The 1,153,433-nt window shown below is 45.0% G+C and overlaps 1 protein-coding gene and 4 long non-coding RNA genes across 7 annotated transcripts; 3 read left to right on the top strand and 2 right to left on the bottom strand.

Annotated features, from left to right (window-relative positions):
- Positions 1-429,166: 429,166 nt before the first annotated feature.
- Positions 429,167-430,376, bottom strand: LOC138680607 (uncharacterized). The gene is made up of 4 exons (XR_011321684.1): positions 430,199-430,376; positions 430,044-430,108; positions 429,875-429,949; positions 429,167-429,712 (listed from the first exon to the last, which is right to left on the bottom strand). It is a non-coding gene; the product is annotated as an uncharacterized lncRNA (long non-coding RNA).
- An 11,225-nt stretch (positions 430,377-441,601) lies between these two features.
- LOC138680606 (uncharacterized) lies at positions 441,602-442,758 on the bottom strand. Its single transcript, XR_011321683.1, has 3 exons — positions 442,734-442,758; positions 441,866-442,059; positions 441,602-441,730 (listed from the first exon to the last, which is right to left on the bottom strand). It is a non-coding gene; the product is annotated as an uncharacterized lncRNA (long non-coding RNA).
- Positions 442,759-443,192: 434 nt separating this feature from the next.
- On the top strand, positions 443,193-444,471 carry LOC138680605 (uncharacterized). Its single transcript, XR_011321682.1, has 3 exons — positions 443,193-443,251; positions 443,346-443,420; positions 443,926-444,471. It is a non-coding gene; the product is annotated as an uncharacterized lncRNA (long non-coding RNA).
- Positions 444,472-550,474: 106,003 nt separating this feature from the next.
- TMEM242 (transmembrane protein 242) lies at positions 550,475-1,114,551 on the top strand. Of its 3 annotated transcripts, none has more exons than XM_069769393.1 (5): positions 550,475-550,657; positions 641,268-641,368; positions 816,288-816,425; positions 991,341-991,377; positions 995,105-995,226. In XM_069769393.1, the coding sequence occupies exons 1-5, from the start codon at positions 550,561-550,563 to the stop codon at positions 995,209-995,211; spliced, it is 480 nt and encodes a 159-aa protein (XP_069625494.1). In that variant the 5' UTR covers positions 550,475-550,560; the 3' UTR covers positions 995,212-995,226. The 3 variants fall into 3 exon arrangements, with proteins under 3 accessions (XP_069625494.1, XP_069625496.1, XP_069625495.1); XM_069769395.1 differs by lacking the exon at positions 995,105-995,226 and adding an exon at positions 1,114,154-1,114,551 and having other exon boundaries at positions 550,478-550,657; XM_069769394.1 differs by lacking the exons at positions 991,341-991,377; positions 995,105-995,226 and adding an exon at positions 1,114,154-1,114,551 and having other exon boundaries at positions 550,483-550,657.
- On the top strand, positions 599,356-601,976 carry LOC138680604 (uncharacterized). The gene is made up of 3 exons (XR_011321681.1): positions 599,356-599,382; positions 599,452-599,527; positions 599,607-601,976. It is a non-coding gene; the product is annotated as an uncharacterized lncRNA (long non-coding RNA).
- Positions 1,114,552-1,153,433: the final 38,882 nt, after the last annotated feature.

Genomic DNA, 1,153,433 nt, shown 5'->3' with positions numbered 1-1,153,433 from the left:
CCATACACTCTACACTCTATCTCTATACCCTACACTCTATACAATACACTCTACACCCTACACTCTATACCATACACTCTATACCCTACACTCTACACTCTATGCCCTACACTCTATACCCTACACTCAATACCCTACACTCTATACCCTACACTATACACTCTATACCCTACACTCTACACCATGCACTCTATACCCTACACTCTACACTCTATACCCTACAATCTATACCCTACACTCTATACCATACACTCTATACCCTACACTCTATACCCTACACTCTATACCCTACACTCTATACCCTACACTCTACACTCTATACCCTACAGGCTATACCCTACACTCTATACCCTACACTCTATACCCTACACTCTACACCCTACACTCTATACCCTACACTCTATACCCTACACTCTACACCCTACACTCTATACCATACACTCTATACCCTACACTCTACACTCTATACCCTACACTCTACACTCAATTCCATACACTCTATACCCTACACTCTATACCCTACACTCTATACTCTATGCCCTACTGTCTATACCCTACAGGCTATACCCTACACTCTATACCCTACACTCTATACCCTACACTCTACACCCTACACTCTACACCCTACACTCTATACCCTACACTCTATACCCTTCACTCTATACCCTACACTCTACACTCTATACCCTACACTCTATACCCTACACTCTATACCCTACACTCTACACTCTATACCCTACACTCTACACTCAATACCACACACTCTATACCCTACACTCTATACTCTATTCCCTACTGTGTATACCGTACAGGCTATACCCTACACTCTATACCCTACACTCTACACTCTATACCCTACACTCTATACCCTACACTCTATACCATACATTCTATACCGTACACTCTATACCCTACACTCGATACCCTACACTCTACACTCTATACCCTGCACTCTATACCGTACACTCTACACTCTATACCCTACACTCTATACCATACATTCTATACCGTACACTCTATACCCTACACTAGATACCCTACACTCTACACTCTATACCCTACACTCTATACCATACATTCTATACCGAACACTCTATACCCTACACTCGATACCCTACACTCTACACTCTATACCCTACACTCTATACCATACATTCTATATCGTACACTCTATACCCTACACTCGATACCCTACACTCTACACTCTATACCCTGCACTCTATACCGTACACTCTACACTCTATACCCTACACTCTATACCCTACACTCTATACCCTACACTTTATACCCTACACTCTATACCGTACACTCTACACTCTATACCCTACACTCTATACCCTACACTCTACACTTTATACCCTACACTCTATACCCTACACTCTACACTCTATATCCTACACTCTACACTCTATACCCTACACTCTATACCCTACAATCTATACCATACACTCTATACCATACACTCTATACCCTACACTCTATACCCTACACTCTATATCATACACTCTATAGCCTACACTCTACACTCTATACCCCACACTCCACACTCTATACCCTACACTCTATAACCTACACTCTATACCATACACTCTATTCCATACACTGTATGCCCTACACACTATACCCTACACTCTACACTCTACAATCTATACCCTACACTCTACACTCTACACCTTACACTCTATACATTACACTCTATGCCCTACACTCTACACTCTATACCCTACACTCTATACTATACACTCTATACCCTACACTCTATACCCTACACTCAATACCCTGCACTCTATACCCTACACTCTACACTCTATACCATACACTCTATACCCTACACTCTACACTCAATACCATACACTCTATACCCTACACTCTATACCCTACACTCTATACCCTACACTCTATACCGTACACTCTACACTCTATACCCTACACTCTATACCATACATTCTATACCGTACACTCTATACCCTACACTCGATACCCTACACTCTACACTCTATACCCTGCACTCTATACCGTACACTCTACACTCTATACCCTACACTCTATACCCTACACTTTATACCCTACACTTTATACCATACACTCTATACCGTACACTCTACACTCTATACCCTACACTCTATACCCTACACTCTACACTCTATACCCTACACTCTATACCCTACACTCTACACTCTATACCCTACACTCTACACTCTATACCCTACACTCTATACCCTACAATCTATACCATACACTCTATCCCATACACTCTATACCCTACACTCTATACCCTACACTCTATATCATACACTCTATAGCCTACACTCTACACTCTATACCCCACACTCAACACTCTATACCCTACACTCTATAACCTACACTCTATACCATACACTCTATTCCATACACTGTATGCCCTACACACTATACCATACACTCTACACTCTACAATCTATACCCTACACTCTACACCTTACACTCTATACATTACACTCTATGCCCTACACTCTACACTCTATACCCTACACTCTATACTATACACTCTATACCCTACACTCTATACCCTACACTCAATACCCTGCACTCTATACCCTACACTCTACACTCTATACCATACACTCTATACCCTGCACTCTACACTCTATACCCTACACTCTACACTCAATACCATACACTCTATACCCTACACTCTATACCCTACACTCTATACTCTATGCCCTACTGTCTATACCCTACAGGCTATACCCTACACTCTATACCCTACACTCTATACCCTACACTCTACACCCTACACTCTACACCCTACACTCTATACCCTACACTCTATACCCTTCACTCTATACCCTACACTCTATACCCTACACTCTATACCCTACACTCTATACCCTACACTCTACACTCTATACCCTACACTCTACACTCAATACCATACACTCTATACCCTACACTCTATACTCTATTCCCTACTGTCTATACCCTACAGGCTATACCCTACACTCTATACCCTACACTCTACACTCTATACCCTACACTCTATACCATACATTCTATACCGTACACTCTATACCCTACACTCGATACCCTACACTATACACTCTATACCTTACACTCTATACCCTATACTCTATACCCTACACTCTACACTCTATACCCTACACTCTACACTCTACACTCTATACCCTACACTATATACCCTACACTCAATACCCTGCACTCTATACACTACACTCTATACCCTGCACTCTATACCCTACACTCTATACCCTACACTCAATACCCTGCACTCTATACTCTACACTCTATACCCTACACTCTACACTCTATACCCTACACTCTATACCCTACACTCTACACTCTATACCCTACACTCTATACTCTACACTCTATACCATACACTCTACACCCTACACTCTATACCCTACACTCTATACCCTACACTCTATACCCTGCACTCTATACCCTACACTCTACACCCTACACTCTATACCCTACACTCTATACCCTACACTCTATACCCTACACTCTACACCCTACACTCTATACCCTACACTCTATACCCTACACTCTATACCCTGCACTCTATACCCTACACTCTACACTCTATACCCTACACTCTATACCCTACACTCTATACCCTACACTATACACTCTATACCCTACACTCTACACCATGCACTCTATACCCTACACTCTACACTCTATACCCTACAATCTATACCCTACACTCTATACCCTACACTCTATACCCTACACTCTATACCCTACGCTCTACCCTCTATACCCTACACTCTATACCCTATACCCTACTGTCTATACCCTACAGGCTATACAATACACTCTATACCCTACACTCTATACCCTACACTCTACACCCTACACTCTATACCCTACACTCTATACCCTACACTCTATACCCTACACTCTACACTCTATACCCTACACTCTATACCCTACACTTTATATCATGCACTCTATACCATACACTCTATACCCTACACTCTATACCGTACACTCTACACTCTATACCCTACACTCTATACCCTACACTCTATACCCTACACTCTACAATCTATAACCTACATTCTATACCCTACAATCTATACCATACACTCTATGCCATAGACTCTATACCCTACACTCTATACCCTACACTCTATATCATACACTCTATAGCCTACATTCTACACTCTATACCCTACAATCTACACTCTATACCCTACACTCTACACTCAATACCATACACTCTATACCCTACACTCTATACCCTACACTCTATACTCTATGCCCTACTGTCTATACCCTACAGGCTATACCCTACACTCTATACCCTACACTCTATACCCTACACTCTACACCCTACACTCTATACCCTACACTCTATACCCTATACTCTATACCCTTCACTCTATACCCTACACTCTACACTCTATACCCTACACTCTATACCCTACACTCTATACCCTACACTCTACACTCTATACCCTACACTCTACACTCAATACCATACACTCTATACCCTACACTCTATACTCTATTCCCTACTGTCTATACCCTACAGGCTATACCCTACACTCTATACCCTACACTCTATACCCTACACTCTACACTCTATACCCTACACTCTATACCATACATTCTATACCGTACACTCTATACCCTACACTCGATACCCTACACTCTACACTCTATACCTTACACTTTATATCCTACACTCTATACACTACACTCTACACTCTATACCCTACACTCTACACTCTACACTCTATATCCTACACTCTATACCCTACACTCAATACCCTGCACTCTATACACTACACTCTACACTCTATACCATACACTCTATACCCTACACTCTACACTCTATACCCTACACTCTACACTCAATACCATACACTCTATACCCTACACTCTATACCCTACACTCTATACTCTATACTCTACCGTCTATACCCTACAGGCTATACCCTACACTCTATAACCTACACTCTATACCCTACACTATATACCCTGCACTCTATACCCTACACTCTACACTCTATACCCTACACTCTATACCCTACACTCTATACCCTACACTCTATACCCTACACTCTACACTCTATACCCTACACTCTATACCATACACTCTACACCCTACACTCTATACAATACACTCTATACCCTACACTCTACACTCTATACCCTACACTCTATACCCTACACTCTATACCCTACACTCTGTACCCTACACTCTACAATCTATACCCTACAATCTATACCCTACACTCTACACCTTACACTCTATAGCCTACACTCTATACCCTACACTCTACACTCAATACCATACACTCTATACCCTACACTCTATACCCTACACTATATACTCTATACCCTACTGTCTATACCCTACAGGCTATATCCTACACTCTATACCCTACACTCTATACCCTACACTCTATACCCTACACTCTACACCCTACATTCTATACCCTAAACTCTATACCCTACACTCTATACCCTGCACTCTATACCCTACACTCTACACTCTATACCCTACACTCTATACCCTACACTCTACACTCTATACCCTACACTCTATACCATACACTCTACACCCTACACTCTATACCATACACTCTATACCCTACACTCTACACTCTATACCCTACACTCTATACCCTACACTCTATACCCTACACTCTATACACTACACTCTACACTCTATACCCTACACTCTACACCCTACACTCTATACCCTACACTCTATACCCTACACTCTATACCCTGCACTCTATACCCTACACTCTACACTCTATACCCTACACTCTATACCCTACACTCTACACCCTACACTCTACACCCTACACTCTATACCCTACACTCTATACCCTACACTCTATACCCTGCACTCTATACCCTACACTCTACACTCTATACCATACACTCTATACCCTACACTCTATACCCTACACTCTATACCCTACACTATACACTCTATACCCTACACTCTACACCATGCACTCTATACCCTATACTCTATTCCCTACACTCTACACTCTATACCCTACAATCTATACCCTACACTCTATACCCTACACTCTATACTCTACACTCTATACCCTACACTCTACACTCTATAGCCTACACTCTATACCCTACACTCTATACTCTATACCCTACTGTCTATACCCTACAGGCTATACCCTACACTCTATACCCTACACTCTATACCCCACACTCTACACCCTACACTCTATACCCTACCCTCTAAACCCTACAGTCTATACCCTACACTCTATACCCTACACTCTATACCCTACGCTTTATACCATACACTCTATACCATACACTTTATACCCTACACTCTATACCGTACACTCTACACTTTATACCCTACACTCTATACCCTACACTCTACACTCTATACCCTACACTCTGTACCCTACACTCTACACTCTATACCCTACACTCTATACCCTACAATCTATACCATACACTCTATACCATACACTCTATACCCTACACTCTATACCCTACACTCTATATCATACACTGTATAGCCTACATTCTACTCTATACCCAACACTCTATACCCTACACTCTATACCCTACACTCTATACCTTACACTCTATACCCTACACTCTACACCCTACACTCTATACCCTACACTCTACACTCTATACCCTACACTCTACACTCTATACCCTACACTCTATACCCTACACTCTACACTCTATACCCTACACTCAATACCATACACTCTATACCCTACACTACATACCCTACACTCTACACTCTACAATCTATACCCTACACTCTACACTCTACACTCTATACCTTACACTCTATACCCTACACTCTATACCCTACACTCTACACTCTATACCCTACACTCTACACTCTATACCCTACACTCTATACCCTACACTCAATACCCTGCACTCTATACCCTACACTCTACACTCGATACCATACACTCTATACCCTACACTCTACACTCTATACCCTACACTCTACACTCAATACCATACACTCTATACCCTACACTCTATACCCTACACTCTATACTCTATACCCTACTGTCTATACCCTACAGGCTATACCCTACACTCTATACCCTACACTCTACACCCTACACTCTATACCCTACACTCTATACCCTGCACTCTATACCCTACACTCTACACTCTATACCCTACACTCTATACCCTACACTCTATACCCTACACTCTATACCCTACACTTTACACTCTATACCCTACACTCTATACCATACACTCTACACCCTACACTCTATACGATACACTCTATACCCTACACTCTACACTCTATACCCTACACTCTATACCCTACACTCTATACCCTACACTCTACACCCTACACTCTATACCCTACACTCTAATCCCTACACTCTACACTCTATACCCTACACTCTACACTCTATACCCTATACTCTATACCCTACACTCTACACTCTATACCCTACACTCTATACCCTACACTCTATACCCTACACTCTACACCCTACACTCTATACCCTACACTCTAATCCCTACACACTACACTCTATACCCTACACTCTATACCCTACACTCTATACCCTACACTCTACACTCTATACCCTACACTCTACACCCTACACTCTACACTCTATACCCTAAACTCTATACCCTACAATCTACACTCTATACCCTACACTCTATACCCTACACTCTACACTCAATACCATACACTATATACCTTACACTCTATACACTACACTCTATACCCTGCACTCTAAACTCTATACCCTACACTCTGCACTCCATACCCTACGCTCTATAACATACCCTCTATACCCTACACTCTATACCCTACACTCTATACCATACACTCTACACTCTATCTCTATACCCTACACTCTATACAATACACTCTACACCCTACACTCTATACCATACACTCTATACCCTACACTCTACACTCTATGCCCTACACTCTATACCCTACACTCAATACCCTACACTCTATACCCTACACTATACACTCTATACCCTACACTCTACACCATGCACTCTATACCCTACACTCTACACTCTATACCCTACAATCTATACCCTACACTCTATACCATACACTCTATACCCTACACTCTATACCCTACACTCTATACCCTACACTCTACACTCTATACCCTACAGGCTATACCCTACACTCTATACCCTACACTCTATACCCTACACTCTACACCCTACACTCTATACCCTACACTCTATACCCTACACTCTACACCCTACATTCTATACCCTAAACTCTATACCCTACACTCTATACCCTGCACTCTATACCCTACACTCTACACTCTATACCCTACACTCTATACCCTACACTCTACACTCTATACCCTACACTCTATACCATACACTCTACACCCTACACTCTATACCATACACTCTATACCCTACACTCTACACTCTACACTCTATACCCTACACTCTATACCCTACACTCTATACACTACACTCTACACTCTATACCCTACACTCTACACCCTACACTCTATACCCTACACTCTATACCCTACACTCTATACCCTGCACTCTATACCCTACACTCTGCACTCTATACCCTACACTCTATACCCTACACTCTACACCCTACACTCTATACCCTACACTCTATACCCTACACTCTATAACCTGCACTCTATACCCTACACTCTACACTCTATACCATACACTCTATACCCTACACTCTATACCCTACACTCTATACCCTACACTATACACTCTGTACCCTACACTCTACACCATGCACTCTATACCCTTTACTCTATACCCTACACTCTACACTCTATACCCTACAATCTATACCCTACACTCTATACCCTACACTCTATACCCTACACTCTATACCCTACACTCTACACTCTATACCCTACACTCTATACCCTACACTCTATACTCTATACCCTACTGTCTATACCCTACAGGCTATACCGTACACTCTATACCCTACACTCTATACCCCACACTCTACACCCTACACTCTATACCCTACCCTCTAAACCCTACAGTCTATACCCTACACTCTATACCCTACACTCTATACCCTACGCTTTATACCATACACTCTATACCATACACTTTATACCCTACACTCTATACCATACACTCTACACTCTATACCCTACACTCTATACCCTACACTCTACACTCTATACCCTACACTCTATACCCTACACTCTACACTCTATACCCTACACTCTATACCCTACAATCTATACCATACACTCTATACCATACACTCTATACCCTACACTCTATACCCTACACTCTATATCATACACTGTATAGCCTACATTCTACTCTATACCCTACACTCTATACCCTACACTCTATACCCTACACTCTATACCCTACACTCTATACCTTACACTCTATACCCTACACTCTACACCCTACACTCTATACCCTACACTCTACACTCTATACCCTACACTCTACACTCTATACCCTACACTCTATACCCTACACTCTACACTCTATACCCTACACTCAATACCATACACTCTATACCCTACACTACATACCCTACACTCTACACTCTACAATCTATACCCTACACTCTACACTCTACACTCTATACCTTACACTCTATACCCTACACTCTATACCCTACACTCTACACTCTATACCCTACACTCTACACTCTGTACCCTACACTCTATACCCTACACTCAATACCCTGCACTCTATACCCTACACTCTACACTCGATACCATACACTCTATACCCTACACTCTACACTCTATACCCTACACTCTACACTCAATACCATACACTCTATACCCTACACTCTATACCCTACACTCTATACTCTATACCCTACTGTCTATACCCTACAGGCTATACCCTACACTCTATACCCTACACTCTACACCCTACACTCTATACCCTACACTCTATACCCTGCACTCTATACCCTACACTCTACACTCTATACCCTACACTCTATACCCTACACTCTATACCCTACACTCTATACCCTATACTTTACACTCTATACCCTACACTCTATACCATACACTCTACACCCTACACTCTATACGATACACTCTATACCCTACACTCTACACTCTATACCCTACACTCTATACCCTACACTCTATACCCTACACTCTACACCCTACACTCTATACCCTACACTCTAATCCCTACACTCTACACTCTATACCCTACACTCTACACTCTATACCCTATACTCTATACCCTACACTCTACACTCTATACCCTACACTCTATACCCTACACTCTATACCCTACACTCTACACCCTACACTCTATACCCTACACTCTAATCCCTACACTCTACACTCTATACCCTACACTCTATACCCTACACTCTATACCCTACACTCTATACCCTACACTCTACACTCTATACCCTACACCCTACACTCTACACTCTATACCCTAAACTCTATACCCTACAATCTACACTCTATACCCTACACTTTATACCCTACACTCTACACTCAATACCATACACTATATACCTTACACTCTATACACTACACTCTATACCCTGCACTCTAAACTCTATACCCTACACTCTGCACTCCATACCCTACGCTCTATAACATACCCTCTATACCCTACACTCTATACCCTACACTCTATACCATACACTCTACACTCTATCTCTATACCCTACACTCTATACAATACACTCTACACCCTACACTCTATACCATACACTCTATACCCTACACTCTACACTCTATGCCCTACACTCTATACCCTACACTCAATACCCTACACTCTATACCCTACACTATACACTCTATACCCTACACTCTACACCATGCACTCTATACCCTACACTCTACACTCTATACCCTACAATCTATACCCTACACTCTATACCCTACACTCTATACCCTACACTCTATACCATACACTCTATACCCTACACTCTATACCCTACACTCTATACCCTACACTCTATACCCTACACTCTACACTCTATACCCTACAGGCTATACCCTACACTCTATACCCTACACTCTATACCCTACACTCTACACCCTACACTCTATACCCTACACTCTATACCCTACACTCTACACTCTATACCCTACACTCTATACCCTACACTTTATACCATACACTCTATACCATACTTTCTATACCCTACACTCTATACCGTACACTCTACACTCTATACCCTACACTCTATACCCTACACTCTACACTCTATACCCTACACTCTATACCCTACACTCTACACTCTATACTCTACACTCTACACTCTATACCCTACACTCTATGCCCTACAATCTATGCCATACACTCTATACCATACACTCTATACCCTACACTCTATACCCTACACTCTATACCCTACACTCTATACCCTACACTCTACACTCAATACCATACACTCTATACCCTACACTCTATACCCTACACTCTATACTCTATACCCTACTGTCTATACCATACAGGCTATACCCTACACTCTATACCCTACACTCTATACCCTACACTCTACACCCTACACTCTATACCCTACACTCTATACCCTACACTCTATACCCTGCACTCCATGCCCTACACTCTACACTCTATACCCTACACTCTATACCCTATACTCTATACCCTACACTCTATACCCTACACTCTACACTCTATACCCTACACTCTATACCATACACTCTACACCCAACACTTTATACCATACACTCTACACTCTATACCCTACATTCCACACCCTACACTCTATAACCTACACTCTAATCCCTACACTCTACACTCTATACCCTACACTCTATACCCTACACTCTATACCCTACACTCTATACAATACACTCTACACCGTACACTCTACACCCTACACTCTACACTATATACCCTACACTCTATACCCTACACTCTATACCCTACAATCTACACTCTATACCCTACACTCTATACCCTACACTCTACACTCAATACCATACACTCTATACCTTACACTCTATACCCTACACTCTATACCCTACACTCTATACCCTACACTCTAAACTCTATACCCTACACTCTGCACTCTATACCCTACACTCTATAACATACCCTCTATACCCTACACTCTATACCCTACACTCTATACCATACACTCTACACTCTATCTCTATACCCTACACTCTATACCATACACTCTACACCCTACACTCTATACCATACACTCTATACCCTACACTCTACACTCTATACCCTACACTCTATACCCTACACTCAATACCCTACACTCAATACCCTACACTCTATACCCTACACTCTATACCCTACACCATACACTCTATACCCTGCACTCTATACCGTACACTCTACACTCTATACCCTACACTCTATACCATACATTCTATACCGTACACTCTATACCCTACACTAGATACCCTACACTCTACACTCTATACCCTACACTCTATACCATACATTCTATACCGAACACTCTATACCCTACACTCGATACCCTACACTCTACACTCTATACCCTACACTCTATACCATACATTCTATATCGTACACTCTATACCCTACACTCGATACCCTACACTCTACACTCTATACCCTGCACTCTATACCGTACACTCTACACTCTATACCCTACACTCTATACCCTACACTCTATACCCTACACTTTATACCCTACACTCTATACCGTACACTCTACACTCTATACCCTACACTCTATACCCTACACTCTACACTTTATACCCTACACTCTATACCCTACACTCTACACTCTATATCCTACACTCTACACTCTATACCCTACACTCTATACCCTACAATCTATACCATACACTCTATACCATACACTCTATACCCTACACTCTATACCCTACACTCTATATCATACACTCTATAGCCTACACTCTACACTCTATACCCCACACTCCACACTCTATACCCTACACTCTATAACCTACACTCTATACCATACACTCTATTCCATACACTGTATGCCCTACACACTATACCCTACACTCTACACTCTACAATCTATACCCTACACTCTACACTCTACACCTTACACTCTATACATTACACTCTATGCCCTACACTCTACACTCTATACCCTACACTCTATACTATACACTCTATACCCTACACTCTATACCCTACACTCAATACCCTGCACTCTATACCCTACACTCTACACTCTATACCATACACTCTATACCCTACACTCTACACTCAATACCATACACTCTATACCCTACACTCTATACCCTACACTCTATACCCTACACTCTATACCGTACACTCTACACTCTATACCCTACACTCTATACCATACATTCTATACCGTACACTCTATACCCTACACTCGATACCCTACACTCTACACTCTATACCCTGCACTCTATACCGTACACTCTACACTCTATACCCTACACTCTATACCCTACACTTTATACCCTACACTTTATACCATACACTCTATACCGTACACTCTACACTCTATACCCTACACTCTATACCCTACACTCTACACTCTATACCCTACACTCTATACCCTACACTCTACACTCTATACCCTACACTCTACACTCTATACCCTACACTCTATACCCTACAATCTATACCATACACTCTATCCCATACACTCTATACCCTACACTCTATACCCTACACTCTATATCATACACTCTATAGCCTACACTCTACACTCTATACCCCACACTCAACACTCTATACCCTACACTCTATAACCTACACTCTATACCATACACTCTATTCCATACACTGTATGCCCTACACACTATACCATACACTCTACACTCTACAATCTATACCCTACACTCTACACCTTACACTCTATACATTACACTCTATGCCCTACACTCTACACTCTATACCCTACACTCTATACTATACACTCTATACCCTACACTCTATACCCTACACTCAATACCCTGCACTCTATACCCTACACTCTACACTCTATACCATACACTCTATACCCTGCACTCTACACTCTATACCCTACACTCTACACTCAATACCATACACTCTATACCCTACACTCTATACCCTACACTCTATACTCTATGCCCTACTGTCTATACCCTACAGGCTATACCCTACACTCTATACCCTACACTCTATACCCTACACTCTACACCCTACACTCTACACCCTACACTCTATACCCTACACTCTATACCCTTCACTCTATACCCTACACTCTATACCCTACACTCTATACCCTACACTCTATACCCTACACTCTACACTCTATACCCTACACTCTACACTCAATACCATACACTCTATACCCTACACTCTATACTCTATTCCCTACTGTCTATACCCTACAGGCTATACCCTACACTCTATACCCTACACTCTACACTCTATACCCTACACTCTATACCATACATTCTATACCGTACACTCTATACCCTACACTCGATACCCTACACTATACACTCTATACCTTACACTCTATACCCTATACTCTATACCCTACACTCTACACTCTATACCCTACACTCTACACTCTACACTCTATACCCTACACTATATACCCTACACTCAATACCCTGCACTCTATACACTACACTCTATACCCTGCACTCTATACCCTACACTCTATACCCTACACTCAATACCCTGCACTCTATACTCTACACTCTATACCCTACACTCTACACTCTATACCCTACACTCTATACCCTACACTCTACACTCTATACCCTACACTCTATACTCTACACTCTATACCATACACTCTACACCCTACACTCTATACCCTACACTCTATACCCTACACTCTATACCCTGCACTCTATACCCTACACTCTACACCCTACACTCTATACCCTACACTCTATACCCTACACTCTATACCCTACACTCTACACCCTACACTCTATACCCTACACTCTATACCCTACACTCTATACCCTGCACTCTATACCCTACACTCTACACTCTATACCCTACACTCTATACCCTACACTCTATACCCTACACTATACACTCTATACCCTACACTCTACACCATGCACTCTATACCCTACACTCTACACTCTATACCCTACAATCTATACCCTACACTCTATACCCTACACTCTATACCCTACACTCTATACCCTACGCTCTACCCTCTATACCCTACACTCTATACCCTATACCCTACTGTCTATACCCTACAGGCTATACAATACACTCTATACCCTACACTCTATACCCTACACTCTACACCCTACACTCTATACCCTACACTCTATACCCTACACTCTATACCCTACACTCTACACTCTATACCCTACACTCTATACCCTACACTTTATATCATGCACTCTATACCATACACTCTATACCCTACACTCTATACCGTACACTCTACACTCTATACCCTACACTCTATACCCTACACTCTATACCCTACACTCTACAATCTATAACCTACATTCTATACCCTACAATCTATACCATACACTCTATGCCATAGACTCTATACCCTACACTCTATACCCTACACTCTATATCATACACTCTATAGCCTACATTCTACACTCTATACCCTACAATCTACACTCTATACCCTACACTCTACACTCAATACCATACACTCTATACCCTACACTCTATACCCTACACTCTATACTCTATGCCCTACTGTCTATACCCTACAGGCTATACCCTACACTCTATACCCTACACTCTATACCCTACACTCTACACCCTACACTCTATACCCTACACTCTATACCCTATACTCTATACCCTTCACTCTATACCCTACACTCTACACTCTATACCCTACACTCTATACCCTACACTCTATACCCTACACTCTACACTCTATACCCTACACTCTACACTCAATACCATACACTCTATACCCTACACTCTATACTCTATTCCCTACTGTCTATACCCTACAGGCTATACCCTACACTCTATACCCTACACTCTATACCCTACACTCTACACTCTATACCCTACACTCTATACCATACATTCTATACCGTACACTCTATACCCTACACTCGATACCCTACACTCTACACTCTATACCTTACACTTTATATCCTACACTCTATACACTACACTCTACACTCTATACCCTACACTCTACACTCTACACTCTATATCCTACACTCTATACCCTACACTCAATACCCTGCACTCTATACACTACACTCTACACTCTATACCATACACTCTATACCCTACACTCTACACTCTATACCCTACACTCTACACTCAATACCATACACTCTATACCCTACACTCTATACCCTACACTCTATACTCTATACCCTACCGTCTATACCCTACAGGCTATACCCTACACTCTATAACCTACACTCTATACCCTACACTATATACCCTGCACTCTATACCCTACACTCTACACTCTATACCCTACACTCTATACCCTACACTCTATACCCTACACTCTATACCCTACACTCTACACTCTATACCCTACACTCTATACCATACACTCTACACCCTACACTCTATACAATACACTCTATACCCTACACTCTACACTCTATACCCTACACTCTATACCCTACACTCTATACCCTACACTCTGTACCCTACACTCTACAATCTATACCCTACAATCTATACCCTACACTCTACACCTTACACTCTATAGCCTACACTCTATACCCTACACTCTACACTCAATACCATACACTCTATACCCTACACTCTATACCCTACACTATATACTCTATACCCTACTGTCTATACCCTACAGGCTATATCCTACACTCTATACCCTACACTCTATACCCTACACTCTATACCCTACACTCTACACCCTACATTCTATACCCTAAACTCTATACCCTACACTCTATACCCTGCACTCTATACCCTACACTCTACACTCTATACCCTACACTCTATACCCTACACTCTACACTCTATACCCTACACTCTATACCATACACTCTACACCCTACACTCTATACCATACACTCTATACCCTACACTCTACACTCTATACCCTACACTCTATACCCTACACTCTATACCCTACACTCTATACACTACACTCTACACTCTATACCCTACACTCTACACCCTACACTCTATACCCTACACTCTATACCCTACACTCTATACCCTGCACTCTATACCCTACACTCTACACTCTATACCCTACACTCTATACCCTACACTCTACACCCTACACTCTACACCCTACACTCTATACCCTACACTCTATACCCTACACTCTATACCCTGCACTCTATACCCTACACTCTACACTCTATACCATACACTCTATACCCTACACTCTATACCCTACACTCTATACCCTACACTATACACTCTATACCCTACACTCTACACCATGCACTCTATACCCTATACTCTATTCCCTACACTCTACACTCTATACCCTACAATCTATACCCTACACTCTATACCCTACACTCTATACTCTACACTCTATACCCTACACTCTACACTCTATAGCCTACACTCTATACCCTACACTCTATACTCTATACCCTACTGTCTATACCCTACAGGCTATACCCTACACTCTATACCCTACACTCTATACCCCACACTCTACACCCTACACTCTATACCCTACCCTCTAAACCCTACAGTCTATACCCTACACTCTATACCCTACACTCTATACCCTACGCTTTATACCATACACTCTATACCATACACTTTATACCCTACACTCTATACCGTACACTCTACACTTTATACCCTACACTCTATACCCTACACTCTACACTCTATACCCTACACTCTGTACCCTACACTCTACACTCTATACCCTACACTCTATACCCTACAATCTATACCATACACTCTATACCATACACTCTATACCCTACACTCTATACCCTACACTCTATATCATACACTGTATAGCCTACATTCTACTCTATACCCAACACTCTATACCCTACACTCTATACCCTACACTCTATACCTTACACTCTATACCCTACACTCTACACCCTACACTCTATACCCTACACTCTACACTCTATACCCTACACTCTACACTCTATACCCTACACTCTATACCCTACACTCTACACTCTATACCCTACACTCAATACCATACACTCTATACCCTACACTACATACCCTACACTCTACACTCTACAATCTATACCCTACACTCTACACTCTACACTCTATACCTTACACTCTATACCCTACACTCTATACCCTACACTCTACACTCTATACCCTACACTCTACACTCTATACCCTACACTCTATACCCTACACTCAATACCCTGCACTCTATACCCTACACTCTACACTCGATACCATACACTCTATACCCTACACTCTACACTCTATACCCTACACTCTACACTCAATACCATACACTCTATACCCTACACTCTATACCCTACACTCTATACTCTATACCCTACTGTCTATACCCTACAGGCTATACCCTACACTCTATACCCTACACTCTACACCCTACACTCTATACCCTACACTCTATACCCTGCACTCTATACCCTACACTCTACACTCTATACCCTACACTCTATACCCTACACTCTATACCCTACACTCTATACCCTACACTTTACACTCTATACCCTACACTCTATACCATACACTCTACACCCTACACTCTATACGATACACTCTATACCCTACACTCTACACTCTATACCCTACACTCTATACCCTACACTCTATACCCTACACTCTACACCCTACACTCTATACCCTACACTCTAATCCCTACACTCTACACTCTATACCCTACACTCTACACTCTATACCCTATACTCTATACCCTACACTCTACACTCTATACCCTACACTCTATACCCTACACTCTATACCCTACACTCTACACCCTACACTCTATACCCTACACTCTAATCCCTACACACTACACTCTATACCCTACACTCTATACCCTACACTCTATACCCTACACTCTACACTCTATACCCTACACTCTACACCCTACACTCTACACTCTATACCCTAAACTCTATACCCTACAATCTACACTCTATACCCTACACTCTATACCCTACACTCTACACTCAATACCATACACTATATACCTTACACTCTATACACTACACTCTATACCCTGCACTCTAAACTCTATACCCTACACTCTGCACTCCATACCCTACGCTCTATAACATACCCTCTATACCCTACACTCTATACCCTACACTCTATACCATACACTCTACACTCTATCTCTATACCCTACACTCTATACAATACACTCTACACCCTACACTCTATACCATACACTCTATACCCTACACTCTACACTCTATGCCCTACACTCTATACCCTACACTCAATACCCTACACTCTATACCCTACACTATACACTCTATACCCTACACTCTACACCATGCACTCTATACCCTACACTCTACACTCTATACCCTACAATCTATACCCTACACTCTATACCATACACTCTATACCCTACACTCTATACCCTACACTCTATACCCTACACTCTACACTCTATACCCTACAGGCTATACCCTACACTCTATACCCTACACTCTATACCCTACACTCTACACCCTACACTCTATACCCTACACTCTATACCCTACACTCTACACCCTACATTCTATACCCTAAACTCTATACCCTACACTCTATACCCTGCACTCTATACCCTACACTCTACACTCTATACCCTACACTCTATACCCTACACTCTACACTCTATACCCTACACTCTATACCATACACTCTACACCCTACACTCTATACCATACACTCTATACCCTACACTCTACACTCTACACTCTATACCCTACACTCTATACCCTACACTCTATACACTACACTCTACACTCTATACCCTACACTCTACACCCTACACTCTATACCCTACACTCTATACCCTACACTCTATACCCTGCACTCTATACCCTACACTCTGCACTCTATACCCTACACTCTATACCCTACACTCTACACCCTACACTCTATACCCTACACTCTATACCCTACACTCTATAACCTGCACTCTATACCCTACACTCTACACTCTATACCATACACTCTATACCCTACACTCTATACCCTACACTCTATACCCTACACTATACACTCTGTACCCTACACTCTACACCATGCACTCTATACCCTTTACTCTATACCCTACACTCTACACTCTATACCCTACAATCTATACCCTACACTCTATACCCTACACTCTATACCCTACACTCTATACCCTACACTCTACACTCTATACCCTACACTCTATACCCTACACTCTATACTCTATACCCTACTGTCTATACCCTACAGGCTATACCGTACACTCTATACCCTACACTCTATACCCCACACTCTACACCCTACACTCTATACCCTACCCTCTAAACCCTACAGTCTATACCCTACACTCTATACCCTACACTCTATACCCTACGCTTTATACCATACACTCTATACCATACACTTTATACCCTACACTCTATACCATACACTCTACACTCTATACCCTACACTCTATACCCTACACTCTACACTCTATACCCTACACTCTATACCCTACACTCTACACTCTATACCCTACACTCTATACCCTACAATCTATACCATACACTCTATACCATACACTCTATACCCTACACTCTATACCCTACACTCTATATCATACACTGTATAGCCTACATTCTACTCTATACCCTACACTCTATACCCTACACTCTATACCCTACACTCTATACCCTACACTCTATACCTTACACTCTATACCCTACACTCTACACCCTACACTCTATACCCTACACTCTACACTCTATACCCTACACTCTACACTCTATACCCTACACTCTATACCCTACACTCTACACTCTATACCCTACACTCAATACCATACACTCTATACCCTACACTACATACCCTACACTCTACACTCTACAATCTATACCCTACACTCTACACTCTACACTCTATACCTTACACTCTATACCCTACACTCTATACCCTACACTCTACACTCTATACCCTACACTCTACACTCTGTACCCTACACTCTATACCCTACACTCAATACCCTGCACTCTATACCCTACACTCTACACTCGATACCATACACTCTATACCCTACACTCTACACTCTATACCCTACACTCTACACTCAATACCATACACTCTATACCCTACACTCTATACCCTACACTCTATACTCTATACCCTACTGTCTATACCCTACAGGCTATACCCTACACTCTATACCCTACACTCTACACCCTACACTCTATACCCTACACTCTATACCCTGCACTCTATACCCTACACTCTACACTCTATACCCTACACTCTATACCCTACACTCTATACCCTACACTCTATACCCTATACTTTACACTCTATACCCTACACTCTATACCATACACTCTACACCCTACACTCTATACGATACACTCTATACCCTACACTCTACACTCTATACCCTACACTCTATACCCTACACTCTATACCCTACACTCTACACCCTACACTCTATACCCTACACTCTAATCCCTACACTCTACACTCTATACCCTACACTCTACACTCTATACCCTATACTCTATACCCTACACTCTACACTCTATACCCTACACTCTATACCCTACACTCTATACCCTACACTCTACACCCTACACTCTATACCCTACACTCTAATCCCTACACTCTACACTCTATACCCTACACTCTATACCCTACACTCTATACCCTACACTCTATACCCTACACTCTACACTCTATACCCTACACTCTACACCCTACACTCTACACTCTATACCCTAAACTCTATACCCTACAATCTACACTCTATACCCTACACTTTATACCCTACACTCTACACTCAATACCATACACTATATACCTTACACTCTATACACTACACTCTATACCCTGCACTCTAAACTCTATACCCTACACTCTGCACTCCATACCCTACGCTCTATAACATACCCTCTATACCCTACACTCTATACCCTACACTCTATACCATACACTCTACACTCTATCTCTATACCCTACACTCTATACAATACACTCTACACCCTACACTCTATACCATACACTCTATACCCTACACTCTACACTCTATGCCCTACACTCTATACCCTACACTCAATACCCTACACTCTATACCCTACACTATACACTCTATACCCTACACTCTACACCATGCACTCTATACCCTACACTCTACACTCTATACCCTACAATCTATACCCTACACTCTATACCCTACACTCTATACCCTACACTCTATACCATACACTCTATACCCTACACTCTATACCCTACACTCTATACCCTACACTCTATACCCTACACTCTACACTCTATACCCTACAGGCTATACCCTACACTCTATACCCTACACTCTATACCCTACACTCTACACCCTACACTCTATACCCTACACTCTATACCCTACACTCTACACTCTATACCCTACACTCTATACCCTACACTTTATACCATACACTCTATACCATACTTTCTATACCCTACACTCTATACCGTACACTCTACACTCTATACCCTACACTCTATACCCTACACTCTACACTCTATACCCTACACTCTATACCCTACACTCTACACTCTATACTCTACACTCTATACCCTACACTCTATGCCCTACAATCTATGCCATACACTCTATACCATACACTCTATACCCTACACTCTATACCCTACACTCTATACCCTACACTCTATACCCTACACTCTACACTCAATACCATACACTCTATACCCTACACTCTATACCCTACACTCTATACTCTATACCCTACTGTCTATACCATACAGGCTATACCCTACACTCTATACCCTACACTCTATACCCTACACTCTACACCCTACACTCTATACCCTACACTCTATACCCTACACTCTATACCCTGCACTCCATGCCCTACACTCTACACTCTATACCCTACACTCTATACCCTATACTCTATACCCTACACTCTATACCCTACACTCTACACTCTATACCCTACACTCTATACCATACACTCTACACCCAACACTTTATACCATACACTCTACACTCTATACCCTACATTCCACACCCTACACTCTATAACCTACACTCTAATCCCTACACTCTACACTCTATACCCTACACTCTATACCCTACACTCTATACCCTACACTCTATACAATACACTCTACACCGTACACTCTACACCCTACACTCTACACTATATACCCTACACTCTATACCCTACACTCTATACCCTACAATCTACACTCTATACCCTACACTCTATACCCTACACTCTACACTCAATACCATACACTCTATACCTTACACTCTATACCCTACACTCTATACCCTACACTCTATACCCTACACTCTAAACTCTATACCCTACACTCTGCACTCTATACCCTACACTCTATAACATACCCTCTATACCCTACACTCTATACCCTACACTCTATACCATACACTCTACACTCTATCTCTATACCCTACACTCTATACCATACACTCTACACCCTACACTCTATACCATACACTCTATACCCTACACTCTACACTCTATACCCTACACTCTATACCCTACACTCAATACCCTACACTCAATACCCTACACTCTATACCCTACACTCTATACCCTACACCATACACTCTATACCCTACACTCTACACCATGCACTCTATACCCTATACTCTATACCCTACACTCTACACTCTATACCCTACACTCTATACCCTACAATCTATACCCTACTCTCTATACCCTACACTCTATACCCTACACTCTATACCCTACACTCTACACCCTACACTCTATACCCTACACTCTATACCCTACACTCTACACTCTATACCCTACACTCTATACCCTACACTTTATACCATACACTCTATACAATACTTTCTATACCCTACACTCTATACCGTACACTCTACACTCTATACCCTACACTCTATACCCTACACTCTATACCCTACACTCTATACCCTACACTCTACACTCTATACTCTACACTCTACACTCTATACCCTACACTCTATACCCTACAATCTATGCCATACACTCTATACCATACACTCTATACCCTACACTCTATACCCTACTCTCTATACCCTACACTCTATACCCTACACTCTATACCCTACACTCTACACTCAATACCATACACTCTATACCCTACACTCTATACCCTACACTCTATACTCTATACCCTACAGGCTATACCCTACACTCTATACCCTACACTCTATACCCTACACTCTACACCCTACACTCTATACCCTACACTCTATACCCTACACTCTACACTCTATACCCTACACTCTATACCCTACACTTTATACCATACACTCTATACCATACTTTCTATACCCTACACTCTATACCGTACACTCTACACTCTATACCCTACACTCTATACCCTACACTCTACACTCTATACCCTACACTCTATACCCTACACTCTACACTCTATACTCTACACTCTACACTCTATACCCTACACTCTATACCCTACAATCTATGCCATACACTCTATACCATACACTCTATACCATACACTCTATACCCTTCACTCTATACCCTACACTCTATACCCTACACTCTATACCCTACACTCTACACTCAATACCATACACTCTATACCCTACACTCTATACCCTACACTCTATACTCTATACCCTACTGTCTATACCATACAGGCTATACCCTACACTCTATACCCTACACTCTATACCCTACACTCTATACCCTGCACTCCATACCCTACACTCTACACTCTATACCCTACACTCTATACCCTACACTCTATACCCTACACTCTATACCCTACACTCTACACCCTACACTCTATACCATACACTCTACACCCAACACTCTATACCATACACTCTACACTCTATACCCTACACTCCACACCCTACACTCTATAACCTACACTCCAATCCCTACACTCTACACTCTATACCCTACACTCTATACCCTACACTCTATACCCTACACTCTATACCCTACACTCTACACCGTACACTCTACACCCTACACTCTACACTATATACCCTACACTCTATACCCTACACTCTATACCCTACAATCTACACTCTATACCCTACACTCTATACCCTACACTCTACACTCAATACCATACACTCTATACCTTACACTCTATACCCTACACTCTATACCCTACACTCTAAACTCTATACCCTACACTCTGCACTCTATACCCTACACTCTATAACATACCCTCTATACCCTACACTCTATACCCTACACTCTATACCATACACTCTACACTCTATCTCTATACCCTACACTCTATACCATACACTCTACACCCTACACTCTATACCATACACTCTATAACTCACACTCTACACTCTATACCCTACACTCTATACCCTACACTCAGTACCCTACACTCTATACCCTACACTCTATACCCTACACCATACACTCTACACCCTACACTCTACACCATGCACTCTATACCCTATACTATATACCCTACACTCTACACTCTATACCCTACACTCTATACCCTACAATCTATACCCTACACTCTATACCCTACACTCTATACCCTACACTCTATACCCTACACTCTACACTCCATACCCTACACTCTATACCATACACTCTATACCCTACACTCTATACCCTTCACTCTATACCCTACACTCTATACCCTACACTCTATACCCTACACTCTACACTCAATACCATACACTCTATACCCTACACTCTATACCCTACACTCTATACTCTATACCCTACTGTCTATACCATACAGGCTATACCCTACACTCTATACCCTACACTCTATACCCTACACTCTATACCCTGCACTCCATACCCTACACTCTACACTCTATACCCTACACTCTATACCCTACACTCTATACCCTACACTCTATACCCTACACTCTACACCCTACACTCTATACCATACACTCTACACCCAACACTCTATACCATACACTCTACACTCTATACCCTACACTCCACACCCTACACTCTATAACCTACACTCTAATCCCTACACTCTACACTCTATACCCTACACTCTATACCCTACACTCTATACCCTACACTCTATACCCTACACTCTACACCGTACACTCTACACCCTACACTCTACACTATATACCCTACACTCTATACCCTACACTCTATACCCTACAATCTACACTCTATACCCTACACTCTATACCCTACACTCTACACTCAATACCATACACTCTATACCTTACACTCTATACCCTACACTCTATACCCTACACTCTAAACTCTATACCCTACACTCTGCACTCTATACCCTACACTCTATAACATACCCTCTATACCCTACACTCTATACCCTACACTCTATACCATACACTCTACACTCTATCTCTATACCCTACACTCTATACCATACACTCTACACCCTACACTCTATACCATACACTCTATAACTCACACTCTACACTCTATACCCTACACTCTATACCCTACACTCAGTACCCTACACTCTATACCCTACACTCTATACCCTACACCATACACTCTACACCCTACACTCTACACCATGCACTCTATACCCTATACTATATACCCTACACTCTACACTCTATACCCTACACTCTATACCCTACAATCTATACCCTACACTCTATACCCTACACTCTATACCCTACACTCTATACCCTACACTCTACACTCCATACCCTACACTCTATACCATACACTCTATACCCTACAATCTATACCCTATACTCTATAACCTATACTCTATACCCTACACTTTATACCCTACACTCTACACCCTACACTCTATACCCTACATTCTATACCCTACACTCTATACCCTACACTTTATACCCTACACTCTACACTCTACACTCTATACCCTACACTTTATTCCACACACTCTATACCATACACTCTATACCCTACACTCTATACCGTACACTCTACACTCCATACCATACACTCTATACCCTACACTCTATACCCTACACTCTATACCCAACACTCTACACTCTATACCCTACACTCTACACTCTATACCCTACACTCTATACCCTACACTCTATACCCTACACTCTACACTCTATACCCTACAGTCTATACCCTACACTCTATACCCTACACTCTATTTCCTACACTCTACACTCTATACCCTGCACTCTATACCCTACACTCTACACTCTATACCCTACACTCTATACCCTACACTCTATACCCTACACTTTATACCCTACACTCTATACCGTACACTCTACACTCTATACCCTACACTCTATACCCTACACTCTATACCCTACACTCTATACCCTACACTCTACACTCTATACCCTACACTCTACACTCTATACCCTACACTCTATACCCTACAATCTATACCATACACTCTATATCATACACTCTATAGCCTACACTCTACACTCTATAACCTACACTCTATACCATACACTCTATTCCATACACTGTATGCCCTACACACTATACCCTACACTCTACACTCTACAATCTATACCCTACACTCTACACTCTACACCTTACACTCTATACATTACACTCTATGCCCTACACTCTACAATCTATACCCTACACTCTATACTATACACTCTATACCCTACACTCTATACCCTACACTCAATACCCTGCACTCTATACCCTACACTCTACACTCTATACCATACACTCTATACCCTACACTCTACACTCTGTACCCTACACTCTACACTCAATACCATACACTCTATACCCTACACTCTATACCCTACACTCTATACTCTATGCCCTACTGTCTATACCCTACAGGCTATACCCTACACTCTATACCCTACACTCTATACCCTACACTCTACACCCTACACTCTACACCCTACACTCTATACCCTACACTCTATACCCTTCACTCTATACCCTACACTCTACACTCTATACCCTACACTCTATACGCTACACTCTATACCCTACACTCTACACTCTATACCCTACACTCTACACTCAATACCATACACTCTATACCCTACACTCTATACTCTATTCCCTACTGTCTATACCCTACAGGCTATACCCTACACTCTATACCCTACACTCTACACTCTATACCCTACACTCTATACCATACATTCTATACCGTACACTCTATACCCTACACTCGATACCCTACACTCTACACTCTATACCTTACACTCTATACCCTATACTCTATACCCTACACTCTACACTCTATACCCTACACTCTACACTCTATACCCTACACTCTATACCCTACACTCAATACCCTGCACTCTATACACTACACTCTACACTCTATACCATACACTCTATACCCTACACTCTACACTCTATACCCTACACTCTACACTCAATAACATACACTCTATAACCTACACTCTATACCCTACACTCTATACCCTACACCCTATACCCTACACTCTATACCCTACACTCTACACCCTACACTCTACACCCTACACTCTATACCCTACACTCTATACCCTACACTCTATACCCTGCACTCTATACCCTACACTCTACACTCTATACCCTACACTCTATACCCTACACTCTATACCCTACACTCTATATTCTACACTCTACACTCTACACACTACACTCTATACCCTACACTCTATACCCTACACTCTATACCCTACACTCTACACTCTATACCCTACACTCTATACCATACACTCTACACCCTACACTCTATACAATACACTCTATACCCTACACTCTACACTCTATACCCTACACTCTATACCCTACACTCTATACCCTACACTCTATACCCTACACTCTACACCCTACACTCTATACCCTACACTCTATACCCTACACTCTATACCCTACACTCTACAATCTATACCCTACAATCTATACCCTACACTCTACACCTTACACTCTATAGCCTACACTCTATACCCTACACTCTACACTCAATACTGTTGTGAATTCTGTGGCTGAGTTCACTTCTGTGGTCACAAGTGGTATTGCAGTCTCTGGGCTTCCTCCCTCAGGTGTTTTGGTGAGCTCGTTGGCTGCCTTGCTATTTAGCTCCACCTGAGTCTGTCTTCCTTGCTCCTTGTCAATGTTCCAGTGTTGGATCTGAGCTACTGCATCTTTCCTTGGGCCTGCTGCTCTGCTAGATAAGTGCTTCTAGTTTGTTTTCTGTTTTTTTCTGTCCAGCTTGTTATTATCTTTTGCTGGAAGCTCTGAGAAGCAAAGGGGTGCACCGCCGTGCTGTTAGTTCGGCACGGTGGGTCTTTTTGCCCCTTTGCGTGGTTTTCGTTTTAGGGTTTTTTGTAGACTGCATAGTTCTCTTTGCTATCCTCGCTCTGTCTAGAATATCGGGCCTCACTTTGCTGAATCTATTTCATTCCTACGTTTGTCTTTTCATCTTGCTAACAGTCATTATATGTGGGGGGCTGCCTATTCCTTTGGGGTATTTCTCTGAGGTAAGTCAGGCTTGTATTTCTATCTTCAGGCTAGTCAGCTCCTCAGGCAGTGCCGAGTTGCATAGGTAGTTGATAGGCGCAATCCACTGCTGCTTCCAGTTGTGTGAGGATAGATCAGGTACTGCAGTCTACAGAGATTCCACGTCTCAGAGCTTGTCCTATTGTTTTTGGTTATTGCCAGATCTCTGTATGTGCGCTGATTACTGCACGCTGTGTTGCCTGATTGCCAGCCATAACAGTACAAGGAGCCACCCAATGATTTCCAATAGAGGGAAAAAAGAAATCCTGACATCATTTTTTTTTCTTAGCTCTGTCTTCAGTCTTTTTTTTCCCCTAGACATTAGAGTGCTTCAGGACACAGCTGTGGACATGGATATTCAGGCTCTGTGCTCCTCAATGGATAATCTCGTTGTAAATGTACAAAAGATTCAAGATACTATTGATCAGAAATCGATGCTAGAACCAAGAATTCCGATTCCTGATTTGTTTTTTGGTGACAGAACTAAGTTCCTGAGCTTCAGAAATAATTGTAAGCTATTTTTGGCCTTGAAACCTCATTCTTCTGGTAATCCTATTCAACAGGTTTTGATTATTATTTCTTTTTTGCGCGGCGACCCACAGGACTGGGCGTTTTCTCTTGCACCAGGAGATTCTGCATTGAGTAATGTTGATGCATTTTTCCAGGCGCTGGGATTGCTTTACGATGAGCCTAATTCAGTGGATCAAGCTGAGAAAAATCTGCTGGCTTTATGCCAGGGTCAGGATGATGTAGAAGTATATTGTCAGAAATTTAGAAAATGGTCAGTACTCACTCTGTGGAATGAATCTGCACTAGCGGCTTTGTTCAGAAAGGGTCTCTCTGAAGCTCTTAAGGATGTAATGGTGGGATTTCCTATGCCTGCTGGTTTGAATGAGTCTATGTCCTTGGCCATTCAGATCGGTCGTCGCTTGCGCGAGCGTAAATCTGTGCACCATCTGGCGGTACTGCCTGAGAGTAAACCTGAGCCTATGCAGTGCGACAGGACTATGACTAAAGTAGAACGGCACGAACACAGACGTCTGAACAGACTGTGTTTCTATTGTGGTGATTCTACTCATGCTATTTCTAATTGTCCTAAACGCACTAGGCGGTTCGATAGCTCTGCCGTTATTGGTACTGTACAGTCCAAATTCCTTTTGTCCATTACCTTAATGTGCTCTTTGTCATCATATTCTGTCATGGCGTTTGTGGATTCAGGCGCTGCCCTGAATCTGATGGATTTGGATTATGCTAAACGTTGTGGATTTTTCTTGGAGCCTTTGCGGTGTCCTATTCCGTTGAGAGGAATTGATGCTACACCTCTGGCCAAGAATAAGCCTCAGTACTGGGCCCAGCTGACCATGTGCATGGCTCCTGCACATCAGGAAGTTATTCGCTTTCTGGTACTGCATAATTTGCATGATGTGGTCGTGTTGGGGTTGCCATGGCTACAAACCCATAATCCAGTATTGGATTGGAACTCTATGTCGGTAACCAGCTGGGGTTGTCAGGGAGTACATGGTGATGTTCCATTTTTGTCTATTTCGTCATCCATTCCTTCTGACATCCCAGAGTTCTTGTCGGACTTTCAGGATGTATTTGAAGAGTCCAAGTCTGATGCCCTTCCTCCGCATAGGAATTGTGATTGTGCTATCGATTTGATTCCTGGTAGTAAATTCCCTAAGGGTCGTTTATTTAATTTGTCCGTACCTGAACACACCGCTATGCGCAGTTATGTGAAGGAGTCCCTGGAGAAGGGACATATTCGCCCATCGTCGTCACCATTGGGAGCAGGGTTCTTTTTTGTAGCCAAGAAGGATGGTTCGCTAAGACCGTGTATTGATTACCGCCTTCTTAATAAGATCACTGTTAAGTTTCAGTATCCCTTGCCATTGATTTCTGACTTGTTTGCTCGGATTAAGGGGGCTAGTTGGTTTACTAAGATTGATCTTCGTGGTGCGTATAATCTGGTGAGAATCAGGCAGGGAGATGAATGGAAAACGGCATTTAATACGCCCGAGGGTCATTTTGAGTATCTGGTGATGCCGTTCGGACTTGCCAATGCTCCATCTGTTTTTCAGTCTTTTATGCATGACATTTTCCGTGAGTATCTGGATAAATTCTTGATTGTTTACTTGGATGACATTTTGATCTTCTCAGATGATTGGGAGTCTCATGTGAAGCAAGTCAGAATGGTTTTCCAGGTACTGCGTGCTAATTCCTTGTTCGTGAAGGAATCAAAGTGTCTCTTCGGTGTGCAGAAAGTTTCATTTTTGGGGTTCATCTTTTCCCCTTCTACTATCGAGATGGATCCGGTTAAGGTTCAGGCCATCCAGGATTGGACTCAGCCGACATCTCTAAAAAGTTTGCAGAAATTCCTGGGCTTTGCTAATTTTTATCGTCGCTTCATCTGTAATTTTTCTAGCATTGCCAGACCATTGACCGATTTGACCAAGAAGGGTGCTGATTTGGTTAATTGGTCTTCTGCTGCCGTGGAAGCTTTTCAGGAGTTGAAGCGTCGTTTTTGCTGTGCCCCTGTGTTGTGTCAACCTGATGTTTCTCTTCCGTTCCAGGTCGAGGTTGATGCTTCTGAGATTGGTGCAGGGGCGGTTTTGTCACAGAGAGGTTCTGGTTGCTCAGTGTTCAAACCATGTGCTTTCTTTTCCAGGAAATTTTCTGCTGCTGAGCGTAATTATGATGTGGGCAACCGAGAGTTGCTGGCCATGAAGTGGGCATTCGAGGAGTGGCGTCATTGGCTTGAGGGTGCTAAGCATCGCGTGGTGGTTTTGACTGATCATAAGAACCTTACTTATCTTGAGTCTGCCAAGCGCTTGAATCCTAGACAGGCCCGTTGGTCGTTATTTTTTGCTCGTTTTGATTTTGTGATTTCATACCTTCCGGGCTCTAAAAATGTGAAGGCGGATGCTCTGTCTAGGAGTTTTGTGCCCGACTCTCCGGGGTTATCTGAGCCGGCGAGTATCCTCAAGGAAGGAGTCATTGTGTCTGCCATCTCCCCTGATTTGCGGAGAGTGTTGCAGAAATTTCAGGCTAATAAACCTGATCGTTGTCCGGCCGAGAAACTGTTCGTCCCTGATAGGTGGACTAGTAAAGTTATCTCTGAACTTCATTGTTCGGTGCTGGCCGGTCATCCAGGAATCTTTGGTACCAGGGAGTTGGTTGCTAGATCCTTCTGGTGGCCATCTCTGTCACGGGATGTGCGTGCTTTTGTGCAGTCCTGTGGAATTTGTGCTAGGGCTAAGCCCTGCTGTTCACGTGCCAGTGGGTTGCTTTTGCCCTTGCCGGTCCCGAAGAGGCCTTGGACACATATTTCGATGGATTTCATTTCTGACCTTCCCGTTTCTCAAAAGATGTCTGTCATTTGGGTGGTCTGTGATCGCTTTTCTAAAATGGTCCATCTGGTGCCCTTGGTTAAATTGCCTTCCTCCTCTGATTTGGTGCCTTTGTTCTTCCAGCATGTGGTTCGTTTACATGGCATTCCTGAGAATATTGTTTCTGACAGAGGTTCCCAGTTTGTCTCGAGGTTCTGGCGAGCCTTTTGTGGTAGGATGGGCATTGACCTATCTTTTTCCTCGGCCTTCCATCCTCAGACTAATGGCCAGACCGAACGAACCAATCAGACCTTGGAAACATATCTGAGATGTTTTGTTTCCGCTGACCAGGATGATTGGGTGTCATTTTTGCCGTTGGCTGAGTTCGCCCTTAATAATCGGGCCAGCTCGGCTACCTTGGTCTCTCCATTTTTCTGCAATTCTGGGTTCCATCCTCGTTTCTCTTCAGGACAGGTTGAGTCTTCGGACTGTCCTGGTGTGGATTATGTGGTGGACAGGTTGCAGCAGATCTGGACTCAGGTAGTGGACAATTTGACCTTGTCCCAGGAGAAGGCTCAGCTTTTCGCTAATCGCAGACGCCGTGTGGGACCCCGACTTCGTGTTGGGGATCTGGTTTGGTTATCTTCTCGTCATATACCTATGAAGGTTTCCTCTCCTAAATTTAAACCTCGTTTTATTGGTCCGTATAGGATTTCTGAGATTCTCAATTCGGTGTCTTTTCGTCTGACCCTCCCAGACTCCTTTTCCATACATAATGTATTCCATAGGTCGTTGTTGAGGAGATACGTGGCACCTATGGTTCCATCTGTGGAGCCTCCTGCCCCTGTTTTGGTGGAGGGGGAATTGGAGTATATTGTGGAGAAGATTTTGGATTCTCGTGTCTCTAGACGGAAACTCCAGTATCTGGTCAAATGGAAGGGTTATGCTCAGGAAGATAATTCCTGGGTTTTTGCCTCTGATGTCCATGCCCCAGATCTTGTTCGTGCCTTTCATGTGGCTCATCCTGGTCGGCCTGGGGGTTCTGGTGAGGGTTCGGTGACCCCTCCTCAAGGGGGGGGTACTGTTGTGAATTCTGTGGCTGAGTTCACTTCTGTGGTCACAAGTGGTATTGCAGTCTCTGGGCTTCCTCCCTCAGGTGTTTTGGTGAGCTCGTTGGCTGCCTTGCTATTTAGCTCCACCTGAGTCTGTCTTCCTTGCTCCTTGTCAATGTTCCAGTGTTGGATCTGAGCTACTGCATCTTTCCTTGGGCCTGCTGCTCTGCTAGATAAGTGCTTCTAGTTTGTTTTCTGTTTTTTCTGTCCAGCTTGTTATTATCTTTTGCTGAAAGCTCTGAGAAGCAAAGGGGTGCACCGCCGTGCTGTTAGTTCGGCACGGTGGGTCTTTTTGCCCCTTTGCGTGGTTTTCGTTTTAGGGTTTTTTGTAGACTGCATAGTTCTCTTTGCTATCCTCGCTCTGTCTAGAATATCGGGCCTCACTTTGCTGAATCTATTTCATTCCTACGTTTGTCTTTTCATCTTGCTAACAGTCATTATATGTGGGGGGCTGCCTATTCCTTTGGGGTATTTCTCTGAGGTAAGTCAGGCTTGTATTTCTATCTTCAGGCTAGTCAGCTCCTCAGGCAGTGCCGAGTTGCATAGGTAGTTGATAGGCGCAATCCACTGCTGCTTCCAGTTGTGTGAGGATAGATCAGGTACTGCAGTCTACAGAGATTCCACGTCTCAGAGCTTGTCCTATTGTTTTTGGTTATTGCCAGATCTCTGTATGTGCGCTGATTACTGCACGCTGTGTTGCCTGATTGCCAGCCATAACACAATACCATACACTCTATACCCTACACTCTATACCCTACACTCTATACTCTATACCCTACTGTCTATACCCTACAGGCTATACCCTACACTCTATAACCTACACTCTATACCCTACACTCTATACCCTACACTCTACACCCTACATTCTATACCCTAAACTCTATACCCTACACTCTATACCCTGCACTCTATACCCTACACTCTACACCCTACACTCTACACTCTATACCCTACACTCTATACCATACACTCTACACCCTACAATCTATACCATACACTCTATACCCTACACTCTACACTCTATACCCTACACTCTATACCCTACACTCTATACCCTACACTCTATACACTACACTCTACACTCTATACCCTACACTCTAAACTCTATACCCTACACTCTGCACTCTATACCCTACACTCTATAACATACCCTCTATACCCTACACTCTATACCCTACACTCTATACCATACACTCTACACTCTATCTCTATACCCTACACTCTATACCATACACTCTACACCCTACACTCTATACCATACACTCTATAACTCACACTCTACACTCTATACCCTACACTCTATACCCTACACTCAGTACCCTACACTCTATACCCTACACTCTATACCCTACACCATACACTCTACACCCTACACTCTACACCATGCACTCTATACCCTATACTCTATACCCTACACTCTACACTCTATACCCTACACTCTATACCCTACAATCTATACCCTACACTCTATACCCTACACTCTATACCCTACACTCTATACCCTACACTCTACACTCCATACCCTACACTCTATACCATACACTCTATACCCTACAATCTATACCCTATACTCTATAACCTATACTCTATACCCTACACTTTATACCCTACACTCTACACCCTACACTCTATACCCTACATTCTATACCCTACACTCTATACCCTACACTTTATACCCTACACTCTACACTCTACACTCTATACCCTACACTTTATTCCACACACTCTATACCATACACTCTATACCCTACACTCTATACCGTACACTCTACACTCCATACCATACACTCTATACCCTACACTCTATACCCTACACTCTATACCCAACACTCTACACTCTATACCCTACACTCTACACTCTATACCCTACACTCTATACCCTACACTCTATACCCTACACTCTACACTCTATACCCTACAGTCTATACCCTACACTCTATACCCTACACTCTATTTCCTACACTCTACACTCTATACCCTGCACTCTATACCCTACACTCTACACTCTATACCCTACACTCTATACCCTACACTCTATACCCTACACTTTATACCCTACACTCTATACCGTACACTCTACACTCTATACCCTACACTCTATACCCTACACTCTATACCCTACACTCTATACCCTACACTCTACACTCTATACCCTACACTCTACACTCTATACCCTACACTCTATACCCTACAATCTATACCATACACTCTATATCATACACTCTATAGCCTACACTCTACACTCTATAACCTACAATCTATACCATACACTCTATTCCATACACTGTATGCCCTACACACTATACCCTACACTCTACACTCTACAATCTATACCCTACACTCTACACTCTACACCTTACACTCTATACATTACACTCTATGCCCTACACTCTACAATCTATACCCTACACTCTATACTATACACTCTATACCCTACACTCTATACCCTACACTCAATACCCTGCACTCTATACCCTACACTCTACACTCTATACCATACACTCTATACCCTACACTCTACACTCTGTACCCTACACTCTACACTCAATACCATACACTCTATACCCTACACTCTATACCCTACACTCTATACTCTATGCCCTACTGTCTATACCCTACAGGCTATACCCTACACTCTATACCCTACACTCTATACCCTACACTCTACACCCTACACTCTACACCCTACACTCTATACCCTACACTCTATACCCTTCACTCTATACCCTACACTCTACACTCTATACCCTACACTCTATACGCTACACTCTATACCCTACACTCTACACTCTATACCCTACACTCTACACTCAATACCATACACTCTATACCCTACACTCTATACTCTATTCCCTACTGTCTATACGCTACAGGCTATACCCTACACTCTATACCCTACACTCTACACTCTATACCCTACACTCTATACCATACATTCTATACCGTACACTCTATACCCTACACTCGATACCCTACACTCTACACTCTATACCTTACACTCTATACCCTATACTCTATACCCTACACTCTACACTCTACACCCTACACTCTACACTCTATACCCTACACTCTATACCCTACACTCAATACCCTGCACTCTATACACTACACTCTACACTCTATACCATACACTCTATACCCTACACTCTACACTCTATACCCTACACTCTACACTCAATAACATACACTCTATAACCTACACTCTATACCCTACACTCTATACCCTACACCCTATACCCTACACTCTATACCCTACACTCTACACCCTACACTCTACACCCTACACTCTATACCCTACACTCTATACCCTACACTCTATACCCTGCACTCTATACCCTACACTCTACACTCTATACCCTACACTCTATACCCTACACTCTATACCCTACACTCTATATTCTACACTCTACACTCTACACACTACACTCTATACCCTACACTCTATACCCTACACTCTATACCCTACACTCTACACTCTATACCCTACACTCTATACCATACACTCTACACCCTACACTCTATACAATACACTCTATACCCTACACTCTACACTCTATACCCTACACTCTATACCCTACACTCTATACCCTACACTCTATACCCTACACTCTACACCCTACACTCTATACCCTACACTCTATACCCTACACTCTATACCCTACACTCTACAATCTATACCCTACAATCTATACCCTACACTCTACACCTTACACTCTATAGCCTACACTCTATACCCTACACTCTACACTCAATACCATACACGTTATACCCTACACTCTATACCCTACACTCTATACTCTATACCCTACTGTCTATACCCTACAGGCTATACCCTACACTCTATAACCTACACTCTATACCCTACACTCTATACCCTACACTCTACACCCTACATTCTATACCCTAAACTCTATACCCTACACTCTATACCCTGCACTCTATACCCTACACTCTACACCCTACACTCTACACTCTATACCCTACACTCTATACCATACACTCTACACCCTACAATCTATACCATACACTCTATACCCTACACTCTACACTCTATACCCTACACTCTATACCCTACACTCTATACCCTACACTCTATACACTACACTCTACACTCTATACCCTACACTCTACACCCTACACTCTGTACCCTACACTCTATGCCCTACACTCTATACCCTGCACTCTATACCCTACACTCTACACTCTATACCCTACACTCTATACCCTACACTCTACACCCTACACTCTATACCCTACACTCTATACCCTACACTCTATACCCTACACTCTATACCCTACACTATACACTCTATACCCTACACTCTACACCATGCACTCTATACCCTATACTCTATACCCTACACTCTACACTCTATACCCTACAATCTATACCCTACACTCTATACCCTACACTCTATACCCTACACTCTACACTCTATACCCTACACTCTATACTCTATACCCTACCCTCTAAACACTACAGTCTATACCCTACACTCTATACCCTACACTCTATACCCTACGCTTTATACCATACACTCTATACCATACACTCTATACCCTACACTCTATACCGTACACTCTACACTCTATACCCTACACTCTATACCCTACACTCTACAATCTATACCCTACACTCTATACCCTACACTCTACACTCTATACCCTACACTCTATACCCTACAATCTATACCATACACTCTATACCATACACTCTATACCCTACACTCTATACCCTACACTCTATATCATACAATGTATAGCCTACATTCTACACTCTATACCCTACACTCTATACCCTACACTCTATACCATACACTCTATTCCATACACTCTATGCCCTACACAACATACCCTACACTCTACAATCTATACCCTACACTCTACACTCTACACTCTATACCTTACACTCTATACCCTACACTCTATACCCTACACTCTACACTCTATACCCTACACTCTACACTCTATACCCTACACTCTATACCCTACACTCAATACCCTGCACTCTATACCCTACACTCTACACTCTATACCATACACTCTATACCCTACACTCTACACTCTATACCCTACACTCTACACTCAATACCATACACTCTATACCCTACACTCTATACCCTACACTCTATACTCTATACCCTACTGTCTATACCCTACAGGCTATACCCTACACTCTATACCCTACACTCTACACCCTACACTCTATACCCTACACTCTATAACCTGCACTTTATACCCTACACTCTACACTCTATACCCTACACTCTATACCCTACACTCTATACCCTACACTCTATACCCTACACTTTACACTCTATACCCTACACTCTATACCATACACTCTACACCCTACACTCTATACGATACACTCTATACCCTACACTCTACACTCTATACCCTACACTCTATACCCTACACTCTATACCCTACACTCTACACCCTACACTCTATACCCTACACTCTAATCCCAACACTCTACACTCTATACCCTACACTCTACACTCTATACCCTATACTCTATACCCTACACTCTACACTCTATACCCTACACTCTATACCCTACACTCTATACCCTACACTCTACACCCTACACTCTATACCCTACACTCTAATCCCTACACTCTACACTCTATACCCTACACTCTATACCCTACACTCTATACCCTACACTTCATACCCTACACTCTATACCCTACACTCTACCCTCTATACCCTACACTCTACACCCTACACTCTACACTCTATACCCTACACTCTATACCCTACAATCTACACTCTATACCCTTCACTCTATACCCTACACTCTACACTCAATACCATACACTATATACCTTACACTCTATACACTACACTCTATACCCTGCACTCTAAACTCTATACCCTACACTCTGCACTCCATACCCTACGCTCTATAACATACCCTCCATACCCTACATTCTATACCCTACACTCTATACCATACACTCTACACTCTATCTCTATACCCTACACTCTATACAATACACTCTACACCCTACACTCTATACCCTACACTCTACACTCTATGCCATACACTCTATACCCTACACTCTATACCCTACTATTAGTCTAGAAAAAAGACGACTGAGGGGCGATCTAATAACCATGTATAAGTATATAAGGGGACAATACAAATATCTCGCTGAGGATCTGTTTATACCAAGGAAGGTGACGGGCACAAGGGGGCATTCTTTGCGTCTGGAGGAGAGAAGGTTTTTCCACCAACATAGAAGAGGATTCTTTACTGTTAGGGCAGTGAGAATCTGGAATTGCTTGCCTGAGGAGGTGGTGATGGCGAACTCAGTCGAGGGGTTCAAGAGAGGCCTGGATGTCTTCCTGGAGCAGAACAATATTGTATCATACAATTATTAGGTTCTGTAGAAGGACGTAGATCTGGGTATTTATTATGATGGAATATATGCTGAACTGGATGGACAAATGTGTTTTTTCGGCCTTACTAACTATGTTACACTCAATACCCTACACTCTATATTCTACACTCTATACCCTACACTATACACTCTATACCCTACACTCTACACCATGCACTCTATACCCTACACTCTACACTCTATACCCTACAATCTATACCCTACACTCTATACCCTACACTCTAAACCCTACACTCTATACCCTACACTCTATACCCTACACTCTATACCATACACTCTATACCCTACACTCTATACCCTACACTCTATACCCTACACTCTACACTCTATACCCTACAGGCTATACCCTACACTCTATACCCTACACTCTATACCCTACACTCTACACCCTACACTCTATACCCTACACTCTATACCCTACACTCTATACCCTACACTCTACACTCTATACCCTACACTCTATACCCTACACTTTATACCATACACTCTATACCATACTTTCTATACCCTACACTCTATACCGTACACTCTACACTCTATACCCTACACTCTATACCCTACACTCTACACTCTATACCCTACACTCTATACCCTACACTCTACACTCTATACTCTACACTCTACACTCTATACCCTACACTCTATACCCTACAATCTATACCATACACTCTATACCATACACTCTATACCCTACACTCTATACCCTACACTCTATACCCTACACTCTATACCCTACACTCTACACTCAATACCATACACTCTATACCCTACACTCTATACCCTACACTCTATACTCTATACCCTACTGTCTATACCATACAGGCTATACCCTACACTCTATACCCTACACTCTATACCCTACACTCTATACACTACACTCTATACCCTACACTCTATACCCTGCACTCCATACCCTACACTCTACACTCTATACCCTACACTCTATACCCTACACTCTATACCCTACACTCTACACTCTATACCCTACACTCTATACCATACACTCTACACCCAACACTCTATACCATACACTCTATACCCTACACTCTACACTCTATACCCTACATTCTATACCCTACACTCTATACACTACACTCTATACCCTACACTCTACACTCTATACCCTACACTCCACACCCTACACTCTATAACCTACACTCTAATCCCTACACTCTATACTCTATACCCTACACTCTATACCCTACACTCTATACCCTACACTCTATACCCTACACTCTACACTCTATACCCTACACTCTACACCCTACACTCTACACTCTATACCCTACACTCTATACCCTACACTCTATACCCTACAATCTACACTCTATACCCTACACTCTACACTCAATACCATACACTCTAAACCTTACACTCTATACCCTACACTTTATACCCTACACTCTAAACTCTATACCCTACACTCTGCACTCTATACCCTACACTCTATAACATACCCTCTATACCCTACACTCTATACCCTACACTCTATACCATACACTCTACACTCTATCTCTATACCCTACACTCTATACCATACACTCTACACCCTACACTCTATACCATACACTCTATACCCTACACTCTACACTCTATACCCTACACTCTATACCCTACACTCAATACCCTACACTCTATACCCTACACTCTATACCCTACACCATACACTCTATACCCTACACTCTACACCATGCACTCTATACCCTATACTCTATACCCTACACTCTACACTCTATACCCTACACTCTATACCCTACAATCTATACCCTACACTCTATACCCTACACTCTATACCCTACACTCTATACCCTACACTCTACACTCCATACCCTACACTCTATACCATACACTCTATACCCTACAATCTATACCCTACACTCTAAAACCTATACTCTATACCCTACACTTTATACCCTACACTCTACACCCTACACTCTATACCCTACACTCTATACACTACACTCTATAACCTACACTTTATACCCTACACTCTACACTCTATACCCTACACTTTATTCCATACACTCTATACCATACACTCTATACCCTACACTCTATACCGTACACTCTACACTCTATACCCTATACTCTATACCCTACACTCTACACTCTATACCCTACACTCTATACCCAACACTCTACACTCTATACCCTACACTCTACACTCTATACCCTACACTCTATACCCTACACTCTATACCCTACACTCTACACTCTATACCCTACACTCTATACCCTACACTCTATACCCTACACTCTATACCCTACACTCTACACTCTATACCCTGCACTCTATACCGTACACTCTACACTCTATACCCTACACTCTATACCCTACACTCTATACCCTACACTTTATACCCTACACTCTATAGTGTACACTCTACACTCTATACCCTACACTCTATACCCTACACTCTACACTCTATACCCTACACTCTATACCATACACTCTACACTCTATACCCTACACTCTACACTCTATACCCTACACTCTATACCCTACAATCTATACCATACACTCTATACCATACACTCTATACCCTACACTCTATATCATACACTCTATAGCCTACACTCTACACTCTATACCCCACACTCTACACTCTATACCCTACACTCTATAACCTACACTCTATACCATACACTCTATTCCATACACTGTATGCCCTACACACTATACCGTACACTCTACACTCTACAATCTATACCCTACACTCTACACTCTACACCTTACACTCTATACATTACACTCTATGCCCTACACTCTACACTCTATACCCTACACTCTATACTATACACTCTATACCCTACACTCTATACCCTACACTCAATACCCTGCACTCTATACCCTACACTCTACACTCTATACCATACACTCTATACCCTACACTCTACACTCTATACCCTACACTCTACACTCAATACCATACACTCTATACCCTACACTCTATACCCTACACTCTATACTCTATACCCTACTGTCTATACCCTACAGGCTATACCCTACACTCTATACCCTACACTCTACACCCTACACTCTATACCCTACACTCTATACCCTGCACTCTATACCCTACACCCTACACTCTATACCCTACACTCTATACCCTACACTCTATACCCTACACTTTACACTCTATACCCTACACTCTATACCATACACTCTACACCCTACACTCTATACGATACACTCTATACCCTACACTCTACACTCTATACCCTACACTCTATACCCTACACACTACACCCTACACTCTATACCCTACACTCTAATCCCTACACTCTACACTCTATACCCTACACTCTACACTCTATACCCTATACTCTATACCCTACACTCTACACTCTATACCCTACACTCTATACCCTACACTCTATACCCTACACTCTACACCCTACACTCTATACCCTACACTCTAATCCCTACACTCTACACTCTATACCCTACACTCTATACCCTACACTCTATACCCTACACTCTATACCCTACACTCTACACTCTATACCCTACACTCTACACCCTACACTCTACACTCTATACCCTACACTCTATACCCTACAATCTACACTCTATACCCTACACTCTATACCCTACACTCTACACTCAATACCATACACTATATACCTTACACTCTATACACTACACTCTATACCCTGCACTCTAAACTCTATACCCTACACTCTGCACTCCATACCCTACGCTCTATAACATACCCTCTATACCCTACACTCTATACCCTACACTCTATACCATACACTCTACACTCTATCTCTATACCCTACACTCAATACAATACACTCTACACCCTACACTCTATACCATACACTCTATACCCTACACTCTACACTCTATGCCCTACACTCTATACCCTACACTCAATACCCTACACTCTATACCCTACACTCTATACCCTACACTATACACTCTATACCCTACACTCTACACCATGCACTCTATACCCTACACTCTACAATCTATACCCTACAATCTATACCCTACACTCTATACCCTACACTCTAAACTCTACACTCTATACCCTACACTCTATACCCTACACTCTATACCATACACTCTATACCCTACACCCTACACTCTATACCCTACACTCTATACCCTACACTCTATACCCTACACTCTACACTCTATACCCTACACTCTATACCCTACACTTTACACTCTACACTCTACACTCTACACTCTATACCCTACACCCTACACTCTATACCCTACACTCTATACCCTACACTCTATACCCTACACTCTACACTCTATACCCTACACTCTATACCCTACACTCTACACTCTATACTCTACACTCTACACTCTATACCATACTTTCTATACCCTACACTCTATGCCGTACACTCTACACTCTATACCCTACACTCTATACCCTACACTCTACACTCTATACCCTACACTCTATACCCTACACTCTACACTCTATACTCTACACTCTACACTCTATACCCTACACTCTATACCCTACAATCTATACCATACACTCTATACCATACACTCTATACCCTACACTCTATACCCTACACTCTATACCCTACACTCTATACCCTACACTCTACACTCAATACCATACACTCTATACTCTACACTCTATACCCTACACTCTATACTCTATACCCTACTGTCTATACCATACAGGCTATACCCTACACTCTATACCCTACACTCTATACCCTACACTCTACACCCTACACTCTATACCCTACACTCTATACCCTACACTCTATACCCTGCACTCCATACCCTACACTCTACACTGTATACCCTACACTCTATACCCTACACTCTATACCCTACACTCTATACCCTACACTCTACACTCTGTACCCTACACTCTATACCAAACACTCTACACCCAACACTCTATACCATACACTCTATACCCTACACTCTACACTCTATACCCTACATTCTATACCCTACACTCTATACACTACACTCTATACCCTACACTCTACACTCTATACCCTACACTCCACACCCTACACTCTATAACCTACACTCTAATCCCTACACTCTACACTCTATACCCTACACTCTATACCCTACACTCTATACCCTACACTCTATACCCTACACTCTACACTCTATACCCTACACTCTACACCCTACACTCTACACTCTATACCCTACACTCTATACCCTACACTCTATACCCTACACTCTATACACTACACTCTATACCCTACACTCTACACTCAATACCATACACTCTATGCCTTACACTCTATACCCTACACTCTATACCCTACACTCTAAACTCTATACCCTACACTCTGCACTCTATACCCTACACTCTATAACATACCCTCTATACCCTACACTCTATACCCTACACTCTATACCATACACTCTACACTCTATCTCTATACCCTACACTCTATACCATACACTCTACACCCTACACTCTATACCATACACTCTATACCCTACACTCTACACTCTATACCCTACACTCTATACCCTACACTCAATACCCTACACTCTATACCCTACACTCTATACCCTACACCATACACTCTATACCCTACACTCTACACCATGCACTCTATACCCTATACTCTATACCCTACACTCTACACTCTATACCCTACACTCTATACCCTACAATCTATACCCTACACTCTATACCCTACACTCTATACCCTACACTCTATACCCTACACTCTACACTCCATACCCTACACTCTATACCATACACTCTATACCCTACAATCTATACCCTACACTCTATAACCTATACTCTATACCCTACACTTTATACCCTACACTCTACACCCTACACTCTATACCCTACACTCTATACCCTACACTCTATACCCTACACTTTATACCCTACACTCTACACTCTATACCCTACACTTTATTCCATACACTCTATACCATACACTCTATACCCTACACTCTATACCGTACACTCTACACTCTATACCCTATACTCTATACCCTACACTCTACACTCTATACCCTACACTCTATACCCAACACTCTACATTCTATACCCTACACTCTACACTCTATACCCTACACTCTATACCCTACACTCTATACCCTGCACTCTACACTCTATACCCTACACTCTATACCCTACACTCTATACCCTACACTCTATACCCTACACTCTACACTCTATACCCTGCACTCTATACCGTACACTCTACACTCTATACCCTACACTCTATACCCTACACTCTATACCCTACACTTTATACCCTACACTCTATACCGTACACTCTACACTCTATACCCTACACTCTATACCCTACACTCTACACTCTATACCCTACACTCTATACCCTACACTCTACACTCTATACCCTACACTCTACACTCTATACCCTACACTCTATACCCTACAATCTATACCATACACTCTATACCATACACTCTATACCCTACACTCTATACCCTACACTCTATATCATACACTCTATAGCCTACACTCTACACTCTATACCCCACACTCTACACTCTATACCCTACACTCTATAACCTACACTCTATACCATACACTCTATTCCATACACTGTACGCCCTACACACTATACCCTACACTCTACACTCTACAATCTATACCCTACACTCTACACTTTACACCTTACACTCTATACATTACACTCTATGCCCTACACTCTACACTCTATACCCTAAAATCTATAATATACACTCTATACCCTACACTCTATACCCTACACTCAATACCCTGCACTCTATACCCTACACTCTTTACTCTATACCATACACTCTATACCCTACACTCTACACTCTATACCCTACACTCTACACTCAATACCATACACTCTATACCCTACACTCTATACCCTACACTCTATACTCTATGCCCTACTGTCTATACCCTACAGGCTATACCCTACACTCTATACCCTACACTCTATACCCTACACTCTACACCCTACACTCTACACCCTACACTCTATACCCTACACTCTATACCCTTCACTCTATACCCTACACTCTACACTCTATACCCTACACTCTATACCCTACACTCTATACCCTACACTCTATACTCTATACCCTACACTCTACACTCAATACCATACACTCTATACCCTACACTCTATACTCTATTCCCTACTGTCTATACCCTACAGGCTATACCCTACACTCTATACCCTACACTCTACACTCTATACCCTACACTCTATACCACACATTCTTTACCGTACACTCTATACTCTACACTCGATACCCTACACTCTACACTCTATACCTTACACTCTATACCCTATACTCTATACCCTACACTCTACACTCTATACCCTACACTCTACACTCTACACTCTATACCCTACACTCTATACCCTACACTCAATACCCTGCACTCTATACACTACACTCTACACTCTATACCATACACTCTATACCCTACACTCTACACTCTATACCCTACACTCTACACTCAATACCATACACTCTATACCCTACACTCTATACCCTACACTCTATACTCTATACCCTACTGTCTAAAACCTACAGGCTATACCCTACACTCTATACCCTACACTCTATACCCTACACTCTACACCCTACACTCTATACCCTACACTCTATACCCTACACTCTATAACCTGCACTCAATACCCTACACTCTACACTCTATACCCTACACTCTATACCCTACACTCTATACCCTACACTCTACACTCTATACACTACACTCTATACCCTACACTCTATACCCTACACTCTATACCCTACACTCTACACTCTATACCCTACACTCTACACCCTACACTCTATACCCTACACTCTATACCCTACACTCTATACCCTGCACTCTATACCCTACACTCTACACTCTATACCCTACACTCTATACCCTGCACTCTATACCCTACACTCTACACTCTATAAACTACACTCTATACCCTACACTCTACACCCTACACTCTATACCCTACACTCTACACTCAATACCATACACTCTATACCCTACACTCTATACCCTACACTCTATACTCTATACCCTACTGTCTATACCCTACAGGCTATACCCTACACTCTATACCCTACACTCTATACCCTACACTCTATACCCTACACTCTACACCCTACACTCTATACCCTACACTCTATAACCTACACTCTATACCCTGCACTCTATACCATACACTCTACACTCTATACCCTACACTCTATACCATACACTCTACACCCTACACTCTATACCATACACTCTATACCCTACAATCTACACTCTATACCCTACACTCTATACCCTACACTCTATACCCTACACTCTATACCCTACACTCTACACTCTATACCCTACACTCTACACTCTACACTCTATACCCTACACTCTATACCCTACACTCTATACCCTGCACTCTATACCCTACACTCTACACTCTATACCCTACACTCTATACCCTACACTCTACACCCTACACTCTATACCCTACACTCTATACCCTACACTCTATACCCTGCACTCTATACCCTACACTCTACACTCTATACCCTACACTCTATACCCTACACTATACCCTACACTCTATACCCTACACTCTATACCCTACACTATACACTCTATACCCTACACTCTACACCATGCACTCTATACCCTATACTCTATACCCTACACTCTACACTCTATACCCTACAATCTATACCCTACACTCTATACCCTACACTCTATACCCTACACTCTATACCCTACACTCTACACTCTATACCCTACACTCTATACCCTACACTCTATACTCTATACCCTACTGTCTATACCCTACAGGCTATACCCTACACTCTATACCCTACACTCTATACCCTACACTCTACACCCTACACTCTATACCCTACACTCTATACCCTACAAATCTATACCCTACACTCTATACCCTACACTCTGCACTCTATACCCTACACTCTATACCCTACACTTTATACCATACACTCTATACCATACACTCTATACCCTGCACTCTATACCGTACACTCTACACTCTATATCCTACACTCTATACCCTACACTCTACACTCTATACCCTACACTCTATACCCTACACTCTACACTCTATACCCTACACTCTATACCCTACAAGCTATACCATACACTCTATACCATACACTCTATACCCTTACACTCTATACTCTACACTCTATATCATACACTCTATAGCCTACATTCTACACTCTATACCCTACACTCTATACCCTACACTCTATACCATACACTGTATTCCATACACTCTATGCCCTACACAACATACCCTACACTCTACACTCTACACTCTGTACCCTACACTCTATACCCTAAACTCTATACCCTACACTCTATACCCTACACTCTACACCCTACACTCTATACCCTACACTCTATACCCTACAGTCTATACCCTACACTCTATACCCTACACTCTGCACTCTATACCCTACACTCTATACCGTACACTTTATACCATACACTCTATACCATACACTCTATACCCTACACTCTATACCGTAAACCCTACACTCTATACCCTACACTCTACACTCTATACCCTACACTCCATACCCTACACTCTACACTCTATACCCTACACTCTATACCCTACACTTTATTCCATACACTCTATACCATACACTCTATACCCTACACTCTATACCGTACACTCTACACTCTATATCCTACACTCTATACCCTACACTCTACACTCTATACCCTACACTCTATACCCTACACTCTACACTCTATACCGTACACTCTACACTCTATACCCTACAATCTATACCCTACAATCTATACCATACACTCTATACCATACACTCTATACCCTACACTCTATACCGTACACTCTATATCATACACTCTATAGCCTACACTCTACACCCCACACTCTACACTCTATACCCTACACTCTATACCATACACTCTATTCCATACAATCTATGCCCTACACAATATACCCTACAATCTATACCCTACACTCTACACTCTACACTCTACACTCTATACCTTACACTCTATACCCTACACTCTATACCCTATACTCTACACTCTATACCCTACACTCTACACTCTACACTCTATACCCTACACTCTATACCCTACACTCAGTACCCTGTACTCTGTACCCTACACTCTACACTCTATACGATACAATCTATACCCAACACTCTACACTCTATACCCTACACTCTACACTCAATAGCATACACTCTATACCCTACACTCTATACCCTGCACTCTATACTCTATACCCTACTGTCTATACCCTACACTCTACACCCTACACTCTATACCCTACACTCTAATCCCAACACTCTACACTCTATACCCTACACTCTACACTCTATACCCTATACTCTATACCCTACACTCTACACTCTATACCCTACACTCTATACCCTACACTCTATACCCTACACTCTACACCCTACACTCTATACCCTACACTCTAATCCCTACACTCTACACTCTATACCCTACACTCTATACCCTACACTCTATACCCTACACTTCATACCCTACACTCTATACCCTACACTCTACCCTCTATACCCTACACTCTACACCCTACACTCTACACTCTATACCCTACACTCTATACCCTACAATCTACACTCTATACCCTTCACTCTATACCCTACACTCTACACTCAATACCATACACTATATACCTTACACTCTATACACTACACTCTATACCCTGCACTCTAAACTCTATACCCTACACTCTGCACTCCATACCCTACGCTCTATAACATACCCTCCATACCCTACATTCTATACCCTACACTCTATACCATACACTCTACACTCTATCTCTATACCCTACACTCTATACAATACACTCTACACCCTACACTCTATACCCTACACTCTACACTCTATGCCATACACTCTATACCCTACACTCTATACCCTACTATTAGTCTAGAAAAAAGACGACTGAGGGGCGATCTAATAACCATGTATAAGTATATAAGGGGACAATACAAATATCTCGCTGAGGATCTGTTTATACCAAGGAAGGTGACGGGCACAAGGGGGCATTCTTTGCGTCTGGAGGAGAGAAGGTTTTTCCACCAACATAGAAGAGGATTCTTTACTGTTAGGGCAGTGAGAATCTGGAATTGCTTGCCTGAGGAGGTGGTGATGGCGAACTCAGTCGAGGGGTTCAAGAGAGGCCTGGATGTCTTCCTGGAGCAGAACAATATTGTATCATACAATTATTAGGTTCTGTAGAAGGACGTAGATCTGGGTATTTATTATGATGGAATATATGCTGAACTGGATGGACAAATGTGTTTTTTCGGCCTTACTAACTATGTTACACTCAATACCCTACACTCTATATTCTACACTCTATACCCTACACTATACACTCTATACCCTACACTCTACACCATGCACTCTATACCCTACACTCTACACTCTATACCCTACAATCTATACCCTACACTCTATACCCTACACTCTAAACCCTACACTCTATACCCTACACTCTATACCCTACACTCTATACCATACACTCTATACCCTACACTCTATACCCTACACTCTATACCCTACACTCTACACTCTATACCCTACAGGCTATACCCTACACTCTATACCCTACACTCTATACCCTACACTCTACACCCTACACTCTATACCCTACACTCTATACCCTACACTCTATACCCTACACTCTACACTCTATACCCTACACTCTATACCCTACACTTTATACCATACACTCTATACCATACTTTCTATACCCTACACTCTATACCGTACACTCTACACTCTATACCCTACACTCTATACCCTACACTCTACACTCTATACCCTACACTCTATACCCTACACTCTACACTCTATACTCTACACTCTACACTCTATACCCTACACTCTATACCCTACAATCTATACCATACACTCTATACCATACACTCTATACCCTACACTCTATACCCTACACTCTATACCCTACACTCTATACCCTACACTCTATACCCTACACTCTACACTCAATACCATACACTCTATACCCTACACTCTATACCCTACACTCTATACTCTATACCCTACTGTCTATACCATACAGGCTATACCCTACACTCTATACCCTACACTCTATACCCTACACTCTATACACTACACTCTATACCCTACACTCTATACCCTGCACTCCATACCCTACACTCTACACTCTATACCCTACACTCTATACCCTACACTCTATACCCTACACTCTACACTCTATACCCTACACTCTATACCATACACTCTACACCCAACACTCTATACCATACACTCTATACCCTACACTCTACACTCTATACCCTACATTCTATACCCTACACTCTATACACTACACTCTATACCCTACACTCTACACTCTATACCCTACACTCCACACCCTACACTCTATAACCTACACTCTAATCCCTACACTCTATACTCTATACCCTACACTCTATACCCTACACTCTATACCCTACACTCTATACCCTACACTCTACACTCTATACCCTACACTCTACACCCTACACTCTACACTCTATACCCTACACTCTATACCCTACACTCTATACCCTACAATCTACACTCTATACCCTACACTCTACACTCAATACCATACACTCTAAACCTTACACTCTATACCCTACACTTTATACCCTACACTCTAAACTCTATACCCTACACTCTGCACTCTATACCCTACACTCTATAACATACCCTCTATACCCTACACTCTATACCCTACACTCTATACCATACACTCTACACTCTATCTCTATACCCTACACTCTATACCATACACTCTACACCCTACACTCTATACCATACACTCTATACCCTACACTCTACACTCTATACCCTACACTCTATACCCTACACTCAATACCCTACACTCTATACCCTACACTCTATACCCTACACCATACACTCTATACCCTACACTCTACACCATGCACTCTATACCCTATACTCTATACCCTACACTCTACACTCTATACCCTACACTCTATACCCTACAATCTATACCCTACACTCTATACCCTACACTCTATACCCTACACTCTATACCCTACACTCTACACTCCATACCCTACACTCTATACCATACACTCTATACCCTACAATCTATACCCTACACTCTAAAACCTATACTCTATACCCTACACTTTATACCCTACACTCTACACCCTACACTCTATACCCTACACTCTATACACTACACTCTATAACCTACACTTTATACCCTACACTCTACACTCTATACCCTACACTTTATTCCATACACTCTATACCATACACTCTATACCCTACACTCTATACCGTACACTCTACACTCTATACCCTATACTCTATACCCTACACTCTACACTCTATACCCTACACTCTATACCCAACACTCTACACTCTATACCCTACACTCTACACTCTATACCCTACACTCTATACCCTACACTCTATACCCTACACTCTACACTCTATACCCTACACTCTATACCCTACACTCTATACCCTACACTCTATACCCTACACTCTACACTCTATACCCTGCACTCTATACCGTACACTCTACACTCTATACCCTACACTCTATACCCTACACTCTATACCCTACACTTTATACCCTACACTCTATAGTGTACACTCTACACTCTATACCCTACACTCTATACCCTACACTCTACACTCTATACCCTACACTCTATACCATACACTCTACACTCTATACCCTACACTCTACACTCTATACCCTACACTCTATACCCTACAATCTATACCATACACTCTATACCATACACTCTATACCCTACACTCTATATCATACACTCTATAGCCTACACTCTACACTCTATACCCCACACTCTACACTCTATACCCTACACTCTATAACCTACACTCTATACCATACACTCTATTCCATACACTGTATGCCCTACACACTATACCGTACACTCTACACTCTACAATCTATACCCTACACTCTACACTCTACACCTTACACTCTATACATTACACTCTATGCCCTACACTCTACACTCTATACCCTACACTCTATACTATACACTCTATACCCTACACTCTATACCCTACACTCAATACCCTGCACTCTATACCCTACACTCTACACTCTATACCATACACTCTATACCCTACACTCTACACTCTATACCCTACACTCTACACTCAATACCATACACTCTATACCCTACTGTCTATACCCTACAGGCTATACCCTACACTCTATACCCTACACTCTACACCCTACACTCTATACCCTACACTCTATACCCTGCACTCTATACCCTACACCCTACACTCTATACCCTACACTCTATACCCTACACTCTATACCCTACACTTTACACTCTATACCCTACACTCTATACCATACACTCTACACCCTACACTCTATACGATACACTCTATACCCTACACTCTACACTCTATACCCTACACTCTATACCCTACACACTACACCCTACACTCTATACCCTACACTCTAATCCCTACACTCTACACTCTATACCCTACACTCTACACTCTATACCCTATACTCTATACCCTACACTCTACACTCTATACCCTACACTCTATACCCTACACTCTATACCCTACACTCTACACCCTACACTCTATACCCTACACTCTAATCCCTACACTCTACACTCTATACCCTACACTCTATACCCTACACTCTATACCCTACACTCTATACCCTACACTCTACACTCTATACCCTACACTCTACACCCTACACTCTACACTCTATACCCTACACTCTATACCCTACAATCTACACTCTATACCCTACACTCTATACCCTACACTCTACACTCAATACCATACACTATATACCTTACACTCTATACACTACACTCTATACCCTGCACTCTAAACTCTATACCCTACACTCTGCACTCCATACCCTACGCTCTATAACATACCCTCTATACCCTACACTCTATACCCTACACTCTATACCATACACTCTACACTCTATCTCTATACCCTACACTCAATACAATACACTCTACACCCTACACTCTATACCATACACTCTATACCCTACACTCTACACTCTATGCCCTACACTCTATACCCTACACTCAATACCCTACACTCTATACCCTACACTCTATACCCTACACTATACACTCTATACCCTACACTCTACACCATGCACTCTATACCCTACACTCTACAATCTATACCCTACAATCTATACCCTACACTCTATACCCTACACTCTAAACTCTACACTCTATACCCTACACTCTATACCCTACACTCTATACCATACACTCTATACCCTACACCCTACACTCTATACCCTACACTCTATACCCTACACTCTATACCCTACACTCTACACTCTATACCCTACACTCTATACCCTACACTTTACACTCTACACTCTACACTCTATACCCTACACCCTACACTCTATACCCTACACTCTATACCCTACACTCTATACCCTACACTCTACACTCTATACCCTACACTCTATACCCTACACTCTACACTCTATACTCTACACTCTACACTCTATACCATACTTTCTATACCCTACACTCTATGCCGTACACTCTACACTCTATACCCTACACTCTATACCCTACACTCTACACTCTATACCCTACACTCTATACCCTACACTCTACACTCTATACTCTACACTCTACACTCTATACCCTACACTCTATACCCTACAATCTATACCATACACTCTATACCATACACTCTATACCCTACACTCTATACCCTACACTCTATACCCTACACTCTATACCCTACACTCTACACTCAATACCATACACTCTATACTCTACACTCTATACCCTACACTCTATACTCTATACCCTACTGTCTATACCATACAGGCTATACCCTACACTCTATACCCTACACTCTATACCCTACACTCTACACCCTACACTCTATACCCTACACTCTATACCCTACACTCTATACCCTGCACTCCATACCCTACACTCTACACTGTATACCCTACACTCTATACCCTACACTCTATACCCTACACTCTATACCCTACACTCTACACTCTGTACCCTACACTCTATACCAAACACTCTACACCCAACACTCTATACCATACACTCTATACCCTACACTCTACACTCTATACCCTACATTCTATACCCTACACTCTATACACTACACTCTATACCCTACACTCTACACTCTATACCCTACACTCCACACCCTACACTCTATAACCTACACTCTAATCCCTACACTCTACACTCTATACCCTACACTCTATACCCTACACTCTATACCCTACACTCTATACCCTACACTCTACACTCTATACCCTACACTCTACACCCTACACTCTACACTCTATACCCTACACTCTATACCCTACACTCTATACCCTACACTCTATACACTACACTCTATACCCTACACTCTACACTCAATACCATACACTCTATGCCTTACACTCTATACCCTACACTCTATACCCTACACTCTAAACTCTATACCCTACACTCTGCACTCTATACCCTACACTCTATAACATACCCTCTATACCCTACACTCTATACCCTACACTCTATACCATACACTCTACACTCTATCTCTATACCCTACACTCTATACCATACACTCTACACCCTACACTCTATACCATACACTCTATACCCTACACTCTACACTCTATACCCTACACTCTATACCCTACACTCAATACCCTACACTCTATACCCTACACTCTATACCCTACACCATACACTCTATACCCTACACTCTACACCATGCACTCTATACCCTATACTCTATACCCTACACTCTACACTCTATACCCTACACTCTATACCCTACAATCTATACCCTACACTCTATACCCTACACTCTATACCCTACACTCTATACCCTACACTCTACACTCCATACCCTACACTCTATACCATACACTCTATACCCTACAATCTATACCCTACACTCTATAACCTATACTCTATACCCTACACTTTATACCCTACACTCTACACCCTACACTCTATACCCTACACTCTATACCCTACACTCTATACCCTACACTTTATACCCTACACTCTACACTCTATACCCTACACTTTATTCCATACACTCTATACCATACACTCTATACCCTACACTCTATACCGTACACTCTACACTCTATACCCTATACTCTATACCCTACACTCTACACTCTATACCCTACACTCTATACCCAACACTCTACACTCTATACCCTACACTCTACACTCTATACCCTACACTCTATACCCTACACTCTATACCCTACACTCTACACTCTATACCCTACACTCTATACCCTACACTCTATACCCTACACTCTATACCCTACACTCTACACTCTATACCCTGCACTCTATACCGTACACTCTACACTCTATACCCTACACTCTATACCCTACACTCTATACCCTACACTTTATACCCTACACTCTATACCGTACACTCTACACTCTATACCCTACACTCTATACCCTACACTCTACACTCTATACCCTACACTCTATACCCTACACTCTACACTCTATACCCTACACTCTACACTCTATACCCTACACTCTATACCCTACAATCTATACCATACACTCTATACCATACACTCTATACCCTACACTCTATACCCTACACTCTATATCATACACTCTATAGCCTACACTCTACACTCTATACCCCACACTCTACACTCTATACCCTACACTCTATAACCTACACTCTATACCATACACTCTATTCCATACACTGTACGCCCTACACACTATACCCTACACTCTACACTCTACAATCTATACCCTACACTCTACACTTTACACCTTACACTCTATACATTACACTCTATGCCCTACACTCTACACTCTATACCCTAAAATCTATAATATACACTCTATACCCTACACTCTATACCCTACACTCAATACCCTGCACTCTATACCCTACACTCTTTACTCTATACCATACACTCTATACCCTACACTCTACACTCTATACCCTACACTCTACACTCAATACCATACACTCTATACCCTACACTCTATACCCTACACTCTATACTCTATGCCCTACTGTCTATACCCTACAGGCTATACCCTACACTCTATACCCTACACTCTATACCCTACACTCTACACCCTACACTCTACACCCTACACTCTATACCCTACACTCTATACCCTTCACTCTATACCCTACACTCTACACTCTATACCCTACACTCTATACCCTACACTCTATACCCTACACTCTATACTCTATACCCTACACTCTACACTCAATACCATACACTCTATACCCTACACTCTATACTCTATTCCCTACTGTCTATACCCTACAGGCTATACCCTACACTCTATACCCTACACTCTACACTCTATACCCTACACTCTATACCACACATTCTTTACCGTACACTCTATACCCTACACTCGATACCCTACACTCTACACTCTATACCTTACACTCTATACCCTATACTCTATACCCTACACTCTACACTCTATACCCTACACTCTACACTCTACACTCTATACCCTACACTCTATACCCTACACTCAATACCCTGCACTCTATACACTACACTCTACACTCTATACCATACACTCTATACCCTACACTCTACACTCTATACCCTACACTCTACACTCAATACCATACACTCTATACCCTACACTCTATACCCTACACTCTATACTCTATACCCTACTGTCTAAAACCTACAGGCTATACCCTACACTCTATACCCTACACTCTATACCCTACACTCTACACCCTACACTCTATACCCTACACTCTATACCCTACACTCTATAACCTGCACTCAATACCCTACACTCTACACTCTATACCCTACACTCTATACCCTACACTCTATACCCTACACTCTACACTCTATACACTACACTCTATACCCTACACTCTATACCCTACACTCTATACCCTACACTCTACACTCTATACCCTACACTCTACACCCTACACTCTATACCCTACACTCTATACCCTACACTCTATACCCTGCACTCTATACCCTACACTCTACACTCTATACCCTACACTCTATACCCTGCACTCTATACCCTACACTCTACACTCTATAAACTACACTCTATACCCTACACTCTACACCCTACACTCTATACCCTACACTCTACACTCAATACCATACACTCTATACCCTACACTCTATACCCTACACTCTATACTCTATACCCTACTGTCTATACCCTACAGGCTATACCCTACACTCTATACCCTACACTCTATACCCTACACTCTATACCCTACACTCTACACCCTACACTCTATACCCTACACTCTATAACCTACACTCTATACCCTGCACTCTATACCATACACTCTACACTCTATACCCTACACTCTATACCATACACTCTACACCCTACACTCTATACCATACACTCTATACCCTACAATCTACACTCTATACCCTACACTCTATACCCTACACTCTATACCCTACACTCTATACCCTACACTCTACACTCTATACCCTACACTCTACACTCTACACTCTATACCCTACACTCTATACCCTACACTCTATACCCTGCACTCTATACCCTACACTCTACACTCTATACCCTACACTCTATACCCTACACTCTACACCCTACACTCTATACCCTACACTCTATACCCTACACTCTATACCCTGCACTCTATACCCTACACTCTACACTCTATACCCTACACTCTATACCCTACACTATACCCTACACTCTATACCCTACAGTCTATACCCTACACTATACACTCTATACCCTACACTCTACACCATGCACTCTATACCCTATACTCTATACCCTACACTCTATACCCTACACTCTATACCCTGCACTCTATACCCTACACTCTACACTCTATACCCTACACTCTATACCCTACACTATACCCTACACTCTATACCCTACACTCTATACCCTACACTATACACTCTATACCCTACACTCTACACCATGCACTCTATACCCTATACTCTATACCCTACACTCTACACTCTATACCCTACAATCTATACCCTACACTCTATACCCTACACTCTATACCCTACACTCTATACCCTACACTCTACACTCTATACCCTACACTCTATACCCTACACTCTATACTCTATACCCTACTGTCTATACCCTACAGGCTATACCCTACACTCTATACCCTACACTCTATACCCTACACTCTACACCCTACACTCTATACCCTACACTCTATACCCTACAGTCTATACCCTACACTCTATACCCTACACTCTGCACTCTATACCCTACACTCTATACCCTACACTTTATACCATACACTCTATACCATACACTCTATACCCTGCACTCTATACCGTACACTCTACACTCTATATCCTACACTCTATACCCTACACTCTACACTCTATACCCTACACTCTATACCCTACACTCTACACTCTATACCCTACACTCTATACCCTACAAGCTATACCATACACTCTATACCATACACTCTATACCCTTACACTCTATACTCTACACTCTATATCATACACTCTATAGCCTACATTCTACACTCTATACCCTACACTCTATACCCTACACTCTATACCATACACTGTATTCCATACACTCTATGCCCTACACAACATACCCTACACTCTACACTCTACACTCTGTACCCTACACTCTATACCCTAAACTCTATACCCTACACTCTATACCCTACACTCTACACCCTACACTCTATACCCTACACTCTATACCCTACAGTCTATACCCTACACTCTATACCCTACACTCTGCACTCTATACCCTACACTCTATACCGTACACTTTATACCATACACTCTATACCATACACTCTATACCCTACACTCTATACCGTAAACCCTACACTCTATACCCTACACTCTACACTCTATACCCTACACTCCATACCCTACACTCTACACTCTATACCCTACACTCTATACCCTACACTTTATTCCATACACTCTATACCATACACTCTATACCCTACACTCTATACCGTACACTCTACACTCTATATCCTACACTCTATACCCTACACTCTACACTCTATACCCTACACTCTATACCCTACACTCTACACTCTATACCGTACACTCTACACTCTATACCCTACAATCTATACCCTACAATCTATACCATACACTCTATACCATACACTCTATACCCTACACTCTATACCGTACACTCTATATCATACACTCTATAGCCTACACTCTACACCCCACACTCTACACTCTATACCCTACACTCTATACCATACACTCTATTCCATACAATCTATGCCCTACACAATATACCCTACAATCTATACCTTACACTCTACACTCTACACTCTACACTCTATACCTTACACTCTATACCCTACACTCTATACCCTATACTCTACACTCTATACCCTACACTCTACACTCTACACTCTATACCCTACACTCTATACCCTACACTCAGTACCCTGTACTCTGTACCCTACACTCTACACTCTATACGATACAATCTATACCCAACACTCTACACTCTATACCCTACACTCTACACTCAATAGCATACACTCTATACCCTACACTCTATACCCTGCACTCTATACTCTATACCCTACTGTCTATACCCTGCACTCTATACCCTACACTCTATACCCTGCACTCTATACCCTACACTCTACACTCTGTACCATACACTCTATACCCTACGCTCTATACCCTACACTCTATACCCTACACTCTACAATCTATACCCTACACTCTATACCATACACTCTACACCCTACACTATATACCATACACTCTATACTCTACACTCTATACCCTACACTCTATACCCTACACTCTACACTCAATACCCTACACTCTACACCCTACACTCTATACCCTACACTCTAATCCCTACACTCTACACTCTATACCCTACACTCTATACCCTACACTCTATACCCTACACTCTATACTCTACACTCTACACTCTATACCCTACACTCTATACCATACACTCTACACCCTTCACTATATACCATACACTCTATACTCTACACTCTATACCCTACATTCTATACCCTACACTCTATACCCTACACTCTACACTCAATACCCTACACTCTACACCCTACACTCTATACCCTACACTCTAATCCCTACACTCTACACTCTATACCCTACACTCTATACCCTACACTCTATACCCTACACTCTATACTCTACACTCTACACTCTATACTCTACACTCTATACCCTACACTCTATACCCTACAATCTACACTCTATACCCTACACTCTATGCCCTACACTCTACACTCAATACCATATACTCTATACCTTACACTCTATACCCTACACTCTAAATTCTATACCCTACACTCTGCACTCCATACCCTACACTCTATAACATACCCTATATACCCTACACTCTATACCCTACACTCTATACCATACATTCTACACTCTATCGCTATACCCTACACTCTATACCATACACTCTACACCCTACACTATATACCATACACTCTATACTCTACACTCTATACCCTACACTCTATACCCTACACTCTATACCCTACACTCTACACTCAATACCCTACACTCTACACCCTACACTCTATACCCTACACTCTAATCCCTACACTCTACACTCTATACCCTACACTCTATACCCTACACTCTATACCCTACACTCTATACTCTACACTCTACACTCTATACCCTACACTCTATACCATACACTCTACACCCTTCACTATATACCATTCACTCTATACTCTACACTCTATACCCTACATTCTATACCCTACACTCTATACCCTACACTCTACACTCAATACCCTACACTCTACACCCTACACTCTATACCCTACACTCTAATCCCTACACTCTACACTCTATACCCTACACTCTATACCCTACACTCTATACCCTACACTCTATACTCTACACTCTACACTCTATACTCTACACTCTATACCCTACACTCTATACCCTACAATCTACACTCTATACCCTACACTCTATGCCCTACACTCTACACTCAATACCATATACTCTATACCTTACACTCTATACCCTACACTCTAAATTCTATACCCTACACTCTGCACTCCATACCCTACACTCTATAACATACCCTATATACCCTACACTCTATACCCTACACTCTATACCATACATTCTACACTCTATCGCTATACCCTACACTCTATACCATACACTCTACACCCTACACTCTATACCATACAATCTATACCCTACACTCTACACTCTATACCCTACACTCTATACCCTACACTCAATACCCTACACTCTATACCCTACACTCTATACCCTACACTCTACACTCTATAACCTACACTCTACACCATGCACTCTATACCCTATACTCTATACCCTACACTCTACACTCTACACCCTACAATCTAAACCCTACACTCTATACCCTACACTCTATACCCTACACTCTATACCCTACACTCTACACTCTATACCCTACACTCTATACCATACACTCTATACCCTGCACTCTATACCCTGCACTCTATACCCTGCACTCTACGCTCTATACCCTACACTCTATACCATACACTCTATACCCTACACTCTATACCCTGCACTCTATACTCTATACCCTACTGTCTATACCCTACAGGCTATACCCTACACTCTATACCCTACACTCTATACCCTACACTCTACACCCTACACTCTATACCCTGCACTCTATACCCTACACTCTATACCCTGCACTCTATACCCTACACTCTATACCATACACTCTATACCCTACACTTTATACCCTACACTCTATACCCTACACTCTACACTCTATACCCTACACTCTATACCATACACTCTACAACCTACACTCTATACCATACACTCTATACTCTACACTCTACACTCTATACCCTACACTCTATACCTTACACTCTATACCCTACACTCTACACTCTATACCCTACACTGTACACCCTACACTCTATACCCTACACTCTAATCCCTACACTCTACACTCTATACCCTACACTCTATACCCTACACTCTATACCCTACACTCTATACCCTACACTCTACACTCTATACCCTACACTCTACACCCTACACTCTACACTCTATACCCTACACTCTATACCCTACACTCTATACCCTACAATCTACACTCTATACCCTACACTCTATACCCTACACTCTGCACTCCATACCCTACACTCTATAACATACCCTCTATACCTTACACTCTATACCCTACACTATATACCATACACTCTACACTCTATCTCTATACCCTACACTCTATACCATACACTCTACACCCTACACTCTATACCATACACTCTATACCCTACACTCTACACTCTATACCCTACACTCTACACCCTACACTCTACACTCAAAAGCATACACCCTATACCCTACACTCTATACCCTGCACTCTATACTCTATACCCTACTGTCTATACCCTACAGTCTATACCCTATACTCTATACCCTACACTCTATAACTTACACTCTACACCCTACACTCTATACCCTGCACTCTATACTCTATTCCCTACTGTCTATACCCTACAGGCTATACCCTACACTCTATACCCTACACTCTATACCCTACACTCTACACTCTAAACCCTACACTCTATACCATACATTCTATACCGTACACTCTATACCCTACACTCGATACCCTACACTCTACACTCTATACCTTACACTTTATATCCTACACTCTATACACTACACTCTACACTCTATACCCTACACTCTACACTCTACACTCTATATCCTACACTCTATACCCTACACTCAATACCCTGCACTCTATACACTACACTCTACACTCTATACCATACACTCTATACCCTACACTCTACACTCTATACCCTACACTCTACACTCAATACCATACACTCTATACCCTACACTCTATACCCTACACTCTATACTCTATACCCTACCGTCTATACCCTACAGGCTATACCCTACACTCTATACCCTACACTCTATACCCTACACTATATACCCTGCACTCTATACCCTACACTCTACACTCTATACCCTACACTCTATACCCTACACTCTATACCCTACACTCTATACCCTACACTCTACACTCTATACCCTACACTCTATACCATACACTCTACACCCTACACTCTATACAATACACTCTATACCCTACACTCTACACTCTATACCCTACACTCTATACCCTACACTCTATACCCTACACTCTGTACCCTACACTCTACAATCTATACCCTACAATCTATACCCTACACTCTACACCTTACACTCTATAGCCTACACTCTATACCCTACACTCTACACTCAATACCATACACTCTATACCCTACACTCTATACCCTACACTATATACTCTATACCCTACTGTCTATACCCTACAGGCTATATCCTACACTCTATACCCTACACTCTATACCCTACACTCTATACCCTACACTCTACACCCTACATTCTATACCCTAAACTCTATACCCTACACTCTATACCCTGCACTCTATACCCTACACTCTACACTCTATACCCTACACTCTATACCCTACACTCTACACTCTATACCCTACACTCTATACCATACACTCTACACCCTACACTCTATACCATACACTCTATACCCTACACTCTACACTCTATACCCTACACTCTATACCCTACACTCTATACCCTACACTCTATACACTACACTCTACACTCTATACCCTACACTCTACACCCTACACTCTATACCCTACACTCTATACCCTACACTCTATACCCTGCACTCTATACCCTACACTCTACACTCTATACCCTACACTCTATACCCTACACTCTACACCCTACACTCTATACCCTACACTCTATACCCTACACTCTATACCCTGCACTCTATACCCTACACTCTACACTCTATACCATACACTCTATACCCTACACTCTATACCCTACACTCTATACCCTACACTATACACTCTATACCCTACACTCTACACCATGCACTCTATACCCTATACTCTATACCCTACACTCTACACTCTATACCCTACAATCTATACCCTACACTCTATACCCTACACTCTATACTCTACACTCTATACCCTACACTCTACACTCTATAGCCTACACTCTATACCCTACACTCTATACTCTATACCCTACTGTCTATACCCTACAGGCTATACCCTACACTCTATACCCTACACTCTATACCCCACACTCTACACCCTACACTCTATACCCTACCCTCTAAACCCTACAGTTTATACCCTACACTCTATACCCTACACTCTATACCCTACGCTTTATACCATACACTCTATACCATACACTTTATACCCTACACTCTATACCGTACACTCTACACTTTATACCCTACACTCTATACCCTACACTCTACACTCTATACCCTACACTCTATACCCTACACTCTACACTCTATACCCTACACTCTATACCCTACAATCTATACCATACACTCTATACCATACACTCTATACCCTACACTCTATACCCTACACTCTATATCATACACTGTATAGCCTACATTCTACTCTATACCCAACACTCTATACCCTACACTCTATACCCTACACTCTATACCTTACACTCTATACCCTACACTCTACACCCTACACTCTATACCCTACACTCTACACTCTATACCCTACACTCTACACTCTATACCCTACACTCTATACCCTACACTCTACACTCTATACCCTACACTCAATACCATACACTCTATACCCTACACTACATACCCTACACTCTACACTCTACAATCTATACCCTACACTCTACACTCTACACTCTATACCTTACACTCTATACCCTACACTCTATACCCTACACTCTACACTCTATACCCTACACTCTACACTCTATACCCTACACTCTATACCCTACACTCAATACCCTGCACTCTATACCCTACACTCTAAACTCGATACCATACACTCTATACCCTACACTCTACACTCTATACCCTACACTCTACACTCAATACCATACACTCTATACCCTACACTCTATACCCTACACTCTATACTCTATACCCTACTGTCTATACCCTACAGGCTATACCCTACACTCTATACCCTACACTCTACACCCTACACTCTATACCCTACACTCTATACCCTGCACTCTATACCCTACACTCTACACTCTATACCCTACACTCTATACCCTACACTCTATACCCTACACTCTATACCCTACACTTTACACTCTATACCCTACACTCTATACCATACACTCTACACCCTACACTCTATACGATACACTCTATACCCTACACTCTACACTCTATACCCTACACTCTATACCCTACACTCTACACCCTACACTCTATACCCTACACTCTATACCCTACACTCTAATCCCAACACTCTACACTCTATACCCTACACTCTACACTCTATACCCTATACTCTATACCCTACACTCTACACTCTATACCCTACACTCTATACCCTACACTCTATACCCTACACTCTACACCCTACACTCTATACCCTACACTCTAATCCCTACACACTACACTCTATACCCTACACTCTATACCCTACACTCTATACCCTACACTCTACACTCTATACCCTACACTCTACACCCTACACTCTACACTCTATACCCTAAACTCTATACCCTACAATCTACACTCTATACCCTACACTCTATACCCTACACTCTACACTCAATACCATACACTATATACCTTACACTCTATACACTACACTCTATACCCTGCACTCTAAACTCTATACCCTACACTCTGCACTCCATACCCTACGCTCTATAACATACCCTCTATACCCTACACTCTATACCCTACACTCTATACCATACACTCTACACTCTATCTCTATACCCTACACTCTATACAATACACTCTACACCCTACACTCTATACCATACACTCTATACCCTACACTCTACACTCTATGCCCTACACTCTATACCCTACACTCAATACCCTACACTCTATACCCTACACTATACACTCTATACCCTACACTCTACACCATGCACTCTATACCCTACACTCTACACTCTATACCCTACAATCTATACCCTACACTCTATACCATACACTCTATACCCTACACTCTATACCCTACACTCTATACCCTACACTCTATACCCTACACTCTACACTCTATACCCTACAGGCTATACCCTACACTCTATACCCTACACTCTATACCCTACACTCTACACCCTACACTCTATACCCTACACTCTATACCCTACACTCTACACCCTACACTCTATACCATACACTCTATACCCTACACTCTACACTCTATACCCTACTCTCTACACTCAATTCCATACACTCTATACCCTACACTCTATACCCTACACTCTATACTCTATGCCCTACTGTCTATACCCTACAGGCTATACCCTACACTCTATACCCTACACTCTATACCCTACACTCTACACCCTACACTCTACACCCTACACTCTATACCCTACACTCTATACCCTTCACTCTATACCCTACACTCTACACTCTATACCCTACACTCTATACCCTACACTCTATACCCTACACTCTACACTCTATACCCTACACTCTACACTCAATACCACACACTCTATACCCTACACTCTATACTCTATTCCCTACTGTCTATACCGTACAGGCTATACCCTACACTCTATACCCTACACTCTACACTCTATACCCTACACTCTATACCCTACACTCTATACCATACATTCTATACCGTACACTCTATACCCTACACTCGATACCCTACACTCTACACTCTATACCCTGCACTCTATACCGTACACTCTACACTCTATACCCTACACTCTATACCATACATTCTATACCGTACACTCTATACCCTACACTAGATACCCTACACTCTACACTCTATACCCTACACTCTATACCATACATTCTATACCGAACACTCTATACCCTACACTCGATACCCTACACTCTACACTCTATACCCTACACTCTATACCATACATTCTATATCGTACACTCTATACCCTACACTCGATACCCTACACTCTACACTCTATACCCTGCACTCTATACCGTACACTCTACACTCTATACCCTACACTCTATACCCTACACTATATCCCCTACACTTTATACCCTACACTCTATACCGTACACTCTACACTCTATACCCTACACTCTATACCCTACACTCTACACTTTATACCCTACACTCTATACCCTACACTCTACACTCTATATCCTACACTCTACACTCTATACCCTACACTCTATACCCTACAATCTATACCATACACTCTATACCATACACTCTATACCCTACACTCTATACCCTACACTCTATATCATACACTCTATAGCCTACACTCTACACTCTATACCCCACACTCCACACTCTATACCCTACACTCTATAACCTACACTCTATACCATACACTCTATTCCATACACTGTATGCCCTACACACTATACCCTACACTCTACACTCTACAATCTATACCCTACACTCTACACTCTACACCTTACACTCTATACATTACACTCTATGCCCTACACTCTACACTCTATACCCTACACTCTATACTATACACTCTATACCCTACACTCTATACCCTACACTCAATACCCTGCACTCTATACCCTACACTCTACACTCTATACCATACACTCTATACCCTACACTCTACACTCAATACCATACACTCTATACCCTACACTCTATACCCTACACTCTATACCCTACACTCTATACCGTACACTCTACACTCTATACCCTACACTCTATACCATACATTCTATACCGTACACTCTATACCCTACACTCGATACCCTACACTCTACACTCTATACCCTGCACTCTATACCGTACACTCTACACTCTATACCCTACACTCTATACCCTACACTCTATACCCTACACTTTATACCATACTCTCTATACCGTACACTCTACACTCTATACCCTACACTCTATACCCTACACTCTACACTCTATACCCTACACTCTATACCCTACACTCTACACTCTATACCCTACACTCTACACTCTATACCCTACACTCTATACCCTACAATCTATACCATACACTCTATCCCATACACTCTATACCCTACACTCTATACCCTACACTCTATATCATACACTCTATAGCCTACACTCTACACTCTATACCCCACACTCTACACTCTATACCCTACACTCTATAACCTACACTCTATACCATACACTCTATTCCATACACTGTATGCCCTACACACTATACCATACACTCTACACTCTACAATCTATACCCTACACTCTACACCTTACACTCTATACATTACACCCTATGCCCTACACTCTACACTCTATACCCTACACTCTATACTATACACTCTATACCCTACACTCTATACCCTACACTCAATACCCTGCACTCTATACCCTACACTCTACACTCTATACCATACACTCTATACCCTGCACTCTACACTCTATACCCTACACTCTACACTCAATACCATACACTCTATACCCTACACTCTATACCCTACACTCTATACTCTATGCCCTACTGTCTATACCCTACAGGCTATACCCTACACTCTATACCCTACACTCTATACCCTACACTCTACACCCTACACTCTACACCCTACACTCTATACCCTACACTCTATACCCTTCACTCTATACCCTACACTCTATACCCTACACTCTATACCCTACACTCTATTCCCTACACTCTACACTCTATACCCTACACTCTACACTCAATACCATACACTCTATACCCTACACTCTATACTCTATTCCCTACTGTCTATACCCTACAGGCTATACCCTACACTCTATACCCTACACTCTACACTCTATACCCTACACTCTATACAATACATTCTATACCGTACACTCTATACCCTACACTCGATACCCTACACTATACACTCTATACCTTACACTCTATACCCTATACTCTATACCCTACACTCTACACTCTATACCCTACACTCTACACTCTACACTCTATACCCTACACTATATACCCTACACTCAATACCCTGCACTCTATACACTACACTCTATACCCTGCACTCTATACCCTACACTCAATACCCTGCACTCTATACCCTACACTCTATACCCTACACTCTACACTCTATACCCTACACTCTATACCCTACACTCTACACTCTATACCCTACACTCTATACTCTACACTCTATACCATACACTCTACACCCTACACTCTATACCCTACACTCTATACCCTACACTCTATACCCTGCACTCTATACCCTACACTCTACACCCTACACTCTATACCCTACACTCTATACCCTACACTCTATACCCTACACTCTACACCCTACACTCTATACCCTACACTCTATACCCTACACTCTATACCCTGCACTCTATACCCTACACTCTACACTCTATACCCTACACTCTATACCCTACACTCTATACCCTACACTATACACTCTATACCCTACACTCTACACCATGCACTCTATACCCTACACTCTACACTCTATACCCTACAATCTATACCCTACACTCTATACCCTACACTCTATACCCTACACTCTATACCCTACGCTCTACCCTCTATACCCTACACTCTATACCCTATACCCTACTGTCTATACCCTACAGGCTATACAATACACTCTATACCCTACACTCTATACCCTACACTCTACACCCTACACTCTATACCCTACACTCTATACCCTACACTCTATACCCTACACTCTACACTCTATACCCTACACTCTATACCCTACACTTTATATCATGCACTCTATACCATACACTCTATACCCTACACTCTATACCGTACACTCTACACTCTATACCCTACACTCTATACCCTACACTCTATACCCTACACTCTACAATCTATAACCTACATTCTATACCCTACAATCTATACCATACACTCTATGCCATAGACTCTATACCCTACACTCTATACCCTACACTCTATATCATACACTCTATAGCCTACATTCTACACTCTATACCCTACAATCTACACTCTATACCCTACACTCTACACTCAATACCATACACTCTATACCCTACACTCTATACCCTACACTCTATACTCTATCCCCTACTGTCTATACCCTACAGGCTATACCCTACACTCTATACCCTACACTCTATACCCTACACTCTACACCCTACACTCTATAACCTACACTCTATACCCTATACTCTATACCCTTCACTCTATACCCTACACTCTACACTCTATACCCTACACTCTATACCCTACACTCTATACCCTACACTCTACACTCTATACCCTACACTCTACACTCAATACCATACACTCTATACCCTACACTCTATACTCTATTCCCTACTGTCTATACCCTACAGGCTATACCCTACACTCTATACCCTACACTCTATACCCTACACTCTACACTCTATACCCTACACTCTATACCATACATTCTATACCGTACACTCTATACCCTACACTCGATACCCTACACTCTACACTCTATACCTTACACTTTATATCCTACACTCTATACACTACACTCTACACTCTATACCCTACACTCTACACTCTACACTCTATATCCTACACTCTATACCCTACACTCAATACCCTGCACTCTATACACTACACTCTACACTCTATACCATACACTCTATACCCTACACTCTACACTCTATACCCTACACTCTACACTCAATACCATACACTCTATACCCTACACTCTATACCCTACACTCTATACTCTATACCCTACCGTCTATACCCTACAGGCTATACCCTACACTCTATACCCTACACTCTATACCCTACACTATATACCCTGCACTCTATACCCTACACTCTACACTCTATACCCTACACTCTATACCCTACACTCTACACTCTATACCCTACACTCTATACCCTACACTCTATACCCTACACTCTATACCCTACACTCTACACTCTATACCCTACACTCTATACCATACACTCTACACCCTACACTCTATACAATACACTCTATACCCTACACTCTACACTCTATACCCTACACTCTATACCCTACACTCTATACCCTACACTCTGTACCCTACACTCTACAATCTATACCCTACAATCTATACCCTACACTCTACACCTTACACTCTATAGCCTACACTCTATACCCTACACTCTACACTCAATACCATACACTCTATACCCTACACTCTATACCCTACACTATATACTCTATACCCTACTGTCTATACCCTACAGGCTATATCCTACACTCTATACCCTACACTCTATACCCTACACTCTATACCCTACACTCTACACCCTACATTCTATACCCTAAACTCTATACCCTACACTCTATACCCTGCACTCTATACCCTACACTCTACACTCTATACCCTACACTCTATACCCTACACTCTACACTCTATACCCTACACTCTATACCATACACTCTACACCCTACACTCTATACCATACACTCTATACCCTACACTCTACACTCTATACCCTACACTCTATACCCTACACTCTATACCCTACACTCTATACACTACACTCTACACTCTATACCCTACACTCTACACCCTACACTCTATACCCTACACTCTATACCCTACACTCTATACCCTGCACTCTATACCCTACACTCTACACTCTATACCCTACACTCTATAACCTACACTCTACACCCTACACTCTACACCCTACACTCTATACCCTACACTCTATACCCTACACTCTATACCCTGCACTCTATACCCTACACTCTACACTCTATACCATACACTCTATACCCTACACTCTATACCCTACACTCTATACCCTACACTATACACTCTATACCCTACACTCTACACCATGCACTCTATACCCTATACTCTATTCCCTACACTCTACACTCTATACCCTACAATCTATACCCTACACTCTATACCCTACACTCTATACTCTACACTCTATACCCTACACTCTACACTCTATAGCCTACACTCTATACCCTACACTCTATACTCTATACCCTACTGTCTATACCCTACAGGCTATACCCTACACTCTATACCCTACACTCTATACCCCACACTCTACACCCTACACTCTATACCCTACCCTCTAAACCCTACAGTCTATACCCTACACTCTATACCCTACACTCTATACCCTACGCTTTATACCATACACTCTATACCATACACTTTATACCCTACACTCTATACCGTACACTCTACACTTTATACCCTACACTCTATACCCTACACTCTACACTCTATACCCTACACTCTATACCCTACACTCTACACTCTATACCCTACACTCTATACCCTACAATCTATACCATACACTCTATACCATACACTCTATACCCTACACTCTATACCCTACACTCTATATCATACACTGTATAGCCTACATTCTACTCTATACCCAACACTCTATACCCTACACTCTATACCCTACACTCTATACCTTACACTCTATACCCTACACTCTACACCCTACACTCTATACCCTACACTCTACACTCTATACCCTACACTCTACACTCTATACCCTACACTCTATACCCTACACTCTACACTCTATACCCTACACTCAATACCATACACTCTATACCCTACACTACATACCCTACACTCTACACTCTACAATCTATACCCTACACTCTACACTCTACACTCTATACCTTACACTCTATACCCTACACTCTATACCCTACACTCTACACTCTATACCCTACACTCTACACTCTATACCCTACACTCTATACCCTACACTCAATACCCTGCACTCTATACCCTACACTCTACACTCGATACCATACACTCTATACCCTACACTCTACACTCTATACCCTACACTCTACACTCAATACCATACACTCTATACCCTACACTCTATACCCTACACTCTATACTCTATACCCTACTGTCTATACCCTACAGGCTATACCCTACACTCTATACCCTACACTCTACACCCTACACTCTATACCCTACACTCTATACCCTGCACTCTATACCCTACACTCTACACTCTATACCCTACACTCTATACCCTACACTCTATACCCTACACTCTATACCCTACACTTTACACTCTATACCCTACACTCTATACCATACACTCTACACCCTACACTCTATACGATACACTCTATACCCTACACTCTACACTCTATACCCTACACTCTATACCCTACACTCTATACCCTACACTCTACACCCTACACTCTATACCCTACACTCTAATCCCTACACTCTACACTCTATACCCTACACTCTACACTCTATACCCTATACTCTATACCCTACACTCTACACTCTATACCCTACACTCTATACCCTACACTCTATACCCTACACTCTACACCCTACACTCTATACCCTACACTCTAATCCCTACACACTACACTCTATACCCTACACTCTATACCCTACACTCTATACCCTACACTCTACACTCTATACCCTACACTCTACACCCTACACTCTACACTCTATACCCTAAACTCTATACCCTACAATCTACACTCTATACCCTACACTCTATACCCTACACTCTACACTCAATACCATACACTATATACCTTACACTCTATACACTACACTCTATACCCTGCACTCTAAACTCTATACCCTACACTCTGCACTCCATACCCTACGCTCTATAACATACCCTCTATACCCTACACTCTATACCCTACACTCTATACCATACACTCTACACTCTATCTCTATACCCTACACTCTATACAATACACTCTACACCCTACACTCTATACCATACACTCTATACCCTACACTCTACACTCTATGCCCTACACTCTATACCCTACACTCAATACCCTACACTCTATACCCTACACTATACACTCTATACCCTACACTCTACACCATGCACTCTATACCCTACACTCTACACTCTATACCCTACAATCTATACCCTACACTCTATACCATACACTCTATACCCTACACTCTATACCCTACACTCTATACCCTACACTCTACACTCTATACCCTACAGGCTATACCCTACACTCTATACCCTACACTCTATACCCTACACTCTACACCCTACACTCTATACCCTACACTCTATACCCTACACTCTACACCCTACATTCTATACCCTAAACTCTATACCCTACACTCTATACCCTGCACTCTATACCCTACACTCTACACTCTATACCCTACACTCTATACCCTACACTCTACACTCTATACCCTACACTCTATACCATACACTCTACACCCTACACTCTATACCATACACTCTATACCCTACACTCTACACTCTACACTCTATACCCTACACTCTATACCCTACACTCTATACACTACACTCTACACTCTATACCCTACACTCTACACCCTACACTCTATACCCTACACTCTATACCCTACACTCTATACCCTGCACTCTATACCCTACACTCTGCACTCTATACCCTACACTCTATACCCTACACTCTACACCCTACACTCTATACCCTACACTCTATACCCTACACTCTATAACCTGCACTCTATACCCTACACTCTACACTCTATACCATACACTCTATACCCTACACTCTATACCCTACACTCTATACCCTACACTATACACTCTGTACCCTACACTCTACACCATGCACTCTATACCCTTTACTCTATACCCTACACTCTACACTCTATACCCTACAATCTATACCCTACACTCTATACCCTACACTCTATACCCTACACTCTATACCCTACACTCTACACTCTATACCCTACACTCTATACCCTACACTCTATACTCTATACCCTACTGTCTATACCCTACAGGCTATACCCTACACTCTATACCCTACACTCTATACCCCACACTCTACACCCTACACTCTATACCCTACCCTCTAAACCCTACAGTCTATACCCTACACTCTATACCCTACACTGTATACCCTACGCTTTATACCATACACTCTATACCATACACTTTATACCCTACACTCTATACCATACACTCTACACTCTATACCCTACACTCTATACCCTACACTCTACACTCTATACCCTACACTCTATACCCTACACTCTACACTCTATACCCTACACTCTATACCCTACAATCTATACCATACACTCTATACCATACACTCTATACCCTACACTCTATACCCTACACTCTACACTCTATACCCTACACTCTACACTCTATACCCTACACTCTATACCCTACACTCTACACTCTATACCCTACACTCAATACCATACACTCTATACCCTACACTCTATACCCTACACTCTATACCCTACACTCTATACCCTACACTCTATACCTTACACTCTATACCCTACACTCTACACCCTACACTCTATACCCTACACTCTACACTCTATACCCTACACTCTACACTCTATACCCTACACTCTATACCCTACACTCTACACTCTATACCCTACACTCAATACCATACACTCTATACCCTACACTACATACCCTACACTCTACACTCTACAATCTATACCCTACACTCTACACTCTACACTCTATACCTTACACTCTATACCCTACACTCTATACCCTACACTCTACACTCTATACCCTACACTCTACACTCTGTACCCTACACTCTATACCCTACACTCAATACCCTGCACTCTATACCCTACACTCTACACTCGATACCATACACTCTATACCCTACACTCTACACTCTATACCCTACACTCTACACTCAATACCATACACTCTATACCCTACACTCTATACCCTACACTCTATACTCTATACCCTACTGTCTATACCCTACAGGCTATACCCTACACTCTATACCCTACACTCTACACCCTACACTCTATACCCTACACTCTATACCCTGCACTCTATACCCTACACTCTACACTCTATACCCTACACTCTATACCCTACACTCTATACCCTACACTCTATACCCTATACTTTACACTCTATACCCTACACTCTATACCATACACTCTACACCCTACACTCTATACGATACACTCTATACCCTACACTCTACACTCTATACCCTACACTCTATACCCTACACTCTATACCCTACACTCTACACCCTACACTCTATACCCTACACTCTAATCCCTACACTCTACACTCTATACCCTACACTCTACACTCTATACCCTATACTCTATACCCTACACTCTACACTCTATACCCTACACTCTATACCCTACACTCTATACCCTACACTCTACACCCTACACTCTATACCCTACACTCTAATCCCTACACTCTACACTCTATACCCTACACTCTATACCCTACACTCTATACCCTACACTCTATACCCTACACTCTACACTCTATACCCTACACTCTACACCCTACACTCTACACTCTATACCCTAAACTCTATACCCTACAATCTACATTGTGATGGAATATAGGCTGAACTGGATGGACAAATGTCTTTTTTCGGCCTTACTAACTATGTTACTATGTTACTATGTTACACTCTATACCCTACACTTTATACCCTACACTCTACACTCAATACCATACACTATATACCTTACACTCTATACACTACACTCTATACCCTGCACTCTAAACTCTATACCCTACACTCTGCACTCCATACCCTACGCTCTATAACATACCCTCTATACCCTACACTCTATACCCTACACTCTATACCATACACTCTACACTCTATCTCTATACCCTACACTCTATACAATACACTCTACACCCTACACTCTATACCATACACTCTATACCCTACACTCTACACTCTATGCCCTACACTCTATACCCTACACTCAATACTCTACACTCTATACCCTACACTATACACTCTATACCCTACACTCTACACCATGCACTCTATACCCTACACTCTACACTCTATACCCTACAATCTATACCCTACACTCTATACCCTACACTCTATACCCTACACTCTATACCATACACTCTATACCCTACACTCTATACCCTACACTCTATACCCTACACTCTATACCCTACACTCTACACTCTATACCCTACAGGCTATACCCTACACTCTATACCCTACACTCTATACCCTACACTCTACACCCTACACTCTATACCCTACACTCTATACCCTACACTCTACACTCTATACCCTACACTTTATACCCTACACTTTATACCATACACTCTATACCATACTTTCTATACCCTACACTCTATACCTTACATTCTACACTCTATACCCTACACTCTATACCCTACACTCTACACTCTATACCCTACACTCTATACCCTACACTCTACACTCTATACTCTACACTCTACACTCTATACCCTACACTCTATGCCCTACAATCTATGCCATACACTCTATACCATACACTCTATACCCTACACTCTATACCCTACACTCTATACCCTACACTCTATACCCTACACTCTACACTCAATACCATACACTCTATACCCTACACTCTATACCCTACACTCTATACTCTATACCCTACTGTCTATACCATACAGGCTATACCCTACACTCTATACCCTACACTCTATACCCTACACTCTACACCCTACACTCTATACCCTACACTCTATACCCTACACTCTATACCCTGCACTCCATGCCCTACACTCTACACTCTATACCCTACACTCTATACCCTACACTCTATACCCTACACTCTATACCCTACACTCTACACTCTATACCCTACACTCTATACCATACACTCTACACCCAACACTTTATACCATACACTCTACACTCTATACCCTACATTCCACACCCTACACTCTATAACCTACACTCTAATCCCTACACTCTACACTCTATACCCTACACTCTATACCCTACACTCTATACCCTACACTCTATACAATACACTCTACACCGTACACTCTACACCCTACACTCTACACTATATACCCTACACTCTATACCCTACACTCTATACCCTACAATCTACACTCTATACCCTACACTCTATACCCTACACTCTACACTCAATACCATACACTCTATACCTTACACTCTATACCCTACACTCTATACCCTACACTCTATACCCTACACTCTAAACTCTATACCCTACACTCTGCACTCTATACCCTACACTCTATAACATACCCTCTATACCCTACACTCTATACCCTACACTCTATACCATACACTCTACACTCTATCTCTATACCCTACACTCTATACCATACACTCTACACCCTACACTCTATACCATACACTCTATACCCTACACTCTACACTCTATACCCTACACTCTATACCCTACACTCAATACCCTACACTCAATACCCTACACTCTATACCCTACACTCTATACCCTACACCATACACTCTATACCCTACACTCTACACCATGCACTCTATACCCTATACTCTATACCCTACACTCTACACTCTATACCCTACACTCTATACCCTACAATCTATACCCTACTCTCTATACCCTACACTCTATACCCTACACTCTATACCCTACACTCTACACCCTACACTCTATACCCTACACTCTATACCCTACACTCTACACTCTATACCCTACACTCTATACCCTACACTTTATACCATACACTCTATACAATACTTTCTATACCCTACACTCTATACCGTACACTCTACACTCTATACCCTACACTCTATACCCTACACTCTATACCCTACACTCTATACCCTACACTCTACACTCTATACTCTACACTCTACACTCTATACCCTACACTCTATACCCTACAATCTATGCCATACACTCTATACCATACACTCTATACCCTACACTCTATACCCTACACTCTATACCCTACACTCTATACCCTACACTCTACACTCAATACCATACACTCTATACCCTACACTCTATACCCTACACTCTATACTCTATACCCTACAGGCTATACCCTACACTCTATACCCTACACTCTATACCCTACACTCTACACCCTACACTCTATACCCTACACTCTATACCCTACACTCTACACTCTATACCCTACACTCTATACCCTACACTTTATACCATACACTCTATACCATACTTTCTATACCCTACACTCTATACCGTACACTCTACACTCTATACCCTACACTCTATACCCTACACTCTACACTCTATACCCTACACTCTATACCCTACACTCTACACTCTATACTCTACACTCTACACTCTATACCCTACACTCTATACCCTACAATCTATGCCATACACTCTATACCATACACTCTATACCATACACTCTATACCCTACACTCTATACCCTACACTCTATACCCTACACTCTATACCCTACACTCTACACTCAATACCATACACTCTATACCCTACACTCTATACCCTACACTCTATACTCTATACCCTACTGTCTATACCATACAGGCTATACCCTACACTCTATACCCTACACTCTATACCCTACACTCTATACCCTGCACTCCATACCCTACACTCTACACTCTATACCCTACACTCTATACCCTACACTCTATACCCTACACTCTATACCCTACACTCTACACCCTACACTCTATACCATACACTCTACACCCAACACTCTATACCATACACTCTACACTCTATACCCTACACTCCACACCCTACACTCTATAACCTACACTCTAATCCCTACACTCTACACTCTATACCCTACACTCTATACCCTACACTCTATACCCTACACTCTATACCCTACACTCTACACCGTACACTCTACACCCTACACTCTACACTATATACCCTACACTCTATACCCTACACTCTATACCCTACAATCTACACTCTATACCCTACACTCTATACCCTACACTCTACACTCAATACCATACACTCTATACCTTACACTCTATACCCTACACTCTATACCCTACACTCTAAACTCTATACCCTACACTCTGCACTCTATACCCTACACTCTATAACATACCCTCTATACCCTACACTCTATACCCTACACTCTATACCATACACTCTACACTCTATCTCTATACCCTACACTCTATACCATACACTCTACACCCTACACTCTATACCATACACTCTATAACTCACACTCTACACTCTATACCCTACACTCTATACCCTACACTCAGTACCCTACACTCTATACCCTACACTCTATACCCTACACCATACACTCTACACCCTACACTCTACACCATGCACTCTATACCCTATACTCTATACCCTACACTCTACACTCTATACCCTACACTCTATACCCTACAATCTATACCCTACACTCTATACCCTACACTCTATACCCTACACTCTATACCCTACACTCTACACTCCATACCCTACACTCTATACCATACACTCTATACCCTACAATCTATACCCTATACTCTATAACCTATACTCTATACCCTACACTTTATACCCTACACTCTACACCCTACACTCTATACCCTACATTCTATACCCTACACTCTATACCCTACACTTTATACCCTACACTCTACACTCTACACTCTACACTCTATACCCTACACTTTATTCCACACACTCTATACCATACACTCTATACCCTACACTCTATACCGTACACTCTACACTCCATACCATACACTCTATACCCTACACTCTATACCCTACACTCTATACCCAACACTCTACACTCTATACCCTACACTCTACACTCTATACCCTACACTCTATACCCTACACTCTATACCCTACACTCTACACTCTATACCCTACAGTCTATACCCTACACTCTATACCCTACACTCTATTTCCTACACTCTACACTCTATACCCTGCACTCTATACCCTACACTCTACACTCTATACCCTACACTCTATACCCTACACTCTATACCCTACACTTTATACCCTACACTCTATACCGTACACTCTACACTCTATACCCTACACTCTATACCCTACAGTCTATACCCTACACTCTATACCCTACACTCTACACTCTATACCCTACACTCTACACTCTATACCCTACACTCTATACCCTACAATCTATACCATACACTCTATATCATACACTCTATAGCCTACACTCTACACTCTATAACCTACACTCTATACCATACACTCTATTCCATACACTGTATGCCCTACACACTATACCCTACACTCTACACTCTACAATCTATACCCTACACTCTACACTCTACACCTTACACTCTATACATTACACTCTATGCCCTACACTCTACAATCTATACCCTACACTCTATACTATACACTCTATACCCTACACTCTATACCCTACACTCAATACCCTGCACTCTATACCCTACACTCTACACTCTATACCATACACTCTATACCCTACACTCTACACTCTGTACCCTACACTCTACACTCAATACCATACACTCTATACCCTACACTCTATACCCTACACTCTATACTCTATGCCCTACTGTCTATACCCTACAGGCTATACCCTACACTCTATACCCTACACTCTATACCCTACACTCTACACCCTACACTCTACACCCTACACTCTATACCCTACACTCTATACCCTTCACTCTATACCCTACACTCTACACTCTATACCCTACACTCTATACGCTACACTCTATACCCTACACTCTACACTCTATACCCTACACTCTACACTCAATACCATACACTCTATACCCTACACTCTATACTCTATTCCCTACTGTCTATACCCTACAGGCTATACCCTACACTCTATACCCTACACTCTACACTCTATACCCTACACTCTATACCATACATTCTATACCGTACACTCTATACCCTACACTCGATACCCTACACTCTACACTCTATACCTTACACTCTATACCCTATACTCTATACCCTACACTCTACACTCTATACCCTACACTCTACACTCTATACCCTACACTCTATACCCTACACTCAATACCCTGCACTCTATACACTACACTCTACACTCTATACCATACACTCTATACCCTACACTCTACACTCTATACCCTACACTCTACACTCAATAACATACACTCTATAACCTACACTCTATACCCTACACTCTATACCCTACACCCTATACCCTACACTCTATACCCTACACTCTACACCCTACACTCTACACCCTACACTCTATACCCTACACTCTATACCCTACACTCTATACCCTGCACTCTATACCCTACACTCTACACTCTATACCCTACACTCTATACCCTACACTCTATACCCTACACTCTATATTCTACACTCTACACTCTACACACTACACTCTATACCCTACACTCTATACCCTACACTCTATACCCTACACTCTACACTCTATACCCTACACTCTATACCATACACTCTACACCCTACACTCTATACAATACACTCTATACCCTACACTCTACACTCTATACCCTACACTCTATACCCTACACTCTATACCCTACACTCTATACCCTACACTCTACACCCTACACTCTATACCCTACACTCTATACCCTACACTCTATACCCTACACTCTACAATCTATACCCTACAATCTATACCCTACACTCTACACCTTACACTCTATAGCCTACACTCTATACCCTACACTCTACACTCAATACCATACACTCTATACCCTACACTCTATACCCTACACTCTATACTCTATACCCTACTGTCTATACCCTACAGGCTATACCCTACACTCTATAACCTACACTCTATACCCTACACTCTATACCCTACACTCTACACCCTACATTCTATACCCTAAACTCTATACCCTACACTCTATACCCTGCACTCTATACCCTACACTCTACACCCTACACTCTACACTCTATACCCTACACTCTATACCATACACTCTACACCCTACAATCTATACCATACACTCTATACCCTACACTCTACACTCTATACCCTACACTCTATACCCTACACTCTATACCCTACACTCTATACACTACACTCTACACTCTATACCCTACACTCTAAACTCTATACCCTACACTCTGCACTCTATACCCTACACTCTATAACATACCCTCTATACCCTACACTCTATACCCTACACTCTATACCATACACTCTACACTCTATCTCTATACCCTACACTCTATACCATACACTCTACACCCTACACTCTATACCATACACTCTATAACTCACACTCTACACTCTATACCCTACACTCTATACCCTACACTCAGTACCCTACACTCTATACCCTACACTCTATACCCTACACCATACACTCTACACCCTACACTCTACACCATGCACTCTATACCCTATACTCTATACCCTACACTCTACACTCTATACCCTACACTCTATACCCTACAATCTATACCCTACACTCTATACCCTACACTCTATACCCTACACTCTATACCCTACACTCTACACTCCATACCCTACACTCTATACCATACACTCTATACCCTACAATCTATACCCTATACTCTATAACCTATACTCTATACCCTACACTTTATACCCTACACTCTACACCCTACACTCTATACCCTACATTCTATACCCTACACTCTATACCCTACACTTTATACCCTACACTCTACACTCTACACTCTATACCCTACACTTTATTCCACACACTCTATACCATACACTCTATACCCTACACTCTATACCGTACACTCTACACTCCATACCATACACTCTATACCCTACACTCTATACCCTACACTCTATACCCAACACTCTACACTCTATACCCTACACTCTACACTCTATACCCTACACTCTATACCCTACACTCTATACCCTACACTCTACACTCTATACCCTACAGTCTATACCCTACACTCTATACCCTACACTCTATTTCCTACACTCTACACTCTATACCCTGCACTCTATACCCTACACTCTACACTCTATACCCTACACTCTATACCCTACACTCTATGCCCTACACTTTATACCCTACACTCTATACCGTACACTCTACACTCTATACCCTACACTCTATACCCTACACTCTATACCCTACACTCTATACCCTACACTCTACACTCTATACCCTACACTCTACACTCTATACCCTACACTCTATACCCTACAATCTATACCATACACTCTATATCATACACTCTATAGCCTACACTCTACACTCTATAACCTACAATCTATACCATACACTCTATTCCATACACTGTATGCCCTACACACTATACCCTACACTCTACACTCTACAATCTATACCCTACACTCTACACTCTACACCTTACACTCTATACATTACACTCTATGCCCTACACTCTACAATCTATACCCTACACTCTATACTATACACTCTATACCCTACACTCTATACCCTACACTCAATACCCTGCACTCTATACCCTACACTCTACACTCTATACCATACACTCTATACCCTACACTCTACACTCTGTACCCTACACTCTACACTCAATACCATACACTCTATACCCTACACTCTATACTCTATGCCCTACTGTCTATACCCTACAGGCTATACCCTACACTCTATACCCTACACTCTATACCCTACACTCTACACCCTACACTCTACACCCTACACTCTATACCCTACACTCTATACCCTTCACTCTATACCCTACACTCTACACTCTATACCCTACACTCTATACGCTACACTCTATACCCTACACTCTACACTCTATACCCTACACTCTACACTCAATACCATACACTCTATACCCTACACTCTATACTCTATTCCCTACTGTCTATACCCTACAGGCTATACCCTACACTCTATACCCTACACTCTACACTCTATACCCTACACTCTATACCATACATTCTATACCGTACACTCTATACCCTACACTCGATACCCTACACTCTACACTCTATACCTTACACTCTATACCCTATACTCTATACCCTACACTCTACACTCTACACCCTACACTCTACACTCTATACCCTACACTCTATACCCTACACTCAATACCCTGCACTCTATACACTACACTCTACACTCTATACCATACACTCTATACCCTACACTCTACACTCTATACCCTACACTCTACACTCAATAACATACACTCTATAACCTACACTCTATACCCTACACCCTATACCCTACACTCTATACCCTACACTCTACACCCTACACTCTACACCCTACACTCTATACCCTACACTCTATACCCTACACTCTATACCCTGCACTCTATACCCTACACTCTACACTCTATACCCTACACTCTATACCCTACACTCTATACCCTACACTCTATATTCTACACTCTACACTCTACACACTACACTCTATACCCTACACTCTATACCCTACACTCTATACCCTACACTCTACACTCTATACCCTACACTCTATACCATACACTCTACACCCTACACTCTATACAATACACTCTATACCCTACACTCTACACTCTATACCCTACACTCTATACCCTACACTCTATACCCTACACTCTATACCCTACACTCTACACCCTACACTCTATACCCTACACTCTATACCCTACACTCTATACCCTACACTCTACAATCTATACCCTACAATCTATACCCTACACTCTACACCTTACACTCTATAGCCTACACTCTATACCCTACACTCTACACTCAATACCATACACTCTATACCCTACACTCTATACCCTACACTCTATACTCTATACCCTACTGTCTATACCCTACAGGCTATACCCTACACTCTATAACCTACACTCTATACCCTACACTCTATACCCTACACTCTACACCCTACATTCTATACCGTAAACTCTATACCCTACACTCTATACCCTGCACTCTATACCCTACACTCTACACCCTACACTCTACACTCTATACCCTACACTCTATACCATACACTCTACACCCTACAATCTATACCATACACTCTATACCCTACATTCTACACTCTATACCCTACACTCTATACCCTACACTCTATACCCTACACTCTATACACTACACTCTACACTCTATACCCTACACTCTACACCCTACACTCTGTACCCTACACTCTATGCCCTACACTCTATACCCTGCACTCTATACCCTACACTCTACACTCTATACCCTACACTCTATACCCTACACTCTACACCCTACACTCTATACCCTACACTCTATACCCTACACTCTATACCCTACACTCTATACCCTACACTATACACTCTATACCCTACACTCTACACCATGCACTCTATACCCTATACTCTATACCCTACACTCTACACTCTATACCCTACAATCTATACCCTACACTCTATACCCTACACTCTATACCCTACACTCTACACTCTATACCCTACACTCTATACTCTATACCCTACCCTCTAAACACTACAGTCTATACCCTACACTCTATACCCTACACTCTATACCCTACGCTTTATACCATACACTCTATACCATACACTCTATACCCTACACTCTATACCGTACACTCTACACTCTATACCCTACACTCTATACCCTACACTCTACAATCTATACCCTACACTCTATACCCTACACTCTACACTCTATACCCTACACTCTATACCCTACAATCTATACCATACACTCTATACCATACACTCTATACCCTACACTCTATACCCTACACTCTATATCATACAATGTATAGCCTACATTCTACACTCTATACCCTACACTCTATACCCTACACTCTATACCATACACTCTATTCCATACACTCTATGCCCTACACAACATACCCTACACTCTACAATCTATACCCTACACTCTACACTCTACACTCTATACCTTACACTCTATACCCTACACTCTATACCCTACACTCTACACTCTATACCCTACATTCTACACTCTATACCCTACACTCTATACCCTACACTCAATACCCTGCACTCTATACCCTACACTCTACACTCTATACCATACACTCTATACCCTACACTCTACACTCTATACCCTACACTCTACACTCAATACCATACACTCTATACCCTACACTCTATACTCTATACCCTACTGTCTATACCCTACAGGCTATACCCTACACTCTATACCCTACACTCTACACCCTACACTCTATACCCTACACTCTATAACCTGCATTTTATACCCTACACTCTACACTCTATACCCTACACTCTATACCCTACACTCTATACCCTACACTCTATACCCTACACTTTACACTCTATACCCTACACTCTATACCATACACTCTACACCCTACACTCTATACGATACACTCTATACCCTACACTCTACACTCTATACCCTACACTCTATACCCTACACTCTATACCCTACACTCTACACCCTACACTCTATACCCTACACTCTAATCCCAACACTCTACACTCTATACCCTACACTCTACACTCTATACCCTATACTCTATACCCTACACTCTATACCCTACACTCTATACCCTACACTCTACACCCTACACTCTATACCCTACACTCTAATCCCTACACTCTACACTCTATACCCTACACTCTATACCCTACACTCTATACCCTACACTTCATACCCTACACTCTATACCCTACACTCTACACTCTATACCCTACACTCTACACCCTACACTCTACACTCTATACCCTACACTCTATACCCTACAATCTACACTCTATACCCTTCACTCTATACCCTACACTCTACACTCAATACCATACACTATATACCTTACACTCTATACACTACACTCTATACCCTGCACTCTAAACTCTATACCCTACACTCTGCACTCCATACCCTACGCTCTATAACATACCCTCCATACCCTACATTCTATACCCTACACTCTATACCATACACTCTACACTCTATCTCTATACCCTACACTCTATACAATACACTCTACACCCTACACTCTATACCCTACACTCTACACTCTATGCCATACACTCTATACCCTACACTCTATACCCTACTATTAGTCTAGAAAAAAGACGACTGAGGGGCGATCTAATAACCATGTATAAGTATATAAGGGGACAATACAAATATCTCGCTGAGGATCTGTTTATACCAAGGAAGGTGACGGGCACAAGGGGGCATTCTTTGCGTCTGGAGGAGAGAAGGTTTTTCCACCAACATAGAAGAGGATTCTTTACTGTTAGGGCAGTGAGAATCTGGAATTGCTTGCCTGAGGAGGTGGTGATGGCGAACTCAGTCGAGGGGTTCAAGAGAGGCCTGGATGTCTTCCTGGAGCAGAACAATATTGTATCATACAATTATTAGGTTCTGTAGAAGGACGTAGATCTGGGTATTTATTATGATGGAATATATGCTGAACTGGATGGACAAATGTGTTTTTTCGGCCTTACTAACTATGTTACACTCAATACCCTACACTCTATATTCTACACTCTATACCCTACACTATACACTCTATACCCTACACTCTACACCATGCACTCTATACCCTACACTCTACACTCTATACCCTACAATCTATACCCTACACTTTATACCCTACACTCTAAACCCTACACTCTATACCCTACACTCTATACCCTACACTCTATACCATACACTCTATACCCTACACTCTATACCCTACACTCTATACCCTACACTCTACACTCTATACCCTACAGGCTATACCCTACACTCTATACCCTACACTCTATACCCTACACTCTACACCCTACACTCTATACCCTACACTCTATACCCTACACTCTATACCCTACACTCTACACTCTATACCCTACACTCTATACCCTACACTTTATACCATACACTCTATACCATACTTTCTATACCCTACACTCTATACCGTACACTCTACACTCTATACCCTACACTCTATACCCTACACTCTACACTCTATACCCTACACTCTATACCCTACACTCTACACTCTATACTCTACACTCTACACTCTATACCCTACACTCTATACCCTACAATCTATACCATACACTCTATACCATACACTCTATACCCTACACTCTATACCCTACACTCTATACCCTACACTCTATACCCTACACTCTATACCCTACACTCTACACTCAATACCATACACTCTATACCCTACACTCTATACCCTACACTCTATACTCTATACCCTACTGTCTATACCATACAGGCTATACCCTACACTCTATACCCTACACTCTATACCCTACACTCTATACACTACACTCTATACCCTACACTCTATACCCTGCACTCCATACCCTACACTCTACACTCTATACCCTACACTCTATACCCTACACTCTATACCCTACACTCTACACTCTATACCCTACACTCTATACCATACACTCTACACCCAACACTCTATACCATACACTCTATACCCTACACTCTACACTCTATACCCTACATTCTATACCCTACACTCTATACACTACACTCTATACCCTACACTCTACACTCTATACCCTACACTCCACACCCTACACTCTATAACCTACACTCTAATCCCTACACTCTATACTCTATACCCTACACTCTATACCCTACACTCTATACCCTACACTCTATACCCTACACTCTACACTCTATACCCTACACTCTACACCCTACACTCTACACTCTATACCCTACACTCTATACCCTACACTCTATACCCTACAATCTACACTCTATACCCTACACTCTACACTCAATACCATACACTCTAAACCTTACACTCTATACCCTACACTTTATACCCTACACTCTAAACTCTATACCCTACACTCTGCACTCTATACCCTACACTCTATAACATACCCTCTATACCCTACACTCTATACCCTACACTCTATACCATACACTCTACACTCTATCTCTATACCCTACACTCTATACCATACACTCTACACCCTACACTCTATACCATACACTCTATACCCTACACTCTACACTCTATACCCTACACTCTATACCCTACACTCAATACCCTACACTCTATACCCTACACTCTATACCCTACACCATACACTCTATACCCTACACTCTACACCATGCACTCTATACCCTATACTCTATACCCTACACTCTACACTCTATACCCTACACTCTATACCCTACAATCTATACCCTACACTCTATACCCTACACTCTATACCCTACACTCTATACCCTACACTCTACACTCCATACCCTACACTCTATACCATACACTCTATACCCTACAATCTATACCCTACACTCTAAAACCTATACTCTATACCCTACACTTTATACCCTACACTCTACACCCTACACTCTATACCCTACACTCTATACACTACACTCTATAACCTACACTTTATACCCTACACTCTACACTCTATACCCTACACTTTATTCCATACACTCTATACCATACACTCTATACCCTACACTCTATACCGTACACTCTACACTCTATACCCTATACTCTATACCCTACACTCTACACTCTATACCCTACACTCTATACCCAACACTCTACACTCTATACCCTACACTCTACACTCTATACCCTACACTCTATACCCTACACTCTATACCCTACACTCTACACTCTATACCCTACACTCTATACCCTACACTCTATACCCTACACTCTATACCCTACACTCTACACTCTATACCCTGCACTCTATACCGTACACTCTACACTCTATACCCTACACTCTATACCCTACACTCTATACCCTACACTTTATACCCTACACTCTATAGTGTACACTCTACACTCTATACCCTACACTCTATACCCTACACTCTACACTCTATACCCTACACTCTATACCATACACTCTACACTCTATACCCTACACTCTACACTCTATACCCTACACTCTATACCCTACAATCTATACCATACACTCTATACCATACACTCTATACCCTACACTCTATATCATACACTCTATAGCCTACACTCTACACTCTATACCCCACACTCTACACTCTATACCCTACACTCTATAACCTACACTCTATACCATACACTCTATTCCATACACTGTATGCCCTACACACTATACCGTACACTCTACACTCTACAATCTATACCCTACACTCTACACTCTACACCTTACACTCTATACATTACACTCTATGCCCTACACTCTACACTCTATACCCTACACTCTATACTATACACTCTATACCCTACACTCTATACCCTACACTCAATACCCTGCACTCTATACCCTACACTCTACACTCTATACCATACACTCTATACCCTACACTCTACACTCTATACCCTACACTCTACACTCAATACCATACACTCTATACCCTACACTCTATACCCTACACTCTATACTCTATACCCTACTGTCTATACCCTACAGGCTATACCCTACACTCTATACCCTACACTCTACACCCTACACTCTATACCCTACACTCTATACCCTGCACTCTATACCCTACACCCTACACTCTATACCCTACACTCTATACCCTACACTCTATACCCTACACTTTACACTCTATACCCTACACTCTATACCATACACTCTACACCCTACACTCTATACGATACACTCTATACCCTACACTCTACACTCTATACCCTACACTCTATACCCTACACTCTACACCCTACACTCTATACCCTACACTCTAATCCCTACACTCTACACTCTATACCCTACACTCTACACTCTATACCCTATACTCTATACCCTACACTCTACACTCTATACCCTACACTCTATACCCTACACTCTATACCCTACACTCTACACCCTACACTCTATACCCTACACTCTAATCCCTACACTCTACACTCTATACCCTACACTCTATACCCTACACTCTATACCCTACACTCTATACCCTACACTCTACACTCTATACCCTACACTCTACACCCTACACTCTACACTCTATACCCTACACTCTATACCCTACAATCTACACTCTATACCCTACACTCTATACCCTACACTCTACACTCAATACCATACACTATATACCTTACACTCTATACACTACACTCTATACCCTGCACTCTAAACTCTATACCCTACACTCTGCACTCCATACCCTACGCTCTATAACATACCCTCTATACCCTACACTCTATACCCTACACTCTATACCATACACTCTACACTCTATCTCTATACCCTACACTCAATACAATACACTCTACACCCTACACTCTATACCATACACTCTATACCCTACACTCTACACTCTATGCCCTACACTCTATACCCTACACTCAATACCCTACACTCTATACCCTACACTCTATACCCTACACTATACACTCTATACCCTACACTCTACACCATGCACTCTATACCCTACACTCTACAATCTATACCCTACAATCTATACCCTACACTCTATACCCTACACTCTAAACTCTACACTCTATACCCTACACTCTATACCCTACACTCTATACCATACACTCTATACCCTACACTCTATACCCTACACTCTATACCCTACACTCTACACTCTATACCCTACAGGCTATACCCTACACTCTATACCCTACACTCTATACCCTACACCCTACACTCTATACCCTACACTCTATACCCTACACTCTATACCCTACACTCTACACTCTATACCCTACACTCTATACCCTACACTCTACACTCTACACTCTACACTCTACACTCTATACCCTACACCCTACACTCTATACCCTACACTCTATACCCTACACTCTATACCCTACACTCTACACTCTATACCCTACACTCTATACCCTACACTCTACACTCTATACTCTACACTCTACACTCTATACCATACTTTCTATACCCTACACTCTATACCGTACACTCTACACTCTATACCCTACACTCTATACCCTACACTCTACACTCTATACCCTACACTCTATACCCTACAATCTATACCATACACTCTATACCATACACTCTATACCCTACACTCTATACCCTACACTCTATACCCTACACTCTATACCCTACACTCTACACTCAATACCATACACTCTATACTCTACACTCTATACCCTACACTCTATACTCTATACCCTACTGTCTATACCATACAGGCTATACCCTACACTCTATACCCTACACTCTATACCCTACACTCTACACCCTACACTCTATACCCTACACTCTATACCCTACACTCTATACCCTGCACTCCATACCCTACACTCTACACTGTATACCCTACACTCTATACCCTACACTCTATACCCTACACTCTATACCCTACACTCTACACTCTGTACCCTACACTCTATACCAAACACTCTACACCCAACACTCTATATCATACACTCTATACCCTACACTCTACACTCTATACCCTACATTCTATACCCTACACTCTATACACTACACTCTATACCCTACACTCTACACTCTATACCCTACACTCCACACCCTACACTCTATAACCTACACTCTAATCCCTACACTCTACACTCTATACCCTACACTCTATACCCTACACTCTATACCCTACACTCTATACCCTACACTCTACACTCTATACCCTACACTCTACACCCTACACTCTACACTCTATACCCTACACTCTATACCCTACACTCTATACCCTACACTCTATACACTACACTCTATACCCTACACTCTACACTCAATACCATACACTCTATGCCTTACACTCTATACCCTACACTCTATACCCTACACTCTAAACTCTATACCCTACACTCTGCACTCTATACCCTACACTCTATAACATACCCTCTATACCCTACACTCTATACCATACACTCTACACCCTACACTCTATACCATACACTCTATACCCTACACTCTACACTCTATACCCTACACTCTATACCCTACACTCAATACCCTACACTCAATACCCTATACTCTATACCCTACACTCTACACTCTATACCCTACACTCTATACCCTACAATCTATACCCTACACTCTATACCCTACACTCTATACCCTACACTCTATACCCTACACTCTACACTCCATACCCTACACTCTATACCATACACTCTATACCCTACAATCTATACCCTACACTCTATAACCTATACTCTATACCCTACACTTTATACCCTACACTCTACACCCTACACTCTATACCCTACACTCTATACCCTACACTCTATACCCTACACTTTATACCCTACACTCTACACTCTATACCCTACACTTTATTCCATACACTCTATACCATACACTCTATACCCTACACTCTATACCGTACACTCTACACTCTATACCCTATACTCTATACCCTACACTCTACACTCTATACCCTACACTCTATACCCAACACTCTACACTCTATACCCTACACTCTACACTCTATACCCTACACTCTATACCCTACACTCTATACCCTACACTCTACACTCTATACCCTACACTCTATACCCTACACTCTATACCCTACACTCTATACCCTACACTCTACACTCTATACCCTGCACTCTATACCGTACACTCTACACTCTATACCCTACACTCTATACCCTACACTCTATACCCTACACTTTATACCCTACACTCTATACCGTACACTCTACACTCTATACCCTACACTCTATACCCTACACTCTACACTCTATACCCTACACTCTATACCCTACACTCTACACTCTATACCCTACACTCTACACTCTATACCCTACACTCTATACCCTACAATCTATACCATACACTCTATACCATACACTCTATACCCTACACTCTATACCCTACACTCTATATCATACACTCTATAGCCTACACTCTACACTCTATACCCCACACTCTACACTCTATACCCTACACTCTATAACCTACACTCTATACCATACACTCTATTCCATACACTGTACGCCCTACACACTATACCCTACACTCTACACTCTACAATCTATACCCTACACTCTACACTTTACACCTTACACTCTATACATTACACTCTATGCCCTACACTCTACACTCTATACCCTAAAATCTATAATATACACTCTATACCCTACACTCTATACCCTACACTCAATACCCTGCACTCTATACCCTACACTCTTTACTCTATACCATACACTCTATACCCTACACTCTACACTCTATACCCTACACTCTACACTCAATACCATACACTCTATACCCTACACTCTATACCCTACACTCTATACTCTATGCCCTACTGTCTATACCCTACAGGCTATACCCTACACTCTATACCCTACACTCTATACCCTACACTCTACACCCTACACTCTACACCCTACACTCTATACCCTACACTCTATACCCTTCACTCTATACCCTACACTCTACACTCTATACCCTACACTCTATACCCTACACTCTATACCCTACACTCTATACTCTATACCCTACACTCTACACTCAATACCATACACTCTATACCCTACACTCTATACTCTATTCCCTACTGTCTATACCCTACAGGCTATACCCTACACTCTATACCCTACACTCTACACTCTATACCCTACACTCTATACCACACATTCTTTACCGTACACTCTATACCCTACACTCGATACCCTACACTCTACACTCTATACCTTACACTCTATACCCTATACTCTATACCCTACACTCTACACTCTATACCCTACACTCTACACTCTACACTCTATACCCTACACTCTATACCCTACACTCAATACCCTGCACTCTATACACTACACTCTACACTCTATACCATACACTCTATACCCTACACTCTACACTCTATACCCTACACTCTACACTCAATACCATACACTCTATACCCTACACTCTATACCCTACACTCTATACTCTATACCCTACTGTCTAAAACCTACAGGCTATACCCTACACTCTATACCCTACACTCTATACCCTACACTCTACACCCTACACTCTATACCCTACACTCTATACCCTACACTCTATAACCTGCACTCAATACCCTACACTCTACACTCTATACCCTACACTCTATACCCTACACTCTATACCCTACACTCTACACTCTATACACTACACTCTAGACCATACACTCTACACCCTACACTCTATACCATGCACTCTATACCCTACACTCTACCCTCTATACCCTACACTCTATACCCTACACTCTATACCCTACACTCTATACCCTACACTCTACACTCTATACCCTACACTCTACACCCTACACTCTATACCCTACACTCTATACCCTACACTCTATACCCTGCACTCTATACCCTACACTCTACACTCTATACCCTACACTCTATACCCTGCACTCTATACCCTACACTCTACACTCTATAAACTACACTCTATACCCTACACTCTACACCCTACACTCTATACCCTACACTCTACACTCAATACCATACACTCTATACCCTACACTCTATACCCTACACTCTATACTCTATACCCTACTGTCTATACCCTACAGGCTATACCCTACACTCTATACCCTACACTCTATACCCTACACTCTATACCCTACACTCTACACCCTACACTCTATACCCTACACTCTATAACCTACACTCTATACCCTGCACTCTATACCATACACTCTACACTCTATACCCTACACTCTACACTCTATACCCTATACTCTATACCCTACACTCTACACTCTATACCCTACACTCTATACCCTACACTCTATACCCTACACTCTACACCCTACACTCTATACCCTACACTCTAATCCCTACACTCTACACTCTATACCCTACACTCTATACCCTACACTCTATACCCTACACTCTATACCCTACACTCTACACTCTATACCCTACACTCTACACCCTACACTCTACACTCTATACCCTACACTCTATACCCTACAATCTACACTCTATACCCTACACTCTATACCCTACACTCTACACTCAATACCATACACTATATACCTTACACTCTATACACTACACTCTATACCCTGCACTCTAAACTCTATACCCTACACTCTGCACTCCATACCCTACGCTCTATAACATACCCTCTATACCCTACACTCTATACCCTACACTCTATACCATACACTCTACACTCTATCTCTATACCCTACACTCAATACAATACACTCTACACCCTACACTCTATACCATACACTCTATACCCTACACTCTACACTCTATGCCCTACACTCTATACCCTACACTCAATACCCTACACTCTATACCCTACACTCTATACCCTACACTATACACTCTATACCCTACACTCTACACCATGCACTCTATACCCTACACTCTACAATCTATACCCTACAATCTATACCCTACACTCTATACCCTACACTCTAAACTCTACACTCTATACCCTACACTCTATACCCTACACTCTATACCATACACTCTATACCCTACACTCTATACCCTACACTCTATACCCTACACTCTACACTCTATACCCTACAGGCTATACCCTACACTCTATACCCTACACTCTATACCCTACACCCTACACTCTATACCCTACACTCTATACCCTACACTCTATACCCTACACTCTACACTCTATACCCTACACTCTATACCCTACACTCTACACTCTACACTCTACACTCTACACTCTATACCCTACACCCTACACTCTATACCCTACACTCTATACCCTACACTCTATACCCTACACTCTACACTCTATACCCTACACTCTATACCCTACACTCTACACTCTATACTCTACACTCTACACTCTATACCATACTTTCTATACCCTACACTCTATACCGTACACTCTACACTCTATACCCTACACTCTATACCCTACACTCTACACTCTATACCCTACACTCTATACCCTACAATCTATACCATACACTCTATACCATACACTCTATACCCTACACTCTATACCCTACACTCTATACCCTACACTCTATACCCTACACTCTACACTCAATACCATACACTCTATACTCTACACTCTATACCCTACACTCTATACTCTATACCCTACTGTCTATACCATACAGGCTATACCCTACACTCTATACCCTACACTCTATACCCTACACTCTACACCCTACACTCTATACCCTACACTCTATACCCTACACTCTATACCCTGCACTCCATACCCTACACTCTACACTGTATACCCTACACTCTATACCCTACACTCTATACCCTACACTCTATACCCTACACTCTACACTCTGTACCCTACACTCTATACCAAACACTCTACACCCAACACTCTATATCATACACTCTATACCCTACACTCTACACTCTATACCCTACATTCTATACCCTACACTCTATACACTACACTCTATACCCTACACTCTACACTCTATACCCTACACTCCACACCCTACACTCTATAACCTACACTCTAATCCCTACACTCTACACTCTATACCCTACACTCTATACCCTACACTCTATACCCTACACTCTATACCCTACACTCTACACTCTATACCCTACACTCTACACCCTACACTCTACACTCTATACCCTACACTCTATACCCTACACTCTATACCCTACACTCTATACACTACACTCTATACCCTACACTCTACACTCAATACCATACACTCTATGCCTTACACTCTATACCCTACACTCTATACCCTACACTCTAAACTCTATACCCTACACTCTGCACTCTATACCCTACACTCTATAACATACCCTCTATACCCTACACTCTATACCATACACTCTACACCCTACACTCTATACCATACACTCTATACCCTACACTCTACACTCTATACCCTACACTCTATACCCTACACTCAATACCCTACACTCAATACCCTATACTCTATACCCTACACTCTACACTCTATACCCTACACTCTATACCCTACAATCTATACCCTACACTCTATACCCTACACTCTATACCCTACACTCTATACCCTACACTCTACACTCCATACCCTACACTCTATACCATACACTCTATACCCTACAATCTATACCCTACACTCTATAACCTATACTCTATACCCTACACTTTATACCCTACACTCTACACCCTACACTCTATACCCTACACTCTATACCCTACACTCTATACCCTACACTTTATACCCTACACTCTACACTCTATACCCTACACTTTATTCCATACACTCTATACCATACACTCTATACCCTACACTCTATACCGTACACTCTACACTCTATACCCTATACTCTATACCCTACACTCTACACTCTATACCCTACACTCTATACCCAACACTCTACACTCTATACCCTACACTCTACACTCTATACCCTACACTCTATACCCTACACTCTATACCCTACACTCTACACTCTATACCCTACACTCTATACCCTACACTCTATACCCTACACTCTATACCCTACACTCTACACTCTATACCCTGCACTCTATACCGTACACTCTACACTCTATACCCTACACTCTATACCCTACACTCTATACCCTACACTTTATACCCTACACTCTATACCGTACACTCTACACTCTATACCCTACACTCTATACCCTACACTCTACACTCTATACCCTACACTCTATACCCTACACTCTACACTCTATACCCTACACTCTACACTCTATACCCTACACTCTATACCCTACAATCTATACCATACACTCTATACCATACACTCTATACCCTACACTCTATACCCTACACTCTATATCATACACTCTATAGCCTACACTCTACACTCTATACCCCACACTCTACACTCTATACCCTACACTCTATAACCTACACTCTATACCATACACTCTATTCCATACACTGTACGCCCTACACACTATACCCTACACTCTACACTCTACAATCTATACCCTACACTCTACACTTTACACCTTACACTCTATACATTACACTCTATGCCCTACACTCTACACTCTATACCCTAAAATCTATAATATACACTCTATACCCTACACTCTATACCCTACACTCAATACCCTGCACTCTATACCCTACACTCTTTACTCTATACCATACACTCTATACCCTACACTCTACACTCTATACCCTACACTCTACACTCAATACCATACACTCTATACCCTACACTCTATACCCTACACTCTATACTCTATGCCCTACTGTCTATACCCTACAGGCTATACCCTACACTCTATACCCTACACTCTATACCCTACACTCTACACCCTACACTCTACACCCTACACTCTATACCCTACACTCTATACCCTTCACTCTATACCCTACACTCTACACTCTATACCCTACACTCTATACCCTACACTCTATACCCTACACTCTATACTCTATACCCTACACTCTACACTCAATACCATACACTCTATACCCTACACTCTATACTCTATTCCCTACTGTCTATACCCTACAGGCTATACCCTACACTCTATACCCTACACTCTACACTCTATACCCTACACTCTATACCACACATTCTTTACCGTACACTCTATACCCTACACTCGATACCCTACACTCTACACTCTATACCTTACACTCTATACCCTATACTCTATACCCTACACTCTACACTCTATACCCTACACTCTACACTCTACACTCTATACCCTACACTCTATACCCTACACTCAATACCCTGCACTCTATACACTACACTCTACACTCTATACCATACACTCTATACCCTACACTCTACACTCTATACCCTACACTCTACACTCAATACCATACACTCTATACCCTACACTCTATACCCTACACTCTATACTCTATACCCTACTGTCTAAAACCTACAGGCTATACCCTACACTCTATACCCTACACTCTATACCCTACACTCTACACCCTACACTCTATACCCTACACTCTATACCCTACACTCTATAACCTGCACTCAATACCCTACACTCTACACTCTATACCCTACACTCTATACCCTACACTCTATACCCTACACTCTACACTCTATACACTACACTCTAGACCATACACTCTACACCCTACACTCTATACCATGCACTCTATACCCTACACTCTACCCTCTATACCCTACACTCTATACCCTACACTCTATACCCTACACTCTATACCCTACACTCTACACTCTATACCCTACACTCTACACCCTACACTCTATACCCTACACTCTATACCCTACACTCTATACCCTGCACTCTATACCCTACACTCTACACTCTATACCCTACACTCTATACCCTGCACTCTATACCCTACACTCTACACTCTATAAACTACACTCTATACCCTACACTCTACACCCTACACTCTATACCCTACACTCTACACTCAATACCATACACTCTATACCCTACACTCTATACCCTACACTCTATACTCTATACCCTACTGTCTATACCCTACAGGCTATACCCTACACTCTATACCCTACACTCTATACCCTACACTCTACACCCTACACTCTATACCCTACACTCTATAACCTACACTCTATACCCTGCACTCTATACCATACACTCTACACTCTATACCCTACACTCTATACCATACACTCTACACCCTACACTCTATACCATACACTCTATACCCTACAATCTACACTCTATACCCTACACTCTATACCCTACACTCTATACCCTACACTCTATACCCTACACTCTACACTCTATACCCTACACTCTACACTCTACACTCTATACCCTACACTCTATACCCTACACTCTATACCCTGCACTCTATACCCTACACTCTACACTCTATACCCTACACTCTATACCCTACACTCTACACCCTACACTCTATACCCTACACTCTATACCCTACACTCTATACCCTGCACTCTATACCCTACACTCTACACTCAATACCATACACTCTATACCCTACACTCTATACCCTACACTCTATACTCTATCCCCTACTGTCTATACCCTACAGGCTATACCCTACACTCTATACCCTACACTCTATACCCTACACTCTACACCCTACACTCTATAACCTACACTCTATACCCTATACTCTATACCCTTCACTCTATACCCTACACTCTACACTCTATACCCTACACTCTATACCCTACACTCTATACCCTACACTCTACACTCTATACCCTACACTCTACACTCAATACCATACACTCTATACCCTACACTCTATACCCTACACTCTATACTCTATGCCCTACTGTCTATACCCTACAGGCTATACCCTACACTCTATACCCTACACTCTATACCCTACACTCTACACCCTACACTCTACACCCTACACTCTATACCCTACACTCTATACCCTTCACTCTATACCCTACACTCTACACTCTATACCCTACACTCTATACCCTACACTCTATACCCTACACTCTATACTCTATACCCTACACTCTACACTCAATACCATACACTCTATACCCTACACTCTATACTCTATTCCCTACTGTCTATACCCTACAGGCTATACCCTACACTCTATACCCTACACTCTACACTCTATACCCTACACTCTATACCACACATTCTTTACCGTACACTCTATACCCTACACTCGATACCCTACACTCTACACTCTATACCTTACACTCTATACCCTATACTCTATACCCTACACTCTACACTCTATACCCTACACTCTACACTCTACACTCTATACCCTACACTCTATACCCTACACTCAATACCCTGCACTCTATACACTACACTCTACACTCTATACCATACACTCTATACCCTACACTCTACACTCTATACCCTACACTCTACACTCAATACCATACACTCTATACCCTACACTCTATACCCTACACTCTATACTCTATACCCTACTGTCTAAAACCTACAGGCTATACCCTACACTCTATACCCTACACTCTATACCCTACACTCTACACCCTACACTCTATACCCTACACTCTATACCCTACACTCTATAACCTGCACTCAATACCCTACACTCTACACTCTATACCCTACACTCTATACCCTACACTCTATACCCTACACTCTACACTCTATACACTACACTCTAGACCATACACTCTACACCCTACACTCTATACCATGCACTCTATACCCTACACTCTACCCTCTATACCCTACACTCTATACCCTACACTCTATACCCTACACTCTATACCCTACACTCTACACTCTATACCCTACACTCTACACCCTACACTCTATACCCTACACTCTATACCCTACACTCTATACCCTGCACTCTATACCCTACACTCTACACTCTATACCCTACACTCTATACCCTGCACTCTATACCCTACACTCTACACTCTATAAACTACACTCTATACCCTACACTCTACACCCTACACTCTATACCCTACACTCTACACTCAATACCATACACTCTATACCCTACACTCTATACCCTACACTCTATACTCTATACCCTACTGTCTATACCCTACAGGCTATACCCTACACTCTATACCCTACACTCTATACCCTACACTCTATACCCTACACTCTACACCCTACACTCTATACCCTACACTCTATAACCTACACTCTATACCCTGCACTCTATACCATACACTCTACACTCTATACCCTACACTCTATACCATACACTCTACACCCTACACTCTATACCATACACTCTATACCCTACAATCTACACTCTATACCCTACACTCTATACCCTACACTCTATACCCTACACTCTATACCCTACACTCTACACTCTATACCCTACACTCTACACTCTACACTCTATACCCTACACTCTATACCCTACACTCTATACCCTGCACTCTATACCCTACACTCTACACTCTATACCCTACACTCTATACCCTACACTCTACACCCTACACTCTATACCCTACACTCTATACCCTACACTCTATACCCTGCACTCTATACCCTACACTCTACACTCTATACCCTACACTCTATACCCTACACTATACCCTACACTCTATACCCTACAGTCTATACCCTACACTATACACTCTATACCCTACACTCTACACCATGCACTCTATACCCTATACTCTATACCCTACACTCTATACCCTACACTCTATACCCTGCACTCTATACCCTACACTCTACACTCTATACCCTACACTCTATACCCTACACTATACCCTACACTCTATACCCTACACTCTATACCCTACACTATACACTCTATACCCTACACTCTACACCATGCACTCTATACCCTATACTCTATACCCTACACTCTACACTCTATACCCTACAATCTATACCCTACACTCTATACCCTACACTCTATACCCTACACTCTATACCCTACACTCTACACTCTATACCCTACACTCTATACCCTACACTCTATACTCTATACCCTACTGTCTATACCCTACAGGCTATACCCTACACTCTATACCCTACACTCTATACCCTACACTCTACACCCTACACTCTATACCCTACACTCTATACCCTACAGTCTATACCCTACACTCTATACCCTACACTCTGCACTCTATACCCTACACTCTATACCCTACACTTTATACCATACACTCTATACCATACACTCTATACCCTGCACTCTATACCGTACACTCTACACTCTATATCCTACACTCTATACCCTACACTCTACACTCTATACCCTACACTCTATACCCTACACTCTACACTCTATACCCTACACTCTATACCCTACAAGCTATACCATACACTCTATACCATACACTCTATACCCTTACACTCTATACTCTACACTCTATATCATACACTCTATAGCCTACATTCTACACTCTATACCCTACACTCTATACCCTACACTCTATACCATACACTGTATTCCATACACTCTATGCCCTACACAACATACCCTACACTCTACACTCTACACTCTACACTCTACACTCTATACCCTAAACTCTATACCCTACACTCTATACCCTACACTCTACACCCTACACTCTATACCCTACACTCTATACCCTACAGTCTATACCCTACACTCTATACCCTACACTCTGCACTCTATACCCTACACTCTATACCGTACACTTTATACCATACACTCTATACCATACACTCTATACCCTACACTCTATACCGTAAACCCTACACTCTATACCCTACACTCTACACTCTATACCCTACACTCCATACCCTACACTCTACACTCTATACCCTACACTCTATACCCTACACTTTATTCCATACACTCTATACCATACACTCTATACCCTACACTCTATACCGTACACTCTACACTCTATATCCTACACTCTATACCCTACACTCTACACTCTATACCCTACACTCTATACCCTACACTCTACACTCTATACCGTACACTCTACACTCTATACCCTACAATCTATACCCTACAATCTATACCATACACTCTATACCATACACTCTATACCCTACACTCTATACCGTACACTCTATATCATACACTCTATAGCCTACACTCTACACCCCACACTCTACACTCTATACCCTACACTCTATACCATACACTCTATTCCATACAATCTATGCCCTACACAATATACCCTACAATCTATACCCTACACTCTACACTCTACACTCTACACTCTATACCTTACACTCTATACCCTACACTCTATACCCTATACTCTACACTCTATACCCTACACTCTACACTCTACACTCTATACCCTACACTCTATACCCTACACTCAGTACCCTGCACTCTGTACCCTACACTCTACACTCTATACGATACAATCTATACCCAACACTCTACACTCTATACCCTACACTCTACACTCAATAGCATACACTCTATACCCTACACTCTATACCCTGCACTCTATACTCTATACCCTACTGTCTATACCCTACAGTCTATACCCTACACTCTATACCCTACACTCTATACCTTACACTCTACACCCTACACTCTATACCCTGCACTCTATACCCTACACTCTATACCCTGGACTCTATACCCTACACTCTACACTCTGTACCATACACTCTATACCCTACGCTCTATACCCTACACTCTATACCCTACACTCTACAATCTATACCCTACACTCTATACCATACACTCTACACCCTACACTATATACCATACACTCTATACTCTACACTCTATACCCTACACTCTATACCCTACACTCTACACTCAATACCCTACACTCTACACCCTACACTCTATACCCTACACTCTAATCCCTACACTCTACACTCTATACCCTACACTCTATACCCTACACTCTATACCCTACACTCTATACTCTACACTCTACACTCTATACCCTACACTCTATACCATACACTCTACACCCTTCACTATATACCATACACTCTATACTCTACACTCTATACCCTACATTCTATACCCTACACTCTATACCCTACACTCTACACTCAATACCCTACACTCTACACCCTACACTCTATACCCTACACTCTAATCCCTACACTCTACACTCTATACCCTACACTCTATACTCTACACTCTACACTCTATACTCTACACTCTATACCCTACACTCTATACCCTACAATCTACACTCTATACCCTACACTCTATGCCCTACACTCTACACTCAATACCATATACTCTATACCTTACACTCTATACCCTACACTCTAAATTCTATACCCTACACTCTGCACTCCATACCCTACACTCTATAACATACCCTATATACCCTACACTCTATACCCTACACTCTATACCATACATTCTACACTCTATCGCTATACCCTACACTCTATACCCTACACTCTATACTCTACACTCTACACTCTATACCCTACACTCTATACCCTACACTCTATACCCTACACTCTATACTCTACACTCTACACTCTATACTCTACACTCTATACCCTACACTCTATACCCTACAATCTACACTCTATACCCTACACTCTATGCCCTACACTCTACACTCAATACCATATACTCTATACCTTACACTCTATACCCTACACTCTAAATTCTATACCCTACACTCTGCACTCCATACCCTACACTCTATAACATACCCTATATACCCTACACTCTATACCCTACACTCTATACCATACATTCTACACTCTATCGCTATACCCTACACTCTATACCATACACTCTACACCCTACACTATATACCATACACTCTATACTCTACACTCTATACCCTACACTCTATACCCTACACTCTATACCCTACACTCTACACTCAATACCCTACACTCTACACCCTACACTCTATACCCTACACTCTAATCCCTACACTCTACACTCTATACCCTACACTCTATACCCTACACTCTATACCCTACACTCTATACTCTACACTCTATACCCTACACTCTATACCATACACTCTACATCCTTCACTATATACCATACACTCTATACTCTACACTCTATACCCTACATTCTATACCCTACACTCTATACCCTACACTCTACACTCAATACCCTACACTCTACACCCTACACTCTATACCCTACACTCTAATCCCTACACTCTACACTCTATACCCTACACTCTATACCCTACACTCTATACCCTACACTCTATACTCTACACTCTACACTCTATACTCTACACTCTATACCCTACACTCTATACCCTACAATCTACACTCTATACCCTACACTCTATGCCCTACACTCTACACTCAATACCATATACTCTATACCTTACACTCTATACCCTACACTCTAAATTCTATACCCTACACTCTGCACTCCATACCCTACACTCTATAACATACCCTATATACCCTACACTCTATACCCTACACTCTATACCATACATTCTACACTCTATCGCTATACCCTACACTCTATACCATACACTCTACACCCTGCACTCTATACCATACAATCTATACCCTACACTCTACACTCTATACCCTACACTCTATACCCTACACTCAATACCCTACACTCTATACCCTACACTCTATACCCTACACTCTACACTCTATAACCTACACTCTACACCATGCACTCTATACCCTATACTTTATACCCTACACTCTACACTCTACACCCTACAATCTAAACCCTACACTCTATACCCTACACTCTATACCCTACACTCTATACCCTACACTCTACACTCTATACCCTACACTCTATACCATACACTCTATACCCTGCACTCTATACCCTGCACTCTATACCCTGCACTCTACGCTCTATACCCTACACTCTATACCATACACTCTATACCCTACACTCTATACCCTGCACTCTATACTCTATACCCTACTGTCTATACCCTACAGGCTATACCCTACACTCTATACCCTACACTCTATACCCTACACTCTACACCCTACACTCTATACCCTGCACTCTATACCCTACACTCTATACCCTGCACTCTATACCCTACACTCTATACCATACACTCTATACCCTACACTTTATACCCTACACTCTATACCCTACACTCTACACTCTATACCCTACACTCTATACCATACACTCTACAACCTACACTCTATACCATACACTCTATACTCTACACTCTGCACTCCATACCCTACACTCTATAACATACCCTCTATACCTTACACTCTATACCCTACACTATATACCATACACTCTACACTCTATCTCTATACCCTACACTCTATACCATACACTCTACACCCTACACTCTATACCATACACTCTATACCCTACACTCTACACTCTATACCCTACACTCTACACCCTACACTCTACACTCAAAAGCATACACCCTATACCCTACACTCTATACCCTGCACTCTATACTCTATACCCTACTGTCTATACCCTACAGTCTATACCCTATACTCTATACCCTACACTCTATAACTTACACTCTACACCCTACACTCTATACCCTGCACTCTATACCCTACACTCTATACCATACACTCTATACCCTACACTTTATACCCTACACTCTATACCCTACACTCTACACTCTATACCATACACTCTATACCCTACGCTCTATACCCTACACTCTATACCCTACACTCTACACTCTATACCCTACACTCTATACCATACACTCTATACCCTACACTCTATACCATACATTCTACACTCTATCGCTATACCCTACACTCTATACCATACACTCTACACCCTACACTCTATACCATACAATCTATACCCTACACTCTACACTCTATACCCTACACTCTATACCCTACACTCAATACCCTACACTCTATACCCTACACTCTACACTCTATACCCTACACTCTACACCATGCACTCTATACCCTATACTCTATACCCTACACTCTACACTCTACACCCTACAATCTAAACCCTACACTCTGTACCCTACACTCTATACCCTACACTCTATACCCTACACTCTACACTCTATACCCTACACTCTATACCATACACTCTATACCCTGCACTCTATACCCTGCACTCTATACCCTGCACTCTACGCTCTATACCCTACACTCTATACCATACACTCTATACCCTACACTCTATACCCTGCACTCTATACTCTATACCCTATTGTCTATACCCTACAGGCTATACCCTACACTCTATACCCTACACTCTATACCCTACACTCTACACCCTACACTCAATACCCTGCACTCTATACCCTACACTCTATACCCTGCACTCTATACCCCACACTCTATACCATACACTCTATACCCTACACTTTATACCCTACACTCTATACCCTACACTCTACACTCTATACCCTACACTCTATACCATACACTCTACAACCTACACTCTATACCATACACTCTATACTCTACACTCTACACTCTATACCCTACACTCTATACCTTACACTCTATACCCTACACTCTACACTCTATACCATACACTGTACACCCTACACTCTATACCCTACACTCTAATCCCTACACTTTACACTCTATACCCTACACTCTATACCCTACACTCTATACCCTACACTCTATACCCTACACTCTACACTCTATACCCTACACTCTACACCCTACACTCTACACTCTATACCCTACACTCTATACCCTACACTCTATACCCTACAATCTACACTCTATACCCTACACTCTATACCCTACACTCTGCACTCCATACCCTACACTCTATACCCTAAACTCTATACCCTACACTCTATACCCTACACTCTACACCCTACACTCTATACCCTACACTCTATACCCTACAGTCTATACCCTACACTCTATACCCTACACTCTGCACTCTATACCCTACACTCTATACCGTACACTTTATACCATACACTCTATACCATACACTCTATACCCTACACTCTATACCGTAAACTCTACACTCTATACCCTACACTCTATACCCTACACTCTACACTCTATACCCTACACTCCATACCCTACACTCTACACTCTATACCCTACACTCTATACCCTACACTTTATTCCATACACTCTATACCATACACTCTATACCCTACACTCTATACCGTACACTCTACACTCTATATCCTACACTCTATACCCTACACTCTACAATCTATACCCTACACTCTATACCCTACACTCTACACTCTATACCGTACACTCTACACTCTATACCCTACACTCTATACCCTACAATCTATACCATACACTCTATACCATACACTCTATACCCTACACTCTATACCGTACACTCTATATCATACACTCTATAGCCTACACTCTACACCCCACACTCTACACTCTATACCCTACACTCTATACCATACACTCTATTCCATACAATCTATGCCCTACACAATATACCCTACAATCTATACCCTACACTCTACACTCTACACTCTATACCTTACACTCTATACCCTACACTCTATACCCTATACTCTACACTCTATGCCCTACACTCTACACTCTACACTCTATACCCTACACTCTATACCCTACACTCAGTACCCTGCACTCTGTACCCTACACTCTACACTCTATACCATACAATCTATACCCAACACTCTACACTCTATACCCTACACTCTACACTCAATAGCATACACTCTATACCCTACACTCTATACCCTGCACTCTATACTCTATACCCTACAGTCTATACCCTACACTCTATACCCTACACTCTATACCTTACACTCTACACCCTACACTCTATACCCTGCACTCTATACCCTACACTCTATACCCTGCACTCTATACCCTACACTCTACACTCTGTACCATACACTCTATACCCTACGCTCTATACCCTACACTCTATACCCTACACTCTACACTCTATACCCTACACTCTATACCATACACTCTACACCCTACACTATATACCATACACTCTATACTCTACACTCTATACCCTAAACTCTATACCCTACACTCTATACCCTACACTCTACACTCAATACCCTACACTCTACACCCTACACTCTATACCCTACACTCTAATCCCTACACTCTACACTCTATACCCTACACTCTATACCCTACACTCTATACCCTACACTCTATACCCTACACTCTACACTCTATACCCTACACTCTACACCCTACACTCTACACTCTATACTCTACACTCTATACCCTACACTCTATACCCTACAATCTACACTCTATACCCTACACTCTATGCCCTACACTCTACACTCAATACCATACACTCTATACCTTACACTCTATACCCTACACTCTAAATTCTATACCCTACACTCTGCACTCCATACCCTACACTCTATAACATACCCTCTATACCCTACACTCTATACCCTACACTCTATACCATACATTCTACACTCTATCGCTATACCCTACACTCTATACCATACACTCTACACCCTACACTCTATACCATACAATCTATACCCTACACTCTACACTCTATACCCTACACTCTATACCCTACACTCAATACCCTACACTCTATACCCTACACTCTATTCCCTACACTCTACACTCTATACCCTACACTCTACACCATGCACTCTATACCCTATACTCTATACCCTACACTCTACACTCTACACCCTACAATCTAAACCCTACACTCTATACCCTACACTCTATACCCTACACTCTATACCCTACACTCTATACCCTACACTCTACACTCTATACCCTACACTCTATACCATACACTCTATACCCTGCACTCTATACCCTGCACTCTATACCCTGCACTCTACGCTCTATACCCTACACTCTATACCATACACTCTATACCCTACACTCTATACCCTGCACTCTATACTCTATACCCTACTGTCTATACCCTACAGGCTATACCCTACACTCTATACCCTACACTCTATATCCTACACTCTACACCCTACACTCTATACCCTGCACTCTATACCCTACACTCTATACCCTGCACTCTATACCCTACACTCTATACCATACACTCTATACCCTACACTTTATACCCTACACTCTATACCCTGCACTCTACACTATATACCCTAAACTCTATACCATACACTCTACAACCTACACTCTATACCATACACTCTATACTCTACACTCTACACTCTATACCCTACACTCTATACCTTACACTCTATACCCTACACTCTATACACTACACTCTACACTCTATACCCTACACTCTACACCCTACACTCTATACCCTACACTCTATACCCTACACTCTATACCCTGCACTCTATACCCTACACTCTGCACTCTATACCCTACACTCTATACCCTACACTCTACACCCTACACTCTATACCCTACACTCTATACCCTACACTCTATAACCTGCACTCTATACCCTACACTCTACACTCTATACCATACACTCTATACCCTACACTCTATACCCTACACTCTATACCCTACACTATACACTCTGTACCCTACACTCTACACCATGCACTCTATACCCTTTACTCTATACCCTACACTCTACACTCTATACCCTACAATCTATACCCTACACTCTATACCCTACACTCTATACCCTACACTCTATACCCTACACTCTACACTCTATACCCTACACTCTATACCCTACACTCTATACTCTATACCCTACTGTCTATACCCTACAGGCTATACCCTACACTCTATACCCTACACTCTATACCCCACACTCTACACCCTACACTCTATACCCTACCCTCTAAACCCTACAGTCTATACCCTACACTCTATACCCTACACTCTATACCCTACGCTTTATACCATACACTCTATACCATACACTTTATACCCTACACTCTATACCATACACTCTACACTCTATACCCTACACTCTATACCCTACACTCTACACTCTATACCCTACACTCTATACCCTACACTCTACACTCTATACCCTACACTCTATACCCTACAATCTATACCATACACTCTATACCATACACTCTATACCCTACACTCTATACCCTACACTCTACACTCTATACCCTACACTCTACACTCTATACCCTACACTCTATACCCTACACTCTACACTCTATACCCTACACTCAATACCATACACTCTATACCCTACACTCTATACCCTACACTCTATACCCTACACTCTATACCCTACACTCTATACCTTACACTCTATACCCTACACTCTACACCCTACACTCTATACCCTACACTCTACACTCTATACCCTACACTCTACACTCTATACCCTACACTCTATACCCTACACTCTACACTCTATACCCTACACTCAATACCATACACTCTATACCCTACACTACATACCCTACACTCTACACTCTACAATCTATACCCTACACTCTACACTCTACACTCTATACCTTACACTCTATACCCTACACTCTATACCCTACACTCTACACTCTATACCCTACACTCTACACTCTGTACCCTACACTCTATACCCTACACTCAATACCCTGCACTCTATACCCTACACTCTACACTCGATACCATACACTCTATACCCTACACTCTACACTCTATACCCTACACTCTACACTCAATACCATACACTCTATACCCTACACTCTATACCCTACACTCTATACTCTATACCCTACTGTCTATACCCTACAGGCTATACCCTACACTCTATACCCTACACTCTACACCCTACACTCTATACCCTACACTCTATACCCTGCACTCTATACCCTACACTCTACACTCTATACCCTACACTCTATACCCTACACTCTATACCCTACACTCTATACCCTATACTTTACACTCTATACCCTACACTCTATACCATACACTCTACACCCTACACTCTATACGATACACTCTATACCCTACACTCTACACTCTATACCCTACACTCTATACCCTACACTCTATACCCTACACTCTACACCCTACACTCTATACCCTACACTCTAATCCCTACACTCTACACTCTATACCCTACACTCTACACTCTATACCCTATACTCTATACCCTACACTCTACACTCTATACCCTACACTCTATACCCTACACTCTATACCCTACACTCTACACCCTACACTCTATACCCTACACTCTAATCCCTACACTCTACACTCTATACCCTACACTCTATACCCTACACTCTATACCCTACACTCTATACCCTACACTCTACACTCTATACCCTACACTCTACACCCTACACTCTACACTCTATACCCTAAACTCTATACCCTACAATCTACATTGTGATGGAATATAGGCTGAACTGGATGGACAAATGTCTTTTTTCGGCCTTACTAACTATGTTACTATGTTACTATGTTACACTCTATACCCTACACTTTATACCCTACACTCTACACTCAATACCATACACTATATACCTTACACTCTATACACTACACTCTATACCCTGCACTCTAAACTCTATACCCTACACTCTGCACTCCATACCCTACGCTCTATAACATACCCTCTATACCCTACACTCTATACCCTACACTCTATACCATACACTCTACACTCTATCTCTATACCCTACACTCTATACAATACACTCTACACCCTACACTCTATACCATACACTCTATACCCTACACTCTACACTCTATGCCCTACACTCTATACCCTACACTCAATACTCTACACTCTATACCCTACACTATACACTCTATACCCTACACTCTACACCATGCACTCTATACCCTACACTCTACACTCTATACCCTACAATCTATACCCTACACTCTATACCCTACACTCTATACCCTACACTCTATACCATACACTCTATACCCTACACTCTATACCCTACACTCTATACCCTACACTCTATACCCTACACTCTACACTCTATACCCTACAGGCTATACCCTACACTCTATACCCTACACTCTATACCCTACACTCTACACCCTACACTCTATACCCTACACTCTATACCCTACACTCTACACTCTATACCCTACACTTTATACCCTACACTTTATACCATACACTCTATACCATACTTTCTATACCCTACACTCTATACCGTACATTCTACACTCTATACCCTACACTCTATACCCTACACTCTACACTCTATACCCTACACTCTATACCCTACACTCTACACTCTATACTCTACACTCTACACTCTATACCCTACACTCTATGCCCTACAATCTATGCCATACACTCTATACCATACACTCTATACCCTACACTCTATACCCTACACTCTATACCCTACACTCTATACCCTACACTCTACACTCAATACCATACACTCTATACCCTACACTCTATACCCTACACTCTATACTCTATACCCTACTGTCTATACCATACAGGCTATACCCTACACTCTATACCCTACACTCTATACCCTACACTCTACACCCTACACTCTATACCCTACACTCTATACCCTACACTCTATACCCTGCACTCCATGCCCTACACTCTACACTCTATACCCTACACTCTATACCCTACACTCTATACCCTACACTCTATACCCTACACTCTACACTCTATACCCTACACTCTATACCATACACTCTACACCCAACACTTTATACCATACACTCTACACTCTATACCCTACATTCCACACCCTACACTCTATAACCTACACTCTAATCCCTACACTCTACACTCTATACCCTACACTCTATACCCTACACTCTATACCCTACACTCTATACAATACACTCTACACCGTACACTCTACACCCTACACTCTACACTATATACCCTACACTCTATACCCTACACTCTATACCCTACAATCTACACTCTATACCCTACACTCTATACCCTACACTCTACACTCAATACCATACACTCTATACCTTACACTCTATACCCTACACTCTATACCCTACACTCTATACCCTACACTCTAAACTCTATACCCTACACTCTGCACTCTATACCCTACACTCTATAACATACCCTCTATACCCTACACTCTATACCCTACACTCTATACCATACACTCTACACTCTATCTCTATACCCTACACTCTATACCATACACTCTACACCCTACACTCTATACCATACACTCTATACCCTACACTCTACACTCTATACCCTACACTCTATACCCTACACTCAATACCCTACACTCAATACCCTACACTCTATACCCTACACTCTATACCCTACACCATACACTCTATACCCTACACTCTACACCATGCACTCTATACCCTATACTCTATACCCTACACTCTACACTCTATACCCTACACTCTATACCCTACAATCTATACCCTACTCTCTATACCCTACACTCTATACCCTACACTCTATACCCTACACTCTACACCCTACACTCTATACCCTACACTCTATACCCTACACTCTACACTCTATACCCTACACTCTATACCCTACACTTTATACCATACACTCTATACAATACTTTCTATACCCTACACTCTATACCGTACACTCTACACTCTATACCCTACACTCTATACCCTACACTCTATACCCTACACTCTATACCCTACACTCTACACTCTATACTCTACACTCTACACTCTATACCCTACACTCTATACCCTACAATCTATGCCATACACTCTATACCATACACTCTATACCCTACACTCTATACCCTACACTCTATACCCTACACTCTATACCCTACACTCTATACCCTACACTCTACACTCAATACCATACACTCTATACCCTACACTCTATACCCTACACTCTATACTCTATACCCTACAGGCTATACCCTACACTCTATACCCTACACTCTATACCCTACACTCTACACCCTACACTCTATACCCTACACTCTATACCCTACACTCTACACTCTATACCCTACACTCTATACCCTACACTTTATACCATACACTCTATACCATACTTTCTATACCCTACACTCTATACCGTACACTCTACACTCTATACCCTACACTCTATACCCTACACTCTACACTCTATACCCTACACTCTATACCCTACACTCTACACTCTATACTCTACACTCTACACTCTATACCCTACACTCTATACCCTACAATCTATGCCATACACTCTATACCATACACTCTATACCATACACTCTATACCCTACACTCTATACCCTACACTCTATACCCTACACTCTATACCCTACACTCTACACTCAATACCATACACTCTATACCCTACACTCTATACCCTACACTCTATACTCTATACCCTACTGTCTATACCATACAGGCTATACCCTACACTCTATACCCTACACTCTATACCCTACACTCTATACCCTGCACTCCATACCCTACACTCTACACTCTATACCCTACACTCTATACCCTACACTCTATACCCTACACTCTATACCCTACACTCTACACCCTACACTCTATACCATACACTCTACACCCAACACTCTATACCATACACTCTACACTCTATACCCTACACTCCACACCCTACACTCTATAACCTACACTCTAATCCCTACACTCTACACTCTATACCCTACACTCTATACCCTACACTCTATACCCTACACTCTATACCCTACACTCTACACCGTACACTCTACACCCTACACTCTACACTATATACCCTACACTCTATACCCTACACTCTATACCCTACAATCTACACTCTATACCCTACACTCTATACCCTACACTCTACACTCAATACCATACACTCTATACCTTACACTCTATACCCTACACTCTATACCCTACACTCTAAACTCTATACCCTACACTCTGCACTCTATACCCTACACTCTATAACATACCCTCTATACCCTACACTCTATACCCTACACTCTATACCATACACTCTACACTCTATCTCTATACCCTACACTCTATACCATACACTCTACACCCTACACTCTATACCATACACTCTATAACTCACACTCTACACTCTATACCCTACACTCTATACCCTACACTCAGTACCCTACACTCTATACCCTACACTCTATACCCTACACCATACACTCTACACCCTACACTCTACACCATGCACTCTATACCCTATACTCTATACCCTACACTCTACACTCTATACCCTACACTCTATACCCTACAATCTATACCCTACACTCTATACCCTACACTCTATACCCTACACTCTATACCCTACACTCTACACTCCATACCCTACACTCTATACCATACACTCTATACCCTACAATCTATACCCTATACTCTATAACCTATACTCTATACCCTACACTTTATACCCTACACTCTACACCCTACACTCTATACCCTACATTCTATACCCTACACTCTATACCCTACACTTTATACCCTACACTCTACACTCTACACTCTACACTCTATACCCTACACTTTATTCCACACACTCTATACCATACACTCTATACCCTACACTCTATACCGTACACTCTACACTCCATACCATACACTCTATACCCTACACTCTATACCCTACACTCTATACCCAACACTCTACACTCTATACCCTACACTCTACACTCTATACCCTACACTCTATACCCTACACTCTATACCCTACACTCTACACTCTATACCCTACAGTCTATACCCTACACTCTATACCCTACACTCTATTTCCTACACTCTACACTCTATACCCTGCACTCTATACCCTACACTCTACACTCTATACCCTACACTCTATACCCTACACTCTATACCCTACACTTTATACCCTACACTCTATACCGTACACTCTACACTCTATACCCTACACTCTATACCCTACAGTCTATACCCTACACTCTATACCCTACACTCTACACTCTATACCCTACACTCTACACTCTATACCCTACACTCTATACCCTACAATCTATACCATACACTCTATATCATACACTCTATAGCCTACACTCTACACTCTATAACCTACACTCTATACCATACACTCTATTCCATACACTGTATGCCCTACACACTATACCCTACACTCTACACTCTACAATCTATACCCTACACTCTACACTCTACACCTTACACTCTATACATTACACTCTATGCCCTACACTCTACAATCTATACCCTACACTCTATACTATACACTCTATACCCTACACTCTATACCCTACACTCAATACCCTGCACTCTATACCCTACACTCTACACTCTATACCATACACTCTATACCCTACACTCTACACTCTGTACCCTACACTCTACACTCAATACCATACACTCTATACCCTATACTCTATACCCTACACTCTATACTCTATGCCCTACTGTCTATACCCTACAGGCTATACCCTACACTCTATACCCTACACTCTATACCCTACACTCTACACCCTACACTCTACACCCTACACTCTATACCCTACACTCTATACCCTTCACTCTATACCCTACACTCTACACTCTATACCCTACACTCTATACGCTACACTCTATACCCTACACTCTACACTCTATACCCTACACTCTACACTCAATACCATACACTCTATACCCTACACTCTATACTCTATTCCCTACTGTCTATACCCTACAGGCTATACCCTACACTCTATACCCTACACTCTACACTCTATACCCTACACTCTATACCATACATTCTATACCGTACACTCTATACCCTACACTCGATACCCTACACTCTACACTCTATACCTTACACTCTATACCCTATACTCTATACCCTACACTCTACACTCTATACCCTACACTCTACACTCAATACCCTGCACTCTATACACTACACTCTACACTCTATACCATACACTCTATACCCTACACTCTACACTCTATACCCTACACTCTACACTCAATAACATACACTCTATAACCTACACTCTATACCCTACACTCTATACCCTACACCCTATACCCTACACTCTATACCCTACACTCTACACCCTACACTCTACACCCTACACTCTATACCCTACACTCTATACCCTACACTCTATACCCTGCACTCTATACCCTACACTCTACACTCTATACCCTACACTCTATACCCTACACTCTATACCCTACACTCTATATTCTACACTCTACACTCTACACACTACACTCTATACCCTACACTCTATACCCTACACTCTATACCCTACACTCTACACTCTATACCCTACACTCTATACCATACACTCTACACCCTACACTCTATACAATACACTCTATACCCTACACTCTACACTCTATACCCTACACTCTATACCCTACACTCTATACCCTACACTCTATACCCTACACTCTACACCCTACACTCTATACCCTACACTCTATACCCTACACTCTATACCCTACACTCTACAATCTATACCCTACAATCTATACCCTACACTCTACACCTTACACTCTATAGCCTACACTCTATACCCTACACTCTACACTCAATACCATACACTCTATACCCTACACTCTATACCCTACACTCTATACTCTATACCCTACTGTCTATACCCTACAGGCTATACCCTACACTCTATAACCTACACTCTATACCCTACACTCTATACCCTACACTCTACACCCTACATTCTATACCCTAAACTCTATACCCTACACTCTATACCCTGCACTCTATACCCTACACTCTACACCCTACACTCTACACTCTATACCCTACACTCTATACCATACACTCTACACCCTACAATCTATACCATACACTCTATACCCTACACTCTACACTCTATACCCTACACTCTATACCCTACACTCTATACCCTACACTCTATACACTACACTCTACACTCTATACCCTACACTCTAAACTCTATACCCTACACTCTGCACTCTATACCCTACACTCTATAACATACCCTCTATACCCTACACTCTATACCCTACACTCTATACCATACACTCTACACTCTATCTCTATACCCTACACTCTATACCATACACTCTACACCCTACACTCTATACCATACACTCTATAACTCACACTCTACACTCTATACCCTACACTCTATACCCTACACTCAGTACCCTACACTCTATACCCTACACTCTATACCCTACACCATACACTCTACACCCTACACTCTACACCATGCACTCTATACCCTATACTCTATACCCTACACTCTACACTCTATACCCTACACTCTATACCCTACAATCTATACCCTACACTCTATACCCTACACTCTATACCCTACACTCTATACCCTACACTCTACACTCCATACCCTACACTCTATACCATACACTCTATACCCTACAATCTATACCCTATACTCTATAACCTATACTCTATACCCTACACTTTATACCCTACACTCTACACCCTACACTCTATACCCTACATTCTATACCCTACACTCTATACCCTACACTTTATACCCTACACTCTACACTCTACACTCTATACCCTACACTTTATTCCACACACTCTATACCATACACTCTATACCCTACACTCTATACCGTACACTCTACACTCCATACCATACACTCTATACCCTACACTCTATACCCTACACTCTATACCCAACACTCTACACTCTATACCCTACACTCTACACTCTATACCCTACACTCTATACCCTACACTCTATACCCTACACTCTACACTCTATACCCTACAGTCTATACCCTACACTCTATACCCTACACTCTATTTCCTACACTCTACACTCTATACCCTGCACTCTATACCCTACACTCTACACTCTATACCCTACACTCTATACCCTACACTCTATACCCTACACTTTATACCCTACACTCTATACCGTACACTCTACACTCTATACCCTACACTCTATACCCTACACTCTATACCCTACACTCTATACCCTACACTCTACACTCTATACCCTACACTCTACACTCTATACCCTACACTCTATACCCTACAATCTATACCATACACTCTATATCATACACTCTATAGCCTACACTCTACACTCTATAACCTACAATCTATACCATACACTCTATTCCATACACTGTATGCCCTACACACTATACCCTACACTCTACACTCTACAATCTATACCCTACACTCTACACTCTACACCTTACACTCTATACATTACACTCTATGCCCTACACTCTACAATCTATACCCTACACTCTATACTATACACTCTATACCCTACACTCTATACCCTACACTCAATACCCTGCACTCTATACCCTACACTCTACACTCTATACCATACACTCTATACCCTACACTCTACACTCTGTACCCTACACTCTACACTCAATACCATACACTCTATACCCTACACTCTATACTCTATGCCCTACTGTCTATACCCTACAGGCTATACCCTACACTCTATACCCTACACTCTATACCCTACACTCTACACCCTACACTCTACACCCTACACTCTATACCCTACACTCTATACCCTTCACTCTATACCCTACACTCTACACCCTACACTCTATACGCTACACTCTATACCCTACACTCTACACTCTATACCCTACACTCTACACTCAATACCATACACTCTATACCCTACACTCTATACTCTATTCCCTACTGTCTATACCCTACAGGCTATACCCTACACTCTATACCCTACACTCTACACTCTATACCCTACACTCTATACCATACATTCTATACCGTACACTCTATACCCTACACTCGATACCCTACACTCTACACTCTATACCTTACACTCTATACCCTATACTCTATACCCTACACTCTACACTCTACACCCTACACTCTACACTCTATACCCTACACTCTATACCCTACACTCAATACCCTGCACTCTATACACTACACTCTACACTCTATACCATACACTCTATACCCTACACTCTACACTCTATACCCTACACTCTACACTCAATAACATACACTCTATAACCTACACTCTATACCCTACACCCTATACCCTACACTCTATACCCTACACTCTACACCCTACACTCTACACCCTACACTCTATACCCTACACTCTATACCCTACACTCTATACCCTGCACTCTATACCCTACACTCTACACTCTATACCCTACACTCTATACCCTACACTCTATACCCTACACTCTATATTCTACACTCTACACTCTACACACTACACTCTATACCCTACACTCTATACCCTACACTCTATACCCTACACTCTACACTCTATACCCTACACTCTATACCATACACTCTACACCCTACACTCTATACAATACACTCTATACCCTACACTCCACACTCTATACCCTACACTCTATACCCTACACTCTATACCCTACACTCTATACCCTACACTCTACACCCTACACTCTATACCCTACACTCTATACCCTACACTCTATACCCTACACTCTACAATCTATACCCTACAATCTATACCCTACACTCTACACCTTACACTCTATAGCCTACACTCTATACCCTACACTCTACACTCAATACCATACACTCTATACCCTACACTCTATACCCTACACTCTATACTCTATACCCTACTGTCTATACCCTACAGGCTATACCCTACACTCTATAACCTACACTCTATACCCTACACTCTATACCCTACACTCTACACCCTACATTCTATACCGTAAACTCTATACCCTACACTCTATACCCTGCACTCTATACCCTACACTCTACACCCTACACTCTACACTCTATACCCTACACTCTATACCATACACTCTACACCCTACAATCTATACCATACACTCTATACCCTACATTCTACACTCTATACCCTACACTCTATACCCTACACTCTATACCCTACACTCTATACACTACACTCTACACTCTATACCCTACACTCTACACCCTACACTCTGTACCCTACACTCTATGCCCTACACTCTATACCCTGCACTCTATACCCTACACTCTACACTCTATACCCTACACTCTATACCCTACACTCTACACCCTACACTCTATACCCTACACTCTATACCCTACACTCTATACCCTACACTCTATACCCTACACTATACACTCTATACCCTACACTCTACACCATGCACTCTATACCCTATACTCTATACCCTACACTCTACACTCTATACCCTACAATCTATACCCTACACTCTATACCCTACACTCTATACCCTACACTCTACACTCTATACCCTACACTCTATACTCTATACCCTACCCTCTAAACACTACAGTCTATACCCTACACTCTATACCCTACACTCTATACCCTACGCTTTATACCATACACTCTATACCATACACTCTATACCCTACACTCTATACCGTACACTCTACACTCTATACCCTACACTCTATACCCTACACTCTACAATCTATACCCTACACTCTATACCCTACACTCTACACTCTATACCCTACACTCTATACCCTACAATCTATACCATACACTCTATACCATACACTCTATACCCTACACTCTATACCCTACACTCTATATCATACAATGTATAGCCTACATTCTACACTCTATACCCTACACTCTATACCCTACACTCTATACCATACACTCTATTCCATACACTCTATGCCCTACACAACATACCCTACACTCTACAATCTATACCCTACACTCTACACTCTACACTCTATACCTTACACTCTATACCCTACACTCTATACCCTACACTCTACACTCTATACCCTACATTCTACACTCTATACCCTACACTCTATACCCTACACTCAATACCCTGCACTCTATACCCTACACTCTACACTCTATACCATACACTCTATACCCTACACTCTACACTCTATACCCTACACTCTACACTCAATACCATACACTCTATACCCTACACTCTATACCCTACACTCTATACTCTATACCCTACTGTCTATACCCTACAGGCTATACCCTACACTCTATACCCTACACTCTACACCCTACACTCTATACCCTACACTCTATAACCTGCATTTTATACCCTACACTCTACACTCTATACCCTACACTCTATACCCTACACTCTATACCCTACACTCTATACCCTACACTTTACACTCTATACCCTACACTCTATACCATACACTCTACACCCTACACTCTATACGATACACTCTATACCCTACACTCTACACTCTATACCCTACACTCTATACCCTACACTCTATACCCTACACTCTACACCCTACACTCTATACCCTACACTCTAATCCCAACACTCTACACTCTATACCCTACACTCTACACTCTATACCCTATACTCTATACCCTACACTCTATACCCTACACTCTATACCCTACACTCTACACCCTACACTCTATACCCTACACTCTAATCCCTACACTCTACACTCTATACCCTACACTCTATACCCTACACTCTATACCCTACACTTCATACCCTACACTCTATACCCTACACTCTACACTCTATACCCTACACTCTACACCCTACACTCTACACTCTATACCCTACACTCTACACCCTACACTCTACACTCTATACCCTACACTCTATACCCTACAATCTACACTCTATACACTACACTCTATACCCTGCACTCTAAACTCTATACCCTACACTCTGCACTCCATACCCTACGCTCTATAACATACCCTCCATACCCTACATTCTATACCCTACACTCTATACCATACACTCTACACTCTATCTCTATACCCTACACTCTATACAATACACTCTACACCCTACACTCTATACCCTACACTCTACACTCTATGCCATACACTCTATACCCTACACTCTATACCCTACTATTAGTCTAGAAAAAAGACGACTGAGGGGCGATCTAATAACCATGTATAAGTATATAAGGGGACAATACAAATATCTCGCTGAGGATCTGTTTATACCAAGGAAGGTGACGGGCACAAGGGGGCATTCTTTGCGTCTGGAGGAGAGAAGGTTTTTCCACCAACATAGAAGAGGATTCTTTACTGTTAGGGCAGTGAGAATCTGGAATTGCTTGCCTGAGGAGGTGGTGATGGCGAACTCAGTCGAGGGGTTCAAGAGAGGCCTGGATGTCTTCCTGGAGCAGAACAATATTGTATCATACAATTATTAGGTTCTGTAGAAGGACGTAGATCTGGGTATTTATTATGATGGAATATATGCTGAACTGGATGGACAAATGTGTTTTTTCGGCCTTACTAACTATGTTACACTCAATACCCTACACTCTATATTCTACACTCTATACCCTACACTATACACTCTATACCCTACACTCTACACCATGCACTCTATACCCTACACTCTACACTCTATACCCTACAATCTATACCCTACACTTTATACCCTACACTCTAAACCCTACACTCTATACCCTACACTCTATACCCTACACTCTATACCATACACTCTATACCCTACACTCTATACCCTACACTCTATACCCTACACTCTACACTCTATACCCTACAGGCTATACCCTACACTCTATACCCTACACTCTATACCCTACACTCTACACCCTACACTCTATACCCTACACTCTATACCCTACACTCTATACCCTACACTCTACACTCTATACCCTACACTCTATACCCTACACTTTATACCATACACTCTATACCATACTTTCTATACCCTACACTCTATACCGTACACTCTACACTCTATACCCTACACTCTATACCCTACACTCTACACTCTATACCCTACACTCTATACCCTACACTCTACACTCTATACTCTACACTCTACACTCTATACCCTACACTCTATACCCTACAATCTATACCATACACTCTATACCATACACTCTATACCCTACACTCTATACCCTACACTCTATACCCTACACTCTATACCCTACACTCTATACCCTACACTCTACACTCAATACCATACACTCTATACCCTACACTCTATACCCTACACTCTATACTCTATACCCTACTGTCTATACCATACAGGCTATACCCTACACTCTATACCCTACACTCTATACCCTACACTCTATACACTACACTCTATACCCTACACTCTATACCCTGCACTCCATACCCTACACTCTACACTCTATACCCTACACTCTATACCCTACACTCTATACCCTACACTCTACACTCTATACCCTACACTCTATACCATACACTCTACACCCAACACTCTATACCATACACTCTATACCCTACACTCTACACTCTATACCCTACATTCTATACCCTACACTCTATACACTACACTCTATACCCTACACTCTACACTCTATACCCTACACTCCACACCCTACACTCTATAACCTACACTCTAATCCCTACACTCTATACTCTATACCCTACACTCTATACCCTACACTCTATACCCTACACTCTATACCCTACACTCTACACTCTATACCCTACACTCTACACCCTACACTCTACACTCTATACCCTACACTCTATACCCTACACTCTATACCCTACAATCTACACTCTATACCCTACACTCTACACTCAATACCATACACTCTAAACCTTACACTCTATACCCTACACTTTATACCCTACACTCTAAACTCTATACCCTACACTCTGCACTCTATACCCTACACTCTATAACATACCCTCTATACCCTACACTCTATACCCTACACTCTATACCATACACTCTACACTCTATCTCTATACCCTACACTCTATACCATACACTCTACACCCTACACTCTATACCATACACTCTATACCCTACACTCTACACTCTATACCCTACACTCTATACCCTACACTCAATACCCTACACTCTATACCCTACACTCTATACCCTACACCATACACTCTATACCCTACACTCTACACCATGCACTCTATACCCTATACTCTATACCCTACACTCTACACTCTATACCCTACACTCTATACCCTACAATCTATACCCTACACTCTATACCCTACACTCTATACCCTACACTCTATACCCTACACTCTACACTCCATACCCTACACTCTATACCATACACTCTATACCCTACAATCTATACCCTACACTCTAAAACCTATACTCTATACCCTACACTTTATACCCTACACTCTACACCCTACACTCTATACCCTACACTCTATACACTACACTCTATAACCTACACTTTATACCCTACACTCTACACTCTATACCCTACACTTTATTCCATACACTCTATACCATACACTCTATACCCTACACTCTATACCGTACACTCTACACTCTATACCCTATACTCTATACCCTACACTCTACACTCTATACCCTACACTCTATACCCAACACTCTACACTCTATACCCTACACTCTACACTCTATACCCTACACTCTATACCCTACACTCTATACCCTACACTCTACACTCTATACCCTACACTCTATACCCTACACTCTATACCCTACACTCTATACCCTACACTCTACACTCTATACCCTGCACTCTATACCGTACACTCTACACTCTATACCCTACATTCTATACCCTACACTCTATACCCTACACTTTATACCCTACACTCTATAGTGTACACTCTACACTCTATACCCTACACTCTATACCCTACACTCTACACTCTATACCCTACACTCTATACCATACACTCTACACTCTATACCCTACACTCTACACTCTATACCCTACACTCTATACCCTACAATCTATACCATACACTCTATACCATACACTCTATACCCTACACTCTATATCATACACTCTATAGCCTACACTCTACACTCTATACCCCACACTCTACACTCTATACCCTACACTCTATAACCTACACTCTATACCATACACTCTATTCCATACACTGTATGCCCTACACACTATACCGTACACTCTACACTCTACAATCTATACCCTACACTCTACACTCTACACCTTACACTCTATACATTACACTCTATGCCCTACACTCTACACTCTATACCCTACACTCTATACTATACACTCTATACCCTACACTCTATACCCTACACTCAATACCCTGCACTCTATACCCTACACTCTACACTCTATACCATACACTCTATACCCTACACTCTACACTCTATACCCTACACTCTACACTCAATACCATACACTCTATACCCTACACTCTATACCCTACACTCTATACTCTATACCCTACTGTCTATACCCTACAGGCTATACCCTACACTCTATACCCTACACTCTACACCCTACACTCTATACCCTACACTCTATACCCTGCACTCTATACCCTACACCCTACACTCTATACCCTACACTCTATACCCTACACTCTATACCCTACACTTTACACTCTATACCCTACACTCTATACCATACACTCTACACCCTACACTCTATACGATACACTCTATACCCTACACTCTACACTCTATACCCTACACTCTATACCCTACACTCTACACCCTACACTCTATACCCTACACTCTAATCCCTACACTCTACACTCTATACCCTACACTCTACACTCTATACCCTATACTCTATACCCTACACTCTACACTCTATACCCTACACTCTATACCCTACACTCTATACCCTACACTCTACACCCTACACTCTATACCCTACACTCTAATCCCTACACTCTACACTCTATACCCTACACTCTATACCCTACACTCTATACCCTACACTCTATACCCTACACTCTACACTCTATACCCTACACTCTACACCCTACACTCTACACTCTATACCCTACACTCTATACCCTACAATCTACACTCTATACCCTACACTCTATACCCTACACTCTACACTCAATACCATACACTATATACCTTACACTCTATACACTACACTCTATACCCTGCACTCTAAACTCTATACCCTACACTCTGCACTCCATACCCTACGCTCTATAACATACCCTCTATACCCTACACTCTATACCCTACACTCTATACCATACACTCTACACTCTATCTCTATACCCTACACTCAATACAATACACTCTACACCCTACACTCTATACCATACACTCTATACCCTACACTCTACACTCTATGCCCTACACTCTATACCCTACACTCAATACCCTACACTCTATACCCTACACTCTATACCCTACACTATACACTCTATACCCTACACTCTACACCATGCACTCTATACCCTACACTCTACAATCTATACCCTACAATCTATACCCTACACTCTATACCCTACACTCTAAACTCTACACTCTATACCCTACACTCTATACCCTACACTCTATACCATACACTCTATACCCTACACTCTATACCCTACACTCTATACCCTACACTCTACACTCTATACCCTACAGGCTATACCCTACACTCTATACCCTACACTCTATACCCTACACCCTACACTCTATACCCTACACTCTATACCCTACACTCTATACCCTACACTCTACACTCTATACCCTACACTCTATACCCTACACTCTACACTCTACACTCTACACTCTACACTCTATACCCTACACCCTACACTCTATACCCTACACTCTATACCCTACACTCTATACCCTACACTCTACACTCTATACCCTACACTCTATACCCTACACTCTACACTCTATACTCTACACTCTACACTCTGTACCATACTTTCTATACCCTACACTCTATACCGTACACTCTACACTCTATACCCTACACTCTATACCCTACACTCTACACTCTATACCCTACACTCTATACCCTACAATCTATACCATACACTCTATACCATACACTCTATACCCTACACTCTATACCCTACACTCTATACCCTACACTCTATACCCTACACTCTACACTCAATACCATACACTCTATACTCTACACTCTATACCCTACACTCTATACTCTATACCCTACTGTCTATACCATACAGGCTATACCCTACACTCTATACCCTACACTCTATACCCTACACTCTACACCCTACACTCTATACCCTACACTCTATACCCTACACTCTATACCCTGCACTCCATACCCTACACTCTACACTGTATACCCTACACTCTATACCCTACACTCTATACCCTACACTCTATACCCTACACTCTACACTCTGTACCCTACACTCTATACCAAACACTCTACACCCAACACTCTATATCATACACTCTATACCCTACACTCTACACTCTATACCCTACATTCTATACCCTACACTCTATACACTACACTCTATACCCTACACTCTACACTCTATACCCTACACTCCACACCCTACACTCTATAACCTACACTCTAATCCCTACACTCTACACTCTATACCCTACACTCTATACCCTACACTCTATACCCTACACTCTATACCCTACACTCTACACTCTATACCCTACACTCTACACCCTACACTCTACACTCTATACCCTACACTCTATACCCTACACTCTATACCCTACACTCTATACACTACACTCTATACCCTACACTCTACACTCAATACCATACACTCTATGCCTTACACTCTATACCCTACACTCTATACCCTACACTCTAAACTCTATACCCTACACTCTGCACTCTATACCCTACACTCTATAACATACCCTCTATACCCTACACTCTATACCATACACTCTACACCCTACACTCTATACCATACACTCTATACCCTACACTCTACACTCTATACCCTACACTCTATACCCTACACTCAATACCCTACACTCTATACCCTATACTCTATACCCTACACTCTACACTCTATACCCTACACTCTATACCCTACAATCTATACCCTACACTCTATACCCTACACTCTATACCCTACACTCTATACCCTACACTCTACACTCCATACCCTACACTCTATACCATACACTCTATACCCTACAATCTATACCCTACACTCTATAACCTATACTCTATACCCTACACTTTATACCCTACACTCTACACCCTACACTCTATACCCTACACTCTATACCCTACACTCTATACCCTACACTTTATACCCTACACTCTACACTCTATACCCTACACTTTATTCCATACACTCTATACCATACACTCTATACCCTACACTCTATACCGTACACTCTACACTCTATACCCTATACTCTATACCCTACACTCTACACTCTATACCCTACACTCTATACCCAACACTCTACACTCTATACCCTACACTCTACACTCTATACCCTACACTCTATACCCTACACTCTATACCCTACACTCTATACCGTACACTCTACACTCTATACCCTATACTCTATACCCTACACTCTACACTCTATACCCTACACTCTATACCCAACACTCTACACTCTATACCCTACACTCTACACTCTATACCCTACACTCTATACCCTACACTCTATACCCTACACTTTATACCCTACACTCTATACCGTACACTCTACACTCTATACCCTACACTCTATACCCTACACTCTACACTCTATACCCTACACTCTATACCCTACACTCTACACTCTATACCCTACACTCTACACTCTATACCCTACACTCTATACCCTACAATCTATACCATACACTCTATACCATACACTCTATACCCTACACTCTATACCCTACACTCTATATCATACACTCTATAGCCTACACTCTACACTCTATACCCCACACTCTACACTCTATACCCTACACTCTATAACCTACACTCTATACCATACACTCTATTCCATACACTGTACGCCCTACACACTATACCCTACACTCTACACTCTACAATCTATACCCTACACTCTACACTTTACACCTTACACTCTATACATTACACTCTATGCCCTACACTCTACACTCTATACCCTAAAATCTATAATATACACTCTATACCCTACACTCTATACCCTACACTCAATACCCTGCACTCTATACCCTACACTCTTTACTCTATACCATACACTCTATACCCTACACTCTACACTCTATACCCTACACTCTACACTCAATACCATACACTCTATACCCTACACTCTATACCCTACACTCTATACTCTATGCCCTACTGTCTATACCCTACAGGCTATACCCTACACTCTATACCCTACACTCTATACCCTACACTCTACACCCTACACTCTACACCCTACACTCTATACCCTACACTCTATACCCTTCACTCTATACCCTACACTCTACACTCTATACCCTACACTCTATACCCTACACTCTATACCCTACACTCTATACTCTATACCCTACACTCTACACTCAATACCATACACTCTATACCCTACACTCTATACTCTATTCCCTACTGTCTATACCCTACAGGCTATACCCTACACTCTATACCCTACACTCTACACTCTATACCCTACACTCTATACCACACATTCTTTACCGTACACTCTATACCCTACACTCGATACCCTACACTCTACACTCTATACCTTACACTCTATACCCTATACTCTATACCCTACACTCTACACTCTATACCCTACACTCTACACTCTACACTCTATACCCTACACTCTATACCCTACACTCAATACCCTGCACTCTATACACTACACTCTACACTCTATACCATACACTCTATACCCTACACTCTACACTCTATACCCTACACTCTACACTCAATACCATACACTCTATACCCTACACTCTATACCCTACACTCTATACTCTATACCCTACTGTCTAAAACCTACAGGCTATACCCTACACTCTATACCCTACACTCTATACCCTACACTCTACACCCTACACTCTATACCCTACACTCTATACCCTACACTCTATAACCTGCACTCAATACCCTACACTCTACACTCTATACCCTACACTCTATACCCTACACTCTATACCCTACACTCTACACTCTATACACTACACTCTAGACCATACACTCTACACCCTACACTCTATACCATGCACTCTATACCCTACACTCTACCCTCTATACCCTACACTCTATACCCTACACTCTATACCCTACACTCTATACCCTACACTCTACACTCTATACCCTACACTCTACACCCTACACTCTATACCCTACACTCTATACCCTACACTCTATACCCTGCACTCTATACCCTACACTCTACACTCTATACCCTACACTCTATACCCTGCACTCTATACCCTACACTCTACACTCTATAAACTACACTCTATACCCTACACTCTACACCCTACACTCTATACCCTACACTCTACACTCAATACCATACACTCTATACCCTACACTCTATACCCTACACTCTATACTCTATACCCTACTGTCTATACCCTACAGGCTATACCCTACACTCTATACCCTACACTCTATACCCTACACTCTATACCCTACACTCTACACCCTACACTCTATACCCTACACTCTATAACCTACACTCTATACCCTGCACTCTATACCATACACTCTACACTCTATACCCTACACTCTATACCATACACTCTACACCCTACACTCTATACCATACACTCTATACCCTACAATCTACACTCTATACCCTACACTCTATACCCTACACTCTATACCCTACACTCTATACCCTACACTCTACACTCTATACCCTACACTCTACACTCTACACTCTATACCCTACACTCTATACCCTACACTCTATACCCTGCACTCTATACCCTACACTCTACACTCTATACCCTACACTCTATACCCTACACTCTACACCCTACACTCTATACCCTACACTCTATACCCTACACTCTATACCCTGCACTCTATACCCTACACTCTACACTCTATACCCTACACTCTATACCCTACACTATACCCTACACTCTATACCCTACAGTCTATACCCTACACTATACACTCTATACCCTACACTCTACACCATGCACTCTATACCCTATACTCTATACCCTACACTCTATACCCTACACTCTATACCCTGCACTCTATACCCTACACTCTACACTCTATACCCTACACTCTATACCCTACACTATACCCTACACTCTATACCCTACACTCTATACCCTACACTATACACTCTATACCCTACACTCTACACCATGCACTCTATACCCTATACTCTATACCCTACACTCTACACTCTATACCCTACAATCTATACCCTACACTCTATACCCTACACTCTATACCCTACACTCTATACCCTACACTCTACACTCTATACCCTACACTCTATACCCTACACTCTATACTCTATACCCTACTGTCTATACCCTACAGGCTATACCCTACACTCTATACCCTACACTCTATACCCTACACTCTACACCCTACACTCTATACCCTACACTCTATACCCTACAGTCTATACCCTACACTCTATACCCTACACTCTGCACTCTATACCCTACACTCTATACCCTACACTTTATACCATACACTCTATACCATACACTCTATACCCTGCACTCTATACCGTACACTCTACACTCTATATCCTACACTCTATACCCTACACTCTACACTCTATACCCTACACTCTATACCCTACACTCTACACTCTATACCCTACACTCTATACCCTACAAGCTATACCATACACTCTATACCATACACTCTATACCCTTACACTCTATACTCTACACTCTATATCATACACTCTATAGCCTACATTCTACACTCTATACCCTACACTCTATACCCTACACTCTATACCATACACTGTATTCCATACACTCTATGCCCTACACAACATACCCTACACTCTACACTCTACACTCTACACTCTACACTCTATACCCTAAACTCTATACCCTACACTCTATACCCTACACTCTACACCCTACACTCTATACCCTACACTCTATACCCTACAGTCTATACCCTACACTCTATACCCTACACTCTGCACTCTATACCCTACACTCTATACCGTACACTTTATACCATACACTCTATACCATACACTCTATACCCTACACTCTATACCGTAAACCCTACACTCTATACCCTACACTCTACACTCTATACCCTACACTCCATACCCTACACTCTACACTCTATACCCTACACTCTATACCCTACACTTTATTCCATACACTCTATACCATACACTCTATACCCTACACTCTATACCGTACACTCTACACTCTATATCCTACACTCTATACCCTACACTCTACACTCTATACCCTACACTCTATACCCTACACTCTACACTCTATACCGTACACTCTACACTCTATACCCTACAATCTATACCCTACAATCTATACCATACACTCTATACCATACACTCTATACCCTACACTCTATACCGTACACTCTATATCATACACTCTATAGCCTACACTCTACACCCCACACTCTACACTCTATACCCTACACTCTATACCATACACTCTATTCCATACAATCTATGCCCTACACAATATACCCTACAATCTATACCCTACACTCTACACTCTACACTCTACACTCTATACCTTACACTCTATACCCTACACTCTATACCCTATACTCTACACTCTATACCCTACACTCTACACTCTACACTCTATACCCTACACTCTATACCCTACACTCAGTACCCTGCACTCTGTACCCTACACTCTACACTCTATACGATACAATCTATACCCAACACTCTACACTCTATACCCTACACTCTACACTCAATAGCATACACTCTATACCCTACACTCTATACCCTGCACTCTATACTCTATACCCTACTGTCTATACCCTACAGTCTATACCCTACACTCTATACCCTACACTCTATACCTTACACTCTACACCCTACACTCTATACCCTGCACTCTATACCCTACACTCTATACCCTGGACTCTATACCCTACACTCTACACTCTGTACCATACACTCTATACCCTACGCTCTATACCCTACACTCTATACCCTACACTCTACAATCTATACCCTACACTCTATACCATACACTCTACACCCTACACTATATACCATACACTCTATACTCTACACTCTATACCCTACACTCTATACCCTACACTCTACACTCAATACCCTACACTCTACACCCTACACTCTATACCCTACACTCTAATCCCTACACTCTACACTCTATACCCTACACTCTATACCCTACACTCTATACCCTACACTCTATACTCTACACTCTACACTCTATACCCTACACTCTATACCATACACTCTACACCCTTCACTATATACCATACACTCTATACTCTACACTCTATACCCTACATTCTATACCCTACACTCTATACCCTACACTCTACACTCAATACCCTACACTCTACACCCTACACTCTATACCCTACACTCTAATCCCTACACTCTACACTCTATACCCTACACTCTATACTCTACACTCTACACTCTATACTCTACACTCTATACCCTACACTCTATACCCTACAATCTACACTCTATACCCTACACTCTATGCCCTACACTCTACACTCAATACCATATACTCTATACCTTACACTCTATACCCTACACTCTAAATTCTATACCCTACACTCTGCACTCCATACCCTACACTCTATAACATACCCTATATACCCTACACTCTATACCCTACACTCTATACCATACATTCTACACTCTATCGCTATACCCTACACTCTATACCCTACACTCTATACTCTACACTCTACACTCTATACCCTACACTCTATACCCTACACTCTATACCCTACACTCTATACTCTACACTCTACACTCTATACTCTACACTCTATACCCTACACTCTATACCCTACAATCTACACTCTATACCCTACACTCTATGCCCTACACTCTACACTCAATACCATATACTCTATACCTTACACTCTATACCCTACACTCTAAATTCTATACCCTACACTCTGCACTCCATACCCTACACTCTATAACATACCCTATATACCCTACACTCTATACCCTACACTCTATACCATACATTCTACACTCTATCGCTATACCCTACACTCTATACCATACACTCTACACCCTACACTATATACCATACACTCTATACTCTACACTCTATACCCTACACTCTATACCCTACACTCTATACCCTACACTCTACACTCAATACCCTACACTCTACACCCTACACTCTATACCCTACACTCTAATCCCTACACTCTACACTCTATACCCTACACTCTATACCCTACACTCTATACCCTACACTCTATACTCTACACTCTATACCCTACACTCTATACCATACACTCTACATCCTTCACTATATACCATACACTCTATACTCTACACTCTATACCCTACATTCTATACCCTACACTCTATACCCTACACTCTACACTCAATACCCTACACTCTACACCCTACACTCTATACCCTACACTCTAATCCCTACACTCTACACTCTATACCCTACACTCTATACCCTACACTCTATACCCTACACTCTATACTCTACACTCTACACTCTATACTCTACACTCTATACCCTACACTCTATACCCTACAATCTACACTCTATACCCTACACTCTATGCCCTACACTCTACACTCAATACCATATACTCTATACCTTACACTCTATACCCTACACTCTAAATTCTATACCCTACACTCTGCACTCCATACCCTACACTCTATAACATACCCTATATACCCTACACTCTATACCCTACACTCTATACCATACATTCTACACTCTATCGCTATACCCTACACTCTATACCATACACTCTACACCCTGCACTCTATACCATACAATCTATACCCTACACTCTACACTCTATACCCTACACTCTATACCCTACACTCAATACCCTACACTCTATACCCTACACTCTATACCCTACACTCTACACTCTATAACCTACACTCTACACCATGCACTCTATACCCTATACTCTATACCCTACACTCTACACTCTACACCCTACAATCTAAACCCTACACTCTATACCCTACACTCTATACCCTACACTCTATACCCTACACTCTACACTCTATACCCTACACTCTATACCATACACTCTATACCCTGCACTCTATACCCTGCACTCTATACCCTGCACTCTACGCTCTATACCCTACACTCTATACCATACACTCTATACCCTACACTCTATACCCTGCACTCTATACTCTATACCCTACTGTCTATACCCTACAGGCTATACCCTACACTCTATACCCTACACTCTATACCCTACACTCTACACCCTACACTCTATACCCTGCACTCTATACCCTACACTCTATACCCTGCACTCTATACCCTACACTCTATACCATACACTCTATACCCTACACTTTATACCCTACACTCTATACCCTACACTCTACACTCTATACCCTACACTCTATACCATACACTCTACAACCTACACTCTATACCATACACTCTATACTCTACACTCTGCACTCCATACCCTACACTCTATAACATACCCTCTATACCTTACACTCTATACCCTACACTATATACCATACACTCTACACTCTATCTCTATACCCTACACTCTATACCATACACTCTACACCCTACACTCTATACCATACACTCTATACCCTACACTCTACACTCTATACCCTACACTCTACACCCTACACTCTACACTCAAAAGCATACACCCTATACCCTACACTCTATACCCTGCACTCTATACTCTATACCCTACTGTCTATACCCTACAGTCTATACCCTATACTCTATACCCTACACTCTATAACTTACACTCTACACCCTACACTCTATACCCTGCACTCTATACCCTACACTCTATACCATACACTCTATACCCTACACTTTATACCCTACACTCTATACCCTACACTCTACACTCTATACCATACACTCTATACCCTACGCTCTATACCCTACACTCTATACCCTACACTCTACACTCTATACCCTACACTCTATACCATACACTCTATACCCTACACTCTATACCATACATTCTACACTCTATCGCTATACCCTACACTCTATACCATACACTCTACACCCTACACTCTATACCATACAATCTATACCCTACACTCTACACTCTATACCCTACACTCTATACCCTACACTCAATACCCTACACTCTATACCCTACACTCTACACTCTATACCCTACACTCTACACCATGCACTCTATACCCTATACTCTATACCCTACACTCTACACTCTACACCCTACAATCTAAACCCTACACTCTATACCCTACACTCTATACCCTACACTCTATACCCTACACTCTACACTCTATACCCTACACTCTATACCATACACTCTATACCCTGCACTCTATACCCTGCACTCTATACCCTGCACTCTACGCTCTATACCCTACACTCTATACCATACACTCTATACCCTACACTCTATACCCTGCACTCTATACTCTATACCCTATTGTCTATACCCTACAGGCTATACCCTACACTCTATACCCTACACTCTATACCCTACACTCTACACCCTACACTCTATACCCTGCACTCTATACCCTACACTCTATACCCTGCACTCTATACCCCACACTCTATACCATACACTCTATACCCTACACTTTATACCCTACACTCTATACCCTACACTCTACACTCTATACCCTACACTCTATACCATACACTCTACAACCTACACTCTATACCATACACTCTATACTCTACACTCTACACTCTATACCCTACACTCTATACCTTACACTCTATACCCTACACTCTACACTCTATACCATACACTGTACACCCTACACTCTATACCCTACACTCTAATCCCTACACTTTACACTCTATACCCTACACTCTATACCCTACACTCTATACCCTACACTCTATACCCTACACTCTACACTCTATACCCTACACTCTACACCCTACACTCTACACTCTATACCCTACACTCTATACCCTACACTCTATACCCTACAATCTACACTCTATACCCTACACTCTATACCCTACACTCTGCACTCCATACCCTACACTCTATACCCTAAACTCTATACCCTACACTCTATACCCTACACTCTACACCCTACACTCTATACCCTACACTCTATACCCTACAGTCTATACCCTACACTCTATACCCTACACTCTGCACTCTATACCCTACACTCTATACCGTACACTTTATACCATACACTCTATACCATACACTCTATACCCTACACTCTATACCGTAAACTCTACACTCTATACCCTACACTCTATACCCTACACTCTACACTCTATACCCTACACTCCATACCCTACACTCTACACTCTATACCCTACACTCTATACCCTACACTTTATTCCATACACTCTATACCATACACTCTATACCCTACACTCTATACCGTACACTCTACACTCTATATCCTACACTCTATACCCTACACTCTACACTCTATACCCTACACTCTATACCCTACACTCTACACTCTATACCGTACACTCTACACTCTATACCCTACACTCTATACCCTACAATCTATACCATACACTCTATACCATACACTCTATACCCTACACTCTATACCGTACACTCTATATCATACACTCTATAGCCTACACTCTACACCCCACACTCTACACTCTATACCCTACACTCTATACCATACACTCTATTCCATACAATCTATGCCCTACACAATATACCCTACAATCTATACCCTACACTCTACACTCTACACTCTATACCTTACACTCTATACCCTACACTCTATACCCTATACTCTACACTCTATGCCCTACACTCTACACTCTACACTCTATACCCTACACTCTATACCCTACACTCAGTACCCTGCACTCTGTACCCTACACTCTACACTCTATACCATACAATCTATACCCAACACTCTACACTCTATACCCTACACTCTACACTCAATAGCATACACTCTATACCCTACACTCTATACCCTGCACTCTATACTCTATACCCTACAGTCTATACCCTACACTCTATACCCTACACTCTATACCTTACACTCTACACCCTACACTCTATACCCTGCACTCTATACCCTACACTCTATACCCTGCACTCTATACCCTACACTCTACACTCTGTACCATACACTCTATACCCTACGCTCTATACCCTACACTCTATACCCTACACTCTACACTCTATACCCTACACTCTATACCATACACTCTACACCCTACACTATATACCATACACTCTATACTCTACACTCTATACCCTAAACTCTATACCCTACACTCTATACCCTACACTCTACACTCAATACCCTACACTCTACACCCTACACTCTATACCCTACACTCTAATCCCTACACTCTACACTCTATACCCTACACTCTATACCCTACACTCTATACCCTACACTCTATACCCTACACTCTACACTCTATACCCTACACTCTACACCCTACACTCTACACTCTATACTCTACACTCTATACCCTACACTCTATACCCTACAATCTACACTCTATACCCTACACTCTATGCCCTACACTCTACACTCAATACCATACACTCTATACCTTACACTCTATACCCTACACTCTAAATTCTATACCCTACACTCTGCACTCCATACCCTACACTCTATAACATACCCTCTATACCCTACACTCTATACCCTACACTCTATACCATACATTCTACACTCTATCGCTATACCCTACACTCTATACCATACACTCTACACCCTACACTCTATACCATACAATCTATACCCTACACTCTACACTCTATACCCTACACTCTATACCCTACACTCAATACCCTACACTCTATACCCTACACTCTATTCCCTACACTCTACACTCTATACCCTACACTCTACACCATGCACTCTATACCCTATACTCTATACCCTACACTCTACACTCTACACCCTACAATCTAAACCCTACACTCTATACCCTACACTCTATACCCTACACTCTATACCCTACACTCTATACCCTACACTCTACACTCTATACCCTACACTCTATACCATACACTCTATACCCTGCACTCTATACCCTGCACTCTATACCCTGCACTCTACGCTCTATACCCTACACTCTATACCATACACTCTATACCCTACACTCTATACCCTGCACTCTAAACTCTATACCCTACTGTCTATACCCTACAGGCTATACCCTACACTCTATACCCTACACTCTATATCCTACACTCTACACCCTACACTCTATACCCTGCACTCTATACCCTACACTCTATACCCTGCACTCTATACCCTACACTCTATACCATACACTCTATACCCTACACTTTATACCCTACACTCTATACCCTGCACTCTACACTATATACCCTACACTCTATACCATACACTCTACAACCTACACTCTATACCATACACTCTATACTCTACACTCTACACTCTATACCCTACACTCTATACCTTACACTCTATACCCTACACTCTACACTCTATACCCTACACTGTACACCCTACACTCTATACCCTACACTCTAATCCCTACACTCTACACTCTATACCCTACACTCTATACCCTACACTCTATACCCTACACTCTATACCCTACACTCTACACTCTATACCCTACACTCTACACCCTAAACTCTACACTCTATACCCTACACTCTATACCCTACACTCTATACCCTACAATCTACACTCTATACCCTACACTCTATACCCTACACTCTGCACTCCATACCCTACACTCTATAACATACCCTCTATACCTTACACTCTATACCCTACACTATATACCATACACTCTACACTCTACCTCTATACCCTACACTCTATACCATACACTCTACACCCTACACTCTATACCATACACTCTATACCCTAAACTCTACACTCTATACCCTACACTCTACACCCTACACTCTACACTCAATAGCATACACCCTATACCCTACACTCTATACCCTGCACTCTATACTCTATACCCTACTGTCTATACCCTATACTCTATACCCTACACTCTATAACTTACACTCTACACCCTACACTCTATACCCTGCACTCTATACCCTACACTCTATACCCTGCACTCTATACCCTACACTCTACACTCTGTACCATACACTCTATACCCTACGCTCTATACCCTACACTCTATACCCTACACTCTACACTCTATACCCTACACTCTATACCATACACTCTATACCCTACACTCTATACCATACATTCTACACTCTATCGCTATACCCTACACTCTATAACATACACTCTACACCCTACACTCTATACCATACAATCTATACCCTACACTCTACACTCTATACCCTACACTCTATACCCTACACTCAATACCCTACACTCTATACCCTACACTCTACACTCTATACCCTACGCTCTACACCATGCACTCTATACCCTATACTCTATACCCTACACTCTACACTCTACACCCTACAATCTAAACCCTACACTCTATACCCTACACTCTATACCCTACACTCTATACCCTACACTCTACACTCTATACCCTACACTCTATACCATACACTCTATACCCTGCACTCTATACCCTGCACTCTACGCTCTATACCCTACACTCTATACCATACACTCTATACCCTACACTCTATACCCTGCACTCTATACTCTATACCCTATTGTCTTTACCCTACAGGCTATACCCTACACTCTATACCCTACACTCTATACCCTACACTCTACACCCTACACTCTATACCCTGCACTCTATACCCTACACTCTATACCCTGCACTCTATACCCTACACTCTATACCATACACTCTACAACCTACACTCTATACCATACACTCTATACTCTACACTCTACACTCTATACCCTACACTCTATACCTTACACTCTATACCCTACACTCTACACTCTATACCCTACACTGTACACCCTACACTCTATACCCTACACTCTAATCCCTACACTCTACACTCTATACCCTACACTCTATACCCTACACTCTATACCCTACACTCTATACCCTACACTCTACACTCTATACCCTACACTCTACACCCTACACTCTACACTCTATACCCTACACTCTATACCCTACACTCTATACCCTACAATCTACACTCTATACCCTACACTCTATACCCTACACTCTGCACTCCATACCCTACACTCTATAACATACCCTCTATACCTTACACTCTATACCCTACACTATATACCATACACTCTACACTCTATCTCTATACCCTACACTCTATACCATACACTCTACACCCTACACTCTATACCATACACTCTATACCCTACACTCTACACTCTATACCCTACACTCTACACCCTACACTCTACACTCAATAGCATACACTCTATACCCTACACTCTATACCCTGCACTCTATACTCTATACCCTACTGTCTATACCCTACAGTCTATACCCTATACTCTATACCCTACACTCTATAACTTACACTCTACACCCTACACTCTATACCCTGCACTCTATACCCTACACTCTATACCCTGCACTCTATACCCTACACTCTACACTCTGTACCATACACTCTATACCCTACGCTCTATACCCTACACTCTATACCCTACACTCTACACTCTATACCCTACACTCTATACCATACACTCTACACCCTACACTATATACCATACACTCTATACTCTACACTCTACACTCTATACCCTACACTCTATACCCTACACTCTATACCCTACACTCTACACTCTATACCCTACACTCTACACCCTACACTCTATACCCTACACTCTAATCCCTACACTCTACACTCTATACCCTACACTCTATACCCTACACTCTATACCCTACACTCTATACTCTACACTCTATACCCTACACTCTACACCCTACACTCTACACTCTATACTCGATACCCTACACTCTATACCCTACAATCTACACTCTATACCCTACACTCTATGCCCTACACTCTACACTCAACACCATACACTCTATACCTTACACTCTATACCCTACACTCTATACCCTACACTTTAAATTCTATACCCTACACTCTGCACTCCATACCCTACACTCTATAACATACCCTCTATACCCTACACTCTATACCCTACACTCTATACCATACATTCTACACTCTATCGCTATACCCTACACTCTATACCATACACTCTACACCCTACACTCTATACCATACAATCTATACCCTACACTCTACACTCTATACCCTACACTCTATACCCTACACTCAATACCCTACACTCAATACCCTACACTCTATACCCTACACTCTACACTCTATACCCTACACTCTACACCATGCACTCTATACCCTACACTCTATACCCTACACTCTACACTCTATACCCTACACTCTATACCATACACTCTATACCCTGCACTCTATACCCTGCACTCTATACCCTGCACTCTACGCTCTATACCCTACACTCTATACCATACACCCTATACCCTACACTATATACCCTGCACTCTATACTCTATACCCTACTGTCTATACCCTACAGGCTATACCCTACACTCTATACCCTACACTCTATACCCTACACTCTACACCCTACACTCTATACCCTGCACTCTATACCCTACACTCTATACCATGCACTCTATACCCTACACTCTATACCATACACTCTATACCCTACACTTTATACCCTACACTCTATACCCTACACTCTACACTCTATACCCTACTCTCTATACCATACAATCTACAACCTACACTCTATACCATACACTCTATACTCTACACTCTACACTCTATACCCTACACTCTATACCTTACACTCTATACCCTACACTCTACACTCTATACCCTACACTCTACACCCTACACTCTATACCCTACACTCTAATCCCTACACTCTACACTCTATACCCTACACTCTATACCCTACACTCTATACCCTACACTCTATACCCTACACTCTACACTCTATACCCTACACTCTACACCCTACACTCTACACTCTATACCCTACACTCTATACCCTACACTCTATACCCTACAATCTACACTCTATACCCTACACTCTATACCCTACACTCTAAGCTCTATACCCTACACTCTGCACTCCATACCCTACACTCTATAACATACCCTCTATACCTTACACTCTATACCCTACACTATATACCATACACTCCACACTCTATCTCTATACCCTACACTCTATACCATACACTCTACACCCTACACTCTATACCATACACTCTATACCCTACACTCTACACTCTATACCCTACACTCTACACCCTACACTCTACACTCTATACCCTACACTCTATACCCTACACTCTATACCCTACACTCTACACCCTACACTCTATACCCTACACTCTATACCCTACACTCTACACTCTATACCCTACACTCTACACCCTACACTCTACACTCTATACCCTACACTCTATACCCTACACTCTATACCCTACAATCTACACTCTATACCCTACACTCTATACCCTACACTCTAAACTCTATACCCTACACTCTGCACTCCATACCCTACACTCTATAACATACCCTCTATACCTTACACTCTATACCCTACACTATATACCATACACTCTATACCCTACACTCTACACCCTACACTCTATACCCTACACTCTACACCCTACACTCTATACCCTACACTCTAATCCCTACACTCTACACTCTATACCCTACACTCTACACTCTATACCCTATACTCTATACCCTACACTCTACACTCTATACCCTACACTCTATACCCTACACTCTATACCCTACACTCTATACCCTACACTCTAATCCCTACACTCTACACTCTATACCCTACACTCTATACCCTACACCCTATACCCTACACTCTATACCCTACACTCTATACCCTACACTCTACACTCTATACCCTACACTCTATACCATACACTCTACACCCTACACTATATACCATACACTCTATACTCTACACTCTACACTCTATACCCTACACTCTATACCCTACACTCTACACTCTATACCCTACACTCTACACCCTACACTCTATACCCTACACTCTAATCCCTACACTCTACACTCTATACCCTACACTCTATACCCTACACTCTATACCCTACACTCTATACTCTACACTCTACACTCTATACCCTACACTCTACACCCTACACTCTACACTCTATACTCTACACTCTATACCCTACACTCTATACCCTACAATCTACACTCTATACCCTACACTCTATGCCCTACACTCTACACTCAATACCATACACTCTATACCTTACACTCTATACCCTACACTCTATACCCTACACTCTAAATTCTATACCCTACACTCTGCACTCCATACCCTACACTCTATAACATACCCTCTATACCCTACACTCTATACCCTACACTCTATACCATACATTCTACACTCTATCGCTATACCCTACACTCTATACCATACACTATACACCCTACACTCTATACCATACAATCTATACCCTACACTCTACACTCTATACCCTACACTCTATACCCTACACTCAATACCCTACACTCTATACCCTACACTCTATACCCTACACTCTACACTCTATACCCTACACTCTACACCATGCACTCTATACCCTATACTCTATACCCTACACTCTACACTCTACACCCTACAATCTAAACCCTACACTCTATACCCTACACTCTATACCCTACACTCTATACCCTACACTCTACACTCTATACCCTACACTCTATACCATACACTATATACCCTGCACTCTATACCCTGCACTCTATACCCTGCACTCTACGCTCTATACCCTACACTCTATACCATACACTCTATACCCTACACTCTATACCCTGCACTCTATACTCTATACCCTACTGTCTATACCCTACAGGCTATACCCTACACTCTATACCCTACACTCTATACCCTACACTCTACACCCTACACTCTATACCCTGCACTCTATACCCTACACTCTATACCCTGCACTCTATACCCTACACTCTATACCATACACTCTATACCCTACACTTTATACCCTACACTCTATACCCTACACTCTACACTCTATACCCTACACTCTATACCATACACTCTACAACCTACACTCTATACCATACACTCTATACTCTACACTCTACACTCTATACCCTACACTCTATACCTTACACTCTATACCCTACACTCTACACTCTATACCCTACACTCTACACCCTACACTCTATACCCTACACTCTAATCCCTACACTCTACACTCTATACCCTACACTCTATACCCTACACTCTATACCCTACACTCTATACCCTACACTCTATACCCTACACTCTACACTCTATACCCTACACTCTACACCCTACACTCTACACTCTATACCCTACACTCTATACCCTACACTCTATACCCTACAATCTACACTCTAAACCCTACACTCTATACCCTACACTCTGCACTCCATACCCTACACTCTATAACATACCCTCTATACCTTACACTCTATACCCTACACTATATACCATACACTCTACACTCTATCTCTATACCCTACACTCTATACCATACACTCTACACCCTACACTCTATACCATACACTCTATACCCTACACTCTACACTCTATACCCTACACTCTACACCCTACACTCTACACTCAATAGCATACACTCTATACCCTACACTCTATACCCTGCACTCTATACTCTATACCCTACTGTCTATACGCTACAGTCTATACCCTATACTCTATACCCTACACTCTATAACTTACACTCTACACCCTACACTCTATACCCTGCACTCTATACCCTACACTCTATACCCTGCACTCTATACCCTACACTCTACACTCTGTACCATACACTCTATACCCTACGCTCTATACCCTACACTCTATACCCTACACTCTACACTCTATACCCTACACTCTATACCATACACTCTACACCCTACACTATATACCATACACTCTATACTCTACACTCTACACTTTATACCCTACACTCTATACCCTACACTCTATACCCTACACTCTACACTCTATACCCTACACTCTACACCCTACACTCTAATCCCTACACTCTACACTCTATACCCTACACTCTATACCCTACACTCTATACCCTACACTCTATACTCTACACTCTATACCCTACACTCTACACCCTACACTCTACACTCTATACTCTACACTCTATATCCTACACTCTATACCCTACAATCTACACTCTATACCCTACACTCTATGCCCTACACTCTACACTCAATACCATACACTCTATACCTTACACTCTATACCCTACACTCTACACCCTACACTCTAAATTCTATACCCTACACTCTGCACTCCATACCCTACACTCTATAACATACCCTCTATACCCTACACTCTATACCCTACACTCTATACCATACATTCTACACTCTATCGCTATACCCTACACTCTATACCATACACTCTACACCCTACACTCTATACCATACAATCTATACCCTACACTCTACACTCTATACCCTACACTCTATACCCTACACTCAATACCCTACACTCTATACCCTACACTCTATACCCTACACTCTACACTCTACACCCTACACTCTACACCATGCACTCTATACCCTATACTCTATACCCTACACTCTACACTCTACAACCTACAATCTAAACCCTACACTCTATACCCTACACTCTATACCCTACACTCTATACCCTACACTCTACACTCTATACCCTACACTCTATACCATACACTCTATACCCTGCACTCTATACCCTGCACTCTATACCCTGCACTCTACGCTCTATACCCTACACTCTATACCATACACCCTATACCCTACACTATATACCCTGCACTCTATACTCTATACCCTACTGTCTATACCCTACAGGCTATACCCTACACTCTATACCCTACACTCTATACCCTACACTCTACACCCTACACTCTATACCCTGCACTCTATACCCTACACTCTATACCCTGCACTCTATACCCTACACTCTATACCATACACTCTATACCCTACACTTTATACCCTACACTCTATACCCTACACTCTACACTCTATACCCTACTCTCTATACCATACAATCTACAACCTACACTCTATACCATACACTCTATACTCTACACTCTACACTCTATACCCTACACTCTATACCTTACACTCTATACCCTACACTCTACACTCTATACCCTACACTCTACACCCTACACTCTATACCCTACACTCTAATCCCTACACTCTACACTCTATACCCTACACTCTATACCCTACACTCTATACCCTACACTCTATACCCTACACTCTATACCCTACACTCTACACTCTATACCCTACACTCTACACCCTACACTCTACACTCTATACCCTACACTCTATACCCTACACTCTATACCCTACAATCTACACTCTATACCCTACACTCTATACCCTACACTCTAAACTCTATACCCTACACTCTGCACTCCATACCCTACACTCTATAACATACCCTCTATACCTTACACTCTATACCCTACACTATATACCATACACTCTACACTCTATCTCTATACCCTACACTCTATACCATACACTCTACACCCTACACTCTATACCATACACTCTATACCCTACACTCTACACTCTATACCCTACACTCTACACCCTACACTCTACACTCTATACCCTACACTCTATACCCTACACTCTATACCCTACACTCTACACCCTACACTCTATACCCTACACTCTATACCCTACACTCTACACTCTATACCCTACACTCTACACCCTACACTCTACACTCTATACCCTACACTCTATACCCTACACTCTATACCCTACAATCTACACTCTATACCCTACACTCTATACCCTACACTCTAAACTCTATACCCTACACTCTGCACTCCATACCCTACACTCTATAACATACCCTCTATACCTTACACTCTATACCCTACACTATATACCATACACTCTATACCCTACACTCTACACCCTACACTCTATACCCTACACTCTACACACTACACTCTATACCCTACACTCTAATCCCTACACTCTACACTCTATACCCTACACTCTACACTCTATACCCTATACTCTATACCCTACACTCTACACTCTATACCCTACACTCTATACCCTACACTCTATACCCTACACTCTACACCCTACACTCTATACCCTACACTCTAATCCCTACACTCTACACTCTATACCCTACACTCTATACCCTACACCCTATACCCTACACTCTATACCCTACACTCTATACCCTACACTCTACACTCTATACCCCACACTCTACACCCTACACTCTACACTCTATACCCTACACTCTATACCCTACAATCTACACTCTATACCCTACACTCTATACCCTACACTCTACACTCAATACCATACACTATATACCTTACACTCTATACACTACACTCTATACCCTGCACTCTAAACTCTATACCCTACACTCTGCACTCCATACCCTACGCTCTATAACATACCCTCCATACCCTACACTCTATACCCTACACTCTATACCATACACTCTACACTCTATCTCTATACCCTACACTCTATACAATACACTCTACACCCTACACTCTATACCATACACTCTATACCCTACACTCTACACTCTATGCCCTACACTCTATACCCTACACTCAATACCCTACACTCTATACCCTACACGCTATACCCTACACTATACACTCTATACCCTACACTCTACACCATGCACTCTATACCCTAAACTCTAAACCCTACACTCTATACCCTACACTCTATACTCTACACTCTATACCATACACTCTATACCCTACACTCTATACCCTACACTCTATACCCTACACTCTACACCCTACAGGCTATACCCTACACTCTATACCCTACACTCTATACCCTACACTCTACACCCTACACTCTATACCCTACACTCTATACCCTACACTCTATACCCTACACTCTACACTCTATACCCTACACTCTATACCCTACATTTTATACCATACACTCTATACCATACTTTCTATACCCTACACTCTATACCCTACACTTTACACTCTATACCCTACACTCTATACCCTACACTCTACACTCTATACTCTACACTCTACACTCTATACCCTACACTCTATACCCTACAATCTATACCATACACTCTATACCATGCACTCTATACCCTACACTCTATACCCTACACTCTATACCCTACACTCTATACCCTACACTCTACACTCAATACCATACACTCTATACCCTACACTCTATACCCTACACTCTATACTCTATACCCTACTGTCTATACCATACAGGCTATACCCTACACTCTATACCCTACACTCTATACCCTACACTCTATACCCTACACTCTATACCCTGCACTCCATACCCTACACTCTACACTCTATACCCTAGACTCTATACCCTACACTCTATACCCTACACTCTACACTCTATACCCTACACTCTATACCATACACTCTACACCCAACACTCTATACCATACACTCTATACCCTACACTCTACACTCTATACCCTACATTCTATACCCTACACTCTATACACTACACTCTATACCCTACACTCTATACCCTACACTCCACACCCTACACTCTATAACCTACACTCTAATCCCTACACTCTACACTCTATACCCTACACTCTATACCCTACACTCTATACCCTACACTCTATACCCTACACTCTACACTCTATACCCTACACTCTACACCCTACACTCTACACTCTATACCCTACACTCTATACCCTACACTCTATACCCTACAATCTACACTCTATACCCTACACTCTATACCCTACACTCTACACTCAATACCATACACTCTATACCTTACACTCTATACCCTACACTCTAAACTCTATACCCTACACTCTGCACTCTATACCCTACACTCTATAACATACCCTCTATACACTACACTCTATACCCTACACTCTATACCATACACTCTACACTCTATCTCTATACCCTACACTCTATACCATACACTCTACACCCTACACTCTATACCATACACTCTATACCCTACACTCTACACTCTATACCCTACACTCTATACCCTACACTCAATACCCTACACTCTATACCCTACACTCTATACCCTACACCATACACTCTATACCCTACACTCTACACCATGCACTCTATACCCTATACTCTATACCCTACACTCTACACTCTATACCCTACACTCTATACCCTACAATCTATACCCTACACTCTATACCCTACACTCTATACCCTACACTCTATACCCTACACTCTACACTCCATACCCTACACTCTATACCATACACTCTATACCCTACAATCTATACCCTACACTCTATAACCTATACTCTATACCCTTCACTTTATACCCTACACTCTACACCCTACACTCTATACCCTACACTCTATACCCTACACTCTATACCCTACACTTTATACCCTACACTCTACACTCTACACTCTACACTTTATTCCATACACTCTATACCATACACTCTATACCCTACACTCTATACCGTACACTCTACACTCTATACCCTATACTCTATACCCTACACTCTACACTCTATACCCTACACTCTATACCCAACACTCTACACTCTATACCCTACACTCTACACTCTATACCCTACACTCTATACCCTACACTCTATACCCTACACTCTATACCCTACACTCTATACCCTACACTCTATACCCTACACTCTATACCCTACACTCTACACTCTATACCCTGCACTCTATACCGTACACTCTGCACTCTATACCCTACACTCTATACCCTACACTCTATACCCTACACTTTATACCCTACACTCTATACCGTACACTCTACACTCTATACCCTACACTCTATACCCTACACTCTACACTCTATACCCTACACTCTATACCCTACACTCTACACTCTATACCCTACACTCTACACTCTATACCCTACACTCTATACCCTACAATCTATACCATACACTCTATACCATACACTCTATACCCTACACTCTATATCATACACTCTATAGCCTACACTCTACACTCTATACCCCACACTCTACACTCTATACCCTACACTCTATGACCTACACTCTATAACATACACTCTATTCCATACACTGTATGCCCTACACACTATACCCTACACTCTACACTCTACAATCTATACCCTACACTCTACACTCTACACCTTACACTCTATACATTACACTCTATGCCCTACACTCTACACTCTATACCCTACACTCTATACTATACACTCTATACCCTACACTCTATACCCTACACTCAATACCCTGCCTTCTATACCCTACACTCTACACTCTATACCATACACTCTATACCCTACACTCTACACTCTATACCCTACACTCTACACTCAATACCATACACTCTATACCCTACACTCTATACTCTATGCCCTGCTGTCTATACCCTACAGGCTATACCCTACACTCTATACCCTACACTCTATACCCTACACTCTATACCCTACACTCTACACCCTACACTCTATATCATACACTGTATAGCCTACATTCTACACTCTATACCCTACACTCTATACCCTACACTCTATACCATACACTCTATTCCATACACTCTATGCCCTACACAACATACCCTACACTCTACACTCTACAATCTATACCCTACACTTTACACTCTATACCTTACACTCTATACCCTACACTCTATACCCTACACTCTACACTCTATACCCTACACTCTACACTCTATACCCTACACTCTATACCCTACACTCAATACCCTGCACTCTATACCCTAAACTCTACACTCTATACCATACACTCTATACCCTACACTCTACACTCTATACCCTACACTCTACACTCAATACCATACACTCTATACCCTACACTCTATACCCTACACTCTATACTCTATACCCTACTGTCTATACCCTACAGGCTATACCCTACACTCTATACCCTACACTCTACACCCTACACTCTATACCCTACACTTTATACCCTGCACTCTATATCCTACACTCTACACTCTATACCCTACACTCTATACCCTACACTCTATACCCTACACTCTATACCCTACACTTTACACTCTATACCCCACACTCTATACCATACACTCTACACCCTACACTCTATACGATACACTCTATACCCTACACTCTACACTCTATACCCTACACTCTATACCCTACACTCTACACCCTACACTCTATACCCTACACTCTAATCCCTACACTCTACACTCTATACCCTACACTCTACACTCTATACCCTATACTCTATACCCTACACTCTATACCCTACACTATATACCCTACACTCTATACCCTACACTCTATACCCTACACTCTAATCCCTACACTCTACACTCTATACCCTACACTCTATACCCTACACTCTATACCCTACACTCTACACTCTATACCCTACACTCTACACCCTACACTCTACACTCTATACCCTACACTCTATACCCTACAATCTACACTCTATACCCTACACTCTACACTCAATACCATACACTATATACCTTACACTCTATACACTACACTCTATACCCTGCACTCTAAACTCTATACCCTACACTCTGCACTCCATACCCTACGCTCTATAACATACCCTCTATACCCTACACTCTATACCCTACACTCTATACCATACACTCTACACTCTATCCCCTACACTCTATACAATACACTCTACACCCTACACTCTATACCATACACTCTATACCCTACACTCTACACTCTATGCCCTACACTCTATACCCTACACTCAATACCCTACACTCTATACCCTACACTCTATACCCTACACTATACACTCTATATCCTACACTCTACACCATGCACTCTATACCCTACACTCTACACTCTATACCCTACAATCTATACCCTACACTCTATACCCTACACTCTAAACCCTACACTCTATACCCTACACTCTATACCCTACACTCTATACCATACACTCTATACCCTACACTCTATACCCTACACTCTATACCCTACACTCTACACTCTAAACCCTACAGGCTATACCCTACACTCTATACCCTACACTCTATACCCTACACTCTACACCCTACACTCTATACCCTACACTCTATACCCTACACTCTACACTCTATACCCTACACTCTATACCCTACACTTTATACCATACACTCTATACCATACTTTCTATACCCTACACTCTATACCGTACACTCTACACTCTATACCCTACACTCTATACCCTACACTCTACACTCTATACCCTACACTCTATATCCTACACTCTACACTCTATACTCTACACTCTACACTCTATACCCTACACTCTATACCCTACAATCTATACCACACACTCTATACCATACACTCTATACCCTACACTCTATACCCTACACTCTATACCCTACACTCTATACCCTACACTCTACACTCAATGCCATACACTCTATACCCTACACTCTATACCCTACACTCTATACTCTATACCCTACTGTCTATACCATACAGGCTATACCCTACACTCTATTCCCTACACTCTATACCTTACACTCTACACCCTACACTCTATACCCTACACTCTATACCCTACACTCTATACCCTGCACTCCATACCCTACACTCTACACTCTATACCCTACACTCTATACCCTACACTCTATACCCTACACTCTATACCCTACACTCTACACTCTATACCCTACACTCTATACCAAACACTCTACACCCAACACTCTATACCATACACTCTATACCCTACACTCTACACTCTATACCCTACATTCTATACCCTACACTCTATGCACTACACTCTATACCCTACACTCTACACTCTATACCCTACACTCCACACCCTACACTCTATAACCTACACTCTAATCCCTACACTCTACACTCTATACCCTACACTCTATACCCTACACTCTATACCCTACACTCTACACTCTATACCCTACACTCTACACCCTACACTCTACACTCTATACCCTACACTCTATACCCTACACTCTATACCCTACAATCTACACTCTATACCCTACACTCTATACCCTACACTCTACAATCAATACCATACACTCTATACCTTACACTCTATACCCTACACTCTATACCCTACACTCTAAACTCTATACCCTACACTCTGCACTCTATACCCTACCCTCTATAACATACCCTCTATACCCTACACTCTATACCCTACACTCTATACCATACACTCTACACTCTATCTCTATACCCTACACTCTATACCATACACTCTACACCCTACACTCTATACCATACACTCTATACCCTACACTCTACACTCTATACCCTACACTCTATACCCTACACTCAATACCCTACACTCTATACCCTACACTCTATACCCTACACCATACACTCTATACCCTACACTCTACACCATGCACTCTATACCCTATACTCTATACCCTACACTCTACACTCTATACCCTACACTCTATACCCTACAATCTATACCCTACACTCTATACCCTACACTCTATACCCTACACTCTATACCCTACACTCTACACTCCATACCCTACACTCTATACCATACACTCTATACCCTACAATCTATACCCTACACTCTATAACCTATAATCTATACCCTACACTTTATACCCTACACTCTACACCCTACACTCTATACCCTACACTCTATACCCTACACTCTATACCCTACACTTTATACCCTACACTCTACACTCTACACTCTATACCCTACACTTTATTCCATATACTCTATACCATACACTCTATACCCTACACTTTATACCGTACACTCTACACTCTATACCCTATACTCTATACCCTACACTCTACACTCTATACCCTACACTCTATACCCAACACTCTACACTCTATACCCTACACTCTACACTCTATACCCTACACTCTATACCCTACACTCTATACCCTACACTCTACACTCTATACCCTACACTCTATACCCTACACTCTATACCCTACACTCTATACCCTACACTCTACACTCTATACCCTGCACTCTATACCGTACACTCTACACTCTATACCCTACACTCTATACCCTACACTCTATACCCTACACTTTATACCCTACACTCTATACGGTACACTCTACACTCTATACCCTACACTCTATACCCTACACTCTACACTCTATACCCTACACTCTATACCCTACACTCTACACTCTATACCCTACACTCTACACTCTATACCCTACACTCTATACCCTACAATCTATACCATACACTCTATACCATACACTCTATACCCTACACTCTATACCCTACACTCTATATCATACACTCTATAGCCTACACTCTACACTCTATACCCCACACTCTACACTCTATACCCTACACTCTATAACCTACACTCTATACCATACACTCTATTCCATACACTGTATGCCCTACACACTATACCCTACACTCTACACTCTACAATCTATACCCTACACTCTACACTCTACACCTTACACTCTATACATTACACTCTATGCCCTACACTCTACACTCTATACCCTACACTCTATACTATACACTCTATACCCTACACTCAATACCCTGCACTCTATACCCTACACTCTACACTCTATACCCTACACTCTACACTCAATACCATACACTCTATACCCTACACTCTATACCCTACACTCTATACTCTATGCCCTACTGTCTATACCCTACAGGCTATACCCTACACTCTATACCCTACACTCTATACCCTACACTCTACACCCTACACTCTACACCCTACACTCTATACCCTACACTCTATACCCTTCACTCTATACCCTACACTCTACACTCTATACCCTACACTCTATACCCTACACTCTATACCCTTCACTCTACACTCAATACCATACACTCTATACCCTACACTCTATACTCTATTCCCTACTGTCTATACCCTACAGGCTATACCCTACACTCTATACCCTACACTCTACACTCTATACCCTACACTCTATACCATACATTCTATACCGTACACTCTATACCCTACACTCGATACCCTACACTCTACACTCTATACCTTACACTCTATACCCTATACTCTATACCCTACACTCTACACTCTATACCCTACACTCTACACTCTACACTCTATACCCTACACTCTATACCCTACACTCAATACCCTGCACTCTATACACTACACTCTACACTCTATACCATACACTCTATACCCTACACTCTATACCCTACACTCTATACTCTATACCCTACTGTCTAAAACCTACAGGCTATACCCTACACTCTATACCCTACACTCTATACCCTACACTCTACACCCTACACTCTATACCCTACACTCTATACCCTACACTCTATACCCTGCACTCTATACCCTACACTCTACACTCAATACCCTACACTCTATACCCTACACTCTACACTCTATACACTACACTCTAGACCATACACCCTACACTCTATACCATGCACTCTATACCCTACACTCTACCCTCTATACCCTACACTCTATACCCTACACTCTACACTCTATACCCTACACTCTACACCCTACACTCTATACCCTACACTCTATACCCTACACTCTATACCCTGCACTCTATACCCTACATTCTACACTCTATAAACTACACTCTATACCCTACACTCTACACCCTACACTCTATACCCTACACTCTATACCCTACACTCTACACTCAATACCATACACTCTATACCCTACACTCTATACCCTACACTCTATACTCTATACCCTACTGTCTATACCCTACAGGCTATACCCTACACTCTATACCCTACACTCTATACCCTACACTCTATACCCTACACTCTACACCCTACACTCTATACCCTACACTCTATAACCTACACTCTATACCCTGCTCTCTATACCGTACACTCTACACTCTATACCCTACACTCTATACCATACACTCTACACCCTACACTCTATACCATACACTCTATACCCTACACTCTACACTCAATACCATACACTATATACCTTACACTCTATACACTACACTCTATACCCTGCACTCTAAACTCTATACCCTACACTCTGCACTCCATACCCTACGCTCTATAACATACCCTCTATACCCTACACTCTATACCCTACACTCTATACCATACACTCTACACTCTATCTCTATACCCTACACTCTATACAATACACTCTACACCCTACACTCTATACCATACACTCTATACCCTACACTCTACACTCTATGCCCTACACTCTATACCCTACACTCAATACCCTACACTCTATACCCTACACTCTATACCCTACACTATACACTCTATACCCTACACTCTACACCATGCACTCTATACCCTACACTCTACACTCTATACCCTACAATCTATACCCAACACTCTATACCCTACACTCTAAACCCTACACTCTATAACCTACACTCTATACCCTACACTCTATACCATACACTCTATACCCTACACTCTATACCCTACACTCTATACCCTACACTCTACACTCTATACCCTACAGGCTATACCCTACACTCTATGCCCTACACTCTATACCCTACATTCTACACCCTACACTCTATACCCTACACTCTAAACCCTACACTCTATACCCTACACTCTACACTCTATACCCTACACTCTATACCCTACACTTTATACCATACACTCTATACATTCTTTTTATACCCTACACTCTATACCGTACACTCTACACTCTATACCCTACACTCTATACCCTACACTCTACACTCTATACCCTACACTCTATATCCTACACTCTACACTCTATACTCTACACTCTACACTCTATACCCTACACTCTATACCCTACAATCTATACCATACACTCTATACCATACATTCTATACCCTACACTCTATACCCTACACTCTAAACTCTATACCCTACACTCTGCACTCCATACCCTACACTCTATAACATACCCTCTATACCTTACACTCTATACCCTACACTATATACCATACACTCTACACCCTACACTCTATACCATACACTCTATACCCTACACTCTACACTCTATACCCTACACTCTACACCCTACACTCTACACTCTATACCCTACACTCTATACCCTACACTCTATACCCTACACTCTACACCCTACACTCTATACCCTACACTCTATACCCTACACTCTACACTCTATACCCTACACTCTACACCCTACACTCTACACTCTATACCCTACACTCTATACCCTACACTCTATACCCTACAATCTACACTCTATACCCTACACTCTATACCCTACACTCTAAACTCTATACCCTACACTCTGCACTCCATACCCTACACTCTATAACATACCCTCTATACCTTACACTCTATACCCTACACTATATACCATACACTCTATACCCGACACTCTACACCCTACACTCTATACCCTACACTCTACACCCTACACTCTATACCCTACACTCTAATCCCTACACTCTACACTCTATACCCTACACTCCACACTCTATACCCTATACTCTATACCCTACACTCTACACTCTATACCCTACACTCTATACCCTACACTCTATACCCTACACTCTACACCCTACACTCTATACCCTACACTCTAATCCCTACACTCTACACTCTATACCCTACACTCTATACCCTACACCCTATACCCTACTCTCTATACCCTACACTCTATACCCTACACTCTACACTCTATACCCCACACTCTACACCCTACACTCTACACTCTATACCCTACACTCTATACCCTACAATCTACACTCTATACCCTACACTCTATACCCTACACTCTACACTCAATACCATACACTATATACCTTACACTCTATACACTACACTCTATACCCTGCACTCTAAACTCTATACCCTACACTCTGCACTCCATACCCTACGCTCTATAACATACCCTCCATACCCTACACTCTATACTCTACACTCTATACCATACACTCTACACTCTATCTCTATACCCTACACTCTATACAATACACTCTACACCCTACACTCTATACCATACACTCTATACCCTACACTCTACACTCTATGCCCTACACTCTATACCCTACACTCAATACCCTACACTCTATACCCTACACTCTATACCCTACACTATACACTCTATACCCTACACTCTACACCATGCACTCTATACCCTACACTCTACACTCTATACCCTACAATCTATACCCTACACTCTATACCCTACACTCTATACCATACACTCTATACCCTACACTCTATACCCTACACTCTATACCCTACACTCTACACCCTACAGGCTATACCCTACACTCTATACCCTACACTCTATACCCTACACTCTACACCCTACACTCTATACCCTACACTCTATACCCTACACTCTATACCCTAAACTCTACACTCTATACCCTACACTCTATACCCTACACTTTATACCATACACTCTATACCATACTTTCTATACCCTACACTCTATACCGTACACTCTACACTCTATACCCTACACTCTACACTCTATACCCTACACTCTATACCCTACACTCTACACTCTATACTCTACACTCTACACTCTATACCCTACACTCTATACCCTACAATCTATACCATACACTCTATACCATACACTCTATACCCTACACTCTATACCCTACACTCTATACCCTACACTCTACACTCAATACCATACACTCTATACCCTACACTCTATACCCTACACTCTATACTCTATACCCTACTGTCTATACCATACAGGCTATACCCTACACTCTATACCCTACACTCTATACCCTACACTCTATACCCTACACTCTATATCCTACACTCTATACCCTGCACTCCATACCCTACACTCTACACTCTATACCCGACACTCTATACCCTACACTCTATACCCTACACTCTACACTCTATACCCTACACTCTATACCATACACTCTACACCCAACACTCTATACCATACACTCTATACCCTACACTCTACACTCTATACCCTACATTCTATACCCTACACTCTATACACTACACTCTATACCCTACACTCTACACTCTATACCCTACACTCCACACCCTACACTCTATACCCTACACTCTAATCCCTACACTCTACACTCTATACCCTACACTCTATACCCTACACTCTATACCCTACACTCTACACTCTATACCCTACACTCTACAGCCTACACTCTACACTCTATACCCTACACTCTATACCCTACACTCTATACCCTACAATCTACACTCTATACCCTACACTCTATACCCTACACTCTACACTCAATACCATACACTCTATACCTTACACTCTATACCCTACACTCTATACCCTACACTCTAAACTCTATACCCTACACTCTGCACTCTATACCCTACACTCTATAACATACCCTCTATACCCTACACTCTATACCCTACACTCTATACCATACACTCTACACTCTATCTCTATACCCTACACTCTATACCATACACTCTACACCCTACACTCTATACCATACACTCTATACCCTACACTCTACACTCTATAACCTACACTCTATACCCTACACTCAATACCCTACACTCTATACCCTACACTCTATACCCTACACCATACACTCTATACCCTACACTCTACACCATGCACTCTATACTCTATACTCTATACCCTACACTCTACACTCTATACCCTACACTCTATACCCTACAATCTATACCCTACACTCTATACCCTACACTCTATACCCTACACTCTATACCCTACACTCTACACTCCATACCCTACACTCTATACCATACACTCTATACCCTACAATCTATACCCTACACTCTATAACCTATACTCTATACCCTTCACTTTATACCCTACACTCTATACCCTACACTCTATACCCTACACTTTATACCCTACACTCTACACTCTACACTCTATACCCTACACTTTATTCCATACACTCTATACCATACACTCTATACCCTACACTCTATACCGTACACTCTACACTCTATACCCTATACTCTATACCCTACACTCTACACTCTATACCCTACACTCTATACCCTACACTCTACACTCTATACCCTACACTCTATACCCTACACTCTATACCCTACACTCTACACTCTATACCCTACACTCTATACCCTACACTCTATACCCTACACTCTATACCCTACACTCTACACTCTATACCCTGCACTCTATACCGTACACTCTGCACTCTATACCCTACACTCTATACCCTACACTCTATACCCTACACTTTATACCCTACACTCTATACCGTACACTCTACACTCTATACCCTACACTCTATACCCTACACTCTACACTCTATACCCTACACTCTATACCCTACACTCTACACTCTATACCCTACACTCTACACTCTATACCCTACACTCTATACCCTACAATCTATACCATACACTCTATACCATACACTCTATACCCTACACTCTATATCATACACTCTATAGCCTACACTCTACACTCTATACCCCACACTCTACACTCTATACCCTACACTCTATAACCTACACTCTATAACATACACTCTATTCCATACACTGTATGCCCTACACACTATACCCTACACTCTACACTCTACAATCTATACCCTACACTCTACACTCTACACCTTACACTCTATACATTACACTCTATGCCCTACACTCTACACTCTATACCCTACACTCTATACTATACACTCTATACCCTACACTCTACACTCTATACCCTACACTCTACACTCTATACCATACACTCTATACCCTACACTCTACACTCTATACCCTACACTCTACACTCAATACCATACACTCTATACCCTACACTCTATACCCTACACTCGATACTCTATGCCCTGCTGTCTATACCCTACAGGCTATACCCTACACTCTATACCCTACACTCTATACCCTACACTCTATACCCTACACTCTACACCCTACACTCTATATCATACACTGTATAGCCTACATTCTACACTCTATACCCTACACTCTATACCCTACACTCTATACCATACACTCTATTCCATACACTCTATGCCCTACACAACATACCCTACACTCTACACTCTACAATCTATACCCTACACTCTACACTCTACACTCTATACCTTACACTCTATACCCTACACTCTATACCCTACACTCTACACTCTATACCCTACACCCTACACTCTATACCCTACACTCTATACCCTACACTCTATACCCTACACTCTACACTCTATACCCTACACTCTATACCCTACACTTTATACCATACACTCTATACCATACTTTCTATACCCTACACTCTATACCGTACACTCTACACTCTATACCCTACACTCTACACTCTATACCCTACACTCTATACCCTACACTCTACACTCTATACTCTACACTCTACACTCTATACCCTACACTCTATACCCGACAATCTATACCATACACTCTATACCATACACTCTATACCCTACACTCTATACCCTACACTCTATACCCTACACTCTACACTCAATACCATACACTCTATACCCTACACTCTATACCCTACACTCTATACTCTATACCCTACTGTCTATACCATACAGGCTATACCCTACACTCTATACCCTACACTCTATACCCTACACTCTATACCCTACACTCTATACCCTACACTCTATACCCTGCACTCCATACCCTACACTCTACACTCTATACCCGACACTCTATACCCTACACTCTATACCCTACACTCTACACTCTATACCCTACACTCTATACCATACACTCTACACCCAACACTCTATACCATACACTCTATACCCTACACTCTACACTCTATACCCTACATTCTATACCATACACTCTATACACTACACTCTATACCCTACACTCTACACTCTATACCCTACACTCTATACCCTACACTCTACACTCTATACTCTACACTCTACACTCTATACCCTACACTCTATACCCTACAATCTATACCATACACTCTATACCATACACTCTATACCCTACACTCTATACCCTACACTCTATACCCTACACTCTGTACCCTACACTCTACACTCAATACCATACACTCTATACCCTACACTCTATACCCTACACTCTATACTCTATACCCTACTGTCTATACCATACAGGCTATACCCTACACTCTATACCCTACACTCTATACCCTACACTCTATACCCTGCACTCCATACCCTACACTCTACACTCTATACCCGACACTCTATACCCTACACTCTATACCCTACTCTCTACACTCTATACCCTACACTCTATACCATACACTCTACACCCAACACTCTATACCATACACTCTATACCCTACACTCTACACTCTATACCCTACATTCTATACCCTACACTCTATACACTACACTCTATACCCTACACTCTACACTCTATACCCTACACTCCACACCCTACACTCTATAACCTACACTCTAATCCCTACACTCTACACTCTATACCCTACACTCTATACCCTACACTCTATACCCTACACTCTATACCCTACACTCTACACTCTATACACTACACTCTACACCCTACACTCTACACTCTATACCCTACACTCTATACCCTACACTCTATACCCTACAATCTACACTCTATACCCTACACTCTATACCCTACACTCTACATTCAATACCATACACTCTATACCTTACACTCTATACCCTACACTCTATACCCTACACTCTAAACTCTATACCCTACACTGCACTCTATACCCTACACTCTATAACATACCCTCTATACCCTACACTCTATACCCTACACTCTATACCATACACTCTACACTCTATCTCTATACCCTACACTCTATACCATACACTCTACACCCTACACTCTATACCATACACTCTATACCCTACACTCTACACTCTATAACCTACACTCTATACCCTACACTCAATACCCTACACTCTATACCCTACACTCTATACCCTACACCATACACTCTATACCCTACACTCTACACCATGCACTCTATACCCTATACTCTATACCCTACACTCTACATTCTATACCCTACACTCTATACCCTACAATCTATACCCTACACTCTATACCCTACACTCTATACCCTACACTCTATACCCTACACTCTACACTCCATACCCTACACTCTATACCATACACAATATACCCTACAATCTATACCCTACACTCTATAACCTATACTCTATACCCTTCACTTTATACCCTACACTCTACACCCTACACTCTATACCCTACACTCTATACCCTACACTCTATACCCTACACTTTATACCCTACACTCTACACTCTACACTCTATACCCTACACTTTATTCCATACACTCTATACCATACACTCTATACCCTACACTCTATACCGTACACTCTACACTCTATACCCTATACTCTATACCCTACACTCTACACTCTATACCCTACACTCTATACCCAACACTCTACACTCTATACCCTACACTCTACACTCTATACCCTACACTCTATACCCTACACTCTATACCCTACACTCTACACTCTATACCCTACACTCTATACCCTACACTCTATACCCTACACTCTATACCCTACACTCTACACCCTGCACTCTATACCGTACACTCTGCACTCTATACCCTACACTCTATACCCTACACTCTATACCCTACACTTTATACCCTACACTCTATACCGTACACTCTACACTCTATACCCTACACTCTACACTCTATACCCTACACTCTTTACCCTACACTCTACACTCTATACCCTACACTCTACACTCTATACCCTACACTCTATACCCTACAATCTATACCATACACTCTATACCATACACTCTATACCCTACACTCTATATCATACACTCTATAGCCTACACTCTACACTCTATACCCCACACTCTACACTCTATACCCTACACTCTATAACCTACACTCTATAACATACACTCTATTCCATACACTGTATGCCCTACACACTATACCCTACACTCTACACTCTACAATCTATACCCTACACTCTACACTCTACACCTTACACTCTATACATTACACTCTATGCCCTACACTCTACAATCTATACCCTACACTCTATACCCTACACTCAATACCCTGTCTTCTATACCCTACACTCTACACTCTATACCATACACTCTATACCCTACACTCTACACTCTATACCCTACATTCTACACTCAATACCATACACTCTATACCCTACACTCTATACCCTACACTCGATACTCTATGCCCTGCTGTCTATACCCTACAGGCTATACCCTACACTCTATACCCTACACTCTATACCCTACACTCTATACCCTACACTCTACACCCTACACTCTATATCATACACTGTATAGCCTACATTCTACACTCTATACCCTACACTCTATACCCTACACTCTATACCATACACTCTATTCCATACACTCTATGCCCTACACAACATACCCTACACTCTACACTCTACAATCTATACCCTACACTCTACACTCTACACTCTATACCTTACACTCTATACCCTACACTCTACACTCTATACCCTACACCCTACACTCTATACCCTACACTCTATACCCTACACTCTATACCCTACACTCTACACTCTATACCCTACACTCTATACCCTACACTTTATACCATACACTCTATACCATACTTTCTATACCCTACACTCTATACCGTACACTCTACACTCTATACCCTACACTCTACACTCTATACCCTACACTCTATACCCTACACTCTACACTCTATACTCTACACTCTACACCCTACACTCTATACCCTACAATCTATACCATACACTCTATACCATACACTCTATACCATACACTCTATACCCTACACTCTATACCCTACACTCTATACCCTACACTCTACACTCAATACCATACACTCTATACCCTACACTCTATACCCTACACTCTATACTCTATACCCTACTGTCTATACCATACAGGCTATACCCTACACTCTATACCCTACACTCTATACCCTACACTCTATACCCTACACTCTGCACTCCATACCCTACACTCTACACTCTATACCCGACACTCTATACCCTACACTCTATACCCTACACTCTACACTCTATACCCTACACTCTATACCATACACTCTACACACAACACTCTATACCATACACTCTATACCCTACACTCTACACTCTATACCCTACATTCTATACCCTACACTCTATACACTACACTCTATACCGTACACTCTATACCCTACACTCTATACCCTACACTCTACACTCTATACCCTACACCCTACACTCTATACCCTACACTCTATACCCTACACTCTATACCCTACACTCTACACTCTATACCCTACACTCTATACCCTACACTTTATACCATACACTCTATACCATACTTTCTATACCCTACACTCTATACCGTACACTCTACACTCTATACCCTACACTCTACACTCTATACCCTACACTCTATACCCTACACTCTACACTCTATACTCTACACTCTACACCCTACACTCTATACCCTACAATCTATACCATACACTCTATACCATACACTCTATACCATACACTCTATACCCTACACTCTATACCCTACACTCTATACCCTACACTCTATACCCTACACTCTACACTCTATACACTACACTCTACACCCTACACTCTACACTCTATACCCTACACTCTATACCCTACACTCTATACCCTACAATCTACACTCTATACCCTACACTCTATACCCTACACTCTACATTCAATACCATACACTCTATACCTTACACTCTATACCCTACACTCTATACCCTACACTCTAAACTCTATACCCTACACTGCACTCTATACCCTACACTCTATAACATACCCTCTATACCCTACACTCTATACCCTACACTCTATACCATACACTCTACACTCTATCTCTATACCCTACACTCTATACCATACACTCTACACCCTACACTCTATACCATACACTCTATACCCTACACTCTACACTCTATAACCTACACTCTATACCCTACACTCAATACCCTACACTCTATACCCTACACTCTATACCCTACACCATACACTCTATACCCTACACTCTACACCATGCACTCTATACCCTATACTCTATACCCTACACTCTACATTCTATACCCTACACTCTATACCCTACAATCTATACCCTACACTCTATACCCTACACTCTATACCCTACACTCTATACCCTACACTCTACACTCCATACCCTACACTCTATACCATACACAATATACCCTACAATCTATACCCTACACTCTATAACCTATACTCTATACCCTTCACTTTATACCCTACACTCTACACCCTACACTCTATACCCTACACTCTATACCCTACACTCTATACCCTACACTTTATACCCTACACTCTACACTCTACACTCTATACCCTACACTTTATTCCATACACTCTATACCATACACTCTATACCCTACACTCTATACCGTACACTCTACACTCTATACCCTATACTCTATACCCTACACTCTACACTCTATACCCTACACTCTATACCCAACACTCTACACTCTATACCCTACACTCTACACTCTATACCCTACACTCTATACCCTACACTCTATACCCTACACTCTACACTCTATACCCTACACTCTATACCCTACACTCTATACCCTACACTCTATACCCTACACTCTACACCCTGCACTCTATACCGTACACTCTGCACTCTATACCCTACACTCTATACCCTACACTCTATACCCTACACTTTATACCCTACACTCTATACCGTACACTCTACACTCTATACCCTACACTCTACACTCTATACCCTACACTCTACACCCTACACTCTATATCATACACTGTATAGCCTACATTCTACACTCTATACCCTACACTCTATACCCTACACTCTATACCATACACTCTATTCCATACACTCTATGCCCTACACAACATACCCTACACTCTACACTCTACAATCTATACCCTACACTCTACACTCTACACTCTATACCTTACACTCTATACCCTACACTCTACACTCTATACCCTACACCCTACACTCTATACCCTACACTCTATACCCTACACTCTATACCCTACACTCTACACTCTATACCCTACACTCTATACCCTACACTTTATACCATACACTCTATACCATACTTTCTATACCCTACACTCTATACCGTACACTCTACACTCTATACCCTACACTCTACACTCTATACCCTACACTCTATACCCTACACTCTACACTCTATACTCTACACTCTACACCCTACACTCTATACCCTACAATCTATACCATACACTCTATACCATACACTCTATACCATACACTCTATACCCTACACTCTATACCCTACACTCTATACCCTACACTCTACACTCAATACCATACACTCTATACCCTACACTCTATACCCTACACTCTATACTCTATACCCTACTGTCTATACCATACAGGCTATACCCTACACTCTATACCCTACACTCTATACCCTACACTCTATACCCTACACTCTGCACTCCATACCCTACACTCTACACTCTATACCCGACACTCTATACCCTACACTCTATACCCTACACTCTACACTCTATACCCTACACTCTATACCATACACTCTACACACAACACTCTATACCATACACTCTATACCCTACACTCTACACTCTATACCCTACATTCTATACCCTACACTCTATACACTACACTCTATACCGTACACTCTATACCCTACACTCTATACCCTACACTCTACACTCTATACCCTACACCCTACACTCTATACCCTACACTCTATACCCTACACTCTATACCCTACACTCTACACTCTATACCCTACACTCTATACCCTACACTTTATACCATACACTCTATACCATACTTTCTATACCCTACACTCTATACCGTACACTCTACACTCTATACCCTACACTCTACACTCTATACCCTACACTCTATACCCTACACTCTACACTCTATACTCTACACTCTACACCCTACACTCTATACCCTACAATCTATACCATACACTCTATACCATACACTCTATACCATACACTCTATACCCTACACTCTATACCCTACACTCTATACCCTACACTCTATACCCTACACTCTACACTCAACACCATACACTCTATACCCTACACTCTATACCCTACACTCTATACTCTATACCCTACTGTCTATACCATACAGGCTATACCCTACACTCTATACCCTACACTCTATACCCTACACTCTATACCCTACACTCTGCACTCCATACCCTACACTCTACACTCTATACCCGACACTCTATACCATACACTCTATACCCTACACTCTACACTCTATACCCTACATTCTATACCTTACACTCTATACACTACACTCTATACCCTACACTCTACACTCTATACCCTACACTCCACACCCTACACTCTATAACCTACACTCTAATCCCTACACTCTACACTCTATACCCTACACTCTATACCCTACACTCTATACCCTACACTCTATACCCTACACTCTACACTCTATACCCTACACTCTACACCCTACACTCTATACCCTACACTCTATACCCTACACTCTATACCCTACAATCTACACTCTATACCCTACACTCTATACCCTACACTCTACACTCAATACCATACACTCTATACCTTACACTCTATACCGTACACTCTATACCCTACACTCTGCACTCTATACCCTACACTCTGCACTCTATACCCTACACTCTATAACATACCCTCTATACCCTACACTCTATACCATACACTCTACACCCTACACTCTATACCATACACTCTATACCCTACACTCTACACTCTATACCCTACACTCTATACCCTACACTCAATACCCTACACTCTATACCCTACACTCTATACCCTACACCATACACTCTATACCCTACACTCTACACCATGCACTCTATACCCTATACTCTATTCCCTACACTCTACACTCTATACCCTACACTCTATACCCTACAATCTATACCCTACACTCTATACCCTACACTCTATACCCTACACTCTATACCCTACACTCTACACTCCATACCCTACACTCTATACCATACACTCTATACCCTACAATCTATACCCTACACTCTATAACCTATACTCTATACCCTTCACTTTATACCCTACACTCTACACCCTACACTCTATACCCTACACTCTATACCCTACACTCTATACCCTACACTCTATACCCTACACTCTACACTCTATACCCTACACTCTATACCCTACACTTTATACCATACACTCTATACCATACTTTCTATACCCTACACTCTATACCGTACACTCTACACTCTATACCCTACACTCTACACTCTATACCCTACACTCTATACCCTACACTCTACACTCTATACTCTACACTCTACACCCTACACTCTATACCCTACAATCTATACCATACACTCTATACCATACACTCTATACCATACACTCTATACCCTACACTCTATACCCTACACTCTATACCCTACACTCTATACCCTACACTCTACACTCAACACCATACACTCTATACCCTACACTCTATACCCTACACTCTATACTCTATACCCTACTGTCTATACCATACAGGCTATACCCTACACTCTATACCCTACACTCTATACCCTACACTCTATACCCTACACTCTGCACTCCATACCCTACACTCTACACTCTATACCCGACACTCTATACCATACACTCTATACCCTACACTCTACACTCTATACCCTACATTCTATACCTTACACTCTATACACTACACTCTATACCCTACACTCTACACTCTATACCCTACACTCCACACCCTACACTCTATAACCTACACTCTAATCCCTACACTCTACACTCTATACCCTACACTCTATACCCTACACTCTATACCCTACACTCTATACCCTACACTCTACACTCTATACCCTACACTCTACACCCTACACTCTATACCCTACACTCTATACCCTACACTCTATACCCTACAATCTACACTCTATACCCTACACTCTATACCCTACACTCTACACTCAATACCATACACTCTATACCTTACACTCTATACCGTACACTCTATACCCTACACTCTGCACTCTATACCCTACACTCTGCACTCTATACCCTACACTCTATAACATACCCTCTATACCCTACACTCTATACCATACACTCTACACCCTACACTCTATACCATACACTCTATACCCTACACTCTACACTCTATACCCTACACTCTATACCCTACACTCAATACCCTACACTCTATACCCTACACTCTATACCCTACACCATACACTCTATACCCTACACTCTACACCATGCACTCTATACCCTATACTCTATTCCCTACACTCTACACTCTATACCCTACACTCTATACCCTACAATCTATACCCTACACTCTATACCCTACACTCTATACCCTACACTCTATACCCTACACTCTACACTCCATACCCTACACTCTATACCATACACTCTATACCCTACAATCTATACCCTACACTCTATAACCTATACTCTATACCCTTCACTTTATACCCTACACTCTACACCCTACACTCTATACCCTACACTCTATACCCTACACTCTATACCCTACACTTTATACCCTACACTCTACACTTTACACTCTATACCCTACACTTTATTCCATACACTCTATACCATACACTCTATACCCTACACTCTATACCGTACACTCTACACTCTATACCCTATACTCTATACCCTACACTCTACACTCTATACCCTACACTCTATACCCAACACTCTACACTCTATACTCTACACTCTACACTCTATACCCTACACTCTATACCCTACACTCCATACCCTACACTCTATACCCTACAATCTATACCATACACTCTATACCATACACTCTATACCCTACACTCTATACCCTACACTCTATACCCTACACTCTGTACCCTACACTCTACACTCAATACCATACACTCTATACCCTACACTCTATACCCTACACTCTATACTCTATACCCTACTGTCTATACCATACAGGCTATACCCTACACTCTATACCCTACACTCTATACCCTACACTCTATACCCTGCACTCCATACCCTACACTCTACACTCTATACCCGACACTCTATACCCTACACTCTATACCCTACTCTCTACACTCTATACCCTACACTCTATACCATACACTCTACACCCAACACTCTATACCATACACTCTATACCCTACACTCTACACTCTATACCCTACATTCTATACCCTACACTCTATACACTACACTCTATACCCTACACTCTACACTCTATACCCTACACTCCACACCCTACACTCTATAACCTACACTCTAATCCCTACACTCTACACTCTATACCCTACACTCTATACCCTACACTCTATACCCTACACTCTATACCCTACACTCTACACTCTATACACTACACTCTACACCCTACACTCTACACTCTATACCCTACACTCTATACCCTACACTCTATACCCTACAATCTACACTCTATACCCTACACTCTATACCCTACACTCTACATTCAATACCATACACTCTATACCTTACACTCTATACCCTACACTCTATACCCTACACTCTAAACTCTATACCCTACACTGCACTCTATACCCTACACTCTATAACATACCCTCTATACCCTACACTCTATACCCTACACTCTATACCATACACTCTACACTCTATCTCTATACCCTACACTCTATACCATACACTCTACACCCTACACTCTATACCATACACTCTATACCCTACACTCTACACTCTATAACCTACACTCTATACCCTACACTCAATACCCTACACTCTATACCCTACACTCTATACCCTACACCATACACTCTATACCCTACACTCTACACCATGCACTCTATACCCTATACTCTATACCCTACACTCTACATTCTATACCCTACACTCTATACCCTACAATCTATACCCTACACTCTATACCCTACACTCTATACCCTACACTCTATACCCTACACTCTATACCCTACACTCTACACTCCATACCCTACACTCTATACCATACACAATATACCCTACAATCTATACCCTACACTCTATAACCTATACTCTATACCCTTCACTTTATACCCTACACTCTACACCCTACACTCTATACCCTACACTCTATACCCTACACTCTATACCCTACACTTTATACCCTACACTCTACACTCTACACTCTATACCCTACACTTTATTCCATACACTCTATACCATACACTCTATACCCTACACTCTATACCGTACACTCTACACTCTATACCCTATACTCTATACCCTACACTCTACACTCTATACCCTACACTCTATACCCAACACTCTACACTCTATACCCTACACTCTACACTCTATACCCTACACTCTATACCCTACACTCTATACCCTACACTCTACACTGTATACCCTACACTCTATACCCTACACTCTATACCCTACACTCTATACCCTACACTCTACACCCTGCACTCTATACCGTACACTCTGCACTCTATACCCTACACTCTATACCCTACACTCTATACCCTACACTTTATACCCTACACTTTATACCGTACACTCTACACTCTATACCCTACACTCTATACCCTACACTCTACACTCTATACCCTACACTCTTTACCCTACACTCTACACTCTATACCCTACACTCTACACTCTATACCCTACACTCTATACCCTACAATCTATACCATACACTCTATACCATACACTCTATACCCTACACTCTATATCATACACTCTATAGCCTACACTCTACACTCTATACCCCACACTCTACACTCTATACCCTACACTCTATAACCTACACTCTATAACATACACTCTATTCCATACACTGTATGCCCTACACACTATACCCTACACTCTACACTCTACAATCTATACCCTACACTCTACACTCTACACCTTACACTCTATACATTACACTCTATGCCCTACACTCTACACTCTATACCCTACACTCTATACCCTACACTCAGTACCCTGTCTTCTATACCCTACACTCTACACTCTATACCATACACTCTATACCCTACACTCTACACTCTATACCCTACATTCTACACTCAATACCATACACTCTATACCCTACACTCTATACCCTACACTCGATACTCTATGCCCTGCTGTCTATACCCTACAGGCTATACCCTACACTCTATACCCTACACTCTATACCCTACACTCTATACCCTACACTCTACACCCTACACTCTATATCATACACTGTATAGCCTACATTCTACACTCTATACCCTACACTCTATACCCTACACTCTATACCATACACTCTATTCCATACACTCTATGCCCTACACAACATACCCTACACTCTACACTCTACAATCTATACCCTACACTCTACACTCTACACTCTATACCTTACACTCTATACCCTACACTCTATACCCTACACTCTACACTCTATACCCTACACCCTACACTCTATACCCTACACTCTATACCCTACACTCTATACCCTACACTCTACACTCTATACCCTACACTCTATACCCTACACTCTATACCATACATTCTACACTCTATCGCTATACCCTACACTCTATACCATACACTCTACACCCTACACTCTATACCATACAATCTATACCCTACACTCTACACTCTATACCCTACACTCTATACCCTACACTCAATACCCTACACTCTATACCCTACACTCTATACCCTACACTCTACACTCTATACCTTACACTCTACACCATGCACTCTATACCCTATACTCTATACCCTACACTCTACACTCTACACCCTACAATCTAAACCCTACACTCTATACCCTACACTCTATACCATACATTCTACACTCTATCGCTATACCCTACACTCTATACCATACACTCTACACCCTACACTCTATACCATACAATCTATACCCTACACTCTACACTCTATACCCTACACTCTATACCCTACACTCAATACCCTACACTCTATACCCTACACTCTATACCCTACACTCTACACTCTATACCCTACACTCTACACCATGCACTCTATACCCTATACTCTATACCCTACACTCTACACTCTACACCCTACAATCTAAACCCTACACTCTATACCCTACACTCTATACCCTACACTCTATACCCTACACTCTATACCCTACACTCTACACTCTATACCCTACACTCTATACCATACACTCTATACCCTGCACTCTATACCCTGCACTCTATACCCTGCACTCTACGCTCTATACCCTACACTCTATACCATACACTCTATACCCTACACTCTATACCCTGCACTCTATACTCTATACCCTACTGTCTATACCCTACAGGCTATACCCTACACTCTATACCCTACACTCTATATCCTACACTCTACACCCTACACTCTATACCCTGCACTCTATACCCTACACTCTATACCCTGCACTCTATACCCTACACTCTATACCATACACTCTATACCCTACACTTTATACCCTACACTCTATACCCTGCACTCTACACTATATACCCTACACTCTATACCATACACTCTACAACCTACACTCTATACCATACACTCTATACTCTACACTCTACACTCTATACCCTACACTCTATACCTTACACTCTATACCCTACACTCTACACTCTATACCCTACACTGTACACCCTACACTCTATACCCTACACTCTAATCCCTACACTCTACACTCTATACCCTACACTCTATACCCTACACTCTATACCCTACACTCTATACCCTACACTCTACACTCTATACCCTACACTCTACACCCTACACTCTACACTCTATACCCTACACTCTATACCCTACACTCTATACCCTACAATCTACACTATATACCCTACACTCTATACCCTACACTCTGCACTCCATACCCTACACTCTATAACATACCCTCTATACCTTACACTCTATACCCTACACTATATACCATACACTCTACACTCTATCTCTATACCCTACACTCTATACCATACACTCTACACCCTACACTCTATACCATACACTCTATACCCTACACTCTACACTCTATACCCTACACTCTACACCCTACACTCTACACTCAATAGCATACACCCTATACCCTACACTCTATACCCTGCACTCTATACTCTATACCCTACTGTCTATACCCTACAGTCTATACCCTATACTCTATACCCTACACTCTATAACTTACACTCTACACCCTACACTCTATACCCTGCACTCTATACCCTACACTCTATACCCTGCACTCTATACCCTACACTCTACACTCTGTACCATACACTCTATACCCTACGCTCTATACCCTACACTCTATACCCTACACTCTACACTCTATACCCTACACTCTATACCATACACTCTATACCCTACACTCTATACCATACATTCTACACTCTATCGCTATACCCTACACTCTATAACATACACTCTACACCCTACACTCTATACCATACAATCTATACCCTACACTCTACACTCTATACCCTACACTCTATACCCTACACTCAATACCCTACACTCTATACCCTACACTCTACACTCTATACCCTACGCTCTACACCATGCACTCTATACCCTATACTCTATACCCTACACTCTACACTCTACACCCTAAAATCTAAACCCTACACTCTATACCCTACACTCTATACCCTACACTCTACACTCTATACCCTACACTCTATACCATACACTCTATACCCTGCACTCTATACCCTGCACTCTACGCTCTATACCCTACACTCTATACCATACACTCTATACCCTACACTCTATACCCTGCACTCTATACTCTATACCCTATTGTCTTTACCCTACAGGCTATACCCTACACTCTATACCCTACACTCTATACCCTACACTCTACACCCTACACTCTATACCCTGCACTCTATACCCTACACTCTATACCCTGCACTCTATACCCTACACTCTATACCATACACTCTACAACCTACACTCTATACCATACACTCTATACTCTACACTCTACACTCTATACCCTACACTCTATACCTTACACTCTATACCCTACACTCTACACTCTATACCCTACACTGTACACCCTACACTCTATACCCTACACTCTAATCCCTACACTCTACACTCTATACCCTACACTCTATACCCTACACTCTATACCCTACACTCTATACCCTACACTCTACACTCTATACCCTACACTCTACACCCTACACTCTACACTCTATACCCTACACTCTATACCCTACACTCTATACCCTACAATCTACACTCTATACCCTACACTCTATACCCTACACTCTGCACTCCATACCCTACACTCTATAACATACCCTCTATACCTTACACTCTATACCCTACACTATATACCATACACTCTACACTCTATCTCTATACCCTACACTCTATACCATACACTCTACACCCTACACTCTATACCATACACTCTATACCCTACACTCTACACTCTATACCCTACACTCTACACCCTACACTCTACACTCAATAGCATACACTCTATACCCTACACTCTATACCCTGCACTCTATACTCTATACCCTACTGTCTATACCCTACAGTCTATACCCTTTACTCTATACCCTACACTCTATAACTTACACTCTACACCCTACACTCTATACCCTGCACTCTATACCCTACACTCTATACCCTGCACTCTATACCCTACACTCTACACTCTGTACCATACACTCTATACCCTACGCTCTATACCCTACACTCTATACCCTACACTCTACACTCTATACCCTACACTCTATACCATACACTCTACACCCTACACTATATACCATACACTCTATACTCTACACTCTACACTCTATACCCTACACTCTATACCCTACACTCTATACCCTACACTCTACACTCTATACCCTACACTCTACACCCTACACTCTATACCCTACACTCTAATCCCTACACTCTACACTCTATACCCTACACTCTATACCCTACACTCTATACCCTACACTCTATACTCTACACTCTATACCCTACACTCTACACCCTACACTCTACACTCTATACTCGATACCCTACACTCTATACCCTACAATCTACACTCTATACCCTACACTCTATGCCCTACACTCTACACTCAATACCATACACTCTATACCTTACACTCTATACCCTACACTCTATACCCTACACTTTAAATTCTATACCCTACACTCTGCACTCCATACCCTACACTCTATAACATACCCTCTATACCCTACACTCTATACCCTACACTCTATACCATACATTCTACACTCTATCGCTATACCCTACACTCTATACCATACACTCTACACCCTACACTCTATACCATACAATCTATACCCTACACTCTACACTCTATACCTTACACTCTATACCCTACACTCAATACCCTACACTCAATACCCTACACTCTATACCCTACACTCTACACTCTATACCCTACACTCTACACCATGCACTCTATACCCTACACTCTATACCCTACACTCTACACTCTATACCCTACACTCTATACCATACACTCTATACCCTGCACTCTATACCCTGCACTCTATACCCTGCACTCTACGCTCTATACCCTACACTCTATACCATACACCCTATACCCTACACTATATACCCTGCACTCTATACTCTATACCCTACTGTCTATACCCTACAGGCTATACCCTACACTCTATACCCTACACTCTATACCCTACACTCTACACCCTACACTCTATACCCTGCACTCTATACCCTACACTCTATACCATGCACTCTATACCCTACACTCTATACCATACACTCTATACCCTACACTTTATACCCTACACTCTATACCCTACACTCTACACTCTATACCCTACTCTCTATACCATACAATCTACAACCTACACTCTATACCATACACTCTATACTCTACACTCTACACTCTATACCCTACACTCTATACCTTACACTCTATACCCTACACTCTACACTCTATACCCTACACTCTACACCCTACACTCTATACCCTACACTCTAATCCCTACACTCTACACTCTATACCCTACACTCTATACCCTACACTCTATACCCTACACTCTATACCCTACACTCTACACTCTATACCCTACACTCTACACCCTACACTCTACACTCTATACCCTACACTCTATACCCTACACTCTATACCCTACAATCTACACTCTATACCCTACACTCTATACCCTACACTCTAAGCTCTATACCCTACACTCTGCACTCCATACCCTACACTCTATAACATACCCTCTATACCTTACACTCTATACCCTACACTATATACCATACACTCCACACTCTATCTCTATACCCTACACTCTATACCATACACTCTACACCCTACACTCTATACCATACACTCTATACCCTACACTCTACACTCTATACCCTACACTCTACACCCTACACTCTACACTCTATACCCTACACTCTATACCCTACACTCTATACCCTACACTCTACACCCTACACTCTATACCCTACACTCTATACCCTACACTCTACACTCTATACCCTACACTCTACACCCTACACTCTACACTCTATACCCTACACTCTATACCCTACACTCTATACCCTACAATCTACACTCTATACCCTACACTCTATACCCTACACTCTAAACTCTATACCCTACACTCTGCACTCCATACCCTACACTCTATAACATACCCTCTATACCTTACACTCTATACCCTACACTATATACCATACACTCTATACCCTACACTCTACACCCTACACTCTATACCCTACACTCTACACCCTACACTCTATACCCTACACTCTAATCCCTACACTCTACACTCTATACCCTACACTCTACACTCTATACCCTATACTCTATACCCTACACTCTACACTCTATACCCTACACTCTATACCCTACACTCTATACCCTACACTCTACACCCTACACTCTATACCCTACACTCTAATCCCTACACTCTACACTCTATACCCTACACTCTATACCCTACACTCTATACTCTATACTCTACACTCTATACCCTACACTCTATACCCTACAATCTACACTCTATACCCTACACTCTATGCCCTACACTCTACACTCAATACCATACACTCTATACCTTACACTCTATACCCTACACTCTATACCCTACACTCTAAATTCTATACCCTACACTCTGCACTCCATACCCTACACTCTATAACATACCCTCTATACCCTACACTCTATACACTACACTCTATACCATACATTCTACACTCTATCGCTATACCCTACACTCTATACCATACACTCTACACCCTACACTCTATACCATACAATCTATACCCTACACTCTACACTCTATACCCTACACTCTATACCCTACACTCAATACCCTACACTCTATACCCTACACTCTATACCCTACACTCTACACTCTATACCCTACACTCTACACCATGCACTCTATACCCTATACTCTATACCCTACACTCTACACTCTACACCCTACAATCTAAACCCTACACTCTATACCCTACACTCTATACCCTACACTCTATACCCTACACTCTACACTCTATACCCTACACTCTATACCATACACTATATACCCTGCACTCTATACCCTGCACTCTACGCTCTATACCCTACACTCTATACCATACACTCTATACCCTACACTCTATACCCTGCACTCTATACTCTATACCCTACTGTCTATACCCTACAGGCTATACCCTACACTCTATACCCTACACTCTATACCCTACACTCTACACCCTACACTCTATACCCTGCACTCTATACCCTACACTCTATACCCTGCACTCTATACCCTACACTCTATACCATACACTCTATACCCTACACTTTATACCCTACACTCTATACCCTACACTCTACACTCTATACCCTACACTCTATACCATACACTCTACAACCTACACTCTATACCATACACTCTATACTCTACACTCTACACTCTATACCCTACACTCTATACCTTACACTCTATACCCTACACTCTACACTCTATACCCTACACTCTACACCCTACACTCTATACCCTACACTCTAATCCCTACACTCTACACTCTATACCCTACACTCTATACCCTACACTCTATACCCTACACTCTATACCCTACACTCTATACCCTACACTCTACACTCTATACCCTACACTCTACACCCTACACTCTACACTCTATACCCTACACTCTATACCCTACACTCTATACCCTACAATCTACACTCTAAACCCTACACTCTATACCCTACACTCTGCACTCCATACCCTACACTCTATAACATACCCTCTATACCTTACACTCTATACCCTACACTATATACCATACACTCTACACTCTATCTCTATACCCTACACTCTATACCATACACTCTACACCCTACACTCTATACCATACACTCTATACCCTACACTCTACACTCTATACCCTACACTCTACACCCTACACTCTACACTCAATAGCATACACTCTATACCCTACACTCTATACCCTGCACTCTATACTCTATACCCTACTGTCTATACGCTACAGTCTATACCCTATACTCTATACCCTACACTCTATAACTTACACTCTACACCCTACACTCTATACCCTGCACTCTATACCCTACACTCTATACCCTGCACTCTATACCCTACACTCTACACTCTGTACCATACACTCTATACCCTACGCTCTATACCCTACACTCTATACCCTACACTCTACACTCTATACCCTACACTCTATACCATACACTCTACACCCTACACTATATACCATACACTCTATACTCTACACTCTACACTTTATACCCTACACTCTATACCCTACACTCTATACCCTACACTCTACACTCTATACCCTACACTCTACACCCTACACTCTAATCCCTACACTCTACACTCTATACCCTACACTCTATACCCTACACTCTATACCCTACACTCTATACTCTACACTCTATACCCTACACTCTACACCCTACACTCTACACTCTATACTCTACACTCTATATCCTACACTCTATACCCTACAATCTACACTCTATACCCTACACTCTATGCCCTACACTCTACACTCAATACCATACACTCTATACCTTACACTCTATACCCTACACTCTACACCCTACACTCTAAATTCTATACCCTACACTCTGCACTCCATACCCTACACTCTATAACATACCCTCTATACCCTACACTCTATACCCTACACTCTATACCATACATTCTACACTCTATCGCTATACCCTACACTCTATACCATACACTCTACACCCTACACTCTATACCATACAATCTATACCCTACACTCTACACTCTATACCCTACACTCTATACCCTACACTCAATACCCTACACTCTATACCCTACACTCTATACCCTACACTCTACACTCTACACCCTACACTCTACACCATGCACTCTATACCCTATACTCTATACCCTACACTCTACACTCTACAACCTACAATCTAAACCCTACACTCTATACCCTACACTCTATACCCTACACTCTATACCCTACACTCTACACTCTATACCCTACACTCTATACCATACACTCTATACCCTGCACTCTATACCCTGCACTCTATACCCTGCACTCTACGCTCTATACCCTACACTCTATACCATACACCCTATACCCTACACTATATACCCTGCACTCTATACTCTATACCCTACTGTCTATACCCTACAGGCTATACCCTACACTCTATACCCTACACTCTATACCCTACACTCTACACCCTACACTCTATACCCTGCACTCTATACCCTACACTCTATACCCTGCACTCTATACCCTACACTCTATACCATACACTCTATACCCTACACTTTATACCCTACACTCTATACCCTACACTCTACACTCTATACCCTACTCTCTATACCATACAATCTACAACCTACACTCTATACCATACACTCTATACTCTACACTCTACACTCTATACCCTACACTCTATACCTTACACTCTATACCCTACACTCTACACTCTATACCCTACACTCTACACCCTACACTCTATACCCTACACTCTAATCCCTACACTCTACACTCTATACCCTACACTCTATACCCTACACTCTATACCCTACACTCTATACCCTACACTCTATACCCTACACTCTACACTCTATACCCTACACTCTACACCCTACACTCTACACTCTATACCCTACACTCTATACCCTACACTCTATACCCTACAATCTACACTCTATACCCTACACTCTATACCCTACACTCTAAACTCTATACCCTACACTCTGCACTCCATACCCTACACTCTATAACATACCCTCTATACCTTACACTCTATACCCTACACTATATACCATACACTCTACACTCTATCTCTATACCCTACACTCTATACCATACACTCTACACCCTACACTCTATACCATACACTCTATACCCTACACTCTACACTCTATACCCTACACTCTACACCCTACACTCTACACTCTATACCCTACACTCTATACCCTACACTCTATACCCTACACTCTACACCCTACACTCTATACCCTACACTCTATACCCTACACTCTACACTCTATACCCTACACTCTACACCCTACACTCTACACTCTATACCCTACACTCTATACCCTACACTCTATACCCTACAATCTACACTCTATACCCTACACTCTATACCCTACACTCTAAACTCTATACCCTACACTCTGCACTCCATACCCTACACTCTATAACATACCCTCTATACCTTACACTCTATACCCTACACTATATACCATACACTCTATACCCTACACTCTACACCCTACACTCTATACCCTACACTCTACACACTACACTCTATACCCTACACTCTAATCCCTACACTCTACACTCTATACCCTACACTCTACACTCTATACCCTATACTCTATACCCTACACTCTACACTCTATACCCTACACTCTATACCCTACACTCTATACCCTACACTCTACACCCTACACTCTATACCCTACACTCTAATCCCTACACTCTACACTCTATACCCTACACTCTATACCCTACACCCTATACCCTACACTCTATACCCTACACTCTATACCCTACACTCTACACTCTATACCCCACACTCTACACCCTACACTCTACACTCTATACCCTACACTCTATACCCTACAATCTACACTCTATACCCTACACTCTATACCCTACACTCTACACTCAATACCATACACTATATACCTTACACTCTATACACTACACTCTATACCCTGCACTCTAAACTCTATACCCTACACTCTGCACTCCATACCCTACGCTCTATAACATACCCTCCATACCCTACACTCTATACCCTACACTCTATACCATACACTCTACACTCTATCTCTATACCCTACACTCTATACAATACACTCTACACCCTACACTCTATACCATACACTCTATACCCTACACTCTACACTCTATGCCCTACACTCTATACCCTACACTCAATACCCTACACTCTATACCCTACACGCTATACCCTACACTATACACTCTATACCCTACACTCTACACCATGCACTCTATACCCTAAACTCTAAACCCTACACTCTATACCCTACACTCTATACTCTACACTCTATACCATACATTCTACACTCTATCGCTATACCCTACACTCTATACCATACACTCTACACCCTACACTCTATACCATACAATCTATACCCTACACTCTACACTCTATACCTTACACTCTATACCCTACACTCAATACCCTACACTCAATACCCTACACTCTATACCCTACACTCTACACTCTATACCCTACACTCTACACCATGCACTCTATACCCTACACTCTATACCCTACACTCTACACTCTATACCCTACACTCTATACCATACACTCTATACCCTGCACTCTATACCCTGCACTCTATACCCTGCACTCTACGCTCTATACCCTACACTCTATACCATACACCCTATACCCTACACTATATACCCTGCACTCTATACTCTATACCCTACTGTCTATACCCTACAGGCTATACCCTACACTCTATACCCTACACTCTATACCCTACACTCTACACCCTACACTCTATACCCTGCACTCTATACCCTACACTCTATACCATGCACTCTATACCCTACACTCTATACCATACACTCTATACCCTACACTTTATACCCTACACTCTATACCCTACACTCTACACTCTATACCCTACTCTCTATACCATACAATCTACAACCTACACTCTATACCATACACTCTATACTCTACACTCTACACTCTATACCCTACACTCTATACCTTACACTCTATACCCTACACTCTACACTCTATACCCTACACTCTACACCCTACACTCTATACCCTACACTCTAATCCCTACACTCTACACTCTATACCCTACACTCTATACCCTACACTCTATACCCTACACTCTATACCCTACACTCTACACTCTATACCCTACACTCTACACCCTACACTCTACACTCTATACCCTACACTCTATACATTACACTCTATACCCTACAATCTACACTCTATACCCTACACTCTATACCCTACACTCTAAGCTCTATACCCTACACTCTGCACTCCATACCCTACACTCTATAACATACCCTCTATACCTTACACTCTATACCCTACACTATATACCATACACTCCACACTCTATCTCTATACCCTACACTCTATACCATACACTCTACACCCTACACTCTATACCATACACTCTATACCCTACACTCTACACTCTATACCCTACACTCTACACCCTACACTCTACACTCTATACCCTACACTCTATACCCTACACTCTATACCCTACACTCTACACCCTACACTCTATACCCTACACTCTATACCCTACACTCTACACTCTATACCCTACACTCTACACCCTACACTCTACACTCTATACCCTACACTCTATACCCTACACTCTATACCCTACAATCTACACTCTATACCCTACACTCTATACCCTACACTCTAAACTCTATACCCTACACTCTGCACTCCATACCCTACACTCTATAACATACCCTCTATACCTTACACTCTATACCCTACACTATATACCATACACTCTATACCCTACACTCTACACCCTACACTCTATACCCTACACTCTACACCCTACACTCTATACCCTACACTCTAATCCCTACACTCTACACTCTATACCCTACACTCTACACTCTATACCCTATACTCTATACCCTACACTCTACACTCTATACCCTACACTCTATACCCTACACTCTATACCCTACACTCTACACCCTACACTCTATACCCTACACTCTAATCCCTACACTCTACACTCTATACCCTACACTCTATACCCTACACTCTATACTCTATACTCTACACTCTATACCCTACACTCTATACCCTACAATCTACACTCTATACCCTACACTCTATGCCCTACACTCTACACTCAATACCATACACTCTATACCTTACACTCTATACCCTACACTCTATACCCTACACTCTAAATTCTATACCCTACACTCTGCACTCCATACCCTACACTCTATAACATACCCTCTATACCCTACACTCTATACACTACACTCTATACCATACATTCTACACTCTATCGCTATACCCTACACTCTATACCATACACTCTACACCCTACACTCTATACCATACAATCTATACCCTACACTCTACACTCTATACCCTACACTCTATACCCTACACTCAATACCCTACACTCTATACCCTACACTCTATACCCTACACTCTACACTCTATACCCTACACTCTACACCATGCACTCTATACCCTATACTCTATACCCTACACTCTACACTCTACACCCTACAATCTAAACCCTACACTCTATACCCTACACTCTATACCCTACACTCTATACCCTACACTCTACACTCTATACCCTACACTCTATACCATACACTATATACCCTGCACTCTATACCCTGCACTCTACGCTCTATACCCTACACTCTATACCATACACTCTATACCCTACACTCTATACCCTGCACTCTATACTCTATACCCTACTGTCTATACCCTACAGGCTATACCCTACACTCTATACCCTACACTCTATACCCTACACTCTACACCCTACACTCTATACCCTGCACTCTATACCCTACACTCTATACCCTGCACTCTATACCCTACACTCTATACCATACACTCTATACCCTACACTTTATACCCTACACTCTATACCCTACACTCTACACTCTATACCCTACACTCTATACCATACACTCTACAACCTACACTCTATACCATACACTCTATACTCTACACTCTACACTCTATACCCTACACTCTATACCTTACACTCTATACCCTACACTCTACACTCTATACCCTACACTCTACACCCTACACTCTATACCCTACACTCTAATCCCTACACTCTACACTCTATACCCTACACTCTATACCCTACACTCTATACCCTACACTCTATACCCTACACTCTATACCCTACACTCTACACTCTATACCCTACACTCTACACCCTACACTCTACACTCTATACCCTACACTCTATACCCTACACTCTATACCCTACAATCTACACTCTAAACCCTACACTCTATACCCTACACTCTGCACTCCATACCCTACACTCTATAACATACCCTCTATACCTTACACTCTATACCCTACACTATATACCATACACTCTACACTCTATCTCTATACCCTACACTCTATACCATACACTCTACACCCTACACTCTATACCATACACTCTATACCCTACACTCTACACTCTATACCCTACACTCTACACCCTACACTCTACACTCAATAGCATACACTCTATACCCTACACTCTATACCCTGCACTCTATACTCTATACCCTACTGTCTATACGCTACAGTCTATACCCTATACTCTATACCCTACACTCTATAACTTACACTCTACACCCTACACTCTATACCCTGCACTCTATACCCTACACTCTATACCCTGCACTCTATACCCTACACTCTACACTCTGTACCATACACTCTATACCCTACGCTCTATACCCTACACTCTATACCCTACACTCTACACTCTATACCCTACACTCTATACCATACACTCTACACCCTACACTATATACCATACACTCTATACTCTACACTCTACACTTTATACCCTACACTCTATACCCTACACTCTATACCCTACACTCTACACTCTATACCCTACACTCTACACCCTACACTCTAATCCCTACACTCTACACTCTATACCCTACACTCTATACCCTACACTCTATACCCTACACTCTATACTCTACACTCTATACCCTACACTCTACACCCTACACTCTACACTCTATACTCTACACTCTATATCCTACACTCTATACCCTACAATCTACACTCTATACCCTACACTCTATGCCCTACACTCTACACTCAATACCATACACTCTATACCTTACACTCTATACCCTACACTCTACACCCTACACTCTAAATTCTATACCCTACACTCTGCACTCCATACCCTACACTCTATAACATACCCTCTATACCCTACACTCTATACCCTACACTCTATACCATACATTCTACACTCTATCGCTATACCCTACACTCTATACCATACACTCTACACCCTACACTCTATACCATACAATCTATACCCTACACTCTACACTCTATACCCTACACTCTATACCCTACACTCAATACCCTACACTCTATACCCTACACTCTATACCCTACACTCTACACTCTACACCCTACACTCTACACCATGCACTCTATACCCTATACTCTATACCCTACACTCTACACTCTACAACCTACAATCTAAACCCTACACTCTATACCCTACACTCTATACCCTACACTCTATACCCTACACTCTACACTCTATACCCTACACTCTATACCATACACTCTATACCCTGCACTCTATACCCTGCACTCTATACCCTGCACTCTACGCTCTATACCCTACACTCTATACCATACACCCTATACCCTACACTATATACCCTGCACTCTATACTCTATACCCTACTGTCTATACCCTACAGGCTATACCCTACACTCTATACCCTACACTCTATACCCTACACTCTACACCCTACACTCTATACCCTGCACTCTATACCCTACACTCTATACCCTGCACTCTATACCCTACACTCTATACCATACACTCTATACCCTACACTTTATACCCTACACTCTATACCCTACACTCTACACTCTATACCCTACTCTCTATACCATACAATCTACAACCTACACTCTATACCATACACTCTATACTCTACACTCTACACTCTATACCCTACACTCTATACCTTACACTCTATACCCTACACTCTACACTCTATACCCTACACTCTACACCCTACACTCTATACCCTACACTCTAATCCCTACACTCTACACTCTATACCCTACACTCTATACCCTACACTCTATACCCTACACTCTATACCCTACACTCTATACCCTACACTCTACACTCTATACCCTACACTCTACACCCTACACTCTACACTCTATACCCTACACTCTATACCCTACACTCTATACCCTACAATCTACACTCTATACCCTACACTCTATACCCTACACTCTAAACTCTATACCCTACACTCTGCACTCCATACCCTACACTCTATAACATACCCTCTATACCTTACACTCTATACCCTACACTATATACCATACACTCTACACTCTATCTCTATACCCTACACTCTATACCATACACTCTACACCCTACACTCTATACCATACACTCTATACCCTACACTCTACACTCTATACCCTACACTCTACACCCTACACTCTACACTCTATACCCTACACTCTATACCCTACACTCTATACCCTACACTCTACACCCTACACTCTATACCCTACACTCTATACCCTACACTCTACACTCTATACCCTACACTCTACACCCTACACTCTACACTCTATACCCTACACTCTATACCCTACACTCTATACCCTACAATCTACACTCTATACCCTACACTCTATACCCTACACTCTAAACTCTATACCCTACACTCTGCACTCCATACCCTACACTCTATAACATACCCTCTATACCTTACACTCTATACCCTACACTATATACCATACACTCTATACCCTACACTCTACACCCTACACTCTATACCCTACACTCTACACACTACACTCTATACCCTACACTCTAATCCCTACACTCTACACTCTATACCCTACACTCTACACTCTATACCCTATACTCTATACCCTACACTCTACACTCTATACCCTACACTCTATACCCTACACTCTATACCCTACACTCTACACCCTACACTCTATACCCTACACTCTAATCCCTACACTCTACACTCTATACCCTACACTCTATACCCTACACCCTATACCCTACACTCTATACCCTACACTCTATACCCTACACTCTACACTCTATACCCCACACTCTACACCCTACACTCTACACTCTATACCCTACACTCTATACCCTACAATCTACACTCTATACCCTACACTCTATACCCTACACTCTACACTCAATACCATACACTATATACCTTACACTCTATACACTACACTCTATACCCTGCACTCTAAACTCTATACCCTACACTCTGCACTCCATACCCTACGCTCTATAACATACCCTCCATACCCTACACTCTATACCCTACACTCTATACCATACACTCTACACTCTATCTCTATACCCTACACTCTATACAATACACTCTACACCCTACACTCTATACCATACACTCTATACCCTACACTCTACACTCTATGCCCTACACTCTATACCCTACACTCAATACCCTACACTCTATACCCTACACGCTATACCCTACACTATACACTCTATACCCTACACTCTACACCATGCACTCTATACCCTAAACTCTAAACCCTACACTCTATACCCTACACTCTATACTCTACACTCTATACCATACACTCTATACCCTACACTCTATACCCTACACTCTATACCCTACACTCTACACCCTACAGGCTATACCCTACACTCTATACCCTACACTCTATACCCTACACTCTACACCCTACACTCTATACCCTACACTCTATACCCTACACTCTATACCCTACACTCTACACTCTATACCCTACACTCTATACCCTACATTTTATACCATACACTCTATACCATACTTTCTATACCCTACACTCTATACCCTACACTCTACACTCTATACCCTACACTCTATACCCTACACTCTACACTCTATACTCTACACTCTACACTCTATACCCTACACTCTATACCCTACAATCTATACCATACACTCTATACCATGCACTCTATACCCTACACTCTATACCCTACACTCTATACCCTACACTCTATACCCTACACTCTACACTCAATACCATACACTCTATACCCTACACTCTATACCCTACACTCTATACTCTATACCCTACTGTCTATACCATACAGGCTATACCCTACACTCTATACCCTACACTCTATACCCTACACTCTATACCCTACACTCTATACCCAGCACTCCATACCCTACACTCTACACTCTATACCCTAGACTCTATACCCTACACTCTATACCCTACACTCTACACTCTATACCCTACACTCTATACCATACACTCTACACCCAACACTCTATACCATACACTCTATACCCTACACTCTACACTCTATACCCTACATTCTATACCCTACACTCTATACACTACACTCTATACCCTACACTCTATACCCTACACTCCACACCCTACACTCTATAACCTACACTCTAATCCCTACACTCTACACTCTATACCCTACACTCTATACCCTACACTCTATACCCTACACTCTATACCCTACACTCTACACTCTATACCCTACACTCTACACCCTACACTCTACACTCTATACCCTACACTCTATACCCTACACTCTATACCCTACAATCTACACTCTATACCCTACACTCTATACCCTACACTCTACACTCAATACCATACACTCTATACCTTACACTCTATACCCTACACTCTAAACTCTATACCCTACACTCTGCACTCAATACCCTACACTCTATAACATACCCTCTATACACTACACTCTATACCCTACACTCTATACCATACACTCTACACTCTATCTCTATACACTACACTCTATACCATACACTCTACACCCTACACTCTATACCATACACTCTATACCCTACACTCTACACTCTATACCCTACACTCTATACCCTACACTCAATACCCTACACTCTATACCCTACACTCTATACCCTACACCATACACTCTATACCCTACACTCTACACCATGCACTCTATACCCTATACTCTATACCCTACACTCTACACTCTATACCCTACACTCTATACCCTACAATCTATACCCTACACTCTATACCCTACACTCTATACCCTACACTCTATACCCTACACTCTACACTCCATACCCTACACTCTATACCATACACTCTATACCCTACAATCTATACCCTACACTCTATAACCTATACTCTATACCCTTCACTTTATACCCTACACTCTACACCCTACACTCTATACCCTACACTCTATACCCTACACTCTATACCCTACACTTTATACCCTACACTCTACACTCTACACTCTACACTTTATTCCATACACTCTATACCATACACTCTATACCCTACACTCTATACCGTACACTCTACACTCTATACCCTATACTCTATACCCTACACTCTACACTCTATACCCTACACTCTATACCCAACACTCTACACTCTATACCCTACACTCTACACTCTATACCCTACACTCTATACCCTACACTCTATACCCTACACTCTATACCCTACACTCTACACTCTATACCCTACACTCTATACCCTACACTCTATACCCTACACTCTATACCCTACACTCTACACTCTATACCCTGCACTCTATACCGTACACTCTGCACTCTATACCCTACACTCTATACCCTACACTCTATACCCTACACTTTATACCCTACACTCTATACCGTACACTCTACACTCTATACCCTACACTCTATACCCTACACTCTACACTCTATACCCTACACTCTATACCCTACACTCTACACTCTATACCCTACACTCTACACTCTATACCCTACACTCTATACCCTACAATCTATACCATACACTCTATACCATACACTCTATACCCTACACTCTATATCATACACTCTATAGCCTACACTCTACACTCTATACCCCACACTCTACACTCTATACCCTACACTCTATGACCTACACTCTATAACATACACTCTATTCCATACACTGTATGCCCTACACACTATACCCTACACTCTACACTCTACAATCTATACCCTACACTCTACACTCTACACCTTACACTCTATACATTACACTCTATGCCCTACACTCTACACTCTATACCCTACACTCTATACTATACACTCTATACCCTACACTCTATACCCTACACTCAATACCCTGCCTTCTATACCCTACACTCTACACTCTATACCATACACTCTATACCCTACACTCTACACTCTATACCCTACACTCTACACTCAATACCATACACTCTATACCCTACACTCTATACTCTATGCCCTGCTGTCTATACCCTACAGGCTATACCCTACACTCTATACCCTACACTCTATACCCTACACTCTATACCCTACACTCTACACCCTACACTCTATATCATACACTGTATAGCCTACATTCTACACTCTATACCCTACACTCTATACCCTACACTCTATACCATACACTCTATTCCATACACTCTATGCCCTACACAACATACCCTACACTCTACACTCTACAATCTATACCCTACACTTTACACTCTATACCTTACACTCTATACCCTACACTCTATACCCTACACTCTACACTCTATACCCTACACTCTACACTCTATACCCTACACTCTATACCCTACACTCAATACCCTGCACTCTATACCCTAAACTCTACACTCTATACCATACACTCTATACCCTACACTCTACACTCTATACCCTACACTCTACACTCAATACCATACACTCTATACCCTACACTCTATACCCTACACTCTATACTCTATACCCTACTGTCTATACCCTACAGGCTATACCCTACACTCTATACCCTACACTCTACACCCTACACTCTATACCCTACACTCTATACCCTGCACTCTATATCCTACACTCTACACTCTATACCCTACACTCTATACCCTACACTCTATACCCTACACTTTACACTCTATACCCCACACTCTATACCATACACTCTACACCCTACACTCTATACGATACACTCTATACCCTACACTCTACACTCTATACCCTACACTCTATACCCTACACTCTACACCCTACACTCTATACCCTACACTCTAATCCCTACACTCTACACTCTATACCCTACACTCTACACTCTATACCCTATACTCTATACCCTACACTCTATACCCTACACTCTATACCCTACACTCTATACCCTACACTCTATACCCTACACTCTAATCCCTACACTCTACACTCTATACCCTACACTCTATACCCTACACTCTATACCCTACACTCTACACTCTATACCCTACACTCTACACCCTACACTCTACACTCTATACCCTACACTCTATACCCTACAATCTACACTCTATACCCTACACTCTACACTCAATACCATACACTATATACCTTACACTCTATACACTGCACTCTATACCCTGCACTCTAAACTCTATACCCTACACTCTGCACTCCATACCCTACGCTCTATAACATACCCTCTATACCCTACACTCTATACCCTACACTCTATACCATACACTCTACACTCTATCCCCTACACTCTATACAATACACTCTACACCCTACACTCTATACCATACACTCTATACCCTACACTCTACACTCTATGCCCTACACTCTATACCCTACACTCAATACCCTACACTCTATACCCTACACTCTATACCCTACACTATACACTCTATATCCTACACTCTACACCATGCACTCTATACCCTACACTCTACACTCTATACCCTACAATCTATACCCTACACTCTATACCCTACACTCTAAACCCTACACTCTATACCCTACACTCTATACCCTACACTCTATACCATACACTCTATACCCTACACTCTATACCCTACACTCTATACCCTACACTCTACACTCTAAACCCTACAGGCTATACCCTACACTCTATACCCTACACTCTATACCCTACACTCTACACCCTACACTCTATACCCTACACTCTATACCCTACACTCTACACTCTATACCCTACACTCTATACCCTACACTTTATACCATACACTCTATACCATACTTTCTATACCCTACACTCTATACCGTACACTCTACACTCTATACCCTACACTCTATACCCTACACTCTACACTCTATACCCTACACTCTATATCCTACACTCTACACTCTATACTCTACACTCTACACTCTATACCCTACACTCTATACCCTACAATCTATACCACACACTCTATACCATACACTCTATACCCTACACTCTATACCCTACACTCTATACCCTACACTCTATACCCTACACTCTACACTCAATGCCATACACTCTATACCCTACACTCTATACCTTACACTCTATACTCTATACCCTACTGTCTATACCATACAGGCTATACCCTACACTCTATTCCCTACACTCTATACCTTACACTCTACACCCTACACTCTATACCCTACACTCTATACCCTACACTCTATACCCTGCACTCCATACCCTACACTCTACACTCTATACCCTACACTCTATACCCTACACTCTATACCCTACACTCTACACTCTATACCCTACACTCTATACCAAACACTCTACACCCAACACTCTATACCATACACTCTATACCCTACACTCTACACTCTATACCCTACATTCTATACCCTACACTCTATGCACTACACTCTATACCCTACACTCTACACTCTATACCCTACACTCCACACCCTACACTCTATAACCTACACTCTAATCCCTACACTCTACACTCTATACCCTACACTCTATACCCTACACTCTATACCCTACACTCTACACTCTATACCCTACACTCTACACCCTACACTCTACACTCTATACCCTACACTCTATACCCTACACTCTATACCCTACAATCTACACTCTATACCCTACACTCTATACCCTACACTCTACAATCAATACCATACACTCTATACCTTACACTCTATACCCTACACTCTATACCCTACACTCTAAACTCTATACCCTACACTCTGCACTCTATACCCTACCCTCTATAACATACCCTCTATACCCTACACTCTATACCCTACACTCTATACCATACACTCTACACTCTATCTCTATACCCTACACTCTATACCATACACTCTACACCCTACACTCTATACCATACACTCTATACCCTACACTCTACACTCTATACCCTACACTCTATACCCTACACTCAATACCCTACACTCTATACCCTACACTCTATACCCTACACCATACACTCTATACCCTACACTCTACACCATGCACTCTATACCCTATACTCTATACCCTACACTCTACACTCTATACCCTACACTCTATACCCTACAATCTATACCCTACACTCTATACCCTACACTCTATACCCTACACTCTATACCCTACACTCTACACTCCATACCCTACACTCTATACCATACACTCTATACCCTACAATCTATACCCTACACTCTATAACCTATAATCTATACCCTACACTTTATACCCTACACTCTACACCCTACACTCTATACCCTACACTCTATACCCTACACTCTATACCCTACACTTTATACCCTACACTCTACACTCTACACTCTATACCCTACACTTTATTCCATATACTCTATACCATACACTCTATACCCTACACTTTATACCGTACACTCTACACTCTATACCCTATACTCTATACCCTACACTCTACACTCTATACCCTACACTCTATACCCAACACTCTACACTCTATACCCTACACTCTACACTCTATACCCTACACTCTATACCCTACACTCTATACCCTACACTCTACACTCTATACCCTACACTCTATACCCTACACTCTATACCCTACACTCTATACCCTACACTCTACACTCTATACCCTGCACTCTATACCGTACACTCTACACTCTATACCCTACACTCTATACCCTACACTCTATACCCTACACTTTATACCCTACACTCTATACGGTACACTCTACACTCTATACCCTACACTCTATACCCTACACTCTACACTCTATACCCTACACTCTATACCCTACACTCTACACTCTATACCCTACACTCTACACTCTATACCCTACACTCTATACCCTACAATCTATACCATACACTCTATACCATACACTCTATACCCTACACTCTATACCCTACACTCTATATCATACACTCTATAGCCTACACTCTACACTCTATACCCCACACTCTACACTCTATACCCTACACTCTATAACCTACACTCTATACCATACACTCTATTCCATACACTGTATGCCCTACACACTATACCCTACACTCTACACTCTACAATCTATACCCTACACTCTACACTCTACACCTTACACTCTATACATTACACTCTATGCCCTACACTCTACACTCTATACCCTACACTCTATACTATACACTCTATACCCTACACTCTATACCCTACACTCAATACCCTGCACTCTATACCCTACACTCTACACTCTATACCCTACACTCTACACTCAATACCATACACTCTATACCCTACACTCTATACCCTACACTCTATACTCTATGCCCTACTGTCTATACCCTACAGGCTATACCCTACACTCTATACCCTACACTCTATACCCTACACTCTACACCCTACACTCTACACCCTACACTCTATACCCTACACTCTATACCCTTCACTCTATACCCTACACTCTACACTCTATACCCTACACTCTATACCCTACACTCTATACCCTTCACTCTACACTCAATACCATACACTCTATACCCTACACTCTATACTCTATTCCCTACTGTCTATACCCTACAGGCTATACCCTACACTCTATACCCTACACTCTACACTCTATACCCTACACTCTATACCATACATTCTATACCGTACACTCTATACCCTACACTCGATACCCTACACTCTACACTCTATACCTTACACTCTATACCCTATACTCTATACCCTACACTCTACACTTTATACCCTACACTCTACACTCTACACTCTATACCCTACACTCTATACCCTACACTCAATACCCTGCACTCTATACACTACACTCTACACTCTATACCATACACTCTATACCCTACACTCTATACCCTACACTCTATACTCTATACCCTACTGTCTAAAACCTACAGGCTATACCCTACACTCTATACCCTACACTCTATACCCTACACTCTACACCCTACACTCTATACCCTACACTCTATACCCTACACTCTATACCCTGCACTCTATACCCTACACTCTACACTCAATACCCTACACTCTATACCCTACACTCTACACTCTATACACTACACTCTAGACCATACACCCTACACTCTATACCATGCACTCTATACCCTACACTCTACCCTCTATACCCTACACTCTATACCCTACACTCTACACTCTATACCCTACACTCTACACCCTACACTCTATACCCTACACTCTATACCCTACACTCTATACCCTGCACTCTATACCCTACATTCTACACTCTATAAACTACACTCTATACCCTACACTCTACACCCTACACTCTATACCCTACACTCTATACCCTACACTCTACACTCAATACCATACACTCTATACCCTACACTCTATACCCTACACTCTATACTCTATACCCTACTGTCTATACCCTACAGGCTATACCCTACACTCTATACCCTACACTCTATACCCTACACTCTATACCCTACACTCTACACCCTACACTCTATACCCTACACTCTATAACCTACACTCCATACCCTGCTCTCTATACCGTACACTCTACACTCTATACCCTACACTCTATACCATACACTCTACACCCTACACTCTATACCATACACTCTATACCCTACACTCTACACTCAATACCATACACTATATACCTTACACTCTATACACTACACTCTATACCCTGCACTCTAAACTCTATACCCTACACTCTGCACTCCATACCCTACGCTCTATAACATACCCTCTATACCCTACACTCTATACCCTACACTCTATACCATACACTCTACACTCTATCTCTATACCCTACACTCTATACAATACACTCTACACCCTACACTCTATACCATACACTCTATACCCTACACTCTACACTCTATGCCCTACACTCTATACCCTACACTCAATACCCTACACTCTATACCCTACACTCTATACCCTACACTATACACTCTATACCCTACACTCTACACCATGCACTCTATACCCTACACTCTACACTCTATACCCTACAATCTATACCCAACACTCTATACCCTACACTCTAAACCCTACACTCTATAACCTACACTCTATACCCTACACTCTATACCATACACTCTATACCCTACACTCTATACCCTACACTCTATACCCTACACTCTACACTCTATACCCTACAGGCTATACCCTACACTCTATGCCCTACACTCTATACCCTACATTCTACACCCTACACTCTATACTCTACACTCTAAACCCTACACTCTATACCCTACACTCTACACTCTATACCCTACACTCTATACCCTACACTTTATACCATACACTCTATACATTCTTTTTATACCCTACACTCTATACCGTACACTCTACACTCTATACCCTACACTCTATACCCTACACTCTACACTCTATACCCTACACTCTATATCCTACACTCTACACTCTATACTCTACACTCTACACTCTATACCCTACACTCTATACCCTACAATCTATACCATACACTCTATACCATACATTCTATACCCTACACTCTATACCCTACACTCTAAACTCTATACCCTACACTCTGCACTCCATACCCTACACTCTATAACATACCCTCTATACCTTACACTCTATACCCTACACTATATACCATACACTCTACACCCTACACTCTATACCATACACTCTATACCCTACACTCTACACTCTATACCCTACACTCTACACCCTACACTCTACACTCTATACCCTACACTCTATACCCTACACTCTATACCCTACACTCTACACCCTACACTCTATACCCTACACTCTATACCCTACACTCTACACTCTATACCCTACACTCTACACCCTACACTCTACACTCTATACCCTACACTCTATACCCTACACTCTATACCCTACAATCTACACTCTATACCCTACACTCTATACCCTACACTCTAAACTCTATACCCTACACTCTGCACTCCATACCCTACACTCTATAACATACCCTCTATACCTTACACTCTATACCCTACACTATATACCATACACTCTATACCCGACACTCTACACCCTACACTCTATACCCTACACTCTACACCCTACACTCTATACCCTACACTCTAATCCCTACACTCTACACTCTATACCCTACACTCTACACTCTATACCCTATACTCTATACCCTACACTCTACACTCTATACCCTACACTCTATACCCTACACTCTATACCCTACACTCTACACCCTACACTCTATACCCTACACTCTAATCCCTACACTCTACACTCTATACCCTACACTCTATACCCTACACCCTATACCCTACTCTCTATACCCTACACTCTATACCCTACACTCTACACTCTATACCCCACACTCTACACCCTACACTCTACACTCTATACCCTACACTCTATACCCTACAATCTACACTCTATACCCTACACTCTATACCCTACACTCTACACTCAATACCATACACTATATACCTTACACTCTATACACTACACTCTATACCCTGCACTCTAAACTCTATACCCTACACTCTGCACTCCATACCCTACGCTCTATAACATACCCTCCATACCCTACACTCTATACTCTACACTCTATACCATACACTCTACACTCTATCTCTATACCCTACACTCTATACAATACACTCTACACCCTACACTCTATACCATACACTCTATACCCTACACTCTACACTCTATGCCCTACACTCTATACCCTACACTCAATACCCTACACTCTATACCCTACACTCTATACCCTACACTATACACTCTATACCCTACACTCTACACCATGCACTCTATACCCTACACTCTACACTCTATACCCTACAATCTATACCCTACACTCTATACCCTACACTCTATACCATACACTCTATACCCTACACTCTATACCCTACACTCTATACCCTACACTCTACACCCTACAGGCTATACCCTACACTCTATACCCTACACTCTATACCCTACACTCTACACCCTACACTCTATACCCTACACTCTATACCCTACACCCTATACCCTACACTCTACACTCTATACCCTACACTCTATACCCTACACTTTATACCATACACTCTATACCATACTTTCTATACCCTACACTCTATACCGTACACTCTACACTCTATACCCTACACTCTACACTCTATACCCTACACTCTATACCCTACACTCTACACTCTATACTCTACACTCTACACTCTATACCCTACACTCTATACCCTACAATCTATACCATACACTCTATACCATACACTCTATACCCTACACTCTATACCCTACACTCTATACCCTACACTCTACACTCAATACCATACACTCTATACCCTACACTCTATACCCTACACTCTATACTCTATACCCTACTGTCTATACCATACAGGCTATACCCTACACTCTATACCCTACACTCTATACCCTACACTCTATACCCTACACTCTATATCCTACACTCTATACCCTGCACTCCATACCCTACACTCTACACTCTATACCCGACACTCTATACCCTACACTCTATACCCTACACTCTACACTCTATACCCTACACTCTATACCATACACTCTACACCCAACACTCTATACCATACACTCTATACCCTACACTCTACACTCTATACCCTACATTCTATACCCTACACTCTATACACTACACTCTATACCCTACACTCTACACTCTATACCCTACACTCCACACCCTACACTCTATACCCTACACTCTAATCCCTACACTCTACACTCTATACCCTACACTCTATACCCTACACTCTATACCCTACACTCTATACCCTACACTCTACACTCTATACCCTACACTCTACAGCCTACACTCTACACTCTATACCCTACACTCTATACCCTACACTCTATACCCTACAATCTACACTCTATACCCTACACTCTATACCCTACACTCTACACTCAATACCATACACTCTATACCTTACACTCTATACCCTACACTCTATACCCTACACTCTAAACTCTATACCCTACACTCTGCACTCTATACCCTACACTCTATAACATACCCTCTATACCCTACACTCTATACCCTACACTCTATACCATACACTCTACACTCTATCTCTATACCCTACACTCTATACCATACACTCTACACCCTACACTCTATACCATACACTCTATACCCTACACTCTACACTCTATAACCTACACTCTATACCCTACACTCAATACCCTACACTCTATACCCTACACTCTATACCCTACACCATACACTCTATACCCTACACTCTACACCATGCACTCTATACTCTATACTCTATACCCTACACTCTACACTCTATACCCTACACTCTATACCCTACAATCTATACCCTACACTCTATACCCTACACTCTATACCCTACACTCTATACCCTACACTCTACACTCCATACCCTACACTCTATACCATACACTCTATACCCTACAATCTATACCCTACACTCTATAACCTATACTCTATACCCTTCACTTTATACCCTACACTCTATACCCTACACTCTATACCCTACACTTTATACCCTACACTCTACACTCTACACTCTATACCCTACACTTTATTCCATACACTCTATACCATACACTCTATACCCTACACTCTATACCGTACACTCTACACTCTATACCCTATACTCTATACCCTACACTCTACACTCTATACCCTACACTCTATACCCTACACTCTACACTCTATACCCTACACTCTATACCCTACACTCTATACCCTACACTCTACACTCTATACCCTACACTCTATACCCTACACTCTATACCCTACACTCTATACCCTACACTCTACACTCTATACCCTGCACTCTATACCGTACACTCTGCACTCTATACCCTACACTCTATACCCTACACTCTATACCCTACACTTTATACCCTACACTCTATACCGTACACTCTACACTCTATACCCTACACTCTATACCCTACACTCTACACTCTATACCCTACACTCTATACCCTACACTCTACACTCTATACCCTACACTCTACACTCTATACCCTACACTCTATACCCTACAATCTATACCATACACTCTATACCATACACTCTATACCCTACACTCTATATCATACACTCTATAGCCTACACTCTACACTCTATACCCCACACTCTACACTCTATACCCTACACTCTATAACCTACACTCTATAACATACACTCTATTCCATACACTGTATGCCCTACACACTATACCCTACACTCTACACTCTACAATCTATACCCTACACTCTACACTCTACACCTTACACTCTATACATTACACTCTATGCGCTACACTCTACACTCTATACCCTACACTCTATACTATACACTCTATACCCTACACTCTATACCCTACACTCAATACCCTGTCTTCTATACCCTACACTCTACACTCTATACCATACACTCTATACCCTACACTCTACACTCTATACCCTACACTCTACACTCAATACCATACACTCTATACCCTACACTCTATACCCTACACTCGATACTCTATGCCCTGCTGTCTATACCCTACAGGCTATACCCTACACTCTATACCCTACACTCTATACCCTACACTCTATACCCTACACTCTACACCCTACACTCTATATCATACACTGTATAGCCTACATTCTACACTCTATACCCTACACTCTATACCCTACACTCTATACCATACACTCTATTCCATACACTCTATGCCCTACACAACATACCCTACACTCTACACTCTACAATCTATACCCTACACTCTACACTCTACACTCTATACCTTACACTCTATACCCTACACTCTATACCCTACACTCTACACTCTATACCCTACACCCTACACTCTATACCCTACACTCTATACCCTACACTCTATACCCTACACTCTACACTCTATACCCTACACTCTATACCCTACACTTTATACCATACACTCTATACCATACTTTCTATACCCTACACTCTATACCGTACACTCTACACTCTATACCCTACACTCTACACTCTATACCCTACACTCTATACCCTACACTCTACACTCTATACTCTACACTCTACACTCTATACCCTACACTCTATACCCGACAATCTATACCATACACTCTATACCATACACTCTATACCCTACACTCTATACCCTACACTCTATACCCTACACTCTACACTCAATACCATACACTCTATACCCTACACTCTATACCCTACACTCTATACTCTATACCCTACTGTCTATACCATACAGGCTATACCCTACACTCTATACCCTACACTCTATACCATACACTCTATACCATACACTCTATACCCTACACTCTATAACCTACACTCTAATCCCTACACTCTACACTCTATACCCTACACTCTATACCCTACACTCTATACCCTACACTCTATACCCTACACTCTACACTCTATACACTACACTCTACACCCTACACTCTACACTCTATACCCTACACTCTACACTCTATACCCTACATTCTATACCATACACTCTATACACTACACTCTATACCCTACACTCTACACTCTATACCCTACACTCTATACCCTACACTCTACACTCTATACTCTACACTCTACACTCTATACCCTACACTCTATACCCTACAATCTATACCATACACTCTATACCATACACTCTATACCCTACACTCTATACCCTACACTCTATACCCTACACTCTGTACCCTACACTCTACACTCAATACCATACACTCTATACCCTACACTCTATACCCTACACTCTATACTCTATACCCTACTGTCTATACCATACAGGCTATACCCTACACTCTATACGCTACACTCTATACCCTACACTCTATACCCTGCACTCCATACCCTACACTCTACACTCTATACCCGACACTCTATACCCTACACTCTATACCCTACTCTCTACACTCTATACCCTACACTCTATACCATACACTCTACACCCAACACTCTATACCATACACTCTATACCCTACACTCTACACTCTATACCCTACATTCTATACCCTACACTCTATACACTACACTCTATACCCTACACTCTACACTCTATACCCTACACTCCACACCCTACACTCTATAACCTACACTCTAATCCCTACACTCTACACTCTATACCCTACACTCTATACCCTACACTCTATACCCTACACTCTATACCCTACACTCTACACTCTATACACTACACTCTACACCCTACACTCTACACTCTATACCCTACACTCTATACCCTACACTCTATACCCTACAATCTACACTCTATACCCTACACTCTATACCCTACACTCTACATTCAATACCATACACTCTATACCTTACACTCTATACCCTACACTCTATACCCTACACTCTAAACTCTATACCCTACACTGCACTCTATACCCTACACTCTATAACATACCCTCTATACCCTACACTCTATACCCTACACTCTATACCATACACTCTACACTCTATCTCTATACCCTACACTCTATACCATACACTCTACACCCTACACTCTATACCATACACTCTATACCCTACACTCTACACTCTATAACCTACACTCTATACCCTACACTCAATACCCTACACTCTATACCCTACACTCTATACCCTACACCATACACTCTATACCCTACACTCTACACCATGCACTCTATACCCTATACTCTATACCCTACACTCTACATTCTATACCCTACACTCTATACCCTACAATCTATACCCTACACTCTATACCCTACACTCTATACCCTACACTCTATACCCTACACTCTACACTCCATACCCTACACTCTATACCATACACAATATACCCTACAATCTATACCCTACACTCTATAACCTATACTCTATACCCTTCACTTTATACCCTACACTCTACACCCTACACTCTATACCCTACACTCTATACCCTACACTCTATACCCTACACTTTATACCCTACACTCTACACTCTACACTCTATACCCTACACTTTATTCCATACACTCTATACCATACACTCTATACCCTACACTCTATACCGTACACTCTACACTCTATACCCTATACTCTATACCCTACACTCTACACTCTATACCCTACACTCTATACCCAACACTCTACACTCTATACCCTACACTCTACACTCTATACCCTACACTCTATACCCTACACTCTATACCCTACACTCTACACTCTATACCCTACACTCTATACCCTACACTCTATACCCTACACTCTATACCCTACACTCTACACCCTGCACTCTATACCGTACACTCTGCACTCTATACCCTACACTCTATACCCTACACTCTATACCCTACACTTTATACCCTACACTCTATACCGTACACTCTACACTCTATACCCTACACTCTACACTCTATACCCTACACTCTTTACCCTACACTCTACACTCTATACCCTACACTCTACACTCTATACCCTACACTCTATACCCTACAATCTATACCATACACTCTATACCATACACTCTATACCCTACACTCTATATCATACACTCTATAGCCTACACTCTACACTCTATACCCCACACTCTACACTCTATACCCTACACTCTATAACCTACACTCTATAACATACACTCTATTCCATACACTGTATGCCCTACACACTATACCCTACACTCTACACTCTACAATCTATACCCTACACTCTACACTCTACACCTTACACTCTATACATTACACTCTATGCCCTACACTCTACAATCTATACCCTACACTCTATACCCTACACTCAATACCCTGTCTTCTATACCCTACACTCTACACTCTATACCATACACTCTATACCCTACACTCTACACTCTATACCCTACATTCTACACTCAATACCATACACTCTATACCCTACACTCTATACCCTACACTCGATACTCTATGCCCTGCTGTCTATACCCTACAGGCTATACCCTACACTCTATACCCTACACTCTATACCCTACACTCTATACCCTACACTCTACACCCTACACTCTATATCATACACTGTATAGCCTACATTCTACACTCTATACCCTACACTCTATACCCTACACTCTATACCATACACTCTATTCCATACACTCTATGCCCTACACAACATACCCTACACTCTACACTCTACAATCTATACCCTACACTCTACACTCTACACTCTATACCTTACACTCTATACCCTACACTCTACACTCTATACCCTACACCCTACACTCTATACCCTACACTCTATACCCTACACTCTATACCCTACACTCTACACTCTATACCCTACACTCTATACCCTACACTTTATACCATACACTCTATACCATACTTTCTATACCCTACACTCTATACCGTACACTCTACACTCTATACCCTACACTCTACACTCTATACCCTACACTCTATACCCTACACTCTACACTCTATACTCTACACTCTACACCCTACACTCTATACCCTACAATCTATACCATACACTCTATACCATACACTCTATACCATACACTCTATACCCTACACTCTATACCCTACACTCTATACCCTACACTCTACACTCAATACCATACACTCTATACCCTACACTCTATACCCTACACTCTATACTCTATACCCTACTGTCTATACCATACAGGCTATACCCTACACTCTATACCCTACACTCTATACCCTACACTCTATACCCTACACTCTGCACTCCATACCCTACACTCTACACTCTATACCCGACACTCTATACCCTACACTCTATACCCTACACTCTACACTCTATACCCTACACTCTATACCATACACTCTACACACAACACTCTATACCATACACTCTATACCCTACACTCTACACTCTATACCCTACATTCTATACCCTACACTCTATACACTACACTCTATACCCTACACTCTATACCCTACACTCTACACTCTATACCCTACACCCTACACTCTATACCCTACACTCTATACCCTACACTCTATACCCTACACTCTACACTCTATACCCTACACTCTATACCCTACACTTTATACCATACACTCTATACCATACTTTCTATACCCTACACTCTATACCGTACACTCTACACTCTATACCCTACACTCTACACTCTATACCCTACACTCTATACCCTACACTCTACACTCTATACTCTACACTCTACACCCTACACTCTATACCCTACAATCTATACCATACACTCTATACCATACACTCTATACCATACACTCTATACCCTACACTCTATACCCTACACTCTATACCCTACACTCTATACCCTACACTCTACACTCAACACCATACACTCTATACCCTACACTCTATACCCTACACTCTATACTCTATACCCTACTGTCTATACCATACAGGCTATACCCTACACTCTATACCCTACACTCTATACCCTACACTCTATACCCTACACTCTGCACTCCATACCCTACACTCTACACTCTATACCCGACACTCTATACCATACACTCTATACCCTACACTCTACACTCTATACCCTACATTCTATACCCTACACTCTATACACTACACTCTATACCCTACACTCTACACTCTATACCCTACACTCCACACCCTACACTCTATAACCTACACTCTAATCCCTACACTCTACACTCTATACCCTACACTCTATACCCTACACTCTATACCCTACACTCTATACCCTACACTCTACACTCTATACCCTACACTCTACACCCTACACTCTATACCCTACACTCTATACCCTACACTCTATACCCTACAATCTACACTCTATACCCTACACTCTATACCCTACACTCTACACTCAATACCATACACTCTATACCTTACACTCTATACCGTACACTCTATACCCTACACTCTGCACTCTATACCCTACACTCTGCACTCTATACCCTACACTCTATAACATACCCTCTATACCCTACACTCTATACCATACACTCTACACCCTACACTCTATACCATACACTCTATACCCTACACTCTACACTCTATACCCTACACTCTATACCCTACACTCAATACCCTACACTCTATACCCTACACTCTATACCCTACACCATACACTCTATACCCTACACTCTACACCATGCACTCTATACCCTATACTCTATTCCCTACACTCTACACTCTATACCCTACACTCTATACCCTACAATCTATACCCTACACTCTATACCCTACACTCTATACCCTACACTCTATACCCTACACTCTACACTCCATACCCTACACTCTATACCATACACTCTATACCCTACAATCTATACCCTACACTCTATAACCTATACTCTATACCCTTCACTTTATACCCTACACTCTACACCCTACACTCTATACCCTACACTCTATACCCTACACTCTATACCCTACACTTTATACCCTACACTCTACACTTTACACTCTATACCCTACACTTTATTCCATACACTCTATACCATACACTCTATACCCTACACTCTATACCGTACACTCTACACTCTATACCCTATACTCTATACCCTACACTCTACACTCTATACCCTACACTCTATACCCAACACTCTACACTCTATACTCTACACTCTACACTCTATACCCTACACTCTATACCCTACACTCTATACCCTACACTCTATACCCTACAATCTATACCATACACTCTATACCATACACTCTATACCCTACACTCTATACCCTACACTCTATACCCTACACTCTGTACCCTACACTCTACACTCAATACCATACACTCTATACCCTACACTCTATACCCTACACTCTATACTCTATACCCTACTGTCTATACCATACAGGCTATACCCTACACTCTATACCCTACACTCTATACCCTACACTCTATACCCTGCACTCCATACCCTACACTCTACACTCTATACCCGACACTCTATACCCTACACTCTATACCCTACTCTCTACACTCTATACCCTACACTCTATACCCTACACTCTAAACTCTATACCCTACACTCTGCACTCTATACCCTACACTCTATAACATACCCTCTATACCCTACACTCTATACCCTACACTCTATACCATACACTCTACACTCTATCTCTATACCCTACACTTTATACCATACACTCTACACCCTACACTCTATACCATACACTCTATACCCTACACTCTACACTCTATAACCTACACTCTATACCCTACACTCAATACCCTACACTCTATACCCTACACTCTATACCCTACACCATACACTCTATACCCTACACTCTACACCATGCACTCTATACTCTATACTCTATACCCTACACTCTACACTCTATACCCTACACTCTATACCCTACAATCTATACCCTACACTCTATACCCTACACTCTATACCCTACACTCTATACCCTACACTCTACACTCCATACCCTACACTCTATACCATACACTCTATACCCTACAATCTATACCCTACACTCTATAACCTATACTCTATACCCTTCACTTTATACCCTACACTCTATACCCTACACTCTATACCCTACACTTTATACCCTACACTCTACACTCTACACTCTATACCCTACACTTTATTCCATACACTCTATACCATACACTCTATACCCTACACTCTATACCGTACACTCTACACTCTATACCCTATACTCTATACCCTACACTCTACACTCTATACCCTACACTCTATACCCTACACTCTACACTCTATACCCTACACTCTATACCCTACACTCTATACCCTACACTCTACACTCTATACCCTACACTCTATACCCTACACTCTATACCCTACACTCTACACTCTATACCCTGCACTCTATACCGTACACTCTGCACTCTATACCCTACACTCTATACCCTACACTCTATACCCTACACTTTATACCCTACACTCTATACCGTACACTCTACACTCTATACCCTACACTCTATACCCTACACTCTACACTCTATACCCTACACTCTATACCCTACACTCTACACTCTATACCCTACACTCTACACTCTATACCCTACACTCTATACCCTACAATCTATACCATACACTCTATACCATACACTCTATACCCTACACTCTATATCATACACTCTATAGCCTACACTCTACACTCTATACCCCACACTCTACACTCTATACCCTACACTCTATAACCTACACTCTATAACATACACTCTATTCCATACACTGTATGCCCTACACACTATACCCTACACTCTACACTCTACAATCTATACCCTACACTCTACACTCTACACCTTACACTCTATACATTACACTCTATGCCCTACACTCTACACTCTATACCCTACACTCTATACTATACACTCTATACCCTACACTCTATACCCTACACTCAATACCCTGTCTTCTATACCCTACACTCTACACTCTATACCATACACTCTATACCCTACACTCTACACTCTATACCCTACACTCTACACTCAATACCATACACTCTATACCCTACACTCTATACCCTACACTCGATACTCTATGCCCTGCTGTCTATACCCTACAGGCTATACCCTACACTCTATACCCTACACTCTATACCCTACACTCTATACCCTACACTCTACACCCTACACTCTATATCATACACTGTATAGCCTACATTCTACACTCTATACCCTACACTCTATACCCTACACTCTATACCATACACTCTATTCCATACACTCTATGCCCTACACAACATACCCTACACTCTACACTCTACAATCTATACCCTACACTCTACACTCTACACTCTATACCTTACACTCTATACCCTACACTCTATACCCTACACTCTACACTCTATACCCTACACCCTACACTCTATACCCTACACTCTATACCCTACACTCTATACCCTACACTCTACACTCTATACCCTACACTCTATACCCTACACTTTATACCATACACTCTATACCATACTTTCTATACCCTACACTCTATACCGTACACTCTACACTCTATACCCTACACTCTACACTCTATACCCTACACTCTATACCCTACACTCTACACTCTATACTCTACACTCTACACTCTATACCCTACACTCTATACCCGACAATCTATACCATACACTCTATACCATACACTCTATACCCTACACTCTATACCCTACACTCTATACCCTACACTCTACACTCAATACCATACACTCTATACCCTACACTCTATACCCTACACTCTATACTCTATACCCTACTGTCTATACCATACAGGCTATACCCTACACTCTATACCCTACACTCTATACCCTACACTCTATACCCTACACTCTATACCCTACACTCTATACCCTGCACTCCATACCCTACACTCTACACTCTATACCCGACACTCTATACCCTACACTCTATACCCTACACTCTACACTCTATACCCTACACTCTATACCATACACTCTACACCCAACACTCTATACCATACACTCTATACCCTACACTCTACACTCTATACCCTACATTCTATACCATACACTCTATACACTACACTCTATACCCTACACTCTACACTCTATACCCTACACTCTATACCCTACACTCTACACTCTATACTCTACACTCTACACTCTATACCCTACACTCTATACCCTACAATCTATACCATACACTCTATACCATACACTCTATACCCTACACTCTATACCCTACACTCTATACCCTACACTCTGTACCCTACACTCTACACTCAATACCATACACTCTATACCCTACACTCTATACCCTACACTCTATACTCTATACCCTACTGTCTATACCATACAGGCTATACCCTACACTCTATACCCTACACTCTATACCCTACACTCTATACCCTGCACTCCATACCCTACACTCTACACTCTATACCCGACACTCTATACCCTACACTCTATACCCTACTCTCTACACTCTATACCCTACACTCTATACCATACACTCTACACCCAACACTCTATACCATACACTCTATACCCTACACTCTACACTCTATACCCTACATTCTATACCCTACACTCTATACACTACACTCTATACCCTACACTCTACACTCTATACCCTACACTCCACACCCTACACTCTATAACCTACACTCTAATCCCTACACTCTACACTCTATACCCTACACTCTATACCCTACACTCTATACCCTACACTCTATACCCTACACTCTACACTCTATACACTACACTCTACACCCTACACTCTACACTCTATACCCTACACTCTATACCCTACACTCTATACCCTACAATCTACACTCTATACCCTACACTCTATACCCTACACTCTACATTCAATACCATACACTCTATACCTTACACTCTATACCCAACACTCTATACCCTACACTCTAAACTCTATACCCTACACTGCACTCTATACCCTACACTCTATAACATACCCTCTATACCCTACACTCTATACCCTACACTCTATACCATACACTCTACACTCTATCTCTATACCCTACACTCTATACCATACACTCTACACCCTACACTCTATACCATACACTCTATACCCTACACTCTACACTCTATAACCTACACTCTATACCCTACACTCAATACCCTACACTCTATACCCTACACTCTATACCCTACACCATACACTCTATACCCTACACTCTACACCATGCACTCTATACCCTATACTCTATACCCTACACTCTACATTCTATACCCTACACTCTATACCCTACAATCTATACCCTACACTCTATACCCTACACTCTATACCCTACACTCTATACCCTACACTCTACACTCCATACCCTACACTCTATACCATACACAATATACCCTACAATCTATACCCTACACTCTATAACCTATACTCTATACCCTTCACTTTATACCCTACACTCTACACCCTACACTCTATACCCTACACTCTATACCCTACACTCTATACCCTACACTTTATACCCTACACTCTACACTCTACACTCTATACCCTACACTTTATTCCATACACTCTATACCATACACTCTATACCCTACACTCTATACCGTACACTCTACACTCTATACCCTATACTCTATACCCTACACTCTACACTCTATACCCTACACTCTATACCCAACACTCTACACTCTATACCCTACACTCTACACTCTATACCCTACACTCTATACCCTACACTCTATACCCTACACTCTACACTCTATACCCTACACTCTATACCCTACACTCTATACCCTACACTCTATACCCTACACTCTACACCCTGCACTCTATACCGTACACTCTGCACTCTATACCCTACACTCTATACCCTACACTCTATACCCTACACTTTATACCCTACACTCTATACCGTACACTCTACACTCTATACCCTACACTCTACACTCTATACCCTACACTCTTTACCCTACACTCTACACTCTATACCCTACACTCTACACTCTATACCCTACACTCTATACCCTACAATCTATACCATACACTCTATACCATACACTCTATACCCTACACTCTATATCATACACTCTATAGCCTACACTCTACACTCTATACCCCACACTCTACACTCTATACCCTACACTCTATAACCTACACTCTATAACATACACTCTATTCCATACACTGTATGCCCTACACACTATACCCTACACTCTACACTCTACAATCTATACCCTACACTCTACACTCTACACCTTACACTCTATACATTACACTCTATGCCCTACACTCTACAATCTATACCCTACACTCTATACCCTACACTCAATACCCTGTCTTCTATACCCTACACTCTACACTCTATACCATACACTCTATACCCTACACTCTACACTCTATACCCTACATTCTACACTCAATACCATACACTCTATACCCTACACTCTATACCCTACACTCGATACTCTATGCCCTGCTGTCTATACCCTACAGGCTATACCCTACACTCTATACCCTACACTCTATACCCTACACTCTATACCCTACACTCTACACCCTACACTCTATATCATACACTGTATAGCCTACATTCTACACTCTATACCCTACACTCTATACCCTACACTCTATACCATACACTCTATTCCATACACTCTATGCCCTACACAACATACCCTACACTCTACACTCTACAATCTATACCCTACACTCTACACTCTACACTCTATACCTTACACTCTATACCCTACACTCTACACTCTATACCCTACACCCTACACTCTATACCCTACACTCTATACCCTACACTCTATACCCTACACTCTACACTCTATACCCTACACTCTATACCCTACACTTTATACCATACACTCTATACCATACTTTCTATACCCTACACTCTATACCGTACACTCTACACTCTATACCCTACACTCTACACTCTATACCCTACACTCTATACCCTACACTCTACACTCTATACTCTACACTCTACACCCTACACTCTATACCCTACAATCTATACCATACACTCTATACCATACACTCTATACCATACACTCTATACCCTACACTCTATACCCTACACTCTATACCCTACACTCTACACTCAATACCATACACTCTATACCCTACACTCTATACCCTACACTCTATACTCTATACCCTACTGTCTATACCATACAGGCTATACCCTACACTCTATACCCTACACTCTATACCCTACACTCTATACCCTACACTCTGCACTCCATACCCTACACTCTACACTCTATACCCGACACTCTATACCCTACACTCTATACCCTACACTCTACACTCTATACCCTACACTCTATACCATACACTCTACACACAACACTCTATACCATACACTCTATACCCTACACTCTACACTCTATACCCTACATTCTATACCCTACACTCTATACACTACACTCTATACCCTACACTCTATACCCTACACTCTATACCCTACACTCTACACTCTATACCCTACACCCTACACTCTATACCCTACACTCTATACCCTACACTCTATACCCTACACTCTACACTCTATACCCTACACTCTATACCCTACACTTTATACCATACACTCTATACCATACTTTCTATACCCTACACTCTATACCGTACACTCTACACTCTATACCCTACACTCTACACTCTATACCCTACACTCTATACCCTACACTCTACACTCTATACTCTACACTCTACACCCTACACTCTATACCCTACAATCTATACCATACACTCTATACCATACACTCTATACCATACACTCTATACCCTACACTCTATACCCTACACTCTATACCCTACACTCTATACCCTACACTCTACACTCAACACCATACACTCTATACCCTACACTCTATACCCTACACTCTATACTCTATACCCTACTGTCTATACCATACAGGCTATACCCTACACTCTATACCCTACACTCTATACCCTACACTCTATACCCTACACTCTGCACTCCATACCCTACACTCTACACTCTATACCCGACACTCTATACCATACACTCTATACCCTACACTCTACACTCTATACCCTACATTCTATACCCTACACTCTATACACTACACTCTATACCCTACACTCTACACTCTATACCCTACACTCCACACCCTACACTCTATAACCTACACTCTAATCCCTACACTCTACACTCTATACCCTACACTCTATACCCTACACTCTATACCCTACACTCTATACCCTACACTCTACACTCTATACCCTACACTCTACACCCTACACTCTATACCCTACACTCTATACCCTACACTCTATACCCTACAATCTACACTCTATACCCTACACTCTATACCCTACACTCTACACTCAATACCATACACTCTATACCTTACACTCTATACCGTACACTCTATACCCTACACTCTGCACTCTATACCCTACACTCTGCACTCTATACCCTACACTCTATAACATACCCTCTATACCCTACACTCTATACCATACACTCTACACCCTACACTCTATACCATACACTCTATACCCTACACTCTACACTCTATACCCTACACTCTATACCCTACACTCAATACCCTACACTCTATACCCTACACTCTATACCCTACACTCTATACCCTACACTCTACACTCCATACCCTACACTCTATACCATACACTCTATACCCTACAATCTATACCCTACACTCTATAACCTATACTCTATACCCTTCACTTTATACCCTACACTCTACACCCTACACTCTATACCCTACACTCTATACCCTACACTCTATACCCTACACTTTATACCCTACACTCTACACTTTACACTCTATACCCTACACTTTATTCCATACACTCTATACCATACACTCTATACCCTACACTCTATACCGTACACTCTACACTCTATACCCTATACTCTATACCCTACACTCTACACTCTATACCCTACACTCTATACCCAACACTCTACACTCTATACTCTACACTCTACACTCTATACCCTACACTCTATACCCTACACTCTATACCCTACACTCTATACCCTACAATCTATACCATACACTCTATACCATACACTCTATACCCTACATTCTATACCCTACACTCTATACCCTACACTCTGTACCCTACACTCTACACTCAATACCATACACTCTATACCCTACACTCTATACCCTACACTCTATACTCTATACCCTACTGTCTATACCATACAGGCTATACCCTACACTCTATACCCTACACTCTATACCCTACACTCTATACCCTGCACTCCATACCCTACACTCTACACTCTATACCCGACACTCTATACCCTACACTCTATACCCTACTCTCTACACTCTATACCCTACACTCTATACCATACACTCTACACCCAACACTCTATACCATACACTCTATACCCTACACTCTACACTCTATACCCTACATTCTATACCCTACACTCTATACACTACACTCTATACCCTACACTCTACACTCTATACCCTACACTCCACACCCTACACTCTATAACCTACACTCTAATCCCTACACTCTACACTCTATACCCTACACTCTATACCCTACACTCTATACCCTACACTCTATACCCTACACTCTACACTCTATACACTACACTCTACACCCTACACTCTACACTCTATACCCTACACTCTATACCCTACACTCTATACCCTACAATCTACACTCTATACCCTACACTCTATACCCTACACTCTACATTCAATACCATACACTCTATACCTTACACTCTATACCCTACACTCTATACCCTACACTCTAAACTCTATACCCTACACTGCACTCTATACCCTACACTCTATAACATACCCTCTATACCCTACACTCTATACCCTACACTCTATACCATACACTCTACACTCTATCTCTATACCCTACACTCTATACCATACACTCTACACCCTACACTCTATACCATACACTCTATACCCTACACTCTACACTCTATAACCTACACTCTATACCCTACACTCAATACCCTACACTCTATACCCTACACTCTATACCCTACACCATACACTCTATACCCTACACTCTACACCATGCACTCTATACCCTATACTCTATACCCTACACTCTACATTCTATACCCTACACTCTATACCCTACAATCTATACCCTACACTCTATACCCTACACTCTATACCCTACACTCTATACCCTACACTCTATACCCTACACTCTACACTCCATACCCTACACTCTATACCATACACAATATACCCTACAATCTATACCCTACACTCTATAACCTATACTCTATACCCTTCACTTTATACCCTACACTCTACACCCTACACTCTATACCCTACACTCTATACCCTACACTCTATACCCTACACTTTATACCCTACACTCTACACTCTACACTCTATACCCTACACTTTATTCCATACACTCTATACCATACACTCTATACCCTACACTCTATACCGTACACTCTACACTCTATACCCTATACTCTATACCCTACACTCTACACTCTATACCCTACACTCTATACCCAACACTCTACACTCTATACCCTACACTCTACACTCTATACCCTACACTCTATACCCTACACTCTATACCCTACACTCTACACTCTATACCCTACACTCTATACCCTACACTCTATACCCTACACTCTATACCCTACACTCTACACCCTGCACTCTATACCGTACACTCTGCACTCTATACCCTACACTCTATACCCTACACTCTATACCCTACACTTTATACCCTACACTCTATACCGTACACTCTACACTCTATACCCTACACTCTATACCCTACACTCTACACTCTATACCCTACACTCTTTACCCTACACTCTACACTCTATACCCTACACTCTACACTCTATACCCTACACTCTATACCCTACAATCTATACCATACACTCTATACCATACACTCTATACCCTACACTCTATATCATACACTCTATAGCCTACACTCTACACTCTATACCCCACACTCTACACTCTATACCCTACACTCTATAACCTACACTCTATAACATACACTCTATTCCATACACTGTATGCCCTACACACTATACCCTACACTCTACACTCTACAATCTATACCCTACACTCTACACTCTACACCTTACACAATATACATTACACTCTATGCCCTACACTCTACACTCTATACCCTACACTCTATACCCTACACTCAATACCCTGTCTTCTATACCCTACACTCTACACTCTATACCATACACTCTATACCCTACACTCTACACTCTATACCCTACATTCTACACTCAATACCATACACTCTATACCCTACACTCTATACCCTACACTCGATACTCTATGCCCTGCTGTCTATACCCTACAGGCTATACCCTACACTCTATACCCTACACTCTATACCCTACACTCTATACCCTACACTCTACACCCTACACTCTATATCATACACTGTATAGCCTACATTCTACACTCTATACCCTACACTCTATACCCTACACTCTATACCATACACTCTATTCCATACACTCTATGCCCTACACAACATACCCTACACTCTACACTCTACAATCTATACCCTACACTCTACACTCTACACTCTATACCTTACACTCTATACCCTACACTCTATACCCTACACTCTACACTCTATACCCTACACCCTACACTCTATACCCTACACTCTATACCCTACACTCTATACCCTACACTCTACACTCTATACCCTACACTCTATACCCTACACTTTATACCATACACTCTATACCATACTTTCTATACCCTACACTCTATACCGTACACTCTACACTCTATACCCTACACTCTACACTCTATACCCTACACTCTATACCCTACACTCTACACTCTATACTCTACACTCTACACCCTACACTCTATACCCTACAATCTATACCATACACTCTATACCATACACTCTATACCATACACTCTATACCCTACACTCTATACCCTACACTCTATACCCTACACTCTATACCCTACAATCTACACTCAATACCATACACTCTATACCCTACACTCTATACCCTACACTCTATACTCTATACCCTACTGTCTATACCATACAGGCTATACCCTACACTCTATACCCTACACTCTATACCCTACACTCTATACCCTACACTCTGCACTCCATACCCTACACTCTACACTCTATACCCGACACTCTATACCCTACACTCTATACCCTACACTCTACACTCTATACCCTACACTCTATACCATACACTCTACACACAACACTCTATACCATACACTCTATACCCTACACTCTACACTCTATACCCTACATTCTATACCCTACACTCTATACACTACACTCTATACCCTACACTCTATACCCTACACTCTATACCCTACACTCTACACTCTATACCCTACACCCTACACTCTATACCCTACACTCTATACCCTACACTCTATACCCTACACTCTACACTCTATACCCTACACTCTATACCCTACACTTTATACCATACACTCTATACCATACTTTCTATACCCTACACTCTATACCGTACACTCTACACTCTATACCCTACACTCTACACTCTATACCCTACACTCTATACCCTACACTCTACACTCTATACTCTACACTCTACACCCTACACTCTATACCCTACAATCTATACCATACACTCTATACCATACACTCTATACCATACACTCTATACCCTACACTCTATACCCTACACTCTATACCCTACACTCTATACCCTACACTCTACACTCAATACCATACACTCTATACCCTACACTCTATACCCTACACTCTATACTCTATACCCTACTGTCTATACCATACAGGCTATACCCTACACTCTATACCCTACACTCTATACCCTACACTCTATACCCTACACTCTGCACTCCATACCCTACACTCTACACTCTATACCCGACACTCTATACCCTACACTCTATACCCTACACTCTACACTCTATACCCTACACTCTATACCATACACTCTACACACAACACTCTATACCATACACTCTATACCCTACACTCTACACTCTATACCCTACATTCTATACCCTACACTCTATACACTACACTCTATACCCTACACTCTACACTCTATACCCTACACTCCACACCCTACACTCTATAACCTACACTCTAATCCCTACACTCTACACTCTATACCCTACACTCTATACCCTACACTCTATACCCTACACTCTATACCCTACACTCTACACTCTATACCCTACACTCTACACCCTACACTCTATACCCTACACTCTATACCCTACACTCTATACCCTACAATCTACACTCTATACCCTACACTCTATACCCTACACTCTACACTCAATACCATACACTCTATACCTTACACTCTATACCGTACACTCTATACCCTACACTCTAAACTCTATACCCTACACTCTGCACTCTATACCCTACACTCTATAACATACCCTCTATACCCTACACTCTATACCATACACTCTACACCCTACACTCTATACCATACACTCTATACCCTACACTCTACACTCTATACCCTACACTCTATACCCTACACTCAATACCCTACACTCTATACCCTACACTCTATACCCTACACCATACACTCTATACCCTACACTCTACACCATGCACTCTATACCCTATACTCTATTCCCTACACTCTACACTCTATACCCTACACTCTATACCCTACAATCTATACCCTACACTCTATACCCTACACTCTATACCCTACACTCTATACCCTACACTCTACACTCCATACCCTACACTCTATACCATACACTCTATACCCTACAATCTATACCCTACACTCTATAACCTATACTCTATACCCTTCACTTTATACCCTACACTCTACACCCTACACTCTATACCCTACACTCTATACCCTACACTCTATACCCTACACTTTATACCCTACACTCTACACTTTACACTCTATACCCTACACTTTATTCCATACACTCTATACCATACACTCTATACCCTACACTCTATACCGTACACTCTACACTCTATACCCTATACTCTATACCCTACACTCTACACTCTATACCCTACACTCTATACCCAACACTCTACACTCTATACTCTACACTCTACACTCTATACCCTACACTCTATACCCTACACTCTATACCCTACACTCTACACTCTATACCCTACACTCTATACCCTACACTCTATACCCTACACTCTATACCCTACACTCTACACTCTATACCCTGCACTCTATACCGTACACTCTGCACTCTATACCCTACACTCTATACCCTACACTCTATACCCTACACTTTATACCCTACACTCTATACCGTACACTCTACACTCTATACCCTACACTCTACACTCTATACCCTACACTCTATACCCTACACTCTACACTCTATACCCTACACTCTACACTCTATACCCTACACTCTATACCCTACAATCTATACCATACACTCTATACCATACACTCTATACCCTACACTCTATATCATACACTCTATAGCCTACACTCTACACTCTATACCCCACACTCTACACTCTATACCCTACACTCTATAACCTACACTCTATAACATACACTCTATTCCATACACTGTATGCCCTACACACTATACCCTACACTCTACACTCTACAATCTATACCCTACACTCTACACTCTACACCTTACACTCTATACATTACACTCTATGCCCTACACTCTACACTCTATACCCTACACTCTATACTATACACTCTATACCCTACACTCTATACCCTACACTCAATACCCTGCCTTCTATACCCTACACTCTACACTCTATACCATACACTCTATACCCTACACTCTACACTCTATACCCTACACTCTACACTCAATACCATACACTCTATACCCTACACTCTATACCCTACACTCTATACTCTATGCCCTGCTGTCTATACCCTACAGGCTATACCCTACACTCTATACCCTACACTCTATACCCTACACTCTACACCCTACACTCTATATCATACACTGTATAGCCTACATTCTACACTCTATACCCTACACTCTATACCCTACACTCTATACCATACACTCTATTCCATACACTCTATGCCCTACACAACATACCCTACACTCTACACTCTACAATCTATACCCTACACTCTACACTCTACACTCTATACCTTACACTCTATACCCTACACTCTATACCCTACACTCTACACTCTATACCCTACACTCTACACTCTATACCCTACACTCTATACCCTACACTCAATACCCTGCACTCTATACCCTACACTCTACACTCTATAACATACACTCTATACCCTACACTCTACACTCTATACCCTACACTCTACACTCAATACCATACACTCTATACCCTACACTCTATACCCTACACTCTATACTCTATACCCTACTGTCTATACCCTACAGGCTATACCCTACACTCTATACCCTACACTCTACACCCTACACTCTATACCCTACACTCTATACCCTGCACTCTATACCCTACACTCTACACTCTATACCCTACACTCTATACCCTACACTCTATACCCTACACTCTATACCCTACACTTTACACTCTATACCCTACACTCTATACCATACACTCTACACCCTACACTCTATACCCTACACTCTAATCCCTACACTCTACACTCTATACCCTACACTCTACACTCTATACCCTATACTCTATACCCTACACTCTACACTCTATACCCTACACTCTATACCCTACACTCTATACCCTACACTCTACACCCTACACTCTATACCCTACACTCTAATCCCTACACTCTACACTCTATACCCTACACTCTATACCCTACACTCTACAGTTAGGTCCATATATATTTGGACAAAGACAACATTTTTCTAATTTCGGTTACAGACATTGCCACAATGAATTTTAAACAAAACAATTCAGATGCAGTTGAAGTTCAGACTCTCGGCTTTCATTTGAGGGTATCCACATTAAAATTGGATGAAGGGTTTAGGATTTTCAGCTCCTTAACATGTGCCACCCTGTTTTTAAAGGGACCATAAGTAATTGGACAATTGACTCCAAGGCTATTTCATGGACAGGTGTGGGCAATCCCTTCATTATATCATTCTCAATTAAGCAGATAAAAGGCCTGGAGTTGATTTGAGGTGTGGTTCTTGCATTTGGAAGGTTTTGCTGTGAAGTAAACATGCGGTCAAAGGAGCTCTCCATACAGGTGAAACAAGCCATCCTTATGCTGCAAAAACAGAAAAAAAAACATCCGAGAAATTGCTACAATATTAGGAGTGGCAAAATCTACAGTTTGGTACATCCTGAGAAAGAAAGAAAGCACTGGTGAACTCATTAATGCAAAAAGACCTGGGCGCCCACGGAAGACAACAGTGGTGGATGATCGCAGAATAATCTCCATGGTGAAGAGAAACCCCTTCACAACAGCCAACCAAGTGACCAACACTCTCCAGGAGGTCGGCGTATCAATATCCAAATCTACTATAAAGAGAAGACTGCATGAATGTAAATACAGAGGGTTCACTGCACGGTGCAAGCCACTCATAAGCATCAAGAATAAAAAGGCTAGACTGGACTTTGCTAAAAAGCATCTAAAAAAGCCAGCACAGTTCTGGAAGAACATTCTTTGGACAGATGAAACCAAGATCAACCTCTACCAGAATGATGGAAAGAGAAAAGTATGGCGAAGGCGTGGTACAGCTCTTGATCCAAAGCATACCACCTCATCTGTAAAACACGGTGGAGGCAGTGTGATGGCTTGGGCATGCATGGCTGCCAGTGGCACTGGGTCACTAGTGTTTATTGATGATGTGACACAGGACAGAAGCAGCTGAATGAGTTCTGAGGTATTCAGAGCCATACTGCGTGCTCAGATCCAGCCAAATGCAGCCAAACTGATCGGTCGTCATTTCATACTACAGATGGACAATGACCCAAAACACAAAGCCAAAGCAACCCAGGAGTTTATTAAAGCAAAGAAGTGGAATATTCTTGAATGGCCAAGTCAGTCACCTGATCTCAACCCAATTGAGCATGCATTTCACTTGTTAAAGACTAAACTTCAGACAGAAAGGCCACAAACAAACAGCAACTGAAAACCACCGCAGTGAAGGCCTGGCGGAGCATAAAAAAGGAGGAAACACAGCGTCTGGTGATGTCCATGAGTTCAAGACTTCAGGCAGTCATTGCCAACAAAGGGTTTTCAACCAAGTACTAAAAATGAACATTTTAGTTAAAATTATTGAATCTGTCCAATTGCTTTTGGTCCCTTTAAAAACAGGGTGGCACATGTTAAGGAGCTGAAACTCCTAAACCCTTCATCCAATTTTTATGTGGATACCCTCAAATGAAAGCTGAAAGTCTGAACTTCAACTGTATCTGAATTGTTTTGTCTAAAATTCATTGTGGTAATATCTATAACCAAAATTAGAAAAATGTTGTCTCTGTCCAAATATATATGGACCTAACTGTATACCCTACACTCTATACCCTACACTCTACACTCTTTACCCTACACTCTACACCCTACACTCTACACTCTATACCCTACACTCTATACCCTACAATCTACACTCTATACCCTACACTCTATACCCTACACTCTACACTCAATACCATACACTATATACCTTACACTCTATACACTACACTCTATACCCTGCACTCTAAACTCTATACCCTACACTCTGCACTCCATACCCTACGCTCTATAACATACCCTCTATACCCTACACTCTATACCCTACACTCTATACCATACACTCTACACTCTATCTCTATACCCTACACTCTATACAATACACTCTACACCCTACACTCTACACCCTACACTCTATACCATACACTCTATACCCTACACTCTACACTCTATGCCCTACACTCTATACCCTACACTCAATACCCTACACTCTATACACTACACTCTATACCCTACACTATACACCATGCACTCTATACCCTACACTCTACACTCTATACCCTACAATCTATACCCTACACTCTATACCCTACACTCTATACCCTACACTCTACACTCTATACCCTACAGGCTATACCCTACACTCTATACCCTACACTCTATACCCTACACTCTACACCCTACACTCTATACCCTACACTCTATACCCTACACTCTACACTCTATACCCTACACTCTATACCCTACACTTTATACCATACACTCTATACCATACTTTCTATACCCTACACTCTATACCCTACACTCTACACTCTATACCCTACACTCTATATCCTACACTCTACACTCTATACTCTACACTCTACACTCTATACCCTACACTCTATACCCTACAATCTATACCACACACTCTATACCATACACTCTATACCCTACACTCTATACCCTACACTCTATACCCTACACTCTACACTCAATGCCATACACTCTATACCCTACGCTCTATACCCTACACTCTATACTCTATACCCTACTGTCTATACCATACAGGCTATACCCTACACTCTATTCCCTACACTCTATACCCTACACTCTACACCCTACACTCTATACCCTACACTCTATACCCTACACTCTATACCCTGCACTCCATACCCTACACTCTACACTCTATACCCTACACTCTATACCCTACACTCTATACCCTACACTCTATACCCTACACTCTACACTCTATACCCTACACTCTATACCATACACTCTACACTCTATCTCTATACCCTACACTCTATACCATACACTCTACACCCTACACTCTATACCATACACTCTATACCCTACACTCTACACTCAATACCATACACTATATACCTTACACTCTATACACTACACTCTATACCCTGCACTCTAAACTCTATACCCTACACTCTGCACTCCATACCCTACGCTCTATAACATACCCTCTATACCCTACACTCTATACCCTACACTCTATACCATACACTCTACACTCTATCTCTATACCCTACACTCTATACCCTACACTCTATACCCTACACTCTATACCCTACACTCTACACTCTATACCCTACATTCTATACCCTACACTCTATGCACTACACTCTATACCCTACACTCTACACTCTATACCCTACACTCCACACCCTACACTCTATAACCTACACTCTAATCCCTACACTCTACACTCTATACCCTACACTCTATACCCTACACTCTATACGCTACACTCTACACTCTATACCCTACACTCTACACCCTACACTCTACACTCTATACCCTACACTCTAAACCCTACACTCTATACCCTACAATCTACACTCTATACCCTACACTCTATACCCTACACTCTACACTCAATACCATACACTCTATACCTTACACTCTATACCCTACACTCTATACCCTACACTCTAAACTCTATACCCTACACTCTGCACTCTATACCCTACACTCTATAACATACCCTCTATACCCTACACTCTATACCCTACACTCTATACCATACACTCTACACTCTATCTCTATACCCTACACTCTATACCATACACTCTACACCCTACACTCTATACCATACACTCTATACCCTACACTCTACACTCTATACCCTACACTCTATACCCTACACTCAATACCCTACACTCTATACCCTACACTCTATACCCTACACCATACATTCTATACCCTACACTCTACACCATGCACTCTATACCCTATACTCTATACCCTACACTCTACACTCTATACCCTACACTCTATACCCTACACTCTATACCATACACTCTACACTCTATCTCTATACCCTACACTCTATACCATACACTCTACACCCTACACTCTATACCATACACTCTATACCCTACACTCTACACTCTATACCCTACACTCTATACCCTACACTCAATACCCTACACTCTACACCCTACACTCTATACCATACACTCTATACCCTACACTCTACACTCTATACCCTACACTCTATACCCTACACTCAATACCCTACAATCTATACCCTACACTCTATACCCTACACCATACACTCTATACCCTACACTCTACACCATGCACTCTATACCCTATACTCTATACCCTACACTCTACACTCTATACCCTACACTCTATACCCTACAATCTATACCCTACACTCTATACCCTACACTCTATACCCTACACTCTATACCCTACACTCTACACTCCATACCCTACACTCTATACCATACACTCTATACCCTACAATCTATACCCTACACTCTATAACCTATACTCTATACCCTACACTTTATACCCTACACTCTACACCCTACACTCTATACCCTACACTTTATTCCATACACTCTATACCATACACTCTATACCCTACACTCTATACCGTACACTCTACACTCTATACCCTATACTCTATACCCTACACTCTACACTCTATACCCTACACTCTATACCCAACACTCTACACTCTATACCCTACACTCTACACTCTATACCCTACACTCTATACCCTACACTCTATACCCTACACTCTATACCCTACACTCTATACCCTACACTCTACACTCTATACCCTGCACTCTATACCGTACACTCTACACTCTATACCCTACACTCTATACCCTACACTCTATACCCTACACTTTATACCCTACACTCTATACCGTACACTCTACACTCTATACCCTACACTCTATACCCTACACTCTACACTCTATCTCTATACCCTACACTCTATACCATACACTCTATACCCTACACTCTACACTCTATACCCTACACTCTATACCCTACACTCTATACCCTACACTCTATACCATACACCCTACACTCTATCTCTATACCCTACACTCTATACCCTACACTCTATACCCTACACTCTATACCCTACACTCTATACCCTACACTCTATACCCTACACTCTACACTCTATACCCTACAGGCTATACCCTACACTCTATACCCTACACTCTATACCATACACTCTATACCATGCACTCTATACCCTACACTCTACACTCTATACCCTACACTCTATACCCTACACTCTATAACCTACACTCTATACCATACACTCTACACTCTATCTCTATACCCTACACTCTATACCCTACACTCTATACCCTACACTCTATACCCTACACTCTATACCCTACACTCTACACTCTATACCCTACAGGCTATACCCTACACTCTATACCCTACACTCTATACCCTACACTCTACACTCTATACCCTACACTCTATACCCTACACTTTATACCATACACTCTATACATTCTTTTTATACCCTACACTCTATACCGTACACTCTACACTCTATTCCCTACACTCTATACCCTACACTCTACACTCTATACCCTACACTCTATATCCTACACTCTACACTCTATACTCTACACTCTACACTCTATACCCTGCACTCTATACCCTACAATCTATACCATACACTCTATACCATACACTCTATACCCTACACTCTATACCCTACACTCTATATCCTACACTCTACACTCTATACCCTACACTCTACACTCTATACCCTACACTCTATACCCTACAATCTATACCATACACTCTATACCATACACTCTATACCCTACACTCTATACCCTACACTCTATATCATACACTCTATAGCCTACACTCTACACTCTATACCCCACACTCTACACTCTATACCCTACACTCTATAACCTACACTCTATACCATACACTCTATTCCATACACTGTATGCCCTACACACTATACCCTACACTCTACACTCTACAATCTATACCCTACACTCTACACTCTACACCTTACACTCTATACATTACACTCTATGCCCTACACTCTACACTCTATACCCTACACTCTATACTATACACTCTATACCCTACACTCTATACCCTACACTCAATACCCTGCACTCTATACCCTACACTCTATACCCTACACTCTACACTCTATACCATACACTCTATACCCTACACTCTACACTTTATACCCTACACTCTACACTCAATACCATACACTCTATACCCTACACTCTATACCCTACACTCTATACTCTATGCCCTACTGTCTATACCCTACAGGCTATACCCTACACTCTATACCCTACACTCTATACCCTACACTCTACACCCTACACTCTACACCCTACACTCTATACCCTACACTCTATACCCTTTACTCTATACCCTACACTCTACACTCTATACCCTACACTCTATACCCTACACTCTATACCCTACACTCTACACTCTATACCCTACACTCTACACTCAATACCATACACTCTATACCCTACACTCTATACTCTATTCCCTACTGTCTATACCCTACAGGCTATACCCTACACTCTATACCCTACACTCTACACTCTATACCCTACACTCTATACCATACATTCTATACCGTACACTCTATACCCTACACTCTACACCATGCACTCTATACCCTATACTCTATACCCTACACTCTACACTCTATACCTTACACTCTATACCCTATACTCTACACCCTACACTCTACACTCTATACCCTACACTCTACACTCTACACTCTATACCCTACACTCTATACCCTACACTCAATACCCTGCACTCTATACACTGCACTCTATACTCTATACCATACACTCTATACCCTACACTCTATACCCTACACTCTACACTCTATACCCTACTGTCTAAAACCTACAGGCTATACCCTACACTCTATACCCTACACTTTATACCCTACACTCTACACCCTACACTCTATACCCTACACTCTATACCCTGCACTCTATACCCTACACTCTACACTCTATACCCTACACTCTATACCCTACACTCTATACCCTACACTCTACACTCTATACACTACACTCTAGACCATACACCCTACAGCCTACACTCTATACCATGCACTCTATACCCTACACTCTACCCTCTATACCCTACACTCTATACCCTACACTCTATACCCTACACTCTATACCCTACACTCTATACCCTACACTCTACACTCTATACCCTACACTCTACAACCTACACTCTATACCCTACACTCTATACCCTGCACTCTATACCCTACACTCTACACTCTATAAACTACACTCTATACCCTACACTCTACACCCTACACTCTATACCCTACACTCTATACCCTACACTCTACACTCAATACCATACACTCTATACCCTACACTCTATACCCTACACTCTATACTCTATACCCTACTGTCTATACCCTACAGGCTATACCCTACACTCTATACCCTACACTCTATACCCTACACTCTATACCCTACACTCTACACCCTACACTCTATACCCTATACTCTATAACCTACACTCTATACCCTGCTCTCTATACCGTACACTCTATACCATACACTCTACACCCTACACTCTATACCATACACTCTATACCCTACACTCTACACTCAATACCATACACTATATACCTTACACTCTATACACTACACTCTATACCCTGCACTCTAAACTCTATACCCTACACTCTGCACTCCATACCCTACGCTCTATAACATACCCTCTATACCCTACACTCTATACCCTACACTCTATACCATACACTCTACACTCTATCTCTATACCCTACACTCTATACAATACACTCTACACCCTACACTCTATACCATACACTCTATACCCTACACTCTACACTCTATGCCCTACACTCTATACCCTTCACTCAATACCCTACACTCTATACCCTACACTCTATACCCTACACTATACACTCTATACCCTACACTCTACACCATGCACTCTATACCCTACACTCTACACTCTATACCCTACAATCTATACCCAACACTCTATACCCTACACTCAAAACCCTACACTCTATACCCTACACTCTATACCCTACACTCTATACCCTACACTCTATACCCTACACTCTATACCCTACACTCTACACTCTATACCCTACAGGCTATACCCTACACTCTATACCCTACACTCTATACCCTACACTCTACACCCTACACTCTATACCCTACACTCTATACCCTACACTCTATACCCTACACTCTACACTCTATACCCTACACTCTATACCCTACACTTTATACCATACACTCTATACATTCTTTTTATACCCTACACTCTATACCGTACACTCTACACTCTATACCCTACACTCTATACCCTACACTCTACACTCTATACCCTACACTCTATATCCTACACTCTACACTCTATACTCTACACTCTACACTCTATACCTTGCACTCTATACCCTACAATCTATACCATACACTCTATACCATACACTCTATACCCTACACTCTATACCCTACACTCTATACCCTACACTCTATACCCTACACTCTACACTCAATGCCATACACTCTATACCCTACACTCTATACCCTACACTCTATACTCTATACCCTACTGTCTATACCATACAGGCTATACCCTACACTCTATACCATACACTCTATACCCTACACTCTACACCCTACACTCTATACCCTACACTCTATACCCTACACTCTACACTCTATACCCTACACTCTATACCAAACACTCTACACCCAACACTCTATAGCATACACTCTATACCCTACACTCTACACTCTATACCCTACATTCTATACCCTACACTCTATACACTACACTCTATACCCTACACTCTACACTCTATACCCTACACTCCACACCCTACACTCTATAACCTACACTCTAATCCCTACACTCTACACTCTATACCCTACACTCTATACCCTACACTCTATACCCTACACTCTATACCCTACACTCTACACTCTATACCCTACACTCTACACTCTATACCCTACACTCTACACCCTACACTCTACACTCTATACCCTACACTCTATACCCTACACTCTATACCCTACACTCTATACCCTACACTCTACACTCAATACCATACACTCTATACCTTACACTCTATACCCTACGCTCTATACCCTACACTCTAAACTCTATACCCTACACTCTGCACTCTATACCCTACACTCTATAACATACCCTCTATACCCTACACTCTATACCCTACACTCTATACTATACACTCTACATTCTATCTCTATACCCTACACTCTATACCATACACTCTACACCCTACACTCTATACCATACACTCTATACCCTACACTCTACACTCTATACCCTACACTCTATACCCTACACTCAATACCCTACACTCTATACCCTACACTCTATACCCTACACCATACACTCTATACACTACACTTAACACCATGCACTCTATACCCTATACTCTATACCCTACACTCTACACTCTATACCCTACACTCTATACCCTACAATCTATACCCTACACTCTATACCCTACACTCTATACCCTACACTCTATACCCTACACTCTACACTCCATACCCTACACTCTATACCATACACTCTATACCCTACAATCTATACCCTACACTCTATAACCTATACTCTATACCCTACACTTTATACCCTACACTCTACACCCTACACTCTATACCCTACACTCTATACCCTACACTCTATACCCTACACTTTATACCCTACACTCTACACTCTACACTCTATACCCTACACTTTATTCCATACACTCTATACCATACACTCTATACCCTACACTCTATACCGTACACTCTACACTCTATACCCTATACTCTATACCCTACACTCTACACTCTATACCCTACACTCTATACCCAACACTCTACACTCTATACCCTACACTCTACACTCTATACCCTACACTCTATACCCTACACTCTATACCCTACACTCTACACTCTATACCCTACACTCTATACCCTACACTCTATACCCTACACTCTATACCCTGCACTCTATACCGTACACTCTACACTCTATACCCTACACTCTATACCCTACACTCTATACCCTACACTTTGTACCCTACACTCTATACCGTACACTCTACACTCTATACCCTACACTCTATACCCTACACTCTACACTCTATACCCTACACTCTATACCCTACACTCTACACTCTATACCCTACACTCTACACTCTATACCCTACACTCTATACCCTACAATCTATACCATACACTCTATACCATACACTCTATACCCTACACTCTATGTCATACACTCTATAGCCTACACTCTACACTCTCTACCCCACACTCTACACTCTATACCCTACACTCTATAACCTACACTCTATACCATACACTGTATGCCCTACACACTATACCCTACACTCTACACTCTACAATCTATACCCTACACTCTACACTCTACACCTTACACTCTATACATTACACTCTATGCCCTACACTCTACACTCTATACCCTACACTCTATACTATACACTCTGTACCCTACACTCTATACCCTACACTCAATACCCTGCACTCTATACCCTACACTCAATACCATACACTCTATACCCTACACTCTACACTCTATACCCTACACTCTACACTCAATATCATACACTCTATACCCTACACTCTATACCCTACACTCTATACTCTATGCCCTACTGTCTATACCCTACAGGCTATACCCTACACTCTATACCCTACACTCTACACCCTACACTCTACACCCTACACTCTATACCCTTCACTCTATACCCTACACTCTACACTCTATACCCTACACTCTATACCCTACACTCTATACCCTACACTCTACACTCTATACCCTACACTCTACACTCAATACCATACACTCTATACCCTACACTCTATACTCTATTCCCTACTGTCTATACCCTACAGGCTATACCCTACACTCTATACCCTACACTCTACACTCTATACCCTACACTCTATACCATACATTCTATACCGTACACTCTATACCCTACACTCGATACCCTACACTCTACACTCTATACCTTACACTCTATACCCTATACTCTATACCCTACACTCTACACTCTATACCCTACACTCTACACTCTACACTCTATACCCTACACTCTATACCCTACACTCAATACCCTGCACTCTATACACTACACTCTACACTCTATACCATACACTCTATACCCTACACTCTACACTCTATACCCTACACTCTACACTCAATACCATACACTCTATACCCTACACTCTATACCCTACACTCTACACTCTATACCCTACACTCTACACTCTATACCCTACACTCTATACCCTACACTCTATACCCTACACTCTATACCCTGCACTCTATACCGTACACTCTACACTCTATACCCTACACTCTATACCCTACACTCTATACCCTACACTTTATACCCTACACTCTATACCGTACACTCTACACTCTATACCCTACACTCTATACCCTACACTCTACACTCTATACCCTACACTCTATACCCTACACTCTACACTCTATACCCTACACTCTACACTCTATACCCTACACTCTATACCCTACAATCTATACCATACACTCTATACCATACACTCTATACCCTACACTCTATGTCATACACTCTATAGCCTACACTCTACACTCTCTACCCCACACTCTACACTCTATACCCTACACTCTATAACCTACACTCTATACCATACACTCTATTCCATACACTGTATGCCCTACACACTATACCCTACACTCTACACTCTACAATCTATACCCTACACTCTACACTCTACACCTTACACTCTATACATTACACTCTATGCCCTACACTCTACACTCTATACCCTACACTCTATACTATACACTCTATACCCTACACTCTATACCCTACACTCAATACCCTACACTCAATACCCTACACTCAATACCCTACACTCTATACCCTACACTCTACACTCTATACCCTACACTCTACACTCAATATCATACACTCTATACCCTACACTCTATACCCTACACTCTATACTCTATGCCCTACTGTCTATACCCTACAGGCTATACCCTACACTCTATACCCTACACTCTACACCCTACACTCTATACCCTACACTCTATACCCTACACTCTATACCCTACACTCTACACTCTATACCCTACACTCTACACTCAATATCATACACTCTATACCCTACACTCTATACCCTACACTCTATACTCTATGCCCTACTGTCTATACCCTACAGGCTATACCCTACACTCTATACCCTACACTCTACACCCTACACTCTACACCCTACACTCTATACCCTACACTCTATACCCTACACTCTACACTCTATACCCTACACTCTATACCCTACACTCTATACCCTACACTCTACACTCTATACCCTACACTCTACACTCAATACCATACACTCTATACCCTACACTCTATACTCTATTCCCTACTGTCTATACCCTACAGGCTATACCCTACACTCTATACCCTACACTCTACACTCTATACCCTACACTCTATACCATACATTCTATACCGTACACTCTATACCCTACACTCGATACCCTACACTCTACACTCTATACCTTACACTCTATACCCTATACTCTATACCCTACACTCTACACTCTATACCCTACACTCTACACTCTACACTCTATACCCTACACTCTATACCCTACACTCAATACCCTGCACTCTATACACTACACTCTACACTCTATACCATACACTCTATACCCTACACTCTACACTCTATACCCTACACTCTACACTCAATACCATACACTCTATACCCTACACTCTATACCCTACACTCTATACTCTATACCCTACTGTCTAAAACCTACAGGCTATACCCTACACTCTATACCCTACACTCTATACCCTACACTCTACACCCTACACTCTATACCCTACACTCTATACCCTACACTCTATACCCTGCACTCTATACCCTACACTCTACACTCTATACCCTACATTCTATACCCTACACTCTATACCCTACACTCTACACTCTATACACTACACTCTAGACCATACACCCTACACCCTACACTCTATACCATGCACTCTATACCCTACACTCTACCCTCTATACCCTACACTCTATACCCTACACTCTATACCCTACACTCTATACCCTACACTCTATACCCTACACTCTATACCCTACACTCTACACTCTATACCCTACACTCTATACCCTACACTCTATACCCTACACTCTATACTCTATACCCTACTGTCTATACCCTACAGGCTATACCCTACACTCTATACCCTACACTCTATACCCTACACTCTACACCCTACACTCTATACCCTACACTCTATACCCTACACTCTATACCCTGCACTCTATACCCTACACTCTATACCCTACACTCTGCACTCTATACCCTACACTCTATACCCTACACTTTATACCATACACTCTATACCATACACTCTATACCCTGCAATCTATACCGTACACTCTACACTCTATATCCTACACTCTATACCCTACACTCTACACTCTATACCCTACACTCTATACCCTACACTCTACACTCTATACCCTACACTCTATACCCTACAAGCTATACCATACACTCTATACCATACACTCTATACCCTTACACTCTATACCCTACACTCTATATCATACACTCTATAGCCTACATTCTACACTCTATACCCTACACTCTATACCCTACACTCTATACCATACACTCTATTCCATACACTCTATGCCCTACACAAAATACCCTACACTCTACACTCTATACCCTACACTCTATACCCTACACTCTATACCCTACACTCTATACCCTACACTCTACACACTACACTCTATACCCTACACTCTATACCCTACAGTCTATACCCTACACTCTATACCCTACACTCTGCACTCTATACCCTACACTCTATACCCTACACTTTATACCATACACTCTATACCATACACTCTATACCCTACACTCTATACCGTAAACTCTACACTCTATACCCTACACTCTATACCCTACACTCTACACTCTATACCCTACACTCCATACCCTACACTCTACACTCTATACCCTACACTCTATACCCTACACTTTATTCCATACACTCTATACCATACACTCTATACCCTACACTCTATACCGTACACTCTACACTCTATATCCTACACTCTATACCCTACACTCTACACTCTATACCGTACACTCTACACTCTATACCCTACACTCTATACCCTACAATCTATACCATACACTCTATACCATACACTCTATACCCTACACTCTATACCGTACACTCTATATCATACACTCTATAGCCTACACTCTACACCCCACACTCTACACTGTATACCCTACACTCTATACCATACACTCTATTCTATACAATCTATGCCCTACACAATATACCCTACAATCTATACCCTACACTCTACACTCTACACTCTACACTCTATACCTTACACTCTATACCCTACACTCTATACCCTATACTCTACACTCTATACCCTATACTCTACACTCTACACTCTATAACCTACACTCTATACCCTACACTCAGTACCCTGCACTCTGTACCCTACACTCTACACTCTATACCATACACTCTATACCCAACACTCTATACCCTACACTCTACACTCAATAGCATACACTCTATACCCTACACTCTATACCCTGCACTCTATACTCTATACCCTACTGTCTATACCCTACAGTCTATACCCTACACTCTATACCCTACACTCTATACCTTACACTCTACACCCTACACTCTATGCCCTGCACTCTATACCCTACACTCTATACCCTGCACTCTATACCCTACACTCTACACTCTGTACCATACACTCTATACTCTACGCTCTATACCCTACACTCTATACCCTACACTCTACACTCTATACCCTACACTCTATACCATACACTCTACACCATACACTATATACCATACACTCTATACTCTACACTCTACACTCTATACCCTACACTCTATACCCTACACTCTATACCCTACACTCTACACTCTATACCCTACACTCTACACCCTACACTCTATACCCTACACTCTAATCCTTACACTCTACACTCTATACCCTACACTCTATACCCTACACTCTATACTCTACACTCTACACTCTATACCCTACACTCTACACCCTACACTCTACACTCTATACTCTACACTCTATACCCTACACTCTACACCCTACAATCTACACTTTATACCCTACACTCTATGCCCTACACTCTACACTCAATACCATACACTCTATACCTTACACTCTATACCCTACACTCTATACCCTACACTCTAAATTCTATACCCTACACTCTGCACTCCATACCCTACACTCTATAACATACCCTCTATACCCTACACTCTATACCCTACACTCTATACCATACACTCTACACTCTATCGCTATACCCTACACTCTATACCATACACTCTACACCCTACACTCTATACCATACAATCTATACCCTACACTCTACACTCTATACCCTACACTCTATACCCTACACTCAATACCCTACACTCTATACCCTACACTCTATACCCTACACTCTACACTCTATACCCTACACTCTACACCATGCACTCTATACCCTATACTCTATACCCTACACTCTACACTCTACACCCTACAATCTAAACCCTACACTCTATACCCTACACTCTATACCCTACACTCTATACCCTACACTCTACACTCTATACCCTACACTCTATACCATACACTCTATACCCTGCACTCTATACCCTGCACTCTATACCCTGCACTCTACGCTCTATACCCTACATTCTATACCATACACTCTATACCCTACACTCTATACCCTGCACTCTATACTCTATACCCTACTGTCTATACCCTACAGGCTATACCCTACACTCTATACCCTACACTCTATACCCTACACTCTACACCCTACACTCTATACCCTGCACTCTATACCCTACACTCTATACCCTGCACTCTATACCCTACACTCTATACCATACACTCTATACCCTACACTCTATACCCTACACTCTATACCATACACTCTATACCCTACACTTTATACCCTACACTCTATACACTACACTCTACACTCTATACCCTACACTCTATACCATACACTCTACAACCTACACTCTATACCATACACTTTATACTCTACACTCTACACTCTATACCCTACACTCTACACCCTACACTCTATACCCTACACTCTACACTCTATACCCTACACTCTACACCCTACACTCTATACCCTACACTCTAATCCCTACACTCTACACTCTATACCCTACACTCTATACCCTACACTCTATACCCTACACTCTATACCCTACACTCTATACCCTACACTCTATACCCTACACTCTATACCCTACACTCTATACCCTACACTCTACACTCTATACCCTACACTCTACACCCTACACTCTACACTCTATACCCTACACTCTATACCCTACACTCTATACCCTACAATCTACACTCTATACCCTACACTCTATACCCTACACTCTAAACTCTATACCTTACACTCTGCACTCCATACCCTACACTCTATAACATACCCTCTATACCTTACACTCTATACCCTAAACTATATACCATACACTCTACACTCTATCTCTATACCCTACACTCTATACCATACACTCTACACCCTACACTCTATACCATACACTCTATACCCTACACTCTACACTCTATACCCTACACTCTACACCCTCCACTCTACACTTTATACCCTACACTCTATACCCTACACTCTATACCCTACACTCTATACCCTACACTCTATACCCTACACTCTATACCCTACACTCTACACTCTATACATGGGCTACTTGCACAGTGAACAAGTCTGTAAGAACATGTTCACACACCACCAAGAAACCTGAAGACACAAAAGAGAATGGTAAAACCAAAAACACTCAGTTTGAAAAAATGTTTGCAGTAATCCGCAAGTGCTAGTAAAAGATGTAAATAACAGGGTATTTGGTTGATACGTTTTTTGCAAAAAATGTATACTAAGCTGCTCTACCAATCTTCACGGTATACCCATATCAGAGCAGTCCTAACTAATGTATGCAATCCCTATCTGATGTATTTAAAAACCTGATCATCTGTATATTACCTGTGTGAACAGGGTTCAGAGAGGAAAAATCCATGTGTGCATACAGGACAGAACAGCTTTTGTGCAGCTAGCCCAAGAGGAGTGGTGGAACTCCCCAGTCTTGTAGACACAAGAGAACAATCATGGAAACAGGAACACATGGGCTACTTGCACAGTGAACAAGTCTGTAAGAACATGTTCACACACCACCAAGAAACCTGAAGACACAAAAGAGAATGGTAAAACCAAAAACACTCAGTTTGAAAAAATGTTTGCAGTAATCCGCAAGTGCTAGTAAAAGATGTAAATAACAGGGTATTTGGTTGATACGTTTTTTGCAAAAAATGTATACTAAGCTGCTCTACCAATCTTCACGGTATACCCATATCAGAGCAGTCCTAACTAATGTATGCAATCCCTATCTGATGTATTTAAAAACCTGATCATCTGTATATTACCTGTGTGAACAGGGTTCAGAGAGGAAAAATCCATGTGTGCATACAGGACAGAACAGCTTTTGTGCAGCTAGCCCAAGAGGAGTGGTGGAACTCCCCAGTCTTGTAGACACAAGAGAACAATCATGGAAACAGGAACACATGGGCTACTTGCACAGTGAACAAGTCTGTAAGAACATGTTCACACACCACCAAGAAACCTGAAGACACAAAAGAGAATGGTAAAACCAAAAACACTCAGTTTGAAAAAATGTTTGCAGTAATCCGCAAGTGCTAGTAAAAGATGTAAATAACAGGGTATTTGGTTGATACGTTTTTTGCAAAAAATGTATACTAAGCTGCTCTACCAATCTTCACGGTATACCCATATCAGAGCAGTCCTAACTAATGTATGCAATCCCTATCTGATGTATTTAAAAACCTGATCATCTGTATATAACCTGTGTGAACAGGGTTCTACCCTGTATGCACACATGGATTTTTCCTCTCTGAACCCTGTTCACACAGGTAATGTACAGATGATCAGGTTTTTAAATACATCAGATAGGGATTGCATACATTAGTTAGGACTGCTCTGATATGGGTATACCGTGAAGATTGGTAGAGCAGCTTAGTATACATTTTTTGCAAAAAACGTATCAACCAAATACCCTGTTATTTACATCTTTTACTAGCACTTGCGGATTACTGCAAACATTTTTTCAAACTGAGTGTTTTTGGTTTTACCATTCTCTTTTGTGTCTTCAGGTTTCTTGGTGGTGTGTGAACATGTTCTTACAGACTTGTTCACTGTGCAAGTAGCCCATGTGTTCCTGTTTCCATGATTGTTCTCTTGTGTCTACAAGACTGGGGAGTTCCACCACTCCTCTTGGGCTAGCTGCACAAAAGCTGTTCTGTCCTGTATGCACACATGGATTTTTCCTCTCTGAACCCTGTTCACACAGGTAATATACAGATGATCAGGTTTTTAAATACATCAGATAGGGATTGCATACATTAGTTAGGACTGCTCTGATATGGGTATACCGTGAAGATTGGTAGAGCAGCTTAGTATACATTTTTTGCAAAAAACGTATCAACCAAATACCCTGTTATTTACATCTTTTACTAGCACTTGCGGATTACTGCAAACATTTTTTCAAACTGAGTGTTTTTGGTTTTACCATTCTCTTTTGTGTCTTCACTCTACACTCTATACCCTACACTCTATACCCTACACTTTATACCATACACTCTTTACCATACACTCTATACACTACACTCTATACACTACACTCTATACTGTACACTCTACACTCTATACCCTACACTCTATACTCTATACCCTACTGTCTGTACCCTACAGGCTATACCCTACACTCTATACCCTACACTCTATACCCTACACTCTATACTCTATACCCTACTGTCTGTACCCTACAGGCTATACCCTACACTCTATACCCTACACTCTATACCCTACACTCTACACCGTACACTCTATACCCTACACTCTATACCCTACACTCTACAGTCTATACCCTACACTCTATGCCCTACACTTTATACCATACACTCTATACCATACACTCTATACCCTACACTCTATACCGTACACTCTACACTCTATACCCTACACTCTATACCCTACACTCTACACTCTATACCCTACACTCTATACCCTACACTCTACACTCTATACCCTACACTCTACACTCTATACCCTACACTCTATACCCTACAATCTATACCATACACTCTATACCATACACTCTATACCCTACACTCTATACCCTACACTCTATATCATACACTCTATAGCCTACACTCTACACTCTATACCCCACACTCTACACTCTATACCCTACACTCTATACCATACACTCTATTCCATACACTCTATGCCCTACACACTATACCCTACACTCTACACTCTACAATCTATACCCTACACTCTATACCCTACACTCTATAAAAAACACTCTATACCCTACACTATATACCATACACTCTATACCATACACTCTATACCCTACACTCTATACCCTACACTCTATACCCTGCACTCTATACCCTACACTCTACACTCTATACCCTACACTCTATACCCTACACTCTATACCCTACACTCTATACCCTACACTCTACACCCTACACTCTATACCCTACACTCTATACCCTGCACTCTATACCCTACACTCTATACCCTACACTCTACACCCTACACTCTATACCCTACACTCTGTACCCTACACTCTACACTCTATACCCTACACTCTACACCCTACACTCTATACCCTACACTCTAATCCCTACACTCTACTCTTTATACCCTACACTCTATACCCTACACTCTATACCCTACACTCTATACCCTACACTCTACACTCTATACCCAACACTCTACACTCTACACTCTACACTCTATACCCTACACTCTATACCCTACACTCTACATGCTATCTCTATACCCTACACTCTATACCATACACTCTACACCCTACACTCTATACCATACACTCTATACCCTACACTCTACACCCTACACTCTATACCCTACACTCTACACCCTACACTCTATACCCTACACTCTATACCCTACACTCAATACCCTACACTCTATACCCTACACTCTACACCCTACACTCTATACCCTACACTCAATACCCTACACTCTATACCCTACACTCTATACCCTACACTCAATACCCTACACTCTATACCCTACACTATACACTCTATACCCTACACTCTACACCCTACACTCTATACCCTACACTCTAATCCCTACACTCTACTCTTTATACCCTACACTCTATACCCTACACTCTATACCCTACACTCTATACCCTACACTCTACACTCTATACCCAACACTCTACACTCTACACTCTATACCCTACACTCTATACCCTACACTCAATACCCTACACTCTATACCCTACACTCTATACCCTACACTCAATACCCTACACTCTATACCCTACACTCTATACCCTACACTATACACTCTATACCCTACACTCTACACCATGTACTCTATACCCTATACTCTATATCCTACACTCTACACTCTATACCCTACAATCTATACCCTGCACTCTATACCCTACACTCTATACCCTACACTCTATACCCTACACTCCACACTCTATACCCTACACTCTATACCATACACTCTATACCCTACACTCTATAGCCTACACTCTATACCCTACACTCTACACTCTATACCCTACACTCTATACCATATATTCTATACTCTATACCCTACTGTCTATACCCTACAGGCTATACCCTACACTCTATACCCTACACTCTACACCCTACACTCTATACCCTACACTCTATACCCTACACTCTATACCCTACACTCTATACCCTACACTCTACACTCTATACCCTATACTCTATACCCTACACTTTATACCATACATTCTATACCATACACTCTATACCCTACACTCTATACCGTACACTCTACACTCTATACCCTACACTCTATACCCTACACTCTACACTCTATACCATACACTCTATACCCTACACTCTATACCGTACACTCTACACTCTATACCCTACACTCTATACCCTACACTCTACACTCTATACCCTACACTCTACACTCTATACCCTACACTCTATACCCTACACTCTATACCCTACACTCTATACTCTACACTCTACACCCTACACTCTACACCCTACACTCTACACCCTACACTCTACACTCTATCTCTATACCCTACACTCTATACCATACACTCTATTCCATACACTCTATGCCCTACACACTATACCCTACACTCTACAATCTATACCCTACACTCTACACTCTATACCCTACACTCTATAAAAAACACTCTATACCCTACACTATATACCATACACTCTATACCATACACTCTATACCCTACACTCTATACCCTACACTCTATACCCTGCACTCTATACCCTACACTCTACACTCTATACCCTACACTCTATACCTTACACTGTATACCCTACATTCTATACCCTACACTCTACACCCTACACTCTATACCCTACACTCTATACCCTGCAATCTATACCCTACACTCTACACTCTATACCCTACACTCTATACCCTACACTCTATACCCTACACTCTACACTCTATACCCTACACTCTACACCCTACACTCTATACCCTACACTCTAATCCCTACACTCTACACTTTATACCCTACACTCTATACCCTACACTCTATACCCTACACTCTATACCCTACACTCTACACTCTATACCCTACACTCTACACCCTACACTCTATACCATACACTCTATACCCTACACTCTACACTCTATACCCTACACTATATACCCTACACTCAATACCCTACACTCTATACCCTACACTCTATACTCTACACTATAAAGTCTATACCCTACACTCTACACCATGCACTCTATACCCTATACTCTATACCCTACAATCTACACTCTATACCCTACAATCTATACCCTACAATCTATACCCTACACTCTAAACCCTACACTCTATACCCTACACTCTATAACCTACACTCTATACCCTACACTCTAATCCCTACACTCTATACCCTACACTCTAATCCCTACACTCTACACTCTATACCCTACACTCTATACCCTGCACTCCATACCCTACAATCTACACTCTATACCCTACACTCTACACCCTACACTCTATACTCTATACCCTACACTCTATACCCTACACTCTATACCCTACAATCTACACTCTATACCCTACACTCTATACCCTATACTCTACACTCAATACCATATACTCAATACCTTACACTCTATACCCTACACTCTATACCCTACACTCTAAACTCTATACCCTACACTTTGCACTCTATACCCTACACTCTATACCATACACTCTACACTCTATCTCTATACCCTACACTCTACACCATACACTCTACACCCTACACTCTATACCATACACTCTATACCCTACACTCTACACTCTATACCCTACACTCTATACCATACACTTTATACCCTACACTCTATACTCTATACCCTACACTCTATACCATACACTCTATACCCTACACTCTATACCCTACACTCTATACTCTATACCCTACTGTCTATACCCTACAGGCTATACCCTACACTCTATACCCTACACTCTATACCCTACACTCTACACCCTACACTCTATACCCTACACTCTATAGCCTACACTCTATACCCTACACTCTATACCCTACACTCTACACTCTATACCCTACACTCTATACCCTACACTTTATACCATACACTCTATACCATACACTCTATACCCTACACTCTATACCGTACACTCTACACTCTATACCCTACACTCTACACTCTATACCCTACACTCTATACCCTACACTCTACACTCTATACCCTACACTCTACACTCTATACCCTACACTCTATACCCTACAATCTATACCATACACTCTATACCATACACTCTATACCCTACACTCTATACCCTACACTCTATATCATACACTCTATAGCCTACACTCTACACTCTATACCCCACACTCTACACTCTATACCCTACACTCTATACCCTACACTCTATACCATACACTCTATTCCATACACTCTATTCCATACACTCTATGCCCTACACACTATACCCTACACTCTACACTCTACAATCTATACCCTACACTCTACACTCTATACCCTACACTCTATAAAAAACACTCTATACCCTACACTATATACCATACACTCTATACCATACACTCTATACCCTACACTCTACACCCTACACTCTATACCCTACACTCTATACCCTGCAATCTATACCCTACACTCTACACTCTATACCCTACACTCTATACCCTACACTCTATACCCTACACTCTATACCCTACACTCTACACTCTATACCCTACACTCTACACCCTACACTCTATACCCTACACTCTAATCCCTACACTCTACACTTTATACCCTACACTCTATACCCTACACTCTATACCCTACACTCTATACCCTACACTCTACACTCTATACCCTACACTCTACACCCTACACTCTATACCATACACTCTATACCCTACACTCTACACTCTATACCCTACACTCTATACCCTACACTCAATACCCTACACTCTATACCCTACACTCTATACTCTACACTATACACTCTATACCCTACACTCTACACCATGCACTCTATACCCTATACTCTATACCCTACACTCTACACTCTATACCCTACAATCTATACCCTACACTCTATACCCTACACTCTATACCCTACACTCTATACCCTACACTCTACACCCTACACTCTATACGCTACACTCTATACCCTACACTCTATACCCTACACTCTAATTCATACACTCTACACTCTATACCCTACACTCTATACCCTACACTCTATACCCTGCACTCCATACCCTACACTCTACACTCTATACCCTACACTCTACACCCTACACTCTACACTCTATACCCTACACTCTATACCCTACACTCTATACCCTACAATCTACACTCTATACCCTACACTCTATACCCTACACTCTACACTCAATACCATATACTCTATACCTTACACTCTATACCCTACACTCTATACCCTACACTCTAAACTCTATACCCTACACTCTGCACTCTATACCCTACACTCTACACCATACACTCTATACCCTACACTCTACACTCTATACCCTACACTCTATACCATACACTTTATACCCTACACTCTACACTCTATGCCCTACACTCTATACCATACACTCTATACCCTACACTCTATACCCTACACTCTATACCCTACACTCTATACCCTACACTCTACACTCTATACCGTACACTCTACACTCTATACCCTACACTCTATACACTACACTCTACACTCTATACCCTACACTCTATACCGTACACTCTACACTCTATACCCTACACTCTATACCCTACACTCTACAATCTATACCCTACACTCTATACCCTACACTCTATACCCTACACTCTACACTCTATACCGTACACTCTACACTCTATACCCTACACTCTATACACTACACTCTACACTCTATACCCTACACTCTATACCGTACACTCTACACTCTATACCCTACACTCTATACCCTACACTCTATACCCTACACTCTACACTCTATACCCTACACTCTATACCCTACACTCTACAATCTATACCATACACTCTATACCATACACTCTATACCCTACACTCTATACCCTACACTCTATATCATACACTCTATAGCCTACACTCTACACTCTATACCCCACACTCTACACTCTATACCATACACTCTATACCCTACACTCTATACCGTACACTCTACACTCTATACCCTACACTCTATACCCTACACTCTACAATCTATACCATACACTCTATACCATACACTCTATACCCTACACTCTATATCATACACTCTATAGCCTACACTCTACACTCTATACCCCACACTCTACACTTTATACCCTACACTCTATACCCTACAATCTATACCATACACTCTATTCCATACACTCTATTCCATACACTCTATGTCCTACACACTATACCCTACACTCTACACTCTACAGTCTATACCCTACACTCTACACTCTATACCCTACACTCTATAAAAAACACTCTATACCCTACACTATATACCATACACTCTATACCCTACACTCTATACCCTACACTCTATTCCCTGCACTCTATACCCTACACTCTACACTCTATACCCTACACTCTATACCCTACACTCTATACCCTACACTCTATACCCTACACTCTACACCCTACACTCTATACCCTACACTCTAATCCCTACACTCTACTCTTTATACCCTACACTCTATACCCTACACTCTATACCCTACACTCTATACCCTACACTCTACACTCTATACCCTACAATCTATACCCTACACTCTACATTCTATCTCTATACCCTACACTCTATACCATACACTCTACACCCTACACTCTATACCATACACTCTATACCCTACACTCTACAATCTATACCCTACACTCTATACCCTACACTCAATACCCTACACTCTATACCCTACACTCTATACCCTACACTCAATACCCTACACTCTATACCCTACACTATACACTCTATACCCTACACTCTACACCATGCACTCTATACCCTATACTCTATACCCTACACTCTACACTCTATACCCTACAATCTATACCATACACTCTATACCATACACTCTACACCCTACACTCTATACCATACACTCTATACCCTACACTCTACACTCTATACCCTACACTCTATACCCTACACTCAATACCCTACACTCTATACCCTACACTCTATACCCTACACTCAATACCCTACACTCTATACCCTACACTATACACTCTATACCCTACACTCTACACCATGCACTCTATACCCTATACTCTATACCCTACACTCTACACTCTATACCCTACAATCTATACCCTACACTCTATACCCTACACTCTATACCCTACACTCTATACCCTACATTCTACACTCTATACCCTACACTCTATACCATACACTCTATACCCTACACTCTATACCCTACACTATATACCCTACACTCTACACTCTATACCCTACACTCTATACCATACATTCTATACTCTATACCCTACTGTCTATACCCTACAGGCTATACCCTACACTCTATACCATACACTCTATACCCTACACTCTACACCCTACACTCTATACCCTACACTCTATACCCTACACTCTATACCCTACACTCTACACTCTATACCCTACACTCTACACCCTACACTTTATACCATACATTCTATACATTACACTCTATACCCTACACTCTATACCGTACACTCTACACTCTATACCCTACACTCTATACCCTACACTCTACACTCTATACCCTACACTCTATACCCTACACTCTATACCGTACACTCTACACTCTATACCATACACTCTATACCCTACACTCTATACCCTACACTCTATACCCTACAATCTATACCATACACTCTATACCATACACTCTATACCCTACACTCTATACCCTACACTCTATACCCTACACTCTATATCGTACACTCTATACCCTACACTCTATACCCTACACTCTATACCCTACAATCTACACTCTATACCCTACACTCTATACCCTACACTCTACACTCAATACCATATACTCTATACCTTACAGTCTTTACCCTAAACTCTATACCCTACACTCTAAACTCTATACCCTACACTCTATACCATACACTCTATACCATACACTCTACACTCTATCTCTATACCCTTCACTCTATACAATACACTCTACACCCTACACTCTATATCATACACTCTATACCCTACACTCTACACTCTACACCCTACACTCTATACCATACACTCTATACCCTACACTCTATACCCTACACTTTATACCCTACACTCTACACTCTATACCCTACACTCTATACCATACACTCTATACCCAACACTCTATACCCTACACTCTATACTCTATACCCTACTGTCTATTCCCTACAGGCTATACCCTACACTCTATACCCTACACTCTATACCCTACACTCTACACCCTACACTCTACACCCTACACTCTATACCCTACACTCTATACCCTACACTCTATACCCTACACTCTTTACCCTACACTCTATACCCTACACTTTATACTATACACTCTATACCATACACTCTATACCCTACACTCTATACCGTACACTCTACACTCTTTACCCTACACTCTATACCCTACACTCTACACTCTATACCCTACAATCTACACTCTATACCCTACACTCTATACTCTACAATCTATACCATACACTCTATACCCTACACTCTATACCGTACACTCTATATCATACACTCTATAGCCTACACTCTACACTCTATACCCCACACTCTACACTCTATACCCTACACTCTATACCCTACACTCTATACCATACACTCTATTCCATACACTCTATGCCCTACACACTATACCCTACACTCTACAATCTATACCCTACACTCTACACTCTATACCATACACTCTATAAAAAACACTCTATACCCTACACTATATACCATACACTCTATACCATACACTCTATACCCTACACTCTATACCCTACACTCTATACTCTGCACTCTATACCCTACACTCTATACCCTGCACTCTATACCCTACACTCTATACCCTACACTCTACACTCTATACCCTACACTCTACACCCTACACTCTATACACTACACTCTAATCCCTACACTCTACACTTTATACCCTACACTCTATACCCTACACTCTATACCCTACACTCTATACCCTACACCCTACACTCTATACCCTACACTCTAATCCCTACACTCTACACTTTATACCCTACCCTCTATACCCTACAATCTATACCCTACACTCTATACCCTACACTCTACACTCTATACCCTACACTCTACACCCTACACTCTACACTCTATACCCTACACTCTATACCCTACACTCTATACCCTACACTCTACACTCTATACCCTACACTCTACACTCTACACTCTACACCCTACACTCTACACTCTATCTCTATACCCTACACTCTACACCCTACACTCTACACTCTATACCCTACACTTTATACCCTACACTCTATACCCTACACTCTACACTCTATACCCTACACTCTACACTCTACACCCTACACTCTACACTCTATTCCATACACTCTATGCCCTACACACTATACCCTACACTCTACAATCTATACCCTACACTCTACACTCTATACCCTACACTCTATAAAAAACACTCTATACCCTACACTATATACCATACACTCTATACCATACACTCTATACCCTACACTCTATACCCTACACTCTATACCCTGCACTCTATACCCTACACTCTACACTCTATACCCTACACTCTATACCCTACACTCTATACCCTACATTCTATACCCTACACTCTACACCCTACACTCTATACCCTACACTCTATACCCTGCACTCTATACCCTACACTCTACACTCTATACCCTACACTATATACCCTACACTCTATACCCTACACTCTATACCCTACACTCTACACCCTACACTCTATACCCTACACTCTAATCCCTACACTCTACACTTTATACCCTACACTCTAAACCCTACACTCTATACCCTACACTCTATACCCTACACTCTACACTCTATACCCTACACTCTACACCCTACACTATACACTCTATACCCTACACTCTATACCCTACACTCTACCTCTATACCCTACACTCTATACCATACACTCTACACCCTACACTCTATACCATACACTCTATACCCTACACTCTACACTCTATACCCTACACTCTATACCCTACACTCAATACCCTACACTCTATACCCTACACTCTATACTCTACACTATACACTCTATACCCTACACTCTACACCATGCACTCTATACCCTATACTCTATACCCTACACTCTACACTCTATACCCTACAATCTATACCCTACACTCTATACCCTACACTCTACACCCTACACTCTATACGCTACACTCTATACCCTACACTCTATACCCTACACTCTATACCCTACACTCTACACTCTATACCCTACACTCTATACCCTACACTTTATACCATACATTCTATACCATACACTCTATACCCTACACTCTATACCGTACACTCTACACTCTATACCCTACACTCTATACCCTACACTCTATACCCTACACTCTATACCCTACACTCTATACCCTACACTCTATACCCTACAATCTATGCCATACACTCTATACCATACACTCTATACCCTACACTCTATACCCTACACTCTATATCGTACACTCTATACCCCACACTCTATACCCTACATTCTATACCCTACAATCTACATTCTATACCCTACACTCTATACCCTACACTCTACACTCAATATCATATACTCTATACCTTACACTCTATACCCTACACTCTATACCCTACACTCTAAACTCTATACCCTACAATCTGCACTCTATACCCTACACTCTATACCATACACTCTACACTCTATCTCTATACCCTACACTCTATACCATACACTCTGCACCCTACACTCTATACCATACACTCTATACCCTACACTCTACACTCTATACCCTACGTTCTATACCATACACTCTATACCCTACACTCTATACCCTACACTTTATACCCTACACTCTACACTCTATACCCTACACTCTATACCATACAGTCTATACCCTACACTCTATACTCTATACCCTACTGTCTATACCCTACAGGCTATACCCTACACTCTATACCCTACACTCTATACCCTACTCTATACACCCTACACTCTATACCCTACACTCTATACCCTACACTCTATACCCTACACTCTATACCCTACACTCTACACTCTATACCCTACACTCTATACCCTACACTTTATACCATACACTCTATACCATACACTCTATACCCTACACTCTATACCGTACACTCTACACTCTATACCCTACACTCTATACCGTACACTCTACACTCTATACCCTACACTCTATACCCTACACTCTACACTCTATACCCTCCACTCTACACTCTGTACCCTACACTCTATACCCTACAATCTGTACCATACACTCTATACCATACACTCTACACTCTATACCCTACACTCTATACCCTACACATTATACCATACACTCTATACCAGTGGTTCTCAACCTTTCTAATGCCGTGACCCCGCAATACAGTTCCTCATGTTGCGGTGACCCCCAACTCAAAAAATAATTTTGGTGGCTACTTTAAAACTGTAATTTTATTAGTTATGATTCGGAATGTAAATATCTGATATGCATTATGTATAGAGGTAATACAGAGATCACTGGTGACATTATACACAGGACCTCTATATAGTATACAGTGTATAGTGTCAGTGTATAGGTAACCCTCACTCACCAGTGACGTCTCTAGGTGAAGTCCTTCATCTTTCATCCAGCACAGACCGCCATCATTCCTTCCAGCCAGGACTCGTTTCTGCAGGAAATAACACAGTTATCTAGAGCTCCGCTTGCAGAACACATTACTTAATTTTTCACAACTTCTACATTACACCACATGAAGATAAAAAGGCGATATAGTGTCACTCTGCACAGTAACAGGACCGCCCCCCCATTTAAAACAGTATACTCAAAAAATAAAATAAATACATCACTGCAGTAATAATATCCCTTAATTATCCCCTATTATGCCTATGGTAACACTATTCCCCACCCTGGCCCCGTTTATCTCATTCCTGGCTCCAGCCATATGTTCTCGCATCCTGCCCTCATGAGTATTCATTCTACTCCATATGATCTCCCCATCCTGCCCCACCAGTCTCCATCGTATCCGTCCTGCCCCATGATCCAATCCTGCCCCGTGTCTACAATCATGCCCCGTATCTACATTCTGCCCATGCCTCAAGTCCTGCCCCCAGTGTGTCCAGCATATTACCCCCATGTTGTCCAGCAATCTGCCCCAGTGTGTCCAGCATATTACCCCCAGTGTCCAGCATTGCCCCAGTGTGTCCAGCATATTACCCCCAGTGTGTCCAGCAATATGCCCCAGTGTCCAGCATTGCCCCAGTGTGTCCAGAAGTCTGCCCCAGGGTCTCCAGCATTGCCTCAATGTGTCCAGAAATCTGCCCCATAGTCTCCTGTATTGCCCCAGTGTGTCCAGCAATCTGCCCCATAGTCTCCTGTATTGCCCCAGTGTGTCCAGCAATCTACCCCATGGTCTCCAGTATTGCCCCAGTGTGTCCAGCATTCTGCCCCATGGTCTCCTGTATTGCCCCAGTGTGTCCAGCATTCTGCCCCATGGTCTCCAGTATTGCCCCAGTGTGTCCAGCATTCGGCCCCATGGTCTCCAGTATTGCCCCAGTGTGTCCAGCAATCTGCCCCATAGTAGTCTCCTGTATTGCCCCAGTGTGTCCAGCAATCTGCCCCATGGTCTCCTGTATTGCCCCAGTGTGTCCAGCAGTCTGCCCCATGGTCTCCAGTATTGCCCCAGTGTGTCCAGCAATCTGCCCCATAGTAGCCTCCTGTATTGCCCCAGTGTGTCCAGCAATCTGCCCCATGGTCTCCTGTATTGCCCCAGTGTGTCCAGCATTCTGCCCCATGGTCTCCAGTATTGCCCCAGTGTGTCCAGCAATCTGCCCCATAGTCTCCTGTATTGCCCCAGTGTGTCCAGCAATCTGCCCCATGGTCTCCTGTATTGCCCCAGTGTGTCCAGCATTCTGCCACATGGTCTCCTGTATTGCCCCAGTGTGTCCAGCAATCTGCCCCATGGTCTCCAGTATTGCCCCAGTGTGTCCAGCATTGCCCCCAGACAGTCAGACATAAAGAAAAAAAAAAAAAAGTAAAATCCTCACCTCTCCCGTTCCTAGCGCAGGTCCGGTGCAGCCAGTCAGCGTCTCTCCGGCTCTGCGACGCTCAGGACAGAGAGGCAGAGCGGCGCGCACAGTAGTGACGTCATCGCGCCCTCTGCTCTGAGACGTCGCGGAGTCAGAGGACGCTGCAGCTGCCGGCGCCGAAGGAACCAATAGAGGTGAGTATTAGAGCGGGGGCGGGGCCCGGGGGTGGGGGGAGCTGGCCCTGGTCGTGGCGGCGGACGGCGCCGCCCGAAGATTTAAAGGGGCGTCTTTTTTTTTTTTTTCTTCTTCTTCTTCTCCCCCTTCCTACGTCACTGGTGGCGACCCCTGTGTTTTGGTCGTTCGACCCCCCTCGGGGTCGCGACCCCCAGGTTGAGAACCGCTGGTATAGAGTGTAGAGTGTAGAGTGTAGGGTATAGAGTGTATGGTGTAGAGTGTAGGGTATAGAGTGAAGGGTATAGAGTGTAGGGTATAGAGTGTAGGGTATAGAGTGTAGGGTATAGAGTGTAGGGTATAGAGTGTAGAGTTTAGGGTATAGAGTGTAGGGTATAGAGTGTAGGGTATAGAGTGTAGGGTATAGATTGTATGTTATAGAGTGTAGAGTATAGAGTATAGGGTATAGAGTGTATGGTGTAGAGTGTAGGGTATAGAGTGCATAGTGTAGGGTATAGAGTGAAGGGTATAGAGTGTAGGGTATAGAGTGTAGGGTATAGAGTGTAGGGTATAGAGTGTAGAGTTTAGGGTATAGAGTGTAGGGTATAGAGTGTAGGGTATAGATTGTAGGGTATAGAGTGTAGAGTGTAGGGTATAGAGTGTAGGGTATAGGGTGTATGGTATAGAGTGTAGAGTGTAGGGTATAGAGTGTATAGTGTAGGGTATAGAGTAAAGGGTATAGAGTGTATGGTATAGAGTGTAGGGTATAGATTGTATAGTGTAGGGTATAGAGTGTAGGGTATAGAGTGTATGGTATAGAGTGTGGGGAATAGAGAGTAGAGTGTAGGGTATGGAGTGTAGAATGTAGAGTGTAGGGTATAGAGTGTAAGGTATAGAGTGTATATTATAGAGTGTAGGGTAGAGAGTGTAGAATGTAGGGTATAGAGTGTAGGGTATAGAGTGGAGGGTATAGAGTGTAGGGTATAGATTGTAGGGGGTATAGAGTGTAGAGTGTAGGGTATAGAGTGTAGGGTATAGAGTGTATGGTATAGAGTGTAGAGTGTAGGGTATAGAGTGTATAGTGTAGGGTATAGAGTGTAGGGTATAGAGTAAAGGGTATAGAGTGTATGGTATAGAGTGTAGGGTATAGAGTGTAGGGTATAGAGTGTAGGGTACAAAGTGTAGAGTGTAGGGTATAGAGTGTAGGGTATAGAGTGTAGAGTGTAGGGTGTAGAGTGTAGGGTATAGAGTGTAAGGTATAGAGTGTAGGGTATAGAGTGTATGTTATAGAGTGTAGGGTATAGAGTGTAGAGTGTAAGGTATAGAGTGTAGGGTATAGAGTGTATGGTATAGAGTGTAGGGTATAGAGTGTAGGGTATAGAGTGTAGGGTATAGAGTGTAGGGTATAGAGTGTAGAGTGTAGGGTATAGAGTGTAGGGTATAGGGTGTATGGTATAGAGTATAGAGTGTAGGGTATAGAGTGTATAGTGTAGGGTATAGAGTAAAGGGTATAGAGTGTATGGTATAGAGTGTAGGGTATAGATTGTATAGTGTAGGGTATAGAGTGTAGGGTATAGAGTGTATGGTATAGAGTGTGGGGAATAGAGAGTAGAGTGTAGGGTATGGAGTGTATGGTATAGAGTGTAGGGTGTAGAGTGTAGGGTATAGAGTGTAGGGTATAGAGTGTAGGGTATAGAGTGTAAAGTGTAGAGTGTAGGGTATAGAGTGTAGAGTGTAGGGTATAGAGTGAAGGGTATAGAGTGTATGGAATAGAGTGTAGGGTATAGAGTGTAGAGTGTAGGGTATAGAGTGTAGGGTATAGAGCGTAGGGTGTAGGGTAAAGAGTGTAGGGTATAGAGTGTAGGGTATAGACTGTAGAGTGTAGGGTATAGAGTGTATGGTATAGAGTTTAGGGTGTAGAGTGTAGAGTATAGAGTGTAGAGTGTAGGGTATAGAGTGTAGGGTATAGAGTGTATGGTATACAGTGTAGAATGTAGGATATAGAGTGTATAGTGTAGGGTATAGAGTGTAGGGTATAGAGTGTAGGGTAAAGAATGTATGGTATAGAGTGTAGGGCATAAAGTGTAGAGTGTAGGGTATAGAGTGTAGGGTATAGAGTGTAGGGTGTAGGGTATAGAGTGTAGGGTGTAGGGTATAGAGTGTAGGGTATAGAGTGTAGGGTATAGAGTGTAGAGTGTAGGGTATAGAGTGTAGAGTATAGAGTGTAGGGTATAGAGTGTAGGTTTTTGCTAATAACCAAGAAAAATTATCTTTCACAATTGGTGCAGAATCCAACCAGAGGAGCAGCACTTTTAGACCTAATACTATCTAATAGACCTGACAGAATAACAAATCTGCAGGTGGTTGGGCATTTAGGAAATAGCGACCACAATATTGTGCAGTTTCACCTGTCTTTCACTAGGGGGACTTGTCAGGGAGTCACAAAAACATTGAACTTTAGGAAGGCAAAGTTTGAACAGCTTAGAGATGCCCTTAATCTGGTAGACTGGGACAATATCCTCAGAAATGAGAATACAGATAATAAATGGGAAATGTTTAAGAACATCCTAAATAGGCAGTGTAAGCGGTTTATACCTTGTGGGAATAAAAGGACTAGAAATAGGAAAAACCCAATGTGGCTAAACAAAGAAGTAAGACAGGCAATTAACAGTAAAAAGAAAGCATTTGCACTACTAAAGCAGGATGGCACCATTGAAGCTCTAAAAAATTATAGGGAGAAAAATACTTTATCTAAAAAACTAATTAAAGCTGCCAAAAAGGAAACAGAGAAGCACATTGCTAAGGAGAGTAAAACTAATCCCAAACTGTTCTTCAACTATATCAATAGTAAAAGAATAAAAACTGAAAATGTAGGCCCCTTAAAAAATAGTGAGGAAAGAATGGTTGTAGATGACGAGGAAAAAGCTAACATATTAAACACCTTCTTCTCCACGGTATTCACGGTGGAAAATGAAATGCTAGGTGAAATCCCAAGAATAGTGTTGAGCGATACCTTCCGATATCGGAAAGTATCGGTATCGGTTTGGATCGGCCGATATTCAAAAAATATCGGATATCGCCGATACCGATACCCGATCCCAATGCAAGTCAATGGGACCAAAATATCGGAATTAAAATAAACCCTTTCTTTCCTTGTAGGTTCATTCTACATGAAGGAAAACAACTAAGAATAATGTAGGATGTATGGGGGAGGTGGCGGAGAAATTAAAGGCAATGAGGATTAGTCCAATCAAATAGAATAGCATGATTTTTTTTTTTTTTAAAGACGTTCGGATTGAAAAAGATATTGACTATGTAAATTTTTTTTATTTTGTCAGATATTGATGTTTCACTATTCCACGACCTTCCCCTTCTTTTTTTTCCTTTTCCCACACTTTCATCTTCATCATCATCAGCATCTTTGACATCAACTTCTTCACCTTATTCATCTTCTTCTTCATCTTCTACCTATTTTTTTTTTTTTATTACATTCTTCATATTCATTTTCTTCAACTATTATTATTCTTCCTATTCTACATATTCTTTTTATTCCACTGTTATTATTCTTCCTATTCTACTTCTTCATCATATTCTCATTTGTGACAGGCATTCCCGTAGTTGTTATCTATAAAAGTTGGAAGATTACACCTTCCGTTCTGCCAGTCACAAAAGTTACATTTGTCCGCGTTCAGTTTGGCCTGCAGCATCAGGCTTTATCCAGGGGCACCACGAGGAGGAACGGACTCACCCCCATACACTGCTTAGTCTTCTTCTGCATATAATTTAGATAATATCTTTTGCTCTGATATTAAGTCTTATGCTTAATGTTCTTCTGCTCTTTGTTCTGCAGCCTCTTGTTCTTCTGCTTCTCGGTCTTCCATGTTGTCGTCACCAGGGTCGTCGTCTCCAGTGTCGTCATCTCCGCCGTCGTCGTCTCAGCCGTCGTCGTCTCCGCCGTCGTCGTCTCCGCCGTCGTCGTCGTCGTCATCGGGGTGGTCTTCCGGGTCGTCGTCATCGGGGTGGTCTTCCGGGTCGTCGACGTTAGGGTCTTCAACTTGGAAATGTAGGAGAAGGTACAAGAAGGCTGAGAAAATGCCAAGAACCAGCTGATGGAACTGGAACTCGGATGGCTACCCGAAGGTTCAAGAGACTATGGAACTACCGAGGACCAGCTGACGTTACTGGAACCCGGTTACTAAGCAGGAGGTACCCGTGCTAAAAAGCACTACCAAGGACCGCCTGACGTTGGCGGAACTCGGATACCCAGAAGGAGGCACCTAAGCCAAAGGCTCTGCCCGGAACCAGCTGACGTTACTGGAACCAGGATGGGGAGCAGAAGGTACAAGAGCAAAAGACACTGCCGAGAACCAGCTGACGGTACTGGAACCCGGATGGGTAGCCGAAGGTCCAAGAGCCAATGGAACTACCAAGGACCAGCTGACGTTACTGGAACCCGGTTACTAAGCAGGAGGTACCCGTGCCTGAAAGCACTACCAAGGACCACCTGACGTTGGTGGAACTTGGATACCCAGAAGGAGGCACCTAAGCCAAAGGCTCTGCCCGGAACCAGCTGACGGTACTGGAACCAGGATGGGGAGCAGAAGGTACAAGAGCAAAAGACACTGCCGAGAACCAGCTGACGGTGCTGGAACCAGGTGGTGGACCCGAAGGCCCACAGGAGAGGAGAGAACAGCTAGGCCGCGAGGCAGCCGCAGTTACCGAACCCCAACAGTCCTACAGGGGGAGCTGGGCCTACTGGCACTACAGAACCAGCCTTGACTACCAGTTCATGCAGCCCACATAGGAAGCTCCTAAACTGGAGGCACCCTGGAGTTGGCTAACCCGACCGCACCACGACGAGGCAAGCATAGGTGTCTCAGTGAGCTTGACACAACCCGGAAACAGCTGACGGTGCTGAAACCAGGCTTGGCACGAGGGAGTACCTGTGACAAGAACACTGCCGAGAACCAGCTGGCGGTGCTGGAACCCGGATGCGTTGCCCCAGTGTGCAAGAGCCAATGGCACGACCGAGGACTAGCTGACGGTGCTGGAACCCGGTTACTAAGCTGTAGGTGCCCGCGCTTAAAAGCACTACCAAGGACCGCCTGGCGTTGGCGGAACTCGGATACCCAGGAGGAGGCACCTAAGCCAAAGGCTCGGCCCGGAACCAGCTGACGGTGCTGGAACCAGGTGGTGGACCCCAAGGCCCACAGGAGAGGAGAGAACAGCTAGGCCGCGAGGCAGCCGCAGTTACCGAACCCCAACAGTCCTACAGGGGGAGCTGGGCCTACTGGCACTACAGAACCAGCCTTGACTACCAGTTCACGCAGCCCACATAGGAAGCTCCTAAACTGGAGGCACCCTGGAGTTGGCTAACCCGACCGCACCACGACGAGGCAAGCATAGGTGTCTCAGTGAGCTTGACACAACCCGGAAACAGCTGACGGTGCTGAAACCAGGCTTGGCACGAGGGAGTACCTGTGACAAGAACACTGCCGAGAACCAGCTGGCGGTGCTGGAACCCGGATGCGTTGCCCCAGTGTGCAAGAGCCAATGGCACGACCGAGGACTAGCTGACGGTGCTGGAACCCGGTTACTAAGCTGTAGGTGCCCGCGCTTAAAAGCACTACCAAGGACCGCCTGGCGTTGGCGGAACTCGGATACCCAGGAGGAGGCACCTAAGCCAAAGGCTCGGCCCGGAACCAGCTGACGGTGCTGGAACCAGGTGGTGGACCCCAAGGCCCACAGGAGAGGAGAGAACAGCTAGGCCGCGAGGCAGCCGCAGTTACCGAACCCCAACAGTCCTACAGGGGGAGCTGGGCCTACTGGCACTACAGAACCAGCCTTGACTACCAGTTCACGCAGCCCACATAGGAAGCTCCTAAACTGGAGGCACCCTGGAGTTGGCTAACCCGACCGCACCACGACGAGGCAAGCATAGGTGTCTCAGTGAGCTTGACACAACCCGGAAACAGCTGACGGTGCTGAAACCAGGCTTGGCACGAGGGAGTACCTGTGACAAGAACACTGCCGAGAACCAGCTGGCGGTGCTGGAACCCAGATGCGTTGCCTTGCCTATTAAAGATTGTCTTCCTAGAGCCCCAACTAGCGGTGTTGGAGCAAAGGGTAAGCAGGGGGAGATGAGTGTAGGCCGAAGCCTGCACTGGAGGCAGCTTTGTGTCTGCGTTGCGTTTGCAGGACACTTTGCCGGCTACACAGTGGGGGAACAGCTGGCGTTGCTGAACCCCACTAACACAATGGCGTGTGTTTTTCTGTGTGCAGCTAGCACTTGCGGGCAAAAACTAGCGATGTTAGAGCCCGTGTTGAAGCAGGAGGAGGAGGAGAGGAGCAGAGTGTAGGCCGAAGCCTAGTTGAACCAATTTCAAAGGAAACCTTTAACCCCCCCCTCAGGTGTTACAAAGTACAAGAGACACACCTTGTGCAGTATTAATGCTGCACAAGTGAAAGGTTGCTCTATTAATTTGTCTACTTGCACACGCTGAATGAAAGACATACACAATTTACCCCATTCTACAGTCAAACTGTAGTGGATGCGTGACTTGGTTTTTTGATGAGACGCAGCACAGGTGTCCAAAATAACGCCTTGGTGCTTGGCGCAGCTTCCTGAGCGTTGTTATTTGCTGTACAAGAGTCTGCGCTCTTGTGTTATCCCTTGGCAATGCCCTGTTAGCGCTGCCCATCTTATGACATCATTTCATGTTGGCCGGTGCGGTTAACGATGGCCATAAATCCCAGACCCACAGTGTCTTTTCATAAAGCCACACTGCGGTGCTGGGATTCGTGGCCTTGAGCAGTAAATATTTTGGCCGCTCACACACGTCCTTACACCTGCTTCAGACTGGGCGGCCTCTGCTGATCCCTTCTCGCATGCCGCGGCCATGAGGCTGCACAGTCTGAAGAAGGCGGAAGGAGATGAGTTAAGACAGGCGAAGATATGCACTGCTCGTGCCCATCAATCACACCCTCGCAGTCAAAATAATTAAGACAACGAGGAGCATTTTATTCAGGCAGGGCGGACGAACAGGCGCAAGTAGCCAACCAATGATGTCAGAAGACGGGAAGCGCTACCAAGGGGGGTGCTGCGTATCATTAGAAAGGAAAGTCACACCTCAGGGACAGTGGAATGGTCTCAAAGAGACACATTTTCTACGTGTTGAGTTCCACGTGGGCAAGGAGAAAACATCAGCCACCTTGTACAAATGCAGCAGTACTGCTGTACAAGGTGGCTGTTATACATAGAAACACCTGGGGGTGGGGGCCAGGCTCCCTTCAATTTCAGTTCATGTGCCTGCGTGGCGTTTGCAGGTCACGTTGCAAGCTGCACAGCAGGGGAACAGCTGGCGGTGCTGAACCCCACTAACACATTGGCTGGTGTTTTTCTCTGTGCAGCTAGCATTTCCGGGCAAAAACTAGCGGTGTTTGAGCCCAGGGTCAGCAGGAGGAGGAGGAGAGGAGCAAAGTGTAGGCCGAAGCCTGCACTGGTGGCAGCTTTTGGTCGGTTGTGCCAGCGTGGCTTGTGCTGGACACGATGCCGGCTACACAGCGGGGGAACAGCTGGCGGTGCTGAACCCCACTAACACATTGGCTGGTGTTTTTCTCTGTGCAGCTAGCATTTCCGGGCAAAAACTAGTGTTGTTAGAGCCCAGGGTCAGCAGGAGGAGGAGAGGAGCAGAGTGTAGGCCGAAGCCTAGTTGAACCAATTTCAAAGGTTACCTTTAACCCCCCCTCAGGTGTTACAAAGTACAAGAGCCACTCCTTCTGCAGCATTAATGCTGCACAAGTAAAAGGTTGCTCTATTAATTTTTCTACTTGCACAAGCTGAATGCAACACGTAGACTATTTAGCCCATTATACTGTTAATCAGTAGTGGAGGCGTGACTTGTCTTTTTAAAGAAAAGCAGCACAGGTGTCGAAAACAACACCTTTTTGCATGGGCGCAGCTTCCTGAGCGTTGTTAGTTGCTGTACAGGAGTCTGCGCTCTTGTGATCCTTTGGCCATGCGCTGTGAGCGCTTCCTGTCTTATGACCTCATTTCAGCAGTACTGCTGTACAAGGTGGCTGTTATACATAGAAACACCTGTGGGTGGGGGGCAGGCTCCCTTCAATTTCAGTTCATGTGCCTGCGTGGCGTTTGCAGGTCACGTTGCAAGCTACACAGCAGGGGAACAGCTGGCGTTGCTGAACCCCACTGACACATTGACTGGTGTTTTTCTCTGTGCAGATTGCATGTCCGGGCAAAAACTAGCGGTGTTAGAGCCCAGGGTCAGCAGGAGGAGGAGGAGAGGAGCAAAGTGTAGGCCGAAGCCTGCACTGGTGGCAGCTTTTGGTCGGTTGTGCCAGCGTGGCTTGTGCTGGACACGATGCCGGCTACACAGCGGGGGAACAGCTGGCGGTGCTGAACCCCACTAACACATTGGCTGGTGTTTTTCTCTGAGCAGCTAGCATGTCCGGGCAGAAACTGGCGTTGTTTGAGCCCAGGGTCAGCAGGAGGAGGAGGAGAGGAGCAAAGTGTAGGCCGAAGCCTGCACTGGTGGCAGCTTTTGGTCGGTTGTGCCAGCGTGGCTTGTGCTGGACACGTTGCCGACTACACAGCAGGGGAACAGCTGGCGGTGCTGAACCCCACTAACACATTGGCTGGTGTTTTTCTCTGTGCAGCTAGCATTTCCGGGCAAAAACTAGCGGTGTTTGAGCCCAGGGTCAGCAGGAGGAGTAGAGGAGCAGAGTGTAGGCTGAAGCCTAGTTGAACCAATTTCAAAGGTTACCTTTAACCCCCCCCTCAGGTGTTGCAAGGTACAAGAGCCACACCTTGAACAGCATTAATGATGCACAAGTCAAAGGTTGCTCTATTTAATTTTGCTCCTTGCACACGCTGAATTAAACACGTACACTATTTAGCCCATTATACTGTCAAACAGTAGTGGAGGCGTGACTACTAGTCTTTTTAAGGAGACGCAGCACAGGTGTACAAATTTACACCTAGGTGCTGTGCGCAGATTCCTTACCGTTGTTATTTGCAGTACAGGAAACTGCGCTCTTGTGTTATCCCTTGGCAATACCCTGTTAGTGCAGGCCGTCTCATGACCTCATTTCAAGTTGGCCGGTGCGGTTAACGATGGCCATAAATCCCAGACCCACAGTGGCTTTTCCTAAAGTCACACTGCGGTGCTGGGATTCGTGGCCTTGTGCAGTAAATATGTTCGCCGCTCACACATGTCCTTACACCTGCTTCAGACTGGGCGGCCTCAGCTGATCCCTTATCGCATGCCGCGGCCATGAGGCCGCACAGTCAGAAGAAGGCGGAAGGTGGGGAGTGAAAACAGGGGAACATATGCACTGCTCGTGCCCATCAATCACACCCTCGCAGTCAAAATATATGAGACAACGGGGGGCGTTGTGTCGGGCAGGGGGGACGCACAGGCACAGCCAGCCAACCAATGATGTCAGGAGACGGGCAGCGCTAACAATGGGGGTGCTGCGTGTCATTAAAAAGGAAAGTCACACCTCAGGGACATTGTAATGGTCTCTAATGAGACACATTTTGTACTTGTTGAGTTCCACGTGTGCAAGGAGAAAAAGTCAGCCACCTTGTACAAATGCAGCAGTACTGCTGTACAAGGTGGCTGTTATACATAGAAACACCTGTGGGTGGGGGGCAGGCTCCCTTCAATTTCAGTTCATGTGCCTGCGTGTCGTTTGCAGGTCACGTTGCAAGCTACACAGCAGGGGAACAGCTGGCGTTGCTGAACCCCACTGACACATTGACTGGTGTTTTTCTCTGTGCAGATTGCATGTCCGGGCAAAAACTAGCGGTGTTAGAGCCCAGGGTCAGCAGGAGGAGGAGGAGAGGAGCAAAGTGTAGGCCAAAGCCTGCACTGGTGGCAGCTTTTGGTCGGTTGTGCCAGCGTGGCTTGTGCTGGACACGATGCCGGCTACACAGCGGGGGAACAGCTGGCGGTGCTGAACCCCACTAACACATTGGCTGGTGTTTTTCTCTGAGCAGCTAGCATGTCCGGGCAGAAACTGGCGTTGTTTGAGCCCAGGGTCAGCAGGAGGAGGAGGAGAGGAGCAAAGTGTAGGCCGAAGCCTGCACTGGTGGCAGCTTTTGGTCGGTTGTGCCAGCGTGGCTTGTGCTGGACACGTTGCCGACTACACAGCAGGGGAACAGCTGGCGGTGCTGAACCCCACTAACACATTGGCTGGTGTTTTTCTCTGTGCAGCTAGCATTTCCGGGCAAAAACTAGCGTTGTTAGAGCCCAGGGTCAGCAGGAGGAGGAGAGGAGCAGAGTGTAGGCCGAAGCCTAGTTGAACCAATTTCAAAGGTTACCTTTAACCCCCCCTCAGGTGTTACAAAGTACAAGAGCCACTCCTTCTGCAGCATTAATGCTGCACAAGTAAAAGGTTGCTCTATTAATTTTTCTACTTGCACAAGCTGAATGCAACACGTAGACTATTTAGCCCATTATACTGTTAATCAGTAGTGGAGGCGTGACTTGTCTTTTTAAAGAAAAGCAGCACAGGTGTCGAAAACAACACCTTTTTGCATGGGCGCAGCTTCCTGAGCGTTGTTAGTTGCTGTACAGGAGTCTGCGCTCTTGTGATCCTTTGGCCATGCGCTGTGAGCGCTTCCTGTCTTATGACCTCATTTCATGTTGGCCGTTGCGGTTAGCGATGGACATGAATCCCAGACCCACAGTGTGTTTTTAAAAAATCACACTGCGGTGCTGGGATTCGTGCCATGGTGCACTAAATATGTTTGCCGCTCACACATGTCCTTACACCTGCTTCAGACTGGGCGGCCTCATCTGATCCCTTATTGCCTGCCGCAGCCATGAGGACACCCAGTCTGAAGAAGGCGGAAGGAGATGAGTGAACACAGGCAAACATATGCACTGCACATGCCCATCAATCACACCCTCGCTGTCCAAAAAAATAAGACACCGAGGGGCGTTGTTTCGAGCAGGGGAGATGCACAGGCGCAGCCAGCTAACCAATGATGTCAAAAGACGGGCAGCGCTAACAAGGGTGGTGCTGCGTGTCATTACAAAGGAAAGTCACACCTCAGGGACATTGTAATGGTCTCTAATGAGACACATTTTGTACGTGTTGAGTTCCACGTGGGCAAGGAGAAAAAGTCAGCCACCTTGTACAAATGCAGCAGTACTGCTGTACAAGGTGGCTGATATACATAGAAACACCTGTGGGTGGGGGGCAGGCTCCCTTCAATTTCAGTTCATGTGCCTGCGTGGCGTTTGCAGGTCACGTTGCAAGCTACACAGCAGGGGAACAGCTGGCGTTGCTGAACCCCACTGACACATTGACTGGTGTTTTTCTCTGTGCAGATTGCATGTCCGGGCAAAAACTAGCGGTGTTAGAGCCCAGGGTCAGCAGGAGGAGGAGAGGAGCAAAGTGTAGGCCGAAGCCTGCACTGGTGGCAGCTTTTGTTCTGTTGTGCCAGCGTGGCTTGTGCTGGACACGTTGCCGACTACACAGCAGGGGAACAGCTGGCGGTGCTGAACCCCACTAACACATTGGCTGGTGTTTTTCTCTGTGCAGCTAGCATTTCCGGGCAAAAACTAGCGGTGTTTGAGCCCAGGGTCAGCAGGAGCAGTAGAGGAGCAGAGTGTAGGCCGAAGCCTAGTTGAACCAATTTCAAAGGTTACCTTTAACCCCCCTCAGGTGTTGCAAGGTACAAGAGCCACACCTTGTGCAGCATTAATGCTGCACAAGTAAAAGGTTGCTCTATTTGTTTTGCTCCTTGCACACGCTGACTAAAACACGTACACTATTTAGCCCATTATACTGTCAAACAGTTGTGGAGGCGTGACTTGTCTTTTTAACGAGACGCAGCACAGGTGTCAAAATTTGCACCTAGGTACTAGGCGCAGATTCCTGAGCGTTGTTATTTGCTGTACAGGAGTCTGCGATATTGTGATCCCTTGGCCATGCGCTGTGAGCGCTTCCTGTCTTCTGACCTCATTTCAGGTCGGCCGTTGCGGTTAGCGATGGACATGAATCCCAGACCCACAGTGTGTTTTCAAAAAATCACACTGCGTGGCTGGGATTCGTGGCCTTGTGCAGTAAATAGGTTTGCCGCTTACACATGTCCTTACACCTGCTCCAGACTGGGCGGCCTCAGCTGATCCCTTATCGCCTACCACGGCCAGGAGGCCACACAGTCTGAAGAAGGCGGAAGGAGATGAGTTAAGACAGGCGAACATATGCACTGCTCGTGCCCATAAACCACACCCTCGCTGACAAAATAAATATGACAACGAGGGGCGTTGTTTCTAGCAGGGCGGATGCACAGGCGCAGCCAGCTAACCATGATGACAAAAGACGGGAAACGCTACCAAGGGGGGTGCTGCGTATCATTACAAAGGAAAGTCACACCTCAGGGACAGTGGAATGGTCTCAATGAGACACATTTTGTACGTGTTGAGTTCCACGTGGGCAAGGAGAAAAAGTCAGCCACCTTGTACAAATGCAGCAGTACTGCTGTACTAGGTGGCTGTTATACATAGAAACACCTGGGGGTTGGGGCCAGGTTCCCTTTTAATTTCAGTTCCTGTGCCTGCATGGCGTTTGCAGGTCACGTTGCCGGCTACACAGCAGGGGAACAGCTGGCGTTGCTGAACCCCACTAACACATTGGCTGGTGTTTTTCTCTGTGCAGCTAGCACTTCCGGGCAAAAACTAGCGGTGTTTGAGCCCAGGGTCAGCAGGAGGAGGAGAGGAGCAGAGTGTAGGCCGAAGCCTGCACTGGTGGCAGCTTTTGTTCTGTTGTGCCAGCGTGGCTTGTGCTGGACACGTTGCCGACTACACAGCAGGGGAACAGCTGGCGGTGCTGAACCCCACTGACACATCACCTAGTGTTTTTTCTGTGTAGACAACACTTCCAGGTGGCAACTGACAGTGTTGAAACCCAGGGAATCAAAGAGGAGCAGAGTGTAGGCCGAAGCCTGCAGTGGAGCAAGTTGAAAGGGAACCTCTAACCCCCCCCCCCCCCAGGCATTTGTTGCTGAAAGAGCCATCTTGTACAGCAGTAATACTGCACATGGAAAATGGTGGCTCCGAAAATTATGCTCCTTGCAAACGCTGAAGTACACACTCATATAATGTGTCCCCTCACACCGTCAAACCATCCCGGAAGTGGGACTTTCCTTTGTAATGTGACACACCACAGCCGTCATTCCAACCCCCTTGGTGCCGGGCGCCACCTCCTCAACGTTGTTTGGTTCTGTCACGGAGCCCGCGCTGTAATGTTATCCCTTGGCCATGCACAGTTAGCGGTGCCCGTCTTCTGACATCATGTAGGTGTCAGGCTGGCAGTGCCTGTGCGTCCAAGCTGCCCGAGATCCAACCTTGCAGTGTCATCTAATGTAGTCCCACTGCGGGCCAGGGATCCATGGGCATGCGCAGTGCATATCATCGCCTCTCACTCACCTCCTTCCTGCTTCTTCAGACTGTGCGGCGTCACGGCCGTGGCATGCTATTAGGGATCAGCTGACGCCGCCTAGTCTGAAGAAGCGTGAAGAAGGGGAGTGAGAGGCTAGTATATGCACTGCGCATGGCCATGGATACCAGGCCCACTGTGGGATCACATTAGACGACACTGCGAGGTGTGATTTCGGGCAGCGTGGACGCACAGGCGCAGCCAGGACGACAACAAATGATGTCAGAGGACGGGCAGCGCAAACTGTGCATGGCCAAGGGATAACATAACAGCGCAGGGTCCATGACGGAATCAAACAACGCTAAGGAGGCAGCGCACGGTGCCAAAGGGGTAGCAATGACGGCTGTGCTGCGTCACATTACAAAGGAAAGTCCCACCTCCGGGACGGTTGGACGGTGTGAGGGGACACATTACATGAGTGTGTAGTTCAGCGTTTGCAAGGAGCATAATTTCAAGAGCGACCTTTCCCTTGTGCAGTATTAGTGCTGCACATGGTGGCTCTTTCAGTAACAAACGCCTAGGGGGGGGGGGGACAGGTCCCCTTACATTTTAGTTGTGCCAGCGTGGCAGTCGCATGACACGTTGCCGGATACACAGCTGGGGATCAGCTGACGTTACTGAACCCCAATAACAGAGGAGCGACTGTTGACTGTGCACACAGCACTTCCAGGCACCAACTGGCGGTGTTAGAGCCCAGGGACAGCAGGAGGAGCAGATTGGAGGTATTGCCGCACACACAGCTGGGGATCAGCTGACGTTACTGAACCCCAATAACAGAGGAGCGACTGTTGACTGTGCACACAGCACTTCCAGGCACCAACTGGCGGTGTTAGAGCCCAGGGACAGCAGGAGGAGCAGATTGGAGGTATTGCCGCACACACAGCTGGGGATCAGCTGACGTTACTGAACCCCAATAACAGAGGAGCGACTGTTGACTGTGCACACAGCACTTCCAGGCACCAACTGGCGGTGTTAGAGCCCAGGGACAGCAGGAGGAGCAGAGGAACAGAGTGTAGGCCGAAGCCTGATTGGAGCAAGTTGAAAGGAAACCTTTAACCCCCCCCCCCCCAAGACGTTTGTAGCTGAAAGAGCCATGTTGTGCAGCACTAAGGATGCAAAAGGAAAAGGTTGCTCTTTTAATTATGCTCCTTGCAAACACCGAAGTAAACACTAAAAATGTGTCCCTTTATACCGTTAAACCGTTCCGGAGGTGCGAATTTCCTTCGTAATGGGACACAGCACAGCTGTCATTCCTATCCCCTTGATGCTGTGCGCTGCCTCCTCAGCGTTGTTTTAAGCTGTCACGGAGCCTGCGCTGTTCTGTTAGCCCTTGGCCATGCCCAATTAGCGCTGCCTGTCTTCTGACATAATTTGGTGTCAGGCTGTCAGTGCCTGTGCGTCCACGCTGCTCCAGATCCCACCTCGCAGTCTCATCTAACGTAATCCCACTGCGGGCCTTGGAACCATGGGCATGCACAGTGCATAACCTCGACTCTCACTCCCCTCCTTCCCTCTTCTTCAGACTGTGCGGTGTCACGGCCGTGGCATGCTAGGGATCAGCTGACGGCGCACAGTCTAAAGAAGGCGGAGGGAAATGAGCGAGAGCCCGAGGGGAAGATATGCACTGCGCATGCCCATGGATCCCAGGCCCGCAGTGTGACTCAATCAGAAGACACTGCGAGGCGGGATCTCGGGCACCGCGGCCGCACAGGCGCAGCCAGCCTGACACCAAATTGTCAGAAGACAGGCAGCGCAAATAGGGCATGCCCAAGGGATAACAGAACAGCGCAGGCTCCGTGACAGCTTAAAACAACGCTGAGGAGGCAGCGCATGGCACCAAGGGGGTAGGAATGACGGCTGTGCTGCGTCACATTACGAAGGAAAGTCCCAGCTCCGGGACGGTATAACGGTATCAGTGAACACATTTTATAAGTGTTAAGTTCTGCGTGTGCAAAGAGCTAAAGAGCTGTTGTGCCAGCGTGGCGGTCGCAGGACACATTGCCGGCTACACAGCTGGGGATCAGCTGACGTTACTGAAACCCAATAACACTGGGTCGTATGTTTTTACTGTGCAGCCTGCACTTCTGAGCCGCAACTGGCGGTGTTGGAGCCCAGGAATAGCAGTTCAGGTGGTAGAAAGATGAACACAGCAGGAGACCTGGATGACACCCAATTACTTAATCAGGCAGAGGAGTGGCAAATTCCTGCGAGATCCAGGCCTGGTTCATTTTCAGGAAAGTAAGCCGGTCAACGTTATCGGAGGATAGTCGCATGCGACGGTCTGTTAGTACACCACCTGCGGCACTAAAGACACGTTCCGATAAGACACTAGCCGCAGGGCAAGCCAGCACCTCCAATGCATACTGGCTTAGCTCTGGCCATGTATCCAGCTTAGAGACCCAAAACTTGAACGGGGAAGAGCCGTCTGGGAGTACAGTAAGAGGGCAAGCCATGTAGTCTGTCACCATCTGACGGAACCGTTGCCTCCTGCTGACTGGAGCCGCCGGTGATGGTGTAGACATTTGGGGCGGGCACACAAAAGTGTGCCAGAGTTGTGCCATACTGGGCTTGCCTTGGGCAGAGGCACTGCTTCTGCTCCCTCTTTGGGCAGAGCCTCCCCCACTGCCTCGACGCACTGAGCTGCTTTGTAAAGCACTAGCAGCACTCCTCTCAGTTGGACAGGAGAAGATGATGGAATTCACCAGTGTGTCGTGGTACTCCCGCAATTTACGCTCCCGGGTCAACGCAGGGATGAGGTTTTGGACGTTGTCCCGGTAGCGAGGATCGAGGAGGGTGAACACCCAATAATCAGGCATGTTGAGAATGTGGTCGATGCGGCGGTCGTTTCTCAGGCACTGCAGCATGAAATCCACCATGTGCTGCAGAGTGCCAACTGGCCCAGAAACGCTGTCCCCTGCTTGAGACATGATCTCTGACCGCTCGTCATCACCCCACCCTCGCTGTACACACTGACCACTGGACAATTGTGTCGCTCCCTCCTCTGGACGGAGCTCTTCCTCCTCCATTGACTCCTCCTCATCCTCCTCACAAATTGGCCCCTGCGTACCCCTTTGTGAGGAACCACGTGGCGCTGACTCTCCAGAAGCTGATGGAAAAGGTGACTCCTCATCCTCCACCTCTTCCACCACATCATCCCTTAACCCTTGCAAAGTTTGCTGAAGCAGGCAGATAAGGGGGACAGTCATGCTGACTAGTGCATCATCTGCACTTGCCATCCGCGTGGAATAATCAAAAGGACGCAAAACCTGGCAGACGTCCTTCATAGTGGCCCACTCTGTGGTTGTGAAGTCTGATCGGCGCTGACTGCGACTTCTTTGCGCCTGATGCAGCTGGTACTCCATAACTGCTTGCTGCTGCTCACACAACCGCTCCAACATATGTAACGTGGAATTCCACCGGGTAGGTAGGTCACATATGATGCGGTGTTCCGGAAGGCGGAATCGGCGCTGCAGAGCAGCAATGCGGGATCTGGCCAAGCTGGAACGCCGCAAGTGAGCACACTCTAGGCGGACCTTGTGCAGCAGGGCATCAAGATCCGGATAGTCCCTCAGAAAACTCTGCACAACCAAATTGAGCACATGTGCCAGACATGGGATGTGAGTGAGGTTGCCAAGGGCCAAAGCTGCCACCAGATTTCGGCCATTGTCACACACTACCATGCCTGGCTGGAGATTCGCTGGCAGTAACCACACATCGCTCTCCTGCTTTATGGCATTCCAGAGCTCCTGCGCTGTGTGGCTTCGATGCCCCAATGAAACTAGTTTAAAGACGGCCTGCTGACGTTTGGCCACGGCTGTGCTCATGTCGGTCATAGGTAAACGTTCACGGGTCCATGTGGGGGTGGACTGTGACGGATCCTGCAGAGAGGAATCAGAGGAACTGGTGTAAGAGGAGGAGTCGATGCGTACAGACTGGATTCCTGCAATCCTTGGAGTGGGCAGGACACGTCCTGCGCCACTCGCACGATCTGTACCTGGCTCAACAACATTAACCCAATGGGCAGTGAGGGAAACATATCGCCCCTGTCCATGCTGACTGGTCCACGCATCGGTGGTGAGGTGGACCTTGCTACTGACGGCGTTCAGTAGCGCATGTTTTATGTTTGCCTCAACATGCCTGTGCAGGGCAGGGACAGCCTGCCTGCTGAAGTAAAAGCGGCTGGGCACCTTGTACTGTGGGACTGCCAATGCCATCAAGTCACGGAAGCTGTCAGTCTCCACCAGCCTGAACGAGAGCATTTCCAGGGACAACAGTTTGGCAATGCCTGCATTCAGAGCCTGTGCTCGGGGGTGGTTGGCCGAGAATGCCCGCCTTTTCTCCCATGCCTGTACTACCGATGGCTGTAGAGTAGACTGGGAGTGTGAGGATGACTGGGAAGGTGGTGCTGTGGGTGGAATTACACAAGGTCTCTGGGAGGAAGCCAAACCAGCTGTGCGTGAGCTGGAGGAAGAGGCAACACGAGCTGAAGAGGTGGTAGCTGCCGCTGTTGGTTGGCCTACATCTTCAGTGTGTTTCTGTAACTCCACCGCGTGCCTGGTCCGCACATGTTTCCACATATTTGTGGTATTGAGGTTGCTGACATTTTTCCCTCTTTTTACTTTATGATGACACAGCTTGCATTTGACAAAACAAATGTCATCTGCAACTGTGTCAAAAAAGGACCAGGCACTGCAAATCTTGGGAGCGCCCTTTTTGGCTTTGGAAAGAGACAGGCTCCTAACGGGTGCCAAAGTGGAGGCTACAGGCTCCGCAGTCTTCCCCCTCCCTCTCCCTCTTTGGCCCGTAAGAGGAAGCTCTTCCTCTGAGCTGCTCCCACCACCTTCCTGTTCCTCACGCCACGATGGGTCAAGGACCTCATCATCTCCACTACCCTCTGCCACCAACTGCTCCTCCTGGGTAGTCTCAGCAGCACAGTACGCACGAGAAAGCGGCACCTGAGTTTCATCATCAGATGCGTACTGCGCTGTGGTCACCGGAGGCACTGGCCCACCTGCCTCTTCAGAGTCAGAGAGAAAAAGGTGTTGGGCATCACTGCACACTGCCTCTTCTTCCATTTCTCCAATGCTGCTTGGCTGGCCCCCTGTTTCCAAGCCAAGAGATTCAGAGAACAGAAGTAGAGACGGCTCCTGTCCTGGGCTCTCTGACTGCCTGGCCAATTTGGCAGGTGGTGAAGAGACAGATGGCTGCTCTCCAGTGCTCTGTGCCTGAGAGGATGTGGCACTAACTGAAGTCGATGCCGAGGCGTTAGCTGCCATCCACCCGACAACGGCTTCAATTTGGTCTTCACGCAGCAGCGGTGCACGGCGCTCTCCGACAAAGCTGCGCATGAAGGACTGTTCCCTGCTGAAACTGAGTGACGACGAGTCACCGGCGCCCGCAGCAGGCACAGAATCACCACGTCCTCTCCCTGCTCCTCTCCCTGCTCCGCGCCCACGCCCACGTGCCTTACTCCCTGCCCTCTTCATCTTGGTTGACAGATAAAGATAAGCAGAAAAGTACTAAGGCCTTAGTGTGCTTATTCCTGTAATGCTCCTCCTAACAGGTGTAAGAAACACTAATGTTGTAAATTGTGGACTAAACTTTATTATTTTTCAAATGTGGCCTACACAAGTGTTAAGTTGTGTTTGGTGAACTTAACCTTTTTTTTGGTGCAGATCGGGCTACAGAGCTAGTTTAAATCACACGGAGACCGTGCAGACAGCCGTAAACGGCGCTGCAAGGCCAAAAAACCCTCCTCTAGGTTATCCTATATAGTGTTTTTCCACTATTTAGCTGGATACAAGTGGAAAGACACTAATAGGAATTTTTTTTTTCAAATATTAAACTGGCTGCACTATTTGAAAAAAAGGAAATTGTTTTTCAAGGTATGAGGCAGTAACGCACCCTGAGCTGAATCCAACCGGCTATGGCTGCACACAGACTACAGGGCGAGCTGCGCTCACACAGAGACCGTGCAGACAGCCGTAAACGGCGCTGCAAGGCCCCAAAAAAACCCTCTAGGTTATCCTATGTAGTGTTTTTCCACAATTGAGCTGGAGACTGGTGGAAAGACACTAATAGGAATTTTTTTTTTTTCAAATTTTAAACAGGCTGCACTATTTGAAAAAAAGGAAAATTTTTCTCAAGGTATGAGCCAGTAACGAACCCTGAGCTGAATCCAACCGGCTATGGCTGCACACAGACTACAGGGCGAGCTGGGCTCACACGGAGACCGTGCAGACAGCCGTAAACGGCGCTGCAAGGCCAAAAAACCCTCCTCTAGGTTATCCTATATAGTGTTTTTCCACTATTTAGCTGGATACGAGTGGAAAGACACTTATAGGATTTTTTTTTTTCAAATTTTAAACAGGCTGCACTATTTGAAAAAAAAGGAAAATTTTTCGCAAGGTATGAGCCAGTAACGAACCCTGAGCTGAATCCAACCGGCTATGGCTGCACACAGACTACAGGGCGAGCTGGGCTCACACGGAGACCGTGCAGACAGCCGTAAACGGCGCTGCAAGGCCAAAAAACCCTCCTCTAGGTTATCCTATATAGTGTTTTTCCACTATTTAGCTGGATACGAGTGGAAAGACACTAATAGGAATTTTTTTTTTCAAATTTTAAACAGGCTGCACTATTTGAAAAAAAGGAAAATTTTTCTCAAGGTATGAGCCAGTAACGAACCCTGAGCTGAATCCAACCGGCTATGGCTGCACACAGACTACAGGGCGAGCTGGGCTCACACGGAGACCGTGCAGACAGCCGTAAACGGCGCTGCAAGGCCCAAAACCCCCCCTCTAGGTTATCCTATGTAGTGTTTTTCCACAATAGAGCTGGAGACTGGTGGAAAAACACTAATAGGAAATTTGAGAAAAATGTGCAGCAGGCTGCACTAAGAGCAAAAAAGAACAACTGTGTGAGGCAGTGTGAATCCCCCTGAGCTGAATGCAACCGGGTATATGGCTGCACACAGACTACAGAGTGAGCTGCACACACACACACACAGAGACCTTGCAGAACGCTGTTAAAACAGCGCTGCAAGGCAAGAGCAAGGTGAACAGTGAAGAACACACAGCGTTTTGCTAAATTAGCCTTTGGAAAGGAAAATAAAGCAATTAGCAAGCTCAACTGGCCCTCAGTTAGAACACAGCGTCCTGTCCCTAACTGAAATCACAGCAGAGTGAGCGCAAAATGGCGGCAGCGCTTTTTTATAGTGCAGAGTGACATCATTTCAGCAGCCAATCCAAGCCTTGCCAGTACTTACATGCCCACCATGCTAAACAGGATGTGCCCACACTTTCATTCATTCCTCATTGGCTGCTGCGTTCAATTTGAATTCTGGGAACTTCCGATTCCGGTATCCGATACGCGGGAAGTATCGGAATTCAGTATCGGAATTCCGATACCGCAAATATCGGCCGATACCCGATACTTGCGGTATCGGAATGCTCAACACTACCCAAGAAACAATGAAAACCCTATATTAAGGGTCACCAATCTAACCCAAGAAGAGGTGCGAAACCGGCTAAATAAGATTAAAATAGATAAATCTCCGGGTCCAGATGGCATACACCCACGAGTACTAAGAGAACTAAGTAATGTAATAGATAAACCATTATTTCTTATTTTTAGTGACTCTATAGCGACAGGGTCTGTTCCGCAGGACTGGCGCATAGCAAATGTGGTGCCAATATTCAAAAAGGGCTCTAAAAGTGAACCTGGAAATTATAGGCCAGTAAGTCTAACCTCTATTGTTGGTAAAATATTTGAAGGGTTTCTGAGGGATGTTATTCTGGATTATCTCAATGAGAATAACTGTTAAACTCCATATCAGCATGGGTTTATGAGAAATCGCTCCTGTCAAACCAATCTAATCAGTTTTTATGAAGAGGTAAGCTATAGGCTAGACCACGGTGAGTCATTGGACGTGGTATATCTCGATTTTTCCAAAGCGTTTGATACTGTGCCGCACAAGAGGTTGGTACACAAAATGAGAATGCTTGGTCTGGGGGAAAATGTGTGTAAATGGGTTAGTAACTGGCTTAGTGATAGAAAGCAGAGGGTGGTTATAAATGGTATAGTCTCTAACTGGGTCGCTGTGACCAGTGGGGTACCGCAGGGGTCAGTATTGGGACCTGTTCTCTTCAACATATTCATTAATGATCTGGTAGAAGGTTTACACAGTAAAATATCGATATTTGCAGATGATACAAAACTATGTAAAGCAGTTAATACAAGAGAAGATAGTATTCTGCTACAGATGGATCTGGATAAGTTGGAAACTTGGGCTGAAAGGTGGCAGATGAGGTTTAACAATGATAAATGTAAGGTTATACACATGGGAAGAGGGAATCAATATCACCATTACACACTGAACGGGAAACCACTGGGTAAATCTGACAGGGAGAAGGACTTGGGGATCCTAGTTAATGATAAACTTACCTGGAGCAGCCAGTGCCAGGCAGCAGCTGCCAAGGCAAACAGGATCATGGGGTGCATTAAAAGAGGTCTGGATACACATGATGAGAGCATTATACTGCCTCTGTACAAATCCCTAGTTAGACCGCACATGGAGTACTGTGTCCAGTTTTGGGCACCGGTGCTCAGGAAGGATATAATGGAACTAGAGAGAGTACAAAGGAGGGCAACAAAATTAATAAAGGGGATGGGAGAACTACAATACCCAGATAGATTAGCGAAATTAGGATTATTTAGTCTAGAAAAAAGACGACTGAGGGGTGATCTAATAACCATGTATAAGTATATAAGGGGACAATACAAATATCTCGCTGAGGATCTGTTTATACCAAGGAAGGTGACGGGCACAAGGGGGCATTCTTTGCGTCTGGAGGAGAGAAGGTTTTTCCACCAACATAGAAGAGGATTCTTTACTGTTAGGGCAGTGAGAATCTGGAATTGCTTGCCTGAGGAGGTGGTGATGGCGAACTCAGTCGAGGGGTTCAAGAGAGGCCTGGATGTCTTCCTGGAGCAGAACAATATTGTATCTTACAATTATTAGGTTCTGTAGAAGGACGTAGATCTGGGTATTTATTATGATAGAATATAGGCTGAACTGGATGGACAAATGTCTTTTTTCGGCCTTACTAACTATGTTACTATGTTACTATGTTACTATGTATAGAGTGTAGAGTGTAGAGTGTAGGGTATAGAGTGTAAGGTATAGAGTGTAGTGTATAGAGTGTATGTTATAGAGTGTAGAGTATAGAGTATAGGGTATAGAGTGTATGGTGTAGAGTGTAGGGTATAGAGTGTATAGTGTAGGGTATAGAGTGTAGGGTATAGAGTGTAGGGTATAGAGTGTAGGGTATAGAGTGTAGAGTTTAGGGTATAGAGTGTAGGGTATAGAGTGTAGGGTATAGAGTGTAGAGTGTAGTGTATAGAGTGTAGGGTATAGAGTGTAGGGTATAGAGTGTATGGTATAGAGTGTAGGGTATAGAATGTAGAGTGTAGTGTATAGAATGTAGGGTATAGAGTGTAGTGTATAGAGTGTAGGGTATAGATTGTAGGGTATAGAGTGTAGAGTGTAGAGTATATAGTATAGGGTATAAAGTGTATGGTGTAGAGTGTAGGGTATAGAGTGTATAGTGTAGGGTATAGAGTGTAGGGTATAGAGTGTAAGGTATAGAGTGTAGAGTGTAGGGTATAGAGTGTATGGTATAGAGTGTAGGGTGTAGAGTGTATGGTATAGAGTGTAGGGTATAGAGTGTAGAGTGTATGGTATAGAGTGTAGGGTATAGAGTGTAGAGTATAGAGTGTAAGGTATAGAGTGTAGGGTGTAGAGTGTAGGGTATAGAGTGTAGGGTATAGAGTGTAGGGTATAGAGTGTATGGTATAGAGTGTAGGGTATAGAGTGTATGGTATAGAGTGTAGGGCATAGAGTGTAGAGTGTAGGGTATAGAGTGTAGGGTATAGAGTGTAGAGTGTAGGGTATAGAGTGTATGGTATAGAGTGTAGGGTGTAGAGTGTATGGTATAGAGTGTAGGGTATAGAGTGTAGAGTGTAGGTTATAGAGTGTAGGGTATAGAGTGTAGGGTATAGAGTGTAGGGTATAGAGTGTAGGGTATAGAGTGTAGGGTATAGAGTGTAGGTTATAGAGTGTATGGTATAGAGTGTAGGGTATAGAGTGTAGGGTGTAGAGTGTAGGGTATAGAGTGTAGGGTATAGAGTGTAGGGTATAGAGAGTGTGGTATAGAGTGTAGGGTATAGAGATGTTTAGTGTAGGGATTAGAGTGTAGGGTATAGAGTGTAGGGTGTAGAGTGTGGGGATTAGAGTGCAGGGTATAGAGTGAAGGGTGTAGAGTGTAGGGTATAGAGTGTAGAGTGTAGGGTATAGAGTGTAGGGTATAGAGTGTAGGGTATAGAGTGTAGGGTATAGAGTGTAGGGTGTAGAGTGTAGGGTATAGAGTGTAGAGTGTAGGGTATAGAGTGTAGGGTATAGAGTGTAGGGTATAGAGTGTAGGGTATAGAGTGTATGGTATAGAATGTATGGTATAGATTGTAGGGTATAGAGTGTAGGGTGTAGAGTGTAGGGTATAGAGTGTAGAGTGTAGGGTATAGAGTGTAGAGTGTACGGTACAGAGTGTAGGATATAGAGTGTATGGTATAGAGTGTATGGTATAGAGTGTAGGGCATAGAGTGTAGGGTATAGAGTGTAGAATGTAGGGTATAGAGTGTAGGGTATAGAGTGTAGGGTATAGAGTGTAGGGTATAGAGTGTAGAGTGTAGGGTATAGAGTGTAGAATGTAGGGTATAGAGTGTAGGGTATAGAGTGTAGGGCATAGAGTGTAGGGTATAGAGTGTAGAGTGTAGGGTATAGAGTGTAGGGTATAGAGTGTAGGGTATAGAGTGTAGAGTGTAGCGATTAAAGTGTAGGGTATAGAGTGTAGGGTGTAGAGTGTAGGGTATAGAGTGTAGGGTATAGAGTGTAGGGTATAGAGTGCAGAGTGTAGGGTATAGAGTGTTTGGTATAGAGTGTAGGGTGTAGAGTGTATGGTATAGAGTGGAGGGTATAGAGTGTAGAGTGTATGGTATAGAGTGTAGGGTATAGAGTGTAGGGTATAGAGTGTATGGTATAGAGTGTAGAGTGTAGGGTATAGAGTGTAGGGTATAGAGTGTAGGGTGTAGAGTGTAGGGTATAGAGTGTAGGGTATAGAGTGTAGGGTATAGAGTGTAGAGTGTAGCGTATAGAGTGTAGGGTACAGAGTGTAGGGTATAGAGTGTAGGGTATAGAGTGTATGGTATAGAGTGTGGGGTATAGAGTGTGTGGTATAGTGCGTAGGGTATAGAGTGTAGGGTGTAGAGTGTAGGGTATAGAGTGTAGAGTGTAGGGTATAGAGTGTAGGGTATAGAGTGTAGGGTATAGAGTGTAGGGTATAGAGTGTAGGGTATAGAGTGTAGGGTATAGAGTGTATGGTATAGAGTGTATGGTATAGAGTGTAGGGTATAGAGTATTTGGTATAGAGTGTAGGGTATAGAGTGTAGAGTGTAGGGTATAGATTGTAGAGTGTAGAGTGTAGGGTATAGAGTGTAGGGCATAGAGTGTATGGAATAGAGTGTATGGTATAGAGTGTAGGGTATAGAGTGTAGGGTATAGAGTGTAGAGTGTGGGGTGTAGAGTGTAGGCTTTAGAGTGTATGATATAGAGTGTAGGGTATAGAGTGTAGGGTATAGAGTGTATGGTATAGAATGTATGGTATAGATTGTAGGGTATAGAGTGTAGGGTGTAGAGTGTAGGGTATAGAGTGTAGAGTGTAGGGTATAGAGTGTAGAGTGTACGGTACAGAGTGTAGGATATAGAGTGTATGGTATAGAGTGTATGGTATAGAGTGTAGGGCATAGAGTGTAGGGTATAGAGTGTAGAATGTAGGGCATAGAGTGTAGGGTATAGAGTGTAGGGTATAGAGTGTAGGGTATAGAGTGTAGAGTGTAGGGTATAGAGTGTAGGGTACAGAGTGTAGGGTATAGAGTGTAGGGTGTAGAGTGTAGGGTATAGAGTGTAGGGTATAGAGTTTAGGGTATAGAGTGTAGGGTATAGCCTGTAGGGTATAGACAGTAGGGTATAGAGTATAGAGTGTAGGGTATAGAGTGTAGGGTATAGAGTGTATGGTATTGAGCGTAGATTGTAGGGTATAGAGTGTAGGGTATAGAGTGTAGAGTGTAGGGTATAGAGTGCAGGGTATAGAGTGTAGGGTATAGAGTGTAGAGTGTAGGGTGTAGATTGTAGGGTATAGAGTGTAGAGTGTAGGGTATAGAGTGTAGGGTATAGAGTGTAGGGTATAGAGTGTAGGGTATAGAGTGTAGAGTGTAGCGATTAAAGTGTAGGGTATAGAGTGTAGGGTGTAGAGTGTAGGGTATAGAGTGTAGGGTATAGAGTGTAGGGTATAGAGTGCAGAGTGTAGGGTATAGAGTGTATGGTATAGAGTGTAGGGTGTAGAGTGTATGGTATAGAGTGGAGAGTATAGAGTGTAGAGTGTATGGTATAGAGTGTAGGGTATAGAGTGTAGGGTATAGAGTGTATGGTATAGAGTGTAGAGTGTAGGGTATAGAGTGTAGGGTATAGAGTGTAGGGTGTAGAGTGTAGGGTATAGAGTGTAGGGTATAGAGTGTAGGGTATAGAGTGTAGAGTGTAGCGTATAGAGTGTAGGGTACAGAGTGTAGGGTATAGAGTGTAGGGTATAGAGTGTATGGTATAGAGTGTGGGGTATAGAGTGTGTGGTATAGTGCGTAGGGTATAGAGTGTAGGGTGTAGAGTGTAGGGTATAGAGTGTAGAGTGTAGGGTATAGAGTGTAGGGTATAGAGTGTAGGGTATAGAGTGTAGGGTATAGAGTGTATGGTATAGAGTGTATGGTATAGAGTGTAGGGTATAGAGTATTTGGTATAGAGTGTAGGGTATAGAGTGTAGAGTGTAGGGTATAGATTGTAGAGTGTAGAGTGTAGGGTATAGAGTGTAGGGCATAGAGTGTATGGAATAGAGTGTATGGTATAGAGTGTAGGGTATAGAGTGTAGGGTATAGAGTGTAGAGTGTGGGGTATAGAGTGTAGAGTGTAGGCTTTAGAGTGTATGATATAGAGTGTAGGGTATAGAGTGTAGGGTATAGAGTGTATGGTATAGAATGTATGGTATAGATTGTAGGGTATAGAGTGTAGGGTATAGAGTGTAGAGTGTAGGGTATAGAGTGTAGAGTGTAGGGTATAGAGTGTAGAGTGTACGGTATAGAGTGTAGGATATAGAGTGTATGGTATAGAGTGTATGGTATAGAGTGTAGGGCATAGAGTGTAGGGTATAGAGTGTAGAATGTAGGGTATAGAGTGTAGGGTATAGAGTGTAGGGTATAGAGTGTAGGGTATAGAGTGTAGAGTGTAGGGTATAGAGTGTAGGGTACAGAGTGTAGGGTATAGAGTGTAGGGTGTAGAGTGTAGGGTATAGAGTGTAGGGTATAGAGTTTAGGGTATAGAGTGTAGGGTGTAGCCTGTAGGGTATAGACAGTAGGGTATAGAGTATAGAGTGTAGGGTATAGAGTGTAGGGTATAGAGTGTATGGTATTGAGTGTAGATTGTAGGGTATAGAGTGTAGGGTATAGAGTGTAGAGTGTAGGGTATAGAGTGTAGGGTATAGAGTGTAGGGTATAGAGTGTAGAGTGTAGGGTGTAGATTGTAGGGTATAGAGTGTAGAGTGTAGGGTATAGAGTGTAGGGTATAGAGTGTAGGGTATAGAGTGTAGAGTGTAGCGATTAAAGTGTAGGGTATAGAGTGTAGGGTGTAGAGTGTAGGGTATAGAGTGTAGGGTATAGAGTGTAGGGTATAGAGTGCAGAGTGTAGGGTATAGAGTGTATGGTATAGAGTGTAGGGTGTAGAGTGTATGGTATAGAGTGGAGGGTATAGAGTGTAGAGTGGAGGGTATAGAGTGTAGGGTATAGAGTGTAGGGTATAGAGTGTATGGTATAGAGTGTAGAGTGTAGGGTATAGAGTGTAGGGTATAGAGTGTAGGGTATAGAGTGTAGGGTGTAGAGTGTAGGGTATAGAGTGTAGGGTATAGAGTGTAGGGTATAGAGTGTAGAGTGTAGCGTATAGAGTGTAGGGTACAGAGTGTAGGGTATAGAGTGTAGGGTATAGAGTGTATGGTATAGAGTGTGGGGTATAGAGTGTGTGTTATAGTGCGTAGGGTATAGAGTGTAGGGTATAGAGTGTAGGGTATAGAGTGTATGGTATAGAGTGTAGGGTATAGAGTGTAGGGTATAGAGTGTAGAGTGTAGGGTATAGAGTGTAGGGTATAGAGTTTATGTTGTAGAGTGTAGGTTATAGAGTGTAGAGTGTAGGGTATAGAGTGTAGAGTGTAGGGTATAGAGTGTAGGGTATAGAGTGAAAGGTATAGAGTGTAGAGTGTAGAGTGTAAAGTATAGAGTGTAGTGTATAGAGTGTAGAGTGTAGGGTATAGAGTGTATGGTATAGAGTGTAGGGTGTAGAGTGTATGTTATAGAGTGTAGGGTATAGAGTGTATGGTATAGAGTATAGAGTGTAGGGTATAGAGTGTATGGTATAGAGTGTAGGGTATAGAGTGTAGAGTGTAGGGTAGAGTGTATGGTATAGAGTGTAGGGTAAAGAGTGTAGAGTGTAGGGTATAGAGTGTAGGGTATAGAGTGTAAGGTGTAGAGTGTATGGTATAGAGTGTAGGGTATAGAGTGTAGAGTGTAGGGTATAGAGTGTATGGTATAGAGTGTAGGGTATAGAGTGTATGGTATAGAGAGTAGGGTATAGAGTGTAGGGTATAGAGTGTAAGGTGTAGAGTGTATGGTATAGAGTGTAGGGTATAGAGTGTAGAGTGTAGGGTATAGAGTGTATGGTATAGAGTGTAGGGTATAGAGTGTATGGTATAGAGCGTAGGGTATAGAGTGTAGAGTGTAGGGTATAGAGTGTAGAGTGTAGGGTATAGAGTGTAGGGTATAGAGTGTAGGGTATAGAGTGTAGAGTGTAGGGTATAGAGTGTAGGGTATAGAGTGAAAGGTATAGAGTGTAGAGTGTAGAGTGTAAAGTATAGAGTGTAGTGTATAGAGTGTAGAGTGTAGGGTATAGAGTGTATGGTATAGAGTGTAGGGTGTAGAGTGTATGTTATAGAGTGTAGGGTATAGAGTGTATGGTATAGAGTATAGAGTGTAGGGTATAGAGTGTATGGTATAGAGTGTAGGGTATAGAGTGTAGAGTGTAGGGTAGAGTGTATGGTATAGAGTGTAGGGTAAAGAGTGTAGAGTGTAGGGTATAGAGTGTAGGGTATAGAGTGTAAGGTGTAGAGTGTATGGTATAGAGTGTAGGGTATAGAGTGTAGAGTGTAGGGTATAGAGTGTATGGTATAGAGTGTAGGGTATAGAGTGTATGGTATAGAGCGTAGGGTATAGAGTGTAGAGTGTAGGGTATAGAGTGTAGGGTACAGAGTGTAGAGTGTAGGGTATAGAGTGTAGGGTATAGAGTGTAGAGTGTAGCGATTAAAGTGTAGGGTATAGAGTGTAGGGTGTAGAGTGTAGGGTATAGAGTGTAGGTTATAGAGTGTAGGGTATAGAGTGCAGAGTGTAGGGTATAGAGTGTATGGTATAGAGTGTAGGGTGTAGAGTGTATGGTATAGAGTGGAGGGTATAGAGTGTAGAGTGGAGGGTATAGAGTGTAGGGTATAGAGTGTATGGTATAGAGTGTAGAGTGTAGGGTATAGAGTGTAGGGTATAGAGTGTAGGGTATAGAGTGTAGGGTGTAGAGTGTAGGGTATAGAGTGTAGGGTATAGAGTGTAGGGTATAGAGTGTAGGGTATAGAGTGTAGAGTGTAGCGTATAGAGTGTAGGGTACAGAGTGTAGGGTATAGAGTGTAGGGTATAGAGTGTATGGTATAGAGTGTGGGGTATAGAGTGTGTGGTATAGTGCGTAGGGTATAGAGTGTAGGGTATAGAGTGTAGGGTATAGAGTGTATGGTATAGAGTGTAGGGTATAGAGTGTAGGGTATAGAGTGTAGAGTGTATGGTATAGAGTGTAGGGTATAGAGTTTATGTTGTAGAGTGTAGGTTATAGAGTGTAGAGTGTAGGGTATAGAGTGTAGAGTGTAGGGTATAGAGTGTAGGGTATAGAGTGAAAGGTATAGAGTGTAGAGTGTAGAGTGTAAAGTATAGAGTGTAGTGTATAGAGTGTAGAGTGTAGGGTATAGAGTGTATGGTATAGAGTGTAGGGTGTAGAGTGTATGTTATAGAGTGTAGGGTATAGAGTGTATGGTATAGAGTATAGAGTGTAGGGTATAGAGTGTATGGTATAGAGTGTAGGGTATAGAGTGTAGAGTGTAGGGTAGAGTGTATGGTATAGAGTGTAGGGTAAAGAGTGTAGAGTGTAGGGTATAGAGTGTAGGGTATAGAGTGTAAGGTGTAGAATGTATGGTATAGAGTGTAGGGTATAGAGTGTAGAGTGTAGGGTATAGAGTGTATGGTATAGAGTGTAGGGTATAGAGTGTATGGTATAGAGCGTAGGGTATAGAGTGTAGAGTGTAGGGTATAGAGTGTAGGGTACAGAGTGTAGGGTATAGAGTGTAGGGTATAGAGTGTAGGGTGTAGAGTGTAGGGTATAGAGTGTAGGGTATAGAGTGTAGGGTATAGAGTGTAGGGTATAGCCTGTAGGGTATAGAGTGTAATGTATAGAATATAGAGTGTAGGGTATAGAGTGTAGGGTATAGAGTGTAGGGTATAGAGTGTAGAGTGTAGGGTATAGAGTGTAGGGTACAGAGTGTAGGGTATAGAGTGTAGGGTATAGAGTGTATGGTATAGAGTGTGGGGTATAGAGTGTGTGGTATAGTGCGTAGGGTATAGAGTGTAGGGTATAGAGTGTAGGGTATAGAGTGTAGGGTATAGAGTGTAGAGTGTAGGGTATAGAGTGTAGGGTATAGAGTGTAGGGTATAGAGTGTAGGGTATAAAGTGTAGAGTGTAGATTATAGAGTGTAGGGTATAGAGTGTAGGGTATAGAGTGTAGGGTGTAGGGTGTAGAGTGTAGGGTGTAGAGTGTAGGGTTTAGAGTGTAGGGTATAGAGTGTATGTAATAGAGTGTAGGGTATAGAGTGTAGAATGTAGGGTATAGAGTGTACGGTATAGAGTGTACGGTATAGAGTGTAGGGTATAGATTGTAGGGTATAGAGTGTAGAGTGTAGGGTATAGCGTGTAGGGTATAGAGAGTATGGTATAGAGTGTAGAGTGTAGGGTATAGAGTGTATAGTGTAGGGTATAGAGTGTAGGGTATAGAGTAAAGGGTATAGAGTGTAGGGTATAGAGTGTAGGGTATAAAGTGTAGAGTGTAGGGTATAGAGTGTAGAGTGTAGGGTATAGAGTGTAGGGTATAGAGTGTAGAGTGTAGGGTGTAGAGTGTAGGGTATAGAGTGTAAGGTATAGAGTGTTGGGTATAGAGTGTATGTTATAGAGTGTAGGGTATAGAGTGTAGAGTGTAGGGTATAGAGTGTAGGGTATAGAGTGTAGGGTATAGGGTGTATGTTATAGAGTGTAGGGTATAGAGTGTAGAGTGTAGGGTATAGAGTGTAGAATGTAGGGTATACAGTGTAGGGTATAGAGTGAAAGGTATAGAGTGTAGGGTGTAGAGTGTAGGGTATAGAGTGTAGGGTATAGAGTGTTGGGTATAGAATGTAGGGTATAGAATGTAGGGTATAGAGTGTTGGGTATAGAGTGTAGGGTATAGAATGTAGGGTATAGAGTGTAGGGTATAGAGTGTAGAGTGTAGGGTATAGATTGTATGGTATAGAGTGTAGGGTATAGAGTGTAGAGTGAAGGGTATAGAGTGTATGGTATAGAGTGTAGGGTATAGAGTGTAGGGTAGAGAGTGTAGAGTGTAGCGTATAGAGTGTAGGGCATGGAGTGTAGGGTATAGAGTGTAGGGTATAGAGTGTATGCTATAGAGTGTAGGATATAGAGTGTATGGTATAGAGCGTAGGGTATAGAGTGTAGGGTAGAGAGTGTAGGGTATAGAGTGTATGGTATAGAGTGTAGGGTATAGAGCGTAGGGTATAGAGTGTATGCTATAGAGTGTAGGGTATAGAGTGTATGGTATAGAGCGTAGGGTATAGAGTGTAGGGTATAGAGTGTAGGGTATAGAGTGTATGGTATAGAGTGTAGGGTATAGAGTGTAGGGTATAGATGTGACAGGGTGTACGGCAGAGCAAGAAGGGACAACAGGCCGAGGGATGATTCAACAGATTTATTATCAAGAACGCTGGAACAACACATGCAGGTAGATCTACAGAGTCCACAATTAGTCCAATGGAACAGGTTCGGGGGCACCTCCCGATAATCCTTGTGCCAGGTAACAAAGCAATAGTCCACAATTAGTCCAAGGGATCCTAAAACAATCTCACGAACGACGAAATATGTCCTCAGCTCAAGTCTCGCCCCGTTCGCTTCCACAGTCCTAGATGGACGTGGGGTCTTGCCTCAGCAAAGAATCCCCACTCCTTCTCCTTAAAGGATCAACTCACATCTGATCTCAAAATAAGAATGGATTGTCTGAGCTCCTGGGATCCGCCCATGAAGGGGGGTAGGGGTCACACCTTCTATTCAATGGTTGGGTCCAGCAGAAGATTCTAGACTGGTTGGCTCCACTTAGTCTATTCATTATGTGCATTTGACTAGCTACCTGCTGTGAGGAAGAATGGCTATTCCTTCCCTAGTGGTGTGGACAAAGCTTAATTACATTATAGCTCAGGGCTGCAAGTATTGGGGGAAGGAGACAGGTTAGTTACATACACCCCATGACATTGCAAAATGTACAGTAAATACAATGAAAGAGAAGTCGCATCACATCATGACATATTATACAAAATACAGGACAGGGAAAAAAGTACAGATCATGACAATAGAGTGTAGAGTGTAGGGTATAGAGTGTAGGGTATAGAGTGAAAGGTATAGAGTGTAGAGTGTAGAGTGTAGGGTATAGAGTGTAGGGTGTAGAGTGTAGGGTATAGAGTGTAGGGTATAGAGTGTAGGGTATAGAGTGTAGGGTATAGAGTGTAGAGTGTAGCTTATAGAGTGTAGGGTATAGAGTGTAGGGTATAGAGTGTATGGTATAGAGTGTAGGGTATAGAGTGTATGGTATAGAGCGTAGGGTATAGAGTGTAGAGTGTAGGGTATAGAGTGTGGGGTATAGAGTGTAGAGTGTAGGGTATAGAGTGTAGAGTGTATGGTATAGAGTGTAGGGTATAGAGTGTATGGTATAGAGTGTATGGTATAGAGTGTAGGGTATAGAGTGTAGGGTATAGAGTGTAGAGTGTAGGGTATAGAGTGTAGGGTGTAGAGTGTAGGGTATAGAGTGTAGGGTATAGAGTGTAGGGTATAGAGTGTAGGGTATGGAGTGTAGAGTGTAGGGTATAGAGTGTAGGGTATAGAGTGTAGGGTATAGAGTGTAGGGTATAAAGTGTAGAGTGTAGGTTATAGAGTGTAGGGTATAGAGTGTAGGGTATAGAGTGTAGGGTGTAGAGTGTAGGGTGTAGGGTTTAGAGTGTAGGGTATAGAGTGTATGTAATAGAGTGTAGGGTATAGAGTGTAGAATGTAGGGTATAGAGTGTACGGTATAGAGTGTAGGGTATAGATTGTAGGGTATAGAGTGTAGAGTGTAGGGTATAGCGTGTAGGGTATAGAGAGTATGGTATAGAGTGTAGGGTATAGAGTGTATAGTGTAGTGTATAGATTGTAGGGTATAGAGTAAAGGGTATAGAGTGTATGGTATAGAGTGTAGGGTATAGAGTGTAGGGTATAGAGTGTAGGGTATAAAGTGTAGAGTGTAGGGTATAGAGTGTAGGGTATAGAGTGTAGGGTATAGAGTGTAGGGTATAGAGTGTAGAGTGTAGGGTGTATAGTGTAGGGTATAGAGTTTAAGGTATAGAGTGTTGGGTATAGAGTGTATGCTATAGAGTGTAGGGTATAGAGTGTAGAGTGTAGGGTATAGAGTGTAGGGTAAAGAGTGTATGGTATAGAGTGTAGGGTATAGAGTGTAGGGTATAGATTGTAGGGTATAGACTGTAGAGTGTAGGGTATAGAGTGTATGGTATAGAGTTTAGGGTGTAGAGTGTAGAGTATAGAGTGTAGAGTGTAGGGTATAGAGTGTAGGGTATAGAGTGTATGGTATACAGTGTAGAATGTAGGGTATAGAGTGTATAGTGTAGGGTATAGAGTGTAGGGTATAGAATGTATGGTATAGAGTGTAGGGTATAAAGTGTAGAGTGTAGGGTATAGAGTGTAGGGTATAGAGTGTAGGGTGTAGGGTATAAAGTGTAGAGTGTAGGGTATAGAGTGTAGGGTATAGAGTGTAGGGTGTAGGGTATAGAGTGTAGGGTATAGAATGTAGGTTATAGAGTGTAGGGTATTGAGTGTAGGGTATAGAGTGTAGAGTGTAGGGTATAGAGTGTAGAGTATAGAGTGTAGGGTATAGAGTGTAGGGTATAGAGTGTAGAGTGTAGGGTATAGAGTGTAGGGTATAGAGTGTAGGGTATAGAGTGTAGGGTATAGAGTGTAGGGTGTAGAGTGTAGGGTATAGAGTGTAGGGTATAGAGTGTAGGGTATAGCCTGTAGGGTATAGAGTGTAATGTATAGAATATAGAGTGTAGGGTATAGAGTGTAGGGTATAGAGTGTAGGGTATAGAGTGTAGAGTGTATGGTATAGAGTGTAGGGTATAGAGTGTAGGGTATAGAGTGTAGGGTATAAAGTGTAGAGTGTACGTTATAGAGTGTAGGGTATAGAGTGTAGGGTATAGAGTGTAGGGTATAGAGTGTAGGGTGTAGGGTGTAGAGTGTAGGGTGTAGAGTGTAGGGTATAGAGTGTAGGGTATAGAGTGTATGTAATAGAGTGTAGGGTATAGAGTGTAGAATGTAGGGTATAGAGTGTACGGTATAGAGTGTACGGTATAGAGTATAGGGTATAGATTGTAGGGTATAGAGTGTAGAGTGTAGGGTATAGCGTGTAGGGTATAGAGAGTATGGTATAGAGTGTAGAGTGTAGGGTATAGAGTGTATAGTGTAGGGTATAGAGTGTAGGGTATAGAGTAAAGGGTATAGAGTGTATGGTATAGAGTGTAGGGTATAGAGTGTAGGGTATAGAGTGTAGGGTATAAAGTGTAGAGTGTAGGGTATAGAGTGTAGGGTATAGAGTGTTGGGTATAGAGTGTAGGGTATAGAGTGTAGGGTATAGAGTGTAGAGTGTAGGGTGTAGAGTGTAGGGTATAGAGTGTAAGGTATAGAGTGTTGGGTATAGAGTGTATGTTATAGAGTGTAGGGTATAGAGTGTAGAGTGTAGGGTATTGAGTGTAGGGTATAGAGTGTAGGGTATAGAGTGTATGGTATAGAGTGTAGGGTATAGAGTGTAGGGTATAGAGTGTAGGGTATAGATTGTAGGGTATAGACTGTAGAGTGTAGGGTATAGAGTGTATGGTATAGAGTTTAGGGTGTAGAGTGTAGAGTATAGAGTATAGAGTGTAGGGTATAGAGTGTAGGGTATAGAGTGTATGGTATACAGTGTAGAATGTAGGGTATAGAGTGTATAGTGTAGGGTATAGAGTGTAGGGTATAGAGTGTAGGGTATAGAATGTATGGTATAGAGTGTAGGGTATAAAGTGTAGAGTGTAGGGTATAGAGTGTAGGGTATAGAGTGTAGGGTGTAGGGTATAGAGTGTAGGGTATAGAATGTAGGGTAAAGAGTGTAGGGTATAGAGTTTAGGGTATAGAGTGTAGAGTGTAGGGTATAGAGTGTAGAGTATAGAGTGTAGGGTATAGAGTGTAGGGTATAGAGTGTAGAGTGTAGAGTGTAGGGTATACAGTGTAAGGTATAGAGTGTAGTGTATAGAGTGTATGTTATAGAGTGTAGGGTATAGAGTGTAGAGTTTAGGGTATAGAGTGTAGGGTATAGAGTGTAGGGTATATAGTGTATGGTATAGAGTGTAGGGTATAGAGTGTAGAGTGTAGGGTATAGAGTGTAGGGTATAGAGTGTAGGGTATAGAGTGTATGGTATTTAAGGCTCGCATGGCCGCCCGGCCATGCGCTAGTATCAATTCCAATATATGCTTTGCGCCAGTGTGGTTTTGTATGTTTGTGTTCAGGGACCCGGCTGAAATAAGCCCCTAGAATACCGGCACCTCTGGTGAGGAGATTGCGTGTTTACATAACCACAGACTGCTATCAGTTCGGCAGTAAGCTTGCGTTCCTGTGAGGCTAACAGGGCGCAGTGCTTTCCTCTCGCGGTTGCTCTGTGAAGCTAACAGAGTTGGTATATACCGCCATATTGTGCCGCCATTATTTAGCGGCAGGTTCTTTCCTGCACGGTGGATCCCGGGTTGCGAACGCACCAATTCCACTTAATAAATTATATATTTGGTGCATTCCGCCAATCCTAACAATAGTGGCCACCTTCTCCAGTGAAAGTTCTCATGCAGGTGGAATGAGGGATTCAAAACCAGGGATTCAAGCTTCAGGAGGCTAATTTGCATATTCCAGGTGCCTTCTGGGAGAAGCGAAGTCTCCCTAAGCTAGAAGATCGTTGGGTACAGCCGGGACCAGCTGCTTCGAAAGCATCACCAAACCGCGCGCCGTGTAGGACATTATTGCAAGAGAGCTTGGCTGAGTAGATTACACAAGAAGGAAAACACACAGCAAGTCAGCAGGATCTAGGAGCAACATGGCAGATGTGACAACCTACATGGTGAGCTGCAGTATGTGCTACATGTTCACAGATCGACCAGAAGAAGAATCCAATTTCACCTGTCAGAAGTGTAGACTAGTGGCCCTTTTAGAAGAAAAGGTGCGGGGTCTGGAAGAAAGAATAGCAACTTTGAAACTCATCAAAGAGAATGAAGACTTTCTAGACAGAACAGAAGCATCTCTACTGGTCACAGAAGGTGCAAAAAGTGTCAGAGAACCTCCAAAAGCAGATGAGTGGAAGCATGTGACCAAAAGAAGCAAGAAGACCATGGAGAAATCACCAACCACACAACTGAAGAACCGATATCAAATCTTTGTAGAGGATGAAGATGGCACACCTAAGAATGAAGCAATACCAGCAAGCAAAAAAGAAAAGGGCACACAGCAACAAGTGACAGCAAAAAGTACAGCCAAGAAGCAACGAAGAGTGGTGGTGGTGGGAGACTCACTACTGAGAGGCACAGAAGCAGCCATCTGCAGACCGGACATAACTGCAAGAGAAGTATGCTGCCTTCCAGGTGCGATGATCAAGGATGTGACCGATAGGATACCAAAGCTCTTCAGCTCCAAGGACGTCCACCCATTTCTTCTGATACATGTTGGCACCAATGACACGGCAAGGAAGGACCTACCGACAATCTGCAAGGACTTTGAAGAGTTGGGGAAGAAAGTAAAGGAACTGGTAGTGGCACAGGTAGTTTTTTCTTCTATCCTTCCAGTAGATGGGCATGGCACCAGGAGATGGAACAGGATCCTTGATGCAAACAACTGGCTAAGACGATGGTGCAGACAACAAGGATTTGGATTCCTGGACCACGGTGTGAATTACTGGTATGATGGACTCCTCGCCAGAGACGGACTACACCTCAACAAACCTGGGAAACACACATTCGCCAGAAGACTCGCTACACTCATCAGGAGGGCGTTAAACTAGAAGAAGAGGGGACGGGAAGAAACACATTAGACTCGAACAAAGACGACCCAGGAAAACATACTCAGAAGGGAGGTAAGAACATTTCTAAAACAATCCACAGTGAGGAGATTGGAACAAAACAAAATCCTCTAAACTGCATGCTCGCAAACGCCAGAAGCCTGACAAACAAGATGGAAGAACTAGAAGCAGAAATATCTACAGGTAACTTTGACATAGTGGGAATAACCGAGACATGGTTAGATGAAAGCAATGACTGGGCAGTTAACTTACAGGGTTACAGTCTGTTTAGAAAGGTCGTAAAAATCGGAGAGGAGGAGGGGTTTGTCTCTATGTAAAGTCTTGTCTAAAGTCCACTTTAAGGGAGGATATTAGCGAAGGGAATGAAGATGTCGAGTCCATATGGGTCGAAATTCATGGAGGGAAAAATGGTAACAAAATTCTCATTGGGGTCTGTTACAAAACCCCCAAATATAACAGAAAGCATGGAAAGTCTACTTCTAAAGCAGATAGATGAAGCTGCAACCCATAATGAGGTCCTGGTTATGGGGGACTTTAACTACCCGGATATTAACTGGAAAACAGAAACCTGTGAAACCCATAAAGGCAACAGGTTTCTGCTAATAACCAAGAAAAATTATCTTTCACAATTGGTGCAGAATCCAACCAGAGGAGCAGCACTTTTAGACCTAATACTATCTAATAGACCTGACAGAATAACAAATCTGCAGGTGGTTGGGCATTTAGGAAATAGCGACCACAATATTGTGCAGTTTCACCTGTCTTTCACTAGGGGGACTTGTCAGGGAGTCACAAAAACATTGAACTTTAGGAAGGCAAAGTTTGAACAGCTTAGAGATGCCCTTAATCTGGTAGACTGGGACAATATCCTCAGAAATGAGAATACAGATAATAAATGGGAAATGTTTAAGAACATCCTAAATAGGCAGTGTAAGCGGTTTATACCTTGTGGGAATAAAAGGACTAGAAATAGGAAAAACCCAATGTGGCTAAACAAAGAAGTAAGACAGGCAATTAACAGTAAAAAGAAAGCATTTGCACTACTAAAGCAGGATGGCACCATTGAAGCTCTAAAAAACTATAGGGAGAAAAATACTTTATCTAAAAAACTAATTAAAGCTGCCAAAAAGGAAACAGAGAAGCACATTGCTAAGGAGAGTAAAACTAATCCCAAACTGTTCTTCAACTATATCAATAGTAAAAGAATAAAAACTGAAAATGTAGGCCCCTTAAAAAATAGTGAGGAAAGAATGGTTGTAGATGACGAGGGAAAAGCTAACATATTAAACACCTTCTTCTCCACGGTATTCACGGTGGAAAATGAAATGCTAGGTGAAATCCCAAGAAACAATGAAAACCCTATATTAAGAGTCACCAATCTAACCCAAGAAGAGGTGCGAAACCGGCTAAATAAGATTAAAATAGATAAATCTCCGGGTCCGGATGGCATACACCCACGAGTACTAAGAGAACTAAGTAATGTAATAGATAAACCATTATTTCTTATTTTTAGTGACTCTATAGCGACAGGGTCTGTTCCGCAGGACTGGCGCATAGCAAATGTGGTGCCAATATTCAAAAAGGGCTCTAAAAGTGAACCTGGAAATTATAGGCCAGTAAGTCTAACCTCTATTGTTGGTAAAATATTTGAAGGGTTTCTGAGGGATGTTATTCTGGATTATCTCAATGAGAATAACTGTTTAACTCCATATCAGCATGGGTTTATGAGAAATCGCTCCTGTCAAACCAATCTAATCAGTTTTTATGAAGAGGTAAGCTATAGACTGGACCACGGTGAGTCATTGGACGTGGTATATCTCGATTTTTCCAAAGCGTTTGATACCGTGCCGCACAAGAGGTTGGTACACAAAATGAGAATGCTTGGTCTGGGGGAAAATGTGTGTAAATGGGTTAGTAACTGGCTTAGTGATAGAAAGCAGAGGGTGGTTATAAATGGTATAGTCTCTAACTGGGTCGCTGTGACCAGTGGGGTACCGCAGGGGTCAGTATTGGGACCTGTTCTCTTCAACATATTCATTAATGATCTGGTAGAAGGTTTACACAGTAAAATATCGATATTTGCAGATGATACAAAACTATGTAAAGCAGTTAATACAAGAGAAGATAGTATTCTGCTACAGATGGATCTGGATAAGTTGGAAACTTGGGCTGAAAGGTGGCAGATGAGGTTTAACAATGATAAATGTAAGGTTATACACATGGGAAGAGGGAATCAATATCACCATTACACACTGAACGGGAAACCACTGGGTAAATCTGACAGGGAGAAGGACTTGGGGATCCTAGTTAATGATAAACTTACCTGGAGCAGCCAGTGCCAGTCAGCAGCTGCCAAGGCAAACAGGATCATGGGGTGCATTAAAAGAGGTCTGGATACACATGATGAGAGCATTATACTGCCTCTGTACAAATCCCTAGTTAGACCGCACATGGAGTACTGTGTCCAGTTTTGGGCACCGGTGCTCAGGAAGGATATAATGGAACTAGAGAGAGTACAAAGGAGGGCAACAAAATTAATAAAGGGGATGGGAGAACTACAATACCCAGATAGATTAGCGAAATTAGGATTATTTAGTCTAGAAAAAAGACGACTGAGGGGCGATCTAATAACCATGTATAAGTATATAAGGGGACAATACAAATATCTCGCTGAGGATCTGTTTATACCAAGGAAGGTGACGGGCACAAGGGGGCATTCTTTGCGTCTGGAGGAGAGAAGGTTTTTCCACCAACATAGAAGAGGATTCTTTACTGTTAGGGCAGTGAGAATCTGGAATTGCTTGCCTGAGGAGGTGGTGATGGCGAACTCAGTCGAGGGGTTCAAGAGAGGCCTGGATGTCTTCCTGGAGCAGAACAATATTGTATCATACAATTATTAGGTTCTGTAGAAGGACGTAGATCTGGGGATTTATTATGATGGAATATAGGCTGAACTGGATGGACAAATGTCTTTTTTCAGCCTTACTAACTATGTTACTATGTTACTATGCAGGTCATCAGATCATAACAGTACAACTGGCCCACAATGAGTTAAATGCATCTCAGAAGAAGGGAAGGAAGCTCTTGAGCCATTTTTTTTTCTCCAGTCTGTTTGTGTTCTCTTCCCTCTTAATATCTGGGTGGCTGAGGAGCCTGGTGCAAGCATGAATGTTCAGGAATTAGCTTCTCGTGTAGACCAGCTTGCTGCTATGGTGCAAGGTATTTCAGATTATATTGTTCAGACTCCTGCTTTAGAACCGAAGATTCCTACTCCTGATTTGTTTTCTGGTGACATGTCTAAATTTTTGAGTTTCAAAAACAACTGTAAACTGTTTTTTGCCCTGAGACCTCGATCCTCTGGTGATTCCATTCAGCAGGTAAAAATCGTAATCTACCTGCTGCGTGGTGACCCGCAGGATTGGGCGTTTTCCCTGGAATCTGGGAATCCGGCTTTGCTTAATATTGACTCCTTTTTTCAGGCTTTAGGACTATTATATGATGAACCTAATTCTGTGGATCAAGCTGAGAAGACCTTCTTGGCCCTGTCTCAGGGTCAAGAAGCGGCAGAATTGTATTGTCAGAAATTCATAAAAATGGTCTGTGTTGACTAAATGGAATAATGATGCTTTGGCGGCAATTTTCAGAAAGGGTCTTTCTGAATCCGTTAAAGATGTTGTGGGGTTTCCCACGCCTTCCGGTCTGAGTGATTCTATGTCTCTGGCCATTCAGATTGACCGACGCCTGCGGGAGCGCAGAACTGTGCGCGCTGTGGCGTTATCCTCAGAGCAAATTTCTGAGCCTATGCAATGTGACAGAATTCTGTCTAGAACGGAACGACAAGGTTTCAGATGTCAAAATAGGTTGTGTTATTATTGTGGCGACGCTTCTCATGTCATTTCTGTCTGCCCTAAATGGACAAAGAGGATCGCCAATTCAATTACCATCAGTACTGTACAACCTAAATTTTTGTTATCTGTGTCCTTTATCTGCTCATTGTCCTCATTTTCTGTCATGGCGTTTGTGGATTCAGGCGCCGCCTTGAATTTAATGGATTTTGAGTTTGCCAAGCGTTGTGGTTTTCCCTTGCAGCCTTTGCAGAACCCTATTCCTTTAAGGGGCATTGATGCTACACCCTTGGCTAAAAATAAGCCCCAGTTTTGGACACAGGTGACCATGCGCATGGCGCCAGCCCATCAGGAAGATTGTCGATTTCTGGTGTTGCATAACTTGCATGATGTTATTGTGCTGGGTTTTCCATGGTTGCAGGCACATAATCCTGTGTTGGACTGGAAGTCCATTTCTGTGACTAGTTGGGGTTGTCAGGGGGTTCATAATGATGTTCCTTTGATGTCAATCTCCTCTTCTTCACCTTCTGAGATTCCTGAGTTTTTGTCTGATTTTCAGGATGTATTCGATGAGCCCAAGTCCAGTTTCCTTCCACCACACAGGGACTGCGATTGTGCTATTGATTTGATTCCAGGCTGTAAGTTTCCTAAGGGTCGACTTTTCAACCTCTCTGTGCCTGAACATACCGCCATGCGGAGCTATATTAAGGAGTCTTTGGAGAAAGGGCATATTTGACCATCTTCTTCACCGTTGGGAGCGGGGTTCATTTTTGTTGCTAATAAAGATGGTTCCTTGAGATCCTGTATACATTATCGCCTCTTGAATAAAATCACGGTCAAGTTTCAATACCCTTTACCTTTGCTTTCCGATTTGTTTGCCAGGATTAAGGGAGCTAGTTGGTTTAAAAAGATTGACCTTCAAGGGGCATATAATCTTGTTCATATTAAGCAAGGTGATGAATGGAAAACTGCGTTTAACACGCCCGAAGGCCATTTTGAATACCTTGTGATGCCATTCGGACTCTCTAATGCTCCATCTGTTTTTCAGTCCTTCATGCATGATATCTTCCGGACTTATCTTGATAAATTCTTGATTGTATATTTGGACGATATTTTGATTTTTTCTGATGATTGGGAGTCTCATGTGCAACAGGTCAGGATGGTATTTCAGATCCTTCGTGACAATGCCCTGTTTGTGAAAGGGTCTAAGTGTCTCTTTGGGGTGCAGAAAGTCTCTTTTTTGGGCTTCATTTTTTCTCCCTCGTCTATAGAGATGGATCCGGTTAAGGTTCAGGCCATTCATGATTGGATTCAGCCCACATCCGTGAAGAGCCTTCAGAAATTTTGGGGTTTTGCAAATTTTTATCGCCGTTTCATTGCTAATTTTTCCAGTGTGGTTAAACCCTTGACCGATTTGACGAAGAAAGGCGCTGATGTGGCGAATTGGTCCTCTGCGGCTGTCTCTGCCTTTCAGGAGCTTAAACGTCGATTTACTTCTGCTCCAGTGTTGCGCCAACCGGATGTTTCTCTTCCGTTTCAGGTTGAGGTTGACGCTTCTGAGATTGGGGCAGGGGCCGTTTTGTCTCAGAGGGATCCTGTTGGTTCCTTAATGAAACCGTGTGCCTTCTTTTCCCGTAAGTTTTCGCCTGCTGAACGCAATTATGATTTCGGCAATCGGGAGTTGTTGGCTATGAAGTGGGCGTTTGAGGAGTGGCAACATTGGCTTGAGGGAGCTAAGCACCGTATTGTGGTCTTGACCGATCATAAGAATCTGATTTACCTTGAGTCTGCCAAACGGCTGAATCCTAGACAGGCTCGATGGTCCTTGTTTTTTTCCCGTTTTGATTTTGTGGTCTCGTACCTTCCGGGTTCTAGGAATATTAAGGCTGATGCCCTCTCTAGGAGTTTTTTGCCTGATTCTCCTGAGGTCTTAGAGCTGGTCGGTATTCTGAAAGAGGGGATGGTCCTTTCTGCCATTTCCCCTGATTTACGACGGGTTCTTCAGGAATTTCAGACTGACAAACCTGACCGCTGTCCTGTGGGGAAATTGTTTGTTCCTGACAGATGGATTAGTAGAGTGATTTCTGAGGTTCACTGTTCCGTGTTGGCCGGTCATCCTGGCATTTTTGGTACCAGAGATTTGGTTGGTAGGTCCTTTTGGTGGCCTTCATTGTCACGTGATGTGCGTTATTTTGTGCAGTCCTGTGGGACTTGTGCGCAGGCCAAGCCTTGTTGTTCCCGTGCTAGTGGGTTGCTTTTGCCATTGCCAGTCCCTGAGAGGCCCTGGACGCATATTTCGATGGATTTTATTTCTGATCTTACGGTCTCGCAGAAGATGTCTGTTATCTGGGTTGTTTGTGACCGGTTATCTAAGATGGTTCATTTGGTACCCTTGCCTAAATTGCCTTCCTCTTCAGATTTGGTTCCGTTGTTCTTTCAGCATGTGGTTCGTTTGCATGGTATTCCGGAGAATATTGTGTCCGACAGAGGTTCCCAGTTTGTTTCTAGGTTTTGGCGGGCCTTTTGTGCTACGCTGGGCATTGATTTGTCTTTTTCTTCTGCATTTCATCCTCAGACAAATGGCCAGACCGAGCGAACTAATCAGACCTTGGAGACTTATTTGAGATGCTTTGTGTCTGCTGATCAGGATGATTGGGTGGCCTTCTTGCCATTGGCCGAGTTTGCCCTTAATAATCAGGCTAGTTCTGCTACCTTGGTTTCGCCTTTCTTTTGTCATTTTGGTTTTCATCCTCGTTTTTCTTCTGGGCAGGTTGAGCCTTCTGACTGTCCTGGTGTGGATTCTGTGGTGGACAGGTTGCAGCAGATTTGGGCTCATGTGGTGGACAAGTTGGTGTTGCCTCAAGAGGAGGCTCAACGTTTTGCTAATCGTCGTCGGTGTGTTGGTTCCCGACTTCGGGTTGGGGATCTGGTCTGGTTGTCTTCCCGTCATGTTCCTATGAAGATTTCTTCTCCTAAGTTTAAGCCTTAGTTTATTGGTCCTCATAGGATTTCTGAGATTATTAATCCAATCCGGTGTCTTTTCAACTGGCGCTTCCGGCCTCTTTTGCTATCCACAATGCCTTCCATAGATCTTTGTTGCGGAAGTATGTGGAGCCCGTTGTTCCCTCTGTTGATCCTCCGGCCCCTGTGTTGGTTGATGGGGAGTTGGAATATGTTGTTGAGAAGATTTTGGATTCCCGTTTTTCGAGGTGGAAGCTTCAGTACCTGGTCAAATGGAAGGGTTATGGCCAAGAGGATAATTCTTGGGTTTTTGCCTCTGATGTCCATGCTGCTGATTTGGTCCATGCCTTTCATCTGGCTCGTCCTGATCGTCCTGGGGGCCCTGGTGAGGGTTTGGTGACCCCTCCTCAAGGGGAAGGGGTACTGTTGTGAATTCTGCTTTTGGGTAACCTCCAGTGGTTGTAGGTGGGAATGCAGTTGTCTCTGAGTCGCAGTCCTGGCCAGGTGTATCTGATGATTACAATTCTGACTGGGATATTTAGATGTGCTGGATCCTTTAGCCCTTGCCAGTTGTCAATGTTCCTTGTGAAGTGTTGGATCACTTTCTGGCTTCTCCTGCTTGCTGCCAAATTCAGCAAATATAAGTGTTTGTTTTTTGTATCTGTGGCACACTGCTGTGTGCTTGTTTCAGTTTTATTCCTGCTCTGATTGAGGGATTCACTGGAGTTGCATATTTGTGGGGGGCTGTCTATCCTTTGGGGATTTTCTCTAAGGCAAGATAGTATTCCTATTTCCATCTTTAGGGGTATTTAGTCCTCCGGCTGTGACGAGGTGTCTAGGTGTGTTAGGTACACTCCACGGCTACTTCTAGTTGCAGTGTTAAGTTCAGGATTGCGGTCAGTATAGTGGCCACCTTCTCCAGTGAAAGTTCTCATGCAGCTCCAAGGTCACCGGATCATAACAGTCTCCCCCCAAAAAAAGGGAGATTAAAATTGGCACTAAGTGGATCTACGTCAGTTCTGATAGTTTGTCATACATCTTCCAGCCACGTTCTGCCACTTACATTGTGTAGTGTAATACACTGGGCCTGAGTTTTGGTGCAGTCTCCCCCCCAAAAAAGGGAGATTAAAATTGGCACTAAGTGGATCTATGTCAGTTCTGTTTGTCATATATCTTCCAGCCACGTTCTGCCACTTACATTGTGTAGTGTAATACACTGTGCTTGAGTTTTGTTGCAGTCTCCCCCCAAAAAAAGGGAGATTAAAATTGGCACTAAGTGGATATACGTCAGTTCTTTTTGTCGTATATCGTTCTGCCACTTACATTGTGTAGTGTAAAACACTGGGCCTGAGTTTTGTTGCAGTCTCCCCCCCCAAAAAGGGAGATTAAAATTGGCACAAAGTGGATCTACGTCAGTTCTGTTTGTTGTATATCTTCCAGCCACGTTCTGCCACTTACACTGTGTAGCGTAATACACTGTGCCTGAGTTTTGTTGCAGTCTACCCAAAAAAAAGGGAGATTAAAATTGGCACTAAGTGGATCTACGTCAGTTCTGTTTGTCGTATATCTTCCAGCCACATTCTGCCACTTACATTGTGTAGTGTAAAACACTGGGTTTGAGTTTTGTTGCAGTCTCCCCCCCAAAAAAGGAGATTAAAATTTGCACATATGGGATCTACGTCAGTTCTGTTTGTCGTATATCTTCCAGCCACGTTCTGCCACTTACATTATGTAGTGTAATACACTGTGCCAGAGTTTTGTTGCAGTCTACCCCCAAAAAAAGGGAGATTAAAATTGGCACTAAGTGGATCTACGTCAGTTCTGTTTGTCATATATCTTACAGCCACGTTCTTCCACTTACATTGTGTAGTGTAATACACTGTGCTTGAGTTTTGTTTCAGTCTTCCCCCCAAAAAAGGGAGATTAAAATTGGCACTAAATGGATCTACGTCAGTTCTGTTTGTCGTATATCTTCCAGCCACGTTCTGCCACTTACATTGTGTAGTGTAATACACTGGGCCTGAGTTTTGTTGCAGTCTCCCCCCCGAAAAAAGGGAGATTTAAATTGGCTGTTATAAACTTAGTGTTAAGTGCAGTGGAGATCAGTATCATGGGTCAGAAAAGAGGCCGAGAGACAACAGGTAAGAGTTCAATAATATTTATGATGGTATGCAGGTAAACAGCTATGACACAGCAGGTTAGTAGCAGACAGAGCTGGATAAGCAGTAAGCACGTGTACAGACCGTGGAAGTCCAAGTATGTCAGATCCAGAGACCTGGAGACCAAACCAGGCCTCCTAGCAGGGAACAGTCCAGCAGCAGATCCAGGGAAACAAGTCTTTCGATGAAGAGATGTAGATCCGGAGACAGATGGGGTATCCCAAGGTAACGAAGAAACCAGCAAGATAGCAGTTCTTCCAGCTTGATCACAAGTCCAGGAACAAGATACTCAAGCAATGAGTAATATACAGAGCTCCCTTATATACACCACAGACAGGAACAAGGAAAGTCTGACAGGAAGCAAGATGGCCCCCGTGAGGCCAGTGACTCAATCTTAGGTAAGGGCACAAGTAACCGAACTGAGGGCAACAGCAGACAGGAACAGATGTACAGTCCAAATCCTTACATTACTCCCTTCTTAAAAGACGTCCTCTGGACGATCTTAAGTCTGGCTTATTGGGGTATCTGCTGTGAAACAGTCTGATCAGATGGGGAGCATGGATGTTCTCCAGAGGTTCCCAGGAATTTTCTTCAGAGTATCCCTGCCATTTCACCAGATACTGAAGACGTCTCCTATGAATCCGTGAATCCAAGATTTTCTCCACGAAAAATTCCTCTTGCCCATCAATGAGGACTGGATCAGGAGGAGCAGAGGTGCGTCCGGGAAAAGAATTAGGCACTGCTGGTTTAAGCAGGGAAACATGGAAAACAGGATGAATTTTTAAAGAGTTAGGCAACTTAAGTCGACAGGCTACAGGACTCACAATACCGCTGATCTTATATGGGCCAACATGTTTTTGCCCCAGCTTGGAAGTTGGAATTCTGAGTTTTAAGTTTTTTGTTGAGAGCCAGACCATGTCTCCTACCTTTTTACGTTGGTGCTGGCTTACGGAATCTGTCTGCTACCTTCTTGAATCTTTCCTGTGCTGAAACTAAGGTGTTTTTTAGAACGTCCAAATTTTGCTGTAAAGATGCAATGCGGTCAGCAACCGCAGGCACAGACATGTCTATGGGGAGTCGAGGGAGAATACTGGGATGATATCCCTTGTTAGCAAAGAACGGAGATAATTTGGTGGAAGCATTCTGAGAGTTGTTATACGTGAACTCAGCCAACGGCAGTAGACTCACCCAATCGTCTTGTAGATGACACACGTAGCAACGCAGATACTGCTCCAAGGTTTGATTGGTTCGCTCTGTTTTGCCGTTAGACTGTGGATGAAAAGCAGATGATAATTTTACTTTGATGTCCAGAGCAGCACAGAAGCTTTGCCAGAACCGTGAGGTGAATTGAACTCCACGATCAGATATGACTTCATCCGGAGCTCCGTGTAAACGAAAAACATTTTGCACAACAAGATCCGCTGTTTGCTTAGCTGTTGGGACACCAGCACAGGGAATAAAATGAGCAGCTTTAGTCAACCGGTCAACTACTACAAGAATCGTGGTTTTTCCCTGTGACAAAGGCAACTCCACAATAAAATCCATTGAAATAGACCCCCAGGGACGAGATGGAAAAGGCAGAGGTTGCAACAGTCCGGTAGGTGAAGAACGAGGGACTTTTGACCTGGCACATACCTCACACAATGACACGTACCGAAGAACATCTTTCCGAAAAGTCGGCCACCAGAAAAAACGAGACAGAAATTCCTGAGTCTTCTGAACTCCCCTATGACCGGCAAACTTAGAGTCATGCATTAATTTCAACACACTCAGTTTTACTGTTTCTGGGATATACAGACGCTGTCCTTGAAACCAAAGTCCATTCTTGAAAGTCAGATTTACCCGAGTGGGTGGTTGACTCAAAAGTGAATCCGCAGCATAAGCCTCCTTAATCTCAGTTAGAAGATCCTAATTATGCAAGACGCTTACAAAGTTTTTTTCAGATAGAATGGTCCTTGAAGACGAAGCCGAAGTTGCTTCATCTGAATGAATCCTGGATAGTGCATCAGCCTTCTTATTACGAGAGCCCGGCCTATAGGAAATGACAAAATCAAATTGATTAAGAAAAAGATTCCATCGAGCCTGTCTAGGTTTCAGACATCTTGCCGACCTCATAAATTCGAGATTCCGAAGATCTGTGAGTATAACAATATGTTGGGATGCTCCTTGTAACAGATGTCTCCATTCCTTAAATGCAGTTATGATGGCTAACAGTTCCTTGTTGCCAACGTCGTAATTCCTTCTGCGGGTGACAATTTTTGCGAGAGAAAGGCACATGGATGCAAGAGATCTTTCTCACCTGTTCTTTGCGAGAGTATGGCCCCTACAGCACAGTCCGAGGCATCCACTTCCACTATGAAGGCTTTGTCTGAATCAGGGTGGATAAGAATGGGAGCTGTCGTAAATTTAGATTTCAATGTAGAAAATGCTGTTTGAGCTTGGGGAGACCAGACAAATGGCGTCTCCTTCTGGGTTAACTGAGTGATGGGTGCAACGATCGCTGAAAAGCGTCTGTAAAAATTGGCGAATCCGATGAATCGCTGTACTTCCTTCACTGACTTGGGAGTCAGCCACTCCTGAATGGCTTGTGTCTTGCTTGCGTCCATGCTGAGACCCTGGGGAGAAATAACATATCCCAAGAATTGAATTTCTGTTTTGTGAAACTCACATTTCTCCAGTTTGATGTATAACTGATTCTGCCGTAGACGATCCAAAACTATTTTCACGTGTCGCTGATGGTCCTCGTTATTGCTAGAAAAAAATCAAGATATCATCCAAATAAATCACAACAAAAATATCGAGTATATCCCGGAAAACATCATTCGCCAAGTGCTGGAATGTAGCCGGTGCGTTACGGAGACCGAAAGACATAATGAGGTACTCGAAATGTCCATAACGTGACCGAAAAGCCGTTTTCCACTCATCGCCAGGACGAATCCGTACTAAATTGTACGCTCCACAAAGATCCAATTTTGTGAAGATTTTGGCGTGTCGCACTCTCTCAAGTAATTCGGGAATTAGTGGGAGTGGATAAGAGTTCCTGATTGTGACTTTGTTGAGCTCCCGGTAGTCAATGCATGGTCGGAGTGAGCCATCTTTTTTTTTTACAAAGAAGATTGGAGCACCTGCTGGGGAGGAAGATGGTCGTATAAACCCCTTAGCTAGGTTTTCATCTATGTACTCCTTGAGAGCGTTTAATTCTGGCCCAGACAATGGATAAATACTCCCGAAAGGAATCGCGGCACCAGGCAATAATTCCACGGGGCAGTCATATGGCCGATGTGGCGGTAATTTATCCGCATTTTTTTTGTCACACACATCACTGAAGTCCCGATACTCTACCGGCAATGTCGAGTCGAACGTGACTGCTGTCTTCACTGGAGCCAGCTCTCCGGACAACGCTGATTCATTTGGAAACTAATTCCTTCGTTGTCCAATTGATAGTCGGATTTCGCAGCCGCAACCAGGGCAAACCTAAAATAATAGGAAAATTAGGTGATCCAGCAGGAACGCACCCAAATTTTGATGGAAACGTAGCAGAGCGAATCCCTCCTCGCCGTGGTAGAACTTACGGAAAGTAAGGCTATGTCCACAGGTGATGATGTTAATGATGAATCATCAGGAAAATCAAAGTTTTCAGCGGATATTTCCTGTCTGTGCGGAAGAAAACACACTGAAGATACATCCGAAAAGTCAAGTCCAGTTACTGCAGCTGCGGACTTGCGATTTTTCCCAGGGCACTCTGAAATATAGTGACCCGATTTACCGCAGTAAAAACATAGATTCTCCTTGAAACGATATTCCTTACGTGCATCGATGGGTTTCCTCCGTACTGCGTCAACCTGCATAGGTTCCAGCTCTGTCTGAGATAAAGTCTTAGTCAGCGCCTCCTTGGTGGGGGATGGAAAAGGCAGAAAGTTATTACGATTGGCATCAGCCCATTTTTCTTGACGACGTTCGGTGAGACGAATATCAATCCGAATACAATGATGTATAAAGTCAGCCAAGTTAGTAGGTGATTCACCTCGAGCTAGTTCATCTTTGATGGAAGCAGATAAACCTCTCCTGAACACTGCATATTTCGCTGAATCGCACCATGTAGTATCCAGCACCCATTTCCGAAACTCCATTGCGTATTCCACAACAGGACGCTTCCCCTGACGTAGTGTCAGTAATGCGGTTTCAGCTGTGATACTCCGATTAGGGTCATCAAACATTTGACACATTGCTGCAGTAAAGTCTTTCAGGGAATTCAAGCACACATCATTAGTCTCAATCAGAGGATTAGCCCAGGCTTTGTTTGTTAGCAACATAATTATAGTCAACACTTTATCCCGATCAGTTGCAAACTGGGCCGCACCTGCAGAGAAATACAGCTGAGATTGATTCAAAAACCCCCGAAATTTCTCTCTTTCACCACCAAACCTGAATGGTGGGAGTTTAGGAAAAGCCGGACCAGGAGCCGGGATTGGAGCAGATACCATGTTTGCAGCTGTAGTCTCCACATTTGAAAGTCGAGATGCTAAGGCCTGAATAGACGTATCGGCCACATTCGCATTATGATTAGTTTGCGATTCTAATGTCCCCAGTTTTGTTTTTATAGCCTGCAGCTCCCCATGAAGTCCAGAGACAAAAGAGCAAAGTTTTTTCATTCGCACCTCCATAGAATCTGACCCAGAGATCTCCATTTTTGGGGGCTTGAGTATTCTGTTATAAACTTAGTGCTAAGTGCAGTGGAGATCAGTATCATGGGTCAGAAAAGAGGCCGAGAGACAACAGGTAAGAGTTCAATAATATTTATGATGGTATGCAGGTAAACAGCTATGACACAGCAGGTTAGTAGCAGACAGAGCTGGATAAGCAGTAAGCACGTGTACAGACCGTGGAAGTCCAAGTATGTCAGATCCAGAGACCTGGAGACCAGGCCAGGCCTCCTAGCAGGGAACAGTCCAGCAGCAGAGATCAGTGCAGAGCAGATCCAGGGAAACAAGTCTTACGATGAAGAGATGTAGATCCGGAGACAGATGGGGTATCCCAAGGTAACGAAGAAACCAGCAAGATAGCAGTTCTTCCAGCTTGATCACAAGTCCATGAACAAGATACTCAAGCAATGAGTAATATACAGAGCTCCCTTATATACACCACAGACAGGAACAAGGAAAGTCTGACAGGAAGCAAGATGGCCCCCGTGAGGCCAGTGACTCCATCTTAGGTAAGGGCACAAGTAACCAAACTGAGGGCAACAGCAGACAGGAACAGATGTACAGTCCAAATCCTTACATTGGCACTATGTGGATCTACATCAGTTCTGTTAGTTTGTCGTACATCTTCCAGCCACGTTCTGCCACTTCCATTGTGTAGTGTAATACACTGGGCCTGAGTTTTGTTGCAGTTTCCCCCCCAAAAAAGGGAGATTTAAATTGGCACTAAGTGGATCTACGTCAGTTCTGTTTGTCGTATATCTTCCAGCCACATTCTGCTACTAACATTGTGTAGTGTAAAACACTGGGTCTGAGTTTTGGTGCAGTCTCCCCCCCAAAAAAGGGAGATTAAAATTTCCACAAATGGGATCTACGTCAGTTCTGTTTGTCGTATATCTTCCAGCCACGTTCTGCCACTTACATTGTGTAGTGTAATACACTGGGCCTGAGTTTTGTTGCAGTCCCCCCCCCAAAAAAAAGGGAGATTTAAATTGTCACTTAGTGGATCTACGTCAGTTCTGTTTGTCGTATAGCTTCCAGCTACATTCTGCCACTTACATTGTGTAGAATAAAACACTGGGCCTGAGTTTTGTTGCAGTCTCCCCCCCCCAAAAAAAAGGGAGATTTAAATTGGCACCAAGTGGATCTACGTCAGTTCTGTTACTTTGTCGTACATCTTCCAGCCACGTTCTGCCACTTACATTGTGTATTGTAATACACTGGGCCTAAGTTTTGTTGCAGTCTCCCCCCAAAAAAGAGAGATTTAAATTGTCACTAAGTGGATCTACGTCAGTTCTGTTTGTCGTATATATTCCAGCCACGTTCTGCCACTTACATTGTGTAGTGTAATTTACTGTGCCTGAGTTTTTTTGCAGTCCCCCCCAAAAAAAGGGAGAATAAAATTGGCACTCAGTGGATCCACTTCAGTTCTGTTTGTCATATATCTTCCAGCCACGTTCTGCCACTTACATTGTGTAGTGTAAAACACTGGGCCTGAGTTTTGTTGCAGTCTCCCCCCCCCCAAAAAAGGGAGATTTAAATTGGCACTAATTGGATCTACATCAGTTCTGTTAGTTTGTTGTACATCTTCCAGCCACGCTCTGACACTTACATTGTGTAGTGTAATACACTGGGCCTGAGTTTTGTTGCAGTCTCCCCCCAAAAAAGGGAGATTAAAATTGGCACAAAGTGGATCAACGTCAGTTCTGTTTGTCGTATATCTTCCAGCCACGCTCCGAGACTTACATTGTGTAGTGTAATTGTAGTGAATTCTGTGGCAGAGCTCCCTCCTGTGGTCACAAGTGGTACTTCGGCTGATTCTGTCTTTGAGCTTCCGTTGGTGGATGTGAGTGGTACTGCGGCTTCTGAGTTTCCTTCCTCAGGTGATGTGGTGAAGTCGTTAGGTGCTGCTCTATTTAACTCCACCTAGTGCTTTGGTCCTGGCCTCCAGTCAATGTTCTAGTATTGGTCTTGCTTCCTCCTGGATCGGTCCTGTGGCCTGTCTGCTCTGCATAAGCTAAGTTTTGCTTGTGTTATTTTTGTTTGCTATTTTTTCTGTCCAGCTTGCATAATTGGTTTTTCTGGCTTGCTGGAAGCTCTGGGACGCAGAGGGAGCACCTCCGTACCGTTAGTCGGTGCGGAGGGTCTTTTTGCCCCCTCTGCGTGGTTGTTTGTAGGGTTTTGTGTTGACTGCAAAGTTATCTTTCCTATCTTCGGTCTGTTCAGTAAGTTGGGCCTCACTTTGCTAAATCTATTTCATCTCTGCGTTTGTATTTTCATCTCTACTCACAGTCATTATATGTGGGGGGCTGCCTTTTCCTTTGGGGTATTTCTCTGAGGCAAGGTAGGCTTATTTTTCTATCTTAGGCCTAACTAGTTTCTCAGGCTGTGCCGAGTTGCATAGGGAGCGTTAGGCGCAATCCACGGCTGCCTCTAGTGTGGTTGGATAGGATTAGGGATTGCGGTCAGCAGAGTTCCCACGTCTCAGAGCTCGTCCTATGTCTTTTGGTTATTGTCAGGTCACTTTGTGTGCTATGAACTTCAAGGTCCATTGTGGTTCTGAATTACCTAATCATAACAGTACTGGAGGCCCAAAGTATTAATGCTTCTCAATAGAGGGAAAAAAAAAGTTCTGAGACCATTTTTTTTTCTTTGCACTGTGTTTTGCCTTTTTTTTCCCCTAGACATTTTGGTGTTTCAGGACACAGGTGTAGTGATGGACATTAAAGGTCTGTCTTCATGTGTGGATCATCTCACTGCAAGAGTACAAAATATTCAAGACTTTGTGGTTCAGAATTCTATGTTAGAACCAAGAATTCCTATTCCTGATTTGTTTTCTGGAGATAGAGCTAAATTTCTGAGTTTCAAAAATAATTGTAAACTGTTTCTGGCTTTGAAACCTCGCTCCTCTGGTGACCCAGTTCAACAAGTTAGGATCATTATTTCTTTATTACGTGGCGACCCTCAAGACTGGGCATTTTCCCTTGCGCCAGGAGATCCTGCATTATGTAATATTGATGCGTTTTTCCTGGCGCTCAGATTGCTGTACGATGAACCTAATTCGGTGGATCAGGCAGAGAAAAATTTGCTGGCTCTGTGTCAGGGTCAGGATGAGATAGAGATTTATTGTCAGAAGTTTAGAAAGTGGTCCATGCTCACTCAATGGAATGAAGGTGCGCTGGCAGCTATTTTCAGAAAGGGTCTCTCTGAAGACCTTAAGGATGTCATGGTGGGATTTCCCATGCCTGCTGGTCTGAATGAGTCTATGTCTTTGGCCATTCAGATCGGTCGACGCTTGCGTGAGCGTAAATCTGTGCACCATTTGGCTGTATTATCCGAGCATAAACCTGAGCCTATGCAGTGCGATAGGACTTTGACCAGAGTTGAACGGCAAGAACACAGACGTCAGAATGGGCTGTGTTTCTACTGTGGTGATTCCACTCATGCTATCTCCGATTGTCCTAAGCGCACTTAGCGGTTCGCTAGGTCTGCCACCATTGGTATGGTACAGTCAAAATTTCTTTTGTCCGTTACTTTGATCTGCTCTTTGTCATCTTATTCTGTCATGGCATTTGTGGATTCAGGCGCATCCCTGAATTTGATGGACTTGGAGTATGCTAGGCGTTGTGGGTTTTTCTTGGAGCCCTTGCAGTGTCCTATTCCATTGAGAGGAATTGATGCTACGCCTTTGGCCAAGAATAAGCCTCAGTACTGGACCCAGCTGACCATGTGCATGGCTCCTGCACATCAGGAGGATATTCGCTTTCTGGTGTTGCATAATCTGCATGATGTGGTCGTGTTGGGGTTGCCATGGCTACAAGTCCATAACCCAGTATTGGATTGGAAATCAATGTCTGTGTCCAGCTGGGGTTGTCAGGGGGTACATGGTGATGTCCCATTTCTGTCTTTTTCGTCATCCACCCCTTCTGAGGTCCCAGAGTTCTTGTCTGATTACCGGGATGTATTTGATGAGCCCAAGTCCAATGCCCTACCTCCGCATAGGGATTGTGATTGTGCTATCGATTTGATTCCTGGTAGTAAGTTTCCTAAAGGTCGACTGTTTAATTTATCTGTACCTGAGCACGCCGCTATGCGGAGTTACGTGAAGGAGTCCTTGGAGAAAGGTCATATTCGCCCGTCATCGTCGCCATTGGGAGCGGGGTTCTTTTTTGTGGCTAAGAAGGATGGTTCGCTGAGACCTTGTATAGATTACCGCCTTCTAAATAAAATCACGGTCAAATTTCAGTACCCCTTGCCGCTGCTATCTGATTTGTTTGCTCGGATCAAGGGGGCTAGTTGGTTCACCAAGATAGATCTTCGTGGCGCGTATAATCTTGTGCGTATTAAGCGGGGCGATGAATGGAAAACTGCATTTAATACGCCCAAGGGCCATTTTGAGTACCTAGTTATGCCTTCCGGACTTGCCAATGCTCCATCGGTGTTTCAGTCCTTTATGCATGACATCTTCCGAGAGTACCTGGATAAATTCCTGATTGTATACTTGGATGATATTTTGGTCTTCTCGGATGATTGGCAGTCTCATGTGAAGCAGGTCAGAATGGTGTTCCAGGTCCTGCGTGCTAATTCTTTGTTTGTGAAGGGATCAAAGTGTCTCTTTGGTGTTCAGAAGGTTTCATTTTTGGGGTTCATTTTTTCCCCTTCTACTATCGAGATGGACCCTGTTAAGGTCCAGGCCATCTATGATTGGACTCAGCCGACATCTCTGAAGAGTCTGCAAAAGTTCCTGGGCTTTGCTAATTTTTATCGTCGCTTCATCTGTAATTTTTCTAGTATTGCTAAACCATTGACCGATTTGAACAAGAAGGGTGCTGATGTGGTCAATTGGTCTTCTGCTGCTGTGGAAGCTTTTCAAGAGTTAAAGCGTCGTTTTTCTTCTGCCCCTGTGTTGTGTCAACCAGATGTTTCGCTTCCGTTCCAGGTCGAGGTTGATGCTTCTGAAATTGGATCGGGGGCTGTTTTGTCGCAGAGAAGTTCTGATTGCTTGGTGATGAAACCATGCGCCTTCTTTTCCAGGAAGTTTTCGCCTGCTGAGCGAAATTATGATGTTGGCAATCGAGAGTTGCTGGCCATGAAGTGGGCATTCGAGGAGTGGCGTCATTGGCTTGAAGGAGCTAAGCATCGCGTGGTGGTCTTGACTGATCACAAGAACTTGACTTATCTCTAGTCTGCCAAACGGTTGAATCCTAGACAGGCTCGTTGGTCACTGTTTTTCTCCCGTTTTGACTTTGTGGTTTCGTACCTTCCGGGCTCTAAAAATGTGAAGGCGGATGCCCTGTCTAGGAGTTTTGTGCCCGACTCTCCGGGTTTGCCTGAGCCGGCGGGTGTTCTCAAAGAGGGGGTAATTTTGTCTGCCATCTCCCCTGATTTGCGGCAGGTGCTGCAAAAATTTCAGGCTAATAAACCTGATCGTTGCCCAGCGGAGAAACTGTTTGTCCCTGATAGGTGGATGAATAAAGTTATCTCTGAGGTTCATTGTTCGGTGTTGGCTGGTCATCCTGGAATCTTTGGTACCAGAGATTTAGTGGCTAGATCCTTTTGGTGGCCGTCTCTGTCGCGGGATGTGTGTTCTTTTGTGCAGTCCTGTGGGATTTGTGCTCGGGCTAAGCCCTGCTGTTCTTGTGCCAGTGGGTTGCTTTTGCCCTTGCCGGTCCCGAAGAGGCCTTGGACACATATCTCTATGGATTTTATTTCGGATCTCCCCGTCTCTCAAAAAATGTCGGTCATTTGGGTGGTTTGTGATCGCTTCTCTAAGATGATCCATTTGGTACCCTTGTCTAAATTACCTTCCTCCTCTGATTTGGTGCCATTGTTCTTCCAGCATGTGGTTCGTTTACATGGCATTCCAGAGAACATCGTTTCTGACAGAGGTTCCCAGTTTGTTTCGAGGTTTTGGCGAGCTTTTTGTGCTAGGATGGGCATTGATTTGTCTTTTTCCTCGGCTTTCCATCCGCAGACTAATGGCCAGACCGAACGAACCAATCAGACCTTGGAAACATATCTGAGATGCTTTGTTTCTGCTGATCAGGATGATTGGGTGTCCTTCTTGCCTTTGGCTGAGTTCGCCCTTAATAATCGGGCCAGCTCGGCTACCTTGGTTTCGCCGTTTTTCTGCAACTCTGGGTTCCATCCTCGTTTCTCTTCAGGGCAGGTTGAGTCTTCGGACTGTCCTGGTGTGGATACGGTGGTGGACAGGTTACAGCAGATTTGGACTCATGTAGTGGACAATTTGACCTTGTCCCAGGAGAAGGCTCAACGTTTCGCTAATCGCAGACGCTGTGTGGGTCCCCGACTTCGTGTTGGGGATTTGGTTTGGTTGTCATCTCGTCATATTCCTATGAAGGTTTCCTCTCCTAAGTTTAAGCCTCGTTTCATTGGTCCGTATAGGATTTCTGAGGTTCTTAATCCTGTGTCTTTTCGTTTGACCCTTCCATATTCTTTTTCCATCCATAACGTATTCCATAGGTCATTGTTGCGGAGATACGTGGCACCTATGGTTCCATCTGTTGATCCTCCTGCCCCGGTTTTGGTGGAGGGGGAGTTGGAGTATATTGTGGAGAAGATTTTGGATTCTCGTGTTTCGAGACGGAAACTCCAGTATCTGGTTAAGTGGAAGTGTTATAGTCAGGAAGATAATTCCTGGGTCTTTGCCTCTGATGTCCATGCTGCCGATCTTGTTCGTGCCTTTCATATGGCTCATCCTGGTCGGCCTGGGGGCTCTGGTGAGGGTTCGGTGACCCCTCCTCAAGGGGGGGGTACTGTTGTGAATTCTGTGGCAGAGCTCCCTCCTGTGGTCACAAGTGGTACTTCGGCTGATTCTGTCTATGAGCTTCCGTTGGTGGATGTGAGTGGTACTGCGGCTTCTGAGTTTCCTTCCTCAGGTGATGTGGTGAAGTCGTTAGGTGCTGCTCTATTTAACTCCACCTACTGCTTTGCTCCTGGCCTCCAGTCAATGTTCTAGTATTGGTCTTGCTTCCTCCTGGATCGTTCCTGTGGCCTGTCTGCTCTGCATAAGCTAAGTTTTGCTTGTGTTATTTTTGTTTGCTATTTTTTCTGTCCAGCTTGCTTAATTGGTTTTTCTGGCTTGCTGGAAGCTCTGGGACACAGAGGGAGCACCTCCGTACCGTTAGTCGGTGTGGAGGGTCTTTTTGCCCCCTCTGCGTGGTTGTTTGTAGGGTTTTGTGTTGACCGCAAAGTTATCTTTCCTATCTTCGGTCTGTTCAGTAAGTTGGGCCTCACTTTGCTAAATCTATTTCATCTCTGCGTTTGTATTTTCATCTCTACTCACAGTCATTATATGTGGGGGGCTGCCTTTTCCTTTGGGGTATTTCTCTGAGGCAAGGTAGGCTTATTTTTCTATCTTAGGCCTAGCTAGTTTCTCAGGCTGTGCCGAGTTGCATAGGGAGCGTTAGGCGCAATCCACGGCTGCCTCTAGTGTGGTTGGATAGGATTAGGGATTGCGGTCAGCAGAGTTCCCACGTCTCAGAGCTCGTCCTATGTCTTTTGGTTATTGTCAGGTCACTTTGTGTGCTCTGAACTTCAAGGTCCATTGTGGTTCTGAATTACCTAATCATAACAGTAATACACTGGGCCTGAGTTTTGGTGCAGTCTCCCCCCCAAAAAAAGGGAGATTTAAATTGGCACTAAGTGGATCTACATCAGTTCTGTTAGTTTGTCGTATATCTTCCAGCCACGTTCTGCCACTTACATTGTGTAGTGTAATACACTGGGCCTGAGTTTTGTTGCAGCCTCCCCCCCAAAAAAGGGAGATTTAAATTGGCACTAACTGGATGTACGTCAGTTCTGTTTGTCGTATATCTTCCAGCCACGTTCTGCCACTTACATTGTGTAGAGTAATACACTGGGCCTGAGTTTTGGTGCAGTCTCCCCCCCCCAAAAAAGGGAGATTAAAATTGGCACAAAGTGGATCTACATCAGTTCTGTTTGTCGTATATATTACCAGCCACCTTCTGCTACTTACATTGTGTAGTGTAATACACTGGGCCTGAGTTTTGTTGCAGTCTCCCCCAAATAAAAAGGGAGATTTAAATTGGCACTAAGTGGATCTACGTCAGTTCTGTTTGTCGTATATCTTCCAGCCACGTTCTGCCACTTACATTGTGTAGTGTAATACACTGGGCCGGAGTTTTGTTGCAGTCTGCCCCCAAAAAAGGGAGATTTAAATTGGCACTAAGTGGATCTACGTCAGTTCTCTTAGTTTGTCGTACATCTTCCAGCCACGTTCTGCCATTTACATTGTGTAGTATAATACACTGGGCCTGAGTTTTGTTGCAGTCTGCCCCCAAAAAAGGGAGACTAAAATTGGCACAAAGTGGATCTACATCAGTTCTGTTTGTCGTTTATATTCCAGCCACGTTCTGCCACTTACATTTTGCAGTGTAATACACTGGGCCTGAATTTTGTTGCAGTCTCCCCCCAAAAAAGGGAGATTTAAATTGGCACTAAGTGGATCTATGTTAGTTCTGTTAGTTTGTCGTACATCTTCCAGTCACGTTCTGCAACTTACATTGTGTAGTGTAATACACTGGGCCTGAGTTTTGTGCAGTCTCCCCGAAAAAAGGGGAAATTTAAATTCTCAACAAGTTTATATACACCTTCTAACTTGTTTCACAGTGCCATATAACAGTTGTTATTTTGGTTAGATTTTTCCAAAAATGAGGAAGTCTGGTGGAAGAGGCCATGGGCGGTCGTTGCCAGCTGGTACTTGTCAGGAATCCCCAACCGCTGCCACCAATTTGTCACAATTCACACCGTGACCGTCACCCCTAAGTCACGGGTCGGGGTGGCTTTAGGCCAACAGACGGCTATCACATGTGCAGGGGGGATTATCTTAGTTATCCCTCCACTGCTAACAATGCGCTGAAAAAAACACACATAAGGCTATTGACCTCTTAGTTTAAAGCAGGGGCTTATTTTAGGTATCCCACTGCTCTTCAATATACCACGAACTGCAGGGATTTATGTATATCCCGCTTACAGTTCCAATTAACACTTGCAGCTCTCTGGCGCCCCCCTTACTCTCAGGTCAGATTAGGTACTGCACCCTTGGTAATTAGTCGCCAGACAGGCTGCCTGCTATGTACTGGCTATTGGGCACGCTGCAGCGACGCGATAAACTACTCCCACTCAGGCAGGAACAATAATTATCAAAACCGCAGTCGCTACAACATAGCCCAACAGTCTGCACACGGTCGCTGCCACCAGCTTCGATTAAACGGGTCCGAAGCTAACCCAACACAGTAGTAGCGTATTTCCCTTCAGGAGACTTAGGGTACGGTTTTTAGAGCATGGAGAATGAACTAATATTAAATATTATATCCCATAAAAATTAGGCAGTGCTTTATCAAAAATATTTTATAAAGATGTTACAAATGAGACAATTGCAAATATGTACAAGGGTAATTATAAAATAAACAGGGATTAAATGAGAAAAGATAACACTCACATGTTCTCAGTTCATTGCATGGCAGGCAACCATACGTCCCAGCTCATTGAACGTGTGTTATGATGCGGTGGTCTAGGAGCAACATGGAACGAGCTCTGAAGGAAGTGGTAACTGTACTGACCGCAGACCCTAAGCTCACTAGAAGTAGCCGTGGAATGCTCCTAACTCTCCCTAGGCATCTCGTCATAGCCTAAGAGCTAACTACCCCTGAAGATAGAAGCAGGAAAACTATCTTGCCTCAGAGAAAATCCCAAAAGGATAGATTAGCCCCCCACAAATAATGACTGTGAGTGGAGAGGAATAAGACATACACAGAATGAAACCAGGATGAGCACAGGAGGCCAGTCTAGCTTGATAGATAGGACAGGATGGAACACTGTGCGGTCAGTATAAAACACTACAAAAAATCCACGCAGAGTTAACAAAAAATCTCCACACCTGACTAAAGGTGTGGAGGGTCACTCTGCTTCCCAGAGCTTCCAGCAAGACAGAAACAATACAGACCGATAACGCTGGATAAACAAAGAAAACACAGAAAGAACAAGTCCACAAACTATGGACAGAAAAGTAAGCAAAAACTTAGCTTAGCTGAACTGGTCAGGATAACAGGGAACTCCAAAGAGATGTGAATCCAGCCAGGAACCATTTACAAGTGGCACTGGCTGAAAGAACAGCCAGGCCTAAATAGGCGAGAGAAGAGATGATTAGTGGAGGCAGCTGAAAACAGGTAGCTCCAAGGAGCAGCCATACCACTAGAAACCACACGAGGGAGCCCAAGAGCAGAACTCACAAAAGTGCCACAACCACCGGAGGGAGCCCAAGAGCAGAATTCACAACAGACGTGCGCAGGGCTTTCCAGAAGAAGAAGCAAGCAAGCCAGGAAGAAGAAGAAGACTGAGCTGGGGATCGTGGCAGACAGTTATAGCTTCAGTCTGTGACATCCCAGAAAGGGGTTGGATCACCTCGTCCCTCCTACCTCTTCAGTTAACTCATTTTATCCTAATCTATATCTAATTTCAGTAACTCCGCTACAAAACATGTCAGAGTCATAACAAACCCATCATTCATCTCGGATTAACGTGAGCATTCTAATGAGATCAAATATGTCCTATCTGGGATACATATTTACAGAGAAATCCCTACTTCTTTACCAGATGGAGTTAGAAGCCCGATGGGTAGGTCCACCGAGGGAGAATAAGAATATATATTTTCGTGTTCTTAACGTAAACATTGTGCATAATATTTTACAAAAACAAAACAAAGGACTTCCATGAATTTTGGAGCCATTTTTCCAGTTCCAGCTAGTGCAGGTGGGAGGGGGCGAGGGACTTTCGTCGAGCCTGGAATTTATGACCCCAGGGCAATAAAACCCCCTTCTAGCCTACAGTCCGTAGCCCAGAGAGAAACAAGGAGAGTCAGCTAGAGAAGGGGGGGTTTAGCCCACCTCATGAGCTGAAGAGCAACTAAACTTATATGATATTTCATACCATATCGTGACACCTCCCCCTTTTGGTGTGCGCTAAGGAGGCAGAACCCCACGGTATGCCTCCATGGGCACCTCAGTAGGTTCACCCTGGCGGGACAGTCCATCTGCATTCCCATGCTCGTTGCCCGTTTTGTGTTCAATGGTGCAGTCAAACTGCTGAAGTGCAAGGCTCCAGCGTAGCAACCTGCCGTTGGTTCCACACATGGCGTTTAGCCAGCGCAGAGGGTTGTGGTCGGTCACCACAGTGAAGGGGCGACCGTACAAGTAGGGCTGCAAGCGCTGCAGGGCCTAGACTATGGCCAGGCACTCCTCGGTGGTGGAGTAGGCCACTTCCCTCTGCAAAAGTTTCCGGCTCAGGTATAACACGGGGTGCTCCTGGTCCTTCGAGTCAACCTGGCTGAGCACAGCACCAAGGCCAAACTCGCTGGCGTCGGTCTGCACCAAGAACGGTCGACTGCTGTCGACTGCTTTCAACACAGGGGCGTTGCACAGTGCGGTTTTCAATGCCTGGAAGGCCCCCTCACAGCCATCTGTCCAGTTGACAATGTGGGGTAGCTTCTTCCTGGTGAGGTCCGTCAAAGGTTTTGCCAGGCTACTATAGTGCTGTACGAAGCGCCTATAGTACCCTGCAGTGCCCAAGAAGGACATCACCTGTTTCTTGGTCACGGGAGTGGGCCAGTTCACGATCGCGCCCACTTTCTCCGGCTCTGGCTTCAGGGTGTTCCTGCCTACCCGGTGCCCCAGGTAGTGAACCTCCCTCATGCCCATCTGGCACTTTCCCGGCTTGATAGTCAGTCCTGCTTGGTGAATTCGCCTGAGCACCTCCTCGAGATGCTGCAGGTGTTCCTCCCAGGAGGAACTGAAGATGGCAATGTCATCCAAGTACGCCACGGCATACTTCTCCAGTCCCTGAAGCAGGAGGTTGACCATCCGCTGGAAAGTGGCAGGGGCATTTTTCATGCCGAAGGGCATGACCGTGGACTCGTACAGTCCAAAAGGTGTGATAAAGGCGGACTTCTCCTGCGCCTCGGGCTCAGGGGAATCTGCCAGTATCCTCGACTCAGATCCATTATTGTTAGGTAATCTGCGCCTGCTGACTTCTCAAGCAGCTCCTCGATGCACGGCATTGGGTGCGCGTCAGAGGCTGTGATGGCGTTGAGCCCCCTGTAGTCCACGCAGAACCAGGTGGTCCGGTCTTTCTTTGGCACAAGAACTACAGGTGGGGCCCACGCACTCTTTGACCGTCGAATCACCACCAGCTGTAACATCTCTTCGATCTCTTGGCGCATAATCTGCTGCACCTGGTCAGAGATTCGATAGGGTGTTCGCCGTAGTGGGGCGTGATTCCCGGTGTCCACCTCGTGGACGGCTAACTCAGTCCTCCCAGGTCGGTTGGAGAACACGACCCGGAAGGGTTCCAGTGTGGTTTGCAACTGCAACCGCTGGGGTTCAGTTAACGAGGCGCTTACCTCCACATCCTCGATGGACCCATTGGCCTTGGCTTGGGCCAGCATGTCCAGGAGGGTGTCTTCCTCCCTGTCTTCGGGCAAGCTGCAGACCGGTAGGACAAAAGGTTCACATTCGTGATGAGCCTTCATCATGTTGACGTGAAAGGCCTTTCGCCTACCCCGAGCGTGGCCAAGCGTGACCACGTAAGTGACCGGGTTGAGCTGTTGGTGGACGACGTACGGGCCCTCCCAGGCTGCCTGAAGCTTATCCGTTGGTACGGGGACCAGCACCCACACCTTTTGACCCACGTGGTAGGTCCACTCCCGGGCGTTCTGGTCGTACCAGTGCTTCTGGTCAGCCTGAGCCTGCGTCATGTTGTCTTGCACCAACTGCATCAAGGTCTGCATCTTGTCACGGAAGCGCATGACATACTCCACTATGGACACTTCAGAAGGGTTCGGCTCCTCTTCCCAGGATTTTCTTACCAACCCAAGGGGTCCCCGGACTCGCCTGCTGTACAGGAGCTCGAAGGGGGAGAACCCCGTCGAGGCCTGTGGAACCTCTCGGTAAGCGAACAGCAGGTGTGGGAGGTACCGCTCCCAGTCGTGCCCTTGAGTCTCAACCAGCATGTGTAGCATCTGTTTGAGGGTACCATTGAAGCGTTCACACAAGCCATTGGTCTGTGGGTGATACGCACTCGATACCAGGTGCTTCACCTGCATTCTCTTACAGAGAGCCTCCATTAGGCGAGACATAAATTGGGTCCCTTGATCAGTAAGCATTTCCCTGGGAAATCCTACACGTGAAAAGATGGCCAACAGGGCATCCGCCACCTTATCTGCCCTAGTTGACGACAGAGCTACTGCCTCTGGGTACCGGGTAGCATAGTCTACCACAGTAAGGATGTATTGCTTTCCAGAGCTGCTGGGGACGGCCAGCGGGCCCACAATGTCCACCGCGATCCTCTGGAAAGGCTCCTCCATCACTGGCAACGGGATCAGGGGAGCCTTAAGAGCAGGCCCCGCCTTCCTCACTCTTTGACAGGTGACACATCAGCGGCAGTAGATTGACACATCTGTCCCCATCTTAGGTCAATAGAAGTGTTGAGACAGCCGGGCCTTAGTTTTGCTGATCCCCAAGTGTCCAGCTAGCAGGATCTCATGGGCAATCCGCAACAACTCGCCCCGGAATTGCTGCGGAACGACCAGCTGTCTTTCCCTCAACCACTCCTTTTGTGATTCTCCGGGTATTGTCTCCCGGTATAACCTTCCTCGTTCCCAGAACACCCTCTCCTTATAAGTCTCGGAGGTGGGCGTCTCGGCGAGTTGCCTCAAACTCTCTAGGCTCGCATCTGTGTGCAGAGCGGCCTGAAACTCCTGGCTAGGGGAAGCCAGAAGCGACGTCAGGGTCCCTTCCCCACGGGAACCCTCTTGGACCTGCTCTGGGTCCACCTCTGGTTCAGTCACACTGATGACTGAGGAGGGTCCGGAAGGCAGACAGTTATCTGCGTTCTGGGCACTCTGACTGTCTCCCCGGGGGTTTCTACAGACCCATCAGCCGGCGCTGATATGGGCTTTACCTCCCCATCCACCCCCATTACCTCAGGAGCATTGCTACTTATGGGCCAGTTACCTTCCTCGGTGGCACTGGTCAATTTCATGGCATCACCTTCCTCACGGTTCCCATGCATCTCCCCATTTCCTGTAGCACCGACACTTGCCCCTGTTAGGGGTTCCTCAGCCGTCTCACTCCGCAGAGCGACGTGGCTGGGCACGCCTGTACCTATGGACACATTAACCTTCACAGAAAAATCATTATCAGGTTCAGCTGGCACAGGTACAACATTTTCACCATCAATCCTAGGAAAAAAAAAATGATTACTAGATGCATCACTACAAGATAAAGCATGGTCAGGTAACACATGCAATTTCCCATCATCATCATCATCATCATCATCATCAGGGTTAACGTTACCCTTATTAGTAGATTGGGGAGGGGTGTCAGGGACGTAGTGTGCAACCAACCTCCCCAAATCAGTCCCCAACAAAACATCAGTGGGCAAATTATCAGACAGCCCCACTTCCTTCACCCCGCTCCCGGCACCCCAATCAATAAAAACCCGGGCCATCGGTAAGGGACAGCTGATGCCCCCAATCCCAGTGACAGATAGGGTTTTCCCCGGATTGATTTCTTCGGGGGCCGCCAGTTCGGGTCGGATGAGGGTTCGTTCAGCCCCGGTGTCCTTGAGGCCTGTAGCAACATGGCCTCCCACACTGACGTGCTGTACGTTGTCACACACCCTCCCAACCACACCACCCACCAAAAGAACTGCTGCATTAGGCCCTGGAGTAGTGTTGAGCGATACCGTCCAATACTTGAATGTATCGGTATCGGATAGTATCAGCCGATACCCGAAAAGTATCGGATATCGCTGATACCGATATCCGATACCAATACAAGTCAATGGGACACCAAGTATCGGAAGGTATCCTGATGGTTCCCAGGGTCTGAAGGAGAGGAAACTCTCCTTCAGGCCCTGGGATCCATATTAATGTGTAAAATAAAGAATTAAAATAAAAAATATTGATATATTCACCTCTCCGGCGGCCCCTGGACATCACCGCGGGTAACCGGCAGGCTTCTTTGTTTAAAATGAGCGCATTTAGGACCTGAGAATGACGTCACGGCTTCTGATTGGTCGCGTGCCGCTCATGTGACCGCCACATGACCAATCAGAAGCCGCGAAGTCATTCGCAGGTCCTAAATTCCTAGAATGAGGAGTTTAGTGCCTGAGAATGACGTCGCGGCTTGTGATTGGTCGCGTGGCGGTCACATGAGCGGCACGCGACCAATCAGAAGCCGCGACGTCATTCTCAGGTCCTAAACGCGCTCATTTTAAACAAAGAAGCCTGCCGGTTACCAGCGGTGATGTCCAGGGGCCGCCGGAGAGGTGAATATATCAATATTTTTTATTTTAATTCTTTATTTTACACATCACTATGGATCCGATACCGATTCACGATACCACAAAAGTATCGGAACTCGGTATCGGAATTCCGATACCGCAAGTATCGGCCGATACCCGATACTTGCGGTATTGGAATGCTCAACACTACCCTGGAGCCTTGGCTGAGGGGTTCTTCTGCCTGACTGGACAGTAGGTACTGATATGACCAGTCTGATTGCAGTGGTAACACTTGCGAGGTTCGGTGGTAGGTCTGGTGCTGTTGGCTACGGGGACAGGACCTCTGGTGTGCTGGCTGGCAGGGGTACTGGTGTTGGTTGCAGGCTTACCCCCTCTCCAGCTGGTGGTGACTGGCTTCCGCACTTCCGATCTACGGTTGGCCTCATAGGCATCGGCAATCTGCGCTGCTTTCGTCACATCTTTGGGTTCTCTGTCCATCACGAACTGTCGCACCTCAGCTTTGCAAAGATGAAAGAACTGGTCTTTGATCATCAGGTCTCGCAGCTGTGCAAAGGTGGTCACTGACAGTCATTGGGTCCACTGGTCAAAGTGGGTCCCCAGTCCATGCACCACATCACTGTAACTGTCGTGTGGGCCACATTGGAGGGTCCGGAACTTTCTACGGTACACTGGTACGGAATTACTGGTACGATGGACTCCTCGCCAGAGATGGACTACACCTCAACAAACCTGGGAAACACACATTTGCCAGAAGACTCGCTACACTCATCAGGAGGGCGTTAAACTAGAAGAAGAGGGGACGGGAAGAAAAACATTAGACTTGAACAAAGAAGACCCAGGAAAACATACTCAGATGGGAGGTAAGAACATTTCTAAAGCAATCCACAGCGAGGAGATTGGAACAAAACAAAATCCTCTAAACTGCATGCTCGCAAACGCCAGAAGCCTGACAAACAAGATGGAAGAACTAGAAGCAGAAATATCTACAGGTAACTTTGACATAGTGGGAATAACCGAGACATGGTTAGATGAAAGCTATGACTGGGCAGTTAACTTACAGGGTTACAGTCTGTTTAGAAAGGATCGTAAAAATCGGAGAGGAGGAGGGGTTTGTCTCTATGTAAAGTCTTGTCTAAAGTCCACTTTAAGGGAGGATATTAGCGAAGGAAATGAGGATGTCGAGTCCATATGGGTCGAAATTCATGGAGGGAAAAATGGTAACAAAATTCTCATTGGGGTCTGTTACAAACCCCCAAATATAACAGAAACCATGGAAAGTCTACTTCTAAAGCAGATAGATGAAGCTGCAACCCATAATGAGGTCCTGGTTATGGGGGACTTTAACTACCCGGATATTAACTGGGAAAGTGAAACCTGTGAAACCCATAAAGGCAACAGGTTTCTGCTAATAACCAAGAAAAATTATCTTTCACAATTGGTGCAGAATCCAACCAGAGGAGCAGCACTTTTAGACCTAATACTATCTAATAGACCTGACAGAATAACAAATCTGCAGGTGGTTGGGCATCTAGGAAATAGCGACCACAATATTGTAAAGTTTCACCTGTCTTTCACTAGGGGGACTTGTCAGGGAGTCACAAAAACACTGAACTTTAGGAAGGCAAAGTTTGACCAGCTTAGAGATGCCCTTAATCTGGTAGACTGGGACAATATCCTCAGAAATAAGAATACAGATAATAAATGGGAAATGTTTAAGAACATCCTAAATAGGCAGTGTAAGCGGTTTATACCTTGTGGGAATAAAAGGACTAGAAATAGGAAAAACCCAATGTGGCTAAACAAAGAAGTAAGACAGGCAATTAACAGTAAAAAGAAAGCATTTGCACTACTAAAGCAGGATGGCACCATTGAAGCTCTAAAAAACTATAGGGAGAAAAATACTTTATCTAAAAAACTAATTAAAGCTGCCAAAAAGGAAACAGAGAAGCACATTGCTAAGGAGAGTAAAACTAATCCCAAACTGTTCTTCAACTATATCAATAGTAAAAGAATAAAAACTGAAAATGTAGGCCCCTTAAAAAATAGTGAGGAAAGAATGGTTGTAGATGACGAGGAAAAAGCTAACATATTAAACACCTTCTTCTCCACGGTATTCACGGTGGAAAATGAAATGCTAGGTGAAATCCCAAGAAACAATGAAAACCCTATATTAAGGGTCACCAATCTAACCCAAGAAGAGGTGCGAAACCGGCTAAATAAGATTAAAATAGATAAATCTCCGGGTCCGGATGGCATACACCCACGAGTACTAAGGGAACTAAGTAATGTAATAGATAAACCATTATTTCTTATTTTTAGGGACTCTATAGCGACAGGATCTGTTCCGCAGGACTGGCGCATAGCAAATGTGGTGCCAATATTCAAAAAGGGCTCTAAAAGTGAACCTGGAAATTATAGGCCAGTAAGTCTAACCTCTATTGTTGGTAAAATATTTGAAGGGTTTCTGAGGGATGTTATTCTGGATTATCTCAATGAGAATAACTGTTTAACTCCATATCAGCATGGGTTTATGAGAAATCGCTCCTGTCAAACCAATCTAATCAGTTTTTATGAAGAGGTAAGCTATAGGCTGGACCACGGTGAGTCATTGGACGTGGTATATCTCGATTTTTCCAAAGCGTTTGATACCGTGCCGCACAAGAGGTTGGTACACAAAATGAGAATGCTTGGTCTGGGGGAAAATGTGTGTAAATGGGTTAGTAACTGGCTTAGTGATAGAAAGCAGAGGGTGGTTATAAATGGTATAGTCTCTAACTGGGTCGCTGTGACCAGTGGGGTACCGCAGGGGTCAGTATTGGGACCTGTTCTCTTCAACATATTCATTAATGATCTGGTAGAAGGTTTACACAGTAAAATATCGATATTTGCAGATGATACAAAACTATGTAAAGCAGTTAATACAAGAGAAGATAGTATTCTGCTACAGATGGATCTGGATAAGTTGGAAACTTGGGCTGAAAGGTGGCAGATGAGGTTTAACAATGATAAATGTAAGGTTATACACATGGGAAGAAGGAATCAATATCACCATTACACACTGAATGGGAAACCACTGGGTAAATCTGACAGGGAGAAGGACTTGGGGATCCTAGTTAATGATAAACTTACCTGGGGCAGCCAGTGCCAGGCAGCAGCTGCCAAGGCAAACAGGATCATGGGGTGCATTAAAAGAGGTCTGGATACACATGATGAGAGCATTATACTGCCTCTGTACAAATCCCTAGTTAGACCGCACATGGAGTACTGTGTCCAGTTTTGGGCACCGGTGCTCATGAAGGATATAATGGAACTAGAGAGAGTACAAAGGAGGGCAACAAAATTAATAAAGGGGATGGGAGAACTACAATACCCAGATAGATTAGCGAAATTAGGATTATTTAGTCTAGAAAAAAGACGACTGAGGGGCGATCTAATAACCATGTATAAGTATATAAGGGGACAATACAAATATCTCGCTGAGGATCTGTTTATACCAAGGAAGGTGACGGGCACAAGGGGGCATTCTTTGCGTCTGGAGGAGAGAAGGTTTTTCCACCAACATAGAAGAGGATTCTTTACTGTTAGGGCAGTGAGAATCTGGAATTGCTTGCCTGAGGAGGTGGTGATGGCGAACTCAGTCGAGGGGTTCAAGAGAGGCCTGGATGTCTTCCTGGAGCAGAACAATATTGTATCATACAATTATTAGGTTCTGTAGAAGGACGTAGATCTGGGGATTTATTATGATGGAATATAGGCTGAACTGGATGGACAAATGTCTTTTTTCGGCCTTACTAACTATGTTACTATGTTACTATGTTACCTCGGGTGTAAGCTGGTACTTGGCTATCAGAGCCTGCTTGATGGCCTCATAGTCACCATCTTGTTCTTGAGGGAGGGCAGCAAACGCCTCCAGAGCTTTGCCTCTCAGCCCTGGTGTCAGGTATCGTGCCCATTCATCTGTAGGCAGCCAGTACTGTCTGCAGGCTTTCTCAAAGGCTCGCAGAAACGTGTCCAAGTCTCCGTCCTTCTCCATAACAGGGAAGTGATCGGGCCGGGGCTTAGGTATCTGAGCGCTGCTGGGCTCACGGCTGGACTGGGATGACCTTTGCATTTGCAGTTGGGCCATCTGCAGCTGGTACTCCCGCTCCACTTGCCGCTCGGCTCGCTCCTGGTATTGCTGGATCAGCTGCAGACGTCTCTCTAGGTCATCTGTGGAGCATTGTTGCAGAGCCAGCTGCAGGAGGAGGTCTGCGCCCCCCTGGTTGCCAGTAGGGCCCGTATTCAGTGGTTGGACCTCTGCTGCAGCACCATGTTCGCTTGTGCTGGCTTCTGCGACCTCTGGGCTCTGTGGCCTGGCTTGGTCTGCTTCAAATTGTACCAGTTCATCGACCATTTGAGCCTTGGTCTTACCCTGGGGGTTCAGGCCATGGCACATGCATATCCCAGCAAGAAAGTCCTTCTTCTGCTGGTTGTACCAGCTTCCCCTTTCGCAGCCATGGTTGCCAAATAAAAGATAGGATAGAAAAACGAAGAGAAAGGGAGGGGATAATTACCAGTACGCAATTGTCTCCAGACTAATAAAACACTGAGTTCGTTCTCCAAACTTATTTGAGCAGAGTCCTCGCAAGAACTTTCGGCAAGTTTTTAGTGAGAGAAATGATTGCTCAAACCAAATCACTAATGCTCTAATATCCCACCGCCTCGCCACCAATTGTCAGGAATCCCTGATCGCTGTCACCAATTTGTCACGATTCACACCGTGACCGTCACCCCTACGTCACGGGTCGGGGTGGCTTTAGGCCAACAGACGGCTATCACATGTGCAGGGGGGCTTATCTTAGTTATCTCTCCATTGCTAACAATGCGATGAAAAAAACACACACAAGGCTATTGACCTCTTAGTTTACAGCAGGGGCTTATTTTAGGTATCCCACTGCTCTTCAATATACCACGAACTGCAGGGATTTATGTATATTACAGTTCCAATTAACACTTGAAGCTCTCTGGCGCCCCCCTTACTCTCAGGTCAGATTAGGTACTGCACCCTGGGTAATTAGTCGCCAGACATGCTGCCTGCTATGTACTGGCTATTGGGCATGCTGCAGCGAAGCGATAAACTACTCCCACTCAGGCAGGAACAATAATTATCAACGCCGCAGTCGCTACAACATAGCCCAACAGTCTGCACACGGTCGCTGCCACCAGCTTCGATTAAACGGGTCCGAAGCTAACCCAACACAGTAGTAGCGTATTTCCCTTCAGGAGACTTAGGGTATGGTTTTTAGAGCATGGAGAATGAACTAATATTAAATAATATATCCCATAAAAATTAGGCAGTGCTTTATCAAAAATATTTTATAAAGATGTTACAAATGAGACAAATGCAAATATGTACACAGGTAATTATAAAATAAACAGGGATTAAATGAGAAAAGATAACACTCACATGTTCTCAGTTTATTGCATGGCAGGCAACCATATGTCCCAGCTCATTGGACGTGCGCAGGGCTTTCCAGAAGAAGAAGCAAGCAAGCCAGGAAGAAGAAGAAGACTGAGCTGGGGATCGTGGCAGACAGTTATAGCTTCAGCCTGTGACATCCCAGAAAGGGGTTGAATCACCTCGTCCCTCCTACCTCTTCAGTTAACTCATTTTATCCTAATCTATATCTAATTTCAGTAACTCCGCTACAAAACATGTCATAGTCATAACAAACCCATCATTCATCTCGGATAAACTTGAGCATTCTAATGAGATCAAATATGTCCTATCTGGGATACATATTTACAGAGAAATCCCTACTTCTTTACCAGATGGAGTTAGAAGCCCGTGTTTGGAGGGATGGGTAGGTCCACCGAGGGAGAATAAGAATATATATTTTCGTGTTCTTAACGTAAAAATTGTGCATAATATCTTACAAAAACAAAACAAAGGACTTCCATGAATTTTGGAGCCATTTTTCCAGTTCCAGCTAGTGCAGGTGGGAGGGGGCGAGGGACTTTCGTCGAGCCTGGAATTTATGACCCCAGGGCAATAAAACCCCCTTCTAGCCTACAGTCCGTAGCCCAGAGAGAAACAAGGAGAGTCAGCTAGAGAAGGGGGGGTTTAGCCCACCTCATGAGCTGAAGAGCAACTAAACTTATATGATATTTCATACCATATCGTGACAGTACTGATGGTGGTGGTGGTGGTGGAGCATCTGGTGGTAGTGGGAAAAGCACAATAGCACCAAAGGCTCGAGGTGTTGAGCCAGCGTCATCGTCTGGCTACACAAGGCCTCGAAGGCTCCCTTATCTGGGAGTAGGAAAACAGCTTTTAAAGCCGGAGCAGCAGGAAAAAGTTTGGCTTTCCTTGCTGACTCAGTCTCTAGCTCTTTTGCCTCCTCTTCAGAAAGTTCGAAATATAAAAGCAGCGAGTCGTCAGTGGATGCTCCTGGTCAGGAACAAGTTGCTTCCTTGTGTCCTTCACCCAAACCAAAAGTGAAGGATGTGGCAGGCGACACTGCAGTTTACTCCATGGAGCTCTTTACACATACCGTGCCTGGGTTAGAGAGGGAAATTGTTAACAGCCCATTACAAGATGAATCAGACATGGAGTGCACAGATGCACAGCCACAGCTAGATTATTATGCTGTTCCATTGACTCAGATCACTACATTGCCCTCGCAGTGTACTGAGCCAGAATCTGACCCTGATAAGACTATGGTGCCCCGTCCCGAATGCGATAGCACCTTACGCGGTAACACAGAGGAAGGTGCACATGAAATTGAAGAGGAGGTGATAGATGACCCAGTTGTTGACCCAGATTGGCAGCCATTGGGGGAAGAGTGTGCCACTGCCAGTAGCTCAGAAGCGGAGGAGGATGATCAGCAGCAGCCATCTACATCGCAACAGCTTTCATCTGGCCAAAAATGTTTGTCAAATCCAAAAACAGTTTTAGGACACCGTGGCCATCCGGTGAAAGTAGCACAGGGTGCAATGCCTGAAAAGGTAATCCATAGTAGGAAGAGTGCAGTGTGGGCATTTTTTAACCAAGATCTGAATGATCAGTGCAAAGTTATCTGTAAGAAGTGCTCAAAGACCTTTAGCAGAGGGAAGAATCTCCTAAGTTTAAATACAGTTTGCATGCGTAGACATTTAACCAGCATGCACTTGCAAGCCTGGACTAACTACCAAACGTCCAGTACAGTTGGTGCACCTGCTCAGAATGAAGGTAGTCAGCAACGCTACATTGCTTCCCTCACAGTAAGCCCACCGGTTAGGACACCACCAGCAGCAAATGTGGAGGTATCGTCGCAAGGCCAAAGCAGTCAGGGAATCACAAGGTTCTTGGTAGGAAAAACTGTAGGTAGGCCAACATCAAGAATACCATCACCAACCCTCTCTCAATCTGCCATGTCCACCACCACCCCTGCTAGTTCCACCATATGCAGCTCTCCAGTCCAACTCACCCTACAAGAGACTCTCGTTAGGAAAAGAAAGTACTCATCCTGTCATCCGCGTACACAGGGTTTGAACGACCACATTGCTAGACTATTCTCGTTAGAGATGATGCCCTACCGTTTGGTTGAAAGCGAAGTTTTCAAAGCCCTGATGGCCTACGCAGTACCACTCTATGACCTACCCAGTCGACACTTCTTTGCGAGAAAAGCCATCCCAGCCCTCCACAAGCATGTCAAAGGCCGCATTGTCCATGCACTGAGGCAATCAGTCAGTATAAAGGTGCACCTGACAACAGATGCATGGACCAGTAGGCATGGCCAGGGACGTTACGTGTCCATCACGGCGCACTGGGTTAATGTGGTGGATGCAGGGTCCACAGCGGACATCCATAGTGGGAGAGTTCTGCCAGCGCACGATCTAGGAAACAGTTGGCTGTAGGCGTTCTCAACCCCTCCTCCTCCTCCTCCTCCAGAAGCGAAAGCTCATCCACAGAGCGCAGTCGCACGACCACTCCATCCGCAGCTGCCAGTGTTGCACACGAGGTGTCCCATTATGGAACAGCTAGTGGTAAGCGTCAGCAGGCTGTGCTACAAATGAAGTGTTTGGGCGACAACAGACACATGGCGGAAGTACTGGCCGAGTACTTGCAGCAAGAAACTCAGTCATGGCTCGGCAGTGTACATCTTGTGGCAGGCAAGGTAGTCAGTGATAACGGAAGGAATTTTATGGCTGCTGTAGCCCTTTCAGAACTGAAACACATACCTTGCCTGGCTCATACCTTGAACCTGGTGGTGCAGTGCTTCCTGAAAAATTATCCGGAGTTACCAGCCCTGCTCCTGAAGGTGCGAAGACTTTACTCGCACATCCGCCGGTCGCCCATGCACTCCAGTCATATGCTGAACCATCAGCGATCGTTGAATCTTCACCAGCACCGCCTAATAATCGATAAGTTGCAACATGGTGGAACTCCACACTGCACATGCTTCAGAGGCTGTGCGAACAGAGGCGTGCTGTCTTTTATTTGTGGGAGGATACACATACACGGGCAGGCAGTTGGATGGCAGATATGGAGTTGTCTGGTGTGCAGTGGTTGAAGCTACAAGACATCTGTCAAGTCCTTCAGTGTTTTGAGGAATGCACACGGCTGGTAAGTGCAGTCGACGCCATCATAAGCATGAGAATCCCACTAATGCGTCTGCTGATGCAAAGTTTGACACACATTAAGGAGCTGGCGTCTGCAGCCGAGGAGGAGGGAAGCCTTGATGACAGTCAGCCATTGTCTGGTCAGGGAAATCTCCTGGACGAGGTGGCGGACGAAGAGGAGGAGGATGAGGATGATGGGGATGACTATTTATGGGAGGAGGATGCTTCTCAGGGGGCAATAGAAACTGGTGGGGTTGTAAGGTGAGGTACAGGGTTTTTGCGGGCCACAAGAGATTTTAATTTGCAAAAAAGTGCTCCTCAAACCAGCACAAGCAGTGAATTGACACCTGGAACATTGGCCCACATGGCTGAGTATGCCTTGCATATCCTAAAAAGGGACCCCCTCATTATCAAAATGATGACTGATGACAATTACTGGTTGGCCTGCCTCCTGGATCCACGATATAAAAGAAAATTACAAAACATCATGCCACATGAGAACCTTGAGCAAATATTGGCTACCAAACAAGCAACTCTTGTAGACCGTTTGGTTCAGGCATTCCCAGCACACAGCGGCGGTGATGGTTCTCACACGAGCTGTAGGGGACAGAGGGGTTTTATGACCAGGTTGTGGAGTGATTTCGCAATGACCGCAGACACGACAGGTACTGCTGCATAGATTTAAAGTGACAGGAGACAGCATATGTCCAGTATGGTTACCAACTATTTTTCCTCCCTTATCGACGTTCTCCCTCACAGGTCATTCCCCTTTGATTACTGGGCATCTAAAATAGGCACCTGGCCTGAATTGGCAGAATATGCATTACAGGAGCACGCTTGCCCAGTTGCTAGTGTGGTATCAGAAACAGTCTTCAGTGCTGCTGGTTCAATACTGACCGAAAAAAGGACACGTCTGTCTACCAGAAATGTTGATGATCTAACCTTCATTAAAATTAATCATTCATGGATTTCAAATTATTTTGCCACACCTTCCCCTACTGACACGTAGCTTGCCTGAAAAATGTCTTGCTTTTGGCCTCCTCTTACAGACTGCTCCAATTGACACTTTCACCTCAGCTACCTCTAAACTTTTATCACTGACTGCCTCCTTTGGCCTCACTCAATGGTCCTCTGAGGCCACTCACAAAGATGGCCACACGCTGGACCTCATCTTCACCCGCCTCTGCTCCCTTACTAATCTCACTAACACACCCCTCCCCCTGTCTGACCACAACCTACTGACATTCTCGTCCCTCTCCTCTCCTAGTGTGCAACCCCCACTCCACAAACTCACTCACCCTCGCAGAAATCTCAAACATCTCAACTTACAATCACTCTCGGAGTCCCTTCTCCCTCTCACAGACATAGCTTCCCTTCATGACACAGATGCTGCTGCCACTTTTTATAACACCACAATAACAACAACACTCGATTCGGCCGCCCCACTCATGCATAGTAAAACTCGTACAATTAACAGGCAGCCCTGGCTGACCAGCCTGACCAAAGAATTGAGACGGGCTTCCAGGATTGCCGAGCGGAGATGGAAGCGATCCCACTCTGCCGACCACTTCACTGCATACAAGCAGTCCCTCGCCAGCTTCAAGTCTGCGCTCACTGCCGCAAAACAAACTTACTTCTCATCCCTCATATCCTCCCTGTCCCACAACCCTAAACAGCTTTTCAACACTTTCAATTCTCTACTCCGTCCCCCCGCACCTCCTCCCTCCCCCCTCATTTCTGCTGATGACTTCACCTCTTTCTTTAAACAGAAGATCGATACGATCAGAGAAAGCTTTGGCCCACAGCGCCCACTGCCCCTCTTAGCTGCTCAACCCTGCTCCTCCAAAACCAGCTTCTCCACCATGACAGAAGATCAGCTCTCCACCCTCCTGTCAAGATCACACCTCACCACCTGCACGCTTGACCCGCTCCCATCCCACCTCATCCCTAACCTTTCCACGGTCTTCATCCCAACCCTAACGCACCTCTTCAACCTCTCACTCACAACAGGTGTCTTTCCCTCATCCTTCAAGCATGCCAAGATCACACCCATCCTCAAAAAGCCCTCCCTCGACCCATCCTCTGTGTCTAGCTATCGCCCAATATCTCTTCTCCCTTATGCCTCCAAATTGCTGGAGCAACACGTCCATCTTGAACTGTCCTCCCACTTCTCCTCCTGCTCCCTCTTTGATCGGTTACAATCAGGCTTCCGTTCCCATCACTCAACTGAAACTGCCCTAACTAAAGTCACCAATGACCTACTAACTGCCAGGAGCAAGCGACACTACTCTGTCCTCCTTCTCCTGGACTTGTCTTCTGCCTTTGACACTGTTGACCACTCCCTTTTGCTACAAATCCTCTCATCCCTTGGCATCACAGACTTGGCCCTTTCCTGGATCTCGTCATATCTGACAGACCGAACATTCAGTGTCTCCCTCCCCCACACCACCTCCTCACTTCGCCCCTTGTCAGTCGGTGTTCCTCAAGGCTCTGTTCTAGGACCCCTACTCTTCTCCATCTACACTTTCGGCCTGGGACAGCTCATAGAATCCCATGGTATGCAGTACCATCTCTACGCTGATGACACGCAGATCTACCTCTCCGGACCGGACCTCTCCTCCTTGCTTACCAAAATCCCGCACTGTCTGTCTGCCATTTCAGCCTTCTTTTCTGCTCGCTTTCTACAACTGAACATGGACAAAACAGAATTTATCATCTTTCCCCCATCTCACTCTACCCCTCCACCACATCTATCCATCAATGTCAATGGCTGCTCACTATCCCCAGTCCCACACGCCCGGTGTCTCGGGGTGATCCTCGACTCTGCCCTCTCTTTCAAGCCACATATCCAAGCCCTTGCCTCCTCCTGTCATCTCAAACTCAAAAATATTTCCCGGATCCGTGCTTTCCTTGACCGCAACACTGCAAAAACGCTAGTGCATGCCCTTATCATCTCCCGCCTCGACTACTGCAACCTCCTACTCTCTGGACTCCCCTCTAGCACTCTGGCACCACTCCAATCCATCCTACACTCTGCTGCTATTCCCCAGCCTCTCCCCTGTGTCAAGCCCTTCACTGGCTTCCTATCGCCCAGAGACTACAGTTCAAAACCCTCACACTGACATACAAAGCCATCCACAACCTGTCTCCTCCATACATCTGTGACATGGTCTCCCGGTACCTACCTACACGCAACCTCCGATCCTCACAAGACCTCCTTCTCTACTCCCCTCTCATCTCTTCTTCCCATAACCGCATCCAAGACTTCTCCCGTGCTTCCCCCATACTCTGGAACTCTCTACCCCAACACATCAGACTTGCGCCTACCATAGAAACCTTCAAAAAGAACCTGAAGACTCATCTCTTCCGACAAGCCTACAGCCTGCAGTGATCCTCAACCTACTGAACAGCCGCACAGCCAGCTTTTCCCTCTCCTAGTGTATCCTCACCCACCCCCTGCAGACTGTGAGCCCTCGCGGGCAGGGTCCTCCCTCCTTATGTACTCGTGTGCCTTGTTATCTGCTCATGTTTAATGTATTTGTCTATATTTGCCCCGTATTCACATGTAAAGCGCCATGGAATAAATGGTGCTATAAAAATGTATAATAATAATAATAAAAAAATAATAATAATTCCTCCATTTGCAGCTGCTGAATGTCCACCATAAGCCATTTTTATACCTCATTAAATGGGCTGACTCCCCCCAGAAGGCTGTGGTCACCACTTGACGCAAGCACCCGTGTGAGTGCCGTTTGCCTGGACAGGTGGGTGTGCCCAATCTTGGGCGACGGCACTGGCACAGGGTCCCTCATAGTACAATGAAGTGTCTCTGGTGGTGGTACACAACCAACGTCAGACACACCGTCGTAATATGAGGGGCCCTGTGCCAGTACCACCGCCCACGAGAGAGTGTTCCCCCCAGCTCGAACAGTGCTCTACCACTTGCAATACTTACCTCTCCCTGCTCCACCACTGTGTAGTCTGTGCTGTTAAATCCTTCTATGGCACTGCCAATTCAAATTTGTTGAAATGTTAGATGATAGTTAAAATATACAGGAGCCCTGGCCTCCATTTAGACCAGTTAATACTTTGTGCCAACTACCACTGTCTGCTACTCAGCAGAGGAGCCCACCACTGTACCTAGCTATGCCACCAGTTTATTTATGAACAATTTTTTGGCCGACATTTAGCCCACTTTATTATTTTGGCCTACTAACTGTGTCAGCCACTCATTACAGTTGTCCTCCTAGCTATGCCGCTTGTGTACTCCTGTTACCAATTTTGAACTGCATTTAGCCTACTTACTTATTTGGGCCTAGTAACTCTGTCAGCCTCTCATTACAGTTGTCCTCCGCTGAACAAGGCAATGCCACCTGTGTACTCCTGTTACCAATTTTGAACTGCATTTAGCCTACTTACTTATTTGGGCCTAGTAACTGTGTCAGCCTCTCATTACAGTTGTCCTCCGCTGAACAAAGCAATGCCACCTGTGTACTCTTGTTACCAATTTTGAACTGCATTTAGCCTACTTTTTTATTTTAGGCCTACTAAGTCTGTCTGAGCCACTTATTACAGTTGTCCTCCTCCACTGAACAAAGCAATGCCGCCTGTGTACTCCTGTTATCAATTTTGAGCTGCATTTAGCCTACTTACTTATTTGGGCCTAGTAACTGTGTCAGCCTCTCATTACAGTTGTCCTCCGCTGACCAAAGCTATGCCGCCTGTGTACTCCTGTTACCAATTTTGAACTGCATTTAGCCTACTTACTTATTTGGGCCTAGTAACTGTGTCAGCCTCTCATTGCAGTTGTCCTCCGCTGAACAAAGCAATGCCGCCTGTGTACTCCTGTTACCAATTTTGAACTGCATTTAGCCTACTTACTTATTTGGGCCGAGTAACTGTGTCAGCCTCTTATTACAGTTGTCCTCCGCTGAACAAAGCTATGCCGCCTGTGTACCCCTGTTACCAATTTTGAACTGCATTTAGCCTACTTTTTTATTTTAGGCCTTCTAAGTCTGTCTGAGCCACTCGTTACAATTGTCCTCCACTGCACAAAGCAATGCCGACTGTTTAGTCCTGTTACCAATTTTGAACTGCTTTTAGCCTACTTTTTCATTTTGGGCCTATATCTGTGTTTCCTCCTCATCCTGCCCATTACCCAGCCACTGCTAGATGAGTCTGCTGGTACATTGACCCAGACCACTACATTCCCCTTGCACTCTACAGAGCCAGAATCTGACCCTGCTGAAAGTCAGGTTCCCCTTCCCGCATACTATACCACCTTACACGGGGACAAAGAGGAAGGTGCAGATGACAGTGCAGGTTCCTTCATCAGGTGTGGGGGCATACTCGTTGGCACTGGCACAGGTCCCCTCATAGTATGCAAAAGTGTCTCTGGCAGTGGGTGGCGCCGCCCGCCGTCAAACACACCGCCAACTAGTGGGACCCCCCTGCTTGCTCAGGATCGCAGCACTTGCAAAGTTGAAATACTTACCTCTCCCTGCTCCACCGTTGTGACGTATTCCGCGTTTCCTGGGCCCACGAAAATCTTGAGCCAGCCCTACCCCCCCACAACTTTAGCCAAATGAGCCTCTGTTTTCAATGCCTATTATTATATAGTAAATTAAGATTGACGAGCTTCAGTAATACAAATTGATGTTTTTGGCATTAAAATGGGCACTGTAGGTGTTTTCCTGTCCTCCACTCACTGCCGACTTTGATTCCCCATTGACTTGCATTGGGTTTCGTGTTTCAGTCGGCCCCCGACTTTTCGCATTAATCGGCCGATTTCACCCGACCTGACTCTTGACAAAGTCGGGTTTCGCGAAACCCGACTCGATCCTAAAAAAATAAAAGTCGCTCAACTCTAGTCACGACCGCTCATACTTACCTGTCCGGCCGGCGCGCTCCCAACCTCTCTCCTGGCCGCATTCTGCCCGCTTCTCTGGCTCTAGGCGCTTCGGCGGTTCGCGCATGCACCGTAGCGCTTCTTCTGCCGCCTGGGATTCTGGGAGGTCGTGACCCGGTGGCTCTGCCTCCAATATGGTGGCGTCCACCAGGTATTTCTGTTTGGCACTTACCCAGGTAAGGCGCCTGTGTATCTTCGCTGTTGTGATGCCTTTTGTTTAGGTGTCCCTTCATCGTCCTCAGGCCCTTCCTCTTCTCTCTGTTATTGGCCTTACGTGCCCTTGTTCTTCTTTGTTACTTTGTTACCCCTCCTTTGCCTTCCCTATTTCCCTCCTTTCCCTACCTCTTCCTGTCCATGTCCTATGGTCCTACCCTGTGTCTGTTTTCGTCATTGTTACCATCATTTACTGTTTCTGTTTCATTTTCAGCTCTCCGCATCAGCTATCGTTGGTACCTGCATATTCCCTTTCGTCCTGCTACTTCGTCTTGACCCAGTCGTCCCTTTGGTTCCGGCAGTTGCGGTTCCATCCTCCTAGGGCCTGCTCCTAATGCTCCCTGTATAGGGGCCGCATCCATCAGGTTTGCTCGCCCTTGGGGGCTCTGGGGCCGTGACCCAGAGGGTCCACTCCCGCGTTATTTCTTCTCTCTGTAGCGTGATAGCATGTCTGTATGTATGTACAGTGGGGCAAAAAAGCATTTAGTCAGTCAGCAATAGTGCAAGTTCCACCACTTAAAAAGATGAGAGGCATCTGTAATTTACATTATAGGTAGACCTCAACTATGGGAGACAAACTGAGAAAAAAAAATCCAGAAAATCACATTGTCTGTTTTTTTTATCATTTTTTTTGCATATTATGGTGGAAAATAAGTATTTGGTCAGAAACAAAATTTCATCTCAATACTTTGTAATATATGCTTTGTTGGCAATGACAGAGGTCAAACGTTTTCTGTAAGTCTTCACAAGGTTGCCACACACTGTTGTTGGTATGTTGGCCCATTCCTCCATGCAGATCTCCTCTAGAGCAGTGATGTTTTTGGCTTTTCGCTTGGCAACACGGACTTTCAACTCCCTCCAAAGGTTTTCTATAGGGTTGAGATCTGGAGACTGGCTAGGCCACTCCAGGACCTTGAAATGCTTCTTACGAAGCCACTCCTTCGTTGCCCTGCCGGTGTGCTTTGGATCATTGTCATGTTGAAAGACCCAGCCACGTTTCATCTTCAATGCCCTTGCTGATGGAAGGAGGTTTGCACTCAAAATCTCACGATACATGGCCCCATTCATTCTTTCATGTACCCGGATCAGTCGTCCTGGCCCCTTTGCAGAGAAACAGCACCAAAGCATGATGTTTCCACCACCATGCTTTACAGTAGGTATGGTGTTTGATGGATGCAACTCAGTATTCTTTTTCCTCCAAACACGACAAGTTGTGTTTCTACCAAACAGTTCTAGTTTGGTTTCATCAGACCATAGGACATTCTCCCAAAACTCCTCTGGATCATCCAAATGCTCTCTAGCAAACTTCAGATGGGCCCAGACATGTACTGGCTTAAGCAGTGGGACACGTCTGGCACTGCAGGATCTGAGTCCATGGTGGAGTAGTGTGTTACTTATGGTAGGCCTTGTTACATTGGTCCCAGCTCTCTGTTGTTCATTCACTAGGTCCCCCCGCGTGGTTCTGGGATTTTTGCTCACCCTTCTTGTGATCATTCTGACCCCACGGGGTGGGATTTTGCGTGGAGTCCCAGATCGAGGGAGATTATCAGTGGTCTTGTATGTCTTCCATTTTCTAATTATTGCTCCCACTGTTGATTTCTTCACTCCAAGCTGGTTGGCTATTGCAGATTCAGTCTTCCCAGCCTGGTGCAGGGCTACAATTTTGTTTCTGGTGTCCTTTGACAGCTCTTTGGTCTTCACCATAGTGGAGTTTGGAGTCAGACTGTTTGAGGGTGTGCACAGGTGTCTTTTTATACTGATAACAAGTTTAAACAGGTGCCATTACTACAGGTAATGAGTGGAGGAAAGAGGAGACTCTTAAAGAAGAAGTTACAGGTCTGTGAGAGCCAGAAATCTTGATTGTTTGTTTCTGACCAAATACTTATTTTCCACCATAATATGCAAAAAAAATGATAAAAAACAGACAATGTGATTTTCTGGATTTTTTTTCTCAGTTTGTCTCCCATAGTTGAGGTCTACCTATGATGTAAATTACAGACGCCTCTCATCTTTTTAAGTGGTGGAACTTGCACTATTGCTGACTGACTAAATACTTTTTTGCCCCACTGTATGTTGTATGTTTGTCTGTACGTATGTATGTCTGTCTGTATGTATGGTGTATATCTATATGTATGTTGTATGTATGTTGTATGTCTGTATGTATGTTGTATGTCTGTTGTATGTATGTCTGTCTGTATGCATGTCTGTATGTATGTCGTATGTCTGTATGTCTGATGTCTGTATGCATGTTGTATGTCTGTAAGTATGTTGCATGTCTGTATGTGTGTTGTATGTATGTTGTATGTCTGTATGTATGTATGTTGTATGTCTGTATATGTGGGTTTTTTTGTTTTTTTTTTACATTTAACACATTAGCCGGATGATGGGACTACTACTGTCCCATCATTGGCTAATGTGTCAATCACTGTCACTGTAGCAGGCATAGCCCGATGGGACTTGTAGTCCCATCAGACGATGCCTGTACACAGAGAAACACACAACAATGACCCCCCGCCCGAAGCAGACCCCAGCACGGCCAGCGGACCCACCGCACACACCCGCAGACCCCAGCACCGCCCGGCGCCCGCACATCCCAGTGCAGCCCCACCACAACGCCCGGCACCCGCACATCCCAGCGCAGCCCCACCGCACCGTCCGGCACCCGCACATCCCAGCGCAGCCCCACCGCACCGCCCAACATCCGCAGATCTCAGTGCAGCCCCACCACACCGCCCAGCACCCACACATCCCGGCGCAGCCATGCAGACCCCCACGCCCGCACATCCCAGCGCAACCCTGCCCATCCAAGCACAGCATGCATATCCCAGCCTAGCCCCGCCCACACATCCCAGCACAGCCCACATCCCGGTCACTCTTAAGTGACCGCTGTCTGAGGAGGCTGGGTCACTCCTACTGATGACTAGTGTTGAGCATTCCGATACCGCAAGTATCGGGTATCGGCCGATATTTGCGGTATCTGAATTCTGATACTGAATTCCGATATTTCCCGCGTATCGGATACCGGAATCGGAAGTTCCCAGAATTCAAACTGCACGCAGCAGCCAATGAGGAATGAATGGAAGTGTGGGCACATCCTGTTTAGCATGGTGGGCATGTAAGTACTGGCAAGGCTGTGATTGGCTGCTGAAATGATGTCACTCTGCACTATAAAAAACGCTGCCGCCATATTGCGCTCACTCTGCTGTGATTTCAGTTAGGGACAGGATGCTGTGTTCTAACTGAGGGCTAGTTGAGATAGCTAATTGCTTTATTTTGCTTTTCCAAGGCTAATTTAGCAAACGCTGTGTGTTCACCTTGCTCTTGCCTTGCAACGCTGTTTTAACAGTGTTCTGCAAGGTCTGTGTGTGTGTGTGTGTGTGTGTGTGTGCAGCTCACTCTGTAGTCTGTGTGCAGCCATATACCCGGTTGTATTCAGCTCAGGGGGGGTTCACACTGCCTCATACAGTTCTATCCATTGTCCTTTTTTGCTCACAGTGCAGCTTGCTGCACATTTTTTCTAAAATTTCCTATTAGTGTTTTTCCACCCGTCTCCAGCTAAATTGTGGAAAAACACTACATAGGATAACCTAGAGGGGGGTTTTTGGGCCTTGCAGCGCCGTTTACGGCTGTCTGCACGGTCTCCGTGTGAGCGCAGCTCGCCCTGTAGTCTGTGTGCAGCCACAGCCGGTTGTATTCAGCTCAGGGTGCGTCACTGCCTCATACCGTTGAAAAACTTGTCCTTTTTTTTCAAATAGTGCAGCCTGTTGAAAATTTTTCCAAAAACTTCCTATTAGTGTCTTTCCACCCGTCTCCAGCTAAATAGTGGAAAAACACTACATAGGATAACCTAGAGGAGTGTTTTTGGGCCTTGCAGCGCCATTTACGGCTGTCTGCACGGTCCCCGTGTGAGTTAAACTCGCTCTGTAGCCCTATCTGCAGAAAAAAAAAAAATAAAGTTCACCAAACACCACTTAACACTTGTGTAGGCCACATTTTATAAATAATAAAGTCTAGTCCACACTTTACAACATTAGTGTTTCTTACACCTGTTAGGAGGAGCATTTCAGGAATAAGCACACTAAGGCCTTAGTACTTTTCTGCTTATCTTTATCTGTCAACCAAGATGAAGAGGGCAGGGAGTAAGGCACGTGGGCGTGGGCGCGGAGCAGGGAGAGGAGCAGGGAGAGGACGTGGTGATTCTGTGCCTGCTGCGGGCACCGGTGACTCATCATCACTCAGTTTCAGCAGGGAACAGTACTTCATGCGCAGCTTTGTCGGAGAGCGCCGTGCACCGCTGCTGCGTGAAGATCAAATTGAAGCCGTTGTCGGATGGATGGCAGCTAACGCATTGGCATCGACTTCAATTAGTGCCACATCCTCTCAGGCACAGACCACTGGAGAGCAGCCATCTGTCTCTTCACCACCTGCCACATTGGCCAGGCAGTCAGAGAGCCCAGGACAGGAGCCATCTCTACTTCTGTTCTCTGAATCTCTTGGCTTGGAAACAGGGGGCCAGCCAAGCAGTATTGGAGAAATGGAAGAAGAGGCAGTGTGCAGTGATGCCCAAAAGCTTTGTCTCTCTGACTCTGAAGAGGCAGGTGGGCCAGTGCCTGCGGTGACCACAGCGCAGTACGCATCTGATGATGAAACTCAGGCGCCGCTTTCTGGTGCGTACTGTGCTGCCGAGACTACCCAGGAGGAGCAGTTGGTGGCAGAGGGTAGTGGAGATGATGAGGTCCTTGACCCATCGTGGCGTGAGGAACAGGAAGGTGGTGGGAGCAGCTCTGAGGAAGAGATTCCCCTAACGGGTCAAAGAGGGAGAGGGAGGGGCCTGTAGCCTCCACTTTGGCACCCGTTAGGAGCCTGTCTCTTTTAAAAGCCAAAAAGTGCGCTCCCAAGACTTGCAGTGCCTGGTCCTTTTTTGACACAGTTGTAGATGACATTTGTTTTGTCAAATGCAAGCTGTGTCATCAGAAAGTCAAAAGAGGTAAAAGTGTCAGCAACCTCAATACCACAAATATGTGGAAACATGTGCGGACCAGGCACACGGTGGAGTTACAAAAACACACTGAAGACCTAGGCCAACCAACAGCGGCAGCTACCAACTCTTCAGCTCGTGTTGCCTCTTCCTCCAGCTCACGCACAGCTGGTTCGGCTTCCTCCCAGGATCGCCATGGAAGAACCTCTGACACTGTTGTCCAGAGACCTAGTGTAATTCCACCCACAGCACCACATTCCCAGTCATCCTCACACTCCCAGTCTACTCTACAGCCATCGGTTGTACAGGCATGGGAGAAAAGGCGGGCATTCTCGGCCAACCACCCCCGAGCACAGGCTCTGAATGCAGGCATTGCCAAACTTCTGTCACTGGAAATGCTCTCATTCAGGCTAGTGGAGACTGACAGCTTCCGTGACTTGATGGCATTGGCAGTCCCACAGTACCAGGTGCCCAGCCGCTTTTACTTCAGCAGGCAAGCTGTCCCTGCCCTGCACAAGCATGTGGAGGGACACATAAAACACGTGCTACTGAACGCCGTCAGTAGCAAGGTCCACCTCACCACCGATGCGTGGACCAGTCAACATGGACAGGGGCGATACATTTCCCTCAGTGCAATGTTGTTGAGCCAGGTACAGATCGTGCGAGTGGCGCAGGACTTGTCCTGCCCACTCCAGGAATTGCAGGAATCCAGTCTGTACGCATTCACTCCTCCTCATACACAAGTTCCTCGGAATCATCGCTGCAGGAGCCGTCACAGTCCACCTCCACATGGACCCGTGAACGTTTACCTGTTACGACCGACATGAGCACAGCCGTGGCCAAATGTCAACAGGCCGTCTTGAAACTTATTTCTTTGGGAAATCAAAGCCACACAGCGCAGGAGCTCTGGAATGCCATCAAGCAGGAGAGCGATGTGTGGTTTGTGCCAGCGAATCTCCAGCCAGGCATGGTAGTGTGTGACAATGGCCAAAATCTGGTGGCAGCTTTGACCATTGGCAACCTCACTCACATCCCATGTTTGGCACATGTGCTCAATTTGGTTGTGCAGAGTTTTCTGAGGGACTATCCGGATCTTGATGCACTGCTGCACAAGGTCCGCCTAGAGTGTGCTCACTTGCGGCGTTCCAGCTTGGCAAGATCCCGCATTGCTGCTCTGCAGCGCCGATTCCGCCTTCTGGAACACCGCATCATATGTGACCTACCTACCAGGTGGAATTCCACGTTACATATGTTGGAGCGGTTGTGTGAGCAGCAGCAAGCAGTAATGGAGTACCAGCTGCATCAGGCGCAAAAAAGTCGCAGTCAGCGCCGATCAGATTTCACAACCACAGAGTGGGCCACTATGAAGGACGTCTGCCAGGTTTTGCATCCTTTTGATTATTCCACGCGGATGGCAAGTGCAGATGATGCACTAGTCAGCATGACTGTCCCCCTTATCTGCCTGCTTCAACAAACTCTGCAAGCGTTAAGGGATGATGTTGTGGAAGAGGTGGAGGATGAGGAGTCACCTTTTCCATCAGCTTCTGGAGAGTCAGCGCCACGTGGTTCCTCACAAAGGGGTACGCAGGGGCCGCTTTGTGAGGAGGATGAGGAGGAGTCAATGGAGGAGGAAGAGCTCCGTCCAGAGGAGGGAGTTAGACAATTGTCCAGTGGTCAGTGTGTACAGCGAGGGTGGGGTGATGACGAGCGGGCAGAGATCATGTTTCAAGCAGGGGACAGCGTTTCTGGGGCAGTTGGCAGTCTGCAGCACATGGTTGATTTCATGCTGCAGTGCCTGAGAAACGACCGCCGCATCGACCACATTCTCAACATGCCTGATTATTGGGTGTTCACCCTCCTCGATCCTCGCTACCGGGACAACGTCCAAAACCTCATCCCAGCGTTGACCCGGGAGCGTAAAATGCGGGAGTACCACGACACACTGGTGAATTCCATCATCTTCTCCAGTCCAACTGAGAGGAGTGCTGCTAGTGCTTTACAAAGCAGCTCAGTATGTCGAGGCAGTGGAGGAGGCTCTGCACAAAGAGGGAGCAGAAGCAGTGCCTCTGCCCAAGGCAAGACCAGTATGGCACAACTGTGGCAAACTTTTGTGTGCCCGCCCCAAATGTCTACACCATCACCGGTGGCTCCAGTCAGCAGGAGGCAACGGTTCCGTCAGATGGTGACAGACTACATGTCTTGCCCTCTTACTGTACTCCCAGACGGCTCTTCCCCGTTCAAGTTTTGGGTCTCTAAGCTGGATACATGGCCAGAGCTAAGCCAGTATGCATTGGAGGTGCTGGCTTGCCCTGCGGCTAGTGTCTTATCGGAACGTGTCTTTAGTGCCGCAGGTGGTGTACTAACAGACCGTCGCATGCGACTATCCTCCGATAACGTTGACCGGCTTACTTTTCTGAAAATGAACCAGGCCTGGATCTCGCAGGAATTTGCCACTCCTCTGCCTGATTAAGTAATTGGGTGTCATCCAGGTCTCCTGATGTGTTCATCTTTCTACCACCTGAACTGCTATTCCTGGGCTCCAACACCGCCAGTTGCGGCTCAGAAGTGCAGGCTGCACAGTCAAAACATACGACCCAGTGTTATTGGGTTTCAGTAACGTCAGCTGATCCCCAGCTGTGTAGCCGGCAATGTGTCCTGTGACCACCACGCTGGCACAACAACCTAAATGTAAGGGAACCTGTCCCCCCCCTGGCGTTTGTTACTGAAAGAGCCACCTTGTGCAGCAGTAATGCTGCACAAGGAAAAGGTAGCTCGTTTAGTTTAGCTCCTTGCACACGCAGAACTTAACACTTATAAAATGTGTTCACTGATACCGTTATCCCGTCCCGGAGCTGGGACTTTCCTTCGTAATGTGACGCAGCACAGCCGTCATTCCTACCTCCTTGGTGCCGTGCGCTGCCTCCTCAGCATTGTTTTAAGCTGTCACGGACCCTGCGCTGTTCTGTTATCCCTTGTCCATGCCCAATTTGCGCTGCCTGTCTTCTGACATAATTTGATGTCAGACTGGCTGCGCCTGTGCGCCCGCGCTGCCCGAGATCCCGCCTCGCAGTGTCTTCTGATTGAATCACACTGCGAGCCTGGGATCCATGGGCATGCGCAGTGCATATCTTCCCCTCCGGCTCTCGCTCATCTCCCTCTGCCTTCTTCAGACTGTGCGCCGTCAGCTGATCCCTAATAGCATGCCACGGCCGTGACGCCGTACAGTCTGAAGAAGAGGGAAGGAGGGGAGTGAGAGGCGAGGTGTCAGGAATCCCCTGACCGCTGCCACCAATTTGTCACAATTCACACCGTGACCGTCACCCCTACGTCACGGGTCGTGGTGGCTTTGGGCCAACAGACGGCTATCACATGTGCAGGGGGGCTTATCTTAGTTATCCCTCCACTGCTAACAATGTGATGAGAAAACACACACAAGGCTATTGACCTCTTAGTTTACAGCAGGGGCTTATTCTAGGTATCCCTCTGCTTTCAATATACCACAAACTGCAGGGATTTATGTACAGTTAGGTCCATATATATTTGGACAGAGGCAACATTTTTCTAATTTTGGTTATAGACATTACCACAATGAATTATAAACAAAACCATTCAGATGCAGCTGAAGTTCAGACTTTCAGCTTTCATTTGAGGGTATCCACATTAAAATTGGATGAAGGGTTTAGGAGTTTCAGCTCCTTAACATGTGCAACCCTGTTTTTAAAGGGACCAAAAGTAATTGGACAGATTAAATAATTTTAAATAAAATGTTCATTTTTAGTACTTGGTTGAAAACCCTTTGTTGGCAATGACTGCCTGAAGTCTTGAACTCATGGACATCACCAGACGCTGTGTTTCCTCCTTTTTGATGCTCTGCCAGGCCTTCACTGTGGTGGTTTTCAGTTGCTGTTTGTTTGTGGGCCTTTCTGTCTGAAGTTTAATCTTTAACAAGTGAAATGCATGCTCAATTGGGTTGAGATCAGGTGACTGACTTGGCCATTCTAGAATATTCAACTTCTTTGCTTTAATAAACTCCTGGTTGCTTTGGCTTTATGTTTTGGGTCATTGTCCATCTGTAATATGAAACGACGACCAATCAGTTTGGCTGCATTTGGCTGGATCTGAGCACACAGTATGTCTCTGAATACCTCAGAATTCATTTGGCTGCTTCTGTCCTGTGTCACATCACCAATAAACACTAGTGACCCAGTGCCACTGGCAGCCATGCATGCCCAAGCCATCACACTGCCTCCGCCGTGTTTTACAGATGATGTGGTATGCTTTGGATCATGAGCTGTACCATGCCTTCGTCATACTTTTCTCTTTCCCTCATTCTGGTAGAGGTTGATCTTGGTTTCATCTGTCCAAAGAATGTTCTTCCAGAACTGTGCAGGGTTTGTTAGATGTTTTTTTAGCAAAGTCTAGTCTAGCCTTTTTATTTTTGATGCTTAAGAGTGGATTGCACCGTGCAGTGAACCCTCTGTATTTACCTTCATGCAGTCTTCTCTTTATGGTAGATTTGGATATTGATACGCCTACCTCCTGGAGAGTGTTGTTCACTTGGTTGGCTGTTGTGAAGGGGTTTCTCTTCACCATGGAGATTATTCTGCGATCATCCACCACTGTTGTCTGCCGTGGGCGCCCAGGTCTTTTTGCATTGATGAGTTCACCGGTGCTTTCTTTCTTTCTCAGGATGTACCAAACTGTAGATTTTGCCACTCCTAATATTGTAGCAATTTCTCGGATGGGTTTTTTCTGTTTTCGTAGCTTAAGGATGGCTTGTTTAACCTGCATGGAAAGCTCCTTTGACCGCATGTTTACTTCACAGCAAAACCTTCCAAATGCAAGTACCACACCTCAAATCAACTCCAGGCCTTTTATCTGCTTAATTGAGAACGACATAACGAAGGGATTTCCCACACCTGTCCATGAAATAGCCTTGGAGTCAATTGTCCAATTACTTTTGGTCCCTTTAAAAACAGGGTGGCACATGTTAAGGAGCTGAAACTCCTAAACCCTTCTTACAATTTTAATGTGGATACGCTCAAATGAAAGCTGAAAGTCTGAACTTCAACTGCATCTGAATTGTTTTGTTTAAAATTCATTGTGGTAATGTCTATAACCAAAATTAGAAAAATGTTATCTCTGTCCAAATATATATGGACCTAACTGTATATCCTGCTTACAGTTCCACTTAACACTTGCAGCTCTCTGGTGCCCCCCTTACTCTCAGGTCAGATTAGGTACTGCACCCTGGGTAATTAGTCTTCAGAAAGGCTGCCTGCTATGTACTGGCTATTGGGCACGCTGCAGCGACGCGATAAACTACTCCCACTCAGGCAGGAACAATAATTATCAACGCCGCAGTCGCTTCAGCATAACCCAAAAGTCAGCACACTCTCGCTGCCACCAGCTTTGATTAAACGGGTCCGAAGCTAACCCAACACAACAGTAGCGTATTTCCCTTCAGAAGACTTAGGGTACGGTTTAGAACAGGAGAACGAACTAATATTAAATATTATATTCCATAAAAATTAGGCAGTGCTTTATCAAAAATATTTTATAAAGATGTTACAAATGAGACAATTGCAAATATGTACAAGGGTAATTATGAAATAAACAGGGAGTAAATGAGAAAATGTAACACTCACATGTTCAAAGCATGGCAGGCAACCAGGCTAGTGGAGTTTTTTCCATACATCCCAGCTCATTGGACGTGCAGCTGGCTTCAGGAGAAGACAAGAAGTCAAGAAGAAGTCTGAGCTGGGAAAGCCTGCCACAAACTTAAAACTTTAAGGCTGTGACATCACAGAAAGGCTGGCTTACCCAGACCCTCCTCTCTCTACATTCTGACTAAACTTTAAACTATTTTCTCTGATTTCTATAACTTCACTACAAAACATGTCAGAGTCATACCAAACCCAGCATTCATCTCGGATTAACGTGAGCATTCTAATGAGATCAAATATGTCCTATCTGGGATACATATTTACAGAGAAAACCCTACTTCTTTACCAGACGGAATTAGAAGCCCGTGTTTCGGGGAATGGGTAGCTTGGGAGTTGAAAGTCAGAAATTTGAAGCTACAAACTGTTGCAGCATTTCTCCAAGAAGGGGGGCTTAGCCCACGCAGGCTAGCAAGAGAACTACTTATGATATTTCATACCATATCGTGACACGAGGATATGCACTGTGCATGCCCATGGATCCAAGGCCCGCAGTGGGATTACATTAGACGACACTGCGAGGTGGGATCTGGGGCAGCGTGGACGCACAGGCACTGACAGCCTGACACCAAATTATGTCAGAAGACAGGCAGCTCAAATTGGGCATGGCCAAGGGATAACAGAACAGCGCAGGGTCCGTGACAGCTTAAAATAACGCTAAGGAGGCAGCGCACGGCACCAAGGGGGTAGGAATTACAGCTGTGCTGCGTCCCATTACGAAGGAAATTTGCACCTCCGGGATGGTTTTACGGTATAAGGGGACACATTTTTAGTGTTTACTTCTGTGTTTGCAAGGAGCATAATTAAAAGAGCAACCTTTTCCTTTTGCATCCTTAGTGCTGCACAAGATGGCTCTTTCAGCTACAAACGTCTTGGGGGGGGGGGTTAAAGGTTCCCTTTCAACTTGCTCCAATCAGGCTTCGGCCTACACTCTGTTCCTCTGCTACTCGTGCTGTCCCTGGGCTCTAACACCGCCAGTTGGTGCCTGGAATTGCTGTCTGTTATGAACAGGTAATTCAGAACCACAATGGACCTTGAAGTTCAGAGCACACAAAGTGACCTGACAATTACCAAAAACATAGGACGAGCTCTGAGACGTGGGAACTCTGCTGACCGCAATCCCTAATCCTATCCAACCACACTAGAGGTAGCCGTGGAGCGCTCCTGACCAGTCCAATGCGCCTCGAGCACAGCCTGAGAAACTAGCTAGCCCTAAGAAAGAAAAATAAGCCTAGCTTGCCTCAGAGAAATACCCCAAAGGAAAAGGCAGCCCCCCACATATAATGACTGTGAGTTGAGATGAAAATACAAACGCAGAGATGAAATAGATTTAGCAAAGTGAGGCCCAACTTACTGAACAGACCGAAGATAGGAAAGATTGCTTTGCGGTCAACACAAAACCCTACAAACAACCACGCAGAGGGGGCAAAAAGACCCTCCGCACCGACTAACGGTACGGAGGTGCTCCCTCTGCGTCCCAGAGCTTCCAGCAAGCAAGAAAAATCAATATAGCAAGCTGGACAGAAAAAATTGCAAACAAAAATAACACAAGCAAAACTTAGCTTATGCAAGATAGACAGGCCACCGGAACGATCCAGGAGAAAGCAAGACCAATACTAGAACACTGACCGGAGGCCAGGATCAAAGCACTAGGTGGAGTTAAATAGAGCAGCACCTAATGACTTAACCTCATCACCTGAGGAAGGAAACTCAGAAGCCGCAGTACCACTCTCATCCACCAAAGGAAGCTCATAGACAGAACCAGCCGAAGTACCACTCACGACCACAGGAGGGAGCTTGGCCACAGAATTCACAACAGTACCCCCCCCCCTTGAGGAGGGGTCACCGAACCCTCACCAGAGCCCCCAGGCCGACCAGGATGAGCCACATGAAAGGCACGAACCAGATCGGCAGCATGGACATCAGAGGCAAAGACCCAGGAATTATCTTCCTGACCATAACCTTTCCACTTAACCAGATACTGGAGTTTCCGTCTCGAAACACGAGAGTCCAAAATCTTCTCCACTATATACTCCAACTCCCCTTCAACCAAAACTGGAGCAGGAGGATCAATAGATGGAACCACAGGTGCCACGTATCTCCGCAACAATGACCTATGGAACACGTTATGGATGGAAAAAGAAGCTGGAAGAGTCAAACGAAAAGACACAGGATTAAGAACCTCAGAAATCCTATATGGACCAATGAAACGAGGCTTAAACTTAGGAGAGGAAACCTTCATAGGAATATAACGAGATGACAACCAAACCAAATCCCCAACACGAAGTCGGGGACCCACACAGCGCCTGCGGTTAGCGAAACGTTGAGCCTTCTCCTGGGACAAAGTCAAATTGTCCACTACATGAGTCCAAATCTGCTGCAACCTATCCACCACAGTATCCACACCAGGACAGTCCGAAGACTCAACCTGCCCTGAAGAGAAACGAGGGTGGAACCCAGAATTGCAGAAATACGGCGAAACCAAAGTAGCCGAGCTGGCCCGATTATTAAGGGCGAACTCAGCCAAAGGCAAAAAGGACACCCAATCATCCTGATCAGCAGAAACAAAACATCTCAGATATGTTTCCAAGGTCTGATTGGTTCGTTCAGTCTGGCCATTTGTCTGAGGATGGAAAGCCGAGGAAAAAGACAAATCAATGCCCATCCTAGCACAAAAGGCTCGCCAAAACCTCGAAACAAACTGGGAACCTCTGTCAGAAACGATGTTCTCTGGAATGCCATGTAAACGAACCACATGCTGGAAAAACAATGGCACCAAATCAGAGGAGGAAGGCAATTTAGACAAGGGCACCAAATGGACCATCTTAGAGAAGCGATCACAAACCACCCAAATGACCGACATTCTTTGAGAGACGGGGAGATCCGAAATAAAATCCATAGAGATATGTGTCCAAGGCCTCTTCGGGACCGGCAAGGGCGAAAGCAACCTACTGGCACGAGAATAGCAGGGCTTAGCCCGAGCACAAATCCCACAGGACTGCACGAAAGAACGCACATCCCGCGACAGAGACGGCCACCAAAAGGATCTAGCCACCAAATCTCTGGTACCAAAGATTCCAGGATGACCAGCCAACACCGAATAATGAACCTCAGAGATAACTTTATTCGTCCACCTATCAGGGACAAACAGTTTCTCCGCTGGGCAACGGTCAGGTCTATTAACCTGAAATTTTTGCAGCACCCGCCGCAAATCAGGGGAGATGGCAGATAAAATTACCCCCTCTTTGAGAACACCCGCCGGCTCAGGCAAACCCGGAGAATCGGGCACAAAACTCCTAGACAGGGCATCCGCCTTCACATTTTTAGAGCCCGGAAGGTACGAAACCACAAAGTCAAAACGGGAGAAAAACAGCGACCAACGAGCCTGTCTAGGATTCAACCGTTTGGCAGACTCGAGATAAGTCAAGTTCTTGTGATCAGTCAAGACCACCACGCGATGCTTAGCTCCTTCAAGCCAATGACGCCACTCCTCGAATGCCCACTTCATGGCCAGCAACTCTCGATTGCCAACATCATAATTTCGCTCAGCAGGCGAAAATTTCCTGGAAAAGAAGGCGCATGGTTTCATCACCGAGCAATCAGAACTTCTCTGCGACAAAACAGCCCCTGCTCCAATTTCAGAAGCATCAACCTCGACCTGGAACGGAAGCGAAACATCTGGTTGGCACAACACAGGGGCAGAAGAAAAACGACGCTTCAACTCTTGAAAAGCTTCCACAGCAGCAGAAGACCAATTGACCACATCAGCACCCTTCTTGGTTAAATCAGTCAACGGTTTAGCAATACTAGAAAAATTATTGATGAAGCGACGATAAAAATTAGCAAAGCCCAGGAACTTTTGCAGACTCTTCAGAGATGTTGGCTGAGTCCAATCATAAATGGCCTGAACTTTAACAGGATCCATCTCGATAGTAGAAGGAGAAAAAATGAACCCCAAAAATGAAACCTTCTGAACACCAAAGAGACACTTTGACCCCTTCACAAACAAAGAATTAGCACGCAGGACCTGGAACACCATTCTGACCTGCTTCACATGAGACTGCCAATCATCCGAGAAGACCAAAATATCATCCAAGTATACAATCAGGAATTTATCCAGGTACTCTCGGAAGATGTCATGCATAAAGGACTGAAACACTGATGGAGCATTAGAAAGCCCGAATGGCATAACCAGGTACTCAAAATGGCCTTCGGGCATATTAAATGCTGTTTTCCATTCATCGCCACGTTTAATACGCACAAGATTATATGCACCACGAAGATCTATCTTGGTGAACCAACTAGCCCCCTTAATCCGAGCAAACAAATCAGACAGCAGCGGCAAGGGGTACTGAAATTTGACCGTAATTTTATTTAGAAGGCGGTAATCAATACAAGGTCTCAGAGAACCATCCTTCTTGGCCACAAAAAAGGACCCCGCTCCCAATGGCGACGATGACGGGCGAATATGACCCTTCTCCAAAGACTCCTTCACGTAACTCCGCATAGCGGCGTGCTCAGGTACAGATAAATTAAACAGTCGACCCTTAGGAAACTTACTACCAGAAATCAAATCGATAGCACAATCACAATCCCTATGCGGAGGTAGGGCATTGGACTTGGGCTCATCGAATACATCCCGGTAATCAGACAAGAACTCTGGGACTTCAGAAGGGGTGGATGATGAGATAGACAGAAATGGAACATCACCATGTACCCCCTGACAACCCCAGCTGGACACAGACATTGATTTCCAATCTAATACTGGGTTATGGACTTGTAGCCATGGCAACCCCAACACGACCACATCATGCAGATTATGCAACACCAGAAAGCGAATATCCTCCTGGTGCGCAGGAGCCATGCACATGGTCAGCTGGGTCCAGTACTGAGGCTTATTCTTGGCCAAAGGCGTAGCATCAATTCCTTTCAATGGAATAGGACACTGCAAGGGCTCCAAGACAAACCCACAGCGCCTAGCAAACTCCAAGTCCATCAAATTCAGGGCAGCGCCTGAATCCACAAATGCCATGACAGAATAGGAAGACAAAGAGCAGATCAAAGTAATGGACAAAAGAAATTTCGACTGTACCGTACCAATGGTGGCAGACCTAGCGAACCGCTTAGTGCGCTTAGGACAATCGGAGATAGCATGAGTGGAATCACCACAGTAGAAACACAGCCCATTCTGACGTCTGTGTTCTTGCCTTTCAGCTCTGGTCAAAGTCCTATCGCACTGCATAGGCTCAGGTTTATGCTCAGATAATACCGCCAAATGGTGCACAGATTTACGCTCACGCAAGCGTCGACCGATCTGAATGGCCAAAGACATAGACTCATTCAGACCAGCAGGCATAGGAAATCCCACCATGACATCCTTAAGGGCTTCAGAGAGACCCTTTCTGAAAATAGCTGCCAGCGCACATTCATTCCATTGAGTGAGCACGGACCACTTTCTAAACTTCTGACAATAAATCTCTATCTCATCCTGACCCTGACACAGAGCCAACAAATTTTTCTCTGCCTGATCCACTGAATTAGGTTCATCGTACAGCAATCCGAGCGCCAGAAAAAACGCATCAATATTACATAATGCAGGATCTCCTGGCGCAAGGGAAAATGCCCAGTCTTGAGGGTCGCCACGTAATAAAGAAATAATGATCTTAACTTGTTGAACTGGGTCACCAGAGGAGCGGGGTTTCAAAGCCAGAAATAGTTTACAATTATTTTTAAAATTCAAAAACTTAGCTCTATCTCCAGAAAATAACTCAGGAATAGGAATTTTAGGTTCTAACATAAGATTCTGAACCACTAAATCTTGAATATTCTGTACATTTATAGCGAGATTATCCATCAAAAGAGAACAGACCCTGAATGTCCATGTCCACACCTGTGTTCTGAACCACCCTGATGTAAAGGGGAAAAGAAAGACAGAACACAGTGCAAAGAAAAAAAAATGGTCTCAGAACTTCTCTTTTCCCTCTATTGAGAAGCATTAGTACTTTAGGCCTCCAGTACTGTTATGAACAGGTAATTCAGAACCACAATGGACCTTGAAGTTCAGAGCACACAAAGTGACCTGACAATTACCAAAAACATAGGACGAGCTCTGAGACGTGGGAACTCTGCTGACCGCAATCCCTAATCCTATCCAACCACACTAGAGGTAGCCGTGGAGCGCTCCTGACCAGTCCAATGCGCCTCGAGCACAGCCTGAGAAACTAGCTAGCCCTAAGAAAGAAAAATAAGCCTAGCTTGCCTCAGAGAAATACCCCAAAGGAAAAGGCAGCCCCCCACATATAATGACTGTGAGTTGAGATGAAAATACAAACGCAGAGATGAAATAGATTTAGCAAAGTGAGGCCCAACTTACTGAACAGACCGAAGATAGGAAAGATTGCTTTGCGGTCAACACAAAACCCTACAAACAACCACGCAGAGGGGGCAAAAAGACCCTCCGCACCGACTAACGGTACGGAGGTGTTCCCTCTGCGTCCCAGAGCTTCCAGCAAGCAAGAAAAATCAATATAGCAAGCTGGACAGAAAAAATTGCAAACAAAAATAACACAAGCAAAACTTAGCTTATGCAAGATAGACAGGCCACCGGAACGATCCAGGAGAAAGCAAGACCAATACTAGAACACTGACTGGAGGCCAGGATCAAAGCACTAGGTGGAGTTAAATAGAGCAGCACCTAATGACTTAACCTCATCACCTGAGGAAGGAAACTCAGAAGCCGCAGTACCACTCTCATCCACCAAAGGAAGCTCATAGACAGAACCAGCCGAAGTACCACTCACGACCACAGGAGGGAGCTTGGCCACAGAATTCACAACAGTACCCCCCCCCCTTGAGGAGGGGTCACCGAACCCTCACCAGAGCCCCCAGGCCGACCAGGATGAGCCACATGAAAGGCACGAACCAGATCGGCAGCATGGACATCAGAGGCAAAGACCCAGGAATTATCTTCCTGACCATAACCTTTCCACTTAACCAGATACTGGAGTTTCCGTCTCGAAACACGAGAGTCCAAAATCTTCTCCACTATATACTCCAACTCCCCTTCAACCAAAACTGGAGCAGGAGGATCAATAGATGGAACCACAGGTGCCACGTATCTCCGCAACAATGACCTATGGAACACGTTATGGATGGAAAAAGAAGCTGGAAGAGTCAAACGAAAAGACACAGGATTAAGAACCTCAGAAATCCTATATGGACCAATGAAACGAGGCTTAAACTTAGGAGAGGAAACCTTCATAGGAATATAACGAGATGACAACCAAACCAAATCCCCAACACGAAGTCGGGGACCCACACAGCGCCTGCGGTTAGCGAAACGTTGAGCCTTCTCCTGGGACAAAGTCAAATTGTCCACTACATGAGTCCAAATCTGCTGCAACCTATCCACCACAGTATCCACACCAGGACAGTCCGAAGACTCAACCTGCCCTGAAGAGAAACGAGGGTGGAACCCAGAATTGCAGAAATACGGCGAAACCAAAGTAGCCGAGCTGGCCCGATTATTAAGGGCGAACTCAGCCAAAGGCAAAAAGGACACCCAATCATCCTGATCAGCAGAAACAAAACATCTCAGATATGTTTCCAAGGTCTGATTGGTTCGTTCAGTCTGGCCATTTGTCTGAGGATGGAAAGCCGAGGAAAAAGACAAATCAATGCCCATCCTAGCACAAAAGGCTCGCCAAAACCTCGAAACAAACTGGGAACCTCTGTCAGAAACGATGTTCTCTGGAATGCCATGTAAACGAACCACATGCTGGAAAAACAATGGCACCAAATCAGAGGAGGAAGGCAATTTAGACAAGGGCACCAAATGGACCATCTTAGAGAAGCGATCACAAACCACCCAAATGACCGACATTCTTTGAGAGACGGGGAGATCCGAAATAAAATCCATAGAGATATGTGTCCAAGGCCTCTTCGGGACCGGCAAGGGCGAAAGCAACCTACTGGCACGAGAATAGCAGGGCTTAGCCCGAGCACAAATCCCACAGGACTGCACGAAAGAACGCACATCCCGCGACAGAGACGGCCACCAAAAGGATCTAGCCACCAAATCTCTGGTACCAAAGATTCCAGGATGACCAGCCAACACCGAATAATGAACCTCAGAGATAACTTTATTCGTCCACCTATCAGGGACAAACAGTTTCTCCGCTGGGCAACGGTCAGGTCTATTAACCTGAAATTTTTGCAGCACCCGCCGCAAATCAGGGGAGATGGCAGATAAAATTACCCCCTCTTTGAGAACACCCGCCGGCTCAGGCAAACCCGGAGAATCGGGCACAAAACTCCTAGACAGGGCATCCGCCTTCACATTTTTAGAGCCCGGAAGGTACGAAACCACAAAGTCAAAACGGGAGAAAAACAGCGACCAACGAGCCTGTCTAGGATTCAACCGTTTGGCAGACTCGAGATAAGTCAAGTTCTTGTGATCAGTCAAGACCACCACGCGATGCTTAGCTCCTTCAAGCCAATGACGCCACTCCTCGAATGCCCACTTCATGGCCAGCAACTCTCGATTGCCAACATCATAATTTCGCTCAGCAGGCGAAAATTTCCTGGAAAAGAAGGCGCATGGTTTCATCACCGAGCAATCAGAACTTCTCTGCGACAAAACAGCCCCTGCTCCAATTTCAGAAGCATCAACCTCGACCTGGAACGGAAGCGAAACATCTGGTTGGCACAACACAGGGGCAGAAGAAAAACGACGCTTCAACTCTTGAAAAGCTTCCACAGCAGCAGAAGACCAATTGACCACATCAGCACCCTTCTTGGTTAAATCAGTCAACGGTTTAGCAATACTAGAAAAATTATTGATGAAGCGACGATAAAAATTAGCAAAGCCCAGGAACTTTTGCAGACTCTTCAGAGATGTTGGCTGAGTCCAATCATAAATGGCCTGAACTTTAACAGGATCCATCTCGATAGTAGAAGGAGAAAAAATGAACCCCAAAAATGAAACCTTCTGAACACCAAAGAGACACTTTGACCCCTTCACAAACAAAGAATTAGCACGCAGGACCTGGAACACCATTCTGACCTGCTTCACATGAGACTGCCAATCATCCGAGAAGACCAAAATATCATCCAAGTATACAATCAGGAATTTATCCAGGTACTCTCGGAAGATGTCATGCATAAAGGACTGAAACACTGATGGAGCATTAGAAAGCCCGAATGGCATAACCAGGTACTCAAAATGGCCTTCGGGCATATTAAATGCTGTTTTCCATTCATCGCCACGTTTAATACGCACAAGATTATATGCACCACGAAGATCTATCTTGGTGAACCAACTAGCCCCCTTAATCCGAGCAAACAAATCAGACAGCAGCGGCAAGGGGTACTGAAATTTGACCGTAATTTTATTTAGAAGGCGGTAATCAATACAAGGTCTCAGAGAACCATCCTTCTTGGCCACAAAAAAGGACCCCGCTCCCAATGGCGACGATGACGGGCGAATATGACCCTTCTCCAAAGACTCCTTCACGTAACTCCGCATAGCGGCGTGCTCAGGTACAGATAAATTAAACAGTCGACCCTTAGGAAACTTACTACCAGAAATCAAATCGATAGCACAATCACAATCCCTATGCGGAGGTAGGGCATTGGACTTGGGCTCATCGAATACATCCCGGTAATCAGACAAGAACTCTGGGACTTCAGAAGGGGTGGATGATGAGATAGACAGAAATGGAACATCACCATGTACCCCCTGACAACCCCAGCTGGACACAGACATTGATTTCCAATCTAATACTGGGTTATGGACTTGTAGCCATGGCAACCCCAACACGACCACATCATGCAGATTATGCAACACCAGAAAGCGAATATCCTCCTGGTGCGCAGGAGCCATGCACATGGTCAGCTGGGTCCAGTACTGAGGCTTATTCTTGGCCAAAGGCGTAGCATCAATTCCTTTCAATGGAATAGGACACTGCAAGGGCTCCAAGACAAACCCACAGCGCCTAGCAAACTCCAAGTCCATCAAATTCAGGGCAGCGCCTGAATCCACAAATGCCATGACAGAATAGGAAGACAAAGAGCAGATCAAAGTAACGGACAAAAGAAATTTCGACTGTACCGTACCAATGGTGGCAGACCTAGCGAACCGCTTAGTGCGCTTAGGACAATCGGAGATAGCATGAGTGGAATCACCACAGTAGAAACACAGCCCATTCTGACGTCTGTGTTCTTGCCTTTCAGCTCTGGTCAAAGTCCTATCGCACTGCATAGGCTCAGGTTTATGCTCAGATAATACCGCCAAATGGTGCACAGATTTACGCTCACGCAAGCGTCGACCGATCTGAATGGCCAAAGACATAGACTCATTCAGACCAGCAGGCATAGGAAATCCCACCATGACATCCTTAAGGGCTTCAGAGAGACCCTTTCTGAAAATAGCTGCCAGCGCACATTCATTCCATTGAGTGAGCACGGACCACTTTCTAAACTTCTGACAATAAATCTCTATCTCATCCTGACCCTGACACAGAGCCAACAAATTTTTCTCTGCCTGATCCACTGAATTAGGTTCATCGTACAGCAATCCGAGCGCCAGAAAAAACGCATCAATATTACATAATGCAGGATCTCCTGGCGCAAGTGAAAATGCCCAGTCTTGAGGGTCGCCACGTAATAAAGAAATAATGATCTTAACTTGTTGAACTGGGTCACCAGAGGAGCGGGGTTTCAAAGCCAGAAATAGTTTACAATTATTTTTAAAATTCAAAAACTTAGCTCTATCTCCAGAAAATAACTCAGGAATAGGAATTTTAGGTTCTAACATAAGATTCTGAACCACTAAATCTTGAATATTCTGTACATTTATAGCGAGATTATCCATCAAAAGAGAACAGACCCTGAATGTCCATGTCCACACCTGTGTTCTGAACCACCCTGATGTAAAGGGGAAAAGAAAGACAGAACACAGTGCAAAGAAAAAAAAATGGTCTCAGAACTTCTCTTTTCCCTCTATTGAGAAGCATTAGTACTTTAGGCCTCCAGTACTGTTATGAACAGGTAATTCAGAACCACAATGGACCTTGAAGTTCAGAGCACACAAAGTGACCTGACAATTACCAAAAACATAGGACGAGCTCTGAGACGTGGGAACTCTGCTGACCGCAATCCCTAATCCTATCCAACCACACTAGAGGTAGCCGTGGAGCGCTCCTGACCAGTCCAATGCGCCTCGAGCACAGCCTGAGAAACTAGCTAGCCCTAAGAAAGAAAAATAAGCCTAGCTTGCCTCAGAGAAATACCCCAAAGGAAAAGGCAGCCCCCCACATATAATGACTGTGAGTTGAGATGAAAATACAAACGCAGAGATGAAATAGATTTAGCAAAGTGAGGCCCAACTTACTGAACAGACCGAAGATAGGAAAGATTGCTTTGCGGTCAACACAAAACCCTACAAACAACCACGCAGAGGGGGCAAAAAGACCCTCCGCACCGACTAACGGTACGGAGGTGCTCCCTCTGCGTCCCAGAGCTTCCAGCAAGCAAGAAAAATCAATATAGCAAGCTGGACAGAAAAAATTGCAAACAAAAATAACACAAGCAAAACTTAGCTTATGCAAGATAGACAGGCCACCGGAACGATCCAGGAGAAAGCAAGACCAATACTAGAACACTGACTGGAGGCCAGGATCAAAGCACTAGGTGGAGTTAAATAGAGCAGCACCTAATGACTTAACCTCATCACCTGAGGAAGGAAACTCAGAAGCCGCAGTACCACTCTCATCCACCAAAGGAAGCTCATAGACAGAACCAGCCGAAGTACCACTCACGACCACAGGAGGGAGCTTGGCCACAGAATTCACAACAGTACCCCCCCCCTTGAGGAGGGGTCACCGAACCCTCACCAGAGCCCCCAGGCCGACCAGGATGAGCCACATGAAAGGCACGAACCAGATCGGCAGCATGGACATCAGAGGCAAAGACCCAGGAATTATCTTCCTGACCATAACCTTTCCACTTAACCAGATACTGGAGTTTCCGTCTCGAAACACGAGAGTCCAAAATCTTCTCCACTATATACTCCAACTGCCCTTCAACCAAAACTGGAGCAGGAGGATCAATAGATGGAACCACAGGTGCCACGTATCTCCGCAACAATGACCTATGGAACACGTTATGGATGGAAAAAGAAGCTGGAAGAGTCAAACGAAAAGACACAGGATTAAGAACCTCAGAAATCCTATATGGACCAATGAAACGAGGCTTAAACTTAGGAGAGGAAACCTTCATAGGAATATAACGAGATGACAACCAAACCAAATCCCCAACACGAAGTCGGGGACCCACACAGCGCCTGCGGTTAGCGAAACGTTGAGCCTTCTCCTGGAACAAAGTCAAATTGTCCACTACATGAGTCCAAATCTGCTGCAACCTATCCACCACAGTATCCACACCAGGACAGTCCGAAGACTCAACCTGCCCTGAAGAGAAACGAGGGTGGAACCCAGAATTGCAGAAATACGGCGAAACCAAAGTAGCCGAGCTGGCCCGATTATTAAGGGCGAACTCAGCCAAAGGCAAAAAGGACACCCAATCATCCTGATCAGCAGAAACAAAACATCTCAGATATGTTTCCAAGGTCTGATTGGTTCGTTCAGTCTGGCCATTTGTCTGAGGATGGAAAGCCGAGGAAAAAGACAAATCAATGCCCATCCTAGCACAAAAGGCTCGCCAAAACCTCGAAACAAACTGGGAACCTCTGTCAGAAACGATGTTCTCTGGAATGCCATGTAAACGAACCACATGCTGGAAAAACAATGGCACCAAATCAGAGGAGGAAGGCAATTTAGACAAGGGCACCAAATGGACCATCTTAGAGAAGCGATCACAAACCACCCAAATGACCGACATTCTTTGAGAGACGGGGAGATCCGAAATAAAATCCATAGAGATATGTGTCCAAGGCCTCTTCGGGACCGGCAAGGGCGAAAGCAACCTACTGGCACGAGAATAGCAGGGCTTAGCCCGAGCACAAATCCCACGGGACTGCACGAAAGAACGCACATCCCGCGACAGAGACGGCCACCAAAAGGATCTAGCCACCAAATCTCTGGTACCAAAGATTCCAGGATGACCAGCCAACACCGAATAATGAACCTCAGAGATAACTTTATTCGTCCACCTATCAGGGACAAACAGTTTCTCCGCTGGGCAACGGTCAGGTCTATTAACCTGAAATTTTTGCAGCACCCGCCGCAAATCAGGGGAGATGGCAGATAAAATTACCCCCTCTTTGAGAACACCCGCCGGCTCAGGCAAACCCGGAGAATCGGGCACAAAACTCCTAGACAGGGCATCCGCCTTCACATTTTTAGAGCCCGGAAGGTACGAAACCACAAAGTCAAAACGGGAGAAAAACAGCGACCAACGAGCCTGTCTAGGATTCAACCGTTTGGCAGACTCGAGATAAGTCAAGTTCTTGTGATCAGTCAAGACCACCACGCGATGCTTAGCTCCTTCAAGCCAATGACGCCACTCCTCGAATGCCCACTTCATGGCCAGCAACTCTCGATTGCCAACATCATAATTTCGCTCAGCAGGCGAAAATTTCCTGGAAAAGAAGGCGCATGGTTTCATCACCGAGCAATCAGAACTTCTCTGCGACAAAACAGCCCCTGCTCCAATTTCAGAAGCATCAACCTCGACCTGGAACGGAAGCGAAACATCTGGTTGGCACAACACAGGGGCAGAAGAAAAACGACGCTTCAACTCTTGAAAAGCTTCCACAGCAGCAGAAGACCAATTGACCACATCAGCACCCTTCTTGGTTAAATCAGTCAACGGTTTAGCAATACTAGAAAAATTATTGATGAAGCGACGATAAAAATTAGCAAAGCCCAGGAACTTTTGCAGACTCTTCAGAGATGTTGGCTGAGTCCAATCATAAATGGCCTGAACTTTAACAGGATCCATCTCGATAGTAGAAGGAGAAAAAATGAACCCCAAAAATGAAACCTTCTGAACACCAAAGAGACACTTTGACCCCTTCACAAACAAAGAATTAGCACGCAGGACCTGGAACACCATTCTGACCTGCTTCACATGAGACTGCCAATCATCCGAGAAGACCAAAATATCATCCAAGTATACAATCAGGAATTTATCCAGGTACTCTCGGAAGATGTCATGCATAAAGGACTGAAACACTGATGGAGCATTAGAAAGCCCGAATGGCATAACCAGGTACTCAAAATGGCCTTCGGGCATATTAAATGCTGTTTTCCATTCATCGCCACGTTTAATACGCACAAGATTATATGCACCACGAAGATCTATCTTGGTGAACCAACTAGCCCCCTTAATCCGAGCAAACAAATCAGACAGCAGCGGCAAGGGGTACTGAAATTTGACCGTAATTTTATTTAGAAGGCGGTAATCAATACAAGGTCTCAGAGAACCATCCTTCTTGGCCACAAAAAAGGACCCCGCTCCCAATGGCGACGATGACGGGCGAATATGACCCTTCTCCAAAGACTCCTTCACGTAACTCCGCATAGCGGCGTGCTCAGGTACAGATAAATTAAACAGTCGACCCTTAGGAAACTTACTACCAGAAATCAAATCGATAGCACAATCACAATCCCTATGCGGAGGTAGGGCATTGGACTTGGGCTCATCGAATACATCCCGGTAATCAGACAAGAACTCTGGGACTTCAGAAGGGGTGGATGATGAGATAGACAGAAATGGAACATCACCATGTACCCCCTGACAACCCCAGCTGGACACAGACATTGATTTCCAATCTAATACTGGGTTATGGACTTGTAGCCATGGCAACCCCAACACGACCACATCATGCAGATTATGCAACACCAGAAAGCGAATATCCTCCTGGTGCGCAGGAGCCATGCACATGGTCAGCTGGGTCCAGTACTGAGGCTTATTCTTGGCCAAAGGCGTAGCATCAATTCCTTTCAATGGAATAGGACACTGCAAGGGCTCCAAGACAAACCCACAGCGCCTAGCAAACTCCAAGTCCATCAAATTCAGGGCAGCGCCTGAATCCACAAATGCCATGACAGAATAGGAAGACAAAGAGCAGATCAAAGTAACGGACAAAAGAAATTTCGACTGTACCGTACCAATGGTGGCAGACCTAGCGAACCGCTTAGTGCGCTTAGGACAATCGGAGATAGCATGAGTGGAATCACCACAGTAGAAACACAGCCCATTCTGACGTCTGTGTTCTTGCCTTTCAGCTCTGGTCAAAGTCCTATCGCACTGCATAGGCTCAGGTTTATGCTCAGATAATACCGCCAAATGGTGCACAGATTTACGCTCACGCAAGCGTCGACCGATCTGAATGGCCAAAGACATAGACTCATTCAGACCAGCAGGCATAGGAAATCCCACCATGACATCCTTAAGGGCTTCAGAGAGACCCTTTCTGAAAATAGCTGCCAGCGCACATTCATTCCATTGAGTGAGCACGGACCACTTTCTAAACTTCTGACAATAAATCTCTATCTCATCCTGACCCTGACACAGAGCCAACAAATTTTTCTCTGCCTGATCCACTGAATTAGGTTCATCGTACAGCAATCCGAGCGCCAGAAAAAACGCATCAATATTACATAATGCAGGATCTCCTGGCGCAAGGGAAAATGCCCAGTCTTGAGGGTCGCCACGTAATAAAGAAATAATGATCTTAACTTGTTGAACTGGGTCACCAGAGGAGCGGGGTTTCAAAGCCAGAAATAGTTTACAATTATTTTTAAAATTCAAAAACTTAGCTCTATCTCCAGAAAATAACTCAGGAATAGGAATTTTAGGTTCTAACATAAGATTCTGAACCACTAAATCTTGAATATTCTGTACATTTATAGCGAGATTATCCATCAAAAGAGAACAGACCCTGAATGTCCATGTCCACACCTGTGTTCTGAACCACCCTGATGTAAAGGGGAAAAGAAAGACAGAACACAGTGCAAAGAAAAAAAAATGGTCTCAGAACTTCTCTTTTCCCTCTATTGAGAAGCATTAGTACTTTAGGCCTCCAGTACTGTTATGAACAGGTAATTCAGAACCACAATGGACCTTGAAGTTCAGAGCACACAAAGTGACCTGACAATTACCAAAAACATAGGACGAGCTCTGAGACGTGGGAACTCTGCTGACCGCAATCCCTAATCCTATCCAACCACACTAGAGGTAGCCGTGGAGCGCTCCTGACCAGTCCTATGCGCCTCGAGCACAGCCTGAGAAACTAGCTAGCCCTAAGAAAGAAAAATAAGCCTAGCTTGCCTCAGAGAAATACCCCAAAGGAAAAGGCAGCCCCCCACATATAATGACTGTGAGTTGAGATGAAAATACAAACGCAGAGATGAAATAGATTTAGCAAAGTGAGGCCCAACTTACTGAACAGACCGAAGATAGGAAAGATTGCTTTGCGGTCAACACAAAACCCTACAAACAACCACGCAGAGGGGGCAAAAAAGACCCTCCGCACCGACTAACGGTATGGAGGTGCTCCCTCTGCGTCCCAGAGCTTCCAGCAAGCAAGAAAAACCAATATAGCAAGCTGGACAGAAAAAATAGCAAACAAAAATAACACAAGCAAAACTTAGCTTATGCAGGATAGGCAGGCCACCGGAACGATCCAGGAGAAAGCAAGACCAATACTAGAACATTGACTGGAGGCCAGGATCAAAGAACTAGGTGGAGTTAAATAGAGCAGCACCTAACGACTTAACCTCATCACCTGAGGAAGGAAACTCAGAAGCCGCAGTACCACTCTCATCCACCAAAGGAAGCTCATAGACAGAACCAGCCGAAGTACCACTCACGACCACAGGAGGGAGCTTGGCCACAGAATTCACAACAGCTGTCCGCACAGTCAACAGTCGCTCCTCTGTTATTGGGGTTCAGTAAAGTCAGCTGATCCCCAGCAGTGTGTGCGGCAATACCTCCAATCTGCGCCTCCTGCTGTCCCTGGGCTCTAACACCGCCAGTTGGTGCCTGGAAGTGCTGTCTGCACAGTCAACAGTCGCTCCTCTGTTATTGGGGTTCAGTAACGTCAGCTGATCCCCAGCTGTGTATCCGTTAATGTGTCATGCGACCGCCACGCTGGCACAACTAAAATGTAAGGGGACCTGTGTCCCCCTCCCCCCCCCCCCCCTAGGCGTTTGTAACTGAAAGAGCCACCTTGTGCAGCACTAATACTGCACAAGGAAAAGGTCGCTCTTTAAATTATGCTCCTTGGAAACGCTGAACTACACACTCATGTAATGTGTCGCCTCACACCGTCAAACAGTCCCGGAGGTGGGACTTTCCTTTGTAATGTGACGCAGCACAGCCGTCATTCCTACCCCCTTGGCTCCGTGCGCTGCCTCCTTACCGTTGTTTGATTCTGTCACGGACCCTGCGCTGTTATGTTATCCCTTGGCCATGCACAGTTTGCGCTGCCCGTCCTCTGACATCATTTGTTGTCGTCCTGGCTGCGCCTGTGCGTCCACGCTGCCCGAAATCCCACCGCGCGGTGTCTAATGTGATCCCACAGTGGGCCTGGTATCCATGGCCATGCGCAGTGCATATACTAGCCTCTCACTCCCCTTCTTCACGCTTCTTCAGACTAGGCGGCGTCAGCTGATCCCTAATAGCATGCCACGGTCGTGACGCCGAACAGTCTCAAGAAGCAGGAAGGAGGGGAGTGAGAGGTGATGATATGCACTGCGCATGCCCATGGATCCCAGGCCCGCAGTGGGATTACATTAGATGACACTGCGAGGTTGGATCTCGGGCAGCTTGGACGCACTGGCACTGCCAGCCTGACACCTAAATGATGTCAGAAGACGGGCACCGCTAACTGTGCATGGCCAAGGGATAACATTACAGCGCGGGCTCCGTGACAGAATCAAACGACGTTGAGGAGGTGGCGCACAGCACCAAGGGGGTTGGAATAACGGCTGTGGTGTGTCACATTACAAAGGAAAGTCCCACCTCCGGGACGGTTTAACGGTGTGAGGGGACACATTATATGAGTGTGTACTTCAGTGTTTTCAAGGAGCATAATTTTAAGAGCCACCATTTTCCATGTGCAGTATTACTGCTGTACAAGTTGGCTCTTTCAGCAACAAATGCCTGGGGGGGGGTTGAAGGTTCCCTTTCAACTTGCTCCACTGCAGGCTCCGGCTTACACTCTGCTCCTACTGCAGACCCTGGGCTCCAACACCGCCAGTTGTTGCCCGGAAGTGCTAGCTGCACAGAGAAAAACACCCGCCAATGTGTCAGTGGGGTTCAGCAACGCCAGCTGTTCCTCTGCTGTGTAGCCGGCAACGTGTCCAGCACAAGCCACGCTGGCACAATAACAGACATTTTCCTGCCTCCAGTGCAGGCTTCGGCCTACACTTTGCTCCTCTTTGATTCCCTGGGTTTCAACACTGTCAGTTGTCACCTGGAAGTGTTGTCTACACAGAAAAAACACTCGCTGATGTGTCAGTGGGGTTCCGCAACGCCAGATGTTTCCCTGCTGTGTAGCCGGCAACGTGTCCTGCAAACGCCACGCAGACACAACAGACCTAAAGCTGCCACCAGTGCAGGCTTCGGCCTACACTCTGCTCCTCTCCTCCTCCTGCCCGGAAGTGCTAGCTGCACAGAGAAAAACACCCGCCAAAGTGTCAGTGGGGTTCAGCACCGCCAGCTGTTCCCCTGCTGTGTAGCAGGCAACGTGACCTGCAAATGCCATGCAGGCACCTGAACTGAAATTAAAGGGAACCTGCCCCCCACCCCCAGGTGTTTCTTTGTATAACAGCCACCTTGTACAGCAGTAATGCTGCATTTGTACAAGGTGGCTGACTTTTTCTCCTTGCCCACGTGGAACTCAACACGTACAAAATGTGTCTCATTGGAGACCATTACATTGTCCCTGAGGTGTGACTTTCCTTTTGAATGACACGCAGCACCACCCTTGGTAGCGCTGCCCGTCTTCTGACATCATTGGTTGGCTGGCTGTGCCTGTGCCTCCGCCATGCCCGACACAACGCCCCTCGTTGTCTGATCTATTTTGACTGCGAGGGTGTGATTGATGGGCATGTGCAGTGCATATGTTCGCCTGTCTTCACTCATCTCCTTCCGCCTTCTTCAGACTGTGCGGCCTCATGGCCGCGGCATGCGATAAGGGATCAGATGAGGCCGCCCATTCTGAAGCAGGTGTAAGGACATGAGTGAGCGGCAAACATATTTACTGCGCAAGGCCATGAATCCCAGCCCGGCAGTGTGACTTTATGAAAAGACACTGCGGGTCTGGGATTCCTGGCCATCAATAACCGCACCGGCCAACATGAAATGAGGTGAGAACACAGGCAGCGCTCACAGCGCATGGCCAAGGGATAACAAGAGCGCAGACTCCTGTACAGCAAATAACAGCGCTCAGGAGGCTGCGCCCAGCACCAAGGCGTTATTTTGGACACCTGTGCTGCGTCTCCTTAAAAAGGCAAGTCAATCACGCCTCCAATACAGTTTGACTGTATAATGGGCTAAATTGTGTACGTGTTTCATTCAGCGTGTGCAAGTAGAAAAATTTATAGAGCAACCTCTGACTTGTGCAGCATTAATGCTGCACAAGGTGTGGCTCTTGTACTTTGCAACACCTGAAGGGGGGGTTAAAGGATACCTTTGAAATTGGTTCTACTAGGCTTAGGCCTACACTCTGCTCCTCCTGCAGACCCTGGGCTCTAACAACGCCAGTTGGGGCCCGTAAGTGCTGGCTGCACAGAGAAAAACACCTGCCATTGTGTCAGTTGGGTTCAGCAATGCCAGCTGTTCCCCTGCTGTGTAGCCGGCAACGTGTCCAGCACAAGCCATGCTGGCACAACAGAACAAAAGCTGCCACCAGTGCAGGCTTCGGCCTACACTCTGCTCCTCTCCTCCTCCTGCTGACCCTGGGCTCTAACATCGCCAGTTTTAGCCCGGAAGTGCTAGCTGCATAGAGAAAAACACCCGCCATTGTGTCAGTGGGGTTCAGCAACGCCAGCTGTTCCCCTGCTGTGTAGCCGGCAACGTGACCTGCAAACACCACGCAGGCACATGAACTGAAATTAAAGGGATCCTGCCCCCCACCCCCAGGTGTTTCTATGTATAACAGCCACCTTGTACAGCAGTAATGCTGCATTTGTACAAGGTGGCTGACTTTATCTCCTTGCCCATGTGGAACTCAACACGTACAAAATGTGTCTCATTGGAGACCATTACACTGTCCCAGAGGTGTGACTTTCCTTGCTAAGGATACGCAGCACTCCCCTTGGTAGCGCTGCCCATCTTCTGACATCATTGGTTGGCTGCTTGGGCTTGTGCGTCCGCCCTGCCCGACACAATGCCCTTCGTTGTCTCATATATTTTGACTGCGAGGGTGTGATTGATGGGCATATGCAGTGCATATGTTCGCCTGTCTTCACTCATCTCCTTCCGCCTTCTTCAGACTGTGCGGCCTCATGGCCGCGGCATGCGATAAGGGATCAGCTGAGGCCACCCAGTCTGAAGCAGGTGTAAGGACATGTGTGAGCGGCGAACATATTTACTGCACAAGGCCATGAATCCCAGCCCCGCAGTGTGAATTTTTGAAAACACACTGGGGGTCTGGGATTCATGGCCATCGATAACCGTACCGGCCAACATGAAATGAGGTGAGAAGACAGGCAGCTCTCACAGCGCATGGCCAAGGGATAACAAGAGCGCAGACTCCTGTACAGCAAATAACGCTCAGGAGGCTGCGCCCAGCACCAAGGCGTTGTTATTGAACACCTGTGCTGCGTCTCCTTAAAAAGACAAGTCACACCTCCAGTACAGTTTTACTGTACAATGGGCAAAAGTTGTGTACGTCTTTAATTCTGCGTGTGCAATGAGCAAAATTTAAAGAGCAACCTTTCACTTGTGGAGCATTACTGCTGCATAAGGTGTGGCTCTTCTACATTGTAACACCTGAGGGTGGGTTAAAGGTTACCTTTGAAATTGGTTCAATTAGGCTTCGGCCTACACTCTGCTCCTCTCCTCCTCCTGCTGACCCTGGGCTCTAACACCGCCAGTTTTTGCCCGGACGTGCTAGCTGCACAGAGAAAAACACCAGCCAATGTGTCAGTGGGGTTCAGCAACGCCAGCTGTTCCCCTGCTGTGTAGCAGGCAACGTGACCTGCAAACGCCACGCAGGCACCTGAACTGAAATTAAAGGGACCCTGCCCCCCACCCCCAGGTGTTTCTATGTATAACAGCCACCTTGTACAGCAGTAATGCTGCATTTGTACAAGGTGGCTGACTTTTTCTCCTTGCCCACGTCGAACTCAACAAGCACGTACAAAATGTGTCTAATTAGAGACCATTATAGTGTCCCTGAGGTGTGACTTTCCTTTTTAATGACACGCAGCACCCCCATTGGTAACACTGGCCGTCTTCTGACATCGTTGGTTGGCTGCCTGTGCCTGTGCGTCCGCCCTGCCCAACACAACGCCCCTCGTTGTCTGATCTATTTTGACTGCGAGGGTGTGATTGATGGGCACGAGCAGTGCATATCTTCGCCTGTCTTCACTCCCCTCCTTCCGCCTTCTTCAGACTGTGCGGCCTCATGGCCGTGGCATGCGATAAGGGATCAGCTGAGGCCGCCCAGTCTGAAGCAGGTGTAAGGAGATGTGTGAGCGGCGAACATATTTACTGCACAAAGCCACGAATCCTAGCCCCGCACTGTGACTTTATGAAAAGACACTGTGGGTCTGGGATTCATGGCCATCATTAACCGCACCGGCCAACATGAAATGAGGTCATAAGATGGGCAGCGCTCACAGCGCATGGCCAAGGGCTAACAAGAGCGCAGACTCCTGTACAGCAAATAACAACGCTCAGGAGGCTGCGCCCAGCACCAAGGCGTTGTTTTTGGACACCTGTGCTGCGTCTCCTTAAAAAGACAAGTCACGCCTCCAATACAGTTTTACTGTACAATGGACAAAATTGTGTACGTCTTTCATTCAGCGTGTGCAATGAGCAAAATTTTAAGAGCAACCTTTCACTTGTGGAGCACAAGGTGTGGCTCTTCTACATTGTAACACCTGAGGGTGGGTTAAAGGTTACCTTTGAAATTGGTTCAATTAGGCTTCGGCCTACACTCTTCTCCTCTCCTCCTCCTGCTCACCCTGGATTCTAACACCACCAGTTTTTGCCCGGAAGTGCTAGCTGCACAGAGAAACACACCAGCCAATGTGTCAGTGGGGTTCAGCAACGCCAGCTGTTCCCCCGCTGTGTAGCCGGCAACGTGTCCTGCAAACGCAACGCAGACACAAAGCTGCCTCCAGTGCAGGCTTCGGCCTAAACTATGCTCCCCCTGCTTACCCTTTGCTCCAACACCGCTAGTTGGCGCTCTAGGAAGACAATCTTAAATAGGCAACGCATCCATGTTCCAGCACCGCCAGCTGGTTCTCGGCAGTGTTTTTGTCACGGGTACTCTCCTCTCCTGTGGACCTTCTGGTCCACAACCTGGTTCCAGCACCGTCAGCTGGTTCCGGGCAGAGCCTTTGGCTTAGGTGCCTCATTCTGGGTATCCGAGTTCCGCCAACGCCAGGCGGTCCTTGATAGTGCTTTTAAGCGCGGGTACCTACAGCTTAGTAACCGTGTTCCAGCACCGTCAGCTGGTCCTCGGTGCCATTGGCTCTTACACACTTGGGCAACGCATCCATGTTCCAGCACCGCCAGCTGGTTCTCGGCAGTGTTTTTGTCACGGGTATTCCCTCGTGCCCAGCCTGGTTCCAGCACTGTCAGCTGGTTCCGGGTAGTGTCAAGCTCACTGAGACGCCTATGCGTTGCCCCGTCTGTTGTGAATTCTGTTGCAGAGCTCCCTCTTGTGGTCACAAGTGGTACTTCTGCTGATTCTCTCTATGAGCTTCCGTTGGTGGAGGAGAGTGGTACTGCGGCTTCTGAGTTTCCTTCCTCAGGTGATGTGGTGAAATCATTAGGTGCTGCTCTATTTATCTCCACCTAGTGCTTTGATCCTGGCCTCCAGTCAATGTTCTAGTATTGGACTTGCTTCCTCCTGGATCGTTCCTGTGGCCTGCTGCTCTGCATAGCTAAGTTCCGCTTTTGTTATTTTGTTTGCTGTTTTTTTTCTGTCCAGCTTGCTTATTTGGTTTTTCTTGCTAGCTGGAAGCTCTGGGACGCAGAGGGTGTACCTCCGTGCCGTGAGTCGGTACGGAGGGTCTTTTTGCCCCCTTTGCGTGGTTGTTTGTAGGGTTTTGTGTTGACCGCAAAGTTACCTTTCCTATCCTCGCTCTGTTCAGAAAGTCGGGCCTCACTTTGCTAAATCTATTTCATCTCTACGTTTGTCTTTTCATCTTAACTCACAGTCATTATATGTGGGGGCTGCCTTTTCCTTTGGGGTATTTCTCTGAGGCAAGGTAGGCTTATTTTCTATCTTCAGGCTAGCTAGTTTCTCAGGCTGTGCCGAGTTGCATAGGGAGCGTTAGGCGCAATCCACGGCTGCCTCTAGTGTGGTTGGAGAGGATTAGGGATTGCGGTCAGCAGAGTTCCCACGTCTCAGAGCTCGTTCTATGTTTTTGGGTTATTGTCAGGTCACTGTATGTGCTCTGACTTCTATGTCCATTGTGGTACTGAATTACCTAATCATAACAGTACTGGAGGCCCAAAGTACTAATGATTCTCAATAGAGGGAAAAAAGAAGTTCTGAGACCATTTTTTTTTCTCTGCACTGTGTTTTGCCTTTTTTTTCCCCTAGACATTTGGGTGGTTCAGGACACAGGTGTAGCGATGGACATTAAAGGTCTGTCTTCATGTGTGGATCAGCTCACGGCAAGAGTACAAAGTATTCAAGACTTTGTGGTTCAGAATTCTATGTTAGAGCCAAGAATTCCTATTCCTGATTTGTTTTTTGGAGATAGAACTAAATTTCTGAGTTTCAAAAATAATTGTAAACTATTTCTGGCTTTGAAACCTCGCTCCTCTGGTGACCCAGTTCAACAAGTTAGGATCATTATTTCTTTTTTACATGGCGACCCTCAGGACTGGGCATTTTCTCTTGCGCCAGGAGATCCTGCATTAAGTAATATTGATGCGTTTTTCCTGGCGCTCGGATTGCTGTACGATGAACCTAATTCAGTGGATCAGGCAGAGAAAAATTTGCTGGCTCTGTGTCACGGTCAGGATGAGATAGAGGTATATTGTCAGAAATTTAGAAAGTGGTCCGTACTCACTCAATGGAATGAAGGTGCGCTCGCAGCTATTTTCAGAAAGGGTCTCTCTGAAGCCCTTAAGGATGTCATGGTGGGATTTCCTATGCCTGCTGGTCTGAATGAGTCTATGTCTTTGGCCATTCAGATCGGTCGACGCTTGCGTGAGCGTAAATCTGTGCACCATTTGGCGGTATTATCTGAGCATAAACCTGAGCCTATGCAGTGCGATAGGACTTTGACCAGAGTTGAAAGGCAAGAACACAGACGTCAGAATGGGCTGTGTTTCTACTGTGGTGATTCCACTCATGCTATCTCTGATTGTCCTAAGCGCACTAAGCGGTTCGCTAGGTTTGCCACCATTGGTACGGTACAGTCAAAATTTCTTTTGTCCGTTACCTTGATCTGCTCTTTGTCATCTTATTCTGTCATGGCATTTGTGGATTCAGGCGCTGCCCTGAATTTGATGGACTTGGAGTATGCTAGGCGTTGTGGGTTTTTCTTGGAGCCCTTGCAGTGTCCTATTCCATTGAGAAGAATTGATGCTACGCCTTTGGCCAAGAATAAGCCTCAGTACTGGACCCATCTGACCATGTGCATGGCTCCTGCACATCAGGAGGTTATTCGCTTTCTGGTGTTGCATAATCTGCATGATGTGATCGTGTTGGGGTTGCCATGGCTACAAGTCCATAATCCAGTATTAGATTGGAAATCCATGTCTGTGTCCAGCTGGGGTTGTCAGGGGGTACATGGTGATGTCCCATTTCTGTCTATTTCGTCATCCACCCTGTTGTGAATTCTGTGGCTGAGTTCACTTCTGTGGTCACAAGTGGTATTGCAGTCTCTGGGCTTCCTCCCTCAGGTGTTTTGGTGAGCTCGTTGGCTGCCTTGCTATTTAGCTCCACCTGAGTCTGTCTTCCTTGCTCCTTGTCAATGTTCCAGTGTTGGATCTGAGCTACTGCATCTTTCCTTGGGCCTGCTGCTCTGCTAGATAAGTGCTTCTAGTTTGTTTTCTGTTTTTTTCTGTCCAGCTTGCTATTAACTTTTGCTGGAAGCTCTGAGAAGCAAAGGGGTGCACCGCCGTGCTGTTAGTTCGGCACGGTGGGTCTTTTTGCCCCTTTGCGTGGTTTTCGTTTTAGGGTTTTTTGTAGACTGCATAGTTCTCTTTGCTATCCTCGCTCTGTCTAGAATATCGGGCCTCACTTTGCTGAATCTATTTCATTCCTATGTTTGTCTTTTCATCTTGCTAACAGTCATTATATGTGGGGGGCTGCCTATTCCTTTGGGGTATTTCTCTGAGGTAAGTCAGGCTTGTATTTCTATCTTCAGGCTAGTCAGCTCCTCAGGCAGTGCCGAGTTGCATAGGTAGTGATAGGCGCAATCCACTGCTGCTTATAGTTGTGTGAGGATAGATCAGGTACTGCAGTCTACAGAGATTCCACGTCTCAGAGCTCGTCCTATTGTTTTTGGTTTTTGCCAGATCTCTGTATGTGCGCTGATTACTGCACGCTGTGTTGCCTGATTGCCAGCCATAACAGTACAAGGAGCCTCACCAATGATTCCCAATAGAGGGAAAAAAGAAATCCTGACATCATTTTTTTTTCTTAGCTCTGTCTTCAGTCTTTTTTTTCCCCTAGACATTAGAGTGCTTCAGGACACAGCTGTGGACATGGATATTCAGGCTCTGTGCTCCTCAATGGATAATCTCGTTGTAAATGTACAAAAGATTCAAGATACTATTGATCAGAAATCGATGCTAGAACCAAGAATTCCGATTCCTGATTTGTTTTTTGGTGACAGAACTAAGTTCCTGAGCTTCAGAAATAATTGTAAGCTATTTTTGGTCTTGAAACCTCATTCTTGAATTCTCATTCAACAGGTTTTGATTATTATTTCTTTTTTGCGCGGCGACCCACAGGACTGGGCGTTTTCTCTTGCACCAGGAGATTCTGCATTGAGTAATGTTGATGCATTTTTCCAGGCGCTGGGATTGCTTTACGATGAGCCTAATTCAGTGGATCAGGCTGAGAAAAATCTGCTGGCTTTATGCCAGGGTCAGGATGATGTAGAAGTATATTGTCAGAAATTTAGGAAGTGGTCAGTACTCACTCTGTGGAATGAATCTGCACTAGCGGCTTTGTTCAGAAAGGGTCTCTCTGAAGCTCTTAAGGATGTAATGGTGGGATTTCCTATGCCTGCTGGTTTGAATGAGTCTATGTCCTTGGCCATTCAGATCGGTCGTCGCTTGCGCGAGCGTAAATCTGTGCACCATCTGGCGGTATTGTCTGAGAGTAAACCTGAGCCTATGCAGTGCGACAGGACTATGACTAAAGTAGAACGGCAAGAACACAGACGTCTGAACAGACTGTGTTTCTATTGTGGTGATTCTACTCATGCTATTTCTAATTGTCCTAAACGCACTAGGCGGTTCGATAGCTCTGCCGTTATTGGTACTGTACAGTCCAAATTCCTTTTGTCCATTACCTTAATGTGCTCTTTGTCATCGTATTCTGTCATGGCGTTTGTGGATTCAGGCGCTGCCCTGAATTTGATGGATTTGGATTATGCTAAACGTTGTGGATTTTTCTTGGAGCCTTTGCGGTGTCCTATTCCGTTGAGAGGAATTGATGCTACACCTTTGGCCAAGAATAAGCCTCAGTACTGGGCCCAGCTGACCATGTGCATGGCTCCTGCACATCAGGAAGTTATTCGCTTTCTGGTACTGCATAATTTGCATGATGTGGTCGTGTTGGGGTTGCCATGGCTACAAACCCATAATCCAGTATTGGATTGGAACTCTATGTCGGTAACCAGCTGGGGTTGTCAGGGAGTACATGGTGATGTTCCATTTTTGTCTATTTCGTCATCCATTCCTTCTGACATCCCAGAGTTCTTGTCGGACTTTCAGGATGTATTTGAAGAGTCCAAGTCTGATGCCCTACCTCCGCATAGGAATTGTGATTGTGCTATCGATTTGATTCCTGGTAGTAAATTCCCTAAGGGTCGTTTATTTAATTTGTCCGTACCTGAACACACCGCTATGCGCAGTTATGTGAAGGAGTCCCTAGAGAAGGGACATATTCGCCCATCGTCGTCACCATTGGGAGCAGGGTTCTTTTTTGTAGCCAAGAAGGATGGTTCGCTAAGACCGTGTATTGATTACCGCCTTCTTAATAAGATCACTGTTAAGTTTCAGTATCCCTTGCCATTGATTTCTGACTTGTTTGCTCGGATTAAGGGGGCTAGTTGGTTTACTAAGATTGATCTTCGTGGTGCGTATAATCTGGTGAGAATCAGGCAGGGAGATGAATGGAAAACGGCATTTAATACGCCCGAGGGTCATTTTGAGTATCTGGTGATGCCGTTCGGACTTGCCAATGCTCCATCTGTTTTTCAGTCTTTTATGCATGACATTTTCCGTGAGTATCTGGATAAATTCTTGATTGTTTACTTGGATGACATTTTGATCTTCTCAGATGATTGGGAGTCTCATGTGAAGCAAGTCAGAATGGTTTTCCAGGTACTGCGTGCTAATTCCTTGTTCGTGAAGGGATCAAAGTGTCTCTTCGGTGTGCAGAAAGTTTCATTTTTGGGGTTCATCTTTTCCCCTTCTACTATCGAGATGGATCCGGTTAAGGTTCAGGCCATCCAGGATTGGACTCAGCCGACATCTCTAAAAAGTCTGCAGAAATTCCTGGGCTTTGCTAATTTTTATCGTCGCTTCATCTGTAATTTTTCTAGCATTGCCAGACCATTGACCGATTTGACCAAGAAGGGTGCTGATTTGGTTAATTGGTCTTCTGCTGCCGTGGAAGCTTTTCAGGAGTTGAAGCGTCGTTTTTGCTGTGCCCCTGTGTTGTGTCAACCTGATGTTTCTCTTCCGTTCCAGGTCGAGGTTGATGCTTCTGAGATTGGTGCAGGGGCGGTTTTGTCACAGAGAGGTTCTGGTTGCTCAGTGTTCAAACCATGTGCTTTCTTTTCCAGGAAATTTTCTGCTGCTGAGCGTAATTATGATGTGGGCAACCGAGAGTTGCTGGCCATGAAGTGGGCATTCGAGGAGTGGCGTCATTGGCTTGAGGGTGCTAAGCATCGCGTGGTGGTTTTGACTGATCATAAGAACCTTACTTATCTTGAGTCTGCCAAGCGCTTGAATCCTAGACAGGCCCGTTGGTCGTTATTTTTTGCTCGTTTTGATTTTGTGATTTCATACCTTCCGGGCTCTAAAAATGTGAAGGCGGACGCTCTGTCTAGGAGTTTTGTGCCCGACTCTCCGGGGTTGTCTGAGCCGGCGAGTATCCTCAAGGAAGGAGTCATTGTGTCTGCCATCTCCCCTGATTTGCGGAGAGTGTTGCAGAAATTTCAGGCTAATAAACCTGATCGTTGTCCGACCGAGAAACTGTTCGTCCCTGATAGGTGGACTAGTAAAGTTATCTCTGAACTTCATTGTTCGGTGCTGGCCGGTCATCCAGGAATCTTTGGTACCAGGGAGTTGGTTGCTAGATCCTTCTGGTGGCCATCTCTGTCACGGGATGTGCGTGCTTTTGTGCAGTCCTGTGGAATTTGTGCTAGGGCTAAGCCCTGCTGTTCACGTGCCAGTGGGTTGCTTTTGCCCTTGCCGGTCCCGAAGAGGCCTTGGACACATATTTCGATGGATTTCATTTCTGACCTTCCCGTTTCTCAAAAAATGTCGGTCATTTGGGTGGTCTGTGATCGCTTTTCTAAAATGGTCCATCTGGTGCCCTTGGTTAAATTGCCTTCCTCCTCTGATTTGGTGCCTTTGTTCTTCCAGCATGTGGTTCGTTTACATGGCATTCCTGAGAATATTGTTTCTGACAGAGGTTCCCAGTTTGTCTCGAGGTTCTGGCAAGCCTTTTGTGGTAGGATGGGCATTGACCTATCTTTCTCCTCGGCCTTCCATCCTCAGACTAATGGCCAGACCGAACGAACCAATCAGACCTTGGAAACATATCTGAGATGTTTTGTTTCCGCTGACCAGGATGATTGGGTGTCATTTTTGCCGTTGGCTGAGTTCGCCCTTAATAATCGGGCCAGCTCGGCTACCTTGGTCTCTCCATTTTTCTGCAATTCTGGGTTCCATCCTCGTTTCTCTTCAGGACAGGTTGAGTCTTCGGACTGTCCTGGTGTGGATTCTGTGGTGGACAGGTTGCAGCAGATCTGGACTCAGGTAGTGGACAATTTGACCTTGTCCCAGGAGAAGGCTCAGCTTTTCGCTAATCGCAGACGCCGTGTGGGACCCCGACTTCGTGTTGGGGATCTGGTTTGGTTATCTTCTCGTCATATTCCTATGAAGGTTTCCTCTCCTAAATTTAAACCTCGTTTTATTGGTCCGTATAGGATTTCTGAGATTCTCAATCCGGTGTCTTTTCGTCTGACCCTCCCAGACTCCTTTTCCATACATAATGTATTCCATAGGTCGTTGTTGAGGAGATACGTGGCACCTATGGTTCCATCTGTGGAGCCTCCTGCCCCTGTTTTGGTGGAGGGGGAATTGGAGTATATTGTGGAGAAGATTTTGGATTCTCGTGTCTCTAGACGGAAACTCCAGTATCTGGTCAAATGGAAGGGTTATGCTCAGGAAGATAATTCCTGGGTTTTTGCCTCTGATGTCCATGCCCCAGATCTTGTTCGTGCCTTTCATGTGGCTCATCCTGGTCGGCCTGGGGGTTCTGGTGAGGGTTCGGTGACCCCTCCTCAAGGGGGGGTACTGTTGTGAATTCTGTGGCTGAGTTCACTTCTGTGGTCACAAGTGGTATTGCAGTCTCTGGGCTTCCTCCCTCAGGTGTTTTGGTGAGCTCGTTGGCTGCCTTGCTATTTAGCTCCACCTGAGTCTGTCTTCCTTGCTCCTTGTCAATGTTCCAGTGTTGGATCTGAGCTACTGCATCTTTCCTTGGGCCTGCTGCTCTGCTAGATAAGTGCTTCTAGTTTGTTTTCTGTTTTTTTCTGTCCAGCTTGCTATTAACTTTTGCTGGAAGCTCTGAGAAGCAAAGGGGTGCACCGCCGTGCTGTTAGTTCGGCACGGTGGGTCTTTTTGCCCCTTTGCGTGGTTTTCGTTTTAGGGTTTTTTGTAGACTGCATAGTTCTCTTTGCTATCCTTGCTCTGTCTAGAATATCGGGCCTCACTTTGCTGAATCTATTTCATTCCTACGTTTGTCTTTTCATCTTGCTAACAGTCATTATATGTGGGGGGCTGCCTATTCCTTTGGGGTATTTCTCTGAGGTAAGTCAGGCTTGTATTTCTATCTTCAGGCTAGTCAGCTCCTCAGGCAGTGCTGAGTTGCATAGGTAGTGATAGGCGCAATCCACTGCTGCTTATAGTTGTGTGAGGATAGATCAGGTACTGCAGTCTACAGAGATTCCACGTCTCAGAGCTCGTCCTATTGTTTTTGGTTTTTGCCAGATCTCTGTATGTGCGCTGATTACTGCACGCTGTGTTGCCTGATTGCCAGCCATAACACCACCCCTTCTGAGGTTCCAGAGTTCTTGTCTGATTACCGGGATGTATTTGATGAGCCCAAGTCCGATACCCTACCTCTGCATAAAGATTGTGATTGTGCTATCGATTTGATTCCTGGTAGTAAATTCCCAAAAGGTCAACTGTTTAATTTATCTGTGCCTGAGCACGCCGCTATGCGGAGTTACGTGAAGGAGTCCTTGGAGAAGGGGCATATTCGTCCGTCATCGTCGCCATTAGGAGCGGGGTTCTTTTTTGTGGCCAAGAAGAATGGTTCGCTGAGACCTTGTATAGATTACCGCCTTCTAAATAAGATCACGGTTAAATTTCAGTACCCCTTGCCGCTGTTATCTGATTTGTTTGCTCGGATTAAGGGGGCTAGTTGGTTCACCAAGATAGATCTTCGTGGTGCGTATAATCTTGTGCGTATTAAGCGAGGCGATGAATGCAAAACTGCATTTAATACGCCCGAGGGCCATTTTGAGTACCTAGTAAGGCCATTCGGACTTGCCAATGCTCCATCAGTGTTTCAGTCCTTTATGCATGACATCTTCCGAGAGTACCTGGATAAATTCCTGATTGTATACTTGGATGATATTTTGATCTTCTCGGATGATTGGGAGTCTCATGTGAAGCAGGTCAGAACAGTGTTTCAGGTCCTGCGTGCTAATTCTTTGTTTGTGAAGGGATCAAAGTGTCTCTTTGGTGTTCAGAAGGTTTCATTTTTGGGGTTCATTTTTTCCCCTTCTACTATCAAGATGGACCCTGTTAAGGTCCAAGCCATCCATGATTGGACTCAGCCGACATCTCTGAAAAGTCTGCAAAAGTTCCTGGGCTTTGCTAATTTTTATCGTCGCTTCATCTGCAATTTTTCTAGTATTGCTAAACCATTGACCGATTTGACCAAGAAGGGTGCTGATGTGGTCAATTGGTCTTCTGCTGCTGTGGAAGCTTTTCAAGAGTTGAAGCGTCGTTTTTCTTCTGCCCCTGTGTTGTGTCAACCAGATGTTTCGCTTCCATTCCAGGTCGAGGTTGATGCTTCTGAGATTGGAGCAGGGGCTGTTTTGTCGCAGAGAAGTTCTGATTGCTCGGTGATGAAACCATGCGCCTTCTTTTCCAGGAAGTTTTCGCCTGCTGAGCGAAATTATGATGTTGGCAATCGAGAGTTGCTGGCCATGAAGTGGGCATTCGAGGAGTGGCGTCATTGGCTTGAAGGAGCTAAGCATCGCGTGGTGGTCTTGACTGATCATAAGAACTTGACTTATCTTGAGTCTGCCAAGCGGTTGAATCCTAGACAGGCTCGTTGGTCGCTGTTTTTTGCCTGTTTTGACTTTGTGGTTTCGTACCTTCCGGGCTCTAAAAACGTGAAGGCGGATGCCCTGTCTAGGAGTTTTGTGCCCGACTCTCCGGGTTTATCTGAGTCGGCGGGTATTCTCAAAGAGGGAGTTATTGTGTCTGTCATCTCCCCTGATTTGCGGTGGGTGCTGCAAAAATTTCAGGCTAATAAACCTGATCGTTGCCCAGCGGAGAAACTGTTTGTCCCTGATAGGTGGACGAATAAAGTTATCTCTGAGGTTCATTGTTCGGTGTTGGCTGGTCATCCTGGAATCTTTGGTACCAGAGAGTTAGTGGCTAGATCCTTTTGGTGGCCATCTCTGTCACGGGATGTGCGTTCTTTTGTGCAGTCCTGTGGGATTTGTGCTCGGGCTAAGCCCTGCTGTTCTCATGCCAGTGGGTTACTTTTGCCCTTGCCGGTCCCGAAGAGGCCTTGGACACATATCTCTATGGATTTTATTTCAGATCTTCCTCTCAAAAAATGTCGGTCATTTGGGTGGTTTGTGATCGCTTCTCTAAGATGGTCCATTTGGTACCCTTGTCTAAATTACCTTCCTCCTCTGATTTGGTGCCATTGTTCTTCCAGCATGTGGTTAGTTTACATGGCATTCCAGAGAATATCGTTTCTGACAGAGGTTCCCAGTTTGTTTCGAGGTTTTGGCGAGCCTTTTGTGCAAGGATGGGCATTGACTTGTCTTTTTCCTCGGCTTTCCATCCTCAGACTAATGGCCAGACCGAACGAACCAATCAGACCTTGGAAACATATCTGAGATGCTTTGTTTCTGCTGATCAGGATGACTGGGTGTCCTTTTTGCCTTTGGCTGAGTTCGCCCTTAATAATCGGGCCAGCTCGGCTACCTTGGTTTCGCCGTTTTTCTGCAACTCTGGGTTCCATCCTCGTTTCTCTTCAGGGCAGGTTGAGTCTTCGGACTGTCCTGGTGTGGATACTGTGGTGGACAGGTTGCAGCAGATTTGGGCTCATGTAGTGGACAATTTGATCTTGTCCCAGGAGAAGGCTCAACGTTTCGCTAATCGCAGACGCTGTGTGGGTCCCCGACTTCGTGTTGGGGATTTGGTTTGGTTGTCTTCTCGTCATATTCCTATGAAGGTTTCCTCTCCTAAGTTTAAACCTCGTTTCATTGGTCCGTATAGGATTTCTGAGCTTCTTAATCCTGTGTCTTTTCGTTTGACCCTTCCAGATTCTTTTTCCATCCATAACGTATTCCATAGGTCATTGTTGCGGAGATACGTGGCACCTATGGTTCCATCTGTTGATCCTCCTACCCCGGTTTTGGTGGAGGGGGAGTTGGAGTATATTGTGGAGAAGATTTTGGATTCTCGTTTTTCAAGACGGAAACTTCAGTATCTGGTTAAGTGGATGGGTTATGCTCAGGAAGATAATTCCTGGGTTTTTGCCTCTGATGTCCATGGTCCCGATCTTGTTCGTGCCTTTCATATGGCTCATCCTGGTCGTCCTGGGGGCTCTGGTGAGGGTTCGGTGACCCCTCCTCAAGGGGGGGTTACTGTTGTGAATTCTGTGGCAGAGCTCCCTCCTGTGGTCACAAGTGGTACTTCGGCTGATTCTCTCTATGAGCTTCCGTTGGTGGAGGAGAGTGGTACTGCGGCTTCTAAGTTTCCTTCCTCAGGTGATGTGGTGAAATCATTAGGTGCTGCTCTATTTAACTCCACCTAGTGCTTTGATCCTGGCCTCCAGTCAATGTTCTAGTATTGGACTTGCTTCCTCCTGGATCGTTCCTGTGGCCTGCTGCTCTGCATAGCTAAGTTCCGCTTTTGTTATTTTGTTTGCTGTTTTTTTTCTGTCCAGCTTGCTTATTTGGTTTTTCTTGCTAGCTGGAAGCTCTGGGACGCAGAGGGTGTACCTCCGTGCCGTGAGTCGGTACGGAGGGTCTTTTTGCCCCCTTTGCGTGGTTGTTTGTAGGGTTTTGTGTTGACCGCAAAGTTACCTTTCCTATCCTCGCTCTGTTCAGAAAGTCGGGCCTCACTTTGCTAAATCTATTTCATCTCTACGTTTGTCTTTTCATCTTAACTCACAGTCATTATATGTGGGGGCTGCCTTTTCCTTTGGGGTATTTCTCTGAGGCAAGGTAGGCTTATTTTCTATCTTCAGGCCAGCTAGTTTCTCAGGCTGTGCCGAGTTGCATAGGGAGCGTTAGGCGCAATCCACGGCTGCCTCTAGTGTGGTTGGAGAGGATTAGGGATTGCGGTCAGCAGAGTTCCCATGTCTCAGAGCTCGTTCTATGTTTTTGGGTTATTGTCAGGTCACTGTATGTGCTCTGACTTCTATGTCCATTGTGGTACTGAATTACCTAATCATAACACTGGACGTACTAGGTTAATTTCTAACTTTGTCATAGTATACATTAGTTTAGTATCTTTTATTGTTCCTCTAGTAAAAAGAGAAAGGATGTAGCAATATGTTATATGTTCATGTGGCCTCTAGGGGTCTCACTACTTTTATGTGTGTTCTATATTCTTTGTTTGGAACTTGTTGGATGTTGTTGTACTCAGAATTCATGTAATGGAGGTTGAGACATGATGTGAATAAAGAGCCTGGAGATACTCACAGAGTGTGATTTATGACAGGATTCGTCAAACAGAACAACTTCTGCTCCCCATCCTGGCTCCAGTAACGTCAGCTGGTTCCGGGCAGAGCCTTTGGCTTAGGTGCCTCCTTCTGGGTATCCGAGTTCCGCCAACGTCAGGCGGTCCTTGGTAGTGCTTTTTAGCACGGGTACCTCCTGCTTAGTAACCGGGTTCCAGTAACGTCAGCTGGTCCTCGGTAGTTCCATAGGCTCTTGAACCTTCGGGTAGCCATCCGAGTTCCAGTTCCATCAGCTGGTTCTTGGCTTTTTCTCAGCCTTCTTGTACCTTCTGCTACATTTCCAAGTTGAAGACCCTAAAGACGACGACCCGGAAGACCACCCCTAAGATGACGACGACACCAGAGACTGCAACCAGTGAGATGACGACGACCCTGGAGATGACGACCCTGAAGACCACCCCGATGACGACGACAACGGCGGAGACGACGACGGCGGAGACGACGACCCTGGAGACGACGACCCTGGAGACGACGACATGGAAGACCGAGAAGCAGAAGAACAAGAGGCTGCAGAACAAAGCAGAAGAACATTAAGCATAACACTTAATATCAGAGCAAAAGATATTATCTAAATTATATGCAGAAGAAGACTAAGCAGTATGTGGGGGTGAGTCCGTTCCTCCTCGTGGTGCCCCTGGATAAAGCCTGATGCTGCAGGCCAAACTGAACGCGGACAAATGTAACTTTTGTGACAGGCAGAACGGAAGGTGTAATCTTCAAACTTTTATAGATAACAACTACGGGAATGCCTGTCGCAAATGAGAATATGATGAAGAAGTAGAATAGGAAGAATAATAATAGTTGAATAAAATGAATATGAAGAATGTAATTAAAAAAAAATCGGTAGAAGATGAAGAAGAAGATGAATAAGGTGAAGAAGAAGTTGATGTCAAAGATGATGATGAAGATGAAAGTGTGGGAAAAGTAAAAAAAAAAGAAGGGGAAGGGTGTGGAATAGTGAAACATCAATATCTGACAAAATAAAAAAGAATTACATAGTCAATATCTTTGTCACTCCGAACGTCTTTAAAAAAAAAAAAAATCATGCTATTCTATTTGATTGGGCTAAACCTCTATGCCTTTAATGTCTCCGCCACCTCCCCAAATACATCCTGCATTATTCTTAGTTGTTTTCCTTCATGTAGAATGAACCTACAAGGAAAGAAAGGGTTTATTTTCATTCCGATATTTTGGTCCCATTGACTTGTATTGGGATCGGGTATCGGTATCGGCGATATCCGATATTTTTTGAATATCGGCCAATCCAATCCGATACCGATACTTTCCGATATCGGAAGGTATCGCTCAACACTACTGATGACGTCACATCAATTTCCAGAGTCTGGAAATTAACGTGACGTCAGCGGAAATTAGCGGCGGCTGCAGCTTGGGGGTCACGTGACCCGTACTCATCCGCCAGCATAGCGCCGCTCACAGGCAGTATCGACAACATAAAGTATTTACAAAATTTATTAGGAGCCCCGGGGGGATACATTGGGGGATTAATTGAAAGTAGTGGACAACCCCTTTAAAGATTCCATGCATGCTACTCTGTGCATACTTTTGTACTTATTATATGCATTGATACAACTATGTTCATGCCCAATGTTTCAGTACATAACCATCTTTTTTCTGGATGTGGTATTTATACAAAAAATTCAGACCTCATATTGCACAGCATTATGAGTTTTGCAAGTACTTACTGCGCTAGCGCTCTAAGATATGTTATGGTTGTTTCCTTGGTGAACGCATGCGCCTTTTCTGCATATCGCAGTGTTTGCATGTTTGAATTATGCTCGAACTGCGCCTCCATATGTTAGTACTCGTTTAAATCCATTTGCCCCATCTGCTTGCCTGCACCTTGAATATTCTTTTTTGGGTAATGTTGGGATTGTCGGCTGCCTGGGCGCATGCGCAGATGGAGCTTGCGCTCGTATTTCCTATGTGGCAATGCCCTACTCATGATGTAACTGCGCGTGCGTTTGTGTGTATATGTTACTGTAAGAGTCAGAAGGACGGTAAAACCTAGGATTTACCGGTCAATCTGGACATTCACCGAAGCCGTCGGTAAAAGCTCAAAATGAAAAGTAAAATTGGACTTTTACCAGTTAAGTCTTGGTAAATGTTAACATTTCTCAACAGCGTGGGTAAAAGTCAGATGTATTCCATATAAACGAACGATTTTGGACTTTTACCTGGGCGAATTGGTAAATATTTACATTTACCAGCATGTGTTGGTAAAAGTAACTTTGAGTCGCAGAATTCTGACTCTGACCAGCAGATGATGGTGGTAAATGTTAACTAAACGCAATTTCCGACTCTGATGAAGGCCTTAATCGTTAGAAATATTTTTATTCTTCGAAATACAAATGCAAATGAACAAAGACAAATAGGAAAATGCAAATAGAAAACATTTATGTTGCAAAATACTTCTCAAAAATGATAAATTAACGCAAATACAAGAATAACGCAACTTCAAAACTATGTAGTTCTGTAATTGTAGGAAAATCATTTATGTTGCAAAATACTTCTCAAAAATGATAAATTAACCGAAATACAAGAAAAACGCAACTTCAAAACTATGTAATTCTGTAATTGTGACTAGGAATAAGCGGATAGATCCGTCCAGATCCGTTATCCAAGCGGATAACGGGCTGTACGGATATGGATAATCCCAATACCTGTCGGATATATCCATGCCTTCTGATAATGCATGTTTCAGGCATCATCGGAAGGCATGGATGTTGCGAGTGTGCAGGGCAGACAGGTATAAAGCTAAAATGCAACTTACTGGAGGTTTCCCAGGTCGTGTCGTCCGTGTTCTCCGTCCGGGTCACATGACTGCATACGTCACCACGCAAGTGACGCATGCGTAAGTCATGTGACACAACTCGTGTCACATGACTTATGCACCTGTCACTTTCGTGGTGACGTATGTAGTCATGTGACCCGGAAGAAGGAGGATGGTAGCCTCCGGTAAGTAGTGCTCTTTAAGTGGCAGAGAAGGGGGGTCCGGCCAGAGTGCGGGATGACACTAGTGGGCGGGGAGTTCCTACTGCAGTGACGCAGCGAGGATCTCTTCACTCAGGTATGCACTGGCCGAGACCCCAGCATCATTGGTGACGGTAGGGATGCCCACCGGCGTGCAGGGAGTCTCCCCCGCATCACTGGTGTCCCTGCACATGCATAATTGTCCCATAGACTTATATGGGACACGGATAGAATCTGGATCCACTCGGATCTCGGTCTTATCTGTATGGATAGACGGATATCCAGCTATTCATTCAACTCTAATTGTGACCCGTTAAATTGCACTTAATTTTTCATCTCAATGAAAAAGACATACAACAAACACAAAACAGGAAATGTTTGTTGCAACACGGTTGGGAATTATGACACTTTGAATGACACTTCATTTTTGCCAGCCTACAAACACATTTCTTGTTTAGGCACTTCTTTAAACAGTTGCATTTTTCAATCCCTGACCTCCCACCAACGATTGTTGGGAAACCGCCATGCGAAGGCTGATCTGAACTTTTTTCACATCCTACAATCCTATGAAATTTTCCTGACAGATGGTGAACTGATTGCGATAATATAATGCATTTAGGATCCCAGCGGTAGTCCCCACTTGGTAGAAGTCATCTTCTTTTTTTATAATAATCGCAATGATCGACTTAGGGTCCATTTTTGAACCGTCGATGTCTGGAATTCTGATTTTGATGTTCTGTCCAATGTTAGGTTCGGGTAGGGCCGGACTGGCCATTTGGCAATTCTGGCAAATGCCAGAAGGGCCGGTCTGGTTGTGGACTGCCTTGTCTGCTACTTTGTTAACAGAATCAATGTTCTCAAGACTCCCATAATGTTAACAGTTGTGATGGAGCACAAAGCCGGTCACTCCGTCACTTACCTCAGCATGCCGTGGGTATAATTAGAAATATTGGTCTTGTAGTAATTCTTCCTTTCCTCCATCCAGGGTAATATTAGTAATATATCCCATCTAGTTATTGGGGACGGGGACACCATGGGCCTGTGTGATTTCAAATGCCGGTGCTGAATTTCATCCCCAGTCCGTACCTGGGTTCGGGTAATTTTTGACTGGAATATTTCAACATTTTCTTGCCCTGTGTTTCAAGTCCTTCTCTTGCAGCTTTTCGAACTCTTCTGACCGCACCAATTCTTCTATTGATTGTATGCAAAATCAAAACGTCAGGTTGCTGATCATCATAAAGTTCTCCATCTTTCTTAGAAGGCTTTGACTCGACACTTTTTTTTTTTAGGTCTTCATTAGTGTTGAGCGATACCTTCCGATATCGGAAAGTATCGGTATCGGATTGGATCGGCCGATATTCGAAAAATATCGGATATCGCCGATACCGATACCCGATCCCAATGCAAGTCAATGGGACCAAAATATCGGAATTAAAATAAACCCTTTCTTTCCTTGTAGGTTCATTCTACATGAAGGAAAACAACTAAGAATAATGCAGGATGTATTTGGGGAGGTGGCGGAGACATTAAAGTCATAGAGGTTTAGCCCAATCAAATAGAATAGCATTTTTTTTTTTTTTTAAAGAAGTTCGGAGTGACAAAGATATTGACTATGTAATTTTTTTTTTATTTTGTCAGATATTGATGTTTCACTATTCCACGCCCTTCCCCTTCTTTTTTTTTTACTTTTCCCACACTTTCATCTTCTTCATCATCAGCATCTTTCACATCAACTTCTTCACCTTATTCATCTTCTTCTTCATCTTCTACCTATTTTTTTTTTTATTACATTCTTCATATTAATTTTATTCAACTATTATTATTCTTCCTATTCTACTTCTTCATCATATTCTCATTTGTGACAGGCATTCCCGTAGTTGTTATCTATAAAAGTTGGAAGATTACACCTTCCGTTCTACCAGTCACAAAAGTTACATTTGTCCGCGTTCAGTTTGGCCTGCAGCATCAGGCTTTATCCAGCGGCACCACGAGGAGGAACGGACTCACCCCCATACACTGCTTAGTCTTCTTCTGCATATAATTGAGATAATATCTTTTGCTCTGATATTAAGTGTTATGCTTAATGTTCTTCTGCTCTTTGTTCTGCAGCCTCTTGTTCTTCTGCTTCTCGGTCTTCCATGTCGTCGTCTCCAGGGTCGTCGTCTCCAGTGTCGTCATCTCCGCCGTCGTCGTCTCCGCCGTCGTCGTCTCCGCCGTCGTTGTCGTCATCGGGGTGGTCTTCCGGGTCGTCGTCGTCATCGGGGTGGTCTTCCGGGTCGTCGACTTTAGGGTCTTCAACTTGGAAATGTAGCAGAAGGTACAAGAAGGCTGAGAAAATGCCAAGAACCAGCTGATGGAACTGGAACTCGGATGGCTACCCGAAGGTTCAAGAGCCTATGGAACTACCGAGGACCAGCTGACGTTACTGGAACCCGGTTACTAAGCAGGAGGCACCCGTGCTAAAAAGCACTACCAAGGACCGCCTGACGTTGGCGGAACTCGGACACCCAGAAGGAGGCACCTAAGCCAAAGGCTCTGCCCGGAACCAGCTGACGTTACTGGAACCAGGATGGGGAGCAGAAGGTACAAGAGCAAAAGACACTGCCGAGAACCAGCTGACGGTACTGGAACCCGGATGGGTAGCCGAAGGTCCAAGAGCCAATGGAACTACCGAGGACCAGCTGACGTTACTGGAACCCGGTTACTAAGCAGGAGGTACCCGTGCCTGAAAGCACTACCAAGGACCACCTGACGTTGGTGGAACTTGGATACCCAGAAGGAGGCACCTAAGCCAAAGGCTCTGCCCGGACCCAGCTGACGTTACTGGAACCAGGATGGGGAGCAGAAGGTACAAGAGCAAAAGACACTGCCGAGAACCAGCTGACGGTACTGGAACCCGGATGGGTAGCCGAAGGTCCAAGATCCTATGGAACTACCGAGGACCAGCTGACGTTACTGGAACCCGGTTACTAAGCAGGAGGTACCCGTGCTAAAAAGCACTACCAAGGACCGCCTGACGTTGGCGGAACTCGGATACCCAGGAGGAGGCACCTACGCCAAAGGCTCGGCCCGGAACCAGCTGGCGGTGCTGGAACCAGGTGGTGGACCCGAAGGCCCACTGGAGAGGAGAGAACAGCTAGGCCACGAGGCAGCCGCAGTTACCGAACCCCAACAGTCCTACAGGGGGAGCTGGGCCTACTGGCACTACAGAACCAGCCTTGACTACCAGTTCACGCAGCCCACATAGGAAGCTCCTAAACTGGAGGCACCCTGGAGTTGGCTAACCCGACCGCACCATGACGGGGCAAGCATAGGCGTCTCAGTGAGCTTGACACAACCCGGAAACAGCTGGCGGTGCTGAAACCAGGCTTGGCACGAGGGAGTACCCGTGACAAAAACACTGCCGAGAACCAGCTGGCGGTGCTGGAACCCGGATGCGTTGCCCCAGTGTGCAAGAGCCAATGGCACGACCGAGGACCAGCTGACAGTGCTGGAACCCGGTTACTAAGCTGTAGGTGCCCGCGCTTAAAAGCACTACCAAGGACCGCCTGGCGTTGGCGGAACTCGGATACCCAGGAGGAGGCACCTAAGCCAAAGGCTCGGCCCGGAACCAGCTGGCAGTGCTGGAACCAGGTGGTGGACCCGAAGGCCCACAGGAGAGGAGAGAACAGCTAGGCCGCGAGGCAGCCGCAGTTACCGAACCCCAACAGTCCTACAGGGGGAGCTGGGCCTACTGGCACTACAGAACCAGCCTAGACTACCAGTTCACGCAGCCCACATAGGAGGCTCCTAAACTGGAGGCACCCTGGAGTTGGCTAACCTGACCGCACCACGATGGGGCAAGCATAGGCGTCTCAGTGAGCTTGACACAACCCGGAAACAGCTGGCGGTGCTGAAACCAGGCTTGGCACGAGGGAGTACCCGTGACAAAAACACTGCCGAGAACCAGCTGGCGGTGCTGGAACCCGGATGCGTTGCCCCAGTGTGCAAGAGCCAATGGCACGACCGAGGACCAGCTGACGGTGCTGGAACCCGGTTACTAAGCTGTAGGTGCCCGCGCTTAAAAGCACTACCAAGGACCGCCTGGCGTTGGCGGAACTCGGATACCCAGGAGGAGGCACCTAAGCCAAAGGCTCGGCCCGGAACCAGCTGGCGGTGCTGGAACCAGGTGGTGGACCCGAAGGCCCACAGGAGAGGAGAGAACAGCTAGGCCACGAGGCAGCCGCAGTTACCGAACCCCAACAGTCCTACAGGGGGAGCTGGGCCTACTGGCACTACAGAACCAGCCTTGACTACCAGTTCACGCAGCCCACATAGGAAGCTCCTAAACTGGAGGCACCCTGGAGTTGGCTAACCCGACCGCACCACGACAGGGCAAGCATAGGCGTCTCAGTGAGCTTGACACAACCCGGAAACAGCTGGCGGTGCTGAAACCAGGCTTGGCACGAGGGAGCACCTGTGACAAAAACACTGCCGAGAACCAGCTGGCGGTGCTGGAACCCGGATGCGTTGCCCCAGTGTGCAAGAGCCAATGGCACGACCGAGGACCAGCTGACGGTGCTGGAACCCGGTTACTAAGCTGCAGGTGCCCGCGCTTAAAAGCACTACCAAGGACCGCCTGGCATTGGCGGAACTCGGATACCCAGGAGGAGGCACCTAAGCCAAAGGCTCGGCCCGGTACCAGCTGGCGGTGCTGGAACCAGGTGGTGGACCCGAAGGCCCACAGGAGAGGAAAGAATAGCTAGGCCGCGAGGCAGGCGCAGTTACCGAACCCCAACAGTCCTACAGGGGGAGCTGGGCCTACTGGCACTACAGAACCAGCCTTGACTACCAGTTCACGCAGCCCACATAGGAAGCTCCTAAACTGGAGGCACCCTGGAGTTGGCTAACCCGACCGCACCACGACGGGGCAAGCATAGGCGTCTCAGTGAGCTTGACACAACCCGGAAACAGCTGGCGGTGCTGAAACCAGACTTGGCACGAGGGAGTACCTGTGACAAAAACACTGCCGAGAACCAGCTGGCGGTGCTGGAACCCGGATGCGTTGCCCCAGTGTGCAAGAGCCAATGGCACGACCAAGGACCAGCTGACGGTGCTGGAACCCGGTTACTAAGCTGTAGGTGCCCGCGCTTAAAAGCACTACCAAGGACCGCCTGGCATTGGCGGAACTCGGATACCCAGGAGGAGGCACCTAAGCCAAAGGCTCGGCCCGGTACCAGCTGGCGGTGCTGGAACCAGGTGGTGGACCCGAAGGCCCACAGGAGAGGAGAGAATAGCTAGGCCGCGAGGCAGCCGCAGTTACCGAACCCCAACAGTCCTACAGGGGGAGCTGGGCCTACTGGCACTACAGAACCAGCCTTGACTACCAGTTCACGCAGCCCACATAGGAAGCTCCTAAACTGGAGGCACCCTGGAGTTGGCTAACCCGACCGCACCACGACGGGGCAAGCATAGGCGTCTCAGTGAGCTTGACACAACCCGGAAACAGCTGGCGGTGCTGAAACCAGGCTTGGCACGAGGGAGTACCTGTGACAAAAACACTGCCGAGAACCAGCTGGCGGTGCTGGAACCCGGATGCGTTGCCCCAGTGTGCAAGAGCCAATGGCACGACCGAGGACCAGCTGACGGTGCTGGAACCCGGTTACTAAGCTGTAGGTGCCCGCGCTTAAAAGCACTACCAAGGACCACCTGGCATTGGCGGAACTCGGATACCCAGGAGGAGGCACCTAAGCCAAAGGCTCGGCCCGGTACCAGCTGGCGGTGCTGGAACCAGGTGGTGGACCCGAAGGCCCACAGGAGAGGAGAGAACAGCTAGGCCGCGAGGCAGCCGCAGTTTCCGAACCCCAACAGTCCTACAGGGGGAGCTGGGCCTACTGGCACTACAGAACCAGCCTTGACTACCAGTTCACGCAGCCCACATAGGAAGCTCCTAAACTGGAGGCACCCTGGAGTTGGCTAACCCGACCGCACCACGACGGGGCAAGCATAGGCGTCTCAGTGAGCTTGACACTACCCGGAAACAGCTGACGGTGCTGGAACCAGGCTGGGCACGAGGGAGTACCCGTGACAAAAACACTGCCGAGAACCAGCTGGCGGTGCTGGAACCCGGATGCGTTGCCTATGAAAGATTGTCCTCCTACAGCCCCAACTAGCGGTGTTGGAGCAAAGGGTAAGCAGGGGGAGCAGAGTGTAGGCCGAAGCCTGCACTGGAGTCAGCTTTGTGTCTGCGTTGCGTTTGCAGGACACTTTGCCGGCTACACAGTGGGGGAACAGCAGGCGGTGCTGAACCCCACTAACACAGTGGCTGGTGTTTTTCTCTGTGCAGCTAGCACTTCTGGGCAAAAACTAGCATTGTTAGAGCCCAGGGTCAGCAGGAGAAGGAGAGGAGCAGAGTGTAGGCCGAAGCCTAGTTGAACCAATTTCAAAGGTAACCTTTAACCCCCCCTCAGGTGTTACAAAGTACAAGAGCCACACCTTGTGCAGCATTAATGCTGCACAAGTAAAAGGTTGCTCTATTAATTTTGCTCCTTGCACACGCTGAATAAAGCACGTACACTATTTAGCCCATTATACTATCAAACAGTAGTGGAGGCGTGACTTGTCTTTTTAAGGAGACGCAGCACAGGTGTCAAATTTTACACCTAGGTGCTGGGCGCAGATTCCTGAGCGTTGTTATTTGCTGTACAGGAGTCTGCGCTATTGTGATCCCTTGGCAATGCCCTGTTAGCGCTGCCTGTCTTATGACCTCATTTCATGTTGGCCGCTGCGGTTAACGATGGCCATAAATCCCAGACCCACAGTGCCTTTTCATAAAGTCACACTGCGGTGCTGGGATTCGTGGCCTTGATCAGTAAATATTTTTGCCGCTCACACACGTCCTTACACCTGCTTCAGACTGGGCAGCCTCAGCTGATCCCTTTTCGCATGCCGCGGCCATGAGGCCGCACAGTCTGAAAAAGGCGGAAGGAGATGAGTGACGACAGGCGAACATATGCACTGCTCGTGCCCATAAACCACACCCTCGCTGACAAAATAAATAAGACAACGAGGGGCGTTGTTTCTAGCAGGGCGGATGCACAGGCGCAGCCAGCTAACCATGATGTCAAAAGACGGGAAGCGCTACCAAAGGGGGGTGCTGCGTATCATTAGAAAGGAAAGTCACACCTCAGGGACAGTGGAATGGTCTCAATGAGACACATTTTTTACGTGTTGAGTTCCACGTGGGCAAGGAGAAAAAGTCAGCCACCTTGTACAAATGCAGCAGTACTGCTGAACAAGGTGGCTGTTATACATAGAAACACCTGGGGGTGGGGGGCAGGCTCCCTTCAATTTCAGTTCATGTGCCTGCATGGCGTTTGCAGGTCACGTTGCCGGCTACACAGCAGGGGAACAGCTGGCGGTGCTGAACCCCACTGACACATTGGCTGGTGTTTTTCTCTGTGCAGCTAGCACTTCCAGGCTACAACTGGCGGTGTTATGAGCCCAGGGTCAGCAGGAGGAGGAGAGGAGCAGAGTGTAGGCCGAAGCCTGCACTGGTGGCAGCTTTTGTTCGGTTGTGCCTGCGTGGCGTTTGCAGGTCACGTTGCCGGCTACACAGCAGGGGAACAGCTGGCGGTGCTGAACCCCACTAACACATTGGCTGGTGTTTTTCTCTGTGCAGCTAGCACGTCCGGGCAAAAACTGGCGGTGTTAGAGCCCAGGGTCAGCAGGAGGAGGAGAGGAGCAGAGTGTAGGCCGAAGCCTAGTTGAACCAATTTCAAAGGTAACCTTTAACCCCCCCTCAGGTGCACAAGGTACAAGAGCCACACCTTGTGCAGCATTAATGCTGCACAAGTAAAAGGTTGCTCTATAAATTTTGCGCCTTGAACACGCTGAATAAAACACGTACACTATTTAGCTCATTATACTGTCAAACAGTAGTGGAGGCGTGACTTGTCTTTTTAAGGAGACGCAGCACAGGTGTCAAAATTTACACCTAGGTGCTGTGCGCAGCTTCCTGAGCATTGTTATTTGCTGTACAGGAGTCTGCGCTCTTGTTATCCCTTGGCCATGCGCTGTGAGCGATGCCTGTCTTCTCACCTCATTTCATGTTGGCCGGTGCGGTTAGCGATGGCCATGAAACCCAGACCCGCAGTGTCTTTTAATAAAGTCACACTGCACAGCTGGGATTCGTGACCTTCACAGTAAATTTTGTCGCCTGTCCCTCATGTCCTTACACCTGCATCAGACTGGGCGGCCTCATCTGATCCCTTCTCGAATGCCGCAGCCATGAGGCCGCACATTCTGAAGAAGGCGGAAGGAGATGAGCTAAGACAGGCGAAGATATCCACTGCTCGTGCCCATCAATCACACCCTCGCAGTCAAAATAAGTAAGACAGCGAGGAGCGTGGTTTCAGGCAGGGCGGACGCACAGCCGCAGCCAGCCAACCAAAGATGTCAGAAGACGGGCAGCGCTAACAAGGGGGGTGCTGCGTGTCATTAAAAAGGAAAGTCACACCTCAGGGACATTGTAATGGTCTGTAATGAGACACATTTTGTACGTGTTTAATTAAACGTGGGCAAGTAGACAAAGTCAGCCACCTTGTACAAATGCAGCAGTACTGCTGTACAAGGTGGCTGTTATACATAGAAACACCTTGGGGTGGGTGGCAGGGTCCCTTTAATTTCAGTTCATGTGCCTGCGTGGCGTTTGCAGGTCACGTTGTCGGCTACACAGCAGGGGAACAGCTGGTGTTGCTGAACCCCACTAACACATTGGCTGGTGTTTTTCTCTGTGCAGCTAGCACTTCCGGGCAAAAACTAGCGGTGTCAGAGCCCAGGGTCAGCAGGAGGAGGAGATGAGCAGAGTTGTAGGCCGAGGCCTGCACTGGTGGCAGCTTTTGGTCAGTTGTGCCAGCGTGGCTTGTGCTGGACACGATGCCGGCTACACAGCAGGGGAACAGCTGGCGGTGCTGAACCCCACTAACACATTGGCTGGTGTTTTTCTCTGTGCAGCTTGCATTTCCGGGCAAAAACTAGCGATGTTAGAGCCCAGGGTCAGCAGGAGGAGGAGATGAGCAGAGTGTAGGCCGAAGCCTCCACTGGTGGCAGCTTTTGGTCGGTTGTGCCAGCGTGGCTTGTGCTGGACACGATGCCGGCTACACAGCAGGGGAACAGCAGGCGGTGCTGAACCCCACTAACACATTGGCTGGTGTTTTTCTCTGTGCAGCTTGCATTTCCGGGCAAAAACTAGCGGTGTTAGAGCCCAGGGTCAGCAGGAGGAGGAGAGGAGCAGAGTGTAGGCCGAAGCCTAGTTGAACCAATTTCAAAGGAAACCTTTAACCCCCCCTCAGGTGTTGCAAGGTACAAGAGCCACACCTTGTGCAGCATTAATGCTGCACAAGTAAAAGGTTGCTCTCTTAATTTTGCTCCTTGCACACGCTGAATAAAACACGTACACTATTCAGCACATTCTACAGTCAAACTGTAGTGGAGGCGTGAGTTGTCTTTTTAAGGAGACGCAGCACAGGTGTCCCAAATAACGACTTGGTGCTTGGCGCAGCTTCCTGAGCGTTGTTATTTGCTGTACAGGAGTCTGCGCTCTTGTGTTATCCCTTGGCAATACCCTGTTAGTGCAGCCCGTCTTATGACCTCATTTCATGTTGGCCGGTGCGTTTAACGATGGCCATAAAGCCCAGACCCACAGTGCCTTTTCATAAAGTCACACTGCGGTGCTGGGATTCGTGGCCTTGTGCAGTAAATATGTTCGCCGCTCACACATGTCCTTACAGCTGCTTCAGACTGGGCAGCCTCAGCTGATCCCTTATCGACCGCCACGGCCTTGAGGCCGCACAGTCTGAAGAAGGCGGAAGGAGGGGAGTGAAGACAGGCGAAGATATGCACTGCTCGTGCCCATCAATCACACCCTCGCAGTCAAAATATATGAGACAACGAGGGGGGTTGTGTTGGGCAGGGCGGACGCACAGGCACAGGCAGCCAACCAATGATGTCAGAAGACGGGCAGCGCTAACAATGGGGGTGCTGCGTGTCATTAAAAAGGAAAGTCACACCTCAGGGACATTGTAGTGGTCTCTAATGAGACACATTTTGTACGTGTTGAGTTCCACGTGGGCAAGGAGAAAAAGTCAGCCACCTTGTACAAATGCAGCAGTACTGCTGTACAAGGTGGCTATTATACATAGAAACACCTGGGGGTGGGGGGCAGGCTCCTTCAATTTCAGTTCATGTGCCTGCGTGGCGTTTACAGGTCACATTGCCGGCTACACAGCAGGGGAACAGCTGGCGGTGCTGAACCCCACTAACACATTGGCTGGTGTTTTTCTCTGTGCAGCTAGCACTTCCGGGCAAAAACTAGTGGTGTTTGAGCCCAGAGTCAGCAGGAGGAGGAGATGAGCAGAGTGTAGGCCGAAGCCTCCACTGGTGGCAGCTTTTGGTCGGTTGTGCCAGCGTGGCTTGTGCTGGACACGATGCCGGCTACACAGCAGGGGAACAGCAGGCGGTGCTGAACCCCACTAACACATTGGCTGGTGTTTTTCTCTGTGCAGCTTGCATTTCCGGGCAAAAACTAGCGGTGTTAGAGCCCAGGGTCAGCAGGAGGAGGAGAGGAGCAGAGTGTAGGCCGAAGCCTAGTTGAACCAATTTCAAAGGTAACCTTTAACCCCCCTCAGGTGTTGCAAGGTACAAGAGCCACACCTCGTGCAGCATTAATGCTGCACAAGTAAAAGGTTGCTCTCTTAATTTTGCTCCTTGCACACGCTGAATAAAACACGTACACTATTTAGCCCATTATACTGTAAAACAGTAGTGGAGGCGTGACTTGTCTTTTTAAAGAAAAGCAGCACAGGTGTCGAAAATAACACCTTGGTGCATGGGCGCAGCTTCCTGAGCGTTGTTATTTGCTGTACAGGAGTCTGCGCTCTTGTTATCCCTTGGCCATGCGCTGTGAGCACTTCCTGTCTTCTGACCTCATTTCATGTTGGGTTAGCGGTGGACATGAATCCCAGACCCACAGTGTGTTTTGAAAAAATCACACTGCGTGGCTGGGATTCGTGCCCTTGTGCAGTAAATATGTTTGCCGCTCACACATGTCCTTACACCTGCTTCAGACTGGGTGGCCTCATCTGATCCCTTATCGTATGCCGCGGCCATGAGGCCGCATAGTCTGAAGAAGGCGGAAAGAGATGAGTTAAGACAGGCGAACATATGCACTGCACATGCCCATCAATAACACCCTCGCAGCCAAAATATATGAGGCAACGAGGGGGGTTGTGTCGGGCAGGGCGGACGCACAGGCACAGGCAGCCAACCAATGATGTCAGAAGACGGGCAGCGCTACCAAGGGTGGTGCTGCGTATCATTAGAAAGGAAAGTCACACCTCAGGGACAGTGGAATGGTCTCAATGAGACACCTTTTGTACGTGTTGAGTTCCACGTGGGCAAGGAGAAAAAGTCAGCCACCTTGTACAAATGCAGCAGTACTGCTGTACAAGGTGGCTATTATACATAGAAACACCTGGGGGTGGGGGGAAGGCTCCCTTCAATTTCAGTTCATGTGCCTGCGTGGCGTTTGCAGGTCACGTTGCCAGCTACACAGCAGGGGAACAGCTGGCGGTGCTGAACCCCACTAACACATTGACTGGTGTTTTTCTCTGTGCAGCTTGCACTTCCGGGCAAAAACTAGCGGTGTTAGAGCCCAGGGTCAGCAGGAGGAGGAGATGAGCAGAGTGTAGGCCGAGGCCTGCACTGGTGGCAGCTTTTGGTCGGTTGTGCCAGCGTGGCTTGTGCTGGACACGATGCCGGCTACACAGCAGGGGAACAGCTGGCGGTGCTGAACCCCACTAACACATTGGCTGGTGTTTTTCTCTGTGCAGCTAGCACTTCCGGGCAAAAACTAGCGGTGTTAGAGCCCAGGGGCAGCAGGAGGAGGAGAGGAGCAGAGTGTAGGCCGAAGCCTAGTTGAACCAATTTCAAAGGAAACCTTTAACCCCCCCTCAGGTGTTGCAAGGTACAAGAGCCACACCTTGTGCAGCATTAATGCTGCACAAGTAAAAGGTTGCTCTCTTAATTTTGCTCCTTGCACACGCTGAATAAAACACGTACACTATTCAGCACATTCTACAGTCAAACTGTAGTGGAGGCGTGAGTTGTCTTTTTAAGGAGACGCAGCACAGGTGTCCCAAATAACGCCTTGGTGCTTGGCGCAGCTTCCTGAGCGTTGTTATTTGCTGTACAGGAGTCTGCGCTCTTGTGTTATCCCTTGGCAATACCCTGTTAGTGCAGCCCGTCTTATGACCTCATTTCATGTTGGCCGCTGCGTTTAACGATGGCCATAAATCCCAGACCCACAGTGCCTTTTCATAAAGTCACACTGCGGTGCTGGGATTCGTGGCCTTGTGCAGTAAATATGTTCGCCGCTCACACATGTCCTTACAGCTGCTTCAGACTGAGCAGCCTCAGCTGATCCCTTATCGACCGCCACGGCCATGAGGCCGCACAGTCTGAAGAAGGCGGAAGGAGGGGAGTGAAGACAGGCGAAGATATGCACTGCTCGTGCCCATCAATCACACCCTCGCAGTCAAAATATATGAGACAACGAGGGGGGTTGTGTTGGGCAGGGCGGACGCACAGGCACAGGCAGCCAACCAATGATGTCAGAAGACGGGCAGCGCTAACAATGGGGGTGCTGCGTGTCATTAAAAAGGAAAGTCACACCTCAGGGACATTGTAGTGGTCTCTAATGAGACACATTTTGTACGTGTTGAGTTCCACGTGGGCAAGGAGAAAAAGTCAGCCACCTTGTACAAATGCAGCAGTACTGCTGTACAAGGTGGCTATTATACATAGAAACACCTGGGGGTGGGGGGAAGGCTCCCTTCAATTTCAGTTCATGTGCCTGCGTGGCGTTTGCAGGTCACGTTGCCAGCTACACAGCAGGGGAACAGCTGGCGGTGCTGAACCCCACTAACACATTGACTGGTGTTTTTCTCTGTGCAGCTTGCACTTCCGGGCAAAAACTAGCGGTGTTAGAGCCCAGGGTCAGCAGGAGGAGGAGATGAGCAGAGTGTAGGCCGAGGCCTGCACTGGTGGCAGCTTTTGGTCGGTTGTGCCAGCGTGGCTTGTGCTGGACACGATGCCGGCTACACAGCAGGGGAACAGCTGGCGGTGCTGAACCCCACTAACACATTGGCTGGTGTTTTTCTCTGTGCAGCTAGCACTTCCGGGCAAAAACTAGCGGTGTTAGAGCCCAGGGGCAGCAGGAGGATGAGAGGAGCAGAGTGTAGGCCGAAGCCTAGTTGAACCAATTTCAAAGGAAACCTTTAACCCCCCCTCAGGTGTTGCAAGGTACAAGAGCCACACCTTGTGCAGCATTAATGCTGCACAAGTAAAAGGTTGCTCTCTTAATTTTGCTCATTGCACACGCTGAATAAAACACGTACACTATTCAGCACATTCTACAGTCAAACTGTAGTGGAGGCGTGAGTTGTCTTTTTAAGGAGACGCAGCACAGGTGTCCCAAATAACGCCTTGGTGCTTGGCGCAGCTTCCTGAGCGTTGTTATTTGCTGTACAGGAGTCTGCGCTCTTGTGTTATCCCTTGGCAATACCCTGTTAGTGCAGCCCGTCTTATGACCTCATTTCATGTTGGCCGCTGCGTTTAACGATGGCCATAAATCCCAGACCCACAGTGCCTTTTCATAAAGTCACACTGCGGTGCTGGGATTCGTGGCCTTGTGCAGTAAATATGTTCGCCGCTCACACATGTCCTTACAGCTGCTTCAGACTGAGCAGCCTCAGCTGATCCCTTATCGACCGCCACGGCCATGAGGCCGCACAGTCTGAAGAAGGCGGAAGGAGGGGAGTGAAGACAGGCGAAGATATGCACTGCTCGTGCCCATCAATCACACCCTCGCAGTCAAAATATATGAGACAACGAGGGGGGTTGTGTTGGGCAGGGCGGACGCACAGGCACAGGCAGCCAACCAATGATGTCAGAAGACGGGCAGCGCTAACAATGGGGGTGCTGCGTGTCATTAAAAAGGAAAGTCACACCTCAGGGACATTGTAGTGGTCTCTAATGAGACACATTTTGTACGTGTTGAGTTCCACGTGGGCAAGGAGAAAAAGTCAGCCACCTTGTACAAATGCAGCAGTACTGCTGTACAAGGTGGCTATTATACATAGAAACACCTGGGGGTGGGGGGCAGGCTCCCTTCAATTTCAGTTCATGTGCCTGCGTGGCGTTTGCAGGTCACGTTGCCGGCTACACAGCAGGGGAACAGCTGGCGGTGCTGAACCCCACTAACACATTGGCTGGTGTTTTTCTCTGTGCAGCTAGCACTTCCGGAAAAACTAGCCGTGTTTGAGCCCAGGGTCACAGGAGGAGGAGATGAGCAGAGTGTAGGCCGAAGCCTCCACTGGTGGCAGCTTTTGGTCGGTTGTGCCAGCGTGGCTTGTGCTGGACACGATGCCGGCTACACAGCAGGGGAACAGCTGGCGGTGCTGAACCCCACTAACACATTGGCTGGTGTTTTTCTCTGTGCAGCTAGCACTTCCGGGCAAAAACTAGCGGTGTTAGAGCCCAGGGGCAGCAGGAGGAGGAGAGGAGCAGAGTGTAGGCCGAAGCCTAGTTGAACCAATTTCAAAGGTAACCTTTAACCCCCCCTCAGGTGTTGCAAGGTACAAGAGCCACACCTTGTGCAGCATTAATGCTGCACAAGTAAAAGGTTGCTCTCTTAATTTTGCTCCTTGCACACGCTGAATAAAACACGTACACTATTTAGCCCTCTATACTGTAAAACAGTAGTGGAGGCGTGACTTGTCTTTTTAAGGAGACGCAGCACAGGTGTCAAATTTTACACCTAGGTGCTGGGCGCAGATTCATGAGCGTTGTTATTTGCTGTACAGGAGTCTGCGCTATTGTGATCCCTTGGCCATGCGATGTGAGCGTTGTCTGTCTTCTGAACTCATTTCATGTTGGCCGGTGCGGTTAGCAATGGCCATGAATCCCAGGCCCGCAGTGTGTTTTCCAAAAATCACACTGCGTGGCTGGGATTCGTGGCCTTGTGAAGTAAATATTTTTGCTGCTCACACATGTCCTTACACCTGCTTCAGACTGGGCTGCCTCATCTGATCCCTTATCGCATGCCGCGGCCATGAGGCCACCCAGTCTGAAGAAGGCGGAAGGAGATGAGTTAAGACTGGCGAACATTTGCACTGCACATGCCCATCAATCACACCCTCGCAGCCAAAATATATGAGACAACGAGGGGGGTTGTGTCGGGCATGGCGGACGCACAGGCGCAGCCAGCTAACCATGATGTCAAAAGACGGGCAGCGCTACCAAGGGTGGTGCTGCGTATCATTAGAAAGGAAAGTCACACCTCAGGGACATTGTAATGCTCTGTAATGAGACCCATATTTTCCATGTTTAATTTAACGTGGGCAAGGAGAAAAAATCAGCCACCTTGTACAAATGCAGCAGTACTACTGTACAAGGTGGCTGTTATACATAGAAACACCTGGGGGGGTGGGGCCAGGTTCCCTTTAATTTCAGTTCAGGTGCCTGCATGGCGTTTGCAGGACACGTTGCCAGCTACACAGCAAGGGAACAGCTGGCGGTGCTGAACCCCACTAACACATTGACTGTTGTGTTTTTCTCTGTGCAGCTAGCACTTCCAGGCTACAACTGGCGGTGTTATAGCCCAGGGTCAGCAGGAGGAGGAGAGGAGCAGAGTGTAGGCCGAGGCCTGCACTGGTGGCAGCTTTTGGTCGGTTGTGCCAGCGTGGCTTGTGCTGGACACGATGCCGGCTACACAGCAGGGGAACAGCTGGCGGTGCTGAACCCCACTAACACATTGGCGGGTGTTTTTCTCTGTGCAGCTAGCACTTCCAGGCTACAACTGGCGGTGTTATAGCCCAGGGTCAGCAGGAGGAGGAGAGGAGCAGAGTGTAGGCCGAAGCCTGCACTGGTGGCAGCTTTTGGTCGGTTGTGCCAGCGTGGCTTGTGCTGGACACGTTGCCGACTACACAGCAGGGGAACAGCTGGCGGTGCTGAACCCCACTGACACAATGGTGGGTGTTTTTCTCTGTGCAGCCAGCACTTCCGGGCCCCAACTGGCGTAGTTAGAGCCCAGGGTCTGCAGGAGGAGCAGAGTGTAGGCGGAAGCCTACTTGAACCAATTTCAAAGGTAACCTTTAACCCACCCTCAGGTGTTACAATGTTGAAGAGCCACACCTTGTGCAACAGTAAAGCTCCACAAGTTAAAGGTTGCTCTTTAAGTTTTGCTCATTGCACACGCAGAATGAAAGACGTACACAATTTAGCCCATAGAACAGTAGTTCAGTTCTATATTGGAGGTGTGACTTGTCTTTTTAAGGAGACGCAGCACAGGTGCACATAAATAACGCCTTGGTGCTGGGCGCAGCCTCCTGAGCGTTGTTATTTGCTGTACAGGAATCTGCGCTATTGTGATCCCTTGGCCATGCGCTGTGAGCGCTGCCTGTCTTCTCACCTCATTTCATGTTGGCCGTTGCCGTTAGCAATGGCCATGAATCCCAGGCCCGCAGTGTGTTTTCAAAAAAGCACACTGCGTGGCTGGGATTCGTGGCCTTGTGCAGTAAATATGTTTGCCGCTCACACATGTCCTTACACCTGCTTCAGACTGGGCGGCCTCAGCTGATCACTTATCGCCTACCACGGCCATGAGGACGCACAGTCTGAAGAAGGCGGAAGGAGATGAGTTAAGACAAGCGAACATATGCACTGCACATGCCCATCAATATCACCCTCGCAGCCAAAATATATGAGACAACGAGGGGGGTTGTGTCGGGCAGGGCGGACGCACAGGCGCAGGCAGCCAACCAATGATGTCAGAAGACGGGCAGCGCTACCAAGGGTGGTGCTGCGTACCATTAGAAAGGAAAGTCACGCCTCAGGGACAGTGGAATGGTCTCAATGAGACACATTTTGTACGTGTTGAGTTCCACGTTGGCAAGGAGAAAAAGTCAGCCACCTTGTACAAATGCAGCAGTACTGCTGAACAAGGTAGCTGTTATACCTAGAAACACCTTGGGGTTGGTGGCAGGGTCCCTTTAATTTCAGTTCATGTGCCTGCGTGGCGTTTGCAGGTCACGTTGCCGGCTACACAGCAGGGGAACAGCTGGCGGTGCTGAACCCCACTAACACATTGGCTGGTGATTTTCTCTGTGCAGCTAGCACTTCCGGGCAAAAACTAGCGGTGTTTGAGCCCAGGGGCAGCAGGAGGAGGAGAGGAGCAGAGTGTAGGCCGAAGCCTGCACTGGTGGCAGCTTTTGGTCGGTTGTGCCAGCGTGGCTTGTGCTGGACACGTTGCCGACTACACAGCAGGGGAACAGCTTGCGGTGCTGAACCCCACTGACACATCAGCTAGTGTTTTTTCTGTGTAGACAACACTTCCAGGTGGCAACTGACAGTGTTGAAACCCAGGGAATCAAAGAGGAGCAGAGTGTAGGCCGAAGCCTGCAGTGGAGCAAGTTGAAAGGGAACCTTTAACCCTCCCCCCCCAGGCATTTGTTGCTGAAAGAGCCATCTTGTAAAGCAGTAATACTGCACATGGAAAATGGTGGCTCCTAAAATTATGCTCCTTGCAAACGCTGAAGTACACACTCATATAATGTGTCCCCTCACACCGTCAAACCGTCCCGGAAGTGGGACTTTCCTTTGTAATGTGACACAGCACAGCCATCATTACAACCCCCTTGGTGCCGTGCGCCACCTCCTCAACGTTGTTTGGTTCTGTCACGGAGCCCGCGCTGTAATGTTATCCCTTGGCCATGCACAGTTAGCGGTGCCCGTCTTCTGACATCATTTAGGTGTCAGGCTGGCAGTGCCTGTGCGTCCAAGCTGCCCGAGATCCAACCTCGCAGTGTCATCTAATGTAATCCCACTGCGGGCCAGGGATCCATGGGCATGCCCAGTGCATATTATCGCCTCTCACTCACCTCCTTCCTGCTTCTTCAGAATGTGCGGCGTCACGGCCGTGGCATGCTATTAGGGATCAGCTGACGCCACCTAGTCTGAAGAAGCGTGAAGAAGGGGAGTGAGAGGCTAGTATACGCACTGCGCATGGCCATGGATACCATGCCCACTGTGGGATCACATTAGACGACACTGCGAGGTGGGATTTCGGGCAGCGTGGACGCACAGGCGCAGCCAGGACGACAACAAATGATGTCAGAGGATGGGCAGCGCAAACTGTGCATGGCCAAGGGATAACATAACAGCGCAGGGTCCATGACGGAATCAAACAACGCTAATGAGGCAGTGCACGGTGCCAAGGGGGTAGCAATGACGGCTGTGCTGCGTCACATTACAAAGGAAAGTCCCACCTCCGGGACGGTTGGACGGTGTGAGGGGACACATTACATGAGTGTGTAGTTCAGCGTTTGCAAGGAGCATAATTTCAAGAGCGACCTTTTCCTTGTGCAGTATTAGTGCTGCACAATGTGGCTCTTTCAGTAACAAACGCCTAGGGGGGGGGGGACAGGTCCCCTTACATTTTAGTTGTGCCAGCGTGGCGGTCGCATGACACGTTGCCGGATACACAGTTGGGGATCAGCTGACGTTACTGAACCCCAATAACAGAGGAGCGACTGTTGACTGTGCACACAGCACTTCCAGGCACCAACTGACGGTGTTAGAGCCCAGGGACAGCAGGAGGAGCAGATTGGAGGTATTGCCGCACACACAGCTGGGGATCAGCTGACGTTACTGAACCCCAATAACAGAGGAGCGACTGTTGACTGTGCAGACAGCACTTCCAGGCACCAACTGGCGGTGTTAGAGCCCAGGGACAGCAGGAGGAGCAGATTGGTGGTATTGCCGCACACACAGCTGGGGATCAGCTGACGTTACTGAACCCCAATAACAGAGGAGCGACTGTTGACTGTGCACACAGCACTTCCAGGCACCAACTGGCGGTGTTAGAGCCCAAGGACAGCAGGAGGAGCAGATTGGAGGTATTGCCGCACACACAGCTGGGGATCAGCTGACGTTACTGAACCCCAATAACAGAGGAGCGACTGTTGACTGTGCAGACAGCACTTCCAGGCACCAACTGGCGGTGTTAGAGCCCAGGGACAGCAGGAGGAGCAGAGGAACAGAGTGTAGGCCGAAGCCTGATTGGAGCAAGTTGAAAGGGAACCTTTAACCCCCCCCCCAAGACGTTTGTAGCTGAAAGAGCCATGTTGTGCAGCACTAAGGATGCAAAAGGAAAAGGTTGCTCTTTTAATTATGCTCCTTGCAAACACAGAAGTAAACACTAAAAATGTGTCCCCTTATACCGTAAAACCTTCCCGGAGGTGGGAATTTCCTTCGTAATGGGACGCAGCACAGCTGTCATTCCTATCCCCTTGGTGCCGTGCGCTGCCTCCTCAGCGTTGTTTTAAGCTGTCACGGAGCCTGCGCTGTTCTGTTATCCCTTGGCCATGCCCAATTTGCGCTGCCTGTCTTCTGACATAATTTGGTGTCAGGCTGTCAGTGCCTGTGCGTCCACGCTGCTCCAGATCTCACCTCGCAGTGTCGTCTATTGTAATCCCACTGCGGGCCTTGGATCCATGGAAATGCACAGTGCATATCCTCGACTCTCACTCCCCTCCTTCCCTCTTCTTCAGACTGTGCAGCGTCACGGCCGTGGCATGCTATTAGGGATCAGCTGACGGCACACAGTCTAAAGAAGGCGGAGGGAGATGGGCGAGAGCCCGAGGTGAAGATATGCACTGCGCATGCCCGTGGATCCCAGGCTCGCAGTGTGATTCAATCAGAAGACACTGCGAGGTGGGTTCTCGGGCAGCGCGGGCGCACAGGCGCAGCCATCCTCACACCAAAATATGTCAGAAGACAGGCAGCGCAAACTGGTCATAAGGGATAACAGAACAGCGCAGGCTCCGAGACAGCTTAAAACAACGCTGAGGAGGCAGCGCATGGCACCAAGGGAGTAGGAATGACGGCTGAGCTGCATCACATTATGAAGGAAAGTCCCAGCTCCGGGACGGTATAACAGTATCAGTGAACACATTTTATTAGTGTTAAGTTCTGCGTGTGCAAGGAGCTAAAATAAAAGAGCTACCTTTTCCTTGTGCAACATTACTGCTGCACAAGATGGCTCTTTCAGTAACAAACGCCGAGGGGGGGGGACAGGTTCCCTTACATTTAGGTTGTTGTGCCAGCGTGGCGGTCGCAGGACACATTGCCAGCTACACAGCTGGGGATCAGCTGACGTTACTGAAACCCAATAACACTGGGTCGTATGTTTAGACTGTGCAGCCTGCACTTCTGAGCCGCAACTGGCGGTGTTGGAGCCCAGGAATAGCAGTTCAGGTGGTAGAAAGATGAACACATCAGGAGACCTGGATGACACCCAATTACTTAATCAGGCAGAGGAGTGGCAAATTCCTGCGAGATCCAGGCCTGGTTCATTTTCAGGAAAGTAAGCCGGTCAACGTTATCGGAGGATAGTCGCATGCGACGGTCTGTTAGTACACCACCTGCGGCACTAAAGACACGTTCCGATAAGACACTAGCCGCAGGGCAAGCCAGCACCTCCAATGCATACTGGCTTAGCTCTGGCCATGTATCCAGCTTAGAGACCCAAAACTTGAACGGGGAAGAGCCGTCTGGGAGTACACTAAGAGGGCAAGCCATGTAGTCTGTCACCATCTGACGGAACCGTTGCCTCCTGCTGACTGGAGCCGCCGGTGATGGTGTAGACATTTGGGGCGGGCGCACAAAAGTTTTCCACAGTTGTGCCATACTTGGCTTGCCTTGGGCAGAGGCACTGCTTCTGCTCCCTCTTTGTGCAGAGCCTCCTCCTCCACTGCCTCGACGCACTGAGCTGCTTTGTAAAGCACTAGCAGCACTCCTCTCAGTTGGACTGGAGAAGATGATGGAATTCACCAGTGTGTCGTGGTACTCCCGCATTTTACGCTCCCGTGTCAATGCCGGGATGAGGTTTTGGACATTGTCACGGTAGCGAGGATCGAGGAGGGCGTACACTCAATAATCAGGCACGTTGAGAATGTGGTCGATGCGGCCGTCGTCTCTCAGGCACTGCAACATGAACTCAACCATGTGCTGCAGACTGCCAACTGGCCCAGAAACGCTGTCCCCTGCTTGAGACATGATCTCTGCCCGCTCTTCATCACCCCACCCTCGCTGTACACACTGACCACTGGACAATGGTGGAACTCCCTCCTCTGGACGTAGCTCTTCCTCGTCCATTGACTCCTCCTCATCCTCCTCACAAAGGGTCCCCTGCCGACCCCTTTGTGAGGAACCACGTGGCGCTGACTGCCCAGAACCTGATGGAAAAGGTGACTCCTCATCCTCCACCTCTTCCACATCATCCCTTATCCCTTGCAGGGTTTCTTGAAGCAAGCAGATAAGGGGGACAGTCATGCTGACTAGTGCATCATCTGCACTTGCCATCCGCGTGGAATAATCAAAAGGACGCAAAACCTGGCAGACGTCCTTCATAGTGGCCCACTCTGTGGTTGTGAAGTCTGAGCGGCGCTGACTGCGACTTTTTTGCGCCTGATGCAGCTGGTACTCCATTATTGCTTGCTGCTGCTCACACAACCGCTCCAACATATGTAACGTGGAATTCCACCTGGTAGGTAGGTCACATATGATGCGATGTTCAGGAAGGCGAAACCGACGCTGCAGAGCAGCAATGCGGGATCTTGCCAAGCTGGAACGCCGCAAGTGAGCACACTCTAGGCGGCCTTGTGCAGAAGTGCATCAAGATCCGGATAGTCCCTCAGAAAACTCTGCACAACCAAATTGAGCACATGTGCCAGACATGGGATGTGAGTGAGGTTGCCAAGGCCTAAAGCTGCCACCAGATTTCGGCCATTGTCACACACTACCATGCCTGGCACAAACCACACATCGCTCTCCTGCTTTAGGGCATTCCAGAGCTCCTGCGCTGTGTGGCTTCGATTCCCCAAAGAAACTAGTTTCAAGACGGCCTGCTGACGTTTGGCCACGGCTGTGCTCATGTCGGTCATAGGTAAACGTTCACGGGTCCATGTGGAGGTGGACTGTGACGGATCCTGCAGCGATGAATCTGAGGAACTGGTGTAAGAGGAGGAGTCAATGCGTACAGACTGGATTCCTGCTATCCTTGGAGTGGGCAGGACACGTCCTGCGCCACTCGCACGGTCTGTACCCGGCTCAACAACATTAACCCAAAGGGCAGTGACGGAAAGGTATCGCCCCTGTCCATGTTGACTGGTCCACGCATCGGTGGTGAGGTGGACCTTGCTGCTGACGGCGTTCAGTAGCGCGTGTTTTATTTGTCCCTCCACATGCTTGTGCAGGGCAGGGACAGCTTGCCTGCTGAAGTAAAAGTGGCTGGGCACCTTGTACTGTGGGACTGCCAATGCCATCAAGTCACGGAAGCTGTCAGTCTCCACCAGCCTGAATGAGAGCATTTCCAGGGACAGAAGTTTGGCAATGCCTGCATTCAGAGCCTGTGCTCGGGGGTGGTTTGCCGAGAATGCCCGCCTTTTCTCCCATGCCTGTACTACCAATGGCTGTAGACTAGGCTGGGAGTGTGAGGATGACTGGGAACGTGGTGCTGTGGGTGGAATTACACTAGGTCTCTGGACAACAGTGCCAGAGGTTCTTCCATGGCGATCCAAGGAGGAAGCCGAACCAGCTGTGCGTGAGCTGGAGGAAGAAGCAACACGAGCTGAAGAGGTGGTAGCTGCCGCTGTTGGTTGGCCTAGCTCTTCAGTGTGTTTTTGGTACTCCTCCGCGTGCCTGGTCCGCACATGTTTCCACATATTTGTGGTATTGAGGTTGCTGACACTTTTACCTCTTTTTACTTTCTGATGACACAGCTTGCATTTGACAAAACAAATGTCATCTGCAACTGTGTCAAAAAAGGACCAGGCACTGCAAGTCTTGGGAGCGCCCTTTTTGGCTTTTGAAAGAGACAGGCTCCTAACTGGTGCCAAAGTGGAGGCTACAGGCTCCGCAGTCTTCCCCCTCCCTCTCCCTCTTTGGCCCGTTAGGGGAATCTCTTCCTCTGAGCAGCTCCCACCACCTTCTTGTTCCTCACGCCACGATGGGTCAAGGACCTCATCATCTCCACTACCCTCTGCCACCAACTGCTCCTCCTGGGTAGTCTCGGCAGCACAGTATGCACCAGAAAGCGGCACCTGAGTTTCATCATCAGATGCGTACTGCGCTGTGGTCACCGCAGGCACTGACCCACCCGCCTCTTCAGAGTCAGAGAGACAAAGCTGTTGGGCATCACTGCACACTGCCTCTTCTTCCATTTCTCCAATACTGCTTGGCTGGCCCCCTGTTTCCAAGCCAAGAGATTCAGAGAACAAAAGTAGAGACTGCTCCTGTCCTGGGCTCTCTGACTGCCTGGCCAATTTGGCAGGTGGTGAAGAGACAGATGGCTGCTCTCCAGTGGTCTGTGCCTGAGAGGATGTGGCACTAATTGAAGTCGATGCGTTAGCTGCCATTCATCCGACAACGGCTTCAATTTGATCTTCACGCAGCAGCGGTGCACGGCGCTCTCCGACAAAGCTGCGCATGAAGGACTGTTCCCTGCTGAAACTGGGTGATGGTGAGTCACCGGTGCCAGCAGCAGGCACAGAATCACCACGTCCTCTCCCTGCTCCACGCCCACGCCCACGACCCTTACTCCCTACCCTCCTCATCTTGGTTGACAGATAAAGATAAGCAGAAAAGTACTAAGGCCTTAGTGTGCTTATTCCTGAAATGCTCCTCCTAACAGGTGTAAGAAACACTAATGTTGTAAAGTGTGGACTAGACTTTATTATTGATAAAATGTGGCCTACACAAGTGTTAAGTGGTGTTTGGTGAACTTTACTTTTTTTTTTTTGTGCAGATCGGGCTACAGAGCTAGTTTAAATCACACGGAGACCATGCAGACAGCCGTAAACGGCGCTGCAAGGCCCAAAAACCCTCCTCTAGGTTATCCTATCTAGTGTTTTTCCACTATTTTGCTGGAGATGGGTGGAAAGACACTAATAGGAAATTGTTTACAAAATTTTCAACAGGCTGCACTAGTTGAAAAAAAATTAAAAGTTATTTAACGGTATGAGGCAGTGACAAACCCTGAGCTGAATACAACGGGCTGTCGCTGCACACAGACTACAGGGCGAACTGCGATCACACGGAGACCGTGCAGACAGCCGTAAACGGCGCTGCAAGGCCCAAAAACCCTCCTCTAGGTTATCCTATCTAGTGTTTTTCCACTATTTTGCTGGAGACGGGTGGAAAGACACTAATAGGAAATTTTTAAAAAAAATTTCAACAGGCTGCACTATTTGAAAAAAGGAAAAGTTATTTTACAGTATGAGGCAGTGACAAAACCCTGAGCTGAATACAACCGGCTGTGGCTGCACACAGACTACAGGGCGAGCTGCGCTCACACTGAGACCGTGCAGACAGCCATAAACGGCGCTGCAAGGCCCAAAAAAAACCCTCTAGGTTATCCTATGTAGTGTTTTTCCACTATTTGGCTGGAGACGGGTGGAAAGACACTAATAGGAAATTTTAGAAAAAATGTGCAGCAGGCTGCACTATGAGCAAAAAAGGACAATGGATAGAACTGTGTGAGGCAGTGTGAACCCCCCCTGAGCTGAATACAACCTGGTATATGGCTGCACACAGACTACAGAGTGAGCTGCACACACACACACACACTGAGACCTTGCAGAACGCTGTTAAAACAGCGCTGCAAGGCAAGAGCAAGGTGAACTGAACAGTGAACACAGCGTTTGCTAAATTAACCTTGGAAAAGCAAAATAAAGCAATTAGCTATCTCAACTGGCCCTCAGTTAGAACACAGCATCCTGTCCCTAACTGAAATCACAGCAGAGTGAGCGCAAAATGGCGGCAGCGTTTTTTATAGTGCAGAGTGACATCATTTCAGCAGCCAATCACAGCCTTGCCAGTACTTACATGCCCACCATGCTAAACAGGATGTGCCCACACTTCCATTCATTCCTCATTGGCTGCTGCGTTCAGTTTGAATTCTGGGAACTTCCGATTCCGGTATCCGATACGCGGGAAGTATCGGAATTCGGTATCGGAATTCCGATACCGCAAGTATCAGCCGATACCCGATACTTGGGGTATCGGAATGCTCAACTCTAGTCTTCATTATTCTTGGATGGCAAAATTGGTGGAGTTTCATATGCTGTTAAGGTGTGCGGACAGTTGGAAAAGTCCAAACCTTCTCCTTCCGTTGTGAACAGCTGATGACAGTTGGATTCATCCGAAGCTTCTGCTGCTGTCGGTGCTGATGTATGATGAAAGTTAGATTCATCTGACCCTTCGGCTTCTGTTGGTGATGTCGGATCACTAGGTTCCTCTTGCAAACCAACAAACATTTTTTCAAAATCTTCTTCTGAAGACAGATTTCTGATCCCATCGCTAGGAATTTTGGAGGTAGCTACACCCATCTGCATTGGTACTCCGAACATAGCTTCATAGGGCGAGCATTTTATTCCCTCATGGTATGCTCTATTTTTCATTGCTTGTACAAAGCGAAGGCCCTCAGACCACTTGGGTGTCTTATTTGCTCCATCCACATTGACAACATGTTTTCAATGTCTTGATTTGCTCTTTCCATGGAGCCTTGGGACTGGCTGTGTCTTGTTTTACCATGCACTATTTTCATATCAGGCCACATCGCGCACAAATTCTGTATGACCTTGTTACAAAATTCCCTCCCATTATCAGAATGCAGAATACACGGGGCACCAAAAGTGGAAAAATGTCAAGGAGGTGGTACGCAACCTCTTCTGCTGTTTTAGTGCATAAAGCACGTAGAAGAACAAATTTTGTGACGTGGTCTTGATAGACGAATATGAACTTGGAATCATTATCACAATTGGATTGCATGTCAATGAGATCGACTTGAGCACGAGAATTCATTTCACTGTGTAGGATGGGTTTCACAACAAGGCCTTTTTTGGTAATCTTCTGTTTTTTCTGGCATGGCTGGAAGAGTCACAGATAAATAACTATTGACTCCGTTGTGACATTTTTGAACTTACAGTTCACCTCCTTTAGGATCCTGGTCCGCCCTCCGTGGCCGGTACTGATGTGCGCATTATGAATGACACTAAAGAGTTCTGCACACCGAACGTAATGCAACACGTTCTCTTTTTCACACGAGATTGGTGCAATTAACTTTTCATCATTTCCGACGGTCGTGATGTCGTACCTCTTCAAACGCCTGTAGTGAATACTCTGTTTAGGTACCGCCACCTTAGCCTCTTTCACTTCTTTCAATATATTCTCGTATTTATCGTCCGTGAGATAAAAATTATTATCTTGCTTTTTCTCCATCACTTCATTCAAGAGCTCCGAAAAACGATCTTTCATTTCCTCACTCATGATCTGATAATCAGCTAGTGCCTGTGCAGCTTTGACAGGCAGTCGGCTATGCAGCTTTGAGCAGTATGTGCAGCTTGCAAAACACTCAGGCAGTCGTCCAGCATGAGGACACAAACCCATTTATCCACACTGCTTGACAAGAATCCCATGTTCTTTTGTAATTGGGTTACTCAGCATTGTGTGAAAGTCTGTACAACAGCACCATCTACTGGTCTAACACTGCCATTGATGAGTTAGTGATTTTCTTCAGGCAGTGATTGGGCAGCAATTTAAGAAGAGAACCCCAGGAAACTAGGACTTGAGGCAGGAGATATTTTAGGGAGAGTGAGAGGACTGTTGCTGTGCTGACTAGACTGAGCCCAGACAGGGCTGTTGCGCTGTTACCTTCCAGCCTTTTCTCTGAATGTGCTGTCTTCTGATTCCCCTGATCAGAGACTACGGTTTTCGGGTGGAACAGACCCAGCAACTCCGGCTCAGAGCTTATCTGCATATCTTCTGGTTCTACCACATTGGCGCGGCAATGGTAAATCGTGTGAGCGGTGTTAGCGTCCATCTTGCAAGGGGCCCTTGGAAAGACTTTGGACTCTGCGCTTTACAGGAAGCTAAGTGCAGGACAAATTATACACTACTACACCGGCAGCGTGTGTACTTCTTGTAACTTTTTGTGACAGGGTGCTGCGGAACACTGATACCCTAAGATTCATAGGACGTACTCTTTTGCATATTTCAGTGTGGGGTTAGTGGTTGTATGTTGCCGGAAGTGGGCACTTTTTGTATGATCAGAACAATCATCATAGGATAGTCACGATTGACATCTGTATATATAGAACGTACAAATGTTACAGGGTAGCAGATTTTGTTCATTGTTATTACCATATTTTCCCCATTTACTCTTATTACATTTATAAAAACTTTGAACACTGTCCTCCATTTCCTCGCCCGCGGTGGCTTACACTTTTTATTACACCCTTCTCAGCTACATTTACCAAGAAGCCGTGGTAAATGTGCACATTTACCAACAGCGCTTGGTTAAAGTCAGATGTTCCATCTTCACACCAGATATTTCTGACTTTTACCAACGCTGCTGAGAAATGTTAACATTTACCAAGACTTCACTGGCAAAAGTCCAATTTTACTTTTCATTTTGAGCTTTTACCGACGGCCTCGGTGAATGTCCAGATTGACCGGTAAATCCTAGGTTTTACCATCCTTCTGACTTTTACAGTAACATATATATGTATTGTGATGCAGTGACCCCTGTAACAGGTAGGGGGCGCTGCATGGTCTCCCCAGTATGCACACAGAGGTATATTGAGGCCATGAGAGTGCATGGCAGTTGCATGCATGGCTGTGGTCATAAGACAAAGTCCGGCATTGTGATGAATTGACGATATGTGTGTCGCAGAGGAGAAGACTCTGCGCTGCCAGCCTGAAGTGATGTGGTGTTCTGGGACCTATAGTCCCACAAGTATGATGCATGTTGTATAATAGTCATGGGAGGTTTGGCAGGGCTAGTTATGTGAGATGGGCGGGACAAACTAGCCACACACCCACACTCCCACCCAGGGGAGTGGTTCAAGGTATATGATGTGACCAGGGTGTGGGTCACAGGTGCCTGGGTATGGACACTGTGAGTAATCTGTGTGAGCCTGTGTTGGAAGACCTGGGAGGAGGCTTCCTAAAGAGCACATGGTGGGACTTTGCTACTGGTGGCCTGGGTATTGGATGGTCCCGGCCGGGATGGACGTCCTGAATAGTACCCGGACAGGCCACCTGTGTGATCCTGAGTAACCTGGGTGTTGGGAGGTCCTGGGAGTAGGACCGGATCCCTGAACAGCACGAGGTGAGGACAGGGATCTGCAGAGCCAGTGACAGCTACTGTGTGGGGAAGCTACAGTCCTTCGGTGGGTCTGGACTGACTAGGATATGCCGCACAGGCAAGTTGGTGATCCCCGTGAGGCAGCCTTCCCAAGAGAGAGGACTGACAAGGAGTCAGCAGGTGGGGCACGAGCTCCCAGAAGGTACTATAGACTTTTGGTGCTAATTGTGATATGAACTGTGTGGTAACCCCCGGCAACTGGTCAAAGGTGGACCAGCGTGTTTAGTTACCTCAGACTAAGGATCTGAGACTTGATGTGATGTCCTGGTCCAGTGTGTAAATGGACTGCACATGATGTGGTTTGTGATACTTTAAATAAACCAAATGGACTGCTTTGTGTGGATAAAAATCGGGCCTGACTACGTCAATCCCGTGCCAAGCGAGTAATCCCCTACCCGTTAGTAAGTGCAATCTTACATATGGGGGAGAATACGGGCAACGTTCCAGGTGGCACGTTCAGTGTTAATTGCTGTGGCTCGGGGGGCCACAAAGATTACATCTGGCTGTAACTCGGCGGGGTTACAAAGCTGACAAGCATCGTGCTGTGGATCGGCGGGTCCACGAAGGTGACCAGTGGCTTGCTGTGGATCAGCGGGTCCACGAAGTTTGTGGTAGAGCCATGCAGAGCCTTGTGGAGCATAGTTGCAGTTGAAGCAAGAGGTTGCGCAGCAGCTGGAGCTGCAGTGGCAGTGGCTTATCGTCGGCAGCCGGAGGTGCCGGTTATATGTGTCTGCAGCGGGAGCTGTGGCAGTACCAGCAAAAGCTGGTGAAGTGACATATATAAAAAAAAAATCTCCCTTCAGGTCATGCAGACTCTTAAAGGGCCAGTACAAGCCCAGAGACAGTGGTGTGCGGTGCGAACTGGGGCCTGAGTGCCATGGGGAAGTTCACGGGGTGTACACCAGGGAAGGAGGTATCCTTAATAGTGGGCGGTGACTCAAATGGGGATGGTTGCCCAAAAGGGGGTGGAGTCCCATAAAGGGGCGGTAACCCAAACAGGGGTAGTAGTTCAAAAAGGGGTGGAATCCCAAAAAGGGGGCTGTAACGGAAGGTATCCTGATGGTTCCCATGGTCTGAAGGACCTGGGATCCATATTAATGTGTAAAATAAAGAATTAAAATTAAAAATATTGATATAATACCTCTCCGGAGGCCCCTGGACATCACCGCTGGTAACCGGCAGCCTTCTTTGCTTAAAATGAGCGCATTTAGGACCTGAGAATGACGTCGCGGCTTCTGATTGGTCGCGTGCCGCTCATGTGACCGCCACGCGACCAATCAGAAGCCGCGACGTCATTCTCAGGTCCTAAATTCCTAGAATGAGGAGTTTAGGGCCTGAGAATGACGTCGCGGCTTCTGATTGGTCGCGTGGCGGTCACATGAGCGGCACGCGACCAATCAGAAGCCGTTGCGTCATGGAAGTCCCTAAACGCGCTCATTTTAAACAAAGAAGGCTGCCAGTTACCAGCGCTGATGTCCAGGGGCCTCCGGAGAGGTAAGTATATCAATATTTTTTATTTTAATTCTTTATTTTACACATTAATATGGATCCGATACCGATTCAAGATATCACAAAAATATCGGAACTCGGTATCGGAATTCCGATACCGCAAGTATCGGCCGATACCCGATACTTGCGGTATCGGAATGCTCAACACTAGTCACGACTGTTGTTGTGAATTCTGTGGTCGAGCTCCCTCCTGTGGTCATGAGTGGTACTTCGGCTGGTTCTGTCTATTAGCTTCCTCTGGTGGATGTGAGTGGGGCTGCGGCTTCTGAGTTTCCTTCCTCAGGTTTACGAGGTTAAGTTGTTATGTGCTGCTCTATTTAACTCCACCTAGTTCTTTGTTCCTTGCCTCCAGTCAATGTTCCAGTATTGGTCTTGCTCTCTCCTGGATCGTCTTGTGGCCTGTCTGCCCTGCATAAGCTAAGTTCTGCTTGTGTTACTTTTGTTTGCTATTTTTTCTGTCCAGCTTGCTATATTGGTTTTTCTTGCTTGCTGGAAGCTCTGGGACGCAGAGGGAGCACCTCCGTTTCGTTAGTCGGTACGGAGGGTCTTTTTGCGCCCTCTGCGTGGTTGTTTGTAGGTTTTTGTGCTGACCGCAAAGCTATCTTTACTATCCTCGGTCTATTCAGTAAGTCGGGCCTCACTTTGCTAAAACCTATTTCATCTCTGTGTTTGTATTTTCATCTTTACTCACAGTCATTATATGTGGGGGGCTGCCTTTTCCTTTGGGGAATTTCTCTGAGGCAAGGTAGGCTTATTTTTCTATCTTCAGGGCTAGCTAGTTTCTCAGGCTGTGCCCGAGGCGCCTAGGTCTGGTCAGGAGCGCTCCACGGCTACCTCTAGTGTGGTGTGATAGGATTAGGGATTGCGGTCAGCAGAGTTCCCACTTCTCAGAGCTCGTCCTATGTTATTAGTAACTATCAGGTCACTTTGTGTGCTCTTAACCACCAGGTCCATTGTGTTTCTGAATCACCAGTTCATAACAGTACTGGAGGCCCAAAGTACTAATGCTTCTCAATAGAGGGAAAAGAGAAGTTCTGAGACCATTTTTTTCCTCTGCACTGTGTTTTGTCTTTCTTTTCCCCTAGACATTTGGGTGGTTCAGGACACAGGTGTAGTGATGGACATTAAAGGTCTGTTTTCTTGTGTGGATCATCTCGCTGCAAGAGTACAAAATATTCAAGACATTGTGGTTCAGAAATCTATGCTAGAACCTAGAATTCCTATGCCTGACTTATTTTCTGGAGATAGAGCTAAGTTTCTGAATTTCAAAAATAATTGTAAACTGTTTCTGGCTTTGAAACCCCGCTCCTCTGGTGACCCAGTTCAACAAGTTAAGATCATCATTTCTTTATTACGTGGCGACCCTCAAGACTGGGCATTTTCCCTTGCGCCAGGAGATCCTGCATTATGCGATATTGATGCGTTTTTTCTGGCGCTCGGATTGCTGTATGATGAACCTAATTCAGTGGATCAGGCAGAGAAAAATTTGCTGGCTCTGTGTCAGGGTCAGGATGAGGTAGAGATATATTGTGAGAAGTTTAGGAAGTGGTCTGTGCTCACTCAGTGGAATGAATGTGCGCTGGCAGCAATTTTCAGAAAGGGTCTCTGAAGCCCTTAAGGATGTCATGGTGGGATTTCCTATGCCTGCTGGTCTGAATGAGTCTATGTCTTTGGCCATTCAGATCGATCGACGCTTACGTGAGCGTAAAAATGTGCACCATTTGGCGGTATTTTCTGAGCATATACCTGAGCCTATGCAATGTGATAGGACTTTGACCAGAGCTGAACGGCAAGAACACAGACGTCGGAATGGGCTGTGTTTTTATTGTGGCGATTCCACTCATGCTATCTCCGATTGTCCTAAGCGCACTAAGAGGTTCGCTAGGTCTGCCACCATTGGTACGGTACAGTCGAAATTTCTTTTGTCCGTTACTTTGATCTGCTCTTTGTCATCCTATTCTGTCATGGCATTTGTGGATTCAGGCGCTGCCCTGAATTTGATGGACTTGGAGTTTGCTAGGCGCTGTGGGTTTTTCTTGGAGCCCTTGCAGTATCCTATTCCATTGAGAGGAATTGATGCTACGCCTTTGGCCAAGAATAAGCCTCAGTACTGGACCCAACTGACCATGTGCATGGCTCCAGCGCATCAGGAGGATATTCGCTTTTTGGTGTTGCATAATCTGCATGATGTGGTCGTGTTGGGGTTGCCATGGCTACAAGTCCATAACCCAGTATTGGATTGGAAATCTATGTCTGTGTCCAGCTGGGGTTGTCAGGGGGTACATGGTGATGTTCCAGTTCTGTCTATTTCATCATCCACCCCTTCTGAGGTCCCAAAGTTCTTGTCAGATTACCGGGATGTATTTGATGAGCCCAAGTCCAGTGCCCTACCTCCGCATAGGGATTGCGATTGTGCTATCGATTTGATTCCTGGTAGTAAGTTTCCTAAGGGTCGACTGTTTAATTTGTCTGTGCCTGAGCACGCCGCTATGCGGAGTTACGTAAAGGAATCCTTGGAGAAGGGTCATATTCGCCCGTCGTCGTCGCCATTGGGAGCAGGGTTCTTTTTTGTGGCCAAGAAGGATGGTTCCTTGAGACCTTGTATTGATTACCGACTTCTAAATATAATCACAGTCAAATTTCAGTACCCCTTGCCGCTGCTGTCTGATTTGTTTGCTCGGATTAAGGGGGCTAGTTGGTTCACCAAGATAGATCTTCGTGGTGCGTATAATCTTGTGCGTATTAAGCAGGGCGATGAATGGAAATCAGCATTTAATACGCCCTGAGGCCATTTTGAGTACCTGGTTATGCCATTCGGGCTTTCCAATGCTCCATCAATATTTCAGTCCTTTATGCATGACATCTTCCGAGAGTACCTGGATAAATTCCTGATTGTATACTTGGATGATATTTTGGTCTTCTCGGATGATTGGGAGTCTCACGTGAAGCAGGTTAGAATGGTGTTCCAGGTCCTGCGTGCGAATTCTTTGTTTGTGAAGGGGTCAAAGTGTCTCTTTGGTGTTCAGAGGGTTTCATTTTTGGGTTTCATTTTTTCCCCTTCTACTATCGAGATGGACCCTGTTAAAGTTCAGGCCATTTATGATTGGACTCAGCCGACATCTCTGAAGAGTCTGCAAAAGTTCCTGGGCTTTGCTAATTTTTATCGTCGCTTCATCAATAATTTTTCTAGTATTGCTAAACCGTTGACTGATATGACCAAGAAGGGTGCTGATGTGGTCAATTGGTCTTCTGCTGCTGTAGAAGCTTTTCAGGAGTTGAAGCGTCGTTTTTCTTCTGCCCCTGTGTTGTGCCAGCCAGATGTTTCGCTCCCGTTCCAGGTCGAGGTTGATGCTTCTGAGATTGGAGCAGGGGCTGTTATGCCGCAAAGAAGTTCTGATGGCTCGGTGATGAAACCATGTGCCTTCTTTTCCAGGAAGTTTTTGCCTGCTGAGCGTAATTATGATGTTGGCAATCGAGAGTTGTTGGCCATGAAGTGGGCATTCGAGGAGTGGCGTCTTTGGCTTGAAGGAGCAAAGCATTGCGTGGTGGTCTTGACTGATCACAAGAACTTGACTTATCTCGAGTCTGCCAAACGGTTGAATCCTAGACAGGCTCGTTGGTCGCTGTTTTTCTCCCGTTTTGACTTTGTGGTTTCGTACCTTCCGGGCTCTAAGAATGTGAAGGCGGATGCCCTGTTTAGGAGTTTTGTGCCCGACTCTCTGGGTTTGCCTGAGCCGGCGGGTAATCTCAAAGAGGGGGTAATTTTGTCTGCCATCTCCCCTGATTTGCGGCGGGTGCTGCAAAAATTTCAGGCTAATAGACCTGACCGTTGCCCAGCGGAGAAACTGTTTATCCCTGATAAATGGACGAGTAGAGTTATCTCTGAGGTTCATTGTTCGGTGTTGGCTGGTCATCCTGGAATCTTTGGTACCAGAGATTTGGTGGCTAGATCCTTTTGGTGGCCGTCTCTGTCGCGGGATGTGCGTTTGTTTGTGCAGTCCTGTGGGATTTGTGCTCGGGCTAAGCCCTGCTGTTCTCGTGCCAGTGGGTTGCTTTTGCCCTTGCCAGTCCCAAAGAGGCCCTGGACACATATCTCTATGGATTTTATTTCGGATCTCCCCATCTCTCAAAAGATGTCGGTCATTTGGGTGGTTTGTGATCGCTTCTCTAAGATGGTCCATTTGGTACCCTTGTCTAAATTGCCTTCCCCCTCTGGTTTGGTGCCATTGTTTTTCCAGCATGTGGTTCGTTTACATGGCATTCCGGAGAACATCGTTTCTGACAGAGGTTCCCAGTTTGTTTCGAGGTTTTGGCGAGCCTTTTGTGCTAGGATGGGCATTGATTTGTCTTTTTCCTCAGCTTTCCATCCTCAGACAAATGGCCAAACTGAACGAACCAATCAGACCTTGGAAACATATCTGAGATGTTTTGTTTCTGCTGATCAGGATGATTGGGTGTCCTTTTTGCCTTTGGCTGAGTTCGCCCTTAATAATCGGGCCAGCTCGGCTACTTTGGTTTCGCCGTTTTTCTGCAATTCTGGTTTCCATCCTCGTTTCTCTTCAGGGCAGGTTGAGTCTTCGGACTGTCCTGGTGTGGATACTGTGGTGGATAGGTTGCAGCAGATTAGGACTCATGTAGTGGACAATTTGACATTGTCCCAGGAGAAGGCTCAATGTTTCGCTAACCGTAGGCGCTGTGTGGGTCCCCGACTTCGTGTTGGGGATTTGGTTTGGTTGTCGTCTCATTATATTCCTATGAAAGTTTCCTCTCCTAAGTTTAAGCCTCGTTTCATTGGTCCGTATAGGATTTCTGAGGTTCTTAATCCTGTGTCTTTTCGTTTGACTCTTCCAGCTTCTTTTTCTATCCATAACGTGTTCCATAGGTCATTGTTGCGGAGATACGTGGCACCTGTGGTTCCATCTATTGATGCTCCGGTTTTGGTTGAAGGGGAGTTGGAGTATATAGTGGAGAAGATTTTGGATTCTCATGTTTCGAGACGGAAACTCCAGTATCTGGTTAAGAGGAAAGGTTATGGTCAGGAAGATAATTCCTGGGTCTTTGCCTTTGATGTCCATGCTGCCGATCTGGTTCGTGCCTTTCATGTGGCTCATCCTGGTCGGCCTGAGGGCTCTGGTGAGGGTTCGGTGACCCCTCCTCAAGGGGGGGTACTGTTGTGAATTCTGTGGCCAAGCTCCCTCCTGTGGTCGTGAGTGGTACTTCGGCTGGTTCTGTCTATGAGCTTCCTTTGGTGGATGAGAGTGGTACTGCGGCTTCTGAGTTTCCTTCCTCAGGTGATGAGGTTAAGTCGTTAGGTGCTGCTCTATTTAACTCCACCTAGTGCTTTGATCCTGGCCTCCAGTCAATGTTCTAGTATTGGTCTTGCTTTCTCCTGGATCGTTCCGGTGGCCTGTCTATCCTGCATAAGCTAAGTTTTGCTTGTGTTATTTTTGTTTGCTATTTTTTCTGTCCAGCTTGCTATATTGGTTTTTCTTGCTTGCTGGAAGCTCTGGGACGCAGAGGGAGCACCTCCGTACCGTTAGTCGGTGCGGAGGGTCTTTTTTGACCCCTCTGCGTGGTTGTTTGTAGGTTTTTGTGTTGACCGCAAAGCAATCTTTCCTATCTTCGGTCTGTTCAGTAAGTTGGGCCTCACTTTGCTAAATCTATTTCATCTCTGCGTTTGTATTTTCATCACAACTCACAGTCATTATATGTGGGGGGCTGCCTTTTCCTTTGGGGTATTTCTCTGAGGCAAGCTAGGCTTATTTTTCTTTCTTAGGGCTAGCTAGTTTCTCAGGCTGTGCTCGAGGCGCATAGGACTGGTCAGGAGCGCTCCACGGCTACCTCTAGTGTGGTTGGATAGGATTAGGGATTGCGGTCAGCAGAGTTCCCACGTCTCAGAGCTCGTCCTATGTTTTTGGTAATTGTCAGGTCACTTTGTGTGCTCTGAACTTCAAGGTCCATTGTGGTTCTGAATTACCTGTTCATAACAGACAGCACTTCCAGGCACCAACTGGCGGTGTTAGAGCAAAGGGAAAGCACGAGTAGCAGAGGAACAGAGTGTAGGCCGAAGCCTGATTGGAGCAAGTTGAAAGGGAACCTTTAACCCCCCCCGCCCCCAAGACGTTTGTAGCTGAAAGAGCCATCTTGTGCAGCACTAAGGATGCAAAAGGAAAAGGTTGCTCTTTTAATTATGCTCCTTGCAAACACAGAAGTAAACACTAAAAATGTGTCCCCTTACACCGTAAAACCATCCCGGAGGTGCGAATTTCCTTCGTAATGGGACGCAGCACAGCTGTCATTCCTACCCCCCTGGTGCCGTGCGCTGCCTCCTCAGCGTTATTTTAAGCTGTCACGGACCCTGCGCTGTTCTGTTATCCCTTGGCCATGCCCAATTTGCGCTGCCTGTCTTCTGACATAATTTGGTGTCAGGCTGTCAGTGCCTGTGCGTCCACGCTGCCCCAGATCCCACCTCGCAGTGTCGTCTAATGTAATCCCACTGCGGGCCTTGGATCCATGGGCATGCACAGTGCATATCCCCGGTTTTGGTTGAGGGGGAGTTGGAGTATATAGTGGAGAAGATTTTGGATTCTCGTATTTCGAGACGGAAACTCCAGTGCCTGGTTAAGTGGAAGGGTTATGGTCAGGAAGATAATTCCTGGGTCTTTGCCTCTGATGTTCATGCTGCCGAACTGGTTCGTGCATTTCATTTGGCTCATCCTGGTCGGCCTGGGGGCTCTGGTGAGGGTTCGGTGACCCATCCTCAAGGGGGGGGGGGGGGTACTGTTGTGAATTCTGTGGTCGAGCTCCCTCCTGTGGTCATGAGTGGTACTTCGGCTGGTTCTGTCTATGAGCTTCCTCTGGTGGATGTGAGTGGGGCTGCGGCTTCTGAGTTTCCTTCCTCAGGTGATGAGGTTAAGTCTTTAGGTGCTGCTCTATTTAACTCCACCTAGTTCTTTGTTCCTTGCCTCCAGTCAATGTTCCAGTATTGGTCTTGCTCTCTGGGGGGCTGCCTTTTCCTTTGGGGAATTTCTCTGAGGCAAGGTAGGCTTATTTTTCTATCTTCAGGGCTAGCTAGTTTCTCAGGCTGTGCCCGAGGCGCCTAGGTCTGGTCAGGAGCGCTCCACGGCTACCTCTAGTGTGGTGTGATAGGATTAGGGATTGCGGTCAGCAGAGTTCCCACGTCTCAGAGCTCGTCCTATGTTATTAGTAACTATCAGGTCACTTTGTGTGCTCTTAACCACCAGGTCCATTGTGTTTCTGAATCACCAGTTCATAACAGACTGTGTCCTTTTTGGCTGGATGGAGAGCGTGTGCGGGGGTTGTTAGACCCGGGGAGAGAAGCATCTTTGCTGAGGACCCTCCCAGGAAGTTCTGTGTCACCTGGGACAAAGGCGAAGGTAAGTGGCATGGGTGGGGACACTAAAGGTCTTCAGGTAGCCACTCTCTACATTGTCGCAGCTGATATTTCCACATACCATGAGGTGGCTGTACTCTCGAACTTGCCGTGTCCTATGGTAATAGGACAAGATTTGGAAGCATTGTGGGACTGGTGGGAAAAGGGTGAAGTGTTTGTGGAAATTATGTGTATGGGAGGTAGTAATGTTGAGAATGCGCCCCCTAGAGTTGACAGACCTAAGCTGGGCATGACCAAAGAAAATGGTGAACGGGCCCAACTTAGTGACATGACGTTGGCAGAAACACCTCCCAACACTGATGGTCCAGGTATAAGGGTGACCAGAGGAAAAGGTGCGTCTGCCGAACTTACTGACCTGAAGTCACCAGAAGTGTGCGACAGTGTGACTGGTAATGATCTGGTAGATAAGGATGTGGTGGTTAAACAGAGTAGAGCTGACACCCAGTTAGAGTAACAAGAACAAGATACACAGCACCCTATAGATTTGTGAGTAGAGGTGCTCAAGTAGGGTTTCCAGCCCCTTAAATCAACTGTATCAAAAAACTTGGCACTCAATAATGCTTGTAGAAAATAAAGTCATTTATTTTGCATCAGGACAAACAGATCAACTGTAGCTCGTATCTTGCTAAACGTTTTCGGTCCTTTGTGGACCTTCCTCAGAGCAAGTTTATCTAATGTAATACAGAGATTATACAAAATAGAAAAAAAGAAAAATAAGGATCAAAATAACAATCTGTCAATGTCAAAACACATTACATAACTCAATATAAGACAAAAAAAACATAAATAACTGCAATATATGTCAAAATGCTGAAATAACAGTGACTGCAGCTGTTAGACTAGTTTCCAGAGAGACAAGCTCAGAGCGTTTCCAGAGTGACAAAACACAAAACGTGACGTCCATTAAATAGAGAGTCGTCAGTACCAACTTGAGATCCTAATGGAAAGGATATTATGGAACGGAGAGACGAACATATGTGCTCCTTATGGATCTAAGTGGGTGACGTAGATAAGCTGAGGTATCGTGATGCGTACTAGAGACGTGCCTAAAAGAACAATGCCATAATCGTGCTCTGGTGTACCGTGCCAACATCTCATGATCTGGAGAAGAGAACGTAGTGTCAAAAGCAGAGTAATAAAACACAGAGGCAATCTCAACAGTTCAAGAGAAGTAAGATTACAAGGAAATACGGTGACAATGGGATAGCTGCCCATGTTGTGTGTCCTGTGATGCTAAATAGGCTAATACAAGAGAATAATCACCTGGAGCGTAGGATCTGGACATATACCCAGATGCATGAGTATACTGACACTATATGTAGAGGCAAATTTCAGAGGCTGCAATGTTCAAAAAGAGATTCAATAAGAATAACCCAGGATATAAGGGAAATCTACCACATGGTAAGTGTAGGATAATGATGGACAAGCTTACCACTAATGGAGACCGTGACTGAGCAGATAAAGCTGCTTGGGCATACGATGTGCCCACACTGTGCACTAAAATGGTGAAACAATGATGGGTCAGTGTAACGCACTCACATAATGGAGGGGCGTTTAGAGGGGGGAACGCCACGTGTGTGTGCTTACCGTTCTGTTGCCTGGAGCGCTGGTGGCGTGCTGAGACGCTGAGGGAGTCACGCTGCAAGTGTGGCCAGAACTTCCGGGTATTTAGCTAGGAGGGGGCGTATCACATGCAGCTGCACGTCAGGGCAGTCATGTGACCACAGTGGGTGTGTGCAGGCACAGGGTATTGTGAGCCTGTATAAAGATACAGACGCTGCTGGCTCCATGTAGCAGAGGGGAATGAGTGTGTAGACACAGGAACTGATGTATGTGAGGGAATGGTAGCTCCTGGATTAAAAAGGAAGAGGGATGTAATACTAATGGTAACAAGGTTCCCAGGATGGGTGTAGTGTCATGTGCGGAAATAAACGTGGGCTATTGTGGCATACACAGAAGCGGCTAGGAGAGAACATACTGAAGAAATAAAGCAATAGGTAATCTGCTATAGTATGATATACTATACCGTGGATAGCACGGGGTGCCCAAAAAGAGTGACTAAGTGCAGGACTAGCGGTTCTATGAGGAAAAAGAGAACATAGATTAATGAAAGCACATGGATAATACTATAGACTGCAACAAAGCATGAATTACAGTGCGAGGGTTCAATTACAATGAATTGAATGCAACATGATGGAATCACATATAAAATGATGATATCATATAGTTGTCCATAGATCACAGAAAACTGGAGGTGTCGTAATCTCTATTTAGTCCCCTAGGTTCCAGAGTCTGAAGGGTAAAAATCCAATACGCCTCACGTTTCTTTAACAGTTTAACCCTGTTCTGTCCCCTTCTGTTAATGTCCACTTGTTCTAGAACTTGGAACCTCAGTTGGGCCAGATTATGCCCTGCATTGTGAAAATGATACGGAAGGGGGAGATGGTTCTTCTTACACCTTATGTTAGATTTATGTTGTGATATCCTATCACGTATGGCTTGCGTGGTCTCTCCCACATATGCAAGGCCGCAAGGGCACTTGATCATGTAGACCACATACATGGAATCACAGGTGAAGAAGCCTTTCGCCGGGTAACTCTGGCCTGTGTGGGGGTGAAAAAAATGATCACCCTTCTGGATATTGTTGCATTGGAGGCATTTGAGACAGGGAAAAGTACCCTGTCTCTGTGACTGTAAAAACAACTGTTTTGGAATCCTGATATTGGACCCAATATCAGCCCTTACCAGTTTGTCCCTAATGTTGGTGGGTCGGCGGTAGCAGGGGAGAAACGGTTGTTGGAACTCAGGGATGTTAGGATAACTCTTACTGAGAATGTTCCAATGTTTATGTAGTGAAGCCTGGACCCGCTTGGAGTAAGGGTGGAAGGTATTAACAAAGGGTATGCGCGAAGTGGAGACCCTGTTTCTGGGGGTAGCATGTCTTGCAGAGGTCAGGAGTTGTGATGGATAGCCCCTGGTGGAAAATTTCTCTTCCATTTCATCAAGTCTTAGTGTCTTAGTGTCTGACTCCTCGCCAGAGACGGACTACACCTCAACAAACCTGGGAAACACACATTCGCCAGAAGACTCGCTACACTCATCAGGAGGGCGTTAAACTAGAAGAAGAGGGGACGGGAAGAAAAGCATTAAACTCGAACAAAGACGACCCAGGAAAACATACTCAGAAGGGAGGTAAGAACATTTCTAAAACAATCCACAGTGAGGAGATTGGAACAAAACAAAATCCTCTAAACTGCATGCTCGCAAACGCCAGAAGCCTGACAAACAAGATGGAAGAACTAGAAGCAGAAATATCTACAGGTAACTTTGACATAGTGGGAATAACCGAGACATGGTTAGATGAAAGCTATGACTGGGCAGTTAACTTACAGGGTTACAGTCTGTTTAGAAAGGATCGTAAAAATCGGAGAGGAGGAGGGGTTTGTCTCTATGTAAAGTCTTGTCTAAAGTCCACTTTAAGGGAGGATATTAGCGAAGGGAATGAGGATGTCGAGTCCATATGGGTTGAAATTCATGGAGGGAAAAATGGTAACAAAATTCTCATTGGGGTCTGTTACAAACCCCCAAATATAACAGAAAGCATGGAAAGTCTACTTCTAAAGCAGATAGATGAAGCTGCAACCCATAATGAGGTCCTGGTTATGGGGGACTTTAACTACCCGGATATTAACTGGGAAACAGAAACCTGTGAAACCCATAAAGGCAACAGGTTTCTGCTAATAACTAAGAAAAATTATCTTTCACAATTGGTGCAGAATCCAACCAGAGGAGCAGCACTTTTAGACCTAATACTATCTAATAGACCTGACAGAATAACAAATCTGCAGGTGGTTGGGCATTTAGGAAATAGCGACCACAATATTGTGCAGTTTCACCTGTCTTTCACTAGGGGGACTTGTCAGGGAGTCACAAAAACATTGAACTTTAGGAAGGCAAAGTTTGAACAGCTTAGAGATGCCCTTAATCTGGTAGACTGGGACAATATCCTCAGAAATGAGAATACAGATAATAAATGGGAAATGTTTAAGAACATCCTAAATAGGCAGTGTAAGCGGTTTATACCTTGTGGGAATAAAAGGACTAGAAATAGGAAAAACCCAATGTGGCTAAACAAAGAAGTAAGACAGGCAATTAACAGTAAAAAGAAAGCATTTGCACTACTAAAGCAGGATGGCACCATTGAAGCTCTAAAAAACTATAGGGAGAAAAATACTTTATCTAAAAAACTAATTAAAGCTGCCAAAAAGGAAACAGAGAAGCACATTGCTAAGGAGAGTAAAACTAATCCCAAACTGTTCTTCAACTATATCAATAGTAAAAGAATAAAAACTGAAAATGTAGGCCCCTTAAAAAATAGTGAGGAAAGAATGGTTGTAGATGACGAGGAAAAAGCTAACATATTAAACACCTTCTTCTCCACGGTATTCACGGTGGAAAATGAAATGCTAGGTGAAATCCCAAGAAACAATGAAAACCCTATATTAAGGGTCACCAATCTAACCCAAGAAGAGGTGCAAAACCGGCTAAATAAGATTAAAATAGATAAATCTCCGGGTCCGGATGGCATACACCCACGAGTACTAAGAGAACTAAGTAATGTAATAGATAAACCATTATTTCTTATTTTTAGTGACTCTATAGCGACAGGGTCTGTTCCGCAGGACTGGCGCATAGCAAATGTGGTGCCAATATTCAAAAAGGGCTCTAAAAGTGAACCTGGAAATTATAGGCCAGTAAGTCTAACCTCTATTGTTGGTAAAATATTTGAAGGGTTTCTGAGGGATGTTATTCTGGATTATCTCAATGAGAATAACTGTTTAACTCCATATCAGCATGGGTTTATGAGAAATCGCTCCTGTCAAACCAATCTAATCAGTTTTTATGAAGAGGTAAGCTACAGGCTGGACCACGGTGAGTCATTGGACGTGGTATATCTCGATTTTTCCAAAGCGTTTGATACCGTGCCGCACAAGAGGTTGGTACACAAAATGAGAATGCTTGGTCTGGGGGAAAATGTGTGTAAATGGGTTAGTAACTGGCTTAGTGATAGAAAGCAGAGGGTGGTTATAAATGGTATAGTCTCTAACTGGGTCGCTGTGACCAGTGGGGTACCGCAGGGGTCAGTATTGGGACCTGTTCTCTTCAACATATTCATTAATGATCTGGTAGAAGGTTTACACAGTAAAATATCGATATTTGCAGATGATACAAAACTATGTAAAGCAGTTAATACAAGAGAAGATAGTATTCTGCTACAGATGGATCTGGATAAGTTGGAAACTTGGGCTGAAAGGTGGCAGATGAGGTTTAACAATGATAAATGTAAGGTTATACACATGGGAAGAGGGAATCAATATCACCATTACACACTGAACGGGAAACCACTGGGTAAATCTGACAGGGAGAAGGACTTGGGGATCCTAGTTAATGATAAACTTACCTGGAGCAGCCAGTGCCAGGCAGCAGCTGCCAAGGCAAACAGGATCATGGGGTGCATTAAAAGAGGTCTGGATACACATGATGAGAGCATTATACTGCCTCTGTACAAATCCCTAGTTAGACCACACATGGAGTACTGTGTCCAGTTTTGGGCACCGGTGCTCAGGAAGGATATAATGGAACTAGAGAGAGTACAAAGGAGGGCAACAAAATTAATAAAGGGGATGGGAGAACTACAATACCCAGATAGATTAGCGAAATTAGGATTATTTAGTCTAGAAAAAAGACGACTGAGGGGCGATCTAATAACCATGTATAAGTATATAAGGGGACAATACAAATATCTCGCTGAGGATCTGTTTATACCAAGGAAGGTGACAGGCACAAGGGGGCATTCTTTGCGTCTGGAGGAGAGAAGGTTTTTCCACCAACATAGAAGAGGATTCTTTACTGTTAGGGCAGTGAGAATCTGGAATTGCTTGCCTGAGGAGGTGGTGATGGCGAACTCAGTTGAGGGGTTCAAGAGAGGCCTGGATGTCTTCCTGGAGCAGAACAATATTGTATCATACAATTATTAGGTTCTGTAGAAGGACGTAGATCTGGGTATTTATTATGATGGAATATAGGCTGAACTGGATGGACAAATGTCTTTTTTCGGCCTTACTAACTATGTTACTATGTTACTATGTTAGTGTCTTCCTGGGTTACAATCCTTTTGACTCTCTGGAACTGTGAAATAGGAATGGACTTCTTAATGGCTGGGGGGTGGAAACTAGTATATTCTAGTAAGCTGTTCCTATCTGTGGTTTTGGTGAACAGATCTATAGAAAGGGTACCTTCTGCGTTCTTTTGTAACATGGTATCAAGGAAACTAATCATTTCCGTACTGTACTGCAGGGTAAATTTGAGTTCGGGCCAAATACTATTGATGTGAGAGTCAAAAAGTAAAAGTGTTTCTATTGGCCCGTCCCAGATACAAAAGATATCATCGATGAATCTCCGCCACAATCTGGAGTGTTGCATGAATCAACTGTATCAAAAAACTTGGCACTCAATAATGCTTGTAGAAAATAAAGTCATTTATTTTGCATCAGGACAAACAGATCAACTGTAGCTCGTATCTTGCTAAACGTTTTCGGTCCTTTGTGGACCTTCCTCAGAGCAAGTTTATCTAATGTAATACAGAGATTATACAAAATAGAAAAAACCTAGTCCTCAGGGAAAACTATTTTATGTTCCAGGACATGTTTTACATTCAGCGACAGGGGACCGCGATGGGGTCTAATGTAGCGCCCCCATATGCGGTGGCCTACATGGCGTCATTTGAGGAGGATTTTGTTTATAATCATCCATTATTCATGCAACACTCCAGATTGTGGCGGAGATTCATAGATGATATCTTTTGTATCTGGAACGGGCCAATAGAAACACTTTTACTTTTTGACTCTCACATCAATAGTATTTGGCCCGAACTCAAATTTACCCTGCAGTACAGTACGGAAATGATTAGTTTCCTTGATACCATGTTACAAAAGAATGCAGAAGGTACCCTTTCTATAGATCTGTTCACCAAAACCACAGATAGGAACAGCTTACTAGAATATACTAGTTTCCACCCCCCAGCCATTAAGAAGTCCATTCCTATTTCACAGTTCCAGAGAGTCAAAAGGATTGTAACCCAGGAAGACACTAAGACACTAAGACTTGATGAAATGGAAGAGAAATTTTCCACCAGGGGCTATCCATCACAACTCCTGACCTCTGCAAGACATGCTACCCCCAGAAACAGGGTCTCCACTTCGCGCATACCCTTTGTTAATACCTTCCACCCTTACTCCAAGCGGGTCCAGGCTTCACTACATAAACATTGGAACATTCTCAGTAAGAGTTATCCTAACATCCCTGAGTTCCAACAACCGTTTCTCCCCTGCTACCGCCGACCCACCAACATTAGGGACAAACTGGTAAGGGCTGATATTGGGTCCAATATCAGGATTCCAAAACAGTTGTTTTTACAGTCACAGAGACAGGGTACTTTTCCCTGTCTCAAATGCCTCCAATGCAACAATATCCAGAAGGGTGATCATTTTTTTCACCCCCACACAGGCCAGGGTTACCCGGCGAAAGGCTTCTTCACCTGTGATTCCATGTATGTGGTCTACATGATCAAGTGCCCTTGCGGCCTTGCATATGTGGGAGAGACCACGCAAGCCATACGTGATAGGATATCACAACATACAGTTAAGTCCATATATATTTGGACAGAGACAACATTTTTCTAATTTTGGTAATAGACATTACCACAATGAATTTTAAACAAAACAATTCAGATGCAGTTGAAGTTCAGACTTTCAGCTTTCATTTGAGGGTACCCACATTAAAATTGGATGAAGGGTTTAGGAGTTTCAGCTCCTTAACATGTGCCACCCTGTTTTTAAAGGGACCAAAAGTAATTGGACAATTGACTCCAAGGCTATTTCATGGACAGGTGTGGGCAATCCCTTCATTATGTCATTCTCAATTAAGCAGATAAAAGGACTGGAGTTAATTTGAGGTGTGGTGCTTGCATTTGGAAGGTTTTGCTGTGAAGTAAACATGCGGTCAAAGGAGCTTTCCATGCAGGTGAAACAAGCCATCCTTGAGCTGCGAAAACAGAAAAAACCCATCCGAGAAATTGCTACAATATTAGGAGTGGCAAAATCTACAGTTTGGTACATCCTGAGAAAGAAAGAAAGCACTGGTGAACTCATCAATGCAAAAAGACCTGGGCGCCCACGGAAGACAACAGTGGTGGATGATCGCAGAATAATCTCCATGGTGAAGAGAAACCATTTCACAACAGCCAACCAAGTGAACAACACAGTCCAGGAGGTAGGCGTATCAATATCCAAATCTACCATAAAGAGAAGACTGGATGAAAGTAAATACAGAGGGTTCACTGCACGGTGCAAGCCACTCATAAGCATCAAGAATAAAAAGGCTAGACTGGACTTTGCTAAAAAACATCTAAAAAAAGCCAGCACAGTACTGGAAGAACATTCTTTGGACAGATGAAGCCAAGATCAACCTCTACCAGAATGATGGAAAGAGAAAAGTATGGCGAAGGTGTGGTACAGCTCATGATCCAAAGCATACCACATCATCTGTAAAACATGGCGGAGGCAGTGTGATGGCTTGAGCATGCATGGTTGCCAGTGGCACTGGGTCACTAGTGTTTATTGATGATGTGACACAGGACAGAAGCAGCCGAATGAATTCTGAGCTATTCAGAGCCATACTGTGTGCTCAGATCCAGCCAAATGCAGCAAAATTGATTGGTCGTCGTTTCATACTACAGATGGACAATGACCCAAAACATAAAGCCAAAACAACCCAGGAGATTATTAAAGCAAAGAAGTGGAATATTCTTGAATGGCCAAGTCAGTCATCTGATCTCAACCCAATTGAGCATGCATTTCACTTGTTAAAGACTAAACTTCAGACAGAAAGGCCCACAAATAAACAGCAACTGAAAACCACCGGAGTGAAGGCCTGGCAGAGCATCAAAAAGGAGGAAACACAGCATCTGGTGATGTCCATGAGTTCAAGACTTCAGGCAGTCATTGCCAACAAAGGGTTTTCAACCAAGTACTAGAAATGAACATTTTATTTAAAATTATTGAATCTGTCCAATTACTTTTTGTCCCTTTAAAAACAGGGTGGCACATGTTAAGGAGCTGAAACTCTGAAACCCTTCATCCAATTTTAATGAGGGTACCCTCAAATGAAAGCTGAAAGTCTGAACTTCAACTGCATCTGAATTGTTTTGTTTAAAATTCATTGTGGTAATGTCTATAACCAAAATTAGAAAAATGTTGTCTCTGTCCAAATATATATGGACTTAACTGTAAATCTAACATAAGGTGTAAGAAGAACCATCTCCCCCTTCCGTATCATTTTCACAATGCAGGGCATAATCTGGCCCAACTGAGGTTCCAAGTTCTAGAACAAGTGGACATTAACAGAAGGGGACAGAACAGGGTTAAACTGTTAAAGAAACGTGAGGCGTATTGGATTTTTACCCTTCAGACTCTGGAACCTAGGGGACTAAATAGAGATTACGACACCTCCAGTTTTCTGTGATCTATGGACAACTATATGATATCATCATTTTATATGTGATTCCATCATGTTGCATTCAATTCATTGTAATTGAACCCTCGCACTGTAATTCATGCTTTGTTGCAGTCTATAGTATTATCCATGTGCTTTCATTAATCTATGTTCTCTTTTTCCTCATAGAACCGCTAGTCCTGCACTTAGTCACTCTTTTTGGGCACCCCGTGCTATCCACGGTATAGTATATCATACTATAGCAGATTACCTATTGCTTTATTTCTTCAGTATGTTCTCTCCTAGCCGCTTCTGTGTATGCCACAATAGCCCACGTTTATTTCCGCACATGACACTACACCCATCCTGGGAACCTTGTTACCATTAGTATTACATCCCTCTTCCTTTTTAATCCAGGAGCTACCATTCCCTCACATACATCAGTTCCTGTGTCTACACACTCATTCCCCTCTGCTACATGGAGCCAGCAGCGTCTGTATCTTTATACAGGCTCACAATACCCTGTGCCTGCACACACCCACTGTGGTCACATGACTGCCCTGACGTGCAGCTGCATGTGATACGCCCCCTCCTAGCTAAATACCCGGAAGTTCTGGCCACACTTGCAGCGTGACTCCCTCAGCGTCTCAGCACGCCACCAGCGCTCCAGGCAACAGAACGGTAAGCACACACACGTGGCGTTCCCCCCTCTAAACGCCCCTCCATTATGTGAGTGCGTTACACTGACCCATCATTGTTTCCAGGGCCGTATTTAGAGTTTCTGCTGCCCTAGGCACTTTTAGCGCTGTCTCCCCCTCTGGTGAGTATGACACTATCGGCAGTGACTTTGGGAAGAATCACTGATGTGAAAGTTGCCGTTTGCAGCAGATCAGGCAGTTTTTCTGCATCTGCCACGTAACGGATCACTTACGGCAACACTGCGTTTGGTTTCATTCATTCCTTATGGGATTTGCGGTACTTGATGTGATGTGGGAAATGCGGTGCCATACCTCCCCACTTTTGAAGGGAAAAAGGTCTAAAGGTTGCGGTGCACGTAGTGCGCCGCGGCAAATTTTAGGCCACGCCTCTGACCACACCCATTTCACAACTAATCACACCCATATCCAAGTCCCAACCACACCCATTTAGCACTGCTGATCACACTGTTTCATATACATTAAAACAAAAAAAAAATATGGCCATGCAGTGCTTCATACTGTACAATGGCTATGCAGTGCTCCACATACTGTATAATGGCCCTACATGATGTTCCATACTGTATAATGGCCACACAGTGCTCCATACTGTATAATGGCCACGTCTGTCCTGTGTCCTTGTGTGTACCACATTGAGCATGGAGAAAAGAAAGAAGACCAAAGAACTGTCTGAGGACTTGAGAAACCAAATTGTGAGGAAGCATGAGCAATCTCAAGGCTACAAGTCCATCTCCAAAGACCTGAATGTTCCTGTGTCTACCATGCGCAGTGTCATCAAGAAGTGTAAAGCCCATGGCACTGTGGCTAACCTCCCTAGATGTGGATGGAAAAGAAAAATTGACAAGAGATTTCAACGCAAGATTGTGCGGATGTTGGATAAAGAACCTCGACTAACATCCAAACAAGTTCTAGCTGCCCTGCAGTCCGAGGGTACAACAGTGTCGACCCGTACTATCCGTCAGCGTCTGAATGAAAAGGGACTGTATGGTAGGAGACCCAGGAAGACCCCACTTCTTACCCCGAGACATAACAAAGCCAGGCTGGAGTTTGCCAAAACTTACCTAAAAAAGCCTAAAACGTTTTGGAAGAATGTTCTCTGGTCAGATGAGACAAAAGTAGAGCTTTTTGGGCAAAGGCATCAACATAGAGTTTACAGGAGAAAAAAAAGAGGCATTCAAAGAGAAGAACACGGTCCCTACAGTCAAACATGGCGGAAGTTCCCTGATGTTTTGGGGGTGCTTTGCTGCCTCTGGCACTGGACTGCTTGACCGTGTGCATGGCATTATGAAGTCTGAAGACTACCAACAAATTTTGCAGCAGAATGTAGGGCCCAGTGTGAGAAAGCTGGGTCTCCCTCAAAGGTCATGGGTCTTCCAGCAGGACAATGACCCAAAACACACTTCAAAAAGCACTAGAAAATGGTTTGAGAGGAAGCACTGGAGACTTCTAAGGTGGCCAGCAATGAGTCCAGACCTGAATCCCATAGGACACCTGCGGAGAGATCTAAAAATGGCAGTTTGGAGAAGGCACCCTTCAAATATCAGGGACCTGGAGCAGTTTGCCAAAGAAGAATGGTCTAAAATTCCAGCAGAGCATTGGAAGCAACTCATTGATGGTTACCGGAAGCGGTTGGTCGCAGTTATTTTGGCTAAAGGTTGTGCAACCAAGTATTAGGCTGAGGGTGCCAATACTTTTGTCTGGCCCAATTTTGGAGTTTTGTGTGAAATGATCAATGTTTTGCTTTTTGCTTCATTCTCTTTTGTGTTTCTTCATTTAAGACAAATTAAATGAAGATAATAATACCAAAGAATTTGTGTTTGCAATCATTTTCAGGAAGAAACTGAGTATTATCTGACAGAATTGCAGGGGTGTCAATACTTTTGACCATGACTGTACTGAGCCCGAGTGACGGGCGAGACACCACATGTACTGAGCCCGAGTGACGGGCGAGACACCACATGTACTGAGCCCGAGTGACGGGCGAGACACCCCATGTACTGAGCCCGGGTGACACTGTAATATGTAAGTAACATCAGACTGTATTGTGGGGACCATTCACTTCTATGGGAGGGTGTTAAAGGGAACCTGTCACCCCCAAAATCGTGGGTGAGGTAAGCCCACCGGCATCAGGGGCTTATCTACAGCATTCTGGAATGCTGTAGATAAGCCCCCGATGTAACCTAAAAGATGAGAAAAAGACGTTATATTATACTCACCCAGGGGCGTTCCCGCTGTTGGTCCGGGTCCGGCGCCTCCCATCTTCATCAGATGACGTCCTCTTCTGGTCTTCACACCGCAGCTCCGGCGCAGGCGTACTTTGCCTGCCCTGTTGAGGGCAGAGCAAAGTACAGCATTGTGCAGGCGCCGGGCCTCTCTGACCTTTCCCGGCACCTGCGCAATGCAGTACTTTACTCTGCCCTCAACAGGGCAGGCAAAGTACGCCTGCGCCGGAGCTGCGGCGTGAAGACCAGAAGAGGACGTCATCTGATGAAGATGGGAGGCGCCAGACCCGGACCAACAGCGGGACCGCCCCTGGGTGAGTATAATATAACGTCTTTTTCTCATGTTTTAGGATACATCAGGGGCTTATCTACAGCATTCCAGAATGCTGTAGATAAGCCCCTGATGCCGATGTGCCTACCTCACCCGCGATTTTGGCGGTGACAGGTTCCCTTTAAGGAGGAGGAGGAGGTGAGCTGTGACATCTCCTATTGTGACTGTTGGATCTGGTTGCCGGGGTCTACCTTCCTGTGGTTGTTACAAGTATCCTCCGCTCACCTTTCGGGGTGTTGCGCTCCTCGTCCACTTGTCTCAGGAGATTCGGTTGAACGCTCGGTCCGGCGCTGACATCCTGCAATATAATGGAAATGGCGGCTGAAGCTGCAGCACAAGGAGACACCGGAGAACGGCGGGGACAGAGCGCTCTGTAGCCGTGGACACATACAGTATAGCACGCGGCTGCCGGTCATGTGACGCCTGCACTCACTTTCACCAGAGGAGCGGCGCTATAGGTCAGAATATCAGAGTAGAAGCCTCGCTGTCTGATCACCGGATATTTCCGCGGGAGGACGGCGCTGATCCGCGCGGGTGACACCGGCACAAGCGACTGCGGACGCGGGATCTCCCAGTGTGGACGGGACTCCGCGGAGGATGGGGGTCGTCTGCCGTTATCTGCTCCATCTGCACCCAACAGAGAAGACAAACATGTCCGATAACTCTACAGGACCGTGACAGCTGCAGAACATCGCCCCCCCCTCCCTCCCTCCCTGCAGAGCTTCATCGCCCCCCCTCCCTCCCTCCCTGCAGAGCTTCATCGCCCCCCCTCCCTCCCTCCCTGCAGAGCTTCATCATCGCCCCCCCCTCCCTCCCTCCCTGCAGAGCTTCATCATCGCCCCCCCTCCCTCCCTGCAGAGCTTCATCATCGCCCCCCCTCCCTCCCTCCCTGCAGAGCTTCATCGCCCCCCCTCCCTCCCTGCAGAGCTTCATCGCCCCCCCTCCCTCCCTCCCTGCAGAGCTTCATCATCGCCCCCCCTCCCTCCCTGCAGAGCTTCATCATCGCCCCCCCTCCCTCCCTGCAGAGCTTCATCATCGCCCCCCCTCCCTCCCTCCCTGCAGAGCTTCATCATCGCCCCCCCTCCCTCCCTCCCTGCAGAGCTTCATCATCGCCCCCCCTCCCTCCCTGCAGAGCTTCATCATCGCCCCCCCTCCCTCCCTCCCTGCAGAGCTTCATCATCGCCCCCCTCCCTCCCTCCCTGCAGAGCTTCATCATCGCCCCCCCTCCCTCCCTCCCTCCCTGCAGAGCTTCATCGCCCCCCTCCCTGCAGAACATCGCCCCCGTCCGTCCTCATACTCACCTGTCACTCAGCTCAGCTGCCTGTCCCACACACTGCGCGGCCGCAGCCATCCCTCTGGCGCTCTGTCCCGCCGCAGCGCCTTCTTCCTGACTGAGTGAGCGGTCATGTGATACTGCTCAATAAGGTCATGAATATGCGCATATTCATGACCTTAATGACCGGTACCATGTGACCGCTCACTCACGACGCGCTACAGACGGTGAGAACAGGCATCGCTGGAGGCTGGAGCAGGAGGTGAGTATCGTCTCTCTTCATGGAGGGTGGGTGGGATGCGGAGGCGGGGAGGGGCGCGGGGAGGCAGGCGGGGGGGCGGGGTTTTGCGTCGGTCGCGTTTGTGACTTAAAAAAAAAAAAAAATCCTTGCCCAGGTGCCGCCCCCCCGCAATGTCGCCGCCCTAGGCACGTGCCCTCGAGTGCCTAGTGGCAAATACGGCCCTGATTGTTTCACCATTTTAGTGCAGTGTGGGCACATCGTATGCCCAAGCAGCTTTATCTGCTCAGTCACGGTCTCCATTAGTGGTAAGCGTGTCCATCATTATCCTACACTTACCATGTGGTAGATTTCCCTTATATCCTGGGTTATTCTTATTGAATCTCTTTTTGAACATTGCAGCCTCTGAAATTTGCCTCTACATATAGTGTCAGTATACTCATGCATCTGGGTATATGTCCAGATCCTACGCTCCAGGTGATTATTCTCTTGTATCAGCCTATTTAGCATCACAGGACACACAACATGGGCAGCTATCCCATTGTCACCGTATTTCCTTGTAATCTTACTTCTCTTGAACTGTTGAGATTGCCTCTGTGTTTTATCAGGCTACGTTCACATTGGCGTTCCGCCAATGTGCGTCGCTGTTGCGCCGGCGACGCGCCGGCGACGCAGCGGCGACGCAGCGGCGACGCGCCCCTATGTTTAACATAGGGGACGCGTGCGTCGTTTTGGTGGCGTTTTTCGCCACGTGCGTCGTTTCCGACGCTAGCGTCGGACGCAAGAAAACGCTACATTGTAGCATTTTCTGTGCGTCCGATTTTCGTCAAAAACGACGCACGCGTCGCAAAACGCGCGCGTTTTTGCACGCGTTTGCGCGCGTTTTTACGTGCGTCGCGCGTTGCGTCGCCGACGCAGGGCGGCGCAACGCTAGTGTGAACCTAGCCTCACTCTGCTTTTGACACTACGTTCTCTTCTCCAGATCATGAGATGTTGGCACGGTACACCAGAGCACGATTATGGCATTGTTCTTTTAGGCACGTCTCTAGTACGCATCACGATACCTCAGCTTATCTACGTCACCCACTTAGATCCATAAGGAGCACATATGTTCGTCTCTCCGTTCCATAATATCCTTTCCATTAGGATCTCAAGTTGGTACTGATGACTCTCTATTTAATGAACGTCACGTTTTGTGTTTTGTCACTCTGGAAACGCTCTGAGCTTGTCTCTCTGGAAACTAGTCTAACAGCTGCAGTCACTGTTATTTCAGCATTTTGACATATATTGCAGTTATTTATGTTTTTTTTGTCTTATATTGAGTTATGTAATGTGTTTTGACATTGACAGATTGTTATTTTGATCCTTATTTTTCTTTTTTTCTATTTTGTATAATCTCTGTATTACATTAGATAAACTTGCTCTGAGGAAGGTCCACAAAGGACCGAAAACGTTTAGCAAGATACGAACTACAGTTGATCTGTTTGTCCTGATGCAAAATAAATGACTTTATTTTCTACAAGCATTATTGAGTGCCAAGTTTTTTGATACACCCAGTTAGAGTGTGGCTTGGGGGGTCACCATACTGTAGGGTATGACACAGAATACCAGGGTGACTCTGACTCTAAGGAAGTAGGGGAGCACAGTAAAGAAGAGCCCCAAAAGAAGGGCAAATCCTTTGGTCGACGGAGACATAAAGGGAAAGAGGTGGTACCAGTTGCACCTTGGGAAGATGGGGAGGAGGCCACCAAAGGAGTGGAGCCTGAAGTGGATACCTGTTATGATGCGGGGGTTTAGGAGCAACATGGAACGAGCTCTGAAGGAAGTGGTATCTGTACTGACCGCAGTCCCTAAGCTCAACACCACACTAGAAGTAGCCGTGGGATGTACCTGTCACTCCCTAGACATCTCGACACAGCCTAAAAGCTAACTACTCCTAAAGATAGAAGCAGGAAAACTATCTTGCCTCAGAGAAAATCCCCAAAGGATAGATTAGCCCCCCACAAATAATGACTGTGAGTGGAGAGGGAAAAGACATACACAGAATGAAACCAGAATGAGCACAGGAGGCCAGTCTAGCTAGATAGATAGGACAGGATGGAATACTGTGCGGTCAGTATAAAACACTACAAAAATCCACCCAGAGTTTACTAAAAACTCCACACCTGACTAAAGGTGTGGAGGGTAAATCTGCTTCCCAGAGCTTCCAGCAAGACAGAATTAATTCATACTGATAATCTGGACAAACATAGAAAACACAGAACGGATAAGTCCACCATCTGTGGACGGAAAAGCGCAAGCAAGAACTTAGCTTAGCTGAACTGGTCAGGATAACAGGGAAATCCAAAGAGATGTGAATCCAACCAGAAACCATTTACAAGTGGCACAAGCTGAAGGAAAAGCCAGGCTTAAAGGGAACCTGTCACCCCGTTTTTTCAGATTGAGCTATAAATACTGTTAAATAGGGCCTGCGCTGTGCGTTACTATAGTGTATGTAGTGTACCCCGATTCCCCATGTATGCTGAGAAATACATTACCAAAGTCGCCGTTTTCGCCTGTCAATCAGGCTGGTCTGGTCAGGTGGGCGTGTTCACAGCGCTCTTTTCTTCCCCAGCTTTCCGTTGGTGGCGTAGTGGTGTGCGCATGTCCAAGGTCCGAATTCCCTACGCCCACGTGAAGACACAGCGCGCGATCTGCGCTGTAATCCCTTGCATCGGTGGGGGCGGCCATCTTCCTGGGGCCACGCGTGCGCAGATGGAGTGCTCTGCTGCACGGGGCTTCAGGAAAATGGCCGCGGGATGCCGCGCGTGCGCATTAGAGATCGCGGCGGCCATTTTCCCAAAGCCGAGATGCAAACTCGGCTTTCGGAAAATGGCCGCCGCGATCTCTAATGCGCACGCGCGGCATCCCGCGGCCATTTTCCTGAAGCCCCGTGCAGCAGAGCACTCCATCTGCGCACGCGCGGCCCCAGGAAGATGGCCGCCCCCACCGATGCAAGGGATTACAGCGCAGATCGCGCGCTGTGTCTTCACGTGGGCGCAGGGAATTCGGACCTTGGACATGCGCACACCACTACGCCACCAACGGAAAGCTGGGGAAGAAAAGAGCGCTGTGAACACGCCCACCTGACCAGACCAGCCTGATTGACAGGCGAAAACGGCGACTTTGGTAATGTATTTCTCAGCATACATGGGGAATCGGGGTACACTACATACACTATAGTAATGCACAGTGCAGGCCCTATTTAACAGTATTTATAGCTCAATCTGAAAAAACGGGGTGACAGGTTCCCTTTAAATAGCCGAGCAGAAACGACGATCAGGTGGAAGCAGCTGAAGACAGCTAACTCCAAGGAGCAGCCACACCACTAGAAACCACAAGAGGGAGCCCAAGAGCAGAACTCACAAAAGTGCCACTTACAACCACCGGAGGGAGCCCAAGAGCGGAATTCACAACAGATACCCGGTTGAAGAAAGAGGAGCTTCGGAGACGGGCTGCTGAGCGCCGTGTGGGGGCCATAGAGAAAGAGGTGGCGAAGCTCAGAGATCACCTGGCAGAAAGCCAGTCAGTGAATAAAGCAGACTGGGAGAAGATGGAGTGGCAGGTGTCTATCCTGGCCAAACATCTGAAAGCTGGTGACATTCAGAAGAAGTTAGCTCTGGAAGCGGAACAAGATGGGTGTCTGACAGCAGAAGAGAAGGAGACTTCCTTGTTCAAGTGCATGATAGACGTACCCAGGTACGGACTGGGGCTGAATCTCAGCCCTGGCATTTGAAATCACACAGGCCCATGTTGTCCCCGTCCCCATGAACCAGACAGGATATATTACTAATATTACCCTTAATGGAGGAAAGGAAGATTCACTACAAGACCAATATTTCTAATGATACCCATGGCTGCTGGAGTAAGTGACGGAGTCAGTAACTGTGTGCTCCATCACAACTCTAAACAGTATGGGTGTGTTGAGAACACTGATTTTGTTAATAACGTAGCAGACAAGGCAGCCCATGACCAGACAGGCCAGAAATGCCAGATGGCCAGTCCGGCCCTGGATGTACCTGAAGACCTGAGAGAGGCATGTGCCAGGGAGTCTATGCATGAAGGGTTTAAGAGAGCTGTGGGGGCCTGTAAGGTGAACTGGACCCCAGAAACAAGTCAGTTAGTGATACTGTCCACAACTGAGGTCACATCGAAGAGAATAGCCACCCTGAGTGACATGCACTTGAGATATGGGCGCACAAAGTGGATGGCCCAGTTGAGGAATGAAGACGCTGCTAGGCAGCTCGAGCTTATGAGGAAAGCTCGGAGTCTTCAGGAAGGGGTAATACAGGTACCCGTCTTTATGGTGAAGAAGGTCATTGGAAGGAGTAGTCAAGCCATGCAAGAGATGGTGGATAAATCTGGAGTGGTGAGGTTGAGAAAACAAAATGCGGACTCTGCTGGAATATCGCATGGTATGGCTGAAGGAAATGGAGCAGATAAGAGCTGAAGGACGGCGCCTTACAGGACTGCTGCGCCCATTTGATGGAAGATGGCGGCCACTTTCCACCCGAAATGTGGACGAAAAAAAGGGGTGGGAGTACCCAGTCGGGTGAAAGATGCAGTGTCTCCGCAGATAGCTCAGGGCAGAGTGACTAAGGGGGAAGACCCGATAGCGGACGTGTTGACAAAGAGTCAGTCCAGACAGGTCATATGGGTGCAAGGGGATTGCGACGCCAGATTGACCGTGATGCCCAAACCCGACTGAGAGGGCCCTCTCGACTAGTAGGCCAAGGTGACTTGGGTACCCGGTCTCGAGGCCCCTGGGTTAAGACAAATGTTCAACCCCACAAGTTTGAACAGAGGGGGGTGGTATGTGATGCAGTGACCCCTGTAACAGGTAGGGGGCGCTGCATGGTCTCTCCAGTATGCACACAGAGGTGTATTGAGGCCTGAGGCCATGAGAGTGCATGGCAGTTGCATGCATGCCTGTGGTCATAAGACAAAGTCCGGCATTGTAATGAATGGACGATATGTGTGTCGCAGAGAAGACTCTGCGCTGCCAGCCTGAAGTGATGTGGTGTTCTGGGACCTATAGTCCCACAAGTATGATGCATGTTGTATAATAGTCATGGGAGGTTTGGCAGGGCTAGTTATGTGAGATGGGCAGGACAAACTAGCCACACACCCACACTCCCACCCAGGGGAGTGGTTCAAGGTATATGATGTGACCAGGGTGTGGGTCACAGGTGCCTGGGTATGGTCGCTGTGAGTAACTTGTGTGAGCCTGTGTTGGAAGACCTGGGAGGAGGCTTCCTGAAGAGCAGATGGTGGGGCTTTGCTACTGGTGGCCTGGGTACTGGACAGTCCCAGCCAGGGATGGACGTCCTGAATAGTACCCGGACAGGCCACCTGTGTGATCCTGAGTAACCTGGGTGTTGGGAGGTCCTGGGAGAAGGACCGGATCCCTAAACAGCACGAGGTGAAGACAGGGATCTGCAGAGCCAGTGACAGCTACTGTGTGGGGAAGCTACAGTCCTTCGGTGGGTCTGGACTGACTAGGATATGCCGCACAGGCAAGTTGGTGATCCCCGTGAGGCAGCCTTCCCAAGAGAGAGGACTGACAAGGAGTCAGCAGTCGGTTGGTGCTAATTGTGATATGAACTGTGTGGTAACCCACGGCAACTGGTCAAAGGTGGACCAGCGTGTTTAGTTACCGCACACTAAGGATCTGAGACTTGATGTGATCTCCTGGTCTAGTGTGTAAAATGCACTGCTCATGATGTGGTTTATGATACTTTAAATAAACCAAATGGACGGTTTTGTGTGGAAAAAAAATCGTGCCTGACTACGTCAATCCCATGCCAAGCGAATAATCCCCTACCCGTTAGTAAGTGCAATCTTACAGTGTGTATATATATATATATATATATATATATATATATATATATATATATATATATAAACACACACACACACTTTCCCCCACGCATGCGCAGTGCAGATAACAATGAGCTCATATAAGCTACTGTCACGGGGAGCCTAGGGAGGCTAAGGCTGGTTACCCGGGCCCCTGCGATATCCCTCAGACTAGGGGGAACCCTGTCTGTCCCTCTCCCAGAATTTACACTAAAGTTGTGCTTGTCTGGGCCACCAGGCCTGGCCCTGACTCCTGTTTCAGCCCTATGCTGAAACCACCACCCGCCACCCAGTGAAGAGACCACACACCAACCCCCACAGAAAGCACAGACAGGGAAAACGTAAAACGCACCACGCCGCAGACACACAGGAAAACACAATAATGTGATAATGTGCACAGGGCAAAACAAATACAAATATATGAAGGAGAAATATAACAAAGGATCATACACCACCAGATACAATATTTCTTCTCCAAGACCACCACTCCAGACCGGAATCACTAGGCACGAGGCACAAGCTATAATCGGTGACACCCAAAGTCCAGCACGACTATTTAAAGGCCGTGGGTGTGACCCAGCCTCCAACCCGAGTACCAGTTAGATTAACCCCAGGCAACCTGGATCAAGTCTAGCCGGCGCCACTGAGCGTATAGTGGACGTATGTGGAATTACCGCTGTCTGTCGGACGCCCTTGTGTGAATAGCATCCGACATGACAGTACCCCACCTTCTATCAAGGACCCCAGGGCCCTCACGACTTATAGGACCCAGCTTGTCCGGATGGCGACGGAGAAACATACTGACCAGCCGGTCCGCATGTATGTCCAAGGCTGGTACCCAAGACCTCTCCTCCGGCCCATAACCACCCCAGTGTACCAGGTACTGTAATGTGCGGCGCACTACTCGAGAGTCAACCACCTTGGAGACTTCAAACTCCAAATTGCCATCCACCAAGACTGGAGGTGGCATCGGCGCCACATCCACGGAACCCACCACCTTTTTTAATAAAGATCTGTGGAACACGTTGTGTATCTTATATACCGTAGGGAGCTCCAATCGGTAGGCTACCGGGTTAATGATGGTGGCGACCCTAAATGGACCAATAAACCTTGGACTCAATTTCAGGGATGGTATTTTGAGTTTTATGTTTTTTGTGGACAACCACACCCAGTCACCCACACTCAGGTCTGGACCTGGCACACGTCTGTCAGCCACTCGTTTGTACCTTGCCCCCACGCTCAGCAAGCGCTGTTTCACTCTCCTCCAGATGCGGATGACAGTTGTGCTCCTCCGGGATGCCAGCAGAGCCCCCCTGACGCAGAGTACAAAATTGAGGATGGTGCCTGTAAACACAAAAGAACGGGGACTCCCCAGACGATTCCTGGCAGTGATTATTTATAGCAAGCTCAACCAAAGGAAGGAACGTCGACCACTCCTCCTGGTTGTCAGAAACAAAGCAGCGTAAGTACTGCTCCAAATTCTGGTTCATACACTCGGTCTGACCATTTGACTGAGGATCAAACGTCGAAGAATGCGACAACTTGATCCCCAGCTGTGAGCAAAATGCTTTCCAAATTATTGCCACAAACTGAGTACCCCTATCAGACACGATGTCAGACGGGACCCCGTGAAGTCTTACCACCTCCTGCACAAATACCTGAGCCAGAGTCTTCGCATTAGGCAACGAAGGCAAGGATACAAAGTGTGACATCTTTGAGAACCGATCAACAACCACCAGGATGACCGTGTTCCCAGCTGAGGAGGGCAAGTCTGTGATAAAATCCATGGAGATCTCCATCCATGGCCTACTGGGTACCCCGAGAGGATGTAGCGTGCCAGCAGGACGGGAGCGGGGTGTCTTAGCCCTAGCGCATGTGATGCATGCTGACACGTACGAGACCACGTCCTGACGGATTTTGGGCCACCAAAACCGACGCAACACCAACTCCAAGGTACCACTAACCCCTGGGTGGCCAGCCAGGACAGCATCATGATGCTCAGCCAACACCTTTAGGCGAAGATGGAGCGGTCGAAATGATTTGTTAATGGAAAGCTCTGGTGGTACCTCCTCCTGAGCCTCGGCAATCTCAGCCTCAACCTCGGTTGTGAGAGCCGAGACCACTACACCCTTTTGGAGGATGGTTACCGGATCTTCCCGAGGTTCTCCCCCCGGAAAACACCTGGACAAGGCGTCCGCCTTAGTGTTCTTAGACCCAGGTTGGTAAGTAACAAAAAAGTTGAATCGCAAGAAAAACAGTGCCCAGCGAGCCTGCCTGGGGGTCAGACGTTTGGCTGACTCCAAATAAGGCAGATTTTTATAGTCGGTGATAACTGTAACCTGGTGGACCGACCCCTCCAAGAAGTGTCGCCATTCCTCAAAAGCCAGCTTGATAGCCAACAACTCCCTGTTGCCGATATCGTAGTTACGTTCGGTAGGCGACAGCTTCTAGAAGTAGGCGCATGAATGCACCTCGCCCAAGGAAGAGCCTTGTGAGAGCACCGTCCCCACTCCAACCTCAGACGCATCGACTTCCACGGTAAATGGTTTCGATACGTCCGGTTGCACCAGAATGGGGGCCGAAGCAAAACTGTTCTTCAGGAACTCGAATGCGCGCACAGCAGCCTCAGACCAGGCGGAGAAATTGGTACCTTTTTTCGTCATGTCAGTGAGCGGTTTAGCAATGGTAGAAAAATTTTTGATAAACTTTCTATAATAATTAGAAAACCCATGGAACCTCTGGAGCGCTTTTAGGTTATCAGGCCGTTCCCAACTCAGCACCTCTTGCACCTTAGCGGCATCCATTTTAAACCCTGAAGCGGACACAATATAACCCAAGAAAGGCAACTCCTGAACCTAAATACACATTTCTCAAGTTTTGCATAGAGCTTATTCTCTCCGAGTAGCTGTAGCACCTGCCTAACATGCTCTAAATGAGTATCACGGTCGCATGAATAAATGAGAATGTCATCTAGGTACACAATAACGAATTTCCCCAGGACATGAGAGAACACATCATTTATGAAATGTTGAAATATAGCAAGTGTGTTTGTCAACCCAAATGGCATCAACAGATTTTCAAAATGACCCTCAGGAGTATTAAAAGCCGTCTTCCACTCATCCCCTTGACAGAATTTTATGAGGTTGTACGCCCCTCTGAGGTCAAGCTTGGAGAACCACTTAGCACCAACCACCTGGTTGAACAAATCAGGTATCAGTGGCATCGGGTATGGATCACGGACCATAATCTGGTTTAACTCCCTTAAATCCGCCATCTTTCTTCTTAATGAAGAAGAACCCCGCTGCCACAGGCAAGGACGAAGGCCTGATGTGCCCTATGCTCAGACTCTCACCAATGTAGTCTTTTAGGGTATGTGCACACGTTGCGGATTCTGCTGCGGATTTTTCCGCAGCGGGTTTGGAAAATCCGCAGTGCAAAATCACTGCGGTTTTCACTGTGGATTTTCTAGCGGTTTCTTCTGTGGATTCCACTGCGGGTTTTCAACTGCACTTTCCTATTGGTGCTGGTCTAAAACCTCTGCGGAATCCGCACAAAGAATTGACATGCTGCGGAAAATAATCCACTGCGTTTCCGCGCGGATTTTTCCGCAGCATGTGCACAGCGATTTTTTTTCTCCATAGGTTTACATTGTACTCTCAGGACCAGAAATGTTAAACATCCTTGCTTTCGGCAATTTGGCCCCTGGTTTCAACCTAATAGTACAGTCATAGGGTCGATGTGGTGGCAATTCTGAGCAACCCTTCTCAGAGAACACATCCGCGAAATCCAGCAGTGACTCAGGAACGCTAGGAGTCACAGTGGACACACATGTGGTCAGGCAATTCTCCTGGCAGAATCCGCTTCACTGGATTATGTCCTGGGTTTTCCAGTCAATCACCGGGTTGTGCATAGACAACCATGGAAAACCCAGAACCATTTGTGCAGGAAGATTACTGAGCACCCTACATGTAACCTGCTCAAAATGTAGGACCCAATGTGGAGTTTAGCCTCAGCCACAGACTCAGTAATCTCCCCCTGTGGGAGAGGAGCGGCATTGATGGTGACCACCCGGATAGGATGAGGCAGTTTTTCGATCCTGAAACTGGCTGTGCGCGCAAAGTCCTCATCAATGAGATTAGAGGCGGAACCACTATCCACAAAAACAGTGATTGGCAGCTCTCTGCCAGCAATCATAACTTTGGCAGGGAGCATACATTGAGAGACCACCATGGAGGATATGCATAAGCTCAGATTGGCCTCCTTCACACCCTCTGAGCTTAGTAGTTTTCCGCCATTGCGCTTTTCTTAGATAGCAGAGGACAAGCATTTACATAATGACCATTTTTACCACAGCAAAAACAGACTCCCTGCTTCCTGAGCAGAGGGGCTCGATGCTTATCATGTGACACCCCTGCGATTTGCATAGGCTCCGTGGGCTCACCTGCAGCAACCTTATGTGCCCCTACGCCCTCCCCCATAGGCGGCGTCTCTTGCGCCCCCTGACGCAAACGGCAATCAATGCGGACAACAAGACTCATAGCAGACTCTAGGTAAGCAGGAGTCTCATACATCAGGAGGGCTTGTTTAACCCTTCCCGAAACCCCATGAACAAACTGACTCTGCAGCGCAGGGTCATTCCATTGTGTGTCCACCGCCCAGCGGCGAAATTCAGAACAGTAATCCTCCGTCATTCGCTCCCCCTGGTGGAGAGCGCGTATTTTAGATTCTGCTACAGCCATTCTGTCAGGATCAGCATATATGAGCCTAAGAGCAGAAAAAAAATTCTCCACTGAGTTAAATGCAGCTGAATCAGATGATAATGAAAATGCCCATGCTTGGGGGTCCCCGCTCAGTAATGACAACACCAAGACCACACGCTGAGCCTCATTACCTGAGGAGATCGGGCGCATACGAAAGTATAATTTGCAATCTTCACGAAAAATAACAAATTTACTGCGTTCCCCAGAAAACCTTTCAGGTAAAGGGATCTTTGGCTCTGCAACTCTACCTGCAGTTTCAGCTTGCACATTAGATACTACTAGGCCCTGTTGCCGAACCGCCCCCTTCAACTCAGTGACCTGTAAGGACAGCGTCTCCAACTGGTGGGTTATGGAAGTCATGGGAACCATGGAATACAAAATTTGGGCCCATTATAATGTCACGGGGAGCCTAGGGAGGCTAAGGCTGGTTACCCGGGCCCCTGCGATATCCCTCAGACTAGGGGTTACCCTGTCTCTCCCTCTCCCAGAATTTACACTAAAGGTGTGCTTGTCTGGGCCACCAGGCCTGGCCCTGACTTCTGTTTCAGCGCTATGCTGAAACCACCACCCGCCACCCAGTGAAGAGACCACACACCAACCCCCACAGAAAGCACAGACAGGGAAAACTTAAAACGCAGCCCGCTGCAGACACACAGGAAAACACAATAATGTGCACAGGGCAAAACAAATACAAATATAGGAAGGAGAAATATAACAAAGGATCATACACCACCAGATAAGATATTTCTTCTCCAAGACCACCACTCCAGACCGGAATCACGAGGCACAAGCTATAATCGGCGACGGCCAAAGTCCAGCATGACTATTTAAAGGCTGTGGGCGTGACCCAGCCTCCAACCCGAGTACCAGCTAGATTAACCCCGGGCAACCTGGATCAAGTCTAGCCGGTGCCACTGAGCGTATAGTGGACGTATGTGGAATTACTGCTGTCTGTCGGACGCCCTGGTGTGAATAGCGTCCGACATGACAGCTACACGGTGCGTGCATGCGTCTTGATTCTCCTTGACGCATGCGCAGTATCGCTTTCACAGAACTTTATTGCCAAACACCATATACGAATATGGACAAGAGGTCGCGGCAATATCACTCCATGTGCTTGACCATTATAGTTTTCTCATCGTGCCACTTTTCTCCACAAAGCCCCACTCAAGTAACCTCAACTTATTGCGAAATACATCCTCGAGCGCTCACAGTGAGTCATGTGTCCTGATTCCCATCTGTACACGGATCCATAGTATTTCCCTCATCGCCTTTCCAGCAGCCTCACAGTAGGTAGGTAGCTTCCCACCATCCTGTCTTCACTTCAGCAGTGATGTGTCGTTCGTGAATGATCCGATACAAAGAGGCGACTCCCAGCTGTGAATGAAAGGAGTACGCTCTGCAGCCTGAGGGAGCTGAGTTTTTTTTTCCCTTTCTTGGCTGGTGCCTGCAGCTTAGGCTACTTTCACATTTCTGTCGGTAGTCGCCCGTCACAAAGCGTCGGCGCGACGTACCGACGGAAGATTGTTCTTTCACATTTCCGTCTGTATTCTGGGTGAGGAAAGAGAGTGAGAGCGAGATTTCCTGCTGGGCATGCGGTCTGAAACACTGGATACAATGTACAGAAAAACGTTGCCTTGAACGTTTTTTGCAAAAGAGGGCCCGTCACATTCCACAGGATCCAGTGCACGACGGACGAAACGTGTGTCCATCCGTCGCGATACGTCGCTAAGACAAGTCTATGGGAAAATGCAGGATCCTGCAATTTTTTTTGCAGGATCCTGCATTTTCAAAAATTGACGTATTGTGATGGCAGAGGAAAGATGTAAATGTGGAAGTAGCCTTATCAGATTCAGGTTACTGAAGTGTGACTGTGACTCATGTGGGAGGAGCAGTCAGGAGAAAAGTAGATGTGGACTTTAAGGGTATGTGCACACGTAGGAATGGTCCACTGCAGATTTTTCCACAGCGGATTTGATAAATATGCAGGGCAAAAACACTGCGTTTTTCCTGCGGATTTATTGTGGATTTACCGCGGTTTTTGTGCGGATTCCACTGCGGTTTTACACCTGCGGTTTTCTATTATGGAGCAGGTGTAAAACCGCTGCAGATTCGGCACAAAAAATTGACATGCTGTGGAATGTAAACCTCAGCGTTTCAGTGCATTTTTTTCCACAGCATGTGCACTGCGGATAGCGTTTCCCATAGGTTTACATTGTACTGTAAACGCATGGGAAACCGCTGCGGACCCGCAGCTGCGGAAACGCTGCGGACCCATAGCAAAATCACTGAGATATATAGAACTTATGAGTGCTGAATATCTCCTGGACTCTGTTGATGAGATAAACCAGATACAAGACTGTAAACCTATTAGACAGTCAGGCCTGTGTTCTTTTGTGTGATGTCCTTTGTTTAGTGATAAGGCAGAGGTGCATCTACATACTAAATGAATATTGGCCCTCCAACCTAATGGAGGATATACAGTAGGTGTACACTGTGGAAATCTTGAATCAATAGCCTCTATCTTGTTTGTGACATATCATTATCTACATATGAACACAACTCCTGTGGGTTTCCATTATAAGCCAGTGGTCTTGAGCTAGACATCCTGTCTTCGGCCTATGGATATGTATATTGATATACAATGCCTGTGGTGTTTGGGTGATAAACCATTGCTCTTTGACATGTTGGAGCCAGCCCAAATGGGATTGAACTGTCCTAAACAAGAACTTTCTTCCCAAGTACAAGGATGCCATCTGCAGGAAGGTGATGATTACTGCAGCCAACGACAGTGTTCACATTGCCAGAAGATGATTGGACATTTGCCACAGAAGATACTGGAAGCAAGGGTGGAGTCATGGCTTGTATGTGGGTGTGGATGTGCATTGGTTTAATATATATGTAAGGATCAGTTATGTATCTCTCGCCTACCATCGAAACCTTCAAAAAGAACCTGAAGACCCACCTCTTCCGACAAGCCTACAACCTGCAGTAACCACCGATTGACCAAACCGCTGCACGGCCAGCTCTACCCTCACCTACTGTATCCTCACCCATCCCTTGTAGATTGTGAGCCCTCGCGGGCAGGGTCCTCTCTCCTCCTGTACCAGTTGTGACTTGTATTTTTCAAGATTATTGTACTTGTTTTATTATGTATACCCCTCCTCACATGTAAAGCGCCATGGAATAAATGGCGCTATAATAATAAATAATAATAATAATAATATCTTTTCCTTTCCCACATCCCAGTTTCCTCTACCCTCTCCTAATACCTCTTCCCTTTAATTGTACCTTTGTCCCTTAGTTAGACTTTCCTTATGTATGTCATTGTAAATACCTCGTTTGTAATAAACCCCCTTTTAAAGTTCCAGTAGTTCTTGTTAATTAGTATTAACTGGCACCCCAAAACTCAGCAGATTCTACAGCATCCATTATTAATGTGGATATGCTCCTCATCCTGGTCCAAGAAAGGCCAGAAATCTGGGCCAGCGGGATCCAAACTACTCAAACCGGGCCCGGAAAGAGGCAGCTTGGAGGACCATCTGTGGGATCCTATTCCCAGATTATGAGCAACGCACACGTGCGGAGCAGACACAACTTTGTAAGTACACTCATGTTGCGACATTAATTAACCTTGAAAAATGCTTTGCCTACAGGATTTCATTCTGAATTTTTTTGGGCTTTTTTATTTTTGTAAATTTTTGACAAAAAACAAAGATGCTGAACATGAAAAAGGGTTTACGTACATACATAAAATAGATGTTGCATTGGGTACTATTTTTGGTAACACAAGACTGGTACAGAGGGGAGTGTACCATGTCCTTGTGTTGTTTAATTTTATTGTGCATAATGTTTTTGTGCTTTAAAGCAATTTCAACTTTCGGAAATTCATTTTATAAGGCATTTTATTAGCATCGTTAAAATATGATCAAACAATGCCAACTGTTTTAAGCAATGTGCAGAATGACCTTATACAATATTTGTTGCCATTGCAGTGGAAGATGTTATGACACGATGGTGCAGCATCAAGGACCAATATCGGCAGGAGAGGCAGCAGCGGGCAAGAAGTGGGTCAGCAGCTCCACCAAAAAAGCGAAAGTACGTATACCACTATCGACTTTCCTTTTTGGATCCCAGTATGGATCTAAGACCATAAGTAAAAACATCACAACACATTATTAGTAATATTATTATTGTTATTATTAATTGGGATTTTTATAGCGCCATTTATTCCATGGCGCTTTACATGTAAGGAGGGGTATACATAATAAAACCAAGTACAATAATCTTAAACAATACAAGTCATAACTAGTACAGGAGGAGAGAGGACCCTGCCCGCAAAGACTCACAATCTACAAAGGATGGGTAAGAATACAGTAGGCGAGGGTACAGCTGGTCATGCAGTGGTTTGGTTGATTGGTGTTTACTGCAGGTTATATGCTTGTCGGAAGAGGTAGTTCTTCAGGCTCTTTTTGAAGGTTTCAATGGTATGCGAGAGTCTGTTGTGTTGTGGTAGAGGGTTCCAGAGTAGTGGTCATACACAAGATAAATCTGGGATACGATTGTGGGAAGAGGAGATAAGAGGGGAGTAGAGAATGAGATCTTGTGAGGATCGGAGTTTGCATGTAGGTAATTACCGGGAGACGAGGTCACAGATGTATAATAAACTTATGTTAGCAAATGACTCATATATATATATATTTTTATTAATAACAGAACACAGTCAAACCTCACTGAGAGGGAGAACGGGACGGACTTGGAGCCTGTAATTGATCCCGTTGGTGTTGAAGAAGAGGTGGCAGGCCCATCTTTGGCCTCTTCTCCATCCATCTTTCCTGGACCATCGGCTTCTGCATCACAAGTGTCCAAGATGCAGCACCACCACCCTCAGCAGCACCTGATCCTGGAAGCCAGGAAGAGCATAGGCACAGCCCTCAAGTACACTGTTCTGGGCTTGTCCCACACCTAATCTTGTCATGCTGGACCTAAAATGAGGTGACGAGCTTTGGCATCACCAGACATAACGCGGCTCACACCGGCTTTCACTGACTCTCCTGACCGCTGAGGCACTTACCGCTAGAACCGCAGCACGACTGGGCACATGATGACCCGAGGCAGATCTAATAAGAAGGCCTCTCCTCCTCGCCTGCCAGACTTCTTTCCACGGTCTCAAACCGCACATGCCGCAGGGAAAATGGCGGCGGCTTCTCCCTCCAGATCATCACACTCCTCCCGCGGCTCCCAGGATTCAGAAAGAGGTGAGACCTCAGCGGGAGCACAATATAGCAGCTCTGCACCTATGACCAGGGGGGATATGAAAGAATTCCTCACATCTATACGTGCCTCATTAAAAGAGGATATGCAGGACATGTTGAAGGAGATAAGAGGAGACATTAACTCCTTAGGGGCCCGCACGGATCATTTGGAAAACAAAATGTCCGAATATGTCTCTGTAATTAACGCTCTGGTGGATGAAAACCAAGTTATAAAAGGCAAGTTAGCAGGGGCATTTAATAAATTGCACGACTTAGAGGACAGATCCAGGAGGAACAATATTCGTGTGAGAGGAATCCCTGAGAATGTTGCAGATAAAGATTTAGCTGCTTTCCTCCAGAATTTTATGCAGGCTGCCCTGCCCTCACTTTCCTCGAGAGATCTACTGGCGGACAGGGTACATCGAACACCCAAGCCCAAGCATCTAGACCCATCTCTTCCTAGAGACATCCTTGCATGGATTCATTTGTACACTACTAAAGAGACATTCCTGCGGCAGATAAGGAGCCCCCCTGACCTTCCCCCTGAATTCCGGGATCTCCAGGTCTTCCCGGATTTGTCAGCTGCTACCCTGGCCAAAAGGAGAGAATACGCCCATGTCTGTAAAGCAATGAGGGACATCAACATACGTTACTGATGGGGGTTTAATCTTGTGCGTTTGATTATCACTTATGAAGGACACACGTTCACCTGCCCCTCGCCTAAACAGGCAGAGGAGAGGCTTACGGCCTGAAAAATACCCTTTGCTCCCAGACCTGCGGATACAGGAAAGAAAATAGCCTCAGACTGGTCTACGGTTTGACAGTGCCACACGGACGATATCTGGATTGCTGAGCTCTCCTACTGCACCCCTCAGTGGGCCTTTGGATTGTGAACCTCTCACTTCCACCCCTCCACGCAGATTCTGTTCTGCGGACTGTCTGGACTGTTCCGGACGTTCCTACGAGGATTCCTCGTATATTGACCTATGTTTTGTTTTGGGTTTTTTTGCCTTTTTTTAACTTCTTTTTATTCTCTGGTTCTTTTTACTACATACTTGCCCTTCCCCTTTCTTCCCTCCAGGTTTTTTCTCCCCAAATCCCTGGGCATTCTCTGTCTATATTGATTTTTGATTGTTATTATGGAACTGGCAGTTATTTGTATATAAGCTTTGGTACACCGCCAGTGGGGTCACTGGGTAATACCAGCAGTATAGACTTTAGTATAATGGTACCATGACTTTACAAATTCTTTCTTTGAATGTCAGGGGTTTAAACTCCCCTGAAAAGAGATCTATGATGTGGAGGGAGGTGAAGCGGTCGAGGGCAGATATTATCTGCTTGCACGAGACCCATTTGTTGGTCGAGGATCATTTTAGGCTTCGTCATCCCCTCTTCCCACACATTCTATTTGCTAATGGCCCAACCAAAAAGGCTGGTGTGTGCATCATGGTGAAAAATACAATCGCCTTTAAATTGATAGCGCAAAATAATGACCCCACGGGTAGGTGCTTAACTATCACGTGCTTATTGAATGGTGAGTTACACACGTTGACAAATCTTTATGCTCCCAATGAGGGACAACATAAATTCCTGAGAACAACCCTTCATGAGGTCTCTGAGAATGTGAAGGGCAGCAATATAATATGTGGTGACTTTAATCTCCCCATGCATGTGGACCTTGATTGCTCTTCTGGTAGCAGACGACCTAGAGGGGACTTGACTCTCTTCACAGGCGAATTTCACCTGCATGATTAATGGAGATATTCGCATGCATCTGAGAGGGATTATACCTTTTACTCTTCCAGGCATTCCACATACTCCCGTATTGATTATTTTCTAACAGACAGTGCAACCTTGTCCAGATGTAGATCTGCAAGTATAGGCTTAATAACGTGGTCTGATCACGCTCCCATCACTCTAACTCTTACTTTAGCACACCAAGCTAACCCAGCCTTTATGTGGCGATTAAACGACGCATTGCTGTTGAATGAGGAGGTGTTAGATAGAATCTCTTCGGAGTTGGAACACTACTTTCAGATAAATGATAATGGAGAGGTTTCTGATGAGTCCTTATGGTTGGCGCATAAAGTAGTGATTAGAGGTGTGCTTCTCCAACAAGCTTCCTACCTGAAAAGGAAGAGGGAGAGTGGCAGAGAGGCTTTACTTTCCCACCTGCAATATTTAGACAATATCAACAAGTCTGCTCCCACGCCTTCTATCTCTGAGGAGATCTATCAGATTAGGTTTAAATTGAGAGAAAATCTCTTGGCCAGATATGCACATAACATGAAGAAATTCAAGACTAATCTATATGCCGCAGGTGATAGGGCAGGTGCACTCCTGGCGCGCAGAGTACGTACGAGGGAAGCTAAATCAAGAGTGGACCATATCTTAGATAAAAATGGGAAGGTTCTCAGGAACCCTCAGGACATAGTCCAAGCTTTTGCAGAATATTATACCAGTTTGTATAATTTAAAAGATGACCCTTCTACTCCCCAGCCGGATCACCAATCTATTTATAAATATCTAGACTCTATAAAATTACCCCGTATTACATCTGAGCAGCTAAACTACCTTAATTCTCCCTTCACAGATGTAGAAATTAACTCGACGATTAAACAAACTAAATCTCATAAGGCCCCAGGCCTAAAATCCTTTTATCTGTTGCTGACTCCATATTTGCAGAGATTATTCTCGGTGTGGAGAGACTCGGGTACTGTGACGGCTCCTGGTTTGGAAGCTACCATATCTACCATACCCAAGCCTGGGAAACCCCTCACACACCCTGGTGACTTTAGACCCATTGCTCTGCTCAATTCGGATGTCAAAATATTCACTAAAATTATAGCGTCCAGACTAAAGCTTATTATCCCAACTATAATTTGACCGGACCAAGTGGGTTTTGTGGCCGGACGTGAGACGAAAGATGGGGTGCGGCGCATGCTGAATCTGATTAAAATAGCCAAGCTGTCTGGCCTACCCAGTGCATTCCTGTCGCTTGATGCTGAGAAGGCTTTTGACAGGGTGCACTGGGGGTATCTTCGGGCAGTATTAGAAAGGTTTGGACTGTCGGGCCCAATATTCTCAGCAATCTGTGCTATGTACTCGACTCCTTGTGCCAGGGTCTTGACGTCCGGTTTTTTATCTGGTCCGTTTCAGATCACGAATGGCACTCGTCAGGGTTGCCCACTCTCTCCTATTATTTTCGCACTGTGCATGGAGTCGCTCGCTGAACGCATAAGAACCTCTATTAATATCACCGGCATCAGGATTGGACAGATGGAGCACAGAATTGGCTTGTATGCTGATGCTGTTATTCTATCCTGTGTCAACTTGGAGACATCCTTGACAGCTATTACCTTAGAACTCAGGGAATTCAGTAATGTGTCATACTACAGGTTGAATCCCACGAAGTCCTTGTTGTTTCCAGTGGCGGTTCCGTGCGCGGCCAAGTCGAAAATGGAGGCTGAGTTTCCATTTAAATGGGTGACAGAGGGTATCCCGTACTCGGGAGTTATATTGACGGGCTCTGAACAGATTGTCGAGAAGAATTTCTCTAAATTGATCTCACAGGTTAGGGCACAACTTGACCATTTTCACAAAGTTATGACATCCTGGATTGCCAGGATTAATGTTTTCAAAATGATGATCCTGCCTAAAATACTGTATCTCCTTAGGTGTATCCCATTAAAAATCCCCAAACGTTTGATTTTGAAATTACAAACTATGACATACGATTATATTTGGTCATACAAAAAATCTAGAATCTCTAGGACCTTGATGTAATATCCGTACAAACGGGGAGGGCTGGGAATGCCGAACCTCATGCTGTACCATAGAGCGGCCATACTAACTGGACTTAGAGACTGGTGGCAGGCGGACAAAGACCATAGATGGCTCCAAATAGAAAACTACTATGCCAAAACTAGATCTACCCGCACAATTCTTGATGCTGAATCTATTGCAATCACTGATTATTCCCCTCCCTTACCAACCATGAAAATCTTGCTCCACTATTGGAGGACACTGGTCCCCTCCTTGATTAAATTATCTCATGACTCCCTATCCTTAAAAGCCCTTGAGACACACATCCCATTTATTAATCTCCAGCCTTGGGTTGATGCTGGAATTGTAACATTATGGCAGATATTGGATGCCGCTGGCCTTGTCCCCTTTGACCGCTTGGCCTCCAACTTCCCGAATGTCCGGAGATATTTCTATCAATATTTGCAGATACGTCATCTACTTCATAATTCCCCAAACTCGCCTTTCTTCAACTCCCATTTAAATAACAGGGTTAATGGTTATTTCTTGTTGCCTGACTCTGGCCCGAAGGGAATTTCAATATTATATAAAGCCTTAAACGACCCAGCAGAAGATGTTAAACTGCCATATATGATCAAGTGGGAACAGGATCTGGACTTCCTATCGGACCCGATAGATTGGGAGGAGGGACTGGGTGAAGTATTACGGGTATCTGCCTGCGTCAATCATCTGGAACAATTGAAAAAAGTACACCTTAGATGGTATCAATATCCGGTTCAGGTGGCTCACTATGACCCTGCCGGATCGGACAAATGCTGGAGGGGGTGCGGTCACAGGGGAACTCTGGAACACACCTGGTGGTCGTGTCCAATTTTTCAGCCCTGGTGGAGAGATACGGACCTTTTAATTAACTCTGTCACCTAGGCAGGCCATTCTTCACATCGGCCTGGAGGACATTCCACACATACTTCGAGGTACACTATCACATATTCTAATAGCTGCCAGGTTATTAGTCGCCTCAAGATGGAAAGACACTAATCCTCCCAATATTAGTGAACTAATTAATAAACTTAATGTCCACTGCCAATATGAACTCGCTTTGGCTCAGTCCATGACTGCCAAAACCAAAAGACAAAATATTTGGCACCCTTGGTTACATAGTGGTCATTCCTCTATTGACCCGCACCACCTTGTTTGATTGTTTACTTGAGTGAGAATAAGTAAGCATAATTGACAAGTCTGTTTTTGTGTTTGTAATATTCTTATTCTGCCATAGTTTGCCAGGACCCCTTGTCTATAACTGAATTGCTAGATAATGTCTTGTGAATGCCTATACTCCTTTCCTCCCTCCCTATTCCCCCTACCGTACCTATCCCTCCCCCAGCCTCTCTCCCCTACTTCTTCCTTTCTTATTGGTTTGGTTTTTCTCCTTACTTATTTCTGGTCATTTTTAGTTGACCTCTGTTAGTGTTATTACTGTTTGACTGCACTGTATTGTTTTGGAAATCTTCAATAAACACTAATTGATAAAAAAAAAAAAAAAGAGCATGGGCACAGCAGCAGCCCTACTGTCCCACTGGTGTCCTCCCCACAGGCAGCTGGTCCATTACACTGAGCCCGCAGAAGGAGAGAGCAGCAAGCCAGTAGGAGGGATGTGGATGCTGTGGTCCTCAATTATTTGGCCAGGGCAGCCACGGATGATTGAGAGGAGGCCTTTGCTCGTAGCCTTGCCCGGTACCTTCGTCCCCTTCCCCGTGAGGTGAGGCTACCTGTGAGAGGGTGTATTCAAATCCTGATTGATTTATGCACTTCCCCAAATGACCCCTATAAGGTTTTTTAATTTATTGAAAGAAGGCAGCTTTCACCTCATAACCTCTTGCGCCTTCCACAACCTCAACAGGTGCATGGTCAATTAGGATTTGAAGCAGCTCCTCCACGTGTACCTACACCTCAACCCCTCCCCACCCAAAATCAACCAAGGCCAGCACCGTACCATATGACAGCCTACAACCAACCTTCCCAATATGGCCACTTTTCCAGGCCCAGTGCTGTAGGCTGGTCCAACCTGGGTTTGGACGACATGGCCATATTGGGGATGGCTATGAATCCAGCCAATATGTTCCGCAGCATGAGGGCCAGAGACAATTCCCTTATGGCCAATACCCAACTGGCCAATATGAGCAAGGCCTTTATTTAGACCCGCCACATACAGCATCCACACAGGGTGAAGGACAATTGGCCCAACAAAGGCCACCTGAGCAGGACCCTAAGCTGCCGCCATCACCTCCACCAACTTACAGAAATCTGTAAGCCAAAGTTAATTTTCTTTGTTTTTTTCTGCACAACCATGTTTTGGTTAAGTGTGTTGTGTAATTGAACTTTGTTCGGATGTGGTTTGAAACTACCGCCCCCCAACCTCCCCCCCCAAAAAAAAAAAAAAAAAAAACATATGAAAAAAATATGATTGAAAGTTAAAACCAAAAGGCTTTGGCAATAAGTAAAAAATGTTGTCAAGAGCCAAATGACGTTTGTGTGAAAATCATTCTTACTTCACACACATATGCTCTGTTCCTAAACATTTGGTAATTAAGTAAATACAACACAGAGTACAGTTTCTGTTGGCATGAAATATTTTATGCTGGTAATATATTTTGAAAATAAGTACATCACAACTGAGAAACAGCATTATCTTGCCAGGGAGTAGCACCCTGAGGAGAAACAAAATAATTTGTGAAAATATCTCTCACTTTTAGGCCAGAAAGGGGACGGCGCGGAGGAGGGCCATGTGGTGTAGGGCTACTCACATTGGGAAACATTTTGTCACCAATAACATATGACGGGCAATCATGAAGTCTTGTAAAATTGTGCAAAACAACACACGCTTTTGTAACTTCATTAATAGTAGCCTCACTCAGCTGAATGGCAGACTGGAGGAGACGCCATTTGGCACACAGAATCCCAAAGGCACACTCGACCAGTCAACGCGTCCTGGAAAGCCTCAAATTAAAAACACGCCGACGGTGATCCAGGTTGCGCCTGGGATAAGGCTTCATGACATTCCTTGTCAATTAGAAGGCCTCATCTCCCACAAGAACATATGACACTGCTTCAGCATTGGAGCCTGGGAGTTGTTGTGGTGGTGGGAGGTCTAACTGTTTTTCACGCAGCCACCGACCCATAATGGACGAATTGAAGACCCTTGAGTCTCCTGTTCGCCCATAGGCCCCAATGTCTACAATTATAAACCTGTACTTACTGTCAACTACAGCTAACAGAACTGCAGAGAAAAACTGCTTATAATTGTAGAATTGGGAGCCTGAGTTTGGCGGCTTACGCACCCTGATATGTTTGCCATCCAAGGCTCCAATGCAGTGTGGGAAGTCACAAGTGTCATTAAATCCACGTGCTATTTTGAGCCAATCTGCCGTTTTTGGCTCAGGCATAACAACATCATGTAGTTTCGCCCATATTTCAATACATGTTGAGCGCACAATGCCAGAAATCGTGGAGCGACCAATGAGAAACTCCAGGTGTAGTCCCACATAAGACAATCCAGTTGACAGGAAGCTGAAAGGACACAAAAACTAATATTAATTAGGTAACAATAGTTTAGAGAAAACATGACAAAGCGCAAGTATGTTGTTTACTAAAAAACACAGGAATATCATTGAAAGTAAGCGATATTGTTGGAGCGCCCCCAGATGCAGGGCCACGGGTTACTTGGTGCCGGTCCTCTGCTGGCTCAGTTCTGGGGATGTCACGGTGGCTGGACCCGGTCCGTGACCCTGCTAAGGGGCGTCCAATGAAAGGTGATGCGAGTCTGTCAAGGCTATGTGACGCCACCTGTGGTATTTGGTCAGGATGACCGACGCTACTTGGGGTCCACTGGGGTGATGTGATGGCAGCTAGATGGTGAACCTTCCCACAGGTGAAGTGAGTCCCCAGGGCTTCCCAGTAGTGTAGGTGGCGATGGTGTGAGGTGCAGACAATAACGAGGACACAGGGTTGCAGTCTCTTTACCTCTTTACTGATGACTTCAGGATCCTCAATCCAGAGCACAGTTAACAGGGCTGTCTGAGACCGGCCGGTCCGAAGGCACATCCAGAGTTCCCTTTGCAGGTGGAAATCAGTGCCTACCACTAGCGCCTGTGTGTTGTAGTTCTTCCCTGCTGAGCATTCGGGATAGTCCTCACAACTTCTATTCTCGTTCGTTCCAGTTCTTTCTAGTTCTCCGTCCCCCAAGTTGGTCTGGATAGGATGCACCCCTTTGACGGGTAGGCTCGAAGTTCTTCCGGGACCCTAGAGACACCCTTCTCCACGTGTTGCCCCCTATGTCTGCTTAGGTGATGTATGGTAGACAACCAACCTATAATTAACTGTCCTGCGGAGTTTGAAGTAAGGCATAGAGTCAGTTACTTCCTCGGTGTTCCGGACACCGGCTACGCACCTCAGTAGGATGTTGTCGTTCTCCGGGCACAACTCCTACTGGCTCTCCTTTGTGCTTGATCTCGTTTCTCACTGTCCACAATATCCTTCGCTTCACGTCTCTTTCTTAGGATACCGCCGCAAGGTAGTGCAGGCGCGGTTCCGTAACGTTCTGCCTTGTCGCTAGGTACCTGCCAGGTTCCCACGCCTGACAGGGACCCCCCTGAATCTTCCCCGCAACACCCCCGGCCACGGGATGTTGCCTGGACAAAACCCAGTCAGCTTCTGACTAACTTCCTATCCAGCCCCTAGTTTTACCAGTGTGAGGAGTGGCCTAATAAATAAAACCTTTTGCTCCCCCTAGTGGCTGGAGTGTGAAGTGTAATGAGTGCTGGTGATACCTGGTCAGGTGAACTCCTTTAGTGCCATCAGACGTACCATCACTCCCCTTAGTGGCAGAGCGACACTACTGCAACAACCAGATCTCTGGGGCGCTGCACTCCCCCCGGTTAAATCCAGTACTCCTGGACTGGGAAGAAGAACTGGGATGGAGCTGCAGGACAATGAAGTAGCAAGCTGGGTGACAGTTAGGAAGCGGGGTAGAGGGAAGAGTGCCAGGGAGGCTAGTCCTGATCTGGAACACCACAATAAGTTTGCTAAGTTGGCAGATGAGGGGGGTGCCAGTACAGGGGTAGCACTGCTGCAGCCAGGCATGTCCTCTGAAAGCCGGAGGAGTGACTGCTCCAGTAAGGAGGGAAATAGGAGAGCAGGGCAGGCCAGACAGGTGCTGGTAGTGGGCGACTCAATTATTAGGGGAACAGATAGGGCAATCTGTCACAAAGACAGGGATTGTCGAACGGTGTGCTGCCTACCTGGCGCTCGAGTCCGCCACATCGCTGATCGGGTGGACAGATTGGGAGGGGCTGGTGAGGACCCAGCGGTCATGGTGCACATTGGCACTAATGACAAAGTTAGAGGTAGGTGGAAGGTCCTTAAAGATGATTTCAGGGAATTAGGATGCAAGCTGAAAGCAAGGACCTCCAACGTGGTATTTTCTGAAATACTGCCTGTACCACGTGCCACGCCAGAGAGGCAACGGGAGATTAGGGAGGTTAATAAGTGGCTCAAGAAATGGTGTAGGAAAGAGGGGTTTGGGTTCCTGCAGAACTGGGCCGACTTCTCAGTTGGCTACAGGCTCTACGCTAGGGACGGGCTGCACCTCAATGGGGAGGGTGCAGCTGTGTTGGGGGAGAAAATGGCTAGAAGGTTGGAGGAGTGTTTAAACTAGGAATTGGGGGGGAGGGTGTTATGACCTGGTGGTTAGGAGCACCCGGAATGACCTGATAGTTAAACCTCATACAGGACGAGCTCTGGGATGTGGGAGCTCTGCTGACCGCAAACCCGAATCCTATCACACACACTAGAAATAGCCGTGGAGTGCTCCTGACCAGACCGAGGCGCCTCGTCACAGCCTAAGAACTATCTAGTCCTAGAGATAGAAAATAAAGCCTACCTTGATTCAGAGAAATTCCCCAAAGGTAAAGGAAGCCCCCCACATATATTGACTGTGAGTAAAGATGAAAGTCACAAACGCAGAAATGAAACAGGTTTCAGCAAAGGGAGGCCAGACTTACTAAATAGACAGAGGATAGGAAAGGTAACTTTGCGATCAGCACAAAAACGTACAAAAGACCACGCAGAGTGTGTAAAAAAGACCTCCGCACCGACTCACGGTGCGGAGGGGCCATTCAGCATACCAGAGCTTCCAGCTAGCAAGGCAAAATCATGAAAACCAGCTGGACAAGAAAACAATGAACAAATAATGACTATCAGGAACTTAGCTTCTGCAGGAGAAGGCAGGTCACCAGAGAGATCCAGGGGCGAACTGAACCAATGCAAAAACATTGACAGCTGGCATGGAGTAACGATCTGAGAGGAGTTAAATAGAGCAGTCAACCAAAGGATAAACCACGTCACCTGTGTAAGGAACCTCAGAAGCAGCAGCTTCACTCACAGCCACCAGAGGGAGCCCATAGACAGAACCCGCCGAAGTACCATTCACGACCACAGGAGGGAGTTCGACAACAGAATTCACAACAGTACCCCCCCCTTGAGGAGGGGTCACCGAACCCTCACCAGAGCCCCCAGGTCGATCAGGATGAGCCAAATGAAAGGCACGAACAAGATCGGCAGCATGAACATCAGAGGCAAAAACCCAGGAATTATCTTCCTGACCATAACCCTTCCAGTTGACCAGGTACTGGAGTTTCCGTCTCGAAACACGAGAATCTAAAATCTTCTCCACCACATACTCCAACTCCCCCTCGACCAACACCGGGGCAGGATGATCAACGGAGGGAACCATAGGCGCCACGTATCTCCACAACAACGACCTATGGAACACATTATGGATGGCAAAAGAAGCTGGAAGATCCAAACGAAATGACACAGGATTAAGAACTTCAGAAATCTTATATGGTCCAATGAAACGAGGCTGAAACTTAGGAGAGGAAACCTTCATAGGAACGTGACGAGATGACAACCAAACCAAATCCCCAACACGAAGTCGGGGACCAACACAACGCCGGCGGTTAGCGAAACGTTGAGCCTTCTCCTGGGACAACGTCAAATTGTCCACCACATGAGTCCAAATCTGCTGCAACCTGTCCACCACCGCATCCACACCAGGACAGTCCGAAGGCTCAACCTGCCCTGAAGAGAAGCGAGGATGGAAACGAGAATTACAGAAAAAAGGAGAAACTAAAGTAGCCGAGCTGGCCCGATTATTAAGGGCGAACTCAGCCAAAGCCAAGAAAGACACCCAATCATCCTGATCAGCAGAAACAAAGCATCTCAGATATGTCTCCAAAGTCTTATTAGTTCGTTCGGTTTGGCCATTAGTCTGAGGATAGAAAGCCAAAGAAAAAGACAAATCAATGCCCATCTTAGCGCAAAAGGACCGCCAAAACCTCGAAACAAACTGGGAACCTCTGTCCGAGACGATGTTCTCTGGAATGCCATGCAAACGAACCACATGCTGGAAAAACAATGGCACCAAATCAGAGGAGGAAGGCAGTTTAGATAAGGGTACCAAATGGACCATCTTAGAGAAGCGATCACAAACCACCCAAATGACCGACATCTTTTGAGAAACAGGGAGATCAGAAATAAAATCCATGGAAATATGCGGCCAGGGCCTCTTCGGGATCGGCAAGGGCAAAAGCAACCCACTGGCACGAGAACAGCAGGGCTTAGCCCGAGCACAAATCCCACAGGACTGCACAAAAGAACGCACATCCCATGACAAAGAAGGCCACCAAAAGGATCTAGCCACTAAATCTCTGGTACCAAAGATTCCAGGATGACCAGCCAATACTGAACAATGAATCTCCGAGATAACTCTACTAGTCCATCTATCAGGGACAAACAGTTTTTCTGTAGGACAACGGTCAGGTCTATCAGCCTGAAACATTTGCAGCACACGCCGCAAATCAGGGGAAATGGCAGACAAAATTACCCCTTCTTTAAGAATACCCGTCGGCTCCGGAACACCCGGAGAGTCAGGCACAAAACTCCTTGACAGGGCGTCAGCCTTCACATTCTTAGATCCCGGAAGGTATGAAACCACAAAATCAAAACGGGAGAAAAAGAGCGACCATCGAGCCTGTCTAGGATTCAACCGTTTGGCAGACTCGAGATAAGTTAAATTCTTGTGATCCGTCAAGACCACCACGCGATGTTTAGCTCCTTCAAGCCAATGTCGCCACTCCTCGAATGCCCACTTCATGGCCAACAACTCCCGATTGTCCACATCATAATTGCGCTCAGCAGGCGAGAATTTTCTAGAAAAGAAGGCACAGGGTTTCATCACCAAGCCATCAGAACTTCTTTGAGAAAAAAACAGCCCCTGCTCCAATTTCAGAAGCATCAACCTCCACCTGAAAAGGGAGCGAAACATCTGGCTGGCACAACACAGGGGCAGAAGCAAAACGACGCTTCAACTCCCGAAAAGCCTCTACAGCCGCAGAGGACCAATTGACCACATCAGCACCTTTCTTGGTCAAATCAGTCAACGGCTTAGCAACACTGGAAAAGTTAGCGATGAAGCGACGATAAAAATTAGCAAAGCCCAGGAACTTCTGCAAGCTCTTCACAGATGTCGGGTGAGTCCAATCGTAAATGGCCTGAACTTTAACAGGGTCCATCTCGATAGTAGAAGGGAAAAAAATGTAACCCAAAAATGAAACCTTCTGAACTCCAAAGAGACACTTTGACCCCTTCACAAACAAGGAATTCGCACGAAGGACCTGGAACACCATTCTGACCTGCTTCACATGAGATTCCCAATCATCCGAAAAGACCAAAATGTCATCCAAATATACAATCATGAATCTATCCAGGTACTCTCGGAAGATGTCATGCATAAAGGACTGAAACACAGATGGAGCATTAGAAAGCCCGAATGGCATAACCAGGTACTCAAAATGGCCCTCGGGCGTATTAAATGCCGTCTTCCATTCATCACCCTGTTTAATTCGCACAAGATTATACGCACCACGAAGATCTATCTTGGTGAACCAACTAGCCCCCTTAATCCGAGCAAATAAATCAGACAGCAGCGGCAAAGGATACTGAAACTTGACTGTGATCTTATTAAGAAGGCGGTAATCAATACAAGGTCTCAAAGAACCATCCTTCTTGGCCACAAAAAAGAACCCTGCTCCCAATGGTGACGACATCGGACGAATATGACCCTTCTCCAAGGATTCCTTTATATAACTCCGCATAGCGGCATGCTCTGGCACAGATAAATTAAACAGACGGCCCTTAGGAAACTTACTACCAGGAATCAAATCAATAGCACAATCCCTATGAGGAGGTAGGGCACCAGATTTGGGCTCTTCAAATACATCCCGATAATCTGATAAAAACTCAGGGACTTCAGAAGGAGTGGAAGGTGAAATTGAGAGCAATGGAACATCACCATGTACCCCCTGACAACCCCAGCTGGACACAGACATAGATTTCCAATCCAACACTGGATTATGGACCTGTAGCCATGGCAACCCCAAAACGACCACATCATGCAGATTATGTAACACCAAAAAGCGAATATCCTCCTGATGTGCAGGAGCCATGCACATGGTCAATTGAGTCCAGTACTGAGGCTTATTCTTGGCCAAAGGCGTAGCATCAATTCCTCTCAATGGAATAGGATACTGCAAGGGCTCCAAGAAAAAACCACAGCGCCTGGCAAATTCCAAGTCCATCAAATTCAGGGCAGCGCCTGAATCCACAAATGCCATTACAGAATAGGACGACAGAGAGCAAATCAGAGTAACGGACAAAAGAAATTTAGACTGTACCGTACCAATGATGGCAGACCTAGCGAACCGCTTAGTGCGCTTAGGACGATCGGAGATAGCATGAGTGGATTCACCACAGTAAAAACACAGCCCATTCCGACGTTTGTGTTCTTGCCGTTCAGCTCTGGTCAAAGTCCTATCACACTGCATAGGCTCAGGCCTATGCTCAGAGAATACCGCCAGATGGTGCACAGCTTTGCGCTCACGCATGCGCTGACCGATCTGAATGGCCAAAGACATAGACTCATTCAGGCCAGCAGGCGTGGGAAATCCCACCATGGCATCCTTAAGGGCTTCAGAAAGACCCTTTCTGAAAATTGCCGCCAGGGCACATTCATTCCACTGAGTAAGCACAGACCACTTTCTAAACTTCTGACAGTACACCTCCGCTTCATCCTGACACTGACACAAAGCCAGCAAGATTTTCTCTGCCTGATCCACTGAATTTGGTTCATCATAAAGCAATCCAAGCGCCAGAAAAAACGCCTCAACATCACGCAATGCCGGATCTCCTGGTGCAAGGGAAAATGCCCAGTCTTGAGGGTCACCACGCAACAAAGAAATAATGATCTTTACCTGTTGAACGGGGTCACCAGAGGAGCGGGGTTTCAAAGCTAGAAACAGTTTACAATTATTTTTGAAATTCAAGAACCTAGATCTATCCCCAGAAAATAAGTCAGGAATAGGAATTTTAGGCTCTAACATAGGATTCTGAACCACAAAATCTTGAATGTTTTGTACCCTTGCAGAGAGATGATCCATACAAGAGGACAGACCTTGAATGTCCATATCTACACAGGTGTCCTGAACCACCCAAAGGTCTAGGGGAAAAGAAAGACAAAACACAGTGCAAAGAAAAAAAAATGGTCTCAGAAGTTCTCTTATCCCTCTATTGAGATGCATTAATACTTTGGGCCAGCTGTACTGTTATGACCTGGTGGTTAGGAGCACCCGGAATGACCTGATAGTTAAAACCTCATACAGGACGAGCTCTGGGATGTGGGAGCTCTGCTGACCGCAAGCCCTAATCCTATCACACACACTAGAAATAGCTGTGGAGCGCTCCTGACCAGACCTAGGCGCCTCGTCACAGCCTAAGAACTATCTAGCCCTAGAGATAGAAAATAAAGCCTACTTTGCCTCAGAGAAATTCCCCAAAGGTAAAGGAAGCCCCCCACATATATTGACTGTGAGTAAAGATGAAAGTCACAAACGCAGAAATGAAACAGGTTTCAGCAAAGGGAGGCCAGACTTACTAAATAGACAGAGGATAGGAAAGGTAACTTTGCGATCAGCACAAAAACCTACAAAAGACCACGCAGAGTGTGTTAGGGCTAGCGGAACGCACCAAATAATAAGACAGATAGAGTATCGTGCGTTCGCAGCCCGGGGTCCACCGTGCAGACATGGAACCTGCTGCCAAGTAATGACGGACTTTATGGCGGTACAAAGTGAATACACACATGGGCTAACCTCACCCTGTGTGAAGGAAGCGAACCCTGTTACGTCACAGGGCCGTGGTACCGCACCAAGAGCGCAAGCAACGAGTCTCAGAACTCAATCCCAAGACACAGGATTTGAGTACATAGACCTCATGCGCTCAACACCGCTACTGAGGTGTCAGAGTGACAGCAATAGAAGCACGAGAGTGCATGCAGTGCCGCACTGGCGAACGCCACTAACCACCCAGGCTTGGGTCAGGAAAGCGCTGTGAAAGCACAAGGCGCCGCACTGGCGGTCACAGCAATAAGACGCTGTATTGTGTGTTTACGTGCTGATGGCTAAGTCGGGCGCTAGATAGCAAACATACACCTCCCGCGAACAGTCATCCAATAGGGAGGGTTATTTAAAGAGCGACTTTCACTCACAACACACACACATTAACAAATGTACACTAGCGCATGGCCGTGCGGTCATGCGCAGCTTATATAGTTGCAGCACGTTCAGGATCTTCCAATAAAGGACCAATGGGAAGCTGCTACCAAAGTTTTGCCCTTTCAGGACCTTCCTGGAGGACCAATGGGATGTGCTGCAGTACCTGAGCATGTGACCCTCGATCTCCAATGGGAGATCTTGCCATGGGCATGCTCAGAAAGAGAAAAGCAGGACTTAGCCCCAAAAGCATCTGCTTGCCGCTGCCCAACACTGACTTCAATGGCAGAAGCAGGAAAAGCAGCAGTAACTCTTTGTACAGAGTGAGACTGAGCAAGATGCTGGGACCGACGTCTCTGCTGAGCAGACTCCACTGCGGCTGGATAAGAATGGGAGACCGCAGCGGAGATGGCTCGAGATTCCCCTTGTGCAGAAGCGGGAACTCGACACCTAACATTACCCTTCCTCCTATGACCCCCCCCTCCTTGGGCCTCGCTACGCTCGAAGGCAGCAATGAGCTGTGGGGCCCGAATGTTTTCACCAGATAGAACTTTTTGCCACGTACCACCTTGCACCCCAAAATAGCGTTCACCTCGTAATCGTCCGTAGACCAACCCGATGTCCCGGCAGATGACTCGGAAAACCGGGACATGTATACGGGTTTCAAGAGGGACACATGAAAGGTGTCGGTGATACCCAAGCGTGAAGGAAGGGCCAGACGGTAGACCACAGGGTTAACCTGTTCAAGGACTTTGAAGGGACCCAAGTAGCGAGGTGCAAACTTAGTGGACTCAACACGCAGCCTGATGTTACGGGCGGAGAGCCATACTAAGTCGCCAGGAGCAAAGGTCGGAGCGGGACGCTGATGAGCATCGGCGGAGGACCTCATTCTCTCCTTGGAGGCCCGAATGGCATCCTGAGTGCGGTCCCAAATGTCCCGTGCCTCTACAGCCCAGTCTGCCACCCTGGAGTCAGCAGAAGACACAGGCATGGGCACAGGGACACGCGGATGCTGGCCGTAATTTAGGAGGAATGGAGTCTGACCGGTGGAGTCGGCTGCGGCGTTGTTAAGCGCAAACTCTGCCCATGGTAGCAAGGATGCCCAGTCATCCTGCCTGGCAGAAACAAAATGTCGTAAATATGTGACCAAGGTCTGGTTGGCCCTCTCTACCAACCCATTCGTCTCGGGATGATATGCCGAAGAGAGATTCAACTCAATACTGAGTAGACGACAAAGCTCTCTCCAGAATCGAGACACAAACTGGGGACCCCGGTCACTAACAATTTTGTCTGGCATACCGTGTAGGCGAAAGATATGTTTGATGAACAAGACAGCCAACGCCCGTGCAGAAGGTAGCCGTGGAAGAGGCACCAAGTGCACCAATTTGGAAAAATGGTCAGTGATCACCCAGATAATGGTGCAGTTACGAGACTTGGGTAAGCCCACCACAAAGTCCATCCCGACCATCTCCCAGGGCCTGTCTGCCACCGGCAGAGTTTACCAGCAAACCAGCTGGCCGTTGCCAAGGGGACTTGATCTTGGCGCAAGAGACACACGCCCGAACATATTCTGCGACATCACGAGCCATATGCAGCCACCAGTATGTCCTCGCCAGTAACTCAGATGTCCTTTTAGAACCAAAATGTCCACCCACCCTGGACGAGTGTGCCCAAGAGAGAACCTCGGGTCGCAAACTGGATGGTACAAAAGTCTTGCCCGGAGGCACAGACTCTAGCGAAAGCGGGGCCACAGTTCTCAAGCTCTCGGTGGGGACAATAAGCCGAGGCTCCTCTTCCTCCTCCGCAGATGACACAACTGAGCGAGAGAGAGCGTCGACCAGAGGCGTAGCTAGAGCTTTTGCCGCCCGGGGCTGTTCCCGAGTTTGGCGCCCTTCCCCAGCTCAATACACACAAAGGTTACCAAAAATGGTTTTCCTGTTTTGTAGAACTTAAACTGGGCCTAATGGTGTCACCCCCACATGCCACACCTGTGACTTAATACCACCACACCATGACCAGGCCACATAGTGACCGAATAATACTACATACAAGGGACAAATACCACCGCACCATTTCCAGACCACATATTACCACCACATAGTGACTGAATACTACAATACTGATCAGTAATAAAAAAAAAAACCACAATACTATCACCATAAGTGCCAGTATTCACAGGAGATCTGTACTTAGTATGCAGTGTCTGTGTAGAGGTAATACAGAGATCACTGGTGACATTATACACAGGACCTCTATATAGTATACAGTGTATAGTGTCAGTGTATAGGTAACACTGACTCACCAGTGACGTCTCTAGGTGAAGTCCTTCATCTTTTATCCAGCACAGACCGCCATCATTTCTTCCAGCCAGGACTCGTTTCTGCAGGAAATAACACAGTTATCTCGAGCTCCGCTTGCAGAACACATTACTTAATTTTTCACAACTTCTACATTACACCACATGAAGAAAAAAAGGTGATCTAGTGTCACTCTGCACAGTAACAGGACCGCCCCCCCATTTAAAACAGTATACTCAAAAAATAAAATAAATACATCACTGCAGTAATAATATCCCTTAATTATCCCCTATGGTAATAATATTCCCCACCCTGGCCCCGTTTATCTCATTCCTGGCTCCAGCCATATGTTGTCGTATCCTGCCCTCATGAGTATCCATTCTACCCCATATGATCTCCCCATCCTGCCCCACCAGCCTCCATCGTATCCGTCCTGCCCCATGATCCAATCCTGCCCCGTGTCTCCAATCATGCCCCGTATCTACATTCTGCCCATGCCTCAAGTCCTGCCCCCAGTGTGTCCAGCATATTACCCCCATGTTGTCCAGCAATCTGCCCCAGTGTGTCCAGCAATCTGCCCCAGTGTGTCCAGCATATTACCCCCAGTGTGTCCAGCAATCTGCCCCAGTATGTCCAGCATATTACCCCCAGTGTGTCCAGCAATCTGCCCTCAGTGTGTCCAGCAATCTGCCCCAGTGTCCAGCCTTTCCCCAGTGTGTCCAGCAGTCTGCCCCAGTGTGTCCAGCATATTACCCCCAGTGTCCAGCATTGCCCCAGTGTGTCCAGTATATTACCCCCAGTGTGTCCAGCAATCTGCCCCAGTGTCCAGCATTGCCCCAGTGTGTCCAGAAGTCTGCCCCAGGGTCTCCAGCATTGCCTCAATGTGTCCAGAAATCTGCCCCAGGGTCTCCAGTATTGCCCCAGTGTGTCCAGCAATCTGCCCCAGGGTCTCCAGTATTGCCCCAGTGTGTCCAGCATTCTGCCCCATAGTCTCCTGTACTGCCCCAGTGTGTCCAGCATTCTGCCCCATGGTCTCCAGTATTGCCCCAGTGTGTCCAGCAATCTGCCCCATGGTCTCCTGTATTGCCCCAGTGTGTCCAGCATTCTGCCCCATGGTCTCCAGTATTGCCCCGGTGTGTCCAGCAATCTGCCCCATGGTCTCCAGTATTGCCCCAGTATGTCCAGAAGTCTGCCCCAGGGTCTCCAGCATTGCCTCAATGTGTCCTGAGATCTGCCCCATGGTCTCCAGTATTCAGAGTGTCCAGCATTCTGCCCCATAGTCTCCTGTACTGCCCCAGTGTGTCCAGCATTCTGCCCCATGGTCTCCTGTATTGCCCCAGTGTGTCCAGCAATCTGCCCCATAGTCTCCTGTATTGCCCCAGTGTGTCCAGCAATCTGCCCCATGGTCTCCTGTATTGCCCCAGTGTGTCCAGCATTCTGCCCCATGGTCTCCAGTATTGCCCCAGTGTGTCCAGCATTCTGCCCCATGGTCTCCAGTATTGCCCCAGTGTGTCCAGCATTCTGCCCCTAGGTCTCCAGTATTGCCCCAGTGTGTCCAGCATTCTGCCCCATGGTCTCCAGTATTGCCCCAGTGTGTCCAGCAATCTGCCCCATAGTCTCCTGTATTGCCCCAGTGTGTCCAGCAATCTGCCCCCTGGTCTCCTGTATTGCCCCAGTGTGTCCAGCAATCTGCCCCATAGTCTCCTGTACTGCCCCAGTGTGTCCAGCATTCTGCCCCATGGTCTCCAGTATTGCCCCAGTGTGTCCAGCAATCTGCCCCATGGTCTCCTGTATTGCCCCAGTGTGTCCAGCATTCTGCCCCATGGTCTCCAGTATTGCCCCAGTGTGTCCAGCAATCTGCCCCATGGTCTCCTGTATTGCCCCAGTGTGTCCAGCATTCTGCCCCATGGTCTCCAGTATTGCCCCGGTGTGTCCAGCAATCTGCCCCATGGTCTCCAGTATTGCCCCAGTATGTCCAGAAGTCTGCCCCAGGGTCTCCAGCATTGCCTCAATGTGTCCTGAGATCTGCCCCATGGTCTCCAGTATTCAGAGTGTCCAGCATTCTGCCCCATAGTCTCCTGTACTGCCCCAGTGTGTCCAGCATTCTGCCCCATGGTCTCCAGTATTGCCCCAGTGTGTCCAGCATTCTGCCCCATGGTCTCCAGTATTGCCCCAGTGTGTCCAGCATTCTGCCCCATGGTCTCCTGTATTGCCCCAGTGTGTCCAGCAATCTGCCCCATAGTCTCCTGTATTGCCCCAGTGTGTCCAGCAATCTGCCCCATGGTCTCCTGTATTGCCCCAGTGTGTCCAGCATTCTGCCCCATGGTCTCCAGTATTGCCCCAGTGTGTCCAGCATTCTGCCCCATGGTCTCCAGTATTGCCCCAGTGTGTCCAGCATTCTGCCCCTAGGTCTCCAGTATTGCCCCAGTGTGTCCAGCATTCTGCCCCATGGTCTCCAGTATTGCCCCAGTGTGTCCAGCAATCTGCCCCATAGTCTCCTGTATTGCCCCAGTGTGTCCAGCAATCTGCCCCCTGGTCTCCTGTATTGCCCCAGTGTGTCCAGCAATCTGCCCCATAGTCTCCTGTACTGCCCCAGTGTGTCCAGCATTCTGCCCCATGGTCTCCAGTATTGCCCCAGTGTGTCCAGCATTCTGCCCCTAGGTCTCCAGTATTGCCCCAGTGTGTCCAGCATTCTGCCCCATGGTCTCCAGTATTGCCCCAGTGTGTCCAGCAATCTGCCCCATAGTCTCCTGTATTGCCCCAGTGTGTCCAGCAATCTGCCCCATGGTCTCCTGTATTGCCCCAGTGTGTCCAGCAATCTGCCCCATAGTCTCCTGTATTGCCCCAGTGTGTCCAGCAATCTGCCCCATGGTCTCCTGTATTGCCCCAGTGTGTCCAGCAATCTGCCCCATAGTCTCCTGTATTGCCCCAGTGTGTCCAGCAATCTGCCCCATGGTCTCCTGTATTGCCCCAGTGTGTCCAGCATTCTGCCCCATGGTCTCCTGTATTGCCCCAGTGTGTCCAGCATTCTGCCCCATGGTCTCCAGTATTGCCCCAGTGTGTCCAGCATTCTGCCCCTAGGTCTCCAGTATTGCCCCAGTGTGTCCAGCATTCTGCCCCATGGTCTCCAGTATTGCCCCAGTGTGTCCAGCAATCTGCCCCATAGTCTCCTGTATTGCCTCAGTGTGTCCAGCAATCTGCCCCCTGGTCTCCTGTATTGCCCCAGTGTGTCCAGCAATCTGCCCCATAGTCTCCTGTACTGCCCCAGTGTGTCCAGCATTCTGCCCCATGGTCTCCAGTATTGCCCCAGTGTGTCCAGCATTCTGCCCCTAGGTCTCCAGTATTGCCCCAGTGTGTCCAGCATTCTGCCCCATGGTCTCCAGTATTGCCCCAGTGTGTCCAGCAATCTGCCCCATAGTCTCCTGTATTGCCCCAGTGTGTCCAGCAATCTGCCCCATGGTCTCCTGTATTGCCCCAGTGTGTCCAGCAATCTGCCCCATGGTATCCTGTATTGCCCCAGTGTGTCCAGCAATCTGCCCCATAGTCTCCTGTATTGCCCCAGTGTGTCCAGCAATCTGCCCCATGGTCTCCTGTATTGCCCCAGTGTGTCCAGCATTCTGCCCCATGGTCTCCTGTATTGCCCCAGTGTGTCCAGCATTCTGCCCCATGGTCTCCTGTATTGCCCCAGTGTGTCCAGCAATCTGCCCCATGGTCTCCTGTATTGCCCTAGTGTGTCCAGCATTCTGCCCCATGGTCTCCAGCATTGCCCCAGCCCCAGACAGTCAGAAATAAAGAAAAAAAAAAAAAAAGTAAAATCCTCACCTCTCCCGTTCCCAGCGCAGGTCCGGTGCAGTCAGCGTCTCTCCGGCTCTGCGACGCTCAGGACAGAGAGGCAGAGCGGCGCGCACAGTAGTGACGTCATCGCGCCCTCTGCTCTGAGACGTCGCAGAGTCAGAGGACGCTGCAGCTGCCGGCGCCGCAGGAACCAGGAGAGGTGAGTATAGAGCGGGGGGCGGGGGCGGGGGCGGGACCCGGGGGTGGGGGGAGCTGGCCCTGGTCGTGGCGGCGGACGGCGCCGCCCGAAGATTTAAAGGGGCGTCTTTTTTTTTTTTTTTTTTTTTTATCTTCTTCTGCAGCGCCGGCCGCCCCCAGCATTGTGCCGCCCGGGGCGGACCGCCCCCCCCGCACCCCCCTTCCTACGCCACTGGCGTCGACCCGAATGTTCTTCTCCCCAGAAAGAAAATGGAGGGTGAAATGAAACCGGGAGAAGAATAAGGACCATCTGGCCTGGTGAGAATTCAACTGCTGGGCTGTCTGCAGGTACACCAAATTTTTATGGTCTGTGAAGACTTGGAAGGGAAAACGTGCTCCCTCCAAGAGATGTCTCCACTCCGAGAAAGCCAACTTCATGGCTAGCAACTCCCTGTCCCCGATGGAATAATTCCTCTTTGCTGGTGAGAAGGTCTTAGAAAAGAAGAAGCAAGGATGCTTCCGACCTTGAGCATCCTTTTGGAAGAGGACTGCTCCAGCACCAACAGAAGAGGCATCCACCTCCATGATAAATGGCTTATCAACATCGGGGCGATGTAGGATGGGAGCGCTAGCGAAGTGTGACTTAATGGAGTTAAAGGCCTTGGAGACCTCCTCAGACCACAATTTGGGATTTGCCCCCTTCTTGGTGAGGGCAACCAAGGGAGCTACCAAAGTTGAGAAGTGCGGAATGAACTGGCGATAATAATTAATGAACCCCATAAAGCGCTGCACCGCTTTAAGAGAATGGGGTTCCTGCCAGTCCATCACAGCCTGTAGTTCGGCAGGATCCATAGCCAATCCCTGGGCAGAGATGATGTAGCCTAGGAAAGGTAAGGACTCCTGCTCGAACATACACTTCTCCAACTTGGCATAGAGGGAGTTTGCCCGTAGGAGGTCGAAGACTTTGCAAACATCTCTCCGGTGGGAGTCAATATCTGGAGAGTAGATGAGAATATCATCCAGATAGACTACGACCGAGGTGGAAAGCATATCCCGGAAGATGTCGTTCATAAAGACTTGGAAAACGGCTGGGGCATTACAGAGCCCGAAGGGCATCACCAGATATTCATAGTGCCCATCCCTGGTGTTAAAAGCCGTCTTCCATTCGTCCCCCTCACGGATGCGAATCAGGTTGTAAGCACCCCGCAGATCTAATTTAGTAAATACCCTTGCTCCCCGAAGCCTATCGAAGAGCTCAGATATCAAGGGCAAAGGATACTTATTCTTAACGGTGATGGCGTTAAGACCCCTGTAGTCTATGCATGGACGCAATTCCCCATTCTTCTTCTGCACGAAGAAGAACCCTGCCCCAGCAGGTGACACTGACTTCCTAATGAATCCTCTTGCCAGATTTTCCTGGATGTACTGTGACATTGCCTCCGTCTCCGGGAGAGATAACGGATAGACTCGACCCCGGGGAGGCTCAGTACCAGGTAAGAGATCAATAGGACAGTCATAGGGGCGATGGGGCGGAAGGATCTCCGCCGCCTTTTTGGAGAACACGTCTGCATAAGACCAATACTGCTTGGGGAGAGAGGATAGATCTGCGGGTACCTCTGTAGTAGCAACCTGAACGCACTCCCTCTGACACCTACCCCCACAAGATTCGCCCCATCCCAGAATTCTGTCTGAGGACCACTCGATATGAGGAGAGTGGTACCGTAGCCAAGGTATTCCCAACAGGACCTCATCAATTCCCTCAGGAATGACGAGCAGAGATATAATCTGATGAGATGGCGACATGGACAGAGTAAAAGGGATGGTCTGGTGTGTTATCTGTGAGGGCAGTGTCGACCCATTCACCACTCGTACCGTTACTGGTTGAGCTAGCATAACCAGGGGTATTGCGTGACGTTGGGCGAAGGCAGAAGACATAAAATTGCCCTCCGCCCCAGAATCCATGCAGAGCTCTACCGAGTGGGAGAATGAGCCTATAATAATTGTCCCCTTAAAGGACAATTTAGAGGCAAACGTCGCCGTGTCTAGTGTACCTCCACCTACTACCACTAGACGCTGACGTTTCCTCGACCACTGAGGACATCTGGTGGCTAGATGTCCTGACTGCTGGCAAACATGACAGACCTTGAGTGCACAAGCGGTCCGGGACTTAGATCCCGCTTGTGACACTTCCATGGCCTCATGTGCCTCAGGAACCAGGACCGGAGATTCCAGAGGTTTGGCGAAGGTAGGAGCCAGCCGAAACCTCTGCCTACACTGGGCTCGCTCTAACCTCCGCTCGTTAAAACGGAGGTCAATTCGAGTGGAGACAGTTATTAACTCCTCCAGTGTGGCAGGAATCTCCCTAGTGGCCAGAGCATCCTTAACGTGATCAGCCAGGCCCCTCCAAAATATGGGGATAAGGGCTTTATCCGACCAGTCCAGCTCAGAAGCTACAGTGCGGAATTGGACGGCAAAACGACTGACCAAGGACTCACTCTGAGTTAATTCCAGCAGTTAGAGCGCAGTATCATGGGTGACTTGAGGTCCTAAAAAGACCTGTTTCAGAGTGCTCAGGAACAGCGGAGCACTCTGCACCACATGATCGCCACGCTCCCACAGCGGCGTAGCCCATTCCAACGCCCTGTCCGACAAGAGAGACACTATAAATCCCACCTTAGCCCGCTCTGTGGGAAAACGTGCAGCCAGGAGCTCGAGGTGAATAGAGCACTGACTCACGAATCCCCTACAAAATTTGCTATCACCAGAAAATTTTTCTGGCAGCGGGAGGCGAGATAATGTCGGAACAGGGGTGGCAATGGACAAGGTTGCTGCAGCCTGTACAGCAACTGCGGTAACATCCACAGCTGAGGTTGAGCTCTCGAAAGCCGCCAATTAACCCTCCAGCTGCTGGATATACCGCAAGGATTGCTGTTTGTCCGTCATTACTAGCCAGACCCTGGCGCTAGTGTAATGTTAGGGCTAGCGGAACGCACCAAATAATAAGACAGATAGAGTATGGTGCGTTCGCAGCCCGGGGTCCACCGTGCAGACATGGAACCTGCTGCCAAGTAATGACGGACTATATGGCGGTACAAAGTGAATACACACATGGGCTAACCTCACCCTGTGTGAAGGAAGTGAACCCTGTTACGTCACAGGGCCGTGGTACCGCACCAAGAGCGCAAGCAACGAGTCTCAGAACTCAATCCCAAGACACAGGATTTGAGTACATAGACCTCATGCGCTCGACACCGCTACTGAGGTGTCAGAGTGACAGCAATAGAAGCACGAGAGTGCATGCAGTGCCGCACTGGCGAACGCCACTAACCACCCAGGCTTGGGTCAGGAAAGCGCTGTGAAAGCACAAGGCGCCGCACTGGCGGTCACAGCAATAAGACGCTGTATTGTGTGTTTACGTGCTGATGGCTAAGTCGGGCGCTAGATAGCAAACATACACCTTCCGCGAACAGTCATCCAATAGGGAGGGTTATTTAAAGAGCGACTTTCACTCACAACACACACACATTAACAAATGTACACTAGCGCATGGCCGTGCGGTCATGCGCAGCTTATATAGTTGCAGCACGTTCAGGACCTTCCAATAAAGGACCAATGGGAAGCTGCTACCAAAGTTTTGCCCTTTCAGGACCTTCCTGGAGGACCAATGGGATGTGCTGCAGTACCTGAGCATGTGACCCTCGATCTCCAATGGGAGATCTTGCCCTGGGCATGCTCAGAAAGAGAAAAGCAGGACTTAGCCCCAAAAGTATCTGCTCGCCGCTGCCCAACACTGACTTCAATGGCAGAAACAGGAAAAGCAGCAGTAACTCTTTGTACAGAGTGAGACTGAGCAAGATGCTGGGACCGACGTCTCTGCTGAGCAGACTCCACTGCGGCTGGATAAGAATGGGAGACCGCAGCGGAGATGGCTCGAGATTCCCCTTGTGCAGAAGCGGGAACTCGACACCTAACAGACTGTGCAAAAAAGACCTCCACACCGACTCACGGTGCGGAGGGGCCACTCTGCATCCCAGAGCTTCCAGCTAGCAAGGCAAAATCATGAAAACCAGCTGGACAAGAAAACAATGAACAAATAATGACTATCAGGAACTTAGCTTCTGCAGGAGAAGGCAGGTCACCAGAGAGATCCAGGAGCGAACTGAACCAATGCAAAAACATTGACAGCTGGCATGGAGTAACGATCTGAGAGGAGTTAAATAGAGCAGTCAACCAAAGGATAAACCACGTCACCTGTGTAAGGAACCTCAGAAGCAGCAGCTTCACTCACAGCCACCAGAGGGAGCCCATAGACAGAACTCGCCGAAGTACCATTCACGACCACAGGAGGGAGTTCGACAACAGAATTCACAACAGGAGGGTGGGGTTAGAACAGTTAATAATTTAAGAAATAGAAGTACAGAGAGGAACATCAAGTGCATGTATACTAATGCCAGAAGCCTCGCCAACAAAATGGACGAATTAGAACTAATGTTGTTGGACCATAATTATGACATGGTGGGGATATCTGAAACGTGGCTGGATGAGAGCCATGACTGGGCTGTTAACTTGCAGGGCTATAGCCTGTTCAGAAATGACCGTACAGATAAGCGAGGGGGAGGGGTGTGTCTGTATGTAAAATCGTCCTTAAAACCCATCCTGCGTGATAATATAGGTGAATTTAATGAAAATGTAGAATCCCTGTGGGTGGAGATAAGGGGAGGGGGAAAAAATAATAAATTACTGATAGGGGTTTGTTATAAATCTCCAAAAATAATGGAAGCAATGGAGAATATCCTCGTAAAGCAAATAGATTAAGCTGCGACTCAAGGAGAAGTCATTATTATGGGGGACTTCAACTACCCTGAAATAGATTGGGGAACAGAAACCTGCAGTTCCAGCAAAGGTAATCGGTTTTTGACAACTATGAGAGACAATTACCTTTTACAACTGGTTCAGGACCCAACCAGAAGGGGGGCACTGCTAGACCTAATATTAACCAACAGGCCAGTCCGCATAGCAAATATGAGGGTTGGGGGTCACTTGGGAAATAGCGATCACAAAATAATAAGTTTTCATGTATCCTTTAAAAAGATGTGTAGTACAGGGGTTACAAGGACACTAAACTTCAGGAGGGCAAATTTCCAACGGATGAGAGAGGATCTTGGTGCAATTAACTGGGACGATATCCTGAGACACAAAAATACACAAAGAAAATGGGAGACATTTATTAGCATCCTGGATAGGACCTGTGCACAGTATATACCGTATGGGAATAAACATACTAGAAATAGGAGGAAACCAATATGGCTAAATAGTAAGGGGCGCAATAAGTGACAAAAAGAAAGCATTTAGAGAATTAAAGGAAGTAGGTAGTAAGGAGGCATTAAATAAATACAAAAAATTAAATAAATTCTGTAAAAAGCAAATCAAGGCAGCAAAGATTGAGACAGAGAGACTCATTGCCAGAGAGAGTAAAAATAATCCTAAAATATTCTTTAACAACATAAATAGTAAGAAACTAAAAAATGATAGTGTTGGCCCCCTTAAAAATAGTCTGGGTGAAATGGTGGATGAGGATGAGGAAAAAGCCAATATGCTAAATGACTTTTTTTCATCAGTATTTACACAAGAAAATCCCATGGCAGACAAAATGACTAGTGATAAAAATTCCCAATTAAATGTCACCTGCTTAACCCAGCAGGAAGTGCGGCGGCGTCTAAAAATCACTAAAATTGACAAATCTCCGGGCCCGGATGGGATACACCCTCGAGTACTGCAGGAATTAAGTACAGTCATTGATAGAACATTATTTTTAATCTTTAAAGACTCCATAATAACAGGGTCTGTGCCACAGGACTGGCGTATAGCAAATGTGGTGCCAATATTCAAAAAGGGGACAAAAACTGAACTCGGAAATTATAGGCCAGTAAGCTTAACCTCTACTGTGGGTAAAATCCTGGAGGGCATTCTAAGGGATGCCTGGAGTATCTGAAGAGGAATAACCTCATGACCCAGTATCAGCACGGGTTTACTAGAGACCGTTCATGTCAGGCTAATTTGATCAGTTTCTATGAAGAGGAAAGTTCCGGATTGGGCCAAGGAAACCCAGTGGATGTAGTGTATATGGACTTTTCAAAAGCTTTTGATACGGTGCCACACAAAAGGTTGAGACATAAAATGAGAATAATGGGGATAGGGGAAAATATGTGCAAGTGGGTTGAGAGCTGGCTCAGGGATAGGAAACAAAGGGTGGTTATTAATGGAGCACACTCGGATTGGGTAGCGGTTAGCAGTGGGATACCACAGGGGTCAGTATTGGGCCCTCTTCTTTTTAACATATTTATTAATGACCTTGTAGGGGGCATTCAGAGTAGAATTTCAATATTTGCAGATGACACTAAACTCTGCAGGGTAATCAATACAGAGGAGGACAATTTTATATTACAGGATGATTTATGTAAACCAGAAGCTTGGGCTGATAAATGGCAAATGAGCTTTAATGGGGATGAATGTAAGGTCATGCACTTGGGTAGAAGTAATAAGATGTATAATTATGTGCTTAATTCTAAAACTCTGGGCAAAACCATCAGTGAAAAAGACCTGAGTGTATGGGTGGATGACAAACTCATATTCAGTGGCCAGTGTCAGGCAGCTGCTACAAAGGCAAATAAAATAATGGGATGCATTAAAAGAGGCATAGATGCTTATGAGGAGAATATAATTTTACCTCTATACAAGTCACTAGTTCGACCACACTTAGAATACTGTGCACAGTTCTGGTCTCCGGTGTTTAAGAAAGACATAGCTGAACTGGAGCGGGTGCAGAGAAGAGCGACCAAGGTTATTAGAGGACTGGGGGGTCTGCAATACCAAGATAGGTTATTACACTTGGGACTATTTAGTTTGGAAAAACGAAGACTAAGGGGTGATCTTATTTTAATGTATAAATATATGAGGGGACAGTACAAAGACCTTTCTGATGATCTTTTTAATCATAGACCTGAAACAGGGACAAGGGGGCATCCTCTGCGTTTGGAGAAAAAAAGGTAAGAACAGTGAGACTATGGAACTCTCTGCCGTATGATGTTGTAATGAGTGATTCATTACTTAAATTTAAGAGGGGACTGGATACCTTTCTGGAAAAGCATAATGTTACAGGGTATATACACTAGATACAATAGATTCCTTGATAGGGCGTTGATCCAGGGAACTAGTCTGATTGCCATATGTGGAGTCGGGTAGGAATTTTTTTCCCCAATGTGGAGCTTACTCTTTGCCACATGGGTTTTTTTTGCCTTCCTCTGGATCAACATGTTAGGGCATGTTAGGTTAGGCTATGGGTTGAACTAGATGGACTTATAGTCTTCCTTCAACCTTAATAACTATGTAACTATGTAACTATGTAACAATACAAGTTAGCAAAAGACATACAACATTTTTGAAATGCACGAAAAAATATAACAATGCTTCCCTTTATGGGAGGTGAGGACTCTTGAACATTACAAACAAAAACAAGGTTAAATATTTTAAATAACATTCTGACTATAAATAACTTCTGGTACCCTGCTGGGTATTCTACTAAGTGCAAATTCTGAACAATAATTTAACTTCTCCTTTAAGGGCGTATAGGCTGAACCCACTAAAGGCTTACTATAAAATACTATAATACAAACTCAACTTTTTCTTTATTTTTATAACTTCACAAAGGCAGGACCGCCTAGCTCCTTGTCTGGGCCTACTGTCATTGTCGCAATCAACTATCTATCTATGGTTCTCAGGAGGACTCTCTAACCCCTATGGGTTCACTGTGTTGAAATTCGGCTTCCAACTTTCCTGTCCTCAGTCTCTAGTAACATTATTAACATTTTAACTTTCTTAAGGCAACATTATAACTTAAGTGCAACATGTGGACATTCCCTTTAAGAGGGAACCAAGTCTCTTTGAGGTAGTGCAGATTCTCTCTGTCTGCAAGTTCGTTAGAAAGCAAGACCTTCTGTGCTGTGTTCAAAAACAGTCTCTTCACAAAGCCTTCTTTCTATGTAAAACCAGTAGAGGGCACCTTTAATAAGGTGCAAACTATATACAAAGCAGTTTGTGAATCATTCACCATCCATGATTCGGCAGTCTTTAGTAGAAAAAAAATAGCAAAAGGAAAGAATATACAACAATAGGGATCCCGGGTAAGCATAGGGACCCCTTTAAGAGTTAACCCTAGAAGGGTTCAAGTAGCAAAAGAGCAGGAAGACAATTAACTATTTACAGTTTCAGGTTTCCAAGGTTTATCCTCGCGACTGTAGGTTGCAAGGCATCAATCGGAAGCGCACACTTCCTGACCGGGGAAGGTCTGTATCCGAACTCTCATCCGATGCCGTATCACCGTTGCGGGTTTGTCTCTCTGGTGTGGTCAAGTCATTAATGGGTCTGATATGGATGTCAATTTTTATAGCAGATTCTGCAGGAGTAACAATACGCACGGTGGCAGTAGTGCTAGAATCCGCTAGTTCAAGGACCAGGGGGTTACTGTCGTTGCTCTTAATCGCGGCAGTAGAGGGTGCCACAGTATGCTCAAATCGTTGGACAATCTTGGCATACCACCCTTGCTCACCCCGGTGGCGGGTGTAGGTCACATGGTCCCCCCTTTGCAAGCTTTGATTAGGGGCCCCACCATGGGACGGAGTTTCCACATTATACTTGGCAACAAAGATTTCGGCCGGCAGTCCCGGCTCCAGTATAAAGCTCCAACCCCTCTTCGGGTGAAAGGCTAACACTGTCCCTAATCTCACCAGATCCTTTTTACCACGTTTAATCTTAGATCTCGGTACTTTTTGGGCAGTCTGTTTTATTTGTTCTTGGCCTTCCCATTGTGCAACTAAGCATTGTCTGTACTGCTCCCAGGTGAGCCGAACGACGTAAGAGCCCTCCTGTCTGGACCCGTCTGGCTGGATCCTTGGCTCATCCCACTCAAAGATCACCCCCTCTTGACTCACGTCTAACGGCTCGCCCATAGATATCGGTAATGGGGGCAGTGTCCCCTTCATGGCGTAAAGGGCTGTCACCCCAATCTCGGTAGCAACAGGCTGGTCACAGCTGGGATGGAGAGCGGTCACTGGAGCTGGATCGGTCAGTGGGGCAGGGTTGCTTTTGGTACCTGCTGTTACGGGGTCTACTGTGCTGTAGTACCTCTTTCAGCACCCCCCGTGTTTCAGGAGGTCCACTCTGCTTTTGCTGGATTCTGAATGAAGGACGCTGGCTGGAATTCCTTGATTACATGCGAGCATATAAAAGCTGACTGCTACTCCACGTATTTCCAGTCTAAAAGAACACAATTTATTCACAGCAAACAGAATATATAACACAGATACACAGGGCAGGCTAATAGAAAAAACAGGCCAGACATACATTACAATAGCCGCAGGGGGCCGGAGCCTGCTGGTATTTACTGTGGGAATTACAAAGGTGGGGGAGGTCAGAAAGAGAATATCTTGTCCAGGGGCGCAGCCTGTGGACTGATGCATTTCACATGGAAACTATTATACATACATATACTGCATAACATATTCTTGGTGCTGGGGTTCTGTAACACGGCTCCCCTTTTCAGCGACGAGATCGGCATGCACAGTCTGATCCTTAACAGATCGGTTTGGGAATGACCGAACTTTATGTGGTTGGTACAAGTTCCGTTTGTCGACTTAGTCCATCGGCATTACCGTTTTGTTTGCCCGGTCTGTAGTGGATGGTGAAGTCCAGAGGTTGTAGGGCTAAACTCCACTGCAGTAATCTGGCGTTGTCTCCGGAGACCCAATTAAGCCAGACTAGGGGATTATGGTCCGTTAGGAGGGAAAACTGTCATCCATACAAATATGGTTGTAACTTTTTGAGTGCCCATACTATTGCCAGGCACTCCTTCTCGATGGTCGCATAGCTCACTTCACGGGGCAGTAGTTTCCGACTCAGGTAAGCTACCGGGTGTTCTTGGGTGTCCGGCCCGACTTGGCTTAGTACTCCCCCAATCCAAACATAGAAGCGTCTGTGTGAACGAGGAAACGTTTAGTTGGATCAGGTGCGGCCAATACAGGGGTATTGGTGAGGGCGTCCTTTAGCTGGCGGAAGGCACTCTGGGGTCCAGGTTACCTGGCGGGGTTGGTTCTTACGGGTCAGATCAGTGAGTGGCTTGGCTACGCTGCTGTAATTGGGAACAAATTTCCTGTAATACACCGCTGTCCCTAGAAACGCCATGACCTGGGTTTTAGTGCGTGGGGTGGACCATTTGGCTATGGCCTCAATCTTGGCTGGTTCTGGTCTCCGTTTCCCACTTCCCACCCAATGCCCTAAATACTGAACCTCTGCTTTGCCCACGTGACACTTGTTTGGGTTCAGGGTGATTCCGGCCTTGTGGATCCTGTCTAATACTGTCTCTAGGTGATTTAGATGCTCTTCCCATGTCGCGCTGTAGATGGCGATGTCATCCAGGTAGGCACACGCATAGTCCTGGAGACCATCCAGAAGCCGGTCAGCCAGCCTCTGGAAGGGCGCCGGGGCAGTCTTCATCCCGAATGGCATTACTTGAAACTGGAATAAGCCAAACGGGGTGTCAAATGCTGACTTGGGAATAGCATCAGGACTAAGGGGAATCTGCCAGTAGCCTTTGCATAGATCGATGGTGGTCAAATACTTTGCCCCCGCAAGCTGGTCTAACAACTCATCCACATGCGGCATGGGATACGCATCCGTCACTGTTTTCTCATTGAGCTTACGATAGTCTACACAAAACCGTGTAGTCCCACCCTTCTTGGGCACTAACAAGACAGGGGATGCCCAGGGACTATCTGACTCTTCAATGACCCCTCAACGCAACATCTCTTGTATCTCTTGTCGCATCCCTTCTCGTACAGACTCAGGGATGCGGAAGGGGGGTTGTCGCAGGGAGGTCTGATCCTGGGTCTCAAAATTGTGTTGTGCCAGGTGAGTGTACCCGGGTTTCCCCGAAAACATCCTCTGTTGCTGCCTCAACAACTCCTCCGCCTGCTGTCTCTCCCGGGGACCTAAATCTTCACCCCAGTGTACCTGGTCCCATGTTTTAGACTGAGTCCTCTCCCCTAAGACATCCGGCAAGGGAAGTCCGGCTAAATCCTCGGCTTCAGGTGCACAGATGGCCACTACCTCTTCAGGGTGCTCCCGATAGGGCTCCAGCATATTCACGTGGAACATGCGGATAACCCTGGGGTCGTCACAATCGGCGACATTATAGGTGGTGTCGGCTATTTTCCCCACTACCTGGTAGGGCCCCTGCCAAGCAGCTTAGAACTTGTTCTGCCTAGTGGGCTCTAACACCAGGACCTTCTGCCCTATTTCCAAGGTGCACTCTCTGGCCCTCTGATCGTACCATACGCGCTGGCGCCGCTGGGCCACCCGCATGTTCCCACGTACAGCCTGGGTCAGCTCCTGTAGGCGGTCCCGGAATTCCAGCACATAGGGTACAATAGGAACCCCTTCTATGATGCCCTCCCCTTCCCAGTGTTCTAGCACAAAATCTAGGGGTCCCCTTACCCGTCTCCCGTATACCAGTTCGAATGGGAAGAACCCCGTGGATTCTTGGGGCACTTCTCGATAGGCAAACAGGAGGTGAGGCAAGAATTTCTCCCAGTCCCTGTAGGTCCTGGTAAAAGTCCCAGTGAGTTGTTTTAACATCCCATTAAAGCGTTCACACAACCCATTGGTTTGCGGGTGGTACTGGGCGCTTCTAATGGACTTTACGCCACACAGCTTCCACAGTTGGTTGGTCACCTCTGCTGTAAACTGGGTACCCTGGTCTGAGATAATCTCCCGGGGAAATCCAACCCGTGAGAAAACCTGGAGCAGGGCAGCCGTCAGCGTCTCTGCCAGTATGTTAGGTAACGCAACCGCCTCTGGATACCGTGTGGTATAATCTACCACTGTCAATATATACCTTTTCCCTGATGGACTGGGTTTGGCTAACGGCCCTATCAGATCGACCGCTACTCAGCTAAATGGTTCCTCCACAATGGGGAGGGGGCGTAATTTGGCCTTGCATCGATCTCCCCTCTTGCCAATGCGCTGGCAACTGTCACAGGTCTGGCAGTATTGACGAACATCATAGGTTACCCCCGGCCAAAAGAAGTTTTGTGTCAGACGATGCCTGGTGCGACTGACACCGAAGTGCCCGGCCAAGGGTATGTCATGTGAGATTCGCAGTAACTCCTGCCTATACTTCTTGGGAACTACCAGCTGTCGTTTTATAGTGGGGCTCGTCACTGTGTGGTGCTGCTCTGTGATCCGGTAGAGGAGTCCCTGCTTCCATATAAACTGTTCCCCTTCCAGTACCCCTCTCCCCTCCTCCAATGAAGGATCCTCAAGTAACTCCCTCTTAAATTTATCTGGGGTGGCCCAAGAAATGTGTCTGGCTATGGGAATACGTGTAGGGCTGGCATGTCTTACATGGGCCTCCTCTGAATGTGATTCCGCCTCCGCAGCTCAAGCTTGTCTCCGGGTGGTCACAGGATATGTCTCAGCCAGAGGGGCAACCGAGAAGGCAGACAACATGGGCCCCAAGTCATTTCCCAGCAAAACGTCTGCAGGCAAATCCTCCATCAAGCTGACCTCAACAAGACCATCCCCAACTCCCCAGTTCAGGTGAATCCTGGCAGTGGGCAGTTGATGTATGGCTCCCCCTGCTACATGAACTGCCACTGTCCGGTCCGTCTTCTCTTGGTCCCGGATGAGATGAGGCTTCACAAGGGTCAAAGTTGCTCTGGAATCTCTTAGTCCCTGCATGCGTTTCCCATTAACCCACACGACCTGTCGATGCTGTTGTCGATTATCTGCCCGGGTCTACTTCATGCAGCACTTCCTCCATGTCTTCCACCCCTTAGTTTGTTGTAGCCCCCAATACCGGGTCAGCTTCGCCTTGGTAGCAGTGTACAGTGGCCCAGCGGAAGGTAGCTGTTCCCGCCTTTGGCCACAAGGTATGCTGAGTTCGGTTGGGACATTGTCTTTGCAGGGGACCCATCGCGCCCCAGGGGAACTGTGGTAGGCCGGGTTTCTAGCTGATCCCCCTACAATCTTCGGTGGTTTGGGGCCCTCCAGGTCAATGGGTGGACCCCTAGTGACCATCTTTGATCCGGACAACTGAGGCCTCCTGGCGCCATGATGTTCATCGGCCAGATGAGCGGCTTCCTCAAGAGTCATTGGCCGCCTGTCCTGAAGCCATTCCTGTGTCTCGGGGTTTTTTAAAGAATCGTTCTAACAAGAAAAGCTGGAGGACGTCCTCCTTAGTGGTTGCTTGGCTCCCTTGTACCCACTGTAGCAGTGACCGCCGTAATTTACAGGCCCATTCAGTGTGGGTATCGATTACTCGTTTTATAAGTCCGCGGAACTTTTGGCGGTATGCCTCTGGTGTCAGCGCATACCAGGCCAAGATCACTTCTTTAATCAGCTCATAGTCCATACAGTCCTCATCAGGTACCATGCGATAGGCGTCCGCTGCCCGGCCTGTCAGCTTGCTGGCCAGAATATGAACTCGTTCCTCCGGCTTCACTTGATGAAGGGCACACTGCCGCTCAAAGTCCTGCAGAAAGCCATCAATGTCTTCCTCTGCCTCCCCCAACTGTCGGAAGGCATTATACTGGATCTTTTTGTGGCTTACTGTTGAAGGTACCTGGGCGGAGGCCAGAGCTCCCCTTGCTCGCTGACTCTCCTCTCTCCGCTCTGCCATCTCCATCTTGGCCAGCTCCACTTTGGTCCACTCTGCCATCTCCATCTTGGTAAGCTCTATCCTGGTCCGCTCGGCCATCTCTTCCTTCAGATCAGTACGCACATCAGCCATCACCTCTCGTATGATCTCTACTGCAGGGTTTGGGCCATAGAACGCCAGTCTGTTCTTTACCTCCCTCTGGAATTCAGTCTCCTCCACGTTCACATTGGAGGGTGCTGCACTGTCGTGTTCCATGATGGCTTCTATCAAATCCGCTTTTGTTTTGTTGCTGGCGATTAACCCTCGGGCTTCCACCAGATCTTTTAGTGTAGTCCTCTTTAACTTCTGGTAGTTGTCTTCCATTCATTCCTTTCCTCCTGTACATGGGGTATCACATCCCCCTGTCTGCCACCAGTGTAACGGGGTCTACTGTGCTGTAGTACCTCTTTCAGCACCCCCCGTGTTTCAGGAGGTCCACTCTGCTTTTGCTGGATTCTGAATGAAGGACGCTGGCTGGAATTCCTTGATTACATGGGAGCATATAAAAGCTGACTGCTACTCCACGTATTTCCAGTCTAAAAGAACAGACTTTATTCACAGCAAACAGAATATATAACACAGATACACAGGGCAGGCCAATAGAAAAAACAGGCCAGACATACATTACAATAGCCGCAGGGGGCCGGAGCCTGCTGGTATTTACTGTGGGAATTACAAAGGTGGGGGAGGTCAGAAAGAGAATATCTTGTCCAGGGGCGCAGCCTGTGGATTGATGCATTTCACATGGAAACTATTATACATACATATACTGCATAACATATTCTTGGTGCTGGGGTTCTGTAACACCTGCGTCTGATGTGGTTCCACCGATGTCGATCGGCTCCGCTGACGAGGACACTGGAGTCTGATGCAGCTCTGACCACGGCTCTCCCTGTGCGGTCTTCTTGCACAGCTCCGACTTCCATTTCCTCGCCGTCGCCGACCCCACGGCTGGAGACGGGTGATCCGATGCCTCCTCCGGCAGCTCCGAGAAGTCCGGATCCCCCTGTGGCGGCATGCCCTGGCTCGGCTCCGCTGGGTCGCAGTGATCCTGGGTCACTTTGTCGTCGTTCAGGTACTCGCTGGTCGCCGTCTCCACTCCTGGATCTGCGGCAGCACACACACGAGGCTTCTCCATTTTCTGGGGTTTGAGCTCCTGCATTCCTGAGCTCGTCATCCTGCAGCCATAGTCGGAGGGGGCGCATGCTGCTTTTGGCGCCGCTTTCGCGATCTCCTCCCATGACACGCCCTCCTTCTCCTGCGCTCCTCGTGGCGCGGAAATGGCGGCGGTTTTGGCGGGAATTCTTGCAGTCATCAGCAACACACAGTCTTTGCAATAAATCACAGTTCAAGCACAATTCAATCACAGTTCCAAGGCACACATGACCTGCTTCTCAGGCTTAAGTACATCCTGTTCGTGACGCCAAGTTGGAGCGACCCCAGACGCAGGGCCGCGGGTTACTCGGTACCGGTCCTCTGCTGGCTCAGTTCTGGGGTTGTCACGTTGGCTGGACCCGGTCCGTGACCCTGCTAAGGGGCGTCCAATGAAAGGTGATGCGAGTCTGTCAAGGCTATGTGACGCCACCTGTGGTATTCGGTCAGGATAATCGATGCTGCTTGGGGTCCACTGGGGTGATGTGATGGCAGCTAGATGGTGAACCTTCCCACAGGTGAAGTGAGTCCCCAGGGCTTCCCAGTAGTGTAGAAGGCGATGGTGTGAGGTGCAGACAATAACGAGGACACAGGGTTGCAGTCTCTTTACCTCTTTACTGATGACTTCAGGATCCTCAATCCAGAGCACAGTTAACAGGGCTGTCTGAGACCGGCCGGTCCGAAGGCACATCCAGAGTTCCCTTTGCAGGTGGAAATCAGTGCCTACCACTAGCGCCTGTGTGTTGTAGTGCTTCCCTGCTGAGCATTCGGGATAGTCCTCACAACTTCTATTCTTGTTCGTTCCAGTTCTTTCTAGTTCTCCGTCCCCCAAGTTGGTCTGGATAGGATGCTCCCGTTTGACGGGTAGGCTCGGAGTTCTTCCGGGACCCTAGAGACGCCCCTCTCCACGCGTTGCCCCCTATGTCTGCTTAGGTGATGTATGGTAGACAGCCAACCTATAATTAACTGTCCTGCGGAGTTTGAAGTAAGGCATAGAGTCAGTTACTTCCCCAGTGTTCCGGCCACCGGCTACGCGCCTCAGTAGGATATTGCCGTTCTCCGGGCATGACTCCTACTGGCTCTCCTTTGTGCTTGATCTAGTTTCTCACTGTCCACAATATCCTTCGCTTCGTGTCTCTTTCTTAGGATACCGCCGCAAGGTAGTGCAGGCGCGGTTCCGTAACGTTCTGCCTTGTCGCTAGGTACCTGCCAGGTTCCCACGCCTGACAGGGACCCCCCTGAATCTTCCCCGCAACACCCCCTGCCACGGGATGTTGCCTGGACAAAACCCAGTCAGCTTCTGACTAACTTCCTATCCAGCCCCTAGTTTTACCAGTGTGAGGAGTGGCCTAATAAATAAAACCTTTTGCTCCCCCTAGTGGCCGGAGTGTGAAGTGTAATGTGTGCTGGTGATACCTGGTCAGGTGAACTCCTTTAATGCCATCAGACGTACCATCACTCCCCTTAGTGGCAGAGCGACACTACTGCAACGACCAGATCTCTTGGGTGCTGCATTTACATAGTGTACATAAGAAGAACATAACAAAAAGAACATTACAAAAACATATTTTTCTTTTTGGTTTCTCCTAAGTAACACATATATTTGCCAATAGCTGCTAGCAAACAACCCTGAAAAAAAAACATCATCAACATACAGTATGTGAAGCTGTGGAATACATACCGTAAGGTAAGAAGAAGATGCTCCTCTGCTGCTTTTTCGCATCCTGGTGTCCTGATACGTGAGTCCTGGATGTACTGTTTCCAACAAGATATCAAATGTTGGTATTGTCATTCGACAGTATAGGTAAAACTTCTCAGGATGTGCTCACAGAGCTGTATAGAGCCTCTAGAAATGGCCTTTAGTGAGGCGTTGGGTCAAAAGAGGATGCACCCACATTCTTCTTCTCCTCCTTCGGGGATCTACAATCACAGGGTATGGCTGGCCAAACCGACGCGACAAGACCCAGTTAAACAAAACCCGCTGAGTTGGAGTGAAGTGCAGTAGGTCAGACATGGTGCAAACATTACTAGTGTTGAGCGATACTTTCCGATATTTGAAAGTATCGGTATCGGATGGTATCGGCCGATACCGGCAAAATATCGGATCTCGCCAATACCGAGTTCCGATACCAATACAAGTCAATGGGACACAAATATCGGAATGTATCCTCGATGGTTCCCAGGGTCTGAAGGAGAGGAAACTCTCCTTCAGGCTTGGGATCCATATTAATGTAAAAAATAAAGAATAAAAATAAAAAATATGGCTGTACTCACCCCTCCGAAGAACCCTGGCTGTCACCGCTGCGAGCGTCCACCTCCGTTCCTGAGAATGTAGTGAGTGAAGGACCTTCGATGACGTCGCGGTCAGGTGAGCGGTCACTTGAGCGTGACCGCGACGTCATCGAAGGTCCTTCACTCACAGCATTCTTAAGGACGGAGGCGGACGCTCGCAGCGGTGACAGCCAGGGTTCTTCGGAGGGGTGAGTATAGCCATATTTTTTATTTTTATTCTTTATTTTTTACATTAATATGGATCCCAGGGCCTGAAGGAGAGTTTCCTCTCCTCCAGACCCTTGGAACCATAGCACCGCACACTCCAATACCGATTTCCGATATCACAAAAATATCGGATCTCGGTATCGGAATTCCGATACACCAAGTATCGGCTGATACCCGATACTTGCGGTAACGGAATGCTCAACACTAGTTACCACAACACAACAGATGCACAACAACAAAATGGCCATATGGGAGTGTGCCACCTATTGTAGAGGCCTTAAAGGGAACCTGTCACCCCGAAAATCGCGGGTGAGCTAAGCCCACCGGCATCAGGGGCTTATCTGTAGCATTCTGTAATGCTGTAGATAAGCCCCCGATGTTACCTGAAAGAGGAGAAAAAGACGTTAGATTATACTCACCCAGGGGCGGTCCCGCTGCTGGTCAGGTCGGATGGGTGTCTCTGGTCCGCTGCGGCGCCTCCCATCTTCATTACAAGACGTCCTCTTCTGATCTTCAGCCACAGCTCCGGCGCAGGCGTACTTTGCTCTGCCCTCTTGAGGGCAGAGGGTAGTACTGCAGTGCGCAGGCGCCGGAAAGGTCAGAGGCCCGGCGCCTGCGCACTGCAGTACTTTGTCTGCCCTCAACAGGGCAGAGCAAAGTACGCCTGCGCCGGAGCCGTGGCTGAAGATCAGAGGAGGACGTCTTGTAATGAAGATGGGAGGCGCCGCAGCGGACCAGAGACGCCCATCCGACCTGACCAGCAGCGGGACCGCCCCTGGGTGAGTATAATATAACGTCTTTTTCTCATCTTTCAGGTAACATCGGGGGCTTATCTACAGCATTACAGAATGCTGCAGATAAGCCCCTGATGCCGGTGGGCTTACCTCACCCGCGATTTTCGGGGTGACAGGTTCCCTTTAAATAGGGTTGCTGATGGTGATTTAAAATAATTTCAGGCTCCAAAACCGTTAAATGTCCATTTTGTCAGGTTCCGTGGAAAAAACGCATTACGGATGTCATACGGATTACATACGCAACATTACATGCGCAAAATACGCAACCACACCTTGCCAACGGATTACATACGGATCACAATTTCTGGATTTTTTATGCGTATTACGGCCGTAAAAAACGGACCGTATTTACCAACGCTGAGTGTGGCGCCGGCCTTAGTCAGGACTAAGGAGGATTCAGGACAGGAACACTACAGGGAGGAGGTTGGACGGCGTCAGCTGTTGCTGCTGAGGGTAGGGTAAGTAATATAAAGTGATTTTAGGCAAAACATGTGGCGAGATGTACTGAAGTTACAGCTCCAATCATATAGAATTCAGCTAGTTTCACACTTGCATACTTCGCAATCTGTGTGACAATGGATGCACACGGATCCGTTGTCATCTCCATTGACTTTTTGTGGTGACGGATGGGACTTACGTGTGCATCCAGTTGTCACCGTTTTCCCACGGATCCGTATGTCTGCATATTTTACCAGACGCACAAAAACGCAACTTGTTGCAGTTTTGTGTCATCTGAAAAACATGCAGGCACAGGGATACGCACGGATCCGTGGCTACACGTCTGGAATTAACATGGAGCACGGATCCAGGACAACACGGATCCCTTATCTGTGCTTCCATGAGCAGGGATCCATTATGCGGAACTGAGCATTGGAAAGTGATGAAACTGTATGGGAACAGTATGCAGACATAATGTAGACTATACATGCTGTGCTGTCAGTGAACGGCCTCACTAGAAGGGCTTATGCCCTATGTTATAGTGTGCTAATGTTAATAAAATGTATTGGGAGCATGCATATAACATGGGGGCTTTTGGTTAGGGGCTGCACGGGTGGGTCTGCTTTCACACTAGCGCTTTGGTACAGTGCGTTGTGATGTGTAGCAATCCTGACGCATCCCGATCCAGATTGCATCCCTATACTTAACATAGGGACGCACGGCATGCGTTTGCATAAGGACGCAACAGGATCATTATGCATCAGGATTTTTCATGTGCTCCCAAAACGCAGCTTGTTGTGAATTTTGGGAGTTAAAAAAATCTGAAGACATCCTGATATGTGGCAGCACATCCAAAAAACATATGATTGTCAATGCAGACACCCCCGAATCAGGATGCCTGCGTCCAATCTGCATGTGGATGTCATACTGCGCAGGCTCGGAGCTCCATTTTTTTTTCCTTTCACTTTCACCAGTCTCTCCCCTCTCCTCTGCCCCAGAAGTCAGAATTTCACATTTCCAACCAAATCCTGATCAGGATGCAGTTCCATGCGTTTGCAGAAAAAATGCAGATGCAGATAAACTGTGTCCAAGGGGGAATGACTACAGCAATTTACAAAAAACGCCACATATTAGAAAGTAATACGTTAAGGCTATGTGCACACGTTATGGAATGGGGTGCAGAATTTTCTCCACCAAATCCGCATCTCCTGGCAGAATCCGCAGGTGCAGATTTTCTGCAGATTTTGCGCGGAAAAGCTGCAGAATTGATGCGGATTTTATCCCTGCGGATTTCTAACATGGAAGGGTCCAAATCCGATGCAGTTCCGCACAAAAGAAGTGACATGCACTTCTTTTCAATCCGCTGCGGATTCAGTGCGGATTTTTCCGCACCATTAGCGCAGGTTTTTTGTTCCCCAATTGATTTACATTGTACTGTAAATCACATTGTGGAACTGCAGCGTTTCTGCAAGGAAAAATACGCTGCGGATCCGCACCAATTCCGCATCATGTGCACATGGCCTAAGACTACAACGGAGTAGCAGGGGCCCTGTTCACAAGAGCTTACAATCTGAGGAAACAGCAATGCTAAAAAAAAGTATTTACTGCTTCACTAGATACTTATACAGGTGTATAATGAGGCTCTCACTTTACAGGCAAAGACCTGGAACGATGACAGTGTAATTAAACGAATTTCTATTTGAGGGCAGTCCCACACGTCCAGATAATTCTGGTACCAGAAAAATCGGTACCGGAATTATCCGCGTCCGTGTGCCTGTGCGTTTCTGTGGCACATCAGTGTGGCACACCTGCGGCACACGTGTGCCGCCCGTGTGCCAACTGGGTACCACACGCACCGTGCAGGAGACAGCGCTAGAGATAAGCGCTGTCCCCTGTATCTGGTGCTGAAGCTGCCATTCATATCTTCTCTGCAGCAGCATTTGCTGTAGAGAAGATATGAAAAATTATTTTTTTTTTGTTCATGTTTAAAATAAATATCCCGGTCCCCACCCCCCTCCCACCCCCTGTGTGCCCGCCCGCTATTATTAAATTACTCACCCGGCTCCCTCGCTGGCTTCCTGTCCAGGCCGCACCTTCTACTGTATGAGCGGTCACGTGAGGCCGCCCATTACAATCATGAATATGCGGCTCCTCCTCCCATAGGGGTGGAGCCGCATATTCATTACTGTAAATGAGCGGCCCCACGTGAGCGCATACAGGAGATGATGCGGCCAGGACTGGAAGCAGCGACAGCTAACGAGGGAGCTGGGTGAGTATTTTCAGAACAGCGAGGGGGGGGGGGGGGCGCACAGGGGGTGGGGACATGGAGCTTTATTTTAAACACGAAAAAACACTTAAAAAATGGATTATTCATATCTTCTTTACAGCAAACACTGCTGCACAGAAGATATGAATCGCGGCTTTAGCACCATGTGGGGGGGACAGCGCTTACTGGAGCGCTGTCTCCTGCACGGCACACGGACTGCACACGGATAACGTCCGTACGTACGTGGGTACGTGTTTTACACGGACCCATTGACTTTAATGGGTCCGTGTAATACGTGCACTCCCACGAACACTGACATGTCTCCGTGTCTGGCACACGGAGACACGGTCCGCAAAAAAATCAATGACATCTGCACAGATGCATGTGTCTACGTGTGTCAGTGGCTCCGGTACGTGAGGAAACTGTCACCTCACGTACCGGAGCCACTGACGTGTGAAACCGGCCTTAAACGAATTTCCATAAAAAAAAAAAAAAAGAGCTGGTTCCTGAGTCGAAAGAGCCGCCTCTTTATGGTGAGCTGAGCAGGACGCGAGTATTGAATTCGCAGGTTGAATGTGTTGTGGGCGTGTCAGGGGAGTGGCAGTCTCTGTGAGCTGCAGTGCTGATTGGTACATCAGGGTCTTTGTGAGCTGCAGCGCTGATCGGTTCATCAGGGCATCGAAGGCGGTGCATTTAGGAGCGCGCTCTGTTCCTGAGACGACAGGCTTGCAACATGGAAGGAGCACTTTCAGGAGCGCGCATTTGGAGCGCGCATTTGTGCCATGCGCAATTCCCGCATTTCTGCCAGCGCGCATTCAGGAGCGCGCATTTATGCCTTTCGGCGCGCATTTCGAATGTAAGGAAGCGCGCATTCAGGATCGCGGATCCCTAGTCTGCCTGTAGTAATCTGTTGCCTTAATTCCCAGCGGATCCGTATTCTGCCTATAGTAATCTGTTGCCTTTATTCCCAGCGGATCCAAATTCTGCCTGTAGTAATCTGTTGCCTTTATTCCCAGCGGATCCGTATTCTGCCTGTAGTAATCTGTTGCCTTTATTCCCAGCGGATCCGTATTCTGCCTGTAGTAATCTGTTGCCTTTATTCCCAGCGGATCCGTATTCTGCCTGCAGTAAGCTGTTGCGTTTATTCCCAGCGGATCCATATTCTGCCTGTAGTAATCTGTTGCCTTTATTCCCAGCAGATCCATATTCTGCCTGTAGTAATTTATTGCCTTTATTCCCAGCAGATCCGTATTCTGCCTGCAGTAATCTGTTGGCTTTATTCCCAGCGGATCCGTATTCTGCCTGTAGTAATCTGTTGCCTTTATTCCCAGCGGATCCGTATTCTGCCTGTTGTAATCTGTTGCCTTTATTCCCAGTGGATCCCAAATTCTGCCTGTAGTAAGCTGTTGCGTTTATTCCCAGCGGATCCGTATTCTGTCTGTAGTAATCTGTTGCCTTTATTTCCAGTGGATCCCAAATTCTGCCGGTAGTAAGCTGTTGCGTTTATTCCCAGCGGATCCGTATTCTGCCTGTAGTAATCTGTTGCCTTTATTCCCAGCGGATCCGTATTCTGCCTGTAGTAATCTGTTGATTTTATTCCCAGCGGATCCGTATTCTGCCTGTAGTAATCTGTTGCGTTTATTCCCAGCGGATCCGTATTCTGCCTGTAGTAATCTGTTGCCTTTATTCCCATCGGATCCGTATTCTGCCTGTAGTAATCTGTTGCCTTTATTCCCAGCGGATCCATATTCTGCCTGTAGTAATCTGTTGCCTTTATTCCCAGCGGATCCGTATTCTGCCTGTAGTAATCTGTTGCATTTATTCCCAGCAGATCCATATTCTGCCTGTAGTAATCTGTTGCCTTTATTCCCAGCGGATCCGTATTCTGCCTGTAGTAATCTGTTGCCTTTAGACCCAGCAGATCCATATTCTGCCTGTAGTAATCTGTTGCCTTTATTCCCAGCGGATCCGTATTCTGCCTGTAGTAATCTGTTGCCTTTATTCCCAGCGGATCAGTATTCTGCCTGTAGTAATCTATTGCCTTTATTCCCAGCGGATCTGTATTCTGCCTGTAGTAATATGTTGCCTTTATTCCCAGCGGATCTGTATTCTGCCTGTAGTAATCTGTTGCCTTTATTCCCAGCGGATCCGTATTCTGCCTGTAGTAATCTGTTGCCTTTTGTCACGCTATGGTATGAAATATCATAAGTAGTTCTCTTGCTAGCCTGCGTGGGCTAAGCCCACCTTCTTGGAGTGATACTGCAACAGTTTGTAGCTGCAAAGTCCTGGCTTTCCTTCTCAGAGAGTGTGGGGGTTAGGAGAGCCAAAGCTATTTACGACCGGCATTTCCTGTGCAAGCTCTTGTTCAGCTATAAGTGAAGTAGAAACTTCGAGGATCCATGCGAGATTCTTTGCTTAGTTTTTGTTAGATATTAGGCAAACGATTTAAGCTAGACATACGAAAATATATATTCTTATTCTCACTCGGTGTACCTACCCATTCACCGAAACACGGGCTTCTAACTCCGTCTGGTAAAGACGTAGGGTTTTCTCTGTAAATATGTATCCCAGATAGGACATATTTGATCTCATTAGAATGCTCACGTTAATCCGAGATGAATGATGGGTTGGTTAGGACTATGAGATGTTTTGTAGCAGAATTATAGAAATTAGATATAGGTTAGGGTAAAATCAGTAAACTGAAGAGGTAGGAGGGACGAGGTGATCCAACCCCTTTCTGGGATGTTACAGGCTTAAGCTATAACTGTCTGCACACATCCCCAGCTTCTTTTTGTCCTATTTTCCTGGAAGAGCTGAGTACATCCCATGAGCTGGGACGTATGGAAAACTGCCCTAGCCTGGTTGCCTGTCATGCTTTGAACATGTGAGTGTTGCTTCTTCTCATTTATTCCCTTTATGTTATAATTACCCTTGTACATATTTGCAATTGTCTCATTTGTAACATCTTTATAAAATATTTTTGATAAAGCACTGCCTAATTTTTTATGGGATATAATATTATATGTTAGTTCATTCTCCATGCTCTAAACGTACCCTGTCTCTTGAAGAGAATTACGCTACTGTTGTGTTGGGTTAGCTTCGGACCCATTTAATCGAAGCTGGTGGCAGCATACATTTTGTACTGGGTAGTTGGGTGGCGTTATAGCGACTGCGGCGTTGATAATTATTGTTCCTGCCTAAGTGGGAGTAGTTTATCGCGTCGCTGCAGCGTGCCCAATAGCCAGTACATAGCAGGCAGCCTGTCTGGAACTGTAAGCGGGATATACATAAATCCCTGCAGTTCGTGGTATATAGAAAAGCAGTGGGATACCTAAAATAAGCCCCTGCTGTAAACTAAGAGGTCAATAGCCTTGGGAGTGGTTTTTTCATCACATCGTGGAGTGGAGGGATAACTAAGATAAGCCCCCCTGCACATGTGATAGCCGTCTGTTGGCCTAAAGTCACCTCAATCCGTGACGTAGGGGTGACGGTCACGGTGTGAATCCTGACCAATTGGTGACAGCGGTCAAGGGAATCGTGACAATTGGTGGCAAGGCGGTGGGATATCTTAGAGCATTAGTGATTTGGTTTGAGTATTCATTCCTCTCACTAAAATCTTGCAGAAAGTTCTTGCGAGGACTCTGCGCAAATAAGTTTGGAGAACGAACTCAGTGTTTTATTAGTCTTGAGACAATTGTGTACGGGTAATTATCCCCTCCCTTTCTCTTCGTTTTTCTATCCTAACTTTTATTTGGCAACCATGGTTGTGCGGGGAGAAACCTTCTATGAGCAGCAGACGAGAGACACCCTTGTTGCCTTATGCAAGTCACAGCACATTGACTTTGCGGGCAAAAACAAAGCCCAACTGGTCGCAGTTCTGGTGCAATGGGAAGCCGACCAAGCCAGGTCACAGAGCCCAGAGGCCGCAGAAGCCAGCACCAGCGAACATGGTGCTGCAGCAGAGGTCCAACCACTGAATGCTAGCCCTGTTAGCAATCCGGGCGAATTGGACCCCCACCTGCAGGCGGCCTTGGAAGAACTCCCCACTGATGACCATGAGGGACGCCTATGGCTGATTCAGCAGTATCGGCAGGAGGCCCGAGCCGAACGAGAGGCCCAGCGAGCCGAGCGAGGGCCCAAGCGGAGCGGGAGTACCAGCTGCAGATGGCCCGACTGCAAATGCAGGGGTCGTCCCAGTCCAGCCGTGAGCCCAGCAGCGCTCAGATACCTAAGCCCCGGCCCGATCACTTTCCTGTTATGGAGAAGGACGGGGACTTGGACACTTTTCTGCGGGCCTTTGAGAAAGCCTGCAGACAGTACCGGCTGCCTACAGATGAATGGGCCCGATACCTGACACCAGGGCTGAGAGGTAAAGCTCTGGAGGCGTTTGCTGCCCTCCCTCAAGAACAAGATGGAGACTATGAGGCCATCAAGCAGGCCCTGATAGCAAAGTACCAGCTTACTCCCGAGGTGTACCGTAGAAAGTTTCGGACCCTCCAACGTGGCCCACACGACAGTTACAGTGATGTGGTGCATGGACTGGGGACCCACTTTGACCAATGGACCCAAGGACTGTCAGTGACCACCTTTGCACAGCTGCGAGACCTGATGATCAAAGACCAGTTCTTTCATCTTTGCCCAGCTGAGGTGCGACAGTTCGTGATGGACAGAGAACCCAAAGACGTGACAAAAGCAGCGCAGATTGCCGATGCCTATGAGGCCAACTGTAGATCGGAAGTGCGGAAGCCAGTCACCACCAGCTGGAGAGGGGGTAAGCCTGCAACCAACGCCAGTACCCCTGCCAGCCAGCACACCAGAGGTCCTGTCCCCGTAGCCAACAGCGCCAGACCTACCACCGAACCTCGCAAGTGTTTCACCTGCCATCAGACTGGTCATGTCAGTCCCTCCTGCCCAACCAAGCAGAATAACCCCCCAGCCAAGGCCCCAGGGCCTAATGCAGCAGTTCTTTTGGTAGATGGTGTGGTTGGGAGGGTGTGTGACAACGTACAGCCCGTCACTGTGGGAGGCCATGTTGCTACAGGCCTCAAGGACACCGGGGCTGAACGAACCCTCATCCGACCCGAACTGGCGGCCCCTGAAGAAATCATTCCGGGAAAAAACCCTAACTGTCACTGGGATTGGGGGCATCAGCTGTCCCTTACCGATGGCCCGGGTCTTTATTGATTGGGGTGCTGGGAGCGGGGTGAAGGAAGTGGGGCTGTCTGATAATTTGCCCACTGATGTTTTGTTGGGGACTGATTTGGGGAGGTTGGTTGCCCACTACGTCACTGATACCCCTCCCCAATCTACTAATAAGGGTAACGTTAACCCTGATGATGATGATGATGGGAGATCGCATGTGTTACCTGACCATGCTTTATCTTGTAATGATGCATCTATTAACCATTTTTTCCCTAGGATTGATGGTGAAAATGTAGTACCTGTGCCAGCTGAACCTGATAATGATTTTTCTGTGAAGGTTAATGTGTCCATAGGTACAGGCGTGCCCAGCCACGTCGCTCTGCGGAGTGAGACGGCTGAGGAACCCCTAACAGGGAAAAGTGTCGGTGCTACAGATGCGAGCCTAGAGAGTTTGAGACAACTCGCCGGGACGCGCTTCTCCGAGACTGATAAGGAGAAGGTGTTCTGGGAACAAGGAAGGTTGTACCGGGAGACAGTACCCGGAGAATCACAAAAGGAGTGGTTGAGGGAAAGACAGCTGGTCGTCCCGCAGCAATTCCGGGGCGAGTTGTTGCGGATTGCCCATGAGATCCCGCTAGCCGGACACTTGGGGATCAGCAAAACTAAGGCCCGGCTGTCTCAACACTTCTATTGGCCTAAGATGGGGACAGATGTGTCAAACTACTGCCGCTCCTGTATCACTTGTCAAAGAGTGGGGAAGGCGGGGCCTGCTATTAAGGCTCCCCTGATCCCTTTGCCAGTAATAGAGGAGCCTTTCCAGAGGATCGCGGTGGACATTGTGGGCCCGCTGGCCGTCCCCAGCAGCTCTGGAAAGCAATACATCCTTACTGTGGTAGACTACGCTACCCGGTACCCAGAGGCAGTAGCTCTGTCGTCAACTAGGGCAGATAAGGTGGCGGATGCCCTGTTGGCCATCTTTTCACGTGTAGGATTTCCCAGGGAAATGCTTACTGATCAAGGGACCCAATTTATGTCTCGCTGTCATGATTCCAATGGCAGGGAATCACAAAAGGACAAGCACCAACGAGCTCTAGGGTGATGGAACCTGAGCTGACCGCGACCCTAAACCTGAACACACAAATAACAATAGCCGGGGAACGTGCCTACGTTGATCCTAGACGTCTCGCACCAGCCGAAGATCTAACTTCCCCTATTAGAAGAAACACAGACCTCTCTTGCCTCCAGAGAAATACCCCACAGAAATAGCAGCCCCCCACATATAATGACGGTGAAATGAGAGGAAGGCACATACACAGTATGAAAACAGATTCAGCAAAATGAGGCCCGCTAAAACTAGATAGCAGAGGATACAAAAGTAAACTGCGCGGTCAGCAAAAAACCCTTCAAAAAACCATCCTGTAATTACTTGAACTCATGTTCCAACTCATGGAACATGAGGAGCAATTACAGCCCACTAGAGCAACCAGCAGCAAAGAAACAATTACATGCAAGCTGGACAAGACAAAAATAAAGCAAAAAGTGAAACAAGAAAATCAAAAACTTAGCTTGTCCTGAAGATGACTGAAGCCAGAAGCTGAGGTAACAAAACACTCTGATAACCTTGATAGCTGGCGGGGAAATGACAAGAAAGCCCGGTTAAATAGGAAACTCCCAAATCCTAATAGACCAGGTGGACGCCAGAGACAGCAGAACACAAATCACCCAGTACCATCAGTAACCACCAGAGGGAGCCCAAAAACAGAACTCACAACAGTACCCCCCCTTGAGGAGGGGTCACCGAACCCTCACGAGAACCACCAGGGCGACCAGGATGAGCCCTATGAAAAGTGCGGACCAAATCATCAGCATGAACATCAGAGGCAACCACCCAAGAATTATCCTCCTGACCATAACCCTTCCACTTGACCAAATATTGGAGTTTCCGTCTGGAAACACGAGAATCCAAGATCTTCTCCACAACATACTCCAATTCTCCCTCCACCAGCACCGGAGCAGGAGGCTCAAGCGAAGGAACAACAGGTACCTCATACCTCCGCAACAACGACCGATGGAACACATTATGAATAGCAAACGATGCCGGGAGATCCAAACGAAACGACACAGGGTTAAGAATTTCCAAGATCCTATAAGGACCGATGAACCGAGGCTTGAACTTAGGAGAAGAGACCTTCATAGGAACAAAACGAGAAGACAACCACACCAAGTCCCCAACACGAAGTCGAGGACCCACGCTGCGACGGCGATTAGCAAACTGCTGAGCCTTCTCCTGGGACAACTTCAAATTGTCCACCACATGACTCCAAATCCGATGCAACCCATCCACCACCATGTCCACTCCAGGACAATCAGAAGGCTCCACCTGACCAGAGGAAAAACGAGGATGAAACCCCGAATTACAAAAGAAAGGAGAAACCAAGGTAGCAGAACTAGCCCGATTATTAAGGGCAAACTCGGCCAGCGGCAAAAAGGTAACCAAGTCATCCTGATCAGCAGAAACAAAACACCTCAAATAAGTTTCCAAGGTCTGATTAGTTCGCTCCATCTGGCCATTCGTCTGAGGGTGGAATGCAGACGAAAAGGACAAATCAATGCCCATCTTTGCACAGAACGTCCGCCAAAATCTAGACACAAACTGGGATCCCCTGTCAGAAACGATGTTCTCCGGAATCCCATGCAAACGAACCACGTTCTGGAAAAACAGAGGGACCAACTCAGAGGAGGAAGGCAACTTAGGCAAGGGTACAAGATGAACCATTTTAGAAAAGCGGTCACACACAACCCAGATGACGGACATTTTTTGAGAAACAGGGAGATCCGAAATAAAGTCCATGGAAATGTGCGTCCAAGGCCTCTTCGGGATAGGCAAAGGTGACAACAATCCACTGGCTCGAGAACAGCAAGGCTTAGCCCGAGCACAAACCTCACAAGACTGCACAAAAGAACGCACATCCCTCGACAAGGAAGGCCACCAAAAAGACCTGGCCACCAAGTCTCTAGTACCAAATATTCCAGGATGACCTGCCAACGCAGAAGAATGGACCTTGGAGATGACTCTACTGGTCCAACTATCCGGAACAAACAGTCTCTCAGGCGGACAACGATCAGGTTTACCCGCCTGAAACTCCTGCAAAGCACGTCGCAAGTCTGGGAAGACGGCCGACAAAATCACCCCATCCCTAAGGATACCAGTGGGCTCAGAATTTCCAGGGGAGTCAGGCACAAAACTCCTAGAAAGAGCATCCGCCTTCACATTCTTTGAACCTGGCAGGTATGAAACCACAAAATTGAAATGAGAGAAAAACAGTGACCAACGAGCCTGTCTAGGATTCAGACGCCTGGCAGACTCAAGGTAAATCAGATTTTTGTGATTAGTCAAGACCACCACACGATGTCTAGCACCCTCCAGCCAATGACGCCACTCCTCAAATGCCCACTTCATGGCCAAAAGTTCCCGATTACCCACATCATAATTCCGCTCAGCGGGCGAAAATTTTCTAGAAAAGAACGCACATGGCTTCATCACCGAGCAATCGGAGCTTCTCTGTGACAAAACCGCCCCCGCTCCAATCTCGGAAGCATCAACCTCAACTTGGAAAGGAAGCGAAACATCAGGCTGACGCAACACAGGAGCAGAAGAAAACCGGCGTTTAAGTTCCTGAAAGGCCTCCACAGCCGCAGGAGACCAATCAGCAACATCAGCACCCTTCTTAGTCAAATCCGTCAAAGGCTTAACAACACTAGAAAAATTAGTTATAAAACGACGATAGAAATTAGCAAAGCCCAAGAACTTCTGCAGACTCGTAAGAGATGCAGGCTGCGTCCAGTCACAAATAGCCCGAACCTTGACGGGATCCATCTCAATAGTAGAAGGGGAAAAAATATACCCCAAGAAAGAAATCTTCTGGACTCCAAAGAGACACTTTGAGCCCTTTACAAACATAGTAACATAGTAACATAGTAACATAGTTAGTAAGGCCGAAAAAAGACATTTGTCCATCCAGTTCAGCCTATATTCCATCATAATAAATACCCAGATCTACGTCCTTCTACAGAACCTAATAATTGTATGATACAATATTGTTCTGCTCCAGGAAGACATCCAGGCCTCTCTTGAACCCCTCGACTGAGTTCGCCATCACCACCTCCTCAGGCAAGCAATTCCAGATTCTCACTGCCCTAACAGTAAAGAATCCTCTTCTATGTTGGTGGAAAAACCTTCTCTCCTCCAGACGCAAAGAATGCCCCCTTGTGCCCGTCACCTTCCTTGGTATAAACAGATCCTCAGCGAGATATTTGTATTGTCCCCTTATATACTTATACATGGTTATTAGATCGCCCCTCAGTCGTCTTTTTTCTAGACTAAATAATCCTAATTTCGCTAATCTATCTGGGTATTGTAGTTCTCCCATCCCCTTTATTAATTTTGTTGCCCTCCTTTGTACTCTCTCTAGTTCCATTATATCCTTCCTGAGCACCGGTGCCCAAAACTGGACACAGTACTCCATGTGCGGTCTAACTAGGGATTTGTACAGAGGCAGTATAATGCTCTCATCATGTGTATCCAGACCTCTTTTAATGCACCCCATGATCCTGTTTGCCTTGGCAGCTGCTGCCTGGCACTGGCTGCTCCAGGTAAGTTTATCATTAACTAGGATCCCCAAGTCCTTCTCCCTGTCAGATTTACCCAGTGGTTTCCCGTTCAGTGTGTAATGGTGATATTGATTCCCTCTTCCCATGTGTATAACCTTACATTTATCATTGTTAAACCTCATCTGCCACCTTTCAGCCCAAGTTTCCAACTTATCCAGATCCATCTGTAGCAGAATACTATCTTCTCTTGTATTAACTGCTTTACATAGTTTTGTATCATCTGCAAATATCGATATTTTACTGTGTAAACCTTCTACCAGATCATTAATGAATATGTTGAAGAGAACAGGTCCCAATACTGACCCCTGCGGTACCCCACTGGTCACAGCGACCCAGTTAGAGACTATACCATTTATAACCACCCTCTGCTTTCTATCACTAAGCCAGTTACTAATCCATTTACACACATTTTCCCCCAGACCAAGCATTCTCATTTTGTGTACCAACCTCTTGTGCGGCACGGTATCAAACGCTTTGGAAAAATCGAGATATACCACGTCCAATGACTCACCGTGGTCCAGTCTATAGCTTACCTCTTCATAAAAACTGATTAGATTGGTTTGACAGGAGCGATTTCTCATAAACCCATGCTGATATGGAGTTAAACAGTTATTCTCATTGAGATAATCCAGAATAACATCCCTCAGAAACCCTTCAAATATTTTACCAACAATAGAGGTTAGACTTACTGGCCTATAATTTCCAGGTTCACTTTTAGAGCCCTTTTTGAATATTGGCACCACATTTGCTATGCGCCAGTCCTGCGGAACAGACCCTGTCGCTATAGAGTCACTAAAAATAAGAAATAATGGTTTATCTATTACATTACTTAGTTCTCTTAGTACTCGTGGGTGTATGCCATCCGGACCCGGAGATTTATCTATTTTAATCTTATTTAGCCGGTTTCGCACCTCTTCTTGGGTTAGATTGGTGACCCTTAATATAGGGTTTTCATTGTTTCTTGGGATTTCACCTAGCATTTCATTTTCCACCGTGAATACCGTGGAGAAGAAGGTGTTTAATATGTTAGCTTTTTCCTCGTCATCTACAACCATTCTTTCCTCACTATTTTTTAAGGGGACAAGGAATTAGCCCGCAGGACCTGAAACACCTTCCTGACATGCTGAACATGAGACTCCCAGTCATCAGAAAAAACCAAAATATCATCCAAATACACAATCATAAATTTATCCAGATATTCACGGAAAATATCGTGCATAAAGGACTGGAAGACTGAAGGAGCATTAGAAAGTCCGAAAGGCATTACCAAATACTCAAAATGGCCCTCAGGCGTATTAAATGCGGTTTTCCACTCATCACCTTGCTTTATTCGTATAAGATTATACGCACCCCGAAGATCAATCTTAGTGAACCATTTAGCCCCCTTAATGCGAGCAAACAAATCAGTCAACAAAGGCAAAGGATACTGATATTTTACGGTAATCTTATTCAAAAGACGATAATCTATACAAGGCCTCAAGGACCCATCTTTTTTGGCCACGAAAAAAAAACCTGCTCCCAAAGGGGACGAAGATGGACGGATATGTCCCTTTTCCAAGGACTCCTTAACATAATCCCGCATAGCAGGATGCTCTGGCACTGACAGATTGAACAAACGACCTTTAGGAAATTTACTACCAGGAATTAAATCTATAGCACAATCGCAATCCCTGTGAGGAGGAAGCGAACTGAGCTTAGGCTCCTCAAAAATATCCCGATAATCAGACAAAAATACAGGAACCTCAGAAGGAGTAGATGAAGCGATAGAAATCGGAGGTGCATCATCATGAACCCCCTGACATCCCCAGCTTAACACAGACATTGTTTTCCAGTCAAGGACTGGATTATGAGTTTGTAACCATGGCAGACCAAGTACTAGAACATCATGTAAATTATACAATACCAGGAAGCGAATCACCTCCTGATGAACGGGAGTCATACGCATGGTCACTTGTGTCCAGTACTGAGGTTTATTCATAGCCAAAGGTGTAGAGTCAATTCCCTTCAAAGGAATAGGGACTTCCAGAGGCTCAAGACTAAACCCACATCGCTTGGCAAATGACCAATCCATAAGACTCAGGGCAGCGCCTGAATCTACATAGGCATCGACGGAAATGGATGATAATGAGCAAATCAGAGTCACAGACAGAATGAACTTAGACTGTAACGTACTAATGGCAACAGACTTATCAACCTTTTTTGTGCGTTTAGAGCATGCTGATATAACATGAGCTGAATCACCACAATAAAAGCACAACCCATTTTTCCGCCTATAGTTTTGCCGTTCACTTCTAGACTGAACTCTATCACATTGCATTGTCTCAAGTGCCTGTTCACAAGACACCGCCAAATGGTGCACAGGTTTGCGCTCCCGTAAACGCCGATCAATCTGAATAGCCATAGTCATAGACTCATTCAGACCCGTAGGCGCAGGGAACCCCACCATAACATCTTTAATGGCCTCAGAAAGGCCATCTCTGAACTTTGCAGCCAGGGCGCACTCATTCCACTGAGTAAGCACTGACCATTTCCGAAATTTTTGACAATATATTTCTGCTTCATCTTGCCCCTGAGAGAGAGCTAATAAAGCTTTTTCAGCCTGAATCTCCTGGTTAGGTTCCTCATAGAGCAAACCCAATGCCAGAAAAAACGCATCCACATTAAGCAACGCAGGATCCCCTGGTGCCAATGCAAATGCCCAATTTTGAGGGTCACCCCGCAGGAAAGATATAATAATCTTAACCTGCTGAGCGGGGTCTCCAGAAGAGCGAAATTTCAAAGAAAGGAACAGCTTGCAATTGTTCCTAAAATTCAGAAAACTAGATCTATCTCCAGCAAAGAACTCTGGAATAGGAATTCTAGGTTCAGACATAGGAGCATGTACAACAAAATCTTGTATATTTTGAACCTTAGCAGCAAGATTATTCAAGCTGGAAGCTAAACTCTGGACGTCCATGATAAACAGCTAAGGTCAGAGCCATTCAAGGATTAAGAGGAGGAAAAAAAAAAATCAGCCAGGCTGCAAATAAGGCTAGGCAGCAACCTCAGAGGAGAGAAAAAAAAAAAAAAAAAAACTTCCTCAGACTGCTTTTCCTCCTACTTCAGCCCAAACATTTTTGGCCGGCTATACTGTCATGATTCCAATGGCAGGGAATCACAAAAGGACAAGCACCAACGAGCTCTAGGGTGATGGAACCTGAGCTGACCGCGACCCTAAACCTGAACACACAAATAACAATAGCCGGGGAACGTGCCTACGTTGATCCTAGACGTCTCGCACCAGCCGAAGATCTAACTTCCCCTATTAGAAGAAACACAGACCTCTCTTGCCTCCAGAGAAATACCCCACAGAAATAGCAGCCCCCCACATATAATGACGGTGAAATGAGAGGAAGGCACATACACAGTATGAAAACAGATTCAGCAAAATGAGGCCCGCTAAAACTAGATAGCAGAGGATACAAAAGTAAACTGCGCGGTCAGCAAAAAACCCTTCAAAAAACCATCCTGTAATTACTTGAACTCATGTTCCAACTCATGGAACATGAGGAGCAATTACAGCCCACTAGAGCAACCAGCAGCAAAGAAACAATTACATGCAAGCTGGACAAGACAAAAATAAAGCAAAAAGTGAAACAAGAAAATCAAAAACTTAGCTTGTCCTGAAGATTACTGAAGCCAGAAGCTGAGGTAAACAAAACACTCTGATAACCTTGATAGCCGGCGGGGAAATGACAAGAAAGCCCGGTTAAATAGGAAACTCCCAAATCCTAATAGAACAGGTGGACACCAGAGACAGCAGAACACAAATCACCCAGTACCATCAGTAACCACCAGAGGGAGCCCAAAAACAGAACTCACAACATCTCGCCTAATGGAGGCTCTCTGTAAGAGAATGCAGGTGAAGCACCTGGTATCGAGTGCGTATCACCCACAGACCAATGGCTTGTGTGAACGCTTCAATGGTACCCTCAAACAGATGCTACGCATGCTGGTTGATACACAAGGGCACGACTGGGACCGGTACCTCCCACACCTGCTATTCGCTTACCGAGAGGTTCCGCAGGCCTCGACGGGGTTCTCCCCCTTCGAGCTCCTGTATGGCAGGCGAGTCCGGGGACCCCTTGGGTTGGTAAGAGAATCCTGGGAAGAGGAGCCGAACCCTTCTGAAGTGTCCATAGTGGAGTATGTCATGCGCTTCCGTGACAAGATGCAGACCTTGTCGCAGTTGGTGCATGACAACATGACGCAGGCTCAGGCTGATCAGAAGCACTGGTACGACCAGAACGCCCTGGAGCAGACCTACCACGTGGGTCAAAAGGTGTGGGTGCTGGTCCCCGTACCAATGGATAAGCTTCAGGCAGCCTGGGAGGGCCCGTACGTCGTCCACCAACAGCTCAACCCGGTCACGTACGTGGTCACGCTTGACCACGCTCGGGGTAGGCGAAAGGCCTTTCACGTCAACATGATGAAGGCTCATCACGAACGTGAACCTTTCGTCCTACCTGTCTGCAGCTTGCCCGAAGACGGTGAGGAAGACACCCTCCTGGACATGCTGGCCCAAGCCAAGGCCAATGGGTCCATCGAGGACGTGGAGGTAAGCGCCTCGTTAACTGAATCCCAGCGGTTGCAGTTGCAGACCACACTGGAACCCTTCCGGGTCGTGTTCTCCAACCGACCTGGGAGGACTCAGTTAGCAGTCCACGAGGTGGACACCGGGAATCACGCCCCACTACGGCGAACACCCTATCGAATCTCTGACCAGGTGCAGCAGATTATGCGCTGTAAGGATTTCACTCACTCAGCTGCGACGGCTGACACTCAGGAGACGTGTTCCTTTAAAGTTCACTGGGTTTATTGCTTCATAAACCATGTTGCAAACAACAGAAAACAAATAGCCTTTGGTTCAGGTAAAGAAAAACAAGTGTCCAGTTCATCTGGCTCAGTCCTGAAGCCGTAACACACTCAGGAGGGTTTCACCTCCACACATCTCTGCTGTGTAAAGGATTAGCCAGTCTTATAAAGAGCTAACCCCACCCAGTAACCCATCACATGATTAGCCATGTGGTCTGACATTACCACAGGTCCTGAAACACATATACAAGATTATGTGCAAGAAAGGAATACTCCGGGCTACATTACAGCAACCAGGCACTTATGTGGCACATACCTCCCATCGACTACAAACCCTTTAGCCATGCTACATACCTCCCCCCTCTGCCTAAAGCCGTGGGGCTTGGCACTTTCCCCCACTAAACAAGGGATTCTCGATAGGGCATCCGCATTACCGTGCAGCTTTCCGGCCCTATGTTCCACATGGAAACTGAAGTCCTGCAGGGCTAAGAACCAACGGGTGACTCTAGCATTTCTTCCTTTCGTTTCTCTCATCCACCTAAGCGGGGCATGGTCAGATACCAGTCTAAATTTACGTCCCAGCAGATAGTACCGCAATGTGTCCACTGCCCATTTTATGGCCAAGCACTCCTTCTCAACGACTGAGTAGTTCTTTTCAGATGAGGACAGCTTCCTACTCAGATAGAGAACAGGATGCTCCTCCCCATGTAGTTCTTGGGAAAGGACTGCTCCCACCCCAACATCTGAGGCATCTGTCTGAAGAATAAACTCTTTCTTGAAGTTTGGGGCCATCAGAACGGGTTGCTTACATAAAGCCTCTTTCATTTCTTGGAAGGCTGAATCTGTTTCTTCGGACCACTTAACCATTACTGATTTTGTCCCTTTTAGCAGGTCAGTCAGAGGCGCCGCCATTGTGGCGAAGTTTGGGATGAACCTCCTGTAATATCCCACGATTCCCAGGAAGGCTTTAACTTGCTTCTTGGAAACTGGTTTTGGCCATGTTTGAATTGCCTCCACTTTACTGATTTGGGGTTTTATTTCTCCATGACCCACTATGTATCCAAGGTACTTAGCTTCTTCTTTACCCAATGCACACTTCTTCGGGTTTATTGTAAATCCGGCCTCTCTTATAGCATCAAACACCGCTTGGACTTTCTCCAGATGACTCTCCCAGTCCGGGCTAAAGATGACGATATCATCTAGGTACGCAGCAGCGTATGCCTTGTGGGGTGCAAGGACTCTATCCATAGCCCTTTGGAAGGTGGCCGGAGCTCCCTGTAGGCCAAATGGCATCCGGACATACTGGAAGCATCCATCTGGTGTAGAAAACGCCGTCTTCTCCTTGGCTTCCTGTGCCATGGGGATCTGCCAATACCCCTTCGTCAAATCCAAGGTGGTTATGTACCTGGCGGGCCCAAGCCTTTCGATGAGCTCATCAACTCGGGGCATGGGATATGCGTCGAACTTGGAGACCTCATTCAACTTCCTATAGTCGTTGCAAAATCTCCACTCCCCATCAGGTTTTGGGACCAGGACAATTGGGCTCGACCAACCGCTCTTGGATTCCTCAATGACTCCAAGCTTCAACATACGCTCCACTTCCTTGGAGACTATTTCTCGACGGGCCTCAGGAATTCTATAGGGCTTCACGTTCACGCCCACATGGGGCTCTGTCAGGACCTCATGCTCTATGACCTTCGTGTACCCAGGCAACTCGGAAAACAGGTCCCTGTTTTTCTGGAGTAACTCCCGGCATTGCTGTTTCTGGGACTCCGATAGCGTCTCCGCTATAGTAACCGCTCCAACCTCATCTTCTGGGTTGCTTAACAACGATGGAGTTACTGTCGGCTCTCTATCTTGCCACGGCTTGATAAGGTTGACATGGTATACTTGGAATGGTTTCCGTCTTCCTGGTTGGTGAATTTTATAGTTTACTTCACCAAGTTTCTCGACAACCTCATATGGCCCTTGCCATTTGGCCAAGAACTTGCTTTCCACTGTCGGAACTAACACAAGAACTCGGTCTCCCGGATTGAATTGCCTCACTCTTGCAGACCGGTTGTAGACCCTGGCCTGAGCTTCTTGTGCTTGGAGAAGGTGTTCTTTCACGATAGGCATCACCTTTGCAATCCTCTGCTGCATCAGGGCCACATGCTCAATGACGCTTCTGTGGGGCGTGACTTCGGCTTCCCAGGTTTCCTTGGCTATATCCAGGAGTCCTCGTGGATGTCGGCCATACAGAAGCTCAAACGGTGAGAAACCTGTGGAGGCCTGTGGAACTTCACGAATGGAAAACATCAAATAGGGTAAGAGACAATCCCAGTCTCTACCGTCTTTCTCTATAGCTTTTCTCAGCATGCTCTTCAGTGTCTTGTTAAATCTCTCAACAAGGCCATCTGACTGGGGATGGTACACCGAGGTCCTCAACTGGGAGATTTTCAGGGCTTTGCATAGTTCCCTCATCACCTTGCTCATGAAAGGTGTCCCCTGGTCAGTCAGGATCTCCTTCGGCAGACCTGTCCGGGAAAAGACATGGACCAACTCGCGAGCTATACTCTTTGAAGAAGAATTTCTCAAGGGAATTGCCTCAGGATAGCGTGTGGCGTAGTCCAGGATGACTAATATATACTGATGGCCCCGGGCTGATTTAACTAAGGGACCGACCAAGTCCATGGCAATTCTCTCGAATGGCACCTCAATAATGGGCAGTGGCACAAGGGGGTTCCGGAAATGAGGAGTGGGAGCAGTTAGCTGACATGTAGGGCAGGACCTGCAATAGTTCACTATTTCCCGGTGGCACCCAGGCCAATAGAACCTCTGCACAACCCGTTCCTGCGTTTTTTCCACCCCTAGGTGTCCACCCAAGATGTGTGAATGGGCCATGTCCAACACCTTCCGTCTATATGGACCCGGCACTACCAACTGCTCTACCAACTCCTCCCTTATTTTCGTGACCCGGTACAACAACTCCCTGCTCATTAGAAAATGGGGAAATCTTGCGTCTGCCCCCGGCTCCTGTACCACCCCGTCAATAACTGTGACATTATTAAAGGCTTCCCTCAGAGTGGGGTCCTTATGTTGGGCAGTCCCAAAATTTTCACCGGATACCTCTAACTCCAGAATGTCAGATGCAGGGGACACTTCCTCCTCATCTCCAGCCAGGACACAAAAAGGAAATCTGTCTGACTCTGGGTGTGGCACCACCCTTCCCGGGTTCACTGGTTCCCTACTCTTGCTAGGGAGCTCAGAACCTTTCCCCCACAAATCCCAAAACAAACAGAAATCCCGGCCAATAATTATAGGGTGCAACAAGTCCTGAACGACGCCGACTATGTGGGACTCCGTGCCACATGTCGTTTCAATGTTCACACTGGCCACAGGGTAGTCCTTTGCATCACCATGTATGCACCGCACTCCGACCTTCTTTCCCGGGAGCAGGTGGAGAGGAAAAGTGGCCCTCACCAGGGTCACTAGGCTCCCCGAGTCTAACAGTGCCGTTACTGCTTGACCGTTCACCTTCACGGGACATGCTTGAGGTCCCTCGTTGGGCGGAGAGTTCACACTGCAAGCTGGATACGCATAGTATGAACAACGGCGTCCCATGCTGCAGTCCATCTGCTCAGTGGTTTGGGAACAACGGGCAGCTATATGTCCTGGCTTGTGGCACCTCCAACAAATAATATCACCCGTGGGGACCTTGGGCACCACCTCCCCCGCCCTTTGTGACCTTGGACGCACCACCCCTTTTTGGGACTCAGCTGCCTTCTGGGATCCCCAGTACGGCATGGGCTGCCTCCCGAAGGAGCCTTCCAACCCTTGGTACCTCTCAACCAGTCCGATCAGCTCGTCGGCATTCTGGGGATCACCCTGGGCAACCCAAGACTGTATAGGCCTCGGGAGGGAATGGACAAACCGATCCATCATCACCCGTTCTACCATCTGTGCAGGCGCAGAGGATTCTGGCTGCAGCCATTTCTGGACCAGGTGCAACAAATCAAACATTTGGGAGCGAGGTGGTTTGTCCCGGTGATAGCCCCAGGAGTGAACTCGCTGTGCCCTGACAGTCAGTGTCACCCCCAAACGTGCGAGAATCTCGGCTTTCAATTTGTGATACTCTTTGGCATCCTGCAAGGTCAAATCATAGTACGCCTTCTGGGGTTCTCCCGTCAGGTATGGCGCAAGTACCTCTGCCCACTGCTCTGGCGGAAGTTTTTCCCTCTCAGCGACCCTCTCAAACACCATCAGGAATGCCTCAACATCATCCCCGGGAGTCATTTTCTGCAACGCGCGTCTTACCGTTTTCCGGACGTGGGTGTCATCAGCCAAACCTGGGGTTGGGGCGCTCGCCTTGCCCTGGATGGCGGTTGCCAGAAGCTGCATCTGCTGCTGATGCTCCTGCTGGCTCTGCTGCATCTGCTGCCGTTGCTCCTGCTGGCTCTGCTGCATCTGCTGCTGGCTCTGTTGTAACTGCTGCCGTTGCTCCTGCTGGCTTTGTTGCATCTGCTGCCGTTGCTCCTGCTGGCTCTGTTGTATCTGCTGCATCAACAGCCTGTTGGTCTCTTGCTGCCTTTTCTCCTGCTGTGACTGCATCTGGACCAATTGTTTCAGCAAGTCCTCCATTTTCTCCGGCAATGCTTGCTGGCTTGCAACAGCCTTGACCCAGGACATTCAAAATAAACTCACGTCTCCGCTGGGAACGCTGCCCGCATTCTCCACCAATTGTAAGGATTTCACTCACTCAGCTGCGACGGCTGACACTCAGGAGACGTGTTCCTTTAAAGTTCACTGGGTTTATTGCTTCATAAACCATGTTGCAAACAACAGAAAACAAATAGCCTTTGGTTCAGGTAAAGAAAAACAAGTGTCCAGTTCATCCGGCTCAGTCCTGAAGCCGTAACACACTCAGGAGGGCTTCACCTCCACACATCTCTGCTGTGTAAAGGATTAGCCAGTCTTATAAAGAGCTAACCCCACCCAGTAACCCATCACATGATTAGCCATGTGGTCTGACATTACCACAGGTCCTGAAACACATATACAAGATTATGTGCAAGAAAGGAATACTCCGGGCTACATTACAGCAACCAGGCACTTATGTGGCACATACCTCCCATCGACTACAAACCCTTTAGCCATGCTACAGCGCCAAGAGATCGATGAGATGTTACAGCTGGGGGTGATTCAACGGTCAAAGAGCGCGTGGGCATCACCTGTAGTTCTTATGCCAAAGAAGGACCGGACCACCCGGTTCTGCGTGGACTACAGGGGGCTCAACGCCATTACAGCCTCTGACGCGCACCCCATGCCGCGCATCGAGGAGCTGCTTGAGAAGTTAGCTGGCGCAAATTACCTAACAATAATGGATCTGAGTCGAGGATACTGGCAGATTCCCCTGAGCCCTGAGGCACAGGAGAAGTCCGCCTTTATCACACCCTTTGGACTGTACGAGTCCACGGTCATGCCCTTCGGCATGAAGAATGCCCCTGCCACTTTCCAGCGGATGGTCAACCTCCTGCTTCAGGGACTGGAGAAGTATGCAGTGGCGTACTTGGATGACATTGCCATCTTCAGTTTCTCCTGGGAGGAACACCTGCAGCATCACGAGGAGGTGCTCAGGCGAATTCACCAAGCAGGACTGACTATCAAGCCCGGAAAGTGCCAGATGGGCATGAGGGAGGTTCACTACCTGGGGAACCGGGTAGGCGGGAACAGCCTGAAGCAAGAGCCTGACAAAGTGGGAGTGATCGTGAACTGGCCCACTCCCGTGACCAAGAAACAGGTGATGTCCTTCTTGGGCACTGCAGGGTACTATAGGTGCTTCGTACAGCACTATAGTAGCCTGGCAAAACCTTTGATGGACCTCACCAGGAAGAAGCTACCCCACATCGTCAACTGGACAGATGGCTGTGAGGGAGCTTTCAAGGCGTTGAAAACCGCACTGTGCAACGCCCGTGTTGAAAGCAGTCGACAGCAGTCGACCGTACTTGGTGCAGACCGACGCCAGCGAGTTTGGCCTTGATGCTGTGCTCAGCCAGGTTGACTCGGAGGACCAAGAGCACCCCGTGTTATACCTGAGCCGGAAGCTTTTGCCGAGGGAAGTGGCCTACTCCACCATCGAGAAGGAGTGCCTGGCCATAGTCTGGGCCCTGCAGCGCTTGCAGCCCTACTTGTACGGTCGCCCCTTCACTGTGGTGACCGACCACAACCCTCTGCGCTGGCTAAACGCCATGTGTGGAACCAACGGCAGGTTGCTACGCTGGAGCCTTGCCCTTCAGCAGTTTGACTTCACCATTGAACACAAAACGGGCAAAGAGCATGGGAATGCAGATGGACTCTCCCGCCAGGGTGAACCTACTGAGGTGCCCATGGAGGCATACCGTGGGGTACTGCCTCCCTAGCGCACACCAAAAGGGGAGGTGTCACGATATGGTATGAAATATCATAAGTAGTTCTCTTGCTAGCCTGCGTGGGCTAAGCCCCCCTTCTTGGAGTGATACTGCAAATTCCTGGCTTTCCTTCTCAGAGAGTGTGGGGGTTAGGAGAGCCAAAAGTATTTACGACCGGCATTTCCTGTGTAAGCTCTTGTTCAGCTATAAGTGAAGTAGAAACTTCGAGGATCCATGAAAGATTCTTTGTTTAGTTTTTGTTAGATATTAGGCAAACGATTTAAGCTAGACATACGAAAATATATATTCTTATTCTCACTCGGTGTACCTACCCATTCCCCGAAACACGGGCTTCTAACTCCGTCTGGTAAAGAAGTAGGGTTTTCTCTGTAAATATGTATCCCAGATAGGACATATTTGATCTCATTAGAATGCTCACGTTAATCCTCACGTTATTGTACTTGTTTTATTATGTATACCCCTCCTCACATGTAAAGCGCCATGGAATAAATGGCGCTATAATAATAAATAATAATAATAATAATAATCCGAGATGAATGATGGATTTGTTAGGACTATGAGATGTTTTGTAGCAGAATTATAGAAATTAGATATAGGTTAGGGTAAAATAAGTAAACTGAAGAGGTAGGAGGGACGAGGTGATCCAACCCATTTCTGGGATGTTACAGGCTTAAGCTATAACTGTCTGCACACATCCCCAGCTTCCTGCTTGTCCTATTTTCCTGGAAGAGCTGAGTACATCCCATGAGTTGGGACGTATGGAAAACTGCCCTAGCCTGGTTGCCTGTCATGCTTTGAACATGTGAGTGTTGCTTTTTCTCATTTATTCCCTTTATGTTATAATTACCCTTGTACATATTTGCAATTGTCTCATTTATAACATCTTTATAAAATATTTTTGATAAAGCACTGCCTAATTTTTTATGGGATATAATATTATATGTTAGTTCATTCTCCATGCTCTAAACGCACCCTGTCTCTGAAAGAGAATTACGCTACTGTGTTGGGTTAGCTTCGGACCCGTTTAATCGAAGCTGGTGGCAGCATACATTTTGTACTGGGTAGTTGGGTGGCGTTATAGCGACTGCGGCGTTGATAATTATTGATCCTGCCTAAGTGGGAGTAGTTTATCACCTCGCTGCAGCGTGCCCAATAGCCAGTACATAGCAGGCAGCCTTTCTGGCGACTAATTACCCTAGGTGCAGTACCTAATCTGACCTGAGAGTAAGGGGGGCGCCAGAGAGCTGCAAGTGTTTAGTGGAACTGTAAGCGGGATATACATAAATCCCTGCAGTGGTATATTGAAAGCAGTGGGATACCTAGAATAAGCCCCTGCTGTAAACTAAGAGGTCAATAGCCTTGTGTGTGTTTTCTCATCACATCTTGGAGTGGAGGGATAACTAAGATAAGCCCCCCTGCACATGTGATAGCCGTCTGTTGGCCTAAAGTCACCTCAATCCGTGACGTAGGGGTGACGGTCACGGTGTGAATCCTGACCCATTGGTGACAGCGGTCAGGGGAATCGTGACATCCCTCTTTTTACCCCCCTCCACCCCCCTTTGTGCCGCCTCCGTGCGCACATTTTGCAGCCGCCGAGCGTTGATTGGTGGCACAGTTCACGGATCAACACTCGTGCTCATTTTTTTTTCCTCAGCCCCCTTTGCGCTAACTCCGTGCACACATCATGGAGCTGCCAAACTTTAATAAGTGATGCAGTTCATTTATTAGAGCTCGTGCCAGCTGTTTTCCATTTTTCTTTTTCAACCCCCCCTTGCGCCAACCCCGTGCGCACATCCATCAGCTGAAAAATTTTGAAGTGTTTTTTTATTTTATCTTTTTCTTTTCAGAATGTTTTTCACCAATCACTATCCCCACCACACATACACATCTTTACAAATAAAGTACACCCAAGCACCATATCCACAAAAAAAAATGTCCCGTTCGTCTCAATAGCGCTATTCATTGGAGGAGGCATATGCTTTCCTTGCCTCCGACACTGGTAGTGAGGGAGAGGATCCCACATTTCTTTACTTTTCTGATTCTTCGTCCTCTTCCTCCTCGGGTCCTGCGGAACCGCCACGCAGACGTCCCAGGATAAAAGATAAAGCAGCGCCCACCATTCCAGATGAGTAAATAGCGCACCCCATTGCTGACCCTGTGTTGACCTCGCCCCCCCGAAAATAATGATCCACTGATCCCTGATTTTGTGGCAGAATCAGGAATCAAGTTTGACACCACCGGCCTCACAGAAATTGACTTTTTTAAAGTCTTTTTCTCTGAAGATTTTGTTAACCTCATGGTGGAGCACACTAATTTGTATGCTCGTCAAGTTTTGGACCAAAACCCCAGTTCATCATAGTCTAACTGGTCTCCTGTAGACGCAGTTAAAATGATAAAGTTTTGGGGCCTGGTCCTCCACATGGGGATCCTCAAGAAGGCAGAAATTCGGCATATAGGAGTGTTGATATTTTATATAACGCTCCAGTGTTCCGAATGGTCATGGCCCAGATGCGTTTTGAGGCCATCCACGAATTCCTGCATTATACTGCTACAGTGTCCCCACGATGTGACCCCAACTGTGACTATCTGTTCAAAGTTCTGCCGGTCATCGAACACTTCAACAAATAGTTTGCTGAAGTGTATGTGCCCTGTTATGAACAGGTAATTCAGAACCACAATGGACCTTGAAGTTCAGAGCACACAAAGTGACCTGACAATTACCAAAAACATAGGACAAGCTCTGAGACGTGGGAACTCTGCTGACCGCAATCCCTAATCCTATCCAACCACACTAAAGGTAGCCGTGGAGCACTCCTGACCAGTCCTATGCGCCTCGAGCACAGCCTGAGAAACTAGCTAGCCCTAAGAAAGAAAAATAAGCCTACCTTGCCTCAGAGAAATACCCCAAAGGATAAGGCAGCCCCCCACATATAATGACTGTGAGTTGAGATGAAAATACAAACGCAGAGATGAAATAGATTTAACAAAGTGAGGCCCAACTTACTGAACAGACCGAAGATAGGAAAGATTGCTTTGCGGTCAACACAAAACCCTACAAACAACCACGCAGAGGGGGCAAAAAAAACCTCCGCACCGACTAACGGTACGGAGGTGCTCCCTCTGCGTCCCAGAGCTTCCAGCAAGCAAGAAAAACCAATATAGCAAGCTGGACAGAAAAAATAGCAAACAAAAATGACACAAGCAAAACTTAGCTTATGCAGGATAGACAGGCCACAGGAACGATCCAGGAGGAAGCAAGACCAATACTAGAACATTGACTGGAGGCCAGGATCAAAGCACTAGGTGGAGTTAAATAGAGCAGCACCTAACGACTTAACCTCATCACCTGAGGAAGGAAACTCAGAAGCCACAGTACCACTCTCATCCACCAAAGGAACCTTATAGACAGAACCAGCCGAAGTACCACTCACGACCACAGGAGGGAGCTTGGCCACAGAATTCACAACAGTGCCCCAAAGGGACATCTGCATGGATGAGTCCTTAGTCTATTTTAAGTGAAGGCTCGGATTCCGTAAGTACCTGCCCAGCAAGAGGGCCAGGTACGGAATAAAACTGTACAAACTGTGTGAGAGTACCTCAGGGTGCACCCACAGCTTTAGAGTTCATGAAGGAAAGGAAACCAGGATTGAACCCCCTGAGTGTCCTCCTGTCCTGTCCTGGGAGTGAGTGAGAAAATTGTGTGTGATTTGGTGCACCCACTGCTGGATAAAGGTTATCACCTCTACACTGTTATCTTTTATACCAGCGTCAAAAATCTTTCTGGAAAAATCAGAGAGGCCTCGCAAAAGCGCTACTTAGGCAGATGCTCAGAAGGGGTGATGGCAGAGCCCAATGTAGTGACCGCCTGCTGTGGTGGTCAAGTACAAGAACAGGAGGGATGTGCTTCTCTTGACCACCATACACAGTGATGGCAGTGCCCTCAGCACTGTACGAGGTACTGTTAAAATTATAAGGGATAACTCAGGAGACTCTTTGCGTGGAACAAGACAACTACAGGACACAGTTTTTTAAGTGGTAAAGTCTATGTTATCACACGGTGATTCAAGCCTATGTGGAGAGAAACTCAAGTCCACAACACTTGGTGTAAATATTAAACGCAGCTTAGCAGTCTATAGAAAACTTCAGAGGAAAATGCAATCACGCAGAAAGTCTATGAAGCACAATTATTCTTGAGGATACTTGACACGAATAAGTCCTTGGTAGTCCAAACACAGATAGATATGCTTATAAGGCAGTTCAAATAATATCTTAGCACAACCAGGGAGGCCTGGGTAAAAGTCTCAGGTTTAAGCAGAACAGCAACAGCTTACATGTCCAGCAAATGCAGATGGAAACAAACACAAGCAGCCAGATGGAGGATTACTGGAAACCGATGTATGCAGCAGAAACTCAGAGCTGAGTAGCAGGATCTCCACAAAGGAGCAGGTGCAAAGCCAGGAAGTCACAAGGGTCAGGAGGTGGATGCAACACAGAATACTCTAGCACAGACTAAAGGCTGGGGTGGAGTTATTTAGCAGGAAGACACAGTGCACATGAGACCAAAGACACCATCTTGGAAAAGGGCAGTAATGCACAAAAAGTAATCAAAATGTTCAGAGTCCTGACAGGTACCTCTACACAGGTCTGCAGACCGGACTGTGTACTGGGGTACCATAAAAACATGGGGGGCGTTGATCTCTCTGATTAACTCCTCCAACCGTACAGTGCTTTGAGAAAGGCCATGGTGTGGTACAAAAAGCTGGCCGTGCATATCGTACAAATGGCAATTTTCAATGCTTTCCTGCTGTCACGATGTTCATGCCACACCGATACATTGTACCTTCAGTTCAAGGACATAGTGGTTAAGGCCCTGATTTTTGGCACTCCGGAAGGAGCTGGCCACAGTACTTCCGAAACTGAAGGTCCTCATATCCTACCAGGTCAGCATTTCCCGGAGGAGGTCACACAAACTTGAAAAAAAAACCGTAAGTCGCAAAAAGGTGCCAAGTGTGTTACAAAAGGGGAATACGCAAGGACACTATTTATCAATGCGACACCTGATCCGGAAAAACCTGGCTTGTGTATGAAGGATTGCTTTAAATTGTACCACACCTCAATGCACTACTAATTTACTTTACAGGAACACGTAGATTAGTTCAAGAAAGGGGGCACATCTAGATAAGTTCCTTAGGGGGTCCAGTTTACAAAATGGGGTAACTTTTTAGGGGTTTCCCCACTGTTTAGGCACATCATGGACTCTCCAAACACGACATGACGCCCGCAGACCATTCCACTAAAGTTTTCATTCCAAAACTACTTCCCTTCCGTGCTCTGCCATGCGCACATACAGTAGTTTTATCGCACATATGGGGTATCAGTGTACTCAGGACACATTGGACAACAACGTTTGATGTGCACTTTGTGCCATTAGCCTTGGGAAAATAAAAAAAATTGTTGTTAAAATCTCATTTTGGCGGCCAGCTCGACTGTGCAGCTCGCGCTGCTGCACAATCTACGGGAGTGTCGAGGGTGTGGCCACCCCTCTCCCATTGACGGGAGCTGGGTAGCAGGCGTTTTTACACCGCTAGGCCATGCCCCCTCATAGCCGCAGGCTTCTTTCTCCGCCGTGTGAAGCTCCCAGTACCGGTGGATGCCGGGCGCATCGTGGGCTCTGCTCTGGAGCTATTCCAGGTGCAGGCAGAGCGGACTTGGAGCAGGTACAAGACTCAGGCGGCGGCCTTTTTCTCCCCTATGCGAGCAGCAGCAGCTGCTCCCAGAGGATGACCTACCCCCACACTCACTGCTCACGAGTAGCTGCGGGGCCTTTACATGTTTAAAAATTGGTGCAACTAGCGACAATTTTTCAGCATATTGAAATCAAATGACTCACAGCAAGGAGCCGATCATCGCTCCTGCTGCCGAGTCGTCTGCCCATTTACACAGTCATCACTCTGAGCAGCGATGATTGAATGTCAAAAGTCCCCCTTATAGAAGCTGAATACTGACTACTTTACATTGTATCAAAGTGTGTTATCTTCTGTGTTGTCCCATGAAAAGATATAACATTTATAAAGATGTGAGGGGTGTACTCAGTTTTGTGAAATACTGTATATAGTTAGTATATGTCACAATATGGTATGAAATATCATATAAGTAGTTTCTCTTGCTAGCAGGCTGTGGGCTAAAAAGCCCCGCCTTCCCTTTCACTCAGCCAAGAGCTGCCTTGCCAATGTACTGGGGGGAGTTCTATTGCCGAAAGGTTTTTACGACTAGGCTCAAATCTTCCTCTAGCAGAGAACTGTTTAAAAGTGTTGCAAGTACTTTCCGTTTCAGGAAAGCATCCACTATGTATTTCCTTTGAGTAGAGGGCTTTTCGGTCTCTTTCATCCCGCTACATTTAGCCCAACTTGGGTCTCTCCCTAAGGTGGCTAGCATGTATGTATCGCTTGCTCACCGAGCCCCACTCCATACAGCCAACCAATTCCAGCCCTGTGCTGATGAGGGCCTAAAGCCCGAAACACGTGTCCACAGGTAGGAATTGGTTGGCTGTGTAAATTTAGAAACTAATCCGCAGCATTGCACGCTTGGCGGTTCCAAGCGCTGTGGATTAGACAGGGGTGGAAAGAGATGATTTGCATAGCTCCGCCTACTGCAAAGGATTCTTGGTAAACCTGCTATTCTTTGTATTATGCTGCTTGCAAGTACTTTCCGTTTCAGGAAAGCATCCACTATGTATTTCCTTTGAGTAGAGGGCTTTTCGGTCTCTTTCATCCCGCTACATTTAGCCCAACTTGGGTCTCTCCCTAAGGTGGCTAGCATGTATGTATCGCTTGCTCACCGAGCCCCACTCCATACAGCCAACCAATTCCAGCCCTGTGCTGATGAGGGCCTAAAGCCCGAAACACGTGTCCACAGGTAGGAATTGGTTGGCTGTGTAAATTTAGAAACTAATCCGCAGCATTGCACGCTTGGCGGTTCCACGCGCTGTGGATTAGACAGGGGTGGAAAGAGATGATTTGCTTAGCTCCGCCTACTGCAAAGGATTCTGGGTAAACCTGCTATTCTTTGTATTATGCTGCTTGCAAGTACTTTCCGTTTCAGGAAAGCATCCACTATGTATTTCCTTTGAGTAGAGGGCTTTTCGGTCTCTTTCATCCCGCTACATTTAGCCCAACTTGGGTCTCTCCCTAAGGTGGCTAGCATGTATGTATCGCTTGCTCACCGAGCCCCACTCCATACAGCCAACCAATTCCAGCCCTGTGCTGATGAGGGCCTAAAGCCCGAAACACGTGTCCACAGGTAGGAATTGGTTGGCTGTGTAAATTTAGAAACTAATCCGCAGCATTGCACGCTTGGCGGTTCCAAGCGCTGTGGATTAGACAGGGGTGGAAAGAGATGATTTGCATAGCTCCGCCTACTGCAAAGGATTCTGGGTAAACCTGCTATTCTTTGTATTATGCTGCTTGCAAGTACTTTCCGTTTCAGGAAAGCATCCACTATGTATTTCCTTTGAGTAGAGGGCTTTTCGGTCTCTTTCATCCCGCTACATTTAGCCCAACTTGGGTCTCTCCCTAAGGTGGCTAGCATGTAGAAGCTTCCAGAAATCCATGAGAGTCTTTGTTCTGTTATTGTAAGGTATTAGGCAAACGATTTAAGCTAGAAATACGAAAATATATATTCTTAATCTCCTTCGGTGGATCTACCCATCACTCTAAACACGGGCTTCTAACTCCATCTGGTAAAGAAGTAGGGATTTCTCTGTAAATATGTATCACAGATAGGACATATTTGATCTCATTAGAATGCCCACGTTAATCCGAGATGAATGCTGGGTTTGTTATGACTATGACATGTTTTGTAGCGAAATTATAGGAAGTAGACAAATGTAAGGTTAAAATACTCAGAATGTAGAGAGGAGGGTCTGGATAAGCCAGCCTTTCTGTGATGTCACAGGCTGCAGGTTTTTAAATCTCTGGCAGGCTCCCAGCACTTCTTCTTGTCTTTTTCCTGGAGAGCCCTGAGCACGTCCTATGAACTGGGACGTATGGAAACTTCACTAGCCTGGGTGCCTGCAATGCTTTGAACATGTGAGTGTTATCTTTTCTCCTGTTCTAAACCGTACCCTAAGTCTCCTGAAGGGAATTACGCTACTGTTGTGTTGGGTTAGCTTCGGACCCGTTTAATCAAAGCTGGTGGCAGTGATACCGTGTGCAGACTTTTGGGTGATGTTGTAGCGGCTGCGGCGTTAATAATTATTGTTCCTGCCTGAGTGGCAGTAGTTTGTCGCGTCGCTGCAGCATGCCCATTAGCCAGTACATAGAAGGCAGCCTGTCTGGCGACTAATTACCCAGGGTGCAGTACCTAACCTGACCTGAGAGTAAGGGGGCGCCAGAGAGCTGCAAGTGTTAAGTGGAACTGTAAGCGGGATATACATAAATCCCTGCAGTTCATGGTATATTGAAGAGCAGTGGGATACCTAGAATAAGCCCCTGCTGTAAACTAAGAGGTCAATAGCCTTGTGTGTGGTTTTTCATCACATGGTTAGCAGTGGAGGGATAACTAAGATAAGCCCCCCTGCACATGTGATAGCCGTCTGTTGGCCTAAAGTCACCCTGACCCGTGACATAGGGGTGACGGTCACGGTGTGAATAGTGACAGTATAGATTAGTTCTTGTATGCAACATAGGAGGGAGATGAACACCGCAGCAAGTAATTGTCAGGCTGCCGTCACTTGGTCATGTGATACCCGTTGCAGAACTTAACCTTTTTTCTCCCTTCTGCAATACCACCTTGCAGGATATTCTACCAAGCGGCTATGATTATCACGTAGAATCCTTCAAGGAAGGTGAGAATGAAGGCTGGTTCCATGCAAAGGTTAGAACAAAGATTTTTGCCAAAGAAGAAGCTGAAGAATGGCTGCAGAGATTTCAGCAGTTATCACATAGTGATCTACGAGTGTCCAAGACTTTCAAAGAAAACACAGATAAAGTTGTTTTTAGGGTTAGTTTCCGGTGTCTGTCCCCCGACGCTCTTCTTCCCTGCACTGACTGTGAGTGCCGGCTGGCCATAAAGCAAAGCGGTGACGTCACCGCTGTGCTTTACGGCCGGCCGGCGCTGACAGTGCAGGGAAGCAGAGCGCCGGGGGACAGACACCGGAATGTAAGTATGTAGTGTTTTTTTTTTTTACGTTTACGCTGGTAACCAGGGTAAACATCGGGTTACTAAGCGCGGCCCTGCGCTTAGTAACCCGATGTTTACCCTGGTTACCAGTGAAGACATCGCTGAATCGGCGTCACACACGCCGATTCAGCGATGTCTGTGGGAGATCCAGCGACGAAATAAAGTTCTGGCCTTTCTGCTCCGACCAACGATGTCACAGCAGGATCCAGATGGCTGCTGCGTGTCAAACACAACGATATCGCTATCCAGGACGATGCAACGTTACGGATCGCTTGCGATATCGTTGTTAAATTGTTCAGTGTGACGGTACCTTAAGAGGAGAACTCAAACACTACTTCAGAGGGAGATTGCAGATGAGGAAGCCAGATAAGGTATTTAACAGTTGTTCTGCCCATTCTAGCGAAGGTCAGGGCTTCGTATCTAGCTTTAAAAAGGTTTAATACCATAGTTTGGTTTTGCTGTGTTATAGCACCACCCAGTGGTGGTTAAATTTACTACCTGTGTTTTTCAGTAATTATTAGAGTGTTGCATTCTGGGATTCACCAAGGTATCATGGGAAGGGGAAACTCCATTTTCTCTCTGTGTATTTCCCTGGACACACGTGTTAATCTGCTGTGTTGAACTACCTCACTTACTTCCCATTCCGGTTAAGTTTATCCGGTAAGACCATTATCCCTGTTCTTGCCATGTAATGTTGTACAGAGTGTGATTAACTGTATAGCAGCCAGTACACAGGAAATGTGATTTCAGTTACCTGCTGTATGTAGTTATTATAGAAGTTGCATCATCCTGTATGCTTTCCCTGTTAGTTGCAGTCATGTTATTATTTGCCCAATACTTATACAAATCATTTGTATTCTTATAGTTTTACCGCGCTCATGTTTACCAATAAACAAGTTAGACTACAGAGAACAGTCTGCTTATTTGGGAGACAGAAGTGGTTTATGCCGTATGTCGGATCACACACCGTATCAACGTGTATGAAGACAGAACAGTAAAACGGATTCTAGATACCAGCGGAGGCCAGCAAAACGCAGGCTAGATACCAGCAAGCAGTAAAACAGAAGCTAAATACCAGCGGAGGCTAGCAAAACCAGGCTAGACGCCAGCAATAACAAGACCACTTACACAGCCGCTTGTACCACACCGCACAGCCTGCAGATACCGCAGCGGCCGCCATATTGCCCGCCAAGCACTACACGTCTCAGTCTACGCTGAAGTCATTCCTACCCGCTCTGAGACGTCCTACAGCCTGCAAACGGACACACAATGTCTGCAAGTCGAGCATCCTCACTCAGGACGAGGTCCCATACAAGCCGCTCTAGCAAGTCTTCCTCGAAAAGGTCTGTCACCCTCGCCCGAGCAGAAGCTGAGGCGGCGAAGGTAAGATCCTCCTTCGCTGCACAAGAGATGCAGTTAAAGTTAAGACAAGCAGAGCAAGAAGCAGAAAGAGCCCGCCTGCAAGCCGATCAAGAAGCAGAAAGAGCCCGCCTGCAAGCCGATCAAGAAGCAGAAAGAGCCCGCCTGCAAGCCGATAGAGACGCAGATACAGCACGCCTACGAGCGACCTTAGAAAGGCTTTCCGCTGAAAAAGAAGCAGCAGCCGCAATAGCCAAAGCTGAGTTCTTAGAAGCCGTGGAGTTTCCCGAATCTGAGCGTGACAGCGACGTACGTGGACCAGACCTTGATCGTCAGGACCCTGCTCAACGCGTCTCAGAATATGTCCACCAACATCCCGGAATAGAAGACAACTCTGATCCGTTACACCAACCAGCCTATACAGATTATCAGAGATCCTTCCTCCAAACACCGTACTGGAAGCAGGAAGGTATACTGCGAAACGACGTCGACCACCACTACCGTCTTACAGAACAGAAGGTACGGCCTCCTCCCAGACTGACAGGGACAACCTTCGCTTCAGAACGGTTTTATACAGACTTTCCTAAGCCAGAAGCTCCTACCAGGTATGAGGATGCACCACACACACCGCATGACAACAGCACACCAGCTCATGTCGGCACTGACTCAGCCACTATGAACTTTGCAAGGTTCTTTACCCGCCGGGAGCTGGTGACCAAGGGACTTGTAAAGTTCACTGATCGAGCTGAAAGCTACAGAGCATGGCGAGCCTCCTTCCAGAATGCCATCAGAGACTTGCATCTTTCCAGTAGTGAAGTTAGATCTACTGGTTAAGTGGCTTGGGAGCGAGTCAGCTGAACACGCCAAAAGAATCAGGAACATTAACATAAAGTACCCACACACAGGACTTTGCATGGTGTGGGAGAGACTTGAAGAATGTTATGGGTCAATAGAAGCTATAGAAAATGCTTTGTATAAAAGAATTGATGATTTCCCCAAGATAGCAAATAAGGGTTATCACAAGCTCAGAGAACTGAGTGACTTGTTAATGGAGGTGCATGGTGCTCAGGCAGAAGGTGACCTACCAGGGTTGGCATTCCTGGACACTGCCAGAGGTGTCAACCCAATTGTCCAAAAACTCCCTTACAACTTACAAGAAAAGTGGGTCAGTCACGGGTCCCGTTACAAACAGGCTCATAAGGTGCCATTTCCTCCTTTCAGGGTGTTTGTAGACTTTATTGCTCAGCAGGCTAAAGTTAGAAATGACCCCAGTTTCGATTTCACTATGTCATGTACCACTGCCTCCGGTGTAAAACCCAGTAAAACACCAGTGGCAGTACACAAAACTAATGTTACCTCCACAGGTTTTCCTTACAGGGCAAGTAAGTCCTCTCCAGAGGAGGACAAACCTCAGGATCTCAGCAAACACTGCCCCCTACACAAGAAACCTCATCCTCTACTAAAATGTAGAGCCTTCAGGGAGAAGCCTCTAGAAGACCGTAAGAGCTTCCTAAAAGAAAACAAGATATGCTTCAGATGCTGCGCGACTACCTCACACTCCGCCAAGAACTGTGAAACCAGTGTGAAATGCGCAGAATGCAGTAGTGTGGAGCACAACACGGCTTTACACCCTGGACCACCCTCAGGGGTATCGTCACGAGTAGAAGAGTCTGCCGAAAAACAGACGGACACTGACATTGACACCCCAGTGGTCACTTCTCAGTGTACAGAGATCTGCAAGGAATTTGTAGCAGGGAGATCCTGCTCGAAGATCTGTCTTGTCAGAGTATTCCCAGCGAGCCAACGGGATAAGGCAATCAAGGTATATGCAATATTGGACGATCAGAGCAACAGGTCTCTAGCTAAGCCCTTTCTCTTTGACACCTTCAACATTGCTGGTCCCGGCTCTCCGTACTCCTTGAAGACATGTGCAGGTACTGTCGAGATGGCGGGGAGAAAAGCGACCGGATTCAAAGTAGAGTCTATGGACGGTCAAACCTGCTTATCCTTACCATCAATACTAGAGTGCAATCAAATTCCGGACAACAGGTCTGAGATACCTACACCGGAGGTAGCAGCTCATCACACCCACTTGAGACGTATAGCTCACCTGATACCGGAGTTTGACCAAGGAGCCCCTATCGTTACTCCTCGGAAGAGACATTCTACGGGTCCACAAGGCTAGAGGACAGATTAATGGCCCACAAAATGCCCCATATGCTCAGAGACTTGACCTAGGATGGGTCATTGTGGGAGACGTCTGTTTGGGTGGAGCACACAGGCCGACATCAGTCAACAGCATGCTCACCAATACCCTCGAGAATGGACGCCCGTCTCTCTTCCAGCCATGCGAGAGCAGTTTCCTGATTAAAGAATTGCCACACAACACCCCTCCATCTTGTCCGTTAGCTGATCCCTCCTGTGAAGACCATGCATGCGACGGTGAGCAAGATCATATAGGGTGCACAGTTTTCCACAGGACAAGAGAAGACAACCAGGTAGCAACGTCCATAGAGGACAGACTGTTCTTGGACATCATGGAGCGAGAGATAGTAAGAGATGAATCAAAGAGTTGGGTCGCACCTTTACCATTCAAACCACAGAGGCAACGCTTACCCAACAACAGAGAACAGTCGATTTGTCTCCCTTACACGCAAACTGCAGAAGTCACCAGAGACAAAAGAACACTTCTTTACCTTCATGGAGAGAATATTCCAGAGTGGCCACGCGGAAATTGCACCTGTACTTCAAGATTCCGAGGAATGTTGGTACTTACCTATTTTCGGCGTGTATCATCCGAAGAAACCTGGTCAGATAAGAGTGGTATTTGACTCAAGTGCCAGATACGAAGGTGTTTCTTTAAACGACGTCTTTCTATCTTGTCCAGACCTCAACAACAGACTTCTGGGAGTACTCCTTAGTTTCCGCAAAGATGCAGTAGCATTTACGGCCGACATACAACAGATGTTTCACTGCTTCCTTGTTAAAGAAGAACACAGAAACTACTTGAGGTTTTTCTGGTACCGCGATAATGACCCCTACAAGGACATCGTGGAATATCGTATGAAGGTACACATCTTCCGGAACAGCCCTTCCCCTGCTGTCGCTATCTATGGGCTTAGACATTCAGCCAGAGAGGGTGAAGCAAAGTATGGATCGGATGTAAGATCTTTTGTGGAAAAGGATTTCTACGTAGATGACTGTCTGAAATCCACACCCACAGATGAGTCGGCAGTCAGTCTCCTGAAAAGGGCACAAGAAATGCTCGCTTCATCCAATTTGAGGTTGCACAAAATTGCTTCCAGCAGCCAAAAACTAATGGCAGCCTTTCCCTCTCAAGATTACTCAACCGATTTAAAAGACTTGGATTTAAGCACGGACTCCCTTCCTATGCAGCGGAGCCTGGGTTTACTTTGGGATTTGAAAAAGGATGCATTCACCTTCCAGATCAGCGAAGAAGAGAAACCTTTCACGCGTAGAGGCGTCCTGTCCATTGTGAACAGCTTGTACGATCCTCTGGGATTTGTAACTCCTGTAACTATCCAAGGTAAAATGATGTTGAGAGACTTCACCCAAGAGACGTCCGATTGGGATGATCCGCTTCCCAGTGAGAAAAGAGACTTGTGGGTAAGATGGAAGAACTCTTTAAAAGCCCTGTCAAGTCTCTACGTTGCACGACCATATGCTTCTGTGCCATCAACAGAAATCAAGATGCAAAGGCTTTGTATCTTCTGCGATGCCTCAACCTAAGCAATTGCAGCAGTGGCGTATTTGAAAATCATTGGCGTATTCTGACATCAATGAACAATGCCACGTGAGGCTTGTTATGAGCCGGACAAAATTGGCCCCACTCCGTGAACACACAGTACCCAGACTGGAACTCTGTGCAGCTGTGTTAGCAGTAGAGTTAGCTGAGCTTATCTCGACAGAAATGGACCTGGAGGTCAAAGAAATCGAGTTCTACACCGACAGCAAGGTAGTGTTGGGGTACATTTGCAATGAAACTCGGCGTTTCTATGTCTATGTCAGCAATCGGGTGCTAAGGATCAGGAGATCCACCGACCCTAAACAGTGGCATTATGTGTCCTCAAACCACAATCCTGCGGACCACGCAACCAGATCCATTGAAGCAAGTCACCTTAAGGACACAACCTGGTTTACTGGCCCTACATTCTTATACCGTTCGACGCCATACATGGACGAGTCAAACATCTTTGAACTGGTAGATCCGGTGGCAGATGAGGAAATCCGCCCTCAGGTATCAGTCCTACGTACGGTGACTAAAGACAATCACCTCAAATCCCACCGTTTCAATAGGTTCTCAACTTGGAACTCGCTTGTTCGTGCCCTCGTTTGTTTAATTCATGTGGCTCGATCCTACAAGTCAACGTCACCCGCCATCCAGAAACCTTGCAAAGGTTGGCACCACTGCAAGCTTGCCTTTACCGTTCCAAACATTGAAAATGCCAAGAACGTTATAATTCGTACCATACAGCGTGAATGTTACGCCAAAGAAATAGATAACCTCAATAAAAACCAACCTGTCTCTAGAGACAGTGTCTTGAAGAAGCTTGATCCAATCATCGACCAAGATGGGCTGTTAAGAATTGGAGGTTGTCTTCAAGAAGCTGAAGTGGAATTTGGGGAGAAACACCCTATAATAATTCCTGGACATCATCATGTCACGACCCTGCTTGTGCAACACCACCACGTCTTGGTGAAACATCAGGGCCGACTGTTTACCGAAGGAAATCTACGAACGGCTGGACTATGGATAGTTGGAGCAAAGAGGTGTGTGAGTAAACTCATTTACAACTGCGTGATTTGTCGCAAACTCCGTGGCGGGACTCAAAAGCCAAAGATGGCCAATCTCCCACCAGACAGACTTAGTACAGAACCTCCTTTTACCAAAGTCGGACTGGACGTATTCAGGCCATGGTCTGTGGTTGCACGGCACACTAGAAGAGTCCAAGCCAACGCCAAACGCTGGGCGGTTATGTTCACCTGTATGTCCATCAGAGCAGTCCACATCGAAGTAATTGAGTCCATGGACACTTCAGGGTTTATAAATGCACTTCGACGTTTCATCACCATCAGAGGCCCTGTGAAGCACATACGCTCTGATAGAGGTACCAACTTTGTAGGAGCAGTGAAAGAACTTCAAATTCCTTCCAACCTAGACACCACCAGTGTGGAAAGGTACTTGAATGAGCAGGGATGCACCTGGACTTTCAATCCTCCACACTCTTCTCACATGGGAGGCGCTTGGGAGAGGATGATAGGAATGGCACGCAGAATCCTTGACCCCATCTTCTTGCAAGCAGGTAGCACAAGACTCACACATGAAAGTTTGACCACATTCCTGGCAGAAGTTTCGGCCATCATTAATGCTAGACCATTGACTTCACTTTCTAGTGACTCTGAGGATCCAACCATTCTCACTCCTGCCATGTTACTTACTCAGAAAGCCAGCGTTCTCAGCGCTCCACCTGGAGAATTTAGCAACCAGGACCTCTACAGACGACAATGGAGACAAGTCCAAAGTCTCTCCTGTTGTGAATTCTGTGGTCAAGCTCCCTCCTGTGGTCATGAGTGGTACTTCGGCTGGTTCTGTCTATGAGCTTCCTCTGGTGGATGTGAGTGGGGCTGCGGCTTCTGAGTTTCCTTCCTCAGGTGACGATGTTAAGTCGTTAGGTGCTGCTCTATTTAACTCCACCTAGTTCTTTGTTCCTGGCCTCCAGTCAATGTTCCAGTATTGGTCTTGCTCTCTCCTGGATCGTTCTTGTGGCCTGTCTGCCCTGCATAAGCTAAGTTCTGCTTGTGTTACTTTTGTTTGCTATTTTTTCTGTCCAGCTTGCTATATTGGTTTTTCTTGCTTGCTGGAAGCTCTGGGACGCAGCGGGAGCACCTCCGTGCCGTTAGTCGGTACGGAGGGTCTTTTTGCGCCCTCTGCGTGGTTGTTTGTAGGTTTTTGTGCTGACCCCAAAGCTATCTTTACTATCCTCGGTCTATTCAGTAAGTCGGGCCTCACTTTGCTAAAACCTATTTCATCTCTGTTTGTATTTTCATCTTTACTCACAGTCATTATATGTGGGGGGCTGCCTTTTCCTTTGGGGAATTTCTCTGAGGCAAGGTAGGCTTATTTTTCTATCTTCAGGGCTAGCTAGTTTCTCAGGCTGTGCCCGAGGCGCCCAGGTCTGGTCAGGAGCGCTCCACGGCTACCTCTAGTGTGGTGTGATAGGATTAGGGATTGCGGTCAGCAGAGTTTCCACGTCTCAGAGCTCATCCTATGTTATTAGTAACTATCAGGTCACTTTGTGTGCTCTTAACCACCAGGTCCATTGTGTTTCTGAATCACCAGTTCATAACACTCTCCAATACCTTCTGGGACAGATGGAGGAAGCAGTACCTCTCCACCTTACAACCCAGGAAGAAGTGGCAGACCGACAAACCAAACATCAAAACCGGCGACGTCGTTCTCATGAAAGACAGCCAGTCTCACCGTAATGAGTGGCCACTAGGCCTCATCACTAAAATATTCCCAAACAAAGATGGGAAAGTGCGTTAGGTTGAGGTCAAAGTAGGCAAGTCCGGGGAGAGTAAACTATTCCTCAGACCAGTTGCGGAACTTGTCTTACTGTTTTCGCCAAAAGAACCTGTGGGTGGCATCGGTTGATGCCAAGCGGGGAGTGTTCTGCCCATTCTAGCGAAGGTCAGGGCTTCGTATCTAGCTTTAAAAAGGTTTAATACCATAGTTTGGTTTTGCTGTGTTATAGCACCACCCAGTGGTGGTTACACTTACTACCTGTGTTTTTCAGTAATTATTAGAGTGTTGCATTCTGGGATTCACCAAGGTATAATGGGAAGGGGAAACTCCATTTTCTCTCTGTGTATTTCCCTGGACACACATGTTAATCTGCTGTGTTGAACTACCTCACTTACTTCCCATTCCGGTTAAGTTTATCCGGTAAGACCATTATCCCTGTTCTTGCCATGTAATGTTGTACAGAGTGTGATTAACTGTATAGCAGCCAGTACACAGGAAATGTGATTTCAGTTACCTGCTGTATGTAGTTATTATAGAAGTTGCATCATCCTGTATGCTTTCCCTGTTAGTTGCAGTCATGTTATTATTTGCCCAATACTTATACAAATCATTTGTATTCTTAGTTTTACCGCGCTCATGTTTACCAATAAACAAGTTAGACTACAGAGAACAGTCTGCTTATTTGGGAGACAGAAGTGGTTTATGCCTTATGTCGGATCACACACCGTATCAACGTGTATGAAGACAGAACAACAGTGGTGCAAAGACAAAGCGTGAGCACTACTGAAGGTGCATGGGTAGCTTAGGTTCCCACACCATGTATATGCCTAAAGAGAACTCAGCACTCAACTTAGGATTATGGGATGAACTTCTGTTTATTCGTAGTACCAAAAATAAATGTTTCGGTCCTGAAGACCTTCATCAGTTACGTACTAACGTAAGAAAAGATGGTGGGTGATGAACTGTGGTGAGTCCAAAGGAGGTCTTTTCTCTGTATTTATAGTAACCCCTTCTGGTCGGATCCGGGAACATCCGTGCTGGTTGAAGAGAAGCCGAGGATGACGCGGTGTCCACACGCCGTCACTCTCACTGACAAGCGTTGGACACCACGTCATCCTCGTCTTCCCTTCAACCATCACGGATCTTCCCGGATCCGACCAGAAGGGGTCCCTACTCTAAATACATGAGAATGAAAAAGTTGGTGCCAGTAAAGAGGTGCCAGAGTAGGTTTCCACACCGTAGTATATAGCAAAAACTCAGCACTGAACTTAACGTAAGACAGGTGATTTAATGATGTCCACAAAATAACAAACATTTCGGTCCTACATCCGGACCTTCATCAGTTACTACCCGGTATGAACTAATTTAAGAAACATTTAATTCCACAGGGGTTACGTATCCAAATGTTCCCTTCCTTTCCTGTGACTGATGATATTTTTTCCTCCAAATGGCAGGAGGTTTGTACTAAAGATTCATTTCAATTTATGGAACTGCTCATTGATCTTAATAAATCGGTCTCTCTGTTGGAAACCGAAATTGATTGTCTTTACCTTGATTTTAAGAAGCTGGCTACTACAGAAGGTCTTACAGCTTTTAACAACATGATGGATAAAAATTCTGCAGAGTGGGAGACAAAGATTAAAATCATTCACGCTAAAAAAAAAATTCCGTGACAGCACTGACTTCCAACGCAAACCAATCTATAGGTGGAGACGGCCATTTAACACAAATAGGAATCACAGATCCCCTTCGGTTTCCTCTTCTGGGGAAGCATCAGACACTTCCCAACGATCTATGCAAACTCATTTTGTTAACTCTGGAATGAGCAAGTGGGACCAAAAGCCGTCTAATAATAAACGTGGACCTGCCAACGTACAGAAAATGGATACCCTTAAAGGGGAACCTGTCACCCTCCTCAGGCATTTGTAACTAAAAGAGCCACCTTGTGCAGCACTAATGCTGCATTCTGACAAGGTGGCTTTTTAGTTACAAATGCCTGTATATGCTGAAATAAACACTTATAAAAAGTGCCACCACATACCCTGAATCTGTCCCGGAGCATTTATTATGAGCATGTTCTTAGCCCCGATGAGTTTTCCCTACCTTCTAACGGCTTAACATTTTCCCCCAGCATGCAAATTGATCCATTTCTGACCTTAAAGGACCTACAAATGTTTGCACGGTCCCTCCTTTTTAAAAAATGGCACCATAGTGAAGATATTCAGCAGGCCTTCACTTTACCTGAAGAGCAATTGGCCTTGCAAACTCCGTAGGTGCTGGCATATGAACACACCAACCCCACCTTGGGTAGGTAACCATTCTCTCTGCGTCCTAGGTCCACCAATTTCCCGCCCTTGTTGTTATGCCCTACTGTGGAGATCTTTGTCAAGCTTGTTTCTAACGAATTTAATAGGATCTCCACTTCTTCTTTCGGTAACAATCTGTCTAGGACAGAATTAACAGGTCTTAAAAGACTAAAACAACTTAAGGATGTAGTGATTAAACCGGTAGACAAGGGCGGGAATATTGTGATTTGGCCTTCTAACCTATATCTAGCCTAGGCCCATCGTATGCTTAGGGACCCTCTTTGCTATAAAAAATTTACTTAATCCCCTTATTTCTTACAAGGAGTAACTAATTAGAATCTTGTACAGGGCTATAAGTGGTGACGTTATAACTACAAAGGTACGGGACGTTTTCGTGGTTAAGGACCCTCTTATTCCAACATTGTATCTCCTTCCCAAGGTACATAAGAACCTGCAAAACCCTCCAGGTAGGCCAATAATCTCTGGGGTGGGTGGGCTTACGGAGGACATCGGCAGGTATATTGACTCGCTTCTCAAGCCCCTGGTGGAGAATATCCCGTCCTATCTGAAGGATATTTCAGATTTCATTATGAAAATTGAGCGGTGACGTATATATCCGTCACTTGCGCAGGCGCAGTTCGTGGCCTTGCGGACACAAACTGCTCCTGCGACACTGCCGCGGTGCCTTATGAGATTTAGGGGCAGCGGCCGGAAGTCCCAACTGCCGATTATATCCAGTATGTAGATTGGTCACACAGAGGACACAAGATCTTTCTGATCAAAATGTTTTGAAATGTAAAAATAATTTAGAAATAGTTTTTAATTCCCACACTTTGACAAAATAGGTGTGGTGTTGCTGGAGGGAGGGAAAAAAATTATTTCTGTGTGGCCTGTCTGCATGGAAATTCGACAGCCAATTCAGTAGCCAGCAAAGTGAATGGGATTGCAAGAAATCTCATCCCCATGCCTCGAAATTTTTTTGTACAGAATCAATGTGGAATTTGACATTTGCGACACCACATGGTTGGGAGGGCTCTACAGAATGGCGGCTCCACAGTGTCACACCCAGGAGCCGCCGTGTGCAGACGTTTATCTTGGCGAACATCCATGTCGCCGGGACACTGCTTCATGTGTGACCCGTCAGCAGCGTCACCGGGAGCCTCCACAAGTAATTACTTGTGGAGGCTCCCGGTGACGGTGGAGGCTGCGGCAGTCACCTGGCCCCTAAGTAGGTTTCCAGGTAACTGCGGCATCCTCCACACACCTTGGAAACGCCAGTCAAAAAGGTGACAGCAGTGGGCGGGATGGGGGTGACACCATGATACTCTGACTCCTCACCTTCCCTTTAAAGTGGTTGTCCAGGACTTTAACGGCGCTAAGAAATAATTGTGTGGCGCCCCCAGCATCAGCAAATCTCCAGGGAACATGATTCAGGTCGGATTTTACTGATTTAAGGGCACAAAAGTTCTAAGTTTGAAAACTGTAAAATTTAAATTTTTGCAAAATTTCTGGTTTCAGAAATAAACGCAAGTCATATCGCATAAATTTTACCACTATCATAAAGTATAATATGTCACGAAAAAACAGTGTCAGTATCAGCGGGATCCATTGAGGCTCCAGAGCTACAACCACAAAGGGACAGTGGTCAGAAATGTAAAAATTGCCTTGGTCAATAAGGGGTTAACATTGATAGCCCGTCTTTACCACTGGTTACACCTGCCATCTTGGTTGTTAGCTCTTCCCTGGTGTCAGCTGGAGCTGCTCAGTCACCGACACCCACAGCACAGCGGCGTCACCGGAGTCCAAGGTCGGGTACAGCACGTCTTTCGGCGGAGCTGTGCAGCACAGGGACTGACAAGTTCCATCCAACAACTTAAAAGGCGGAGGTGCCGGTGTCGCACCCCCACAGATGACATACTCTAATGAGAGACCATCAATGTCACAGTCATGGACAACCCCTTTAAAGAGAACAGTTCAAGGGATGAAAGCTCATGCCCACCATGGTAGCGCCTCCAATGCTGCTGCAGCAGATCAGCACCACATCGTCGGCCGTACTGATGACATCTGTACACAAGAGACCCGTGAGGACGAGGACCACGAGCCGCTCGTGTTTATATCATGGCAGTTGTGAAAATGCAAGAACGGGGATGTTTCAATTCACTGCTTGCAAGCAGCTACAAAGAGCCATTACTTACGCTCCGCCAGCTGGGCCCACCTTTATGACACAGTTCTAAAAAGTGCAAAGGGCTTAGCGGGAGGGGGGAGTCTGCAAGCGGTTTAATTAATTAATATAAGCCATAAACTTGATGTAAATTATCTAACGCTGAGGACACGGCCCATTACCGAGAAACCAGCGACTCAGTATCGCAAAAACATAGAAAATATAAAATATTATACAAAAATGACTAAATACATATATAAAGGAGAAAACCATGGAGCACATAGCGGCGCTCGCTTCTCCAACGGAGCAGATGCGACGTGGAGTCTCCCAACTTCCGAAAGTAGTGGTTGAGTTTCTCACTGAGCTTCTCCCGCAGCTGTAAAGGAAATGGAGGAAGACATTAATGGTGCACACATGGTCTGAGCCCGGCTGCCATGGCTCCAATCCCTCAGTTTCTGAGTGTGGCATTACGTCACCATGAATGACATCACCCTTAGTCACGACGGTCATGTGATGTGAATTCTTACCATAAACGGTCAGGGAGTCCAGGCGCATGCGGAGGACAAGCTTTGGCTTTGCTGGTTCTCATCCTTAGGCTTCAGACCCATTTACGATAAAAAAAAAGTCCGATTTCCAGACAGAAAAAAAGAAAGAAACATATGCGAGTGTCATGCGAGGTCAATGCGATTTTTTATCGCAACATCCGTATGCAATGCAATTTGAACATGAGCTTTTACATACAGCAGTTCTCTGTAATTTACACATCATTTTAAGGCCGGCGTCACACTAGCGAGTTTTACGGACGTATGAGCGCATAAAATACGTCCGTAAAACACGCATTACACATGGCCCAATTATTCTCTATGCCCCTGCTCCTATCTGCCGTATTTTACTGATCCGTATCATACGGCTTTCTACGGCCGTAGAAAATCGCAGCATGCTGCGTTTGTCACCGTATTGCACAAAAAAAAAAAAACGCCAATGAAAGTCTATGGAAGCCAGAAAAATACGGATTACACACGGACCAGCAGTGTGACTTGCGAGAAATACGCAGCGGTGTTAGAGAAAAAAGCCGGTAATTCAGTGCGGTGTACAGTAAAATCACACTGACAGCTTACAGTAGAATAGGTATGTCAGGATTCCCCTGACCGCTGCCAAATGTCAGGATTCCCCTGACCGCTGCCACCAATTTGTCACAATTCACACCGTGACCGTCACCCCTATGTCACGGGTCGGGGTGGCTTTGGGCCAACAGATGGCTATCACATGTGCATGGGGGCTTATCTTAGTTATCCCTCCACTGCTAACAATGTGATGAGAAAACACACACAAGGCTATTGACCTCTTAGTTTACAGCAGGGGCTTATGCTAGGTATCCCACTGCTTTCAATATACCACAAACTGCAGGGATTTATGTATATCCCGCTTACAGTTCCACTTAACACTTACAGCTCTCTGGCACCCCCCTTACTCTCAGGTCAGATTAGGTACTGCACCCTGGGTGATTAGTCGCCAGAAAGGCTGCCTGCTATGTACTGGCTATTGGGCACGCTGCAGCGACGCGATAAACTACTCCCACTCAGGCAGGAACAATAATTATCAACGCCGCAGTCGCTTCAGCATAACCCAAAAGTCAGCACCCTCTCTCTGCCACCAGCTTCGATTAAACGGGTCTGAAGCTAACCCAACACAACAGTAGCGTATTTCCCTTCAGAAGACTTAGGGTATGGTTTAGAACAGGAGAACGAACTAATATTAAATATTATATCACATAAAAATTAGGCAGTGCTTTATCAAAAATATTTTATAAAGATGTTACAAATGAGACAATTGCAAATATGTACACGGGTAATTATACCATAAAGGGAATAAAGGAGAAAAGATAACACTCACATGTTCAAAGCATGGCAGGCCCCCAGGCTAGGCCAGTTTTCCATACGTCCCAGCTCATGGGATGTGCTCAGCTCTTCCAGGAAAATAGGACAAGAAGAAAGCTGGGGATGTGTGCAGACAGTTATAGCCAAGCCTGTAACATCCCAGAAAGGGGTTGGATCACCTCGTCCCTCCTACCTCTTCAGTTAACTCATTTTATTCTAATCTATATCTCATGTCGATAACTCCGCTACAAAACATGTCATAGTCCTAACAAACTCATCATTCATCTCGGATTAACGTGAGCATGCTAATGAGATCAAATATGTCCTATCTGGGATACATATTTACAGAGAAAACCCTACTTCTTTACCAGACGGAGTTAGAAGCCCGAGTTTCAAGGGATGGGTAGATACACCGAGTGGGAATACGAATATATATTTTCGTGTTCTTAACGTAAACATTGTGCATAATATCGTACAAAAACCAAACAAAGAGTCTTTCATGAATTTTGGAGCCATTTTTCCAGTTCCAGCTGGAGGAAGATTCTAACCTGATCGTAAATACCTTTCGGCTATAAAACTCCCCCCAGTACATTGGCAAAGCAGCTCTTGGCTGAATGAAAGGGAAGGGGGGCTTGGGAGTTGAAAGTCAGGAATTTGAAGCTACAAACTGTTGCAGCATCACTCCAAGAAGGGGGGCTTAGCCCACGCAGGCTAGCAAGAGAACTACTTATGATATTTCATACCATATCGTGACAAGGTAGAATAAATGTGTACACATACAGTATATATATATATATACATATTCTATGTCAGTGAGACACATATATGTATATATATTATTATTTCATACAGCGCGAGATAGCTTTAAAGCCGGTAATTCAATTGCCGGCTTTTGCTATCTCCTTCCTAAACCCGACATGATATGAGACCTGGTTTACATACAGTAAACCATCTCATATCCCCATTTTTTTTTTTGCATATTCCACACTACTAATGTTAGTAGTGTGTATATGCAAAATTTGGCCTTTCTAGCTATTAAATTAAAGGGTTAAATGGCGGAAAAAATTGGCGTGGGTTCCCGCGCAATTTTCTCCGCCAGAGTAGTAAAGCCAGTGACTGAGGGCAGATATTAATAGCCTGGAGAGGGTCCATGGTTATTGCCCCCCCCCCCTGGCTAAAAACATCTGCCCCCAGCCACCCCAGAAAAGGCACATCTGGAGGATGTACTGTACATTTCTTTCCCACTGCCGCCGACTGCACAATCCAGGAGTATTCGGGCCGTATAAGCTGCAGACAGGTCAGACACGCCAGGTATGCATTCACTTGGTTCTGAAGACCATTAATGGTTCGGACCTCTCTGCTGAGATGCATCCTGTACACAAACATCACGGTGCCGGCTGAGGAAGGAGACAACGACATTCAGCAGAGACAGAAATCAAAAGAGGAATGGAGATCACTAGAGGGGACAATCTCAAATACGACGGATAACTACCTGACCCCCCAGTGTGCCCCCCCTCTGTGTGCAAAGACAAATGGAGGGGCATCACATAATGTCCAGGAGGAATGTACAGTACTAAAATTAGCGGCTCCAAAATTTGTAATAGAATCTCTTAGTAGAGATAAGATCAGAAGAGTAAAACCCCCCGATACCTTTCGGATAGTTGTGCCGATGAATATGGAAAGCATACAGGAGCTTGTAGTAATTATGTGTCAGCAGATCTGCGGCTCGAGCCCGAGCTTCAATGATGCTCACAACCTGAGGGAGACACAGCAGTGATATACAGCCGGCTCGGTAAAAAGACGATGGCTCCAGCCGGGCGACGCTCACCTCATTGTAAATTCACGTAAGGGAATTCCACAGGTTCATGGAGCTGTGAACATTCACACAGGATGATGACCAGCTGCCGAAGGCAATCCAGCTGTCTGCAAAAAGGGGGGACGGGGGATGAGGAAACAACCAGCCCCTAATATTCCAGCACTTCTGACCGCAGCGTCTATCTGGGCACCTACTCTGGCTAAGTGATGGTTAAAGGGAACCTGTCACGTTGTTTTGGCCCTGTAAGGCCTCTTTCACACTTCCGTCTTCCAAATCTGCACAGGATCCGTCAAGAAGTTGAAATGACGGATCCTGTGCAGATTGTGGAAAACGTGTGCACTGGGCCCGTTTTCCTGACAGACCCGTCGAGGCTATGTGTACATGTTGTGTAAGCGTCTTCGCAGCAGTTTCCCGCTGTGAAAACGCATACACAACACAACCCAGGTGAAAAAAAAAAGAATAAAAAAAGAAGATCGCAAAATTCTTACCTTCCGGCGTCCCGTGCAGCGTTACCGATGCCCCCGGCAGCTAGCGTTGCCAGTAATGCATTGCGGCAATAACCCAGAAGACCTAGCGGTAATGCGGTAGATAAGCCTCCGATCAAACCTGAAATAGAAGAAAAACAAGATTATAGTCACCCAGGAGGGCGGGGGGGGGGGGGGCTGTCCCGTTCGATGGGCATCGCGGTCCAGAGCCTCCCATCTTCATACGATAACGTCCTCTTCCTTGCTTCGTGTCGCGTCTCCTGCGCAGCCGTACTGATCTGCCCTGTTGAGGACACAGCAAAGTACTGCAGGCGCAGGGCCTCTCTGACTTTTCCAGGCACCTGCGCACTGCTGTAATTTATTGTGCACTGCACTACGGATCCGCTGGGAATAAACGCAACAGATTACTACAGGCAGAATACGGATCCGCTGGGAATAAAGGTAACAGATTACTACAGGCAGAATACGGATCCGCTGGGAATAAAGGCAACAGATTACTACAAGCAGAATACGGATCCGCTGGGAAAAAAGGCAACAGATTACTACAGGCAGAATACGGATCCGCTGGGAATAAAGGCAACAGATTACTACAGGCAGAATACGGATCCGCTGGGAATAAACGCAACAGATTACTACAAGCAGAATACGGATCCGCTGGGAATAAAGGCAACAGATTACTACAGGCAGAATACGGATCCGCTGGGAATAAAGGCAACAGATTACTACAGGCAGAATACGGATCCGCTGGGAATAAAGGCAACAGATTACTACAGGCAGAATACGGATCCGCTGGGAATAAACACAACAGATTACTACAGGGAGAATACGGATCCACTGGGAATAAAGGCAACAGCTCACTACAGGAAGACTACGGATATGCTGGGAATAAACGCAACAGATTACTACAGGGAGAATACGGATACGCTGGGAATAAAGGCAACAGATTACTACAGGCAGAATACGGATCCGCTGGGAATAAACGCAACAGATTACTACAGGCAGAATACGGATCCGCTGGGAATGAAGGCAACAGATTACTACAGGCAGAATACGGATCCGCTGGGAATAAAGGCAACAGATTACTACAGGCAGAATACGGATCCGCTGGGAATAAACGCAACAGATTACTACAGGCAGAATACGGATCCGCTGGGAATAAACGCAACAGATTACTACAGGGAGAATACGGATCCACTGGGAATAAAGGCAACAGCTCACTAGAGGCAGAATACGGATATGCTGGGAATAAACGCAACAGATTACTACAGGGAGAATACGGATACGCTGGGAATAAAGGCAACAGATTACTACAGGCAGAATACGGATCCGCTGTAAATAAAGGCAACAGATTACTACAGGGAGAATACGGATTCGCTGGGAATAAAGGCAACAGATTACTACAGGCAGAATACGGATCCGCTGGGAATAAAGGCAACAGATTACTACAGGCAGAATACAGATCCGCTGGGAATAAACGCAACAGATTACTACAGGGATCCACTGGGAATAAAGGCAACAGCTCACTACAGGTAGAATACGGATATGCTGGGAATAAACGCAACAGATTACTACAGGTAGAATACAGATCAGCTGGGAATAAAGGCAACAGATTACTACAGGGAGAATACGGATCCGCTGGGAATAAAGCAACAGATTACTACAGGCAGAATACGGATCCGCTGGGAATAAAGGCAACAGATTACTACAGGCAGAATACAGATCCGCTGGGAATAAACGCAACAGATTACTACAGGGATCCACTGGGAATAAATGCAACAGCTCACTACAGGTAGAATACGGATATGCTGGGAATAAAGGCAACAGATTACTACAGGGAGAATACGGATCCGCGATCCTGAATGCGCGCTTCCTTACATTCGAAATGCGCGCCGAAAGGCATAAATGCGCGCTCCTGAATGCGCGCCGGCAGAAATGCGGGAATTGCGCGTCGGCACAAATGCGCGCTCCAAATGCGCGCTCCTGAAAGTGCTCCTTCCATATTGCAAGCCTGTCGACTCAGGAACAGAGCGCGCTCCTAAATCACCGCCTTCGATGCCCTGATGAACCAATCAGCGCTGCAGCTCACACAGACCCTGATGAACCAATCAGCACTACAGCTCACAGAGACTGCCACTCCCCTGACACGCCCACAACACATTCAACCTGCGAATTCAATAGTCCCGAGCCGGACTGCCCATCACTTTGACTGAAGGAGGTTCCGCCCCTTCTTGTGACATCATTACCTCAAGAAATCAACTCCGTTCTAGTCGTTACCGCACAGTGCGACTAGTACTGAAGCTAAAATGGAGGAACAGGGAGCTGTGCAGGCGGAGAAGCGTTGGGACTCCGGCTCTGAGCAACCGGCTGACGAGCAGGAAGAGAAGCTGCAGCTCATAAGAGGTGAGTCCTGTGTGTGCTGTGCAGCAGCAGGAGGATAAAGCGACCTGACATTCAGCTGCTAATAATGGTTTGTGAGACTGTCAGAGACAGCCCCGTTAGGCGATAGCACAGCTGATATAGCGATGTGGGATTGAGCTGCCACACGTCACACACAGTGTAACCTGGTAGCAATAGAGTCTGAATGAAATACACTGCCTGTTTTTCAATAATGTGCTAGTGGGACATAATATGGCCACTGAACAGAGCATAATACACTCATTGACTATTCTCAGCAGCAGGCTTCTGTCAGAACCCACTATAGCAGCCAGACTCAACAGCCCCCCCAATGGTATTTTCTGACAAGTTGTTTTGGTGCCCATTATCAAGTGGTTTTCTGACAATACATACAGGTGGCAACGTGACAAATCTGTCTCCAAAAAACCACAGCACTGTGTACATAATCTTTACTAAATATCACTGTAACCAGCTGCAGCAAATCACAAAGACTGAGAAATGGCATGAAAACACCTCCAGGTTAACGAGGCGGAAGTTGGTTTCTTATTCGTTCAGTTTCTTATTCGGAGCTGAAGTTGGCTTCTTATTCGGCAATTTTTTATTTTCTGTTTTTTGTAGGTTTAACAACAAAAAATAAGCATCGCAATAATAAAAGACAATGCAGTGAGGTGCCCTGATGTGAATACGCTTAAAAACGGCTACAAAAACAATAAAACTGGCACAAAAATGGGCATCTAAGTGGGCACCAAAGAGCGCTGAAGAAAGGGTTAAATACCTTTGGACCACTGATCTCACACTGCAGATATATAGAACAGGGAGCCGCACATCCAAACCAGTTATTTTCAGCCTGGCCCAAATGGGTTCTGGGCATCAGAACTGGCATCAAAGTGGGCAGATTTGAATAAGTAACTGATGTTTTAAGGGGTTAAATTCCTTTGGGCCACTGATACCACAATGCATACATATAGAACAGTGAGCTCCACATCAAAAACAGGTCCCTCCAGACTGGCCCAAATGGGTTCTGGGCATCAGAACTGGCATGAAAGTGGGCACACAGCCCATATTCGCAGATTTGAATAAGTAACTGATTTTTTTTTTTGGGGGGGTTATATGCCTTTGAGCCGCTGACCTGACACTTAAAATACACAGACAGTGATGCTGTGCATCAAACCCACGTCCCTCCAGCCTGGCCCAAATGGGTTCTGGCCACCAGAACTGGCATCAAAGTGGGCAAACAGCCCATTTTCGCATGACAGAATTATATCATGGGTGCGGAGAAGATGGAGAGCTTAATTTCTCCATCTTCCCCATTGTCTCTGTGTGCGTACATCGGACTGCACTACATTGTTGTACATGCACCCATAGACTTGTACAATTGTGCGTGGTCTGATTTGCAGAGACACTTGCAGCATGCTGTGATTGTTCTCTAAGGCCCCTTTCACACCAGGTTTTTGCCCTCAGGCTAAATCTCGCGTCACGCCGGAGCAACGGATTTGGCATAAATTGTGGAAAACTGATGTGACGGAGCCGATTTTTCGCCGGAACCATCTGTCTTGCATCCGTTTCGTCCATTTTTTTTATCCATTTTACAACGGATCTGGTTTTTAGAAACTCCCATGGGAGGCTCCCAAACGTGATTGGTTACTGAAAACCTATATATACAGTGTTCCTACAGCCCATCTTTGCCAGGTTGTAGAGGAGCAAGTTGCAAAGATGGAAGGCGTGATGGCAAACATTCTGCAAATTTCTGTGTATTTCACTTTTGAGGCAAATCGTTTGAAAGCGATTTTTCTGTAGAAGGAGCGAGAGAACAGCAGTTCATCATGCGTCAGTGTTTTTGGATTCGCCCAATAACAGCATAGAGAATGACGCGTGGGGTTCTTTCTACTTTATACATGGAGTTACGAGGAAACCCCGAGAAGTTTTTCAGATGCGTGGGGATGAAAGCAGAGAACTTTGACTTGTTGGTGGAGCGGATTGGATACCTCATAGCAAGAAGTGATACATATTGCCTCTTCTCAGTTTCACCACCGGAGCATCTGATGGTGACTCTTAAGTAAGCCATTTTTATTGTTTCTCCTACTGTTAAAGCACACTTATAACTGTAATGATGTTGCTGGTATTTTGTACTAATTTTTGTTTTGCTTTTTTTTTCTCAGATTCCTTGCAACTGGAGAATCCCTTTCGTTACTACATTTTCAGTTCAGACTTGGGATTTCTACAATATCGGGAATTGTGAAGCACATGTGCCATGCATTGTGGGGCTCTCTACATGGCGAGTTCATACCGCATCCCACAACGGAGAGTTGGCTGGAGATTGCTGTTGAGGGCACAGTAAATTACAGCAGTGCGCAGGTGCCTGGAAAAGTCAGAGAGGACCTGCGCCTGCAGTACTTTGCTTTTAAATTTTAAAACCCCATGTGTGTATTTATTTCATTAAAATACTTTATTCATATTGTGTGTGTTTTATTAACCATTTCGTACTATTGGATTAATAATGGATAGGTGTCATAATTGACGCCTCTCCATTATTAATCTGGCTTAATGTCACATTACAATAGCAAGGTGACATTAACCCTTTATTACCCCATATCCCACAGCTACACGGGAATGGGAAGAGAGTGGCCAAGTGCCAGAATAGATGTATCTTCCAGATATGCCTTTTCTGGGGTGGCTGGGGGCAGATGTTTTTAGCCAAGGGGGTCCTATAACCATGGACTCTCTCCAGGCTATTAATATCTGCCCTCAGTCACTGACTTTACCACTCTGGCAGAGAAAATATGGCAGGAGCTCACGCCAGTTTTTTTCCATGATTTAACCCTTTATTTTAACACTTAGAGCTCCCAAATTTTGCACACAGACACTTCTAACATTATTAGAGAGGGATATGTAAAAAAAAACAAGGGATATGAAAAGGTTTACTGTATGTAACCATGTGTCATATCCTGTCGGGTTTGATAAGGAGATGGCAAAAGCCGGCAATTGAATTAACGGCTTTTAAGCTATCTAGCGCTGTATTAAAAAAATAAATATATATATATATATAAATATATATATATATATATATATATATATATATATATATATATATATAATCTCACTGATATATGTATATTTTCAAGCATATTTGAGGCCATGGATCCATTCTATGTCCATTTTGCAATCCAGCGAGAAAATCTCGCCATACGGGTGACACGGATAATTTTTGGAGAAAAAAATTGCATCCTCTCACTGAAGACTGATCACTGTTCAGGAACTTTTCAGCGTATTTCGGCCGTAAAAAATGGACCGATTTTAAATTTTTTTTATACGTTGTGTGTGACGCCGGCCTTACATGGTGGAACGCGCACATTCAGGAGTGTGCTCAGTCTGTACGGACTCGTGCGCCTGTGATATGTCAGCATCCCCGTCCTGCGCTATATACTGGGGTTCTTCTGTATACACTGGGTATGTTGCGCCTGTAGCTCCGTGTTTTGGCTCGCTCTTATCAAACAAGAAAAACAAGAAGCCATGTGACTGAAAGATTTATTTCTTTTTATTATTATAGAGATGGAGCCAGCAGCCAGTAATGGCGTCCAGCAGCAGCAGCAGCTAAAAGGTTAATATAGTAGCACTGTAAGGTAGCTCTTGTATTACTATATATAGGTAGGTAGTTCCTGTATATTGGTAGGTCTGTAGCATTACTGTATACGGTATGTAGTCTATTAGTACGTTATATCGTTATATGGGTAGAATATTGAAGTACAGACCTCACATGAAGGGTGCTTTCAGAGTATCGTTATTGTCCCATGTAGCCCATTTGCATTTAACCCCTTAGTGAGTAGGCCTGTTTTGGCTATAAAGGGAACCTGTCACCTGAATTTGGCGGGACTGGTTTTGGGTCATATGGGCGGAGTTTTCGGGTGTTTGATTCACCCTTTCCTTACCCACTGGCTGCATGCTGGCTGCAATATTGGATTGAAGTTCATTCTCTGTCCTCCATAGTACACGCCTGCACAAGGCAAGATTGCTTTGGTGATTTTACTTGCATCTGATTGCATCCTATCCAGACGTATGTGCAACTCAAGAATGCTGTTGAGCAAATTAAATCCTGCAGTCATTTGCTCAGACAAGTTTCAGACAGTTCTTGAAGGCTGCATTCAGATGCAAGAACTTGGGCTCATAGCTCTTTTCCTGACCCCTCTGGCGCTGCCAGCAGCTTCAAGTAACTCAGTCGGCCACAATGCTCCAGCGCTGGTGGATGGGACCAAGGGATCAAATGTGAGGGAAGGTGCAGAAGGCTCGGGTCTGACGAAGTGTCCCTCGGTGGCAGTCTCCTGAGAGATCGCTTCAGAAGGGTTCAAGTCTGCATGCTCCCCAGTGCTGCAGACAGTGCTGTGGAAAAAAGAAAAAAAATGTATTTTAATATATTGATATTGCTTGGCCCTGGCTGAAACCCTAAAAAAAGTGTTAGACATGTAAACATTTTTTATTAAATGGGGTGGGTAATATTTACCTTCTGCTCACCATCGTCGACCGGAGGAACAACAGGGCTCTAGCATAGTTATATTTGCTCCTGCGTCCTCCCGATCCACTCGGGGCCTGCATCTTCTTGAAGCGATCCCTGATTGTGACCTCCACAGCTTGACAACTCTTTCATCTGTAAAGTGAAAGCACAAATTGGTTAGTATGCAGCACATTACATCCAGCAACATAACTGAACCGTGAATACTTACGTGCTTGATTCTGGACCCGAACATCGAGGTCCTCCTAGTTGTCCACAAGTTGTTGGCATACTTGCTCCCAGAGCCGACGGGTAAGGCTGGGGTCACACCTAACTTATAAAAATACGGTCCGTTTTTTACAGCAGAAAAGTTCCTGAACAGTGAGCCGTATTCAATGTGAGGATGCAAATTTTTCCCTTCACCATGACAGCACCGCACGTGAGAGATGGCATCCGCCCCCAGGAACAGGAAACCTGTAGCAGAGATAAAAGAATGGGGCGGCCCTTCTCTCCTCAGTTTGGTTTCCTGTTCCTGCAGGTGGACGCCTGTCGCAGAGCTCCTACCTCCGGAGGGATCTCCCTCTGATGATTCCGGTCCGGAGGCCAAGGTCCGCGGGGGGGCCAGCCATGCTCGGCGGCATCGCGTGCGGTGCTGTCCGGGTGAAGAGGCTGCTGTGTCCGCGCCTTCTTTCCCCCTTGCTGGACTCCCCGGCGACCGCTCTGTGCAGGAGGCTGGTCCGGGGTTTGGGGGCGTGTCCTTCACCGACGCTGGCGCCGAGGTAAAGGATGACGACTTCCGGTCGCAGGAAGGTGACGTCACACGCCGAGGGAGCCGGTGTGCTGGACATTTCCGGGTGGAAGTTGATCCAGAGGCGCGCACACCGCTCCTGAGATTAAAAAGCAGCAACCAAGCAAATTGCTGGTCTTCACAGCAAGTAATCAGCCTGCTAAGATGACCGAACCAGCGATGGATCTGGATACGAAGATATCTGATGAGGCACAAGCGACTGCGGTATCCGGGGTCCTGGAGGGGTGAGTGCCTTTGTAAGGCAAAAACCACACATACTGATACACTATACACTACATGTTTTTTAGGGGAGAAAAGCCACATCCAAGCAGAAAATTGGGGTCTGTGCCCTATGGAAAGACCCCCTCCCTAGCATATACAGCAAGAAAATCTGCCAGCCTTGCATTGACAAGACAGTTGCGGAAGAATCTTCTTCCCTGTTACAGAATATTAAGACAATAATACGGGAGGAAGTCAAATCGACAGTAAAGGAGCAGCTAAAACATGATACAGCGAAAGGAACCCCACCTCCCCCTCCCCCAACAAGTGAACAAGGGTCGACCGTCGATTCAGGGGATGAACCAGGAATATTAACCCCCTCTGATGCCTCAGACCTAGACTCCTCGGATAAGGAGTATGGCCACCCTTATTTCCAGTCAGAAGAGATTGGAAAATTGCTCAAACTCGTTAGAGCAACTATGGGGGTAGAGACTCCAAAAGAGCCGCGGTCAGTTCAAGACACAATGTTTAGTAATTTGGAAGGGAAGAAGCGTAAATTTTTTCCCTTCCATGAGAATATAGTAAATTTAATTAAAAAAGAGTGGAAAAAACCCAACAAGAAAATATCCATTCCTCAGGCCTTGAAACGCAAGTACCCCTTTGAGGAAGAAGTCTGTGAGAAGTGTGAGCCAGCACCTCTAAAGGGGTAGCGTTACCGTTTGAGGACATGGGAGCCTTAAAAGATCCCTTAGACAAGAAAGCAGATGCCTTTCTAAAGTCGGCTTGGGAAGCGGCGACATGGTCATTTAAACCCCGGGGTTGCTGCCACTTGCACAGCACGTGCTATGGTCAAGTGGTTAGACGAGCTAAGTGAACAAATGCCCAAGAGAGAGACTACTAGAAGCATTACCCTCTCTACAGGGCGCCGCAAGATTCCTGGCAGATGCTTCAGTTGATTCTGTCAGAGGCGCTGCACGTGCATGTGCTCTGTCCAACTCGGGTCGTAGAGCATTATGGCTAAAAAATTGGACGGCTGACTTCCAATCGAAAGTCATGCTTTGTGGTGTGCCCTGTGAAGGACAATATCTTTTCGGAAAGGCTCTAGACGAGATCCTTGAAAAGGCATTGGACAAGAAGAAGCGGTTTCCACCTCCTTCCTTTCCTAGGCGCCGTTGGGAAACATCTCGTCCGTCCTTTCGTGGATCCGGATATAGAGGGACCCGCGGCCGATCAGATGACAGGTCTAGTCGGGGCAGACCCTGGAAAGATCGTAGGGGATTCCTTTTCAATAAGCCTCCCCCCAAGTCGGATCACAAAAATCAATGACGCCAAAATCCCAGTGGGCGGAAGACTCCGATGGTTTGTCCACCACTGGGCAGCACTGCCGGCATCTCAATGGATAATCAACTTGTTGTCAGAAGGGTTAAGACTCAAGTTCTCCAGCCTCCCACCAAATCGTGTAAAAATGACCCAGGTGGCAGGAAGAAATCAGGCCACGCTAGAAAGAGAAATTCATCTCCTCATACAAAAGGAAGTCTTAATAAGAGTACCTTATTAAGTGATGGGGAAAGGGTTCTACAGCACCTTGTTGTTAACACCAAAACCAGACGGCTCGCTGAGAGTAATATTCAACCTGAAGGCTCTAAACCAGTATATTCAAATAGAAAAATTCAAAATGGAGACCCTGAAAACGGCGATAAAGGTACTCGATCCAAACTGTTACATGGCAGTAATCAATCTTACAGATGCGTACTACCATGTACCAATCGCGGTCCAACACCAACAGTACCTGAGGTTACTGGTGAATCTTGCAAACACCCCCACCCATCTACAATATCAATGTCTTCCCTTCGGGGTGGCTATAGCGCCCCGTGTATTTGCGAAAATCGTTTCCGAAGTGACGTCCTTTCTCAGGAAAGACGACATAATGCTGGTACCTTATTTAGACGATTTTTTGGTGATAGCAAACAACAAGGAAAATTGCGAGAAGACAGTCGCAAGAGTTCTGGAGGTGCTAACCAGGCTAGGATGGGTTATAAACCTAAAAAAATCAAGACTTGTCCCAACACAGACTCAAGAATTCCTCGGGATCCTATTGGATTCGGTCAAACAGGAGTGTCCTCCCACAGAGGAAAATTCAAACTATCCAACAAAGTACAACTTTTCCAGCTACAACAGACCCTCTCACTACGGAATGCAATGTCGCTTTTAGGAGTACTAACGGCAACAATTCCAGCAACTCGGTGGGCACACAGCCATACACGAGAGTTACAGTGGCAGATACTGACCGAACAAATGAGAACTCCATACAATCTGAACCGGAAAATTTGTCTATCACCAGAGGTTCGGGACTCACTAGAATGGTGGCTAAGGGTAGAAAATTTAAGCAGCGCAGTGCCGTGGTCAGTGCAGAATCCAGTAGTCCTCACTACCGATGCAAGTCCATGGGGATGGGGAGCACATTTGGAGGATCAGTTCCTACAGGGACAATGGGGGGCCTCAATGTCAGCAGCATCCTCCAATCTAAAAGAATTGTCGGCAGTAAGGCAAGCACTTCTTCACATAGGAGGAAAGATACGAGGAAGACATGTAGTGGTGTTGTCCGACAACAACACAACGATAGCCTATATAAACCATCAAGGGGGCACAAGATCCCCATCCCTTATGGCAGAAGCCAAGCAGCTTTTCATATGGTCCGAGAGCAACCTTCTGTCCTTAACCGGAACATACTTAAGGGGGTCAGAAAATCAGGTAGCCGACTTCTTGAGTCGGCATATATTACATCAGGGAGAATGGTCCCTAAACCAGGGAATATTTGGGAAAATCTGTGCCAGCTGGGGCGTTCCAGAAATAGACTTATTTGCCACAAGAGAAAATCGGAAGGTGAGGAGGTTCTATTCTCTGAACCCAAGAGAACACTAGGACGGAGTAGATGCGTTTTTATACCGATGGAACTTTCACCTGGCGTACGCATTTCCCCCGATACCATTAGTCCCGACAGTCCTCAAGATTCGGGAAGACAAGGCACGAGTTATCCTCATAGCTCCCTTTTGGCCCAAAAGGGCATGGTTCACGTGGCTCAGACGCATGTCTATCTCGGACCCGTGGATCCTCCCAGATGCCTTGGATCTCCTACACCAGGGACCAGTTCAACATCCCCAAGTACACGGGCTACATCTCACCGCCTGGAACTTGAGAGGGGGCTTCTAATAGCAAAAGGATTCTCAAACCCTTTGGTTACCACGCTGCTCTCTAGCAGGAAAAAAGTCACCTCAGAGAAATACCAACAAATTTGGCAAAAATTCCTGGAATTCTCGGGGCGACAGTTGTCCGATACAAGCCAAGAAGTGCCGGTAAAAGAGATTCTAGAATTTCTCCAAAAAGGGTTAGAGAGGGGGCTATCTACTAGCACCTTAAAGGTACAAGTCTCTGCCCTGGGTGCATTATTTGATCAGAAACTTGCTGACCACCCTTGGGTCTATAGATTCATCCGAGCCTCATTTGCATCTAGACCAGGGGTCCCCAACTCCAGGCCTCGAGGGCCGCCAACAGTGCAGGTTTTCAGGATTTCTTTAGTATTGCATCGGTGGTAATGTGATCATCTGCACAGGTGATGATTCCAACCCCTGTGCAATACTAAGGAAATCCTGAAAACCTGCACTGTTGGCGGCCCTCGAGGCCTGGAGTTGGGGACCCCTGATCTAGACCCTCAAAATTATTTCCTAAGGTGGCTCCCTGGGATCTAAATTTAGTTTTGAATGCTCTAACCATCACCCCTTTGAGCCTCTTGATTCTATTTCAATAAAATCCTTAACCCTAAAAACGGTCCTCCTGGTTGCCTCAACTTCAGCCCGTCGTACCTGTGAGCTGCAAGCTATGTCGGTGAACCCCCCTTACACTACCTTCCAGGATGACAAAGTTGTCATCAAAACCAACCCGGCCTTCCTTCCAAAGGTCAACTCAAAATTTCACAGGGAACAGGAAATTATTCTGCCCTCATTCTGTCCTCAACCAAAATCCCAGGGAGAACAAACCTTCCATTGTCTCGATGTCAAACGCTGCCTGCTTCAATACATAGAAGCCACAAAACCTTGGCGTCAGTCATCAGCCCTTTTTGTCGCCTTCCAGGGAACAAACGGGAAAAAAGGCCTCAAAGGCAACTATTGCACGGTGGTTGTGTACAGCTATCTCACTTTCATATTCCTATTCTGGTCAAGTTCCCCCACAAGGTGTTACGGCTCACTCCACGCGTGCTATTGCCACATCCTGGGCGGAAAGGGCTAAAGGTACCGTCACACATAGCGACGCTGCAGCGATACCGACAACGATCCGGATCGCTGCAGCGTCGCTGTTTGGTCGCTGGAGAGCTGTCACACAGACAGCTCTCCAGCGACCAACGATCCCGAGGTCCCTGGTAACCAGGGTAAACATCGGGTAACTAAGCGCAGGGCCGCGCTTAGTAACCCGATGTTTACCCTGGTTACCATCCTAAAAAGTAAAAAAACAAACGCTACATACTTACCTTCCGCTGTCTGTCCTCGGCGCTCTGCTTCTCTGGTCTGGCTGTGAGCGCCGGGCAGCCAGAAAGCAGAGCGGTGACGTCACCGCTCTGCTTTCCGGCTGACCGACGCTCATAGCCAGAGCAGGAGGAGAGCAGAGCACAGCGCTGGAGGACAGACGGCTGTAGGTAAGTATGTAGTGTTTGTTTTTTTACTTTTAGGATGGTAACCAGGGTAAACATCGGGTTACTAAGCGCGGCCCTGCGCTTAGTTACCCGATGTTTACCCTGGTTACCAGTGAAGACATCGCTGAATCGGTGTCACACACGCCGATTCAGCGATGTCTGCGGGGAGTCCAGCGACGAAATAAAGTTCTGGACTTTCTTCCCCGACCAGCGATCTCCCAGCAGGGGCCTGATCGCTGCTGCCTGTCACACTGGACGATATCGCTAGCGAGGACGCTGCAACGTCACGGATCGCTAGCGATATCGTCTAGTGTGACAGTACCTTAACACCTCGGTAGAACAGATCTGTAGAGCAGCAGTATGGTCTTCACCATCTACTTTCTTCCGACATTATAGGCTAGACTTAGGTCTATCAGATTTGTCTTTTGGGAGAAAGGTATTATCTGCTGTTGTCCCACCCTAGGAGTCTTCTATTTCTTCCTTTCACGTGCGGTGCTGTCATGGTGAAGGGGAAAAAATGATAATTACTTACGGGTAATTTGATTTTCCAGAACCATGACAGCACCGAGCTAATTCCCGCCCTATCTTGGTGATGGTTGTGTGATTCACAAAAAAAAAAAAAAAGGTTAATACGTATAAGTTATAAATGGACATATAATGGATCCATGGGCTCAAATATTTGTGATATATATATCTATCTATCTATCTCTATCTCTATATATATATATATATATATATATATATATATATATATATATATATATATATATATATATATATATATATATATATATATATATATATATATATATATATATATATATATATATATATCTCTCTATATCTATATATCTCTAATGGAAAAAACTGCCATGGTCTCCCCAGCAATTTTCTCCACCAGAGTGGGAAAGCCAGTGACTGGGGGCAGATATTAATAGCCTAGAGAGGGACCATTGTTATTCCGACCCCCCCCAGCTAAAAATATCTGCTCCCAGCTACCCTAGAAAAGGCGCATCTGTAAGATGTGCCTATTCTGGCACTTAGCCTCTCTCTTCCCACTCCCCTGCAGTGGTGGGATATGGGGTAATAAGGAGTTAATTTCACCTTGCTATTGTTAGGCTAGGTTCACATTGCGTCAAGTACATGGCGTTAAACGGATTCGTTAAACGCATGTACAGAAAAGGAGCCAAAATATGTAAAAAATTGTCACGGTAACGCTAGCGTTAACGCATGTGATCGCGTTTTTTCATTTGGATGTCCGTTACGAAGTATCCGTTTGGCTGCGTTTGTCACTGTCAATAAAGTTGTTCGTTTTTTTTGTTTTTGTTTTTTTTTCCCCTTTTGTCATTGTCGGGTGTGGGCACAGACTCATTCTCCATTTTGAAAGCATTGAGTGAACTTCTGCTAGCAAGATGTTTGTGTCTGAGCTTGTTAGATTTCGCTTGATGCGGTTGCGACTTCGGCAGAGAAAGCGTAGTTCGCAAAGGAGATATTGGATCCACGAAGTGAATTTCTTGCGGAATACATATGGTGCCTTTCACACCCTGTATGTTCAGCTTCGGGATCATCCCTTCAAATTCCAACGCTATCTACGGATGTCCATTGAGACCTTTGATGTTCTGCTCTCACATGTGAAGGATGAGATACATCATCATCCCAGCACTTTTCGTGAAAGCATCTGTGCGGAGCAACGTTTAGTAGTGACTGTGAGGTAATTATACATTTTTTTTTTTATCATTCTATTGACAAAGACTAGATCTCGGTATCGTGTGGCCTCATGTTCATTTAGCAATTGTATATTCTATTGTAACTAGCCTTTTAGATGATCTTTAAAATCCTATTTTTTTTTTTTTTCTTTTTGAATGTCGACAGATATCTGGCTACCGGAGAATCTTTTGCGTCACTGCATTATCAGTTTAGACTTGGGAAGTCAACAATTTGCCAACTGGTTCGGGAAACTTGTGATGCCATTTGGAACAACTTGCAACCACTTGTGCTACCAACACCAACATCAGAAATGTGGCTAGCGATTTCCCAACAGTTCGAGGATGTGGCTAATTTCCCAAATTGTATTGGTGCCGTGGACGGCAAGCACATTCGGATTCAGAAACCTGCACATAGTGGATCCCTCTACTATAACTATAAGAAATACTTTTCTATAGTATTGATGGCGATTGCGGATGCCAGGTACCGTTTTGTTGCTGTGGATATTGGTGCTTATGGCCGGACTAACGATTCCAGAGTCTTCAGAGACTCCAACATGGGCCGATGTTTGTACAGCCAAAATTTCAACATACCCTCATCACGACCCCTTTCCGGGGACCGAAGGCCCAAGTTTGCCCTATGTTTTAGTGGGTGATGAGGCGTTCCAACTCGAACAAAATCTCCTCAAGCCGTACTCAAGCTGTAGTCTAAACTCCACCAGGCGCATTTTTAATTATCGCTTGAGGCGGGCAAGACGTTATGTGGAGTGTGCCTTTGGGATTTTGACATTAAAATGGCGGATTTTACTAACCTGCATGCAACTGCAACCAGAAAATGTGGACCGTGTTGTGAAGGCGTGCATCTGTCTGCATAATTTTGTGGCGAGACATGAACCCCAGGTGGTAGACCCCGATGATTGTGACTCGAACCTCATTAGCATTGAATCGAATGCAGTGCGGTCTACAGCACAAATAATGAGGATTCGTGATCAATTTGCACATTACTTCACACATGAAGGCCATGTTTCATGGCAAGACAGATACGTGTGAAAATAATTTAAAGTCATACTTGGAGAAAAGACATGTTGTACAGGAGATCAACAGGACAAATATAGGTAGTTTATCAAAGGATATTTATTCATGAACAGTCTAGTAAGCACACAAAACAATTAAAAACAATTAAAAAACACAGAGGTACCCGTGATACCGGGAACCACAGAAAACCCTAGCCCACAGACAACAATACTAAATATAGTGGCACCTGAGAGAGCTAAAATATATAATAGAGCGTTTCCAGAGAGAATAATAATTATGAAATTACATGTGCAATGTCCCAATATAATAAATGGGTGGTAGAATTAAATAACCATGGAACCACACTCTTTGCTCCTGAAGAGCAGACTGACCATGTAAACCAATAACACACCTAACTGAAGACCTATAATGGTCCAAATAGCATATTGCCCGCACAATAGATCTAATGATCCCACTTAGAAAAATAATCTACAGATGAGGTGTAAAAAGTGGACATGTCAAATAAAAATATTTATGCAAGACCCATGTGGGGCAAATAGCGGGTAAATAGTGAGTGGAAGACAAGTCAGAGTTACCAGTCCAGTCCGTCCTATCAGTCAGGATGCTTGTCAGATTGTCCTAAAAAGTGTCCATGGGGCTAAGTTGCCCTACGCGTGTCGCCGCACACGAGCAGCTTCATCAGGGGCAGGCATGTCCACTTACCCAAAGACTAACCTTATATAAACCTTACAAAGTAACAAGATTACCCCCAGCTGGAGAGGGGAGCCGTGGATCCAGGACCGGAAGTACTAACGGCGTGGTTGCTTGCATATTGCGCAAGTGCATGAAGCCAGGCTGAGCTCACCGCTGTGGGCGGTACAGTGCAATGAGGTGGAGACATTCCAGTGCCGGCGTTATTGACCAATTACTGCGCAGGCGCGAAAAAGAATGTTACACAGAGAAAATGACCTCACCTCAGTAGGCGGGCCAAGTGGCGCATTATACATACATCAAAGGGGCAACAATGCCCGAGTCCCGCGCAGACTCAGAGGAGAGGCGCCGGTACATCAGACCGAGCTGATCTCGCCGCTGTAGGCGGTACAACGTAGTGAGGTAGAGACATTCTAGTGCCAGCGTTGTAAATCATTTACCGCGCAGGCGCAAACGAATGTTACACAGGGAAGCTGACCTCACCTCAATGGGCGGGCCAAGCGGCGCATTATACATACATCAAAGGGGCAACAGTGCCCGAGTCCCGCGCAGACTCTGAGAGGAGACTGACGTAACCACTGTTAAACAGGGAGAACATAGAAACACCATAGACGCCCACAAATGACGCCGGCACTAAGTAGAGGGAGCCCCCACCTCTGTGAACGGCGTAATACAAATAATGATGTGATGCATATAGACTTCGCCGGTACATAAAAAAAAATGAAGAAAATGAAAAAAATTATTTTATATAAATAACAACATTATAGCCATTGGTTGCGCAAACGCAGAAAAATGTTATAAACCAGGGGGAGGGGAAAAGGAAAGAACACGGAGAAGAAAAGACCGACTTCATCGCGTTCAGTACATACGATCAGAAGCCTAAAAAAAAGCACTGGCCGTATATAGAAGATGGAAAAAGGGAGATATTCATGATGAAAAGTTTAATAGTATTCAAAGGTGCACACAGGACATACCTAATACCAGTTAACAATAAATGCAAAGAATGATGTCCCGTCAAAAAACTACAACAAAAACACCCTACAAAAGCAAAAAATCAAATACATAAATGGCCCCAAAGAATTGTTGATCAAGGTCACTGACACGAAGTATACCGGGGTTGGTGTATACCATAAAGGAGGTATGTAGGGGTAAGTATACAATTGTCAACAAAAACATCCTATCCTACTCAGGTGCCACATAAGCCCTATTAACACCTACAGGAAAAATGTAATTACTTTGTCTTCATAATAAGCAATGGGCCAAAGTGACAAAGGTGGTGCTCAGGCCCACCCTAGACCAATTTAACCAAGCGGACTAAAGGTACACAGTGCCCCATGCAAACTATAGTGGAAAGAGATGGATGACAAAAACCACATATACCTACACAGATCCAAAGGGGTAAGGAACAAAACTGTCTCGTTAGTCCAAACAACCCAAGGACCTAAAATACGGGTTGAAGCAGGTATTATAGCTGTTTATAGAAGCCTGTGAATAACAGGTCCTCATTTAGGCCCTTTGGAGTGCAGCTCTGAAGTTTATAGATCCATTTGGACTCGCAACGAAGAAGAGCGTTTGTAACATTTCCACCTCTGATGTTTGTAGATACGCTCTCCAGGCCCATAACCTTGAAACCCACAGGAAGCCCTTGATGTTTCTCCAAAAAATGAGCCGCCACAGATGACAGTCTTATTATTCTCTCTGGAAACGCTCTATTATATATTTTAGCTCTCTCAGGTGCCACTATATTTAGTATTGTTGTCTGTGGGCTAGGGTTTTCTGTGGTTCCCGGTATCAAGGGTACCTCTGTGTGTTTTTTAATTGTTTTTAATTGTTTTGTGTGCTTACTAGACTGTTCATGAATAAATATCCTTTGATAAACTACCTATATTTGTCCTGTTGATCTCCTGTACAACATGTCTTTTCTCCAAGTATGTCTTTGTGTTCATTTACTTGTTGAGGGGGATTCAGGACTCCTTGACGTGTGATCTATATTTAAGGTGGTGCCCTCCATTCATATAGTTAAAATAATTTAAAGTCTTCCTGATGTCGTGAAAAAAGTTACCTTATGTCGTGTAAAAAGTTATGTTGTGTTAAAAGTTTAAGTCATACAAGAATCTTAAATTTTAAACAGTTTACTAAATGTTTATGGATTTTTCCAACAAACTGTTGGTAGACAGGTTTAACATATGATATCCCATAGGGATGAAAAAAAAAGGAAACTAGAAATTTACAAAAAAAAAGAAAAAACAAAACTTGCAACGCGGTAATTGCACCTGGCTGGGGACAGTGAACAGTACTAAAGACTTTGGTACTGCACGGGCGTATTGTCTGCCCAACTGTATGATGGACTGCTACATTGTCTATGAGGTTACATGCTTGTTTCACCCCGGCCTCTATATTGAGGGTTGTAGGCCGGCATGTCAATTCTTCTTGTTCCCGATGGAGCGGGTTCCTGGGGGCCCACAAATTTCTCAAGAAGGTCGTTCAGTCTTTGTCTAAACATAAGGTTTCTATGTGCCGGGATATTTTGAGCGACAGGCACATAGGACAAGAAAAGTAGCTTCCACTCATTAGCAGAGTATACAGACTCGCGGTCTTGCAGCTCGGTAATTTCCCGCCTCAGGTCTTTGAGCTCACTGCGACACATGTCCTCTACCCGTTGGAGTCCATCGACGATAATTGCATCAGCTTCATCTTTTTGTGATGCTCGCTTGCGTCCATTCTGTGATTGCAACCGGGCACTCACACCTGCAGCAACAGTGCTTCTCTCCACAGATCGTGGCTCGCTGATGCCAGACACATCTTCAGGTTGGGTTGGCTCCACTGGAGAAGGCTCCAGTTCATCTGCTGGTCTTGGCGCAGCGGTACTGCATATCGTGCTGTAACCCCCCCAAAAAAAAATTATTTTCCTTTAAACAAATATGTCTCGCACACAGACCTATTTCTACTTACGAGCGCTGAGACAATGTTTTTTGAAGGAAGAGCAATTGGTCGTAATGCACATACGGAGTTACCCGTTTGCCACCTGATCCGCTTGGTGCATTCTGACTGTTCCGGTAGTCACGGACAAAGCGATCGCTTCCAACGGGTATGGACAGCATCGGCTTTAAATTTAAAAAAATAAAAAATAAATATATATATATATTTAGTAGATAGTTTTGAAGATATATGAAAAATTGTTCATAGTTTGTTACGATAGTTGATATATAAATAGTACATAGATAGTTGTTAGATAATAGAGAAATAGTTTAGAAATAGTGTATAGATAGATATATAGTGTACAGATAGTTGATAATTGAGAGATAGATAGCAGACAACAAGTGGATAGGTTGATGGGATAGAATTTTTTTTTTTCTTCACATTTTGCAATGTAACGTCACCATTATTTACCAATATTTTCTTTGAGGTTGTCGACCTCTCCATGTATAGGGGATCAAAGTGACAGATAATTTGATCCCACAACTTGCGGTTCTTCACAATGTCATGGTGGGAGCTGTCGCTCTGGTCCCATATGGAGGGGTTGGCTTCCACAAGGTTGATCAGTGTCTCGTTGTGAATAGTCAATGGTTCTTCGTCAACGAAAATCCTTTTTTTTTTTTTTTTTTTGGTCGCTGACTTGGACTATGTAAACACAAAACGTTATATTGATAGTGTCAATTTCACTGGATGGCCATATTCATATATACAGAGATAGATAGATAGATAGATACATAGATATAGCGATAGATAAATACATAGATATAGATAGATACATAGATATAGCGATAGATTCATAAATATAGCGATAGATAGATACATAGATATAGATAGATAAATAGATGGAGCGATAGTTGATAGTTTATAGATATAGTAGATAGAAAGTGAATAGATAGATTGTTGATAAATATTGGATAGAATATTTCTAGTTTTATATTTACCACTGGCAGTTGTGGCGACGACAGACGGCTAGGGACCTTCTTTCTTTTGTGTCCTCCGTGTGCCACAACCTATTGTGTATGTAAAATGAAAAAAAAATTAACATTCATTGGATCAATAAATTTATGCCTGAAAAATTCAAAATGTGTGCTATGTACATTTTGTGGTTTTTGCCTGTTTTTTGGGGGGAGGTCTAGCAGCCTCGGGCTCAGAAGACTCCTATTCACAATAAAAACATGATTTTTATTACGTGCTTAGCTCAATACAATGGAGTTTTACACAACATTATTGTGGTTTTTTAAAGTGCAAGCCTACCGATTGCGAAGAAAACACCGCAGACACGCTGCTGCTGCTGACATCAGTATCCGACATCTGCGTTGCAACAAAGCAATACATTTTTAGTACACACACATCCGACGGACATTACAGACTCCCATGATGTATACAGAGATCTATAATATATAGAAATGTACTTACATTTCCTGTGATCTCTTGCAAGACTCTGTCACGTGCAGTAGGCCTCAGGAGAAATGTGTGGGTAGGATACTCCTCATTTGGCCGAAATCACATTTCCTATCACATGACCACATGTGACCACCCTCAAACGCTATTAAAACGTGTGGTCCTATTTGGAAATTTTTCATGATTTGCGTCTGACTGCGTTTGCCATAGCCTTCTATGGCAGAATGAACGCTTCCGTTAGTATTGCGTTAGCTTGGCCGGACCCGAAAACGCTGCAAGCCGCGTTCAAGGTCCGTCAGAAAAAAAACGTTATGTGACAAACGCATACCAATTTTGGGATGCGTCACGATGCGTCAGACAATGCAAGTCTATGGGCGCGTTAGTATGTGCGTTACATTGCGTTTTTACTACTTAAAAACGTGTCCGTTAGACGGACTCACCTAGCGCAATGTGAACCTAGCCTTAGGTGACATTAAGCCTGGTTAATAATGGTGAGGTGTCAATAAGACACCTATCCATTATTAAGCCATTAGTCTGATTTGGTAAAAAAAACACATTAAGAATAAAGTATTTTAATGAAATAAACACACTGGATTTATTATCTTTATTGTATGCTCAATCCAACTAACTGTTCTCCTGTGAAAAAAAAATAAAATAAAAAGCAACAATATCCCATACCTGTCCGCCGTACAGTCATGTCCCAAGCTGTAAATCCATACGAAGGGGTCAAATACATTTACAACCAGGAGCGCTGCTAATGCAACCATTCCCAGCTGTAAAAGACTGGAGAATTAATGAAATGAAGGTAACAGAGCTTCGGTGACTAGCGGTGCCGTCACCGAAGCTGCGCAGCCTGGTGGCATAAACTCATATGAACTGTAGTGAAGAGAGATCGGGCAGGAATCAACACTTACAGTTGTAGTCTGGTGGTGCAAAGCGGGGTGAAGAGGAAAAAAAAACTGTCAGGCACGAGCTCTGATAAATGAACTGTCACTTATCAAAGTTTGGCGGCTGCGGGATGTGCGTACGGAGTTGGCGCAAAGGGGGCGGAGGGGAAAAAAAAGCAAGCTCGAATGTTGATTGGTGAACTGCGTCATCAATTAACACTCGGCGGCTGCTGAATGTGCGCACGGAGGCGGCGCAAATAGGGGTAAAAAGAGGGGAAGGGGGAGATGGGTGGGATTGGGGTGGATGAAGAGAGATCGAGCAGGGATCAATACTTAAGGCTGTAGTCGGGTGCGCAAAGAGGAGTGGATAAAAGAAACCGGCAGGCATGAGCTCTAAGTGAACTGCGTCACTTATCAAAGTGGCTTCCTGCAGGAGTTCTGTGGCACCACCAGGCCCAGCACAGGAGATCTGGCAGTGTGACCGCTCTGCAGGAATCCTTAGCTTGTGTGAGGATTCCTGCAGAGCAGACACAGGTGACAGATCACAGAGCGGTCACACTGCTGCTGTGACCTGTCATTGGTGGAATCAATGTGATCAATCAGAGGTGGCCCTGTTGACGCGGGTGTTGCTAGACACTGGCCTAGATTAGCTCACAGCTCTGATCCTAGGCAGGGCACAGCGCGGTCACATTGCTGCTGTGCCATGTGATTGGTGCGATCGATGTCATCGTCAATCATGCCAATCAGCAGCTGCAGGCATTGCTAGGCCTGTCCTAGGCACCGGCCTAGGATCAGTGCTATTACATTGGTACTCGATCCTAGCTTGGGACCTCACTGTTTCAGCCAATGAGAGGCTGCGACTGGCAGTTTAGAATTGAGCAGCCAGTCACAGTGATCGGGTGGGCGGGGACACGCCCTTGGATGCTGACTCCATCTTCCTCCAGGTAAGATGGCATCGGAATTTTAATGCGATGACCGCGACTTAAGTCGCAGTGTCACATTAGTGGGCATGATTTAAAATCCTGTCCATGGTAATATGGGCCCGGGGTCACATGGATGGGATAGTACATCAGATGTCAGGGGTTAATTGAAAGAAAGACACAGACTCCTTTAGTTAAAATAAATATTCCCCAGCCTTTTTCCGATTTATTATTGTAAAATTAAAAATAATAAAACACCATATTTCTCACCTGTCTGACGGCAATCCATTTGTTCCATAAAGAGCTCTGCTACATTTGGATTGCATGGCTGAGGGGTGACATAATGTGACCACACAGCCATGAATCCAGGAGACACTGAGCTGAGCTTGGGACGCAGCTTCAGTAACGAGCTGTAATGTCATAGAGTTTACCGCAGCTCACAGCCAGCTGTTTTTTTCATGCTCCAATCAGTGTAAGGCTCCTTTCACACTAGCGTCGGAATCTCCCCGTCGCAATGCGTCGGGGAGAGATTCCGACGCTAGCGTTTGCTGCATTGCACAATGGAGGCAGCGGATGCATTTTTTCTATTCGCCACGACAGCACCCACTAGAGAGAGGGGATCCGCCCCTAGGAACAGGAAACCTACAGAGAGATAAAAGGGGCGGCCCCCCCTCGCTCCTCAGTTGGTTTCCTGTTCCCAAGGAGGGAACCCTCAGAGAGAATCTCTGCAGCTAAGAAGAGGAAAAGCTCGCCTGGAACACAGCCTGTACGTCTCTGTTGAGCGACAGGGGCCCCAGAGCGAGCATCAGAGACGGGGGTTCCTGTTGGTTCCCCCCTCATCTGGATGCATCAGCATGCCGGGATTACAACAGTCTCCCTGTTGGGAGACCGTTGGTTTTTGCTCCACCGCCTAAAGAATCCCCGTCAGCACACCAAGTAAGTGACGCTATAGAAAGCGCTTACCCTCCGGCCACAGTGGGGCATGAACGGCCGCGGTAGCAGGAGCTTCTCTTCCTCTGCAGCATAGAAGGAAGACGCGCGAGCGCACATGCAGGCGCTGTATGGTCGGCGTACCCGGATGTAAAGGCAACTTCCGGGTATGCGGGGTCAGCTGAGCATGCTGGCGTGGACGCTTGGCGCTCAGCAGCGGTGGAGAGGACCAATAAAGTTGGTCAGGTAAAAAAAAAAAAAAAAAAAGGGGGGAGGAAACATGGGGGCGTGTATCCCTTGTAAGAACGGCTCTATATAAGGCTGGAGACACATGGCACTGTGCGCACCATGTCGTCTCAGGAAGATATTGAGCGCCCACTGGAGGTTGTAATCCTGCCTAGTGGTGATGCTAATAAGAAAATCAGCGGACACTCAAAAATGAGTGATTCCACGGATAAATCAGGGAAAAAATCGTCCCGTTCCAAACCCCAGGCCGACCAGACAACTCTGCAGCCGGTATATGTTTTGTTTTCCGGATAAGTGTATATATAGCTTCATATCTCTTACAGTAGTCTCCTCTGCTTGTGTCTTTTTTATAGGCTAAGCGGACGTCAAAATCTAAACATAAGCAGTGTAAGATATGTAATGAGCCCCTACCTGACTCATATATTAAGGAGCTATGTCAACATTGCATTGATAACACTTTACAGCAGGAGAGTTCGGTCAGGATGAATGACATACGTCTCATGATCCGGGAAGAGCTTCAGTCCTTGAGGGGTAGTCCGGCGGTTAATATGGAAAGGAGAAGTAGAAGGACTCTTTCACCTATAGCCGACACATCAGCAGAAAGTGGAGAGGTGGACTCAGACATCTCTCAGAGATTGGATTCCTCGGAGGAGGAAGATTATGTCTGTTTTCCTACAGACAATGTAAATAATTTGGTTAAAGCTGTAAGAGGAACAATGGGGGTGTCAGAGTCTAAAGATCCCCAGACACCACAGGACATCATGTTCGCAGGTTTATCGCAGCGAAAGGGCCAAGTATTCCCTGTGAATCAGGCCATTAAAGACCTTGTTAAAAAAGAATGGGCTAAAGGACAGAAGGGCTTTGTACCGGTATCATGTAAGAGGCGGTACCCCTTTGATGATGAGGACTTGGCAGTTTGGTCTAAAATTCCTAAAGTGGATGCGGCTGTAGCATCAACTTCTCGCCGATCCTCCTTACCCGTAGAGGATGCGGGCTCCTTGCCTGACCCCATGGATAGAAAATCAGACGCTCTGCTTAAGAGGTCATGGGAAGCTTGTGTCACGGCATTTAAACCGGCGATCTCAGCCACGTCCACTAGTAGATCTATGCTGGTCTGGCTGGAGCAGTTGGACCAAAATATTAAGAGTGGTGTATCTAGGGACAAACTACGTGCCTCTATTCCTTTGATTAAGGGGGCGGCAGCCTTCATTTCTGATGCCTCTATAGACTCTCTCCGCCTAGCAGCCAGAACAGCCAGCCTCACTAATACGGCACGGCGCGCGTTATGGTTAAAGAATTGGAAAGGGGATGCCCAGTCCAGGGCTAAATTGTGTACTATACCCTGCCAGGGTGAGTACCTCTTTGGAACGGTCTTAGACGAAATTCTCACTAAGGCAGGTGAAAGGAAGAAGGGGTTCCCTAATCCCTTTATTCCTTCTTACAGAAGGGCGTTCAAGAAGCCACCATTCGGAAGGAAGGGAGGCTTCAGGGACCGATGGAATAACAAGGATTTCAAACAAAGAGGAAATTTGTTCAATAAACGCCCCTTCAAGCCAGCAGATAAATTCCGCTGATTATATTTCACCGGTGGGAGGAAGACTAAAACAATTTAGTAAGCAGTGGAAAAACATAACGGTTAATCCATGGGCCATTGATTTAATATCTTCAGGCCTCACATTAGACTTTATTAGAAGGCCTCCGGACTCCTTCCTCCTTACCACCTTAAGATCCAGGCCTCAACAAGAGGCACTTGAAACCGAAGTTAAATCCCTCTTACTCAAACAAGTGCTGGTAGAGGTTCCATCTTCCCAGATAGGGAGGGGATTTTACTCTCCCTTATTTCTGATTAGTAAGCCGGATGGCTCTTTCAGAACTATAATTAACTTGAGAAAACTGAACTCCTTTATAAGACCCAAAACATTTAAAATGGAATCCATACGTTCGGCCATAAAAAATCTATTTCCGAACTGTTACATGGTAGTATTGGATCTAAAAGATGCTTATTACCATATTCCTATACACCATTTACATCAGCAATTTCTTCGAGTAGCAGTTTGTATAGAAGGGCAAATTCGTCATCTACAATACCGGGCAATGCCCTTCGGTTTATCTATGGCCCCAAGGGTTTTTACAAAATTGCTACTGGAAGTAATGTCCTTTTTACGGATAAAAGATACCTTGGTCATTCCGTATTTGGATGACCTATTGATTGTAGGTAAGAACTCCCTACAGTGTGAGCAGAGGTTACAGGAGGTAGTGTCATCGTTACAAAACCTGGGCTGGCTGGTTAATTGGGAAAAATCTAGACTCCAGCCAGTAACATGTCAGAAATTCCTTGGGCTCCTTCTAGATTCAGTTGACCAGATTTGCAAACTTCCTGAGGATAAGAAAACTTCCATATTCGATAAAGTGTCCTTAGCGATCAGAAAGCGTAGTATGTCATTAAGAAATGTCATGTCACTATTAGGTTCTCTAACATCGTGCATTCCTGCGGTCCAGTGGGCGCAGTTCCATACTAGGCATCTACAAAAATTTGTATTGGATGAGGACATTAAAAATAGAGGATGTCTGGATAAAACAGTTTTCCTAACGTCAGAAGTAGTACACTCCCTTATGTGGTGGTTGAATCGGAAAAATCTTTCGAGAGGGGTTCTATGGGTAATCACCCCTTCTAGTATAGTGACCACAGACGCTAGTCCTGAAGGCTGGGGGGCACATTTTCAGGATCAATGGGTCCAGGGTATTTGGTCCAGTTCAGAACTTAATAATTCCTCAAATGTCAAAGAGTTGAGGGCTATATACTACTCCCTACTTCACTTTCTTCCTCAGCTCAGCGGCTCACACACAAGAGTATTCTCCGACAACACCACTGCGGTGGCGTATCTGAACCATCAAGGAGGTACAAGGTCGGACAAACTCAGAAAAGTGGCTTCAGACATCATGGACTTGGCCGAAGGCCATCTGCTATCCTTGTCAGCAGTGCACATCAGAGGCATAGACAATTTTCATGCCGATTTCCTCAGCCGTCACACTCTTCATCAGGGAGAATGGATGCTGAACAGGAAGATTTTCAGATTAATAACAGCTCGATGGGGTGTTCCTCAAATAGACTTATTCGCCACAAGAGCCAACCGTCAGGTCAGGAGGTTTGCCTCTCTATGCAGGGAGGACAAGCCGGACATACTCGATGCCCTCCAAGTACCATGGACATTCGACCTGGCCTATGCTTTCCCCCCATGGAATCTATTACCTATAGTAATAAGAAAAATAAGGGAGGAAGGCGCAAGAGTTCTGTTAATAGCCCCATTCTGGCCCAAAAGGCCATGGTTCTCATGGCTGAGGGCGATGTCAGTGTCAGACCCGTGGATTCTACCTCAGTCCAAGGACTTGCTCTCTCAGGGACCATTCCTCCATCCTCAGGCAAAGGGCATGAACCTGACTGCCTGGAGTTTGAGAGGCAGTTACTAAGTATAAGGGGGTTTTCTAGTGGGTTAATTAACACTCTTATGAAGAGTAGAAAACCTTCAACTACTAGAATTTATGTTAGAATTTGGAGAAAATTTCTTCAATTCCATACTGCACAACTTTCATCTGAAGTTCCTATATTTCCAGTGTTGGAATTTCTACAAAGGGGTTTGGAATTAGGACTCTCCGTAAGCACTCTGAAGGTCCAGGTTTCAGCTTTAGGAGCTCTTTTTAATTATGATGTTGCGGGTAATAGGTGGATATCCCGATTCATATCGGCCTGTGAGCGTTCAAGACCAATTAGCATACCGCAGGTACCTCAGTGGGATTTATCCATAGTCCTGGAAGCATTGACACAGCCACCGTTTGAGCCTCTCCATACAGCCTCACTAAAAAATATTTCTTTGAAAACGGTATTGTTAGTGGCATTAGTTTCTGCTAGAAGAGTGAGTGATCTCCAGGCATTATCTATAGATCCTCCCTTTTTATCTGTAACATCAGATAGGATAATTTTGAAAACAGACCCTTGTTATCTTCCTAAAGTAGCCACTACTTTTCATAGAACCCAGGAGATCTTGTTACCTACCTTTTTATGAGAACCACTCAACTCCAGAAGAAGAAAGACTTCATACCCTAGATGTTAAAAGGACTGTCCTGACCTATTTAGAGAGAACTAGGGACTGGAGGAAGAGTAGGGCTCTCTTTGTGTCTTTCCAGGGTAAAACCAAAGGTACCAGAGTGACAAAGAACACATTATCTCGCTGGATCAGAGAGGCCATAATCCTGGCGTATAAAGCTGGAGGGAAAGATCCTCCAATGCATGTGGGAGCGCACTCTACAAGAGCCTTGTCGACTTCCTGGGCAGAAAGGGCGAATGTGCCAATAGACCTTATATGTAAGGCTGCAACTTGGTCTTCACCTAATACCTTCTATAAACATTATAGATTAGATCTATCCTCTGCTTCTGATCTGACTTTTGGGGTATCGGTCCTTGACTCAGTAAACCCACCCAGTCTATAGTCTCTGAAATTCTCTCTAGTGGGTGCTGTCGTGGCGAATAGAAAATACCGGATTACGTACCGGTAATGCTCTTTTATAGAGCCCACGACAGCACCCGTTCACATCCCTCCCTTTTCTGTATATAGTCGCACGTGGTGCTTCTTTGGTGAGGTGTAAATATTAGAAGAAAGTAGCATAAGGTTGTAAATATGTATATATATATGGATATACCTGAACCTGTTAACTAAAACCTGGCGGCGGTTCCTCCTATTCTCTGTAAAACAACTGAGGAGCGAGGGGGGGCCGCCCCTTTTATCTCTCTGTAGGTTTCCTGTTCCTAGGGGCGGATCCCCTCTCTCTAGTGGGTGCTGTCGTGGGCTCTATAAAAGAGCATTACCGGTACGTAATCCGGTATTTCCGGCGCATCCGCTGCCCCATTGTAAGGTGCGGGGAGGTGGGGGCGGAGTTCCGGCCGCGCATGCGGTCCGTCGGGAGAAAAAAAGTTACATGTAGAGTTTTTTTTCTCCCGACGGTCCGCCAAAGCACGACGCATCCGCTGCTAAAAATCAGACATGTCAGCGTGTTTTGCCCACACACACGGTCTGTGGAAATGCACTGACGTGTGTGCACTTTTTTGAATAGGTCTAAGTGTATGTGTCTATTTTACTTGTCAAAATTGTCATCACACGTACCAGACAAACAGGTGTGAAGGAAGCCTAAATGATTCAATAAGATGCCAGTTTTAATGAATTGCCTACCATGTCTTTCTGATCTAATACTAGTGATATAAGGGTGTGCTGAGGTAAGAGGAGTCCACTCACACTATTGATGACCCTGTTTATCTGATCTAATACCTCCAGTGAGATTAGGTAAAATGTCACCACTCACACCAATGTACACAGTCACTCTGAATGACTTTACAAAGTATACTGTAGGTATCTCCAGGTCACAGCACTGGAGCTTCAAGAGCTCCAAGAGAATGCCAAGAGTGTGCAAAGCAGTCCTCAAAGCAAAAGGTGGCTACTTTGAAGAACCTAGAATATAAGACATATTTTCAGTTGTTTCACACTTGTTTAACCCCTTAATGACAGCCAATACGCCTTTTAACTGACCTTAGATATAAGAGAATAGCCTCCCCATACAGGTAACAATCCAACATCTGTCGGTTGTGCACTATAGCTGACAACTTTCTGCATCAGCCACGATCAGTGTTTGCACTGTCCAACTCTGTTTAACCCCTTAGATGCCGCTGTAAATTGTGACTACATCATTATATATGGTTAACAGTGTGGGGGCTTCCCCTTTATCCAAATTGGTGCCCTCCGATCATGATTGTGTGGTCTTGATGTTTGCCATGGCAATTCATGACCAAATAGTGGCCTTAAGGTACCGTCACACTGAACGATCTCGCTAGCGATGTGTGACGTTGCAGTGTCCTGGCTTGCGATATCGTTCAGTTTGACACGCAGCAGCGATCAGGATCCTGCTGTGCCATCTCTTGGTCGGCGCAGAAAGTCCAGCACTTTATTTCGTCGCTGGACCTCCCGCAGACATCGCTGAATCTGCGTGTGTGACAGGGCCGCTCTTAGTAACCCGATATTTACCCTGGTTACCAGTGTAAATGTAAAAAAAAAAAAAAAACACTACATACTTACATTCCGTGTCTGTCCCCCGGCGCTGTGCTTCTCTGCACTGGCTGTGAGCGCTGACAGTGCAGAGGAAAGCAGAGCGCCGGAGGACAGACACGGAATGTAAGTATGTAGTGTTTTTTTTTTTTTTTTTACGTTTACGCTGGTAACCAGGGTAAACATCGGGTTACTAAGCACGGCCCTGCGCTTAGTAACCCGATGTTTACCCTGGTTACCAGGGGACTTCGGGATCGTTAGTCGCTGGAGAGCTGTCTGTGTGACAGCTCTCCAGCGACCAAACAGCGACGCTGCAGCGATCGACATCGTTGTCGGTATCGCTGAAGCGTCGCTTAGTGTGACGGTACCCTTAGAGTCTGACGGCTGTAGTAATCTGTTCAGAAGTTAGAGGCATTTAGGTGGTAAAAATAAACATTTTCATTTCTGTCATACTACTTTGCATTAAAGAAGTTGTCCACTACTATAAAATTGATTTTTTTTTTCATAAATCTTGCTATTATGTGCCACTGAAAACATCTACTGTGTTTATTTTAGCAATATTACCTGTTATCATGCTGTAGCAGCACATCTTCAGTGCTAGATTCAGCTCTCATGGGGTTAATCGACAACTTCCTTTCTCCTGAGTTATTGTGCTCTAATACTACAAGTTCCATGATGCTTTGCACTGCCACTAAGCCCGAACCTAGCACACCCACTCCAAAAACACACCCAAACCCCTCCCTCCTCTCTTCAAAAAGATCTGTGATGTCATTTCTGTCCAACTCCTCTTTTACATTTGTCCAACCCACACTCCATTACACATAGATGGATGGATGGATGGATGGATGGATGGATGGATGGATGGATAGATAGATAGATATGGGATAAATAGATAGATATGGGATAAATAGATAGATATGGGATAAATAGATAGATATGGGATAAATAGATAGATATGGGATAAATAGATAGATATGGGATAAATAGATATGGGATGGATAGATATGGGATGGATAGATATGGGATAGATAGATAGATATGGGATAGATAGATATGGGATAGATAGATATGGGATAGATAGATATGGGATAGATAGATAGATATGGGATAGATAGATATTAGATAGATAAATAGATAGATGTGGGATAGATGGATCGATAGATAGATATGGGATAGATGGATCGATAGACAGACAGAATTAGATAGACACAGACAGATAGAATTAGATAGATACATACAGATATATCTATATATCTATTTCCATAGATATGTCCATATCCATGTTTCTAAACCCCTTCACCCTGGAGCTTTTTTCGTTTATCACTCCCCTTCTTTCCAGAGCCATAATTTTTCCGTCAATATGGCCATGTGAGGGCTTATCTTTTGCGGGACAAGTTCTACTTTTGAACGACACCATTGGTTTTACCATGTCGTGTAACAGAAAATGTGAAAAAAATTCAAAGTGCGATGAAATTGCAAAAAAAGTGCAATCCCACACTTGTTTTTTGCTTGCCTTTTTGCTAGGCTCACTAAATGCTAAGACTGTGTGCACACGTTGTGGATTTGATTGCAGATCCGCAGCGTTTTTTGCCGTACGGAATTGCATCAAATCCGCAGTGTAGTGCACAATCAATGTAAGTCTATGGGAGCCGCAGACTTGTTGTGCACATGCTGCGGAAAAGGCCGCACCGAAACGCAGCTTTTTTTTTCTCCGCAGCATGTCACTTCTTTTGTGCCGAACTGCAGCGTTTCTGCACCCTTAGGCCGGGATCACACTACAGCGAGATACGGCCGAGTCTCGCAGGTTAAAGGGACACTGTCACCTGGATTTGGAGGGAACAATCTTCAGCCATGGAGGTGGGGTTTTGGGGTTTTTGATTCACCCTTTCCTTACCCGCTGGCTGCATGCTGGCTGCAATATTGGATTGAAGTTCATTCTCTGTCCTCCGTAGTACATGCCTGCACAAAGCAATCTTGCCTTGCGCAGGCGTGTACTATGGAGGACAGAGAATGAACTTCAATCCAATATTGCAGCCAGCATGCAGCCAGCGGGTAAGGAAAGGGTGAATCAAACACCCGAAAACCCCGCCTCCATGGCTGAAGATTGTTCCCTCCAAATCCAGGTGACAGTGTCCTTTTAAAACCAAACTCTGGCACCGGCACTCTGGAGCGGAGCGTGCGGCCGCATAGCAATACATGGAGCCGCTCGCTCCGCTCCGGAGTGCTGGTGCCAGAGCTTGTATTTAACCTGCGAGACTCGGCCGCATCTCGTGGTAGGGTGACTCCGGCCTTAGACTTTCATTGAGATGTTAAAAATATCTGCAGTTTTGCTGCGGATGTGGGTCCGAGAAACGCTGCAGTTCAGGAGGAGGGAAGTGTGTGGGCGGTGACCAGGGCCGGACTGGCCATCGGGCACTTCTGGCAAATGCCAGAAGGGCCGGTGCCAGTAGTGGGCCGCTGCACTCTTTCCCCCCTCCTCCCGCCAGTGCCGCCGCCGCATTCAACTAAAACAGCGTCTATGACGTCGGTATAGTTCAATGCAATGATGGAGGAAAGAGCGTCTGCTGACGCTCCCTCTCCCATCATTCCCCGCTCTGCCTCTGACACTGCGGGTGCGCGATAATGTCATATAGTAACATAGTAACATAGTTAGTAAGGCCTAAAAATAGAATTATTCTTACCGTTAATTCGGTTTCTAGGAACCTTCCACGACGGCATATGGAGGTTGTCTCTTTGCCCTAATGGGGAACAGGAAACACAGAGAGGTTTAAAAGGACCTCCCACCTCCCACCTGCCAGTGACTTACAACTGAAACCATAGCACCGGTTTACCTTCTGAATCCCAGAACTAGTCCAGGAATATGTATCGGGTGGGAAATTAGTGCCGTCGTGGAAGGTTCCTAGAAACCGAATTAACGGTAAGAATAATTCTATTTTCTCTAGTCACCTTCCACGACGGCATATGGAGGAATACCAACTAATTTGGCACTAGGGAGGGACAACGGCCTGCAGAACTTTACGGCCGAATACTAAGTCCTTATTGGACAATACATCTAATCTGTAATGTTTAGAGAAAGTATGAAGTGAAGACCACGTTGCTGCCCTGCAGATCTGCTCTGGGGATGCACCTGCTCTTTCTGCCCAGGAGACTGACGTAGATCTTGTTGAATGGGCCTTGATCCCTACTGGAGGTATTTTGTTTTGAGCAAGGTAGGCTTCCGTTATAGCCTTTTTGATCCATGTAGCAATGGTACTTTTAGCTACTTTTTTACCCTTATTTTGCCCAGAGGGATGGACAAAGAGGTTATGATCGATTCTGAAAGCACGGGTCTGATCTAAGTATTGCAGCACAATACGTCGGACGTCCAGAGTGTTGAATCTTCTTTCTTCCGAATTTGCAGGATTATGGCAAAAGGTTGGTAGAACAATCTCTTGGGAACGATGAAAATCAGAGACTACCTTCGGAAGAAAAGAAGGATCTAGACGAAGTACTATTGAGTCATCTCTCACTAGAAGATACGGCTCTCTTATAGATAAGGCTTGTAGTTCACCCACTCTTCTAGCCGAAGTTATGGCTACCAAAAACACAGTTTTATAGGCAAGATTTTGAAGAGCAGGAGGACAAAGGTTCAAAAGGCGGGCCTGTAAGACCTTGAAGCACCACATTAAGATCCCATGGGGGAACTATTATCTGTTTTCTAGGATTCATCCTAGTTGCTGATGTTAAGAATCTTTTGATCCAGCGATGACCTGCTAGATCTTGATCAAAAAAGGAGCTAAGTGCCGAGACCTGGACTTTGAGAGTACTGGGCCTAAGACCCATTTCTAAGCCTTTTTGTAAAAAATCTAAGCTGTTAGGTATATTAGGCTTGAGAGGGTCTGGAAGGTTAGGTAAACAAAAAGACGAAAACTTTTTCCATATTTTGTTGTATATGGCGTTGGTTACTGGCTTTCTCGACTTTTGGAGAGTAGCTATGACGGGGTCCGATAGACCTTTTGCTTTCAACACGTGGGCTTCAGTAACCACGCTGCTAAGTTCCATTTCTGAGGGTCTGCTTGGAGAATAGGACCCTGAGAGAGGAGATTGTTCTTTTGAGGTAATATTACCGGTCCATCCACTTGTAGTTGGATGACCAAGTTGAACCAACTTCTCTTGGGCCAAAAAGGAGCTATCAAGATAGTCGGAGTCCCTTCTGATCGTATCTTCCTTAGAACCTTTGCCAGGATTGGGATTGGCGGAAATGCGTAGGCAAGCTGGAAGTGCCAATCTTGGACTAGGGCATCCAGACCTCTGGGATTGCCTCTTGGGTTCAAGGAAAAGAAGGTTTTGACTTTTGCGTTCTGGTGAGAGGCAAAGAGGTCGACCTCTGGAAGACCCCACTTTTGAACTAGCATATTGAACGTCTGAAGATCCAGGCTCCATTCGCCAGGATGAATGTCCTGGCAACTCAGGTAATCTGCTTGAATATTTGCAGTCCCTTTTAGGTGAATTGCTGTCAGGGACAGCAAGTGTTTTTCGGCCCAATAAAAAATTCGAGCTGAGATTTTTTTCAGACTGAGGATTTTTGTACTGCCCTGGTGCTTGATATGAGCCACCGTGGTCATATTGTCTGAATAGATCTGGACATGTTGACCAGAAATCTGACGGCTTGCTGCCAACAGGGCCTCTTCCACAGCTTTGAGTTCTCTGAAATTTGACGATTTGTTGCTGATTGACTGGTTCCAAAGACCTTGGTAAGGAACATGATTTATTATGGCTCCCCAGCCCCTCCTGCTGGCATCTGTCTTGATTGTGACTAGCGGAAGCTGAATCCAACTTACACCTTTCAGGAGGTTTGTGGAATTCATCCACCATGTTAAGGATGCTTTCACTCGACCGTGTGTGAATCCTTTTTATTAGAGTGCCAGGACGACCATCCCATCTGTCTAGAATGTGGGTTTGAAGAATTCTCGAGTGAGCTTGAGCCCAAGCCACTGATTGTATGCAGGCTGTCATGGAGCCTAAGAGAGACATTCCCTCCCGAAGAGTAGGAAATCTCGTCTCCTTGAATCTTCTGACTTTTGCTACTAATGGTAGCCTGTGATCGTCTGGGAGAAAGGACATCTGTTTTGCTGAGTCCAGAACCACACCCAAGAACTTTCTGGTTTTTGAGGGTTGAAGCTGTGATTTCTTCATATTTGGGATCCAACCCAGAGACTTCAATATCTCCAAAGTGGTTGACACATGGGAGATCAGGGTCATCTCGGTGGGGGCTACTATCAGGAGATCGTCCAGGTAGGGCACTATGCAGGCACCTTGACTCCGGATAAATGACACTGCTTCTGCCATGATTTTGGAGAATACTCTTGGTGCTGAGGAAATGCCGAAGGGAAGGACTCCAAACTGATAGTGCTCCACACGATGCCTCCCCTGTATCGCAAACCTGAGGTATTTTCTGTGTCTCGGGTGGATAGGGATGTGAAAATATGCATCCTTTAGGTCGATGGTTGCCATAAAGGAGTGATGTCCTATCAGAGGAATTGCAGATCTTACAGACTCCATCTTGAACTTGCGATATTTCACATGTTGGTTTAGACCTTTTAGGTTTATAATAATTCTTACATCCCCTGAGGGTTTGGGTACTAAGAACAGCCGGGAATAATGTCCTTTTCCCTGTTCAAAAAGTGGAACTGGGAAGATCACATTTGATTTCATAAGATCCCTGAGACCTAACGTCAATAAACTGTGATCTCTTGAAGTCGGAAGGGTAGTAATTTTTAGACCCTGAGGGGGGGAAGAAATTAACTCTATTAATAGGCCCTCCTTGATGACATTGAGGACCCAGTGGGAACTGGTGATATTTTCCCACTGACCCACATATTTCGAGAGTCTCCCCCCTACCAGGTCGGAGTCATTGCTTGTCCTGTTGGGACTGTTGCTGCTGCTGCTGGGGGACAAAAATATTTTTCCCTCTACCTTTTGCGTAACTCCACCTGCCGGTTTTGCCTTTCCCTCTTTGAGGGGGCTGAGACTGTGGGGCACGAAAAAACCGTTTTCTCGGTTGTTTTTGCTCCGGGAGTGCCTTTTTCTTGTCAGTAGCCTTGTCAAGAATATCGTCTAAGGCCGGACCGAAAACATAATCTCCCTTAAAGGGTATAGCACACAACTTGGCCTTTGAGGTGATATCACCGCTCCATATTTTAAGCCAGAGGGCTCTTCTAGCAGAGTTGGAGAGTACGAGAGATCTGGCAGCCACTCTAACAGATTCTAGAGAAGCGTCAGCCAGAAACCCAGAGGCTCTATGCAGGATGGGAAGTGAATCTAATAACTCACCTCTCGGGGTACCCTGAGATATATGAGACTCTAATTTCTCCAACCAGCAGGAGAGGGCCCTGGCAACACAAGTGGAAGCGACATTGGCCTTAAGGATAGACGTAGAAGTTTCCCAAGATTTCTTTAGGAGACTTTCAATCTTTCTGTCCATAGGATCCTTTAATTGTGAAGAATCCTCAAAAGGGAGTGCTGTTCTTTTGGCGACTCTAGCCACCTGCACATCAACCTTTGGAATGTCCAATTTGATTACTTCACCCTCTAGAGGAAATCTATGCTTCATTTCTGCAGGGATAGTGAGGCGTTTCTCAGGCTGTTCCCATTCCTGATTAATCATACTAACGATGTTAGCGTGCACCGGGAACCCCACTCTCTTCTCCGATCTGAGTCCACCAAACATCTGATCCTGTACGGACTGTGGTTCATATTCCTCTTCTAGGCCCATAGTATTACGGACAGCAGATACTAAATCCTCAATATAATCTGAGGAAAAGAGGTATTTCCTGACCTCAGCTTTAGGTGATACAGGATCTTCCCAGCCCACAGATGAAGTATGGGAGAGGTCTGAATCAGAGTCCGATTCGACCACCTGAATTTTTCTCTTTTTAGCTGGGGAATGTGGTGGCGGAGGTGGAGGAGTAGTAAAAGCTGCTAACGAAGATTGCACCTCCTGTTTTACTAAGGAGCGAATTTCATCCAGCAGAGATGGTTGCTCAGCTTTTACAATCTTGTCAGTACATGGCTGGCAGAGTCTTTTGTCCCAGTTAAGAGGGAATTTAGTAGAACAGACTGGGCACTTCTTTTTAATAGCGGCTTTAGGGGCAGACTTCTCTCCCTGAAATGACAAGGGAGAGGGGAGTGAGGACATTAAACCCCCTATAGGTACTACCTCCCGGATCCTATCTCTGCAAAACACTTACTGTAGCAGGGGTAGCGCTGGGCTCCGCAGATGCAGGGCACAAGGAACCATCCATACTGGGAAAAATAGTCTTACCTCAGTGGTGGTTCAGCAGGGTTTAAGAACGCTGTCCGCACCTGCCTCCAGCAATCAACAGTTCCCCCTCCCCCTCCGGGATCCATGTGAGGGGACGCCATCAGTCCGACACGCCGGCCGGCGAACCCGGAAGAAGCGGCTTCCAGGAGAACGAAGGACCGGAAGTGACGCGCGAGACCGCCGACGTCACATCCGGAACGCCGAGCCGGCAATGGAGGGGGAGAACACCGAGCAGCTCACGGAGGAGCCCGGCGAGGGATCCCAGGCCTGCTTTGCCCTCGTGGGGGCGCGGGAAGGCCGGGAGGGGGTCCCTGAGGCACCTGCATAGCAGGACGACGGGAGCAGCAGGAGAGGAGGCGAAGCGCGACCATCAGCTGCCCGGCTACAACAGGCAGAGCCTGCACAAAGGTACCGCAGTCGCCGGCCACAACAGCACTTGGAGACCTCTCCCTGTCCCATGGGGAACAGGAAAGACACTGGGAGGTGGGAGGTCCTTTTAAACCTCTCTGTGTTTCCTGTTCCCCATTAGGGCAAAGAGACAACCTCCATATGCCGTCGTGGAAGGTGACTAGAGAAAAAGACATTTGTCCATCCAGTTCAGCCTATATTCCATCATAATAAATCCCCAGATCTACGTCCTTCTACAGAACCTAATAATTGTATGATACAATATTGTTCTGCTCCAGGAAGACATCCAGGCCTCTCTTGAACCCCTTGACTGAGTTTGCCATCACCACCTCCTCAGGCAAGCAATTCCAGATTCTCACTGCCCTATCATCGCACACCTGCTGTGTCCCGGGCAGACTGCAGCCGCCGAGCCAGGAGCAGCGCGGGCAAGAGGAAAGGTGAGGAGAGTGTTGTTGTGTTTTTTTTTTTTCTGGACTGTGGAGCCATTATCGGGGGGATGAGATGTGGGTTGTGCTGTATATACCACTGTGTGGGCTGTGCTGTGTATATACCACTGTGTGGGCTGTGCTGTGTATACTACTATATCGGCTGTGCTGTATACTACTACGCGGGCTGTGCTATATTATGCAGGCTGTGCTATATACTATGCAAGTTGTGCTACATTATATGCGGGCTTTGATATATACTATGGGAGGTATATTCTATTCTATGGGGGAGGCCGTGTTATATACTATGTGGCTGTGTTATATACTATTGCGGGGGTATATTCTATTCTATGGGGGAGACTGTCTTATATACTATGGGGGTATATTCTATTCTATGGGGGAGACTGTCTTATATACTATGGGGGGTATATTATATTCTATGGGGGAGGCTGTCTTATACTATGGGGGGCTGCATTATATTCTATGGGGGCTACATTATATATTATGGGGAGGTGGGCTGCATTATATTCTATGGGGGGCTGTATTAGATTTTATGAGGGATGATTGCATCATACTCTTTGATGGGGCTGCATTATATTCTATGGGGAGGTGGGCTGCATTCTATTCTATTCGGGGCTACATTATATTCTATGGGGGGCTGTATTATATTTATATTCTATGAGGGGTGATTGCATCATACTCTACGGGGGGCTGCATTATATTCTTTGGGGGTTACATTATACTCTGGGGTGGCTGCATTATACTCAGCAAATTCAGATGTAAGGCTACTTTCACACTTGCGTCGGTACGGGGCCGTCGCAAACCTTCGGCCAGACGTACCGACTGACGTTATGCTAAATTTAGCACAACGTGGGCAGCGGATGCAGTTTTACAACGCATCCGCTGCCCATTGTGATGAGCGTGTAGTAGGGGCCGGAGTTCCAGCCACGCATGCGTGGTCGGAAATGGCAGAGACGTCGCACAAAAAAAAGTTACATTGAACTTTTTTGTGCGTCGCGTCCGCCAAAACACGACGGATCCGTTGCTAATTCAAGTCTATGGGTACAAAACGCATCCTGCGAGCACATTTGCAGGATCCGTTTTTTTTTTCGCCAGATCTTTTTTTTTTCCGCCGTATCCGTATTTTTCCACCTGATCATTTTTTTCCGCCAGATCCGTTTTTTTCTCATAGAGTTGTATTAGCTCCGGAGCGCGTCTGATGACCACATGTTTCATCCGTTTTTTTGCTAGATCAGTCGCTGTGCATTTTTTCGATGCACCGAAAAACCGTTCCTCTGTATGTGTTTTCCGTCCGGCGGAAACAGCTTTTTTGACGGATCCTGCAAAAACGGATTAAACGTGTGGCCATCAGGCGCAATCCGGCGCTAATACAACTCTATGAGAAAAAACAGATCTGGCGGAAACATCCGGTGGAAAAAAATAAATCCGGCGGGAAAAAACGGATCCGGTGCAAAAAAAAACGGATGCTGCAAATGTGCTCGCAGGATGCGTTTTACCCATAGACTTGTATTAGCGACGGATCATGACGGATGGCCAGACATCGCCTCCGTCGTGCTACGGATCCGTCGTGTTTTGGCGGACCGTCGGCACGAAAAAACATTCAATTGAAAATTTTTTTGGCCGTCGCGCCCGCCATTTTCTACCGCGCATGAGCGGCAGAAATTCCGCCCCCTCCTCCCCGCACTTCAGAATGGGCAGCGGATGCGTTGAAAAACTGCATCCGCTGCCCACGTCGTGCACAAATTTCACAACGTGCGTTGGTACGTCGGCCCGACGCATAGCGATGGACCCGTACCGACACAAGAGTGTAAGAGGCCTTAATGAGCTTTGAATTAAAAAAAAAAAAAAAAAAAAAGCGGAAAAAAAACGGCGTGGGCTCCCGCGCAATTTTCTGCGCCACAGGGGGAAAGCCGACGGCCGGGGCCAATATCTGTAGCCTGCTATGAATACCAGCCCGTAGCTGTCTGCGTAGCCTTCACTGGCTATTAAAATAGGGGGACCCCCCAAAAAAAAATGACGTGGGGTCCCCCTATATTTTATAGCCAGAAGGGCTACGCTGCAGGCTGATATTCATAGCCTAGAGAGGGGCCATGGATATTTGCCCGACCATCCCCCCCCCCGGCTAAAAATACCAGTCCGCAGCCGCCCCAGAAATGGCGCATCTGTAAGTTGCACCAATTCCGGCACTTAGCCCCTCTCTTCCCACTCCCGAGTAGCGGTGGGATATGGGGTAATAAGGGGTTAATGTCACCTTGCTATTGTAAGGGGACATTAAGCCGGGTTAATAAGGGAGAGGCGTCAATAAGACACCTATCCATTATTAATCCAATAGTAAGAATGGGTTAATAAAACACACACACACATTTGGAAAAAAGTATTTTAATATTCTTCATTTAACCATACTTACAATACTTCAGCGCCTGCAAAAAAAAGTAAAATAATAAACCGTATACTACCTTTCCGCCGTAGTCCAATTAATAACGTGTCCCACGACGATCTCCCCTATAGAACAGTGACATCGAGTGATGTCACTGCTCTATAGGACCCTCAGTGACACACTGACAGTAGACAATGGCTCCTGCAGTGCATCACTGAGGTTACTCTAGTTCACTGGTCTCACTTTATGGCAATTGCTGCGTGGGAAAATGTCTCACCCAGCAATGCCAATAGTGAGACTAGGGACTATTTTCTCACAGGGGCGTAGGAATACCTTGTGAGGAATACATGATGGAAGGATACCTTCCATCATTGTGTTCCTGGAGCCCCTGGAGAGTGGTCGCATCAGCTGATGCTCCTGCTCTCCACGGGAGATCGTCGTGTGACACTCGTTTTAATTGGATTTCTGCGGACAGGGAGTATATTGTTTATTATTTTAATATTTTTTACAGGTGACAATGGCTTCGGGGAGCAAAGTGACAAGTGATGGTGAGTAAGTACTCTGTTATATGAACTGTATGTCTGTAGTATGTATGTATGTACTGTATGTCGCATGGTGCATGTCGTCGCATGGTGCATGTCGTCGCATGGTGCATGTCGTCGCATGGTGCATGTCGTCGCATGGTGCATGTTGTCGCATGGTGCATGTCACATGTTGTCGCATGGTGCATGTCACATGTTGTCGCATGGTGCATGTCACATGTTGTCGCATGGTGCATGGCGCATGTCGTCGCATGGTGCATGTCGTCGCATGGCGCATGTTGTCGCATTGGTGTATGTCGTCGCATTGGTGCATGCTGCATGCCGCCGCATGGTGCATGTCGTCGCATGGTGCATGTCGTCGCACGGTGCATGTCGTCGCACGGTGCATGTCGTCGCACGGTGCATGTCGTCGCACGGTGCATGTCGTCGCACGGTGCATGTCGTCGCACGGTGCATGTCGTCGCACGGTGCATGTCGTCGCACGGTGCATGTCGTCGCACGGTGCATGTCGTCGCACGGTGCATGTCGTCGCACGGTGCATGTCGTCGCACGGTGCATGTCGTCGCACGGTGCATGTCGTCGCACGGTGCATGTCGTCGCACGGTGCATGTCGTCGCACGGTGCATGTCGTCGCACGGTGCATGTCGTCGCACGGTGCATGTCGTCGCACGGTGCATGTCGTCGCACGGTGCATGTCGTCGCACGGTGCATGTCGTCGCACGGTGCATGTCGTCGCACGGTGCATGTCGTCAAATGGTGCATGTCGCATGGTGCATGTCGTCGCATGGTGCATGTCGCATGTAGCATGTCGCATGGTGTCACATGATGTGTGTTGTATGTATGTATGTATGTACGTATGTATGTACTGTGTATGTTTTTTGTTTTTTTTTTACATTCAACACATTAGCCGGATGATGGGACTACTACTGTCCCATCATTGGCTAATGTGTCACTCACTGTCAGTGTAGCAGGCAGAGCCTGATGGGACTTGTAGTCCCATCGGACGATGCCTGTGCGCGCGTGCACGCACGCGCACACACACACACACACACACACACACACACACACACACACACACACACACACACACACACATATACACACCGCGCCACACACACATATATATACACACCGCGCCACACACACAAGCGCCGGCGGGCAGACACCGGCGCCGGTCCGCAAACACCGGCGCCGGCGGGCAGACCCCCAGCAGCAGCAGCACAGCCCCGCCCGCAGATCCCAGCAGCACTTAGTAAACACACTAACACAGAGACCCACCCGCCCCCAGCACCGCCCACAGCCCAGTCACTCTTGATGAGTGACTGCTGACTGTAGGGGCTGGTCACGCCTGCTGCTGACGTCACGTCAATTTCTAGAGTCTGGAAATTGACGTGACGTCGGCGGAAATGAGCGGCGGCTGCAGCCTGGGGGTCACGTGACCCGGACTCAGCAGCCAGAATAGCGCCGCTCATAAGTGAAAACGGCAACTGAAGGTAATTGCACAATTCATTAGGGGCCCCGGGGGGGGGTACATTGGGGGGTTAATTGAAAGTAGTGGACAACCTCTTTAATTCCTGTAAAGCACCTGAAGGGTTAATAAACTACCCAACAGCAGTTTTCAGTATGTCAGGGGGTGCTGTTTTTAAAATGGTATCACGTTTGGGGGTTTCCCAATATGAGACCCCTAAAGTCACTTCAAACATGGATAAGTCCCTAAAAAAATAAATGTAGTAAATTTCCTTGAAAAAATGAAAAATTGGTGCTACATTTTTAAACATCCTAAAATGCCAAAAAAAATAAAATAACATTTTACAAATGATGCTGATGTAAAGCTGACATGTGGGAAATGTTATTTATTAATGTTTTGCTGTGGTATGACTATCTGGATTAAAGGGATAATCATTCAAATTTTGAAAATTGCTATTTTTTAAAAAATTTTCTCACATTTTTGATATTTTTTATAAACTAACACAAAACAGATTGACCTAAATTTTACCATTATCACAAAGTATAATATGTCACAAAAAACAGTCTCAAATTCACTGGGATTTGTTGAAGTGTTGCAGAGTTATTACCACATAAAGTGACACTGGTCAGATTTAAAAAATTTGCCTCCGTCACTAAGGGTTTAAGTACATAATTAATTCCAAGTGTGTTAATGCATAGTTTTGATGCCTTCAGTGTGAATGTACAATTTTCATAGTCATGAAAATACCAAAAAATCTTTAAATGGGAAGGTGTGTCCAAATGTTTAGTCTGTACTCTATTTAGCAATTTAGTTTTAATAACTGCTCCTGTACTTTTTTTTTCTGTTCCTGGAGAACCCCCTTTAATATCAGAAAGGTCCGTGTAGTGCGAAGGGTACCTCCGTATTATTGAATGCCCATTAGTCACTTGCAGTTTCATTTTTAAGTGCAGAATTCAAGTTTTTCCCTTTCTCCCATGACCTCACCACCTCAGAGAGGGTATTCCTCATCAAGGACAGGAAACCTACTGAATAAAAGGTCGATACCTCTCCGCATCAGTTTTGTTTCCTGTCTTGAGGGAACCTAAGAAGAGCAGTACATCGGACTTGCCCAGATCTGGAGGGTGTTCAGGATAGAATTCCTTCCAGAGGGGTGAGGTATCACTGGCCAGGAGGTCGGTGCAATGCCATGCAGGCAGAGACCTCTTGGAAAAAGTCTCTTGGTGATGTAAGGTCCCCCCTGTCGGCGCACGTTGGGGCTGCAGGAGCACCCCATGCTGAGTGCGCCAGGACATGCTGCCGGGCTACGCACGCGCCGAGTGCACTGGTGGAAGATCCTGCACACCCCAGTGACAAGTGCTCCAGAAAGCATGGCTGCCTGGGTCTGTGCATGCGTGGGACGCAGGATGAATATCTGGCGTGCCCCGTTGATGCAGAGCACCAGAAGCTAGAGCGGCCAAACGGCTCTGCACATGCGCAGGGCTTGCTGACGCTCTCTGCACACAGTGCACCAGATTCAAATATGAATATTGACTGGGAAACCAGGAGGGGCCAGACGGAGGTTTGCCTGGGCCATCCCAGTATATATGGCGGTGGTTCCAGGATGGTGGTGGCGTTGGCAGCAGTCCTAAAATGGATATGCAGCAACACCCATCGCAGTAGCAGCAGCAGGCACTTCAGCAGCCACTGCAGCAGAAACAATGTCAGCACCGTCATAACAGGCGCAGCAGTGGCAGTCGGACAAGCCGCAGGCAGCTCATGAGTCCACCACCTACAGGGACAACGTTCTTGTGAACTGATCCAACCTTCATTTCCGGTACCCTAGATTGACCAACAGAATGGTGAGTGATGTACGTGAAAGTTCACCATATTAAATAGTTCCCTTTTCTCTATGTATTTTTTACTTGGAAAGGCCCATGAAATGTAGCGCCAAGGGTTATCCAGCACGTATACAAAGAGACTGTCTTTATTGCGTTCAAGAAATCATCTCTGAAGACACCTTCCGGTGTTTATAGGGACTTTAAGTCCATAATTAAATCAGAAATTAAGGACTCCTTGAACACTTAATGAAGCAGGGAAAAGTGGAAAAAAGATCAAAACAGCAGTCAACTGATTCCGATGGTTCAGTAGTGCTGGAGAATAGGGATGATTCAGATTAATCTTCTGGCTGCTCCTCTTCTTCCTCCTCTGATAGTGACGTTGGGGGTTGGCCATGTTTTCTTGGGGAGGACACAGACAAATTAATGATAGCAATCACGACAACTATAGGAATTGCAGATTCAAAGCCCCCTAGAACAATCCAGGACATCATGTTCTGAGGTTTGGAACAGAAGAAAAGGTGCTCATTTCCAGTCAGGTAGAGGGTTGAGATACTCATTGACGGCAATGGATAAGACTTGAGAGGAAAGGTCTGCTACCACCTTCGTCAAAAAGAAGATACCCATTTGACAAGGAGGAAGCAGGTATATGTGAGAAGACTCCTAAGATTGAAGTAGCAGTAGCAAAGTCCTCTAAAAAGTCTACATTACCCTTTAACCCCTCTGTGACCTTAGACGTACTATCCCGTCGAGGTGCCCTGGGCTTATCTGACCCTGGACGGGATAGTACGTCATAGCCGATCGGCCGCGCTCACGGGGGGAGCGCGGCCGATCGCGGCCGGGTGTCAGCTGCTTATCGCAGCTGACATCCGGCACTATGTGCCAGGAGTGGTCACGGACCGCCCCCGGCACATTAACCCCTGGCACACCGCGATCAAAGATGATCGCGATGTGCCGGCGGTGCAGGGAAGCACCCCGCAGGGAGGGGGCTCCCTGCGGGCTTCCCTGAGACCCCCGGAGCAACGCGATGTGATCGCGTTGCTGCGAGGGTCTCACCTCCCTCCCTGCTCCCTCCAGCCCCGGATCCAAGATGGCCGCGGATCCGGGTCCTGCAGGGAGGGAGGTGGCTTCACAGAGCCTGCTCAGAGCAGGCACTGTGAAGCCTGCAGCGCTGCATGTCAGATCAGTGATCTGACAGAGTGCTGTGCAAACTGTCAGATCACTGATCTGTGATGTCCCCCCCTGGGACAAAGTAAAAAAGTAAAAAAAAATTTTTTTCCAAATGTGTAAAAAAAAAAAATAAAAAAAAAATATTCCAAAATAATGAAAAAAAAAAAAATATTATTCCCATAAATACATTTCTTCATCTAAATAAAAAAAAAACCAATAAAAGTACACATATTTAGTATCGCCGCGTCCGTAACGACCCGACCTATAAAACTGTCCCACTAGTTAACCCCTTCAGTAAACACCGTAAGAAAAAAAAAAAAAAAACGAGGCAAAAAACAACGCTTTATTATCATACCGCCGAACAAAAAGTGGAATAACACGCGATCAAAAGGACAGATATAAATAACCATGGTACCGCTGAAAGCGTCATATTGTCCCGCAAAAAAAGAGCCGCCATACAGCATCATCAGCAAAAAAATAAAAAAGTTATAGTCCTGAGAATAAAGCGATGCAAAAATAATTATTTTTTCTGTGAAATAGTTTTTATCGTATAAAAGCACCAAACCATAAAAAAATGATATAAATGAGGTATCGCTGTAATCGTACTGACCCGAAGAATAAAACTGATTTATCAATTTTACCAAACGCGGAACGGTATAAACGCCTCCCCCAATAGAAATTCATGAATAGCTGGCTTTTGGTCATTCTTCCTCACAAAAATCGGAATAAAAAGCGATAAAAAAATGTCACGTGCCCAAAAATGTTTTCAATAAAAACGTCAACTCGTCCCGCAAAAAACAAGACCTCACATGACTCTGTGGACCAAAATATGGAAAAATTATAGCTCTCAAAATGTGGTATTGCAAAAAATATTTTTTGCAATAAAAAGGGTCTTTCAGTGTGTGACGGCTGCCAATCATAAAAATCCGCTAAAAAACTCGCTATAAAAGTAAATCAAACCCCCCTTCATCACCCCCTTAGTTAGGGAAAAATAAAAAAAAAAGTATTTATTTCCATTTTCCCATTAGGGCTAGGGTTAGGGCTAGGGCTAGGGTTAGGGCTAGGGTTAGGGCTAGGGTTAGGGCTAGGGTTAGGGTTAGGGTTGGGGCTACAGTTAGGGTTGGGGCTAAAGTTAGGGTTAGGGTTTAGATTACATTTACAGTTGGGAATAGGGTTGGGATTAGGGTTAGGGGTGTGTCAGGGTTAGAGGTGTGGTTAGGGTTACCGTTGGAATTAGGGTTAGGGGTGTGTTTAGATTAGGGTTTCAGTTATAATTGGGGGGTTTCCACTGTTTCGGCACATCAGGGGCTCTCCAAACGCGACATGGCGTCCGATCTCAATTCCAGCCAATTCTGCGTTGAAAAAGTAAAACAGTGCTCCTTCCCTTCCGAGCTCTCCTGTGTGCCCAAACAGGGGTTTACCCCAACATATGGGGTATCAGCGTACTCAGGACAAATTGGACAACAACATTTAGGGTCCAATTTCTCCTGCTAACCTTGTAAAAATACAAAACTGGGGGCTAAAATATAATTTTTGTGGAAAAAAAAATATTTTTTATTTGCATGGCTCTGCGTTATAAAATGTAGTGAAATACTTGGGGGTTCAAAGCTCTCACAACACATCAAGATGAGTTCCTTAGGGGGTATACTTTCCAAAATGGTGTCACTTGTGGGGGGTTTCTACTGTTTAGGTACATTAGGGGCTCTGCAAACGCAATGTGACGCCTGCAGACCATTCCATCTAAGTCTGCATTCCAAATGGCGCTCCTTCCCTTCCGAACCCTCCCATGCGCCCAAACGGTGGTTCCCCCCCACATATGGGGTATCAGCGTACTCAGGACAAATTGGACAACAACTTTTGGGGTCCAATTTCTTCTCTTACACTTGGAAAAATAAAAAATTGGGGGCAAAAATATAATTTTTGTGAAAAAATATGATTTTTTATTTTTACGGTTCTGCATTATAAACTTCTGTGAAGCACTTGGTGGGTCAAAGTGCTCACCACACATCCAGATAAGTTCCTTAGGGGGTCTACTTTCCAAAATGGTGTCACTTGTGGGGGGTTTCAATGTTTAGGCACATCAGTGGCTCTCCAAACGCAACATGGCGTCCCATCTCAATTCCTGTCAATTTTGCATTGAAAAGTCAAATAGCGCTCCTTCCCTTCCGAGCTCTCCCATGCGCCCAAACAGTGGTTTACTGCCACATATGGGGTATCAGCGTACTCAGGACAAATTGGACAACAACTTTTTGGGTCCAATTTCTCCTGTTACCCTTGGTAAAATAAAACAAATTGGAGCTGAAGTAAATTTTTTGTGTAAAAAAGTTAAATGTTCATTTTTATTTAAACATTCCAAAAATTCCTATTAAACACCTGAAGGGTTAATAAACTTCTTGAATGTGGTTTTGAGCACCTTGAGGGGTGCAGTTTTTAGAATGGTGTCACACTTGGGCATTTTCTATCATATAGACCCCTCAAAATGACTTCAAATGAGACGTGGTCCCTAAAAAAAAATGGTGTTGTAAAAATGAGAAATTGCTGGTCAACTTTTAACCCTTATAACTCCCTAACAAAAAAAAAAATTGGTTCCAAAATTATGCTGATGTAAAGGAGACATGTGGGAAATGTTACTTATTAAGTATTTTGTGTGACATATCTCTGTGATTTAATTGCATAAAAATTCAAAGTTTGAAAATTGCGAAATTTTCAAAATTTTCGCCAAATTTCCGTTTTTTTCACAAATAAACGCAGGTACTATCAAAGAAATTTTACCACTATCATGAAGTACAATATGTCACGAGAAAACAATGTCAGAATCACCAGGATCCGTTGAAGCGTTTCGGAGTTATAACCTCATAAAGGGACAGTGGTCAGAATTGTAAAAATTGGCCTGGTCATTAACGTGCAAACCACCCTTGGGGGTAAAGGGGTTAAAGATCTGGGGGCACTTAGGGACGAAATAGCGGGGATTTATTTAAAACAAGCATGGGAATTGTCAGCAGGGGTGTTAAAACTAAAGTTGAGCCAACTTTTCAAAATTTGATTCCTATTACCTTCGGCTGCTAATATTATATTTGCAATATTCATCAAAGAGAGCCGAACGTCATTGGAGTCAATAGGAGTAGAAATGAACGAATATGTTCGGAATCGATCATCAAACATAAATTCGGCACAAATTGATTACCAATATGGCAAATTCAGATTCGGCAACTAGCAATTGCGGCAACCTGCACAGCCAGATCTATGATGGTTTGTTTGCAACAGCTTCAGGACCAAATCCAGAGCAACACCTCTAGGGATAAGATCCTGGCAAATCTTCAACTAAGGGTACCGTCACACTATACGATTTACCTACGATCACGACCAGCGATATGACCTGGCCGTGATCGTAGGTAAATCGTAGTGTGGTCGCTGGGGAGCTGTCACACAGACAGCTCTCCAGCGACCAACGATGCCGAGGTCCCTGGGTAACCAGGGTAAACATCGGCTAACTAAGCGCAGGACCGCCCTTAGTTACCCGATGTTTACCCTGGTTACAAGCGTTAAACTAAAAAAAAAAAACAAACAGCACATACTTACATCTGGTGTCCGTCACGTCCCTTGCCGTCTCTGCTTCCCGCACTGTGACTGCCGGCCGTAAAGTGAAAGTGAAAGCACAGCCGCTGTGCTCTGCTTTCACTTTACGGCCGGCAGTCACAGTGCGGGAAGCAGACAGCAAGGGACCTGACGGACACCAGAATGTAAGTATGTGCTGTTTGTTTTTTTTTTTAGTTTAACGCTTGTAACCAGGGTAAACGTCGGGTAACTAAGCGCAATCCTGCGCTTAGTTACCCGATGTTTACCCTGGTTACAAGCGAACGCATCGCTGGATCGCATCGCTAGATCGGTGTCACACACACCGATCTAGCGATGACAGCGGGAGATCCAGCGATGAAAGAATGTTCCAAACGATCTGCTACGACGTACGATTCTCAGCAGGATCCCTGATCGCTGCTGCGTGTCAGACACAGCGATATCGTAACGATATCGCTGGAACGTCACGAATCGTACCGTCGTAGCGATCGAAATGTTATAGTGTGACGGTACCCTAATGCAGTGAGCTGCTGCCTTCCTTGCTGATGCTTTGTCAGATTCAGTCAGGTTGGCAGCCAGGTCAGCGAATTTATCAAGTGCGGCCTGTATAGCATTGTGGCTAAAGAGCTGGCTGGGGAATGCCTAATCTAAAGCCAAATTGTGCTTCTTTCCATGCAAAGGAAAATCTTTTTGGCCAAGTACTGAATGATATTTTGAACAAGACGGCAGATAAGACCTCTTTCACACTTTTGTCTTTTCAGATCTGTCGCAATGCGTCGTTTTGGGAAAAAAACGGATCTTGCAAATGTGCCCGCAGGATCCTTTTTTTCCCATAGACTTGCATTAGCGATGGATCACGACAGATTGCCACACGTTTCGTCCATCGTGCACTGGATCCGTTGGAATTTGGCGACACGTCGTCTGGAAAAAACGTTCAATGTAACGTTTTTTGTCTGCGTCGGGAAAACGTGTCGCGACGGATCCTGCGGCATATGCCGTTGACTAGTATGGAAACCTATGGACGCAGGATCTGTCGTGACACGTCGTATGACGGAATCCAGCGCTGGAATCCGTTTTTTTACACTGAGCATGCTCAGAATCAGGGATTTGTAGCCAATTGGCCAGACAGGCCCCAAATCTATTTAAACCTGGCCTGGGGCATCACCCCCAAATGTGCCAGCAAGACTCCTGCCAGCGTCCAGCCTGAAGACAGCCATCCTGCAGCCAGCATCCATATATATAAAACCTGTATCCAGCAACCAGCAAGAGGCCTGACAGTGTGCAGCAAGAAGCCAGCTAGATGCCTGCCAGCCAGTGTGAATACTGCCATTTTTGCGTGCGTCTGTGTGCGTCTGTGTGTGTGTGTGCGTCTGTGTGTGTGTGTGCGTCTGTGTGTGTGTGCGTCTGTGTGTGTGTGCGTCTGTGTGTGTGTGCGTCTGTGTGTGTGTGCGTCTGTGTGTGTGTGCGTCTGTGTGTGTGTGCGTCTGTGTGTGTGTGCGTCTGTGTGTGTGTGCGTCTGTGTGTGTGTGCGTCTGTGTGTGTGTGCGTCTGTGTGTTTGTGTCCGCCTGTGTGCTTTGGTGCCCGCCTGTGTGCTTTTGTGCCCGCCTGTGTGCTTTTGTGCATGTGCATCTGTGTGCTTTCGTGCATGTGCATGCGTCGTGCGTGCGTTTGGGTGCACATGTGCATGTGTGCATCTGTGTGTGCTTTCGTGCATGTGCATACATTGTGCGTGCGTTTGGGTGCTTTTGTGTGTGTATGCGTTGTTCGTGCGCCTGTGTGCTTTCGTGCGTGTGTGTGTGCATGTTTTTTTTTTTTTACTGTGATGTATGTATTTAACAAGTAGTGTGGTCTGTGCAGCATGTGGTTTCAGTGTGTGTGTAATGGTGGTGTGAGCGTGTGTCTTGCGTGTGTGTGTGTTTGTTTTTTTTTTCTTTAATTTTTTTTTTTATTGTATTGTTAAACATTTACAGTTAATGTACTTGTATTTAAAATAGAGCGTTGTAGCTCCTAATTGTGATGGTAAAAAAAAAAAAAAATTAAAAAAATTATTAAATTTGTTATTAAAAATGGTCGTAGTATCATTTCAGTAAGGTAAATTTTAAACTGGTGTATGTACAAGTGTATACACGTGCAATACAGAGTTGGTTGAGGGTTAATTTTTTTATATAAAAGGTAATTGAAAATCTTTAAAAGGTTTATTTTATTTTTTTAAGTAATTTTTAAAGGGATCTTTTCAAATCACATGTGGTCAATACATTTTCAACTGGTGTTTAGGCATTTCAATTTTACATGAGATTATAATAATAATTTTTTTTTTTGGGGGGGGGGAATGGTTTTACAGCTTGCACATACTATTGAAGTAGGTAATCCAGCTCAGACTGGTGTGCCTTGGGTATATTTGTTTTTGGGGTTGTTTCTCAAACCTTTGGTTGTTGGCCTGCATGAACATTGCTCAGATCATTTGAGCAGGGTGGCTATTAAATCTTTAACATTAGCTAGTTTGGGGTGGTGGGTCTAAGTATAAATTCTTTATACTTACAGATCCACCAGGGACCGAGCCAGCAAGCCACTTTCCTGATGTAAGTATTAAAGACCACAAAGCTTCAAATTCATTTTGTATCGTAGCTTACAACTGTTTTTATGCTTAGGATACACCAGAGACCACCGAGCCTGCAGAAAATGTCTTCTTCTGGGAGCCCTCCTCCATAGCGTCTGCGTAGTGAGGTAATTTAAAAAAAAATAAATAGTTTTTGGAGTTCTAGTTAAAAATTTCTGTAAACCACTATATGCATTGTTTTCACAGGAAGCTGAAGCAGCCGAGGGCCTCTCAGAAGGAGACGAGATGGGTGGAGAAATGTAAGGAGCGGGCGCACAGAGTGTACGTTGAGCCGAATCAGTTGCTTCACACATTACAGTGCATCCAACACATACAGAACAGATCATCATACATCACAGTACACTTACAAGATGTGCCTACATCCAACATAATTCTTTTTCCTTTTTTTAAGTGTGCTGCACCTGAAGGTCCTCCCAGTTGCTCACAGAGTCGGCGTCGTAATCGCCGCAGCGGTCAGCCAGCAGTTGTTTTTTTTTTTTTTTTTCTCTTGGTACTTTTGTGTTTCAGTGTACTAATTTTTTTTTTCTTGCTCTTTTCAGTCTTCACAGCGTGCTCCCGACTCAGATGAGGATGGCTGACTAGATGTGGACCGCCTCATCGAGGAGGTCCGCGAGCGTGAGCCCCTGTGGAATATGGCTGACCGCAGGGATGCAGATCAGTTAGTCACACGTCGGCTCTGGGAGGAAGTATGTAACAACGTTGTAGGCAACTGGGAGGACCTTGATCCAAGGCAGCAGACTCGAGAATGTAAGTAGTAATTTCTGGAGCAGGTCGGAATGTGTTGTACTTAACCCATTTTTTTTTTTTTCATTCTTCTCTTTACAGGTGAAAGGGTTATGAAGCGGTGGCGGTCACTCAGGGATCGCTTCAAGAGGGAGTTTAACCAGGAGATGCAGGCCCCGAGTGGCTCTAGTGCACGAAGAAGGCTGCGCTACAAATACAGCTGTGCCCTGTCCTTCCTTCGGGAAACGATGCTGAGAAGAAGGTAAATATTCAACAGCCCATTGAATAATTCACCATGTTTACCTGTCTAACATTTTTTGTTTCAGGCAGGGCTTTTTCCTATCAATATATTATTTATTTTTTTTCTATTTCACAGCACCTTCTGTAGCACTCGGGAGCCTGCTTCTGCCTTGGACCCCCTGGAGCGATCTCTCAGGAGTCCGCCACCGTGGGCCATGTCATTAGACCCCACCCCTCTGACCCCTCGTCTGGCCCTTCGGATACCTCTGCCCCATCCATTTCAACAGCTGCCAGCACTGGAGCATCATCGCAGCCTTTGTTACTTGAAGCTGCTGGTGACGAGTTAGCGTTCCCTTTACCCCACCCCTCTGATCCTGCCACTTCTAGACCACCATTAGGTTCTGGGCGGCAGCGACATAGGGGTCAGAAAAGGAGTTATGCTTCTGAGTTCCTGCATCTGAATGCATCCTACCAGAGCTCTTTCAAACTTTTGGGAGAGCACGTGGCTGCTAGGTTCAACATGGTGCAAACACGCATCAGTGAACACAGCAGTCGCTTGGATAGGATGCATTCAGATGCAAGGGAATCTCCAAACAACCTTTTTTTCCAATCAATGCTCAGGAGCATTGAAAAGTTAACTCTTGACCAGCAGATGCAGGTAATGCAAGGCTGCCATGCTGCTCTAGTGCAGGTCATCACCCAAGCCCCTCCAACTCCCACACCTCCCCACACAGCCACTGTCTCTCCTACCATCCCTTTCCAAGCCACTTGTCGTTTCCCAACCCAGGCTCAATTCCCAACCCAGGCTCAATTCCCAACCCAAATCCCAACCCAGGTCCAATATCAAACGTTCTCCCCAGTGTTTCCTTCCCTGTCAAACTTTCCTTCCCCGTTTAGGCTACTTTCACACTAATGTCGGTACGGGCCCGTCGCAGTGCATCGGGCTGATGTACCGACGCATGCTGTGAAGTAAAATCACAACAGGGGCAGCGGATGCAGTTTTACAACGCATCCGCTGCCCCATTGTAAGGTCCGGGGAGGAGGGGGCGGAGTTCCGGCCGCGCATGCGCGGTCAGAAAAACCTTAACCGATGGACAAAAACGTTGCAAGCAACGGTTTTTTTTTTGTCCCGACGGACTGCAAAAACATGTTGCATCCGTCGCACGACGGATGGAACGTGTGGCAATGCGTCGCTAATGAAAGTCTATGGAGAAAAAACGCATCCTGCAGGCAACTTTGCAGTATGCGTTTTTTCTTCAAAACGATGCATTGTGACGTGCGTGTGAAAGTAGCCTTACTTTGCCACCTACACCAACACCACCCCCTGTCCAACCTGACCTTCTTGCTCAGCCTCATGTTTTTCCCCCACCTTCCACTTCACATCAACCCCAACCCAGTGGGCTTTCCCTCACTATTGACGTGGTCCAACCTTCCAGCACCTCCGTTAGTATCTCCACCCCACAGTTTACAGACTTATAACAATTAACATATTACTAGTTATGTCTAAAAATAAATATGTTGAAACGTATTTTTTTTTTCAAAAATGTTTTACGAAAGTGTTTACCTCCAAAAAGGGTTCAAAAAAATTTGGTTTGACACACAAAGTTTAAAAAAAAGTGTAATAAAAATGTTAAATAAAATTTTGTTTGGTTTAAAAACTATTTTATTATTGTCTTCATTTAAGTATGATAAAAAACGAAAGGTACAAAAACATAACACAGGTTTAAAAGGTATAACATATTTGGTTTATTGGAAAACATACCAAACTTTAGGGAACTAAGTAATAAAACTTGGTGTCAATAAAATCATAACACTTTGTACAGAAACATTATTCACAGAGACATCAAAGAAAGATCTCAAACTATGTCTTGCCATGGAACTCTGCCTTCAGGTGACATGAAATACTCAGCAAAGTGGTCCCTCATTTTGGAAACCAAACCTGCGGTCCGAACAGAGTTGCATTGATAATCCCACATGGTTGTCTGACAGTCCTTATCATCCATGGAGACTGGTTCCTGGGAAATAACATAATTATGCAGCACCACACAGGCCTTGACAACCTCATCCACAGTCTCTGCGTGCACTTTGCCGTTAAAATGCCAAACGCTCACTCCACCACTTGTCTGGCTCTAGTTAAGCAGTAATTAAATACTCTTTTGGTTAGGGTCAATCCACTGGTTGCATAAGGTTTGAGTAGGTGTGCCAGCTGGAATGCCTCATCACCAACACAGACAAATGGCATAGGTGGTCCAGATGTTCCCGGGAGTGGGCTTGCTGGTGGAAAATCATAGCTATCTCCATATAGACAATGGCCCATCGGAAAAGTTTTGAAGACTTGAGTCGTTTGAACGGCCGTAGGCTCCAATGTCCACAGCGATAAATTTACAGTTGGCATCCGCTATGGCCATGAGTACTATTGAAAAGTACTTTTTGTAATTAAAGTACTCTGAGCCATATCCTGCAGGTTTTGAAATACGGATATGTTTGCCATCTACGGCACCCAAGCAATTTGTGTTTCTCAAAATTTTCAGCACTCTGTAGCCAGATGTCCATAGTCGGGTTTGGAATGTATTATTGGAGCAAGGTATCCCAGGTCACTTTTTTACAATTCCTGAAATTGTCGATATTCCAAGGCGGAATTGGTAATGCAGTGAAGTTAGGGATTCTCCGGTAGCAAGGAACCTGTGAAAAACAAAGAAAAATGTTATTAAAAAATGCAAACACCAACATAACATTTTGAAGCAATTTTCACAAATATTATTATTTTTTTTTTAAAGTTTTGATAAACGGCACGGCGGAAGTTTTTATGGTTTAGTGCACATTTAAACCCGCATTTTTACATCTGTGCATTCCTATTATGGAGTAGGTGTTACACTGTGGAATGGCCACAAACAATAAAATAATTGACATGCTGCAGAAAATGCAACGCAGTGTTTCAGCGCAGTATTTTCTGCAGCATGTTCACTGCTGATGTGGTTTTCCATAGGTTAAAACATGTTTACATGGCATTAAATATGAAAAATGGTAAAACAAATAAAATAACAAGTAGGCTTATCGCATTTTTCTCTTCGCCACGACAGCACCCACTTGAGAGAGGGAATCCGCCCCTAGGAACAGGAAAACCCCTATGGAGAGAATAAAAGGGGCGGTCCCCCTCGCTCCCACAGTTGGTTTCCTGTTCCTACGGGAGACACCTTGAGAGAAGAGGATTCCCAGCCTGGATGCCGCTTGCGCAGTTTACCTTATAGGGACGGCAAGGGCTCCAGAGCTGGAAGCGGCATCGGGGGTTCTATGGCAGCTTCCCCCCTCTGCCGGCAGGTACCGTGAGGCCAGGATCGGGGAGTCGCCTGGCTCACGGGGTTTTCATCCAGCATGCCTGCAGGGTCCGGATCGCTGCGGTAAGAACCTGTGTCGCCATCTTCGGGTGGCGCACAGGCAGCATGTGGCCCAGTGATTGTCCCCCGGAAGTATTGTTACAACTTCCGGGGTGAGGCTGAAGGAGGACGGCGCCTGCGCGCTGGATGTGGAGGCAGGCGCGCACAGCAGAGCCGCAACCCGGATGTAGTGGTCACTTCCGGGTGCGGCAGGAAGAAGATGGCGGCCCACAGTACAAGAGAACGCTGGCGCTGATTCCCGGCGTCCATCATGGCATCTCCCCAGGACACAGCGTTGCCTTCAGTGGAGGTCACCGCTGTCACTCCTGGAAGCCGGACAAGCAGCAGCCGCAGATCTTCCTCCAAGAGCAAGAGATCGGACCGGTCGGTTCTTCCCTCTGTGCCTCAGTCTCCTCCTCGTCAGCCGGTATTATGATGACAGCTTCAGGGGTGAGTGTTGCCTACCCTATTTTAAGCTGATTACGTTCCCCTCTTTCATCTAATTCCATAGGCTAAAAGAACAGGGAAATCCAGACATAAGCAATGTGCCTTATGCTCTCAGCCGCTCCCGGATATCTATTTAAAAAAGCTATGCCAGTCATGCATTGAATCCACCTTACGTGAGGAGTCATCAGTAAGGTCGGAAGACATACGTAGCATGATCAGAGAGGAATTACGAGCCTTTCGAAGCTCTGAGAAAGTTCCTGAAAGTAGGAAGAAATATACCTCTCCTACATCTGAACAATCTTCTGAGGTGGAGGATAAGGATTCGGACGGGTCTCAAGAGGTCATATCCTCGGAGAGTGAGCAGGATTCATGCTTCCCTACAGATAGCATTGACAACTTAGTCAAATCAGTACGTAACACCATGGGTATAGAAGATACTAAAACCCTTAAAACGCCACAGGATGTGATGTTTGCAGGCCTATCTGAAAGAAAAAGAGCGTCTTTTCCTGTTATTCCAGCAATAAAAGAATTAGTCAAAAAGGAGTGGGAAAGCCAGGGACAAAAAGGGTTGCCGTCTTCCTCAAAACGTCGCTATCCCTTTAATGACGAGGATTTCTCCAAATGGTCAAAAGCCCCAAAAGTGGATGCGGCAGTGGCGTCCACTTCTAGAAAGTCTTTATTGCCTGTTGAAGATACAGGATCCTTGCAGGACTCGCTTGACCCGAAAGCTGATTCCCTTTTAAAAAGAGCGTGGGAATCCTGTACAGGAGCTTTCAGACCGGCTATTTCGGCCACATGCACGGCTAGATCCATGCTGGTCTGGTTAAATGATCTTGAAGAGGGCCTGAAAGGTGGTCTTTCCCGCAATAAACTAATGTCCTCTATTCCATTAATTAGAGGAGCTACTGCCTTTTTGGCCGATTCTTCGGCTGATTCCATCCGTTTAGCAGCCAAATCAGCAGGTCTAACCAACGCGGCTCGCCGCGCCTTGTGGTTAAAAGGATGGAAAGGGGATCCACAAACGAAATCTAAGTTATGTGGTCTGCCATGCCAGGGTGAGTACCTATTTGGTACTCAATTGGATGACATTCTTACCAAAGCGGGTGAGAGGAAGAAAGGGTTCCCCAATAACACTTATCTTCCATCTTATAGGAGAGCATTCCGAAAGCCCATGTTCAACAGAAGACGGGACTATAAAAACCAGAACCGTTGGGATAACAAGGACTTTAAGCAAAAAGGAGCCTTCTTCGGAAAACACCCTTTCAAACCTGAGGATAAACCCCGCTAGGACAGATCTACCTGTTGGTGGTAGGTTGTCCTTCTTCCCTACGCAATGGCTGGCAATAACTTCAAATCCATGGGCAACTAGCCTTATAACTACAGGCTTAAAATTAAAATTTCTCCAAGTCCCCGGGGGGGACTCTTTTTTTTCTGACTTCCTTAGGGTCACCATCACAACAAGCCTTGGAACAGGAAATAATAACTCTCCTGTCCAAAGGAGTATTGGTGGAAGTCCCCTTTCATCAAAGAGGAAGGGGATTTTATTCCCCTTTATTTTTGATTTCGAAACCAGACGGGACATATAGAACAATAATTAACCTTAAGAGACTAAACATCTTCTTAGAGAACCAAACCTTTAAAATGGAATCCATTCGGTCAACTATTAAGCTTCTGTTTCCCCATTGCTTCATGGCAGTTCTTGACCTTAAAGACGCATACTATCCTCTTCCAATCTTCAGGGAGCATCAACAATATCTACGGGTGGCAGTTATGATCAAAGGTCAGGTTCGACATTATCAATACACAGCAATGTCATCAACGTATATCCGATTCAATTTCGTCCCTACAGAGGTTGGGGTGGTTAGTAAATTGGGAAAAATCTAGATTGTCCCCTACAACTAATCAAAAATTTTTAGGGATTATTCTAGACTATACAAATCAGATGTGCTTCCTTCCCGAGTCAAAACAAATAGCAATCATAAATAAAGTACAATCAGTAATTAACAACCCCCTAATTTCCATAAGAGAAGGTATGTCCCTTCTTGGTTATTTCACATCATGTATTCCAGCTGTTCCGTGGGCCCAATTCCATAGCAGGAAATTACAGTATACGATACTTCGTGAGGAAGAAAGACTGCCGGGCCGATTAGATAGTCGTATTTCCTTATCATCAGATGTGGTACAATCTCTCACTTGGTGGTTAGATCCGGATCATTTTACCAGTGGGGTTCCCTGGGTGGTTAAACCTTCAAAAACTATCTTCACTGATGCCAGTCCTAGTGGCTGGGGAGCACACTTAGGAGATCAAGTAGTGCAAGGTCTGTGGTCTCTTAGAGAATCAGATGATTCTTCTAATAAAAAAGAACTGAAGGCTATCTATCATGCCTTGTCTAAATTTCTTCCGCAGCTACACGGAACGCATACAAGAGTCCTTTCAGACAACATGACAGCAGTAGCATACATAAACCACCAAGGAGGAACAAGATCAGAAGCACTCATGTCTATAGCCGACAACATTCTAGCCATAGCAGAGGAGCACCTTCTGTCTTTATCAGCGCTACATGTGAGAGGAATCGACAATTCGAGACCAGAGTTTCTCAGTCGCCACACTCTCCATCAAGGAGAATGGGTTCTAAGTCATTGTATCTTTTGCATGATGGTAAAAAAATGGGGCACTCCCGAGATAGATCTCTTTGCGACCAAACAAAACAGGCAAGTCAAAAAATTTGCATCTTTATTCCGATCTGACAATCCAGATATCTTCGACGCCCTACAAGTGCCATGGGTATTCAAAAAGGCTTATGCCTTTACCCCGCTGATACTACTTCCGACAGTGATCAGGAAGATAAGGGAGGACAGAGCAAACGTGATCCTAATTGCTCCGTTCTGTCCCAAGAGGCCATGGTTTTCCTGGCTGAGAGCCATGTCAATTTCAGACCCATGGATCCTTCCGGAGGATCGGGATCTTCTTTTCCAGGGCCCCTTCAACCACCCTCATGTGAAGGGTCTACGACTAACAGCCTGGAATTTGAGAGGCAGCTGCTAAAGATGAGAGGGTTCTCAAACAAAGTAATTGACACTCTACTATTAAGTAGGAAAAAATCCACTACCTCCATCTACGCAAGAGTGTGGAGAAAATTTCTAAACCTCTACCCAACAGCCCTGTCAAACGAAATTCATATCCCTAGGATTCTAGAATTTCTCCAAAAAGGGCGCGATCTAGGTCTGGCGGTCAGTACCTTAAAAGTACACATTTCTGCGCTGGGGGCTTTATATGGTCACGATATCGCAGGTAATAAGTGGGTAGCCAGGTTTGTTGCAGCATGCCAGAGGTCAGAGACAGTTCACATTCCCCATGTACCATCTTGGGATGTTAATTTAGTCCTTGAAGCTCTTACAGACCACCCTTTTGAGCCACTACATTCAGCTCACATAAAACATGTCTCCCTCAAGACAGCTCTTCTCGTCGCCTTAGTATCAGCAAGAAGAGTAAGTGACATACAGGCACTATCGATAGATCCTCCCTTTATGTCAATCTTCCCAGATAGAGTTGTCCTAAAAACAGACCCTTCATACTTACCCAAAGTATGTACTAAATTTCACAGATCGCAAGAAATTTACCTTCCCTTCTTCTATGATAACCCTACAAGTCAGGAAGAACAAAAATACCACACATTAGATGTGAGGAGAGCCATATTAGCCTATTTGGATAGGACTAGTGCTTGGAGGAAGAGCAGGGCTCTCTTTGTTTCCTTCCAGGGTCATAGAAAAGGAGCTGGAATCACGAAGGGTACTTTATCTCGGTGGATTCGAGATGCAATATGTCTGGCCTATTCATCCAAAGGGGAGAATCCGCCTGAGAACGTAAGAGCACATTCCACCCGGGCGATTGCATCATCCTGGGCTGAACGAGCGTAGATTCCGATAGAGATAATATGTAAGGCCGCAACCTGGTCTTCGCCTACTACCTTCTATAATCACTATAGATTAGACTTGTCTTCCTCATCTGACTTGTCCTTCGGTAGATCAGTCCTTAACACGGTGATCCCTCCCAAATGACTATCTCTGAAAGTCTCTCAAGTGGGTGCTGTCGTGGCGAAGAGAAAACACCGGATTACGTACCGATAATGCTCTTTTATAGAGCCACGACAGCACCCCTTCACTTCCCACCCTTATAGGTTTTTTATTAGGAGCACGGTTAAGGGTGTTTGGTTCTTGTAGTTAGCCATGCTTAAGTTAACTAATTATAAACGATGATATTGAATGACCTACTAAAATCTGGTGGGCGGTTCCTTGCAATCTCTGTAAACCCAACTGTGGGAGCGAGGGGGACCGCCCCTTTTATTCTCTCCATAGGGGTTTCCTGTTCCTAGGGGCGGATCCCCTCTCTCAAGTGGGTGCTGTCGTGGCTCTATAAAAGAGCATTACCGGTACGTAATCCGGTGTTTCACCATCAGCCACTCCGCCGGTGAGATAGAAAACTTAATCTGTGTGTCCTTCCTTCGGATGACATCCCCAGCACGTTCCAACAAAACATCAAAGTGTTCCTGCCTCATCCGAACATAATTAAAAAACTTTAAAGGGTTCTGCCGCAACTCCATGTAGAGAGTTGAATACATGCCCTGGGTCATCCGCTGTGCGTTTATGGGATGTATCCATAGGCGTCGCCGGCGACGTCGTTGTTGAAGAATCCTCTGTCTTGCTGCTGCCTCCTTCTCCCGAACTATTATTGCCAGCCTATTGGTCTCAAAAATAACATCAGTAACTATGTTTGCAATCTTTACAAGCACTCCTTCCATCTCTGCCACTTTCTCTAAACCCTGTCAAAGATGGGGTGTAAAAACAGTCAATATATAGGTTTCCCTATTTTCCAGTAGCCAATCACATTTGGGAGATTCCCATTTTTAGGCATGGAAAACGGATCCGTCAAAAAAATGGATGAAACGGATGGTAAAAACTGACAAAATGGATGCAACGGATCCAATTTTTCGACGGAACGCATCTGGGCTTCGGTTTCTGGCCCCAAACATTCCCGGCAACCACCAATTGGTAAATATATTAGTAATCTTTGACATGTGTCACTGGCAATATGGGAGACGTTGTGATGGTTATATGGAGTCTATGATATGTTGGGGACTAAAGGCCTCTATTCAGATATAGGTTAAAAACTGATGAGAGTATAACGAGTGGCGTACGGCCAGGTTTATATCTATGTGTATACACTGTGTTTGAACCTATGGATACCTGTAAAGAGAGGTAGAGCATTGCTCATACTGTTGTTTTGCAAGAAATATAATTATGTAAACCGTTAGTCCACATGTAGGCGTCCATTTTATATGTAGCATATGGGTGATCATGTTTGTTTTCACCTTCTTCCCTAATTTGTTATATGGATTTTAAAGTTTGTAATAAAATACAATTTATATGTATCTTTAATACAAATTGACCTTTTGATCATCATTTTTTGGTTTAGTCTTATTGAAGATTGATGATAGGTTGTTAATTCTATGGACACATGGGGAGGCTTTACGATAGGTGACTGATTTATACCATGTGTCCAGGTCATGTTTGCTGTGTTTGTATGTAAACAAGCAAGTCAGGCACTTTTCAGTACAGGGCCCTACGCTTTGGTCTATTCATGTCCCCCGAGGATTAGCAGAGCTCCTGGGTGTAAAATGATTTAACCCCTTCAGATGGATTTACATCGAGGGACGTGACTGAACGACGGAAGGTATGGGATATTGTTGATTTTTCATTTTTCCAGAACGAGGGTCTTCAGGTGGATTACCAGGATAAAAAAATATTACAACAACCTGTGTATTTATTTCATTAAAATACTTTGTAATAATGTGTGTGTTTTATTAACTATTTTGTACTATTGGATTAATAATGGATATATCATAATTGACGTCTCTCCATTATTAATCTGGCTTAATGTCACCTTACAATAGCAAGATGACATTAACCCTTCATTACCCCATATCCCACTGCTACACGGGAGTGGGAAGAGAGAGGCTAAGTGCAAGAATAGGCGCATCTTACAGATGTGCCTTTTCTGGGGTGGCTGGGGGCAGATGTTTTTAGCCAGGGTGGGGCCAATAACCGTGGACCCTCTCCAGGCTATTAATATCTGCCCTCAGTCACTGGCTTTCCCACTCTGGCGGAGAAAATTGCGCGGTCGCCCACTCCAATTTTTTCCGTGATTTAACCCTTTAATTTAATAGCTAGAAACACCAAATTTTACTGAAAGACACTTCTTACATTACTAAAGAGGAATATGTAATAAAAGAATGGATATGAGATGGTTTACTGTATGTAAACCATGTCTCATATCCTGTCGGGTTTGTGAAGGAGATGGCAAGAGCCGGCAATTGAATTACTGGCTTTTCTGCTATCTAGCACTGCATTAAATATATATCTCTATCTCTCTATCTCTCTTCTATGTGTATATATCTACTCTAATCTAACCTGTCAGTGTGATTTTACTGTACACTGCCCAGAATTACCGGCTTTTCAAAGGACACCGGTGCATTTAAAATCGGACAGCAATACGGATGTCATATGGATGTTGCGATAAAAAAATCGCATGACACTCGCATGATTTTCCTCCGTTTTTTCGGTCCGTAAATCGGACCGTTTTTTATCTCTCAAGTGGAAAAGAGGCCTAAGGAAGGCTATGTTGCTGTTAGGGACAATGACTTCCTGTATTCTGGCAGTCCAGTGAGGCCAGATACACTCGAGATATTTACATCAGGACTTCCTAGAAGGGGAAAAAAAGCTCAATGGCCATTTAGAAGGGGAAAAAAGCTCAATGGCCATTTAGAAGGGAAGAGTACATTTACCCAAATATCTATTGATTCCCTGACTTGGTGGCTGGACTTAAAGAATCTGTCACAGGGAATCCTATGGTCCTATTAGGTTATAGATGTGATCATATTTTAACGGTTCTGAGAGGTTGCAGCGCCGACCTGTGGATCTGCAGCAGCTGACAAACTACACACCTGTACTGTGTACCACCAGGTGAGCAGTTCTCTCATAATTGATTAGTAGCAAACCTGGGGATAAGGCCCTATTTGCGCTTTTTTGTCTCCTATTTTTCTATACTATAGATGTGATCATGACAGATGAAAGCTCGGAAGGATGGAGAGCAAATCTCAGAGATTGCATAATCCAGGGAGTCTGGTCAGAAACGAAGATAGACTATTCATCAAACATGAAAGAGCTTCTGGCAATAATGCAGTGTTGAAGCTCCTTCCCCATCTAAAGGGGTAGCATGTTTGAGTTATGTCAGGTCAGACAATCGGACCACCGTTGCTAGCATCAATCATTGGGGGGGACACAAGATCTCCGCCTCTGATGCTAGTGACAGAGGAAATTCTTCAGTTCATGGAACAACATCAATTGGTACTGACCACGCTACACATAAGAGGGAAGGAAAACAAGAGAGCAGACTTCCTTAGTTGGAATTTGCTAAAACAAGGTGAACAGGAGCTGAATCCAGAAATATTTCAACAGATTGTGGAACAATGGGGCCAACCAGAAATAGACCTGTTCACAAACAAGGGAAACGGAAAAGCAAAAAACTTCTATAATCTAAATCCAAGAGAAAGACCATATGCAGTGGATGCACTGCATATTCCATGAGACTTCAAACTAGCCTACGCTAGGGTATATGCACACGTTGTCTAATTTCTTGCAGAAATTTCTGCTAGGTTTCTGCATCTCTTAGCAGCCAAAACGTTTCGGAAAATTCCGCTGCGTTTTTGGTGCTTTTTTGCAGGAGTTTTTTTTTGCCTACTTTTTTTTTCCCAGTGCATTCAATGGGTCAATAACGCAGGCAAAAATGCACAAAGAATTGACATGTGCAAATTTAAATGCACATCAAATCCTGAAAGGAAGAGTACTGCTCATCTGCACAACACTTCAGAATTCTCATTGACTTTTCTGGCATAAGGATTCCGTAGCATTTTGGGGCAATTTTGCGCTGAAAAAAATGCATAAAAAATGCATTAAGGCAAGAGACGTCAAAAGCCATAAAAAAGGATTTTGGGGATATGTCAAAAGTAAAAGAAAAGTCAAAAATGCTATAGGATTTTTACAGGATGAAATTGATGAAATGGGAAGAAAGGAGAAGGCTGAACTTTTAAATTCCTATTTTGCATCTGTTTTCTCTCAGAAAGGAAATGTAACATCAACTGATTTTCACTGTCCTATTAAAGGAATAGAAGAATCCAGGATATCTATAAACAGAAAGATGGTGAAGAAACACTTCACTTAAATGAATTCAAGTCTCCAGGTCCAGATGAATTACACCCCAGAGTACTAAAGGAGATAACAGAAGAAATTTTTGAACCACCCTCCATAATCTTTGAAAATTCTTGCAGAACAGGAGAAGTCCCAGAAGACTGGAGAAGAGCAAATGTTGTTCCTATCTTCAAAAAGGGCTAGAAGGTGGACCCAGGAAACTATAGGCCAGTGAGCCTGACTTCTATACCAGGAAAAATCTTTGAACAAATTATTAAACAACATGTATGTATGTACCTGGATAAGAATGAAACGATTAACCAGAGTCAGCATTGGTTTGTAACTAATAAGTCATGTCAGATTAACTTAATTTCCTTCTATGTCAGAATCACTGACTGAGTGGATCAGGGAAATCCTGTAGATATAGTATATCTTGACTTCAGCAAAACATTTGACAAAGGAACTCACACCATCCTTATTGAAAAAATGACTAAGTATGGAATGGACAAGGCAACTGTTAGGTGGATTCATAACTGGCTTAGTGATCGGACCCAATGAGTGGTCGTAAATGGCTGCACATCCAGTTGGAAGAATGTCTCAAGTGGGGTACCACACGGTTCTGTCCTGGGCCCTGTATTGTTCAACATCTTTATCAATGATTTAGATGAAGGAATTGAGGGTCCACTGATTAAATTTGCTGATGACACAGCTCGGAGGGATAGCCAATATTAGAGAAGAGAGAGAGAGGATTCAAAAAGATATAAATAAACTGGAGCAGTGGGCATCAACTAACATCATGGTTTTTAACAAGAAAAATGCAGAGTACTACATCTGGGCAATAACAATGAAAAAGGCATACAGAATGGGAGGAATAGGGCTAAGCAGCAGCACATGTGAAAGACTTTGGTATACTAATAGATCATAAAGTGAACATGAGTCAACAGTGTGATGCAGCAGCAAAAAAGGCAAATGCAATTCTGGGATGTATTAACAGAAGCATACAGTCTAGATCACACAAAGTCATTATTGCCCTCTACTTCTCTTTGGTCAGACCTCATCTGGAATACTGTGTCCAGTTTTGGGCACCACACTTAAAAAAACAAACAAAAAAAAAAAAACTGGAGCAAGTTCAGAGAAGAGCGACCAGAATGGTGACAGGTCTGCAAACCATACAATATAAAGTGACTAGCACTCTATTAGCGGTGGATACCGCATTTATCCCTAGTGTCCCGGCGTACTGACAGCTCTTTTGAGCCTCAGCGCCACCCATTATTCTGACTCACCGTCAGTTGACCAGCCTGGTTCTGTTTCTTCCCGGCTTGTTGCTTTTTTTCCAGCATGTCTGATTGATGCAAATCCGAGTAGTCTATTGTTTTTGGGGCCATACAAGTATACAATTATACCTAGCACACTGATGAAGGTCCAGTATCGACCGAAACGTTTGTGATTTACTCTATGTAATAAATCCCCACTTTTTTGCATCACAACACCCTGGAGTGTGCTAGTCACTTTATATTGTATACGTTCAGGTTTGGGCACCTATGACTGTGCACCTCCCCTATTTAGGCTGTGCTTAGCATCTTCTATATCACAGGTCTGCAAACCATGTCCTATGAGGAATGGTTACAGGATTTGGGAATGTTTAGCTTGCAAAAAAGAAGACTGAGATGAGACTTAGTAGCTGTCTACAAATATCCCAAGGGCTGTCATATTGTAGAAGGATCATCTTTATTCTCTTTTGCACAAGGAAAAACTAGAAGCAATGGGATGAAACTGAATGGGAGGAGACACAGATAAGATATTAGAAAAAAACTTTTTGACTGGGTGATCACTGAGTGGTAGAGGCTGCAATAAGAGGTGGTGAGTTCTCCTTCCATGGAAGTTTTCAAACAGACTGGCAGAGACATCTGTCTGGGATGATTTAGTGAATCCTGCTTTGATCAGGGGGTTGGACCAGATGACCCATTGTGCACACAGCCTTAATGTTGATTCCGGCAGTACTATGGAAGATATGGAAGGAGAGAACAGAGGTCATTCTAATTGATCAGTTTTGGCCCAAGAGGCCATGGTTCTCATGGATGAGGATAATGTCCTTTTAAGGATCCCTGGATTCTCCCAGGTAACCTGGATCTCCTCAGGCAGGGCCTCGTTTGTCATCCCCAGAGGGCAGGTCTGCATTTGACAGCCTGAAGTTTGAGAGGTCGCTATTAATCAGAAGGGGCTACTCCTCGGCTTCAATCTCTACCCTACCGGTAACTACTAGGATATATGGTGGAGTCCGTGAGTGGAGGAGTTCTGATAAAGGCCATATTAGTTTCTTTAAAAGTGTATGGAGATGGGCCTAGCCACTAGCACCCTTAAGGTGCAAGTATCTTCTTTAGGGCCACTATATAATTCTAAACCTAGCGGCTGTTAAGTTTATTAAGGCGTGTGATGTATCAAGACCAATACCAGCCTCCAAAATGCCACCTAGGGATTTAACCCCTTCATGACCTTGGAATTTTCCATGTTCGTTTTTCAATCCCCTCCTTCCCAGAGCCATAAATTTTTTATTTTTCCGTCAATATGGCAATGTGAGGGCTTATTTTTTGCAAAACAAGTTGTACTTTTGAACGACATCATTGGTTTTAGCATGTCATGTACTAGAAAACGGGAAAAAAATTCTAAGTGCGGTCAAATTGCAAAAAAGTGCAATCCCACACTTGTTTTTTGATTGGCTTTTTTGCTAGCTTCACTAAATGCTATAACTGACCTACCATTATGATTCTCCAGGTCATTACGAGTTCATAGACACCAAATATGTCTAGATTCTTTTATCTAAGTGGTGAAAAAATATTCCAAACTTTGCTTAAAAAAAAAAATAAAATAAATAAATTGCGCCATTTTCCGATACCCGTAGCGTCTCCATTTTCATGATCTGGGGTTGGTTGAAGGCTTATTTTTTGCGTGCTGAGCTGGCATTTTTACTGATACCATTTTGTGCAGATACGTTCTTTTGATCGCCCATTATTGCATTTTAATGCAATCTCTCGGCGACCAAAAAAACGTAATTCTGGTGTTTCGAATTTTTTTTCTCTCGCTACGCCGTTTAGAGATCAGGTTAATTCTTTTTGTTTTATTGATCGGGCGATTCTAAACACTGCGATACCAAATGTAGGTTTGATTTTTTTTTTTTTTTTATTTATTTTGGATGGTGCGAAAGGGGGGTGATTTAAACTTTTATAATCTTTTTATTTTTTTTTTAACTTTTTTTTTTTTTTTTTTTACTTTTGCAATGCTTCAATAGCCTCCATGGGACCACAGGGTGGCGCTCACAGCAGGCCAGGATCAGTAACCATAGAGGTCTCAAGGACCTCTATGGTTACTGTGCAGAAGCATCGCTGACCCCCGATCATGTGACGGGGGTCTGCGATGTGCTCCTTTCTGGCCAGATGGCCGGAAGCGCCAGTTAAATGCCACTGTCAGCGTTTGACAGCGACATTTAACTAGTTAATAGCGGCGGGTGAATCGCGATTTCACCCGCCGCTATTGCGGGCACATGTCAGCTGTTCAAAACATCTGACATGTCCCGGCTTTGATGCGGGCTCACCGCCGCAGCCCTGCATCAAAGAGGGGGATCTGACCTCGGACGTACTATCCTGTCCGAGGTCAGAAAGGGGTTAAACCTGGTTCTGGAAGCACTAATGATCTCCTTTGAGCACTTAGATAATTTACCATCCAAGATACTCAAATTTAAAACTGTGACTTTAGTGGCCCTAACATCAGCCCACAGGGTTAGTGATTTTCAGGCTCTGTCTGTCAACCCCAGACCTCGGAAGATAGCTATATTGAGACCAGACCCAGCATATCTTCCAAAAGTAGCCTCTAAATTTCACAGGAGCCAAGAAATTGTCCTCCCCTCCTTTTTTAGCAGTTCTAAAAATGCAGAGGAACAGAGATTTCACACTCTAAATGTTAGACGAGTCTTGGTACAATATTTAGCCATGTCAAAACAATGGAGAAAGAGTGAGTCCTTATTCGTGTCATTCCAACGGGTTAGAAAAGGTCTCAAAGTAACAAGGGGTACCATGGCTAGATGGATTAGGGACGCGATTAGCTTAGCATACTCCTGTAGTAATGTACCAGTTCCTGAGAACTTGAAGGCTCATTCCACCAGGGCTATGGCAACCTCCTGGGATGAGAAAGTGGTGGTGTTGATCGACAGGATATGTAATTCAACAAAATGGTCTTCCCCTTCTACTTTCTATAAGCATTATCGTCTTAATCTCTCTTCCTCTGATGACCTGTCATTTGTGAGAAAGGTGTTTCAAGCCCCTCCTTAAGGTACCTTGGTCTGCAAAAATCTCTCAGGTGATACTGTCATGGGAGAAGGGTAAAAATATTAGTTACTTACCGGTAATGGGATCTTACATAGCCCATGACAGCACCCTAATATCCCCTCCCTTCTTATCACTACACACTTTTTAAGGGTGTTTAAGACAAAAATGTTGTTTGGTGATGGCTGTGTACTAACTGGAGGTCCTCTCATGCTCTGAAACCCAACTGATGCAAAGGAGAATTACCGCCCTTTTATTCAGTAGGTTTCCTTTCCTTGATGGGCAGATACCCTCTGTCAGGTGGTGCTGTCATGGGCTCTGTAAAATCCCATTTCCCGTTAAGTAACTAAGATTTTTCTTCAGTAAAAAATGCCTGAACAAAACACTGGTTCAAATCTGCATCAAAAATGCATCAAACAAAGAGGAAATGCATTAAAACAAAATGCATCAAAACGCAATTACCTAAGCTGATTGCTATTTTGAATTTTGGAGCGTTCTTTGCAAAAACAAAACACTGGGGTAAATAAATAGCATTTTGCATGTGTAAACTGCTAGCTTAAACCCTCTCTGCCATCTGACGTACTAACCTGTCCATGTGACCTGGGCCTTACTTCCCATGGACGGGTGGTGTGCGGCCGGGTGTTAGTGCCGGGTGTCAGCTGGAAGAATCAGCTAAGTGCCAGGATAATTTACAGACCATTCCCGGCACTCTAACCCCCGGACTACTGGGATCTAACACGATCGCAGCATTCCAGAGCCGGCACAAGGGCTTACAGCTCGTCTGCCTTTGTATCGGAGACCCCGCGGCGTGACGTGGGGTCCTGATTGCAACTCTTGTGGTCAAATTTCTCCTGTTACCCTTAGGAAGATATAAAATTAGGGGCAAAAAGATAATTTTTATGATTTTTTTTTTTTTATTTTTACGGCTCTAAATTATAAACTTCTGTGAAGAACTTTGAGGGTTCAAAGTGCTCACCACACAACGAGAAGTTCCTTAGGGGAGTCTAGTTTCCAAAGTGGTGTCACTTGTGGGGGGGTTTCCACTGTTCAGGCACATCAGGGGCTCCGAATACGACTTGGTATCTGATCTTAACCCCTTAGTGACAGAGCCAATTAGGTACTTAATGACCAGGCCAATTTTTGCAATTCTGACCACTGTCACTTTATGAGGTTATAACTCTGGAACGCTTCAACGGATCCCGCTGATTCTGAGATTGTTTTTTCGTGACTGTTTTTTCGTATTGTACTTCATGTTAGTGGTAACATTTCTTCGATATTACTTGCGATTATTTATGAAAAAAACGGAAATATGGCGAAAATTTTTAAAATTTTGCAATTTTCAAACTTTGTATTTTTATGCCCTTAAATCAGAGAGATATGTCACGAAAAATAGTTAACAAATAACATTTCCCACATGTCTACTTTACATCAGCACAATTTTGGAAACAACATTTTTTTTTGTTAGGGAGTTATAAGGGTTAAAAGTTGACCAGCAATTTCTCATTTTTACAACACCATTTTTTTTTTAGGGACCACATCACATTTGAAGTCATTTTGAGGGGTCTATATGATAGAAAATAATGAAGTGTGACACCATTCTAAAAACTACACCCCTCAAGGTTCTCAAAACCACATTCAAGAAGTTTATTAACCCTTTACGTGCTTCACAGCAACTGAAACAATGTGGAAGGAAAAAATGAACATTTAACTTTTTTTTGCAAACATCTTAATTCAGAACCATTTTTTTTATTTTCACAAGTGTAAAAACAGAAATGTAACCATAAATTTTGTTATGCAATTTCTCCTGAATACGCCAATACCCCATATGTGGGGGTAAACCACTTTTTGGGCGCACCGCAGAGCTCAGAAGTGAAGGAGCGCCGTTTGACTTTTTCAATGCAGAATTGGCTGGAATTGAGATCGGACGCCATGTCACGTTTAGAGAGCCCCTGATGTGCCTAAACAGTGGAAACTCCCCACAAGTGACACCATTTTGGAAACTAGACCCCTTAAGGAACTTATCTAGATGTGTGGTGAGCACTTTGAACCCCCAAGTGCTTCACAGAAGTTTATAACGTAGAGCCGTGAAAATAAAAAATCGCTTTTGTTTACACAAAAATGATCTTTTCGCCCACAAATTCTTATTTTGACAAGGGTAACAGGAGAAATTAGACCACAAAAGTTGTTGTGCAATTTCTCCTGAGTACGCTGATACCCAATATGGGGGGGTAAACCACTGTTAGGGCGCACCGCAGAGCTTGGAAGAGAAGGAGTGCCGTTTTACTTTTTCAATGTAGAATTGGCTGGAATTGAGATTGGACGCTATGTCGCGTTTGGAGAGCCCCTGATGTGCCTAAACAGTGGAAACCCCCCACAAGTGACACCATTTTGGAAACTAGACCCCTTAAGGAACTTATCTAGATGTGTGTCGAGCACTTTGAACCCCCATGTGCTTCACAGAAGTTTATAACGTAGAGCCGTGAAAAAAAAATTGCATTTTTTCTACAAAAATGATCTTTTTGCCCACACATTTTTATTTTCACAAGGGTAACAGGAGAAATTAGACCACTAAAGTTGTTGTGCAATTTCTCCTGAGTACGTCGATACCCAATATGTGGGGGTAAACCACTGTTTGGGCGCACCGCAGAGCTTGGAAGAGAAAGAGTGCCGTTTTACTTTTTCAATGTAGAATTGGCTGGAATTGAGATCGGACGCCATGTCGCGTTTGGAGAGCCCCTGATGTGCCTAAACAGTAGAAATCCCCCACAAGTGACCCCATTTTGGAAACTAGACCCCCCATGGAACTTATCTAGATGTGTGGTGAGAACCTTGAATGCCCAAGTGCTTCACAGAAGTTTATAATGCAGAGCCGTGAAAATAAAAAATATTTTTTTTTTCCACAAAAAAGATTTTTTAGCCCCCAAGTTTTTATTGTTGTCCAATTTGTCCTGAGTATGCTGGTACCCCATATGTGGGGGTAAACCACTGTTTGGGCGCACGGCAGAGCTCGGAAGGAAGGAGCGCCGTTTTGGAATGCAGACTTTGATAGAATGGTCTGCGGGTATTATGTTGCGTTTGCAGAGCCACTGATGTACCTAACCATTAGAAACCCTCCACAAGTGACCCCATTTTGGAAACTAGACCCCCCCAAGGAACTTATCTAGATGTGTGGTGAGAACTTTGAATGCCCAAGTGCTTCACAGAAGTTTAGAATGCAGAGTCGTGAAAATAAAAAAAAAAAATTTCCACAAAAAAGATATTGTAGCCCCCAAGTTTTTATTTTCACAAGGGTAACAGGAGAAATTGGACTGCAATAGTTGTTGTCCAATTTATCCCGAGTACGCTGATGCGCCATATGTGGGGGTAAACCACTGTTTGGGGGCACGGCAGAGCTCGGAAGGGAAGGAGCGCCTTTTTGGAATGCAGACTTTGATAGAATGGTCTGTGGGCATTATGTTGCGATTGCAGAGCCCCTGATATACCTAAACTGTAGTAACCCCCCACAAGTGACCCCATTTTGGAAACTAGACCCCCCAAGGAACTTATCTAGATGTGTGGTGAGAACTTTGAATGCCCAAGTGCTTCACAGAAGTTTAGAATGCAGAGTCGTGAAAATAAAAAAATATTATTTTTTCACAAAAAAGATATTGTAGCCCCCAAGTTTTTATTTTCACAAGGATAACGAGAAATTGGACCCCAGAAGTTGTTGTCCAATTTATCCCGAGTACGCTGATGCCCCATATGTGGGGGTAACCCACTGTTTGGGCGCACGGCAGAGCTCAGAAGGGAGGGAGCACCATTTGACTTTTTGAGCGCAAAATTGGCTGTCGTGTTTGGAGACCCCCTGATGTACCTAAACAGTGGAAACCCCCCAATTCTAGCTCCAACCCTAACCCCAACACACCCCTAACCCTAATCCCAACCTGATCCATAATCCTAATCACTAACCCTAACCATAATCACAACCCTTACCCCAAAACAACCCTAATGTCAACCCTAACCATAACCCTAATCAAAACCCTAAATCCAACACACCCCTAATCCTAATCTCAACCCTAACCTCAAACCTAACCCTAATCCCAATACACCCCTAATCACAACCCTAACCTTAACCCTAATCCCAAACCTAACCCTAATCCCAAGCGTAACCCTAATGCCAACCCTAACCCTAATACCAACCCTAATCCAAACCCTAACCCTAATCCCAGCTCTAACCCTAACTTTAGCCCCAACCCTAGCCCTAACTTTAGCCCCAACCCTAATCCTAAGGCTACTTTCACACTTGCGTCGTTTGGCATTCCGTCGTTTTGGACAAGAAACGGATCCTGCAAATGTGCCCGCAGGATGCGTTTTTTGCCCATAACTTGTATTGCCGACGGATCGTGACGGATGGCCACACGTCGCGTCCGTCGTGCACTGGATCAGTTGTGTTTTGGCGGAGCGTCGGCACAAAAAAAGTTCAATGAAAGGTTTTTTTGTACGTCGCATCTGCCATTTCTGACCGCGCATGCGTGGCCGTAACTCCGCCCCCTCCTCCCCAGGACATAGATTGGGCAGCGGATGCGTTGAAAAACTACAGCTGCTGCCCACGTTGTGCACAATTTTCACAACGTGCGTCGGTATGTCGGGCCGACGCATTGCGACGGCCCCGTACCGACGTAAGTGTGAAAGAAGCCTAACCCTAAATTTAGCCCCAACCCTAACCCTAAATTTAGCCCCAGCCCTAACCCTAGCCCTAACCCTAGCCCCAACCCTAACCCTAATTTTAGCCCCAACTGCTGTTCTCCGGCCGGCAGATGTAGACAGATGGCGGGCGCACTGGGCATGCGCCCGCCATTTTCTTCTGCCGGCGGCCAGGAGGAGCAGCAAGAGGATCCAGGGACACAGGTGAGTATTGTAGGGTCCCCGAATCCCCCTATTTCTCTGTCCTCTGATGTGCGATCAAATCAGAGGACAGAGAATTACACTTAGCTTATCGGCCTCTGGGGGGCGCTATTTACTTTTTCCACAGCGCCGTTAATTAACGGCGCTGTGGTTTAAGTACCCTTAGCGGCCGCCGTTAAAAGGCATATCGACGGTCACTAAGGGGTTAAATAAGTTGTCCAGTACTATAACTTTTTTTTTTATAAGTCTTGCTATTATGTGCCACTCAAAACATCCACTGTGTTTATTTTAGCAATATTACCTTTTATCATGCTGTAGCAGCACATCCTTAGTGCTAGCTCCAGCTCTCATGGGGTTAACGACCACTTCCTTTCTCCTGACTTATTTTGCTCTAATACTCCAAGTTCCATGATGCATTGCACTGGCCTGTAAGTCAGCATCTAGCACACCCACTCCAAAACACACCCAAACCGATCACAAGATTTGTGATGTCATTTCTGTCCAACCTCCTCTTTTACATTTGTCCAACACACACTCCATTACACACAGAGATAGCTAGATATGGGATGTATAGATGGATATGGAATAGTGTGCAGTATTTTTTTTTTTTTTTCATTTTAACCTTTTTTTATTGGGTTATATAACACAAATAAACAATGTAAAACTACATAACAGGATGTGTGTGTTTTTTCAATAGAATGTTATCAAAAGCTCTTTCATTAGGTCGTCACATAGTACATGTTAAGATTAATCATAGTAGAAGTTACAATCTTTCATTCCACAAGTTTGTCTTCATTTTCCTACTTTTTTTTTTTATAAGGAAGGAGTCTAACCCAATGTGTACACACCTATAGATCTTAAATTACAACATTGATGTAGAGAGACAGAAAAAGTAGGGTGGGGAAAATCAGATAAAGGAGAGGAGGTAGGGGAGAGGCAAGGGAGTCCTCCATGTAAGAATGGATATTGGTATCGGCGGTTAGTGCCTTACAGCGTCATGAGACCTATGTAACAAGCATTAATCTCTCATGAAAGCTTGTTAGTTTTTAGGGTGGATGCCAGATCTTCATTCAGTCGTTGTGTGAAACTGCTGACTCATCATCCTTAAATATTCCTCCGATTCTCTATGCAGAACTTATGGCTGCCATGTTACCCCAAACCTGTCTCTTGAGAAGTTTGTGAAAGCTCCAATTTCCTCTACATAATAAAGCTGATCAACTTTTTGGAGCCAATCAACAACGCTCGAGCTACTCTGAGAGCGCCATTTTGTAGGAATAATTAGTTTGGCCGCTGCTAATAAAAAAAAAAAAAAAAAAAGAGTAGTGATTTGTACTTGGTCTGTGAAATATCGCTTGACCAGTTCAGAAAGATGAGGTTCGGCTGTGGGGGGTTTGAAAGTTTTCACAACTTGGTAATAATTTTCAAAACACTATTCCAAAACGGTCTAATCTTATCACATGACCACCAAATGTGCAGGAACTCCCCTTTATCTTTATTACATCTCCAACAGCTTGGGGGTATGTTGGGGTACCAGGTATGAGTTACCACTGGGGTGGTATACCATCTTGTGACGATCTTATGAGTTTTCTTGAACTCTTACACAGCTAGATGGCCCAAATGAATTTTTATAAATGCGCTCAACCTCCCAGTCATGCAGTTTAATTCCGAGTTCTTTCTCCCATGCTAATATATAGGCACGTTTAATAGATACTGAGTCCGACAGAAGGGTCTGGTATAATTTTGCTAATACTCCTTTGGGTTGTTTATGCTGTGTTAATAAGGTTTCGAAAGTCGTTAATTCCCTAAATGGGATACCAGCTTGTAAATACCATCTAATAGCTTTCTTTAGTCTATAGTGGAGAAAGTTAATATGTTTTGGGAATTTATTTTGTAATTCTGGTAACGGGAGAAGTGTACCTTCTGTGAGTACTCTATCTATGCCCTCCTTAATCGAGTGTAAGATGTCTGTGGATTTAATCATAGTTTGATCCAAGTACAAGCCCTGGTAAATCCATCACCCTGGCCAAAGGTGACGGAAGTGGCATTAATAGGTTGGAGTTTCTAGCCCAAGTGTGTACCACATTCCTAGACAGTGTGTTAGGTATTTCCAATTTGTGGATAAAATCTTTGGGAGCATGAAGTTTGGTAGTGATCGGGACAGGTACTGAGTCATCTGCTATCTTCGTCCATAGCTTATGTTTAAGATTCCTTACCCAATCAACTATCAAAGACAGTGTCACTGTTGTATGATACTTTTGTGGATCGGGAGCGCTCATACCCCCTTTTGTCCTAGGGAGTGAAAGTATTTTATAGTTAAGTCTAGATCTTGAGCCTCTCCATATATACTTCCCAAAGATGGAGCGTATTCTCTGAAAAATGTGATAGGCACTTTGATAGGGAGCATTCTTGATACATAGCTGAACTTGGGGAGTATGAAGCTCTTTAACAGATTCTTACGTCCCATCCAGGAGACAAAAGGTGCCCTCCATGATTTAATCAGTTCGAATGCAGTGTTGATCAGAGGGGCATAGTTAAGAGAGAATAATGAATGCCAATGTGGACTTAATTTAATTCCCAAGTATTTAATAAAGCTCGAGTTCCACTTAATTGGAAATCTGGATTTAATGTCTTGACGGGTTAAGTTCTGGACATTCATACTCATAGCCTCCGTTTTATCAAGATTTATTTTTAAATTTGACATGCTTCCAAATTCTTCAAACAGTTCCAGCACTGCAGGGATTTCTTTGCTAGGATTTGTCAGTAGTATTAATAAATCATCTGCAAAAGCTAGTACAATATGGGACATACCAGCTAATCTAACCCCTTCTATGTCCGGGTGTTGTCTAAGGCAGGGGTGTCAAACTGCATTCCTCGAGGGCCGCAAACCATGCGTGTTTTCAAGATTTCCTTAGCTTTGCACAAGGTGCTGTAATGATTATGTGTGTAGGTGATTAAATGATCACCTGTGCAGTACAAGGAAATCCTGAAAACATGACCTGTTTGCAGCCCTTGAGGAATGCAGTTTGACACCCCTGGTCTAAGGCTTTGAATCAGAGTTTCAATAGTCAAAACAAATAGGGTCGGCGAGAGCGGGCAACCTTGACGGGTGCCATTTTTAATTACAAAGGGAGTGGACAAGTCTCCATTTATCCTTATCCTCGCTGTTGGGTATGTGTACATTTGAAAAATGGCATTAACAGTGGTGGAAACCAAAATCTCTCCATGGTCTCTTGCATAAAAGTCCAGTCCACCCTGTCGAACGCCTTTTCCGCATCCGTTCCCGTCAACACCAATGGTTTATGATGGATTTTAGCATGTTGCATAAGGTATAAGACTCTTAGGGAGTTATCCCTACCTTCTCTGCCCCCAACAAACGCCACCTGTTCCGGTGAGATTAATTACAGTTATATTTTATTAACCTCAGAATCTTTAGTTAGGGTCTACTTGCCATTAGGCAATTTGTAAATTATCATATTAAACCCTTCGCTGATTCCAGTTGAACTGTATCGAATAGACAGCCAATCTAGGTTGCACCAGATTTCACTTAGGAGTTTGTGCTTCACGGGCTTCTCCGAAGTCGATTTAGAAGCTGTGTTGTTTTAGGAAATAGATTGGACAAACACCCAGTCCTGTACCTAAGTAGGAAACTCTCCTCCTGTGAGAAGAGCTATGCCATCATGGAGAAAGAGTGCTTGGCCATCAAATAGGTGATTGACACCCTGAGGTACTACCTGCTAGGCCTTAAGTTCAGGCTAGTGACAGATTATGCGCCCCTGAGATGGATGAGAGAAAGGAAGGGAAAGAATGCCTGGGTGACTAGATGGCTTTTAGCACTGCAGGATTTTAGTTTTCATGTCGAGCACAGGCCAGGGAAGCTTCATGGGAATGCCGATGCCCTGTCCAGACTCCTCACCTGTTTAAAGGGAAGGTGCCACCTATTTTCTTGAAGTTTGTGTTTTTTGTGAAATTAGGCTTAAAATAGTAATTAAAATGTATTAATGCAATGTTTGTACTGTTTGCAAACATTTCAATATGAAAAATATTATATATTTTCTTTCAAATATATATATATATATATATATATATATATATATATATATATATATATATATATTTATTTACCAATAGGGGGACCATTTTCCATTTTAGACCTCAAGCAGCTGTTGTAAGGCTTTCCAGCTTTACTGTTAGCGGCAAAATTGGGGCAGTAACTGCTGACATCACCATTTTCCTCCCCTTTTGGGTGTTCTAGTATCCCTGGGGCAGAATGAAGAGTAGCATCACAGGGCAGCACCATTTTGTGGGTGACTGCCCTTTGATCTGCTATTACCAGACCGTAACGGTCTCTCTCCCATCAGTCCCTCTCACCCAGATTACATGATTCTATGAACCCCCTCCACAATGCCTGGCCATTCACTGCAGACCTGCAGCTCCTTTTCTTATCTTACTGAGGGATGAGAGCTCCTGTTCTTATAATGTTAACCCCTTCCCGACCCATGACGCCACGTAGGCGTCATGAAAGTCGGTGCCAATCCGACCCATGACGCCTATGTGGCGTCATGGAAAGATCGCGTCCCTGCAGATCGGGTGAAAAGGTTAACTCCCATTTCACCCGATCTGCAGGGACAGGGGGAGTGGTAGTTTAGCCCAGGGGGGTGGCTTCACCCCCCGTGGCTACGATCGCTCTGATTGGCTGTTGAAAGTGAAACTGCCAATCAGAGCGATTTGTAATATTTCACCTATTATAACTGGTGAAATATTACAATCCAGCCATGGCCGATGCTGCAATATCATCGGCCATGGCTGGAAACACTAATGTGCCCCCACACCACCCCACCGATCGCCCCCCCCCCCCAGCCCTCTGATCTGTCCGGTACACTGCTCCGGCTCCCCTCCGTCCTGTGCTCCGCACCCCTCGTGCTCTTGTCCGCTCCCCCCGTGCTCCAATCACCCCCCCTGCACTCCGATCCACCCCCCGTGCTTCGTTCCACCCCCCCGTGCTTCGTTCCACCCCCCCGTGCTCCGTTCCACCCCCCGTGCTCCGTTCCACCCCTCCCGCGCTCCGATCCACCCCCCTTGCTCTGATTCCCCCCCCCCCCCCCCGTGCTCCCCGCCCACCCCATCATACTTGCCGATCCTGCCGGGGTCCGTCCGTCTTCTCCCTGGGCGCCGCCGTCTTCCAAAATGGCGGGCGCATGCGCAGTGCGCCCGCCGAATCTGCCGCCCGGCATATTCGTTCCAAAGTGCATTTTGATCACTGAGATATAATCTATCACAGTGATCAAAATAAAAAAAATAATAAATGACCCCCCCCCCTTTGTCACCCCCATAGGTAGGGACAATAAAAAAATAAAGAATTTTTTCCCTTTCGCCACGACAGCACCCCACTGGAGAGAGGGATCCGCCCCGCAGGAACAGGAAACCTACCGAGAAATAAAAGGGGCGGTCCGCCTCTCCTCAGTTTAGGTTTCCTGTTCCTGCGGGAACAATCCAGGAACGACAGGACGACTTTAACATACCTGGGCTAGCATGCCGCCTGTGCGGTGTTCGTGAGAACGGCAGGGGCTGCAGCTCAGAAGCAGCGTCGGGGGAGTTCCGTTAGACGGCTCCCCCCTCAGCTGGTGGATAGAGCAGACGGCCGGGTCCGGGGAGGGCCGCCTGGCGTCTTCTCCTGCGAGCGGTGCGGCCAGGAGCGGGTAAGAGAACCTCCATTGCGGTCCGGCGCTGAATCCCGGACCGCGCATGCGCCGACCGCCGCAATACAGGCTACCCCGGAACTGAAGGAGTCACTTCCGGGGCGCCTAGGCCGGATCTGGGGCGGGGGAGCCAGCGGCGACCCGCGCATGCGCATTGCGCAGCGGGGAGGGAGAAAAAAAAAAAAAAGGGAAAAAGGGCGCACTATTTAAAAACGCCCAGAAACAATAATGCGGCGATGCAGAGATGTCATCCCCAGGTGCCATGGACCCCACAGCTTGGAGATCCAGTGCCCCCTCCAAAGATCACACCAAAGGATCCTCGGAGTCCGCTCGTAAGAGTGACGGTTCCAGAACAGGATCTCGGCCTTCTGATCCGGTACTATTCGCTTCACTGGGTGAGTGTTAAAACTCTGCCTATTAAGCTGACGTTATCTCCCTATTTCTCTCTCTTTTCTCTCTCTCTCGCTACTTATTACGCCCAGTCTAAAAAACTACAAAAGTCCAAACATAAGGAATGCGCCTTGTGTAGCCAGCCCCTTCCCGACTCATACCCCAAAAAACTGTGCAAGGACTGTTTTAAGGAAACAACTCAGGGAGCGACAGTGTCCGTTATGGACTTACGGGCCATTATTAGAGAGGAGCTAAAAAATATGACCCAGGAAAAACCGCGTAAAGCTAAGTCCAAAACACCAACACTTATATCAGACTCCGAAAGTGACCAGACTGTACTGTCAGAAGCCTCCCTATCGTCATCATCATCATCTTCCTCATCAGAAATCGAGGGGCGTTCATGTTTCCCCTTAGACAGGATGGACAACTTGGTGAAGTCAATCCGCAATACCATGGGGTGTGAGGAGGTAAAGGGTGCGCAAACCACGCAGGAAATTATGTTTGCGGGTTTGGCAGAGAGAAAGAGGAGATGTTTTCCGGTTATACCAGCGGTGAAAGCATTAATTAAAAGAGAGTGGGAGAAGCAGGATCAAAGAAGCTTTTTGCCCTCCGCATCTAAACGTAAATATCCGTTTAGTGATGAGGAGCTCCTTACATGGACCAAAGTTCCTAAGGTCGATGTAGCAGTAGCTTCTACCTCCAAACAATCCACTCTGCCGGTGGAGGATGCGGGACTTCTGGTCGATCCATTAGATCGTAAAGCTGAATCATCCCTTAAACGATCTTGGGAAGCGGCTACAGGAATTTTTAAACCTGCAGTAGCCAGCACCTGCGCTGCCCGATCAATGATCATTTGGATTGATCAGTTGGACCAGCAGATTGAAAATAAGGTTTCAAGAGAGAAACTTCAAGCGGCCATCCCCTTAAAACGTGGAGGAGCAGCTTTTATGGCGGACGCATCTGCCGACTCTCTTCGGCTAGCAGCGAGATCCGCAGGTCTTGTGAACAATGCAAGACGCGCACTTTGGATGAAAAGTTGGAAAGGGGACGCGCAGTCTAAATCCAAAATATGCGCAATCCCAATGCGAGGGTGAGTACCTCTTTGGTAAAACCTTAGATGAGATACTCAAAAAGGCAAAGGACAGGAAGAAAGCCTTCCCTGATTCCTCTATTCCCTTTTACAGGAGAGCCTTTAAGAGGAGACCGTTTGGTAAAAGGAGGCAGACGGATAGGTCTACAACATGGACTGCTAAAGAGGACAGGCAAAGAGGTACCATGTTTAGAAGACCCAACCCCCCAAAAGACAATAAATTCTGAGGATATACCAGTAGGGGGCAGACTGAAATTTTTCGCCACCCAATGGGAAAAAGTAACATCTAGCTCGTGGGTTTTAAACATCATCCGAGATGGAATTAAACTACAATTCTCTCGTGTTCCCCACGAGTCATATATTATAACATCCCTCAGCTCGCCCGCACAACAGCAGGCTCTAGAGCTAGAAATTCAAACCCTATCAAAGCGGGTTTTAGTTCAAGTCCCCGAGGGTCAGGAAGGCAGAGGATTCTACTCTCCCTTATTCCTGATTTCTAAACCCGACAGTTCTTTCAGGACCATCATAAACCTTAAAAAACTCAATTCATTTGTTAAAAACCATACATTCAAGATGGAATCCATCAGATCCACTATAAAACTCCTCTTTCCAAACTGTATGATGGGGGGCATTGATTTGAAAGATGCTTATTATCATCTCCCTATCCATGACAGATACCAAAAGTACCTCAGAGTAGCAGTGACAATCAACGGCGAGGTTCATCATTTCCAATATACAGCCATGCCCTTCGGCCTTTCAACAGCACCGAGGATCTTCACCAAGATAATGCTAGAGGTGATGGCCTACCTTCGCCAAAAAGAAACCTTAATTGTTCCCTATCTGGATGACTTTTTGGTCATTGGAAATTCAGTTACTCAATGTGCTGATCGTTTGGCTCATGCAATTTCCTCTCTACAGGATCTAGGCTGGATAATCAATACCAACAAATCCAGACTCACTCCGCTATCCTGTCAGGCGTTCTTGGGGTTCCATCTAGACTCCGTATCTCAAAAGTGTCTCCTGCCTCAGGTAAAAATACTACTGATCAAACACAAAGTCCTAGCGGCAATAAACAATCCACGTATATCCCTAAGACAAGCTATGTCCTTACTAGGATCTCTTATCTCTTGTATACCTGCAGTAAAATGGGCTCAACATCATACCCGTACACTGCAACACCAGATTTTACAAGAAGATAGACGGTTATCTGGTCACCTAAATGTGAAAATAACCTTATCTCAGGAAGTTTTAACTTCCTTAACGTGGTGGCTGAATTCAGACCATTTAATGAGTGGTGTTCCATGGATAACGCCATCTCATACCATAACCACGGACGCCAGTCCTCATGGATGGGGCGCTCATATGGGGAATGATTTTTGCCAAGGGTTATGGAACATGGAGGAAAGCTGCTATTCCTCTAATGTTAAAGAATTAAATGCAGTAAAATACGCCTTATGCCATTTTCTCCCACAGCTACGAGGGAAAGATGTCAGAATCCTTTCCGACAACACCACCACAGTGGCGTATCTAAACAGGCAAGGAGGCACGCGATCAGAGACTCTGATGTCTTCTGCTACAGAAATCCTGAATCTAGCAGAAAGTCACCTAACATCCCTTACTGCACTGCACATAAGAGGGGAAAACAACCAGCAGGCAGAATTCTTAAGTCGACACACCTTGAAACAAGGGGAGTGGTGCCTAAACCAGCAGATTTTTCAAGATATAGTATCCCTATGGGGTCAACCTCAAGTAGATCTCTTCGCCACAAGGAGAAACAAAAAAGTCTGGAAATTTGCCTCCCTATCTCTAGCGGATCATCCGGACATTCTGGACGCTCTCCAAGCCCCTTGGCAGTTCAGTCTAGCATATGCTTTTCCGCCGATCATACTACTACCCCAAGTCATTCGCAAAATCAGAACCGAAGGAGCGAGGGTGATACTAATAGCTCCATTCTGGCCCAAGAGACCATGGTTCTCGTGGCTGCAAACCATGTCGATCTCAGATCCTTGGGTCCTCCCCTCAACACCCAATCTTCTCTTCCAGGGTCCGTTTTTCCACCCTCAAGTGGACAGTCTACATCTTACGGCCTGGAATTTGAGGCAGATGCTAAAATCAAGGGGGTTCTCGGAGGGATTGATAAACACACTCCTCCAGAGTAGAAAACCTTCCACTACAAAAATTTACACAAAAATATGGAAGAAATTCCTACAATTCCATACATCTTCAAATACATCAGAAATTCCGATACAGTCTATCCTGGAATTTCTTCAAAAAGGGAGAGAACTAGGTTTAACTGCAGACACCTTAAAAGTTCATGTTTCAGCACTAGGAGCTCTCTATAGCCATAACATTGCAGGGAATAGATGGGTATCCCGATTCATTACAGCCTGTGAACGGATAAATCCAGTTAATATACCTAGAGTTCCTCCCTGGGATCTAAACTTAGTTTTACAAGCCCTAACAGACTCTCCATTCGAACCAATAGATTCAATACCAATCAAGATTCTATCACTAAAAACGGCCCTCTTGGTAGCCCTGACTTCAGCCCGGAGGATCAGTGATATCCAAGCACTCTCTATAGATCCACCTTTCCTGCTAACTTTTCAGGATAAGTTGGTCCTTAAACCAGACCCTTCCTACCTTCCCAAAGTAGCTAAGAGATTCCATAGGTCTCAGGAAATAATCTTGCCCTCTTTCTTCAGTAATCCTTCCACTCCTGAAGAACAAAAGTACCACACTCTAGATGTTAAAAGAGTAGTGTTAAAGTACATTGAAAGAACCTGTAGCTGGCGACCGTGTAGGGCTCTGTTTATTTCCTTCCAGGATCACAAGAAGGGTCATGGAATAACGAAAGGCACGTTATCCCGGTGGATCAGAGAGTCTATCAGACTGGCCTATTTCGCGAGTAAAGAAAACCCTCCGGAAGGCATAACAGCGCACTCTACCAGAGCTATGGCATCCTCCTGGGCAGAAAGGGGAGAGGTCCCAATTGAGACTATATGTAAGGCGGCAACGTGGTCAAATCCCTCTACATTCTATAATCACTATAGGCTTGACCTATCGTCAACTTCTGACCTAGACTTTGGCAGGACTGTCCTCAGCACGGTGGTCCCCCCCTAGGTGATGGTCTCTGTAAGATCTCCAGTGGGGTGCTGTCGTGGCGAAAGGGAAAAAGCCGGATTACTCACCGGTAATACTCTTTTAGTGAGTCCACGACAGCACCCTCTTATATCCCTCCCTATATTAATATAGTACTTACTATTGAGTAAAATTCTTTTAATCATACATGAGCAAATAAGTTTGAAAATGAAATAAATTATATTTGCCTAATACTGGCGGTCCTCCGGGTACTCTGAAATCAAAACTGAGGAGGAGAGGCGGACCGCCCCTTTTATTTCTCGGTAGGTTTCCTGTTCCTGCGGGGCGGATCCCTCTCTCCAGTGGGGTGCTGTCGTGGACTCACTAAAAGAGTATTACCGGTGAGTAATCCGGCTTTTTTTTTCCACTAATGTTAGAATAGGGTTAGGGCTAGGATTAGGGTTAGGGTTTCGGTATGTGCACACGTATTCTGGTCCTCTGCTGCGGATTTGATAAATCTGCAGTGCTAAACCGCTGCGGATTTATGGCGGATTTACCGCGTTTTTTCTGCGCATTTCACTGCGGTTTTACAACTGCGATTTTCTATTTGAGCAGTTGTAAAACCGCTGCAGAATCCGCAGAAAGAAGTGACATGCTGCGGAATGTAAACCGCTGCGTTTCCGTGCAGTTTTTCCGCAGCAATGTGTACAGCGATTTTTGTTTCCCATAGGTTTACATTGAACTGTAAACTCATGGGAATCCGCAGCGTTTTCCGCAGCGTGTGCACATACCTTTAGAATTAGGCTATGTGCACACGGTGCGGATTTGGCTGCGAATCCGCAGCGGATTGGCCGCTGCGGATTCGCAGCAGTGTTCCATCAGGTTTACAGTACCATGTAAACCTATGGAAAACCAAATCCGCTGTGCCCATGGTGCGTAAAATACCGCGCGGAAACGCTGCGTTGTATTTTCCGCAGCATGTCAATTCTTTGTGCGGATTCCGCAGCGTTTTACACCTGTTCCTCAATAGGAATCCGCAGGTGAAATCCGCGGAAAATCCGCAGGTAAAATGTAGTGCCTTTTACCCGCGGATTTTTCAAAAATAATGCTGAAAAATCTCACACGAATCCGCAACGTGGGCACATAGCCATAGGGTTAGGGTTGGAATTAGGGTTGTGATTAGGGTTATGGGATTAGGGTTAGGGGTGTGTTGCGGTTATAGTGTTGGAGGTAGAATTGAGGGGTTACCACTGTTTAGGCACATCAGGGGTCTCCAAACGCAACATGGCGCCACCATTGATTCCAGCCAATCTCGTATTCAAAAAGTCAAATGGTGCTCCCTCAATTCCGAGCCCCGACGTGCGCCCAAACAGTGGTTTACCCCCACATATGGGGTACCAGCATACTCAGGAAAAACTGCTCAACAATTACTGGGGTCCAATTTCTCCTGTTACCCTTGTGAAAATAAAAAAATGCTTGCTAAAACATCATTTTTGAGGAAAGAAAAATGATTTTTTATTTTCATGGCTCTGCGTTGTAAACGTCTGTGAAGCACTTGGGGGATCAAAGTGCTCACCACATATCTAGATAAGTTCCTTGGGGGGTCTAGTTTCCAAAATGGGGTCACTTGTGGGGGAGCTCCAATGTTTAGGCACACCAGGGGCTCTGCAAACGCAACGTGACGCCCGCAGACCATTCCATCAAAGTCTGCATTTCAAAAGTCACTACTTCCCTTCTGAGCCCCGACGTGTGCCCAAACAGTGGTTTACCTCCACACATGGGGTATCAGCGTACTCAGGAGAAACTGGACAACAACTTTTGGGGTCCAATTTCTCCTGTAAGCCTTGGGAAAATAAAATATTCTGGACTAAATAATTATTTTTGAGGAAAGAAAACGTATTTATTATTTTCACGGCTCTGCATTATAAACTTCTATGAAGCACTTGGGGGTTCAAAGTGCTCACCACACATCTAGATAAGTTCCTTTCGGGGTCTAGTTTCCAAAATAGGGTCACTTGTGGGGGGTTTCTACTGTTTAGCCACATCAGGGGCTCTGCAAACACAACGTGACGCCCGCAGAGCATTCCATCAAAGTCTGCATTTCAAAACGTCACTACTTCAATTCCGAGCCCCAACATGTGCACAAACAGTAGTTTACCCCCACATATGGGGTATCACCGTACTCAGGAGAAACTGGACAACAAATATTGGGGTCAAATTTCTCCTGTTACCCTTGGGAAAATAAAAAATTGCAGGCTACAAGATCATTTTTGAGAAAATATTTTTTATTTTTTTATTTTCATGGTTCTGCGTTATAAACTTCTGTGAAGCACCTGGGGGTTCAAAGTCCTCACCACACATCTAGATTAGTTCCATTGGGGGTCTAGTTTCCAAAATGGGGTCATTTCTGGGGGATCTCCAATGTTTAGGCACACAGGAGCTAATTTTCCATTTAAAAAGCCAAATGGCATGCCTTCCCTTCCGAGCCCTGCCGTGCGCCCAAACAGTGGTTTACCCCCACATATGGGGTATCAGCGTACTCAGGACAAACTGGACAACAACATTTGGGGTCCAATTTCTCCTATTACCCTTGGCAAAATAGGAAATTCCAGGCTAAAAAATCATTTTTGAGGAAAGAAAAATTATTTTTTATTTTCATGGCTCTGCGTTATAAGCTACTGTGAAGCACCTGGGGGTTTAAAGTGCTCAGTATGCATCTAGATAAGTGGGGGAGCTCCAATGTTTAGGCACACAGGGGCTCTCCAAAAGCCACATGGTGTCCGCTAACAATTGGAGCTAATTTTCCATTCAAAAAGTCAAATGGCGCGCCTTCCCTTCCGAGCCCTGCCGTGTGCCCAAACAGTGGTTACCCCCACATATGAGGTATCTGCGTACTCGGGAGAAATTGCCCAACAAATTTTATGATCCATTTTATCCTATTGCCCATGTGAAAATGAAAAAATTGAGGCGAAAAGAATTGTTTTGTGAAAAAAAAGTACTTTTTTCATTTTTACAGATTTGTGAAGCACCTGAGGGTTTAAAGTGCTCACTAGGCATCTAGATAAGTTCCTTGGGGGGTCTAGTTTCCAAAATGGGGTCACTTGTGGGGGAGCTCCAATTTTTAGGCACACGGGGGCTCTCCAAACGTGATATGGTGTCCGCTAAAGAGTGGTGCCAATTTTTCATTCAAAAAGTCAAATGGCGCTCCTTCCCTTCCAAGCCCTGCCGTGCGCCCAAACAGTGGTTTACCCCCACATATGAGGTATCCGCGTACTCAGGACAATTTGGACAACAACTTTCGTGGTTCAGTTTCTCCTTTTACCATTGGGAAAATAAAAAAATTGTTGCTAAAAGATAATTTTTGTGACTAAAAAGTTAAATGATCATTTTTTCCTTCCATGTTGCTTCTGCTGCTGTGAAGCACCTGAAGGGTTAATAAACTTCTTGAATGTGGTTTTGAGTACCTTGAGGGGTGCAGTTTTTAGAATGGTGTCACTTTTGGGTATTTTCAGCCATATAGACCCCTCAAACTGACTTCAAATGTGAGGTGGTCCCTAAAAAAAAATGTTTTTTTATATTTCGTTGTAAAAATGAGAAATCGCTGGTCAAATTTTAACCCTTATAACTTCCTAGCAAAAAATAAATTTTGTTTCCAAAATTGTGCTGATGTAAAGTATACATGTGGGAAATGTTATTTATTAACTATTTTGTGTCACATAACTCTCTGGTTTAACAGAATAAAAATTCAAAATGTGAAAATTGTGAAATTTTAAAAATTTTGGCCAAATTTCCGTTTTTATCACAAATAAACGCAGAATTTATTGACCTAAATTTACCACTACCATGAAGCCCAATATGTCACGAAAAAACAATCTCAGAACCGCTAGGATCCGTTGAAGCGTTCCTGAGTTATTACCTCATAAAGGGACACTGGTCAGATTTGCAAAAAACGGCAAGGTCTTTAAGGTCAAAATAGGCTGGGTCATGAAGGGGTTAATGGTACACTGTTCCTCCTTGATGTATCTGCTATTCTGCATGCTTTTCTTCTGCACTTTACTCCCCTCAGCCATCACTCTAGGATCTGTTGTGCTGGAAGCAGTACTGCTTATGTTAGCAGATCAGAGGGCTCCATGAATATGGCATCAGAACACTCCCACTACTGTGAATTGTGCAGCCCACAGAGGCATGCCCAGTTCACAGCAGTAACAGTTCTATTACAATATATAGGGTTGGAGTCCGTCTGTTATCTTCTATGACCATGGGGTGCCGTATTATGGCACTGATAGTGTCGTGCTGCTACTGTAAAAGCAAGATGTCAGCCCCCAGTGCCTTCGTTAAACTCCTATAACACACAAAATATGTTTCAAATGCAATAAAAACTTGGTTATAACAGCATGTTATGCTACATTACATTGATTTATTAATGATCTACAAAAGCGGTACCTTCCCTTTTAAGGTGCCAAACCTTCCGTCTTTGGGAAAAAAGGGAGGATATGATTTACTACACCTAATGGTGTCAGTGATGTCAAATCCAGAGTTATATTTCCTCCATCATAGTAAGTGTTGCGAGGGTTAAGGCTACTTTCACACATCAGGTGCTGCGGCGCTTGCTGGTTCCGGTGTCTCGCCACAGCACCGGATCCGGCTTATTTTGTGAAAATTGGATCCGTCTCATCCGGTTGTCATCAGTTTCATCCATTTTTCCATCCGTTTTTTGACGGATCCGGCTTTTAAAAACGCCCCCTGACAGGCTAAAAATGTGATTGCCCCCCTGAAAATTATATATACAGTGTTCCTACAGGCCATCAGTGACAGGTTTGAGAGGAGCAAGATGGACGGCATTATTGCGAAGATTCTGCAGAACAACGTGGATTTCATCGTAGAGGCGAATCGATTGAAAACAATTGTTCTTGAGAAGGAGTGATAGAGACAGCGCATCATGCGTCTGCGCCGACGCCGTTTGTGGATCCACCCTATCACGGCAGAGAGAATGAAGCGTGAAATCTTTTCTACTTTTTACATGGAGCTACGAGGAGACCCAGAGAAGTTTTTCAGCTATGTGCGGATGAAAGCTTAGAACTTTGATGTATCGGGGGAGCAGATTGAACATCTAATAAGGAGTGATACATTTTGCAGATTGTCCATTACACCGGCTGAGCATCTGATGGTCACTCTTCGGTAAGCATACTTTTTGGATGTACTCTAGTAGCGCACTTTCATTGATTGATTGACATTTTGAATTTGCAGTAATTTCTGCCTTGCTTTTGTTCACAGATTTGTAGCTACTGGAGAATCCCTGTCTTCACTACATTTCCAGTTCAGACTGGGAATTTCAACCATATCTGGAATAGTGAGGCACACTTGCCGTGCACTGTGGGACTCTCTGCGCAATGATTTCATTCCACATCCCACAATGCAGACATGGTTGGAAGTAGTAGATTCCAGGAAGTGTGTCAGTTTCCCAATTGCTTTGGCGCGGTGGATGGGAAACCTATCCGTACCGTGAAACCAGCTGGTTCTGGATCCGAGTATTTCAACTATAAAAAGTACTTTTCCATCGTGCTGATGGTCATCGCCGATGCGGATTACAAAGTTGTAGCAGTGGATATTGGGGCGTATGGCCGCTCAAATGATTCACAAGTTTTCAAACTGTCTTCTATGGGGCGGCATTTGTATGGACAAACCTGTAAATTCACCCCCCTCCGCCCCCCCCCCCCCAAGACCACTGCCTCAAACCTCTGAGCCACCAATGCCTTTTGTTTGTGTTGGGGATGAAGCCTTTTAGCTTTCAGAACATCATTTGAAACCCTACTCCAGCCGTGGTTTAAACAATACTAAAAGAGTTTTCAACTACCGACTCACACCTGCACAGAGAATGGTGGAGTGTGCATTTGGGATCTTAACCGCTAAATGGAGAGTTCTCCTGCTGGTATTGCTTCATCCTTAGGTGTGCCATCTTCATCCTCTACAAAGATTTGATATCGGTTCTTCAGTTGTGTGGTTGGTGATTTCTCCATGGTCTTCTTGCTTCTTTTGGTCACATGCTTCCACTCATCTGCTTTTGGAGGTTCTCTGACACTTTTTTCACCTTCTGTGACCAGTAGAGATGCTTCTGTTCTGTCTAGAAAGTCTTCATTCTCTTTGATGAGTTTCAAAGTTGCTATTCTTTCTTCCAGACCCCGCACCTTTTCTTCTAAAAGGGCCACTAGTCTACACTTCTGACAGGTGAAATTTGATTCTTCTTCTGGTCGATCTGTGAACATGTAGCACATGCTGCAGCTCACCATGTAGGTTGTCACATCTGCCATGTTGCTCCTAGATCCTGCTGACTTGCTGTGTGTTTTCCTTCTTGTGTAATCTACTCAGCCAAGCTCTCTTGCAATAATATCCTACAGGCAAAGTACGGCGCGCGGTTTGGTGATGCTTTCCAAGCAGCTGGTCCCGGCTGTACCCAACGATCTTCTGAAGACAGCCACTGTGGATGAGGTAGTGAGAGCGTGTGTTGTCCTGCACAATTATGTGCTATCCAAGGAACAGATTTCCATTGAGGACCAGGCTGAACAAACCACCTTGGCTGATTATAGCAACCAAACGAATAGACGTTCTGCCACTGTTTCCAGAATTCGGGATCAATTTGCAAAATATTTTATTTCACCCAAAGGAAGAATAGACTGGCAGGATGCGAGAGTTTGAACAATTTGTCTTTTTCCTTGTAACAAGTATTTTACCTTTTACCCAAGTTGTGTACCTGTTTGGTTTAACCAAGTTGTGTACCTGTTTGGTTAAACAAGGTTTATTGGTTAGAGCTAAAATACTTTGGGTATAACCCAAACAGGTACACAACTTGGGTAAAAGGTAAAACCAAAGTGTTATCTATACCTTATAAAGAATAAATACAAAATAGCTGTAAACAACATAGTTTTATTTATTTATTTTTTTAAATAACAAAACCAAACTTTTATTTTACAACACAAAAGTAAAATTTATTTAGCAGAACACAAAACTGTAGATTGGAATAAGTTGGGGTGGAGATAGTGCTAGAGGGGCTGTCGGATAGGGACACTTCGACAGTAGGAGTGTGGAGAGAGGAATGTGTTGGTGGTGGGGAAGGATCAATAGGTAGTGGTGAAGGAGTGGAGAAGGCAATTGAGCGGGTGGACAGGAAAGTGGGATTGGGGTTAGGAATTTGGTAGGATGAAGGGGTGTATGTGATGTTTTGGGAGGATTGAGAGGCAGAAGCAATGATGGGTGGAGAAGAGGGTTGGGAAGGAGGTGATGGAGGCTGGTGGTAGTGGGCAGGGAGAGGAGGCGCGGATGAAGTAGATGCTAAGTGGTATAGGTTGGATCATCATATTGGTGGGAAGGGGCACGGGCTGTAGGCTGGTAGTGTGGCTGGTGGTAAGGGGCACGGGAACACTGGAAGTGTTGTGGCTGGTGGGACGGGGCACCTGCACGATGTGGGTGATGGTAGTGGCTGTAGTGATGGACAGTGGATGAAGCGGGGGCAGTTGCAGCATGGGTGGTTAGTGTCTCTGCTTTTGAGGCAATGAGCGCTAGAGTCAACTGGCAGGATTCCATTACTTGCATCTGCTGAGAAGTAGATAGCGTCTTCATTTGCTCAAGTACCGACTGGAAAAAAGTGTTGTTCGGTGACTGTCTTGCCTCTGAACGCATCAGAAGTGTATGTATCTTGAGTACACTTTTATTTATTAAATTAAAACCTGCAGCATTTTGCTCTTCCAAAACTTTCAGAAGTTCAGGTGTAAGAACTCGGGCGCATAATTATGTACCTGACCCCTCTGCCGATGGCGCCCCGATGCTACAGGTGTACTAGAGGTGGCAGGAGCAGAGGGGTGGGTACAGGAAACATTATATCCTCACCAGCAGATACATGCTATGGAACCAACCAGGATGCCCCAGCGCTCGCAGATGGGACAGAGAGATCCGATGTGTGGGAAGGCTGGGAAGGTGCAGAGGGGCCGGCACTGTCAAAGTGTCCCTCGGTGGCGGCCTCCTCAGGGATCGCCTTAGAAGGGTTCAACTGTGCTGCAGGCTCCCGAGTGCTCCCGACGGTGCTGTGGAACAAAAGAGAAAAACAAACAATATGCTGTAATTGCATGGCCCTGACTGAAAGAGCAAAAGAGGTTTAGACATGTTAAACATTGGTTATTACATGTGGTGGGTAATATTTACAATCGTGTCACCATCGTTAACCTGAGGAACGACAGGGCTTCGGCATACTTGTATCTGCTCCTGCGTCCTCCAGATCCCCTCGGGGCACACATCTCTTTGTTGAATTCCTTCTTATAGCGATCCCTGATCGACCGCCACCTTTTCACAATCCTCTCACTTGTTAAAAAAGGAGAAACACAACTTCTTACATGAAAGAAACCATACCAATTGTGATTCCGCTCCAGGTCTTTTTCCACCCCTTCCCTCTTCTTCGGGGAGCGCCTCTTGGACTGTGGCAGCAGCTTCCTACAAAGATGAAAAATGGCAAAATACATTAATATATACACATACATACACAAATACACACACACACACATTCACACATACATACACACACACATACATACATACACACACACACACAAAAGAGAGAGGGCGAGAGAGCAAAATTATGTAAAAAAACATTTACCTCATTGCGCTGCCGACGGGAGGGAGGGCTCCCAGAAGAAGACATGGCTGCTCTGGTACGGCTTGGCTGGCTGGGCTCTGTAGCAGGAGAGCTGGCTGGGCTCTGTGGCAGGTTATAGCTTGCTGACCTCTGGCAGGCCCGTGGCTGGCTGGGCTCTGTGGCAGGAGAGCTGGCTGGGCTCTGTGGCAGGTTATAGCTGGCTGGCCTCTGTGGCTGGGCTCTGTGGCAGGAGAGCTGGCTGGGCTCTGTGGCAGGATATAGCTTGCTGGCCTCTGTGGCAGGCCCGTGGCTGACTGGGCTCCGTGGCAGGAGAGCTGGCTGGGCTCTGTGACAGGTTATAGCTTGCTGGCCTCTATGGCTGGGCTCTGTGGCAGGAGAGCTGGCTGGGCTATGTTGCAGGATATAGCTTGCTGGCCTCTGTGGCAGGCCCGTGGCTGACTGGGCTCCGTGGCAGGAGAGCTGGCTGGGCTCTGTGGCAGGTTATAGCTTGCTGGCCTCTGTGGATACCCCCATGAGTGAAAACCGGCGACACTCGGGAGGAAATAATATTCTCCCGATACCTGCACTTCCAGTAAGGCAGCCAGGCAACATTATAATGCTATTTACCTATAGATTAACCCTTTATATGCATGAAAATAGAGCTTTCTAAGGTGACAGGTTCCATTTCAAATGGTTATAATTTAAAAATGAATATTTTAACCTGACTTCTATGTGTATCCATCAGGTGGAATTTTTCTTGGGACAGTTGCAACAGCAGGGATCTTTGCAGGTTTTGGTACAACATTGTCCCTTGCGAAGAGGAGGAGTCCCAATTGGTTTAATAAGGTAAGTGATACTTAATTCCAAAGTTTCTCAGCTATGTTTTTATATGCTACTGGTTAAAGTGTAGCTGCAAGCCTATCTCTGACTGTTGTTTCTCCCTCTTCCTCCACCTTTCTCTCCATAAAACTGCATGTGAAAGTCTGTATTCACTAGAGACAAATTTTACCCGCAAATTAAGAATGAGAATGAAATGTTCATTCAGGAAGAGAAAGAAACGGACTTCTCTGATCAGATATATTGCATATCTTAATATTTTCACACATACAGTCATGGCCAAAAGTATTAACACCCCTGCAATTCTGTCAGATAATACTCAGTTTCTTCCTGAAAATGATTGTAATCACAAATTCTTTGGTATTATTATCTTCATTTAATTTGTCTTAAATGAAAAAAACACAAAAGAGAATGAAGCAAAAAGCAAAACATTGATCATTTCACACAAAACTCCAAAAATGGGCCAGACAAAAGTATTGGCACCCTCAGCCTAATACTTGGCTGCACAACCTTTAGCCAAAATAACTGCGACCAACCGCTTCCAGTAACCATCAATAAGTTTCTTACAGTGCTCTGCTGGAATTTTAGATCATTCTTCTTTGGCAAACTGCTCCAGGTCCCTGATATTTGAAGGGTGCCTTCTCCAAACTGCCATTTTTAGATCTCTCCACAGGTGTTCTATGGGATTCAGGTCTGGACTCATTGCTGGCCACCTTAGAAGTCTCCAGTGCTTTCTCTCAAACCATTTTCTAGTGCTTTTTGAAGTGTGTTTTTGGTCATTGTCCTGCTGGAAGACCCATGACCTCTGAGGGAGACCCAGCTTTCTTACACTGGGCCCTACATTATGCTGCAACATTTGTTGGTAGTCTTCAGACTTCATAATGCCATGCACACGGTCAAGCAGTCCAGTGCCAGAAGCAGCAAAGCAACCCCAAAACATCAGGGAACCTCTGCCATGTTTGACTGTAGGGACCGTGTTCTTTTCTTTGAATGCCTCTTTTTTTGTCCTGTAAACTCTATGTTGATGCCTTTGCCCAAAAGGCTCTACTTTTGTCTCATCTGACCAGAGCACATTCTTCCAAAACGTTTTAGGCTTTTTCAGGTCAGTTTTGGCAAACTCCAGCCAGGCTTTTTTATGTCTCGGGATAAGAAGTGGGGTCTTCCTGGGTCTCCTACCATACAGTCCCTTTTCATTCAGACGCCGACAGATAGTACAGGTTGACACTGTTGTACCCACGGACTGCAGGGCAGCTTGAACTTGTTTGGATGTTAGTCGAGGTTCTTTATCCAACATTCGCACAATCTTGCGTTGAAATCTCTTGTCAATTTTTCTTTTCCATCCACATCTAGGGAGGTTAGCCACAGTGCCATGGGCTTTAAACTTCTTGATGACACTGCGCACGGTAGACACAGGAACATTCAGGTCTTTGGAGATGGACTTGTAGCCTTGAGATTGCTCATGCTTCCTCACAATTTGGTTTCTTAAGTCCTCAGACATTTCTTTGGTCTTCTTTCTTTTCTCCATGCTCAATGTGGTACACACAAGGACACAGGACAGAGGTTGAGTCAACTTTATTCCATGTCAACTGGCTGCAAGTGTGATTTAGTTATTGCCAACACCTGTTAGGTGCCACAGGTAAGTTACAGGTGCTGTTAATTACACAAATTAGAGAAGCATCACATGATTTTTCGAACGGTGCCAATACTTTTGTCCACCCCCTTTTTTATGTTTGGTGTGGAATTATATCCAATTTGGCTTTAGGACAATTCTTTTTGTGTCTTTTTCATTTAAGACAAATTAAATGAAGATAATAATACCAAAGAATTTGTGATTACAATCATTTTCAGGAAGAAACTGAGTATTATCTGACAGAATTGCAGGGGTGTTAATACTTTTGGCCATGACTACTATTAATTTATGAAATAAAATTAAAACAGCAGTTACTCTCTAACCGCTTCATGACCTATAGGTACGTCATAGATTGTGTCCTGACATTTGATGTGAGATTACATCTTTTCTGGCACATGACAGCTGAGTTGATCAGCTTTCATGTTCCCTTAACAGCTGCGGGTAGAATCGCGATCCACCATGTTAACATGTTAAATGCTCTTTTCAATCTTACAGGAAGTGCATCCCTAAGGCTAGGTTCTCATTGCATTAATGGGACCGCGCTAACGGACGAAATTAACGCCGTGCAACGCGTCCGTTAGCGCGCCCATTAACACCAATTGGGACGCTCATCACTAGCGCGTGCCATTTTCGGCACGCGCTAGCGATGTGCCGGTGTTTTGTGGCACGCCCGAGGTCCGTTTTCCGCTCTCGCAGATCTCCGATCTGCGAGAGCGGGGACATTAACGCGACCCCATAAAACAACATTGCGTTAGCGCAATCCGCTAGCGCTAGGCGCTAAACGGATTGCTCTAACGCAATATGAACCTAGCCTTACCCTGCCCATCTGTGCCCCTGTGGCATAATTGCGGGGCGCCGATGGGTTGGCATGACAACAAGGGGTCTTCAGAAGACCACCGTGATTGTCATTGTGGATCTCCTATGTACGATAACCCATGGTCGTCGTTCATAGGAGATGATGATTTTTGCTACAAATGACTTCAGATCATGTGCAGTGTGCGTCTCTGAAGCTGGGACACATACACTCTGCTTCAGAGGCTCAATGATATGTGTGTATACAAAGACACTCGCGTGCGCTAGATAAGTATGGCACTAGCGATGGTGCTGGCTTTTGTAAGCCATGTTATCACGCCTACAGGGTCTTGATAACATTCTGAGTGGGCTGCCTAGTCTGGGGAAACGAACACGCCATCGACTAATGAAATGGTTCATTAACACATCATAAACGGACTTTAGAACTTTTTTCTAAATATGTGTTTTTGCTTAATGTACTAAAGGGACTGTTAGGCATGGTTATTTATATAGGTAGTCGCAACTTCTGGTGGTTCTGGGGACATAGGGCACATGTCAAGTCCCCTTTAATGCATTTTTTTACATGTGTTTTTGCTCCATATTTTTCCCTACTCATTAGTATGAGTGAAATCTGCTGCAAAAACGCTAAAAGAATTGACATGCTGCATATTTAAATCTGCAAGGATAAAATGAGCAATTTGTGTTTGAGACTTCAGGAATCTAATTCACTTTTGTTATGGAGGTCTGCAAGTCAGACCCTCAGGGATATTGGATGGTTGCCAGATATGAGGATGTTCGAGCAGTGATGGGACAGACAGATGATCTGTTTCCAGAGCCATAGTTTATTATCAAATAATTTTTATTGAAATTTTCTTTATATGGGAATATGGATAAAGGGGTGAAGGAAAGATAGGGATAGGGAAGGGAAAGATATCCCCAAAATTAAGGGGATTGAGGGAAGAAGCAAGACAGGCACATGTACCAACTAGCATACAGTAGCATAAAAATACACGAAATAACTGTCGCTTCATAATAGCATCTAACAATAAAGCAAACTTTCAAAGTAATACGTCAGTATGAAATGTAAACAGGGTTCAACGTTGCCTTATGTGGCTAATCGAGACTTCAAATTAAAAGTAGAATAACGCAGCAATTTGTAGCTAAACAATACTTCGATGTACACCTAGGAACCTGTAAGAAAAACAAGTTAAAATGAAGGTGCATTAAATTCTTCTGTACACGTAGGCCCGTCATGTCTGGAAGCACCTTAAGGCGATCCTAAACTAAATGGAGGGAAGTTCGTTTTCCTGTAACTATGTGGACAACAGAAAAGTTTGGCTCAAAATCAAGGCTAATTATTGGGAAGAGATATAACTGGAACTTATAAGCATATTAGGATGTGTAATCTACGTATAGGACAGGACTACAAGTCAAGTAGGACCATTAGAGGTTCTAGAAGGAATCAGACCATGTCGCTGCAGAAAGGTCATACCCTCCTCTGGTGTTGCGACATGTACCACTCCGGACAGGAGTTTCACCAAAAGAGTGGAGGAAGGCGACCAAGAATAGGCAAAATGGGACCTCTGGAGCTCCCGTATAACGGGTGAAAAATCTCGTCGTTTTTTCAAAGTGTCTTTAGACAAGTCTCTGAAGAATGTTAGGTGGCCATATGGGGAAGTCAAGAAGCTTTTTTCAGAGGAGAGGTCAAACAGTTTGCCCCTAACCCAGGCTGGAAAAAAGGAGACAATAATGTCTCTTGGCACATCTGATGGAAGGGACATAGGTCTTTTAATTCGGTAGATTCTTTCAATAATATTGGGTTCGTTGACGTCCGGAAAGAAATTAGAGATCATTTGGCGGATGTAGCTTTTCAGGTGGGGGGGTTTAACAGACTCCGGGACTCCTCTGATTTTCACGTTGTTTCTGCGTCTATGATCTTCCAGAGATGCCAAGTTACATTTGAGTGAATCTATGTCTCTTTGTAGACTTTCTAACAAGGCAGAGGACACAGGAGGAGTCGGCGGAGGATCCGTGCAGGGAAGGTCATAGCTCCCGGAGGAAAAATCCTCCATATTATTATCAGAAGAGTATGCAGAGGTTGCGTATGAATTATGTGCTGATGAAGAAGAATCGTAGAGAGAAGACCTTGAGGAAGATAAGGACGAGGAGGAGTCTAGGTTATCCGTAATGGATGTCAACGCGTCTTTTATGTATGATTCGGTAGCTGTATCCGTACTAGGTGGGCGAGTGCTTGGCGGATTAAAAGAAAGCAAGATTTTGTCCATCATTAGTGAATGTTCCTCCATTTTTTTGTTAAAACGGTTGCAGAAGACTCGCATCAAATCATCAATAAATAATTCGGTTGGGGGTCTTTCTGTGTCTCTCACCTCTTTTGCACTGGGGAAAGAATATATAGCTTCTATGGTGTGTTTCTCCCCCCCTTGGATAGAACAGTGGCTGGTTATCTGTAAAGGTGCCACTTGTGGGTGGTGATTTATTTGTGAGATGTCATCAAGAGTTAATTTGTCCCCTTCAGCCCCATGCCTCTCTGTCATCTGGCGTTTGGGCTGGGGCACAAATGCGGGGGCATCATAATTTAGAGTGCGGCTAGCAGCCTGTCTTATTTTTTCCATTGTTATCGTTCCGCTGCTAGATGTGGGCGGAGTCGAGGGCGGGGTTTCATCCCTCCTCCTGCTCCCCTTCCCCGCCGTTGACAGCAAAGCCACCGCTCTATTTTCAGATGACCTGTCGGTCTGGGGGGCAGGAGCGAGTGTGCCTTTATATAGCAGAGCAGGAGCCGCCCGTGGTTGGATCTCACCTGGAGATTCTTCTGCAGCGGGGCCAGTGTATTCTCCGCTGCTCACAGCAGTGCCTGTGCGAGCGATGGGCGGAGCTCCGACGCTCCTTCTGCTTCCCCGTCTCTTCTGTCCCAGCGATGCCGCTGCCTTGCCACTGCTCCCGGTGGGTCCCGGGGGCCTCACGGCGTGAGCCACACACAGCGCCGGCTCACCCGCCGTGATCTCCGACGCTTGGTTGCGGCTCCGTCCTCCGGGGGCGGCGCCGCCGCGCTCCATGGGCGGAACAGTGGGCGGAGCTTCGGCGCTTCTTCTACCCTCTGGCCTCGCACGTCCGGGCGATGCCGCCGCTTTGGATCTGCTCCCGGCGGCAGCCCCGACATGCGCGGCCGCCGCAGAGAGCCCCGGGGACTCGTGGACGGGGGCCGCTTGTAGCAGAGGGTCTCCTGGAGACTTTCCCGCAACTGGGACCGGGCTGCCTCCTCCGAGAGTGGGCCTGCCACACAACGTGGGCGTGGTTTTGGGCGGGGTTTCGGCGTCTCTCCCTGCACCCGGTCTCGCTTGTTCAGGCGAGACCGCGGCTTTAGGCCTACCTTCGAGGGTAGCAGCAGTCTTCGATCCTCCTCTGTATAGGCCTGTGGGCTTCAGCACGGGAGTCGCTGTGGAGGGGAGCCTGACCAGAGATCCTCCTTTAGGTGGCATAAAACTGGGGCTTGGTAGCACCGATGAGTGCAGCCTCTTGTCATATGAGCACATGCCTGCAGCAAGGCCTCTGCTGGGGTCGGTATGTCCCGAAATTGCTTGTGGCTTCATAAAAGTTGTCTTTTTCATTATGCGTCCTGGTCCTGAGTCCTTTAAATAAAGTTTCAAGAGATTTCTTCCCAAAATGTATGCATATAGCCGCTCAAAATAAGGGATTTTTCAGGAGCTCCTGTAACACAGGTCGACTCCTGATCCCCAGCAAGCCGCGCCTCTCCCAGAGCTATAGTTTAATTAGTTACACCTTGCCCTTATATACTCTTTTGAGTGGGGGTATACATTCTGGTCATGCACACATCAGCTGTTTATTACAAATGAGATCATCATTAATTGATCAGGTGTTTTTCCATAAGAAGTGATCTGTGAACAGGTGTTCAATACCACAAGGTCCCAAAATCAATGTAATTAGCCTTACCCTAATGCAGTTTATAACCCGTTATATAGCTAATAGATATCACCACCTGTCATTATCTTCCCCATATCAATATAACTCTTAAGCGTAGTCATGTCAGCAGTTCTAATGAAAGGTCAGAATGGCATATGACAGACATGTCTGAACATTGCCTGTTACAACTAGAAAATATATATGAATTAAAGAATATGTCAAGGTGGTCCCTGATTTCCCGATCAGTTCCCCCTTTTGAGATGAGATATGATTTTTCCCTTAACCTACAGGTACTTCAAAGGCCTAGTGCCAGTGTCGGACTTTCTTCTCATTTTCTTCTGCCGAATCCCCATAGGATGGGGAGACCATATCCTTTTCTCAACTATAGCATTTGTTCATATTCATCGTTACGGGGATTGACTTGGATGCACATAGTTTTAGTAATGGATGCATCGATCAGTCTCTGGAGGAGCCCTCTCGCAGGGTGTGCAGCAACATTCTCGTCTGTTCTTTTCCTAAAACATACACAGCCCACACAAAATCTGCAGAGCATTTAGCTCAGTTGCTTCACTTGCAGCCTCCTCAAATATCAGTTGGCAACAAAATATTTGGTTTCACCTTATCTCATTCATACACTTGTGACTATGTGTTTTTACTTATTACCGTTCCTTTGTTTTATCCTGGTGCCAGTTGACCAAGGATCACAACTAATTGGACTCCCTTATACAATCATGATTTTTATTCTCAAATCCTTATATCTTACTGGATGGACAAATGTCTTTTTTCGGCCTTACTATGTTACTATGTTACACACGGCATGCACATTCAAGCAAGGAGTCTCATGTATCAGTCACCTTCTTTCACACACAATTATTCACTCAGACGAAAGATAATCCCTTTCACAGCTACGTGGCTTTCACTGTCTATCCCTATGTCTGTGCACTGCGTTTTCCCCCTTTTTCCTGGTGCTCTCTGCTATCTATATTCTATTTCTGCCTACCTTTTCTCTCTGGTTGATGTTCTAATTTGCTCCTTATCGAAAACACCCCTTACGGCCACTTCTCACTGACCTCTAATTTGTCTGTCGCGTTTTAACTATCCACACTGTGACAAAACACTCTGGGATCGCCTTTGCTGGGGTCAAAGGACACGTGGTTTGTGCATTGAATCTGAGGCGTACAGCAGGTTTCTGAGCAGGCTGACCTCAGGTCAGATTTATTAACGTGAAAGCAACACAAAAAACAAAACATAAAAATAAATCCTAGCCTGTCCGGCACTAACTAAACAAATACGTTGCTATCTCAACAACTGGGGGGGCTTCTCCCACCCAGCTAACATCATACAGATCTTGAGCAGAGCTCTTCACTCACGTTTGTCTCACACAGGCAGGCAATCTGTGTGCCCCAGGCAGAGACTGGAAACACCCAGCTGGTCATCTTTTATTCCTGCAATCATTAACCCATTAGCACCCTGAAGATACTGAGTGGCCTAATTCACATAGGACAAACACCTGGGCGAGATATACCTGCCTCCATCTACCACACCAGCATGAGTCTTACATATCCCCCCCCCTTGCTCAGACCACTCCGGTCGAGCAAGAACACTTTTGAAACAGTGCACTCGGGATAGGGCATCGGCGTTCCCCATCTGCACCCCAGGTCGGTGCTCCACCGTAAAAGAGTAAGCCTGCAGGGCAAGGAACCACCGGGTTACCCGACTATTACGGTCCTTGTGGAGGTGCATCCACTTGAGAGGGGCATGGTCTGTGACCAGCCTAAACTTCCTACCAGCCAAGTAATACTTGAGGGAGTCGAGAGCCCATTTAATGGCTAGGCACTCTTTTTCAACCACCGCATACCTCTGCTCATGTACATTCAGTTTCCGACTGAGATAGAGGACCGGGTGTTCGACTCCGTCCCTCACCTGGGAAAGTACAGCTCCGACACCAGTATCAGAGGCATCAGTTTGTACCACAAACTCGCTGCTGAAATCAGGAGTCACTAGTACGGGCTGAGAGCACAAAGCCCGTTTCAGGCTGTGGAAGGCCTCTTCAGCAGCTGAGGTCCATTTTACCATGACGGAACCCTTCCCCTTGGTAAGATCCGTCAAGGGAGTAGCCATGGCTGCAAAATTGGGTATGAACCGGCGATAATAGCCGGCAATCCCCAGGAAAGCCTGCACTTGTTTCTTGTTCACTGGTTGTGGCCAGCCCTGAATTGCCTGTATTTTGTCGATCTGGGGTTTAACCACTCCTCGGCCAATCACGTAGCCCAAGTATCGGGCTTCTTCAAGCCCGATGTGGCATTTCTTGGGGTTTGCCGTTAAACCTGCATCTCGCAGGTCATCAATCACCGCTTGTACCTTCTGGAGATGAGTTTCCCAGTCCATGCTGTAAATTACGATGTCATCCAGGTAGGCAGAAGCGTACTGTCTGTGAGGCCTCAAGACTCGATCCATCAATCTCTGGAACGTTGCGGGAGCTCCGTGAAGTCCAAACGGCATATAGACATACTGGAACAGACCTTCCGGTGTAGCAAATGCCGTCTTCTCTCTGGCCGCCTCGGCCAGAGGAATCTGCCAGTACCCCTTTGTTAAATCCAGGGTCGTAATGTATCGGGCTTTACCAAGCCGGTCGATCAACTCATCGACCCGGGGCATAGGGTACGCATCAAATTTAGAAACTGCATTCAGTTTCCTAAAGTCATTACAAAACCGGATGGAGCCATCCGGTTTAGGTATCAACACAATTGGACTGGACCAGGCGCTGTGTGACTCCTCAGTGACTCCTAAGTCCAACATTGCCATCACTTCCCGGGAGACGGCTTCACGGCGGGCTTCCGGAATCCGGTAGGGCTTCACATGAACAGTGACGCCAGGCTCTGTGACAATCTCATGTTTCACCAACTTCGTCCGGCCAGGTTTTTCGGAGAAGAACTGTCGGTTCTGTAACAAAAATTGCTTAACCTCAGATTTTTGTCGTTCTGAGAGAGTCTCAGCAACCTGCACCTCTGGTACAGTAGGTGAACAAACCGGACGGGGCAGATCCGCCGTTAGGGCAGAGCGGTCTTTCCAGGATTTTATCAGATTCACATGATAAATCTGTTCCGGTTTTCTCTTACCCGGCTGGTACACTTTATAGTTCACTTCACCAACTCTTTCTCGGACCTCAAACGGGCCCTGCCATTTCGCCAGGAATTTACTATCCACCGTAGGGATTAGGACCAACACCCTATCGCCGGGTGCAAATGTACGGACCTTAGCGCCTCTATCATAACTTTGCCTCTGGGCTCCCTGGGCCTGTAACATATGGTCCCTAACAATGGGCATGACAGCGGCAATACGATCCTGCATTTGTGTTACATGGTCGATCACCGTTTTAAAGGGAGTGACTTGACCTTCCCAGGTTTCTTTTGCGACGTCCAGCAGTCCCCGGGGACGACCGGTGTACAACAGTTCGAAAGGCGAAAATCCTGTGGAAGACTGGGGAACTTCCCTAATGGCAAACAGCAAATAGGGTAACAAGTAATCCCAGTTCTTCCCATCTTTGTTTATCGCCTTCCGGAGCATCTGTTTTAAGGTTTTGTTGAAGCGCTCAACCAGGCCATCTGTTTGAGGGTGATAGACAGACGTACGCAACGGGTCTATTTGTAAGAGCCTGCAGAGCTCCTTCATTACCCTCGACATAAAGGGAGTCCCCTGGTCGGTGAGTATCTGTTTTGGAATTCCCACCCGACTAAACACTTGTACCAATTCCTTGGCGATCGTCTTGGTAGCTGTGTTACGCAAAGGGACGGCTTCCGGGTAACGAGTGGCATAGTCCACGATGACGAGGATATGTTGGTGCCCACGTGCGGATCGGGGAAGGGGTACCAAAGGGCTACGGAACTGAGATTTAGGGGCCGCGATTTGGCACTCTGGACAGGACTCACAATAGTTACGCACATCACAATGTATTCCAGGCCACACAAAACAATGCAATATCCTTTCTGTGGTTTTCTGTACCCCCAGATGTCCCCCCATTATATGACCGTGGGCCAAATCCAGTACCTTCCGCCGATAAGGTTTGGGTACCACTAACCGTTGCACTGTGTCTTCCCCTTTTTTTTTCTACCTGGTAGAGCAAATCATTTTCAAGAACCATATACGGGTACGCTAGCCTAGTGTCAGGTTCTACGGGTACCCCATCTATCATTTTTACATTTTTCCTAGCCGGAGTCAAGGTAGGATCTTTCATTTGCTCGCTGTGGAAGTCATCCACCTGGACTCCCAAATCTGTCAGGCAGGGTGCCGGATGGCTGTCTGCCTCCGCCTCTCGCTGAGGTTCCTCAGTTTCCTCTGTTTCCCCCGCCATGACGGAGAAGGGGTACTGAAGGTTAGATTCACTAACCTCCCCAGCAACATCTTCCTGTGGGGTCTCCTCTAGGGACTCGGGACCTCCAGATGGCATGGGAGAAGATTCACGGGTACAGCTACCGTGAAGGAGCAACTGATTCTCCCACAACTGCCAGAAATAGGGAAAATCCCTGCCCAGGATTACATCATGTAACAATGCGGGAACGAGTCCCACTTTGTGCTGCACTGACCCATAGGGAGTAGAAATCCATATGACCGCTGTTAAGTACGAGCGGGTGTCACCATGCACACACGTCACAGAAAACTTGTCAGACGGACCAGACGGAAGTGCCACTAGACTAGCTTTCACCAGAGTCACCACACTTCCAGAGTCTAGTAATGCCACAACATTTTTCCCATCAACAGATAATTCACACAGGTGTTTCACTGTATCATTTTGACCCGCATTCACACTCACTAGCTGTGTAACCAAAGACATGCGTTTTCTAGAGTCTATAACGTCGCACTGCATGGGTTCAGCGGTAACAGGACAGTTCGCAGAAACCTGACCCTTCTCATGGCAGCGGAAACACCTAACAGGTCCCCTACTGAGACCACCGTCCAATACTCTTGGTCTCGGAGTGCGAGCAGTCCCGGACTCCTCCCCCACAGTTTTAAGCGATTTTCCTTCACCCGTGGTCCCTGGAACAGTCTTACCGGTTCCACGAGGAGGAGGCACAGACCGGGGTTTGGCGGTGTCGTCGGGAAGTCCTTCTGCCACGGAATAACGCTCGACCAACTCCACAAGTTGATCCGCTGTCGTGGGATTTCCTTGGCTTACCCACCTTTTCAGCGCTGGGGGTAGTACTCTCAGGTACTTGTCCAGGACAACCCGCTGGATTATTTCGGGTATTGTCAGTACCTCAGGTTGCAGCCATTTCTTTGTCAAGTAGATCAGGTCGAACATCTGAGACCGCGCTGGTTTATCCTGCTGGTATGTCCACTGATGTACCCTCTGTGCACGGACAGCCGTCGTCACACCCAGCCGGGCCAGGATCTCTGCTTTCAGCTTCTCAAAGTCCTGAGCGACCTCCGGGTCCAAATCATGGTAAGCTTTTTGGGCCTCGCCGGAGAGAAACGGGGCAATCAAATCGGCCCATCGTGCCTTCGGCCACTTCTCTCTCAATGCCGTCCGCTCAAACGTTGTCAGATATGCCTCGACGTCATCTTCTGCAGTCAGCTTTTGCCAGTATCGACTCACATGGATCCTTCTGGACTCTGCTTCCGGGTCAGCGTCAGGCATGCTCACCAGGCGCTGCGCCACCTGTTGGAGAAGTTGGCGGTCTGCAACCGTCATGTCCAGTAACTCCTTCAGCTGTGCGGCCATCAAGTGATTAGCTTCGTGCTGTGCGGCAGTGGCCTGCTGCTGTACGGCAGTGGACTTTACTAAGGCTTTCACCACGTCTTCCATGCTGTCGCCTGTGCCACGGTATGCCCGCGTTCTCCACCACAATGTGACAAAACACTCTGGGATCGCCTTTGCTGGGGTCAAAGGACACGTGGTTTGTGCATTGAATCTGAGGCGTACAGCAGGTTTCTGAGCAGGCTGACCTCAGGTCAGATTTATTAACGTGAAAGCAAAACAAAACATAAAAATAAATCCTAGCCTGTCCGGCACTAACTAAACAAATACGTTGCTATCTCAACAACTGGGGGGGCTTCTCCCACCCAGCTAACATCATACAGATCTTGAGCAGAGCTCTTCACTCACGTTTGTCTCACACAGGCAGGCAATCTGTGTGCCCCAGGCAGAGACTGGAAACACCCAGCTGGTCATCTTTTATTCCTGCAATCATTAACCCATTAGCACCCTGAAGATACTGAGTGGCCTAATTCACATAGGACAAACACCTGGGCGAGATATACCTGCCTCCATCTACCACACCAGCATGAGTCTTACAACACTTAAGTAACCACTGCTTTCACAGTGCAGGCGTGCAGAAATGTAATTCCTCTTTTCCACTCGTTTAGTAACCTATACTGAACTCTCATCTTATAGGTGTGCAGACTATGGTCAAACATTCAAAGATATACCAATAAGGTCAAAAACATAAAAGCAACAAAAAAGTAACCCTATACCAAAAACTTATGAATCAGATAAAATTTTACTTTAATTTGTCTAAAAGCAAAACACCATATAAATCATCATCATAAAGCCAACCGTGCTGGCTACTTTCACCCTGCACAGCAAATCTTGTTACCAATGTCTACCTACCAGCAGAGGTTATACAAAAAAAACCCTGTTTGGGAGAGAAGAACAGACAAATCGCGGCGCCCTAAGTGCGTAAACACAATATTATAGTCTTTAAAGGGTGCACAATTTTATGCACTCACCTGATAAGACTAAAATGGCTTTAGATCGTGTATCCTCCAAATTCCCTCTGAGATACTTTTCAATATACAGGGCTTGCAGCTTGCCTCGGGTCGATCCAAGTGAGAGAGCCAGAGTAAGGCTCACACAAGAAAAGCGCATCCAGCCCATGAATGGCAGCGCTTCCCAGGACTCACATTCAAAGATATTTCATATTTTTTTATTTCATAACTTAAAATAGAAGAGATACTCTTCTTTTATTAAGTTATGAAATAAAAAAATATGAAATATCTTTGAATGTGAGTCCTGGGAAGCGCTGCCATTCATGGGCTGGATGTGCTTTTCTTGAACTACCAGCAGAGGTTGGCACCCTAGTCACAAAAGAAAAAAAACGAGAAATGGCGCCCCCCGCTCCTCGGCGGCTCTCCCTGATCCTCCTATATAGCCCTGCGCTGGAGAGTCACACATTCATCCAATTGTACAGGAAAAAGAAGTAACAGAGATTGCCAGTTAAAGGATTGATACTATAGGGTAGACAAATGATGATAATGGCAATGTGCAGTAGGGTGAAAAAGTCTCACAATAACACAGGTGCTAAGTGCAGTTAGTAACCTACTATGCTGTTCCCTGCTATTTTCAACTTGCCTGGCAGCGGAGGTAGGCACCCTACTTGTCAACGGATATGGCGCCCCCACTCCACGACGACTGTCCCCTGGAGTCCCTAATTATTTACTAGGTAATGGATATACTGGGTAGTCATATATATATAAAAAAAAAAAAAGTAGTCAAAAGAGAAAAAACACATTGTTAAAATTGAACAAATGAATGCTTAATGACACATGGTATTAAATAGATGAATAAATCTGATAACAGCTAGCAAAAAAAAGTGTACTCATGGTTTCACTTGCTCTCAATGACCTCTACGCTTTTCACCATATCAGATCATCAGGAGGTTCAGATATTCAGATGCTGCATGGTGGCCATCCACCCACCTTCTAAATATAGATACCCCCATCAATTGAAAAAAGGGGGTTGTATTTCCTCCACTCACTAGAGGACAAATCTTGGTGCCTCCCCCAAAATGGAGTTAGATCATTAGTATGCAGTGACACACAATAATGACTATCCCCTAGTTTTTCTCACAAATGGCGCCATAGAAAAATGCCAGTCATCATTGGTGGGGAAGTGGCATGTGATTACCTCGAGTCGTCGCATGACCAAATGCTCTTCCTGTCCTCCCGCTGCGTGCTGTCCAGCTGGAGCGCAGCGGAGGTTCCCGCGCACTGACACTGCATGTCCAGAAGCCGCACGGCGCTCCATCCAAAGACCCACGACTGCGCATACCGGAACTACGCCATCAACCGCTGCCCTGTGCGTTCCACTGGCCGCATGGTAATTAGCCATGCTTAGTTAACCCCTCACTAACGGAGTGGAGTTGCATAATAATCATATGTGGGAAGGTAAATGTGTAAAATAGTTATACAAATAAAGATTACAAATAAAAATGGATTCCTATTGATCGTCACAATCTGTGAACCCCTGCGGTCATCATGGGGATATATCTGCACATGACAAGACATTATCTTTTATACACTGGTCCTGAACTAAGCAAAAAAGCTGAATTATCGTCAACCATAGTTGCAAAAAAAAAAAACACGCATATGAAAGGCTTTCATTAAGTCCCGACGGTCCAAACGGTGGATCCATACACATTCTTTCTCTAGTCACCTTGCACGACAGCATAGGAGGATGTCTCCATTCCCTAATGGGGGACAGGAAGCACGAGAGGTAACAAGCCCCTCCTCCCTCCTAATCGCCAGTGTCTTTCTTGTCCCCCATGGGGCATGGAGAGGTTTTCGTATGCTGCGTGGCCGGCGACTGCAGTGTACCTGGTTTTTCCTGTCGGGCAGTAGTGGTCGGGGCTCTGCCTTCCTCCTCTTCATGCTGCTCCCGTCTTCCCCGGACTCGGGACCTTCCTGGCCCACCCGCGCCTCTGCGGAGGTAAAGCGGGCCAGTGATCCCCGGCGGTGGCCTCCATGAGCTCCCCGCCTTGTCCTCCTCTCCTGAGTGGCGTTCGGCGTCCCTGAAGTGAAGTCATTGTTGAACACGCGTCATTTCCGGTCCTACGCTCTTTGCTGAAACGCAAGCTGGAGCGCATCAACTTCTGGTGCACAGAGCACGCCTTTCCACGTGGAGGCCTGCTCCAGGACCCAGGGAGGAGGAGGGGAACCTGATTCACCTGCGCTGGGGGATGGATTTATTCCTATATAAACCAGCCTGAAGACACCTCCAGGTAAGACGATCCCTGTCACAATGGATGGTGCTTCCTGCCCTGCATCTGCAGAGCCCAGCACTGCCCCTGCTCCAGTAAGTATGTTGCGGGGTGGGTCCGAGGCTAGGATTAGTGGGACCCTTCTGATCCTCACACCACTCTCCCTCTCTTTTTTCAGGGAGACAAGTCTGCTCAGAAAATCCCAGCCAAAAAGATGCCTAAATGTGCAATCTGCAATGTAAAGCTTCCCTCTCTATGGGAGAAAAAACTGTGTCAGGGGTGCACAGATAAAGTTGTCAAGGCCTAGCAACCTTCCCTCATTGACGAAATCCGGGCCCTAGTCAAGCATGAAGTACAAACTTCTCTAGCTGCCTTCAATCCTCCTCCACAGCCGCAGGGTCCCTCTCCTTCTAAAAAAAGAAAATACAATTTGAAGACTCTGCCTCAGAGTCTGATCACTCGTTTTCATCTTCTTCTGAAAAATGGGTGAATCTTCATCTCCTAAATTTACGGAAGCAAGAAAATATTTTTACTCCTCTGATTATACTGAAGAGTTGGTTATGGCTGTATGTAACATGATGGGGTTACAGGAGGAATCTGTTCCTGAATCTATACAGGATGAAATGTTCGGAGGATTGAAATCGGAGAGACAAATGGGGTTCCCGGTACATAAAAATGTCTTGGATTTAATTTATCAGGATTGGGAGCTCCCGGAGAATTGCCTATCCACCCCCTCTGAAATGAAACACGGGTTTCCATTAGAAGCAGGTTCCGCTTCATGGGACATACCTAAGGTGGACATTCAGGTGGCAAGGGTAGCAAAGAAAACCTCTCTCCCCTTTGAGGACTCCTCACAGTTGAGAGATCCACTAGACAGAAAGATGGAAAGCTTATTAAAAAAGTCATAGGAAACATCCACCTCGGGGTTAAAAATCTAATATTGCTGCCACCTGTGTTGCCAGAGCACTATCTCGTTGGATGGACGAGCTGGAGAAGCATATTGCTCAGGGTACCTCCAGAGGGGAGCTGTTGGACTCTCTTCCCATGCTCCAAAAAGCCTCAGCTTTCTTAGCGGATGCCTCTATGGAATCTATTAGAATTGTGGCCAGATCCTTAGTTCAATCTAATTCCGCCCGTAGGGTCCTCTGACTTAAAATGTGGAGCGGTGATGTTACCTCCAAAATTAAGCTGTGCTCAATTCCCTTTAAAGGTGATTATCTTTTCGGGCTCGCTCTGGATGGAATTCTGGAAAAGGCCACAGATAGAAAAAAGGCCCTTCCAGAACAGAAGCCTGTCAGAAAACTTTTTTTTTCGTGCCCCCAAATCTAGTACCCCTCAAACAAGAGGTAAAGGGAAAACTGGGCGATGGAGCTATGCTAAGGGCAAAGGGAAAAATATCCTCATTCCTCAGCAGCAACAGCAGGATAAATGACTCTGTCCTTGTGGGGAGGAACCTCGGAAACTTTATCCATCATTGGTGGGCCATTACCAATTGTCAATGGGTTCTAAATGTTATTCAGGAGGGCCTTCTCATAGAGTTCATATCTTCTCCCCCCCCCCCCTCCCCCCCTCGGAATCTGAGGATTACCTCTCCGACCTCTCAGGGAGCACATACAATGATGATGACAGGCCTTGGGGACCTCCTAAAATCAAATGCAATCTCCCCAGTACCCCCCCGAGGAATGGAGTTCGGGCCACTACTCTTCTCATCCTGGTAAAAAATAAAAACATCAGGGGAGGCGCGAGTCATAATAAATCTAAAAGATCTCAATTGTCATATCCTATACCGCCCGTTCAAAATGTAATCTGTGAAATCTGCTATCCCCCTGATAGGTCAAAATTATTTCATGGCAACCATCGACCTAAAGGACACCTACTTTCATGTACCAAATTCATCCCCGGCACAGAAAGTATCTCAGGTTTGCAATACAGTTCAACCAACAAGTGAATCATTTTCAATTCAACGTGCTCCCTTTTGGCATTTCTTCAGCGCCGAGAGTATTCTCCAGGATAATGGCGGAGGCCGTGTCTCACATCCGGAGTCAGGGAGTCTGTATTGTCCCATACCTAGACTATCTGCTGCTTATAACCCCCTCGGTTCTGATCCTCAACAATCATGTTTCAAAGACCCTCGACATTCTCAAAACCTTGGCGTGGCTCCCAAATCTGAGGAAGTCCCAGCTACAACCTTCCAAATCATGGACGTTTCTGGGGGTTCTGTTAGACTCAGTAAAACAGAAATTGTTTCTCCCGGAAGATCATCGTTGAGCGATAATAGAGGACGTTATAGATCTGAGGACAGATCTCCGACTCTATGGAAAAGCATGTCAGTCCTAGGCTCTATGACTGCATGTATTCAGTCAGTTTCTTGGGCTCAAGCCCATTCAAGAACCCTTCAAGCCCACATCCTCAGAAACTGGGACGGAAATCCGCGTTCTCTGAACAAAAGAGTACACACTCTGGGGCGCGTGAAGGCATCCCTAGCATGGTGGTTGAACCCAAAAAATATCCGCTGGGGTGTGAGCTGGTCACAATCCTCCCTTGTAACAATTACAACCGACGCCAGCAAACTGGGCTGGGGGGGCAGTAATTTTGCATACTCCCTTCCAGGGATGCTGGAATCGGGCAACAAGCGCCAGATCCTCCAACTTCAGGGAGTTGAAAGCAGTGGAGGCTCTCCTAGCCGCAAGCGGCCTAATATCGGGGAATCATTTCAAAATTTACTTGGACAACATGACTACTGTTGCTCACCTCCGACCTCAGGGGAGCTCAAAGTTCAACAGTTTAAAAAAAATCTCAAACCGAATATTCTGTTGAGCAGAAAAGCACCTTTTCTCTCTCACAGTCATCCACTTAAAGGGGTCTTCCAACCTGCAGGCGGATTTCCTGAGTCGCCAGGACATTCAGCCAGGAGAATGGAGCCTGAACAAAAGAATCTTCAGGATGTTGGTAGACAGATGGGGTCTACCAGAAGTCGATTTTTTCCTATCGCCACGACAGCACCCACAACAAGGAGAGAGGGGATCCGCCCACCTTTCGGACAGGAACCTACAGGTTAAAAAGGGGCGGTCCCCCTCGCCCTCCAGTTTGGGTTCCTGTCCGGACGGCGGGAGCCTACAGGTTTTGTTCGTCTTACCCGGGTCCGCCAAGCCTCTGTGCGGTGTCCGGGGAGAACGGCAGAGTCGGGGGCCCGGAAGCAGCGTCGGGGGAAGTCCTGTGTCCAGCTTCCCCCCTCGTCTGGCAAGGAGCGGTGACGTTCCCGGGGGAAGGCACGCCGCCCTGGGTCGTTCACACGCGCGCGACGCTGCAGGAGCAGGTCGGCGCTTATGACCCGGAAGTAGAGTAACAACTTCCGGAGGAGACCGGGAGGAGGAGCGCGGGACGTTTTGAAGAGAAGCAGCGCTCAGGTGAGTGTGTGTGCGGCAACATGTCTTCGGCAGGAGACGCCCAACACCGACAGGAGAGCACAGGTCTCATAGCGGTGAACGTGGGCAGCAGGACCCTGGCAAACCAACGTCACGTTGCACCTCACCCCCTCAAAAACCGGTACTCTATATTTGCCAGCAGTGGTGAGTGTAAGATGTAAACCATTGCCTGATACAGCTGTTTTTTCTACACTATGCTTTGTTGTAGGGGAAAAAGGTCTCCAAATCTAAGCATAAGCAGTGTGCTGTATGCACAGAGCCTCTACCTGACACCTATGTAAAGAAATTATGCCAATCGTGCATATGCCGTATGTTAGAAGAAGAGGCCCCTCTCCGGGTACCGGATTTGAGGGAGGTAATTAGGGAAGAAATAAAATCATCCCTTAAAACCAGACGGCATGAAAAAAGCAGTGTGGAATTGGTGTCCGATTCCAGCCCTTCGGTACAAGAGGGCGAATGTTCGGAAAGTTCTTCGGCATCCTCTTCAGATGAGGAGGGAAGGCCTTGCTTTTCCACGGATGGTATGGAGACCTTAATTAAGGCAGTCCGTGCAACTATGGGGGTTGCAGAGAGTAGAGAACCGAAAACAACCCAGGAGATCATGTTCGCAGGGCTGAGCCAGAGAAGTCGGAAAGCTTTCCCAGTGGTGGATTCAGTTAAAGATCTGGTCAGACGGGAGTAGGACAAGCTGGATAAGGGGTTTTTACCTTCAGCTGCAAAAAGAAGGTACCCCTTTGAAGATGACACTTTATCCCAGTGGATGAAGGTTCCGAAAATAGATGCGGCAGTAGCCTCTACTTCGAAAACAGCCTCACTTCCGTTAGAAGATGTAGGGCTCCTCAAGGATCCTTCAGACAGAAAGGCTGACATGCTCCTTAAAAAACTATGGGAGTCATCATCTGGAGCCTTTAAGCCTGCTATCGCAGGCACCTGTACGGCCAGATCAATCATGGTCTGGGTGACTCAGCTGGAGGAGCAGCTTAAAGCGAAGGTACCCAGGGATAAATTGTTGAATTCCCTGTCTCAGGTCAGAGAAGGAGCAGCTTATCTAGCAGATGCCTCGATTGATTCTCTGAAATTGGCCGCAAGATCGGCAGGTCTTTCGAATGCAGCCAGACGGGCACTATGGCTAAAGACATGGAAGGGGGATGCTCAGGCTAAAGCTAAACTTTGCTCCATTCCATGTAGGGGTGAGTACCTATTCGGCCCGGTGCTGGATGACATCCTTGCAAAGGCAGAAGATAGGAAGAAGGGATTTCTTAAAACGTTTAATCCCACTTTTAGGAACGCCTTCCGAAGACGCATGCCCTTCAGAAGATTCCAGGCAGACCAGCAGGGATATAATCGCGACTGGGAAACATCGGATCAAAAGAAGAAAGGTGGATACTATAAGAACCCTTCATCTTTCTCAAGACGTAGGCGTAATTACAGATAAAACAGATCTACCAGAAGGGGGAAGACTAAAGTTCTTCTCAGATAAATGGAAAAAGATTACTTCTAGTGCCTGGATAATGGGGGTGGTTGAGTCCGGATTAAAATTAGAATTTTTGAGAACTCCCCCAGATCATTTTGTGATAACATCACTGGACACTCCGGCCCAACAACAGGCCTTAGAATTAGAGATTCAACAATTGCTTACAAGGCGAGTTATTGAAGAAGTACCAAAACATCAGGAGAAATCGGGCTTTTATTCTCCGCTATTCTTAATCTCTAAGCCTGATGGGTCCTTTAGGACTATCATAAATTTGCGTAAATTGAATAAATATCTTCAGTACCACGCTTTTAAGATGGAATCCATTAAATCAACAACTAAGCTTTTGTTTCCTAGGTGCTACATGTCGGTCTTGGATCTAAAAGATGCGTACTACCATCTTCCAGTTCACAGAAATCACCAGCAATTCCTCAGGATGGCAGTATGGGTAAACCATCAGATTAAACATTTCCAATTTTTGGCAATGCCCTTTGGCCTGTCCATGGCACCTAGAGTTTTTACTAAGGTTGTTTCAGAAGTAATGGCCCATATCAGGGAGAGAGAAACCCTTGTTTTGCCCTATCTAGACTATTTTTTGATAGTAGGAAATTCAATTGATCAGTGTATGTCTAGGGTAAATGCCATAATATCATCCCTACAGGAACTCTGATGGATAATGAACTGGGAAAAGTCAAAACTGGAACCCACAAGACGTCAAATGTTCCTAGGAGTTCTTCTAGACTCAGAAGATCAGTCATCCTTCCTACCAGAAGAGAAGAAGCGGAAGATCATTCAAAGGATCACGTCAGTAAAGACAGTTACAAGCTTAAGTCTAAGAGACGCAATGTCTCTACTAGGATCTTTGACTGCGTGTATATCGGCGGTAAGATGGGCTCAGGCTCATACCCGAATGCTTCAATACGAAGTTCTTCAAGCAGAAAAAGATCTTCACGGTGCTCTGAGCAGAAGGTTCAAATTATCACCCGCCACTCTTCACGATCTGAGATGGTGGCTCAATCCAGCACATTTGTCAAAAGGAGTTCTCTGGACCATCACTCCGGACAATATAGTTACAACAGATGCCAGCCCGTTCGGTTGGGGAGCCCATATGGGAGACATTCTAACCCAAGGGTGATGGTCGATTCAAGAGTCCCAGAATTCCTCAAATCTAAGAGAGCTTACTGCAGTCAATCAGGCTCTTCTTTCCTTACTACCATCCCTGAGGAATATGCATGTACAGATACAAACAGACAATATGACTGTGGTAGCCTACATCAATCATCAGGGGGGGACAAGGTCTCGATCTCTGATGACCACTACAGCACAGATATTGTCTCTGGCCGAGAAACACTTACAATCCCTGTCGGCAGTTCATATAAAAGGGGAACTCAATATAGAGGCGGACTACCTCAGTCGCCATTCCCTTCGTCAGGGAGAGTGGTCCCTAAACCAACAGATATTCGATCAAATAGTCAATCTGTGGGGGTTGCCGATAAAGATCTATTTGCTACGAGGAAGAACAGGAAGGTCAGAAGGTTTGCATCTTTACACATAGCAGACCAACCATTTATAGTGGATTCCCTTCAGGTCCGTTGGGACTTCCAGCTGGCATATGCCTTTCCCCCAATGTGTCTGATTCCGATAGTTCTCAGGAAGATCAGGGAGGAAAGAGCCAGAGTGATCTTAATTGCCCCCTTCTGGCCCAGGAGGCCTTGGTTCTCTCTCCTCAGGACAATGTCTGTGACCGATCCCTGGGTGTTGCCAGTGGTTCTGGAACTCCTCTCTCAGGGTCCATTTCATCATCCAAATTTGGAGACTCTTCACTTAACGGCTTGGAACTTGAGAGGGAGCTTCTGAGGGAGAGGGGGTTCTCTAAAGCGTTGATAACCACCTTATTGAAAAGTAGGAAGGAGGTCACTACAAAGATCTACACAAAAATTTGGAAAAAATTCCTTATGTTTTATCAACAACCATTAGGAGATAAGGCTCCGATTTCAGCTATTTTAGAAATCCTTCAGAAAGGCTGGGAATTGGGTTTAGCAGTCAACACTCTAAGAGTTCATGTTTCAGCTTTGGGGGCTCTGTATAACAGTGATATAGCTGGTAATAGATGGGTTGCTAGATTTATTAAGGCATGTCAGCGTTCTAAACCAATCCATATTGTAAGAATACCCCCTTGGGATTTAAATTTGGTGCTTGAGGCATTGACTGAACCTCCGTTCGAGCCATTAGACTCTATTTCAATGAAAAATTTAACCTTAACCCCTTCCCGACCTTTGACGCCACGTAGGCGTCATGAAAGTCGGTGCCAATCCGACCCATGACGCCTATGCGGCGTCATGGAAAGATCGCGTCCCTGCAGATCGGGTGAAAGGGTTAACTCCCATTTCACCCGATCTGCAGGGACAGGGGGAGTGGTAGTTTAGCCCAGGGGGGGTGGCTTCACCCCCTCGTGGCTACGATCGCTCTGATTGGCTGTTGAAAGTGAAACTGCCAATCAGAGCGATTTGTAATATTTCACCCATTATAACGGGTGAAATATTACAATCCAGCCATGGCCGATGCTGAAATATCATCGGCCATGGCTGGAAATACTAGTGTGCCCCCACCCCACCCCTCCGATCGCCCCCCCACCCCCCCCCGATCTGGCCGGTACACTGCTCCGGCTCCCCTCCGCCCTGTGCTCCGCTCCCCCCCGTGCTCGTGTCCGCTCCCCCCGTGCTCCAATCACCCCCCCGTGCTCCAATCACCCCCCCTGCACTCCGATCCACCCCCCCGTGCTCCGTTCCACCCCCCCGTGCTCCGTTCCAGCCCCCCCGTGCTCCGTTCCACGCCCCCCGCGCTCCGTTCCACCCCTCCCGCGCTCCGATTCCCCCCCCCCCGTGCTCCGATCCCCCCCCCCCGTGGTCCCCCCCCACCCTATCATACTTACCGATCCAGCCGTGGTCCCGTCCGTCTTCTCCCGGGCGCCGCCATCTTCCAAAATGGCGGGCGCATGTGCAGTGCGCCCGCCGAATCTGCCGGCCGGCAGATTCGTTCCAAAGTGCATTTTGATCACTGAGATATAATCTATCTCAGTGATCAAAATAAAAAAAATAATAAATGACCCCCCCCCTTTGTCACCCCCATAGGTAGGGACAATAAAAAAATAAAGAAATTTTTTTTTTTCCACTAATGTTAGAATAGGGGTAGGGTTAGGGGTAGGGTTAGGGGTAGGGGTAGGGTTAGGGGTAGGGTTAGGGTTAGGGGTAGGGGTAGGGTTAGGGGTAGGGTTAGGGTTAGGGTTAGGGCTAGGGTTAGGGTTAGGAATGTGCACACGTATTCTGGTCCTCTGCGGATTTTTCCGCTGCGGATTTGATAAATCCGCAGTGCTAAACCGCTGCGGATTTATGGCGGATTTACCGCGTTTTTTTCTGCGCATTTCACTGCGGTTTTACAATTGCGATTTTCTATTGGAGCAGTTGTAAAACCGCTGCGGAATCCGCACAAAGAAGTGACATGCTGCGGAATGTAAACCGCTGCGTTTCCGTGCAGTTTTTCCGCAGCATGTGTACAGCGATTTTTGTTTCCCATAGGTTTACATTGAACTGTACACTCATGGGAAACTGCTGCGGATCCGCAGCGTTTTCCGCAGCGTGTGCACATACCTTTAGAATTAGGCTATGTGCACACGGTGCGGATTTGGCTGCGGATTCGCAGCAGTGTTCCATCAGGTTTACAGTACCATGTAAACATATGAAAAACCAAATCCGCTGTGCCCGTGATGCGGAAAATACCGCGCGGGAACGCTGCGTTGTATTTTCCGCAGCATGTGAATTCTTTGTGCGGATTCCGCAGCGTTTTACACCTGTTCCTCAATAGGAATCCGCAGGTGAAATCCGCACAAAAAACACTGGAAATCCGCGGAAAATCCGCAGGTAAAACACAGTGCCTTTTACCCGCAGATTTTTCAAAAATGGTGCGGAAATATCTCACACGAATCCGCAACGTGGGCACATAGCCTTAGGGTTAGGGTTGGAATTAGTGTTGTGGTTAGGGGTGTGTTGGGGTTAGGGTTGTGATTAGGATTATGGCTACAGTTGGGATTAGGGTTAGGGGTGTGTTGGGGTTAGTGTTGGAGTTAGAATTGAGGGGTTACCACTGTTTAGGCACATCAGGGGTCTCCAAACGCAACATGGCGCCACCATTGATTCCAGCCAATCTCGTATTCAAAAAGTCAAATGGTGCTCCCTCACTTCCGAGCCCTGACGTGTGCCCAAACAGTGGTTTACCCCCACATATGGGGTACCAGCATACTCAGGACAAACTGCGCAACAATTACTGGGGTCCAATTTCTCCTGTTACCCTTGTGAATCTAAAAAAATGCTTGCTAAAACATAATTTTTGAGGAAAGAAAAATGATTTTTTATTTTCACGGCTCTGTGTTGTAAACGTCTGTGAAGCACTTGGGGGTTCAAAGTGCTCACCACATATCTAGATAAGTTCCTTGGGGGGTCTAGTTTCTAAAATGGGGTCACTTGTGGGGGGTTTCTACTGTTTAGGCACACCAGGGGCTCTGCAAACGCAACGTGACGCCCGCAGACCATTCCATCAAAGTCTGCATTTCAAAAGTCACTACTTCCCTTCTGAGCCCCGACGTGTGCCCAAACAGTGGTTTACCCCCACATATGGGGTATCAGCGTACTCAGGAGAAACTGGACAACAACTTTTGGGGTCCAATTTCTCCTGTAACCCTTGGGAAAATAAAAAATTCTGGGCTAAATAATTATTTTTGAGGAAAGAAAACGTATTTATTATTTTCACGGCTCTGCATTATAAACTTCTATGAAGCACTTGGGGGTTCAAAGTGCTCACCACACATCTAGATAAGTTCCTTTCAGGGTCTAGTTTCCAAAATGGGGTCACTTGTGGGGGGTTTCTACTGTTTAGGCACATCAGGGGCTCTGCAAACGCAACGTGACGCCCGCAGAGCATTCCATCAAAGTCTGCATTTCAAAACGTCACTACTTCAATTCCAAGCCCCGGCATGTGCCCAAACAGTAGTTTACCCCCACATATGGGGTATCACCGTACTCAGGAGAAACTGGACAACAAATATTGGGGTCAAATTTCTCCTGTTACCCTTGGGAAAATTAAAAAACTCTGGGCTAAATAATTATTTTTGAGGAAAGAAAACGTATTTATTATTTTCACGGCTCTGCATTATAAACTTCTATGAAGCACTTGGGGGTTCAAAGTGCTCACCACACATCTAGATAAGTTCCTTTGGGGGTCTAGTTTCCAAAATGGGGTCACTTGTGGGGGGTTTCTACTGTTAAGCCACATCAGGGGCTCTGCAAACGCAACGTGACTCCCACAGAGCATTCCATCAAAGTCTGCATTTCAAAACGTCACTACTTCACTTCCGAGCCCCGGCATGTGCCCAAACAGTGATTTACCCCCACATATGGGGTATCAGCGTACTCAGGAGAAACTGGACAACAACTTTTGGGGTCAAATTTCTCCTGTTACCCTTGGGAAAATAAAAAATTGCAGGCTAAAAGATCATTTTTGAGAAAATAATTTTTTTTTTTTTTTCATGGCTCTGCGTTATAAACTTCTGTGAAGCACTTGGGGGTTCAAAGTCCTCACCACACATCTAGATTAGTTCCTTTGGGGGTCTAGTTTCTAAAATGGTGTCATTTCTGGGGGATCTCCAATGTTTAGGCACACAGGGGCTCTCCAAACGTGACATGGTGTCCGCTAATGATTGGAGCTAATTTTCCATTTAAAAAGCCAAATGGCGTGCCATCCCTTCCGAGCCCTGCCGTGCGCCCAAACAGTGGTTTACCCCCACATATGGGGTATCAGCGTACTCAGGACAAACTGGACAACAATATTTGGGGTCCAATTTCTCCTATTATCCTTGGCAAAATAGGAAATTCCAGGCTAAAAAATCATTTTTGAGGAAAGAAAAATTATTTTTTATTTTCATGGCTCTGCGTTATAAACTTCTGTGAAGCACCTGGGGGTTTAAAGTGCTCAATATGCATCTAGATAAGTTCCTTGGGGGGTCTAGTTTCCAAAATGGGGTCACTTGTGCGGGAGCTCCAATGTTTAGGCACACAGGGGCTCTCCAAACGCGACATGGTGTCCGCTAACAATTGGAGCTAATTTTCCATTCAAAAAGTCAAATGGCGCGCCTTCTCTTCCGAGCCCTGCCGAGTGCCCAAACAGTGGTTTACCCCCACATATGAGGTATCGGCGTACTCGGGAGAAATTGCCCAACAAATTTTATGATCCATTTTATCCTACTGCCCATGTGAAAATGAAAAAATTGAGGCGAAAAGAATTTTTTTGTGAAAAAAAAGTACTTTTTCATTTTTACAGATCAATTTGTGAAGCACCTGAGGGTTTAAAGTGCTCACTAGGCATCTAAATTAGTTCCTTGGGGGGTCTAGTTTCCAAAATGGGGTCACTTGTGGGGGAGCGCCAATGTTTAGGCACACAGGAGCTATCCAAACGCGACATGGTGTCCGCTAACGATGGAAATAATTTTTCATTCAAAAAGTCAAATGGCGCTCCTTCCCTTCCGAGCCTTACCATGTGCCCAAACAGTGGTTTACCTCCACATGTGAGGTATTGGTGTACTCAGGAGAAATTGCCCAACACATTTTAGGATCCATTTTATCCTGTTGCCCATGTGAAAATGAAAAAATTGAGGCTAAAAGAATTTTTTTGTGAAAAAAAAGTACTTTTTCATTTTTACGGATCAATTTGTGAAGCACCTGGGGGTTCAAAGTGCTCACTATGCATCTAGATAAGTTCCTTGGGGCGTCTAGTTTCCAAAATGGGGTCACTTGTGGGGGAGCTCCAATTTTTAGGCACACGGGGGCTCTCCAAACGTGACATGGTGTCCGCTAAAGAGTGGAGCCAATTTTTGATTCAAAAAGTCAAATGGCGCTCCTTCCCTTCCAAGCCCTGCCGTGCGCCAAAACAGTGGTTTACCCCCACATATGAGGTATCAGCGTACTCAGGACAAATTGGACAACAACTTTCGTGGTTCAGTTTCTCCTTTTACCATTGGGAAAATAAAAAAATTGTTGCTAAAAGATAATTTTTGTGACTAAAAAGTTAAATGTTCATTTTTTCCTTTTATGTTGCTTCTGCTGCTGTGAAGCACCTGAAGGGTTAATAAACTTCTTGAATGTGGTTTTGAGTACCTTGAGGGGTGCAGTTTTTAGAATGGTGTCACTTTTGGGTATTTTCAGCCATATAGACCCCTCAAACTGACTTCAAATGTGAGGTGGTCCCTAAAAAAAATGGTTTTGTAAATTTCGTTGTAAAAATGACAAATCGCTGGTCGAATTTTAACCCTTATAACTTCCTAACAAAAAAAAATTTTGTTTCCAAAATTGTGCTGATGTAAAGTAAACATGTGGGAAATGTTATTTATTAACTATTTTGTGTCACATATCTCTCTGGTTTAACAGAATAAAAATTCAAAATGTGAAAATTGCGAAATTTTCAAAATTTTCGCCAAATTTCCGTGTTTATCACAAATAAATGCAGAATTTATTGACCTAAATTTACCACTAACATGAAGCCCAATATGTCACGAAAAAACAATCTCAGAACCGCTAGGATCCGTTGAAGCGTTCCTGAGTTATTACCTCATAAAGGGACACTGGTCAGAATTGCAAAAAACGGCAAGGTCTTTAAGGTCAAAATAGGCTGGGTCTTGAAGGGGTTAAAAACAGCTCTACTTTTAGCATTAACATCTGCCAGGAGGGTCAGTGATATACATGCGTTATCAGTAGATCCTCCCTATCTGATAATTCTCCAGGATAAGATTGTCTTAAAACCTGATCCCGCATACTTGCCAAAAGTAGCAACTAAATTTCATAGAAGTCAGGAGATTTATTTACCATCTTTCTATGAAAATCCAGGTTCAGAAGAAGAGAAAAAATATCATACCCTAGATGTAAAGAGGGCGATATTAGAATACCTGGATAGGACACAAAGCTGGAGACAGAGTAGGGCTCTGTTTATTTCTTTCCAGAATCAGAAAAAGGGTTCTGGTGTCACGAAGAACTCTATCGCTAGATGGATTAGAGAAGCGATATGTCTGGCCTATTCTGCCAGGGGAGTAACACCACCAGAAGGCATCAGGGCGCACTCCACTCGGGCCATGGCATCATCCTGGGCGGAGAAGGCAGATGTCCCCATTGAAATGATATGTAAGGCGGCAACTTGGTCATCACCTTCCACCTTTTATAAGCACTATCGCCTTGATCTATCTGCTAATTCCAGCTTACAGTTTGGCCGTTCAGTACTTAGTGCTGTGGTCCCTCCCAGTTAAATAGTCTTTGAAAGTCTCTCATTGTGGGTGCTGTCGTGGAGATAGGATAACCGGTTTTTACGTACCGGTAATGGGATTTTACAGAGTCCACGACAGCACCCATACATTCCCCCCCGTATTTAGTTACTTATTCCTGCACTCTGTTGGAAGGTGTGCCTTAGAGATCACTCTATAGAGGTGGTGGTATTTAGTAGTGTTTAAGATAATATTATCATGTACTGATTCATTGGCGGTATCCCTTGTACTCTGGAACACAAACTGGAGGGCGAGGGGGACCGCCCCTTTTTAACCTGTAGGTTCCTGTCCGGAAGGTGGGCGGATCCCCTCTCTCCTCATTGTGGGTGCTGTCGTGGACTCTGTAAAATCCTATTACCGGTACGTAAAAACCGGTATTCGCCTCAGACTAAAGTTCACAGGACAAAACCATTTTTTCTCTGAATCCCAGGGACAATTCCAAAGGAGTGGACGCTTTGGTCCCGGCATGGAACTTCCGATTGGCCTACACCTTCCTGCCAATCCCAATATTGGCGAAAACCCTTCGAAAGATCCCAGAGGAACAGGTGCCAATCATCCTAGTTGCTCCAGTATGGCCAAAAAGAAGCTGGTTCAATCTCATCATCGAACTACAGATAGACGGTCCAGTTCACCTGCCAGTAGATGCCGACCTTCTCCTTCAAGGGCCCTCCCAGCACCAGAATCCCCAAAGATTGAACCTAGCAGCCTGGTTACTGAGGCCCAGGTCCTAAGTTCTAGAGGGCTGTCGGATGCTGTAATTTCTACTTTGCAAAAGGAAACCTGTCACTAATGCAATCTATGGTAAAGTGTGGAAGACATACTCGACTTTCTGTCTACCTAATAAACCAGATCCACTCCATCCGAATATATATCTCAAATATTGGACTTCTTTCAGCGTGGGTTAGAGTTAGGCCTTAGGCCCAGCACTCTGAAGGTTCAGGTTTCCGCTCTCAGCGCTGTTTGTAACCAGGACCTGGCCAACCACCGTTGGAACAGAAGATTCATGGTATCAGCTCTAAGATCGCAACCTAGGAAACAACCCATGATACCCTCATGGGACTTAAACCTAGCCCTCGGGGGGGCTCACGCAAGCACCGTTCGAGCCCTTAACTTCCTGTTCTCCTCAACATTTGTCATACAAGGCTGCCTTCCTGGAAGTGATTACCACAGCAAGTCATGTGGGGGAGCTGCAAGCCTTATCGGTTAGAGAACCCTACTTGCTAATTACAGATGACTCTATAATTCTCCGGCTTGATCCATCTTTTCTGCCGAAGGTAGTGTCTTTTTCACCGTTCTCAGAACATTATTCTTCCTTCTGCCAGAACCCGGCAAACCCAAAAGAAGAAGAGTTCCATTCTCTCGAAGTTAGATGGACTATTCTACACTATCTTGAACTCTTTCAGAGTTGATCAAAACCTGTTTGTCCATCTGTCAGGTCAGAGTAAAGGAAGGAAAGTGGCAAAAAGTACTATTTCTGGTTGGATCAAAAGGGTCATACATGAAACCGATCTGGCCCAGAACTTGACTCCTCCAATTAAGGTCAAGGCCCACTCTACAAGGTCTACTTCAGTGTCATGGGCAGAAAGAGCAGGCGCTTCCATCGAGCAGATCTTCAGGGCCGCATCATGGTCTTCACCACATACAGTTGTGGCCAAAAGTATTTGTTGTGGCCAAAAGTATTGACACCCCAACAATTCTGTCAGATAATACTCAGTTTCTTCCTGAAAATGATTGCAAACAGAAATTCTTTGTTATTATCTTCATTTAATTTGTCTTAAATGAAAAAGACACAAAAATAATTGTCCTAAAGCCAAATTGGATATAATTCCACACCAAACATAAAAAAGGGGGTGGACAAAAGTATTGGCACTGTTCGAAAAATCATGTGATGCTTCTCTAATTTGTGTAATTAACAGCACCTGTAACTTACCTGTGGCACCTAACAGGTGTTGGCAATAACTAAATCACACTTGCAGCCAGTTGACATGGATTAAAGTTGACTCAACCTCTGTCCTGTGTCCTTGTGTGTACCACATTGAGCATGGAGAAAAGAAAGACCAAAGAACTGAGGACTTGAGAAACCAAGCTGTGAGGAAGCATGAGCAATCTCAAGGCTACAAGTCCATCTCTAAAGACCTGAATGTTCCTGTGTCTACCGTGCACAGTGTCATCAAGAAGTTTAACCCCTTAGCGACCGCCGATACGCCTTTTAACGGCGGCCGCTAAGGGTACTTAAACCACAGCGCCATTAATTAACGGCGCTGTGGAAAAAGTAAATAGCGCCCCCCAGAGTCGGATTTTCTCCGGGGTCTCGGCTGCCGGGGGTAATTAACCGTTTACCGGCGATCGCAAAAAAAAGTGATCTCTTTTTAATTTCTCTGTCTTCCGATGTGATCGCACATCGGAGGACAGAGAAAAGGGGTCCCAGGTGGCCCCCCAATACTTACCTATCTCCCCCGATGCTCCTCGTGGCTCCCGGTGGGCGCCGCCATCTTAAAAATGCATGCGCCCGCCGGCCGGCCCCGGGAGAATCTTTGGGTTCTCGGCTGCCGGGGGTAGCCGAGACCCCAAAGAGTTTTACCGACCCCTGTTTTGCGATCGCCGGTAATTAACTGTTTACCAGCGACCGCCAAAAAAAAAAAAAGTAAAGTGTAATTCTCTGTCCTCTGATGTGATCGCACATCAGAGGACAGAGAAATAGGGGGATTCGGGGACCCTACAATACTCACCTGCGTCCCTGGATCCTCCTGCTGCTGCTCCTGGCCTCCGGCAAAAGAAAATGGCGGGCGCATGCGCAGTGCGCCCGCCATCTGTCTCCATCTGCTGGCCGGCAGGAGAACAGCATTTGGGGCTAAAATTAGGGTTAGGGCTAGGGTTGGGGCTAAATTTTAGGGTTAGGGTTGGGGCTAAATTTAGGGTTAGGCTTCTTTCTCACGTCGGTACGGGGCCGTCGCAATGCGTCGGCCCGACATACCGACGCACGTTGTGAAAATTGTGCACAACGTGGGCAGCAGCTGTAGTTTTTCAACGCATCCGCTGCCCAATCTATGTCCTGGGGAGGAGGGGGCGGAGTTACGGCCACGCATGTGCGGTCAGAAATGGCGGATGCGACGTACAAAAAAACGTTTCATTGAACTTTTTTTGTGCCGACGGTCCGCCAAAACACAACTGATCCAGTGCACGACGGACGCGACGTGTGGCCATCCGTCACGATCCGTCGGCAATACAAGTCTATGGGCAAAAAACGCATCCTGCGGGCACATTTGCAGGATCCGTTTCTTGTCCAAAACGACGGATTGCGACGGATGCCAAACAACGCAAGTGTGAAAGTAGCCTTAGGGCTAGGGTTAGGGTCGGGGCTAAAGTTAGGGCTAGGGTTGGGGCTAAAGTTAGGGTTAGAGTTGGGATTAGGGTTAGGGTTTGGATTAGGGTTAGGGTTTGGATTAGGGTTGGTATTAGGGTTAAGGTTGGCATTAGGGTTACGCTTGGGATTAGGGTTAGGTTTGGGATTAGGGTTAAGGTTAGGGTTGTGATTAGGGTTAGGGTTGTGATTAGGGTTCGGTTTGAGGTTAGGGTTGAGATTAGGATTAGGGGTGTGTTGGATTTAGGGTTTTGATTAGGGTTATGGTTAGGGTTGACAGGGTTGTTTTGGGGTAAGGGTTGTGATTATGGTTAGGGTTAGTGATTAGGATTATGGATCAGGTTGGGATTAGGGTTAGAGGTGTGTTGGGGTTAAGGTTGGAGCTAGAATTGGGGGGTTTCCACTGTTTAGTTACATCAGGGGGTCTCCAAACACGACAGCCAATTTTGCGCTCAAAAAGTCAAATGGTGCTCCCTCCCTTCTGAGCTCTGCCATGCACCCAAACAGTGGGTTACCCCCACATATGGGGCATCAGCATACTCGGGATAAATTGAACAACAACTTCTGGGGTCCAATTTCTCTTGTTACCCTTGTGAAAATAAAAACTTGGGGGCTACAAAATCTTTTTTGTGGAAAAATATATATATTTTTTATGACTCTGCATTATAAATTTCTGTGAAGCACTTGGGCATTCAAAGTTCTCACCACACATCTATATAAGTTCCTTGGGGGGTCTAGTTTCCAAAACGGGGTCACTTGTGGGGGGTTACTACTGTTTAGATACATCAGGAGCTCTGCAAACGCAACATAACGCCCACAGACCATTCTATCAAAGTCTGCATTCCAAAACGGCGCTCCTTCCCTTCCGAGCTCTGCCGTGCGCCCAAACAGTGGTTTACCCCCACATATTGGTTATCAGCGTACTCAGGAGAAATTGGACAACAACTATTGCAGTCCAATTTCTCCTGTTACCCTTGTGAAAATAAAAACTTGGGAGCTACAATATCTTTTTTGTGGAAAAAAAAATATTTTTTATTTTCACGACTCTGCATTCTAAACTTCTGTGAAGCACTTGGGCATTCAAAGTTCTCACCACACATCTAGATAAGTTCCATGGGGGGTCTAGTTTCCAAAATGGGGTCACTTGTGGGGGATTTCTACTGTTTAGGTACATCAGGGGCTCTGCAAACGCGACATGGCGTCCGATCTCAATTCCAGCCAATTCTACATTGAAAAAGTAAAACTGCACTCCTTCTCTTCCAAGCTCTGCGGTGCGCCCAAACAGTGGTTTACCCCCACATATTGGGTATCGACGTACTCAGGAGAAATTGCACAACAACTTTAGTGGTCTAATTTCTCCTGTTACTCTTGTGAAAATAAAAATTTGTGGGCAAAAAGATCATTTTTGTAGAAAAAAATGCGATTTTTTTTTTTTTTTTTTTTTTTTTTTTTTTTTTTTTCACGGCTCTACGTTATAAACTTCTGTTAAGCACTTGAGGGTTCAAAGTGCTCACCACACATCTAGATAAGTTCCTTAAGGGGTCTAGTTTCCAAAATGGTGTCACTTGTGGGGAGTTTCCACTGTTTAGGCACATCAGGGGCTCTCTAAACGTGACATGGCGTCCGATCTCAATTCCAGCCAATTCTGCATTGAAAAAGTCAAACGGCGCTCCTTCACTTCTAAGTTCTGCGGTGCGCCCAAAAAGTGGTTTACCCCCACATATGGGGTATTGGCATATTCAGGAGAAATTGCATAACAAAATTTATGGTTACATTTCTGTTTTTACACTTGTGAAAATAAAAAAAATGGTTCTGAATTAAGATGTTTGCAAAAAAAAGTTAAATGTTCATTTTTTTCCTTCCACATTGCTTCAGTTCCTGTGAAGCACGTAAAGGGTTAATAAACTTCTTGAATGTGGTTTTGAGAACCTTGAAGGGTGTAGTTTTTAGAATGTTGTCACACTTCATTATTTTCTATCATATAGACCCCTCAAAATGACTTCAAATGTGATGTGGTCCCTAAAAAAAAAATGGTGTTGTAAAAATGAGAAATTGCTGGTCAACTTTTAACCCTTACAACTCCCTAACAAAAAAAAATTTTGTTTCCAAAATTGTGCTGATGTAAAGTAGACATGTGGGAAATGTTATTTATGACCTATTTTTCGTGACATATCTCTCTGATTTAAGGGCATAAAAATACAAAGTTTGAAAATTGCAAAATTTTTAATTTTTTTGCCATATTTCCGTTTTTTTTTCATAAATAATCGCAAGTAATATTAAAGAAATGTTACCACTAACATGAAGTACAATATGTCACGAAAAAACAATCTCAGAATCAGCGGGATCCGTTGAAGCGTTCCAGAATTATAACCTCATAAAGTGACAGTGGTCAGAATTGCAAAAATTGGCTCGGTCATTAAGTACCAAATTGGCTCTGTCACTAAGGGGTTAAAGCCCATGGCACTGTGGCTAACCTCCCTTGATGTGGACGGAAAAGAAAAATTGACAAGAGATTTCAACGCAAGATTGTGCGGATGTTGGATACAGAACCTAGACTATCATCCAAATAAGTTTAAGCTGCCTTGCAGTCCGAGGGTACATCAGTGTCAACGTGTACTATCTGTCGGCGTCTGAATGAAAAGGGACTGTATGGTAGGAGACCCAGGAAGACGCCACTTCTTACCCCGAGACATAAAAAAGCCATGCTGGAATTTGCCAAAACTTACCTGAAAAAGCCAAAAAAGTGTTGGAAGCATGTTCTCTGGTCAGATGAGACAAAAGTAGAGCCTTTTGGGCAAAGGCATCAACGTAGAGTTTACAGGAGAAAAAAAGAGGCATTCAAAGAAAAGAAATTGGTCCCTACAGTCAAACATGGCGGAGGTTCCCTGATGTTTTGGTGTTGCTTTGCTGCCTCTGGCACTAGACTGCTTGACCATGTGCATGGCATTATGAAGTCTGAAGACTACCAACAAATTTTGCAGCATAATGTAGGGCCCAGTGTGAGAAAGCTGGGTCTCCCTCAGAGGTCATGGGTCTTCCAGCAGGACAATGACCAAAAACACACTTCAAAAAGCACTAGAAAATGGTTTGAGAGAAAGCACTGGAGACTTCTAAGGTGGCCAGCAATGAGTCCAGACCTAAATCCCATAGAACACCTGTGGAGAGATCTAAAATGGCAGTTTGGAGAAGGCACCCTTCAAATATCAGGGACCTGGAGCAGTTTTCCAAAGAAGAATGGTCTAAAATTCCAGCAGAGCATTGTAAGAAATTCATTGATGGTTGATGGCTACCGGAAGCGGTTGGTCGCAGTTATTTTGGCTAAAGGTTGTGCAACCAAGTATTAGGCTGAGGGTGGCAATACTTTTGTCTGGCCCATTTTTGGAGTTTTGTGTGAAATGATCAATGTTTTGCTTTTTGCTTCATTCTCTTTTGTGTTTTTTCATTTAAGACAAATTAAATGAAGATGATAATACCAAAGAATTTGTGATTGCAATCATTTTCAGGAAGAAACTGAGTATTATCTGACAGAATTGCAGGGGTGTCAATACTTTTGGCCACAACTGTACCTTTACCAAACACTACAGATTGTCCAATAGGGATCTAGTCTGTGGCCGGAAATTTCTCCAGGCTATTGTCCCCCCCTAGTGCAGAATTGGTTGGTACTCCTCCTATGCTGTCGTGGAAGGTGACTATGAGAAAATAGAGTTAGACTTTACCGGTAATTCGGTTTCTAGGAACCTCCCACGACAGCACTAATTCCCTCCCTTGCCTTGGATGATATCCTGGGTTCGTTAAGGTAGCTAGTGCTATGGTATCCGTTGTAAGTCACTGGTGATTTGGAGGGAGGAGGGGCTTTTAACCTCTTGTGCTTCCTTTCCCCCATTAGGGAATGGAGACATCCTCCTATGCTGTCGTGGAAGGTTCCTAGAAACCGAATTACCGGTAAGTCTAATTCTATTTTTTGGAGTAACCATCTGTCATAGTTTCCTCCACGGGAGTTTTGAATAATAACATCAATGATACTAAAGGAAATCTCACCAATGTTACTCTGATGTAGCTCATTGATATGTCTGTCTACAGGCGTGTCACGTTTGTGTCTATCGCCAATGTGCTCCCCCACTCTTCTCCTAAACTCCCTTGTTTTCCCGACATAGTCTTTGGGGCATTTGCAGGTTGCCACATATATGATTCCAGTGGTCTTGGTCAGGATCAGCTGTCAGGATATCCCAGTGTTTATTAAGGATCCCCATAACTCTCCTATTTTGGCAATCAAAGGTGCCAATGATCCTGGTGACATCTTTGATTTCCTTCTCCCATTGCAACCTCTAACTGCTACATTCTATACCTTGCCAAAGGTGCATAAGGGATTAAATCCCATTAAAGGACGCCCTATAGTTTCAGGGTCTGACTCATTGATTCAAAACTGTGGTATCTACATTGATAAGATACTCTGTCCTTTTGTGCTTGCCCTCCCCTTGTATATTAGGGATACCTCTGATCTCCTCAAACTGTAATGCATCCATGTTGCTGAGGGTTCTCTCCTGGCCTCTATTGATGTTGAGGCCCCGTATAGTAATACAGTTATATGCAAAAGTTTGGGCACCCCTATTAATCTTAAGCTTAATGTTTTATAAAAAAAAATTTTTGCAACAGCTATTTCAGTTTCATATATCTAATAACTGTTGGACACAGTAATGTTTCTGCCTCGAAATGAGGTTTATTGTACTAACAGAAAATGTGCAATCTGCATTCAAACAAAATTTGACAGGTGCATAAGTATGGGCACCCCACCAGAAAAGTGACATTAATATTTAGTAGATCCTCCTTTTGCAAAAATAACAGTGTCTTGTCGGTTCCTGTAGCTTTTAATGAGTTCCTGGATCCTGGATGAAGGTATTTTTGACCATTCCTCTTTACAAAACAATTCCAGTTCAGTTAAGTTTGATGGTCGCCGAGCATGGACAGCCTCTTCAAATGATCCCACAGATGTTCAATGATATTCAGGTCTGGGGACTGGGATGGCTATTCCAGAACAGTGTAATTGTTCCTCTGCATGAATGCCTGAGTAGATTTGGAGCGTTGTTTTGGATCATTGTCTTGCTGAAAGATCCATCCTCTGCGTAACTTCAACTTTGTCACTGATTCATGAACATTATTGTCAAGAATCTGCTGATACTGAGAGGAATCCATGTGTCCCTCAACTTTAACAAGATTCTCGGTGTCGGCATTGGCCACACAGCCCCAAAGCATGATGGAACCTCTGTTATGATCCGGTGACCTTGGAGCAGCATGAAAACTTTCACTGGAGTAGGTGGTAACTATACTGACCGCAAATCCTGATCTTAACACTGCAACTAGAAGTAGCCGTGGGGTGTACCTAACAAACCCTAGACACCTCGTCACAGCCGGAGGACTAAATACCCCTAAAGATGGAAATAGGAATTCTACCTTGCCTCAGAGCAGAACCCCAAAGGATAGGCAGCCCCCCACAAATATTGGCTGTCAGTAGGAGAGGAAAGACACACACAGGCAGAAAACAGAATTTAGCACAAGAGGCCACTCTAGCTAAAATAGGAAAGGATAGGACAGAGTACTGTGCGGTAAGTATTAACCCCTTCCCGACCTTTGACGCCACGTAGGCGTCATGAAAGTCGGTGCCAATCCGACCCATGACGCCTATGTGGCGTCATGGAAAGATCGCGTCCCTACAGATCCAGTGAAAGGGTTAACTCCCATTTCACCCGATCTGCAGGGACAGGGGGAGTGGTAGTTTAGCCCAGGGGGGGTGGCTTCACCCCCTCGTGGCTACGATCGCTCTGATTGGCTGTTGAAAGTGAAACTGCCAATCAGAGCAATTTGTAATATTTCACCTATTATAACGGGTGAAATATTACAATCCAGCCATGGCCGATGCTGAAATTTCATCGGCCATGGCTGGAAATACTAATGTGCCCCCACCCCACCCCACCGATCGCCCCCCCAGCCCCCGATCTGGCCGGTACACTGCTCCGGCTCCCCTCCGTCCAGTGCTCCGCTCCCCCCCGTGCTCTTGTCCGCTCCCCCCGTGCTCCGTTCCACCCCCCCGTGCTCCGTTACAGCCCCCCCCGTGCTCCATTCCACGCCCCCGTGCTCCGTTCCACGCCTGCCGCGCTCCGATTCCCCCCCGTGCTCCGATTCCCCAACCCCCACCCCCCCCCACCCCCCCGTGGTCCCCCCCCAACCCATCATACTTACCGATCCTGCCAGGGTCCCGCCGAATCTGCCGGCCGGCAGATTCGTTCCAAAGTGCATTTTGATCATTGAGATATAATCTATCTCAGTGATCAAAATAAAAAAAATAATAAATGACCCCCCCCCCTTTGTCACCCCCATAGGTAGGGACAATAAAAAAATAAAGAAACTTTTTTTTCCACTAATTTTAGAATAGGGTTAGGGCTAGGGTTAGGGTTTCGTTATGTGCACACGTATTCTGGTCCTCAGCGGATTTTTCCGCTGCGGATTTGATAAATCCGCAGTGCTAAACCGCTGCGGATTTATGGCGGTTTACCGCGTTTTTTTCTGCGCATTTCACTGCGGTTTTACAATTGCGATTTTCTATTGGAGCAGTTGTAAAACCGCTGCAGAATCCGCACAAAGAAGTGGCATGCTGCGGAATGTAAACCGCTGCGTTTCCGTGCAGTTTTTCCGCAGCATGTGTACAGCGATTTTTTTGTTTCCCGTAGGTTTACATTGAACTGTAAACTCATGGGAAACTGCTGCGGATCCGCAGCGTTTTCTGCAGCGTGTGCACATACGTTTAAAATTAGGCTATGTGCACACGGTGCGGATTGGCTGCTGCTGATTCGCAGCAGTGTTCCATCAGGTTTACAGTACCATGTAAACATATGAAAAACCAAATCCGCTGTGCCCATGGTGCGGAAAATACCGCACGGAAACGCTGCGTTGTATTTTCCGCAGCATGTCAATTCTTTGTGCGGATTCCGCAGCGTTTTACACCTGTTCCTCAATAGGAATCCGCAGGTGAAATTCGCACAAAAAACACTGGAAATCCGCGGAAAATCCGCAGGTAAAACACAGTGCCTTTTACCCGTGGATTTTTCAAAAATGGTGCGGAAATATCTCACACGAATCCGCAACGTGGGCACATAGCCTTAGGGTTAGGGTTGGAATTAGGGTTGTGGTTAGGGTTGTGATTAGGGTTATGGCTACAGTTGGGATTAGGGTTAGGGGTGTGTTGGGGTTAGTGTTGGAGGTAGAATTGAGGGGTTACCACTGTTTAGGCACATCAGGGGTCTCCAAACGCAACATGGCACCACCATTGATTCCAGCCAATCTCGTATTCAAAAAGTCAAATGGTGCTCCCTCACTTCCGAGCCCTGACGTGTGCCCAAACAGTGGTTTACCCCCACATATGGGGTACCAGCATACTCAGGATAAACTGCGCAACAATTACTGGGGTCCAACTTCTCCTGTTACCCTTGTGAATCTAAAAAAATGCTTGCTAAAACATCATTTTTGAGGAAAGAAAAATGATTTTTTATTTTCACGGCTCTGCGTTGTAAACGTCTGTGAAGCACTTGGGGGTTCAAAGTGCTCACCACATATCTAGATAAGTTCCTTGGGGGGTCTAGTTTCTAAAATGGGGTTACTTGTGGGGGGTTTCTACTGTTTAGGCACACCAGGGGCTCTGCAAACGCAATGTGACGCCCGCAGACCATTCCATCAAAGTCTGCATTTCAAAAGTCACTACTTCCCTTCTGAGCCCCGACGTGTGCCCAAACAGTGGTTTACCCCCACACATGGGGTATCAGCGTACTCAGGAGAAACTGGACAACAACTTTTGGGGTCAAATTTCTCCTGTTACCCTTGGGAAAATAAAAAATTGCAGGCTAAAAGATCATTTTTGAGAAAATAATTTTTTTTTTTTTTCATGGCTCTGCGTTATAAACTTCTGTGAAGCACTTGGGGGTTCAAAGTCCTCACCACATATCTAGATTAGTTCCTTTGGGGGTCTAGTTTCCAAAATGGGGTCATTTCTGGGGGCTCTCCAATGTTTAGGCACACAGGGGCTCTCCAAATGTGACATGGTGTCCGCTAATGATTGGAGCTAATTTTCCATTTAAAATGCCAAATGGCGTGCCATCCCTTCCGAGCCCTGCCGTGCGCCCAAACAGTGGTTTACCCCCACATATGGGGTATCAGCGTACTCAGGACAAACTGGACAACAATATTTGGGGTCCAATTTCTCCTATTATCCTTGGCAAAATAGGAAATTCCAGGCTAAAAAATCATTTTTGAGGAAAGAAAAATTATTTTTTATTTTCATGGCTCTGCGTTATAAACTTCTGTGAAGCACTTGGGGGTTTAAAGTGCTCAATATGCATCTAGATAAGTTCCTTGGGGGGTCTAGTTTCCAAAATGGGGTCACTTGTGGGGGAGCTCCAATGTTTAGGCACACAGGGGCTCTCCAAACGCGACATGGTGTCCACTAACAATTGGAGCTAATTTTTCATTCAAAAAGTCAAATGGCGCTCCTTCCCTTCCGAGCCCTGCCGAGTGCCCAAACAGTGGTTTACCCCCACATATGAGGTATCGGCGTACTCGGGAGAAATTGCCCAACAAATTTTATGATCCATTTTATCCTACTGCCCATGTGAAAATGAAAAAATTGAGGCGAAAATAATTTTTTTGTGAAAAGAAAGTACTTTTTCATTTTTACAGATCAATTTGTGAAGCACCTGAGGGTTTAAAGTGCTCACTAGGCATCTAAATAAGTTCCTTGGGGGTCTAGTTTCCAAAATGGGGTCACTTGTGGGGGAGCGCCAATGTTTAGGCACACAGGAGCTATCCAAACGCGACATGGTGTCCGCTAACGATGGAAATAATTTTTCATTCAAAAAGTCAAATGGCGCTCCTTCCCTTCCGAGCCTTACCATGTGCCCAAACAGTGGTTTGCCCCCACATGTGAGGTATTGGTGTACTCAGGAGAAATTGCCCAACACATTTTAGGATCCATTTTATCCTGTTGCCCATGTGAAAATGAAAAAATTGAGGCTAAAAGAATTTTTTTGTGAAAAAAAAGTACTTTTTCATTTTTACGGATCAATTTGTGAAGCACCTGGGGGTTCAAAGTGCTCACTATGCATCTAGATAAGTTCCTTGGGGCGTCTAGTTTCCAAAATGGGGTCACTTGTGGGGGAGCTCCAATTTTTAGGCACACGGGGGCTCTCCAAACGTGACATGGTGTCCGCTAAAGAGTGGAGCCAATTTTTGATTCAAAAAGTCAAATGGCGCTCCTTCCCTTCCAAGCCCTGCCGTGCGCCCAAACAGTGGTTTACACCCACATATGAGGTATCAGCGTACTCAGGACAAATTGGACAACAACTTTCGTGGTTCAGTTTCTCCTTTTACCATTGGGAAAATAAATTATCTTTTAGCAACAATTTTTTTTTGTGACTAAAAAGTTAAATGTTCATTTTTTCCTTCCATGTTGCTTCTGCTGCTGTGAAGCACCTGAAGGGTTAATAAACTTCTTGAATGTGGTTTTGAGTACCTTGAGGGGTGCAGTTTTTAGAATGGTGTCACTTTTGGGTATTTTCAGCCATATAGACCCCTCAAACTGACTTCAAATGTGAGGTGGTCCCTAAAAAAATGGTTTTGTAAATTTCGTTGTAAAAGTGACAAATCGCTGGTCAAATTTTAACCCTTATAACTTCCTAACAAAAAAAAATTTTGTTTCCAAAATTGTGCTGATGTAAAGTAAACATGTGGGAAATGTTATTTATTAACTATTTTGTGTCACATATCTCTCTGGTTTAACAGAATAAAAATTCAAAATGTGAAAATTGCGAAATTTTCAAAATTTTCGCCAAATTTCCGTATTTATCACAAATAAACGCATAATTTATTGACCTAAATTTACCACTAACATGAAGCCCAATATGTCACGAAAAAACAGTCTCAGAACCGCTAGGATCCGTTGAAGCGTTCTTGAGTTATTACCTCATAAAGGGACACTGGTCAGAATTGCAAAAAACGGCAAGGTCTTTAAGGTCAAAATAGGCTGGGTCATGAAGGGGTTAAAACCCTTCCAAAAATATCCACAGCAGATTATACAAAAATTCCTCCATCTAACTAAAGACGTGGAACGTATATCTGCAACTCCAGAGAATCCTACACTCAGAGCAGGAATACAATCAAAAAACAAGCACACAGCAAGTGTGCCATAGAAAAAGAAACAGACACTTATCTTTGCTGAATTGGCAGCTAAGCAGGAGAAGCCAGACAGAGGTCCAACACCTTCCAAGAAACATTGACAACTGGCAAGGACTAATGAGTCCTGCAAACCTAAATACCCCAGTCAGAATTGCAATCAGCAGATACACCTGTTCAGGACTGCAGCCCAGGAACAACTGCATTACCACCTACAACCACCGGAGGGAGCCCAAAAGCAGAATTCACAACAAACCTCCACCTAATTGTACTGTGGGTAGCAAGTGTTTTTCTTGGAATGCTGTTTTTTTGGCCGCCATGCATAACGCCTTTTTGTATGACCAAACGACTCAATCTTGGTTTCATCAATCCACAGGACCTTCTTCCAAAAAGAAATTGGCTTCTCCAAATGTGCTTTTGCAAACCTCAGCCGACTCTTTGTGTTGTGCTTGCAGAAACTGCTTCTTTCGCATCACTCTCCCATACAGCTTCTCCTTGTGAAATGTGCGTTGTATAGTTGACCAGTGCACAGTGACACCATCTGCAGCAAGTTGATGCTGCAGCTCTCTGGAGGTGGTCTGAGGATTGTCCTTTACTGATCTCACCATTCTTCTTCTCTGCCTTTCTGATGTTTTTCTTGGCCTGCCACTTCTGGCCTTAACAAGAAACTGTACCTGTGTTCTCCCATTTCCTTACTATGTTCCTCACAGTGGAAATTGACAGGTTAAATCTCAGACAGCTTTTTGTATCCTTCCCCTGAACAACTATGTTGAATAATCTTTGTTTTCAGATCATTAGACAGTTGTTTTGAGGAGCCTACGATGCCACTCTTCAGAGGAGATTCAAACAGGAGAACAACTTGCAAGTGGCCACTTTAAGTAGCTTTTTCTCATGATTGCATACACCTGGCTATGAAGTTCAAAGCTCAATGAGGTTAGAAAACCAAAAAAAGTGCTTTAGTAAGTCAGTAAAAAGTAGGTAGGAGTATTTAAAACAAGAAAATAAGGGTGTCCATACTTGTGCAATCTGCATTCAAATAAAATTTGACAGGTGCATATTTTCTGTTAGTACAATAAACCTCATTTCAAGGCAGAAACATTACTGTGTCCAACAGTTATTAGACATATGAAACTGAAATAGCTGTTGAAAAAATAACAATTTTTATAAAACATTAATATTAAAATTAATAGGGGTGCCCAAACTTTTTCATATAACTGTACATACATACTATATACATACTGCATACATACATACTGCATACATACATACTGCATACATACATACTACATACATACATACATACATACTAGATACATACTACACAGTACATTCATACATTACATACATATAGACATACAGTACATTAAACATAGAGTTCATACTCACCATTACTTGTCATTTTGATCCCTGAAGCCAGTGTCAACCTGTAAAAAATATGAAAATAACAAACCAATATTCTCCCTGTCTGCAGAAATCCACGAGTGTCCCACCACGATCTCCCGTAGAGAGCAGCAGCACCAGCTGATGCGACCACTCTCCAGGGACCCCAGGGAACACAATGACAGGAGGAAGGTATCCTTCCGCAATGTATTCCTCCGCCGCTGTAAAAAAATAGTCCCTAGTCTCACTTATGGCATTGCTGGGTGAGAAATTTTCTCACGCAGCAATTGCCATAAAGTGACACTTTGAACTTTAGTAACCTAAGTGATGCACTGCAGGAGCCATTGTCTCCTGTCAGTGTGTCACTGAGGGTCCTATAGAGCAGTGACATCACCTGATGTCACTGTTCTATAAGGGAGATCGTCGTGGGACACTCGTTATTAATTGGACTACGGCGGACAGGTGGTATACGGTTTATTATTTTACGTTTTTTGCAGGCGCTGGTTAAATGAAGAATATTAAAATACTTTTAAAACGCTGCGGAACAGCAGCAAAAACAGCACCAAAAAACCTGCATCAAAAACTGCACCAAAACCAGCATCAAAAACAGCATCAAAAACTGCAACAAAATGCATCAAAACCTGCTTTAAAAACTGGTGCAGTTTTTGGTGCAGGCTTTTGGTGCAGTTTTTGATGCAGGTTTTTGGTGCTGCTTTGATGCAGTTTTTGGAAATAAATAAACAAACGTAAAATGTGCATGATTTGAATGGAAACATGCATGAAAAAACGGATTCGGATACCGGATTGATCATTTCACATGTCATTTTCATCTGTTTTTGCTGGATCCGTCGCTGTGCGTTTTTTCGCAGGACAGAAAAACCGTTCCTCTGTATGTGTTTTCCGTCCGGCGGAAACAGCTTTTTTGACGGATCCTGCATGAAACGTGTGGCCATCAGGCGAAATCCGGTGCTAATACAACTCTATGAGAAAAAAACGGATCAGGCGGAAAAAAACTGATCCTGCAAATGTGCTCGCAGGATGCGTTTTTTACCCATAGACTTGCATTAGCGACGGATCGCGAAGGATGGCCACACGTCGCGTCCGTCGTGCAATGGATCCGTTGTGTTTCAAGTGAACGTTTTTTGGGCTGTCGCGCCTGCCATTTTCTAGCGCACATGCGCGGCAGAAACTCCGCCCCTTCCTCCCCGGACTTCAGAATGGGCAGCGGATGCGTTGAAAAACTGCATCCGCTGCCCACGTCATGCACAAATTTCACAATGTGTGTCGGTACGTCAGCCCGACGCATAGCGACGGACCTGTACCGACGCAAGAGTGAAAGAGGCCTTAATGAGCGTTTAATTTAGAAAAAAAATGGAAAACTGCGCCAGAGGGGGAAAGCCGACAGCCTGGGGCCAGTGTTTGTAGCCTGCTATGAATATCAGCCCGCAGCTGTCTGTGTAGCCTTTACTGGCTATTAAAATAGGGGGACCCCCCAAAGAAATGACGTGGGGTCCTTCTATATTTTATAGCCAGAAAGGCTACGCAGACAGTTGCAGGCTGATATTCATAGCCTAGAGAGGGGCTATGGATATGTAAGATGCGCCAATTCCGGCACTTAGCCCCTCTCTTCCCACTCCCGTGTAGCGGGGGATATGGGGTAATAAAGGGTTAATGTCACCTTGCTATTGTAAGGTGACATTAAGTCGGGTTAATAACGGAGAGGCGTCAATCCATTATTAATCCAATAGTAAGAAAGGGTTAATAAAACGCTCACACGTTAGGGAAAAAGTATTTTAATATTCTTCATTTAACCATACTTACCATACTTCAGCGCCTGCAAAAAACATAAAATAATAAACTGTATAATACCTGTCCACTGTAGTCCAATAATAGCGAGTGTCCCATGACGATCTTCCCTATAGAACAGTGACATCGGGTGATGTCACTGCTCTATAGGACCCTCCATGACACAATGACAGGAGACAATGGCTCCTGCAGTCCATCACTGAGGTTACTAAAGTTCAAAGTGTCACTTTATGGCAATTGCTGCGTGGGAAAATTTCTCACCCAGCAATGCCATAAGTGAGACTAGGGACAATTTTTTTTTTACAGCAGCGGAGGGAAACAGTGCGGAAGGATACCTTCCTCCCGTCATTGTGTTTCTGGAGCCCCTGGAGAGCGGTCACATCATCTGATGCTGCTTTCCACGGGAGATCGTGGTGGGGCACTCGTGGATTTCTGTGGACAGGGAGTATATTGGTTGTTATGTTAATCTTTTTTACAGGTTGACACTGGCTTCGGGGAACAAAGTGACAAGCAATGGTGAGTATGAACTCTGTTTAATGTACTCTATGTCTACATGTATGCATTGTATGTAATGTATGAATGTACTGTATGGAGTATGTATGGAGTATGTATGTTTTTTTTTCATTCGACACATTAGCCTGATGATGGGACTACTACTGTCCCACCATTGGCTAACGTATCAATCACTGTCAGTGTAGCAGGCATCGTCTGATGGGACTTGTAGTCCCATCGGACGATGCCTGCACACACACACAGAGCCCCGGCACGCCCGCATAGAGCCCCGGCACGCCATCATAGAGCCCCGGCACGCCCGCATAGAGCCCCGGTAGGCCCACACAGAGCCCCATTAGGCACGTACAGATCCCTGGCATTCCCGCACAGACCCCGCCCGCACACACAGACACGGTGTCCGCCCACGCACTGCCCACACTCTTTCCTTCTCCGGAACAGAATATAGAAGGACAGAAAGGGCTTATTTATGTTCCGATATTTATGTCCCATTGACTTGCATTGGTATAGGTATCGGCGATATCTGATATTTTTTGGATATCGGCCGATACAATCCGATACCGATACTTCTGGATATCGGAAGGTATTGCTCAACACTAGTCATCAGTTAAAATTACGGATTTCAGAGAGCAGATCTTATTCGTTCCGTCTTGCAGCCTCGGGTTTAGTGCTCTCCTTGGGTTGCTAGAGCAATGGTCTCCTGGTTGAAGACCTTTACTACTTTGATTCACAAGAGTAACCTTTTCCCGAGGACAGTACAACTGGTCAATCAAATTTCTTGAGCAGGAGACTAGCTGGTTCAAGCCTCTCGGACGCGGCTAGTTGCGCGGCGCTGTCAACAGCAAATACATTACATCCAGAAGGGCATTATAGTTCAGAGAATGGAAGTGTACTCTGCGTTCAAAAACACCTCTGACATTTCTCCCTAGGATCACATGTTTCCTATAGACAACCAGTAGTGGAAGAGTTTTCCAGGACGGTCTAGATCTAAGGGATCTTGGTTCCAAAAAGAGGGACCGAAAAGTAAGACTAATCCTGGACCTCAAACTTCTACCAAGCTTGACAAGGTCCTCCTTCTTCGGATGGAGTTTCTCCGCTCAGCTATTTCTTCAACAGAAAAGGGTGGAGTTTCTGGCATCCATCTACATTCGTGATGCTTACTTTCACATTCCTATTTTCCCCTCTTTTTCGCTTTTCCATTCGCAAACAGCATTTTCAAGTCACAACCTGGTCCTTCGGCCTTGCTACCGTCCCCTGAGTGTTCGCAAGGGTCATGACGGCTGTCATGTTCCTCTTGCACCCTAGAGGCGTGGTCGTCCTGCCCTGTCCGGTCGACTTTCTAGCCGCTCTTCCAGGACTACGCTGAGTCGGCTATATCAATTGCTATACCCTCTCACCTGGATTGGCAGCTTCATCTAGACAAGTTTTTCCTCATTTCCAGCCCAGCAGATACCCTTTTTAAGGATGATCCTGGACACCTCCAGGGGGTTGGTAATTCTCCTTTGAGACAAGGCCGTGGCTCTTCAACTCAGAACTCTTACTTGACCTCTCATTCCATCATTCCATTCGATTGCTGAAAGGGTCATGAGGAAAAATGGTGACAGCAATGGAAGCTGTTTTTCTTCGCTTCGCTCGTTTTCTGTCAAACAGGCTTTCAGAGAGTAGTCTATGAGCTTCTTCCTCATCCGGGAGAGTTCCTTCCAGAACAATGATTATTAGTAACTGCTGTTGACAGCCTTCTTCTCCCGATTGTTGTTCTGGGGATCCGAACGATACGGCAATTCCTACTGCAGGTCCTCTGCTTTCTGGTGGGTCTCCAATCTGAATTCAATCAGATAATGCCACGGCTGTTCCATACGTCAATCTTCTAACAGATACCCACGGTCAGGTATCATGGACGAGGTGCCTCACATTCTCTGATGGGCCGAGATCTATCATTCGGTGGTCTCTGCAGTATACTGCAGACTTCTTCAGCTGTCTTCAGCTGTCAGGGTTGCGCCTCAAGTGAGTGGGAACCTCTCTCAGAAGTCTTCTATCAGATCTGCCTTCTCTGAGGCACTCCAAATGTAGATCGGATGACGTCCAGACTGAACGCCAATGTACTCGAGTTCATAGTTCGGCCTCGAGATCCAAAAACCGTTGCAGTGAATGCTCTGGTTCTTCCGTGGTACCAGTTTCTGTATCCCCCCTCTGAGAGTCGTATGGAAGCGGGAATGGCCCCGGTGGTCTTGGGAGATCCGCACGGACCACATTAGTTTTTTGGGGGGTTTGCGAAGCTAGGACGTTTCCTTCTTATTCCAACGGAACTGTGAGTAGGGTCTTTCTTGCAAGGAGTTTTTCGCATGTGGTCCTTCCCTTTCGCATACCATTAGATCTTTGGGTCCTTAATGGTCCTGGGAGTCTTACAGTACACTCTTTTTTGATCCGGACAGACTTTACTATCAGGGAAGGTCTCCAATTTTTTCTCTGCGATTTCATCATCCTGACGAGTCTTCGGAGCTAGCCGCTCTGTTCTTCAAACTTTTTTTCTTATTACCATCAAGGCAAGGTTGTCCTCAGGTCATCCCCGTCCCTTATTAACAGTCCACAAAAAGGGGGATGGGTTCTCCATATTCTGGATGAAGTAAGTGCTCTGAGTAGATACGTATCGTGCTCAGCGTCCTTCTGAAGGTTGGACTCCTTATTTGGGCTTCCTGACAGTCAGAGGAATGCTTCCTGATGGCTAAAGCAAGGGTTTAGCCATTTCATTGATCATGTTAGCCTGGTGGATTCGTTACACCATCCAGGAGTCCTTCTGGATTAGACTCAGCCTAACTCCAGTCCACTCTGTCGATCGAGGTTTCTTAGGCTCTAGGCACCAGGTGTCAATAAAGCACGCCTGCAAGCTTGCGGGTTCGTCCAGTCTGCATGCAGCCATGAAGCACTATAATTCTCAGACTTCTACTGTTATGAGTCTGGGCAGGCAGACTCTGCAGGCCGCGGTGGCTCTATTGTAAGTAGCAGTTACACACGGCCTGATCTGATGTTGTCCCCGCCCAGGGACTGCTTTGGCATGTCCCACGGTCTGTGTCCCCCAGTGAGGCGAAGGAGAAATTGGGATTTTTGTGTACTCACCATAAAATCCTTTTCTCCGAGCCATTCATTGGGGGACACAGCTCCCACCCTGTTATTAGCTTCTGCTTGTTTTGTAAATTGACATGTTATACCCTCATATATAATTTCACATGCTATACTCTCATATGTTGTTGTTGATCTCCCACTGCTTTTGCACCGAACTGGTTAGCCGAGAGCTAGCAGGAAGGTGTATACTGCTGGAGAGGAGCTAACTTTTTTTGTATCACTTAGTGTCAGCCTCCTATTGGCAGCAGCATACACCCACGGTCTGTATCCCCTAATGAATGGCTTGGAGAAAAGGATTTTACGGTGAGTACACAAAAATCCCTATATCGTAAACTCACAAGTACCAATAGCCTGCTTTGATGGGACAGCCACCATCCGGAAGCTTTGAAGCACAGCATTCCCAGAGGTCAATTTCTTAGGCCAAGGAGGAACTGTTCTGACATGGATGCCTTTCTGCAACAATCAGCAGAAATGAAGAAGAGATTCTATGATAATAGGTACCCTAGGGGGTTTGTGGAGATGGCATTTAATCATGCCCTGTCTCGTGATAGAAGTACTTTATTACAAACCCACATAAGACACCCCACTGAGAATCCAGATGTCACCAGGATCATTGGCACCTTTGATTGCTAAAATAGGAGAGTTTTGGGGATCCTCAATAAACATTGGGATATCCTCAAGGCTGATCTTGACCTGGCGGGCAGTATTGGATTACGACCAATGGTCACCTTTAGAAAGGGACGATCCCTCAAAGACAATTTGGTACATAGTCTATTTAAGAGGTCAGGGGTGGAGGGCACCTGGTTGGATCCGGAAGACCTGCGGTTTCTTTAAATGTGGTAGCTGTGTCAATTGCAGGTATGTGAGACCTTGTAAATATGTGGTCAGTTCATCTACTAATAGGAAATATTATCTTTATGATTTTTCCAACTGCAAGACCACTAGAATCATGTATGTGGCAACCTGCAACTGCCCCAAAGACTGTCGGGAAAACAACAAGGGAATTTAGGAGAAGAGTGGAGGAGCACATTGGCGATATAAGACACAAACGTGACACGCCTATAGCCAGACATATCAATGAGCTACATCAGGGTTACAGGTTATCACCTGTGTTATTGTGTGACTTTTTCACCCTATTGCACATTGCCATTATCATCATTTGTCTACCCTATAGTATCAATTCTTTAACTGGCAATCTCTCTGTTACTACTTTTTCCTGTACAATTGGATGAATGTGTGACTATAGGGCTATATAGGAGGATCATGGAGAGCCACCGAGGAGCGGGGGCACCACTTCTCATTTTTTCTTTTGTGTCTAGGGTGCCAACCTCTGCTGGTAGGTAGATATTGGTAACAGGATTTGCTGTGCAGGGTGCAAGAAACCAGCACGGTTGGCTGTATAGTGATTGTTTTATATAGTGTTTTGGTTTTAGACCAATTAAAAGTTAAATTTTATCTAATTCATCAGCTTTTGATATAGGGTTACTTTTTTGTTAGTGTGCAGACTAACAGGGATAATTATTGGTGATTTGGCCCTTGTGACCGCCTCAGCGTCACTTTACTAATCCCACTCAGGTTTCCTAGTAAGAGATGGTACATTCATCAGTTTTTAAATCTTGGCAACACAGATATCTTCTATATCAACCAGAGAGCAAAACCAAGCTAACAATGGGCAAACTAGTATGACTTTAACCTCTTTCAAGATCTCTTAGCACTGTATAGGAGCAGCTAGTATGCACATATAGGACAAGATCTACAGACGTGACCCATGACTCGGGGTGCCCCACGGGGTCACTGGAGAAAACTGCAGGGGACCTATCCCGATTCCATTGGCTTTTTACCCTGTATCTCTATCACTCCCCAAGAGGACGTCTCCTTAAGGTTGAATCGCACACTCATTCACTCTTCAGTCATATGCTAGACATGTAACAGAACATATAAAAGAGATAGCAGCATATAAAATTGACCAATCCAATATGCCTTTTAAGTATCAGTATCACTAGGATATTCTATGGTTCTTTGCTAAACAATATGGGCTGGCCATGTAGAAAGACTTGACTATAACATACCCAAATTTCGGCTGCAGATTGAGACAAGTGGAGACACAGAGAAGGTTCGTAAGAAACTAATGGTTCTTACCTTCCTGGGATAGTCTGTGTGTCCTTTGATCTCAGGTCTGCGGCTGCCGGGCTTCAGATTTTGGTAGTCTTCCATTTTTGACCAGCCCACCCAGGTGTGCCAAAATGTTAGGGTGATCTGCAAGTCAGGCCATCAGAGATATTGGATGGTTGCCAGATATGAGGATGCTCAAGCAGTGATGGGACAGAGACAGATATGATCTGTTTCCAGAGCCATAGTTTAATCAGTTACACCTTGCCCTTATATACTCTTTTGAGTGGGCGTATACATTCTGGTCATGCGCACATCAGCTGTTTATTACAAATGAGATTATCATTAATTGATCAGGTGTTTTTCCATTAGAAGTGATCTGTGAACAGGTGTTCAATACCACAAGGTCCCAAAATCAAAGTAACTAGCCTTACCCTAATGCAGTTTATAATCCATTATCTAGATAATAGATATCACCACCTGTCATTAGCTTGCCCATATCACTTTAACTCTTAGGCCGGCTTCACACTAGCGAGTTTTACGGACGTAAGAGAGGTGCAGAAAATACGGATTGCATACGGTACAATGCTTCTCTATGCCCCTTCTCCTATCAGCCGTATTTTACTGATCCGTATTATACGGGCTTCTACGGCCGTAGAAAATCGCAACATGCTGCGTTTGTCACCGTATTGTGCAAAAAAAATCGCCAATGAAAGTCTATGGGGGCCGGAAAAATACGGATTACACACGGGCCAGCAGTGTGACTTGCGAGAAATACGCAGCGGTGTTAGAGAGAAAAGCCGGTAATTCAGTGCGGTGAACAGTAAAATCACACTGACAGCTTACAATAGAATAGGTTGAATAAATGTGTTCAATCACACTGACAGCTTACAATAGAATAGGTTGAATAAATGTGTTCACACAGTGTAGGGGTGTATATATATATACCGTATATACTCGAGTATAAGCCGACCCGAGTATAAGCCGACCCCCCTAATTTTGCCACAAAAAACTGGGAAAACTTATTGACTCGAGTATAAGCCTAGGGTGGAAATGCAGCATTTACCGGTGAATTTCAAAAATAAAAATAGATCATTATTTCCCCATAGCTGTGCTATAGTGCTCTGCACCGTTCATATTTCCCCATAGGTGTGAACCATATAGTGCTCTGCACCGTTCATTGTGCCCCCTAGCTGTGCCATATACGGTGCTCTGCACCGTTCATTGTGCCCCATAGATGTGCCATATACGGTGCTCTGCACCGTTCACTGTGCCCCATAGCTGTGCCATATACGGTGCTCTGCACCGTTCACTGTGCCCCATACATAGCTGTGCTGTGCCATATACGGTGCTCTGCACCGTTCACTGTGCCCCATACATAGCTGTGCTGTGCCATATACGGTGCTCTGCACCGTTCACTGTGCCCCATAGCTGTGCTGTGCCATATACGGTGCTCTACACCGTTCACTGTGCCCCATAGCTGTGCTGTGCCATATACGGTGCTCTGCACCGTTCACTGTGCCCCATAGCTGTGCTGTGCCATATACGGTGATCTGCACCGTTCACTGTGCCCCATAGCTGTGCTGTGCCATATACGGTGCTCTGCACCGTTCACTGTGCCCCATAGCTGTGCCATATACGGTGCTCTGCACCGTTCACTGTGCCCCATACATAGCTGTGCTGTGCCATATACGGTGCTCTGCACCGTTCACTGTGCCCCATAGCTGTGCTGTGCCATATACGGTGCTCTGCACCGTTCACTGTGCCCCATAGCTGTGCTGTGCCATATACGGTGATCTGCACCGTTCACTGTGCCCCATAGCTGTGCTGTGCCATATACGGTGCTCTGCACCGTTCATTGTGCCCCATAGATGTGCCATATACGGTGCTCTGCACCGTTCACTGTGCCCCATAGCTGTGCCATATACGGTGCTCTGCACCGTTCACTGTGCCCCATACATAGCTGTGCTGTGCCATATACGGTGCTCTGCACCGTTCACTGTGCCCCATAGCTGTGCTGTGCCATATACGGTGCTCTGCACCGTTCACTGTGCCCCATAGCTGTGCTGTGCCATATACGGTGCTCTGCACCGTTCACTGTGCCCCATAGCTGTGCTGTGCCATATACGGTGATCTGCACCGTTCACTGTGCCCCATAGCTGTGCTGTGCCATATACGGTGCTCTGCACCGTTCACTGTGCCCCATAGCTGTGCTGTGCCATATACGGTGCTCTGCACCGTTCACTGTGCCCCATAGCTGTGCTGTGCCATATACGGTGCTCTGCACCGTTCACTGTGCCCCATAGCTGTGCTGTGCCATATACGGTGCTCTGCACCGTTCACTGTGCCCCATAGATGTTCCACATAAATTTGTGCCGCTGCTGCCGCAATAAAGAAAAAAAAACACATACTCACCTCCCTTGATTGCAGCTCCCGGCGTCTCGTTCCGGCGCCTCCATCTTCCCGGCGTCTCTGCTCTGACTGATCAGGCAGAGGGCGCCGCGCACACTGTATGCGTCATCGCGCCCTCTGCCTGAACAGTCAGAGAGCAGAGACGCCGGGAAGATGGAGGCGCCGGCCGGGAAGATGGATCGGCGCCCGGCGGCTGGAACGAGGACAGGTGAATATGCTATACTCACCTAGTCCTGGCGATCCTCGCGCTGTCCCCTCCTGTCTTCGGTGCCGCAGCTTCTTTCTCTATCAGCGGTCACCGGCACCGCTGATTAGAGAAATGAATAAGCGGCTCCGCCTCTATGGGAGGTGGAGCCGCTTATTCATTTCTGTAATGAGCGGTCCCACGTGACCGCTGAAGAGGGGAAGAAACTGCAGCACTGAAGCCCGTGGGACGGCAGGGACAGCGCGAGGATCGCTGGGACTAGGTAAGTATACCCCAGCGCCCTCACCCCCTCACCCGCCGACCCCACTGCTACCGTGACTCGAGTATAAGCCGAGGGGGGCACTTTCAGCCCAAAAATTTGGGCTGAAAATCTCGGCTTATACTCGAGTATATACGGTGTATATATATATATATATATATATATATATATAATTTTCAGTGAGACATATATATATATATATATATATATATATATATATATATATATATTCAGTGAGACATATATATATATATATATATATATATATATATATATTCAGTGAGACATCTCACTGAATATATATATATATATATATATATATATATATATATATATATATATATATATATATATATATATATATATATATATATATATATATATATATACATATACATATATTATTTTATCCAGCGCGAGATAGCTTTAAAGTCGGTAATTCAATTGCCGGCTTTTGCTATCTCCTTCTTAAACCCGACATGATATGAGACATGGTTTACATACAGTAAACCATCTCATATCCCGTCTTTTATTACATATTCCACACTACTAATGTTAGTAGTGTGTATGTGCAAAATTTTGGCTCTCTAGCTATTAAATTAAAGGGTTAAATGGCGGAAAAAATTGGCATGGGCTCCCGCGTAATTTTCTCCGCCAGAGTAGTAAAGCCAGTGACTGATGGCAGATATTAATAGCCTGGAGAGGGTCCATGGTTATTGGCCCCCCCTGGCTAAAAACATCCGCCCCCAGCCACCCCAGAAAAGGCACATCTGGAAGATGCGCCTACTCTGGCACTTGGCCACTCTCTTCCCATTCCCATGTCGCAGTGGGATATGGGGTAATGAAGGGTTAATGTCACCTTGCTATTGTAAGGTGACATTAAGCCAGATTAATAATGGAGAGGCGTCAATTATGACACCTATCCATTATTAATCCAAATGTATGAAAGGGTTAATAAAACAAACAAACACATTATTTTAAAGTATTTTAATGAAATAAAGACACAGGTTGTTGGAGTAGTTTATTATCCTGGTAATCCACCTGAAGACCCTCGCTCTGTAACAAATGAAAAATAAAAAAACAACAATATCCTTACCTTCCGACGATCTGTCACGTCCAATGATGTAAATCTATCTGATGGAGTTAACTAATTTTACACCCAGGAGCTCTGCTAATGCAGCTGTGCTCGTGGCTGTAAAACCCCAGCGAATGAAAGGAAAGTAGGTCAATGACCTGTAGTTACCTTCAGTTGCAGTTAGGAGCCCTCTGCTGGTTGTCCTCATATGAACTCGAGCCTGGGAGCTTTCTGAATATTTTCCCACGCTGGGGTTTTACAGCCACGAGCACAGCTGCATTAGCAGAGCTCCTGGGTGTAAAATTAGTTAACCCTCTCCATTATTAATCTGGCTTAATGTCACCTTGATAAATGATAAATGTAAGGTTATACACATGGGAAGAAGGAATCAATGTCACCATTACACACTGAATGGGAAACCACTGGGTAAATCTGACAGGGAGAAGGACTTGGGGATCCTAGTTAATGATAAACTTACCTGGAGCAGCCAGTGCCAGGCAGCAGCTGCCAAGGCAAACAGGATCATGGGGTGCATTAAAAGAGGTCTGGATACACATGATGAGAGCATTATACTGCCTCTGTACAAATCCCTAGTTAGACCGCACATGGAGTACTGTGTCCAGTTTTGGGCACCGGTGCTCATGAAGGATATAATGGAACTAGAGAGGGTACAAAGGAGGGCAACAAAATTAATAAAGGGGATGGGAGAACTACAATACCCAGATAGATTAGCGAAATTAGGATTATTTAGTCTAGAAAAAAGACGACTGAGGGGCGATCTAATAACCATGTATAAGTATATAAGGGGACAATACAAATATCTCGCTGAGGATCTGTTTATACCAAGGAAGGTGACGGGCACAAGGGGGCATTCTTTGCGTCTGGAGGAGAGAAGGTTTTTCCACCAACATAGAAGAGGATTCTTTACTGTTAGGGCAGTGAGAATCTGGAATTGCTTGCCTGAGGAGGTGGTGATGGCGAACTCAGTCGAGGGGTTCAAGAGAGGCCTGGATGTCTTCCTGGAGCAGAACAATATTGTATCATACAATTAGGTTCTGTAGAAGGACATAGATCTGGGGATTTATTATGATGGAATATAGGCTGAACTGGATGGACAAATGTCTTTTTTCGGCCTTACTAACTATGTTACTATGTTACTATGTTACCTTACAATAGCAAGGTGACATTAACCCTTCATTACCCCATATCCCACCGCTACACAGGAATGGGAAGAGAGTGGCCAAGTGCCAGAATAGGCGCATCTTCCAGATGTGCCTTCTCTCAGGTGGCTGGGGGCAGATGTTTCTAGCCGGGGGGGGGGGGCAATAACCATGGACCCTCTCCAGGCTATTAATATCTGCCCTCAGTCACTGGCTTTACTACTCTGGCGGAGAAAATTGCGCGGGAGCCCACGCCAATTTTTTCCGCCATTTAACCCTTTAATAGCTAGAGAGCCAAAATTTTGCACATACACACTACTAACATTAGTAGTGTGGAATATGCAAAAAAAATGGGGATATGAGATGGTTCACTGTATGTAAACCATGTCTCATATCATGTCGGGTTTAGAAAGGAGATAGCAAAAGCCGGCAATTGAATTACCGGCTTTAAAGCTATCTCGCGCTGGATAAAATAATAATATATATACATATATGTGTGTGTTATTTATATATATATATATATATATATATATATATATATATATATATATATATATATATATATATAAATAATGTGTGTGTGTTTTTATGATTTTTTTAAACACATGGATCCTTTGTATGACCGTATGTCGGTTTTGCAAGCCTGCGAGAAAATCTCGCAGTGGGGATGCCATACGGATTACATACGGAGGATGCCATGCGCAAAATACGCTGACACACCCTGCCTACGGAGGAGATACGGACCACTATTTTGGGGACTTTTCTGCGTATTACGGCCGTAATTTACGGACCGTATTTTTATACGCTGAGTGTGAGGCCGGCCTTAGGCGTAGTCATGTCAGCAGAATGACATATGACAGTTAGACATGTCTGAACATAGCCTGTTACAACTAGAAAATATATATGAATTAACCCCTTAACGACATCCGATACACCTTTTAACGGCGGTAGTTAAGGGTACTTAAACCACAGCAATGTTAATTAACGGCGCTATGGAAAAAGTGAATAGCGCCCCCCAGAGTCGGATTTTCTCCGGGGTCTCGGTTGCCGGGGGTAGCCAAGACCCCAGAGAACATGATTCGGGGTTTTTTTTTTACTAACCCCCGAGTTGCAATTGCTGGTAATTAACAGTTTATCGGCGGTCGCCAAAAAAAACGCGATTTCACATTTCATTTCTCTGTCCTCTGATGTGATCGCACATCAGAGGACAGAGAAATGGGGTCCCGATAGCCCCCCGATACTCACCTGTCTCCCCCGGTGCTCCTCGTGGCTCCCAATGGGCGCTGCCATCTTGTTCCGGCCATAAAATGGCAGGCACATTGCGCCCGCCGGCCGGCACCCGGACAATCTATGGGGACTCGGCTGCCGGGGGTAGCCAAGACCCCGAAGAACATGATTGGGGTCGGTTTTTACCGATCCCTCTTTTGCGATCACCGGTAATTAACTGTTTATTGGCGGCCGCAAAAAAAAAAAAAGTGGTGTGTTATTCTCTGTCCTCTGATATGATCGCACTTCAGAGGACAGAGAAATAGGGGGATTCGGGGACCCTGTTATACTTACCGGTGTCCCTGGGTCCTCCTGCGACCCCTCCTGCCCCCCGGCTTCTTCATCCGGTAAGAAAATGGCGGGCACATGCGCAGTGCGCCCGCCATGATCTGCCGGCCGGCAGCTAGAGGAGTTGGAGCTAAATTTAGGGTTGGGGATAAATTGAGGGCTAGGGTTGGGGATAAATTTAGGGTTAGGGTTGGGGCTAAATTCAGAGTTAGGGCTGGGGTTGTGGCTAAATTTAGGGTTAGGGCTAAATTTAGGGTTAGGCTTCTCTCACACTTGCGTTGGTACGGGGCCGTCGCAATGCGCCAGCCCGACGTACCGACGCACGTTGTGAAAATTGTGCACAATGTGGGCAGTGGATGCAGTTTTTCAATGCATCCACTGCCCAGTCTATGTCCTGGGGAGGAGGGGGCAGAGTTATGGCCACGCATGTGCGGTCGGAAATGGTGGATGCGACGTACAAAAAAAACGTTACATTGAACGGTTTTTTGTGACGACAATCCGCCAAAACACAACGGATCCAGTGCACGACGGACGTGACGTGTGGCCATACGTCGCGATCCGTCGGCAATACAAGTCTATGGTCAAAAAACGCATCCTGCGGGCACATTTGCAGGATCCGTTTTTTGTCCAAAACGATGGATTACGAAGGATGCCACAAGACCCTAAGTAGCCTTAGGGTTAGGGTTGGGGCTAAAGTTAGGGTTGGGACTAAATTTAGGGTTAGGGCTCGGTTTTGGGTTGGGGCTAAAGTTAGGGTTAGGGTTGGGGCTAAAGTTAGGGTTGGGGCTAAAGTTAAGGTTAGAGTTGGGATTAGGGTTAGGGTTTGGATTAGGGTTGGTATTAGCGTTAGGGTTGGCATTAGGGTTACGTATGGGATTAGGGTTGTGATTAGGGTTAGGCTGGGTTCACATTGCGTTTGTGGGTGTCCGCTAACAGAATCCGTTACATGGCGAAATTGGCGCAATTAACGCTCTGTAACGGATACGTTAGCGCACCCATTGACCACAATGTGCTAACAGATCGCTGATGCATCGCTAACGTATGCCATTTTTGGCATGCGTCAGTGATGTCCCGTTATTTTCAGATGGACCTCGAATGCTGCTTGCAGCGTTCAGGGTCCGTTCTTCGCTAGCGCAGATCAGGCATCTACGCTAGCGGGATTGCCAAACGCAATCCTTTTTGGACATTGCGTTAGCGCATTCCGTTAGCGTATCCACTAAACGAATTGCACTAACGCAATGTGAACCTAGCCTTAGGGGTGTATTGGGATTAGTGTTAGGTTTGAGGTTAGGGTTGATATTAGGATTAGGGGTGTGTTGGATTTAGGGTTTTGATTAGGGTTATGGTTAGGGTTGAGATTAGGGTTGTTTTGTGGATAGGGTTGTGATTATCGTTAGGGTTGTGATTAGGATTATGGATCGGGTTGGCATTAGGGTTAGGGGTGTGTTGGGGTTAGGGTTGGAGTTAGAATTGGGGGGTTTCCACTGTTTAGGTACATCAGTGGGTCTCAAAACACGACAGCCAATTTTGCGCTCAAAAAGTCAAATGGTGCTCCCTCCCTTCTGAGCTCTGCCATGCGCCCAAACAGTGGTTTGCCCCCACATATGGGGTACCAGCATACTCAGGATAAATTGGACAACAACTTTTGGGTTCCAATTTCTCTCGTTACCCTTGTGAAAATAAAAACTTGGGGGCTAAAAAATATTTTTTGTGGGAAAAAAATATTTTTTATTTTTACGCCTCTGCGTTATAAACTTCTGTGAAACACTTGGGCATTCAAAGTTCTCACCACACATCTAGATAAGTTCCTTGGGGGGGGGTCTAGTTTCCAAAAGGGGTCACTTGTGGGGGGGTTTCTACTGTTTAGGCTCATCAGGGGATCTGCAAACGCAACATAACGCCTGCAGACCATTCTATCAAAGTCTGCATTCCAAAACGGCGCTCCTTCCCTTCCGAGCTCTGCCATGAGCCCAAACAGTGGACCCCCCCACATATGGGATATCAGCCTACTCCGCATAAATTGCACAATAAATTTTGGGTTCCAATTTCTCCTGTTACCCTTGTGAAAGTAAAAATTTGGGGGTGTAAAGATCATTTTTGTGGAAAAAATATGATTTTTTTATTTTCATGGCTCTACATTATAAACTTCTGTGAAGCAGTTGGGGGTTCCTAGTGCTCAACACACATCTAGATAAGCTCTTTGGGGGGTCTAGTTTCCAAAATGGGGTCACTTGTGGGGGGTTTCTACTGTTTAGGTACATCAGGAGCTCTGCAAATGCAACATGACGCCCGCAGACCATCCCTTCAAAGTCTGCATTCCAAGCGGCTCTCCTTCCCTTCCAAGCCCCGATGGGTGCCCAAACAGTGCCCCCCCATATATGGGGTATCAGCATACTCATGACAAACTGGTCAACAGATTTTGGGTTCCAATGTCTCCTGTTATACTTGAGAAAATAAAAAATTGCAGGCCAAAAAATAATTTTTGAGGAGAAAAAAAAGGATTTTTTTTATTTTCACGGCTCTACTTTATAAATTTCTGTTTAGCACTTGGGGGTTTAAAGTGCTCACCACACATCTAGATAAGTTCCTTAAGGGGTCTAGTTTCCAAAATGGTGTCACTTGTGGGGGGTTTCTACTGTTTAGGCACATCAGAGGCTCTCCAAACGCGACATGGTGCGGCCACTGTTATGCTGTGCTATCAGGCAACACAGTGTGCAGTAATCAGCGCACATACAGTGATATGGCAATAACCCAAAAACAATAGAACAAGCTCTGAGACGTGGAATCTCTGCAGACTGCAATACCTGAACCTATCCTCACACAACTAAAAGCAGCAGTGGATTGCGCCTAACACTACCTATGCAACTCGGCACTGCCTGAGGAGCTGACTAGCCTGAAGATAGAAATACAAGCCTGACTTGCCTCAGAGAAATACCCCAAAGGAATAGGCAGCCCCCCACATATAATCACTGTTAGCAAGATGAAAAGACAAAACGTAGGAATGAAATAGATTCAGCAAAGTGAGGCCCGATATTCTAGACAGAGCGAGGATAGCAAAGAGAACTATGCAGTCTACAAAAAACCCTAAAGCAGAACCACGCAAAGGGGGGCAAAAAGACCCACCGTGCCGAACTAACGGCACGGCGGTGCACCCTTTGCGTCTCAGAGCTTCCAGCAAAAGAGAATAGCACAGCTGGACAGAAAAAACGGAAACAAAAACAAAGTAACACTTATCTAGCAGAGCAGCAGGCCACAGGAAAGATGCAGTAGCTCAGATCCAACACTGGAACATTGACAAGGAGCAAGGAAGACAGACTCAGGTGGAGTTAAATAGCAAGGCAGCCAACGAGCTCACCAAAACACCTGAGGGAGGAAGCCCAGAGGCTGCAATACCACTTGTGACCACAGGAGTGAATTCAGCCACAGAATTCACAACAGTACCCCCCCCTTGAGGAGGGGTCACTGAACCCTCACCAGAACCCCCAGGCCGACCAGGATGAGCCACATGAAAGGCACGAACAAGATCTGGGGCATGGACATCAGAGGCAAAAACCCAGGAATTATCCTCCTGAGCATAACCCTTCCATTTGACCAGATACTGGAGTTTCCGTCTAGAGACACGAGAATCCAAAATTTTCTCCACAATATACTCCAATTCCCCCTCCACCAAAACAGGGGCAGGAGGCTCCACAGATGGAACCATAGGTGCCACGTATCTTCTCAACAACGACCTATGGAATACATTATGTATGGAAAAGGAGTCTGGGAGGGTCAGACGAAAAGACACCGGATTGAGAATCTCAGAAATCCTATACGGACCAATAAAACGAGGTTTAAATTTAGGAGAGGAAACCTTCATAGGAATATGACGAGAAGATAACCAAACCAGATCCCCAACACGAAGTCGGGGATCCACACGGCGTCTACGATTAGCGAAAAGCTGAGCCTTCTCCTGGGACAAGGTCAAATTGTCCACTACCTGAGTCCAGATCTGCTGCAACCTGTCCACCACAGAATCCACACCAGGACAGTCCGAAGACTCAACCTGTCCTGAAGAGAAACGAGGATGGAACCCAGAATTGCAGAAAAATGGAGAGACCAAGGTAGCCGAGCTGGCCCGATTATTAAGGGCGAACTCAGCCAACGGCAAAAATGACACCCAATCATCCTGGTCAGCAGAAACAAAACATCTCAGATATGTTTCCAAGGTCTGATTGGTTCGTTCGGTCTGGCCATTAGTCTGAGGATGGAAGGCCGAGGAAAAAGATAGGTCAATGCCCATCCTACCACAAAAGGCTCGCCAGAACCTCGAGACAAACTGGGAACCTCTGTCAGAAACAATATTCTCAGGAATGCCATGCAAACGAACCACATGCTGGAAGAACAAAGGCACCAAATCAGAGGAGGAAGGCAATTTAACCAAGGGCACCAGATGGACCATTTTAGAAAAGCGATCACAGACCACCCAAATGACCGACATCTTTTGAGAAACGGGAAGGTCAGAAATGAAATCCATCGAAATATGTGTCCAAGGCCTCTTCGGGACCGGCAAGGGCAAAAGCAACCCACTGGCACGTGAACAGCAGGGCTTAGCCCTAGCACAAATCCCACAGGACTGCACAAAAGCACGCACATCCCGTGACAGAGATGGCCACCAGAAGGATCTAGCCACTAACTCTCTGGTACCAAAGATTCCTGGATGACCAGCCAGCACCGAACAATGAAGTTCAGAGATAACTTTACTAGTCCACCTATCAGGGACGAACAGTTTCTCGGCCGGACAACGATCAGGTTTATTAGCCTGAAATTTCTGCAACACTCTCCGCAAATCAGGAGAGATGGCAGACACAATGACTCCTTCCTTGAGGATACTCGCCGGCTCAGATAACCCCGGAGAGTCGGGCACAAAACTCCTAGACAGAGCATCCGCCTTCACATTTTTAGAGCCCGGAAGGTACGAAATCACAAAATCAAAACGAGCAAAAAATAACGACCAACGGGCCTGTCTAGGATTCAAGCGCTTGGCAGACTCGAGATAAGTAAGATTCTTATGATCAGTCAATACCACCACGCGATGCTTAGCTCCCTCAAGCCAATGACGCCGCTCCTCGAATGCCCACTTCATGGCCAGCAACTCTCGGTTGCCCACATCATAATTACGCTCAGCAGCAGAAAATTTCCTGGAAAAGAAAGCACATGGTTTCAACACTGAGCAACCAGAACCTCTCTGTGACAAAACCGCCCCTGCTCCAATCTCAGAAGCATCAACCTCGACCTGGAACGGAAGAGAAACATCTGGTTGACACAACACAGGGGCACAGCAAAAACGACGCTTCAACTCCTGAAAAGCTTCCACGGCAGCAGAAGACCAATTAACCAAATCAGCACCCTTCTTGGTCAAATCGGTCAATGGTCTGGCAATGCTAGAAAAATTACAGATGAAGCGACGATAAAAATTAGCAAAGCCCAGGAATTTCTGCAGACTTTTCAGAGATGTAGGCTGAGTCCAATCCTGGATGGCCTGGACCTTAACCGGATCCATCTCGATAGTAGAAGGGGAAAAGATGAACCCCAAAAATGAAACTTTCTGCACACCGAAGAGACACTTTGATCCCTTCACGAACAAGGAATTAGCACGCAGTACCTGGAAAACCATTCTGACTTGCTTCACATGAGACTCCCAATCATCAGAGAAGATCAAAATGTCATCCAAGTAAACAATCAGGAATTTATCCAGATACTCACGGAAAATGTCATGCATAAAAGACTGAAAAACAGATGGAGCATTGGCAAGTCCGAACGGCATCACCAGATACTCAAAATGACCCTCGGGCGTATTAAATGCCGTTTTCCATTCATCTCCCTGCCTGATTCTCACCAGATTATACGCACCACGAAGATCAATCTTAGTAAACCAACTAGCCCCCTTAATCCGAGCAAACAAGTCAGATATCAATGGCAAGGGATACTGAAACTTAACAGTGATCTTATTAAGAAGGCGGTAATCAATACACGGTCTTAGCGAACCATCCTTCTTGGCTACAAAAAAGAACCCTGCTCCCAATGGTGATGACGATGGGCGAATATGTCCCTTCTCCAGGGATTCTTTCACATAACTGCGCATAGCGGTGTGTTCAGGCACGGACAAATTAAATAAACGACCCTTAGGGAATTTACTACCAGGAATCAAATTGATAGCACAATCACAATTCCTATGCGGAGGTAGGGCATCAGACTTGGGCTCTTCAAATACATCCTGAAAGTCAGACAAGAACTCTGGGACCTCAGAAGGGGTGGATGACGAAATAGACAAAAATGGAACATCACCATGTAATCCCTGACAACCCCAGCTGGTTACCGACATAGAGTTCCAATCTAATACTGGATTATGGGTTTGTAGCCATGGCAACCCCAACACGACCACATCATGCAGATTATGCAATACCAGAAAGCGAATAACTTCCTGATGTGCAGGAGCCATGCACATGGTCAGCTGGGCCCAGTACTGAGGCTTATTCTTGGCCAAAGGTGTAGCATCAATTCCTCTCAACGGAATAGGACACCGCAAAGGCTCCAAGAAAAATCCACAACGTTTAGCATAATCCAAATCCATCAGATTCAGGGCAGCGCCTGAATCCACAAACGCCATGACAGAAAACGATGACAAAGAGCATATCAAGGTAATGGACAGAAGGAATTTGGACTGTACAGTACCAATGACTGCAGAGCTATCGAACCGCCTAGTGCGCTTAGGACAATCAGAAATAGCATGAGTGGAATCACCACAATAGAAACACAGCCTGTTCAGACGTCTGTGTTCTTGCCGTTCAACTTTAGTCATAGTCCTGTCGCACTGCATAGGCTCAGGTTTACTCTCAGACAATACCGCCAGATGGTGCACAGATTTACGCTCGCGCAAGCGACGACCGATCTGAATGGCCAAGGACATAGACTCATTCAAACCAGCAGGCATAGGAAATCCCACCATGACATCCTTAAGAGCTTCAGAGAGACCCTTTCTGAACCAAGCCGCCAGTGCAGATTCATTCCACAGAGTGAGTACTGACCACTTCCTAAATTTCTGACAATATACTTCTACATCATCCTGACCCTGGCATAAAGCAAGCAAATTTTTCTCAGCCTGATCCACTGAATTAGGCTCATCGTAAAGCAATCCAAACGCCTGGAAAAACGCATCAACATTACTCAATGCAGGGTCTCCTGGCGCAAGAGAAAACGCCCAGTCTTGTGGGTCGCCGCGCAAAAAAGAAATAATAATCAAAACCTGTTGAATAGGATTACCAGAAGAATGAGGTTTCAAGGCCAGAAATAGCTTACAATTATTTTTGAAGCTCAGGAACTTAGTTCTGTCACCAAAAAACAAATCAGGAATAGGAATTCTTGGTTCTAGCATAGATTTCTGATCAATAGTATCTTGAATCTTTTGTACATTTATAACGAGATTATCCATTGAGGAGCACAGAGCCTGAATATCCATGTCCACAGCTGTGTCCTGAAGCACTCTAATGTCTAGGGGGAAAAAAAAAAAAAAAAAACTGAAGACAGAGCTGAGGAAAAAAAAAAAATGATGTCAGGACTTCTTTTTTCCCTCTATTGAGAATCATTGGTTTGGCTCCTTGTACTGTTATGCTGTGCTATCAGGCAACACAGTGTGCAGTAATCAGCGCACATACAGTGATATGGCAATAACCCAAAAACAATAGAACAAGCTCTGAGACGTGGAATCTCTGCAGACTGCAATACCTGAACCTATCCTCACACAACTAAAAGCAGCAGTGGATTGCGCCTAACACTACCTATGCAACTCGGCACTGCCTGAGGAGCTGACTAGCCTGAAGATAGAAATACAAGCCTGACTTGCCTCAGAGAAATACCCCAAAGGAATAGGCAGCCCCCCACATATAATGACTGTTAGCAAGATGAAAAGACAAAACGTAGGAATGAAATAGATTCAGCAAAGTGAGGCCCGATATTCTAGACAGAGCGAGGATAGCAAAGAGAACTATGCAGTCTACAAAAAACCCTAAAGCAGAACCACGCAAAGGGGGGCAAAAAGACCCACCGTGCCGAACTAACGGCACGGCGGTGCACCCTTTGCGTCTCAGAGCTTCCAGCAAAAGAGAATAGCACAGCTGGACAGAAAAAACGGAAACAAAAACAAAGTAACACTTATCTAGCAGAGCAGCAGGCCACAGGAAAGATGCAGTAGCTCAGATCCAACACTGGAACATTGACAAGGAGCAAGGAAGACAGACTCAGGTGGAGTTAAATAGCAAGGCAGCCAACGAGCTCACCAAAACACCTGAGGGAGGAAGCCCAGAGGCTGCAATACCACTTGTGACCACAGGAGTGAATTCAGCCACAGAATTCACAACAGGCCACCCACCTTGTGAATCCCAGCCCCGCAGTGTGTTATGCATTATGCACAGTGCAGGGCTGGGATTCACAAGGTGGGTGGCCGCACAGGCGCAGTCTGCGAGATTGCATCTGAGGTCAGACTGGCAGCGCTCACTGCGCCTGCCCCAGGCAGAAGAAAACAGCGCAGGCGCTGGATTTGACTTGAAAACAGAGCGGAGGGGGCGGCGACCGGCGCCGAAGACGCCTTGAGTGACGGCAGTGTGGTGTGTGCAGCAGGGGGGATAAGACCTGCCTCCGGGACTAAAGACAGGTATTTTTGCAAAATTATAAAACGCTTTATTTCTGCTTTGACTGCACCAACAACTAAAAGAGCCACCTTGTCAGAATGCAGCATTACTGCTGCACAAGGTGGCTTTTAGTTTCTAACGGCTGGAGGGGGTGACAGAGTCGCTTTAACTTGCGATTTCTGAGGCTGGTGACTCGGATAAGCAGAAGCAGAGGTGAATCTTGGTCTTCCTTTCCTGGGGCAGTCCTCATGTGAGCCAGTTTCTTTGTAGCACTTAATGGTTTTTGCCACTGCACTTGGGGACACTTTCAAAGTTTTCCTAATTTTTCGGACTGACTGACCTTCATTTCTCCTTCGCCTCATTTGGGACACAGGACTGTTGGGTGTATGCTACTGCCGCCAGGAGGCTGACACTAAGTAAACATAAAAAATGGTTTAGCTCCTCCTCCATCGTATACACCCTGACACGGGCTGAAGGCAAACCCAGTTTATGCTTAGTGTCTGAAGGAGGCACACGTCTGATTTTCAGACTCTCAATATTCCTTCTCTTTACTTGGAAATGAGACAGGGGCGACGGGCCCTTTTGAAGTGGTCCGATCTCCCCAAACCAACAACGGGCGAGCACGTGGAGTATCACCTCCACGTATCCTCTCCCGCGACGTTGGACCCCTTGCCGGACTGAGTTCTGACCACCCTAAGGTAACGAAACCCTGGGCTGTACAGGTGCATATTTACTGTCCGTGCGGCTTCCACTGCACAGCGGTGATAGAGATGAGGCTGACGGTCCTTCTCCTCATCCCCTGAAGGGAAAATGGTGTTAGGGTGCCTGCACCGTCCTTTTTAACAGCCCCCCCTCTGACCTTAAGCTCCATCATGTGGTGGGGGGTGGGAGGGTTCCTGCAGCAGCAACATCTAGGGGACAGCAGGTGCTGCATTTTTTTTCTGTTGTTGGAAGCACCACTCCATAGGGATCCCGGCCTCTTCATCCTCATGCAGGTCCGGGTAAATTTTTACGCCCAGCGTCTGCCGACAGTCAGGCCGCGGTTGGAAGTTCCGTCCCTTCCGGTCGCGTCATCAGCCTGTGGGCCCCGCTTCCCTCCCCCTGGTTGGGGAGAGAAAAATCTAGGCCCCGGCTTCAGTCGTGTTAGGCCGCGGGTGTAAGTCCCGCCCCTTCCAGCCGCGTCATTGGCCGCGTCATCCTCCCGCCTCCCTCTCCCTGGGCTGAGGGAGAGAAAAATCTAGGCCCCGACTTCTGCCGTGTTAGGCCGCATGTGTAGCCTGTCGTTCCGCTTTTCCATATGCCCAGAGTATCCGTCTCTGTGAGGCCTGCGATTCCAAACGCGCTCAGGAACCCTCCCATGCGTCTCAAGCAGAAACTTGTTTCTCCCCCGGAATGGGTCACGTCCTAGTCGCAATCTATGGCATACCTAACCAAGGCAATCGAGTCCCTCCAAACCCCGGCTGGTGCCAGGGACAGCGTTTTTTCTACCTTGGAGAGGTCTTCCGACTCACTGGAACCTCTGGCCTGCAGAGGCCGCAGTCTCACTAGGCAGACGCGGGGGAAGCTAACCCATACAGCGTCTCCCAGGCCATCAGGTGCATCTGCATCACCCTCACCAGCGGAGGTTAGTGAACAGGGTTCGGACTACAATTCTGAAGGGTCCCTCGATTTTGAGGCACGTTGTAAGGATTCCGGACTTCCCTTGTTCCTGTTCGCCCTGATCCAAGATGGAGTCTTGGATCTCACCTTGTCATGGAACTTCCTGTCTGTCCTGATTATTTAAGTCATGTGGTGTTCTGTGCCTGAGTATTTTGTGCTGCTGGCTCCTGAGCTTCTGCCTGTGTTCTGGGGAACTCCCTGCTTCAGCTGCTCACTACTTGGTGGTCTGCCTCGCCCCTTTCAGCTGCATCTCACCTCTGGAACTGCTGTGACTGGCAGCACACCTGTGGAAGGATTTCCCTTGTTTGCTAAGCACTTCCCAGTGTTGTGCCTCTTTGCACAACCACACCAGGACTTCATGCTCAATGCACCACCTTCATATTATTGAACTAACACAAACAAGTGCTGTTTGCACGTGGGATCAATTTTTGCTGGACTTCCTCGTTAAGTACTGTGTGCATTTCTACTTCACTTCTGCTGGATTCCCAAGTTTAAGTACTGTGTGCATTTTCACTAATAACCTACTGGACTTCCTTGTCAAGTGTCTTGTTTGCCCCCTCGTCATATCCTTGCTGGACTGGTTCATATTAGCGGTCGCGTCCCGCTATTCACTGTGCTGTGATTACCATATTGTGCTGAGCACCTTGTTACAATTGCAGGAATGTCTGTGATAGTTTTTTTAGCATTTCTGTTTTGTTTAAATACATCTTTTACTGCAGCTTTGCTCTGACTGGTTTTATCCCATGCTATCAGATTCCTTAGTACCTATATATTGTTACACACCTGGTTATCAGGAGTCAGTAGACAGCCTAATTGAGGCCGTCAACCAAACCTTGGGTATAGAGGATGAATCTACCTTGGCCTCGGGTCATAAGGTATCGTTCAAATGGATCAAGCAGCCTCATAGGGTGTTTTCCACTCACCCTGAGTTTGAGGACTTAGTCCAACGGCATAGAGAGCGTCCGGACAGACGGTTCTCGGGACAAAAGGTTCTCGGGACAAAAGGCTCTAAATACAAGATACCCTTTTGCCCCTGAGCTGCGTAAAAAGTGGGCAGAATCCCCGTCGGTAGATCCACCGGTTTCTCGTTTGGCCTCCAACACACTTATCCCTTCCCAACATTTCTTCTATTAGGGATCCAACTGATCGGCTCATAGAAAGTTTGGCCCGTTCAGTTTTCGAGGCCTCAAGTTCGGCCCTCTCGCCCTCTTTTGCGGCGACTTGGGTAGCTAAGGCCATGATATCTTGGTCAGAAACTTTAACTAAGGCTTTACAGGAGAGGGACCTACCGGCGGAGTTAACAGAGATGTCAAATCAGATAGCCCTAGCTAGGAGCTACCTGATCAATGCATCTTTGGATGCAGCGAATGGTGCGGCATTAGCTGCTGCAAACGCAATTGCCATTAGATGGGCCCTTTCGTTGAGAACATGGCGGGCGGATTCTAGCTCGAAAAAATGTCTTACAACTCTCCCTTATCAAGGTGGTCGATTATTTGGGGAAAAACTGGATCAGCTCATTTCTGATTCCACAGGGGGTGAAAGGCAATTTTCTCCCACAGCAAAAGATTAAATTACTTTTTCGTCGCCAGTTTCAGGCTCATTTCAAATCCTTTTGTAACCCCAGGTGGACCCCAGCGTCAAACCCCGCTGGCCCAGGTTGGCATAATCAGGACAGAGATCACCAGCTCTCCTACAGGGCAAACCCGTTGGGAAGAATGCGGTCCCAGCTACCAAGGTCAAGGGGATCTAGGTCCCATAGGTTTTCGGCCAAATGACTGGAGCCGGTATCCGATCGCCTCCAACAGAGTAGGCGGTCGTCTACTCTTGTTTCATCAGTCATGGCTCTCGGTGGTTCACGACAGGTGGGTAAGATATCTAGTGTCCTCAGGTACAAAATAGAGTTTCTCAGTCTCCCGCCATGCCAGTTCTTTCCCTCCCGTCTTCCCACTTCAGGATCCCAGGTACAAGCCTTGTTCAGAACTGTAGAATACCTTCAGCTCTGCGGGTCATCATTCCAGTCCCGAAGGAAGAGAGAGATTTCAGGGGTTTTATTCCAACCTGTTCATGGTTCCCAAAAAAAGACGGATCCGTAAAGCCCATTCTGGACCTAAAAAGTTTAAACAGGTTTGTCAACATTCGTCATTTTCGAATGGAATCTCTCCGGTCAGTCATTGCGGCAATGGAAAAGGGAGAATTCTTAGCCTCAATAGATAGTCAAGACGCTTATCTTCACATTCCCATATTCCCTTTGCATCAAAAATTTCTACAGTTTGCCGTAGGCAGCCTACATTTTCAGTTCACTGCCTTACCTTTCGGGCTGGCCACCGCACCCAGGGTATTTACTAAGGTCATGGCAGCAGTGGTGTCCATCCTGCATTCCCGGGGCATATTCGTTTTGCCATACCCAGACGATCTCCTTATCAAGGGGCTGTCTTTTCGAGCCTGCGAGGAAAATGACAGCATTACCCTGGATACGCTTTCTCGCCTAGGGTGGCTGGTGAATCTAAAAAAAATCGTCCCTTATGCAATCTCAGAAAATCTCTTTTCTAGGGATGATCTTCAATACCTCACAAGGGTTGACAATCCTTCCCCAGGACAAGGTTCTGACCCTCTGCAAAGAGGTGAGGATCCTTTGCCTGCCGACCTACCATACAATCCGGTTCTGCATGAGAATTTTAAGAAGGATGGTGGTGGCTATAGAGGCAGTACCTTTTGCACAATTCCATCTCCGTCCTCTCCAACATGCACTGTTGGCAGCATAGTACAAGATTCCGTATTCTCTCAACCTCAGGTGCCGTCTGTGTCTCCAGGTCAGACAGGCTCTTGCATGGTTAACGAGCCCTTCTCTACGACAAGGGAAACCTTTTCCCCCAGCCCATTGGCTGGTAGTCACGACAGCCGCCAGTCTTCTCGTTTGGGGAGCAGTGTTTTGCCACCACACAGCCCAGGGATGCTGGTCCTCGCGGGAGTCAACCCTTTTGATCAATCTATTGGAGATTCGGGCGATTCGGCTGGCCCTACAACATTTTCATCTTCTAGCAGGCCGCCCTGTCTGGATTCAATTGGACAATGCCACAGCGGTGGCCTACATAAATCATCAAGGGGGTACCCGCAGCAGGGCGGCCATGCACGAGGTAAAACAGGTCCTCGACTGGGCCGAAAAGAACCACTCTGTGATTTCGGCAGTCCACATTCCGGGCGAGGAAAACTGGGCTGCGGATTTTCTCAGTCGTCAGGGCCTTTCATCCGGGGAGTGGTCTCTCCATCCCGAGGTGTTTCAGCAAATATGTCATCGCTGGGGAACCCCGGATGTGGACCTGATGGCTTCTGGAATGAATGCCAAGGTACCCAAGTTTGTTGCCCAGTAACGAGACCCACAGGCAATCGCCGTGGACGCGTTTAGTTCTACCTTGGAACCGGTTTCATCTCTCATACCTGTTTCCCCCTCTTGGGCTGCTCCCAAAGGTAGTCGGGAAGATCAAGACAGAGGGAGTTCGAACAATCCTGGTTGCTCACCGAGGTTCCTTGGCGACTTCCAGAGCACCCAGACCCTTTCTCAGGGCCCGATCTACCACCTGAACTCAGGGGTCCTGTGTTTAACGGCCTGGCTATTGAATTTTGGATTCTGACGCAAGCCGGGTTCTCAAAAAAGGTTGCCGCTACCATGATTAGTGCCCGCAAATCCGTCTGGAAGGTTTTCTTTTCATGGTGCAGAAAGCGGGGGCTTCCCCACTACGTTACTCCATACCTAACATACTTGCTTTTCTCCAAGCCGGCCTGGATTCGGGGCTTGCACCTAGTACCCTCAGAAGACAGATATCATCCTTATCGGTCCTTTTTAAATGCAGGATCGCCGTCAATTTACAGGTGAAAACTTTTCTACATGGAGTCACTCACATGGTGCCGCCTTACAGGGCCCCCCTGGATTCTTGGGACCTTAACTTGGTCTTAAGTGCCTTGCAGGAAGCTCCTTTTGAGCCTCTTCAGGACGTCTTTTTGACCTATCTTTCCTGGAAAGTCGTGTTCTTGGTGGCCATAACTTCCATTAGGCGGGTATCAGAGCTGGCGGCTCTATCCTGCCGGGCTCCTTTTCTACAGTTCCATCAGGATAAAGTGGTGCTCAGGCCAGCACCCTCATTTTTGCCAAAGGTGGTTTCCTTGTTCCACATTAACGAGGACATTGTCTTATCTTCTTTTTGCCCGGCGCCAATGCATCGTGTGGAAAAAAGCTCTCCATACGCTAGACCTAGTGAGAGCACTTAGGAGGTACATTCCTTGGACGGCACCTTTTCGGCATAGGGATGCGCTGTTTGTCCTTCCTGAGGGTCACAGGAAGGAGCTTGCTGCTTCAAGATCCACCATTGCAAGGTGGATACGATCAGCTATTCAGGAGGCCTACCACATCAAGGGCATGATCGTTCCGGCGGGAATCAGAGCTCACCCCACTCGAGCAGTGTGGGCTTCCTGGGCGCTTCGGCACCAGGCTTCGGCAGAACAGGTTTGCAAGGCAGCAACCTGGTCCAGTTTGCATACCTTTTCCAAACACTATAATGTCCATACTCAGACTTCTTCACATTCAAGCCTGGGTAGAAGGATTCTTCAGGCAGCGGTAGCACACCTATAGGCAGCAGATACCTGGATATTACTCCGGTGAGTCAATTTCCCACTCAGGGACTACTTTAGGACATCCCACAGTCCTGTGTCCCCCAATGAGGTGAAGGAGAAATAGGGATTTTTGTGTTACTCACCATAAAATCCTTTTCTCAGAGACGCTCATTGGGGGACACAGCTCCCTCCCTATTAGCCAGATGGCCCTTTTTTGTTATTTGACTAGTCGGTAGGGTAGTTTTCTAGACATGTTGTTTCTGTATTAATGCTGACTGTTATATTTGTTCTCCTACTGCTTTTTTGCACCAAACTAGGTTTGCCTTCGGACCGTGTCAGGGTGTATACGGCGGAGGAGGAGCTAAACCTTTTTTTATGTTTACTTAGTGTCAGCCTCCTGGTGGCAGTAGCATACACCCCACAGTCCTGTGTCCCCCAATGAGCGTCCCAGAGAAAAGGATTTTACGGTGAGTAATACAAAAATCTCTGTTTCTTAAAGTAATGATGGCCACTCGTTTTTCTTTACTTAGCTGCTTTTTTCTTGCAATAATACAAATTCTAACAGTCTATTCTGTAGGACTATCAGCTGTGTATCCACCAGAGTTCTGCACAACACAACTGATGGTCCCAACACCATTTATAAAGCAAGGAATCCCATTTATTAAACCTGACAGGGCACACCTGTGAAGTGAAAACCATTCCCGATGACTACCTCTTGAAGCTCATCAAGAGAATGCCAAGAGTGTGTAAAGCAGTCATCAAAGCAAAAGGTGGCTACTTAGAAGAACCTAGAATATAAGACATATTTTCAGTTGTCTCGCACTTTTTTAAGTATATAATTCCACATGTGTTAATTCATAGTTTTGATGCCTTCAGTGTGAATTTACAATTTTCATAGTCCTGAAAATACTGAAAAATGTTTAAATGAGGTGTCCAAACTTTTGGTCTGTAATAAATATATATATATATATATATAGTGATGCAGCGATGTCCTTGCTGTGCAGTGAGAAGGCAGTGACCCATATAAAGTTCAAAATATAGTCTTGTTTATTTTATAGCTTACTCACAAACCGAAAACATAAGCAAACAAGTCCTTTGGTGTGCAGCCGGGAAGAACAAAGACAGTCCACAATCCGTTGCCGTGAACGTATTACACCACTGTGTACGCTAGGGTGTCAGGCTTTTTAGGCTCTGCCTGACCCGTGTTGCTCCACGGAAGGAGCTCCACATAAGCCTTCTGCTAGGTCTGATTCCCAGACCAACACTGACACACCCAAACTCTCTTGCAGGGTTTTTTTTTCTTTCCTCCAGATTCTATTGCCATGGGCCACTATAAGATCTGGGCTGGAGGAAACGGACCGGCCCCACTACTTTCCTGCAGTCCGTTTCAAAAATAAAAGCCCATACCGAGTTTTCCTGAATAATTTCTGGGACAAATAACTTGACCCAGTTCACACTCACTTTTATTCTTCCCTGTGTCTCACAGGCAACCTGCTGTGAGCACAGGGCACTACAGCGGATCTAATATGCTTCTAAGCACATGGGGAATACATAGCGACCCTCGCATATGACACCGCTCACTGCCTCACAATTTATATATTGTGAGGTGCCAAGGGGAGAAGTACTAGAAAACAGATATGTTTCTCCCCGTTTCATTTCATATGTATCACGGTATTGATTGTGAAGCTGTTTATTTCACTGTAATCCGGTCCTGGTTTCTTTAGTGATCAGCCTGAAAGGACTGGTTCTTCCCTTCCACACTTGCAATCCAGCTTTTGACTCCTGACTGCTTCAGCTGATATAATCAGGAACTGCTTGGATCTGTCTCTCTCTCATCTGCTGGTCTGGGAAGCTGACACAGTAGGGCTACGTTCACATTTGCGTTGTGCGGTGCTGCGTCGGCAACACAACGCAAACAAGAACGCATGCAAAACGCATAGTTTTGCGACGCATGCGTCCTTTTTTGGCTGGATTTTGGACACAAAAAAATGCATCTTGCTGTGTCCTCTGCGCCCTAACGCTTGCGGCAAAAAAGACGCATGTTTCACAAAACACATGCAAACGCATGTCCATGCACCCCCATGTTAAATATAGGGGCGCATGACGCATGTGTCGCCGCGACTGCGCCCGACGCACCACCGCAAGACGCTAATGTGAACTTAGCCTAAGGTTGCACAAACTTCTTTCTTGTTGTGTAGGTTTATTTTGCAGTTAGTATTTTGTTGTTAGTTAGTGGCCAGACGGCCTTAGATATTTTATTTCATGTTTGGCACGTGTAACATTGTACGGCAAATGTGTACAATAAACACACCTGACACATACCTGTGTAGAACTCGCTAGCCTGCTATTGTCCATTGTGACTCCATAGCCACCTGCTAGGGCCAAAGCAAAGATCCCTGCTGAGCTATATTCCCACTATATACAGTGGGGCAAAAAAGTATTTAGTCAGTCAGCAATAGTGCAAGTTCCACCACTTAAAAAGATGAGAGGCGTCTGTAATTTACATCATAGGTAGACCTCAACTATGGGAGACAAACTGAGAAAAAAAATCCAGAAAATCACATTGTCTGTTTTTTTTAACATTTTATTTGCATATTATGGTGGAAAATAAGTATTTGGTCAGAAACAAAATTTAATCTCAATACTTTGTAATATATCCTTTGTTGGCAATGACAGAGGTCAAACGTTTTGTGTAAGTCTTCACAAGGTTGCCACACACTGTTGTCGGTATGTTGGCCCATTCCTCCATGCAGATCTCCTCTAGAGCAGTGATGTTTTTGGCTTTTCGTTTGGCAACACGGACTTTCAACTCCCTCCAAAGGTTTTCTATAGGGTTGAGATCTGGAGACTGGCTAGGCCACTCCAGGACCTTGAAATGCTTCTTACGAAGCCACTCCTTCGTTGCCCTGGCGGTGTGCTTTGGATCATTGTCATGTTGAAAGACCCAGCCACGTTTCATCTTCAATGCCCTTGCTGATGGAAGGAGGTTTGCACTCAAAATCTCACGATACATGGCCCCATTCATTCTTTCATGTACCCGGATAAGTCGTCCTGGCCCCTTTGCAGAGAAACAGCCCCAAAGCATGATGTTTCCACCACCATGCTTTACAGTAGGTATGGTGTTTGATGGATGCAACTCAGTATTCTTTTTCCTCCAAACACGACAAGTTGTGTTTCTACCAAACAGTTCCAGTTTGGTTTCATCAGACCATAGGACATTCTCCCAAAACTCCTCTGGATCATCCAAATGCTCTCTAGCAAACTTCAGACGGGCCCGGACATGTACTGGCTTAAGCAGTGGGACAAGTCTGGCACTGCAGGATCTGAGTCCATGGTGGCGTAGTGTGTTACTTATGGTAGGCCTTGTTACATTGGTCCCAGCTCTCTGCAGTTCATTCACTAGGTCCCCCCGCGTGGTTCTGGGATTTTTGCTCACCGTTCTTGTGATCATTCTGACCCCACGGGGTGGGATTTTGCGTGGAGCCCCAGATCGAGGGAGATTATCAGTGGTCTTGTATGTCTTCCATTTTCTAATTATTGCTCCCACTGTTGATTTCTTCACTCCAAGCTGGTTGGCTATTGCAGATTCAGTCTTCCCAGCCTGGTGCAGGGCTACAATTTTGTTTCTGGTGTCCTTTGACAGCTCTTTGGTCTTCACCATAGTGGACTTTGGAGTCAGACTGTTTGAGGGTGTGCACATGTGTCTTTTTATACTGATAACAAGTTTTAACAGGTGCCATTACTACAGGTAATGAGTGGAGGAAAGAGGAGACTCTTAAATAAGAAGTTACAGGTCTGTGAGAGCCAGATATCTTGATTGTTTGTTTCTGACCAAATACTTATTTTCCACCATAATATGCAAAAAAAATGATAACAAAACAGACAATGTGATTTTCTGGATTTTTTTTTCTCAGTTTGTCTCCCCTAGTTGAGGTCTACCTATGATGTAAATTACAGACGCCTCTCATCTTTTTAAGTGGTGGAACTTGCACTACTGCTGACTGACTAAATACTTTTTTGCCTATATATATATATATATATATATATATATATATATATATATATATATATATATATATATATATATATATATATATATATATATATATATATATATAGGGACTGCAGGGACCGCGCCGCAGCAGGTAAGTATAACTATACAGCCCCCGCTCCCCCTCACCTGCCAACCCCCGGGTATATGACTCGAGCATAAGCCGAGAGGGGGACTTTCAGCCCAAAAAAATGGGCTGAAAATCTCAGCTTATACTCGAGTATATACGGTATATATATATATATATATATATATATATACCGTATATACTCGAGTATACCGCGCCGGGGAAGCCAGGGACTGCAGGGTTGGCAGGTGAGGGGGAGCGGGGGCTGTGTAGTTATACTTACCTGCTGCGGCGCGGTCCCTGCAGTCCCTGGCTTCCCCGGCGCTGCAGATTCTTCCAGTACTGAGCGGTCACATGGCACCGCTCATTACAGAAATGAATAGGCGGCTCCACCTCCATAGGGGAGGAGCCGCATATTCATTGCTGTAAATGATCGGTAACTGTGACCGCTCAATTACAGGAAGAAGCCGCAGCGCCGGGGAAGCCAGGGACTGCAGGGACCGCGCCGCAGCAGGTAAGTATAACTACACAGTCCCCGCTCCCCCTCACCTGCGCTATATTTACCTGCTCCTCGCTCCGGTGCGGCTCCGTCTGCAGCGTCCTCTAGCAGTGACGCTCAGGTTAGAGGGCGCGGTGACGTAGTCAGTGCGCGCCCTCTGCTGAGCGTCAGTGCTGGAGACGGAGCCGCACGAGGAGCAGGTAAATATTGAAAGCGTCGGCGTCCTGAGAGAAGAGAGGTGAGTATGTGATTTTTTTTTTTTTTTATTGCAGCACCAGCAGCATTATATATGGAGCATCTATGGGGCCATAATCAACGGTGCAGAGCAATCTATATGGCACCGCACAGCGTGATAAGGAGCATCTATGGGGCCATAATCAAAGGTGCAGAGCAATATATATGGCACAGCTTTATAAGGAGAATCTATGGGGCCATAATCAACGGTGCAGAGCAATAAATACATGGCGCACAGCTTTATAAGGAGCATCTATGGGGCCATAATCAACGGGTCAGAGCATATATATATATGGCACAGCTTTATAAGGAGAATCTATGGGGCCATAATGAACAGTGCAGAGCAATATATATATGGCACAGCTTTATAAGGAGCATCTATGGGGCCATAATCAATGGTGCAGAGCAATATATATGGGGCACAGCTTTACAAGGAGCACCTATGGGGCCATAATCAACGGTGCAGAGCATTATATATGGCACAGCTTTATAAGGAGCATCTAAGGGGCCATAATCAACGGTGCAGAGCAATATATATATGGCACAGCTTTCTATGGAGCATCTATGGGGCCATAATGAACAGTATAGAGCATTGTATATAGCACAGCTTTATGTGGAGCATCTATGGGGCAATAATGAACGGTATGGAGAATCTATTTTTATTTTTGAAATTTACCAGTAGCTGCTGCATTTCCGACCCTAGGCTTATACTCGAGTCAATAAGTTTTCCCAGTTTTTTGTGGCAAAATTAGGGGGGTCGGCTTATACTCGAGTATATACGGTGTGTGTGTGTGTATATATATATATATATATATATATATATATATATATATATATATATACATACATACATACATACATACATACATACATACATACATACATACACATTCTCTTGATGAGCTTCAAGAGGTAGTGACCGGGAATGGTTTTCACTTCACAGGTGTGCTCTGTCAGGTTTATAAGTGGGATTTCTTGCCTTATAAATGGGATTGGGACCATCAGTTGTGTTGTGCTGAAGTCTGGTGGATACACAGCTGATAGTCCTACTGAATAGAATGTTAGAGTTTGTATTATGGCAAGAAAAAAGCAGCTAAGTAAAGAAAAACGAGTGGTTATCATTACTTTGTGAAATGAAAGTCAGTCAGTCCGAAAAATTGGGAAAACTTTGAAAGTCTCCCCAAGTGCAGTGGCAAAAACCATCAAGCGCTACAAAGAAACTGGCTCACATGAGGATCGCCCCAGGAAAGGAAGACCAAGGACCAAGAGTCACCACTGCTTCTGAGGATAAGTTTATCCGAGTCACCAGCCTCAGATATGGCAGGTTAACAGTTGCTCAGATTAGAGACCAGGTCAATGCCACACAGAGTTCTAGCAGCAGACACATCTCTAAAACAACTGTTAAGAGGAGACTTTGTGCAGCAGGCCTTCATGGTAAACTAGCTGCTAGGAAACCACTGCTAAGGACAGGCAACAAGCAGAAGAGACTTGTTTGAGCTAAAGAACACAAGGAATGGACATTAGACCAGTGGAAATCTGTGCTTTAGTCTGATGAGTCCAAATTTGAGATCTTTGCTTCCAACCAACCACGTCCTGTCTTATTAGCTGTATAATGCAATGATGGCAGATGGAGCATGGGAAAGCTTCTTTTCTAATGGAGGAGCTGACAGACTGGTCATCTGGTCACCGGTTACCCCATCAGCAGTCATTTTATATCTAGAAAGAGAGGGGACTACATAATAAAATAGGGCAGCATGGTGGCTCAGTGGATAGCACTGCAGCCTTGCAGTGCTGGGGTCCTGGGTTCAAATCCCACCAAGGACAACATCTGCATTTGTATGTTCTCTGTTGTGAATTCTGCTCTTGGGTTCCCTCCAGTGGTTGTAGGTGGGAATGCAGTTGTCTCTGAGTCGCAGTCCTGGCCAGGTGTATCTGCTAATTACAGTTCTGACTGGGATATTTAGGTGTGCAGGATTCATTAGCCCTTGCCAGTTGTCAATGTTCCTTGTGAAGTGTTGGATCACTTTCTGGCTTCTCCTGCTTGCTGCCAAATTCAGCAAAGATAAGTGTTTGGTTTTTGTTTCTGTGGCACACTGCTGTGTGCTTGTTTTTGTTTGTATTCCTGCTCTGATTGTAGGATTCACTGGAGTTGCAGATATACGCTCCTACATCTTTAGTTAGATGTAGGAAGTTTTGTATATTCTGCTGTGGATATTTTTGAAGGGTTTTAATACTGACCGCACAGAACTCTGTCCTATCCTGTCCTATCTAGCTAGAGTGGCCTCCTGTGCTAAATCCTGTTTTTCTGCCTGTGTATGTTTTTTCCTCTCCGACTCACCGCCAATATTTGTGGGGGGCTGTCTATCCTTTGGGGATCTGCTCTGAGGCAAGATAGTATTCCTATTTCCATCTTTAGGGGTATTTAGTCCTCCGGCTGTGACGAGGTGTCTAGGTGTGTTAGGTACACTCCACGGCTACTTCTAGTTGCGGTGTTAAGTTCAGGATTGCGGTCAGTATAGTGGCCAACTTCTCCAGTGAAAGTTCTCATGCTGCTCCAAGGTCACCGGATCATAACCGTTCTCCCTGTGTTTGCGTGGGTTTCCTCCGGGTTCTCCGGTTTCCTCCCACATTCCAAAGACATACTGATAGGTACAAATATCTCTGCTTGTTGTCATTTGCTGCCTATCATCCTGCAACAGTACCTTTAACCCCTTAGTGACAGCCAATTTGGTACGTAATGACCAGGCCAATTTTTGCAATTCTGACCACTGTCACTTTATGAGGTTATAACTCTGGAACGCTTCAACGGATCCCGCTGATTCTGAGATTGTTTTTTCGTGACATATTGTACTTCATGTTAGTGGTAACATTTCTTCGATATTACTTGCGATTATTTATGAAAAAAAACGGAAATATGGCGAAAATTTTTAAAATTTTGCAATTTTCAAACTTTGTATTTTTATGCCCTTAAATCAGAGAGATATGTCACGAAAAATAGTTAATAAATAACATTTCCCACATGTCTACTTTACATCAGCACAATTTTGGAAACAAAATTTTTTTTCTCATTTTTACAACACCATTTTTTTTTTTAGGGACCACATCACATTTGAAGTCATTTTGAGGGGTCTATATGATAGAAAATAATGAAGTGTGACACCATTCTAAAAACTACACCCCTCAAGGTTCTCAAAACCACATTCAAGAAGTTTATTAACCCTTTACGTGCTTCACAGGAACTGAAACAATGTGGAAGGAAAAAATGAACATTTAACTTTTTTTTGCAAACATCTTAATTCAGAACCATTTTTTTTATTTTCACAAGTGTAAAAACAGAAATGTAACCATAAATTTTGTTATGCAATTTCTCCTGAATACGCCAATACCCCATATGTGGGGGTAAACCACTTTTTAGGCGCACCGCAGAACTTAGAAGTGAAGGAGCGCCGTTTGACTTTTTCAATGCAGAATTGGCTGGAATTGAGATCGGACGCCATGTGACGTTTAGAGAGCCCCTGATGTGCCTAAACAGTGGAAACTCCCCACAAGTGACACCATTTTGTAAACTAGACCCCTTAAGGAACTTATCTAGATGTGTGGTGAGCACTTTGAACCCCCAAGTGCTTCACAGAAGTTTAGAACGTAGAGCCGTGAAAATAAAAAATCGCTTTTGTTTACACAAAAATGATCTTTTCGCCCACAAATTTTTATTTTCACAAGGGTAACAGGAGAAATTAGACCACAAAAGTTGTTGTGCAATTTCTTCTGAGTACGCTGATACCCAATATGTGGGGGTAAACCACTGTTAGGGCGCACCGCAGAGCTTGGAAGAGAAGGAGTGCCGTTTTACTTTTTCAATGTAGAATTGGCTGGAATTGAGATCGGACGCCATGTCGCGTTTGGAGAGCCCCTGATGTGCCTAAACAGTAGAAATCCCCCACAAGTGACCCCATTTTGGATACTAGACCCCGCATGGAACTTATCTAGATGTGTGGTGAGAACCTTGAATGCCCAAGTGCTTCACAGAAGTTTATAATGCAGAGCCGTGAAAATAAAAAATATTTTTTTTTCCACAAAAAAGATTTTTTAGCCCCCAAGTTTTTATTTTCACAAGGGTAACAAGAGAAATTGGACCCCAAAAGTTGTTGTCCAATTTGTCCTGAGTATGCTGGTACCCCATATGTGGGAATAAACCACTGTTTGGGCGCACGGCAGAGCTCGGAAGGAAGGAGCGCCGTTTTGGAATGCAGACTTTGATAGAATGGTCTGCGGGTATTATGTTGCGTTTGCAGAGCCCCTGATGTACCTAACCAGTAGAAACTCTCCACAAGTGACCCCATTTTGGAAAGTAGACCCCCCAAGGAACTTATCTAGATGTGTGGTGAGAACTTTGAATGCCCAAGTGCTTCACAGAAGTTTAGAATGCAGAGTCGTGAAAATAAAAAATATATTTTTTTTTCACAAAAAAGATATTGTAGCCCCCAAGTTTTTATTTTCACAAGGGTAACAAGAGAAATTGGACCCCAGAAGTTGTTGTCCAATTTATCCCGAGTACGCTGATGCCCCATATGTGGGGGTAACCCACTGTTTGGGCGCACGGCAGAGCTCAGAAGGGAGGGAGCACCATTTGACTTTTTGAGCGCAAAATTGGCTGTCGTGTTTGGAGACCCCCTGATGTACCTAAACAGTGGAAACCCCCCAATTCTAGCTCCAACCCTAACCCCAACACACCCCTAACCCTAATCCCAACCTGATCCATAATCCTAATCACTAACCCTAACCATAATCACAACCCTTACCCCAAAACAACCCTAATGTCAACCCTAACCCTAACCATAACCCTAATCAAAACCCTAAATCCAACACACCCCTAATCCTAATCTCAACCCTAACCTCAAACCTAACCCTAATCCCAATACACCCCTAATCACAACCATATCCTTAACCCTAATCCCAAACCTAACCCTAATCCCAAGCGTTACCATAATGCCAACCGTAACCCTAATACCAATCCTAATCCAAACCCTAACTCTAATCCCAGCTCTAACCCTAACTTTAGCCCCAACCCTAGCCCTAACTTTAGCCCCAACCCTAACCCTAGGCCTAAGGCTACTTTCACACTTGCGTCGTTTGGCATTCCGTCGCAATCCGTCGTTTTGGACAAGAAACGGAACCTGCAGATGTGCCCGCAGGATGCGTCTTTTGCCCATAGACTTGTATTGCCGACGGATCGTGACGGATGGCCACACGTCGCGTCCGTCGTGCACTGGATCAGTTGTGTTTTGGCGGAGCGTCGGCACAAAAAAAGTTCAATGAAACGTTTTTTTGTACGTCGCATCCGCCATTTCTGACCGCGCAAGCGTGGCCGTAACTCCGCCCCCTCCTCCCCAGGATATAGATTGGGCAGCGGATGCGTTGAAAAACTACAGCTGCTGTCCACGTTGTGCACAATTTTCACAACGTGCGTCGGTATGTCGGGCCGACGCATTGCGACGGCCCCGTACCGACGTAAGTGTGAAAGAAGCCTAACCCTAAATTTAGCCCCAACCCTAACCCTAAATTTAGCCCCAACCCTAACCCTAAATTTAGCCCCAACCCTAGCCCCAACCCTAGCCCCAACCCTAGCCCTAACCCTACCCCTAACCCTACCCCTAACCCTAATTTTAGCCCCAACTGCTGTTCTCCTGCCGGCCGGCAGATGGAGACAGATGGCGGGCGCACTGGGCATGCGCCCACCATTTTCTTCTGCCGGCGGCCAGGAGGAGCAGCAAGAGGATCCAGGGACACAGGTGAGTATTGTAGGGTCCCCGAATCCCCCTATTTCTCTGTCCTCTGATGTGCGATCACATCAGAGGACAGAGAATTACACTTTACTTTTTTTTTTTGCGGTCGCCGGTAAACAGTTAATTACCGGCGATCGCAAAACAGGGGTAGGTAAAACCGACCCCGATCATGCTCTTTGGGGTCTCGGCTACCCCCGGCTGCCGAGACCCCAAAGATTCTCCCGGTGCCGGCCGGCGGGCGCACTGCGCATGCGCCCGCCATTTTGAAGATGGCGGCGCCCACCGGGAGACACGAGGAGCATCGGGGGAGCTAGGTGAGTATTGGGGGGCCACCTGGGACCCCTTTTCTCTGTCCTCCGATGTGTGATCACATCGGAGGACAGAGAAATTAAAAAGAGATCGCATTTTTTTTTTTGCGATCGCCGGTAAACGGTTAATTACCGGCGATCGCAAATGCGGGGTGGGTTAAAAACCCCCCAAATCATGTTCTCTGGGGTCTCGGCTACCCCCGGCAGCCGAGACCCCGGAGAAAATCGGCCTCTGGGGGGCGCTATTTACTTTTTCCACAGCGCCGTTAATTAACGGCGCTGTGGTTTAAGTACCCTTAGCGGCCGCCGTTAAAAGGCGTATCGGCGGTCACTAAGGGATTAATGGTACAAATATCTCTGCTTGCTATCATCTGCTGCCTATCATGCTGCAACAATTCCTTTAATGGTACAAATATCTCTGCTTGCTGTCTTCTGCTGCCTATCATCCTGCCACAATTACTTGAATGTGCCTGCTGAATGTTTGCTAAATTCACTTACTGCTGTACATCCATGCTCGGGTCACAGGAGATATTATCGTGTGCAAGGTGTTAGAGCATATGGTTGTAGCCAGGCTCATTGCATTTGATCATGTAACCTCCCCTGGGATGTTGGCCAATTGCTAATTTATCCCAAATAAGGACCCACAATCCCTCTCACCTGATCCTTTACTGAGTCCTATAAATTTAGTAGCATCTTAAAGGATGCACGCGTGTGGAGTCAGGCACGCGCATCCCTGTAGCAAAGCATCACACAGCTAAGCGTAGAGACGCTGCAGTTATTTCAACTGTTTTTCAATAAACCTTATTGATTTTATTATATTTTTGTGTGTTATAGTGGTCTGTGAGCGCTTTTATGCACTCATATTTTGGTAGCAGTATTGGTTTGTCCACTTTTCTTGAAATTGGTATATAGTACTGGAGAAGCAAGTATAGCGATGCTTCTGGCTGGGACTGTTTATTTATGCTTTCTGTATCTATATTTTGAGTTATTTCAACAGCAGTTAGTCATGGCAGGAGTCAGGAACCCACTCTGTCGCTGTCTCATTTGGGTATGTCTGCCCAGCAGGGCTGCCACTAGAAATTTCGGGGCCCCATACTGGCAAAATTTTCGAGGCCCCCTTGAGACTCCGCCCAGGCTCCACCCCAGCCCCGCCTCCAGGCTCCACCCCTCGAACTGTCCACAGTCCCACCACTCTCTCTTGGAAAATCTCCACTTCTCACCTATCACACATTGACAGTTCCCATCACCAGATCAGACATATAGCCGGCAGCTTTTGTTTTGGGCAAAAGATTTTTTAAGCCGCCACCATAACACGGTAGACACTTTTGGCCGGGCCCTACTCTGCTGTAACCTATTAAATATTTGTTAAAATATGCAATACAATTTAGGTATATTTTAAATTTATTTTTCAATTTTTAAAATGACCTATAATACTACATACAAGGAACAAATACCACAGCACTATGACCAGATGACATATTACCACCACAGTGATCGAATAATATAAAATACAAGGAACAAATACCGCTACACCATGACCAGACCACATATTACCACCAATGACTGAATACTACAATACTGATCAATAATAAAAAAAAAAAAACACAATACTATCACCATCAGTGCCATTATACACAGGAGATCTGTAATTAGTAAGCAGTGTCTGTGTACAGGTAATACAGTGATCACCGGTGACATTATACACAGGAGCTCTGTATATAGTATACAGTGTATAGTGTCAGTGTATAGTTAACACTGACTCACCAGTGACGTCTCTAGGTGAAGTCTTTCATCCAGCACAGACCGCCATCATTTCTTCCAGCCAGGACTCGTCTCTGCAGGAAATAACACAGTTATCTCGAGTTCCACTTGCAGAACACATTACTTAATTTTCCCAGCCTCTACATTACACCACATAAAGAAGGTGACATAGTATCACTCTGCACAGTAACAGGACCGCCCCCCCATTTAAAACCGTATACTAAAAAAATAAAATAAATACATCACTGCAATAATATCCCTTAATTAGCCCCTATGATAATATTCGCCATCCTAGCCCCCATGTGTCTCATTCCAGGCTCCAGCCATATGTTCTCTCATCCTGCCCTCATGAGTATCCATTCTGCCCCATATGATCTCCCCATCCTGCCCCATCTGTCTCCAATCCTGCCCCATCTGTCTCCATTCTGCCCCATCTGTGTCCAATCCTGCCCCATCTGTGTCCAGCACTCTGCCCCATCTGTTTCCAATCCTGCCCCCCATCTGTGTCCAGCACTCTGCCCCATCTGTGTCCAATCCTGCCCCATCTGTTTCCAGCACTTTGCCCCATCTGTTTCCAATCCTGCCCCATCTGTTTCCAGCACTCTGCCCCATCTGTTTCCAGCACTCTGCCCCATCTGTTTCCAGCACTCTGCCCCATCTGTTTCCAGCACTCTGCCCCATCTGTTTCCAGCACTCTGCCCCATCTGTTTCCAGCACTCTGCCCCATCTGTTTCCAGCACTCTGCCCCATCTGTTTCCAGCACTCTGCCCCATCTGTGTCCAGCACTCTGCCCCATCTGTGTCCAGCACTCTGCCCCATCTGTTTCCAATCCTGCCCCATCTGTGTCCAGCACTCTGCCCCATCTGTTTCCAATCCTGCCCCATCTGTGTCCAGCACTCTGCCCCATCTGTTTCCAATCCTGCCCCATCTGTGTCCAGCACTCTGCCCCATCTGTGTCCAGCACTCTGCCCCATCTGTGTCCAGCACTCTGCCCCATCTGTGTCCAGCACTCTGCCCCATCTGTGTCCAGCACTCTGCCCCATCTGTGTCCAGCACTCTGCCCCATCTGTGTCCAGCACTCTGCCCCATCTGTGTCCAGCACTCTGCCCCATCTGTGTCCAGCACTCTGCCCCATCTGTGTCCAGCACTCTGCCCCATCTGTGTCCAGCACTCTGCCCCATCTGTGTCCAGCACTCTGCCCCATCTGTGTCCAGCACTCTGCCCCATCTGTGTCCAGCACTCTGCCCCATCTGTGTCCAGCACTCTGCCCCATCTGTGTCCAGCACTCTGCCCCATCTGTGTCCAGCACTCTGCCCCATCTGTGTCCAGCACTCTGCCCCATCTGTGTCCAGCACTCTGCCCCATCTGTGTCCAGCACTCTGCCCCATCTGTGTCCAGCACTCTGCCCCATCTGTGTCCAGCACTCTGCCCCATCTGTGTCCAGCACTCTGCCCCATCTGTGTCCAGCACTCTGCCCCATCTGTGTCCAGCACTCTGCCCCATCTGTGTCCAGCACTCTGCCCCATCTGTGTCCAGCACTCTGCCCCATCTGTGTCCAGCACTCTGCCCCATCTGTGTCCAGCACTCTGCCCCATCTGTGTCCAGCACTCTGCCCCATCTGTGTCCAGCACTCTGCCCCATCTGTGTCCAGCACTCTGCCCCATCTGTGTCCAGCACTCTGCCCCATCTGTGTCCAGCACTCTGCCCCATCTGTGTCCAGCACTCTGCCCCATCTGTGTCCAGCACTCTGCCCCATCTGTGTCCAGCACTCTGCCCCATCTGTGTCCAGCACTCTGCCCCATCTGTGTCCAGCACTCTGCCCCATCTGTGTCCAGCACTCTGCCCCATCTGTGTCCAGCACTCTGCCCCATCTGTGTCCAGCACTCTGCCCCATCTGTGTCCAGCACTCTGCCCCATCTGTGTCCAGCACTCTGCCCCATCTGTGTCCAGCACTCTGCCCCATCTGTGTCCAGCACTCTGCCCCATCTGTGTCCAGCACTCTGCCCCATCTGTGTCCAGCACTCTGCCCCATCTGTGTCCAGCACTCTGCCCCATCTGTGTCCAGCACTCTGCCCCATCTGTGTCCAGCACTCTGCCCCATCTGTGTCCAGCACTCTGCCCCATCTGTGTCCAGCACTCTGCCCCATCTGTGTCCAGCACTCTGCCCCATCTGTGTCCAGCACTCTGCCCCATCTGTGTCCAGCACTCTGCCCCATCTGTGTCCAGCACTCTGCCCCATCTGTGTCCAGCACTCTGCCCCATCTGTGTCCAGCACTCTGCCCCATCTGTGTCCAGCACTCTGCCCCATCTGTGTCCAGCACTCTGCCCCATCTGTGTCCAGCACTCTGCCCCATCTGTGTCCAGCACTCTGCCCCATCTGTGTCCAGCACTCTGCCCCATCTGTGTCCAGCACTCTGCCCCATCTGTGTCCAGCACTCTGCCCCATCTGTGTCCAGCACTCTGCCCCATCTGTGTCCAGCACTCTGCCCCATCTGTGTCCAGCACTCTGCCCCGCGCACTGCCCCATCTCTGTCCAGCACTCTGCCCCATCTGTGTCCAGCACTCTGCCCCATCTGTGTCCAGCACTCTGCCCAGCACTCTGCCCAGCACTCTGCCCAGCACTCTGCCCCATCTCTGCCCAGCACTCTGCCCCATCTCTGCCCAGCACTGTGCCCAGCACTCTGCCCCATCTGTGCCCAGCACTCTGCCCCATCTGTGCCCAGCACTCTGCCCCATCTGTGCCCAGCACTCTGCCCCATCTGTGCCCAGCACTCTGCCCCATCTGTGCCCAGCACTCTGCCCCATCTGTGCCCAGCACTCTGCCCCATCTGTGCCCAGCACTCTGCCCCATCTGTGCCCAGCACTCTGCCCCATCTGTGCCCAGCACTCTGCCCCATCTGTGCCCAGCACTCTGCCCCATCTGTGCCCAGCACTCTGCCCCATCTGTGCCCAGCACTCTGCCCCATCTGTGCCCAGCACTCTGCCCAGCGCTCTGCCCCATCTCTGTCCAGCACTCTGTCCAGCGCACTGCCCCATCTCTGTCCAGCGCACTGCCCCATCTGTGTCCAGCGCTCTGCCCCATCTGTGTCCAGCGCACTGCCCCATCTGTGTCCAGCACTCTGCCCCATCTGTGTCCAGCACTCTGCCCCATCTGTGTCCAGCACTCTGCCCCATCTGTGTCCAGCACTCTGCCCCATCTGTGTCCAGCACTCTGCCCCATCTGTGTCCAGCACTCTGCCCCATCTCTGTCCAGCACTCTGCCCCATCTCTGTCCAGCACTCTGCCCCATCTGTGTCCAGCACTCTGCCCCATCTCTGCCCAGCACTCTGCCCCATCTCTGCCCAGCACTCTGTCCAGCGCACTGCCCCATCTCTGTCCAGCACTCTGCCCCATCTCTGTCCAGCACTCTGCCCCATCTCTGTCCAGCACTCTGCCCCATCTCTGTCCAGCACTCTGCCCAGCACTCTGCCCCATCTCTGCCCAGCACTCTGCCCAGCACTCTGCCCAGCACTCTGCCCAGCACTCTGCCCAGCACTCTGCCCCATCTCTGCCCAGCACTCTGCCCCATCTCTGCCCAGCACTCTGCCCCATCTGTGCCCAGCACTCTGCCCCATCTGTGCCCAGCACTCTGCCCCATCTGTGCCCAGCACTCTGCCCCATCTGTGCCCAGCACTCTGCCCCATCTGTGCCCAGCACTCTGCCCCATCTGTGCCCAGCACTCTGCCCCATCTGTGTCCAGCACTCTGTCCAGCGCACTGCCCCATCTCTGTCCAGCACTCTGCCCCATCTCTGTCCAGCACTCTGCCCCATCTCTGTCCAGCACTCTGCCCCATCTCTGTCCAGCACTCTGCCCCATCTGTGTCCAGCACTCTGCCCCATCTCTGCCCAGCACTCTGCCCCATCTCTGCCCAGCACTCTGTCCAGCGCACTGCCCCATCTGTGTCCAGCGCTCTGCCCCATCTGTGTCCAGCGCACTGCCCCATCTGTGTCCAGCACTCTGCCCCATCTGTGTCCAGCACTCTGCCCCATCTGTGTCCAGCACTCTGCCCCATCTGTGTCCAGCACTCTGCCCCATCTGTGTCCAGCACTCTGCCCCATCTGTGTCCAGCACTCTGCCCCATCTCTGTCCAGCACTCTGCCCCATCTCTGTCCAGCACTCTGCCCCATCTGTGTCCAGCACTCTGCCCCATCTCTGCCCAGCACTCTGCCCCATCTCTGCCCAGCACTCTGTCCAGCGCACTGCCCCATCTCTGTCCAGCACTCTGCCCCATCTCTGTCCAGCACTCTGCCCCATCTCTGTCCAGCACTCTGCCCCATCTCTGTCCAGCACTCTGCCCAGCACTCTGCCCCATCTCTGCCCAGCACTCTGCCCAGCACTCTGCCCAGCACTCTGCCCAGCACTCTGCCCAGCACTCTGCCCCATCTCTGTCCAGCACTCTGCCCCATCTCTGTCCAGCACTCTGCCCCATCTGTGCCCAGCACTCTGCCCCATCTGTGCCCAGCACTCTGCCCCATCTGTGCCCAGCACTCTGCCCCATCTGTGCCCAGCACTCTGCCCCATCTGTGTCCAGCACTCTGCCCCATCTGTGTCCAGCACTCTGTCCAGCGCACTGCCCCATCTCTGTCCAGCACTCTGCCCCATCTCTGTCCAGCACTCTGCCCCATCTCTGTCCAGCACTCTGCCCCATCTCTGTCCAGCACTCTGCCCAGCACTCTGCCCCATCTCTGTCCAGCACTCTGCCCAGCACTCTGCCCAGCACTCTGCCCCATCTCTGCCCAGCACTCTGCCCCATCTCTGTCCAGCACTCTGCCCAGCACTCTGCCCCATCTGTGCCCAGCACTCTGCCCCATCTGTGCCCAGCACTCTGCCCCATCTGTGCCCAGCACTCTGCCCCATCTGTGCCCAGCACTCTGCCCCATCTGTGCCCAGCACTCTGCCCCATCTGTGCCCAGCACTCTGCCCCATCTGTGCCCAGCACTCTGCCCCATCTGTGCCCAGCACTCTGCCCCATCTGTGCCCAGCACTCTGCCCCATCTGTGTCCAGCACTCTGCCCCATCTCTGTCCAGCACTCTGCCCCATCTCTGTCCAGCACTCTGCCCAGCACTCTGCCCAGCACTCTGCCCCATCTCTGCCCAGCACTCTGCCCAGCACTCTGCCCAGCACTCTGCCCCATCTCTGTCCAGCACTCTGCCCCATCTCTGCCCAGCACTCTGCCCCATCTCTGTCCAGCTTTTTGCCCCTGTGTCCAGCGTTCTTCCCTGGGCCCCCCGGATCGCCGCTCTCAAGAAAAAAAAAGTTCTTCTTACCTGGCCGCGCTCCTGCGGCGGGGGAAGTCTCCACACAGCTGCAGCGTGCACTCGCCGGCGACTGACAATGATGTCAGACGCCGGCGACATGCACGCACGCTGCGGCTGACGTCAGCTGCCAGCCTCAGATTGGCTGGCGGCTGTTAACTATTGACGTGCGGGCCCGCGCCCGCACGTCAATAGCTTTAAACAGCTGCAGCGTCGGCGCTAAGGGCCCGGTTAGCCTGCGGCTGCCGGTAGGGGCCCGGTGAGCAGATGAGACGGGGCCCGATGCAGGCCCCCCTCTGCTCACCGGGCCCCATACGCCAGTCACGGCCGTCATGCCCTGATGGCGGCCTTGCTGCCCACTAATCACTTCTTATTACTTGGATCTAGGTTTTCTATTAATCCATCTTACTCCTTCACCATGTTTACATGTGCCATTCTGAAAAGCAGAGAAGCGGGCACCGCACAGAAAATATACTAAGGAGATCAACCACGTGCATATATAAGATCCACAGAACACAAAAAAGAGAAAGACTATGCACACAGTGGGATCAACTTCATATAACAAATTTTATTATACATAACACCTCACCACGCACAAAGGCACAGTAGGGAAAGACAAACATTTCAAAACAATTAAAAACTAAACAGACCTATCCACATCCCCCCCAGTACAGTCACAAGGATCCATATAGTCATATACAATCAATGTATAAATCATGTAACAGACATGCAAAAGTTAGGCAGAATAACATCAACACATATATTTATTTAATATCTGGTACTGCCAACTAGAGAAGTCTTCATGAAGGAAATATATCAATTAGATCTTGAATGCGACCAATATAGCCCAGTCACACAACGGGTCTGTGATGGATATTATGTCCCAAAGGAGGTCAAACACTGAACCAGAAAAAAATCACTGGTATGACCCGTTAATAACCTGCCCCTAATCTGGCACCCCATATAATACGTTACCAAGCATCGCAGAGCCTGCTACCGAAAAGTCAATCCCTCATAAATATCCAGAGGGAGGAAATGAGTGAACATACCCTTAAGGAAGATATGGGCACAGCAGGCGTGCACTGACTAGTGCTTCCAGATAAGGCTGGGTTGGCCAGAAAGTGGAGCTGCGATCAGAGAAATCCAAAAAGATATGGGGAGGGGGGGAGGAGGATAGGAGCCCAACGCGTATCGACGCTGCTAAGGCGTTTTCGTCAGGGGAAGGTAATGAGACTGGCCTCCAAACAGGCCATTTATGCGTGGGGCATAATACCAAGGATTTACATCACCTGTGTGGCTGCTGGCGATGTCCCAGGAACTAGCAGTTGCACGGCGCCGAATGAATAATTCCGGACCTGCGCACATTAGTCACAACCCATGACCTGCAGCGTGGCAGCCAATCGGCTCTTACATACCATGCAGCATTTCAGAGAGACCAACGCCAATAGGCGATGGGCTCATGTGGAGTTAGTGCGCACGCGCACTAATCCCGCACATAGAGAATTGTAGTATCCATACACGCACGCCCGGCTTCCCAAACAAGGGACACCCAGGCATGCGCAATAGAAGCGGCACGCAAATGCAAAGGCAGTGTGCACGCGCACCAGTTTATCCACTCACATAAGTCTAAGTGCATCAGTGCCAACCAGTCCAGGATAAATGCAAGGTGCCCAAGAGAGTCCATAAGTGTCAGACAATAAAAGTGTTAATGCGCCCGCGCCTAGAATAATATAAGACAAGCGCTAAGGACAGACAAAAATGTGGTAAGGGTAGCTATTCAATGCGCACGCGCAGCAGTGCGCCAGCCTGTCCGTGTTATATAGGCTGGATGTCATCAAAGGCATCAATATCAGGTTAACCTAAGGTTAGCATGGGGTCAATCTGTGGACCCATAATTACAAACAATAAAGAGTCCAATGCTCCACTTATGCGTACGCACACCGACTGACAGGAATGTAAGGAAAGGTGCCAAGAACCTATATGTTAAGAGCCAATAACCATTTTATGTAAGGCAATAATCTTACTTATGTGCACGCGCACTAGTTGCACTAGGTTTTATCAAAAGAAGAGTGGGCAAGAGGGGCACAGGCGTGCCCGTGCTGGAGGTACGGAGTATCATGCATTACACAGGCAGTCTGGTACCACAATCATGCCACGCGTGCTAATCGTAACTCCATGGTATCTCACACCCCATCCATCCACATCCAGCTACCTCTATAGACAGTTACGGACTGTAGGGCATAGGCAGATAGAACATTAAGAAAATGCGTGAACATTGCACGATCTGGAATAATGAACATATGCGCAAACAGATGAGGATAATCTACAACGGGCATATATGAGGAATGATCACCCCCTCTAAGGTAAGAGTAACTAGGTGCACCCCCGAACAATCAAGATGGATGTGAGGGGCATAAGGAATGATACAAGGCCCAACACCCAGGCACCCCCAACCAGTGGGGGGGGGGGGGGGAAGGGGGAAAGAAGAGGGGAAAACGGGGGGGAAGAGATCGCCTGGAATAGTGGAGATAACTCCCACCAAAAGGAGCCCATATAGGGGTGGGGGGGGATATATATGTGGGGTATTGATGGCTAAGCGCGACCAACAGCACAATAGGGACCCAATAGACATTCAGTTGAATGTACAACCCATAAGTCATTGTCCACTAAGGAAAACATAGTGGGTGTACTCTTACCGGAATTGGTGATGTAAACTCAACCAGTCCCAGAGCTGTGTCTCCGGGGCTAAACTTGTTTGTAAAAGCCGGTAAACAACAGTTCTTTGTTGATCCCTACAGGAGCCCGACTATTGAGATTATAAATCCACTTAGACTCTCTCCTAAGTAGGTCCAACACAGTGTTGCCACCCCGAATATCCGCTTTCACTCCCTCCAGCCCCATGACCTTCAAGCTCCCCGTAGAACCACCATGTATCCGCAGGAAATGTCCTGCCACTGATGAGAGCTGTTTACCCTTCTCCCAGTCTCTTTTAGCAGTGTTAATGCTGGACAAGTGCTGTTGCACTCGGCGCCTTAGCTCCTGTGTCTTGTACCCCACATACAGTTTGGGACACCCACACACCAGGGCATACACCAAATTCCTGGTGCGGCAATTGAAATATGCTGACGGTTCAATCCTTTTTGGTATGTGTGGGAGCGTTACACCCGTATCCGATATCATAAAACTGCATACGTTACATCCCCCACAAGGATAGGAACCAAAAATACGGCCACAGCTACTGTTCCTAACGGATGCCCTTTTAAAGTGGCTAGATACCAACTCGTCCTTGAGGTTCCGCGACCTTCTGGCCACCATTCTCGGTGTGGGAGCAAGCCAAGGGTGGAGTTTGGGTTCTGTAAGTAAGATATTCCAATTTTTCTTGAGAATCCCATACGCATCCCCCCATTGGTTATGGTACACAGTAATCAGATCTATTGTCCGTGCATTCTTCTTCTGTTTTGGTTTGAGTATGTCCTCCCGTTCGCACTGCTGAGTGTGTTGGAATGCTCGTGAGATCACTTTCCGTGGATACCCCCTGGCTTGGAACCTGTCTGTGAGTTTCTTGGATTCTGTCCGAAAATCATCCTCAGTTGAGCAGTTCCTTTTGACCCTCAGAAACTGCCCCTTGGGTATACTGGAACACATGGGCTACTTGCACAGTGAACAAGTCTGTATGATCATGTTCACACACCACCAAGAAACCTGAAGACACAAAAGAGAATAGTAAAACCAAAAACACTCAGTTTGAAAAAATGTTGCAGTAATCCGCAAGTGCTAGTAAAAGATGTAAAAAACAGGGTATTTGGTTGATACGTTTTTTGCAAAAAATGTATACTAAGCTACTCTACCAATCTTCACGGTATACCCTTATCAGAGCAGTCCTAACTAATGTATGCAATCCCTATCTGATGTATTTAAAAACCTGATCATCTGTATATAACCTGTGTGAACAGGGTTCAGAGAGGAAAAATCCATGTGTGCATACAGGGTAGAACAGCTTTTGTGCAGATAGCCCAAGAGGAGTGGTGGAACTCCCCAGTCTTGTAGACACAAGAGAACAATTATGGAAACAGGAACACATGGGCTACTTGCACAGTGAACAAGTCTGTATGATCATGTTCACACACCACCAAGAAACCTGAAGACACAAAAGAGAATAGTAAAACCAAAAACACTCAGTTTGAAAAAATGTTGCAGTAATCCGCAAGTGCTAGTAAAAGATGTAAAAAACAGGGTATTTGGTTGATACGTTTTTTGCAAAAAATGTATACTAAGCTGCTCTACCAATCTTCACGGTATACCCTTATCAGAGCAGTCCTAACTAATGTATGCAATCCCTATCTGATGTATTTAAAAACCTGATCATCTGTATATAACCTGTGTGAACAGGGTTCTACCCTGTATGCACACATGGATTTTTCCTCTCTGAACCCTGTTCACACAGGTAATGTACAGATGATCAGGTTTTTAAATACATCAGATAGGGATTGCATACATTAGTTAGGACTGCTCTGATATGGGTATACCGTGAAGATTGGTAGAGCAGCTTAGTATACATTTTTTGCAAAAAACGTATCAACCAAATACCCTGTTATTTACATCTTTTACTAGCACTTGCGGATTACTGCAAACATTTTTTCAAACTGAATGAATGAATGTTCAGGAATTAGCTTCTCGTGTAGACCAGCTTGCTGCTAGGATATAGGGTATTTCTGATTATATTGTTTAAACTCCTGCTTTAGAACTGAAGATTCCTACTCCTGATTTGTTTTTTGGTGACAGGTCCAAATTTTTGAGTTTTAAAAACTGTAAACTGTTTTTTGCATTGAAACCTCGATCCTCTGGTGATTCCATTCAACAAGTTAATATCATCATCTCCCTGCTACGTGGTGATCCACAGGATTGGGCATTTTCCCTGGAATCTGGGGATCCTGCTTTGCTTAATGTAGACTCCTTCTTTCAGGCCTTAGGATTATTATATGATGAACCTAATTCGGTGGATCAAGCTGAGAAGACCTTGTTGGCCCTGTCTCAGGGGCAAGAGGCGGCTGAATTGTATTGTCAGAAATTCCGAAAATGGTCTGTGTTGACTACATGGAATGATGATGCTTTGGCAGCAATTTTCAGAAAGGGTCTTTCTGAATCCGTCAAAGAGGTTATGGTGGGGTTTCCCACACCCTCCAATCTGAGTGATTCTATGTCTCTGGCCATTCAGATTGACCGGCGCTTGCGGGAGCGCAGAACTGTGCGCGCTATGGCGTTATCCTCAGAGCAAATTCCTGAGCCTATGCAGTGTGATAGGATTCTGTCTAAAACAGAACGACAAGGTTTCAGACGTTTCAATAGGTTGTGTTATTATTGTGGCGAAGCTTCCCATGTCATTTCAGTCTGTCCTAAGCGGACAAAGGATCGCCAGTTCATTTACCATCAGTACTGTACAACCTAAATTTCTGTTATCTGTGTCCTTGATCTGCTCATTGTCATCATTTTCTGTCATGGCGTTTGTGGATTCAGGCGCTGCCTTGAACTTAATGGACTTTGACTTTGCTAGGCGTTGTGGTTTTCCCTTGCAGCCTTTGCAGAACCCTATTCCTTTAAGGGACATTGATGCTACACCCATGGCTAAAAATAAGCCCCAGTTTTGGACACAGGTGACCATGCGCATGGTGCCAGCCCATCAGGAAGATTGTCGATTTCTGGTGTTGCATAATTTGCATGATGCTATCGTGCTGCGTTTTCCCTGGTTACAGGTACATAATCCTGTTTTGGATTGGAAGTCCATGTCTGTGACTAGTTGGGGTTGTCAGGGGGTTCATAATGATGTTCCTCTGATGTCTATCGCCCCTTCTTCCTCTTCTGAGATTCCTGAGTTTTTGTCTGATTTTCAGGATGTATTCGATGAGCCCAAGTCCAGTTTCCTTCCACCACACAGGGACTGCGATTGTGCTATTGATTTGATTCCAGGCTGTAAGTTTCCTAAGGGTCGACTTTTCAACCTGTCTGTACCTGAACATGCCGCCATGCGGAGCTATATTAAGGAGTCTTTGGAGAAAGGGCATATTCGGCCATCTTCTTCACCGATGGGAGCGGGGTTCTTTTTTGTTGCTAAAAAAGATGGTTCCTTAAGACCCTGTATTGATTATCTCCTCTTGAATAAGATCACGGTCAAGTTTCAATATCCTTTACCTTTGCTTTCCGATTTGTTTGCTAGGATTAAGGGAGCTAGTTGGTTTACTAAGATTGACCTTCGGGGGGCTTATAATCTTGTTCGTATTAAACAGGGTGATGAATGGAAAACTGCATTTAACACGCCCGAAGGCCATTTTGAATACCTTGTGATGCCATTCGGACTCTCTAATGCTCCATCTGTTTTTCAGTCCTTCATGCATGATATCTTCTGGGATTATCTTGATAAATTCTTGATTGTATGTTTGGACGATATTTTGATTTTTTCCGATGATTGGGAGTCTCATGTGCAGCAGGTCAGGATGGTATTTCAGATCCTTCGTGACAATGCCTTGTTTGTGAAAGGGTCTAAGTGTCTTTTTGGGGTGAAGGTTTCCTTTTTGGGCTTTATTTTTTCTCCCTCGTCTATAGAGATGGATCCGGTTAAGGTTCAGGCCATTCATGATTGGATTCAGCCCACATCCGTGAAGAGCCTTCAGAAATTTTTGGGTTTTGCTCATTTTTATCGCCGTTTCATTGCTAATTTTTCCAGCGTGGTTAAACCCTTGACTGATTTGACGAAAAAGGGCGCTGATGTGGCGAATTGGTCCCCTGCGGCTGTCTCTGCCTTTCAGGAACTTAAACGTCGTTTTACTTCTGCTCCAGTGTTGCGTCAACCGGATGTTTCTCTTCCGTTTCAGGTTGAGGTTGACGCTTCTAAGATTGGGGCAGGGGCTGTTTTGTCTCAGAGGGATCCTGTTGGTTCCTTAATGAAACCGTGTGCCTTCTTTTCCCGTAAGTTTTCGCCTGCTGAACGCAATTATGATGTCGGCAATCGGGAGTTGTTGGCTACGAAGTGGGCATTTGAGGAGTGGCGACATTGGCTTGAGGGAGCTAAGCACCGTATTGTGGTCTTGACCGATCATAAGAATCTGATTTACCTCGAGTCTGCCAAACGGTTGAATCCTAGACAGGCTCGATGGTCCTTGTTTTTTTTCTCGTTTTGATTTCATTGTCTCGTACCTTCCGGGTTCTAAGAATATTAAGGCTGATGCCCTCTCTAGGAGTTTTTTGCCTGATTCTCCTGAGGTCTTAGAGCCGGTCGGTATTCTGAAAGAGGGGGTGGTCCTTTCTGCCATTTCCTCTGATTTACGACGGGTTCTCCAGGAATTTCAGGCTGACAAACCTGACCGCTGTCCTGTGGGGAAACTGTTTGTTCCTGACAGATGGACTAGTAGAGTGATTTCTGGGGTTCACTGTTCCGTGTTGGCTGGTCATACTGGCATTTTTGGTTGGTAGGTCCTTTTGGTGGCCTTCATTGTCGCGTGATGTGCGTTCTTTTGTGCAGTCCTGTTGGACTTGTGTGCGGGCCAAGCCTTGTTGCTCCCGTGCTAGTGGGTTGCTTTTGCCATTGCCGATCCCTGAGAGGCCCTAGACGCATATTTCTAAGGATTTTATTTCCGATCTTCCTGTTTCCCAGAGGATGTCGGTTATCTGGGTTGTTTGTGACCGATTCTCTAAGATGGTTCATTTGGTGCCTTTGCCTAAATTGCCTTCTTCTTCTGATTTGGTTCCGTTGTTCTTTCAGCATGTGGTCCGTTTGCATGGTATTCCGGAGAATATTGTGTTCGACAGAGGTTCCCAGTTTGTTTCTATGTTTTGGCGGGCCTTTTGTGCCAAGCTGGGCATTGATTTGTCTTTTTCCTCTGCATTTCATCCTTAGACAAATGGCCAGACCGAGCATACTAATCAGACTTTGGAGACTTATTTGAGATGCTTTGTGTCTGCTGATCAGGATGATTGGGTGGCTTTTTTGCCATTGGCCGAGTTTGTCCTTAATAATCGGGCTAGTTCGGCTACTTTGGTTTCGCCTTTCTGTGGTAATTTTGGTTTTCATTTTCATTTTTCTTCTGGGCAGGTTGAGCTTTCTGACTGTCCTGGTGTGGATTCTGTGGTTGACAGGCTGCAGCAGATTTGGGCTCATGTGGTGGACAATTTGGTGTTGTCTCAGGAGGAGGCTCAGCGCTTTGCTAACCGTCGTCAGTGTGTTGGTTCCCGGCTTCGGGTTGGGGATCTGGTCTGGTTTTCTTCCCGTCATGTTCCTATGAAGGTTTCTTCTCCTAAGTTTAAGCCTCGGTTTATTGGTCCTTATAGGATTTCTGAGATTATTAATCCGGTGTCTTTTCGACTGGCGCTTCCGGCCTCTTTTGCTATCCATAATGTCTTCCATAGATCTTTGTTGCGGAAATATGTGGAGCCCGTTGTTCCCTCTGTTGATCCTGCGGCCCCTGTGTTAGTTGATGGGGAGTTGGAATATGTTGTTGAGAAGATTTTGGATTCCCGAGGCGGAAGCTTCAGTACCTTGTCAAATGGAAGGGTTATGGCCAGGAGGATAATTCTTGGGTTTTTGCCTCTGATGTCCACGCTGCTGATTTGGTCCGTGCCTTTCATCTGGCTCATCCTGATCGTCCTGGAGGTCCTGGTGAGGGTTCGGTGACCCCTCCTCAAGGGGGGGTACTGTTGTGAATTCTGCTCTTGGGTTCCCTCCAGTGGTTGTAGGTGGGAATGCAGTTGTCTCTGAGTCACAGTCCTGGCCAGGTGTATCTGCTAATTGCTGTTCTGACTGGGATATTTAAGTGTGCAGGATTCATTAGCCCTTTCCAGTTGTCAATGTTTCTTTGGAAGTATTGGATCTCTGCCTGGCCTCACCTGCTTAGCTGCCAGTTCAGCAAAGATAAGTGTCTGTTTCTTTTTCTGAAGCACACTTGCTGTGTGCTTATTTTCAGTGCTGATCTTTTGTTTCTATTTGTCCAGCTTAGACTGTGTCAGCTGTTGTTCTCAGTCTGGTTGGATTCTCTGAAGTTGCAGTTATACTCTCCACGTCTTTAGTTAGATGGTGGAGTTTTTGTATTTTCTGCTGTGGATATTTTGGAAGGGTTTTAATACTGACCGCACAGAACTCTGTCCTGTCCTTTTCTATTTAGCTAGAAGTGGCCTCCTTTGCTAAGCCTGTGAGGTGTCTAGGTTTTGTTAGGTCACCCCACGGCTACTTCTAGTTGCGATTCAGGCAAAAAACAGGCAGCACTCCATTGTATCTTGATCAACTGTGCAGAGTTTAATCAGACCCACATGTCTTTACCACAACGTTTCGGATCCAAATGAGCCTTTCTCAAGCAGTGGTTAAACCATTCATGTGCATATATATACATTTTGAGCCATAACCAGCCTTAATTAGCCATTAGTGAAACAGTACATGTGTTTATAATTTACATATTAAAAATACTCATTAGTATCATAAGGTGCTACAGTGCATCATACAGTGCCTCCTGTGTTAGTGCTACTATGTGTCATGATCTTTATCACATATTTCACATTTCTTACCCACGGAGCTGTTTACTGGCAATGGAGGACATCTTCATATTATTCGGCGTTCTCTAAGCGCAACTGCGCATGTCCGCTACGTCACATCACTGTGCTAGACCGCGGACCAATCAACGGCATCAGCGCATGCGCAACAGCGCTCTATATCGCCATCTTAGTAGTGGCATCTTACATCAGAAGGTTAATTCTTTAGGGACGGCGCCTGCGCATACTGCGCTAGACGGCACCTGGCACCACCCTTTGCTTGCCAGCACTAATTCTGGCCTCTATGTAACCGTGGTAATCTTTTAGGCCATGTTCACACCATCCTTTTTTTTCTTGCGGAATCGCCGCGATTTTCCCGCTTCGGGTCTGCAGCTGTTTTCCATGCAGGGTACATTACAATGTACCCTATGGAAAACAGGAACTGCTGTGCCCACATTGCGGAAAATCGCGAAAAAAGCCGCACTGAATAGCCGCGGTAAAAAAGAAGTACCATGTCACTTCTTTTTGCGGAACTGCAGCGGTTCTGCACCCATAGACCTCCATTGTGAGGTCAAACCCGCAGTAAAACCCGCAGATGAAAAAAAAATCTGCTGGTTTTCTGCGGTTTGTGGTGCAGAACCGCTGCAGTGTGGCTGCCCCCCCGTGCCCCAATCCCACCCCCCCATGCTCCGATGCCACCCCCGTGCTCCGACGCCCCCCCCCCCGTGCCCTCATCTCCCCCCCTTATACTTACCCGGCCTCCCGGTGTCCGTCCGGCCGTCTTTTCCCTGGGCGCCGCCATCTTGCAAAATGGCGGGCGCATGCGCAATGCGCCCGCCGAATCGGCCGGCAGATTCGTTCCAAAGTGCATTTTGATCACTGAGATAGGTTATATCTTTGTCACCCCCATAGGTAGGGACAATAAAAAATTTATAATTTTTTTTTTTTTTTCGGGTAGGGTTAGAGGTAGGGTTAGGGTATTTTCAGCCATTTTAACCCTAAAAAACTTCCTAGAAAACACACAGACTCTGCATAGAAAACTGCATAAAAAAACGCATCAAAAAACGCACCAAAAAAGCACCAAAAAAAGGACCTGCGTTTTCTGCCAAGAGCTGCGGTTTTAGTCCTGAAAAAAAAGGAGGGAAATCAGGAACGTGTGAACATAGCCTTATAATACAGTACTTTTATCATAACGCACAATATATCCTGATTTCGCAGAGCTTACTGCTATCTCTTTATGTTCGTGCCATATAGACCTTTTCAGCGCATATAATCGCCCTGACACTCCGGACTCAACCTAATAACAGCCATAGCCCGGAGGTCATACAGTCACATACCTAGCAGCGAGCTAACCCTCTCACCCCAAGCATAGGCTGTAAAAAGCGATAGCGCCTATGTCCCGGCATACAAGCTCTACTGAGGTAAAGATTAAAGAAGAACTAATATATAATATTTTAACTGCTTTTATTAATCAATCCACGGTCCAACACAGTAAAGAACCAAAAAAAGGGGGGTATATATAACAATCTTCAAAGTCAAATATTTGTCTTTGTGTCCTCCATGTCCGTAAACTCTTCTCCGGCAGAATTTTGCTCTTATCAGAGCATCAGATGGAATCTAAATAAAATTAGAAAGATACATTCTTGTGAGTTTCACAGTATTTTCTAAAATTAAAAACAAGTAATCACATTACTGAATCATTGGGACCTAAAATATTATACATCGGGATTCATGGATATTATTAGATAATTGTATGCATTTTAAAGTCAGCGTTAAGTCCTCCCGGTCTCAGGGTATTAAGTTCATAAATCCACATTAGTTCTCTTTTCTTAAGTATCAACTCCCTATCACCTCCTCTTCTCTGTATTGGAACAGCATCTATGATTTTACATTTTAGATCCTTCTCAGTGTGCTTACAGTCAGCGAAATGCTTAGGGACAGGAAGGTCCACTCTATTTTTTCTTATACTGTATCTATGCTGGTTCATTCTCGTTTTAAACTCGCAAGTTGTTTCTCCGACGTACCAAAGATTACATGGGCACATGAGCACATATATAACATGGTCCGAGCTACAAGTAAGGAACTGTTTTATATTATATACCTTTCCCGTTTTTGGATGTATAAATGTAGGTCCCTTGACCATATACGTGCAATTAATGCAATTTAAACAGGGAAAGCATTCATTTCTTTTACTGCCTGTAAGATATCTCTGGGTGCCTTGTCTTTTGGGACCAATATCAGATCGTATTATCATATCTTTAATGTTCCTACTTCTCTTATAGGAGTATAATGGTGGCATTTTAAATTCTGGTATGTTTGGTAAACATCTCCCTAGCATAGTCCAGTGTTTTTTGATGATGTTCGATATTTCCCTACTCTCTTCAGTGTATGTAGAGACAAAAGGAACCCTGTTCTGAATTTTCCTGTGTCTACCATACGATTCTCTACAAATTAATTGTAGTCTATCTTTTTCCATCACCTTACTCTTTGTTTGTTCTAATAGTCTCTTTGGGTATCCTCTATTCAGAAATATCTTGATTAACTGATCGATTGTTATATCAGCTGTATCATCTTCTCTAACTACACGCCTAACTCTGAGTAGTTGGCTAAGGGGAATAGATCTTTTCATTGAGCAAGGGTGTTGACTATCATATAGGAGCAAATTGTTCCTATCGGTATCTTTTACATAAAGTGTCGTGATAAGTTGACCATTTTTTTGCTCCACTAGTACATCTAAAAATTGGATTTCAGTCCAAGATTTAACCAGAGTAAATTTAATTGTTTGATCTACTGTATTGAGATATGTGTGGAATTCGTCCAGTTCTGTTTCTGTACCTGTCCACAGGAGGAAGACATCGTCTATGTATCTCCACCACTCCAGCACATACCGGAAGTGGTGGGACACATAGACGAGGTCCTCCTCCAGGACTTCCATAACCAGGTTAGCGTATGAGGGGGCCATATTGGCCCCCATAGCCGTTCCCTGTTTTTGCGTGTAAAACGCGTCTCCAAACATAAAATAATTGCGTCTCAGTATTATCTCTAACATCTTCAACAGAAAACTCTTGCCCTCAGGTGTATATTGCCTAGCATCCAACATTTTATCAATTGCTTTCAAGCCTCTATCGTGATCAATGGAGGTATAGTGTGAGACTACATCGAATGATGCTAGTAACACTCTATTCTTCAATTGTATTGACTCCATTTTTTTCAGAAAATCTGTAGTATCTTTTATATAGGATTTACATTTTCTTGTAATAGGGTTCAGTATTTTGTCTAGGAATATACCTATTTTATTAAAAATGGAACCTAGTCCTGAAACTATAGGTCGCCCCGGAGGGTCGACCAAAGTTTTATGTATTTTTGGTGTAATATATAACACCGGAGTGCGTGGATTTTCTTCCAATAAGTAATTATATAATTCTTGGTCTATAGTGCATGCATGTAGTGCTTCTTCTAGACATTTCTTGATCTCTTCCTGTATACTGAATTTAGGATCCCTTTCCAATTTATCATATACTTGTTCATCACTCAACTGCCTCATGACTTCTGTAACATAGGCTTGCCTGTCCATGACGACGACCGCATCCCCTTTATCTGCGGGTTTGATAATGATGTCGCCGTCATGGACAAGCTCCTCTAGTGCCTCCATTTCTTCCCTCAAAATGTTTAGACGTCTGTATTCTTTAACACCTTTACATTTAAGCTGCTCTATATCAAATTTTACAGCTTCTTCAAATGCTCTAATAGCTGCTGAGCTAGTTGGTGGGATGAATCTACTTTTATTTTTCAAATCAACCATTTTTAGATCAAATTCACTGGTTCTCTCACTTAAAGGGACTCTGTCACCTGAATTTGGCGGGACTGGTTTTGGGTCATATGGGCGGAGTTTTCGGGTGTTTGATTCACCCTTTCCTTACCCGCTGGCTGCATGCTGGCTGCAATATTGGATTGAAGTTAATTCTCTGTCCTCCATAGTACACGCCTGCGCAAGGCAATCTTGCCTTGTGCAGTCGTGTACTATGGAGGACAGAGAATGAAAAAAACTCCGCCCATATGACCCAAAACCAGTCCCGCCAAATTCAGGTGACAGTGTCCTTTAATACATCTTTTTTACCCTCGAACTATTCCCTCAGTTTAATTTGTCTAAGGAAACTTTCTAGGTCTATTTGTAACTGGAACCAATTAGTATGTGTACATGGGCTAAAGTTCAACCCCTTGCTCAATACAGATACTTGTGCCTCACTAAGTACTTTATGAGAAATGTTTACCACTAATTCTGTTCTCTTCCGTAGGTTCGGTGTTCTCTGCGTTTTGCCTTTTTCTACTTTCTTTTTGCCGCCGGTGCTGGCGCCTGCCTCCTCTTCTTTTCCTTCTGCTGGATTTTTGGTTAGATCTGGAGAGAACAAACTCATAGTTCATATCACGTAAATTAGATACATTGCAACCATTCACATTCATATGACCTCTTTTCTTCCAGGTTGCTTTAAAATTATCTGTTTGCCAAGCATATACATGTCCGGTCTCATAGTCCCCTGTGTCTCTAGTCCATTTTTTCCTTTTAGTTTCCTCTAGCTCTCCACATAGTTTGCTCATATCTTTATCCACTTTGTCTTTAAATGTAGTCCAGTCATCCTTATTCAGTAAATCCTGTAGTTTCTTTCCTGTATCTCCAACACTTATCTGTAACTTCTTGACTTCTAGTTGTAAAAATTCAACATTTAATATCATAACGTCCATAGGATATTTATTAGAGATAATCGTAAATCTATTACAAAAAGTTGTATTCCCACTGAACAAATTGGGCCTGATGTTGGATCTAAGTCCCCTTGGTATCTTTCGTTCTTTGAGATACTGTCCCAGAGTGGTCAAATGTAATTGGGAGCTGATTAGCCGCTTACAATCATTTACATATTTATTTCTCATTTCAATGGGTGAGGGTACTTTAAGGAAAGTTGCATCTCCTTCAATATTTCCCAGGATACGCTCCTCATCCTCTGTTGTATACTTAAAGGTCCCAGGTTCCATAGAGAGTTCCTCCATGGTACCAAAAAATGGCTAAGGATGTTATAAATACAAATTATAAAAAATCCAAGTGTGCAAAAATTTCCAGACATCAGCATAGTAGTAGAAAAAAGGAACAGCACAACGCTTCACTTATCTCTGGGTGCAAAGCCTCCAGGAAGCCCGTCCACCGGCTATCCTCTGTCCATAGATTCAGGCAAAAAACAGGCAGCACTCCATTGTATCTTGATCAACTGTGCAGAGTTTAATCAGACCCACATGTCTTTACCACGACGTTTCGGCTCCAAATGAGCCTTTCTCAAGCAGTGGGTAAACCATTCATGTGCATATATATACATTTTGAGCCATAACCAGCCTTAATTAGCCAATAGTGAAACAGTACATGTGTTTATAATTTACATATTAAAAATACTCATTAGTATCATAAGGTGCTACAGTGCATCATACAGTGCCTCCTGTGTTAGTGCTACTATGTGTCATGATCTTTATCACATATTTCACATTTCTTACCCACGGAGCTGTTTACTGGCAATGGAGGACATCTTCATATTATTCGGCGTTCTCTAAGCGCAACTGCGCATGTCCGCTACGTCACATCACTGTGCTAGACCGCGGACCAATCAACGGCATCAGCGCATGCGCAATAGCGCTCTATATCGCCATCTTAGTAGTGGCATCTTACATCAGAAGGTCAATTCTTTACTTTAGGGACGGCGCCTGCGCATACTGCGCTAGACGGCACCTGGCACCACCCTTTGCTTGCCAGCACTAATTCTGGCCTTTATGTAACCGTGGTAATCTTTTATAATACAGTACTTTTATCATAACGCACAATATATCCTGATTTCGCAGAGCTTACTGCTATCTCTTTATATTCGTGCCATATAGACCTTTTCAGCGCATATAATCGCCCTGACACTCCGAACTCAACCTAATAACAGCCATAGCCCGGAGGTCATACAGTCACATACCTAGCAGCGAGCTAACCCTCTCAGGTCAGCTCGCCCCAAGCATAGGCTGTAAAAAGCGATAGCGCCTATGTCCCGGCATACAATCTCTACTGAGGTAAAAGTACTGTATTATAAAAGATTACCACGGTTACATAGAGGCCAGAATTAGTGCTGGCAAGCAAAGGGTGGTGCCAGGTGCCGTCTAGCGCAGTATGCGCATGCGCCGTCCCTAAAGTAAAGAATTGACCTTCTGATGTAAGATGCCACTACTAAGATGGCGACATAGAGCGCTATTGCGCATGCGCTAATGCCGTTGATTGGTCCGCGGTCTAGCACAGTGATGTGACGTAGCGAACATGCGCAGTTGTGCTTAGAGAACGCCGAATAAAATGAAGATGTCCTCCATTGCCAGTAAACAGCTCCGTGGGTAAGAAATGTGAAATATGTGATAAAGATCATGACACATAGTAGCACTAACACAGGAGGCACTGTATGATGCGCTGTAGCACCTTATGATACTAATGAGTATTTTTAATATGTAAATTATAAACACATGTACTGTTTCACTAATGGCTAATTAAGGCTGGTTATGGCTCAAAATGTATATATATGCACATGAATGGTTTACCCACTGCTTGAGAAAGGCTCATTTGGAGCCGAAACGTCGTGGTAAAGACATGTGGGTCTGATTGAACTCTGCACAGTTGATCAAGATACAATGGAGTGCTGCCTGTTTTTTGCCTGAATCTATGGACTGAGGATAACCGGTGGACGGGCTTCCTGGAGGCTTTGCACCCAGAGATAAGTGAAGCGTTGTGCTGTTCCTTTTTTCTACTACTATACTTCTAGTTGCGGTGATAGGATCAGGGTTTGCGGTCAGTATAAGTTACCACCTACTCCAGAGAAGGTTTTCATGCTGCTCCAAGGCCACCTGATCATAACAGTCACCTGACTGCAAGTCTGACTGCACTGGAACCAGCAGAACCAAATCTTAACCTTTGATAATGAGGGCAATCTGGTTTGTTGCTCGGAGCCAGATTGCACTCATCATAAGCAGCATGCCGGGCAGGGCGGGGGGCCCAGACACATTTCTTGCACAGGGGCCCAAAGTTGTCAGTGACCGCCACTGGGTGGAGGAGTGGGTCTTCTCCTTTCTTCTAACTGCACCTTTAACCCAATCCCACCTTCTCCCTCCCTCATCCTCTCCTCTTTTGAAGTCCACTCTGTCCGCATCTACTCTCCCTCCAACCTCCAAGTGGCCGTCATATACAGACCTCCAGGCCCGGCCACTGCCTTTATTAACCAATTCTCCACCTGGCTTCTTCATTTTCTCTCTGCTGACATTCCCACCATCATCATGGGTGACTTCAACATCCCCACTGATACCCCTTCAGTCAACAGCCTCCAACCTCTGTCCCTTACTTCATCTTTTGGACTTACTCAGTGGTCCTCCGCAGTCACCCACACAGACGGACATACACTAGACCCGGTGTTTACCTGTCTCTGCTCTCTATCTAACTTCACCACCTCCCCTCTCCCTCTATCCGACCACCATCTGCTCACCTTCTTATCCCTGTTCTCCTCACCGGTCACCCATGTCCAGAAACATACGCACCCCCGCAAAACCTTGCACACCTAGACACCCACACACTCTCTAACTCTATCCAACCACTGGCATCCATATCCTCACTCCATGACACAGACAGTGCCGCTGCTCCCTACAATGCCACTCTCGCATCAGCTATTGACACTCGTTCATGGCAGAGTGCGTCGTATCAACAGACAACCTTGGCACAATAACACCACTAAAAAGCTCTGGCAAGTGTCCAGGGTTGCAGAGCGGCGTTGGAAGAATACACACTCACAAGATGACTTCACTGCATTCAAACAGGCAACACTCGCTTTTAAATCTGCTCCCACCTCTGCTAAACAGTCCTACTTCACAACCCTCATATCTTTCCTATCCTACCACCCCAAACAGTTATTCAAAACCTTTAACTTCCCCCTCCACCCCCCACTGCCCCCTCCAACCTCCCTCATCTTTGCTGAGGACTTTGCCACACACTTTAAAAATAAGATCGACCAAACAAGGCAAGTCTTCATTGTTAAACCTCCACAACCCTTTTGTATACCAGACCAATGCCCAAACCCCATAACCTCCTGGGGCAGCACGGTGGCTCAGTGGTTAGCACAGCAGCCTTGCAGCGCTGGGGTCCTGGGTTCTAATCCCACCCAAGACAACATCTGCAAAGAGTTTGTATGTTCTCTCCATGTTTGCGTGGGTTTCCTCCGGGCACTCCGGTTTCCTCCCACATTCCAAAGACATACTGATAGGGATTCTAGATTGTGAGCCCCATCGGGGACAGTGATGATAGTAACATAGTTAGTAAGGCCGAAAAAAGACATTTGTCCATCCAGTTCAGCCTATATTCCATCATAATAAAACCCTCTCTCCTCCAGACGCAAAGAATGCCCCCTTGTGCCCGTCACCTTCCTTGGTATAAACAGATCCTCAGCGAGATATTTGTATTGTCCCCTTATATACTTATTATTATAGATCGCCCCTCAGTCGTCTTTTTTTCTAGACTAAATAATCCTAATTTCGCTAATCTATCTGGGTATTGTAGTTCTCCCATCCCCTTTATTAATTTTGTTGCCCTCCTTTGTACTCTCTCTAGTTCCATTATATCCTTCCTGAGCACCGGTGCCCAAAACTGGACACAGTACTCCATGTGCGGTCTAACTAGGGATTTGTACAGAGGCAGTATAATGCTCTCATGTGTATCCAGACCTCTTTTAATGCACCCCATGATCCTGTTTGCCTTGGCAGCTGCTGCCTGGCACTGGCTGCTCCAGGTAAGTTTATCATTAACTAGGATCCCCAAGTCCTTCTCCCTGTCAGATTTACCCAGTGGTTTCCCGTTCAGTGTGTAATGGTGATATTGATTCCCTCTTCCCATGTGTATAACCTTACATTTATCATTGTTAAACCTCATCTGCCACCTTTCAGCCCAAGTTTCCAACTTATCCAGATCCATCTGTAGCAGAATACTATCTTCTCTTGTATTAACTGCTTTACATAGTTTTGTATCATCTGCAAATATCGATATTTTACTGTGTAAACCTTCTACCAGATCATTAATGAATATGTTGAAGAGAACAGGTCCCAATACTGACCCCTGCGGTACCCCACTGGTCACAGCGACCCAGTTAGAGACTATACCATTTATAACCACCCTCTGCTTTCTATCACTAAGCCAGGTTCACTTTTAGAGCCCTTTTTGAATATTGGCACCACATTTGCTATGCGCCAGTCCTGCGGAACAGACCCTGTCGCTATAGAGTCCCTAAAAATAAGAAATAATGGTTTATCTATTACATTACTTAGTTCTCTTAGTACTCGTGGGTGTATGCCATCCGGACCCGGATAATGTGTGCAAAACTGTGAAGTGCTGCGGAATATGTTAGCGCTATATAAAACTATATAAAAATAAAGATTATTTAAAGATTATTAACCTCCCTATCCAACATCACTGAAGGGGGGCTCAATTGTCCCCTCTCCAAATCGCACCTCACCACCTGTGCGCTCGACCCCATCCCATCTCTCGTCCCCAACCTCACCACCACACTTATCCCATCCCTAACCCACCTCTTCAACCTATCACTAACTTCTGGCACCTTCCCTTTTGCTTTCATATATGCCACAATCACGCCTATCTTTAAAAAGCCAACCCTTGATCCAACTGCTATGTCCAGCTATCACCCAATATCGCTGTTCCCATTCGCTTCCAAACTCATGGAGCAGCACGTCCAACCTGAAATATCCCCCCACCTCTCATCTAACTTGACAATCTACAATCTGGTTTCTGCCCCCATCACTCAACTGAGACAGCCCTGACCAAAATCACTATTGACCTACTTACAGCCAACAGGACCTGTCCTCAGCTTTTGACACAGTTGACCACTGCCTCCTGCTACAGATCCTCACCTCCTTTGGCATCAAAGAGCACACCCTATCCTGGATCTGCGTGTACCTTTCCAACCGCACATTCAGCGTCTCCCACACTACCTTCTCATCCCACCCTCTCTCTGTTGGAGTCCCCCAAGGCTCTGTTCTTTACCCCTACTCTTCTCAATCAATACACTTGGCCTGGGACAACTCATAGTCTCATGGTTTCAAGTACCACCTTTATGCAGATGACACTCAGATCTACCTTTCTGGCCCAGACTTCACCGGTCTGCTGTCCAGAATCCCGGAGTGTCTATCGGCCATATCCTCCTTCTCCTCGTGCTTCCTCAAACTCAATGTGGACAAATCTGAACTCATCATCTTTCCTCCCACCCATAGATCGTCCTTACCTGACCTATCTATCGCAATTAACGACATCACGCTTCCCCTCGTACCGGAAGTCCACTGCCTCTGAGTAACCTTTGACTCAGCACATCCAAGCTCGCGCCACCTCCTGTTGCCTCCAGCTCAAAAATATCTCCATAGTCCGTCCTTTCCTCAACTGTCAATCTACTAAAATGCTTTGTGCATGCCCTCATCATCTCCCGCCTTGACTACTGCAACATCCTTTTCTTTGGCCTCCCTGGTAACACCCTTGCACCTCTCCAGTCCATCATAAACTCTGCTGCCCGACTAATTCATCTCTCTCCTTGCTACTCCTCCGCTTCCCCCTCTGCAAATCTCTTCACTGGCTCCAATTCCCTCAGCGTATCATGTTCAAATTAGTTATACTGACCTACAAATCCATCCATAACCTGTCTCCTCCGTATATCTCTAAACTAATCTCCCGATATCTTCCCTCACGTAATCTCCGGTCCTCCCAAGACCTCCTTCTCTCCTCTTATTCGCTCCTCATCCAACCGCCTCCAAGACTTCTCCCGAATTTTCCCCGTAATCTGGAATTCTTGCCCCAGCACGTGAGACTATCAACCACATTTGGATCCTTCAGATGGAACCTGAAAACCCACCTCTTCAGGAAAGCCTACAGCCTGCACTGACCCCGCTGCCTCCTCATCACTACCGGAGATACTGCCTCACCAACACCGGAGCTCCTGCAACCCTCAACCTATTGTCTCCATCCCCACGATCCTGTAGAATGTAAGCCCCTCTGTATCAGTCTGTAATTGTTAGTTTTACTGTAAGTGATATCTGTAATTTGTATGTAACTCATTCTCATGTACAGCACCATGGATTCAATGGTGCTATATAAATAAATAATAATTGGGAATTTAGATTGTGAGCCCTATTGGGGACAGCAATGATAATGTGTGCAGAACTGTAAAGCTCTGCGGAATATGTTAGCGCTATATAAAAATAAATATTATTACAAAAATAACAAGAATGCACTATGTAAGAGACAGTACTGTACATAACAGCAGAGGAAGCTTTATAATAAGGGATGGCACCATTTATAACTAGAGAGGATGGTATGTAATAAGCGACAGTGTAATACATAATAAAAGAGGAAACTATGCAACTAAGGGTGGCGCTATACATAATAAGTACGAACACTCTATACTAAGGGACTGTCTTAGACATAATAAGAGATAATGTCTTTCTCCACCTCCCCTGTTCAAAAGTCAATTATAAGTCCCCCTTCCTCCAATCCCCCCACCCCTCATTGTCCTTCCCCCGCATATCATTATTGTCCTCTCCCCATCATTGCCCTCTTCACCATTCCCATCATTGCCCTCTTTACCATCTCCATCATTACCTTCTCCACCACCCCATATTATTGCCCATTCCACCACTCTCATCATTATCTCCTCCCCCACCATCCCCATCATTGCTCATTCCACCACTTCCATCATTTCCTCCTCCCCACCATCCCCATCATTGCCCATTCCACCACTTCCATCATTTCCTCTTCCCCCACCATCCCATTCACCCAATCATTGCCTTCTCCCCATCTTCCCCATCATTGCCCTCTCCTCCTCTACACACACACAGCACCATTCACATCTCCACATATTCCCCCGCAGCGCTATACACATTTACACACAGTCACCACTCTGCTGCAGCATCACCCTCGGCAGCTTCCTTTCTCTGGCACAGCCAGCTGCTGAATGATTGTCATCCAGCGGCGCTGCTGTCTGTGTGAGCCGGGGAAGACACTGCGGACCACCACATTAGGCGGCCCGACTGCGCCCCCTTGCCGGCTGGGGCCCGGCTGTCCCCCCCTAGATACAACATCAAGCCAAGCCAACTTGTGGGAGGGGCTTCTGGAAGCATGGTGTGACATTTCTCCAGATTACCTCAGCAAATTAATTGCTAGATTGCCAAAGGTCTGCAATGCTGTAATTGTTGCAAAGGGAGCATTCTTTGACAAAAGCAAAGTTTGAAGGAGAAAATTATTATTTCAAATAAAAATCTTTTTCGAATCTTGTATCTATTGTAGGGATTCCACTCACTCAGGTGCGACGGCTGACACTCAGGAGGCACGTTCGTTCAACCCCTTTACCCCCAAGGGTGGTTTGCACGTTATGGACCCGGCCAATTTTTACAATTCTGACCACTGTCCCATTATGAGGTTATAACTCTGGAACGCTTCAACGGATCCCGGTGATTCTGACATTGTTTTCTCGTGACATATTGTACTTCATGATAGTGGTAAAATTTCTTTGATATTACCTGCGTTTATTTGTGAAAAAAACCGAAATATGGCGAAAATTTTGAAAATTTCGCAATTTTCCAACTTTGAATTTTTATGCAATTGAATCACAGAGATATGTCACACAAAATACTTAATAAGTAACATTTCCCACATGTCTACTTTACATCAGAATAATTTTGGAACCAAAATTTTTTTTTGTTACGGAGTTATAATGGTTAAAAGTTGACCAGCAATTTCTCATTTTTACAACACCATTTTATTTTAGGGACCACATCTCATTTGAAGTCATTTTGAGGGGTCTATATGATAGAAAATACCCAAGTGTGACACCATTCTAAAAACTGCACCCCTCATGGTTCTCAAAACCACATTCAAGAAGTTTATTAACCCTTCAGGTGTTTCACAGGAATTTTTGGAATGTTTAAATAAAAATTAACATTTAACTTTTTTTCACAAAAAATTTACTTCAGCTCCAATTTGTTTTATTTTACCAAGGGTTACAGGAGAAAATGGACACCAAACCTTGTTGTACAATTTGTCCTGAGTACGCCGATACCCCATAAGTGGAGGTAAACCACTGTTTGGGCGCATGACCGAGCTTGGAAGCGAAGGAGCGCCATTTGACTTTTTAATGCAAAATTGACTGGAATTGAGATGGGGCGCCATGTTGCGTTTGGAGAGCCACTGATGTACCTAAACATTGAAACCCCCCACAAGTGACACCATTTTGGAAAGTAGACCCCCTAAGGAACTTATCTGGATGTGTGGTGAGCACTTTGACCCACCAAGTGCTTCACAGAAGATTATAATGCAGAACCGTAAAAATAAAAAATAATTTTTTTTTCACAAAAATTATCTTTTTGCCCCCAATTTTTTATTTTCCCCAATGGTAAGAGAAGTAATAGGAACCAAAAAGTTTTTGTACAATTTGTCCTGAGTACGCTGATACCCCATATGTGGGGGTAAACTACTGTTTCGGCGCATGGGAGAGCTCGGAAGGGAAGGAGCGCCGTTTGACTTTTCAATGCAAAATTCACAGGAATTGAGATGGGACGCCATGTTGCATTTGGAGAGCCAATGATGTGCCTAAACATTGAAACCCCCCACAAGTGACACCATTTTGGAAAGTAGACCCCCTAAGTAACTTATCTAGATGTGTGGTGAGCACTTTGACCCACCAAGAGCTTCACAGAAGTTTATAATGCAGAGCCGTAAAAATAAAACAAAAATTTTTTCCCACAAAAAATATTTTTTAGCCCTCAGTTTTGTATTTTCCCGAGGGTAACAGGAGAAATTGGACCCCAAAAGTTGTTGTGCAATTTGTCCTGAGTGCGCTGATACCCCATATGTGGGGGGAACCACCGTTTGGGCGCATGGGAGGGCTCGGAAGGGAAGGAGCGCCATTTGGAATACAGACTTAGATGGAATGGTCGGCAGATGACACATTGCATTTGCAGAGCCCCTAATGTACCTAAACAGTAGAACCCCCCACAAGTGACCCCATATTGGAAACTAGACCCCCCAAGAAACTTATCTAGATGTGTTGTGAGAACTTTGAGCCCCCAAGTGTTTCACTACAGTTTATAACGCAGAGCCGTGAAAATAAAAAAAAACTTTTTTTCCCACAAAAATTATTTTTTAGCCCCCAGTTTTGTATTTTCCCAAGGGTAACAGGAGAAATTGGACGCCAAAAGTTGTTGTCCAATTTGTCCTGAGTACGCTGATACCCCATATGTTGGGGTAAACTCCTGTTTGGGCACATGGGAGAGCTCGGAAGGGAAGGAGCACTGTTTTACTTTTTCAACGCAGAATTGGCTGGAATTGAGATCGGACGCCATGTCGCGTTTGGAGAGCCCCTGATGTGTCTAAACAGTGGAAACCCCCCAATTATAACTGAAACCCTAATCCAAACACACCCCTAACCCTAATTCCAACGGTAACCCTAACCACACCTTTAACCCAGACACACCCCTAACCCTAATCCCAACCCTATTCCCAACCGCAAATGTAATCCAAACCCTAATCCTAACTTTAGCCCCAACCCTAACTGTAGCCTTAACCCTAACTGTAGCCTTAACCCTAGCCCTAGCCCTAGCCCCAACCCTAGCCCTAACCCTAACCCTCCCTAATGGGAAAATGGAAATAAATACATTTTTTTAATTTTTTTTTTCCCTAACTAAGGGGGTGATGAAGGGGGGTTTGATTTACTTTTATAGCGGGTTTTTTAGCGGATTTTTATGATTGGCAGTCGTCACACACTGAAAGACGCTTTTTATTGCAAAAATATTTTTTGCGTTACCACATTTTGAGAGCTATAGTTTTTCCATATTTGAGTCCACAGAGTCATGTGAGGTCTTGTTTTTTGCAGGAAGAGTTGACGTTTTTATTGGTGACATTTTCGGGCACGTGACATTTTTGATTGCTTTTTATTCCGATTTTTGAGAGGCAGAATTACCAAAAACCAGCTATTCATGAATTTCTTTTGGGGGAGGCGTTTATACCGTTCCGCGTTTTGTAAAATTGATAAAGCATTTTTATTCTTCGGGTCAGTACGATTCAGGCGACACCTCATTTATATCTTTTTTATGTTTTGGCGCTTTTATACGATAAAAACTTTTATAGAAAAAATAATTATTTTTGCATCGCTTTATTCTGAGGACTATAACTTTTTTTATTTTTTTGCTGATGTTGCTGTATGGCAGCTCGTTTTTTGCGGGACAAGATGACGCTTTCAGCGGTACCATGGTTATTTATATCTTTTTGATCGCGTGTTATTCCACTTTTTGTTCGGCGGTATGATAATAAAGCGTTGTTTTTTGTCTCGTTTTTTTTTTTTCTTACGGTGTTTACTGAAGGGGTTAACTAGTGGGACAGTTTTATAGGTCGGGTCGTTACGGACGCGGTGATACTAAATATGTGTACTTTTATTGTTTTGTTTTTTTTATTTAAAGAAATGTATTTATGGGAATAATATTTTTTTTTTTTCCATTATTTAGGATTTTTTTTTTTACACACTTGTAAAAAAATGTTTTAACTTTTTTACTTGGTCCCAGGGGGGGACAATACAGATCGGTGATCTGCCAGTTTGCACAGCACTCTGACAGATCACCGATCTGTCAAAGAGCGCTGCAGCGTTACCAAGTGCCTGCTCTGAGCAGGCACTTGGTAAGGCACCTCCCTCCCTGCAGGACCCGGATCCGCGGCCATCTTGGATCCGAGACTTGCTGCAGGGAGGAAGGTAGGAGACCCCCGGAGCAATGCGATCACATCGCGTTGCTGCGGGGGTCTCAGGGAAACCCGCAGGGAGCCCCCTCTCTGCACCGCTGGCACATTGCGATCATGTTTGATCGCGGTGTGCCGGGGGCGGTCTGTGACCGCTCCTGGCACATAGTGCCGGATGTCAGCTGCAATAAGCAGCTGACACCCTGCCGTGATCGGCCGCGCTCCCCCTGTGAGCGCGGCCGATCGCCTATGACGTCCTATTCCGTCCTTGGGAAGTAGGGCCCACCCCATATGGACGGAATAGTACGTCTAATGGCAGAAAGGTGTTAAAGTTCACTGGGTTTATTGCTTCATGAACTATATGGCAAAACAACAGAAAGCAAATAGCCTTTGGTTCAGGCAAAGGGAAAAAAAAACAAGTGTCCAGTTCATCCGACTCAGTCTTGGAGCCTTAACACACTCAGGAGGGTTTCACCTCCACACATATCTACTGTATTAAGCATTAGCCTGACTTATATAGGACTAACCACACCCAGTAACCCATCACATGATTAGCCATGTGGTCTGACATCAACACAGGTCCTGCAACACAAATATATATATGGTTATGTGCAACAAAGAAATACTCCAGGCTACATTACAGTGACAAGGTACCTATGTGACACATACCTCCCGTCGACTACACATCCTTTAGCCATGCTAGACTATATATACAGTTGTGGCCAAAAGTATTGACACCCTTGCAATTCTGTCAGATAATACTCAGTTTCTTCCTGAAAATGATTGCAATCTCAAATTCTTTGGTATTATTATGTTCATTTAATTTGTCTTAAATGAAAAAACACAAAAGAGAATGAAGCAAAAAGCAAAACATTGATCATTTCGCTCAAAACTCCAAAAATGGGCCAAACAAAAGTATTGGCACCCTCAGCCTAATACTTGATTACACAACCTTTAGCCAAAATAACTGCGACCAACTACTTCCGGTAATCATCAATGAGTTTCTTACAATGCTCTGCTGGAATTTTAGAATATTCTTCTTTGGCAAACTGCTCCAGGTCCCTGATATTTGAAGGGTGCCTTCTCCAAACTGCCATTTTTAGATCTCTCCACAGGTGTTCTATGGGGTTCATGTCTGGACTCATTGCTGGCCACCTTAGAAGTCTCCAGTGCTTTCTCTCAAACCATTTTCTAGTGCTTTTTGAAGTGTGTTTTGGGTCATTGTCCTGCTGGAAGACCCATGACCTCTGAGGGAGACCCAGCTTTCTCACACTGGGCCCTACATTATGCTGCAAAATTTGTTGGTAGTCTTCAGACTTCATAACGCCATGCACATGGTCAAGCAGTCCAGTGCCAGAGGCAGCAAAGCAACCCCAAGACATCAGGGAACTTCCGCCATGTTTGACTGTAGGGACCGTGTTCTTTTCTTTGAATGCCTCTTTTTTTTCTCCTGTAAACTCTGTTGATGCCTTTGCCCAAAAAGCTCTACTTTTGTCTCATCTGACCAGAGAACATTCTTCCAAAACACTTTAGGCTTTTTCAGGCAAGTTTTGTCAAACTCCAGCCTGGCTTTTTTTATGTCTCTGAGTAAGAAGTGGGGTCTTCCTGGGTCTCCTACCATACAGTCCCTTTTCATTCAGACGCTGACGGATAGTACGGGTTGACACTGTTGTACCCTCGGACTGCAGAGGAGCTTGAACTTGTTTGGATGTTAGTCGAGGTTCTTTATCCAACATCCGCACAATCTTACGTTGAAATCTCTTGTCAATTTTTCTTTTCCGTCCACATCTAGGGAGGTTAGCCACAGTGCCATTGGCTTTAAACTTCTTGATGACATTGCGCACAGTAGACACAGGAACATTCAGGTCTTTGGAGATGGACTTGTAGCCTTGAGATTGCTCATGCTTCCTCACAATTTGGTTTCTCAAGTCCTCAGACAGTTCTTTGGTCTTCTTTCTTTTCTTCATGCTCAATGTGGTACACACAAGGACACAGGTTGAGTCAACTGGCTGCAAGTGTGATTTAGTTATTGCAAGTTAGTGATTTAGTGTGATTTAGTAATTAGATGTAATTAATCACCATGTGGTTTTTAATTACATCTAATCACACCTGGTTCTGGCCAACCCATATATGTAGGCTTTACTGAGAGAGGTGTCTATATTCACCCATGCATACAGACATTAGCCTTCAGTAAGTGTTCACATTTGGACAGGGAGGTCAGGGACCCATCAGCTTAATGAGACCACCTTGATGATGGTTGGTGGGCTCACACTGTTTGGCCAAATTCTGTGCAAAGCGTCTCAAATATTTTTGTAGTTTTCTAAAACAAGGAGAAAGATGGCACCATTCTACCCGTGTGTGTGAACTTGTCCTTAAAACAAACTTTGGACTGAGCAATCAAGCCTGCAGGTACCAGGTGTTTACAAAATAAGATGCAAACATGCATATAGGAAGAAAAAGTAGTGGCATTCACCGGTCCCTTAAAATCCTATAACTTTTTTCAGATAAATATGTTTAAACATTGCTGTAGAGATGGAAGGAGCACATGTGCGGGACGACGACTATCAATACGCACTTTCCCACGCATCTACATGTCATTCCAAAAGTAATTTTCGACTACATAAGAGGTATCTGTGTAATCAGGGAAAATTACACAACAATTTTACAGGTCCATTTTCTCCTGCTGTCTTTGTTAAAAATTCCAAAAATGTGGGGCTAAAACAACATTTTTGTGGGAAAAATAATTTTTTCTCATTTTCACAGATCAATGTTGTAAAATTCCATGATGCACCAGTGTCAAGGTGCTCACTACACATCTAAATAAATTCATTCAGGGGTCTAGTGTCCAAAATGGGGTCACTTATGGGGAGTTTCCAATGTTTATGTACATCAGGAGCATGACACCCGCAGAACATTTCATCAAAGTTTGCATTCTAAGGCTACGTGCACATGTTGCGGATTGGGGTGCAGAATTTTCTGCACAAAATCCGCATCTCCTGGCAGAAGATGCAGGTACAGATTTAACGCGTTTTTAATGCAGATTTTGTGTGTTTTTGATGCAGATTTTGTGCGAATTTCATGCGTTTTTTACCGCTGCGGATTTCTATAATGGAAGGGTGCAGAAACGCTGCAGATCCGCACAAAAGAAGTGACATGCTACCGTATATACTCAAATATAAGCCGACCTGAGTATAAGCCGACCCCCCTAATTTTGCCACAAAAAACTGGGAAAACTTATTGACTCGAGTATAAGCCTAGGGTGGAAATGCAGCATTTACCGGTGAATGTCAAAAATAAAAATAGATCATTATTTCCCCATAGCTGTGCCATATAGTGCTCTGCACCGTTCATATTGCCCCATAGCTGTGCCATATAGTGCTCTGCACCGTTCATATTTCCCCATAGCTGCCATATAGTGCTCTGCATCGTTCATATTTCCCCATAGCTGTGCCCCATATAGTGCTCTGCACTGTTCATATTTCCCCATAGCTGTGCCCCATATAGTGCTCTGCACCGTTCATATTTCTCCATAGCTGTGCCCCATATAGTACACTGCCCCATAAAGTGCTCTGCACCGTTCATATTGCCCCATAGCTGTGCCATATAGTGCTCTGCACCGTTCATATTGCCCCATAGCTGTGCCCCATATAGTGCTCTGCACCGTTCATATTTCCCCATAGCTGTGCCCCATATAGTGCTCTGCCCCATATAGTGCGCTTCACCGTTCATATTGCCCCATAGCTGAGCCTCATATAGTGCTCTGCCCCATATAGTGCTCTGCACCGTTCATATTGCCCCATAGCTGTGCCCCATATAGTGCTCTGCACCATTCATTTTGTCCCATAGCTGTGCCCCATACAGTGCTCTGCACCGTTCATATTGCCCCATAGCTGTGCCCCATATAGTGCTCTGCACCGTTCATATTGTTCCATAGCTATGTCCCATACAGTGCCCTGCACCGTTCATATTGCCCCATAGCTGTGCCCCATATAGTGCTCTGCACCGTTCATTTTGTGCCATAGCTGTGCCCCATACAGTGCTCTGCACCGTTCATATTGTTCCATAGCTGTGCCCCATATAGTGCTCTGCGCCGTTCATTTTGTCCCATAGCTGTGCCCCAAACAGTGCTCTGCACCGTTCATATTGCCCCATAGCTGTGCCCCATATAGTGCTCTGCACCGTTCATATTGTTCCATAGCTATGCCCCATACAGTGCTCTGCACCGTTCATATTGTTCCATAGCTGTGCCCCATATAGTGCTCTGCACCGTTCATATTGCCCCATAGCTGTGCCCCATATAGTGCTCTGCACCGTTCATTTTGTCCCATAGCTGTGCCCCATACAGTGCTCTGCACCGTTCATATTGTTCCATAGCTTTGCCCCATATAGTGCTCTGCACCGTTCATTTTGTCCCATAGCTGTGCCCCATACAGTGCTCTGCACCGTTCATATTGTTCCATAGCTGTGCCCCATATAGTGCTCTGCACCGTTCATATTGCCCCATAGCTGTGCCCCATATAGTGCTCTGCACCGTTCCATTTGTCCCATAGCTGTGCCCCATACAGTGCTCTGCACCGTTCATATTGCCCCATAGCTGTGCCCCATATAGTGCTCTGCACCGTTCATATTGCCCCATAGCTGTGCCCCATATAGTGCTTGCACCGCTCATTTTGTCCCATAGATGCTCCACATAAATCTGTGCTGCCGCTGCAAAAAAAAAAGCATACTCACCTCTCTTGCTTGCAGCTCCCAGCGTCCGGTCCCGGCGTCTCCGCACTGACTGATCAGGCAGAGGGCGCCGCGCACACTATATGCGTCATCGCGCCCTCTTACCTGAACAGTCAGAGCGCAGACGCCGGGAAGATGGAGCGGCGCCCGGCGGCTAGAACGCAGACAGGTGAATATTACATACTTACCTAGTCCCAGCGATCCTGACGCTCCCTCTGCCTGTCACAGCTGTCTTCGGTGCCGCAGCTTCTTTATCAGCGGTCACCGGCACCGCTGATTAGAGAAATGAATACGCGGCTCCACCCCTATGGGAGGTGGAGCCGCCTATTCATTTCTCTAATGAGCGGTCCCACGTGACCGCTGAAGAGGGGAAGAGCTGCAGCACCGAAGACCGTGGGACGGCAGGGGAGCGCCAGGATCGCTGGGACTAGGTAAGTATGCCTCAGCGCCCTCACCCCCTCACCCGCCGACCCTGCCACCCACCTTGACTCGAGTATAAGCCAAGAGGGGCACTTTCAGCCCAAAAATTTGGGCTGAAAATCTCGGCTTATACTCGAGTATATACGGTACTTATTTTGATCTGCATTGTTTTTCATACTGAATTTTCCGCACCATTAGCACAGCATTTTTTTTCCTATTGATTTACATTGTACTGTAAATCACTTTGCAGATCTGCAGTGTTTTTGTGCGGAAAAAAACACTGTGGATCCACAATAAATCCGCATCCTGTGCACAAAGCCTAAAATGTCATTCCTTCCTTCCTGATCACTGCTGTGAGCTGAAATATTAGTTTTTTCCATCATACATGACAGCACCACGAGAGAGGGGATCCGCCCATCAAGGACAGGAAACCTTCAAGATAAAAGGTGCGGCTCCTCTCTCCACATCAGTTGGTTTCCTGTCCTTGACGGGAAACCCTCAAGATGGACTCTGCTAGGCTGGCAGCAAAATCAGACCGAACAGCGGTCGCATACGTGAACCACCAGGGAGGCACCCGCTCTTGGGCACTGATGCACATAACCACAAGACTCATGTCTCTAGCCGAAAGGCACTTCCTGTCATTATCGGCCCTGCATATCCGAGGTGTGGACAACATAAAGGCAGACTTTCTAAGCAGGAACCACTTGAGGCAAGGGGAATGGTCCCTAAAAAAGTCCGTTTTTCAACGGATAGTGCACATGTGGGGAAAACCCAAGGTGGACCTCTTTGCCTCAAAAGTTAACAAGAAAGTCCAAAAGTTCTGCTCCCTGAACCCTACAGACAAGGCCGTTGGAGTAGACGCCTTCAGCGTAGAATGGACGTCAGGACTCCTGTATGCCTTCCCACCGATATGTCTAATCCCAGCAGTTCTGAGGAAGATCAGGGAAGACAAGGCCAGAGTAATTATGATCGCTCCCTTCTGGCCGAAAAGACCGTGGTTTTACTGGCTGAGAGTGATGTCAGTGACGGACCCGTGGGTTCTCCCGGAAGACCAGGACCTTCTAACTCAGGGTCCCTTCAACCACCCGCAGAACTCCGGGCTTCATTTGACAGCCTGGCATTTGAGCGGTCGTTACTAGAGAAAGAGGGGTTCTCAGCTGGGTTAATATCCACCTTGCTCAACAGCAGAAAACCAGTAACGACCAAGATCTATGGGAGGATATGGAAGAAATTCCTGTCCAGCTCAGGGCCAATACGGGAAGGGGAGGTCCCGATAGTGGCAATACTGGAGTTTCTACAGAAGGGCTTAGATCTGGGGTTAGCTGTTAGTACCCTCAAAGTACACATTTCAGCCTTAGCAGCCCTATTCAACTGTGACCTGGCAAGTAATAGGTGGGTGGTGAGGTTCATCCGAGCCTGTAGTAGAGCTGACTCTGTTCCATCTCCTACTCCTCCACCATGGGATCTAAATCTAGTGTTAACAGCTCTGACAGAAAGCCCCTTTGAGCCGTTAAATACAGCTTCAGATAAAATACTAACATTAAAAACAGCTTTGTTAGTGGCACTTACATCGGCCCGTAGGGTGGGGGATTTACACGCGTTGTCAGCTGACCCCCCTTACACACAAATTTTGGATGATAGGGTTGTATTAAAATTAGATCCGGCATATCTCCCCAAAGTGGTATCGAGATTCCATAGAGCTCAGGATATAACCCTACCCGCTTTCTGTTCCAATCCTAGTAACAAGAAAGAGGAGAGACTCCATTGCTTAGACGTCAGGAGATGTATCCTACAGTATCTAGAGAGTACAAAATCCTGGAGGAAACAGAGGGCTTTATTTGTTTCGTTCCAGGGGTCAAGGAAGGGCCTTAAAGCCTCAAAACAGACTATAGCTAGATGGGTGAGAGAGACCATTATTCTAGCGTATAGTAGTGCAGGCAGGGTTGTTCCACAGGGTCTGAAAGCCCACTCCACGAGGGCCATGGGGACATCATGGGCGGAGAGAGCAGATGCTACCATCGACCAAATCTGTAAGGCGGCCACATGGTCCTCTCCGTCTACATTTTTTAAACATTATAGGCTAGACCTATCTGCTAGCTCTGATCTCACTTTTGGGAGAAGAGTGTTACAAGCAGTGATCCCTCCCTAAAGAGAATACAAATCTTTGTAACTCTCTCGTGGTGCCGTCATGTATGATGGAAAAACACGGGTATTACATACCTGGTAATGTGTTTTTTCATGAGACATGACGGCACCCTTATATTCCCACCCTTTTGATCACGTCATTAGTTGGGTGCATTATTAGCATTATTTGTATTATACACTCCCTGGGGTATCGGTGAATAGAACCGTATAGGATGTATTATTTATGTGTACACTAACCAGCGGAGTTCTTCTCGTGCTCTGTAAAACAACTGATGTGGAGAGAGGAGCCTCCTCTTTTATCTTGAAGGTTTCCTGTTCTTGATGGGCGGATCCCCTCTCTCGTGGTGCCGTCATGTCTCATGAAAAAACACATTACCAGGTATGTAATACCCGTGTTTCCCCCATATACGGGGTATCGTCGTGCTCAGGAAAAAATGGATCCCAACAATTGTTTTGCAATTTCTCCTGTTACCCTCGTGAAAATAAAAAAAAATTGGGTCTAAATTAAAATTTTTGTGAAAAAAAAGTTAAATGTTCATTTTTTCCTTTAACATTCTATTAATTCCTGTGAAGCAACTATAATACAAGATCTCAGCACAGAAACCATAATATAAAGGAACAGTCCCCAATATGTCTATTAGGACATATCAGCACAGGCCATATTAGGCCTATTAGGCCATAGCCCTATGGAGCTCCTAACTGGAATTTAAACAGGAAAACATGGAGCATATAATCCACCAAAAAGTATTGAAAAGATGTATTTTTAATAACAATTACCATAGTTCATAGTATACAATGCAATACACATATCAAAACACTTATCATTAACTGAGCTATTTAGATCAGGTCAAAGGTGCACCAAAAAAGTGGTGTCATCCCACAGGCATAGGTGCAGGAAAAAAGGCCATCACATTATACTCAGTGTATCAATAAATAAAGTGACAGTGCAGCTAGTTGTACAGTAAGCAGGTAAAGTGGCAGACTCCTAACACCACATGAGGGAGATAAATTATAGTATATAATCTAAAGTCGGTGACCATCATAGTACCATCCCTACAGGTGGTGGAACGAGTCATATCATTATTAGCTCTTACCTATATCCAAGGCTGCAGATGTAACACGCGCCCATACGTGCGTTTTGCCTCTGCTTCCTCAGGGGCCAAGATGAAATAAATGTCCCCAATGCCCTTCTCATATATCCCTCTCCTCTGTATCAGGTGATGCTCCAGCTATACTCGCGTCAGAGACATGTGCACTGGTAGGTATGCTGGTCTGATACCGCTATCTCTTAGAGATCATATTCTTTCTATTCAAATCCACCATCTTGCCTATGGGCAAAATATCAGGCAAATACATATTTTTCAACTTAGCATTATTGGTAAGTTACAAATTGGCACCAAGAAATCTTATAGGATCATAGGGTCATATATCGACCACATCACGATATGCAGCACATGTCAAAATACAAAAACATTAAAGTGCCAGTGCATGAAATTACAGGGTGTACAGACAATTTTCACAATGCCTGAGTAAGGTCATGAAAAGATACACAAAAACGATTATCAAATATATGTGATTATAAAGTGAGGGGCTGAATACAGATCCTCCTATATTACATGTGGTAGTATATCAGTTCACGACGAACGCACCATAAAAGGAACGTTCTTGACCATTCTAATCATAATTTGATACATTAAAAATTACATATGATAGTGCAAAACACTGTAACGTCTGACCCCCCCCCCCCTTCCCCATTTAAGTGAATTGGGATCGGGTCCGCTCTGCTGGATGACAGGCTGCATGGAAGCATCATGCAGCCTGCCATCTAGTTGTAGCAGAGCCGGGTGTTACATCATATCCGGCTGTTCTTGACTTCTCTGCAGCAAATATGCTGCAAGAAAAGTCAACCTTGCGTATTTGCAGTGTTTTTTCACCATCCAATAAAGTCAATGGGTGGAAAACTCTGAAAGAAGTGACATGCCGTATGTAAAAAAAAACCGCTGCAAAGCACAAAATACTGATCACACAAAAACCCAATGTGTGTGCATGAGATTTCTGAAATATCATAGGCTTTGCTGGTATTGTAAAAAGCAGCTGAAAATTAGCATAAAAAGCGCAGCAAAAACGCCCTGTGTGAACTTACCATAAATATACTGAAAACATAAAAAATATATATGACACACATAACATACATTGCAAAACATGATATATGGGTCCCACAAGACGCTGGTATTCACTGTGGATGTGCTAATCTATGATTGTGGTCCAGACCTATCACAGGTCAGCTGATTTTCTGGGATGTAATACTCTGATACTTTATAAATATTTCTTTGATACGTCATAAAATAATACTACAGACATAAAAGAGACAAAAATTATTAAAATACAAATTAAATACGTGATGATCAATCCAGAGACGGTGTTCCCCCTTATATGAAGAAAGCAAACTCAGTTGCTCTTTTAAATCTTCAGGTACCATTGTACCCAACACCGCGATCCAACGACACTCTTTCTGAGTTTGAGTGTGAGTATTCATATTTCATCACCTCCTCAAATTCTCATACGTACACAGTCAGTGACTCATATTTTTAGGTCCACAGAATTACACATATGTTTGTGCTCTCGTGTTCTTACACGTAGTTCACAGGATGTTTATCCGATGTAGATTGGATTACAACTACATTTTGCATAACATACCATGTGTGTAGTAGTGCACATAATATAATCTTTGATGTTGAATATTTTGAGGCCATCCGATGGCGTGAAGGGCGTGGATCGTATATGGTTTCTATACGCCAGACAGTTCCCACATGAGAAAAAAATCCCTTTCTCCCCCTGGTGTTGAAGACTTTAGAAATACCCTGGTTTAGGGAAAGAGGAAAAAGAAACAAGTGCGGCGCTTCCTCTGAGCGCAATACGTTTTTACCAACAGTTAAAAAAAAATTCTTTTAATTGTAGTTATTCTCACCTTTTTTCGGTAAGGAATGCACGTTGAGATTCTCAAGGAATCAATTCTTTAGACAACTCTTCTCCGTGTGTTGTATAATCCAATAAGGTGTGCAGCTCACTTTGGAGAACTATGTGTTGATCCTGCTTCGGATCCACATAGGTGGTGACTTCAAAGGAAAAATAAACTCCAAGCAAATGTGACGCTAAGCACCTACGGATTTTTCGAATGCATCCACTTCCAGTGAAAAAATGTTAATAAAAATTCATTTATTTTCTCAAAATAAAAAAATAAAATATATTTATTAAATATTTTTTAAATACAGTACAACGCTTTTCGGCTGCTAATATTACAGTGCAGCCTTCATCAGGTAGCAAAAAACAAACAAAAAAAAAAAAAAAACAGACATACAATAAGCACTATAAAGTGATGCTACAACCTCCAAGTTTTCTTATTTATGAGGGTTCCTAGAAGGGATTAGCAGGGCAGGACCGGGGATCAGGTTCTCCTTTCCTGACGAATAACTACATGGTAGCCTATAAAGAGACTCATTATTCTTATATATATAAAAGAGCAATTTAGTACTTCTATTCTATCCAAAATGAGCTTTTAAATACATGGCGTTACATTGTTACGAACAAACAACATTATAAGTATAGGTATACATATAAATATGATTCACTCTGATACTTTATTAATTGTACTGCTATCGTCTCTACATGAATCAATTCATCCCATAAAAACAAAACTCAAAAAAAAAAGCATTTAAGTTGTTATATTAACCCATGTACGACTAAGCTATTTTTGACAAACCCTTACACATTCTCTACTACATCATTAAGTCCATTTGGATAAAGGCTCTGTAACCTATATATCCAATATGACTCCTTACGGTTTAATAATTTGTTCCTGTTATTAGCCCCTTTTGGTATATGCTCCAACGGTGTGACCGTGATGCAGAAGCATTTATTGTGCTTCAGCAGGAGATGACGGGACAGACTATGTTTAATCTGCCCGTTTTTTGCTTTATAGCGGTGATTATTCATCCGGGCACTCAATTCCTGGGAAGTTCGCCCCACGTATTGGAGCCCGCATTTGCAAGTCACTACGTAGATGACGAAATCCGTTCTACATGTGAGGCTCTGCTTATTCTTAATTGTTTCCCCAGTAGTATTAGATTGAATACTCCTAGCTCCATGATTAATGATCTTACAACATTTACATTTGTTTGAAGAGCATCTATATACTCCTGTATTTACCTTCCCTCCATTCACATTGGTATTGTTTCCTATCCTATTTTCTATTTTTTGGAACCTCTCTTAATTTACTCTGAGCTACAATATTTTTCACTGTTGCCCCTCTCCTAAAAGTTACTGCCGGTTCCCTTGGAAGCATTTTCCCAAGAATCACATTTTTTTTACATATACCAATATTTTTTTTAAATTCTCCTTATCAATATATTCCCTTTATTATAAGTTGTTATAAAATTAAACTTCCAAAGATTTCTCTTATTCTCCTCATTGCTTGCTGGCCATTCTTTCCCTCTAGTTTCCTCTGCATTACAAAATTTTCCCTTACTACTTGGGACACAATCCTCCTGTACTTTGTCCAAGTTCTTTCTGTATGCTGCCTCGATTAATTTTTCTGGATATTTCTTATCCCTGAACCTTTTCTTCAATATCGCTGATTGGGTCACATAATCTTTGGTGTTTGTACAGTTTTTTCGTATCCTTAAGAACTGGCTGAATGGTACATTAGTTTTCCACTTTTTATAATGTGCACTTCTAAAGTCCACGTAGCCATTCGTATCACAGCTTTTGAAGTGCGTTTTTGTTATAATTTTCCCCACTTTATGCCCCAATTCCAGGTTTAGGAACACAATTTTGTCCCTCCTGATGCATGACGTAAAGGAGATGCCCCAGTTATTGCTATTAAGAGAATCTATTAATTTACAGGCTTCTTCCTCCATCCTGGCCCAGAAAATGATCAAATCATCTATATATCTACGGTATAATAATATTTTTTCTTTGTATTCAGATGCATACAACAGCGATGAGGACTCGAAACGCCCCATGAAGAGATTTGCAAAACTTGGCGCTACTCGAGTCCCCATCGCTGTACCAAGGCACTGTAAATAGAGTTTACCCTGGAACTCAAAGATATTATGCGTTAATATGAATTTCAACCCTTCCAACAAAATGTTTTTTGTTCCTCCCGCAATCCTGATATTAATGATAAATAATGATCTACTGATCTGATACCAAGTGTGTGATCAATGTTAGAGTACAATGAATTTACATCCAGTGTGATAAAGCTGTAATTCTCCTGCCATTTTATATTCCTACATTCCTCAATCAGTTGTGCAGAGTCTTTCAAATATGAAGGAAGGGTAGTCACAATTTCCTGAAGAAATAAATCAATGTAATGCAATAATGAACTTGTTAAGGAATCGATTCCAGATATAATCGGGCGACCAGGGGGATTAGTGGAGTTTTTATGCATCTTTGGAAGATGATAAAAATATGCTATTGTTGGTCAAAAACTTATTTTCTTTTTTATTTATTATATTCTCTTTATGGGCTTTGTTTATAAAACCATGATATTCCTTATTAAAATTGGCTGAAGGATCATTTTTTAGAATTTCATAATATTTAGTATCAGATAGGATGTTATAGGCTTCTTTCAAGTAATCAGACCTATTCTGAATCACTACCCCTCCCTCCTTATCTGCCCGTCCTATTACAATCTCTGTGTTGTTTTTCAAGGAATTCAATGCATTTTTTTCTTGTTGTGTGATGTTCTCTTTGTAAATATTTTTAAGGGTTTTTTTTTGTTTGTTTGTTTTTATCCTTTTATTCTTGCCAAAAGCTTTCTGTTCCTCATTAGAACTAAGACTATTTTTATTCAGATTCCTGAATTCTTGTGAAACCAGATGAAAAAATGTCTCTAGACAATGCCCCCTATGGTGGGTCGGATAAAACGTAGAGACAGGCACTACTTCTTTATGTAGGTAGTTGCTAGCACTTGTTGTCTCTGTTTCCAAAATATCTATAATTTTATCAACTAGTTTCGTATCCGTTTGTACTGTGGCATTTCTTTCTTTAATTGTGAAGTGCCTCAATAGGGTTAATTTTCTTGTAAATCTATTTTAAGTCCAAAAATAGCTCAAAATCATTGGTGTTTTGTGATGGACAAAAATTGAACCCTTTCGTTAGGATGCCCATTTCAGTGGGTGATAACGAGTGATCAGAGAGATTAAACATTTTTACTGTTGGAGTACTTTTTATTTCCTCATTAATCCCTGTACTTATTTTATTCTGATCTACCGATGATACTGTAGATTTATCACACTTATTCCTATTTTCTGATATTTTTAATTCATTTGGCTTTCTAAATGTTTAGAATTTTTTAGATTTTTTTTATTTTTGTGAGGCCTCTGCCTCTTGTCCCTCTTGTTCTCTTTTTGCCCATTTGTGTTGGCAATTTTTGGAAATAACGTGTGATTCGATTCTGTTGTATGTTCGGTGGAGGATGAGAATTGTTAATTTTCACTTGGCTAGTATCGGTCAACATTTGGGGGTTTGTGTTTGTTACGATGGGTCTCGTTGGAACTATCGATAAAAAAGAAACGTGTAAGATAGTAGAAGATGGAGAGGGGGAGGGAGAAGGAGCCTGTAGTACTGTGGTGAAAGGTGAACTGGAACTGTCATGGATGGTGTAATCATGTATAAAAAGGTCACTGATGTCTGTATGTGCACCCAAATTGTGGCTGTTTGAGGATGGATGTACAGGGTTAGAGGAGGATACATTGGACAAAGTGGAGTTTTCTTGTCTTAAGGTACCTTCACACGGACCAACTTAAAAACGATATCACTAGCGATCCGTGACGTTGCAGCATCCTGGATAGCGATATCGTTGTGTTTGACACGCAGCAGCGATCTGGATCCTGCTGTGACATCGTTGGTCGGAGCAGAAAGTCCAGAACTTTATTTCGTCGCTGGATCACCCGCGTGTGTGACGCCGATTCAGCGATGTCTTCACTGGTAACCAGGGCCGCGCTTAGTAACCCGATGTTTACCCTGGTTACCAGCGTAAATGTAAAAAAAAAACAAACACTACATACTTACATTCCGGTGTCTGTCCCCCGGGGTTCTGCTTCCCTGCACTGTGACCGCCGGCCAGCCGTAAAGCAGAGCACAGCGGTGACGTCACCGCTGTGCTTTCCGGCCGACGCTCAGTCAGTGCAGGAAAGCACAGCGCCGGGGGACAGACACCGGAATGTAAGTATGTAGTGTTTTTTTTTTTACGTTTACGCTGGTAACCAGGGTAAACATCGGGTTACTAAGCGCGGCCCTGCGCTTAGTAATCCGATTTTTACCCTGGTTACCAGGGGACTTCGCATAGTTGGTCGCTGGTGAGCTGTCTGTGTGACAGCTCTCCAGCGACCACACAGCGACGCTGCAGTGATCGGGATCGTTGCCTAGATCGCTGCAGCATCGCTAAGGCTACGTTCACATTTGCGATGTGCGCCGCTGCGTCGGCGACGCAACGCACAGCGCAAATAAAAACGCACGCTAAAATGCTGCGTTTTGCGACGCATGCGTCCTTTTTTGCCGAAATTTGGACGCAAAAAAAATGCAACTTGTTGCGTTTTCTGCGCCCAACGCTTGCGGCAAAAAAAACGCATGCGTCGCACAACGCAGCACAACGCATGTCCATGCGCCCCCCATGTTAAATATAGGGGCTCATGTTGCATGCGTCGCCGCTGCGGCGCCCGACGCAAACACGCAAAACGCTAATGTGAACGTAGCCTATACCGGTGTAGAAATGTTCACCGGATTTCTTTTGTCCGGGCTGAGCAATGTTGTGGAAAAGAATGATAGGGGCTTATTTCCCTTCCCAGATGTACTTGGCTTTCGTGACCCCTGATCTGTTGTAAAATTTATCAAATTCATGCTCTCCACAAGCGTATCATCTACCCTAAAACTGGCTTCCTTGTTTTTTTGTTTTTTTTTCCTTTTTTATCTTTAATTTTTACCCTCTGATTTTTGGGTTTGTCCTTCAGTTTTTCTACATTTATATTTATATGTCCAGTTTGTTTTCCAGTAGGGGGCTCTATAGGGGCTTGAGACTTTACCTTGTTTGCTGATGGATGGATAATTTCTGAGCCCCTACGAAATTTCTTAGTTTTTGCTTCCATTAAATCGTTCTCAAATAATCTTAATTTCCTAGTTACATCTTTGTTTACAGTATCATAATAAGAACATTTTTCAAACCGTTTAAGTTTTGTAAGTACAGTGGGGCAAAAAAGTATTTAGTCAGTCAGCAATAGTGCAAGTTCCACCACTTAAAAAGATGAGAGGCGTCTGTAATTTACATCATAGGTAGACCTCAACTATGGAAGACAAACTGAGAAAAAAAAATCCAGGAAATCACATTGTCTGTTTTTTTAACATTTTATTTGCATATTATGGTGGAAAATAAGTATTTGGTCAGAAACAAAATTTCATCTCAATACTTTGTAATAAATCCTTTGTTGGCAATGACAGAGGTCAAACATTTTCTGTAAGTCTTCACAAGGTTGCCACACACTGTTGTTGGTATGTTGGCCCATTCCTCCATGCAGATCTCCTCTAGAGCAGTGATGTTTTTGGCTTTTCGCTTGGCAACACGGACTTTCAACTCCCTCCAAAGGTTTTCTAAAGGGTTGAGATCTGGAGACTGGCTAGGCCACTCCAGGACCTTGAAATGCTTCTTACGAAGCCACTCCTTCGTTGCCCTGGCGGTGTGCTTTGGATCATTGTCATGTTGAAAGACCCAGCCACGTTTCATCTTCAATGCCCTTGCTGGTGGAAGGAGGTTTGCACTCAAAATCTCACAATACATGGCCCCATTCATTCTTTCATGTACACGGATCAGTCGTCCTGGTCCCTTTGCAGAGAAACAGCCCAAAAGCATGATGTTTCCACCACCATGCTTTACAGTAGGTATGGTGTTTGATGGATGCAACTCAGTATTCTTTTTCCTCCAAACACGACAAGTTGTGTTTCTACCAAACAGTTCCAGTTTGGTTTCATCAGACCATAGGACATTCTCCCAAAACTCCTCTGGATCACCCAAATGCTCTCTAGCAAACTTCAGACGGGCCCGGACATGTACTGGCTTAAGCAGTGGGACACGTCTGGCACTGCAGGATCTGAGTCCATGGTGGCCTAGTGTGTTACTTATGGTAGGCCTTGTTACATTGGTCCCAGCTCTCTGCAGTTCATTCACTAGGTCCCCCCGCGTGGTTCTGGGATTTTTGCTCACCGTTCTTGTGATTATTCTGACCCCACGGGGTGGGATTTTGCGTGGAGCCCCAGATCGAGGGAGATTTTCAGTGGTCTTGTATGTCTTCCATTTTCTAATTATTGCTCCCACTGTTGATTTCTTCACTCCAAGCTGGTTGGCTATTGCAGATTCAGTCTTCCCAGCCTGGTGCAGGGCTACAATTTTGTTTCTGGTATCCTTTGACAGCTCTTTGGTCTTCACCATAGTGGAGTTTGGAGTCAGACTGTTTGAGGGTGTGCACAGGTGTCTTTTTATACTGATAACAAGTTTAAACAGGTGCCATTACTACAGGTAATGAGTGGAGGAAAGAGGAGACTCTTAAAGAAGAAGTTACAGGTCTGTGAGAGCCAGAAATCTTGATTGTTTGTTTCTGACCAAATACTTATTTTCCACCATAATATGCAAATAAAATGTTAAAAAAACAGACAATGTGACTTTCTGGATTTTTTTTTCTCAGTTTGTCTCCCATAGTTGAGGTCTACCTATGATGTAAATTACAGACGCCTCTCATCTTTTTAAGTGGTGGAACTTGCACTATTGCTGACTGACTAAATACTTTTTTGCCCCACTGTATATCACAGCACTGGTCTGCTGATATCTTTGCTAGTGCACTCCGCTTTTGTACTAAGATGTCCATAAGATTATAAGAGCACGAGTCCAGAATCTTATCCCATCTATCAGAAAAAAACAGATTCCCCCGGAAAAGTGCTTTTAAAATAAATCCTTAAACCTTTCGGTATGATTCTTTGCTGTGCACAAATCTTTAAAAATTCAGCATCTAATTGATGTCGGATTTCATTTTTCATTATTTTCTCAAAGTCCGAGAACAGTCGATTGATTATTTTTTTTTACCTTCCAAATCCAATTAAGTCTCTTTGGGATTCTCTCTTAACCCCTTAGTGACAGAGCCAATTTGGTACTTAATGACCGAGCCAATTTTTACAATTCTGACCACTGTCACTTTATGAGGTTATAACTCTGGAACGCTTCAACGAATCCCGCTGATTCTGATATTGTTTTTTCGTGACATATTGTACTTCATGTTAGTGGTAACATTTCTTCGATATTACTTGCGATTATTTATAAAAAAAAACGGAAATATGGCGAAAATTTTTAAAATTTTTGCAATTTTCAAACTTTGTATTTTTATGCCCTTAAATCAGAGAGATATGTCACGAAAAATAGTTAACAAATAACATTTCCCACATGTCTACTTTACATCAGCACAATTTTGGAAACAAATTTTTTTGTTAGGGAGTTATAAGGGTTAAAAGTTGACCAGCAATTTCTCATTTTTACAACACCATTTTTTTTTTAGGGACCACATCACATTTGAAGTCATTTTGAGGGGTCTATATGATAGAAAATAATGAAGTGTGAAACCATTCTAAAAACTACACCCCTCAAGGTTCTCAAAACCACATTCAAGAAGTTTATTAACCCTTCACGGGCTTCACAGGAACTGAAACAATGTGGAAGGAAAAAATGAACATTTAACTTTTTTTTGCAAACTTCCTAATTCAGAACCATTTTTTTATTTTCACATGTGTAAAAACAGAAATGTAACCATAAATTTTGTTACGCAATTTCTCCTGAATACGCCAATACCCCATATGTGGGGGTAAACAACTTTTTGGGCGCACCGCAGAACTTGGAAGTGAAGGAGCGCTGTTTCACTTTTTCAATGCAGAATTGGCTGGAATTGAGATCGGACGCCATGTCACGTTTAGAGAGCCCCTGATGTGCCTAAACAGTGGAAACCCCCCACAAGTGACACCATTTTGGAAATCAGACCCCTTAAGGAACTTATCTAGATGTGTGGTGAGCACTTTGAATCCCCAAGTGCTTCACAGAAGTTTATAACGTAGAGCCGTGAAAATAAAAAATCGCTTTTGTTTACACAAAAATGATCTTTTCGCCCACAAATTCTTATTTTCACAAGGGTAACAGGAGAAATTAGACCACAAAAGTTGTTGTGCGATTTCTCCTGAATACGTCGATACCCCATATGTGAGGGTAAACCACTGTTTGGGCGCACCGCAGAGCTTGGAAGGGAAGGAGTGCCGTTTTACTTTTTCAATGTAGAATTGGCTGGAATTGAGATTGGACGCCATGTCGCGTTTGGAGAGCCCCTGATGTGCCTAAACAGTGGAAACCCCCCACAAATGACACCATTTTGGAAACTAGACCCCTTAAGGAACTTATCTAGATGTGTGGTGAGCACTTTGAACCCCCATGTGCTTCACAGAAGTTTATAACGTAGAGCCGTGAAAAAAAAATTGCCTTTTTTTCTACAAAAATGATCTTTTTGCCCCCAAATTTTTATTTTCACAAGGGTAACAGGAGAAATTAGACCACAAAAGTTGTTGTGCAATTTCTCCTGAGTACGTCGATACCCAATATGTGGGGGTAAACCACTGTTTGGGCACACCGCAGAGCTCAGAAGGGAGGGAGCACCATTTGACTTTTTGAGCGCAAAATTGGCTGTCGTGTTTGGAGACCCCCTGATGTACCTAAACAGTGGAAACCCCCCAATTCTAGCTCCAACCCTAACCCCAACACATCCCTAACCCTAATCCCAAACTGATCCATAATGCTAGTCACTAACCCTAACGATAATCACAACCCTTACCCCAAAACAACCCTAATGTCAACCCTAACCATAACCCTAATCAAAACCCTAAATCCAACACACCGCCAATCCTAATCTCAACCCTAACCTCAAACCTAACCCTAATCCCAATACACCCCTAATCACAACCCTAACCTTAACCCTAATCCCAAACCTAACCCTAATCCCAAGCGTAACCCTAATGCCAACCCTAACCATAATACCAACCCTAATCCAAACCCTAACCCTAATTCCAACTCTAACGCTAACTTTAGCCCCAACCCTAGCCCTAACTTTAGCTCCCTAAGGCTATTTTCACACTTGCGTTGTTTGGCATCCGTCGCAATCCGTCGTTTTGGACAAGAAACGGATCCTGCAATTGTGCCCGCAGGATGCGTTTTTTGCCCATAGACTTGTATTGCCGACGGATCGTGACGGATGGCCACACGTCGCGTCTGTCGTGCACTGGATCAGTTGTGTTTTTGCGGACCGGCGGCACAAAAAAACGTTCAATGTAACTTTTTTTGTACGTCGCATCCGCCATTTCTGACCGCGCATGCGTGGCCGTAACTCCGCCCCCTCCTCCCCAGGACATAGATTGGGCAGCGGATGCGTTGAAAAACTACATCCGCTGCCCAGGTTGTGCACAATTTTCACAACGTGCGTCGGTATGTCGGGCCGACACATTACGACGGCCCCGTACCGACGTAAGTGTGAAAGAAGCCTAACCCTAAATTTAGCACCAACCCTAACCCTAAATTTAGCCCCAACCCTAGCCCTAACCCTAGCCCTAACCCTAGCCCTAACCCTAATTTTAGCCCCAACTGCTGTTCTCCTGCCGGCTGGCAGATGGAGACAGATGGCGGGCGCACTGCGCATGCGCCCGCCATGTTCTTTTCGCCGGCGGCCAGGAGGAGCAGCAGGAGGACCCAGGGACACAGGTAAGTATGATACGGTCCCCGAATCCCCCTATTTCTCTGTCTTCTGATGTGCGATCACATCAGAGGACAGAGAATTACACTTTTTTTTTTTTTTTTTTTTGCGGTCGCCGGTAAACAGTTAATTACCGGCGATCATGTTCTTTGGGGTCTCGGCTACCCCCGGCAGCCGAGACCCCAAAGATTCTCCCGGGACCAGCCGGCGGGCGCTCTGCGCATGCGCCCGCCATTTTGAAGATGGCGGTGCCCACCGGGAGACACGAGGAGCATCGGGGGAGACAGGTAAGTATTGGGCGGCTACCTGGGACCCCTTTTCTCTGTCCTCCGATGTGCGATCACATCGGAGGACAGATAAATTAAAAAGATCGCGGTTTTTTTTTTTTCTTTGCGATCGCCGGTAAACGGTTAATTACCGGCAATCGCAAATGGGGGGTCGGTAAAAAAAACCCCGAATCATGTTCTCTGGGGTCTCGGCTATCCCCGGCAGCCGAGACCCCGGAGAAAATCCGACTCTGGGGGGCGCTATTCACTTTTTCCACAGCGCCGTTAACGGCGCTGTGGTTTAAGTACCCTTAGCGGCCGCCGTTAAAAGGCGTATCGCGGTCGCTAAGGGGTTAATGTTGGTAGTCTCGATTAAGTAATTGTTGACAAAAGTTCAGTAAAATGCCGAAACGCGTTGTACTGTATTTTAAAAATATTTTACAAATATATTTTATTTTGAGAAAATAAATGATTTTTTATTAAAATTTTTTCACTGGAAGTGGATGCATTCGAGAAATCCGTAGGTGCTTAGCGCCACATTTGCTTGGAGTTTATTTTTCCTGGTGTTGAAGAGAGATGGAGATTTAGTAACGTAATGGCTATTTACCAATAGGTCTTTCAAGTTTCTGCGCCTATGTGCCGCCATTAATGGGGAAGTGGAGAGGTGTTTACATAGAAGTGATCGGTCATTAAGATCGATCAGTGCCATTTGAGAATAGTGTGAATTGTATTCCATTGTTGGTTATAGGTGGAAATAAAAGGTGTACCTATGTCCCTTCTTTAACATTTCTCTGTGAGGCCAGAAGATCATATCTGTTTGCTTGTTTTTTTTATCTAGAATAACCTTTTTTAATGCTTCTCCTACTATATCCCCGATTCCTTATCCTCTACCCAATGTCCACAGCCTGTCCCTCGAACAGCGCTTCAGACGTACGAGGGGCGATCCAAAAGTAATGATAATCAATACTAAACACAGTGAATATAGTCAAAAAATAAATTTATTTTTCTACATAGTCTCCTAACAAGTCTATACATTTAGTCCATCTCTTTTCTAAACTTAAAATTCCCTTCGAAAAAAATTCTTGATCTTGACCCTCTCTTCGATCTGCCAATACAACTTCTTCAACTTTTTTCACGTTTTCTTCATTGAGGGACGTGGATGGGCGTCCTTCACGATGGTTATTTTCCGTCGATGTTCTTCCCAGCTTAAATTCCTTGGCCCAGCGTGCAACTGTGGAATATGGAGGAGAAGAGCCCTCCAATGTTTCCACCAAGTCGCTGTGTATGTCTTTGGTAGTCATTTTTTTCAAGCAGAGGTATTTGATGACGGCTCTGAGCTCGTTTTTTTCCATTTTTATGTTCACTCCTCGGCAGTTCATATTCAAATGTATGTAGCTCCCGGGAATCGTGGTCTATTTAAGTAATTTTTTTTTCCTGGACTAGTGGGTACCTAAGAGAGAAGAAAACATTTTATTTTAATTTCTGTGTGCAATAGAAATAACCGATTATCATTACTTTTGAATCGCCCCTCGTACATATTCTCCAACTCCGGAGAAATTGACCAATAGGGATGGCATTGATCGTCGAGCTTAAATGCTCACAGGATGCTTGCAACAGTGAGTTGACAGACGTTTTCTTGCTGTACATATCAGTTTGTATTCATCCATCTTTCTGGACCCTAAGCTCCACATCAAGGAAGGAGACTGTCTTTCTATCATAGGTATAGGTGAGTCTGATGTTGGACTTGCTATTCAAGTCTGACGTAAAACTATGTTGATTAGTGGCAGATCCCTGCCAAATAAATAACATATTGTGTATATAACAAAACCATCCAAGGATATGATTAGCGGCATGTGCGCCATCCATCAACAAACTCCTCTCCAAGAAACTAGGAAAAAGTTAGCATAGGAGGGCGCACATGGCGCCCCCATTGCTGTACCCACTATTGCATAAAGAACCAATCCTTGAATGTAAAAGAATTCTCAGTATGAATCGCAATAAATCCAATACCAGCTCCTGTAGATCGGCATCTAAATTACTTGACTCTAAATTGAATTGTGATGCCTCAAGGCCATCGTCGTGGCGGATGCTTGTATATAGAGATTCAATGTCTGCTACAACCAAAAACATATCAGGTTCAAGGGACAAGCCATCCAGCCGCAGGTCATTCTTAGTGCTCCTGACATAAGAGGGCAGCGTCTCAACTTTGGGCTTAGATAATATTCAATGAATTTACAGATGAGATGGCATAGCCCTTCCAATGTCCGAGACAATCGGACTCCCCGGGGGCAGACTGGTTCCTAGTAGACCTTGTGCAGAAGGTAACAAGTAGAGATCACAGGGTACTTAACCACCAATCCATCTAAATTTTTTTGGAAATTATCCCCCTTCTAAAGTGCAATCTCAAGAATATACATTAGTCTGTCTCTGATAGACGCAAGCGGACTACATGTCAGCTGAGTTTGTTTCTCTATTTCTTAACTGTTTAAACGCCTCTGTCATACTTTTCCACATGCCAAATACCACGTTCTCCCTCTTATAGCTGGCTTGATGACTACGTCATCCAAGCGTTTCAAATCCTTCAATGCTATACGTTAGGCATTAGTAACATCACTTTTTCTACTGTTCCTTATTATTTTTAAGTCTTCTGCTGCCAGCTTATTAAAAATATCCACCTGTGGACATATAGATAAGGGGGGAAATGTGGTAGATTTAGCAAAAGTGGGAGGTGGAGAAGTACCTGTAGATCCCTTATCAGACTCTTGTTCCAGATCCTCTAGTGCCTCAATAGCTCCCCTGTTCTGTTATTTCTCTTACTCCTGATTCTGAGGATGCCCTGGAATGGATCTTAAGCAGCACTAATTTCCGTGAGAATAAATGAAGGTCCTTCAGCTCTGTAAAGAAATTGAAATTGTTAGTGTGTTGGTTTTTGCCTTTTTATGAACAGGAGGTGAAGATGTTATCTTGTGTTTCTGATTTTTTTTTCTTCCTCCTGCTTGGGGCCTAGTATCCCTTATGTTGTCTCTTCTATCCCATAATGTTTATAGCTATTCAAACCTTGTGTCCTATCCTCAACAGAGGAAGTGGATGAAAGGGATGTAGAACGTGCCTGTGAGAATGATCTATGGCCCAACTTGTTCCTTTTCCACCTATGAACATGATCATTTTAGAGATCCAATAGGTCCCTTTGGTATTTTTTAATCTTTCCTTGTACAATATCTTTCTCGAACAGAGTCCAGCTCACCATGATCGACATCCTTGAAAACTCGGAGCACGGAGCCGCTGTGTCAGAGCGTAGACAATCAAAGAAGAAATGAGGAATCCAGCTCAACGAGGTAGTGAAAAAAACTTCTTTCTTTATTCACTTGGAAATATATTCAGTGGAGGATAAAAACCTCAGCAATTACAAAGGATAAAAAGCAATATCAACGCGTTTCTGTGTTGTTACATGTAGTTGTTTTGCACTGCGGGTGCTGAAGGGTTAATATAATTAGTAGCAGGCTCGGTGTAATATGCTAACCTTTGTATCCAAAATGCAGTGCAAAACAACTACATGTAACACAACCATTGACAGATTTTCTTTATAGAATTTTATTCATAAATTGATTGATGGCATTGGGTTTGCCTTTTATATTATATGCGTTAAAAATCATGGTGTATTACACTGCATGCGCTAACAATCTTGGTGTATTTTTCCATCTTTACAAAATTATGCCATCATTTTTTTTGCTGCTATGTATTCTATATTGTGAAACATTTATATATTGTCCATATTGTCTTTCATCCAGCCAAAGCATTTGTTTTAATGTGTTTGTATATTTACTTTCTTGTGTTTTCACTCTGTTTAGCAATTATGTTAATTAATCAGTGTACTGGTGTGCTCACCGGATCTTAGTATAAAAATGCAAGACAAGCCACACACTAGATATCATGATTAAGGATGCTTTGTCACCAGAAACGCGTTGATATCGCTTTTTATCCTTTGTAATTGCTGATGTTTTTATCCTCCACTGAATATATTTCCAAGTGAATAAAGAAAGAAGTTTTTTCACTACCTCGTTGAGCTGGATTCCTCATTTCTTCTACAATATCTTTCTCCCATTTCTGTTGTTCAATGCTTACATCACTCTTAAAGTACCTTCACATTAAGCGACGCTGCAGCGATCCAGACAACGATCCGGATCGCTGCAGCGTCGCTGTTTGGTCGCTGGAGAGCAGTCACACAGACAGCTCTCCAGCGACCAACGATGCCGGTAACCAGGGTAAACATCGGGTTACTAAGCGCAGGGCCACGCTTAGTAACCCGATGTTTACCCTGGTTACCAGCGTAAAAGTAAAAAAAAAAAAACACTTCATACCCGCTGTGCTTACACAGTGCAGAGAAGCACAGCGGGGGACAGACAGCGGAAGGTAAGTATGTAGTGTTTGTTTTTTTTTTTACTTTTACGCTGGTAACCAGGGTAAACATCGGGTTACTAAGCGCGGCCCTGCGCTTAGTAACCCGATGTTTACCCTGGTTACCAGTGAAGACATCGCTGAATCGGCGTCACACACGCCGATTCAGCGATGTCTACAGGGAGTCCAGCGACGAAATAAAGTTCTGGCCTTCTAGCTCCGACCAGCGATATCACAGCAGGATCCTGATCGCTGCTGCCTGTCAAACTGAATGATATCGCTAGCCAGGACGCTGCAACGTCACGGATCGCTAGCGATATCGTTCAGTGTGAAGGTACCTTAAAGCTTATCTACTATGTCAGGAGTCAATTGTTGATTGATATTGTCCTGTATAGCTTTTAATTCAATATCAAGTTTACTCATGGTAGTCTCATTAGACTTGAATAGGAGTTCCATAAATGTTTTCGAATGTTGTGAGGCTGCCCCTTACCATGCTCTAATAAATTCTTCAAAGTTGATGGAAAGAATGGGAATAGTTGGATTCTTAATCCCCGAGGGATAAGACCACATGTAATATATTTCTCTAAAAACGCCTTATTCCACAAGAGGTGGGTATGTTTGTTGATCAACTTTTTGTATTTCTTAATCTAACACCATATCTGGACTTCTGATCACATGGAGCACCCGGACCCTCATCAAACACTCTGTTCCACTGTGTACGCCACGCTTTTTTGCATTTGCAAAAATCCACCTGTCCTAAGATGGACGCTGAGAAAATACATAAAATGATATAAATGCAAGATCTCAGTCACAGAAACCATAATATAAAGGAACAGTCCCCAATATATCTATTAGGACTGTTATAGGCTACAGACCTATGGCGCTCCTAACTGGAATTTAAAAAAGAAAACATGGAGCATATAATCTACAAAAAGTATTATAAACGATGTATTTTTCATAACAATTCATAGTATACAATGCAATACACATATCAAAACAGACTTGTCATTAACAGAGCTATTTAGATCAGGTCAAAGGTGCACCAAAAAGTAGTGTCAACCCTCCGTCATAGATACAGGAAAAAGGGCCTTCACATTATACTCAGCGTATCAATAAATAAAGTGACAGTGCAGCCATTTGTACAGAGAGCAGGTAAAATGGCAGACTCCTAACACCATATGAGGGAGATAAATTATAGTATATAGTAAAGTCAGTGACCATCACAGTACCATCCCTGCAGGTGGGGGAATGATTCATATCCATGGCTGCGGATGTAACATGCGCTCTTATGCACATTTTGCCTCTGCTTCCTCAGGGGGCCAAGATCAAATAAATGTCCCCAATGCCATTTTTATATATTCCTCTCCTCTGTATCAGGTGTTAGTACTTTATTATTATTATTATACATTTTTATAGCACCATTTATTCCATGGCGCTTTACATGTAAAAGGGTCAGATGTAGACAAGCACAATAAGCATGAGCAAAACAAGGCACACACAAGTACAGAAGGAGAGAGGACTCTGCCCGCGAGGGCTCACATTCTAGAGGGGATTGGTGAGGATACACTAGGAGAGGGTAGAGCTGGTCATGCGGCGGTTCAGCAGACTAAGGATCACTGTAGGTTGTAGGCTTGTCAGAAGAGGTGACACTTCAGGTTCTTTTTGAAGGTTTCCATGGTAGGCGAGAGTCTGATACGTTGGGTTAGAGCAGTGTTCCCCAACTCCGGTCTTCAAGAACCACCAACAGGTCATGTTTTCAAGATTTCCTCAGTATTGCCCAGGTGATTGCATCACCTGCACAGGCAAGAATTCCATCACCTGTGAAATACTAAGGAAATCCTGAAGACCTGTTGGTGGCTCTTGAGGACTGGAGTTGGGGAACACTGGGTTAGAGAGTTCGAGTATGGGGGAGGCACGGGAGAAGTCTTGTATGTGGTTGTGGGAGGAAAAGAAAAGAGGGGAGTAGAGAAGATGATCTTGAGAAGATCGAAGGTTGCATGTGGGTAAGTACCGGGAGACCATGTCACAGTTGTATTCAGGAGACAGGTTGTGGATGGCTTGGATGTAATAGTTAGGGTTTTGAACTGGAGCCTCTGGACAAAAGGAAGCCAATGAAGGGCTTGGCAGAGAGGAGAGGCTGGGGAATAATGGGGAGACAGGTGGATTAGATGAGCAGCAGAGTGTAGGATGGATTGGAGTGTTGCCAGAGTCCTAGAAGGGAGATCAGAGAGTAGGAGGTTGCAGTAATCGAGGCAGGAGATAAGGGCGTGCACTAGCTTTTTTATGATTTCATGGTCAAGGAATGCACGGATCCGGCAAATATTTTTGAGTTTGAGTCGGCAGGAGGAGGCAAGGGCTTGGATATGAGGCTTGAAAGAGAGGGCAGAGTCGAGGATCACCCCGAGGCACCGAGCATGTGGTACTTGGGAAAGTGAGCAACTTAAGTTGGAAGACGACACATGTGACCGAGCAGACGAGCGCCGGAAGTTACATCACACCCGGCACCATCATGGCGGTTTGGGTCACAGGGAACTCCCTGATATCGGTATATCGTTGTGAACTGATACTGACACATGTAATATAGGAGGATCTGTATTCAGCCCCTCAATGTTTAACTACATATATTTGGTAATCGTTTTTTTTTTTTTTTCTTTTTTACTTCAGGCATTTTTTTTGTCTGTACACCTTGTATTTTCATGCACTGGCACTTCAAAATTTTTGTATTTTGACATGTGTTGTATATCATGATGTGGTCGATATATGACCTCATGATCCTATATGATTCCTTGGTGCTAATTTGTAACTTACCAATAATGCATAGTTATACTATATGTATTTGCTCGATATTTTGGCCATTGGCAAGATGATGGATTTGTATAGCATGAAAACGATCTCTATGGCTGCCGTCACACTAGCAGTATTTGGTCAGTATTTTACATCAGTATTTCTCAGCCAAAACCAGGAGTGGGTGATAAATGCAGAAGTGGTGCATATGTTTCTATTATACTTTTCCTCTATTTGTTCCACTCCTGGTTTTAGCTTACAAATACTGATGTAAAATACTGACCAAATTCTGCTAGTGTGACGGCAGCCCAAGAGATAGCGGCATCAGACCGGGATAGGTACCAGTGTGGATGTCTCTGACGGGCGTACAGCTGGAGCATCCGGTGCCTGTTAGTGAGGAGTGCGGGTCATTGACGTCACGGGGAACTCCCCAATGACCTGCACTGCTGTGATGGCGCCAGGTGTGATTTAACTTTCGGCGCTCATCCACTCGGTCACATGTGCCGTCTTTCAACTTAAGTACTTTGTGTCAATGGTTCAATCAGTTACTTGGTGATTTAAGGATCTATGGAGCGCGAATGATACTCCCTTAGAATGTGATAGTGTTATTTGGAAAATGCCAAGTTGTGTAGTGCTTGTTTTTAACGGATGGGAAGTGGTTTACCTTAATATGAGTTTCTTGAAAACAGATGAGGTGTACCTTACGACTGTGAAAATCATGAAGAATCTGGACTCGGTTTTCAGGGGTATTAAGTTGCTTCGCATTGAAGGCTGCAATATTTAGATCCGCCATGGTGAATTTATGGGTAAATCTACCAGATGCAGCATGCTATGGAGCATCCAAGTTGAATGATCCCTATATTCACCTGGAAGACTGTAAGGAAAGGTTAACAATTAGAAGAAATACATATCAAAGACATAAAACAAAAGCAATAGGATAGTTACTGCTGCATAAACTAAAGACAAAAAATGAAACTGAGGAGCTTAGGAGTCTCAGAGGTAAGCAACAAGGTCTCCCAACCTATTGGGGAGAGAAAAATGGAAGTTATGGCTAAGGGACCTCCTGTGAAAATAATAGCACATATGATTTAGCACTGATAAACCGTTAAACATGTAAAATAGATCACAACGCGTGGTTAAATGTAGAAGAAAAATATCAATAAGATATAATCAAAACAAATGACCAGAACATGTCATAAGGGCGTATAAAACTGAGGCTAATAAGCCGAAATTGAGAATTAATGAAGACACCTATTAAAGCAGACGTAATATAACCAGTACGCCATGAATCAGAGTCAGTCTTCATCACGAAGTCCGTGATGTTGGTCTGGGCTTTTCCTCTGATTACTATGATGACCCATCTGAGCTTGGGCATTCACTGGAGTGGACGAGGGTCTTAGTCTTTTTCTGGGATCCGCAACACTGATAGAAAGGTCTGGCCAAGGAGAAAGACCAATATCAGGAAGGTCCAACCTTTGTGAAAAAGTCAGGAGGTCTTCAGGAGAATGTATGATGAAAGAACGAGACCCTTTCTGCGTGATTAGCGAAAAGGTAAACCCCCAGCGAAAGGGAATGCTCTTAGATTTAAGTATGTCCAGGACCGTATTAAGGGTTGTTTGCTGAGCCAAGGTGTACCTGGAAAGTTCTTGCATGACATGGATATGCACATAGTTACACAGGATGAATTGCTTTTTCCTGGCCGCCTGCAGAATCTGGTCTTTGAGCAATTAAAAGTGGATTTGGGAAATTGCATCTCTGGGACAGGATTCATCAGGGTCAACTGGGCGTAATACTTAGTGGGCTCTATCCAGTTCAATAGTGCATCCAGGTGGGCTCCCAAGTAAGTAGCTAATGATGGTTGTAAGGACAAAGGGGGATGTCGGTTGAGGCAATGGATTATGAATGCGTAGATTGTCTTTTCATATTTTCCAGGTCATCTACATTTTTATAGAGTGAGAAAAGTTAGGCTGAGTATAGACAGACCTTGTACTGGAGTTTTTGAATGGAGCAGGCATGAGTAGTTTGAGAATGAGATAATTTGTCCACTCTGGCTGAAACAGATGAAAGCTCAGTGTGAAAATGAGCAAATTCTTGTTTGCACTCTGACACTACTTGATTTGCCAATGCTAAAATGTCATTTCTAATGGGGATTGACTGTCATGCTAGGTGATAGATAAGTAAGTGCACAACAACGGGAAGGGTGAGCCCAAACACTAGGCAAGAGGGAAGTGGAGACCCCTAGACAGATCTAAAATTACCCTGTCTGTCCTAAACTTCCCTATACAGCAGAGGTCCCCAACCTTTCTGACCTCAAGAGCCACATCCAGCTATAAAAGAGGGTCGTGAGCCACATTTAGCTCTGAGAGAGGGTCTCGAGCCACAACCAGCTCCTTCCCAACTCACAGTAGTGACACCAAGGGCCTCCATTACCGGTATAATAGCAACCAAAGTTTTTCCACTGAAATCACACCAAGGCAGTATGCCAAGCTCCACGGTTTCCTATCTCGCCACCATTCAGATCTGCTCTTCTGTGCAGGGCTACACACAAAAGTCACCATTTAGAGATCTGCTCTTAATAGTTATTTACAAATTATAGGCTCACAAGCAACATGTGGCTCCCAAGCTACAGGTTGGGGACCCCTGCTATATAGGTTCTGCGCCTATCGCTGAATAGGAACCTAATCCCTGCCTGACCCTAGCGATAGGCCTCACATAAGGAGGGGATGGAGTGAGCACTAGTTAGTCCACATTAAAACTAAATACAGAGAGGATAGGGGGAAACACTTAACTTGAGAAGACCACCAAGACCTCATGCCTGCAATTCTCCAAGGGTCCTCAGGGAAGACACTAACCAACTGCTAGAGCTTCCAACAAGAGTGAGGCAAGTATGAGCTAGCACCCGCACCATGCTGCAACAAATAAATTTTTTTAAACCTTCAGCACAGGTGTGTGATTTTCAGCCGAAGGTTGAGGTAACTACTGAGTCCTAGAGGTAGAAGAATATCGCTCTATAACAGAAATGCAAAAATCAAGAAGGTGCTTGAGCTAAACATAAAGACCTTCTATAGTTCGATCCAGGATGACTGTCTGTCATACCTGACACACCCATGACATTGACTTCAGGAGAAAGCGGAGTCAGCCAGGAAGGCAGGCCTATATCCTCGCCCAGAGTCAAGGAGCGAGAAACAAAAGATCCAGTAGTTGCTGGGGACTGCTGATAGTGAAAAATTGGACCATGCAGAAGCTGATATCTGTATTGAACAGCACGACTTTCCCCCTCGTCAGAGCCAATGCTGAGAAGAAATGAGTGTGTTTCCAGAGGTAGGGATTATTGCTCCCCGTTTACTCCAAGCCTGGTCTGGAGGGAGCAGGTCCACGAATATTTTGAAGAGTGTGGGGTGGAGAACCCCATGAGGAGCCTATAGGCCATGATGGGGAAAAGTTGGGGTCTCAGGGGGACATCATCACCGGTTAATAATGAGGGTCCTCCCAGGTCATTGAGTCTCTAATGGTGCAAGGTTCAGATCCAGTGGGGAAGGAGCTCCTGAGGGATTATTTGTGGTTTTTAATAAATGAGATGTCGAACAATTCTCCAAGTCTCTGTGGGGTAATGGCATATGTAGGGTACTGCTCCTTTTAAGAAATTTAACAGGAAGAATTAGTTCATCATGTCTTCTTAAAACAGGATTTTGTGAACCGGTCTCCTGGTAGGTTTCTATATGAGTAGTTGATGGCCCACCTAGAGAATCACAGGGGCGAAAAAGGATAGTCTCTCTTACAGGAGAGTGAGACATTTTTCACTCTATAGTCGGTGATGCAGCAGCCATCTTGTGAACTCACCACCACCAGAACAGAAGAAGATGGAGAGTGAAGGGATGTGCCTGACCTTCATATACCATCTGTGGCGGTGCCGTGGACTCCACGAGCACCGTGTGGGAAGAGGATGCCGATTCCAGAAGCAGGAGAAGAGGCACCAGTGACCTGTTACAATGACGGTGGCCATCTTGAGACGGCAGTAAGAGAGGTGCCGGAATCAAGGCCACGGGATCCTGGAACCCGGGTGGAGGATCGGAGGGTGAGTATGTTACCTTCATTCCTGAAATATGCTCTGGTGACTCTTTGGGATGAGGCCTTGTGTAGTTCCAGCAGAGGAGAGCTCCAGTTTACCTCATCTTCCAAATCCAGGTCTTCCGATGTCTGAGGGTCCCAGCTCAACTTCTGTGGGCACAAGAAATCTTCTAGGTCCCCATGATGGGATGGGGCTCAAGATGATGATCGATCCCTTGTTTTCCTGCCCATTTTGTCCCGAGTTACAGTTTATCTGCTTTTTAATTGATGGTGGAGAAGGTCAGGAGAATGCGTCCTCACTCAGTCATGTCTAGCCACGCCCACCTTAGTAACATCGTAACATAGTTATTAAGACCGAAAAAAGACATTTGTCCATCCAGTTCAGCCTATATTCCATCATAATAAATCCCCAGATCTACGTCCTTCTACAGAACCTAATAATTGTATGATACAATATTGTTCTGCTCCAGGAAGACATCCAGGCCTCTCTTGAACCCCTCGACTGAGTTCGCCATCACCACCTCCTCAGGCAAGCAATTCCAGATTCTCACTGCCCTAACAGTAAAGAATCCTCTTCTATGTTGGTGGAAAAACCTTCTCTCCTCCAGACGCAAAGAATGCCCCCATGTACCCGTCACCTTCCTTGGTATAAACAGATCCTCAGCGAGATATTTGTATTGTCCCCTTATATACTTATACATTGGTTATTAGATCGCCCCTCAGTCGTCTTTTTTCTAGACTAAATAATCCTAATTTCGCTAATCTATCTGGGTATTGTAGTTCTCCCATCCCCTTTATTAATTTTGTTGCCCTCCTTTGTACTCTCTCTAGTTTCATTATATCCTTCCTGAGCACCGGTGCCCAAAACTGGACACAGTACTCCATGTGTGGTCTAACTAGGGATTTGTACAGAGGCAGTATAATGCTCTCATCATGTGTATCCAGACCTCTTTTAATGCACCCCATGATCCTGTTTGCCTTGGCAGCTGCTGCCTGGCACTGGCTGCTCCAGGTATGTTTATCATTAACTAGGATCCCCAAGTCCTTCTCCCTGTCAGATTTACCCAGTGGTTTCCCGTTCAGTGTGTAATGGTGATATTGATTCCTTCTTCCCATGTGTATAACCTTACATTTATCATTGTTAAACCTCATCTGCCACCTTTCAGCCCAAGTTTCCAACTTATCCAGATCCATCTGTAGCAGAATACTATCTTCTCTTGTATTAACTGCTTTACATAGTTTTGTATCATCTGCAAATATCGATATTTTACTGTGTAAACCTTCTACCAGATCATTAATGAATATGTTGAAGAGAACAGGTCCCAATACCGACCCCTGCGGTACCCCACTGGTCACAGCGACCCAGTTAGAGACTATACCATTTATAGCCACCCTCTGCTTTCTATCACTAAGCCAGTTACTAACCCATTTACACACATTTTCCCCCAGACCAAGCATTCTCATTTTGTGTACCAACCTCTTGTGCGGCACGGTATCAAACGCTTTGGAAAAATCGAGATATACCACATCCAATGACTCACCGTGGTCCAGCCTATAGCTTACCTCTTCATAAAAACTGATTAGATTGGTTTGACGGGCGATTTCTCATAAACCCATGCTGATATGGAGTTAAACAGTTATTCTCATTGAGATAATTCAGAATAACATCCCTCAGAAACCCTTCAAATATTTTACCAACAATAGAGGTTAGACTTACTGGCCTATAATTTCCAGGTTCACTTTTAGAGCCCTTTTTGAATATTGGCACCACATTTGCTATGCACCAGTCCTGCGGAACAGACCCCATCGCTATAGAGTCCCTAAAAATAAGAAATAATGGTTTATCTATTACATTACTTAGTTCTCTTAGTACTCATGGGTGTATGCCATCCGGACCCAGAGATTTATCTATTTTAATCTTATTTAGCCGGTTTCGCACCTCTTCTTGGGTTAGATTGGTGACCCTTAATATAGGGTTTTCATTGTTTCTTGGGATTTCACCTAGCATTTCATTTTCCACCGTGAATACCGTGGAGAAGAAGGTGTTTAATATGTTAGCTTTTTCCTCGTCATCTACAACCATTCTTTCCTCACTATTTTTTAAGGGCCTACATTTTCAGTTTTTATTCTTTTACTATTGATATAGTTGAAGAACAGTTTGGGATTAGTTTTACTCTCCTTAGCAATGTGCTTCTCTGTTTCCTTTTTGGCAGCTTTAATTATTTTTTAGATAAAGTATTTTTCTCCCTATAGTTTTTTAGAGCTTCAATGGTGCCATCCTGCTTTAGTAGTGCAAATGCTTTCTTTTTACTGTTAATTGCCTGTCATATGTCTTTGTTTAGCCACATTGGGTTTTTCCTATTTCTAGTCCTTTTATTCCCACAAGGTATAAACCACTTACAGTGCCTATTTAGGATGTTCTTAAACATTTTCCATTTATTATCTGTATTCTTATTTCTGAGGATATTGTCCCAGTCTACCAGATTAAGGGTATCTCTAAGCTGGTCAAACTTTGCCTTCCTAAAGTTCAGTGTTTTTGTGACTCCCTGACAAGTCCCCCTAGTGAAAGACAGGTGAAACTGTACAATATTGTGGTCGCTATTTCCTAGATGCCCGACCAACTGCAGATTTGTTATTCTGTCAGGTCTATTAGATAGTATTAGGTCTAAAAGTGCTGCTCCTCTGGTTATTTTTTTTTACAGCGTTCGCCAAACAGAATAAACATTGTGCCAGTTTTATAGAGTGGGTTATTGAGAACACGGCGATTTCAATTGTGTACGTTTTATTTATTTTATTTTTTTCAGCAGTAGTGCTGCGTTTTGAGTAGCAAAACGGATTTTCGGGATTTGTGTGCTTTTTTTTTTACACTTTTTCACTGTGGGACATGTAGAAATTTTATTTTGATCACTTGCGTCAAACACTGCAGTACTCATGCACAGGGCTGCCACTAAGAATTTCAGGGACCCTCACGAATTCCAGGGAGGATATCTTTATCATCCCCACCGCTCACACCAGTGTGTCATAAACCAGGGTTGTTTTGTTGCCCCAGTTCTTTCTGAAGGGGATTTATCTATATCCCAGTTCCAGTTTGGAACTTGCAGGTCTCTGGGGCCCCCCTTACCCTCAGGTCAGACAGGGTACTTCACCTAGGATAATTAGTCACCAGAGGGTGATATAACTACTCCCACTCAGGCGGGAACGATAATTATCAACGCCGCCTGTCGCTGTCAGGTTTCCCAAACGCACAGGACAAATCCGCTGCCACCAGCTCCGATTTCTTAATTAATAACGGGTCTGGAGCCAACCCAAGTTAGTAGCATAATTCCCTTCAGAGGACGTGACAGTACATTATAGAGCAAGGAGAAACGAAACTAGTAATTTTATATATTTTACTCCAAAAAGGTAGGCAGTGTTTACAAAAGTATAAAAATATATTATAAAAGCAGACAAGTATCGTATGTACAAACCATTACAAATAAAAAGGGGTTAAAGTTGAAAAAAAAACACTTACAGTTCTCTCATATCATTTCAGATCAGGGAAGACCATGTGGCTGGGGAGGGGCGAACATCAGAATGCATCGGAGCAGTTGGCAGAGCTGCTGTTAGCTCCTTTCCTGGGCAATGGCTCACTCATTACCAGCAGGTTTCAGATATACCCTGTGGTTGTGACATCACTGAGTGGGTGGTTCTATGGAAAGCACTCCTACTTTCTCTGAGGGACATTCATATCCACCGTAGCTCCAGGATGCAACCTCATATAGCTACGACAGATCTTGATCTTGTTTTGCGACTAGCATTCTATTAAGACCAAACATGATCTGGCTATGCACCACGAGCAAGCAGTAATTCGTTTCTCGGATACCAAGGGTGCAGGAAATTGGAAAAGGCGATGGCCCAGCTGCTGCACATACCAAGTATATAACTTTCATATCTCTGTCACTAATTGGGGTCAAGTTATGCCTTGCTATTAAGTTTGTACATGAACAAAAGAGCACATGGTTTCAGACAAAAGACTGGTTTTCTGCACACTCCTGCATTCGAGAGGGAGGGGGGGCAGAGTTCCACACTGGAGGTTCAAGTTACAGCTGTATTGTCAGCAGGGAGCAAGAGTTGGGAGGAAGGGGGGTCGGAAGGCCCACATCGGGTGTCTGTGCACTGCTTTAATGGACGTAGCAAAGCTCAGTGTTCGTGATTATAGACAATCAAATATATCATGTTCGAGACAGCCCCATACTGTCAACATTTTTGGGCCCCATTGAGACAACTGCCAGGCTCCACCACAGCTCCGCCTCCACCCCACGAATCTTCCACAGTCCCACCAAACACTACTGGAAAAACTTCACTTCTGCACCATGTCCTTAGCAATCACACACTAACAGTTCCCAGTTCACATACAGTGGGTACGGAAAGTATTCAGACCCCTTTACATTTTTTAGTCTGTTTCATTGCAGCCATTTAATATATTTAAAAAAAAAATCATTTTTTTCTCTAATTTAGACTCTGCACCCCACCTTGACTGACTAAAAACAGAAATGCAGAAATTTTTGCAAATTAAAAAAAAAACAAAAACCTGAAATGTCACATGCTCACGTTGGTGGACAGCTGAAATATCAAATGCTCATAAGTGTTAAGACCCTTTGCTCAGTATTGAGTAAATGCACCCTTTTGAGCTAGTACAGGCATGAGTCTTCTTGGGAATGATGCAACAAGTTTTTCACACCTAGATTTTGGGATCCTCTCCAGTTCTGTCAGGTTGGATCGTGAACGTTGGTGGACAGCCATTTTCAGGTCTCTCCTGAGATGATCAATTAGGTTTGGGTCAGGGCTCTGGCTGGGCCAGTCAAGAATGGTCACAGAGTTGTTCTGAAGCAACTCCTTTGTTATTTTAGCTGTGTGCTTAGGGTCATTGTCTTGTTGGAAGGTGAACCTTTCGTCCAAGTCTGAGGTCCAGAGCACTCTGGAGGAGGTTTTCATCCAAGATATCTCTTTACTTGGCCGCATTCATGTTTCCTTCAATTGCAACCAGTCGTCCTGTCTCTGCAGCTGAAAAATACCCCCATAGCATGATGCTTCCACCACCATGTTTCACTGTTAGGATTGTATTGGGCAGGCGATGAGCAGTGCTTGGGTTTTCTCCACACATACCACCAAATTGTCACCAAAAAGGGTCTATCTTCATCTCATCAGACCAGAGAATCTTATTTCTCATAGTATGGGAGTCCTTCATATGTTTTTTTGTTTTTATTAGCAAACTCTATGTGGGCTGTCATATGCCTTGCACTGAGGAAAGGATTTTAATAATAATAATCTTTACTTTTATATAGCGCTAACATATTCCGCAGTGCTTTACAGTTTTGCCACATTATCATCACTGTCCCCGATGGGGCTCACAATCTAAATTCCCTATCAGTACGTCTTTGGAATGTGGGAGGAAACCGGAGTGCCCAGAGGAAACCCACGGAAACACGGGGAGAACATACAAACTCCTTGCAGATGGTGTCCAAGATGGGATTAGAACCCAGGACTCCAGCGCTGCAAGGCTGCAGTGCTAACCACTAAGCCACCGTGCTGCCCATAGGCTTCAGTTGGGCCACTCTGCCATAAAGGCCCGACTGGTGGAGGGGTTGCAGTGATAGTTGACTTTATGGAACTTTCTCCCATCTCCGTACTGCATCTGTGGAGTCAGTCACTGTGACCTTGTGGTTCTTTTTTATGTCTCTCACCAAGGCTCTTCTCCCACGATTGCTCAGTTTGGCTGGATGGCCAGGTCTAGGAAGACTTCTGGTGGTCCCAAACTTCTTCCTTTAAGGATTATGGAGGCCACTGTGCTCTTAGAAACCTTGAGTACAGCAGAAATTCTTTTGCAACCTTGGCCAGATGTGTGCCTTGCCACAATTCTGTCAAAGAGCTCCTTGGCCACTTCCTTTTACCTCTTAATTCTTATTTGGTCTGACGTGAGCTGTGAGGTCTTATTTAGACAGGTGTGTGCCTTTGCAAATCAAGTCCTATCAGTTTAATTTAACACAGGTGGACTGCAATGAAGGAGTAGAACCATCTCAAGGAGGATCACAAGGAAATGGACAGCATATGACTTAAATATGAGTGTCTGAGCAAAGGGTCTGAATATTTAATACCATGTGATGTTAGTTTTTCTTTTTCAATAAATTTGCAAATTTGTTTTTTTTAGTCAAGATGGGGTGCAGAGTGTACATTAGTGAGAAAAAAATAACTTTTTTGAATTTACCAAATGGTTGCAATGAAACAGAGTAAAATATTTAAAGGGGTCTGAATACTTTTCGTACCCACTGTAGCCAGCAGCTTTTATTTTGGCTGAAAGATTTTTTAAGTCAGCACCACAGTAAGGTAGGCTCTTTTGGACGGTCCCTACTCTACTCTTACCTTTTAAACATTTGTTAAAATACCCAATACTCTTTTTAGGTATATTTTTATTTTTCTGTAAGGGAATAAGTCACATACTGGGCAGCACGGTGGCTCAGTGGATAGCACAGCAGCCTTGCAGCGCTGGAGTGCTGGGTTTAAAGGACAACATCTGCAAGGAGTTTGCATGTTCTCCCCGTGTTTGCGTGGGTTTCCCCCGGTTACTCCGGTTTCCTCCCACATTCCAAAGACATACTGATAGGGAATTTAGATTGTGAGCCCAATCGGGGACAGCGATGATAATGTGTGCAAACTGTAAAGCGCTGCGGAATATGTTAGCCCTATATAAAAATAAAGATTATTATTATTACCTTTTTTTAACCCCTTCAAGACCTTGCCCTTTTTCGGTTTTGCGTTATCGTTTTTTGCTCCCCTCCTTCCCAGAGCCATACCTTTTTTATTTTCCGTCAATATGGCCATTTAAGGGCGTGTTTTTTGCGGGACAAGTTGTACTTTTTAATTACATCATTGATTTTAGCATGGCTTTTTTTTGCCTTCCTCTGGATCAACATGTTAGGTCATGTTAGGTTAGGCTATGGGTTGAACTAGATGGACTTAAAGTCTTCCTTCCTTCAACCTTAAGGGGAACCTGTCACCCCGAAAATCGTGGGTGAGGTAAGCCCACCGGCATCAGGGGCTTATCTACAGCATTCTGTAATGCTGTAGATAAGCCCCTGATGTCACCTGAAAGAGGAGAAAAAGACGTTAGATTATACTCACCCAGGGGTGGTCCCGCTGCTGGTCAGGTCGGATGGGCGTCTCTGGTCCGCTGCGGCGCCTCCCATCTTCATTACAAGATGTCCTCTTCTGATCTTCAGCCACGGCTCCGGCGCAGGCGTACTTTGCTCTGCCCTGTTGAGGGCAGACAAAGTACTGCAGTGCGCAGGCGCCGGGCCTCTGACCTTTCCGGCGCCTGCGCACTGCAGTACTATCCTCTGCCCTAAAGAGGGCAGAGCAAAGTGCGCCGGAGCCGTGGCTGAAGATCAGAAGAGGACGTCTTGTAATGAAGATGGGAGGCGCTGCAGTGGACCGGAGACGCCCATCCGACCTGACCAGCAGCGGAACCGCCCCTGGGTGAGTATAATCTAACGTCTTTTTCTCCTCTTTCAGGTAACATCGGGGGCTTATCTACAGCATTACAGAATGCTGTAGATAAGCCCCTGATGCCGGTGGGCTTTAATAACTATGTAACTATGTGTACTAGAAACCGTGAAAAAAATTTCAAGTGCGGTGAATTGCAAAAAAAGTGCAATCCCCCACTTGTTTTTTGTTTGGCTTTTTTGCTAGGTTCACGAAATGCTAAAACTGACCTACCATTATGATTCTCCAGGTCATTACGAGTTTATAGACACCAAAAATGTCTAGGTTATGTTTTATCTAAGTGGTGAAAAAAAAATTCCAAACTTTGCTAAAAAGAAAATTGTGCAATTTTCCAATGCCCGTAGCGTCTCCATTTTTCGGGATCTGGGGTCAGGTGAGGGCTTATTTTTTGCGTGCCGAGCTGACGTTTTTAATGATTACATTTTGGTGCAGCTATGTTCTTTTGATCGCCTGTTAATACATTTTAATGCGATGTTGTGGCGACCAAAAAAACTTAATTCTGGCGTTTCTAATTTTTTTTGTCGCTACGCCATGTAGCGATCAGGTTAATCCTTTTTTTTTTATTGATAAATCGGCCAATTCTGAACTCGACGATACCAAATATGTGTAGGTTTGATTTTTTTTTTTATTGTCTTAGTTTGAATGGGGCGAAAGAGGGGTGATTTAAATTTTATATTTTTTTCATTTTTTTCATATTTTTTAAAAAATTTTTTTTTTTTTCTTTTGCCTTGCTTCAATAGCCTCCATTGGAGGCTAGAATCTTGCACAACTCGATCGGCTCTGCTACATGGGAGCAATCCTCAGATCGCAAATATGTAGTGGATTTACTTCATGTCCTGGCTTTGATGTGGGCTCATCGCTGGAGTACTAGTACGGCGGAGGTCGTGAAGGGGTTAAAATAATTGAAACCAGATTATTACTTTTTTTTATAATCTGCATTTCTGATTGGAGATTATTGTATTCTGTTTTCTGTATATTTATGGAAGCTGTTGGCCTTCGCTCGGACTGCAGTTCATGGACTGGTCTCGGGTCTCCTGACTTGAACTCAGCAGCCTCACAGCATGTGTGTGGATGCGGGCCGGGAGATCGGCGCCCAGTCCATGCACTGCAGTGTGAGCGCAGACCCAATTTCCCCCTTCCAATAAATATACTGCCATAATAATTAATAAAGATGTTTCCCAATCACTTTTTATTTTTACATCAATATGTTCATATGAGGGTGTGCTTTTTGTGGGACGAGTTGTACTTTTGAACGATATGATTGGTTTTACCAAATAGTGCACTGATAAATTGGAAAAAATTCAAAGAGCCGTGAAATTGCAAAAAAAAGTGGAATTCTGCAATTGTTTTTGGTTGTTTTTTTTTACCATGTAAACCAAATGCTAAAACTGACCTGCCATTTTAATTCTCCAGGTCAGTTCGTAGATAACTTTCATGTATAGGTTCTTTTTTAATTAAGTGGTGAAAAAAAATCCAAAGTTTGTCAAAAGAGAAAAAAAAAAGTTGCCATTTTCCTGAAACCCGGTGAGGGCTTATTTTTTGCATGACGATCTGATGTTTTTATTGATAACATCTTGGTGTAGATATGATCTGTTTATCGCCCATTATTGCATTTTAAAGGGAACATGTCACCCCCAAAATCGAAGATGAGCTATGCCCACCGGCATCAGGGGCTTATCTACAGCATTATGTAATGCTGTAGATAAGCCCCCGATGTATCCTGAAAGATGAGAAAAAGAGGTTAGATTATACTCACCCAGGGGTGGTCCGGTCCAATGGGGGTAGCGGTCCGGTCCGGGACCTCCCATCGTCTTACGATGACGTCCTCTTCTTGTATTCATGCTGTGGCTCCGGCACATGCATACTTTGTCTGCCCTGTTGAGGGCAGAGCAAAGTACTGCAGTGCACAGGCGCCGGGAAAGGTCAGAGAGGCCCGGCGCCTGCATACTGCAGTACTTTGCTCTCAACAGGGCAGACAAAGTACGCCTGCGCCGGAGCCACAGTGTGAAGACAAGAAGAGGACGTCATCCTATGAAGATGGGAGGCATCGGACCGCAATGCCCATCGGACCGGGACCTCCCTTGGGTGAGTATAATATAACCTCTTTTTCTCATCTTTCAGGATACATCGGGGGCTTATCTACAGCATTAAGAATGCTGTAGATAAGCCCCTGATGCCGGTGGGCTTAGCTCATCTTCAATTTTGGGGGTGACAGGTTCCCTTTAATGCAATGTTGCAAAGACCAAAAAGTATTTCTGCCGGTTTTGATTTATTTTTCGCGTTACGCCATTTACCGATTAGAATTATTCTTTTTATATATTCATAGATAGGGCGGTTCTGAGCACGGCGATACCAAATATGTGTATTTTTTATTTTATTATTTTATTTTTTCCCCTTTTACTCGCTTCAATAGTCTCCATGGGAGACTAAAAACTGCAGTCATACAATCGCCTCTACTACACATAGCAGGGCTGCAAAAATGCTCACTTGCTAGGAGTGCTGACCACTGGGCAACGCTCATAGGTTTTTGACGTGCTTCCGGCCCATGCATGCATTTAACATGTTAACGGCCATGGGTGGATCATCTGTTAGGTTGAAATCAGCTGTGATATGCCGGAAAAGGTGTGGGCTCATTGCCAAAGCCAGCATCAAACAGGAGGAGGCATCCAATGATGGACACTGCACGTCATTGTTGTTAAGGGGTTAATAAATGTAGACAGTGCATATCATTGGATTTATATTTATCGATAGTACACTACCAAAAAATCTCTTTATTGGTATTCATTAAATACCTATAAATTCTAGAATATACAGTAAATATACCCCAAAACATAAGAAAAAGTGATATAATAGAAAAAAATATCAAGTCATCAAGCATAAAGGGGATCACCCTATTTAGCAACTACTCTTGTTCCTACTTGTCTGCAGAGGATGGCACCCTTTTAAAACACAATTGGTGCTGCTACTCCTCGTCGACTAGCTCTGGTTGTCCTGCGCTTCCTCAGCCTCACCTGTTGTGAATTCTGTGGCTGAGTTCACTTCTGTGGTCACAAGTGGTATTGCAGTCTCTGGGCTTCCTCCCTCAGGTGTTTTGGTGAGCTCGTTGGCTGCCTTGCTATTTAGCTCCACCTGAGTCTGTCTTCCTTGCTCCTTGTCAATGTTCCAGTGTTGGATCTGAGCTACTGCATCTTTCCTTGGGCCTGCTGCTCTGCTAGATAAGTGCTTCTAGTTTGTTTTCTGTTTTTTCTGTCCAGCTTGTTATTATCTTTTGCTGGAAGCTCTGAGAAGCAAAGGGGTGCACCGCCGTGCTGTTAGTTCGGCACGGTGGGTCTTTTTGCCCCTTTGCGTGGTTTTCGTTTTAGGGTTTTTGTAGACTGCATAGTTCTCTTTGCTATCCTCGCTCTGTCTAGAATATCGGGCCTCACTTTGCTGAATCTATTTCATTCCTACGTTTGTCTTTTCATCTTGCTAACAGTCATTATATGTGGGGGCTGCCTATTCCTTTGGGGTATTTCTCTGAGGTAAGTCAGGCTTGTATTTCTATCTTCAGGCTAGTCAGCTCCTCAGGCAGTGCCGAGTTGCATAGGTAGTTGATAGGCGCAATCCACTGCTGCTTCCAGTTGTGTGAGGATAGATCAGGTACTGCAGTCTACAGAGATTCCACGTCTCAGAGCTCGTCCTATTGTTTTGGGTTATTGCCAGATCTCTGTATGTGCGCTGATTACTGCACGCTGTGTTGCCTGATTGCCAGCCATAACAGTACAAGGAGCCCTTCAATGATTTCCAATAGAGGGAAAAAAGAAATCCTGACATCATTTTTTTTTCTTAGCTCTGTCTTCAGTCTTTTTTTTCCCCTAGACATTAGAGTGCTTCAGGACACAGCTGTGGACATGGATATTCAGGCTCTGTGCTCCTCAATGGATAATCTCGTTGTAAATGTACAAAAGATTCAAGATACTATTGATCAGAAATCGATGCTAGAACCAAGAATTCCGATTCCTGATTTGTTTTTTGGTGACAGAACTAAGTTCCTGAGCTTCAGAAATAATTGTAAGCTATTTTTGGCCTTGAAACCTCATTCTTCTGGTAATCCTATTCAACAGGTTTTGATTATTATTTCTTTTTTGCGCAGCGACCCACAGGACTGGGCGTTTTCTCTTGCACCAGGAGATTCTGCATTGAGTAATGTTGATGCATTTTTCCAGGCGCTGGGATTGCTTTACGATGAGCCTAATTCAGTGGATCAAGCTGAGAAAAATCTGCTGGCTTTATGCCAGGGTCAGGATGATGTAGAAGTATATTGTCAGAAATTTAGAAAATGGTCAGTACTCACTCTGTGGAATGAATCTGCACTAGCGGCTTTGTTCAGAAAGGGTCTCTCTGAAGCTCTTAAGGATGTAATGGTGGGATTTCCTATGCCTGCTGGTTTGAATGAGTCTATGTCCTTGGCCATTCAGATCGGTCGTCGCTTGCGCGAGCGTAAATCTGTGCACCATCTGGCGGTATTGTCTGAGAGTAAGCCTGAGCCTATGCAGTGCGACAGGACTATGACTAAAGTAGAACGGCACGAACACAGACGTCTGAACAGACTGTGTTTCTATTGTGGTGATTCTACTCATGCTATTTCTAATTGTCCTAAACGCACTAGGCGGTTCGATAGCTCTGCCGTTATTGGTACTGTACAGTCCAAATTCCTTTTGTCCATTACCTTAATGTGCTCTTTGTCATCATATTCTGTCATGGCGTTTGTGGATTCAGGCGCTGCCCTGAATCTGATGGATTTGGATTATGCTAAACGTTGTGGATTTTTCTTGGAGCCTTTGCGGTGTCCTATTCCGTTGAGAGGAATTGATGCTACACCTCTGGCCAAGAATAAGCCTCAGTACTGGGCCCAGCTGACCATGTGCATGGCTCCTGCACATCAGGAAGTTATTCGCTTTTTGGTACTGCATAATTTGCATGATGTGGTCGTGTTGGGGTTGCCATGGCTACAAACCCATAATCCAGTATTGGATTGGAACTCTATGTCGGTAACCAGCTGGGGTTGTCAGGGAGTACATGGTGATGTTCCATTTTTGTCTATTTCGTCATCCATTCCTTCTGACATCCCAGAGTTCTTGTCGGACTTTCAGGATGTATTTGAAGAGTCCAAGTCTGATGCCCTTCCTCCGCATAGGAATTGTGATTGTGCTATCGATTTGATTCCTGGTAGTAAATTCCCTAAGGGTATGTTCACACGTTCAGGATTTCCATCCTTTTTTTTTCCTGACTGTTTTTTAAAAAACTGCAGCTCTTGGCAGAAAACGCAGGTCCTTTTTTTGGTCCTTTTTTGGTCCGTTTTTGATGCGTTTTTTGATGCGTTTTTTGATGCGTTTTTTTGATGCAGTTTTCTAGCCAGAGTCTGTGTGTTTTCTAGGAATTTTTTTAGGGTTAAAATGGCTGAAAATACCCTAACCCTACCCCTAACCCTAACCCTACCCCTAACCCTAACCCTACCCCTAACCCTACCCCTAACCCTAACCCTACCCCTAACCCTACCCCTAACCCTACCCCTACCCCTATTCTAACCTTAGTGAAAAAAAAAAAAAAAATTCTTTATTTTTTTTATTGTCCCTACCTATGGGGGTGACAAAGGGGGGGGGGGTGTCATTTACTATTTTTTTATTTTGATCACTGAGATAGGTTATATCTCAGTGATCAAAATGCACTTTGGAACGAATCTGCCGGCCGGCAGATTCGGCGGGCGCACTGCGCATGCGCCCGCCATTTTGCAAGATGGCGGCGCCCAGGGAGAAGACGGCCAGACGGACACCGGGACGCCGGGTGAGTATAAGGGGGGGAGATTAGGGCACGGGGGGGCATCAGAGCACTGGGGGGGGGCATCGGAGCACGGGGGGGCGGGATCGGAACACGGGGGGGGGCAGCCACACTCCGCCCACGCACTTCCGCCCGCTCCCCGCACTTCCTGCTGCAGCGGTTCTGCACATCAAATCGCAGTAAAACCCGCAGATATATTTTTGATCTGCGGGTTTTACTGCGGTTTGGACCTCACAATGGAGGTCTATGGGTGCAGAACCGCTGCGGCTCCGGAAAAAGAATTGACATGCTCCTTCTTTTTTCCGGGAGCTATTCAGCGCGTCTTTTTTTTAACAATTTCCGGACCATGTGCACAGTGTGTCCTGTTTTCCATAGGGTACAGTGTACTGTACCCTGCATGGAAAACAGCTGCGGAACCGCAGCGGCAAAACCGCCGCGGTTCCGCGGTAAAAAACGCACTGTGTGAACATGGCCTAAGGGTCGTTTATTTAATTTGTCCGTACCTGAACACACCGCTATGCGCAGTTATGTGAAGGAGTCCCTGGAGAAGGGACATATTCGCCCATCGTCGTCACCATTGGGAGCAGGGTTCTTTTTTGTAGCCAAGAAGGATGGTTCGCTAAGACCGTGTATTGATTACCGCCTTCTTAATAAGATCACTGTTAAGTTTCAGTATCCCTTGCCATTGATTTCTGACTTGTTTGCTCGGATTAAGGGGGCTAGTTGGTTTACTAAGATTGATCTTCGTGGTGCGTATAATCTGGTGAGAATCAGGCAGGGAGATGAATGGAAAACGGCATTTAATACGCCCGAGGGTCATTTTGAGTATCTGGTGATGCCGTTCGGACTTGCCAATGCTCCATCTGTTTTTCAGTCTTTTATGCATGACATTTTCCGTGAGTATCTGGATAAATTCTTGATTGTTTACTTGGATGACATTTTGATCTTCTCAGATGATTGGGAGTCTCATGTGAAGCAAGTCAGAATGGTTTTCCAGGTACTGCGTGCTAATTCCTTGTTCGTGAAGGGATCAAAGTGTCTCTTCGGTGTGCAGAAAGTTTCATTTTTGGGGTTCATCTTTTCCCCTTCTACTATCGAGATGGATCCGGTTAAGGTTCAGGCCATCCAGGATTGGACTCAGCCGACATCTCTAAAAAGTTTGCAGAAATTCCTGGGCTTTGCTAATTTTTATCGTCGCTTCATCTGTAATTTTTCTAGCATTGCCAGACCATTGACCGATTTGACCAAGAAGGGTGCTGATTTGGTTAATTGGTCTTCTGCTGCCGTGGAAGCTTTTCAGGAGTTGAAGCGTCGTTTTTGCTGTGCCCCTGTGTTGTGTCAACCTGATGTTTCTCTTCCGTTCCAGGTCGAGGTTGATGCTTCTGAGATTGGTGCAGGGGCGGTTTTGTCACAGAGAGGTTCTGGTTGCTCAGTGTTCAAACCATGTGCTTTCTTTTCCAGGAAATTTTCTGCTGCTGAGCGTAATTATGATGTGGGCAACCGAGAGTTGCTGGCCATGAAGTGGGCATTCGAGGAGTGGCGTCATTGGCTTGAGGGTGCTAAGCATCGCGTGGTGGTTTTGACTGATCATAAGAACCTTACTTATCTTGAGTCTGCCAAGCGCTTGAATCCTAGACAGGCCCGTTGGTCGTTATTTTTTGCTCGTTTTGATTTTGTGATTTCATACCTTCCGGGCTCTAAAAATGTGAAGGCGGATGCTCTGTCTAGGAGTTTTGTGCCCGACTCTCCGGGGTTATCTGAGCCGGCGAGTATCCTCAAGGAAGGAGTCATTGTGTCTGCCATCTCCCCTGATTTGCGGAGAGTGTTGCAGAAATTTCAGGCTAATAAACCTGATCGTTGTCCGGCCGAGAAACTGTTCGTCCCTGATAGGTGGACTAGTAAAGTTATCTCTGAACTTCATTGTTCGGTGCTGGCCGGTCATCCAGGAATCTTTGGTACCAGGGAGTTGGTTGCTAGATCCTTCTGGTGGCCATCTCTGTCACGGGATGTGCGTGCTTTTGTGCAGTCCTGTGGAATTTGTGCTAGGGCTAAGCCCTGCTGTTCACGTGCCAGTGGGTTGCTTTTGCCCTTGCCGGTCCCGAAGAGGCCTTGGACACATATTTCGATGGATTTCATTTCTGACCTTCCCGTTTCTCAAAAGATGTCTGTCATTTGGGTGGTCTGTGATCGCTTTTCTAAAATGGTCCATCTGGTGCCCTTGGTTAAATTGCCTTCCTCCTCTGATTTGGTGCCTTTGTTCTTCCAGCATGTGGTTCGTTTACATGGCATTCCTGAGAATATTGTTTCTGACAGAGGTTCCCAGTTTGTCTCGAGGTTCTGGCGAGCCTTTTGTGGTAGGATGGGCATTGACCTATCTTTTTCCTCGGCCTTCCATCCTCAGACTAATGGCCAGACCGAACGAACCAATCAGACCTTGGAAACATATCTGAGATGTTTTGTTTCCGCTGACCAGGATGATTGGGTGTCATTTTTGCCGTTGGCTGAGTTCGCCCTTAATAATCGGGCCAGCTCGGCTACCTTGGTCTCTCCATTTTTCTGCAATTCTGGGTTCCATCCTCGTTTCTCTTCAGGACAGGTTGAGTCTTCGGACTGTCCTGGTGTGGATTATGTGGTGGACAGGTTGCAGCAGATCTGGACTCAGGTAGTGGACAATTTGACCTTGTCCCAGGAGAAGGCTCAGCTTTTCGCTAATCGCAGACGCCGTGTGGGACCCCGACTTCCTGTTGGGGATCTGGTTTGGTTATCTTCTCGTCATATACCTATGAAGGTTTCCTCTCCTAAATTTAAACCTCGTTTTATTGGTCCGTATAGGATTTCTGAGATTCTCAATCCGGTGTCTTTTCGTCTGACCCTCCCAGACTCCTTTTCCATACATAATGTATTCCATAGGTCGTTGTTGAGGAGATACGTGGCACCTATGGTTCCATCTGTGGAGCCTCCTGCCCCTGTTTTGGTGGAGGGGGAATTGGAGTATATTGTGGAGAAGATTTTGGATTCTCGTGTCTCTAGACGGAAACTCCAGTATCTGGTCAAATGGAAGGGTTATGCTCAGGAAGATAATTCCTGGGTTTTTGCCTCTGATGTCCATGCCCCAGATCTTGTTCGTGCCTTTCATGTGGCTCATCCTGGTCGGCCTGGGGGTTCTGGTGAGGGTTCGGTGACCCCTCCTCAAGGGGGGGGGTACTGTTGTGAATTCTGTGGCTGAGTTCACTTCTGTGGTCACAAGTGGTATTGCAGTCTCTGGGCTTCCTCCCTCAGGTGTTTTGGTGAGCTCGTTGGCTGCCTTGCTATTTAGCTCCACCTGAGTCTGTCTTCCTTGCTCCTTGTCAATGTTCCAGTGTTGGATCTGAGCTACTGCATCTTTCCTTGGGCCTGCTGCTCTGCTAGATAAGTGCTTCTAGTTTGTTTTCTGTTTTTTCTGTCCAGCTTGTTATTATCTTTTGCTGGAAGCTCTGAGAAGCAAAGGGGTGCACCGCCGTGCTGTTAGTTCGGCACGGTGGGTCTTTTTGCCCCTTTGCGTGGTTTTCGTTTTAGGGTTTTTTGTAGACTGCATAGTTCTCTTTGCTATCCTCGCTCTGTCTAGAATATCGGGCCTCACTTTGCTGAATCTATTTCATTCCTACGTTTGTCTTTTCATCTTGCTAACAGTCATTATATGTGGGGGCTGCCTATTCCTTTGGGGTATTTCTCTGAGGTAAGTCAGGCTTGTATTTCTATCTTCAGGCTAGTCAGCTCCTCAGGCAGTGCCGAGTTGCATAGGTAGTTGATAGGCGCAATCCACTGCTGCTTCCAGTTGTGTGAGGATAGATCAGGTACTGCAGTCTACAGAGATTCCACGTCTCAGAGCTCGTCCTATTGTTTTGGGTTATTGCCAGATCTCTGTATGTGCGCTGATTACTGCACGCTGTGTTGCCTGATTGCCAGCCATAACACTCACCCTGTCGAACGCAGACTTCCCTCAGCAGTTTTCCCATACTGGATGCAGACTTCCCTCACAGAATCTCCTCACTTCCGTTAGCAGCCTCACCCTGCCGGATGCAGCCTCCTCTCACTAACCTCCCCCTGCCAGACACAAAATTCCCTCAGTGGCTTCACACTGCCGGACACAGACTCAGCTCAGTAGCTTCCCCTCAGCAGCCTCCCTTCTCCTCGCTCCTCTCAGCAGCCTTCCCTCCCCTCTCTTCACTCCCCTCAGCAGCCTCCTATCTCCTCGCTCCTCTCAGCAGCCTCTTTTTTTCCTCACTCCCCTCAGCAGCCTCCCATCTCCTCGCTCCCCTCAGCAGCCTCCCTTCTCACTCCCCTCTGCAGCCTCCCATCTCCTCACTCCACTCAACAGTCTCCCTTTTCCTTACTCCCCACTCCCCTCAGCAGTCTCCTCTCCCCTCTCCTCACTCCCCTCTGCAGCCTCTTCCAAGTCCTCACACACTGCCCTCCTCCTCTGCTGCCCATCCCCGACTTCAGTGTCTCCTTTCTCCCACGAGTGTGGCATGCTGCTCTGCTTCGGAATGAAGAAGTGTGCGCAGCCTGTTACCTGACAGATGTACTATCAGGACCATGATCCATTTGGGCTTCTGCTGGGGCTTATAAGTACAGCACCTATTTCTAGCCATCAAATGCATTAACAACATTGTTGGGGTATCTTTAAATTACCACAGTGTTATGTATCGATGAGGAGAAGCAAGAAAGGAGGGCCCGGGCTTCCAGCGCGTCTAGGCCCCACTTTTTGCTACTGCTCACCAGGAAGTAATGCCCTGATGGCGGCCCTGCTCATATACAGCAGTGTATCAGACTCTGTGCCTCACCGACTGTACCTGTGAAACTCCGCTTAGACCTGGATCTAACAGTCCATCGTACCCTGAGGTCCGATGACTACTAAGAGAGTTTTGTGACCCCCTTGCAACAACAACATAAATACCGGTGTTGTGATTTACAGCAGTATTTAAGGGGATAATCAGCTCCAATCGGTCGCAAAACCAGCCGAGACCCGATACTGCGGGGTGTTGGCTATCACGTACACCTGAAATCCGAGGGAATCGCTGCCGCCAGGCGGCACAATTCCCTTATGCCCCTTCACCGTTGTAAACCGGCTATGAGGGAATAAGTACCCATAACAATCACCATTTTAATGGGTATTTCACCGTTTTAATGGGTATTGGCTGTCGTTATTGGGTTAAAATTCTGTTTCTGGAGAATAGAGGCAGTAATGAGAACAAAATGGGTGTGATTTTTATAGTGCTATATTCCCTACAAGATGATGTGCTTAGTTTACACTGTCAGTTTCAGCAGATAGACTCCATGTTTAAATGGGTCAAATTGCAAAGTGCTTGTAGAACTTTGTAATTTATTTCTTATTAAAAATAGTCCCTTTTCTCAAAAACTGAGTGATTTTTAATTTTAGAATTTTCTGCTCCTTGCATAGGTTCCTGGCCACCACTGCAATGTTACCGGCCACCACTGTAGCAGTTTTTAGTGGTGATTTATCTCCTAGGCAAAGGGCACCTTCCTTAGAAGTTGGTCGAATTTGCCCACCTACAGTCTTCCAATACTACAGAGATGGAACTGCTTATGCTTACAGCATTAGGGAGTGCATAGTTCAGGCTTGTGGCACAACCATACTGTTGTTCTAAACTGTGAATTCTCAGGAATGCACCAGCCTGGCAAGCAGAAAGATGGGTGACTGGATGGCGGCATGCGCTTAAAAACAGAGCACTGAACATACTGTCACGAGTCTGTTGTCTGATAACCCGGGGCCTGGGGCTTTTTCCCTGTCCCTAGTGCCAGAAGTGCCCTAGCTATCTTTTCTCTCTAGGTTACTTCTCCAGTTACCTTGCTGAACTGAATCGGTCCTTATCTGTCCCCCACTGATGCAGTGAAGTGGTGAGAAATAGTGAAGGTAAATACACAAACCAGACTAATAAGGACGTACGTACAGGGATAAATGAAAATACCAATCATACAAATATGCACTCACAGACACCAGAGGGAAGCACCAGAGAAATAACGAAGGTAAGGAGAGCATAGGGACTATGCACTCAGTCAAAACGACAAGCAACAGTAACAGAACAATTCTCCAACTGCCTCTACCAACACCAACTCCTCCACTCCTTAACAGGCAGTACAAGACTTAACACTGACAATCTCGATTTCCATAGACAGGTACAGTTGTGCTCAAAAGTCTACATACCCGGACAGAATTTTTGCTTTCTAGGCCTTTTCCAGGACGTCCCCCTGACAGCACCATGGAGGACGTCCTCCTCCTCCTTGCAGGGACCGGAAAACACATGATAGGTTAAAAGGTCCCACTCCGCCCCCTTTAGTGTTTTTCCTGTCCCTGCATGGAGGGACACACGAGAGCGCAGCGAGCGGACAGCTTACCCTGAGGGCTCAGGGTTATCGTGCCTCTGGTCCAATATCCTTCCCCTGTCAAGTTGCCATGGGCCGAAATTTCCCGATGGGGAGTCCCTCTGCCCCAGAGACCAGGAGCGGACGGGCTCCTGGGTAGGAGCCACTCCTCCCGGTGGGAGGCTCTCATCTCAGGCGCCATGTCTGGAGAGAAGAGGCCCCCGGAACCATGCGTTCCACACAGGAACGCGGAGGGGTCGGTGGTCGGGAGAAGCAGTAAGGGTACGTTCACACTAGCGTTGCGCCGCCCTGCGTCGGCGACGCAACGCGCGACGCATCGAAAAACGCGCGCGTTTTGCGACGCGTGCGTCGTTTTTGACCAAAATCGGACGCACAGAAAATGCAACTTGTAGCGTTTTCGTGCGTCCGACGCCAGCGTCGGAAACGACGCACACGGCGAAAAACGCAAACAAAAAGACGCACGCGTCCCCTATGTTAAACATAGGGGCGCGTCGCCGCTGCGTCGCCGACGCAACAGCGGCGCAACGCTAATGTGAACGTAGCCTAAGTGTCACTTCGGTGACATCAGCGTCTGGATCCGGCCTGCGTTTCACATCGTGGAACGCGGAAGAAGCTGGAGGAACAAGACTAGCGCCACTTCCGGTAAGGTGAGAGCTCGATCCAGTGCACGTTCCACATTGTGGAGAGAGTACTCTGCATCAGGAGGTGAGCGTCGCTGACATCGGAGTGACAGACAATGCAGCAGAGTGCGTCTTGTAGTGTCCTGATGCCTGAAACGGAAGAAGATATGGAGGACAGGAGTGAGGACGCGGGGGTAAGTGCTCATAGCGCAGATACACCTGGACATGCGCTTAGACACTCAGCCTAGTCCTGACTATCCCTATTCTTGTGTCATCTAGGATAAGGATATCCCACAGGCACCCCCACCAATGGTAAAAAAAGCCAGGCAAGGCCTCGGCAAAGTGTAACCGTTGCTCCATATGCCATGTAAAACTGCCAGATGCCTACAAAAAAGCCCTCTGCAGCTCCTGCTTTTCCAAGGTCGTACGAGAGGAACAACCATCCCTCCTGTCTAAAATGAGGAGTTTAATCCACGAGGAAGTGCAAGCTTCCTTAGCCACTATATCACAGCAGCACTCTTCCAGTCCAGGCCTGCGCCGTAAGAGACCTAGACTTTAAGGGCTCAGACCAAGAAGAAGGTGAACTTCAACTAGAGGATCAGGACCAGGACAGAAAGTATCTCTTTCCACTGGAGGATACGGAAGACCTGGTACAGGCAGTGAGAAATACCATGCAGATGAAGGAGGTCCTGCATCCACAGTCCAGGCAGCATCTAATGCTTGGAGGTCTTACATCTCAGAGGTAGATAGTGTTCCCTGTAAGCGAACATATCCGTCTCATGATATTACAAGAATGGAAGGAAGCAGGACGTAGACTATGGATGTCCCGGGAGTTTAAGGGCCGCCTACCATTCGACCCAGATGACATCAAGATGTGGGAAGAAATCCCTAAGGTCGATGTACCCATAGCTAAATTCACAAAGAAGACATCCATTCCTTTTGAGGACTCGTCAAGCCTCAGAGATGCTATGGACTGGAAGGTGGATACGCCGAGCTTGGGAAGCATCAGCAGCCCTGATACGGACTAATATATCTGCCACTTCTGTGGCCAGGTCCATGTTCTTCTGGATGGGGCAATTAGAAGAACATTTAGTTAATAAGACCCCATGGGCTGAAATAATTTCTCCTCTTCCCATTATAAAATCAGCCATGGCCTTCCTGGCTGATACTTCGGCCGAATCTGTGAGATTCGCTGCCAGAAACAGCTCTTTGTCTAACACAACTCGTAGGGCTATTTGGCTTAAATCCTGGTCAGGGGATAATGCCTCCAAAAACAAATTGTGCCATACCCTTCTCGGTCCAGGGTATTTGGGCAGGCTTTAGATGACATCTTAGAGTTTGCGTTTGATAGTAGAAAAGGGTTTCCTGAGGAGAAACCTAAAAAATGTCTGCCTTTTCGGAAAAGGCCGCCCCCTCGCAAACAACCTGATTATAGAGAGCAATGAAGATCTAACAGAAGAACCTATACTCAGAGCAAAAGGGGAAAAAAATTCCCTTTTTGGATCTAGACCTAGAAGGCAATGACGCCATAGGTATAGGGGGAAGGCTCAGTCTTTTTGTGAACAACTGGAGACATATCACCAAAAACGAATGTCTTAAATATAATATCAGAGGGCTACAGAATAGAACTTATCTCTCCCCTGCCCCAAAGATATATCACACCAACCATCGTTGCAGCCGATTCCTCAATGTTTGCGGACCTTCAGGAGCTAGTCAGCTCCAAAGTCATAGTGCGGGTTCCCTCATCAGAAATAGGAAGAGGTCACTACTCATCTCTATTCTCAATCCCGAAACCATCAGGGGAAACGCGTGCAATCATAAACCTGAAACCGTTAATCGTATGGGTCAAATACAAGAGGTTCAGGATGGAATCTATAAGGTCAACCATCCACCTCATAGACAAAAACTTAGTGATGTGCACTCTCGACCTGAAGAGTGCTTATTATCAGGTACCGATCCATCCGACTTCTCAGGAACTTCTGAGATTCTCTGTAAGCCTACCCGACCGCACCTGCCACCTCCAGTTTCAATGCCTCCCATTCGGCTTGGCCTCGGCTCCCAGAATATTTACAAAATTGGTTGCAGAGGTAGTTGCCTACCTAAGAAACCAGGGAGTTAAAATAATAACTTATTTGGACGATTTTCTCCTGGTGGCCCGATCCATAGAGACCTTACTCCTACACAGAGATCAAACCATTGCGGTGATGGAACACCTTGGCTGGGTGGTCAATCAGAAGAAGTCACACCTAAAGCCCGAGTTTCGAAAGGTATTCCTTGGAGTGCTTCTGGACTCTCCCTGCAAGAAAACCTTTCTACCAAGGGAAAAACAGGAATCCGTAAGGAAGATGATCACAGAGTTCCTGAAGCATCGAGTTACCATAAGATCAGCCATGAAAATTCTAGGAATAATGACAGCGTGTAACACCTGTGTCAAGTGGGCCCAGGCCCACTCAAGACCATTACAGAGACAAGTAGTCTCAGTATGGGATCGCCGCCAGATGTCTCTAGACAGGCCAATGCGAATACCAAGAGGAGTGAGAAGATCATTACTGTGGTCGACCCAATTCCGCAACCTAAGGACAGGTGTCTCATGGATTCCTTCCCCTTGTGTGGTAATCGCCACAGACACCAGTCAGTGAGGATGGGGAGCGCACCCAGAAGGAAACTTCTTTCAGGGCAGGTGGCCCAAAGACAATAGCTACAAGTCATCAAACTTCAGGGAAATTTATGCAGTTTGGGAAACCCTAAGAAGGAACCGTTCATGGTTAAAGAACAAGCATGTGAAGATTTTAACGGACAACATGACAGCAGTGTCATTTCTGAGACACCAGGGAGGTCCCAGACACAGAGAGCTACAAGATCTAGCACACACAATATTTGTAGGGGCAGAGAATACGGTCCTTTCCATAACAGCGGTGCACCTGGAAGGGTCACAAAATGTCTTGGCCGACTATCTGAGCAGAAGATAGGTCTGTTCGACAGAATGGGAACTAAACCAAGAAGTTTTCCAACTATTGTGCCACCGTTGGAACTCCCAGAATAGATTTGTTTGCCACAAGAAAAAATTCAATGGTGCCCAGATTCTTTCTCTGAATCTTTCAGACATGCCAGAAGCAGTCGATGCCCTAAGCCAGACATGGGACGAACCACACTCCTACGCCTTACCCCCATTGGCTCTTATTTCGGTGGTACTCATAAAAATCCAGGAAGACAGGGCAAGAGTTCTGTTGATTGTTCCATTTTGGCCGAAGAGAAGCTGGTTCCCGTTGCTGGGATCCATAGCTATAGAAAACCCAATCAAGCTTCCTCTGTGGAAGGACATCATCCATCAGGGTCCTGTCTTACATCAGAACTCAGGAAGACTGCACCTTTCAGCATGCATCCTGAAAGGGACATCTTGAAAGGCCAGGGTTTATTGGATCAAGTCATTTCCACTATACAAGCTAGTAGGAAACCAGTAACTTCCCCGGCGCTCTGCTTCCTGCACTGACTGTGAGCACAGCGGCCGGAAAGCAGAGCGGTGACGTCAGGAAGCAGAGCGCCGGGGACAGACAGCTGAAGGTAAGTATGTAGTGTTTGTTTTTTTTTACTTTTACGCTGGTAACCAGGGTAAACATCGGGTTACTAAGCGCGGCCCTGTGCTTAGTAACCCGATGTTTACCCTGGTTACCAGTGAAGACATCGCTGAATCGGCGTCACACACGCCGATTCAGCGATGTCTGCAGGGAGTCCAGCGACGAAATAAAGTTCTGGACTTTCTGCAGCGACCAACGATGGCACAGCAGGATCCTGATCGCTGCTGCGTGTCAAACTGAACGATATCGCTAGCCAGGATGCTGCAACGTCACGGATCGCTAGCGATATCGTCCAGTGTGACGGTACCTTTACTTGGACTACCCTTTGGCCTCTCACCCTTAGGTAATTAGGTTTGTTAAAGCCATCCAGAGATTGCACCCCACTATTAGGCAGTTGACTCCCCCTGGGACTTAAACCTGGTCCTGCGTATCTCAGTTCGCACTTGTAAACAGCTTTCCTAGTGGCCATAACGACAGCTAAAAGAGTGGGAGAGATTCAGGCTCTATCTATTAGAGACCCGTATCTACAATCCGCGATGACCACGTAATTTTAAAACTAGACCAATCTTTTATCCCCAAGATGGCATAAGTACAAAATCGGAACCAGGAAATAATTTTACCCTCCTCTTGCAAAAACGCCTCAAATGCAAAGGAGCAGTCTTTACACTCCTTGGATGTTAAACGAGCGGTAATAGACTATCTAGAGGCCACTAGTACCTGGAGGAGGGACCCTAACCTATTTATCCTTTCTGGGGGTAAAAATAGAGGTAAAAAAGCTTCCAAAACATCTATAGCTAGATGGATTACATGGTAATTTCTAAAGCCTATTCATCTGAAGGGATAGACTGCCCAGTAGGGATAAAAGCTCATTCTACTAGGGCCATTTCAGCATCATGGGCTGAACGTGCAGGAGCTTCCTTAGAACAGATATGCAAGGCCGCGACCTGGGCCAGGGTAAATACATTCGGTAAACATAATAAACTTGACGTGTTAGCAGGTCAGCAGACGTCATTTGGGAGATAATTTCTCCAAGCAGTAATCCCACCCCAAGGGAGTTTTTTTTGTATTCTCCATGGTGCTGTCAGGGGGACGTCCTGGAAAATGGATATTAGACCTACCAGTAATTCGGTTTCCAGGAGTCCATCCTGACAGCACCGTTACTTTTCCCCCTGTGTCTACTATTTCATATGCTGTAATATGATTTGGTTAATAAAGAATTTTAATTTGCATCTATCCATGGTGTAGTACTTGTCAAAACACTAAAGGAAAGGGGGCGGAGTGGGACCTTTTAACCTCTCGCGTTTTTCCTGTCCCTGCAAGGAGGAGGAGGACGTCCTCCAGGGTGCTGTCAGGATGGACTCCCGGAAACCGATTTACCAGTAGGTCTAATACTCATTTTTTCAGAGAATATGAATAATGGCACCAAATCTTTATCTACACTCATGTTTAGTGGTTGGGTGAAGCCATTTATTATCAAACTGCTGTGTTTTCTCTTTTTAAATCATAATGACAACCCAAAACATCCAAATGACCCTGATCAAAAGTTCATATTCCTTGGTAATTTTAGCCTGATAACATGCACAGAAGTTGACACAAATGGGTTTGAATGGCTACTAATGGTAACATCCGCACCTGTGACCTGTTTGCTTGTAATCAGTGTGTGTGCATAAAAGCTGAATGAGTTTCTGGGATCCAGACAGACTCTTGCATCTTTCATCCAGCCACTGATGTTTCTGGATTGTGAGTCATGGGGAAAGCAAAAGAATTGTCAACAGATCTATGAGAAAAGCTAGTTGAACTGTATAAAACAGGAAAGGGATACAAAAAGATATCCAAGGAATTAGTAATGTCAGCAGAGTTTAAACTGTAAAAATCAGGGGTTCTGTAAAAACAAATGCACGGTCAGGTAGACCAAAATAATTTGTCCACAACTGCCAGAAAAACTAGGGGGCAGATCACTGTGGGATCAGTGACTTGTCAGCAGTCTGCATTATGAATAGCTAAACAGAGCACCACATAAAGCCCCCCCACAGGCCCACCCCGAAGCACAAGCATATAAACTCAAAACTCAAAATGAATAACAACCACAAGACTGATTTAATCAACCAAGGTATCATTTTAATCAGTATAACAGCGCCGAACTGAAACTGTGTGGAGTTTACTTTGCACAATCCTGCTGATAGGTTCGCTCTTAAGTGGTTTTAGACCGATAGCTATCCTTTCTGTCACCCTTTGACTCAGGCACTGCTCCATTGATGGAAAATGGCTACTAATTTCTTTTAAAGTAATATATTAAAAGATTATATAAAACAGATGTGAAAATTGGCAGTGAAGGGAAGGAGTTAATAATCTTCTAGAATGTGTTAAAATGACATGACCTTTTGAAATTTTTAGTTTTAGAAACAGTCTTGTCCCTTTCACACTTCCTTTGCCTATAAAATATGTTAATATTTTTTTTTATTTTTGCATTACATGTTTAGAATATGCCACAGGGCAATATAGTACAATATGATTCTGTATGCTTGAGGAAATATACTCTTTGATCATGCCAATACCTAGCTAGATTGCAAATATAGTCACCAAACAAGACAAGTCTAATTTGAGTGAAACATCAACAGTGCTTGAGGCAAAGCATTGAACATCTGTTATTAGACTATTCTGCTCTTCTCAACGTGATGACTGCTTTTTACCCAGGTGCACAAAGAAATATTGTGCCTTCGGCTAATCAGAGTAGGACCTAAACGTACACTTTAAATTTTATATCTCTTTTAGAAAATGAATGGAGTCCTGTCTGAGATTGATCCAATTTGCGAACCAAGAAGAAAAAATTCAATTATTATTTTCACAATAAACTTCTAGCTGGCAGTGTTTTCAGTTTGTAAAGCACACAAAAATCCCAAAATGCATCAAATTTATTAAGGAGGGTACCTTTTTATGTGTTTGGTACATATTATTTCAACAGACAGTGGTGTAAGAAGCCTGTATTCATTTTCCCCAAAGTACTGTACGTTCCACAAGATTTAATGAATGTTAAGATGTTTTTGTAGGATATATACCGTAACTTAAAATGTCATTTATATAACGTGTCATTGTCATGTCCTCATATAAGTCAGAAAATAGAAATTGCGAAGAACTGATAGAGATGTGTAATGCAACAATTAGGTCATGTTAACATCTAGTATAATATAAGCGTAGTCTAATGCCCAAAATAATAAACTGCAAGAAAAGGCAACATGAGTGTGTTAAGCAAGGACTACGATACTCCATATTTTGGTATCTATATTTTATTGTATTTGCTCTTGGTTTTGTGGATTGTTACATGGAAATAGTTCTCCTGACAGTTTCATTTTCTTTAGGGATCAACTGCAACAGCTGCCTTGCCAGAAAGTGGTTCATCTCTTGCATTGAGGGCCTTAGGATGGGGCTCTATTTATGCCTTGTGTGGAGTTGGATTTCTCAGTTTTGCTGTATGGAAAGCACTAGGAGTACATAATGTGAGTATATAACTTGGGTGTTGGAAGGTAAATATTGTACTTGGAGCTCTCCAGATGTCTGTTTCAAGACAAACCTGGTCAAAGTGTGGCTTGCTTGCCACATCCGGCTTTTTTGCTGTCTCTGTTTAGCTTACAAATAAGGACAGCCAAAAAGATGGAAATCAAATGCTGCAGAGTTCAGAAGACCACAGCATTTCATCACTAAGGCTATGTGCACACGTTGCGGATTTGTTGTGGATCTGCAGCATTTATTCTGTGCCAAATTGCACCAAATCCGCAAAGAATTGCTCTCAAGCAAGGTTAATCAATGGCAATCCAGAACTGGTGTGCACATGCTGTGGAAAATTTCATCCTGATTCGCAGCATTTTATTTTGTGCAGCATGTCAATTCTTTCTGCGGATCTGCAGCGTTTCTGCACCCATTGACTTACATTGAGGCAGTGAAACCACAGGTGTAAAAAGGTTTGCGGATTTGCATACCAAAAACACTGCTGAAAGGAAATGATGTCAGAAGGAAGAGTGTGTGGGCAGAGAATATGTGTGTGGGTGGAGAATACCTGTGATCGGAGAATATGTTCGTGTCTGTCTGCGGGTGTGTGTTTGTGTCTGTCTGCGGGTGTCTGTGTGTGCATCTGTCAGCGTGTGTCTGCGGCTGTGTATTCATGTCTGTTTGCGGGTGTCTGTGTGTACCCAGGCATCATCTGAAGGGACTGCTACTCCCACCATGGCTATGTCTGCTGTCACATATAACCGTGACAGCATACTCACATACATACTCTCCAAACACCTAATCTCCAACGCCGTTGTCTCCTGCAAGCAATCAAAAATAATAAACCAACATATACTTACAGGGCTGCCACTAGAAATTTCGGGGCCCCATACTGGCAAAATGTTTGGGACCCCCTTGAGACTTCGCCCACGCTCCACCCCAGCCCTGCCTCCATGCTCCACCACTCAAACTGTCCACAGTCCCACTGCTCTCTCTTGGAAAAACTCAACTTTTCACCTATCACACATTTTCAGTTCCCATCACCAGATCACACACACAGCAGCTTTTGTTTTGGCCAAAAGATTTTTTAAACCCCCACCATAACACGGTAGACACTTTTGGCCGGGCCTACTCTACCGTAACCTATTAAATATTTGTTAAAATATGCAATACGATTTAGGTATATTTTTATTTATTTTTCAATTTTTAAAATGACCAAAAATATCACATACAAGGAACAAATACCACTACACCATGACCAGACCACATATTACCACCACAGTGATCGAATAATATCCCATACAAGGAACAAATACCACAACACCATGACCAGACCACATATTACCACCACATAAAGTAAAGGAAGGCTGACAGCACTCACTCTCATAGGGCGCTCGTTCCATGTCCAGGGAACCCTTCCCGGATATCGTAGCAGCTTCAAGGTAAAGGGACAGCGCTCCAGTCGGGTGTTTTAAGGTCCCAAAATCTTTATTCCAGCCATGCTAAAACGGTAACAGCAACGTTTCGACCGTACAATGCTTGAAAAAGACCGATTGTACGGTCGAAACGTTGCTGTTACCTTTTTATCATGGCTGGAATAAAGATTTTTGGACCTTAAAACACCCGACTGGAGCGCTGTCCCTTTACCTTGAAGCTGCCACATATTACCACCAGTGACCGAATAATATCACATGCAAAGAAAAAATACCACAACACCATGACCAGACCACATATTACCACCACAAAGTGACCAAATAGGGCATACAAGGAACAAATACCGAAACACCATGTCCAGACCACATATTACCACCACATAGTGTCTGAATACTACAATACTAATCAGTAATTAAAAAAAATACACAATACTATCACCATCAGCGCCATTATACACAGGAGATCTGTACATAGTATGCAGTGTCTGTGTACAGGTAATACAGTGATCACTGGTGACATTATACACAGGATCTCTGTATATGGTATATAGTGTCAGTGTATAGGTAACACACTGACTCACCAGTGACGTCTATTTCATCCAGCACAGATCGCCATCACTTCTTCCAGCCAGGGCTCATCTCTGCAGCAAATAATACAGTTATCTCGAGCTCCGCTTGCAGAACATGTTACTTAATTTTTCCCAACTTCTACCTTACACCGCATGAAGAAAGGCGACGTAATGTCACTCTACACAGTAACAGGACCGCCCCCCCCCCCTATTTAAAACAGTATACTCAAAAAATAAAATAAATACATCACTGCAGTAATAATATACATTAATTAGCCTGTTGTGATAGGCAATTCAGTAACACGATGTACATGGCGATCAGAGCACATACAGTGATCTGACAGTAACCCAAAATAATAGAACGAGCTCTGAGACATGGGAACTCTGCACACCGCAATCCCTGATCCTCTCCAAACACAACTAGAGGCAGCCGTGGATTGCGCCTAACGCTACCTATGCAACTCGGCACAGCCTGAGAAACTAACTAGCCTGAAGACAGAAAAATAAGCCTACCTTGCCTCAGAGAAATACCCCAAAGGAAAAGGCAGCCCCCCACATATAATGACTGTGAGTAAGATGAAGAGACAAACGTAGGGATGAAATAGATTCAGCAAAGTGAGGCCCGATATTCTAGACAGAACGAGGATAGGAAAGATAACTTTGCGGTCTACACAAAACCCTAAGGAAAACCACGCAAAGGGGGCAAAAAGACCCTCCGTACCGAACTAATGGCACGGATGTACACCCCTTGCGTCCCAGAGCTTCCAGCAAAACAAATAGACAAGCTGGACAGAAAAAATAGCAACAAATAGCAAAGAAGCACTTGGCTATGCAGAGCAGCAGGCCACAGGAATGATCCAGAGATACACAAGTCCAACACTGGAACATTGACAGGAAGCATGGATCAAAGCATTAGGTGGAGCTAAGTAGAGAAGCAGCTAACGAGCTCACCAGATCACCTGAGGGAGGAAACTCAGAAGCTGCAGTACCACTTTCCTCCACAAACGGAAGCTCCCAGAGAGAATCAGCCGAAGTACCACTTGTGACCACAGGAGTGAACTCTGCCACAGAATTCACAACATTAGCCCCTATGGTAATAATATTCCCCATCCTAGCCCCGATGCATCTCATTCCTGACGTCAGCCATATGTAATCCCATCCTGCCCTCATGAGTATCCATTCTGCCTCATATGATCTCCCCATCCTGCCCCATCTGTCTCCATCGTATCCATCCTACCCCATGATCCTGCACGATCTGTCTCCATACCTGCCCCATCTGTCTCCAGTCATGCCCCCTCTGTCTCCAGTCATGCCCTTGTCTTTCATCCTGCCCCCTGTGCCTCCAATCATGCCCGTATCTCCATTCTGCCCCCTGTGTCTCGAATTCTGCCCCCGTGTCCAGCATTCTGCCCCCGTGTCCAGCATTCTGCCCCCGTGTCTCACAGTCTGCCCCGGGCCCCACGGATCGCCGCTCTCAATAAATAATAAAAAAAGTTCTTACCTGGCTGCGCTCCTGCGGCGGGCGAAGCTCTCTCCACGCAGCTGAAGCGCGCACTCGTCGGCGACTGACAATGACGTTAGACGCCAGTGACGTGCGCGCTGCGGCTGATATCAGCTGCCAGCCTCCGATTGGCTGGCGGCTGTTAACTTTTGATATGTGGGCGCTGGCTTGCACGTCAATAGCGTTAAACTGCCCCTGCGCTGCTAAGGGCCCGGTTTAGCCTGCCGGTAGGGGCCCGGTGAGCAGATGAGATGGGGTCCAATGCGGGCCCCCTCTGCACAATGGGCCCCATACGCCAGTCAGGGTAGTAATGCCCTAATGGTGGCCCTGTATACTTACCTTTCCGCCGTAGTCCATTTAATAACAGGAGATCTGACACTGCCTCCGGCGATACACTGACAGGAGGTAATCGCTCCCTCATTGTATCACTGAGTCGCCGCGAGGGTTCTCCAGAATTCATCAGCTGATCAGCTTCAGTGCTCTCACTGGCAGCACTGCTGCTTGAGAAAATTCTCACACAGCGGTGCCGTAAGTGAGAGCATCAGAGCTAATGAATTCCGGTGAACTCTCAGTGATACACTGCGGGAGCGATTACCTCCTGTCAGTGTATCGCCGGGTAGAGCGGTCACATCTCCAGATGTGACTGTTCTACACGTGACAAGATTCAATAAAGGAGTCTGTGTGATTATTTCAAATAAAGGAACTAATTCTGGCCGTGTCTTTATTTACCATGTAACTATAGGGTTAGTAATGGATACAGTGCCTTGCGAAAGTATTCGACCCCCTGGAACTTTTCAACCTTTTCCTACATATCATGCTTCAAACATAAAGATACCAAATGTAAATTTTTGGTGAAGAATCAACAACAAGTGGAACACAATTGTGAAGTTGAACGAAATGTATTGGTTATTTTAAAATTTTCGTGGAAATTAAAAAACTGAAAACTGGGGCGTGCAATATTATTCGGCTCCTTTACTTTCAGTGCTGGAAACTCACTCCAGAAGTTCATTGTGGATCTCTGAATGATCCAATGTTGTCCTAAATGCCTTATGATGATAAATATAATCCACCTGTGTGTAATCAAGTCTCCGTATAAATGCACCTGCTCTGTGATATTCTCAGGGTTCTGTTTGAAGCACAGAGAGCATCATGAAGACCAAGGAACACAACAGGCAGGTCCGTGATACAGTTGTAGAGAAGTTCAAAGCTGGATTTGGATACAAAATGATTTCTGAAACTTTAAACATCCAACCAAGGAGCACTCTGCAAGCGATCATATTGAAATGGAAGGAGTATCATACACTGCAAATCTACCAAGACCCGGCTGTCCCTCTAAACTTTCATCTCAAACAAGGAGAAGACTGATCAGAGATTCAGCCAAGAGGCCCATGATCACTCTGGATGAACTGCAGAGATCTACAGCTGAGGTGGGACAGTCTGTCCATAGGACAACAATCCGTCGTTCACTGCACAAATCTGGCCTTTATGGAATAGTGGCAAGAAGAAAGCCATTTCTCAAACATATCCATAAAAAGTGTCGTATAAAGTTTGCAACAAGCCACCTGGGAGACACACCAAACATGTGGAAGAAGGTGCTCTGGTCAGATGAAGCCAAAATCTAACTTTTTGGCAACAATGCCAAACGATATGTTTGGCGTAAAGGCAACACGGGTCATCATCCTGAACACACCACCCCCACTGTCAAAAATGGTGGTGGCAGCATCATGGTTTGGGACTGCTTTTGTTCAGCAGGGACAGGGAAGATGGATAGAGCCAAATACAGGACCATTCTTGAAGAAAACCTGTTGGTGTCTGCAAAAGACCTGAGACTGGGACGGAGATTTGTCTTCCAACAAGACAATGATCCCAAGCATAAAGCAAAATCTACAATGGAATGGTTCACAAATAAATGTATACAGGTGTTAGAATGGCTAAATCAAAGTCCAGACCTCAATCCAATCGAGAATCTGTTGAAAGAGCTGAAAACTGCTGTTCACAAACATTCTCCATCAAACCTCACTGAGCTCAAGCGGTTTCCCAAGGAAGAATGGGCAAGAATTTCAGTTTCTCGATGTACAAAAATGATAGAGACATACCCCAAGCGACTTTCAGCTGTAATCGCAGCAAAAGGTAGCGCAACAAAGTATTAAGTTAAGGGGTCAAATAATATTGCACGCCCTACTTTTCAGTTTTTGAATTTCCACAAAAATTGAGAATAACCAATACATTTTGTTCAGCTTTACAATTGTGTTCCACTTGTTGATTCTTCACCAAAAAATTACATTTGGTATCTTTGTTTGAAGCATGTTATGTGGGAAAAGGTTGAAAGGTTCCAGGGGGCCGAATACTTTCGCAAGGCACTACAGGTTTCTTATAAACGCCTCTCCATTACTAACCTGTGGACTTGATGTAACCTGGCAATACAAAGTGTTATGGACCTGGTGATTAGGAGCACCCGAAAAGACCTGATGGTTAAACTAACAAAGGACAAGCTCTGGGAAGTGGGAGCTCTGCTGACCGCAACCCCTAATCCTATCACACACACTAGAAATAGCCGTGGAGCGTTCCTGACTCTCCCTAGACGCCTCTTCACAGCCTAAGAGCTAACTAGCCCTAGAGATAGAAAATAAAGCCTACCTTGCCTCAGAGAAATTCCCCAAAGGAAAAGGAAGCCCCCCACATATATTGACTGTGAGTTAAGATGAAAGTCACAAACACAGAAATGAAACAGGTTTCAGCAAAGGGAGGCCAGACTTACTAAACAGACTGAGGATAGGAAAGGTAACTTTGCGGTCAGCACAAAAAACTACAAAAAGACCACGCAGAGTGTGCAAAAAGACCTCCGCACCGACTCACGGTGCGGAGGTGCCACTCTGCATCCCAGAGCTTCCAGCTAGCACGGCAGCATCATGATAGCAAGCTGGACAAGAAAACAATGAACAAATAATAAACTAGCAGGGACTTAGCTTCTGCTGGAGTAGACAGGTCACCAGAAAGATCCAAGACCGAACTGAACCAGTACAAGAACATTGACAGCTGGCATGGAGTAACGATCTGAGTGGAGTTAAAAAGAGCAGCCAGCCAAAGAAAAAACTGAGACACCTGTGGAAGGAACCTCAGAAGCAGCAGCTCCACTCACAGCCACCAGAGGAAGTCCATGGACAGAACTCGCCGAAGTACCATTCATGACCACAGGAGGGAGTTCGATAACAGAATTCACAACAGTACCCCCCCCTTGAGGAGGGGTCACCGAACCCTCACCAGAGCCCCCAGGTCGATTAGGACGAGCCAAATGAAAGGCACGAACTAGATCGGCAGCATGAACATCAGATGCAAAAACCCAGGAATTATCTTCCTGACCATAACCCTTCCACTTGATCAGGTACTGGAGTTTCCGTCTCGAAATACGAGAATCCAAAATCTTCTCCACCACATACTCCAACTCCCCCTCGACCAACACCGGGGCAGGAGGATCAACGGAGGGACCCATAGGCGCCACGTATCTCCGCAACAACGACCTATGGAACACATTATGGATGGCAAAAGAAGCTGGAAGGGCCAAACGAAATGACACAGGATTGAGAACTTCACAAATCTTATACGGACCAATGAAACGAGGCTTAAACTTAGGAGAGGAAACCTTCATAGGAACATAACGAGACGACAACCAAACCAAATCCCCAACACGAAGTCGGGGACCAACACAGCGCCGGCGGTTAGCGAAATGTTGAGCCTTCTCCTGGGACAATGTCAAATTGTCCACCACATGAGTCCAAATCTGCTGCAACCTGTCCACCACACTATCCACACCAGGACAGTCCGAAGGCTCAACCTGCCCTGAAGAGAAACGAGGATGAAAACCAGAATTACAGAAAAACGGCGAAACCAAAGTAGCCGAGCTGGCCTGATTTATTAAGGGCGAACTCGGCCAAAGGCAAGAAGGATACCCAATCATCCTGATCAGTAGAAACAAAGCATCTCAGATGTGTTTCCAAAGTCTGATTAGTTCGTTCGGTTTGGCCATTTGTCTGAGGATGGAAAGCCGAAGATAAAGACAAATCAATGCCCATCTTAGCACAAAAGGACCGCCAAAACCTCGAAACAAACTGGGAACCTCTGTCCGAGACGATGTTCTCTGGAATGCCATGCAAACGAACCACATGCTGGAAAAACAATGGCACCAAATCAGAGGAAGAAGGCAACTTAGACAAGGGTACCAAATGGACCATCTTAGAGAAGCGATCACAAACCAACCAAATGACCGACATCCTCTGAGAGACAGGGAGATCTGAAATAAAATCCATGGAAATATGCATCCAGGGCCTCTTCGGGACTGGCAAGGGCAAAAGCAACCCACTGGCAGGAGAACAGCAGGGCTTAGCCCAAGCACAAGTCCCACAGGACTGCACAAAAGAACGCACATCCCGTGACAAAGAAGGCCACCAAAAGGATCTAGCCACCAAATCTCTGGTACCAAAGATTCCAGGATGACCAGCCAACACCGAACAATGAACCTCAGAGATAACTTTACTAGTCTATCTATCAGGGACAAACAGTTTCTCCGCTGGACAGCGGTCAGGTCCATCAGCCTGAAACTTCTGCAGCACCCGCTGCAAATCAGGGGAGTTGGCAGACAAAATTACCCCCTCTTTGAGAATACCCGCCGGCTCAGGAACACCCAGAGAGTCAGGCACAAAACTCCTTGACAGGGCATCAGCCTTCACATTCTTAGAGCCTGGAAGGTACGAAACCACAAAATCAAAACGGTAGAAAAACAGCGACCATCGAGCCTGTCTAGGATTCAACCGTTTGGCAGACTCGAGATAAGTCAAATTCTTGTGATCCGTCAAAACCACCACGCGATGCTTGGCTCCTTCAAGCCAATGTCGCCACTCCTCGAATGCCCACTTCATGGCCAACAACTCTCGATTGCCAACATCATAATTGCGCTCAGCAGGCGAGAACTTTCTAGAAAAGAAGGCACATGGTTTCATCACCGAGCCATAAGAACTTCTTTGCGACAAAACAGCCCCTGCTCTAATCTCAGAAGCATCAACCTCGACCTGAAACGGGAGCGAAACATCTGGCTGACACAACACAAGGGCAGAAGAAAAACGACGCTTCAACTCTTGAAAAGCCTCTACAGCGCAGAGGACCAATTGACAACATCAGCACCTTTCTTGGTCAAATCAGTCAACGGTTTAGCAACACTAGAAAAATTAGCGATGAAGCGACGGTAAAAATTAGCAAACCCCAGGAACTTCTGCAGGCTCTTCACAGATGTCGGCTGAGTCCAATCATAAATGGCCTGAACTTTAACAGGGTCCATCTCGATAGTAGAAGGGGAAAAAATGAACCCCAAAAATGAAACCTTCTGATTTCCAAAGAGACACTTTGACCCCTTCACAAACAAGAAATTCGCACGAAGGACCTGGAACACCATTCTGACCTGCTTTACATGAAACTCCCAATCATCCGAAAAGACCAAAATATCATCCAAATATACAATCATGAATCTATCCAGGTACTCTCGGAAGATGTCATGCATAAAGGACTGAAATGCAGATGGAGCATTAGAAAGCCCGAATGGCATAACCAGGTACTCAAAATGGCCCTCGGGCGTATTAAATGCTGTTTTCCATTCATCGCCCTGTTTAATACGCACAAGATTATACGCCCCTCGAAGATCTATCTTGGTGAACCAACTAGCCCCCTTAATCCGAGCAAACAAATTAGACAGCAGCGGCAAAGGGTACTGAAATTTGACTGTGATCTTATTAAGAAGGCGGTAATCAATACAAGGTCTCAAAGAACCATCCTTCTTGGCCACAAAAAAGAACCCTGCTCCCAACGGTGATGACGACGGGCGAATATGACCTTTCTCCAAGGATTCCTTTATATAACTCCGCATAGCGGCGTGCTCTGGCACAGATAAATTGAACAGTCGGCCCTTAGCAAACTTACTACCAGGAATCAAATTAATAGCACAATCGCAATCCCTATGGGGAGGTAGGGCACTGGATTTGGGCTCATCAAATACATCCCGATAATCTGACAAAAATTCAGGGACTTCAGAAGGAGCGGAAGGCGAAATTGACAACAATGGAACATCACCATGTACCCCTTGACAACCCCAGCTGGACACAGACATAGATTTCCAATCCAAAACTGGATTATGGACCTGTAGTCAAGGCAACCCCAAAACGACCACATCATGCAGATTATGCAACACCAAAATGCGAATATCCTCCTGATGTGCAGGAGCCATGCACATGGTCAAATGAGTCCAGTACTGAGGCTTATTCTTGGCCAAAGGCGTAGCATCAATTCCTCTCAATGGAATAGGATACTGCAAGGGCTCCAAGAAAAAACCACAGCGCCTAGCATACTCCAAGTCCATCAAATTCAGGGCAGCGTCTGAATCCACAAATGCCATAACAGAATAGGACGACAAAGAGCAAATCAGAGTAACGGACAAAAGAAATTTAGACTGTACCGTACCAATGGTGGCAGACCTAGCGAACCGCTTAGTGCGCTTAGGACAATCGGAGATAGCATGAGTGGAATCACCACAGTAAAATCACAGCCCATTCCGACGTCTGTGTTCTTGCCGTTCAGCTCTGGTCAAAGTCCTATCACATTGCATAGGCTCAGGCCTATGCTCAGAGAATACCGCCAAATGGTGCAGGCGCCGATCGATCTGAATGGCCAAGGACATAGACTCATTCAGACCAGCAGGTGTGGGAAATCCCACCATGACATCCTTAAGGGCTTCAGAAAGACCCTTTCTGAAAATTGCCGCCAGGGCACACTCATTCCACTGAGTAAGCACAGACCACTTTCTAAACTTCTGACAATATACCTCCGCCTCATCCTGACCCTGACGCAAAGCCAGCAAGATTTTCTCTGCCTGATCCACTGAATTTGGTTCATCAGAAAGCAATCCAAGCGCCAGAAAAAACGCATCTACATCACGCAATGCAGGATCTCCTGGCGCAAGGGAAAATGCCCAGTCTTGAGGGTCACCACGCAACAAAGAAATAATGATTTTTACTTGTTGAACGGGGTCACCAGAGGAGCGGGGTTTCAAAGCAAGAAACAGTTTACAATTATTTTTGAAATTCAGGAACCTAGATCTATCCCCAGAAAACAAATCAGGAATAGGAATTCTAGGTCTAACATCGGATTCTGAACCACAAAATCTTGAATGTTTTGTACCCTTGCAGTGAGATGATCCACACAAGAGGACAGACCTTGAATGTCCATATCTACACCTGTGTCCTGAACCACCCAGAGGTTAAGGGGAAAAGAAAGACAAAACACGCTGCAGAGAAAAAAAAATGGTCTCAGAACTTCTCTTATCCCTCTATTAAGATGCATTATTACTTTGGGGCCAGCTGTACTGTTATGGACCTGGTGGTTAGGAGCACCCGAAAAGACCTGATGGTTAAACTAACAAAGGACAAGCTCTGGGAAGTGGGAGCTCTGCTGACCGCAACTCCTAATCCTATCACACACACTAGAAATAGCCGTGGAGCGTTCCTGACTCTCCCTAGACGCCTCTTCACAGCCTAAGAGCTAACTGGCCCTAGAGATAGAAAATAAAGCCTACCTTGCCTCAGAGAAATTCCCCAAAGGAAAAGGAAGCCCCCCACATATATTGACTGTGAGTTAAGATGAAAGTCACAAACACAGAAATGAAACAGGTTTCAGCAAAGGGAGGCCAGACTTACTAAACAGATTGAGGATAGGAAAGGTATCTTTGCGGTCAGCACAAAAAACTACAAAAAGACCACGCAGAGTGTGCAAAAAGACCTCCGCACCGACTCACGGTGCGGAGGTGCCACTCTGCATCCCAGAGCTTCCAGCTAGCACGGCAGCATCATGATAGCAAGCTGGACAAGAAAACAATGAACAAATAATAAACTAGCAGGGACTTAGCTTCTGCTGGAGTAGACAGGTCACCAGAAAGATCCAAGACCGAACTGAACCAGTACAAGAACATTGACAGCTGGCATGGAGTAACGATCTGAGTGGAGTTAAATAGAGCAGCCAGCCAAAGAAAAAACTGAGACACCTGTGGAAGGAACCTCAGAAGCAGCAGCTCCATTCACAGCCACCAGAGGGAGTCCATGGACAGAACTCGCCGAAGTACCATTCATGACCACAGGAGGGAGTTCGATAACAGAATTCACAACAACAAAGGAGATATCAACCCCAAAATATGAACCCCACTTGCCACTGCTACATGGCAAGTAGGAAGAGCGAGTCTAAGTGCCAGAATTGGCACAGCTATAAGATGTGCCATTTCTGGAATAGAATGGCTGAGAGCTGATGTTTTTTGTCTGGCAGGGTGCCAATATCCATGGCCCATTCCCAGGCTATTAATATGACTGCTGTCTGCCTAGCCTTTCCTGGTTCTATTTTATACGGTAACCCCATGTCAATTTTTTCTAGGGTTTCCCTGTAAACTAGCCAGTAAAGGCTAAGCAAACAGCTGTGAACTGATATTAATAGCTTGGGAACTTTTATGCCTATTGACTCCTTCCCAGAATATTAACATCTGCCCTCAGCTGTCGGCTTTCCCTCTGCTGGGTATTAACCCCTTTCTGCCATCTGACGTACTATCCCATCGAGGTGACCTGGGACTTAATTCTCAGGGACGGGATAGTACATCATAGTCGATCATTATTACAGCTGACATCCGGCACTATGTGCCAGGAGCTGTCACGGACTGCTACAGGCACAGTAACTCCCGTTACACTGCGATCACACATGATCGCAGTGTTCTGCCGGCATAAGGAAGCATCGTGCAGGGAGGGGGCTCCCTGTGTGCTTCCTTGAGACCCTCCCTGCAGGCCCCGGATCCAAGATGGCCGCAGAGGTCCTTCCGGGTCCTGCAGGGAGGTGGCTTGCAAGCGCCTGCTCTCAGCCAGCAAGCTTCCTGCACTGCCTGTCAGATTGCTGATCTGACACAGCGCTTTGCAAATGTCAGATCAGCGATCTGACACTATACAATAATGTCCCACCCTGGGACAAAGTAAAAGAAAAAATATTAACATGTGAAAAAAAAATTCCTTAATAAAGAAAAAAACATACATATATTGTTCCAATAAATACATTCCTTTATGTAAATTAAAAAAACAATAAAAGTACACATATTTAGTATTGCCGTGTCCGTAAAGACCCGACCTATAAAACTGTCCCACTTTTTAACCCCTTCAGTGAATATTGTAAAAAAGGCAAAAAAAAATGCTTTATCATACTGCTGAACAAAAAGTGGAATAACACGCGATTAAAAAGACTGATATAAATAAACATGGTACCGCTGAAAACATCATCTTGTTCCACAAAAAAACAGGCTGCCATACAGCATTATCAGTGAAAAATTAAAAAAAGTTATAGCCCTCGGAATAAAGCTATGCAAAAATAATTATTTTTTCTATAAAATAGCCTTTATTGGATAAAACCGCCAAACCTAAAAAATTATATAAATTAGGTATCGCTGTAATCGTACTGACCCGAAGAATAAAACTGCTTAATCAATTTCACCAAACACAAAAAGGTATAAATGCCCCCCCAACCCCCCCCCCCCCAAAAAAATTAATGGATTGCTGGTTTTTGTTCATTCTCCCTAACAAAAATCGGAATAAAAAGCGATCAAAAAATTTCATGTGCCCAAAAATGGTACCAATAAAAACTCGCCCAGCAAAAAACAAGACCTCACATGAGTTTGTGGACAAAAATATGGAAAAATTATAGCTCTAAAAATGTGGTAATGCAAAAGCTATTTTTTGCAATAAAAAGCGTCTTTTAGTGTGTGACAGATGCCAAACCCTAAAAACCCGCTGTAAATAGTAAATCAAACCCCCCTTTATCACCACATTAGTTAGGGAAAATAATAAAAAAAAATGTATTTATTTCTATTTTCCCATTAGGGTTAGGGCTAAAGATAGGGTTAGGGCTAAAGTTAGGGTTAGGGTTGAGGCTAAAGTTAGGGTTGGGGCTGAAGTTAGGGTTAGGATTTGGATTACATTTATGGTTGGGATTATGGTTAGAGGTGTAAGTAAATAACTTGGCACTCAACTTGGTGGATAGTGATAATAAAGAAAACAATTTTATTACTTGAGTAGCAGCCCAGCAAAAATAAACGTTTCGGTCAAACAATCAGACCTTCTTCAGTAGAACTGTACAAATATAACAAAATGTGACAATATAATGTCAAAATAAATAACAAGGTAAATCTCATAAAGTGAATATGTGATGGGTTGGAAGGAAGGGAAAAGAGGATGGGAAGAGGTAACATTTTTACATACCCGACTGCTGGTGTGTAGATGTATATAAGGCACTAGTATATGTGGAGAGGCTCCTATGACAGAATTTTATTTCTATGACCTCTGAGAGAAAAGCCAATATAATTAAATTAGTAAAAGGATAATTTGTGCCATATTAATAAAAGGAAGAGAGAGCGTAAATAACACTAACCGAACAAATGACATAGAAGTATATGTTTTTTATCCACACTGGGTATGTAGATAGTCTAATAGAAAAATGCAAAATTGCATAAGAGGTATAAGTAATGACAAAATGGAGCAATACCCCAGAGATATTAGGAGAAAAGATGGACTCTCACCTATAATGAATGTTTTAGAAAGGAACACTCAGAGAATGCAGGTGCAATAGGAATGAAATCCAAAGGTTTAACTAAACATAGGGAGAGAAAAAAACATACTATAGTAATGTGGCCATAAGAATGAGCGATTCTAAAGGAATATAGATATACTATACTTCTAACCTTAAAGTGCGGTGGTCTAAACCACAAAGAACAGGAGCAGCGATGATTTAATGCACGGAGGTACATGGAGCAGTTGCCATATAGAGTTGTCAGCGCAGGTGTGCTCCTAGACAATAGCAAAGTATAAGCGGTGTCCCATTAAAACAGAGAGGCAGAAGAAGATATGTAGCTTACCGGTATTAGATAGGCAGAGGGAGTACATCAACGCGGTATCCACCGCTGGTTGAATACCCCATGCCTAAAATGACCGGCATAAATAGTGACAGGGCGGGACTATCAGCTAGATCGAGAACCGGAAGAAGCGTGTCATACCGGAAGAGGATGGCCTACAAGAGGACGCCGAGTATCTGGGAAATGTAGTTTTAGATGGCCGGAAAAACCGGAAGTGCGTCATATAGAATGACGCGAATCAGCACAGTGGAGGGGCGGGATTACCCGCAGGGCATGGCCTAAGTACACGGCCTACAAAAGGACGCCGAGTGTTCTGGGAATAGTAGTTTAGGCGGCCGGAAATACCGGAAGTGCGTCATCGAGAATGACGCGAATCAGCACAGTAGAGGGGCGGGATTGCCCGCAGGGCCAATAGCCAGAATACATGTACTAGGAGGGAATAGCTAGAGAGAATAGCAAAGAACTATAGGAGAAGTAGTTCAGGGAACGGCCCGATGTAAGTGCCTAAGAGATGATAAAGGTCTCATGAATATAACGCTATTGTGGCCATAAATACCGGGGCATAAATACAGAAGCTGATAGGAGGGGGCTATGTGTGCATAGAGCATATGTAAATGTAAATATACACAATACAAATTTGAGAGGGTAGCATATAAATATGAACATCTGTGCAGCCGGGTAGGGAACAAAGGAAGGGAAAAATCCAGGGAGGGGAAGGAGGCAGGCAGTGACTTGCATGATGGGTATCAGTAAAGACGACTCTGTAGAGAGAAATAAACACATTAGTATATGACGTATATAAATAAATCACTGTATGACCCAATGAGTGACCTTAATATGAGATATCAAAGTAATATAGACGGTCTTAAATGAAAGCCAATGAGTCATAATCTCTATTTAAACCTCTAGGAGCCAGGGTTTGCAACTCGTGAATCCAATATGCCTCCTTCTTCTTCAGGAGGTGGATCCTATTACCACCCCGTCTTTGTACTGGGATGTGTTCCAAAATCTGGAACCTGAGTTGTGATATATTATGACCCTTGGCAGAAAAATGGGATGGAAGTGGCAGTAATAAATTTTGACAACGAATAGTAGATTTGTGTTTGGAAATGCGGGATCTAATGGGCTAAAGGATAAGACACAACGCTTCCTTGACAAACCTAGATGTGGCACCTTCCCATGCCTGCACTGCAATCAATGCAATAGTGTTATTAAGGGAGACGTCTTTCATCACCCCCACTCTGGTAAGAGATATAGAATTAAAGGTTACTTCACCTGCGAATCGTCATTTGTGATCTATGCTATCAAATGCCCATGTGGCCTTCTATATATTGGTGAGACAACTCAGCCCATTAGATCCCGCATTTCCAAACACAAATCTACTATTCGTTGTCAAAATTTATTACTGCCACTTCCATCCCATTTTTCTGCCAAGGGTCATAATATATCACAACTCAGGTTCCAGATTTTGGAACACATCCCAGTACAAAGACGGGGTGGTAATAGGATCCACCTCCTGAAGAAGAAGGAGGCATATTGGATTCACGAGTTGCAAACCCTGGCTCCTAGAGGTTTAAATAGAGATTATGACTCATTGGCTTTCATTTAAGACCGTCTATATTACTTTGATATCTCATATTAAGGTCACTCATTGGGTCATACAGTGATTTATTTATATACGTCATATACTAATGTGTTTATTTCTCTCTACAGAGTCGTCTTTACTGATACCCATCATGCAAGTCACTGCCTGCCTCCTTCCCCTCCCTGGATTTTTCCCTTCCTTTGTTCCCTACCCGGCTGCACAGATGTTCATATTTATATGCTACCCTCTCAAATTTGTATTGTGTATATTTACATTTACATATGCTCTATGCACACATAGCCCCCTCCTATCAGCTTCTGTATTTATGCCCCGGTATTTATGGCCACAATAGCGTTATATTCATGAGACCTTTATCATCTCTTAGGCACTTACATCGGGCCGTTCCCTGAACTACTTCTCCTATAGTTCTTTGCTATTCTCTCTAGCTATTCCCTCCTAGTACATGTATTCTGGCTATTGGCCCTGCGGGCAATCCTGCCCCTCTACTGTGCTGATTCGCGTCATTCTCGATGACGCACTTCCGGTATTTCCGGCCGCCTAAACTACTATTCCCAGAACACTCGGCGTCCTTTTGTAGGCCGTGTACTTAGGCCATGCCCTGCGGGTAATCCCGCCCCTCCACTGTGCTGATTCGCGTCATTCTATATGACGCACTTCCGGTTTTTCCGGCCATCTAAAACTACATTTCCCAGATACTCGGCGTCCTCTTGTAGGCCATCCTCTTCCGGTATGACACGCTTCTTCCGGTTCTCGATCTAGCTGATAGTCCCGCCCTGTCACTATTTATGCCGGTCATTTTAGGCATGGGGTATTCAACCAGCGGTGGATACCGCGTTGATGTACTCCCTCTGCCTATCTAATACCGGTAAGCTACATATCTTCTTCTGCCTCTCTGTTTTAATGGGACACCGCTTATACTTTGCTATTGTCTAGGAGCACACCTGCGCTGACAACTCTATATGGCAACTGCTCCATGTACCTCCGTGCATTAAATCATCGCTGCTCCTGTTCTTTGTGGTTTAGACCACCGCACTTTAAGGTTAGAAGTATAGTATATCTATATTCCTTTAGAATCGCTCATTCTTATGGCCACATTACTATAGTATGTTTTTTTCTCTCCCTATGTTTAGTTAAACCTTTGGATTTCATTCCTATTGCACCTGCATTCTCTGAGTGTTCCTTTCTAAAACATTCATTATAGGTGAGAGTCCATCTTTTCTCCTAATATCTCTGGGGTATTGCTCCATTTTGTCATTACTTATACCTCTTATGCAATTTTGCATTTTTCTATTAGACTATCTACATACCCAGTGTGGATAAAAAACATATACTTCTATGTCATTTGTTCGGTTAGTGTTATTTACGCTCTCTCTTCCTTTTATTAATATGGCACAAATTATCCTTTTACTAATTTAATTATATTGGCTTTTCTCTCAGAGGTCATAGAAATAAAATTCTGTCATAGGAGCCTCTCCACATATACTAGTGCCTTATATACATCTACACACCAGCAGTCGGGTATGTAAAAATGTTACCTCTTCCCATCCTCTTTTCCCTTCCTTCCAACCCATCACATATTCACTTTATGAGATTTACCTTGTTATTTATTTTGACATTATATTGTCACATTTTGTTATATTTGTACAGTTCTACTGAAGAAGGTCTGATTGTTTGACCGAAACGTTTATTTTTGCTGGGCTGCTACTCAAGTAATAAAATTGTTTTCTTTATTATCACTATCCACCAAGTTGAGTGCCAAGTTATTTACTTACTATATACTGGTGTGGGAAACCTCTCTTGAGCACCGACACAGCTGTGCCACGTTATACTTTACTATGGTTAGAGGTGTGTCAGGGTTAGGGGTATGGTTAGGGTTATGGTTGGGATTAGGGTTAAGGGTGTGTTGGAGTTAGGGGTGTGGTTAGATTTGGGATTAGGGTTAGGGGCATGGTTAGGGTTGGGATTAGGGTTAGAGGTGTGTTGAGGTTAGGGTTGGAGGTAGAATTGCGGGGTTTCCACTGTTTAGGCACATCAGGGGCTCTCCAAATGCGACATGGCGTCCGATCTCAATTTCAGCCAATTCTGCATTGAAAAAGTAAAACAGTGCTCCTTCCCTTCTGAGCTCTCCTGTGCGCCCAAACAGTGGTGTACCCCAACATATTGGGTATCGGCGTACTCAGGACAAATTGGACAGCAAGTTTTGGGTCCAATTTCTCTTGTTACCCTTGGGAAAATAAAAATTTGGGGGCTAAAAAATCATTTTTGTGGGGAAAAAAGATTTTTTTATTTTCACGGCTCTGTGTTATAATCTGTAGTGAAACACTTTGGGGTTCAATGTTCTCACAACACATCTAGATAAGCTCCTTGGGAGGTCTAGTTTCCAATATGGGGTCAATTGTGGAAGATTTCTACTGTTTAGGTATATCAGGGGCTCTGCAAACGCAACGTGATGCCCGCAGACCATTCCATCTAAGTCTGCATTCCAAACGGGTCTCCTTCCCTTCCGAGCTCTGCTTTGCGCCCAAACGGTGGTTTCCCCCACATATGGGGTATCAGCGCACTCAGGACAAATTGCACAACAACTTTTGGGGTCCAATTTCTCCTGTTACCCTTGGGGAAATAAAAAATTGGGGGCGAATTGATCATTTTTTTTTTTTAAATGATTTTTTTTTATTTTTACGGCTCTATATTATAAACTTCTGTGAGGCACTTGGGGGTTCAAAGTGCTCACCACACATCTAGATAAGTTCCTTAGGTAGTCTACTTTCAAAAATGGTGTTATTTGTTGGGGGTTTCACTGTTTAGGCACATCAGGGGCTCTTCAAATGCGACATGGCTTCCTATCTCAATTCCAGTCAATTTTGCATTGAAAAGTCAAACAGCGCTCCTTCCCTTCCGAGCCCTGCCATGCGCCCAAACAGTAGTTTATGCCCACATATGGGGTATCGGCGTACTCAGGACAAATTGTACAACAACGTTTGGGGTCCAATTTCTCCTGTTACCCTTGGTAAAATAAAACAAATTGGATCTGAAGTAATTTTTTGGTGAAAAACAAAAGTTAAATGTTAATTTTTTTTTTAAACATTCCAAAAATTCCTGTGAAACACCTGAAGGGTTACTAAACTTCTTGAATGTGATTTTGAGCTCCTTGGGGGGTGCAGTTTTTAGATTGGTGTCACACCTGGGTATTTTCTATTATATAGACCCCTCAAAGTGACATCAAATGTGATGTGGTCCCTAAAAAAAAATGTTGTTGTAAAAATGAGAATTTCTCCAGTCACCTTCCACGACAGCGGTACTGGAGGATGTCTCCCCGCCCTAATGGGGGACAGGAAACAAAGGTTAAATACCCTCCCCTTCCTGCCACCTCCAGTGTTTTTCCTGTCCCCTATGGGGCATGAAGAGGTCCTGCGGTAGTCCTGCCGTGGCCGGCGATCGGAGCACTCGGAACCTTACCTAGCCGGACAGCCTGGGTCGGGATGTTTCTCCTCCTTGCGGCGCTGCTCCCGTCTCCCCACATGGTGTGGACTCGGGTCCGCTCCTCCCGCGCTCCTTCGGGAGTAAAGCGGAGCGGTGTTGTGCGGCCGGGGTCCCCGCGCGGCTCCCCGGCATTCCTCCTCTCCTGCTTGCCGGAAACGGTGGACGCGCGAACCGGAAGTACCCAAACTTCCGGTTCACGGCATGTGCGTTCCAGCGGTGGAGCGCACGCGCATCTGAGAGCAATCTGATGGGGCATAGCGTTTTTTTCCCCTACGCCTGGGACCGGGAGGAGGAGCACAAGATTGGACGCAGCTCCACGGTATTTAACCCTGTTGATCACCTCCAGGTAAGGCCCCCTGTCTGTCTGACTGGACTGCAGTACTGACTGACCATGGAAGGTGACAGACCTGTCTCTGCTTCTGCCAAGCCCTGCGTCCTCCCTCCTACCGTGAGTAGTGGGTTAGGTCCCTCTATCCCTGTATTCCTTAGGGTGCTATATACTTAGTCCCCCTTCTCTCTCTTTTTAGGGAGACAAGGCCTCTGCCCCTAGGAAGGACAGATCTTCCAAGAAATCGGATGATCGAAAATGTGGTGTTTGTGCATCAAAGCTACCTTCTTACAAGAAAAAACGTTGCCAGCCCTGCACTGATGAAATATTACGCTCAGAACAGCCATCCTTGTTCGAGAGCATTAAATCCCTCATTAAGCAGGAAGTTCAGTCCTCGGTATCGGCCCTTTCCCAGTCTCTGTTACCTCCCCCACCTCCTCCTAAAAAAAAGGAAGATGGCAACGGTTACTTCAGATTCAGACTCTGGTGAACTTCATTCCTCCGGCTCGGAGGATTTGTGGGAGAATGAGGGCTCCACTTCCACCCCCAAAGAGGAAAGTAAAAAATACTATTTTTCCTCAGAAGACATACATGAGTTGATTAGTATGGTCAGGGGGACAATGGGCGTTGAGGAGGAGGAGGAGAAACCATCAGTGCAGGATGAGATGTTCGGTGGGTTAAAGCCTAAAAAATTAAAGGGGTTTCCTATACACGAGAATGTACAGAGTCTCATTCTTCATGAATGGGAATCGCCCAAGAAGGGACTTACTGTTCCCTCTGAGCTAAAAAATCGTTTCTCTCTTGATGGAGACGTCTCTCTGTGGGATACTCCTAAGGTAGATGTACAGGTCTCTAGAGTATCAAAAAAGACAACCCTCCCTTTCGAGGATTCTTCCCAACTCAGAGACCCTATGGACCGCAAGATAGAGAATTTACTAAGAAGATCTTGGGAGACTTCCACCAATCTCCTTAAAACAAACATTGCGTCCACCTGCGTGGCTAGATCCCTTTTCCGTTGGCTCCGCACGCTTGAAGATCACCTTACCCAGGGAACATCTAGGGAAGTAATCTTAGATTCCCTCCCGCTTCTCCAGAAAGCTACGGGCTTCCTCGCCGATGCTTCGGCAGAATCCGTTAGAGTGGCTGCCAAATCTGCAGTTCTCTCTAACTCAGCCAGAAGAGCTCTATGGCTGAAGTCTTGGAGTGGGGACATAACGTCCAAAACAAAGCTCTGTGCCATTCCCTTTCAGGGCCGCTATCCGGGCAGTCTCTGGACGATATTCTGGAAAAGGCAACAGACAAGAAGAAAGCGCTTCCTGAACAGAGGAATCCGAAAACGTTTTTTTCGTCCCTCAAAAGAACAACCCTTCCAACGAGATTTCAAAGGGAAAGGCAAATCAGGACGCTGGAGCTATCCTAAAGGGGGGAAGGGTAGGAACATCCTGGTTCCCCAGTCCCAACAGGTCCCGGACAAGCAGTGACTACGCCCAGGGCGTCGGGGGTCGTCTCTCGAGCTTCATCAACCAGTGGAGTTCCATTTTGTTGAACCAGTGGGTACTTGACACTATTCAGAATGGACTAAAATTAGAGTTCGAGAGCCCTCCCACTCATCACATAAGGATAAACTCATTACAGAGTCTCAGCCCTCAGGGCGCATTCCTTTCCGGACTTCAGGAGTTACTCCAGGCAGGAGTAATTTCCCCAGTACCTCAACAAGAAATGGGCAGAGGACACTATTCCCACCTTGTTTCTGATCAAGAAACCTTCAGGAAAGCACCGAATAATAATCAACTTGAAACCCCTGAATCGAGTAATATCCTACAGGAGGTTCAAGATGGAGTCGGTCAAAACAGCGATCCCTCTAATAGGACAGAACTGGGAGATGGCTACGGTGGATCTGAGGGACGCTTATTACCACGTCCCAATCCATCCACAATTCCGGAAATACCTAAGATTCGCAATATCTCAGGATCGGGAGATTGTACACTACCAGTTCCCTTCCCTTCGGAATCGCCTCAGCTCCCAGAGTCTTTACAAAAATCATGACAGAAGCCGTTATATTCATCCGTCTTCAGGGGATCTGCATAGTACCCTATCTAGACGATCTACTCATTGTCGCTCCTTCAGTCTCCCGCCTCAAGGTGGACTTAAAATCTCTAGAAATCCTGAAGTCGTTGGGTTGGATCCCGAATCTAGAGAAATCGGACCTACTTCCCTCCAGGAGGAAGAAGTTCCCAGGGGTCCTTCTGGACTCGGAGATGAGGAAATCCTTTCTGCCCAGAGAACGTCAACTCGATCTGGTACAGAAGATAACAGCATTCAGAACCCTGAAGGCTCCTACTCTATGACATTCCATGTCTGTTCTGGGATCTCTAACATCTTGTATCCAGATGGTATCTTGGGCTCAAGCCCACACGAGAGTCCTCCAAACCCATGTCCTATCATCCTGGGACAGACAGCAGAGTTCTCTTTCCAAGAGGATTTCCCTCCCCAATTATGTCAGGGCATCCCTGACATGGTGGCTACAGCTCCGAAACCTCCAACGGGGGGTCAGTTGGGACCAGGTCCCGCTAAAGACACTCACATCGGACACCAGTCAAAGGGGATGGGGAGCTATAGTCGAGGGAACTAATTTCCAGGGCACCTGGGCCCCAGACATCAGAGCAAGCTCTTCAAACTTCAGAGAACTGAAGGCGGTGGAAGAGGCGTTAAAAGCCGCATCCTTTATTGTTCAGAATATATTCCGACAATATGACCACAGTAGCATACCTTCGTCATCAGGGAGGCACAAGATTCAAGAAACTAAAAACCTTAGCCTCAAACATTTTTTTCTGGGCAGAGAGGCACCTCCTCTCTATTTCGGCAGTTCACCTGAAAGGGTCGGCCAATACCCAGGCAGATTTCCTGAGCAGAAGGGATGTACATCCAGGGGAATGGTGTCTGGACCAGGAGGTCTTCCTCTCCCTGATTTCCAGATGGGGGATCCCAGAAGTGGACCTTTTTGCCAACAGTCAGAATGCCAAGCTGCAAACTTATTTCTCCCTAAATATGGCAGACAGAGCACTGGGCATGGATGCGTTCTCTCACCCGTGGAGGTTCAACCTCGTCTTTGCCTTTCCTCCGATCCCATTACTATCAAAAACTCTACAGAAGATCCGATTGGAGCGAGTTACGGCGCTTCTAATCGCGCCAACATGGCCGGGGAGAAGTTGGTACAGCGCCCTGCTAGACATGGCTCAGGAAGGTCCAGTATGTCTACCTCAGAAGGAGAATACAACAACAAGAAAAAAAAAAGCGACTAAAAAAGTCGCAGCCAGCTCACCAACCAGACCATCGAAAGCGGAGCACGGGAGCCCGTCCTGATCCAGACGTCCAGCAGCAGCACTTCCAACAAAGTAGACACTCCAGCTCCAGCAAGATGGATAAAAAGTTGCAAATTTTATTAATCCAAAGTGGCAATAAAAGCAGAAAAATTCCTTACAACAAGTGGACCAGACAGGTGATTGTAAAAAACGGCTACGCGTTTCGACCTATAGCGGTCTTACTCATGCCCATGCAGCTCCAGGAATGAGCGCGCTATATCTCCCATACAGGCTTAAGACACGCCCCCCACATCACATGACAGGTTCGTAAGGTCCTAGAGCTACAAATGTCTGAACATATTAAAAATAGACTAGAACATACACAACATACTAAAACACTAACAGTAGTGATACATAATTTCACTTTTCTTGTTCATGCCTGCAGGATAACGAGTATTTAAATTGTAGATCCAAAAAGCCTCTCTAGTGAGCAGGCGTCTCCTTGAATCTCCTCCACGATGTGACATATATACTTTCTCCATACCCTGCACCCTTAGAGCGGTGATATCCCCATTATGTTGTAAATTAAAATGTCTCGATACCATAGAGATGTTTTTATTTGTATTTCTTATATTGGGGTTAATAGCGTCTCTAATGTGTTCAGTTATTCGAGTTTTTAATTTACGTGACGTACACCCTATATAAGAGATCTGGCATAATATGCAATCTACCTTATACACCACATTTTTCGTATGGCAATTTATAAAACTGTTTATTTTATACTCTTTGGTATTATCCGAATTCTGGAAAATGTTACCTAATTGTATATGTGCACAGGTGCTACATGCAGAAGTCCCACATCTAAAAAAACCCTTACATTCCAGCCATGTACTGGATCTGGTTTTATTAGAAACAGAGGAAGAGTTTGGGGCAATTGAATCACCAATAGTACGTGCCCTTCTCGCTACCACATTTATTCCATCTTTCAAAATATCCGACAATATTTCATCCTCATATAGGATAGATAATCTCCTGTTGATAATACCTTTGATTTGATTGAATTGGGAGGAGAATTGCAAACACACATAAGGTTTTTTGTCATACTTTTTCTTTCTTAATAGTCTCTTTTTAATAGTCTATTTTTAATATGTTCAGACGTTTGTAGCTCTAGGACCTTACGAACCTGTCATGTGATGTGGGGGGCGTGTCTTAAGCCTGTATGGGAGATATAGCGCGCTCATTCCTGGAGCTGCATGGGCATGAGTAAGACCGCTATAGGTCGAAACGCGTAGCCATTTTTTACAATCACCTGTCTGGTCCACTTGTTGTAAGGAATTTTTCTGCTTTTATTGCCACTTTGGATTAATAAAATTTGCAACTTTTTATCCATCTTGCTGGAGCTGGAGTGTCTACTTTGTTGTCAGAAGGAGAATATTCTTCATCAAGGGCCTTTGCTGCATCCAAACCTTCACAGGTTAAATCTTTCAGCATGGCTTCTGAGGCCGAAATACTAAAGGCAAGAGGTCTCTCAGATGAAGTAATTCATACTCTCCAAAACAGTAGAAAACCTGTAACCAATGCCATTTATGCTAAAATCTGGAAGAAGTTTTCATCGTGGTATCTTCCAGACATTCCAGACCCATTTCATCCAAATATTGCCAAAATTCTGGACTTCTTGCAAAGGGGTCTAGAGTTGGGTTTTAGGCCCAATACCTTAAAAGTACAAATTTCAGCACTTAGCTCCTATTTTGACCAGGAACTAGCCAAACATCGGTGGATCAGGCGTTTTATAACTTCAGCGAGTAGAATCCACCCCAGAGTTCTTAACAATACTCCTCCTTGGGACCTTAATTTGGTCCTTAATAGTCTAACTCGGGATCCTTTCGAACCTTTATCTCAGTCTTCATTAAAGGTTCTTACCCTAAAAACTGTCTTTTTAGTGGCTATTACCTCGGCCAGCCGGATAGGAGAACTACATGCCCCATCCATACAAGAGCCTTACTTGAGGGTAACATCTGATAGTATAATCCTTCGTCTAGACCCTACCTTCTTACCTAAAGTAACATCAGACTTTCATAGAGGTCAGGACATAGTGTTGCCCTCATTCTTCCCAGATCCTTCTAATGTGAGAGAAGAGTCCTTCCACACTCTGGATGTCCGCAGAGTGGTTCTATATTATCTTTCACAAACAGAGAGTTGGAGGATTGATCAAAATCTCTTCATTCAACTCTCCGGAAAGAACAAAGGTAGAAAGGCGACAAAAAATACAATCGCCAACTGGATTAAACAAGCCATATCTCTGGCATACTCATCCCAGAATCTACCACCTCCTCCATCACTGAAGGCCCATTCTACACGGTCGGTGTCAACATCATGGGCAGAGAGAGGTGACGCGTCTACGGAGCAGATTTGCAGAGCTGCCACCTGGTCATCAGTACATACGTTCACCAGGCACTACAGGCTTGATTTCAACCGGGATTTAACTTTCGGCAGAACAGTTCTGCAGGCGATTGTCCCCCCCTAGAAATTATTTGTTGGTACTACTCCAGTACCGCTGTCGTGGAAGGTGACTGGAGAAAATAGAATTATTCTTACCGTTAATTCGGTTTCTAGGAACCTTCCACGACAGCACTAATTTCCCTCCCTATCTGATAATTTTATTGGATGATTCCTGCACTTAAGTGGTAACTATACATACTACTGTGTCCAGAAAAAACACTGGAGGTGGCAGGAAGGGGAGGGTATTTAACCTCTTTGTGTTTCCTGTCCCCCATTAGGGCAGGGAGGCATCCTCCAGTACCGCTGTCGTGGAAGGTTCCTAGAAACCGAATTAACGGTAAGAATAATTCTATTTTTCTGGTCAACTTTTAACCCTTGTATAACTCCCTAACAAAAAAAATTTTGGTTCCAAAATTGTGCTGATGTAAATTAGACATGTGGGAAATGTTACTTATTAAGTATTCTGTGTAACATATCTGTGATTTAACCCCTTAGCGACCGCCGATACGCCTTTTAACGGCGGCCGCTAAGGGTACTTAAACCACAGCGCCGTTAATTAACGGCGCTGTGGAAAAAGTCCATAGCGCCCCCCAGAGGCCGATTTTCTCCGGGGTCTCGGCTGCCGAGGGTAGCCGAGACCCCAGAGAACATGATTCGGGGGGTTTTTAACCCACCCCGCATTTGCGATCGCCGGTAATTAACCGTTTACCGGCGATCGCAAAAAAAAAAAAAAAAAGCGATCTCTTTTTAATTTCTCTGTCCTCCGATGTGATCGCACATCGGAGGACAGAGAAAAGGGGTCCCAGGAGGCCCCCCAATACTCACCTAGCTCCCCCGATGCTCCTCGTGTCTCCCGGTGGGCGCCGCCATCTTCAAAATGGCGGGCGCATGCGCAGTGCGCCCGCCGGCCGGCACCGGGAGAATCTTTGGGGTCTCGGCTGCCGGGGGTAGCCGAGACCCCAAAGAGCACGATCGGGGTCGGTATTACCGACCCCTGTTTTGCGATCGCCGGTAATTAACTGTTTACCGGCGACCGCAAAAAAAAGTAAAGTGTAATTCTCTGTCCTCTGATGTGATCGCACATCAGAGGACAGAGAAATAGGGGGATTCGGGGACCCTAGCATACTCACCTAGGTCCCTGGATCCTCTTGCTGCTCCTCCTGGCCGCCGGCAGCAGAACATGGCGGACGCATGCCCAGTGCGCCCGCCATCTGTCTCCATCTGCCGGCCGGCAGGAGAACAGCAGTTGGGGCTAAAATTAGGGGTAGGGTTAGGGGTAGGGTTAGGGGTAGGGTTAGGTTAGGGTTAGGGGTAGGGTTAGGTTAGGGGTAGGGTTAGGGGTAGGGTTAGGTTAGGGGTAGGGTTAGGGGTAGGGTTAGGGGTAGGGTTAGGTTAGGGGTAGGGTTAGGGGTAGGGTTAGGTTAGGGTTAGGGGTAGGGTTAGGGTAGGGTTAGGGTAGGGTTAGGTTAGGGGTAGGGTTAGGGGTAGGGTTAGGTTAGGGGTAGGGGTAGGGTTAGGTTAGGGGTAGGGTTAGGGGTAGGGTTAGGTTAGGGGTAGGGTTAGGTTAGGGGTAGGGCTAGGGTTGGGGCTAAATTTAGGGTTAGGGTTGGGGCTAAATTTAGGGTTAGGGTTGGGGCTAAACTTAGGGTTAGGCTTCTTTCACACTTACGTCGGTACGGGGCCGTCGCAATGCGTCGGCCCGACATACCGACGCACGTTGTGAAAATTGTGCACAACGTGGGCAGCAGCTGTAGTTTTTCAACACATCCGCTGCCCAATCTATGTCCTGGGGAGGAGGGGGCGGAGTTACGGCCACGCATGCGCGGTCAGAAATGGCGGATGCGACGTACAAAAAAACGTTTCATTGAACTTTTTTGTGCCGACGCTCCGCCAAAACACAACTGATCCAGTGCACGACGGACGCGACGTGTGGCCATCCGTCACGATCCGTCGGCAATACAAGTCTATGGGCAAAAAACGCATCCTGCGGGCACATTTGCAGGATCCGTTTCTTGTCCAAAACGACGGATTGCGACGGAATGCCAAACGACGCAAGTGTGAAAGTAGCCCTAGGGCTAGGGTTAGGGTTGGGGCTAAAGTTAGGGCTAGGGTTGGGGCTAAAGTTAGGGTTAGAGCTGGGATTAGGGTTAGGGTTTGGATTAGGGTTCGTATTAGGGTTAGGGTTGGCATTAGGGTTACGCTTGGGATTAGGGTTAGGTTTGGGATTAGGGTTAAGGTTAGGGTTGTGATTAGGGGTGTATTGGGATTAGGGTTAGGTTTGAGGTTAGGGTTGAGATTAGGATTAGGGGTGTGTTGGATTTAGGGTTTTGATTAGGGTTATGGTTAGGGTTGACATTAGGGTTGTTTTGGGGTAAGGGTTGTGATTATGGTTAGGGTTAGTGATTAGGATTATGGATCAGGTTGGGATTAGGGTTAGGGGTGTGTTGGGGTTAGGGTTGGAGCTAGAATTGGGGGGTTTCCACTGTTTAGGTACATCAGGGGGTCTCCAAACACGACAGCCAATTTTGCGCTCAAAAAGTCAAATGGTGCTCCCTCCCTTCTGAGCTCTGCCGTGCGCCCAAACAGTGGGTTACCCCCACATATGGGGCATCAGCGTACTCGGGATAAATTGGACAACAACTTCTGGGGTCCAATTTCTCTTGTTACCCTTGTGAAAATAAAAACTTGGGGGCTACAAAATCTTTTTTGTGAAAAAAAAATATTTTTTATTTTCACGACTCTGCATTCTAAACTTCTGTGAAGCACTTGGGCATTCAAAGTTCTCACCACACATCTAGATAAGTTCCTTGGGGGGTCTAGTTTCCAAAATGGGGTCACTTGTGGAGGGTTTCTACTGGTTAGGTACATCAGGGGCTCTGCAAACGCAACATAATACCCGCAGACCATTCTATCAAAGTCTGCAAAGGCTCTCCAAACGCGACATGGCGTCCGATCTCAATTCCAGCCAATTCTACATTGAAAAAGTAAAACGGCACTCTTTCTCTTCCAAGCTCTGCGGTGCGCCCAAACAGTGGTTTACCCCCACATATTGGGTATCGACGTACTCAGGAGAAATTGCACAACAACTTTTGTGGTCTAATTTCTCCTGTTACCCTTGTGAAAATAAAAATTTGTGGGCAAAAAATCATTTTTGTAGAAAAAATGCAATTTTTTTTTTTCACGGCTCTACGTTATAAACTTCTGTGAAGCACATGGGGGTTCAAAGTGCTCGCCACACATCTAGATAAGTTCCTTAAGGGGTCTAGTTTCCAAAATGGTGTCACTTGTGGGGGGTTTCCACTGTTTAGGCACATCAGGGGCTCTCCAAACGCGACATGGCGTCCAATCTCAATTCCAGCCAATTCTACATTGAAAAAGTAAAACGGCACTCCTTCTCTTCCAAGCTCTGCGGTGCGCCCTAACAGTTGTTTACCCCCACATATTGGGTATCAGCGTACTCAGGAGAAATTGCACAACAACTTTTGTGGTCTAATTTCTCCTGTTACCCTTGTGAAAATAAGAATTTGTGGGCAAAAAGATCATTTTTGTGTAAACAAAAGCGATTTTTTATTTTCACGGCTCTACGTTATAAACTTCTGTGAAGCACTTGGGGGTTCAAAGTGCTCACCACACATCTAGATAAGTTCCTTAAGGGGTCTAGTTTCCAAAATGGTGTCACTTGTGGGGAGTTTCCACTGTTTAGGTACATCAGGGGCTCTCTAAATGTGACATGGTGTCCGATCTCAATTCCAGCCAATTCTGCATTGAAAAAGTCAAACGGCGCTCCTTCACTTCTAAGTTCTGCGGTGCGCCCTAACAGTGGTTTACCCCCACATATGGGGTATTGGCGTATTCAGGAGAAATTGCATAACAAAATTTATGGTTACATTTCTGTTTTTACACTTGTGAAAATAAAAAAAATGGTTCTGAATTAAGATGTTTGCAAAAAAAAGTTAAATGTTCATTTTTTCCTTCCACATTGTTTCAGTTCCTGTGAAGCACGTAAAGGGTTAATAAACTTCTTGAATGTGGTTTTGAGAACCTTGAGGGGTGTAGTTTTTAGAATGGTGTCACACTTCATTATTTTCTATCATATAGACCCCTCAAAATGACTTCAAATGTGATGTGGTCCCTAAAAAAAAATGGTGTTGTAAAAATGAGAAATTGCTGGTCAACTTTTAACCCTTATAACTCCCTAACAAAAAAAAATTTTGTTTCCAAAATTGTGCTGATGTAAAGTAGACATGTGGGAAATGTTATTTATTAACTATTTTTTATGACATATCTCTCTGATTTAAGGGCATAAAAATACAAAGTTTGAAAACTGCAAAATTTTAAAAATTTTCGCCATATTTCCGTTTTTTTCATAAATAATCGCAAGTAATATCGAAGAAATGTTACCACTAACATGAAGTACAATATGTCACGAAAAAACATTCTCAGAATCAGCGGGATCCGTTGAAGCGTTCCAGAGTTATAACCTCATAAAGTGACAGTGGTCAGAATTGCAAAAATTGGCCTGGTCATTAAGTACCAAATTGGCTCTGTCACTAAGGGGTTAAGGGCATGAAAATTCAAATTTGGAAAATTGAGAAATTTTCAAAATGTTTGCCAAATTTCCGTTTTTTCACAAATAAATACAAGTAATGTTAAGGAAATTTTACCACTAAGATGAAGTACAATATGTCACGAGAAAACAATGTCAGAATCACCGGGATCCATGCAAGCGTTCCAGAGTTATAACCTCATAAAGGGACAGTGGTCAGAATTGTAAAAATTCACCCGGTCATTAACATGCAAACCACCCTTTGGGGTTAAGGGGTTAAGTCCAGAGCTTTTTTCAGTTTTGCGTTTTCGTTTTTCGCTCCCCTTCTTCCTAGAGCCATAACTTTTTACCGTCAATATGGCCATGTGAAGGCTTTTTTTCTTTGCAGGACGAGTTGTACTTTTGAATGACACCTTTGATTTTAACATGTCATGTACTAGAAAACTGGAAAAAAATATTCAAGTGCGGTGAAATTGCTAAAAAACAGTGCAATCCCACACTTGTTTTTTGTATGGCTTTTTTTTGCTAGGTTCACTAAATACTAAATCTGACCTGCCATTTTGATTCTCCAGGTTATGAGTTCATAGACACCAAACATGTTTAGTTTTTTTTTTTAATCTAAGTAGTGAAAAAAATTCCTACCTTTGTTAAAAAAAAAAAAATTGCGCCATTTTCCGATACCTGTAGCGCTTCTAATTTTCGTGATCTCGTGTTGGGTGAGGACTTATTTTTTGCATGCCAAGCTGACTTTTTTAGTGATACCATTTTGGTGCAGATATCTTTAGATAGCCCGTTATTGCATTTTAATTCAATGTCGCGGTGACCAAAAAAACTCAATTCTGGCATTTTCACTTTTTTTTCTCGCTACACCGTTTAGCGATCAGGCTAATCGTTTTTTAATTGATAGATCGGATGATTTTTTTTTTTTTATTCGTTTATTAGTTCAGAATAAAACAAACATTGCACATATTTGCAAATATCATCATTAATTATACCATAGAATACAAATAGTTACACAGTATCATCATATCCAGAGGTTACAAAGGTAATGAAGTGTGCATGTTAAATCATTAGTTCCTTATAAGAAAATACCTATTATACAACTTTAACAACTTTAACCATTAATAGTGAGTCGCCAAAAGAAAAACAGATTTAAATCCTGCTCTATAAGTGATGCCCCAAAGAACCCACAAGCCCACCTTTCTATATAAATGTCTAGTCAGTGCAGACTACAGGGTACGATAAGAGGAATCCCATCAGCCCCATATCTTTTCAAATTTACCTGGACAACCTCTATTTTGATACATTGTTCTTTCATATGGGATAGTTGAATTCACCAGATCAATCCAAACTCTAAGGGTCGGGGGGAACCACCCATCCATCTTAGCGCCAATACCTTCCGTGTCAAAAAGAGCGTGTCTCGGAGAAAGATTCCAGTATAATGATCCCAGGTCTCCGTATCCCACACCCCGAACAAACAGGTCAATGGTTCAAGCGGGACAGGGATCGACAGTAAAGACGTTAGTAATGTCGTTACCTCTTTCCAGTAATGAAGAACTACAGGGCACCTCCAAATCATATGGATAAAATTTGCATCATGCGTATGACACCGTAAGCAATCTGACGAGTGCAGGTGACCCATTTTAAAGACTCGTGTCGGGGTCAGATAGGTCTGATATATGATATAAAGCTGGGTCATCCTATTATTGACTGAAGGGGAAACTTTATTTGGAGATTCTAGAATATCTTCCCATTCCTCGCCCAGTACATCGGGAAGGAGTTCCTCCCACTTCACCTTGATAGAATTGATGACAGACGCATCTCCCACGGATAGTAAATATGTATATAGAGAGGAAATGAGACCTTGAGGGCCCTGTGAGTTGAGGATGCCTATCAAAGGCAAAGAAGAGATCGCCCGACCCGTACCTGCATTTCATATGTGCGATTGGAAAGCTGACCTTAGTTGTAAATAACGGAAGAATTGAGACCTCGGGATGTTGTAATTATTTTGTAGTTGTTCAAAGGTTACAAAAAAACCCTGGTCATGTACATCGCTCACCGAGAGAACACCACAGGAGATCCAGAAATCAGTGGATGGGTGGTTTAGTAATTCTGGTAGATAACTGTTATTCCATAGTGGCATTTCGGCTTTGACATCTACAAATTTAATAACTCTTTTAATTTGTCTCCATATTAATCTTGCCAGCCGGAGCAGAGGCAACAGACGACAAGCACTAACTCTCTATCTCCAAGAATCCCAGTGGGCAATCAATCCGGGCAGAATGAATTAAATGACTCTCGGAATTAGGTAGAGAGCTATTAGGCATCCACTTGCTTATCGCCTTAGCCTGCCCGACAAGGTAGTACAGATAGAGGTCTGGCAGGGCCGCCCCACCCCCTTTTTTTGGTCTCTGTAGAAAAGATAATTTAAGTTTGGGCCTGGTCTTCCCCCATATAAAGGATGTGATTAAGGAGTTTAAATTTGCAAAAAATGACTTGGTTATTGGTACAGCACTATGTTGAAAGCAGTAATTAAGTTTGGGAAGCAATATCATTTTAATTAGATTAATGCGGCCTGCAACAGAGAGGGGGAGTTTACTCCAGGTTGTAAATTTAGATTTGACCAAATCCAACAGTGGATAAATGTTAAGCTGTAGGTCTAACCGACTATATTGAGACATATGAATACCCAGATATTTGAAGATGGAAACCACAGGTAGCGACGTAAGAGTCCCAAGACAGGGAGCCGAAGTATGAGATAAAGGCATCAGGGCAGTTTTATCCCAGTTTATATATAATATGGTAAATGACACGTCACTCCACTTTTTATTCAATGGTGCTCAAAAGAAGGGGGCAACCACTCCCCTATATATAGACAAAAAAATATGCTTTTGGCACTCAAAAAGTCTATTTCATAATCAGTTTTAATGTGCAGTATATTTCCAAGCAGACAGTAGTAGTAACGTTTCGGTCATAACATTGACCTTCATCAGACTAAAATGTACAAAAAGAAAAAACAGTTACATAATATAGATTAAAATACATCCATATTAGACACTTCATAGATACAACAGAATGAATATAAACCACAAACGAGAAACTCCAATATAGCAAGAAAACTATGTCAATTACTCCTAATGCTATGATAGAAAGATACCACTACTTGTGACTATCTCCATAGAAATACAGCCTATAAATCTATAGAGTGACGCAAAGAGGTTCATATAGGAAACTAAATGCTTTAATAACAAAGATCATTATGCCACTGGTGAACCAAATAGAAAAAAATCTTACCCCTATATCAGCTAGGAATATGTTTAATAACAAAGATCATTATGCCACTGGTGAACCAAATAGAAAAAAATCTTACCCCTATGTCAGCTAGGAATATGTTTACCAAATAGAAAAAAATCTTACCCCTATGTCGCCAAATAGAAAAAAATCTTACCCCTGTGTTTATATATAGACCGGAGAATTTACTAAATTTATCTATGGTCGCTATCACTTGTGGTAGTGTTTTTTCTGCTTTATCCATAAATATTATCATGTCGTCAGCATAAAGGCCGACGGTATCCACACGGTCCGCAATATTTATTCCCTTGATATCCGTGGAGGATCTTATGCGTATTGCCAATGCCTCTATCGCAAGGGCAAAGAGAGCCGGGGACAGAGGACATCCCTGACGGGTTCCCCTGTGTAAGGTAAAAGAATCAGAGGTGGAGTTTAAATAAATATAAATAAATCTTTATTTTTATATAGCGCTAACATATTCCGCAGCGCTTTACAGTTTGAACACATTATCATGGAGTTATTTACAATTACACGCGCCCTGGGATTCTTATACAGTGCGTCTATCCCCCTAATAAATTTCTCTTCAAAACCGTATTTCTGTTGACACGCAGAGAGGAAAGGCCACTCGAGAGAGTCAAACGCCTTGGCCGTATCCAGCGATGCCAGCGCCCAACTATTATCCGGCTCCAGAGAGCTATACTGAATCACCGATTGGACCTGCCTGATGTTGATAGAGGTACTTTTCCCAGACATAAAGCCGGTTTGATCTGGGTGTATAAGATCTAATATGATCATATTTAGTCTAGTGGCCAATAGGGTTGAGCGAAACGGGTCGACCATTTTCAGAAGTCGCCGACTTTTGGCAAAGTCGGGTTTCATGAAACCCGACCTGACTCCTGTGTGGGGTCGGCCATGAAGTCGGCGATCTTCTGAACTGGAATCGAAATTCCGATACCGATTCCCGATATGTTTAAGATATCGGGAATTGGTATCGGAATTCAGATTTAAGTGTAAAATAAAGAATAAAAATAAAAAATATTGCTATACTCACCCTCGGACGCGCCCTGGTTCTCACCGGGAGCCTTCCTTCCTAAGAATCAGCGCTTGTAGGACCTTTCAATGACGTCGAGGCTTGTGATTGGTCGCGTGAGCAGTCACATGGCCGTCACTCGACCAATCAGAAGCCGTGACGTCATCGAAAGGTCCTTCAAGCACTGATTCTTAGGAAGGAAGGCTGCGGGTTACAACCAGGGCGCGTCCGAGGGTGAGTATATACCTATTAAGAATATACTCACCCTCGGACGCGCCCTGGTTGTAACCCGAAGCCTTCCTTCCTAAGAATCAGCGCTTGAAGGTCCTTTCGATGACGTCACGGCTTCTGATTGGTCACGTGACGCCCATGTGACCGCTCACGCGACCAATCACAATCCGCGACATCATCGAAAGGTCCTACAAGCGCTGATTCTTAGGAAGGAAGGCTCCCGGTGAGAACCAGGGCGCGTCCGAGGGTGAGTATAGCAATATTTTTTATTTTTATTCTTTGTTTTACACATTAATATGGATCGCAGGGCCTGAAGGAGAGTTTCCTCTCCTTCAGACCCTGGGAACCATTAGAAACCCAATGCACTGCATTGGGTTTCGTGTTTCGGCTGACCCCGACCCCGACTTTTCTATAGGATCGGCCGATTTCACTCGACCCGACTTTTGAAAAAGTCGGGTTTCGTGAAATCCGATCCTATAAAAACAAAAGTCGCTCAACCCTAGTGGCCAATATTTTAGTGAAAATTTTGTAATCTACGTTTACTAGTGATATGGGGCGGTACGATCCACATTCCAGAGGATCCTTCCCCTCTTTTTTAAGTACAATAATGTTTGCATCATAAAATGTTTCAGGCATGGATTCTCCCTCCCATATACTCCGAAGTACCTTTAATAAAAGTGGTGCCAGGTGATCCCGATATTTCTTATACAGCTCGATAGGAAACCCATCAGGTCCAGGGGCCTTCCCGGTGGCCATATCCATTATAGCTTGCTCTACCTCCTCCAAAGTAAACTCAGCCTCCATAAAAGCTTGCTGAGCTGGACTCAGTGAGGGGAATGTTATGTCCGATAAATCAGGGGTCCCCAACTCCAGTCCTCAAGGCCCACCAACAGGTCATGTTTTCAGGATTTCCTTTGCATTGCACAGGTGATGCAATTATTACCTGGGCAAGACTAAGGAAATCCTGAAAACATGACATGTTGGTGGGCCTTAAGGACTGGAGTTGGGGACCCCTGCGATAAATACTCTAGACATTCAGGAACACCAAAACCACTACCGGACTTGTATAAAAATTTATAGTAATCGTGAAAACACTGGAGGATCTCCTCTGTAGAGGATACCAATGAACCATCAAGTGCCTGGATCTGTAATACTCTGTTAGATGTGTTATGTTGGCGTACTAAAAAAGCCAATAGTTTACTGGCCTGGTTCCCCAATTTGATATAGGATTGACGGGTAAAAAATAATTTACGTTTTGATTTTGTGTCTATATGTTGGGTATATAACCATTGGGAAGTAAGCCATGCCACCCTGTTGCCACTAGTTTGATTGGTTACATAAGCGGCCTCAGATTCCTAGAGCCATCGCTCCATCTCGTCATCTTCTCCCGCCGTCCTCCTTTTTATATAAGAAATTGTGAAAGATAGGCATCCCCTCAGATATGGTTTTAGGGTATCGCAAAACAAACTAAGATTTGAGGGATCTGGATGGGTAAAAATTAAGCAGTTTAGCTGATCCACTGTTCTATCGCTAGAATCTATTAATTTCAGCCAGAAGGGATTCAATTTCCAGGGTATAGTATTGTTTGACTGACCGTACTTAAGTTTAAGAATAACTGGACTGTGGTCCAGTATCCCCCTATTGCCATGCTCAACGCCATCCACCCATAATGCCAGGTCACTAGATCCAAATATGTAGTCTATACGAGATAGAGACCGTCTAGTTGATGAGTGGCAAGTATAATCCCTTATCTCAGGGTGACGTATTCTCCATAGATCTAGCCATCCACTACCATTCATAAACAGTGCTAATGGAGAGGGGGATTGAGTAGAAGGACCCCCAGACATCCCGTCGTCCAGTCTCAATCTATCTAAGGAATTATCCATGACTAAGTTAAAATCTCCCATACAAATAATACTAGCATCAGGATAATTTAGGGAGAATCCCATTGCCATGCGAAGAACCGATATATTAGCCGGGGGTGGGTTATAGACGCACAGTATCACGTATTCCCGTGTGTTAATAAAGGCGTGTACAAAAACAAAGCGACCTTCGGGATCTCATCTTGCCTCTCTGGCCTCCCTTCTAACACTTCTATGGATTAGCAGAGAGACCCCTCTTGAATAGCTGTTATGAAATGCGTGAAGGGACCATTGCACCCATGGCTTTTGTGTACATTTAGCTGTGTCCCTGGTCAGATGTGTCTCTACAAGTGCTACAACATGGGGGTGATACCGTTTAATCTGTGAAAATACCTTGATTTTTTTACGGGGAGTCTTAATACCCAGTATATTCCAAGTCATGCATATAATCTCAGACCCCATATCCACACTTAAGAAAAGGAATAATATACACCATAGCTTGTGTAGAGATCAGGAACACCACGCAGAGCACAGAATTATCAATGGCGACTATCAAACATATCAAACAGTCAAAACTGGTATAAAAACCCAAACAAAACAAAGCTCGAACAGTGGAGGAGTATAATCCTACACTCCTACAGTCAAATAGAAAAGGGGATACCCTCACTGGAATCAGCGTTCGGTATTGTTGATAAGCTCAACACCTGTACGGAGAGCTCCATTTTTTGTTACCATTAGATAAGGAAAATTGCTCAGGAGTCCGGCACATTAGACACCTTGTATGTTCGTAACCATTCGGTTTCCTCCACCGGATCTGTAAAAAACAAAGAAGAGCCTTCATGGACAACGTGGAGTCGAGCTGGGTAAAGCATGGAATAAATGATGTTTTTATCCCTGAGCCGCTTCTTAACTTCCACAAATCGAACTCGCTGTTTTTGGAGCTCCATAGAGAAATCTGGGAAAATTGATATAGTAGCGTTGTTGAATTTAATAGGGCCCTTCTGCCTCGCCAGGCGGAGTATCGTATCTCTGTCTCTGCAGTTAAGAAGACGCGCCAAAAAGGGCCGGGGTGGAGTTTCGGGGGGGGGAGAGGCCTCGTTGGAACCCTATGGGCCTTCTCCACAGAAAATGTTGCGAAGAATCCATCTCCCAGGGAGGTTTTAAGCCAGTCCTCTAGGAATTGCTCAGGTTGCTGACCCTCCGAGCGCTCTGGCAAGCCAATAATTCGAATGTTATTACGGCGCAGTCTATTTTCCAGGTCGTCTGCTTTTTGTTTCCAGGCATTCACGGACCCGGCGGCTTTTGACAGTTTAGTTTCCATAGGGGTGGGTGATGGTATCTTCTATCTGAGACACTCTTGTTTCAAACTCCAAGATACGCCCTCTCATAGCTTGCATATCATGCCACAAACGACCCACTTCAGTATGTAAGTCTTCTATTTTTTTCAGTAAGAGAAGATCTGGTGAGGGATATGGCCTGCATCAGTTGCTCAGACGCTAGTTTAAGAGTCAGTTCGCCCTGTTCTCCCTCCTCATTACTGTCAGAGAGACGATTTTTGCGTTGGTTCTACGTGGGATTATTTCTGAGAGTGCGTACATTGTCAGAGGCGTCTTCTCTGGCATATTTCTTTAATTTGTCAGCAGCCCCCACTCCTTTGGAATGCTGCATGGCGGTTAGCAGAAGGACCCTTCAGAAGGATCACACATATAGTTATAGCTGGTCTATTCCCCAATAGCTGATCTGGCAAAGTTAAATACTGAAATAGATCCTAGGGAGATCACCAGCCAGATAAGGGGATCGTCAGATATTCATAGAAGCAGCAACTCAGGATTCACCCAGGCACTACGCCCCAGAGCAGCCCATAGCTTCCACAGGCAGAACAGCAGGGAGGGAGGGGTTAATCCCTCCAAAGTTTATGGTACAAACAGGAGCTTGTCAAATTAGGGGGATGCAGGGCCCAATCTTCCAGGGCACACACCGCACTACCCCTCCTATTATTTCAGTGATGTGTTCACCTCCTGAGCTGTACCGTGGTCATGCTGTATGGCGCCGCTCTCCTTACTGCTGGAGAGCGCGCTGCAGTGATGGCTGCCGTCTCCCCAGGCGCCGCTCGCCGCCACAGACCCAGCACCTGTATATCAGCGTTCCACTGCGCTCCCGCTTCAGCGCAGGTGTCTGCCTCCTCCAGGGGGAATATATCTGGCTCCGGTAACTGCTGGCGCTTTGTCCTGTGTGCTGGAACACGCGCCCCAAGATGGCCGCCGCAGCACAGGGATTTTACCGCCCATCCAGGCCACTTCACCTCCCGGCGTCTCAGGGCTCCGAAATTGCCACTTCTGGGGATCGCCGGTCTCCTGGGGTCCTGAGAGCACCATTCCAGCCGGGGCAGTCGGTGAGTCAGGGGATTTATGGCAAGATTAAGTTCAGGATGACCGGAGCTCTCCCGAGGTGCGTCCTCTCTCCTGGACTACATAGCCACGCCCCCAGATCGGATGATTTTGAATGAGGTGATACCAAATATGTGTGTGTTTTGATTGTTTTATTGTTTTATTTTGAATGAGGTGAAAAAGGGGTGATTTGAACTTTAATATTTTTTTTAAAACATTTTTTTTTTAACTTTTGGCATGCTTCAATTGTAGTAGCTGCCACAACCCGATCGGTCCTGCTGCATAGAGGCAATGTTCAGATCGCATCTATATAGCAGATTTACTCACTTGCTATGAGCACCGACCACTGGGTGGCGCTCACAGCAAGATGGCACTGACAACCATAGAGGTCTCAAGTAGACCTCAGGTTGTCATGCCAACACACCGGTGACCCGCGATTACCGTTGTGATGACCGGGGGTCACTAATGTGCGTATTTCCGGTGCGATTACCGGAAGCGCAATTTAAATGCCGTTGTCGGCCCACATCAAAAGGAGGGAGTCCCACATTGGCGTACTACTACGCCCGATGTCGGAAAGGGGTTAAAATTATGTAGGAGCCCATGCAATTTTTTTTTTATTTAACCCCTTCCCGACCTTTGACGCCACGTAGGCGTCATGAAAGTCGGTGCCAATCCGACCCATGACGCCTATGTAGCGTCTTGGAAAGATCGCGTCCCTGCAGATCGGGTGAAAGGGTTAACTCCCATTTCACCCGATCTGCAGGGACAGGGGGAGTGGTAGTTTAGCCCAGGGGGGGTGGCTTCACCCCCCCGTGGCTACGATCGCTCTGATTGGCTGTTGAAAGTGAAACTGCCAATCAGAGCGATTTGTAATATTTCACCTATTATAACGGGTGAAATATTACAATCCAGCCATGGCCGATGCTGCAATATCATCGGCCATGGCTGGAAACACTAATGTGCCCCCACCCCACCCCACCGATCGCCCCCCCCAGCCCTCCGATCTGTCCGGTACACTGCCCCGCTCCCCTCCGTCCTGTGCTCCGCTCCCCCCGTGCTCCAATCACCCCCCGTGCTCCAATCACCCCCCCTGCATTCCGATCCACCCCCCCCCGTGCTCCGTTCCACCCCCCCCGTGCTCCGTACCACCCCCCCCGGTGCTCCGTTCCACCCCTCCCACGTTCCGATCCACCCCCCCATGCTCCGATATCCCCCCCCGTGCTCCCCCCCACCCCATCATACTTACCGATCCTGCCGGGGTCCGTCCGTCTTCTCCCTGGGCGCCGCCATCTTCCAAAATGGCGGGCGCATGCGCAGTGCGCCCGCCGAATCTGCCGGCCGGCAGATTCGTTCAAAGTGCATATTGATCACTGAGATATAATCTATCACAGTGATCAAAATAAAAAAATAAAAAATAAATGACCCCCCCCCCCCCCTTAAATAAAGAATTTTTTTTTTCCACTAATGTTAGAATAGGGGTAGGGTTAGGGGTAGGGATAGGGTTTCGGTATGTTCACACGTATTCTGGTCCTCTGCGGATTTTTCCGCTGCGGATTTGATAAATCCGCAGTGCTAAACCGCTGCGGATTTATGGCGGATTTACCGTGCGCATTTCACTGCGGTTTTACAACTGCGATTTTCTATTGGAGCAGTTGTAAAACCGCTGCGGAATCCGCACAAAGAAGTGACATGCTGCGGAATGTAAACCGCTACGTTTCCGTGCATTGAACTGTAAACTCATGGGAAACTGCTGCGGATCCGCAGCGTTTTCCGCAGCGTGTGCACATACCTTTAGAATTAGGCTATGTGCACACGGTGCGGATTTGGTCGCGGATCCGCAGCGGATTGGCCGCTGCGGATTCGTAGCAGTTTTCCATCAGCTTTACAGTACCATGTAAACCTATGGAAAACCAAATCCGCTGTGCCCATGGTGCAGAAAATACCGTGCGGAAACGCTTTGTGCGGATTCCGCAGCGTTTTACACCTGTTCCTCAATAGGAATCCGCAGGTGAAATCCGCACAAAAAACACTGGACATCCATGGTAAATCCGCAGGTAAAACGCAGTGCCTTTTACCCGCGGATTTTTCAAAAATGATGCTGAAAAATCTCACACGAATCCGCAACGTGGGCACATAGCCTTAGGGTTAGGGTTGGAATTAGGGTTGTGGTTAGGGTTGTGAATAGGGTTATGGCTACAGTTGGGATTAGGGTTAGGGGTGTGGGGGGGTTAGTGTTGGAGGTAGAATTGAGGGGTTTCCACTGTTTAGGCACATCAGGGGTCTCCAAACGCAACATGGTGCCACCATTGATTCCAGCCAATTTTGTATTCAAAAAGTCAAATGGTGCTCCCTCACTTCCGAGCCCCGACGTGTGCCCAAACAGTGGTTTACCCCCACATATGGGGTACCAGCATACTCAGGACAAACTGCGCAACAATTACTGGGGTCCAATTTCTCCTGTTACCCTTGAGAAAATAAAAAATTGCAGGCTAAAAGATCATTTTTGAGAAAATATATATATTTTTTTTTTCATGGCTCTGCGTCATAAACTTGGGGGTTCAAAGTCCTCACCACACATCTAGATAAGTCCCTTTCGGGGTCTAGTTTCCAAAATGGGGTCACTTGTGGGGGGTTTCTACTGTTTAGCCACATCAGGGGCTCTGCAAACGCAACGTGACGCCCACAGAGCATTCCATCAAAGTCTGCATTTCAAAACGTCACTACTTCACTTCCGAGCCCCGGCATGTGCCCAAACAGTGGTTTACCCCCACATATGGGGTATCAACGTACTCAGGAGAAACTGGACAACAACTTTTGGGGTCAAATTTCTCCTGTTACCCTTGGGAAAATAAAAAATTGCAGGCTAAAAGATAATTTTTGAGAAAATATTTTTTTTTTTTCATGGCTCTGCGTTATAAACTTCTGTGAAGCACTTGGGGGTTCAAAGTCCTCACCACACATCTAGATAAGTCCCTTTCGGGGTCTAGTTTCCAAAATGGGGTCACTTGTGGGTGGTTTCTACTGTTTAGCCACATCAGGGGCACTGCAAACGCAACGTGACGCCCACAGAGCATTCCATCAAAGTCTGCATTTCAAAACGTCACTACTTCACTTCTGAGCCCCGGCATGTGCCCAAACAGTGGTTTACCCCCACATATGGGGTATCGGCGTACTCAGGAGAAACTGGACAACAACTTTTGGGGTCAAATTTCTCCTGTTACCCTTGGGAAAATAAAAAATTGCAGGCTAAAAGATCATTTTTGAGAAAATAATTTTTATTTTTTATTTTCATGGCTCTGCGTTATAAACTTCTGTGAAGCACTTGGGGGATCAAAGTCCTCACCACACATCTAGATTAGTTCCTTTGGGGGTCTAGTTTCCAAAATGGGGTCATTTGTGGGGGATCTCCAATGTTTAGGCATACAGGGGCTCTCCAAACGTGACATGGTGTCCGCTAATGATTGGAGCTAATTTTCTATTTAAAAAGCCAAATGGCGTGCCTTCCATTCCGAGCCCTGCCGTGCGCCCAAACAGTGGTTTACCCCCACATATGGGGTATGAGCGTACTCAGGACAAACTGTACAAGAACATTTGGGGTCCAATTTCTCCTATTACCCTTTGCAAAATAGGAAATTCCAGGCTAAAAAATCATTTTTGAGGAAAGAAAAATTATTTTTTATTTTCATGGCTCTGCGTTATAAACTTCTGTGAAGCATCTGGGGGTTTAAAGTGCTCAATATGCATCTAGATAAGTTCCTTGGGGGGTCTAGTTTCCAAAATGGGGTCATTTGTGGGGGAGCTCCACTGTTTAGGCACACAGGGGCTCTCCAAACGCGACATGGTGTCCGCTAACAATTGGAGCTAATTTTCCATTCAAAAAGTCAAATGGCGCGCCTTCCCTTCCGAGCCCTGCCGTGTGCCCAAACAGTGGTTTACCCCCACATATGAGGTATCGGCGTACTCGGGAGAAATTGCCCAACAAATTTTATGATCCATTTTATCCTATTGCCCATGTGAAAATGAAAAAATTGAGGCAAAAATTTTTTTTTTGTGAAAAAAAAAGTACTTTTTCATTTTTACAGATCAATTTGTGAAGCACCTGAGGTTTTAAAGTGCTCACTAGGCATCTAGATAAGTTCCTTGGGGGGTCTAGTTTCCAAAATGGGGTCACTTGTGGGGGACCTCCAATGTTTAGGCACACAGGGGCTCTCCAAACGCGACATGGTGTCCGCTAACGATGGAGATAATTTTTCATTCAAAAAGTCAAATGGCGCTCCTTCCCTTCCGAGCCTTACCATGTGCCCAAACAGTGGTTTACCCTCACATGTGAGGTATTGGTGTACTCAGGAGAAATTGCCCAACAAATTTTAGGATCCATTTTATCCTGTTGCCCATGTGAAAATGAAAAAATTGAGGCTAAAAGAATTTTTTTGTGAAAAAAAAGTACTTTCTCATTTTCTCATTTTTACGGATCAATTTGTGAAGCACCTGGGGGTTCAAAGTGCTTACTAGGCATCTAGATAAATTCCTTGGGGCGTCTAGTTTCCAAAATGGGGTCACTTGTGGGGGAGCTCCAATTTTTAGGCACACGGGGGCTCTCCAAACGTGACATGGTGTCCGCTAAAGAGTGGAGCCAATTTTTCATTCAAAAAGTCAAATGGCGCTCCTTCCCTTCCAAGCCCTGCCGCGCGCCCAAACAGTAGTTTACCCCCACATATGAGGTATCGGTGTACTCAGGACAAATTGGACAACAACTTTCGTGGTTCAGTTTCTCCTTTTACCATTGGGAAAATAAAAAAAATTGTTGCTAAAAGATAATTTTTGTGACTAAAAAGTTAAATGTTCATTTTTTCCTTCCATGTTGCTTCTGCTGCTGTGAAGTACCTGAAGGGTTAATAAACTTCTTGAATGTGGTTTTGAGCACCTTGAGGGGTGCAGTTTTTAGAATGGTGTCACTTTTGGGTATTTTCAGCCATATAGACCCCTCAAACTGACTTCAAATGTGAGGTGGTCCCTAAAAGAAATGGTTTTGTAAATTTCATTGTAAAAATGAGAAATCGTTGGTCAAATTTTAACCCTTATAACTTCCTAGCAAAAAAAAATTTTGTTTCCAAAATTGTGCTAATGTAAAGTATACATGTGGGAAATGTTATTTATTAACTATTTTGTGTCACATAACTCTCTGGTTTAACAGAATAAAAATTCAAAATGTGAAAATTGCGAAATTTTCAAAATTTTCGCCAAATTTCCGTTTTAATCACAAATAAACGCAGAATTTATTGACCTCAATTTACCACTATCATGAAGCCCAATATGTCACGAAAAAACAATCTCAGAACCGCTAGGATCCGTTGAAGGGTTCCTGAGTTATTACCTCATAAAGGGACACTGGTCAGAATTGCAAAAAACGGCAAGGTCTTTAAGGTCAAAATAGGCTGGGTCATGAAGGGGTTAAATAAACAGATATTGCATTTCACGCAGATTTCTGACAGTTGATTCTTGTCACAACATATGTAGGTTAATTGCTCCTACATAGGCTGGTGTGTGTGTGTCTTTAATATTTAATGCGGGTATCTGGCTGAAAAGTTGAACAAGGAAATGACATCATAATTCTTTTTTTTTAATTTAATAATATACAGTGGGTACGGAAAGCATTCAGACACCTTTAAATTTTTCACTCTGTTTCATTGCAGCCATTTTGTAAATTCAAAAAAGTTCATTTTTTTCTCATTAATGTACACTCTGCACCCCATCTTGACTGAAAAATAGCAAAAATGTTGAATTTTTTGCAAATTTCTTAAAAAAGAAGAACTGAAATATCACATAGTCATAAGTATTTAGAACCTTTGCTCAGACACTGATATTTAAGTCACGTGCTGTCCATTTTCTTGTGATCCTCCTTGAGATGGTTCTACTCCTTCATTGGAGCCCAGCTGTGTTTAATTAAACTGATAGGACTTGATTTGTAAAGGCTCACACCTATCTATATAGGACCTCACAGCTCACATGAGAATCATGAGGTCAAAGGAACTGGCCAAGAAGCTCAGAGACAGAATTGTGGCAAGGCACAGATCTGGCTAAGGTTAGAACAGAATTTCTGCAGTACTCAAGGTTCCTAAGAACTCATTGGCCTCCATAATCCTTAAATGGAAGAAGTTTGGGTCCACCAGGAATCTTCCTAGACCTGGCCATCCAGGCAAACTGAGCAATCGTGGGAGAAGAGCCTTGATGAAAGAGGTAAAGAAGAACCCCAAGATCACTGTGGCTGAGCTTCAGAGATTCTGTAGGGGGATGGGAGAAAGTTCCACAAAGTCAACTATCACTGCAGCCCTTCACCAATCGTGCCTTTATGGCAGAGTGGCCCGACGGAAGTCTCTCCTCAGTGCAAGACATATGAAAGCCAGCATAGAGTTTGCTAAAAAAAAAAAACACATGGAGGACTCCCAGATTGATGAGACGAAGATAGACCTATTTGGTGATAATTCTAAGTGGTATATGTGGAGAATACCAGGCACTTCTCATAACCTGCCCAATACAATCCCAACACTGAAACATGGTGGTGGCAGCATCATGCTATGCGGGTGTTTTTCAGCTGCAGGGACAGGACGACTGGTTGTCATTGAAGGAAACATGAATGTGGCCAAGTACAGAGATATCTTGGATGAAAACCTCCTCCAGAGTGCTCTGGACCTCAGACTTGGCCGAAGGTTCACCTTTCAACAAGACAATGACCCTATGCACACAGCTAAAATAACAAAGGAGTGGCTTCAGAACAACTGTGACCATTCTTGACTGGCCCAACCAGAGCCCTAACCTAAACCCAATTGAGCATCTCAGGAGAGACCTGAAAATGGCTGTCCACCAACGTTCGTGATCCAACCTGACAGAACTGGAGAGAATCCTAAAATCCAGGTGTGAAAAACTTGTTGCATCATTCCCAAGAAGACTCATGTCTGTACTAGCTCAAAAGGGTGCTTTTACTCAATACTGAGCAAAGGGTCTTAATACTTATGAGCTTTTCTTTTTTAATAAATTGCAAAAATTACATTTGTTTTTTTTTTTTCAGTAAAGATGGGGTGCGGAGTGTACATTAATGTGAAAAAATGAACTTTTTTTTAATTTACCAAACGGCTGCAATGAAACAGAGTGAAAAATTTAAAGGGGTCTGAATACTTTCAATGTCCACTGTGTATTTATTTTACACAAGAAAATCCGCAACAAGCGCACATAGCTTAAGGCTCAGACATCCGTATTCCACAAGCGTGTTTTATCTTTTATTTTCTTGTCTAGAACACATTATAGTCTGCGGGGACTTTAACATGTTTATTTTTTGGCAGACCATGTATCCATTCAAAGACCATGCAGATATGTCTGCTTTTTACCAGCATCACAAATGAAAAGTACTAATACAAATTTATTGGTTCTTGAAAATCATGAACAGCACAAAGATGACATCAGTTTGCAGTCTTTGTGCTGACCATGATTCATATTGCTATGAATAGGAGAACCTTTATAATTTATTTATAATTTATTTATCGATACATAGTCTAGAAAAAAGACGACTGAGGGGCGATCTAATAACCATGTATAAGTATATAAGGGGACAATACAAATATCTCGCTGAGGATCTGTTTATACCAAGGAAGGCGACGGGCACAAGGGGGCATTCTTTGCGTCTGGAGGAGAGAAGGTTTTTCCACCAACATAGAAGAGGATTCTTTACTGTTAGGGCAGTGAGAATCTGGAATTGCTTGCCTGAGGAGGTGGTGATGGCGAACTCAGTCGAGGGGTTCAAGAGAGGCCTGGATGTCTTCCTGGAGCAGTACAATATTGTATCATACAATTATTAGGTTCTGTAGAAGGACGTAGATCTGGGGATTTATTATGATGGAATATAGGCTGAACTGGATGGACAAATGTCTTTTTTCAGCCTTACTAACTATGTTACTATGTTACATGAAAATCACTGATGAAATGCTAATGGTTAAAACTGACACACCAAATACTGATATTTTAACGAAATAATTAAAAAATACCCTGTTGGGTCCTCCCATTTTTGACAACCAGCCTTGCTAAAGCAGACAGCTGGGGGCTGGTGTTCTCAGGCTGGTAAGGGGCCATGGATTTAGCCCCCCGCCATCCTAAAAATAGAAGCCCGAAGCTGCCCAGAAATGGCACATCTATTAGATTTTCCATTTCTGGTGCTTCGGTTGGCTCTTCCCACTTCCCTTCTAGCGGTGGCAAGAGGGTTTCATATTTGTGGGGTTGATATGACCTTTGTATTATCTGATGACATCAACTCCAGGGGTTGGTAATGGAGAGGCATCTATAAGACACCTATCCATTACTAATCTTATAGTTATATTGTAAATGCACAGTCAGAATAAAGTTTTTTAATTGAAATAAAAGCAAAACACACTTTTCCTTTATTTTATTTTAAAATTATCAAACACAGTCAGACTAACCTAATGCCCATTCCATTGAAGCCAACATCTGTAATAAAACAAAAATAAAAAAACAACAATATCCCTCACCTGTCTGTCGTTCTCTCCAACGCCGTAATCCGTGTCTGGGGATTAATAGTTTTCAACCTGGCGGTGCCAAGATGCAACCGTCCAGGCTGAGAACCACTTGGAGAATGAGCTGCTGCAAGCTCAGCATCAGTGAGCAGTGGTGATGTCATCGAGATTTCTGTGAGTCACTGAGGCTGCATTCCTAGCTGGGCCAATGAACTGCGGTGACCTCCCTCCAGTGAGATCAATGCTAGTGTAAGGAAAACTATAGGCAATGTAGTGCTTCTCAGGGAATTTAAATATGCAAATAGCCTCTTCAAAGAGAAGGAGGACTGAAACTCTAGCACAACCTATTGAAAGTAGCAATCCTATCAACCCTTTTGAAGAGCCTTGTCAAATCACTTACGACAAGATCCAGAGCAGTAATTCCTGTTTGCAGCAAAATACTGATAAAAAGCTGACCATAAATGAAACTGTTACTGTTGTGGAAAGTTTTGAAATGAGCTGAAAGGTTATGGGTACTTATCATTTTGTAATGTTTTTACAGTATTTCGTTAATCTATTTTTAAGTTTTGCACCCAGAGCAGAGTGCCCTACACCATGTTCCAAATTATTATGCAAATTACATTTTTTCTCGGATTTTCCTAAATGGTCTGTGCAAAATGACAGTCAGTCTAATAAGTCATTACCAGTTAGAGTATAAATCGAATTTTATTGAAGAAACGTCAAAATGCACTGTTCCAAATTATTAGGCACAGTAGAATTTCTAAACATTTGATATGTTTTAAAGAACTGAAAATGCTCATTTGTGGAATTTGCAGCATTAGGAGGTCACATTCACTGAACAAAAAAGCTATTTAACTGCAAAACATCCTAACAGGCCAAGTTACGAGTTAACATAGAAACCCTTCTTTGATATCACCTGCACAATTCTTGCATCCATTGAACTTGTGAGTTTTTGGAGAGTTTCTTGTATTTCTTTGCATGAAGTCAGAATAGCCTCCCAGAGCTCCTGTTTTGATGTGAACTGCCTCCCACCCTCATAGATCTTTTGATTGATGATACTCCAAAGGTTCTCCATAGGGTTGAGGTGAGGGGCAGATGGTGGCCACCCCATGAGTTTATCTCCTTTTATGTCCATAGCAGCCAATGACTCAGAGGTATTCTTTGCAGTATGAGATGGTGCATTGTCATGCATGAAGATGATTTTGCTCCAGAAGGCATGTTTCTGCTTTTATACCATGGAAGAAAGTTGTCAGTCAGAAACTCTATATACTTTGCAGAGGTCATTTTCACACCTTCAGGAACCTTAAAGCACCCTACCAGCTGTTTCCCCATGATTCCAGCCCAAAACATGACTCCTCCACTTCCTTGCTGACGTTGCAGCCTTGTTGGGACATGGTGGCCAACCACCAACCATCCACTACTCCATCCATCTGGACCATCCAGGGTTGCTCAACACTCATCAGTAAACAAGACTGTTTGAAAATCAGTCTTGTATGTCTGGGCCCACTACAACTGTTTCTGCTTGTGATCACTGTTTAGGGCTGGCTGAATAGTAGGTTTATGAACCACAGCAAGCCTATGAAGAATCCTACGCCTTGAGGTTCGAGGGACTCCAGAGGCACCAGCAGCTTCAAATATCTGTTTGCTGGTTTGTAATGGCTTTTTAGCAGCTGCTCTCTTAATCCGATGAACTTGCCTGGCAGAAACCTTCCTCATTATGTCTTTATCAGCACAAACACATCTGTGCTCAGATTCAGCCACAAATCTCTTAACAGTACGATGGTCACACTTAAGTTTTCTGGAAATATCTAATGTTTTCATCCTTTGACCAAGGCATTGCACTATTTGATGCTTTTCGGCAGCAGAGAGATCCTTTTTCTTTCCCATGTTACTTTAAAACTGTGGCCTGCTTAATAATGTGGAACATCATTTTTAAGTAGTTTTCCTTTAATTAGAATCACCTGGAAAACTAATTATCACATGTGTTTAAGATTGATTTTAGTGATCCATTGAGCCCTGAGACACAATACCATCCATGAGTTTATTTGAAAAACAAAACAATTAAATCTTTGACACTTAAATCCAATTTGCATAATAATAGTCGATCTATGCTATTGGTTTACAATGGACCTAGTGCTATACATTGATGTATGAAGACCCGTTCTTCCTGATTCAGATTATAATGACAATCCACAGAAAATCCACCTATCTGTATCATAGATTCCCTCGGGGCCTATATAGCCTAATGCATTTAATGTTTCAATACATAAAATACAATGCAGCACTATACCTTATTTGGATGGTCAGTAAATTTGGTCTCTCTACTGACCATCCAATTAAGGTATATTGCTGCATTATATTTTATGTATTGAAACATTAAATGCATTAGGCTATATAGGCCGGGAATCTATGATACAGATAGGGGGATTTTCTGTGGATTGGCATTACCCTTATAATCTGAGTCAGGAAGAATGGGTCTTCATACGTCAATGTATAGCACTAGGTCCATTGTAAACTAATAGCATAGATCGACTATAACCATAATACTGCAGTCATGAATATGGATCATTGTGTAATCTCCAATATTGCAGATACCTGGATTTTGTATGTAATATAGTTGATATATACATTGTGCTGTTGTAGGTCAGACTCCATTTGTTTGGACACTTAGTTATTTATATCTTTTAGGTCTTGTTGTTTTATTTTTTTGAGCAGTGTATATAAAGCTATATTAAATCTTTTAAAAATAAATGGGAACACTCATAGCACATCATAGATCTGAATGAATGAAAGACTCTCATTGAATACTTTGTTCTGTACAAAATTGAATGTGCTGACAACAAAATCACACAAAAATAATCAATGGAAATCAAGTTTATTAACCAATTGAGGCCTGGATTTGGAACGATACTCAAAATCAAAGTGGAAAATCAAATTACGGTACATGCTGATCCAACTTCAGTGGAAATGCCTCAAAACAAGGAAATGATGATCAGTAGTGTGTGTGTGTGTGTGTGTGTGTGTGTGTGTGTGTGGCCTCCACGTGCCAGTATGACCTTCCTACAATGCCCGGGCAGGCTCCTGATGAGGTGGAGGATGGTCTCCTGAGGGATCTCCTCCCAGACCTGGACTAAAGCATCCTCCAACTCCTGGACAGTCTGTGGTACAACGTGATGTTTGTGGATGGAGCGAGACATGTCCCAGATGTGTTCAAACGGATTCAGGTCTGGAGAACGGGCAGGCCAGTCCATAGCTTCAATGCCTTCATTTTGCAGGAACTGCTGACACTCTCCAGCCACATGAGGTCTGGCATTGTAATGCATTAGGAGGAACCCAGGGCCAACCGCACCAGCATATGGTCTCACAAGGGGTCTGAGGATTTCATCTCGGTACCTAATGGCAGTCAGGCTACCTCTGGCGAGCACATGGAGGGCCTTTATGGCAGACTGGCCCAACGGACGCCTCTCCTCAGTGCAAGACATATGAAAGCCCGCATAGAGTTTGCTAAAAAACACATGACGGACTCCCAGACTATGAGAAATAAGATTCTGGTTCTGTTATGATGACCCCACATGGTCTGAAGTGCAAATTCCTTAATTGATGTAAAAAGACATAAATCCATGCAACACATTCATTCCTGCACAAAGTGTGTCAAAGGTTGTCATAAATTTTACACTCCTAAATTCTCCTGTCTCTCTTAGATTTGAAGTTACCTTTCAATACAAGTAATTTCAGGTCCATGGTGCTATGATCAGGCTATGGTGCCTTGAGACCATGTGGGGTCATCATAACAGAACCAGACCCCAATCAGAGGACAACAAAACATTCACTCTTAATCTAGGAACTTTCCAATATTTATAGACACAACTGTTTATCACTTATCACTCTCCCATAATGACAGTTCTGTGTTGTGTATAAATATGTGATTCTTCAGAATTTGCTTTAGTCTGTGCCTGATGAAGAGACCAGAGCTTTCAATTTGTTACCATCTTTTCAGTTCGCCATTAAAAGGTATCAACCACTGAGGACTCCCAATTCTAAATATTTTCTATCTACTGGCTGGAGGTTTCACATGTACCCATTCAGATGGAGACGTTTATTCTCAGAGAGGTAGGTCAAGCGTAGGGCCTCGTATAAGAGAGATGCCTTATCGTGGCTACGAGGTACACATAAAATTTTCCATTTTTATGCGCTAAAAGCTCTCATTTTTCATATTTTCAGTGCAGTTATGCAGTTCAAATTTTGTGTTTTCAAGTTTGCATGTTTTGGCGCTGCAGTGTGCTGCCCTATTTACTTAAATATATACGAGTTGGCGACTCTGGGTTCAGCACCTGTTCACAATGTGTCTATGTTTGGATGTGCAGATCAGGTTTTTTGAAATGTATTCTCTAGCCTTCTGATCGTGCACTCCCCGCCTCCTAGCTTCAGGTGTTTTAATTATAATAGGTCCAATACCCCTCCACAGTGAGAGAGAATTTGAGTCCAAGGAGAGGTTTCACATGTACCCATTCAGATGGAGACGTTTATTCTCAGAGAGGTAGGTCAAGCGTAGGGCCTCGTATAAGAGAGATGCCTTATCGTGGCTACGAGGTACACATAAAATTGGCCATTTTTATGCGCTAAAAGCTCTCATTTTTCATATTTTCAGTGCAGTAATGCAGTTCAAATTTTGTGTTTTCAAGTTTGCATGTTTTGGCGCTGCAGTGTGCTGCCCTATTTACTTAAATATATACGAGTTGGCGACTCTGGGTTCAGCACCTGTTCACAATGTGTCTATGTTTGGATGTGCAGATCAGGTTTTTTGAAATGTATTCTCTAGCCTTCTGATCGTGCACTCCCCGCCTCCTAGCTTCAGGTGTTTTAATTATAATAGGTCCAATACCCCTCCACAGTGAGAGAGAATTTGAGTCCAAGGAGAGGTTTCACATGTACCCATTCAGATGGAGACGTTTATTCTCAGAGAGGTAGGTCAAGCGTAGGGCCTCGTATAAGAGAGATGCCTTATCGTGGCTACGAGGTACACATAAAATTGGCCATTTTTATGCGCTAAAAGCTCTCATTTTTCATATTTTCAGTGCAGTAATGCAGTTCAAATTTTGTGTTTTCAAGTTTGCATGTTTTGGCGCTGCAGTGTGCTGCCCTATTTACTTAAATATATACGAGTTGGCGACTCTGGGTTCAGCACCTGTTCACAATGTGTCTATGTTTGGATGTGCAGATCAGGTTTTTTGAAATGTATTCTCTAGCCTTCTGATCGTGCACTCCCCGCCTCCTAGCTTCAGGTGTTTTAATTATAATAGGTCCAATACCCCTCCACAGTGAGAGAGAATTTGAGTCCAAGGAGAGGTTTCACATGTACCCATTCAGATGGAGACGTTTATTCTCAGAGAGGTAGGTCAAGCGTAGGGCCTCGTATAAGAGAGATGCCTTATCGTGGCTACGAGGTACACATAAAATTGGCCATTTTTATGCGCTAAAAGCTCTCATTTTTCATATTTTCAGTGCAGTAATGCAGTTCAAATTTTGTGTTTTCAAGTTTGCATGTTTTGGCGCTGCAGTGTGCTGCCCTATTTACTTAAATATATACGAGTTGGCGACTCTGGGTTCAGCACCTGTTCACAATGTGTCTATGTTTGGATGTGCAGATCAGGTTTTTTGAAATGTATTCTCTAGCCTTCTGATCGTGCACTCCCCGCCTCCTAGCTTCAGGTGTTTTAATTATAATAGGTCCAATACCCCTCCACAGTGAGAGAGAATTTGAGTCCAAGGAGAGGTTTCACATGTACCCATTCAGATGGAGACGTTTATTCTCAGAGAGGTAGGTCAAGCGTAGGGCCTCGTATAAGAGAGATGCCTTATCGTGGCTACGAGGTACACATAAAATTGGCCATTTTTATGCGCTAAAAGCTCTCATTTTTCATATTTTCAGTGCAGTAATGCAGTTCAAATTTTGTGTTTTCAAGTTTGCATGTTTTGGCGCTGCAGTGTGCTGCCCTATTTACTTAAATATATACGAGTTGGCGACTCTGGGTTCAGCACCTGTTCACAATGTGTCTATGTTTGGATGTGCAGATCAGGTTTTTTGAAATGTATTCTCTAGCCTTCTGATCGTGCACTCCCCGCCTCCTAGCTTCAGGTGTTTTAATTATAATAGGTCCAATACCCCTCCACAGTGAGAGAGAATTTGAGTCCAAGGAGAGGTTTCACATGTACCCATTCAGATGGAGACGTTTATTCTCAGAGAGGTAGGTCAAGCGTAGGGCCTCGTATAAGAGAGATGCCTTATCGTGGCTACGAGGTACACATAAAATTGGCCATTTTTATGCGCTAAAAGCTCTCATTTTTCATATTTTCAGTGCAGTAATGCAGTTCAAATTTTGTGTTTTCAAGTTTGCATGTTTTGGCGCTGCAGTGTGCTGCCCTATTTACTTAAATATATACGAGTTGGCGACTCTGGGTTCAGCACCTGTTCACAATGTGTCTATGTTTGGATGTGCAGATCAGGTTTTTTGAAATGTATTCTCTAGCCTTCTGATCGTGCACTCCCCGCCTCCTAGCTTCAGGTGTTTTAATTATAATAGGTCCAATACCCCTCCACAGTGAGAGAGAATTTGAGTCCAAGGAGAGGTTTCACATGTACCCATTCAGATGGAGACGTTTATTCTCAGAGAGGTAGGTCAAGCGTAGGGCCTCGTATAAGAGAGATGCCTTATCGTGGCTACGAGGTACACATAAAATTGGCCATTTTTATGCGCTAAAAGCTCTCATTTTTCATATTTTCAGTGCAGTAATGCAGTTCAAATTTTGTGTTTTCAAGTTTGCATGTTTTGGCGCTGCAGTGTGCTGCCCTATTTACTTAAATATATACGAGTTGGCGACTCTGGGTTCAGCACCTGTTCACAATGTGTCTATGTTTGGATGTGCAGATCAGGTTTTTTGAAATGTATTCTCTAGCCTTCTGATCGTGCACTCCCCGCCTCCTAGCTTCAGGTGTTTTAATTATAATAGGTCCAATACCCCTCCACAGTGAGAGAGAATTTGAGTCCAAGGAGAGGTTTCACATGTACCCATTCAGATGGAGACGTTTATTCTCAGAGAGGTAGGTCAAGCGTAGGGCCTCGTATAAGAGAGATGCCTTATCGTGGCTACGAGGTACACATAAAATTGGCCATTTTTATGCGCTAAAAGCTCTCATTTTTCATATTTTCAGTGCAGTAATGCAGTTCAAATTTTGTGTTTTCAAGTTTGCATGTTTTGGCGCTGCAGTGTGCTGCCCTATTTACTTAAATATATACGAGTTGGCGACTCTGGGTTCAGCACCTGTTCACAATGTGTCTATGTTTGGATGTGCAGATCAGGTTTTTTGAAATGTATTCTCTAGCCTTCTGATCATGCACTCCCCGCCTCCTAGCTTCAGGTGTTTTAATTATAATAGGTCCAATACCCCTCCACAGTGAGAGAGAATTTGAGTCCAAGGAGAGGTTTCACATGTACCCATTCAGATGGAGACGTTTATTCTCAGAGAGGTAGGTCAAGCGTAGGGCCTCGTATAAGAGAGATGCCTTATCGTGGCTACGAGGTACACATAAAATTGGCCATTTTTATGCGCTAAAAGCTCTCATTTTTCATATTTTCAGTGCAGTAATGCAGTTCAAATTTTGTGTTTTCAAGTTTGCATGTTTTGGCGCTGCAGTGTGCTGCCCTATTTACTTAAATATATACGAGTTGGCGACTCTGGGTTCAGCACCTGTTCACAATGTGTCTATGTTTGGATGTGCAGATCAGGTTTTTTGAAATGTATTCTCTAGCCTTCTGATCGTGCACTCCCCGCCTCCTAGCTTCAGGTGTTTTAATTATAATAGGTCCAATACCCCTCCACAGTGAGAGAGAATTTGAGTCTAAGGAGAGGTTTCACATGTACCCATTCAGATGGAGACGTTTATTCTCAGAGAGGTAGGTCAAGCGTAGGGCCTCGTATAAGAGAGATGCCTTATCGTGGCTACGAGGTACACATAAAATTGGCCATTTTTATGCGCTAAAAGCTCTCATTTTTCATATTTTCAGTGCAGTAATGCAGTTCAAATTTTGTGTTTTCAAGTTTGCATGTTTTGGCGCTGCAGTGTGCTGCCCTATTTACTTAAATATATACGAGTTGGCGACTCTGGGTTCAGCACCTGTTCACAATGTGTCTATGTTTGGATGTGCAGATCAGGTTTTTTGAAATGTATTCTCTAGCCTTCTGATCGTGCACTCCCCGCCTCCTAGCTTCAGGTGTTTTAATTATAATAGGTCCAATACCCCTCCACAGTGAGAGAGAATTTGAGTCCAAGGAGAGGTTTCACATGTACCCATTCAGATGGAGACGTTTATTCTCAGAGAGGTAGGTCAAGCGTAGGGCCTCGTATAAGAGAGATGCCTTATCGTGGCTACGAGGTACACATAAAATTGGCCATTTTTATGCGCTAAAAGCTCTCATTTTTCATATTTTCAGTGCAGTAATGCAGTTCAAATTTTGTGTTTTCAAGTTTGCATGTTTTGGCGCTGCAGTGTGCTGCCCTATTTACTTAAATATATACGAGTTGGCGACTCTGGGTTCAGCACCTGTTCACAATGTGTCTATGTTTGGATGTGCAGATCAGGTTTTTTGAAATGTATTCTCTAGCCTTCTGATCGTGCACTCCCCGCCTCCTAGCTTCAGGTGTTTTAATTATAATAGGTCCAATACCCCTCCACAGTGAGAGAGAATTTGAGTCCAAGGAGAGGTTTCACATGTACCCATTCAGATGGAGACGTTTATTCTCAGAGAGGTAGGTCAAGCGTAGGGCCTCGTATGAGAGAGATGCCTTATCGTGGCTACGAGGTACACATAAAATTGGCCATTTTTATGCGCTAAAAGCTCTCATTTTTCATATTTTCAGTGCAGTAATGCAGTTCAAATTTTGTGTTTTCAAGTTTGCATGTTTTGGCGCTGCAGTGTGCTGCCCTATTTACTTAAATATATACGAGTTGGCGACTCTGGGTTCAGCACCTGTTCACAATGTGTCTATGTTTGGATGTGCAGATCAGGTTTTTTGAAATCATAACAGAACCAGACCCCAATCAGAGGACAACAAAACATTCACTCTTAATCTAGGAACTTTCCAATATTTATAGACACAACTGTTTATCACTTATCACTCTCCCATAATGACAGTTCTGTGTTGTGTATAAATATGTGATTCTTCAGAATTTGCTTTAGTCTGTGCCTGATGAAGAGACCAGAGCTTTCAATTTGTTACCATCTTTTCAGTTCGCCATTAAAAGGTATCAACCACTGAGGACTCCCAATTCTAAATATTTTCTATCTACTGGCTAACACGGTACCAAGATATACATTTTTTCCACTAACATTTTGACTTGACTCCCAAGTTTTTAATTTTCAAAAGGGATAGTAGAAAAAAACTGAGTGGTATAATTTGTTACATAATTTCTGCCGAGTATGCTAATACTGTATATGTGGTGAAAAACTGCTTTTGAGACAGTGCAAAGCTCAGAAGGGAAGATGCACCATATTGGAGTTCAGATATTGCTGGAATGGTTTGAGGGTACCATGTCCCCTGAGGTGCCGGAATGGCGGAACCCCTCATAAGTGACACTATTTTACAAACCACCCCCCCCCCCCCAATGAATTCCTCTAGTGGTGCAGTGAGCATGTTGACAACACGTGTGCCTCACAGAATCTTATACCATTGACTGGTGAAGAAAAAAATGATTATATTTTTACCACTAAAATTTTTTAATTTTTACATGGGTTAATCAGAAAAAAATGGACCTAACAGTTTGTTGTGCAATTAGTCCTGAGTTCGCCCATACCCTACAGGTAATCATTCCGTGAGACTTTGTAATTTGCTCTATCTTGTGTATTTGCTGGGACTGGACTATCTGTTGGTGATCCAATAAATTATTACCGTAGTGTGTTACCCTCACCCTATGTTGTCTGAGTAGTATTCATCCCACCGCAAAGGATTCAGTGTGTTCAATGGGATGAGCCCTGGTCCATGCATGACTTTCTAAAGACCTCCATGCCAGCGGATGAAAGCACCCACTGACCCTCGTGTCTCCACAGGGGCTAATGGGAAAAAAGGATCTCGCAGTTTGTTGTTCAATTTCTCCTGAGTGTGCCAATACATGTAAGCAGGAAACACTTTTCAGGCAAAGCTCATAAGTGAAGGAGTGCCATATTGTTATGCAGATCTTGATGTTATGGTTTGCATGTGTCATGACCCATTGGAAGAGCCATTGAGGTGCCAAAACAGTAGAACTCCCACCCTGTACTGTGTGGCAAATCGGCTAACTGCATATGGAGGTAGACACTGATACCCTGCAGCTTTAAAGGGAACCTGTCACCCCCAAAATCGAAGGTGAGCTAAGCCCACCTGCATCAGGGGCTTATCTACAGCATTCTGTAATGCTGTAGATAAGCCCTCGATGTATCCTGAAAGATGAGAAAAAGAGGTTAGATTATACTCAACTGGGTGGGTGGTCCGATCCGATCAGCGTCGCGGTCCAGTCTGGGGCTTCCCATCTTCATAGGATGACGTCCTCTTCTTGTCTTCACACTGCGGCTCCGGCGCAGGCGTACATTGCCCTGTTGAGAGCAGAGCAAAGTACTGCAGTGCACAGGCGTCGGGCCTCTCTGACCTTTCCCGGCGCCTGCGCACTGCAGTACTTTGCTCTGCCCTCAACAGAGCAAAGTACGCCGGAGCCGCAGCATGAAGACAAGAAGAGGACATCATCGTAAGAAGATGAGTGGCCCGGAGCGGACCGTGACGCCCATCGGGCCGGACCGCAGCGGGACCGCCCCTGGGTGAGTATAATCTAACCTCTTTTTCTCATCTTTCAGGATACTTCGGGGGCTTATCTACAGCCTTACAGAAAGTTCAGCAGAATGCTGTAGATAAGCCCCTGATGCCGGTGGGCTGAGCTCATCTTCGATTTTGGAAGTGACAGGTTCCCTTTAAGAACTTCCTTTGGTTTATTGTATTCTGCAAAGACCAAGGTGTACTATAGCAAATACAGCCCTCTGGGCAAAACAGGAAAACATAAAGGTGGCAGACCACACATAGTCCTTCTGGGAGTAGGGTTCCTCCTGCTGACAGAACGCATGATTCAGGTTTACAAGTCCAAGCAACACTTTCCTGGAGTGCTCCCTCCAGAACACTGAAAGGTTTCGACGCCAGCCATTTAAGACCCAGACCATGTGACTGATCACATGATTGTGACATCGCCAAAGGTCCTGTTAGCACATGGCAGTGCTTATCTCTGTAGGTTTAGAAACAGTGTACATTCTCCCACCCGCTCTATGAATGTCCACTTAAAACCAGACCGTATTGTAACTTTAATTTAACCCTCATAACTCGTAGTGTGCTGAATGAAACTACTTTGGTTTCACATTACTGACGCCATCATGTGCAGTGACACGTATCTCTCCTTCATTACTCCACTTGGTCATAAGTGGCATGTAAAAGTTTGGTTACCCCTGGTCATAATTACTGTTATTGTGAACAATTAGTCAAGTTGGAAATGAAATAATTAGTGATGAGCGAATATACTCGGTGCTCGAGACTTCCCGAGCATGCTCGGGTGTCCTCCGAGTATTTGTAAGTACTCGGAGATTTAGTTTTCATCGCCGCAGCTGTATGATTTACATCTGTTAGCCAGCTTGATTACATGTGGGGATTCCCTAGCAACCGGGCAACCCCCACATGTACTTATGCTGGCTATCAAATGTAAATCATTCAGCTGCGGCGCTGAAAACTAAATCTCAGAGTACTTACAAAAACTCGGAGGACACCCGAGCGTGCTCGGGAAATCTCGAGTACCGAGTATATTCGCTCCCCACTAGAAATGATCTCTGAAAGAGCTCAAGTTAAAGTGGACACATTTACTTTGTATTGGGCTCTTCTAAGCAGCTGCCTAGCACTCTGAAAATGAAAATATTGGAGGCCAACAAAGCAGGAGAAGGCTATAAGAAGATAAAGTTTTCAAATTACCCTTTCCTCAGTTTGAAATGTAATTAAGAAATGGCAGCTAACAGGAACATTTTGGGAAGATTTTTAGTGAGATTGCTAGAGCGACAAATCAGTCAGTACCAGCTGCATTACAGCAAAAGAACTTCAGAAATAATTAGCAGACGCTGGGGTTGTGGTTATAGTTGAGTGAATTTTTCAAAATTTGGTTCCAATTTTCATCGGCGTCAGTAGTGTAGCAGAGCTAGGTTTCGTCAAACTCAATCTGACAGGTGCCCCGCCCCTATCAAAGTGTATCAAAGTGTGTAACCCCTCCCCTCCTCCTGTCAGCCAGCTGTCCCTGAGGCTGGCTGATTTCCCCTTTTGATATCGTTTGATATACTTTAATTTGTTGCAGTTTGATATTATTCACGTATTTGTTTTATATTAGATTTTATATGTAGCTCGAATTTGATTCTGTAAGCTGTATTTTATTCACAGTGTACAGATATAGTGGAGAACTTATATAACACATGTTTATAATTATAGCCTAGTCGTGTATTTATTTTACACGTGGTTTATAACACCTTTCTCATTTGTTTTATATTAGATTTTATACGTAGCCCGAGTTTGATTCTGCAAGCTGTGTTTTATTCAGTGTATTCATATAGTGCAGAACTTATAACACACCAAGCTGTTTATTTGTGGTCCTACTGAACATTAACTAAATGGTAGGGTTATTTGCGGGTCAGAGGTTTATAAAGCCTAGGTCAATTGCTGTTGTATTCGCTTTACCAATAAATGTTTATTTACACAAACAGAAAAGTTATTGTGTCCTGTAGCTGTCATCTGAGGGTTATTTGTTTTTTGTATTCGCTTTCTTAGAAAACTTATTTGTGTTTCTACTGATCATTAACAGTAAATTGTAAGCTGTGTTTATTCACAGTGTAGCAGATTTTCTCCTTGTGGCTGCCTTATATACACAAACAGAAAAGTTACTGGACAACTTATTTCTGTATATATATATATATATATATATATAATATGACACAATGTTACAACACAAGCAAGTAAGAAGCGGTATGTTTTATACGAATATAAATTTTATTTCTCACAATAAAACAACATCTCAAAGACATTTCAATACTATAAAATTCCAGGAAGCACATTTTAAGTTAGCTAACAGCATGATGCTGACAAATGCATCTTTGCGGTATCTGATAACGACACGTGAATTACTAACATTTTTAACATTTTTCTATTTTAGCGCTGCAACATCCACATATATTATTCCAGCTTTCTTTAATTCTGCATTATTTTATCATATGATGAAAATAGCCATTTTATATTGAATTACTAACATTTTTCTATTTAGCGATGTCACATCCACATATATTATTACAGCTTTCTTTAATTCTGCATTATTTTATCACATGATGAAAATAGCCATTTTATATTGAATTACTAACATTTTTCTATTTAGCGCTGCAACATCCACATATATTATTCCAGCTTTCTTTAATTCTGCATTATTTTATCACATGATGAAAATAGCCATTTTATATTGAATTACTAACATTTTTCTATTTAGCGATGTCACATCCACATATATTATTACAGCTTTCTTTAATTCTGCATTATTTTATCACATGATGAAAATAGCCATTTTATATTGAATTACTAACATTTTTCTATTTAGCGATGCCACATCCACATATATTATTACAGCTTTCTTTAATTCTGCATTATTTTATCATATGATGAAAATAGCCATTTTATATTGAATTACTAACATTTTTCTATTTAGCGATGTCACATCCACATATATTATTACAGCTTTCTTTAATTCTGCATTATTTTATCACATGATGAAAATAGCCATTTTATATTGAATTACTAACATTTTTCTATTTAGCGCTGCAACATCCACATATATTATTCCAGCTTTCTTTAATTCTGCATTATTTTATCACATGATGAAAATAGCCATTTTATATTGAATTACTAACATTTTTCTATTTAGCGATGCCACATCCACATATATTATTACAGCTTTCTTTAATTCTGCATTATTTTATCATATGATGAAAATAGCCATTTTATATTGAATTACTAACATTTTTCTATTTAGCGATGTCACATCCACATATATTATTACAGCTTTCTTTAATTCTGCATTATTTTATCATATGATGAAAATAGCCATTTTATATTGAATTACTGCAGATCGCTGAGCGGTCGGTGCCTCGTTTCTCAATTAATTTCTCAGCTGACTGCGCTATCTATAATTATGCTTATACCTTAGGCGTGTATTTACATGGCACTGTAATTCGCACTTTTACAGACTATATGTGGATTACAGCCGGTATACAGTAACAGACGGCATGACTGAGTGTAATATTGCACTCAATACTGTGCAAAGGGTCTCAATACTTATGTCCGTGTGATATTTCAGTTTTTCTTTTTAATAAATTCGCAAAAAATCTACATTTCTGTTTTGTTCAGGCATGATGGCGTGCAGGGTGTACATTAATATATATATATATCTCAGAATGCAGCTGAATAGTATTGCTAATTAGGCCATATAAATAGAAAATTATGTAGAAACCCAAAGTTTTGATAAGTGTATGAAAATACACCAATATTAACTATTTGTGCTATTTTAGGCGTAAATTTGGCCTATATGTATAGCAGACAGGAGTTGGGGTGATGAAATATGTGTTACAAGCGTAGTGAATTGCAGATATATTCTACAGTGTATGGCATTTTGAGAAATGTGTGGCATAACCAATTACCTATTACGGCCACTAGATGGCAGAATATCATTAATTATACATTGGGGTTTACTTTTGGAAACTTACAAATTCCTATAATTATGCTTATACCTTAGGCGTGTATTTACATGGCACTGTAATTCGCACTTTTACAGACTATATGTGGATTACAGCCTGTATACAGTAACAGGCGGCATGACTGAGTGTAATATTGCACTCAATACTGTGCAAAGGGTCTGAGTACTTATGACCGTGTGATATTTCAGTTTTCTTTTTAATAAATTCGCAAAAAATCTACATTTCTGTTTTGTTCAGGCATGATGGCGTGCAGAGTGTACATTAATATATATATCTCAGAATGCAGCTGAATAGTATTGCTAATTAGTCAATATAAATAGAAAATTATGTAGAAACCCAAAGTTTTGATAAGTGTATGAAAATACACCAATATTAACTATTTGTGCTATTTTAGGCGTAAAATTGGCCTATATGTATAGCAGTCAGGAGTTGGGGCGATGAAATATGTGTTACAAGCGTAGTGAATTGCAGATATATTCTACAGTGTATGTCATTTTGAGAAATGTGTGGCATAACCAATTACCTATTACGGCCACATTTCTATGCAGTGTATTTTAGAACCAGTGTTTCTGGCTGCAGACTGTAATGTGTAAGGCTTCTCATTTTTATATATTGTATATTATAACACACCATGCCGTTTATATAATAATCACAGTTGTGTCTCTACAGGACAACGTGGCTTACAAAGACATTTCAATAATATAAGTGTGAAACTGACAGACAAGCACAGCTGTGTCTCTACAGGACATGCTGGTCACTAGACAGCCAGAGTTTCTGTGGGGGAGATATACTAACAGAGTTTCTGTTGACCCAAAAAACCGGTGTAGAGCGTACACAGAGAGCAACTTACAATATTTACTAAGGTAGCGGAAATGAGTTTACTGCAGTTATCAGAGCATTGTATTTTATTTGACAGCCACAAGTCACACAGGTCATGATGATAGTGTATTTGCAGCATGTTATTTGGAAATAAAGAATCCTTTTTTGTATTCGCCCGCATTTTATATAAAATCTGCATAAAAAAATCTTCTTGGCTACACCAAAACACGTAAGAAACAAATGTATAACTTTTAGATCTACCGCATCCGCAGATATTATTTCAGCGTTCTTTAATTCTACATTATTTTAGCACATATTAATTTCACAACTTTTATATGATATTTATAACACTCATTTTATGAGTTTTCTAACACATTCTCACGGGGATATTATATATATATTTTGTGTTTTGCGCAATTATTTGACACTGTAATTCGCATTTTATATAAAATATGCATAAAAAAATCTTCACATTCTCACGGGAATATTATATATATATATATATATTTTGTGTTCTGCATCATTATTTGACACTGTAATTCGCATTTTATATAAAATCTGCATAAAAAATCTTCTTGGCTGCACCAAAACACGTAAGAAACAAATGTATAACTTTTAGCGCTGCCGCATCCGCAGATATTATTCCAGCGTTCTTTAATTCTACATTATTTTATCACATATTAATTTCACAACTTTTATATGATATTCATAACACATTCTCATTTATAAGGGATTTATAACACAATATTGTAAAATCATTTATTGGTTCGCGGCCTTACTAATATCCTTTGAAAATAAATTCAGCATTATTATTCCATTTCTATTCTGCAGCCGCCTGTTTAGTAAAAATTCAGCATTCTTTTTATATCTTTGGTTTATATTATATTAGCTTTTTGATAATCTCGGGAGTGCCATCTATCTAGCCCTAGTATTTTTGTTATCTCAAAAGGGTGTGACACAGTCACATATATTATTCCAGCATTCTTTAATTCTACATTATTTTAGCACATATTTCACAAATTTTATATGATATTTATAACACTCATTTTATATGAGTTTTCTAACACATTCTCACGGGGATATTACAAAATATATATATATATATATATATATTTTGTGTTATGCACCATTATTTGACACTGTAATTCGCATTTTATATGCCGCTGCTTTTTCTTGTTTTTTGTGTAAAAATCTCTGGCAGACAGGCACAGCTGTATCTCTACAAGACATGCGGGACACACCAGAGACATTGGAAATTGGGGTTTATAATGTCGAATTCAGAAAATAACCATTTTATATTGAATGACTAATGATTTCTATAGGCCTACTTTACTATGAAATTATGCATAAAAAATCTTCTTGGTTAACCCAAAACCGTAAGAAACAAACGTATAACTTTTAGCTCGAACACAGCAGCATATATTATTACAGTTTTTGGCTGAATTAAAAATTATACAGTTATTTCATATTTTTGGGGCTTACTGACAGGAGAAATTATTGATAGAAACCCAGAGTTTTGATACCTGTATGAAAATACACCAATATTAACTATTTGTGCTATTTTAGGCACAAATTTGGTCTATATGCATAACAGGCAGGAGTTGGGGCGAAGAAATATGTGTTACATGCGTAGTGAATTGCAAATATATTCTGAAGTGTATGGCATTTTGAGAAATGTGTAGCATAACCAATTACCTATCACGGTCACTAGATGGCAGAATATCATATTAATTATACATTGGGGTTTACTTTTGGAAGCTTATAAAGGCGGTGTGTATGTGCACAGGATGACTTATTTTGTTTTTTATAGTCACTAATATCCATATTAAATGCCTCTTTAGCTTTATGAGTAAGAGACATCCTACAAATAGAATCCTTTTCTTTAGTAGTTTTATATTCTATGTCTGATATATTTCTACACAAAGCTACAAAACTATTTTGTAGTTTATAATGTATCACAGTAGTTTCATGTGAAGTTACATCTTAGGTTCTGTTCAGACTATTGTAATATCTGTAGCTTAAAATAGAGCCAAATAGCTACTTTCAAACACGGACATACACCATTGATTTTCGTCACAAATGGATCCAATATACACTATATCTCGTGTCACGGTTTATTTTTCCGCATTACGGTTTAAAGTTATAATCATTTAAATAATAATTTTCTCATTAGATATGTGACTCGCGATATTTATTTGCTTAGGCTAGATCATTTTCAGTTTAACAATACATTTCATCACAAAAATGACCTTATCTGGGGCCCTAGAAACAACCTAGCAGCATTAGTAAGCCCCTTTCTTTTTACATTATCAAGAATCCTTGGGTTAAGATAACGTAAGTTTATATGCATAAAGCATTTAATATAGTGCACCAAACATGATATGGTTTTTGATTTCTATGAACTGTCGCAAACAAATCATATAAGGTTAAAAATATGAATATTATTGAATATAATGTTTTACTATTGTTTACAGTATTTTATTTTCCGGGTGTTACTTTTGTTCATGTACTACTGGTTTCTTCCTCAGTTGTGATTTTTACCTTTTCTATATAAATATGGGTAAATGAATTGTCCATTATAGATTTATGGCTCTGTAAAGAGAGAGGAGAATTACAGAAAGGAGATGGCTGCAGGCAAACACACACACACAACAAACACACATAACATACAGAAAACACACAACACATACAACAAACATACATACACAACATACAGAACACACACACACAACACAGAACCCACACACAGCAAACACACATAACATACAAAACACACACACACAACACATACAACAAACATACATACACAACATACAGAACACACACACACACAACAAACACACATAACATACAAAACACACACAACACATACAACACACACGACAAACATACACACACACACAACACAGAGAACACATACAACACATGCAGCACACACAACACACATAGTGTATAGTGCGATTACATTTTAGACCTCGACAGCATTGACACGATAAACATATAATGGCAAAATGTTGCTGCCACCGTCAATACAAAGATGAATTTTTGCATTATTTCACAGTGAATGATGCGTTCAGGAAACAAAGGTGCCGGAGAAGTGTGTTTGCCTGCAGCCATCTCCTTTCTGTAATTCTCTCTCTTTACAGAGCCATAAATCTATAATGGACAATTCATTTACCCATATTTATATAGAAAAGGTAAAAATCACAACTGAGGAAGAAACCAGTAGTACATGAACAAAAGTAACACCCGGAAAATAAAATACTGTAAACAATAGTAAATCATTATATTCAATAATATTCATATTTTTAACCTTACATGATTTGTTTGCGACAGTTCATAGAAATCAAAAACCATATCATGTTTGGTGCACTATATTAAATGCTTTATGCATATAAACTTACGTTATCTTAACCCAAGGATTCTTGATAATGTAAAAAGAAAGGGGCTTACTAATGCTGCTAGGTTGTTTCTAGGGCCCCAGATAAGGTCATTTTTGTGATGAAATGTATTGTTAAACTGAAAATGATCTAGCCTAAGCAAATAAATATCGCGAGTCACATATCTAATGAGAAAATTATTATTTAAATGATTATAACTTTAAACCGTAATGCGGAAAAATAAACCGTGACACGAGATATAGTGTATATTGGATCCATTTGTGACGAAAATCAATGGTGTATGTCCGTGTTTGAAAGTAGCTATTTGGCTCTATTTTAAGCTACAGATATTACAATAGTCTGAACAGAACCTAAGATGTAACTTCACATGAAACTACTGTGATACATTATAAACTACAAAATAGTTTTGTAGCTTTGTGTAGAAATATATCAGACATAGAATATAAAACTACTAGGGAAAAGGATTCTATTTGTAGGATGTCTCTTACTCATAAAGCTAAAGAGGCATTTAATATGGATATTAGTGACTATAAAAAACAAAATAAGTCATCCTGTGCACATACACACCGCCTTTATAAGCTTCCAAAAGTAAACCCCAATGTATAATTAATATGATATTCTGCCATCTAGTGACCGTGATAGGTAATTGGTTATGCTACACATTTCTCAAAATGCCATACACTTCAGAATATATTTGCAATTCACTACGCATGTAACACATATTTCTTCGCCCCAACTCCTGCCTGTTATGCATATAGACCAAATTTGTGCCTAAAATAGCACAAATAGTTAATATTGGTGTATTTTCATACACTTATCAAAACTTTGGGTTTCTACATAATTTTCTATTTATATGGCCTAATTAGCAATACTATTCAGCTGCATTCTGAGATATATATATATATATTAATGCACACTCTGCACGCCATCATGCCTGAACAAAACAGAAATGTAGATTTTTTGCGAATTTATTAAAAAGAAAAACTGAAATATCACACGGACATAAGTATTGAGACCCTTTGCACAGTATTGAGTGCAATATTACACTCAGTCATGCCGTCTGTTACTGTATACCGGCTGTAATCCACATATAGTCTGTAAAAGTGCGAATTACAGTGCCATGTAAATACACGCCTAAGGTATAAGCATAATTATAGATAGCGCAGTCAGCTGAGAAATTAATTGAGAAACGAGGCACCGACCGCTCAGCGATCTGCAGTAATTCAATATAAAATGGCTATTTTCATCATGTGATAAAATAATGCAGAATTAAAGAAAGCTGGAATAATATATGTGGATGTGACATCGCTAAATAGAAAAATGTTAGTAATTCAATATAAAATGGCTATTTTCATCATGTGATAAAATAATGCAGAATTAAAGAAAGCTGTAATAATATATGTGGATGTGGCATCGCTAAATAGAAAAATGTTAGTAATTCAATATAAAATGGCTATTTTCATCATGTGATAAAATAATGCAGAATTAAAGAAAGCTGGAATAATATATGTGGATGTTGCAGCGCTAAATAGAAAAATGTTAGTAATTCAATATAAAATGGCTATTTTCATCATATGATAAAATAATGCAGAATTAAAGAAAGCTGTAATAATATATGTGGATGTGACATCGCTAAATAGAAAAATGTTAGTAATTCAATATAAAATGGCTATTTTCATCATGTGATAAAATAATGCAGAATTAAAGAAAGCTGTAATAATATATGTGGATGTGGCATCGCTAAATAGAAAAATGTTAGTAATTCAATATAAAATGGCTATTTTCATCATGTGATAAAATAATGCAGAATTAAAGAAAGCTGGAATAATATATGTGGATGTGACATCGCTAAATAGAAAAATGTTAGTAATTCAATATAAAATGGCTATTTTCATCATATGATAAAATAATGCAGAATTAAAGAAAGCTGTAATAATATATGTGGATGTGGCATCGCTAAATAGAAAAATGTTAGTAATTCAATATAAAATGGCTATTTTCATCATGTGATAAAATAATGCAGAATTAAAGAAAGCTGTAATAATATATGTGGATGTGACATCGCTAAATAGAAAAATGTTAGTAATTCAATATAAAATGGCTATTTTCATCATGTGATAAAATAATGCAGAATTAAAGAAAGCTGGAATAATATATGTGGATGTTGCAGCGCTAAATAGAAAAATGTTAGTAATTCAATATAAAATGGCTATTTTCATCATATGATAAAATAATGCAGAATTAAAGAAAGCTGTAATAATATATGTGGATGTGACATCGCTAAATAGAAAAATGTTAGTAATTCAATATAAAATGGCTATTTTCATCATGTGATAAAATAATGCAGAATTAAAGAAAGCTGTAATAATATATGTGGATGTGGCATCGCTAAATAGAAAAATGTTAGTAATTCAATATAAAATGGCTATTTTCATCATGTGATAAAATAATGCAGAATTAAAGAAAGCTGGAATAATATATGTGGATGTGACATCGCTAAATAGAAAAATGTTAGTAATTCAATATAAAATGGCTATTTTCATCATATGATAAAATAATGCAGAATTAAAGAAAGCTGTAATAATATATGTGGATGTGGCATCGCTAAATAGAAAAATGTTAGTAATTCAATATAAAATGGCTATTTTCATCATGTGATAAAATAATGCAGAATTAAAGAAAGCTGTAATAATATATGTGGATGTGACATCGCTAAATAGAAAAATGTTAGTAATTCAATATAAAATGGCTATTTTCATCATGTGATAAAATAATGCAGAATTAAAGAAAGCTGGAATAATATATGTGGATGTTGCAGCGCTAAATAGAAAAATGTTAGTAATTCAATATAAAATGGCTATTTTCATCATATGATAAAATAATGCAGAATTAAAGAAAGCTGGAATAATATATGTGGATGTGACATCGCTAAATAGAAAAATGTTAGTAATTCAATATAAAATGGCTATTTTCATCATATGATAAAATAATGCAGAATTAAAGAAATCTGGAATAATATATGTGGATGTTGCAGCGCTAAAATAGAAAAATGTTAAAAATGTTAGTAATTCACGTGTCGTTATCAGATACCGCAAAGATGCATTTGTCAGCATCATGCTGTTAGCTAACTTAAAATGTGCTTCCTGGAATTTTATAGTATTGAAATGTCTTTGAGATGTTGTTTTATTGTGAGAAATAAAATTTATATTCGTATAAAACATACCGCTTCTTACTTGCTTGTGTTGTAACATTGTGTCATATTATATATATATATATATATATATATATATATATATATATATATACAGAAATAAGTTGTCCAGTAACTTTTCTGTTTGTGTATATAAGGCAGCCTCAAGGAGAAAATCTGCTACACTGTGAATAAACACAGCTTACAATTTACTGTTAATGATCAGTAGAAACACAAATAAGTTTTCTAAGAAAGCGAATACAAAAAACAAATAACCCTCAGATGACAGCTACAGGACACAATAACTTTTCTGTTTGTGTAAATAAACATTTATTGGTAAAGCGAATACAACAGCAATTGACCTAGGCTTTATAAACCTCTGACCCGCAAATAACCCTACCATTTAGTTAATGTTCAGTAGGACCACAAATAAACAGCTTGGTGTGTTATAAGTTCTGCACTATATGAATACACTGAATAAAACACAGCTTGCAGAATCAAACTCGGGCTACGTATAAAATCTAATATAAAACAAATGAGAAAGGTGTTATAAACCACGTGTAAAATAAATACACGACTAGGCTATAATTATAAACATGTGTTATATAGTTCTCCACTATATCTGTACACTGTGAATAAAATACAGCTTACAGAATCAAATTCGAGCTACGTATAAAATCTAATATAAAACAAATACGTGAATAATATCAAACTGCAACAAATTAAAGTATATCAAACGATATCAAAAGGGGAAATCAGCCAGCCTCAGGGACAGCTGGCTGACAGGAGGAGGGGAGGGGTTACACACTTTGATACACTTTGATAGGGGCGGGGCATCTGTCAGATTGAGTTTGACGAAACCTAGCTCTGCTACACTACTGGCGTCGAATATTGTTTTTGCAATATTCGCCGAACACAGCTGAATGTCATTGGAGTCAATGGGAGTAGAAATGACCGAATATGTTCGGAACCGATCATGAAACATAAATTCGGCACTAATAGGGTAACAATATGGCACAATTATGGCAATTTAGATTTGGCGACCGAATCCAAACATATTCACTCAACTCTCATTGTGGTACATTGTTCTACTGTTTAGAGACACCTGCACAAATATGGCCTTCATCGAAGAGTCAGTGATTAAATTTACACCACAAGTCTCACAGAATTTTATACCATTGGGCAGTGAAGAAAAAATAATTGTGTATTTACTACAAAAATTGTTTTAGCCCCAGATTTTACATTTTCAAATGGGTAAAAATGGAAACAAAAATTTGACACACAATTTGTGCTGAAGGTGGAAATGTGATAATACTCTATATGTGGCTGTACAATACTACTTAGCCACACGGCGAGACTCGAGAGGAGCGGAGCGCTATTTGCCTCCTGCAGTGCAGATTATCCTAGAATAGTTATTTATATGCTGGCAACATATACAGAGCCCCTAAGTGCTGGAAGAGCAGAATCCCCCCTCAAGTGACCCCATTTCAAAAATTTTACCCCTTTGGGAATTTATCTACAGGTGTACTGACAATTAGACTCCATGGATGTTTTCCAAAAACATGCATCAGTAGATGTTTCTTAGTGAAAACTGCAAATCTGTACATGAGGTCTAGCTCGTGCTTCTGGAGACTTGCACCCATAAATTGAGCAGGCTCTCATTTATACAAAAATGCCAAACATCTGGATGCTAAATGTGGTTTAGACGCACTGGGACTCAGAAGAGAGAGGGACATTTGGATTTGGGAGCACAGAATTCTATGAATTTCTTTTGGGGGTCTGAGGAGCCAATTCACTTTTCCAGAGCCTTTTTACATATGCTTTGTATGCTTTTTACCTAATTTGCATTTTATTGCGTGAAATAAGTATCTGACACAATAGTAAAACAGAGCTTAATGTTTGGTACAGAAACCGTTGTTTGGTCAGACGTTTCCTGTAGTTCATTATTATTATTATTATTATTATACATTTTTATATGTATAAGTTTGCCATGACCAAGTTTGCACACACTGCAGCAGGGATTTTGGCCCACTCCTTCATACAGATCTTCTGCAGATCTTTCAGGTTTCAGGGTTGTCACTGGGTGTTACAGAACCCCCAACACCAAGAATATGTTATGCTATATATATATTCCGTATAATAGTTTCCATGTGAAATGCATCAGTCCACAGGCTGCGCCCCTGGACAAGATATTCTCTTTCTGACTTCCCCCACCTTTGTAATTCCCACAGTAAATACCAGCAGGCTCCGGCCCTCTGCGGCTATTGTAATGTATGTCTGGCCTGCTTTTTCTATTGGCCTGCCCTGTGTATCTGTGTTATATATTCTGTGTGTTGTAAATAAAGTGGGTTCTTTTTAGACTGGAAATACTTGGAGTAGCAGTCAGCTTTTATATGCTCCCATGTAATCAAGAAATTCTAGCCAGCGTCCTTCATTCCGAGTCCAGCAGAAGCGGAGTGGACCTCCTGAAACACGGGGGGTGCTGTAAGAGGTACTACAGCCCAGTAGACCCCTTTACACTGGTGGCAGACAGCGGGATGTTATATCCCTTGTACAGGAGGAAAGGAATGAATGGAAGACTACTACCAGAAGTTAAAGAGGACTACACTAAAAGATCTGGTGGAAGCCCGAGGGTTAATCGCCAGCAACAAAACAAAAGCGGATTTGATAGCAGCCATCATGGAACATGACAGTGCAGCGCCCCCAATGTGAACGTGGAGGAGACTGAATTCCAGAGGGAGGTAAAGAACAGACTGGCGTTCTATGGCCCAAACCCTGCAGTAGAGATCATACGAGAGGTGATGGCTGATGTGCGTACTGATCTGAAGGAAGATATGGCCGAGCGGACCAGGATAGAGCTAACCAAGATGGAGATGGCAGAGCGGACCAAAGTGGAGCTGGCCAAGATGGAGATGGCAGAGCGGAGAGAGGAGAGTCAGCGAGCAAGGGGAGCTCTGGCCTCCGCCCAGGTACCTTCAACAGTAAGCCACAAAAAGATCCAGTATAATGCCTTCCGACAGTTGGGGGAGGCAGAGGAAGACATTGATGGCTTTCAGCAGGACTTTGAGCGGCAGTGTGCCCTTCATCAAGTGAAGCCGGAGGAACGGGTTCAGACTCTGGCCAGCAAGCTGACAGGCCGGGCAGCGGACGCCTATCGCACGGTACCTGATGAGGACTGTATGGACTATGAGCGGATCAAAGAAGTGATCTTGGCCCGGTATGCGCTGACACCAGAGGCATACCACCAAAAGTTCCACGGACTTATAAAACGAGTAATCGATACCCACGCTGAATGGGCCTGTAAATTACGGCGGTCACTGCTACAGTGGGTACAAGGGAGCCAAGCAACCACTAAGGAGGACGTCCTCCAGCTCTTCTTGTTAGAACGATTCTTTAATGGACTAAACCCCGAGACACAGGAATGGCTTCAGGACAGGCGGCCAATGACTCTTGAGGAAGCCGCTCGTCTGGCCGATGAACATCATGACGCCAGGAGGCCTCAGTTGTCCGGATCAAAGATGGTCACTAGGGGTCCGCCCATGGACCTGGAGGGCCCCAAACCACCGAAGATTGTAGGGGGACCAGCTAAAAACCCGGCCTACCACAGTGCCCCTGGGGTGCGATGCCACACCTGCCGTCAGCTGGGCCACCTGAAAAGACAATGTCCCAACCGGACTCAGCATACCCAGTGGCCAAAGGCGGGAACAGCTACCTTCCGCCGGGCCGCTGTACACTGCTACCAAGGCAAAGCTGACCCGGCATTGGGAGCTACAACTAACCAAGGGGTGGAAGACATGGAGGAAGTGCTGCATGAAGTAGACCCCGTGCAGGCAGCCCGGGCAGATAATCGACAACAGCATCGACAGGTCGTGTGGGTTAATGGGAAACGCATGCAGGGACTAAGAGATTCCGGAGCAACTTTGACCCTTTTGAAGCCTCATCTCGTCCGGGAACAAGAGAAGATGGACCGGACAGTGGCAGTCTGTGTAGCAGGGGGAGCCATACATCGACTGCCCACTGCCAGGATTCACCTGAACTGGGGAGTTGGGGATGGCCTTGTTGAGGTCGGCTTGATGGAGGATTTGCCTGCAGACGTTTTGCTGGGAAATGACTTGGGGCCTATGTTGTCTGCCTTCTCGGTTGCCCCTCTGGCTGACACATATCCTGTGACCACCCGGAGACAAGCTTGAGCTGCGGAGGCAGAATCACACTCAGAGGAGGCCCAGGTAAGACATCCCAGCCCTACACGTATTCCCATAGCCAGACACATTTTTTGGGCCACCCCAGATGAATTTAAGAGGGAGTTACTTGAGGATCCTTCATTCGAGGGATATCGGGGGAAGGCACAGGAGGGGAGAGGGGTACTGGAAGGGGAACAGTTTATATGGAAGCAGGGACTCCTCTACTGGATCACAGAACAGCACCACACAGGGACGAACCCAACTATAAAATGACAGCTGGTAGTTCCCAAGAAGTATAGGCAGGAGTTACTGCAAATCTCTCATGACATACCCTTGGCCAGGCACTTCGGCGTCAGTCGCACCAGGCATCGTCTGACACAAAACTTCTTTTGGCCGGGGGTAACCTATGATGTTCGCCAATACTGCCAGACCTGTGACAGTTGCCAACGCATTGGCAAGAGGGGAGATCGATGCAAGGCCAAATTTCGCCCCCTCCCCATTGTGGAGGAACCATTTAGCCGAGTAGCGGTCGATATGATAGGGCCGTTAGCCAAACCCAGTCCTTCAGGGAAAAGGTATATATTGACAGTGGTAGATTATGCCACACGGTATCCAGAGGCGGTTGCGTTACCTAACACACTGGCAGAGACGGTGGCGGCTGCCCTGCTCCAGGTTTTCTCACGGGTTAGATTTCCCTGGGAGATTATCTCAGACCAGGATACCCAGTTTACAGCAGAGGTGACCAACCAACTGTGGAAGCTGTGCGGCGTAAAGTCCATTAGAAGCGCCCCGTACCACCCGCAAACCAATGGGTTGTGTGAATGCTTTAACGGGACGTTAAAACAGCTCATTGGGACTTTTACCAGGACCTACAGGGACTGGGAGAAATTCTTGCCTCACCTCCTGTTTGCCTATCGAGAGGTGCCCCAAGAATCCACGGGGTTCTCCCCATTTGAACTGGTATACGGAAGACGGGTAAGGGGACCCCTAGACTTAGTGCTAGAACACTGGGAAGGGGAGGGCATCATAGAAGGGGTTCCTACTGTACCCTGGTGCTGGAATTCTGGGACTGCCTACAGGAGCTGATCCAGGCTGTACGAGGGAACATGCAGGTGGCCCAGCGGTGCCAGCGCGTATGGTACGATCGGAGGGCCAGAGAGCGTACCTTGGAAATAGGGCAGAAGGTCCTGGTGTTAGAGCCCACTAGGCAGAACAAGTTCCAAGCTGCATGGCAGGGGCCCTACCAGGTAGTGGGGAAAATAGCCGACACCACCTATAATGTCGCCGATTGTCACGACCCCAGGGTTATCCGCATGTTCCACGTGAATATGCTGAAGCCCTATCGGGAGCGCCCTGAAGAGGTAGTGGCCATCTGTGCACCTGAAGCAGAGGATTTAGCCGGACTTCCCTTGCCTGATGTCTTAGGGGAGAGGACTCAGTCTAAAACATGGGACCAGGTACACTGGGGTGAAGACTTAGGTCCCCGGGAGAGACAGCAGGCGGAGGAGTTGAGGCAGTGATAGAGGATGTTTTCGGGGAAACCCGGGTACACTCACCTGGCACAACACAAGGTTGAGACCCAGGATCAGACCCCCCTACGACAACCCCCCTTCCGCATCCCTGAGTCTGTACGAGAAGGGATGCGACAAGAGATGTTGCGTTTAGGCGTCATTGAAGAGTCAGATAGTCCCTGAGCATCCCCCGTAGTGTTAGTGCCCAAGAAGAATGGGACTACACGGTTTTGTGTAGACTATCATAAGCTCAATGAGAAAACAGTGACGGATGCATATCCCATGCCGCGTGTGGATGACTTGTTAGACCGGCTGGTGGGGGCAAAGTATTTGACCACCATCGATCTATGCAAAGGCTACTGGCAGATTCCCCTTAGTTCTCATGCTATTCCCAAGTCGGCATTTGTCACCAAGTTTGGCTTATTCCAGTTTCGAGTTTGCCATTCGAGATGAAGTCTGCCCCGGTGACCTTACACAGGCTGGATTACCGGCTTCTAGATGGTCTCCAGGACTAGGCGTGTGCCTACCTGGATGACATCGCCATCTACAGCGCGACATGGGAAGAGCATCTAAATCACCTAGAGACAGTATTAGACAGGATCCACAAGGCCGGAATCACCCTGAACCCAAACAAGTGTCACGTGGGCAAAGCAGAGGTTCAGTATTTAGGGCATTGGGTGGGAAGTGGGAAACAGAGACCAGGACCAGCCAAGATTGAGGCCATAGCCAAATGGCCCACCCCACGCACTAAAATCCAGGTCATGGCTTTTCTAGGGACAGCGGGGTATTACAGGAAATTCGTTCCCAATTACAGCAGCGTAGCCAAGCCCCTCACTGATCTGACCCGTAAGAACCAACCCCGCCAGGTAACCTGGACCTCAGAGTGTGAGGAAGCCTTCCGCCAGCTAAAGGACGCCCTCACCAATACCCCTGTATTGGCCGCACCCGATCCAACTAAACGTTTCCTTGTCCACACAGACGCTTCTATGTTTGGATTGGGGGCAGTACTAAGCCAAGTCGGGGCGGACGGCCAAGAGCACCCGGTAGCTTACCTGAGTCGGAAACTACTGTCCCGTGAAGTGAGCTATGCAGCCATCAAGAATGAGTATCTTACAAAAAAACACCCTGACCATAATGGGTGAAAAAGAGGCATAGGCGAATACAATTAAAACATAATATTTTTATTAATAAACAAAAAAACATAAAACAACAAGACAAGAAAATTAAAAAAAAACACCTAATGGAACAAACAAGAAAAGGAGAGAGAATGGACAAAACTGCATTATGCTATAACACTTTCAATTCATATATTAATGGGAACCAGCCCTATTCAATAGTAGTAATATATTATTCCTTTTATAGATACACCTTTGCAATCATATATTTTTATTTTTTCAATAGAATAACTAGATCGCCTCAAAAATGAAGCTATTGCATTTTATCAAAAACTCAGCAAAATATCGGCATTTTAACATCGCCTACACATAAAGGGATGAAAGTGCTGAGTGCAAAGAATCATAGAAAATATATTAGCAAAAAGATATATTTGTAAAACTTTCTAATTGTAGGAATTCATATACCCACTCCGCTTAAATTAAGCTCAAAGTGCTTAGTGAAAATATCACAAGGGTATCGTGACACATAGTAGCAGCAGGGAATCCTGTTTAAAACACTTGCAATGCTAATGAGACAAAAGTGTCCATATGCCAGTACTGCTAAAGACAAGCGGAGAAAGTGTCTGGTGCAAAGTAGCGAGCAGGTTTAATAGTAAACAATAGCAGTTAACTCTTGCAATGCTAATGAGACAAGAGTGTCCATGTGCCTGTACTGCTAAAGACAAGCGGAGAAAGTGTCTGGTGCAATGTAGCGAGCAGGTTTAACCCCTTCATGACCCAGCCTATTTTGACCTTAAAGACCTTGCCGTTTTTTGCAATTCTGACCAGTGTCCCTTCATGAGGTAATAACTCAGGAACGCTTCAATGGATCCTAGCGGTTCTGAGATTGTTTTTTCGTGACATATTGGGCTTCATGTTAGTGGTAAATTTAGGTCAATAAATTCTGTGTTTATTTGTAATAAAAACGGAAATTTGGCGAAAATTTTGAAAATTTCGCAATTTTCAGATTTTGAATTTTTATTCTGTTAAACCAGAGAGTTATGTGACACAAAATAGTTAATAAATAACATTTCCCACATGTATACTTTACATCAACACAATTTTGGAAACAAAATTTTTTTTTGCTAGGAAGTTATAAGGGTTAAAATTTGACCAGCGATTTCTCATTTTTACAACGAAATTTACAAAACCATTTTTTTTAGGGACCACCTCACATTTGAAGTCAGTTTGAGGGGTCTATATGGCTGAAAATACCCAAAAGTGACACCATTCTAAAAACTGCACCCCTCAAGGTGCACAAAACCACATTCAAGAAGTTTATTAACCCTTCAGGTGCTTCACAGCAGCAGAAGCAACATGGAAGGAAAAAATGAACATTTAACTTTTTAGTCACAAAAATGATTTTTCAGCAACAATTTTTTTATTTTCCCAATGGTAAAAGGAGAAACTGAACCACGTAAGTTGTTGTCCAATTTGTCCTGAGTACGCTGATACCTCATATGTGGGGGTAAACCACTGTTTGGGCGCACGGCAGGGCTTGGAAGGGAAGGAGCGCCATTTGACTTTTTGAATGAAAAATTGGCTGCACTCTTTAGCGGACACCATGTCACATTTGGAGAGCCCCCGTGTGCCTAAAAATTGGAGCTCCCCCACAAGTGACCCCATTTTGGAAACTAGACGCCCCAAGGAACTTATCTAGATGCATAGTGAGCCCTTTAAACCCCCAGATTCTTCACAAATTGATCCGTAAAAATGAAAAAGTACTTTTTTTTCACAAAAAAAGTTTTTTAGCCTCAATTTTTTCATTTTCACATGGACAACAGGATAAAATGGATCCTAAAATTTGTTTGGCAATTTCTCCTGAGTACACCGATACTTCACATGTGGTGGTAAACCACTGTTTGGGCACATGGTAAGGCTCGGAAGGGAAGGAGCGCCATTTGACTTTTTGAATGAAAAATTATCTCCATCGTTAGCGGACACCATGTCGCGCTTGGAGAGACCCTGTGTGCTTAAACATTGGAGCTCCCCCACAAGTGACCCCATTTTGGAAACTGGACCCCCCAAGGAACTTATCTAGATGCCTAGTGAGCACTTTAAACCCTCAGGTGCTTCACAAATTGATCCGTAAAAATGAAAAAGTACTTTTTTTTCACAAAAAATTTATTTTCGCCTCAATTTTTTCATTTTCACATGGGCAACAGGATAAAATGGATCCTAAAATTTGTTGAGCAATTTCTCCCGAGTACGCCGATACCTCATATGTGGGGGTAAACCACTGTTTGGGCACACGGCAGGGCTCGGAAGGGAAGGCGCGCCTTTTAACTTTTTGAATGGAAAATTAGCTCCAATTGTTAGCGGACACCATGTCGCATTTGGAGAGCCCCTGTGTGCCTATGCAATGGAGCTCCCCCACAAGTGACCCCATTTTGGAAACTAGACCCCCCAAGGAACTTACCTAGATGCATACTGAGCACTTTAAACCCCCAGGTGCTTCACAGAAGTTTATAATGCAGAGCCATGAAAATAAAAAATAATTTTTCTTTTCTCAAAAATGATTTTTTAGCCTGGAATTTCCTATTTTGCCAATGGTAATAGGAGAAATTGGACCACAAATGTTGTTGTCCAGTTTGTCCTGAGTATGCAGATACCCCATATGTGGGGGTAAACCACTGTTTGGGCGCACGGCAGGGCTCAGAAGGGAAGGCACGCCATTTGGCTTTTTAAATGGAAAATTATCTCCAATCATTAGCGGACACCATGTCGCGTTTGGAGAGCCCCTGTGTGCCTAAACATTGGAGATCCCCCACAAATTACCCCATTTTGGAAACTAGACCCCCAAAGGAACTAATCTAGATGTGTAGTGAGCACTTTGAACCCTCAAGTGCTTCACAGAAGTTTATAACGCAGAGCCATGAAAATAAAATAAAAAAATTATTTTCTCAAAAATGAATTTTAGCCCGCAATTTTTTATTTTCCCAAGGGTAACAGGAGAAATTTGACCCCAAAAGTTGTTGTCCAGTTTCTCCTGAGTACGCTGATACCCCATGTGTGGGGGTAAACCACTGTTTGGGCACACGTGGGGGCTCAGAAGGGAAGTAGTGACTTTTGAAATGCAGACTTTGATGGAATGGTCTGCGGGCGTCACGTTGCGTTTGCAGAGCCCCTGGTGTGCCTAAACAGTAGAAACCCCCCACAAGTGACCCCATTTTGGAAACTAGACCCCCAAAGGAACTTATCTAGATGTGTGGTGAGCACTTTCAACCCCCAAGTGCTTTACAGAAGTTTATAACACAGAGCCGTGAAAATAATAAATACGTTTTCTTTCCTCAAAAATAATTTTTTAGCCCAGAATTTTTTATTTTCCCAAGGGTTACAGGAGAAATTGGACCACAAAAGTTGTTGTCCAGTTTCTCCTGAGTACGCTGATACCCCATGTGTGGGGGTAAACCACTGTTTGGGCACACGTGGGGGCTCAGAAGGGAAGTAGTGACTTTTGAAATGCAGACTTTGATGGAATGGTCTGCGGGCATCACGTTGCGTTTGCAGAACCCCTGGTGTGCCTAAACAGTAGAAACCCCCCACAAGAGACCCCATTTTGGAAACTAGACCCCCCAAGGAACTTATCTAGATATGTGGTGAGCACTTTGAACCCCCAAGTGCTTCACAGACGTTTACAACGCAGAGCCGTGAAAATAAAAAATCATTTTTCTTTCCTCAAAAATGATGTTTTAGCAAGCAATTTTTTATTTTCTCAAGGGTAACAGGAGAAATTGGACCCCAGTAATTGTTGCGCAGTTTGTCCTGAGTATGCTGGTACCCCATATGTGGGGATAAACCACTGTTTGGGCACACGTCGGGGTTCGGAAGTGAGGGAGCACCATTTGAATTTTTGAATACAAGATTGGCTGGAATCAATGGTGGCGCCATGTTGCGTTTGGAAACCCCCTGAAGTGCCTAAACAGTGGAAACCCCTCAATTCTACCTCCAACACTAACCCCAACACACCCCTAACCCTAATCCCAGCTGTAGCCATAACCCTAATCACAACCCTAACCCCAACACACCCCTAACCACAACCCTAACCCCAACACACCCCTAACCACAACCCTAATTCCAACCCTAACCCTAAGGCTATGTGCCAACGTTGCGGATTCGTATGAGATTTTTCAGCACCATTTTTGAAAAATCCGCGGGTAAAAGGCACTACGTTTTACCTGTGGATTTTCCGCGGATTTCCAGTGTTTTTTGTGCGGATTTCACCTGCGGATTCCTATTGAGGAACAGGTGTAAAACGCCGCGGAATCCGCACAAAGAATTGGCATGCTGCGGAAAATACAACGCAGCGTTCCCGCGCGGTATTTTCCGCACCATGGGCACAGCGGATTTGGTTTTCCATATGTTTACATGGTACTGTAAACCTGATGGAACACTGCTGCGAATCCGCAGCCAAATCCGCACCGTGTGCACATGGCCTAATTCTAAAGGTATGTGCACACGCTGCGGAAAACGCTGCGGATCCGCAGCAGTTTCCCATGAGTTTACAGTTCAATGTGAACCTATGGGAACCAAAAATCGCTGTACACATGCTGCGGAAAAACTGCACGGAAACGCAGCGGTTTACATTCCGCAGCATGTCACTTCTTTCTGCGGATTCCGCAGCGGTTTTACAACTGCTCCAATAGAAAATCGCAGTTGTAAAACCGCAGTGAAATGCGCAGAAAAACCGCGGTAAATCCACCATAAATCCGCAGCGGTTTAGCACTGTGGATTTTTCAAATCCGCTGCGGAAAAATCCGCATAGGACCAGAATATGTGTGCACATACCGAAACCCTAACCCTACCCCTAACCCTAACCCTACCCCTAACCCTACCCCTAACCCTACCCCTAGTTCTTACCCCAACCTTAGTGAAAAAAAAAATTCTTTATTTTTTTATTGTCCCTATCTATGGGGGTGACAAAGGGGGGGGTCATTTACTATTTTTTTTATTTTGATCACTGAGATAGGTTATATCTCAGTGATCAAAATTCACTCTGGAACGAATCTGCCGGCCGGCAGATTCGGCGGGCGCACTGCACATGCGCCCGCCATTTTGGAAGATGGCGGCGCCCAGGAAAGAAGACGGACGGATTTCGGGCGGCCAGGTAAGTATAAGGGGGGGAGATCAGGGCACGGGGGGGGCGTCGGAGCACGGGGGGGTGGATCGGAGCATGGGGGGGGTGGATCAGAACACGGGAGGGAGGATTGGAGCACGGGGAGGATTGGAGCACGGGGTGAGGGATCGCTGTGCGGGGGGGTGGATCGGAGCACGGGGGGGGGTCGCTGTGTGCGGGGGGTTTGATTGGAGCGCGGGGGGTGTGATTGGTGCACGGGGGAAGCGGACAGGAGGACGGGGGAGCGGAGCACAGGACCGAGGGGAGCGGACCACAGATCGAGGGGCAGGGGGGGCGATCGGAGGGGTGGGTGCACATTAGTGTGTCCAGCCATGGCCGATGATATTGCAGCATCGGCCATGGCTGGATTGTAATATTTCACCAGTTTTTTAGGTGAAATATTACAAATCGCTCTGATTGGCAGTTTCACTTTCAACAGCCAATCAGAGCGATCGTAGCCACGAGGGGGTGAAGCCACCCCCCCTGGGCTAAACTACCACTCCCCCTGTCCCTGCAGATCGGGTGAAATGGGAGTTAACCCTTTCACCCGGCCTGCAGGGACGCGATCTTTCCATGACGCATATGCTGCGTCATGGGTCGGAATGGCACCGACTTTCATGACGCAGCGTATGCGTCAAAGGTCGGGAAGGGGTTAATGGTAAGCAATAGCAGTTAACATCCTATTTCAACTCACATCTATGTATGTCTTTCCTTGTGTGCCCTTCGGTGACCCCGACAGCGCCGTTTCGCCTGGTGGCTTCTTCAAATGGGGGCATGTATGTGTGCTGCATCCTCCGTATATTTATATCCCCACCCACAGCTGCGTCCAATATCAGCATATCCAGGTTTCCTATGCGCATGTGCCGACAAACGAAGCTCCCTACATAGACAAAGGAGTCTTCCTAAGCCCCGCACTTGGGATGCAGGTGAAAGACGCCTACATCACCAATTGTGGGCGGGGTAGGAAGGCACGGGGAAGCTCTTGTCAGCGCATGCGCCCCCTGGATGCCGAGATGGAATGATAGTATTGCGATATTAAGTGGTAACTTTCTAACTATAAGAGCAGTGCCATGTTTACTGTATATTAATGGGAAAAGAACTAACAGTGTGGACAAATAACTCTATCAATATAAAGTCATAGAAGAAAAATATGAGGACTATACTATAATATATAAAAATGCTATTAGTGTAAACACTCCAGTTAGTACATAATATGATAATATATTAATAAATGAACAAATCAAAATACGGTATATAAAGTGACTGTGCCATATTAATACTATCACACTCATGCAAAACATTATAGCAAAGAATATATTCATAAATTACAAAAATAAAATTAAATATGTCATAACGAAAACACATCAAATTACAATTATATATATAAATAGGTAATATGTCGCATATATACATATTAATAGCAGTGCATTTATTAGACTATAATAGCGAAAAAAGGGGGGGGGAAACGAAACGAAGGCAATTTAAAAAATAAGATGGTCCGATATTACGGCTAATGTCAAAAAAGGAATTTCCAGTCCCAAAAAAAATTCTAGAACGCTCAAATTCTTCAGAATTCATATCTCACTCTTCTTTGAATGAAGATTTAGGAAAGAGACATTTATCCATAGCAGACCTATTAACAGACTAAAATAAAAAAAAAAGGAATAGATAATTAAAATATAAAACAAGCAACACACAGACAGGAAACAAAATTAAAAACAGGATAGGCGGGGAAATGTTATTAATACAACATAGAGACCTCAAATTAGGAATTCCAGAAAGGCATTAAAGCCTAGGTTTTCATTAAGGCCTTGCGGAGCCATAGTGCCCAGTAGGAAAATCCACCTACTCTCTCTCTGTGCTAGAATTTTGCCAACGTTACCACCTCTAGGCCCCAGGCATACTTGATCTATAGCTTGAATTTTGAGGCCTGATGGATCACATTTATGATATAGTTTAAAATGTTTTGGTAACGTTTTAAGGGTACTGATGTCTTCACATATAGTTGCTTTTTCAATATCTCTTATATGTTCCCTTGTCCTCACTCTCAGCTCTCGTGTTGTTAAGCCTATGTAGATTTTATTACACGGGCAACGAGCATGGTACACCACTCCTTTTGACGTGCATGTCAAATTCTTCCATATCTTATAGATCTTAGTTCCATCATGGTTCTCAAATGTAGTACTTTTAAAATGGTTGTTGCACGCCTTACAGGAGTTACAAGGGAAAAAACCGTTAGTTTCGGTCCTCAACTTTTTCGTAGGAATTTCTGAAAAGTGACTATGCACCAAAAGATCACCTACATTTTTTGACCGTCTAGGTGTCATTAAGGGATGACTTGGTAAAATTTTCTTCAAGATTGGGTCCGATAATAGGACTTCCCAATGTTTTTGCATAATTGACACTAATTCCGGCCATTGTTTGTTATATTCGGTGATAAACCTTACCTGATTGCTTTTATCTGCCTTTTCTTTTTTCTTTTGAGTGTATAGAAGGTCCTCTCTGGAACATCTTGATGCCTTTTTATAGCCTCTTTTTATTTGCCTATTACTGTATCCTCGATCTTTTAGTCTTCGGGTGAGGTCATCTGCTTGGCGTTTAAAGTCTTCTTCTGTGGTGCAGATCCTCTTGATCCTCATGAATTGTCCTGTGGGGATACCATTTAGAGTAGATCTATGGTGGGCAGAGGAGGCACATAAGAGGGTATTTGTAGCTGTGGGCTTCCTAAATACATCCGTGATGACCCTTCCATCTGGGAGGGCCTCTATTTTAAGGTCTAGAAATTCTACCTTTCTACCATAATTGTAGGTCAATTTGATATTCAAGTTGTTTTGATTTAATCTTTCCATTAGCCTACGTATAGTCAGAGGACTATACCCCAATTTCTTATAGCCTCCTTTTTTATTTAGGATCTTTGCTACCTGTTTCTCATATAAGGAGCAAAGGTCCTAAATAAAAAAGGAGGCTATAAGAAATTGGGGTATAGTCCTCTGACGCAATTCCAACAGGAATTGGTAGACATCTTAGAAACTGCATACGAAGATGGTATTATCCCCAAAAAATTTGTAGAAGTGATCAGCAAATTACAACCTAAAATGGCTACCTTCTATATTTTGCCAAAACTGCACAAAGACCCGATGGACCCGCCCGGAAGACCTATAGTGTCGGGTATAGGAGGGCTATGCGAAACAGTATGTGCAGTGATAGACCATTATCTGCAACCGTTTGTTCTGGCCCTTCCCTCATACATAAAGGACACAACGATGATGCTGCAGAGATTGGACTCTGTGCATCTGGAGGAAGGTGCAATTTTTGTCACAGCAGATGTGGAAGCACTGTATTCCTCGATCAGACATCCTGATGGGTTGGATGCAGTCTCACACTATTTGTATGAAAGTAATCTAGACCCACCCTTAATTGAATTGATACTGGCATTATTGAAATTTATATTAGAACATAATGTCTTTATTTTTAATAAGGATATATATATACAAATGCAAGGGACAGCCATGGGGGCCAAATGTGCCCCCGCTTATGCAAATCTTTTCATGGGATTTTGGGAGCGCAAGATTTTTCAGGACGATGGAATTTTGGGCAATGAGGCAATTCATGGGTGGAGTCGTTATACAGACGACATCCTGTTCATCTGGGAGGACTCTATAGAAAACTTACGTAGGCTAATGGAAAGATTAAATCAAAACAACTTGAATATCAAATTGACCTACAATTATGGTAGAAAGGTAGAATTTCTAGACCTTAAAATAGAGGCCCTCCCAGATGGAAGGGTCATCACGGATGTATTTAGGAAGCCCACAGCTACAAATACCCTCTTATGTGCCTCCTCTGCCCACCATAGATCTACTCTAAATGGTATCCCCACAGGACAATTCATGAGGATCAAGAGGATCTGCACCACGGAAGAAGACTTTAAACGCCAAGCAGATGACCTCACCCGAAGACTAAAAGATCGAGGATACAGTAATAGGCAAATAAAAAGAGGCTATAAAAAGGCATCAAGATGTTCCAGAGAGGACCTTCTATACACTCAAAAGAAAAAAGAAAAGGCAGATAAAAGCAATCAGGTAAGGTTTATCACCGAATATAACAAACAATGGCCGGAATTAGTGTCAATTATGCAAAAACATTGGGAAGTCCTATTATCGGACCCAATCTTGAAGAAAATTTTACCAAGTCATCCCTTAATGACACCTAGATGGTCAAAAAATTTAGGTGATCTTTTGGTGCATAGTCACTATTCAGAAATTCCTACGAAAAAGTTGAGGACCGAAACTAACGGTTTTTTCCCTTGTAACTCCTGTAAGGCGTGCAACAACCATTTTAAAAGTACTACATTTGAGAACCATGATGGAACTAAGATCTATAAGATATGGAAGAATTTGACATGCACGTCAAAAGGAGTGGTGTACCATGCTCGTTGCCCGTGTAATAAAATCTACATAGGCTTAACAACACAAGAGCTGAGAGTGAGGACAAGGGAACATATAAGGGATATTGAAAAAGCAACTATATGTGAAGACATCAGTACCCTTAAAACGTTACCAAAACATTTTAAACTATATCATAAATGCGATCCATCAGGCCTCAAAATTCAAGCTATAGATCAAGTATGCCTGGGGCCTAGAGGTGGTAACGTTGGCAAAATTCTAGCACAGAGAGAGAGTAGGTGGATTTTCCTACTGGGCACTATGGCTCCGCAAGGCCTTAATGAAAGCCTAGGCTTTAATGCCTTTCTGTGATGGCTATTCCAGTAATTTGAGGTCTCTATGTTGTATTAATAACATTTCCCCGCCTATCCTGTTTTTAATTTTGTTTCCTGTCTGTGTGTTGCTTGTTTTATATTTTAATTATCTATACCTTTTTTTTTTTTTATTTTAGTCTGTTAATAGGTCTGCTATGGATAAATGTCTCTTTCCTAAATCTTCATTCAAAGAAGAGTGAGATATGAATTCTGAAGAATTTGAGCGTTCTAGAATTTTTTTTGGGACTGGAAATTCCTTTTTTGACATTAGCCGTAATATCGGACCATCTTATTTTTTAAATTGCCTTCGTTTCGTTTCCCCCCCCCTTTTTTCGCTATTATAGTCTAATAAATGCACTGCTATTAATATGTATATATGCGACATATTACCTATTTATATATATAATTGTAATTTGATGTGTTTTCGTTATGACATATTTAATTTTATTTTTGTAATTTATGAATATATTCTTTGCTATAATGTTTTGCATGAGTGTGATAGTATTAATATGGCACAGTCACTTTATATACCGTATTTTGATTTGTTCATTTATTAATATATTATCATATTATGTACTAACTGGAGTGTTTACACTAATAGCGTTTTTATATATTATAGTATAGTCCTCATATATTTTTCTTCTATGACTTTATATTGATAGAGTTATTTGTCCACACTGTTAGTTCTTTTCCCATTAATATACAGTAAACATGGCACTGCTCTTATAGTTAGAAAGTTACCACCTAATATCGCAATACTATCATTCCATCTCGGCATCCAGGGGGCGCATGCGCTGACAAGAGCTTCCCCGTGCCTTCCTACCCCGCCCACAATTGGTGATGTAGGCGTCTTTCACCTGCATCCCAAGTGCGGGGCTTAGGAAGACTCCTTTGTCTATGTAGGGAGCTTCGTTTGTCGGCACATGCGCATAGGAAACCTGGATATGCTGATATTGGACGCAGCTGTGGGTGGGGATATAAATATACGGAGGATGCAGCACACATACATGCCCCCATTTGAAGAAGCCACCAGGCGAAACGGCGCTGTCGGGGTCACCGAAGGGCACACAAGGAAAGACATACATAGATGTGAGTTGAAATAGGATGTTAACTGCTATTGCTTACCATTAAACCTGCTCGCTACTTTGCACCAGACACTTTCTCCGCTTGTCTTTAGCAGTACAGGCACATGGACACTCTTGTCTCATTAGCATTGCAAGAGTTAACTGCTATTGTTTACTATTAAACCTGCTCGCTACTTTGCACCAGACACTTTCTCCGCTTGTCTTTAGCAGTACTGGCATATGGACACTTGTGTCTCATTAGCATTGCAAGTGTTTTAAACAGGATTCCCTGCTGCTACTATGTGTCACGATACCCTTGTGATATTTTCACTAAGCACTTTGAGCTTAATTTAAGCGGAGTGGGTATATGAATTCCTACAATTAGAAAGTTTTACAAATATATCTTTTTGCTAATATATTTTCTATGATTCTTTGCACTCAGCACTTTCATCCCTTTATGTGTAGGCGATGTTAAAATGCCGATATTTTGCTGAGTTTTTGATAAAATGCAATAGCTTCATTTTTGAGGCGATCTAGTTATTCTATTGAAAAAATAAAAATATATGATTGCAAAGGTGTATCTATAAAAGGAATAATATATTACTACTATTGAATAGGGCTGGTTCCCATTAATATATGAATTGAAAGTGTTATAGCATAATGCAGTTTTGTCCATTCTCTCTCCTTTTCTTGTTTGTTCCATTAGGTGTTTTTTTGAATTTTCTTGTCTTGTTGTTTTATGTTTTTTTGTTTATTAATAAAAATATTATGTTTTAATTGTATTCGCCTATGCCTCTTTTTCACCCATTATGGTCAGGGTGTTTTTTGTAAGATCTTGTATTTGGAGGTGGTGAGTCCACTTTTTTTCTGGATTTTGTTAAAATATCATCAAGAAGGAGTGCCTGGCAATAGTATGGGCACTCAAAAAGTTACAACCATATTTGTATGGACAACAGTTTTCCCTCCTAACGGACCATAATCCCCTAGTCTGGCTTAATCGGGTCTCCGGAGACAACGCCAGATTACTCCGGTGGAGTTTAGCCCTACAACATCTGGACTTCACCATCCACTACAGACCCGGTAAACAAAACGGTAATGCCAATGGACTAAGTCGACAAACGGAACTTGTACCAACCCCATAAACTTCGGTCATCCCCAAACCAATCCGTTAAGGATCAGACTGTGGGGGCGTGGCCTGAACGTTCATGTGAGCGGACGCGTGACAGAGCGCTCCCGCTGCCAAAGTTAATATTATCCTTATAAGCCGCAGCTGAGCGGCGATTCACAGCGCTTACCGGCTGCAGGAGAGTCCCGGGAGTGCGGCGGTGAATAGCGGCGGCCCCGAGGTCGGTGAACATGACCAGGAGGAGACAAAGAGACGCCGGAGCCGGCGAGGCAGGGACCGGCCAAGATGGCGCCGACGCCAGGGAGAAGGCGGAGAAGGACAACGCGGCATGCCAGAAGAGAATGTCGGCGGCGGCAAAGCTCCAGCAGTTTGCTAGAGTGGAAGCCGCAGGGAACACAGGAAAAGCAGAGGAGGACGACGGAGTGGACACAGACACAGAAGGAGAGGAGGAAAGCCCAGCAGAGGAGCAGGAGGTACAACAGGGGAGCAGGGATGGTGACATGGCGGTGGTAGTAGGGGGACCTGAAGATAAGGAGTCAGGAGCAGAGCCCACCCTTAGAGATGTCTTTGCACTGGTATCATCCTGCAAACAATCCCTGACCCAGCAGATACAGGAGGTTAAAGGGGATACAGCCCAGATAAATGCAGCCCTGCAGAAGATTGACAAACGTGTGGGGGCTGTGGAGGAAAGAGTGAGCACGGCAGAAGACCATATAGTGCAGCTGCAGAAAGCGGAGAGGAAGTTTGCTCAAACAATATCGGAGCTAGCTGCAAAAAATGAGGATCTGGAGAATAGGTCCAGAAGAAATAACATTCGCATAGTGGGTGTCCCTGAAAAAACTGAGGGGAGGAATCCCACGGAGTATATTGAAAGCTGGCTCCTTGAGACTTTTGGTGACGCAGCACTGACAAAAGTATTTGCGGTAGAGAGAGCCCACAGGGTCCCACCGAAACCACCTGTCCCTGGAGCAAGTCCCCGTACCATGCTTGCCAAAATCCTAAACTACAGAGACAGAGACATTATCCTGAGGAAGGCTAGAGACATGACGGATCTGACAATTGGAGGTCAAAGAATTGCTATTTACCCTGACTATTCCGCCCTGGTACAGAAACAACGGATGATGTTCACGGGTATCAAGAGACGGCTGAGAGAACTGGGAGTGCAATACTCCATGATGTTTCCGGCACGACTGAGAGTGGTAGCGATGGATAAGATTCACTTTTTCCAGACGCCGGAGGACGCTACCCAGTGGATAGATCTTAACGCTAAAAAACTTAAAGGGAAAGGAGATTGAAAATGTGGGGCGGGTTGGTCGGGAGGTATCTTAATTCTTTCAAAAAGGGGAAAAAAAGAGATTGACTGACAGTACTGTAGCTCTAAAAAACTATAGGGAGAAAAATACTTTATCTAAAAAACTAATTAAAGCTGCCAAAAAGGAAACAGAGAAGCACATTGCTAAGGAGAGTAAAACTAATCCCAAACTGTTCTTCAACTATATCAATAGTAAAAGAATAAAAACTGAAAATGTAGGCCCCTTAAAAAATAGTGAGGAAAGAATGGTTGTAGATGACGAGGAAAAAGCTAACATATTAAACACCTTCTTCTCCACGGTATTCATGGTGGAAAATGAAATGCTAGGTGAAATCCCAAGAAACAATGAAAACCCTATATTAAGGGTCACCAATCTAACCCAAGAAGAGGTGCGAAACCGGCTAAATAAGATTAAAATAGATAAATCTCCGGGTCCGGATGGCATACACCCACGAGTACTAAGAGAACTAAGTAATGTAATAGATAAACCATTATTTCTTATTTTTAGTGACTCTATAGCGACAGGGTCTGTTCCGCAGGACTGGCGCATAGCAAATGTGGTGCCAATATTCAAAAAGGGCTCTAAAAGTGAACCTGGAAATTATAGGCCAGTAAGTCTAACCTCTATTGTTGGTAAAATATTTGAAGGGTTTCTGAGGGATGTTATTCTGGATTATCTCAATGAGAATAACTGTTTAACTCCATATCAGCATGGGTTTATGAGAAATCGCTCCTGTCAAACCAATCTAATCAGTTTTTATGAAGAGGTAAGCTATAGACTGGACCACGGTGAGTCATTGGACGTGGTATATCTCGATTTTTCCAAAGCGTTTGATACCGTGCCGCACAAGAGGTTGGTACACAAAATGAGAATGCTTGGTCTGGGGGAAAATGTGTGTAAATGGGTTAGTAACTGGCTTAGTGATAGAAAGCAGAGGGTGGTTATAAATGGTATAGTCTCTAACTGGGTCGCTGTGACCAGTGGGGTACCGCAGGGGTCAGTATTGGGACCTGTTCTCTTCAACATATTCATTAATGATCTGGTAAAAGGTTTACACAGTAAAATATCGATATTTGCAGATGATACAAAACTATGTAAAGCAGTTAATACAAGAGAAGATAGTATTCTGCTACAGATGGATCTGGATAAGTTGGAAACTTGGGCTGAAAGGTGGCAGATGAGGTTTAACAATGATAAATGTAAGGTTATACACATGGGAAGAGGGAATCAATATCACCATTACACACTGAACGGGAAACCACTGGGTAAATCTGACAGGGAGAAGGACTTGGGGATCCTAGTTAATGATAAACTTACCTGGAGCAGCCAGTGCCAGGCAGCAGCTGCCAAGGCAAACAGGATCATGGGGTGCATTAAAAGAGGTCTGGATACACATGATGAGAGCATTATACTGCCTCTGTACAAATCCCTAGTTAGACCGCACATGGAGTACTGTGTCCAGCTTTGGGCACCGGTGCTCAGGAAGGATATAATGGAACTAGAGAGAGTACAAAGGAGGGCAACAAAATTAATAAAGGGGATGGGAGAACTACAATACCCAGATAGATTAGCGAAATTAGGATTATTTAGTCTAGAAAAAAGACGACTGAGGGGCGATCTAATAACCATGTATAAGTATATAAGGGGACAATACAAATATCTCGCTGAGGATCTGTTTATACCAAGGAAGGTGACGGGCACAAGGGGGCATTCTTTGCGTCTGGAGGAGAGAAGGTTTTTCCACCAACATAGAAGAGGATTCTTTACTGTTAGGGCAGTGAGAATCTGGAATTGCTTGCCTGAGGAGGTGGTGATGGCGAACTCAGTCGAGGGGTTCAAGAGAGGCCTGGATGTCTTCCTGGAGCAGAACAATATTGTATCATACAATTATTAGGTTCTGTAGAAGGACGTAGATCTGGGTATTTATTATGATGGAATATAGGCTGAACTGGATGGACAAATGTCTTTTTTCGGCCTTACTAACTATGTTACTATGTTACTATGTATGTTACACTGGTAATTGAAATGTGAAGGTTGAAAGGTGGAGTTGGGTATTACTCAGGGAACGCACTGGGAGAGCTGGTGCGGCGGTGAAATATGAGGGAGGAAGGGTGTGCAGCGTACTAAAAAGTTTATTTAGTTTCTTGCAGTTGTAATATAATACAGGTTTAATTATACTGTTCTTCTAAGAATTGCGCCGAATTCTGTTATAAACGGTAGCGGGAGGCGGAAAGAGAAGGTTTAGCAAGAGTGTTCGCAACGGGTGATGGTGCCCCACTCTTGATAAGAGGCAGAATGTATAATATTGGGGGGTGTGGGGGAGGGGGGGGGAGGGGGGGAAGGGGTGAGGGTGGGGAGGGAAGTTAGACAGCTCAGAACCGGGAGTATTGACATAACTAAGGATGATGAGTCACATAATAGGGGACCGCTTTAAGATATTGAGCTGGAATGTGAGAGGCCTGGCGGATAAGTCTAGGAGAGCTGCGAGCTTGCAGTATGCGAAGGATCAACGGGCTTCTATGATATGCTTGCTAGAGACGCACTTGATACAGGAGAAAGTGGACGTACTAAATAGACGTTGGATACAGAAAGGGTATCACTCTACCTTCTCGACGTACTCAAGAGGTGTGTCAGTGTTGGTGCCGGTGGGAGTGCAGTATGAAGAGGTGAAAGTATGCGTGGATGCTGAGGGTCAGTATGTGGTGATACAATGTATATTGTATGGAGTGAGATTGTGTGTTGCGGCAATGTATATTCCACCTCCATATTCAAGTAAGAAGATCAGGGAGGTATTGGAGAGGGTGGAACGATGGGAACCACTGCCACTCTTAATTATTGGGGATTTGAACAATATATGCGATGACTTTTGGGATAAAAATAAGAACGCCCAGAATAGGTCGGAGGGGCACACTACAACATTTGGAACCTATGTGCGTGAATTAGGCATGATTGATCTATGGAGAGTCAGACATGTTGGGGAGAGAGGATACTCGTGCTATTCGCCGGCTCATGCTACGCTATCCAGAATTGATATGGCACTGGGTAACCGCCTGTTGGACACAATGGTGGGGGAGGTGCGTTATCTGCCGAGGGCCCTTTCGGATCATAGTCCAATTGAGGTGGAGGTTAGGTTGTTGGGGACACGGACTACAAGCGGGAGAGAATGGAAGATCCATCCTAACTGGTTACAGAGTATTGACTTGGACGGTATAGGGAAGGAGGTGACGGAATTCTTTGCGTTAAATGATGGGAGTACTGATGCTCTGACTGTTTGGGATGCAATGAAAGCGTACCTGAGAGGGCTACTTTTTAGAGACATTAGTAGGTGTAAGAGGAGGACAAGGGAAGCGGAGAGAGTGGCATTGGAAGAGTTGAAAGCCGCGGAGGACGAGATGGTAGTACTGGGGACCTCCGAGGCAGAGAAAAGGTTGAGAACAGCGCAAAATTGTATGGAAAAGATTCTGCTGGGAAAAGCTGAAAGGAAGCGGGAGTTTCAGAGGGTGGCTTATTTTCAGGAGGGAGAAACAGTGGGACACATGCTATCGGTGGTAGCCGCGGCTCAGCGTAGTACCTCATATGTACACTCGTTGGTTTCGGATGGGGGGAGCAGGGTATCTGAAACACCTGATATTATAAAGGTCTTTGCGGACTTTTACGCGGACTTATATTCCTCCAGGGTCAATGAGTCAGCCGGAGATACGGAGACTTTCCTTGAGAGTCTGGGTCTTCCGAATTTGAGTGAGGAGGATAGGATGAGCCTCGATGCCCCTATCACCGAGGAGGAACTGAGTCGGGCGCTGAAGTCTATGGCCAATGGGAAGGCACCTGGGGTTGATGGGTTACCAGCCGAAATCTATAAAAGTTTGGAGGAAGTGCTGATTCCCAGATTAAAGTTAGTACTGGAGGAGGCTGGATGTAAAGGGTATCTCCCAGCATCTATGAGGGAGGCTATTATAGTGGTTATTCCGAAGGAGGATAAGGATCTGGGGAAGCCTGAGTCATATCGGCCAATCTCTCTGTTAACCATTGATGTCAAACTCTTGGCCAAGGTGTTAGCTACCCGTCTGTCTAGTGTCATTACTAACCTTGTGCATCCGGATCAGTCTGGTTTTATGCCTGACAGATCTACAGCGGTTAATCTGCGGAGGCTGCATATGAACCTGCAGCTGAAGTCTGACAATTGTGGCCGAAGGGTTATTGCATCCTTGGATGCCCATAAGGCGTTTGACAGTGTGGAGTGGGGATATCTCTGGCGGGTGTTGAAATGTATGGGTATTGGCCCGCAATTTGTGGCGTGGACTCAACTGTTATATTCACTACCAACAGCTAGAATTAGAGTGAATGGGGAACTTTCTCAGCCTATAAAGCTGGCCAGAGGTACGAGGCAGGGTTGCCCACTGTCGCCCCTTCTGTTTGCCTTAGCTGTGGAGCCATTGGCCGCCAAGATCCGACAGTCGGATGAAGTCCCTGGGTTCAGTTATGGGAGTGTTGAGGAGAAGATTGCGTTATATGCAGACGACATCCTACTGTTCCTAGCGGACCCGGATGAAGCCTTGAATGGGGCTATCGAGATCGTTGGGAAATTTGGAGACTTATCGGGATTGAGGATAAACTGGGATAAATCGGTCCTCTTTGAGGTGGATGGGGTGGAGGAGAGCAGAAGTGAGCCATTGGGAGAGGGGCGGCTTAGGGTAGTATCCCTTTTCAGATACTTGGGAATATGGATCTCGATGCCAGTTACAGAGTTTCTGTATAGGAATTTGACACCTCTCGTGGGCGCCCTTAAAGCAAAAGTGGATGCATGGAATAAATTGCACTTATCGGTGGTGGGGAGGGTTAATCTAATTAAAATGGTTCTGATGCCCAAATTACTCTACGTCCTACATAACGCGCCAGTTTGGATTCCACGTGGGAAATTCCGGCAGATTAATGCTCTATTTAGAAGTCTGATATGGGGGAGGCGGTACCCACGTATTCGCCTGGAGACGCTTCAGCGACCCAAGGAAGATGGAGGACTGGCTTTACCCAATCCTGAGTTATATTTTCTTGCAGCCCAGAGCCAACATTTGAAGGGCTGGGCACGGGAGGTGTCCTCCAGTGCGGTACAGCACTTGATGGAGAGGGTGACAGACCGACGACCGGTAGCGCAGTGTCTGGAGGATGGTTCCTTGGGAGTATTGGGGAAATTATACCCAACTATGTTTTTGATATATAAATTATGGACCAGACTGCGACAGATTCGGGGGGTTACGGGGCTGACTAAATTTACACCGATATGGTTTAATAATAATTTGGTTGAGTTTGCGGCCCTTGGAGTGCTGACGGAGTGGAGGGCCAAAGGAATCCACTTGGTGGCTCAGATAGTTCAACAACGAGGATTAAAGTCCTTTTCGCAGCTGCAAGGGGAGTTTGGACTGAGACCGACTGGGGAGTATCAATATGCTCAGATGAAACATGCTTTTAAAGCTCAAAACAGGGGCGGTGGTGTTGAGATCCAAGAGGACATAGTTCTGGAATACGTGTGTGGGGAAGGGTCCACAAGGGGAGTCATTACCACCCTTTATAAGGACCTTCTACATGCATATTTGTTAGACTTCCCTTTAAAAGCGAGAGCGAAATGGGAAAGAGATTTAGGCCCAATGGAGGATGAAACCTGGGAGTCGGTGTTGGAGTCGGTTCCACGAGTGTCGCTGAGCGAGCCGTATAGACTATCGCAGCTGTACATCTTGCACAGAGTCTATAAATCACCGGAATTGTTGTGCAGAGCGGGGTTGCGTGCTGACTCTGAATGCCCGAGATGTAAGACTGGGAATGCAGGAATATACCACATGATGTGGACATGTCCAAGACTGGTTGCTTTCTGGTTGGTGGTAATGAGCCATGTGGAAGGGGCGTATAAATGCAGAGTGCCGAGAGATCCGATAGTGTGTATACTAGGATATGTAGAGGAAATTAGAGTGGATAACATCTGGAAGATAGCAATAGCTAGGCTATTATACATGGCAAGGAAGGTAATAGCAAGGAACTGGATCAAGGAGGAACCGCCTACAAGGGGTGAATTCCTGAATTATGTTAAACATGGTCTCAATCTGGAAAAGGGGGTCTATAAAAGACGTGGGAAAATAGAAACGTTTGACAAAATGTGGTCTCCGTGGCTCGAGCTGGGATGAGTAGTTATGGGAAATGGGAGAGTGAGAGCCTCTGAAAGGAAGAGAGTGCTAGAGGAACAAGCGAACATAAGTGAGTCAAATGGCTCAAGGAACCATCAATACTGGTAACAAAAGTATAACTGGGAAGGAGCTGTCAGGGGAGGGGGAGGTTTGGGTATGGTTGGGATTGTTGGGGGTTTGGAAAATGTTAAAATTTTTGTAAAATACTGGACAGTGCATAAATTGTATTGTGCATGTTTGCTTTCAATAAAAAAACTATTTAAACAAAAAAAGGATCAGACTGTATGCCGATCGCGTCGCTGAAAAGGGGAACCGTGTTACAGAACCCCCAGCACCAAGAATATGTTATGCTATATATATATATATTCCATATAATAGTTTCCATGTGAAATGCATCAGTCCACAGGCTGCGTCCATGGACAAGATATTCTATTTCTGACTTCCCCCACCTTTGTAATTCCCACAGTAAATACCAGCAGGCTCCGGCCCCCTGCGGCTATTGTAATGTATGTCTGGCCTGCTTTTTCTATTGGCCCGCCCTGTGTATCTGTGTTATATATTCTGTGTGTTGTAAATAAAGTGGGTTCTTTTTAGACTGGAAATACTTGGAGTAGCAGTCAGCTTTTATATGCTCCCATGTAATCAAGAAATTCTAGCCAGCGTCATTCATTCCGAGTCCAGCAGAAGCGGAGTGGACCTCCTGAAACACGGGGGGTGCTGTAATAGGTACTACAGCCCAGTAGACCCCGTTACACCGGGCAACATTGAGTTTCAGCTCCCATCAAAGATTTTCTATTGGGTTCAGGTCTGAAGGCTGGCTAGGCCAATCCAGGACCTTGAAATGCTTCTAATTGAGCCACTGCTTAGTTGTGCTGGCTGTGTGTTTCGGCTCATAGTCATGCTGGAAGACGCAACCATGACCCATCTACAAAATTCTTACTGAGGGACAGTGTTAGTTGGCCAAAATTTTGCTATACATGACCCCATCCATCCTCTCTTCATTATGATGCAGTTGTCCTTTTCCCTTTGCAGAAAAGCACCCAATGAGTATGATGTTTCCCCCACCATTCTTCACAGTTGGGACGAAGTTCTTGGGGTTGTACTCATCCTTCTTCCTCCAGCATGGTGAGAGGAGTTGATACCAAAAATTTCTCTTTTTGCTCATCTGACCACATGATTTCCTATGCCTCTTCTGGATCATCCAGATGGTCATTGGCGAACTTCAAACAGGCCTGGACATGTGCTGACATGAGCTTTGGAGAGCTTTGCGTGCCCTGCATCATTTTCATCCATTATAGGGTAGTGTGTTACTAACAGTAATGTATGAGACAGGTCCTCCGTGTAGTTCTGGGCTGACCGTTCTCAGAATCATCCTTACTCAACAAGACGAGATCTTGCATGGAGCCCCAGACCGAGGAAAATTGACAGTCATCTTGTGTTTCTTTCATTTTCAAATAAGCGTGCCAACGGTTGTCTTCTTGCTAAGCTGCTTGCCTATTGTCCTGTAGCCCATCTCAGCCTTGTGCAGGTCTACAATTTTGTCCCTGGTGTCCTTAGACAGCTCTTTGGTCTTGGCCATAGTGGAGAGGTTGCAGTGTGATTGATTGAGCGTGTGTCATTTATACAGGTGACAAGTTCACACAGGTGCATATGTGTACTTTGTTTTTACATGAAATTATATGTTTATGGGTATACTATTTATCTTTTTTTATTGTTTTGTTATTTAAAAAATTATTTCTTTTCTTTTTTTAACTTTTTTTATTTAGTCACTTTATGGGACTTTAACATTTATCTCTCTAATTGCTTGTATAATGCATTATAATGCGCCAGTATGCGATGTACACTGCTCAGTAACATAAAGTGAACACTAAATTCCCACATCCTAGATATCACTGAATTAAATATTCCAGTTGTAAATCTTTATTTATTACATAGTGGAATGTGTTGAGAACAATAAAACCTAAAAATGTTCAACGTAAATCACAACTAATATCCCACGGACGTCTGGAGTTGGAATGATGCTCAAAATCAAAGTGGAAAATGAAGTTACAGGCTGATCCAACCTCAGTGGAAATGCCTCAAGACAAGCAAAGTGTGTCTGGCCTCATGTGCCTGTATTTTCTCTCTACAATGCCTGGGCATGCTCCTGATGAGGCGGCAGATGGTCTCCTCAGGGATCTCCTCCCAGACCTGGACTAAAGCATCCGCCAATTCCTGGACAGTCTGTGGTGCAACGTTACATTGGTGGAATGTGCGAGACATGGTGTTCCAGATGTGTTCAATCGGATTTCGGATTCAGGTCTGGGGAATGGGCGGGCCAATCCATAGCTTCAATGCCTTCATCTTGCAGGAACTGCTGACACACTCCAGCCACATGAGGTCTTGCATTGTCCTGCATTAGGAGGAACCCAGGGCCAACCGCACCAGCATATGGTCTCACAAGGGGTCTGAGGATGTCATCTTGGTACCTAATGGCAGTCAGGCTACATCTGGCGAGAACAAGGAGGGCTGTGTGGCCCCCCAAAGAAATGCCACCCCACACTATTACTGACCCACTGCCAAACCAGTCATGCTCATGCCAATCCTGGTGTTTTGTGGCAAATGCCAAGTGTCCTGCACGGTGTTGAGCTGTGAGCAAAACCCCCATCTGTGGACGTCGGGCACTCAGACCATTCTCATGGAGTCGGTTTCTAACCGTATGTGCAGACACATGCACATTTGTGGCCTGCTGGAGGTCATTTTGCAGGGCTCTGGCAGTGCTCCTCCTGTTCCTCCTTGCACAAACGCTGAGGTAGCAATCCTGCTGCTTGGTTGTTGCCCTCCTACGGCCCCATCCACATCTCTGATGTACTGGCCTGTCTCCTGGTAGCGCCTCCAGCCTCTGGACACTACGCTAACAGACACAGCAACCTTCTTGCTACAGCTCGCATTGATGTGCCATTCTGGATGAGCTGCACTACCTGAGCCGCTTGTGGGAGTTTTAGAGTCCGTCTCATACTACCACGAGTGTGAAAGCATAACCAACATTCAAATGTGACCAAAACATCAGCCAGAAAGAATTGGTACTGATATGTGGTCTGTGGTCCCCACCTGCAGAAGCCTCTTAGAACATGTTATCAGCATGGCTTAACAGGCTTGTCATAGCTGGCAGACCCGGAGTTTGTCATAATAACGTAACATATGCGCTAATCGGATGGGAGAGGGAGCCCCCTCACATCTTCCAAACTATGCTGTGTGGTGGCCATTGTTGGTGTATTGTTTGACTGTGGGGAGGTTTGGCCTGGAGTCCTAGAGACTCAGCTTCGCAGCATGGATGCTGTTAAGCACCAGGTCATCCGCATTGCTGGTGCATTATCAGTGGGTAGGTGGTTTGGGCTGGGGATCCACTGAGACGTTCACCGTGATGTGGCAGTGGGCTTCATACAGTCTGATCAGAATGTTAAACTAACAACCTCATGTTCAGTTTTGTAAATTGTTGTCTAGCGGCATTAAATCAATTTAGAATTTTTGAATGTGCGGTCCATGACTTTTTTTCTACAATTCTGGCATCAACGTGCAGGAATGTCCATGACTGAGTAAATGTAACTCTGAGCTGTAAGTGTACTTAGAGTTGATACACTAGATGGGTCTGTCTACCGTATGTTATCCCACCCCACACCATGGTGCTGGGAATTGGACCAGCATGACATTCCCTTGTAAAAGTCACTTAATTGTGTTACCCGTATGACCAGTGGGTGAAGTAAGTATTGGACATGTCATCAATTTTCTAATATACTGTATTTCTAAACGTGCTATTGACATGAAGTTCTCACCAGATGTCGGTAACAATATCTACACAGGCAAAGAAATCAATCCATACATGTCCATGAATTATGTGTAATAGAAACAGCACAGGAAAAAAGTTGAACACGCGTACTGAAATGTAATTAATACTAAATACAAAAGCCTTTTTTTGTAATTACAGCTTCAAGCTGCCTCCTGTATGGAGAAACAAGTTGCGTGCATTGCTCAGGCTTGATTTTGTCCCATGCCACACAAACACTCTTCCAATCCTGAAAGTTCTGTAGGTGCTTTCCAGGGGCGGACACTGACAGCTTGGGGCCCCTGTGCAAGAAATGTGGGCCCCACTCCTTTTAATGGAGACAAAGATATATATATATATATATATATATATATATATATATATATATATATATATAGTATATACAGTTAGGTCCATATATATTTGGACAGAGACAACATTTTTCTAATTTTGGTTATAGACATTACCACAATGAATTTTAAACAAAACAATTCAGATGCAGTTAAAGTTCAGACTTTCCGCTTTCATTTAAGGGTATCCACATTACAATTGGATGAAGGGTTTAGGAGTTTCAGCTTATTAACATGTGCCACCCTGTTTTTAAAGGGACCAAAAGTAATTGGACAATTGACTCCAAGGCTATTTCATGGACAGGTGTGGGCAATCCCTTCGTTATGTCATTCTCAATTAAGCAGATAAAAGGCCTGGAGTTGATTTGAGGTGGTGGTGCTTGCATTTGGAAGGTTTTGCTGTGAAGTAAACATACAGTCAAAGGAGCTCTCCATGCAGGTGAAAGAAGCCATCCTTAAACTGCAAAAACAGAAAAAATTCATCCAAGAAATTGCTACAATATTAGGAGTGGCAAAATCTACAATTTGGTACATCCTGAGAAAGAAAGAAAGCACTGGTGAACTCATCAAAGCAAAAAGACCTGGGCACCCACGGAAGACAACAGTGATGGATAATCGCAGAATAATCTCCATGGTGAAGAGAAACCCCTTCACAACAGATAACCAATTGAACAACACTCTCCAGGAGGTAGGCGTATCAATATCCAAATCTACCATAAAGAAAAGACTGCATGAAGGTAAATACAGAGGGTTCACTGCACGGTGCAAGCCACTCATAAGCATCAAGAATAAAAAGACTAGACTGGACTTTGCTAAAAAACATCTAAAAAAGCCAGCACAGTTCTGGAATAACATTCTTTGGACAGATGAAACCAAGATCAACCTCTACCAGAATGATGGAAAGAGAAAAGTATGGCAAAGGTATGGTACAGCTCATGATCCAAAGCACACCAAATCATCTGTAAAACACGGCGGAGACAGTGTGATGGCTTGGGCATGCATGGCTGCCAGTGGCACTGGGTCACTAGTGTTTCTTGATGATGTGACACAGGACAGAAGCAGCCGAATGAATTCTGAGGTATTCAGAGACATACTGTGTGCTCAGATCCAGCCAAATGCAGCAAACCGATTGGTCGTCGTTTCATACTACAGATGGACAATGACCCAAAACATAAAGCCAAAGCAACCCAGGAGTTTATTAAAGCAAAGAAGTGGAATATTCTTGAATGGCCAAGTCAGTCACCTGATCTCAACCCAATTGAGCATGCATTTCACTTGTTAAAGACTAAACTTAAGACAGAAAGGCCCATAAACAAACAGCAACTGAAAACCACTGCAGTAAAGGCCTGGCAGAGCATCAAAAAGGAGGAAACACAGCGTCTGGTGATCTCCATGAGTTCAAGACTTCAGGCAGTCATTGCCAACAAAGGGTTTTCAACCAAGTACTAGAAATTAACATTTTATTTAAAATTATTGAATCTGTCCAATTACTTTTGGTCCCTTTAAAAACAGGGTGGCACATGTTAAGGAGCTGAAACTCCTAAACCCTTCATCCAATTTTAATGTGGATGCCCTCAAATGAAAGCTGAAAGTCTGAACTTAATCTGCATCTGAATTGTTTTGTTTAAAATTCATTGTGGTAATGTCCATAACCAAAATTAGAAAAATGTTGTCTCTGTCCAAATATATATGGACCTAACTGTATATATTTATTGTAGTGTAGCTGGGTTGGTGCAGTGTGACAGACAGGCAGTGACGCAGGAAAGTTCAAAACAAAGTCTCTTTTAGTGGTCAGCGTACTCACAAACAGAAAGCAAATAGTATCCTCTGGATCGCAGCCAGGATATCAAGACAGTCCGTATCAGAGACCGGTTGCCGTGGGTGACCTCACCGCCATGTACGCTGAAAGGGTACCAGGCCTTTTGACTCATTGTTGCTTCACACAGGCTTAAGCTTTGCAGAACCTCCAGCTCTGCATGCTTGTAAACCAAAACTGACACACCCAACCCTCTGCTGCAGGGTTTTTATAAGGATTCCTGTCGCCGTAGGCCACTTGGAAGACCTGGCCGAGAGGAAGCGGACCGCCCAATCTACCATCCTGCAATCCGCTTCAAAATAAAAGCCCATGGCAGGTTCTCTTAAAACTGCCTTGGAAAAATAGCTTGTCCAAGACCAACACTTCCTTTTTTTTCATTGCAATCACAGAAATGCCTGTGACTGCAATGCACTCTTGCGGCCACAATATGCTTCTGTAAGCATCCTGGGGAACACATAGCGATCCTCGCATATAAAACCTGTCACTGCCTCACATAACCCCCCTCTTCAAACTTGTGGGGTTGAGCATTTATCACCATACAAGGGGCCCGTGACAGGGCATCCACATTTCCCTGTGACTTTCCCGCCCGATGTTCCACTGAAAAACTGAAGTTTTGAAGGCACAAACCCGAGCATTTCCTCCCTTTGCATTTCTTATCCAGAAGAGGGGTTAATGGTCCGTTACTTAAGGAAACTGACACCTGAGCAAATAGTAGCCTAAGGACTCCAGGGCCCACTTAATCGCCAAGCATTCCTCCGCTATGCTATAATTTTTCTCTGCCGGGGTCAATTTCCTGCTCAAGTAGGTAAATAGATGCTCATCCCCATTCACCTCTTGCAACAGCACCACTCCTAGACCTACCTCTGAGGCATCTGTCTGCACAATAAATGTTTCCTTGAAGTTGGGGCTGATGAGGACTGGTTGTCCACACAATGCCGACTTCACGGACTGGAATGCTTCCTCTGCTTCAGGATTCCAACGGAACGTAACTGGCTTCTTACCTTGAAACAGGTCAGTTAGGGGTCCCAATTTCCCCGCAAAATTGGGTATAAACCGGCGGTACTACCCAATGATGCAGACGAATTCCCTCACCTTTTTGGTGCTCAATGGCTTGGACCAGTTCTGGATGGCCTCGATCTTGGGCCACGTGGCCGATCATGTAACCCAAGTACCATGCTTCCATGAGTCCTATCGTGCATTTCTTTGGGTTCGCTGTTAACCACGTGACTCTGAGGGACTCCAGCACTGCTTGTACATGGGACAGGTGGGTATTCCAATCCGCACTAAAGATGACTGTCATCTAAATATGTCGATGCGTATTTCCAATTTTCTATGGTTTTCACCGACTTTCCCCACCTCTCCCTGGATCCTGAATGTCTCTGTATATTGCATTGATTTTCTATGGTATGCACTGACTTTCCCCAACTCTCACTGGATCCTGAATGTCTCTGTATATTGCATTGATTTTCTATGGTATGAACTGACTTTCCCCAACTCTCCTTGGATCCTGAATGTCTCTATTTTGCATTGATTTTCTATGGTATGCACTGACTTTCCCCAACTCTCCCTGGATCCTGAATTTCTGTATACTGCATTGATTTTCTATGGTTTCCCTGACATCTGAGTGTCTAAGTGCAGCGCATATAACCTTTTTCTGGTAGGTAAGAAAGCATATCACCTTGTTTCCATGACCTGTTTCATGTCTGTCATTATGTTATTCTAGCATATCTTTGAGTTGCCGCTGCAACCCCTCCCTCTCTTTAGGACCTTTGCTTAACTCTCTACATCTGGTCTTGCCATACCCTACCACCTTCTTATTCACACCTGTTGCCCTTAGCTGGGGATATATTCAGACCCAGGAGTCTGATCAAGACTTTAGTCTGACCATGTATCTTTCAAATTCCATATTTCAAATTACAGACTTCTAATTGCTATACTTTACTATACTTTGAATTGGACTGGAATTTAATGGACTATCAAACCACTACCATGTTTTGGTTTCATTTCTCTTTCACACCTATCCTACTCTTTTTCCCTACCTCCTGTAATCCCCCCACCTAGTAAGGAATTAGTAATTTCATCATCCTCCCCAGTCATCTCACCTTCTCCTAACAACTGTTCCTCCACATACAGTCCTCTTTCTCCAGACACACATGGCCCCATCATGTCCTATCCTGCTCCCACCTTCTAACGCTCTCTTCTACTCATTGCTGGTGATGTATCCCCAAATCTTGGCCCTCCTCAACTGTTATGATCAGGTGGCCTTGGAGCAGCATGAAAACCTTCTCTGGAGTAGGTGGTAACTTATACTGACCACAAACCCTGATCCTATCACCGCAACTAGAAGTAGCCGTGGGGTGTACCTAACAAAACCTAGACACCTCGACACAGCTGGAGGACTAAATACCCCTAAAGATGGAAATAGGAAAACTATCTTGCCTCAGAGTAGACCCCCAAAGGATAGGCAGCCCCCCACAAATATTGACTGTGAGTTGGAGCGGAAAAGACACGCAGGCAGAAAACAGGCTTAGCAAAGGAGGCCACTTCTAGCTAAATAGAAAAGGACAGAGTTCTGTGCGGTCAGTATTAAAACCCTTCCAAAATATCCACAGCAGAAAATACAAAAACTCCACCATCTAACTAAAGACGTGGAGAGTATAACTGCAACTCCAGAGAATCCAACTAGACTGAGAAAAACAGCTGACACAGTCTAAGCTGGACAAATAGAAACAAAAGATCAGCACTGAAAATAAGCACACAGCAAGTGTGCTTCAGAAAAAGAAACAGACACTTATCTTTGCTGAACTGGCAGCTAAGCAGGTGAGGCCAGGCAGAGATCCAATACTTCTAAAGAAACATTGACAACTGGAAAGGGCTTATGAATCCTGCACACTTAAATATCCCAGTCCGAACAGCAATTACCAGATACACCTGGCCAGGACTGTGACTCAGACAACTGCATTCCCACCTACAACCACTGGAGGGAACCCAAGAGCAGAATTCACAACACTCAACACATCCCCACACTCATTTCTAACCCCCTGCCACAATCCTCTACACGTTTTCCCAACCACGATAACCTCATACCCATTCATCCAGCCCCCACTCCCCCAGTCCCCTTACCTGGAACACTATGGAATGCACTCTCCGTCTCCAACAAACTGCCATTTATCCATGACCTCTTCATCACTAACAAACTCTCCTTCCTCGGCATCACTGAAACCTGGCTCACTCCCTCTGACTCAGCCTCTCCAGCTGCACTTTCCAATGGCGCCCCAGCAACAAACGTGGTGAAGTTGGCTTTCTCCTGTCCACCACCTTCTCCTTTACCCCAATTCCACTACCACCCTCCGCTACTCTTTCCTCGTTGAAGGTGCACTCTGTCCACATCTATTCCCCCTCCAACCTCCAGCTGGCTGTCATCTACCGCCCCCCCAGAACTAGGAATCTCCACCTTTCTCGACCACTTCACCACCTGGCTACTTCATTTCCTCTGTACTGACATCCCCAATATCATCATGGGTGACTTCAATATCCTTATTAACACTTCCACCTCAGCTGCATCTAAACTTTTATCGCTTACTGCCTCCTTGGGCCTCACTCAGTGGTCTTCAGGGACCTCTCACAAGGATGGTCACACACTAGACCTTATCTTTATCCGATTCTTTTCCCTTACTAATCTCACTAACTCACCCCTCCCCCTGTCTGACCACAACCTACTGACATTCTCTTCCCTCTCCTCTCCTAGTGCACAACCCCCACTCCACAATCTCACCCTCACAGAAATCTTAAACACCTCAATTTATAATCACTCTCTGAGTTCCTTCTACCTCTTACAGACATAGCTTCCCTTTATGACACAGATGCTACTGCCACTTTTTATAACACCACAATAACAGCTACACTTAATTCAGCCGCCTCTGTTGTGAATTCTGTTGTCGGGCTCCATCTTTAGGGCTAGCTAGTTCCTTAGGCTGTGCCGAGTTGCATAGGGAGCGATAGGAGCAATCCACGGCTATTTCTAGTGTGTGTGATAGGATTAGGGATTGCGGTCAGCAGAGTTCCCACGTCCCAGAGCTCGTCCTTATTATCAGTAACTATCAGGTCATTCCGTGTGCTCTACCACCAGGTCCATTATTGTCCTGACCACCAGGTCATAACAGTACAGGTGGCCCAAAGTACTAATGCATCTCAATAGAGGGATAAGAGAAGTTCTGAGACCATTTTTTTTTCTTTGCACTGTGTTTTGTCTCTCTTTTCCCCTTTACCTCTGGGTGGTTCAGGACACAGGTGTTAACATGGACATTCAAGGTCTGTCCTCTTGGATGGATAATCTCACTACAAGGGTACAAAACATTCAAGATTTTGTGGTTCAGAGTCCGATGTTAGAGCCTAGGATTCCAATTCCTGATTTGTTTTTTGGTGATAGATCTAAGTTCTTGAATTTCAAAAATAATTGTAAATTGTTTCTTGCCTTGAAACCTCGCTCCTCAGGAGACCCTGTTCAACAAGTAAAGATCATTATTTCTTTGTTACGTGGTGACCCTCAAGACTGGGCATTTTCCCATGCGCCAGGAGATACAGCATTGCGTGATGTTGATGCGTTTTTCCTGGCGCTTGGATTACTTTATGACGAACCTAATTCAGTGGATCAGGCAGAGAAAATCTTGCTGGCTCTGTGTCAGGGTCAGGATGAAGCTGAGATATATTGTCAGAAGTTTAGAAAGTGGTCTGTGCTCACTCAGTGGAATGAATGTGCCCTGGCAGCAATCTTTAGAAAGGGTCTCTCTGAAGCCCTTAAGGATGTCATGGTGGGATTTCCCATGCCTGCTGGTCTGAATGAGTCTATGTCTTTGGCCATTCAGATCGATCGACGCTTGCGTGAGCGTAAAGCTGTGCACCATTTGGCGGTACTATCTGAGCATGGGCCTGAGCCTATGCAATGTGATAGGACTTTGACCAGAGCTGAACGGCAAGAACACAGACGTCGGAATGGGCTATGTTTTTACTGTGGTGATTCCACTCATGCTATCTCCGATTGTCCTAAGCGCACTAAGCGGTTCGCTAGGTCTGCCACCATTGGTACGGTACAGTCTAACTTTCTATTGTCCGTTACTCTGATTTGCTCTTTGTCATCCTATTCTGTTATGGCATTTGTGGATTCAGGCGCTGCCCTGAATTTGATGGACTTGGAGTATGCTAGGCGCTGTGGTTTTTTCTTGGAGCCCTTGCAGTATCCTATTCCATTGAGAGGAATTGATGCTACGCCTTTGGCCAAGAATAAGCCTCAGTACTGGACCCAATTGACCATGTGCATGGCTCCTGCACATCAGGAGGATATCCGCTTTCTGGTGTTGCATAATCTGCATGATGTGGTCGTTTTGGGGTTGCCATGGCTACAGGTTCATAATCCAGTATTGGACTGGAAATCTATGTCTGTGTCCAGCTGGGGTTGCCAGGGGGTACATGGTGATGTTCCATTTTTGTCTATTTCGTCTTCCACTACTTCTGAAGTTCCAGAGTTTTTGTCGGATTATCGGGATGTATTTGATGAGCCCAAAGCCAGTGTCCTACCTCCTCATAGGGATTGCGATTGTGCAATTAATTTGATTCCTGGTAGTAAGTTTCCTAAGGGCCGATTGTTCAATTTATCTGTGCCAGAACACACCGCTATGCGGAGTTATATAAAGGAATCCTTGGAGAAAGGCCATATTCGCCCGTCGTCATCACCGTTAGGAGCAGATTTCTTTTTTTGTGGCCAAGAAGGATGGTTCTTTGAGACCTTGTATTGATTACCGCCTTCTTAATAAAATTACAGTCAAATTTCAGTATCCTTTGCCGTTGCTGTCTGATTTGTTTGCTCATATTAAAGGGGCTAGTTGGTTCACCAAGATAGATCTTCGAGGGGCGTATAATCTTGTGCGTATTAAACAAGGCGATGAATGGAAAACGGCATTTAATACGCCCGAGGGTCATTTTGAGTACCTGGTTATGCCATTCGGGCTTTCCAATGCTCCATATCTTCCGAGAGTACCTGGATAAATTCCTGATTGTGTATTTGGATGATATTTTGGTCTTTTCGGATGATTGGGAGTCTCATGTGAAGCAGGTCAGAATGGTGTTCCAGGTCCTTCGTGCGAATTCTTTGTTTGTGAAGGGGTCAAAGTGTCTCTTTGGAGTTCAGAAGGTTTCATTTTTGGGGTTCATTTTTTCCCCTTCTACTATCGAGATGGACCCTGTTAAAGTCCAGGCCATTTACGATTGGACTCAGCCGACATCTGTGAAGAGCCTGCAAAAGTTCCTGGGCTTTGCTAATTTTTATCGGCGCTTCATCGCTAATTTTTCTAGTGTTGCTAAACCGTTGACTGATTTGACCAAGAAGGGTGCTGATGTGGTCAATTGGTCTTCTGCAGCTGTAGAGGCTTTTCAGGAGTTATTATTATTATTATTTATTTATATAGCACCATTGATTCCATGGTGCTGTACATGAGAAGGGGTTACATACAAGTTACAAATATCACATACAGTAAACAAACTAACAATGACGGACTGATACAGAGGGGCGAGGACCCTGCCCTTGCGGGCTTACATTCTACAGGATTATGGGGAAGGAGACAGTAGGTTGAGGGTTGCAGGAGCTCCGGTGTTGGTGAGGCAGTAGCTCCGGTGTTGGTGAGGCGGTAGCTCCGGTGTTGGTGAGGCAGCAGCGGTTTTCTTCTGCCCCTGTGTTGTGCCAGCCAGATGTTTCGCTCCCTTTTCAGGTTGAGGTTGATGCTTCTGAGATTGGAGCAGGGGCTGTTTTGTCGCAAAGAAGTTCTGATGGCTCGGTGATGAAGCCATGTGCTTTCTTTTCTAGAAAGTTTTCACCTGCTGAGCGCAATTATGATGTTGGTAATCGAGAGTTGTTGGCCATGAAGTGGGCATTCGAGGAGTGGCGTCATTGGCTTGAAGGAGCCAAGCATCGCGTGGTGGTCTTGACAGATCACAAGAATCTTGAGTCTGCCAAACGGTTGAATCCGAGACCGGCTCGATGGTCGTTATTTTTCTCCCGTTTTGATTTTGTGGTTTCGTACCTTCCGGGCTTTAAGAATGTGAAGGCTGATGCCCTGTCAAGGAGTTTTGTGCCTGACTCTCCGGGTGTTCCTGAGCCGGCGGGTATTCTCAAAGAGGGGGTAATTTTGTCTGCCATCTCCCCTGATTTGCGGCGGGTGCTGCAAAAATTTCAGGCTGATAGACCTGACCGTTGCCCAGCGGAGAAACTGTTTGTCCCTGATAGATGGACTAGTAAAGTTATCTCTGAGATTCATTGTTCAGTGTTGGCTGGGCATCCTGGAATCTTTGGTACCAGAGATTTGGTGGCTAGATCCTTTTGGTGGCCGTCTTTGTCACGGGATGTGCGTTCTTTTGTGCAGTCCTGTGGGACTTGTGCTCGGGCTAAGCCCTGCTGTTCTCGTGCCAGTGGGTTGCTTTTGCCCTTGCCGGTCCCGAAGAGGCCCTGGACGCATATTTCTATGGATTTTATTTCGGATCTCCCCGTCTCTCAAAAGATGTCGGTCATTTGGGTGGTTTGTGATCGCTTTTCTAAGATGGTCCATTTGGTACCTTTGTCTAAATTGCCTTCGTCCTCTGATTTGGTGCCATTGTTTTTCCAGCATGTGGTTCGTTTACATGGTATCCCGGAGAACATCGTTTCTGACAGAGGTTCCCAGTTTGTTTTGAGGTTTTGGCGATCCTTTTGTGCTAGGATGGGCATTGATTTGTCTTTTTCCTCGGCTTTCCATCCTCAGACTAATGGCCAAACCGAACGAACTAATCAGACTTTGGAAACATATCTGAGATGCTTTGTTTCTGCTGATCAGGATGATTGGGTGTCCTTTTTGCCATTGGCTGAGTTCGCCCTTAATAATCGGGCCAGCTCGGCTACTTTGGTTTCGCCGTTTTTCTGCAATTTTGCTTTCCATCCTCGTTTCTCTTCAGGGCAGGTTGAGTCTTCGGACTGTCCTGGTGTAGATACTGTGGTGGATAGGTTGCAGCAGATTTGGACTCATGTGGTGGACAATTTGACATTGTCCCAGGAGAAGGCTCAACGTTTCGCTAACTGCCGGCACTGTGTGGGTCCCCGACTTCGTGTTGGGGATTTGGTTTGGTTGTCGTCTCGTTATGTTCCTATGAAGGTTTCCTCTCCTAAGTTTAAGCCTCGTTTCATTGGTCCGTATAAGATTTCTGAGGTTATCAATCCTGTGTCATTTCGTTTGGCCCTTCCTGCTTCTTTTGCCATCCATAATGTGTTCCATAGGTCATTATTGCGGAGATACGTGGCGCCTGTGGTTCCATCCGTTGATCCTCCTCCTGTTGGTTGAGGGGGAGTTGGAGTATGTGGTGGAGAAGATTTTGGATTCTCGTATTTCGAGACGGAAACTCCAGTACCTGGTCAAGTGGAAAGGTTATGGTCAGGAAGATAATTCCTGGGTTTTTGCCTCTGATGTTCATGCTGCCGATCTGGTTCGTGCCTTTCATTTGGCTCATCCTGGTCGGCCTGGGGGCTCTGGTGAGGGTTCGGTGACCCCTCCTCAAGGGGAAGGTACTGTTGTGAATTCTGTTGTCGGGCTCCCTCCTGTGGTCATGAATGGTACTTCGGCTGGTTTTCTCCATGGACTTTCTCTGGTGGCTGTGGGTGTTTCTGAGTTTCCTTTCACAGGTGACGAGGTTAATTTGTTAGCTGGCTGCTCTATTTAATTCCTCTTAGATCTTTGCTCCATGCCACCTGTCAATGTTCCAGTATTGGTCTAGTTCACTCCTTGATCGTTCTTGTGACCTGTCTTCCCAACAGAAGCTAAGTTCCTGCTTGTTTTTCTTCAGTTTGCTGTTTTTCTGTCCAGCTTGCTATTTTTATTGTTGTCTTGCTTGCTGGAAGCTCTGGGACGCAGAGGGAGCGCCTCCGCACCGTGAGTCGGTGCGGAGGGTCTTTTTGCGCTCTCTGCGTGGTCTTTTTGTAGGTTTTTGTGCTGACCGCAAAGCAACCTTTCCTATCCTCAGTCTGTTCAGTAAGTCGGGCCTCGCTTTGCTAAATCTATTTCATCTCTGTGTTTGTATTTTCATCTTTACTCACAGTCATTATATGTGGGGGGCTGCCTTTTCCTTTGGGGAATTTCTCTGAGGCAAGGTAGGCTTTATTTTCCTATCTTTAGGGCTAGCTAGTTCCTTAGGCTGTGCCGAGTTGCATAGGGAGCGATAGGAGCAATTCACGGTATTTCTAGTGTGTGTGATAGGATTAGGGATTGCGGTCAGCAGAGTTCCCACGTCCCAGAGCTCGTCCTTATTATCAGTAACTATCAGGTAATTCCGTGTGCTCTACCACCAGGTCCATTATTGTCCTGACCACCAGGTCATAACACGCCCCCTCATGCATAGCAAAACTTGTACAATCAGACAGCCCTGGCTGAACAGCCTGACCAAAGAACTGAGACGGGCTTCCAGGGTCTCTGAGCGGAGATGGAAGAGATCCCGCTCTTTATCGCATACAAGCAGTCTCTCACCAGCTTCAATTCCATGCTCACTACCACAAAACAAACTTATTTCTCATCTCTCATATCCTCCCTGTCTCATAACCCTAAAAGCTTTAACACTTTCAATTCTCTACTCTCTTCCCCCTCATTTCTGCTGAAGACTTTGCCTCTTTCCTTAAACAGAAGATCGATACGATCAGAGAAAGTTTTGGCCTGCAGCACCCAATGCCCCTCTTAGCTGCTCAACCCTGTTCCTCCAAAACCAGCTCCTCCACCATTACAGAAGATCAGCTCTCCACCCTCTTGTCTAGATCACATCTCCCCACTTGCACGCTTGATCCACTTCTGTCCCACCTCATCCCTAACCTCACCACAGTCTTCATCCCAACCCCAATACACCTCATCGACTTCTCACTAACAACTGGTGTCTTCCCATCAACATTCAAACATGCCAAAATCACACCCATCCTCAAAAATCCCTCCCTAGACCCATCCTCTGTGTCTAGTTATCACCCGATAACTCTTCTCCCTTATGCCTCAAAACTACTGGAACAGCATGTCCATCTTGAACTATCCTCCCACATCTCCTCTTGCTCCCTCTTTGACCGGTTACAATCTGGCTTTCGACCCATCACTCAACTGAAATTGCCCTAACTAAAGTCACCTGTTGTGAATTCTGTGGTCACAAGTGGTATTGCAGTCTCTGGGCGTCCTCCCTCAGGTGTTTTGGTGAGCTCGTTGGCTGCCTTGCTATTTAGCTCCACCTGAGTCTGTCTTCCTTGCTCCTTGTCAATGTTCCAGTGTTGGATCTGAGCTACTGCATCTTTCCTTGGGCCTGCTGCTCTGCTAGATAAGTGCTTCTAGTTTGTTTTCTGTTTTTTCTGTCCAGCTTGTTATTATCTTTTGCTGGAAGCTCTGAGAAGCAAAGGGGTGCACCGCCGTGCTGTTAGTTCGGCACGGTGGGTCTTTTTTGCCCCTTTGCGTGGTTTTCGTTTTAGGGTTTTTTGTAGACTGCATAGTTCTCTTTGCTATCCTCGCTCTGTCTAGAATATCGGGCCTCACTTTGCTGAATCTATTTCATTCCTACGTTTGTCTTTTCATCTTGCTAACAGTCATTATATGTGGGGGCTGCCTATTCCTTTGGGGTATTTCTCTGAGGTAAGTCAGGCTTGTATTTCTATCTTCAGGCTAGTCAGCTCCTCAGGCAGTGCCGAGTTGCATAGGTAGTGATAGGCGCAATCCACTGCTGCTTCCAGTTGTGTGAGGACAGTTCAGGTACTGCAGTCTACAGAGATTCCACGTCTCAGAGCTCGTCCTATTGTTTTGGGTTTTTGCCAGATCTCTGTATGTGCGCTGATTACTGCACGCTGTGTTGCCTGATTGCCAGCCATAACAGTACAAGGAGCCAATTCAATGATTTCCAATAGAGGGAAAAAAGAAATCCTGACATCATTTTTTTTTCTTAGCTCTGTCTTCAGTCTTTTTTTTCCCCTAGACATTAGAGTGCTTCAGGACACAGCTGTGGACATGGATATTCAGGCTCTGTGCTCCTCAATGGATAATCTCGTTGTAAATGTACAAAAGATTCAAGATACTATTGATCAGAAATCGATGCTAGAACCAAGAATTCCGATTCCTGATTTGTTTTTTGGTGACAGAACTAAGTTCCTGAGCTTCAGAAATAATTGTAAGCTATTTTTGGCCTTGAAACCTCATTCTTCTGGTAATCCTATTCAACAGGTTTTGATTATTATTTCTTTTTTGCGCGGCGACCCACAGGACTGGGCGTTTTCTCTTGCACCAGGAGATTCTGCATTGAGTAATATTGATGCATTTTTCCAGGCGCTGGGATTGCTTTACGATGAGCCTAATTCAGTGGATCAAGCTGAGAAAAATCTGCTGGCTTTATGCCAGGGTCAGGATGATGTAGAACTATATTGTCAGAAATTTAGAAAATGGTCAGTACTCACTCTGTGGAATGAATCTGCACTAGCGGCTTTGTTCAGAAAGGGTCTCTCTGAAGCTCTTAAGGATGTAATGGTGGGATTTCCTATGCCTGCTGGTTTGAATGAGTCTATGTCCTTGGCCATTCAGATCGGTCGTCGCTTGCGCGAGCGTAAATCTGTGCACCATCTGGCGGTATTGTCTGAGAGTAAGCCTGAGCCTATGCAGTGCAACAGGACTATGACTAAAGTAGAACGGCACGAACACAGACGTCTGAACAGACTGTGTTTCTATTGTGGTGATTCTACTCATGCTATTTCTAATTGTCCTAAACGCACTAGGCGGTTCGATAGCTCTGCCGTTATTGGTACTGTACAGTCCAAATTCCTTTTGTCCATTACCTTAATGTGCTCTTTGTCATCATATTCTGTCATGGCGTTTGTGGATTCAGGCGCTGCCCTGAATCTGATGGATTTGGATTATGCTAAACGTTGTGGATTTTTCTTGGAGCCTTTGCGGTGTCCTATTCCGTTGAGAGGAATTGATGCTACACCTCTGGCCAAGAATAAGCCTCAGTACTGGGCCCAGCTGACCATGTGCATGGCTCCTGCACATCAGGAAGTTATTCGCTTTTTGGTACTGCATAATTTGCATGATGTGGTCGTGTTGGGGTTGCCATGGCTACAAACCCATAATCCAGTATTGGATTGGAACTCTATGTCGGTAACCAGCTGGGGTTGTCAGGGAGTACATGGTGATGTTCCATTTTTGTCTATTTCGTCATCCATTCCTTCTGACATCCCAGAGTTCTTGTCGGACTTTCAGGATGTATTTGAAGAGTCCAAGTCTGATGCCCTTCCTCCGCATAGGAATTGTGATTGTGCTATCGATTTGATTCCTGGTAGTAAATTCCCTAAGGGTCGTTTATTTAATTTGTCCGTACCTGAACACACCGCTATGCGCAGTTATGTGAAGGAGTCCCTGGAGAAGGGACATATTCGCCCATCGTCGTCACCATTGGGAGCAGGGTTCTTTTTTGTAGCCAAGAAGGATGGTTCGCTAAGACCGTGTATTGATTACCGCCTTCTTAATAAGATCACTGTTAAGTTTCAGTATCCCTTGCCATTGATTTCTGACTTGTTTGCTCGGATTAAGGGGGCTAGTTGGTTTACTAAGATTGATCTTCGTGGTGCGTATAATCTGGTGAGAATCAGGCAGGGAGATGAATGGAAAACGGCATTTAATACGCCCGAGGGTCATTTTGAGTATCTGGTGATGCCGTTCGGACTTGCCAATGCTCCATCTGTTTTTCAGTCTTTTATGCATGACATTTTTCGTGAGTATCTGGATAAATTCTTGATTGTTTACTTGGATGACATTTTGATCTTCTCAGATGATTGGGAGTCTCATGTAAAGCAAGTCAGAATGGTTTTCCAGGTACTGCGTGCTAATTCCTTGTTTGTGAAGGGATCAAAGTGTCTCTTCGGTGTGCAGAAAGTTTCATTTTTGGGGTTCATCTTTTCCCCTTCTACTATCGAGATGGATCCGGTTAAGGTTCAGGCCATCCAGGATTGGACTCAGCCGACATCTCTAAAAAGTTTGCAGAAATTCCTGGGCTTTGCTAATTTTTATCGTCGCTTCATCTGTAATTTTTCTAGCATTGCCAGACCATTGACCGATTTGACCAAGAAGGGTGCTGATTTGGTTAATTGGTCTTCTGCTGCCGTGGAAGCTTTTCAGGAGTTGAAGCGTCGTTTTTGCTGTGCCCCTGTGTTGTGTCAACCTGATGTTTCTCTTCCGTTCCAGGTCGAGGTTGATGCTTCTGAGATTGGTGCAGGGGCGGTTTTGTCACAGAGAGGTTCTGGTTGCTCAGTGTTCAAACCATGTGCTTTCTTTTCCAGGAAATTTTCTGCTGCTGAGCGTAATTATGATGTGGGCAACCGAGAGTTGCTGGCCATGAAGTGGGCATTCGAGGAGTGGCGTCATTGGCTTGAGGGTGCTAAGCATCGCGTGGTGGTTTTGACTGATCATAAGAACCTTACTTATCTTGAGTCTGCCAAGCGCTTGAATCCTAGACAGGCCCGTTGGTCGTTATTTTTTGCTCGTTTTGATTTTGTGATTTCATACCTTCCGGGCTCTAAAAATGTGAAGGCGGATGCTCTGTCTAGGAGTTTTGTGCCCGACTCTCCGGGGTTATCTGAGCCGGCGAGTATCCTCAAGGAAGGAGTCATTGTGTCTGCCATCTCCCCTGATTTGCGGAGAGTGTTGCAGAAATTTCAGGCTAATAAACCTGATCGTTGTCCGGCCGAGAAACTGTTCGTCCCTGATAGGTGGACTAGTAAAGTTATCTCTGAACTTCATTGTTCGGTGCTGGCCGGTCATCCAGGAATCTTTGGTACCAGGGAGTTGGTTGCTAGATCCTTTTGGTGGCCGTCTCTGTCGCGGGATGTGCGTGCTTTTGTGCAGTCCTGTGGAATTTGTGCTAGGGCTAAGCCCTGCTGTTCACGTGCCAGTGGGTTGCTTTTGCCCTTGCCGGTCCCGAAGAGGCCTTGGACACATATTTCGATGGATTTCATTTCTGACCTTCCCGTTTCTCAAAAGATGTCTGTCATTTGGGTGGTCTGTGATCGCTTTTCTAAAATGGTCCATCTGGTGCCCTTGGTTAAATTGCCTTCCTCCTCTGATTTGGTGCCTTTGTTCTTCCAGCATGTGGTTCGTTTGCATGGCATTCCTGAGAATATTGTTTCTGACAGAGGTTCCCAGTTTGTCTCAAGGTTCTGGCGAGCCTTTTGTGGTAGGATGGGCATTGACCTATCTTTTTCCTCGGCCTTCCATCCTCAGACTAATGGCCAGACCGAACGAACCAATCAGACCTTGGAAACATATCTGAGATGTTTTGTTTCCGCTGACCAGGATGATTGGGTGTCATTTTTGCCGTTGGCTGAGTTCGCCCTTAATAATCGGGCCAGCTCGGCTACCTTGGTCTCTCCATTTTTCTGCAATTCTGGGTTCCATCCTCGTTTCTCTTCAGGACAGGTTGAGTCTTCGGACTGTCCTGGTGTGGATTATGTGGTGGACAGGTTGCAGCAGATCTGGACTCAGGTAGTGGACAATTTGACCTTGTCCCAGGAGAAGGCTCAGCTTTTCGCTAATCGCAGACGCCGTGTGGGACCCCGACTTCGTGTTGGGGATCTGGTTTGGTTATCTTCTCGTCATATACCTATGAAGGTTTCCTCTCCTAAATTTAAACCTCGTTTTATTGGTCCGTATAGGATTTCTGAGATTCTCAATCCGGTGTCTTTTCGTCTGACCCTCCCAGACTCCTTTTCCATACATAATGTATTCCATAGGTCGTTGTTGAGGAGATACGTGGCACCTATGGTTCCATCTGTGGAGCCTCCTGCCCCTGTTTTGGTGGAGGGGGAATTGGAGTATATTGTGGAGAAGATTTTGGATTCTCGTGTCTCTAGACGGAAACTCCAGTATCTGGTCAAATGGAAGGGTTATGCTCAGGAAGATAATTCCTGGGTTTTTGCCTCTGATGTCCATGCCCCAGATCTTGTTCGTGCCTTTCATGTGGCTCATCCTGGTCGGCCTGGGGGTTCTGGTGAGGGTTCGGTGACCCCTCCTCAAGGGGGGGGTACTGTTGTGAATTCTGTGGTCACAAGTGGTATTGCAGTCTCTGGGCGTCCTCCCTCAGGTGTTTTGGTGAGCTCGTTGGCTGCCTTGCTATTTAGCTCCACCTGAGTCTGTCTTCCTTGCTCCTTGTCAATGTTCCAGTGTTGGATCTGAGCTACTGCATCTTTCCTTGGGCCTGCTGCTCTGCTAGATAAGTGCTTCTAGTTTGTTTTCTGTTTTTTCTGTCCAGCTTGTTATTATCTTTTGCTGGAAGCTCTGAGAAGCAAAGGGGTGCACCGCCGTGCTGTTAGTTCGGCACGGTGGGTCTTTTTTGCCCCTTTGCGTGGTTTTCGTTTTAGGGTTTTTTGTAGACTGCATAGTTCTCTTTGCTATCCTCGCTCTGTCTAGAATATCGGGCCTCACTTTGCTGAATCTATTTCATTCCTACGTTTGTCTTTTCATCTTGCTAACAGTCATTATATGTGGGGGCTGCCTATTCCTTTGGGGTATTTCTCTGAGGTAAGTCAGGCTTGTATTTCTATCTTCAGGCTAGTCAGCTCCTCAGGCAGTGCCGAGTTGCATAGGTAGTGATAGGCGCAATCCACTGCTGCTTCCAGTTGTGTGAGGACAGTTCAGGTACTGCAGTCTACAGAGATTCCACGTCTCAGAGCTCGTCCTATTGTTTTGGGTTTTTGCCAGATCTCTGTATGTGCGCTGATTACTGCACGCTGTGTTGCCTGATTGCCAGCCATAACAGTCACCAGTGACCCACTAACCACCAAGAGCAAGCGACACTACTCTATTCTATCACCTCTTGGCATCACAAATTGGCCCTATCTTAGATCTTGTCATATCTAACAGACTGAACTTTCAGTGTCTCCCTCCCCCACACCACTTCCTCACCTCACCCCTTGTCTGTCGGTGTCCTTCAAGGCTCAGTTTTGGGACCCCTACTCTTCAACATCTACACCTTTGGCCTGGGACAGCTCATAGAATCCCACGGTTTGCAGTATCATCTCTACGCCGATGACATGCAGATCTACCAATCCGTACCTGACCTCACCTCCTTACTTACCAAAATCCCACACTGTCTGTTTGCTATCTCGGCCTTTTCTGTTCGCTTTCTAAAACTGAACATGGACCAAAAGAGAATTCATCATCTTTCCCCCATCTCACTCTACCCCTCCACCAGATCTATCCATCAATGTCTATGGCTGCTCACTTTCCCCAGTCCCGCATGCTCGGTGCATCGGGGTGATCCTCGACTCTGCCCTCTCTTTCAATCCACATATCCAAGCCCTTACCCCCTCCTGCCATCTCAAACTCAAAAATATTTCCTGGATCCGCGCATTCCTCACCAGTGAAACCACAAAAACACTAGTGCATGCCTTTATCATCTCCCACTTTGACTACTGCAACATCCTACTCTCTGGCACCAATCCATCCAGTCTCCCGGTGCTTACCCACATGCAACCTTTGATCCTCACAAGATCTTCTTCTCTACTCACCTCGTATCTCTTCTTCCCACAACCGCATCCAAGACTTCTCCCACTCTGGAACTCTCTACCTTAACACATCAGACTCTCGCCTACCATAGAAACCTTCAAAAGAACCTGAAGACTCACCTCTTCTGACAAGCCTACAGCCTGCAGTCATCCTCAACCTATTGAACCGCCGCACGACTAGCTCTACCCTCCCCTAGTGTATCCTCCCCTGCAGACTGTGAGCCCTTGTGGGCAGGTTCCTCCCTCCTTCTGTACCTGTTAGTGTCTTGGTTTTTGCTCATGTTTATTGTATTTGTCTATATTTGCCCCCTTTTCACATGTAAAGCGCCATGGAATAAATGGCACTATAAAAATGTATTATAATAACAATAAGGCTCTAATACAATGTCTATCAGCCTCTGGAACGTGGCCGGAGGCCCAAGTAACCCAAAAGGCAAGACACCATATTGATAGAAACCCTCTGGCGTTATGAACTTTTTTTTTTTCTCCGATGCTGTTAATGGGACCTGGCAATAACCTTTGGTGAGATTGAGCGTGGTGAAATACTTGGTCTCTCCCAGTCCCTCAATTAGCTCATCCACCTGGGATATTGGATAGAGGTCAAACTTTGATACCTCATTCAATTTCCTGAAGTCATTATAAAAGCGTAATGACCCATCTGGCTTTGGAATCGGGACAATGGGGCTAGCCCACTCACTCCGGGATTCCTTAATGACTAACTGGAGCATTTGCTTCACTTCAGCTGTGATGGCTTGCCTCCCGTTGCTGCTGTTTTGTGAGAGCATGATTTATTTTAACCTCACTTCTGGCTGTGTACTTGACTTGACAGAGGGTTTCCCGTTGGTACACCCGAAGTTGCCTCTGTGACCAAACATTCACGGTCCTTCCAGGCTTTTTGTAGGTTGACATGGCACAGTTGATCAGGTTTCCTCTTTCTGGGTTGGTACACGCTATAATTCACTTCTCCCACCTTCCCCGTATCTCATATGGCCCTTGCCACTTGGCCATGAGCTTACTCTCTGAGGTTGGGACTAGTGCCAACACCCGGTCCCCTTCTTTAAAGGCCCTGACTGTGGCTTTTTGATTATACGTGCGGCTATGCGCAGCATTGGTAACCTTTTACTATGGGCTGGACGTGCGCAATCCGGCCCAGCATGCTTGCCACGTGCTCAGTGACACTCTTATGCGGAGTTGGCTCCTGTTCCAATGTCTCCTTGTCTACGTCCAGCAACCCCCTCGGATGCCTGCCATACGATAGCTCAAATGGGGAGAAACCCATGGATGCCTGAGGTACCTGGTGGATAGCGAACATTAGGGGAATAACATGTCCCAATCCGTCCTGTCCTTGGAGGCCACCTTTTAGAGCAGAGGTCTCAAACTGCATTCCTCGAGGACTGCAAACAGGTCATGTTTTCAGGATTTCCTTGTATTGCACAGGTGATAATTTAATCACCTGCACAGAATGATTCCAGCACCTTGTGCAATGCTAAGGAAATCTTGAAAACACGCATGGTTTGAGACCCTCGAGGAATGCAGTTTGAGACCCCTATTTTAGAGCATGGGTTTGAGGGTCCTGTTAAATCTCTCCACCAACCCGTCGGTTAGTGGGTGGTACACCAATGTACATAGCTGTTTAATATGGAGCAATTTACATAGCTCCCTGGTCACCTTGGAAAGGATAAAAGGAGTCCCCTGATTGGTAAGGATCTCCTTTGGCAGCCCAAGGCAACAAAACATTGCAAACAGTTTGAGGGCGATTAGTTTTGCCGAGGTGTGACGAAGTGGTATCGGCTTTGGGTACCGCATGGCATAATTCACTACGACCAAAATATGTTGGTGGCCCTGAGTGGATTTCACTATAGGGCCCAGCAAATCCATTGCTATCTGCTCAAAGGGTACCTGTATGATTGGTGCCTGTACCTATGGACTTTGCAATGGGTGTGGTTAGTTGGCACTCGGGACACAACTCACAATACCATTGTACCTCCGCACACATTCTGGGCCAAAAACCGCTGGAGTATGCGTTCTTGGGTTTTCTTTACCCTTCCTTTTCCTCCCAGCATGTGTGTGTGTGTGTGCCATCTCTAGCATGGCCCGACTGTATGACTGGGGCATCACAAACTGTTCTACCACTTCATCTCGGATTTTATCAGCCCTATAGAATTAGTCTTGGTTGACAGCCATGCGGGGAAACACCGTTTCTACTCCCGGGTCCTGAGCTACCCCATTTATTTCCACCACCCTATCTCGTTCCTGTGCCAGGGTGGGATCCCGTAGCTGCGCTGTTCCAAACTTACCAGGGGACACTTCCAGCTTGGGGATCGGTGGGGTCTCCTCTACCGCTCCTGCCAGTACCTCTAAGGGAAATCTATTGGGGTTACACTCTGTCCCTAGAGAGGGTAGAGTTTTGCCCCTACTCCCTGGCAGCAACTCTGCTGCCTCCACCGGAGAAGAAGGGGTAGATTGTAGAAGGACGGCTGAGATCGTAGTTCCCGGGCAGCACTCCTTACACGACTGACCCAAGCAGACTATTTCCCTGGACCGCCAATCTATGACTGGGTTGTTTTTTTAACTAAGAGAGTCCTAAGACAATGGGAGTTGGCATGCCCTCCAAGATGTAGCACGACAAGTACTCTTCATGACAAGCCCCTATACGCAGATAGCTTTGGTAACCCTCCTCTGGCTGAGCGGGACAGAGTCAATGACCTGGACGCTTAGTGGTCTCGCTAGCATCCTACTCATCAGGCCATGGGTCTGGACTAGAGTTGAGCGAATTTTACTTTTTTTGGATCGAGTTGGGTTTCGTGAAACCCGACTTTATCAAAAGTCGGGTCGAAAACGGCCGATTATTGCGAAAAGTCAGGGATCGACCGAAACACGAAACCCAATGCAAGTCAATGGGGAATCAAAGTCGGCAGTGAGTGGAGGACAGGAAAACACCTACAGTGCCCATTTTTATGCCAAAAACATAAATTCTTATTTCTTAAGCTTGTCAATCTTAATTTACTTTATAATAATAGTTAGGCATTGAAAACAGGGGGTCATTTGGCTAAAGTTGTGGGGGGTAGGGCTGGCTCAAGATTTTAGTGGGCCCAGGAAATGCGGACTAGGTCATGGTGGTGGAGCAGGGAGAGTTAAGTATTTAAACTTTGCAAGTGCTGTGATCCCGAGCAAGCAGGGGGGGCCCACTCGTTCACATTGGCACTGGCACAGGGCCACTCAAAGTACAGCAGTGTGTTTGACGGCGGGGGCGCCTCCCACCGGCAGAGACACTTTTGCGTACTATGAGGAGCCCTGTGCCAGTGACGTCGCCAACGAGTATGCCCCCCCACCTGATGAAGGAACCTGCACTTTCATCTGCACCTTCCTCTTTGTCCCCGTGTAAGTTGGTATAGTATGTGGGAAGGGGAACCAGACTTTCAGCAGGGTCAGATTCTGGCTGTGTAGAGTGCAAGGGGAATGTAGTGGTCTGGGTCAATGTACCAGCAGACTCATGTAGCAGTGGCTGGCCAATGGGCAGGATGAGGAGGAAACACAGATATAGTCCCAAAGAATAAAGTAGGCTAAATGCAGTTAAAAATTGTTAACAGGACTAAACAGGCGGCATAGCTTTGTTCAGTGGCGAAAAACTGTAATGAGTGGCAGACATAGTTAGTAGGCCCAAGTAATAAAGTGGGCCAAATGAAGTTCAAAATTGGTAACAGGAGTAAACAGGCGGCACAGCTTTGTTCAGTGGAGGAGAACAACAAGCAGCGGCAGACACCGTTAGTACGCCCAACCAAACCAGTAGCCCAAATGCAGTGTAATATGTGATGTAGGCCAAAAGCCTGAAGATTGAAGCTCAGCTTTGTAAAGTGGAGGAGAACACCAAGCAGCTGCAGACACCATTAGTACGCCCAACCAAACCAGTAGCCCAAATTCAGTGTAATATGGGATGTAGGCCGAAAGCCTGAAGATTGAAGCTCAGCTTTGTAAAGTGGAGGAGAACACCAAGCAGCGGCAGACACCGCTAGTAGGCCCAACCAAACAAGTAGGCCAAATGCAGTTTAATATTTGATATAGACTGAAAGCCTGTAAATTTACGATCACCTTTATTCTGTGGAGAACCCCAAGCTGCGGCTCACACCATTTGTAGGCCCAACCAAAGGAGTAGGCTAAATGCAGTTAAATATCTGACACCGGATGAAAACTGAGGCTCAGCTTTGTTCAGTGGAGGACAACAGTAATGGGAGGCAGACACAGTTAGTAGGCCTTAATAAGTAAGTAGGCAAAATGCAGTTCAAAATAGGTAAGTGGAGTACACAGGCGGCATAGCTTTTTTCAGTGGAGGACAACTGTAATTAGTGGCTCAGAGAGACAAAGTAGGCCCACAATTAAAAAAGGTGGCTAATTGCATTTCAGAGTTGGTACGAGGAGTACACAGGCGGCATAGCGTGGTTAAGCGGAGGAGGACAAGTGTAATTAGTGGCTTTGACACACTGAGTAGGCCTAAAATAAAAAATAAGGCTATATTCTGTTCACAGTTGCTAAAAGGACTACAGAGGCGGCATTGCTGGGTTCAGCGGTGCATGACAACTGTTGTGAGAGTCTGACACAGTTACTAGGACAAAATAAGTAAGTAGGCTAAATGCTGTTCTAAATTGGTCAGAGGAGTACACAGGCTTGGTTCAGCGGAGGAGGACAACTGTAATAAGTGGCTCAGACAGACAGAGTAGGCCTAAAATAAAAAAAAGTAGGCTAATGTCTGTTCCAAATTAATTTGAGTAGTACACAGGCGGCATAGCTTTGTAAAGCGGAGGACAGTTGTAATGTGTGGCACGGACAGACAGACAGACAGAGGCCTAAAATAAAAAAGTAGGCTAATGTCTGTTCCAAATTAGTTTGAGTAGTACACAGGCGGCATAGCTTTGTAAAGCGGAGGACAGTTGTAATGTGTGGCACAGACAGACAGAGGCCTAAAATAAAAAAAGGTGGCAAAATGCAGTTAATAACTGCTACCAGGACTAACCAGGCGGCCTAGCTTGTTTCAGGGGGGGAGAGTTGTAATGTGTGGCGCAGACAGACAGAGGCCTAAAATAAAAAAAGTTGGCTAAATGCAGTTCACAATTGGTAACAGGATTACTCAGGTGGCATAGCATTTTTCAGCGTACAACTGTTATAAGTGGCTGACACAGTTAGTAGGCCAAAATACTAAAGTTGGCTAAATGTCAACCAATGAATTGGTCAGGTCATAAATATACTGGTGGCATAGTGAGGTACAGGAGTGGGCTCCTCTGCAGTGTTGCAGACAGTGGTAGTTGGCACAAAGCATTAAGGGGTCAAAAAGGAAGCAAGGGCCCCTGTATATTTAACTATCATCTATCATTGCAACAAATTTGTAATGGCAGTGCCATTTAAGGATTTAACAGCACAGACTACACAGTGGTGGGGCAGGTAAGTTTTGCAAGTGGTAGAGCACAGTTCGAGCTGGGGGAACACTCTCTCGTGGGCTGCGGTACTGGCACAGGACACCTCATATTACGACGATGTGTCTGACATTGGTTGTGCACCACCACCGTCAAAGACACTTCATTGTACTATGTGGGACCCTGTGCCAGTGCCGTCGCCCAAGAGTGGGCACACACACCTGTCCAGGCAAACGACACTCGCATGGGTTCTTGCGCCAAGTTGTGACCACGGCCCTGTGGGGGGAGTCAGCCCATTTAGGGAGGTATAAAAATGGCCCATGGTGGACATTCTGCACCTTCAAATGGCGGAATTGGAGCAGTCAGTAAGAGGAGGCCAAATACAAGCAATTATTCAGGCAAGCTACGTGTCTGCAGGTGAAGGTGGGGCAAAATAATTTGAAATCCATGATTGGTTCATTTTAATGAAGGTAAGATCATCAACATTTCGGGGAGCCAGACGTGTCCTTTTTTCGGTCAGTATTGAACCAGCAGCACTGATGACTCTTTCTGAGAGCACACTAGCAGCTGGGCAAGCAATTCGGGCCAGGTGTCTAGTTTAGATGCCCAGTAATCAAAGGGGAATGACCTGTGAGGGAGAACATCGATAATGGCGGAAAAATAGTTGGTAACCATACTGGACAAATGCTGTCTCCTGTCACTTTGCATCGATGCAGCAGTACCTGTCTTGTCTGCGGTCATTGCGAAAATCACTCCACAACCTGGTCATAAATCCCCTCTGTCCAACGCCACTTCAGCATTGTGCACCTCTAACACCTCTGCCATTGTGCGCCCTACAGCTCGTGTGAGAACCATCAGCGCCGCTGTGTGCTGGGAATGCCAGAACCAAACGGTCTACAAACGGCCAATATTTGCTCAAGGTTCTCGTGCGGCATGAAACTGTGTAATTTGTCTTTGTATCGTGGATCCAGTAGGCATGCTAACCAGTAATCGTCATCGGTCATCATTTTGATAATGCGGGAGTCCCGTTTTAGGATATGCAAGGCATACTCTGCCATGTGGGCCAAAGTTCCAGGTGTCAATTCACTGCTTGTGCTGGGTTGAGGAGCACTTTCTTGAAAATCTACATCACTTGTGGCACGCAAAAACCCTGTACCTGACCTTGCAATGCCACCAGTTTCTATTGCCCTCTGTGAAGCATACTCCTTCCATAAATATTCAGCCCCATCATCCTCCTCCTCCTCTTCGTCCACCACCTCGTCCAGGAAAGTTCCCTGAGCAGACAATGGCTGACTATCATCAAGGCTTCCCTCCTCCTCGGGCGCAGACACCTGCTCCTTGATGTGTGTCAAACTTTGCACCAGCAGACGCATTAGTGGGATGCTCATGCTTATGATGGTGTCGTCCGCACTAACCAGCCATGTGCATTCCTCAAAACACTGAAGGACTTGACAGAGGTCTTGGAGCTCCGACCACTGCACACTAGACAACTCCATGTCTGCCATCCAACTGCTTGCCGTTGTATGTGTATCCTTCCACAAATACATGACAGCACGCCTCTGTTCGCACAGCCTCTGAAGCATGTGCAGTGTGGAGTTCCACCTTGTTGCCACGTCGATTATTAGGCGGTGCTGGGGAAGATTCAGCGATCGCTGATGGTTAAGCATACGGCTGGAGTGTACGGGTGACCGGCGGATGTGCGAGAAACGTCTGCGCACCTTCAGGAGCAGGGCTGGTAAATCTGGGTAATTCTTGAGGAAGCACTGTACCACAAGGTTCAAAGTGTGAGCCAGGCAAGGTATGTGTTTCATTTCTGAAAGGGCTATGGCAGCCATAAAATTCCTTCCGTTATCACTGACTACCTTGCCAGCCTCAAGATGTACACTGCCCAGCCATGACTGAGTTTCTTGCTGCAAGTACTCAGCCAGTACTTCCACGGTGTGTCTGTTGTTACCCAAACACTTCATTTGCAGCACAGCCTGTTGACGCTTCCCACTAGCTGTTCCATAATGGGACACCACGGGTGCAAGACTGATGGCTGCGGATGGAGTGGTCGTGCGACTGCGCTCTGTGGACGCGATTTCGCTTCTGGAGGAGGAGGAGCAAACGCCTACAGCCAACTTTTTCCTAGACCGTGGGCCAGGCAGAACTGTGCCAGTGTTGTTGTCCCCTGTGGACCCTGCATCCACCAAATTAACCCAGTGTGCGGTAATGGACACGTAAGGTCCCTGGCCATGCCTACTGGTCCATGCATCTGTTGTGAGGTGCGCCTTTCTACTGACCGATTGCCTTAGTGCATGGACAATGCGTTCTTTGACATGCTGGTGGAGTGCTGGGATGGCTTTTCTCACAAAGAAGTGTCGATTGGGTAGGTCATAGCGTGGTACTGCGTAGGCCATCAGGGCTTTGAAAGCTTTGCTTTCAACCAAATGGTAGGGCATCATCTCTAACGAGATTAGTCGAGCAATGTAGCCGTTCAAGTCCTGTGTATGCGGATGAGTGGAAGAGTATTTTCTTTTCCTATCAAGAGTCTCTTTTAGGCTGAGCTGAACTGGAGAGCTGCATATGGTGGAACTAGCGGGGGTGGTGGTGGACATGGCAGATTGAGAAAGGCTTGGCGATGGTATTCTTGATGTTGGCCTACCGACAGTGTTCCCAGCCAAGAACCTTGCGATTCCCTGACTGCTTTGGCCTTGTGACAATACCTCCACATTTGCTACTGGTGGTGTCATAACCGGTGGACTTCCAGTTAGGGAAGCAATGTTGCGTTGCTGACTAGCTTCAATATGAGCAGGTGCACCAACGGTATGGGACGTTTGGTAGTTAGTCCATGCTTCCAAGTGCCTGCTGGTTAGATGTCTACGCATGCACGTTGTATTTAAATTTTGAACATTCTGCCCTTTGCTAAAGGTCTTGGAGCATTTCTTACATATAACTTTGTACGTATCATTCGAATCTTGGTAAAAAATTGCCACACTGCACTCATCCTACTATGGAATACCTTTTTCAGGCTTTGCACGGCGTGCTACTGCCACCGGATTGCAATGCTGTCCTACACCTGTTTTGGTTTGTGTCACACGTTTTGGGCCTGATGCGGGCCTTCCAGATGACAACTTTTTCGATGTAGATGGCTGCTGCAGATCATCCTCCTCCGCTTCTGAGCTACAGGCTGCGGAACCCTCTTCCCCCAATGGCTGCCAATCAGGGTCAACAACTGGGTCATCTATCACCTCCTCTTCAATGTCATGTGCACCGTCCTCTGTATCACCGTGTAAGGTGCTATAGCGTTCGGGACTGGGCACCATAGTCTCATCAGGGTCAGATTCGGGCCCAGTACACTGCGAGGGCAAAGTTGTGATCTGAGTCAACGGAACAGCATAATAATAATCAAGCTGTGGCTGTGCATCTGTGCACTCCATGTCCGATTCTTCCTGTAATGGGCTTTTAACAATTTCCCTCTCTAAGCCTACGTTCAGACTAGCGTTGTGCGCTGCTGCGTCGGCGACGTAACGCACAACACGCGGCAAAACGCACGCAAAAACGCTGCGTTTTGCGACGCGTGCGTCGTTTTTTGCCGAAAATCGGATGCAAGAAAAATGCAACTTGTTGCGTTTTCTTGGTACGACGCTTGCGGCAAAAAAGACGCACGCGTTGCAAAACGCAACACACAAAAACGCATGCGTCCCCCATGTTAAACATAGGGTAACGCTAGTCTGAACGTAGCCTAACCCAGTCACGGTATGTGTAAAGAGCTCCATGGAGTAAAGTGTAGTGTTGCCTGCCGCATCCTTCACTTTTGTTTTGGGTGAAGGACACAGGGAAGCAACTTTTTCCGGACATGGAGCATCCACTGACGACTCGCTGGTTTTAGACTTCGAAGCTTCTAAAGAGGAGGTGAAAGAGCTGGAGGCTGAGTCAGCAAGAAAAGCCAAAACTTGTTCCTGCTTCGGCTTTAAAAGCTGTTTTCCTACTCCCAGATAAGGGAGCCTTCGAGGCCTTATGTAGCCAGACGATGATGCTGCCTCTACACCTCGAGCCTTTGGTGCTATCTTGCTTTTCCCAGTACCACCAGATGATCCACTACCACCCCCACCATTAGTACCAGCTGGCAACGACTGCCAACGGCCTCTTCCACTAGACTTCCTCATTTTTGCGGAAATGTTACCAAAATAACAACCGGTATATGCTACTTGTTAAACAAGGTAGAAGGTGTATATTAACTATTGGAGAATTTATATCTCCTTTCTTTTGGCGGGAAGACAGCAGGATAAAACAGGCCCTCTGTATTACACAACACAATGTACAAGGCAGAACGTGGCTGGCAGATATACGCCAAACAGAACTCGCGTAGATCCACTTAGTGGCAATTTAAAGCTCCTTTTTTTGTTGGGGGGAGACTGCAGGAATTAACAGGCCCTGTGTATTAGACCACACAATGGACAAGGCAGAACGTGGCTGGCAGATATACGCCAAACAGAACTCACGTAGATCCACTTAGTGGCTATTTAAAGCTCCATTTTGTATTGTTGGGGGGAGACTGCAGGAAAAAAACAGACCCTGTGTGTTAAACTACACACAATGTACAAAGCAGAACGTGGGTGGCAGATATACGCCAAACAGAACTCACGTAGATCCACTTAGTGGCTATTTAAAGCTCCATTTTTTATTGTTGGGGGGAGACTGCAGGAAAAAACTGGCCCTGCGTGTTAAACTGCACACAATGTACAAAGCAGAATGTGGCTGGCAGATATACGCCAAACAGAACTCATGTTGATCCACTTAGTGGCAATTTAAAGCACCCTTTTTATTTTTGGGTGGGAGACTGCAGGAAAAAAACAGACCCTGTGTGTTAAACTACACACAATGTACAAAGCAGAACGTGGGTGGCAGATATACGCCAAACAGAACTCACGTTGATACACTTGGTGGCAATTTTAAGCACCGTTTGTTTTTTGTTTTTTTTGTGGGTGACTGCAGGAAAAAACAGGCCCTGTGTTTTAAACTTCACACAATGTACAAGGCAGAACGTGGGTGGCAGATATACGCCAAATAGAACTCACGTTAATCCACTATGTGGCAATTTTAAGCCCCCTTTGTTTTTGTTTTTTGGGGGGGAGACTGCAGGTAAAAACAGGCACTGTGTGTTAAACTACACACAATGTACAAAGCAGAACGTGGGTGGAAGATATACGCCAAACAGAACTCACGTTGATCCACTTAGTGGCAATTTAAAGCACCCTTTTTATTTTTGGGTGGGAGACTGCAGGAAAAAACAGGCCCTGTGTGTTAAACTACACACAATGTACAAGGCAGAACGTGGCTGGCAGATATACGCCAAACAGAACTCTTGTTGATCCACTTAGTGGCAATTTAAAGCACCCTTTTTTTTCTTTTTTTTTTTTGGAAGACTGCAGGAAAAAAACAGGCCCTGTGTTTTAAACTACACACAATGTACAAGGCAGAACGTGGGTGGCAGATATACGCTAAATAGAACTCACGTTAATCCACTTAGTGGCAATTTAAAGGACCCTTTTTTTGGTTTTTGTGGGAGACTGTAGGAAATAACAGGCCCTGTGTATTACACCACACAATGGACAAGGCAGAACGTGGCTGGCAGATATACGCCAAACAGAACTCACGTAGATCCACTTAGTGGCTATTTAAAGCTCCCTTTTTTATTGGGGGGGGGGGGAACTGCAGGAAATAACAGGCCCTCTGTATTAGACCACACAATGGACAAGGCAGAATGTGGCTGGCAGATATACGCCAAACAGAACTCACATAGATCCACTTAGTGGCTATTTAAAGCTCCCTTTTTTTGTTGGGGGGAGACTGCAGAAAATAACGGGCCCTGTGTATTAGACCACACAATGGACAAGGCAGAACGTGGCTGGCAGATATAGCCAAACAGAACTCACGTTAATCCACTTAGTGGCAATTTAAAGCACCCTTTTTATTTTTGGGTGGGATACTGCAGGAAAAAACAGGCCCTGCGTGTTAAACTACACAAAATGTACAAAGCAGAACGTGGGTGGCAGATATACGCCACATAGAACTCACGTTAATCCACTTAGTGGCAATTTTAAACCCCCTTTGTTTTTTGTGGGAGACTGCAGGAAAAAACAGGCCCAGTGTATGACACCACACAATGTACAAGGCAGAACGTGGGTGGCAGATATATAAAAAAAATACAAGGGCTGTAGTAGAAATTCAATCTCCCTACAATGATCAAAGGACAAGTATGGCAGCAATAAAAAGGACTGCTGCACAGTGCACACAAAACAGTGTGGACAAAGAAACAACAGAACTGTGCAGAAAGAAGGAACAGGATTTTTGCTTTGAAAAAAGCAGTTGGTTTGCACAGCGGCATACACACAGCAATGCAGCTATCAGGGAGCCTTAGAATGCAACAGCTACAGAGCTTGATGCACCCCCAAAAAAAACACTGTACCTGCAAAGAAAAGGTGGTGTTGGACAGTGGAAATCGCTACAGCACAAACGGTTTGGGGGTTAATATTCCCTCCCTAAGTATATCCCTGCTTCTGACGAAGCTGCAGCAACCTCTCTCTATGCTCAGATCTGCAGAAGTAAGATGGCGGTCGGCGTGCACGCCCCTTTATAGCCCCTGTGACGTCGCAGAAAGCAAGACAATCACTGCCATGCCCTTCTCTAAGATGTCTATAAAGGCACGGATGATTGACCTCGTGGAGACCAAAACATCCAACACCGCGGAGACACCATCACGTGTTTCTCAACGCAGTGATCCAGAACACTGCCCCCAAATATGCAAATGCAAGTAGAGGAGCTGCGGAGACACCATCATGTGTTTCTCAACGCAGGCAGTGAATAGCCAGGCCTTTCACCGGGAAGGAACAACCAAGGGAAGGGCAGCATCCAATAAAGGAAAACATCCAATAAAGGAAAACCACCTATGCCAAGCATGGTATCCATCCACAGACAGCTGTTTCGGGGTTTTTGCCCCTCATCAGTGTGGAGTAGGAAACTGGCTATCAGGAGCAGTGCCTAGTAGAAAGTCTATAAAGGCACGGATGATTGACCTCGTGGAGACCAAAACATCCAAAACCGTGGAGACACCATCACGTGTTTCTCAACGCAGTGATCCAGAACACTGCCCCCAAATATGCAAATGCAAGTAGAGGAGCTGCGGAGACACCATCATGTGTTTCTCAACGCAGGCAGTGAATAGCCAGGCCTTTCACCGGGAAGGAACAACCAAGGGAAGGGCAGCATCCAATAAAGGAAAACATCCAATAAAGGAAAACCACCTATGCCAAGCATGGTATCCATCCACAGACAGCTGTTTCGGGGTTTTTGCACCTCATCAGTGTGGAGTAGGAAACTGGCTATCAGGAGCAGTGCCTAGTAGAAAGTCTATAAAGGCACGGATGATTGACCTCGTGGAGACCAAAACATCCAACACCGCGGAGACACCATCACGTGTTTCTCAACGCAGTGATCCAGAACACTGCCCCCAAATATGCAAATGCAAGTAGAGGAGCTGCGGAGACACCATCACGTGTTTCTCAACGTAGGCAGTGAATAGCCAGGCCTTTCACCGGGAAGGAACAACCAAGGGAAGGGCAGCATCCAATAATGGAAAATCCAATAAAGGAAAACCACCTATGCCAAGCATGGTATCCATCCACAGACAGCTTCTCTAAGATGGTGGGGGCCGAGAGCTATGTCATCAAGCTGCGCACACTCTGCGTGCACCTTCATTGGCTGAGAAATGGCGCTTAAAGCGTCAGATGAAACGCGACTTTGGCGCGCAGATCGCTGACCTCATGGCCGATCCCACTGTGGGATCGGGTCGGGTTTCACAAAACCCGACTTTGCCAAAAGTCGGCGATTTATAAAATGTCCGATCCGTTTCACTCAACCCTAGTCTGGACAAAATGAGCATCCACCAAATTGACTCCCGCTCCACTGTCGACCAGCACCAAATATTCTCAGTTACCTCACCAACAACCACCTCAGCAGGTAAGGTACACTGAGATGAGAAAACAGAGGAAATATACACACCCTGGTTGCCTCCCTCCACACAACCAAGGGGACACAGCTCTCTAGATGGTGCAGGTACTTTGGCGCATTTAGTGTATCCCTCTCCCTCAAGCGTCTATCCACCTGGATGGCAAGAGACATGGCTGCCTCCAACGACCTAGGGGCGGCGTACTGCACAAGAGAATCCTGCAACATTGGGGACAGACACTGCATAAAATGGCTCCTAAGGGCTGGGTCATTAAACTGCGTGTCAGTGGCCCACCTCAAACTCTGAACAGTACTCCTCAGCCGGCCGGCCCCCCTGCTTGATGCACCCAAAAAAAACACTGTACCTGCAAAGAAAAGGTGGTGTTGGACAGTGGAAATCGCTACAGCACAAACGGTTTGGGGGTTAATATTCCCTCCCTAAGTATATCCCTGCTTCTGACGAAGCTGCAGCAACCTCTCTCTATGCTCAGATCTGCAGAAGTAAGATGGCGGTCGGCGTGCATGCCCCTTTATAGCCCCTGTGACGTCGCAGAAAGCAAGACAATCACTGCCATGCCCTTTTCTAAGATGGTGGGGGCCAAGACCTATGTCATCAAGCTGCGCACACTCTGCGTGCACCTTCATTGGCTGAGAAATGGCGCTTAAAGCGTCAGATGAAACGCGACTTTGGCGCGCAGATCGCTGACCTCATGGCCGATCCCACTGTGGGATCAGGTCGGGTTTCACAAAACCCGACTTTGCCAAAAGTCGGCGATTTATGAAATGTCCGATCCGTTTCACTCAACCCTAGTCTGGACAAAATGAGCATCCACCAAATTGACTCCCGCTCCACTGTCGATCAGCACCAAATATTCTCAGTTACCTCACCAACAACCACCTCAGCAGGTAAGGTACACTGAGATGAGAAAACAGAGGAAATATACACACCCTGGTTGCCTCCCTCCACACAACCAAGGGGACACAGCTCTCTAGATGGTGCAGGTACTTTGGCGCATTTAGTGTATCCCTCTCCCTCAAGCGTCTATCCACCTGGATGGCAAGAGACATGGCTGCCTCCAACGACCTAGGGGCGGCGTACTGCACAAGAGAATCCTGCAACCTTGGGGACAGACACTGCATAAAATGGCTCCTAAGGGCTTTGTCATTAAACTGCGTGTCAGTGGCCCACCTCAAACTCTGAACAGTACTCTTCAGCCGGCCGGCCCACCTGCTTGATCTTGCGGAGTCGGGATTCCGCCAGGGAGAAGCCATCAGGATCACCATACACCAAAGCCGCAAAAAACTCATTCACTAACTGTAGAGATGGAGAACTGGTCAGCAGCGATAAGGCCCAGGATTGGGAATCACCCTTAAGAAGGGAAGCAATGTTTCCCACCCATTGTTCCTCACTCTCTGATGAAGGAGGGTGGAGCCTGAAGTATATCTTGCAGGACTCCTTAAAAACCAAAAATGTATCTCTCCCTCCAGAGAACCTGTAATGGAGAGATATGTTGGGTTCTGGTTGAGCTGCTGCACCACCTCACCACGCAGCTCCTTAAGCTCAGTGGTGAGAGTGGAGCAGTTGGTAAAAGTCCTGCATTTGGGTCATGGCTAACCAAAAAAAAATTGACTGTCGGTGTTAATGTCATGATGTGATAGTAGAGGTGTGAAACGACCTCACGATTGGTCGGTCACCAGATGGCACAACACACCAGGGGACACCGGGGAAACTTTAACAATGGTGGGCCCTGTCGGTAGAGAACAGGGAATGGTACAACTCCTGCACTCACCTGAGGATGTGCCCTGCTCTTTCTAATGTCCCTTTACAGGTTCTTTCACCCCGTCACCGAGCAGGACACCTCACTTGCCCTGCTCCTATACCTAAGTAGGGAATTGGCAAGTGAGAACACTGGTCCGACCGCTGCACTAAGGCAACACAAAGTAAGATAAAACAGACACTGAAATGGACAGGGTATTTAAAATACCACACTCAGCTTTCTGCTGCAAAGCACCACACAGAAAAATAACGACATCAGATAAACCAAACACAGCAGTAGAACCACTGCTTGCAGAAAGCGCCTTTACCCAGCAAGGTCGCTGCAGAACAAACTAACACCTACAGTCAGCTGATGCATCAGGTTACCTCTTGAAGGATGGTGGGAGTTGTCACCACCCACATCAGCTGACCCAGCAGCAATGCAATTACACCAGCAGGCCACTGGGGAAAGCTGCATTAACCCCCGATGACCTGAAAGGAAAAAATTTTAATAAGAGGGAAATCAGAGCTGACACAAATCCAAAAATGGTTTGTGACATCATCCTCCTCAAGGCTGACCGTACTTTATACTGGGCCTTTGAACAGAATGTGGTCGCTGTTATGGATGTCTCTTGCAGAGACGCAATCTGTTGCAGGATCAACTCATTCGTTTTCAGCTGCTGCTGGTGATTATGCTGTAGCAAATGGAGCTGCTCCTGCTGCCGTTGCTCTTGTAATTGTCGCTGCTCTTGCTGCCGTTGCTTTTGTTGTTGCTACTTAAACTGCAGCTGTTGCTGCTGAAACTGCAACTGCTGCGTGATGGTCAACTGCTTAAGTATTTCCTCCATCTTTTCAGCAGCCTTGAGTTGTAGCATTGCAGGTTTGATTACTGTCATGCAGCACGCCTTGGGGTATGCCTCATTCCACACTGCCCGCATTCTCCAACAATATGTAGTGCAGTGGGGTTGGTGCAATGTGACAGATAGGCAGTTACCCAGGAAAGTTCAAAACAAAGTCTCTTTTAATGGTCAGCGTACTCACAAACAGAAAGCAAATAGTATCCTCTGAATCGCAGCTGTGAAAATAAGACTGTCCGTATCTCAGATTTGTTGGCAACTGCAATGCCGTGTACACTTAGGGGGTGCCAATCCTTTTGGCTCCGTGTTGCTTCCACAGGGTGAAGCTTAGCAGAGCATCCTGCTGTGCACGCTTGTAAACCCAAACTGACACACCCAACCCTCTGCTGCATGGTTCTTACAAGGAACCTGTGGCCGTAGGCCACTTGGAAGACCTGCCCAGGAGGAAGCGGACCACCCCAATACCATCTTATCCTGTAGTCCGCTTCAAAAATAAGAGCCCATGGCAGGTTTTCTTAAATCTGCCTTGGACAAATAGCTTACCCAAGACCAACATTTACTTTTATTTTGCATTGCAATCACAGTTATGCCTGTGACTGCAATGCACTCCCGTGGCCTCAATATGCGTCTGTATGGATCCTGGGGGACACATAGTGACCCTCGCATATTACACCGGTCACTGCCAAACAATAATATACAGCTTTGGCAAAAACTAAGAGACCACTGCAAATTTTCAGTTTCTCTCTTTCTGATTTCTCTCTTTATAGGTATATTTTTCAGTAAAATGTAAATTGTTCTTTTATTCTATAAACTACTGACAACATGTCTCCAAAGTTCCAAGCAATAAATATTGTATTTATTTTCTGAAAATGAGAAATGCAATGTAAAGAAAAAATTTGCCACTCAAATGAACACAAAATCATATTTTCCAAGTTTTATTGTGCATCCAGGCAATGAATAGTTAAACGTTTTCGGCCCACCATTGGGCCTTCATCAGAACAAACTTTTGTCCAAGTGAAGAATTTACATATGGGTAGAAAAAAACGTAACATTACATGCAAATAATTCATAAAGGACATACATAGTTGAATATTCCCGTTGGTGGGTTAATATGTCAAAAGGTGAACATATTCTTTGTTGTTGTTACTACGGAAACTGCTTCCCTGGAAAAACATCAAACTGCGATAATTGTGTAATATACGGTACAGAATGCACACGTTACTTTTAACATGACTAGAAGAAAAAGCACTAGAATGTGAAAAAGGATACAAACTATATTGTAAAGGATATACATGCTCTATGGTATTAGTAGTGGAAAGAGTCCTTTAGCACCTGGTTCAGTGGTGTAGATATTCCTCGGGTTATATTATCTCAGAGGAAGTATAATGGTGCCTATAATGGAAATCATGAATGGTTATCTGGCTGTGGTAAAATAGGAAGGTTGTGTTACTCCTTTGCACATTAGAGCGTTATACAGTTTTGTGGTTGACAATAGATGAAGATCAGAGTTGCATCAATAAAGCTGTAAATGCCATATCGTGTGAGCCCATGGGTTTATAACACAATAAAAAAGGAGGTGTCACCTGGATTGTAATGGTCCAAAGTATATAGGAGTTATATACTCGCGTTATGCAACTGTTCGCCGCCAAGGTTATATGCTGGGAACATTGTAAAAAAGGGGGTGTATATTAATAAAGGTCCTTAGTAAAGCAAATAAAGGAATATATGTTTAGATCGGGTTAGATTACCAGTATGCTGAGTTAGGGAGCCAGCGCTGCTGTAGCCTGCGTGCTGTGACGTTGAGGATAAGCACTTTGTAAGTGACGTTTGCTTCCTGGTTAAATGCTCTAGGACCTGCACCATGTGACTGCACTCATTGCGGTAACGTGATCGTAGGTGAAATAATAGCGTGCATGCGCACTAGTGGAAAGTGCAATGCAAATTGGCATTATAAGGGCTGGTACTTGCCCATGGCTCTTAGTGACGCTCCACAATTAATATATATGCAATTTTGACTGGCGCAATATATATGTATAAGGTCTAATGGTGATAAATGTTGGATATACGATATGTGTTATTCATGGGTATAAGTGTGCCTGGTGTAGTTGGATCCGGACTTGTAAGTGCTCCTGATATAAGTGAAGCTGTTGTGGATATGGTAGATTCGAAATTAAGCCCATGTTGTTGGGAATAGCTTATAAATCGTTATAGGAAGAACCTGGAATGGGTATTGAACTATAACCATACATGTGAGAAAACCATGTATACACTACCATGGGTGAAACGAAGCGCACAGAGAGAGAAGATCAACGATTCTATTAGGGGGAAAAACGGAAAAAAGTGTTAATTATAACATATTAAGGTAGTTTATATTTGCGTAAATAACCTGAAAGAAAAGATGTCTAGAACCTAAGTTCAAATACCATCAAGAGCAAAATAGTTCAATGTACAATCCCATTAATCCAATCACAAAAAACTTGTGATATCATAGTCTCTGTTGAGTCATTTTGGTTCAAGGGTTTGTAGAGTAAAGATCCAATAGGCTTCTCTCTTTTTCAGGATCTTTATCCTATCATGACCTCTAATACATGGTTTAATCTGTTCCAAAACTTGAAATCTCAGTTGCACTATGTTATGACCCATTCCTTGGAAATGGTGAGAGAGGGGGAGGTGGTCCCTATTGCATCTTAAATTTGACTTGTGTTATGAAATTCTATCTTTCACGGCCTGAGTAGTTTCCCCTATGTAGTCTAAGCCACAGGGACACTTGATCATATAGACAATATATGTGGATTCACATGTGAAGTAGCCTTTAATAGAGATCCTTTTTCCAGTTTATGGATGAAAAATCTGGTTACCTTTTTGTATATTGTTGCACTGCAAGCAGTTGAGACAGGTGAATGTTCCCTGTTTGTGTCTGTAGGAATGCTTGTTTAGGTACTCTTGTTCCTGACCCAACATCGGCCCTCACTAGTTTATCCCTGAGTTTGGTAGGGCGGCGGTAACTAGGAAGAAAACGTTGCTGGAATTCGGGGATGTTTGGATAACTTTTACTGAGGATATTCCAATGTCTATGGATCGTGGCTTGAACTCGCCTAGAGTACCGGCCCATTCCAGATACAGAAAATATCGTCTATAAATCTAAGCCATATTATTGAGTGCTGTTGGAATAAAGGATGGTTAAAAACATAGTCTTCATCATAGGCTGCCATGTAGGCCACTGCATAGGGAGGCACTACATTGGATCCCATTTCGGTCCCCTGTCTTTGGACATAAAATGTTTCTTGAAACATGAAATAATTTTCCTTGAGGACCAATCCCAGTATATCTGAGCAAAAACGTCTAACTTTCGGATCTGTGCCTGCCTCTGTTAGTAATCTGTCTGTTGCCCTTATCCCTTTCTTGTGTGTGATAGATGTGTATAAACTGCTCACATCCCAAGTAGTGAGTATAGCGGAAGGGGGGAGTAGTCTCAGAGTTTTTATTAGCCTTATGAATTTGTTCCTGTCGAGTAGAAATGACTTGTTTTGATCAATGGTGTTAATATATTTTCCAATGTTATGGCTAATGATGAAAGGATGGCATCAGTGGACGAGACTATGGGGCACCCTGGGGGTTTCTGTAGCCTCTTATGAATTTTTGGTAAAACATAAAAGATTGGTATGATTGGGTCATATTTTACCAGGTAGTCTCTAAGTTTACAGTCAATAGTGCCTTGTTGCATATGACGGTGTGGGGTCAGGCACGCACATCCCTGTAGCAAAGCATCACGCAGCTAAGCATAGAGACGCTGCAGTTATTTCAATGACAGTTAGTCACAGCCAGCAGGAGTCAGGACCCCACTCTATCTGTCTGTCTCATTTGGGTATGTCTACTGAGTAAGCACTTCTTATTACTAGGACCTAGCTTTCCTATTAATCCATCTTACTCCTCCATATTTACATATGCCCTTACAGTGTTTGCTCCACTACTCCTCTCTCTCCTACGCTATCCACAAACCCCAGCACCCTCTAACCAAATAATCATTCCCTCTTGCCTCTCCACCTGTCCTCCTCTGCTGACCTGCTCCTCAACCTCAAATCTCTCCTAATAAAACATAAAACAAGCTGGCCACTGTCCTACCACCTGCCCTCCCTTTCTCTGCTTCTTCTCACAGCTGGAGACATATCTCCCAACCCTGGACCCAGCAGCTCATACCTCCTATTACTACTCCCTCCTACCGCTCCCTATCTAATATGAACTACCGCAATCTTTCCAACATAAAACTCGTCCCTCTGACGCCCACCCCCCTGCTCCCTCTCTCTGGAGCACTCTGGAATAAGCTTCATGTTATTCGTGACCTTTTTCTCTCTTGCAATCTTGCCTTCCAGACAGAAACATGGCTAACACCCTCTGACACCGCCTCCCCTACTGCGCTGTGTTACAGCGGCCTCCACTTCACCTACACCCCTTGCCCCGGCAACAGACATGATGGAGGAGTGGGTCTCCTCCTTTCTTCAACCTGCACCTTTAACCCAATCCCACCTTTTCCCTCCCTCATCCTCTCCTGTTGTGAATTCTGTGGCCAAGCTCCCTCCTGTGGTCGTGAGTGGTACTTCGGCTGGTTCTGTCTATGAGCTTCCTTTGGTGGATGAGAGTGGTACTGCGGCTTCTGAGTTTCCTTCCTCAGGTGATGAGGTTAAGTCGTTAGGTGCTGCTCTATTTAACTCCACCTAGTGCTTTGATCCTGGCCTCCAGTCAATGTTCTAGTATTGGTCTTGCTTTCTCCTGGATCGTTCCTGTGGCCTGTCTATCCTGCATAAGCTAAGTTTTGCTTGTGTTATTTTTGTTTGCTATTTTTTCTGTCCAGCTTGCTATATTGGTTTTTCTTGCTTGCTGGAAGCTCTGGGATGCAGAGGGAGCACCTCCGTACCGTTAGCCGGTGCGGAGGGTCTTTTTGCCCCCTCTGCGTGGTTGTTTGTAGGGTTTTGTGTTGACCGCAAAGCAATCTTTCCTATCTTCGGTCTGTTCAGTAAGTTGGGCCTCACTTTGCTAAATCTATTTCATCTCTGCGTTTGTATTTTCATCTCAACTCACAGTCATTATATGTGGGGGGCTGCCTTTTCCTTTGGGGTATTTCTCTGAGGCAAGGTAGGCTTATTTTTCTATCTTAGGGCTAGCTAGTTTCTCAGGCTGTGCTCGAGGCGCATAGGTCTTGTCAGGAGCGCTCCACGGCTGCCTCTAGTGTGGTTGGATAGGATTAGGGATTGCGGTCAGCAGAGTTCCCACGTCTCAGAGCTCGTCCTATGTTTTTGGTAATTGTCAGATCACTTTGTGTGCTCTGAACTTCAAGGTCCATTGTGGTTCTGAATCACCTGTTTATAACAGTACTGGAGGCCCAAAGTACTAATGCTTCTCAATAGAGGGAAAAGAGAAGTTCTGAGACCATTTTTTTTTCTTTGCACTGTGTTCTGTCTTTCTTTTCCCCTTTACATCAGGGTGGTTCAGAACACAGGTGTGGACATGGACATTCAGGGTCTGTTCTCTTTGATGGATAATCTCGCTATAAATGTACAGAATATTCAAGATTTAGTGGTTCAGAATCCTATGTTAGAACATAAAATTCCTATTCCTGAGTTATTTTCTGGAGATAAAGCTAAGTTTTTGAATTTTAAAAATAATTGTAAACTATTTCTGGCTTTGAAACCCCGCTCCTCTGGTGACCCAGTTCAACAAGTTAAGATCATTATTTCTTTATTACGTGGCGACCCTCAAGAATGGGCATTTTCCCTTGCGCCAGGAGATCCTGCATTATGTAATATTGATGCGTTTTTTCTGGCGCTCGAATTGCTGTACGAGGAACCTAATTCAGTGGATCAGGCAGAGAAAAATTTGCTGGCTCTGTGTCAGGGTCAGGATGAGATAGAGATTTATTGTCAGAAGTTTAGAAAGTGGTCCGTGCTCACTCAATGGAATGAATGTGCGCTGGCAGCTATTTTCAGAAAGGGTCTCTCTGAAGCCCTTAAGGATGTCATGGTGGGATTTCCTATGCCTGCTGGTCTGAATGAGTCTGTCTTTGGCCATTCAGATCGGTCGACGCTTGCGTGAGCGTAAATCTGTGCACCATTTGGCGGTATTATCTGAGCATAAACCTGAGCCTATGCAGTGCGATAGGACTTTGACCAGAGCTGAAAGGCAAGAACACAGACATCAGAATGGGCTGTGTTTCTACTGTGGTGATTCCACTCATGCTATCTCCGATTGTCCTAAGCGCACTAAGCGGTTCGCTAGGTCTGCCACCATTGGTACGGTACAGTCGAAATTTCTTTTGTCCGTTACTTTGATCTGCTCTTTGTCTTCCTATTCTGTCATGGCATTTGTGGATTCAGGCGCTGCCCTGAATTTGATGGACTTGGAGTTTGCTAGGCGCTGTGGGTTTGTCTTGGAGCCCTTGCAGTGTCCTATTCCATTGAGAGGAATTGATGCTACGCCTTTGGCCAAGAATAAGCCTCAGTATTGGACCCAGCTGACCATGTGCATGGCTCCTGCGCACCAGGAGGATATTCGCTTTCTGGTGTTGCATAATCTGCATGATGTGGTCGTGTTGGGGTTGCCATGGCTACAAGTCCATAACCCAGTATTAGATTGGAAATCAATGTCTGTGTCCAGCTGGGGTTGTCAGGGGGTACATGGTGATGTTCCATTTCTGTCTATCTCATCATCCACCCCTTCTGAGGTCCCAGAGTTCTTGTCTGATTACCGGGATGTATTCGATGAGCCCAAGTCCAATGCCCTACCTCCGCATAGGGATTGTGATTGTGCTATCGATTTGATTCCTGGTAGTAAGTTTCCTAAGGGTCGACTGTTTAATTTATCTGTACCTGAGCACGCCGCTATGCGGAGTTACGTGAAGGAGTCTTTGGAGAAGGGTCATATTCGCCCGTCATCGTCGCCATTGGGAGCGGGGTTCTTTTTTGTGGCCAAGAAGGATGGTTCGCTGAGACCTTGTATTGATTACCGCCTTCTAAATAAAATTCCGGTCAAATTTCAGTACCCCTTGCCGCTGCTGTCTGATTTGTTTGCTCGGATTAAGGGGGCTAGTTGGTTCACCAAGATAGATCTTCGTGGTGCATATAATCTTGTGCGTATTAGACGGGGCGATGAATGGAAAACAGCATTTAATACGCCCGAAGGCCATTTTGAGTACCTGGTTATGCCATTCGGGCTTTCTAATGCTCCATCAGTGTTTCAGTCCTTTATGCATGACATCTTCCGAGAGTACCTGGATAAATTCCTGATTGTATACTTGGATGATATTTTGGTCTTCTCGGATGATTGGGAGTCTCATGTGAAGCAGGTCAGAATGGTGTTCCGGGTCCTGCGTGCTAATTCTTTGTTTGTGAAGGGGTCAAAATGTCTCTTTGGTGTTCAGAAGGTTTCATTTTTGGGGTTCATTTTTTCTCCTTCTACTATCGAGATGGACCCTGTTAAAGTTCAGGCCATTTATGATTGGACTCAGCCAACATCTCTGAAGAGTCTGCTGAAGTTCCTGGGCTTTGCTAATTTTTATCGTCGCTTCATCAATAATTTTTCTAGTATTGCTAAACCGTTGACTGATTTAACCAAGAAGGGTGCTGATGTGGTCAATTGGTCTTCTGCTTCTGTGGAAGCTTTTCAGGAGTTGAAGCGTCGTTTTTCTTCTGCCCCTGTGTTGTGCCAACCAGATGTTTTGCTTCCGTTCCAGGTCGAGGTTGATGCTTCTGAAATTGGAGCAGGGGCTGTTTTGTCGCAGAGAAGTTCTGATTGCTCGGTGATGGAACCATGCGCCTTCTTTTCCAGGAAATCTTCGCCTGCTGAGCGAAATTATGATGTTGGCAATCGAGAGTTGCTAGCCATGAAGTGGGCATTCGAGGAGTGGCGTCATTGGCTTGAAGGAGCTAAGCATCGCGTGGTGGTCTTGACTGATCACAAGAACTTGACTTATCTCGAGTCTGCCAAACGGTTGAATCCTAGACAGGCTCGTTGGTCGCTGTTTTTCTCCCGTTTTGACTTTGTGGTTTCGTACCTTCCGGGCTCTAAAAATGTGAAGGCGGATGCCCTGTCTAGGAGTTTTGTGCCCGATTCTCCAGGTTTGCCTGAGCCGGCGGGTATTCTCAAAGAGGGGGTAATTTTGTCTGCCATCTCCCCTGAATTGCGGCGGGTGCTGCAAAAATTTCAGGCTAATAGACCTGACCGTTGCCCAGCGGAGAAACTGTTTGTCCCTGATAGGTGGACGAATAAAGTTATCTCTGAGGTTCATTGTTCGGTGTTGGCTGGTCATCCTGGAATCTTTGGTACCAGAGATTTGGTGGCTAGATCCTTTTGGTGGCCGTCTCTGTCGCGGGATGTGCGTTCTTTTGTGCAGTCCTGTGGGATTTGTGCTCGGGCTAAGCCCTGCTGTTCTCGTGCCAGTGGGTTGCTTTTGCCCTTGCCGGTCCCGAAGAGGCCTTGGACACATATCTCTATGGATTTTATTTCGGATCTCCCCGTCTCTCAAAGAATGTCGGTCATTTGGGTGGTTTGTGATCGCTTCTCTAAGATGGTCCATTTGGTGCCCTTGTCTAAATTGCCTTCCTCCTCTGATTTGGTGCCATTGTTTTTCCAGCATGTGGTTCGTTTACATGGCATTCCAGAGAACATCGTTTCTGACAGAGGTTCCCAGTTTGTTTCGAGGTTTTGGCGAGCCTTTTGTGCTAGGATGGGCATTGATTTGTCTTTTTCCTCAGCTTTCCATCCTCAGACAAATGGCCAGACTGAACGAACCAATCAGACCTTGGAAACATATCTGAGATGTTTTGTTTCTGCTGATCAGGATGATTGGGTGTCCTTTTTGCCTTTGACTGAGTTCGCCCTTAATAATCGGGCCAGCTCGGCTACTTTGGTTTCGCCGTTTTTCTGCAATTCTGGGTTCCACCCTCGTTTCTCTTCAGGGCAGGTTGAGTCTTCGGACTGTCCTGGTGTGGATACTGTGGTGGATAGGTTGCAGCAGATTTGGACTCATGTAGTGGACAATTTGACTTTGTCCCAGGAGAAGGCTCAATGTTTCGCTAACCGCAGGCGCTGTGTGGGTCCTCGACTTCGTGTTGGGGATTTGGTTTGGTTGTCATCTCGTTATATTCCTATGAAGGTTTCCTCTCCTAAGTTTAAGCCTCGTTTCATTGGTCCATATAGGATTTCTGAGGTTCTTAATCCTGTGTCTTTTCGTTTGACTCTTCCAGCTTCTTTTTCCATCCATAACGTGTTCCATAGGTCATTGTTGCGGAGATACGTGTCACCTGTGGTTCCATCTGTTGATCCTCCTGCTCCGGTTTTGGTTGAAAGGGAGTTGGAGTATATAGTGGAGAAGATTTTGGATTCTTGTGTTTCGAGACGGAAACTCCAGTATCTGGTTAAGTGGAAAGGTTATGGTCAGAAAGATAATTCCTGGGTCTTTGCCTCAGATGTCCATGCGGCCGATCTGGTTCGTGCCTTTCCTGTGGCTCATCCTGGTCGGCCTGGGGGCTCTCGTGAGGGTTCGGTGACCCCTCCTCAAGGGGGGGGGTACTGTTGTGAATTCTGTGGCCAAGCTCCCTCCTGTGGTCGTGAGTGGTACTTCGACTGGTTCTGTCTATGAGCTTCCTTTGGTGGATGAGAGTGGTACTGCGGCTTCTGAGTTTCCTTCCTCAGGTGATGAGGTTAAGTCGTTAGGTGCTGCTCTATTTAACTCCACCTAGTGCTTTGATCCTGGCCTCCAGTCAATGTTCTAGTATTGGTCTTGCTTTCTCCTGGATCGTTCCTGTGGCCTGTCTATCCTGCATAAGCTAAGTTTTGCTTGTGTTATTTTTGTTTGCTATTTTTTCTGTCCAGCTTGCTATATTGGTTTTTCTTACTTGCTGGAAGCTCTGGGACGCAGAGGGAGCACCTCCGTACCGTTAGTCAGTGCGGAGGGTCTTTTTGCCCCCTCTGCGTGGTTGTTTGTAGGGTTTTGTGTTGACCGCAAAGCAATCTTTCCTATCTTCGGTCTGTTCAGTAAATTGGGCCTCACTTTGCTAAATCTATTTCATCTCTGCGTTTGTATTTTCATCTCAACTCACAGTCATTATATGTGGGGGGCTGCCTTTTCCTTTGGGGTATTTCTCTGAGGCAAGGTAGGCTTATTTTTCTTTCTTAGGGCTAGCTAGTTTCTCAGGCTGTGCTCGAGGCGCATAGGACTGGTCAGGAGCGCTCCACGGCTACCTTTAGTGTGGTTGGATAGGATTAGGGATTGCGGTCAGCAGAGTTCCCACGTCTCAGAGCTCGTCCTATGTTTTTGGTAATTGTCAGATCACTTTGTGTGCTCTGAACTTCAAGGTCCATTGTGGTTCTGAATCACCTGTTTATAACACTCTCCTCTTTTGAAGTCCACTCTGTCCGCATCTACTCTCCCTCCAACCTCCAAGGGGTCGTCATATACAGACCTCCAGGCCCGGCTGTGACGGGGTGTACGGCAGAGCAAGAAGGGACAACAGGCCAAGGAATGATTCAACAGATTTATTATCAAGAACGCTGGAACAACACATGCAGGTAGATCTACAGAGTCCACAATTAGTCCAACGGAACAGATTCGGGGGCACCTCCCGATAATCCTTGTGCCAGCTAACAAAGCAATAGTCCACATGAGTCCAAGGGATCCCAAAACAATCCCACAAACGACGAGATATGTCCTCAGCTCAAGTCTCGCCCCGTTCGCTTCCGCAGTCACAGATGGACATGGGGTCTTGCCTCAGCTAAGAATCCCCACTCCTTCTCCTTTAAGGATCAACTCATATCTGATCTCAAAATAAGAATGGATTGTCTGAGCTCCTGGGATTCGTCCATGAAGGGGGGTAGGGGTCACACCTTCTATTCAATGGTTGGGTCCACCAGAAGATTCTAGACTGGTGGGCTCCACGTAGTCTATGTAGTATGTACATTTGACTAGCCACCTGCTGTGAGGAAGAATGGCTATTCTTCACTGGTGGTGTTGACAAAGCTTAATTACATTATAGCTTAGGGCTGCAAGTATTGGGGGAAGGAGACATATTGTTACAGGTGAACTCCCAGCACAAGAAAATACATAAATTACAGCTAATAGAAACCAGAGAACAGTTACATACATCAAATGGCATATTATTCAAATACAGGACAGGGCAAAAGTACATATCATGACACCGGCCACTGCCTTTATTAACCAATTCTCCACCTGGCTTCTTCACTTTTTCTCTGCTGATATTCCCACCATCATCATGGGTGACTTCAACATCCCCACTGATACCCTTCAGTCAGCAGCCTCCAAACTTCTGTCCTTTACTTCATCTTTTGGATTTACTCAGTGGTCCTCCCCAGCCGCCCACACAGATGGACATACACTAGACCTGGTCTTCACCCATCTCTGCTCTCTATCTAACTTCACCACCTCCCCTCTCCCTCTATCCGACCACCATCTGCTCACCTTCTCATCCCTGTCCTCCTCACCGGTCACTCATGTGCAGCAACATGCGCACCCCCACAGAAACCTTGAACACCTTAACACCCATACATGCTTGGCTCTATCCAACCACTGGCATCCATATCCTCACTCCACGACACAGACAGTGTCACTGCTTTCTACAATGCCACTCTTGCATCAGCTATTGACACGATTGCCTTTCTCCTTAATGGCTGAGTGCAACGTATCAATAGACAATGCTGGCACAATGACTCCACTAAAAAGCTCCAACAAGTGTCCAGGGTTGCAGAGCGGCGTTGAAAGAAAACACATTCTCAAGATGACTTCACTGCATTCAAACAGGCAACTCTCGCTTTTAAATCTGCTCTCACCTCTGCTAAACAGGCCTACTTCACAACCCTTGTATCTTTCCTATCCTACAACCCCAAACAATTATTCAAAACATTTAACTCCCTCCTCCGCCCCCACTGCCTCCTCCAACCTCCCTCATCTCTGCTGAGGACTTTGCCACACACATTAAAAATAAGATTGACCAAACAAGGCGAGTCTTCATTGTTCAACCACCACAACCCCTTTGTATACCAGACCAATGCCCAAACCCCATGACCTCCCTATCCAACATCACTTAAGGGGGCTTAACTGTCTCCTCTGCAAATCGCACCTCACCACCTGCGTGCACGACCCCATCTTTCCTCCTCCCCAACCTCACCACCACTCTTATCCCATCCCTAACCCACCACTTCAACCTATCACTAACTTCTGGCACCTTCCCTTCTGCTTTCAAACGTGCCACAATCACGCCTATCCTTAAAAAGCCAACCCTCGATCCAACTGCTATGTCCAGCTATCACCCAATATCGCTGCTCCCATTCACTTTCAAACTCCTGGAGCAGCACGTCCACGCTGAACTTTCCTCCCATCTCTCATCTAACTTGCTCTTTGACAATCTACAATCTGGTTTCTGCCCCCATCACTCAACTGAGATTACCAAAATCACTAACTACCTACTTACAGCCAAAGCTAACGGACAGTACTCTGTACTCCTCCTTCTAGACCTGTCCCCTGCTTTCGACACAGTTGACCACTGCCTCCTAATACAGATCCGCTCCTCCTTTGGCATCAAAGAACTTGCCCTACCCTGGTTCTCCTCGTACCTTTCCAACCACGCATTCAGCGTCTCCCACTCCCACACTACCTCGGACCTCCTCATCCCACCCTCTCTCTGTTGGAGTCCCCCAAGGCTCTGTTCTAGGACCCCTATTCTTCTCAATCTATACACTTGGCTTGGGAAGACTCATACAGTCTCATGGATTCAAGTACCACCTTTATGCTGATGACACTCAGATCTACCTTTCTGGCCCAGACGTCACCTCTCTGCTGTCCAGAATCCTCCTTCTCCTCTCGCTTCCTCAAACTCAATGTGGACAAATCTGAACTCATCATTTTTCCTCAATCCCATAGATCTTCCTTACCTGACCTATCGCAATTAACGACATCACGCTTTCCCCCGTACCTGAAGTCCGCTGCCTCTGAGTAACCTTTGACTCTGCCCTGTCCTTCAAACCACACATCCAAGCTTTCTCCACCTTCTGTCGCCTCCAGCTCAAAAATATCTGCAGAATCCGTCCTTTCCTCAACCGTCAATCTACTAAAATGCTTGTGCATGCCCTCATCATCATCTTCCGCCTTGACTACTGCAACATCCTTTTCTGTGGACTCCCTTGCACCTCTCCAGTCCATCCTTAACTCTGCTGTCCAACTAATTCATCTCTCCTCGCTACTATTCTGCTTTCCCCCTCCGCAAATCTCTTCACTGGCTCCCATTCCCTCAGCGTATCCAGTTCAAATTACTAATACTGACCTACAAAGCCATCCATAACCTGTCTCCTCCATATATCTCTGAAATAATCTCATGATATCTTCCCTCACATAATCTCCGGTCCTCCCAAGACCTCCTTCTCTCCTCCACACTTATTCCTTCCTCATCCAACCACCTCCAAGACCCGAATATCCCCCATCCTCTGGAATTATTTGCCCCAACACGTCCAACTATCAACCACATACGGATCCTTCCAATGGAACCTGAAAACGCACCTCTTCAGGAAAGCCTACAGCCTGCACTGACCCCGATGCCATCACTACCAGAGCTACCGCCTCACCAACACCGGAGCCCTGCAACCCTCAACCTATTGTAGCATGTAAGACTGCAAGGGCAGGGTCCTCGCCCCTCTGTATTAGTCTGTCATTGTTAGTTTGTTTACTGTAAGTGATATCTGTAATTTGTATGTAACCCCTTCTCATGTACAGCATCATGGAATCAATGGTGCTATATAAATAAATAATAAAAATATGATACTCGAGGATTGACAATATTTTGTCTGCTATGATTTTGGTCGGGTTATAGGAAATGGCCTCATAAATTTCAATATCATTGAGTTGTCTATGGATCTCAGCCATGTACTCTGTTTTATCCATAACAACTATTGCGCCGCCTTTATCTGCTGGCTTTATGATCAGGGACTTATAGGATGATAATTTATCTAATGCTGCTCTCTCCATTGTTCAAAGAAGAGAAAGTAAATGCATCAAAAATTGGGATCACCACACTAATAGCTTTGATATATATATAACATTTTTTATTGTAAACACCACACAGAAAACATGTAAAAAAAACATTTAAAAAAAAAGCCCAAAACAGGGCAGAGGATCTGGGTCCAAACACACTTGAGTTAAAGGGAACCTGTCACCCCGTTTTTTCAGTATGAGATAAAAATACTGTTAAATAGGGCCTGCGCTGTGTGTTACAATAGTGTATGTAGTGTACCCTGATTCCCCACCTATGCTGCGAAATACATTACCAAAGTCGCCGTTTTCGCCTGTCAATCAGGCTGGTCAGGTCAGGTGGGCGTGGTGACATCGCTGTTTCTTCCCCAGCTTTCCGTTAGTGGCGTAGTGGTGTGCTCATGTCCAAGTGCCGAATCCACTGCGCGCAGGTGAAGAAAAAGCGCGCGATCTGCGCTATTACCCTTGTCATCGGTGGGGGCGGCCATCTTCCTGAGGCCGCGCGTGCGCAGATGGAGTGCTCTGCTGCACGGGGCTTCAGGAACATGGCCGCGGGATGGCGCGCGTGCGCAGATGGAGATCGCGGCGGCCATTTTCCTGAAGCCGAGATGCAAAATGTTGTTATCCAATTTAAATAATAATACAAATATACAGCAACCACATTGGAATGACAAATAATATATACTCCTAACACAATTGAGTATCCTGCACCAATACAAACAAGTCAGGGTTACCTGTAATCTGTCAGTAAAATATGGAAAAGCCAAATGCCCAAAGCCAAATGCTAATAGAATGTAAATTCTCACAAGGCTTTACCAAAGATCTTTGTATCTTACCCCAAAAATGTTAAGTAAATCATCCTTAGGTAAATTGCATAATAGACTGCGCAAGTGCTGTGACCCACGCGTATCGGGACACCTAAAGTGTCTTCCTCACGGTCAGCAGTGATCTAGTGGTGTATTACCCGTGTTTATATGCAATAATAGAGAATTATAAATGCATACCAGTTGTGTAGACAATGGCGGCAGAGTCACAGATACGACCAAGCAGCGTGGTATAGTTCATACTGCGCAGGTCTTAATCTCCCCCGTCACAGGAAGACTAGCGCGAGAGTCTGTTTTGGAAAGTTCTCATCGCAGCAGAAAGCATAGCAGTGGGATCTAGTATGGAAATCATCCGCATGCGCAGTTCTAATCTGTCACGACGCACATAAAGGTTTGTATTAATCTTATCTAAAGTAGTCAATGATGTGAGCACTTTTAAGATATACGTGCAGCAATGCCCCATAGCAATCATATATATGCAGTCCAAAATTGGCCCGCGTATAACAGATACCATTAAGTAACCACAGTTTCTATTACGCACGTCACAGACAGGCCATATAATAAAGAAGTCCTTCAAACAGGGAGTGCGCATGCGTGCAGTAAACCCTCACAAATTGCCCGCATGATATATTGTAGCAGTGTGCATGTCCCTGAGCATAAATAGAAAAAGGCTTCATGAGCAAATGCCCATCCCTCAGATTGGTGGAAGGCGATATTAAATCTTAATGAACTATTTCAAAAGATATAAAAAATATTTAAAAAAATCAGAAAATACAGATATTTGCGCATTACTTAACATTATGTCTATCACTCTACAGGCACCACCTATGTGAGGTATAGCATAAAAAGTAAAAACAAGCATAAACCACTTTTATAAGTATATATCTATATATATATCTATATATATATAGATATATATATATAATTGTCTAAGTGGTACTTCCGTCTGTCTGTAATGGAAATCCCGCATCGCTGATTGGTGGCGGCCGGCAGGCCGTGACCAATCATTGACAGGCACAGTGCGGCCACAAATTCGCCCCTCCCTACTTCCGTCCACTCAGTTCCCGCGCCATACTCCCCTCCAGTCAGCGCTCACTCAGGGTTAATGGCAGCGGTAACGGACCGCGTTATGCCGCGGTGTAATGCCCTCCGTTAACGCTGCTATTAACCCTGTGTGACCAACTTTTTACTATTGATGCTGTGTATGCGTGGGCAGTGTTTTATACTACGTGGGCTGTGCTATATACTATGTGGCTGTGTTATATACTACGTAGCTGTCTGTGTTACGTGGACTGTGTTATATACTGAGTGGGCTGTGCTATATATTGTGTGGGCTGTGTTATATACTATGTGGCTGTGCTATATACTACATGGCTGTGCTATATACTATGTGGCTGTCTGTTACGTGGGCTGTGTTATATACTGCGTGGGCTGTGCTATATACTGTGTGGGCTGTGCTATATACAGCGTGGGCTTTGTTATATACTACGTGGGCTGTGTTATATACTACGTGGCTGCTATATACTATGTGGCTGCTATATACTATATGGCTTCTATATACTACGTGGCTGCTATATATTACGTGGGCTGTGTTATATACTACGTGGCTGTGCTATATACTATGTGGCTGCTATATACTATGTGGCTGCTATATACTATGTGGCTGCTATATATTACGTGGCTGCTATATACTATGTGGCTGTGCTATATCTCGTACTACGTGGTTGTGCTATATACTACGTGGCTGATATATACTATGTGGGCTGTGTTATATACTATGTAGCTGTGTTATACTCTACGTGGCTGTGTTATATACTACGTGGATGCTATATACTACGTGGCTCCTATATACTACGTGGCTGTGCTATATACTACATGGCTGTCTGTGTTACGTGGGCTGTGCTATATACTATGTGGCTGCTATATACATACATGCATATTCTAGAATACCCGATGCGTTAGAATCAGTCCACCATCTAGTAAGAAAATAAATACTCAATAACCTTTTGTGCCCACACCCCAACAACTTCACAAGGAGTAATCCACAAAAGGAAACAAAGCCAAACGGCTATGACCTTTTGTAGAAGCCCGTTTACAGTAATTCCTCATTCAAGCCGCCTGGAGTCAAACTTTTTAATACATAGATCCAACGGGCTTCCCTTCTTAGAAGCTCATCTGTTAGTTTTCCATCCCTAATGTTCAAAGCAACCCCCTCCAACCCCAGGACCCGGAGGGTCCTGTGGTTGCCATTGTGACAATCCAAAAATTGGGCTGCTACTGTTGTTAAATTAGTCTAATAATGGACTCTTCCCTGATTTACCTCCCTATTGAATATGTTTATGTCTCTTTCCACCAGGGAAATTAAAGTTTCCACAGGAGGATTGTCTTTAGGAGGCATGTATGAACTGGGTGTTCGTAATCCTATTACTTTAAATTTTAGTAGAGCAGGACCGCCATGAGGTCTTGTATCTAATATAGTTTTAGAGAAGTGGGCCTTTAGTCGGAGATAACGAAAGAACCTCTGTAGGTCTAAATTAAGTTAAAAAAAATTGAATATACAGTTAGGTCCAAATATATTTGGACAGAGACAACATTTTTCTAATTTTGTTTATAGACATTACCACAATAAATTTTAAACAAAACAATTCAGATGTAGTTGAAGTACAGACTTTTAGCTTTCATTTGAGGGTATCCGCATTAAAATTGGATGAAGGGTTTAGGAGTTTCAGCTCCTTAACATGTACCACCCCTGTTTTTAAAGGGACCAAAAGTAATTGGACAGATTCAATAATTTTAACCCCTCTGTGACCTTAGACGTACTATCCCGTCGAGGTGCCCTGGGCTTATCTGACCCTGGACGGGATAGTACGTCATAGCCGATCGGCCGCGCTCACGGGGGGAGCGCGGCCGATCGCGGCCGGGTGTCAGCTGCTTATCGCAGCTGACATCCGGCACTATGTGCCAGGAGCGGTCACAGACCGCCCCCGGCACATTAACCCCTGGCACACCGCGATCAAAGATGATCGCGATGTGCCGGCGGTGCAGGGAAGCACCGCGCAGGGAGGGGGCTCCCTGCGGGCTTCCCTGAGCCCCCCGCAGCAACGCGATGTGATCGCGTTGCTGCGAGGGTCTCCTCACCTCCCTCCCTGCTCGAGCCCCGGATCCAAGATGGCCGCGGATCCGGGTCCTGCAGGGAGGGAGGTGGCTTCACAGAGCCTGCTCAGAGCAGGCACTGTGAAGCAGCCTGCACTCCTATCAGATCAGTGATCTGACAGAGTGCTGTGCAAACTGTCAGATCACTGATCTGTGATGTCCCCCCCTGGGACAAAGTAAAAAAGTAAAAAAAAAATTTTCCAAATGTGTAAAAAAAATAAAAAAAAATATTCCAAAATAATGAAAAAAAAAAAAAAATATTATTCCCATAAATACATTTCTTCATCTAAATAAAAAAAAAAAACCAATAAAAGTACACATATTTAGTATCGCCGCGTCCGTAACGACCCGACCTATAAAACTGTCCCACTAGTTAACCCCTTCAGTAAACACCGTAAGAAAAAAAAAAAAAAAACGAGGCAAAAAACAACGCTTTATTATCATACCGCCGAACAAAAAGTGGAATAACACGCGATCAAAAGGACAGATATAAATAACCATGGTACCGCTGAAAGCGTCATATTGTCCCGCAAAAAAAGAGCTGCCATACAGCATCATCAGCAAAAAAATAAAAAAGTTATAGTCCTGAGAATAAAGCGATGCAAAAATAATTATTTTTTCTGTAAAATAGTTTTTATCGTATAAAAGCACCAAACCATAAAAAAATGATATAAATGAGGTATCGCTGTAATCGTACTGACCCGAAGAATAAAACTGATTTATCAATTTTACCAAACGCGGAACGGTATAAACGCCTCCCCCAATAGAAATTCATGAATAGCTGGCTTTTGGTCATTCTTCCTCACAAAAATCGGAATAAAAAGCGATAAAAAAATGTCACGTGCCCAAAAATGTTTTCAATAAAAACGTCAACTCGTCCCGCAAAAAACAAGACCTCACATGACTCTGTGGACCAAAATATGGAAAAATTATAGCTCTCAAAATGTGGTATTGCAAAAAATATTTTTTGCAATAAAAAGGGTCTTTCAGTGTGTGACGGCTGCCAATCATAAAAATCCGCTAAAAAACTCGCTATAAAAGTAAATCAAACCCCCCTTCATCACCCCCTTAGTTAGGGAAAAATAAAAAAAAATGTATTTATTTCCATTTTCCCATTAGGGCTAGGGTTAGGGCTAGGGTTAGGGCTAGGGCTAGGGTTAGTGCTAGGGTTAGGGTTAGGGCTAGGGTTAGGGCTAGGGTTAGGGCTAGGGCTAGGGTTAGGGTTAGGGCTAGGGTTAGGGCTAGGGTTAGGGCTAGGGTTAGGGCTAGGGTTAGGGCTAGGGTTAGGGCTAGGGTTAGGGCTAGGGCTAGGGCTAGGGTTAGGGCTAGGGTTAGGGCTAGGGTTAGGGCTAGGGTTAGGGCTAGGGTTAGGGTTAGGGTTGGGGCTACAGTTAGGGTTGGGGCTAAAGTTAGGGTTAGGGTTTAGATTACATTTACAGTTGGGAATAGGGTTGGGATTAGGGTTAGGGGTGTGTCAAGGTTAGAGGTGTGGTTAGGGTTACCGTTGGAATTAGGGTTAGGGGTGTGTTTAGATTAGGGTTTCAGTTATAATTGGGGGGTTTCCACTGTTTCGGCACATCAGGGGCTCTCCAAACACGACATGGCGTCCGATCTCAATTCCAGCCAATTCTGCGTTGAAAAAGTAAAACAGTGCTCCTTCCCTTCCGAGCTCTCCTGTGTGCCCAAACAGGGGTTTACCCCAACATATGGGGTATCAGCGTACTCAGGACAAATTGGACAACAACTTTTGTGGACCAATTTCTCCTGTTACCCTTGGGAAAATACAAAACTGGGGGCTAAAAAATAATTTTTGTGGGAAAACAAAAAGATTTTTTATTTTCACGGCTCTGCGTTATAAACTGTAGTGAAACACTTGGGGGTTCAAAGTTCTCACAACACATCTAGATAAGTTCATTGAGGGGTCTAGTTTCCAATATGGGGTCACTTGTGGGGGGTTTCTACTGTTTAGGTACATTAGGGGCTCTGCAAACGCAATGTGACGCCTGCAGACCAATCCATCTAAGTCTGCATTCCAAATGATGCTCCTTCCCTTCCGAGCCCTCCCATGCGCCCAAACGGTGGTTCCCCCCCACATATCGGGTATCAGCGTACTCAGGACAAATTGGACAACAACATTTAGGGTCCAATTTCTCCTGCTAACCTTGGAAAAATACAAAACTGGGGGCTAAAATATAATTTTTGTGGAAAAAAAATATTTTTTATTTGCATGGGTCTGCGTTATAAACTGTAGTGAAATACTTGGGGGTTCAAAGCTCTCACAACACATCAAGATGAGTTCCTTAGGGGGTCTACTTTCCAAAATGGTGTCACTTGTGGGGGGTTTCTACTGTTTAGGTACATTAGGGGCTCTGCAAACGCAATGTGACGCCTGCAGACCATTCCATCTAAGTCTGCATTCCAAATGGCGCTCCTTCCCTTCCGAACCCTCCCATGCGCCCAAACGGTGGTTCCCCCCCACATATGGGGTATCAGCGTACTCAGGACAAATTGGACAACAACTTTTGGGGTCCAATTTCTCCTGTTACCCTAGGGAAAATACAAAACTGGGGGCTAAAAAATAATTTTCGTGGGAAAAAAATTTTGTTTTATTTTTATGGCTCTGCATTATAAACTTCTGTGAAGCCCTTGGTGGGTCAAAGTGCTCACCACACATCCAGATAAGTTCCTTAGGGGGTCTACTTTCCAAAATGGTGTCACTTGTGGGGGGTTTCAATGTTTAGGCACATCAGTGGCTCTCCAAACGCAACATGGCGTCCCATCTCAATTCCTGTCAATTTTGCATTGAAAAGTCAAACGGCGCTCCTTCCCTTCCGAGCTCTCCCATGCGCCCAAACAGTGGTTTACTGCCACATATGGGGTATCAGCGTACTCGGGACAAATTGGACAACAACTTTTGAGGTCCAATTTCTTTTCTTACCCTTGGAAAAATAAAAAATTGGGGGCAAAAATATAATTTTTGTGAAAAAATATGATTTTTTATTTTTACGGTTCTGCATTATAAACTTCTGTGAAGCACTTGGTGGGTCAAAGTGCTCACCACACCTCTAGATAAGTTCCTTAGGGGGTCTACTTTCCAAAATGGTGTCACTTGTGGGGGGTTTCAATGTTTAGGCACATCAGTGGCTCTCCAAACGCAACATGGCGTCCCATCTCAATTTCTGTCAATTTTGCATTGAAAAGTCAAACTGCGCTCCTTCCCTTCCGAGCTCTCCCATGCGCCCAAACAGTGGTTTACTGCCACATATGGGGTATCAGCGTACTCAGGACAAATTGGACAACAACTTTTGAGGTCCAATTTCTTCTCTTACCCTTGGAAAAATAAAAAATTTGGGGGCAAAAATATAATTTTTGTGAAAAAATATGATTTTTTATTTTTACGGTTCTGCATTATAAACTTCTGTGAAGCACTTGGTGGGTCAAAGTGCTCACCACACATCCAGATAAGTTCCTTAGGGGGTCTACTTTCCAAAATGGTGTCACTTGTGGGGGGTTTCAATGTTTAGGCACATCAGTGGCTCTCCAAACGCAACATGGCGTCCCATCTCAATTCCTGTCAATTTTGCATTGAAAAGTCAAATAGCGCTCCTTCCCTTCCGAGCTCTCCCATGCGCCCAAACAGTGGTTTACTGCCACATATGGGGTATCAGCGTACTCAGGACAAATTGGACAACAACTTTTTGGGTCCAATTTCTCCTGTTACCCTTGGTAAAATAAAACAAATTGGAGCTGAAGTAAATTTTTTGTGTAAAAAAGTTAAATGTTCATTTTTATTTAAACATTCCAAAAATTCCTATTAAACACCTGAAGGGTTAATAAACTTCTTGAATGTGGTTTTGAGCACCTTGAGGGGTGCAGTTTTTAGAATGGTGTCACACTTGGGCATTTTCTATCATATAGACCCCTCAAAATGACTTCAAATGAGACGTGGTCCCTAAAAAAAAATGGTGTTGTAAAAATGAGAAATTGCTGGTCAACTTTTAACCCTTATAACTCCCTAACAAAAAAAAAAATTGGTTCCAAAATTATGCTGATGTAAAGGAGACATGTGGGAAATGTTACTTATTAAGTATTTTGTGTGACATATCTCTGTGATTTAATTGCATAAAAATTCAAAGTTTGAAAATTGCGAAATTTTCAAAATTTTCGCCAAATTTCCGTTTTTTTCACAAATAAACGCAGGTACTATCAAAGAAATTTTACCACTATCATGAAGTACAATATGTCACGAGAAAACAATGTCAGAATCACCAGGATCCGTTGAAGCGTTTCGGAGTTATAACCTCATAAAGGGACAGTGGTCAGAATTGTAAAAATTGGCCTGGTCATTAACGTGCAAACCACCCTTGGGGGTAAAGGGGTTAAATAAAATGTTCATTTTTAGTACTTGGTTGAAAACCCTTTGTTGGCAATGACTGCCTGAAGTCTTGAACTCATGGACATCACTAGACGCTGTGTTTCCTCCTTTTTGATGCTCTGCTAGGCCTTCACTGCGGTGGTTTTCAGTTGCTGTTTGTTTGTGGGCCTTTCTGTCTGAATTCTAGTCTTTAACAAGTGAAATGCATGCTCAATTGGGTTGAGATCAGATGACTGACTTGGCCATTCCAGAATATTCCACTTCTTTGCTTTAATAAACTCCTGGGTTGCTTTGGCTTTATGTTTTGGGTCATTGTCCATCTGTAGTATGAAACAACGACCAATCAGTTTGGCTGCATTTGGCTGGATCTGAGCACACAGTATGTCTCCGAATACCTCAGAATTAATTTGGCTGCTCCTGTCCTGTGTCACATCATCAATAAACACTAGTAACCCAGTGCCACTGGCAGCCATGCATGCCGAAGCCATCACACCGCCTCCGCCATGTTTTAAAGATGATGTGGTGTGCTTTGGATCATGAGCTGTACCACGCCTTCGCCATACTTTTCTCTTTCCACCATTCTGGTAGAGGTTGATCTTGGTTGCATCTGTCCAAAGAATGTTATTCCCGAACTGTGCTGGCTTTTTAAGATGTTTTTTAGCAGAGTCCAGTCTAGCCTTTTTCTTCTTGATGCTTATGAGTGGCTCGCACCGTGCAGTGAACCCTCTGTATTTACTTTCATGCAGTCTTCTCTTTACGGTAGATTTGGTTATTGATACGCCGACCTCCTGGAGAGTGTTGTTCACTTGGTTGGCTGTTGTGAAGGGGTTTCTCTTCAGCATGGAGATTATTCTGCAATCATCCACCACTGTTGTCTTCCGTGGGCACCCAGGTCTTTTTGCATTGATGAGTTCACCAGTGCTTTCTTTCTTTCTCAGGATGTACCAAATTGTAGATTTTGCCACTCCTAATATTGTAGCAATTTCTCGGATGGGTTTTTTCTGTTTTTGCAGCTTAAGGATGGCTTGTTTCAAATATACGGAGAGCTCCTTTGACCTCATGTTTACTTCACAGCAAAACCTTCCAAATGCAAGCACCACAACTCAAATCAACTCCAGGCCTTTTATCTGCTAAATTGAGAATGACATAATGAAGGGATTGCCCACACCTGTCCATGAAATAGCCTTGGAGTCAATTGTCCAATTACTTTTGGTCCCTTTAAAAAACAGGGTGGCACATTTTAAGGAGCTGAAACTCCTAAACCCTTCATCCAATTTTAATGTGGATACCCTTAAATGAAAGCTAAAAGTCTCAACTTCAGCTGCATCTGAATTGCTTTGTCTAAAATTCACTAAAATTCATTGTGGTAATTTCTATAACCAAAATTAGAAAAATATTGTCTCTGTCCAAATATATATGGACCTAACTGTATTTGTGGCTGTGCTATATACTATGTAACTGTCTGTGTTACGTGGGCTGTGTTATATACTGAGTGGGCTGTGCTATATACTGCATGGGCTGTGCTATATACTGCGTGGGCTGTTATATATACTACGTGGCTGTGCTATATAATACGTGGCTGTGCTATACATGGCTGTCTGTGTTACGTGGGCTGTGTTATATACTGCATGGGCTTTGCTATATACGTGGGCTGTGCTATGTACTGTGTGGGCTGTGCTATGTACTGCGTGGGCTGTGTTATATACTATGTGGCTGTGCTATATACTACGTGGGCTGTGTTATATACTACTTGGCTGTGTTATATACTACGTGGCTGCCATATATTATGTGGGCTGTGTTATATACTACGTGTGTTAGGGCTAGCGGAACGCACCAAATAATAAGACAGATAGAGTATGGTGCGTTCGCAGCCCGGGGTCCACCGTGCAGAGATGGAACCTGCTGCCAAGTAATGACGGACTATATGGCGGTACAAAGTGAATACACACACGGGTTAACCTCACCCTGTGTGAAGGAAGCGTACCCTGTTGCGTCACAGGACCGCGGTACCGCACCAAAAGCGCAAGCAAGGAGTCTTAGAACTCAATCCCAAGACACAGGATTTGAGTGCATAGAGACCTCATGCGCTCGACACCGCAACTGTGGTGTCAGAGTGACTGAAATAATTATAACAAAGAAGCACGAGAGTGCATGCGGTGCCGCACTGGCGAACGCCACTAACCACCCAGGCTTGGGTCAGGAAAGCGCTGTGAAAGCACACGGCGCCACACTGGCGGTCACAGCAATTAGAGGCTGTAATGTGTGTAACGTGCTGATGGTTAAGTCGGGCGCTAGGTAGCAATCATCCACCTTCCGCGAGCAGTCATACAGTAGGGAGGGGATTTTAAAGAGCGACTTTCATCCATCGACATACATCCATCAACACACACACATTATCAAGACTATACTAGCGCATGGCCATGCGGTCATGCGCAGCTTATATAGTTGCAGCACGTTCAGGACCTTCCAATAAAGGACCAATGGGAAGCTGCTACCAAAGTTTTGCCCTTTCAGGACCTTCCTGGAGGACCAATGGGATGTGCTGCAGTACCTGAGCATGTGACCCTCGATCTCCAATGGGAGATCTTGCCCTGGGCATGCTCAGAAAGAGAAAAGCAGGACTTAGCCCCAAAAGCATCTGCTCTCCGCTGCCCAACACTGACTTCAATGGCAGAAGCAGGAAAAGCAGCAGTAACTCTTTGTACAGAGTGAGACTGAGCAAGACGCTGGGACCGACGTCTCTGCTGAGCAGACTCCACTGCGGCTGGAGAAGAATGGGAGACCGCAGCGGAGATGGCTCGAGATTCCCCTTGTGCAGAAGCGGGAACTCGACACCTAACATTACCCCCCCCTCCTAGGCCCCCCCTCTTCCTTGGGCCTCGCTACGCTCGAAGGCAGCAATGAGCTGTGGGGCCCGAATGTTTTTAGCAGGCTCCCAGGACCTGTCCTCTGGGCCATAACCCTTCCAATCCACCAGATAGAACTTTTTGCCACGTACCACCTTGCACCCCAAAATAGCGTTCACCTCGTAATCGTCCGTAGACTAACCCGATGTCCCGGCAGATGACTCGGAAAACCGGGACATGTATACGGGTTTCAAGAGGGACACATGAAAGGTGTCGGTGATACCCAAGCGTGGAGGAAGGGCCAGACGGTAGACCACAGGGTTAACCTATTCAAGGACCTTGAAGGGACCCAAGTAGCGAGGTGCAAACTTAGTGGACTCAACACGCAGCCTGATGTTACGGGCGGAGAGTCACACTAAGTCGCCAGGAGCAAAGGTCGGAGCGGGGCGCCGATGAGCATCGGCGGACGACCTCATTCTCTCCTTGGAGGCCCGAATGGCATCCTGAGTGCGGTCCCAAATGTCCCATTCCTCCACAGCCCAGTCTGCCACCCTGGAGTCAGCAGAAGACACAGGCATGGGCACAGGAACACGCGGATGCTGGCCGTAATTTAGGAGGAATGGAGTCTGACCGGTGGAGTCGGCTACGGCGTTGTTAAGCGCAAACTCTGCCCATGGTAGCAAGGATGCCCAGTCATCCTGCCTGGCAGAAACAAAATGTCGTAAATATGTGACCAAGGTCTGGTTGGCCCTCTCTACCAACCCATTCGTCTCGGGATGATATGCCGAAGAGAGATTCAACTCAATACTGAGTAGACGACAAAGCTCTCCAGAATCGAGACGCAAACTGGGGACCCCGGTCACTAACAATTTTGTCTGGCATACCGTGTAGGCGAAAGATATGTTTGATGAACAAGACAGCCAACGCCCGTGCAGAAGGTAGCCGTGGAAGAGGCACCAAGTGCACCATTTTGGAAAAATGGTCGGTGATCACCCAGATAATGGTGCAGTTACGAGACTTGGGTAAGCCCACCACAAAGTCCATCCCGACCATCTCCCAGGGCCTGTCCGCCACCGGCAGAGGGTAAAGCAAACCATCTGGCCGTTGCCGAGGGGACTTGTTCTTGGCGCAAGAGACACACGCCCGAACATATTCTGCGACATCACGAGCCATATGCGGCCACCAGTATGTCCTCGCCAGTAACTCAGATGTCCTTTTGGAACCAAAATGTCCACCCACCCTGGACGAGTGTGCCCAAGAGAGAACCTCCGGCCGCAAACTGGATGGTACAAAAGTCTTGCCCGGAGGCACAGACTCTAGCGAAACCGGGGCCACAGTTCTCAAGCTCTCGGTAGGGACAATAAGCCGAGGCTCCTCTTCCTCCTCCGCAGATGACACAACGGAGCGAGAGAGAGCGTCGGCCCGAATGTTCTTCTCCCCAGAAAGAAAATTGAGGGTGAAATGAAACCGGGAGAAGAATAAGGACCATCTGGCCTGGCGAGAATTCAACCGCTGGGCTGTCTGCAGGTACACCAAATTTTTATGGTCTGTGAAGACTTGGAAGGGAAAACGAGCTCCCTCCAAGAGATGTCTCCACTCCGAGAAAGCCAACTTCATGGCTAGCAACTCCCTGTCCCCGATGGAATAATTCCTCTCTGCTGGTGAGAAGGTCTTAGAAAAGAAGAAGCAAGGATGCTTCCGACCTTGAGCATCCTTTTGGAAGAGGACTGCTCCAGCACCAACAGAAGAGGCATCCACCTCCATGATAAATGGCTTATCAACAACGGGGCGATGTAGGATGGAAGCGCTAGCAAAGTGTGACTTTATGGAGTTAAAGGCCTTGGAGACCTCCTTAGACCACATTTTGGGATTTGCCCTCTTCTTGATGAGGGCAACCAAGGGAGCTACCAAAGTTGAGAAGTGCGGAATGAACTGGCGATAATAATTAATGAACCCCATAAAGTGCTGCACCGCTTTAAGAGAATGGGGTTCCTGCCAGTCCATCACGGCCTGTAGTTTGGCAGGATCCATAGCCAATCCCTGGGCAGAGATGATATAGCCTAGGAAAGGTAAGGACTCCTGCTCGAACATACACTTCTCCAACTTGGCATAGAGAGAGTTTGCCCGTAGGAGGTCGAAGACTTTGCAAACATCTCTCCGGTGGGAGTCAATATCTGGAGAGTAGATGAGAATATCATCCAGATAGACTACGACCGAGGTGGAAAGCATATCCCGGAAGATGTCGTTCACAAAGTCTTGGAAAACGGCTGGGGCATTACAGAGCCCGAAGGGCATCACCAGATATTCATAGTGCCCATCCCTGGTGTTAAAAGCCGTCTTCCATTCGTCCCCCTCACGGATGCGAATCAGGTTGTAAGCACCCCGCAGATCTAATTTAGTAAATACCCTTGCTCCCCGAAGCCTATCGAAGAGCTCAGATATCAAGGGCAAAGGATACTTATTCTTAACGGTGATGGCGTTAAGACCCCTGTAGTCTATGCATGGACGCAATTCCCCATTCTTCTTCTGCACGAAGAAGAACCCTGCCCCAGCAGGTGACACTGACTTCCTAATGAATCCTCTTGCCAGATTTTCCTGGATGTACTGTGACATTGCCTCCGTCTCCGGGAGAGATAACGGATAGACTCGACCCCGGGGAGGCTCAGCACCAGGCAAGAGATCAATAGGACAGTCATAGGGGCGATGGGGCGGAAGGGTCTCCGCCGCCTTTTTGGAGAACACGTCTGCATAAGACCAATACTGCTTGGGGAGAGAGGATAGATCTGCGGGTACCACTCGATATGAGGAGAGTGGTACCGTAGCCAAGGTATTCCCAACAGGACCTCATCAATTCCCTCAGGAATGACGAGCAGAGATATAATCTCCTGATGAGATGGCGACATGGACAGAGTAAAAGGGATGGTCTGGTGTGTTATCTGTGAGGGCAGTGTCGACCCATTCACCACTCGTACCGTTACTGGTTGAGCTAGCATAACCAGGGGTATTGCGTGACGTTGGGCGAAGGCAGAAGACATAAAATTGCCCTCCGCCCCAGAATCCACGCAGAGCTCTACCGAGTGGGAGAATGAGCCTATAATAATTGTCCCCTTAAAGGACAATTTAGAGGCAAACGTCGCCGTGTCTAGTGTACCTCCACCTACTACCACTAGACGCTGACGTTTCCTCGACCACTGAGGACATCTGGTGGCTAGATGTCCTGACTGCTGGCAAACATGACAGACCTTGAGTGCACAAGCGGTCCGGGACTTAGATCCCGCTTGTGACTCTTCCATGGCCTCATGTGACTCAGGAACCAGGACCGGAGATTCCAGAGGTTTGGGGAAGGTAGGAGCCAGCCGAAACCTCTGCCTACACTGGGCTCACTCTAACCTCCACTCGTTAAAACGGAGGTCAATTCGAGTGGAGACAGTTATTAACTCCTCCAGTGTGGCAGGAATCTCCCTAGTGGCCAGAGCGTCCTTAACGTGATCAGCCAGGCCCCTCCAATATATGGGGATAAGGGCTTTATCCGACCAGTCCAGCTCAGAAGCTAAAGTGCGGAATTGGACGGCAAAATGACTGACCAAGGACTCACTCTGAGTTAATGCCAGCAGTTGGAGCGCAGTATCATGGGTGACTTGAGGTCCTAAAAAGACCTGTTTCAGAGTGCTCAGGAACAGCGGAGCACTCTGCACCACATGATCGCCACGCTCCCACAGTGGCGTAGCCCATTCCAACGCCCTGTCCGACAAGAGAGACACTATAAATCCCACCTTAGCCCGCTCTGTGGGAAAACGTGCAGCCAGGAGCTCAAGGTGAATAGAGCACTGACTCACGAATCCCCTACAAAATTTGCTATCACCAGAAAATTTTTCTGGCAGCGGGAGGCGAGATAATGTCGGAACAGGGGTGGCAATGGACAAGGTTGCTGCAGCCACGCTAGCAGCCTGTACAGCAACTGCGGTAACATCCACAGCTGAGGTTGAGCTCTCGAGAGCCGCCAACCTACCCTCCAGCTGCTGGATATACCGCAAGGATTGCTGTTTGTCCGTCATTACTAGCCAGACCCTGGTGCTAGTATAATGTTAGGGCTAGCGGAACGCACCAAATAATAAGACAGATAGAGTATGGTGCGTTCGCAGCCGGGGGTCCACCGTGCAGATGGATCCTGCTGCCAAGTAATGACGGACTATATGGCGGTACAAAGTGAATACACACACGGGTTAACCTCACCCTGTGTGAAGGAAGCGTACCCTGTTGCGTCACAGGACCGCGGTACCGCACCAAAAGCGCAAGCAAGGAGTCTTAGAACTCAATCCCAAGACACAGGATTTGAGTGCATAGAGACCTCATGCGCTCGACACCGCAACTGTGGTGTCAGAGTGACTGAAATAATTATAACAAAGAAGCACGAGAGTGCATGCGGTGCCGCACTGGCGAACGCCACTAACCACCCAGGCTTGGGTCAGGAAAGCGCTGTGAAAGCGCACGGCGCCACACTGGCGGTCACAGCAATTAGAGGCTGTAATGTGTGTAACGTGCTGATGGTTAAGTCGGGCGCTAGGTAGCAATCATCCACCTTCCGCGAGCAGTCATACAGTAGGGAGGGGATTTTAAAGAGCGACTTTCATCCATCGACATACATCCATCAACACACACACATTATCAAGACTATACTAGCGCATGGCCGTGCGGTCATGCGCAGCTTATATAGTTGCAGCACGTTCAGGACCTTCCAATAAAGGACCAATGGGAAGCTGCTACCAAAGTTTTGCCCTTTCAGGACCTTCCTGGAGGACCAATGGGATGTGCTGCAGTACCTGAGCATGTGACCCTCGATCTCCAATGGGAGATCTTGCCCTGGGCATGCTCAGAAAGAGAAAAGCAGGACTTAGCCCCAAAAGCATCTGCTCTCCGCTGCCCAACACTGACTTCAATGGCAGAAGCAGGAAGAGCAGCAGTAACTCTTTGTACAGAGTGAGACTGAGCAAGACGCTGGGACCGACGTCTCTGCTGAGCAGACTCCACTGCGGCTGGAGAAGAATGGGAGACCGCAGCGGAGATGGCTCGAGATTCCCCTTGTGCAGAAGCGGGAACTCGACACCTAACAACGTGACTGTGCTATATACTATGTGGCTGTGCTACATACTACGTGGCTGCTATATACTATGTGGCTGTCTTATATACTACGTGGTTGTGCTATATACTACGTGGCTGATATATACTACATGGGCTGTGTTATATACTAGGTAGCTGTGCTATATACTACGTGGCTGTGTTATATACTACGTGGATGCTATATACTACGTGGCTCCTATATACTACGTGGCTGTCTGTGTTATGTGGGCTGTGCTATATACTATGTGGCTGCTATATACATACATACATACATACATATTCTAGAATACCTGATGCGTTTGAATCGGGCCACCATCTAGTAAGAAAATAAATACTCAATGACCTTATGTGCCCACACCCCAACAACTGAACAAGGAGTAATCCACAAAAGGAAACAAAGCCAAACGGCTATGACTTTTTGTAGAAGCCCGTTTATAGTAATTCCTCATTCAAGCCACCTGGAGTCAAACTTTTAAATACATAGATCCAACGGGCTTCCTTCTTAGAAGCTCATCTGTTAGTTTCCCATCCCTAATGTTCAAAACAACCGCCTCCAACCCCAGGGCCTGGAGGGTCCTGTTGTTGCCATTGTGACAATCCAAAAAATGGGCTGCTACTGTTGTTAAATTAGTCTAATAATGTACTTTTCCCTGATTTACCTCCTTATTGAATATGTTTATGTCTCTTTTCACCATGGAAATTAAAGTTTCCACAGGAGGATTGTCTTTAGGAGGCATGTATGGACTGGTTGTTCGTAATCCTATTTCTTTACATTTTAGTAGAGCAGGACTGCCATGAGGTCTTGTATCTATTATGGTTTTAGAGAAGTGGGCTTTTAGTCGAATAACGAAAGAACCTCTGTAGGTCTAAATTAAGTTAAAAAAATTGAATATATATGCTGGTCAGAAGGATATGTAAAAGGGATAATTGGTGGGTGTCTAGGTTTTTTGAGGATATGTTGATAACCAGTGAGAGTTGTCTACCTGGAACGTTGTCGCCACTTGGGTTCTGAACTCCCTGGCGGCATTGTTCCCCCGCCTTGTCTTCCTCTTGACCGGCCACAGTTGTTCCCTAAAAAAGAGATTGTAGCTGTAGTGTTTATAGGACCGGATCTGCTGTCTGCAGAGCCAAAATAGCTTCGGGAGGTTTGTTGCCTGAAAGAACACTGAGACTCTCACCACTGGTATACACTGTTTTGTAGGTAATCTTCTTGTCTCTCAAAAATTTGGACCTCTTTTTCTTTTCCAGTTTCTGTTGATGGCCCCGTAAGAATTCTTGGTTTTTTATCTTGATGTCTTGGAATTCCTCTTTTGTCATAGTGCTCGATAATTGGTTTACTATAGCAGATATCTGGGTAGTTACACTGTCCAGGTTTTTTTGTAAGAAGGAAAGCATGTCCTGAGATCGAATAAACATTTCTTTAGGATCTGTTCGAACTTGGTACAGTAATCCTTGTCGTTTTTGAATGCGATTGGTTGGAGAGTAACACGTAAACCTCTCGGGATCCCGTTGGACTCGGAAGTATTCGGCAGTTGTAATGGTATGAAGTTGAAGGTTAATTGCCCGCTTTGTTTCTCTTTCCAGGTCTCTGTTCTTTAGCTCCTGTGTAGGAATCTTAAGAAAATTGCTCGATGCTGTTACTTTGGAGATGGTCTCATCAGCCTCAGATGCTTTGTAAAAGAAAGTATCACTAGACATTATGGATAGGTGGCAGTGTAAAGGAAAAGTATGTCATATGGAAAATACATGGCACTCTGTGTGGGGTGGTTGTTGGTGCACAAGTAAGGTATCCAGCCCGCAGTATACAATGTTCAGAAAAAACATGACAAATAAGATTTTGTGTTCATTTATTGTGCATCCAGGCAATGAATAGTTATTGGGCCTTCATCAGAACAAACTTTTGTCCAAGTGAACAATTTACATGTGGGTATAAAAAGACATAAAATAAAGTAAAATTACATGCCAAATAATGCATAAAGGACATACATAGTTGAATATTCCCGTTGGTGGGTTTATATGTCAAAAGGTGAACATATTCTTTGTGGCTGTTGCTACGGAAACTACTTCCCTGCAAAAACATCAAACTGTGAAAATTGTGTAATACACGGTACAGAATGCATACGTTACTTTTAACATGACTAGAAGAAAAAGCACTAGAAAGCGAGAAAGGATATAAACACTATATTGTAAAGGATATACATGCTCTATGGTAGAGCTATTAGTAGTGGAAAGAGTCCTTGAGCACCTGGTTCAGTGGTGTAGATATTCCTCAGGTTATATTTTCTCAGAGGAAGTATAATGGTGCCTAAAATGGAAATCATGAATGGTTAGCTGGCTGTAGTAAAAAAAAAGAGGGTTGTGTTACTCCTCTGCACATTAGAGTGTTATTCAGTTTTGTGGTTGACAATAGATGAAGATCAGAGTTGCACCAATAAAGTTGTAAATGCCATATTGTGTGAGCCCATGGGTTTATAACACAATAAAAAAGGAGGTGTCACCAGGATTGTAGGTCCAAAGTATATAGGACTTATATGCCCGCATTGTGCGACTGTTCGTCGCCAAGGTATGCTTGGAGCATCGTAAAAAAAGGGGGTATATATTAATAAAGGTCCTTAGTAAAGCAAATAAAGGAATATATGTTTAGATCGGGTTAGATTACCTGTATGCTGAGTTAGGGAGCCAGCGCTGCTGTAGCCTGTGTGCTGTGACGCTGAGGATAAGCGTTTTGTAAGCGGTGTTTGCTTCCTGGTTAAATGCTCTAGGACCTGCACCATGTGACTGCACTCATCGCGGTAACGTGATCGTAGGTGAAATAATAGCGCGCATGCGCACTAGTGGAAAGTGCAATGGAAATGGACATTATAAGGGCTGGTACTTGCCCATGGCTCTTCGTGACGCTCCACAATTAATAAATATGCAATTTTGACCGGTGCAATATATATATATATATATGTATAAGGTCTAATGGTGATAAATGTTGAATATATATGCGCTACACTACCTGGTGTAGTTGGATCCGGACTTGTAAGCGCTCCTGATATAAGTGCGGCTGTTGTGGATATTGTAGAATCAGAATTAAGCCCTTGTTGTTAAATCATTATAGGGGAACCCTCCTGGGTATGGGATTATGTCATAAGAAAAACCTGGGATGGGGATTGAAATATAACCATACATGTGAGAAAACCATGTATACTCTACCATGGATGAAACAAAGTGCCCAGAGAGAGACAAGAAGGAGGGATCAACGATTCTATTTTCTCCCTAATGAGGCTGCTGAGATCATCTCCAAAGTAACAGCATCGAGCAATTTTCTTCAGATTCCTACACAGGAGCTAAAGAACAGAGACATGGAAAGAGAAACGAAGCAGGCAATTAACCTTGAACTTCATACCATTACAATTGCAGAATGCGAGTCCAACGGATCCCGAGAGGTTTACGTGTTTCCTTCTTACAAAATCCTGGACAGTGTAAATATCCAGATATCTGCTATAGAAAACCAGTTATCGAGCACAATAACACAAGAGGAATTCCAGGACATCAAGACGGAATACCTAGAATTCGTACGGGGCCATCGACATGAACTGGAAAAGAAAAAGAGGCCCATATTTTTGGGAGACACAGAAGATTACTTACAAAACCGTGTCTAGCAGTGGCGAGATTCTCAGTGTTCTTTCAGACGACAAACCTCCCAATGCTCTTCTGCCTCTACAAACAGCAAATCCAGTCCTATACACTACAGCTACAAGCTCTTTTTTAGGGAACAACCATGGCCGGTCAAGATGAAGACGAGGTGGGGGGCCAATGCCGCCGGGGAGTCCAGAAGCCATGTGGCGACCAGGTCCCAGGTAGGCAACTCCCACTGGTTATCAACATATCCTCAAAATATCAAAAAGCACAAAATATGAACGGCACTAGGTGTTATTGCAGCAGGCGGTGTAGCCGCAGCCTGAGGATTCCACTGCAAGACTCCTATAGCACGTACATAGTCTGCAATGTTCGGGTGGTGCTCAGCATAAAAAGCAGTGAACAAATATCCAAGGAGAAAAAGGAAAATGCGGCACTCACCCAGGTAGATTGCAAATCGAAGTCCTTTATTCATCGTAACGTAACAACGGACATAGTAAGGAGAGGCGGCTGGGAGAGATCAGCGGTGCAGGGACAAAGAACAGGATTACGATCGTTTCGCGCTTGTGTGCTTCCACATGCATTGGGATCCTATGTAACACCTCCCTATGGAATGGCTTACATGGCGGCCTTTGAAGAAGACCATGTTTTTTAACCATCCTTTATTCTAGCAGCACTCAATAATATGGCGTAGATTTATCTACGATATTTTCTGTATCTGGAACGGTCCGGTTGAGATACTTCTCCTCTTTGACACTCACATTATCAGTATTTGGCCAGAGTTAAAATTCACACTACAGTACAGTACAGAAAATATAAGCTTCCTCGATACCATGATACACATAAAAAGTGAGGGGAAACTTTCCATTGATCTTTTCACCAAACCCACTGATTGAAACAGCTTACTACACTATACTAGCTTTCATCCCCGGTGGTAAAGGAATCAATACCTAAGTCACAGTTCCAACGGGTAGAGAGACTAGAAGAGGATACAAAAATCCAAGTTCAAGCCATGATCCATAGACATTGCAATATCCTCAGTAAAAGTTATCCAAACATCCCCGAATTCCAGCAGCGACCTTTTCTTCCTTGTTACCGCCGCCTCACCAACCTCAGGGATAAACTAGTGAGGGCCCACATTGACTCAGGAACGAGAGAACCTAAACAAGTGTTCCTACAGGCACAGAAACAGGGAACGTTCCCCTGTCTCAACTGCTTGCAGTGCAACTGTCACGGGGCTACCGCGACAGAGAGGTTCCAAAGAACCGCAGCGCTCTGGGCCTCGTTTACACACAGTGAACAGAATCTCTTCTCCTGTATTTTGACCTGGCTGCTTTGTGCCAGTAGTGCAGGAGTTAACCTTATTTGCTAAGTTCGCCCTACAGGAGACACCAACCACACTGGAGGCAGCTATGTCTCTGGTGATCCGTGTTGACTGCCACCTGCTCCAGAGACTTAATGAATCGCAGCTTTTCAAGAATAATTCAGATTTGGACTCACCAGATTCTGAGTCTCTAGGAGAACTTATGCAGTTGCGTGGCGCATCTCGTTCTAAGGGGGCTGCGGTGGTACGGCGTAAGGGAGGTGCATGTTTTTTTTGTGGCAGAAGGGGTCATTATGTGAATGTGTGTCCTTCTAAAAAACAACCGCCGGAAAACTATTGAGCCCGGGTTGTGGGGAGGTTGGCAACTCGGGTGTACTAGTTTCCTCCTTGTAAACCACAATTTTTCCTACCAGCCGAGATTCGTCTTGGTGAAAGTAGGTTCAATATCTCTGCCTTTCTGGACTCTGGGGCAGGGTTTAATTTAATTGATGCTGGGTTTGTTCAGGCACATGGGCTTAAGACTCAAGAGTTGTCTAGACCCATACCTATAATTGCTATTTACTCTGCACCTTTGAGCCAGGGGACTTTCAATCAGATCGTCTGTGGGGTGAGCCTACAAATAGGGGCGTTGCACTCTGAGTCAATAGATTGTTGTGTTGGGGGGTTTGCCGTCGCCTGTAGTTCTCGGTTTACCATGGCTCATGTTACACAACCCGGTGTTAGACTGGCAGACTTGGGAGATTACTAGATGGAGTGAGTTTTGTCAGGAACATTGCCTGGGCACTCGGCTGGCCGGGTTGAGTTGTCAGGTTTTGCCAGAGTTCATCTCAGATTTTGAGGATGTATTCTCTGAGGAGGGGAGTCAAGAGCTGCCTCCACACCGTCCTTATGATTGTGCCATACATCTCATTCCTGGTGCTAAACTGCCTAAGAGTAGGCTATACAATATCTCTGCCCCAGAGAGACAGGCCATGAAGGACTATATCATGGAGAGTCTGGCCAAGGGTCATATCAGACCCTTGTCATCACCCATTGCTGCTGGGTTCTTCTTTGTAAAGAAGAAGGACGGGGGTTTACGCCCATGCTTAGACTTCCGTGAATTGAATCAAATTACGGTCCGGGATTCTTTCCCGCTCCCTCTTATTCCGGACATCTTTAATCAAATTGTGGGGGCTAAGTGGTTCTCCAAATTAGACCTCAGGGGGGCATATAATCTCATTCGGATGAAGGAGTGGGATGAATGGAAAACGGCGTTTAATACTCCAGAGGGACATTACGAGAACTTGGTCAAACCTTTTGGATTGTGTGGTGCTATATCTCGATGACATCTTAATTTATTCCCCTGACCTTGAGTCCCATCAGGATCATGTACGGCAGGTCCTTCAGGTACGCAGGGACAATAAACTATTTGACAAACTTGAGAAAAGTATGTTCGCGGTCAAAGAGATTCCGTTCTTGGGTTATTTCTTATCCTCCACAGGATTTCGTATGGATCCGGCTATGGTCAAGGCGGTCATGGAGTGGGAGCGTCCTGAGGACCTTAAAGAAGTTGTCCACTACTATAAAGTTTTTTTGTTTTTTTTTTCATAAATCTTGCTATTATGTGCCACTGAAAACATCCACTGTGTTTATTTCAGCAATTTTACCTGTTATCATGCTGTAGCAGCACATCTTTGGGTGCTGGATCCAGCTCTCATGGGGTTAATCGACAACTTCCTTTCTCCTGAGTTATTGTGGTCTAATACTACAAGTTCCATGATGCTTTGCACAGACCTCTAAGCCTGAACCTAGCACACCTACTCCAAAACACACCCAAACCCCTCCCTCCTCTATGTTCAGGCTGATGAGGAGAGGTCACATCTTGGTCACAAGCTAAAAGCAGCACCAAGCACTGCACCTCCATGGTGATCAAGCTTTGAGCTTTCTTCTTTTTCATCTGTTTCATAGTATAGTTTAGTATACATATATGATATACTGTAAAGAGATCTCACTGCGTATATGTCTTAGATATGTAAATTACACAGTACATGTGTGGTTATATTTGTCCATCTACATACACTTGTGTGCATGTATATATTATGTGTGTTCTTATTTTACACTATTTGTGCTCATATACAGGCACAGTCCGGCCGCAAATTGGCCTCCCACTACTTCCGTCCAGTCAGTGCCCCCTCCATACTCCCCTCCAGTCAGCGCCCACATAGTGTTTTAGGACTGCGTTTCTCCGCGGCATAATGCGGTGTAACGCAGTCCTTTAACGCTGTCATTAATCGTCTAAGTGTGCCCAACTTTTTACTATTGATGCTGCCTATGCAGCATCAATAATAAAAACATATGATGTTAAAAGTAAGGCAAAAAAAAAAATTACATTATATTCTCACCTTCCGCGCCAGCCTTTCACCCTACTCACGACAATCCGGACCAAATAATGCATTGCGGCAATGCCCGAACATGGCGTAGCATTCTCGCGAGACCGCAACATCATTACGTGTTATGGCTGCAAGGCATTACTGGCAACGGAACGTCACGACATGGCCTGGATGCGGGGGACGCCGCTGTCTGCGTAGCCTTTCTGGCTATAAAATATAGGGGGACCCCATGTCATTTTTTGGGGGGGTTCCCCTATTTTAATGGCCAGTAAAGGCTACGCAGACAGCTGCGGGCTGGTATTCATAGCAGGCTACAAATATTGACCCCCGGCCGTCGGCTTTCCCCCTCTGGCGCAGAAAATTGCGCGGGAGCCCACGCCATTTTTTTCTGCTTTCTTTTTTTTTTTTAAATTCAACGCTCATTGAGGCCTCTTTCACTCTTGCGTCGGTACGGGTCCGTCGCTATGCGTCGGGCCGACGTACCGACGCACGTTGTGAAATTTGTGCACGACGTGGGCAGGGGATGCAGTTTTCCAACGCTTTCGCTGCCCATTCTGAAGTCCTGGGAGGAGGGGGCGGAGTTTCTGCCGCGCATGCGCATTAGAAAATGGTAGGCACGACGGCCAAAAAAACGTTCACTTGAACGTTTTTTTCGTGCCGACGGTCTGCCAAAACACGACAGATCCGTTGCACGACGGACACGACGTGTGGCCATCCGTCGCGATCCGTCGCTAATACAAGTCTATGGGTACAAAACGCATCCTGCAAGCACATTTGCAGGATCCGTTTTTTTCCACCGGATCCGTTTCTTTCCACCGGATCGTTTTTTTCCGCCAGATCCGTTTTTTCTCATAGAGTTGTATTAGCGCCGGAGTGTGCTTGATGGCCACACGTTTCATCCGTTTTTTGCTATAGCCATCGCTGTGCGTTTTTTCAACGGACAGAAAAACCGTTCCTCTGTATGTGTTTTCCATCGGGCAGAAACAGCTTTTTTGACGGATCATGCAAAAAACGGATGAAACGTGTGGCCATCAGGAGCAATCCGACGCTATTACAACTCTATGAGAAAAAACAGATCTGGCGGAAAAAACAGATACGGCAGAAAAAACAGATCTGGCGGAAAAAAACAGATCCGGCGGAAAAAAACTGATCTGGTGGAAAAAAACGGATCCGGTGGAAAAAAACGGATCCGGTGGAAAAAAACAATCCGGCGGAAAAAAACGGATCCGGTTTTGGCGGACCGTCGGCACGAAAAAACGTTCAAGTGAACGTTTTTTTGGCCGTTGCACCCGCTATTTTCTACCGCGCATGTGCGGCAGAAACACCGCCCCCTCCTCTTCACACTTCAGAATGGTCAGCGGATGCGTTGAAAAACTGCATCCGCTGCCCACGTCGTGCACAAATTTCACAATGTGCGTCGGTACGTCGGTCCAACACATAGCGACGGACCCGTACCAACGCAAGAGGGAAAGAGGCCTTAATGAGCGTTGAATTTTTTAAAAAATGGAAAAAAACGGCGTGGGCTCCCGCGCAATTTTCTACGCCAGAGGGGGAAAGCAGACGGCCGGGGGCCAATATTTGTAGCCTGCTATGAATATCAGCCCGCAGCTGTCTGCGTAGCCTTTACTGGCTATTAAAATAGGGGGACCCCCCAAAAAATGACGTGGGATCCCCCTATATTTTATAGCCAGAAAGGCTACGCAGACAGCTGCGGGCTGATATTCATGGCCTGGAGAGGGGCCATGGATATTGCCCCCCCCCCCCCCCGGCTACAAATACCAGTCCGCAGCCGCCCCAGAAACGGCGCATCTGTAAGATGTGCCAATTCCGGCACTTGGCCCCTCTCTTCCCACTCCCGTGTAGCGGTGGAATATGGGGTAATGAAGGGTTAATGCCACCTTGCTATTGTAAGGTGACATTAAGCCGGGTTAATAACGGAGAGGCGTCAAAAAGACACCTATCCATTATTAATCCAATAGTAAGAAAGGGTTAATAAAACACGCACACATTCGGAAAAAAATATTTTAATATTCTTCATTTAACCATACTTACCATACTTCAGCGCCTGCAAAAAACGTAAAATAATAAACCGTATACTACCTGTCCCCCATAGTCCAATTTATAACGAGTGTCCCACGACGATCTCCCCTATAGAACAGTGAAATCGGGTGATGTCACTGCTCTATAGGACCCTCAGTGACACACTGACAGGAGACAATGGCTCCTGCAGTGCATCACTGAGGTTACTCTAGTTCACTGGTTTCACTTTATGGCAATTGCTGCGTGGGAAAATTTCTCACACAGCAATGGCATAAAGTGAGACTAAGGACTATTTTCTCACAGGGGCGTAGGAATACATTGTGGAAGGATACCTTCCATCATTGTGTTACTGAAGCCCCTGGAGAGTGGTTGCATCAGCTGATGCTCCTGCTCTCCACGGGAGATCGTCGTGGGACACTCGTTTTAATTGGATTTCTGTGGATCAGAGAGTATAGTGTTTGTTTATTATTTTTATATTTTTTACAGGTGACAATCGCTTCGGGGAACAAAGTGACAAGTGATGGTGAGTATGTAATCTATGTTATATGTACTGTATGTCTGTCTGTATGCATGTTGTATGTACTGTACGTCGCATGGTGCATGTCGTCGCATGGTGCATGTCGTCGCATGGTGCATGTCGTCGCATGGTGCATGTCGTCGCGTGGTGCATGTCGCGGCGTGGTGCATGTCGTCGCATGGTGCATGTCGTCGCATGGTGCATGTCGTCGCATGGTGCATGTCGTCGCATAGTGCATGTCGTCTGTTATGACCTGGTGGTTAGGACAATAATGGACCTGATGATTAAGAGCACCCGGAATGACTTGATAGCTACAAAAACATAGGACAAGCTCTGGGAAGTGGAAACTCTGCTGACCGCAATCCCTAATCCTATCACACACACTAGAAATAGCCGTGGATTGCTCCTAACGCTCCCTATGCAACTCGTCACAGCCTCAGAACTAGCTAGCCCTAAGAAAGGAAAATAAAGCCTACATTGCCTCAGAGAAATTCCCCAAAGGAAAAGGCAGCCCCCCACATATATTGACTGTGAGTTAAGATGAAATCACAAACACAGAGATGAAATAGATTTAGCAAAGAGAGGCCCGACTTACTGAACAGACAGAGGATAGGAAAGGTAACTTTTCGGTCAGCACAAAAACCTACAAAAAGCCACGCAGAGAGTGCAGGGGAAAAAAAACCTTCCGCACCGACTCATGGTGCGGAGGAGCCCCTCTGCGTCCCAGAGCTTCCAGCAAGCAAGGCAATATTCACAATAGCAAGCTGGACAGAAAAAATTGCAAACAAGAAAATAGCAAGAGGAACTTAGCTTCTGCTGGAGTAAACAGGTAACCTGAACGATCCAGGAGCGAACAGACCAAAAGTACAACATTGACAGCTGGAATGGGGCAAAGATCTAAGTGGAGTTAAATAGAGCAGCCCACTAACGAATTAGCCTCGTCACCTGTGGAAGGAAACTCAGAAACACCCACAGCCACCAGAGGAAGTCCATGGACAGAACCAGCCGAAGTACCATTCATGACCACAGGAGGGAGCTCGACAACAGAATTCACAACAGTCGTCGCATGGTGGATGTAGCATGTCGTCGCATGGTGCATGCCGCATGTCGTCGCATGGTGCATGTTGTCGCATGGTGCATGTAGCATGTCATCGCATGGTGCATGTCGTCGCATGGTGCATGTTGCATGGTGCATGTCGTCGCATGGTGCATGTCGTCGCATGGTGCATGTCGTCGCATCGTGCATGTAGCATGTCATCGCATGGTGCATGCCGCATGTCGTCGCATGGTGCATGTTGTCGCATGGTGCATGTAGCATGTCATCGCATGGTGCATGTCGTCGCATGGTGCATGTTGCATGGTGCATGTCGTCGCATAGTGCATATCGTCGCATGGTGCATGTCGCATGGTGCATGGCGTCGCATGGGGCATGTCGTTACCAGGTGCATGTCGTCGCATCATGCGTGTCGTCACATGGTGCATGTCGCATGGTGCGTGTCGTCGCATGGTGCATGTCGTCACATGGTGCATGTCGTCGCATGGTGCATGTCGCATGGTGTTGCATGGTGCATGTCGTCGCATGGTGCATGTCGTCACATGTTACATGTCACATAGTGTGTGTTGTATGTATGTATGTATGTACTGTGTGTGTGTTTTTTTTGTTTTTTTTACATTCAACACATTAGCCGGATGATGGGACTACTACTGTCCCATCATTGGCTAATGTGCCAGTCACTGTCAATGTAGCAGGCAGAGCCCGATGGGACTTGTAGTCCCATCTGACGATGCCTGCACACACACACATGACAACACACACACATGACAACACACACATGACAACCCCCGCAGCAAACCCCCTGCGCCGGACCGCACATACCGGCGCCGGCACGCAGACCCCGGCGCCGGACCCCGCAAGAATTCAGTTCTTTAATTAGGAAGGATTCCTCAGGGGTGCCTGAAGAGGAGAGGTTTTCTTTGTCCATCACGTCCATTTGGCAAGGGGTTCTTGATAAATTAAAGAGGATGGGTTCCAGGTATAAGAATGCAGCTGATCGAGATGTGTGGAAGGCTCCGGACCTGTGTGTGGGTGATTGGGTTTGGTTGTCCTCGAAAAATATTAAGCTGAGAGTTCCTTTGTGGAAATTGGGCCCTAGGTTCATTGGCCCTTATAGGATTGTGGCCGTCGTGAATTCTGTTGCTTTTCGGCTGTCTTTGCCTCAGTCATTTAAGATCCATAATGTTTTTCATCGCTCCTTACTCAAGAAGGTTGTGGCATCATCCAATCCGTCCCCTTCACCTCAGTCTCCGGTCCTTGTTGATGGAAATCTCGAGTTCCAGATTTCCATGGTTATGGATTCTCGTTTAGTTCGTCGGTCCCTACAATATCTGGTACACTGGAGAGGATACAGTCCTGAGGAGAGGACGTGGGTACCCACTGCCGATGTCCATGCGGTTAGGTTGGTTCGGGCATTTCATACAGCTCATTCTGAGAAACCTGGTCCTTAGGTTCCGGAGGTCCCTCGTAGAAGGGGGGGGGGTACTGTCACGGGGCTACCGTGACCGAGAGGTTCCAGAGAACCGCAGCGCTGTGGGCCTCGTTCACACACAGTGAACAGAAGCTCTTCTCCTGTATTTTGACCTGGCTGCTTTGTGCCAGCAGTGCAGGAGTTAACCTTATTTGCTAAGTTGCTGTGAGCTGGGTCTCTCAGCTGAAGTGGATTTTTGTAATCTCCTCCTCTATATAGACCCAGCCTTGACTACAGCTAGTGTCAGTGATCAGTTCTGCTGCCTGGCTTGGAGGTTGAAGGAGAGTGATATTTGGAGCTTGAAGGTTTATTACAAAGATTGGTGTCTGCTGTTTTGGTTGCTTGTGAAACCTGTTTTCCTTCCTAGTTTTCTCCTTCTCTTCCCTTCTATGTGTACCCTCTGTGGTTGTGTGAGCATTTTGTGAGTTTGAGACTTTTAGTTACCTTGTCTGTATACCCTGTTTATTGTTGTGTTAATACACTGGTGCAGTCCTCCTCCCTGGGGGAAAGAGGGGGCCACTTATAGGGCCTGCACAGGAGACAGGGATACGCTGGCAGCTCGGGCCTCCTAACCATCATAGGTACCTCTGAGAAAAGGGAAAGCCAGGGCCCCATTAAAGTGGTAGGGACAGGTGCGGGTCCCAGTATGCCCTCCTGCCCCTTTAACGCCGCTTACGGCGTGACAGCAACAATATACAAAAAGGTAACCAGATTTTTCATCCACAAACTGGAAAAGGGATCTCTATTAAAGGCTACTTCACATGTGAATCAACATATGTTGTCTATATGATCAAGTGTCCCTGTGGCTTGGACTACATAGGGGAAACTACTCAGGCCGTGAAAGATAGAATTTCACAACACAAGTCAAATATAAGATGCAATAGGGACCACCTCCCCCTCCCTCACCATTTCCAAAGAATTCGTCATAACATAGCGCAACTGAGATTCCAAGTTTTGGAACAGATTGAACCATGTAGGAGAGAAGCCTATTGGATCTTTACTCTGCAACCCTTGAACCAAAAGGACACAACAGAGACTACAATATTGCAAGGTTTTTGTGATTGGCCTAATGGGACTGTACATTGAACTTTTTCGCTCTTGATGATATTCAAACTTAGGTTCTAAACATCTTTTCTTTCAGGTTATTTAAATGTAAACTACCTTAATATGTTGTAATTAACACTTCTTTCCTTATTTCTCCCTAATAGAATCTTTGATCCCTCACAGGTATGGTTATATTTTAATACCCGTCCCAGGTTTTTCTTATGACATAACTCCATACCCATATAAGCTATTCCCAACAACATGGGCTTGATTCTGTCTCTACCATATCCACAACAGCCGCACCTATATCAGGAGCGCTTACAAGTCCGGATCCAACTACACCAGGTACACTTATACCCATGAATAACACATATATATCCAACATTTATCATCATTAGGCCTTATACATATATATTGCGCCAGTTAAAATAGCATATTTCTTAATTGTGGAGCGTCACTAAGAGATATGGACAGGTTCCAGCCCTTATAATGTCCATTTGCACCGCACCTTCCACTAGTGCGCATTTTTCCTCTTTGTGCTAACAAATGCATCAAAAAGTCATCTGGAACAAAAGCTCATAACTTTTGCTAGAATTATGTATCATCATGTATGTAACCTTTTCTCATGTACAGCACGATGGAATTAATGGTGCTATATAAATAAATAATAATAAAAAAAAATAAAAAAATCTTTTTTATCCATTGTGCTCACAAATGCATCAAAAAATCATCTGGAACAAAGGCTCATAACTTTTGTTAGAATTATCATAGATTGAAATTTTTTGTGTTTTCTTGCTCCTTGCATCGGCCTGCACCATATCTTAAACCGGTGAGCGTGAGTCTAGATTAGTATAGGAGATAACTGAAAAAATTTCACATTTTTCCCCATTGTGCTCACAAATGCATCAAAAAATCATCTGGAACAAAGGCTCATAACTTTTGTTAGAATTATCAAGGTTGAAACTTTTTGCATTTTCTTGCATCGGCCTACACCATATCTGAAACCGGTGAGGGTGAGTCTATATTAGTATAGGAGATAACTGAAAACATTTCACATTTTTTCCCATTGTGCTCATAGGTGCATTAACCCCTTCATGACCTTGGGATTTTTCGTTTTTCCGTGTTCGTTTTTCACTCCCCTCCTCCCCAGAGCCATAACTTTTTTTATTTTTCCGTCAATTTGGCCATGTGAAGGCTTATTTTTTGTGGGACGAGTTGTACCTTTGAGCGACATCATTGGTTTTAGCATGTCGTGTACTAGAAAACGGGAAAAAAATTCCAAGTGCGGTGAAATTGCAAAAAAAAGTGCAATCCCACACAGTTTTTTGTTTGCCTTTTTTCCTAGGTTCACTAAATGCTAAAATTGACTTGACATTATGATTCTCCAGGTCAGTACGAGTTCATAGACTAGGTTATTTTTTACCTAAGTGGTGAAAAAAAATTCGAAACTTTGCTAAAAAAAAAATATTGCGCCATTTTCCGATACTCGTAGCGTCTCCATTTTTCATGATCTGGGGTCGGTTGAAGGCTTATTTTTTGCGTGCCGAGATGACGTTTTTAATGATAGCATTTTGGTGCAGATACGTTCTTTTGATCGCCCGTTATTGCATTTTAATGCAATGTCGCGGCGACCAAAAAAACGTAATTCTGGCATTTCGCATTTTTTTCTCGCTACGCCGTTTAGTGATCAGGTTAATGCTTTTTTTTAATTGATAGATTGGGCGATTATGAACGCGGCGATACCAAATATGTGTAGATTTGATTTTTTTTTTATTCATTTATTTTGATTGGGGCGAAAGGGGGGTGATTTAAACTTTTATATTTTTTTTATTTTTTTCATATATATTTTTTTTTTTTTACTTTTGCCATGCTTCAATAGCCTCAATGGGAGGCTAGAAGCAGGCGTAGCACGATCGGCTCTGCTACATAGCAGCGATCTGCTGTTCGCTGCTATGTAGCTGAAAATCAGGTGTGCTGTGAGCGCCGACCACAAGGTGGCGCTCACAGCTGCCGGGGATCAGTAACCATATAGGTCTCAAGGACCCCTATGGTTACTATTCTGAAGCATCGCCGACCTCCGATCATGTGACGGGGGTCGGCGATGCGATCATTTCCGGCCGCCCGGCCGGAAGTGGTAGTTAAATGCCGCTGTCTGCGTTTGACAGCGGCATTTAACTAGTTAATAGGTGCGGGCAGATCGCGATTCTGCCCGCGCCTATTACGGGCACATGTCAGCTGTTCAAAACAGCTGACATGTCCCGGCTTTGATGCGGGCTCACCGCGGAGCCCTGCATCAAAGCAGGGGATCTGACCTCGGACGTACTATCCCATCCAAAGTCAGAAAGGGGTTAAAAAAAATCATCTGGAACAAAGGCTCATACCTTTTGTTACAATTATCGGTTGAAATTTTTTGCGTTTTCTTGCTCCTTGCATCAGCCTATTCCATATCTGGATGCAATCATCGTAGGCATGACTTGCCAAGATACTTGGTGCTGAAGTGCTGTGTGGCAATTCCTTTATGAAGTAGTGATTTTCACATGGTTGAAGAAGAGATGGACGTTCGTTTTTGATTTGTGTGCTTCTCCTAAACAGTCCTCACCTACAATGATGCACCCAAGGTCGAGTCTCTGGGCATATGGAGCTTAGTGAGAGCCATTGATATGCTGCCTAACCTTGTGGTCTCGTAGAATAGCTCTCCCAAGGAGCAAGACAATTTGAGTCTCTGGGTCAAGGCTGGGAATCAGGCTCTATGCACTTCAGATGAGGATGATGTGATTCCAATTCAGGCGTAGGTATCTCTGACCTGTTGTCAGGAATCTGGTTGCATTCCAATATGGTTCTACCAAACAGAAAACCAACCCTAAAAAATTAATCTTTATTAATAATCACAATCGATATTCAAGAAAAAATAGATAAAAAACATCCCTCCAGGGATTCCCAGCCGCGGATTAAGGGTAACAGCCTAAATCAGGAAGAGTATACCCAAAAGAAAAAAATTTAAACAATACAAAAAGTGATATAAAAAAAATCAAAAATGAATGTGCAAAAATATAGTATACCTTCCTATCCCTAATCGGCCCTGAAGTCTGATATCCTTCCTACCAGCGGAGGTTGGCACCCTATTATGCGATGTGGCGCCCCCGCTCCATGGCGGCTCTCCCTTCAGTCCCTGGGCAATCCCTATGTCTATCACAATCATATACACAAAGCACACAATTACTTGTAGATCAATTAGATCCACAATTATTGTATAACCAACAATTCAGCACTAATATATGCGCCAATCTATCTCTATGCTTCTATCCTTCTGCTCCACATAAAAACTAGTGTCTGACGTTGATATCAATAAAGACTGCAATGTATAAAGTGCTAGGCCAGACTATGGAGCCAGACGGAAAAAGGCTATGCTCTATCTCAGCTGCCCTTCTGGGTATTACAGGGAAAAATCAATTAACTATGCACCATCATCTACATAGTTATTATGCCACAGACATATTCCCTTATTCATATTGTGCATGACAGATACTTCATTTTATAAAGTGCTGAATGTGCAAATATAATACAAAATAATAGCTCATAAAATGTTTCACTTAGCTTGTAGCTTCTCAGCCAGTCCCTTTTTAAGTAGTTGTGCCAATAGATCAGCCCTTGGGCTATGTGCACACGTTCAGGAATTCATGCAGAAAATTCCTGAGAATTCCGGACATTTTCTGCATGAAATCCGCAAGAAAACCGCATGCGTTTTTGCCGCGATTTTGCCGCGGTTTTGCCGCGTTTTTGACGCGTTTTTTTCCGGACACTTCCCAATGCATTTTGGGGTGGGAAATCCGCAAAAAAACCGCAAAAAGATAGAGCATGTCCGGATTTTGTGCGGTATGCGTTTTTTATGCGGAAAAAAAACGCATCATGTGCACAAAACATGCGGAATTCATTCTAAATGATGGGATGCTTATTGTATTTTTTTGCGGTTTTATAGCGTTTTTATTGGGAAAAACCGCGAAAAAACCGCAACGTGTGAACACAGCCTTACGGTCCCGACGCATTTCTTCCCAGTATATCCTTCCCTGGGGGTTCATCAGGGGACTTAGAAATGATTCCAATAGTCCTTAATAGGCTGTCGAGCATCAGACAGGAACAATTGTCCTATCTGCCAGAATCTGATGTATTGGCACAGCTACTTAAAAAGAGACTGGCTGAGAAGCTACAAGCTAAGTGAAACATTTTATGAGCTATGATTTTGTATTATATTTGCACATTCAGCACTTTATAAAATGAAGTATCTGTCATGCAGATGTAGATGATGGTGCATAGTTAATTGATTTTTCCCTGTAATACCCAGAAGGGCAGCTGAGATAGAGCATAGCCTTTTTTCGTCTGGCTCTATAGTCTGACCTAGCACTTTATACATTGCAGTCTTTATTGATATCAACGTCAGACAATAGTTTTTATGTGGAGCAGAAGGGTAGAAGCATAGAGATAGATTGGCGCATATATTAGTGCTGAATTGTTGGTTATACAATAATTGTGGATCTAATTGATCTACAAGTAATTGTGTGCTTTGTGTCTGTGATTGTGATAAACATAGGGATTGCCCAGGGACTGAAGGGAGAGCCGCCGTGGAGCGGGGGCGCCACATCGCATAATAGGGTGCCAACCTCCACTGGTAGGAAGGATATCAGACTTCAGGGCCGATTAGGGATAGGAAGGTATACTATATTTTTGCACTTTAATTTTTGATTTTTTTTATATCACTTTTTGTATTGTTTAAATTTTTTTATTTTGGGTATACTCTTCCTGATTTAGGCTGTTACCCAGGACTATAACACATAGATAGTTGCTTACCAACTATGCTTAGAGCAGGCTGTTTAAGGAGAATGAAGAAAACGGTGTGGTTTCTCCTCAGACGCATGGAGGAACACTGGCTGCTGTTCCCTTCACAGTGTAATAATAAGACCACAATGCAACAGGAACAATCCGACAATGCCCTTGGAACTTCCCATAATACATTGCAAATTAAGCTAGAATGTATACATTAAACCGCTAGCAGATGGTGCTGTTACCTTATAATATAAAATATAGGAAGGATTAATACACACAAAAAATACAATGTCTGTAATAACGGATACATAAAAAATATGACTAAACTTTCTAAACAGCAATTACCGGTATATGGCTGGACAGAATAATGACCCTTCATGACTATTCTGAACTTCCAATTGAAATTATGTGGATAACACACCCTTTGGTATGCTATTGCATTTTTAATTCCACATAAGAGAACATGTGTCTCAGCCTTGCCATCTTCTCTATGACCCTCAGGTCTAACTACACTTCCTTTTCTTATTAAGTATGCCTCCACTTGCCATAGAGAAGGATCCTTCAGCCACTTGATATTTGTTCACTTTTAGGACTTGCTATACGAGTATCGTTTCCCTTCTTCACACACATTCTTTTTCATGCAGGACCATAGGTCTATCCAATTTCAATATTTTCTCATATCTACCTGAAAAAAGGAAATGTATTTCCAATGCCCACTTGGCTCCTCACTTCATGGGCTGGCTCCAAAGGTTAAGCCTGTCCACTGGTTAGTTATGTGCTGCAGGCTCCAAAATGGATAAAACAAATATCAAACATTACAGTGGATTATATTAATGTAATACGCCATTTTAAAAGACAAGCACAAATTAAAAACACCTGACGTGTTTCTGGCACTGTAGTTGTGCCCTTAGTCATAGGATATCTAAAAGAAAATGAGACTAGTATATGTAGATAAAAAGTCCAATCAAAAAAGGGAGGAAATGGTTACTTTAGAAAATCAGCATCTTTGCAAAAACACGACGACACTGATACATGTGTTAGAAATAGACAAAATCAATATATATAAACCAAATAATTTTTTAGTTATCATCTCTTTTTCGAGATATTTCTTGGTATTATGATCCGACCAAGTATGTTGTTCCTGATTACATCCAATTGTTTAAAAAAAAAGAAATCGCTGAACACATATAAAATATTAACATCAACAACAGCACTTATTCAGGAGCGATCAAACACTTTTATCTCCATTCACAAAGGAGATCTCACCCATTTTGTGTTTTTTGGCATGGAGAAGGTTATGTATCCTAGACTTAGGGGCAACTGACAGAGACATCTCTCTGTCAGAGAAGTCTATTGGATACTACACTTAACTAATAAATATCCTCGCGGTATGAACTACAAAAATTATTTGTTTTATATGTACAGTGGGTACAGAAAGTATTTAGACCCCTTTACATTTTTCACACTTTGTTTCATTGCAGCCATTTGGTAAATTCAAAAAAGTTAATTATTTTCTCATTAACGTACACTCTGCACCTCATCTTGACAGAAAAAAAAACAGAAATGTAGAAATTTTTGCAAATTTATTAAAAAATAAAAACTGAAATATCACATGGTCAAAAGTATTCAGACCCTTTGCTCAGACAATCATTTAAGTCACATGCTGTCCATTTCCTTGTGATCCGCCTTGAGATGGTTCTGTTCCTTCATTGGAGCCCAGCTGTGTTAAATTGAAATGATAGGACTTGATTTATAAAGGCACACACCTGTCTATACATGACCTCACAGCTCATAGTGCATCAGACCAAATGAGAATCATGAGGTCAAAGGAATTGGCCAAGAAGCTCAGAGACAGATTTGTTGCAAGGCACACATCTGGCTAAGGTTTCAAAAGAAGTTTTGCTGTACTCCATGTTTCTAAGAGCACAGTGGCCTCCATAATCCTTAAATAGAAGAAGTTTGGGACCACAGAAGTCTTCCTACACATGGCCATCCAGCCAAACTGAGCAATCGTGGGAGAAGAGCCTTGATGAGCGAGGTAAAGAAGAACTCCAAGACCACTGTGGCTGAGCTCTACAGATGCAGTAGGGAGATGGGAGAAAGTTCCACATAGTCAACTATCTGCAGCTCTCCGCCAGTCGGGCCATTATGGCAGAGTGGCCTGACGGAAGCCTTTCCTCAGTGCAAGACATATGAAATCCTGCATAGAGTTTGCTAAAAAAAACACATGAAGGACTTCCAAACTATGAGAAATAAGATTCTCTGGACTGATGAGACGAAGATAGAACTTTTTGTTGATAATTCTAAGTGGTATGCATGGAGAAAGCTAGGCACTGCTCATCACCTGCCCAATACAATCCCAACAGTGAAACATGAAGGTGGCAGCATCATGCTATGGGGTGATTTTCAGCTGCAGTACGGTGTTCATTTTAGGACATGGTCACAAATCAAAGTCAAACATCAGAAATACTCTGTCTGATACCTCATTCTGATACCTGAGTCTGATACTTGACTCTGATACCTGACTCTGATACCTGACTCTGATACCTGACTCTGATACCTGACTCTGATACCTGACTCTGATACCTGACTCTGATACCTGACTCTGATACTTGACTCTGATACTTGACTCTGATACTTGACTCTGATACTTGACTCTGATACCTGACTCTGATACCTGAGTCTGATACCCGAGTCTGATACCTGAGTCTGATACTTGACTCTGATACATGAAATTAGTAAAATTAGCTAAAATTAGTACCTGGGATCACTTGAGCTTGTGGTGCAATGGTAAGGCCGACGGCTGTAGTGTCTAGACGCAGGATCCGTTTTTTTTCCGCCGGATCGGTTTTATTTTTCTGCCGGATCCGTTTTTTACGCCGGATCTGATTTTTTTTTACGCCGGATCCGGGTGTTTTTTACGCCGGATCCGGGTGTTTTTACGCCGGATCCGTTTTTTTTCGCCAGATCCGTTTTTTTCCCGCCGGATCTGTTTTTCTTCCGCCGGATCCGCGTTCTTCGCCGGATCCGTTTTTTTTACGCCGAATCCGTTTTTTTTTTGCTGGATCCGTTTTTTTCCACCGGATCCGTTTTTCTTCCGCCAGATGTTTTCTTCACCAGATCCGTTTTTTTACACCGAATCCGTTTTTTTTGCCGGATCCGTTTTTTTCTGCCGGATCTGTTTTTTTACGCCATATCCATTTTTTTTTTACGCCGGATCCGTTTTTTTTTACGCCAGATCCGTTTTTTTTTACACCGGATTTTTTTTCGCCGAATCCGTTTTTTTTCGCCGGATCCGTTTTTTTTCGCCTGATCCATTTTTTTTTACGCCGAATCCGTTTGTTTTCACCTGATCCATTTTTTTTTCCGGATCCGTTTTTTTTTTACGCCTGATCAGTTTATTTTTCCGCCGGATCCGTTTTTCTTCCGCCGGATCCATTTTCTTCGCCGGATCCGTTTTTTTTTGCCAAATCCGTTTTTTTTCGCTGGATCCGTTTTTTTCTGCCGGATGTTTTTTTATGCCAGATCCGTTTTTTTTTTTACGCCGGATACGGTTTTTTTACACCGGATTTTTTTTTTTTCGCCGGATCCGTTTTTTTTCGCCTGATCCATTTTTTTTATGCCGAATCCGGTTTTTTCGCCTGATCCATTTTTTTCTTCCGGATCCGTTATTTTTTTACGCCTGATCAGTTTATTTTTCCACCTGATCCGTTTTTCTTCCGCCGGATCCGTTTTTTTACGCTGAATCTGTTTTTTTTTTTGCCAGATACTTTTTTTCTGCCGGATCTGTTTTTTAACACCACATCCATTTTTTTTACGCCGAATCCGTTTTTTTTCGCGGAATCCGTTTTTTTTTTGCTGGATCTGTTTTTTATGCCATATCCATTTTTTACGCCGGATCCGTTATTTTACGCCGGATCCGTTTTTTTTACACCGGATTTTTTTTTTCGCCGGATCGTTTTTTTTTTTCGCCTCATCCATTTTTTCTTCCGGATTCGTTTTTTTTACGCCTGATCAGTTTATTTTTGCGCCGGATCCGTTTTTTTACGCCGGATCCGTTTTTCTTCTGCCGGCGGAAAAAAACGGATCCGGCGTAAAAAAAACGGATCCGGCGTAAAAAACGTTTTTTTTACGCCGGATCCGTTTTCTCCGCCGGTCAGAAGAAAAACGGATCTGGCAAAAAAAAACGGATCTGGCGTAAAAAAACGGATCCGGCGTAAAAAAAACGGATCAGGCGTAAAAAAAACGGATCCGGAAGAAAAAATGGATCCGGCGAAAAAAACCAATTCGGCGTAAAAAAAAAACGGATCCGGCGAAAAAAACAAATCCGGCAAAAAAAACCGGATCTGGCGAAAAAAACCGGATCTGGTGTAAAAAAAACGGATCCGGCGTTAAAAAAAACGGATCCGGCGTAAAAAAATGGATATGGCGTTAAAAAAAACAGATCAGGCAGAAAAATATGGATCCGGCGAAAAAAAATGGATTTGGCGTAAAAAAACGGATCTGGCGAAAAAAACATCTGGCGGAAGAAAAACGGATCCGTCGTAAAAAAAACAACGGATCCGGCAAAAAAAACCGGATCCGGCGTAAAAAAAAATGGATCCGGCGAAAAAAACGGATCCGGCAGAAAAAAACAGATCTGGCATAAAAAAAAACGGATCCGGCAAAAAAAAACAAAAACGGATCTGTCAGAAAAAAAACGGATCTAGCGAAAAAAAACGGATCTGGTGTAAAAAAAACGGATCCGGTGTAAAAAAAAAATGGATCCGGCGTAAAAAAAAAAGGATCCGGCGTAAAAAAAAAAGGATCCGGCGTAAAAAACGGATCAGGCAGAAAAAAACGGAGCCGGCAGACAAAAACGGATCCGGCGGACAAAAACGGAGCCGGAAAAAGAAACGGATCCTGAGGAAAAAAACGGATCCTGCGTCTAGAGGCTACAGCCGTCGGCATTACCATTGCACCACAAGCTCAAGTGATCCCAGGTACTAATTTTAGCTAATTTTACTAATTTCATGTATCAGAATCAAGTATCAGACTCAGGTATCGGAGTCAAGTATCAGAGTCAAGTATCAGAGTCAAGTATCAGAGTCAAGTATCAGAGTCAAGTATCATAGTCAAGTATCAGAGTCAAGTATCAGAGTCAAGTATCAGAGTCAGGTATCAAAGTCAAGTATCAGAGTCAGGTATCAAAGTCAAGTATCAGAGTCAAGTATCAGAATAAGGTATCAGACAGAGTATTTCTGATGTTTGACTTTGATATGTGAAAGTCAGGTATCAGCATCAAGTATCAGAATGAGGTATCAGACAGAGTATTTCTGATGTTTGACTTTGATTTGTGACCATGTCCTAAAATGAACACCGTATGGGAGAATAAACATAATTTTCTCCCCGCTGCCTTCGGCTGCGTGCAGATGTCGGGCAGCTTAATAACGCTCTTAAATTGCAGATTAACCCCATATCGGCTGATTAACAGAGTTATTCCTTGTGACAATTTCACTTTAAATTAAGGCAAAGAGGGTTAGAGACCAATGTAAGCCTGCTTTGCTGGGAACCCTGATACTTCATGCAACAGCTAAAACTGGATTTTTGTTCAGCCACTCATATGCAACAAACATCAGTTTTGTAGAGCACTATTGGTAGAAAAATGTAAGGATAGTAACAGAAGTAGTTCACTGATCAATTCACCCACAGTATTAATTTGATAATGGTACAGCAGCAGCCAGCCATAGGCTATGCCAGAGGTTTCAGGGTCTGGGCCATCATTTATAGTTTTTAATTTAAGTTTAAATTAAGATGACGGGGGTGAGGGACCGGTGTAAGCCTGCTTTGCTGGGAGCCCTGATACCTCATGCCACAGCTCAAACTGATTTTCTGCTCAGCCACACTCAGTTGGCACAATATTAGCTTTTTACACTACTACTGTTCTAAAAAATACAAGGAAAGTAACAGTTGAATGATAGTATGTGCAAGCCTGCAGGTCTGAGTGCCCTACTGCAACAAGCAAGACACATGAAAGAGACCCAACTTGGAGTTGATGTTATTATTATTGTTATTATTTATTATTATATTATTCCATGGCGCTTTACATGTGAGGAGGGGTATACATAATAAAAACAAGTACAATAATCTTTAATAATACAAGTCACAACTGGTACAGGAGGAGAGAGGACCCTGCCCGCGAGGGCTCACAATCTACAAGGGATGGGTGAGGATACAGTAGGTGAGGATAGAGCTGGTCGTGCAGTGGTTTGGTCGATCTACGGTTACTGCAGGTTGTAGGCTTGCTGGAAGAGGTAGGTCTTCAGGTTCTTTTTGAAGGTTTCGATGGTAGGTGAAATTCTGATATGTTGTGGTAGAGAGTTCCAGAGTAGGGGTGATGTGCGAGAGAAATCTTGTATGCGATTGTGGGAAGAGGAGATGAGAGGGGAGTAGAGAAGGAGATCTTGTGAGGATCGGAGGTTGCGTGCAGGAAAGTACCGGGAGATGAGGTCACAGAGTGCAAGAGTGTTAGAGGGGAGGCAACAGAGCAGGAGGTTACAGTAGTCGAGGCTGGAGATGATGAGGGCATGGACTAGGGTTTTTGCTGACTCTTGGCTTAGGAATGTACGGATCCGTGAAATATTTTTGAGTTGTAAGTGGCAGGAAGTGGAAGAGGCGTGAATATGTGGTTTGAAGGAGAGGTCAGTGTCAAGGATTACCCCGAGACAGCGAGCTTGTGGGACTGGGGAGAGTGGGCAGCCATTTTCTGTAATGGATAGGTTCGTTGGGGAGGTCGCATGAGATGGGGGAAAGACGATAAATTCTGTTTTGTCCATGTTAAATTTTAAAAATCTAGCGGAGAAGAAGGATGAAATAGCTGCTAGACATTGAGGGATTCTGGTTAGTAGGGTGGTGATATCTGGTCCAGAGATGTAGATCTGTGCGTCATCAGCATAGAGATGATACTGAAAACCATGAGATTCTATGAGCCAGAGGTGTCAAACTGCAATCCTCAAGGGCTGAAAACAGGTCATGTTTTCAGGATTTCCTTGTACTGCACAGGTGATAATTTAATCACCTACACACATAATGATTACAGCACCTTGTGCAAAGCTAAGGAAATCTTGAAAACACGCATGGTTTGCGGCCCTCGAGGAATGCAGTTTGACACCCCTGCTATGAGCTGTCCCAGGCCAAAAATGTAAATGGAGAAGAGCAGGGGCCCTAGAACTGAACCTTGCGGGCCTCCGACAGATAGGTGGTGCGGTAAGGAGGTGGTGTGAGTGGTAGACGGTGAATGTCTGGGTCAGTTAGGTATGACGAGATCCAGGATAGGGCCAAGTCTGTGATGCCAAGGGATGAGAGGGTCCACAGCAACAGGGAATGGTCCACTGTGTCAAAGGCAGAAGACAGGTCCAGAAGGAGGAGGATAGAGTGGTGTCTCTTGCTCTTGGCGGTTAATAGGTTATTGGTGACCTTAGTTAGGGCAGTTTCAGTGGGGTGGTGTGACCGGAAGCCTGATTATAAGCGGTCGAAGAGGGAGAAGGAAGAGAGATGGGGGGGCGTGGCCTGACTTCTGATGGTGCAGGTTGCATAGTGTGGGAGCTCCATTCCCAGGACTCATAAAGCGGCACACAGCAGTGCACAGACGGTGCTTTCTCCTCCAGAACTCCCCACTCCTGCTTCTTACCGTTCGGTGAGTGTATGGGGAAATCTAAAGCCGGCGCAGGGGACCCTTCCAGGCGCATTGTGGACTTCTTTGCAGCCACCCCTCAGCAGCCTCAGAGGCCCAAGATGGCGCCGCTTTCTCCTAGATCCTCCAGAGCTGCACGCCGAGGCTCTCAGTCTTCTGCCTCAAGCACAGCAGCGGCTGATCTCTTAGAGGCTCCAGTTACAGCAGCGCTGCTCAGAGACATGCTTGGTGACCTCCGTACCTCCCTGCAGGAGGATATGCGTTCCATGATGGCAGAGCTCAGGGGGGAGGTGGAGGAGCTGGGAGGCCGCACAGATCATCTTGAAAATAAAATGTCCGAACTGGTAGCTTCTCACAATGATTTGTGGGAAGCTCATGATAACCTGCAGCTGCTTGTTACCAAAACTCATGCTAAAACCCTGGATTTGGAAGACAGATCCAGGAGAAATAATGTGAAACTAAGAGGCATTGCTGAATCAATTGGGGCTGATGATCTCAGAGCCTTTCTACAAGACATTATCACATCTATTCTCCCACTTTATTCCAAAGATGACGTTGTGATCGACCGTATTCATCGGATCCCTAAACCCTCAGGCCTTGACCCTGCGGTACCCCGAGATGTACTAGCTCGCATCCATTTTTTTGTTATGAAGGAGGAATTTCTGCAAGCACTAAGATCGAAGCCGTCGCTACCTGAACGATTTGCTACCATTGCAGTTTTCCCTGATCTGTCTCCAGGAACTCTAGCCCTCCGCAGGGCTTTTGCACCATACACCTCAATCCTGAGGGAAAAGGGTATATTATACCGCTGGGGTTTCCCCACCAAACTTTGCATTCGTAAAGACGGTTCATTTACCACGTGCCTATCCCCGTCGCAAGCAGCCAAGACCCTGTCCCAATGGGGTTTTGACCCTCCTGCGCCCACGCCTGCCTCTGCTTCCACCAAACCTGGAGGATCTGGTCCCCGGAGACGCCGTATTACCCCTGACTGGAAGGTCGCCTGAAGTGTCTATTTTAACCGTTTCCTGGCTGGAATAATTTATTTTTTCCTTTTTCCCGCTCAGTTCTAGTTCTCTTTTTCTTTTTTCTCTTCTTTTTTTTTTTGCTTGCTGAGTTTTTTGCTGAGGCTGGTTCCTGGCAGGACTCCGCTCAGCATATTGCCCCATTGGTGAACTGTTTTCTATTTTCACCTCAGACTCAGGATTTCCCTGGATGTCCCTTGTTTAAATGTTTGGATTTTGTATGTTTGTTTTTCCCTTCTCCTCCTTCCCTCCCTCTCCCCCCTCCTTTCCCTCTTCCCCCCCCCCCCTCGTCGCAGATGGAGTTTGCGAGGTATCCCACGACATGTTTATGCTTTTTTTGTGGGTAATGGATTTGCGTATCTTCTTCAGCAAATTGTGTAACATATTACAATGAGTGTTTCTTTATATTCTATTAATGTTAACGGCCTCAACTCCCCTGGTAAGAGATCGATTGTCTGGCGTCAGCTCGCTAAATCCAAACACGATATTATATGCTTACAGGAGACTCATTTACTAGAACGGGACAATATAAGAATGTATTCGAATCTATACCCCCACCAATTTTTTGCGAATGGGAAGACCAAAAAGGCTGGGGTGGCAATTTTTTTAGCAAGACTAACTCTTTCCAGCTAATTAGTTCTACAGCCGACCCCGCGGGCAGATACATTATAATTTTATGTTTAATCAACAATACCCCTTACACCTTTGCCTCTGTGTATGGCCCAAATTTTGGTCAGGTAAAATTTCTAAATAATTTATTTCAAATCTTAGGTAATTATCAGCATGGTCATAAATTAGTTGCCGGAGACTTCAACATTCCAGTATCCAAGAATCTAGACTGTTCGTCGGCTGCTGTGGCTAGGGGTGATGCGGCCCAGCTGATTAGCTCCTACAATTTACACGATATCTGGAGATATCTCCATTGTAATGAGAGAGACTACACATTTTGGTCCCCTCGTCATGGTTCTTACAGTAGAATTGATTATATCTTAGTAGATGACGTCGCCCTTCCCCACTGCATATCTGCAAATATAGGTAATATCACTTGGTCTGATCATGCTCCTGTGTCAGTCTCCCTAGAAGACCCTCTTGCAATCAGACCCCCTTCACACTGGCGCCTTAATGACCACCTTCTCTCTGAGCATGCGAACTCTACACTAATTGAAAACTCTTTGCAGGAATTCTTTGCCTTTAATGACTCGGCGGATGTGCGTGAGGACTCCCTCTGGTTCGCTCACAAGGCAGTGGCTCGTGGCCTTTTCATTAAGATGGCTGCGACAGCTAAACGCAAGTATAACCTAAACCTTCAATCTGCCTTGGCCGAAGTGGCCCGGCTGGAGTCTTGCCACAAAGCCTGCCCCTCCCCTCAATTATTTTCCAATCTTTCTGATGCACGCCTGCGCCTCCTCCATAGAGCAGAAAATTCGCTCAGGAAATGGAAAGCCAAATTCTACTCCATGGGTGACAGGGCAGGCGCCTTACTAGCTAAACGCGTTAAAAAAAAAGAAGCCCAAACCAAAATTGCTTATCTTCTTAAGTCAGATGGTTCTCGGATTTACAACCCAATCCATATCGCTGAAGAATTTGCCTCATACTACTCCTCATTATATAACCTAGATTCTGACGTAAATACTCCTCAACCTTCTCAGGACTCAATTAACGCTTTTTTGAATAAAGCAAATCTCCCCACTGTTAATCCGGAGCAGTTGTCGCTCCTTAACAGCCCTATAGAAGCAACTGAAATCTCCCAAATAATCAAAGAGGCCAAAAAACGCTCTGCCCCGGGTCCAGATGGCTTTTCCTTCTCATACTACTCTCATTTTCTCACTATCCTCTCCCCTTTTCTCATTCGTTTATTTAACTACTGGCGCTCTATGGGTACTATTGAGAGAGAGGGTCTGGAGGCTTGTATTTCGACACTTCCTAAACCTGGGAAACCTATGACCTCTCCTGGCAATTTTCGTCCCATCGCCCTTCTAAATTGCGATGTAAAAATATATGCTAAGGTCTGGGCCAATAGCTTATTATCGGTGCTCCCATCCTTGGTTCACTCAGACCAGGTTGGGTTTGTCCCGGGTAGGCAAACTAGAGATGGTACGAGACGCTTGATCGACCTGCTGGATGTGGTGGAGAGGCAGAGCCTCCCCAGTGTGTTCCTATCTCTCGACGCGGAAAAGGCGTTCGATCGGGTGCACTGGGGCTATATAGCATCTACTTTGCACAAATTTGGTCTTACTGGCCAGATTTTTGCAGCTATTATGGCTTTGTATTCCAATCCTTGTGCCTCAGTTCGCTCAGCCGGCTTTAAATCCCGTATATTTTCTATTTCAAATGGGACCAGGCAGGGTTGCCCCCTCTCCCCCATCATCTTTGCTTTAGTCATGGAGCCCCTGGCGGCTGCGGTGAGGCAATGCCCTGACATTAGGGGGGTAATGGTGGGAAGTCAGGAGCACAAAATTGGCCTCTACGCCGACGATGTGGTGTTGTCTTGCTCTGCTCCTCTACAGTCACTATCTGCAGTGTCTTCCATTCTTACCCAATTTACTGAAGCCTCCTATTATAAGCTAAATCTGTCCAAGTCCACAATTTTTCCCCTATTTATCTCTTCCTCTCTCCAACTTCAAATCCAAAATATTTACCCTTTTATATGGTCTCCGCTCGGATTCACTTATCTAGGTATTCAAATTACCCATATTAAAAACATTGTTCGCCTTAACTGTGATTCAACCCTCCATGAAATTAAAAAAGAAATTGACCAGCTTGCCTGCTCTCATCTATCCTGGATGGCTAGGATACAAACGTCTAAGATGTTAATTCTCCCTAAACTTATATATCTTTTTAGATGCCTCCCCTTCGCTATCCCCTCTAAGTACCTCTCTGCTTTTCAAGCAATTATTGACCGTTTTATTTTGAATAACAAGCCACATAGAATAAAACGCTCCCTAATGTCTCTCCCATATGCCAGGGGAGGTCTTGGTGCCCCTAATATCCACCTATACCACAAAGCTGCTCTCCTAGACCCCCTTAAGATTTGGTGGGAGGGGAACTCCTCCCTCCAGTGGTTCCATATTGAGTCGTGCTTTGCCCCTAGGGGTTCCCTCAAACTTTTGCTGGAGATCTGTTTGCTCCAGCCGCTCAGTCGGAGCTCCCCTCTTAAAACAATTTGCTCCGCCACTAAGGTTTGGACAGGTCTCTGCCCTACTTACCTCCCTTTTATATTTGACTACGTCTCTATTCAAGCATTAGAATACGCAATAGATGGTTTGTCTCTCTCTGCCTGGGGGGACTGCGGAATACACCGAGTGAATGATCTCTATGAGTCGGGCCTAAGATCATTTGCGGACCTCACTGCTCGCTATGACTTGCCTCCTAGGGCTTTTTTTCAGTATTTCCAAATTCGTAGCCTCCTTAAACATTGTAACTCCTTCGGTGTGGCCGTGTCCCCCCTGGGTATGGAGACCCCAATCCACAGATTTTTCAGACCAAACACGTGGATTGATCATGGCATTTCCATCATTTATAAATCCCTCCTCTCCCATGATTTCTCTGAGAGACTCCCATTTATGTCCACTTGGGAGGGTGCCCTTGCATTCGAGGCTTCCCCGGAGGATTGGAGCATGGCTATGCTGCATCCTTTCAAATTCTCTTCGTGTCTTGGTCACCTCGAACAGAGCAAAAAAATTCAGCTCCTATGGTACTTCACTCCTGTTAAATTAGCTAAATTTTATCCCTCCTCTTCCCCATTATGCTGGAAAAATTGTGGTGTTTCTGGTTCGCTGGCTCATGTATGGTGGAGTTGCCCTCGTGTACAAATATTTTGGCGTCAGGTTGAAGCGATTCTTTCAGAGGTGACCCATCTTCCTATCAACCTAACTGGCCCTCTAGCAGTATTGGGTGTTGTGAATTCTGTGGCTGAGTTCACTTCTGTGGTCACAAGTGGTATTGCAGTCTCTGGGCTTCCTCCCTCAGGTGTTTTGGTGAGCTCGTTGGCTGCCTTGCTATTTAGCTCCACCTGAGTCTGTCTTCCTTGCTCCTTGTCAATGTTCCAGTGTTGGATCTGAGCTACTGCATCTTTCCTTGGGCCTGCTGCTCTGCTAGATAAGTGCTTCTAGTTTGTTTTCTGTTTTTTCTGTCCAGCTTGCTATTAACTTTTGCTGGAAGCTCTGAGAAGCAAAGGGGTGCACCGCCGTGCTGTTAGTTCGGCACGGTGGGTCTTTTTGCCCCTTTGCGTGGTTTTCGTTTTAGGGTTTTTTGTAGACTGCATAGTTCTCTTGCTATCCTCGCTCTGTCTAGAATATCGGGCCTCACTTTGCTGAATCTATTTCATTCCTACGTTTGTCTTTTCATCTTGCTAACAGTCATTATATGTGGGGGGCTGCCTATTCCTTTGGGGTATTTCTCTGAGGTAAGTCAGGCTTGTATTTCTATCTTCAGGCTAGTCAGCTCCTCAGGCAGTGCCGAGTTGCATAGGTAGTGATAGGCGCAATCCACTGCTGCTTATAGTTGTGTGAGGATAGATCAGGTACTGCAGTCTACAGAGATTCCACGTCTCAGAGCTCGTCCTATTGTTTTTGGTTATTGCCAGATCTCTGTATGTGCGCTGATTACTGCACGCTGTGTTGCCTGATTGCCAGCCACAGAATTCACAACAGTACAAGGAGCCAACCCAATGATTCCCAATAGAGGGAAAAAAGAAATCCTGACATCATTTTTTTTTCTTAGCTCTGTCTTCAGTCTTTTTTTTCCCCTAGACATTAGAGTGCTTCAGGACACAGCTGTGGACATGGATATTCAGGCTCTGTGCTCCTCAATGGATAATCTCGTTGTAAATGTACAAAAGATTCAAGATACTATTGATCAGAAATCGATGCTAGAACCAAGAATTCCGATTCCTGATTTGTTTTTTGGTGACAGAACTAAGTTCCTGAGCTTCAGAAATAACTGTAAGCTATTTTTGGCCTTGAAACCTCATTCTTCTGGTAATCCTATTCAACAGGTTTTGATTATTATTTCTTTTTTGCGCGGCGACCCACAGGACTGGGCGTTTTCTCTTGCACCAGGAGATTCTGCATTGAGTAATGTTGATGCATTTTTCCAGGCGCTGGGATTGCTTTACGATGAGCCTAATTCAGTGGATCAGGCTGAGAAAAATCTGCTGGCTTTATGCCAGGGTCAGGATGATGTAGAAGTATATTGTCAGAAATTTAGGAAGTGGTCAGTACTCACTCTGTGGAATGAATCTGCACTAGCGGCTTTGTTCAGAAAGGGTCTCTCTGAAGCTCTTAAGGATGTAATGGTGGGATTTCCTATGCCTGCTGGTTTGAATGAGTCTATGTCCTTGGCCATTCAGATCGGTCGTCGCTTGCGCGAGCGTAAATCTGTGCACCATCTGGCGGTATTGTCTGAGAGTAAACCTGAGCCTATGCAGTGCGACAGGACTATGACTAAAGTAGAACGGCAAGAACACAGACGTCTGAACAGACTGTGTTTCTATTGTGGTGATTCTACTCATGCTATTTCTAATTGTCCTAAACGCACTAGGCGGTTCGATAGCTCTGCCGTTATTGGTACTGTACAGTCCAAATTCCTTTTGTCCATTACCTTAATGTGCTCTTTGTCATCGTATTCTGTCATGGCGTTTGTGGATTCAGGCGCTGCCCTGAATCTGATGGATTTGGATTATGCTAAACGTTGTGGATTTTTCTTGGAGCCTTTGCGGTGTCCTATTCCGTTGAGAGGAATTGATGCTACACCTTTGGCCAAGAATAAGCCTCAGTACTGGGCCCAGCTGACCATGTGCATGGCTCCTGCACATCAGGAAGTTATTTGCTTTCTGGTACTGCATAATTTGCATGATGTGGTCGTGTTGGGGTTGCCATGGCTACAAACCCATAATCCAGTATTGGATTGGAACTCTATGTCGGTGGCCAGCTGGGGTTGTCAGGGAGTACATGGTGATGTTCCATTTTTGTCTATTTCGTCATCCATTCCTTCTGACATCCCAGAGTTCTTGTCGGACTTTCAGGATGTATTTGAAGAGTCCAAGTCTGATGCCCTACCTCCGCATAGGAATTGTGATTGTGCTATCGATTTGATTCCTGGTAGTAAATTCCCTAAGGGTCGTTTATTTAATTTGTCCGTACCTGAACACACCGCTATGCGCAGTTATGTGAAGGAGTCCCTGGAGAAGGGACATATTCGCCCATCGTCGTCACCATTGGGAGCAGGGTTCTTTTTTGTAGCCAAGAAGGATGGTTCGCTAAGACCGTGTATTGATTACCGCCTTCTTAATAAGATCACTGTTAAGTTTCAGTATCCCTTGCCATTGATTTCTGACTTGTTTGCTCGGATTAAGGGGGCTAGTTGGTTTACTAAAATTGATCTTCGTGGTGCGTATAATCTGGTGAGAATCAGGCAGGGAGATGAATGGAAAACGGCATTTAATACGCCCGAGGGTCATTTTGAGTATCTGGTGATGCCGTTCGGACTTGCCAATGCTCCATCTGTTTTTCAGTCTCTTATGCATGACATTTTCCGTGAGTATCTGGATAAATTCTTGATTGTTTACTTGGATGACATTTTGATCTTCTCAGATGATTGGGAGTCTCATGTGAAGCAAGTCAGAATGGTTTTCCAGGTACTGCGTGCTAATTCCTTGTTCGTGAAGGGATCAAAGTGTCTCTTCGGTGTGCAGAAAGTTTCATTTTTGGGGTTCATCTTTTCCCCTTCTACTATCGAGATGGATCCGGTTAAGGTTCAGGCCATCCAGGATTGGACTCAGCCGACATCTCTAAAAAGTCTGCAGAAATTCCTGGGCTTTGCTAATTTTTATCGTCGCTTCATCTGTAATTTTTCTAGCATTGCCAGACCATTGACCGATTTGACCAAGAAGGGTGCTGATTTGGTTAATTGGTCTTCTGCTGCCGTGGAAGCTTTTCAGGAGTTGAAGCGTCGTTTTTGCTGTGCCCCTGTGTTGTGTCAACCTGATGTTTCTCTTCCGTTCCAGGTCGAGGTTGATGCTTCTGAGATTGGTGCAGGGGCGGTTTTGTCACAGAGAGGTTCTGGTTGCTCAGTGTTCAAACCATGTGCTTTCTTTTCCAGGAAATTTTCTGCTGCTGAGCGTAATTATGATGTGGGCAACCGAGAGTTGCTGGCCATGAAGTGGGCATTCGAGGAGTGGCGTCATTGGCTTGAGGGTGCTAAGCATCGCGTGGTGGTTTTGACTGATCATAAGAACCTTACTTATCTTGAGTCTGCCAAGCGCTTGAATCCTAGACAGGCCCGTTGGTCGTTATTTTTTTGCTCGTTTTGATTTTGTGATTTCATACCTTCCGGGCTCTAAAAATGTGAAGGCGGATGCTCTGTCTAGGAGTTTTGTGCCCGACTCTCCGGGGTTATCTGAGCCGGCGAGTATCCTCAAGGAAGGAGTCATTGTGTCTGCCATCTCCCCTGATTTGCGGAGAGTGTTGCAGAAATTTCAGGCTAATAAACCTGATCGTTGTCCGGCCGAGAAACTGTTCGTCCCTGATAGGTGGACTAGTAAAGTTATCTCTGAACTTCATTGTTCGGTGCTGGCCGGTCATCCAGGAATCTTTGGTACCAGGGAGTTGGTTGCTAGATCCTTCTGGTGGCCATCTCTGTCACGGGATGTGCGTGCTTTTGTGCAGTCCTGTGGAATTTGTGCTAGGGCTAAGCCCTGCTGTTCACGTGCCAGTGGGTTGCTTTTGCCCTTGCCGGTCCCGAAGAGGCCTTGGACACATATTTCGATGGATTTCATTTCTGACCTTCCCGTTTCTCAAAAAATGTCGGTCATTTGGGTGGTCTGTGATCGCTTTTCTAAAATGGTCCATCTGGTGCCCTTGGTTAAATTGCCTTCCTCCTCTGATTTGGTGCCTTTGTTCTTCCAGCATGTGGTTCGTTTACATGGCATTCCTGAGAATATTGTTTCTGACAGAGGTTCCCAGTTTGTCTCGAGGTTCTGGCGAGCCTTTTGTGGTAGGATGGGCATTGACCTATCTTTCTCCTCGGCCTTCCATCCTCAGACTAATGGCCAGACCGAACGAACCAATCAGACCTTGGAAACATATCTGAGATGTTTTGTTTCCGCTGACCAGGATGATTGGGTGTCATTTTTGCCGTTGGCTGAGTTCGCCCTTAATAATCGGGCCAGCTCGGCTACCTTGGTCTCTCCATTTTTCTGCAATTCTGGGTTCCATCCTCGTTTCTCTTCAGGACAGGTTGAGTCTTCGGACTGTCCTGGTGTGGATTCTGTGGTGGACAGGTTGCAGCAGATCTGGACTCAGGTAGTGGACAATTTGACCTTGTCCCAGGAGAAGGCTCAGCTTTTCGCTAATCGCAGACGCCGTGTGGGACCCCGACTTCGTGTTGGGGATCTGGTTTGGTTATCTTCTCGTCACATTCCTATGAAGGTTTCCTCTCCTAAATTTAAACCTCGTTTTATTGGTCCGTATAGGATTTCTGAGATTCTCAATCCGGTGTCTTTTCGTCTGACCCTCCCAGACTCCTTTTCCATACATAATGTATTCCATAGGTCGTTGTTGAGGAGATACGTGGCACCTATGGTTCCATCTGTGGAGCCTCCTGCCCCTGTTTTGGTGGAGGGGGAATTGGAGTATATTGTGGAGAAGATTTTGGATTCTCGTGTCTCTAGACGGAAACTCCAGTATCTGGTCAAATGGAAGGGTTATGCTCAGGAAGATAATTCCTGGGTTTTTGCCTCTGATGTCCATGCCCCAGATCTTGTTCGTGCCTTTCATGTGGCTCATCCTGGTCGGCCTGGGGGTTCTGGTGAGGGTTCGGTGACCCCTCCTCAAGGGGGGGGTACTGTTGTGAATTCTGTGGCTGAGTTCACTTCTGTGGTCACAAGTGGTATTGCAGTCTCTGGGCTTCCTCCCTCAGGTGTTTTGGTGAGCTCGTTGGCTGCCTTGCTATTTAGCTCCACCTGAGTCTGTCTTCCTTGCTCCTTGTCAATGTTCCAGTGTTGGATCTGAGCTACTGCATCTTTCCTTGGGCCTGCTGCTCTGCTAGATAAGTGCTTCTAGTTTGTTTTCTGTTTTTTCTGTCCAGCTTGCTATTAACTTTTGCTGGAAGCTCTGAGAAGCAAAGGGGTGCACCGCCGTGCTATTAGTTCGGCACGGTGGGTCTTTTTGCCCCTTTGCGTGGTTTTCGTTTTAGGGTTTTTTGTAGACTGCATAGTTCTCTTGCTATCCTCGCTCTGTCTAGAATATCGGGCCTCACTTTGCTGAATCTATTTCATTCCTACGTTTGTCTTTTCATCTTGCTAACAGTCATTATATGTGGGGGGCTGCCTATTCCTTTGGGGTATTTCTCTGAGGTAAGTCAGGCTTGTATTTCTATCTTCAGGCTAGTCAGCTCCTCAGGCAGTGCCGAGTTGCATAGGTAGTGATAGGCGCAATCCACTGCTGCTTATAGTTGTGTGAGGATAGATCAGGTACTGCAGTCTACAGAGATTCCACGTCTCAGAGCTCGTCCTATTGTTTTTGGTTATTGCCAGATCTCTGTATGTGCGCTGATTACTGCACGCTGTGTTGCCTGATTGCCAGCCATAACAATTGGGTATATCTCTCTTGGACTTCCCATCTTCCCTTCAACCCATTATTTCTAATATTCTTGTGGCGGCCCGACAATGTATTGCAAAGCACTGGAAATCTTCTAATATTCCCTCCAGACCTGAATTGATATCCAAAATTAATCTGCACTTTAGTTATGAGTCGATTACTGCGGACTGTCTTGCAAAAAAGAACAAGGTCCTTACGTGGTGGGACCCTTGGGTCTCCTCACCCTTTATTTCCTCGCCTGACCACCATCCCCCTTCTTCTGCCAGCTGACTCAATTGTTTGATATCATAGCTATGTATGCACCCATGTATTGTAATTTTTTTTTGTTTCATTCTTGATCGTGGATATTTACATTTATGTCTGCCTCTTCCCTTCCCCCTTCCTCCCCCCTTTTTCCTTTCCTTGTTGCATTTTAATTGTACTCTGTTTTCTCAATAAAAATTGAATGGTTAAAAAAGGAAGAGAGATGGGAAGACTGTTCAAGATGGACGTGTTGTTCCAGTAGTTTTGAGGCATAGTGAAGAAGTGATATGGGGCGATAGCTCGATACAGATGATGGGTCAAGAGAGGGCTTTTTGAGGATAGGTATGATTGAGGCATCTTTAAAGCTTGAGGTGAAAACACCAGTTGTTAGTGATAGGTTGAAGAGATGGGTTAGGGTTGGGATGTAGACTGTGGCGAGGTTTGGGATGAAGTCGGAAGGGATCGAGTAAAGTGCACAGGTGGTAAGATGCGATCATTAGGGTAGAGTGGAGAGTCGATCTTCTGTAATGGTGGAGAAGTTGGTTTTGGAGGTGGAGGGCTGGGTAGTTGGGAGGAAGGGCTCTGGGGGTTGTCCACTAAAACTGTTTCCACATTTCAGTAAAATAGCATCAATTTCCCCAGAGTAGAAATGGTATAATGGGCCTCTGACACTCCTTCCACCACAGGTAACCCACCAGATGGAGACGTATCTTGGTGTCTCCACATTTCAAAAAGTTGTTAGTAACATCAGCAGCAGTAGCAAAAGCAGGCACAAAAACCACAACAAAGGTGTCACAGACTGCTATAAGGCGACATCAATGCAGCACACTAAAAACTACGACACCATTGCCTAGTCTGCAGAAGTCATGGGAGATCCATGACTTGTTCATCGTGAGGAAAGTTATGAGGGGGGACAGTTTTTAGGGGACAGCTAGATGCACTTATTCATCAGGGCACCAGTAGCACTGAAGACATGTTCTGAGAGAATGCTGGCTGCCGGGCATGGCAAAATCTCCAAGGCATGATAGACAAGCTGAGGCCACTCTTCCATTTTTGAAGACCAAAATGCAAAAGGGTCCATATTTCCCCTGATGGCATTGATATAGAGCTTCAGATACTCCTGCACATCCTCTCCAGTCATTCACAATGTGTCAGACTTTACTCTGTTCTGATGATTCACCGGGCTGGGCTAAAAAATGTGTGAAATGACTCAGGATGTGCTTCTGCCACTTACTGTGCTGCTGCTAATGTTTTTGTCTTGACAACTCAACATTATCGGGGTTGGAAGTTTATAACTGCAATACAAACTTTGTGCTCACTGCTGTCTTGGGGAACACCACTCTTGAGATTGTCTACAAGCGTGTTTCGATACTCCATCATGCGCTTGCCTCTTTCCAGGTGAAATAATCTGGCCACATTTACTCCTGTACCATGGATCTAACAGAGTGTCACCCTGTAGTAATCACTATTTCTAATCCTAACAAGACTGGCATCATGTTGCAGCAAGAGGGTGCTCATGTGTCGGGTGCTTCCATGAGGTCCAAGTCCATGGTGTGTTGGTGGCAGGGTAGCAATCAAGCTTGCTTCCTCTGTCCCCTCTTCCAACAGAGAGGGGATCATTATCTTCTTCATCTCCTGACTGTTGTGCACCCATCACCTCTACCTCCTTGTCCTCCTCCATTTGTTCCTTGGCTCCTCCACCTTTACCAACGGTTTGTCTGCTACCATGAGCCCCCCTCAATCTTTGTAATCCAACCTCCCATGGCACCCATCTGTGGACCACAGTCCAGAACTAGGAGATATAGTTATCCCTTCTGCATCCTCCTCTGCTTCTACCTCTTCCTCTGAGACCAACACCTCCTCCCGCAGACTATTAAAAGTGTGCTGCAGCATGCACAATAGTGCTCAAAATAATAGCAGTCCAATATGAAAAACCAGATTAATCACTGGTTTTGGTATAAATTATATTACCACATGTCAAACAATTTACCAGTTGGTAAAATAGATTCTAAGACTCAGCATTCATAGTCTACATTTTTTTGAGTCTGTGTATTAGAATAATTAATTGGAAGGGGGTGTGTTCAAAATAATAGCAGTGCGGAGTTCAGCTAGTGAGGTCAATCATTCTGTGAAGAAAAAGGTGTGAATCAGGTGGCCCGTGCCTAAGGGTGAAGCCAGGACATATTGTACATTAATTTCTCCTTGAAAGCCTGAGAAATATGGGTCGTTTGAGACATTGTTCAGAAGAACAGTGTACTTTGATAAAAAAAAGATGATTGGAGAGGATAAAACTTATAAATAAGTGCAGACAATGATAGCCTGTTCAGATAAAATGATCTTCAGTGCTTTAAAATGGAAAACCAAACCAGAGAAAAAAAAGGAAGAAAATGCATGACTACCATTCAAATGGATGAAGAATAGCCAGAATGGCAAAGGCTCCGCCAGTGATGAGCTCCAGGCTGAACAAAGACAGTCTCAATTTACCTGTCAGTACTGTGACAGTTAAGAGATGACTGTGTGAAGCTAATCTCTAAGCAAGATGTCCCACTGTTAAAAAGAAAAGACATGTACTGAAGTGGATACAATTTGCCAAAGAACACATAATCTGGCCATAAGAGAAATGGAGAAACATTTTGTGGACTGATGAAAGTAAAATTGTTCTTTTTGGGTCCAAGGTCCACAGACAGGTTGTTCAGTAGAGCGTTCAGTAACATTACCACCTAATCCACGTACACGTCGAACACCAAGCTTATCCCCCCTTCCACCACGACCTCTTTTCCCCACACATGTTGGATGTATCCTTAACCTCTTTTAAACAGCTGTTTCACAACCTTGAGCCCAGACCGGTTAATCATCTGTAACTCAATTAACAATCAGTATTTATTAACTGAGATAGTGTGCCTGCACAACAATATTAGCCAAAACGATTTTTTTAGGGAATGTGGCCTCCTGCCTGCACAACAATATTAGCTGAAATGATTTTGATTAGGGAATGTGCACTCCTGTGTGCACCCCAATATTAGCCCAAACAATTTTGATTATGAAATGTGGCCTTGTGCCTGCTCAACAATATGAGCTCAAATGACTTTGATTAGGAAATGGGGCCTGGTGCCTGCACCCCAACACTAGCCCAAATGATTTTGATTAGGAAACGGGGCCTGGTACCTGCACATCAATATTAGCTTAAAACATTTTGATTAAGAAATGGTGCCTGCACAACAATATTAGCCCAAATGAATTTGATTAGGAAATGTGGTCTGGTGCCTACACAACAATATTAGACCAAATGATTTTGATTAGCAAATGGGGCCTGTTACCTATATAATATTAACCCAAGTGATTTTGATTAGGAAGTGGGGCTTGGTGCCTACACCCCAATAATAGCCCTAATGATTTTGATTAGGAAATTGGGCCCGGTCACTGCAAAACAATATTAGCCCAAATGATTTTGAACAGGAAATGGGGCCCGCACGTAAATATTATCCCAAACAGTTTTGATTAGGAATTGGGGCCTGGTACCTGCACAACAATATTGGCCAAACAATTTTGATTAATAAATGTCAACTCCTCTCGACTTCAACACAATATTAGCCCAAACGATTTTTATTAGGAAATGGGACCTGGTGTCTGCACACTAATATTAGCCCAAACGATTTTGATTAGGAATTGTGGCCTTGTACCTGCACAACAATATTAGCCCAGTTGATTTTGATTAGAAAATAGGTTTTGGTGCCTGCACACCAATATTAGCCCAAACGATTTTGAGTAGGGAATGGGGCCTAGTCCCTGCACAACAATGTTAGTCCAAACGATTTTGATTAGGAAATGGGGCCTAGTACCTGCACAACAATATTAGGCCAAACAAGTCTGATTAGGAAATATGACCTCCTGACTGCAACACTAAATCAAAACAAGTTTGATTAGGAAATCTGGTCTCTTGCTTGCACAACACTATTAGCACAAACTAGTTAGATGCTGGAAAGTCGATTCCAAACAGGATCCTATTAAACTTTATGACAACTTGCAGGAGCAGCCTCTCTGCGCTGTTACACTGACAAAATGGCACCAGCAAAACAACATATCCACTTTTTTATTTAGAGGTACATGTGACTTCAGCAGCCAATGATAGAAGCCTGTTGTGAATTTTGTTGTCGGGCTCCCTCCTGTGGTCATGAATGGTACTTTGGCTGGTTCTGTCCATGGACTTCCTCTGGTGGGTGTTTCTGAGATTCCTTCCTCAGGTGACGAGGTTAATTCGTTAGCTGGCTGCTCTATTTAACTCCACTTAGATCTTTGCTCCATGCCACCTGTCAATGTTCCAGTATTGGTCTAGTTCACTCCTGGATCGTTCTTGTGACCTGTCTTCCCAGCAGAAGCTAAGTGACTGCTTGTTTTTCTCTGGTTTGCTATTTTTCTGTCCAGCTTGCTATTTGGATTGTTGTCTTGCTTGCTGGAAGCTCTGGGACGCAGACGGAGCGCCTCCGCACCGTGAGTCGGTGCGGAGGGTCTTTTTGCGCCCTCTGCATGGTCTTTTTGTAGGTTTTTGTGCTGACCGCAAAGTAACCTTTCCTATCCTCGGTCTGTTCAGTAAGTCGGGCCTCACTTTGCTAAATCTATTTCATCTCTGTGTTTGTATTTTCATCTTTACTCACAGTCATTATATGTGGGGGGCTGCCTTTTCTATTGGGGAATTTCTCTGAGGCAAGGTAGGCTTTATTTTTCTATCTTCAGGGCTAGCTAGTTCCTTAGGTTGTGCCAAGTTGCATAGGGAGCGTTAGGAGCAATCCATGGCTATTTCTAGTGTGTTTGATAGGATTAGGGATTGCGGTCAGCAGAGTTCCCACGTCCCAGAGCTCATCCTTTATTATCAGAAACTATCAGGTCATTCCGTGTGCTCTTAACCACCAGGTCCATTATTGTCCTGACCACCAGGTCATAACAGTACAGGTGGCCCAAAGTACTAATGCATCTCAATAGAGGGATAAGAGAAGTTCTGAGACCATTTTTTTTCTTTGCAGTGTGTTTTGTCTCTCTCTTCCCCTTTACCTCTGGGTGGTTCAGGACACTGGTGTAAACATGGACATTCAAGGTCTGTCCTCTTGGATGGATAATCTCACTACAAGGGTACAAAACATTCAAGATTTTGTGGTTCAGAATCCGATGTCAGAGCCTAGGATTCCAATTCCTGATTTGTTTTTTGGTGATAGATCTAAGTTCTTGAATTTCAAAAATAATTGTAAATTGTTTCTTGCCTTGAAACCTCGCTCCTCAGGTGACCCTGTTCAACAAGTAAAGATCATTATTTCTTTGTTACGTGGTGACCCTCAAGACTGGGCATTTTCCCTTGCGCCAGGAGATCCGGCATTGCGTGATGTTGATGCGTTTTTCCTGGCGCTTGGATTGCTTTATGACGAACCTAATTCAGTGGATCAGGCAGAGAAAATCTTGCTGGCTCTGTGTCAGGGTCAGGATGAGGCGGAGATATATTGTCAGAAGTTTAGAAAGTGGTCTGTGCTCACTCAGTGGAATGAATGTGCCCTGGCAGCAATCTTCAGAAAGGGTCTCTCTGAAGCCCTTAAGGATTTCATGGTAGGGTTTCCCATGCCTGCTGGTCTGAATGAGTCTATGTCCTTGGCCATTCAGATTGATCGACGCTTGCGTGAGCGTAAAGCTGTGCACCATTTGGCGGTACTATCTGAGCATGGGCCTGAGCCTATGCAATGTGATAGGACTTTGACCAGAGCTGAACGGCAAGAACACAGACGTCGGAATGGGCTGTGTTTTTACTGTGGTGATTCCACTCATGCTATCTCCGATTGTCCTAAGCGCACTAAGGGGTTTGCTAGGTCTGCCACCATTGGTACGGTACAGTCTAAATTTCTATTGTCTGTTATTCTGATTTGCTCTTTGTCATCCTATTCTGTTATGGCATTTGTGGATTCAGGCGCTGCCCTGAATTTGATGGACTTGGAGTATGCTAGGCGCTGTGGTTTTTTCTTGGAGCCCTTGCAGTATCCTATTCCATTGAGAGGAATTGATGCTACGCCTTTGGCCAAGAATAAGCCTCAGTACTGGACCCAATTGACCATGTGCATGGCTCCTGCACATCAGGAGGATATCCGCTTTCTGGTGTTGCATAATCTGCATGATGTGGTAGTTTTGGGGTTGCCATGGCTACAGGTTCATAATCAGTATTGGACTGGAAATCTATGTCTGTGTCCAGCTGGGGTTGCCAGGGGGTACATGGTGATGTTCCATTTTTGTCTATTTCGTCTTCCACTCCTTCTGAAGTTCCAGAGTTTTTGTCGGATTATCGGGATGTATTTGATGAGCCCAAAGCCAGTGCCCTACCTCCTCATAGGGATTGCGATTGTGCAATTAATTTGATTCCTGGTAGTAAGTTTCCTAAAGGCCGATTGTTCAATTTATCTGTGCCAGAACACACCGCTATGCGGAGTTATATAAAGGAATCCTTGGAGAAAGGCCATGTTCGCCCATCGTCATCACCGTTAGGAGCAGGATTCTTTTTTGTGGATGGTTCTTTGAGACCTTGTATTGATTACCGCCTTCTTAATAAAATTACAGTCAAATTTCAGTATCCTTTGCCGTTGCTGTCTGATTTGTTTGCTCGTATTAAAGGGGCTAGTTGGTTCACCAAGATAGATCTTCGAGGGGCGTATAATCTTGTGCGTATTAAACAAGGCGATGAATGGAAAACAGCATTTAATACGCCCGAGGGCCATTTTGAGTACCTGGTTATGCCATTCGGGCTTTCCAATGCTCCGTCAGTATTTCAGTCCTTTATGCATGATATCTTCCGAGAGTACCTGGATAAATTCCTGATTGTGTATTTGGATGATATTTTGGTCTTCTCGGATGATTGGGAGTCTCATGTGAAGCAGGTCAGAATGGTGTTCCAGGTCCTTCGTGCAAATTCCTTGTTTGTGAAGGGGTCAAAGTGTCTCTTTGGAGTTCAGAAGGTTTCATTTTTGGGGTTCATTTTTTCCCCTTCTACTATCGAGATGGACCCTGTTAATGTCCAGGCCATTTACGATTGGACTCAGCCGACATCTGTGAAGAGCCTGCAAAAGTTCCTGGGCTTTGCTAATTTTTATCGGCGCTTCATCGCTAATTTTTTTACTGTTGCTAAACCGTTGACTGATTTGACCAAGAAGGGTGGTGATGTGGTCAATTGGTCTTCTGCAGCTGTAGAGGCTTTTCAGGAGTTGAAGCGTCGTTTTTCTTCTGCCCCTGTGTTGTGCCAGCCAGATGTTTCGCTTCCGTTTTAGTTTGAGGTTGATGCTTCTGAGATTGGAGCAGGGGCTGTTTTGTCGCAAAAAAGTTCTGATGGCTCGGTGATGAAGCCATGTGCTTTCTTTTCTAGAAAGTTTTCGCCTGCTGAGCGTAACTATGATGTTGGTAATCGTGAGTTGTTGGCCATGAAGTGGGCATTCGAGGAGTGGCGTCATTGGCTGGAAGGAGCCAAGCATCGCGTGGTGGTCTTGACAGATCACAAGAATTTGACTTATCTTGAGTCTGCCAAACAGTTGAATCCGAGACAGGCTCGATGGTCGTTATTTTTGTCCCGTTTTGATTTTGTGGTTTCGTACCTTCCGGGCTCTAAGAATGTGAAGGCTGATGCCCTGTCAAGGAGTTTTGTGCCTGACTCTCCGGGTGTTCCTGAGCCGGCGGGTATTCTCAAAGAGGGGGTAATTTTGTCTGCCATCTCCCCTGATTTGCGGTGGGTGCTGCAAAAATTTCAGGCTGATAGACCTGACCGTTGCCCAGCGGAGAAACTGTTTGTCCCTGATAGATGGACTAGTAGAGTTATCTCTGAGATTCATTGTTCAGTGTTGGCTGGGCATCCTGGAATCTTTGGTACCAGAGATTTGGTGGCTAGATCCTTCTGGTGGCCGTCTTTGTCACGGGATGTGCATTCTTTTGTGCAGTCCTGTGGGACTTGTGCTCGGGCTAAGCCCTGCTGTTCTCGTGCCAGTGGGTTGCTTTTGCCCTTGCCGGTCCCGAAGAGGCCCTGGACGCATATTTCTATGGATTTTATTTCGGATCTCCCCGTCTCTCAAAGGATGTCGGTCATTTGGGTGGTTTGTGATTGCTTTTCTAAGATGGTCCATTTGGTACCTTTGTCTAAATTGCCTTCCTCCTCTGATTTGGTGCCATTATTTTTCCAGCATGTGGTTCGTTTACATGGTATCCCGGAGAACATCGTTTCTGACAGAGGTTCCCAGTTTGTTTCGAGGTTTTGGCGATCCTTTTGTGCTAGGATGGGCATTGATTTGTCTTTCTCTTCGGCTTTCCATCCTCAGACAAATGGCCAAACCGAACGAACTAATCAAACTTTGGAAACATATCTGAGATGCTTTGTTTCTGCTGATCAGGATGATTGGGTGACCTTTTTGCCGTTGGCTGAGTGCGCCCTTAATAATCGGGCCAGCTCGGCTACTTTGGTTTCGCCGTTTTTCTGCAATTCTGGTTTCCATCCTCGTTTCTCTTCAGGGCAGGTTGAGTCTTTGGACTGTCCTGGTGTAGATACTGTGGTGGATAGGTTGCAGCAGATTTGGACTCATGTGGTGAACAATTTGACATTGTCCCAGGAGAAGGCTCAACGTTTTGCTAACCGCCGGTGCTGTGTGGGTCCCCGACTTCATGTTGGGGATTTGGTTTGGTTGTCGTCTCGTTATGTTCCTATGAAGGTTTCCTCTCCTAAGTTTAAGCCTCGTTTCATTGGTCCGTATAAGATTTCTGAGGTTATCAATCCTGTGTCATTTCGTTTGGCCCTTCCTGCTTCTTTTGCCATCCATAATGTGTTCCATAGGTCGTTATTACGGAGATACGTGGCGCCTGTGGTTCCATCCGTTGATCCTCCTGCCCCGGTGTTGGTTGAGGGGGAGTTGGAGTATGTGGTGGAGAAGATTTTAGATTCTCGTGTTTCGAGACGGAAACTCCAGTACCTGGTCAAGTGGAAGGGTTATGGTCAGGAAGATAATTCCTGGGTTTTTGCCTCTGATGTTCATGCTGCCGATCTGGTTCGTGCCTTTCATTTGGCTCATCCTGGTCGGCCTGGGGGCTCTGGTGAGGGTTCGGTGACCCCTCCTCAAGGGGGGGTACTGTTGTGAATTTTGTTGTCGGGCTCCCTCCTGTGGTCATGAATGGTACTTCGGCTGGTTCTGTCCATGGACTTCCTCTGGTGGGTGTTTCTGAGTTTTCTTCCTCAGGTGACGAGGTTAATTCGTTAGCTGGCTGCTCTATTTAACTCCACTTAGATCTTTGCTCCATGCCACCTGTCAATGTTCCAGTATTGGTCTAGTTCACTCCTGGATCGTTCTTGTGAACTGTCTTCCCAGCAAAAGCTAAGTTCCAGCTTGTATTTCTTGGGTTTGCTATTTTTCTGTCCAGCTCGCTATTCCTATTGTTGTCTTGCTTGCTGGAAGCTGTGGGACGCAGAGGGAGCGCCTCCGCACCGTGAGTCGGTGCGGAGGGTCTTTTTGCGCCCTCTGCGTGGTCTTTTTGTAGGTTTTTGTGCTGACCGCAAAGTAACCTTTCCTATCCTCGGTCTGTTCAGTAAGTCGGGCCTCACTTTGCTAAATCTATTTCATCTCTGTGTTTGTATTTTCATCTTTACTAACAGTCATTATATGTGGGGGGCTGCCTTTTCCTTTGGGGAATTTCTCTGAGGCAAGGTAGGCTTTATTTTTCTATCTTCAGGGCTAGCTAGTTCCTTTGGCTGTGCCGAGTTGCATAGGGAGCGTTAGGCGCAATCCACGGCTATTTCTAGTGTGTTTGATAGGATTAGGGATTGCGGTCAGCAGAGTTCCCACGTCCCAGAGCTCGTTCTTTATTATCAGAAACTATCAGGTCATTCCGTGTGCTCTTAACCACCAGGTCCATTATTGTCCTGACCACCAGGTCATAACAGAAGCCCTTGTGTTTGGACATTGTGGATGGCTTCTTCGTCCTGATTGGCTGCCGAAATGTACACACATTAAGTTAAAAAAAGAAAAAGAAAGACCGCCGCTCCTCTGAACTATACCCACCACCTTCCCCCATAAAACACATTACCCCGCTCATCATACTTCACCACTATCCTAGCCAATGTCATAACAAAAGCACTAGTGGAAACGCGATCATTTACCCGAATTTGAGAAAAAATGCTCGGGAATTCGAACATGAATCCGAATGAGCTATGTTCGTGCAGAATTGGAAATTGGTGAACATTATCTGAACAAGTTCGTTCATGTCTAGTAGACACCGGTGAGACACATTTTGAATCCTAAAAGTGGGTGGCAAAGCAAGGCGGAATACTACATGATGACGACGGCCAGTGATAAGCAAATAGTAAAATATTCAGAAAATCCGCACAAATAATTTCTAATATCCGTGTATTCGTACCGAATAATGAATCTAATGGAAGTCCATGGGAAAGCCGAATATTTGCTGGACCCAACAAACAGGTTTGGGGGCATGGGAAAAAAGCTAAAATTGATGGGAAAGACCAAAAACTAAATGGTAACAGCTTGGAGAAGATACCTGCATGCCTTTCTGACTCACATATGGTATGTGGGAATAATGTCAGACTATTGCGCCGGTTTTACGGATTTATAAAAAAGACCTACCAAACCAAACCTAATTTTTTTTAAAGGGAAAAATGCTAACAAACATTTTTTCCTTCATAATTACATGTATAAAGTGCTAAATTAAAAAAAAAATTATATATCCCCTTTAGCATATGTTTACACGGAGCGTTTTGGCTTTAGTTTCTCCTTTAACATTGGTGAGGGCTCTCACTCCTACATTTGGGAGGCTCCTCCCTCATTCCAAGTAGCTAGATAGTGAAATACATATTCCTCATCCCTTTACAATGCCAGTTAAAACATGCCCATTTGAATTTTGGGCTTTGCTTGCCACCACGTCCACCGCCATATGCAGTCCTTGCTTTACAATTTCAGAGGACCAGCAGGTGCCATGAAACCTGAGTTTTGTGAGCTCCACAGTTTATTTTTGCCACCTGATCTGAATGGAGCCACTGTCATAGCGGGTGAAGTCGATGTAAGGTGAATATAATACAGGAGTTGATGGAGCTGTATGATTAATGTCAGTAAATTGGATTCTACCAAACCCGAAAAGCATTAGAATTACATTTTGGATACAGTGTAGGCAAGCGAGGGCCTGTATTGTGGTCAGCCTGTCAGGCCTGAAAACCCATGTCAGGAACATGTACAAGCCTCATTTTACTTGAAAGCAGCCTCCTCAAGGTAAAGAGACAGGAATGACATTGTCCGATCTGCACAAGCATGCGCAATTCTTCTGGGAACTACCCAACCAGGCAGAATGTATCTTTTATAAATTGAAATTATGTATTTGCGCTGTGGATTATCCTGTGGTCAAAGAAATTTGATTGTTCTAAGCAACAAGGATTCGGATTCCTGGACCACGGTGTGAATTACTTGTACGATGGATTCCTCGCCAGAGACGGACTACACCTCAACAAACCCGGGAAACACACATTCGCCAGAAGACTCGCTACACTCATCAGGAGGGAGTTAAACTAGAAGAAGAGGGGAGGGGAAGAAAAACATTAGACTCGAACAAAGAAGACCCAGGAAAACATAATCAGAAGGGAGGTAAGAACATTTCTAAAACAATCCACAGCGAGGAGATTGGAACAAAACAAAATCCTCTAAACTGCATGCTCGCAAACGCCAGAAGCCTGACAAACAAGATGGAAGAACTAGAAGCAGAAATATCTACAGGTAACTTTGACATAGTGGGAATAACCAAGACATGGTTAGATAAAAGCTATGACTGGGCAGTTAACTTACAGGGTTACAGTCTGTTTAGAAAGGATCGTAAAAATCGGAGAGGAGGAGGGGTTTGTCTCTATGTAAAGTCTTGTCTAAAGTCCACTTTAAGGGAGGTGTTGTGAATTCTGTTGTCGGGCTCCCTCCTGTGGTCAGGAATGGTACTTCGGCTGGTTCTGTCCATGGACTTTCTCTGGTTGCTGTGGGTGTTTCTGAGTTTCCTTCCACAGGTGACGAGGTTAATTCGTTAGCTGGCTCCTCTATTTAACTCCACTTAGATCTTTGCTCCATGCCACCTGTCAATGTTCCAGTATTGGTCTAGTTCACTCCTGGATCGTTCTTGTGACCTGTCTTCCCAGCAGAAGCTAAGTGACTGCTTGTTTTTCTCTGGTTTGCTATTTTTCTGTCCAGCTTGCTATTTGGATTGTTGTCTTGCTTGCTGGAAGCTCTGGGACGCAGAGGGAGCGCCTCCGCACCGTGAGTCGGTGCGGAGGGTCTTTTTGCGCCCTCTGCGTGGTCTTTTTGTAGGTTTTTGTGCTGACCGCAAAGCTACCTTTCCTATCCTCAGTCTGTTCAGTAAGTTGGGCCTCACTTTGCTTAATCTATTTCATCTCTGTGTTTGTATTTTCATCTTTACTCACAGTCATTATATGTGGGGGGCTGCCTTTTCCTTTGGGGAATTTCTCTGAGGCAAGGTAGGCTTTATTTTTCTATCTTTAGGGCTAGCTAGTTCCTTAGGCTGTGCCGAGTTGCATAGGGAGCGTTAGGAGCAATCCACGGCTATTTCTAGTGTGGTTGATAGGATTAGGGATTGCGGTCAGCAGAGTTCCCACGTCCCAGAGCTCGTCCTATATTATCAGTAACTATCAGGTCATTCCGTGTGCTCTTAACTACCAGGTCCATTATTGTCCTGACCACCAGGTCATAACAGTACAGGTGGCCAAAAGTACTAAACACACTGCAAAGAAAAAAAAATGGTCTCAGAACTTCTCTTATCCCTCTATTGAGATAGAGGGATAAGAGAAGTTCTGAGACCATTTTTTTTTCTTTGCAGTGTGTTTTGTCTCTCTTTTCCCCTTTACATCTGGGTGGTTCAGAACACAGGTGTAGACATGGACATTCAAGGTCTGTCCTCTTGTATGGATAATCTCACTGCAAGGGTACAAAACATTCAAGATTTTGTGGTTCAGGATCCGATGTCAGAGCCTAGGATTCCAATTCCTGATTTGTTTTTTGGTGATAGATCTAAGTTCTTGAATTTCAAAAATAATTGTAAATTGTTTCTTGCTTTGAAACCTCGCTCCTCAGGTGACCCTGTTCAACAGGTAAAGATCATTATTTCTTTGTTGCGTGGTGACCCTCAAGCCTGGGCATTTTCCCTTGCGCCAGGAGATCCGGCATTGCGTGATGTTGATGCGTTTTTCCTGGTGCTTGGATTGCTTTATGACGAACCTAATTCAGTGGATCAGGCAGAGAAAATCTTGCTGGCTCTGTGTCAGGGTCAGGATGAAGCGGAGATATATTGTCAGAAGTTTAGAAAGTGGTCTGTGCTCACTCAGTGGAATGAATGTGCCCTGGCAGCAATATTCAGAAAGGGTCTCTCTGAAGCCCTTAAGGATGTCATGGTGGGATTTCCCATGCCTGCTGGTCTGAATGAGTCTATGTCTTTGGCCATTCAGATCGATCGACGCTTGCGTGAGCGGAAAGCTGTGCACCATTTGGCGGTACTATCTGAGCATGGGCCTGAGCCTATGCAATGTGATAGGACTTTGACCAGAGCTGAACGGCAAGAACACAGACGTCGGAATGGGCTATGTTTTTACTGTGGTGATTCCACTCATGCTATCTCCGATTGTCCTAAGCGCACTAAGCGGTTCGCTAGGTCTGACACCATTGGTACGGTACAGTCTAAGTTTCTATTGTCCGTTACTCTGATTTGTTCTTTGTCATCGTATTCTGTTATGGCATTTGTGGATTCAGGCGCTGCCCTGAATTTGATGGACTTGGAGTATGCTAGGCGCTGTGGTTTTTTCTTGGAGCCCTTGCAGTATCCTATTCCATTGAGAGGAATTGATGCTACGCCTTTGGCCAAGAATAAGCCTCAGTACTGGACCCAATTGACCATGTGCATGGCTCCTGCACATCAGGAGGTTATCCGCTTTCTGGTGTTGCATAATCTGCATGATGTAGTTTTAGGGTTGCCATGGCTACAGGTTCATAATCCAGTATTGGACTGGAAATCTATGTCTGTGTCCAGCTGGGGTTGCCAGGGGGTACATGGTGATGTTCCATTTTTGTCTATTTCGTCTTCCATTCCTTCTGAAGTTCCAGAGTTTTTGTCGGATTATCGGGATGTATTTGATGAGCCCAGAGCCAGTGCCCTACCTCCTCATAGGGATTGCGATTGTGCAATTAATTTGATTTCTGGTAGTAAGTTTCCTAAGGGCCGATTGTTCAATTTATCTGTGCCAGAACACGCCGCTATGCGGAGTTATATAAAGGAATCCTTGGAGAAAGGCCATATTCGCCCGTCGTCATCACCGTTAGGAGCAGGGTTCTTTTTTGTGGCCAAGAAGGATGGTTCTTTGAGACCTTGTATTGATTACCGCCTTCTCAATAAAATTACAGTCAAATTTCAGTATCCTTTGCCGTTGCTGTCTGATTTGTTTGCTCGTATTAAAGGGGCTAGTTGGTTCACCAAGATAGATCTTCGAGGAATCTTGTGCGTATTAAACAAGGCGATGAATGGAAAACAGCATTTAATACGCCCGATGGCCATTTTGAGTACCTGGTTATGCCATTCGGGCTTTCCAATGCTCCATCAGTATTTCAGTCCTTTATGCATGACATCTTCCGAGAGTACCTGGATAAATTCCTGATTGTGTATTTGGATGATATTTTGGTCTTTTCGGATGATTGGGAGTCTCATGTGAAGCAGGTCAGAATGGTGTTCCTGGTCCTTTGTGCGAATTCCTTGTTTGTGAAGGGGTCAAAGTGTCTCTTTGGAGTTCAGAAGGTTTCATTTTTGGGGTTCATTATAACCCCTTCTACTATCGAGATGGACCCTGTTAAAGTCCAAGCCATTTACGATTGGACTCAGCCGACACCTGTGAAGAGCCTGCAAAAGTTCCTGGGCTTTGCTAATTTTTATCGGCGCTTCTTCGCTAATTTTTCTAGTGTTGCTAAACCGTTGACTGATTTGACCAAGAAGTGTGCTGATGTGGTCAATTGGTCTTCTGCAGCTGTAGAGGCTTTTCAGGAGTTGAAGCGTTGTTTTTCTTCTGCCCCTGTGTTGTGCCAGCCAGATGTTTCGCTCCCGTTTCAGGTTGAGGTTGATGCTTCTGAGATTGGAACTGGGGCTGTTTTGTCGCAAAGAAGTCCTGATGGCTCGGTGATGAAGCCATGTGCTTTCTTTTCTAGAAAGTTTTCGCCTGCTGAGCGCAATTATGATGTTGGTAATCGAGAGTTGTTGGCCATGAAGTGGGCATTCGAGGAGTGGCGTCATTGGCTGGAAGGAGCCAAGCATCGCGTGGTGGTCTTGACAGATCACAAGAATTTGACTTATCTTGAGTCTGCCAAACGGTTGAATCCGAGACAGGCTCGATGGTCGTTATTTTTGTCCCATTTTGATTTTATGGTTTCGTACCTTTCGGGCTCTAAGAATGTGAAGGCTGATGCCCTGTCAAGGAGTTTTGTGCCTGACTCTCCGGGTGTTCCTGAGCCGGCGGGTATTCTCAAAGAGGGGGTAATTTTGTCTGCCATCTCCCCTGATTTGCGGCGGGTGCTGCAAAAATTTCAGGCTGATAGACCTGACCGTTGCCCAGCGGAGAAACTGTTTGTCCCTGATAGATGGACTAGTAGAGTTATCTCTGAGATTCATTGTTCAGTGTTGGCTGGGCATCCTGGAATCTTTGGTACCAGAGATTTGGTGGCTAGATCCTTTTGGTGGCCGTCTTTGTCACGGGATGTGCGTTCTTTTGTGCAGTCTTGTGGGACTTGTGCTCGGGCTAAGCCCTGCTGTTCTCGTGCCAGTGGGTTGCTTTTGCCCTTGCCGGTCCCGAAGAGGCCCTGGACGCATATTTCTATGGATTTTATTTCGGATCTCCCCTTCTCTCAAAAGATGTCGGTCATTTGGGTGGTTTGTGATCGCTTTTCTAAGATTGTCCATTTGGTACCTTTGTCTTAATTGCCTTCCTCCTCTGATTTGGTGCCATTATTTTTCCAGCATGTGGTTCGTTTACATGGTATCCCGGAGAACATCATTTCTGACAGAGGTTCCCAGTTTGTTTCGAGGTTTTGGTGATCTTTTTGTGCTAGGATGGGCATTGATTTGTCTTTTTCCTCGGCTTTCCATCCTCAGACAAATGGCCAAACCGAACAAACTAATCAGACTTTGGAAACATATCTGAGATGCTTTGTTTCTGCTGATCAGGATGATTGGGTGTCCTTTTTGCCGTTGGCTGAGTTCGCCCTTAATAATCTGGCCAGCTCGGCTACTTTGGTTTCGCCGTTTTTCTGCAATTCTGGTTTCCATCCGCGTTTCTCTTCAGGGCAGGTTGAGTCTTCGGACTGTCCTGGTGTAGATACTGTGGTTGATAGGTTGCAGCAGATTTGGACTCGTGTGGTGGACAATTTGACATTGTCCCAGGAGAAGGCTCAACGTTTCGCTAACCGCCGGCGTTGTGTGGGTCCCCGACTTCGTGTTGGGGATTTGGTTTGGTTGTCGTCTCGTTATGTTCCTATGAAGGTTTTCGCTCCTAAGTTTAAGCCTCGTTTCATTGGTCCGTATAAGATTTCTGAGGTTATCAATCCTGTGTCATTTTGTTTGGCCCTTCCTGCTTCTTTTGCCATCCATAATGTGTTCCATAGGTCGTTGTTGCGGAGATACGTGGCGCCTGTGGTTCCATCCGCTGATCCTCCTGCCCCGGTGTTGGTTGAGGGGGAGTTGGAGTATGTGGTGGAGAAGATTTTGGATTCTCGTATTTCGAGACGGAAACTCCAGTACCTGGTCAAGTGGAAGGGTTATGGTCAGGAAGATAATTCCTGGGTTTTTGCCTCTGATGTTCATGCTGCCGATCTGGTTTGTGCCTTTCATTTGGCTCGTCCTGGTCGGCCTGGGGGCTCTGGTGAGGGTTCGGTGACCCCTCCTCAAGGGGGGTACTGTTGTGAATTCTGTTGTCGGGCTCCCTCCTGTGGTCATGAATGGTACTTCGGCTGGTTCTGTCCATGGACTTTCTCTGGTGGCTGTGGGTGTTTCTGAGTTTCCTTCCACAGGTGTCGAGTTAATTCGTTAGCTGGCTCCTCTATTTAACTCCACTTAGATCTTTGCTCCATGCCACCTGTCAATGTTGGTCTAGTTCACTCCTGGATTGTTCTTGTGACCTGTCTTCCCAGCAGAAGCTAAGTGACTGCTTGTTTTTCTCTGGTTTGCTATTTTTCTGTCCAGCTTGCTATTTGGATTGTTGTCTTGCTTGCTGGAAGCTCTGGGACACAGAGGGAGCACCGTGAGTCGGTGCGGAGGGTCTTTTTGCGCCCTCTGCGTGGTCTTTTTGTAGGTTTTTGTGCTGACCGCAAAGCTACCTTTCCTATCCTCAGTCTGTTCAGTAAGTCGGACCTCACTTTGCTAAATCTATTTCATCTCTGTTTTTGTATTTTCATCTTTACTCACAGTCATTATATGTGGGGGGCTGCCTTTTCCTTTGGGGAATTTCTCTGAGGCAAGGTAGGCTTTATTTTTCTATCTTTAGGGCTAGCTAGTTCCTTAGGCTGTGCCGAGTTGCATAGGGAGCGTTAGGAGCAATCCACGGCTATTTCTAGTGTGGTTGATAGGATTAGGGATTGCGGTCAGCAGAGTTCCCACGTCCCAGAGCTCGTCCTATATTATCAGTAACTATCAGGTCATTCCGTGTGCTCTTAACCACCAGGTCCATTATTGTCCTGACCACCAGGTCATAACAGGGAGGATATTAGCGAAGGGAATGAGGATGTCGAGTCCATATGGGTCGAAATTCATGGAGGGAAAAATGGTAACAAAATTCTCATTGGGGTCTGTTACAAACCCCCAAATATAACAGAAACCATGGAAAGTCTACTTCTAAAGCAGATAGATGAAGCTGCAACCCATAATGAGGTCCTGGTTATGGGGGACTTTAACTACCCGGATATTAACTGGGAAACCGAAACCTGTGAAACCCATAAAGGCAACAGGTTTCTGCTAATAACCAAGAAAAATTATCTTTCACAATTGGTGCAGAATCCAACCAGAGGAGCAGCACTTTTAGACCTAATACTATCTAATAGACCTGACAGAATAACAAATCTGCAGGTGGTCGGGCATCTAGGAAATAGCGACCACAATATTGTACAGTTTCACCTGTCTTTCACTAGGGGGACTTGTCAGGGAGTCACAAAAACACTGAACTTTATCAAGGCAAAGTTTGACCAGCTTAGAGATGCCCTTAATCTGGTAGACTGGGACAATATCCTCAGAAATAAGAATACAGATAATAAATGGAAAATGTTTAAGAACATCCTAAATGGGCACTGTAAGCGGTTTATACCTTGTGGGAATAAAAGGACTAGAAATAGGAAAATCCCAATGTGGCTAAACAAAGAAGTAAGACAGGCAATTAACAGTAAAAAGAAAGCATTTGCACTACTAAAGCAGGATGGCACCATTGAAGCTCTAAAAAATTATAGGGAGAAAAATACTTTATCTAAAAAACTAATTAAAGCTGCCAAAAAGGAAACAGAGAAGCACATTGCTAAGGAGAGTAAAACTAATCCCAAACTGTTCTTCAACTATATCAATAGTAAAAGAATAAAAACTGAAAATGTAGGCCCCTTAAAAAATAGTGAGGAAAGAATGGTTGGAGATGACGAGGAAAAAGCTAACATATTAAACACCTTCTTCTCCATTGTATTCACGGTGGAAAATGAAATGCTAGGTGAAATCCCAAGAAACAATGAAAACCCTATATTAAGGGTCACCAATCTAACCCAAGAAGAGGTGCGAAACCGGCTAAATAAGATTAAAATAGATAAATCTCCGGGTCCAGATGGCATACACCCACGACTACTAAGATAACTAAGTAATGTAATAGATAAACCATTATTTCTTATTTTTCGGGACTCTATAGCGACGGGGTCTGTTCCGCAGGACTGGCTCATAGCAAATGTGGTGCCAATATTCAAAAAGGGCTCTAAAAGTGAACCTGGAAATTATAGGCCAGTAAGTCTAACCTCTATTGTTGGTAAAATATTTGAAGGGTTTCTGAGGGATGTTATTCTGGATTATCTCAATGAGAATAACTGTTTAACTCCATATCAGCATGAGTTTATGAGAAATCGCTCCTGTCAAACCAATCTAATCAGTTTTTATGAAGAGGTAAGCTATAGGCTGGACCACGGTGAGTCATTGGACGTGGTATATCTCGATTTTTCCAAAGCGTTTGATACCGTGCCGCACAAGAGGTTGGTACACAAAATGAGAATGCTGGGTCTGGGGGAAAATGTGTTTAAATGGGTTAGTAACTGGCTTAGTGATAGAAAGCAGAGGGTGGTTATAAATGGTATAGTCTCTAACTGGGTCGCTGTGACCAGTGGAGTACCGCAGGGGTCGGTATTGGGACCTGTTCTCTTCAACATATTCATTAATGATCTGGTAGAAGGTTTACACAGTAAAATATCGATATTTGCAGATGATACAAAACTATGTAAAGCAGTTAATACAAGAGAAGATAGTATTCTGCTACAGATGGATCTGGATAAGTTGGAAACTTGGGCTGAAAGGTGGCAGATGAGTTTTAACAATGATAAATGTAAGGTTATACACATGGGAAGAAGGAATCAATATCACCATTACACACTGAACGGGAAACCACTGGGTAAATCTGACAGGGAGAAGGACTTGGGGATCCTAGTTAATGATAAACTTACCTGGAGCAGCCAGTGCCAGGCAGCAGCTGCCAAGGCAAACAGAATCATGGGGTGCATTAAAAGAGGTCTGGATACACATGATGAGAGCATTATACTGCCTCTGTACAAATCCCTAGTTAGACCGCACATGGAGTACTGTGTCCAGTTTTGGGCACCGGTGCTCAGGAAGGATAAAATGGAACTAGAGAGAGTACAAAGGAGGGCAACAAAATTAATAAAGGGGATGGGAGAACTACAATACCCAGATAGATTAGTGAAATTAGGATTATTTAGTCTAGAGAAAAGACGACTGAGGGGCAATCTAATAACCATGTATAAGTATATAAGGGGACAATACAAATATCTCGCTGAGGATTTGTTTATACCAAGGAAGGTGACGGGCACAAGGGGGCATTCTTTGCGTCTGGAGGAGAGAAGGTTTTTCCACCAACATAGAAGAGGATTCTTTACTGTTAGGGCAGTGAGAATCTGGAATTGCTTGCCTGAGGAGGTGGTGATGGCGAACTCAGTCAAGGGGTTCAAGAGAGGCCTGGATGTCTTCCTGGAGCAGAACAATATTGTATCATACAATTATTAGGTTCTGTAGAAGGACGTAAATCTGGGGATTTATTATGATGGAATATAGGCTGAACTGGATGGACAAATGTCTTTTTTCGGCCTTACTAACTATGTTACTATGTTACTATCTATGGTCTGGTTAGACCTATACATAATACCCACAAGCCCTGTGGGACAAAAATGCAAATAAGGGGTTAAGAGATTAGTTCTGAGAGCAGATCACCTTTTTTCAGGTAGGTTAATGGTATGATCAGTTCCCCAATCTTATGCTGGAATAGTAGCGGAGGTTCCCCTCAAGTTCCTCGATGGTGCTGCGTCAGAGTATAGCATCTTCTGGAGCGCTGTTCCGGCCAGTGACAGGCACTCCTGATGCTCCTGTGGTTGTCACAGCGTGGGTACCCATAGGGCTTGTGGGCATTATGTATAGGTCTAACTAGATTATAGATTGCTTAGTACAAACAATTATCTTTGACCACAGGATAATCCACAGCGCAAATACATAATTTTTATTTATTTCTGTATTTTAACGACTGAGTGATTTATATGCTAGCACCTCTGTATTTCCATTTTAGAAAGTATCTTTTGCTTGTTTTTGAGCAACAATGCAGTAATTAAATCATATGTCCCAGAGAGTATCGAGGTCTGTGGAGTGTATTACTCAGGTGACATGCAGTACTACAGAGCTCAAGTAAAGACTTTAGCATGGCAAAGACCATGTTCCAATATGTGTAAGGTTGTGGCCTGAATAAGTCTTTGGAACCTATTAACCCAGTCTCTTAGGGTATGTTCACACGGTCAGTAAACGCTGCGGTTGGACGCAGAGTCCAACTCGCAGTGGCCAGATGTTACAGCATAGTGGATGGGATTGATATTTCATGTCCACTATGCGTTCAGAGATGCCCGCGGCATCCCTGTGTAAACGGACATGCGGCGCGTCTTTCCTGACTGCAGCATGTCTGTTTATGTTGCGAAGACGCTTTGTCCCTGCAGCGTAAATTACCCATTCATTAGATGTGGTAAAACCGCATTATCTTCTTAGTCACATGCTTAGTAAGTACAGGAACGCAGCTTACTACGCAAAAAAGTGTGCTTAAGTTGAAAGATTTTTTACAATATAATGTGTAAAACACATAATATAAATTGTATATAATGTGCCTATAGCCTCACTAGATCAAGTGCAAAATAGAATCAAAATATCAGTAAAAAAGTGCATAATGTGCATAAGAAAAAAGTGCTATGTGAAGGTACTATATGCGGATACTATCAAAGAGTCACTTACTTATAAAGATGAGTGAGTTATATTCAAGGACCACCAAGAGCTTGATGCCGTGCACCCTGACACGCGTTTCGGAATCAAAATTCGCCCCCTGATGAAGGAATTTTGATTCCGAAACGTGCGTCGGGGTGCACGGCATCAAGCTCTTGGCTGAAGGCCACAGGTTTGTGTGTGTTTAAAAGCCCTGCAGTTAGGGGTATGGGTGTGTCAGGTGTGCGAGGTGCATGTTAGTGTCAGTCTGGTGTGCAGAGCAAAGGCCTGCAGAGTGCTGGCTGAGTGCATGGAGGCACAGGCCAGTAGAGCCAACACCCAGGGCAGCTGAATAGCCTAGCACCCGCAGCGTATACAGTGATGCAAGTCACCCATGGTACTGGTCACGAATGTGGACAAGTCCTGTGCCCGGAGGTGGATGTCCTGTGCCCGAAGGAGTCAAATGTGGACAGTCCTGTGCCCGGAGGTGGATTTCCTGTGCCTGAAAGAGGACTACCATGTGTAACGATTGCAAACAGGTGGATATGGTGCCCGGCTGCTATCCGGAGGATATCCTGGACTGTGTGCGACTGTGTGAGTAAAGAGACTGTGATACAGCGATGCAGGACACCCATGAGAACTAGTCAGAGGAGGGCTGGCGTGTGTAGTGTCTGCATAATATGAGGCTGTGTAATATGAGAGACTGTAATATGGTGTGCAGTCGCCCAGGGAAACTGGATAAGGGAAGTCTGGCCTTTTTAGGGACCATAAATCTAAAGCCACATGATTTGTATTGCTATGAACTGGTGTAAACGGAACACTGATAATATACACTAAAGTTATATGCATTTATGTGAATTGGACTTTATTGCTGTGAGGAAACACATTAAACAGACTTTTGTGTTGGAACTTTGTGGGTCACTGCCTCTTCACTGCGTATGATGCTACTGCAGCCTTACATATGGTGGAGAGAATGCGGACAGTGTGAACTGAGGCATACCCCAAAGCGTGCTGCATAGCGTTGTGCAAAATCTGCTGGAAAATTTTTTTTCAAAACAGCTTGCTGTGGCTCAGCAGGGCCACGAAGATTGAAGGCTTCTGGTGGTAACTCTGTGGGATTACAAAGATTTGCTGTGGATCGGCGTGTCCACGAAGTCTGCACATCAGGAGCTGCAGTTCTGGCAGCAGCAGCTAGAGGTGCTGCAGTTGCAGCAGAGAATGTGTTTATGTACTGTTTTGGGTGAAGAACCTGAAAATGTTAAGATACCTGCCATAGGGGTCGCCAAATTAGGGTCAGAGTGTAATCCCAATAGGCTTCCCCTAGAGGTATTAGCAGGAGAAACTGAAAATGTTGTTTTGGGCGGGGATGTCACAGGGTCATACGGATGCCCTATCTCACTCCCATACGGGGTAGCAAGTGTTTAATCCAAAAGGTATGAACGGGGAGATGATATGTGAGGCTGTGGCCTCTGTTACAGCTAGGGGGCACTGTTTGTGCTCCCCAGAATGTGCATGCAGATGGTTGAAGTTCATAGGTGTGCATGAGAGTCACGGATTTCCGGTCCGGGTTTTCCATGTGGCTGAAGGCCACAGGTTTGTGTGCGTTTAAAATCCCTGCAGTAGGGGATATGGGTGTGTCAGGTGTGTGAGGTGCATGTCAGTGTCAGTCTGGTGTGTGCTGGTGTGCAGAGCAGAGGCCTGCAGAGTGCTGGCTGAGTGCCTGAAGGCACAGGCCAGTAGAGCCAGAACCCAGGGCAGCTGAATAGCCTGGCACCCACAGCGTATACAGTGATGCAAGTCGTCCATGGTACTGGTTTTGGATATGGACAGTCCTGTGCCCGGAGGTGGATGTCCTGTGCCCGAAAGAGGACTACCATGTGTAACGATTGCAAACAAATGGATATGATGCCCGGCTGATATCTGGAGGATATTCTGGACTTTACGGCTGTGTGAGTAAAGAGAATGTGATACAGCGATGCAGGACACCCATGAGAACTAGTCAGAGGAGGACTGGCATGTGTAGTGTCTGCAACATATAAGGCTGTGTGTATGGAGACGTATGGAGACTGTAATATGGCGTGCGGTCGCCCAGGGAAACTGGACAAGGTAAGTCTGGCCTGTTTATGGACCGCAAATCTAAAGCCCACATGATTTGTATTTCTATGAACTGGTGTAAACGAAACACTGATAAAATACAGTTATATGCATTTATGTGAATTGGACTTTAATGCTGCGAGGAAACACATTAAACAGACTTTTGTGTTGAAACTTTGTGGGCCACTGCCTCTTCTCTGCGTATGATGCTACTGCAGCCTTACAGTAATTTATGCAGAGGAGATTGAGCATCTCTGCTATATAAATTAACATGCTGCTGTCTTGAAAGATGCGCCACATGTCCGTGTCTGCGGGTGAGCCGCGGGCATTGGTGCACACATAGTGGGCACAGGATTTCTTGAAATCCCACCCACTATGCTGTAACAGCTGGATGCTGCAGATATACGCAGCGTCCAACCCCAGCGTTTACTGACCCTGGGAACAGGAAATCTCTTTTTTCCTTCGCAGAAGCAAACGTTCAATTAGCTTTATTTCAAGGGACTAAAAACCCGCATTCAATGAAAAAACGCATGTGAAAAATGCATCAAAAATCTGGTGACCTGCCAGTGACCTCAGATGCAGATTTGGTGTAGATTTCACCTGAGACACATCCTGAGCAAATACTGATCCATTCTTAAACGTGTGCACATACCTTTAGACATGTTTAAAATTTATAGAAACTGGCCAATACCCCACCACAATTTTTTTAAGGACCCAAAATTAGAAAATGTAAGGATAGCACCAGTTTAATAAAGAGACACAAGTCTCATTTAGGAGCCTGGAAAAGCCAGCAGTGGTCTTTGTCCAGCACTGGACAATGTAAAGAGCTAGCAAGTACAGTGGATACGGAAAGCATTTAGATCACTTTAAATTTTTCTTTGTTTCATAGCAACCATTTGGTAAATTCAAAAAAGTTAATTTTTTTCTCATTAATATACACTCTGCACCCCATCTTGACTGAAAAAAACAAATTCAGAAAAACCCAAATATCACATGGTCATAAGTATTCAGACCCTTTGCTCAGTATTGAGTAGAAGCACCCTTTTGAGCTAGTACAGCCATGAGTCTTCTAGGGAATGATGCAGCAAGTTTTTCACACCTGGATTTGGGGATCCTCTGCCATTCTTTCAGATCCTCTCCTTCCGTCAGGTTAGAAGATGAACGTTGTTCGACAGCCATTTTCAGGTCTCTCCAGTGATGCCCAATTGGGTTTAGGTCAGGGCTCTGGCTGGGCCAGACAAGAATGGTCACAGAGTTGTTCTGAAGCCACTCCTTTGTTATTTTAGCTGTGTGCTTAGGGTCATTGTCTTGTTGGAAGGTGAATCTTCGGCCAAGTCTGAGGTCCAGGGCACTCTAGAAGAGGATTTCATCCAGGATATCTTTGTACTTGGCTACATTCATGTTTCCTTCAATGACAACCCGTCGTCCTGTCCCTGCAGCTGATAACTCCATATCATGATGCTGCCACCATCATGTTTCACTGTTGGGATTGTTTTGGGCAGGTGATGAGCAGTGCCTGACTTTCCCCATGCATACCACTTAGAATTGTCTCCAAAAAGTTCTATCTTTGTCTCATCAGACCAGAGAATCTTATTTCTCATAGTCTAGGAATCCTTCTTGTGTTTTTTAGCAAACTGTCTTCCAGTAAGGAGAGGCTTCGGTCTGGCCCGACTGGCGAAGGGCTTCAGTGATAGTTGACTTTGTGGAACTTTTCTCCCACCTTCCTACTGCATCTGTGGAGCTCAGCCACAGTGACCTTGGGGTTCTTCTTTACCTCTCTCACCAAGGCTCATCTCCCACGATTGCTCAGTTTGGCTGGATGGCCAGGTCTAGGAAGACTTCTGGTGGTCCCAATCTTTTTCCATTTAAAGATTATGGAGGCCACTGTGCTCTTAGAAACGTTAAGTACTGCAGAAATTTTTTTTGTAACCTTGGCCAGATGTGTGCCTTGCCACAATTCTGTCTCTGAGCTTCTTGGCCAGTTCCTTTGATCTCATGATTCTCATTTGGTCTTATATGCACTGTGAGCTGTGAGGTCTTATAAAGACAGGTGTGTGCCTTTACAAATCAAGTCCTATTAGTTTAATTAAACCCAGCTGGACTCCAATGAAGGAGTAGAACCATTTCAAGGATGATCACAAGGAAATGGACAGCATGTGACGTAAATATGAGTGTCTGAACAAAGGGTCTGACTTATGATCTTGTGATATTTCAGTTTTTCTTTTTTAATACACTACCGTTCAAAAGTTTAGGGTCACTTAGAAATGTCCTTATTTTTGAAAGAAAAGTAGTTTTTTCCAATGAAGCTAACATTAAATGATTCAGAAATACATTGTTAATGTGGTACATTGGCCGTAACACAGGAGAAGGGCCAGTGGTTTCACAGACATAGATTTTGTACAAAGGTGTTCCACCCACCTATTGGGGTGTTGCGTATATGAGCAGTGTATGGCGTATGCTAACAGAGGTGTTATGTGGAATTTCCCTTTATAAAGTGATGTCGAACTAGCAACATATATTTAGAGCATGTTTCATTACTCATATTATTATTCTGTGTAAGGATGAAACCTGAAGAAGTGTTGTGTAGCATATTAATGCATTGATGTTGCAAAATGTCCAAGTACAGACACGAAAATCAACATCAGGCTAACAGATACATGCTTAAAAAGACCATGAGAAGGGCAACACAATAAAAGAATTATAATATTAGTATGTATAGAGATTGAGAGTAGAAATGTGACCATTGCACAATGTGCAAAGTTTTCCAAAAAATACTCAAGGGGTCTGTATCATACACGCTGAAGGAGACCATGATATGAACCTGACATTACATTTTGTAGTTCTTACAATAGGTAGAGATAGGGAGTACCTGTCTCACCATTGCACAATGTGCAAGGTTTTCCAAAAATTACCCAAGGCATCTTTGTTGGAAAAAATAACTCTTCCTTACTTTTCCAAGTAATAATACGGTGAGAATAGAAAAGGAAAGCAAAATTGAATTGTGTGGATAAAACAAATCTTGTTTAATGTCCATTCAAAAAGTGATTACAAAAATGAAGAAAAAGCAAATTCATAAGTTCATAGCACACAAATTAAGTATTAGAATATAAGAAAGAAATCAAGCATAGATCTTACATATGGTCTTGAGGCATGACGTGGTCAATGTGAAGATTCCCAAGAAATGAGAGATCTGCCCAACAGTCAGATGGTTTATATACCATTTTGACCCCCTTACATTGGTTCCTATTTCCTATCTCCTAACCCCATATGGTGATCTACCGCTATGTTCATAGCTCCTACCATATTAGCAGAACCTAGTAGCTTGCAGAATATGCATATTGGTTCTGTACATTACCTCATTTCAAAAATGCCTAAACATATTGCCTGTGTCCATTAAAAGAGACATTTGTCATCTACATATAGCCTCATTTTGGCAGTTCTGACAAGTGTCCTCTAGCTTTGACATGCAGAGAACAGATGTGTTAGCCAAGATCCTCAGAATAGCTCAGTCACACACTACCTTCTGCTCATTAATTGAACTCTGTAAATACGTTAAGTAATCTTTAATATTTTTATTATTATTGTTATTAATATTTTACAATCTTATCATACAATCTGAAAGAGACTATGAATGGGACCTTACAATACATTTTGCAGTTATTAAAAGAGTAAAATGATCAAGGTATTAAATAGCAACATTACGTAAATCTCTAATATGTATATATATATATATATATGTTGCTGTATAATGGATACAATCACAGCCCAGTCGTAGAAAACCAAATATAGAAGGAGGTGTGGAAACCACAAGAGAAACGACCAATACTGGGTAAATCTCACATATAAAAGTCTTTATTCACAAAATACAAAGTTTCACAATCATAGAAGCTTGATAATCTTTAGACGACAATGGTACACAGTGAAATGATGGTGACGATCACCCCAACAAGTCGCCACTGTACAAAGAGACGTGCAGACCGGATAACACAGGCTACCATATAAAAAGGATACACACATATATGTAAACACATCCACAAAAAATACTTGCAGGAACGTGACATGTGCTTATATTGTAAATCCTAGTATCTATGCGGTAGGATGCCGGTGTAAAAATACACTCAAATATACCACAGTGGGTTAATATTATGAGGCACCACAACCAACTAGATCACAATGTAACAGTACACTAGTGGGCGGACGTGTGGACCTGACCTGGCTATCTCCAAGTGCCCCCCTGTACAGGTAATCTATAGCTGTGTTTGTGGCCGTTTGCCCTGGGATGTAACAGGCAGCTTTATTATGGGATAGATGGTCACATCTGACCATGGGGGAGAGGCACACACATGGGGCATATTAACTTTTATGCACATATAGTACTGCTGACTTACCAGTGTGCTGTTACATTGTGATCTAGTTGGTTGTGGTGCCTCATGATATTAACCCACTGTGGTATATTTGAGTGTATTTTTACACCGGCATCCCACCGCATAGATACTAGGATTTACAATATAAGTACATGTCATGTTCCTGCAAGTATTTTTTGTGGATGTGTTTACATATATGTGTGTGTCCTTTTTATATGGTAGCCTGTGTTATCCGGTCTGCACGTCTCTTTGTACAGTGGTGACTTGTTGGGGTGATCGTCACCATCATTTCACTGTGTACCATTGTCTAAAGATTATCAAGCTTCTATGATTGTGAAACTTTGTATTTTGTGAATAAAGACTATTTATATGTGAGATTTACCCAGTATTGGTCGTTTCTCTTGAAGTTATTAAAAGAGGTAGAGATATGGAGTACATGTTTCACCATTGTACAATGTGCAAAGTTTTCAAAAAGTAAAAAAACATTACCCAGGTGGGGTATACATTAGATGACCACTAAGTACTTGTTGCAGGAGGAGGAGTTGATTTTTTGAACAAAATGGGTTTGGATGGTAAGGGATGGACATTAAGACAACTTCCCAAAAAAAAACATTCTGGCTGCATTTACATTACGTTGCTTTTATTCCATAGGGCTTACAAAGTTGGAGAAAATACAGCCCTTGCTCAATTTTAGAAGAGTCAGCCTGTCTGCATTTTCCGTTGACAGCCATGTATGCCTATCCTTTATGATTGCACCGGCTGAACTAAAAATCCGCTCAGACAATACTCTTGCGGCAGGGCAGGGTAGCATCTCCAAGGCGTAAAAGGAGAGGTCAGGCCAATGGACAAGCAATAGTTAAAGGGCACTGAAGAATGAGGAAGGACGCTGGTATGGTCACTTAAGTAGTCCTTCACCATCAGGTCAGCTCGCTCCTCCTCATAGTTACACCCACAGATAGCCCTTGCTGATGTGACGGTTTCATGAAAATGGCCCTGTTGGTTGACATTTCCTCCCTTCTTGAGTTGCACCTGGTGTACGTGGCCCTCGCCTGTAATCCTTGTGGGTGAAAAGAGCCGGTACCTCTGTCAGCAGCATTGTCTGAGGGTAATTTTTTTTAGCAAGTCTTCCACAATGGCCCTCTAGCATGCATGCACTGAAAATGGCACATCTGCCTCCGTAATAAGAGAAGGAAATTTCTTCTTTTATCGTGGGTCAAGAAAGGTGCACAGCCAGTATTTCATGTTGGACAAAATGTGTTTCACACGAGGGTCTTGGTAAAGGAATCTGGACATGAACTGTGCCATGTGTGGCAGACCACAAAGAGTCAAATGTTCAGTGTCCTCACCAGGAAAAACACTAGCCATCCTCTCCTCCTCACGATGCATAGCCTCCTCCTCTTCAAGCCATCCATACTGAACAGGCATGAAGCTTGGTTTGGGAGTCCCCTCTGTAGCACTGACCAAAAACTTCTGTTCCTCCTCATCCTCCTCCTGTTCCTCATCATCATCACTCAATGTGGCCTGAGAATATTGTGTGAGGCTGCGCTGTGTGGTATTAGCCCCTGTAAAATCGTGCTCCATAGCCACCTGCTCGGCATTCAAAACTTCCTCTTTAAGATTCTGCAGCGAACATTTTAATAGACAGAGCAGCAGGATGGTTACACTGATTTTAGCTTCATCAGTGCTCACCATCTTGGTGCAGTGCTCAAAGTTTTTTTATCGACTTGTTGACACTGCATGTCATGGGTGTGTCAGAGGCTGCTGACCCTCACTCTGCAACTGTCTGCAGAAGGTCTCACAGCTTGCTTTGCAGACTTCTTCCTGGTCTTTCTGACTCTAGGACCCAGTGGCAACTTCCCCCGGCTCTAGTTGACACACCTGAACCGGGATGTTTATAACTCCTAGCTGGCTTCTGGGAGTTGTGGTTGATATTGCTATTTCCATGTTGAGCTATTGCAGTCGGCTATCTTCCTTTCTGGTGTTTGGAGGATGTTGGTGTTTCTGTGTCTACTCAAGCTAAGTGTACCGCGTGTTTGTGTATCCCATCTTCCTTTACTGGTAGTGGGGATTGACTAGATTACATATTGTCCTCCCCTATGCAGGGCTTATCACTAGGGTCAGGCAGGGATTACGTATCTTGCTTGGCGATAGGTGTGGAACCTATATAGGGACATAGGGCAGACATGGTGATGTTAGATCTGCCTAAGTGTCTCCACTCCCCCTTCACTAGTGTTTGGTTCAATTTCCCTTATCCCTTCGTGTTGCACTTAGCTTTTCCTACACTGTGCGTGACACTGCAACAGCGAACTAATGAAAATTATTGGCACTGGTAAATTGTAGCGTTTTCTTATCTCTGCCCTGATTGTGCCAGTCGCAAAACTGCTAGATAAAGATACGTTATTTGTTAAACCAATGGAAAATGTTTCTGTTATTTTACATGATTATCATGACAATGATTATAATCTACTAGGTTATATACTAGATTCTGCTAGAGTTAAGTAAGTATTAACCCAATCCTCTTAATTTTCAGACACAAAAAAACTAAAATAAGTCTTAAGATTCTAGTTAACACGTTTAGTTTGCTCATTAGACTGTGGATTAAAGGCTGAACAAAAGCAATAGATGGATCCCCAAATGAGTGCAAAACACTTTGCAAAATTTTGCAAATAAATTGCATTCCCCAGTCACAAACAATATCTGTGGGAATCCCATGTAATTTCATGATTTCATTAATACAAATTTGCGACAAGGTCTTGGCATTGGGTAAACAAATAACACATCTTGAATCTGTCCACCACCACCAAAATAAATGTATTACCTGTGGATACATGTAGATCAGTGTTTAAATCTACTGATAAATGACCCCAAGGTCCACTGGGAAACCCCAATGGTTGGAGATGGAGATTAGCGATACTGTTCAGAAAATGATCGCCAAACATAAATTCAGCTTGGATATGGCACATTCGGATTCATGATTGGAAACCCCAGCAAAACTTTATAAAATTGGTAATAATTGGTAACATTCGGTAAAAGTGCGAGAAAATATTTGCGTTGCCACAAAAATATTTTCAGCACTTTAGCAATGATAATGATGGTGTATCAAGAGGGTTTAGCATGTGTTTGATGAGGGGAGGGGGTTTGCAGAGCTCCAAGGCCCGGTGTTTTTTTAAGAACAGCACAGCAGTCATTTTTTTCCCGAACTTTATGTGTGCACATTGTGGCTAATAGGGTTGAGCGACCTTGACTTTTTTAGAGTCGAGTCGGGTTTCGAGAAACCCGACTATCTCAAAAGTCGAGTCGAGTGGAATCGGCCGATTATCGCGAAAAGTCGGGGATCGACCGAAACACGAAACCCAATGCAAGTCAATGGGAGAGCATAGTTGGCAGTGAGTGGAGGCCAGGAAAACATGTACAGTGCCCATTTTAATGGCAAAAACATACATTCTTGTTACTGAAGCTTGTCAATCTTAATTTACCTTATAATAATAGTAAGGCATTGGAAATTGGGGGTCAATTGGCTAAAGTTGTGGGGAGTAGGGCTGGTTCAAGTAATTAGTGGGCCCAGGAAATCTGGACCACGTCACGGCAGTGGAGGAGGGAGAGGTAAGTATTTCAACTTTGCAAGTGCTGTGATCCTGAGCAAGCAGGGGGGCTGTTATGACCTGGTGGTCAGGACAATAATGGACCTGGTGGTTAAGAGCACACGGAATGACCTGATAGTTACTGATAATAAGGACGAGCTCTGGGACCACAATCCCTAATCCTATCACACACACTAGAAATAGCCGTGGATTGCTCCTATCGCTCCCTATGCAACTCGGCACAGCCTAAGGAACTAGCTAGCCCTGAAGATAGAAAAATAAAGCCTACCTTGCCTCAGAGAAATTCCCCAAAGGAAAAGGCAGCCCCCCACATATAATGACTGTGAGTAAAGATGAAAATACAAACACAGAGATGAAATAGATTTAGCAAAGCGAGGCCCGACTTACTGAACAGACTGAGGATAGGAAAGGTTGCTTTGTGGTCAGCACAAAAACCTACAAAAAGACCACGCAGAGGGCGCAAAAAGACCCTCCGCACTGACTCATGGTGCGGAGGCGCTCCCTCTGCGTCCCAGAGCTTCCAGCAAGCAAGACAACAATAAAAAATAGCAAGCTGGACAGAAAAATAGCAAACCAAAGAAAAACAAGCAGGAACTTAGCTTTTGTTGGGAAGACAGGTCACAATAACGATCCAGGAGTGAACTAGACCAATACTGGAACATTGACAGGTGGCATGGAGCAAAGATCTAAGTGGAGTTAAATAGAGCAGCCAGCTAACGAATTAACCTCGTCACCTGTGAAAGGAAACTCAGAAACACCCACAGCCACCAGAGAAAGTCCATGGACAGAACCAGCCGAAGTACCATTCATGACCACAGGAGGGAGCCCGACAATAGAATTCACAACAGGGGGCCCACTCGTTGGCACTGGCACAGGGCCCCTCAAAGTACAGCGGTGTGTTTGCACGGCGGGGGCGCCTCCCACCGGCAGCAACACTTTTGCGTACTATGAGGGGCCCTGTGCCAGTGACGTCGCCAATGAGTATTCCTCCCCCCACCTGATGAAGGAACCTGCACCTTCATCTGCACCTTCCTCTTTGTCCCCGTGTAAGGTGGTATGGTATGCGGGAAGGGGAACCTGACTTTCAGCAGGGTCACAATCTTGCAGTGTAGCGTGCACGGGTAATGTTGCGTTATGGGTCAATGTACCAGCAGACTCATCTATCACTGGCTGGGCAATGGGCAGGATGAGGGGGAAACAGATATGGGCCCAAAGAATAAAGTGGGCTAAATGCAGTTCAAAATTGGTAACAGGACTAACCAGGGGGCATTGCTTTGTTCAGTGGAGGACAACTGGAATGAGAGGCTGACACAGAGAGTAGGCCCAAATCAGTAAGTAGTCTAAATGCAGTTCAAAATTGAAAACAGTAGTAAACAGGCGGCACAGCTTTGTTCACTGGAGGAGAACAGCAAGGAGCGGCAGACACCGATAGAAGGCCCCAACCCAACTAGTAGGCACACTGCATTTTTAAAATTCCGATAGGCTGAAAACCAGATAATTGTAGGTCATTTTTTGTAAAGAGGACAGCTGTATTGAGTGGCGTAGCCCGACACTTCAAGTAGGCCTTAAACCACAAAGTTGGCTCGACGCAGGTTTAAAAAAGGTTACATGGGTACACGGTCTGCATTGGTGTGCTCAGTGGAGGACAATTGGAAGGAGGGACCGCAGAAAGACTTAGTAGGCGTAAAATTACAAAATAGGCTCTATGCAGCTTCGATTATATGGCAACCTGGAGAACACCTTGGAGCCGCAGACACCATTTCTACGACCCAGACCCAACTTGTAGGCCTAATGTAGTGTTGTTTCAACAACTACTTAAGACGAGCATGAAGATTGACGCAATGGAGAGGCAACCTGGAGAACACCTTGGAGCGGCAGACACCGTCTCTACAACCCAGACCCAACTTGTAGGCCTAATGCAGTGTTGTTTCAACAACTACTAAACGAGAGCTAGAAGATCGAAGCTATGGAGAGGCAACCTGGAGAACACCTTGGAGCGGAAGACACCGTCTCTACAACCCAGACCCAACTTGTAGGCCTAATGCAGTGTTGTTTTCAACAACTACTTAAGACGAGCATGAAGATTGAAGCAATGGAGAGGCAACCTGGAGAACACCTTGGAGCGGCAGACACCGTCTCTACAACCCAGACCCAACTTGTAGGCCTAATGCAGTGTTGTTTTCAACAACCACTAAACGAGAGCTAGAAGATCGAAGCTATGGAGATGAAACCTGGAGAACACCTTGGAGTGGAAGACACCGTCTCTACAACCCAGACCCAACTTGTAGGCCTAATGCAGTGTTGTTTTCAACAACTACTTAAGACGAGCATGAAGATTGAAGCAATGGAGAGGCAACCTAGAGAACACCTTGGAGCGGCAGACACCGTCTCTACAACCCAGACCCAACTTGTAGGCCTAATGCAGTGTTGTTTTCAACAACTACTAAATGAGAGCTAGAAGATCGAAGCTATGGAGAGGAAACCTGGAGAACACCTTGGAGCGGCAGACACCGTCTCTACAACCCAGACCCAACTTGTAGGCCTAATGCAGTGTTGTTTCAACAACTACTAAACAAGAGCTAGAAGATCGAAGCTATGGAGAGGCAACCTGGAGAACACCTTGGAGCGGAAGACACCGTCTCTACAACCCAGACCCAACTTGTAGGCCTAATGCAGTGTTGTTTCAACAACTACTAAACGAGAGCTAGAAGATCGAAGCTATGGAGAGGCAACCTGGAGAACACCTTGGAGCGGCAGACACCGTTTCTACAACCCAGACCCAACTTGTAGGCCTAATGCAGTGTTGTTTCAACAACTACTAAACGAGAGCTAGAAGATCAAAGCTATGGAGAGGCAACCTGGAGAACACCTTGGAGCGGCAGACACCGTTAGTAGGCCCTACCGAAGTAGTAGCCCCAATGCAGTTATCAAATTCCTATAGGCTGAAAACCAGACTATTGACGCTCAGCTTTTTTAAAAGGAGGACAGCTGTATTGAGTGGCGCAGACAGACACAGGTAGTAGGCCTTAAACACAAAATTTGGCTCAATGCAGTTTAAAAAATGTTACAGGGGTACACAGGCAGCATTGGTCTGTTCAGTGGAGGACAATTTCAATTATGGACCGCAGACAGACTTTGTACGCCTACTATTAAAAAAAGGATGCTCTACGCAATTTAAAATAGGCTCCAGGGGTACACGGGCAGCAGTGGTCTGGTCAGTGGAGGACTAGTGGAAGGAGGGACCGCAGACAGGCTTAGTAGGCCTAACATAACAAAAGTGGGCTGTAGGCACTTTAAAATAGGTTCCAGGGGTACACGGGCAGCAGTGGTCTGGTCAGTGGAGGACTAGTGGAAGGAGGGACCGCAGACAGGCTTAGTAGGCCTAACATAACAAAATTAGGCTGTAGGCACTTTAAAATAGGTTCCAGGGGTACACGGGCAGCAGTGGTCTGGTCAGTGGAGGACTAGTGGAAGGAGGGACCGCAGACAGGCGTAGTAGGCCTAACATAACAAAAGTGGGCTGTAGGCACTTTAAAATAGGTTCCAGGGGTACACGGGCAGCAGTGGTGTGGTCAGGTGAGGACTAGTGGAAGGAGGAACCGCAGACAGGCTTAGTAGGCCTAACATAACAAAATTAGGCTGTAGGCACTTTAAAATAGGTTCCAGGGGTACACGGGCAGCAGTGGTCTGGTCAGTGGAGGACTAGTGGAAGTAGGGACCGCAGACAGGCGTAGTAGGCCTAACATAACAAAAGTGGGCTGTAGGCACTTTAAAATAGGTTCCAGGGGTACACGGGCAGCAGTGGTGTGGTCAGTGAAGGACAATTTCTATAATGGACCGCAGACAGGCTGAGTAGGCTGTTTTGACCTGGTGGTTAGGAGCACCCGGAATGACCTGATAGTTAAACCTCATACAGGACGAGCTCTGGGATGTGGGAGCTCTGCTGACCGCAAGCCCTAATCCTATCACACACACTAGAAATAGCCGTGGAGCACTCCTGACCAGACCTAGGCGCCTCGTCACAGCCTAAGAACTATCTAGCCCTAGAGATAGAAAATAAAGCCTACCTTGCCTCAGAGAAATTCCCCAAAGGTAAGGGAAGCCCCCTCACATATATTGACTGTGAGTAAAGATGAAAGTCACAAACGCAGAAATGAAACAGGTTTCAGCAAAGGGAGGCCAGACTTACTAAATAGACAGAGGATAGGAAAGGTAACTTTGCGATCAGCACAAAAACCTACAAAAGACCACGCAGAGTGTGCAAAAAGGACCTCCGCACCGACTCACGGTGCGGAGGTGCCACTCTGCATCCCAGAGCTTCCAGCTACCGTATTTCCCCGATAGTAACACCCCCCCCCCCGAAAGTAAGACGTAGTGGGGGTTTTAGCGGGGTCGGCTAATGTAAGACGTACCCCGAAAGTAAGACGTAGTAAATACCGTAGTGCTGAGTAGTGTCGGGGTCGGCCGAAACTCGATTGTTCCCAGGGTCTGAAGGAGAGGAAACTCTCCTTCAGGCCCTGCGATCCATATTTAAGTGTAAAATAAAGAATTAAATTAAAAAATATCGCTATACTTACCCTCTGACGCGCCCTGGTACTAACCGGGAACCTTCCTTCCTTCGAATCAGCGCTTCCAGGACCTGCGGTGACGTCACGGTGACGTCGCGGCTTCTGATTGGTCGCGCGAGCGGTCACATGGGCGGTCACGCGACCAATCACAAGCCGCGACGTCACCGCGACGTCACCACAGGTCCTGGAAGCGCTGATTCGAAGGAAGGTTCCCGGTTAGTACCAGGGCGTGTCAGAGGGTAAGTATAGCGATATTTTTTATTTTAATTCTTTATTTTACAGTTAAATATGGATCGCAGGGCCTAAAGGAGAGTTTCCTCTCCTTCAGATCCTGGGAACCATCCAGGGATACCTTCCGATACTTGTGTCCCATTGACTTGTATTGGTATCGGTATCGGCGATATCCGATATTTTTCGGGTATCGGCCGATACTATCCGATACCGATACTTTCAAGTATCGGACGGTATCGCTCAACACTAGTACGGTAGTAAACTGTACGTTGGAAAAAAAGCACAGCGTTTTTTTTTCCAATGTAAGACATACCCCGAAAGTAAGACATAGTGGGACTTTTGAGTGGTAAAAGAATGTAAGACACTGTCTTACTTTCGGGGAAACACGGTAGCAAGACAAAATCATGAAAACCAGCTGGACAAGAAAACAGTGAACAAATAATGACTATCAGGAACTTAGCTTCTGCAGGAGAAGGCAGGTCACCAGAGAGATCCAGGAGCGAACTGAAGCAATGCAAAAAACATTGACAGCTGGCATGGATTTACGATCTGAGAGGAGTTAAATAGAGCAGCCAACCAAAGGATAAACCATGTCACCTGTGTAAGGAACCTCAGAAGCAGCAGCTTCACTCATAGCCACCAGAGGGAGCCCATAGACAGAACTCGCCGAAGTACCATTCACGACCACAGGAGGGAGCTCGACAACAGAATTCACAACAGTACCCCCCCCTTAAGGAGGGGTCACCGAACCCTCACCAGAGCCCCCAGGCCGATCAGGATGAGCCAAATGAAAGGCACGAACAAGATCGGCAGCATGAACATCAGAGGGAAAAACCCAGGAATTATCTTCCTGACCATAACCCTTCCACTTGACCAAGTACTGGAGTTTCCGTCTCAAAACACGAGAATCCAAAATCTTCTCCACCACATACTCCAACTCCCCCTCGACCAACACCGGGGCAGGAGGATCAACGGAGGGAACCATAGGCGCCACGTATCTCCGCAACAACGACCTATGGAACACATTAAGGATCGCAAAAGAAGCTGGAAGGTCCAAACGAAATGACACAGGATTAAGAACTTCAGAAATCTTATATAGCCCAATGAAACGAGGCTAAAACTTAGCAGAGGAAACCTTCATAGGAACGTGAGGAGATGACAACCAAACCAAATCCCCAACACGAAGTCGGGGACCAACACAACGCCAGCGGTTAGCAAAACGTTGAGCCTTCTCCTGGGACAATGTCAAAGTATCCACCACATGAGTCCAAATCTGCTGCAACCTGTCCACCACCGCATCCACACCAGGACAGTCCGAAGGCTCAATCTGCCCTGAAGAAAAACGAGGATGAAAACCAGAATTACAGAAAAACGGAGAAACTAAAGTAGCCGAGCTGGCCCGATTATTAAGGGCGAACTCAGCCAAAGGCAAGAAGGACACCCAATCATCCTGATCAGCAGAAACAAAGCATCTCAGATATGTCTCCAAAGTCTGATTACTTCGTTCGGTTTGGCCATTAGTCTGAGGATGGAAAGCCGAAGAAAAAGACAAATCAATGCCCATCTTAGCGCAAAAGGACCGCCAAAACCTTGAAACAAACTGGGAACCTCTGTCCGAGACGATGTTCTCTGGAATGCCATGCAAACGAACCACATGCTGGAAAAACAAAGGCACCAAATCAGAGGAGGAAGGCAATTTAGATAAGGGTACCAAATGGACCATCTTAGAGAAGCGATCACAAACCACCCAAATGACCAACATCTTTTGAGAAACAGGGAGATCAGAAATAAAATCCATTGAAATATGCGTCCAGGGCCTCTTCGGGATCGGCAAGGGCAAAAGCAACCCACTGGCACGAGAACATCAGGGCTTAGCCCGAGCACAAGTTTCACAGGACTGCACAAAAGAACGCACATCCCGTGACAAAGAAGGCCACCAAAAGGATCTAGCCACCAAATCTCTGGTACCAAAGATTCCAGGATGACCAGCCAACACTGAACAATGAATCTCAGAGATAACTCTACTAGTCCATCTATCAGGGACAAACAGTTTCTCCGTAGGACAACGGTCAGGTCTATCAGCCTGAAACTTTTGCAGCACACGCTGCAAATCAGGGGAAATGGCAGACAAAATTACCCCTTCTTTAAGAATACCCGCCGGCTCCGGAACACCCGGAGAGTCGGGCACAAAACTCCTCGACAGGGCGTCAGCCTTCACATTCTTAGATCCCGGAAGGTATGAAACCACAAAATCAAAACGGGAGAAAAAGAGCGACCATCGAGCCTGTCTAGGATTCAACCGTTTGGCAGACTCGAGATAAGTCAAATTCTTGTGATCCGTCAAGACCGCCATGCGATGTTTAGCTCCTTCAAGCCAATGTCGCCACTCCTCAAATGCCCACTTCATGGCCAACAACTCCCGATTGCCCACATCATAATTGCGCTCAGCAGGCGAGAATTTTCTAGAAAAGAAGGCACAGGGTTTCATCACCGAGCCATCAGAACTTCTTTGTGACAAAATAGCCCCTGCTCCAATCTCAGAAGCATCAACCTCAACCTGAAAAGGGAGCGAAACATCTGGCTGGCACAACACAGGGGCAGAAGCAAAACGACGCTTCAACTCCTGAAAAGCCTCTACAGCCGCAGAGGACCAATTGACCACATCAGCACCTTTCTTGGTCAAATCAGTCAACAGTTTAGCAATACTGGAAAAATTAGCGATGAAGCGACGATAAAAATTAGCAAAGCCCAGGAATTTCTGCAAGCTCTTCACAGATGTCGGCCTAGTCCAATCGTAAATGGCCTGAACTTTAACAGGGTCCATCTCGATAGTAGAAGGGGAAAAAATGAAACCCAAAAATGAAACCTTCTGAACTCCAAAGAGACACTTTGACCCCTTCACAAACAAGGAATTCGCACGAAGGACCTGGAACACAATTCTGACCTGCTTCACATGAGACTCCCAATCATCCGAAAAGACCAAAATGTCATCCAAATATACAATCATGAATCTATCCAGGTACTCTCGGAAGATGTCATGCATAAAGGACTGAAACACAGATGGAGCATTAGAAAGCCCGAATGGCATAACCAGGTACTCAAAATGGCCCTCGGGCGTATTAAATGCCGTTTTCCATTCATCACCCTGTTTAATTCGCACAAGATTATACGCACCACGAAGATCTATCTTGGTGAACCAACTAGCCCCCTTAATCCAAGCAAATAAATCAGACAGCAGCGGCAAAGGATACTGAAATTTGACTGTGATTTTATTAAGAAGGCGGTAATCAATACAAGGTCTCAAAGAACCATCCTTCTTGGCCACAAAAAAAGAACCCTGCTCCCAATGGTGATGACGACGGACGAATATGACCCTTCTCCAAGGATTCCTTTATATAACTCCGCATAGTGGCGTGCTTTGGCACAGATAAACTAAACAGACGGCCTGTTAGGACTGGCGGAACGCACCAAGTACAAGATGAAATGGAACTAGGTGTGTTCGCAGTCCGAGGTCCACCGTGCAGGTAAAAACCCTGCTGCTAGTAAGACGGACTATATGGCGGTACTACAAGTATACACGCACGGGTTAACTGCACCCTGCGTGAAGGAAGCGATCCTGTTGCGTCACAGGACCGCGGTACCGCACATAGAGCGCGAGCAATAAGTCAGCGAACTCAACCCCAACTAGGATTGAAGTCCGATTAGACACTTGCTGGCACAACACCGCAACTGGGTGTGTAAGGAAACTAAATAATAATATAAAGGCACAAGAGTGCGTGCGGTGCCGCACAGACGGACGCCACTAACCACCCAGGCTTGGGTCAGGAAAGCGCAGAGCAAGCGCACGGCGCCGTACAGGCGGACACAGCAACTGGTAGCTGTAATGTGTGTTACGTGCTGTTGGATAAGTCGGGGGCTAGATAGCAAACATACACCTTCCGCGAACAGACATTCAATAGGGAGGGTATTTAAAGAGCGACTTTCACTCACAACACACACACATATTTACAAGACAATACTAGCGCATGGCCTTGCGGTCATGCGCAGTTTATATAGCTGCAGCACAGGAAACAGCTACAGAAGTTTTGCCCTTTCAGGACCTGCCAAAAGGACCAATGGGATGTGCTGCAGTACCTGAGCATGTGACCCTCGATCTCCAACAGGAGATCTTGCCCTGGGCATGCTCAGTGTGTGCAAATAAGGACTTAGATCCAGAAACGTCCACTCGCCGCTGCCCAGCACTGGCTTCAATGGCAGAAGCAGGAAAAGCAGCAGTAACTCTTCGCACAGAGTCAGACTGAGCGAGACGCTGGGATCGACGTCCCTGCTGAGCAGACTCCACTGCGGCTGGAGGAGAATGGGAGACCGCAGCGGAGACGGATCGAGATTCCCCCTGTGCAGCAGAGGAAACTCGACTCCTAACACGGCCCTTAGGAAACTTACTACCAGGAATCAAATTAATAGCACAGTTGCAATCCCTATGAGAAGGTAGGGCACCAGATTTGGGCTCTTTAAATACATCCCGGTAATCTGATAAGAACTCAGGGACTTCAGAAGGAGTGGAAGGCGAAATTGACAGCAATGGAACATTACCATGTACCCCCTGACAACCCCAGCTGGACACAGACATAGATTTCCAATCCAACACAGGATTATAGACCTGTAGCCATGGCAACCCCAAAACGACCACATCATGCAGATTATGCAACACCAAAAAGCGAATATCCTCCTGATGTGCAGGAGCCATGCACATGGTCAATTGAGTTCAGTACTGAGGCTTATTCTTGGCCAAAGGCGTAGCATCAATTCCTCTCAATGGAATAGGATACTGCAAGGGCTCCAAGAAAAAACCACAGCGCCTGGCAAACTCCAAGTCCATCAAATTCAGGGCAGCGCCTGAATCCACAAATGCCATTACAGAATAGGACGACAGAGAGCAAATCAGAGTAACGGACAAAAGAAATTTAGACTGTACCGTACCAATGGTGGCAGACCTAGCGAACCGCTTAGTGCGCTTAGGTCAATCGGAGATAGCATGAGTGGATTCACCACAGTAAAAACACAGCCCGTTCCGACGTCTGTGTTCTTGCCGTTCAGCTCTGGTCAAAGTCCTATCACACTGCATAGGCTCAGGCCTATGCTCAGAGAATACCGCCAGATGGTGCACAGCTTTGTGCTCACGCATGCGCCGATCGATCTGAATGGCCAAAGACATAGACTCATTCAGACCAGCAGGCGTGGGAAATCCCACCATGACATCCTTACGGGCTTCAGAAAGACCCTTTCTGAAAATTGCCGCCAGGGCACATTCATTCCACTGAGTAAGCACAGACCACTTTCTAAACTTCTGACAGTACACCTCCGCTTCATCCTGACCCTGACACAAAGCCAGCAAGATTTTCTCTGCCTGATCCACTGAATTTGGTTCATCATAAAGCAATCCAAGCGCCAGAAAAAAGGCATCAACATCACGCAATGCAGGATCTCCTGGCGCAAGGGAAAATGCCCAGTCTTGAGGGTCACCACGCAACAAAGAAATAATGATTTTTACCTGTTGAACGGGGTCACCAGAGGAGCGGGGTTTCAAAGCTAGAAACAGTTTACAATTATTTTTGAAATTCCAGAACCTAGATCTATCCCCAGAATATAAGTCAGGAATAGGAATTCTAGGCTCTAACATAGGATTCTGAACCACAAAATCTTGAATGTTTTGTATCCTTGCAGTGAGATGATCCACACAAGAGGACAGACCTTGAATGTCCATATCTACACCTGTGTCCTGAACCACCCAAAGGTCTAGGGGAAAAGAAAGACAAACACAGTGCAAAGAAAAAAAAAATGGTCTCAGAAGTTCTCTTATCCCTCTATTGAGATGCATTAATACTTTGGGCCAGCTGTACGGTTATGACCTGGTGGTTAGGAGCACCCGGAATGACCTGATAGTTAAACCTCATACAGGACGAGCTCTGGGATGTGGGAGCTCTGCTGACCGCAAGCCCTAATCCTATCACACACACTAAAATTAGCCGTGGAGCGCTCCTGACCAGACCTAGGCGCCTCGTCACAGCCTAAGAACTATCTAGCCCTAGAGATAGAAAATAAAACCTACCTTGCCTCAGAGAAATTCCCCAAAGGTAAAGGAAGCCCCCTCACATATATTGACTGTGAGTAAAGATGAAAGTCACAAACGCAGAAATGAAACAGGTTTCAGCAAAGGGAGGCCAGACTTACTAAATAGACAGAGGATAGGAAAGGTAACTTTTGCGATCAGCACAAAAACCTACAAAAGACCACGCAGAGTGTGCAAAAAGGACCTCCGCACTGACTCACAGTGCGGAGGGGCCACTCTGCATCCCAGAGCTTCCAGCTAGCAAGACAAAATCATGAAAACCAGCTGGACAAGAAAACAGTGAACAAATAATGACTATCAGGAACTTAACTTCTGCAGGAGAAGGCAGGTCACCAGAGAGATCCAGGAGCGAACTGAAGCAATGCAAAAAACATTGACAGCTGGCATGGAGTAACGATCTGAGAGGAGTGAAATAGAGCAGCCAACCAAAGGATAAACCACGTCACCTGTGTAAGGAACCTCAGAAGCAGCAGCTTCACTCATAGCCACCAGAGGGAGCCCATAGACAGAAATCGCCGAAGTACCATTCACGACCACAGGAGGGAGCTCGACAACAGAATTCACAACAGTAGGCCTAACATAACAAAAGTGGGCTGTAGGCACTTTAAAATAGGTTCCAGGGGTACACGGGCAGCAGTGGTGTGGTCAGTGAAGGACAATTTCTATAATGGACCGCAGACAGGCTGAGTAGGCCTAACATAACAAAAGTGGGCTGTAGGCACTTTAAAATAGGTTCCAGGGGTACACGGGCAGCGGTGGTGTGGTCAGTGGAGGACTAGTTGAAGGAGGGACCGCAGACAGGCTTAGTAGGCCTAACATAACAAAAGTGGGCTGTAGGCACTTTAAAATAGGTTCCGGGGTACACTGGCAGCAGTGGTCTGGTCAGTGGAGGACTATTGGAAGGAGGGACCGCAGACAGGCTTAGTAGGCCTAACATAACAAAAGTAGGCTGTAGACACTTGGAATTCTCTTGCAGGGGTACACAGGCAGCATTGGTGTTGTCAGCGGAGGCCAATTGTAATGAGTGTCTGACAGTTAGTACTCACAAAAAATAAACAGATGTTAATGTCTCGCAATACAACAAAACCAAAACACAAAAGGGTGGCATACTTAGGTACAGGGGTGGGCTCCTCTGCTGAGTTTCAGACCTAGTAATTTGGCGCTAAGTATTTACTGGTGTAAATATAGGACACTGCCCCTGACTATTTTAAGTACCATCATCCATATCAACACATTGGTATTGTCAGTGCCAAGCATTGAAGGATGTCAGCGCATAGACTAAACATTGGTGGAACTGTGAGAGATAATTTTGCAAGTGGTAGAGCACTGTTTGAGCTGGGGGGAACACTCTTGTGGCCGGCGGTACAGGCCCAGGGCCCCTCATGTTACAACGGTGTGTATGACGTTGGGTGCGCACCACCACCGCCAGAGACACTTTATTGTACTATGAGGGACCCAGTGGCAGTGCCGTCGACCAAAAGCGTGCACACCCACCTCTTCAGACAAACGGCACTCTCGCGGGTGCTTGCGCCAAGTGGCGAGACCACGGCCCCGTGGGGGGAGTTTGGCCATTTAGGGAGGTGTAAACATGTATGCTGGACAAACAGCTGCTGCAAATTACGAGATTGGAAAAGTCAGTCAGAGCAGTCCACAAGCAAGACCTTTTCATAGGAAAGCTAGGTGTCAGCCGGGAAAGGTGGGGCAAAAGAATTCGAAATCCAGTTGTGGTTCATTTTAATGAAGGTTAGATCATCAACATTTTGGGTAGCCAGACGAGTCCTTTTTTCGGTTAATATTGAACCGGCAGCACTGAATACTCTTTCTGATAGCACACTAGCTGCTGGGCAAGCAAGCTCCTGCAATGCATATTCTGCCAATTCTGGCCAGGTGTCTAATTTGGATGCCCAGTAATCAAATGGGAATGACGGTTGAGGGAGAACGTCGATAAGGGATGAAAAATAGTAACCATACTGGACAAATGTTGTCTCCTGTCACTTTGAAATGATGCTGCAGTACCTGTCCTGTCTGCGGTCATAGCAAAATCACTCCACAACCTGGTCAGAAAACCCCTCTGTCCAACGCCACTTCTGATTTGTGCACCTCTAACACCTCTGGCCTGCTGCCCCCTGCAGCTCGTGTGATAACGATCACCGGTGCTGTGTGCTGGGAATGCCTGAATCAAACGGTCAACAAGAGTTGATTGTTTGGTTGCTAATAATTGTTCCAGGTTCTCATGTGGCATAATATTTTGCAATTTGCCTTTATAGCGAGGATCAAGGAGGCAGGCCAACCAGTAATCATTATTGGCCATCATTTTACAAATGCGTGTGTCCCTTTTGAGGATACGTAAGGCATAATCCGCCATGTGGGCCAAAGTTCCAGTTGTCAAATCTGCGGTTGTGCTGGGTTGAGGGGCAGTTTCAGGCAAATCTACGTCACTTGTCTCACTAAAAAAACCTGACCAAGGCCTTGCAACGCCACCAGTTGCTATTGGCCCCGGAGAAGCTTCCTCATTAAAAAAAATAATCATCCCCATCATCCTCCTCGTCCTCCTCCTGTTCGCCCGCTACCTCATCCTGTACACTGCCCTGACCAGACAATGGCTGACTGTCATCAAGGCTTTCCTCTTCCTCTGCTGCAGACGCCTGCTCCTTTATGTGCGTCTAACTTTGCATCAGCAGACGCATTAGGGGGATGCTCATGCTTATTATGGCGTTGTCTGCACTAACCAGCCGTGTGCATTCCTCAAAACACTGAAGGACTTTACACGTGTCTTGTATCTTCGACCACTGCACACCTGACAACTCCATGTCTGCCATCCTACTGCCTGCACGTGTATGTATATCCTCCCACAAATGCATAACAGCACGCCTCTGTTCGCACAGTCTCTGAAGCATGTGCAGTGTTGAGTTCCACCTTGTTGCAATGTCGATGATTAGGCGATGCTGGGGAAGGTTCAAAGACCGCTGATGGTTCTGCATACGGCTGGAGTGTACGGGCGAACGGCGGATATGCGAGCAAAGTCCGTGCACTTTGAGGAGCAGGTCGGATAACCCCGGATAACTTTTCAGGAAGCACTGCACCACCAGGTTTAAGGTGTGAGCCAGGCAAGGAATGTGTTTCAGTTGGGAAAGGGAGATGGCAGCCATGAAATTCCTTCCGTTATCACTCACTACCTTGCCTGCCTCAAGATCTACAGTGCCCAGCCACGACTGCGTTTCTTTCTGCAAGAACTCGGAGAGAACTTCCGCGGTGTGTCTGTTGTTGCCCAAACACTTCATAGTCAATACAGCCTGCTGACGCTTGCCAGTAGCTGTCCCATAATGGGACACCTGGTGTGCAACAGTGGCAGCTGCGAATGGAATGGTTGTGCGACTGCGGTCTGTGGACAAGCTCTCACTTCTGCAGGAGGACGAGGAGGAGGAGGGGGTGCGAACGGCAACAGCCAACTGTTTCCTAGACCGTGGGCCAGGCAGAACTGTCCCAAAATTGCTGTCCCCTGTGGACCCTGCATCCACCACATTCACCCAGTGTGCCGTGATGGACAGGTAACGTCCCTGGCCATGCCTACTGGTCCATGCATCTGTTGTCAGGTGCACCTTTGTACTCACAGACGATGTGCTCTTTAACATGCTGGTGGAGGGCTGGGATGGCTTTTCTCGAAAAGAAGTGTCAACTGGGTAGCTCGTAGCGTGGTACAGCGTAGTCCATCAGGGCTTTGAAAGCTTCGCTTTCAACTAACCGGTAGGGCATCATCTCTAACGAGATTAGTCTAACTATGTGGGCGTTCAAACCCTGTGTACGCGGATGCAAGGCCAAGTACTTCCTTTTTCTAACGAGAGTCTCATGTAGGGTGAGCTGGACTGGAGAGCTGGAGATCGTGGAACTAGCGGGGGTGCCGGTGGACATGGCAGACTGAGAGACGGTTGCAACTTGTATTTAGACTTTTCAGATTCTGACCTCTGCTTAAGGTAGTTGAACATTTTTGACAGATGACTTTGCGCTGATCAATTGGATGTTGTTTAAAAAAATGCCAGACTGCACTCTTTCTAGCATCGGATACCTTTTCAGGCATTGCAGACTGAGAGTTAATCGGATGGCCACGCTGTCCTCCAACAGGTTTTGGCTTTGCCACGCGTTTTGGGCCAGATACGGGCCCGGCAGATGGAACCTGTTGCGATGTTGATGCCTGCTGCGGCCCCTCCTCCTCCGCTTCAGAACTACTGCCGCCTGCACCCTGTTCCCCCAATGGCTGCCAATCGGGGTCAACAACTGGGTCATCTATAACCTCCTCTTCTATCTCGTGTGCAACTTCGTCTGCGTCACCGTGTAAGTCGGTGGTATAGCGTTCGTGACGGGGCACCATAGTCTCATCAGGGTCTGATTCTGGATCAGTACATTGCGAGGGCAATGTTGTGGTCTGAGTCAAAGGAACAGCATAGTAATCTGGCTGTGGCTGTGCATCAGTGCACTCCATGTCCGATTCAACTTGTAATGGGCGTGGCCTGTTAACTGTTTCACTTTCTAACCCAGGGACGGTATGTGTAAAGAGCTCCATGGAGTAACCCGTTGTGTCGCCTGACGCATCCTTCTCTGTTGTTGTTTTTGCTGAAGAGGACAAGGAAGCGACTTGTCCCTGACCGTGAACATCCACTAACGACGCGCTGCTTTTACATTTACCAGTTTCAAAAGAGGAGGCAAAAGAGCTAGAGGCAAGCAAGGTAAGCCAAAACTTGCTCTTGCTGCTCCGGCTTTAAAAGCGGTTTTCCTACTCCCAGAAAAGGGAGCGTTCGAGGCCTTGTGTAGCCAGACGACGAACCTGGCTCCACAGCTCGAGACTTAGGTGCTATATTGTTTTTCCCACGACCACCTGATGCTCCACCACCACTACCATCATTACCAGCTGGCAATGAACGCCCACGGCCACGACCTCTTCCACCAGACTTCCTCATTGTTTTAAAAACGTAACCAAAGTAACGGTATTTGTTACTGTAAAACAACTTACAAGGTGAACTCAAACTTCTGTAGGATTTAGATATCCCTTTATAGGTGGGTGAGACTGCAAGGAAAATCAGGCACAATGTTACACACTCGGTTTTCTGTGGCACCAAATGAGAGAGATGCCACACACGCAGGACTGTCACTCAAGCACAAATGCCAATATTAATCTCCCACTGTTTATTTTTTTTTCAGGGAGAATTTAAACCCTCCCCCCCCAAAAAAAGACACTAGGCTTTCTGTGGCCCACAATTTGAGAGAGATGGCATAGACAGGACTGGCACACAAGCACAAAGGCCAATATTAATCTCCCACTGTTTTTTTTGTCAGGGAGAATTTATAAACCAAATTAAAAAAAAGCAGACACTAGGCTTTCTGTGGCCCACAATTTGAGAGGGATGGCACACACAGGACTGGCACACAAGCACAAAGGCCAATATTAATCTCCCACTGTTTTTTTTTTGTCAGGGAGAATTTATAAACCAAATTTTAAAAAAAACAGACACTAGGCTTTCTGTGGCCCACAATTTGAGAGAGATGGCACACACAGGACTAGCACACAAGCACAAAGGCGAATATTAATCTCCCACTGTTTTTTTTTTTTTTCAGGGAGAATTTAAAAACCCCAAAAAAAAAAAAAACAGACACTAGGCTTTCTGTGGCCCACAATTTGAGAGAGATGGCACACACAGGACTGGCACACAAGCACAAAGGCCAATATTAATCTCCCACTGTTTTTTTTCAGGGAGAATTTAAAAACCAAAAAAAAAAAAAAACAGACACTAGGCTTTCTGTGGCCCACAATTTGAGAGAGATGGCACACACAGGACTGGCACACAAGCACAAAGGCCAATATTAATCTCCCACTGTTTATTTTTTTTTTCAGGGAGAATTTAAAAACAAAAATAAAAAAATAAAAAAACAAGGGTTTCTGTGCCCCAAAATTGGAGAGAGATGGCACACACAGGACTGGCACTCTAGCAGAAATGCCAATCTTAATCTCCCACTACTTTTTTTTGGTTAGGGAGAATTGCCAAGAAATCAGGGCCAGTATTACACACTAGGCTTCCTGTGCCCCAAAATTGGAGAGAGATGGCACACACAGGACTGGCACTCTAGCAGAAATGCCAATCTTAATCTCCCACTACTTTTTTTGGTTAGGGAGAATTGCCAAGAAATCAGGGCCAGTATTACACACTAGGCTTTCTGTGCCCCAAAATTGGAGAGAGATGGCACACACAGGACTGGCACTCTAGCAGAAATGCCAATCTTAATCTCCCACTACTTTTTTTGGTTAGGGAGAATTGCCAAGAAATCAGGGCCAGTATTACACACTAGGCTTTCTGTGCCCCAAAATTGGAGAGAGATGGCACACACAGGACTGGCACTCTAGCAGAAATGCCAATCTTAATCTCCCACTACTTTTTTTGGTTAGGGAGAATTGCCAAGAAATCAGGGCCAGTATTACACACTAGGCTTTCTGTGCCCCAAAATTGGAGAGAGATGGCACACACAGGACTGGCACTCTAGCAGAAATGCCAATCTTAATCTCCCACTACTTTTTTTTGGTTAGGGAGAATTGCCAAGAAATCAGGGCCAGTATTACACACTAGGCTTTCTGTGCCCCAAATTGGAGAGAGATGGCACACACAGGACTGGCACTCTAGCAGAAATGCCAATCTTAATCTCCCACTGCTTTTTATGGTTAGGGAGAATTGCCAAGAAATCAGGGCCAGTATTACACACTAGGCTTTCTGTGCCCCAAAATTGGAGAGAGATGGCACACACAGGACTGGCACTCTAGCAGAAATGCCAATCTTAATCTCCCACTACCTTTTTTGGTTAGGGAGAATTGCCAAGAAATCAGGGCCAGTATTACACACTAGGCTTTCTGTGCCCCAAAATTGGAGAGAGATGGCACACACAGGACTGGCACTCTAGCAGAAATGCCAATCTTAATCTCCCACTACTTTTTTTGGTTAGGGAGAATTGCCAAGAAATCAGGGCCAGTATTACACACTAGGCTTTCTGTGCCCCAAAATTGGAGAGAGATGGCACACACAGGACTGGCACTCTAGCAGAAATGCCAATCTTAATCTCCCACTACTTTTTTTGGTTAGGGAGAATTGCCAAGAAATCAGGGCCAGTATTACACACTAGGCTTTCTGTGCCCCAAAATTGGAGAGAGATGGCACACACAGGACTGGCACTCTAGCAGAAATGCCAATCTTAATCTCCCACTACTTTTTTTGGGTTAGGGAGAATTGCCAAGAAATCAGGGCCAGTATTACACACTAGGCTTTCTGTGCCCCAAAATTGGAGAGAGATGGCACACACGACTGGCACTCAAGCACAAATGCCAAGATTAATCTCCCACTATTGATTTTTTTTCAGGGAGAATTAAAAAAAAAAAAAAAAAACAGGGACTGTCCTACAATTACTATTTCCCTGCAGTAATCTCAGCCAGGTATGGCAGGCAGCAATAACAAGGAGTGGACTGCTGCACAAATTAAATCAAAAGTGTGGACAAACAAAAAAGATAGCTGTGCAGAAAGGAAGAAACAACAGGATTTGTGCTTTGAAAAAAGCAGTTGGTTTGCACAGCGACGTACACACAGCAATGCAGCTATCAGGGAGCCTTCTAGGGCAGCCCAATGAGCTACAGCGCTGAGGGAAAAAAAATGTAGCTTCCACTGTCCCTGCAAACAAAAGGTGGTGTTGGACAGTGGAAATCGCTACAGCACAGGCGGTTTACATATTTACATAGTTACATAGTTATTAAGGTTGAAGGAAGACTTTAAGTCCATCTAGTTCAACCCATAGCCTAACCTAACTTGCCCTAACATGTTGATCCAGAGGAAGGCAAAAAAAAACCATGTGGCAAAGAGTAAGCTCCACCTTGGGGGAAAAAATTCCTTCCCGACTCCACATACGGCAATCAGACTAGTTCCCTGGATCAACGCCCTATCAAGGAATCTAGTGTATATACCCTGTAACATTATACTTTTCCAGAAATGTATCCAGTCCCCTCTTAAATTTAAGTAATGAATCACTCATTACAACATCATACGGCAGAGAGTTCCATAGTCTCACTGCTCTTACAGTAAAGAATCCGCGTCTGTTATTATGCTTAAACCTTTTTTCCTCCAAACGTAGAGGATGCCGCCTTGTCCCTGTTTCAGGTCTATGATTAAAAAGATCATCAGAAAGGTCTTTGTACTGTCCCCTCATATATTTATACATTAACATAAGATCACCCCTTAGGTTTGGGGGTTAATGGACCCTGCCTAACGCTATCCCTGCTTCTGACGAAGCGGCAGCAACCTCTCCCTATGCTCAGATCAGCAGCAGTACGATGGCGGTCGGCGGGAACGCCTCTTTATAGCCCCTGTGACGCCGCAGACAGCAAGCCAATCACTGCAATGCCCTTCTGTAAGATGGTGGGGACCAGGACCTATGTCATCACGCTGCCCACACTCTGCGTCCACCTTCATTGGCTGAGAAATGGCACTTTTCGCATCATTGAAACGCGACTTTGGCGCGAAAGTCGCGTACCGCATGGCCGACCCCACACAGGGATCGGGTCGGGTTTCATGAAACCCGACTGTGCCAAAAGTCGGCGACTTTTGAAAATGAACGATCCGTTTCGCTCAACCCTAGTGGCTAACCAATCAGGGCATAGGAAACACCCACAATGTCCTGACTCAACGACTTGTGTCTATGGCTGCTGAAATCACATGTCCCTCTCCACATAAATTGTGGTGATCTTGTTTTAGCACCATTTTGACACTGATAAAGCGCAGAGAGGCTGCTCCTGATGCTGCCACTGTTACTTGCAAGATTTCAGCTATTTAGTTAGGTCGTTGTATATCAGTCAGATAGTGTAGCTGGATAGTGTCCAGTGTGGCTGTAAAATTTGCCTTCTGTATTTTTTTGGGGGGGAGGGGAGCATTTCTGATGGTTCTCAGACAAAGCCAGCAGGGCACATGTCCTACAAGTGTGTTGTGCACTTCTTTTATTGTTCTCTATGCACAAGTATAGCATATTAAATAATATTTTTTCACTAGCTAAATGTGAAAAAGCCTGCTGTATCCCACCTTGTCATTTATTGCTGTGGTGATATGAAACTGTCTGCAGACCTAAGGGACATTACAAAAAAAGAAGAATTTTTTCTGTTGCTGAATGTGATACAACCCGCCGTATCACACATTGTCATATTGTGGCGGTGATATGAACCTATCTGCAGGACTATCGGACATTAAAAAAATTCTATTTTTTTATGTTACTTAATGTGATACAGACTAATGTGAACCTGTCTGCAGACCTAGTGCGCATTTTTTAAAAAATCTATTTTTTTACGTTGATAAACGTGATACAGACTGCTATATCCAACCTTTTCATTTAGTGCCGTTGAAATTCTTCTTGTGCAGAGCTAATGCACATTAAAATTATTATTTTTTTTTTACAAACGTGATACAGCAGGCAATATCTGAGTTTGAAATTGTTTTGAACTTATCTTCTAGATTATGTGCTTCTTTTGGCATCCAATTTCTCAAGGGCATCTTGTATACCTAGCTTGAGACACGCATCTGTTACACCTATCTTCTGATGATCATCAAATGCTCTCTGGTAATTGGTGTAGGGTAGATGAGTAATACTTGTAGTCTGGATCCTGGATCATGTAATTCCCATAGCTGCCCTGTTACTGGTCCTGTTGTCCCATTAACGCCCCAAAAATTCTTCTGTTACTAATGTCATGCAGCATGTTACTTTTAAATTGTTTTGAGCACCCGCTCAATCATGCTGTAGATGAATAGATGTTGCTCCCCATTATACTATTTTTACTCTTGTGAAATTGATGCCACTTTGGTAGTTGCTTCCACTAATTGTTTGAAATGTGAGTAGTCCTGGTTGGGGATCCAACTGTCCATCTGCTGAGTCTGGTGTAGTGGAAGACCTGTCGGTCCCTATTATACTATTTATACTGTTGTGAAATTGATGCCACTTTGTTGGTGTCTACCATTAAATTTTGGAAATGTGAACATTCCTGTTTCGGTGTCCATCTGCTAAGTTGGCTGTAGTGAAAGATATGTTGGTCCCTATTTATACTATTTCTACTGTGGTGAAATTGATGTCACTTTTTTGGTGTCTGCCAATACATTTTTGAAAATGTGTAGACTCCTGGTTGAGTCTCCTTCATGTGTGTTGCCTGTAGCAGTAGGCCATCGAGACTGGCAGTCCTCCACTCTCATTAAGTCAACTACCCTTGTAACTATTCTTAGATTTTTCTGACATTCTGAGTGTGGCTAAGCATCAATTTCAAATTTTTTTAAATCACTTATATAGCACCAATAATTCAATATTCGCTTCACAGACATTACTGCAACTGTCACCATTGGAACTCACAATCAAAATGTAATATCTGTATATCTGTGGAGTGTGGGTAAAAAAATGAGTACTGGGAGGAAACCCTTGGATTTTTGTAGTGTTTTATACTGACCGCACAGTATTCCATCCTGTCCTACCTATCTAGCTAGACTGGCCTCCTGTGCTCATTCTGGTTTCATTCTGTGTATGTCTTTTCCCTCTCCACTCACAGTCATTATTTGTGGGGGGCTAATCTATCCTTTGGGGATTTTCTCTGAGGCAAGATAGTTTTCCTGCTTCTATCTTTAGGGGTAGTTATCTCTTCGGCTGTGTCGAGATGTCTAGGGAGTGACAGGTACATCCCACGGCTACTTCTAGTGTGGTGTTGAGCTTAGGGACTGCGGTCAGTACAGATACCACTTCCTTCAGAGCTCGTTCCATGTTGCTCCTAAACCACCGCATCATAACAGTACAAGTGGACAAAAATGAATTAAATGCATCTCAAAAGAAGGAAAAAAAAAGTTCTGAACCATTTTTTTTTCTGTGCTCTGTTCTGTCTTTTTTTTTCCTCTTGATATCTGGGTGGTGCAGAATATATGCTCTGGCATGGAGGTTCAGGGTTTGATTTCTCGTGTGGATCAACTTGCTGCAAGAGTCCAGAGTATCCAAGATTATGTTGTCCAGACTCCGGCTCTAGAGCCTAGAATTCCTACTCCTGATTTGTTTTTTGGGGACAGATCCAAGTTTTTGAACTTTAAAAATAGCTGCAAATTGTTTTTTGCTTTGAAACCCCGTTCTTCTGGTGATCCCATTCAGCAAGTAAAAATCATCATATCCTTGCTGCGTGGTGATCCTCAAGACTGGGCTTTTGCTCTTGAAACAGGGGATCCGGCATTATTGAATGTAGATGCATTTTTTCAAGCGCTCGGATTATTGTATGACGAACCTAACTCTGTAGAGCATGCTGAGAAAACACTGTTGGCCCTGTGTCAGGGTCAAGAAGCGGCAGAGTTATACTGCCAGAAATTTAGAAAATGGTCTGTGCTCACTAAATGGAATGAAGAGGCTCTGGCTGCTATTTTCAGAAAAGGTCTTTCTGAAACCCTTAAAGATGTTATGGTGGGCTTTCCTATGCCTACCGGTTTGAGCGAATCTATGTCTCTAGCCATTCAGACTGATCGGCGTCTGCAGTATCCTCTGAGCAAAGTCCTGAACCTATGCAATGTGATAGGATTTTGACTAGAAGAGAACGGCAGGAATTCAGACGTCAGAATAGGCTGTGTTTTTACTGTGGTGATTCGGCTCATGTTATCTCTGATTGCCCTAAGCGTACTAAGAGAGTCGCTAGGTCTGTTACCATTAGTACTATACAGCCTAAATTTCTCTTATCTGTGACCCTGATTTGCTCATTGTCGTCCTTTTCTGTCATGGCATTTGTGGATTCAGGCGCTGCCCTGAACTTAATGGACTTAGAATTCGCCAGGCGCTGTGATTTTTCCTTGCAGCCTTTGCAGAGCCCTGTTCCTTTGAGGGGCATTGATGCTACACCCTTGGCCAAGGATAAACCTCAGTACTGGACACAGATGACTATGTACATGGCTCCTGCACATCAGGAAGATTGCCGTTTTATGGTGTTGCATAACCTGCATGATGTTGTTGTACTGGGATTTCCATGGTACGGAACATAATCCGGTGCTGGATTGGAAAACTGTCGGTGACTAGTTGGGGTTGTCGAGGAGTACATAGTGACGTTCCTTTGATGTCAATTTCCTCTTCCCCCTCTTCTGAGGTCCCTGAGTTTTTGTCGGATTTCCAGGATGTATTTGATGAGCCTAAGTCCAGTTCCCTCCCTCCACATAGGGACTGTGATTGTGCTATTAACTTGATTCCTGGTTGTAAGTTCCCTAAGGGCCGACTTTTCAATCTGTCTGTGCCAGAGCATGCCGCCATGCGGAGTTATGTTAAGGAATCTTTGGAGAAAGGGCATATTCGGCCCTCTTCGTCACCATTGGGAGCGGTTTTCTTTTTTGTTGCTAAGAAGGATGGCTCCTTGAGACCCTGTATTGATTATCGTGTGCTTAATAAGATCACGGTCAAATTCCAATACCCCTTGCCTTTGCTTACTGATTTGTTTGCTCAGATTAAGGGGGCTAGTTGGTTTACTAAGATTGACCTCAGAGGGGCATATAATCTTGTTCGTATTAAACAGGGTGACGAATGGAAAACTGCATTTAATACGCCCGAAGGCCATTTTGAATACCTTGTGATGCCATTTGGGCCCTCTAATGCTCCATCTGTGTTCCAGTCTTTCATGCATGATATTTTCCGCAATTATCTTGATAAATTCATGGTCGTATATTTGGATGATATTTTGATTTTTTCCGATGATTGGGAATCTCATGTGAAGCAGGTCAGGATGGTGTTCCAGATCCTTCGTGATAATGCTTTATTTGTGAAGGGGTCTAAGTGCCTATTCGGAGTTCAGAAGGTCTCTTTTTTGGGTTTTATTTTTTCTCCCTCGTCTATAGAAATGGATCCTGTTAAGGTCCAGGCTATTCATGACTGGATCCAACCCACATCTGTGAAGGGTCTTCAAAAATTTTTGGGCTTTGCTAATTTCTATCGCCGTTTCATTGCCAACTTTTCCAGTGTGGTTAAGCCCCTTACTGATTTGACGAAGAAAGGTGCTGATGTGACGAATTGGTCCTCTGAGGCTGTTGAGGCCTTTCAGGAGCTTAAGCGCCGATTTACTTCTGCCCCTGTGTTGCGTCAACCGGATGTTTCTCTTCCTTTTCAGGTTGAGGTCGACGCTTCTGAGATTGGGGCAGGGGCCGTTTTGTCTCAGAGGGAGTCTGATGGTTCTTTGATGAAACTATGTGCTTTTTTTTCCAGAAAGTTTTCACCTGCGGAACGCAATTATGATGTCGGCAATCGGGAGTTGTTGGCTATGAAGTGGGCGTTTGAGGAGTGGCGACATTGGCTTGAGGGAGCTAAACACCGTGTTGTGGTCCTGACCGATCATAAGAATCTGATTTACCTCGAGTCGGCCAAGCGGCTGAATCCTAGACAGGCTCGATGGTCCCTGTTTTTCTCCCGTTTTGATTTCGTGGTCTCGTATCTTCCGGGATCTAAGAATGTTAAGGCTGATGCCCTCTCTAGGAGTTTTTCGCCTGATTCTCCTGGAGTCCTTGAGCCGGTTGGCATTCTTAAGGAGGGGGTGATTCTTTCTGCTATCTCCCCTGATTTGCGGCGGGTGCTTCAGGAATTTCAGGCTGATAGGCCTGACCGCTGTCCAGTAGGGAAGCTGTTTGTTCCTGATAGATGGACAAGTAAAGTAATTTCTGAGGTTCATTGTTCAGTGTTGGCTGGTCATCCTGGGATTTTTGGTACCAGAGATTTGGTTGCTAGGTCCTTTTGGTGGCCTTCCTTGTCGCGCGATGTGCGTGCTTTTGTGCAGTCCTGTGGGACTTGCGCCCGGGCCAAGCCTTGCTGTTCTCGCGCTAGTGGGTTGCTTTTGCCTTTGCCGGTCCCTGAGAGGCCCTGGACGCATATTTCCATGGATTTTATTTCGGATCTTCCTGTTTCCCAGAAGATGTCTGTTATCTGGGTGGTTTGTGACCGGTTCTCTAAAATGGTCCATCTGGTACCTCTGCCTAAGTTGCCTTCCTCCTCAGATCTGGTTCCATTATTTTTTCAGCATGTGGTTCGTTTGCATGGCATTCGGGAGAATATTGTGTCTGACAGAGGTTCTCAGTTTGTCTCTAGATTTTGGCGGGCCTTTTGTGCTAGGATGGGCATTGATTTGTCTTTTTCTTCGGCATTTCATCCTCAGACTAATGGCCAAACTGAGCGAACTAATCAGACCTTGGAGACCTATTTGAGATGCTTTGTGTCTGCTGATCAGGATGATTGGGTGTCTTTCTTGCCGTTGGCCGAGTTTGCCCTTAATAATAGGGCTACTTCACCTACTTTGGTTTCACCTTTCTTTTGTAATTTTGGTTTTCATCCTCGTTTTTCTTCTGGACAGGTTGAGCCTTCTGATTGTCCTGGTGTTGATTCTGTGGTGGACAGGCTGCAGCAGATTTGGACTCATGTGGTGGACAATTTGACGTTGTCTCAGGAAATGGCTCAACGTTTTGCTAACCGCCGGTGTGTTGGTCCCCGGCTTCGTGTGGGGGATTTGGTTTGGTTGTCTTCTCGTCATGTTCCTATGAAAGTTTCTTCTCCTAAATTTAAGCCTCGGTTTATTGGTCCTTATAAAATTTCTGAAATTATTAATCCGGTGTCTTTTCGTTTGGCTCTTCCTGCCTCTTTTTCCATTCATAATGTTTTCCATAGATCTTTGTTGCGGAGATATGTGGTGCCCGTTGTTCCCTCGGTTGACCCTCCTGCCCTGGTGTTGGTTGAGGGAGAGTTGGAATATGAGGTTGAGAAGATTTTGGATTCTCGTTTTTCGAGGCGGAGGCTTCAGTATCTTGTCAAGTGGAAGGGTTATGGCCAGGAGGATAATTATTGGGTTGTTGCCTCCGATGTCCATGCCACCGATTTGGTTCGTGCTTTTCACTTGGCTCGTCCTGATCGGCCTGGGGGCTCTGGTGAGGGTTCGGTGACCCCTCCTCAAGGGGGGGGTACTGTTGTGAGTTCTGCTCTTGGGCTCCCTCTTGTGGTTTCTAGTGGTATGGCTGCTCCTTGGAGTTAGCTGTCTTCAGCTGCTTCCACCTGATCGTCGTTTCTGCTCGGCTATTTAAGCCTGGCTTTTCCTTCAGCTTGTGCCACTTGTAAATGGTTCTGGTTGAATTCACATCTCTTTGGATTTCCCTGTTATCCTGACCAGTTCAGCTAAGCTAAGTTCTTGCTTGCGCTTTTCTGTCCACAGATTGTGGACTTATCCGTTCTGTGTTTTCTATGTTTGTCCAGCTTATCAGTATGAATTAATTCTGTCTTGCTGGAAGCTCTGGGAAGCAGATTTACCCTCCACACCTTTAGTCAGGTGTGGAGTTTTTAGTAAACTCTGCGTGGATTTTTGTAGTGTTTTATACTGACCGCACAGTATTCCATCCTGTCCTACCTATCTAGCTAGACTGGCCTCCTGTGCTCATTCTGGTTTCATTCTGTGTATGTCTTTTCCCTCTCCACTCACAGTCATTATTTGTGGGGGGCTAATCTATCCTTTGGGGATTTTCTCTGAGGCAAGATAGTTTTCCTGCTTCTATCTTTAGGGGTAGTTATCTCTTAGGCTGTGTCGAGATGTCTAGGGAGTGACAGGTACATCCCACGGCTACTTCTAGTGTGGTGTTGAGCTTAGGGACTGCGGTCAGTACAGATACCACTTCCTTCAGAGCTCATTCCATGTTGCTCCTAAACCACCGCATCATAACAGGAACAGGAAAATGCATATTCTTAATCTCCCTTGGTGGATCTATCCATCACTATAAATATGAGCTTCTAACGCCATCAGGTAAAAACATAGGGATTTCTCTGTAATGACGCATCACACATATGACATATTTGATCTCATTAGAATGCCAATGTTAAGACGAGATGAATGCTGGGTTTGTTATGTCTATGACATGTTCTGTAGCGGAGTTACAGACATTAGATAAAAGTTAGGGTAAAGTTAGTTAACTGAAGAGGTAGGAGGGACGAGGTGATCCAACCCCTTTCTGGGATGTTACAGGCTGCAGCTATAACTGTCTGGCCAGATCCCAGCAGTGAGTCTGCTGCTGGAGTCTATGTGAGCCTGACATGAAGAACTGTTCCTACCCAGTCCTCATGCACTGGGACAGATGGAAACCCCCCACTAGCCTGGTTGCCTGAACAGATATGAACTGGGAACATGTGAGTTGTACCTTTTCTTATTTAATCCCTGTTTATTTTATAATTATCTTGTACATATTTCAATTGTCTCATATTGTAACATCTTTTTATAACACTGCCTTAATTTCGGAGTAAAATATATAAAATTACTAGTTTTCGTTCTTCCTGCTCTAAAACGTACCCTGTCTCCTGAAGGGAATTACGCTACTGTTTTGGGTTAGCTTCGGACCCATTTAATCGAAGCTGATGGCAGCATACGTTTTGTACTGGGTAGTTGGGTGTCGTTGTAGCGACTGCGGCGTTGATAATTATTGTTCCTGCCTGAGTGGGAGTAGTTTATCGCGTTGCTGCAGCGTGCCCAATAGCCAGTACATAGCAGGCAGCCTTTCTGGCGACTAATTACCCCAGGTGCAGTACCCCATCTGACCTGAGAGTAAGGGGGGCGCCAGAGAGCTGCAAGTCTTAAGTGGAACTGTAAGCGGGATATACATAAATCCCTGCAGTTCGTGGTATATTGAAGAGCAGTGGGATACCTAGAATAAGCCCCTGCTGTAAACTAAGAGGTCAATAGCCTTGTGTGTGTCTTTTCATCACATTGTGGAGTGGAGGGATAACTAAGATAAGCCCCCCTGCACATGTGATATTCGTCTGTTGGCCTAAAGCCACCCCGACCCATGCTGTGGGGGTGACGGTCACGGTGTGAATCGTGACAAATTGGAGGCAAGGCAGTGGGATCTTAGAGCATTAGTGGTTTGGTTTGAGTGATCATTCCTCTCACTAAAAACTTGCAAACACGAACTCAGTGTTTATTAGTCTTGAGACAATTGTGTACTGGTAATTATCCCCTCCCTTTCTCTTCGTTTTTCTATCCTATCTTTTATTTGGCAACCATGGCTGCGTAAGGGGAAGCCTGGTAGACCCAGCAGAAGAAGGACTCTCTTGCTGGGATATGCACGTACCATGGCCTGAACCCCCAGGGTAAGACCAAGGCTCAAATGGTCGCTGAACTGGTGCAATTTGAAGCAGACCAAGCCAGGCCACAGAGCCCAGAGGCCACAGAAGCCAGCACAAGCGAACATGGTGCTGCAGCAGAGGTCCAACCCCTGAATACGGGCCCTACTGGCAACCAGGGGGACGCAGACCTCCTGCAGCTGGCTCTGCAACAATGCTCCGCAGATGACCTAGAGAGACATCTGCAGCTGATCCAGCAATACCAGGAGCGAGCCGAGCGAGAGGCCCAAGCGGCAAGCGGAGCGGGAGTACCAGCTGCAGATGGCCCAACTGCAAATGCAGGGGTCGTCCCAGTCCAGCCGTGAGCTCAGCAGCGCTCAGACACCGAAGCCCCGGCCTCAGCATTTTCCTGTGATGGAAAAGGATGGGGACTTGGACACGTTTCTGCGGGCCTTTGAGAAAACCTGCAGACAGTAGCGGCTGCCTACAGACCAATGGGCACGATACCTGACATCAGGGCTGAGAGGCAAAGCTCTGGAGGCGCTTGCTGCCCTCCCTCAAGAACAAGACGGAGACTATGAGGCCATCAAGCAGGCCCTGATAACCAAGTACCAGCTTACAACCGAGGTGTACTGTAGAAAGTTCAGGACCCTCCAATGTGGCCCACACGACAGTTACAGTGATGTGGCACATGGACTGGGGACCCACTTTGACCAGTGGACCCAAGGACTGTCAGTGACCACCTTTGCACAGCTGCGAGACCTGATGATCAAAGACCAGTTCTTACATCTTTGCCCAGCTGAGGAGCGACAGTTCGTGATGGACAGAGAACCCAAAGACGTGACGAAAGCAGCGCAGATTGCCGATGCCTATGAGGCCAACCGTAGATCGGAAGTGCAGAAGCCAGTCACCACCAGCTGGAGAGGGGGTAAGCCTGCATCCAACGCCAGTACCCCTGCCAGCCAACACACCAGAGGTCCTGGCCCCGTGGCCAACAACACCAGACCTACCACCGAACCTCGCCAGTGTTACCACTGCAGGCGGCCTGGTCATATCAGTCCTCAATGTCCAGACAAGCAGAAGAACCCCCCAGCCAAGGCCCCAGCGCCTAATGCAGCAGTTCTTTTTGTGGGTGGTGTGGTTGGGAGGGTGTGTGACAACGTACAGCACGTCACTGTGGGAGGCCATGTTGCTACAGGCCTCAAGGACACCGGGGCTGAACGAACCCTCATCCGACCCGAACTGGCAGCCCCTGAAGAAATCATTCCGGGGAAAACCCTAACTGTCACTGGGATTGGGGGCATCAGCTGTCCCTTACCGATGGCCCGGGTTTATATTGATTGGGGTGCCGGGAGCGGGGTGAAGGAAGTGGGGCTGTCTAATAATTTGCCCACTGATGTTTTGTTGGGGACTGATTTGGGGAGGATGGTTGCATACTATGTCCCTGACACCCCTCCCCAATCTGCTAATAAGGGTAACGTTAACCCTGATGATGATGATGATGATGATGATGATGATGATGAGAAATCGCATGTGTTACCTGCCATGCTTTATCTTGTAATGATGCATCTAATAACCATTTTTTCCCTAAGATTGATGGTGAAAATGTTGTACCTGTGCCAACTGAACCTGATAATGATTTTTCTGTGAAGGTTAATGTGTCCATAGGTACAGGCGTGCCCAGCCACGTCGCTCTGCGGAGTGAGACGGCTGAGTAATCCCTAACGGGCAAGTGTCGGTGGTACAGGAAATGGGGAGATGCATGGGAACCGTGAGGAAGGTGATGCCATGAAAGTGACCAGTGCCACCGAGGAAGGTAACTGGCCCATAAGTAGCACTGCCCCTAGAGTGTTGGGGGTGGATGGGGAGGTAGAGCCCATAGCAGCGCCGGCTGATGGGTCTGTAGAAACCACCGGGGAGACAGCCTATGTAGCTGCTGTCACCCGCAGTCAGAGTGCCCGGAACGCAGATAACTGTCGGCCTTCCGGACCCTCCTCAGTCATCAGTGTGACTGAACCAGAGGTGGACCCAGAGCAGGTCCAAGAGGGTTCCCGTGGGGAAGGGACCCTGACATCGCTTCTGGCTTTCCCTATCCAGGAGTTTCAGGCCGCTCTGCGCACAGATGCGAGCCTAGAGAGTTTGAGACAACTCGCCAAGACGCCCACCTCCGAGACTGATAAGGAGAGGGTGTTCTGGGAACGAGGAAGGTTATACCGGGAGACAGTACCCGGAGAATCGCAAAAGGAGTGGTTGAGAGAAAGACAGCTGGTCGTCCCGCAGCAATTCCGGGGTGAGTTGTTACGGATTGCCCATGAGATCCCACTAGCTGAACACTTGGGGATCAGCAAAACTAAGGCCCGGCTGTCTCAACACTTCTATTGGCCTAAGATGGGGACAGATGTGTCAAACTACTGCCGCTCCTGTATCACCTGTCAAAGAGTCGGGAAGGCGAGGCCGGCTCTTAAGGCTCCCCTGATCCCTTTGCCAGTGATAGAGGAGCCTTTCCAGAGAATCGCGGTGGACATTGTGGGCCCGCTGGCCGTCCCCAGCAGCTCTGGAAAGCAATACATCCTTACTGTGGTAGACTATGCTACCCGGTACCCAGAGGCAGTAGCTCTGTCGTCAACTAGGGCAGATAAGGTGGCGGATGCCCTGTTGGCCATCTTTTCACGTGTAGGATTTCCCAGAGAAATGCTTACTGATCAAGGGACCCAATTTATGTCTCGCCTAATGGAGGCTCTCTGTAAGAGAATGCAGGTGAAGCATCTGGTATCGAGTGCGTATCACCCACAGACCAATGGCTTGTGTGAACGCTTCAGTGGTACCCTCAAACAGATGCTACGCATGCCGGTTGAGACCCAAGGACGCGATTGGGAGCGGTATCTCCCACACCTGCTATTTGCTTACCGAGAGGTTCCACAGGCCTCGACGGGGTTCTCCCCCTTCGAGCTCCCCCAGAAGAAGGCTGATTGCCGAAACGTGCGTAGGGGCAGGTGTCGGCACCCACCGGAGGTATCTACTTACAGATTGATATAGGTAATTGCTTTTGGAGGTTCTCTATGATTAGTGATTCTTTTTGATATCATGCTTACAGACCTACCATGTGCACCATTTTGGTCCATTTAGTTTTCTGTGAAGTGCCTCTTTTGAGTATGGTGGGTTCCTGCGCCGTTTTTGGTTTCCCACTCTGTGACACCTACCAGGTTTAGTATTTTGTTGTTTTGTATGTTACTGTTTTTTGTGTTTTTTCTTTAATAAAATTTGTATTTTTTTACTTTGTTCTTGTGTACATTTTTTTTTATCGGATTTCCCTTCGAGCTCCTGTACGGCAGTCTGGGGACCCCTTGGGTTGGTAAGAGAATCCTAGGAAGAGGAGCCGAACCCTTCTGAAGTGTCCATAGTGGAGTATGTCATGCGCTTCCGTGACAAGATGCAGACCTTGACGCAGTTGGTGCATGACAACATGGCGCAGGCTCAGGCTGACCAGAAGCACTGGTACGACCAGAACGCCCGGGAGCAGACCTACCACGTGGGTCAAAAGGTGTGGGTGCTGGTCTTCGTACCAAAGGATAAGCTTCAGGCAGCCTGGGAGGGCCCGTACGTCGTCCACCAACAGCTCAACCCGGTGACCTACGTGGTCACGCTTGACCACGCTCGGGGTAGGCGAAAGGCCTTTCACGTCAACATGATGAAAGCTCATCACGAACGTGAACCTTTCGTCCTACCGGTCTGCAGCTTACCCGAGGACGGGGAGGAAGACACCCTCCTGGACATGCTGGCCCAAGCCAAGGCCGGTGGGTCCATCGAGGACATGGAGGTAAGCGCCTCGTTAACTGAAACCCAGCGGTTGCAGTTGCAAGCCACACTGGATCCCTTCCGGGTCGTGTTCTCCAACCGACCTGGGAGGACTGAGTTAGCAGTCCACGAGGTGGACACCGGGAATCACGCCCCACTACGGCGAACACCCTAATAATAATAATAATCTTTATTTATATAGCGCCAACATATTCCACAGCGCTTTACAGTTTAACAGTTTCAAACACAAAAGTCATAAGTAACAACGTTAACAATACAATAATTAAAGCAAAATAAGACGACCCTGCTCGTGAGAGCTTACAATCTACAATGAGGTGGGGGAGATACAAAGTACAGGTGTGTATTTACAATGATGTATTTACAATGATGGTCCAGCCATCTTCAGAGAGTGGGGGATAGATGGGGATAGTGAATGGGCTACACACACACAAACATAAAATGACTTTGATTAGTGAACGTGATAGGCTGCTCTGAACAAATGTGTTTTGAGCGAGCGCCTAAAACTATGCAAATTGTGGATGGTCCTAATATCTAGGGGTAGAGCATTCCAGAGGATTGGCGCAGCACGGGAGAAGTCTTGGAGTCGGGAGTGGGAGGTACGGATTAGTGCAGAGGTTATTCGAAAGTCATTTGCAGAGCGCAGTGGTCTGTTAGGGTGATAGACAGAAATGAGGGAGGAGATGTAAGGGGGTGCCGCACTGTGGAGAGCTTTGTGGGTGAGAACAAGTACTTTGAATTGTATCCTGTAATGAATGGGTAGCCAGTGTAACGACTGGCGAAGAGCGGACGCGTCCGAGTAATGATTAGCCAGATGGACGACCCTGGCTGCTGCATTAAGGATGGACTGGAGAGGGGAAAGTCGAGTGAAGGGGAGGCCAAATAATAGAGCATTGCAGTAGTCCAGGCGGGAGTTGGTCAGGGCGACAGTGAGGGTTTTAGTTGTCTCCATGGTGAGAAAAGGGCGGATTCTAGAGATGTTCTTTAGGTGTAAGCGGCACGAGCGGGCAAGAGATTGTATATGGGAGGTGAAGGAGAGATCGGAGTCAAACATAACACCCAGACAGCGAGCCTGCTGCCGGGGTGTTATTATGGTGCCACCTGTTGTGAATTCTGTGGCAGAGCTCCCTCCTGTGGTCACAAGAGGTACTTCGGCTGATTCTCTCTATGAGCTTCCATTGGTGGAGGAGAGTGGTACTGCGGCTTCTGAGTTTCCTTCCTCAGGTGATGTGGTGAAGCCGTTAGGTGCTGCTCTATTTAACTCCACCTAGTGCTTTGATCCTGGCCTCCAGTCAATGTTCTAGTATTGGACTTGCTTCCTCCTGGATCGTTCCTGTGGCCTGCTGCTCTGCATAGCTAAGTTCCGCTTTTGTTATTTTGTTTGCTGTTTTTTTCTGTCCAGCTTGCTTATTTGGTTTTTCTTGCTTGCTGGAAGCTCTGGGACGCAGAGGGTGTACCTCCGTGCCGTTAGTCGGTACGGAGGGTCTTTTTGCCCCCTTTGTGTGGTTGTTTGTAGGGTTTTGTGTTGACCGCAAAGTTACCTTTCCTATCCTCGCTCTGTTCAGAAAGTCGGGCCTCACTTTGCTAAATCTATTTCATCTCTACGTTTGTCTCTTCATCTTAACTCACAGTCATTATATGTGGGGGCTGCCTTTTCCTTTGGGGTATTTCTCTGAGGCAAGGTATGCTTATTTTCTATCTTCAGGCTAGCTAGTTTCTCAGGCTGTGCCGAGTTGCATAGGGAGCGTTAGGCGCAATCCACGGCTGCCTCTAGTGTGGTTGGAGAGGATTAGGGATTGCGGTCAGCAGAGTTCCCACGTCTCAGAGCTCGTTCTATGTTTTGGGGTTATTGTCAGGTCACTGTATGTGCTCTGACTTCTATGTCCATTGTGGTACTGAATTACCTAATCATAACAGCCACCCATGGAGAGGGAAATGTCAGATTTAGGGAGGTTAGTAGATGGTGGGAGCAGAAGTTCAGTTTTGGAGAGGTTGAGTTTCAGATAGAGAGCAGACATGATGTTGGAGACTGCGGACAGGCAGTCAGTGGTGTTCTGTAGTACAGCAGGTGTAAGGTCAGGGGATGACGTGTATAGTTGTGTGTCATCCGCATAAAGATGGTACTGAAAGCCAAATCTGCTGATGGCCTGTCCAATTGGGGCCGTGTAGAGGGAGAACAGAAGGGGGCCAAGGACTGAGCCCTGAGGTACCCCGACAGCGAGAGGAAGAGGAGATGAAGTGGAGCCAGAGAACAGAACACTGAAGGAGCGGTCAGAAAGGTAGGAGGAGAACCAGGAGAGAGCAGTGTCCTTAATGCCTAGTGACTGGAGCCTAGAGAGCAGGAGAGGGTGGTCAACAGTGTCAAAAGCTGCAGAAAGGTCGAGAAGAATGAGCAGAGAGTGGTCACCATTACGTTTTGCTGTCAGAAGGTCATTGGTCACTTTGATGAGTGCAGTTTCTGTCGAATGTAGGGGGCGGAAACTGGACTGTGAAGGGTCTAGGAGGGAGTGAGTGGAGAGGTAACGGGTAAGGTGAGAGTATATCAGGCGCTCCAAGAGTTTAGAGATGAAGGGGAGATTGGAGACCGGTCTGTAGTTGTTTGTACAGGATGGGTCGAGGGTGGGTTTCTTTAGTAATGGAGTAATGATAGAGTGTTTGAAGGAGGAGGGGAAAATGCCAGAGGAGAGGGAGAGATTAAAGATTGTAGTTAGGTGACTTGTGACGACTGGAGAGAGAGACTGGAGGAGATGTGAGGGAATGGGGTCGGTAGTGCATGTAGTTGGACGAGAAGAGGAGAGGACCAGGTGCAGCAGATTATGCGCCAGGAGATCGATGAGATGTTACAGCTGGGGGTGATTCGACGGTCAAAGAGCTCGTGGGCCTCACCTGTAGTTCTCGTGCCAAAGAAAGACCGGACCACCCGGTTCTGCATGGACTACAGGGGGCTCAACGCCATCACAGCCTCTGACTCGCACCCAATGTCGCGCATCGAAGAGCTGCTTGAGAGGTTAGCTGGCGCAAAATACCTGACTATAATGGATCTGAGTCGAGGATACTGGCAGATTCCCCTGAGCCCCGAGGCGCAGGAGAAGTCCGCCTTTATCACACCCTTTGGACTGTACGAGTCCACGGTCATGCCATTCGGCATGAAGAATGCCCCTGCCACTTTCCAGCGGACGGTCAACCTGCTTCAGGGACTGGAGAAGTACGCAGTGGCGTACTTGGATGACATTGCCATCTTCAGCCCCTCCTGGGAGGAACACCTGCAGCATCTTGAGGAGGTGCTCAGGCAAATTCACCAAGCAGGACTGACTATCAAGCCGGGAAAGTGCCAGATGGGCATGAGGGAGGTCCACTACCTGTGGCACCGGGTAGGTGGGAACACCCTAAAGCCAGAGCCTGAGAAAGTGGGCGCGATCGTGAACTGGCCCACTCCTAGGACCTTGAAACAGGTGATGTCCTCCCTGGGCACTGCAGGTTACTATAGGCGCTTCGAACAGCACTATAGTAGCCTGGCAAAACCCTTGATGGACCTCACCAGGAAGAAGCTTACCCCACATCATCAACTGGACCGATGGCTGTGAGGGGGCCTTCCAGGCGTTGAAAACAGCACTGCAATGCCCCTGTGTTGAAAGCAGTCGACCGTTCTTGGTGCAGACCGACACCAGCGAGTTTGGCCTTGGTGCTGTGCTCAGCCAGGTTGACTCGGAGGACCAAGAGCACCCCGTGTTATACATGAGCTGGAAACTTTTGCCGAGGGAAGTGGCCTACTCCACCATCGAGAAGGAGTGCCTGGCCATAGTCTGGGCCCTGCAACGCTTGCAGCCCTACTTGTATGGTCACACCTTCACCGTAGTGACCGATCACCACCCTCTGCGCTGGCTAAACACCATGTGTGGAACCAACGGCAGGTTGCTACGCTGGAGCCTTGCCCTTCGGCAGTTTGACTTTACCATTGAACACAAAACGGGCAGGGAGCATGGGAATGCAGATGGACTGTCCCACCAGGGTGAACTTACTGAGGTGCGCATGGAGGCATACCGAGGGGTTCTGCCACCATAGCGCACACCAAAAGGGGGAGGTGTCACGATATTGTATGAAATATCATATAAGTTTAGTTTCTCTTGTCAGCCCAGGATGTGGGCTAAACCCCCCCACCCCCTTCCCTTTCACTCAGCCAAGAGCTGCCTTGCCAATGTACGTGGGGGGAGTTTTATTGAAGAACGGAATTTACGACCGGCATAGCTTCATAGACAGTTGTTCCAGCTTAAACTGGTAGAGAAGCTCCCAGAATCCATGAAAGTCCTTTGTTCTGTTTTTGTAAGATATTAGGCAAACCAATTAAGATAGGAACAGGAAAATGCATATTCTTAATCTCCCTCGGTGGATCTATCCATCACTCTAAACATGAGCTTCTAACGCCATCAGGTAAAAACATAGGGATTTCTCTGTAATGACGCATCACACATATTACATATTTGATCTCATTAGAATGCCAATGTTAAGACGAGATGAATGCTGGGTTTGTTATGTCTATGACATGTTCTGTAGCGGAGTTACAGACATTAGATAAAAGTTAGGGTAAAGTTAGTTAACTGAAGAGGTAGGAGGGACGAGGTGATCCAACCCCTTTCTGGGATGTCACAAGCTGCAGCTATAACTGTCTGGCCAGATCCCAGCAGTGAGTCTGCTGCTGGAGTCTATGTGAGCCTGACGTGAAGAGCTGTTCCTACCCAGTCCTCATGCACTGGGACAGATGGAAACCCCCCACTAGCCTGGTTGCCTGAACAGATGTGAACTGAGAACATGTGAGTTGTACCTTTTCTTATTTAATCCTTGTTTATTTTATAATTATCTCGTACATATTTCAATTGTCTCATATTGTAACATCTTTTTATAACACTGCCTTAATTTCGGAGTGAAATATATAAAATTACTAGTTTTCGTTCTTCCTGCTCTAAAACGTACCCTGTCTCCTGAAGGGGATTACGCTACTGTTTTGGGTTAGCTTTGGACCCGTTTAATCGAAGCTGGTGGCAGCATACGTTTTGTACTGGGTAGTTGGGTGTCGTTGTACCGACTGCGGCATTGATAATTATTGTTCCTGCCTGAGTGGGAGTAGTTTATTGCCTCGCTGCAGCATGCCCAATAGCCAGTACATTGCAGGCAGCCTTTCTGGCAACTAATTACCCCAGGTGCAGTACCTCATCTGAGCTGAGAGTAAGGGGGGAGCCAGAGAGCTGCAAGTCTTAAGTGGAACTGTAAGCGGGATATACATAAATCCCTGCAGTTCGTGGTATATTGAATTGCAGTGGGATACCTAGAATAAGCCCCTGCTGTAAACTAAGAGGTCAATAGCCTTGTGTTTGTTTTTTCATCACATTGTGGAGTGGAGGGATAACTAAGATAAGCCCCCCTGCACATGTGATAGCCGTCTGTTGGACTAACACCACCCCGACCCGTGACAAAAGAGGTGACGGTCACGGTGTGAATCGTGACAATCCTTAACGGATCAGTTTGGGGATGACCGAAGTTTATGGGGTTGGTACAAGTTCCGTGTGTCGACTTAGTCCACCGGCGTTACCGTTTTGTTTGCCGGGTCTGTAGTGGATGGTGAAGTCCAGAGGTTGTAAGGCTAAACTCCACCGCAGCAATCTGGCGTTGTCTCCGGAGACCCGATTAAGTCAGACTAGGGGATTATGGTCCGTTAGGAGGGAATCATGTCGTCCATACAAATATGGTTGCAACTTTTTGAGTGACCATACTACTGCCACGCACTCCTTCTCGATGGCCGCACAGCTTACTTCACGGGGCAGTAGTTTCCGACTCAGGTAAGCTACCAGGTGTTCTTGGCCGTCCGGCCCGACTTGGCTCAGTACTGTACTTGGCTCGTCTGTGTGAACAAGGAAATGTTTAGTTGGATCGGGTGCGGCCAATACAGGGGTATTGCTAAGAGCGTCCTTTAGTTGGCAGAAGGCTTCCTCACACTCTGGGGTCCAGGTTACCTGGCGGGGTTGGTTCTTATGGGTCAGATCAGTGAGGGGCTTGGCTACGCTGCTGTAATTGGGAAAGAATTTCCTGTAATACACCGCAGTCCCTAGAAACGCCATGACCTGGGTTTTAGTGCGTGGGGTGGGCCATTTGGCTGTGGCCTCAATCTTAGCTGGTTCTGGATGCTGTTTCAACAACTCCTCCGCCTGTTGTCTCTCCCGGGGGCCTAGGTCTTCACCCAAGTGTACCTGTTCCCATGTTTTAGACTGAGTCCTTTCCCCTAAGACATCCGGCAAGGGAAGTCCGGCTAAATCCTCTGCTTGAGGTGCACAGATGGCCTCTACCTCTTCAGGGCTTCAGCATATTCACGTGGAACATGCGGATAACCCATCACAATCGGCGACATTATAGGTTGTGTCGGCTATTTTCCCCACTACCTGGTAGGGCCCCTGCCATGCAGCTTGGAACTTGTTCTGCTTAGTGGGCTCTAAGACCAGGACCTTCTGTCCTATTTCCAAGGTGCGCTCTCTGGCCCTCCGATCGTACCATACGCGCTGGCGCCGCTGGGTCGCCTGCATGTTCTCACGTACAGCCTGGGTCAGCTCCTGTAGGCGGTCCCAGAATTCCAGCACATAGGGTACAATAGGTATCCCTTCTCTGAGGCACTTCCCTGTGTTCTAGCACTAAGTCTAGGGGTCCCCTTACCCATCTCCCGTATACTAGCTTGAACGGGGAGGATCCCGTGGATTCTTGGGGCACCTCCCGATAGGCAAACAGGAGGTGTGGCAAGAATCTCTCCCAGTCCCTGTAGGCCCTGGTAAAAGTCCTAATGAGCTCACAACCCATTGGTTTGCGGGTGGTACAGGGCGCTTCTAATGGACTTTACGCCGCACAGCTTCCACAGTTGGTTGGTCACCTCTGCTGTAAACTGGGTACCCTGGCCCGAGATAATCTCCCGGGGAAATCCAACCCGTGAGAAAACATGGAGCAGGGCAGCCGCCACCGTCTCTGCCAGTATGTTAGGTAATGCAACCGCCTCTGGATACCGTGTGGCATAATCTACCACTATCAATATATACCTTTTCCCTGACAGACTGGGTTTGGCTAACGGCCCTATCAGATCGACCGCTACTCGGCAAAATGGTTCCTCCACAATGGGGAGGGGGCGTAATTTGGCCTTGCATCGATCCCCCCTCTTGCCAATGCGCTGGCAACTGTCACAGGTCTGGCAGTACTGACGAACATCATAGGTTACCCCCGGCCAAAAGAAGTTTTGTGTCAGACGATGCCTGGTGCGACTGACGCCGACCTGCCCGGCCAAGGGTATGTCATGAGAGATTTGCAGTAACTCCTGCCTCTACTTCCTGGGAACTACCAGCTGTCATTTTATAGTGGGGCTCGTCCCTGTGTGGTGCTGCTCTGTGATTTGGTAGAGGAGCCCCTGCTTCCATACAAACTGTTCCCCTTCCAGTACCCCTCTCCCTTCCTGTGCCTTCCCACGATATCCCTCCAATGAAGGATCCCCAAGTAACTCCCTCTTAAATTCATCTGGGGTGGCCCAAGGAATGTATCTGGCTATGGGAATATGTGTAGGGCTGGGATGTCTTACCTGGGCCTCCTCTGAGTGTGATTCCGCCTCCACAGCTCGAGCTTGTCTCCGGGTGGTCACAGGATATGTCTCAGCCAGAGGGGCAACCGAGAATGCAGACAACATGGGCCCCAAGTCATTTCCCAGCAAGACATCTGCAGGCAAACCCTCCATCAAGCCGACCTCAACAAGGCCATCCCTGACTCCCAAGTTCTGGTGAATCCTGGCAGTGGGCAGTCGATGTATAGCTCCCCCTGCTACACGGAGTGCCACTGTCCGGTCCGTCTTCTCTTGGTCCTGGACAAAATGAGGCTTCACAAGGGTCAAAGTTGCCCCGGAATCTGTTAGTCCCTGCATACGTTTCCCGTTAACCCACACGACCTGTCGATGCTGTTGTCGATTATCTGCCCGGGCTGCCTGCACGTGGTCTACTTCATGCAGCACTTCCTCCATCTTTTCCACCCCTTCATTAGTCGTAGCCCCCAATGCCGGGTCAGCTTCGCCTTGGTAGCAGTGTACAGCAGCCCGGCTGAAGGTAGCTGTTCCCGCCTTTGGCCACTGGGTATGCTGAGTCCGGTTGGGACATTGTCTTTGCAGGTGGCCCAGCTGACGACAGGTGTGGCATCATGCCCCAGGGGGACTGTAGTAGGCCGGATTTCTAGCTGGTCCCCCTACAATCTTCAGTGGTTTGGGGCCCTCCAGGTCCATGGGCGGGCCCCTAGTGACCATCTTTGATCCGGACAACTGCGGCCTCCTGGCATCATGATGTTCATCGGCCAGACGAGCGGCTTCCTCAAGAGTCGTTGGCCGCCTTTCCCGAAGCCATTTCTGTGTCTCGGGGGTTAGTCCATTAAAGAATCATTCTAACAAGAAGAGCTGGAGGACGTCCTCCTTAGTGGTTGCTTGGCTCCCTTGTACCCTCTGTAGCAGTGACCACTGTAATTTACAGGCCCATTCAGCGTGGGTATTGGTTACGCGTTTTATAAGTCCGCAGAACTTTTGGAGGTATGCCTCTGGTGTCAGCGCATACCGGGCCAAGATCACTTCTTTGATCCGCTCATAGTCCATATAGTCCTCATCAGGTACCGCTCGATAGGCGTCCGTTGCCCGGCCTGTCAGCTTGCTGGCCAGAGTCTGAACCCATCTCCATCTTGGCCAGCTCCACTTTGGTCCGCTCTGCCATCTCCATCTTGGCTAGCTCTATCCTGGTCCGCTCGGCCATCTTTTCCCTCAGATCAGTATGCACATCAGCCATCACCTCTCGTATGATCTCTACTGCAGGGTTTGGGCCATAGAATGCCAGTCTGTTCTTTACCTCCCTCTGGAATTCAGTCTCCTCCACGTTCACATTGGAGGGCGCTGCACTGTCGTGTTCCATGATGTCTGCTATTAAATCCGCTTTTGTTTTGTTGCTGGCGATCAACCCTCAGGCTTCCACCAGATCTTTTAAAGTAGTCCTCTTTAACTTCTGGTCTTGTTTTCCATTCATTCCTTTCCTCCTGTAGAAGGGGTAAAACATTCCACTCCTGCCACCAGTGTAACGGGGTCTACCAATCTGGGGTACCTCTTTCAGTACCACCCCGTGTTTCTGGAGGTCCACTCTGCTTTGGCTGGAGTCTGCATGAAGGACCCTGGCTGGAATTCCTTGGTTACATGGGCGCATATAAAAGATCACTGCTTCTCCACGTATTTCCAGTCTGACAACACTTTACTCACAGGACACAGAATATATCACACAGATACAGAGGGCAGGCCAATAGAAAAGCGGCAGGCCATACATACATTACAATAGCCGCAGGTGGCCGGAGCCTGCCGATATTTACTGTGGGGGTAAGGGGGCGTACAAAAGGTGGGGGGCGGACAAAAGGGGAATATCGTGTCCCCTCTGCCCAGGGGCGCAGCCTGTGGGCTGATGCATTAGGGACATGCATCTCACATGGAACCTATTATACATACATATAACTGCACAACATATTCTGGGTACTGAGTGATTCCGTAACACGTAACAAACAGTTAATAATTTAAGAAAGAATTGAGGTACAGAGAGATACATAAAGTGCATGTATACTAATGCCAGAAGCCTTGCCAACAAAATTTACAAATTAGAATTAATGTTGTTGGAGCATAATTATGACAAGGTGGGCATATCTGAAACATGGCTGGATGAGAGCCATGACTGGGCTGTTTACTTACAGGGCTATAGTCTGTTCAGAAATGACCAAACAGATAAGCGAGGGGGAGGTGTGTCTATATGTAAAATCATCCTTAAAACCCATCCTGCGTGATAATGAAAATGTAGAGTCACTGTGGGTGGAGATAAGGGGAGGGGGAAAAATAATAAATTACTCATAGAGGTTTGTTATAAGTCTCCAAAAATAATGGAAGCAATGGAGAATATCCTCGTAAAGCAAATAGATGAAGCTGCGACTCAAGGAGAAGTCATTACTATGGGGGACTTCAACTACCCTGAAATAGACTGGGGAACAGAAACCTGCAGTTCCAGCAAAGGTAATCGGTTTCAGAATTATGAGAGACAACTACCTTTCACAACTGGTTCAGGACCCAACAAGAAGGGGGGCACTGCTAGACCTTATATTAACCAACAGGCCAGACCCCATATCAAATATAAGGGTTGGGGGTCACTTGGGGAATAGTGATCACAAAATAATAAGTTTTCATGTATCCTAACATGTGTAGTAGAGGGGTTACAAAGACACTAAACTTCGGGAGGGCAAATTTCCAACTTATGAGAGGTGATCTAGGTGCAATCAACTGGGACAATGTCCTGAGACATAAAAATACACAAAGAAAATGGGAGACGTTTATTAATATCCTGGATAGGACCTGTGCACAGTATATACCGTATGGGAATAAACATACTTATAAATAGGAGGAAACCAATATGGCAAAATAGAGCTGCAAGGGGCGCAATAAGTGACAAAGAAAGCATTTAGAGAATTAAAGGACGTAGGTAGTGATGAGGCATTAAATAAACAGAAAATTTAAATAAATTCTATAAAAAGCAAATTAAGGCAGCAAAAATTGAGACAGAGAGACTCATTGCCAGAGAGAGTAAAAATAATCCCAAAATATTCTTTAACTACATAAATAGTAAGAAACTAAAAAATGATAGTGTTAGCCTCCTTAAAAATAGTCCGGGTGAAATGGTGGATGAGGATGAGGAATAAGACAATATGCTAAATGACTTTTTTAATTATTATTTTCACAAGAAAATCCCATGGCAGACAATATGATCAGTGATAACAAAAAATCCCCATTAAATGTCACCTGCTTAACCCAGCAGGAATACGGCGGCATCTAAAAATCACTAAAATTGAGGAATCTCTGGGCCCGGAAGGTGTACACCCCCGAGTACTGCAGGAACTAAGTACAGTCATTGATATCCCATTATTTTTAATCTTTAAAGATTCCATAATAACAGGGTCTGTACCACAGGACTGGCATATAGCAAATGTGGTGCCAATATTCAAAATGGGGACAAAAACTGAACTCTGAAATTATAGACCAGTAAACTTAACCTATACTGTGGGTAAAATCCTGCAGTGTATTCTAAGAGATGCTATGCTGGAGTATCTGAAGAGGAATAACCTCATGACCCAATATCAGCATGGGTTTACAAGGGACCGTTTCTGTCAGACTAATCTGATCAATTTCTATGAAGAGGTAAGTTCTGGACTGGACCAAGGGAACGCAGTGGACGTAGTGTATGTGGACTTTTCAAAAGCTTTTGATATGGTGTCACACAAAAGGTTGATACATAAAATGAGAATAATGGGGATAGGGGAAAATATGTGCAAGTGGGTTAAGAGCAGGCTCAGAGATAGGAAACAAAGGGTGGTTATTAATGGAGCACACTCGAACTGGGTTAGCAGTGGGATACCACAGGGGTCAGTATTGGTCCCTCTTCTTTTTACATATATGTAAGGTCATGCACTTGGGTAGAAGTAGTAAGACGTACAGAGGGGCAAAAAAGTATTTAGTCAGTCAGAAATAGTGCAAGTTCCACCACTTAAAAAGATGAGAGGCGTCTGTAATTTGCATCATAGGTACACCTCAACTATGGGAGACAAACTGAGAAAAAAAAATCCAGAAAATCACATTGTCTGTTTTTTTAACATTTTATTTGCATATTATGGTGGAAAATAAGTATTTGGTCAGAAACAAAATTTCATCTCAATACTTTGTAATATATCCTTTGTTGGCAATGACAGAGGTCAAATGTTTTCTGTAAGTCTTCACAAGGTTGCCACACACTGTTGTTGGTATGTTGGCCCATTCCTCCATGCAGATCTCCTCTAGAGCAGTGATGTTTTTGGCTTTTCGCTTGGCAACACGGACTTTCAACTCCCTCCAAAGGTTTTCTATAGGGTTGAGATCTGGAGACTGGCTAGGCCACTCCAGGACCTTGAAATGCTTCTTATGAAGCCACTCCTTCGTTGCCCTGGCGGTGTGCTTTGGATCATTGTCATGTTGAAAGACCCAGCCACGTTTCATCTTCAATGCCCTTGCTGATGGAAGGAGGTTTGCACTCAAAATCTCACGATACATGGCCCCATTCATTCTTTCATGTACCCGGATCAGTTGTCCTGGCCCCTTTGCAGAGAAACAGCCCCAAAGCATGATGTTTCCACCACCATGCTTTACAGTAGGTATGGTGTTTGATGGATGCAGCTCAGTATTCTTTTTCCTCCAAACACGACAAGTTGTGTTTCTACCAAACAGTTCCAGTTTGGTTTCATCAGACCATAGGACATTCTCCCAAAACTCCTCTGGATCATCCAAATGCTCTCTAGCAAACTTCAGACGGGCCCGGACATGTACTGGCTTAAGCAGTGGGACACATCTGGCACTGCAGGATCTGAGTCCATGATGGCGTAGTGTGTAGACCTTGTTACATTGGTCCCAGCTCTCTGCAGTTCATTCACTAGGTCCCCCCACGTGGTTCTGGGATTTTTGCTCACCGTTCTTGTGATCCTTCTGACCCCACGGGGTGGGATTTTGCGTGGAGCCCCAGATCGAGGGAGATTATCAGTGGTCTTGTATGTCTTCCATTTTCTAATTATTGCTCCCACTGTTGATTTCTTCACTCCAAGCTGGTTGGCTATTGCAGATTCAGTCTTCCCAGCCTGGTGCAGGGCTACAATTTTGTTTCTGGTGTCCTTTGACAGCTCTTTGGTCTTCACCATAGTGGAGTTTGGAGTCAGACTGTTTGAGGGTGTGCACAGGTGTCTTTTTATACTGATAGCAAGTTTAAACAGGTGCCATTACTACAGGTAATGAGTGGAGGAAAGAGGAGACTCTTAAAGAAGAAGTTACAGGTCTGTGAGAGCCAGAAATCTTGATTGTTTGTTTCTGACCAAATACTTATTTTCCACCATAATATGCAAATAAATTGTTAAAAAAACAGACAATGTGATTTTCTGGATTTTTTTTTCTCAGTTTGTCTCCCATAGTTGAGGTCTACCTATGATGTAAATTACAGACGCCTCTCATCTTTTTAAGTGGTGGAACTTGCACTATTGCTGACTGACTAAATACTTTTTTGCCCCACTGTATAACTATGTGCTTAATTGTAAAACACTGGGCAAAACCATCAATGAAAAAGACCTGGGTGTATGGGTGGATGACAAACTCACATTTAGTGGCCAGTGTCAGTCAGCTGCTGCAAAGGCAAATAAAATAATGGGACGCATTAAAAAAGGCATAGATGCTCATGAGGAGAACATAATTTTACCTCTATACAAGTCACTAGTTTGACAACAGTTAGAATACTGTGTACAGTTCTGGTCTCCGGCGTATAAGAAACATAGATGAACTAGAGCGGGTGCAGAGAAGAGCAACCAAGGTTATTAGAGGACTGGGGGATCTGCAATACCAAGATAGGTTATTACACTTGGGGCTATTTAGTTGGGAAATATGAAGGCTAAGGGGTGATCTTATTTTAATGTATAAATATGAGGGGACAGAACAAAGACCTTTCTGATGATCTTTTTAATCATAGACCTGAGACAGGGACAAGGGGACATCCTTTACATCTGGAGGAAAGGTTTAAGCATAATAACAGAAGCGGATTCTTTACTGTAAGAGCAGTGATACTATGGAACTCTCTGCCGTTATGATGTTGTAATGAGTGACTCTTTACTGAAATTTAAGAGGGGGTTGGATGCCTTTCTTGAAAAGTATAATGGTACAGGTTATATATACTAGATTCCTTGATAGAGCTTTGATCCAGGGAACTAGTCTGATTGCCGTATGTGGAGGCGGGAAGGAATTTTTTTCCCCAATGTGGAGCTTACTCTTTGCCACATGGGGTTTTTTGCCTTCCTCTGGATCAACATGTTAGGGAATGTTAGGTTAGGCTATCGGTTGAACTGGATGGACTTAAAGTCTTCCTTCAACCTTAATAACTATGTTACTATGTATAGTGTGTAGTGGTTTAGTTCCACAACCCTAGCGATTTAGTAGTTTCGTTCTCCAACCCCTGTTGTCTAGTTTTTTAGTTATCCATCTTATGGTGTGTAGTGGTTTATTTTTCCATCCCCATGCGCCCTGCAAGCCTTGGGGATTGCAAATCTTGTGGAGCAGACCCTTCCACGACTTCCTCTACAGCCTCCAGAGTCACCCAGTGCCCACTCATATAGCTGTAATTCCCCTGTCCATGTGTCATTCCAGGTGTCATTTTTTAAATACACCCTGGCAGACATAGAATTTTTCAGCGAATGGGTGATGTTGTCTGCGACTTGTTGCTGTATCGCAGGCACATCTTTCTTAGAGAAGTAATGATGCCAGGGCAACTGGTATTGGGGGACTGAGATGGCCATCAGCTTTCGGAAACTGTATCCATAAGGAGGAGAGGCTGCATTTCTTTGGCCAACAGATTGCAGTGGCCTTGCAATAATCACAGAGATCACAAGCCACGAGTCATACAGAAACAAGCGCTGTGATCTTAGTAGCAAATAGGTCTCAGCTGGCCCTTATCGTCCAGACAATGACACGATTGGGCCACGAACCATCCAAGGAGGCCGCAGGCTGTTCACAATAATCAGTTCTCAGAAAAGTAATAGTGAGGGTAAGGCCTATCCAAGTCCAGATTACAACTCATGAAATATGCGTATATCGCGATGTACGTTCACTGCTAACTCCATGATAACTCGTCACTGCCAACAACAATCCTGTTTGTAACCCAATAAATAAATGCAGGCCGATTGGGTGCCATTCTTCTTTTGGGGTTCACACCATCAGGGTGTTCCATCCCCTCTCCCTCAGAGTAGCAGTCATATACCGGCCGCCAATACAAAAGAGTAGAGGTTGGCGCACAGCACTATAATAAATCAATATATGCAAGGGGTGCGGAGAAGTGGCAAACAACATGAACACAAACATGTAGATCAGAACAGAAAATGCGGCAGCACTCACCCATCTGTGGTCCAATTCTTTATTCAAAACATGAACAAATACAGCCTTGCGGTCCGAGGGAGTGCAGATGGACGGGAGGTGAGCAGGTGAACGACGACAGCTGTTTCGCGCTGATCCAAGCGCTTCTACAGGTCTGCCGCATTTTCTGTTCTGATCTACATGTTTGCATCTATCTCCCATGCGAGCACCTCCTATACTTAAGTCAGTCCGTCACCACTCACTGCTGCTGATCTGCCGGAAGAAGGAAGGCTATGCAGCTCACTTTTTCCTTTGTTTTTGGATGAACACAAACATGTTGTGTTCATATTCCGGCCGCCAGTCTCATCCACCCACTTCCTTGACCATTTTTATGTGTTGCGTCCACACTTTATGTCCTCAGAATTGACAACCCTTATCCTGGGAGACTTAAACAACTCCACCTCCCTTACTGCATCCCAGCTTCTATCTCTAGCCAATTCTCGTGGCCGCTCACAACTTTCAAACTCTGAGAGACACAAAGACGGTTACACCCCTGATATGGACTTTGTCTGGTTCAGTTCAATCTCCTACCTAGATGACTCACCTCTAACCCTTTGTCCACCATGAAACTAAGATTATACCACAACATAGACATTTTTAGGTGCTCCTTAAAAACTCATGTGTTTAGGGCGGCCTATCTCGTTCCCTAATCAAAGTCCTTTTTATATATACTTCGTTATACCAAGAAACAGAAAGATGATCGGCACAGAGCTTCACTATAGCGCAATTGGAGATTCGCTTAAACGATCTGTTTCAGAAGGACAGATGAGGTCTCCCTTGCTGTGAGCTGCGGGTGGTGCTATGCAATCGTCAGAGTTTTGTACAAGACCATATAATGAGAAGAAAAATGATGCAGCACTCACCCTTGCGCTTCTTCCAAGTGTGCTCTTTATTCAGCAAAACATACTATGCATAGTATGAACCGGCATACGCAGTGATCTGTGAGGGAGCGGGAGTGAGGAGAGACCGGACGACAGCTGTTTCGCGCTACGGCGCTTCTACAGGTCCATGCTAAAAACAGGTGATGTCGTTTCCTTTTTAAGGTTTTTTTTTTTTTTTTGACTCACCTGATTCTATTAATTACAATTGTGCGAGTTAAAAACAATGAGATCTCTTATTACAGAATGAACATTTACAAGTATATTACAAAATGAACATTTACAAATGTATTATAAGAACACCGCCATGTCAAGTTTGTCGTTAAGACCCCCTGGGCCCTGTGCGTTTGTTTGTAGGATCCATTTCGCTTCACGCTGCAGCAGTAGGCGGTCATTATTGCCGCCGTTTTGTGAACATTTAACTATTTCCAAACCTGCAAACCGCAATTGATCTGGATCACTATTATGTGTCTCTGCCATATGTTCTACAAAACGCACGCGTCCCTTTCCTGTCCGAATTGAGTTATAATGCTCTCGTATTCGGACTGTGAGAGGTCTAATAGTCTTACCTATATAAAACCGTTGACACGGACAGAAAATTACATAAACCAGAAATTTACTCTTGCAGGTTATGAAGTCTTTCACAAAATGCTCAATTATACCTATTTGAGGTATCACCACCAACAAATAATTGGTTAGCAAAAACCATACCGCAAGGTAACCACAGATGCGGCAATTGTAGCATATGCCATCTGCATAAAATTGAGAACCCCTTGCAAATAGGTATAATTGAGCATTTTGTGAAAGACTTCATAACCTGCAAGAGTAAATTTCTGGTTTATGTAATTTTCTGTCCGTGTCAATGGTTTTATATAGGTAAGACTATTAGACCTCTCACAGTCCGAATACGAGAGCATTATAACTCAATTCGGACAGGAAAGGGACGCGTGCGTTTTGTAGAACATATGGCAGAGACACATAATAGTGATCCAGATCAATTGCGGTTTGCAGGTTTGGAAATAGTTAAATGTTCACAAAACGGCGGCAATAATGACCGCCTACTGCTGCAGCGTGAAGCGAAATGGATCCTACAAACAAACGCACAGGGCCCAGGGGGTCTTAACGACAAACTTGACATGGCGGTGTTCTTATAATACATTTGTAAATGTTCATTTTGTAATATACTTGTAAATGTTCATTCTGTAATAAGAGATCTCATTGTTTTTAACTCGCACAATTGTAATTAATAGAATCAGGTGAGTCAAAAAAAAAAAAAAAAACCTTAAAAAGGAAACGACATCACCTGTTTTTAGCATGGACCTGTAGAAGCGCCGTAGCGCGAAACAGCTGTCGTCCGGTCTCTCCTCACTCCCGCTCCCTCACAGATCACTGCGTATGCCGGTTCATACTATGCATAGTATGTTTTGCTGAATAAAGAGCACACTTGGAAGAAGCGCAAGGGTGAGTGCTGCATCATTTTTCTTCTTTTTATATATACAGCTTATGCTCTACTTCTCTGAACATAATTCACCATCAAACTGTACCATACCCAAAAGGCTCATGTATAGTGTTGAGCATTCCGATACTGCAAGTATCGGGTATCGGCCGATATTTGCTGTATCGGAATTCCGATACCGAGTTCCGATATTTTTGTGATATCGGAAATCGGAAGTTCCTATAAGTTCCCAGTCATCTTCGGTGTGTGTGCGGTCCGGATGGTTCCCAGGGTCTGGACGAGAGGAAACTCTCCTTCAGGCCCTGGGATCCATATTCATGTAACAAATAAAGAATAAAAATAAAAAATATGGATATACTCACCCCTCCGGCGAACCCTGGCTGTGACCGCTGCAAGCGTCTGCCTCCGTTCCTGAGAATGCAGTGAGTGAAGGACCTTCGATGACGTCGCGGTCAGGTGACCTCCTTCTCTTACTGCCTTGACAGCACAGAACAGTCTGTGGGCACCTCAAATATCTAAGTCTCGTCACAAATGGATCACCTTCACCCATCGGGGTTAACGTCTGTTGACAAGGGTTTGGTTTGTGCTTGGACAAAACTTCGTCCAGCCATAGATCTAAGTCAGAAAAAATTTGGCCATCAGTGCAGATGATTTCCTCTTATTGACTCTGTGAATGTTTAGAGCAGACCTCTGATACACATGGAATAGAATGTGTGAACAGCTCTGCAGTTGTGAAGTGAGGGAAAAAAGGTTAATTGGGGTACCACCACTGAGGACTGTACTGTGTATGATGTTAAGGTAGAGGAAGAGGAGCAGAGGCCACTTGATGCAGCGCTTGCCATCTACTGCAGCACATATTCTTTCTGGCCCTCATCTTCAAAGCATACCGTTGTACGGCTGCCAAAGAAAGGGAGCGGAGATGCCCGTCCAGTAACAGAAATTGTAAAAATGCAAAACAAACCGTCATATCACACCTGTCTCACAACACTAAACAGCTATTCAGAATTTTCAATTCTTTCCTGTGTCCACCAGTTTCACCTTCCTCTCTTCTCATCTAAATACTTTGCCTCACCACCTGTGAACGTGACACAATAACGTCCCACCTAATTACAAACTTTACCAGACTCTTCATCACAAGCATAACCCACCTTTTCAACTTGTCGCTAACAACTGGTGTCTTCCATCCTGATTGAAACATACCTCGATCACACCCATCCTCAAAAACCCCACCCCCTGTGACTATCGCCCCATATAATTTCTCCCCTATGTCACCAAACTATTGGAACAACATGTCCATTTTGAACTGTCCTCCCACCTTTCCTTTTGCTCCCTCTTTGACTGCGTATAATCTTCCTTCAGACCGCACCCTTCCACTAAAACTGCCCTGACTAAAGTCACCAACAACCTACTAACCGCCAAATGAAAGCGGCGCGAGTTTGTCCTTCTTTTGGACCTGGCATCTGTCTTTGACACAGTGGACAGTGGACTTTCTGATCTGTTGACATTACAAACTTAGCCCTTTGTAGAATCTCATACCTAACAGACAAGACATTCAGTATCTCTCACTCACACATCACCTCCTGATCTCGCCACCTATGTGTCGGTGTCCACCAGGATTCAGTTGTAGGATGGGAAACTATGCTTAGAGGGCACAATCATGCACTCCTTCCCTCTTAAAGGGACCACACGCATCAACCTAAGGTATTCCCAAGCTATAGCTGGGTGACACCTTCTATTTAAGGTTTCTCCAATATAGAGGTGCTTGAGCTACGTTATTAGTTTGCCTTGCATGCTTGCTAGTTGTCAGGTGTCACGGATCCCTCCGGGATCCCACCAATCTGTCATGGTTCACGGGGAAGATACCTTTATCACCCCCACCACTCACACCAATTTGTCACGAACCAGGGTTGTTTGGTTGTGCCTGGTTCCTTCTGAAGGGGATTTATCTCTATCCCACTTCCCAGTTCTGGTTTGGAACTTGCAGCTCTCTGGCGCCCCTCTTACCCTCAGGTCAATATGGGTACTGCACCTAGGGTAATTAGTCACCAGAAGGGCTGCCTGCTATGTACTGGTTATTGGGCACGCTGCAGCGAGGGCGATATAACTACTCCCACACAGGCGGGAACAATAATTATCAATGCCGCCAGTCACTGCAAAGATGCCCAATTGCACAGGACAAAGTATGCTGTCATGAGCTCTGATTTTCCAAGTATTAACGGGTCCGGAACCAACCCCAATCATTCACCTCAGAGGACACGACAGTTCGTTATAGAACAAGGAGAAACAAGCTAATAAATTATATATTTTACTCCAAAAAATGGTAGGCAGTGTTTACAAAGTGTAAAAAGATATTATAAAGGAGACAATTATCATATGTACAATAGAATTACAAATAAAAAAAAATTGATTAAAATTGAAAAGACACATCAAGATGCATGTCACATCTGTAGACCAGCTAGAGTCCAGACAAAAGACACTGCAAGACTCCTTCACACAGTTATTTCCTAGCCTCAAACCCAGGCACTCCCCCTGTGGTGACATCACTTAGGGGCTGAAACCTCCCCTTTACTTAGACTTAGGAAAATTATTTTTATGCCTAGCTCGCTGTAGGAATCTTGTATACAAAACACACAATGATCAGAATGTGTCCCACATCCTGTGGATTCTTTTAAGTGTATACAAGTAGTAATTACCTGAACCACTTATGAAGAAACCCGCACTTTGCACTCATTGGGTTTAGCTTCTAGCGGTTTCAGGGGGTTATAGAGCTATTGATGGACATCCGGAATATATAATTCTTATATACCTGCATCTTAAAAACATCTCCAGAATCCGACCTTTTTTCACCTTTGAAACTGCTAAGACTCTTACTGTCGCTCTTATTCTTTCTCGTCTGGACTACTGCAACTCTCTTCTGATCGGTCTCCCTCTTTCCACACTTTCTCCTCTCCAATCCATCTTAAATGCGGCAGCCAGGGTCATATTTCTGTCCAGCCGCTTCACTGATGCCTCCATCTTGTGCCAGTCATTACACTGGCTACCCATTCGCTACAGGGTCCAGTATAAACTCATCTCTCTCACCCACAAAGCTCTCCACAGTTCTGCACCGCCTTATATCTCCTCTCTCATCTCCATCTATCGCCCTACACGTGCCATCCGTTCTACAAATGACCTAAGACTAACATCCCCCATAATCCGAACCTCGCACCTCGGTCTCCAAAACTTCTCTCGCGCTGCGCCAGCTCTCTGGAATGCACTTCCCCAGATGATCAGACTGATACCTAGCCCCGACCTATTCAAGCGCGCTTTAAAAATCCATCTCTTCAAACAAGCCTACCAAATCAACTACTCCGTAAACTAACTTTGTCCTGTTCCCTCCTTCCAAATATTATCTGCATGTGAATCTGCACCCTACTATTCATCTGTCTCCACACCCTCCATGCACATGATAACTGCACTTGATACTTGACTATTGCACTTAAACACACGGGCTGATGACCGGATCATGCAGCTTTATATGAAAATCCCTATTTATTATCATTGCCAGACCTGAAATAACAAGCACTTTTCACCTATTGTGTCCCCCCATTTCCTTGTAGATTGTAAGCTTGCGAGCAGGGACCTCACCCCTAATGTCACTGTTTAAATTGTCTTAACTTGTACTGAATTTATTGTTTGTACATGTCCCCGCTTAATTGTAAAGTGCTGCGGAATTTGTTGGCGCTATATAAATTAAAATTATTATTATTATTATTATATATCTAGCCCGGATCGGTGCCCCTATATATCACTTTAATAGAACAAAAGATCCATGCAGTTTGGAAGTGGCTATACCAGCTTTGGCTGGTATTGATTGGGAGGAGGGAATGAGTAGTTTTCACAGAGTCTTGCGTTCACAGCTTAAAGCCATAAGACTTCTTCAGTTATTCTAGTGAGGGTATTGAATTACACATACAGGCAGCAGGCAGATTGAGAAGAGGGAGGAGGTCGGAATGGCCCACAGCATGTCTGTGCTCAGCTTTAAGGGATGTAGCAGAGCTCAGTGTGCATGATCATAGAAGTCAAATACCTCATGTTCCTGACATCGGGTTCTCTAGGTCCGTCTGTCTGCTTGTCTACCCTGTACCCGTCTGCTCATACCTGGCAGTGCTTTTCTGTTCCTCAGCTGGTCCCATCTGCACCTGTGGTTCCAGAGTCTTTACAGTGCCTGCCTGCATTTTTCATCCCTCCTTTGGGCCTTAGCAGCTTGCCTGCTGTAGAGGGTCAGCTGCCACATTCTGTAGGTCAGCCACCTCTTTGTACCTCCTTGGTTCGCAGTTTTCACCTGCTGCCACTTCTCTGAGTAGGGATGTGGTAGACCACCTAGTTATGCCCCTTCGAAGCTTTCAGAGGGATACAGAACAGTGATTCTACCACGTTGCCTGTTACAGTCTCCATCTGCTGTGTTGGCTGTAGTGGAAAAAGTGTCGGTCTCCACTATACTAATTCTACTTTATTGCAATTGATGCCACTTTGTTGGTATCTGTTTTGTAAATGTGTAGACTCTTGGTTGGGTCTCCTTCATGCGTGTTGCTTGCAGTAGTAGGCCTCTGAGACCGTCAGTCAGTCCTCCACTTCCTTGTACTCAACTACCTGTGTTACTATCCTTAAAATTTTTCTGACAATGGTAGTCTAGAAAATTGATATTTGTGGCACCTGAGTGTGGCTCAGCATGAAAGCAGGTAGATGTGTTGCATATGGTGTCAGGGCTCCCAGCAGTGGGGCCCTACACTGATCCTTCACTCAACTCGTCTTACTGTGATGTTCATTGGAAAGCTTTAAATGCTGTCCCAGACCCCGATACCCCATTCCGGCCTTATTGCTGTAGTTTCATGCTGCAATTTGTACTGTGGGTGAATTGAAGTCACTTTCCTGGTGTCTGTCCCTCATTTGATGTGTTTTTTCATCATTTGGGGCCATTCTAAGGTGTTGTGCATGCGTTTATTTTTGCCTCCCATTGACGTAAGTAGTGTTCGGTAATGTTCGGCCAATATTCGACAAATTAATTGGTGAAAATTGCAAATTCGGTGAAAGTAATCCGAATCAAAAGTTGAAGTATTCACTCATCTCCAGTTGGAGAGCCTCAGACGGATGAGTAGGAGGGGTCTTGGCACAAACACTGCAGGCAGCTACATACTCCCGAACTGTCATGATCTCCATTCTATTCCTGTCTGATATGTTACTTTGTGAGAGGTTGTGCTGGGTTTGTGCTGCATCATCTGTGTTCACTTTTCTTGATTAGTCTTCCACTTAAGCATGCTAGCACCTTCACTCTGTGTCAATCGTATACTTGCTGCTGCCTGTATAAGTCTGATCTCTCTGGGCTCTGCGCCTGACCCAGCCTGACTTTATTCCCTTCCTGGACTTGACTCTTTGCTTGTAACCTGACTTTTCTTGTGCCTGCTCCCTGTAAGCTATATTGCATTTCTTGTTTTCCTGACCCCGGCTAGTGAATTGGATTTCATCTCTGACTACCCCGCCCTCCCGTTGTACTGCGCCACTTCCTGGACCTAACCTCGGATCGTTTGGCCTCCCTTTACTAATTCAGTAAGTAGTATTGTATTAGTATCTGTTATTGTAGTCTTTTGTTCAATTTTTGGGACTTATTAGTATAGTGACTCGCTTAACACAAACATCCTGGTTTACTCCTGACCACCAAAAATGCCAAGTAAGGAGATCTGTGGTGTATTTACTTCCAGGATGTCCAGCCAAGACCAAATCATGATGTATTAGGTGTCGAATTCCCACCTCTGCACAGGGGGAATCTCGAACCATCTGCACTGCGGTCTCCTATTCTTCTCCAGCCGCAGTGGAGTCTGCACAGCGGAAATGTTGGTCCCAGCGTCTAGCTCAGGCTTATACTTGATGACTGGTTACTACTGCCCTTCCAGGCTCTTTCCTTGTAGGCAGCAAAGATCAGTAGCGAGCAGGTCTTTCTGCTTTTCACATATTGATCATGCCCACGGGACGACATCCCATTGGAGGTCGGGGGTCACATGCTCAGGTCCTGTTGCGACTCCTATTGACTCCTATTGGTCCATCTGGAATGTCTTGCTCTGCCGCTATAAAAGGTTCGCATGGCCGCTCGGCCATGCGCTAGTGTACACTTGTATATGTGTGTGTGTTGACGTGTGAAAGTCTTTTATTAATTATCCCCTCCCTTGTGTATGACTAGCGTAAGGTGGATGATTGCTATCTAGCGCCCAACTTAGCTATCAGCACGTGACACACAAAACAGCGTCAAATTGCTGTGGCCGCCAGTGCGGCGCCGTGCGCTGTCTCAGCGCTTTCCTTAGCCAAGCCTTGGTGGTTAGTGGCGTCCGCCAGAGCGGCACCACACGCACTCTTGTGCATCTCAATTATTATTTCTGTTACTCTGACACCCCAGTTGCGGTGTCGAGCGCAAGAGGTCTAGTTGTATGCTAACCCGCGTCTTGGGGTAGAGTTCTGTGACTCCTTGCTTGCGCTCTTTGTGCGGTACCGCGGCCCTGTGACGCAACAGGGTTCGCTTTCTTTATACTGGGTGAAGTTAACCCGTGTGTGAATCCATATTATACCGCCATATAGTCTGTCATTACTTAGCAGGTTCCATCTCTGCACGGTGGACCCCGGTGTTGTGAATTCTGTTGTCGAACTCCCTCCTGTGGTCGTGAATGGTACTTCGGCGAGTTCTGTCTATGGGCTCCCTCTGGTGGCTGTGAGTGAAGCTGCTGCTTCTGAGGTTCCTTACACAGGTGACGTGGTTTATCCTTTGGTTGGCTGCTCTATTTAACTCCACTCAGATCGTTACTCCATGCCAGCTGTCAATGTTCCTGCATTGGTTCAGTTCGCTCTTGAATCTTTCTGGTGACCTGTCTTCTCCTGCAGAAGCTAAGTTCCTGATAGTTATTATTTGTTCATTGTTTCCTTGTCCAGCTGGTTATCATGATTTTGTCTTGCTAGCTGGAAGCTCTGGGATGCAGAGTGGCACCTCCGCACCGTGAGTCGGTGCGGAGGTCTTTTTGCACACTCTGCGTGGTCTTTTGTAGTTTTTTGTGCTGACCGCAAAGATACCTTTCCTATCCTCTGTCTGTTTAGTTAGTCTGGCCTCCCTTTGCTGAACCCTGTTTCATTTCTGCGTTTGTGACTTTCATCTTTACTCACAGACAATATATGTGGTCTGTGCTTACTCAGTGGAATGAATGTGCCCTGGCTGCGATTTTCAGAAAGGGTCTTTCTGAAGCCCTTAAGGATGTCATGGTGGGATTTCCCACGCCTGCTGGTCTGAATGAGTCTATGTCCTTGCCCATTCAGATCGATCGGCGCTTGCGTGAGCGCAAAGCTGTGCACCATCTGGCGGTATTCTCTGAGCATAGGCCTGAGCCTATGCAGTGTGATAGGACTTTGACCAGAGCTGAACGGCAAGAACACAGACGTCGGAATGGGCTGTGTTTTTACTGTGGTGAATCCACTCATGCTATCTCCGATTGTCCTAAGCGCACTAAGCGGTTCGCTAGGTCTGCCACCATTGGTACGGTACAGTCTAAATTTCTTTTGTCCGTTACTCTGATTTGCTCTCTGTCGTCCTATTCTGTTATGGCATTTGTGGATTCAGGCGCTGCCCTGAATTTGATGGACTTGGAGTTTTGCCAGGCGCTGTGGTTTTTTCTTGGAGCCCTTGCAGTATCCTATTCCATTGAGAGGAATTGATGCTACGCCTTTGGCCAAGAATAAGCCTCAGTACTGGACTCAATTGACCATGTGCATGGCACCTGCACATCAGGAGGATATTCGCTTTTTGGTGTTGCATAATCTGCATGATGTGGTCGTTTTGGGGTTGCCATGGCTACAGGTCCATAATCCAGTGTTGGATTGGAAATCTATATCTGTGTCCGGCTGGGGTTGTCAGGGGGTACATGGTGATGTTCCATTGTTGTCAATTTCGCCTTCCACTCCTTCTGAAGTCCCTGAGTTTTTATCAGATTACCGGGATGTATTTGAAGAGCCCAAATCCGGTGCCCTACCTCCTCATAGGGATTGCGATTGTGCTATTAATTTGATTCCTGGTAGTAAGTTTCCTAAGGGCCGTCTGTTTAATTTATCTGTGCCAGAGCACGCCGCTATGCGGAGTTATATAAAGGAATCCTTGGAGAAGGGGCATATTCGCCCGTCGTCGTCACCATTGGGAGCAGGGTTCTTTTTTGTGGCCAAGAAGGATGGCTCTTTGAGACCTTGTATTGATTACCGCCTTCTTAATAAGATCACAGTCAAATTTCAGTATCCTTTGCCGCTGCTGTCTGATTTGTTTGCTCGGATTAAGGGGGCTAGTTTGTTCACCAAGATAGATCCTTTTGGTGGCCTTCTTTGTCACGGGATGTGCGTTCTTTTGTGCAGTCCTGTGGGACTTGTGCTCGGGCTAAGCCCTGCTGTTCTCGTGCCAGTGGGTTGCTTTTGCCCTTGCCGATCCCGAAGAGGCCCTGGACGCATATTTCCATGGATTTTATTTCTGATCTCCCTGTTTCTCAGAGGATGTCGGTCATTTGGGTGGTTTGTGATCGCTTCTCTAAGATTGTCCATTTGGTACCCTTGTCTAAATTGCCTTCCTCCTCTGATTTGGTGCCATTGTTTTTCCAGCATGTGGATCGTTTGCATGGCATTCCAGAGAACTTCATCTCGGACAGAGGTTCCCAGTTTGTTTCGAGGTTTTGGCTGTCCTTTTGTGCTAAGATGGGCATTGATTTGTCTTTTTCTTCGGCTTTCCATCCTCAGACTAATGGCCAAACCGAACGAACTAATCAGACTTTGGAAACATATCTGAGATTCTTTGTTTCTGCTGATCAGGATGATTGGGTGTCCTTCTTGCTCTTGGCTGAGTTCGCCCTTAATAATCGGGCCAGCTCGGCTACTTTAGTTTCTCCCTTTTTCTGTAATTCTGGTTTCCATCCTCGTTTCTCTTCAGGGCAGGTTGAGCCTTCGGACTGTCCTGGTGTGGATACGGTGGTGGACAGGTTGCAGCAGATTTGGACTCATGTGGTGGACAATTTGACATTGTCCCAGGAGAAGGCTCAACGTTTCGCTAACCGCCGGCGCTGTGTTGGTCCCCGACTTCGTGTTGGGGATTTGGTTTGGTTGTCATCTCGTCATGTTCCTATGAAGGTTTCCTCTCCTAAGTTTAAGCCTCGTTTCATTGGGCCATATAAGATTTCTGAAGTTCTTAATCCTGTGTCATTTTGTTTGGACCTTCCAGCTTCTTTTGCCATCCATAATGTGTTCCATAGGTCGTTGTTGCGGAGATACGTGGCGCCTATGGTTCCCTCCGTTGATCCTTCTGCCCCGGTGTTGGTTGAGGGGGAGTTGGAATATGTGGTGGAGAAGATTTTGGATTCTCGTGTTTCGAGACGGAAACTCCAGTACCTGGTCAAGTGGAAGGGTTATGGTCAGGAAGATAATTCCTGGGTTTTTGCCTCTGATGTTCATGCTGCCGATCTTGTTCGTGCCTTTCATTTGGCTCATCCTGATCGGCCTGGGGGCTCTGGTGAGGGTTCGGTGACCCCTCCTCAAGGGGGGGGTACTGTTGTGAATTCTGTTGTCGAACTCCCTCCTATGGTCGTGAATGGTACTTCGGCGAGTTCTGTCTATGGGCTCCCTCTGGTGGCTGTGAGTGAAGCTGCTGCTTCTGAGGTTCCTTACACAGGTGACGTGGTTTATCCTTTGGTTGGCTGCTCTATTTAACTCCACTCAGATCGTTACTCCATGCCAGCTGTCAATGTTCCTGCATTGGTTCAGTTCGCTCTTGGATCTTTCTGGTGACCTAAGTTCCTGATAGTTATTATTTGTTCATTGTTTCCTTGTCCAGCTGGTTATCATGATTTTGTCTTGCTAGCTGGAAGCTCTGGGATGCAGAGTGGCACCTGCGCACCGTGAGTCGGTGCGGAGGTCTTTTTGCACACTCTGCGTGGTCTTTTGTAGTTTTTTGTGCTGACCGCAAAGATACCTTTCCTATCCTCTGTCTGTTTAGTTAGTCTGGCCTCCCTTTGCTGAACCCTGTTTCATTTCTGCGTTTGTGACTTTCATCTTTTCTCACAGTCAATATATGTGGGGGCTGCCTTTTCCTTTGGGGAATTTCTCTGAGGCAAGGTAGGCTTTATTTTCTATCTCTAGGGCTAGCTAGCTCTGAGGCTGTGAAGAGGCGTCTAGGGAGAGTCAGGAACGCTCCACGGCTATTTCTAGTGTGTGTGATAGGATTAGGGCTTGCGGTCAGCAGAGCTCCCACATCCCAGAGCTCGTCCTGTGTGAGTTTAACTATCAGGTCGTGCCGGGTGCTCCTAACCACCAGGTCATAACACCCCGGGCTGCGAACGCACCTTACACTATCTTTCTAATTATTTGGTGCATTCCGCTAGCCCTAACATGATGTTTACTTAAAATGGAAATTGACAAGTACATACAGTTTACCTAAAGGACAGGCAGACGGGGCCTCTACCACTTCCTTCTCAAGGTCAGAACATATAGATTCAATAACCAGCCCTTTCTGTAGTATAGGAACCAGTTCACAATGATCTCCACCCTTAGGAAAGCGAAATAAGGCATTCACTGTAACGCTCTTATTCCCAGCCTATACGTAACAAAAGAGTTAAATCTGGTAAAGAACAACAACCTTCTTGCCTGTCGCCTGTCTTGCCTGTTGGACACTTAGTAGATTCTAAGTATAAAAGATTTTTATGATCATTGATTAACATGACTGGATGAACTGTCCTCTCCAGAAAATGTCACCACTCTTCAAAAGCCCAAGAGTTTACTATTACCAATGTCATATTATTTCTGATCGGATGACAGTTTCTTAGAAAAATAGGCACACAGATGCCATTTACCATGATGTTCATCCTGCAACAATACAGCCCCCACCTCAGAGGCGTCAACTTCTATGGCTGAGTGATGTCAGGCTCTATAAGAATCGGCGCAGATGCAAAACATTTTTTCAAGGTATAAAATGCTTCCCTGGCCGGGCTGAACCATTTGGAAAAGTCTGTCCCTTTCCTGGTCATATCTGTCAAAGGTTTGGCCGCTACCAAAAAGGTTTTGATTAACTTAGGGTACCGTCACACTATACCATTTCGATCGCTACGACGGTACGATTCGTGACGTTCCAGCGATATCGTTACGATATCGCTGTGTCTGACACGCAGCAGCGATCAGGGATCCTGCTGAGAATCGTACGTCGTAGCAGATCGTTTAGAACTTTCTTTCATCGCTGGATCTCCCGCTGTCATCGCTAGATCGGTGTGTGTGACACCGATCTAGCGATCTAGCGATGCGATCCAGCGATGCGTTCGCTTGTAACCAGGGTAAACATCGGGTAACTAAGCGCAGGACCGCGCTTAGTAACCCGATGTTTACCCTGGTTACAAGCGTAAAACTAAACAAAAACAAACAGCACATACTTACATTCTGGTGTCCGTCAGGTCCCTTGCCGTCTGCTTCCCGCACTCACTGACTGCCGGCCGTAAAGTGAAAGTGAAAGCACAGCCGCTGTGCTCTGCTTTCACTTTACGGCCGGCAGTCACAGTGCGGGAAGCAGACGGCAAGGGACCTGACGGACACCAGAATGTAAGTATGTGCTGTTTTTTTTTTTTTAGTTTTACGCTTGTAACCAGGGTAAACATCGGGTTACTAAGCGCGGTCCTGCGCTTAGTTACCCGATGTTTACCCTGGTTACCCAGGGACCTCGGCATCGTTGGTCGCTGGAGAGCTGTCTGTGTGACAGCTCCCCAGCGACCACACTACGATTTACCTACGATCACGGCCAGGTCATATCGCTGGTCGTGATCGTAAGTAAATCGTATAGTGTGACGGTACCCTTACAGTTGTAGTTGGTGAAACCCAAAACCTTTGTAACACCTTTAAGTCCTCAGGACGATCCCATTCAATACCTCCTGGACTTTTGCCAGATCCATGCTAAAACTTAACCCAGAAAAGGGATCTCCTGAACCAAGAACCTATATTTCTCTGGTTTGACAAATAATTTATTGTCTCTGAGTATCTGACCTGCCTGATATGTAGCTGATATGTAGCTAAAGTGACTCGAGGTCAGGTGAACAAATCAATATATGGTCAAGATAGATCACAACAAATCTACCTTTCAGGTGACAAAAAATGTCATTTACAAAGTGCTGAAAGACTACAGGAGCATTATTCAACCAAAATGGCATCAGAAGGTGTGAGGAGCTGGTCACTTATTAAAGACTATTCGACCAATGCACATAGAGCGGAGTCCATGGCTCTAAGGGTTGTAGACTTTTTCCAGCACGGAGAACCTGTTACATCGAAATTGTTGTGTTTTATTAGAGATTTGCTTGCTGTGTTTTATTAGAGATTTGCTTGCTGGGAGAGATTTGCTTGCTCCTTAGTTCATCCTCAGGAATCAATGTTTCCATTTAGTGACAGCAAGCAGAGGAAGACGTGCTGGTTGGATCTTATGTGTACATAAGGTCAGACAGGAGATTGCTAAAGGTAAATGTAAAGCAATCATTCTGGTAATCTCATCAGTATCTCAGGAGCTTCAAGCCATTGTTATCCCTGCCACTAGGCCCATTGTAGGGATGGGGATAGTAGACCCAGGGGAGCCATCACCACAGGGGGCTGTTCCCATGGAGGGGGGAAGAAGACACATGTTTAGTGAGTGAGTTTGGAAAGTGACATTGAAGGGAAAGGATCTAGGATTAGGTCCTGGAATACATGTATGGATGGCCTATGGAGTTTGGAGAGCGTTTGCCAGCTGGACATACAGTTAGGGCCAGAAATATTTGGACAGTGACACAATTTTCGCGAGTTGGGCTCTGCATGCCACCACATTGGATTTGAAATGAAACCTCTACAACAGAATTCAAGTGCAGATTGTAACGTTTAATTTGAAGGGTTGAACAAAAATATCTGATAGAAAATGTAGGAATTGTACACATTTCTTTACAAACACTCCACATTTTAGGAGGTCAAAAGTAATTGGACAAATAAACATAACCCAAACAAAATATTTTTATTTTCAATATTTTGTTGCAAATCCTTTGGAGGCAATCACTGCCTTAAGTCTGGAACCCATGGACATCACCAAACGCTGGGTTTCCTCCTTCTTAATGCTTTGCCAGGCCTTTACAGCCGCAGCCTTCAGGTCTTGCTTGTTTGTGGGTCTTTCCGTCTTAAGTCTGGATTTGAGCAAGTGAAATGCATGCTCAATTGGGTTTAGATCTGGAGATTGACTTGGCCATTGCAGAATGTTCCACTTTTTGGCACTCATGAACTCCTGGGTAGCTTTGGCTGTATGCTTGGGGTCATTATCCATCTGTACTATGAAGCGCCGTCCAATCAACTTTGCAGCATTTGGCTGAATCTGGGCTGAAAGTATATCCCGGTACACTTCAGAATTCATCCGGCTACTCTTGTCTGCTCTTATGTCATCAATAAACACAAGTGACCCAGTGCCATTGAAAGCCATGCATGCCCATGCCATCATGTTGCCTCCACCATGTTTTACAGAGGATGTGGTGTGCCTTGGATCATGTGCCGTTCCCTTTCTTCTCCAAACTTTTTTCTTCCCTTCATTCTGGTACAGGTTGATCTTTGTCTCATCTGTCCATAGAATACTTTTCCAGAACTGAGCTGGCTTCTTGAGGTGTTTTTCTGCAAATTTAACTCTGGCCTGTCTATTTTTGGTATTGATGAATGGTTTGCATCTAGATGTGAACCCTTTGTATTTACTGTCATGGAGTCTTCTCTTTACTGTTGACTTAGAGACAGATACACCTACTTCACTGAGAGTGTTCTGGACTTCAGTTGATGTTGTGAACGGGTTCTTCTTCACCAAATTAAGTATGCGGCGATCATCCACCACTGTTGTCATCCGTGGACGCCCAGGCCTTTTTGAGTTCCCAAGCTCACCAGTCAATTCCTTTTTTCTCAGAATGTACCCAACTGTTGATTTTGCTACTCCAAGCATGTCTGCTATCTCTCTGATGGATTTTTTCTTTTTTTTCAGCCTCAGGATGTTATGCTTCACCTCAATTGAGAGTTCCTTTGACCGCATGTTGTCTGCTCACAGCAACAGCTTCCAAATGCAAAACCACACACCTGGAATCCACCCCTGACCTTTTAACTACTTCATTGATTACAGGTTAACGAGGGAGACGCCTTCAGAGTTAATTGCAGCCCTTAGAGTCCATTGTCCAATTACTTTTGGTCCCTTGAAAAAGAGGACGCTATGCATTACAGAGCTATGATTCCTAAACCCTTTCTCTGATTTGGATGTGGAAACTATCATATTGCAGCTGGGAGTGTGCACTTTCAGCCCATATTACATATATATTTGTATTTCTGAACATGTTTTTGTAAACAGCTAAAATAACAAAACTTGTGTCACTGTCCAAATATTTCTGGCCCTAACTGTATGTGCTACTGTTGAGGGATTTGCCGTCTGGATTTCAGCAACTTTAAGATAACTTTGTTGCTTGTTCACCTGAGTTACTAATTGCCTTTTCTTCCCATTGTGAATACATGTATGCTCTCACCTGCTCTGGCGTGCGTTCCATGCTGGAGCGCATGATGAAAAAAAAGAGGAGGTGTCATTTCCTGCTGGCCGATATCATTGATATATGCACTCCCGACTTGAGCGCACACCAAATACGTCGGGTGATAGCCATGACATAGCTTCCTGTTTACCCCAGAGAACCAGATATGGTTACGGTGGGCATGCGTTCCAACCCATGGAACGGAAATAGGAGATATTCAAACACCAATAGCGATCAATAGAAATGTACCCATAAGAACGACCATAAAATTTCGCCTAATAACAGGTAAAAAGTAAGCGATTGATATGTGCTACAGCCATGAAAGATGAAATCCACTATAAAATCTGAATGTTGCATTTACTTGTTTTAGACACTATTTTTTTTAATTAATGCATATTTTTTTCTTGTTTTTCTTTATTTAGCTCAAAGAATTCAGAGAGAAAATGCAGTCAAGCTTTCCAGTTGTGCCCAAAAGCAAACCTCAGACATCTGATGGTGAATTTAATTGGGAAGATATTCTGAAGTCTAAGTAATGGAACATCACACATCTGTAACAGGAAAAAATTTTAGCATTATCTGGATGAACTTGCACTTTCTAGAGGATCTACAGAACATTTAACAAATGAATGGTATCAATGAATATGTCTTAAAGAGTCTTCCAAATGTTCACTTTTGTGATTTTCCAGTGTGTTTTGCTAGTAGATTCTGGTACATTGGCTAAGAAAACACTGTACTGCTATCATTTTTTGGATTGAGAACATATTCTATAAATGCTGTATATTATTTAAATCAGATATAAATGTTATTTTGTAATATGCAAGTGAAAAAGACTATTGTTTTTTTTCTTCCACTGCTTAACCAATAATAGTGACAAAAAACTTACTGGCACTTCCAAGCTAGTGTGAACAGGTGCATATTAGGAGCACCCATCTCCATATGCAATAAACAAAAAAAGTTGCACACTTTTTTTGTTTATTGTATATGGAGGGGGCTGCTCATATTTTGCATCTATTCACACTAGCTTGGAAGTGCCAGTCAGTCTTTTGTCATTTTTATATTAGCTCTCTGACGAAGCACTCTGCCCTCCAGCATGTGTTAGAGTTTAATTCCAACAGGGTCCTACCTACCCATAAAAAAAACTGACTTTGAAGAGTGGAATTCACATCTACTCAGGAATTCAGACTTCAGTCTTAAGGCTAAGTTCACATTAGTGTATCTGTGCGCAGCGTATCATCTGCATGCGCAAACGCATGCCAAAATACATTCAAACACATAGTAACATAGTTATTAAGGTTGAAGGAAGACTTTAAGTCCATCTAGTTCAACCCATAGCCTAACCTAACAATGCCTAACATGTTGATCCAGAGGAAGGCAAAAAAAAAACCATGTGGCAAATAGTAAGCTCCACTTTGGGGAAAAAAATTCCTTCCCGACTCCACATACGGCAATCAGACTAGTTCCCTGGATCAACGCCCTATCAAGGAATCTAGTATATATACCCTCCAACATTATACTTTTCAAGAAAGGTATCCATTCCCCTCTTAAATTTAAGTAATGAATCACTCATTACAACATCATATGGCAGAGAGTTCCATAGTCTCACTGCTCTTACAGTAAAGAACCCGCGTCTGTTATTATGCCTAAACCTTCTTTCCTCCAGATGTAGAGGATGCCCCCTTGTCCCTGTCTTAGGTCTATGATTAAAAAGATCATCAAAAAGGTCTTTGTACTGTCCCATCGTATATTTATACATTAAAATAAGATCACCCCTTAGTCTTCGTTTTTCCAAACTACCGTATATACTCGAGTATAAGCCGAGATTTTCAGCCCAAATTTTTGGGTTGAAAGTGCCCCTCTCGGCTTATTCTCGAGACACGGTCGGCGGTGGGGTCGGCGGGTGAGGGGGAGAGAGGGCTGAGGCATACTTACCTGCTTCCAGGGCTCCTGGCGCTGTCCCTGCAGTCCCACGGTCTTCGAGTGCCGCAGCTCTTCCCCTGTTCAGCGGTCACGTGGGACCGCTCATTAGAGAAATGAATATGGACTCCACTCCCATAGGGGTGGAGCTGCATATTCATTTCACTAATGAGCGGTAATGGTGACCGCTGATAGAGGAAGAGGCTGCGGCACCCAAAGACCAGCTGTCCGGGAGAAGGATCGGGACACCGGGAGCAGGTAAGTATTACATATTCACCTGTCCACGTTCCACATGCCGGGCGCCGCTCTGTCTTCGCGTCTTCTTGCAGTGACTGTGCAGGTCAGAGGGCGCGATGATGCATATAGTGTGCGCACCGCCCTCTGCCTGAACAGTGCGGAGAGACGCCGGGACGGGACGCTGAGGAGCTGCAAGCAAGAGAGGTGAGTATGGCATTTTTTTTTTTTATTGCAGCAGCCGCAGCATTATATATACCGGTAGCACAGCTTTCTATTGCACATCTATGGGGCAATAGTGAACGGTGCAGAGCACTATATGGCACAGTTTTATATGGCACATCTATGGGGCAATAATGAACGGTGCAGAGCACTATATGGCAGAGCTTTCTATGGCACATCTATGGGACCTGTTGTGAATTCTGTTGTCGAACTCCCTCCTGTGGTCGTGAATGGTACTTCGGCGAGTTCTGTCTATGGGCTCCCTGTGGTGGCTATGAGTGAAGCTGCTGCTTCTGAGGTTCCTTACACAGGTGACGTGGTTTATCCTTTAGTTGGCTGCTCTATTTAACTCCTCTCAGATCGTTACTCCATGCCAGCTGTCAATGTTTTTGCATTGGTTCAGTTTGCTCCTGGATCTCTCTGGTGACCTGCCTTCTCCTGCAGAAGCTAAGTTCCTGATAGTCATTATTTGTTTACTGTTTTCCTATCCAGCTGGTTTTCATGATTTTGTCTTGCTAGCTGGAAGCTCTGGGATGCAGAGTGGCCCCTCCGCACCGTGAGTCGGTGCGGAGGTTTTTTTTGCACACTCTGCGTGGTCTTTTGTAGGTTTTTGTGCTGATCGCAAAGTTACCTTTCCTATCCTCTGTCTATTTAGTAAGTCTGGCCTCCCTTTGCTGAAACCTGTTTCATTTCTGCGTTTGTGACTTTCATCTTTACTCACACTCAATATATGTGGGGGGCTTCCTTTACCTTTGGGGAATTTCTCTGAGGCAAGGTAGGCTTTATTTTCTATCTCTAGGGCTAGATAGTTCTTAGGCTGTGACGAGGCTCCACGGCTATTTCTAGTGTGTGTTATAGGATTAGGGCTTGCGGTCAGCAGAGCTCCCACATCCCTGAGCTCGTCCTGTATGAGGTTTAACTATCAGGTCATTCCGGGTGCTCCTAACCACCAGGTCATAACAGGGACCATAATGAACGGTGCAGAGCAATATATGGCAGAGCTTTCTATGGCACATCTATGGGGCAATAAGGAACGGTGCAGAGCACTATATGACAGAGCTTTCTATGGCACATCTATGGGGCAATAATGAACGGTGCAGAGCACTATATGGCACAGCTTTATATGGCACATCTATGGGGCAATAATGAACAGTATGGAGCATTACATGTGGCACAGCTTTATATGGAGCATCTGTGGGGCAATAATGAACAGTATGGAGCAATATATATGGCACAGCTTTATATGGAGCAACTATGGGGCAATAATGAACAATTTGGAGCATTATATGTGGCACAGCTTTATACAGAGCATCTATGGGGCAATAATGAACAGTATGCAGCATTATATGTGGCACAGCTTTATATGGAGCATCTTATGGGGCAATAATGAACGGTATGGAGCATCTATTTTTATTTTTGAAATTCACCGGTAGCTGCTGCATTTCCTACCCTAGGCTTATACTCGAGTCAATAAGTTTTCCCAGTTTTTTGTGCCAAAATTAGGGGGATCGGCTTATACTCGGGTCGGCTTATACTCGAGTATATATGGTAAATAGCCCCAAGTGTAATAACCTATCTTGGTATTGCAGACCCCCCAGTCCTCTAAGAACCTTGGTTGCTCTTCTCTGCACCCGCTCTAGTTCAGCTATGTCTTTCTTATACAACGGAGACCAGAACTGTGCACAGTATTCTAAGTGTGGTCAAACTAGTGACTTGTATAGAGGTAAAATTATGTTCTCCTCATGTGCATCTATGCCTCTTTTAATGCATCCCATTATTTTATTTGCCTTTGAAGCAGCTGCCTGACACTGGCCACTGAACATGAGTTTGTCATCCACCCATACTCCCAGGTCTTTTTCATTGACGGTTTTGCCCAGAGATTTAGAATTAAGTGCATAGTTATACATCTTATTACTTCTACCCAAGTGCATGACCTTACATTTATCCCCATTAAAGCTCATTTGCCATTTATCAGCCCAAGCTTCTAGTTTACATAAATCATCCTGTAATATAAAATTGTCCTCCTATATTGATTACCCTGCAGAGTTTAGTGTCATCTGCAAATATTGAAATTCTGCTCTAAATGCCGCCTACAAGGTCATTAATAAATATGTTAAAAAGAAGAGGGCCCAATACTGACCCCTGCGGTACCCCACTGCTAACCGCGACCCAGTCCGACAAGGACATGGTTACGCTGCATTTTTTATCAGCATCAGCTTATGCATGATGCCAAAAAAATCGCTGTGTGTACATGCGTTTGTATGCGTTTTTGCATGCGTTTGTGTTTTTTCTGCTCATGCGTTCGAATTTTCAAAGAATTTTGTTATGCGGCAAATGCTGTTCCAGGAGAATTTCCTTGACAAAAGCCACACCCAATGGGTGTGTCTTATGGAGATTCTGTATATACACAGATGAAATCCTCATCTTTTGCTGCTGTATCCAGCTGCAAGATGGATCTTGGCATTTAGAGCTTCTATCGTAATCTGGATATGGAATTGAAATTGGCTTTTGCCTTTGCTGTGGCTTGTGAAGAAGAAAGGAGAAGATGTCATCGTCGCTACTGGAAACACCCCATCGTTGAAGTCCGAGAGAGCGTGGAGTCTTCCACTTGTTGTATACCGAGCGAGCTATATGAAAACCCGGAGAATTTTTTCAAATACATGAGGATGTATGAACAGAGCTTTGAAGAATTGCTGCAACGTGTGCGAGGATCCATCACCAGGCAGGACACGCAACTACGTAGAGCAATTCCTGCTGAGGAACGTCTGCTGGTGTCCCTGAGGTATGTAATTTTGAAAAATAAACACATGGTTTGTATTATTGTTAGAAAAGCCATATTGATTTTTTTCCCCATTTTCTGTTCATCAGATTTCTGTCTACCAGAGAGACCTTAAGATCTCTCCATTTCCAATTCTGGATTGGAGTGTTCACCCTTTCTGGGATTGTTGGAGACATCTGACGTGCTTTATGTGACATTCTGCATGCAGAATTCCTCCCCCAGCCCACAACTGAACTCTGACTGAAAAATGCAACAAAATTCAATGAAATTTGAAATTTTCCTTACTGTGTGGGGCCTGTGAACTGCAAACACATTCGGATTCTGAAACCTGCTGGATGTGGATCCGAGTATTTCAATTATAAAAAATGCTTTTCGATTGTTCTCATGACAATTGCAGATGCATAGTGTCGATAAGTCGATATTAGGAAATGACTCACAGACTCTCAAAACTCTGACATGGGCCAGCGATTGTATGGTAATAATTTTAACTTTACACTGCCACAACCTCTTCCGAATACTGAAGGACTGCCAATGCCTTTGATGCGGTTTGGGATGAGGCTTTTCAAATGTTTCTTCCAGTAGCTACACAGATATGTCTCTTTTACTCCTTCACAGAGTTTATATTACTACACACATTAAATTTAAAATGTCTCTCACGGGTACATTTGTTTGTTCTACGTGTGGTGAGGGAAACACTGATATTTATCATCATATGTTGGGTTGTATCAAAATTCAAGGATTATGGAAATCTATTCATGTTGAGATACAGAATTTCTGTGGGATATTTTTTCCCATTAACACCACAATGGGCAATATTTATATATCGTAGATGACGTTCATCTTAAACTCCCAAACCATGTAAAGGCCATGTTGATTATTTGGACCTCAGCTACAAGAAAAAGCATTTAGCAACATTATTTGAATCCATTGCTCCCAACTAAATCTCTTATACATTCCAAAATAATGTTTATCTTTCGGATGGATTGACTAGACACGCTAACGAGTAAGGAAAAATTAACTGGGAAATTCTTGAGTACTTGGTCACTGTTTATCCCATCATTGTCTCAAGACATTAGAGAGAAACTTAGGTCACAATTCGAAAATACTTAGTGGTATCTTCTACAGAGAATCAGCGGATCCACTCCTATACCTTAAATTAATTTTACTATTAATAGAATGCTGAGATATTTTTCAGAGGGAATGTTAGGTTAAGGGAGGCAGGGAGGGTAGTGGGAATAGGGGGGATGTTGATGAATGCTTAGTCGATATATAAGATTGTTCTTTGAAGAATATGTATAACTTGATGACATTGTAATGCTTTACAAAATCAATAAAATGTGTTGGAAAAAAGAAAAAAAATTTAAGAAGTCATACAGTTTTTAAGATACAAATCTGAAAAAAAAATCCAATTACAAGCCTGATAATGAAAAGAATGCATGCACCCTATCTTTCCTCCTCAGGAATTTTAACTTGACGACCCTGCAAGATTTATTTCCACTTGACTGCTCCTGCTTTTCTGCACTGGAAGGTTCCTGTAAAGAAAATACATGATTTACCACATGTGTAGTATTGCCAGTCAATACATACCAATCAGTATATCAACTGTGATTACATAATCAGTGTCATGTCCACCCTGGGAAGCAGTCTTGTCTTCACTGGAGGACATGTTTAAAGAGCAGGCAGCAGTCAAGTGAAACACTACGGAAAAGAACAGATAAGAAAAATTTAACTTGTTAAAAGAGCCAAAGCAAAAAAAAATTTTTGAAGTCCAATACTTACATTACAGGCAGCAGACCAACAGCACAGCAGGCAGCACTGCATCAGAAAAGCAGCACAACACGGGGATAGCGGCACCACATCGGAAAAGCAGGACAACACAGGGACAGCAGCACCGTACCGGAAAAAGCTGCACAAAATGGGGACAGCACACCGCTGACAATCGCTGACCATCGCCTGGACAGTAACACGTACTTCACTAACTGTTCCGTAAGTGTGGCCATTGCCCTGAGAGCACCATGTACTCCACTGACTGCTCTGTAAGTGACAACGGGTGTGAAACTGGGCAGAGTGTGAGACTGGGAAGAGCAACATCGTACACACATTCATACTTACACAGGGCCTCAGGAGCAATCCACAACATGTAATCACGGACAGGAAGAAGCAAGCCAGGCAAGGAGTCTAGAAGCAACAGAAAACAAAACAAGAAAAGAGTACAGCATGCAGTGAGAGACAGACATACATTTTCAAAGCTTCTATACTTACGTCCAGAATCTTGTCCAGAGTCTTGTGCTCACATCCAGAGTCTTGAGAGTAATGGTCTTCCTGTCTCCCGACCCCCTTTTATACATCAGGGATTTTGCAGGTGGGGACATTGTCACTAGAGTTGAGCGACTTTTACTTTTTTAGGATCGAGTCGAGTTTCGCGAAACCCGACTTTGTCAAAAGTCGGGTCGGGTGAAATCGGCTGATTATTGCGAAAAGTCGGGGGCCAACTGAAACATGAAACCCAATGCAAGTCAATGGGGAATCAAAGTCTGCAGTGAGTGGAGGACAGGAAAACACCTACAGTGCCCATTTTAATGCCAAAAACATCAATTCATATTACTGAAGCTTGTCAATCTTAATTTACTTTATAATAATAGTTAGGCATTGAAAACATGGGCTCATTTAGCTAAAGTTGTGGGGGCTAGGGCTGGCTCAAGATTTTCTTGGGCCCAGGAAACGCGGAATACGTCACAGTGGTGGAGCAGTGAGAGGTAAGTATTTCAGCTTTGCAAGTGCTGCGATCCTGAGCAAGCGGGGGGGGGGGCACTAGTTGGCACTGGCACAGGGCCCCTCATAGTACAACGGTGTGTTTGACAGCGGGCGGCGCCACCCACTGCCAGAGACACTTTTGCGTACTATGAGGGGCCCTGTGCCAGTGTCAACGAGTATGCCCCCCCACCTGATGAAGGAACCTGCACTTTCATCTGCACATTCTTCTTTGTCCCCGTGTAAGGTGGTATAGTATGCGGGAAGGGGAACCTGACTTTCAGCAGGGTCAGATTCTGGCTGTGTAGAGTGCAAGGGGAATGTAGTGGTCTGGGTCAATGTACCAGACCAGCAGGCTCATCTAGCAGTGGCTGGGCAATGGGCAGGATGAGGAGGAAACACAGACATAGGCCTAAAATAAAAAAAGTAGGCTAAATGTAGTTCAAAATTGGTAACAGGAGTACACAGGCGGCATTGCTTTGTTCAGTGGAGGACAACTGTAATAAGTGGCTCAGACAGACTTAGTAGGCCTAAAATACAAAAGTAAATAAGGCAGCACACTGGACCTAGTATAAGAGAGATGCCGTAAAGTGGCTACCAGGTACACATAAAATTGGCCATTTTTATGCGCTAAACGCTCTCATTTTTCATATTTCTATGCACTAGACATGCTCAAGACATTAGAGACAAACTTAGGTCACAATTCGAAAATACTTAGTGGTATCTTCTACAGAGAATCAGCGGATCCACTCCTATACCACTCCTATACCTTAAATTAAATTTTCGTGTTTCATGTTTGCACGTTTTAGCGCTGCAGTGTGCTGCCTTATTTACTTGACTATATACGAGTTGGCAACTCTAGGTTTAGCACCTGTTCACACTTAGTCTATGTTTGGATGTGACGGTCAGTCTTTTGAAATGTATTCTTTAGCCTTCTGATTGAGCACTCCCGCCTCCTAGTCACAGGTGTTTTAATTACAGCAGGTCCAATACTCCTCCATAGAGAAAGAGAATTTTAGTCTAAGAAGATGTTTCACAGGTACCCATTCAGATGGAGACGTTTATTCTCAGCGAGGAAAGGCAAGTCTAGGACCTGGTATAAGAGAGATGCTGTAAAGTGGCTACCAGGTACACATAAAATTGGCCATTTTTATGCGCTAAACGCTCTCATTTTTCATATTTCTAGTGCAGTAATGCAGTTCAATTTTCGTGTTTCATGTTTGCATGTTTTAGCGCTGCAGTGTGCTGCCTTATTTACTTGACTATATTCGAGTTGGCAACTCTAGGTTCAGCACCTGTTCACACTTAGTCTATGTTTGGATGTGACGGTCAGTCTTGTGAAATAAAATAAAAAAGTAGGCTAAATGCAGTTCAAAATTGGTAACAGGAGTACACATGCGGCATTGCTTTGTTCAGCGGACTACAACTGTAATGAGAGGCTGACACAGTTGACACAGTTACTAGGCCCAAAAAAGTAAGTAGGCTAAATGCAGTTCAAAATTGGTAACAGGAGTACACAGGCGGCATTGCTTTGTTCAGCGGAGGACAACTGTAATGAGAGGCTGACACAGTTACTAGGTCCAAATAAGTAAGTAGGCTAAATGCAGTTCAAAATTGGTAACAGGAGTACACAGGCGGCATAGCTTTGGTCTGCGGAGGACAACTGTAATGAGAGGCTGACACAGTTACTAGGCCCAAATAAGTAAGTAGGCTAAATGCAGTTCAAAATTGATAACAGGAGTACACAGGCGGCATAGCTTTGGTCAGCGGAGGACAACTGTAATGAGTGGCTGACACAGTTAGTAGGCCAAATTAATAAAGTGGACTAAATATCTGACAAAAAATTGTTCATAAATAAACTGGTGGCATAGCTAGGTACAGGGGTGGGCTCCTCTGCGGAGTAGCAGACAGTGGTAGTTGGCGCAAAGTATTAACTGGTCTAAATGGAGGCCAGGGCTCCTGTATATTTTAACTATCATCTATCATTTCAACAAATTTGTATTGGCAGTGCCATTGAAGGATTTAACAGCACACACTACACAGTGGTGGAGCAGGGAGAGGTAAGTATTGCAAGTGGTAGAGCACTGTTCGAGCTGGGGGGAACACTCTCTCATGGGTGGCGGTACTGGCACAGGGCCCCTCATATTACGATGGTGTGTCTGACGTTGGTTGTGCACCACCACCATCAGAGACACTTCATTGTACTATGAGGGACCCTGTGCTAGTGCCGTCACCCAAGAGTGGGCACACCCACCTGTCCAGGCAAACGGCACTTGCACGGGTGCTTGTGTGAAGGAACAAATTATGAAAGATTCTCCATTTTTGTGCTTTGACTCCATTTTGTTTTTGGTTAAAGATAAATTCTGTTATTTACTTAGGTAGAAGATTACAGCTGCTATGAAATAACTGTCCTGTTTCTCACGAAGATAATATTTTGTTATTCAGCTAGTCTATGGTTCATAATTGGTATAAAGACCTTGAGTATTCTAACTCAAGTGAGCCAGATAAGAGACTCGTGGGGGTATCGCTATACAAGACTGAGGCATCTGTTAATATGTTTTTCTATGCCAAAAAGACATGACCATATCTGTAGTTCCCATTTTTCCTGTATCCTCATGGGTTAAGTTTTTCCTGTATTCTTATAGGTTAAGAACTGTGAACGTGTTCTTATGCTGATTGGTTGAAGTATAATTTCTATGACTATGAAAAGTCAGACAATAAACAGGGGCACAGAGATCTGCTCGATCCCCCACACAGAGGCACGAGTCTCCGTCTGGTCATTTTCAGTTGCCGGCAACGCCCTGTAGATTAATCTGGAAATCACTGAGTCAACCGTGAAGGATCACTTTAGATCCTCCCTCAACAGCTTGGCGCCCGGAAACGTGGGGCCCCAACCAGGAACGCCTCTGCCCCCCGGAGGACAACCAGACAAAGGACCCTCGGAGCAGACACGGGCACTGGAAAATTGGGACTGATCATCCCCCACAACAACCACGGTAAGTTGGCAGTTATACTGTCCAGACTGACCGTTTGGTGTGGTTTTCCTGTGTTTGTTACTGCAAAGAGGATCTGAGGTTTGTCCCCGATGGTGGGTGATTTTTGGGTGGAATCATATAGAGGTGTAGTTCCGTTGGGAGCCCAGTGCTCGAACCGTACCTCATAAGGGACGGACACCCCGGATTGACCAGTGATGTAATTCTCTTTATAGTCAAAATATCCTGAATTCCTGATCATTGTTAGAATCAGGCGCGGTGAGGTGATCGAAGATTGGGTAGGATACGTAACTCAGGAATATATAGAAGTATACAGTATATATATATCCAGAGGTATTCGGAGGGAAGTTTAAGACTCCCTCCTCCTTTCACTGAGTACCGCGTTTTTGGGTTGTCCCAGTGGGGGACAGGTAAACCTAGTGGAATAGACTATATACGGCCGCTCTGGCACTATGCACGACAAAGTAAGGATATTTAGCTCTAAAGGAGAATCATGTTTCCATGGAAGTAAGAGAAGACTTTGAATTTGTGTGTTGAATCTGATACTGTTAGCCCAAAGATGAGGAAAATATTCTCAATGATTGGTTTTTCTAAGGTGTTCTGGCATATGAATTGTGCGATGAAGGTTTTGTAGAAATTAATTAAGTCTGAGAACTGCTGCATTCTGTTTCTGTGTATAGATTTCCAAAATATCCGATGGAAGGGGTCAAACAGCTGCGCTATTGCTTTCTTTTGTGTTGAGGAATGCTGTGATGTTCTTATCAGTTCTGTGTTTCTGGTATGGAGGGGGCGAGTCGCTGCGTCCTCTCGGAATTTTCTATCCATGTGTTGTGTAGTATGTGCAATAGTACAATGTTGTATTGAATTAGAAAGAAATATCGTAAGTTCAAGTTGGAATTTGAAAGTGAAAGAATTGTGCCTATTTTAGAAGAAAACATGTAAGAGATTGTTTGGTTATCAGTGTAAGTAATTAAAAGATTGGTAAAAGATTCACCTGCTTCAAGTTGAGTGGTTGATATATAGTAAATTAAGGATTAACAGAGAAAGTGAATTCGGATTTGTTTTTGTTACGTTGAAAAAGGGAAGCTGTCTACTACTATGACAAAGACTGAGAAAGTGGCTGAATGTTTTGTGGTGCAGGAAGAAATTGAGAAAGTGATTGAGGGTGGCATGATGTATAACCTGGACGGGGGAACCTACGAGAGTGGTGTTGATTTCTGTAATGCTTTAAAGGTTTGGGCACAAGATAGATTAGCGGACCAAGCTACCTCCCTCATAGATGTCACACAGGACAAGGGGGAGACTGCCGAGAAGTTCTATGGGCGTCTTATGGTAGTATTTAAAGATCTGGGGTTTTCACTGTATAATAAATACACACCTTTTTTGTAGTAGCTTTGATGTCCAGCCTTAAATCTGAATTGAAAGAGGCAATAATGTCAGTTAGATCCGATATTGAGACTTCCATTCTGGACGATGCATTGAAAAAAGTAGTACTAAGTTTTCAGAAGAACTTAACCCACTCTAAATCAGCAGCTGCAGCGATCTCTGCTCGCTCTCTAGCCCCCCCCCCCCCGCCGCAGCTTCAAGGACGCAGCTCGGTTCCTTATCAGTGGCCCAGACTTTAGCTCCAGCCCCCCTCCCTTACACAAATCCAGTCTCATACTTCAATATCTATTTTAACCCTGTGTCTGGAAATCTCCCTCGCTATGTTAATTCTCAGACCCAGAGCTTGTTTTAATTAGAGTAGATGGCAGACCCAATAAATATACCCTCACAAAACCCATCCCTGTGGGACCTTTCCCTGAAGTCACTGCTCAGTTCGTAATCTCTCCCTCATGTCCGGTAAATTTACTGGGAACAGATTTTATTATCACAGTTCTGCTCCAGAATATAATTCCAAGATGATGGTCAAATGGTATTTACGTTATATAATCCCTATGCAGATGAACATAATGAGATGTATATCTTACATGCCCTTCCCACGGTTATGATGGCCCTGATAGACCCAGATCCACCCCCAATAATGCCTGTAAAACCAGTAAAAGTGTTTCTCAAACCTGGTGCCCCTTTTCCCAAAGTCCATCAGTACCCTTTGAAACATGATCAGGAGCGGGGCCTCAAGGGGCAAATACAAACGTTACTCGATAATGGTGCCCTGGTACCCTGTGTTTCCCCATGTAACACGCCCTTGTTTCCCGTTAAGAAAAAGACCCCACCCGGCCATCCCCCTGCCGGTACACAGACCTACGGGCAGTTAATGCAGCTACTGTTCTAGAAACTCCAGTGGTGCCTAATCCACATACTCTTGTCCCAGATATCTCAGGATGCTGCTTGGTTCACAGTCATTGACCTCGCCAATGCCTTCTTCAGCATTCCATTACACCCAGATTGCCAGTTTCTGTTTGCATTCACTTATCAGGGACGACAATTGATGTGGACAGTTATGTCACAAGGGGCCCAAAACAGTCCCAATCAGTTTGCAAAAAATACGGGCCAATGTCTTTTACCCTGGCAGTTAGAATATCCTTATGTCACGTTGCTTCAGTATGTGGGTAACCTTTTGTTGTGTACACAGACAGAGCAGGAAGCCATTGTTGCCACTGTTAGTTTTCGCAAGTATCTGGCAGATCTGAACTGTCAGGTTTCGGCCTCGAAACTTCGGTTCTGCCTTGGTCAAGTGATATTTTTGGGTCACTGTCTCCTTCAGGGTGCCAGACACCTCACAGAAGAAAGAAAAATAGCCGTCAGCTACAAAGGATGAGACTGAGCTCCAGCGTTTTCTTGGACTATGTACTTATTGTTGTTAGTGGATACCGGACGCATCCCGCATAATGCAACCTCTCTACAATGCCCTGAAAGACGGTTCACGATATGGTGATGATTTTGGCAGATTCCACACCGGATAAGCTGTTACCACGGAAGATACTGTATTGCTCGGAGCTGCACTCCCTCCCTCCCTGTCAGGACAAGAAGCAGAACTTCAGGATCTGTCTACTACATGTACTTTGGCCAAAGACAGGCGGGCTAATATATACGGACTCACAGTATGCATTTGGTATTGCTCATGGTTTTGGAGCCCTATGGACCAATCGAGGGTTTGTTACTACCGCCGGGACTCAGTGAAGAATGTTGAAGCTGTTAAAACCCTCATGGACTCAATCAAATTACCTACCCAGGTGGCCATTATCAAAGTTAAGGCACACGGTCCTACACGGTCAGACTGTCGGTAACGCCTGTGCGGATATGCAAGCAAAAGCTGCTGCTCTCCTACCCGTTGAACAGCCCATACCAGCTATGGTGACCACACGCTCTCAGCGTAAACAGTTACAAGAAACACTGACTCTACAGGAACCTGATAATATATGCCAGACTGAGGTTTTCTGCCGGAACCCGCAAGACCGCTTAACCCCTTCATGACCCAGCCTATTTTGACCTTAAAGACCTTGCCGTTTTTTGCAATTCTGACCAGTGTCCCTTTATGAGGTAATAACTCAGGAACGCTTCAACGGATCCTAGCGGTTCTGATATTGTTTTTTCATGACATATTGGGCTTCATGTTAGTGGTAAATTTAGGTCAATAAATTCTGCGTTTATTTGTGATAAACACGGAAATTTGGCGAAAATTTTGAAAATTTCGCAATTTTCACATTTTGAATTTTTATTCTGTTAAACCAGAGAGATATGTGACACAAAATAGTTAATAAATAACATTTCCCACATGTTTACTTTACATCAGCACAATTTTGGAAACAAAATTTTTTTTTGTTAGGAAGTTATAAGGGTTAAAATTTGACCAGCGATTTGTCATTTTTACAACGAAATTTACAAAACCATTTTTTTTAGGGACCACCTCACATTTGAAGTCAGTTTGAGGGGTCTATATGGCTGAAAATACCCCAAAGTGACACCATTCTAAAAACTGCACCCCTCAAGGTACTCAAAACCACATTCAAGAAGTTTATTAACCCTTCAGGTGCTTCACAGCAGCAGAAGCAACATGGAAGGAAAAAATGAACATTTAACTTTTTAGTCACAAAAATTATCTTTTAGCAACAATTTTTTTATTTTCCCAATGGTAAAAGGAGAAACTGAACCACGAAAGTTGTTGTCCAATTTGTCCTGAGTACGCTGATACCTCATATGTGGGGGTAAACCACTGTTTGGGCACACGACAGGGCTTGGAAGGGAAGGAGCGCCATTTGACTTTTTGAATCAAAAATTGGCTCCACTCTTTAGCGGACACCATGTCACGTTTGGAGAGCCCCCGTGTGCCTAAAAATTGGAGCTCCCCCACAAGTGACCCCATTTTGGAAACTAGACCCCCCAAGGAACTTATTTAGATGCCTAGTGAGCACTTTAAACCCTCAGGTGCTTCACAAATTGATCTGTAAAAATGAAAAAGTACTTCACAAAAAAATTCTTTTCGCCTCAATTTTTTCATTTTCACATGGGCAGTAGGATAAAATGGATGATAAAATTTGTTGGGCAATTTCTCCCGAGTACGTCGATACCTCATATGTGGGGGTAAACCACTGTTTGGGCACTCGGCAGGGCTCAGAAGGGAAGGCGCGCCATTTGACTTTTTGAATGGAAAATTAGCTCCAATTGTTAGCGGACACCATGTCGCGTTTGGAGAGCCCCTGTGTGCCTAAACATTGGAGCTCCCCCACAAGTGACCCCATTTTGGAAACTAGACCCCCCAAGGAACTTATCTAGATGCATATTGAGCACTTTAAACCCCCAGGTGCTTCACAGAAGTTTATAACGCAGAGCCATGAAAATAAAAAATAATTTTTCTTTCCTCAAAAATGATTTTTTAACCTGGAATTTCCTATTTTGCCAAGGATAATAGGAGAAATTGGACCCCAAATATTGTTGTCCAGTTTGTCCTGAGTACGCTGATACCCCATATGTGGGGGTAAACCACTGTTTGGGCGCACGGCAGGGCTCGGAAGGGATGGCACGCCATTTGGCTTTTTAAATGGAAAATTAGCTCCAATCATTAGCGGACACCATGTCACGTTTGGAGAGCCCCTGTGTACCTAAACATTGGAGATCCCCCAGAAATGACACCATTTTGGAAACTAGACCCCCAAAGGAACTAATCTAGATGTGTGGTGAGGACTTTGAACCCCCAAGTGCTTCACAGAAGTTTATAACGCAGAGCCATGAAAATAAAAAAAAAAATTATTTTCTCAAAAATGATCTTTTAGCCTGCAATTTTTTATTTTCCCAAGGGTAACAGGAGAAATTTGACCCCAAAAGTTGTTGTCCAGTTTCTCCTGAGTACGCTGATACACCATATGTGGGGGTAAATCACTGTTTGGGCACATGCCGGGGCTTGGAAGTGAAGTAGTGACGTTTTGAAATGCAGACTTTGATGGAATGCTCTGTGGGCGTCACGTTGCGTTTGCAGAGCCCCTGATGTGGCTTAACAGTAGAAACCCCCCACAAGTGACCCCATTTTGGAAACTAGACCCCCAAAGGAACTTATCTAGATGTGTGGTGAGCACTTTGAACCCCCAAGCGCTTCATAGAAGTTTATAATGCAGAGCCGTGAAAATAATAAATACGTTTTCTTTCCTCAAAAATAATTATTTAGCCCAGAATTTTTTAATTTTCCCAAGGGTAACAGGAGAAATTTGACCCCAATATTTGTTGTCCAGTTTCTCCTGAGTACGGTGATACCCCATATGTGGGGGTAAACTACTGTTTGGGCACATGCCGGGGCTTGGAATTGAAGTAGTGACGTTTTGAAATGCAGACTTTGATGGAATGCTCTGCGGGCGTCACGTTGCGTTTGCAGAGCCCTTGATGTGCCTAAACAGTAGAAACCCCCCACAAGTGACCCCATTTTGGAAACTAGACCCCGAAAGGAACTTATCTAGATGTGTGGTGAGCACTTTGAACCCCCAAGTGCTTCATAGAAGTTTATAATGCAGAGCCGTGAAAATAATAAATACGTTTTCTTTCCTCAAAAATAATTATTTAGCCCAGAATTTTTTATTTTCCCAAGGGTTACAGGAGAAATTGGACCCCAAAAGTTGTTGTCCAGTTTCTCCTGAGTACGCTGATACCCCATGAGTGGGGGTAAACCACTGTTTGGGCACACGTCGGGGCTCAGAAGGGAAGTAGTGACTTTTGAAATGCAGACTTTGATGGAATGGTCTGCGGGTGTCACGTTGCGTTTGCAGAGCCCCTGGTGTGCCTAAACAGTAGAAACCCCCACAAGTGACCCCATTTTAGAAACTAGACCCCCCAAGGAACTTATCTAGATATGTGGTGAGCACTTTGAACCCCCAAGTGCTTCACAGACGTTTACAACGCAGAGCCGTGAAAATAAAAAATCATTTTTCTTTCCTCAAAAATTATGTTTTAGCAAGCATTTTTTTAGATTCACAAGGGTAACAGGAGAAATTGGACCCCAGTAATTGTTGCGCAGTTTGTCCTGAGTATGCTGGTACCCCATATGTGGGGGTAAACCACTGTTTGGGCACACGTCAGGGCTCGGAAGTGAGGGAGCACCATTTGACTTTTTGAATACGAGATTGGCTGGAATCAATGGTGGCGCCATGTTGCGTTTGGAGACCCCTGATGTGCCTAAACAGTGGTAACCCCTCAATTCTAACTCCAACACTAACCCCCCCACACCCCTAACCCTAATCCCAACTGTAGCCATAACCCTTATCACAACCCTAACCACAACCCTAATTCCAACCCTAACCCTAAGGCTATGTGCCCACGTTGCGGATTCGTGTGAGATATTTCCGCACCATTTTTGAAAAATCCGCGGGTAAAAAGGCACTGCGTTTTACCTGCGGATTTTCCGCGGATTTCCAGTGTTTTTTGTGCGGATTTCACCTGCGGATTCCTATTGAGGAACAGGTGTAAAACGCTGCGGAATCCGCACAAAGAATTGACATGCTGCGGAAAATACAACGCAGCGTTTCCGCGCGGTATTTTCCGCACCATGGGCACAGCGGATTTGGTTTTTCATATGTTTACATGGTACTGTAAACCTGATGGAACACTGCTGCGAATCCGCAGCGGCCAATCCGCAGCCAAATCCGCACAGTGTGCACATAGCCTAATTCTAAAGGTATGTGCACACGCTGCGGAAAACGCTGCGGATCCGCAGCAGTTTCCCATTAGTTTACAGTTCAATGTAAACCTACGGGAAACAAAAATCGCTGTACACATGCTGCGGAAAAACTGCACGGAAACGCAGCGGTTTACATTCCGCAGCATGTCACTTCTTTGTGCGGATTCCGCAGCGGTTTTACAACTGCTCCAATAGAAAATCACAGTTGTAAAACCGCAGTGAAATGCGCAGAAAAAAACGCGGTAAATCCGCCATAAATCCGCAGCGGTTTAGCACTGTGGATTTATCAAATCCGCAGCGGAAAAATCCGCAGAGGACCAGAATACGTGTGCACATACCGAAACCCTAACCCTAGCCCTAACCCTAGCCCTAACCCTAGCCCTAACCCTAGCCCTAACCCTACCCCTAACCCTACCCCTAGCCCTAACCCTAGCCCTAACCCTACCCCTAACCCTACCCCTAGCCCTAACCCTACCCCTAACCCTACCCCTAACCCTACCCCTAACCCTAACCCTACCCCTATTCTAACATTAGTGGGGAAAAAAAATTTCTTTATTTTTTTATTGTCCCTACCTATGGGGGTGACAAAGGGGGGGGGGGTCATTTATTATTTTTTTTATTTTGATCACTGAGATATAATCTATCTCAGTGATCAAAATGGACTTTGGAACGAATCTGCCGGCCGGCAGATTCGGCGGGCGCACTACGCATGCGCCCGCCATTTTGGAAGATGTCGGCGCCCAGGGAGAAGACGGACGGGACCCCGGCTGGATCGGTAAGTATGATGGGGGGGGGATCGGAGCACGGGGGGGGAATCGGAGCGCGGGAGGGGTGGAACGGAGCACGGGGGGCGTGGAACGGAGCACGGGGGGGCTGGAATGGAGCACGGGGGGGTGGAACAGAGCACCGGGGGGGTGGATCGGAGTGCAGGGGGGGTGATTGGAGCACGGGGGGGTTATTGGAGCATGGGGGGAGCGGACAAGAGCACGGAGGGGAGCCGGAGCAGTGTACCGGCCAGATCGGGGGGCTGGGGGGGCGATCGGTGGGGTGGGGGCACATTAGTATTTCCAGCCATGGCCGATGATATTTCAGCATCGGCCATGGCTGGATTGTAATATTTCACCAGTTATAATAGGTGAAATATTACAAATCGCTCTGATTGGCAGTTTCACTTTCAACAGCCAATCAGAGCGATCGTAGCCACGAGGGGGTGAAGCCACCCCCCCTGGGCTAAACTACCACTCCCCCTGTCCCTGCAGATCGGGTGAAATGGGAGTTAACCCTTTCACCCGATCTGCAGGGACGCGATCTTTCCATGACGCCACATAGGCGTCATGGGTCGGATTGGCATCGACTTTCATGACGCCTACGTGGCGTCATGGGTCGGGAAGGGGTTAATGACGATGCAGAGAATGTCTCCAAAGGAAGAAGTGAAGCACTGGAATGCTGATGGAGCACGTATGGACAATGGTCGCTGGAAAAAGGACCAACTTGTGTGTCTCCCTAAGCAGATGTACCCTGCTATTGTCACGTGGGCGCATGGGCCCACACATCGAGGTATCTGTCAGACCTGCAAACCTGGTCAACTTCAACGTGTACCCCAGAAGCACCTTGCTAAGCCCGACTATCCTTTCCAAAGGCTCCAGGTGGACCACATCACGTTGCCTAAGTCTGGAAGGTATGAATATTGTCTGGTGGTTGTCGTTATGTTCTCCAATTGGCCAGAAGCATTCCCCGTTACCAACGTGACTGCAAAGACCACAGCAAAGAAACTGGTGATGGAAGTTATATGCAGATATGGTGTTCCAGAAGTTGTTGAAAGTGACCAAGACCCGGACTTTCCTTCTCATGTGTATCAGGAGGTTCTGACAATGCTTGGATCCACTGTAGCCCTCCATACTCCGTACCATCCACAATCTAGTGGGAAAGTTAAGAGGCTGAACGGCACACTGAAGGGACAATTGACCAAATTGATGCAGGAGACTACGGCTCCATGGCCAGGGCTCTTATATATTCGTACTACCCCTATTGCAAAACATGGCCTGTCCCCATATGAGATATTGTTTGGTGCTAGGTTCTCAGTTGTAAATTTTCAGTCTCAGTAGTTGTCAGAAGAAATTGACTGTGCTGTTCAATATGTTATTCAGTTTAGTAGAAATGTTGCTAACACCCATGTTTTAGTTTCTTCTTCCCTTCCAGATTCAGCAGAAACCGATATTGGTCACAATTTGAAGCCTGGTGGTTTTATGGTCGTGAAAAGCTATGTCAGAAAACACGGACTAGAACCCTTGTATGATGGTCCCTACCAAGTCCTCCTCATTATTCCTATGTCAGTAAAGCTGGAAGGAAGGCCAACGTGGATCCACGTATCGCAGTGCAAGCTGGTCAAACAGACTAGTGGCAAATAAGGGGACATGATGTTTTGTTTTTTTTGTATTTCCATATAATAATATTGATAACCGAATGGGACAGCCTAAATTCCACAACATCCTTGAATAATAAGTTTGTACAATATCATGAAAGATTAATAGTACAGATGGGTATAGCCAATAAAATTGTCAGTTCTATTTTAATTTACCCTATGATTACACAAATGTGGGATAAATTGCTTAGGGCCACAGATTATCCAGATGATCAAATTTGGGGATATATTGGATATACTTAATACCACTGCCTGTGTTATGAATCTGTTGAAGGGTTTAAAGCCCACTGATTGCTCAGATTATGTCCCACTAATTCATGAAGCACCTAAACTAAAGGTCCCAGGGGGGATAACCGTATTAGCTGATAATTATACCTGCTATAATACCCACGACACTACAGGTACACCAGTAGGGGTCTTCGAGACAGGTTTCTGCAAAGAGAACAGTTCCCTGGATACTGACTTGCTAGCTAATCATACACAGTATATGTACGACATTTATTGGTTATGTGGAGATGGTAAGCTCCGTCCTAGGTTGCCTAATGCCTGGACAGGTCAATGCACCCTTGTTAAACTAGCTATGCAGTTCAAGATTTTACCTTGGGATCCAGAGACACCTGATGAATATACCAGAAAGAGGAGAAGTCTTGATCAGCTCCACATGAGTTATGAAGAAAATCCATTGGTATATGTCGATGGCATTGGAGTGCCAAGGGGGGTGCCTGACCAATTTAAAGCCCAGAACCAGATCTATGCTAGCTTTGCTTCTATAATCCCACAGGTGCAGATTAATAAAAATGTTGATTGGATCAATTACATATATTACAGTGAACAAAGGTTTGTCAATTTTACCTGTGATGCTTTCCAAGGTATAGTTGAGGAGTTGAGCCCTAACACTAGAATGACCCTCCAAAACCGACTAGCCCTTGATATGATCTTAGCTGAGGAAGGAGGAGTCTGTGGGATGGTGGGAGAGGAATGTTGTACCTATATCCCTCAGAACTCTGGGGTAAATGGAAAGACCATGATAGCCCTTAAAAAGATAAATGGGTTAGCAGCAGAATTAAAATCTAATGTTGGAGTAGACACATCTTTCTTTTCTGGCTGGTTGGGTGGGCTCAAAGGATTCTTTCAACAAGCTTGTCTGGTACTGATTGCCCTTCTTGTAGTTAGATCGATAATCCTCTGTTGTGTTATTCCCCTGTATAAAAAGGTTATCACTGAGGCAACTCCGACTGGCACCTTCCTCAACCAAGAAGTAGACCCACTAGAGTACAATGGCACTGATCCAGGGGAGATCCCCAAGTACGTCCCCCTCAAGAAGTTAGACAATACCCCTTACTCTCAGATGATGCTAAGAGATTTAGTTTAGGGACAGTGGGAGAACTCCATGTGAAGCTAGTGAAGGGTTCAGCTGCCTGGAGGCCTCTCACAAGGGGAGAGCTTCTGAGGTGTCTGGATGAAGAAATCCACCTCCCTTTTCCCCATCACATGGACAGTCTCGAAGGATCTTTCTTTTTAGGGAAAAACTTAGTGTTTAGGGGGGATTGTCAAGTTGAAAATATATATATATCTTTATACTCTTTTGTACTTTTATATATTCTTATGCTGTGAAACAATAAGTTTTTCCCCTTATGTTTGCTAATGCAAATTTAACTGTATTTAAGATGGCTGCCAGTATTCACATAAGTTAGAAGATATTCAAAGACTCAGAGATTAATATGATAAAGACAATGACCGTAATAAGGACAGTTGGTGGGTAGACACCTTCTCCTTTCTTAATCCAGCCAATTGGTTTGAGGGACTTGCGGCTGGATAGCTGGAATCTTACAAAGTTTGTTATATATCGATGCCTTTATCCTTGTCATGTATGTAATACTAAAACTTGTTCTTTGGTGTATTTCTGTATATATTAGGAAATTCTGCACTAAAACAACTAATGATGAAACCAAAAGCGTTGCCACCCCTGCTCTTCTCTACACCGATTTTACAAAGTTATCTGATGAAGATGTTGAAGCCAAGCGCATGGCTATCTCCAAAAGATCCCCATCACTGTTATCAATAATTGTTATTCATAAATTCTAGTATACAGGGGGACGGGTACGCCGCAACAGCCATGGCTGGTAACATGGCACCAGTCATGTGAAGACCAGTACCCCTCGAGCTTATAGCTTGGGATAGTACCTCTGATGCTGGACATTAATTAACAAAATTTATCTAGGGGGGAATGTGAAGCAACAAATTATGAAAGATTCTCCATTTTTGTGCTTTGACTCCATTTTGTTTTTGGTTAAAGATAAATTCTGTTATTTACTTAGGTAGAAGATTACAGCTGCTATGAAATAACTGTCCTGTTTCTCACGAAGATAATATTTTGTTATTCAGCTAGTCTATGGTTCATAATTGGTATAAAGACCTTGAGTATTCTAACTCAAGTGAGCCAGATAAGATACTCGTGGGGGTATCGCTATACAAGACTGAGGCATCTGTTAATATGTTTTTCTATGCCAAAAAGACATGACCATATCTGTAGTTCCCATTTTTCCTGTATCCTCATGGGTTAAGTTTTCCTGTATTCTTATAGGTTAAGAACTGTGAACGTGTTCTTATGCTGATTGGTTGAAGTATAATTTCTATGACTATGAAAAGTCAGACAATAAACAGGGGCACAGAGATCTGCTCGATCCCCCACACAGAGGCACGAGTCTCCGTCTGGTCATTTTCAGTTGCCGGCAACGCCCTGTAGATTAATCTGGAAATCACTGAGTCAACCGTGAAGGATCACTTTAGATCCTCCCTCAACACTTGCGCCAAGTGGTGACCACGGCCCTGTGGGGGGAGACAGCCCATTTAGGGAGGTATAAAAATGGCCTATGGTGGACATTCAGCAGCTGCAAATGGAGGAATTTGAGCAGTCAGTAAGAGGAGGCCAAAAGCAAGACATTTTTCAGGCAAGCTATGTGTCAGCAGGGGAAGGTGGGGCAAAATAATTTGAAATCCATGATTGGTTCATTTTAATGAGGGTTAGATCATCAACATTTCTGGTAGACAGAAGTGTCCTTTTTTTGGTCAGTTTTGAACCAGCAGCACTGAAGACTCTTTCTGATAGTACACAAGCAGCTGGGCAAGCGAGCTTCTGTAATGCATATTCTGCCAATTCAGGCCAGGTGTCTATTTTAGATGCCCAGTAATCAAAGGGGAATGATCTCTGAGGGAGAACATCGATAAGGGAGGAAAAATAGTTGGTAACCATACTGGACAAATGCTGTCTCCTGTCACTTTGAATCGATGCAGCAGTACCTGTCGTGTCTGCGGTCATTGCGAAATCACTCCACAACCTGGTAATAAAACCCCTCTGTCCAATGCCACTTCGGATTTGTGCACCTCTAACACCTCTGACATGTTGCCCCCTACAGCTCGTGTGAGAACCATCATTGCCGCTGTGTGCTGGGAATGCCTGAACAAAACGGTCTACAAGAGTTGCTTGTTTGGTAGCCAGTATTTTCTCAAGGTTCTCATGTGGCATGATATTTTGTAATTTTCCTTTATATCGTGGATCCAGGAGGCAGGCCAACCTGTAATTGTCATCAGTCATCATTTTGATAATGCGGGGGTTCCTTTTTAGGATACGCAAGGCATACTCAGCCATGTGGGCCAATGTTCCAGGTATCAATTCACTGCTTGTGCTGGGTTGAGGAGCACTTTCTTGCAAATCAACATCACTTGTGGCCCGCAAAAACCCTGTACCTGATCTTGCAACGCCACCAGCTTCTATTGCCCCCTGAGAAGCATCCTCCTCCCATAAATAGTCATCCCCATCATCCTCCTCCTCTTCATCTGCCACCTCTTCCAGGAGAGTTCCCTGAGCAGACAATGGCTGACTGTCATCAAGGCTTCCCTCCTCCTCGGCTGCAGACGCCAGCTCCTTAATGTGCGTCAAACTTTGCATCAGCAGACGCATTAGTGGGATGCTCATGCTTATGATGGCGTCGTCTGCACCTACCAGCCGTGTGCATTCCTCCAAACACTGAAGGACTTGACAGAGATCTTGTAGCTTCGACCACTGCACACCAGACAACTCCATGTCTGCCATCCACTGGCTGCTCATGTATGTGTATCCTCCCACAAAGAAAAGACAGCATGCCTCTGTTCGCACAGCCTCTGAAGCATGTGCAGTGTGGAGTTCCACCTTGTTGTAATGTCGATTATTAGGCGGTGCTGGGGAAGATTCAGCAATCGCTGATGGTTCAGCATACGGCTGGAGTGTACGGGCGACCGGCGGATGTGCGAGCAAAGTCTTCGCACCTTCAGGAGCGGGGCTGGTAACTCCGGATAATTTTTCAGGAAGCACTGCACCGCCAGGTTCAAGGTGTGAGCCAGGCCATGTATGTGTTTAAGTTCTGAAAGGGCTATGGCAGCCATAATATTCCTTCTGTTATCACTGACTACCTTGCCTGCCTCAAGATGTACACTGCCCAGCCATGACTGAGTTTCTTGCTTGAAGTACTTGGCCAGTACTTCCGCGGTGTGTCTGTTGTCACCCAAACACTTCATTTGTAGCACAGCCTACTGACGCTTACCACTAGCTGTTCCATAATGGGACACCTCGTGTGCAACACTGGCAGCTGCGGATGGAGTGGTCGTGCAACTATGCTCTGTGGATGAGCTTTCGCTTCTGGAGGAGGAGGAGGGGTGGCGAACGCCTACAGCCAACTGTTTCCTAGACCGTGGGCTAGGCAGAACTGTCCCACTATAATTTCAAAAACTCCGGCACTCAAAAAAGAATTTCTTTATCTATTATTTTGTTTAATCATGTGTTCCCAGTATTTTCAATGTAACGTTTCGGCCTTTATGACCTTCATCAGACAAATATATGTAAAAACTGTGAGTAACACTGTGGCTGGAGTAAATCCACCTATCAGATAAGTGACTCTTATAGGAGTACGCCATAAAGTCCGGTGGTAAGTGACACAGCTGACCGCACGAAGAGTACTGGGAAGTCTCCTGCATCCCACTATGGCTGTCCCCTGTGGACCCTGCATCCTCCACATTAACCCAGTGCACCGTGATGGACACGTAACGTCCCTGGCCATGCCTACTGGTCCATGCATCTGTTGTTAGGTGCACCTTTCTACTGACTGATTGCCTCAGTGCATGGACAATGCGGTCTTTGACATGCTGGTGGAGGGCTGGGATGGCTTTTCTCGCAAAGAAGTGTCGACCGCGTAGGCCATCAGGGCTTTGAAAACTTTGTTTTCAACCAAACGGTAGGACATAATCTCTAACGAGATTAGTCTTGCAATGTGGGCGTTCAAACCCTGTGTATGCGGATGACAGGATGAGTACTTTCTTTTCCTAACGAGAGTCTCTTGTAGGGTGAGCTGGACTGGAGAGCTGCATATGGTGGAACTAGGGGGGGTGGTGGTGGACATGGCAGATTGAGAGAGGTTTGGTGATGGTATTCTTGATGTTGGCCTACATACAGTGTTTCCTACCAAGAACCTTGTGATTCCCTGACTGCTTTGGCCTTGCGAAGATACCTCCACATTTGCTGCTGGTGTTGTCCTAACTGGTGGGCTTACAGTGAGGGAAGCAATGTAGCATTGCTGACTACCTTCATTCTGAGCATATGCACCAATGGTACGGGACATTTGGTAGTTAGTCCAGGCTTGCAAGTGCATGCTGGTTAAATGTCTAAGCATGCACGTTGTATTTAAATTTTGGAGATTCTTCCCTCTGCTAAAGGTCTTTGAGCATTTCTTACAGATAACTTTGCACTGATCATTCGGATCTTGGTTAAAAAATTCCCACACTGCACTCTTCCTACTATGGAATACCTTTTCAGGCATTGCACGCTGTGCTACTTTAACCAGATGGCCACGCTGTCCTAAAACTGTTTTTGGTTTTGACAAACGTTTTTGGCGAGATACGGGCCTGCCAGATGAAAGCTGTCGCGATGTAGATGGCTGCTGCGGATCATCCTCCTCCGCTTCTGAGCTACTGGCAGCGGCACCCTCTTCCCCCAATGGCTGCCAATCTGGGTCAACAAATGGGTCATCTGTCACCTCCTCTTCAATTTCATGTGCACCTTCCTCTGTGTCACCGTGTAAGGTGCTATAGCGTTCGGGACGGGGCACCATATTCTCATCAGGGTCAGATTCTTGCTCAGTACACTGCGAGGGCAATGTAGTGATCTGAGTCAATGGAGCAGCATAATAATCTAGCTGTGGCTGTGCATCTGTGCACTCCATGTCCGATTCATCTTGTAATGGGCTGTGTCATGATCCCAATGGCAGGGGATCACTAAAGGACAAGCACAGATACAAACAAGCTCTAGGGCGATGGAACCTGAGCTGACCGCGACCCTGAACCTAACACACAAATAAAAGTAGCCGGGGAACGTGCCTACGATGATCCTAGACGTCTCGCTCCAGCCGAAGATCTAACTTCCCCTATTAGAAGAAACACAGACCTCTCTTGCCTCCAGAGAAATCCCCCACAGAAATAGCAGCCCCCCACATATAATGACGGTGAAATGAGAGGAAAGCACATACGCAGTATGAAAACAGTTTCAGCAAAATGAGGCCCGCTAAAGCTAGATAGCAGAGGATACAAAAGTGAACTGCGCGGTCAGCGAAAAACCCTTCAAAAAACCATCCTGAAATTACTTGAACTCATGTGCCAACTCATGGTACATGAGGAGCAATTTCAGCCCACTAGAGCAACCAGCAGCAAAGAATCACATATCTGCAGGCTGGACTAAAAACCAAATAAAGCAAAACACAAAAACAGGAAAATCCAAACTTAGCTTGACCAGAAGGTTCTAGGAGCAGGGAGCAGAGGTAACAAGACACACTGGATACATTGATAACCGGCGAGGAAATGCCAGCAAAGCCAGGTTAAATAGGAAACTCCCATATCCTGATGGAACAGGTGGAACCCAGAGACCCAGGAAAGACAAGTCACCCAGTACCATCAGTAACCACCAGAGGGAGCCCAAAAACAGAACTCACAACAGTACCCCCCCCTTGAGGAGGGGTCACCGAACCCTCACGAGAACCACCAGGGCGACCAGGATGAGCCCTATGAAAAGCGCGAACCAAATCATCAGCATGAACATCCGAGGCAACCACCCAAGAATTATCCTCCTGACCATAACCCTTCCACTTGACCAAATACTGGAGTTTCCGTCTGGAAACACGAGAATCCAAGATCTTCTCCACAACATACTCCAATTCTCCCTCCACCAGCACTGGAGCAGGAGGCTCAAGCGAAGGAACAACAGGTACCTCATACTTCCGCAACAACGACCGATGGAACACATTATGAATAGCAAACGATGCCGGGAGATCCAAACGAAACGACACAGGGTTAAGAATTTCCAAGATCCTATAGGGACCGATGAACCGAGGCTTGAACTTAGGAGAAGAGACCTTCATAGGAACAAAACGAGAAGACAACCACACCAAGTCCCCAACAAAAAGTCGAGGACCCACGCGGCGACGGCGATTAGCAAACTGCTGAGCCTTCTCCTGGGACAACTTCAAATTGTCCACCACATGACTTCAAATCCGATGCAACCTATCCACCACCATGTCCACTCCAGGACAATCAGAAGGTTCCACCTGACCAGAGGAAAAACGAGGATGAAACCCCGAATTACAAAAGAAAGGAGAAACCAAGGTAGCAGAACTCGGCCAGCGGCAAAAAGGTAACCCAGTCATCCTGATCAGCAGAAACAAAACACCTTAAATAAGTTTCCAAGGTCTGATTAGTTCGTTCAGTCTGGCCATTCGTCTGAGGATGGAATGCAGACGAAAAGGACAAATCAATGCCCATCTTAGCACAGAACGTCCGCCAAAATCTAGACACAAACTGGGATCCCCTGTCAGAAACGATGTTCTCAGGAATCCCATGCAAACGAACCACATTCTGAAAAAACAGAGGGACCAACTCAGAGGAGGAAGGCAACTTAGGCAAGGGTACCAGATGAACCATTTTAGAAAAGCGATCACACACAACCCAGATGACGGACATTTTTTGAGAGACAGGGAGATCCGAAATAAAGTCCATGGAAATGTGCGTCCAAGGCCTCTTCGGGATAGGCAAAGGTGACAACAATCCACTGGCCCGAGAACAGCAAGGCTTAGCCCGAGCACAAACCTCACAAGACTGCACAAAAGAACGCACATCCCTCGACAAGGAAGGCCACCAAAAAGACCTGGCCACCAAGTCTCTAGTACCAAATATTCCAGGATGACCTGCCAACGCAGAAGAATGGACCTCGGAGATGACTCTACTGGTCCAATTATCCGGAACAAACAGTCTCTCAGGCGGACAACGATCAGGTTTACCCGCCTGAAACTCCTGCAAAGCACGTCGCAAGTCTGGGGAGACAGCAGACAAAATCACCCCATCCCTAAGGATACCAGAGGGCTCAGAATTTCCAAGGGAGTCAGGCACAAAACTCCTAGAAAGAGCATCCGCCTTCACATTCTTTGAACCTGGCAGGTATGAAACCACAAAATTGAAACGAGAGAAAAACAGTGACCAACGAGCCTGTCTAGGATTCAGACGCCTGGCAGACTCAAGGTAAATCAAATTTTTGTGATCAGTCAAGACCACCACACGATGTCTAGCACCCTCTAGCCAATGACGCCACTCCTCAAATGCCCACTTCATGACCAAAAGTTCCCGATTACCAACATCATAATTCCGCTCAGCCGGCGAAAACTTTCTAGAAAAAAACGCGCATGGCTTCATCACTGAGCCATCGGAGCTTCTCTGTGACAAAACCGCCCCCGCTCCAATCTCGGAAGCATCAACCTCAACCTGAAAAGGGAGCGAAACATCTGGCTGACGCAACACAGGAGCAGAAGAAAACCGGCGCTTAAGTTCCTGAAAGGCCTCCACAGCCGCAGGAGACCAATTAGCAACATCAGCACCCTTCTTAGTCAAATCCGTCAAAGGCTTAACAACACTAGAAAAATTAGTTATAAAACGACGATAGAAATTAGCAAAGCCCAAGAACTTCTGTAGACTCTTAAGAGATGTAGGCTGCGTCCAGTCACAAATAGCCTGAACCTTGACGGGATCCATCTCAATAGTAGAAGGGGAAAAAATATACCCCAAGAAAGAAATCTTCTGGACTCCAAAGAGACACTTTGAGCCTTTTACAAACAAGGAATTGGCCCGCAGGACCTGAAACACCTTCCTGACCTGCTGAACATGAGACTCCCAGTCATCAGAAAAAACCAAAATATCATCCAAATACACAATCATAAATTTATCCAGATATTCACGGAAAATATCGTGCATAAAGGACTGGAAGACTGAAGGAGCATTAGAAAGTCCAAAAGGCATTACCAAATACTCAAAATGGCCCTCAGGCATATTAAATGCGGTTTTCCACTCATCACCTTGCTTTATTCATATAAGATTATACGTACCCCGAAGATCAATCTTAGTGAACCATTTAGCCCACTTAATGCGAGCAAACAAATCAGTCAACAATGGCAAAGGATACTGATATTTTACTGTAATCTTATTCAAAAGACGATAATCTATACAAGGCCTCAAGGAACCATCTTTTTTGGCCACGAAAAAAAAACCTGCTCCCAAAGGGGACAAAGATGGACGGATATGCCCCTTTTCCAAGGACTCCTTAACATAATCCCGCATAGCAGTATGCTCTGGCACAGACAGATTGAACAAACGACCTTTAGGAAATTTACTGCCTGGAATTAAATTTATAGCACAATCGCAATCCCTGTGAGGAGGAAGCGAACTGAGCTTAGGCTCCTCAAAAACATCCCGATAGTCAGACAAAAACACAGGAATCTCAGAAGGAGTAGATGAAGCGATAGAAATCGGAGGTGCATCATCATGAACCCCCTGACAACCCCAGCTTAACACAGACATTGATTTCCAGTCAAGGACTGGATTATGAGTTTGTAACCATGGTAGACCCAGCACTAGGACATCATGCAAATTATACAGTACCAGGAAGCGAATCACCTCCTGATGAACAGGAGTCATACGCATGGTCACTTGTGTCCAGTACTGAGGTTTATTCATAGCCAAAGGTGTAGAGTCAATTCCCTTCAAAGGAATAGGGACTTCCAGAGGCTCCAGACTAAACCCACAGCGATTAGCAAATGACCAATCCATAAGACTCAGGGCAGCGCCTGAATCCACATAGGCATCGACGGAAATGGATGATAATGAACAAATCAGAGTCACAGACAGAATGAACTTAGACTGTAAAGTACTAATGGCAACAGACTTATCAACCTTTTTTGTGCGTTTAGAGCATGCTGATATAACATGAGCTGAATCACCACAATAAAAGCACAACCTTTTTTTCCGCCTATAATTTTGCCGTTCACTTCTGGACTGAATTCTATCACATTGCATTATCTCAGGTGACGGTTCAGACGACACCGCCAAATGATGCACAGGTTTGCGCTCCCGTAAACGCCGATCAATCTGAATAGCCATAGTCATAGACTCATTCAGACCAGTAGGCGCAGGGAACCCCACCATAACATCTTTAATGGCCTCAGAAAGGCCATCTCTGAACTTTGCAGCCAGGGCGCACTCATTCCACTGAGTAAGCACCGACCACTTCCGAAATTTTTGACAATAAATTTCTGCTTCATCTTGCCCCTGAGAGAGGGCCAACAAAGCTTTTTCAGCCTGAATCTCTTGGTTAGGTTCCTCATAGAGCAAACCCAATGCCAGAAAAAACGCATCCGCATTAAGCAACGCAGGGTCCCCTGGTGCCAATGCAAATGCCCAATCCTGAGGGTCACCCCGCAGGAAAGATATAATAATCTTGACTTGCTGAGCAGGGTCTCCAGAGGAGCGAGATTTCAAAGAAAGAAACAACTTGCAATTGTTCCTAAAATTCAGAAAACGTGATCTATCTCCAGAAAAAAACTCTGAGACAGGAATTCTAGGTTCAGACATAGGAGCATGTACAACAAAATCCTGTATATTTTGAACCTTAGCGGCAAGATTATTCAGGCTGGAAGCCAAACTCTGGACGTCCATGATAAACAGCTGGGATCAGAGCCATTCAAAGATTAAGAGGAGGAGGAAGTAGCCAGGCTGCAATAAGGCTAGGCAGCAAACTCTGAGGGAAAGAGAAAAAAAAAAAAAAAAAAAACTTCCTCAGACTACTTATCCTCCTACTTCAGCCAATACAATTAACACTTTGTGGGCCGGTTATACTGTCATGATCCCAATGGCACGGGATCACTAAAGGACAAGCACAGATACAAACAAGCTCTAGGGCGATGGAACCTGAGCTGACCGCGACCCTGAACCTAACACACAAATAAAAGTAGCCGGGGAACGTGCCTACGATGATCCTAGACGTCTCGCTCCAGCCGAAGATCTAACTTCCCCTATTAGAAGAAACACAGACCTCTCTTGCCTCCAGAGAAATCCCCCACAGAAATAGCAGCCCCCCACATATAATGACGGTGAAATGAGAGGAAAGCACATACGCAGTATGAAAACAGTTTCAGCAAAATGAGGCCCGCTAAAGCTAGATAGCAGAGGATACAAAAGTGAACTGCGCGGTCAGCGAAAAACCCTTCAAAAAACCATCCTGAAATTACTTGAACTCATGTGCCAACTCATGGTACATGAGGAGCAATTTCAGCCCACTAGAGCAACCAGCAGCAAAGAATCACATATCTGCAGGCTGGACTAAAAACCAAATAAAGCAAAACACAAAAACAGGAAAATCCAAACTTAGCTTGACCAGAAGGTTCTAGGAGCAGGGAGCAGAGGTAACAAGACACACTGGATACATTGATAACCGGCGAGGAAATGCCAGCAAAGCCAGGTTAAATAGGAAACTCCCATATCCTGATGGAACAGGTGGAACCCAGAGACCCAGGAAAGACAAGTCACCCAGTACCATCAGTAACCACCAGAGGGAGCCCAAAAACAGAACTCACAACAGGGCTGTTACCAATTTCCCTCTCTAACCCAGGCACGGTATGTGTAAAGAGCTCCATGGAGTAAACTGTAGTGTCGCCTGCCGCAACCTTCACTTTTGGTTTGGGTGAAGGACACAAGGAAGCGACTTGTTCCTGATCGGGATCATCCACTGACGACTCGATGCTTTTATATTTCGAACTTTCTGAAGAGGAGGCAAAAGAGCTAGAGACTGAGTCAGCAAGGAAAGCCAAAACTTTTCCCTGCTGTTCCAGCTTTAAAAGCTGTTTTCCTACTCCCAGATAAGGGAGCCTTCGAGGCCTTGTGTAGCCAGACGATGATGCTGGCTCAACACCTCGAGCCTTTGGTGCTATTTTGCTTTTCCCACTACCACCAGATGCTCCACCACCACCACCACCATCAGCACCAGCTGGCAACAACCGCCCACGGCCTATTCCACCAGACTTCCTCATTTTTGGAAAAATCTAACCAAAATAACAACCGTTATATAGTACTGTGAAACAAGGTAGAAGGTGTATATAAACTTGTTGAGAATTTAAATCTCCCTTTTTTGGGGGGGAGACTGCACCAAAACTCAGGCCCAGTGTATTACACTACACAATGTAAGTGGCAGACCGTAGCTGGAAGATATACGACAAACAACTGACGTAGATCCACTTTGTGCCAATTTTAATCTCCCTTTTTTTGGAGGGAGACTGTAACAAAACTCAGGCCCAGTGTACTACACTACACAATGTAAATGGCAGAACGTGGCTGGAAGATGTACAGCAAACTAACAGAACTGACGTAGATCCACTTAGTGCCAATTTAAATCTCCCTTTTTTTGGGGGGAGACTGCAACAAAACTCGGGCCCAGTATATTACACTACACAATGTAAGTGGCAGAACGTGGCTGGAAGATATACGACAAACAGAACTGACGTAGATCCACTTAGTGCCAATTTTAATCTCCCTTTTTTTGGGGGGAGACTGCAGCAAAACTCAGGCCCAGTGTATTACACTACACAATGTAAGTGGCAGAACGTGGCTGGAAGATATACGACAAACAGAACTGACGTAGATCCACTTAGTGCCAATTTTAATCTCCCTTTTTTGGGGGGGAGACTGCAACAAAACTCAGGCCCAGTGTATTACACTACACAATGTAAGTGGCAGAACGTGGCTGGAAGATGTACAACAAACTAACAGAACTGACATAGATCCACTTAGTGCCAATTTAAATCTCCCTTTTTTTGGGGGGAGACTGCAACAAAACTCGGGCCCAGTGTATTACACCACACAATGTAAGTGGCAGAACGTGGCTGGAAGATATACGACAAACAGAACTGACCTAGATCCACTTAGTGCCAATTTTAATCTCCCTTTTTTGGGGGGGAAACTGCAACAAAACTCAGGCCCAGTGTATTAGGGTATGTGCACACATCCGGATTTTTAGCGTTTTTTTTGCGGAATTTCGCTATAAAAACGCTATAATTCCGCAGCAAAAACGCTAAAAATATGCATACTATCATTTAGAATGCATTCCGGATTTTTTGTTCAGATGGATGCGTTTTTTACCGCAAAAAAAACGCATTCCGCAAAAAAAATGGACATGCTCATTCTTTTTGCGGATTTTTTGCGGATTTCTAAGCCAAAATTACTTTCAGGAAAAAAAAAATGGCAGAAATTCCGCAAAAAATCCGCGCAAAAAACGCGAAAAATCCGCGCGGAAAAAAACGCGATTTTCTGCCAGAAATCTCTGGATTTTGTCAGGAAAAAAACCTGACGTGTGCACATACCCTTACACTACACAATGTAAGTGGCAGAACGTGGCTGGGAGATATACGACAAACAGAACTGACGTAGATCCACTTTGTGCCAATTTAAATCTCCCTTTTTTGGGGGGGAGACTGCACCAAAACTCAGGCCCAGTGTATTACACTACACAATGTAAGTGGCAGAACATGGCTGGAAGATATACGACAAACAGAACTGACGTAGATCCACTTAGTGCCAATTTTAATCTCCCTTTTTTTTGGGGGGAGACTGCAACAAAACTTGATTGCCCCTGGTTCCCTCTGAAGGGGATTTATCTATATCCCACTTCCGGTTTGGAACTTGCAGCTCTCTGGCGCCCCCTTACCCTCAGGTCAGATTAGGTACTGCACCTAGGGTAATTAGTCACCAGTGCTATGTACTGGCTATTGGGAACACTGCAGCGAGGGCAATATAAGCCTGGAACAATAATGATCAATGCCACTGTCGCTGCAAAGATACCCAATCGCACAGAACAAGGTATGCTGCCACCAGCCCCGATTAAACGGGTCCGAAGCCAACCCAAATCAGTAGTGCAATTCATTTCAGAGGACACCGTTCATTTATAGAGCAGAAGAGTCAAGCTAGTAGAATTACATATTTTACTCTGAAAAAGTAGGCAGTATTTACAAAAATAGTAAAAAGGTATAATAAAGGAGATGAATCGTATACACATTTCAGATTACAAAATAAAATAGGATAAATGTTGAAAGGAGAACGTACAGGTTATGTCATGGTATCAGCTTGGCTGGGCTGTGGCTTAAGAGGATAAATACATCCAGATGCATGGAAACAGCTTGAAGAGCTGTTGTTAGCTGCTTCCCGGGCCGAGACTGAAGGCTGGGCTAAGAGTATCATGTCTTATACTTCTCAGTTTGTGACATCACTAAAGGGCTGGTTAATGATATGCACTGAGCTCAGAGGTATTTACGTTTCTAGAATCTGCAGACATAGAAATTCCTGAATGAGAAGGGAGGGACAATGGGTGGCTTTACCGGATTGGTCGTCTGCAGTTTAAAGCCACACCCTGCTCACACACTAGCTTCAAGTTACCCAGTCTCTGCCATAGGCTTTGTTTTGAGTAGGAGTGAAGCAGAGGGGGGGGGGGGGGAGAAGAACTAGGGGGGTCGCAGCTACATCATGAGTGGGTGTGTAGAAAGCCATATCCTTCTGACCCCAACCTCACAATATGACATTTTTGGCATTATCGTGACAGACATCATTTCCTGGACATGATTAGAGTGAAGTATGCATGAGTATTGAATGCATGCATACAAATGTCCTTGCGTACCAATGAATTCCCATAGACAGCAATGCGTTGTTTTGATTCACTCTTCCGCATGCGTATGTCTGCGCTGAATTGACGCCTCAAAAAATGCAACATGTTGCGTTCACTGTACAGCGCGAAACTACATATGTGTACGCATACGCATGCTAACGCATGTCCCTGCGTACACAATGTTAAATATATACATCCAAAAAGAGAAAACAAGATAAAGCTATAGCCTTAAAATATTAACATGTTTTATTTCAATACATTTTATAATCAACAAAGAAAACAATATACTAAAAGTAAAAGGACTATGCGGATACAAGGTGCAACTGATATCATCGAACCAGACCAAAACAGGCAGTGTTAAAGCTACACGTGAAACGCGCGTCGGGGAATCGTTCCACGGCTAAACAGGTAATGTGTCTCCGCCACTGTGCGTTACTCCTTTAGGGTCTCCACCTTTACTCTGGAAATTAGGGTTTGCTCGCTTTACTGGAGCCTAGCTAGGCTGCATATCTTGCATAGACTATTTACTCCCATGTGAAGCCATATAGCCTCTTTCTACCAGCCTCTTTTGTTGCCCAGAGTTCATGCACTATAGCACTTTAGTACATATACTGCTTATCTGAAGCGTTTATACGCTCTTGGTTACACTCTGCACTTTTCGTGTTTTATACCCTCTGTGGATGTTCCTAGGCACTGCCTGTTTTGGTCTGGTTCGATGATATCAGTTGCACCTTGTATCCGCATAGTCCTTTTACTTTTAGTATATTGTTTTCTTTGTTGATTATAAAATGTATTGAAATAAAACATGTTAATATTTTAAGGCTATAGCTTTATCTTGTTTTCTCTTTTTGGATGTATTTATCTTTTGTCAAAGCCGCCTTTCCTAGGCATATACTCTTTTTGAGGTTAATGTTAAATATATGTACGCAAGACGCATGTGGATCGATACGCAGGTATACACTGCGCACACATACGCTAATGTGAACCCGGCCTTAGGTATTCACACTAGACTCGCAGGACCCAGCAGATTTGAGTTTGCTTTCTCGTTGGCTGCTGGTCATGCATGAATTAGCCAAATTATGTGCTAAGCATCTGTTTTTTTTCCTAGTATGCAGAAGCAGTATTGCTATTTATATTTCATATATTTCATATTGACATGCTTTAGCACTACATAGTGCAACTTTTTTTGCTTATTGTCTATGGAGATGGCTGCTCCTAATATGCACATGTTCACACTAGCTTTGAGGTGCTAGTCAGTTTTTTGTCATTTGTATATTAGCTCTCTGATAGGACACTCTGCCCTCCAGCATGTGATGGATTTTAATTGCAACAGAGTTCTACCTACCCATAAAATCAGACTTTGAAGAGAGGTATTCACATCTACCCAGAAATTCAGACTTCAGTCTTAGAGAGGTATTCATACTAGACACGTAGGGCCCAGCAGATGTGAAACTGCCTTGTCTTTGCCTGCTAGGCATGCATGAATTGGCCAAATTATGTGCTAAGCATCTCATTTTTCCTAGTATCCAGAAGCAGTATTGTTATTCATAGTTCATATGTTTCATATTGACATGCTTTAGAACTACAAAGTGCAATTTTTTTTGTTTAACCAAGCATAGTGGCACAACTTTTGTTGAGGAGAGTCTCTGTGCCCCGATACATTTTAGAAAGTAATTATATTCCACGTTAATTCCGTAGTATAATTTTATTAGATCTCTACGCTGCACTGGTTCATCTGTAATTCATCCTAGACATTGTAAGATGGCCGCCGAACGAGTCCTGGAGGGGATATATGTGTCATTGCAGCTATTAGCTGCGGTAATGTGAGCTCAGAAGTATGCTCCATCACATATAGTGCTGAGAGATTTGTTTGGGCCACTCGAAGGCCGGGTTTTAAAAGCAGTCATAAGAGATGGATGGAAATGACCGCTCACATATCCCCACCTCAGGGGCATGGTTTGGATAATAAAATGGAGGCCTATTGCCTCATTCAGTGTCTGTGGCTGGAGTTGTGGAGACCTCCCATGTGTGTGTGCTAAAGACACTGACCAGAGTGGGCAGACCTGCATTATTATATGGACTGTGTATTTGTTTCTGTTTGCTTTTCACCTTGTGCAGGAAAAGGCTGTTCATTTATTTTGAGCATTCAGAGCGGTTTATGCAACTTTAATAAGCTTGCGTGGACATTTTCACAGTACCGCATCCTGTGCCTTCCTCTACCGCAACCAAGTGAGTACTGATTCCTATAACATCTACGATGAAATTGGTAACATAGTATTGATACCTTCAACACTGATGGTATAGTGTCAAAGTGTAGGACACATCCCTAACTGGTAACACTTTTTTTGTCAAATTTTTAAAATAAATTCCCACTTTGAATCCATCCAGCTTGTGAACTATGTGCACACTGTGTTGGGCCTGCATGTACAGTATGAGACAAGGTTATGAGCTGAGCTCTTCCATACCTGGCAGATGCAGGTTCTGATTGCTGCTGTATACCCATTTAAATGCCACTGTTGATCTCTGATAGCATCACTTAAATGGACCAATTGCTGGTGCTCATTTTCCAAGAACCATAGCTTATTTTACTTTTTAGTCAACATAGCCATACGAGGACTTTTTTTTCCAGGCTAAGTAGTAGTTTTAAATTATACCACTAATTTTAGCATTCAATGTTCTGGCAAGTGGGAAAAATTCCATTGGAATTCCATTGTTTTGTGGGTTTTTGTTTTTAAACCCTTCATTGTGCTATGAACATGACTTGGCAATATAATTTTCTAGGTCAGTAAAATTACGTACAGTTGTGCTCAAAAGTTTACATACCCAGGCAGAATTTTTGCTTTCTTGGCCTTTTTTCAGAGAATATGAATGATAACACAAAAACTTTTTCTCCACTCATGATTAGTGGTTTGATGAAGCCATTTATTGTCAAACTACTGTGTTTTGTCTTTTTAAATCATAATGACAGCCCAAAACATCCAAAAGACACTGATCAAAAGTTTACATACCTCATTTCTTAATACTGTGTATTGCCTCCGCTAACATCAATGACAGCTTGAAGTCTGTTGTGGTAGTTGTGGATGAGGTTCTTTATTTTCTCATATGGTAAAGCTGCCACTCTTCTTGGCTAAAAGCCTCCAGTTCCTGTAAATTCCTGGATTGTCTAGCATGAACTGCGCATGAGATTTCACCAGAATGGCTCAATGATATTGAGGTCAGGAGACTCAGATGGCCATTCCAGAACCTTCACTTTGTTCTGCTGTAGCCAATGATAGGTTGACTTGGCCTTGGTTGTCATGCTGGAATGTCCAAGTACGTCCCATGCGCAGCTTCCGGGCTGATGATTGCCTCCCTTATTTGCTGATAACATGCTGCATTCTTCTTCCCTTCAACCTTGACCAAGTAGCCTTTGTAGCTCACACATCCCCAAAACATCAGAGATCCACCTTCATGCTTTACAGTAGGAATGGTATTCCTTTCATCATAGGCCTTGTTGAACTTTTTCCAAATGTAACATTTATGGTTGTGGCCAAAAAGTTCAATTTTGGTCTCATCACTCCAAATTACCTTGTTCCAGAAGTTTTGAGGCTTGTCTCTGTACTGTTTTGCATATTGTAGTTGAGCTATTTTGTGGCATATGTACAGTAATGGCTTTCTTCTGATGACTTGACCGTGCAGCTCTTTTTTCTTCAAGTGCCTCGTTATTTGTGGGTTTTTCTTTGCATCCCAAACAATTTTCCTGGCAGTTGTGGACAAAATTTTTGTTGGTCTAGTTGACCGTGGTATTGATTTTTATAGCGCCCCTGATTTTCAATTTGTTAATCACAGTTTAAATGCTTCTGACTGACATTATCAATTCCGTGGAAATCTTTTTGTATCCCTTTCCTGTTTTATACAGTTCAACTACTTTTTCCTGTGGATTCTTTTGCTTTCCCCATGACTCACAATCCAGAAACGTCAGTGGCTAGATGAAAGATGCAATAGTCTGTCTGGATCCCAGAAACTCACTCAGCTTTTATGCACACACACTGATTACAAGCAAACACGTTACAGGTGAGAATGTTACCTTTAGTAGCCATTCAAACCCATTTGTGTCAACTTCTGTGCATGTTATCAGGCCCTAATCACCAGGGTATGGAAACTTTTGATCAGGGTCATTTAAAACACATATATACTATATACAGGGGAGATGAAACACAAGTATATACTATACACAGGGGAGATGACACACACATATAT

The sequence above is a fragment of the Ranitomeya imitator genome, chromosome 5 (assembly GCF_032444005.1).
Source record: "Ranitomeya imitator isolate aRanImi1 chromosome 5, aRanImi1.pri, whole genome shotgun sequence".
NCBI classification, from domain to species: Eukaryota; Metazoa; Chordata; class Amphibia; order Anura; family Dendrobatidae; genus Ranitomeya; species Ranitomeya imitator.
The sequence above is the reverse complement of the archived record's forward strand: the minus strand, read 5'-3'. Positions and strand labels throughout refer to the sequence as shown.

What these genes read in the sequence shown, in the direction of transcription:
- TMEM242 (XM_069769393.1), top strand. Translation starts at nt 550,561, where the DNA reads ATGGAGGAACAGGGAGCTGTGCAGGCGGAGAAGCGTTGGGACTCCGGC. An exon ending in GAAGCTGCAGCTCATAAGAG is followed by an intron (nt 550,658 to 641,267) that starts GTGAGTCCTGTG and finishes TGTATCCATCAG; the next exon opens with GTGGAATTTTTCTTGGGACA. An exon ending in GAACAAAGTGACAAGTGATG is followed by an intron (nt 991,378 to 995,104) that starts GTGAGTATGTAA and finishes TCTCCCTAATAG; the next exon opens with AATCTTTGATCCCTCACAGG.